Source organism: Manis javanica, chromosome 2 (assembly GCF_040802235.1).
Source record: "Manis javanica isolate MJ-LG chromosome 2, MJ_LKY, whole genome shotgun sequence".
In the NCBI taxonomy this organism is placed as follows: domain Eukaryota; kingdom Metazoa; phylum Chordata; class Mammalia; order Pholidota; family Manidae; genus Manis; species Manis javanica.
In genome coordinates this window covers 112,421,869-113,575,301 of record NC_133157.1, presented here as the reverse complement: position 1 = coordinate 113,575,301, position 1,153,433 = coordinate 112,421,869, and the positions used below count along the sequence as shown (strand labels likewise).

The following is a 1,153,433-nucleotide window of genomic DNA, read 5'->3' as shown; positions in this document are numbered from 1 at the left end:
CCTTTTTTATTAAGGTATTATTGATATACAATCTTATGAAGGTTTTGGATGAGAAACATTATGGTTACTACATTCACCCATGTTATCAAGTCCCCCCCACATACCCCATTGCAGTCACTGTCCCATCAGCATAGTAAAATGCTATGGAGTCATTATTTGTCTTCTCTGTGCTATACTGCTTTCCTTGTGCCCCCCCCCATACATTATGTGTGCTGATCATAATACCCCTTAATCTCCTTCTCCCTCCCTCCCCACCCACCCTTGCCCACCCCTTCCCTTTGGTAACCACTAGTCCCTTCTTGGAATCTGTGCATCTACTGCTCTTTTGTTCATATAGTTTTTCTTTGTTCTTATACTCCACAAATGAGTGAGATCATTTGGTACTTGTCTTTCTCTGCCTGGCTTATTTCACTGAGCATAATACCCTCTAGCTCCATCCATGTTGTTGCAAATGGTAGGATTTATTTTCTTCTTATGGCTGATTAATATTCCATTGTGTATACGTACACACCTCATTTATCCATTCATCTACTGATGGACACTTGGGTCACTTCCATGTCTTGCCTATTGTAAATAGTGCTGCCATAAACATTCGGGTGCACATATCTTTTTGAATCTGGGATCTTATTTTCTTTGGGTAAATTCCTGGGAGTGGAATTCCAGGGTCAAATGGTATTTCTATTTTGAGCTTTTCGAGGAAGCTCCATATTGCTTACCACAATGGTTGAACTAATTTACATTCCTACCAACAGTATAGGAGGGTTCCCCTTTCTCCACACCCTCATCAGCGTTTGTTCCTCCTTGTCTTTTGGATGTTGGCCATCCTAACTGGTGTAAGGTGATATCTCATTGTGGCTTTAATTTGCATTTTCCTAATAATTAGCAATGTGGAGCATCTTTTCATGTGCCTGTTGGCCATCTGAATTTCTTCTTTGGAGAAATGCCTGTTCAGATACCCCGCCCATCTTTAAATCAGGTTATTTGCTTTTTGGGTGTGGAGGCATGTGAGTTCTTTATAGATATTGGATGTTAACCCTTTATCAGATATGTCATTTACAAATATATTATCCCATACTGTAGGATGCCTTTTCCACTTGTGTCCCTCTCTGCCTCTGCTCCATCTCCCAATCGGCAGCCTGCAGCTCTCTCACATGAGGGGAGCAGGCTTGGCTCAGCACAGGAAGGCTGGGAGTCACAACAGTGGGGACCATCCAGTCCAACAGGGGAGCCAAACCATAAGAAGCCCATACATGGCCCTTTCCTAAACCTCTCCAGGTCTTTAACCGTGCAGCCAGGTCAGAGAGTCACAGCATTACAGTAAATGGCGGGCACCGTATGGAAAGGCAGTGGTGAGATGAAAATCACGTGCTAGTGCCCCGGGGTGAGGACCACCTGCAGTGGGAAAAGAGCAGCTGAGATCGTAAATAAATGCAGAAGAGCAAGAAGGAGCTTTTAGAACGAGGTGTTTGGTCCTTCCCAGGTTATAGCGAAGCCAGAGAGAAGTACAGGGAGGAGCAGGTGAGGCCATCGGTGGGCTGGGCAGCAGCCAAGAGATGAGACAGGCCCTGTTCTCAGGTGCAAGGCTGGGAGAGGCCACCTCTGATCCCTCCACAGAGGCACCGAGCATAGTCCCAGTGCATAAGGGGTAGGGTGGCCTCATGTTATGACCCCAAACTCAGAACTTGGACAACTTTGCAGAGGAAATGGGACAGGGTGACTTACCTAGACTGTTCCTAAAAATCTGTATCTGTTGAGACTCTGCTCTTCATGACTTTCGGGGAGGGTATGTGCACCGTGAAGGGATGCACACCGATCTGAAATCCTAAACCTTTGTCCTATGAGTTCTATGTAGAAAATCTCCCTATTTCCACACCAAGATGGAATGAACTTGTGATGGTTAATTTTATGCGTCAACTTGGCTGTGAGACCCAGAAAAGCAGGTGAAGCATTACTTCTGGGTGTGTCTATGAGGGTGTTTTCAGGAGACACAGCACTTGACCTGGTGGACAGAGGAGCTGATGGCTCTCCACAGTGCGGTGAGCACCGTTCAGTCCATCCAACATCCGATGAACACAAGGGGAGGAAGGCCGATTTGCTGTCTGGTTGAGCTGACTTGTCATCTTTCCCTGCCCTCAGATGTGGCGCTCCTGGTTCCTGGGCCTTCATCCTCCCATCAGCCCCCAGTTGTCAGGCCTTCACATTCAGACGGATTCCACGAGCCCTCCAGCGTCTCCAGACTGCAGAGGGGAGACTGTGGGGCCTCTCCACCTCCATGATCACATGAGCTCATTCCTATCATTAATCTCTTCCTGTAGAGTTATATATATATCATATATATCCTACTGGGTCTGTTCCTTTGGAGAACACTAACTGCTGGGATTTGGGGATCCTGCCTGGACTGTGTCCATGGTTCTCAGAAGCTGGGCCATAAAGAGGCACCTCCTCCCTCCAGTCCCCATTGGTCTTCCCCTCCCTGTTGAGTCTGACATTGCACAATCCCTGGAACCCCGTTGTCACCGGAGAACCCACTCTAGGGGCAGAGGTAATTCCTCACAGGCGAGGGAGCTCAGCCAGTCTCCTGCATCTCGTATAGATCATGGGAGGGCATATCCTAAACCCACCATTGTCCAGGGGTCTAGACACCCCATGTGCGACAGGTTACAATCTAGTGTGAATGTTGATGAGGTTTTATTACTTGTTCTGAAGAAGGAGACTAGTCCTTGTTCACAGGCATTATATGATAAGATGCACCTTGATGAGAGAACTGTACAGAGAGAGAGATTTTGTCATTCACTGGGAGAGCATGTCTACTGTGTGCCAGGTCCCTACTGGAAAACTTCCTGGAAGAGGAGGCATTTGGTACAGGCCTGAAAACAGACCTTCAAAGGCCCATCAGACATAGACATAAATAAAGACTTAAAAGGTCCAAGGGCAGTTCAGAGATGAAAATGTATTATTTAGTATATGACATTGAAACTTCTGTTTTGACCAAAAATAGAATAATTCATCTAAAATCAATATGCTAATTAATGCCGTGAAGGATTTAAGAGAAATTTTGCTTGAGTTCAGGTTAGTTTTGTTTTGTTTTCACCAAAGCTCTTTCTCCCCAACCAGTTCCAGTGGACTCACCAGTTCAGTTCTGCTCAGCAGAATTTCAGTTTTGTTTGTGATTCATGTTTCAGAGACCAAGCACTTACCAAATACTTAAAACATACACAACATATGTGGTGCCTCCTGTCACCTGCAGGGCTGGTTTCAGGTGGAGGTTGCTGGGCCACGTTTACAGAGACTGAAAGTTGAATGGGGTTTTAGTTAGATGAATGGAAGGAATTTTAGTCTTGCAGGGTGAGAAGAGTTCTGAAGGTGATGGTGGCCCAACACTGTGAATGTGTTTAATGCCACTTAAAAATGGCTAAAATGGTAAATTTCATTATATTTTTTTACTGCATGAAAAAAATTATTTATTGTTTGATTCCATTTATTTTACATAAATTTTTAGAAAATGCAAAAAGCTACCTTGACAGAAAGCAGAAAGCAGAGGGTCAGGGGAGGGGACAGGAGTGAGGATTACACAGAGGTATTGTCTTGATTATAATTTTAGGTGTGTAGCTGTATGAATCAAATTGTATGCTTTTTAGGTGTACAGACATATCTATCAAATTGTATACTTCAAATATGTGTGGTTTTTGTATGCCAATTAACCCCCCAATAAAACTCACCTCTGTTTGAAATTCCTGGCCAGGTCCTATTTTGTATTTTGTTTTTGTTCTGTCTGTAATGTCCCTGGCCTCACCAGCTGGTAGGCTCAGATGAGGACACACTCTTGGTAATAACCAACAATTCCTTGGATCTTGCTGCACCTGCTAATGTGGAATGTCAGTTCCCCCCCACCAACACACACACACACTCACACATCCATACTCACACACAAGCACATGCCCACTCTCACTCACTCACACACATACCCATACAGTCTTACCCAGACAGTTTTGGGAGTCCCCAGGACCTGGTTTGCAGGACTGCCTTTGCACTAAAACAAGTGACTCCTGTCCTAGAGTCTCAGGAAGTCTTCCATAAAACCTGCATCCTTTACTTGTCCTTATAGCTTGTCTTTCCATCTGGTTCTGACAGAGGCCAAGAGGCCAGACCAATTGGACAATCTCGGAGAGACAACAGATATCCTCCCTACTCCTGCCTATTCCTCTCCCCCCGCTCAACCCTCCAAAACTGCAAATAGGCTCTGACATCCTGACCCACAGGTTCATCAGGTGTGCCCAGAGAAGTCTGAATTCCAGCAGGGAACTCAAGTGAGCCGGACTCCCAATCCATACACATGAGGATGACAGTGTTGAGACACCATTTGTTAGGGCCTCTGGATTCTAAGCTCTCATTTTATGAATTTGCATCACCTAGGAAAGTGCAAACAGAAGGGAAGCCTGCAAACAGAAGGCTCTAAAGCTGGTGTCATAGGGTGAAATGAGGAGGGTTACACTGGGGTAAAGCCAGAAATAAGGCATCAAACTGTGGCCTGTGCCCCTGCAGCTACCTCTGCTTGGATTCATGAGAACAAAGTTACCAGATGCTAATCTGCTGGCTTCAAAGAAACTCTGCTCAGGGTGGGGGCGTATGGGACCACCAGAGTGTCTCCTTCCCTAGGGCCACCATCATCACTGTTCTAGTTGTGGAGTTAGAGAAATGGAAAAGTGAATAGTGACATCTCCACTCAATGCCTCCACCTTCCCCTGCTTGCTGATGTGTGGAGGAAGGGTGGGTGCTGATATACAGTACCCCATCAAATTGAGACAACCAAGAGCCTAATGGCAACTGTGTACAGAAATGGAGATGTTAAACAGCTTGATTGTGGTGATCTCTTTCCAACACATATGTATCAAAGACATAAAATTGTACACCTTAAGTATATACAATTTTTACATGTCAGAGATATCTCACTAAAGTTATGTAGAAAGAAAGAGCCTAGGGGACTCTGGCTGTCCTGAGAGCAGCAGGCAGGAATGCAAAGCCTACACCCCTGTAAGTGGGAGAAGCAAGAAAGAGGCCCCAGCAGGCTCTCTGTGCTTCCCTCAAGGCAAATGTGTGGTTTCAGAGGTTAACTGAAGGCCTGGACAGGCACACTTTCCAGAGGGCCATTGAGGGGAGAGCCTGGGTACCTGCTGTAGACCCAAAGGGTGTTGAGGCCAAGAACTTGAGCGGATCTCCTAACTGGGAACTGAATGGTGCCCACAGCTCTGCAGGTTTCCATGTGCCCAGGCCTGGATCAGGAAACCCTCAGCACTCGAGTGATGGGGGGCAGAAATGGAGGAGAGACCTTCCCCCTCTAGTTTGGCCAGTTGCAACCACCACTATTCCCTCCCTCCAGGAGGGCCAGCTACCAAGACTCACCATCAGTACCTGATGAAGAAGACAATGGAGTCCTGAGGTAGACTTTTAAACTGAACTTTGACTGAATAAGTAACCTGAGAAATTACTGGAGATGGCAGAGGAAAAACATGGAGTGGGTAAGATTTGATTGAAGGTCCCTGGCAAATCAGAGATTTAGAATTAGAAATTGAATGTCATAACTCTAAAATGTTTCTGCTTCCAAGGGTAACTGTCTACTCACTCAATCTGGAAGAATCAGATGGCATCTTTGCTCAGTGAAGTACACCTTAGGGATTCACGATCTTTTCCTTTCCTCTTCTTCAATACTTCCCCTCCCTGAGATGCCTCAGTCATTTTAAACTGACAGGCCATTTGCTGAAGCTCAAAGGGATCCTATGAGACAATTATATTATAAAATAAATAAGCTGCAAGTATCATGGGTCACATTTTACCTCTAGTGGGTACAACTGTTGACAAATATTCAGTGCCCCACCATGCAGGAGAATTCTACTAACCACCCTCTTAAACCCAGGCATGGCTGTTTGACTTACTTTGGCCAATAAATGTGAGAAGAGTTGTGTGCCACCTCTGGGCTGAAGCTTTAAGAGACAGTATATGCATGTCCATAGCAAGTTTCCATAGAAGTTTCTCTGTCATCCTGGACTGTATTATGAAAGTAACCTGGAGCAGCAGCTGAGCCATACTGCAACAAACTGTAACTTGAATAAGAAACAAACCTGTGTTCTAAGAAGCACTAAGATTTGGGGGCTGTTTGTCACTGAAGCTAACCTGCCTGATACTGATTGAGACACTACTATTCAGGGATGTGCAGAAATTGTAGCCTCTGTATTGATCCATAATGAATCAGCCCATCAGTACCTGAAATTTTCTTTGTAGGAAGGTTTTTTATTACTTTCCTTTAATAAATGTAGGTATATTCCAGTTATCTATTTCTTCTTGGGGTGAGTTTTGGTGCTTTCTGTCTTTCATTTAATGTATCCATTTCATCCAAATTACCAAATTATTGCTCATAATATTTCCAAATTATCCTTTTAATGTCTATAGCATCTGTAGTGACATGTATTCTTTAATTTATATTATCTTTGATTTGTGTCTTTACTCACTTAAGAAAATCAGTCTGGCTATAGGTTTGTCAAATTTGTTACTTATTTCAAAAAACTACCTATCACTGTCCTTGATTTATTGATTTTCTGCTTCAGTTTCAATGGCCTGCTAGTTACTCTATTACTTCCTTCATTCTGATTATTTTTTGTTTTATTTGTTCTATTTTTTTAATTCCTTAGGTGAAAGTTGAGATCATTGACTTGAGATCTCTTTCTTTAATATATGCATTCAATAAGATAAATTTCCCTCTAAGCTCTGCATTAGCTGCATCCCACAGATTTTGAAATGTTGCATTTTCATATCATTAAGTCACAAATTTTTATCTCATCTTATGATTTCTTATTTGACCTATGGATTATTTAGAAATGTTTTGTCAAATTTCGGAATACTTGAGACTTTCCAGATATCCAGATATCTTTCTGTTGATGAGTTCCCTTTTAATTATGTTTTGGTCAGATAACATAGTTTGTATGGTATGAATCCTGTTACAAAACACTCACCTTAAGTGTAATAATCTTTCAGTAGTACATTGCTTTTTCCTTTCTTCCATTCTTTTCAGCTATCATTGAAATATATTATTTCTACATAACTCCTGTAATACATTGTTACTATTTTGCTTTAGAGAGTCAATTATTCTTTAAAGAAATTAAAAATAAGAAAATCATTTTTCATATTTGCCTACATTTTTTAACACTTCTAACATTTTTCATTTCTTTGTGTAGAACTAAATTTCTTTCTACTTTCATATACTCTCTGCCTAAAGAATTTAACATTTCCTGCAGTGCAGGTACACAGGTGATAAATTCTGGAGCATCTAATTGTGTTTTTTTTAATCTTCATTTTTCTTTAATTTGTGAGAGATATTTCCACTGAATATAGAATTCTAGGTTGACTTTTTTTCTTTCAGTATTTTAAAGAAGTCACTCCATTGTCTTCTGGCTTTCATAACATCTGGTGTGAAGTCTGCTGTATGTAATGTCTTCCTTATGGATTATTTCATTATTCTCTGGCTGTCCTCATGATCACTGGTCATTGACTTTAAACAGTTTGACTATGATGTGCTAGCTGTGTTTTCATTTGTATTTATGATTCTCAGGAATTCTGAGCTTTCTGGATCTGGAGCTTGTTGTTTTCATTAATTCCAAAAAGATCTCAGCTGTTATCTCTTCTGTATTTCTGACTCTCTTATATTTCTAGGACTAGGTCACATGTGTGGTAGACTATTTCATATTATCCTGCAATTCTTGGATGCTGGGTTTTTTGCTTTTTAGTTTGTTTTTGTTTTGTCCTTCCTTTTTACTCCTTATGTTTCAGTTTGGATAATTAATAATGGTCAGTTCTTCAAGTTCATTGATTCTTTTCTCTGCTGTGTCCATTCTGCCAATAAGCCTGTTGAAGGAATTCTCCATATCTGATATGATGGCCCTATCACCAAATACAGTCACATGAGGACTTTAACATATGAATTTGTGGGGGAAGGAGGGGATATCACAATTTAGGTCATAAAATGGTGTTCATTTCTCCCATTTTAACTTAACTCTTAGAGTTTCCAACTATTTGATCAAATTCTCCTTTATGCATGTTGTATACCTTTTCCACTATATCCTTTTAACATACTAATCATTGTTGGTTTTTCTCAAGTTGAGCAGTGAGAGGTTTATTTAAAGCAACAATGTGCACACTCAGAGAGGGGAGTGTGGGCTACCTCAGAGAAGAGGCACCCCTAAGGGTTTAGGGTCTGGAGTTTTATAGACAGTTGAGGATTTCCAAAGGGCTAGGGGTGTGGAATTATTAAGTAGTCCGAGAACGTTCATCTTTGATGAGTCATTAAGTTTCTTTTCTTATTAGTCCTTCAGATAATTCTGCAAAATTAACATAAATTTACTGCTCATTCCTTCCCAGAATAGTAGCTTCCTGGTCTGGGGGCATATCAGTTAAGACCACATGCCCTGCCCCTAGGCTGGGCAAGTTATTGTTTCTTTGCTAAACAGTATGTGAAGAATCTTAGTTCTTAACTTCCTGGACTTTTAAAATGCAATTTTGGCTTTAGGTGGAATCTTCCTGTCTTTATTATAGCTGGGCCTTTTAGCAGGCTAAAGTTTTTTTTGGTATCATTAATGTACAATTACATGAGCAACATTATGGTTACTAGCCTTCCCCCATTATCAAGTCCCCACCACATACCCCATTACAGTCACTGTCCATCAGCATAGTAAGATGCTATAGAGTCATGACTTGTCTTCTCTTTGTTGTACAGACCTCCCTGTGCTCCCCACCCACTGCATTATGTCTGCTAATAGTAATGCCCCCTTTCTCCCCTTGTCCCTCCCATCCCACCCATCCTCCCCAGTCCCTTTCCCTTTGGTAATTGTTAGTCCATTCTTGGGTTATGTGAGTCTGCTGCTGTTTTCTTCCTTCAGTTTTTCTTTGTTCTTGTACTCCACATATGTGAGAAATCATTTCGTACTTGTCTTTCTCCACCTGGCTTATTTCACTGAGCATAATACCCTCTAGCTCCATCCATGTTGTTGCAAATGGTAGGATTTGTTTTCTTCTTATGATTGAATAATATGCCATTGTGTATATATACCACATCTTCTTTATTCATTCATCTATGGATGGACACTTAGGTTGCTTCCATTTCTTGGCTATTGTAAATAGTGCTGCAATAAACATAGGGGTGCATTTGTCTTTTTCCAACTGGGCTGCTGCATTCTTAGGGTAAATTCCTAGAAGTGGAATTCCTGGATCAAATGGTATTTCTATTTTGAGCTTTTTGAAGAACCTCCATACTGCTTTCTACAATGGTTGAACTAATTTACATTCCCACCAGCAGTGTAGGAGGGTTGCCACAACGTTGCCAACATTTGTTGTTGTTTATCTTTTCGATGGTGGAGATCCTTACTGGTGTGAGATGATATCTCATTGTGGTTTTAATTTGCATTTCTCTGATGACTAGCGATGTGGAGCATCTTTTCATGTGTCTGTTGGCCATCTGAATTTCTTCTTTGGAGAACTGTCTGTTCAGTTCCTCTGCCCATTTTTTAATTGGATTATTTGCTTTTTGTTTGTTGAGGTGCATGAGCTCTTTATGTATTTTGGATGTCAACCCTTTATCAGATCTGTCGTTGATGAATATATTCTCCCACACTGTAGGGTACTTTTTTGTTCTATTGATGGTGTCCTTTGCTGTACAGAAACTTTTCAGCTTGATATAGTCCCACTTGTTCATTTTTTCTTTTGTTTCCCTTGCCAGGGGAGATACATTCATGAAGAAGTTGCTCATGTTTATATTCAAGAGAATTTTGCCCATGTTTTCTTCTAAGAGTTTTATGGTTTCATTACTTGCATTCAGATCTTCAACCCATTTCGAGTTTACTTTTGTGTATGGAGTTAGACAGTAATCCAGCTTCGTTCTCTTACATGTAGCTGTCCAGTTTTGCACACAATACTATATTAATCAGCCATAAAAAAGAATGAAATCTTGCCATCTGTAGCAACATGGATGGATCTTGAAGGTATTATGCTAAGTGAAACAACTCAGAAAGAGAAAGAAAAATATTGTTTGATTTCACTTACATGTGGATTAAAAACAAAAGAAATAAACCAAACAAAACAGAAACAGATTCAGAGAACAGACTATTGGTTATAAGACTGGAAGGGAGGGGTGGAGGAGGGTGCACAAAATAGATAGAGGAGATTTAGAGCTACAAACTTCTAGTTATAAAATAAGTGAGTTACAGGGATGTAATGTACATCACAGGGAATGTTGTCAGTAATACTGTAGTAACTTTGTGAGGTGAAGTGAAAACCAGACTTATCAGGGCATCATTTCACAATGCATAAAAATATACAAACACTATGATGTATGCCTGAAACTAACAGGATACTGTATGTTAATTATGCTTCAATAAAAAGATAAAAGGTAAAAATAAAGGTATACACTGAAGTATCCCCCTCATCCACATCTCCCATCTATTCAGTTACCACCTCTGTGGGGAAGCACATTTATTGCTTTCTTGTGCTCCTTTCAGGAGTATTACTAAATGTGTGTGCAAATACAAGCAAATGTAAATGTATTCTTATTTTTTCCTTTCTATCATAAGAAGCAGTGTACTATACACAGCTTTGCATGTTTGTTTGTTTTGCTAACAATGTATCTTCCAGATCTTTGCATATTAGTACAAAAAAAGCTAATATTTTTTATAACTACATTGTATTCACTTGTATGCATATTACATAATATATTTATCTAATCAATCCCCTAATGGTGGACATTTGGGTTATTTCCAGTATTTGCAATTATTAAGATGCTTTTTAATACATTGCTTATGACATAACTGGAGAAATCACGTGGGGGAAAAAGGAGAGAGAAATGACTCACTACAACTCTAACCCACAGAAATAAATAAAATTGTTTTAAGTTCCTAAATAGCTTATGTTTCAACTTAGAATCTATAAATTCTTACATCTAAAAAATTACAGTGTCTATAAAATATTATACCTTGTAGATATTTTATTCTTAGCATGTTAGGTCAAGGATCCTTTTGAAAAACCTGATGCTGGTTATGGATCCTTTCTGCAGAGAAGTGCCCTCACGAAAGCTTTTCGCAATGTTCCAAGAGGTCATGGCCACCCACTGGTATTGGTCACAGACCTAAGATTTTAAAATTCATGAACCAAACTCATTCCAGTACATTAATATTTTTGATTTCTAGCATTGTGGAGGAATAGAAGCACTTTTAATAGTTGTGTGAAAAAAAGATTTAGTATATATTAGATATTGCAAAGCCTATAGATAGGCTTTGTTGGGCTGAATGGTGTTTTATTATTTTCTAAAACAATTATAATTATTTGTGAACTCGGAGATTTCACACAAGGCCCTATATTTTCAAAATTTCTCCAAATTTTGAAAATCTAGAGGCAATGGGAACACACTGCTCTCTTCCTGTCTGCAAGCCCTTTCAGCCCACTGCCTCCTGACTCATGCCCACTAGCCCTGTTGTCTGGCCCTTATAAGCGTTTGGGTCTAAGATTCCCAGATGAATCTTGGGTTTGCAATTTTAAAACCCTAAGATTCTGTCACTTGCTCCTTTGGTTTTATTCTGAGTTATTTAGGGATGAACCAAAGAACAAAGGAGAAAGTAAGGGATTCTTTGCAGCTTTTCATCTTCTTCCAAGGTCTCCTCCCAGGAGATGAGAAAAGGAAGGAGAGAAGGGTTCAGGGCTAGAAGAGAAAGAGCAGACAATCTTTTGTGAAGATGAATGAAGTGTCCTGTGGGTGACAGGCCAAGTTGGGGTTCTAAGGTAGATGAGGGTCAGGAGGGGACACTAATGGTGTAGTCAGCAGTGAAAGTGAAGCTGCTTTATCTTGGGGTGGTTCGCTTTACAACTTTATCATCTCAGTTGGGGGCAGTCCTCTGCAGGACATGACAGCAAGAGCAGGAACACTGGTCCCAACTGTTGGGACATTCACCCAGGGTAGACTTTCTATCTTCACCATCTGTTCATGGGCCTCCCCATCCATTTTCTTGGGGCTCTGGCATCTTGCCTTAACAGATGGTACTGGCTTTGCATTGTAGATAATATTTCTCTGAACACTTTCTCAATGCCTAACTTGTACTTACCATTTTTACCTGACAACTTTCTCCACAACCCTCTTAGGTAGTATACAAAGAATGTATATAAATATATGTACATTTATGTAATATAAGTATGTATATATATACTTTAAGATGCTATAATGTATAGATATACACAGACATACATTTATTTATTTATTTCAGTGTATCCTAGGGTTGTGATTTTTTTAAATGGCATTTTTTACTATATGGGTCTGGATCAATATGGTTTGGAAGCCACCAGTGAAAACATGAGCCAAGCAGAAATTAAAATACAGAGTGGTAAATATTATGCCCAGAGAGGGCATACCCCATGGGGAAAGGGGATAAGGATGTTTTCTGCAGGAGGAGATTCTTGAGCTGTATCTTAAAAGGTAGGCAAATTGGAGTCCATATGGAGTAAAATACTTCCAGCAAAGGAAGTAACACAGAGGCTCTAAATCCTTGTGGTTAAAGGAACACGTATAGCAGCAGTAGATCTATCATATGAGTAGAGGAGGGGGCAGACCAGGGAGCTTCCCTCTTCAGCACACTGAGGAGTATGGATCTGATGCTGAGTCAGGAGAGCCATGGAGGACAGGGAGGTGACATTTAATTTGCTTTGCTTGCTTGTTCATTTATCAGGTAGATGACTGGCAGCCTGCTAACTGGTCTCCTTGCTGCCACCTGCCCACACCCCCACCCCAGTCTACTCTCAACACAACAACCAGAGTGATCCTTAAAAAAAGAAAAGTCCAATTGTGTCCCTCCTCTTCTCAAAACACCACATTAGCTCCCCATTCACTCAGAGTAAAAGCCAAGGTCCTAACAATGGCCCTATGTAACCTTGTTCCCTTATTCCTCCAGCCTCACCTCCTAGGGCTCTCCCTGCTCACTGCACTCCAGCTAGTCTCTGAAAGTCACCAAGCACCCACCTGTACCTTAGGACCATTGCACTGTCTGTCCACATCATCTGGGATGGTCTTTCCCCAGGCGTCCACATCACTAAATGTCCTTGGCTCCTTCACATTTTGGCTCAAATGTCATCCTCTTGGGACATATTTAAAGTTGTACCTTCCCTATAAACCATTCCTAATCTCCTTTGCCCTCTTCTACTTCAGAAAAAGCAAATCCATAGAGACATAAAGTAGACATTACCAGCGGCTGGGAGAGGGGAAATTGGGAGTGACTAATGTGTACTGGATTTCTTTTTGGGGTGATGGAAATATTCTGTAATAGGTAGTGGTTGGTTGCACAACACTGCAAATATACTAAAAACCACTGACTTATACACTATAAATGGTGAATTTCATTTTATACAAATTTTAAAATTTAAGATTCTAAAGCCAGAACAAAGCAAATCCATTAGTCTTGAGCCACCACTCTTCCCTTCTTAGTGGCCCATTCTGGCATTTTACCCCCAGATCCAAGGGTCCACTTCCTATCCCCCTCCAGAGGGCAGCCTATGAGTGCTACCTGGTGTTGTCTTTCCTGACCCCAAGGCCTTGTCACCAACTCCAGCTCTTCTCTGAGTGATGGCTGCTGAGCAAGTTCCCCATCCCTGCATGCCTTCTCTGATTTGGAGCTCCCAAACCAACTCCTCCCTGAATCCCCCATGCAATGTGGACACTGTAACTCAGGGACCCAGCCATTCTGCAGCCAGGTCATTTCCCATCATTCTCAGAAGTAAAGATACCATATTGCAATGGGTAGAAGTGTGTCACTCCAAAAAGATATGTTGAAGTCCTAACTCCCAGTACCACCAGAATGTGACCTTATTGAAAATAGAGTCTTTACAGAGGTCATCAAGTTAAAATGAAGTCTTTAGGATTAGGGTGGGTCGTAATCCAATATGACTAGTTCCTTTATAAAAAGGAGAAATTTGGACACAGACACATACAGAGGGAAGGCGACATGCAGACAGCTTCCTAACTAGAGTGATGCATCTATGAGCCTAGGAACACCAGGACTTGCTGGCACACACCGTAAGCTAGAAGAGGCCAGAAAGAATCTTCCCCTAGAGGCTTCGGAGAGAGCATGACGCTGCTGACATCTTGATCCCAACTCAGCCTACAGAACTGGGAGAGAATTCATTCCTGTTGTTTTAGGCTTCCTAGTCTCTGGTACTCTGTTACAGTGGCCCTAGGAAGTGGATGCATGGAGAAGAATACAGGGTGGCAGAAGACTTAACATTTGAATAGGAAACCATCAGCACTACTCACAAAAAGGGACAAACTGCCAATACCTACAGCAGCTTGCCTGGATTGCACTGGGCTATAAAGGGGGGTCCTTGTGAAGGAAACCCTGCAGCATCTGGACAGTGGTGGTCACAGATGTCTAGGTCTACCAACGTGACCACACTGCACAGAACTCAGTACACACATGCAAATGAATGCATGAAGGAGATTTGAATAAGGCCTGGGGTTGCATCAGTGTCAATTTACTGGTTGTGATATCTGTGGTATAGTTATTCAAGCTGTTACCATGGGGGGAACGGACTAGAAACCCTGAGATGTCACCTTTGCCTAATCTCACTCCTAGAATTGGGAATTTCTGCCTGTATATCAGGAGCTTTAACATAACAGACCCTGTTCTCAACAACGTCAGTCAGGCCTGAGACTCGCAGAAAGAAACAAGTGCAACTGCAAAAGAAGAGGATGGTAGACTAGGAGCACTCCTCTAATGAAAGGAAGTAGGGAACAGATGAGTTGGTTGCCCTGGCCCTCAATCTTCTCAGTCCCACACCTCCTTCAAATATCAGAAATCTTGCTGGAGAAGAGAGAAGCAGCTGGAATAAGAGGGATGGCCCGGATTCAGAGCAGGTGTCCTGGGTGACGCTCCGGGGTGGGCTTGAGCGCCGCGCGCAGGTGACCCGAACGGCCGCACCGCGACGACACCTCCTCTGCCACCCACTGTCAGGGACACTTCCTCTGTCACCCTGCGCGGAGTAGGGCGGCTCGCCGCCAGCCCATCGTCCAGGTCTAGTGCGGGAATCTCGGGAAGCTGAAGTCGGAGCCGCAGGCTGAGACGAGGGGAGGTGACCGAGTGCAGAAGTCAGGCGTGAACGTCCACCAGCCCTGTGTACCGAAAAGCGTCTGTTTCCCGCCGCCTCTGCTCGCTCCCTCTGCGTGAGGACAAGGGACCGAATGGGCTTCTAGGGTCCTCAGGGGCAAGGAGACAAGGGAAGGAACTGGAGGACCCCGGGCTTCCCCAGAGGACGGTCCACGTCCCCGCTCGGCACTCTCCGGGGACTGGTCGGCGACGGGGGCCAAGAAGGCTGCCGGGGCTTTCTGGAGAGGGTGGGGATGCTGAGTCACTGATCTGTCACTGTTCCTCATCTCTCCCAGCCCTCCGGGGGCTAAAGCAAAAGGGAACGCGAATGCGGCTCGTGGGGCGGCCAGTCCCGGGACCTGCGCTCGCCACCTCCCCCCGGGAGCGGATGACCGCGGGCCGGCGGGCGTCCGGGCCGGTGCGAGCCCGCAGGTGGAGGGCGGAGGCGCGGCCAAGGCGGGGCAGCGGCTCGGGGGCTGCGCGGGGCGCGCCCTGCCCGCGCTGCTGTTACTGCTGCTCCGGCCGCCGGCGACGCCGGGTAGGGAGAGCGCGCCCCCCGCGGGCGACGGGAAGGGCGCAGAGGGGCGGTGGGGCGGGGGGCGGGCGCGCCGACGCTCATGAAGGGACCGGGAGCTGCCGCCCGGGGCGCCCGCCCGGCGGGTGAAGGGTACGGGCGGCTGGGCGCGCGTTCCGCCTTCCCAGCTGCCGAGGCAGAGGGAAGAGGCCGGCTTTGCCGGGGGGCTCCGACGCGGAGCTTCACAGCCATTTCGAGAAGCGCGTGGACTCGGTCTCCGAACCCGCGAGAAGAGCTGTGGGGACTGCCGGGCAGGCGTTCCCTGCAGGGTCCGAGGACAACCACCCCGCCTCTCCCCGCAGACGAAGCCAAGTAATTAGTACGGGTCAGCAGTGAAAGTGAAGGGGGCGAACGGGTAGGGACTGAGGCCCTGGGGAGAGGACACATGTAGGCAGGTTGCACACCTGGGGGACCTGGAAACGGTCCATTCTTACGCAGCAGGAAGCTGTGAGAGGTCGCGAGGCGGCAGGGCAGCCTGGACACGCGCGCTGGGCCACCAGCCACCGGGAGGAAATGATGGGGGCGGCGTGGCGTTTGCGATGGGACATAGGCCTCCTAGATGTACTCTCGGCGGGGAGAACGCAACGAGTGGCTGGTAGGCTTTCATCCCGGGAGCTAAGAGGAGAGAGGAGAAGGGATAGACTGGTCTGGCTGTATCCTTCTTAATCTTCCAATGTCAGGGATCCCTGTGAGGGTCTGATGAAAGCTAGCAACCCTCTCCCCAGAAAAACGCACGAATGCACATACTTAGAAAACTTGCGTATAATTTGGGAGTCAGCGACCCACTGAAGGCCATCCATGGACTCTCTCCGGGAGTTAGTACCCCCATGGTGTGCGCGTGCACGGCTAGACTCTCAGTAATTTACATCCAGTTGGCCCAGTCCACCCAGTTCTTGATTGGAGCCATCCATCCACAGCTGCTGCTGACTGGCTTGGTGTAGATACCATAGGTCTGGGGAATTTATGATGTTTCGTTTTCTTCAGTCCATGTTTGGATATTGAGAGTCTGAGCTATGTTGGTGACCTGGTCAGTTCCCCTCAGCTGGCTCGACAGTATCCCTCTCCACCCTGTAGGAGATGCCAGAGATAGCCAGCACCCTGGGGCAGCCCTGTTGCACAATGTGAAAGTGAAATGCGGCTTTAGTCAGAAGCCAGCACAGATGAATTGTCCTCCTGGAAGCGTGGAGAACAATGCAGGCAAGGTCTCTAAAGCTCATCAACTACAGCATAGCTCTGACCCCACAAACACTTTGCTGCCATCCAGTAGCTCCTTTTATTTCTTAGTGTTTCCTTAAGCATCTTTACTGAGGTATAAGTGACAGATAATAAAGTGCATGTATTTAAATTGCGTGATTTGTTTAGAGGTCAGTGTATACATTCTTGAAGCCATCACTATGATCAAGAAAGTAAGCATAATCATCACTACCAAATTTTCCTCATATCCTGCAAAATCCTTACCTCCTACCCAGCCCTGTCCCTCAATCTGCTTTGTGTCACTTGCTTTAGTTGCATTTTCTAAAATTTTATACAAATGGAATCATACAGTAGGTAACCTTCGTTGTCTGGCTTCTTTCACTCATAGAAACTGTGCCAATTCTCTATCCATCTTGTAACTTTTATCAGTAGCTCCCTCCTCATTATTGCTGAGTAGCATTCCACAGAATGGATATCACACAATTTGTTTATCCATTCACTTGTTAATGGAGTTTTGGGTTGTTTCTGGTTTTTGGCTATTACATATAAAGCTCTTACGAACATTCATATGTAGGTTTTTGTGTAGACATAGGCTTTCATTTCTCCTGGATAGAGAAAATGGGAGTGGAATGGCTAGATCATATGATATGTGCATTAAGTTTTAAAGAAATTGCCAGACCATTTTTCAGAGTAATTGTAGTATTTTACATTTCCAACAATAGCACGTGAGAGTTCCAATCCCTCTATATCCTGTAAGCACTTGGTGTGGTCAGACTTTTTTTTTAACGTTTAAATTGTTTTCCCCCACCTTTACTGAGATATAACTGACTTATAACATTGTGTAAGTTTAAGGTATACACTGTGATGATTTGATAAATGCATATATAGTGAAGGAATTAATACAATTAGGTTAACATACTCATCACCTCATGTAGTTAACAAATTTTCTGTTGGTGGCTGGCTGGTCTTCTAAATTGTACCTGTTCTAATAGGTGTGTAGTGGTCTTTCACAGTTTTAATTGTATTTTCCTAATAACTAATGATGCTGAGCATCTTTTCATGAGCTTATTTGCCATTGGTATATCTTCTTTATATATAAGAATATATCTTATATATCTTCTTTAGTACAGTGTCTGGTTAAGCCTTTTGCCCTTTTAAAAACCTTGAGTTGTTGAAGTGTTATTGAGTTGTTTATATGTTATGGATGCAAATTTTTTATCAGACATACAATTTGTAAGTATTTTCTCAGAGTCTGTGGCTTGTCTTTTCATTCTCTTAACAGTATCTAATGAAGAGCAGAAAATTTTTATTTTGATAAAGCTCAACTTAATTTTTTATGTATTATGCTTTCAGTGTCATAGCTAAGAAATCTTTCATAGCTAGCTAAAGGTTACAAAGGTTTTCTTGAAGTTTTACAGCTTAACGTTTTACATTTATGTCTGTGATTCATTTTGAGTTAATTTTGTGTATAATGTGAAGTATGGATGGAAGGTTTTGTATTGGTTTGGTTTTGAGTTTTTAAGGATATGGATATCCAATAGTTCCAGCACCATTTGTTGAAAAGGTTCTCTGTGCTGAGTTTCTCTTACGTCTACTTTGAACATCAGCTGTCCATATATGTGTTAGTTACTGTAGACAAAACATCAATACATGAAAGACAATTATATTTCTACACATTAGAATGAGCAATTGGAAACTGAAATAAATAAAACAAACCAATATAATTTGCAGTAGCACTGAAAAGTACGAACTACTTAGGGGTAACTGACAAAAGAAGAGAAAGATATGACACTGAAAACCAGAAACCATTGCTGAGAGGAATTAAAGAAGACCTATAAAATGGAGAGATATAACAAGTTTGTGGATTGGACAAATCAATATTGTTACGGTGTCATTCTTCCCAAATCAAAATTCTAGCAGGCTTTCTTACAGAAATTGGCAAACTGTCTACAAAATTCACATGGAAATGCAAAAGATCTATCACAGCCAAAGCAACTTTGAAAAAGAACTGAAATGGAATAACAACACTTCTGATTTTGAGACTTATTATAAAGCTACAGTAATCAAGACAATGTGGTATTGGAGTAAAGAGCTCAGAAGAGAAGTGTATACAAATTATTAAATTTTCTAGTTGGGCATATGAATCTTGGTCAGAAAGTATACAGAGCAGTCCATTCTTTATCACTCGCTGAGTAAGTAATACAATCTTAGATCTGTTTCTGCTAGTTTATAGTGCTAATAGACACAGCAGGTTATTATCTGTTCTAATTCAAAAGGCTTAATTCTGGGGGGAAGTCCATCACCTTGGGCCAGTGGTAATTTACTTCTTAATGATCTTCACAACCTGAAAGGCTGCAGATGATTTGCCAAAAGAGCTGGAGAAGATGGTGATTTGCCTGAAAATGAATACCCTACTCACCAGTTTGGGTTTGGTTGTACTGGGTGTCAGTGCACATGGGGTGTCTTTAATTTATGTGTCTTTATTAAAATATGTTTTAAATCATTTTTCAGAATTCTGGGATGTTTTGTCCAAATGTTTTACTTTTTATTTCAAACCAACTTTCTGGGAAAACAAATGTCAGTGCATAAGGACTTGTAAGTGTCTCCTTTTGTAATTATCTAGGGAAAGAGAAGAGCTGTAGTCAAGTGTGAGCTTTTGTTCACTCAGCCCTATAGATAAAAATTGGCCAGCCCAAACTATATGAAAATGAATTTGAGTGGTTTCTGGAATATTCATTCACTGCAAACATTGAAGGAGCATCTCCTGGTCCTGAGGGCTGGTCTAGGCACCAAGATACCCAGCTCTCAAGGAACTTGTATTTCAGAGGCACGGAGAGAACAGACATGAATTATTAGTGAACAATTAAAAAATAATTCCGGTTCACAACAATGAAAATGTACTTAATGCCACTGAATTGTACACTTAAAAATAGTTAATATGGTAAAATTCAGGTTATGTTCATTTTATTAAAAATAAAAAATAAAAAAAGGTCAGAATGAGCCCATATAAAGAATATGAAAAATCATAACAATTCTAGAGGGCAATATCTACCTGTAAGGCTGAATTAACTCTCTTTTGTTTTGGTTTCCAAAGCACCTATGTCATACCACCCACATCCTGGCTGATGAAACCTCATCCTACCTCCGCCTCCAGTAACAGAGCAATGTGAGCCCCTAACAGCTGCCCAGAACCCCCCACCTGCCCCTTTTCAGTGACCATCTCTGCAGCACTAAGGAAGTTCTGGGTAGAAAAATGGAGGCAGTGGGAGAGGCATGTCTTGCCTGCCAGGGTAAAAAGGGAAGAGAAGCTCATGCTACTGAATACTGGAGTCTAATCGAGGACCAACATCTTCCACTCAGGGTGCCATGGGGCCTTTGGGGGAGTTCTTTGAAGGAAAACTACACAGTTGACTCTTGAACAGTGAAGGGGTCAGGGGTGCTGACCCCTGCACAGTCAAAAATATGTGGATAACCTTAGACTCCCCAAAACTTAACTATTAACCCTACTGTTGACTAGAAGCCTCCCTGATAAGATAAATAGTTGATTTAACATGTATATGTGTTATTTACTGTAGTCTTACAATAAACTAAGCTAAAGGAAAAGAAAATGTTTTTCAAATTGTTGCAAATCTCCAAAAAATTTTCCAATGTATTTATTGAAAAAACTCACATGTAAGTAGACCCATGTAGGTCACACCTGTGTTGTTCAAGGGCCAACTTATTATCAAGCAGAAGGTATGGTCAGTCCAGAGCTTTCCCCAGCCTCCTGTCCGGAGCTGGCATTCCAGAGCATAAGGAATATTCCCCAAAGGCCCCACATCCTCAGAAACTTGCTGACTCTTATTCTTGCCCTGTGAAGCCCTTGTGGGCTTGGGGAGTGAGGAGAATAACAAGCCTACAGGCTGGTCAGACTGGTGTGCAGGTAAGGCTCCAAATCAGCATAAGGGGAGCTGAGAGGCAGAGGAAGTTGTTCATTTAGAATCTCTTTATTTCTGGGTATCAAAACACAGCTTGAGAGCCTCCTGGTCCTCAAAATCAGCTGTGTCAGAATCACCAGTGGAATAAGGGTCCCAAACCTCCCTGTGGCTGGTGGGAGTAAGCTGAGATGGCAGAGCCAACTGCTTGGATATTGGAGGTGGATCACCTCCCTGGAGTGGAATTTGAGAGGAATGACACCCAAGACTTTCTAAACCTAAGTGGATCTGATACCATGATTTGCCATTGAACTTTATCCTTTGAATCCTGAAGGCTTTCCCAGGAGCCCCATTTCCCTAGTAGGTCTTTAGTTCAGTTTGCGATATTAGGATGTGGTGAATAGTGGCAGGTTCACTTGTCTTTTTATTTCTTAACCTGGAGATGCTGTTGGTGAGCCACAGGGACCTTTGTCCCCCTAAACCATGTATGACCTGCATTCTGGAGATTGGGGCTCTGCTGACGCACCTAGCAGATACCTTCCGTGACCCTAAGCTGGAATCCTGATGCCCCCTCATTACTATGCCCATACTCAGATCCTTTGCCAAACTCTCCACAATAGAGAGGAGTGTTGTAGGAGAGGTTTTCTTTCTTTGCTTTGGATTACATCTCTCTAACTTTTAAATGAACTGCTTCAAGGAAACACAGGGGTCAGTGGGTTGTTGAGTTGGAGCACTCCTCATTGCCTTCATAAACACCCATGCACAATGTCGGCAGGGCTGGAGGCCAGAATGGAATCCCTTTTGGGGAGACATACAAACACAAAAAATTCCACCAGAAAAGCTTTCAGTTATTTAAGAAATATGTTGTAGACCATTGTCATTACCCACATGGGTACCAACAGGCCAGTGTTGGGCTGGGTGTGAGCAGGCCCCACTGAGGGCACCCAAGGGCAGGGCTTGCATGTGGCTCATCTGTAAACCCAGCACCCCAATACCACCTGGCACATCAAGGGCCTTAGAAAGATACTCTGAGTAAATGAATACATGCAGAGTGTTTTCTATTTTAAGCATCTGTGAATTTATTTGCTTCATTCCATCCATACTCTCTAGCCCTTGGGAACAGAGAAAAACAAGTTATTCCTGAAGAAAAGAAGGAAAATAAAACCACAGAAATGCAAAGCCAAATGCAGTCCATGGACCAAGTCAACCTTCCAGGTAAGAGGTGAATCTGAACTCTGTCATCTGGCTGATTCCTAGGAGCCAACCGCTCTCTTGCAGGTATATGATGTGTCCCGCAAAGGAGGAAAGTCTATCCCACTAGCCTCTCCTCTGAGGACATAATGTGGACAAGAACTATTGCATAGCATCTACAGACTATTTCTAGGCTCAGCATTTCAAGCCACTCTCACAGCAGCCAGAGCCTGTGTGATTGGGCTCTAGGCTTACTCCTGGTTTGAGAGCTGGCCAAACAGAATTCAGTTCAATTCTAAAAGTTGGGACTAACTGTGCCAGGCACTGCTGACAAAATAGAAACATGAGTAGACAACAGTCCCTGCCCTTAAGGAAATGCTCTGTGTTTTTCTCTGAGCCACAAGATAATAAACTGTCAGCAAAGCAATTTATTTCGAGATGTTTCTTATGGACATTATGAGTGTTAAGCTATGCCATGCCATACAGGGTGAGTCTTGACACTGCACACAAATCCCTCTTAGATAGTGGGCTGTGGATGAATGAGCACTGTGAGTACCAAGTTGCTGCCACAACTTTTCAGAATGAATCATCTTTAAGTCAGGTCATAATTTCACGAAGAAACAGAGCTTGACAGGAAAACCAGAGCTTTTGGGGGAGCAGCTGATCTTATAAGACCTTAGACCTATGATAATTGTATAAAATTACAAAGAACTTTATCATATTATGTATAATCTCATTTGAACCTTACAACCTAGCAAGTGGGGGACAGGAGAACTACTTCAATTGAGATATGGAGAAGTTAAAGGGCCTGGCAAAACTCACGTAATTTGGAAATTAGACTAGGAATCTCTCTACTGATTACTTCCTTTAAATCAGTTTGAATTTATTTGCAGCTTCCATTATGTAAAAAAAAAAGACTAATCCAGGGGCATTGTTGCAAAATGATGTTTTTACCCATTAATCTCTCCAACTGTGTACTAGAATGGTGTTTTAGAAGTCATTTATTTTTCTGTTCTTCTCTACTTCTCCCATACTACCTCCATGGTTATTGAAAGGTTTTTTCCAAAGGTCAATGTTTACTGCCCTTACTCAAGAGATAACCAGCTGGTCTGGCTAAGAGACAGTTCACAGATTGCATCAATTTGGATATTTTCATTTGAAAGGAGCAAACCTAACTCAGACAGGCTCAGACCATTATGAATGTTTTTGGCTGTAAAAGAAATTTTATTCTGCAACTAAAACACAAGTTCTGTTGTGATTTGCAAGATGTTAGACTAGAACATATCATTTAGGGTGGGACCACTCAGCTCCCTGCTGGGACAGAGGAGTTATTTAGGGAAGCTGAAGAGGTTATAGTGGGTGCTCAAGCGGTGGAAGGTCAGAGCACTGGTCCAGTTTCACACGTTTGGGGGTAGACAGTACATGTGGTCCCATACATCTGGACTGGCATGGGGTGGGGAATCCTGACATTAAGTCTGAGCAGGTCATGATCCATGAGATTAATGGGCAGTCAGGCTTGGGTTTTCGTTGGGTGAGTGGAAACTTAGTGAGCATGGGGACTTTTCACAGGCCTTGACAGGAGCCTCTGTGGGGCAAGCTTCAGGCGTGGCTTGACCAGAGGTTGGGCCCCCTTCCCCAGAATTCTCTTCACCCTTCTCTCTTCCTGGTTTTGGCTTTGTCAGATCCTTCTGCCATGGTCCCAAGATGATCACGAGCTTCAGCCCAAGGACGTGCTTCCTCACTAGCTGTGGAGAGCCATGAAGATCTTCACATTTCACTGGACCCACTTGGTTCGAATGCCTCCTTGTCCCTGGGTTAAGTCTGCCCTTTCCACTCCTGCCTACTTATCAAAATCCTCACCATCAACAGAAGCAATTACTCATTCCTCTGTGTTCCCATAGCAAGCATTTATTCCTCAACTATGGCCCTTGGCAGATTCTGCTTCCATGTGTCTTTCTTAGCCAATAGACCGTCTGCTCCTGCGTGACTGGGTCTTTGTGCTTTCCCACTAAGTGCCTAGCATTCTCAATACATATTGGTTAAATGAAAGAATTAATGAATAAATGAATGAACAAATGAATGAAACGATAGAATGAGAACCAAGGTCCACTCTCTAGGAAGAAGCAACTTGGATTTACTGACAATGCTTTCCTCAAGCTGCCTTCAGAATTTCCTTTCCCTCTTCCAGGCCACTGCAGGGAGCCCCCACTGTGGGAACATGAAGCTTCGGAAAGAATTTACCATTTTAGGGTGGGGCAGGCAGTTCACTACTAGTGGGCCCAGGGACTCAGGGCCCAGCAGAGAGGTCCTGCTGAGAGCATCTGCAAACTGCTCTGTGGGGAGATGAGGTGGATGTGGCCACAGCTCAAGTGCATAAATGAAAGGGGGAGTCAGTTCCCAGTGTGGTGGTGCTTCTCAGGGCCATTGCCTTGCTTTTTCCACCATGTCGACCAGGGTGGGATTCCTCACCCACCAGCTCTGTGACCTTGGGCAAGCCACTCAGGCTCCTTGGGCCTCTCATTTTTCTCAGTCCAGAAAACAGACTAGATAAACTCGAAGGTCTCCATCATCTCAGGTCCCCTGTATCAAGAATGGGGATAGATAGCAGGCGATGAAGAGCACAAAAGGCCTTTTGAGTATCCCCAAGCTCCCCTCACTGATGAAAATGCTGTACCTTTTCTTTTCTTTTCAGCTGATTCTGAAATTCCACTTTGTCCTCTAAGCCAAGACTTCATCTCATTCAAAAAAGGCCAGCCTGCCTTCCCCATGATTCTAGCTTACTGATATATAAAGCAAGTCCATTATCTGTACAGTGTTATACTGTGAGCATGCTCCTTCCTTTTGGGCAGTTCCCACCTGCACTTTGTTAAAAGTGCAAATGTGCAGGGATGGAGTTTATTTCAGCACATGTGCATGTGTGTGCGTGCGCATACACCCACACTCATTCATTTACACACACCTACAACCCACCTCTGTTGGGCTCTTCTGTTATTTTCATTCTGAAATCATATTACCATTTCTATAATGAAAAGCTACTTACATTTAACCATAGTGTTACTGGTTCCTTTGCTCACACATTCTCCACATCCCATGTCTTCCTCTTGGATTCTTTGGGGCTGCTGTGCTTCTTTCCCACACAGGGAAGCCACTGCCAGCCAGGGTGTATGGGTCGCCTCCTTTTGAAAGGAGGATGAGCTGGAGCAGTGTCCTGAGTAACAAACAACACCCCTGAGGAATGGGGAGCCTGTCACACAGAAAGGCTATCCTTTGTGCATGTCTACTGCATGCGATGGTCCCACGGTATTTATGTTGTTATGACCTGTTTCCAAGCCTCAGATGGAAAGCAGGGCTAAGGAGGAAGCCTGGGGAGAGAGAGTCACTCAAAGTTCCATGGAAAGCCAGGATTGGGGTTAGAGTTGCCTCTCACCTGGTGGTCCTAGGGCCACTTGCCCGCTTGCCAGTGACTGGGATGTGGAGCTGTGTGTGGCACCCCCAGATACTGTGCCCAGACCGAGACACCCCTCACCTGGTGTGTCTGGGTCGGCTGTGATGGACTCGTGCTGTGGGACCCCCACTCCCCACTTTTCTTCTCTCCTCCAGGTGAGGGTGAGCCTCAAGCAAGTACTGATGCTTCTCCTGGGAGTGACACTTCCTGTCCCTTAAAAATGACAGGCCCCACAGGCGCCACAGGTACTACAGGTATGGCTGGGGTTTCCGTGTAGGTGAGCTTGGCCATAAAGCCAGATGCAAGAAAGGGAAGGCTGGTGGCCCAGAGCAGCCCTCCAGCAGCTGGGCAGAGTTGCCCCATAGGTGTAAAAGATCACCAAGCGCCCGCATCTGACCCGCAGTCCTCAAACATGCAGAAAGCAAGTGTCAGGAAGAGGAGAAACAGGCCCGAGGGCGGCATCTCGAGGCAGAAGAACCAGAAACCCACCCATGGCCTCTCTAAGCTTCACACCCCTTCCATCAGCTGAGCAACCCTAACTCTCTCCAGCCTGCGCAGCCCAATAATTAGCATAAACTGAGCATCCTCCCCTCTCTCTTCTGCACAGATTTTCAAAAACATACAGAAGTGGCTACCACCACAGAGATGTTCATATTTGCAGTCAAGTACCAGATAGCAGGTGGGTAGGACTGCTTTGACTGACAATGTACAGCAGACAGACACTGTGGGCCGTGCAACTTGGTGGGTTGGTGGTTGGTGATTAATTAGTTGGTTAGTTTAATGACTTACTCCTTACACTGTATAATGCTTATAAGAGTAAAAGAGTAATCCAGATATTAACCTAAGCAATCACAGGAATGGGTTACAGTAACCAGGCACTTCCTCCCAACTAGTCCTACATCTGTGGGGGCGTGTGGGGCCGAGGCGAAGTGGGAGGGATGCAGTATAACCAGGGAAGACAGAAAATATGTCCCGTAAACATTAGAGTTGTTTCTTGGTAGGAGGAAAAAAGGGGCTTTGAGGGGTTAAAAAACAAGCTTATAGCAACAGAGAGTAGAATGGTGGTTACCAAGGGTGGGAAAGATGGAGACACATTCAAACTTGCAGTTAGAAGATGAATCAGTTCTGGGATCTAGTGTGGGGCATGGTGACTATAGCTGATAATACTGCATTATATACTTGAAAGTTGCTACGGAAGTAGAGCTTAAATGGTCTCACCACAAAAAGGAAATGGTAATTACGTGATGTGATAGAAGTAATTATGTGATGATTATGCTAAAGCTGCAGTCATTACCACTTTGCAATATATAGTCAGTCGTTGAACAACATGAGTTTGAACTGCATGGGCCCACTTACACACAGAGTTTTTCAATAATATGTTGGAAAATTTTTTTGGATATTTGAGACAATTTGAAAAAATATTTCCTTTTCTCTAGTTTAGTTTATTGTAAGAATACAATATATAACACATGCAAAATATGTGTTAATTGACTGTTTTATGTTATCAGTAAGGCTTCCTGCCAACAGTAGGCTATTAGTAGTTAAGTTTGGGGGGAATCTAAAGTTATATGTGGATTTTTGACTATGCTGGGTGTTGGGAGCGGTTGGCACCCCTCACCCCTATGCTGTTCAAAGGTCAGATGCACAAATGTATCATATCATCACGGTGTATACCTTACCCTTACACAATGTTATATATCAGTTATAGCTGGGAAAAAGAAAAAGAGAAACGGGCTTTGAGGTATATCTAACATTGATAAATGGATGGATGGATGGATGGATGGATGGATGATAGAAAGCTTGCTTACTCTAGGACACAGGAAAGCAGCATTTGGGAACTACGAACACATTCTAGAGATGCTAATGTGTTTATCATTTATCTTTATATTGCAACATTTCTTTTACCCGCCACAGGCCTCACTCATGGCTCCTTAACTGAGGCCTGGCCTCTGAGCCTTTCTGAAGAGCATGCCTGTCAGTTCATCCCCCAGAGACAGCCAGTCCCTTGAGGAACCCTCCATACCTCACCAGGCCCTTCCAGGGAGAGAGCTACATTCTGAGATGGGAAAGCAGAAACTGAAGTGCCCACCTCTTCCCAGAAATCCTTGCTCCTGGAGGGACTTTCTCAGCCTGCTCTGGAACCTCACCAGGACAGGCCTTGCTGAGCTGCTTCTCTGTTGACAGTGGCTGGCTGCGTCCTCCTGCTGATCAGCGTCCTCCTTCAAAGTGGACTCACCTGGCAGCAGAGATAGTGAGTCCTGTCTTCTCAAGGAAGCCCTTGCCTAAGCTGGCGGTGAAGCCCAGCATGGGGAAAGCCCCTGGCAGAGACCCCTGCCCCCAGCCCACCTCATTCTGCTACTAACCTCATGCAGCTCAGGGAGTGGTAGACAGAGAACTGGCCAATGCACGCATTTCTAAGGAGTCAGTCAGTAGGTATTGAAGCCACAGGGAAATGGGAAAGCAAAGGAGATTAACATTTGTTGAGCCACTAGTGTATGCCAGGCTTGATGCTTATTTGCTGAACATGATCACCATCTATCTTCTCAGAAACCTTTGGAATAGCTACAGCTTAGGCAGATTAGGCAACATGGGCAAGATTGCACAAACAGCAGAGGTCAAACACACCATGAATGTAGAGCCCCAGACCTGTCTGCCCGATCCCCTGGCTAGAGAGGAACCAAAGGCAGCATCCCCTGCACTTCTCCCTTCCTGCACCCCTTACCCCACACTGCAGCCACTCACACCACAGCTCCCTTGACTTAAACATGGCCCGTGGGTGGCCTTATTGCACCAACTTAAATTATCAACCCTGACTGCAGATTAGAACAACTGGGTGAGATTTTTAAAAATACCAATGCTTGTGCCCCAACTAGAGTCTCTGGGGATGGGCCCCAGACAGCAGTGCTATTTTTTTTTTTCAGTTGAGATAAAATTAATCATTTCTGGCTGGTAGTCAAACCAGCCAGAGAGAAATCATCATTTTAACCATTTTTAAGTGTACAATTCAAGGGTGTTCAGCACTGCTTTGTATATACCCAAACTATCTAATCACACATGAAAACATTTCTGTCACTCCAAAAAGAAACAGCATGCTTCCCAACTCCTCATTCCCCCCCATTCCCTGCAACCACTGATCTGCTTTCCATCTCTATGGGGTTGCCTGTTTCAGACATTTCAGATAAATGGAATCATACCGTATCTGTCCTTTTGTGGCTGGGACATCAGTACCTTTATAAGTTCCTAGGGTGCATCTAATACATATGCATCTAGTCTTGACAACTCTGCACCAGGCGAACAGGTCTCAGACTTGAGTGGGCATCAGAATTTCCTGGTGGGCTTGTTAAAACACACACTGCAGGTCTGATTCAGCAGGTCTGGGGTGGGCCTGAAAGTGAGCATTTCTAAAAAATCCCCATGTGGAACTGATGCTGCTGCTCCAGGGACTAAACTTTGAGAACAATTGCACTAGACTAATAGTATTATGGATCAAGAGAGTGGAACAATCACACACACACACACACACACACACACACACACACACACACTGGCCAGTCTCTTCTCCCTTTACACAGTGGATGAGGGAGACCTACTATGTCACATCTTGACTGTCCAGGGTGTCCCGAACACACTCTAGAGGGCACTCTGGCCAACCCTGATATAAACTCCCTAGTAAGACTCTAAGAAGACATAGATACCCTTCAAAAACCAAAGGTCTTAGATCCTGTAGTTAGACCAGCCAGAGAGAAATCATCAGATTTCTTCCATTCTCATATTGGTCATCAGACCCACAATATACTCCTGATTTTCCTCATGTGAATTAAAAAGTACAAACTATTTGGCAATGCCAAGGATAAACCTGTAGGATTATTATATTAGTAATTATTCATATGCCTGGCAGTCTACCAATTCCAATACTGGGCTAGGTGATCACGGAGGCATTCTTTTAGGATTACATGAGATGACGTTTGTCAGGGGCCCGACACAGTGTAAACACTCGTTCCTTGTCCTCTTCTTCCCTCACTGACAAGACTTAATGCCTATCGAGGAACTTTTCATTTGGAAACTTAAAGCCCCAACACCTTCAGACACAAAGGGATGAAGCTATTTGGGTGTGGTAGAGGTTTGAAGTTTATGTTGTGAAATAAAGAATGGACTGCAACTGTATGAGTTCCCACAATAACCAAAAACCTCCCAGAATTAAAATCTTCCAGGAGACTTAAAGATCTCAGACTGACCCGGTCAAGAAAGCCAGTCCAAAAGCCTTCCTCCAATCTAATTTCGCCTGATAATGCCCTCTTGTGGCCAAACAGAAATCATACATGTTATTATTTTATTTTATTTTACTTCATTCTACTTATTTATTTTTTGAGCAATTACTAGCCAGTAATAAGTTAGAGTTGGCCTACACTGGCTCCTAAGGGCCAAAAGTTAAATTTTCAGGAATTTTGCCGAATGTTTTTAAGCAGAGCCATTATAAAAAATTTAAGTATATGAACTTATAATTAAATAAATTATATTAAAAACAAAGTTAATACTCAAAATTAATCACTTTATAATTATTTTATATAATACTACTTTCTTTTTTCTCAGAGTTATTTGCACCTATTGTGTCTGTATCAAGAAAATACTATGTAATTGTTTGCTATTGCACATCTCTTTCCAATCCAGTTTTCTGTATACTGATGTCACATTGGTAGCTTGGAACTGGGCATAGTGGGAGTAATTACACCATGGAAGTAGGCAAACTTTTTCAGAGAACTGGTTGTTAAACTCACCAGCACACCACTTCTTGGAGCCTTGCTCCATGGGAGCTCAGAACAAGGTAGGAAGTAACCAGGTATTCCTTGGGCTAAGTAAGGCAGAAGTCCAGGACTGTGATGCTCAATATAAGAGCCACTGGTCACATGTGGGTATTTAACTTTAAACTTAAATAAGCTTAACACAATTAAAAATTCAGTTCATTGGTTGCACTAGTCCTATTTTCAAGTGTCCAACAGCCACATGTGGCTATGTTATTGGACAACATAGATACAAAATATTTCCACCACCAGAGAAAGTTCTTAAAGTGCATCAGTGGCTAGAAACTAGGAGTTTTCAACTCAAGAAAATCATTTAGCACAATTAGTTGCTTTTATTATACCTTTTCTGGAGCTATTATTCTCTAAATAGTTCAAAAAAATTTGTCAAAGGGTGCACACTTGCAGTTAGAAGATGAATAAATTCTGGGGATCTAATGCACAGCACCATGATTATAGTAAAAAATAGTATATTATAAATTTCAAAGTTTCCAAGAGACTAAACCTTAAATGTTCTCACCACAGAAAAGAAATGACAGTTATGTGATGGTGATGGAGGTGTTCGCTCACCCTACGGTGATAATCAAATTGCAATATATAAACATATCAAATCAGCACATTGTATACCTTAAACTTGCACAATGTTATGTGTCAAATGTATCTCAATAAAAGAAAAAAACTATTACAAAAATATTTGCTATGTACCAGGCTCTTGATAAGGGCCAAAGATAAATACAAATGGTCCCCACTCTCAGGAGCTCATAGATGAGCAGAGGAGAAGAGAAAAAAATAGATACTTTAAATATAATCTGTTAGAGTCTAAAATTGATGTGTTATAGGAGCAAAGAGAGAAGACACTTAGCCCTACACGGGTGGTGCCAGCAAGGGTTTTAGAGATGATGGTGCCTGAGATGCATGAAGTCAAAGAAAGGCAGGAGTCACTGCTCAGCACAGAGAAAATGGGCAGAGGAAAGCAGAGTGGTGCAGCTACAGATGTCTGGGACACACCAAGCAGCTCTAAGCACTGAGTGTCAAGTACATGGGGCAGCGGAAACATGAGATTGTGGGGATGGACAGTGACACAGTGACCAAGACATGGAAGACCACGCCTGACTGAAGGGCTTGGACTGTGTCCTGAGGGCTACAGAGAGCCCCAGAAGCTTTACTTATAGGACAGGCTGTAGCACTGGCCCTCTGAGTGGTCTGACTTTGAGGCAGGTAATAGTGGGGGCAGTTTGGTTATGTTATGACGGAATAAATTTGCACAAGAGATGATGCAGGCATGAACTAGGTCAGTGGTTGTAAGTTAAAAAGGAGAAGAATCAAGAAATATGCAAAGGAGGTCAAGGTAGCAGTATTGGCTGCTGATTGGAAGTGGAGGTTAAGGAAGAAGTTTTAGAGAATCAATAGTGGGACCATGTGGTCACAAACACAAGGATGAAATGGAAGGTGAGGGGCTATGTAGTACACAAGAACCCAGGGGCAGCCAGTCTCAGCCTCTGGAGGGCGGAAGAGGCCTTGAGGTCAGATTTCAGCATATGGGAAGGTAATGATACCCTGGGGCGGAACCTAAAGTTAGCAGGTCAGTGGGAGCTTACGTTGAATGCTCTACCACATCAGTTTGGGGAGAACCCATTTTTCTTGGTGCAATATTACACCTATGACTATTACTTAGTTATATCATTACAGGAGGAAGAGTAGAAGAAGAATCTAGAAAACCAAGAGTGCTAAGAAGCCAAGAACAGCCCACAGAAGTCATGGAGCACAAGTGAAATCAAAGAAGTCGAACACTCACCCAAGAGGCACCTCCTGTGATCCCTTGTATCTGGAAAGCTCTGAAGTCCCTCACAGAACACCAGACATCTGCACACCCACCATGAAGCTCTGTAGTATCAACCAGTGAGCTCGATCTGCTTCTAGGCAGCATTTCCAAGGTCACTGGAAGAACAGAACTCTCAGTCTTATTTTCATGTATATGTATTAATTAAAGCTTGAATGGCATGGAACTCTCTCTACACCACATAGAGCATAAAGAAAAGAAGCCTCATGTTAATGTCATCCCAACTTCCCAGTCAAAAAATCCAAGGAAAACCCTAGCACTAATGTAAATTCACATACACACACTCCCTATGTAAGGTCCTATGAAATTGCACCTTGTCACATGATCCACGCAGTTCCCTTCCCAGCCTCTGTTGGACTAGCCCATTCTCCCAGTCATATTCCTGAATGAACAGTCTCTAAGAACTCCAGACTGTTAGCTATGAATCTTTTTGTTCTTAACTCAGTCCTCTAAACTAGCCCTCTTCCCCTGAACCCTCAATTTTGAAGTTCAAAGAACAGAGGCCATGGAAGAATTACCAAGGCAGGGTAACAACAAAGAGGGCAACCAAGCCCTTAGAACTGTAGAGCTTCAATATTTGAAAGGATTTTACTGGAGTTAAAGTTGGGAAAAGAAGGATAAACTGGTCCCAGGTGGCAAAGTATAGGAAGAAATCTTCACCTGTACATTACTAACCGGCTCTTCAAGAGTTCATTTCCTTGGGATTGCTAGAAAAGATACTCTGAATTTGGCCTGCACGAATTTGATGTTTGCAGATAGACACGCAATCTGCAAATGTGTGTATTTCCAAATCACTGTCATAAAAACACTCATAAGGGATCAATACATTCAATGTTTATGGGAGGAAAGAAAGAAGGAGGCAGTGGGGAATGAGGACGAAGACCATGTTAAGAACATGACTCTGGAGAAGCTACACCGATGGTCCTCAGACTGTCAGCAAAATGCTTAGCAAAGCAGAATCACCTGGAGGCCCAGATGGCTGGGCCGACGTCCAGAGTTTCTAAGTCAGGACATCTGGGGTGAGGCCCAAGAATTTACATTTCTGACAAGCTGCAGTTGGTACTGATGGTGCTGGCTGGGGACCACACTTTGAGGACCATTGATTGTACCTCTCCATGCCCCACCCCCACCCCCAATTCCTGCTGAGAAGGTAATCTTTAGGTGCTGAGATTTCAGTCTGATCAGTTTGTGATCAGGTGCTTGAATGAGATACCAATTCTCAAACTGGTTGACTCAGATGTCCTGGTTGAATAAAATCATATGATTAAAGGGATTAGTGAAAAGTTTAAACCAGCAGCCAGTTTTCATTTCTGAAAGGGTAGAAAAGCATTATTAAAAAAAAAGGTGGGGTGGGCAGGTGTCATCAGGTCCTTATCAGACCAAAGAACCCTTTTCTGTCCTGTAACCGACCAAGCACAGACCAGCCTCTGCTGTCAGCATCTATCCACTCCATAGGTTGTCTCAGTAAAGTTGAGAGGGATCTTAGGGAAAAAAAAAAAGTTTTTTAATTTACTTTTTGTCTTGCCAGTGGGTTTCAGCCCAGGGCAAGTTCACTATGGATTCAGTGAGACCGTGGAATGACAATGGAACGTTCTTGGGATGAAAGAGTTTATTATCCAGCTTGTTCTCCCAGTGATAAGTCAAGCACTAGAATTACATCTGCAACCAACAGTCTGCAGGTCTGTAATCCTCCCTCATCTCTGCTTCTGCCCAGAGCGCTTTATATAGTGACTCAGTCAGTAATAGCTTATTGCCTATGGGTGTGGGAACAGTAGACTAGCAACAGGCCAGTTACATCATCAAGTCGTTTAGGTTCAGGTGAGGATCCTGGCCATAGGAAGCTTCACTTTATCCACACTTATCTTACTTGAGTAAAATTGAATTCTCATTATGCATTTTGGAGAAGGGAAGTCTATGAGATCAAAATGTTTTTCATGATTATTAAGATGTTATTTTCCTTTTTCACTCTCTTCCTAAGTGTATGATAGAGTTTTCCAGATACACACAATATGTGATGATATCTTCATTCTGATGTTAACATATAAGCTTATTACTGTTGTTTACAAAAGAATTAATAAATAATATTTTTTAAATTTCTTGGTTTTAGTGTCTAAATATGCTTTCACTAGATGAAACTACATAAACAAAAGCTCTTTGGGATCCCAGCACCTTTTAATAATGGACACAGGTCCTGACAAATTGTTAATAAGCATATCATCATTGGTCATTTCAGAAATAAATTACAATCACAACAAGAGTCATTTCTTACCTACTGACTCTAAGCAAAAAGAAAAGAAAAACAAAAAAAACTGATAAGGCTGTGGAGAAACAGGAACCCTCATACACTGCTGGTAGGGATGTATGCAGCAATGGTGCTGCAGTCACTGTGGAAAACAGATTGGTGGGCCCTGAAAAGCTAGACATAAATTACCACATAACCCAGCAGCTCCACTCCTAGTGACACCCAGGAGAGGTGGAAGCCTGTGTCCATGCAGAAACTTGTACACAACTCCTACAGCACACAAGTTTTATAGCCAAATAGCCAAGAGGCAGAAACTACCCAAATGCACATCGACAATGAACAAACTGTGGTCCGTCCATACACTGCAATATTATTCAGCCACAAAAAGGAATGAAGTACTGATAGATGTGACAATGTAGGTGAGCCTCCAAAACATTTAGTGAAATAAGCCAGACACAAAATGTCACATGTTGTATGATTTCTTTAATGTGATATCTCCAGAAAAGGCAGCTCCATAGAGACAGAAAATAAATTAGTGGTTACCAGGGGCTAGGAGAGTGATTTCTTAGTGGGTTCAGGGTGTTTCTCTGGGGTGCTAAAAACAATAACATTATGAATACACTAAATGCCACTGTACTGTACACTTTTTATGATTAATTATATGTTATGTGAATTTCACCTCAATTAAAACAAACAAAAAAAGAGGTCCTGACACTGAAATTTTTGAGCCTTGCTGGTTCCATTCATGGCTTTTGAAGAAGGGTCCTCAGCTCATGGTAGAGGGCCTTCCTGAAGTTTGTGTGATGACCTACTTTCTGGTATTCTATTGAGTTATTATGAGATGCTGAATTTTTTTCCAAAAATGAAAATGAACATATTACTAGAGTTGGCTGAAGACCTGGAGTCAGTATTCTGTGGAGAATAGGCAGTTTGCAAAGCTTCTAGGAGGAATGCTGTCACAGGAGCCCAGGCACTCTGAAGAGTTTTCCTCTCTAGGAGGTGCCCCAGATTCTCACAGTGAGATCACAGCAAAACTCCCCCATGCTGTCAGCAGGGGAATGGGACAGGAACCATTGTGAAATATACCAGCGCACCCTGTTCTCCTTAATTAGCCCTGTCCTCAAGAAAAACTATTTTCTAGCTATCTTAGGTTTTACCAGAACCTAAGCAAGCAGAAGGAAGGGAAATACCAGCTCTGCGTTGCCCTGGCATCCCAGTGTGGGAGGGAAATAGGCAAGCCTATCCCCTGTAGCCTTCCTGTCCCACTTGAGCACTGATGCCACAGGCTTCTCCGGTCTCCCAGCCATGTCTCCTCTGGCAGTGTGGCAGGAGGAGGTAAGACGAGACTAATTTCCTTAGGCCTGAGCTACATACTTGACCCTTAGAGCCAAAAGTGGACTCAGCTATCTGCACTGGGTCCTTGGAGAGGGGAGAATGATGAAACCCAAGGGAAAGGTAAGTGTCACCAAGAGAAGGGAGGTAGGGGAAGTACCCATCCTCTTTTTGAGTGTGGCCTAAAAACAAGAATTATTTTAATTTTAATTAATCTTTAATAAGAATATCCTAAATTTTCACAAGTACTATTTTAATTTTAATTAAACTTTAATAGGAATATCCTGAATTTTCACATCAATCATACCACTATGAGGCTTAGGAAGTTCTAGGCCAAAGCTCAGTCATGGGAATAGGAGAGAAAACTTGAACAACAGATTTGCTAGGACTGGCATATGAGAATCTTTAAGGATGTAGAAAGACTTCTTTGATGTTCTTCCATCGACAATGTGCTAAGTTGTTTAGGGGAAACTAGGACTTTTTTAGATTCCACATGTAAGTGCGATCATGCAGTATTTGTCTTTCTCTGTCTGGCCTATTTCACTTCGTCTAATGCCCTCCAGGCTGATCTGTCTTGTCTCAAATGACAGAATTCCCTTCTTTTTTTATTTTTTATTTTCTTGTTATCATTAATCTACAATTACATGCAGAACATTATGTTTAATAGGCTCCCCCCTTCACCAAGTCCCCCCCCCACACCCCATTACAGTCACTGTCCATCAGCATAGTAACATGCTGTAAAATCACTACTTGTCTTCTCTGTGTTGTACAGCCCTCCCCATGCTCCCTCCCACTTTATACCTGTTAATCATAATGCCCCCTTTCTTTTTTCCCACCCTTATCCCTTCCTACCCATTCTCCCCAGTCCCTTTCCCTTTGGTAACTGTTAGTCCATTCGTGGGTTCTGTGAGTCTGCTGCTATTTTGTTCCTTCAGTTTTTATTTGTTCTTATACTCCACGTATGAGTGAAATCATTTGGTACTTGTCTTTCTCCACCTGGCTTATTTCACTGAGCATAATACCCTCTAGCTCCATCCATGTTGTTGCAAGTGGTAGGATTTGTTTTCTTCTTATGGCTGAATAATATTCCATTGTGTATATGTACCACCTCTTCTTTATCCATTCATCTACTGATGGACACTTAGGTTGCTTCCATTTCTTGGCTATTGTAAATAGTGCTGTGATAAACATAGGGGTGCATCTGTCTTTTTCAAACTGGGCTGCTGCATTCTTAGGGTACCTTCCTAGAAGTGGAAGAATTCCCTTCTTTTTTAGGGCTGAGTAATAGTTTATTTCTCTGTCTATGTCTGTGTGTGTGTGTGTGTGTGTGTGTATAAAACATTTTCTTTATCCATTTTTCTATCAGTGGACACACACAGAAGTTGCTTCCATGTCTTGGCTATTGAGAATAATGTTGCAATGCACATGGGATGCAAAGACCTCTTTGCATACCGATTTTACTTTTTTTTTTTTGCCACACTGTTGTTCTAATAGCTATGCCATGCCAGTTAACTTTTTGTATCTTACTTTTTCTCCCTCCTAAGAATATCTCGAGCTTGTTGCACTTAGAATTCCACATTTTCCCTCTTAGTATCATGCACATAATAAACATCAGTTCCTATTTGTGGAAAGAATGGTATTTTACTCTATTAGACCTAGAGATTAACATCTAATGGTGAGCACTGGGTGGAAAAGTAGAAACCCTGAGCTTCTCCCTCAGAGCTCTAGATGTATCTCCTGGTCCTTATGAGTGACTGCTGCTGAGTCTTTTCTCCTATTGTCTGTGTGTTTGGTATGTAAGAAGTTTCTTTGTTAAATGCATACAAAAAGTGATAAAGACCAAGGCTCTGACATTTTGCTTTTAAACCAATTTCCAGATATTTATCTTATATTAATCTAGTCCAACATTTGTACACACAGCCAGTACCATAGTTCTTTAGTGTGTGCAGTTGCCATCTCCTATGTCTGGCCTTTGGGGTTCCCTGGCAGCTACATTTCCATCAATAACTATGAAAAATAATTTGTGTGTGTGCATAAAGTGAAGGTTCCTATGGCCAGGATTCTCATCTGGCCCTGGTCGGCTAGCTCACTATACATGTGTGGGCAATACATGGTTATTGAGTCTATATAAAAAGCCCTGCCCCATGCTCTGTGCAACATGGTGGTATGGCTGCAAGGCTGCAGGTGAGCAGAGATGAGGCTGGGGTGGTGGTAGCGCCAAGGACAGAGACTGAGATGGCTGCATGGGTAGAGAGGCCCAGAGGCAGAGACCAGCTTGCTGCATGCAGACTCGCTCTGAGTGGATGGGATTCTAGTGATTGACCTGCCACTGTGAAAATAAAGTTGGGTATAACCCTTTCACCCCAAGAACATTCTACTGTAATTTCTTTGGTCACATGGAATCCATAGTGAACTTGCCCAGGGCTGAAACCCATTGGCAAGACACTACTTTGAGACAGTTTTCATGTCAGGGACAGGCAGGCAGCATCCAGGTAAGGGCAGCAGATTTCCTGAGATGGAGATGGAGCTGAGTGTCCAGGGAGACCGACACAGTCAGAGTTGGCCCAGTAGACATAGAGTAAAGGCAACACCGAGAGAAACCCCAGAGGCCTGAAAGTTGTGGAAAGACCACTTAAGGGACCTTCATTTCAGCAGAGTATTAATCATCAAATGGGTGTGAAGAAACGGCTGAAGGCCAAGAAAAGAGCCACCTTAAAGGATGAGAGAGAATAACACTCAGCTCGCAGGGACCACGATTAATGCCTGTTCCCACCAGCCAGCCAGAAGCACCTTTAAGTCCACGATTCATGGGGCATCAGGTAGGGTGCCCTGAAGAGCCATGCCTCGTTGGTGGGAAATAATCATCCCTAGACTAAAAACTGCTTGAATCCTGCCTAAGGCACCTTAAAAAGCAAGACTCAAAAGCATCGAAGTGTACCCCAGTGATTAACTGCATCCCAGAACAAAGCCCCAGAACATTTATAGGAATAGGAAACTATTCAGCAACCAACCAGGTAAAATTACAATCCATCAAGGTCATCAGTCATGCAAATAAGGAAGAAAATATGACTCAGAATGTGTACGAGTCAATCTATCGAAACTGAAGCAGAACTGACACAGATGTTAGAATTAGCAGGCAAGTACAGTAAAAGGGTAATGATGACTTTATTCCATTTGTTTAAAAAGCTAGAGGAAAGACTGTACATATTAAGTAGAGATCCAAATCACACTTCTATACATGAAACTATGATATCTCAGATTAAAAATACAGTGGGTGGCATTAATCACACTTAAAAATACTAAGATTGGTGAGCTATAAGAGAACTTCAAAAGAAACCTTTCAAAATTAAATGCAGAGGGAAAAAAGACTAAAAAATAAAGCACAGCACAAGGTATTGGGCTCAATAACACTAATCCTTAGGGAAATGTAGTGCAATTAGCACTACAATAATGCATTACCATAAGCAAAAAAAAAAAAAAAAAGAGAGAGAGAGAGAGAAAAAAGAAAATAACAAGTGTTGGCAAAGATGTGGAGAAACTGGAACCCTTGTGCCCTATTGGAGGGAATGTGAAATGCTGCAGCCGCTATGGAAAACAGTATGGCGGTTCCTAAAATATCTAAAATAGAATTACCCAATTATTCAGCAATTCTACTTCTGGGTATGTACCCAAAAGAGCTGAAAGCAGGGTCTTGAAGAGATATTTCTATAGCAGCATTGTCCACAATAACTAAATGTGGAAAAAACCTAAGTGTCCACCAACAAATAAACAGATAAGCAAAGTGGTCCATATATACAATGGAAAATTATTTATCCTTAAAAATGAAGAAAATTCTATAATATGTTACAACATAAATGAACCTTGACATTATGCTAATAAAATAAGCCAGCCACAAAAAAAGACAAATACCATGCGATTCCCTTACATGAGGTCCCTAAAGGATTAGCCTACCTTGGAAATCTATTAGAAGAGAGAAACCTGCCCATCTGTACTTCATAAAACCCTTGCCATCAGAAACATGTACAAATCCTCAATCTCAAAATGAGTTGGGTCTCCTTCCCCAAATCATTGACATGATTTGAAAAAAGTCAAGGAACCTTCCTCCTTGTCAGGCTGTGGTGCAACGTTAGGAGAGGTGACCGCAGCTACTACAGGGCACCTCCAGAAAACTAACAGGCAGAGACCTTCAGTGGACAAGGGAAACTTCAGAGGAATATTCAAAAACTGGTAAAACAGCTCCTCTGATGTGGATCTCTGCAAAAGTTATAAAGTGTTTTTTAAAATAATTTTTTGGTAAATTGGGAAATACCAGCAGATTGACCATTTGCAGAACTCGTCTTGGCAAAGTGGTTTCCGAAGTGGCTTTCAGAGAAGTGGGTTTCCCCGGAGTGACCTCAAGCCGAGTTGGCTCCTGATGCTGCTCACACACTGTCCAGTTCTCAGAGTCCTAGGTTGAGGCAAGGCCACTTTGGGACCTGGGGGGAATGTAACCTCAGAGATCTGCAAGGGGTTGTGAGTCAACACGGAAGCCATCTCTCTATCTCCTGCAGAAGGTCAGGGGCAAGGAGGACTTCATGAGAACTCAGGGCTTCTGGCTTCCAGAAGACATTCCACCCTGTGGGTCCTGACCAGCAGGCCACCCAGGAGAGGTGGCCCAGCAACCTCCACCTGAAACCAGCCCCGCAGGTGACAGGAGGCACCACTGGTGGAGCAGCATCCTAAGCCCTCAAAGTCCATCCCAGGCCCTCTCTCCTCCCAGAGCTGAATGAGTCACTTTCTCTCCCAGACCCTCAGACTCGCTTTTTGTCATCCTGGGCCAATAAGTAGAGAAGTTGCTGTGACTTTCTTCTTGCCCTGTGGCCTCGGGAAGGACTCTTCAGTGATAGCCTCAAATGGCCCATCTCTAATAGCAGACAGACCACCTGCCTCCCTGGGCTTTCCATGCCTACATTTCTCTAGCCATCTGTGAGCTCTAATGGTCCACGCATTGCATGCATTATTTTTAGTCTAACATATTTTAAACACAGGAAGATATGGAGAATCAAATAGCTAAATCTGTGCAGCTCTTGACCAGTTTAAGAAACCCATTATGAAGGCATCGGTTGAGAGAGTCTTGTCCCTCCCCAATCCCTTCCTATCCTCCAGAGGAGACATCAGTCCTGAAGTTGGTGTTTACTGTTCCCATTTATGAGCCACATATTTAAACAAAGTCTCCAAAAAAAAAAGTATTTTTTTAAAGAAAAGTAAATTGATTTTACACTCCACAGACAGGAGCAGTGGCTCTCAGACATTTGGGCCTCATGGGACAGTTAGCTGTCAAAATCAATTTAGGGTGCTGGTAGGACTGTCCATTTTTCAGAGTAAGAACATGAAAAAAGGAAACCCAGAAAACTATCATCTGCCATCACAGTACCTTCATGAAAGAAAGGCCATTTGTCACAGAAAATAAAGAACTTATTATCAAAATTTTAAAAAGGGAATACATTTAGACAAAAAATCTTAGTTTTTCTCATTTCCACACAAAGCTTAGAAAAACGTCATGTTGGATCAGCTTGGCATTTGGCAAGATTCATCAGACAAAGACCTTAAAAATAAAGAAAACATATTAAATTTGTCAATACAGTCCAAGATATCTAAGAGCATTTATCTAAGATTGCTCTTAGGAACCAAAAATTCCCTAATTTTTGCCACTGCAAAGGGATTACAGAGGGTCCCAAAAACTCATGTATATTCCCTTTAAAAGTGATTAAGTTTGGTAAACTTAGAAATAACTTAAGTCACAAGCTGAATTTTAACAATTTAATCCACAATTAGGTTTTTATCTTTATTTTAGTAGAATTTTAAAAACAAAACCTCTAAATGGTCTTTTCTGAGTGTATGAATATGCGCACTCATAAATGCCCTCCAGAATGCCAAGACATATGAACTGAGCAGTGATTTAAGCATTTCACTGGTGCCCTTCAGTCTGAAGAGAGAAATAACACATGTACATAAAAGTGAAATAGTTGAAAGCGCTATGTGGGAATGCACATGAAACAAGCATATTTTATCAGTGAGTATTTATTACAATATTTTCCATGGACAGAGACATTCAGATTGTATCTTGACTATCCCTAAATCCTGGGGTAAAAGTAAATGGATTCCAAGGGGCAATGGAAATGGATTCCAAGGGCAATGGAAAAGGCAATGTTCGAACTGGGTTTGAAGTGGGCATTACATCACATGGTCACAGAGGGAAAGCAGAGAGGAGAGCAGAGGCATGGGAGAGAGGCAACCATGACTTAGGGAATGGCAAGCAGTTCCACTGGATGCATGGACTGCAGGACCACGCAGTAATGGATGGGATTGGAAATTATGCAGGAACTGGTTGGCACAGGCTCTGCATGCCATGCGCAGGAGTTCAGAACTTAGGCTTAAAACAATGGGGACTTTTTAAAGCTTTGACTGAGTTAACAGAATGATCCAAGTTCTGCTTCCGAATGTTCAGTCACAGGTGGATCAGGAAGACAAAGTGAAAAGCAGAAAAGCATTTAGAGACTGGTATGCCACTTACAAAGAGGATTTGATGACCTGAGCTAGGATGACTGCACTGGGAAGAAAGGGGAGGCAATGGATGCCTGAAACATTACAGAAGTAGAGTTGACAGCACCTATTCTATGTTGAGAGCAAGAAAGAGACAGTAGTGAAAAATGGCATCACTTAGAATGTGCTTATGAGAGATGATGACACAAATAGGCAAGCAGAGAATCCTTAAGGAAGAGCAGATTTATTCTGAGGAAATTGGTAAATCCTTAGAGGTTTAAGTGTAGGCAATACATCTGGGAGGAAAGGTCTAGCAAGTAAGTGGGAATTCTAGTATAAAACTCAAGAGAGAAGGAAAATTTAGAGTTTACAATGTCCCCCACACAGAGGTCGTGAATAAGATACATAAGGGCCAGAGAAGAGGGCCAAGGTGTCTCCACTAGGAAAAGACAGTGCCAAAGAGAAGTCCGTGGAGATGTCAGATGGAGGAGAACCAGGTAGGGCCACAAGAGTCAAAGGACAAGTTTCAAGAAAAAAGAATAACCAAATGCTTACGGTCAAGAAATCTGAAAGCTGAGAGTCATTGTTTTAATAAATAAAGTACAATCAGTGGTCTCCGAGATAAGTTTCTGTAGAATGGTGGGGAAGACACCAAGTTACAAAGGTTGAGGAGTAAGCAGAGGATGAGGCAGTGGTATGGAATGCATATCCTTTTGAAATGTTTGGCAGAGTGGACAGATGTGATAGCATATTATGGGAGTAGTAAAATCCAGCAAAAAGGGTTGATTGTTTTGAATGAGGGGACCTTGACATACTGGTAGGGAGAAGAAAACAAATCAGTGAAGAAAAGGAGAGAGAATATACAAGGGAGACTGAAGGAGCAATCTTCTAGAAGGTAAGTCAAATGGCGAAGGTTCAAAAGCAACAAATGGCCCTAGAAAGGGGCGCATTTTTCCTCTGCGGTGGTAGAGGGTATATGAAGATCCAACCTGATTTTACGGAGAGACTGAAGAGGAACATAAAACGGTAAAGTCACATGGGTGGTATTCAATAAAGTAGTGGATAAGATCATCTCCTGGCACTTTTCAATTTAAAAGACATTTGAGTACCTACCTATGCCTGATCCTATAGGTACTAAGAGGGTCCCTGCCCCAAGGTCGCATATAACTAGCACATAAATCCTCATCTCAGGCCATCTCACTCTTTGGATAGTCAAATGTCACGTCCTCTCAACCCCAGGTCCACAGTAAGAATAGAAAAGGGAGTTATTTTGACAGAAATAAAATGACCCCAGATGGAAGTATGGTAATACAGGAAGGAATGAAGAGTACCTTTGACATAGCAGGTGGGTAAATCTAAGCAAACGGTGCTGGTTAAAGCAATAGTAATCAACGTCTGTAGGGTTTAAAATACACAGAGCATCAAACCATAATGTAACAATACACAAAAGGCAGAAGGGTAGTAAACGAAGGTGAGGTGTTCTATGGTCTTTTCATCATCCAGGAAGTGGTAAAAACACTTATGTGTGGCAGATGCTCATAAGTTCAATTTCGAGGATATACACTAAAAGAATTTTTTAATGAATGTTTAATGAATGTTAATAAGCAAATAGAAAAGTGAATAAAGAAAAACCTTGCAGGCTCCCAAGTAGCAGTGCTGGATCCCAGGGACAGAGAAGGAAAAATGTGCTCTTTGTTAACACTGCCCCTTTAATTCTTGGTGGAGCTGGGGATCTTGCTTGATTTAATTTCCTTTTTCTTGCAATCAAGGCAACTCTACCCACTAATGTATAATGTCTTGGAAAGAAAGCATGTCCCTTCAGCTTAATGTTCATTTCCATCAGTCACATTTGCCTCAGAGACTTTGCCCTGCTTCCTCATAGTCCTTCTCCAGGGCTGCCAAATCTTCTCTGGCCTCTAAGAACTCACCTTCCTCCATGTCTCCTCTGATGTACCAATGTAGAAATGCCCCCTTGGCATACATGAGGTCAAACTTGTAGTCTAGGTGGGCCCAGGCATCCACAATGGTTGTGGTGTTGCTGAGCAAGCAGACAGCCCACTGGGCCTTGGCCAGTACTCCCCCTGGCATCACCATGGGGGGCTGAGGGTTGATGCCTACCTTGAAACCAGTGGGGCACCAATCTACAAACTGCATAGAATTCCTTGACTTGATGGCTGCAACTGCTGCATTCACATCCTTAGGGACCACATCTCCTCTGTAGAGTAGGCAGCAGGCCATATACTTCCCCAAGCGAGGATCACACTTGACCAGCTGGTTGGATGACTCAAAGCAAGCAGCAGTGATGTCTGACACAGAGAACTCCTCATGGTAGGCACTGTCAGCAGAGATGATGGGAGCAGAGGTTGTCATGGGGAAATGTATTCTCAGATAAGGTACTAGGTTAGTCTGGAATTCAATTAGGTCCACATTCAAGGGCCCTTCAAATCGTAGGGAAGCCGTGATGGAAGATACCACCTGACCTAAAGCCTATTAATGCTGGCATAAGAGGGGCATCCAGCACCAAGTTTATGATGGCAAATGTCATAGATCGCCTCATTGTGCACCATGAAGGTGCAGTCCGAGTGCTCTGTGGTGAAGGGGGTGGTGAGGATAGAGTTGTAAGGCTCTATGACATCACTGGAGATCCTGGGGGTGGGTAGACAGAAAACTCCAATTTCGTCTTCCTCTCATATTCTGCCAAGAGCTGTTCCAGTAAGAGGGATGTAAATCCTGATCCGCTGCCTCCTCCAAAGCTTCGGAAAATCAAAAATCCCTGCAGCCCACTGCACTGTTCTGCCTAGGGAAAGTGGATGAGATGTGAGAACTCAGCCAAGTTAACCAGAAGCCAGGGTGGTGGCTATACAAGTTCCTAAAAAAAAACAAAAACCTTCAGAAAGGACTGGTTTTACCATGCTCAAGTCCAGACAAACATCCATGAGGAGACACATTCGAGGGCCTAGTTCTGTTGTGGGGGAAGCACTTTGGAGTGTTACTCCAAGTTAAGCATAAACATTCAACTGTCGTTCACTGACCTCCATGGATTTATCTGTATGTGATCTAAAGCAAGGTCTTTACCAATAACAAAGAAGAGAAAATGACTAGCAAATGATGAACTATCACTTTCCCTCCCAGTAGATACATACCACTTCTATACCCAGCCTACTGTGCTTGTGTGAAGGCATGGCATTGCCTAAGGACCATGCCAAATGCCAAAACGTTTACTGGGCAAGGAATTCTCCAGACAGAGGTCCTTGGAGAAGAATTAACTGTTAGTAAACAGAGTCATCTTGTGGGGTGTTGCCTGAGCTAACTTTACAAACAGTGGTCACTATTGGAAATGACAAGTTTTCACATGCTTTGGAAGTCTTGAATAACAAGATAAACTATGAGCAGCAGAAGAGTAGATGGGGCACTGTCAATATGAAGGAGGAAATCCTGCTGTTTGCAACAACTCGGATGGACCTTGTGGGCTTTGTGCTAAGTGAAATGGAATAAGTCAGAGGAAGACAAATATTGTATCATTTCATTTATATGTGGAATCAAAAGCCAAACTTGTAGAAAGAGAGAGGAGAAAGTAGTTGCCAGGGGCACAGGGGTCAGGGAGACAGGGGGATGTTGGTATAAGGGCACAAATTTTCAGTGACAAGATGAATTGGGATTCTTGGTATCTGATGTACAGCATGGTGACTGTAGTTGAAAACATTGTATTATATACTTGAAAGTTGCTAGGTGGGCAGATCTTAAATATCGTCACTACAAATAAAAAAAGAGAGAAAGGTAATCATGTGAGCAGATGGGTGGTTAACTGTAGTGTGGTAACCATTTCACTGTGTGTGTGTGTGTGTGTGTGTGTGTGTGTATACACGTGTCAAATCACTCTGTACACTTTAAATTTACAGAGTGTTACACGTCACTTATATCTCAATAAAGCTGTGAGGGAGGGAGGAAATAAAACGTTTCCTCATAAGTCTAATGAGAGAAAAAGAAGATTGGGCTTTACAGTAAGTAAAGAGGGTACTTTTCCCCTTCGTAAGTAGCAAAGCCACTCAAAGCCAACACCAGGACGCCTCCCCACTGTGACAGCCTCAGGAGGCTCCAGGGTGCAGGCTGGGTGGTGTGACGTTGAGGCCAGAAAACACAGGGGCTGCTGGGGAGGTGCCTGCAGACCCCCAGGCTCTTGGGTGTGGTCCTGCCTAAGGAGAAGGGAGCCACTCGCCAGCTTTCGGATCCTCTGCAGCACGAGGTCAGTGATCCCTGACCCCACAGAACAGTGACCTCGGGCATAGTGGTTTGCAGTGTCTTCCTTTCCATTCAGGAGCTGCTCGGGGTGGAAGAGGGAGGGGTACTTGCCAGAGGGTCAGTGTGCTTCACACCCTTCAGCTGCCAGCCCCCTGTTGATCCATGCACAGCCCTGTACCCTGACCCCCGGTCTACCCTCCACATGGTGGGAAAGGGATGAATTTAAACTACTGACCCAGCCTTCCTCAGGCTAGTGAAAGGAACCAGCATTTCCCTATAAACTGACAGTATGTTTTCTCATCATGCCCCTTTGTTACTCTCTTAGAGCTGCCATAACAAATTACAACCCACTCAGTGGCCTCAAACGAGAGACATTTTTTTCTTCCACAGTTCAGGAGGCCAGAAGTCCAAAATCAAGGTGTGGGCCGGGCTGGTTCCTTCTGGAGGTTCTGATGGAGAGACTATTCCATCCTCTGCCCAGAACCTGGTGACTCTGATAATGCTTTGGGTTCCTTGACTTACAGCCACATGCCCAGTCTCTGCCTGCACAGGTACCCCCTCTTTCCTGTCTTCTTCTCATAAGGACACAGGTCACTGGATTTAGGACTACCCCAATCCAGTATGACCCCATCTTAGCTAAGTACATCTACAAAGACCTTATTTCCAAATAAAGTCATATTCTGGGGTGCTAGGTGAACACAGATTTTTGGGAAACACTATTTAACCCACTACACACCTGATGGTACCTTGGCATTCTAAGACAACTATTTCTATCTACAAACAGCCAACCAACACTGGAAAGGCATGACAATCTGTAGTATCCACATACTTTAAAAGAGGCTTTAACAAAGAAGGCCCATATGGCAACTCAAACACCCACGAGACTCAAATGCAGTTCACATAAATGTGTGATGCAGAGAAATTGGTGTTAAGATGTTGGCAGTATTTTATTTAACCAGTGCAACTCATGCTTAGTTTCACTGCCTTCAAACCCCGGGTACCATGAGAAGACAGCAGAACACAGCGTGTGTGAAGTCTGGGACCCAATCCCCCACCTTCGAATGCCCTGACAGCACAAATCCTCAGGAGTCACACAGCAGTGTTAGAGGGCTAAGTAGGCTACAGCGAGAGTTCATGAATTAGTTTCTTGGGTTCACATCTTGCCTTCCTCATTTGACTACAGAGCAGTTACTTAGCAAATCTATGCCTCAATTATTTCATCTCACTGAGCAGGATATTAACAAGACCTGCCCTACTGAGTTATGAGGATTAAACAAGTTCACAGGGAATGGTACACGGCCCACATAACAACAGTTACACAAAGCAATAATAACACTGGCCTCATGGCATGTATTTATGCAAATCTGCTTCCCAGGCCTTGGCACCAGATATCTATAGTTAGTAGGAGAAGCTCACTGCTTAAGAGCAAATGCTCTAATATTTTAAGAGCAAGACAGTTTTCTCAATTCACCGTGCGCTCCTGCATATGACCATGAATTCCTAAACCCAACCGTATACTCCGAAAGAAGCCTGCTTCATATGCACACCAAACTGCCACTCTAACTTCCTGCCATTTAGCATTTTGTCTGGAGACTTCAGTGCCTGGCCCAGCATCCTCAACCAGCATCTGCAGGGGCTTTGATGGTTTTTAAACACAATTATTTGATGGCTTTTTGGCTGCCTCACCTCCAATGCCATTTAGCTCCTCTCCACTTGAATCTCCATCCCTTACAGCTGTGCCCTGCAAGGTCCTTTCTCTGTCCAAATTCCTGACTCCTGCTACCAGGCCCATGGCCCAGACTCCTTTCTCATTGCCCTCCTGCACACACCCTCCATTCCAGCCACACTGAACTATTAGGCTGCATGTTCCTCTACACCTCTGTGAATTTGCAAATGCTGTTCCCTCAGGAGTAGACATCTGATGACTATCCAGTCAGCTTTCAAGCACCCTATTTGGCTTTTATAGGTCTGCACCTGACTCTGTGGGTTCCATGAACACCGAGACTATACGTGCCTCCAATGTCAAGAACAGTGCCTGGCACGTGTGCTGGACATAATGAGGAAAACCAGGGCCTCCTCCCTAAACCCTGGACCTTAGGCCTTTTTGTTTGGACAGCTCAGGACCCTCAAAATCACCCTCCTAGCAGGCTATATTCTAAAGGATTAGGGAATTTCTTCTGGGTCTTTGCCTGTCTCTTCTCTTACTTGCTTAGCTTCTGATCTTGGGCCTTAGGCCTACCATAGGCCTAGTGTCTGTGGTGCATTGGCACAAATTAAAATGTCTGCTACAATAATCCTAATACTGGGATGTGGACTCTCACATGGCTTCTTCAGCTACATTTACTTAAGTCCTCTGGGGACATATTCCACCCTGCTCAGGTTCCTAGGACAGCAGACTCCAGCTAACTCCCATGTGTCTGAAACAAAAACTCAGGTATTCTCTGAGGATACTTACAACTCAAATCAGAACATACCGCAATTGCTCCTCCTCACCTCTGTACTAGTGTCCTCTGTTCTTGAAGTTATCAATGTCTCCTTATTTTTAATTGTTTCACAGCATCCAGCAGAGTAAACACTAAATCTTCATTGAAGCATCTTGGCCTCGACAATTTGTAACTTCCGTTTTCAATAAAACCTTCTAACTTTTCCTTCATGTTGACATCAATCCACTGTTCTGGTGGATTGACTTTGTTCTGACAGGGAAATGGACTCCAATCAGTCCAGTATGTACAGATTGCATTTTCCAAAGGAGGCCACAACAAGATTTTTCATCTCTCATGTGCTTCTAGAACCTATCTATTTCCACATCGAGAGGTGAGGCTTATACCCCTTCCAGGGTAGATCTTTGTAACCACTTTGACCATGTAAATATATCTGAAGTGACGTCGTGTGACTTCCAATGCTAGGTTATTACAGTACAGTGAACCTCTGCCTTGTTCTCACGGGAATGCTTGCTCTTGGCATCCAGCGCCATGCTGTGAGGAAGCCCAAGCAGCCCACAGAGAGGCCCATGTCCCCCACAGCCCTGGCCTGGCTCTCAGCCAACAGCCTGAAACAGCTGGCCACCAAGTAGATGAGCCATTTTCAAAGCAGATCCTCCATGTCCCACTTGAGCCTTCCTAGCTGATACCACATGGAACAGAGAGAAGCTGTCCCCTCTGAGCCCTGTCCAAATTGCAGATTCATGGACAAAATAATGATTATTATTGTTTTAAGCCACTCAGCTTGGAGCTAGTTTATTACACAGCAATAACTAATTAATACATAGTTCCAAATCCAAATCCACCCTCCTCTCCATACTGTGGCCACTTCTCAACCCAGGATTGCTCCAGCTTCACTTCAAGTGTTTTTTGCACAAGATACTACAAAGGCAGCCATTGTTCATAATAGAATTGTACTGATTTTCCCCACAATTAGATTTATTTGGCTCCTTGCCTCTGTGGGATCATTTTCAAATAGTCTACCCTTTATAAGCAGCTAATGCAAAATTTCAGGTTGTTTGTCAGAAGCTTCTGGCAATTGGCTTTCAAATCCAGGAGAAAATTAAAAGTTTTGTTATGATAGATGTGTGTTGAGAAATTAAGAATTAATTTGCTTTGCTACACAAAAAGGCTACACCAGTCTTCCCTCTGGGTGTGTTTGCCATGCTGCTCAGCATAAGTGCCATCGAGTGATCCTCTAAATTTGGAAAAGGTCCACATGTCGCCATTTAGATAGATTTGTATAATCTGATAATCCCACCATTGGATACTTGGTGTGTTTGTTTTGATTGTGGGCCTGAAAAGTGCACTGGAATGTAAATTTATATTACCTATAACAGTTGGCTCCAGGTCCATGAAGAGTGCTCTGGGCACATGCTTCCCAGCTCTTGTCTCAGAAAAGAAGGTATCAAAAGATGCATCTATTTTATCCATTCTAGCACTTTCCAACTGATCCTTTTTACTGCTGAGAACAATGCCATCCGGCTGAATTCCATGTTTCAGACAATAGAGTTCCCAGCAAGCATCCCCAATCCGGATGCCAGCTTGGCCAATATGAATGGAAAGGCACTCCCTCTGAAATAAGCCATAGTAAGTTAGCATTGAGTAGGCCTTCTCAGATAACATGAGCTTCATCACTCAGCATTCAGACACCAAGCTAGCCTTGGTGAAATGTATTATAAGGCTAATTAAAGGTGTCTCATGGAAACCAAAAGCCAGGGTACAAGAACAGTTGAATTACGGACAACAGTTCCATTCAAAGTTTCAACAACATAAACTAAGCACCTATTGTGTAATGGACTAAGAACAAGTTAAGACTATATATATATTATATACCATATATGTATAAAATCAAGCTGTCTTACCCCCCCAAAAAATTAGCTAGTTACTGGAAAGGTATAACCTTGACACAGTTTAAAACCCACTACAGATAAATTAAAGATGTTACCTCTTCATATCTTAAGATTTTTATATTTACTGTTCATATATGCTCTAGATAAGGAAGGATGGCCTAAGCTTAAAAGTAGTGAAAAATTAATTGGGGGGGAAATCTAGTAACCACAATGTTGCTCATGTGATTATACATTAATGATGTCAAAATTTAAAAAAAAAGATTTTTAAAAGTAGTGAAAAGTTCACCAAGGAAACATGCAATAGATTTGACAACTCCAAATGTAAAAATTCTATACCATAATAAATACCGATGCATACAAAAATTGATTTATATACAGCCCTTCATATATAAGGGTTATATATAAACCAGTTTTATATTCGTCAGTTACAAAAGAAACACTTGCAACATCTACTAGATAAACAGGCAAACGACATAAACAAATGAATTACAAAAGAAAGAAAGAATCTAAAACACAAAGTTTAGGCACAATGGCATTCACAGATTTATTAACTAAATGAATGAAAACATCAACTTAATCATTCACCTACTGCTAGGCATTTAAAGGAAGATCATCAATACAGTAGTATGTTATGCATTATTACCCTTAATATTACCTTAATTAATATTATCTTAAATATTTACCCCCAAAAAGGTATGAAGTGGGAAATGCTCATAACATATTAAGTACAGAGTATATAAGCTTTTTGTTGATTGTATATAAAGTATGTCAAATACATTTAAAACTAAGCATAGAAAACTGTCTTGAAAAATGTGAAGTATTGGCGGGGGGCGGGGGGACGACTTGATAATATGGGTGAATGTAGTAACCACACTGTTGCTCATGTGAAACCTTTATGTGTATCAATGATACCTTAATGAAAAAATTGCAAAGTATTAACTCTAGTTATATCTGGGTAGTAAGTGGTCTTTTTGGTTTAAACTTCACTGTTTTCCTTCACCCATATCAGACCCCACATCTCCTATCCCACTTTTAAATCACTATCCACATTTTTTAAAAGAGCAAACAACTCTTTTTGTTATTTAAACATACACAGTTTTAGTAGACATCTAAGAGAGGGAAAGGAAAAGTTAAATCCTAAAAATCTAAAGGGATTACAATCACTGACTTTAATATCATTGAGCTTTGATTGCCAGGGTCATGGAACAAGTCTACACAGGAGGTCTTAGAGAGTGAGAAGGCCATTTTCTGCATCATCAGGGCCCTTCAGGAGGTTTGCCTGTTGATGTGTTAGGTAACCCTACCCTCTTTTCCCAAGGTCTGAGCTTCAGCTACAAAAAGCCTACCAGTCACAGGTGGGAGGGAGCTCTGGCTGGTCACACCCCTGCAATCTGACTTGGACTCTCTTCCTGCTCAGCCCCGTCAAACCTTGTACTTAGTCTCCTTGATTCTTAAGGCACAACACAGCTCTCTCTCCTCTTTGAAGAATTCATGTTCATTACTTGAGCAGAGCTTCCCTCTTGTGTTACTTCTCTGCAATTATCAGTCTCTCATGACAGTGATTGTGAACTCAATTTGCAATGCACTTAGTACCAATCAATACTCCCACTTTTACCTGGCACATAAAAATAAAAACAATACATTCCATCATAAACAGCTTTCTACGACCCCTATCTGCAAAAAACAGTTTCATTTCCTTCACCTGTGAGACTTAAAATGATCCCAGTACATTATAAGCTACTGTAAACAGATCAGACTCAACTAAATCCCTAGATGTAGGTAAAAATTTAAAGGTTAGGGGGCATTTTGTGTCTCTATATCATTGAAGCTATGTACATGTAGATTTCTCTCACAGCAGTCTTCCTCAGCTGTTTACCACCCAGTGGTGTGGGATGCACACATGCCATGTGCTCACAATACCAACATAAAAAAACCACTGCTGCTTTGCATGTGATCTGCTACCCACGTAGTTCAGACAGAGGAGTGATACTGTCCTTTTTTTAATTTGGCAGGAATACTTGGCCCAAGAAGAATCGACTTTGCCCTTCCTGGTTTGAGAAGCAACTGAGCTTACAACATCACTCTGTTCCAAGGTACCGAAGGCTGTCTTCACCTTATTCTTCCCTCCTTTCCAAACTATGTGTTAAAATAATAGTCACACTCTAAGACTGTAAAATGCCCACTGAATATCAACATTGGTAACTCACAGCACATTAATAAATGCTACTACAAAGCTTCTTTGAATTACTAGGAAGGCATAATCTTCTAGTTAACTTTTTTTAGATAAATAGGAACTGCAAATTCATACACAGTTGTAAGAAATAGTACAGAAAGATCTCATGTGCCCCTTAGCCATTTTCCCCAATGGAAATATCTTGCAAGACTATAATACAATATCACACCCATAATACTGACATTGATACACTTAAGACAGGATATTTCCATCCCTCATGTGGGAAAGCATAATTTTAAGAGCAAAACAATTTAAACATCCTTATAATGTCAAAGGGAGGGTCCAATGGGGTGAGAAGATCAAAGATGAAAAAGCAGTTTGAAAGGTTTCTATTTAAAAATCAAAAATTCTAAGATGTTAAACATTTCTGTAACTGACACATAAGTGATTAAAGAGACAGTGGATCTTAAAAGGTGCCCAAAACAGAATCACTGTAAGTAACTATCGTCATTATTGTCCACAAAGAACTCCAGAGAGGACAGAGAAGATCTTGCACTTTACCCTGCCAGGCATTTATGAGCTTAGCAATGGAAACCTGGGTCTGAAGTCCCCAGAAACTCTAAAAGCATGTTAAAAGTGAAACGATTGATTCCTATAGGAATATCAGCACACCAGGTCTCAAACAAGCACAGAAACTGAAGGAAGCAGAGGTGCTCGCTTCAGCCTTCAATTAAGTAAACAACTTCAAATCAACAACTTTTCCCAAAGCAGCAAAAGTGAAGATAAATAGAGGAGAGCCTGTCCAGATCTGCACCCAACATGGATATTGCAAGAACCAGATGTCTTCTCACGTATTAAGAATTAAGTAAAGAATTGTTTGGTGGGAAGAGGGCCAAATCCGGAGTCAAACCTGCTACAACAGCAAAGCAACACTGCCGGTACCCGAGGAGTACAGTAGCCACTTACCATGCCCTCGGGAAGCTGCTCCACTGCCCGCAGGAGTGACGGAGAAGTGCACCCAGGTCAGCATTATCACAGGGCAGGAAATGACACCACCTGCGGGCTGAGACGCCTGCTCCACTTACAGCAGTACAGACTCTTCGCCGTTTTGTCAGTTCAGTCTCAGAGTAGTGGAGGTGGGCTTGAACACACCCTGAACTAAGTTTGTGCACGACTGCAGATGAATTCCTTCCAGCTTATCCCTGGATTGAAAATAACAAATGCATTTTTAAAAAATCCATCCTTACGGGGAAAGGAAAGTGTCTGAGCAGAATCTGCTGTGCCAGCAAGGAGCTCTTTTTATTGCTTAAGCACTGTTGAATATCTTTTCCATAAATAAGATTCAAACAATCCCTAATACATAAAGCAAAACAAAAAAGTGGCCTTTTTACCTCTACCTTTCACCCTTTCACCTGGACCACCACCACTTCCAAGTATATGGGGATAGTCTAGGTTTTTATTATTTATTTTATTTTTAATTATATCATACTTTTTTTTGGTTCATTAAGTTCAGAGAACATACTCTAAATAATTTCTCTCTTTATATACTTAAGACATCCTTTATATTCTGCTATATGGTCAATTTTTAAAAATGTTCTGTGAATGCTTGAAAAGAATGTGTATTCTGGAATTGTTGGATGCAATGGAGATATATGCATCTCCATTACATCAAACTCATTTATTGTGTAGTTTGAATTTTGAGTACCGATTATTTTTAAAGATGTATTAAAATTTCCCATTATGATTGTTGAGTTTTCTATTATTTCTTTATGTGACAATTTTTGCTTTATCTATTTTCAGAATATGTTATTGAGAGCATGTGAATTTTAAATTGTTACAGTTCCTACAGAATTCAAACATTTTTTACCATTTTAAAATAACTATCTTAACTGGATTTTTGCCTTAAAGTTTGTATTATTGAATATTAACACTATTGAACTAAATTACTATTACTGAATATTAATAAAGAATTACTACTTTAATGTAGTTTTTTGGTTAGTGTTTGAATATCTTTTTCCACTTTTTACATTCTTACATTCTTTACATTCTTCATTGTCTGCACATTTTTTATGTGTCCTTTGTAAACACACTATGATTTTTTTCTATTTTTGTCTTTAACTTGAAGAATTTAGTCCATTACATTCAATGCAATATCTCATATAGTTGGGTTTAGATATAGTGTTTACTTCTGTGCTGTTTGTCCTCATATCCTAGGTTATCTTTTGCAAGAAAAGTGTAGAGATATTGATTAAATTTAGATATGTAGTAATATCTTGAATAATTGCTAAAAATAGAAATGGAGTATTTAGCTTTCAAATAGAATAAGGGAAAAAGGAACAATAAAAATGCTTCATTACCCCAAAGAAATGAGAACGTATGTCCACACAAAATTTGTAAACAAACATTCATAGCAGCATTATTTGTAAGGGCAAAAGTGGAAATAACTCAAATGTTCATCATCTGGTGAATAGATAAATAAAAGTGGTATATCCATACAGGGAAATACTATTTGGCAGTAAAAAGGAATGATAATGATATGTGGTACACCATGGATGAATTTTGAAAGCATGTTAAGTGAAAAAAGCCAGACAGAATGACCACATATTATGTAATTCCATTTATAGCAATTATCCAAGATATTACAACATATCCAAATTTAATCGAATCTTTACCCTCTTCTTGCACAATACCCTTTTCTTAGACCTTAGAATAATTAAATTCCATTTATGATCCTTCTTTTTTTTTTAATTGTTGTCATATACAATGTTTTAGATTTGCCCACATATTTACCACTTTCTTTGCTTTGTATTCCTCCCATTTCAGATTTTACTTTTCTTACTTGGGCCTGAGGTAAATGCTTTAGACTTTCTTTGAGAGCATCTTTCAGTCACAAACTTTTTTTTTTTTTTTGCTTTTGACTGAAAATATCTTTATTTCACCCATATTCTTGAAAGGTATTTCACTGGGTAGATTTCAATGCTGGTATTTATTCCTCAGTCTACTGTTGCATATGAGAAGCTGTCAATATAAATCTTGTTCCTTTTAAGGTCTTTTCCCTCTGGCTACTCTGGAATTTTTGTCTTTGTCCTTGGTTTCTTTAGTTTTACATAATGTGTCTTTATGTGTATTGCTTTTTATTTGTTCTGCTTTGGATTTGCTGGGTTTAATGATCTGTTGGGCTTGATGATTCATGTCTTTCTTGAGTTCTGGAAAGTCCTCAGTCGCTATTTTTTAAATATTGCTTCCTTCCCATATTCCCTTTCCTCTCCTTTTTGTTAGACCTTTTTGCTGTACCTTGTAGAGTCCTTCACATCTTCTATTTCCAATCTGAATGTCTATGCTACATTCTGGTTAATTTCTCCAACTATCATCCTGTTCACTCACTGTGTTTCTTTGGCTTTATCTAATCTTTTAAAGTCATGCAGTGAGTTTTCTATTTGAATTACTGTATTTTTTTCATTTCTACAAATTCTTCTAAGTTCTTTTTCAAATCTGCTCCGTTATGCTTATTTTTTTGTAATTGTATACTTCCTGAAGATATTTTCCATCTTGCCTTTTATTTCTTTTGACATAGTAATTGTAAGCATTTCTGTCTGATTATTCAGACAAAATCTTTGCAGGTCTGTTTTTTTCTGTCAATTACGTCTTCTGATTCTTACCATCAGTGGCTTCTTTCCTTATCTGCTTGGTTTTTTTGTGTGTGAGCCAGTGATTTTCCTTGAAAAATTATTTGAGGGAAGTCTCTGCAGTCTGGGATAAAAGTGTAGTTCTCCAGAGAGCATTTGCATTTTCAACAAGACACCTAAGGGATGTTTATCTGTTTAAATATATTTGTTTAATTTTCAGACCATCCAAGTGATGTGATTCTGGGTTGCCCACTGGTCTTAGTGCCAGCTTGTTGTCATAGCTTCTGAGAGACAGTCCCTCCTAATGCCCAGCCCTGCTCAATACCAAGGAAAACCCCCTTGTGGTCTCATGGGTGTTGAGGAGGTGGGTGGGTTTACCCTTATTCTGAAAGTATTTTGGTGGTTGAACTGTATGGTGAAAAGCCTCCTTTTAAATTACCTTGGATCGGGCTCTGGGCATTGATTCCTCTCCCTTGCACCAATTAAGTCCATGAACACTGAAATTTCCCTGTTTGGAAAGTACCTTTAACATAAAAGGAGTTTCTGGCCCCCACTTACCTTCTAATTTCCTCAAGATTTGGCCCAATAATTCTTTACTATCTTATTCATCAAAGCCTCAAGATGTTCTTTTGCACTTTAGTCAGCATTTTTTGTTTTACTTAATCAAAATGGTCCCGATAACTTATTGCATCATATTACAGGAGCTAGAACTCCATTTGTTTATTTTTAAACTTGTTTTGGATGTGTCTCTTTTAAAAATAGTGAGAGTCTCTGTCTTTCAATGGAAAAATGCAATGTAATCACTTTTATTGTGATTACCTACATTTGGCTGGGTTTTCCATTAACAGAAGTTTTCTATTTCTTAATGCTTTCAACTATGCTTTTCTGTTGTTTCCATATTTTCCTCCCATGTGATAGATTGATTGACTTTTCGTTGTACCACAATTTTTCCTCTAGTGGTTTGAAAGTTGTAAGACACTTTTCAGTACTTCTAGCTGTTACTGTTAAATTTTTAATGTGTATACTTCATTATGTATGTTTATATACATATATTATCTCCATAATATGTATTTTAGTCCTTTAGAAATATTTTCCCCAAAACACACATAGGCACATGCACACACACACAGACACACACACATACAATTTTCAATACTCCTTTTTTAATCCCTACCCTTGCCCCCATTGCTTCCACTGATAATATTTTGAAACTTTAGTGCCAAAATGTTATTAAAATAAATTTTTTACCATCTCCCCAGAGGACATTTCTGTATTGTTTTACTTTTAGTGCTGCAAAGCAGTATTTCCTTCTTAATTTGGGGATAAGGGTCTGATAAGGCAGAACAGAGGTAGTTCTATGGGCATCTTACTCCCTAACTTCTTTCCCTTTTTGAAACTAAACATACTTTACCTAATGCTAAAATGTAATGTAAGCTCAACACTTCACAATTAAAAAATAATAAAATATAAGTAAAAAAAATTAATACCTAAAGTCTGACCACATGGAGACACTTTAATTCATTGATATCATCTTTTTCCTATGAAATCTCTTAAATTCATAACTCTGAATATACTAGATATACCTCTACATTCCCTGTTTTTATTAAAAAATTACAACGTATTATTCTATTCCACACTTCATAGTTATTTTTTATTGGCTGAAAATATTCTGTCCAGTGAATCAAACATAATTAACCATTTCCCTATCATTGTTTTTTTTAGATTGCCTTTATTTACTCTTTCTAATATCATAAACAACAACCATGCCATTAATATCTTCATGTTGTAGGGGAAACAAAACTTCAGTTCTACCCTGTTTGGGTGTCCAGCTGGGCATGACAGTTAAAAGGACAGAAGACAGATTAACAGGAGGAAATGTAAGGGATTTTCACACAAACAAGGGAGCTCCATAGGACAATGAAGACCAACAGGAGTGGTAAAATCTTAGTGCTTATTTATATACTAGAGCAGATGAAGAGAGGCAATTGTGGGAAAGTAACTAAAATATATAAGGAGACCAAAGGAAGATGTTATTTTAATAAGGTCTGTTTGTACATTATTCTCTCTCCGTTGACTTCCCCCCATCTTCTGGAATTAGAATGCTTCTTTCCTCCAGGTATAGAAAGGGCAGTTTTCACAACAGAACTTCATCTCCTGCTTTCAGTGAAAAAAGGGAGGCCAGAATGCCCTTCCTGCCCCTGGTGTTCAACTGCCTGTAGTGCAAAATAATCCTAATGCCACAGTAGCATATTTTAGGATGGCATATTCTGCCACCCTTCGGTGCCTATGTAATTTTATTTCTTAGGATAGATTCCTAAGTGTCAAAGGAGAAGTTATTTTTGAAAGACTTTGATACAAAAAAAAGCAACATTTAAATTCAAAGAACGTGCTATTTAACAACTTCATTATTTGAGAAGTCCATTATTTGACGTTGTGCCTTTTGCTGCCTTCTTATAATTAGAGGATGAAGGCACTTTCACTCCTCCCCATTGGGAAGCAGGAGGGCTCAAAATTAGGTTTTACTGGTTTCCTAGGCAGCCCTGAGAACACATTTCCATTTCCTTTGATAACTGGGATTTCTCTCACATGAATAATTTAGTGTGTATGTAACCAATAAAACCACCTCATATTCGGTCATTACTTTCTACCTCTCTTCTCCCCAAATGCTGAAAAGGAATTAAAACGCTTGCAATTTGTCTTGGACTGTGGTGAAAGTCCTAATAAACAGTGCAGTAGGTATTGGGCTTTGGGGATTTAGGAACGGAGTCATTATTAAACCAAGGCCATCCACTAATCTGCAGGACTGCCCAGCGCACCACCTCACTTTTTCAGCTTCGGTCAGGCGCCAGAGGGCCTGGGAGGGTAGAGGGCGGGATTCCACGCATCCTAGCAACGACCTGCTGTTCTCTGATTGGTTGGACCCTTCGTGGCCGCCATTTCAAACCTCGGAAATGCGGCGGCGGCGCGCTCCTGACCGGAACTGCTGCGGGGGTAGAAGCAGCTGCGCGCGTTCCCCGTCCCTGTGGGTCTCCTGACACGCGGCCGCTGCCTCCCACCACCCATCTCCGCGCCATGGGGCCAGAGCCGGCGACCCAGAAACAGCCCCCGCCGCGGAGGCGAAGCCGCCGGGCCTCCGGTCTTAGCGCTGGCGGCGCCGCGGGGTCTTCGGCCGACAGCCCCGACCCCAGGCCGGAAGGCAGGTGAGAGCAGGGGCGGCAGCGACCGGGAACCCGGGCGTCCGGTCCGAAGCTCCGGGTGCGAGGAAGCGGGGACGGGAGTGGCGGGCTGCTCACTCCCTGCCTCCTCCCGCTCCTCCTCGACCCCAGCCCTTCCCCCGCCGGGGGCTCCTGTTCCTTGGGCTGGGCGGGGACGGTGTAAGAGGTCAGCCTTGCCCACCCCGCGCGTCTGTGCTGGGATGTGGGCGGTCCTTGCATGCAAAACCGGGGACCGAAACTGTCAGAAATGGGAGAACCAGAAAAGGCTAGTGAAGAGAGGAGGAAAACGTCAAAAATAATGAAGAGAGGCAGTGTTAAATTGTACACTAATTCAGTAATACTGTTCACCTCTTGCCTAACGTCAGATATTATAGATACTGGGAGTTCTGGTGAGCAGAACAGGTAAAGTTCCTGCTCTGTTGAAGCTTAAATTCTGGTTGGGGAGAAAGACAGTAATCAAATACCTGCTGTGAAAAAAGTTAAGGCATTGTAAGGGGGATAGAGATAAGGAGAGGATGGTGTTGCTATTTTTAAAAGCCTCTTTGATGATGATGGCATTGGAGCAGAGATCCAAAGAAATTAAAACTAATCCACGGGACTGGAGAGAGGCACAGCAAGTGCAAAGGCTTTGCGGTAGAATCATCTTTGGTGCATTTAAGGAACTGCACAGAGGCCATGGTGATTGGAGTGGAATGAAACAGAGAGGATGGTAGATGAGGTCATAGAGATGGCTGGACTGAGACCATCCAGAGGACTTTAAATTTGAATTAGTGAGTTGGAAAGCAAAAGGAAACGATGTGATCTATATTTTAAAAGGGTCACTCTGACTCCTATGGGGCAAGGATAGAACAGGGACACCAATTATGTTATTTTAGTTGAGACATCATATGAGATGTGGAAAATACTCATTTTGGGGATATATTTTGAAAGTAGAGCTAACAAGATTTGTAGATGGATTAAATGTAGTATTAAGAGAAAAGGAGAAAAGAAGGTTGAGTCTGAGGGTTTTGGCCTGAGCACTCTGGAAGAGTCAGTTTCCATGGTGTCAGAAATGAAAGACTAGAGAAAAGGTTTGCTTTGGGATATGTTATAAGACTTCTGTTAAGAGCTCATCACAATAGTTGTTTTTCTTTTCTCTTTTTTTAACCATTTATTGAAGTATAACACTCAAATGAAAGAGTGTATGGATCATAACTGTTTAGCTCAGTGAAATTTCATAAAGTGAACGCACCACATATAAATTTGGGAGTTATCAGCAAATACATTTGAAATCATGGTACTGGGAAATCATCTAGCTAGTGAATATCAATAAAGAGTTTGAGGAATAAACCCAGAGGCACTCCCAACATTTAAAAGGCCAGGGTGATGAGAGTGTTCTGGAGAATCAAGTGAGAACAGTATCCAGGAGGCTAAATGAGGAAAAGATTTCAAGAAAGAGGACATGATGACTCTGTCACATGTTACTTATAAGGAAGGACTGGAAAGTTTAAATTTGATAAGGAATGAAGAGATCATTAAATCTGGTAATGGGAGGAGCATATTCATCTTAACTAGTTCCCATAGAGTATTAAAAATATTGTATTTACAGTGTTTGCAGTGAGTTGACAAGGGAATAAGGTATGATTTATCTGGGAAATACATGAATGCCATACAGTAGTAACATGGAGATGGAAAATACTGTCCTTAACTCTATAAGAACTTGTCATCTTACAGGGAAGAAAGCTAAGTTAATAATTATAATGATGTGTGATAAAAGTTGCTATATAAGTATACATAGGATGCCATAAACACAAATATAAAGGATACTTAATCCTGATGGAGAACAGGAAATTATTCCCTTTATGTTGCCAGGCAGCTGTGTCTGGGGAGGCCTTTCCCTGTGCACTAGGTGAAACCTCACCCAGACTAGGGAAGTCTCCTGAGGATGAGTGTAGGTAAGAAAGGAGTTCATAAAGCAAGAGGATTAGTGGATGTTAGCAGCTGTGCAGACAGTAGAGCACAGGAAAGAGCAGAGGAGAAAAGGGAAGTTCACTGAACTGCTAAAAACTCCCTTGGCAGTTCCTAAAGCCAGGGTCACCTGGCATCTTGATCTGCACAGTGTGGGAACTAAGCAAGCCCCTACCACTCCAAAATTTGAGGGAGTCACAGAGCACTGGATGGAGTGAGATTTTGTTGTGAGAACTTCCCAAATCAAAGAACTTTTCTTCAGGCAGCGTACAAAGAGTATGATCATGCAGCCACAGTTCTGTGAGAGTCACCCAGGTGACAGAAATTTGCGAGCCGAAATCAGATTTCAGTAGCCCTTTCCTACTTATTTGCAGCACAATAGAGAGAAGACTTGGGGTTAAGACTAGAAAATTGAATGAAAAAGCAAAGTGACAAATACATTTACCTCCAGAGGAGGTCAGCAAGTTCTTGTGTTTAAAATGAAAAGAGTTCAGAGAAGGGCAACAGGCTTCTGCAGCAAGAAAGTTTGTTAAGACAGTGCACACTCAGGCGGCTGTGCAGGTGATCTCAGAGAGGAGGTGCACTTAAGTTTTAGGGTTTGGGTCTTTAAGGATTTCAAGAATAGGGCCAGGGGAGCATAGGCTGATGTGTGGTGTCATGATGTTTGTCTCCAATGAGAGACATTACATCACCGTCCATCATCAGCCCTCTGAATATTCTGTAAGATAAACTTAACACAGAAATTTATTAATTCTGTTCTTCTCCAAGATAATGGTGACCCTCAAGCAGTGAAAACACATCACTGAGAACTGCTTACGTTGCGTTAGGATGGGGTCTTTTGTTGGCGAATCATGATAAAATATGTTAGGAATCTTACCTCCTAACTCCCTGGTTTTTAGAATAGAATCTTAGCTTTAAGATGGAGTCCCTCCTGTTCTTACTACAGTAACCATTATATGTTGGCATTTCTCATCATAGGCAGGAAAAATTAATCATGTTACATGTCCCATGTTCCTATTCTACCTCACTTTTGTAATCCCAGTTTAGAGAATAGGTCTAAATGGGTGATTTCATGTAGAGGAGGAGAATCATGTTAAAAGGCCCTAAAGCAAATGAGAGTTATGAACTCTAGGTATGCTAATAATTCACTGTAACTAGATGCTAGTAGTGTAGGGGAGAGGACTGAAATAGGGATGGAGAGGAGGTAGGTAGTGATGAAGTACTGTGCTGAAGAGGTAAGATCCACATCATGGAGGGGTTTGGGTTTTATTTTCAGGTGATGGAGAAATACTGAAAGACAAGCCAATGACACGATCATTTTTGCGTTCTTAAAGTTGCTCTGTTTTCCATAAGAAAAATAGGTAACATTTTGGCATCCTAGCACTATTTAGATTTTATGAAAAAAAAAATGTTGGCAGCCGCGCTCAGAAAATAGCGCCCAATGCAGGGCAGCTGGAAGGCCCCGAACTTCCTAATGACAAATCATCCCACACCACTAAACTACATGCTAATTGCGCCTTGGCATAAGGACCAATGAGACCCACCAAATGGTTATGCTAATAAGGCATATGGAGCCGCACCAACCAGGTCAGAGCATGAGAACTATATAAGCAAGCCTCTCCTTCCCCTCTGGGTCCTGCCCAACTCATTTGTTTCACAAAGAGCTGAAGAATAAAGCTTTCTGCAGAAGAATCCTGCTGTTGTTGCGTGCTGTTCTTGCCGGCGAGGACGGGGCGCACGACAAGTGGTGCCGAATCCCGGGAACCAGAACATCACCGGCACAGGGAGGACCCTTCAGACATCTGGAGAGGATTCAGAACTGCAGGTCAGAAGAAAGCCCGGAGGGGTAAGTTCCGAGAGGCCCCTGCTTTTTAGGATAATGGTTGATGGTTCTCTGTAAATAAGGAGGCACCATGGGGAATGCACCGTCATTAGTCACGGCGCTGCAGACAGCTCTCAAAGAGCGAAACTTGAAGGTCTCCAGCAAAGTCTTAGGATCTTTTGTGAAGGAGATAGACCGTGTGGCCCCCTGGTTCATTTGTTCAGGGTCCCTCTCAATCCCGAGCTGGGACAAACTGGGGAAAGATCTTGATAGAGAGGAGGAGGAGGGTAGCCTGAAGGGAGGCACCAGGCCCCTCTGGGAACTGATTAGAGCTTGTCTGCAAGATGAGAGATGTGAAAAGGTAATAAAAGAAGGTCAGAGAGCATTGACAGATATCCAAGAGAGCATGTCAGAAACGGAACGGGAAACAGAGAGCGCGCGCGGCCGAAAAAAGGCCACAAAAACGAAGGTAAAGAAACCTCAGAGTGAGGGAGAAAGCCCGCCTAGGGCAAAAGCGAAAGAGCCCCGAGAAGCGAGTGACGATCGCCTCGGAGAAAATAGTAAATACCCCTGGAAAGAGTTGAGGGACCTCCAACTCTCCAATAGGGAATCTGAGGAGGAATTAACGTCCGCAGAGGAAGGGGAAGAAAATAAAACCGCAGAGTGTAGAAGTAAGGAAACCAGCAAAGTTGAAAAGCGGACCAAGGAAAAAATGAAAGTAGGGTGTCCCCCGACGCCCGTTGCCCCGCCACCTTACGTGAGTGGCGCACTCTCCTTTTGCCACCCAGATACTCTTCAGGCAATTAGACAAATGTTTCCTGTATTTGAGTATAATGGCGTACGCTCTCACCAGCCCCTGAGCCATAAACAAGTTAAGGAGTTAGCAGAATCCGTTCAGGCTTATGGGGTCAGTGCCAACTATACCATAGCACAAGTTGAGAGATTAACAGAGACAGCCATGACACCCGCAGACTGCCAATATGTAACTAAGGCATGCCTTTCTAGTATGGGGCAATACATAGAATGGAAGGCATTGTGGCATGATATCAGCATGACCCAGGCACGCGCAAACGCGGCCGAAGGACAGCCTGCGTGGTCATATGATATGCTGACGGGCCAAGGACAGTGGGTAGCTGACCAGACCGCCTTCCCCTTACAGGTATACGCACAAAAAAAACACGTGCGCCGCCAAGGCATGGAAAGCCCTCACCAACAAAGGAGAAGTATCAGGCAATTTGACAAAAATTATTCAGGGGCTGAGCGAGCCATTTTCTGACTTTGTCGCTCGTATGATGGAGGCCGCAGGCAGAATATTTGGAGATCAGGGACAAGCGATGCCCCTGGTAGAGCAATTAGTATTTGAACAATGTACCAAGGAATGCAGACAGGCGATAACACCCTGGAAACAGAAAGGGATACACACTTGGTTGAAAGCCTGTAGAGAAATAGGAGGGCCACTCACCAACGCGGGCCTAGCCGCACCCATATTACAGAGCCACAAACAAGCCAGGATCACTAACAGAAGTATTAAATGCTTTCACTAATCTGTCACGAGGCCTGTCCCAGTATCTTTCAGGAAACTGGTCCCAGGACTTTGATGGAGCACTAGAAGAACTGCGGCGAGAAATAATCCACATCAACTCCACCCGTCTAGATATCTCCGTAGCAGAAGGACTCTCTTCCTGGTTCCTCAGAGCTCTCTCCCACGTCAAGGAGTGGGCAGGCATGGCTGGGATGGGCGTGTTCCTGCTTGGAGGTCTCATGCTCCTACTCTGGTTGTTATGCAGACTCCGCAACCAACATAAGCAGGACAAGGTGATCCTTGCTCAAGCCCTAATGGCGATAGACGTTGGCGCCTCTCCCCAAGTGTGGCTCAACATGCTTAAGAAGGAAGCTCGGCTTTAGCTTGAGGTAGCTCTTGCACCCTGAGCCCATGTGGCACTGCACCAGGCCCGAGTACCTCAATGCTTAATCACAGCTTTCTTTAAGAAGCTCATGGTGCAAGAGGGTTGAGAAAAAGGGTCCAAAGCCTTTGTACCAAGCGGTCCCAACGCCAGCCAGAGGATGCGAGGCAAAGCACTGCAAGAGGTCTTGGACCCCTCTGAGAGGCATGCCTGACTGCATAGGGGTAGATGCCCAGAACCCCTCTCCAAAAAGGGGGCATCAGGAAGTATGATGGAGGTCAGGCCTCTGTCTCTGCCTCTGCTGGCAAGTTCCGCCTTGAGCTTCTGTTAGACAAAAAAGGGGGAGATGTTGGCAGCCGCGCTCAGAAAATAGCGCCCAATGCAGGGCAGCTGGAAGGCCCCGAACTTCCTAATGACAAATCATCCCACACCACTAAACTACATGCTAATTGCGCCTTGGCATAAGGACCAATGAGACCCACCAAATGGTTATGCTAATAAGGCATATGGAGCCGCACCAACCAGGTCAGAGCATGAGAACTATATAAGCAAGCCTCTCCTTCCCCTCTGGGTCCTGCCCAACTCATTTGTTTCACAAAGAGCTGAAGAATAAAGCTTTCTGCAGAAGAATCCTGCTGTTGTTGCGTGCTGTTCTTGCCGGCGAGGACGGGGCGCGCGACAAAAAAAGACTCCTGAAAAACGTGCTCATATTTGTAAACTTTCAAATTTGTGAACCCTTGCAGCCCACCTGTGCATACCAAATTAAAAATCTCAAGTGTAGGTGATAAGTTCGTGGCAAGTCAATCTGCAGTAGCCTAGATGAAAAATGATGCATGTTTAATCTGACAGCTCGTAGTGACATTGGAGAACAAGAAAGTTTGTGGATTACACTTTCAAGAGGTTTCACTGCAACAGGAAAGCAAGAAAGAACAATACAGGGAGATCACACAGGTTTGTGGGCAGAGTTTTAATAAGGGACAAAGTTGATATGCTGGGAGAAATAAGTAAGTAGAGGAGAGGTTGAAGAGATAGGAAAGGGCAAGTGATTAAACAAGCAACCGAGAAGGCAGAGAAGGACCAAGATTCTCTCCAAATTAAGGGTAGAGAATTTAACCTGGGTAAGAGCTATGGATGGTATAGTTTTAGGTAAGTTTGGGGAGTCGGGTAAGTTGTGAGCAGTAATTGGAGGGTTTTCCCACCAGGTTTCTACTTTTTGTGTGAGATTGGAAATTATGTCTGTCGGAAAAAGGTTGTTGACATAAGCAGCATGAGAGTAATGACTTGAATTACCAAGTCTTCTGTCTTTTTATCTTGGTCAGTGTGCCTGAGGATTTATCAATCATGTTGATCTTTATAAAGAACCAGCTTTGGGCTTTATTTATTTTTCCTACTGGTTTTTCTATTCTCTATTTCACTTATTTCTGTTTTAACCTTTGTACTATCTGTTCTGCTTGGTTGAGTTTTAGCTTGCCCCCTTTTCCCCAGTGTCCTAAGGTGGACGGTTATTTACTTATTTGAAATTTTTTTTTTCATAATGTAGACATTTATAGCTATTAATTTCCCCATAAGCACTGCTTTAGCTGCATTCTAGAAATGTTGATATTTTATATCTTCACTATCATTCATCTTAAATTGTTTTCTATTTCCCTTTTATTTCTTTTTTGACCCATTGATTATTTAGGTGTGTTGTTTAATGTCCACATATTTGTGAGTTTTCCAATTTTTTTCCTCGTGTTGATTTACAATTTCATTCCATTGTAGTTGGAGAAAATAGTTTGTATTATTTATGTCCCTTTAAATATATTAAGGCTAATGCTCTAGAATGTGGTCTATCAAGGAGAATGTTCCATGCATTTGAAAAGAGCATATATTCTCTTGGATATCATACTCTGTAGATGTCTATTAGATCTAGTTGGTTTATAAGATTGTTAAAGTCTTGTATTTCCTTGTTGATCTTCTGTCTAGTTATTCTACCATTATTGACAGCAGATATTGAAGCTATTACTGTTGAAATGTCTATTTTTACCTTCCATTATGTCAGTTTTTGCCTCATGTATTTTATTATTAGGTACATACATATTTGTAATGATTAAACTTTACTGATGAATCAATCCTTTTATCATTATCAGATGTCCCCCTTTATCTTTGATAAGTTATTTTGTTGTTGTTTTTAACTCTGTTTTGTCTGATGTTAATGTAGCCAATCTAGCTTCTTGTGGTTTGCTGTTTCTGTGATACCTTTCTCTGTCCTTTCTTCAAGCTGTTCATATCTCTGAAACTAATGTCTCTATAGACAATATATAGTTAGATCGTCTTTCTCCCTCCCCTCCCCTCCTCTGCGCTCTTCTCCCCTCCCCTCCCCTCCTCTCCTCTCCTGTCCTGTCCTGTCCTGTCTTTCTTTCTCTCTTTTTTTTGGGTTGCTTACCCTATTTACATTTTATGTTATTATTGATGTAGTTTGATTCATGCTTGCTATTTTACTTTTGTTTTATGTCTTTTGTTTCTCTATTTCTCCTTTATTGCTTTTTTTTTGCCTTAAGTGAATGTTTTCTATTTATAACAATTTATTTTTTTGCTGAACTTTTCATTTAAATTGATTTTATTGGTGCTCTTTTTTGTGTGGATTCATATTACATCTGGGCTGACTTGCTTTTCGCGTAAATACTGCCTTTCGTACTTAAGACAGGCTTACTGGCAACAGATGTTCTCAATTTTTGTTTATCTAGAAATGTATTTATTACACCTTCATATTTGAAAGATAGTTTTCCTGCATATAGGGTTATTTGTTGATAGTTTTTGTCTTTGAACACTTTGGGTTATCCCACTGCTTTCTGGTTGCCATTGTTTCTTGATGAGTCAGCTATTGATCTTCTTGGAATTCCATTTTAAGCAGCGAGCGTTAAAGGTTTTTCTCCTGTTATTGACTGTTTTTACTGTTTAAGTCTGTGCATGTCTCTTTTTTATGGTACTTGAAGTTTGTTGAGCTTTCTGTATGTGTAGGTTATTGTTTTTCTATAAATTTGAGAAGTTTCCAGCCATTATTTCTTCACATTATTTTTTCTGTTCCTCTCTCTCCTCTTCTTCTAGTACTTGTGTTACATACATGTTGCAGGGAAATCTGGTAAATAAAACTCATTTTTATTATGTACTTAAAACCAAGCAATTTCTCTTAAGGTAATTGTGCCAGCATATATGGGTGTTGGTACATGAAAGTAATCATATTTTTTATTAAGGTATAATTGATATATACTCTTATGAAGGTTTCACATGAAAACATTGTGCTTACTACATTCACCCATATTAACAAGTCCCCCCCACACCCCATTGCAGTCACTGTCCATCAGCCTAGTAAGATGCCACAGAGTCACTACTTGTCTTCTCTGTGCCGCACTGATTTCCCCATGACCCCCCACACACCATGTACGCCAATGATAATACTCCTCAATCCTCTTTCTCCTCCCTCCCCACCCAACCTCCCCTTTGGTAACCACTGTTCCCTTTTTGGAGTCTGTGAGTCTGCTGCTGTTTTGTTCCTTCAGTTTTGCTTCATTGTTAAGACTCCACAAATGAGGGAAATCATTTGGTACTTGTGTTTCTCTGCCTGGCTTATTTCACTGAGCATAATACCCTCTAGCTCCATCGATGTTTTTGCAGATGGTAGGATTTGTTTCTTTCTTATGGCCGAATAGTAGTCCATTGTGTGTATGTACCACATCTTTATCCATTCATCTACTGATGGACACTTAGGTTGCTTCCATGTCTTGGGTATTGCAAATAGTGCTTCAGTAAACATAGAGGTGCATATGTCTTTTTGAATCTGAGATCTTCTTTCCTTTGGGTAAATTCCTAGGAGTGGAATTCCTAGGTCCAATGGTGTATCTATTTTTAGTTTTTTGAGGAACCTCCATATTGCTTTCCGCAACGGTTAAACTAATTTACATTCCTACCAATTGTGTAGGACGGTTCCCCTTTCTCCGCATCCTCACCGGCATTTCTTGTTCCTTGTCTTTTTGATGTTGGCCATCCCAACTGGTGTGAGGAGATATCTCATTGTGGTTTTAATTTGAATTTCCATGATGATCAGTGATGTGGAGCATCTTTTCATGTGCCTGTTGGCCATCTGAATTTCTTCTTTGGAGAAGTGTCTTTTCAGATCCTCTGCCCATTTTTTAATCCGGTTGTTTGGTTTTGGGTGTTGAAGCATGTGAGCTCTTTACATATTTTGGATGTCAACCCCTTATCGGATATGTCATTTATGAATATATTCTCCCTTACTGTAGGATGCCTTTTTGTTCTGCTGATGGTGTCTTTTGCTGTACAGAAGCTTTTAGTTTGATGTACTCTCATTTGTTCATTTTTGCTTCTGTTTCCTTTGCCCAAAGAGATGTGTTCAGGAAAAAGGTGCTCATGTTTATACGCAAGAGATTTTTGCCTTATGTTTTCTTTTAAGAGTTTTATGGTTTCATGAATTACATTCACGTCTTTGATCCATTTTGAGTTTCTTTTGTGTATGGAGTTAGACAATAATCCAGTTTCATTCCCTTACATGCAGCTGTCCAATTTTGCCAACAGCAGTTGTTGAAGAGGCTGTCATTTCCCCATTGTATATTCATGCCTCCTCTATCATATATTAATTGACCATATATGCTTGGATTTATATGTGTGCTCTCTAATTCTGTTCCATTGATCTGTGGATCTGTTGTAGTGCCAATACCGAATTGTCTGGATTACCATGGCTTTGTCGTGGAGCTTGAAGTTTGGGAGCATAAACCCCCCAGATTTATTCTTGCTTCTCAGGATTGTTTTGGCTATTCGGGGTCTTTTGTGGTTACATGTGAATTTTGGAACAGTTTATTCTAGTTCATTGAAGGATGCTGTCAGTATTTTGGTAGGGATTGCATTGAATCTGTAGATTGCTTTAGGCTGGATGGCCATTTTGACAATATTAATTCTTTCTATCCAGGAGCATGGGATGCATTTCCATTTATTAATGTCTTCTTTAATTTCTCTCATGAGTGGCTTGTAGTTTTCACGGTATAGATCTTTCACCTCCTTGGTTAGGTGTATTCCTAGGTGTTTTATTCTTTTTGATGCAATTGTGAATGGAATTGTTTTCCTGATTTTTCTTTCTGCTAGTTCATTGTCAGTATATAGGAATGCCACCAATTTCTGCATATTAATTTTGTATCCTGCAACTTTGCTGAGTTCAGTTATTCCAGTAGTTTGTTGGTGCATTCTTTAGTGTTTTTTTATGTTCAATACCATGCCGTCTGCAAACAGTGACAGTTTAACTTCTTCCTTACCAACCTAGATGGCTTTTATTTCTTTGTATTGTCTGATTGCTGTGGCTAGGACATCCAGAACTATGTTGAATAAAAGTATGTAGAGTGTCTTGTTCCCGATCTTAGAGGAAAAGCTTTCAGCTTCTTGCTGTTAAGTATGATATTGGATGTGGGTTTGTCAGATATGGCCTTTATTATGTTGAGGTACTTGCCCTCTACTCAGTTTGTTGAGAGTTTTTTATCATGACTGAATATTCATTTGTTCGAATGCTTTTTCAGCATCTATGGAGACGATCATGTGATTTTTGCCCTTCTGTTTGTTGATTTGGTCTGATGTTGATGGGATTTTCTCATATTTACCATCCTTGCATCCCCGAAATACATACCGCTTGATCATAATGGATGATCTTTTTGATGTATTTTTAAATTTAGTTTCTAATATTTTGTTGAGGATATTTGCATCTTTGTTCATCACGGACATTGGTCTGTAATTTTCTTTTTTTATGGTGTCTTTGCCTGGTTTTGGCATTAGAGTGTTGCTGGCCTCATAGAATGAGTTAGGAAGTATTCCCTACCTTCTACTTTTTGGAAAACGTTAAGGAAGATGGGTGTTAGATCTTCTCTAAATGCTAAAATTCAGTGGTGAAGCCATCTGGACCAGGCCTTTTGTTTTTAGGTGGTTTGTTGATTACCAGCTGAATTTCACTGCTGGTAATTGGTCTCTTCAGATTTTCTGTTTCTTCCTGGGTCAGTCTTGGAAGGTTGTATTTTTCTAGAAAGTTGTCCATTTCTTCTAGGTCATCCAATCTGTTAGCATATAATTTTTCATAGTATTCTCTAATAATTCTTTATATTTCTGTGGTGTCTGTAGTGATTTTTCCTTTCTCATTTCTGATTCTGTTTATGTGTATAGACTTTCTTTATTGATAAGTCTGTCTAGGGGTTTATCTATTTTGTTTATTTTCTCAAAGAACCAGCTCCTGGTTTCATTGATTCTTTCTCTTGTTTTATTCTTCTCAATTTTATGTATTTCTGCTCTAATCTTTATTATGTCCCTCCTTCTACTCACTTAGGGCCTCATATGTTCTTCTTTTCCTAGTTTCATTAATTGTGAGTTTCGACTGATCATTTGTGATTCTTCTTCTTTCCTGAAAGCCCTGTATTGCAATATACTTCCCTCTTCGCATGGCCTTTGGTGCAACCCATAGATTTTGCAGTGTTGAGTTATTGTTGTTATTTGTCTCCATATATTGCTTGACCTCTGTTTTTATTTTGTCATTGATCCATTAACTATTTAGGAGCCTGTTGTTAAGCCTCTGTGTTTGTTGGCTTTTTTGTTTTCTTTGTATAATTTATTTCTAGTTTTATATCTTGTTAATGTGGTTGGTACGATTTCAGTCTTTCTGAATTCACTGAGGCTCTTTTTGTGGCCTAATGTATGATCTATTCTTGAAAATGTTCCCTATGCACTCGAGAAGAATGTGTATCTGCTGCATTTGGGTGGAGTGTTCTGTAGATGTCTGTTAGGTCCATCTGCTCTAATGTTGTTCAGTGCCTCTGTCTCCTTACTTATTTTCTGTCTGGTTGATTTGTCCATTGGGAGGAGTAGTGCGTTGAAGTCTCCTAAAATGAATGAATTGCATTCTGTTTCCCCCTTTAATTCTTTGAGTATTTGTTTCACATATGTAGGTGCTCCTGTGTTGGGTGCATAGGTATTTATAATGATTCTATCCTCTTGTTGGACTGACCCCTTTATCATTATGTAATGTCCTTCTTTGTTATTTTCTTTGTTTTGAAGTCTGTTTTGTCTGATACAAGTACTGGAACCACTGCTTTTTTTCTCCCTATTATTTGCATGAAATATCTTTTTCCATCCCTTTATTTTTAGTCTGTGTATGTCTTTGGGTTTGAAGTGAGTCTCTTGTAGGCAGCATATAGATAGGTCTTGCTTTTTATCCATTCTGTAACTTTGTGTCATTTGATTGGTACATTCATCCCATTTACATTTAGAGTGCTTATCGATAGATACTTGTATTGCCATTGCAGGCTTTGGATTCATGGTTACCAAAGGTTCAAGGGCAGCTTCTATACTATCTAACATTCTAACGTAACTCGCTTATTACGCTATTTCAAACACTGTCTAAAGGGGTTTTCTTTCCTCCCTTCTTTTTCTTCTTCTGCCACTCTTTATATATTAGGTGTCATATTCTGTACTCTTTGTATATCCCTTGAGTGACTTTGGGAGAAGTTGATTTAATTTTGCATTTGCCTAGGTATTTATTGGTCTAGTTCCTTTACTGTGGTTTTATTTTCTCTGGTGACAGCTATTTAGCCCTGGGAGCACTTCCATCTAGAGCAGTCCCTTTGAAATATACTGTAGAAATGGTTTGTGGGAGATAAATTTCCTTAACTGTTGCTTATCTGGAAATTGTTTAATCCCTACTTCAAATTTCAATGATAGTCTTGCTGGATAAAGTATTCTTGGTTCCAGGCCCTTCTGTTTCATTGCATTAAATATATCATGCCACTCCCTTCTGGCCTATAAGGTTTCTGTTGAGAAGTCTGATGATAGCCTAATGGGTTTTCCTTTGTATGTGATCATTTCTCTCTCTCTGGCTGCTTTTAATATTCAGTCCTTGTCTTTGATCTTTGCCATTTTAATTATTATATGTCTTCGTGTTGTCTCCCTTGGATCCTTTGTGTCACAAGATCTGTGCACTTCCATTTCCTGAGAGACTATTTTGTTCCCCAGATTGGTGAAGTTTTTGTCAATTATTTCCTCTAAGAGACTTACTTCCCCTTTTTTTCTCTTCTTCTGGAACCTCTATAATATGAATATTGTTTCATTTGTATTTTCATTCTTAGAGATCCTTTTTTTTCTGTGCCTCAGCTTCTTTGTATTCCTGTTCTCTAATTTCTATTTCATTTACCATCTCCTTCACCTCATCTAATCTGCTTTTAAATCCCTCCATTGTGTGTTTCATTTCAGATACTGCATTTTCAAAGTTTCTCTCTCTTTCTTGAAATCCTCCCTGAGAACTTGATTATTTTTCTCCAGTTCCATTAGCATGTTTATGATTTTTATTTTGAAATCTTTATCAAGAATATTGGTGATTTCAGTTGCACTTAGCTCTCTTTCTATTGTTTGAGGGATTTTGGTTTGTACAAGATTCTTTTGCCATTTCATATTTCTAGTGATTCCTGTGGAATAATAACTTAGTGTAGGTCGTGGTGCCCTCTTTTTCCTGGAAGCTCTACTCTCTGGACCTGTCCAGCATCTGGAGCGATGGCAGGTGCACAGGTGAGCGTTGCTGGTGCCTACTGGGAAGTAAGAGCTCTTTTCTGCTCACCAGCTGCAGTGCCTGCCTTCATTCCCAGGGCCAGTTGGCTGAGCACGCATGATTGAGCCTCTGCGTTATGCCCTTGTAGCTCCTGTAGGCAGGACCGCCCTCTGGCTGGCCTGGCACTCTGGTGGAGGCAGCAGTTTTGCAAACTGTTACCAGCCGGGAGGAAGGAGCATCAGGCTGCATGTCACGTTAGGGGGACTCAGCGCTTTGCCTACCAAGGGGTAGAGCACCTGAAGCTCCTGAGAGTTCCCAGTCTGCTGGGCTGAGTGTACCAGGACAATTTAGTCCACCTGTCCTTTCTCCTGAGCAGTAAGCTCTGGGTAATCCTTGCCCCTTTAGCAGTCCACTAACTACTGGGGTGTCTTTCAAAGTGCCCACCTTTCTTTTGTCCCAGAGAATCTAGTTGTGGGTACTTGTTCTTCACAAGTGGCTGGAATCTCAGTCTCTCCATGTATTTTGCCTGTCTTTGCTTTCCAACCCCACTAATCTTCAGAACACTATGTAATGTGGGTTCGTGTTCCCAGAGCAGCTCTCCAGGGGTGGTTGTTTAGCAGTCCTGGGCTTCTACTCCCTGCCCACTCTGTTTCTCATCCTCCTTCCGGTGAGTTTGCAAATGAGGAGGGCTTGGGTACCACTGAATTGCAGCTTTCCTACCTACTCTTTACTGTAAGGTCTTCTCTTTTCCCCAGTTGTAGGCTGTCTGTTGCAGTCTTCTTTCTAGTCGCTCTTTCAGGATTATTTATATTTGCTGTATTTTCATGTTATTTGTGGTTTTGGGAGGAGGTTTCTGCCTCACTTCTTACGTTGCCATCTGCCATGGTAGATTTTTAGTTCAAAAAAGCCTGGGATCTTTAATAGTCTTTTCAGACAATTGTGGATATTTCTCTTTGGTAATATGCTAGGACTGACAAGTGGTAGTTTCTTAATAGTTGGCAGCAGTTTGGAATCTGAAACTGTATTAATGAAGGTTTCTTTTTCTGTTATAGTAAAATCCAGTGGTCTTTGAAATTTTAAATGAGCCTTTTTTACCAATGCATGTTTTTGTGACATTATGTATTGATCATTTGGAAAATGTTGGTGCACTGCATTATGCAGGTCTTCCAAAGGTAAATACATACTGTTAAATGCCAGCAAAATATCACAATTATTAATATCACCACCAAACTCATGTGAAAACTTTTTAGTGTTGAGAAGATATCATTCTTACACAGATGGGTACAATTTTCAAAAATTCTGATTTTCACTTGAAAGCTCAAATTTTATCACTGGCAGCAATGCTCCATTGTACCATTATAGAGTTAAATGTCTGCAAAATACAAGTTCAAATAATGATGATAGTTTTTCTGTTGGCCACACTCTCATGTAAAAATATTGTACTATGGAAATGAACAGCTAATATAGCTCACAATTCAATCACACAACTGCTTTTCCTCAAGACAAGCTGATTACACTGTTACCTTATTCAGAAAGGATTTCCCCCTTCCTGGCAATTTGTATCTTTAAATTGATACATATGATCCATTTACATTTACTGTTTAATTCTTGTTCCTTTGAAGTTAATGTGGTCTGTCTTTGGCTGGTTTTAAGAATAGGGAAGAGAAGTTATGACCAAGTGTACAAATAGAGGTTTTGGCTTTAGATAATACATTATTAAAGAGAAAAGAAAAAGTTTATGGTATGTTGGCAGATTGAACAGTACAAGCATGTGGCATATAATACAGTAAGATTCATAAGCTGCAAATGAGGTGGGGATGAGGAAGGAGTATTGAAAGAGTAAAGAGAGAAAGATTTGAGTTATTTCAGAGGGTAGGAGAGGAAATGACAAGGGAAATATAATAGCTTTCTGGGCAGGACTCAAGACCCATCTGAAATTTGTAGTCAGGAGTTTAAAGTGAAACTTGTCAGCTTTTGTTGGGGGTGTATATACGTACATGTGCATGCATAACTACTTTTTAGAGAGCCGGCCCTTTAATCAACCTGGCCCAAGTGGTTGGAGCTCATTGCTAAGTACACCCATTGCTAATTGTCAGTCCTCCGATCCTAGCAGGAAATTGGCTAGACTAGAGAAGGAGCTAGGGAATAGAAATGGCTAAGATGTGCAGAACCTAAAAGAAATAACTTAGTTTTAAATCTGTACCAAGTTAAATAAAGTGTTGTGAAGCTGATTCGCCTCTGCTAAATGTTCATACTTGGAACTACTTCATGCTGAGGTAAAGAAAAAAATTTTTGGACATAATGTGTGTGTGCTGACTGCTATAGTATTATAGCAAGGGAAAAGATAATTAGGGGGAGAAAAGAGCAGAAACAACCAGAATCCAATGAGGTGTAAGTTTTCTATGTTAGGCTTTTTATGTCAGGCTTCTGAACTGCATTCCCCTCTTAACTTCCTCCTCTGTCTGTTCTGGGTAGTAGGAAAGAGTTGTGTCCACTGACAGCCCTGAGCCGCACCACGTGGTTCAGAGCTCAGAAGAAGGCCTGTTTTTCTGGCCTAGTTTTCCTGACAGTTTGTTCTGGCTCCAGGGTTGAGTCAACTCTTTTCTCTGGGAATGTACATTTGTTTAGAGTGAGACCCACAGCCAAATAAAACATCAGTGTTTAAATAGTTTAGGCTTTACAATCATTTCCTGGGTTCAAACACTCGCTTTCAAGGACTTAATCTCTTTACATCTCACTTCATAGTATCTGTCTCATAAGGTTGTGAAAATTATGTGAAATAATTCATGTAAAGCACTAGAATAGTACCTAAGCGTGCAAATAAATACTAGATATCGTTTTCATTTTCTACAGGAAAACACTTGAGGTATCACCTATGTACCCTTTATCAAAGAATATTTAGCAATTAGCTCTACAATCAACTTTTTTGTAGAGTTGGTATATATAATAAGTAACAACACAATATGCTAGAGCAAAATGAACTGGATATGAATCCTGATTCTGTACTTTGAGGCCTTGACCAGGTTAATTAATGCATGTCCCCCAGCTTCTTCATTTATAAAGTGGAAATCGTAATAGTTCCTGCTTTATAGAGTTGCTATGAGGATTGTAAGTTAATGCATATAACTGTTATCAGCACCTAAAATGCTTAGAATAGTACGTGGTACATAATAAACATTCAGTAAATTTTTTGCAGCTGTTACTGGTTATTCATTTAAAACATAAAAAACACTGGTTTGTTGATTTCAGTACTGAAAGAGAGGGCCTTACAAAATAGTACAACTTCTTTTATATATGAGGCATTTGAAGCTTAGTGAAATTCACAGTTAGACGCTGGAAAAATTTTGTCCTGTGTTTTCTAACTCTTAATTTAATGTTCTTTTTGCCATGCTTTCTCCACTGAATGTCTGTAAAGAGATGTATCAGTAAAATTAGTGGAACAATTACTATCACTCAACCACATTTAAGGAGCTCTTCACAAGTATTAAAATACTGCATATAAATAGCACTTAAATAATTCTGTTCCTGCCCTTTGGGATCTTAGGAGAATCCATTGACTATTAGGCATCACCTGTATGGCAGGAATCTAAAAACTGATCTTTATAAGGATTTTATATTTCCCTTTTAATAGATGAGAAGTAATGCTATATATTGGTAGAAAAATAATATGTCTGTGTCTGTGGTCTACCAGTAGTGATTGGACTTACTCTTTCATTTTTGTTTTTCCAGTAAAATTGGTGAATTTGTAGAGTTGATATCCAGGGTTATGGCAGTCTTAAGCCAGGATAGCTGCTGTAGAAACTCAGATCGAGGATTCTTTTCCCTTTTGGGGAATTTAACTTTTGGGATGGGCTATTTTTCACAATGTACTTCAACCTAAATCAGTGCATATAAGCACAAATAGTTGAGTCAGTTCTTGATAACCCAGGATTGTCATTATTTTTACTATTAATACTAATAGTTGCTAAAAGTAAAAGGATGCCCACATTAGTTCCTGCTGCTGTTTGTTCCCACATCAAATGACTGTACTTTTGATCAGGTTTATTAACATAACTTGAATATCATAGCACCCATTATAAGTGTGCAATTCAATGATTATTAGTAAATGTTTTGAGATGTGCTTCCATCACCACAGTCCACTATTAAAAGATTTTATCACCCCCAATACTCCCTCACTAGTTGTCTTTCCTTATTCTCACTCCCATGCCTAGGCAGCCACTGATCTACTTTTTGTCTTTATAATTTTCTGTTTCTTGACATCTCATATAAATGGAATCATACAGCATACAGTCTTTTGCATCTGTTTTTGCAGTTCATCCATATTATGGCATGTGGGAATATTTCATTCCTTTTTATTGCTAAATAGTATTCTGTTAAATGAATATATCACATTTTGTTACTCTTTTTTACCAGTTGTTAGAGATTTAAATTGTTTCCAGTTTTGGCTACTGTGGATAATGTTGCTATGAACATTTACATTCAAGTCTTTGTGTGAATGGTATGTTTTCATTTCTCTCCAGTAGTTTCCTAGGAGTGGAATTGCTAGGTCTTAAGTTTAACTTTTTAAGGAGTGGCCAAAGTGTTTTCCAAGTCTACTAGACTTTTAGTGATGTATGCTTTTAGATAATTTTCTCTTGCCTCACAGTGAACTTGCTGTATCCCCTCTCCTGAATTTGATGCTATGGCAAGACATCCTGATGAATGTATTAAGTTTGCATAATACAAAGGCAGTGATAGTGTGGGTATGAGTATAAAGGACATTGTGATGTCTGGAATGTGTGTGTGTGGTTTCTAGATACTCAGCTGTGTTCTAGACTAGAGATGTTCCAAGATGTATCTATTGTTTGGGAATTTCAGATACAGAAAGCCACCAGTGTGGCAGGGGATATAGTCTACATGATCATCCACTCCTCTAGAATTTTTATGAGGCAGGAGAAGAGACTAAATAGCAAAGATGAGCGGCAATCAAAACAGATGCTATCAGATATTTGACCCAAAGAAATGAGTTGTGTCTGCAATAATTGTCATTATTTTTTGCCTGAATTGCAAAGAAATCAAGAACCTGAGCTACCCAAATATCAACAAATGTTAACTATGTTATTTTATACCGTTTTCTCTATACTTATGGTGCCCTTGGCATTTACAGATTAAAATTTTTATTTCAGCTATTTGTGAGTTTTGCATGGAAGTTTGTAATTGGGCTGAGGCATTTAGTTGGGTTGCACTGCTGATGTGTGGAGACAATTTACTCAGCCCAGCAACTACATTTCTGTACTACTGTATTCTTTTCTTGTTTTCACATAGGAAGTAATTCTTAACAAACCTGGAGGCATATGACACAGTTTTCAATTATATTTTGTCATATTTTGAGTATCCCTATGCTTCAGGTCGTCTTTCTTGCCACCATCAGTGACCTACTCTGCTATATTCCTCTAGTCCTTCTATTTTGCTTGCTTTTTAAAAACATTACGTTGCTAGGTCATTTTGGTTCTCATTATAAACCCCTAACTAACCTAACTAGTAATAAGCCAGTATCTTTGTATTTTTGTGGATTGTTTTCCTTTTTCATTGGAAGATTTATCTCACATTGTCTGCTGTATTTTATGAAAATGTTCATTGACCTACCTTTCTGCCATTTATATTTCAGTTCAGGTCTTAATTATCTGCCATGATAGAGAAGGGCAGAGACACAAATATAATCTCTGAAAATATAATTTGGTCTAAAAATGAATCAAATTCTCTTTTTGAACATCAGCTTTACCATTGTAATTATGCTCTATTTAGACTAAAACTAGTTTAGTGTAAAAATAATTTACATTATTCAAATACACATGAAATGATACAAAAGGAAGTATGTTAGAGGCCAAGAAAAGTCATGGTGGGGATAATAAGAAACACAGTTTAACCCACCAAGCTGGTTACTTCATTTATTTTATGCCTTAAATGTTAAAATTATTTAGATATATGAAAAAAGGGAATTGGACAAATTTCTTGAATTCTTAAACCGCTCTTCAAATGGACTATACTGGGTATCTTCTAGAAAGTTACTTAAAATCTTAATGTTTTGGGAAATCAGTTTTTTTCCCACAAGGATTTAAAATAGCTATTATATTTTGAGTCGGACCTCTGAAAAATGACTGTATGTCTTTCCAAGATTTTTGAAAATTGGCACTGTCTTGCATACTTTCTGGGCACAGTTTATTTTTTGGGTTCGTTTTTTTCATGGGTGTTCAAAATAAATAGAAACTTGTTATTGAAATGGGAAAAAGTTGCATTACTGTAAAGCTGATTACAGCTAGTGCTGGAAAGAATCTTGCCCTCTGATTGGAAATATTTTTCCAGTTTGTTAACCTGCTTAAAATTCCTAAGAACTATTTTTCTTTTCAACTTTCAGACATAAACCCATTCTGAGGTCAGTATGTTCGATTCTAGAGAATAAAGAAATGAATAACTTTGGTTTTGTGTTCTCCTTAATATTTGTCTTATACCTGAAAGGAAGTATCTACTGAATATTTTAAGCACTGCCATGATTACCATCTTGAAATGGATATTTGTACTAGATTAAAAATAATCTTCTGAGAAATCATAATTGCTGCTTCTCAACCCATTCCCCCACTGATGGCTCTTTCTAACTATGTAGGATATGATAGCATTTCACTTACCTCGAACAATGTTTTTTAAAAATGCTCTGAGAACTCATGTGATATGAAGGTCCTGTTGTCCCTATAATCTTTCAGTATTTGTTTCTGATACATATATGTATTGTTTAGTCATATGAATTATAATTTATTTCAGATGCCTTGTTTAACTTAAATACCTTACTCCATGTTTTATCAAAAGTCATGCTCTTTTCTTCATTTCTGCTTGATTTTCCTGCAGTGGCTAGAAAAGTCAGTTCCTGAAGTTACTTTGTTCCCCTGAGAGGCCCTCAGAAAAAATCTGAACTCCAAGAGTAATGAAAAGCTTACTGTAATTTAATCTTTCTCAAATAACTATTTAGGAAATGTTTACTTTAAATATATTAAAATCTTTCTGCCTCTATTTCTAATTACTGTTAGTAGCATTATATTTCACTATGCCAAAAGCCTTGGTAGTAACTGAACAAGCATAGAGAGGAGAAAAGAAAATCTCCTACCAATTTTGTTGACCCCTCTTTCTAATCTGCCTTCCTCTGACCTTGCTTGCTGTTGCCTCAGCCCCTTATCATCTATTGTAAGAAATATTGGATCTGTCTCCTAATTTGCCTTTCTCATCAGTCGTGCCTTCTTCCAATCTGTCCTTATTGTTACTTAGAAATCAGTAGCTGATAACTACCATACATATTCAGAATCAAGCCCCAGAATCTTTAAGGTTTCTATGTAAGGTCTTTGCTCATGATTTAGCCCTCTGTTATTTCTTTGGATGCTCAAATCAGAGGAACTACTTGCAGTTTCCTGAATATATTTCATTAATTTTTAAATTTTTTTTCATACTGAGAAAAGAAACTTTAAAAAGAATTTTATCAAATGTATATCACTGTGGTTCAACAGTTTCCCCCACCTCCGCCCACACCCCTCCCCCTTGGTAAGTAGTAGTTACTTCTCAGTATCTATGAGTCTAATGCTGTTTTGTGTTTTTTCTGTTTTGCTTTGTTTTTATATTCCACAAATAAGTGAAATTATTTATTTGTCTTTTTCCACCTGGCTTATTTCACTGAGCATAATACTCTCTAGATCCATCTATGTTGTTGCAAATGGCAAGATTTCTTTTCTTTTTATTGCCGAATAATAATCCACTGTGTTTATGTACTACATCTTTATCCATGTATCTACTGATGGACACTTAGGTTACTTCCATATCTTAGCTATTACAAACAGTGCAGCAGTAAACATAGGGGTGTGTATGTCTTTTTGAGTCAGAGATTTTGTTGTCTTCAGGTAAATCCCCAAGAGTAGAATTACTGGGTCAACTGGTATTTCTATTTTTAGTTTTCTGAGGAACCTCCATACTGCTTTCCACAATAGTTGCACCAATTTACAGTCCCACCAAATGTGTATTTGCATTTCTCTGCACCCTCACCAGCATTTGTTATTTCTTGTCTTTTGGATAGTGACCATCTTAACTGGTGTGAGGTGATATCTCATTGTGGTTTTAACTTGCATTTCCCTGATGATTAGCAACATGGAGCATCTTTTCACGTACCTGTTGGCCATTTGTATTTCTTCTTCAGAGAAGTGTCTGTTCAGGTCCTCTGCCCATTTTTCGATTGGGTTATTTGTTTCCTGGGTTTGAGGTATATGAGTTCTTTATATATTTTGGATGTTAAACCCTTATCAGATGAGTCATTTACAAATATATTCTTTCATACTGTAGGATGCCTTGTTGTTCTGCTGATGGTGTCCGTTACTGTATGGAAGCTTTTTAATTTGATGTAGTCCCACTTGTTCATTTTTTATTTTGTTTCCCTTGCCTGAGGAGGTGTGTTCAGGAACAAGTTGCTCATGTTTATATTCAAGAGAATTCTGCCTATGTTTTCTTTTAAGAGTTTTATGGCTTCATGACTTACATTCAGGTCTTTGATCCATTTCAAGTTTACTTTTGTATATGGAGTTAGACAGTAATCCAGTTTCATTCTCTTACATGTAGCTGTCCAGTTTTGCCAACACCAGTTGTTGAAGAGGCTGTCTTTTCCCCATTGTATGTCCATGGCTCCTTTATCATATATTAATTGACCATATATGCTTTTGTTTATATCTGGGCTCTCTATTCTGTTCCATTGATCTATGGGTCTGTTCTTGTTCCAGTACCAAATTGTTCTGATTACTGCAGCTTTGTAGTAGAACTTGAAGTTAGAAAGCATAATCCCCCCAGCTTTTTTCTTCTTTTTAGGATTGCTTTGGCTATTCAGGGTCTTTTTTGGTTCTATATGAATTTTAGAACTATTTGCTCTTGTTTATTGAAGAATTCTGTTGGTATTTTGATAGGGATTATACTGAATCTGTAAATTGCTTTGAGGGCGGTATGGCCATTTTGACAATATTAATTCTTCTTATCTATGAGCACAGGATAGGTTCCCATTGTTGGTGTTTTCTTTAATTTCTTTCATGAGTGTCTTGTTTTCAGAATATAGGTCTTTCACCTCATTGGTTAGGTTTATTCCTAGGTATTTTATTCTTTTTGATGCACTTATAAATGGAGCTGTTTTACTGATTTTCTGCTAGTTTACTGTTAGTATATAGGAATACAGTATATTTCTGTGTATTAATTTTGTATCCTGCAACTTTGCTGAATTCAGTTATTACTTTTAGTAGTTTTTTGGTGGATTCTTTAGGGTTTTCTGTGCACCATACCATGCCATCTGCAAACAGTTACAGTTTAACTTCTTCCTTCCCAATCTGGATGCCTTTTATTTCTTTGTGTTGTCTGATTGCCATGGCTAGGACCTCCGGTACTGTATTGAATAAAAGTGGTGAGAGTGGACATTCTTGTCTTTTTCCCAATCTTAGAGGAAAAGCTTTCAGCTTTTTGCTATTAAGTACAATGTTGGCTGTGGGTTTGTCGTATTTGCCCTTTATTATGTTGAGGTACATGCCCTGTATACCCATTTTGTAAGAGTTTTTATTGTGAATGGATGTTGAATTTTGTCAAATGCTTTTTCAGCATCTGTTGAGATGATTATTTGATTTTTATCCTTTTTGTTAATGTGGTGTGTGATGCTGATGGATATACTAATATTGTACCATCCTTGCATCCCTGGAATAAATCCCACTTGGTCATGATAGATGATCTTTTTTATGTATTTTCAAATTCAGTTTGCTAATATTTTGTTCAGTATATTAGCATCTGTTTTCATCAGGGATGTTGGTCTGTAATCTTCTTTTTTATGGTTTCTTTGTCTGCTTTTGTTATTAGAGTGATGCTGGCCTCATAGGAAGAGTTGTAAAGTATTCCCTTTACTTCTACTTTTGGAATGCTTTAAGAAGGATGGATACTAGGTCTTCTTTAAATGTTTTTTTTTTTGTACATTTTTTGTAGGCATAACAGCCATCTGTGGTGTTTGTGTAATTTATGGAGAACACAGCCTGTGAGGATTAAGGATGAGAGGCAGAGTATACCAATGGACAATATCCCTGGCAATCCAGAAAGCTAAACAATAGCAATTGACCCAAAAGGACCAGGACTTGATTGATAATTGCCAGCTTCCTTAACTTTTGTTCTTGCGTCCGACTTAGAACCCACCAGAGCAAGCCAAATAACACACATGATGCCTGCTACTAGTTAGCCTGCCTACAGCTTCCCCACCCAGCAGGCTCTAATCGGGGCACACTTTGAAGCCTTCTCTTTTTTCCACTATAAAGCTTTTCTACCTCTAAGCCTGCCTTTGAGTCTGCCTAAATGAAGTGATGGTGGCTGACTCCCTTGCTATATATAGTAAGCTCAGAATAAATAGTCTTTGCCTTTCTTTTTTTTGGTCTTCATTTCCACAATGGCAGAAAAAACCTATTATTTTATTTATATCTGAAGTGATTAACAATAAGTATAGTTTCAAAACTGTTTTTAATTCCTGTGCTAGCTATGTTATATGATTTTCTCCATGTTTTGTAAACATAGAGGCTTATATTTTATAAAGGTGAAGACGTTTTTAATTCCTGTGCTAGCTATGTTGTATGATTTTCTCCATGTTTTGTAAACATAGAGGCTTATATTTTATAAAGGTGAAGATGTTTTTAATTCCTGTGCTAGCTATGTTGTATGATTTTCTCCATGTTTTGTAAACATAGAGGCTTATATTTTATAAAGGTGAAGACAGGTTTTGTCATAAGGATTCTCTTACTTTATTTCTTTAATTAAAAGATGACACAGAAGAAAAATCTGTCACTTAATAGTAGGAACAAAATTGTAGTCAAATTTTAATCTTGAGGTCTTTGTCTTAGATGTAGTTATTCAAAGGTTTTCATTTGGTGTATTAAAGCATACTTTTAAAAGAAATCAGTGTATGGTAGAGATTTAAACAAATGATAATTAAATGTATTTTAGGTTTTATTTCTTATGTTAAGAATATCCTTTCATTCTTTCAAAATATTAGGTATGAATGTTGAATTTTATCAAATAATTTCTTGCATTATTTACTTTTTATTTAAACCATTGGTGATATATGTAAATATCAAAGGAAAGTGCAGAAGTGCATTAAAAGCAGGATATTCTTGCTATGAACGTTTTATTGACCAATTTGTGTATGTAATTGGTATAAGTAAAGATACATTGTACAGTTCTCTGAATATGTTTTTTCTATATTTTTTCTATACGTAGATTTCATATAATTGAACCATGTATATGATCCAAAATAAACTCTGTTTGGTTTAGTGAATGATTATTTTTGCTTAAATAATCTTAACTTTATAAAGGGTCTCTCCCTTTTGTAAAGATTCTGAAAGTGACCAGAACCTATACCTTGATGTTTGTATACCCTCCCTCTTGTTTCTACAATTGAATGACTATTTTGTAAAGATTCTGAAAGTGACCGGAACCTATACCTTGATGTTTGTATACCCTCCCTCTTGTTTCTACAATTGAATGACTAATGAGGCTACTTTAACTCTAAAACTATGGAAAGAATTGTTTTTTATCTATCTAGTGTTTCATTTTACTAGTTACTCTCTATTTATTGTTTGAATTGTCTCTTAACAGATATTCCGTTCAGAGAGGTAGCTCCTTCACATTTTTAACACCTGGCCCCCATTGGGACTTCACTTTGATGAGTAGATAATGGGTTTTTATTTCAAGTCATTAGAGGGAATTCACTCATGGGCTGTCTTTCAGCCTGGTATACAGCTCAGTTTTCTGTAGTTCTCGGAATATGTTGAGGTACAGAGTTTCTTTTGCCATCTTTAGCAGCCTATTTAATTTTTTCTGCAAACAAGCTGAACTTTTTCTTTCAGTTAAATATGAAACAGATTTTGAAAAGTTCCAGATCTCTTTATCTTCAGCTCTATGCAATCCTTTCTCTTGTTCCTACCAGTGTTAAAATTAGGAGACTATATCATGAAATATGAAGCTTTTTTTTTGTAGGTACTCTAATGGCTTTTTTCTTGTTTGAAAATGTAAAACTCATTGCAGATAATAAGTATATTGAATGGATTTTCTCTTATTAATCATCTTAGTATAGAAGGAGTGAATTGTTTTTAGAATGAGACTGTACAGAGGCATCAACTTTGTGCAAAGTAACACTGGAGAATTGATTCTTTTTATAATTAAAAACTCATTACCTATTCTTACTACTCATATAAATGATGTACAAATAAAGCATGAGTCTCCTGCTTTCCTTATTTGGGGAACATAGCAAAAAATGACTGTTTCTAGTTTGCCAAACTATACTTGTCTATATGTATTGATGTGCTAGTGGATTCATCAATGCATATTTAATTTGTATTCTGTTCTTTTGTGTTTAATTTATATATCTGTCAGGGAGTCCTGTACAATATTTCTTTACTCTTATACCAATTATATACACTAGTTGGTCAGTAAAACATTCACAGCAAGAATATCCTGCCTTCAATTCTGCATTTTCCTTTGAAACTTTCATCTTGGTCCCTTCCCTTTACTGGTTTACGAACCTAAACTTAAAATCTTTAGTGGAGAATTGTCTCCAAACTTGATTTTTCAAACATACCAGCAAACATATTTAGATCAAGTACCCCTGATATATTTATTTGTAACTTTTATGTATGTAGCACCATTATTAGCTAATATCTCAAAGCACAGTACTCATTTAGGGTAAGGTTAATGATAGTGGCCATAAATCTTTATTTCAAATAGCCATGATAAATTCACAGTTTGAGGCTGACTTTTTATTGGATCTGAGTAGATTGCTGTTGTCTTTAACCTTGTATTATGAGTGATGATGAACTCATCTGTATATTAAACACTATACAGCTTCTTTTTAGGATTAAGAAATGCATAAAAATAGAAGTTCTAACATTTTCCTCCTACATTTCAGGGAAGTTATCTGGCAAAAACACTTTTGTAGAGGTCTCCCATGACAAAGGATGGTTCATGTGTTAAAACCTTGGAATGCAGTTAAGAAGTACTTAAAGGAAGATGTGTAACTTTTAAATACATAGTTTAAGAAAGAAAAAGCAAAAATTAAGCATATAACTCAAGAGATTAAAAAAACAACAATGGAGTAAACCAAAGAAAACAGAAAAAGCAAGAGTAGAAAATTTTAAAATCAACAGCAATCATGATAAAATTCTTGACAAACCAAGAATGGAAAAGAACTTCCTTAGCCTGAGACCTGCCATAAACAGCATACATAGTGGTAAAGTGATGACTGCTGTCACCATATCTATTTAGAATTGTACTAGTACTCCTAGCCAACACAGTAAGACAGGAAAACAAGTGGTAGCAAATTAAAAGAGATAGTATGATTTCATTACTTAGAGACAATATGATTGTCTACATAGAATATCCAAAGAATAGCAGTAGCAGCTATTAGAACTAACAGGAATTCAAGCAAGGTTACTGGCTATAAAAGCTATAAAAAGAAAAAAGTAGAATGTATATAGTCTAGCAGTAAACAGTTAAATTTTATTTAAAACAGTAATTTTAAAGATGCCTTTATTGAAATAAAAACAATTTTAAAAATTAGGAATAAACCTAATAAAAGATCTGTGAGTCTTTTATGGGAAAAATTAGAAAGCATTAGTAAAGAACAAAGGACACCTACTTAAATGATTATACCCTAGTCATTCAAGAAAAGACTTAATAGCATAAAAATGTCAGTTCTGCCCAAATTAATTAATAAATTCAGTGCAGTTCTGATAAATCACGTTAGAGTATAATAGATCTCATTTTACACTTCATGTTGAAAAGTAGAAAACCCTGAACAGTGAAAGTAGGATACAAGTCAGGGAACATATGATGTACTGTATTGGCTATTAAGACAACTCCAAGGGTACAGTAATTACACAGCATAATGTGGTTGCAGGTATAGACAAATAACTGATGCAACAAAATAGAGAGCCCAGTCACTGATCTACATATATATGAGGACTTACTGTATCATAAGCACTATGAAGGAATGGTGCTGTCAGTAAGTGGTATTGGGATGGGGGCAATTGACTGTGTTACCCCATAGCACATACATACAAAAGTAAATTCTAGATGGATTGAATATATAAATATGAAAAGCAAAACCTTAAAAAATTTGAAAGAAAATATAGGATGTTTTAAAATTTGTTAAATTTCTTCATACATATGTCCATGCACATATATGATTTTATGTAAATGTATAAATATTATCATGTATGTGCTTTTTCCCTTAGTGCACTCTTCTTTTTGCCTCGAGGTGTCTTCCTTTCCTCTCGTCTCCTCTAAGTCTTTCCATCCCCCCAACCTCTACTTTAATCCATGTCAGCAACATTATATGTACCCTTCTCTGTTTTGCTTAGAGAATTATTTACATAGCCTCACAAATAAGAGATGCGGGGTTTTTGCTTAGTTTGCTTTCAAAATTAGGATCAAATTATTCATACTTTTCTGCATCTTCTGAACATGACCTTAAGATCAGTAAAGATTTCCTCATTTTTTAGTTTCTTCCAATCGACTTGTCTTGTTCTTTACCATCTTATCTTTTTCTTAATGTCTTTTAGTTAAATTTGAAATTGTATGTTATAGTTTTGCTTTGCAGCCTTGAGCATTTCCTTCTGAGGCGCTTTCCCTGTAGGGATATTATTCTGCCTTTATTCTCTTTTTTCTTAGGGTGATTTTGTATTGGCTTTGACTTGCAGAAGTTTCTGCTCATTCTAATGTGAATTTAGTTTTCCTGAACTTTTACAAAGGAGCTTGGTTCAGATAGCTTCTCTAACTTCATAGATCTCTCTCTCTTCTTTTCATGGTGGCTTGTTTCTGAGATGCCATCTTCATGTATTTTCCCCACTTCCATCTGGACTTTATCTTGCCTTTTTTCTCCATTGTTCTGATCCTGCTCAATTTTGATTGCACTCTTACCAGTTTCTCCTCAGGGTGAACCAGGACTTGGAAGGGAGCCCTGGCTCATCAGTTTTGAGAGTTCATTAAGAACTAGGCTGTACCACAAGTAATCTGAAGAGTTATTTTGAGATGTGAGAGAAAGAAGTGTTACTTAAGGACTCTTCTTCAATATTGGTTAAAGACCAGAAGTTAAAGCTATCTATGCAGTTTTTGCTTCTACTAGCTAAATATGCAGTTTTGCTTCTACTAGATTTATCAAGGGATAAATCGTTCCTGGAAGGTATGCCAGGATTGTGTGTATTCATCTTCCAGCCGATAAATCCTGCTTCAAACAACAAATCTTACTTTGGGCCATGAGAAAAGTTTTATGGTAAAGATAACTGTCCCCATGGGAAAAATATATATGTTCCTTTAAAAAAAAAAACTTGTTTCCCATTATGTGTAAAACATATTTTACTTTTTTTCTAACAATCCTTGACTTAAGAGTTGTGTTCTTACAAACTTTACATAAGTAAATTATTTAATAGGGTGGAATCACTTCACAAACACATGATTTGGTCAGGGGGCTCTTTAGACAGTATGTATGCTAAAGATAATTTATGAGCATTCCAAATAATTTTCTTATGAATACAGGCAAAGGCTATTTTTTTTTTTTTGAGAGGGCATCTCTCATATTTATTGATCAAATGGTTGTTAACAACAATAAAATTCAGTATAGGGGGGTCAACGCTCAATGTACAATCATTAATCCATCTCAAGCCTAATTCTCGTCAGTCTCCAATCTTCTGAAGCATAACGAACAAGTTCTTACATGGTGAACGAATTCTTACATAGTGAATAAATTCTTACATGGTGAACAGTACAAGGGCAGTCATCACAGAAACTTTCGGTTTTGATCATGCAATATGACCTATAAACAATCAGGTCAAATATGAATATTCGTTTGATTTTTGTACTTGATTTATATGTTGATCGCACATTTCTCCTATTATTATTATTATTTTTATTTTTAATAAAATGCTGAAGTGGTAGGTAGATGCAAGATAAAGGTAGAAAACATAGTTTAGTGCTGTAAGAAGGCAAATGTAGATGATCAGATGATCAGGTGTGTGCCTATGGACTAAGTATTAATCCAGGCTAGACAAGGGCAGCAAGACATCCACGGATGCAGAAGATTTCTCTCAAAGCAGGGGGGGTGAGGTTCTGAGCCTCACCTCTGTTGATCCCCAAATTCTCACCTGATGGCCCCCCTGCGACTGTGCCTGTCTTAGGTTGTTCCTCTCTTAAGGAATCTTACCCGTCTCTGGCTAACCAGTCATCTTCCGGGGCCATACAGGGAAATGTAAAGTTGGTAAGTGAGAGAGAAGCCATATTGTTTGCAAAGGTTAGCTTTTTATTTCTTTGCAGATTTATGCCCTGTGGCTTCTATGCCCAGCACTTGTCTCGAGGTATCTTTACCACCTGGAGGAATTATGATACTCGGTAAATTCGATATGAGGCACGAATTCTATTTAAGGGTTGTAATTAGGAAGGAAGAAGAAAAGCTATAGATGTAGCATATGAAGGAAACTTGGGAGGATTGATTATTTCTTTGACATATCTTCTTGTATAGTACCTTAAGTATGTATAGGTTTTAAACTACTAACTAATTTGCACACACATATTAACATAATAGGAATACGGTGACATAAACAAAGCAAATCTATAATTACCATCCATCTCCAGTGAAGCCAAGAAAACCATTTAGGCACCCTAGGCATTTGTGAAAATTTATCTATGATATGATGGATATTGTCCAACTGTACTTGAACCATCAGACAAAGCAGCCCATTTCTGGGATCTGTTCACATCCCATATGTTCTTTTAACCATAGATAGTCTATAGTCATGAGATTTTGGAGTGCTACAACTTGCACCCCTCCCAACTCCTGGTTGAGTTCCAACAGTACAGATACGGTCAAATTCGTTGTCTCACTGTATGCACATGCCAGCCTAGACATCTCCCTCCTCCTTCTTATGGCAAGTCCAGGAGACGGTGGGCTGGATGCAGCCACAACCGCAGCATCGTCCGGATCCCTGTGGAGGCTTTTTGATGATCATCCCCCGGCACAAGTCCTCCAGAGAGTGCTGATGCCGGAAGCTCCTCCTCATATCGTATCTTAGTTCATTTTCTGGGTATCCAAGCTAGGCCTTGATCTTCTGCGTAGAAACAAACAGACCCTTTGCCCACACTTTGACATGCCCTCTATACCACTGTGCAGAACTCATTGGAGGTCAGCACACAGTAACTGCTTTTTTTTTTTTTAATTAAGAGAAAGGAATATTATCAGAAAAGAGTACCTCCATAGCTGATCATCTGACACCCTTTAAGTGATCAACATTAAGGATATTTAAAGCATGCGTTGATCTTTGATTTACCAATAGTTTTATCCTGTTAAGGAGTAATCCCCCTTTTCTTTCTTTCTTTCTTTTTTTTTTTTTTTTTTTAATTTTTAATCTACACTTACATGAAGAATAGTATGTTTACTATGCTCTCCCCTATATCAGGTCCCCCCTAACAACCACATTACGGTTACTGTCCATCAGCTTAGCAAAATGTTGTAGAGTCGCTACTTGTCCTCTCTGTGTTGTGCAGCACACCCTCCCCTTGCTCCCTCCCCCCCATGCATGCTAATCTTAATACCCCCCTTTTTTTTCCCCCCCCTTATCCCTCCCTGCCCACCCATCCTCCCCAGTTCCTTTCCCTTTGGTACCTGTTAGTCCATTTTTGGGTTCTGTAATTCTGCTGCTGTTTTGTTCCTTCAGTTTTTCCTTTGTTCCTATACTCCTCAGATGAGTGAAATCATTTGGTATTTCTCTTTCTCCGCTTGGCTTATTTCACTGAGCATAATACTCTCCAGCTCCATCCATGTTGCTGCAAATGGTTGGATTTTTCCACTTCTTATGGCTGAGTAGTATTCCATTGTGTATATATACCACAACTTCTTTATCCATTCATCTACCGATGGACATTTAGGTTGCTTCCAATTCTTGGCTATTGTAAATAGTGCTGCGATAAACATAGGAGTGCATCTGTCTTTCTCAAACTTGATTGCTGCGTTCTTAGGGTAAATTCCTAGGAGTGGAATTCCTGGGTGAAATGGTAGGTCTGTTTTGAGCATTTTGATGCACCTCCATACTGCTTTCCACAATGGTTGAACTAATTTACATTCCCACCAGCAGTGTAGGAGGGTTCCCCTTTCTCCACAGCCTCACCAACATTTGTTGTTGTTTGTCTTTTGGATGGCACCTATCCTTACTGGTGTGAGGTGATACCTCATTGTAGTTTTAATTTGCATTTCTCTGATAATTAGTGATGTGGAGCATCTTTTCATGTGTCTCTTGGCCGTCTGTATTTCTTTTTTGGAGAACTGTCTGTTCAGTTCCTCTGCCCATTTTTTAATTGGGTTATTTGTTTTTTGTTTGTTGAGGCGTGTGAGCTCTTTATATGTTCTGGACGTCAAGCCTTTATCGAATCTGTCATTTTCAAATATATTCTCCTATACTGTAGGGTTCCTTTTTGTTCTATTGATGGTGTCTTTCGCTGTACAGAAGCTTTTCAGCTTAATGTAGTCCCACTTGCTCATTTTTGCTGTTGTTTTCCTTGCCCGGGGAGATATGTTCAAGAAGAGATCACTCATGTTTATGTCTAAGAGGTTTTTGCCTATGTTTTTTTCCAAGAGTTTAATGGTTTCGTGACTTACATTCAGGTCTTTGATCCATTTTGAGTTTACCTTTGTATATGGGGTTAGACAATGGTCCAGTTTCATTCTCCTACATGTAGCTGTCCAGTTTTGCCAGCACCATCTGTTGAAGAGACTGTCATTTTGCCATTGTATGTCCATGGCTCCTTTATCAAATATTAATTGACCATATATGTTTGGGTAAATTTCTGGGGTCTCTAATCTGTTCCACTGGTCTGTGGCTCTGTTCTTGTGCCAGTACCAAATTGTCTTGATTACTATAGCTTTGTAGTAGAGCTTGAAGTTGGGGAGTGAGATCCCCCCTACTTTATTCTTCTTTTTCAGGATTGCTTTGGCTATTCGGGGTCTTTGGTGTTTCCATATGAATTTTTGAATTATTTGTTCCAATTTATTGAAGAATGTTGCTGGTAATTTGAGAGGGATTGCATCAAATCTGTATATTGCTTTGGGCAGGATGGCCATTTTGACGATATTAATTCTTCCTAGCCATGAGCATGGGATGATTTTCCATTTATTAGTGTCCCCTTTAATTTCTCTTAAGAGTGACTTGTAGTTTTCAGAGTATAAGTCTTTCACTTCTTTGGTTAGGTTTATTCCTAGGTATTTTATTCTTTTTGATGCAATGGTGAATGGAATTGTTTTCCTGATTTCTCTTTCTATTGATTCATTGTTAGTGTATAGGAAAGCTACAGATTTCTGTGTGTTAATTTTGTATCCTGCAACTTTCCTGTATTCCGATATCAGTTCTAGTAGTTTTGGAGTGGAGTCTTGATAGGGTTTTTTATGTACAGTATCATATCATCTGCAAATAGTGACAGTTTAACTTCTTCTTTACCAATCTGGATTCCTTGTATTTCTTTGTTTTGTCTGATTGCCATGGCTAGGACCTCCAGTACTATGTTAAATAACAGTGGGGAGAGTGGGCATCCCTGTCTGGTTCCCGATCTCAGTGGAAATGCTTTCAGCTTCTCGCTGTTCAGTATAATGCTGGCTGTGGGTTTATCATATATGGCCTTTATTATGTTGAGGTACTTGCCCTCTATTCCCATTTTGCTGAGAGTTTTTATCATGAATGGATGTTGAATTTTGTGAAATGCTTTTTCAGCATCTATGGAGATGATCATGTGGTTTTTGTCTTTCTTTTTGTTGATGTGGTGGATGATGTTGATGGATTTTCGAATGTTGTACCATCCTTGCATCCCTGGGATGAACCCCACTTGGTCATGGTGTATGATCCTTTTGATATACTGTTGAATTCTGTTTGCTAATATTTTATGAGTATTTTTGCATCTACATTCATCAGGGATATTGGTCTGTAATTTTCTTTTTTGGTGGGGTCTTTTCCTGGTTTTGGTATTAGGGTTATGTTGGCTTCATAGAATGAGTTTGGGAGTATTCCCTCTTCTTCCATTTTGTGGAACACTTTAAGGAGAATGGGTATTATGTCTTCTCTGTGTGTCTGATAAAATTCCAAGGTAAATCCGTCCGGCCCCGGAGTTTTGTTCTTGGGTAGTTTTTTGATTACTGTTTCAATTTCTTTGCTTGTAATTGGTTTGTTTAACTTTTGTGTTTCTTCCTTGGTCAGTCTTGGGTGGTTGTATTTTTCTAGGAAGTTGTCCATTTCTTCTAGGTTTTCCAGCTTGTTGGCATATAGGTTTTCATAGTAGTCTTTAATAATTCTTTGTATTTCTGTGGAGTCTGTCGTGATTTTTCCATTCTCATTTCTGATTATGTTGATTTGTGTTGACTCTCTTTTTCTCTTAATAAGTTGGGCTAGAGGCTTATCTATTTTGTTTATTTTCTCAAAGAACCAGCTCTTGGTTTTGTTGATTTTTGCTATTGTTTTATTCTTCTCAATTTTGTTTATTTCTTCTCTGATCTTTATTATGTCCCTCCTTCTGCTGACTTTAGGCCTCCTTTGTTCTTCTTTTTCCAGTTTTAATAATTGTGATGTTAGACTATTCATTTGGGATTGTTCTTCCTTCTTCAAGTGTGCCTGGATTGCTATATACTTTCTTCTTAAGACTGCTTTCGCTGCATCCCACAGAAGTTGGGGCTTAGTGTTGTTGTTGTCATTTGGTTCTATATATTCCTTGATCTCTATTTTGATTTGTTCATTGATCCATTGATTATTTAGTAGCATGTTGTTAAGCCTCCATGTGTTTGTGAGCCTTTTTGTTTTCTTTGTAGAATTTATTTCTACTTTCATACCTTTGTGGTCTGAAAAATTGGTTGGTAGAATTTCAATATTTTGGAATTTACTGAGGCTCTTTTTGTGAACTAGTATGTGGTCTATTCTGGAGAATGTTCCATGTGCACTTGAGAAGAATGTATATCCTGTTGCTTTTGGATGTAGAGTTCTATAGATGTCTATTAGGTCCATCTGTTCTAGTGTGTTGTTCAGTGCCTGTGTGTCTTTACTTATTTTCTGCCCGGTGGATCTATCCTTTGGGGTGAGTGGTGTGTTGAAGTCTCCTACAATGAATGCATTGCAGTCTATTTCCCTCTTTAGTTCTGTTAGTATTTGCTTCACATATGCTGGTGCTCCTGTATTGGGTGCATATATATTTAGAATGGTTATATCCTCTTGTTGGACTGAGCCCTTCATCATTATGTAGTGTCCTTCTTTATCTCTTGTTACTTTCTTTGTTTTGAAGTCTATTTTGTCTGATATTAGTACTGCAACCCCTGCTTTCTTCTCACTGTTGTTTGCCTGAAATATGTTTTTCCATCCCTTGACTTTTAGTCTATGCTTATCTTTGGGTTTAAGGTGAGTTTCTTGTAAGCAGCATATAGATGGGTCTTGCTTTTTTATCCATTCTATTACTCTATGTCTTTTTATTGGTGCATTAAGTCCATTTACATTTAGGGTGACTATTGAGAGATATGTACTTATTGCCATTGCAGGCTTTAGATTCGTGGTTACCAAAGGTTCAAGGTTAGCTTCTTTAGTATCTTACTGCCTAACTTAGCTCGCTTATTGAGCTGTTATATACACTGTCTGGAGATTCTTTTCTTCTCTCCCTTCTTATTCCTCCTCCTCCATTCTTCATATGTTGTGTGTTTTGTTCTGTGCTCTTTTTAGGGGTGCTCCCATCTAGAGCAGTCCCTGTAGGATGCCCTGTAGAGGTGGTTTGTGGGAAGCAAATTCCCTCAGCTTTTGCTTGTCTGGGAATTGTTTGATCCCACCATCATATTTCAATGATAGTCGTGCTGGATACAGTATCCTTGGTTCAAGGCCCTTCTGTTTCATTGCATTAAGTATATCATGCCATTCTCTTCTGGCCTGTAGGGTTTCTGTTGAGAAGTCTGATGTTAGCCTGATTGGTTTTCCTTTATAGGTGACCTTTTTCTCTCTAGCTGCCTTTAAAACTCTTTCCTTGTCCTTGATCCTTGCCATTTTAATTATTATGTGTCTTGGTGTTGTCCTCCTTGGATCCTTTCTGTTGGGGGTTCTGTGTAATTCCATGGTCTGTTCGATTATTTCCTCCCCCAGTTTGGGGAAGTTTTCAGAAATTATTTCTTCAAAGACACTTTCTATCCCTTTTCCTCTTTCTTCCTCTTCTGGTATCCCTATAATACGAATGTTTTTCCTTTTGTATTGGTCACATATTTCTCTTAGTGTTGTTTCATTCCTGGAGATCCTTTTATCTCTCTCTATGTCAGCTTCTATACGTTCCTGTTCTCTGGCTTCTATTCCTTCAATGGCCTCTTGCATCTTATCCATTCTGCTTATAAATCCTTCCAGGGATTGTTTCACTTCTGTGATCTCTTTCCTGACATCTGTGATCTCCTTCCGGACTTCATCCCACTGCTCTTGCATTTTTCTCTGCATCTCATCCCACTGCTCTTGCATTTTTCTCTTCATCTCGTCCCATTGCTCTTGCATTTTTCTCTGCATCTCTGTCAGCATGTTCATGATTTTTATTTTGAATTCTTTTTCAGGAGGACTAGTTAGGTCTGTCTCCTTCTCAGGTGTTGTCTCTGTGATCTTTGTCTGCCTGTAGTTTTGCCTTTTCATGGTGATAGAGATAGTTTGCAGAGCTGGTACAAGTGACCACTGGAAGAGCTTCCCTTCTTGTTGGTTTGTAGCCTTTTCCTGGGAGAATAGCGACCTCTAGTTGCTTGTGCTGGGCAGCTGTGCGCAGACAGGGCTTCTGCTTCCTGCCCAGTTGCTTTGGGGTTTATCTCCGCTGTTGCTGTGGGCTTGGCCTGGCTGGGGCTGTTCCTCCAAAATGGTGGAGCCCCGTTGGAGGGGGAGCGGCCAGGAGGCTATTTATCTCCGTAAGGGGCCTCTGTGCTCCCTGCTGCCCAGGGGGTTAGAGTGCCCAGAGATCCCCAGATTCCCTGCCTCTGGTCTAAGTGACCTGTCCTGCCCCTTTAAGACTTCCAAAAAGCCCTGTCCAAACCAAAACAACAACAGCAACAATGAGAGAGGGAACAGAAAGAAAGAAAAAAAAAAAAAAAGGAAAAAACAAGCGATTTTTTTTTTTTTTTTTTTTTGTCCTCAGGTGCCGGTCCCTGGCACCCGCTCACTGGTCCTGCTGCCCTGTCTCCCTAGCACCAGGGTCCCTGTCCTTTCAAGGCTTCCAAAAAGCACCCACCCACTGGTCCCGCATGGAATGAACGCTCAATATTCTTTGTCCTCAGGCACTGGTCCCAGGCACCCGCTCACCAGTCCCGCCGCCCTGCCTCCCTAGCACCGGGGTCCCTGTACCTTCAAGGCTTCCAAAAAGCACTCCCCAAAAAGAGAAAAAAAGGGAAAAACGCGCGATTTCTTCCGTCCTCAGGTGCCAGTCTCAGGCACCCACCCACAGGTCCCACAGGGAAAAACGCAGGATATTCTTTGTCCTCACGTGCCGGTCCCAGGTACCCGCTCACCAGTCCCACCGCCCTGCCTCCCTAGCACCGGGGTCCCTGTCCCTTTTAGGCTTCCATAAAGCACTCGCAGAAAAGAGAAAAAAAAAAGGGGAAAAACGCGCGATTTCCTCTGTCCTCAAGCGCCGGTCTCAGGCACCCGCCCACCGGTCCCGCAGGGAAAAACGTGGGATATTCTTTGTCCTCAGGCGCCGGTCCCAGGCACCCGCTCACCAGTCCCGCCACCCTGCCTCCCTAGCACTGGGGTCCCCGTCCCTTCAAGGCTTCCAAAAAGCGCTCGCCAAAAAGAGAAAAAAAAAAGGGGGAAAAACGCGCGACCTCCTCCGTCCTCCGGCACCGGTCTCAGGCACCCGCCCGCCGGTCCCGCAGGGAGAAACGCAGGATATTCTTTGTCCTCCGGCGCCGTTCCCAGGCACCTGCTCACCGGTCCCGCCACCCTGCCTCCCCAGCAACGGGGGCCCGTCCCTCTAAGGCTTCCAAAAAGCGCTCGCCAAAAAAAAAAAAAAAAACCGCTCCGGTTTCTCTCCACCCGCCGGGAACTGGGGGAAGGGGCGCTCGGGTCCCGCCGGGCCGGGGCTTGTATCTTACCCCCTTCGCAAGGCGCTGGGTTCTTGCAGGTGTGGATGTGGTCTGGATGTTGTCCTGTGTCCTGTGGTCTCTATTTTAGGAAGATTTTTCTTTGTTATAATTTCATAGCTCTATGTGTTTTTGGGAGGAGATTTCCACTGCTCTACTCACGCCGCCATCCTGGCTCCCCAAAGGCTATTTTTTTAAAAGTAATTTTACTAGTTGTATGCAGTCTAATGGGTAACATGCATCCCTTCTATGTAAAAATGAAACCATTTTTTTCTTATAGAAAAGAAAATGAAGAGAGAAAGCTGATGATGTTGTAAGCCTTAGCAGCCTTGATCTGAAGGTAAGCCTTATACTACTCTGTCAAAGAAAAGCAATTTTATTTCTGTGGTGTAAGAATATGAATGCTGATTTATTTTGCATTTTTAATGTGCAAAACTGAGTAATATTGGCTCTCATAGATAAATTGTTTTTTCTGCTCTAGTACTTTGTTAAAAATTAAGAGAAAACCTCCCATAAATGATTTTAGGTCATATCTAATAATCACAATCTCAAATGCCTAAGAAGACCAGACATGTATCTGCAAAGAAGGGAGGTATGGATATGAAATACTATGGAATACTATTCAGCCATAAGAAGAAAACAAATCCTACCATTTGCAACAGCAAGGTTGGAGCTAGAGGGTACTGTGCTCAGTGAAATAAGTCACAGAGAAAGACAAATACCAAATGATTTCCCTCATTTGTGGAAAATTTTCTGCTCATTCTAATGTCAATTTAGTTTTCCTGAACTTCTACAGAGGAGCTTGGTTCAGAAAGCTTCTCTAACTTCATAGATCTCTCTCTCTTCTTTTCATGGTGGCTTGTTTCTGAGATGCTATCTTCATGTGTATTTCAAGCAAAAGTGAAGGAACAAAATAGCCGCAGACTATCTCAGACTCCAAGAAAGGGACTAGCAGTTACCGAAGTGGAGGGGAGGGAGGGAGGGAGGGAGAAGGGGATTTTGGGGTATCATGATTGGTGCACATGGTGTGTATGGGGTTACGGGGAAGACAGTGTAGCTCAGAGAAAACAAATTGGGACTCTGTGGCATCTTATTATACTGATGGACAGTGACTGCAGTGGGGTATGTGGGGACTCGATAATAAGAGTGACTGTAATAACCACATTGTTTTTCTTGTGAAACCTTGATACCTTCATAAATAAATAAATTAAATTAATAAATAAAAAGCAGGTATGGTGAAAGTAGAGCGCCATGTCCTTCCTAGAAGAGGTAGCTGCTGCTGTGCTCCAGCTATTGACGTGTGTGGCACTGTCAAAATAAAGGATTTTTTTTTGTGAAACCTCCTGATTTTTAACTGTTGGACCATGCAGGCCAGACAACTTGCCTGCAAGTCAGTTATAGCCCATGGGTTGACAGTGTGTGATGTTCGATAAACTAAAACTCAGTGCACACTTAAAAATGATTATGTATCATTTTGTGTAAAATTGTAGTTAAGTCCAAACACCTGGTATCTTTGAAATTGCTTATTCTATTTTTGTGATTTGGCAAATTTTATAGAGCCATCTTGGTTTTAAGGAATCTTTTTAAACATTGTTATGAGGAACTTACATAGTTTAAAGTAAGTTTTTTTAAATGTTTGACATGTTTAAGGATGACAGCTGCTACTGCTTTGAAGCAAAGTTATTTTCTAAAAATTAAGTTTTTATAGCTGTGTCATCAACATTTTAGCAAATACAGGAGGCCAGATTGTGTGCACGCATGTGTGTGTGTGGTTACAACATCTTTATAGAAGAATTATGTATTTTAAGTGTTGTGCTTTTTTCAAAACAGTTTTAGTTGCATTTTTTAAATTTGTATTTAAAGGAAGAAAATAGCATGAAAGGATAACCCTGGGTATTAAGATATGCTTCAAATCAAATACAAAAATAAGACAGTATTTGCAGTTTACCACAATAAAATCCATGGTCAAATGTACTTAAAGATCATCCTCCTTTTCTTCACCCCAGCTCCAGCAATTATCAATGTACCATCAGATCCATTTCACATCATCTATCCACTCACCTACCCTGCCTTAGATTATTTTTAAGCAAATCCTAGACATTCTGTCATTTCATCTGTATCATCAAATTCAGTATTCACACATGTGTTTTTGTTGTTGTTCATCTTGTAAGTTTGATTAGAATTCATATAGGGTCCATACATAGTGACTGATTATATCTCTTAAGTATCTTTTGATCTGTAGGTTTTCTCACTAGCTCTTTGTCTTCTTGCAGTTTTTTTGTTGTTAAAGAAACCATGTCTTTTTTCCTATAGAGCTTTCAACAGCTTGGATATTCATGAATGTATCCCCCTGGTATCATTTTCTATGTTCCTCTATCCCTTTATTTCAACTGATTGGTGGCTAGGTGTGGAGATTCTTTATATTGACTGTGTGCTTCACACGGGGAGGTATATGTCTTTTTGTGCTATTTTCAAAATTAGTTATCATTTCATAGATGCATTTTTTTCATTGGAGGTGGCAAAGCAGTGGTACTGTACTTTGTCAGCCCTTCTGTTTACTAACTGAAACATTTCAGTAAAAAGAAAATTCCCCTCATAACCATTTGGTTACTACAAAGTACTAACTTATACTAAAGGCAGAGCAAGTGCTTGATGCATTCCTTTACCAGTTTTTTAAATCATGAATTTTATTTATTAACATTCTCTAATGAATTTCAGTAGGGCACAGGAAATCAACATGTGACATACCTTAAATTTATACCATGTGAATTATGCCTAATAAAGCAGGGGGGGAAAGGACATAGGAGCCATCCTGAAGTAGCACTCAGTGGCCAAAGATGTGGTGATTTGATCATAGTAATAATAATAATTGAAGTGGATCATGATACAACAAGTGTGTTCATACCCATGAGTTTAAAAATACTACAAATGAAAAAATCATAGCTACTTTCTGGGGCTTGAAACCCATTGCAGGACACAGTGTGACCAAAGGAGATGACAGCAAACGTTCTTTTGGGGTGAAAAGGTTTATTACCGAGCTTCTGAGCCGAGCTTTCTATATAGTGCAATAATAGCTTATTCCATAAAGGTAGCCTAGCAACAGGCCAGTTACATCATCAGGTGGTTTAAGTTCCGTGAGAATCCTGGCCATAAGAACCCCAACTGGCCCACACAGCGAACTTTCCAGGGCCTGAAAGCCTTTGACAAGACAAGTGGCGAAGTCCACAGTGTTCATTGACTACTAAGGAGAAAGAAAGGCTTCTCTTATGGGAGGGGTGCTTCAGCAGGCTACCCCTAGGAGGGGGCAGGCAGTGGATTATCTGAGGGAAGCACAGGAGGAGGTGGCACGAGAATGCCAGATGCGGAGAATTAAGGTGAAGGTAAGAGCTTCTGAAGACTGAGCTAGCGTTGCTGTGAGGCACGGTAGAAAAGCTAAAGGTTGTGGCAGAGGAGGCACTTGGGGCAGGGGAGAGAAAGGTGCCATCAGCCCCAGAAACAGAGGAGCTGGGAAAGGATGAAGGGATGGTGTCAGAGGCACTGCCCCCTCCCGTATTGAAAGCACACCCAGTAGTTGTAAAGAAAATACCCAGCAGTTGAAAGTTCCCTTAGGAGAGGAGCAGTCCCCTCGTGGAGCACTCTGTGCTCCACCCCTATAGTCAGGCGGAGCTGGTGGATTTGGGGTTCTGGTTTAGGCAGAAGCCCTCAGAGTCAGTATCAGCTTGGCTCCTATGTCTGTGGGACTTAGGGGTGGATGAAATTGTTCTGTTGAGATCAGAGATGGGAAAGCTGGCAGCGATTATGAAATGCACATCAGACCCCAGAGAATCACTCCCTCCTCGATTGGCTTATAGCTGCACTTCGTCCTGTGTGGCCCAATCAGGGTGATCTACCATCCTCTCCTGTTAGATGGCAGATGTATGCTGAGCTCCAACAGGTGTTATGAGAGCTAAGCATAAGAAATGCCATGTGTAGTCCAGAGAATTATGGCCCATATGAAGAGATTTTCACTACTGGGTTGAGAAATACTGTGCTTCTAACACCTCCCACATCTGTCTTTGAGTCTCTAGTGGCCATTCTTTCCCCTCACTATGGCCAGCGCATAAGCAAGGTAACACGTACAGTAGCCGACTGAGGAGAGGTTGAAGCAATGAGAAAACGGAGAGAAATAAGGTCTTCTACTCACAAGAAGAACTTAAAGGATCTCATGAAGGTTACGAGGACGCAGATGTGGGTTGGTTTAATACCGGCAGGAGCAGATGAAAGGAAATTAGATGGAAAGTCAAATTAGGTCTTACTAGACCTATGGCAACATCTGAAAACAGAGCAGCAGTTCCAGCTATTAAGACCAAAGAGGCAGAGGTAAAAGCCAGAGCCACAAGTCCGAACTGTGTGTTTGCAAGACTTCCTGCTGGAGAGGGCGACAACCTCACTCGAGCCCACACAGGAAGACGATTGGGGAACATGGTTTGACTGAGGGGAAGGTCGATGTATCTACCCTGAAGGACCAGGGGGAACAGGAGGCCACATGTTGAAATAGCTATCCATTGGTCCCCAGTGAAGTGAACATACAATGTGTCCTGGCTCTGGCAGACACAGGGGCTGAATGTGCACTGATTCATGATAACCTTGAGCAGTTTTCCTGAGACCCCAGAATCATAGATGGATATAGGGATAAGGCTGAATGAAACAGGCCCAAATCCCTTGGGGAAAAGGGTGTCTACCCCAAAAAGAGTATAGTGGGTATATATCTCCTATCCCTGAGTATATTTTGGGGATTGATATCCTGCAGGGTGTATGGTTGCAGACCACTGCAGGTGAGTTCAGACTGGTAGTATGTGTGGGGAAGACAGTTCTGAGGGGACATGGTAGGCACCTTCTCATAGCTCTGCCTGTGCCTTGGCAGGTGACTAATATCAAACAGTACAAACTGCCTGGAGGATGTAAAGAGATTGGAGAAACTATCCAGGAGCTCGAAAAGGTGGGTATTATAAAGCCCACCCATAGTCCTTTCAATTCCCCAGTGTGGCCAGTAAAAAAGCCAGATGGCTCCTGGCATGTGATTGTGGATTAGAGAAAATTGAATAAAGTCATACCCCCTATGCATGCTGCTGTCCTCTCTATTGCACGCCTGATGGATACCCTCGGACATGAACTAGGAACATACCATTATGTGGCAGATCTTGCTAATGCCTTCTTTTCCATTGACATTGAGCAGGAAAGTCAGGAACAGTTTGCCTTCATGTAGGAAGGATGGCAATGGACTATCACCATGCTTCCACAGGGATACCTCCAGAGCCCCACCATCTGTCACGGACTTGTAGCCCAGGACGTGACTACATGGGAGAAACTGCCATTGCTGCGGCTGTATCATTATATTGATGATGTCATGTTCACATCCGATTCTCTTTCTGATCTAGAAGGTGTAGCATGTAAACTCCTGCAACATCTACAGGAGAAAGAATGGGCTGTGAACAGTACAAAGGTTCAGGGACCTGGTTTGTCTATCAGATTCTTGGGTGTCATCTAGTTGGGTGAGACCCAAGTTATACCAGAAGCAGTTAAGGTAAAGTCCAGGCTTTTCCTACCCCTACAACTGTAGCATTGCTGTAGGAGTTTCTGGATCTTCTAGGCTACTGGAGAGTTTATCCTGCACTTGGCACAAATTCTGAAGCCCTTATACCAGTTGGTATGAAAGGGCATCAGGTGGGACTAGGATGAGACTTGTGCATCTGCCTCTACTACAGCCAAATGGGCAGTCAAGGCCGTTCAGGCCTGGAGTGTGATAGACCCATCAAGGCCCTGTGAACTGGCTGCGCATGTGACTGAAGACGGTGTCTCTGGCAGCGGCTTGAAGGAACTTACCAACCTATTGGATTCTGGTCACAACTCTGGAAAGGGGAAGAGGCACGATACACTTTGATAGAAAAACAACTGGCTGCCGTATATCATGCCTTGCTGGCTACAGAACCCATCACTGGAATGGACCCGATAAAGTCAATAACCAACTCTCCCACCTGGCGTGGGTGTGACACTGGACCCAAAAGACAAGAAAAGGAGTGGTGTGGCACAAATGCCCACACTGGCCAAGTGGGGTGCTTACCTACAGCAACGTAGTGCCCTCTCTAGTAGCCCCTTGAGTGAAGATTTCCCAACGCTTATTGAGGCCGGTGACATATACCAGTGAAAAGCAGGAAGAACTTGCTTTTGAACCATTAGTAGCCAAAAGTCCTTATCGGGCGGGAAGAGCCTCTATGCCCAAAGATGCATGATACACAGACAGCTCCAGCTGTGGGCAGGCCCCAAAATAGAGGGCCATAGCTTTCCATCCTAAGACTGAGACAATATGGATGGAAGATGGTGAAGGGAAGAGCAGCCAACAGGCAGAGCTGTGGGCCATGTGGCTTGTCATCAGCCAGGAGGCCTCCACTATAGTTGTCTGCACTGACAGCTGGGCTGCCTATCAGATCTTGACCCTGTATCATGCCAACGGCCTGGCTGTTCACCGACCCATTTGGGGACAAGAATTGTGGCAAGACTTATGGACCTGTGCTCAGACTAAAATAATTACAGTTTACCGTGTGACAGGTCATTTGCCACTGGCATCCCCAGGAAATGATGAAGCAGATCAATTGGCCCTGATACATTGGTTAGAAGGAAAGCCTGCTTCTGATGTAGCCCAGTGGTTACATCAGTGTTTGTTGCATGTGAGGCAAAAGACAATGTGGGTTGTAGCCCGTCAGTGGGGCTTGTCTTTTTACTTTGAAGAAGTTAGTAGAGCCCGGCCGGAGTGTGTCGTGTGCTTCAAAAGGGACTTACACCAAGTTCCACAGCAACATGGGAAAATAACTAAGAGGGCTATACCCCTCGTCAGGTGGCAGATAGACTATATTGGGCCCCTACCTGTGTCAGAAGGATATCGTTATGCCATGACTTGTGTGGACACAGCTGCTGGACTTGTGGTTGCTTTTCCTACCCATTATGCACACCAGCAGACGACCAAAAGAAGCCTAGAGTGTCTTTGCCGCCTATGGCCCACCACAGGTAATTGAGAGTGATCAGGACACCCATTTTACTGGACATACACTGCAAGAATGGGTGCCACAGCTGGGAATCAAATGAAAGTTTCATATGCCATACAGTCCTACCGTGGCAGGCATGATGGAGAGGCACAGTGGCTTGTCAAAATTCGGACTAAAGTCAGATACCAATAGTCTGTGGGGATGGTCAGTCTGCTTATGTACCGTGCCATGGCATTTGAACGAGAGACCCCCCAAAAAGGAGACCTGAACCTCATAAACGTGTTAACACCTATGGCTGCCTCCCCTATGCAACTGCAAGTACAAACCAAGGAAGAATCACTGAAGCTGAGGTTTGGCCACCAGAATAATATCTTGCTGCCAACACCAACTTCACTGAACCCCAGAGACTCCATTGAGTGGACCTGGCCTAGGACCATTCAACACATGGACCAACGATGGCTGGCTCTCCTGGCACCTTGGGGACAAGGCCTGGAAGCTGGCCTCCTGTCTATTCCTGGAACGACCGCAGAGTGGTCCCCAAAGGTCACAGTAGTATATCCTGAAAGGCCAGAAGGTAGGAGATACTTAGCGGGCAGTTTGTTTTATCATTATGGCCAGTGCATGTACCTCCAGTAGCACTATATATAGACCCTTCAGTAACCCCGACGGGGAAAGGAGTAAAAGTATGGTATACTAGACCTGGAAGGGGGACCCCCTTTCTGCTACAGTTTTATCACAGGACCACTCTCTTGCATGCATCCTACCTGATGGACAAGATTTGCCTATGTTGTTGTCATTAAAACATGTGTCTTATCGCCTCTAAGGTCATTTGTGGATTAGGAACCTCCTCTGACTTGAGGATTATTATCATTTTTGTTATCTGTGTCAAAATCTTGTTGTATCTTAATTTTTGTTAATCTCTAAGTTGTTTTTATCGCCTGTTGCTGTTGTGGAATCTGGTTACACTGCCCCAGCTTTCTCGCACAGGGACCATTGAGGACGATTGAGAGCATGTAGATTGTAGGGCGAGAATCCTTCAGGGGTGGTGTCTTGCCAAAGGGTTTCAGACCCAGGGCAGTCGCTATGGATTCAGTGTGACCAAAGAAAATGACAGCAAAATGTTCTTTGGGGTGAAAGGGTTATACCCAACTTTATTTCCAGGTGGCAGGTCAGTCAGTAGAATCCCATTAACTCAGAGTGAGTCTGTATGCAGCAAGCCAGTCTCTGCCTCTGGGCCCCTTTGTCCACACAGCCAACCTCTGGGCCCCTCTGTCCTCACAGCCGTTCTCCGGGCCTCTCTGCACAGTCGTCCCGCACAGCTGCCCTCTGGGCCTCTTTCCTCGGCGCTGCCACCACTCCAGCCTCTTCTCTGTTCTCCAGCAGCCTTGCAGCCCTGCCACCGTGTTGCGTGCAGAGCAGTGGGCGGAGCTCTTTGTATAGAGTCAGCAGCCATGTATTGCCCACAGGTGTGCAGTGAGCTATTCAACCATGGCCAGGTGAGAATCCTGGCCACAGGAACTCTCATTTTATGCACAGGTGTGGAGTGTGGGGAAGTTAAGGTTCCTATGGCCAGGATCCTCACTGAACTTAAACCACCTGATGATGTAACTGGCCTGTTGTTAGGCTACTGCTTCCATGCCTTTAAGCAATGAGCTATTATTACACTATATGGAGAGCTCCACCCAGTGCTCTGGAAGGAGGCAGAAATGCTAGTGGTCGACCGCTGTGATAACAAACCGAGTAATAAGCACTTTCACCCCAAAGCATGTTACTGCTGTCATTTCTTTGGTCACATTGAATCCGTAGCATCTGAAACCTATTGGCAAGACAGACCCTCACCTCATATCTTAGAGGTTTGATAGACCTTCTTTTCTTCCAAGAGCTACAAAATATATGTAATTTTTTTTTCTTTGTAGTATATGCTACCATTTATCTAAGGGCTGAAACATAAATACATATTATGTATTTACTTTTACTTGTTGTTGCTGTTATCATTAATCTACAATTACATGGAGAACATTATGTTTACTCGGCTCTCCCCTTCACTAATTCCCCCCCACAAACCCCCCGTTACAGTCACTATCCATCAGCGTAGTAAGATGTTGTAGAATCACTACTTGTCTTCTCTGTGTTTCACAGCCCTCCCCTTTCCCCCACCCCCCACATTATACATGCTAATCATAATACCCCCTTTCTTCTTCCCCACCCTTATCCCTCCCTACCGTCCCATTCTCCCCAGTCCCTTTCCCCTTGGTAACTGTTAGTCCCTTCTTGGGTTCTTTGATTCGACTGCTGTTTTGTTCCTTCAGTTTTTCTTTGTTGTTATACTCCATATTTGAGCAAAATCATTTGGTATTTGTCTTTCTCCGCTTGGCTTATTTCACTGAGCGTAATACCCTATACCTCCATCCATGTTGTTGCAAATGGTAGAATTTGTTTTCTTCTTATGGCTGAGTAATATTCCATTGTGTGTATGTACCACAACTTCTTTATCCATTCATCTACTGATGGACACTTAGGTTGCTTCCATTTCTTGGCTATTGTAAATAGCACTGCGATAAACATAGGGGTGCATCTGTCTTTTTCAAACTGGGCTGCTGCATTCTTAGGGTAAATTCCTAGAAGTGGAATTCCTGGGTCAAATGGTAAGTCTATTTTGAGCATTTTGAAGAACCTCCATAGCGCTTTCCACAGTGGTTGAACTAATTTACATTCCCACCAGCACTGTAGGGGGTTTCCCCTTTCTCCACAACCTTGCCAACATTTGTTGTTGTTTGTCTTTTGGATGGTAGCCATCCTTACTGGTGTGAGGTGATATCTCATTGTGGCTTTAATTTGCATTTCTCTGATAACTAGCGATGTGGAGCATCTTTTCATGTGTCCGTTGGCCATCTGAATTTCTTCTTCGGAGAATTCTCTGTTTGACTCCTCTGCCCATTTTTTAATTGGATTATTTGCTTTTTGTTTGTTGAGGTGCATGAGCTCTTCATGTCTTTTGGATGTCAAGCCTTTTTCAGATCTGTCATTTACGAATATATTCTCCCATGCTGTAGGGTACCTTTTTTTTTCTATTGATGGTGTCCTTTGATGTACAGAAGGTTTTCAACTTGATGTAGTCCCACTTGTTCATTTTTGCTTTTGTTTTCCTTGCCCGGGAGATATGTTCATGAAGAAGTCACTAATGTTTATGTCCAAGAGATTTTGCCTATGTTTTTTTCTAAGAGTTTTATGGTTTCATGACTTGCATTCAGGTCTTTGATCCATTTCGAATTTACTTTTGCATATGGGGTTAGACAGTGATCCAGTTTCATTCTCTTACATGTAGCTGTCCAGTTTTGCCAGCACCATCTGTTGAAGAGACTGTCATTGCCCCATTGTATGTCCATGGCCCCTTTGTCAAATATTAGTTGACCATATATGTTTGGAGTCTCTATTCTTTTCCATTGGTCTGTGGCTCTGTTCTTGTGCCAGTACCAAATTGTCTTGATTACTAGACAAGCTTTGTAGTAGAGCTTGAAGTTGGGGAGTGAGATCCCCCCCACTTTATTCTTCCGTCTCAGGATTGCTTTAGCTATTTGGGGTCTTTGGTGTTTCCATATGAATTTTTGAACTATTTGTTCCAGTTCATTGAAGAATGCTGTTGGTAGTTTGATAGGGATAGCATGGAATCTGTATATTGCTTTGGGCAGGATGGCCATTTGACGATATTAATTCTTCTTGGCCAAGAGTATGGGATGAATTTCCATTTGTTAGTGTCCTCCTTAATTTCTCTTAAGAGTGTCTTATAGATTTCAGGGTATAGGTCTTTCATTTCTTTGGTTAGGTTTATTCCTAGGGATTTTATTCTTTTTGAGGCAATTGTGAATGGAATTGTTTTCCTGATTTCTCTTTCTATTGGTTCATTGATAGTATAGGAAAGTGGCAGATTTCTGTATGTTAATTTTGTATCCTGCAACTTTGTTGTTTTCTCATATCAGTTCTGGTAGTTCTGGAGTGGAGTCTTTAGGGTTTTTTATGTACAATATCATGTCATTTACAAATAGTGACAGTTTAACTTCTTCTTTACCAATCTGGATTCCTTGTATTTCTTTGTTTTGTCTAATTGCCATTGCTAGGACCTCCAGTACTATGTTGAATAACAGTGGGGATAGTGGGCATCCCTGTCTTGTTCCCGATGTCAGTGAAAAGGTTTCAGCTTCTCACTGTTCAGTATGATGTTCGTTGTGGGTTTATCATATATGGCCTTTATTATGTTGAGGTACTTGCCCTCTATACCCATTTTGCTGAGAGTTTTTATCATGAATGGATGTTGAATTTTGTTGAATGCTTTTTCAGCATCTATGGAGATGATCATGTGGTTTTTGTCCTTTTTGTTCATGTGGTGGATTTTCAAATGTTGTACCATCCTTGCATACCTGGGATGAATTGCACTTGGTCGTGCTGTATGATCCTTTTGATATATTTTTGAATTTGGTTTGCTAATATTTTATTGAGTATTTTTGCATCTACGTTCATCAGGGATATTGATCTGTAATTTTCTTTTTAGTCTGTAATTTTCTTTGCCTGGGTTTGGTATTAGGGTGATGTTGGCTTCATAAAAGGAGTTTGGGAGTATTCCCTCCTCTTCTCTTTTTTTGGAAAACTTTAAGGAGAATGGGTATTATGTCTTCTCTGTATGTCTAATAAAATTCTGAGGTAAATCCATCTGGTCCAGGGGTTTTTTTCTTGGGTAGTTTTTTGATTACTGCTTCAATTTCTTTGCTCGTAATTGGTTTGTTCAACTTTTGTGTTTCTTCCTTGGCCTGTTCCTCTCAGTGCCTCTGTGTCCTAACTTATTTTCTGTCTGGTGGATCTATCCTTTGGAGTGAGTGGCCTGTTGAAGTGTCCTAAAATGAATGCATTGCATTCTATTTCCTCCTTTAGTTCTGTTAGTATTTGTTTCACACATGCTGGTTATCCTGTGTTGGGAGCATATATATTTATAATAGTTATATCCTCCTGTTGAACTGACCCCTTTATCATTATGTAATGTCCTTCTTTATCTCCTGTTACTTTCTTTGTTTTGAAGTCTATTTTGTCTCGTACTAGTACTGCAACACCTGCTTTTTTTCTCCCTGTTGTTTGCATGAAATGTCTTTTTCCATCCCTTGACTTTTACTCTGTACATGTCTTTGGGTTTGAGGTGGTTCTCTTGTAAGCAGCAGCATATAGATGGGTTTTGCTTTTTCATCCATTCTATTACTCTGTGTCTTTTGATTGGTGCATTCAGTCCATTTACATTCAGCGTGACTATTGAAAGATTTGTACTTATTGCCATTGCAGGCTTTAGATTCGTGGTTACCTAAGGTTCAAGGTTATCTTCTTTAGTATCTTACTGTCTAACTTAACTCGCTTATTGAGCTGTTATAAACACTGTCTGGTGATTCATTATTTCTCTCCCTTCTTATTCCTCCTCCTCCATTCTTTATATGTTGGTTGTTTTATTCCGTGCTCTTTTGTGTTTCCTTTAACTGCTTTTATGGGTAGTTTATTTTATTTTTTGCCTTTGGTTAGTATTTGGTTGGTCTGCTTTCTTTGCTGTGATTTTACTTTCTCTGGTGACATCTATTTAGCCTTAGTAGTGCTTCCATCTAGAGCAGTCCCTTTAAAATATCCCGTAGAGGTGGTTTGTGGAAGGCAAATACCCTCAACTTTTGCTTGTCTGGGAATTGTTGAATCCCTCCTTTATATTTAAATGATAGTCGTGCTGGATACAGTATTCTTGGTTCAAGGCCCTTCTGTTTCATTGCATTAAATGTATCACGCCATTCTCTTCTGGCCTGTAAGGTTTCTGTTAAGAAGTCTGTTGATAGTCTGATGGGTTTTCCTTTGGAGGTGCCCTTTTTTCTCACTCTGGCTGCCTTTAGTACTCTGTCCTTGTCTTTGATCTTTGCCATTTTAATTATTATATATCTTGGTGTTGTCCTCCTTAAATCCCTTGTGTTGGGAGATCTGTGGGCTTCCATGGTCTGAGAGACTATTTCCTCCCCTAGTTTGGGGAAGTTTTCAGCTATTATTTCTTCAAAGACGCTTTCTATCCTTTCTTCTCTTCTTCTTCTGGTACTCCTATAATGCGCATATTGTTCCATTTGAGTTGGTCACTCAGTTCTCTTAATATTCTTTCATTCCTGGTGATCTTTTTATCTCTCTCTGCCTCAGCTTCTCTGTATTCCTGTTTCTCTGATTTCTGTTCCATTACCGGTTTCATTCACCTCATCCAGTCTGCTCTTAGGTCTTTCCAGAGATTGTTTTATTTCTGTATTCTCCCTCCTGACTTCATCCCTTAGCTCTTATACTTCTCTGCAAGACCATCAGCCTGGTTATGACCTTTGTTTTGAATTCTTTTTCGGGAAGATTGGTTGAATCTATCTCCCCAGGCCCTTTTGGCGGTTATCTGGGTAATTCTGGACTAGACCAAATTCTTCTGCCTTTTCATAGCGATAGAGGTAGTTGTAGGCAGATAGCGAAAGTGTCAACTGGGAAAACAAAGTCCCTTCCTGGTTGCTGGTCACCTTGCCCTTCTCCGCTGCCTGTGTCGGTTACCTGGTAGGGACTCTTGGATCATCTTTTCCAGTAAGACCTAAACCACAAGAAATGGTCTCCAATGTCTGCAGAGGAGATTTTGATTAGATGTGAAGAATTTCACAATACCACAACTTTTGCAATGTCTGCAGAGGAGACCCAATTGGAGAGAAGGTAGCCCAAACAGTGCCCCTCTCCGTGGGCTGGCCCCATAAGTGCCCCAGCTTATGTGTGAAAACTCTGATAGCTCTCCCAGGGACACCTGCAGCATGCCTGAGAACCAGGCTGTCCCAGTAAAATCCCCTGGCCAAGGTCCTCTGCCTCATTTTATGAGTAGAATTTTGGTTCTTGAATCCAGACTCTTGCAGCCTTATGCAAGTCCCAGATATAGCACAGTCATAACTTACAAACTAAAAGTACTCCCTAAGGAGAGCCCCCAGTTTGGAGCAAGACTGTATCTGTATCCCAAAACCTGTGGGGAAATGTTCATCTGTTCCCAAACAGAGGTTTCCACTAACAGGGAACAAAGCAGGCAAAGAGGTTTTGCAACAAGCAAGCCCTCAGTTTCAAAGCTGTGGGGCATCTAGGACTCCATAGAGCTAAAGCAGACTTCTTTAACCCAGAACGCAGGATAGCCCAGAGGCAAAGAAAGGGCATGTGGCATCTGATCCCATCCACAACCTCTCCTCTCACCAGCAGCCTGCTGGAAGGGAGGGTGCTACTGGGAAGAGAGGACAGCTCCCTCCTGTGGAATTAAAGCTTTATTGTGATCAGGGCTCTTTTACAGCAAAAACAAAGCCATAGTGATGGCTTCTGGAAAATGAACAGCCAAGTATTTCTTTCAATGTGTATTTCATTCATCCATCCATTTACAGTTATTTGTTGAAAGTCTATGTGCCTGATACTGTGCTGTTTTCTAGAGATTGAGAAACTCCTGCCCTCGGGCAGCGAGGTGAGCAAGCCACACCCACAGGTGCGCTGCAGATGCCTCAGACCTCAGACCTCCCTGGTACTGGTGGTGCCATCCAAGTGAGAAAGAGGGGCGTGGCCAGTAGGTAGCCTAGCAACAGGCCAGTAACATCATGAGGTGGTTAACATTCCGTGAGAATACTGGCCATAAGAACCCCAACTGCCCCACACAGCGAACTTGCCAGGGGCTGAAAGCCTTTGGCAAGACAAGTGGCGAAGTTCACAGTGTTCATTGACTACTAAGGAGAAAGAAAGGCTGCCCTTATGGGTGCGGTGCTTCAGCGGGCTGCGCCTCAGAGGGGGCAGACAGTGGATTGTCTAAGGGAAGCACAGGAGGAGGCACGAGAAGGCGAGATGTCGAGAATTAAGGTGAAGGTAAGAGCTGCTGAAGACTGAGCTAGCATTGCTGTGAGGCACGGTAGAAAAGCTAAAGGTTGTGGCAGCGGAGGCACTCAGGGGAGGGGAGAGAAAGATGCCATCAGCCCCCGAAATGGAGGAGCTGGGGAAGGATGAAGGGGTTGGTGCCAGAGGCACTGACCCCTCCTGTATTGAAAGCACGCCCAGTGGCTGTAAAGGAAATAAAAGACCCAGCAGCTGAAAGTTCCCCTAGGCGAGGAGTAGCCCCCCTCCCCAGGTCGTGGGGCACTCTATGGACCACCCCTATACTCAGGCTGAGCTGGTGGATTTGGGCTCCCAGTTTAGGCAGAAGCCCTCAGAGTCAATATCAGCTTGGCTCCTGCGTCTCTGGTACTTAGTTACAGCCATTAAGACCAAAGAGGCAGAGGTCAAAGCCAGAGCCACAAGTCCCACCTGTGTGTTTGCAAGACTTCCTGCTGTAGAGCGAGCCAGTGTCACTCGAGCCCACACAGGAAGACGATTGGGGAACACGGTTTGACTGAGGGGAAGGTCAAGGTATCTCCCCTGAGAGACCAGGGGGGAACAGTAGGCCACATGTTGAAAAAGCTATCCATTGGTCCCCAGTGAATATACAAGGTATTCTGGCTCTGGTGGACACAGGGGCGGAATGTTCACTGATTTATGGTAACCGTGAGCAGTTTCCCCAGGGCCCTCAGTATCATAGCTGTATATGGTGGTAAGGCTATCAGAGTGAATCAAGCGCAAATCCCTTTGGGAATTTGGGAATAGGGTGTCTACTCCCAAAAGAGTATATTGTATATATATCTCCTATCCCTGAGTATATTTTGGGGATTGATATCCTGCAGGATCTATGGTTGCAGACAACTGCAGGTGAGTTCAGACTGAGAGTACGTGTGGTGAAGGCAGTTCTGAGGAGACATGGTATGCGCCTGCCTATAGCTTTGCATGTGCCTTGGCGGGTGACCAATACCAAACAATATAAACTGCCTGGAGGATGTAAAGAGATTGGAGAAAGTATCCAAGCGCTGGAAAACGTGGGTATTATAAAGCCCACCCGTAGTCCTTTAAATTCCCCAGTGTGGCCAGTAAAAAAGCCAGATGGCTCCTGGCATGCGACTATGGATTTTAGAGAAATGAATAAAGTCATACCCCCATGCATGCTGCTGTCCCCTCTATTGCCTGATGGATACCCTCAGCCACGAACTAGGCACCTACCATTATGTGCTGGATCTTGCTAATGCCTTCTTTTCCATTGACATTGAGCAGGAAAGTCAGGAACAAATTGACTTCACGTGGAAAGGATGGCAATGAACTTTCTCCGTCCTTCCACAGGGATACCTCCAGAGCCCCACCATCTGTCATGGACTTGTATCCCAGGACGTGACTACATGGGAGAAACCTCCAGTGGTGCAGATGTATCATTATATTGATGATGTCGTGTTCACATCCGATTCTCTTTCAGATCTAGAAAGTGTAGCACCTAGACTGCTACAATATCTACAGGAGAAAGGGGTGGGCTGTGAACCAGTACGAAGGTTCAGGGGACCTGGTTTGTCTGTCAAATTGTTGGTGGTTGTCTGGTTGGGTAAGACCAAAGCTATACCAGAAGCAGTTATAGATAAAGTCCAGGCCTTTCCTACCCCTCCAACTATAGCATTGCTACAGGAGTCTCTGGGTCTTCTAGGCTACTGGAGAGAGTTTATCTCACACTTGGTACGAATTCTGAAGCCCTTATACCGGTTGGTATGAAAAGGCCTCAGGTGGGAGTGGGGTGAAACTTGTACACATCTGCCTTCACTACAGCCAAACAGGCAGTGAAGGCCGTTGAGGCCTTGAGTGTGATAGACCAATTAAGGCCCTGTGAGCTGCATGTACATGTGACTGAAGATGGTTATAGCTGGGGTCTCTGGGGGCGGCTTGAATGAACTTGCCACTGTATTGGATTCTGGTCACAACTTTGGAAATGGGCAGAGGTATGATATACTTTGATAGAATAACAACTGAATGCCATGTATCACTCCTTGCTGGCTACAGAACCCATCACTGGAATGGCCCCGATAAGGTAAATACCCACCAATCCCATCTTGGGGTCGGTACGAGAGTGGATGCAAAAGCCAAGGAGTGGTGTGGCACAAATGCCCACAATGGCCAAGTGGGGTTCTTACCCTCAGCAGCATAGTGCCCTCTCCAGTAACCCCTTGAGTGAAGAACTCCAGTGCTTATTGGGCTGGTGACATATACTTGTGAAAAGCAGGAAGAATTTGCTTTTTGAACCATTAGTAGCAGAAAGACCCTATCGGGAGGGAAGAGCCCCTGTACCTGAGGATGCATGGTACACAGATGGTCCCAGCCATGGGCAGTCCTCAAAATGGAGGGCCATAGCTTTCCATCCTAAGACTGAGACAATATGGATGGAATATGGTGGGGGGAAGTGCAGCCAATGGGCAGGGTAGCAGGCTGTGTGGCTTGTGATCAGCCAGGAGCCCTCCCCTATAGTTGTCTGTACTAACAGCTGGTCTCTCTATCGGGGCTTGACCCTGTGGCTACCAGCCTAGTACAATGCCAAGTGGCTGGTTGGTCACCTACCCCTTTGGGGACAGGAATTGTGGCAAGACTTATGAGCCTGTGGTCAGAGTAAAATAATTACAGTATACCATGTGACAGGTCATTTGTCAGTGGCTCCCCAGGAAATGATGAGGCAGATAAATTGGCCCAGATACATTGGTTAGAAGGAAAGCCTGCCTCTGATGTAGCCCAGTGGTTACATCAATGTTTGTTGCATGAGGGTGTTAAAGACAATGTGGGCTGTAGCCTGTCAGTGGGGCTTGTCTTTGACCTTTGAAGAAGTTAGTAGAGCCCGGCAGGAGTGTGCCGTATTCTCCAAAGGGACTTACACCAAGTTCCACATCAATATTGGACAATAACTAAGGGGCCTATACCCCTCGTCAAGTGGCAGATAGACTCTGTTGGGCCTCTACCTGTGTCAGAAGGATATCAGTATGCCATGACTTGTGTGGACACAACTACTGGACTTCTGGTTGCTTTTCCTACCTGTTGTGCACACCAGCAGACAACCAAAAGAGGCCTGGAGTGACTCTCTGCCACCTATTGCTGACCACAGGTAACTGAGCATAATCTGGACACCCATTTTACTGGACATACACTGCAAGAATGGGTGCCACAGTTGGGAATCAAATGCAGGTTTCATGTGTTATACAATCCTACCACAGCAGGCATGACAGAGAGGCACAGTGGCTTGTCAAAATCTGGACTAAAGTCAATTACTAATAGTCTGTGGGGTCAGTCCGTCTGTTTGTGGACCATGCTATAGCGTTTGAACGAGAGACCCCAAAACGGAGCCCTGATCCCCATAGACATGCTAAACACATATGGCTGCCTCCCCTATAACCACTGCAAGGACAAACCAAGGAAGAATCACTGAAGCTGAGGTTCGACCACAGGAATAAAATCTTGCTGCCAGCACCAACTGCACTGAACCCTGGAGACTCCATTGAGTGGACATGGCCTTGGACCTTTCGACACCTGGACCAACGATGGCTGGCTCTCCTGGTACCTTGGAAACAAGGCCTAGAAGCTGGCCTCCTATCTGTATTACTGGAATAACCTCAGAGTGGCCTCCAAAGGTCATAGTAGTGTATCCTGAATGGCCAGAAGGGAGGAGAATCCTACGCGGCAGTTTTGTTTTATCATTATGGCCTGTGCATGCACCTCCAGTAGCACTATGTAACCCCCATAGGGAAAGGAGTAAAAGTATGGTATACTAGACCTGGACCCCCTTCCTGCTACATTCCTGTCTTAGGACTACTCTCTTGCATGCATCCTACCTGATGGACAAGATTTACATATGTTGTTGTCATTTAAACATGTTCTCATGTGTCTTATCACCCCTAAGGTCTTTGTGGATTGGGAACTTCCTCTGGCCTGAGGATTATTATAATTGTTGTTATTAGGAACCTCCTCTGGCTGAGGATTACTATAATTTTTGTTATCTGTATCAAAATCTTGTTGTATCTTAATTTTTGTTATTATCTCTAAGTTGTTGTTTTTCTCTGTTGCTGTTGTGGAATCTAGTGACAGTGCTCCAGGTTTCTCGCACAGGGACCACTGTGGAAGATTGAGAGCATGTAGATTGTAAGGCGAGAATCATGGAGTGGTGGAGTGTGGGGGAGTTGGGGTTCCTATGGCCAGGATCCTCACTGAACTTAAACCACCTGGTTATGTAATTGGCCTGCTGCGTGTCTGCCACTTCCAGGCCTTCAGGCAATGAGCTATTATTGCATCATATGGAGAGCTCGGCCCAGTAATCTGGGTGGAGGCAGAAATGCTAGTGGTTGGCCCACCTCCGTGGTAACATGCCAGGTAATAAACACTTTAACCCAAATAATCGTTCTATTGTCATTTCTTTGGTCACACTGCATCCATAGCGAACTCGCTGGGGTCTGAAACCATTGGCCAGACAGACCCTCACCTCATATCTTAGAGGTTTGATAGACCTTCTTTACTTCCAAGATAACAATATACTCCAGGACCACTTGCACTTTTTTTTTCTGCTCCACACCTGAAACGAGTTATTTCTAAAAGCCCTGGTTTCCTTAGGAAATAGTAGATGCTAAAATCTGGGCATTTTTATGTACACTCCTTGGATTGATCATTGTTTCTCATCCTGTTTTATGAGCAGAGCTAGGAAATATATGTAATTTTTTAAGATATAATAAATCATGAATTTATACTCTTTCCAATTCAAGGCTAAGGGTTTTCACATAATCTTGTCAGTCTTATTATCTAGATCTCTTTGAACTGCACCGAAAATCTGGGTTCCTGGAGATACTGACTTAATTATTCACTTGATTTCCCCATGGGTCAAAGACAGCAGTCTACATTTCTATAAATTACTACTGTTACAGTTACTGAAAACATTCTATGGGTTACCTGTCATTTTCTTTTGCTCTTTTACATATAGGTTATAGTAAGGATGTACAAATTACCATGTTTTCAAATTACTGAACTAATTCTTTTCTGTGTGTAATTATGACAACTCACTTATTTCTTTTATGCTATAGAGACATTACTCCACATTTTCTGTTTCTTATCATAGTTTTCAATGGGACGCATGATTTTTTCTGTTACTTTTTAAGTGCAGTAAGTTTTTCCTGTAATTTTAGGTCAGAGGAGTGGGTCAAATAGCCTGTTTTTTAGCTTTGTAACTGGAGTTCTCTCTTCTATTGTTTTCACAAAGTGATTTCTAAAAATACAACTCTCAGGCTATCTGAGAGCTTTCCTTTTTTTTGACCCACCTCTCTTTATCTGAACTTTTCTTGTCTTTGTTTCTCTTACTCTGTTCTGCTCAATTTGGATCCTACTCCTTAAAGTTTTTCTCAGAGCAATGTTAGTTTTGAGAGCTTATAGGGCTCAGACTGCTTCAGCACCAATAGACTTTGTTCTTACTCTCAGCCTGAGAATTCAATCCTTGGAGTCCTTCCCAGGCTAGTCTCCTGTTTTCATGCCACTGAAGGGCCCTATGCTCAGGGCCACCAGAGAAGTCCAGTTTTCTTCTCTCTGCATCTTTGGGCACAAATGCTGACACCATGTAGGTCTCAGAGCTGTCTGACAAACTAAAGGTTTTGGGGGAAACACTGTCTCTTCATTTTGTTGTAGCTTGGCTTTTCTGTTTTGTTATGGTTTTTTTTTTTTCTTTGAAGAGTGAAGACCTGTTAAATATTTAATTTACGTAGTAATGAGTGAGCCAGCAGAATGATGAAGCTGGTCAGAGTGCTGTGGAAACACTGAAGTATTCTAGTCACTGAAGAGTGATGGAATAAGATTGCTAAATTAAGTGCCAAGCAGAATAATGACCTCTGCATCTCTACCTGCAAAGTATTTGCAGTGCTATCAGTTTTCTACAGTTAAAATCTTACAGATGTAACCCTTATGGTTGTAAAAAAAAAAAACCTAATCAATAAGAAACAGTGAATCAAATAAAAGGTACTGGCCCTAGAAAATGAGGTAATCCATTGCAAAGCATTCTGGCATCCTTTTTGTCTGATTTCAGGTTCTGGATATTTCTAATTATTTCCTTAACTTTATCACCTTTCTCACATATGCTCTTTCATAGCTAATTTTAGAACACACAGTTTTTTTTGTGAACATGTTTTTCTATTCTTTATTTTTCTTTGTAGGTATGTTATTTTTTTCCCTATACCTTTCTTTTTATGAAAACCTTGTAGATTTCACTGTTCTTTTTTTCTTTTGCTCATTATTTTGTAAAATTAGTTTTAGGAAGGAGGACTGACTTGATATATAAATCTTAGGACAGGTGTTATATTGTATTATAAACTAATATCAAAAGACTCAAATTGCTAAAATCAGAAATGCAAATGGACATATTAATACCAATTTACAGAAATAAAAAGTATTAGACAGTACTGTGAACAGTTTTATACTAGCAGATTAGATAATTTAGCTGAAGTGAACAAATTCCTAGAAATGCACAACCTGCCAAAACTGAATCATGGAGAAAATCTGAATGTACCTAGAACTAGTAAAGGGATTGGATACATAATCAAAACCATTCGCAAAACAACAAAAAGACCTTAAGCAGATGGTTTCACTGGTGAAGTCTACCAAATACTTAAAGAAGAATTAACACCACTCCTCAAATTCTCCCAAAAACTTGTAGATGAAGAGCATTTCTTAACTCATTCTATGAGGACAACATTACCCAGACACCAAAGCCAAACAAAGATACTACAAGAAAAGAAAACTATAAGCCAATATCTCTTCTGAGCATATGTACAAAAGTTTTCAACAAAATACTGGTAAAATAGTTGCAGCAACATATTAAGCAGGATTATATACAGTGACCAAGTAAGGTTTATTCCTGGCATGCAAAGATGGCTCAACAAATGAAATCCAGTCAATGTAATAACACCACATTAACAGAATTAAGGAAGGGAGGGGGAAATGGTTATTTCAATTGATGCAGAAAAAGCAATAAACAAAAATCAAAATATCCTTTCATGATTAAAAATATCTAACAAACTTGGAACAGAGAGAAAATTCCTCATGGATAAACAAGAGGTGGTATATACATACATTGGAATATTATTCAGCCTTAAAAAGGAATAAGATTCTGATACAAGTAACAACATGGATGAACCTTGAAAACATTACACTAAGTGCAGTAAGCCGGACACAAAAGGAAAAACATGATTCATCTTATATGAACTTCTTAGAATAGTCAAATCCATAGAGACAGAAAGTAGAATGGTGGTTACAAGGGAGTGAGTGGTGGTAAGGGAAGATGGGGAGCAATGGGCACAGAGTTTCAGTTTTGAGAAGATGTCAAAAATTCTGGAGAAGAGTAGTGGATATACTTGGATGACAATGTGCACATACTTAATACCTCTGATCCCTACAGTATTGTACCCTTTAAAATGGTCACTTATATGTTACATGTGTTTCCTCACAATTTTATTTTTATTTTTATTTTTATTTTGGTATCATTAATCTACAATTAGATGAAGAACATTGTTTTCTTGGCTCCTCCCTTCAACAAGTTGCCCCGACATACCTCTTCACAGTCACTGTCCATTCGCATAGCAAGATTCTGTAAAATCACTACTTGTCTTCTCTGTGTTGTAGAGCCCGCCACGTACCCATGCCACATTATACATGCTAATTGTATGGCCCCCTTACTTTTTCTCCACCTTTATCCCTCCCTTCCCACCCATCCTCCCCAGTCCCTTTCCCTTTTGTAACTGTTAGTCCATTCGTGGGTTCTGTGATTCTGCTGCTATTTTGTTCCTTCAGTTTTTCTTTGATCTTATACTCCACGTATGAGTGAAATCATTTGGTACTTGTCTTTCCTCACCTGGCTTATTTCACTGAGCATAATACCCTCTAGCTCCATCCATGTTGTTGCAAATGGTAGGATTTTCTTCTTATGACTGAATAATATTCCATTGTGTATATGTACCACCTCTTTATTCATTCATGTACTGATGGACACTTAGGTTGCTTCCATTTCTTGGCTATTGTAAATAGTGCTTTGATAAACATAGGGGTGCATCTTTTTCAAACTAGGCTGCTGCATTCTTGGTTAAATTCCTAGAAGTGGAATTCCTGGGTCAAATGCTATTTCTATTTTGAGCTTTTTGAGGAACCTCCATACTGCTTTCCACAATGGTTGAACTAACTTACATTCCCACCAGCAGTGTAGGAGGGTTCCCCTTTCTCCACAACCTCGCCAACATGTGTTGTTGTTTATCTTTTGGATGATGGCGATCCTTACTGGTGTGAGCTGATACCTTATTGTGGTTTCAGTTTGCATTTCTCTGATGACTAGCGATGTGGAGCATCTTTTCATATCTGTTGGCCATCTGAATTTCTTCTTTGGAAAAGTGTCTGTTCAGCTCCTCTGCCCATTTTTTAATTGGATTACTTGCTTTTAGTTTGTTGAGGTGTCTGAGCTTTTTATATATTTTGGATGTCAACCCTTTATCGGATCTGTCATTTAAGAATATATTCTCCCATACTGTAGGACACCTTTTTGTTCTATTGATGGTGTCCTTTGCTGTACAGAAGCTTTTCAGCTTGTTATAGTTCCACTTCTTCATTTTTGCTTCTGTTTTTCTTGCCCAGGGAGATATGTTCATGAAGAAGTCACTCATGTCTATGTCTCAGAGATTTTTGCCTACGTTTTTTTCTAAGAGTTTTATGGTTTCATGACTTACATTCAGATCTTTGATCCATTTTGAATTTACTTTTGTGTATGGGGTTAGACAGTGATCCAGTTTCATTCTCTTACATGTAGCTGTCCGGTTTTGTCAGCACCATCTGTTAAAGAGGCTGTTATTTCCCCATTGCATGTCCATGGCTCCTTTATCGTATAGTAATTGACCGTGTATGTTTGGGTTAATGTCTGGAGTCTCTATTCTGTTCCACTGGTCTGTGGCTCTGTTCTTTTGCCAGTGCCAAACTGTCTTGATTACTGTGGCTTTGTAGTAGAGCTTGAAGTTGGGGAACGAGATCTCCCCCACTTTATTATTCCTTCTCAGGATTGCTTTGGCTATTTGGGGTCTTTGGTGTTTCCATATGAATTTTTGAACTATTTGTTCCAGTTCGTTAAAAAATGTTGTTGGTAATTTGATAGGGATTGCATCAAATCTGTATATTCCTTTGGGCAGGATGGCCATTTTGACAATAGTAATTCTTCCTATCCAAGAGCATCGGATGAGTTTCCATTTGCTAGTGTCCTCTTTAATTTCTCTTAAGAGTGTCTTAATATTTTTCAGGGTATAGGTCTTTCACTACCTTTGTTAGGTTTATTCCTAGGTATTTCATTCTTTTTGATGCAATTGTGAATAGAATTCTTTTACTGATTTCTCTTTTTATTACTTCATTGTTAGTGTACAGGAGAGCCACAGATTTGTGTGTGTTAAATTTGTATCCTGCAACTTTGCTGTATTCCGATACCAGTTCTAGTTGTTTTGGACTGGAGTCTTTAGGGTTTTTTATGTACAGTATCATGTCATCTGCAAATAGTTTAACTTCTTTACCAATTTGGATTGGTTGCATTTCTTTGTTTTGTCTAATTGCCGTGGCTAGGACCTCCAGTACTATGTTGAATAAGTGTGGGGAGAGTGGGCATCCCTGTCTTCCCAGTCTCAGAGTAAAAGCTTTCAGCTTCTCGCTCTTCAGTATGATGTTGGCTGTGAGCTTGTCATGTATGGCCTTTTTTATGTTGAGGAATTTGCCCTGTATACCCATTATGCTGAGAGTTTTTATCATGAATGGATGTTGAATTTTGTCGAATGCTTTTTCAGCGTCTATGGAGATGATCGTGTGGTTTTTGTCTTTCTTTTTGTCTATGTTGTGGATGAGGTTGATGGATTTTCGAATGTTCTACCATCCTTGCATCCCTGGGATGAATCCCTCTTGGTCATGGTGTATGATCCTTTTGATGTATTTTTTATTTCAGTTTGTTAATATTTTGTTGCGTATTTTTCATGTATGTTCATCAGGGATATTGGTCTGTAATTTTCTTTTTTGGTGGGGTCTTTGCCTGGTTTTGGTATTAGGGTGATGTTGGCTTCATAGAATGAGTTTGGGAGTATTCTCTCCTCTTCTATTTTTTGGAAAACTTTAAGGAGAATGGGTATTATGTCTTCTCTGTATGTCTGATAAAATTCCGAGGTAAATCCATCTGACCAGGGGGTTTTGTTCCTGGGTAGTTTTTTGATTACCGCTTCAATTTCTTTGCTGGTAATTTGTTTGTTTAGGTTTTGTGTTTCTTCCTTGGTCAGTCTTGGAAGGTTGTATTTTTCTAAGAAGTTGTCCATTTCTTCTAGGTTTTTCAGCTTGTTAGCAGATAGGTTTTCTTCGTATTCCCTAATAATTCTTTTAATTTCTGTGGGGTCCATAGTGATTTTTCCTTTCTCATTTCTGATTCTGTTCACATGTGTTGATTCTCTTTTCCTCTTAATAAGTTTGGCTAGAGGCTTATCTATTTTATTTTCTCAAAGAACCAGCTCTTGGTTTCATTGATTTTTTTCTGTTGTTTTATTCTTCTCAATTTTATTTCTTCTCTGAGCTTTATTATGTCCCTCCTTCTGCTGATTTTAGGCCTCATTTGTTCTTTTTCCAATTTTGATAATTGTGTCATTAGACTATTCATTTCAGATTTGTTCTTCCTTCCTTAAATATGCCTGAGATGTTATATACTTTCCTCTTAAGACTGCTTTCGCTGCGTCCCACAGAAGTTGGGGCTTTGTGTTGTTGTTGTCATTTGTTTCCTTATATTGCTTTAATCTCTTTTAATTTCGTTGTTGATCCATTGATTATTTAGGAGCATATTGTTAAGCCTCCATGTGTTTGTGAGCCTTTTTGCTTTCTTTGCACAATTTAGTTCTGGTTTTATACCTTTGTGGTTTGAAAAGTTGGTTGGTAGGATTTCAATCTTTTGGAATTTACTGAGGCTCTTTTTGTGGCCTAGTATGTTGTCTATTCTGGAGAATGTTCCATGTGCACTTGAGAAGAATGTGTATCCTGTTGCATTTGGATGTAGAGTTCTATAGATGTCTGTTAGGTCTATCTGTTCTAGTGTGTTGTTCAGTGCCTCTGTGTCCTTACTTATTTTCTGTCTTGTGGATCTATCCTTTGGAGTTAGTGGTGTGTTGAAGTCTCCTGAATTGAACGCATTGCATTCTATTTCCTCCTTCAATTCTGTTAGTACTGTTTCGCATATGCTAATGCTCCTGTGTTAGGTTCATATAAATGTTTATAATGGTTATATACTCTTCATGGACTGAGCCCTTTATCACTATGTAATGTCCTTTATCTCTTGTTAGTTTCTTTGTTTTGAAGTCTATTTTGTCTGATACTAGTATTGCAACAGCTGCTTTTTTCTCCCTGTTGTTTGCATGAAATATCTTTTTCCATCCCTTGACTTTTAATCTGTGCATGTCTTTGGGTTTGAGGTGAGTCTCTTGTAAGCAGCATATAGATGGGTCTTGCTTTCTTATCCATTCTATTGCTCTGTGTGTTTTGATTGGTGCATTCAGTCCATTTACATTTAGGGTGATTATTGAAAGATATGTACTTATTACCATTGCAGACTTTAAGTTTGTGATTACAAAAGGTTCAAGGTTAGCTTCTTTACTATCTTACTGTCTAACTTAACTTGCTTATTGAGTTATTGTATACACTGTGTGGTGAGTCTTTATTTCTCTCCCTTCTTATTCCTCCTCCTTCATTCTTCATATGTTGGGTGCTTTGTTCTGTGCTCTTTTTAGGAGTGTTCCCATCTAGTACAGTCCCTCTAAGATACCCTATAGAGGTGGTTTGTGGGAGGCAAATTCCCTCAACTTTTGCTTGTCTGGGAATCGCTTAATCCCTCCTTCATATTTATAGGATAATCATGCTGGATACAGTATCCTTGGTTCAATGCCCTTCTGTTTCATTGCATTAAATATATCATGCCATTCTCTTCTGGCCTGTAAGGTTTCTGTTAAGAAGTCTGATGATAGCCTGATGGGTTTTCCTTTGTATGTGATCATTTCTCTCTCTCTGGCTGCTTTTAATATTCAGTCCTTGTCTTTGATCTTTGCCATTTTAATTATTATATATCTTGTTGTTGTCCTCCTTAAATCCCTTGTGTTGGGAGATCTGTGGGCTTCCATGGTCTGAGAGACTATTTCCACCCCCAGTTTGGGGAAGTTTTCAGCAATTATTTCTTCAAAGACACTTTCTATCCCTTTTTCTCTCTTTTTCTGGTATTCCTATGATGCGAATATTGTTCTGTTTCAATTGGTCACACAGTTCTCTTAATATTCTTTCATTCTTGGAGATCCTTTTATCTGTCTCTGTGTCAGCTTGTCTACGTTCCTGTTCTCTGATTTCTAGTCCATTAATGGTCTCTTGCATCTCGTCCATTCTGCTTTGAAGTGTTTCCAGAGATTGTTTTATTTCTGTATTCTCCGTCCTTAGTTCTTGCGTATTTCTCTGCAAGTCCATCAGCATGGTTATGACTTTTGTTTTGAATTCTTTTTCAGGAAGATTGGTTAAATTTATCTCCCCAGATTCCTTCTCAGGAGAGGATGTGGAAGATGTCTGGGTTAGCCTGTTCTGGATCAAACCTTTTTTGCATTTCATGTTGATAGATGCAGTGGTATGCTATTGACTCGTCTGTCAGCTGGAATTCCACTTGCTTCTGGCCTTTCTTTACTGCGACAACGGTGACCCCTAGCAGCTTGTGTTGGGCAGTTGCGTGTAGACTGGGTCTCTGTTTCTTGCCCCGCCGCTATGGAGGGAGCTCCCTTTCTGTGGGTGTGGCCAGCCTCAGGGCGCTGCTCTGCTATGGCGGGGCTCCTCCGGAGGGGGTATGAATGGGGGGCTGTTTATCGCCATGTGGGGTCTCAGAGCTGCTACCCAGGGGGTTAGGGTGCCTGCAGTTCCCTGGAATTCCGAGCTGCTGGGCTAAGTATCCTGGGACACTTCCGTCCAGCGGTGGGGTCCCTGTCCCTTTAAGACTTTCAGAAAGCACTCGCTTTTCTTTGTCCCAGGGTTGCCGGCAGCAGGGACCTGCTCACAGGTCTTACTGTCCTGTTTCTCTAGTGTCCAGCACCCCATGCACTGTGTGTCTGCACTCTGGGTGCAGATGGCTAGGGCTGGGTGTTTAGCAGTCCTGGGCTCCCTCTTCCTCGCAGCTCCGACTCCTCTTCTCCCGCCGGGAGCTGGGGTGAGGGGCGCTTGGGACCCACCGGGCCGGGGCATGTATCTTACCCCCTTCATGAGGCACTGAGTTCTCATGGGTGTGGATGTGGTCTGGCTGTTGTCCTGTATCTTCTGGTCTCTGTTTGAGGGATAACTGTATTTGTTTGATTTTCAAAAATATATATTTTTTTGGGAGGAAATTCTCACTGTCCTACTCATGTCGCAATCTTGGGCCCGTCTCTATCTTGTCTATTTTTTTTTAAGAAAAAAATGAATAATTACTGTGTCCTCCAAAGCTTTTCTCTTTTGTTCACCTCTTTTATTCTTCTGTTAAGCCATTTACTCATCATGGTGACAGCAGATCCCCAGCTTCTGCCCAAAAGTCATCACGCAGGTCAACAGTCCCAACACCTGCCAAAAGGAGAAGTAGCGTCCTGTGGTCAGAGACGTTAGGCGTCAACATTAGAGAGTCTTTAACTGCCAAAGAAATCAAACGTCAGGAGGTAAGCTGCCATTCAGTAGCGAGAGCATATATATTGGCTTATACTAGAAAAAAAAGTACCTGTTTTTTTAAATAGGTGTTTTGCCAGAAGATTAGCAAACTAATGCCTAAGGCAAAATCAACTTGCAATTTTGTATTTGACAGTAATTCTTAATACATGCTAAGCAACACTTTGTGATTGGTGGGGGTCTCTTGATGGGGTAAATTCATAATACATAGGGCACTATATAAAACATTGAGACTCCATTCTGAATTTGAGTTTTCAGACTGAGACACTTTAAAAAGGACTGTTTGAACATCAGTTAAATAATGGTGAACATCAATTGTACATAATTTTCCTTTCTCAGAGGAATGGATGGTAACTTATGATGTTTGCTTCATTTTTTTTAGGCAATATATGAAATGTCCCGAGGTGAACAGGACTTAATTGAAGATCTCAAACTTGCAAGAAAGGTCAGTGTATAATTTTTTGTCATACACTCTGGTTTTTAGAAATTATATTTAACAAATTCTGACATAGTTTTCTTTTTAGAAGCAGCAAATATCTACTAGTGAATACTTTTTTTTACATGAGCTTTATTAGACACATCTTCAAATATGAATGTCAGTGAGAGAGTCTTTTAGCGGGATTAGCAAACATATACTTTAATTTCTTCTATTTTTTACAGTAGAATCCACAGTAGCTTTTGTACAGTTACTCAAACTTGCATTCAAGTACAGATCTCTCATAATGTCTTCTTTGCTTGATCTCTCTGTGTGACGCATTTCTCCCCCTCTGGTAGGCCTACCATGACCCCATGTTAAAGTTGTCTATCATGTCAGAAGAGGAACTCACACATATATTTGGTGACGTGGATGCTTACATACCTTTGCATGAAGGTGAGATATGCTACATAATTTTCTTTAGAATCTTGAACAGCAGGAATAAAAGGAAGTTTAAATCTAAACTTCTAATTTAGTGCTGCATTATTTCTACAATAAACCTCTTCTTGGTGTTTCTGCTTTTTTATGCTTCAGATTTGTTGGCAAGTATAGGAGAAGCAACCAAGCCTGATGGGATAGTGGAGCAGATTGGTCACATTCTTGTGAACTGGGTATGTAGTATTTTACTCCAGATAGTTTTTCACAAGTACATGCCACACTTGTCATTGTAGTGAATATCAGAACCACTGGATCCAGGAACTGGATTATAGAAACAGATCAACAACACATTAGAATTGAACAGATTTTTGTAGCTATTAAGAACTTACAGTCTATGTTTAAAAACATACTTGATGAATGATAGAGTTTTGTTTTAAAAATATGTTCCTCCTTGCACAGAGTTTTCACATTATATGCTGTTAATTTTCTGTTTCATTTTTTCAGTTAATATTTGAGTGCCTGCCAGATGCTTGGCACTATTGTGGGAGGGATCACTGGGAATTGAGAGATAAAAGGCAGTCTCTCCATGACTAATCTAGTGAGGGATAGTCAAGTAAAGAAACAGTCTGAAGGTTGGTGATGAAAGTGATACAGGAAGGCTATGGTGTCCTGGGACTAGAAAAGACTAGCATCTAACTAGTTGGGGAAAGTAAAAGTCATGAGTGTTTGGCTGAATTTAGCTACATTAGGGAAATTAGAAAAGGGTGTTTGGTGTTGGCCCAGAATACTCTACTCCCCCTAATATCACCTGCAGGACAATGCTCACAGCTTGTCAGCTTTCCAGAACAGCTGTGAGCTTTACGTTTCATGTTCACAAGCTTACTAATGGACTGACGATAGCAGGAACTTACCATACTTTGTTTTCTCGTGTCACTCTTCAGTTGCCAGGCTTGAATGCCTACGAAGGCTACTGTGGTAACCAGCTGGCAGCCAAAGCTCTTCTTGACCAAAAGAAACAGGATCCAGGAGTCCAGGACTTTCTCCAGCGATGTCTTGAGTCTCCCTTCAGCAGAAAACTAGATCTGTGGAGCTTCCTTGATAAACCCCGAAGTCGCCTAGTCAAATACCCTTTATTGTTAAAAGAAATTCTTAGACATACTCCAGAAGACCACCCTGATGTTCAGCTTTTGCAGGAAGCTGTAAGTACTCCAACTAATGATTCTTGTGTTTTTCAAATTTGTACATTAGCTTGTCTTAGAAAGTTATGCAATGCTACTCCCAATTATGCATAGTGACTCAGCATCGGGAGGTGTTTGGTGGATGTTTTAAGCACCCCATATGCTCGTGCACCACACACTGAGTAATAAAGAGGCAGGACGCAATCTGTATTTATATTCTAATCAAAAGACTGGATTCTGGTCTTACCATTTCCACTAGCTAACTGGAGAACTTTGGGCAAATTACCTATTTAGGCTGAAACTGTTTCTTCATCTGTAAAATGAAGGGACTGACTGAATTAACTAATTTCAAGAGTCCCTTCAAGCTTTAAAATTCTATCATTTTGATGTGGTGTTTTAGCCCTGTAGGGACACTGACTACATTACTCTGAAAAGACTCCATCAGTTTTTTGATAATTTTTAGATATTGATAATACAAGGAGTTCTCTCCGAAATCAACTTGAAGAAAGGAGAGTCAGAATGTCAGTATTACATCGACAGACTGGAGTATCTGAATGAAAGGCAGAAGGATCCTCGAATTGAAGCAAGCAAAGTATTGCTTTGCCACGGGGAGCTGAAGAATAAAAATGGACGTGTAAGTGTATCTTAGAACTAAGAGGAAATGAGCCATTGCTTCCCTTTCCCACCCAGTTTGTTTCCAAATAGATTATGAAGTAGGTTGTAAAATGGACTCATCAAATAGTGAAAGGTTACTGGTTTTTGTTCTTTGTTACCAGTTTTTATACCAGTTTTCATAATGCACACATTTGGTTTCTGTCTTTACAGAATAACTTAAATGTCTCTGGAGAATCAATAATATTTTATTTTTTAGTTTTGGAGCATAAATCAATTAGGCTAGCAGTTTTTCTGAATAAATTGTTAGTTCCATGTTTCATAAAAAAATAACATATCCTTCAGAAGATTTTTCTGAAGAGTTGATAGTGATGGAAGTAGTTTTAGCATTACTAACCAGATTTCTGCAGCAGACTAACTGGAAACAAACTTACTTTTGGAATTTTAATTGAAAAATTACCTGCCAGAGCTGAGTATAAGCATGAGTGGTGTTTTTTGTTTCATTATTTGCTTTTCAGAAGCACGATTAATAAGTTGAGGTTCTTTTGTGAAAAAGGTGAAATCTGATGTCTCTGATTTATATTGTGAGTCCCAGCTGTTCTTTAAAGACTGAAATTTGTGTGGGGCAAAGTAGAACCATTAACATTTATACCAGCTTGCATTGTTTAAATCCTTACTTTGTTAGAAGACTTTGGTATACAATCCTGGTCTTTCCAGGCATGTTCCTACTGATAGGTCTTTGTGGGGTGCAGTGATTACTCAGCTGCTACCTCATCTACTGTTATATACCAATAAAAAGTTTTTATAGTCTGAGATTAGACAGGCTCTCCAAGCAGAGCATGCATCGCCTTCGAATCCTCCTCTTTCTGAGGTCATGTATAAGGGGAATCTCAAATAAATGTGATGAAATCAGTCATGTCTAAATTCCAATCACTTAAAATCACAGGGTTCCACATTTAGGAAGTATTTGTTTCTCATTTCTGCAGAAATTTTACGTTTTCCTGTTTCAAGACATCTTGGTTTTGACTCGTCCTGTTACACGAAATGAGCGTCACTCTTATGAAGTTTACCGACGACCAATCCCCATCCAAGAGCTGGTCTTGGAAGACCTGCAGGATGGAGATGTGAGAGTGGGTGGGTCCTTTCAAGGGGCTTTTGGCAGCTCACATAAAGGTAAAAATACAAATTGTAAAATTGTTTCAATTAACAAACTCAGAACCTAAGTGAATTTAGTTTTAATCTTTAAAAATTCTGTCTCAGATTAATATATAAGATACATTTAAGTATTCACACAATTCAACTCCCCACACCAAAATCTGATTTAAAAAATGAGATCCCGAATGGAAATTTTCTGAAGATGTACAGATGGCCAACAGACACATGAAAAGATGTTCCGCATCACTAATCATCAGGGATGTGCAAATCAAAACCACAATGAGATATCACTTTACACTAGTAAGAGTGACTAGTATTAAAAAACAAACAAATAACAAGTATGGGCAAGATTGTGGTGCACTGCTGGTGAGAATGTAAATTGGTGCAGCCTCTGTGGAAACAGCGTGGAGGCTCCTCAAACAGTTAGAGAGGAATACCATATTATCCAGTAACTCCACTTCTGAATACTTACCTGAAGAAAACAAACACTAATTCAAACAGATATATGTACCTTTATATTAACTGCAGCACTATTTACAATAGCCAAAATATGTGTCCATCAATAGATGAATGAATGAGGAAGATGTGGATACATGTGCAATAACTCAGCCATAGAAAAGAATTAAATCTTGCCATTTGTGACAGCATGGATGGACCCAGAGGATATTGTACTAAGTGAAAAAAGAGAAAAACAAATACCATATGATTTCACTTCCATCATGCAGCATCTGAAAAACAGACAAAACAGAAATAGGCTCATTCAGACAAAGAATAGGTGGTTGCCATGGTGGGGTGGGGTATTAGGCAAAATAGGTGAAGGGGATAAAGAGGTGCAAACTTCCAGTTACAAATTAGTCACAAACTGAAGGTACAGCATAGGGAAAATAAAAAAGAATTCTGTCTCCACACAAAAAATTACAAATGAAAGGATTCCATTGTCCTATAGTGCTGCTGTCATCAAGTTGTGCTCTGACACCAGTAGGTGCATTTAATATATAATGTCCCAAGGCTTTATTTAATGCATCCACCTAACAAGTGTACATGTGTAGAAATTCCAGCACCCATACCAAGATTATATGACCACTTTATCTACACAAACTGTTTTTAAGTCTGATTTCCTTTCTTTTTTCCAATTTTTCTTTTCCTAGCTAAAAATATCTTTAGAGTTGGCTTTCAAGACCCCTCTCCCGGCCAGTCTCACACTCTGCAAGCCAATGATGTGTTCCACAAGCAGCAGTGGATCAACTGTATTCGAGCCGCCATAGCCCCTTTCCAGCAGGCCACCTGTCTTGCCGAGCTGCAGGGTTTGCCCGAGCTCCATGAGGAGTGCGTGGAGAACAACCCCTCCGCTGGGAATGTCGAAACCCAGAGAAGGGCATCTACAGCATCCAGTGTGACTCAGGTCGAAGTTGATGGGGACGCTTCAGCGTGTCTCCCCTGCGTGCACCACAGACGACATGAAGAGTGTCAGAGCGCACTGAGCACAGCCTGGCTTCCCAAAGCCAAGGGACAAATCTCCATTGGGTGTTGAATGGAAAGAGACTTCAGTATAAAGGAAGTTCTATGTATTACTGGTGCAGAGCCTGTTTATTTATAAATGTATACAGTTTGGGTTTTCTTGTAATGTGAGCATGGGAGCATTGCAGGGTTACTTAACACTAGTATTCACATTTTCTGTTTTTGGTTCTTTTTCTTTTTTTTTTAATGGCAGCTAAAGATATATATACAGATTACTGTTAAAACTGCAGCCTTCTTTTTTAAGATATATCCTCATAATTTGGAACATGTAAGCCTGGTTTTTTTAATTAAATGAAATATTTATGGAATTGGTTTCTTCTTCATTCTAAATTCATTAGGACTTTCCAATACCTACCTGTTGTGATATTTACAATATCTACCAAACCTTAAAATTTTTCAAATAGTGGGATTTTACCAGTGTTTCTTTGATAAACTACGTGTGCAGAATTTGAAATTCTAACATTGTCTCCTAAAATCTACACATAATACAGGTGTGTAATACATTAGAATTTATACTGAAACATAAGTTCCTTTTGAAACAAAGTATAAAACTTTATACAGATATTCCATTTTATGAACTGGAATACTTTATATTAGTTTTTTTTCTCTACACCTTCCTCATTTTCATTCACTTAACCTGCCAATTATTTAATTGTTTTTTCTTATAATGTAGTTTTTGGTATTTGCTTTATTTATTTATTTTTTACTTTGACACCTTTACAGATTGGTAGCCTTTATTTTTCCACCTTGATAAAAATGTGTACATATGTGCATATATAGATATATATATATGTTTTTAAAATCATACTAGCTTTATCAGTGGAAACCAAGCCATACTGTTTTTGAGCTAATTAAGAAAACTGCGATTTTTCCAGTGTAGCATTGCAAGGTGGTGAACACACATGAACTGACTCAGTGTATTCTGGACTTCTGAAAGAATACCACCTTAAGGGTTTTGTTGAGAGCTTTAGTGTTGTCTGAAAAGCAAGAGGGCAGGCAGTTGGCTGCTAATACATTAAAAAGAGGGAAAAAGAGAGTAGTTTGGTCTTAAGGTAAAAATATCTGGTCGTGCTAGAAAATGCAAGAAGGTAGTAAAAGCTAAACTTGAAGGTATAGAGTAAGTTATCGAAGGCTTGGGGAAAGTGAATTTTATTTGTTGGTTTATAATACCTGGAAATAATGAGTTTGAAAAGAAGCAGGTGTGTTGAAAATCTGACCATATTATATCAATTTTTGTGGATTTATTCATGAGGTAAAAAGTAATGAATCTTTTACTCTAAATTATTTCTTTTCAAATGAGATCATAGTCTTTAAGTGGAGGACTAAATGCTCTGTGTCACAGCAGATGTATAATGTCAATGATCATTCAAGGAAATGTTGACTATTCTGTGAATTGTATTTGGCCAGGGCAAGTGAAAATGGAGAAAGATTGTAAATAGATCAATCCAAATGACTTCTTTTTATTTTATTTATTTATTTATTTATTTATTTGTTCATTTGTTTATATTTTTGTTATCATTAATGTACAGTTACATGAAGAACACTATGTTTACCAGGCTACCACTCTCATCATATCCCCCCCACACACCCCACTACAGTCACTGTCCATCAGCGTAGCAAGTTGCTATATAAACACCACCTGTCTTCTCTGCATTGAACAGCCCTCCCTGTACCCCCCACAACACTATACATGCTAATCGTAATGCCCCCTTTCTTTTTCCCCACCCTTATTGCTCCCTTCCCACCCATTATCTGCAGTCCCTTTCCCTTTGGTAACTGTTAGTTCATTCTTGGGTTCTGTGTTTCTGCTGCTGTTTTGTTCCTTCAGTTTTTGCTTTGTTCTTATACTCCACATATGAGTGAAATCATTTGGTACTTGTCTTTCTCTGTCTGGCTTATTTCACTGAGCATAATACCCTCTAGCTCCATCCATGTTGTTGCAAATGGTAGGATTTGTTTTCTTCTTATGGCTGAATAATATTCCATTGTGTATATGTACCACCTCTTCTTTATCCATTCGTCTACTGGTGGACACTTAGGTTGCTTCCATTCCTTGGCTATTGTAAATAGTATTGTGATAAACATAGGGGTGCATATGTCTTTTTGAAACTGGGAAACTGCATTCTTAGGGTAAATTCCTAGGAGTGGAATTCCTGGGTCAAATGGTATTTCCATTTTTAGTTTTTTGAGGAACCTCCATACTGCTTTGCAGAATGGTTGAACTATTTTATATTCCTACCAGCAGTGCAGGATGTTTCCCCGTTTCTCCGTATTCTCGCCAGCATTTGTTGTTCCTATTCTTCGCTATGTTGGCCATCCTAACTGGTTGAGGTGATATCTCATTGTGATTTTAATTTGCATTTCCCTGATAATTAGCAGTGTGGAGTGTATTTTCACGTGGCTGTTGGCCATCTGAATTTCTTCTTTGGAGAATTGTGTGTTCATATCCTCAGCTCATTTTTTAATAGGTTTATTTGTGTTTTGGGTGTTGAGGTGTATGAGTCCTTCATATATTTTGGATGTTAGCCCCTTGTCATATATGTCATTTATAAATATATTCTTTCATACTGTAGGATGTCATTTTGTTCTGCTGTTAGTGTCCTTTGCTGTACAGAAGCTTTTTAGCATGATATAGTCCCATTTTTTTCATTTTTCATTTTGTTTCCCTTGCCCAAGGAGATGCGTTCAGATAAAAGTTGCTCTCTAAGAGTTTTATCATTTCATGACTTACATTCAGGTCTTTAATTCATTTTGAGTTAACTTTTGTGTATGAGGTTAAACAATAATCTAGTTTTATTCTCTTGCATATAGCTGTCCAGTTTTGCCAACACCGGCTGTTGAAGAGCTTGTCATTTCCCCATTGTATATCCATGGCTTCTTTATCATATATTAATTGGCCATATATGCTTGGGTTTATATCTAGGCTCTCTAGTCTGTTCCATTGGTTTATGGGTCTGTTCTTGTGCCAGTACCAAAGTGTCTTGATTACTGTGGCTCTGTAGTAGAACTTGAAGTTAGGGAGCGTAATTCCCCCTGCTTTATTCTTCCTTCTCAGGATTGCTTTGGCTACTCGGGATCTTTTGTGGTTCCATATGAATTTTAGAATTATTTGCTCTAGTTTGTTGAAGAATGCTGTTAGTATTTTGATAGCAAGTGCATTGAATTTGTAGACTGCTTTAGGCAGGATGGCCATTTTGACAATATTAATTCTTCCTATCCATGAGCACGGGATGTGTTTCCATTTATTGTTATCTTTAATTTCTCTCATGAGTATCTTGTAGTTTTCAGGGTATAGGTCTTTCACTTCCTTGGTTAGGTTTATTCCTATGTATTTTATTCTTTTTCATACAATTTTGAATGGTATTCTCTTCCTGATTTCTCTTTCTGCTAGTTCATCATAGGGAATGCAAGAGATTTCTGTGTATTCATTTTGTATCCCACAACTTTGCTGAATTCGGATATTAGATCTAGTAGTTTTGGAGTGGATTCTTTAGGGTTTTTTATGTACAGTATCATGTCATCTGCAAACAGGGAAAGTTTAACTTCTTCCTTGCCTGTCTGGATGCCTTTTATTTCTTTGTGTTGCCTGGTTGCTGTGGTTAGGACCTCCAGTACTATGTTGAGTAAAAGTGGGGAGAGTGGGGGAAGGTTTTTTACTAAGTAAAATAATTTTGCATTAATTTGAGTTGTGCTAAGTTGTATGTTTTACGGACTATGTCTAATTTATATTGGCATGTAGTTTCTTTTTGTATAATATCTTATGTTTGTGGGATGCGTAGTGATCCTACAGGATGTGTCTTTTTCATTCCTGACATTATTTGTACCTTTTTAAAAAGAAGTTAACCATTGTATTAGTCTTAAACAAACCCATTGTCTTCCTTGACAGTTCCTCTATTATATATGTTTTCTTTTCATTAAAATATGTTATCTTTATTATTTCCTTTCTTGTTTCTGTGGGCTGAATTTTCTGTTCTTTGTCTAATTTCTTGAAGTTGACAGTGCATCGTTTTTTCAGTCTCTTTTTCTATTGTATGCCTTTAGGGTTATACATTTCATGTAAGTGTGGTTTGCATATATAGCTTTTTGGTCATTGGGTTAATATTGTTTCTATAATTTCCTTTGTGATTTCTTCTTTGGCCCATAGGTACTTAGAAATTTACTTATTAATTTTTGAAGATTTTCTACTTAATCAGCTTAATTCCATTGGAACTGAAGAACATACTCCGTTATGATTTTGATTTTTTTGAAATATACTGAGACTTGCTTCATGACTCTGAATATGGCAATTTTGGAAAATGTTCTGTGTGTTTTTGAAGATCATATATATTCTGTAGTCATTAGGTGTAATGTTCTATATGCATATCCATCAAAAAAGGTTTATTCAGTGTTTAGATTGTTAGTATCCTTATTGATTTTTTTGACTGCTTGTTTTAACTATGAGAGAAATGTGTTAAAATCTTTCACTACAATCTATCAAACTGGATTTGAACATTTTGTATTTTTTGCTGTGTATGTTTTGAAGCTATATTACAAGATAGAAGCAAATGTAGAATTGTATCTTCTGGGTGTATGGGCATTTTTATTATTACGCAGTATTCTTCTTTAAGTGTAATGTTTTTTGTTCTAAAGTCTTATTTATCTGATAGCAATATAACTACCATAGCTTTCTTTTGATTTGTGTTTTCATGGTATATCTTGTTTTGTAGTCTTGCTTTTGATCTTTCTGTATTATACCTAAATTCATTTATTTAAGTAGTGTAATTTTTAAAAAATCCATCCCTGAAATATTTATCTTTTAATTGACATATTTAGTTAATGTACATTGAAGATAATAACTGATGTATCTGGGCCTAAAACTGCTATCTTACCATTTGCTTTTTATTTGTTCCTTCTATTCGATATTCTTTTTAGAATCTCTTTTGTCTTTGGATTATTTTCTGTATCCCAGATTAAGCTTTATTTCTCTTGTATTGGTTATCGTAGAGATTATAGTATGCATCCTTGTCTTATTAAAGTCTAATGTAAATTAATACATTTTCCTCATACTAAATAATTTGGAAGTCTTAGACCAGTGCTACTCAAAGTGTGGTTTTTGGTTCAGTCTGTGGTCTGTGATGGTTAATTTTATCTGTCAACCTTGTTAGGCCATAGTACCTAGATATTTTGTCCAACACTAGTCTAGATATCACTATAAAGGTATTTTAAAAATGATATTAAGAGCAGACTTCTGTAGCCTACTTATTTAAACTCAGTAGACCTTGATTAGAGCAGGTTATGTTCCACAAAGTGGGCGGCCTTCATCCAATCAGTTGAAGGCCTTGAGGAAGAGGGGTTTCTGCGTCCAGACTGCGTTCAGACTCCTGATGTACCATGAACTCTTCCCTGGGTCTCGAGCCAGCTGCCCAGCCTGTTGTGCGGATTTTCGACCTGCCAGCTTCCACAATCGTGTGAGCTGATCCCTTAAAGTAAATCTCTCTCTCTTTATATCCATCCTGTTGATTCTGTTTCTCTGGAGAATCCTGACTAATACAAGGCCCTACACCAGAACCTGGGGAGTTCACAAGGATTTCCTTCCTTGGCAGGTCCTAGATTCTCATTTTTGTCCCCTTGCCTTATAAGTTTGTTGAAAGTTTTGCTCCATTTCTGTGGCTCTCAGAAGGGAGATCTCCCTAGGGAAAAGGTGGTTGACAATGGTAGGCCCATTTCTCTGAGTTCCCTTCTTTTCTTGGTCTGTAATTATTCACTGCCCTGTTTGTTCTCTGTTGCCCTCAGACAGATTCAGAACTATTTTCTCAGCTTTTCTAATTGTTTCAGTGGGAGAGTTGGTCTGGTTTATGTAGTCCACTGTTACCGGAAGTGATTCCCCTGGCGTAAGTGGCTGTCTGTCCTTCTTGTTCAAAATGTACACAGGAAGTCTGAGACTTCTTTTGGATCAAGTCTTCTGTTTTGCTTTTATTTCATTAGAGGAGCTTTTGAAATATCCAAGGTAAGAAAACCTTGGATAAACAAATCTAGAACTCAGGAAGAGAGATCTCTGGAGAAAAATTTTGATATCAGCAGCATGTAGATAACATTAAAAATGATGAAATGAAGTCACCTAGGAGAGAGTCTAGATGGGGAAACGAATAGGAATTGGGAATGAACTTTTAGGAACTCCAACATCTAGACGTTAGAGAAGGAGCTATAGCTGAAACTAGGAAAAGGTTGTCAGCGGGATGGGAGAGAAGCCATGAGAGTGTAATGGCATAGGAGCAGAGAGCAAAGGGGATGTAAAGAATCAGAGAATGACTAAATATGATTTATCTGATGCAAAGTCTGACAAGACAAAGCCTAAAAAATCTGATTTTTGAGCATCACAAATATACTAGAGACACTTCACAGATGACCATCCTTGTGAAGGAGTTTATTTATTATAGCCTGAGAAAGAGCGACTGGGGGCTGTGGGAGGCCTTCCCAGCAGCCATCGCCTCTGTGGCTTTTGATGTCTAATGATAATAAGCTCGGTGCTATCTCAGCCTGAAAGACTTATTTGAAACCTGTGCTCCTTCCTTTTGGAAAATAACTTGGGCAATACCTGTCAAGAGCAAAGAAGGATCGTGATGTCCCTACTTCTCCCTAATACTTACCAGCTCTTCAGGGAGTGAACATGTAGTTCCTGTTCTAAACCTGGGCACAGCCGCACCCCCCGAGGCGTGCTTTCATCGCTCACCCCCACAGAACGCCCTCCCATACTGCGTATCTCACCAGAACTCAGAGGCAGAGGAAATGCTGATTTCTCATCCTAGGGATGTGTGCTTCTTCACAGCAAGCTTTTTACTTTGAGTTCTCAGTGTAGCTTTCTGTAGTCTTTGGTTCAGAGGAAATTTCAGACTTTAGGAGAACCTGTTACTTTTATTTGCCAATTTTTCCCAAAATACTGGTGTCAGGGATTGGAAAAAGTGGCAGTAATACACAGCATATACTTAACTACAATCTCCTTATTTTCCTAGAAAATATTAAAGCTTGGGTGCTTCCCCTTAGAAATGCTTGGCAATGTGTTTGTGTATCTGTGGTGAATTTGACCACTAGACACACTGATGGTACCTAGACTGTAATGAAAAGGCCATTGCCTAGCAAGGAAAACAGGGACCCCAGTGCCCACTACCCTTGGCGGATGAGTGTGAGGTGAAATACCCGACTCTGAGCTATTGACTTGGAACCAGGTACAAAATGAATTTAGTTATTTTTTTAGTTTATCTGATTCACACCTGGTGAGGTAAGCAGAGTCAGTTGCTAGATCTTGGTGGTTATTAAAGAAGATGTATTCATGTATGGTAATATGTCTGTGGGTAAAATTAAATAATTTGTTGAGTGATTGGTAAAATGACACAACCTGAAATGTTTTAGTTCTGCGTAATTGAGTCACTTCATCTTTCTGATTTTGATCCCTAAATGTAGTGTGAGAATAATAGAATCCTTGTCCTACCTACATCACAAGGTTATGAAGATCAAACAGGACAATGTATGGAAGGCTCTAGCTAAAGATAGGACTTTGTTTACTGTAATGTAATCTTCTTTGCCAAAGTCATGTCTGTAGCTTTATCTCCTGTCAGTCACCGAGTATTGGAAAGGCTCTCTGTAGTCTCACAACACTGGCCCAGTTTAATCACTATCTGGAACTCATAACCACCCAGGACCACCATAAACCCTTGAGACTTAAAACAGACTTGTTTAAGCACTAAGGAAAATAGCCAAGAGCTTAAGCTGAAAAGGCCATAGATATTGTCCTGTGGTTGGTCATTTTAATAGCAGAAGGAAACGTGTGTATTCATTGGCTGATGACAGTTGTAATAGGCAACTGTGCCAGCACCAAAGCCATGAAGCATAAGGAGAGAGAGAGAGCCGGGAAAAGCTGGTGTATTAGGGTTCATGAAAGAAACAAAACCAACAGGATATATATGTACATTCATGTGTAAATTTATCTGTGTGTGTGTATATATATATATGTATATAGTGTGTGTGTGTATGTATATAGATTATATGTATCTGTATATATATAGAGAGACACACACAGATGCATATATTTATTTATTTATTATAAGAATTGGCTTACAAGATTATGGAGCCAAGAGGTCCCATGACCTATTTGCAAGCTGGAGAACCAATAAATGTGAAAGTGTAATTCAGTCCAGTTCAAATTTCACACCTGGCATCCACAGCAGACATTGTTGAGCAGTCACAGCTCTCATTTTACTTAGTCAAGGTGACTGAGTGGCAAGGGGAAGAGTGATCCCAGGCGTGAAGTACTTGCTGTGTGGGAATGTGGAGAGTGTCACCCACAGCCTAGTGGAACAGCATGTGAAAGGGATAAATACAATTCATAAAATTATCTGATTCTCACCTGGTGAGATAAGCAGAGCTGGTGGGTCAGGTCCAGAAATGTAAGGATCTGGTCCACGTAGATGTCAAGACAGTGCTCTAGGTTGTTGCTACAAACCCATTAGAATAGGCACAAAAAATGAAATCTATTTGCCACCAGAATTTTATTCAGCCTCTTCAAATGACAATCAGGAAACTGTGGGACAAGAAAATGAAATAATGTGTTGAAGTTCACACAAATAGTCAACCAGGAGTAAACCCCAAGTTTCTCTTGACTCAGTTGGAAACTCAAGACCCATGTCTGTTTGGGGCTATTTTACTGAAAATTGATTCCTGGAGTGGTTGGGCAAAGTAGAGAAAGGAAAAATTTTAGATATTAAGGTTTAAGCCAGTGGATCTTGAGCGAGGGTTTTGTTAATATACTAGCTTGCTTGGGCTGCTGTAACAAAGTACAAAGACTGGGTGGCTTAATCACAGAAACTTACTGTCTCACACTTTTGGAGGTTAGAAGTCTGAGGTGTTTAGTTTCTTCTGAGGGCAGTAAGAGAGAATCTGTTCCATGCCTCTCCCCTGGCTTCTGGCAGCTAGCTGGCAATTTTTTGTTTGTTTGTTTCTTGGAGTGTAAACATGTCACCCTGGCCTCTGCCTTCACATTCTCTGGGCATTCTTCCTGTGTGCATGTGTGTGTCTTTCTATCCAAATTGGTCCTTTTTTGTGTGGACAAAGTTATAGTGGGCTGGGACTCACTCTAATGATGTCATTTTACTTGGTCATCCGCAGAACCCTATTTCCAAATATAGTCAGGCACATTCTGAAGTACTAGGGGCTGGGACTTCAACATACGAATCTGGGAGATACAATTTAACCCATAATGGTAAGGTTCAGTTTCTCCCAAGTGTCAAGTCTCTGGCTATGGGAGTCTGAATCCAGTCTAACAGCTTTCTTAAAGAAGTATGTCTAACATTAGGGTTGATTCTTCAAGAAGTTCTCAATAACAGAACATGCAGATGATTTCAGAAACCGTTGTTAATTCTGTTTATTGTACAATGAAGGTGTTCAGGGTGCATACAACTGTGCTTACGAAGGAGAGGGAATGGCCAGGGGAAGGTAAAACCATGCAGCAGAGAATGATTCCTCAGAGACTTTGGAGCGAGGTTATGCTATGCTGCTGCTAGTTAGAGAAATGGCTAAGGACGACCACAGCTGGACAGCTGGCAGATACCCTTGGATGAGGCTCATCTATACATAAAGATTAAGGAGATGCCAGGAAACCACCATGTTTTCTGGGACTGGACAGAGCCAGAGGCATGTGAGAAGGGTAATACTCTGTTGCCTGAGAGCGTTGCTCCCCAAGAAAATTACTCTTAAAGGGAGATCTAAAATACAGTGATTCACATTTAGGTATGAATGACTGATAAGAGTTTAAAGGGGGCTCTGTCTTTGTCTTGAATGATTTGTGATTGTCAAGGCCTTAAATTAGAGGAGTAAAGCTCTAAGGCTAGAAATATGGATAACCCAATTCTAAATGGCACCTCTTTTATTAGCTAATCAGCCCCAAATTAAAATGCCACAGTGTTCATATATGTTCTACAATTGTCAGTGATCTAAGAATTTGATGACTACATTAGCAATTTTTTTAATTCCAGGAAGATGCAAAATAGGAGGTTATGAACATATGAGCCTAAACTTGCTTGCCATGCTTGCCTCACCTACATTTGTGCTGGCAATCTCATCTGATTATCCAGAGTTTGTCAGAACAGGACGTGTTATCCAGTCCATATCATAGCCCCCTCTCTTTTCACCTGACTTCGATGTATAAAGCCCAATTCTGTTTGTTTCCTGGCAATCAGAAAGGAGCTTCTCTTTCTGCCATGGATTTCCTGATAGTGCCAAATAGTGCAGAATCACTGAAAGAAGGGCTTCCCCTATTTCTTTTCAGAATGGTATTCACCAGCCTTCCCTGTCCCTTGTCTCTGCTCAATCCCCTTGGTCTTTTGTCTAACTCAGTCGAAGGGAAAGGGTGTAGATGTCTTGGTACAGGTTAAGTGTAGGTATAAATGTAGATATCGATATCAGTGCAGGCACAGGTGCAGGCAGGATGTAGGTGCAGGTGTAGTATGGAGGAAGCCTTGGCAGAATCTGGCAGGTGAGGATGGCCTGGACTAAACGTCTCACGGATCCTGACTTAACTCACTGCCGTCTCTCAGCAGCTCTGGAGCATGGTTTGGTTGGCCACTGAAGGTGGCTGTCAGCTGCTATGGGGTCTCCCTGGCAGACAGCCAACTCCATCACCCCTCAGAGAGCTCATGATACCCTTAAGAAGGCAGGCAGGATTCCTCCCAGGAAGTTAACACAAAATCAGAAAATCCCTGATCTTGCTTTCCCTCCTGCTCAGACAATTGACCTAACAACTTTATAGGACATATTAGCATGTAGTGGATACAGGCAATAGGATCCCCAGATAATAAATAATTCAATGAGAAATACATTCCAGAGAAGTTGATGTGATCAGAGAGCTCTTTGATAAATACAGTGTCTCCAAACACTCATTATATTATTATTGCAAAAGCTAATTTATTCTGATTAAAAAATGTTCTCCATGAAAAGAATGGTTGGGGGAACTTAAAGTTCTGGTGAGAACAACCCCAGAGTTACATTTAAATAGCTCCTCTAGAGTAAATGCCTTTCTGAATTAATTGTCAGCTCACTGAGTTTCTTTGCTGTTATGTACTTTGAGGCCTCACTCTTGCAGAGAATGGCAGGGTAGAGATTCAAGACCAGGTTCTCAGCAGACACCCCCAAGGCATGATATTCCTGTCTGGCTGGGTGAATTCTTTCAGGAGTGTGATGAACTGATCGATAGCTTGCTTGATTATCTGACTGCCTGCCTGCCCACACTCTTTCTTTCCTTGACCTTACAATTATGTTTATTTGATGTGCATAAAAAACTCAAAACACGTCAAAAAAAAAACCAAAAAACCCCAGAGTTACAATTTCAAACAGTACCAAAAAAAAGAAAATCCTAAAAAGTCAAGTTTCCTTCCACCCTTGACACAGTTTCCTAGTTCTGTTCCCTATAGGCAACTAGCATTGGCAGTTTCTCATGTGTCTTTCCAAAGGTATACTAAGTAAATGTTAATATATGTATGTTTCTCTGTTTCGCTCCCTCTCTCAGTCACTTACATAATCATACTATACATGTGGTGTTATGCCTTGCTTTTTTCACTAACAATTTCTCTTGGTCATTGTTCTGTCATCTATCCATCTCTCTCTCTCTACCTATCATCAATCTTCTATCTATCTCCAGCCAAAGTATTTATAATGGCTGCATAGTATTCCATTTCATGAATACCTTCATTTATCTAGTCAGTTTCCTGTTGATATTTGGGTTGTTTTATCTGTGGCTGAAGTGATTGCTAAGGTGGAGGTGGGGAGCATGTGCCGAGACTGGGCTTTGTTTTGAGGGTAGGTACCTCCTAGATTGTTGGGACAATTGAGGGGCATTTGTGGAGGCTGGGTGGGAAAAGGTAAAGAGTTCCATGTGAGAACAGATGCCCAGTGAGTGACTGGGTGAAGTCTTGCTCTGTGGGATGTGATTCATTTTTTCCTCCACCTTCCCAGGAAGTCCTCAGTAAAATCGGCATCACTAGCAAATGCTTTTGACCTTCATTCACCCATTCATGATATACATGGCATTCCTTCTGTGTGCTAGTCACTGACCAAGGTGCCGTCTCCCCAGCACAGCAATGCACAAAACACCCCCCCCCCCCTGCTATTGTGGTGTCTGCCTGATACATGTTTTGTCTTCCCTTCAGTAAAGTAAAATTCAAAGCAGATAAATATATAACTCTTCCCTTCAGGAAAGTAAAATTAAAAGCAAATAAATATATAACTTTTCCAAAGACAAAACCAGGCAGGCCTGGAGAGGGACAGCAGGTGTTGGAATTATCTTCCTTGGCAGTGGTGCTGAGTGTTCCCGTCGGCAAGGTGAGTTCACGGTGGGCTCTGAGGCTGCTGGGCAGTATCAGCACATCTGGTGTCCTGGGATACCTGTTGGTCTTCCCTCCCCTCCCCTCCACATGCCCACACAGGCCTGCTGCCAGCTGGGCATCACCAGCAGATGCTGCCTCTAGCCAGGAGTGGAGCACCATCTCATTTCAAGGTACAGTGTATGATGGAATTTGTGTCAGAGGCAGAGAGGAAAGAGGGAGTAGCCTGGGGAAAAATGGGGATATTGTACCCTCAGATTAATTCAACATCATTGCATTACCAAATGGCTTCTCATCGTTCATGTTTAGCAGGGGGCAGGGAAAATTATTCATTATTCAATATGAACTGAAATGAAAATGCCACACTTTTTAAAACATGCAAGGTTACCTACTATGGTAACTGCTTGTGGAATTTTAATGTGTCTGCAGCACAGCTAATGAACTTGCTCTGAGCTTCGTTGGAGTTCCTATTTGAGATGATTGTCTTGGTAACTGAATGCACCACAGAGAGTGAGAACATCAGAAATGCTATCTGAGGCTGCTGTTACCAGTCTGAGCCTTTTTTCAGGGCTTTCTCAGCCACCACTATGAAGGCTGTTCTGTGTCCCTGTCTAGTCCTTTTCAGATGTGTAGGGTGGTCAGGGTTTTCTAGAAGTTCCATGGCCCATAATGTTATATGTGCTGTGGTTTAGAATCCAGACTCTGAAGTCAGACCAGTCTGGGTTCACATTTGCCAGAAGCCATTCACTGTGTGACTTCAGGCATTTAACATCACTGTTTCCTCATCAACATGTTAGAATAATTTTAGTACCTACCTCAGAGAGGTGCCGTATAAACCACAGCAGACGTGTTTGTAAAGCCCCTGGTCCACGTAGGCGCTCAGTAAACAGAGCTGTTCTCTTCTCATTCTCCTCCTCCTCCTTTGTCACCACCACCACCACCACCATCATGACTGGCATCATTTGTTCCCCTTTCTGCCTGTGTGTGTAATTGGTGTGTTGGGATCTGAGGTATTGTGTCCAAACCAGGCAAACACTAAAGGGAGGTATTGGCACAATGGGTACCATCTTCTAAGGCCCCAAGGAAACAAGCAAGTGGGTGACTGAGCTCTGGTTGGTCCAGGCTTCGTGGCAGCCATGTGATTTGGGCCAATCCTTTCATCTCTCTGGGCCCCACCCTCCTGTTTGGTAGGACAGAGAAATCAAACATAATGATCCCAGGAGCTGTCTGCTCCAAGGGGAGTGGCACCTAACAGACCACACCTAGCTAACCTAGGGTGTGTTTGGCAGCAAATAGCAAAGTAAACAACGGACAGTGGCTTAAACAAATGACACAGGCTTAAAAAAATTCCAAATAAATTTTTAGCAAACCAAATCCAACAATGTGTAAAAATGGTTATATAGTACCACCAAGCTGGAGTAATTTACTCTTTGCATCCTCTGAATACAGCTCATTCAATAACCCACTTAACATGTATATAGTTTCTTCTTTGACAACATTGGATCTTTCTTGAGAATGCTGGTGGTATCATATATTTTTGTACCTCTCATAGTTTCTAGTTTAGTATTTTGCAAAATAAGCATCCATTAATTTAGCTGAAAAAATTAGAATGAATGCAAAATCCTGGTAATCATCATGGTGCCCAGCATGTTACTGCCAGGTATGTCTCAGGTCTATCAACAATTTGTAAATTGGTAGATTGTTGAGACTTCTTTTTTTAGTCTAATGGTTTGCATATGTAATTCCTCGTGAACTCTTAACATATCACAAGAATATTATAAAACAGCAATTGACCTTGTGAACAAAAGAGAAGTCACAAACATTATTTATTACTTTGCCAGTCTTAATAAAGACTTAGTGTGCTAATAGTTTCTCACGGAGACAGCTGCTATCAGTTAAGTAAAAACATCATTAAGTTGCAATCACAAGTATCAATAGAAGCAGAAGCAACTCATTTTCTGATTGCTGCCAGGCATTAACTGGTTTAGGGGTATCCATTCCAACAGCTTTCTGTTGTATTATGTTATTTTATGACTGTATATTCAATGCATCCACATCTACACACATTTATTGAATATTATAGCTGGAAGCACTTTAAGAGCATCTCACCCAACATTTTCAAACTGTGGCCCAAAGATCTCTTAGGGGTTTCTGGAAACCTCTTAAGGGAGTTTCTGGGTGTTGTAACACAGGGCTGGTGTACAGTTCTTTGGGTGAAGTGGGACACTTTGACATGGCCATCTTGATACGAGATTCATCTTGGCTCAATCCGTTCGATGCAGACCTTGTGTCATGGCATGGCTGCGCAAAATGATCCTGTAAAGTCATCACATCACTGTTCCTCATCATCAGTAATGTGTGCAATAGCTATTCTTGATCCTTACTCTACCCTAATCCCTACTCCTGTTCTGGGGATTTTCATTTTCTATTTTATTCACTTATCAATTGTCTGAATTCTTATGCTGCATATTTATTACTTATATTCAGAAACAATATTAAAGATATTTCTTAGAAGTCTGATTAAACTGGGATAGGTTCTTAGGAGCATTGTGCGGATCTCCCCAAACCAGCAATATATAGAAATATTATGAAGTGAAAGTGTATATTACCAAAAGGTCTGAGAGAACTGTTAGAAATATAATTGGCAATTTCCTGTGCAGGCTGGAGCTGAGAATAAATGGCTAAATATCTCTACACAAACGGTCTTTAACTCTGATAGGTGAATTAAAGAATTTGAGACATGGACCAGTCAATGAGTAAATTCTTAGAGAACTCCTGAGCCTCACTCTGTCTCGGAGCACATCCACCCTTCACCACACCTTCAGCTTCACCCCATGCCTACTGCTCCATCCCAGAATGGTGTTGGCAGCGTGAATGTGTCGTATGGGCTTATTGGTTTTTCACATTACTTTGTGTATTAGTTTCCTGTGACTGTTGTAACCAATTACTACATACTTGGAGGCTTAAAACAACAGAAAGGTATTCTTTCACAGTTCTGGTTGCCATAAATCCCACATCAAGGTGTCAGCAGAGCTGTGATTCCTCTGAAGGCTTAGGGGGGGATTTCCCCTTGTCCCTCCCAGCTTCTGGGGGCTCCAGTGTTCCCTGGCATGTGACCACTGAATGCCAGTCTCTGCCCCTGTGTTCATATGGCCTTTTCCTGTGTGTCTGTGTCTTCTCTTCTGTATCTTATAAGGACACCTCTCATTAGAGGTAGGGTCCACCTAGACAATACAGAATCATCTCCTCATCTCAAAGTCCTTAACTATCTGCAGAATCCCCCTTTTTAAATAAGGTAGCATTCCATCTTTTACCCTGTAAGGTAATATTCACAAGCTCTGGGGATTAGGCTGTAGATATGCCTTTTTGAGGCTCCCATTCAACTTACTGCATTGATAATTAAAAAATGAAATGGGTAGTTGTTTTAAAAGCTTAAAAGTTGAAATTTCAGCTTATTGTATTTTCTTCTGAGTCAAAATATTCTTTGGTCAAACAGCTGCCAATATCAGAACGTCACTCATCTGACTCTGAAGTCCATCTCTCTATCAGCTGGAGCCGCTTACCTATTTCAGGCCTCTCTCCAGCAGCTTAGATTAGAATAAAACTTATACAACTACATGTAAGATTGGTAACTCCTACTTCTTGCCTAATAACTTCATTTTTTTCTATGAGGAAATGAAGGCCCAGAGGTTGGAAAGAACACCATTTTTGAGTGCTAAAGGCTGCAAACTTTGTTCCATTGTCACCAATCACCAGTTCTGGGACTGCAGTTACATCACCTAATTTCATTGCTCTTTAATCTCTTCATTGATAAAGAGATGCTAATAATGGTTCTGCCTCTCATTAGAATTGTTATGAGTAAAAAAATGCTTTAAAAGTAGGTATAGGGGCCATCAGGTGAGAATTTGGGGATCAACAGAGGTGAGGCTCAGAACCTCACCCCCCCCTGCTTTGAGAGAAATCTTCTGCATCTGTGGATGTCTTGCTGCCCTTGTCTAGCCTGGATTAATACTTAGTCCATAGGCACACACCTGGCCAAGTATTTATAAAGCAACAAAGGGAGAATCTAAGAATAAATTAGAGCTAAGAGAAAAAAGTAGCAAGACACTGCACTGAAAGAGCAGCAGGGCCCAGGAGGCAGAGCTGATAGCAGGAAGGAAGGATAGCAGAAAACTACTAGAATAGTGTTGTCACAGGCTAGCCAAGGATGAGAGCCTGGGTGTTTTCATGGGGAGGAAGGAGGGTGAGAGACGATTTAGGAATGTAAGAGGAGAGTGTGCAAAGCTGAATCAGAATCAAACTTGGGGAAACTCGGAGGGCACTGGCTGCTGGGGTGAGAGGAGAAAGGAAAGCCAAAGGAGAGAAAATCCTCAGCACCCTGGCATGTGTACAGGGGTCTGTTGGCCTGACCGTGTTCCTTCTATGGCCTCATCTCACTGCACTCCCCCGATGCTTGGGGCCTAGCCACTGGGGCCTTCATCTAGTTGTTAAAACGCTCTGAGGTACATCCTGCTTTCCCACATGCTGATCTCCTTCCCTTATACCCCCCTTCCTTACCCTGCCGGAGTTTTTATCTATACCCCTTTTCCGACAATGATTACCCATGCTTCACAGCTCAGCTCTATGTGTTACCTCCTCTGAGATGATTCATAGCATCCTGCTTTTCATAGAACATTTCTTATTCATAACTGGACATTGATTTGTGGGGTTACTTTATTGCTGACCGTCTCCCTCCCACCTTAAGGCCCTAATGATAGCAGAAAATCTCTCAGTTTTGTTCACCATCTTCTCCAGAGAACCTAACTTCAGGCCTGGAATATAGTATCTGCTCCATAAATTATTTTTTGAATGAATTCATAAGGGCCAAGATTTTTCTACCTCAGAATTGTGCCTGGTTGTGTAGCAGCAGGATCCAGAGTGGTATAGAAAAAATAGTAGGGGATAAAGAAAGCAATCATAACAAAAGATACAAACTTATCACACCAATAGTCTTATTAAAAAGATTTGTTCTCATTAAAATTCTAGGTTACTAAAAAATGGCATTGCTGGCTTATATGTTCAAAGTTCCCCTAGAAAGGTGCTAATAATTAGGTCAGGGAACTGTTTTGGCCAAAATGAAGTTTCTGTTTCATTTTGAGTTGAACCCTACTGGTCAATGGGGCCCTGGGTATGTGGGCTCAATGAATCTGATCAGCTATGCTCCCTGCAACTGGGAGTTTGTGAAACCCATTCTCATGGCTGCCACAGCTGGTAATTTATCAGAAGTTGGTTTGTAAAGCATGGCTTCTCTGTGCAACAGATGGAATTGTTTTCAAGATTCTAAGGAAACATTTGGCAGGACAGATCCCAGTCACAATTTCCAGAATGTTGGCTATCTTCTGTCTTCAAAATGGATGAAGTCATAGAAGAAATGATATTTCTGTATCTGATATATGCAAGTTTTATAAATCCAAAAAGGCACAATGAAGTCTGATGATGGATGCAAATTATTTGAATTGAAATAATACTAGAAAATCAAGGTTGTAAGGATTACATTTATCTCCTAACTTTGCCTGTTGGTTCTCTTTCATGACTGAAACCTGTTTCCTTGTTAGACTAAAAGAACTTCCTGACATGGATTGGCTCTTTTGGACTTCACTCCACCCTCTTTCTACTTCGTTATGTTAAAAGCTAAAAAAGCAATTTGAAGTATTATGGTGGCTGAGTCATTTCTATTTTCTCGCTCCTTTTGTTACAACTAATCAGATATCCATAACTGAAAAAGAAGCACCTCTGCACAGCATACCGGGCCATCTGAGTGATCCGTCCATTTATCTGCATCTGAAAGTGGGTGGATTGGCTGTGTAGCAGGTTGGAGTGAGGAGGTGGCAGTGGAGATGGCTGTGGAAGAGGCAGTGACAACAGAGAAGGTGTCAGCAGGTCCATCAGCAGCCAGCATGACCTTTTTGGTAAAGGGAGTGGAGGGTGAAGGTAGAGAGCAGGGGTCTGCCTGGCCATGCCTGCTGCAGCTGGAGGGGCCGGGTGCTCTCTAAGAAGATGCCACAGTGACTGGGGGAGGAAGAGGAAAGGGAGCTCAGCAGACAGAACCTGAAGGAATTCTCCTTCTACTGTCAGCCCTGGGAAGCAAGAGGACCACCCAGGGACCTCTAGACACTCCCTACTCCCAAATTTGAGGATACCCCTATTCTGCTGTAGGCATACCAGGAGCCCCAAAGCTCTGAATGCTAAGTAAATATACCCTGTCCTCACCTTTGCTTTTTTTTTTTTTAAATCGGGCATGCTTCCAAACTTGACAGCAAGTTGGCTCCAATAAGAGAAACCAAAAACTTGTGCCCTAGTGCCACCTTGTGGATAACAAAAGGATGGCTTCTAACTACCAATCTGTTGAACTGTCAGACTCGAAAGTAAACAAAGCCTTGCTTAAAACAAGAAATATTCACTGTTTCAAATGCTGGGGCAGAGGAGTTCTGAAACATTGTAAAAAGTCATGATAATATGGTATCAGGAAAAGAAAATGACAATTTCCCAGCAACTAAATCCAAAGACGTGAGATAATGTGATCTAACTGATATACAACTTAGAATAGCTGTTATGAAGAAATTCAATAAGCTGCAAGAAAAGGCAGGGAGATGATACAGTGATCTCAGGAATAAAATGAACAAACAGAAGGAATGACTATTTTACCAAAGAGAATGAAATTCTAAAAAAGAACCAAACAGAAATTTAAAACAGAACCAAACAGAGCTGAGGAACTCAATAAATGAGATGAAGAATTCATTAGAATGCATTGGAAATAGAGCAGATCATATGGAAGAGAAAATTTGCAAGCTTGAGGATAAATATATAGAAATAAGTCAGGTGGAAGAGGAGAGAGGACTAAGATTTTTGAAAAGTGAAAAAAACCCATGAGAACTGACTCTTATTAGAAAAGCTAACATAAGAATAATGGGTACACCACAAGAGGAAGAGAGGTAAAAGGGAACAGAGAGTGTATTTAAAGAAATAATAACTGAGTGTTTCCCACACCTGGAGAAGAAATGATTTATACAGGTCCACAAAGTTAATGCAACATCCTATTATCTCAGTACAAGAAGACCTTCTCAAAGACACATTGTATTAAAACTGTCAAAAGTCAGCAATAAAGACTCTAACAGCAGACAAAGGGGAAAAAAGATGGTAACTTACAAAGGAACCCCCATGAGGCTATCAGCAGATTTCTTAGCAGAATTTCTATGGGCCAGGAGGAAATGGGATGACATATTCAAAATATTGAAAGAGAAAAACTGCTAGCTGAGAATACTCTAGCAGGCAAAGTTACCCTGCAGACGTGAAGAAGAAATGCAGTTTTCCTGAACAAAAGCTGAGAGAGTTCACTGCCACTAGATGTGCCTTACAAGAAATGTTGAAAGGAGCACTTCAAGCTGAAACAAAGAAATGGAAAGTACACAAAATTCTGATTAAGGTGATAAAAAGCCAGTCAGATTTAGAATACTGTAATACTTATAAAATGTATATACTATTTTAAATATATTTTAATATGTATTTTAAAATATACATATTTATAAAAAATATCCTATTAACTATATTATAAACGTTAAAGAGAGCATTAAAAATAACTATATATTTTTAAATGACTAAATAACACTACTACAATGTGCTAACAAAATCACAGCATAAGAAGAGATGATTTGTGATGTCAAAAATATAAAAGGGGAAGAGTAAAAGAATAGAACCTTTAAGGGTAAATGAAGATAAATTGCCACCAGAAGAAAAAGGACTATTTTATCCATGAGATGTTTTATGTAAACCTCATGGTAACTACAAAGCAAAAATCTAGAACAGAGACACAAAAGAGTAAGAAAGAAGCGAAGGAGACTGACCAAATCATCGTGGAAAACCACCAATTTACAGAGGTAGACAAAAATATAAGGAAAAAGAAACAATGGAGAGACAAAATAACCAGAAGATAGAAGATAAAATGACAAAAATATAAGCTCACATACCAATAACCACCATAAATGTGAATAGATTGAACTCATCAATCAAAAGGTACAGAGTGGCTGGATGGATAAAAGAAACAAGACCCTGACTCTCTGCTGCCTACAGGAGGTTCATTTCAGCTCTAAGGACACACATAGGTTCAAAGTGAAATGATGGAAGATGATATTCCAAGCAAATGGAAATTAAAAGAAAGTGAACATGGTTATACTTATATCAGTCAACATACACTTCAAGCCAAAAAGGGTAACAAGAGACAAGATCATTATGTAGTGATAAAGAAATCAGTGCATCAAGAAGGTAAAATAATCATAAGTATAGTCCTAATATCTGAGCACCAAAATATATTGAGTAATTAATAACAGATCTTAAGGGAGAAATAGACAATAAAAAAATAATTGTAAGGACTTCAGTACCACACTGTCAGTACTGGATAGATTTCAGACAGAAAATCAACAAAGAAACATTGGGATTGAGCCACAATTTAAACAAATGGACTTAATAGACGTATACAGAACATTCCAAAAGTGTCAGAATCCACATTGTTCTCAAGTGCACATGAAACATTCTTCAGGATAGATCATATGATAGGCCATAAATCAGATCTTAGCAAATTTAGAAAATTGAAATCATACCACATTTTCTCTGACCACAATGGTAAGAAACCAGTAATCAACAAGAAGAAGTAAGAAGATATTCAAATATGTGGAAACTAAACTACATACTTGTAACCAACCATTAGGTCAAATAAAAAAAATCAAAAGGGAAATAAAAAATTATCTGAAAACAAATGAAAATGAAAACACAACATGCCAAATATTGTGGGATGCAGTAAAAGCAATTTTGAAAGGAAAGTTTATAGTAATAAATGCATATATTAAGAAATGAGAACAATCTCAAACAACCTAACTTTGTGTCTCAAGGAGCTAGAAAAAGAAGGACAAATTAAGGCCAAAGTGAGCAGAAGGAAGGAAATCATAAGGATGAGAGCAGAAATAAATGGGAATAGAAACAGAAAAATAATAGAGAGGATCAATGAAGCTAAGAGCTGTTTCTTTGAAAAGATAAAATTGATAAACACATCTAGACTATGAAAAAATGAGAAGACTCAAATAAAATTAGAAGTGAAAGAGACATTTCAGTGGATACTACAGAAATACATAGAATCATAAAAGACTACTATGAAGAATTATATGCCAACAAATTACATAACCTAGAAGAAATGGATACATTTCCAAAAACACACAACCTCCCAAGACTGAATCAGGTAGAAATAGAAAATCTGAACAGACCAATGAGTAAAGAGAGAGACTGAATCAGTAATTGGAAAAACTTCCAACACAGAAAATTCCAGGACCAGATGGCTTCACAGGAAAATGCTACCAAATACTTAAAGAAGATTTAATACCGATCTTCTCTGAACTCTTCCAAAATATCAAGGAGGAAGGAGCATTTCCAAACTCATTCTATGAGGCCAGAATTGCTTTGATACCAAAACTACAGAAGGATACTGTAAGAAAAGAAAACTGTAGACCAATATCATCAGTGAATGATGAATACAGATACAAAAATTCTCAACCTAATATTTGCAGGCTGAATTCAAGAACACATTAACAGGATTATATGCCACGACCAAGTGGGATTTATCCCTGGATACAAGGATGGTTCAATGTATGCAAATCAATAAATGTAATACATCACAGCAATAAAACAAAACATAGAAATCACACGATCACCTCAGTAGATGCAGAAAAGCATTTGAGAATACATCTTTCCATGATAAAATACCTTAACAGCTTAGGTATAGAAGGAACATAATAAAGGCCATAAATGATAAACCCACAGCTCACATTATACTTAATGGAGATAAATTGAAAGCATTTTCCTGAGATCAGGAACAAGGCAAGGATGCCCATTCTCACCACTTGTATTAAACATAGTACTGGAAGTCCTAGCAGGAGCAACTAGGCAAGACAAAGAAATAAAAGGCATCCAAACTGGAAAGGAGGAAGTGAAATTGTCATTATTTGCTGATGATATGATCCTATATATAGACAATCCAAAAGAACCAGTCAAAAATCTGTTGGAATTAAGCAATGATTTCAGCAAAGTGGCAGGATACAAAATCAACTTCATTCCTTTACATCAATGATAAAATCTGAAAAAGAAGTAAAACCATCTCATTCATAGTAGCATCAAAAACAATACCTAGGAATAAATTTAATCAATGATGTGAAACATCTGTACAATGAAAACTACAAAAGTTTGCTGAAAGAAATCGAAAAAGACACAAATGGGAAGACATCCATTAATGGATCAGAAGACCTGATATTGTTAAAATGTCCATACTACCCAGAGTCATCTACAGATTCAATATAATCCCCACCAAAATACCAAATGCATTCTTCATGTAATAGAAAGAATAATCCTCAAATTTGTGTGGAAGCACAAAAGGTCCTGAATAGCCAAAGCAATATTGAGAAAAAGGAACAAAGCCAGATATATCACACTTCCAGATTTCAAACTAGAGTTGGCCCTTGAATAACATGAGTATTATGGGTGCTGACCCCTGTGCAGTCAAAAATCCACCTATGATTTTTTACTCCTGCAAAACTAAACTATTGTCTACCATTGTCCAGAAGCCTTAACAGTAACATAAATAGGTTAATACATATTTGTATTTTATGTGTATTTCATACTGTATTCTTACAATGAAGTAACCTAGAGGAAAGAAAATGTTTCTTCAATGTGTCTCAAATCTCCAAAAATTTTTCCAATATATTTATTGAAAAAGATCTGTGTGTAGGTGAACTCATGCAGTTCAAACCAGTGTTGTTCAAGGGTGAACTGTTTACTACAAAGCCATAGTAACAAAAACATTATGGTACTGGCACAAAAATAAACACATTGACCAGTGGAACAGAATAGATAGACCAGAATTAAAGCCTGGAATATAAAGTCAATTAATAAGCATCAAAGATGCCAAGAATACCCAGTGGGGAAAGGATAGTCTCTTCAACAAATGGCTCTAGGCAAACTGGAGAAGCACATGCAGAACAATGAAACTGGACCCGTATCTCACAACACTCACAAAAATTAACTCAAAATGGATCAAAGACTTAAACATAAGACTTGATATCATTAAACTCCTAGAAGAAAATGTAGGAGAAGAACTCATTAATACTGGTCTTGGCAATAAGGTTTTGACATGATGCCAAAAGCATAAGCAACAAAGGAAAAAAATCAACAAATGGGGCTTCATCAAACTCAAAAGCTTCTGCACAGAAAAACAATTTAATGAAATGAAAAGACAATCTACACAATGGGAAAAAATTTTTGCCAACCATGTATGGTAAGGAGTTAGTATCTAAAATAAAGAACTCAGTTAACTCAATAATAAGAAAATAGACAATCTGTTTAAAAAATAGGCAGAAGAACTAATAGACATTTCTCCAAAGAGAACATCAAATGGCCAACAGACACATGAAAAGATGCTCAACATCCCTAATCATCTGGGAAATGCAAATCAAAATCCTAAGATATGACCTCACACCTGTTAGAGGGAAAATTGGGAAAATAGTAAATACCCCTTGTGAAATCAAAGGTATTTTTTTTTCTTTCTTCCTTGCTTGTCAGATTCTATTCCAGCTGACAGCCGGCCACCCTCAGACTATAAAATACTAACACAAACAACATTTCTTCAAAACGGATTCATAAATGTGTTAAATATCAGGATTCTGGGTCTATCACTGATTTGTCTTTATACTTTGCTCCCTGAGATCCTGCATGATCTCAAATTAAAAAATTAATATTTTGATTTCACAAGGGGTATTTACTATATTCCCAATTTCATAGATGATGAAACTGAGACTTAGAGAATATGAAGGACTTGTGCCATCTTACAATTGGTAAGAGGCAGAGCAATGACCTGTTTTCATTCTTTTGGCCCTAAATCAACTATTCTGCTACATGACTTCTTATATCCCACTTTTCACTGTGGCAGACTGTACCCACTTTCAGGATTCCCTTCTCAGTCAACAAATTATTTTGCTCAAGTTCCCATATATATTTTATATGTTTGCTGTCAGATTCTATAAAAACACAAGATAATTAGAAAACAATTGAACAGTGGTTAACCTTATCTCCAGATATCACACCATCTGATTTCTGACAGAGACACACCAAAAAGCTTGTGTTTGTTCCACCTTCCCCATGACCCCAAATAAATGAAGGATTGCACTGTGGCTGCCATTTCAACCACCAACCTTTCACAAAGGGTCTGGAATGGATTAGACTTTGGGGTTCATGTGTGTCCTATGACATAAGGCATACATACTGAGCATTTGTAAGATCACAAAAATACTGTGATGGCCTTTACAAATCACTTGTGACTACTTGTTCATCTATAACCTGGTTACTGAATAATGCATTTTTGAAGGTGTCCAATTCTTTTTTATTCACACTGCACATCTAACACTCATAGCTGCCTCCCAGCCCCAGGGGAATTCCACCAGATGAGAGGAAGCATGTTGAGTTTTCATTTATTATTATTATTTTTTTTGTGTGGCACTTGAAGCAATACTTTAAAAGTTTGGAAATATAAGCATAATTAAAAAAAGCTTTTTTAAATTGTATGAAGCTCTTCTATTGATTTAATCATTTATATTTCTGAGGATGGTGTCATTTTCCCAAAATCAAGTCTGGGTTATTGGAATTCTGGAATGCCATGAATTCCGGCTTCCTAATGGGCTCCCGGCAGCCTAACTCCATTTCCTTGAGCACTCTTAGGGTGTGACCATCTTGCGTTAGTCACCGGCCCTGTCTTGGTTCTTCCTGCAATTCTCCTCTAGGTTGAGCTGGGACTCTTCCTCCCAGTTGGTTAGCTCAGGTGTGACCTCATTCCTGGGGGCCTGACCCAGGGCATGCTTCCTCTATTTTGGACTGGGCTGTCTGAATAAATGCCCACAAGTGGGTGAGATTTCTCTCTTCTGATCTTCAAGGGTTAGGGTTAGGGTTAGGGTTAGGGTTAGGACCATAAATTTTCTAAATGGAATGTTTAGTCTTCCTGCCTCCTTCCAATCCAGGGGGACAGCGGCTTTGGCTTTCAGGAGCGCCATCACAAGTGGGCAAGGACATGGTTCCCTGGCCTCCCTGAGACCTACTGTCCAGCACTGTGAGCTACAGAAATGGCTCTGAGCCTCTGCTTTCAGAGATGCTGAAGGGCTGTTATAAATGGGAATTTCTAGCTCAGAGAAAGGAAAGGAAATTACTGTTTTAAAGGGAGAGATAACATGTGTGGATAATGAGAAGGTTCCTATGGCCAGGATTCTCACCTGGCCCTGGTTGGCTAGCTCACTGCACATGCGTGGGTGATACATTGCTATTGACTCTATAAAGAGCTCTGCCCAGTGCTCTGGATGACACGGTGGCAGGGCCTCATGGCTGCAGGAGAGCAGCGGCTGGAGTGGGGGCAGCGCAGAGGACAGAGATGGAATGGCTGCCAGGTAGAGGCCCAGAGGCAGAGACTAGCTTGCTGCATGCAGACACGATCTGAGTGGACAGGATTCTAGTGACTGACCTGCCACCGTGGGAATAAGTTGGATACAACCCTTTCACCCCAATAACATTCCATTGTCATTTTTTGGTCTCATTGAATCTATAGTGAACTTGCCCGAGGCTAAAACTCATTGACAAGACAACTGATGACACCAGCAGGATTCATTGTTGACCAAGGAAAAGAACAGGCTGCCCTCATGGGAGGGGTGCTTCAATGGGCTGCCCCTGTGGATGGGGAGACACTCAGGTGTCCCCCAGTGGACGTGTGGTCTGAGGTGGCTTGCCTCCTAGAGTGCTGGGCCCCATCCCAAGACTGGGAAGGAGTGGAGGCGACACCTAGGCAAGTAGGGATGGCCCTTGGTATAATAAGTAGGTTCCTTGAGAAACAGCATGCCAGTGAGGTAGTGGGAAAGGCGGGGAGTCTTTTTCCTTACAATATTGAGAAAGGCTGTAAGGGAGAAAGATGCCCTCCTGCAGGAAGCGCAAGAAGAGGCAGCAGGAGAACATGAGCTGCGACATGCCATTGAAGAAGTAAAAAATTCACTGGTGACTGAAATGGCATCACTATGAGGTGCTGTGGAAATGGTAAAGGATGCCATGGTAGCCCAAGAGGAAGCAGCACGAGAAGGAGCAGCAGCCGGAGAAGCCATGGCCGGAGAGAGTGCAGGCCGCCCGGTGCCGTGAAGCAGGTAGTGGAGCCGTCAGAAATGGAGGAGCAGAGGTTTGATGAACAGGTGGGATGGAGGCCCTGCCGGTGCCAGAGGTATCAGCCCCTCAGTTGAAACCCCATCTGGCTGAAAGCTGGTGGAAAGCCCAAAAGAAAATAAAGACAACTGCAGATTCTTCCAGGAGGAGTGCAGACCCCTCCCCAGGTCGTGGAGCACTCTATGGTCTGCTCCTATCCTCAGACTCAAGCAATGAAAAAGAGAAAGGAAATACGGTCTGCTACTTGAAGGAAGAGTTTCAAGGGCCCCATGAAGGTCACGAGGACCCAGATGTGGGCTGATTTGATAAAGGCAGGAGCAGATGGAGAGAAATTGGATGGAAAGTTAAATATACTCTTACTGAAGCTGTGGCAACAGTTGAAACCAGAGCAGTGGTTTCAGCTGCTGAGGAAGCAGCAGAAGCCAGAGACAAAGCGACAAGACCAGCCTGTGGGTCTGCAAGACTTTTTGCTGGAAAGACTGGAGACACTGGAGAAGGTGGGTATTGTAAGGCCCACATGGTCCTTTCGGTTAACTCATTTGAGTAGAACTGGTTTGCACACAGCCAGGATGACCACTTGGTGGCAATGGATCTCCACAGGCTTGAGGGTTATTATAGTTTGTCATAATTTTTGTTATTTGTATGTTATTATGGAATTTGCTTACAATGTTCCAGCTTCCTTACACAGGGACCATTGCAGGAGATTAAGGGCATTTAGATTGAGAGGTGAGAATCCTAGAGGGGGGGAGTGTGGATAAAATGAGAGTTCCTGTGGCCTGTCCCCAGGAGAGATTCTCACCTGGCCCTGGTGGGCTAGCTCACTACACACGTGTGGGCAATACATTGCTGTTGCTATTGACTCTATGTAAAGAGCTCTGCCCAGTGCTCTGGTGACACAGTGCCACAGCTGCAGGGGAACAGAGACTGGAATGGTGGCAGCCCTGAGGACAGAGACTGAGATGGCTGCGTGGGTAAAGGGACTGGCTTGCTGCGTGCAGACTCATCTGAGTGGACAGGATTTTAGTGACTGACCTGCCACTGTGGGAATAAAGTTGAATATAAACCCTTTCACCCCAAGAAAGTTCCATTGTCATTTTTCAGTCTCATTGAATCCATAGTAAACTTGCCCAGGGCTGAAATCCACTGGCAAGAAAACATGCTTTATAATTTTAATAGCAATTAAATGTTACTTGGGATTTATTTATCTCTTTTTTGCCTCAAATAATGGCTATTTTTAAAAGGTTCTTTTTATTCATTTATTCAGGCAGGTATTTAACATGTTCCTTCTATTTCTTTAATAATAATAATCATAACAAAAATTCACAAAGCCCTTACTTTGTTTGAGGACTGTGTTAAGTATCTTGCAACCAGTATTTGAGCCTCTGAAAAATTCTGTGAAGTGTTATTATCAATCCCATTTAATAAATAAGGAAAGAGAATTCTAAGAGGTTAATGAAAATTAAGGGTAAATACCTAATAAGTGTTATGGGGGATATTAAAGGGACAATTGCTGCCTCAGAAGTCTAGAATGTTAGAATGAGAGGGATCCCCCTTACAAACACCTCCTTTTGTAGAAAAGCTCTGAGAGGTTCCATCCTTCCCCCAAGGACATGCAGTAATTAGAGGCAGGGCCTGGACAGAATCAGTAACTCTCAGCTCCCATCCCAGTGTACTTCCCACTCTACGCTGCCTTCCTCCTGCAATTTGGAATATTGTGGAGACACTGCCCCTTATGCCCAACGCCCAGCATTGTTACAGTGAAAGCGGGCATGCGCATCATGTAGAAAAGGGGTGCAGTTGGAAATTTCCACAGGTGCTGAGAGAAGGAGGCGGTCTTCAGGGGCTGCTGGTGTTCCAGGAAGGCCTGGTAGAGAAGGTAGCACTGTAGCTCAACCCAAAGCACTGGAGGACGTGACTATTCAGGAAGAGAAGAGAAAAGGTATTCTAAGGACCAGTCTGAACAAAAGATTTGCGTTTCAGGGAGGGATAAGGTGACACCTGCCTATTGGCAGGGGAGTCACATAAGGGAGGGAAGGGAGACAAAGGAGGCAGTTATTCTAAGCTTTCCATGTCATGTGTAGTGGGGGCGGGGGGAGCAGATGGAGGCAGAGGGAGCGGGTTTTGGAAATAATCTAGATGTGAAATGATGATGGCCTGGGTTCCAGTGGTGACCCTGGAGGGGGAGAAAGGGCATTTTCCTGTGATGATAGGATTTAGGGCACTTCAGGGGGAAACACACATTTGTGCAAACAGGCAGGTGTTGGGGGGAGGAGGTTGAGGTGGGCGGGAGGAGCTGTCCTGGGGCAGGGGAATGATGTGGCTCAGCTCTGGCGGTGGGTGCAAGGCCCCAGGGCTGAATGCAGTGGAGTTGCACCCTATTGATTTTTCTGAGCAGACCATTTTCACCTCATTGCTTTCCTTGGTTGATTGGCCTATGTTTTCTCCTTGGTTAGAGGTCCCTTTGTTCCCTTTAGATTCATTTTTGGCCTCTTGCTACTTCCTCTTGTTAGTGTGTGCTGCTCCAGTCATGACTGCCAGCTAGTGATCAAATGTGACATTTCCACCTTTGATAGTTTTAATGTTTGGAGAAAAGTTGAAGTTGCAATCAAGAAACTGAATTTACAGAGGAGTTTGAGCTTAGCTCAGCCATCCTGAGAGAGGTGTCACCAGGGGTAGCACAAAGAGGCAGGGTAACACAGGAAGGTGACACCAGCCATGTGTTAAATGCTCGGGGTGGACCATTTAGGACAGGTGGATAAGTGACCAGAGGTGCCTGCTCACTGCATTGTCACTCCCACCATTACAGCTGAGCCAAGTTTGTTGAAAACAGCGGAGAAAAGACCTCGGACAAAGCCATTTCATTATCGTGGCTCAGGTTTCATCCTCTGTAAAGTGAGAAGTTGTTATTGATACATGAATCCCCCATCTGGCTCCTCCTGCCATTAAAATCCCATCAGCCCTCCCAGAGGTCTGTTGTGGAGCCTAGGGGTTGGTATGTTTAACAAACTCTTCACGTAATTCTAACAAACTCGTCTGAGGTCTGCTGTCCAGTGATCTCTGACCCGCCTGCCCTGAAGGATCCTCATGGTTTTACTTGTTTGCCTTTTTCTCTGGGTTCAGGGGGACTTTAGGGTGCACTGTCTCCCCTTTTCAACTTAGGGGTTTGGGGATGGCACAGGGTCTTCCTGTGAGAGAGTCTGTAAAAGGGAAGCCCTATATTTTGGGTCCTTTTAATTCTTCTGGTCCTTCCCAGGGAGAAGATGGGAAACCACAGCAAATTTAATTTCTTCTTACCTACAGATTTTATGTCTCTTGCCAGGTTCCCAATTTAAATAAATAGTCTCTAAACAGCACAAGTATTTTAGCCTTATGGAGAGCTTCTCTGGAGAATTTCTTTCCTAAGGATAATAATAATGGATGGTAATGGTGATAACTATCTTTATTGAGAGCTTACTATGGTCTGCACAGCCTGTGCTCAGTACTTTCTTATATCATCTCCATTTAATTTTCACAAAAGCCATTTGTGATAGATACAATTGCTATCTCCACTTAACAGATGAGCAAATGAAGTTTAGAGAGGTTAAGTAATATATCTGTCACCACATAGCTAGTGAGCAATGGAGCAAGGACTGAGCATGGCTCTTGAGCCTCTTAAGGCCCGAGGGCTGAGTCACCACACTGTCACCTGAAGGGTGTGATCCGATAGAGGAGAGCCAGGCATGGTCAGCAGGGGCCTTGGATTTGGATCCCTGACATTAGTCTATATTTCACTGCATTTCTCTGTATCTGCATCTCGAGTCAAAGCAAAGCTTAGGTATTTCCTGCTGGATGGGAGGGCATGTGACAACCCCAAGGACTTTTCCTGCTGCTTTAACTGCAGGTGAATCGGAAAGCTTTTGCCTCACAGGCATGTGCAGCACAGGCTTTGAGACCAGGGAAAAAGCCCACTGAGCTCTCCTCCCAGCTTGGAGTCCTCAACTTTCTAGTTAAACTCTGGTTGGGATCCCTCTTTCACAAAGTTAACTTACTTCTGCTATGGTTAGGGTATGTACTTTGTGTGACTTCCACTCCTTTAAATTTGGTAAGGTTTGCTTTGTGGTCCAGAACACAGCCTGTCTTAGTGCCCTGTCACCTCAACTCTCTAATGATTTCAAGAAAACTTTCAGATGTGCTGTTTGGCTCCTTGTCAATACTTTTTTGTCAGTGTAGAGTGGTGCTCTTTTCGGATTTCTCTGTCTCAACCAGGAACTGGCAGTCTCCCCATGCAGCTGCAAGCCTCCCTGCTTCTGAACGCATTGTGCCTCACTTGGGCAAAGGGAGGGACGTTGCTCTCCCTTCCTGTCTATTTGGCAGACCCCTGCTTGTCTCGGTGAGCTCATGTTCTCATCTTCTCAGAAGACAGGTTGAGTTTACACAAAGATTAAACTATTATATAACCTTGTGGATTCATAGACAAAAATTGGGATTTACTATCAGAAAACAGAATTTGAGTCTCACCTTTACCCTCAGCAAATCCTTTGTTATACTGAAGCCTAAGGTGCCTTATTTTAAAGTAGGAAGGCCAATATCTGCCTAACACCCTCTGCTAGGTGAGATAAGGTGTGTGGCAATACCTGAGATGCTTTCAAAGCTCAGTTCCAGCCCGTCAACCCAGCAACAGGCCTGCCCTGAAGAAAACCCAACTCTTCCCAAGAACTCAAGAGCATAGTGGCCGGGGGAAGCTGGCTTGGTCTTGTGCAGTCTTGTGTGGTCTTGTGGTCTCTGACAGTGGAATCTCCAGGGGGACAAACCCTGTCCTCAGCCAGCAGCCATGAAGTAAAAGGCTGGCCTGGACCTGCAAGCCCCATATATCCTTATTTTGTTAAAAAAGCTTACTGCCAAGCAGTAAGGAAAATAAACTGAAATCCGTCTTTACCAATGTGTTAAAATTGCTGCAACCCCTCATAATACCAAATAGATTGACTGTATAAATTGGAACATAGTTTGTACTTCAGGCAGGTCACAAATCTACTTGGCGAGAGCATATCATTCATGGTACACTGATTATAAAAATTAGTTAATTCAAGACAAACATTCCATTCTCTGATTCCTGGCACAAATCCTTCCAAATTCTCCATGCATTACTGCCACGGAGCCAGAAGATAGATCTCCATCAGGTCACTTGTTTCTCCGCAGACCTGATTTAGATGGTACTTACGCTAGTGCATCCACCAAGAAGAGACAGATCTCATTTGTTAAATCTGTCAGGTGAGAACTTAAATGATGAGATTTAGTAATTTTGCACTAATCTGTTGCTTTTATTTACTCCACCCTGTCTTACTGGTGTAAATCTTCTCATGGAGAATGCCTCCTAATTCGTTCATTGTGACTATTCTCATGAGGAACAGGGGTGGTTCCTGATCAGGGACATCTCTTGAGAACAAGCATTTTTGAGTGCTTCTGTGCAGTGGACGATGTCAGTGCTCCACCCAGATCCTGAGTAAGTTTATAATGGTGTTAGTAGTGGTGGCGTGTGTGTATGTGTTGGGAAGGGGGCATGCAGCACACTGAGCCAGACCCTTGGTGAGACAGATAATGCAAAGATTACTTTTGTTCCCCCATTGCAAATACCAAGAATGAGACCAGAAGAGGTTTGCTGACTTGCTCGAGGTCAGGCAGCTCGTGTGGAAGGACTTGCTTGGATATCCTAAGACCAAGAACCAGCACCCTTTGCCACTCACCAGGCTGTTAGAGTATTTTTAGTGCATGTTATGAAGTTTTCAGGCTATCTGCCCATTGTGGGAAAGTCACTGGGAATACAGTTGCATCCATAATTATGGTTTGCTGAACCCTCACAACTCTGATCTTCTGAATTAATTCAGTGCATTCTGAACTTGGCACAGGCATGAACTATGCTTCTGAATTTCTCTTCCTGGGGTTTCAAACCATGTTCCCTGGAAGTAGGACTGTGGGCACCAGCACTCAGATTTTCTCAAACAGGTCCTGGGGACACTCATGCTCTTATTCTGCCTCATATTTACAATCTACCCAGGGCTTTGTGATAAAAATCTTCAAAGTCATTACTCCAAGCCTTCAAGTAGGTCTTGTCTTTCTTCTTTATCAGTGATTAATGATCCACATGAGCTTGCCTCTTTGGCTTTTCTTATTTTTCGATTTCTCACATTTTATAATGCACACAGCCTTGAGTAATACAAGCTCATCTAAGGAAAAATTCTTGGCCATTCATCTCCTGGCCATCTATAAATCTTCATCTTCTCAGCTGTCTTTCTGTCACCCCTAAATGTGCTTTCGGCTCTCTAACAGATTCTCCTCATCCCATCGCCCTCACTCCAGTCTTAGGCTTTACTGGCCAAATCTCTGTTAGGCAACAGTTGTTCATCTCAGTTTTCCTGGGGATGTATTCAGGACCTAACACAGCACATGATAAAAAAAAATGCGGTTTTGCCAGTGATCCTTGCTATTTGTAGCAAATAATTGAAGCATATGCATGGATATATTCTTTCTTTGGGACACTTTGATGCTAGTGGCCTGAAAGTTTGAGTAATGTTTTTAAAGTGATACAATTTAGCAGTTCTAGCTCCTACCCAGAAACCTGGGGCAGTCTTGCCGATGGACTAAACCAGAGGTTTGATTTCAGGTCGATTGCATTATGCTAAAGGTATAAATAAATAGAAACAATAAAATATGAATAGAAATATACAAAGCAACACTAAATGGTGAGACTATAGGCTCCTGACATGCCCCACGGTGTTTTCCTTTGCCATCACACCCTGTGCAGATCCCATAAAGGCTGTTCCTTTACTAGTATTTATTTTGGTGCTGACTTGCCACACGTTTCTCCTACTGATTTGTGGGGTCTGCCCTCCTTACCGCTAGCCAGACACTTCCTCATGCAGCCCCACTCTGCATATGGCCTCCTGTACAGTAAGATCAGAAATTGAAAGGAAGCACTTAGAAACTTTAAGTAATTGTATGTCTATTGAAGATAATAACAAAAATTATTATATTGTGTATGTTTTGATTTTTAAGTTCTTTTTCCAGTAATTCATGGCTTATTCTATTATATAAAAGCATTAGCCTATGATGGGTTGGAACTTCCTTTTTAATGATCCTTCAGATGGTCTGAGAAACTCAATTCTGATAGGCTGTAGGCAATGCCCCAGTTTGCCCCGAAATGGTCAAATTTTCTACAGAACAGTAACACCCAGTGTTGGCCAGGGTGTGCAGAGTTCTGCTCTTTCCTGTAGTTGGGATCCATGGCCACATGTATTCACAAAGTGTTTGCAGAAACGTGGAGTCAACAGAGAGTAAAGCTTGTTCAGGGAGCTGAAGATAGTTCTGTCTGCCTGGCAAGCAGGGCTCAGGCAGAGCCTGAGGAGGTGGGCAGGGAAGGAGGCAGCAGGAGGTGACGGCTGCCTGCACTACGGCCTTAATAACTCCGGGTAGGGGGGAAGTAGATGGTCAGGACCTTGTTATGGACGGGACGGGGATGAGGGAAAGGGATGAGTCCAGGGTGGCTTCCAGGTTCTTCCTCACATGGGACGCCTGGCCAGGCATGCTCAGCAGCAGTGCAGCGCACTTCCAGAAACTCTGTCATCCCTGGTGCCTGCCTAGCCAAGACAATGCAGAGCTTTGTATTCTGCAATGTACATACAAACAATGATATTATTCCATTCTCCAGATATAAAATCACTTCATCTCCCCCCCCCCCCACCCCCCCGGTGCTTTTCACACCATGCAGGGAAATGTACCCTCTGTGGTTTTGGAGCCATCCCTCTGCCCCACCGGGAATGGCTGCAGGAAAGGAAAGACCAGGAAGCCCAGAGGCAGGTAGCCCTGGGCTCAGGCCCTGGATCCTTTTCATGTGACGGTGTAATTGGCCAAGTTGCTTTAACTGCCTAAGCCTTTGTTTCCTCCCCTTAAAGTGAATATAAACATGCCTATTTATTTTAACTTGTGGGGTGGTTGTAAGAAACATGTATCCTTCACTCACTCAATAATACTCACTAAGCATCTATGTGTGCCAAATACTGCATCCTGCAGAGTATTCATTTGTGAACAAAACAGACATGGTTGGCAGCTGGCAGTCTTGTGCAATAATAATAAAAATAAACAAGTAACCTAATGATAATATGATTATATATATGGTAAATGCTCCAAGGAAATAGCAGGGTGCCATGAGAAAGCATTACTTATCTGGGTGGTGGGCGGAAGCAGGTTGAGAGGGCTGGGTATAGACCTCCACAGACAGGTGGGCCAGGGAAGGTCTCACCATGGAAGTGAAACGGAAGAATAAGAAGCCACCCATGCTCCACAGACTGAAGGGAAGGGTGTTCCTGGAAGAAGGAGCAGCAGGTGTGAAGTCTGAGGGAAAGAAACCCTATGTTCCAGTCAAAGGAAGCTATGTTGCTACAAGCAAGTCATAAAGTATCAACAGATGAAGGTGCACAAACAATAGGAACGTTATACTAATTTCTCTAGTTTTCACAACCTCTACAAGGTATTATACCTTCTTTTTTATGGTTGAGGAAGTGAGTCTAAGAACTTAAATGATTTGACTGAGGACCTGAAGCCACCGGATGTTGGACCCGAGGCTGTGTGACTCTGGCACCCTTCCTGGTTCCTTATGCCACGCTGCTTCACTGCAGTCCTTGCAACCCATCAAAGACTACAGTCTGTGCCACGGGGGGTGTTCTTGGTATTATAGATGAGATGAGATGACCGATGGCTGGCTCTCCAAAGGGATGTGCTATTTGATTTGTGCAGGGGTGCAACTCCCACACAATGAAATGTGCATACAGACCCCTCCTCTTGGTTTCAGGAGCTTGTCTAGTGAGAAGAGAAAATGAGGCCAATGGTTCACAGAGAATTTCTGGAATAACAGAAAGGAGAATTAGAAAGATGTCTTTGAGAATGCAGAGTGACCCAGACTGCCAGGTATAGCTTTAAACTGGAGGGTTGTTATTTATCTCTTGTAAATACTCCAGTACAAGAGATGTTACTGGCGTCATTTACTTGGCTTTGGGGACAAAAAGCCACCATGTCAATTATCTAGCATAGTTTGAAGACAAATTATTTTCATGTTGACTCCAACTTTACAAATCATTCTAATTTAATCTCCAGTGGGGAGTGTGGCTCCATGTCTCTCCTAGTCTGGCACCAAAGTGACTCTAAGGAAAGGAACACTTGGGACCTGGTTTCTCCCACTGGCCGATAGACAAGGTTGGCAGAAACTGAAGGGGTTTTGAGAGCACAAACACAGCAGCTTTGAATGGTATTTCATTTGGTTCATTGGAGGGAGTTTCTCCTGATCTGGTGACCTTGGAAAAGCTGTTGTGAGTCCTAAAACAGAAGAAACATACACAAACTGAAACTACCTAATTTCCCCAGACAGGGAGTAGGGACAGTGGTGTGGGGAAACACTGAGAAAATATGATGAGTAATGTGACTGTTCAGTGCCTTGATTTATAGCACATTGGTTCCTTATATATGCCTGAAAAAACAAGTTTAGATGGGTCACAGAAAATCAATCCTCCATCAAAGCCTTATCACAGCATCTTATAAAGCACATGCTGTCACCAAGAAGGAAAAATGTGTCCCATGGAAATACATTTTTGAATATCTCAAAAAACACCCTCTTATTTGGGAGAAATTGCTTCTCAAACAGAAAATCAAATATGCCTTCACAGGAAATCATTTTCTCTCCTCCTAATGACATGTAATCATTCTGTCTTTATTTTGCCAAGTTTCCCTTCCACAAGTTTCCACGATGCCAACTTCAAAATGTCTATTCTTTCTTCAGCTCACAAAAACAGAAATAATTTCACTCTTGGTACAAAGTCACAATATAACACATTGTACATTTCTGTAATAGGCTAGAAATAGACAGAAATGTAATAATTTACATTTCTGTTAATAGACTAGAAATTTATGTAAGGAATTTTTTTTAACCCTCCATGTCCCTCATGCTGCAGGGTTCTACAGGCCCTTATTTCTATGTTGAACATAACCAATCCCCTGGGCATCTCAGAGAGAATGTTTCTCATAACAGCAGCAAAGGGATCTATCAGATAACGAATCATTCAGTACCTTGTGGGATCAAGTCTATTGTTCCCTTATGATCTGAAAGCTTCTGTGTTTTGATCATTTCATGAGTTAACAAGGACTTTCTCCCAGTAGGGATGGCAGTTTAACAACTATTAATAGAAATAGGGCATAATTCTAAGAGTTATTGAGGTAATGTAAAGAGGAGGTACAAGAAATTGCTTTGTAAAACAAACTATTCTTGGGGCTCCCTCTCTCTGTGAGAGGTTGTTTCCTTGGCCCCAGTTCCCAGACACCATAAGTAACCAGACTGTGGCCTGAGCAGGTGTGAGGCCGGTGCTGTCATGAACCCTGCTGACTGGACACTGCAAGCGAATATGACAGCCGGCTCTGCTTCCTGCTGGTCAGGACCCCAGCAAACCCCACCCGGTGAAGAAGGTGCACAGACCACTTGGATATCTTTAGGAGGAGGCTGAGATCTACAATCTGGTGTAAGATCAGTGAGGGTAAGGACTTCACCATAGTCACCATGCTGAATCCTAGGGCCTAGAAGAGTACTTGGCACAGAGCAGATACTAAAATATTTAATGATAGGAGAAATGAGGGTAGGAAGGAAGGAAAAGAAGGAAAGAAAGAAAAGGAAATCTCTTTTTCTAAAGGGAGAAATCTATCAGCAGGCTCGGATTTCCTGGGTCGGCAGACACCATATCCTACCCCGTGACGGCGTTTGTAGAGAGGGAAACAAGGAGGTTAGGGCACATTAATCACTCATTAGGCCACAGTGCTTCAGTTTAGAGCTAGGGTGTGGGAGGACTTGACCTTTAGGGATGGTTTGAAGTGAGAGCAGCGCTGGAAGACATCAGGCCTATGGGTCTCCTCTGCTCTTTTGTTCAGGGAGAACAAAGGCTGTAGCTCTAGCTGGTGCCTGAAGCCACAGCCACTCAGCCTGCTTTCAAAGATCTCACCCACAGTAAGAGATACAGGCGTGTCCATAAGTGACTGTGGCCCAGTTGTAAAGGATCAGAGCCCTAAGAGAGATTCCAGAGAAGGGGCTGCGGGCTGCTTGACTGATTGTGCTAAGTGGTGGTGGTGGCATGTTGTCTGCAAAGGGGACATTTAAGCCAGATTGGAAAGATGACAGCACATAGAGTTAGATGCTCCACACTGGTCATTTCAGAGGCAGGCAGGCTGTCAGAGGCTGACCTTACCCTTCTCCCGCCCAAGTGATGGCTGGAGTCATGGGGAAGGCAGAGCCAGGGACACTGTCTCAAAATGCCTGCCAGCTCGAATCTCCACACGTCCCCAGCAGAGCCAGAATTGGCCGCCAAATTCCTGAATCCGAACTGTCTTCGTTAACATTTCACCCCTTCAGAACACATAATCCCCAAACCTCGCCCTCTTCTTGGTCTTGGTTTGAGAGCAGGCCTCTAAGGCTGGAATGGGAAGAGGTACGGAAGAGAAGTACCTTAGTTCATTCCAGGATCCCCACCAGGACCTCCTGAGATCAAGTCGGTTTCCCTTATAAGCTGAACAGTTCTGTTTTAGTCATTCACCAAATTGGCAGAAATGTGCTCCAAACAGGGCTGGCAGTCTGACACAGAGTGCTAAGGGTTATTGAGATAACAGAAACAGGAAGGGCAAGACTGCTTTGTAAAACAACTAAGTCCATTTGCTACCATCAAAGATCTGATGAATTTCTGGTATCTTCCTGACCCCTCACATTTCACACTGTCCTATTGAAAGGTATGTTGTGCTTGTGTTTAATCAGGCTCCCAGGATTGTAAACCTCAAGCACACTAAGTAGGAAAGCAATAAATAGGGGAATGGAAAGTGGGTTTTGTTTCTGAGAGGATAAGGTTATGAGTCACTATTTAAATGAATCCTCAGGGCTTTGCAAAGTCTTAAAAAAGGATCATTTAATTGTGTAATACTGAGTCCTTAACTTTATAGTGTCTGGAAGAAGATAGCCTTTGTGAAGTGGTGGGGGGTAAGTGCTGCCATGTGATGCTAAGATGAGGACAATAGCTCAAGATGTGAGGAGGAAATTGGTGTATTGGATCCTGGAATGAACTGCAATAGCTGTCAGGAGGTCCTTGCTATGCCTGGGAAGATCTGTCACGCAGAAAGGCTCTGTAAGTGCATTCATGAGATTGGTGGGGGAATTTCTCTCCCTTTTGGGAGAGTACCTTGACTAAAAGAATGCTCTGGATGTAAAATCGATAGGAATGGATCATTCTAAGCCTCTTTCTTCTTTTTATCTTTTTCCCTTACTGGGAACAGTTTTCTCAGTTCTTTGATGACGTGCTTCAGGTAAATTAAATACGGTGTGAGTTTAAGGCTCTGGTTCTCACCCAGGATGATTGCGCACTGCCACCACCACTCCCTCAGGGACATCCTGGCAATGACAGGAGACGTCTGTGGGTGTCACAAGTGAGAAGGTGCTAGAGCATCTAGAGGGTAGAAGCCAGTATATCGGCAACCACTCTGCAGTGCACAGGGCTGCCCCCCACCAAAGACTTCTTGGGCCCCACGTGATGACAGTAATGAGGGGAACAAAACCTGGCTTAAGTCTTTTTGTTGTTTAAATTGTCCAGGTGAGTCATATTTGTAATGACTTCCAAGACCAAAACGGAACCCTCCACATGTACTTCACCCACACCTGTGATGTCTACTTCTTCCAAATTTATGAACCACATATTTACTCCCTTAAATCAAGAATCAAACAACACTGTTGTGCTATCTGTCTCATGTAATTTTATGAGAAACTATGCCATTATATTTAAACAATAATGATAAGGTATCATAGACCTGGATACCACTGCCCTGGAGAGCAACATAACAAAACAAACATAGCAAAACACAGCATAAGGATAATACCCATATATTCAGAATTACTTCTGATAACCTTGGCCATATATCAGGTCTTGGAGAGATAGATGTATTGCAGGATCCCAGGAACACTAATAACTATACTGAAATATCATTTGTGTTTCAGAGAAAATTGCTTCAATTCAGAGGAAAAATGAGAGTAGCTACCACTTTCTAAGTGTTTGTTTTTTACTAGTTTCCTCTTCTCAGTATTTGGCATGATTTATTTTACCTAATATAAAAGTCCTGCAAGGTGGGTGTTAGTAGCCTTATGTTAGGGATGGATTGTCTCAGGCCCACAGCAGTAAAGGAACTCACCCCATCACAGTGAATTCCAGCACATTGTATGTTTTCTATCATACTCACATCCCCTTTTTGGTGCCTGACAAGTACTAAGTCAGAGAAAACAGAGGGGGCCTTTTGGAAATGTAATCCCAGGCACAGAAATGGGTTTGCTGAAGAAGGCGGATGGATGGCCCTGCACAACAAAGGGCTGTTTTCTCTGCCACTGGAGTCTGTGAGGTGGAAAGCCTGCCTGGCCCTGGGCCTGACAGAAGGCACATTGTGTGGAACTAAGCAGTCATAGACCACGCTGCAGGGGGCAAGGAGCGGTGGGTCCTGGAGGTGGCCAGCAAATGCAAGCATAGGAAAAGCCTCAGAGAGTGGGGCCAAGGGGGGCTACTGGGGAGCTCTCTGCCAAATGGGAGGGGAATGGCCACAGGCAACTGTCCTGAGAGACAAAACAGGGATTGCAAGCTCCAATGCCTTTTGGAATCTGGTTTGGGGGAGGCAGTAGATAGTGTGCAGGATCAGGGACTCTGGGTTCAGCCACTTGCATCTACACCCCAGTTTTACTGTTGATCAGCTGTGTGGCCTTGGGCCATATACTTGACTTCTCTGTGCTTCAGATGGTGTTCATTTTCTTAGGTTGTTTTTACCCCTTTACTTAATTTCTTTTTATATTGAGGCTAGTTGAGATTAACTTTTTTAAAAGTCACCCAACATTTAATAGAAATAAGAATTAATCCCAGTTCTTTTGATTTAGTTTTTAGGTGTTTAACGCATACCATCAAAATGCTCCTGAGAGGGGTAGGTTACTCATTGCTGCTATGGGTGATAGTACAGTGGGTGGAGGGAAGGCTGTGAGGGATAAGGAATAGAGAAAAGGAGGGTGGGGAGTAACATGCTGAAATAATGAAGAAGGGTTGATAGAATTAGAGGGGAACTGAGAAGGAATAAAATGAATGTCGAATATGGACAGAACAAAGGAATTGTTGGTGATTAAAAGACACTTATGCATCTTAGTGATGGGTGAAATGAGCCTTATGTGTTAAACTATTTCTAATTTGAACAACAATTTGTAAGCTATAAATGTTTATAATGAGTATGATTTGTTCCACTTATGTGAATAGGATAAAGTAAGACATAGTGATAGCCATTAGGAGATACTTTGCAGATTTACAAAGGAATAATTACTTTTTTGGTTGGAACATAATCAATTCAGACATAAATCATTTTATTACTGTTAAAGTCAGAGAAATTCAACTTTCAGATAAATCTAAAATGTAACCCTATCAATAACTGCACTGATCACTGGATTTGAAATATAAAAGCAGGTTAACTGATCAAGATTAATGGACACTAAAGAAAAATAACCTGATCCTTGATTAGATCCTAGAGTGAATAGCTACAAAGTGTATCACTGGGACAACTGGATAAAATTGGCTAGCACTATGTATTGTATAATATTATCAGATAATATTGATGTAACTAATTTTCTTGGTATATAATGGTATTGTCATTATATTAGCGAATGAGCTTGTCCCAGGAAGTACATGCTGAAGTATTTAGAAGTGAAGTGTCATGAAGTCTACAAATCTACCTTCTTTCAAATGGCATAACAAAAATCAAACAATTGCCCACATACACAAAGAGGGAAGAAAAATATAGCAAAATAATTGGTTAATCTAGGCTAAGGCTATCTGAGTGTCTGTTGTAATATTCTTTCAACTTCTCTGTTGGTTTTTAAATTTTCAAAATAAAAAGCTGGGATATATGCAGTTTTAGTATTTACATGAAGTCAGAAATCCAAATGAAAAATGGCTGAGATTACTGAGGGAGTCATGGTGCGAATAACTGAGCTGCTCTAAATTCAAAACACTTAACTCTCTAATCCCATGAGAGAGAGCTAATCTGTTCATCATCCTGCGAGTCAGCCAATCAGATGCCTGTCTTAGAATCTCTCTGATTCAATTCCATGAAATGACAACTCTTCTAGGGGAGAAATTAGCAGAAGTCAGGAAAATTTCTTCTTCTCTGAATAGATCAATTATCTGATATAAAGAAAATCAGCTATCTCCAAGAGATATAGTCAGTGTTACAGAAAGAATACAAAGTCCCTAAAATCATGGAGGAGCCAAAACAGGGAAATATTCAAATACAGAATTCCAGGTTATCAGTGCAGAATACCAGCAGAAACGTCTTCCAGTCTCTCATGAAAAGCATCACATAGGTAGAGAATTACCCAAACCACCAACCAAACAACAACAACAAAAAACAGTCATGTCTTTTGAAACAAAATGTAAGAAAAGATTTGGAGATATTCTCACTAAATGTAATTGGGGGTGGGGATAAGAGAGAAATGAATTCCTCCACATCATGCCCTCTGCCTTCAGAGGCAGAACAAGATAGAGAGCCTTAAAGAAAATAAATAGTCTTAAATTAACTGTGGGATGTAAAGATGCACAGTTGAGGCAGCAACCCGAACCTTATTGGGAATGATGTCCTGCCAGATCTTCTCTTTTCTTTTTTTAATCAGGTGTTTTTCTGAACTGCACCATCTTCCCTCATTGTAACCCATCAATTCATTTTGATAACTTCTCCATGGACAGCACAGTGTGTTCTGAAATGCATGGCCACCCACAAAGAAACACTATTGATATTGCATAATGTGTGTATATTTATATTTATACATGTATATGTTATTAAAACTCAACAGTAACCACAGCTACTAGATTGATAACAGATTGGGGGCAGGGAGTCATTTATCACTGTTACTTAAGAATTGCCAGCACATGGCAAAAATAAACATCAGCTGACTTTTCATCAGTTTGGTTGCTGGCTGAATTCTCTGCAGTGGATGTTCCCCCTTACCACCTGCACCTGGTAAATTGCTTTCACCATCCTTCTCTTAGCAGAAAGTTAGAAAAATCTCAAAAGGTCAGAGATGGGCCAGGAAGTTGTATTTTGGGAAATGGCAAGAAAAGTGTCATGCAAGCTGAAAAAATGGCCGTAGAAATTAAAATCAGGGTGGGCTGGCTTCTGGGAGAGGATTTGGGTGGAAAATTGAGAGCAGAGAAAAGGGATAACTTAGGGAAAATACTTCTATCTTCTTTGATAGTGACAGACACTAATAAGGATTTTCAATAACAATAAAATCAGTAATAAAAGATAATAATTTGCAATGTACCACACATTGTTGTAGATGCTTTCTGTGCTTCACATGTTTTTAGTCATTGTAGTCTCACAATCATTGTACAACACGATATCATTATTATTCCCACTTTGCAGATAAAGTAACTGAGGCAGATGAAGTAACTGCTAGGAATTGACAGGGCCAGGTGATACCCCAGGCAGTCTGGCTTCAGACCCTGTCTCTGAACTATTACACTGTGCATTTCTTGAGGGACTGAGTAAAGACTGGAACTGACATCAATTTTATTTTTTAGTCAGACTGCTGTTCATCTAAATTGATGTAGCAATAGGGGCTCAAGCACACAAGGAGTATTTGAGCTACACAAGGACAAGGTGTTGAGGTTATGAAAATAGGAGAAAAAGAATGGCATCCGGGAATATTTTGCAAAGCAATTATATATGTGGGATTCTATGGTGACTAGAATCAGAAGATAAGAAAAATGAGTCAATGGTGACTCAAAAAATGAAGCTTTAATAATGCAGAAAATGATGGTGCTATTGACAGAGAGTGGGAAATGAGCAAGTGGGTGGATTGGAGGGTGCAAGGTGATGGTGAATTTAGCTTTGATAATCCAAGGAGAAAGTTTCAGGAAGCATTTAGAAGTACTGCCAGCACTATCGAGAAGAGAAGAATGGCAAATACTTCAGAAGTAGTATAGATGTCACAGGACACAGTGGAAATTTTGCCTCGTGTTTTTTCTTTAGTACGTGATGTGCTGGTGGAAGGCCTATACCTCACTTCCTTCACAGAGGGCTTGAGGCAGTTTACAAGAAACTGAACAAAAGGTTAGGTCAACATTTTAAGCTTCTACATAAATACACTTAAAAATTTTATCTTCATCTTCATCTTTTCTAAATAAAATGATTTTGTTTTTTTCCTCAGCCCTTATTCTAGGTTCAAACTTGTGTTGATCAAATAATATTCATTTTTAAGCAAGCTTTTTGTAGTCCTCTGACTTGGAGTGATGGCAATATTTGCCAGTTGTGGTATTTTACATGTATTGTTTTGTCTTGTCCCATTTGCTGTGTTTTACATCTTATAAAATTTTGCAAGTCTAAATGGTAAGGATCATGGTAACAGCATTTGAAAATCGTGGTTGAAATTGTAGGTGTGCATTTTCGCTCCCCCGGCACCCCCCCACCCCCCTCGGCGAGGCACTTGCTCTTCCTGTGATCTCTTTTACCATTTTCTCAACAATGGCTATTTTTGGGCAGATGTTTAGTAGAAAGTTCAGAAGTCAGTCTTCCTCCTCCAGGATCTAATCAACTAAGTGTATAGATGTGGCTTTGACTTAAATAGTAGTAGTCATGATAATAGTGTGTCAGGTAAGAAAATCAGTGGGTGGAATTAAGCAGAAACTTTGTGTTCTTCTCAGTTAAACTTCAGGTTTTGGCAGTTTATGTTGAACTGGGAATCTTTATTTTTTTGTTCTGTAAAATGAGTTTTGAGTTGGTAACAAATTTTGGGGGGTATTGTCCATTTGCTGCTTCTGACAACCTCTTTATCTGTAAACAAGACTATTTTCATCTGTAAATATGGAGAATGTAGAATCTCAGCAGTCATGATATCCTCTAAGGAATCAATGAGGATCTACTATCTTGGTAAGGGTAGAGTGGATGGAATCAGATAGCAGGAGACTGTGATAATGGGGAATGTAAAAAGAAGGACTAGGAGCTGGTGATCCAAGTATCAGAATAATGTAGAATGTTAACAATAGTGGAAATAGTGTGGAGTATATGGGAACTTTCTAGTACCTTTTCAACTTCTTTTTAAATCTGAAACTACTCTAAAATAAAAAAAAGTTTACCTTTAAAAAGCTAAGCCTTCCAATGTGTTTTAATAAGTTTTAAAAATGTAAAAATAAAGAATGGATAATTTTACCAGAATATCAGAATCATTTTTTAAAAAGAATCAAATATAGAGCAGTTCATATCAACATGGTAATTCGGACACTGCAGAAAATAGAATTTTCAAAAAGGAAGATAAGTCAAATGGAAAACAACCAATATGGAGCACAGAGAAGAACATTTGAAATAAGAGATATAAAGGACATGTTTAAATTTCTACTTATACATGATCAGAATCCCAGATGGAGAGGAGAGAGAAAATGGAAAGAAGAAATGCCCAAAGAGGAAATGGCCAAACTCTTTTCAAAATTGATAAAAACAAAACACCAAGCCAACCCACAGAATTGAAGCTCAGAGGAACTGAAGTGTTACTGCAAGCCAAGAACAAGAGAAAATCTTAAAGGAATCCAGAAAAAAAAAATCAGATAGCCACAATATACAAAGAACTCTTACAATTCAAATAATAAGAAAATAAACAATCTGATTTTGCAAAGGAAGGAGCAGAGCTGTTTTTCCCTTTTGCCACAGTGACCAGCACTACGAATGACAGTGGCTGCTCCATTAGCACAGAAATTAGAGGCAAGTGGGAGCAGGCCTCCAGCTCACCTTCAGTAGGTCTGTAACCTGAACGAGAAATTAAAGCATGGTTTTTAGGAGCTCCTAACATTTTGGAATTGTTTTTACCATAGCAAAATCTAGTTTATCCTGATTAATATAAATATGCCCAGCTAACTATACAGCCCATTGATGGAAGGATGTCTGGTTGTTATTTTATGTACTTAAATCTAATATCTTGATCATTTTGCCTCACTCTTGTTTTTCTTTTCTCATTCCATACAGTTTAAGATATCCAATTGAGTCATATTGTATGCATCCTTCCTTGTAAGAAGTTTCTGAGAATAGATGGAGAATAAATAAATAAGGTAACATAATAGATTTGTATGAACCCTGGAGGAAGATAACATTGTGAATCGGCTATGCAGGATAAACAGATTTTAAGCACAGACTGCTCTGGAAATTCTCTTCTTTTACTAGAAAATACTTGTATAAGCATAGATCCAGCAGCTGTCTTTCCAGAGGGGTGCACTAGAGGGAGTGTGGCATTTAGAGTACAGTAGTGACACTGTTGGCCAATATAGGTACAGGAAGAAAGGATTTCTTTGTCTATTTTTCCATTATTTGAAATTTAAGAAATCCATATTGATTGACTTCTTTTCATACAAAGTCAGTCTTAGGCAAAACAGCAAAACAAAAATTGAGAAATAAAGCCTGTATCATTATTTTATTATAAAATTCAGAATTGAAGGGCATTTTACTTGGAGTTTTATAGTCTCTTCACACAGAAATTTTATTTCAGTGCAAAGTTCTACCCAAACTTGCCCAATGTTCTTGAGTTTTTCCACCTCTTCCCTCAAAACCAAGTTGTGGCCCCTACTCCCTAGGAGAGACTGCTAAGTGGCAAGCTTTTAATGTAATCTAATTTGAGCTAAAGTGTTAATGGCTGACAATACCTTATTACTAACCACACCTATTTGTGCAGATAGAATTATGTTTTTAACTGGCTGTAGCTTCCAAATCAAAAGGGGATGATAGAGGTAAGAGAGGGTGTTGTTCAGAGGCTTCCAAGTGTGAGTACTATAACCAGCTCCCCAGAGGGTATCCATGTGCCTAAATTCACAGCATTTTAGCCATCACCCAAGACAACAGTTCTATTCTCAGTAGTATTACTACTCATGTAGCAAGTGCCACATGATGTAATACCGTTTACATATTTCACAGAAGAGTTCTGTGAACCTGATGACCAGTGTGAGGATAATGCATCTGGAGTTTCGATATGTTATCAGCTGCTTTTGTCACTAAGTCTTTTGTACCACTGACAGGAATCTGACACAGTGTTGGAATGCATTTGATGGTCTCCAAACAGTCCTTCAGTCAAGGGCTTCCATCTTTCCTCTTTGGGAAAAATATAGGATAAATGAAAGAACACAGATTTTGGAGTCAAATAAATCTTGATTTAGACCCAGACCACCACATTATCCTGAGTTTTATATTCCTTGGCTCTAGAATGGGGACACCAATACAAAGCTCAAGGATTGGGGGAAGCTTTATGTCGTATGAACAGTACCTGGAATATCTTAAGAAAATGTTGACTTTCTCTTTTCTACCAAACCTTTTGTCAGATGTAAGACTCATTCACAAATTAATTTAAATTGCCTTTCTAATATATAGACTTGAAATGGCATCTCTAGTTAATATTGGTGAAGTGAACCTCTGATAAAGACTACTAATGGTGAGGTGCCCAACACTGGCAAACTGGATTTGGGTTTGGTGTTAGCACCGCAGTGAACATCAACACGTGTGACATATGTCCACTGCATAAGGTCTGGGATTCTGATTCCCCAATGGGAACAGATTAGCAGAGAACACTTTATTAGCTGGCAGCCTCCAGCCTTCATTCTCATGAAGGAATAGCATTCATTCTTATCTCAATTTAATATTATTAACCAAGGGATTCCACATAAAAAGTAAATGAAAATTTAAACTAGAATAGACAATATAACTAAAATATTCCTTTTGCGTGGACATGATCTAAGTTTCCTCTTTTAAAATTAGCCTTTTCAAAAGAATAACAAACTAAAGAAATGTTCAGTTGTAGGAACATTACTCAGGTCACAAATTATTTTTGTTTCTGACAAAGAAACTATATACTTGATTAAATGCAATTTTTATAAACTGTCATTTTCAAAATAATTTGTTAAGTTCAACATGTGATTGTTTTAACCAGTTAGAAAAAGTAGCCAGAACCAATAAGAAAGCAATACACACACACACATACACACACAAACACACAGTATAGGAAGAACAGTTTCCGTTTTAAATTCCTGCTACAGGATGTGCCTTTTAGAAAAAGTTATTATTCCAGAAAATTAAATGACAGCAATTCTAGTTACACTCTAGACCCCTCCTATCTGCAGAGTGAATACAAAGAAAAATATAAAATTCCATGAAATCCCTGATTATCTGCTCTGAATTTTTATTGAGTTGTGCCTTGATCCTTGACACCCTTTGCTACAAATCTTTCATATTTCCATTCATTTCCTGGAGCCGGCACTGACTGGACTGAGGTTGGGGTGACACATTCTCTCTGTAGTTTCTGTCCTAGGTCTCAAAATCATTCTGAGGGAAGAAGAATCATTTTCATCACTATTTCTTTAGAGAGACAAATAACTCTGGTCAAAGTATTAATTTCCATGACTATCCTATTACGACACCTTGTTTGAACCAGGGATAGTGGTCAAAACTGATTAAAATACAATTACTGTGCAGTCTCTTGGGTTTCACTGTAAAATATAATTTCGTGCATTTCAAATTCAGTTAAGTTTTTATAGCTACATTTCCTGAGCTTTTTCTTTCTTTGCTAACTTGTATCACTTTGAATCTTATTTATATTATTAAATAAGGTTAAAGGAAGCCATTTCAGAGGGAGATCCATTCTATTTTTCTAGTTTGCCATCTTTAATTTCACCCAGGTGCTGGAGGACCAAGTCACCCCTAACCTAAGGATAAACTTCTGAGACCTTGTCCTGAGTTCTCACTTCTCTCCCTTTGCCCTCTCCATCTCCTCATCCTCCCCATACAAAAGGATGTTTTGATCCTTTGTCCTTTTAAGCCTGGAAGATCAGCAGAAATTGCATGAAAACCTTAGTCATTTTGAGCAAAGGATATAGATAGACTGTACAAAGAAGGGACAAGAGGGATGGGTGGCGGCCATCCAGTGATAAGTGTGGCAGAAGCAGGTTCAGTCTGGAGGAGGCCAGAAGAGCAAGCAGGTCAAATGGAATAACAGCATGTGAGAATAGAAAAGGAAAATCAAACGTCAATCAGGGCAGCAGGGAGGGAGAGCCCAGTGGGCTGGTTATGTTGCCAGGCATTGAGCTGAGAACAGGGATCCGTGTAGCAGTTAGGATTTGAGATGAACCAAAGGAAGGAGCTGTTGCCCGTGTTCCCAGTGGGGGCCACTTGGTTTTGTGACCATGAAAGACAATAAACCCAGTAATGCCAACGAGGATTCTGAAATACTTGGAATCCCTCGCTCAGGATGGAAAGGTTTGCAGGGACATAGCTTGCCCACCCCGTTATAATCTTGTCAACACTGAAGCTCATTTGGGCGTATTTTAGTGGTGGGGGGTGAGAGGGGAAGAGCTCTCTAAACAAGGCATTTACTGCTCTACTTCCTTGCATCTCTGGAAATGGGAGAGGTCAGAGGAAGGAGGGAGGGGACTGTCAAGAGGTAATTGATATGACCTAAGAATTGGCTGGAATGATGGGCTTCTAGTCGGTAGAGACAAGTCAAAATGCCAAGGTGAAGAAGAAGAGACATTTGTAGAGAGGGCAGTGGAGGGAGAAAATGCACTGATGGCATCTCTCTCTCTCAAATGTTTTCAATTCATAATGAATATATCATAATTATTATAGAATATAAAATCATATATAATAGATATATTATAATTACACTAAATGTAAATGTATAATTATAATAAATACATTAATACAAAAAGTAATGTCACCTGCTGAGAATAAGTGAGAGGGGTTCAGGGGCTTGAGGAGACTAATGATGTTCATAATATTAATATTGTATATCAACTAAAATCTAAAAGTATTTTGAATAACAACTGAATATCAACCCTTCAGTTTATACTGGCCCTATGGACCACTAGCATAGAGACAGAAGAAAAAGTTGTCTTTATATCCAGCAACTTCACTAGGCTGAGAGACTGTAGGGACTGTACTGACAGGATAGGTTTAGAAGAGAGAGAAATAATAATAAAAAAAAGCAGTGACAGGGTTTCGAGAAAAACAAATGGGGAACAAATTAGGACCAAATAAAATGGTTGCATTTTTTTGCTTTTTGATTGTTTCACTCCTGTGTAATACATACTACACCATGTAATCTAGTTCATGGAGAAACAAGTAAAACACTGTATTAAGGTTTACCAAAATCACACCAGAAAGAAGTGAAACCTGCTATTGAGATAAAGATACCCATTTCTAGAATATGCACATTTGTTGCTCTTTATTTTCATTTTCAACAAGCACTGGCAGCATTGAGTGAGAGAGTTTAAATATACAGTTTCAATTAATTCATATTCTATTCTCATTTCATATTCCTTAAATTTATCTGTGCAAATCAATTTAGAGAAAGAAAACACACTCACCACCATCACTCTACCCCAAACCCTCAAAACTTTTTCTTCCTTTTCTGTTACCCATTTTTGCCTTATTTCATTATGATGGAAAGTACCCTGAGCATACAGATTTAGGCCCCAAAACACCAAAATTTATGTAAATGATAATTGAGCAAGTAGCCCAACCTGCCTGGACCCGAGTCCTCCTATTAACAAGGAATAACATTCTAATTCCTTTGTATGTTGACAGATGGTCACTACACTAACTGTGGTGAACATTTCGTAGTTACAAAATTGTTGAGTAACTCTGTTGTACATCTGCACCAATATAATATTGTATGTCAACTATATTTCAGTAAAACCAAAAAACAAGAATTAAAAATGGATTCTTTCTAGGATATGGGAAAGATATCCCTAAGTCCCTGCCTTGCCTGTAGACTTCCTCCTCTGACTCACAGGAGAGGAGAGAGCTGCAAGGCTAATCTCTATGGCTAAGAAGGCACCTGTAACTCCGGGACATTCCAGAATCCAAGTCCTGGGAAACGAGACTTGCTGTTTAGGGAAGACTTCTGAAGATGCAGAGCCACATCACGGAAACAGTAAAGAGAATGTGATGTTATTCTGTAGCCACAGGTCTGGGACAGCTGGCTCTCATCCTCAAATTACAGACAAGGAGGCCGGGATGCGGTGAGCCAGTCTTATTCAAAGTCAATTCAAGGTCACCCAATTGAAAGTGCAGAGCTGAGATTCTAATTAGCAATTTCTCAGAACATTCTTCTTGTCTGCAGGACCAGACTGTTTAACCCCTCTGGCCAGGAGTATTAAGGTAGCTTATTAAAACAGAAATTCTGTCTTTTGTTAGATTGTTGGATGCTTCTTTGTTCCAGTTTTTTCCCTTTTGTTGGGAGACTGTTCATCTTAAATCCTTTCATTTCTAACATACATTTTATTTTCTAAATGTAGAATATTCTCACCATTTGCATTTACAAGGCAAGAACATTTTGCACACATTTACTGCTCTCTAACGTGTTTTGCTTGTTTGCAGAGTGAAGGTCCCTTGCCACTCCCATGTGTGGGGATCTTTCTGAGGTCCCGCCCATACCTCAAGTTCAGCACCCACCTGATGCTTATGGTTGTGGGCAAATGGCTCTGCTGTCCATGGTTTGTAGGAGAAGGGAAGATCCGTGTGTCTTACCTTTAAGATTCAATTCTCCAGTGATTACCCTGACTACTATCATAAGGCCCTCCTGCCCTTGCATTTTTTGCCTCTAGGGTTGGAGCTCCCCTGGACTCTCCCACCTGGACAGCATATTCGAAGAGCTGAGATTTTCCCCACTTACATTTCTCCATAGACCTGATCCTGACTGATTTATATAAAAGATTCTTCAAAATTTCTGTACTAATTAGACATTTTTTGCTTTCCCATGCAATTATGGAATTTTTTTTTGGTTTGGCATGAATGTTTTCATAGGATAATTATTAGGAATGAGGAAAGGTACATGTGCTCAGTCTGCGATTTTGGCCCAATATAATTTCTCTCTGACCATATCCCCTTTCATACCCTGTATATTAACCACATGCACCTAATAACATTTATGGGAACAGAGCTTTGCTTTTCTTCAAGCCTTGCCTGTTCTACTAATAGTCTTGCTACACATTTCTTTACCCATCCTGAGGATTTTCCGTTCCTCAATGGCTTCCCTGATCCCTAAGTCTGAATGTTAATATTCTTCTCCAGTGAATCCTTACTGTCCTTAATTTGAATCTCTGTTATAACTAAGTGATAAGGTAAAGCAGAATTTATTATCTGTGAACTTATTACTCCTTCACACTGTGTATAGTGTTTTTATTATCTTTGTAATCTCATTGCGCCTAACAGTGCCTTGCACACAGTAGGGACAAACATCCATGACTGAAATTGAAATAATTTGAATTTGTGACCAGTTCCCAACAACAAAAGAAAATTCATTGCATACTGTGCTTGAGCTGAGTGTTCTATGGTAACTGTTTTTTTTTCACTTTAGTATGCCATGTTTCTTAGAACATCAAATGATATTTGTTAAGAAGCATAATAAAATAAATTATACTTGTGATTCACTTTCATCCCTAAAATTGAATTGATGTCTCTTTCATGTTTCACATTTGTATACTCAGATCCCCCAAGAGAATATTAAAAATATTTTGATTTGCTCATCACTTAAGACCTTAACTGATGAATTTTCTTAAATAGTGTTACCTGTGTATGTGCCCAGCTTGTACACCCTTAATCTCTTGCAGGGGGTGCCATGCTGACACATATTATTATTTATCACAACACTGCCCCTAATCATTCATGCTGCTCAACTTCATCAGAGGTCCTTCCATCAAAGTTTGTCTCCATAGTAACACAAGCCAGATTTGGCCCTTTGTTCTCTGTTTAGAACACAAAGGTCTCCTGAGTGTTTATGACATTTGAGTTTGGTAGTGTATTTTCAAAACTAAGAGTTTTGTATGGCTTTGACATTTGGATACTCTTTATTAATAGTATTGTCCCTTGGTATCCATGTTTCAATTTGGAGGTATATTTGTTTATTGGAAATGAAAGCAACAATGTAACCAATTTTAATGAGATCCGCATTTCTTTTTTCATTATGTTTCTTTCCAGAAAATAATACTTTGTGCTTTAAAAGAGTGCTTTGTAAGAAAATCATTGTAAAATATAAATTGCTAAGATTGCTAAAAATATCCTCAACTAACAAACCTGAAAAATTGACTATTCATTATTTTATAATGTTCTTTTTTTCCTCAAAATATAATTATATCTTGAATATTTGTTGAAATGGGGTAACAGACTTATTTAGTTTGTCAGCATACATTGTTACCTTTTTATATCCAGAAAGGATTTGATTTTCAGTTGGAAAGAACAAGCGTGTTTTCATTGAAATATAATCCTTTGCATCTAAATTGGAGATTGTCTAAAAAAGAAAAGCTTAAGTCTTTAATAAAATGTGTCAAACTCTAGAGTCTTGCAAAAGGAAATTTGGATATAATAAAGAGCATAGTGTTTCTAGATAATAAGATTCAATGACAGAATCAATACTTTCCAAATATAGTCTAATTAAAATAATCCTAGCTAACACTAAGCACTTCCTATGTGCCTGATTCTGTTCTAAATTCTTTAGATATAGTAACTCATTCAATCCCTAAGAAGCACCCCCAAGAAGTTGATGCTATAATATCCCTCACTTTACCAATGAGGAACTGATATCTAGAGATTAATACCTTGCCCACAGTCATACAGCTACTAAGTGGCATAATCAGGCTTTAGTGTCAGGCAGTCTGGTTCCACAGCCTAAATTAGACTGTCTACAGCTCTCTTAATTGAAGACATTCCAATTGAAATTCAAATAAATATTTCTCCAGAATTTTTTATGCAAAGGAATAAGCACCTGAGAGTAGCTATTAAAAGTCTCCAAAAAGAAGAATAACTTAGCAGATATTTATTTTTTGAAAACAGAAAACTAGTTAAAAATTATAGGTTTTATTTTTCTCAATTTTCTTAACCAGAAACCTATGTAAGCAGTTGATTACCTGGACAGTGGTTCCATGATACCGTCAAGAGAAAATGGGCTCCCTCTAAGGTTCCTTTTATCCATCCTCATTTTGAAGGCCTTAATTCTCAAGCTTGTTCCTCATGACTGCAAGATGGCTGCACCACATCCTATATCACTTTTGGATTCCAGTGGTAAGAGATAAAAAGGCATAAGCAAGATGAGTTGTCTCCTTTTAAAGAGCTTTTCAGAAACCATTCACAGTGATATTCACTCATATTACAATTGCCTACCCCTGTTATATGATCAAATCTAGCTGCAAGGAAGGCTGATAAAATTTTTTTTAAATATTGGTTTTTGAGTGGACCCATTGCCACCCAGATCAAAAACAGTATTCTAATGGTAAAGAAGCAATGTTGGGGCAGGTCTAGAATAGCCTTTACTACAGGGCTGGTTTAGCCTTACACCAAGTCTTAGGATTCCCTCAGTAGACCCTGGGTGTTCAATGAGCTTTCTCACTGACTACCCAGCACTCAGTTGTGTGTAAATGTTGAGTTTACAGCTCCCTGGTAGTTCTTTGCTCTACTTCATGAAATTTCACACTAAGGAGACATGTTTTCTGGGTGGCTCCCTCTCTCTTAACTCTTTCTGGAAAATTTTAGCTGCCTCAGCCTCCATGAACTCCACAGTCTCTGATAACACAGCTCAGGGAGGTGGTCATACTCTGCTTGGGTGCCCCTATGTTATCACACAGTTCTTGACAGGAATCTGAAGCAATTTGGGGCTCACATAGCTTGTTGCCTTTGTGTCAGGTATTAAAGCCCTGTGCTGTGTGTCAACCAAAGTCTAAAAACAGGTTGTCCAGTTCTCCAGTTGTTTTCAAGGGAGGGCAAGTCCAGTGCCTATTAGTTATTCCACCTCTAAGGAAGCAGGGGTCCTCCCTGACCATTGTTTTCATTGTTAAAGTGGCACTATGACACTAACAAAGCAGCAGCTTCCCTCATGTGAGTTGTGCATAAATCTTCCCTTATCAATTGGTTGCTTGTAAAATGAAATACATTTCTCATTGAAAGCTTGTCATGTTACAGAAAAACTGGAAAACCCAGACTGGATCGCTGACAGAAGAACCAAGGGGCACTAGGAGGCCTAGGAGGGTTGAGGTTTTATTTTAGACCAGCAGGCTCAGAGGAGAGTAAATCTCCAAAGGTCTGAGCCCCGAACACAAGCAAGGGGAGCAATTGATATCATTTTGATATGTTGCATTTTGGTGTGCACAGGGTTTGAGAGGAGCCCGGAGAAAGAGGGGAGTGGGGGGCTGGGAGTGTCCTGCTGATTTTGCTAATGGGAGTGAGGAAAAAAGCAATTTGCTGGTCTTGACAGCTGTGTTGAATATTTTCCTTATCAATCAGGTTTTTGTAAATTGACCAAAGATGTGGATTCCCATTGCCTACAATTTTAATCACAATTTATAACACTGAGTTGGTAGGAAAATGCCGGAAGAATTCCAAGTAATTTCCAAATGTGATAGATGACTTATGTGTCACTAATCCTCAGTTATAACAGAGGCCATGCTTTCAACAGCTGACCCCAGTCATTCCATATATTTTGGAAATGATTATCATTTATCAGTTTGAAGTTATAATTATATAAATTAGTCACATCTCATGATAAATGTGCCATTGCATATTTTTTTTCAATATGAAGTGAAGTTTAGGTCACCATTTTTGAGTTTTACACATAATTTTACAGTAGGTCTTACATTAGATGCCCTGTGACTAGGATTTACAAATCCATTCATGCCAGGTAAATTGTAGTCATTTTTGTAATTCTATTAAATATATAATAAAGTTTAAATTATATGTTTACATATAAGTATATTACATAAAATATAAAATAAAAATGAAAAATAAAATAGGAAATAAACTATAACAATAATATAAAATAGAATAAATAAAATAATAATACATAATATGGGAATTTAGGGTTAATTACAAGTCATCATGGAGTTTTATTGTGTTTTTGTTTTTGTGTTTTGTTTGTTTACTATTTCAAATGCTTTTAAACATCTCTCTAGTTACGTCTAACTCAAGGAATTGAAGATGTTAGCTCTCATGTAGAAGAAATGACTGCACAGACTTATTAGATAGGTGGCAGAAAGGCTGGCCTGTACCTCTCTCTTCCATCTCACTCACTTTGGGAGCACAGCTAAGAAAGATTTGTTAGACAGGAAAATAGATATGAGCGGGGTGGAAAGAGAGTAAGGCCAGGAATAAAAAAACACTCAAAAAGTTAACTAATTAAAATTAAAGAGCCAGAAAAGACCCAAAGTTAATGGGTTAAAAATATAAAGTTCCAAAGGCCAGGAGTAACTTGGCCTAAAAGTTTAAATACTCCCCAGATAAGGCTCAGCATAGCCTATGCTTTATTGTGTCAATTAGATCATGCCATTGTAAGATTTATTTTAGCCTGCTAAAGGCTCATTTTATTTTTTCCTTTACCCAGATGTTGCTTTAATCAAGTGGTTTGCCACCTGGGCAATTAATATAGCAAGCAAGCCCAGTCATAAACAATGTAATAAACAAAAAGGATCCCATCTTAAAGACAAGATGGCCTTTTAAAACCTAATTAGTTGAAAAGTAAGCTTCTTAATATTCTTTTTAGCAAACAAACAATAACTCAGCCCACCTCGGGGGCAGGGCAAGAAGTCTTGTTTGAAAGCTCCCAGACCAAGACACCCAGACCAAGGTATCCAGCAGCAAATTTCTTGTGTTAAGTCTTAACAAGTCTGTACCCGCAGCCCTTTGTCCATTCCTGAAAAGTCCTTAGAAGAGGGAACCCTCAACCTTTGAGGGAGTTTCTCTCTCCGAGGTCGCCTGCACTTTCTAATGCGTAGACTTTCTCCTCTTTCAATAAAACTTGAACCTTTCAGGGCATTCCTTTCTCCGAGATCGCCTGCACTTTCTAAGTGCGCAGCTTTAACTTCTTCCCAATCTTTTAGGGGTGCCTCTTCTCTGGGGCAGCCCACCTTTCTCCGAGTGTGCTCATTTTTTACTTAAATAAACTTCTCTCTGTTCAACTTAGACATTTTGTCTCTTGGCTTTTCCGGTGGTAAGTGTCCTTATTACTTCGCTTTGTCATTCTAATTCTCCAGATTTCAGCTCAAACCTTCACTCGTTCTGTCTTATCTCAGGCAAGTAGGGAGGGGCCGCTGAGAGCTCAGATGTGATCTTGCAAATTACCATCGCCTGTGTGTTTGGGAACTGCAGTTTGCAATCGTGCTCTTTAGTAGCCTTCCTGAAAGTCTTCTTTCTTTACCTATAGGAAATTCACAGAACATAATCTCACTCCATCCAGTGCTCTGCGGCTGCCCCAAATTCTGGGGTGGTAGGGACTCAGTTCCCACGCCCTGCAGATCCAAGGGGACACTGGACACCAGGTGACACAAGGAGTTAGAGGGGGATGCTCCCCATGGTGAGTAGCTGTTCATTGAACTTCCTTTATTATTCCATCTGTCATTCCCTAACACCCTTGCTTTAATGAATTCCTTCCTCACCTTGTACTCTGACTTCCCTGCGTCTCCGAACCGAGTCTCCAACAGATTCAGTTAACTCCACTGCATAAAGGTGGACTGGAAGGTACTATTTCTAGACATGATATCTTGGGTTGCCCAAGGACTCTAAAAACAGGTTCGAGAGGGGAGGTTGGTCAGGTGGAAAGAGCTGACATCCAGAACCTATTGAGAACAGACACGAGGTACTCTGGGCAGTTGACGTGGTGTTGGGGCAGGGGGATCCCACACAGGCAAACAGAAAAGGTAATTTCAAAGTGGATGGCATTAGAATCAGGCAGCAAGAGAGAATTAGCACCCAGGAAAATCTACTGGACAGAGCATAGCGGGAACCCAGCAGAGGACCTGGGGTTTGGGGCAACAGTGTCAGTCTCTTGGAGCAAGATTAGAAAGAAATGCAGGCCTTAATTCTAGAAGCACAATAGCACTAGGACAGCATCAAGGCAGAATCCTGGGTCCAAGTTGAACAGGCAGCTGAAAGACCCATTCAGACTCTCAGAGTGTCAGGCAAGAACTCTCTAATCCCTTTGGTCTCCTGTATAGGTTGATATTGGCAGTTTTTTATGAAGCTAAACCCAATGGAAGAGATATCGTAGAGCTATTGGGAGAAAAAAAATAAGACCCCTGTTATGGAAAATACTGTTATGGAAAATACTGGAAAACCTGGACTGGATTGCTGACAGAAGAACCAAGCGGCACTCGGAGGTCTTGGAGTGCTGAGGTTTATTTCAATCTGGTGGGCTCAGAGGGGAGTAATCTTCCCAGGTCTGAGCCCTGAGCACAAGCAAGGGGAGCAATTCATATAATTTTGATATGTGGCGTTTGGGCATGCGCAGGGCAAAAGAGGAGCCTGGAGGAGGGGAGGAGGGAGCTGGGGGTGCTTTGCCAACTGGAGAAAAAAGCAGGTTGCTGACCTTGATGGCTCTGTTGAATATTTTCCTAATCACCCAGAGTGAAAACACTGGCAGGGCCAGAAACCACCAGGTTGCCTGATACGGACTTAAGTGTTTCATGTTTAGAATCATTTTTGAGGTCTTTTAGAGGATTTGTTAAGATAAAAACTATTACTAGAGAGATACCACTTTAAGCCCCTAAGGGGTGATCATTAGCATATATTAGTTTATCTGATTAGCTGTTAGTTTCAGAGTAAGATCCTGGGGGGATGAAATCCAGATGTTAAATTGAAAGGATACTTGAAGGAAGCAGAATTCCAGAGCTTGTAATCTTACCGGTATTGAACATTAAGGGTGAATTTGTCTTTTATTCCCCTCATTTAAAATATCCCTCTAGGCAAAATGCATTGAGAATTGACTATGTACCAGACACTTCCAAAGCCCTTTAAATATATTATTTCATTTAATTCTCTAACTTTATGGGTATGTTTTATCCTTTCCATATTAGAAATAGGAAAACAAAGGCTCAACTATTTCCCAAGATCACACAGCTTGTAGTTGCAGAACTGGGATTCAAATTCACCTATGTCTGAGGATACAGCTATTTTTACAGGAGGGGCTTTCAGAGGAAAAAGAGAGGCTTTGATGGTTCCATGAGGGAAAGTGTCACTGGGAATGGTGGGATGGGAATGAGGCAAAAAAAATGTCACAGAGAGCAGATCAACAGTCAACTGCTATTTGTTCCAAGCCCCTCATTCTCAGGGGCTGTGCTAGGTACTGAGGAATGGGGCCAATAGCCTAGCAAGGAAAAGACATTCAACTGACAGCAATAGATAACTGTAAGTATCAATTTTAAAAAGAGGCAGCTAGTGGCTGCCATCCCCAGAACAGACCCTCCTGTTTTGATAACTCATATTTTAAGCAAAAGGAAGGAACTGAAGAGAATGGAGATAGGAAAATCAAGAAGAGCAGTCATGTGGGAGAGAATGTGCTGAGGTGGGTTTAGGACATGTGGAGTTTAGGGGCAGTTGGAGACACCCAAGAATTGTCCACTAAACAATTGGAGATAAGAGCAGGTGCCAGAAGCAAGGGAAGGAGATCCTGTCTTAAGCCTCGGAGAAACACTTTGTGTGCAACCAAGCTGGCCATGATGTAGGAGGTGGCCCAGGGCTGGCCAGGCAGGATCTTCAACCCCTACCCACGTCCACAGCTGCTCTGAGGTAGTGGAGGGGAGGTGGTGCTCCTGAGGGGCAGACAGACAAAGCTGGTAGCAACAGGGATCTGAGACGTTTTAAGGATTCCTTTTAAAAGCCATAGTCCTTCTTGTTAAATACTAATAGCTAACACGCTTTGTGCTTATTCTGTGCCTGGATGCCATCGATACCGCCATGAGGACATCAGTCTTACTATTGACTCCCCTCTGAACACCAAGAAATGGAGGCCCAGGGAGGGTGAGTAACTCCTGAGTCCCATCATCTGGAGGTTGTATTCAGGTTCAGATTCAGTCTGGGCTGAGGGAGCAGGACTTTCTCCCTTCGGTCCTGGAATGAAGCTCCCTATTTTATCTTGCAAAGACAAAATGTATAACTTTATGTCCCCATGCTAGAGGGGAACTGACACTGTCAGCATCTCTGAGTCCTAAGCAGTTGAAACACATTTTGGCAGACTCTGATGTTCTGTATTTGGTCTCACCTCACACCTGAGCCTTCCAACTGATCAGGATAATGGGTGCTCTATCCACAGGTTCCGACTAAACTGTTTTTGTGGCTGCTCCATAAAAACTTTGAAGATGGGGAGAAAAGGGGTTAGGATGCCAGAGGAGACATCAGATATCTAATACTGGCAAAAGCAGCTTATCAAGAAATTTCCAAAATAGCCTCTGAAGTCTAAGGGAAGCTGGGCCAGGATAACCAAATACAGAAAGAACTGTCTCATTTCTTAGCACTTGGTAGAAATGGAGCATAACCATGGGGAAATTACCTGAACTCTTTAACCTCTGTTCCTTCATCTATTTAACAGATCTAAGCTGAATGCCACCCTAGATTGCCCTTGTGAGGATTTAATGAGATAATCCTTATATGCTTTCTGCACAGTGTCTGATGCTAAGCCAGGCCTTAATAAATGTTTGCCCTTTTAAAAAATATGTGGTAATATATATATAAAAGCATTTTATAAACCCAAAGAACGGTATAAATGCAATGATTTTTATTGAAATATACTTGATATACAATATTATATTGTTTTCAGGTGTACAACATAGTGATTCAACAACTATATACATTACTAAATGCCCACCATGATAGGTGTACTTACCATCTGTCAACATATGAAGATATTACAATTACAATTTTATTGATTCTATTCCCTATACTGTACTCTCTCAATTATTTATTTAGATGCAGAAAAAAATGACTCAGCAGTGCATTGTGAATACATAGACACCTAGGAAGACCTATTTCAAACTGAAGTATTGATATTTAAGTTTCAATTTAAGGCTCTTTTTATTTTTCATGCCTAACATAATATTATCAAAAAACCATTTATTTTCTGTGCAAAGGTATATTGCAGAACTGAATAATAAAAGTTGCACCTTTGAAGACAATATGAAACATTTAAGCACCAATGACCTAGTATTCTCGTCTAGCTGTGTGTATTGTTATCTTCTGACATCAATGTTTCCATTGTCATTCTGCTGTTTCAGATAACAATGCTTTCTGGACATTTGCCTGCTAGCCATTTAAGAGATTAGGGGCCTTTTTTGTCTTAGTCTACCACTGTGTGGATTCCCAGCTATACAGTTACCATGTGCAAATCAGTGGAGCAAGAAATTAAGGCCATACTGGCAGCCTTGCCTGTGAAATACCAAGAACAACAAGGAAATAGGATCGCCTTGCTGCCTTCCTGCTGCCTACTGTACATCTAACTAAAACACTACTCCTCCAAATTGGCATCATTATCTTAATCACCAGGAGGAATAAATGAGGCACAGTAATAATGAGATTAGCATATGATGAAATAAAAGTCCTGGATTTGATAATACAAAAATGAAGACCTTTTTTTAATGCTTTGTTTCTATGTTTTTGTTTTAAATCTTAGACTTAGATTTTAATGTCTATGCTATCTGCCGTTTGTTCCCCTAGGTTGGCTTTGAGGTGCAAATTGTTCTGCCCAAATGATAGGTAATGATTAGGAAACAAAGAGAGGGTTGGAAATGCGTTGAATAATATTAACTTAGTCCTGGAGCTTAGTTGTTCTTCCTGTGTGGAAGGACCCCAATCCACCTTCCCTGTTAGCTATTCATATCCCTGCAGATGCTCTGGTGAACTTTCTGGTTAGAAAGGGGCCCCCAACATGCCTGTGTTCTTCCAGTATGTTCTAGGTGGCAGCTATTCTCCCCTCTCAAGAGTCTAGGGCAAGCAAAGGAAATGACTACACATGTAACAAAATGTGGGCAATGACACAAAGTCCTCACACCCAAATATTGTCCTTAATCATTTGACAGTGCTTCCAAATGTTCTGGGAACAGCAAAACTGTCCATTGGCATGCAAGATTTCTGGTGTAGGAAGATTGCCACAACAGACATTAAAATATAATGTAATGTAATGTAATGTAATGTAATATAATATAATATAATATAATATAATATAATATAATATAATATAATATAATGTAATGTAATGTAATGTAATGTAATATAATATAATATAATATAATATAATATAATATAATATAATATAATATAATATAATATAATATAATATAATGCTACAATAATGAAAACTGGGTGGCTAGGCAAAAGAACCAACAGACAAAATGGACATCTCTGAGGCCTTAATATGTAATATATGAGAACATATTTGAAAACAGAATATTATAGATGAAGAAATGATGTTTTATTCCATAAAGTTTATTAGAGTTTGACTAATTGCTTGAAACAATAAATAAACAAGAATTTCATCTCATAACATACTCCAGGTAAATTCCAGATGAAGAAGTAAACAATAAAAAAAACACCAGTAAATGGGAATATGTGAATGAATAATTAGCTTGATGGACAAGGACTTTATGACATAAAAATAATGGAAGAAACTATTAATTTTAAAACTTGATAGATTGAATATATAACAATTCTGATGCTTTCAAGATACATAGTTCTAGAAATAAATATTGACATGAACATACATGTGTATGCGATTCCCCCCTCTAGTTCTGTTTGCTCAGCAGGCCTGGGAGCACTGATAGCACAAAAGCAATGAGCACACCTAGTACCAGACCTGGCTTCTAAATACCAGGTCCCCTAAGAGGAACTAGGACTCTTTGGAGAAATAGCTGATTCCAAGGCTAGGGTGGAAAAGCATAAAATGGGCCTAGAACATCTTATTGTGCCAAAAGTAGGAAAGTGCTCAAAGAATATTGAAGATAAATCCAAAGGACATAGAAGCTTCCACTGGCCAAATCTCAGGTGAGCTGAGCACCAAAATAAATGATAGTAACAGATCATTCCATTGAATATAATAGAAATGCATGAGTCCTATTATTTTAATTAATAATGAATTAATTGAAAATTTGAAGTGAAGACTCCTTTCTCTCAAAATGCTGATGACAAAGGAGGAAGAGTCCTGACAGACACCACCTTCATCAAGTGTTTAAGGTGAACATCACCAGTAATGGCACAAATCCAAGGTGTGCTCCACCCAATAGAATGTAATTAGAACACACCGCCCCTCTGTGATATTCCTGACCAACTGCATAACCCAAATCTACTCACGGGGGGGACATCAAACTTGCCAGGCCATTCTACAGAACAATTGACCTGTAATCTTCAAAAAGACCAAGGTTGTGAAAACCAAGGAAATGCAGAGTCACTGTCCTACATTTCAGGAGATTAAAGTGATGTGGCAGCTAAAAGCAATGTGATTCTGGATTGGAGCCTTTCAAGGAAGGACATTAGGGGACAGTGGTTGAAATGAATGGGGCCTGAAGATTAGAAAGTAGGCATGTAGCAATGTTAATTTCCTGAATTGAGGGTATTGTGTTATGTAGCACAATATTTGTGCTTTCAGGCAGTGCACACTAAAGAATTTAGAGGTGATGAGGTATCACGAAAGCCACTTAGTCTCAAATAGTTAATGAATAAAAAAAATTCTTGAAACATTTCTGTAAGCTTGAAATTATTTCAAAATAACTACATTAACAAAAATGCAGGTATATTTCTCCCAAATTCTCTTTTGCCTTCTGCCAGTTGGATACATCTAAATATTATGCATCTTTATGTATTTTGGAGGAATTCTTGAGATGTAGCTATATTCTACAACACTATAAACATTTTTTATTGTTTTTATTTCAACAAGTAGGTCCATGGGAAATGTACCTACACAACAAGGGAAATCCTCACTGCATTATATTCTTTTAAAATAAGATTAAAGTAGTACATACAAAATTAATCTGACTCCACATATAAATTTATGACCTGAAGGAATTACATTTCAACCATGGTTATATTTGGGTAGTGTGAATGTGGGTGACATTTTTATTTTTATTTTGGTGTACTGTCTCAATTTCCTACAATGACCATTCATTTTTTAATAATAAATATTGAAAGTATAACAGTAATTAGTATAAAGTGATATGGAGGTATAAGAAAAAGTGGTTGATGAAGGAGGAAGTCCCTGAGGATGTGAAAAACACCTGGATGTATTATAGAGGTCATGGTGGTAAAGAAAGTATTAGTTTAACACTGGAGATCAATCATTTTGCCCAAAAAAGAAACTCCCGGTTGTGATTCTGCAACTGACCCCTGTGGCTTTGCTAAAATACAGCTTTAATCCTTGAGTGCCCTAAAGTGAGGGCCAAAAAATAATGGGGGCCACCAGGGCAGACTCGCGGCCAGGGTTTCCCCTCTAATAGGGTATGAAGTTCAGAGACAATGTATGTGACGCCACTTGCACAGTGGCTGGCACCCAGTTACAGCCCTTTCTGACTCATGCTCTGTTGGTGCAGAGAAACCTGGGTGGCCCCAGGTACACAGAGCAGCTCCCCTAGAAGTTGGCCACCACCACTTGCATTCATGCACACAAGAGACCCTCTTTCCCACCCAAACCAGGTGGCCAGAGGGGGATGGCAGGGCTTAGCCTGCAATAAAGAAGGGGCAATAGATGTTAACAAAAATCCACAAAATCCAAATACTAAGTTTCCTGGCAGATACAGAATCATTCTTACTCTCAAAGCAAAAGGCTTTGTTGACTTCAGAAAATTAATGCATCTAACTGCCTTTAACATTAATAGAAACTATAGGCAGAAATCCTCCTTAGAAACAACAGACATTGTGGATTTGACAATTCTTCTTGCTCTCTATTCTAGGCTCAGTCTCAGCATACTTGAAATTTACTAGGAGGCGTTTGTTGATATAAAATATTTGCAGACTTTGATCTACTGATGCTAAACTGATCATATGACAGATGGTGAAGAAGTATGAAATGAAATCACCATATGAACAATATGAAGGAAATAAGTCTCTTTGCAGAAATATTTATTTGAATGTGTCATAATAACTGTCAAAAAAAAAATCTCAAAAGGCTTAAATTCAGTACGTAGAAAAGCTGTCAGCAGTGGAGTCCAGCTTCTTGGGTTCAGTGCCAGATAGATGCGTCATGTTACTTTGAGCAAGGACTTAAACTGCAGACTTTGGTTTCTTCATATGATGATAAATGGGATAACCTTTGGGATTATAGTGACAATTAATGAAACAACAAATATATAGCACCCAGGGCAATCCCTGGTCTGTATGGATAACACAATAAAATTTATTATCATTGTTGTTTTTATATTATTAATGCATTTGTTGTGTTATGTATAATTTACGTCTACATGCTGTAAAGCTATGTGCAGGCATGCTGATGGAGAAGGTGACAGGAAGGAGGAAGAAGAAGGAAAAAATAAATTCCACTTCACTCCCCAACTCTTAACACTCAGTTTTTCTTTTTTTCTGTTCATAGTCCTTTCTAGCTCAGCAAATGGAGCCACCATCTACCCAGCTGCTCAAGTCAGTATCTCTGAGCCACTCTCAACATGCCCCTTTCTCTTCCTGGTTGGCCCCACTCACCCACTAGGCAATTCCAATTACGCTAATCCCACCACCATCCCTCCCTAGCTTTTTGTAAATTTCCTAACTCTTCTCCTAGCTTTTGCTCCAAGCCAATTCTCTAGTCCATTCTCCATGCAAACCTAGAACCATCTTATTAAAATATAAATCAGACAGTTCTCTTCCCAGCAGAGAACCCTTCAATGACCTCCCATTGTACTTGGAATAAAATCTAACAGACCTCCGAGACCTTGCATGATCTGCATCCTAACATCCCCCAATGCCACCTGCTATCACTCATTCCTTCCCTGGATATGTCAGTCATTTGACAAGCCAGCACCTTCCCACTTCATAGCCTTTGCACATACTGTTCACTCTCCCTGGGACACTTCCTTTTTTGCACAAATGTCTGGTCCCTTCCTGACCGTCAAACCAGAGCTTTTAATCTAACCAGAGTTTCAAGGTCACCTCCTCAGAGAGGCCTTTCCAGCATTCCAACTAAAGCAGCTGACTTCTTCACCTCATTTATTTTCCATATTGTCATGCCGCCTTCTTAACAGCATGTAAGACAATTTGTAATTATTTTATTTCGTTTTTTACTTTTTATTTCTCTGTGCCTCCCAAAGACTGTAGATAACTTGAAGGCTAGAGCCATATCTTATCTTTCCTTTAAAGCACTCCTCATGCTTAGTTTATGCATTGTGCTGGACATAGAGAAGAGGTAAATATTTGTAATGTAAAGACAAATAGTAAATATTTGTTGAAAAGCATGGGGAATTGAATAATTCAATCTTGTACATTTCCAAAGTTAAAATACATTAGATGTATAATAATTTCTTTTCACTCTTTATTACAAGGTCAGAGATGAAAAAATGTGAGATAACACATTTTTATATGTTTATATGTATCCTGAAACCGTTAAAAATAGCTCACTCTATACAGAGTGATTATTTAAGAATTCTATTATCTAGAAAGAGGTCATGTTGAAAAGGAAAATGTAAATTCAGGCATTTTGCTCATTGAAGTTACTTAATTGAAAATTTCAGGGTCAGTTCCATTTTAAAAATCTGTTCATTGTTAGAGGATTCTTTGGTTTGAAACCAACATTACAACCACCTGTTTCATAGGATTCACCCATTTTTGATCAAGGATGATCAAAAACTAGTTTCTTTTTCAGGTGGGTATTTGTCATTTGGGGATTTATCATCTCAGGGGCCCCTGGCTGTTTCTGAATAATTTTGTCAATACATGTAAAATTGACAGTGGTAGATGCTGTGGTGTGTCACCTGGACCCTCGTCTCCAGCTCTGGGAGTGCAGGGAAAGAGAACTGCCTAGTCTGAGGTCATGCCTCATCCCAGGGATGGTCCTCCTCTGAAAATTGGTCCTGGATGTGTGTGTAGGGGGGCACTCCAGCCTCTGGTCTAGCAGGGGCATGCCCTAGAGGGGCCACCCCAGGTCCCGAGCTCCGGGGTCAGCTGAGGCCTCTGCTACAACCATGCTGACCATATTGAGTCCAGCTCCTCCCACGGCCGAAACCTGCTTCATTTACTTCACAAGTGTTGATTCAGAGAGCATTTCCAATTAACTTGGCACCCAAATCTCCATCTCATGATGGAGACATTGTCTCCTGCTTCAGACACTAAGCTGATTTAGTATCAGTCTTTCCACTGTTTTCCTTTTCCTTAGCTTAAAAGGCTTCATCTCTGGAAAAGTTGGACAGGTAGAATCTGCTGCTCAGCTCTCTCCCAACCAAGTAGAATCAGATGACAGGATTGGAAATGGTGAAATGCAGTCTCCTGCTGACCCATCCCCTAGCCTAAGCCACCATGTACCCACCTTGCCTACCCAATGCATCATCCCAGGGCAGAAAAAATGTACTAGAGACTATGTTCTCCTAATTAATTAGAAAGCAACTAACCCTAAATATATACTCCAATATAATTATTTTTAAAATAAGTGCTATGAGCAGAATTGTGTCCCCATGAAATGCATATGCTAAAATCCTAACCTCTGGTACCTCAGAATGTGGCTGTATTTGGAGAGAGGATCTTGAGAGACAACTAAGGTTAAATGAGGTCATTTGAGTAAACCCTTATCGAATGTGACTGGTGTCCTTACAAAGGAGGAAATTGTGACACAGATTCCTACAAAGGAAAGACCATGTGAGGCCACAGGGAGAAGGCAGCCATCTACAAGGAAGAGCGAGGCCTCAGGAGAAATAAGCCCCGCTGACATCCTAATCTCAAACTTCCAACTTCTGAAACTGTGAGAAAGCGAATTTCTGCTGCGTAAACCATTCAGTCTGTGGTACTTGGTTACGGCAGCCCCAGCACACTAATACAGCATGCCATTGTAAAACCTGTGGACTGCAAAGCCTGCTTCATGTCCTCTCAATGCACTGGGCACACCTAAGGGCCCAGAGGTATCTATGGGAGGGCTCCGGAATGTATGGCTGTGTGAATTCTTCATCCCTTGCTTTGCCCCATATTTGTGACCCTGTCTTTATTTCTGCTTGATGTGGGTCCCTCCAGACCATGGGATTTATAAGACCACATGGTTTTATAGTGTTTCCTCCAGCCCAACATTGCATCTGTATACATCTTCTTTTGTTTTGATGCTGTTTGGCTGATTCCTTGTCCTGTAGCACAAAACCCAGACCCCAGAAAGCTCTCTTGGCCAGCTTCCAGTCATCTAGCCTTTCCTGCAGGAACACATAGGGCTGAATGCCACAGCAGCATCACACAGCTCAGAGGACCTGAGTTACTGACTGGGGGTTAATCACATTGGTTTTAGCTTGACTTCCCATCTAGAAATTCAAGTATTAGATCTTATGGACAGCCTAGTGCCACTTAGATATAAGGTTTTTGACTATAGTGTTTCAAAGAATTTAATTAAGGGAAGGAAAAGTTAATGACTATATATTCCAGAAACAAATATCATTGTGACAATACCCATTTTCCCAGGCAGCCATTCGTGTGACACTAGAGTCTCCATACAGTCTTCTCCCAGCACTCTGATTGTCAAATCATCTCAGATGATGGCCTTCTAGCACTATCAAGCCACTGTCATCCCACACCTGGGCCATCACAGATGGTTATGAGCCCCAGGGACCTGAACTGTGTGGTGGTCTTTGGCAGAAGGGATACCTCTGGCTTCTTGTGCCATTTGTGCTTCTCAGGCACCAACTGTGTGCTGCCTGCATGGCAACTCAGCTTCCAGTGTCGCAAATGTTTGGTTGCTTCACTGACAGCTTCCATCCTTGCCCTTGGGTTCAGTCAAGGCCCAGGGATGTAGCTGAGTGACAGCTTCTGGTCTGTGCTCCGGTCTGATGACTAAGGCTTTGTTTCTGGGTCAAGCTTGTCACGACTCCTTTCCCCCTCAGGGAAGCTCTCTCTTCATTCACTTCTCAATCCCTGGTGTGAAGAAACGTCTACTAGGTGGTCCTGCTGGCTCTTCGAGTATGCCAGAGGGCTGCCTGCTGGCTTCAGGACACGCCAGGGGCATCCTCTCTCCAGCACCTCCACCCACAGCCCTCTCGCATAAGTCTATGGAGAGTGGACTACAGATGAAAATAAACAAAACACAGTTGTTTATTTAGGGACAAGCAGAAATGCTGGCTGTATCCCCCTCTGAATATTCTATGTTGCTCTTGTCCCTGTTGTCTGGTCTGAGAGAGGATGTCCAACTGTTGTACTAGTATTATTGCAGATAATTCTATTGCCTCTACTACTAGTTTACTAGAGAATGGCCATGACACGTCCTAGTTCTGTCACCTCAGTGCCCCGTGCCTGTAGATTTCCTGTCAGCTGAGTCTTCCGTGAAAAACCAGTGCTCTGTCCTGGTTTCCTCCCAAATCCCCTCGGTGCGCCTCATCAGGCAAAGAATTTGAGAGCATTTTCAGGGACAGTAGTCTCCTCCTGCTGAGAGGCCAAAGGGAACACTCCTCAATGTTTTAGTTTTAAAAGCTCATGTCTGATTTGACATGGAAATTGATGGAGTAAAAATATGATGTGTAAATGGCATTAGATTTTGGATCAGGGAGGGAATTATCTGGTATAGGGTCATTCAAGAGTTTTCTGTAACCAAGATCATCTGCTGGCCAGAAATGACTTTGTTAAATAAAATCTTCCTTGAAAAAAGTGATGTTTTCTATTTTTACTGTATATAAATCTAAAGTGCTACTATTAATAAAACAAGAGGTTAAAGCTAAAGTGCAGTAGGGTTTTTGTTCATTTCTTGGCTGTTTTTTTTCCATCTGGAAAAGGACATGCACATCCAGCTTTCATAAGGACTTAGGAAAAGTGAAGACAGGTAAAAAAGAGTTAATTCTTCTACTGATGTGGAAGCAATGGCCCTTAACATTGTCATTGTGCCTTCATCCCACTGAGGGGTGCATATGACCTGGTGGAGAAACTGCTCAGGGGATCAGCCTAGGGGATCAGCCTAGGCCTGCTATGACCTGGGTTTCCTTGGGAGTCATTCTTTCTGCAATGCACTAATAACCTTGAATAATACTAAGCCTTGCATGGGGTCAAAGTTAAACACCAGAGTCAAAAGCAGAGCTAGAGGGCATAGAGTATGCAAACCTGAGAAAGCACTGGGAGAAGAGGCTTCTTTTTCTGTGGATAGATTTCACAAACATAATGTTGTGAAGCACTCTCAAAGTGCGTTCTATATGATTTCCTTATCAAGTTAAAAAAAAGTTGAAAAATTTGGAAAAGTGGGCTTCATTCAAATGCAGTAAACTAAAGTGGTCTTGATCAACCCCAATTCAGGGTAGTGGTTTTGAGGGGCAGCGGCCAGTAAGTGATAAATAATCCAGAGTAGAACCTGTCTCTTGAGGTTGCATCATCTTAAAAAATTATATGTGTGTATAGACACACATACACACACACACATTTTTTTATGGTGTACTTAAATGACTAAAGGGATTTAGAACTCAATAACTGCACTTCAACGCTGGTCCAGGATAAGCTCCCCATAGAATTGTTAGAAGGAAATAAATAGGAGACTGTAAGAAAGCACTTAACTATAAATCACCCTAAATGACAGCTTTTAAGTTTTCTGTTATACTGTTCAACCTGAAAGACAAATATTAATGATGAAGCAGGAGCCATTTCACCTACTTCTTTTCCATTCACAGGGTAATGTAACACAGTGCTCAACACATATGGGTAATATTAACAGAGGAGAAATAAATACCTGCTCATTGAGAACAACTATGTTATCAGTAGGATAAGAAATCATTTAAAGGAAAAATATGAATAAAAATGAAAGAAGAGGAAAAAAGAAAGGAGGAATCAAGAGTTGTGTAGGTGGTTTGCTCATGAAAATGTCTGGCATCTGATCAGATTCATTTTGCCTTTCTCAGATCCTCATTCACTAGTAGATTTAATATCACACATCTTGAAGTCAGACAGCCACTGGCACAAAAATTATTTTGAAAAAGGTGGCCTGTGGAATCCTGGATCAAAATGTCAAGTATAATTATTTCTTGTATTTACTCTCAGAAAGACTCAAGAGGATCAGATACTAAATGTGCAACCTGTTTAAGAATCAGGAGGGTGGTTCATAATCAGAGAGGAAGAAATAATATGTCACTCAGATAAACATACACTGTCTATAAGTGTTAATATACATGTGGCTCTCATATTGGATTGTTGTGATCTGCAGCACCTTCTTAACATTCTCTAGTGGGAGCAATAATCAACTTAGCTGGGCAGTCTTATTTGAACTTTAACGTTTGTGTTATTTTTTGTGCAAGTCAAACCACAGGGGGGCCAGAAATGTTCTGACTGTAGGCTTTTCCTAATTGACACAGAAGGAAACCTGGGGATCCCAGATCAATCATGAGCCTGAGGTGACAATTTGATGATGGAGGTAGCACTTGGGCACACACATTCTGAGTCAGCCTCCGTCTTGCTGCTAGATTTGTTCTGCTTCTGTGCAGCCTGTGGTTTGGGCTAAGAACAACCATTTGTATGATCAAAGCTGACTTCTTAGGATAAGACACCCTCTGAAAACGAATCAGCCTAGTATTGGAGGAGGCCCTGGCTGCTTCTAGAAAAGAGCCTGAAACTGGGGGTTTCTAGCCTTGGCTTAGCAGGGGAAAAAATGACCCAATCAGAAATGGTGGGGTCACTTGCATTAATTTCTTGCCTCCCTTCTCTCCCCAGACTGGATTCCCCAGCCAGGTATCCTCAGTATGCCTGTCACCATGCTCCCACCATCCCACCTTCTTCCTGCAGCTATCTGCCCCTTTTACCTTGTCAGTTCCCTTTCTTCAGTTGCCAGCTATTGCAGGAGAAGAGATTTGTGCTCCAGTGATTGAGTTTATTTCAGGTATTTCCCCACCACACTTCCTCATGGCTGCCCAGCAATGCCACTACTCTTCCCCTGTAGCTTCGTGATATAAATTCCTTCTCTCCTCCAGGACATCTGGCTCCGCCCCCAATTGCACACATACACACTCTCAGGATGTAGTCCTGCTCTGCTCAACAGCACTGCCTCACTTTCACTTTACATTCATCTCTCCAATTCAGAATCTTTCTACGTCCTTACTCCCTAAGTCCTCTTTTATTTACATTCCCATAGGTGAACATCACCTTTCCACGGCTAGCAGTGCCTCTGTGTTCAGGTCCTGCCCTGTTTGCCCGCTTCAGACTCAGTCCTTTGCTTCCTCCTTTTCTCCATGTCTTTTCAACCATTCATTCATTCAATCACCAAACAGAGCTCCCACCCTGTGCTAAGGCATCCATGACACCAAAATGAATAAATGATGGTCTCTGCCTTCGAGGAGACATAGAAAGAAAAATTCTAATGCAACGGCGTCAGATCTTTTCTAAAGGTACTGTGAGAGAGAAAATTTATGGAAAACTGGTTGTGCAGGGCATGATGTATGAACTTAATATATTCTGTATTTTTTTCCAAGCTAGATTGGCACATGATTTTCACTTGCTCCTCTTCTGTTGCTCCTTTCTCTTGCTCTGCTTTCTACTAGCCTAAAAAAGCCTTTCGAGATTGCTATCTCTTTTACTTGCCTTTATCACCAGGGTTCTTAACTGAGTGTCCCATGGCTGATTTTTCTATTTTCCTACTCATTTATTCAAAAAATATCTGTGACCTTGAGTGAAATAGGAATCATCCCAGTATATATGTGTGTGAAATTCATTTTATAAACAAAATCTTTTGGATTACCTATATTTATGTGTATGTGTGTATAATTTCTAGACAGTGGCAAACATTTCTGTTCTGATTATTCTGGGGCTTTTCCTGATGTGCTTTGCAGAAGTAGTTTAACCAAAACTTGTTCTTTTAGGATCTTCTTGGTCAAAGATAACTTTTAGAGATGTCACATTCTCCAGGGTTGGCTTTAACCAGACTCAATTCCTTGGGGATGAACAAGTTTTTTATTTTAATTTGCAGGACTGATCTACAATTGGACCTGCCTCTGGGAGCCAAAGAGTTGAGTAACATTTGCTGAGGCACGTGTCTAGGTGAGAACATTGAGCCATGAATATAATCTTTCATATCACACTCACCGAAAGATATAGCACTCTCTCTTTTTTTAAAATTTTGGTGTCATTAATCTACAATTACACGAGGAACATTATGTTTACCAGACTCCCCACATCACCAAGTCTCCCCCACAAACCCTATTATAGTCACTGTCCATCAGCATAGTAAGATGCTGTAGAATCACTACTTGTCTTCTCTGTGTTGCACAGCCCTTCCCATGGCCCCCCCTCACATTATACATGCTAATTGTAATGCTCCCTTTCTTCCCCCTTCCCCCTTATCCCTCCCTTCCCACTCATCCTCCCCAGTCCCTTTCCCTTTGGTAACTGTTAGTTCATTCTTGGGTTCTGTGATTCTGCTTCTGTTTTGTTCCTTCAGTTTTTTCTTTGTTCTTATACTCCACAGATGAGTGAAACCATTTGATACTTGTCTTTCTCTGCCTGGCTTATTTCATTGAGCATAATACCCTCTAGCTCCATCCATTTTGTTGCAAGTGGTAGGATTTGTTTTCTTCTTATGGCTAAATAATATTCCACAGTGTATATGTACCACATCTTCTTTATCCATTCATCTACTGATGGACACTTAGGTTGCTTCCATTTCTTGGCTATTATAAATAGTGCTGTGATAAACATAGGGGTTAATATGTCTTTTTCAAACTGGGCTGCTGCATACTTAGGGTAAATTTCTAGAAGTGGAATTCCTGGGTCAAATGGTCAATTTCTATTTTGAACTCTTTGAGGAACCTTGATATTGCTTTCCACAATGGTTGAACTAATTTACATTCCCACCAGCAGTGTAGGAGGTTTCCCCTTTATCCACAACCTTGCCAACATTTGTTGTTGTTTGTCTTGTGGATGGTGGCGATCCTTACTGGTGTAGGGTGATATATCATTGTGGTTTTAATTTGCATTTCTCTGATGACTGGTGATGTGGAGCATCTTTTCATGTGTCTGTTCGCCATCTGAATTTCTTCTTTGGAGAACTGTCTGTTCAGCTCCTCTGACCATTTTTTAATTGGATTATTTGCCTTTTGTTTGTTGAGGTGCATGAGCTGTTTATATATTTTGGATGTCAAGCCTTTATCGGATCTGTCATTTATGAATATATTCTCCCATGCTGTAGGATGCCTTTTTGTTCTATTGATGGTGTCCTTTGCTGTACAGAAGCTTTTCAGCTTGATATAGTCCCATTTGTTCATTTTTGCTTTTGTTTCCCTTGCCCGGGGAGATAATGTTCATGAAGAAGTCACTCATGTTTATGTCCAAGAGATTTTTGCCTATGTTTTTTTCTAAGAGTTTTATGGTTTCATGACTTACATTCAGGTCTTTGATCCATTTCAAACTTACTTTTGTGTATGGGGTTAAACAATGATCCAGTTTCATTCTCTTATGTGTAGCTGTCCAGTTTTACCAACACCAGTTGTTGAAGAGGCTGTCATTTCCCATTGTGTGTCCATGGCTCCTTTATCATATATTAATTGACCATATATGTTTGGGTTAATATCTGGAGTCTCTATTCTGTTCCACTCGTCTGTGGGTATGTTTTTGTGCCAGTACCAAATTATCTTGATTATAGTGGCCTTGTAGTAGAACTTGAAGTTCGAAGTGAGATCCCCCCCGATTTTATTCTTCCTTCTCAGGATTGCTTTGGCTATTCAGGGTCTTTGGTGGTTCCATATGAATTTTAGAACTATTTGTTCCAGTTCATTGGAGAGTGCTGTTGGTAATTTGATAGGGATTGCATTGAATCTGTAGATTGCTTTAGGCAGGTTGGCCATTTTGACAATATTAATTCTTCCTAGCGAAGAGCATGGGATGAGTTTCCATTTGCTAGTGTCCTCTTTAATTTCTCTTAAGAGTGTCTTGTAGTTTTCAGGGTATAGGTCTTTCACTTCCTTGGTTAGGTTTATTCCTAGGTATTTTATTCTTTTTGATGCAATTGTGAATGGAATTGTTTTCCTGATTTCTCTTTCTGCTAGTTCATCATTAGTGTATAGGAAAGCAACAGATTTCTGTGTATTAATTTTGTATCCTGCAACTTTGCTGAATTCATATATTAGTTCTAGTAGTTTTGGGGTGGAGTCTTTAGGGTTTTTTATGTATAATATCATGTCATCTGCAAATAGTGACAGTTTGACTTCTTCTTTACCAATCTGGATTCCTCATATTTCTTTGTTTTTTCTGATTGCCATGGCTAGGACCTCCAGTACTATGTTGAAAAACAGTGGGGAGAGTGGGCATCCCTGTCTGGTTCCCAATCTTAAAGTTAAAGGTTTCAGCTTCTCATTATTCAGTATGATGTTGGCTGCGAGTTTATCATATATGGCCTTTGTTATGTTGAGGTACGTGCCCTCTATACCCATTTTGTTGAGAGTTTTTATCATGAATGGATGTTGAATTTTGTCAAATGCTTTTTTCAGCATCTATGGAGATGATCATGTGGTTTTTGTCCTTCTTTTTGTTGATGTGGTGGATGATGTTGATGGATTTTCGAATGTACCATCCTTGCATCCCTGAGATGAATCCCACTTAGTCATGGTGTATGATCCTCTTGATGTGTTTTTGAATTTGGTTTGCTAATATTTTGTTGAGTATTTTTGCATCTATGTTTGTCAGGAATGTTGGTCTATAATTTTCTTTTTTGGTGGGGTCTTTGCCTGATTTTGGAATTAGTTTGATGCTGGCTTCATAGAATGAGTCTGGAAGTATTCCCTCCTCTTCTATTTTTTGGAAGACTTTAAGGAGAATGGGTATTATGTTTTCTCTGTATGTCTGATAGAATTCCACAGTAAATCCATCTGGAACAGGAGTTTTGCTCTTGGGTGGTTTTTTGATTACTGCTTCAATTTCTTTGCTGGTAATTGGTCTGTTTAGATTTTCTGTTTCTTCCTTGGTCAGTCTTGAATGGTTGTATTTTTCTAGGAAGTTGTCCATTTCTTCTAGGTTTTCCAGCTTGTTAGCATATAGTTTTTTGTAGTATTCCCTAATAATTCTTTGCATTTCTGTGGGATCCATTGTGATTTTTCCTTTCGCATTTCTGATTCTGTTGATGTGTGTAAATTCTCTTTTTCTCTTAATAAGTCTGGTTAGGGGTTTCTTGTATTTTGTTTATTTTCTCAAAGAACCAGCTCTTTATTTCATTGATTTTTTCTATTGCTTTATTCTTCTCAATTTTATTTATTTCTTCTCTGATCTTTATTATGTCCCTCCTTTTGCTGACTTTGGCCTCATTTGTTCTTCTTTTTCCAATTTCAATAATTGTGACTTTAGACAATTCATTTGGGGTTGTTCTTCCTTCTTTAAACAGGCCTGGATTGCTATATACTTTCCTCTTAGAACTGCTTTCGCTGCATCCCACAGAAGTTGGGGCTTTGTACTGTTGTTGTCATTTGTCTCCATATATTGCTTGATCTCTATTTTAATTTGTTCATTGATCCATTGATTATTTAGGAGCATGTTGTTAAGCTTCCAGGTGATTCTGAGCCTTTTTGCTTTCTTTGTACAATTTATTTCTAGTTATATACCTTTGTGGTCTGAGATGTTGGTTGGTAGAATTTCAATCTTTTTGAATTTACTGAGGCTCTTTTTGTGGCCTAGTATGTGGTCTATTCTGGAAAATGTTCCATGTGCACTTGAGAAGAATGTGTATTCTGCTGCTTTTGGGTGTAGAGTTCTATAGATGTCTATTAGGTCCATCTGTTCTAGTGTGTTGTTCAGTGCCTCTGTGTCCTTCCTTATTTTCTGTCTGGTGGATCTGTCCTTGGTAGTGAGTGGTGTGTTGAAGTCTCCTAAAATGAATGCATTGCATTCTATTTCCTCCTTTCATTCTGTGAGTATTTGTTTCACATATATTGGTGCTCCTGTATTGGGTGCATACATATTTATAATGGTTATATCCTCTTGTTGGAGTGACTCCTATATCATTATGTAATGTCCTTCTTTATCTCTTGTTACTTTGTTCATTTTGAGGTCTATTTTGGCTGATACAAGTACTGCAACACCTGCTTTTTTCTCCCTATTGTTTGCATGAAATATTTTTTCCGTCCCTTGATTTTTAGTTTGTGTCTGTCTTTGGGTTTGAGGTGAGTCTCTTGTAAGCAGCATATAGATGGGTCTTGCTTTTTTATTCATTCTGTTACTCTGTGTCTTTTGATTGGTGCATTCAGTTCATTTACATTTAGGGTGATTATTGAAAGATATATACTTATTGCCATTGCAGGGTTTAGATTCATGGTTACCAAGGGTTCCAGGTTAGCTTCTTTACTATCTTACTCTCTAACTTAACTCACTTATTGAGCTATTATAAATACTGTCTGATTTTTTTTTATTTCTCTCCCTTCCTATTCCTACTCCTCCATTCTTTACATGTTGGGTGTTTTATTCTGTACTCTTTTGTGTTTCCTTTTACTGCTTTTGTGAGTTGTTGATTTTATTTTTTGCCTTTAGTTAGTATTTGGTTGATCTGCTTTCTTTGCTGTGATTTTATTTTCTCTGGTGACATCTATTTAGCCTTAGGAGTGCTCCCATTTAGAGCAGTCCCTCTAAAATACCCTGAAGAGGTGGTTTGTGGGATGCAAGTTCCCTCAACTTTTGCTTGTCTGAGAATGGTTTAATCACTTCTTCATATTTAAATGATAATCTTGCTGGATACAGTATCCTTGGTTCAAGGCCCTTCTGTTTCATTGCATTGAATATATCATGCCATTCTCTTCTGGCCTGTAAGGTTTCTGCTGAGAAGTCTGATGAGAGCCTGATGGGTTTTCCTTTGTAGGAGACCTTTTTTCTCTCTCTGGCTGCCTTTAATACTCTGTCCTTGTCCTTGATCTTTGCCATTTTCATTACTAGGTTTCTTGGTGTTGTCCTCCTTGGGTCCCTTATGTTGGGAGTTCTGTGAGCTTCCATGGTCTGAGAGACTATTTCCTCCCCCAGTTTGGGGATGTTTTCAGCAATTATTTCTTCAAAGACACTTTCTATCCCTTTTTCTCTCTCTTCTTCTTCTGGTACCCCTATAATGTGAATATTGTTCTATTTGGATTCACCACACAGTTCTCTTAGCATTCTTTCATTCCTGGAGATCCTTTTATCTCTCTCTGCCTCAGCTTCTCTGTGTTCCTGTTCTCTCATTTCTATTCTATTAATGGCCTCTTGAACCTCATCCAGTCTGCTCTTTACTCCTTCTGGAGGTTGTCTTATTTCTGTATTCTCCCTTCTAGCTTGATCCCTTAGGTCTTGTATATTTCTCTGCAGGTCCATCAGCAGGATTATGACCTTTATTTTGAATTCTTTTTCAGGAAGATTGGTTAAATCTATCTCTGCAGGCTCCCTCTTGGGGTTTGTCTGGATGATTCTGGACTGGATCAAATTCTTCTGCCTTTTCATGGCTATAGAGGTAGTCGTGGGCAGTTGGCATGTGTTAGCTGGGAGAACAAAGTCCCTTCCTGTTTGCTGGTCACCTTGCCCTCCTCAGAGCAGCTTCTGGTTTTATTTCCTGAGCTGCCACTGGTGGGGCAGCTGTCAGGGCAACCTGAGCCCTTCGGGGAGGGGCAAGCATGCCGGATGTGCTCTCCTGCTAGAATGGCAACCCTTGGCGCCCTGTCCTGGCTTCCTCTGTCTGTGTGCGCTGGTGGGGCCTCTTAGTCTGGCCTGGAGGGGCTATGGAGGAGGCTCTGGGTGGTTGCTGTGGTTGCGACCGCTCTCAGGCTGCTCCCCTGCTATGGCGGGGACATGCCAGAGGGGGAATGGATGATAGGCTGTTTATCACAGTGAGGGGCTTTCTCCAAGGGGGCTGGAGCACCTGAATTTCCCTGGGATTCCCAGCCCCTGGGCTGAGTGTGCCGGGATGTTTCCATCCAGCTGTGAGGACCCTGTCCCTTTAAGAGTTTCAAAAAGCACTCGCTTTTCTTTTGTCCCAGGGGCGCCAGGTGCAGGGACCTGCTCACAGGTTTTACTGTTCCGTTTCCCTAACATCCAGCGCACCATATAATGTGTGTCTGCGCTCCTGGTGTGGATGACTAGGGCTGGGTATCTGGCACTCCTGGGCTCCCACTCCCTCCCCTCTCCAGTTCCTTTCCTCCCAGTGGGCTGGGGTGGGGGGAGCACTCGGGTCCCGCCGGGCTGTGGCTTGTATCTTACTCCCTTCGTGAGGTGCCGAGTTCTTGCAGATGTAGATGTAGCCTGGCTGTTGTACTGTATCTTCTGGTCTCTCTTTTAGGAATAGTTGTATTTGTTGTATTTTCAAAAATATATCTGGTTTTAGAAGGAGATTTCTGCTGCCCTACTCACACCACCATCTTGGCTCCTCCTTCAGCAGGGCTCAACACTCTCTCTTTTTTTATTTAAAAACTTTTAAGTTAGGCTCCATTCTCGATATTTTATATTGTCTAATTCAAAATCTCTTTTGGGACAAATGTGTATAATTTCATTGGTGATGTGCTATCCCTGCTGATAAAGAATGCCTTTGGTAGTTTGCATAGTTTTAAATTAATAGTCATGTTGAATGTGTGAATTACAATCACCACTGGGCACACTCTAAACTAAGAAATACTTTTAAATGGCTAAGGTACTGTTAGGAAATGACTTTTATTATGGGCACTTGATTGCACTAGGCCATTTTATAGTTATTTCCACATCCTCTCATGTTTTCCTGTTTATTCATGTTTCTAATTTTGTCTCATTTCTGAATTCAACACATTGCTATTCCATTCTTCCAAATTATTTAATTAAGAGTTCGTGGGTTACTAATGGTTGGCCATATTTTAAAGTTCTTAGTGTCAATTGACAGTGATGAATGGGGTCATAAGGCCCCATCTTTTAATTTCTTACTGTCTAGCTTATCTCAAATCACTGGTCTTGAAGTGACTTTTAAAATTGCATTATTAGAATGTCAAACATTACTAACAGTATATTTTTTAAGTGTGGTGTCCATAGTAATTTTAGAGCTGTAATATAAAATTTCTGGAAGGGAGTTTAACGGAATTCTACACAGTGCTTCATTTTAAATACTCAAGTTTTATGATGAACTCAGAAACATTGTTTGATTATCTTTGTCATTTGTAGAGTTAAAGCAAGTAAATAAAATATAGTAAGCATTTTTCTTAGAAAATGTACATACACAAGTACTTTGCTTTTTCCTGTAAAATGTTAGTGATTTTGGTATTTCAGGTGGAAAATTGAGAGGAAGAGAAACAATCTTGCCCAATATATCTAGTTGTGTTGGTAGCAAATGTCCAAGAAAACAAAGCCTCCCTCCGTAAAACAGGGAAAAGGGTTACAATTGTATTCATTATTTCTCAATTTCCATGTCAATGTTCTTCACTTTTGAAGTGAAGGGACTTGCCGCATACAAATGTGCATTTAGGCATCCACTTCTTTTTGGAGACAAGAAGCAATAGTTCTGGATCTCGCCCTTCCTGTCTCTCCACCACCCAGTTTGTGCTCTACCAACACTGGAGAGAGCCACTGAGAGCAAGGAGTGAAAATGATTAGCTCTGCCTGAAAGTTGCTGCTGCACATGTTTTTAAGCATCAAAGACTGAACCTTCAAAGGTGTGCCACATACTTGGTAGACTTGGGGGAAAGTGTATATTGCTGGGTATGAACACATTTTTAAATTAGTGTTAAAGATGGGTTTTGTTGTTTGTTTATATTTACTCTGCTAGTTTTCCTGCTTTTCAAAGCTATCTTGTATAGAATCTACTGCTCCCATTACACTAATTGGCAATGTAAATATTTCAACAAACTCTGTGGGTCACTTTACCTGGGCAGTAGGGGATGTGTAATTAACACCAGCAAGGCAGCTGGTATCATCTCATTGTTTCATGCTTCTCAGCCTTGAACTAATTACGTGACAAAGAATTTTGCAAAAGTTTGAAATTAGAAATGAATTTGTAATTCAGAAGACAAGGCTATGCCTTTGTTTCAGTTTCAGGAACTCTCGAAAAGGAATGTACACTGGAATTTTATTGGTGTTGCTTAAATCAAAGGAAACAAAATTCTTCCACATGTATACACCTATTACCTAACTACTGTAACCATAAGGGAGGCTAATTATACTGCTGGCCAGGAAAAGTTCACCCCGAGCCAGGTATGCCTCAAACTTTATTTCATGGTCATTAAATGACATTTATGCAATCCCTCCTTGTCCTTCTCATTGCGCTAGAGGAGCCTTGCTTTGGAGTGGGATATGCAAAAATTATTTTTTTTCTGGTGGTTTTTCCATCACTCCTTCTTTCCATTTCTTCCTCCTCTTGCGCTTATTGTCCGCAAAAGTGTCTGGTTGATGATCTCTCTTCCTTCTTGACCAATTCCAGGAAAGAAGGGACTTTAGCTACACGACTACTTCTCAAATAACTTCTTAAATTTTTCAGCTTAGTGGGAAATCATTCCAGTTGGACAGCAGAAGAAGTTACTTGATTGTTTGCATGTGTCTTCCGCTACCATTGTGTTTACGTGCATACAAATGAAACCTTATTAAAAATGAACACCAAGGGAAATCTGATCTGTGGAACTCAAGAAAGAAATACTAGGACTCACAGCTTAGGAGGAGAATTCATGCTCAGAGCAAATGCCACACAGTCCAAGAGGGCCACAAGGATGCGGTGGGGAGGGGAGCATCAAAGAGAAGGGATTGGACACTGGGGTTAACTGTTTGGCACAACCTCAGGATCACTGTTGACCAGCCCTTAGCTCCTTTTTCCTGTGCCTCTTCCTTTATGACAAGTGCTCCTCACTTTTTAAAGTACTAAATATTTAGGGCAGCTCTGAACAGAAGGTGAGCTCTCTCACTCGGGCTGCATCTCTACTGGTAGGAGTGAAGATGGAGTAAGGATGGCACCTGGAGATCAGGTGCTTCAGAGGAGACACTGTCTCCCCATGAGAGGATACAATTGTGTCCCATGTGCTCTGGCCACCACCTTAAGTCTTGGCCTCTCACCCCTGCAGGGCCCACCTTCTTAGTCAGCCCTGCCCTCCTCACACTACCTTTTACAGCCTTTATCCCCCCACCTCGCCCTTTATCCTTTTCCCTGCTGTATTTCTTTTCATATTTATCACCATCTGAAATGAAATATATTTTACTTATTTAGTCTCCATAGCTAGAACAATCTCCATAGGAATAGGGATTCTGACCATTTCTTGATTGGTATATTTTCTACACTTTACTTTGCATACAGGAAGCTCTTGATCCACAGTTTTTTTTTTTTATAGTTGAACTGTTTCCTTGGATAACAAGGAAAACAATTTAATTTAGCATCAGTCTATATTTATTTCTCTGTTGCTTGAATATAAACCAATGATGACAAGAGAAGAAACTCTGGGCGTTTATTTAACAAAATTAAATTCACATTTCTGAGGCTATCATAGTGCATCCAATGTCCATTTATCTGGAAAGCGGCAGAATAATGATGTTCCTCTTTGTTAAATAATGTGGCACCTTCCAATAAATACTTATGATCAGATATATCCAAGTAATAGGGTACATATGCCAGGTCTTCAGATTTCCAATGCTGCATATTTAAGACAACAAAAGGGGGTGCCCCATGGCAGAAAACTCGTTGGGAAAATTCTCTTAAGCCACTACACCTCTTTCTCCTAAATGAGGAGTGCAGAAAAAACATCCAGTTAATTGAGGGTCCTGATAAGCTGGGTTCCGGTTAACCAAGGTTGACTTTCTTCACACAGTTCAATCCTGGAACAGAATAACTCATCCACAGCCAGTCGTATCAAGTTTCCATGTGGTATTTCTTGGGGGAGGATTTATATTAATTGTGTGCTGCTGATCTTCTTGCACTCGAGTGGGGCATCGCCAGTTGGAACAGTAACTCTCCTGTATGATAGACATGAGATTTTCAAGATTTTTTGTAAAATTATCATGCTCATTCCCAAACAAATCAATTATTAGTGAAGCTTTATGAACTTCAGATTTGTATTGCTGTTTTTCCATCTTGTCCCAAATCCAGAGTAGCTTCACAGTTGTAAAACTGTACGTGTCCATTAAATAAAGAAAACAGTCTACAAACTCTCTACCTAAATGAAGAGAGAGTTCCCTGGAGAAATTTTCATTTTCATTAAGAATTACATATAATAACATCAAGAATCCATCTATGGTGCAGGTATTTTTCAGTCTTATTTCAACGTACAGTGGTGTACAGGATACTGCTTTGCGGCCAGCTTTGATAGTAAAAACACCTCCCCAGGGAAGAACAGGCCTCCAAAATGAGCGATCTTGGTTATAGTTATTTTTAATTGATGCTTTGATTCTTCAAACAGTGTCTTCATCCTCCTCGGGGACCGAAAAACACCGGTGCCGCCGCACCCGTTGCCTCCGCCGCTTGCTCATGGAGAACCCGTTGCTGCGCCCCCGCCACTTCATCTACTAGCACCACCGGCTGTCTCGGCGGCTCCGGCGTGAGCGCTGCGCATCGGCATGGCCTCCATCGCACCCGCCGCGGCGGGAGCCACAGCAGCTGCAGCGCCCAGGCTCGATCCGACCGGACCCACGGAGCCAGGACCGCAGGACGCGTAGCTTCTCACTACGGCGATACGTTCAGCCTGACCTCGCGCCCCTACCCCCAGCCCCCAGTGCCCTGCGCCTCTGATCCACAGTTTTGAATGAATGAAATTAGAACTTATTTCCCTCACTCTTCTGAGTATTGAATCTGTACAACTAGCATTCCGTAACATTGGCATAAGGATATCTCTATATTCTGTAGGAACTGTGTTGGGTTCTATGAGCATAAGCTTAACAATAAGGATCATAAATATTTGCAACTATCTGTACAGCTACCATGGGTGCCTTCCCAACTGAGTTCCAGTAGCCCAAAACCTACCATAAAATTAATTAGGCAGCGAGTGCAATGTTCTGGCAAGAACATAGGCAAAAAGAAAGAAGGTTGGGGCTCCACCCTTGGTATACTTCCAACTTGATATATGACTTCAGACAAGTGTGCTACTCTATACAACAGGATGTCGGAGTAAACGATGTTGAAATTTCCTTTCGCTCTTACCACATCCCCTCTGTCTTCCAGTCCAATATACTCCACAGGAAAAATGCACAATTATACATGGCCTGCAACAATATAGAAAGGGTTGAAAAAAAACAAACCAAACCAAAGAAATCTCCCAACACATTTCAAATTTTTAAAAAAGCCACCTTAGCTATAAATATCTTGAAGCAAAGCTGTAAATACCTTCCTCTGCTTTCTAAAGAGGTTTTACCCTGTACTTCATGTCCTCAATTCTTGTCCCTTCTACCTATTCCCAAAAGGTTTATATTATAGAATGCTTACCTTTATTGGTTATCTTCATTGAATTTTCTTGGGAAGCATAACTTTTAGAATGAAATTATTTTTAAACTGTAGCTGTATTTCTGATTAAGTATCCAAACCAAACATTTTTATTCTGATAGTGATTATTTTGCCAGTTCATTGGATTCAGTGGAAGTATCTGCTATTAAATGAATTTAGGTCAACGTAAAAAATGAAAAGCCAAAGGAAAAAAAATCACCCATCAAGAAATGAGTCATAATCTTCCTTTCTATTCACCATATTACTGCCTGGAACATAAGGGGTAGTAGGAAAATATAGCCTTTGCAGTAGATGCTATTTGAAACAACTTGCATACGCTTTACAGAAGTGCAGCTTTCAATTAAACTACATAGTGAAGTTATACAGCTCCTTCCTCCCACACAATATAATGCAAAGGTATGGCAGAAGTTCAAAATTCATAGACAAAATCAAGTAGATAACACCAGTGAGATCTTAAAATGTGGAATATTTTACTAATGTATGTAAGTTAAATCTTGGACTCCATCTGCCTGAAAAGATGAAATTAAAATGATCATTTTGATGCACTTTAACTAGCAGTATGCATATGTAAATGTTTACAGGTCCTTAGTTAGAGCTGGGAAAATGACAGTAAAAGGGGCAACTAGCCAACATCGCCCAAAACAATGATTTAGGAAATACTTGGGCCATGTTTTCAAAAAAGTTAAAAATCCAGATAATAGTTTAGATGATTTCGATAAAGTTAGTGGTGAAATAATGTGTTAGTTTCAATTACTGAGTATCATTTATATTAATAATCTTCCACTTAGTTCTAGAGTGCCAGCTCGTATAGAAAGCAATTCTTAAAAAGTGCCTCTGTACCCATCATACTGATTCTTGCAGATTCCTTCTGTGGAAAAAGAACAAGCAAGTGTATCAGAATTGAGATTCTAATGGTTGGGTAATTACAGAGAAGAGTGGGTGTTCAGTTTGGATAGAAGGAAGAGAAAGGTTCCAAGAAAGATTCCCCAGGCAAAGGTGGAAACCCATTCCCAGCCCTCAGTGGGAAGCTGGTAAATGGAGTTTTGATCATATGAGACAGCATGGTTTCATCCTGGGCACCTCTGTGAGGGCCCAGCTCTAATTTGAGCATTTATAGAGGTCATAGCCTTTGGAATTTATTATCTTAAAGAAGCAGTTATTTCAATAAGATTGTGGCCTTTGAGAAGTCATTACTGAGGCTGTGCTTCAGTTTCCTTCTGCATCAACAGAGGCACCTACCTTACAGGCATTTCCATCAGAGAGGAATGTTTGCATATAAAAGGAGATAATGCACTGGAAGAAAGTTTGTGCATTAAAAAGAGGGAGATGTTAGAGAGGTTATTATATTTTCTTGCTTCAGAGGGTCATCACATTGGTGTGCTGTCAATGCATGGAGTCTTCTTACAATGCATGGGTTTGAGTAATACACTCATACACTCAATGATTTAATTTACAAAGTTGAAAGGGCAAGGCAGGGGAAAACATCATGAACACTGTAGGATGATGAAATCCACAGTAAGGCAATACCAGTGGCGTGGAGAGAAAGATACATTTGTGAATGAATTTACTTGGGCTGTAGTTTATGTACAAATATGGCAGGGCAGAGTTTTTGGGGTTCAGAAAGCAGGAATGAGCGCTGTTCTGGCCCTTGCTTGCTGTCCTGAATCTCTGCACTCCTCTGCTGGGCTCAGTTACAAGGTGCTGTTTGCTTCCCCCATGCCCATTCAGCACTCTGCTTGCCCTGAGCCTCTTTGCCCAGCACTGGATGGGTGGATTAAAACTGGAATGGGAGGTAAGAAGACTGGGCTTATTTATTCAATTTGGATTTAACAGTAATAAAGGTGACATTCTACTTTAAGTCTCAGCTACTTGCTGCTCATTTCCAATTTGGCAGAAATGAATTGAGGATGTGTGTGTGTGATTAATTCCTCTAAACCTCTGACAGAGAGGACGAGCATCTCTGGATAAAATAGGAGAAAATACAGGAAAAAATAACCGCAGAAAAAAATACTGTGAGAAGGCAGAGAATGAAACTGGTAAAAAGAGTTTGTGAGCCAAACAAAGTGATGTAGAAGACAAAGAAGAAGCAAACCTGCCATTTCTGGAGTTGCAAACAGATATGAACCTATTCTAAAAGACAGAAACTTTGAACATTCCAGAAACACTGCATCTTAGGCCTGATCATCATTATAATTCAAACTCATTATGTAAAATTTACAATTCATTATTTCCATCCTAAGCCCATGCATGTCTCCTGTTGTATTTCTGTCTGGTTTCTGGGACGACAGTTTGTAACTAGCTCAGAATGGACAGGGTCTTTATGAGGTACCTGGAGTCCAAACGTGACACTCATATTACCTCATCTCACACCTGCCTTATCCCTCCTGTATATTTTACCAAAATTTTCATCAAGAGATGACAGCAATGGTTCCATTCCCTAAGCCTCCAGCAAAATGTAATCAAGTGGCTCCTGGACTTCTCAGGTCTTACCCTGAGTCTTTCCCAGAACTTTTCAATTTTACTCAGCACAACAAAGCCCTCAACTGGCCAAATCCAACTTTGCTAGAAAACAATCCTGCAATTACCTGTTACCACTCAAGCATGCTCCTTGGGTGGTGGTAATTGTGTGTGTATGTGTGTGTGCGTGTGTGTGTGTGTGTGCAAGTATGCTCATCACAATATTTCTCCATTAAAAATGTATCTCTTGAGAAGGAAGGAAGACACGTCGACTGTTAACAAAAATAAGATTCCTTTCTGTGTCTTCACACCCAAAGCAATTATCTCAGTCATTTTCAACTCTTTTGTCTCTCTTCCATGTTCAGATACCAAATCCGGGCATCAAAAATCCTTAGTAGACATCCGAGTCACACCCAAGTCCGAGTATCCACTATCAGACTGTGGTATTCACTACCAAATACTCTTTAATAATGCCCCGATCAAATACACAGACACTCATTGGCTGGGCATGTGGTACTTTGGGACCAAGCTCTTCCATTTACAGCCTCAGCCCCCGTGCCTTCCCACCACGTTTAAGCATGTTGTTTTCCTGAGCCCGTTATCTGTGCACGCTGCTCTGTCCCGTTTAACTAATGAACTCCTATCCATTCATACGTATCAAACCAATTATCTTCTCTGAGAAGCCTTCCCTGACTACCAGCCTCTTCTCCTTGCCTTTATGCAACCTCTCAACCCAGACCTTCATAGAATCACCAACTTCCTACTTTGCATTCCCACAGCCTCCTGCCTATCCCTCTATTGTAGCACTCATCATCTGTACCTAGTGTTCTTTATGCATTACAGTCCTGGTGTTTTTCTTAATTTCATTGCACTTTTTAAAACAGATTGAAAAACATGAATTCAATTTGACCTGTTGCATCTGTTTCCTCCAATATATCTTTTCCCTTTTCATGTTAGTTGTTTTTTGTTTGTTCTTTTGATGTTTTTAAAAGGCATACCAGATTTTTAAGTTAATTCACCACTTATTTTCCTATATGATTGTTTTTAAATGTAAAATTTTTCCCATCCAGATATTTGATAAATATTACTTTTAATATTATCTAGATTTTTGGTTTGATTTCCTAAATTTAGCTTTTTAATTTGTATGGCATTTATCTAGCACATGATGTGACACAGGATCTAATAATATATTTGCCTAAAAGCTAACCAATAGTCCTAAAATCACTTATTGAATAAATGTTTTTTCTTTATACTGCTTTTTATGGCTTTGTATTATATGTTAAGTTCTTATATCTGGCAGCAAATCATATAGGAAAGTAATTGGTAAGTGAAACATATTTTCTTGGACAATCTAATCAGTTTCTTTTGAAAAAGAAAAGGAATAGCTCAAACTGAGAAAGTAAAAATCCACCTGGCTGTTCATCAGGCTGGTATAGCTAGCTGCAAAATGAACAGGAAATCCTTATTTCTTCCAAGGGCACGCAACAGCTGAAGTGTCCCAATATCCATCTTTTTTGGGTGACTACTGCTTTCTTACTCCTTGGAAGATCTTGTTCTCTAAAATCACAGAGTATCAGAAAATTTGATTTTTAAAATTATATCAGTAAGATGGAAACATCCTATTCTTAGTTGGAGGTTCTAACTCACTTTGACATGGAGAAACAGCCCTGATTTACATCTCAGGAGCACAGCTTCAGACAAGGCTTTTCTGAATATGGCATTCCACATTTATTCATGGAAACAAACCCCGGGTTCATTTTGCGGTCCAAGTCTCATGTTGATTCCTTTACTCCCAGCCCTGCTATCAAAACGTGGCCTTACTATTGCTCTATTGAGCAGTCTCCATTTTTACAATAAGTCATTAAGCCTGATTGTGGAACTATAATTTTTGTCCTTGATGGTCTTGGACTGATTGGATTGGACACAGTCTTCTATTCTTGTGTCAGTGAAAAACTCTTAATTATTATAATTTAACAATATGGTTATTTTTCATTGTTAACTAAAGGTTTTCCAATTTTTTTGGTCTTTCGGCCCTCTTGTACACTCTTAAAAATCATTTGAGGGCACCAAAGAGATTTGTGTCTTATCGTTTGGTATTTACCATAATAGAAAAAAAACTGAGATGCATAAAAAATATATTTCTTTTAAAGTTAATTTTAAAACACTGGTAAATTCAGTACATGTTAACATAAATAATATTTTTATGAGATGTAACTATAGTTTCCAAAACAATAGAAATCTAGGAGGAGAAAGAGTATTATTTATATTGTTGCAAATTTCTCTAATGTCTGACATAACAAAACATATCTGGTTCTGCATTCACTGTTGTGATATCACATATCACATAGCCACTGGAAAACTTCACTGTGTACTTGTGAGAAAATGGAAATCATAAAAGAAATGAAAAGAAAAGTCTTACTATTATTATGAAAGCAATTTAGATGCTGTGAATGTCTTGACAGGGCTTCTGGGACCCCAGATGCTCCTCCCAACGACAGCCTGAGAACTGGTCTTAGCTATTCCAGCTTCTTTAGATTCTCAGATGAATTCTAGAATATTTTTTGTATTATAATTGGGAAGTAGTACTTATGTATTTAAAATCTTTTCTTCTCACTTAAGGGTAGATATCCTGTCTCTCTAGTTAATAAAACATTTTATAAATAATTTCTCAATAGTCTTGCATTTTTCTTTTCGTATCTCCCACATTTGTTATTTTTTATCACTTAGTTATTTCATGCTTTGTTTTTATTGTGAATGGAAGTAATTTTTCACATTGTACTTTAATTGGTTATTGTTGGCCTATTTTATTTTGTATGTGGTTCCTTGGCTAATCTTCATTCTTATGTTAATAAATTTGATATGATGTTTTTTAAAGAAACAACTTAAAATTTTGTGCCTGTTTACATAATGTTGGTATTGATACAGACATTCTCAAGATTCTGAGAAAAATACAATGTTCAATGTCTAGATTTCGAAGATATTTTACGTGTAAGGATCTAGAACATGCTAAATGCCTTTTGGCCTCAATTCAAATGATTGTTGTTTTTCTTAAGACAGATGCATTGATTAGGACTAGATAACCTCTGGTCTTTTCTAAAAGTCCTTAGATAACATCATGAACACCAGACCCATTTAGATTATTAACAGAATCAAAGAACATTTTGGTTATGGTTCTCACCTTCTGAAGCAGAGAGCTAACTATAGCCATAATGTCCTTTGAGGCTGTTTAGGGGAATCCGGCCAGCGTGGACCTACCAGTGAGCCCTGTTAGGAGACTGGACAGGACTCCTAGGCAGGAAACCCACTACAGGGCTGGTGGTGAACAGGCATCCTCCTGAGGCCAGGGGTTCCTGCCTTGACTTCAGCCTGAGCCCCAACTTCCTTAAGCCGCCAAAGGGAACTGGATTCTGGGGCGTCTCATAGTCACCTCCCTCTCGGGGCTGAAACCGCTGCTGATTTTCGGGCTCGGGGCCTTCGGGCCACGAAGTGATGTCCTCGAGGTCTGGGGGAGTTCTTGGGGAGGGGACAACGAGCAGTACAAGGAGGTGACTTTCTTCCAGGACACTGGGCCCGCCCGCAACGGCTGCAGGGATCCGGGGGCGCGCCAGAGTGGGCGCCAGGCCAGGGAGGGCGCCCGAGTCCCGGGACCCCGCCCAGGGCCCCGCGGGGACCGGGCGCGGCTAGCGCGGCCTCCCCTCGGCTCACGGGCTGAGGGAGGGACGCTCCCCCTCTGCCTGGAGGGGGCGGACGGCAGGCGCGGTCCTCGGGACTCCCTGGGCCGGGTCGCCGCCGCCGGCTCCTCCCGCCCGCCGTCGGCCCGCCCCTGGGGGGCGGCCCCGTCCCACCCCGCTGGCCGCCCGGAGGGCAGTGAGCGGGCGCCCGCTTCCGGCCCAGGTAGGCTGCGGGCGGGCCGCGCCCGGGCTCCGAGAGCGGGAGGCTTCCGCGCCCAGCCGCCCCGAGACCGGCCGGGGACGGTGAACCGTGCGGGGACGGCGCCCCGGGTCCCGGCGGGCTCCCGGAGGACCTGTGGCCTGTGGCCTGCGCCGCTGCAGGTCCACCCAGGGGAGCCCGCTTCGGGGTGATTTCTGTAGGAGCAGGTCGGTGGAGCTGGGGTCCCCGCAACTCCAGACGTATGCAAACTTTTCTTTTTAAGGGAAAAGTTGAGACAAGAACGTTGTGGTCCCTGTGGAGACCGAGAAATCCTTCCAGAAACCATGTCATTTCAATTTGCTCACCGCCGGCGCTGTTCTGTTGGCCAGTAGTTTCTGCATGCACTTCGCTGTAATTTTCGTACAAGAAAATGTTTAATTTTTATGTTTTATAAGTTACTTATACAATTTTTCTATTTTGTAAGTAATTTGTTATTATTATGAATGTAATTGGACGTAAGATTTGAGATAGCCGCTATAATGGACAGTAACATTAAAAAATACATGTATTTTTGAAAACCAAAGAGTTCTTGTGTCCTCTGCGGCAGGTGCGTGGTCTGGGGGGGCCGGGGAGGCCGGCGCGACCCCGTATCCTTGAGGCAGTGTTCCCTTTTTCAGTTACCCAGTGGCTGCTCTCAACCTCAGTTTACGTTTAGAAATTGAGTTCTACTGAGTAGAGCTTCCATAAGTTTAGGAAAATAGAAATTACTTTGTGGGAAATCCTTGAATAAATAATTTATTCAGAAAAAAAAAACCCCAAAGGGTTTTTTTTTGTTTATGCGGTTTTCTTGGTGATTGTAGGTGCTCTTAAAGCCTCTGAAGTTCATTTGTAATTTACATTGACTCAGTAACTAACTTGAGAGGTGCTTTATGCCAGTACAGGAAATGAGGTGCTTTGTATTCCTTATTAACTGTGAAAAAATGCTAAAACTGAGGAATACATTATAGTCCTGTCATCCTACCTCAGTGTTTCTAAGTTCAACTTCTAATTTCTTTCTCCAGGTTCTGGATGCCTCTCCCTGAAGCACTGTGACTTTTTTTGTTGTGTGGTACAGGCCCAGGGTCGCAGCTGCAGCCTGGACACTTATTCTAAGTCCTGATGTCTGAGCATTATTATGCATTGTTTTCAAGCCTTGGTAAAGGTATGTGATAAAGTTATCAAGTTTTCTGAATTTACTGCAGCCTAGGGGCCAAGGCTTGACAGGTAAATGAGGGTACATGTTATTTATGACATACTGATGTTCTTATTACATTATAAAAGATAATTGTTTTCCAATGGGAAAAATTAAAGATGTATAAGATTTCAAAGATAACTTGTTCTGTATGAATATATTGATGTGATATCTAGCATGTGAAAAATCACTCTCATTTGTCTTAGTCCTTTTTTTATTATTGGGAACCAAAAAGTGCAAAGTAAAAGATTCAGTTTGCTGATTTTTACACCAGCTTAGTGTATCATTTGCAGAGATTTTGGTCACATCACGTAAGTGGATAACATTACCCTGTGCTTCCTTTACAACTATAACTTTATAGCCTGATTTTTTGTGCAAATATTCTTTGAAAAATAACTTTTCTTTGAAATCCAAAATATTTGAATACCCATTAGTTGCTACTAATAGTTTGAGAAATAAATATTTAAAAGTCAAAGTATATCTTAGATTCTATAAATGTTAATTATATAAAGTTTGATGGAAAATGTTTTATCATTTTAATAATTTCTCCAATGTTAGTGCTCTAAACTATTTCCAACTTTTTGTTTGTTTGTTTGTTTAATCTTTACAAACAAGGATACCTGCATTAGTTTTTTGCCTGGATTACATATACTTTGTAATTACATGTAACTTGAAAGATTGTATCTAACAAGCTCCCTTTTCTTGCTAATAGAAAACAAACTCAGCTGTCCGTTAGAGGGCAAATAGAAGAATGGGGCAAATAGGCTTTCAAACTTAATTCACAGAGACCCTTTACCACTCTGGGGAGTCAGCAACTTCAAATTGGGAAGCAGTGCTCTTTTGAACTGAAATCATCTATCATTAAACATCAAATTTCTACCATGGACTTTGACATGGTTTGTTTCTTGACTGTACCATTTACCAGCATTATGACCTGAAGAACTCTCTTTGATCCTCAGTCTTTTTTTCTGAAAGTGAGGGCTACACGTAATGCCTTTCTGAGGGCTTCTATGAGCATTTAAGGTTACTGATATAATGCATGTGAAACTCTGGTACCTGTTCTATGATAAACAGTCAGAAAATGTTATTCATTTTTTTTGTTGCCTAAAACCTCTCCATATGGATAGGTCTATGTTTATTGGCTATTTCTTAACAAAGAACAACAAGAAAAAAATCATGTAGATGTCATAGGCTGATACTGATGAAGGCTGAATTTGGCCTTCAGATGTTTATTTGTGTCAGCTTAGTGCTTTACAATTGTTTACAAATGTTTTGAACTTAGTAACTTTTGAATAAATTCCCAGAATCCTAGCTTCCCCTGAAAAACAAGAGGACTGGCAAGGCAGGGCTCGAAGCTGCTGGCAGCTGAAGCCAGGATGTGGTTGCCCACTTCGGAGGCGGCATACATGCTCCTCTTTGCCACAGTACCTCCACTCGCTGCTTTTACCTTATCCAGACCTGCTGCGCTCATGTATTTCACCTCCTGTGCCCCTGCAGACCTTTCAGTTTGTGATTTCTGACTCAGACGATGTACCTTACTAATTTGAACAGGAGTTATGTGACCAAAACTATAACCTGACTTCCATCCTTTAAAAAGGAGGAAAGTAATCCTGTATGACAGTTAATGAAGCATTTCTTCCTAAAACTCATTGGACACAATATCAACTCTGAGAATTAGTTCTGACATGCATTATTATTCCAGTTTACAGCTGTGGACATTGAAGCTTGTAGGTTTGTACTAAAGCTTAAAATTTCTGATAAAGATTTTTGAATTCTCATTAATACCACTTTTTAAGTATGGAGAAATTTTCTAGGAAATGATAGCTTTTCTTTTGGTTCTAGTATTTATTTTAAGCAAGTACTTTTATCTCCATAATTACAAAGTAAGAAAATTAGTGGTAGAAAATAGAATACATGTGTAGAAAGACAAAGTAGACCTTTTTTCTCCTCTCTACAAAACATTTTTGAGCAAATCAAAAGGAACAAAACATTGATTATGGCTCATTTAAAACACCGTGCATGTAACTAGACAAAGTCTGTTTTAAACCATATTTATTGCCTGTGTTAGGGGTAAGCTGAAAAGGATATGTGTCTAGCTCATCTGGTCTGTAGTTACATTGCATCAGAGATTTCTTTGAGTCTGTGTTTTAGAGTTCTGTGGGAAAAGAGATAACCAGCACTTGTTTGGTAATTCATCCTGGTGTCTCCAGAAGGTGGTTTTATATAGCAAACTCACTTTTTCACAAGCTTCTTTAAACCAGGAAGGCTTAATTTTATTACTTCATAATCAAACCAGGAAAGTAATTGATATAATACATTAAAATCGGAAATAGTTCATTTGTGGGTATAGTAACTCTATGTGATCCTGAAGGTATGTGAGTATGTATGAAGGAAGTTCAAACCAGCCATGCAGAGTGGGAGAAGCCCCCGGGCAAAGATAACAGGAGGTCCTGCAGCAGAAAAGGGTTTTCAGTGTCCCAAGACCTATCAGAAGGCAGTTGAGGCTGAAGTCACTGTGAGTGGTAAAAAAGAATGGAGGATGAGTTTAGGGAGGTCAGAAAGGGCCAGCTTTGATTCAGGGTCTGCAGGACATAGTAAGAATGTGGATTTTGAAGAATATTTAACAGGAAAATAATTTCATCTGATTTCTGTGTTGAGATCATTCTGGCTGCTCTGTGCAGAGATAAGTTCTATAGTGAACCAGTTCAACATTTCAGGATGTCTCCCACATCACAGGCAGGCACGCCTTTTGAATTTAACATAAACCTTATGTGATGCGGTTTGAACAGCTTGACAGAAGTGGGTGCCTAAAGGGAAGGATCTTCCAATAATGTTCTACAGTAAACAAATGATGAATGTTTTTGAAAGTGAGAATCACAATATTAAAATATTTCTTGATTTCGAGTAAAGCCATCTGTTACTTTCTCTGTGTGTTTTATATGAAAGGCAAATTGCATTTTCATTGAGAAATGGTATTCTCTATGTATTTTCAAAAGTTTACAATCTGATTGACATTTGTGTTATATTAGAAAGGAAGATGTGCTTGTGTTCATTTATGAGGCAGTAATCCCTAAATTGGATTTCTAGCCCCTTTTCACTGATAAATTTGGTTATTATATCTAAAAGATTAAAAGATACTTGGAGAGAATGATTTTCTGCTGTAAATTTATGTACTCTCCTTAGATATTATGTGAATTAAGAATTGTTAGGAGATAAGAGTATGAAGGCGCATTAATGCAAACATTGTGAGAAAAGTAATTTTCATTTTTCTGTTATTTTCTTTCGCTAATATTACTTCTGAGAAATTGTCCATTTAATATCAGTTTTAAAGTTTATTGATAAAAAGTTATGTTATCTTTTTCATCTCTACTGTAATTTGTCAGTCTCTTCATCCTTAATATTGCTCATCTCTACCTTCTCTCTTGTTTTTTATTTCTTGATTAGTCTTGACAGATGTTTGTCTATTATAAAAAATTCTCTTTGCAGAGCTGTTGTATTAGTTTCCTATCATCTTTTTTCTCTATAATGTCTTCCTTTAATTTCTACTCTTACCTTCCTTTTTTCTCTACTCTTTGGTTTTATTCTATAATTGTCTCATTTTTAGTATTTCTTCCTTTCTAATACAAAATTTGAGGCTAATGTTTTCCTAAATGTGCTGCTTTAGCTGTATCCCATAAACTTTCATGAGTAGTATTCCCATTATTATTTAGGTCAAAGTCTATTTTAAAATTGTGAGTATATTTCCTCTTTGGCTCCTGAATTGCTTAGTAGTGCCTTTTAAAGTATCTAATTGCATGGATTTTTAAAAAAAATCTTGTAATTGATTTCTTACTTAATTATATTGCAGTCATATGTGCTTATGAAAAATATTTATCCATTTGTAGATATAGGCTATCGTGTATCCCAGGATATCCATTAAATTCTCCTTGTTAATCATGTTGTTTTAATTTTACTTATCATTAAGAACTTTTTTGTCCACTTGATCCAAAAATCACTGAGAAAGTCTTTTAAAATCTCCTTCTAACATTGTGATTTTCTCTATTTTTCTTTATATTTCTTTCAGTTCTTATTTTATGTATTTTGGGGCTCTGTATTGAGCTTTTATATTTTCTTGCAAAATCAAATCTTTTGATTATTATGTAATGAACCTTTTTACCTCTAATAAATATTTTTGCCTTAAAGTATATTTTATCTGATGTTAATCTAGTGATACTCACTTTCTTTTGTTGAGTATTTATATATACCACTATTTTACTTCCATTCTATTACCGACTGTGTGATTCTCTTGCAAACAGCCTATAGCTATTAGTTTCTGTCTTTTCTCTAGTAAGTTTGGTCCATTTACAATAATTGTGATTACTGGTAAACTTATAATTATTTCTACTGTTTTCTCATACTTTCTATTTCTCCTGCTTTTCCTGTGCTTCCTTTATTCTCCTTTTCTGAGGTTTTTGATTGAATGAGTTTGTTATCATCAGTTTTTCTCCTCTAATTTTTTGGAAGCTATACAGGTATTTTGAGGTTCTAGGGTATAATATATATTTTCTTTGTCAATCTACCTAAAGACTGATCAATTTTGTTTCTCTCTCTGAAGAATCAACTCTTGGTTTTGTTGATTATTCCTTATTGTTTTTCTGTTCTGTATTTATCTCTGCTCTAATCTTTATTATTTCTTTCCTTTTGTTATCTTTGGGTTTAATTTGTTCCTTTTATTCTAATTCTAGTTCTAGGATATAAAGTTAGGTCATGGGTTTGAGATTTTTCCTTCTAAAAATATCTTTTTATTTATTTATTTATTTATTGGAATAAAGTTGATATGCAATATTATATTCGTTTCAAATGTACAACATAGTGAATCAATAATTATCTACATTACTAACTGCTCATCACAAGTGTAGTTACTCCCATTACCATACCAAGATTTTACAACATTATTGGTTATATTCTCTATATTTCCATTCCTATGACTAATTTATTTTATTTTATTTTTTGATCTATTTGTATCAGAGGGTTTTACTTATTTATTTTTCCCAGTATATTTTTATTGAATTATAGTTGGTATACAACATAATATTGGTTTAGAGTATACAGCATAGGGAGTAAACAATTATATACATTACTAAGTGCTCAACACAATGAATTAGTTAGCATCTGTTAACATAAAGCTTTTACAACTATAAATTTGCCTCTTGGCACTGCTTTTGTTACATCCCATAAATTTTACTATGCTGTATTTTTGTTTGTTGCCAGATATGTTCTAATTTTCCATGTGATTTTTTTGTATGATGAATCAGTTGTTTAGTTGTATGCTGTTTAATATCCACATATTTGTGGATTTTCTACTGATGTAAGTCCTAAAGGAAGTGAGGGAGTAAGCTGCGTAGATACCTGGAGGAAAAGCAATCCAGGCAGAAGGAAGAGCCAGTTTGGGAGATAATCCCTGCTGTGTTTTAGAATGAGTAGAAAGGTAGTTTGGTTATTTTAGTAAAAAAGAATTAAGTGCAGGTTTACAAAAGCAATCAGAATAATTTGTTGAGATAAATGTTAATATGCTGAAGTAAGATTCATTGTATTATGGTCTTTTTTCTATCACAAAAGAACCCCAGCAATTCAATATATAATAAATCAATTCAAAGAGATGATTCTTCATTTTTAAAATGTAGCTTTATAAGTACCTTTTCAGAATTATGGTAAATATGTATATCAAAATACAGTAATATGCATGAAAAACAGTTTTTTAGCTTACCTAATCATATAATTAAAAACTTAATTGTGTGTTTTAGTTTTATGAGGGACAGAATTACTTTTTATTCCATGAGTGTGAAAGGACTAGAAAAAATGTGAACATTCATTGCTATGTAAAATGCAGTCTACTACAATCATGAAATAATCAGTTGTTTACTAACTGTGACATTTTACTTTATTCTTAAAGAATAAAAAGCTATGTAGTGGAAAGAATAGTTTAGGAGTCAGAAGACTTGCTTCTATTCTAATTCTTGAAGTTCTTTAATGTTTAATTTGGAGGAAGTCATTTTACATTTCATTTTATTTACTCATTGGGAGTTTTGTTTGTTTTAAATGAGATTCGACTAGGTGTATTCTGTTTCCAAAATGCCTGTGCTTTTGTCATTCTGTGATTATTGTTTTATAATGTGTTACAGTAATGCACTGCCTTAATTATATGTCATACTGCAAACTTTTAAAGAGGAAATTGTATTTTGGACAAACTCCTGTTCATGTTTAATGTTCAGCTCCAATGCTGCCTATTTTATATATCTTTTCATGATCACTTAAGATTAGTTGTTTCTTCATCTGGGCTTCTATGGTACTTTATACCTATTTCCATTTCTCTTTCATAATATATTGCAGCTACATATTTATCTATCCTTGAGTTGCCTATTTTGGAATTCTCACAGCTTTAAAATACTTTTCATGTATTTGGTGTCTAGTCATTTTTTAACTGGATTCTCATGCCTGTATATTGAAAGGCCAGTAGTTAATACACCAGAAATTAAAATTGTGTTCAATAACATTGCCATTTGAAAGGTAACATTCTACATAATGAATGTTTCTCCTAGTTGAAAACTCCTATTTCAGGCATTTAACAAGATTTAATTTGGTCTTTTGGTCTAACTTTCACATTACATGGATGGCATAAATGCTTATTTGCATGACTCAAGTAGACAGATGTAAGAAGTAGTTATCTTGTCATTGATTATGAAATCACTAAAGTGGATGATTACTACTGATTACCTCCTACTTGTCCCTTTGCATTTTGGATCAAAGGCACATATTTCATAAAGATTAAGTCTTCCAAGGACTATTCATAAGTGTGTTTTTACATAGGAATGTAATTTTTAGCAGGCATTCATAGCCATTTACTGCATGGTGTGCCTGTAAGTATGATGAATCAGAGTATGATCCTTATTTTGTTTAGATTTTCAAATTCCTTTCATCTAATCACCTAATCTAATCTTTATTTCTCCCCTCATTTAAAAATAGTTTTTAAAGAACCATACTGATGCATCTATTCAACAGCTACATATTTAATATCTACTACTTGCCAGACACAGAGTTAGGCATTATTAGATTTGAAATTGAACAGATAGATATAGATAAGGTCTCTGTTGTCAGAATTAAAAGGTAAAGAAACATTTGCCCATTTAGCCAGCATTTACTAATTGCATACTGTGTGCTAGACATTGTTCTGGAAATTGTGGACACAGTAGTAAAAATAACTAAGTCAATATACCCTCTTGTAGCTTACATTCTAATGGAGAAATAACTATGTGGGGAAGGTTGGTCAGGAATGGCCTTCCCAAGAAAGTGATGTTTGTGCTAAGATCTGAAGGCTGCCATAGGACAACAGGAGAAGACTAGTTGAGGCCAAACAGTGGTTACCAAAGATAGATAATGAGAACGGATTCATGTTTGATGCACATTGTTTTGTAGTTTTCGAAATGAGAAGATTAAGGAATTTTTTTTAATAATAACATAATTTTTAAATTAAGGATTAAGAGCATTTTGCAAAGAAAATCTCCCATAAAGAAGCACTCTGTTAATTTTACTTCAAAAATAAAAGCATCTGTAATTTTCTTTTTATATCTACTACTATTGCTATTTTTTTAAATGCGAAAAAGTACTTTTATCTGTTTTGAATTAATTATTAGTTTCCTAGTCTTTAAAAACTGGGAATAATTCTACCTTCTCCTTGTTCTTGAATTAAATGAAATACAGTGGAGTGGGTGAGAAGAGAAGGGACCCAAAATGACTGCAATTGAAATCAATCCAGTGGAATTTGTTCAACAACCATTCTGTGGAAAGGTCGCCATGTGCCAGGTACTGAGCTGGGTGGCATCTGTCCCTGGTCTTAAGGTAGGGAGGAAAATGGATGAGGAAGCAAACCACAATATATTGTAGAAAGTACTGTATTACAAATATGTATAAAGCACTGGGGTTCCAGCTAGTAAAGCACTGAATGAGGGAATGAGGGGCTAAAGGTAGAGTCAAGGAAATTTACAGAGGGAGTAATAATGGTGCTGTGTTTTCAAGGAATAATAGCCAGATGGACAAGGGGTTGGTATGTCAGGCAGAAGAATGAGAGGATATACCATGACATAGAGAGTGAAGGGCGTATGCACTGAGACAATAGCAAATATCAGGCTGGTGTAGCCTGGTCCTGGATTTCATGGAGAAGTGATTGGGTATCTAATCAGAAAAGTAGTTGGAGCCCTTATCACATGCTGAAGGCTATTTTATGACCTGCTGAGAAGTTTAAATTTGTAGCTATCGGCAGTGGGAAATCATCAGAGTTGGGTGTTTTTTTTTTGACCATTTTAAGGTGTATAATTCAATTTTATTTAGTACATTGTGCAGCCATTCCAACTATTTCCAAAAGAAAACTTTGGACTCATTAAGCAGTCACTCCCTATTCCTCCCTCCTTGTTTTCTGTCTCTATAGCTTGGCCTATTCTGGTTATTTCTATGAATAGAACCATACAGTACATTGCCTTTTCTGTCTGGCTTCTTTCACTTAATGTGTGTTCATGGTTCATCCATATTATAGCATATGCCAGCACATCTTTTCTTTTGATGGCCAAATAATGTTCCATTATACAGGCACACCATATTTTGTTTATCCAGTTATCAGTTGATGGACATGTGGGTTGTATCCACCTTTTGCTAATATGAATAGTGCTGCTACGAACATTCATGAAGATTTAGTTTGAGTATGTTTTCACTCTTCTGGATATATTCCTAGGAGTGGAACTGCTGGGACATTTGGTAATTCTATGTTTAACTTATTGAGGAATACATCAGACAGATCTTTAATCGAAGAAAAAGCATGATAAGATTTTAGTTTAGAAAGATAAATGTACTGAATAGATATTTAAGAAAGAAGATCGTACAGAGCTCCTCAAAGATCCACCAAATAGCTATTCATTTGCTCCTTCCTACATTCCCTTCTTTCCTGCCTGCTCTCTCCTTTTTTCTTTTCAAACCTACAAATTGAAATACAATCTGGTGGTCCAAATATATGTCCACCCACATACCTTGGGACTCTAAACCATCTTCTGAGGCGTCTGTGCTAAAATTCTGCTGGTTCAGCCCATATGCACTGGTTCAGATTGTTTTCTTGCTTTGAAATTCCTGCTCTAGAGAAGTATCTTTAGATACTTTAATAAATATTAATGCTTCAATAAATAGGTCTCTTGGTTTCAAATGAGAGGTCCTAGAGGAGCACAACTGTTCCATCAGGAAACCTGAGGTGCACTGGAGTGGTTGGTCTCGAACATTCCTGCCAAGATGATTGGGCTCCACGTGAACACCCACCCGTTCCCTCCACCCCACTCCTCCAAACACAGGATCATTCGCGGCCAAACAACCGCTTCCTCGGGTGGCCTCCCGGGTTTCTCATTTTGAAAGCAAACAATTCACAGAATTTCAAGGACATTCAAGCCCAACACAGACATGAATAAAGCATTGCTTGGTTTCTCAAATGTTGAATATTTGCCTCTATCAGCACATCAGGACATAGGCAATAGCAGAGGGATTCACTCATTCTCTTTCTCAAAGTTGTCATGGTGACAGATGCGCTTGGAAGTTGTAGTGATGGTCACTCAGTTATCAGTCAAGGGATCGGGATGAAATGTGTTGCTCCTGTTGTTATTTTCTGAGGCAGCCCTTTGACCAGCAAAGCTTCCTTGGCATCAATAGTTATCTGCCAGAAGGGCCTTTCAGGATGGGGTGTGATGTCCCGGTCGATGCCCAGGAAGTAGCACTTCCTCCAGAGGCCCGAGTAGGTGGCGAAGAGCGGCCGGCCGCCCTCGGCGTCCAGCCCGCCGAGCCCCAGCAGCGAGCGCCAGGCCTCGGCGTCGGCGCGCCCGGAGCCGCCCGGCAGCCGCCGGCGCCCCAGGGGGGGGCGCGTCCCGCAGCGGCAGGTGCGACAGCGGCAGCAGGCGGTTCTTCTGGTCCGGCGGGTCGGCGCCGGCGCGGCTGCGCTCGCAGCTCTCCTTGTGGCGCCGGGGGTCGGTCTCGCACCAGTGGTCGGTGAAGATGGCCGCGACCAGCAGCCCCAGGGAGCAGAGGCCGAGGCCGAGGCTGAGCGCGGTGACGAGCGCCCGCGGCCCCATGGCTTCCCGCCCCTCCGCAGCCGCCGCTGGGCTCGCGCGCCGCCGCCAGACACTGAAGATTAAGGAATTTATCATGGATTTTATTTTTTAATTATTAAGTGAGGGCATCAGTTGGGAAGTTTTGTGGGAGAGGGCGGGCAAGCAATGAGAGAACAATTTGGAGAGAGAGGTCACTGTGAGGCAGTCACTCCAGAGAGAAGCAGGTATGCAAACCAGGGACATGCAGTGGGACTGCTGGGCAGTGTTGAGGGTCTACTTGTTAATCGTGAGTTTGAAGGGAAACTAGTCAACCTGGTTGTGTGGTTTTTCCAGCTACGTCACAGGTGTAGAGAAGATGTAAGGTTTAACCAGAGTTGGGGTTTTTTTACTCCAGGAGACTGGCCCTGGAGAGAGAGCAGAACAAGAGTGTTGATGAATTATGAAACAAAATTCAAAAAGTAGAATTTAGAGTGGGGAAGCAGAAAATGAAGAAGAATGGAGGCTGAGGAAAGTTGATGGATATAAAGAAAGTGAGGAATCCATCCATGGATTGGAGGCATGGATACTGCAGTGGCACTCTGTTCTCATTTTCTGGTGTGACTATATGCCCAGCACGGGGCACAGTGCTTGAAATAATTAGGAGAATATGGCCAATGAGGTCAGATGACTTTAAAAAGGAAATTTTGCACAGAACCTGAAACAACTTCCCAGATTTCTTGATTTCCGAGTAGTGCTTTTAACCTTTTACATCCTTGCTATATTGCATTTAGCCATTTGTATGAAATTACTAAAAAAAGGAACGGCTCCCAGAACTTCTGGTGGCCATCACATCATTTTCTGGTATGATATAAGCAGTATGGAGATGGGCGTTCAACCCAAATGGGCTTGAGAGTGGTCCCATTTGGAGGAAGTCCTGTCTAAGCTGGAGTTTTGAAAGATAAGAAGGAGTTAGAAGATTGCTAAGAAACCACAGGCAGAAATGGGAGGGAATAGTGTATACAGAGATCCTCAGGCAAGAAAGAAATGACCTGAAGGATCCCAGGTGGCTGGTTCAGAGTGTCTGAGAGAAGAAATGTTGAGATACAAGACTAGGAAATTAATAAGGGCCATATTTTAAAGGACCTAGTAGGTTATGTTAAAAGAAATTCCATCCCCAAAGCAATGCATGGGCTCAGTGTTGGGTTTTGCCTAGAGCAGGACTGTAAGACGCAATCACTTTAACGTGTGTGGGATTTGCTTTGATGAAGAAGTTGAATTTTACCATTTCTAAGGTGCATTCTAAAATTCTTTGATTCATTATATTAACACCTAAATGTAAAGCATTACATCAAAATGAGTTAAATATGGTCCTCATTTTAATCTGAAAAGAATTTTAATAGCAATTAATATGGGACTATAATAAACATAAAAATAAAGCCCTACGTAGAAAGTCTTATTAAACTTATATTCGTCTGTTTGCCAAAAGAATGGAAATTAAAATTTCCTGTGACTCTGAGTACATTTGGTTACTGCTGTGTATCTTCTTCCATCATATCAGTGAAAATATTAGGTAATTTCCTATGAGTTTGTATACCATTTAATATCCCTGATCAAATGTAGATGAAACTACTTTTTGTCTCCAGTGATTTAGACTTTTGAGATGCTTCCATTAATTGGGAAAATGATCATCTTTGATAAGTTCCCTGATCCTTCGGATACATGGGAAATCACCGAAACCATTGGCAAAGGAATTTACGGAAAGTTTTTAAAGTGTTGAACAAGAAAATGGCCAAAAAGCAGCAGTCAAAATTCTGCATCCAATTCATGTAAGTCACATTACTTTTTTTCCCCACTAATTAACTTTGTTTTTATCTGTATTGAATAGTTAAAAAGTCTGTAGGCATATTATCTTGATTTATTTGTTACAGTGTCAGTTGTCAGTTAGAACCTGAAGAAAATGTAAAAAGAAAGTCTACTTAGTTTTTCCTCATTTATCTGCTTAACATCTATTATGGGGCCAATAAATACTTGATAAGTGAATAAATATAAAATACAAATAATTACATAAATATAGCTCTCAACAGCTCAAGTTGATTTAATATGATTTTAGATTTCAAAAATTGTAAAATACAGTCACATGGGTCTATAAGTATTCCTCAAATGTCATTTTGACCAGACCTTTTCTTCTTGCCTTTATTTAGGTTTCAGGTAGAATTTCTCTCAAGCTAAGTCAGAAATGATTTTTAAAAATTAAATATCTTTCAGAGAAGGGATGTTAATGTTCAGGTTTGCTTAAATGTTTCTAAAGCAGAAATGGTGTATAATCAGGGTAAAGTTCCTTGTGACAAACTGGATTTCAGGTTTAGTCCTCATGGCCTATTTGTAAGTGATGCTCCAATGGAATCTTGCTTTGATTTTTTTGGAATAGCAGTTGTGATAAGGGATCCTACGAAGCCTTGCCTTTGCCTTGAAGAGCATGAGGAGATTGACAAGATTCTTTTCTGGGGATGAAAGCTGGCCATTTGGAAGCATTTTCAGCTCCTGGGAAGAAAGTGGCTCCCCCATGGCACACTGTGAACCAGAATGACTCAGCCATCACATAATCCCCCAACGTCTATGGAGAGAACCTTCTCCAGTTACTTGATGGTTGCACATGATGGGGCTGTGGTTTGACGAAGTGATGTCATATGTGTGGTGAGGACACGGAGTCCTAGACCTTGTCACAGCTCTTACATGAACAAACATACAACAGTGCAGAACGTCCTGGGCCTCTGTTCACCTTAAGGTTGCTCTTTATTTTTCGATAGTTTATTTCTACTAAACCCATTATAACCACAGTGCTTCATGTATTTTGAGCAGAGAGGGAGAGTGGGGGTTTATTCTTAAGTAATAATTTAGGTACACTGGAGGAAAAAAAACGAGAAATACTATGCTCAGGTTAACTGATACTGAAGGTCTTCATATTCCCCTGTGGAAAGTTCTAACCATTTAAACTGAGAGAAGAGAGACACAAATAAGCTGCATCAAAGTGACTGTACCTCCTGCCTCCAGTCTTTGTAGCTACAGGTTGAGATTCATGGTGGCAACAGAAAGGCCTTCCTCTAGATCTCAGTGTCTGGCCCCACAATTAGGGTTTCTCTCCCATTTCCCTGCTTCTTAATGGAGAAGAATGAATGGTTTACAGATTCATGAATCCACTATTCTTTCATAATGTACTCCTGTTGGTGTACTACTATCTTATAAACCATGTTTTGTTTTATTGTTTTATTGAAACATAGTGAGTTCATAACTGTAGTATGAAGTTTGTTCTATGGCTGCTTTCATTCTTTTCACAGTACATATATACCTTTCTAGGAATTATTTATTTACTCTTCATGTCCCAAGTTGAATAAAAAATATTTATAACTGTGAGATTATAATCTTAATCAAATAAGTTTAAATGCACCGAAGCATTTTACAGAATGGCTTTTTTATTAAAAGGATCCTACTATTATAAATTTTGAACTAGTAAATTTCTTTCCAAGAAAGAGATGAAATGAACAGAATTAGAAGATAGTAAGTGGGCTGCTTGTCTCGAGCCTGCCCGCACTCCCTTGTTGAGTGTGTACTTCACTTTATTAAACTATTCTTTGTTTGTAAAAAAAGAAGGTAATAAGTGGTAGACTTCGAATCTAGACCTGCATCTTTTGCTAACTAGCTCTGTGACTTTAACTTCTCTGAGCTTTAGTTCGTTCCTCTCAAATTAGAGCTCTGCTCCATAACTCTTTACAGCTCTGTGATTGCATTGTTCTGTCTTCAAACAGCGTGGACACTACATGTTACTGTAAAAACAGTTTAAGCTTTCTCTCATCTATTATTCTGTGAGTTGTTTTATGTATTGTGTTTTTCTAGAAACATGACTAAAGTGTCTATCTTGCATTTTTCTTGAAAAGATAGCAACCTCTTCTATTTCTGGTAAATGGACCTTTAGCTAACTAAAGGCTATATGCCATCTTCTATAATTTAACTCTATTTTACTTTTTTGGAAAGGTGGGAATTTATTGCTTATATGACTAGTATTTGAAAGCTTCTAAATATCCTGTATTTCAAAAACAAAATGAACCAACTAAGAGTTTTTATTTCAGACCAGTGGCTTTGCCACTGAAACAAAGTTAATACTACAAAGAAAGGAAAATCATCTGGAGTAGTTCTCCATGCATGTTTCTTTCTAATTGCATACAAAAATAATATTTTATTTATTCCTTTTTAAGTCAATGAGATTAACACAGTCAGAGATGTATTTGATTAGCAAGAAAATTGCAATCTCTCCCCATAAACAATGTTATAAGAAATTTCAATACATAATACTGAGAATAAGAAAAGCTATTAAGACCTTGCTTTGACAAAATTCTGTATTGGTAGTCTATAATAGGTTTCTTTGACATTATTCATGCTTTTCTCATAGTTCTCTTCCTATGACTTTTTGAAAATAGGACATCGATGAAGAGATTGAAGTGGAGTATAACATACTAAAAGCAATTTCTGACCACCCTAATGTTGTTAAATTTTATGGGATGAACTTTAAGAAGGATGAAATAAATGGAGATAAGCTGTGGTTGGTTCTTGAGGTAAGTGTTCTGCATGATTTTATAGTTGGATGTTTACAGTGTGGTATAGGAATGACTTAATGTTTATGTAACATTACACCATAAAGCAGTTCTAGAATGTTCCTACTGGTCACATCCTCAGTAAAATGTTGTGTCCAGTTCTGGCCTTGTCATCTTAAGACACATAAGGAAATTAAAGATAAGCCACAAAGACTATTAAATATAAAAAGAAAATATCTTCACAATAAAAGACTAAAGAAACTAAGGTTATTTCCTTTGCAGAACAAGCCTACAAGGGACTTCATTATAATATTTACTTATTCATCCATATTTTGTTCAACTAACACGTGATAGAGGCTCAGTGTCAGGTGCTAGAAAATAAGAGGAAATTAGTGTCAGTGAGACTTCATTAGACAAAAATGGTGAGCTGTGATTTTGTTTTTCTGTCTTCATTGAATACTAATGACATAAAGTACTGAACCAGGTATTTACATTTATAGGGTAAAAATATACCCTATTAGAAATGGTGTTGAATACTTAATAAGTTGTCCCCAAAGAACTGCAGAGTGTGTCTTTTCAAGTCCCAAGAGTTGGTTTGGACAATTCTAATGTAGGAGTACTAAAAAGTATCCCTCTAAGGTAGCTGCCAGCCCTAGAACAATGTGCTTTTTTTAATTTTCATTGAATATTATTATTCAAGAGATAATCTTTCATTCTAATAAAATTCGTAAGAAGTTTTAAAGGTTGCTTTTATCCAACTAAAGACTAGTAGAACCTTTATTTAACCACTGTAACAGCATATTTTATGTCTATTATGATGTTATTAGCATTTAATTCTTGTATTTCTTTCAGAATGTTCTATTGGTTTTCCTGCAGGGAAATGATAATCACTATTAATTATAATGTTTCCATACTTTATATATATATATATTTTATTATGGTTTTTAAGTGATTCTACAAGTAATGGATGATCATAGTAGAAAATACTTTAGGCTATACAAGGAACCACTTGTAACATTTTATGAATATACTTCATCCTTTTTTGTATGTTTAAAATGATCAGCAATATTATGTATGAAATTTTTTTCACTTAATATAATTCCAGATAGACAATCATTTTTATCTTTTTCAAAATAAATACATTGATATTGTTAATTAAAAGCAAATATAACCAAAAGGCTTGTACTGTAGAGCAATAATAATGTAGGTGCACCTTCTCCTGAGCAGGTGATGTACCTGGAAATGTATGGTTGAGCTCTGTTCTTTCATTTTGTAATTTGTACTCTGAAATATGGCAGGGTCCTTAAATTGTACTTCTGGAGTCCTACATCCCCCTGCTCCATTCTGGAGGTCGCCATCTGACCTCTCTGATAGCTCTCTGCTGCGCCCTTGGGTGGAATCAAGTTTCCTGGGCCTCCTGGCCTCCTCTTTGCAAGTTTGCTCTCTGTCTGGCCCATCATGTAGTAGTATGCACCATACACTCATTATCCACTGCCCTGGTGTCACCACATCTTGAGTCCCTTCCATTCAGTTTCTCTAGGGAACGAAACTTCCGTCTCTTGCCTGGGTGTGTGTGACAGAGGAGGGCCCAGGCCGGCTCCTAGATGTGGGGTAAGAAAGTGTCAGCACTTTGATTAGAGACTTCCAAAGGATCCCTTGCTTTCTGCTCCTCCTCTTCCAACTCTGCCTCCACTTTCACTATTAACTAGCTCTTCTTGGGCTGATCTGCTCAGGTGACCTCAGAGTAGCCCTCAGCTAGTACTTCAGCATGCAGCTGCCCCTGCATCGCTAAACCAGTTGTCACTAGGTTATCTGCTTTCCATACTGAAAAATTTTGTTGAAATTGCTTGTCCACTGCTCTCCTTTTTTCTTGTGGTTTATACTTTTAAAATATTCTTTTGCTATCATTTTAATGAAGATTTATAGTGAGAAGTAATAAATTTATATGTTAAATCTGCCTTTAGTTGAACCATAGAGCATTTCATAGTTGTAAAAAAGTATTTTCAAGAAGTTTTTCAAAATCTGAAACTGTGTATTAAAGTATTTTTATAGAAGTTTAAAGATTTTTAAAAATTACCAGTTGTGCTTTTTAAAAATAGGCAATGTATAATGATAGCAGAATTATTTTGATTTCTCAAGTTTAAGGTAGCTTTGTTTTTTAGTTGAATTACAACATTAAGACAAAGCAAAGCTTTTACTGATCTAAACTTAACTGCCCTAAGTAATAGTACACAAATTATGAACTTAGACTATTTTGCCTTGTTAGTGGAGAATTCTTAAAAATTTGCTTTCATGTTTGTGTTTGCATATTTGAGATGTAATGGTGTGCAAATCTTAATGTAGTCTTGAATATAAAATTTTTTATCATTATTTCCTTCAAAACTTTTTCAATAATTATTTTTTTTCCATGCAAAATCATTTACAGTTTAACATTTGAATGGAGATTCAGGTATTCTGCCTAATGGGCCTGGGCACAAGGTATAAATCTCTGTCCAGAGATTAAAATATTGAATGAGACCGATCATTGTCTTTTATGCCTGTCAAATCCCTGTTCTAATTATATTGTTATTTCTCAGTATTGTCACTTGGGATTAGGGGAGAGTTGGAAACTCTGGATTATAGTTAATGTCCTTTTGAGAGAGTAGAAAAGGTTGATTAAAATGGTTTTAGAATATCCAGTACAAGTGAAGCAGTTTCCTGATATAATGAATCAGTAGAGAATTAATATCTTCTTTGAACTTTGTCCTTCTATTTTATTATCAGGTGGAAGTATTGGAAATATTCCAAAGTGACTTGAGGAAAAAGAATATACGGTAGTTTACTAAAATAGTATTTCAGAAATCTTATGTAACTGAACTTAAAAAGTAGTGAAAGAAGAGCATAAAGAAAGCACAAAATTGGCAAACTGTATGTAAGATAATTGATTTGCATATGTAAATTAGGCTAATTACATGTACACATAAGTGGCTCAAGGTGCAATTATCTGATTTATAAACATGAATGGTGCAGGTGCTGCTTTAGAGGCTTGTTCAGAAAACTGGCTTGTGACATCAATACTTTGTTCTACAAAATGACTAATTATACTTCTTTGGTAATAAAGCCCAAATAAGTTATTTTACCCAAGGACACAAATGAGTGGCCAAAGAGAGAGGTTGTAATATTATACAGAAAGTCATTTTATCAGTGCCGGGCTTCAACATGTATCTCCACAGAGAGGGTGTCCTGGAGGGGTGATCAATCGGTGTTACACCCTGTTATTAGCTTGGCCTGTGGGGAGGCTACACCTGCTCAAACTCCTGCTCAGTGACTTTTCCCCATGAAAAATCATTTTATTTATATTTCGATCCAGAATTGAAATCCTAAGAAAAATATTTCCCCAGCTCTTGCTGGGCGGCCTGTTTTCTTTATTATTAAGTCATGATTTTTAATTATTCTTCCACTTTGATACAATTTTTCTCTTTCCTGTATTTTTCCTTCATTTTGTTATACTCTTTGATCATGAGTGCTATACAAAGCCCTGTTTAGCAAAATTTCCTTATAAATTCTCTGTATGTTCATTTTCAGACTCTATTGCCCATATTTATTAAAAGAGCGCTAGTTGCCCTCTGAAATTCTAGTCACACGCTTATAATGAAACTAATAAGAGAAGGGAAAGAAAGTTTTCTGTGGGAACTGATTTTTTTTTTTTTTACAGAATGCCTGTGGGAGTTTTATTGTCACTTACATCTTAGGTTCTCCTAGTGATATAGGCATAAGGGGAGAACTACCTTTTTTTTTTTTACTTACAAAATACTATACTTACATGATTTTTTTGAAATACCATACTTACATTAATTTCTGCTTATTGCTGCCATATTTCTTGATGACATGCTTAGTAAACTATCGATACCTCTTTTGGCTTTGCATTTTCTTTAAGTCCTAATGTGTGGTGTTGAGGGTCAGTGGCCAGGTTGGAGGGAAACCTGAGGAGGTGGGAGTTGGTTAGGTTTCTGTATGTTTATCACTGAGCTGAGAGACTTAACAGAGTCAAAATTGAATTAAATCAGTCTATTATTAAGCATTTGCCACTGAAAAAACAAGGGGAAAACAAATTTACCTGCAATTTTCCTTCTTGGTTAGATGAACAGCCACAGTGCAATCATGTAAGGAAAGCAGTCTTTGTTCCAGGGACTGTTTATGTGGGACTTCAGCCGTAAGGGAGCCAAAATTCAGAGTTCGGATATCTTTCTGTTAAGGGACCTTTTCCCTCATAATCCAGTCTTTACTGTAATTACTCCTTTCACAGTGGTCCTGCAGACTGTATTCTGTTATTTATCTGAGTTAGTCCTGATTTGTTCACTCTTTTAATAGTGACATTGCTTTCTGTCATTGCTTTCCAATTATAACAATTTCTGTCTTTAAAATTATATCCCTTCCAAGAAATCAAATACTGGAAATTACAGGTGGCACTTGGAAGCACAAAAATTAGGCAGATAGTCATAAAGGCTCTCAAATGCACATTTCAGGTAATTGAAGTGGTTTTCATAGATATAAATACTGCTTTCATCTGTCATGTGTAGTTCTGTTTTTATACTTACATCTAGTAAGATAAGATTTGTCATTAAAAAAAGAAACATAGGGTGACAGAAAGAAAATAAGTTAGAATAAGTGAATAAGTGGCTGCTATTTGTTTAGTTATTAACCCTCTGATGTTTCTGCCCTGGAGATAACATGTCCACAGAAGGGGACATGAAGCCGCTGCAGGCTTGTCTATGTGGGAGGTCGCGGAATCAGGGCAGGATTGGGAAGCCGGGCTTCTGGATTGCTCTAATAGCATAGCATTGTTCCTTCCTTCCTGTAGCTGTGCACAATTGCAGTGGAGGAGCAGACTGAGGGGATGGTTCCTTTTATGTTCATAGGGCTGAAACAACCATTCCCAGCTCTCATATAAAAGGCTGTTATTTGGTGGACTTGCAGCATAGCAGATAGCCAATTACCTAGAGTCATTTCATTTTATTTTCTGTTTAAAGGACAAGTTGGAAAACCAGGCTAAATGTACTTCCTTACACTCATCTAACCCAGGAAATATATAAATACTGTATGTCATATTTGTGAATCTTTCTTCCCTAGCCATACTTAATTCTTCTAATAGCATCAGCTCCCTGAAGAGGAGTGCAAGTATAGTATTATTTCAGGGGGAAAAAGTCAAGGGACCCGAAGTGTTTTGCTGTTTAGTGAATCAATATATTTTTACCATATACATTGAAATATTTCATGTGAGTTCCTTTTTTATCATCAATTTCTTGTTGCTAACATTATCAATGTTTATGGTGTTTTCCTAAGAATTTTAAAACCTGTTAGGGTGAGGGAACTGTTTAATATCTTGATTTAGTGGTTACATCATTGCATACAATTGCCAAAACACATCCCACTGCATACTTAAATGAGTCAATTATGTTATATGTCAATAGTGCCTTAAAATACTGCTTCCAGTTTACACATTAGAAAAGTAATGTGAAAATTATGTGTATTACAAAACTATACATTAGAAAATACCTATCAGGTGATGGTACCATTTTCATTAGTATTTTCTCAGGAAGTTTTTGGAATGCAGAATTTGGTATGTTTTATTGACATTAGGTCAAACATGTCAAACTTTGAAGAGGTACCTTCCATACCATGTGAAAAGATGGCCTTCTGTTATTGTGTGAGTGTGTGTGTGTGCACTCATGTGCATGCGCACATGCATGCATAAGGGTACAGAACATAAGTGTATTCACCCAGTTACTTATTAATTTCATAAATGTTATCTGTCACTTCTAGCCAGGCCCAAGTAGAGTGACCTATACCTGTTAGTGCTCCTATCTGTGCTGGTAGGGTTTGCACGTTCAGCGGAGAGTGTGTCATCATAAGGCTTATAGTCTAATGGGGGAGAAAGACAATTTAAAAGAAATAAATATATAACTATATGTATGTATTAATGCTATAGGGAGTATAAATGGGCTATTAATAAAGATGAAAGGAATGACCAACGAAAAGAGAAGTGAAAGGAGGGCTGAGTAGGTAACATTTCAGTCTGCCACCTGAAAAAATAGGATAGTTTTTATACTTTTATTCTTTAATATATCTTCCAAATACTCTGATGCTAGGAATCACTCCTGTCTCAAACCCACTGAAGCAAAATCTTCAAGAATGACATTTTAAAAACTAGTTTTTAAACAAATGCTAAGTTGATTCTTTTTAAAAGAAAATTTGGAAAACATTGTCAAAGGTTCTCAAATTTCAGTGTGCATAAAAATGATCTGAGACTTCTGCTTCTGGCTATTGCAATAACGTGTCATCATGTTGTACCAAAATTAGCTAGAAAACTGGATAAAATGTATTTTTAAAAACACAATACTTCTCAGACATTAGAAAAGAGATAGCTTAGGCCTGTGACATTGAAAAAAGAAAATCAATGAGGAGAATTCTACAGTCACCTCATTTTCATTGTTAGAGGCAGTAAAGATCAAGGAAGGAATTCCCAAGGAGATCACAGCAGTCTTATTAAACTGAAAAGATTGGAAAGGTAGTTGTAGCTGAAATTTGCAGAAAAGAGGGAGTTAAGGAAGAAGAAAGTGCCAGAAATCTGCCTGGGGACTCCCATGAGTCTTTGACCAAAAACCAAGCTCAATAGGTAGAGGGCAAGACTTCAGGCAGTTGGACAAAGAACAATCACCAGGGAGAGAATTACAGAAGCTATAATCGAAACAACTACCAGAGTTTGTGCAGGGTTGAGAGATGCTTGAGAAACTTTGTTAAACACCTGAAGCAGTTAGTAGAGACCCCTAGAAAGGTTATGTTTTAGGGGAAGGGCTAAACTAGATGTAAAGAGCTACCCTAAACCCACCCCAAAAACTATAAAAACAAGTCTTCAAAGGTTCAATTTGGTCCACAAGTAAATTAACTGCTTGCCAGAGCCACATTTAACATTCATTAATGGAAAACAATAAAGCCCAAACATTCAAATATAAATTTAATAACATCCAATATCTAATAAAAATTATTAGATATGTGAAGAGGCAGGAATATGTCATCCATTATCAGAAGAACAATCAATCAATAGAAACAGACCCACCAAATAAGCTAAAATAAAATGACCAAGATGATGGAGTTAGCAGGTAAGGACTTCAAAACAATTATAAATATGCTCAAGGATCTCAAGGAAAATCTGAACATAATGTTGAAAGAAATGGAAACTATAGAAAAGAACTGAAATGTAACTTCTCGATGGAAAAAAAATACAGTATCTATAGTGAAAAATGCACAATATCGAGTTTTACGGCAGATTAGACATGGAAGAAAAGATCAGTGAACTTAAAGACAGGAAAATAGAAGCTGCCCAGACTGAGCACTGAGAGAAAAAAAAGAATGAGGAAAAAAGCCCATTTGACCATAGTATATTATGTAGTATTCTAATCTACTTGTAACTGCAGTCTGAGAACTGGGGTGGCTGGGGGGCGGGGTGGTGGGGGTAGGGGAAGATACAATATTTAAGTAAATAGTGGCTAAAATTTTTCTGAATTTGGTAAACACTAAAAAGCCACAGCTCTAAGAAGCTCAAAATCCCACATGTAGAATAAACTAAAACCACTCTAAGATGTGTCACAATTAAGATGCTGAACATTAATAATGAAAATTATAAAAATATCAAGAGGAAAAAGGTCACATTACATGTAGAGATCAAAGATCAGAGTAGCCACTAATTTTTGAAAACGAGTGCAATAGAATGACATCATTAATGCAATGCAATAGAATGGTATCTTCTCAGCTTGCCTCTTCTGGCATGGACCCATGCGTTGCGAGCAAGCTGGGATGTGGGTGATGGGCACCCCGTTATTCTTGGCCTGCCACTCCTGAGTTAGGAATCCATTGTATGAATGGAGGCTAGGTAGAGGGATGGAGTCCCCCACACGCTCTAGGAATTTAGCTCTGCAGTACAGAGTTGGGAGAGGGGGTGAGAAGTGCTGGTGGTCTCCCCATCCCAGGAAGCTACTGTAGACCTTGGATGAATCTGGAGGGACAGGAAACCCAGTCTTCTTGGCAACACTCACCCAGAGTGAGTTGGGAGGTGGAGGAAGAGAGTGGCTCAAGTGCACAGAGTCTTGCTGTTCCTACCAAGATTTAGGTATATTCTTGAGTGCTTCTTGATTTGCTGTATATCCTTTACAACAGTTTCCAAAGACTTTAAGTGGTTGTTCATTTTTATAATTTTCATTTGTTATGATTGTTTCACTGCTGATGGGTCCACAGAATTCTTCATAGCACCATTCTGAGAAAAAGAATCCTATGAAGTCTTTACAAAAGAACTAATGATCTTGTGTTTTGTGTGAGGCCAGCATTATATTGACAAAGGAAGGCAAAGACATTGGAAGAAAAAATTATAACATTCCAGATGAATGTATATACAACAATTCTTCACCAAATACTAATGAATAAAATCCAGTAATATATAAAATGTTAATGTATCATGACTGGAGTTTATCCCAGGAATGCAAATTTACTAAAACATTAAAGTAAGTTTGTTAAATATTAAAATTCACTGCATCATAATTCACTGCATTAACAGAATCAAAGAGCAAAAAAATCATGAAAAACATACCAAAATTCAACACGCTTTTGTGATAAACATTCTTAGCTCACTAGGAGGAGATGGAAATTTCACCTAACAAAGTGCATTACCCAGTTTTTTTTAAAAGTAAGCATAAGTTTGGACTCTTCACAAAAACATAAAAAATATGTTCAATATCTTTAGTGAAGTTCCAATTAAAACCACGGTGAAACTACTAGTACACACTCAATGTCTAAAAGTAAAGACTGATAAAACAGTATTGGTGAGATTGTGGAGCAAGCTGAACTTTTACACATTGCTTACGCAGTGTGAAATTGCACAATCACATTGGAAAGAGTACAACAGTGTCTTTAACATTACACATACATTTACCATATGATCGAGGTTTCACTTGTGGGCATTTACTAAAAACTAGTTTCTAGAAAAAGATCCAGACATCAGTGATGGTAGCACTTTTATAAAATAAGCAAAGTAAAAACAAGAATGAATATTGCAAAAATAGAGTTTCTGCTTTTGTGGCCTCACACAGAAAATGGGCAGATGAAGCGAAAGGCCTTAGAAACATTCCTAAAATAAAAAAACAATGAAGTCAGGAAGCCTTCCCCTACCAAATATAATTCTTGTTAAGAAGCTATAGTTATTGACATAGTAGATATTGATGCAGGAAAAGTCAGATAGGTGTACAAAATGGATAAAGAGTCCAGAAATAGATCCATAAAGATCTATTTATAGATAAGATAAAGAAAAATGGAAAAACAACTAAAGTCAGGAATACCAACTGCAGAAATTAGCAGCCCTTCTTCAGAAATAGGAGTAAAAATCACATATGCTTTCCCAACATAGTAAAGACAGAGTGCATTCAGAAAATTTACAAAGGCTGTCTTGGGACAGTAACTGTAATGGTCTGTTTATAGAAAAGCATCCCTTTTGATTTAGGGCTTTTTGAAAAAAATGTTTGACTACAGCTTCAGTAGAGAATTCATTTTCACTGCTGCTCTGTTATTTAATTAGTGTAACTCTGGTTTAAGAAAATTATGCTTCAGTTTTGTTTGATTAAGGAATGTTAAGGGCTTAAAATAGCTTTGTGCTGCAAAGTTATACTTAACAGTTTTTTCAGTCTTCTGTTACAAATCCTTCTTTTAGTCTTAGTGATTTAAGAATTGTGTAGACTGTTTATGATGTATTCATTCACCTGGATGCCATTCTTTTAAAAGGGAAATATAACATCATTTGTATTTTTAAAAATCTGTTGCCTAGATCAAAAACATTTACACTTCATTTTATATCTTTTAATCCTTCATATTCATGGAAAAAAATGTACTTGAGTTAAATATTTTTTTCTTTTGCAGGGAAGGCATTTTATGCTAGTTGAGCAAATTTTAATTTCATCCAAGAGCATATTTGAAATTTTACTAATTCTAAATGAGAATTTAGAAAATTCATGACGTGATTTCATTTTATTCATCTTTAGAAAGAGTTCAGATACAAATTAAACATTGCAAAGGGATAACAACAATAAAATCAGGGAGAGAACATTAAGAAAAAAGTTGATGAATTTGAGTCTCCCCTCTCCCCCCAATAAAGTAAATTTCTTTATTGCAGAAGATGCCATAACCAATTTAAATGTACGAAAATAACCTAGAGGAGACTTTTTGTCAACATATATGAAGGCAGATTCCTCTGTCATTAAAACTTTTATTTTTTTCCCTTCAACTTGATGTTATCAGTCTGTCTGTGAAATGCTACAGTGCTGGCTCATAATTATCCACAGAACCTATAATTCAAGACCTAGCATATAATCCAGGCAATTATAGCTCTAATTTAGAGTTTTTCAAACTTGGCACTGTTGACATCAATGGCAGATTGTTCAGTGCAATGTTGGCAGCACCCCTGAGCTCCCAGTGCCAGTAGCATCTAGTCCTGACATTCAGAGATACCTTCAAGCAAAATCATCCTTGGGGCAAAATCATCCCTGTTTGAAAACCACTGTTAGCTGTATTTTAAGCCCAGCAAGGGCAAAAGGTGCTCTGTCTGCCTTCGATCCATGTTAGCACTTGTCTTGGTGCTTTATACATAGTAACAATTCAGGAAATATTTGTTGAATATAAAGAAATAAAGAATAATTCTTCTAGAAATATTTTTCTTAACCAAAAACGCTATTACAGCAGCAGCTTATGTTATCAAGAATAATTTCTGCATTAGTGCCTCACTTATGAGAAAATGTGTTGAATATAAAATGCAACCATGAGTAGGATAATTTGCTTCTGAAACAGTATTATAGGGGGCCTATCATAACTTATATTAATTCTTTATTGCTCCATTGTTATTTTAAGACTTTCACAAAAATTCTTGATGCTGGCACAGCTAGATTTTTTTTTAATTAATGGACTTTATTTTTTGGACAGTTTTAGGTTTGTGGAAACATTGAGCAGTCGGTACAGAGTTCCCATAAACTCCTGATCCCCAGTTTTAACAAGTAGTAACATTTTGCAATTATATGGTATATTTGTTACAGTTGATGAGCCAATAATGATACATTATCAACCCAAGTCCATAGTTTACATTAAGGTTTGTTTTTGTGTTGTTTATTTTGTGAATTTTTAGACTATTTTTTTTAAAAGCAATTTTAGATTGCAAGACCACAGATAAGAACCCCAAAGAGAGGTGGGGAGAAATGCAAAAAAGCTAAAGGTCAGAGATTAGGGGATCCAGTACCCAGGGGTCACAGCTTCATCAGGACACCGTTTACTGACTTATCTGCCCTCTCAAATTCCTCTGCTAATACCAGTGTTTCTTTGTTCTTCAAATCGGAAGCTCCTTGAAAGTTTCCTGTGGAATTTACTGTTACTAACACTGGTTAATCTGAAGGTGAAAACCTCCCTTATCATGTTCTTCCCTCTTGTTTTTCCATTAGATTCCCCTACTTGGGGAGGAGGCTAAAAAACCTGAGAAACATATTTAAACACAGTTTTCTAGAATGTTAATTGTGATCCTTACTTCAATACACTCTGAAATTTTGCCAGAAAGGAGGCATGTTTTAAAATTAATGCACATATAAAATAGTACATAGCCATGTTTGGAAGTCATAGAATCTACTGCACTATTAAGCTATCAGAACTCAAAAATAGTTTTACGCTCTAGATCCTAATATTTGATATGAATTTGTAGAATCATGATTCTTGTCCTTGAATTCAAAAACCAAGCCCGTGTGTCTCCAGATTCTCTTCTAAAAAGTAATGCATATGAAAATTGTGTTCAAGTCACTAATTGTTCACTCATGCAAGTTTATATATTCATTTGATTAATGAAACCATATAGATGATGGAAGTAATCATTTGAAACAAAAAATTGCAACAATGTTTAAAAGTATTTTCAGGAAAGCTTTCATAGCATGTACTTAAGATGTCATATCTATTTTAATATATATCTTGAAATATGTTTTTATAGCTATGCAATGAAGGATCGGTGACTGATCTCGCAAAAGCCTTCCTGCCTTCCTGAAAAAGGGCGAAAGAATGAGTGAGCCCATAATTGCCTGTATTTTGCGTGAAGCACTATTGGTAAGGCCATTTAAATTGTTTGTGTGTTAGTTATTGGGCATTCTTGTTAAATAAAAAATGTGGATCCTAGTTTTAGAAAAAATCATTACATTAGTATTTATTGGTGCAAGAGTATATGCAAAATCTGAAATGCTTAGCATAAGAAATTCCTTTTTTCCATTCAAAATCTACCCTCTTTTGTTAACAGAACGCTGAGTTCTGATTTCCTAAGTGCATTTCAGTGATTGTAATTGTGATGAAGGTAGCTAATTTTTGTTTTTTTACTAATAGTTAGGTTTTTATTTGCCCATTATTTAAAAGAAGTTTATAGAATGTTCTTTTTCTATTGAGATCAACACTCTTTTAATAAACTATTTGATAGGAGCCAAGGGTATACTCTGGTTTTAGAAATTTTTATATAGTCCAAAGTACAAATGATGTACTTTGATTGAGCTAATTCAGTGTGAAACATTTAAGAATGTTTGAGTGTTAAATCTTAACATGTATTTCCTATTAATTTTGCACAAATGCATCCACCTAAAAATTTGTTGTTTTTGTTGTTTGATGTTTTCTTTAAAAGTCATTATGTATTTCCCACCTTTTAGGGACTTCAGCATTTGCATAGCAATTTTTGAAAAAAATGTTTGACTACAGCTTCAGTAGAGAATTCATTTCCCAGCATCTCCCACCTGGGATACCTGCTGCACAGGAGATGTATAAGTACTTAACCTCTTTGCCAACACATTCAAAGCCCAGACTGCAGATCCGACAGCCTGAGTTCAAATCCTGACTCTTCTACTTTCTAGCCATGTGACCTTTAGCAAGTTAGTCCCCCTCCCAGAGCCTGGTTTGTTGTCTATAAAATGGGATAATAATACCATCTATTTTATTTGGTTGTGGGGAAGATTAAATAAATTAATAATGTAAAGCACTTACAGCATATCTAGTATCTAATACTCATTCTGTAAGCATGATCTGCTGTTATTATTACTATGGCCTTCCCCTCCCCATCTGTCTCTCTCTCCCTCTATAATGTGGGTCAGACAAAAGATCCTGTCTTCTTAGGTTTTGCATCGCTAGTGTCTCACACTTGCCTGCTATATGCTCAGTAAATATCACATTGTATTATGGGTAGAAGAGGGTGTAGTCATGGAAATTCACTTGCTTTACTAAAAAATATAGCTGTGCGCTTTTGAAAATCCTACTCCAGTTTTCCACGGTCATATATTCTCATTTCAGAGAAGCTCCGTGACTGCTTCTCGTTCTTACTGTGGCATCTCAGTGATAGTAGTCAATAGCCTACAAATAGATTCAAATATATTTGATATGCATGTAGCTCATCACTGATTAGAGGGACCCCAGAGCAAGGCATTTGGCAAAGCAATCACTGTGCTTCCATGAAATGAACAGTCACCTCCTGTATTTGATGGTCTCCAGCCCAGAACCTGAGCAGTCCTGGGCTCCAGCCCACATTCTGTTTGCAGGAGGTTGTAGAGACAGTTGTATTGTTGTGGTGGTTCTTTCATTTTGTTTTGCTTTTTCAACCATTTATGGAGATCCGGGTACCATGCCAAGAGCTTTATTTTGTCTCAGTTCTTACAATAAAGCCATGTGGTAAGTCTGCAATTATCCCCATTTTACATGAGGAAACTGAGTTTCAGAAAGCCTAGGGAATTCGCTCAGTGCTCCAGCTGTCTCTACGACCAACGGTGGTAGAAGTGGGATTTGAACTCAGACCTTTCTCACTTTGAAACCCACGCCTCAAACTCCCAATTCTTTTCCCTGGATGTCTGTCCTTCAGTCACTGCTGGGAACCTCAAATATTAGATGCCCAGAATTAAACTCCTATCCGAGGATATCCGCAAACCTGCTCCTCCCCTGCACTCCTGGCTCAGGCCTGGGTCCACGCCTGCCTGGCCAGGCAAGCCCTCGGCTCGCAGCTCATTCCCATCTTCATCACTGACATCAAGCCCACTTGCAGATATTTCTCAAGTCCATTCATTGCCTCCATTTCCACTTCTACTGCCTAGGCTGGGCCCAGTGACTCTCACCTCGGGAGCAGACAGCCTCCCTGCCCACTCCCTCCCATCCATTCTCTCCATTGCTGCTAACCTGACCTTGTCACACTTCTGCTTTTTGAAAAAGTACAGATACTCTAACGTGCCCTGAAGATAAAGTGGCTCAAGGCCCTTGGTGATCACACTTCCACTCACCTCGGCAGGCCTCGTCTGTTCTCTGCACCTCCACCCTCATCGTGTCCCACCCTTCAGCCAAACACCAGCAGCAGGCCCCAATTCTGATGCAGTGATTCTGTCTGGAGTGTGCACGTGAGCCCTTGGTACCCTGCAAGGCAGAGCATGAACTGGAAAGAGTACAGCCCTTAAGTACTGGCAGCCTTGGACTCCTATCACTGGAGTCCTAGAGAGTTGCCTAACCATTCTGCGACCTCATTTTCCTCATCTGTAAAATGAGGATAATAGCACTAGTGCCTACAGGAGTTGTACGTGTATTTTTTTCCAGGTTAAAAAATCCAGCCCATCATTAGGCAAACAATGAGTGCTCAGTAAATGCTGGGGATAGTGGTGACAGCATGTGAAACATGAGTCTTGTTTGAAAGATAAGCTTCTGAGGGCTGATTTTTTGGAGATATGAACTATCATCTGAGAAAATACGAAGTATGAACACAGCATCTAGCTGGTTTCTCCTGTGTTCTTCTGAGGCGAGGCAGACATCTCTTTCCCATGGCCCAGCCTGGCTACACTGCCGGTCCTCATCCACTGGTCCCCAGCCTTCTTTCCTTCCCAGCATTCTGCATGACATTCAGATTCTCTCTCATTTCTTCACTCAGCAGATGTAGGCGCTTTATTTACTGAGAAGGTTCTTGCAGTCCAGCTGGTTTGGCAAGGACTTCTGTGAAGGCAGCTTCCCTGCTGGAGGATGATCCCCCCCAGGGCCCTCCCCTCTGGCATCCCCTTTGTGATGAAGGATAGGCCCACATCACGGGCAGTGTGACCCATCTGCTTCACGCGGCAGCCGCACGCACCGAGCGCAGCACCATGGGGCCGACAGAACCACTGTGTGTTTAAGCGCTAGTGGTTCACCTTAGGAGTTCAGCCTTTGAAAAACTGTGCCAGGACATAAGCACTCATTAAGCGGGTTGAGTTGTGATGACTTTAAGGGTAGCTTGTCCTCCCCTCTGGCTGCTTCCTGGCCTCCCTTCCCTCAGATGCCACCTCAGAACCAGGGGCCTCACTTAGAGGTGACGCAGCTGCCACCAGGCTCCTGCCTCCAGCATCTCCCACCTTCAATAGTTCGCTTACCAGGCAGACCACAAAATGAGGAAGAAAAATCTTTTTAGATTGGAAAAATAGGGCTGCAGCTAATTACATTTTAATTAGTTTCATTTTTTAATATAAATGCACCCTGATGTTTTGTGCAGGAAGGGCACAGTTCTTAAAAATCTCAGAAATAAAGTAGGAACATGACAGATTGGCTATTAAAGTGTCACACTCAGATGTGTTATTATTATTATTATTGTTATTTAACATTTCTAAGCCCCAGTACTGAGCCAGGAGTGGTAGTGGAGGGCATAGCGAGAAAGGGCCTAGAGGTGCACCAACTCAGGATGGAGGTGCTAGAGGACCCCCAGGGGGCTGGCGCTGGCTTTCCCAGGTGTCTGTGATTGCTTCTCAGAACACCCCTCAGCCATCAAGTTTAAGGACTGAGAACACAGTTGGGAGGCTTTGTGCCCTAACCCTGTCCTGTGGCCACTTGTGAAACTGCTAAGATTTCCTGGCACCTCTGCCCCAGCTCGGCAGACATATGAGTTATATTTTAGGATAGGCCTCCTCCAGAGAAACCAGTCTCTTCTTCAAAACATTTTCATCAATGAGAAAGCAGGGTTTGATGGACAGAATTTTACTTTCAGGGTACTACTCTCTGTGTAGTGGGTTGAATAGGGCCCGCAAAATATCTGTCCACCCAAGCCTCCAAACGTGACCTTGTTTGGAAATAGGGTCTTTGCTGATGTAATTAAGTAAGGCTGTTAAGGTGAGAGCATCCTAGATCAGAGTGGGCCCTGAATTAGTGACAAGTATCCTTTTAAGAGAAAGGAAGGGGAGATTTGACACACAGACCAGTGGAGAAGACAACCATGTGGTAATGGAGGCAGGAATGATGGCCTGGAGGAAGCCTGGCGCCACCAGAAGCAGCAAGAAATAAAAAGGGATTCTCCCATAGAGACTTCAGAGAGAACATGGCCTGCTGACACCTTGATTTTGGACTTCCGGTCTCCAGAACTGAGAGGAAATCGATTTTCGTTGTTGAAGGCACCCGGTCTGCAGTAATCTGTTGCAACCGGCTGTCCCAGGAAACTACAGTGCTCGGTGAAAGCATCTCCTCTCGGTATCTCCTTAAAGAGGCCCACCCGGGTAGGGGCGGATGTTTTGCAAAGGATGCTCTGGATGCTAAGTTTAATCAAGGAGCAGGATGGCCTGCTGACCTCCTCTCTGCTGAGTTGACATGAAATACCATCACATCTTTATCTTCAATGTCAAAATATGTCTCCAGATGCTTTCTAATGACCACCTGCCTGCATCCTCTAGCATTTGGGCTCAGATTTGGAAAACTTTCAAAGGGCAATGAAAGCAAGAGACTTCAGGCCTCCCATGCCCCTCTCTCAACCCACAGCAGTGTCTCCTCGGAAAAGGGAGGTGCCCGGGGCATCCTTTACACGCACTGATGTCATGCAGGACAGACACAGATCTCTGAGGGCAGGGTGGGACTTTCACTGCAGCCTCCATTTAAAGAGAGCCTACAGAGGGTCTCTTATGTAGCAGCAGTAAGAAAATGGGAATAGACATACTCTGCTGGTGATTCCCCTGGCAGAAGGCTCTTGATCAAACTCAGAGAGCCATCAAGGAAATTCCTTAAATCAAAAAACTGCCCAAGCCAAACAAAAGCTCCAAGCACTAACTGACTTCTCCCTGACTTTAATCCAGAAGAAAGTTCTTTGCTACCATCTCTACTCCCCTTTATCTCACTGTCACTGAAAGGAGAGAAATTCACCAGAGCTATGGTCTCGGCCACTGCCCATCTTCATAGACTGAGCTTTGACCATGTTATTTCCAGCAGGTCATTTTACAGAGTTACAAGACTCTGCCAGTCCTAGGGACCCAAGGTGGGCCCTCTGTAAGCAGAGACCTCTCCAAACCCACATACCCGCCTAGATGAAACTGTCCCCAAATATAAGCTGAGGCTTATGGGCCTATTTCAGAAGATGAGAGATTCTCCAGGCAGACTCCAGCCAGCCTAGCAGCTCCGTGTGGTGTCTTTCCCTCAGCTGCTCCCGTGAGTCCGGGTGCAAAATTAGACTGCAGCCCAATTGTTTAACCAGCTGTTGCCGGCAGCCCAAAACCCATACTGGGCAGGCGTCAGTGCTGCTCAAAGGATGTTTATTCTTGCACTGCTCAGGGACTGGAAGCAGAGATGTGTGCCTTACTCCTGGAAAAAGGCACCCTCCCCCCAGTTTTGCCTTCTGTGGACTAGAAGGGGAGAAACCCTGGGAGTACAGGATCCACATTTGGGATGCATCAGTTCTGGCCAGTGGTGCTCACACTGGTAACTTAGGTCCTAGAAGTGACTTTGACTTGGGTTTAATTTCTCTGGAGAAACATAGGAACCATCTGAGCTAATCATGTCCTTCCGAGCTTTTGGTGATACTGTAACTCCATATTGGCAGTGCCTGGGCGAGTCCTCAAGCATGGAGGCTAGGGGATGACCATGGGGAACAGAGAAAGTCACGGGCAACACCACTTCATGTCAAGAGTGACACTCAGCCTTCAGCAAGAAGGTTAAGCAGAAGACACAGACTATGGTCCCTACCAGATCCACAGCAGGAATTGGCATCAGAGTGTGTCCAGACGCTCAGAGGGATGCCGAGGGGGCCATCAGGAGGGCCAAATGTGTGAAAGTATTGGCTCTAGTGGCCTCGTCTGCAAGACACTGCTCCCAAGAATTGGTGCCTTTAAAGGTCAGGGCAGTTCTCACAAGTGCCAGCAACGTGGCAGCTGAAATTGGTATAAAACAGGAGATAGATTACAGGAGGCAGAATCCGTTACTGAAAGATTCCTGGAGTCTAGCACTGATAGCCGCAGCTCACTGCTAACCAGGAGATTTATGTGACAAGATTATCGATGGTATTAATCACATTTAGAAGAAAGGATTATACCTACTTCTGGGTCAGTTCTGTGCCACTAGGCCCCCGTCTAGCCAGCATGTTAACAGATGGACTGCTGGCTGCAAGAAGGTGAGGCTAAATATCTGCACAGTCATGGGAAGGAGGGAGACAGAGAAGATGAGTTCAGTGCTGGGTGGCCGAGTGCAAATCCTCGGAAGGGTCTGGCTTGGGGTTGCTGCCAAATCTGAAAGCTCCATTTCCACCTCCTCCTTCCCTCACTCCACCCCCCACAAACCTGGTGGCCTCTCCAGTCTTTGGCATGGTGGGTGCCCTTTCCAAAAGGAGGAACCCATATGTAACTGGGAACAGGAGGCATCAAGGGGTGAGACTGTGCCGAGCCCCCCAGCCACCATCCCAGAAGTGGGTCCTCGCAGCAGCACCCTCTTCTCGAGGGAGGGTCGGCACTGTGCTCACACTGCCACGGAGAGTGAGAGAGAGCTCACACTTAGGCCAGGCAGAGCACTGGAGAATATGCCATGGGGAGCAGCTCTGGGTGTCCTGTCAGAGGGTGGCTGTGATGTGGACTGACAGACTCCTTCCACCTCGGTTAGGCCTAGCGGGGAGCCGGGACTGCGCACAGGGAAAGCGAGCGGCAGGCCTCAGGGAAGGCCTCACGTCTAGGTTTGTCCTGCCACCAGGCTCAGGGATTGTTGGGTAACCCTTGAGGTTGTAAACAGAGCTTATGTTGAATGTGACCTCAGAAAACATGACTTATTTTAAATTGTGGTGAAATATGCATAGCCATACAATGTACCATTTTCAAGCACACAGTTCAGGGACATTTAGTACATTTACAAGGTTTTGCAACTATCTCCAGTTCCAGAACATTTTATCACCCCAAAAGGAAACCCAGACCCATTCCTCAGTCCCTCGCATCCCCCCTTCCCTGAAAGCATTACTTTTTCAAAATAAAGGTAATGGAATGGTTTCATGGAAGGCCCACTTTCCTAGTGTGGTCAGAAGAAGAAGGGCCTTGTGCTCAGGTCATCCATCCACCTGGGGCAGCCGCATGCTCCATGGCCTTAGCACACACAACACTACAATTCAGTTGTCTAAACTCTCCTCCCCTACCAGGGTCTAACTCCTCTCCGTGACCTCAGCTCCTAGCAGAGCAGCTGGCACATAGCAAGTCTCGGCAGCATTTATGGGACAGAAGGATATAAAAACCAGTAATTCAGTAGCCGATATGCTACTTCTTATTGTTTGGGGACATAAATCTTTGTCCTCGAGTTGTCATACTTTTGAACCCTGCACAGAAAGAAGCAAAACCCAGGGTAGGAAGAAAAAGCCCTTCGTGTCGCTCCTTTTAATTAGACGCCCTGTTAAATTGCAGCAATTTTGCACTGTGCTTCCCTGTCAGTGTGTCTAGAAGCTCTGAAGACACTCTTAACCAAGGCAGGCAGGAGTTCATTTTATTCTTTTCCTCCTTATTTTCTTTCAAAGGCCAATTTATTTTTTTTAGACATTTTGCTTTGCCTGTGCCATTCATGGAGATTTGTGTATATAACAATGCCCCTTTCACAGAGGAGGTTAGTGTGGTGGAATGGAATCCCCGGGACCTCCCACCAATCCCTTTTGATGGAGTAAGACTTGGAAAATCAATTATTTTGCCTCATAGTCTGAAGAAATTCACTGTTCTCTAGCCCGCTTACCCAGAAATACAAGCCACCAGGAGAGCTCTACTCCAGCCCCCTCCCTTGCAGCCTCCCTGGGCTGCCCTGGCACCCACTTCACTCCATGACAGGACCCGGAAAGATCAGAGGGACAGATGACAGTGTTTGATGCCCATTTTTCCCTCTATTGGAGGGAACCAGCTGAAGTGTTAACAGGCAGGCCTGGCCCCATGTTTCATGAATATTTTAGAATGTTTGCTGGCAGAATTCTAACAGTGCCGTGTCCTCCTGGGTGTACGTGTCACCCATATTCCAGGGTTTAATTGCAGCTCTGGAGAAAGGAAGCACCACTTCCCCATTAGTCCCCGTTATTATCCTAAAACATGCCGTGTGAGCTGTTCTGTGTCCAGGGTCTAAAGTCCACGTGGGCTTTTGCCTCCTTGCCCCACACTGGATCCTGACACCAGGGCAGGGAGGGCGGTTGAGTTTACAGTGACCAGGAATGTAGGGGCTGGAGAAGGAAAGGCTGTGTGCTGGCCCCGTTGTGATGTTTTTTCTCACGTGTCTTCTGGCCTATTTCCTATGCTGGTTTATTTCAGGAAAGCCCTCAAACCTGTCCCCTGATTGCCGTAAGTCCACCTGTCTCTGGGGCCTACCCCTCTGGCCAGTCTTCCCAGAGAGCTCTGACAACCGCACACACGCTAAGCATCTCTGGGCCTTCTTGGCTGGCTGGTTCCCTCTGAATTTCCTGACTAGGAGCAAGGCCTGCTCCTCCCGCTGGCCTCCCCACTGCCAAGCCAGGCGCAAAGCTGGACACCAAGCAGGCTGAATGGGTAAGAAGCCACATGAGGCCCAGGCCTCTCCCTTTTCCAAGTGAGGAAGGGCACTCGTCTACCTGGGAGCAGGCCAAGCAAGGAAGCCACACCGTGGGGCCTCAGCACCCCTCACCCGCTCCAACTCACCCCCTCCCAGGGGACTCCAGCCCAGCACTCCGACGGCACTCCCAGTCATGCCTGGTCTTCCCACAACTCCCACAGGCACCTGGGCCTCGGAGGTGCTCCTGCCACAGGCGAACCCGTTTTCCCTTCTCTGTGGTTTTTCTCCACACCGCACATACCACAATAGTGGTTCCTCCTGGCTTCTCACTCCCCACGACATTTGTGACCAGTTCTGCCAAGGCCCCCTGAGGACAAAGGCCGTTGTCATGAGCTGTTTGTAGGAGACACAGAGCAACTGACTCTATTCTTTGCTGAGCCATCACATGGACTTCCAGCTTGTGAACAAAAATGTGACTGTATGTGCTGACCATCTCTGTCCCCTGAATGGAGGCCACCCATAGGCAGGCTTTGGAGCAGCCCGGGTAGGGGCAGCCTGGGGCCCAGAGACTGGTCAGCTGGAGATGTTTGCTGCAGTCTCTTTGTGGGGCGTACAAGGACCCTGCCCATAGTGGAGCCCAGTGGGGGTCAGGACAGGCCAGCTGGCCAGCGAGTTAGCCAACACAGAGAAACATGAGAGGGCCTTCAAGGGAGCATGTACATGGTATGGGGGCCACTGTCCCATCACTCTTAGGTCTCTCATTACACCTGAGGGACAGCGAGTGGTGGGGGTTGGGTTGTATTCAAATCTTTTGGGAATGTGGAATTTGGATCTTGCCTGGACCCAGGATTCTGATGAAACACACACACTCATGTCCCATTGATGCTGAGGTTCATAAATGCCAAGATGGGAAAGACCCTTTAAGTGGCATGCCAGTGAAGCCATCCCGGGAACAGGCCTGGGCATGCAGATTTGTGGTGTGGAGAAATGAGCGCTAGACTTCAGGGGCCTGGGGTTCCATCCTGAGGGAGTCGTCCAGCAAACATCATTGTCAAATGCTGACTGATGCCAGTGCTCAGGGGGCATCAGCAAATGGGCTGCGGGGGGACTGAATGCCCACAGCCCCCACCCAAGAAGCCCACATGCAGGGCAGTGCTTCTCGGAGCCTGATCTGAGGGCTCCCTGCTCAGAACCCCCGAGGCACCATCTAACAGGCAGATTCCCACACACAGCCTCCCCCCCAACCAAAGTTCATCAGTTGTGAATCTGTAGGGCTGCAGCCTAGGTTTGCATTTTTAACAAGCTCCCCCAGGATGTTTTATGCACAGAAAGTTGAGGCCCAAGTTATTCTATGCTGTCGCTGCAGGGGACTGAGTGACACAGAGAAGAGGCAGAGAGAAATGATGCTGGGCCTGACCTGGAGCCCCTCCAGCCCCCAGGGGTGCTGGCTCACCCAGGATCCTCACCCCGTTAGGCCAGGACAGGGTTAGGGGCGGGGTGCTTCAACAACCCCCCAGGGGACAGTCTCTGCACACTCAGACCTTGCCTGCTGGGGGGCATGTGGGTCTGGTTCACCTTTGTGTGGAACACCACTGTGCCCCAGATGGACAATTTCAGACCCTGGTCCTCTGTCTCTACCCTTCCTCACTTACACAGCACACTGTAACCTGCGACACACGTGCTCTTCAGGCCAAGGACCCGCCTCCATCATCCTTCTCTCCCTCCGGCCCCACGGGCTTTGACACATTGAAGGTGCTTGATAAATGTCTGTTCATTTAATGTAATCTGCTGAATTGAGGCAGAAAAGGGCCTGGTGGCCTATAGGCTCTTTTCCTTGGACCCAGCCAGCAGGAGTGCAGAGAGGGCCTGCAACTGAAGCCCCTACACCTCCCCTGGTGAAGGAAATATTGATTCTGCTGTTTGTTTTGCAAGGAAGCTGTCCCCACTGGGGCAGCCAGATCGAGTGCAAGTGAAATGGAAACTGTGGAGGAGGCAGTGCTCTTGCAGCCGTCTATTAATAGGGTGGCCCAGGAGTGTCCAGGCGGAGGAGAGGCCTGTGCCCCTGAGAGGGCCAGCCTGGAGCTGGGGGCCTCGGCGGGTTACTCTGGAGTCCTGCCCTCCCACCCACCTCAGCTCAGCTCCTCTCCACACTGCAGCAGAGATGGGGAATTCAGCAATGTCAATCCAAGTCACCTTTGAAGCAGGAGCCAAGTTGAGTAGCCTTGGCCCAGGACTCCAGCAAAGGGCTCCTAAAACCCCTGCTGGACAAGGGTCAGCAGACAGACATTTGGGACCTGCAGGGAAACAAGCTTTTCCTTTCTGCTTCACAGGAAAATTTGAGTTGAGCAAAACAGAGCCAACCCCAGCAGCCATCTGGATACCGCACAGTCCAGCAGCTAAATTTAGGGTACAGGTTACCCAGAACAGTTCTTGGAGGAGCCTTCCTAAATATTGGGGCTTCATGGCCTTTAAAAGGGGTGCTAGTGCCTGCAGTGCAGGGCAGATGAGGCCACCACATTCAGCTATACAAACTGTGCACTGAACTACTGTGGCTTCCCATTCTCGGTTCTACTGTATTGTAATAACTTGCAAGGACATGCAGCTGGCCTCCTGGGAGAGCCCAGCTAGCCATTCTGAAAGAGGCTGCCTAAATATCAAGAAATGGGGCAGGTAGCAGAGGAAGAAGGCCCAGTGTTCAAACCCCTTGTGTTGCAGACAAAAGCAGAGGCCCAGAGAGTGAAGGAGCGTGTCCAAGGTCACACAGTGCCTGTGGCAGAGCTGACAGTAGGGCTGGGCCTCCTAGCTCCCAGGCCCCGCTTGTGCCTTGCCACCTTTTCTACTCTATTCTTCTGATATTTCACCTGCCCTGGCACCAGTGGGGCAGGCAGCCTTGAAGGAAGACCCCATTCTAAGTTTTCTGCCTCTGCCCAAGCAGCATTCTAAACTGTGCTTAGGCTGGGCTGTCCTTTCTGCCTTCTGTTTGTTCAGGCTTTGGCCCATATGGTTAGTGCATTTCACACTCCCCCTCCTGCACTCCCCAGATTGTTTCCTGTAGGTTTGGGGTTTTATTTTTTGCATCTGCCCCACCAAACCATGTGAGTTGATGTTCAAGACCTTAAAATTCAGAGAGCCTTCAGAGGAGTAAATTCCATCCAGCTCCAAGCGTCTTGCCCAGGCTCTGCATTCCTATCCAGACCTATGTGAGGCCCAGGGGGCCCAGGCGCATGCTGAGATCACCACTCATAGGGCGGCTGCATTTCAGTCTCTAGGCTGCAGGAGCAGGGTCCAAAGTCCAGGCTGCTGAGAGCTGAGGGTCCCCAGTAGCCCTTCTAGGACCTAATGCCTTCAATGCCCAGGCCCTGAGCTAGGGTAAGCAGATTCGACCAGGGTCGCAGAAAACCAAGGTCAGTGAGGGTGTGGTAGAGGCCAGCCAGGGGCTCTTAATTTATTCATTCATTCACTAAATACACAAATTTAGCTTATTTAGCACCTACTGTGTGCCTAATCAAAACAAGCATCCCTGCCTTTATGGAGCTCACTTGCTAGTGGATGGAGACATGTAATTAAATAAACAAGTAAATGTCAGGTGGTGGAAAATGTCCCAGAGAAATAAAGCAGAGAAGAAAGTCAGGAAGTGCAAGGGTAGACAGTCAGGCGCGCTGTGGCTTTAAAAGCCTGTTTGGATAACATTGGAGCAAAGCCCTGAAGCGGCTGGGGGGCCATGTGGGCAGGAGCACTCCAGGCAGAGGGATGAAAAGGAGCAGGAGCCTGAGGGAGGGGTGTGCCTGTCCTGGGCAGGGAACACGTGGGAGTCAGTGCCCACATGTTTTCGAACTGGGCCCCTCTGACTGCCACGCTGCGGAGTGGACTGAAAGGGGCAAGGGCAGCGCTGGACACAATCAGGAGGCTCCGCGTCCCTGCCCATCTCCAGGCCCGCCCTCTGTCTGGGCTCCCAGTCCACGCAACCAGCTGCTTCCTGAGCAGAGTCTCAGATGCCAGTGGGCACCTCATCACCCACGTAGCCTTCCAGATCTCAGCCTCCTGCTGGGTTTCCTGACTCAGACCTGCAGGTCCAGCCCTGGTGTCATCCCTGACTCCTCCCTCCCCTTACCCCTTCAGTGGCTCATCACCATCAATTCTACTTGATCAGTGATCTCTGTTGTCTGACCCCCTCCGTCCCCGTGGCCATGGGGCCAGCCAGGCCCTCGCCCAGACTCCCCTGGATCACCATAAAGGCTTCCAAGCGGATCTCTCTGCATCCTGTCCCAGTCCCTCCAGCCTGTTCCCCCACTGTCCAGAGACCCCAGGCCTCAGGTAGAGCCCCCTGTCCTCACAGGCTCCAACTTCACCTGCTCGTTCACACCCACATGCACCCCCACAGGAGGAGCAAGGCTTCCTCACGCCGCTTCATTTCCACCTTTGCCCTCACTGCTTCCTCGGCCCCTTCCACCTGAGAAGCATTCACTCCTCTGCTGGCCCTGCCACCTCCTCCCTGAAGTCTTTGCTGCCAAGCCCTCCACCAGGTGGTCTTTCTCTCTGCCTCCAAACCCCCGACTCTGCCACACGCAGGTCTTTGAGAAGTGTCCAGTGAAGAATTAAGGACACTCACTTCCCCCTGAAATCCTTCCTTTGGCACCCATCCACATCAGGCCCTGAGCTGTTCCCACTGGGCTGGGTACACAGAAGGCTTTCAGTACCTGTTTGGCAAATGAGTGGCCAAGGGAGTGTTCGTTTCTTGGCACCCACTTACACCAGCCTGCACTCGCTGCTGCAAAAAGAGAGAAGTTAGGGAAGCCCCTGGGGAATGGGTCCCAGCTGGCCTGTGGCAGCCATGGGCTACACTAAAAGGATACAGCTGGGGTGTTAGAAGCCCAGGGCATGAGGCTGTGTGGTGGCAGCTCCAGGGGGTTGGGGTTACTTTGATTGGTTCCCACACATTGAGTCTCATGCCACCCATCCCAAGCTCCAGGTCACTTTGGCCTGAAGACCCAGGAGTTCTGTAAATGGAGCCCAGTCATCTCTGAGCTCAGCTTCTGGAGCTGTTGCTGGTGTCCTAGAGCAGCTGCACAGGCACACTCTGACCAGGGGCGGCAGGGCCAAGGTCGGCGGGGGGCACCCCACAGAGAAGCCCAGGATCCGTCTGGCAGCAGGCCTGAGGCAGCTTAGGGAGCAGAGACCTGGTCAGGCCCCTGCCAGGACAGCTGCAGCTCAGGCTTGTCCCCAGGTCAGTTCACACTTGGGGGTCAGTAGACTTTTTAGAAGGGATAATAGGTCCCCTTCCCAGCCACTCCAGGGGTCTGGCTTTTCTGCCCAAAAGAGGAGGAGGAACAGAGAGCTCGAGGTGACCTTGCTCCTTCTCAGGGACAGCCAAGAGGAGAAGACTCTTCCCCCATCTGTTGGGAGCACAGGGACCATCTTCTGGGGGAAGCTCCCTGACCTACAGGTAAGCTGACCCAGGAATGTTACACCTGACTTGGAGGCCTTGTTTAAAAGCTCTTGGTTGTATGGGTTTTTAAGGCTCTTTTCCTACCACACAGGTGCTCTCGGGGGCTTTCCTCTCTGCCTGGGGGCTGTGGAGGTATGCAGGAATCAGCAAGCAGGGGCAGAGGGGATCTTGAACACCCTAGCTGACTTGGAGTGGGATGCGGATTTTCTGGCAGGGGTGGGGGCAGTACTGGGCAGAGGCTGTTACCCAAGTTGGAGAAAGAACATCTCAGTCATCAGGGTACCTTGTCTGGTGGCTTGTTGACAATTCCATGAGTTCTAATGTCTGAGGTTCAAAAGTGGAGAAATTCAGTCATTTACCCCAGTGCTTTGTTAATAAAACCTGGTTGGTTTGGAACCATTCAGACCCCAGAAGACCTGGGTTGGATTTTCCCATCCTTTCCACATGGAAGAGTAGGAGATAATATCAGCAGGTGGAGTGCGGGGTCTGCGTTGAACAGACCCACAGGACTTCTGTTCTCCCTGGGGCCCCCTCCCCCAGGACCCTGGTGATTCTGAGTCCTCTTGGACAGCAGAGTGTGTGGGTCCCTCTTCCTGCAAGGCGGCCTCTCCCCCCACTCCTCTGGGCAGTGGTGAGAGGGAGATGGGGAGACAGCCCCCAGGGGATGTGCGGGCAGAACCAGGCGGTCCAGAGAACCTTTCCCCAACTACTGACCCTTTGGTACCTAAAACCCAGACTCTGAAACCCAGTGTCTACACCTGGGAAAGGCCTGCCTTGGGCCCATTCTACCAGTTTAGGTATCTTGGCCTGGAGCAGCTTGAAATTCCAAGGAAGGACTCTCATTTTAAACCCAAGAGGTGAGAGAAAGGAGGGGCTCACCTGAGGCCAGGTCTGCAGGTTAATACGCATGCTCCTCAACCTTCCTTTCCATCTCCCTCCCCACTTTGAGGCAAGCTACCCAAGAGTGTCAGCCTGGGAGCAGGGTCCTCATCCTTTCCCTGACAGGCACTCACTGTGAGCTCTTGAGCCTCTGTTTCCCTACCTGTCAGACTCAAATAACCATGCCTGCTCCACCCGCCTTGTCAGGCAGCTATGAGCCTGAGGTGAGAGGTGTGGTGTGGCAGGCCTTGGAAAAGGGGACAAAATGGAAAGGGTGTCGCTAGAGTTATTATACAGCAGTGGTTGAAGTTTCCGATTTTTCTGCCTGGCACGTCGCTGTAGTCTCCTGGGATGGCTGTATTCAGGGAGCCGATGCCGTAGGCTTTGTGGAACACGCGGTGATTTCATGGTGCAGCCAGGCGCTGGACTGTTGGGGGAGGGGCACCATCTGGAACTGACTGGCGTTTTCCTGAAGTTAGAGGCCATCCGCAGACTTCCTGCCCAGCTTCTCTGGACCCTGGAGTGATTCCCACCTGGACCCACGACCAGGGACATTTCATTCCCCCTGGTTGATTTGTGTCCCAAATTCTCAAGATCCCGCCCCCAGCCCCAGCGCCATCCTTTGCCTGCTTCTTTTCATCGTTGTTCTGTAAACACGTTAAAAATTGCCTCCTGTTTCAGTTCCCCACCTCTCCTGCAATTTTCTGGCCTCCCCTGATTTCACCCTCCAGGATTGAAATTCTTTCTCCCGGTCTCCGTGAGCAATTGGTGAAACAGAAAAAGCAGGAAATTAATGTCCCAGCCTCGAGGCTCCACACAGCATTAGATGGAATTAAAGTACAATAATGAGTCAATACACACACAACTCTGTTGTTCTTTGATTTTCCTTTCAAAATTCATGTAGTGAACGCTTCCTCTGTCACACACCGTCTTCAGCTGGGAGACTTGATAGCATCCTGAATGGATTTACATACCAAATGGGTTTAATTTTATACTTTCGCTTAAGGTCAGGACATTTATTTATTATCATTATTTATTACTGAAGCACGAGTGGTTTTAATTATTTTAGTGTTCCTCCTACAAAGCAGGATCACTGCTAGCTATGGAACATTTTCTGTTTCCGCTCACATAAATAATATAGTTTTTAATTTCACGAAGATTTAGTATTCATCTGCTTTGTAAATGAAAGTCATCGTTTACCACAACAGAGACAGAGGGTTCAGAACACGGTGGTGGACTTCCTCAGCGTGTCCTCGGTGGTCACTTTTCCCACCTTTGGTTTTCTAGGTGCCCAGAAAGGGACCTTCAGATGGGCTGGGAGGGAAGAGGGCAGCGGGGTGTGGAAAGGGAACAATGCAGGGGGTGGGGGGTGGCTTGAACCCCCTTCTCTCATGAGGTATCACTTGCCTTTTACATATATCACCCTGTTTGCTCCCCCACAAAACCCTTCCAAAGCCTGGATTTCTGTCTCCACCTCACAAATAAAAAACCTGAGTCTCTACACATTAACTAACTTGCCCGAGGCTGCTCAGATCCCAGCTGCAGGTTCAGATCCACATGTGTCTGACTCCAGGATGCAGCCCCTTTTCCCCCTTCCCACAAGCCCTCTCTGTGCCAGGGCCTGGGTGGAGGCTGCTGGGGGCTGCAGCCAGCATAGGTAGGAGGAGAAGCACAGAGAAGGAAGGAGCCGGCGGGGATGGGTGAGGGCCGCGACTGCCGGCCAGGCCGTGGGCATGACCGTGTGTGTCCTGGTGGAGGCGGAGGGCATCCTGACTTTCTGGGGCAGAGGCCCAGTCTTGCCTCGGGGCAGTGTTCCCAACAGGCAGCCAGGAGATTGAATCCAGCCCCCTGGGGTCACTGAATCTCGTGGGATCCCCCTCCCCTTTGCCCCTCCCGTCCCTCCCACCTTTTCTTCCACCTAGATCCTCATCTCTTTCAGGGAGGCTGCTGGGTCTGTAAATTATGAGCTGCCCACGAATTTTGATTCCCTGTCTGTGAATCGCTCTCCCCTGCTTCCCTATGGCCATCCCAGCCAACCCTCGGCTGTCTTCACCCTCGGAAGCATTCCCAGCATGCGGCTGGCGGTCAATCAGGAACCATTTTCACACTTCCCATTGTCTCTGGGACACCAGACCATGGCGCCGGCTCCACGTTTGCTGCCAGCATAGCCTTGGGAATGAGCGGGCAGTTTGGGGTTGCCATGGAGAAGCTGGGCCCTTTGGTGGTTTGAGCTGCTTAATGTGGAATAGAAGACCTGGCCCACCAGCCGGGGCAGCACAGGGCAGTGGCCTCATACCCTGGTGCCCTCTACTCAGACCCAGCCAGCCAGCTGCATCCCCATCCCCTAGGGCTATTAGCAGGTTAAAACCGTATTAAATCTAAATGATGCCAGCCTCATTCTGCGGGGGTTTTCTTGAGTTCTCATCCAGGCTCCAGCTACAAATCAGCTCCTGCCAGACTTGGTCTCCAAGCAGAGTTCTTTGTGTCCTGGTGCCTGTGTCCCCAGGGAGAGGAAGGAGCCCATTTCATAACCAAACAGAATGGCTAGACGCTCACCGTGATTAATCAGAGGCTGTGCCACACTGTCCTTGCACAGAGCGTGGCTTAAATTTAAGCAGAAAATGGAGCCCACACTGAATCATCCTTCTCCGTGACAGAAGATGAGATTGTGTTAGCAAGAATGCGGCGTGTTTGGCTGGGTCCCTCCTGGAGCGGGGTGGGGTGGGGGGGCTCTTTAGCACACCTCTAATTTCTCTCCTGTGAGCTTCTCTAGAGAGCTAGGAAGACTTCCACGCTAAAGCAAAGCCACCTCTTACCTAGAACAGCAAAATTCTCTTCTCCATCTCAGACACAGGCTCCCCCAGGAGGACAGAAATAGATAGGAGACTCCGGGTGCATATTTTACCCATTTTTCGTATTTTCTTTCTTCTTCTTCATTGCACTAATTTAAGTGGTACTTCTGGATTAGAACCAGCAAGATAGGTGCCTGGGAATGCAGGAAGTCTCAGGGCTGCATTTAGAATCAAATAGAGTTAATGGTGCAGTCTCTTCCCAATGAAAAGGGAAATAAAATACCTTTCAGAGCTGGACCTCTTGCTGCTTTATGCAGGGGGCCCTGCTTTTGTTAGATGGGCTCCCCCTGAAATCCAGACCCACATGTTAAAAAGATTTTTTCAGGGGAGGCTTCCTTTCAAACACATGCAGTTAGGCTTTTGTTTTCCACTTCTCCTGTTTTATAGAGGAGATGGAAACCCAGAGATTGAGGATCCTTCCTGAGGTCACATAACTGGGAAGAGATGGTACCTCCTACTTAGAATCGGAAAGCCAGTTCTTAATGCTCAAAAACATGTTTGCTGAGGGTCCACAGTAGGTTCAAGCCTCTTACAGGGGAATTGTTTCCTCTGCTCAGCACAGCACCTGCCCTCAGGGACCCTCAGTCTGGCTGCAGAGGCAGAACTAGGCAAGGAGGTCAGAGAATGAGATGAGGCCACTTTGAGTGGGTTTCCAGCCACAGCAGACATGGCCTTCTGGATGGCAGCTGGGCCCAATGGGCTTGAGTGGCAGAGACTGAGAAGGGCAGGTCGAGGGGCAGCAGGATGGCTCAGAAGACACCAGCCTGGCAGGAGCAGATGGGACCAGCAGAGAATGGGGAGAAGGAGGCTAGAGGTTCAAATGCTGGGCTGAGAGTTTGGGCTTGATCTGGTGGGAGGCCCCACAAGAGGAAAATGGTCCTGGAGTCAAGTCCCAGTGCCTTAGCACCAAACTCCCCCAGGCTCTGCTGCAAATTTACTGTGCATCCCTTCTAACACAAGCATCTCTAAGGTCCCTTCTGCCTCTGACAGGCTGCCCATCCAAGGCAGCACATGGGAGCCCTGTAGGTTCTTCTAAGGAGAAGGGACAAGAGTCTTCTGTGGAACTGCATCTTCCCCCACCCTGCCTGTGGAGCCCTCCTCTGGACCCAGTGCCGGGAGAAAACCTCTCTTCTGATCTGGGGAGCACTTGCTTCTGCAGGATTTGAAGGCGTCAGAAAGTTATCTGGGCAGCTCTGCAGGGTGTGGGGGAAACGGCGTCACATCACAGGGACAATAATAACCAGACTGAGCATACTCAAGTTTGGCGATAAGAGCAATGGTGATGATGGTTAGCATTTACTGTGTCTTTACTGCCTGCCAGCATGAGTAGGTGCCTTGCACACATTTTACATCAAATCCTGTGGGGCAGATATACCATCCTCATTTTAAGATGAAAGAACTAAGGTCCAGGGAAGTTCGTTTGCCAAGATCACTTGCAAAGTAAGTGGCCCAGGGGAAGGCTGCAACAGAGACCTGGGCCGCAGCACACTCTGCTTGTGATGGGGAGCCTTCGTCACGCCAGGTCCCAGGGCTGCCTTCCCCTCAGTGCTGGCCACTTTAGCTGTCAGGCTCCTGTGGCTGCCTTCCCCGCAGTGCTGGCACGGGAGCCTGACAGCTCAAGTGGCCAGCACTGAAAGTAGGCTTGAGGTCCTTCACCTGCCAGATCCCGGAGGCAGCTTTCTTCAGACCCAGAAGGTTGAGAAAGCCAGCCAGGCAGGATGCCCCTCAGGAGGCCAGCTTGCTGAGGAAGAGTCCCAGGAAACCTCTGGAATCCTCTCCGGGCATTCTTTCCTATCTAAGGAGCATTTGTTATTTAAGCAGCTTCTCCAGGACAGGCAGGGACAAGCGAAGTAGGGAAGGTTAGGTCTCTCAACGTCAGAGAACAGTGAGGAGAAAAGTACATCAGTTCCACCAGCTTTAGGTGGGGGCAAGGGCATTGGCTGAGCTTCAGATTCTAGATTCAAGGCCCAGGAGTGTCCCTGCCCTTCCCTAAGTCTCTTAGCGAGTCTTGGTCCCCAGTTCCTCATCTATTAAGTGGAGAAGCTGCAACACCCTTGAATATGTCACAGTAGTAGTAGAAAATGTCAAGGGGTTCTTCAAATGAGGAAAGCAGTGCTTTCCCGTCAGTAGTCACAGAGAAAGCATGGAGGGAAACGTTGCTTTCTTTAGCCACCTTTTCAATTATCAACTGCTAAAAAGTCATGAAATATCTTTAAATTTTTTTTATATTATATAATACATACATTTAATGCAGAAAATATAAGTATTTATTTACATGTGTAAGTATATATTTTACATGTATATACTTGTAAACATTTTTTGGGGAAGTGAGGACAAGAGGAATTCTAAATGAGGATGCTGGTACTCACTCCTAATAGTACACATTGTTTTTTTCCCTCTAGCATTTTCTGTTGTGTGGACAGGAAATGTGTGTATTGTTTTTGTAATTTAAAAACAAAGAGGAAATGAGTCCAGCTCTTTGCATGGCAGCAGGTGCCATGTCCTCTTCCATGTGCTGGTTACACAGAGCTTCTCTGGGCTCAGCTGCTCAGGGCTCCTCATTCCTCATCCCTTAGGCTTCACCCCAGAGGACCTGGCCCGCCTCACATCCTGCAATGAATGTGTATGTATGTGTGTGTGTGCTGCTTCAGGGGATGTGCCACAATGTACCACAAAGCTTCTCCATATTTTAAGTGTGGGGCCAGGGTAGGAGTGAAGAGGGACTTTGTTCCCACATATTAGCTGGAACACATCCCGAGTTGGAGGTTGGTGACACCAAAATAATTGGAGGTAAGAACTGTAGGCCATTAAGATAAATTTTTGACATAAAAATGTAGGCTAGTTCATAAAAGGTTGCAGTGAAAATAGATTATAGTGACAGCTTTTCCACAACTGTATAAGCCTCCAGATGGAAGGGAATTCAGCATAATGAATTATGGGCAGTCTGGACAACACGACATCCTTTTATGGGCATAGATCTAAGGGAAGAAGAAAGTCATTCAGACTGGTCTGTATTAAGTAATGTATTGTTCAAAAATGGGTAGAGAGAAAGAAAAGGTAGCAGCTTTAAAGACTCAGCCTCTAAGGTGGGCAGGCCTTGGTCTTCCAGCTTGGGCACTGGGCACGCATGGCTCCATTCTCTAATCTAATGAGCACCTTTGCCCACAGGATCCCAAACTGAATGTCCATGCTCATCAGGCAGGGCTGGGGGCCAAGTTCCTCCACCAACTCAGATGTTGCACAGTTTTTCCCTCTTGAGGAAGTTGCCTCCTCTGACTCCTGGATGTGACATGTGGGACCCTTCTTAAATGAGATGTTCTCCAGATGGGGCATCCCCACCAGACAGCACAGAGCTCAAGGAAAGAGGGGGACCCATCAGGCTGGGAGGTGGAAAAAGGCCTAGCTTGCACCAAACCCTTCCTGCCAGCGTCTTCTCCTGGCCTCAATTCTTGTCATCAGGTCAGAGAGTAGAAGAGGCCAAGAGCCACCTTTGACCCTGTGCACCTTTGCTTGGCTGAGAGTAATAACTGCCTTCACCTACTGAATGCCCACAGCATGTCTGACAGTGCAGTGGGCATTTTGCCTCATCTCATGTAAACCTCACAACAACCCTATGACATAAGCATCATTATTCCCATTTTACAGCTAAGAAAACTAAGGCCTAGGAGAGTTCATCTACAGCTAGCCATTGTTCAAATTGTTTGGAGTTTAAATCTATAGCCTGACCCCAATGTCTGGGCTCCTGGCCATTCTACTATGCTGTGCCTACCTGTGAACACACACACTCAGAAACTGGACAGAAAGCATCATCAAAAAGGGAGAAGAGCTTATAAACATCTTCTAGAGCTATTGGGCTCAGCAAATGGGGATGCAAGAATCACTAGGCTGATAAAATTCACACACATTTTAAATGGGCTCTGATTGGGAGGAAGGCGTCCTTGATAGTAAAATATCCAAGTTCAGCGATTTCACTCTGGGTGTGTGAATTTATATTAATAATTTGCTAATGGTGGTTAAATGAGATGAAGTATTTTATATGGCTGTAAGGGAGCAATATTCCCCCACTGGAACGGGAGTTTGCGCTAAGCGCCTGCTCTCCATGTTCGCCACAGGACAGCCCTGGCAGGCTTGGGGTCTCAGTAAGCCATGACTGTGCTTGTGAATGATGCCCTTGGGGGTCTCTGCCCTCAGACAAAGGTCCTCTTTAGGGATCACCTCAGTCCCCAGGGAATTCAGGGCCAAACCAGGGTCTGGGAGAACTGAGCCACGCTCCCCATCTCATTTGTGATTTCCTTCCAGCTTCTAGTTCTGACACAAAAACAAATTCTTTTAGGCAAGACCCCTGGAATGTGGGGGGAACGTACTGTCCACTCTGAGATGCCCAGTGAGAAACACAACTGCCCCTCTGAGCCAGTTCTGGCTGCTCTAAGAAACAGACCATAGACTAGAGGCTTGTGAACTACAGGAGTTTATTTCTTCCAGCTTGTAGACTTGTCTTCTCGCATGTCAGAAAGAGCACAAGAGAGCTCTCTGGGATCGCTTTTATAAGGGTACTAATCACATTCCTGGGGCCCCCTTCATGCCGGAACCACCACCCAAAGGCCCCACCTCCTAATACTATCAATTTAGGGGTTAGTATTTCAGCATATGGATTTGGGCAAGACACAAACATTCATCCATGACAACCTCCCCACTAAACAGTGCGCCTTTGGTTGTTGGGCTATCTAACCTACCACTCTGGCTGACTGGGTCTCCCCAGATGACTTTCCCTGTTGTCTCCAGGGATTTCCACCCTCCTAGCATGTCTTGTTCCTGCCCCAACCTTTCGTGGGCCACACCAGACACTCATCCAAGCCTCCCCAGTGTCAGATAAACTTGGCGCTCAGTATATAGCTGCTGCTTCAGCATCATGCAGTGAAGAAAGCTGTCAGGGCCCTGGGTCCAAAGGAGGGTGCATGGCTGGCTGAGGCAGGCAGAAGGAGCAGAGTCCGTGGCCCTGGGGAAGCTCACTCACAAGAGGTACCAGCAAGGGTCCACTGCTCTGGGACCCTGGAGGCCTGCCAGGCCGTGCTTCATTTCTGCAGATTTTGGAAACACCCAGAGCACAGGGCCTCTTCACCTAACAAACAAGGGGACAGCAGTGCTGGACAGTTAGCCATAACATCATCCCTGTGCCTCCCAGAGCAGCTCCTGAGTCATCTGCACCCCTCCCCCAGCCTCAGGACCTGTCCAGGGCAGGCGTGTCATGTTACCCCTTCTCCTTGGGCTTTTCTTAGTAACAGTACGGGTGGTGGCAGCTGCACAGAGGCCTTCTGGAGACATTCTGTCCTGGTCAGCCCAAGGCTGGCCCTGAATCAGCCTGTCCGCCTCACCCGGGATGCCTTCCTCTCACCCTGCCCAGGGTCCTGGGCAAGATCAGTGGGCTACCTTCAGGAAGCACCTGAGGGGGTCAGGAAAGCCATGGCCATGGCATATAAGCAGGTGGCCATCCCTCCCAGCCAAAGAACAGCTCTTGGTAGCTGTTCCAAGTGATAATGCTGCCTTAACTTCAGGGTACTCTCCCAATGACCTGCTCCCTGAGTCAGAGGGAACAACCTGGAGGTGTGTGAGGCTGGGTCTCAGAAGCTACCCAGGCCTGGCCCCTGGCGGCCACACCCACTGGCTCAGAGAGAGATCAGGAAGTGGGAGAGGGTCTGCCCAGCCTGGACCAGCTTGGACGCACCAGCAATTCGGTGACTCAGGGACCCCTCTGATTTCCCAGGAAAGGACATCATGGCCCTTGCTAATCAGTGACTGAGATGCTGGGTATGGAATGAGCAGCCCTCTGAGTCTGCTCAGTGGTGGGTGATCTGGGGCAAGGTCACAGATCAGGACAGTGCCTCTCCTCAGGTGAGTCAAGGTGAGGGTAGTGACACCCCGAGAGCAAGCAAGGCCTTAAGAAAGCAAGTCTGAGGTCAATGGTAAGGTTGGGTGGAATTTGCAGGACCTGGAACAGGGAGAAAGCCCAGCCTGCAGGAGTCCCGCTACCTGCTGCTCTGCTCCAGCCAGCAGTCAAGGGCGCTCCTGGGCCGGACACTGAGGCACTGAGGCTGGGGTGGAGGGGTCGGGAGAGCAGGGAGCCTTGAAGAAGTCAGCCTGGCTCTGGGCTGTTGGATTCTCTGGAGATATGGGACAGGCCCTGAGCCCTGTGTCTCAGGACAAAAATCAGGGATTCCAGAGCTGGCGAAGCCTCACAGTCTCCCACCCAGCACTCATTTTATAGGTGGGCCCCTAGGCACAACCCTCTTGAAAGGCCCTGGGGTGTCAGGAAGAAGAATCTGCCCTGGTTGATTTTCTGAAAGAGGGAGATAGAGTATGTGTGGCCGGGGAGAACGTCCTCTCTCGGGTGCTGGGGTCCAGGAAGCTAATGAACGCATCTGAGTGCCCACTCCACTGAGCCCCCCCCAGGCCTGCCTAACATTCACCCGGCCCTGGCGAGCAGTCACCCAACCAGGGAGCCCCAGTGGACTCATTATCAGAGGCCCTGATGCAGCTGTAGAGGGAAAGGAGTCTTTCTCAGCCCACTGTGGAGCTCATTGCAGGAATGGGTCTTGCAGGGCAGCCCCTGGCCACCCAGCATTGTCCCTGCTCCTCCTAGGGGACTGTGCCCAGGGGAGATGCTTGGACTGTGGTGAGGTGGCCACAGCACCATGAAGTCAGCTCCATGGGTTCAGACCCGGGTGCCTGGTGGGTAATCCTACTCTGGGCCTGGTCCTCAGTGCCCAGGACTGAGTAGCCCCAGTGGGGCCCCTGTTGCCATCCAGCATGAGGCGTCTGAACGCAGGATCACTGGGCAGCTGAACTATCACTTCTCCTCTCCGTAACTGAGCAGCTGCTGCTGGGGACAAGGCTTGCTGATAAGTGGTCCCACTGGGACACGGGTGTCACTAGAGGAAAGAATTGACGATGATGAAAGCAGCATATTTCCTGGGAGACAGTGTCCCTTCCAGGCAGCAGCAGGAGGGCTGGAGGTGGACACTGAGAGCTTTTCCTTCTGGTTTTGACCCTGAACATGCCCTGAGGATTCAGGGCCCTGGAGCAATGGGTGCCCATCTGCAAAATGGAAAGACCAAGTCCCTGTAGGTCATTGGAGTTCAGCATTTATACATACACACACACACACACACACACACAATGCAGGGATGAGATCAGAAAAGAGAACTTTAAAATATGCATGAATTCCACCCTACCCCTCTGAGGTTGGAGAGGACCGCTTACTTGAACTTGTCTCCGTCCCCCCATTTCCCACACTGCCTCCTCTCTGCTCTTTGACTAGATGTTGGCATGGGCTCCCCACCCTGACTCATGCCTCTGCCCACCCAGGGATGGTAAGCAGTTGTCCCCTCGACCATTTGCAGACACAAGGCCAGGTCCCTGTAATGGTGAAGGAAGGTCCTATGGGACCATCAGCTGATGGTCCTGCCTGCTGGAGTCAAGCCTGATCCAGCCTGACCTGGTATCCCTACTCAATAAGACCAGGAGTGAGTCTTCACTGGCTGGAGGACAGTATGGCCCTGCTTCTTGTTGGGGACTCCCATACTGCACAGGGTCGCTGCTGCAGGAAGCCCCGAGAGGTTGCCCAGGCCCTCTACAGGATATGGTCCCTTGGGACCTCAGCCTCTGTGAGGGACCGGGAGGAAGCCCTCGCCTTTTATCTTTCCTTAGTTTTTGAGAGATACTAATTTTGCTCATGTTTTCAGAACATGTAAATCCTTACTGATTAAAATGCCCATGCAAGCTGACACATACCCTAGCCTTGGGCCTGAAAGAAGGAGCAAAAAACCATCACAAAAATGGAAAAGTTATCCAGAACCTTCCTTCTTCTCAGGTACTTCAGCTCTGTAAAATTTTACCAATCTTCAGGAACTGGGAAAACTTTCCTTGAAGGCCAAGTTAGAGTATATGGGGCTAAGGGTCAGGGTGAGTGTGTGCAAAAGTGAATGAATGTGTGTGTGTATGTGTGTGTGAGAGGAGGGAGAGGAGGGAGAGATTGATTCCAGAACATTCCTTAGTCAGGAAGGTGGCATGGACAGAGGCCCTGCTTCAGCTGCAAAACCACGCCTTGCTCACAGTAAGTGCTCCATATGACTAGGAGGCCTCCTCCCTGGCAGGCTATGCTGAGAGGTCAGGGGTCTCTGTGACCTCACTTGTTTAGGATCCTCTCATGGGGCTGCCCTTCCTGTGACTTGCTCTGTCACTGTCTTGCCATTGGCTGATTTTCTAATCTGTCTAGCCGCCAGATCTAAGGCACCATGTCAGGCATTGCCAGAAAGCATTGTGAGGGATCTGCCCAAAATTCTGTGTTCAGCCTGACCAATTTAACAATTAAAGGTTCACTTTATGTAATTCCTTTTTGTACAAAATGCAATTAGCAGCTTTTGCCTCCTGAGGGAACAAATCATTCACTGCCTGGTATGAGTTAGTTTTGTCAGAGTTTTTCTCCTAAAGCTGAACCACAGTAAGAACAGAGGGGAAGAGGAGCACCACTTACAGTGGCCTGGGCAGTGGGCACTTATGGGCATGGCACGGAGGGAAGGAGGCAGCAAGACACTTGCTGGACCCACACTACACGGCAGATGCTATCCTAGTTCCTCAGCTGCAGGGGAGCAGTTAGAGCAGAGCCACCCACCAACAGGCAGGGCTCAGAGTGCCAGCCAGCTGCCCAAAGCACACGGGGCATAGAGGGGTGGGGTTTCGACCCAGACAAGATTCTCTTCCCCCTGCTTCCTGCTGGGGGCTGCCAGAGGGATGAGGTGGGATGGGAAAATGATTGGGAAATGCAGGGGGAATGCACAAAAGAGGTAGGAGACTACTAGTGACCCATTTCAGTTTTTTAGTCGTGGACCAAAGGAGAAGTTATTTTTAATTGAACACCTGAGCTCAAATGATATCCAATTATACATAGACCGATGCCTCATTCTTTAAAAGCCCCTGAATTTGTTCCTTTGTGAGCAAGGCTTTGTCATACTATGAACTGTTCCCCAGTTTAGCTGTTTGGTCAATTTAGATGCTCATACACCTCTCTCTTTTCCAGGGACCCTTGAATTGACCCAGGATGGAGAGGGAGGAGAAGTGAGGCTCCAGCCTAGGGTTCATTAGTAATTGGCCAAAAATGTCATCTTTTGGTGTCTATACAAACACAGCAATATCCGTGTCCATTCCTGGGATGATTGGGGAGAAAAAGGCATTGCACAGAAATAATTTGGAAGATGTTACCATACAGAAGGGAGTAAAACTGTGTCTGTAAACATTAAAAAGGCAGTGCCTGATGGGACGGTTTAGTCTTTTACTTTATTCTCTCCTAAACATATCTACAGTTTATTGTCTATACAAGAAACTCCCATACACCCTGTGAAGTCTCTCCTATTGCCCCGAATCACAGTTGAACTGTTCAGTTTTGTGTCCATCCTTCTTCCCAGCCTGCAGTCCCCCTGGAGGAAGGGCTGGGTCTTTTTCTTCTTTGTCTTATCTTCAAAGGCTGGAATATCACAGAAGCTCAAAAAATGTTTGTTGTTTTGTGTTTATTTAAAGTTAGAGCTATAATTCACAAAATACACACCTCACATTTACTCTGGTAAATTCTTCCTTTAATTGAAATGCATTCATTTGGAAAAAGCGATGCTGATCAGAACCAGATAACTAGAGAACTGATGGCTTTCTAAGTGCTGTGGGCCCCTCAGGATGTAAATTACAATATGGAACATTTAGATACCAAACCCGCTGGGGGAGGCACTGAAGATTATTCATTCTTGCAGAGAGTGCTCAATACAAACCCCAATTCATATTAATTAAAAATTCTAAATCACGCAATTGTTTTTTTGCTGGAAATACATTTATGCTCTGTTTTATTTATCACCATTAATAATAACGATAATAACAATAACAATAAAATTACTATGTGATTAAGGTGCAGATAAGCAATTAGGAAACAAAATATTTATGGATTTCTAGCAACCCCTGTGCTAGGAACAGGAATAAAATAATTACAAAGAGGTTCATATGAGAGCTGGTTCCCAGAAGACTCTTTGACAGGGAGTAGAGGTCAGTCACAAGGTCCTGTTTTGCCAATGATTCTATTAATTTGTTCTGATACCAGTCATTTAGTCATTCATTCATTAAGTGGCTCTTCTGTGCCAGGCAGTGTGCTAGGTACTGGGGATGAGACAGTAACTAGAACAGTCCCCACTCTCCAAGTCTAGGAGTGGTTACAGACAGGTGTATGTCTCTTACAGCAGGTGTGACATAGCCAGCAATGGTGGTGGTAGGCACTGCTATGGGGGAGGTTTCCCTGTGGATATTTTGTCTACGCTGAGACGATAGGGTGAGCTGGAAATGTCCAGGTGGGAGCAGGTCAGTGGGGGAGAGAGTCCCCCAGAGTGGCCCAGTGATGAAGAGTTTAGTACTCTGGAAGACTACAAGTTCAGTCCTTTTGCTGAGAAGGGTAGTGATCAGACACGGGCTGGAAGTGGAGCTGTCTGTGTGCACCACATCCAGAGAGCTCTGGGTGCCGCAGAAGGGCTCCTCAGAATAGTGACCAGGTGTGCCCTTCAGAATGTTCTCTCTGGCTGCCCTCTGGGGCGATGAGACAGGCAGCAAGGGCACCAGAGAGGAGAGCACTGCAGGAATTCGTGCTGGTGGTGGCCGATGTGTCGGAATAGCCGCGGCGAGAAGAGAAGTGGGAAGATTTGAGAATTTTAGGAGAGGTGGTGCTATTAACAATGACAGGTATTCAATGAGCTCTCACTATGGGCCAGCCCTGTAGTATGCACTTCACATATTTATTTGGTATAATCTCCAAACAAAATCTATGAGGTAGTTTTTATTATCCCCATTTTATGGCTGAAGAAAGGAAGATGCAAAAAAGTCCAGTGATTGGCTCAAGACCACACCACTAATCTAAGCAGCACATGTGAACCAGACTCCTGTGTGGATGTGAATTCAGAGCCCATGGTCCTAACTCACATCCAGTGACCTGGGGATGGAAGGTCGGTCACGCACGTGGGAAGGGCAGGCTGGGCAGATGAGCGTGGGTGTGACAGGTACATCAGGCAGTCCCTCAGGGCTCGTGTGGTGCCGGGAGCAGCGGAGAGCCCTGAGTGGCCTTCTCCCTGCCCACAAAGGCTTGGAGTTGCAAACTCCTCAACTGGATGTTGGGGCGGGAGTGGTGTGGGCCAGGGAACCTCCTCGTTGCCCTCGCTGGGCCTGCTCGGCCCATGGCCTGGCCTATGCTTCAAACCTGATTCTTGTCCCCGTGCTAAATACCCCCTGATGTGTTTGTTCTGGTGTGGCTTGGAAAACCGACTGATTTCCCAACTCCCTATCTCTGTCACCATCGGAATGAGGTTTTATAGAGAATCTGTGGCTCTCTGGGCAGTTTTAGAGACATTTTCTTCATTTTTTGCCTAGAATAAAGTTCATAAATTAGTGCCTTTGGAGATGAGACACAGATGAACTGCCCGGAACAGCAAGTTTAAAAACACAGTCATGATTTCCTGCTTCCCTGCATTTGCCCTGTGGAATCATATGACTTCTGACCCTGAAATTCTCAGTTTCATCAGTTATTTGATGAGCAGGTTGCTCCATGTCTCCGCTCCAGCCTTGTCCTTGGTCCTAAGATAAGAAAGTAGCTCTGCTAGTGGGGCAAGTGCCCTGAAATGCTACTCAGAAGTCCTGGGTCCTGACTTTGTCTTAACTCACTACAGAAACTTAGCCCAAATCATCTTCCTTTCTGCATCCCATATGCCTCTACAAAAATAGAAATGCAAATTTCTGCTTGTTGGGTAAATCTTTGTGGCTGTAGAGTCAGATAATAGATTTATGTATTCATTCACCAACTATGTGTTTAGCACCTGTTAAATGCCAAGCACGGTTCAAGATCTTTGGGTAGAACAGTAAACAAATGGAAACTACCACCCTCATGGCACCTACCTTCTAGTGAGTGAGATGACAATGAAGAAAGTAAGTGACAGATATATATAATGTGCTTGATGGTAATAAGTGCTAATGAGTTCCATGTTTAAAATGTCAACTAGGAAATCCTTCTGCTGAATGCAACAAAAGAAAAAAAATAGGCCGTGAGTAATAACCATTGTCTTGAAGGTATCAGAGAGCTAACAAGATAGTGAAGAACTACCAGATCTGTCAGGGGAAGGCGAGGGGCCCATGGAGGTAGCCTAGTGTCTTGGGCCAATTTCCCCTATGACTGTTTGCCAGTTCTGAAGGGACGGCCAAGAGCTGAGCAAGACTTTTCACAGGCTTGTGGGATCTGAGGACCAGAATTGGAGTCCTGAGCCTGCCAAGGGAGCAGTGGAGACCAGTGACCCCTTCAACTTGCTTCTGGGTTGAGACTCTGAAGGGCTGCAACCTGGGCCTCTCAACTTCCATTATCTCACTTCTTCAAATTGAATTAAGGTGACCTCGGATTGCTAGTGCACCCAGGTGCCAGCAGAAGCCAACAAACCATCTTGGAAGGAAGATAACAGCATCTTAGGCCTCAATTATTTTTAAAAATAATGTGCAGAGACAGAATCTGATACACAATTTAAAGAAATAACAAGACATAAGAAGGCAACATGAACAAACATCAGTAAAAACAAAAAATAGAAACCGAAACCCACAGAGGCTCCAGATATATTAGAGTTATTAGGCACAAACTTTAAAATAACTATACCTTACCATGATCAAAGTGTTAAAAGATAAAATTGGAATTTTTCAACAAGAACTAGAAACTATATGTATATTTTAAAGAACTAATTGTAAATAACTACATAATGTTCCGAATTCAGAACTCAATAATGAAATGAGGCAAAACTGAAGGAACAAAATGGCAGCAGACTCAGAGACTCCCAGAATGAACTAGTGGTTACCAAAGGGAAGGGGTGTGGGAGGGCGGGTGGGGAGGGAAGGAGAAGGGGACTGAGGGGTATTATGTTTAGTACACATGGTGTGGGGGATCACGGGGAGAACAGTGTAGCACAGAGAAGGCACATAGTGGATCTGTGGCATCTTGCTGCACTGACAGACAGTGACTGCATTGGGGTAAGGGTGGGGACTTGATAATATGGGTAAATGTAGTAAACACATTGTTTTTTCATGTGAAACCTTCAGAAGAGTGTATATCAGTCATACCTTAATAAAAAATTAATAAAAAAAGAACTCAATAATGAGTTTAATAGATACAACTAAAGAAAGAATTATGAAGTGAAAGATTGGCTAGAAAAAATATCCAACATTAATACAGAGAGATAAAAGAAAAAAAATAAAATAAAAAAAGAAGGTAAGAGACATTTGAGTTACAGTGAAAAGGTTTAACATGTATGATTGGAATTCCACAGAGAGGAGAGAGAAAATGGGCCAGAAGCAATAATCCAAGAAATAATAGCTGAGAACACTCCTAAACAGTTAAAAAAGATATTAAGTCACAGATTCAAAAGGCACTAAAAACTCCAAGCAGAATAAATAAAAAGTCCATGCTAAGGCATTCATAGTAAAACTGCTGAAAACTAAAGACAAAAAAACAGGAAAAAAATATTACTTTCAGGGTATCATAATTAAACCTGTAACTTTGGAAGTCAGAAAACAATGGAGTGACATCTTTACAGTACTGAAAGAAACTACCAGCTTAGAATTTTATATCCAGTGAATGTATCACTCAAGAACAAAAGTGAAATTTATTTTTAAATGTTCAGGCAGAAGCTGAGGTACTCTGTCACCAGAAACACACACTAAAGGAAATACTAAAGTATATTCTTCCAACAGAAGGAAATTAAGTCAACATTAAGGGTTGAAGTTTCGATAGTAATGAAAAGCAACAAAACAATGTAAAAATATATATCTGAATGAATATTGGCTTATATATTCATTCAACAATAAAAAGTACTTTCATATGGACCTTAACACATAGAGAGAAATAAAATAAATGCAAAAATGGCAGAGAAATGGGGGGAGGGATGGGTAATGGAGTTAAATTATTTTAGGGCTCTTGAACTAACAAGGAAAAGAGTATAAATATCAAATAATTCAGACTCCAATAAGTCAGGGTTGCAGGTTGTAACATCTGTGTATATTACAATGAAATAATGCAAAATACTTAATCCAAAAGAAACCAAAGTGCTGATGGACAGTGACTGTAATGGGGTATGTGGGGGTATTATCAATGTGACTTGATAATAGGGGGAGTCTAGTAACCATAATGTTGTTCAAGTAATTGTACATTACCGATATCAAAATTAAAAATTAAAAAATAAACAAACAAACAAAAAGAAACCAAAGGAAAGAAAAAGAAAGAGGAATATAAAACAAGTGAGACTAATAGAAACATTTAGGAAAATGAAAAATTTAAACCTAAATACATTGGTAATTATATCAAATATATATGCTCCAATTAAAATACAGATTTTCAAAATGAATTTGAAAACTCTGATTATATTAATGTTCATTAAAAAACAGCATTAAAGGATAAAAGGTGCAGAAAGAGTAAAAGCAAAAAGATGGGGGAAAAGATATTCTTTGCAAAAAGCAGGTATAGCTACATCAATATCAGAATGGTTAGACTTTAATACAAAAAGCAGTACTAGAGTTAAAGATCATCTCATAATTATTTGTTTAAAAAACTCCATTCACCAGGAATCTGCAGCAATTGCATGTGCCTAAGAACGTAGCTTCAAAATGTATAAGGCAAAAAATGATAGGCCCGGTAGAAAAACATGGAAAAATCCACAACCACAGTGGGAGATTTTTAACACATTCCCTAAATATCAGAACAAGGAGACCAAAATAAGAGTATGGAATGTTGAGAATGCAATTAGGAAATATGACTTAATGAACAGATATAGAATATTTGTGCACAAATACTAGAGAATAACACATTGTTTTGAATCACGTAAGTGCAATGGAGAAGAATAAATAATGTTTTTGGGAAAGCAAGTTCAAGCAGTAGGGTCAGGGAAGACCTCACTGAAGTGACATTTGAGCAGAGACCTGAAAGAGAAGAGGAAATGCCACAGACACCTGAGGGAAGAACCTTTCAGGCTCAGGGCTGGAGGTGGCGCGTGCTGGTCTGTGCAGGTAACGTGGAGGGGCCACATGGCGCAGCAGAGAGAGCCAGGGAGAAAACCTGGGCTGTTGGTCCCCACAGGGAGTGGTGCCTGCACCCTGGACTTTGTTGACAGGAGGCCAGCTGCTCCTCCTTGTAGATCCAGGTCAACTCTGCCCCCATCCCAACAAGTTTCCTCCAAAATGTGGCTCAAGACATCAAGTTACTTCTGTTATATCTGCTTAGCTCTCCTAGTCTCCCACCATCTCTTGAACTTGCACGCCTCTCATAGCTTGCCCTCCACCCATGTCTCATGCAGCCATCTTTTCAGGGCAGACACTAAATCTGGTGCTCCTAGAACAGGAACTACACCTCTGTAGTGTGCCAGGCCTGCTCAGTTCCTTTATCTCATTCTCACAAGCCTGCATTATTATTTCCATTTGACAGATGAGAAAACTGTTTCTGGGTCTTTTGCTCTTTTCTAAGGTCAGCCTCCTCACATATGCTCACTTTATCTTCTGTTTGAATGGAAACCAGGTTCTACAGGTGGCCCAGCTTCCAGGGCAGCCACCTCCAGGGGTCATTGCTCTTTCTCCCACCTTATACCGAATCTCTGGGCCCTGAGAACAAGTTCCCATAGGTACTCCCAGTTGCCCCCAGACAGTGCCACCTCCTGCCCCTGGTGCATCTCTGTGCCCTTCCCGGGACAGAGTCAAGCATCATCCTGTCAGGCCAAGGGAACAGATCCCCAGCCCCAGCCTCCAGTCTAGGGGAGTCAGACAGGACCCTGCCTCTGCCTCTCCATCCAGCCCTCAGGCCCAGCTCAGGTTCCCCTCTCTGGGGACATGCGGCCCCCACTGCGCAGTTTCTCACATGTCACTCAAGGCTTCCTCCTGCCCTTTGCTCTTGCTGCATGTGAGTCTCAGCTTTCTAACCTGCCTGAGGCTCTCTGGGGGCCTCTGTCCCATCTCCCAAGATAAAGTCTTCCTCCCAGGTGTTGAACACTCTCATGTCAACTCTTACTGCTGACCAGCGTTCTGGAGTTCACTGTGTATTGCTGGCATCCCTCTGTCTGTGCCTCACAAGCACCGTCTGTCCATACACCGTGCTCACGCCAGAACCTGCAGTCTTGTTGACTCTCACATCCCAGGAAATCTGAGAGGCCCTGCCTTCAGCACAGATCCCAAATCCAAGCACGGCTCACCTCCTCCCCGGCCTCCACCTTGTCCAAGCCACTATCTCTCTAGCAGGCTGTTGGTATTACCCCCAATTAGTCTTCCGGATTCCAATCTTCCCACCCACAATTCATTCTCCACACAGCAGCCAGAGTGATTTTTTTAAAAAATAAATTTGATCATGTCATTATCCTGCTCAAAACTTTCACTATCTCACTCAGAAATATCCCAACTCCTCTTGATTATAAGATTTCACCCCTGGCTACTCCTCCACCTTCATCTGCCACCCCCACTCTTGCTCACTGGGCCTCCGCCTCCCTGGCTTCCTTCCTGCCCCTCTCACAGGCTGAGATGCGCCCGCCACTTGCACATTGTCCTGAATCTGGGCATCTGCTGATGAAGGCTCCATGCTCAGCCCAAGTGGCATTTCTTCAGGAGGCCTCCCCTGACCACCCTATCAAGTCACGTTTTGTCCTGGCAGGGTCCTGGCGGGAAACAGACGGCACGCTCAAAGGGGGTAATGGGAGAACGCTGAATGGAGGGGCTGTTACAGAGGTGCACTTTGGATTGGGGGTGGTGAAATACCCCAAAGGCAAGGGAGAACACATAGGGGGGTTATCAGAGCTCAGAGGAGCAGTGCCTGTAGGAGGGGCCATGCCCAGGAACTGTGGCCTTCAGTAGAGGAACACAGCTACCTCCAACCTCAGCCCAAAGGCATGCAGTGGAGTAAATCCCCCAATCTCTCCCCACCCTACCCCCTATGGACGCTTGCACTGGTCAGGCCCACCCAGAAACCAGAGGGCAAGGAGCCCAGGGATGCAGTCCTTTCAGGGGTCACCCCCAGGCTATGGATCAGGGCAGAGACGTGGGGAGTAGACCTGGAGGGGCAAAACAGAACACATCCAGTGCTGTGTCCATTACTCGGAAACCCCTACTCTGCTTCATTTTTTCTTAAGAGGATGCATCACTTCCTGACAATTTACTGTACAGTAGTTGAATCGTCTTGTTTTATTTTTGCCTCTCAGCCCCACTACGCCTATGATGTAGGTCCTTGTCATGTTTTGTTTTCCATTTCCATCTCCCAGGTTCCTAGAACAATGCTGGCATGTGGCAGGTGCTTCATAAATACTTGGTGAATGAAAGACAGAATGAGGCTGCTGTGATTATCCCATTTTATAGTCAGAAAGACCAAGACACAGAAACATAATCAGTCAGGGTCCCTGAGGAGGCTGTCTTGGGCATGTGCCATTCATCACACCCCAGAGCAAGGAGTTAAAACTGCCAGAGAGGATTATCTGGTGCTTTGCAAACCACTCTGGGTACAGGGGGCCCCAGAGCACCAATCCTGGCATTTCCACACCCGTGGGCTTTGCTCAACATCTCTAAGACTGTGTGGGTTTATTCAAAGTTGAGCATGGTTTGAACTCCTATTATGCCTTAATAAAATTAGCAGAAAGTCACAAGTTTTTGTTTTTGTTTTTGTTTTGTTTGACCCTTCATGTTTGCAGCTAATATGTTTCCAGCACCCTGATAGTCTGTGCTTGGAGATAATCCCCCCACCGTGCCTTTGATCTGGGAGCCATGAGGAGCAAGCAGAGCTCCCTGATTAGCAAAGACCATGCTCAAGAGCGCACATGCCCAGGGTCCTCTCTCCACTGCACTCTGCTCTCAGAGGGCCCTGTTGAAAGGAGCATTGTGCCAGGGAAGGGGTCATGGGCTCTGCAGCACCAGGCTTCCTCCCATAGCAGCCCCGTGTGCAGAGCACCCGGCAGCTGCTGGACACCTGTACACGCTCAGCAGCGGGGAAGGCACCGTGCTGACACAGCACCTTGCCCAGGCCTCCTGCCCTAGCTCCCTGGCTCCTTGGAGAACACCCATTATTCCAGTCTAGGTGGCTTCACACCCACAGGCACCACACGCTGAGTATTTGCAGCTGTATGATTAGGTACCTACTGGGGTCACTGCATAGATGCAGCTGGCGCTGAGGGCTTTGGATTAAAATGAAGTGGCCACATCAGTCTGGTTTGGCAGCACCGGCCCTTAGAAGAGTGACATCACCCTCCTTCTGTGCAAGCCGCTGCTCGTGTTCGTCCCGTCAGCAAGCATTCCTGCCCCCCACTCCAGGGCCTGTAGGATCCACCTCTTCTGGAAACTGGGCTTGCTGTGGCCTTTGGTCTTCCAGGCCTGGTGGCCTCGATTCCTCTTCATGAGGGATCCCAGGGTCGATCCCCTCAATGTTCATGAGAACGACCTCACTGGGCCTGTGGGTCCCAATGGGGAGTGTGGACCTCTCTGCTCCTGTCCACTAAGCCAGGCCTGCACCTGCCACACTCCTCCACCGCATGTCCCAAGATTACACCACCTCCTGCAGGCCCACCAGGCTGCCCAACTAGTCCTCTGCCCCAGGCAGCCCCAGGGGGCAGTCAGCCCAGCTACCATTCTTCTGTTGAGCCCTAAGAAACACGCCTAGCCTGACTTCTCCTTCCTCTTCAGTTCTGTGGCAGGAAGACTGTGGAGGTGTTTGGAGCCTCCTGACTCTCATTTTACCTAAACTAACCTTTCTTAGACTGGGGGGAAGAGGGCAGGATGAACGGCATGGCAATGAAAGTTAGAATGAGAGGTCTGCCTGAATATTTTCCCCACCACCTTCCCTGTCCCACTGTGTAAAGAAAATAGAGGTACCTTCAGACCTTTTTTAAAATCAAGATTTTTATTCAAAAGAAATGTAGTTTCAATCATCAAGCAAACAATTCACAAAGACATTTTCTGGAATAATAAGAATACTAAAAGCTTTCATTTAGGAGGGGCCGAACCCATGCCAGGCCCAGGCTGGGGTTTGGAATCTATCACTTTTGCCCATCCCATGAACTCTAAGATCGATACTATCCCCTTCTCACAGGGCAAGAAACAGGTTCAGAGAAGTCCAGCAACCTGTCCAAGGACACAGAGCATGAGAAAGGTGGTTTTGTGGTTCACATTCAGCTTGGGCGGCTCTGGCCCTGTTCCCAGGGTAGTTCGCAATGGAGCCCCACTCACACCAAAGCATAGTGGCCCCACTCACAGCCAGACACCATACCGGAATCTCCCTGAGTGCCCACTACAGCCAGAAGCTGGTCTGACTTCCAAAGCTGAGGGAGGGCCACAGGGGGATCCCTACATTTGCTTTCTGTTTTCCATTTCTGAGCGTTCTCTCTGGATTAGAGCTGTGACCATATCACAGTGTGTTTGCCTAGCCTGGTTTGAATCGTAAACTGGTGAAATAGAAATATCTTTGTAAAAATATGAACACACTTTTATTTACCAAAGGTAAACAAAACCTTTCACTGGTCTAAAGGGTTTCCATTTTTCTGCCTTTTGTCTCCTCCTCTCGGCTCACTTTGACTGCCCATTAACATTAACCTTCAGAAAGAAATGAGAGGACACAACCTGGCAAATCTAAGGATCTGATTTCCTGTCTGCATCCTCCTCCCCACTCATGGCTCAGTGGAAGGAAACTGCATTCCGTGCAGGACTTGTTATTGCTGTAGAAACAGTATTACTTTCAGGGATGTTATGTTGTATTAACGGGGGAAGGCTGTTTCTTGGAAAATATCGCCTTCAAGTACTGTGACTCTTTTTCAGGTTATATAAAAGGGCATTAGGCAAACACTTGGAAATTCAGCAGCTTCCTTTCTCGGGAGTGCAAACAGTGGGTGGACAGGCTACAGGGCACCTCGAGCAGCAGCCTCACAGAATACGAATTGGCTGCAGTTACCTTCCTAATCAGCCCTCGGTCTGGATAATATCAGCAATACTAAAGGTTACAACTTTTTCTGTGATATATTGCTCCTTCAGAAAGTATTAAAGATGTTTGGAATCTATTTTTTAGAAATCTTGAAACCACCAGTGGAACATTTTTGATGCTGTGGGTAATACATAAGGCAGCAGCTTGGGAAGGCTGGGCCAGGAGAGGTACCCAAGGGTGCTGGAAGCACAGAAGACACTGTCTGTCATAGTTTGCACAGTTAGGAGGCAAGCTAGGTGGAGCATATGCTGAAATGTGTGAGTGGACATGGCTGGGAGGCAGCATTCTTGTTTCTCTTTGCTGGGGGGTGGAAAAGAGGCAGACGGTGCCTCTCCTGGGAGTGGGCCGGATTTATCAGGAAGGAAGAGCCAGAGGAAAGTTCTGTAATCATGGAAGGAATTCTCAAGCCCTGCTTGTATTCTTATTATTTTGGCTTTTGTTTTTTCTGCCTGGACTCTCCCTACTCAGAGCACGTATTTGTACAAAATTTGCAACAGGAGGTGATGTAATCATGAAATTCATAGTAGATGGTGTGATGGTTAATTTTATGTGTCAACTCAAGAAGGCCAAGGCGGGGGCCAAGATATTCGGCCAAATATTATTCTGGGTGTGTCTGTGAGGGTGTTTCTGGATATGATTAACATTTGAATTGGTGGGATGAGTAAGGCAGATTGCTCTCCCTGGTGTGGGTGGGCCTCACCTAATCAGTTGAAGGTTTGACTAGACCAAAAAGGGCTGCCCCTCCCACGAATAAGAGGGAACTCCTCCTGCCTGAAGGCTTGAGATGGGACATCAGTTTTTTCCTGCCTTCAGACCAGAACTGAAACATCAGCTATCCCTGGGCCTTGCACCTACCAACTTTTGGACTAGAACTTACACCACTACCTCTTCTGGGTCTCCAGCTGGCCAACTGCAGATCTTGTAACTTCTCAGCTTCCATAATGGCATGAGCCAATTCCTTGTAATCTCTTCATATACATATATATATATATATATATATATATATATATATATATATATGTCTCCTATTGGCTCTCTTTCTCTTGAAAACCCTAATAGATATGGCATTAATAAGGCAGGGACTGAAATAGTACAATCTTTCCTGAATCCATAACCTGACCATATCAGCTGCATCTCTATGAGAGAAATAAGCCACTGAATCTCCAAATTGTTCAGAATGTGGCCAGTGGCTCCAAAAGGCTCTCTGGCCATACCTCTGTGCTAAGAAAGTCAGAGGCCACAAGCAAAAATGAGGACAGGGTGGCATGAGGGAGAGGGGTATGGCGCAGCCACAGCCCCTCTCACCTGGCCACCTGACATCTCCTGGCCCCTCCCACCAGAAAGCTCCTCAGAAGAACAAAGGCGGAGCAGCCTGATCTCCCCCAAGCTCCTAGCCTGGTCAGGGGTGTCCCAGTGGTAGGCCCAGCCCCATGGTCCTGCTGAGCCCCGGAAGTAAAGCCTAATACTGTCTGGGTGCTATAGACACCCTCCCGCTTGTTTGAGACCCAGGCCAGTGAAAGAGCCCTTCCACAGCCTCAGAACCACTATGGGGGGAAACAGAAACCCCTGGAGCAGCCTCTGCAGTGAGGCTCCCTAGCTGCATCTCCTTGGGTGGCTCTTGGCCACAGGGTCCCCACTTCTCTTCACCTGCACAGCCTCTCTGCTCAGGCAATGGGGCCCCGGGACTGGTGCGAGGGGCAAGGGGGGACGATGGGGGGGCCACAGGGCACAGACCCTAGACTGAGAATTAAAGGGGGCAGAGACTCCTGCCTGGAAGACTAGGGTGCCCTGGCATCCACACCCAGGAGTCAGCTACTGTCTGGGGCTCTCCTTTGTGGAATCCGTGTGGGGTGGGGGCTCCCACAGGGAAAGAATCTATAGCCCACCTAGGCACTATTGCCATGAATAAAAATAATCCTAGCTTTGTAGGAGTACAGCTAGGAATCCAGCTTCATGTCTCAAGTCTACTTTGTTAGCTGTGTAACTTTGAGCAAGTTAAGTAACTTCTCTGGGGCTCACCTCTGAACCAGTTACTAGGAGCAGAGTAGATTATGCAGTAAAAAGCATAGCTCTGTACTTGATAGAGTTAGCACTCAGTAAAATTTTGTTATCGCTTTCCTTATCAGATCATCAGCACTTTTCATCAGATACATCAGTACCCACAAGGTGACACATGACTTTCGAATCTTTTTCAAAGTTTAGTTTCCAGCTAGGCAGACCCCTCCAGGGAAGACTGTAAATACAAAGGCAGAGAGACAGGAAAAGGCTGGGTGGGTGTAGAGAGGGAGGGTAAAGAGCATATGAGGAGTGTGGTGAGGCATGTGGCTGAGGACCAAACTGGAGCTTGGTCCTGGAGAAACTCATGAGCTGCATGGGGGGGCCCAAGCTTCACCCTGAGGACAGGAGAGAGTCCCGAAGGAGCTTGAAGTAGGAGTAATATGGCCATGTTTGCATTGTTTTAAAGCTTGGCGGCTTGCCAGGCTGCCCACCTTAAAAAGTCACAGCCTCAAATGTAGCAGTGATTCTTCCCCTAAAAGGTCACAGGGCCCTCCTACCAGGTCCTGGGACCTTCAGGCCAGGGCATCCCAAGGCTTGTACTGTAGATGCAGTGCATGCCCCCTGCGAGTGGCAGATCCTTCCCAGCATGCCCACTAGTCCTTATGCAATGAAGGTGCAATTTCAATAAAGGTGCTTTGTTAGAGTTCTCCAGAGAAACAGAACCAATAGGATGATTTATTTTAAAGATCACAGCTCATGTGATCATGGAAGTTGGCAAGCCCAAAATCCACAGGGTGGACCTTCAGGCTGGAGACCCAGGGAAGAGTCAGTGTTGCAGTTCAAGCCCAAAGTGTCTGCTGACAGAATTCCCTCTTGCTGAAGGAGGTCAGTCTTTTATTCTATTTAGGCCTTCAACTGACTAGATGAGGCCCACCCACAATAGGAAGAGCAATCTGATTATTCAAAGTCCACCGATTAATGTCACCCAAAATACCTCCTTGAAATATCCAGAATAATGTATGACCACATATCTGGGTACCATGGCCCAGCCAAACTGACACAGAAAATTAACCATCACAAGTGCCCCCTCCAGGTGGACATGATCCTTTGCCAGGGCACATGGCTTAAGCTAGCAGCAAAACAGCACTGATAACCACATACTTAGGGTAGTTGGCCATAGCTGCTACGTCCATGGGTCTCTGCTGTCCCACCTCTTGCCTTTGACCTGTCCCTGCACCAAACCTGTGGCTGCTGGGAGATGAGCAGCCAGATACATGTTCAATAGCTGCAGCTCTTCTGCCAGGGAAGGATGGCCTCTTGATTGCAGGTGGCAGGTCCCAGACAGAACCCCTGCTCCTTGTCCCCAGACTCAGTGACTGCCCTTCTGCTAATATCCTGCTAGAAGAGAAAGGAAAATGGGAATATTTAAGTAATGGGTCTGTGATTGTACCTATAGCAGATGAGGCTCTGAGCCTAATAGTTCACACTTGGGGGCACCTCCAGGGCTAAGCTAGGGCTGGCCTCCCCTGCAGGGCTAGGTGTCTGGTCCTAGCCAGGGCCAGTGGAATATTCTCAGGATGCAGGGTGCTCTCAGAGGGACCTGGGGCCTCAAGTGACTTGGCATGGGGAGAACTGGGTCAGGGAATTGGATCCACTCACGCAGGCCTTGGCTGTGGCTTCTCTAGAAAGCAAAGCATCCCAATGACAGGAGCTCTGACACTGATTTTTAGAAAACCAGGTCCCAGTGGCACAGAAGTGGGCCATGGTCTGTGATGACAGAAGAGATTATGGTCTAAAAATATGAACTGACTGCCGGGACGCAACACATGGAGGGGAAGAAATTCCTCCCCTTTGGCAAGAAATCAATGCGTAGCGTCAGGACTCCCTATTGACAGCTTGATTAGAAAGGACACAAACCTCACTTTGCCCTGGAATTATACCAGGAACAGAGACGGGGGCAGTTCTGGGGCCCTGGTGAAGCCAGCAACTAACTGCATTAAGTCTGGACTACCCCACCCGACTCTCTCAGAGCACCAGGGAAAAGCTTCCCCGTTAAGGCTTAATCCACTCTTCACACCTATGCAGAGCACCCACTGTGTGCCAGACCCTGTACTGGAAACAAGTCACAATCCCCACTTTCAGGAATTCATGGTCTCTAGGGGACTGATGGGCAAATAGGAATTACAGTCCAGTGGCACACCCGGGGCAAGGCACAGGCCTGGCAGGGCAGCAGGCTGTTCAGGGAGGGCTTCTCCCAGGAGATGGTGCCCAAGCTGACTCTTCAAGGATAAGATGGGGTGAACCTTGGTGAGAGGGAGCCTGGGGGACACACTTGGGCAAAGGTGTGGGTTCATGAAGCAGCAAGCCATGCATTAGTGCTAGTGAGAATGAAGGAAGGGCCAGGCTGGGGGCAAAATGACACAGCGGCTGGGGAACCAGATCAGGGAGGGTGGACTTGATACCTTAGACTGTGGAACCGGAGAGTTTTAGAGGGGAGAGGGACATGGCCCTATTTACATTTTATAAAGCCACCTGGCTGTGACACAAAGAGCAGATTAGGGTGGGCCGGGGAGAAGTGATGGGGAGGCTGGGGGAAGGCAGATGTAGGGGGCAAGGTGGTCAGGGTGGCTAGAGAAACACGGAGGAGGGCACCAGCAAGACTGAGGGTGGTGGGAGGGACAGTCCCCCAAGGCTGAACCCCTGTTCCTGCCTTGGTCCCTGTGGGTGGTGGGGCCTGCGCCGGGACAGCATATAGCAGGGGAGCAGATGCACAGAGGTTGGGAGTCCAGGGGAGGACACTCTCAGTTGGAGGTGAAGGCAGAACACCCAAGGGAGATGTCCGGTGGGCCTTTCAATGTGTGGAGTCTGGAATTCAAAGGCAACAAAGGTTTGGCGACCCAGCAATGAGTAGCTCCAGAAGTGCAAGCAGGAGCCCAAGCAGGTGTGGGAGAGGGGGACACAAGAGGAACATGATAGAACCTGAGAAGCACCAACAGCTGGAGAGAGAAAGCCAAGCCCCCAATGACGGAGGTATGAGCAGAGGCTGCCAGAAGCCCTGTGCGATGAGAACCAGCCCTGCATCAGCCTGCATGGAGGCCAGTTCCGCACTGTGGGCCCAGAGTTCAGGGAGCAGGTAGGACCTCTTAGACAGCATCAGCCCCGCAGCTCGAGGCACACGCTCCCACTGCGGGGACAGCTGCGGCCTGCTGCTCCTTTCCTACTGACCACTTTTCAGCCAAGGCCCAGAGGGGAGAAGGGTCTTATCCAGGTTCATCAGAGCCCAGGCCTGCCAACTCCCAGGCTGCTGCCCTCCAGGAAAGCTGGGGATGGAGAGGCACAGAGCTACAGAAGCAGCGGCAGTGGGTGTCAGGAGCGTCTGGGAGAGAAGAACATGCAGGTCCCTGGGGCCAAGGGAACAGGAGAGGCTCCTCCTGGCTGGGAAACAGGCAGACTGAAAAGAATACGAATATGCTGAGCCCACCACACACACACACACACACACACACACACAGTCGCCCCTCTCCATTCTGGAGGTGCACACCAGACAGGCTGCCTGATGTGCATTTGTGAAGAACGTGCCCTGGGAGGGGGTGAGGAGGGATGAAATACACCCAGGCGCTTCCACACCCGCTTCTGCCTACACTCCAAATGAGCCCAGAATGAACGTTCCTCTGTGGGGGTTAAATGCAGCTTGCCTCGTCCAGGGCCCTGGAGTAGGGTCACCACAGCACATCTCCAGAGACTAGAGGCTCAGCAGAGTCCAAGGGGTGGCAGAGGGAACCCCATGTAAGCAAAGGGGGTGATGCAGGGTAGACAGTGCCAACTGGGGTGACTTCGTACCTTTGTGTGCAAACATGGGAGTATGTGTGTACTGCCTTGGCTCAGGCTGCCATAACAAAGTGCCATTGCCTGGGGGACTTCTAAACAGCAGAAGTTTGCCCTCACAGTTCTGGAGGTTGGAAAGCTGAGACCAGTAAGCCAGCACAGTGGGGGTCTGGTGAAGACCCTCTTCCAGGTCTCAGACCAACGCCTGCTCCCTGTGTCACATGGTGGCAAGCAGAGAGGGGACGCAAGCTCTCTCGTGTCGTCTAACAGCTCCCCAATCCCTTGCATGGGGGCTCTACCTTCCTGCCTAACCAGCTCCCCAAGACCCCACCTCCTGGTAGCATCACATGGAGGTAGGGATTTCAAGAGGTGAGTTCTGGGGGACACAAGCGCTCAGACCATAGCTCTGTGTGAGGACTGGTATGCTGGGGAGCGTGTTTGCTGCCTGAAAGCACATGTGTGTAAATGAGTCTAAGAACAGGACACATGTGGGGAAGGTCCTACCCAAAAAGCAGCTTCACAGCGATCCCTGCAATGAGCACCCGTAATAGCTCAGATCCCTCCTTCCCACCCTGCTATTCTGACCCCCAAAGGCATTGCACTCTGCCCCCACTCCCCCTGTGCCCAGACCTACTCATCACCCCTCCTCCTGTCATTCAGCACTCAGCCCCCTCCTCCAGGCAGCTTTCCAGATCATGTAGCTGAGGTAGGAGGCCCTGGCACAGCCCTTGATCTCACCAGTTTCCTTGCCTGACTCTACCAATTGATCTGCAGGAGGGCAGAGTCCTTATCCTGCTCAAACCACAAAGGAGAAACAAATGGTGAGTCCCAGGAGATGCAGCACAGCAAACTCCAGTTCAGGACCCTGACCCTGGCTGCCTACTCCCAGACCCTCAGGGACCTTACCCCAGTACCAGGGCCTATCTTCAGCCCTGCCTTCAGTGCATGGCTCCCTTGCCGGGCATGCCCATCCATCCTTCAGGGCACAGCTTAAGGCCTGCCTCCTCCTCCCTCCACTCTGCAGGCCGTTAGTCGTGCTGAGGGCCAGACAGGAAGCCAGCTGTCTGCACAGGTAGTGACAACAGGCAGCTTCCACTTACAGCACCCATGTGTGCCAGTCATGGTTGTAGGCCCTTTGAACATACTAACTCAAAATCCTATCAAGTGAGTTCTAGAATTATCTCTATTTCATTGGTGAGGATATGATGGCATGGAGAGGTCCATTAATTTGCCCCAGCTCACCCCACCTGTAAGTGGCAGGACTTGCATTTGAACCAGGCAGCCTGGCTCTAACCACCACCCCATCCTGCCCTCAGGAGCTCGTAGCCTGGCAGATGGGACCAGCTGCTGCATAGCTACAAGAGGGGGTGGCTATGGCCTGTCACAATGAGCCCAGCATGTAGCAGAGGAAGCTGTCCCACATGATCTCAGGCCCCAGACAGGATGTCAGAGGTAGTGAGGAGGTAGCCTGGAATGTGCTGGAACATCTATCCTTTGCTCCCTGGAGAACTGGCAGCTGCAGGGTTCCAGCGGGTCTGTCGTGTGGTGCTCAGGGGCCCTCACGGCCCCTCCAGTCCGGCCTGTCCCCTTGGTGGGGATGGCCTCTAAGAGCCCCGCCCCCAGGTGCACACAGCAGTGTCCGGGGGGCAGTGGTTTGTCTGGGGTCAGTGTTTGCCTGTCCCTTATAGAGGGAATGGCTCTATTTTCTCCCTCCTGTGATTGTTACCATCTGTTTCCCTCCATCGTGTTTGTTGATGTTTTCTTGTTTTAAAACTGAAATGAGTCAGATTGGAAGCTTATTTAGGAAAAAGTGTCTTGGAGGGAAGCTCAAAGTGGCCATGGGGGACTCTGTTTCAGAGCCACTAGAGAAAAAAAGATTCTGTGGAGCAGGCTAGGGGTGTCTGCCAGCGTCCCCTGCCCTGGGGGGATGGAATCCCCCGCAGCCCCGCAGACGGAGGCCTGGGGTTTGTGTGGCAGTGTAGAATGCATGTGTGTGGACTCGGTGCATAAGGAAGCTAGAGCATGTGTATGCACCCAGATGCGTGTGTTGTCGGGCATGGGGGTTTTGTAGGCCTTGGAAGGTATGGGCGGTCGGAGTCCTGTAATCTGAAGGGGAGAACGGCAGGCTGGCCTTGACCAAGGCCTAGGTCTGGAGGGTCCCCATCTCTGCTCTCCACTTGCAGGTGTGACCTCCAGTGAATCTATAAATCAAGCCTGCCTAAGCAGTATAAGTCGTGATCTCAGTGCTGTACCTGGATGAAGATGAGTGAGGAGTGGGCTTATGTGGGGGGTATTTATAGGCGTGATTCCAGGGAGAAGAGACCCCAGAGGTGATTCTTGTGAGGGGCTATTGGTGTTCAGGGTGAGCTGCACATGGCTGTCTGGAGTGTTCCTCTCTGGGGCACTTAAGACCCAGAATATTGTACTGCCCTGTCTGCCCCCACCTCTGCCCCACCCTGGAGTGCAGCTTGGGGTTCTCTGTGGGGCCAGGGGGTTTCGTCCTGCCCAGCACCACAGGGTAGGGGTAGGCGTCCTGAGCTGATAAAATGCAGGCCTTCCAGGTGCCATTCTGTCAGGAATGAAGTCAGGGCCTCTTGCCTCCCTTCCCTATTCCTATCCACCAGTCACCCTAGACTCTTGGTTCCTAATTGTTGTTATAAAAGCCAGAGAAGGGTGTCTTGCAACCCTGCCCCTTGTTGGCTGGCTGGGTCTACAAGCCCTGCACAGCTCCAAGACCTTGACCTGTGATTCAGACTGGCTATCGCCAGAGCTGACAGGATCCTGGCTTTGCTCTCAGGGCAACGAGGCTTCCCACAGGCGTGGTGTACACATCAGGTCAGCCTGCAGCCCTCTCCTTTGTCCTTTCTTGATTATCTACAGTCTGTGGGTTGTCTGGTCCCAGCAACCCAGAGGAAACGGATAGATAAGGAAGACTGCCTTGGGCACAGCATCGTTCTTGAGTTCTCAGGTCCCCTAATAGTAATGATAGCTGCCATTTGTTGAGTCCCCTGCTATGTCCCAGCTCTTGTGCTAGGCCCTGGCAGTAAGGGATTTCCACTCCTCCCTGAAATCAGTCTTTGGAGGCAGGATTATTATGCTAGTTTTACAGATGAAGAAGCAGGGACCCAAAGAGGTAAACTGACTGGTGCAAGGCCGCAGGCAAGTTGGAGGTGGAGCGGGCCTTCAACTCAGACCCTGGCCTGCTGGGCCAGAGTTCTGATCATTACAGAGAAGCGATGCCCTTCAGGAGACCAGTAGGCTGTGAGCTAGATGATGCAGTATGTGGCCACCTAGGCTGGCTGGGTCCAGATCCAGCCTCTGCCCCCGCATCTTGGAGTCTGAGCTTCTCCTTCCTGGGAAGCCACCTGGCGTATGCTCAGCCTAATTACATGAGACAGAGCATGCTGCTCACTCCACTTACTGTGATGTTTGGGAGCAAGCAAAGGAAACTTCTCGTGTCTGCATATTTAAGCACTTTTATTAAGTGGAACAAGCTATTTCTGAACACGAGAGTGGCCAACAGCCTTAGAGGAAATTAAAATGAACCATGACAATGGAAAATTGCACAGGGGCATGTTGTTTTAAATACAACAAGCCTTTCAACAGCATTTGGGAAAGACTAGAGATCATGGAGATTATGTTGAGAGAGAGAAAAAGCAGACCATAAGAAAATTAGAACTCAGGCTGGTGGGAGGACCCACCGATTATATGTTGGTCGGGCCTGTAGGTGCCCCTTATTGAAACACCTCCTGGGGTCTAGTGAACAAGATGGAGCCCAGAAATAACAGGCAGCTAGAGTCCACTCAATTCAGCAAGCTTTTGCTGAACACGGACTGGGCATATGCCATGTGGGTGCAATTAACTGAACTGCATCCCCCCCAAATTGATATGTTGAAACTCTTGCCCCCATCATAATGGTATTTGGAGATGGGGCCACTGGGAGATAATTAGGTTTGGATGACGTCATGAAAGTGGGGCCCCGTAATGGGACTAGTGTCCATGTAAAAGACGAAGAGACTAGAACTTTCTCTCTGCCATGAGAGGACACAGGAAGAAGAAGGCCATCTGCAGGCCAGGAAGAGTCCTCACCAGAGGCTGAGTGCTGGCACTCTGATCTCAACCTTCCAGCCTCTAGACTGTGAGAAATTAACTTCTTATTGTCACGTCATCTAGTCTGCAGTGTTTGGTTACTGCAACCTGAGCTACTATAGTGGGAAACGGAGATGGACACCCAGACCTCAGCCCCAAAGACCTCTAGTGTCTTGAAGGTTGTAAGGTAAGCACAAACTAAGGGTTCAGTAAGTATTAGTCATAATTATGATATGGCCTCCTCCATTAGGCTCTGTGCTCCCCTAGACCACAGACTATTAATCATCGTGTCTCCCACACAGGTTAGCTTCTCAGTAAGTGTGGGGTGAAGGAATGAGTGACACACCTGAAGCCAATGGGCCTCAGAGAGAGCCGTGGCGGCAGGCAGCACTGCATGGCAGAGAGGAGCCTGCCCTCGGGGGTGAAGGGAAGGAAGACTGGCTCAGGCAGTGTGGGCCCCTACTGATGAAGGGGGCTTAAGGAGGAGGGTGTGTGACTGGGACACCCCATCCCTGACCTAGAGGTCAGAGGCAAAGAGGCACAGGTGAGAAGTCCCATATGCCATCTCCCGGCAACGTCAGGAGAGACAGGTCCAGCTGCCCCAGGAGTTGGTGCATGACTGACCCTTCCTGTTGCAGAGCAGGGCCAGGGCCTTACACTGCTCCGGCGCACCCCACAACCCCCACTCCTAATCTGAGGAAGAGAACTCTCCTCTGCCCCAAAAGGGCTGCTTCCCTGTGTCTTCCACCGCCTTCCACTACCTCTTAAGGATTTTACCACTTTCCCTCTTGCACCTGGACCTCCAGGGAGTTTAGAGAGAATTTGTTGTGACCCTCAGCAAGCTTTCCAACACCTAAGGGGTTGGGCTGGTGCTGAAATTATGCCATTTCCTTTTTTTAAAAAATCACTTAAACAACCTCAGTTCTGAATGGAGGGAGCTGAGCTGGACTGTGGCCAGAGGGCACACCCTCCGGACCCTGCCTGGCTGCCCGCTGCTGTCATGACAGAAACCCTGCATGGGCAGAAAGCAGAGCATGCCAGGGAGCCAGGAAGATGTAAACTGAATCCCCTCATTGGGTGCTTCTGGAATATTCCACCACAGAGCTGGTCCATCCCTTGGGGCTCGCGGCCCCACACTGTATCAGAATCTAGGCTCCGGTCCTGAGACACACGCTCAGGAGCTGACGTGCTTAAGTGAGTCTTGAAGTCCTCGAAGTAAAACTGTTTTAGCTCCTCCACCTGTGCCACCCAGTCTGAGGAGCCGCCTCACAGGGACATTTATGCTATGTGTTTGTTTTCTTTTGTCCTGCCTGACCCCGGGCGACCCTGCCACAATCCTCTCTCTTTTAAGTCTCTAATGAGGTCACTAAAGATGTCTATGTCAGGACACATCTTGCTGGGCATGAGAGTCAGGCTGTCAGTCGACTTGATGCTCGGAGAGTCGCCTGTGAGAGCCATGTGGCTGAGAGCTTTAGAACATAGAGCTGTTCTGTCTCATCAATGAGCCTTTGTCTGTAATAAAAAATAATGCTCTGTCGAGGCCCAGGACTCAAAAGGTGGACCTCAGGGGCTTGAATAGGAGTGGAGAGTTGCAGTCAACTGGCTGGTACCCCATTCTCAGGGCTCCATCTGGCTGCAGATGGGTCCTGCAGCCCACCATGGGGCTTAGTCAATCCTAGGATGCCCGGGGGCAGAGGGGGCCCGGCACCTGCTCTAAAGAGCCTGCCACTTCCCCTCGGTAGTCCAGGAGCCATCTCCAGAAAAGTCCTCAGTGGCCTGATTGACAATTAGCATTAAGTGCTCAGAGTCAGGCCTCTCAAGGGCAGACTGGATCAGCACATCTTTTCAGCGAGGCACCCACATGCCCCACTCTTAGCTCAGCTGCTCTGCGGAAGAAGACTTTTCCTCACCAGATTCACCAAGGATTCCTTATCTGAAAATGACAAAGTCTCCTGAGAACAGCAGGTCGTCTGATGTTGTCTGTGAGTCTGGAGCTGACCCCCAGGGAGGGACATACGTGTCACTGGCTCTGAGGCTGGGAGGTGGAGGGGTAGTTCCAGAGTCACTGCCTGCAGGGCCAGTGCTTAGGAAATGTCCCGGCAAAGGCCAGAGAGGGGCTGCTCTTGCCACGCATGCCCTCCCGCCCACTGCGGCTACAAGAATGGAGATGGGCCGCCATTCTCAGGGGGAGCTCGCTGTCACTGATGCCAGGGAAAGCAGGGGACAGGCCAGGCAGTGGGGCCTCGGAGCAGGCCAGGCAGGCTAGAAGGGAGACAGCTGTCAGGGACGATGAAAGGCCCCTCCCAGCTCTGTGAGCAGGTGCCCCTAGCCCTCCCCTTCGTCCCTGTCTGTCTGGGCCACTCGCTCCCTCACATCACAGGCATCTGCTGAGGGCCAGGCCTGCCCTGCACCTTTCAGAATGAAAGGAAAATGGATATCAGAGGGGGAGCTGGAGCACAGGAAAGGGCCGCTTCCTTTTCAAAGACTTTTGCTTGTGACAGGCTTTTTTTCTCAGTGATCTTATTTCAAAGCCCCTTTAAAAATTTTGTGGGTTTTGTAATGGATGAAAAGTTACTTGGAAATGGGGACTAAGAAGTTTTCAGTTGAGAGTTGTTAGAGAAAAGTTGAAAGCTTTGAGTTGTAAGGTTCTGCCAGATTTATCATTTCTTTTGTCCACAAGCCCCATCCATTGGGAGGGGGTTTGGAGGAAGGGGCTGGGGGCCTAGACAGGGCATGAGAGAGCATGGTGCAAAAACCAGCCCCAGCCAGGGTTGCTTTACATTTGCAAAGGGGGCCTTCTGAGCTGAACTTTCAGCAAAAATGTCTCTAAGGTATAGACTTTGATGTCAGAAAAGGGAAGAGCAAATATGCTTCCAGAATATACTACAGGAAGCTGGGTTATATCAAAGACAATGGCAACCACACAGAGGTTTCATATCAGACAAATAATTATGAAAGATGAGAGGACCCAAACAGACCCCAGAGAGGGGGGCTGGCATGGCCCTGGGGCATGTGTACGCTGGAGAGCTGACGAGAGAAGAAGCCAGTGAATGGCACTGAGAAGGGGCCCCAGAAGATGTTTACATGGAAAACTAGGCAAACCACTGTTACAGAAACTGGAGGAAGGGAGTTTCAAGAAGGAGAAAGAAGGAAGCCAGTGGGAGGGATCAGAGACGATGGCTGAGGGATGCTGACAGGTGTGGTATCAGGAGGTGACTGTTCATTTAAAGGAGAGGGGTAAGGGGCAGAAGCTGAGGGGTCACAGGACAAGAAGAGGTGTCCTGAGTCCCATAGAGGAGACAGCGTGGAAGGAGAGGAGGCAGATGGATGCTGGCGTGGCAGGTGAAATGGGCGAATGATTTTTCAGTCCCTGTGTTGGAAAGCCAAGAGGAAGAGGCTGATGAAGAGGGAGGGAGACAGGGAGGGGGGGTCCAGAGGACAGATGGGATGGGAGGGGTGGGCTCTGCAGTGCATTTCCAGCTTCAGAGAGGGGTGGAGGTGCCCGTCTGTGCTGCCCTGGTCTGAGACTGAAGAACTGGCCCAACTGGGGAGGGTCAAGACCACACTGGCAGGGGTTAGGGGACATGTCAGTACTGGCCTAGAGTCTAGGGGATCTGAGGGATGGGAGAGATGAGAGAAGCCCCGTGGACTGGGCTCCCTGGCCCCAGTACGCTGTCAGGGTCAGAGCAGGAGGCTCAGCTGGCAGGACACAGTAGGGGAAGGGGAGGCGAGGCTGGTTCTCCTGCAGGCACCACGACAGGGTCTCTAAGTGTTACCCCAACAGGGTAGTGTGGACACAGCCTTGACGTGGCTAAGCCCATCACAGTGCTGTCAGCCACCGCGGGAGCAAGCTGGAGACAGGTGGCCTGGGAACATTCCAGCCACCCCAGAGCACTTTTGGGGGGTCTCAGAATACAACTGACCTGGGTTAGAGTCCCAGGTCTGGCACACTAGCTGTCACTGACTCTCACCCAAGAATAACGTCCCTGCTAATGTTCTTTCCCTCCTGTACATACCGTTTTATATGGTGAGGTTATATTTGTGTTGTTTATGTTCTGCTTTTCTCCTTTAACATTGTAGTCTAAGCTTGTGGCCATCTCATTAAGAGTATCAGTCAACGTGATTTTTAATGACTATATGATACTCCATCATGAGACTGTGGCTCAGGGAGACCAGTGCTGTGCTACTGTTTTTCTTCCTGAGGTTCTCTTTCTCATTTATCTAAATATCCAAATTAAAGAGTGAGAGCCTGGAGCAGAGGGCCTGCCTCCTTTCTGCATCAAGGAACTGAGGGTCCTGGTGAAGGTGCTCCCTGCCCTGAGCTGCCCTCCACAGGCCTTGGTCCCCACCCTCCCAACACCTCCCATGGAGTGGGACATTTGAGGCTTCAGAGGCTGGTGTGGAGTCAGGATGGGGTCCAGTGGTGGCACTTTGAAGAACTATCCCCTCACATGTCAAAGGGCTGGACACCTAGTGGCACTGAGCCAGTGCTGAGAACACGGCTGGTGCCCAGCACATGACCGTGATGATTGTGGATTACTAACAATCCTAAGACTGGGAGATACTCACATCTCACAGCACAAAATACTTTTCCTCTGTGTTGGCACAGATGGAATGAGTGGCTGCAGAGGGTGGCTGGGGTGGCACTGGGGTGGGTGCTCCTGGGGGTGGGAACTTAGCTGAGGCCACAGCTGCTCCCACTGTACTGGAATGCCCTGTGATCTCCCAGTGGACTGGGTGGGAGCCAGGCCTCTGCTCCTGGTCCCAAGGATCAGGCAGCAGGAGACTGCTTGGGGGATGGGCACCAGGGCAGTGACCCTTGCCAGGCTGTGCTCACCCTCCTGCTCTGCTTCTCCCCAGGCCTCTGGCATCTCCAAAGCTGACAATCAGTCCCAGGGACTCACGACCAGCATCCGGTGGGGGCAGACGCCCATCAATTAGTCCATGCCCTGGGACACTGATGAGCTGCCCTCCAAACAGATGAGGAAGAGTGACAATCCAGGTGTGTGCTTCTCGGGCAGCCAGAGACACCTGCACCCAGGGCTGGGAGGGATGAAAGGCCTCCGGGTGCTCTAGCTCCTCGGGGAGTCCTGCCCCACAGGCCTGCAGCAGCCAGGACCTCAGGCTGGGGGCGCAGGAGTTGGGGGGGCCACTGCGTGTAATTCCCTGGGCAGTAACTGTGTCTCTACCCCTTTCTCTGCTACTCAAGGAAGCTTTGGGGAGGGCAGGGAGCTACACTGATATTATGAGTGCATCTGTATCTGCTCCATGTTATTCTGAATGGTCATTCCCAAACCTCAGTGCGGTTCTGCCTTGCCAATAGTTAATGAGAACCAGAATGCTCCCTCTGCCCAAGATTGGGGGCTTGCCACCTCCTTCAGCTCCCAGGCTTTCTTTGGATAGCTCTAACCATAACAAAAGCCCTCCCTGTTATTGCCCATTGACCCCAGTCCTCCCAGAATACACAGAACACATCTGCTTGGTGCTCCACACCACAGTCCTACAGATCTCTGGAGACCCCACTCCTCCACCTCCAAGTCTTGACAAGATAAACACCTCAAGTCCTTCAGCCATGCCCCAGAGCCTGTGGCTTCCAGGCCCTTTACCTTCCAAGGAATTGTTCCTCTCTCCACATCCCTCAGGGCCCAGAATCCAGCACAAAGATTCCCCCGGTGGTCTAACCAGTACCTCCTTTGCTTGGATCACTGAGGCCTTAGATGACTTCTCACATGCCAGGAGCCACATCACATGCTGTCTCGGCAGTAAGACCCAAGGACTCGTGGTGGCCGCTCTGACCCCTTTCAGCCCCTCACGGTCTGGCTTAGTCAGTTGGGTGTGGGGACCCAAGGGCAAGATTTGTCAACATCTTCCTATATGACTCTTAGGATCACTTAGATTCCAGCTCTCATTGCTGACCTGTGCCTAACCCTCCCAGCATTATGACACCTGCAGTTCTGGTTAGGATATCTCCCATGTCGTCATCCAGATCATGGGCAAAAATGGTGAGCAGGGCTTGGTGCACATCTGAAGAGAGCTCCAGGTCTCCAGCTCCTCTGGGCCATTCGCAGCTCATTAATCAATCACCTCCGTGGCACAGCACTTCTGTATCTTCACTACAAAGTTATCTGAGATCTTACCAACTGTGCTCTGATGCATTTTTCCAGGCTCCCTGGCAAATCCTGGAGAGAACTGAGCTTAGGATAACATACCTTGTCCTTAAGATGCCAAACTGACCTGCATTGATACCACCTCCTCTTCTTCAGGCTTGGGGACAATACCCCTTAGCAGCCCATTCTTGCTGGTGCTGCTTCACCAACATTCATCAGCCTCTTGTTTTCTCCAACCTCTCTTGTTATCAAAACCAGAGCTGTTTGTTGCATATTTATTATGTGCCTCATTTTGGGTGTTGTCTTGACGCTCGTAGCAACCCTGTGAAGTTGGCAGTATTACTGCCCCACTGCTGATGAGCAAAGTGGTTAGGGGGAAGCTTGTGCCTAAGGCCACCCAGCGAGCGAGGGGCAGAACCAGGATGGCCACGTTGTCTGTCTGACTCCAGGCATGGCAGTCCAGTGCCATGCTAACTGGCTCTGCCTTTGGACAACTGCTCAGGGACAGTGCCCTCTGGGGGTCTGATGGTCGCCCCACCATCACAGTTCCTGCCCTGCCTTGCCCTCCCTCTCTGTGAGGGAGGCCCAGCCCCACTTCTAGCCTCTGGGGCTGGGTCCTGAGGGTCCATGGCGCCCACTCTCCCCTCTCTCTTGCTCAGCCTTCCCTCCCGCGGTTCACACTACCACGCAGAGAGGTCACGGAGGCCAAAATGGCATTTGGGTGATGGAGACCTAGACCGGGGCTCATTAGCTCAGAGGCAGCCCCAGTGGCCTTTCCTGACACGGTACCTTCTGGCTTCACTCACAAGCCTGCTCAGGTCACCCCAATGTCAGCTCCACTCAGTGCACCCTGGGCCCTGCCCTGCCTGAGCTCTTCACAGCTGGCCTTGGACCTTGTATTAGGTCTCAGGAGGTTTGTCGGGATACCTTTGTTCAGCCACCATTTCCTTAAGAGCCCAAATGGACTTCCCTTGCTTCCCCCAGGGCTGGCCCTGCAGAGGCTGCTTAGCACCGAGGCAGGTCCCCAACCAAGGCTGAGCAGAGCAGCCCCTACTGGCCTCCCCCGCCACCCCTGCTCCCCCTCCTGCTCCTGCCTTGCTTGGCTCTTGTGCTCTCACCCTGCCCAGCAAACAACTACTATCTTCACAAGACACCTTCCTTTCCGTCTCCCTCAAACAGCTATTCTCCAGAAAGCAAAAATGCCAACATTTATGGAGCATTTGATGCACATGCCAGACACTCTGCTGGGTTTGTTTGTTTGTTTTTCAAATATATTTTCCTCATTTAATTCTTCCCCGGGAACCTATGAGGCAAGTGTTGCTAGTTCCATTTAACAGATGGGAAGGATGAGGCTCAGAGAAGATAAGCAACTTGCCCAGGCTCTTAGCTAGCAAGTAGCAGAGCCCAGATTTGAACCCAGATCACTTTGAAGGTGACTGCTTTTTCTCTCTGCTTTGTGGCCTCTCTGGTTCTCCCGGGCAGATCATGCTTCCTCCTCTGAGCCCCCACAGCTGTCTGTTCATACCAGCAGCACTTACCCTGTGCCACCATAACCATAGGGTCCTGATCTGAGCATCCTCGGACTCAGGGGTCTTGTCCACCTCGGTGACCTTGGCGCCCAGCCCAGGGCCTGAGGCAGTCGGTGCTTGCCGAGTGAATGTACACCCAGCAGATGACATCTTTTCCATCTCCCTTGCAGGCACAGGGCCATGGGTGACCACGGTGGCCGCCGGAAGCCAGCCCACCCTGATCGCACACTCCTGTGGAGTGGCCCAGCCTCCCACCTTCAGCCCTGCTGTGAACGTCCAGGCCCCGGTCATTGGGGTGACCCCCTCACTGCCTCCCCGCGTGGGGCCCCAGCTCCCGCTGATGCCTGGCCACTACTCGCTCCCACAGCCACCCTCCCAGCCACTGAGCAGCGTGGTGGTCAACATGCCTGCCCAGGCCCTGTATGCCAGCCCGCAACCTCTGGCCATGTCCACGCTGCCCGGAGTGGGGCAGGTGGCCCGCCCAGGACCCACTGCTGTGAGCAACGGCCACATGGCAGGGCCCTTGCTGCCTCCACCACCGCTGGCCCAGCCGTCTGCCGCCCTCCCCAGCAATGCCCCCACCACCAATGGGCCACCCACGACCAACTCAGCCCAGGGGCTGCAGATGCTACGGACCATTGGCGTGGGGAAGTATGGGTTCACCGACCCCGGGCACCCCAAAGGTAAGTCCTGGTGCCACCTGCTCCCTGTGTGCCCACGTCTGTGCCCCGCCCCCATGTGATCACCACTGCACAGCTCAGACAGGAGTATGGTTCCTGAGGGCCTGTGCTCGCCGACAGCTCCTCCCTGGCCTCCCCCGACCTGGAGGCCTCAGTGGGGCCTCCCCCTCCCAAGACAGCCCGGCCCCAGACAGAGGCAGAGGGGAGGGAGGGGCGAGGCGAGGACATGTGAGCCGGAGAGGAGGAGGGGAGGGCGGAGTCTAGAGTCCAGGCCCCTTCCACCTCCAGTCCAAGCCTCTCTCGCCACTGACCCCAAGGCCAGACCAAGTACGGAATGAGCAGGAACCATGGGCTCTTCTCAGGCCTCCATGGAACAAGTCCTTCAGGGGGCCTTCTCCACCTTCCACCCATCAGCACATTCGGAATGTGAGCCGTGTCCCTCCCCAAAAGAGCACCTTCCTCGTGTTGTTGGACAGGAGCGGCCCCCGGGCTTCAGGTGTGCCTAGGAGACACTCCCAGACCACCTGAGCGGCCTGAAGGTTTTGCGTGAGGACCCAAAAGTGGCTCTGTGTGGCTCCAGGAAACAGCACTTCTCGCCCGACCTTCAGTTAACCCCTTTCCCCAGCCCCAAGGCGATTTTCAGGACAGATCCCTGAGAACAGAGCCCGAGGGGTGAGCCGCTGCCTGAGGTCAGAGCCGAGGGCACCAGCAAACAGGCTTCACTCCTGGCCTGTCTGAGGGTCTGTCCAGCTGGAGTGCAGAAGGGGGCAGGAGGGCAGGGGGCACAGACCCGATGCTGGTGGGGCTCATCTCCCCGACTTGCCTTCCCTCAGAGCTCCAGACAGCCAGGCCCCTGCTCCTGCTGAGCGGATAGGGGCGGCAGCCAGGTCTGCACCCAGGTGAAGGCAGGAGGGGACGCAGTGGGTGCTCTGCCCTGCTGGGGTCTCCAGGCCGCCTTTGAAAGGGGAGAGTAAATGGCCCTAAGAAGTGTGGACCTCTGGGCACGACTTCTCAGCATCCCCAGGTACAGCCTTTGCGATGGCATCTCGGGGGCCCTGCCTCTAAGCAGAGCAATGACTGCAACTAGCCGTTCTTTCCTGCCTGCTCCCGTGAGTCTCTATCTTTATCCTTTTGAGCAATTTTCAGGCCTTGTCAAGCATCCCAACAACAAAGCCGTGTCTAGATCTCCAATGGGTTTAATTCCCAATCTGATTGCACCCCAACTGCCTTTGTTTTGGAAATCAGCACTAGTTTTAAATGACAAAATTACAGAAAATTACATCTAAATTCTGGTAAACTCTTTGTTTAAGATCTTTTTTAAAAAAAATGACTAAATTGATTTTTGGTTTGAATTGCTTTGGTTAAGCACTCTCTCCCTTTAACAATAAAACCTACACCAGTTCATATGCTGCCAACTCTGACATACTGGACACTGAGTGTCCCAGCCACTCCCAAGACTATGCCAAAGCCTGAGGCACTGGGTTGGCTTCCCATGAGGGGCAAAACCCAACCCCAGGGGTTCTCCTAGGACTGATGAAAGGCCTTGCTGATCTGCCAAGTTTCAAATACACATGTAGGAAAAAGACTTGTTCTTTGCACATAGGTAACTGGTAACTAGCCCAGATGTGACTTGAGTCCCTGGTTTGTTGCTTAGCACAGAACTGGGGTGTGCCTCCCCAAAGCTTTCGGGCATAAGTGCCTCTCATCATTGTCAGGCACCTGAACCAATATGATCAGGAAGACACAGGTGGTAGAGATAGGCCCCTGCTGGCCCCTGTGCAACTGGGCCACCAGGCCATTGTAGAGCTGTGCCTATAGAATCTTTGTGGGGCTAGAGGGCATGAACCATCCTCTGTGGTGGGCCCAAGCCTGCAGATAGAAGGGTAGAAGAGAGAAGGCCCATGTTGGGGTTCCCTTTTCCAGCCCCTGTAGAGTAGACTCAATGTTAGGTGAGGGCCGGGGCTGAAGTGGGCCCAGGAAGTGTCCACGGCCCCACCTCCTACTGAGCCAGTGAGTTCCCCCCAGATCCGGTTAGTGACAACCGGTGACCTGTCCATCGTGCTGATTTCCATAGTTTTCCACAAGCTGGCTGCTTCCGCAGAAATCTCATTTAACTCGCCTCTCTGTTTACGGCCCTCATCAGCTGATCTATTCCCTTATATTTGCGGTGAAGAAAGACAATGAAGCATGTATATACTAATGCCTTCAAACGCAAGCCTGGCTGGGTTTTTTTTTTTTTTAAAGTAATTTCTCCTTTCATTTTAAAAGCCTTAATTGCTAAAGCTATAATTTGTCTGTCAGATCTAATGTCAAACAACGGCATTTTTTTAAAAATAAGAAATCCGAACTTTGAAACCAAATCTTTGAAACTTGCCATGTGAAAATCATATTCCTGACAAGACCACGTGGGTTTAGATTTGGGTCATTTTAATTTTTCCCCTGGGGATTTTACATCTCCAAAGCCCAATTGATTTCACACTCGTAAATGACAGACAGCTAGCTCCGAGTGGGAATCAGGAGGTACTGCGTGATGGCATCAACACGAGTCAGAGCTCCACTCTAAAAAAAAAAAAAAAGAGCTTTCCTTTTCTCCTGTTCTCTGTTTGAAAGCTTGCCCAGCATTATAATAAGATTCGCCATAGAACTCCCTGAGATCTAGCTCATTAAAGTCCTGAGATTTTTCCTATTATTGTTTGACGTGACAACCTGGCCTCTCACGGGGTTGGGTAATTATGGAGAAAGCCCCTCCATGAAGAACAGGTCTTGCCAGCCAAAGGGATGGGCCACCGATATTTTTAGACTTCATTAGTGCCCTGATTTAAAATTTCACATTTTGTTTCTTGTAATTATCTTCCAATTGACTGAGCTGAAATTTCAGTTGGGGCTATGTTAGTCTGCTTTCCCAAAAAGGGCACTGGGACTTTAATTTAAAACTTAACCAATTGAGACATAAAGGTGGTGTGGAAATGCATTCTGACTTACAGTAAGTCAAGCGATTGTCTCTCATCTGTGACTAGAGAAGCTGGTTTGCATGCAGTTCACTTTAATGAGTGTTATTTAAATGCATTGAACACATATAGATTTTCTTAAGAAACTTACAAGATAAATCTTTCTTCCTCTAAGAACAATTGGGAGTGGGAGCAATCTGTAAGACTTCTTTTTTTAAGATTATATATCAAAATCTAATTAAAATAGATTTCATGTGTACAAAGTGATAAGGGAGGAAAAAAGAATTAGTTTCATTTGAATCCTGTTATAAAATACCTGAGCTCTTTGCCTTGTTGGATTAGAAACCCTGAGCTAATCCATGGGCAGAGGTAGGGTCAAATCAGGTCTTGTGAGACCTCGAAGTATAATGTCACTGTACAGGCATCACGTGAGCCCAGCTGGTGTGTATCTCAGCAGAGGTACAGGCTACTGATGCCATTCTTTCTATCCCCTACCTCCTTTCACAGAGCATGTTTGGTGGCTAAGAGGGTGGCCAGAGACCTCTTTTTTTTAAAGCCCTAGACCCCGGGCCCAGTGGTGAGCTGTGGAAAGGTCATTGCATTTTCACCTGCATGTCCAGGGAGAGGGAAGCCAGGCTGTACTGCTCCCACTTGCTTCTGAATCAGAAAGCAAAGTCCAGGTTGACTGGAAATGGGGAAGCTTGTCTCTTCTGCCTTCAGATTTCATGGGCCTAGAGTGAGGATGCGTGAGGATCCCTAGGGCCAGGAGCCATGCCGTGGGGTGTGTGCAGCCCCTATCTGTGGGTCCAGATCTCTTCCCTTCCCATTCTTGCCCCTGGATCTCCAACGTGTAGAGCTCTGTCTTCACACTGCCTTCTGCCTGGACAGCAGCTGCCCAGTGTCCACAAATGGCAAACACAGGATCTGGTCAAGACACTATGAGGCATGATGAGCATCTGTGTGACTAGACTAAGTCTCCTAACCTCTCAGAGCCTCCCTTTCCTCGTCTTTAAAATGGGGTGTCAATACCACCTTCATCTGATGTAGAAGATGGTTGAATGAGATAGCTGTCATGAACATAGCATTGTGCCCTCTTAACACTGAAAACCATTGTTCCTGTCAACACTGGTGCCAGGTCTGGAGAGATCCAGAGAGAGAAGTTATTAAAGGAATGGAAAGCAGGACCCCCTCCCCAGTGCAGAGGAGATGGAAGAAGCCCAGGCTCATTTACAGAGCTGGCAGCCCCTGGTCAGGCAGCTTAATGAGACTGCCATGTCCCCATCCCTAAACAGAGTGGCATTCATCACCTTCCTGGTAGGGGTATTCTGGACTGTTCTTCCAGGCTGTGGAGCCCAGCACAAATCTCATCAGTCCCCGCCCCACCCACTGACACACCAGAGCACACTACTCCCTCTGCACCTCAGTATTCTGGGAGGAGCTGGAAATACATGATAAAGCTGTTTGTCCACACCTGGCTGGCCCAGAGGCACAGACTGTCCACACTGAAATCATCTTCCCACAGAGCCCCTCTTCCTCTCTTTGTCTCAGAAATGATATCATGGACCCACCCAAGGAGTTCAGAGTTAAAGCCCGAGTTGTCCTTGACCCACCCTTATTCCCCTTCTGCCCTGAGTCTGAAAATTCCTTTGATTCCTCCTTTTCTGCATCTCTCCTCCCCGAGTCCCCAGCACCACTCCCCCTCCAGGCCCCCATCACCTCTGACCTACATCATAGCCTCCAGGCCCACAGGCATCCCCTCCGGTCCAGAATGCAGCCAGGAGGCAGGTCAGGTCCTGTCACTCCCTGTGAGATGCCTCTACAAGCCCCTGCTACTTTCAGGACTGTGCTCAACCCCTCACATGCTGCCTCGGGGTCTGGCTGCCACCTGCCTCTGCCTTCATCACCTGCCATTCCACTCGCAGGCTGCCGGGCAGCCCCTTGGAGTCCCAGTGTGTGTGCGCCTTAGCCAAGTGCCTTGCCTGCAATACAGTTTGCCTACTTCTGTGCGGTTCTACCCCTACTCCAACTGCGCTTGGAACAGCAGGGACTCCATCCCAATCCCATGGTGCCCCGACCCCATCCCGGACGGCACTGGGAGATGCACAGGAGGCATCGGATGAATGAAGGCACTGAGCACAGCCCTGGGAATTACCCACCCAGGTTCAGTGGCTTTCCTTCCACTGCCTCTTCCCTTTCTGTGACGAGGGCAGGTTGGTACTCGAGGCCCCGAGCATATAGGAAAGTGCCAGGGTGGGACTTCACTCTGGAGCTGGTCACCCTCCCCATACCTGTGCTTCTGGGAATGGAGGAAGGTCTGTTTCCAAGTTCCTCACGTACCCAAATTCCTCCACCAAAATACATGCCCCAGGGCCTGTGGTGTCTGAAACTCTGCCTCAGTTCCCTTAGCAATAAAGGGGACAACAGTAGAAGCTACTTTTTACAGTTGCTGTGAGTTTCATACGTAAAGCCCTCAGAGCGGTGCCTAGCACATCCTAACCACTGTACAAGTGTTGGCTGTTATGATGTGCGCTAGCAGTACCAGGGCCACCTTTCAGAGCCTGTGATTTTTCAGAGGTCCAGGGTAACGTGGCAAAGCCAAGGGCTGATTTGCCCTCCAAAGTCTTGGAAGATCGTGCCAATGTCATGGTGTTCCAAGGAGCTAGTTCCCCAGGGGTGCACTCTGACCAGAAGGAAATGGCCTCCTCCCACTGCCCTGTCACCATGGTAACTGGAGGAACAGGCTGTTACTGAGACCCATCCCATAACTACAGGAGCTCTTCGTCTTGGAAGGGCACCTCCTATGGACCCGCAGGGGCTCTCAGCATCCTGTGAGGGTCATCAGGGTGCCAAGGCCAGTGCAGGGGTCCTCCCCCAGGGCCCAATCAACAGATGGGACAAATAGAATCATGGCGCTCCTGTAGACCATCCAACCGAGGCTGCAGGCAGAGGGCGTGGTGAGGAGCATGTGGCTGGCAGCACGGAAGGTGGCCAGGAGCCCAGATGCTGCACCAGACTGGTTGGGTAGGATTCAAATTCTGCTCCCCACTAACCCAGTGAACTTGCACTAGAAAACTGCTGTCTCTAAGCCTGTTTATAGATCCTTATCTGTAACATGGAGATATAGTAGTTGTGCTTTAAGGATTTAATAATGTACGTAAAGTCTTAACACAGTGCCTGGCACACAGCAAGCTCAGCACATTAGCTGCTGTGACACTGCTGGTGCAGTAAATTCTAAGGAACGCTGAAGAAGAAACACTGTCCGGAGCACCTGTGGCTCAGGACAGTCACTATTTCTAAAGCAAGGTCTTCCATAATCTGACTGGTAAAACCCTCAACACAGATCTGGAAAGCCACAGGCCCACTGTTACCCTCACCTCCCTTCCCAGCCGCAGCCCCAGCACACACCCTGGCCCGAGCAGCGTGTGTCTTAGCCTATGCAATCTGAAAGGCCGTCTACACGAAGTCTCTCCTCCTCACCTGGACACTGCCTGCCCCAGCCCTGGCTCAGAAAGCCCTCCTCCCCTCCATACGTCTCTGTCCTCAAGGGGTTTGTTAATCATTAATTGGAGGGTGTCCAGGGCTTCACGGTTTTGTTAACAGATCGTTTAAGGATGAGTGAACCAGGCAAGCAGAAAGATGCAGCCAAGGCAGCCAGACCACCAGAGAAGGTGTCATCTGCAGAGCAGGTAAGAAAGCACCCCTGCCTGTGCACACCCCTCTCAGGGACCTACTGCTCAACAGGACGCAGGTAGAGTAAGGCACCCTGTGCTTTCTCCTCTCTGAGCTAAGCACACAGAGCTGGGAGAAACTTATGGGCTTTCAGCTCCAAATCTCTGCTGAGCATCTTCATGGTCAGAAATCCTGCTCTGGCCATAATTGGCTCTCAGGCAGGGCCAGAGGAGTCAAGACACCAATGGGAATGAGAGGGATCTTCAGACAGGAGCAAAGGGAGGGAACATTCCCTTTCCTTAGGCTTCAGGAAATGGCACTGACCCACAGGAAGTCAGCACCCTGGACCCAAGCCCTGTCTTCTCTCAGGGGTGGTGGCCTGCACAGATGCCAGCAGAGATTACCACTAGATTCTAGATCAGTGACACTCAGAGGCCACTTGGGGCCTGAGTCATGTCACCTCCTTCCCTGCTGCACCTCCAGACATTCATTGAGCACTAATGTGTGTAGTATTAGGCACCTACTGTTTACAGACCCCATGCTTGTGCTCCATACAAGTCTCGGCTCCTACTAGACGTGAGGCCCTCTGGTGACACCTACAGTGTTCCAGACACCATGCCAGGTGCTGGGAAGGTCTCCCTGAAGGAGCCTGCAGTCCACTTGGAGAGACCAGGGAATGCCTGCAATAAGAGGTGCAGGTGCTGGAGAAGAGAGCTCCATGTGGACTGGGCTTCTAAAAGCAGGCAAATGTTGGAGGGGAGGGGAGCGGAAGAGAAGTAGTTCTATGTAGTGCCAGATCTTAGAGAAAAATGCTTAAGATAAGTGACAGCATCACAGAATTATGATTTCTCAATAGATTCATCTATGCTAGAGTTACATGCACACACTGCTTCTCAAATAGCTCATGGGAACCGCCTGATTTGAGACAGGCTCAGCCAGTGATTTACACTTAAGGGCCCAAGAAGTCGGGTCCCTGACCCCTTGGCACACAAAGTCAGGAAGCCTGGACGTGCCTCCAGCTTCCCGCTTTTACCTTCACAGTGAGTCACGGCCGGGTAAGGACCCAGGATCTTAGGATGGAGTCCAGTTTATCAGTCCCCAAGGCCATTCTGGTCTTGCAAGTTGAAGACCCCCTTGGTCCGCAGGGGCTTTGATCTGAGTAGGAAACCCCTGAGGGCCATTAACCTCTGGCTGGGTGTGACAGTGCACAGAGTTAGTGGTGAATCTCCTGTTGCCTGATCACCACTCAGACATACACCAAATGCTGTCTTTGCTAAGAAATGCATATCCAGTCAGGCTGCCCCCTAGGGTGTTTTAGCTTCTGAGACTGGGAATGAACTTTGAGAAGGGGAGAGCCAGACAAAGGGGTGGCATACCAGCTGCCTGTCCCCGTGTGACAGGGAGGTAACCTCGAACCTTGAAACAAAACTGGAGAAAACATGGCACGACACTGACTTAATGAGAACTTATTTGATTGAAATTACATTCCATTCAGGAGCATAACTCACGATTCTAGAGATGTAAGAGGTAGAAACAATGCACGCATAAGTGTTTTAGGAACACAAAACATCGTGTAAATTGCTTGAAGAAAAAAATGGCCGGAAGGTCACTATCTATTGAAACAGTTGTCATTGCCTGATTTCTTAGCATAACTCTTTTTTTTTAAAAAGAAAGCTGTCTTAGAGGAAAGCCCAGGCATTTATCAGCACATCACCAAGAACATGCTCTTTACTTTCTAGCTCTCCCAGCAGCCTTTGAATGGCCACACAGTACATTGTCAACTGTCTGGTTTGGCCCACTGGCTTCTCACTGCCTTTTCCTCCCATCTTCCAAGTGACCTCCCAGTGTTGTCCCAGTTCCACGTCTCCGAGGACACATCCCAGTTTTTCACCACCTTCTGTATGAGTCTGCTGGGGCTGTCATGGCAGAATGCCACAGACTGGGGGGCTTAAACAGGAATTTATTCCCTACACTTCTGAAGGCTGGAAGTCCAGATGAGGGTGTGGGCAGGATTCCACTGAGGCCTCTGTCCTCGGCTTGCAGGTGGCCACCTCTCACTGTCTTCGTGGCCTTCCACTGGTGCACACCCCTGGTCTCTTCCTCTTCCTATGTGGATAGAGTCCTGTTGGACTAGAGTCCCTTCCCATGACCTCATGTACCTTTAATAACCCCTTACAGGCCCTATCTCAAATTAAGTCATTTTGGAGGGTAGGGCTTCAACACAGGAACCGGAGGGGGACACGGGTCATTGTACATTGCAGGCTACATGTCAGTCTGATTGGCAAATGGAAAGGGTAGGCCCTTACCACATGCACAGTTACTATATAGTTACAATGTATGACTTAACTGTGGATATTTTCAGTGGTTTATAGCTATTTGAATCTTTTCATACATGCACCATTACTATTTTTACCATAATTCACCTATAAGCTGCTCCCTCTGTTACCTATTCGCTAAGCACTGGCTCTATTTTCCATTATTAGAATCCTCCACATTTGGGGTTATTTTTTTGTTTCCATAGACCCTTCCTGCCTGGAGGTGTCCCAGAAGTCACCTAGCAGAAGCAAGAATCTGCCCCCCACCACTGGGGACTAAGCAGGGCTACCAGTCGCTGGACGGTTTATCCTGTTAAGTGGCAGAGCACGGTCTCCCGTAACTCTCATGGTCCTGCCCTTGGGGGCCATCAGGAGCAGAGCTGGTCTCTGTTCTACAAGAGAGCCCTTCAGATGTTTGAAGATGGCAGAATTTCCCCTTCTACACACTAAATGTCTCCAGTGACCTCAGTTATTCATCCTGTGAAGAGCTCTTTTACCACACTGGTGTCCTTCCTGGTCATGCTCCAGGTTGTCAAAGTGCCTTTTAAAGTGATACCAGGTGACAGGCTGGGCAGCCCAGGGGAGAGGGAACTGTCACCTCCTTGGTCTTGAGCATCACACTGTAGATATTCTTACTTTTCTATAATGATCATGACTTATTTTGTAAAACACACACACAAACCCAAACTGAGAAAAGGAAAAAAAAAACCCTCAAAAGTCCTACAATCCACTACACTGGTTTCTCTGCAGACCCCTTCCTGCTCTTTCTCATCAGGATCAAGATTATTGCTCACTCCTTTCTAGAAAGCCTCCCTTCATTTCTCCACCTATTGCCCCTGTAGTCTGGCTATGGCAGAAAGTGTACCCTTCCAGCGAGTTCTTAAAAATTATTTCCTCTTGAAGTCTAGGGGTTAGATATCCCCACCCAGCCTACCCCACCCCACCCCCAAGCTGGGCTTTCTTAAGCAACTCACACACACACCCCTATTAGTGAGAATTTACTCCTAAGCAACAATCCATTCCCCGCCCTTCCATCCTCCCAATCCCACAGCCCCCACTAGAGTGAATGTCAGCAGGGCATATTACCTTCAAGTTATTTAAAAACCCCTACCTCAGTTTACAGCTGAGGAAATTGAGGTTCAGAGGTGTCACCAAGATACCATATTACCCCAAGAAACTGACTTGGGGAAAATCCCCTGTGAAACCACTCCCACCGCCTAGGTACCCTGTATAATTATTTGATCTGCTGCTAGGAGTTCTTTGTCCTGAAAGCCTTCTCTGTCCCACAGACAGAAACCAGAGACTAGACTCAGCGTGTGCCGGGCTGCCTCTCCAGGCCCTGCCCATGGGGCGCACGGAGCCAAGCCACTATGTCAGAGCAGCACATCCCACAGGGGCAGTGTGCTCGCTGACACCAGCTCCACAGGTGTGAATGGGAGGAGATGAGGGACCCCACACATGCACACTTGCAGGGGGCCAAGTCATTGGCACCAGTGGGCAAGGTTATCGACGGCCCTGGGAGGTGGCTTGACTGGGAGGAGACATGGTCCAGGAAGAAAAGGGCAAGATAAGAAGGACAAATTCTCCGACTCAGGCTGTGTGGGGCTGGCGGGGAGGGGCAGACTTCTGGAAAGGCTGGTTCAGCACTTTCCTGAGCACAGCATTGCCCTCCAGGTCTCTATAAATATTGGTGGGTTTTGTTTCTGTTATTTAATTTGTGGCTTTCAAAAAATTGCCCTTCAGTATTATTTCAGTAAGTTGAGGTCCACTTAAGGAGCCCAGCTCCTTCCTGGGAACATGAAGTGGTCCACCACACTTGTATACTTTAGTCCAGAGTACCTTCCAGAACCAAAATGGTGACCCAGTTAGCATGTCTGGGATGCCTCGCTTTCCATTCAAACCCCAGATAAAACCTGCTGCTGAGGACCTGGGAAGCCCCAGAGTTTAGGAAATGCCCTATGGTGATTCTGAAGGCACCTGGTCCATCTGGCCATATGAAAAGGCAAGTCTGAAAAACTATGATTGATCCAAAAATAATTCCTATATTCTTGGCCTTTTTTCTGTATGAGAATAATGATTGCTTTCTCAGACTAAACAACAGCTTTCTTAGGCAGGGTGTTTTTGGTGTAGGCAATGACTTGAGGATTCCTAATTTAATGTCATTCATCCCAGAGAGTGAAGGAGATGTGTGGCTCCCCCCTGGGTCTTTGCGGTAAGGACACCAACTTGGACTATAAAGCAGGCCCCTAACGGTATGGGCCAGACACCCTTCCAGGGACTGGCAGTCAGTGCTGGTAGATGCAGCCTTATCTAGCCTTATCCACTTTGTGGATGTTTTACAGTCATTATATATTCACTCTGTACTTAATCCTGGCAGCTGCCCCCATGAGGCAGGTTTGTAGATGGAAAACCAAGGCCTTTGGGTAGGACACTTGCCCAGGTATAAGTGGTAGAGAGGGAGTGGGAGTCAATATCACAACCACCTGCCTCCAATTCCCTCTCCACCATATCATACCTCAAAGCTTCCAGTTGCAGCCTCTACTGTCATAAGGCACGTTTTGGCAAAAGATGGGCCACAATGGCCATTTTATGCCTCCTAAAGTCATGTGTCTGATATTTATCAATACAAATTAATGATTCTTAAGAGTCTCGCCTCATCTCCAAAAGTGATGCATGATGGATGGGTGGGTGGACTTAATCCCCAGGCTCAATCTGTCCAGGACTTTGGGCCCTTTGAAGAAGCTGCAGACAGCGCATTGGCCACCGTGGAAGCCACTGGAGCTTGGGAGTCAGGCGGCCCTGGAGATTCTTCCTGTTGCTATACGGCCCATACCTTGTACAAAGTACTGCCGGTGCTGTAAAGTTAATGGAGCCAGTCATCCCACAAAGAGTTAATGGAGCATGCATCCCACCAATTCCATGCAAAGGTGATACGTCTTTGAAGCTAACGGGGTCTATTAATGAGCTTATGACCTTTTAAATGAATGAAATTCTTGAAATCTACCAAAGAGCAGCACACCCACTTAGAAGCAGTTATTGACACCTTGCATCTGTTACACATGGATGAGGGGCCACCAGGACAGAGCTCTGGCTGGGCTTCCTGCTGACATATAACACCACCTTCAGCACCCTGGGAGCTCAACAGATGTCGTGTCTGGCCACCCATTCTTGTCCTTGGCAATCCCCCAGTCAGCCCAGTACAGCCACCGGGACCGGACAGCTTCATGGTAAATAGCCCAAGGGAGAAAGTGATGAAACTGAAACATGGATCTCTTGAAGAGTGCCCATTCCAGGCCTCAGCCTCCGTCCCAGCCTCAGGATTAGTTGGGATTGGTTCACAAGAACACAGCCAGACTGCCAGTCCTTCAAAAATGTCCAGTATGCAGGAAGAACTGGTGCTGGGTGGTTGCTAGGCTCGGGGAAGGTGAGCAGACACAGTTTCCAGGAAGTGCAGACCTGGAACTGGCTGAGTGGAAACACACGGTCTGGCTGCAGACTGAACAGGGACCCCCACACCATGGCCCTGGGGCCCCCCGAATATGCACCAATGCTCTGCCCAATTTCAGTCTCCTCCCCAGTAAATGCGGCTCACAGTTGCTAAAGAGCACAAAGTGGTATTTGTTGTGCCCACAGAACATCTGCTGAAGGCAAAACTTGTGTTTATAGCTCTTCACTTCAAGAAACTGGCCATGTTATAAAAAGTAAGAGACCATCTGCCCCTGTTCTGGACCCCAGCACCTCTTGGGAAAGATTTCTGTGCAAGAAGGCAGTGAGAAGTCAGCATTGACTTCAGGGAACTATTTTGAGGCTGAAAAAGAATGTGCCTCCCACTGAGGGGAAGTCGAGGTGGCAGATGAATGCGGGCTTTGTGGGGGCCATGAGATGGCAGGTGCTGGTGGGAAGGAGGCAGTTGTGGTCCCGTGGTGCTGCCCAGAGTCACCAGTTGTGCAGAGGACCAACTGGGAGGACTGAGGGACATGAGGGCAGGCAGGGCAAGGACCAGGGGCCATCGGAGCTCCAGGAGAAGGTGTGGAAGGTGTCATGGTCTTTTCGTGCCCCTCTGTTGCATAACATCAAACATCATTCATTTGCATTCCTCCACCAGGCATGTCTGGCCTTTCTTATTCAAAGGGCCCTTGAGGACAGTTCTGCATCTTGGGGACTACCTTTAGGTTCAGTGAGTTCCTTCTGGTGGCTGATAATTGAGAGCATTCTTCCAGAGTGCACAGGATTTCCATCCGCCTCTAGTTCTTGAGAACCAAGATAGAAAGTCGGCTGAGAAGCCAGGAGCAGCTGGTGGGCCCTGAGGTGTTGCTGAGGTGAGCATGAGAATGGGCTTCCGGTGGGAGGAGCTCCCCTGGCTTCCTGGCCACACCCTCTCAGGCTGGGAGCCCACTGACTGCACATCCCCAGCGGGTCTGTCCGTCTGGGTTTCAGACTAGGGCTGTGTCAGCTCATTGGTTCTGAAACAGTCGTTTCTTCCACCCCATCCCCTGGGAGAAAGCTGAGTTTCAACCAGAATCCAAGCAAATTCCAGAAGGCCTTGTTCTGTGAACCTCTAGGCTTGAGGCTTATTTTGTTCCAGACCAAAAGCTGCAGTCTCAGCTTCAGTTCTGGGGTGGAAAGTCAGAAGTGGGGTCTTCTGAGGACACCTCTTGTTCCCTTTTCCTCTTTGTCCCTGACAGGGTACCCCCCACCCGCTTATCCTGGGGTGAATGAATTAAGAGCTTTGTCTCCATCCTCCGGAGGGTTTGCAAGTTTTCATCCACATTCTTAAACATACTGAATTCCCCCCAGCTGGATGCACGCATTTAGATTCTGAGGACAAGGCAGTTCCTGGAGCAGCATATTCAGGGCTCCCAGAATCTTAAAAAGTGACAGTCCTTTTATTTCTTGCCTCTTCTCACTTCTCTTCTATTCTTATTGATTTCTTTGGGCACATAAGAAAACACAGTAGGCAAGGCCTGCTACTTCCATTGAAATAATATAGTCTGCAGTCAAACCACACACCATAAAGAAATAATTGCAGCCTGTATATATTGCTAATGGACATCTCTCAGCAATTCCCTGTCTCATAAGCTTTAAACACATACATTAGTATAAATATGCAGAAATCCCCATTCGGGCAAATTACTCTGCATTTCTGAACAGAAGGAAGATTAACCATGTGCTGATATCTTTGAAGGAGCTCAGCAGAGCAGGAAAAATTCACTAGCCCTCTGTGGGAGCGAGCTTGGGTCCCAGTGAGGCCTCAAGAATTACCTGGATGCCTGGTTGGCATCTCCTCCTCCCCTGGTCCTGGGCTCCCCTGGAGCGCTGAAGACTGGGCCTCGGGAGGAGGGGACTGGCCACCACCTGGCAGGATCCACCTCCCCTGGGGTCCTGCTTCTGGCTCCAAGGCCCTGGCAGCCCAGGCGCAGAGAGCATTTCCACCTCTCATCTGCCTGACAGACGCCCTCAGGGGTCATCAGGCACTGAGGTAAAAGGCCCTGGGGAGGTTTGTAGAGGCAGAATTACGACCAACCCCAGGGCCTATAATCTCCTTTTCTCTGGCCCTTCACACTTGGTCTCCTCCCCTCACCCTCCTACCCTCCCCTGCTCAGTGCCATGGAGGGTCCCACACTCCACAAAGGCCAGCACAGGGGTGAGGGGCTCTGTCTTCCAGAGCCTCAAAGCAGGGTTTTCCCTGGGATGAGCAGGGGAGGTGGGCCAACCTCCGAAACTGCGGGCCAGGCTTGTTGTCAGATGTGGGAGGTGAGTTATGAGCTAGTCAGGAATCTATCTCCACAGACCGAGGGAGCCTGGTGCTCAGAGGTCTGGATATTCATTTCCCATGTGCCCGCCTTTCCCACAGTGGAGTTGAACTTGGAGGGGGAGGAACTCAGCATTTCCCTTCCAAGGCAGAGGAAAGGGATGCTGCCGCCTCACAGCCTTGCCTATCTCAGTAAAGTCCAGACAGGACCCTAGGAGACCCCTGTAGCGAGCCCCTCCTCCTCTGTCCCAGAGCACCCCCCGAGGCCAGGGTTTCTGAAACGCCCTGATCTTCAAGGCAGATCTCTGAGGCCCCAGCCGCAGCCAGAAGAGGAGGCGCTTCTCTACTCAGCTAACCCCAGCACACGCACAGGCTTCGCTCACCCGCTCACCAGCGAGCAATTTGATGATCTATTCATGTCTGTCTCCCCTACTTAACAGTGAATGACTTTAGAACACCCCCGCCCCTGGCCGATTTAGCAACTGAATGTGGAATTTTAAAAGATACCCTTTTCTCAAGACCCTTGCCTGCCACCTACCAGAAAATTGTCACAAGAATGAAAGAAATCTGTTATGACTGTGATGTGAAGGGTGCCCCCTGGAGTTGTGCAACATGAGCAGCCTGACAGCCACTTACTGAGGGCATTACCTTCCAGGTGCTCTTCTAAGCATGCCACACATGCTGACACATGTATTCTCCCCAGTGACCCCTTGAGGTGGCTGCTGTTATGACCCATTTCACAGATGAGGAAATGGGCTCAGAAACATGGAGCCATTTCCCGTGTTTACCCAACTGCTAGGGACAGACTCACAATGGAAACCAGTGCTGTCTGGCCCCAGAGCCTTGCCCATAGCCCCCCATGCTCTGTAATGCCCCCGTACCTAGCCCAGGTCGAGCCCTGAGGATGCCCAGTGTGTTTTCACTCTAACAGCACGGAAAGGGCCTGGCTTCTGGCCCAGTCCAGCCCTCACCCCTACACACACTGCACTTCTGCCTCCCCATTTGTAGAATGAGGAACTGGGTGCAGAGTTGCAGAGGTTCAGGGACACTGAGTCCCCACGGAGGCTGCTGAAGGTTATCCTTCTGCCAGACCTGAGGACGCCCCCTTATAGGACCCATGCTGTGCTCAGGACTGGGGAGCGCCAAGCCTCCACAAGGACTTCGGGCCTGTGAGCTTTCCTTTCCCAGGGCCTTTCAGACTCAGCCCACCTTTACCCACCCTCATCCAGGCCCTCCTTCCCACCTGGCCAGCCTCTGCCTCCCCACCTCTGCTCTACTGCCAACTCCTCGGGGCTCCCTCTGCACTCCCCTGCCTTCAGACCTGCCCCCTACAGCCACTCTGCAGGCAGAGGAGTCTTTCTAAAGCTCCCATCTGACCAGGCCCTCCCCTACTCAAAATCCCTGAGGGGCCCCCACTTCTCACTAATCTCCCTCACCTGTCACTCAAGGCTGCTGCTCCCCTCCAGCCCCATGGGCTGCTCCCACCCTTTGACTCCTGGGGCCCGGCCCTCAGGGCCTCTGCCTCATGAATGACACACTCATCTGAGCTTTTGAACTTTGCTCACAGTGCTCCCGCCCCTATTCAGACCTGCCTTTAGCCTGTTCCTCCTCCAGAATACCTCCCCAGACCCCCAGACCAATGGAACTGCAGGCCTAAGTGCCAGCCTAGGGTGGACATGAATGCTCTCCCCTGTGACTCCAAACAGGGGGCCCGTAGGGATGGGGCCTGGGCCAGAACCCAGCCTAGTGGGGGCCCAAGGGTGAACAGTCCCCTGCCTAGGAGTGTACTGAAGTCCCATCTAACTCACCCAAGGTGTGGCTCTGGTCAGCCCCAGCTCCCCCCAAGCCGACACTGGCCTTTGTCCTTTCTGACTCCTGAAGGTGCTCCCACCCAGGCTGATGCAACTTGTCTTCCCTGGGGAAGGTCAGGTGTGACTCATCAGGATCCCCCAGCCACCACCCCTAGGACCTCTGCAACTGCCAAACGGCACAGAGAGCACTCCTGAGAGTTAAAGAAAACAGCTGTGTGTCTGGCAGACAGTTCCAGAAAGAGCAGAGAATTCCAAAAAAGTGGAACCTTCTGTCCCAACAAGAGCTACTTCTCACAGCCAAAAATGGGAGAGGGGCTCACTCAGGTGACTGTCTTCTTAGCCTCCAACCCATGAGGTTCCAGCCCCCTGGGAATCCAGCTTCACCCCTGAGGGCAGGTAGCAGTGAAGGGTCGATGACAGCAGTCCAGCCAGCCTCTGATGCAGTCAGGAGGGCAGTCCACACCCTGAATGCACAATTCATCCAGGAGACCCTCCTGAGAAGGCTCCAGCTGCATCCCAGCCCCCAGACAGCGGGCCCCTACACTCATCGGAGGGCCAGTTCCCCACCCTAAGCTCTAGCTGGGGCCTGGTGGAGCCCTCCTAGCATTGGGGCATGAGAGGGGGAACATGAGTATATAACCAATCCCAGGATTTGATCACTGACCCAGAAGGACATGGCCTTACCACTGAGGAGTAGCCATCCCCCCATTGGCCCTTGTCCTGGGAAGGAGCTCCAGAAAACATGAGCAACCCTCCAGGCCCACTAGGAAGAAGGGAAGAGAGGTGATAAGTCATGAGACTTGAAGCTCTGAGAAGCCATTTGCTGGGAGCTTTGGGACCTATTACAGCCAAACGCATGACTGAGGACACCTCTGCGTGACTGCCCAGCCCTCATGAGCTGAACCACACCTGCCCTTGAGAAGGAGGAGACAGACAGAGAGGTCACCAAACATCCTACAGAACCTGTGCTCCACAGAGGCAGGGCTTTTGATCTGTGGATGTATCCCCTGTGCAGGGTACATAGTAGGTGCTCAGTAAATATTTGCTGACTGTATGAGTGAACAAATGAATAATGACTATAGCTGAAAGTGCTCGATTCACCCCACAGTGCTGTGGGCACAGAGCAGGGAGGGTGGGAATCCAGGGAGATAGGGCAGCTTGAGCAAGGATGTAGATGTGGCTCCAGAATTAGGACATCATTAGGTGAGAGTCATCCAGGAAAAAAACATCTTCTTTCAGGCGTCATCTCCTATGACTGTGTATGCCTTAATTCAAATGTTCTGCCCTTTGTCACACTGTCTCTTGTCCAGACACTTTTGCAGGGTTCAACCTTATTATCTTACTATTGCCCACTAATCACAGATAACCAACTTTTTGATAGATCCTTGCCCTGAGCAGGACCACATCAAGCTCCTGAGCAATGAACAGAATCCTCTTTCTTCTGAAGGCTGTGATCTCCGAGATTTTGGCCATATAAGCCCTTGGCCATTTGAAGCCTTGGCAATTAATTCCCAGTGTTGCCCAGGGCAGTGCAGCTTCTGGTCTGTGGCCACAGAGTTTGCCAGCCCCACCTGGGGTCCGAGGCCCTCCCGATGCATCCTTCCTTCCCTCCCTTCTGGAAAGCTTTAGATCCCCTCACCACCCCAAGTCCAGAACCCAGGCCCTCAGCTGACTCCAGCCCCACCACCTGTGCTCCGACTTTGCTCCTCCCACCCAGCCTCCACCCTCCTAGGGATTGCACACTGCTGGTCCCACCAGCCAGCCCTCCAGCTTACCTCCAGAGCCAGCTCCACTCAGCCCTGACCGCTGACATCACCTCCTTTTCTACATATGGCCATTTATGGTGCCCCCTGGACCTGGGTCTCACCTTTCCAAGTGACCCCTAAATCTTCCTAGACCTCTGGGCCTGCCCTGCCCTGCCCTGAGGAAGACAAGGTAAGCAGGGAGCGAAATACGGTGGTTTAAAACTATAAAAGCAGGGCTTTGAATTAAGAGGAGCTTGACTCAGATCTTGCTTTTGCCACTCTTTGGCCAGCGACAAGTTACTCTCTCAGAGCCTCATTTCCCACGTCTGTAAAATGGGGACCATCTGTCATAGAGTTGCAATAAAGATATAATGTAATCAATGGTTTTCAGAGGTGGGTGGCAGGATGCATGCACCCTGAGAGCTTTTCTAAACGCGGGTGTTTCCTCGGCCTGTACCGTCCCCCCATTGCCCCCCACTAGCAGAGGGCGACGGGGGAGGGGACACTGGGCGTTGATGACGGATAGGGAGTCCGAAAGAGGCTGAGCGCGGCCGGTATAATTTAAGTACCCACGGCCCAGTTCCTGACACGTGATAAACAAGCCAGAAAGGAGCTAGCTTCTGCTCATTGGATTTTAATGTCGAGTTCCTAGTCCTCGCCAGCCTTAAAGCCCAGCCCACGTTCCAACACTAGCGGCCCCGGGGCCGGGGCCCCGGGAGAGGGCAGGCCCCGTCCCGCCCCGCCCCGCCCCGCCCCCAGGGACGTTTAGGGCCCGCCCCCCGCGCCGCCGCACGTGCCGCCGGGAGCAGCGAGGAGCGCCCGCCGGAGGTTCCCCAGCGCGCGGCGGCGGGGGCGCGTCTGCGACGCCTATTTGCATATACGCAGGTTGAATATTTATAACTTTCTTCAGCCAGTTCCAAGTTTTTGATGTTTTAAAGTGACTTTAATCTGAGCCTTCTTTTCTTCAAATGCGCTTTTGATTTCCGGAGTGATATTATACATGGATGTAAGCTACTGACTGAGCGATCGCCCTTGTGTTCTCAACGTGCTGATGCTGAAAATCTGCGATATAAATAAACTTCCTCTGGTAGAATCATTATAAAGCACAAGCAGCAGAAATTTATGGAAAGAACAGATTAAATGCTTAGACTTAAACTCTTCAGTGTGCGGCTTGCCCTAAACTGCTGTGTCTGAAGTTTGGGCTGCTGATTCAGGTGGAAAAAATCAAACGGACACATTGCCTGTGGGTGCATTTTCACTATGATCTATTGTGTTGCCAAAAGAGAAAGCTCAAAAGCTGCCATTGATAATCCTGGTTAAAACTTGGAGCATAAATTATAAAGATGTGTAGTTTCTTTTCGGAGTGGTTGGGGACTGGGGCGTGCAGCGCAGTGAAGAAATACAACATCAATATGTGCTTATGCATTGTAATGTGGGACATTTTTATGCCCATAATAAAACATTCCACCTACAACTATGTTTATGGAAGTAACAGATAGGAAGATCCATAATGCCACTTAATAGAGTTAATCACCTCCCATCGGAATGGTTTAAAAGGCTTTTTATTGCATGTTGAAAAGCTCTGACCATAATTAATACTCCTCACACTGTCAAGTGCCAGGCAGAGGGCTGGAGGCAGTGAAGGGAACTTTCTAGCGCACTGGGGCTGGGAGAGTTCTCAGGATTCCATCCAGTTGTCTGAGCTCCAGGTTTTTAAATCTGGAATCATAACTTTGTCAAATGTTGGGCTCTGGCTGGAGCTTTAGGTTCTAAATTTTAAGCTCTGGGATTTAGATGTAAATTCTGCATTTGTTCTAATCTCTAGGTTCTGGATCTGGATTGGTTCTGGCCTCTCAACTCTAGGACTCTGGGTGACGCACCCTGGCTCCCTGGATCCTGAGTGAGATGGTCCTCCAGTACATCCATATCCAGAGCTGGGAGAAGGGGATGGATGTTTCCTAACAGTCTTGGATAGTTTTCTGTCAGCTTGGTGGATCTGGCTGACCACAGAAATTTATGCCCTGTGCCTCCCTTTACCTCTGACGATCCCAGCCAGTTTTCAGCAAAAAGAAAGGAAACATTCAGAATGCCCATGGCTGGCCTGCCCCAGGATCAGCATGTGGGTGAAGGTTTTGGTCCCTCAAAACAACAGCCTGTTCTGGAACAGACCCAGACTTATTAGCCAGGCCCACAGCCAACCAGCCATGAAGGCTCCAGGACTAATCACCCCCCCCCCCCACTTCCCTCCAAAAGAGATGCCTTTATCTCCATTGTCCCTTATCACACAGCCACTGAGTGACTAGAGCCACAGGGAATCTCTCAAACAGCCCAGAAAAGCTGAAAGAGGTGAAGGGTCAGCCTGAAATAATTAAAGAATAAAATTGCCCTTTAGAATAAGCTCAATTCAAGCCAGCAAAAGTGAAGCAGGCAGCAGGGAGATAGTGTTCTCCAGGGTCCAGGCCTGTCTCTCATGCCTGGGGAGGCTGGTAGCTGCTCTGGGGCTGGCTGGTACTCTGGCAGAGATTTTACTGAGTGTGAAAGCTTATTTTCCTATTGGAAAGTTGGCCCAAGAGCTGAGAGTGACCCCTGAGGGCAGTGAGTGAGGGTGGGTGGGCAGTGAGGCAAAGCTCTGTCTCCCAACCCAGCATGGCAGATTTCACTCCACTCAGCTGGATTCCCAGGGTGCTTTAGGGCCTGAATGGCTGGGTTGTCACAGGGAGCTCAGAGATTCTCGTGCTAAATGCAAATGTCACTGTAACCATCTTTGCTGAGAAGAATCATTCCGGAACTGACTTGTGGCCCCTACTGGAACACCAGTCCCTGGGTTTCCATCACAGCCTGAAAGTATTGATAGCCCTCTGCCCCCTCCCCACCACCACCACCCAAAGGGAGAGCTGTGCCCAGGTGACGTACACTGGATCCATGGGGGACACTGACTACTGCTGCCCTCCTGGAGGTGAGCACCTTGCAGGGGACAGGCCACACCTTCCCCCCACAAGTTGTACATGAAATCACAAGAACAACTGGCGAAGAGAGTGAGATAGAGGGGAGACAGGGCGCTGTGGAAGAAATGATCATTAGTAGGTCAGCCAACAAAAGTGCAGCTATGCATAACAAATAGAACTGCCCTCACGGAGCTCACATTCCAGCTCCCCAAAGCTTCCCAAATAGTTATGGCCACCACCTCTTGGGTGCAGCGACTAGAGAAATAAGAAATTCTGTGTGACCTTCCCAGGGCCACCCAGGGCAGGCTTGAGCTAGGATCCCAAAATGCCGGAGCTTGGTTCACCTTCCAGCCCCCCTCACCCCGCCCCAGGGAACTCGCCCCACCCCAGGCAGTGCTGAGGGAGTTTGTCCAGCCCCGGGAGGGAGCCCCTGGGAGGGTTGAGCCTGTGGAAGGAAGCAGTGAGGCTTCATTCCTCTGAGGTCCTCTCAGGGAGCAGAGCCAGGGGCCAGCAGGTCACAGAGCTGGCTCCTCCTTGAGGCAGCAGTGCAAGGGCATCCTGAGGGTCTGCAGTCACCTGAGAGAAGGGGTGGCAGACTGGTGCTAGAGCCAGTTAGCATCCACAAGGGAGTGCGGGTGGGGGGTGCCAGTCTCTCATCTTGATGAGGCAAGTTTTGTTCTGAAGTCCAGTATCTGCCACTGGATTTATATAAATCAGCTGCAGCACCTGGTCAGGCAGACACACACGTGGGATGCCCTAAGCACGGTTGAATGCCCAGCCACATGCCAGCCCACCCAGACTAGCACATAACTAAAGGCAGCCCATCTGTGCCTTTTTGATCAAAACTGTCCTCCAGCTATCAGACCCCTGGCAGTTGCCCGGCCCCCACTCTCTCTGCCCACAGCCCTGGTGGCCTTGAAGTGCCCACCAGGCAGCTGCTCCCTCCCAGGTCTGTGGCTTTGAGTGAGCCCTGAGGCCTGAGTGAGTAGGGAAAGGCTTTTGATGCACAGAGCTGGGCTCAGTGAGCAGGGCCCTGGAGGACTTTTGGGGTGAGTTTGCTAATAGAGATGTCTTTCTGGGAGGTCATGATACCACCTGTCATTAACCCGGGCAGGGTTCTCACCAAGAAACTGAAGGCAGCTGCTTGCAGGTGGGTGAGTGATTTGCAAGGACCACGAGAATATTTGCATAAACATATGTATGGAAGTGTGTATTTATTTGCATTCATTTGCATAAGTTCCTGGCTCTTCGAGCTGTCATTCCTTAATTTAATTTAATTTTTTCAGTAAATTTCTTTGAGCTCTGAGCACAGATCTGGACACTTTGGGAATAAGAACAAAAAGGCAAAACAACAACAGCATTAGTCATAAGACAGTTTCTCAAACTTTGCTAGACATTAAAATATCCTGGGGGGTTTTTAGAAATCTGGTGCCTATACTGGGCCGCATACTATTGAATGGGGTGGGTGGGGACCAGGCATCCATATTTTTTTGAAGCTTCCTGATGAAGAAGGCCAAGGTTAAGAATTGATGCCTTAACCTGACAAGGGCAGGCCCTTCCTTGCCAGACCAAACCAGTCTCAGCCTCCAGGTGGAGACACGGTGTCTCAACTCACCTTGCACATTGTGCACAAGACACTCATAACTTCAGTGCGGGGAGGTGTGCGAGGCACAGGGACCGTACCAGGACTCAGCAGGCTCTCAGTAAAAGGGCACCATGCCCTTCTTCACATCACAGTTGCCGTACAGTGTCATCTCCTGCAGAACTAGAGCATCTGGAGACCTGGCTGCTCCTCCTGGCCCTGCCATCTAGGTCACCCTGGACTCTACCTGGGCCTCCAGTCAGCCCTAGGAGTAGTGAAGGCTCCAGGACAGGGCCCAGGGTTCGCTCTGTCTGAGGCACATGGCCCATTCTCCTCCCAGATGACTTCCAGCCTGATGATTCCATCACTGCCCAGGTCCCGAGGAAGCAGGTGCATGTGGCAGGGGGAGGTGGAGGGAGCCATGTGTTCCAAGTGAGCCCACCCAGCCCTGACTGCCTCCCCCCATTCCTCTTTCCAGTCTGGGAGAAAGCCAAGAACTAGGGTGCTTTTCCGTCCCCTGGCGGGTGCTCACAAAAGAAGAAAAAGGTTGGAGATCTGGAAATGCTAATGTCCCTCAGTGCATGGAGTTGTTTGCCAGGGTTCTGCACCTCTGCAGCTTTTCCCTCTGCCTGCTTAGTGCCATCACTCCTGCCCCACTGCCCCAGACTTTAGAGTCCCTGGTCCCTCCATGCACTTGCCCACTTGTGTACCTCTGCTTGTGCCATGCACTCTGGGAGCAGCGCTTCCTCCACGGCCGTCAGCTCAAATCCTGTCCATTTAAGGCCCAGCCCGGTGCCTCCTATTCCAGGACACCTTCTCCAGTCCAGCAACTATTCATTCATTCCTTCCATCACTCATTCAAACCTTACCTGAAACCTGTTCAGGGCCAGAAGCTGGGGTGCCAGGCACTGGGGAGCAGAGACAAGTCACATCCAGGCTCTGCTTTTAAGAGCTTTCCTGAGGAGTGAGAGCTTTTCTGAGCAGGGACTGAAGCCCATTACATTCCCCTCCCCAGCACCTACCAGAAAAATGGAAAGTTCCAGTCTCTTCCTGCTGTGCTGATGTTCCACGTTACTAGATGCTGCTCAGGGCAGGTGGTATAGGTCCTGCTAATTCTGCTAACAGGAGATGGGCACAACCGTAGCTTGTCTTGCAGAGGTTGAGGAAGGAGGGAGATGCTGGTTTCAGAACCTTCAGGAAGCGGAGGGGAGCAGAGGGAGCTGAGGGGGCACCTCCGATGGCAGCCAGAGCAGCTCAGCCCACTCCTCTTCCCAATCCACCTTTGCTGGGACACATGGGATCATTTCTAGGGACTCAGGGAGCCCCATGGCCTGGTTTTCAGACCCTCCCAAGACTTAGGTCAGCTGTGCTAGGGAAAACCTCCCAGCCTCCACCTGAGCCTGCCCAGGCCTGGCTGTATGTCCCACCCAGATCCTCCAATCCCACTGAAGACCCCTCATCACCCCACCACGAGGGACAGCACTCACCCCAAGAGGGAGCCAGCCTGGGCCCCGCAGTAGAGTTGTAGAAGTTCCAGGGAGCCTAGAGATGGCTTCCCTTCCTCGAAGGAGTTGGAGCACCAAATGGACACCAGTATTCCCCACTGGGATGGAGCTGGGCAGGGAGGCCTGGGCCCACAGGTGACAGGACAGCTCCTAGGTCAGGCCCAAAAGTGCCTTCCCCATCCCTGGTCCCTGCTGAGGGCTGAGATTAGAGTCGAGGAGGACTCCCGGCCACATTCTGGAGGGGACTGCAGACCCAGCTGGTTGGACACCCCTCCGTTTGGCCAGGCGGCAGTGCCTCAACCCTCCCGAGTCCAGAGGGACTCCACTTTCTCTTGGTCAAAGCCGGTTGCTCTGTCAGCAAACCCTCCCTGCCCCTCCTGGTGCCCAGTGCTGGGGTCCCTGCCCTTGAGCAGCACACAGCCTGAGGGCTGGCAGCTGCGAAGTTCACCTTGGCAGTGTGGGGAGCCCGTGTAGTGGGACCAGAGATGGTCTTACAGGACGGTAGACGTTCTCTGATGAGAAAGAGGAGCGCGTCCCAGATGGAACAACATGTGCACAAGGCAGGCTGGCCGCGGTCCCTCCACGTCCACACCACACCCTTCAGCCCCTTCCACAGGAATCACCCCAGTGAGTGTGTAATTGCACTTTGTGCCAGGAAACCTGGAGAAGCAGAAAGTAGGGCAGCTGGGTCATTTTGGTCTGCTGCCCCATGTATATAGTGGCGCTCCGTTAATGTAGGGTGATCCATGCTGGACCCAGCCTGTCCAGGAGACTGGGCTGGGGCTTCTCACCTTCGTGTCTATGCAGGGGTGGAACTGCCTCCGTGCCCACCTTCAGTCAGTGGGTGGTCCCCAGGAGCCGCGCAGACACACGCACGCACGCACGCACGCACGCACGCACGCACGCACGCACGCCTCCACATGCAGCCTATCCAGAGCAGAGCTGCACCAGGACCCAGGGCTGCGGCCAAGCCGTAAGCCCAGCCCCACCCCTGCAGCGTGGTTCCTCTGGGTCATCCCTCCCCGTGAGAGTTTATTATAGAGTCTCATAGATAGACTGCCGGGCTAAATACCTGTGGGGCAGGGACCCGGCTGAGATGGGTATCATCATAGCTGGCAGCTCAGCAGAAACAATGGGAACACTGAGAAGGGTCCCACGGGGTGGAAATTGGGAGGTCCAGGAGCACAGGCCCGTGTACCCGAACAGGCCTGTCCTTCCTGCCTCGCAGTCTTGGACACGTGTGTCACCGCTCATCACCTGTGGGCCTCGCTGAGACCCATTCCAGGGTTCCAGAGGCTGTGCCAGGCTCTGGGGATTCAGAGAATGAACCGTGGCATCTCTGCCCCACCAGAGCTCGCAGTCTAATGGGAGGCAGAATTCAGCAGGCAAAAATTACACACGGAGGAGGGAGGGATTGGCGGGGTAAGAGCTAAACCAGGGCAGACAGCAGGCAGTCCAGAGGGGATGGGACTGGGGATGTCAGGAGAGACCACCTGTGGACCGTTCCGGGGCCGAGGCTGGGTGTCTCCTTCACAGACCAGTGCATGCCGAGGGCCCCACTGGCCAGTGTGATGGGCACCCGCTTCTCGCGGGTGGCTGTGGTTTCTCCACAGGTGTGATGCCTGTGCCAGCCCAGGCACTTTAAAGCATACCTGACCTCCAATTCTGTGCCAGGGCCTTATCACCTAAAGGCGAGCCCCACTTTCTTCTCTTTTGCTTATTTCCTGCTTTACCTAGAATGATCATGATGATTACTTGATGATGATTAAAAGGTCATCAGCAGTATGAATAACTGAAATTACTACCAGAAATGACACCTCTCCTGAAATGACAGGATGTGTGTTGCCCCAGACTTGACCCTGGCTAGGCCCGGCAGAGGGGTGAGACCCAGGGGCAAACAGCTACGGAGAGATACCCCCGCCCGGGAGATGAAGAGGACACGAGTGGGGCTGAGGTGGGTCGCCACCCCCTCCAGACATGCACACAGGGGCACAAGTCCCCTTTCCTCACTTCACGTTCTCTTGGCTGCAAATCCTCCTCTGCGGTGTGATTCAGTGCCCGGAGCTGCGCTTAGCCCCTGGCATCTGGAGTTTCCATTTCATTTCTCTCTTTACCTGGGTAACTGAACTGCTGGTACTCCAGCTCCAGTGCACTAATTCTTGCAAATCCTTTAAAAGTATTGATTGATTTTCTGGGACTGCAGCTCTCAGAATTCTGGGGAAGTCCTGGCTGTTGCTAAAGCAGGTAGGGGAGGGCTGTGTTTCCCCCTCTCTTGCCCGCCCACTTTGTCCTCCCCAGCTCCTCCAAACCCGTGTCCCTTTCTGAGGCAGGTGGCTGACTTTCCCAAAGCTCTGTCAGGCTGGGATTAAGTCTCCAGGCAGCTCGGAACAAAGCGAGTTTCTGGGGGACAGAGCACATGAGAATTTAGGCTTCAGGGTTGTATCTGGCCATTGGGTTATCTGAGACCCCGTTTCTCATCTGGACCCTCATGGTCCTTCTATTTCCTGCCGGGTCTGCAGTGTTGGGTGCAGAAACCTTGGGACCCGTTGCGGGGCCTCTCCCCCAGCCAGGCTCTCAGCTCACCCCCTCAAACAGCTGCCTCACCCAGGCTTCTCAGGCACCCAGGTGGAAGGCAGGGCAGCCAGGGCCTCTGGATGGAAAGAGGACAGGGAGTGGTGGTGTAGCCGTCAGGGGTGCAGAGCCCAGGCCCTCTGGGAATGTAGGGCAGTGAAGGAGGGAGGCAGGGGGCCCTGTGCACAGGAATGGGGGGCAGTGAATGCTCTCCACTTGCACACCAGATGAGGAACAGATGTCACCCATCTGCACGTCCAGGCTCAGCACCTGGAACCATCCTCTCTGCCAGGGGGCTGGGCTGTGTTGGGAGGTGTGGTAGCTGCCACCAGCCCCCAGGTGCCTCAGGTGAGCTCTGTCCATTCAGTCTAAGTCTTTACTCAAATCCTCTGGCAGAGGCTGGCTGCAGAGTCTCGTTTATATTTGGAAATCTGACATCTTGCCCCTAGAATAGTGAAAGGTAAAACAGAAAACTGTAAATTGGGACCAGAGCTAAAGACAGAGGGCAGGTCAGTAGCTCCTCTGCATAGAAGGGCCTCTGCACCTACAGCCTGGGAGAGGTGCTCAGGCATCCATCCGAGCAAGGGGCTCATCCACAGATTCGGAAAGGAGGAGGCAGCAACCCGCACCTGGGCTGCAAATGCCAGGCCCCAGGCCCAGCCTGGTGGGTGACCCTGGGGCACTGAAGGCAGGGACAGCACTCAGAAACTCCTCCCCTCGGCCCCAGTCCCACGTAGACGCTCCCCGTCCTGAGTTCCTGCTTCCTGTCAGAGCTCAGAGCCCTCGTCCTCTGACCTCCGCACTCCAGGCCCAGCCTCATCCTCACCGCTCACTGCCCAGCAGTAGCAGTGGCTCGGGGCGGCTCTCGCTGTCTCCTGGTGGGATTTGCAGTGCCTGGTGAACCCCAGGTGACCTGGATCTTTTTTTTTCATTTCCCTAATGCAGCTTATGAAGCCTGTCGTGGTGACCCTGCCTATGCTCCAGCCTCAGACTTGCCTGCCCCCCCACCTCCAGCCCTAATTCAATTGCCAACTGCCCCGGCAGTGTGCTTCTGCAACAGTTCCGGGCTCTGGGCCTTTGCACAGGCAGGTCCTAATAAGAACTCCCTGTGAACAAATCCCACTCACATCTGAGACCAGGCCAAGCCCCCACCCTCATCCACTTGCACCCTGTGCCCCCAGCATCTCAGGCAGGCTCTGCTGCCAGGAGTGTTGATCGGGCTGCATGTGATACAGTGTAGCGTGAACGCATTCATGTATCTGTACCATGGAGGGTCCTGGGATGCCAACCACAGACCACAGCTCTGACAGCATTAAGCAGAACCAGGTATTTCTCTGAGGCTGGGAATTGGTCACAGCCTCAGGGATGGTCTGCTGGAGACCCTACACTGGCACCAGCTCCCCATGGATGCTCAAGTGCCACTGGGCCACCAACTCCACCAGTTCACCACGCCGTCATTGTCATCGTCAGCTGGCACCAGCTGGAGTGTCAAAGTCCAGGGCATGAGCATCGGGCCAACCAAGCCTAGCCTCATGGCCACATGCCAGCTGCCATGGAGCCACGTCTGCTCAACTCCCACAGTGACAGGGCCCAGTTCCCCTCCCACCTTAGGGTTCTCCCCAGTAGAAAGGGGGTTCCAATGCCAAGCAACCCAAATCACCTATGTCCACTGCAGCATCTATCTCCCCCATCAGACTGAGCTCCTTGTGGAGGGAAGCTCGTTTCATCTCCATAGCCCAGGGCCCAGCACAGAATAGGTCCTCAGTACATGTGCATTAGACCATGAGCTCGTAAGTTAAGAATACTGCTCGTCCTCATGTGATTTGGTTCTCCATGGTGACATAGCTGGCTGTCCCCCGACACCCTCTGTGCTTCCTGGCCATCCCACCCAACTCCTCCCTCCCCAGATCCCCATCTCTCCCTCTTCAGAAGGCCTCCAGTGCCACTGCAGACTGTTACATAACTCCTGTCCAGCTTCTCACTGTGAGCACCTGTGTCTCCTCTGAGCTGCCCTCTGCCCCGGGACCAGGACTCTCATGCTCACCTATCACCCCTCCCTCCTCTTCAGCCCCCACCTCCACCCCAGCTTTCAGCCCAGGGCTGATACCTTGCAGATACCTGACAAATGTGCTTTGGCTGGCTGACTGTGCCTGGGAAGTTCAGAGGAGGAGCATCAGAGTGGGAATAGCAGAGAGGCAATCTAGTAGATGGGAGTGCCTGATGGTGTGTGCACAGGACCAGGGGGCAGGAGGAATGTGTGAGGGGGCAGCCTGCATGTGTGGGGTGCAACCACTCATGGTTGATTCTGAGCACAAGAGACAAACCTGACTCTCTCAACCTCTCATATAAAATCCCCCAATGGCCCACAGCCTCCTATGGGATAAAGGCCACTGTGGGTTTGTTTCTTTCACAGTCTGGGCCTGCCCCTCACTCCACATGCTCAAGCATGCACATATGTTCGTACACATACATACATGCATACATGTGTGTTCATACACACATCATATGTTCACACACACCATACATTCATGCTGGTATACTTATACACACCACACACTCAGACAACACACATAAAATCCGTGAGGGCCACACCTTGTCCCTCCAGCCCAGCTGGGGAGCTCCTGCTTACCCTTCCAACATTCCCTTAACCACCCCACCCCCGCCCCCAGGGAAGCCTCCCTATGCTCCACCTCACAGAGCCAGCCATCCCTCCTCTGTGCCTCCTTGCCCAGTGCTTGCCACACTAAAACTCCTCTCACTTGGCATCACAGTCATCTGGTGTGTCCCCTGTTAAACTGTGAGCATCTCAGGTCTGCAGACATGTCCATTCACATGTGACTCTAGGACCTGGCCCAGTGCCCAGCCCACAGGAGACAAAGAACACTTGTTTAATGAATAAACGAACTGGCCAAACTACACAAGGCATCTGAAGTTTTGAGTCTGCTTCGGGAAGGGAATGTCCATTCCTCAGCCTCCAGCTGTAGACTTAGTTGCTTGCTCCAGGACAGCCCCAAGCTCTCCATAGACCTCCAGCTTTCTGCCCTATGCACTTAGAGCTCTCCAAGGTGCTGAACTGGGTTCTCTCTCTTGACCCCAACTATCTGTCTTGGTCTCTTGACCCTAGTCCCTCCAGCCAAGAACCACCCATGCCCCTGCCACCCTAGCTTCCAAGAATTTACCTTCCAATGGAAAAGAAGCAGTGTCTCTACATATACTATAGGCAGTACACAGTTTCATGGGGGCACAGAGCATCATGAGAGTATTATGAGTGCCCACCCCTGGCCCCAGACATCAGATTCCCTGGGACCAGACACACCCTCTGGCCAAGGTCCTTAGACTGGTGCTGGGATCCTAACAGTCTTGCGCCTGTTTTCCCTCATCTCTTCCCAAACAAAAGACCATTCCCTTTGGTCTGTTTTGAAGCTGCTGTCGGTCTTTGCCAAGGGGGCCCTTTAGGGCCCTACAAAGCCACTGGAGCTGGACAGAATGGACACCCCCTCTCCAAAGAGGATGTAGACAATGAATTAGCAACCATAGATTGCCATACAAATTGTGGCTCATAACTGTTGTTAACACTGGTGTCTCCTGAAGTTACAGGGGGCTTGATTTTGCATTCTTTCATGCACCAAGTTTCACACAAGTGTGACGTTTCAGATGATTCTGTTGGATCTTGTTCTGGAGAAGTTATTCTTACCACCAAGAGTGTGTCTGCATCTGGTCGTAACTCACCCTGAATTCCAAATCAGAGAGGAACTTTTTGTGCAAAACATGGTGCCAGGTGCACAAGGGGCCAGAAAGACAAACCATCCAGGATCAGAACCTAAAAAGGAGGCAGACAGACAGACATTCCTCTGAAATCAGGCAGCCAGGGAGCTCTACTGCAATTGAGACACCAACAAGGTCTCAAGGGACCACAGGAGAGGTCTGGGGTGGGGACTGGTAAGAATTCTTGTAGGATGGGATTCAAGCTGAGGCTTAAGGGATGGATGGGGCCCTAAGAAACAAGTGTTAGTGAAGACTTGGCCAAAGGAGCAGAAAAATAAACAACCCAAATGAAGAAACAGGACATACTGGGCATGAGCTTGGAGAAAGGATTGGGGGGCATGTGGGGACAGGAAGAGAAGCTATGGATGAAGGTAAGAACAGTCATAGAAGTCTCTTGGAGCCAAAGGTGAGGAGTTTAGAAATAAGGGATCAGGCATTCCTTGACTAGATGGGCTTCTAAATGAGAAAGAGCCCTTGTATCAGGTCACAGGGAGTCATGGTGATTCTGCAGCTTAATTTAGATCTCCCCCATCATGCTGCCCCCAAACCTAGGCTGGCAGCTGCCTCTGGTTAGTCTCTGGACTTAGGAGGCAGGAGCACAAAGCAGGAGGAAGAGAGGGGATATTTCTGTTTTATGAGGGTTTCAAAATTTTTAAAGAAAAACTTAACCAACTTTTATACCATCTTGGAGGGCATGAAGATATTCAGACCAGAAAGTAATCTTCGGTTCTGCCCAGCAAATGCATATCAAGCACCCACTTGTGTGTGGCCATGAGCTAGGGGCTGTAGGGACATAAAGGGCCTTCAGTGACAAATATCACTGCTTGAGAAATAAGTCTGCCACCCAGCACTGGACAACTTGGAAAAGGTGGGCTGGTGAGAGGTGGTGACTGCTCTTAGGTCTTCTGTTCCCTTGCAGATACATGGCAGGAGTTTCCATGTGGACCACAGGACAGTCAGGAGGTCTCCTCGCTGAGAGTCTAGATTAGACGAGAAGTCTGAGCCGTGCACGCCTCCCTTCTCCAGAGGAGCCCACCCCGGGAGGGTTTGCCCATGTGGGGCCACGGGGCTGGGGCTGCTGCGACTTCCCAGTCAAGGACCTACCCCTCTGACTTGGGCTGGGTGTACAGTCCACAGCTGATCTATTCTGTCCTACCTGGAAGCTAGAGCCCAGCTGGCCCTCAGGGTTAATTCTGAGCTCAGTTCTTTGGAAAAGGAGAAAGGGAGACGTGCATATCTGGTTTGTTGGGTAGTGGGGGAGGGGGGAGAGCAGCAAGAGGCTTGGGAGCCAGTGGTGGCCTGGCTGAGCAGCAGCAGCAAGAGGCTGTGTTTGGGTAAAGCCACCAATTTGTCCCCCCAGTGTCTGCACGTGTCGGGCTCCTCCGTTCCTGTATGAATTATCCTCTGAGCCTGCATGACACAGTCTTCGCTGGGCTTTCTCAGTATATTTCACAACTGCTCTGAGTTTATAATTTTTTCAGGTCCTTTATCAAACATGTGTCATAAATACCAATGGAAATAGGAACATTTATCACCTCTCTGAGCTCTTACTTGAGCTCTGAGAAAAATTATTTGGTCACACAACTTTTCTTGGGGCTCTGATTTAATGGACTTCTCAGCTGCAAAGCCCCTGAAATTCATTGCCTTTTAATATTTGACATCTCTTCCTCTTTATTACCACCTCAGACAGCCCTTCTCATCCAGCTGGAACAAGCCCATTAGTCTCTGACAAATACCTTATGTCGTTTGGTGAGAAATATGCAGAAGTTTGACTGCAACTTCATCTCCAGTCTTGGTTCTGTTTGTGGCTTCACTGGCCTCTAAGTAAAGCATCCAACCCCAGGCAGACCCTCCCCAGTGGCCCCTTTCCTTCTGATGACACTTGCTGCTGGGTCCATAGAGCTAGTGCACCCTAACCACTCATAATGGGGTTTGAGACAGGGCACTTAGGGATGTCTATAACTGGGTGTTAAGAACTGGCCTCCAAGCAACACTATTCGCAATAGCCAAAAGGTGGAAGCAGTCCAAGTGTGCATGGACAAATGACTGGACAAACAATACAATGCAGTATTATTCAGGCTTAGAAGAGAAAAAAAATCTGACACATGTTACAACGTGGGTGAACCTTGAGGACATTATGCTAAGTGAAATAAGCCAGCCACAAAAAGACAAATACTGTGTGATGCTACTAATATGAGATAGCTAGAGTAATCATATTCATAGAGACAGAAAGTAGAATGGTAGCTCACTGTCAGGAGCTGCGGGAAGAGGGGAATGGGAAGTTGCTTGATGGGGTATAGAGTTTCCGGTTTGCAAGATGATGTGTTCTAGAGATTGATTGCACAACAGTGTAAATGTACTTAATGAACTGTACAGTTTTAAATGGTTAACATGGTAAATTTTGCACAGCTTTTTTTTTAATTAGCTTCAAACCAAACTAGCAAAGAAGAAAGTTCTCTGAGCACTTAACTCCCATCATTTATTCATGCTTTATCAGTTAGCTCTTACTGCATAACAAGCAATTCTAAGATTTAGTGGCTTAAACAACAACCATTCAGATTATGACTCTGGTTTGCAGTTTGGTTGGTCTCAGCTGATCTGGGTCGGGCTCAGCTGACAATGACAGGGCTGGCTGGCATAAATGGTCCCTTGGGGACAGCTCATCTCTGTTCTACATGCTCTCTCACCCTCCAACGGACTAGCCTAGGCTTGTTCATATAGTAGTGGTGGCAGGGGCCCCAAGAGAATGGGCAAAAGCAGGCAAAGCTTCTTGAGGCCATGGCTCACACCCCCAGAATGTCTCTGACCACATTCTATGGTCCAAAGCAAATCACAAGGCCAGTCAAGATTCAAAGGGTGGGGAAATGAACTCCACACTTTTAAGCAGGGGGCTGCAAAGAATTTTTGCAGTCTTCCATACCAGTTATACATATGTCAGGCCCTGTGCTAAGTGTTGAAGATATATATAAAAACCATCTAGTGCAGGAGACACACATGTAAATAAATAATCATAACACAGTATCCTCTAAAGAAGTAAGCCAGGATGCTATAGGAGCATGTGAGGAAGACGGAGGGCAGGGGTATTACGTAAAAGAGGCCGGGCAATGTAAAAGAGTGTTAAGTACCCTTACAGGGAGCCAGGGAGAAGGCCTAGTGAGGGAGCAGGCCTATGCTTTCTGCCAGGTGGTCCCAGCTGTAGAGAGCTCCCCACTGAAGAGCAAGGCCCCAGGCCTGGGGCAGCCATTGTGTGGGTGAGGCAAAGGGTGGGAGTCCCAAAGGCACAGGTGGCCACCCCACTTAAAGCCAGGGAGACCAGCGACAATCCCCTGATGCTGAGGTCACTCCCCCACAAGCCTGAGGCAGCCATATCTGTGGGCGCCGGGTGCTGCTGGAGTCCCCTCCGAAGACCGAGCCCCTGCCAGGGCTGCCCAAGGCCTGCACAATGCCCATCCTGGGCACTGGTGTGACAGCCTGGCAGCCTTCCCCAGAGCCTCCAGTCCTTGAGCCCCTCACACACAAAGGGGTTGCCCTTTGACAAGACAGGAGTGGGCAGGAAGGCAGCTTGTGCCCAGAGTCAGTGCTGGCTTCCTCCCGTGGATCCTGAGTAGGGATGTCCCGAGATGCTGAAATGCCGTCTCTCCACTGGGCACTTAGCCAGCAGCAGTAAGCACATACTCACTGATCAATACTTAGAATGCACTCGGGGCTCTGCTGTGAGAAGGAATTCCCTGGTGAGCACTTTCATAAATTGAAAAATTCTTCTGAAACTGAGTAATCCTGCCCAGCTATTAAATCCAGATTTCCACCAAGTAGAGTAGAGAGCGCCCACATTTACAGCAATGACCTAGCTCTCCAAGCACATTCCAGATCCTGCCCAGAATTCCCAGGGCAGGAGGGATTGCTGCCGAGGCCCCAGGCCATTGCTGGGACCTTAGTTTGAAGTCAAATCTTCCAAACCAGTCAGAATGAGGTGGGCCTGGAAGGAGTGGCATTTTATCTACCTCTGTGTTCTCCTGGCCCCTGAGCGTGGCTAACTGAGCAGGCATGTGGGGCTGCAGCTGTCACTCTCTGCAGTGTGGCAACAGAGCAGGTGCCCCTTGGTGCATGAGGACACTGAGCACTGAAAGTGGAACAGCCTGCCCAGGGTCACATAGCCAGTTAGCGGCAAAGCTGGAGTGAGAACCAGGACCGACATCTTTGTCATTCCAGCCCAGAATCTTTTCCCCATATACAATTTCCCTCAGAAAGGTGACATCACCCACCTGGCTCGTGCTTTCAGAAGGAATTCGGTTGGTGGCTCTTTCTGGAGCTGATGTGTGAGCCTAGCAGTTCAGCCTTAACCCAGCCCGACTCTGCGGGCTCTCCCTGAGCCAAGCCCCTGGCCAGGCCTTGTGCTTCTGCTGCAGGTCTCCACTGCCTCGCCCAACCCAGGGCCCAGCACCGCCTCCTGCACCTCTCTCCACAGGCCCTGGCCCTAACCCAAAGCTGAAGTCATCCCCTGCTCCGTTCCTGGTGTCCCTCCAGAAACCGGTAATGTTTCCCATACCCACACCCCACCAAGTTCCCTCCAGCACTACGGACCGTAGCACCTGTAGCCTAAATACTTGTCTTCCTCTGCCCTTTCTGTTCCTGTCTTAGTTCAGGCCTTTGTCATCTCTCACTTGGATTATGAAGCAATTAGCCGCTGCCACCAGTAACATCAAGCCTGCCACCTGTTGAGCACTCACTATTGGTCAGGCCCACGATTGACAGCTTACCTTGGACTAATTCATTTAACCTTCAGCAAAAGAAACAGGCCTCAGGGATGATATATTAACTTCCCCAAGGTCACGTGGCTGCTGGAGGCCGCATTCAGGACCTGCCTCGGGTGTGGCTCCGAGGTCTGGCTCTCTGCACGGTGTTTGCTGCCTCCTGGCTGCCATTACTCCCTGGCCAGCCTTCCGTGTGGCTGCCAGAGTTCTTTGTCTGAAACCCACGTCCAAGCTGGTCACTGCCCCACACAGAGCCACGGCAACTCCTTGGTGCCCACAGGATTAGGCTCAAGCCCCCTCGCGAGGCTCTTGACATCTGACCCCAGTCGGCCTGTCCACTGCATCCCTTTGTTCCCTGTATCTGCCCCACAGGGGTGCTCCACATCCCCCATCTGGTGCTTTGTGCCCTGCTGGTCTCCCCTGCTCCAGGCCTGAGCACACCCATGGGGACTCTTCTCAAGGCTCACCCCCACCCCTGCAGGTGCCCTGCTGTGACTCCAGCTCAGCCTGGTGTGCAGTTGGTAGTGGGTCAGCAGTTCAGCATTGCCCACACACCTCAGTCCCCCCATCCATGTGGGGTGTGCTCCTGGCCCCCCACCTCATGGCCTTCCTTGGTCCTCAGCAGAGCCAAGCCTGGTGATCCTCTCGAAAAAGGGCCCACCTGACCTCAAAGTCCACAAGCCCTTGCCCACCCATGAACCTGAGCACCTGATATTCACCAGGCTCCAAAAACAGAGCAGGAACCTCTATCTCCATTTTACAGATGTGGAAACAGAGGCTGGGGTGCAGGGGCTTGTCCACAAACAGGTGTCAGAGGCAGAGCTGGGCTCAGCAGGGCATCTTGGCTGGCAGCTGATGCTGGCCCGTGTGGACAGAGGTGACTAACTGGACGAGCTGGAGGGTCCTTCCAGAATAGAAGCCAGGGTTCAGCACAGGTCTAGAGGGCTCAGAGTGATGGTGGAGGGCCTCAAGGGTGCCGCTCAATTCTACAGACATCTCCCTCCCATTCACCTGCCCGAGGACAGAACCCTGCCTGACAGTGGGTCACTCTGACCCAAGAATATGGGCCTCTGATGTGCAGCTACCAGCAATGCTAAGGGCAGGTTCTGTCCAGTGGGCCCAGGGGGCAGGCAGGACAGGCAAGGCTGGTGGGAGTACTGGTCATCTGAAGGCCTTAACTTTTGCAAACGAATGAGTTTATATAAACTAAGCAGTTGCTGTCAGATTTTCCTCCACACTTCTGAGCCTTGAGGTGGGTCTGGGAGAAGCTTCTGACATCCCCAGGTTCAGAGCCCACAGGCATGGGGATCTCTCTGGGCCAGCCCCAGGGGCCAAGACACCTAGCAACAAAACTATCCACCATGATGTAAAAGGAAATAACATCCTATTGACCACTGAAGTTGGAGTTAAACTCTTAGATTTCGGTAACTTTTGTTTGACATGCATGAGTTTGGGCTGCAAAATGAGTAGTATGATATGACTTGATAATTTTCCATCAGCCTTGCTTTCTAGGCATTGAAAGTAGAGAAAAAACAGTATCTCCTTGAAGTGAGAAAATGCACATATAAAAAAATTTGGCCTACGAGAGATTCCTAAAAGAAAGGACTTCTTTCAAGCCAGTTGGCTTGTGTTCCTAATGCCACTGTAGCAGTAAGCGTGGTTGATTTTCTCAAATAGACCACATCCCAAGGGATTACAGTGAGCCTTGAGCAGTCATCCCATGGCCCTTACTAATTGCTTTATAAATGGGCATGTCCCCAAGTCCAGGATATTGAGACTTGAAGAGAAATCTTCAAAGGTCTCTGGGAAAATTTCTTCCTTCTTAAGGAGGACCAGGGAAAAGGGGTCCCTTTCTTCCCTGGGGCCCTTTGTGACTTATTGTGATGCCTGTAACTGCTGAAGCTGCATTGTTCTACCTCAACTGGAAGGCCAACCCTGAGACAGGCAGAGCTGAGAGGCAGGAAGAATGAGGGTGCTTGATGCCATCACTGAGCCTCTAAATCTGACTTTGGAGGCTGCCCTATCTCTAGGCCTTTTGTTATGTCAGATGATAAATTTGTGTATTCACTAAGCTGATTTCAAGTTTCTGTGTGCAGCCCAGGGCACCATAGCTAATACTCTTCCCTTCAGCTAGGAAGTTACTTAGACTTTGGACAGCACCCCCCGCACCTCCTCTCATTTGATCCTTAGCACACCTGACTCCCGGGAGGACAAGGGACATTATGCTAGGAGAGCTTGGAATTCTTCAGTCATTCTTCACCTTCCCTCTGCCTGTGCTCTGGTGGGGATTGGGGGGCAGGGTCCCTCCCTGTGTATTTCACCATCTTTGTGATTATCACATGGGACTCTATCTATATGGTCTCTACAAATAGATAAAGATACTTAGAAAGATAGGTAGCGCCTTTAAGAGGTAGGACTGTGTCTTATTCTGTTTTGTAGACCTAATGCTTTGGATATTGTTGTTCAGTGAGTAATAGTTGAATGAATGAATCTTCATTCATTTTTTTTTTTTGGAGCTGGAAAGTTAGAGAAAGTAATTGATTAACTTTAGAAAGTAATTATTTTAATATCCAAGTATGCAGCTCTCTGTAGTGATCTGGCTTAACTCAGGAATGAATTTCAGATCATGTAGAGAGGAATGGATGAATAACATCCTTCAAACAACCAGGCAGGTAGCTTTTCTTTCTCAGGTGAGCTTTTGAAAACTACTGAGCACTAGTGAGTTTGACAGTGAATTCCTGACTAATAACTGGGATACAGCTAATCTGTGTTGGTAGTTGAGTTCAGAGGTATGTGTTTGAATAACCTGGCTGGGTTAGAATACTACGAACTTGTGCCTGAAATTTAAAGAAAAAGAAAATACTCTTTACTGCTTCATAGGCATGGCCATGTCTCTCCTCAGAATAATTTTGGCTCTGCTCTAACAGACCCAACTGGAGAACTTAATATATAACTTGTGGTCCCATGATTCCTTGCTTTAAAAAATGGCTACAGTATTTATAGCCTAGATGAAAATTGTTAAAACAAGGGTAAGTGTCCATCATAAAGAAAAACTTGGTAAACCAATAACTTTGAGAAATGCAACTTCCTGGGATACCCCCCAAAGCAATCTAGATTAAAAATATATGCATAAATAAAGTGACCTTTCACATGTTGTTTTTATAAACTAGTCATACCACCTGGAAAACTGACAGAATGGAAAGCCTTGGCTTTAGGTTAACAAACTTAAAGACTTCACTTTCAGCAGCAATTAGAATAGAAGGTCATTCTATTCTTAATGTGTTCTTAGTGTCTGATACTAAAATTTTATTATTCTAGTGTGTTCTTAGTGTCTGATACTAAAATGTTATTATTTGCATATGAGAGAATGCTTATATTTCTGTTCTCCATGGTAAGGGGACATGGATTCAGTTTGACAAAAATGATTTGTAAGTTTTCATATGAATTAATACCTCAGGGGCCTATGTAGTGAAATTTCTCAAGGGCAGAAGGAATAAGATGTGGTAAGTCACAGCCTGCAGAAACAAACTGAAAATCAATGTCCTTATTTTATGTTTAAATTAAGCTTTCAGAGAAGGTTATAGCTGGGCATAAAGCGTTTTGGGATACATTTTATTTGAATCTCTCATCTTATAAAATATATGGGGAGCTCATTGTTGGATAATGAAGATCTGTGTTTGGATGGCTGCCAGTCCTTAGAATGTCCAAAATGGAACTTTACCATCTTATCCATCCCTAGAAATCTGCTCATATCAGAGTTTCTTGTCTTAAAAGACATCATCAGACTGCCCTCTCTGTCTCTGTCTCTCTGCCCCCCTGCTCTCCCTGCTTTCTCTCTCTCTCTGCTCTCTGCTCTCTCTGTCCCACTGCTCTCTCTGCTTCTCCATCTCTCTCTCTCTCTCTCCCCACCCCCCTCTGGGGCAGCCACTCTCACTTTCAGATAATAAAGCCTCTTGCGTGGGGGGGAAAAAAAACGACATCATCAGTATTTATTTTGTTGCTCAAGCCAGAAATCTTAGGCTCATCCTTGAGTCTTCTGTCTTCTTTTCCCACATTGGACAGCTAGTCCCAAAGCTCTGTCTCTCTGGTCTGTCTCCCCAAAGTCCATCTTTTCTGCTCCCCTGAGTCCCAGCTATCATTGCTGACCTGGGACCCTGCTGTCACATTTCAGTGAACTCCCTGAACCTCCTTGCCCACCTGCCACCCAGAGGGACTCTCAGAAAGCACGTCCGACCCCTGCTGCTCTCTTGCTCAGTGTTTTATGGACTGGCTTCCTCCAGCCTTTGGGGGAGCTTTGCTGATGGGCAGCACTGCCTTTCCTACTAAGCTATAAACTTCATGATGACAGGGTGTCTCTCTGGTCTATCCCTTTGTCCCTGGAGCCAAGCATGGTACTGGCACACTGAGCGTGTTCCCTAAGTGTTCTTGAACAAATGAATGAATTTAATGAGAGGCAGGATTTTCCATACAGTTGTGTGACCTTGCGAAAGTCACTTACAGTCTCCAAGGACATCAATCTCATCTCCAAGTGTAAACAAAAACATTCTCTACCTCATATGGTTGATTGCTGTGAAGAGTAAATGTGGTGATATAGATAAACTACTCAGTATAATTATTGATTACTTTAAAATTTTAAAAATCTGAACTATGACCATTATCATGAAATAATATTCTCACCTAGCCTCTAGCTCAGTGTTGTACACACTGCAGGTACTTGGTAAATAGTAAATAGATACTTTACTAAATAGTTCTAAATAATGACAATCTGAGTCATCAAAATAGATGCTTGTTTCTGTCAGTAAAAAAAAAACAGCCCTTTGCTAGAGTAAATTTAGAATTACTTTAAGCATCAAACTACTTAATTACACTAAAAGTAAGATTCAGTTTGCTAATACTTGTTATGAATAGTCTTTATGAAAATCTGTTTTTTTTTATTAAGTGGGATATGCTCTTAGAGAAAACCACCAGATACTTCAGAGAGTAAAGAGACAAGTATGCTTGTAAACATTATTAGTGAAATACATTAACAATTACTGGTATGTAATGAATCAATAAATAAAATGACCTCCCAGTAGAGAAACCCATTTAGGCAAGCCATTGACTGAAAAAGTGGTCCTTACCTGGAAGTGAAAATGAGAGTCTAGATTTAAAGGGCAGTTCTCTGCTCTCATTTCTATGGATCTCTCTCTGAGGAATATGGTTTCTAATAGGATAGTTAACATTTCAATGCAAAAGTACAGATTATACTTTCTGTGATTTATTTAAACATCATTCTTGACAGAATATTTTATGGCTTTAAATTTCTTATTACTCACATGCCCAATTTTAGACCAAATCCCAAATCCCAAATGAGTAATGTAGGTCAACGAGAAATTGTGATTTATTTATTAATAACCCACTTTTTAGCATCAAGTGAGGCAATTACACCTGAATTTCAAAACTGTGAAGTTTCCCTCATGCTTTCTGTTCCCTGAGTAAATCAGAACAAAAGCTTTAGGTGGGTCCTACAAGCAGGGGAGTCAGGGTGCAGCTCAGCATGGCCTGAAAGGGGTGAGGAGGTGTCCATTGCCAGGAGGGTGGTAGTAGTGGTGGCTTAGCATGGTGTGTTGAGTCCCCGAGGGGGACAAAGACAGCATCCGTCTAGGAGTTGGATGGTGACCCCACTCAGATTATTAGAGCCAGAGCTATTATCTGGGGCATCTACAAAGAGGTCAAGATGGAGACAAGAGATTGGTTACATAAAGGGGCTTAATACCATCAGGATGTATTATGAGGACAGTGGGAGCCAGGACCCTTTTGTTGGAAGGACATATTTGGGAAAACTAAAGAACTTCAATTGGAGTCTGTAGATCAATCAAGTGGTAAAAATGCAGCAGTGTTAAATTTCCTGATTTTATTAATTGAATTGTGGGTATGTAGGGGAATATCCTTACTGTAGCAGTCACACACTAAAGGATTTGCAGCTAAAGGGACATCGTATAGCCAGCCCACTTAGCCTCAAGTGATTCAGGAAAAACTTATTTGTACTTCTCTTGTCAACTCTTCCTAAGGATGAAATCATGTCAAATTTGTTTGAACTATGGAATAAAGTTGGAGACTTAGCACAGAAGTCTGAATATATTTATAGATCTATATGTCTAAAGACAACATATATATACTATATGTAGATATATATATATATATATGTACACACACACATACACATCAAACACCTGTATTTGGTAGTTGAACATTATGAATCTTGAAAATTTGAGAGCTAGTGCCTTATTGAATGAAATTATTGAAAAAAAAAGCTAGCGGGAAGAATCATTTTTAAAAGTTGACAATTCAGAATTGTCACTTCAGAATTTTCACACCTATACAAAAAATTAATATTTAATTCAGTGAGAATTTATTTTTGTATTTTGAGGAGGTGACCTTTAGTTGATAGGTAAGATGTTTATAATCCTTTCATTATATAAAACAAAACCATAAATAAATGGACTCTTCTTTCTAGAGCTTCATGGTTCTAGGTAAACCTGTGGTCCAGGTATTCCAAAGTGAAATTGTCCAAAGTTGAGTTAAGCTATTCAACATTATAGATAATGTTGTGTATCTTAGTCAAGGGTCTTTTAGTTGTAAGGACAAGAAAACCACACTAGCTCCAAAAAAGGGTAAGATGAAAAAGGAAATCTCCTGTGTGAGAAGAACAGGAAAATGGGGGCAAGAACCATGCGTGCTTGCTGCCTCCTGTGCTTTCACTGGAGAAACCAAGTCTCTCCTCTCTGCTTCTCTTCCGGTGTCTACAGACCAGCCTCTGAAGTTTGCATGTTGCCCATCAAGACCACTCAGAAATAGCAGCCTCAGTCTTCCCAGTCTGTATGACCTATGGGTCTAGTGCCAACAGACCCAGACTTTTAGCCCTAACTCAGAAGGGATTTGGAGTAGAAGAAGGAGCTCAGTCGGACGGACGGGCTGGATCAGATATCCCCTTTTGATCCGGTCAGCGTGCCTGGGAATGGTCTGATACGACACAAAGCAAGCCTGCCTGCATCTTCCTATTCTGCAAATAACTGTGAATAAAAAGATGTTATTTTAAAAGAGGGTTATGGAAAGTGAGAGACAAAGATATTTTCTAAATAATCTGGAGAATATTTTTTTTCTAATTCATGTGCATTGCTCTGTATTCTGAGAGATGTTCAAAATGTTAGTTCTTGATTGTTGAAATTAAATTACATAAAGGACACCTAAGAAAGTTCTATTTTGAAATTAAGAATGGATTTCAGACATTTTGAAAATGTTATCATTTATTAACAGATAAAAGAAGACTTTTCATCTAGGGATTTACCTAACACAAAAACTAATGACTTCAGTGAAGCTATAGAAATGTTCATAAAAGCTACCAACTGCCTTTCCATGGTGTAATAACTTTCAGTGAACCAAGGACTTTCCTTATATTTTTTAAGAGTTTCTTCCCTGCTCCCTCAGTTTTCCTCAAATAGGAGTTGGTCTGTGCACAAGGGCATGCACAGTTGGGGGGTGCAGGTGGCTGCAGGTGTGTAGTTCGTATGTTTAAAGCCAGTGAGAGTGCAGCGAGCAGTGTGGTCCTGGTGTCTTCAGAGAAAGCCCTACCCTATCCTGTCTCCATTTAAGATATAAGCTGAGTATTAAAGAAAGAGAATGATCTAGTGCCTGGTGGACTGGAAAAAGGACAGATTTTCAGGGGAAATCACATTCGTTTTGAGGGGCATGGTGGTTGCATAGAAAGTTTCCTTGTGTCATCTTACAGACTCATTGGATGTGAAAGCTGGAGATAACCTTGAATACTCTTTGCTATATTACATAGTAGAATGTCAGAAGATTTTTGATATTCTTATATGCAAAATGTTTTGTGAATATGAATTTCCTGATGAGAAAATATAAACCTTTTATGCAAGTAAGTAGTTTGTGACTCAAAGTAATAAAGAATAATTGATTTATTCCAATCTCCTAAATTAATAATGATAAAACAGAAGCCTGGGCCCTCTGTGAGATGGGTCTGAACTAAAACTCCATTGCTCACCTGACCTCTGTTAAGTCCCTACTCTGACTAGTGGAGCACAGTGACATTTGGGGTCTTCTGGAATAGTGTCAATTCAGTTAGTATCCAGATAGCCTGGAAAAGTCTGATTATTCCCTTTTCCCCAGTACACCATCACCTTGGTAAAAGGCCATAGGTGCCTTTGGGAAAGGTTGGGGGAAAGATTAACAGTAAAAATTTTTGGCAGTGTTGCTGGGGTTCTTCCTCAAGGAGTCAACCTCCCCTTCATTCAAGGGTTCTAGGTCTTTAAACTTGCTCCAGTCTTGAAGTTGATTGAAGGACCATAACTGTTTTCATTATTCAAGTTAGACTTTTGTTCACATGACTTAGAACTGTTTTGCTTATACAGATCTGGTGAGAACTTAGTAGGCTTCCCACCTACTTCCCTTTTAGGAACATCAAGATCAATGAGGCAATGCCGTAGGTCTCTGCAAATCAACTCTTCTCATTACTGCTTTGACTCGGCTGTCCATCGTAGTGACTGCCCACCTTGCCTGGAGTGATTAAGGGCCACCACTTGGTTCCTGCCACTCTGTGATCCACCTACTCCTATTGCATTTAGCTTTTCCAGTTCACTGGCAGCAGTTCCCATTGTGAGTTCTAGTCTACAGAGAAGACTGATCACAGAGCTCTGCATGGATGCTGGGGTTCTCCTCAAAATTTTTTTCTTATGGTTGTGTTGAAAGGTATGTCCTCTGTACTCTCCCATGTGGGTGAGTAGTTCTTAAATGGCAAATCCACTCTAAAATTCCTATTTTCCCAAACTTTGAGTCCCTTCCGTTAGAGTAGACCAGTGTAGTTCTGGGATTTCAAATTCATTTACTAGGGGCTACTTTTTGGTCCATGGCTGACCCAACCAACTAAACAAAGTGGTGGAGCCCTTTCTAACTCCACAATCTGCAATATCAAATGCAAAGTCTCTGCTTCATAGGCCCATGTCAATAAATTCAGCCTGATACAAGTTTATGATCCTTCCACCTTTATCCAACACCCTTAATATCCATTCCCACACACATTCTCTGAATTCATGTCTGTGTATATTTGATAAACCATGTAGTGCTTTGTACCTCACCTTTAGGGGACTGCTGATACTTGAGTCTAATTGAGAGGTGGTTGGGGTGGGTCCCAAGGAGAATTAGTAGTGTCTTGTAAGGCAACTCCATCAGGAAGCATTGCAGTTTGCTCAGGCCATGCAGGGTTAACTCCTCAGATGGGGTTAGTGAAGCTACCTTTACTGGTAAGAAAGACTCCAGAATTTAGGGTTTCAGTGGCTCCAGCTTCAATAGAATCTTCCCATACGGCCATGTTCTAGTTTTCAGGATCCCATTCCTTCCCAATCACTGTGCTCGCTTTTACAGTAGATACCCTGTGAAGTTGGGGATTCAGTTTGCATTATAATTCAGCCACAAACAGGATGAGATTCTGGGTTAGGTTTTCAGCAATCTTAGTGCTGTGGCTGCGAGAGAAGGGTCCCTTTCAGGGCAGACACGTGGTCTTCAGGTCACTTAGGCAGCACTTGAGCTGGGAATTAGGATTCCTGAGCACATCCTTTTCCTTCTCCACTCTGTCCAGTGGCATTAGAAGCAACCAGCACTCTCATGACACTTGTTAGTTTGACAGAAATGTTCAAAGAAATCATATATATGGTCGCGCTGAACTGTGCCTCTATTAAGGATTTATGAGTATCCAATGATGATATTTTGTGTGTCCCTATTGCCACTTCATGCCAACAGTGATCTGTGCTGTCTTTACTACTGGAAAGAGATGAATTTGTGTCTTTAAATCTTATCAGATTAGAGAGCCAGTTCCAGAAACCCCAGAAACAATCCAGAAAACTCTTCTTTAGGTTTCTGTTTCTCTTGAATCAATCTCAGTATCTCAGGATTCTCCAGAGAAACAGAACCAACAGAATGGGCATGTGTGTGTGTGTGTGTGTGTGTGTGTGTGTGTACACATACATACATACATACATACATATATATATATATATATATATATATATATATATATATATATATAAAGAGGGGGGGGCAGAGGGGAGGGGTGCAGAGAGAAACTTATTTTAAGGAAATGGCTCATGTGACTGTGGAGGCTTGGCAACTCCAAAGTCTGATGGTAGGCTGGCAGGCTGGAGACCAGGGAAGAGTTGCAATTTGAGTCCAAAGGCAGTCTGATGGCAGGATTCCTTCTTGCTCAGAGGTGGTCAGTCTTTGTTCTATTAAGTCCTTTCACTCACTGAAGGAAGCTCACTCACATTATGGAGGATAATCTGCTTTACTCAAAGTCCAGCGACATAAATGTTAACCTTGTCGAAAGACACACCTTCACAGAAATGTCCAGAATAATGTTTGGTGAAATATCTAGGCACCATGACCCAGCCAAGTTAACACACAAAATTTATCATCATATGTCTTAACCCACCAATAAAATAAGGATGTTAGATGGTATAATAAATTTTATGAACCCTTCATGTTGAAAAATTCTATTTTTTTTTATAATTTCTATTCTCATTCCTGCAGGATTCTATTTTTAACAACAGCAACAAAAACCTATTGCTACCCCCTTTGCTCTCTTGAGATGTCAAGGGTTTGGCTGTGTGGGTAAAATTGTAATATTTCCAGAATCTCTTGCCTGGCCTTAGTGCATCTGCATATCAATAGATGTTTCCAAGGGGTGGAGAGTAACATCTATATATCAATAGGTAATTATAAGGGCATGTGAGGGTTTATCTGAACCAGAGAGGTTGGGTGGAGCTCTGTTCTGCTGCAGCCTGGTCAAGAGAGAGAGAGTCAGGATCACTGCTTGTAAGAAATAAAGGAGTTTTTTAACTTTACTTCTCCCTTTGACTGATTTTGGTTTTACAGGTATTGTGCCCTGGATTTCTCCCCAAAGTTACAGGCTATATGGTTATAGCAAATCAAGTTCTCAAGTTGTCTGGTCTATCTGAACCACGTTGGAAACCACATATTTGATGTCTTTTCTGACTCCCTAAGACCTTAAGAAACCTGTTGGTGACAAGTGTAAATCCTTTACATTTTTCTCCCTAGAAACGGGACCTATGCAGTAGGGAACAGAGTTGCTGTACAACCATCAAACAGTCCAGTAAGCCTTGTTGGAAGGGCCTAAAATAGCATAAAAATTCCCCAGAAGTGTAATCAAAGCAAAGGGTTGAAGAACCATTAACATAAATGTCCTCAATGTTCCTGTGGCTTTGACTTTTTAATGTATTATTGTCCTCCCTTCTAGCCTGTTTTCTGTTCAGTCCTGATCTCTTCTTGGCCTACTGATCCTTTCAGTATCTGCTCACTATCCCAATGTTATGCCTGGAATTTTCCATCCATTAGGTCTTCTCCCTTGAGATGCTTATGTAACTGTTTACTTTGGTGACTTACTCCATTAGTTCCTCTGGACAAGATGATTTTCCTTATCTCCTTTACTTCCTAAGGCTTCTGAACTCATAATTTGAATTACTGTTGCCTTTTAAAATAATTTATGTCAATCATTTTTAATAGAATTCTGCATTTTGCTACCTTTTTAGCTTCTTGTCTTGTGAAAATTTATATGAAGTAAAAATGCCAGTTGCCCTTGGGAAACTTGTTTTTCTTTCCAGCTAAGTTTACTAACCTGAAAATGAACACATTTGGCTTTATAACCATTAAGGTGCCTTCTAGCTCTGAAACTATGTGGCTGCATTGGTAAAATCATCTTGAGGTTTAACAACCATTACAGATGAATTCAAGACACATGAAAATCAGCAAATGCCTTCCTCTGCTGCTCTTTCCTAGTCAGATGTGTGTCCTGTTTTTAATGTAACAATCATCCAATATTCTCAGATGCAAGAGCTTCTTACTCTACTTACTTGCATTTTTCATTTTTCACTTATTTTGGGATATTTTGTTTTTCCTTCTCCACATTCCCTGGGATGAATTTTTCTTGTTTCCATACAGTTTTCAGGAACCAGGTCTAAAATATTCTTTCAGCAGGGTCCCAGGACACTAAAAGATAGATGAGACTCCAAGAGCTTTGCAGTCCTTTGCCCAGCACCCCTTAGACCAGTGGTCTTTGAAGCGGGCGCTAGTACCAGGGTGTTTACAAGACCTCATTGGAGAGCAAAAAGAAACGTTCATACCTAATTGTGAAATTCATAATACAGTTCATAATACAATTGTTACTTTAATCTCATTTTATAAAATTATCTTCTTCTATATGTTTCATAATGTATATAGTAATATACTAGTAAGTAGCGAATAATCTATATTATATGTAATATGCTTGCTCAAAAGTCTCTTAATGTTTGGCATGTGTGGTTAAAGAATTTGGAGTCCAAATGTTTGCCTTAAAGAATTCTTCATCTTATATTAATATAAATATATAAATGTAGTATAACCTCATGTTAACATAAGGCCTAATGACTCTTAGACTTTTAAACTCATTATTACCCTTGTTAATTTGCTCATTCATATGTAAAATGTATGATTGTATATAACCTAGGGTTCCTTGGTTGTAAGCACAGAAACTGACTCTGACCAATTTAGGCAAGAACACTGGATATTACACCGGCTGGCTTATAAAGCCGAGGGAGAACCCGGGCAGTCCCGCCTCCTAAGAGGAGAACTATGGCAGCGCGGGCCCTTGAGCAGCATCACTTGGACTGATTCCTAGAGACCTGCTGTTGGTTGACTCAACTCCAGTTCTCTCCCTCCTGAATGTCTTCACTTAAAATTCACATTTCCAAGAAAAAGAGTCTGAATGGTCTACCTTGTGTCATGTGCCACACCCTAAAATACTTCTCTCATCATCCTTCCATATGTATTTCCTATGAGGTGTAGTGGGAAGGTCCTTTCCTGCCATTCATGTCTATAATTCAAACACCATGACATGACTACTTGCTGAAAAATAGCAACGTTTACTGACATGATCGTTTTTTCATATCCAGAAGGAGGAAAAAAGTATCACACGATTAGTCTAAAATGTCATTTTCCTGACAGGAGCAAAGCTTTTGATTTTTTACTTAGTTGTAAGGTTTTATTCCCTTTACTTTTCAGTTAAATGACATTTGAATTCTCAAACTATCTTCATGAGATTGAAACAAAAATGCGTGCCAGGGGTCAAATACAATTAAAAAAATTTTCATATATAGTTAATAACCTTTCAGTGAAGTTAGAATCAATTTGAAATTTCTTTTAAAATCCATTTACTTTTCCCACTTACATGACATTGCTATGCTCTAATACTATCATAAAATCTAAGCTTAATCACTTCTTTTGCCTTTAATTCATTGAAAAAGACAAGAAAGAAATTTTGGGATTTGAATTTAATATTTCTGAAAGGTAAAATGCCTGGAGTAGAGGTAGATATATTTTGGAAAAATGTGATATTAAGTGTTGATTCCCTTTTTTCAGATAGTTTGTTAGAAAATAGTTAAGGGAAAACATTCAAGCATAGATTAGATAATCACCTTTGAACCTGAAAAGTGATTTAGTAAGGGTATTTTTCTGTCAACATTTTTAAACGAAAATTTGAAGGGCCAAAGATAAAATCTGTTCACATTGGTGGAATAGGTCATTAAGGATGCAATTATGTGGTACCAAAACATACTGCCTGCCTCTCTGCCCAAGTATATTTCCATCAGTGAAATGCCCATTTGGCTGAATATGGCCTTTGAAATTCGTAATAAATGTCAAATGGCATTACAGAGGAATCAAATATATCCAACTTTAAATCTCAATCAGTGCCTTTGTTCTACTTGGCTTATAAGATAAACAGACTCAGCCTAAAACAAATGTGAGACAAATTTCACAACAGGGAAATCAGGAAGCAGAAACTTGAGCATGACCCATCAAGCCCAGAGCGGGTCACAGTGAGCGGCACTGTTCAGCCAGAGGTTACCCAGCCCACCTGCGTGAGGAGCACAAGTGTGCAATTCGAGCAGAGAGATTTTACTCCTCTTTTTCTGAAGGGCCAGCTCTGATTACATCTAACCAGCTGGAATTAATGGGATGACATGACTAAATATTTAACCAGCTGGAATTAATGGGATAACATGACTAAATATTTGGCCATACCTTCTCAGTGTAGTCCTTCCATCTGTAATCTCGCTAAAGGAAAATGACTGATTCTATTAATGGTGTTGGTTTCAATAGATAATGTTAGTTTGAAGCCTCGAGTGAGGTATAATTTGCCCAAAGTTGATAGGTGGAAAATAATTTTATTCACACTCATAAATCACTGACTGTCCTCATACCAACACATAAAAACTCTCAAATTGGCCTGAATAGGGAAGAGGAAGGGGAGGAAGCATACCATCAAAATAACAATTACATGCCAAAATATGTAATATAGACAAATTGTTAAAAATTTGGTCAAAAGAATTAGAATTTAGTATGATCAGGAGCAGATTAAAAGTCAACATGGGAGAATGAAAATTTGAAATGGACCTTTAAGGATGGGTAGGAAAAACATTTCACATTTTGGCTGCAGAAATTCTGATTTAGAATATAATACTTCATGGTGAAGTTCAAGTCCAGTGGCAGCTTTAAGGGAACAAAACTTTAATATTAATTTGTAAGACCGGGTACTGAAATTGGAATTTCTTTACATGAGTGATTAGTGCAGGAAGTAAGTCTTGTCTCCTTTTTCCAGGTGTGTCAGCCCAGCTCACGTACACCTGGCACAGCCGGAATACATCCGTAGGAACACCATTTTGGATGGCTCCTGAGGTCAGATGACTGAGCTTTGAGGGAGACAGATGTAATATTTGATCCTTTCTGACTTTCTTTTTCATGCTCACTGTCTACACACATGCTTTGAAATATACTAGAAGAAAATGTCAGTTGTGCTGTTTTTATGTGAGATTTTTGCATGAGTGAAGATGAACATGCGAGATGCTCAATGAGTATATGAATAAATGAAGGATTGAATGAATGAGTGCTTCAAATGAGAGAAACTACTTGCCTTAATTTTTCAGTTAATTTACTTTTAATTGCTTAACATGCATCTGTTTTAATGATATTTAGATTCTGTTTTTAAATTATAACAGAATTATTATGAAAACCCCTAGCCTCTAAGATCAGATTCAGGTCACTTAACTTACATATAGCAGGTTCCCATATTGAGCCACTTGGCTTGGGGCTGTATTCAGCTTCCATAGATGCTTTTCACTATTAGTTTTGGGAAACTGTAGATAAACTGCCAAAATAGTTGAGAGACAAACTTTTCTAGAGTCATATCTCTGCAGTCACCATTAATGCCTTTAATCTTTTTAATTATGCTTATCAGTAAAGAACACTTATGTTTGAAAACTCTGCAGCTGTTGGGAAAAGCTCTGCTATTTATCTACATTTTCTAAGGAGTGAAGGGAGGAAAAGCAATTAAAATACTATGTTAGTATTGAAAAGTCTTAGAATTAAATTAAGGATTAAATCCCGGTGTACTGTTTCCATTGTAATACTAAATCAATTATTACTGGCCAAAAAAGTTAAAATGTGAACATAATATAAAATAGAGGGAAAGGATATATTAAGTGATTTTTTAAAATTCCAGTGAATTCAAAAATATTTTCCATGGATGTACCTCTTAGGATAAAAACAAAGTATAACCATTTAAGCAAAAATAAAATTAAGTAAGAGAAGCTCAAGTCACAGTTTCTTTACTTTGTTTTCATATATCATTAGTGCTTTTTTTCTTTTTCTTTTTTTTAATAAGGTATCATGGATATACAATAACATGAGCAACATTGTGGTTACTAGATTCCCCCCATTATCAAGTCCCCACCACATACCCCATTACAGTCACTGTCCATCAGCATAGTAAGATGCTATAGAGTCACTATTTCTCTTCTCTGTGCTATACTTCCTTCCCTGTGCCCTGCCTACATTATGTGTGCTAATCATAATGCTACTTAATCCCCATACCCATCCCTTCTGATCCACCCTCCCCAGTCCCTTTCCCTTTTGTAACTGTTAGTTCATTCTGGGTTCTGTGAGTCTGCTGCTGTTTTTTTCCTTTAGTTTTTGCATTGTTGTTATACTCCACAGATGAGTGAAATCATTTGGTACTTATCTTTCTCCACCTGGCTTATTTCACTGAGCATAATATCCTCTGGCTCCATACATGGTGTTGCAAATGGTAGGATTTGCTTTCTTCTTATGGCTGAATAATATTCCATTGTGTATATGTACCACCTCTTCTTTATCCATTCATCTACTGATGGACACTTCGGTTGCTTCCATATCTTGGCTATTTTAAATAATGCTGTGATAAACATAGGGGTCCATATGTCTTTTTGAATTTGTGATCCTGTTTTCTTCAGGTAAATTCCTAGGAGTTGAATTCCTGGGTCAAATGGTATTTTTATTTTTAGTTTTTTGAGGAACTTCCATACTGCTTTCCACATGGTTGAACTAATTGACATTCCCACCAGCAGTGTAGGAGGATTCTCCTTTCTCCACATCCTCACCAACATTTGTTGTTTGTCTTTTGGATGTTGGCCATCCTAACTGGTGTGAGGTGATACCTCATTGTGGTTTTAATTTGAAATTCTCTGATAATTAGCGATGCGGAGCATCTTTTCATGTGCCTGTTGGCCATCTGAATTTCTTCTTTGGGGAAATGTCTGTTCAGATCCTCTGTCCATTCTTTAATTGGGTTATTTGCTTTTTGTTCGTTGAGGCACATGAGCTCTTTATATATTTTGGATATCAACCTCTTATTGGATATGTCATTTATGAATATACTCTCCCATACTGTAGGATGCCTTTTTGTTCTGTTGATGGTGTCCTTTGCTGTACAGAAGCTTTTTAGTTTGATATATTCCTGCTTGTTCATTTTTGCTTTTGTTTCCCTTGCCTGGGGAGATATGTTCATGAAGAAAGTTGCTCATGTTTATGTCCAAGAGAGTTTTGCCTAAGTTTTTTTCTAAGAGTTTTATGGTTTCATGACTTACATTCATGTCTTTGATCCATTTCAAATTTACTTCTGTGTATGGGACTAGACAATGATCCAGTTTCATTCTCTTACATGTAGCTGTCCACTTTTGCCAACACCAGCTGTTGAACAGGCTGTCATTTCCCCATTGTATATCCATGGCTCCTTTATCATATATTAATTGGCCATATATGCTTGGGTTAACGTCTGGACTCTTTAGTCTGTTCCACTGGTTTGTGGGTCTGGTTTTGTGCCAGTGCCAAATTGTCTTGATAACTGTGGCTTTGTAGTAGAGCTTGAAGTTGGGGAGCATAATTGCCCCTGCTTTATTCTTCCCTCTCAGGATTGCCTTTGGCTATTCGGCGTTTTTTGTGGTTCCATATGAATTTTAGAACTATTTACTCCTGTTCGTTGAAGAATGTTGCCGGTGTTTTGAAAGGGATTGCATTGACTCTGTAGATTGCTTTAGGCAGGATGGCCATTTTGACAATATTAATTCTTCCTAGCCAAGAGCATGGGATGAATTTCCATTTGTTAGTGTCCTCTTTAATTTCTCTCAAGAGTAGGTTTCAGGGTATAGGTCTTTCACTTCCTTGGTTAGGTTTATTCTTAGGTATTTTATTCTTTTTGATGCAATTTTGAATGGAACTGTCTTCCTGATTTCTTCCTGCTAGTTCATCATTAGTGTATAGGGATGCAAGAGATTTCTGTGTATTAAGTTTGTATCCTGGAAATTTTCTGAATTCAGATATTAGTTCTAGAAGTTTTGGAGTGGATTCTTTAGGGATTTTTTATGTACAATATCATGTCATCTGCAAACAGTGACAGTGTAACTTCTTCCTTATCAATCTGGATGCCTTTTATTTCTTTGTGTTGTCTGATTGCCTTGGCTAGGACCTCCAGTACTATGTTGAATAAAGGTGGGGAGAAAGCAATCTTAGAAGAAAAGCTTTCAGCTTTTCACTGTTAAATATGATATTGACTGTGGGTTTGTCATGCATGGCATTTGTTATGTTGAGGTACTTGCCCTCTATACCCATTTTGTTGAGAGTTTTTATCATGAATGGATGTTGAATTTTGTCAAATGCTTTTTCCAGATCTATGGAAATGATCATGTAATTTTTGTCCTTCTTTTTATTGATAGAGTGGCTGATGATGGATTTTTGAATGTTGTACTATTCTTGCATCAATGGGATGAATCCCTCTTGATCATGACATATGATCCTCTGGATGTATTTTTGAATTCAGTTTGTTGAGTATTTTTGCATGTATGTTCACCAGGATATTGGTCTGTAATTTTCTTTTTTTGTGGTGTCTTTTCCTGGTTTTGGTATTAGAGTGATGCTGGCTTTATAGAAAGAGTTTGGAAGTATTGCGTCCTCTTCTATTTTTTGGAAAACTTTAAGGAGAATGGGTATTATGTCTGATAAAATTCAGCAGTGCAGCCATCTGGTCTGGCTATTTTGTTCTTGGGTATTTTTTTAATTCACTTTCATTGCTGGTAATTGGTCTGTTTAGATTTTCTGTTTCTTCCTTGGTCAGTCATGGAAGGTTCTATTTTTCTAGAAAGTTGTCCACTTCTTCCAGGTTATCCAGGTTGTTAGCATATAGATTTTCATAGTATTCTCTAATAATTTTTTGTATTTCTGTGGTGTCCATAGGGGTTTTTCCTTTCTCATTTCTGATTCTGTTTATGTGTGTAGATTCTCTTTGTTTCTTAATAAGTCTGGCTAGGTGTTTATCTATTTTGTTTATTTTCTCAAAGAACCAGCTCTTTGTATCATTAATTTTTTCTATTGTTTTATTCTTCTCAATATTATTTATTTCTTCTCTGACTTTATTATATCCCTCCTTCTACTGACTTGGCCTCACTGGTTGTTCTTTTCTAGTTTCAGTAATTGTGAATTTAGACTGTTCTTCTGAGATTGTTCTTCCTTCTTAAATAGGCCTGGACTGCTATATACCTTCCTCTTAGAACTTCCTTTGCTGTGTCCCACAAAAATTGGGGCATTGTGCCATTGTTTTCATTTGTCTCCATATATTCCTTGATTTCTGTTATATTTTGGTCATTGATCTATTGATTATTTAGGAGCATGTTGTTAAGCCTCCATGCGTTTGTGAGCCTTTTTGTTTTCTTTGTACAATTTATTTCTAGTTTCATCGCTTTGTGCTCTGAGAAGTTGGTTGGTAGAATTTCAATCTTTTTAAATTTGCTGAGGCTCTTTATGTGGCTAGTATGTGGTCTATTCTGAAAAATGTTCCATGTGAACTGGAGTAGAATATGTATCCTGCTGGTTTTCGGTGGTGTGTTCTTTAGATGTCTGTTAGGTCCATCTGTTCTAATGTGTTGTTTAGTGCCTCTGTCTTCTTACTTATTTTCTGTCTGGTTGATCTGTCCTTTGGAGTATGTTGAAGTCTCCTAAAATGAATGCATTGCATTCTATTTCTCTCTTTAATTCTGTTAGTATTTGTTTCACATATGTAGGTGCTCCTGTGTTGGGTGCATAGATACTTAGTATGGTTATATCCTGTTGTTGGACTGACCCCTTTGTGATTATGTAATGTTCTTCTTCGTCTCTTGTGACTTTCTTTGTTTTGAAGTCTTATTTTGTCTGATTCAAGTACTGAAAAGTTTGTATGAAATATCTTTTTCCATCCCTTGACTTTTAGTGTGTGTATGTCTTTGGGTTAGAAGTGAGTCTCTTTTAGGCAGCATATAGATGGTTCTTGCTTTTTTATCCATGCTATAACTCTGTGTCTTTTGATTGGTGCATTCTTTCCATTTACATTTAGGGTGATTATCAATACATATGTACTTATTGCCATTGCAGGCTTTGGATTCGTGGTTACCAAAGGTTCAAGGGCAGCTTCTTTACTATCTAGCAGTCTACCTTAACTCACTTACATGCTATTATAAGCACCCATCTGATGATGCTTTTTTCTCTCCCTACTTTTACTTCCTCCTCCATTCTTTATATGTTAGGTGTCATATTCTGTACTCTTTGTGTATCCCTTGACTGACTTTGTGGGTAGCTGATTTAATTTTGCATTTGGTTAATGTTTAATTGGTCTGCTTCCTTTGCTGTAGTTTTATTTCTCTGGTGACAGCTATTTAGTCTTAGGCACACTTCCATCTAGTGCAGTCCCTTTAAAATACACTGTAGAGATGGTTTGTGGGAGGTAAATTCCCTCTATTTTTGCTTATCTGGGAATTGTTAATCCCTCCTTCAAATTTAAATGATAATCTTTCTGGGTAGAGTATTCTTGGTTTGAGGCCCTTCTTTTTCATTGCTGTGAACATATCATGCCACTCCCTTCTGGCCTGTAAGGTTTCTGCTGAGAAGTCTGATGATAGCCTGGTGGGTCTTCCTTTGTAGGTGATCTCTTTTCTCTCTCTGGCTGCTTTTAATACTCTGTCCTTGTCCTTGATCATTGCCATTTTAATTATTATATGTCTTGGTGTTGTGCTACTTGGGTCCCTTGTATTTGGACTTCCATAGCCTGAGAGACTATTTCCTTCCCTAAATTGGGGAAATTTTCAGCAATTACTTGTTTGAAGACACTATCCCTTTTTCTCTCTCTTCTTCTTCTGGTACCCCTATAATGCAAATATTGTTGTGCATTTGGATTGGTCACAGATTCTTTCATTCCTGGAGATTCTTTTATCTCTCTCTGCCTTAGCTTCTCTGTATTCCTGTTCTTTGATTTCTATTCCATTTACTGTCTCCTCTAACTCACCTAAATGCTTTTAAATCCCTCCATTGTTTGTTTCATTTCAGTTATCTCCATCCTGAATTCATCCCTTAGCTCTTGAATATTTTTGTGTAGCTGCATTAGCTGGCTTATGACTTTTATTTGGAATTATATTTTAGGAATATTGGTGATTTTGGTCTCACTGAGCCCTCTTTCTGGTGTTTGAGGGATTTTGGATTGAACAAGGTTATTCTGCCTTTCCATAGTCTTGGAGCAATGTGAGTGGTTGCAGGTGAGTGGCATGGTTGTCAGGTGGGAGGAGAAAGTCCTTTCCTGCTTCCTGGTCACCATGCCTGTCTCCACTGTGCCGGTCAACTGTGCACAAGGAGCAGCCTCTGGGTTAATCACCTAAACTGCTGTGGGCAGGGTGGCCCTTGGGATGGCCTAGGGTGATGATGGGGGTTCAGGCAAGTGGTGCGGGTTCTTCCATGATAACAGAGCCTGTTTGTGGCTCCTGGCATCATCACCCGTCTCCACTATCTGTGCCGCTCAACCATGCACAGGGGAAGCTTCTGCATTAAGCTGTGTAGTGGCTTTGGGTGGAGCTGCCCTCCGGCTAGTCTTTAGCAATGGCAGGGACAGCTCATCTGTGTGTAGTTGCTGGCTGGGAGGAAGGAGCAACAGGCTGCTTATCATGGTTAGGTGTCTCAGGGCTGTGTTGCCAACCAGAAGCATAGGGCACCTGAAGCTACTGAAAGTTCCCAGCCTGCTGGGTGGATTATGCCAGGATGATTTTGACCACCCGTTCCTTCTCCTTAACACTTGCCCCTTTAGCAGCCCTCTGACTGTTGAGAGTCCCTTAAAGCACCTGCTTTTCTTTTGTCCCAGGACAGCCAGTTGTGGAAACCTGTTTGCAGTCTAGTCTCAGACTTTGGTTTTCAGCCCCTCTAATCTCCAGAGTACCATGCAATGTGGGTCTGTGCTCCCAGGGTAGACTTCTAGGGCTGGGTATTTAGCAGTCCTGTGCTTCTACTCCCTCTCCTCTCTGATTCTCTTCCTTCCACATGTGAGCTGGGCTGGGGGGAGTGCTTGGGTCCCTGCAGGTCACGGCTTTTCACTTTACCCTTTTCTGTGAGATGTTGGCTTCTCTCTGATGTGGACTTTCTGATGTACTGTTACTTCTAGTTACTCTTTCAGGAATAATTGTATTTGCTGTATTTTCAAAATATATGTGGTTTGGGGAGATTTCCACCACACTAGTCATGCCACCATCTGTTTTCTTTCTTCATTACTAGTGTTTTTAAAAGCTCATAAAAAATTTTTAATGGGAAATTAATATAGTATATCTATAATATCAACATTGGATCATATTCACATGCCTTAAAGTTAATATAATAAATAGTATAATATATACTATAATAAATAATTAATAATCTGGCTTTATATTATTCATATGCTAATTTATTGTAGTAAAACCATTATTGTATGTTTAAGTTTGCCATTTAGTAAAAGCAGTTTTGATTATGGATCTTGGAACCACTCTATCAGTAAAAGGAAATAGTTTTTATCTATCTAAAATTTGTTTTATATATTAAATGATTTAATTTTATATTAAATGAGTTAATAATTGAAATGGACACTTCTTAACATGTAACCCGCAGATGTTTTACTGATAAGTCATTGTTTTTTTATTAATAAGCCTACCGTAGGGCAACAGGTTTTGGAAGTTCTTTCGTGGTGAGCAATCAACAGACACTATATAAAAGGGAAAGGTTCAGTGTTGTCTTTTCAAGCTGTCATGTAATGTATGTTTGAGATTTTGTTCATATTCTATTCATCTCTCTGTAATATGCATTTTCTGAAGTTGTGAATGATTGGAAGTATTTCAATAAATTTCTACTCTTCTAGAATTTTTGAAGAATAAATTTGAATAAACACCCATCTAGTTAATGAAGATATCATATGTATACTAGCTCTATGTTATTAACGATAGATTTCTAGGAATTAGAAGTAAGGTAAAAAAATTTAGTATATTCTCCATAATTAATGGTATAGCACTTTGCAATGGTTTTTTGGCCTCTTGAGGTGAACTTGTTGAAATCACTTATCAGTTGAAAAGTGAAATTTTTGATTTCACATTTTTTAATTAAATTCAAGACCAAAGGTAGCATTTCTTGGTTACATAAAGCCATCCTTTCCAAACTGGAGTATGTATCAGGGTGAAGCAGACAAAGGAAATAATTATTGTTGTAGGTGACCCTATAGCTTATTGTACAAGCCAGGACACTTCTCAGAGTGAAAGGGTATGATATTTGTAATGACTCTGGAAAAGAAAGCATAAACCAAGACTGTCTCAGGAAAATTGGGGCATAGACTTACCCAAGCCTTGGGGAGATATTCCTGGACAACATGTGTGAAGGTGTAAAATAATGAATTTTCCTGAAGCAACAATCTTACTAGAAAAAAAAAAAGATGGATCAAAAACATTTTTATACTAAAGCAGACAAAGGTATACTACAGAAAGGAAAATTCATTGATAGTATTTTTTACTTTTAACAGCTTTTTCAAGATAGAATGCACATGCTATGTAATTCACTCGTGTTCAGTTTAATGATTTTTTAAGTGCATATTTGCAGGATTGTGCAGTTACCATCACAGTCTAATTTTAGAACATTTTTATTCCTCCTAAAAGAAACCCCATACTCCTTCAGAGTCACTCCCCATTCAAACTCTCCTACACTAGGCCACCACTAATCTGCTTTCTGTCTGTGTATTTGCCTGTTCTGGACATTTCCTATCAGTGTAGTCATGTGATATGTGGCCCTGTGTCTGGCTTCGTTCTTTTAGCGTTCATCCACAATGTAACAGATGTCAGTATTCCGTGCCTTGTGATGGCAGGATAATATGCCATTGTATGTGTGCCCCACATTTTATTCATCAGTAGGGGATGGGTTGCTTCTAGTTTTGGGCTATTAATGAATAATACTTCTATGAGTATTTAACATATTAAATATGAAATCTGAATAGAAAACTTGGGACTCTTATGCTTGCACCTGATATTTCAGGCTGTGCTCTGATTCGGCATTTACCTTCCCATGATGTTACAAATACTTTGGTTGGAAAAGTTGAGAAGTGTTGTGTAAGATGTTGTCACCATCATCATACTCTCAGTTGGCAAACTGTATTCTCTCTTCTCTTTATATATATATATATATGATTTATATATGTCTCTATTTATTATTGGCCTTCATGTGTTTAGAAATGGATTGGTTCACAGCTATCTTGTTTATTTGCCCTAAAGCTCACCACCCAACCTAGAACCAGAATGTTACCAATAGCAAGATTTGCCTCTATGCTCTTCCTCTATCCCACCATCTGGCTTCCTTGTGTTTATCATTACTTGCCTTTTATTTTTCCATCACACTCATAAATTTATACTTATGCTGTTTTCTGCCATTGCCATTAGTATCAGGTATGAATAAAGATATACTTATGAAGGATTTACCCTTCCTGGGTGACATGTATGTAAATGATACCAACTAAACTGTGGTGTGTCAACACAAGGGCTTGTTAATGTGTTAAGTCTGAGGTTAAGTACAGTGAGAAAGGTGAAATACTGTTCCAGACAGAGGCCTTACTTTTCTTTCACTTTATGGGTCATTTCGTAGTACTGTAGTCCAGTGATAAAACTCTAACTTGCCATTATCCCCAAGTCATTTTTTATTTGTTCTATGGGTTGACATTCACAAAATGTAAAGGTTTTAAAAAATAGTTTAAAATGTAAAGTTGAATACTCTTTAGTGATCACTGACATTATAATTGTAGTCCATCTGTATCTTTACATATTTTGAAATAAATTCTGAAGTAATTAATTCTTATATGTAATACTACTTCATAATACTGAAAAAAATTTCCCTTTTCTCTTATCTCTCAATCACATCCTTTGATTAGTGAATTTTTTGAAATTCATTAGTTATATTTTTTATCTTTGCCAAGATAAATGTCTTCATTCACACTTAAAAGTCTGTGGAGTGGCTATCCTCTGACAAGCCTTAGCTGTCCATTTAATTCCATCCTTTCCATGTGTGACACTGTTTCTTTTCCCTTTCTGTTTTGCATTTTCAGAAACATATCTTTTCATAGGCTTCTTCTTTGATATTTGCAGCCTGCTAAGATATTCTCTGCTCTCAGCTTACAAATACTTACTAATAATTTGAGCTTTTGTTTTCCTAAGTCACTGCCTTTTCTCATAGTTGTCAAACCTCATCAGTTTGAACACTTACACATTGCTCCAAACATTTGCTGCATGTTTGTTAAAATCATAAACCTCACCATTTTTTTTCTAATTTTCTATTAGGTGATTGCATGTGAACAGCAATTGGATACCACGTATGATGCCAGATGTGACACATGGTCCCTGGGGATCACGGCTATTGAGCTAGGTGATGGAGATCCCCCACTAGCTGACCTGCATCCCATGAGAGCACTCTTCAAAATACCAAGGTGAGAGGACTAGCGTGGGGCCCAGTCCCAGCATTGTATCTTTCTTCCTCCAGCCCTTGAGTGCTCTCATGGAAATAGTCAATGTAGTTCAGCAAGTTAGGAGCAGAATGGCCTGGAATGTCATTCTGCTTCTTCCAAAACTCTGTATTTGTTCAATAGTTTCATTTCCCCATTGTAAGTGAAGGAGCTTGCTGTTGACACTCAGTGTGTCCTTTTTCTTTTGCAAGGATTTGACCTCTGAAAACAGCAATTCCTCCCATTCTGTCTGCTCCCAAATCAGTCTTGAGGCTCTCTTGTCCATGGCCAATGCAGCATGACTTGTTCTGTCTCACTCTATCAGTCAAATAATTTTTTTTACTACTTGCTAAGACTTCCCTTTGTTTATAACTTTAAAATAATATTAAGAAAGTTATAAATATACTGATAAAATAATAATTTAAAATATTCCCATGTTTGAATAATTTAATGTAAAACAGTAAACTTAGAAGAATGATCTCTTTGGAGTCATGAAAGCACTTTCCTCTCTGAAGCCCCCTCCGCTTCCATGTATATATTGACAGACTTTCCCCTACTTATGCTGTAACTATTCAAATGCTATTTTGTATGTGCTTTGGTTAGTTCCCAGATATATCAGAAAACTGATGTGAAAAGTCTGCCTGTTAATTATTTTGTTATCTTTTTGAAGAGTTTCTTAAGGATTTGCCCTAATTCTAATGGACCCTTCTCTGTGACACCAGGCCCTCTAATGGAGGGCCTATAGACAGGGGTCCAGGGCAGAGTGCTAAGGTGGTAAGTTATAGTTTGTTACCATGCTCTACATTAAAACAAATATTGTGGTCCTGGTGCCTATAATCATTTGTACAAAGCCCTGGCAGTGAGTGTGTGTGTTTGTGTTGGAGGTGGGAAGGTAGTTTTCTAGTCCTAAAGAAATAATGCCAATATGTTGAATTCATTTCCAAATAGATGCATTTGGAATCTGTGGCACTGAGTTCAGTTAGTATAAAACCAAAGCATTTGAATGTGTTTTTAATTTTGCCTTTGAATTTCCTGTCTTTTGTAGGTGTTCTGGATTATAATACCTTAGATATATGTCATCCTTTGCATAATTTCAATGTATATCTCAGGTCTTACTGTTTGTAAAATATACTGCTTATTGGTAAATAGGAAACAAGGTTACAAAAAAGAACAAAAACCTATTCCATACCAAGTCTAAAACATTTCATTAAATATGAGGAAAACAGAAAAAAAAATCTACATTTCCTAGCTCCTACTGTCATCATTCAGTATATAAGATGGATCTCTGTACATCCTGAACCATTGTAATTATTGTTTTGAACAGCCAGTTAGCCTAATGCTGTCATTCTTGGTGATTGTGCCCACATGAAGCAGGAATGACATTGTCAACACATGCAAGGCACTTCTGGAAACTGCATCATATTAGTCATTTCTTATTACTTCTATAACCAGTGTATCTCTAAAGCCAAGTTCTTAGAATATTAATGATAGACAAATTTAGAAAGAAGGGATCTGAAAAGCTACTCAGTTCTGAGTGTTCTAATATCATCACAACTTCATTATACTCAAAGCAAGCCAATAAATTTCTTCCAAAGGAAATTTTCAGGACAAAAAACAAAGCAAGATTGTTGGAGATAAGAATTGCTTCTTTTAATGTGCAAATCGGCAATCTTGAATGAGCTCTGAAGATTGTAAAATGAGCTTTAGGCCTGATCCAGGGCAGATGAGTAGCTGCACTTTTCTTTAATGAGCCTGTACAAACTGTACATTAATTTCATTATAAGCTATTTAAGGAGTAATGCAGAACTGAAGACAAAGTATTTCCATTCCACTAATGAAAACAAGGGCTGTAAGGATTAACACAAAGCAGTTCTTCAGCAAATTCAACTACCATGGTTGATCAATGTTGCTTGATTACAGAGTTAGGTCTGCCTCGTTTTCAAGTGATATGCCTTTGTATTCATGAACATGCTAAAAAGAAAAGCTTTGTTCAGCTTAAAGTGAAGGGAATTAGTAACAAAATCTTTTAAGTGGCATTCAGAGCTTATAGCTAATCATATATTCCAGTCCCTTACTTTTGCAATCTTGTTTCCAGCCATGTGACAGTACCAGGGCAGCTCATGAAGGCATTCTCTGTGTCCCTTTCTGCTGCTGTGCCTTACACGTTCCCTCAGAGACTTCTGCAGGACTCAGAGTACAAAATATTATTCCTCATATTCATTGTTTCTATTTTGCTGAGTACTGATGTTTTCTCCCAGGGCTCTCAAGTGGAAGCAAGAAAGTTTCTTAAAAGAAAAAAAATTAGGCCTGCTTCCCGCCCGGCCCCTGGGAGGGAGGGCGGAGGGCGGCCCCGGGCCCAGCCGCGCCGGCTCCGCGAGCACCCAGGGGGCGGGAGCGCGCGGGGGCGCCCGGGCCGCGGAAGGTCCCGCGGGGGCGGCAGAGGCACGGGCCGGGGCTACCTGCAGCGCGGCGGCCCGGACCCCGCGCCCCACGGCGCCGTCCGGGGCCCCGCGGCGGGTGTCGGCGGCGGGCTGCAGCCGGGCCCGGGGCCCTCCCGGCCCAGGCGCGGGCCCGGCCCCACCCCAGAGCGCGCGGGCCGCGGGGCGGGGGCGCGGAGCGTGCGGGGCGGCGGAGGCCCTAGTGCCTGAGCCCGAGCCCAGCCGTTTCCCGCCCACCGGCCGCCCCGACACACGACACCGCCGCGCGCCGCGCCCGCACCTGGGCCGCCGGGCCGGGGAGGGCGCGTGCCGCCCCGCGGGGCCCCCACCAACCGCCGAGCGCCTCCGTCGCCGCGCCTTTCGGCCTCCCGCCCCCCCGGCACCCACCTGCTCAGGCCGCCCGAGCGCCCGCTGCATCCAGCCGGGCCGCCGGAGCCGTCGGGGGCAGCGGAAGGCAGAGGCGGTGCGAGCGGCCCCGGCTGGCGGGACGAACATCCGGCCGGCCGGAACGTCGGCCAACAGCGGCCCCACCCGCGGCGCACATGCCGGGTGACTGACGGGGCTCGGGGCCCCACCCGGCCGCCTGGACGCGCCCCAGCGCGGCGTCCGGAGGCCACTGCGGGCGACGGGCTGCACGCCCACCGTGCCGCCTGCACTCGGTGGTGGCGTGTCCCAATCCCGGGACCTGCGGACGTTATGTCAGCCGCCCGGCCCTTTCTCCACCCCGGAGATCGGGGTTTCTGGCAAGGTGGAGCCTGCGGAGACGGGCAGGCCCTTCTCCGTGACACCAGGCCCGCAGGCCCAGGCAGCTCACCTCTCAGGTTTTGCTCCTGAGACTCTGAACTTACTTTTATTTCTTTCTCTCTTTTGTTGACATTAAGTAAGTTTATCAAACTCTCAGCCCCTTGTCAGAACAGGTGTGGCTTTGTAGGACAGGACCAAGGAGGTGAAAGGCTAGAAAGCTGGAGACTGAAAACAACCGAGCAGGGAGAGAAAATGAAAGAAATCTGGAGAACAAGAAAGAAAGCCAAAGAATCTTGTAAATTGCAGCAAGAACAGGTTGAAGAAAGGAGCCCGCTGGAATTCTTGGAGGAAGTTGAGCAGAAGCAGGTAGAAACGTTGGAGGGCATTTTCCATCCTCGAGGAACATCCTAGAGAAATCAGCCTGCTTTGGGGAAGCCCAGATTGCACGTATTGGGGGCACCTGAAACAGGGCATCCAGGAGTCCTCTCCACAGCCAGCCTCATGTATTGAGGAGCCTCACCTACTCTGTTCAAAAAGGAAACTCTCTTTCCTTGTGTCTTTGGACTGCAAAAGATGCGCGAAGTTAGAAAGAGCCCTCGGGCCGAGATCAGACTTAGCTATTTAGGAACCATTCTAGGGATCCTGTCCGGGAATTTCTGGTCTGGTTTTGTTCCCACTGCCTATGAAATGGCCTGTGAATTGCTTTTGGCTGGACCGTCACTTGCCCCTGGTTAGCTGCTCTGGCCAGCCCAGACTACATGGGCTGAACAGTTGAAGAACCATAAGGGGTGGTTCATCCGCTAGTAAAAATCCCACAGGACTCTGGGCACAGCCAGTTGTCTTCCCCTACATGTAATCTTTTTCCACACCCAACGAGTCCACTTAAGCTCTCTGCACTCCAGTTTCCCTCTCTGGATAACAGCAGCATCTGCCTCATTCTGTTGTGAGGGTTGAATGAGATAATAAAGTCAAGTGCTTAGAACAGTTCCTGAGCATAGTAGGTGTTCAAACGTTAGCTCATATCATTTCACATCACCTACTATAATTTTCAAGTTACCACTTCACACCTAGGCTATGGATTTTGCCTACTGTGATATCTAGACTCCTCCTCCTGTTCCCCACTCCTTCTGGTATGTCAATTCTGAGATCAGGTTATAGAAGACCTTACAGTTCCGGTGCGTGGGTGTCTCCCCATCTAGGATCATTCACTCTGAGGGAAGCCAGCTGCCATGTCGTGAGCAATCCTGTGGACAGGCCCACGTGGAGTGGAACTCAGGACTCCTGTCACCTGCCACCTGCCACAGGACAAGCTTGCAAGTGGATCCGCCAGCTGCAGACGAGCCTTTCGATGGCTGCGCTTCAGCTTCACTGCGGATTCACATGCCCACCCAAATAACAGCTGTTATTGAAGAACTTGATTTCTTTCAACTAGTTGACATTCTAAAGATGAAACTTCCAGTTTTGCTGAAAAATCAACAACCCTCAGTTTTCAAATCCCCAGATGTGTGACTTGACTTATCCCTGAGAGTGATACCAGGAGAATCCAAACCTCGCAATGACTATATTTTGCATGAGAACCTGCGGTGGATACTTGTGTTGCCTTGTCTAATACCATTATATAACTGACATAGACTTCTGTTTCCTTGGCAGGCTTGCAGTGACTACATTTTGCACAAGAACCTCGCAGTAACTATACTTGGCACGAGAACCTCGCAGTGACTATATTTTGCACGAGAACCTGCTGTGGATACTTGTGTTGCCTTGTCTAATACCGTTACATAGCTGACAGAGTCTTCTGCTTCCATGGCCGGCTCACGGTGACCATATTTTGCACAAGAAACTGCTATGGATACTTGTTTTGCCTTGTCTACTACTATTATAAGTGAAATAGTCTTCTGCTTCCGTGACAGCCTTACGGTGACTGTATTTTGCACAAGAACCTTGCGGTGACTGTATTTCCATGAGAACCTGCTGTGGATACTTGTGTTGCCTTGTCTACACCATTATATAGCTGACAGAGTCTTCTGCTTCCGTGGCAGGCTCACAGTGACCATATTTTGCACAAGAACCTGCTGTGGATACTTGTTATGCCTTCTCTGCTCCTGTCATACAGCTGATAGTCTTCTGCCTCCATGACTGCCTGCTCTCCTGGTCTTCCTTACCTCTCTAAGCAGTCCTTTATATTTCTTCAGGGGCCCGTCATCATCGACTTCTCCTGTCCCACTTCCTGGGGTTCCTAAGCCCATCACTCCGCTGAGTCTTACGACTCTAATGGACTCTGGTGACTTTGTCTACTTGCATTTTTTGTGCCCACAGGTATGTAGACACCTCCCAAATCTGTGCCCCTAGTCCAGACCTCTTCCTTCAAATTTGCGCTTGGACAATAAAATTTCTGATTGACATGCCCACTTGAACATCACACCTGGATGTCAACTCAGCATAGCACAAACAGAATTAATCTTTTCTTCTTTAGTCTAGTCTCTCTTAGTTTGTTATATCAACCCGTCCCTCAAGTTCTCAGTATTTCTTTTTTCTTTATTATCTCTCATCTCATGTCAGTTCTCATCAGGCCAAGTCAATTCTAATGCCTGAATATTTCTCAAATTCATCACAGCCCTTCTAGCTTTGCTGTCTTGGTCCAGGGTCTCATCATCTTTCTGAATTTCTAACTGATCTAGTCTCCTAACTGGTGTCCTTTCTTCCCATTTTATCCTCTCCAAATCCAAAAAAGAGATATATTAACAATTTTAAACCAACTATATTATTACATCTCAAAACCCATCATCTCTCTGCGAGGCGGATCCCTGCCTCCCTCTCCAGCCTCACGCCTCACCTTCTCTCCAGCTTAGGCTTCAGCAGCACCAATAGTTCATTAGCTGCTTGCAGCTCCATGCCGACCGTGCTTTCTCCGCCTGTGTTCAGACCATCGCTTCTGCCTGGAAGGCTCTTCCCTTTTTCCTGCCTGCATTGCCACTCTAGCCCCCACCCCAGACCCTGACCGCCTCTCCTCCACTACAGAGTTAGGTGCCCCTTCTGAGTGCTCCCACAATGCCTGTTATGTACTCCTCACAGCACCTGCTTGATATTTTATAACATCCAGTTATAATTAGGTCTTCTGCCCTACGAAACCTGTACCTTTCTTTTTTTTTTTTTTTTTTTTGAGAGGGCATCTCTCATATTTATTGATCAAATGGTTGTTAACAACAATAAAATTCAGTATAGGGGGGTCAATGCTCAATGTACAATCATTAATCCATCTCAAGCCTAATTCTCGTCAGTCTCCAATCTTCTGAAGCATAACGAACAAGTTCTTACATGGTGAACGAATTCTTACAGAGTGAATAAATTCTTACATGGTGAACAGTACAAGGGCAGTCATCACAGAAACTTTCGGTTTTGATCATGCAATATGACCTATAAACCATCAGGTCAAATATGAATATTCATTTGATTTTTGTACTTGATTTATATGTTGATCCCACATTTCTCCTATTATTATTATTATTTTTATTTTTAATAAAATGCTGAAGTGGTAGGTAGATGCAAGATAAAGGTAGAAAACATAGTTTAGTGCTGTAAGAAGGCAAATGTAGATGATCAGATGATCAGGTGTGTGCCTATGGACTAAGTATTAATCCAGGCTAGACAAGGGCAGCAAGACATCCACGGATGCAGAAGATTTCTCTCAAAGCAGGGGGGGTGAGGTTCTGAGCCTCACCTCTGTTGATCCCCAAATTCTCACCTGATGGCCCCCCTGCGACTGTGCCTGTCTTAGGTTGTTCCTCCCTTGAGGAATCTTACCCGTCTCTGGCTAACCAGTCATCTTCCGGGGCCATACAGGGAAATGTAAAGTTGGTAAGTGAGAGAGAAGCCATATTGTTTGCAAAGGTTAGCTTTTTACTTCTTTGCAGATTTATGCCCTGTGGCTTCTATGCCCAGCACTTGTCTCGAGGTATCTTTACCACCTGGAGGAATTATGATACTCGGTAAATTCGATATGAGGCACGAATTCTATTTAAAGTTTGTAATTAGGAAGGAAGAAGAAAAGCTATAGATGTAGCATATGAAGGAAACTTGGGAGGATTGATTATTTCTTTGACATATCTTCTTGTATAGTACCTTAAGTATGTATAGGTTTTAAACTACTAACTAATTTGCACACACATATTGACATAATAGGAATACGGTGACATAAACAAAGCAAATCTATAATTACCAGCCATCTCCAGTGAAGCCAAGAAAACCATTTAGGCACCCTAGGCATTTGTGAAAATTTATCTATGATATGATGGATATTTTCCAACTGTACTTGAACCATCAGACAAATTAAAGCAGCCCATTTCTGGGATCTGTTCACATCCCATATGTTCTTTTAACCATAGATAGTCTATAGTCATGAGATTTTGGGGTGCTACAACTTGCACCCCTCCCAACTCCTGGTTGAGTTCCAACAGTACAGATCCAGTCAAATTCGTTGTCTCACTGTATGCACATGCCAGCCTAGACATCTCCCTCCTCCTTCTTATGGCAAGTCCAGGAGATGGTGGGCTGGATGCAGCCACAACCGCAGCATCGTCCGGATCCCTGTGGAGGCTTTTTGATGATCATCCCCCCGCACGCGTCCTCCAGAGAGTGCTGATGCCGGAAGTTCCTCCTCATATCGTATCTTAGTTCATTTTCTGGGTATCCAAGCTAGGCCTTGATCTTCTGCGTAGAAACAAACAGACCCTTTGCCCACACTTTGACATGCCCTCTATACCACTGTGCAGAACTCATTGGAGGTCAGCACACAGTAACTGCTTTTTTTTTTTTTTTTTTTAATTAAGAGAAAGGAATATTATCAGAAAAGAGTACCTCCATAGCTGATCATCTGACACCCTTTAAGTGATCAACATTAAGGATATTTAAAGCATGCGTTGATCTTTGATTTACCAATAGTTTTATCCTGTTAAGGAGTAATCCCCCTTTTCTTTCTTTCTTTCTTTTTTTTTTTTTTTAAATTTTTAATCTACACTTACCTGAAGAATACTATGTTTACTATGCTCTCCCCTATATCAGGTCCCCCCTAACAACCACATTACAGTTACTGTCCATCAGTTTAGCAAAATGTGGTAGAGTCACTACTTGTCCTCTCTGTGTTGTGCAGCCCACCCTCCCCTTTCTCCCTCCCCCCCATGCATGCTAATCTTAATACCCCCCTTCTTCTTCCCCCCCCTTATCCCTCCCTGCCCACCCATCCTCCCCAGTTCCTTTCCCTTTGGTACCTGTTAGTCCATTTTTGGGTTCTGTAATTCTGCTGCTGTTTTGTTCCTTCAGTTTTTCCTTTGTTCCTATACTCCTCAGATGAGTGAAATCATTTGGTATTTCTCTTTCTCCGCTTGGCTTATTTCACTGAGCATAATACTCTCCAGCTCCATCCATGTTGCTGCAAATGGTTGGATTTTTCCACTTCTTATGGCTGAGTAGTATTCCATTGTGTATATGTACCACATCTTCTTTATCCATTCATCTACAGATGGACATTTAGGTTGCTTCCAATTCTTGGCTATTGTAAATAGTGCTGCGATAAACATAGGAGTGCATCTGTCTTTCTCAAACTTGATTGCTGCGTTCTTAGGGTAAATTCCTAGGAGTGGAATTCCTGGGTCAAATGGTAGGTCTGTTTTGAGCATTTTGATGCACCTCCATACTGCTTTCCACAATGGTTGAACTAATTTACATTCCCACCAGCAGTGTAGGAGGGTTCCCCTTTCTCCACAGCCTCGCCAACATTTGTTGTTGTTTGTCTTTTGGATGGCAGCTATCCTTACTGGTGTGAGGTGATACCTCATTGTAGTTTTAATTTGCATTTCTCTGATAATTAGCGATGTGGAGCATCTTTTCATGTGTCTCTTGGCCATCTGTATTTCTTTTTTGGAGAACTGTCTGTTCAGTTCCTCTGCCCATTTTTTAATTGGGTTATTTGTTTTTTGTTTGTTGAGGCGTGTGAGCTCTTTATATATTCTGGACGTCAAGCCTTTATCAGATCTGTCATTTTCAAATATATTCTCCCATACTGTAGGGTTCCTTTTTGTTCTATTGATGGTGTCTTTCGCTGTACAGAAGCTTTTCAGCTTAATGTAGTCCCACTTGCTCATTTTTGCTGTTGTTTTCCTTGCCCGGGGAGATATGTTCAAGAAGAGATCACTCATGTTTATGTCTAAGAGGTTTTTGCCTATGTTTTTTTCCAAGAGTTTAATGGTTTCGTGACTTACATTCAGGTCTTTGATCCATTTTGAGTTTACCTTTGTATATGGGGTTAGACAATGGTCCAGTTTCATTCTCCTACATGTAGCTGTCCAGTTTTGCCAGCACCATCTGTTGAAGAGACTGTCATTTTGCCATTGTATGTCCATGGCTCCTTTATCAAATATTAATTGACCATATATGTTTGGGTTAATTTCTGGGGTCTCTAATCTGTTCCACTGGTCTGTGGCTCTGTTCTTGTGCCAGTACCAAATTGTCTTGATTACTATGGCTTTGTAGTAGAGCTTGAAGTTGGGGAGTGAGATCCCCCCTACTTTATTCTTCTTTTTCAGGATTGCTTTGGCTATTCGGGGTCTTTGGTGTTTCCATATGAATTTTTGAATTATTTGTTCCAATTCATTGAAGAATGTTGCTGGTAATTTGAGAGGGATTGCATCAAATTTGTATATTGCTTTCGGCAGGATGGCCATTTTGACGATATTAATTCTTCCTAGCCATGAGCATGGGATGAGTTTCCATTTATTAGTGTCCCCTTTAATTTCTCTTAAGAGTGACTTGTAGTTTTCAGAGTATAAGTCTTTCACTTCCTTGGTTAGGTTTATTCCTAGGTATTTTATTCTTTTTGATGCAATGGTGAATGGAATTGTTTTCCTGATTTCTCTTTCTATTGATTCGTTGTTAGTGTATAGGAAAGCTACAGATTTCTGTGTGTTGATTTTGTATCCTGCAACTTTGCTGTATTCCGATATCAGTTCTAGTAGTTTTGGAGTGGAGTCTTTAGGGTTTTTTATGTACAGTATCATATCATCTGCAAATAGTGACAGTTTAACTTCTTCTTTACCAATCTGGATTCCTTGTATTTCTTTGTTTTGTCTGATTGCCGTGGCTAGGACCTCCAGTACTATGTTAAATAACAGTGGGGAGAGTGGGCATCCCTGTCTGGTTCCCGATCTCAGTGGAAATGCTTTCAGCTTCTCGCTGTTCAGTATAATGCTGGCTGTGGGTTTATCATATATGGCCTTTATTATGTTGAGGTACTTGCCCTCTATTCCCATTTTGCTGAGAGTTTTTATCATGAATGGATGTTGAATTTTGTCAAATGCTTTTTCAGCATCTATGGAGATGATCATGTGGTTTTTGTCTTTCTTTTTGTTGATGTGGTGGATGATGTTGATGGATTTTCGAATGTTGTACCATCCTTGCATCCCTGGGATGAACCCCACTTGGTCATGGTGTATGATCCTTTTGATATACTGTTGAATTCTGTTTGCTAATATTTTATTGAGTATTTTTGCATCTACGTTCATCAGGGATATTGGTCTGTAATTTTCTTTTTTGGTGGGGTCTTTGCCTGGTTTTGGTATTAGGGTGATGTTGGCTTCATAGAATGAGTTTGGGAGTATTCCCTCTTCTTCTATTTTGTGGAACACTTTAAGGAGAATGGGTATTATGTCTTCTCTGTGTGTCTGATAAAATTCCGAGGTAAATCCGTCCGGCCCCGGGGTTTTGTTCTTGGGTAGTTTTTTGATTACTGTTTCAATTTCTTTGCTTGTAATTGGTTTGTTTAACTTTTGTGTTTCTTCCTTGGTCAGTCTTGGGAGGTTGTATTTTTCTAGGAAGTTGTCCATTTCTTCTAGGTTTTCCAGCTTGTTGGCATATAGGTTTTCATAGTAGTCTTTAATAATTCTTTGTATTTCTGTGGAGTCTGTCGTGATTTTTCCATTCTCATTTCTGATTATGTTGATTTGTGTTGACTCTCTTTTTCTCTTAATAAGTTGGGCTAGAGGCTTATCTATTTTGTTTATTTTCTCAAAGAACCAGCTCTTGGTTTCGTTGATTTTTGCTATTGTTTTATTCTTCTCAATTTTGTTTATTTCTTCTCTGATCTTTATTATGTCCCTCCTTCTGCTGACTTTAGGCCTCATTTGTTCTTCTTTTTCCAGTTTTAATAATTGTGATGTTAGACTATTCATTTGGGATTGTTCTTCCTTCTTCAAGTGTGCCTGGATTGCTATATACTTTCCTCTTAAGACTGCTTTCGCTGCATCCCACAGAAGTTGGGGCTTAGTGTTGTTGTTGTCATTTGTTTCTATATATTCCTTGATCTCTATTTTGATTTGTTCATTGATCCATTGATTATTTAGTAGCATGTTGTTAAGCCTCCATGTGTTTGTGAGCCTTTTTGTTTTCTTTGTAGAATTTATTTCTACTTTCATACCTTTGTGGTCTGAAAAATTGGTTGGTAGAATTTCAATATTGTGGAATTTACTGAGGCTCTTTTTGTGAGCTAGTATGTGGTCTATTCTGGAGAATGTTCCATGTGCACTTGAGAAGAATGTATATCCTGTTGCTTTTGGATGTAAAGTTCTATAGATGTCTATTAGGTCCATCTGTTCTAGTGTGTTGTTCAGTGCCTGTGTGTCTTTACTTATTTTCTGCCCGGTGGATCTATCCTTTGGGGTGAGTGGTGTGTTGAAGTCTCCTACAATGAATGCATTGCAGTCTATTTCCCTCTTTAGTTCTGTTAGTATTTGCTTCACATATGCTGGTGCTCCTGTATTGGGTGCATATATATTTAGAATGGTTATATCCTCTTGTTGGACTAAGCCCTTTATCATTATGTAGTGGCCTTCTTTATCTCTTGTTACTTTCTTTGTTTTGAAGTCTATTTTGTCTGATATTAGTACTGCAACCCCTGCTTTCTTCTCACTGTTGTTTGCCTGAAATATGTTTTTCCATCCCTTGACTTTTAGTCTATGCTTATCTTTGGGTTTAAGGTGAGTTTCTTGTAAGCAGCATATAGATGGGTCTTGCTTTTTTATCCATTCTATTACTCTATGTCTTTTGATTGGTGCATTAAGTCCATTTACATTTAGGGTGACTATTGAAAGATATGTACTTATTGCCATTGCAGGCTTTAGATTCGTGGTTACCAAAGGTTCAAGGTTAGCTTCTTTAGTATCTTACTGCCTAACTTAGCTCGCTTATTGAGCTGTTATATACACTGTCTGGAGAGTCTTTTCTTCTCTCCCTTCTTATTCCTCCTCCTCCCTTCTTCATATGTTGTGTGTTTTGTTCTGTGCTCTTTTTAGGGGTGCTCCCATCTAGAGCAGTCCCTGTAGGATGCCCTGTAGAGGTGGTTTGTGGGAAGCAAATTCCCTCAGCTTTTGCTTGTCTGGGAATTGTTTGATCCCACCATCATATTTAAATGATAGTCGTGCTGGATACAGTATCCTTGGTTCAAGGCCCTTCTGTTTCATTGCATTAAGTATATCATGCCATTCTCTTCTGGCCTGTAGGGTTTCTGTTGAGAAGTCTGATGTTAGCCTGATTGGTTTTCCTTTATAGGTGACCTTTTTCTCTCTAGCTGCCTTTAAAACTCTTTCCTTGTCCTTGATCCTTGCCATTTTAATTATTATGTGTCTTGGTGTTGTCCTCCTTGGATCCTTTCTGTTGGGGGTTCTGTATAATTCCATGGTCTGTTCGATTATTTCCTCCCCCAGTTTGGGGAAGTTTTCAGCAATTATTTCTTCAAAGACACTTTCTATCCCTTTTCCTCTTTCTTCCTCTTCTGGTATCCCTATAATACGAATGTTTTTCCTTTTGTATTGGTCACATATTTCTCTTAGTGTTGTTTCATTCCTGGAGATCCTTTTATCTCTCTCTATGTCAGCTTCTATACGTTCCTGTTCTCTGGCTTCTATTCCTTCAATGGCCTCTTGCATCTTATCCATTCTGCTTATAAATCCTTCCAGGGATTGTTTCACTTCTGTGATCTCTTTCCTGACATCTGTGATCTCCTTCCGGACTTCATCCCACTGCTCTTGCATTTTTCTCTGCATCTCATCCCACTGCTCTTGCATTTTTCTCTGCATCTCATCCCATTGCTCTTGCATTTTTTTCTGCATCTCTGTCAGCATGTTCATGATTTTTATTTTGAATTCTTTTTCAGGAGGACTAGTTAGGTCTGTCTCCTTCTCAGGTGTTGTCTCTGTGATCTTTGTCTGCCTGTAGTTTTGCCTTTTCATGGTGATAGAGATAGTCTGCAGAGCTGGTACAAGTGACCGCTGGAAGAGCTTCCCTTCTTGTTGGTTTGTAGCCTTTTCCTGGGAGAATAGCGACCTCTAGTGGCTTGTGCTGGGCAGCTGTGCGCAGACAGGGCTTCTGCTTCCTGCCCAGTTGCTTTGGGGTTTATCTCCACTGTTGCTGTGGGCTTGGCCTGGCTGGGGCTGTTCCTCCAAAATGGTGGAGCCCCGTTAGAGGGGGAGCAGCCAGGAGACTATTTATCTCCGTAAGGGGCCTCTGTGCTCCCTGCTGCCCAGGGGGTTAGAGTGCCCAGAGATCCCCAGATTCCCTGCTTCTGGTCTAAGTGACCTGTCCTGCCCCTTTAAGATTTCCAAAAAGCACTCTCCAAACCAAAACAACAACAGCAACAATGAGAGAGGGAACAGAAAGGAAAAAAAAAAGAAAAAACACGCGATTTTTTTTTTTTTTCCTTAGGTGCCGGTCCCAGGCACCCGCGCACTGGTCCTGCTGCCCTGTCTCCCTAGCACCAGGGTCCCTGTCCTTTCAAGGCTTCCAAAAAGCACCCACCCACCGGTCCCGCAGGGAAGGAACGCTCAATATTCTTGGTCCTCAGGCACTGGTCCCACGCACCCGCTCACCAGTCCCGCCGCCCTGCCTCCCTAGCACCGGGGTCCCTGTCCCTTCAAGGCTTCCAAAAAGCACTTGGCAAAAAGAGAGAAAAAAAAGGGGAAAAACGCGCGATTTCTTCCGTCCTCAGGTGCTGGTCTCAGGCACCCACCCACCGGTCCCACAGGGAAAAATGCGGGATATTCTTTGTCCTCAGGTGCCGGTCCCAGGCACCCGCTCACCAGTCCCGCCGCCCTGCCTCCCTAGCACCGGGGTCCCTGTCCCTTTTAGGCTTCCAAAAAGCACTCGCAGAAAAGAGAAAAAAAAAAAGGGGGAAAACGCGCGATTTCCTCTGTCCTCAAGTGCCGGTCTCAGGCACCCGCCCACCGGTCCCGCAGGGAAAAACGGGGGATATTCTTTGTCCTCAGGCGCCGGTCCCAGCCACCCGCTCACCAGTCCCACCACCGTGCCTCCCTAGCACTGGGGTCCCCGTCCCTTCAAGGCTTCCAAAAAGCGCTTGCCAAAAAGAGAAAAAAAAAAAAAGGGGAAAAACGCGCGACCTCCTCCGTCCTCAGGCACCGGTCTCAGGCACCCGCCCCCAGGTCTCGCAGGGAGAAACGCGGGATATTCTTTGTCCTCCGGCGCCGTTCCCAGGCACCTCCTCACCGGTCCCGCCACCCTGCCTCCCCAGCAACGGGGGCCCGTCCCTCTAAGGCTTCCAAAAAGCGCTCGCCAAAAAAAAAAAACTGCTCCGGTTTCTCTCCACCCGCCGGGAGCCGGGGGGAGGGGCGCTCGGGTCCCGCCGGGCTGGGGCTTGTATCTTACCCCCTTCACAAGGCGCTGGGTTCTTGCAGGTGTGGATGTGGTCTGGATGTTGTCCTGTGTCCTGTGGTCTCTATTTTAGGAAGATTTTTCTTTGTTATATTTTCATAGCTCTATGTGTTTTTGGGAGGAGATTTCCACTGCTCTACTCACGCCGCCATCTTGGCTCCCGCCTCTGTACCTTTCTTAAGAGAAAAGTTTGTCTCATTCTTTGTTGTAACCTCAGAACCCAGTAAAATGCCTGGCAGCTAGTAGGAACTTCACTAATGTCTGAGAAACAAGTGAAATAAAGGATTACCTTTACAAAAAAAAATAAAAAGAAAAAATAAAAAGAAAAAAAATCAGAAAAATTGGGTCATACATTTTTTTTATGATTGATATACACTCTTATGAAGGTTTCACATGAAAAAACAATGTGGTTACATGGTTACTACATTTACCCATATTATCAAGTCCCCACCCATACCAATGTAGTCACTGTCCATCAGTGTAGTAAGATGCCACAGATCCACTATGTGCCTTCTCTGTGCTACACTGTTCTCAATTGGGTCATACATTAAATGCTTTTGGAGAAACAAGGAATCTGTCATTTTATATAAAGAATGATTAATAGTGAATTATCTGTCTGAACTGGGAAATGATGGTGCTGCTTGATTACACCTGGCAGCACCTGGGTGCCTCTGCCTCTGACTTTTCAGACTGACCAATGTGCACAATCCAACTCTGATTCTTACTGTTCTAGGAATCCACCCCCAAAACTAAGGCAGCCTGAGATATGGTCAGCAGAATTCAATGACTTCATCAGCAAGTGAGTAACAACAGAGTCTTTTTAAAAAAACAGAGATACCGTCCCATTGGAACTTTGAAGTGTGCCAAATGCAATTCCTCCATGCTTCTGAATCTCTTATTTTTTATCTACTAAATTTCTTGTCTATTAAATCTCCTCCTTATTTCTTGCCTCTTAAATTGCCCCAGAGCTTTCCATTATTTTCTTCAAAAGAAGCATTTGTAGAGTCTTCTGAATGTTCAGTGAATTCATTGCTGCTCAAATAATGATCCTGGGGTCATGTTTAGTCGCTTAACGATGGCTATGCTTCTGCAGATCTTCATCATCCATGAACACAATCTTCTGTCCACCTGCTTTTTGCAGTTATGCCCTTAGCATCTCCCACCTGCTCACTTACATCTATTTTTTCAGTGATTTAATCCTTCATTTATCTGTTACTAATTCTCATTACAATCAGAGAATTTTCATTGCAATCAGTGAATTAGATAATGACTGATAAGATGCTTGTGCATTGGAGATTCAGTGAACATTTTAATATGACAAATATTTAGCACAAGTGCAGTGCTTACAAAAAATTGGCTAGAAGCTATGAGACAACCATTTCTAAATATCTGCCCACAAATTTTTTTTCATAATCTTTATTATGTCTTCACCTTAAAAAATAAGATAAGGGATTACCCCAGGCTGTAAATGAGGGAGAGGAGACATTAAGATTTGGTGTGTCAAACACTACTCAGATACTGTAGAAAGTGCAAAGATAAAAGGTACTGGCAATACCCATCCATGCTGTCATCATTGGTTTTTCTACCAAGAATATCTTTGTATTACTATAAAGACAAGAGGCTTAGATTTAGGGTTGTGCAAACCCAAGGAAGGTTGATAATCTGCTAGGATTTTTTTTCAGATTTCACTTACCTATATATTACTGAGTATAGTAGTCCCCCCTTATCAGCCAGGGATCTGTTCCAGGACCCCTAGTGGAAGCCTGAAACTACAGAGAGTGCCAAACCCTCTATAGTCTATGTTTTTTCCTAAACATATATACCAATGAAAAAGTTTAATATAGAAATTTCAGTGAGAGATTAACAATACCTAACAATAAAATAGAACTATTATAATAATATACTGTAATAAGAAGTATGAATGTGGTCTCTCCCTCAAAATATCTTACTGTATTATACTCACCCTTCTTTTGATGATGTGAGGTGATAAATGCCTTCATGATGAGATGAAATGAGGTGAATGACATGGCACTGTGACTAGCCTTAGGCTACTGTTGACTTTCTGACCACATGTGTCAGAAAGAGGATGGTCTCTTTCTGGACTGTGGTTAACATGGGTAACTGAAACTGTGGAAAGCTCAGATAAGGGGGAACTACTGTATGTACCACACAATACAGAATATTTAGTAAACTGCAGTCGAATTTCACAGATCCCTTGGGAGAATCACTGGTAATGGAAGGGCTCCCCATGATTCACAATCAGGCGCCATGTCTGCAGATCCTTCCATGCAGATCCTCGGTGACATGAGGTGACTTTGACATGTTTCACAGAGTTTCACCTATGAGAAACAGTTCCTGATTTCCTCCAGGCAGTCAGTCTTCAGTCCTGTGTGCTGTCATTGTATTTTGTTTCTCTTCCAGTGGTAGTATGGCCACTTTTACTTAACTCCTTGTTTAGGTGTCTTTCTCCCCAAATAGACCATAAGCAACCTCAGAGGCCTGAACATGCCTTACTTGTTGCTGTGACTACAGTGCTAGAGTGCCCATACTCCTCAGCCATTCGATAAAGTTTTACTTGAATAAAATGATTTAATATGTGGCAGCTGATACATTGACACAAGTGCTACAGATATCTGAAGCTGACACATTCTGTTAAACTGAATGAAAACTAAGAGCACTTATTATCTTTAGACATTATCATCCAATTCCTTGGCATATTTTAGCATCCCTGGGAAGTATCATTTTTGTTTAGCTCCAAAAATTAATCACCAAATTGTCCTCCTAAGAGGAGTAACAAAACAGATAAGAAATGTCACTGCTCAAGTCAAGGCATGAGCTTCTTCTTTTTTTCTTTTTCTATATCCCCAAATGGCAGCCTAGCTGACCAGCTTTCTCATAATCCTCTGAATCTCGGGGTTAAAAAGGCATTGGAAATATATTTGGGCCCAACTCCTATCCACAGTGTAAATCCTTCTAGAACATGTGCACTGAGTGGCCGTCCAGTCAGTACCTAATCATCCCTAATAAAAATGACCACACTTCCCAATGCAGCCCATTCTATCTTTGATAAGCCTCGCAGTTGAAAAGTTCTTCCATATGCTGACCTGAAATGTTTCTCTTTTAATTCCACCAACTGATCCTAGGTTTTGTCCCTTGTGATCATTGAAATCTAATCTAAACCCTTTTCCAAATATTTGAAGACAGCTGTCACAGCTAATTCAACATCCTTAAATTGTTCAGTGATGCTGTTTCAGATATTCTCACTCACCATATCTTTTCTCATGACCATGGCTCTGGTTGAAGCTATTAAGAAGTGTGATATGCTGTAGAACATCTACTGTCTGACCTCCAAAAACATCTACTGACATGGAATTTAAACATCCTCAGCACATCAGTCTTCTCAAATGTGTTATCAGTTTTATCATGTAGGAAAACTACATCAATTGAGAAGCCTTTAAAAGCATTTGGGAAGAGAAACTGAGAAGTTTGTTTTAATTTTAGATACGCATTAAAACTGTAATGACTTGATTGTTGCTAATATTTAGCTACTGGCTTGTGAAGGAGACCCTGTAGAGACCAAGTTTAATTATCACTCTGCAAGAATGCTTGCTGGGAGACTGGGGACGGAGCGTTCAGTTGGAAGTTGGTGTCACTACAGCCTAATCACACCCACAGATGTGTGCGCTTTCACGAATATTCCTTTCATTGTATTTCAGTTTAACGTCTTTTCAGATATGCTCCTCGGGTTGAGCTTTGTGAGGAGCATTGCTCTTTTGTGTTAGAGAAGTTTTTAGGAATATGAAAAACAATTTCAAACTCTAACTTATCAAATAATTGCATGTTCTTTTTTTGCCAGTGCAGGTGCTTGACTAAAGATTATGAAAAGCGCCCAACAGTGTCAGATCTTTTACAGCATAAATTCATTACTCAAATTGATGGCAAAGATGTAGTGCTGCAAAAACAACTCATGGAACTCATCGATGTTCATCAATGTGTGGGAGGCACAGAAAAAGCCAGGTAATCAAATTATATCTTGACTCCAAAAATCTAAAGAACATCTAAAGACTCTGAGTAGTTTTGTAATGCAATAATTGTTAAGGTAAGAAAAGAACTCTGGGGTTTGGAGAAAATGGGGTACTTGTATGAAAAGTGAATGTCATATGTTGGGTTGTATCCCAGTAGGAGTAAAAATCACTGACAGCATTTTTGAAGCAATTTCATCAGAACAAAGAATGTAAACTTCAGTAGATGATTAGTATTGGTATAGGTCTTCTTGTATTTTCTGCTCTTCTGTAAAGTTAGGTAACTTAGATTTGAGACTTTAAAAAGAACACAAAAGTTCAAAGACTTTTTGGTACTATTATGTGTTGGTATCCTTTTCCTTAGTTAAATTATACCCTCAAAGCATTTTTAATATCTTTATTCATACTTCCTGTTTGGATTTTTAATAAACTACTATGTTTAGTTTTTATAATATGGAGTATGTTTTTTACTTATTATAGTTTATATATATGTTTATTATTATTATTATTGTTTTTTATTTTGGTATCATTAATCTACAACTACATGAGGAACATTATGTTTACTAGACTTTCCCCATCACCAAGTAACCCCCACAAACCCCATTACAGTCACTGTCCATCAGCGAAGTAAGATGCTGTAGAATCACTACTTGTCCTCTCTGTGTTGCACAGCCCTCTCTGTGCCCCCCATTATACCTGCTAATCATAATTCCCCCTTTCTTTTTTCCCCCACCTTATTCCTCCCTTCCCACCCATCCTCCCCAGTCCCTTTCCCCTTGGTAACTGTTAGTTGATTCTTGGGTTCTGTGATTCTGCTGCTATTTTGTTCCTTCAGTTTTTTTTCTTTGTTCTTATACTCCACATATGAATGAACTCATTTGGTACTTGTCTTTCTCCGCTTGGCTTATTTCACTGAGCATAATACCGTCTAGCTCCATCCAGGTTGTTGCAAATGGTAGGATTTGTTTTCTTCTTATGGCTAAATAGTATTCCACTGTGTATATGTGCCACATCTTCTTTATCCGTTCATCTACTGATGGGCACTTAGGTTGCTTCCATTTCTTGGCTATTTTAAATAGTGCTGCAATAAACATAGAGGTATATATGTCTTTTTCAAACTGGGATGCTGCATTCTTAGGGTAAATTCCTAGGAGTGGAATTCCTGGGTCAAATGGTATTTTCTATTTTGAGCTTTTTGAGGAACCTCCATACTGCTTTCTACAATGGTTGAACTGATTTACATTCCCACCAGCAGTGTAGGAGGGTTGCCCTTTTTCCACAACCTCGCCAACATTTGTTGTTGTTTATCTTTTGGATGGTGGTGATCCTTACTGGTGTGAGGTGATATCTCATTGTGGTTTTAATTTGCATTTCTCTGATGACTACCAATGTGGAACATCTTTTCATGTGTCTGTTGGCCATCTTAATTTCTTCTTGGGAGAACTATCTATTCAGCTACTCTGCCCATTTTTTAATGGGATTATTTGCTTTTTGTTTGTTGAGGTGCTTGAGCTCTTTATATATTTTGGATGTCAAGCCTTTATTGTATATGTTATTTATGAATATATTCTCCCATAATCTACGATTCCTTTTTGTTCTATTGATGGTATCCTTTGCTGTACAGATTTCAGCTTGATATAGTCCCACATGTTCGTTTTTGCTTTTGTTTCCCTTGCACGGGGAGATTTGTTCATGGAGAAGTCACTCATGTTTATGTCCAAGAGATTTTTGCCTATGTTTTCTTCTAAGAGTTTTATAGTTTCATGACTTATATTTAGGTCTTTGATCCATTTCAAATTTACTTTTGTGTATGGTGTTAGGCAATGATCCAGTTTCATTCTCTTACATGTAGCTGTCCAGTTTTACCAACACCAGTTGCTGAAGAGACTGTCATGTCCCCATTGTATGTCCATGGCACATTTATTGTGTATTAATTGACCATATATGTTTGAGTTAATATCTATAGTCTCTATTCTGTTCCACTGGTCTGTGGTCTGTTCTTGTGCCAGTACCAAATTGTCTTGATTACAGTGGCTTTGTAGTAGAGCTTGAAGTTGGGAAGCGAGATCACCCCCATTTTATTTTTCTTTCACAGGATTGCTTTGGCTACTCAGCATCTTTTGTGGTCCCATATGAATTTTAGAACTATTTGTTCCAGTTTGTTGAAGAAGGATGTTGTATTTTGATAGGGATTGAATTGAATCTGTAGATTGCTTTAGGCAGGCTGGCCATTTTGACGATATTAATTCTTCCTAGCCAAGAGCATGGGATGAGTTTCCATTTGTTAGTGTACTCTTTAATTTCTCTTAAGAGTGTCTTGTAGTTTTCATGGTATAGGTCTTTCACTTCCTTGGTTAGGTTTAATCCTAGGTATTTTATTATTTTTGATGCAATTGTGAATGGAATTGTTTTCCTGATTTCTCTTTCTGCTAGTTCATTGTTAGTGTATAGGAAAGCCACAGATTTCTGTGTATTAATTTTGTATCCTGCAACTTTGCTGAATTCAGATATTAGTTCAATAGTTTTGCAGTAGAGTCTTTAGGGTTTTTTATGTACAGTATCATGTCATCTGCAAATAGTGACAGTTTGACTTCTTTTTACCAATCTGGATTCCTCATATTTCTTTGTTTTGTCTTATTGCCGTGGCCAGGACCTCCAGTACCATGTTGAATAACAGTGGGAAGAGTGGGCATCCCTGTCTTCTTCCCGATCCTAGAGGAAAAGCTTTCAGCTCTCGCTGTTCCGCATGATGTTGGCTGTGGGTTTGTCATATATGGCCTTTATTATGTTGAGGTACTTGCCCTCTATACCCATTTTGTTGAGAGTTTTTATCATGAATGAATGTTGAATTTTGTCGAATGCTTTTTCAGCATCTATGGAGATGATCATGTGGTTTTTGTCCTTTTTGTTGATGTGGTGGATGATGTTGATCGATTTTTGAATGTTGTACCATCTTTGCATCCTGAGATGAATCCCACTTGGTCATGGTGTATGATCCTCTTGATGTATTTTTGAATTCAGTTTGCTAATATTTTGTTGAGTATTTTTGCATCTATGTTCCTCAGGGATATTGGTCTGTAATTTTCTCTTTTGGTGGGGTCTTTGCCTGGTTTTCGGTATTAGAGTGATGCTGTCTTCATAGAATGCATTTGGAAGTATTCCCTCCTCTTCTATTTTTTGGAAACCTTTAAGGAGAATGCTTATTATGTCTTCTCTTTATGTCTGATAAAATTCCATGGTAAGTCCATCTGGCCTGGGGGTTTTGCTCTTGGGTAGTTTTTTTATTACTGATTCAATTTCATTGCTGGTGATCGGTCTTTATAGATTTTATGTTTCTTCCTTGGTCCATCTTGGAAGGTTGTAATTTCCCAGGAAGTTGTCCATTTCTTCTAGATTTTCCAGCATGTTAGCATATAGATTCTCATAGTATTCTCTAATAATTCTTTGTATTTCTGTGGGGTCCATTGTGATTTTTCCTTTCTCATTTCTGATTCTGTTGATGTATGTGGATTTTCTTTTTCTCTTAATAAGTCTGGCTAGGGGCTTATCTATCTTGTTTATTTTCTCAAAGAACTAGCTCTTCGATTCATTGATTTTTTTCTATTGTTTTATTCTCCTCAATTTTATTCTTCTCTGATCTTTATTATGTCCCTCCTTCTGCTGACTTTGGGCCTCATTTGTTCTTCTTTTTCCAATTTCGATAATTGTGACATTTGACTATTCATTTGGGATTGTTCTTCCTTCTTTGAATATGACTGGATTGCTCTATACTTTCCTCTTAAAATGCTTTCGCTGCATCCCACAGAAGTTGGGGCTTTGTGCTGTTGTTGTCATTTGTTTCCATATATTGCCTGATCTTTATTTTAATTTGGTCACTGATCCATTGATTATTTAGGAGCATGTTGTTATGCTTCCATGTGTTTGTGAGCCTTTTTGTTTTCTTTGTACAATTTATTTCTAGTTTTATACCTTTGTGGTCTGAGAAGTTGTTTGGTAGAATTTCAATCATTTTGAATATACTGAGGCTCTTTTTGTGGCCTAGTATGTGTTCTATTCTGGAAAATGCTCCATGTGCACTTGAGAAGAATGTGTATCCTGCTGCTTTTGGGTGTGGAGTTCTGTAGATGTCTATTAGGTCCATCTGTTCTAGTGTGTTGTTCAGTGCCTCTCTGTCCTTACTTATTTTCTGTCTGGTGGATCTGTCCTTTGGACTGACTGGTATGTTGAAGTCTCCTAAAATGAATGCATTGCATTCTGTTTCCTCCTTTAACTCTGTTAGTATTTGTTTCACATATGTTGGTGCTCCTGTATTGGGTGCATATATATTTATAATGGTTATATCCTCTTGTTGGACTGACCCCTTTATCATTATATAATGTTCTTCTTTATCTATTGTTACTTTGTTTGTTTTGAAGTCTATTTTGTCTGATACTATTACTGCAACACCTGCTTTTTTCTCCCTATTGTTTGCATGAGATATCTTTTTCTATCCCTTGACTTTTAGTCTGTGTCTGTCTTTGGGTTTGAGGTGAGTCTCTTGTAAGCAGCATATAGATGGGTCTTGCTTTTTTATCCATTCTGTTACTCTGTGTCTTTTGATTGGTGCATTCAGTCCATTTACATTTGGGGTGATTATTGAAAGATATGTACTTATTGCCATTGTAGGCTTTAGATTCATGGTTACGAAAGGGTCAAAGGTAGCTTCTTTACTCTCTAACTGTCTAACTTAACTCACTTATTGAGCTATTATAAACACACTCTGATGATTCTTTATTTCTCTCCCTTCTTATTCCTTGTCCTCCATTCTTTATATGTTAGGTGTTTTATTCTGTACTCTTTTGTGTTTCCTTTGACTGCTTTTGTGAGTAGTTGATTTTATTTTTTGCCTTTAGTTAGTATTTAGTTGGTCTGCTTTCTTTGCTGTGATTTTATTTTCTCTGGTGACATCTATTTAGCCTTAGGAGTGCTTCCATCTAGAGCAGTCCCTCTAAGGTACCCTGTAGAGGTGGTTTGTGGGAGGCAATTTCCCTCAACTTTTGCTTGTCTGGGAATTGCTTAATCCCTCCTTCATATTTAAATGATAATTGTGCTAGATAAAGTATTCTTGGTTCAAGGCCCTTCTGTTTCATTGCATTAAATATATCATCTTCTGGCCTGTAAGTCTGATGATAGCCTGATGGGTTTTCCTTTGTAGGTGGCTTTTTTTGTCTCTCTGGTTCCCTTTAATACTCTGTCCTTGTCCTTCATCATTGCCATTTTAATCATTATGTGTCTTGATGTTGTCTTCCTTGGGTCCCTTGTGTAGGGTGTTCTGTGGGCCTCCATGGTCTGAGAGACTACTTCCTCCCCCAGTTCGGGGAAGTTTTCAGCAATTATTTCTTCAAATACACTTTCTATCCCTTTCTGTTTCTCTTCTTCTTCTGGTACCCCTATAATGTGAATATGGTTCCATTTGGATTGGTCACACAGTTCTCTTAATATTCTTTCATTCCTGGAAATCCTTTTATCTCTCTTTGCCTCAGCTTCTCTGTGCTCCTATTCTCTGATTTCTATTCCATTAATGGCGTCCTACACCTCATCCCGTCTGCTCTTAAGTCTTTCTAGAGATTGTTTTATTTCTATATTCTCCCTCGTAACTTGATCTTTTAGCTCTTGCATATTTCTCTGCAGGTCCATCAGCATGGTTATGACCTTTATTTTGAATTCTTTTTCAGGAAGATTGGTTAAATCTATCTCTCCAGGCTCCTTCTCAGGGGTTGTCTGGGTAATCCTGGACTGGATCCAATTCTTCTGCCTTTTCATGGCAATAGAGGTAGTTGTAGGCAGTTGGGATGTGTGTCAGCTGGGAGAAAAACATCCCACACATGGTGAGCAGCTTCTGGTTTTATTTCCTGAGCTGCTGCAGGTGGAACAGCCGTCTGGGCAGCCCAGCGTCCCGCGGGGAGGGGCAGGTGTGCTGGGTGTGCTCTCTTGCGAGAATGGTGACCTTTCATTCCCTGTCCCAGCTTCCTTTGTCTGTGCTGGGCTGCTGTGCACCAGTGGGACATCTTAGTCTGGCCAGGGCAACTGTGGAGGAGGCTCTGTGCGGTTGCTGTGGGCACGGTGTCTCCCGTGGCCGCTCCCCTCCTATAGCGGGGCCGCACCAGAGGGAGAATGTATGGGAGGCTGTTTATCGCCATGAGGGGTTTCAGAGCTGTGCTGTTGCCCAGGGGATTAGGACACCTGGAATTCCCCAGGATTCCCAGCTGCTGGGCTGAGTGTGCTGGAATGCTGCCATCCACCTGTGAGGCCCCTGTCCCTTTAAGACTTTCAAAAAGCACTTGCTTTTCTTTTGTCCCAGGGGTTGTCAGCTGTGGGGACCTGCTCACAGATTTTACTGTTCTGTTTCCCTAATATCCAGCACACCACGCAGTGTGTGTCTGCGCTCCCCATGCGGATGGGTAGGGCTGGGTGTTTAGCAGTCCTGGGCTCCCACTCCCTCCCTGCTCCAACTCCTTTCCTCCTGCTGGGGAGCTGGGGTGGGGGGAGCGCTTGAATCCTGCTGGGCTGTGGCTTGTGTCTTACCCCCTTTGTGAGGTGCTGAGTTCTTGCAGATGTAGATGTAGCCTCACTGTGTACTGTATCTTCTGATCTCTCTTTTAGAATTAGTTGTATTTGTTGTATTTTCAAAAATATATGTTGTTTTGGGAGGAGATTTCCGCTGATAACGTAACGTCCTACTCACGCCGCCATCTTGGCTCCTCCTTCAGCAGGGCTCAACACTCTCTCTTTTTTATTTAAAAACTTTTAAGTTAGGCTCCATTCTTGATATTTTATATTGTCTAATTCACAATCTCTTTTGGGACAAATGTGTATAATTTCATTGGTGATTTGCTATCCCTGCTGATAAAGAATGCCTTTGGTAGTTTGCATAGTTTTAAATTAATAGTCATGTTGAATGTGTGAATTACAATCACCACTGGGCACACTCTAATGTAAACTAAGAAATACTTTTCAATGGCTAAGGTACTATTAGGAAATGACTTTTATTATGGGCACCTGATTGCATTAGGCCATTTTGTAGTTATTTCCACATCCTCTCCTATGTTTTTCCTGTTTATTCATGTTTCTAATTTTGTCTCATTTCTGAATTCAACACATTACTGTTCCATTCTTCCAAATTGTTTAGTTTTGGCTCCTATATATGTTTATTTTTAAGAAATTTAGAAGATACAGGATATAGAGAAGTGTATAACAAAATAAATCATGCATAACATTTTAATCTGTTGCCTTCCTGTAGCTGACTCTGGAACAGCACAATTCTGAGTTGCACAGGTCCACTCATAGTTGTGTTGTTTTCAATAAATATAATGGAAAGTATTTTGAAGATTTGTGACAATTTGAAAAACATGTCTTTTCTCTAGCTGACTTTATTGTGAGAATACAGTATATAATCCATATAACATACAAAATGTGTATGAATTGATTCATTATGCTATCAGTAAGGCTTCCAGTCAAAAGTAACCTATTGGTACTTACGTTTTGGGGGAGTCAGTTGTAAAAGGGATTTGTGGCTGCATTGGGTGTTGGCCTGCTAACCCTTGCATTGTGCAAGGGTCAACTATACCAGGGAACTGTAATGGGGAGGGTAGGCATTGGAAGAACAAGAACTTCCTATTTTAAGGAATGCATACAAGAACTTCCTATTTTAAGGCAAGGCCTGAATAGAACAAGCCACTCATAACTTACCCAACTGTTTGGAAAAGTCAAGATGCATATGCATGCTGCAGTTGCTTCGAGAATATATTCAAACCATGGGAACATGTTTTTCCCCCCAGGAGTTGAAATTGACAATGTTAGAATGTAAGACTGAATCAGTGAGAAATTTGAATTATAAAATTTTTTAAAGTTTTACTCCTGAATCCACTCTTACAGTTTTCAGTTATCTGATTTAATGGGAATACATAAGAGCCATTTGTGATTGAAATGTAGTATTCAGCATTCTTAACTAAAAAGAATACAAGCCAACAACTTCAGAAGAAAACCGATTTAGTGAAAATTACTGGGTGGCTCAGAGAACTGAGAGGAAGGCATAGAGCCAGGCTTGGGCATGAAGCGGAGGAAGCAGGGTGCCTTAGATATGCTTCCTGAGCACCGGCCTGGTAAGAGGCTGCCTTGGTGCCCACCCTCCCTGCACTTGCTACAGCAGCACTGGTTTCTTGAATGCACAGCCACTACCAAATATTTGTAAACTGACCTTGAACTTTGGGTCCCTCCCTCGAGATTCTAGATTCCATACAAGACCATGTAATCCCCAAGCTTAGATGACAGGCCCATGGTGCAGGTGAAAAAAATGCAGTGAGAAATACTGGTTTTCCCTCACTTCCAGTTCCTGTGTGAGGCAGAGTCCTTACAAGCATCTGGGAATTTCTCGCCACAGAGGAAGGGCATTTTGAGCTGCTGAAGCAGTGAATACCTGTTCGGTAAAATATGTAAACTGGTTCCTAAAATTCTTTCTTTCATATATCTTGAACATTTACCTAAAAGTATTTTCACAGCTATGACTTACACTCCTCATAACAGTGGAAAAACCTAGCCTAGAATCTGAGTGATAAACTCCAAGATAAAATAGCTTTTTGTGGTAGTTACATTATTAACACATTATCATTTAAAATTTGTTTTATATAGAAAGAGAAATCACTTGAATATTTTACTTGATACCCTCGATATGCTAGTGGTGATTAACTTTGACATGTAATAATTGTATGGAAGCAAAAAGGAATATTTATAAGAATTTAGTAATTCAGACATAGTTTTTAGGCCAAAAATACTGGCTGTTTCTGTAGTTCTGTTGTAATCACTCCAGTTGTCTCAGCATACATGATCTTCAGACCAGGATCTGAGGCAACTTTGAGACAATCTCCAAGGATTAACAAATGGAAGACAAACTAAATATTCTCCAGCCATAAGGGGCTAAAAGTGCTCAGTTCAAGCTGTCAATTCTTTATTTAGGTGTGGGATATTATATAATATAAATTTACTTGAATGGGATTCTGATTTTACCAAAAAAAAAAAAAATGAATGGAGAAAGCAGAGAAATCATTTATCATAGGCAGTGATAATAGGGTTCTTTCAGTGCAATACAACTTGTGACTCATTTGCTTTCGCTTTTCCGGGCAAGGTAATTTTTCTCTAATGGCTGTGACTATGTCATGGTGAGAATTATTCTTTGGAACATTACTCCTTTCCTTTAACATATGCGGCTTCTCAAATGCTGTCCTGGCTGCTCTTATATAACCATCCTTTTGAATCCCATTTCCATATGACTGTTTCAAAGACTTCAAACTAAACATGTCTAAAATTGAACTTAAGCTGGCAGAACCAAAATCAATTATTTGTTTCCTTTCTTATTCATGCACAACAATTAATCCAGAAGTCTTGGGGTTATCTTGACATGTTCCTCTCTCCTACTTTCTGTTTCCAGACCATAGCAAGACTAAATGTCATATGTCCCCTACCCAATACAGTATCAATTATGATGTAATCCTTGCTACCATAGGAATCATGAGTTGAGAACACACCAGTGTTGTCTCAATATTTATTGAGGCCATTGTGTAATGCTCTGAATCAGGCCTCACACAGTGTCTGGCAGAATGGCAGCCCTAGAGTCTGCACACCAGAGGCTTCCTTTTCAGAAAAGAAGTAAGACAAGTGTGTAGATAGTCACTACACAAAGTAGGAAGTTCCAGTCCCGTAAAAGGAATACAAATAACATCCTGGGGGAGTTCAGAAGAAGCAGAGCATATTTCCACTAGCAGGGAAAGGGAGCTTATCCAGGAGATGGCCTTTGAATCAGCACTGCAAGGGATAAACAGGATTTTGTCATGTGAAGATAGAGTTACCACCAGATGAATATAATTGCTGGAAAGAATAGCCAGAGCCAAACCATGAAAGTCAGGAGATACACCCACAGAAAGGCAACCATTTAATCCAGCAGAGAACTCATAAATAGGATTGGAGAGAAATGCAGAGACCAGACCACAGACAGCATTGAAAGTCAGCCTGAGTGGTTTGACTGTGTTCTTGACCGCCTACACTAAGAGGTACCCTGAAGCTACCTGTGTCCCACTCTGCTGTCTTTTCATTGGCTCTTAAAGGTGAACCATGGCTATACCGAGGCAGACCACAGCAGTGATTCTGTATGCATTTTGTTTGTTCCCAATATTTCTTCTTAAATTTGAAAGCAGGGGATGCAGGTGAGGGTGGGAGGCGGGGCTGGTTGGTTGCTGTCATGTTTGATTTTCAAGGCAGTTAGTGGCTAGTGTTTGGATATCTGGGTATTTTAAGATGAAGAATCTATTGATATATATTTCTTTTTTTAAGTTTTATTAAGGTATCATTGATATACAATCTTATGAAAGTTTCACATGAGCAACACTGGTTACAATATTCATTACAATGTATAATGCAACATATTATATTGATACGTTATTTCTATGTTTTTGTGGAGTGTTGTAATTTGTGTGTGTGTGTGTGTGTGTGCATGCTTATATTCTAAGTAAATTACATTTTGGAAAATTCTAATCTTATCTTGGCCAAAACAAGGTGGTAAAGTAATTGTCTATGTGAAATCTGGAGAAAAGGTCCCATCAAGGCACAAGCTGATGGCAGTGCCTTTCCAAGATAGAGAACTCAGAGAACTCAGACTGTGGTATGGGCCCCTCTAGGACCAGGAAATCTGGAAAGAAATGATAACTTACCCTTCCCCCTGAGATGTTCCCTTACACCTGTCTTTACTCCTTCCTCTTCTGGAAAAGCTCCCAGAGAGGAGCTACATAGCTTCCAAACATGGTCTCTTACAGGAATTTTGTATGGATAGGTGGCTGAATAAGCACTCCTTGCAGAAAACCATTGTGAATATGTCTGCTCCTATGCAGCAAACAAATAAAGGAATTCCAATAGAGAGAGAGTTGCTAAACTGAACTGAGAAGCTGTAAAAAATTCCTAGGAATAAGTTACATTGAAGCTTCAAAACAAAACAAAACAAAACAGAGTATAGAACCATCACACTCATAAGAATCTTCTACCTCTGTTAACTCATGTCACTGGAGGAAACTGAGATCAAGAAAGAAAGAAAGAAAAAAAAAGGCTTGTTCGACAGGGTCCTATCATGTTATCAGAAGAGCTGGGGCCAGAACCCACTTGTCTTCAACACCTAGTTCAATTCCTGTCTATTTCATGCTGCCTTCTCTTTTTCCTCCAGAGAATAACATATAATCATAGATGATTATTATTTGTGGAAAGGTTCCTTATTTTAGAGGTCAGAATATTAAAGCCCAGAGAAATCCAATCCAGCCAATTCCATGGCCAACTAATGACCAGCCCTGGGCCATAAATCAGATACTATGTTTTTCAAACCAGCACTTTTGCTAATATCTGTGTTCCTCACTAGTAGTAAAAGTTAATACTCACAAAACTGCTGATCAGAGTCCTACAGTAGCATGTGATGGCAGTGAGCCAGCAAAATTTGCTAGTGTAATGATCCTTCTGGTGCCCAGAAGTGTTCTGAGATGGTCCATGCTATGCGACTCCAGGAAGTACCATTCATTTCACATTCCACATGAGTGCTTTCACCCTGGAGCAGAGACCCCACATTAGTGGTGCTCCTGGAGCTGGGCAGTGTGGGCTGTGGATCAGGACTCTGGGAAAAATCTGAATACATTTGTTTAACAACCCAGAATAGATTACCATCTGTGATGTTAGCTATGTACAAGTAGAGAATTGGGTACAGTAAAAAGCTGTCCTGGCTCATTGTTTATGATCTGGGTCCTAATTTAGCCTGAAAAACGTTGTCCTTAGTACTTTCCCATAAAAATGATTTTGGCAAATCTATACAAGGATGAAATCTCAAGACATTTCGCTGAAGTTCATGTGACCAATTTATGTAATTTTCTTGGTATCTTCAGCATCATTCAAAGGAAGATGTTTTTCATTAGCATTTAGTATTAAAACATGCTAATTACTCACAGGGAAATTTAAATTTTATCAGATATTAGGACCACTTTATAAATTCTGAAAGTTTATATCAGATTCCAAAATTCCTGTAATGTTAGTGTTTCTAGTGATATTCTGGAAATCATTATTTTAATGATGGCATTTACCTATTTTTAACTATATTAAACTGACTCTAATCCTTGTTTAAAACTGAAAATTACCACATTTGATTTCATTGGCTAAAATGCTATTTACCCAACAGTATACTTACTTTATACAGAGCAAAATACAGCATGTGTTTCTAAAAAGAACACAAATTCCTCAAAAATTCTGCATGTACATCTTTTGACCTTTCTCTTAAAAGGCATTAGTCTTGAAAAAATTTTTGTCCTGGAAAGAAAAAATAACCTAAGAAATTATCAAGAGACTTAACCTACTTTACAAAGGTTGCAAGAAATAGTACAATGTTGACTATTTGTTTCTTTTCTTTCAAATTAGCAATAGCCTAGTATTTGACTGCATCCATTTTTTGTATTGTCACCATAAGGAAAGACCCATTTACGTGGAAGTACATTTACTGTTTATTTCTGTAGTGCCAGTGGGAGGCAGGACACTGAGTGTGAATGAAACTAATTTTTTTTTGCAGCAAAACAGATGCATGAAACACCCAAGTTGAGTGGAGGCAGAGCAGCTGGTTTCCCTGAATGCCTTTACATTTGTAATCTATGTACATTTTTACCCTCATATCAAAGGCCTTAGTGATAAGTCTATTGAGAGCAATTTACTGGAAAATTTTGTGCTTTAAATAGCTAAAAGTTAACCATATTTTTGCTGGGGAAGAGGAAAGAAAATGTTAAGGTAATAGTCAAGGTTTAGAGAACAATATTTCAGTTTCTGAGTAGAATTCAAAATGACATGTCCCTCACTCCTTACTGCCAGGCACGGAAAGCTTTATCTCTGGCTGTTCAGCTGCCCTAATCTTGTTTGCTTCCCTATTTAGTTCCGTAATTTCTGCAAAAAAAAAAAAAGTGGGTAAGGGGGGTACGTACTATATTTAACAAATTGTTAGTTTGTGGAAGATTTTGATTCACTTTGCAGCTAGAATTTTATATATTTATATAAATACAGCTGGGCTTTTTCTTTAATTGAGAAATCTGAAGTCAAAATGCCCAGTGTTTTTTTTCAAAAAGAAGGAAAAAAGGGGAAATAATAAATACCTAACTATGGCAATTCCAGTCTTGGGAATAGAAATTAAAGTAAAATACTATTATTTCTTAGTTGATTTTTATATAGATTTCACTATCACAAATTCCCCTCAAGGCAAAAAAGTATATATTTGTATTTATGTTTATATATCTATAAAACATTACCTGGGAAGCCCAGCCTAGAATGTGGGTATTGTTCCCAGTCCATGGATGATGATGTAATTCTCCTGTGTTTATTCACATAGGGTGGAGGGTAGTCATGAATTCTGTTTGGGGGATGTTAAATTTGATAGGCCAATTAAACATGGAATAGTTACCAAGGAGGCAGTTGGATATAGGAGTCTGGACTCCAAAAGAGAAATTCATGTTAAGGGTAGTTTTTATAGGTAATTAGCATATGGAGATATTTAATGCCATGATGCTGGGTGGGGTCACTGAATATGAGTGTTTAGAAAGAGAAGGGAAGGGGGCCCAAAGCAGAGCTCTGGGTGACACCAACATTTAGGAACCTGGCAGTGGAGAGGAAACAAGGAGCATGGCCCTCTAGGGAGAAGGAGCAGGGGAATGTGGTTGGGGCAGGCCACATAAATCAAGCATTTCCAGAATGAGGGAATCTTCGACTCTGCCAAATATTGCTGAAAACTCAAGGCCAGTAGAGTAATGCTGAGTCTGGACACAGGATATTCTTCAAATGAGCTCAACAAGAGCCATCTCAGCAGAGGGGGCTGGAAAGAAGCCCCAGTGGGTGAGATTAAGGAGAGACATGAAATGAAGAAGATATGAAAAACATGAACTAGTCTTTCCAGAAGCTCAGCTCTAATAGGAATGGGGCAGTAGCTGGAAGGTGTGGAGCATGAACGGGATTTTTAAAGATGGGATATACTAGAGTGCATTTGTATGCTGATAGAGGGAGAGGTTGATGATGCATATTCAAGGGTAGTATTATAGCAGCAAGTCCTGGAGAAAACACATGTCCACCTACAAGAGTCGGCCTTCGCTCTTAAGGATAGTTTACCCATTGTGACCAGAGCAGATGCTGAGAGAATAAGTTGACTCAGAGATGGAATTATGTTGACTTGTTTAAAAAGTAATGTGCATAGAAAAAATAAGAAGGAAACATCAGCATGTTAATGGTGGTTGTCTCTTGGTGGTGGAGTTATAGGTGATTTTTTATACCTTTTGGCATTTTTCAATTTAAAAAAAAAATAAATGTATATTATTTTTATTGTAGGAAATAAATAAATGTGACAAGGAGAATTGCATGTTTCTGAGTGACCGTTCAAGTCACTGTTCTTTGAAAAGGCAAACTACATAAAATTCCCCAGCTATATTTTTTCTTCAGCAAATTAATTTTCCATAATGGTGTTTGCCCTACAGACACTTAGAGTGGTACTGGCAGCTCCTCATACTGAAGAAACTGTGCACTATCCTTGCAACAAAATTATGCTTTCTGAAATGGTATATTCTCTACCCTCTTGTCTCTAAGCTAATAGTGAGAAGAAGAAAGATGTTGGAAACTCTTGGCAAATGGAGAATAGCCATCAAATATTCTTGCAAACACAGATGTCAGTTTTATTTCAACATCTAAAAACAGGTCACTCTGTCTAAAACAGACAGCACAGAGAAGTCACAGCCACAGCAGAAACAGACAAAATTTCCCAGTGGAGATACTATTCTTTGGCCTCCAGATATCTGATTCCTTTTTAAGAGCACACAGGCATACTTTCACCTTGCCCAGAACCACCTAAATGGGATTACCAGATGGTATATGTTGCTTAAAATTTGCTAATAGCCTTAAAAAAATGGCCCTTTTTAATAGGTGAGATTGTGCCTATTGCCCAACTCTTTAACAAAGGCTCATATACTTCTTGATTGATGCAGGTTGCTTGTTGGTTATAAATCAAAATCTAAACTAGATCATAACACCTATTTTCTTTTATTCTGTTCTTGAATAAGTTACCCATACATATTGAAGTAATGCAAAAGACAGTCAGTGAAAAATAGTGTCCTTGTTACGTTTGTCCCTCCCCAATGGCAACCAGTGTATCCAGCTTCTTATGGGTATTGCCAGAGGTACTTTATAGATAGACAAGCAAATAACTGAGCATTGATGGAAAATTTAACAAGGCTTTGCAACATTATTTAATATTCTTCATCATTTTATGAAAAACATCAAGGATGGTGGTCAGAGAAGCCTATAACATTAGAAGCCACTGAAAGTTAAAAGTCAGAGGGAATTTAATATTTTTTGGAAATAAGAGTGTGACTGGGGAAAAGACTCAGTTTTTTAAAAGCTGGTGCCCATGCCTCTTCCACTCACACTTCCCATTGTATTAAATGAGATATTTAGCCTGTTCTGCAACTAACTTGTAAGCTTTAATAGTAATAGTAAGCATTTCATAGTTTAACTTTTAAAAACAGTTTCACTCTCCCTATCATAGAGCATACATTAATACATATATTTTTTAAAAAGGATTGTCTGCTTTGTGAACCGCGGATCATTGACAGTATCTGCTGTCCCTCTCCTCCAGACCCTGCTCTTTCCCCTGGATCTCTTGCCTAACAGCTTGTCAGCAACCTATGACTTACAGGTCAGATCTGGCCTGCTGCCTTTTTTTTGTAAATGAAGTTTTATTAGAACACAGTTGCCCCTGTTCTATGTATAAATTATCTGTGGCTGCTCCCACACCACAATGAGAAAATTGTCATAGGTCATATGTTCCTCAAAGCTGAAAATATTTATTTATTTGGCCCTTTACAGAGAAAATTTGCCAACCCTTGCCCTAGAGGGTGAAATCCTGGTCATGGTAATAAATGGGCAGAGAGCACTTGAGAAAATAGTGGGGAGATTTAGTACAAAGATTTAGAATAATTAAAGAAGTACAGAGATTTGGAAGAAGTTAAGGAAGATGCTAATATAGGTCTAGATTTTCATCTGGTTCCATATATCACTTTTCCAACTTGATCCTTCCTTCCAGCCTTGCTACAAGTTTTATGAACAAGTGTTTATCTGTGCAGTCCAGATGGAAGTACTTCTTTAACAGATTATATGTGAAAGAGGAAGGGCTCTGGGAATGAACAGGGCTATAACAATGTGGTGTGGCTGGAGTGACTCTGGTACCTGTTGCCCCAGTCAGTGCCAGGCTGGCGTGCGCTCCTGTCCCCACCACTACTTCAGAACTGCACACTTGGCCAGAGAGGTCAAATGCAGATAAATGAAAAATAGTCCTCCAGAGCCCACCAGTGAGAGCCTGTACTCCCACTGGTAATACCAGTTGTGACCTAGTTACTGAAATTTAAGGATGGTTAAGGAAACTGAAACAAAGCCACTGCTTAGATGTATGTTTAAGAGAGGATTTCTATATGACTCTCAGTGGCTCCTGAATCACCTTAGAAGATAGAGCTTGATATTTCCAAGAGTATATTCAACCAAAGTAAAAGCAAATAAAACTGTTACATTAGAATAATACAACTGAATAGTAAGGATAAAAATTTAACAGGCAGCAGTAGTTGTTTCTTTTTTCCGTGTGTAGAACTGAAATACAAGTGAAGCCATCATAACAACCCCTTAAGGGCATTTGTGAACCTTTGACAACACAGAAAGAAAATATTTATAGTCTGAAACTGTGTCTCTCCAATATTACAGAGTAAATGGAAAATATAACCTGGTTAACAAGCTGTATTTTTCACAAGAGCATGAAAATCTTATACAAGAATTCTGCGTTGCTTTTTCCAAGTCATACAGAAATTAAATATTTAATAAAGTAATAACATAAATGGAAGCCAGTGCTATAAAATGAAGGAAAAAGGAAAACACTAAAAGTGTAAAACTATCTTGAAACATATGTATATGTATGTGTGTGTGTGTATGTATGTTTTCTTTGAGCATTTGAATTGCTTATCACCAGAGTGAAAAATAATACTAAATTTTCTTTGGTCTTACAGTAGAAGAACATTTATTAAAAGTAAAATATTTGCTTGAAATATATTTTGAGAATCTTCCATTTGTGAGGACTTGGTCTAAGAGCATGGGGTTTATTAGTCAAAAACTGATATATTTTTTTAAAAACCTATTCTCATGGAGTTTACATATCAATGGGAAGACCTAGACAGAAAACTCTGATGCACTAGTGAATGATGTGCCGTATTAGATGGTGGTGCATGTAAAGAAAATACAGAGCAGGGTCAGGAGGACTGAGAGCCCGGTGTGGGTAGGGCATGGACTCGCAGTGTCAGAGAGAGGGTGGCCAGCTGAGGCCTCACACGGACAGAGGTCCATTCACCTGGTGGAGTTCCAGGAGGGAAGGGTCAGCGTGAGCCTCTGGGGCAGGTGTGTCACAGTGCTATAGGCACTGCCAGGAGTGAGCAGGGGGCCAGTTAGAAGGTAAAAGTGGAAGCAGCTGGGTAGCTGAATAGTGTGGTAACTGAAACATTGCAGTCAGCTTCACAGGACCTTTCTCTGAGTGACATGAGGCCATTGGAGGGTACTGACTAGTGACACATCCGAATTACATTTCAAAAAGATTATTCTCACCATGCGCAGTGGTCCAAGTATGAAATAATGAGGGCTTGAAGATCAGGGTAGTAGCACAGGAGGTTTTACCTCAGAAATAGACATTTGAGGTTTTATTAAATATTTTCTATTTAGGAGTTAGAAGAGGAGCAGAATAAGGAGTTAGAAGAGGTGCAGTTGTAAGAAAGTCCTTTTTTATTTTACCCGTGTATCAAGTCAGCAGCCCCAGGTGAATGATCTGAAATGTTCTTACATATGTTCTGTAGTGTTTCTGGCATCTGATTTTCTTTCCCTCCTTTCTCACTCTTCCTGACCTCAGCCACTTCATCTCAGGCAGTGAACCATCATCTCCTCCATGCAGATGGAAAAAAATGGAGACTTAAGAAATTTTGAGATGAAAACAGCATAAATTGGTGGTGAAGTGTGTATAGGAGGTCAGATAGATGGAGATTCCTGGTGTGTGCTCGTGATTGGGTGGTGGGGTCAGCTGATGAGATAAACACCAGAGGAGTTCCAGGCCTTGTTGAAAATCATGCTTTGCTTTCAGGGCTTTCGGAATTTGGGTGCATTTAAGACATCTGTATGCTTCAAAAATCATGCCCTCCTCTGACCTCATACCCTCTATATTCTGGCCATAGCACACCACCACTGTCCCGGCCATTGTCAGTTTACGCATGCTATTCTTTCAGAGTTGGCCACCCACCAGTCCCCACTCCACATGCAAATACTCTTTCTCAGCTTTTGGAATCCTCTCCTTAGCGACAAAGACTACAGTTTATTGAATGCAGGGTCTAGATCCCGTTTCACCTATAGTAACCCCTCAAAATTTAGGATGTGTTGCATATAGCAGGGTCTGAATCAATATTGGTTGAATTGAATTGGACACTTAGATTTTAAGATAGATTTTAAAGAGATTTTTTTAAAGTCATTTAAATGATATGATATTGTAAAGAAAATGTCCTTCTAAAACCTATAGCTGTCACTCTCTATAAATGTGTATTTTTTGTCTTACAGTTCTACTGTCTGGTACCTGGCATGTAGTCAACATTGAATAAATTGTATATACATATTTTAAAAAATTATTTGATGCTGGAAAACTGAAAGTTGGCCAGAACAACAAACAGTCATGATTGATTAGATATTCACTAATGTATAAAATTATAGAAACATTTAAATGTTCTTGTGAAAATTTGGGTGTACTTCCTCATTTTAAGAAATATCCAGTGTGATACTAAGAGAAATTCAAAGCTATTATTTGCACAAACTCAAAAACTATCATTTTGTTTCGGACAAATGTGGATATCATATTATGGTAATGATGAAGATTGTACTTGACATATTCCCTTGACAAATAATAATTTATTCATCCATTTTATTCCATCTACATGTATTCATTGAGTACCTACTGTATCCCAGTTACTGCTTTAGGTACTTAGGATATAGCAAGGACCAAAAGGGACGTGAGATGTAAAATATTTTCACAATTACAGATTCTTTTGGAATTTTTGTTATTAGAATATACATGTTTTTCTTAACCATTCCTTACAACTTTAATAGCTTCTAAAGTGTTTAATTCACAGAGAAAGCTTTTATGCACTTAATTTTACATGCCTGAATTAACTACATAGGAGTTATGTATTTTCAAAACTCATGTGAGCAAAAACGGCTTTGTCAACTAATCAAGTAATATTTGAAGCGGTATCCAGTGCTACATTCTTGATTTTAACATATTCTCCTCCAAAAATGAATCTGTTCACACATAGTCCTAGCGAATTTATCTCTATTTATTTTTTGTTGATGTTTACTGTTAAGTCTTCCATCAGGATGTGGGCAAGGACCTTGTCTGTTTTCTTCTTTGCTTCATCCCAGCTCATCCTAACTGCCCGGAGTCTATTACATGTTCCCAAAATGTAAATATCTGTTGAATGGATGAATGCAGTAATGGGTGTTGAAACATGTACAGTTTGTTTTTGTGTGTTTGTGTGTCTGTGTGTGTTCGGGGTGGGGAGAAAGTCTAAGAAACCAGAACAGTAAAGGAGATGTCATATCAATCACTTAGTTCATTGAATTTTGCCACAAGGTTGGATACATCACAAACTTGCTGACCTCACTTTCCCCATTCTTAAAATTCAAGGAAACTCACTGTATTATATTTAACTGTTCTTCTCTCCTTATGCCCTATGATCTTCTATATTGTTAATTGTGTAGCATCTAAAATGTTAAGCTAACTTTAAAGTTGAGCAGCAACATTTCACATGTAATTAATTATGCTGGTTGAAAGAGTAGAAGCATGAGTCATTCATTAGTATTGTTATGATGACTGTAAGTTGTCTTTTTTTTTCCCTTGTTGCTTCCATAATGTGGAATGTACATAATGTGACAGTAATGCTGACCACGCTTTCCAGAGCAGCCCACTGTGAATGACCCTGCCTGACAGTAACTGATGGTGCAGAAATACAGATATGGGAGAGATACAGGCAATTCCAGTGGCCAGCAGGCTTCTTCAGTTAAACTAACCCGGCAGAGAGTAGCATTCTGCCCTGAACCAGAGAGAGAGAAAGGAGGAAAGTGTGCTGGAGCCAAGAGGTGCTAGACAGCTGTGTGCCTTTTCACTGCATTCCTCCAGCACCTAATTTAGCTTCAGCTCTGTTCCATAAAATCAGCCTGAACAATGCAGTGAGAACAGGGAAGAGAAAGAAAGAAAGAAAGAAAGAGGAGTTTGCCTTGTTTCCCAGTGTCTGATGTGATGCATAATTCCTGCTGAGATTAAATCCCATAGGTTTTAATAATAAATGCAATGAAATCCTACAAAACTAATGTCTGTGAAACCTCCATCAGCAAGGCCTGGCTCCAAATTCTTATTTCTTTGTTTGGTTTATGCTGAGCCCTGAGTCATGTATTTACAGTTAATGTTTGTTTAGGGGGCAGGGATCACCTGTGGAATAAGAAGAAAGTGGAGACAACTAAATATAAAGTAAATTTAAATATAAACTAAAATATAATTAAATAAAATTTAAAGGAAATATTAACTATAAAGTAAATGATTGAAGCCATGATCATAAGAGTTGTAGTAATAATATGTGAAAATGTATTAAACAGCAGGTATTGAATGAATCACTACATGTGTTGCATAATTTAATCTAACAACACCTTATGAAATAGGTTGTTGTTATTTCCATTGTATAACTGCGGAAGCAGAGTAAGTTACTTGTCAAGGCCACATGACTAGAAAATGGTAGAGCCACAGCTGGAATTATCATAGCTGTTATACATTGGGCATCCCCATATGCCCATTCTAAATAAGCGTTTTACATGAAGTAACCCATTTTATTTATTCTTACAAACTCCTCTGTTCGATCTGAGCATTCTGATTCTAGAGGCCTTGCTCTTAACTATGAATTTGGCATAATTGAGACCATGATCTTAATAAAGGAAAGGGTTTATGTAGCTTCAGAAGTAACTTTAGATTTTCTTTATAGCCAGAATTTAGTTCAGTGTCTACTGATTTGTGGACAAATTAATGAAAAAGTATATAGTGCATTTTTCTATGAATTCTACCAAAACAAAACAAAGCAAAAAAAAAAAAGGCTAAAACAATAAAACAAAACCCTAAAGAGGCAAAATTAGCAGTTTGGTTCTGTCCTCCAGTATGGGAATGCTAATGTGCTAGCCTGTATAAATAAGTGATTCCTGTTGGTCATAATCCTGTAGTGGGAATGATGTCATGAGAAATTATTGGAGTGATTTTCAACAGCATAAATATTTAGTAACAGATGCACGTAGATGGCAGATTGCCTCATTCCAGTGCCATCTGTTAGACATCTGTCTATTCTAATAGGACTGGTCCATTAGAACTAGACCAATAGCACTCTCTCACATGTTTTAAGTTTATTTTCAAAATTCTTCTGAAAGCCTTGAACGAGGAAAGACGTTTCCATGTCTGGTTGGCTGGTGCTCAGTAATGGTGCATTACAACACCTTGGCAAGCTGTGAAGTCCATTTGATGTGTTATAATGCTCCACAAGGAAGTGTCTCTCTTAAGTGTTTTGTCAGAAGTCAAACTAAATAATGGCACTAGAAACTCACTCAGGTACAAATAATTGGGTCCAACAGAGTTCAGTGCAGATTGTGCAATTGACAACAGAAATTGGCATGAGATTAAGGGTATAACCCATGGTCATCATTAGCGTGTGGGATTTATTTTTTTAAACAGGGCTAAGGCAGTATAGTATAAACTCTGTAGAAAATATACCGTATGTACATACAGTTAGGTTATACCCAGTGAAAGCATAATGATTCTTAGCCTAGACATGCCTTTCAATAAAAACTTTTGCCAAGCTTTTTTGCTGTATAAAGCTGGAGACAGTGTTAGTGTACATAAATTTACTCTGTGCATGACCAGTTGTGTTGGTGATGTGTCATAAGTGTGGGCCAACATCCATAAATGTCTTAATGCTTGAAATAGTATCATAATGCCAGGTACCCAAATGGGACTTAGTAAATATTTGTTGAATGAATGTTCTAGGACCAATTGAAGCAATTCCCTGTGGATTCCCAGCACGAAAGCAAGTCTTATAGCCTTAGCTCAAGCTGACTATGTATTAGAACTTGGGATACTTAGTGTGTAGAGCAGAACACAGAGCAAATTGCTTATCACTACTATGTACTTGTAATGAACTTTAAAATGCTGTGTGATTTCCAAAATGTAGATCACCAGGTATATGTTTTTTGGGGAGCCAAACCTCCAACCATGGCTGTTTGGAGAGAATACATCCATCTGAGTCTTGGTTAAGTTAAAAGAATGACTAATGTTTTACCAGATTCTCCCATGATTCAAAAGTTTGTGTGACTCAGCCCATTAATACCTTTAGCTCCTGTGATCTCCCCTCCCAGTGAAATGATAGCTACAAGGCAGTAGTGATAATTGGAGTAGGAGATCTTGACTTTGCCCTGTGGCAGTAAAATGGCACACTTTGAGTAACTGCATATGTATACAGTACTGTTTGAAAGAAATGAAGTATATTATTATCATATAAATATTTAAAATTTTATGTTAAAGCATGTTGAAAATATTACGTAGTTTCAGTATGGATAAGAACCAAGTTCTGCCTTTTGTTTCTACTGTTGTCTTTTTTCCCAAAACAAGTAGCGTCTGTTCGTAGGGACAGAGCCATCAGAGACCTGACTGAGCTCACTGATTGCCTTCCCCTTGCTAACACAAGAAATACTGCAGTCAGAGGAGTGTTGAGTTCCAGTTAAATGTAGCTAAACATTCACAGGTGTTTTGGAGCTGAAACTGAGCAGTTGGTTGGAGAACCTATAGAAATTTGAAGATTTGTATGTTTCTGCTTATCACCCCACCATCTTTTTAGAACAATTCATTAAACAAAGGTCTGGATATTTTGGAGTCAATACTTTGTGTTTACCTCTCCTCTTGCTAAAGTCCCTATGACGCAATCACCAAATTCACTGGGCACATCGCAGGCCTTTTAGCTTGACTTCTCAGCAGCATTTGATAGACCTTGAAATTTCTTCCTAGATTTTGGGGCTCTTTCTTTTGTTTATCTTCTTTAACTCTTGTACCTTTTTTTCAGATTCTTCTTGCTGCCCCATAAATGGGGTGTTCTCCAGAGTTCGGTCCTTGGTTCCTTTTTTTTTTCCTATTCAGTCTCCTTGGTAGACTTTTGCAGTTTCCATTTAAAATCCATGCACTGACTCCTCCACTTGTGTGTCCCCATGTCAGCTGCTGAGCTGCAGACCTGTGTGTCCAGCAACCCTGAAGATCATATATGATAACAAGGACAGTCACAACAGCAGCAGCTACTCACTACTGAATGCTCTGGCAGACAGCTCAGTGGTTTATTGCTTCATTCCATCTATTCCTTTCAGCAACACTGTGAGGTAAATACTGTTATAATTTTCTATTTATAAATGAGGAAGCTGAGGTGAGATGCATTTAGTACCTTTCCCAAGGTCATTCAGTTAGTAGCAGAGCCTCATTTTTAATCTCAAGTATGGAGCCAAAGTTTTAAACAAGCAATTTGAATGCGCATGTTAAAATGAAATCCCTTACTTTTTTCTCACACACTCACACACACACAACCATCCTCTTCCATTATTCCCTGTTCTGCTTGAAAGGACCATATTTCATCCCTAAAGTAAAAGTATGGGATATGCACAATACCTCCCGGATATTGTGGATTACAAGAGTACTTTTATTTTTATGTCCAAAATATTTCCTTTACGTTAAATAGAGGTTTCAAACTCATGACCTTCAGGATGATGTATTGTTTGGACTACACACTCTGAGAAAGTATCTGACAAACATCTAGATTTCTTACTTTTCTTTAAAAACCTGGGCTGGCGCTTTCACATGGCCACAGTCATCTGGAGCTGTGTCGCAGCTTCCTCTCCCCTAGGCCTGACTTTTTCTCTCTTAAAAGCAGTATTAAATTCCCATTATGTAAGTATGATATCTGCTAAGTCTACTTCTCAGTAGTTTCTATCATTTTAAAATTAAAATGCTGTAAAGACTAATAATCTATAAGCTGTTTTTAAAATTTTGTTTTAAAAATCTATGTGTATGTGCCAAATTGGATTCCCCAAAATTCATATGTGAAGTCCTAATCCCCAGTACCTCAGTGTGACTGTATTTAGAGATACAGGGCCTTTAAAGAGGTGTTTAAGGTAAAAATAAAATCATTGGGATGGCCCTAATCCAATATGATTGCTGTCCTTGTAAGAAGAGGGAATTAGGACATAGGCACATTCAGAAGAAAGACCCTGTGATGGATGACACAGGGGGAGCCAGCCATCTACAGGCCAAAGTTTGAGGCCTCAGAAGAAACCAGCCCTGATGACACCTTGGTTTCGGATTTCTAGTCTCCAGATGTGTGAGGAAATAATTTCTGTCATTAAAGCCACCTAGTCTGTGGCACTTTGTTACGACAGGCATAATGAATTAATACAGTGTCTTTAAATTTTAATTCATTGAGATTTTAAGTCCTGTGTCTAGGAACTTTATCCTTAGGAAAGGGATGGATTGGCATCTGCTAAATTCCTTCTTCCCACTTTGAATTTCTTTAAGGGATTTTTAAATTTGACCTAGGAAAAGAGGGCCATCCTTACTTTTTCAGACTAGATAACACTTATGATCCACTACCTAAAGAAAGACTTTTTCCTTCCCCTTTTAAAATGATCTATTTCTGTTGAAGATACAAAGCAAAAAAAAAATCATTGAAATATAATGAATCCCCATTTATTGCATAGATTTAAACATAGTGGGTTTAATGTCTTCCAGACTTTTGTTTTGGTAGCTAGAGTACATTAAGTTCTCTTTGCAGTGGATAGCTATGCTCACTGCAGCTTCAGATTTCCAGAGGAGCTACTTACTACAGTGAGTTTATGTGCTTTACAGCTGTTCCTTTGAGGTCTGGCTGTCAGGGGAGAAAGTACTATGAACCACTAAATTTGGTCTATTCAGGTTTTCCTAGTGATACTTCAGGTTGCCATGTTGTCAACTTCAAAATACCTGTTCTCTCCACCCCTCACCTTAACTTCCCAGCATTAGTTGTAGTTGAACCAAGAAAATTATGTATGTAGAGTGGGTTAGAGACCTTGTTGGAAAAGAGCTTTTGCATTTACTGATCATGTGCTCAGATGAGACCTCTCCTGATCATCCCATATTAAATAATTTCAGACTCATTAAAGACCTTGAGAAGGTTTATCTGTATGCCTCCCTGTGACATTACCATTAACATCTCAGGTGGCTGCAAGTTAATTTTATTTTATAAATTCAGAAAGACTGAAATTCTCTTATAAAAACTCATAATTTATTTTCTGTATCTATTCTGAACTATTCATGCTACAATATTGAACTTGTTTTGTCTTGTTCTGGCCATTGTAGAGGTAGAGGATAGCTAGTCACCATGTATAATAGCTCTTACTCTTGAGCTCATTTCCTCATTTTATTAGAAGAAAGGCATTATTAAATTGCCTTTCTACCTTCTCTTTTCCAAACTGAGCTTTACTGGTTCTTTAGCCTTACAGGACTTATTTAAAATTTTTAATTACATATAAGACTTATCATTAAAGCCTCTCCATATTTTTCACAACTTTCTTTGATGGTGGATTCAGTACTGGTTGATACCATTAATATATAATGAGAAGATAGTTCCTTCACATTGTACCATAAATATAACTTTGAGTACTTTGGTTTCTTGCTTAATTTTTATTTCCCATTTAGCTAATTAAAATGCCTAACAACTAGGCAAAAGAAGATTATGTAATACTTTTCTCCATGACAAAGGATAATCAAAGCAGATAAATTGCACATAATCTTTTGACTTCACATGCATTGCTACTCAGATTCAGAGATCAGAAATATATCCTGCTGACTAGAACCAAAACGAAGAATTTTCTTTACCTTGTAGTCTTAGCATTGCCTCTAATTAACTGGATTACTGTAGACAAGTCATTTAACTTCTTTGTATATCATTTTATTCATTTATGAAAATGAGGAGTGCGTAGCTCAAGATTACATGACTTCTAAGTTATCTTCCAGCTCAGAAATTGTGCTGTGTACTCTACTAATGATAACAACAGTCAGTAAGTTATTAGTTTTAGTGGTAAGTATATTTGGAATCTAATAAGATTGATTCATTTGAAATATATTAAGTACTACTTCTAATGTGTCAGGTGCTGGCAACACTGATACATCAGACACCTTTGAAAGACCTTAGAATTTATTACAGGAAAGAGACATAGAATATAAAAATAAATCCAGTTAATATTATTGGTGCTATGGTAGGAGCGTGGCTGAGGCCTGCTGGGGCCTGAGGGAGAGGTTGGTGAATTTTTTTTGATGGCAGGAGCACCAGGAAAAGGCCAGTGATTCAGTGAGCCTGTTATGAAGTCCTGCAGAAGAGCAGTTACAGTGAAGTGGTGAGGCCAGCAGCGTCACTAGTGGCAAAAGTTTGAGGATAAGGAAGTAGCAGTAGTGGATACAGATATTTTTTTTTCAAAGGAGCTGGACTGTAAGGAGAAAATAACTGAGGGGATTATAAGAGGCTGATTTTAAATATGGAAGTAAAGGGCAAAATTAAACATTTTACGGGGTAAGAGCCTCTAGAGAGGAAAAGAGTGTTCTGAAAATGAAGATGAAATTAAGAATGAACTTAAAAACCTGGTTGAGGGTGGACAGAAAAACACAAAGATGGATAGATATGTGATAAAACAGCAAAACATTATTGTGGCATCAAGGAGATAGATGAATGGTAAAATACGATTCTTTCAACTCTTCTACATGTTTCATTTTATAATAAAATATTGATAGGAAGAAAAGGAATATGAGCTGAGTTTAATCTTGAACGTAATAGGGGACACTTGTTCCTTCTTGTGGCAGCAGATGGTAAAGCTCAAGATTCAAGTCAACCTCTTGTGAAATAAGAGCCACTCTCAACCTGCCAGAGAAGAGGAGCATGTTGAGAGACAGATGGGGACAGGAGAGGGACTGCTGGGTAAAGAGCAGAAGCCACAATGCTCAGGTTAGAGGACACGGAATTGTGCTGGCGTGAGATTTTCCCCCCGTAATTGCCAGGAGACAGCAAATTAGGAGGACCTTGAAGAGTGGCTTAAGAAATTGATGAGTAGATGGGGTGAATGATTCCCTCCACTCTTTCCCAACAGTTTGTTCTGCAACTAGTCCCAACCTCTCTTGTTCACTGTGGCGAGTTTGTGTTTTCTACCTCATGGTATTTTCATTTGAATGAATTGAGATAAAAATAATGTTACAAAACTATTCATTAACACTTAACTAAGATAATTTTATTATCTTCCTCAGGTAAAAGAAGAACGTCCAGAAAAAATACCAGATCTAAAATTGTTAGTGGAGAATAAATTTTTGGCTTTACAGAGTAAGAATTCAGATGCAGACTTCCAAAACAATGAAAAATTTGTACAATTTAAACAACAGCTGAAAGAACTGAAGAATCAGTGTAAGTCAGCATGCTTTGCTTTGCTTTGGCTCTTTGAAATTAGGGAACTGATCTGAAAAACAATCTCAGCTGATTTAAAAATGTTTGCTTATCTGCTTGGCTTTGATCCTCTTTCTAAATTGCTTTTTATTGTTGTTGCAATTCTGTATTTTGTTTAACTTTTGTTTCAAATCAGCCTGTGTGTTTCTGAAAGCCAACAGTTTCCACAAAGTGCTAGGAAAATACCCCAGTAGCTAGAGAAAGTTACAATACATTACCTCACCACTGGGGAGGGGAGTTGGGAACTACCTAATTGAAATAGCAGCAGTGTTTTCCAGATGTTAAACTACTGTGCCATGCTTTCAAACAACCACATTTTGATTATAGTTTTGCTGCTTTGGAGTAGCATGTTTTCTCAGACTATTTTTTCCTTCTCAAATATGGCCCTAAACCCTCTTGATCCCTTCTGTCTTTGTAACAGCACAAATTCCATGTGATTTTTAAATCTGTTGCCTTCCCAACAAACTTTATTATAACCATGGTTTTAAATGCACATAATTTTGATTTAAAAATGAGAGTGGAAAAAATTGTTATGTAAAAACATTTTCATAGGCAGTATTTTACAGTAGATACAGAAATGTATCTTTTCCACACAAGGAAATCCATCCATCCTTTTCTTTTTTTCATATAATCCACATAACAGTTTAATATAATTTGATTGTTCTTGCATTAACATCAATTGTGGTTATTTCTTGTGCTGTTTTATTCCTTAAAGAATCCAATAGTAAAGGAAATAACTTTTTTTAAACTTCTTTTCACATCTCCTTCATGTGCAAACACATGGAATAAGAATGTTGTATGATATGGTATATAAATTTACTTCATGTCCTTATTTGTAGTTATGTAAGGATTCATATTTTGAAATAGGCTTTCTTTTAAATATAAGCATCTTCTTTAAATTGATGCTGAGATCTCCAAAAATGACTGAGGAAGCAGCTTTACTTTTGTCTATTTTACAAGTAACTTAAGTTTCACAATTTGGAATGTTTTGCAATCATAGTGAGACTTTCGCTTTTACTGTAGATTTAAACAGTAAGCATTTTCCCCCACATCTTGTCTGTTTTCTGTTTTTCACTGAACATCACAGCTACCAAAATCCTTCTAGTATAATAGGCACTGTTCCCCCAAACAGGTAATCACCTCCCCAATAGGAAATAATGATCTGCTAGTGTCTTTCTGATCTTAATGATGCTAGTGAATTTCAGTTTTGGTGTTGGTCAGAAGAGCCAGATGTACTTTATTTTTCTACTTGGAGCCAGTAATCACAAATTATTATGCAGATTTAGCATCTGATCATAGTTCTTGGTTTTTTAGACATTTTATAAGACAGAATAAAGGATAAATGCCCCAAAATATAAGTCTTTTCCTTCTTTGTTATTGTTTACAAAGTTAATATTCCAAAAAAGAAAACTATGAAGATTTTTACAATTGTATACTCATGAGAAGCACTTTCTAAGTAAGAATATATTATTCAGTAAGATGATAAAGGTTGGAATCGTGATTATTGTCGCCTTAATTCTCCCTAAAATGGAGCGGAGTTCCCCCAGGCCAGCAGTATCATTTGGATAGACAGTTAAATGATATGACAAAATCGATTTATATTGAAAGAAATGCTCCCTTATGTAAGGTTCCCTGTGTGACAAACACTGGAATCAAGATAACTTTCCCTTTTATTTCTCCTAAAATATTCTTTAGCAAAGGTTTTAAATCTCAAATGACAGAACAAGCAAAATATTAATACTCTTAAAATGCTAAGATATGTATAATTTACTTGCAAAATGTAATTTTTAGTGCATTATTATTAGCACTAAGTTTGCACCATGTCTAGTGGATTTTAATTCTTTGGATACAGTGTTTATGTTAGGATGCCGATTAGCTCCCACAATTTTTGTGGAGCCATGTCAGAAGCACTTTAATTTATAAAGTGAATCTGTTTTGAGATATGTTCTGATGGCAAAGAATTATAATAGTAATTTTTTTTTTTAAGATTAGAAAATACAAGCCAGGGAGAGATACTTGCTTCAAGTTGCCTATTTTGGCAAAGTAGAGGCTGAAGCATTTTTATGGTCTGCATGTATCTGAAAGGTTCTTTGATGAAAATAATCATAATGTTCTCACCAAATTTATTATACAAGAACATAAATTGCATGGGATTAAGTTTTACCAAATCAGGATCTAATCAAAGAATGCCAGGAAGCTCTTAGGTGAGTTGAAGTCAAGGTAGAGATTGAAATCAGGCGGTCTGCCTAGTGGGTCAGCCTGAGGAAGTACCCTGCATATGGCCTGAGAACACTGTGCAGCAGGAGTAAGTCAGCCCAGCTTCATCTGCAGCGGGTACTTTCTGCAGCAGGTTCTCAAACTGGTCTCAAGATCCCTTTATATTCTCAAAATCTACTGGGGTCTCTTAGAGACCTTTTGTTTGCATGGGTTATAAGCTATTGACATTTATTATAATTAAAAATCAAAACTGAAGCATTTAAAAAATATTAATCCATTTTAAAAATCAATAAGAAAACCATTACAGGTTAACATAAAGAAATGTAACTGTATTTTCCAAACAAAGAAAAATCAGTGAGGAGTGCCATTGTTTTACAGTTTTGCAAATCTCTTCAGTTTCTGGCTTAACAGAAGACAGCCAGATCCTCATATTTGCTTCTCTACTCAGTCCGTGTGGTCCATTGTTTTGTTTGAGGCATACAAAGAAAATCTGGCCTACACATAGGTAGCTGGACTTGCTGACAGGATCTTGCAGGCCACCCAAAGTTCATACTTTGAGAGTCACAGATCTGGGCCTGTGGGCCAAGTCCATCCTGCCTCATGCTTTTCTGTGGCCCACAAGCTATGAAGGGATTTTTACAATTTTAAATTGTTGAGGAAAAAGTCAAGAGAAGAAAAATATTTTGTGAGATGTGAAAATTATATAAAATTCAGATTTCAGTGTCCATAAATAAAGTTTTCTTAGAATATAGACTCAGCTCATTTGTTTATATTTTGTCTATGATTGCTTTCACTATAAAGGCAGTCAAGTTGGTGCATCAGAGACCAGCTGGCCTGAAAGCTTATAATAATTATTCTCTGGCTTTTTACAGGAAAAGTGTACTGAACTTTCGTCCAAGCCATAATCAGAAACAAGGGGAGTTGTTTTTTCTTTTAACTTTAGATTTTTCCATACATATCATATATTAATCTCAGATACATTCAGAACACTTTGAGTGCCTACTGTGTATTAATCACTGCAGTTGGTGCTCTGAGATGAATAAAAGGCAGAGTCCCTGTACTTGGGAGAAGATGATACATACAAACATGAAATAATATGAGAAACATTGATGACAAATATCAAATCAGAAGCAAAGAAAAAAAATGCCAGAAACAAATGTTACATAGTGTGGACCTAAATGAAGAGAGTTAAAATAGGAATGCAGGACTTTTATGTGTGGCTAATATATTGGTTGAGACTGTGTGGAGCTGTATATTCAAAAAGATTCTGAGACTGGGTTCAGGCCTAGCAGAAAAGAGTATGCTTGGAGCATTATAGTAGAGAAGAGAAGGGGCAGTACAAATATCTGGTATCTACCATCCCCAAAATACAAACATAATAGATACTCTACTACTCTTTTTAAAGATATGGTTACTCTAAAAGTAACATAATTTAGTTGTGCACATTAATTTCCGTTAGTAGTTTTATATGCCTTGTGGATATTGCCAGGCACTCTATCCAACTTCTTTGGACCATTTGCTAATATCTGGTCTAAATCATAATAAAAAACAAGAGCCATTTTTTGTTTTTGTTTTAACTATAGGTTTTTCTATAAATACCATACCTGGGGGACTCAGTATCCTGTACATTAGAGATATATTGTCTGCCCCAACTTTCTCAGATTAACCAAGAGTAAGTGGGATAGTGAATCTTTGCAAACTTTAAAAGCTTACTTTAGATTTAATTATTATTGAGAAGGAACCTGTGCAGTATAGTGGACAGTATGTGAGCTTAACCACCAGATCTGAGTTTGAGTCACTTAATATGTAGTCTGGTCTCTATATGCATGCCACTGTTTTTCTTAGTTCTTATTCTTGGAGTTATACAAATCAAGATTGAATGAAGATAATTCTTAGAATTGGTGGCAGTGATAACTGAGTTAGGGAGTAATTTCAGGGAAAAGAATTCTGGCAATCATGTTCTTACTAACCCAAGTTGTGAAACCAATTATATGATTTGGTTTAAGTTGTATATAACCAGACTTCTTTAGATGAAATTATTTTAATTTCTTTAAACAATATGTTTAGGTAATTTTCTCTCTTCCTTACCTCTTTTACTCAAACTGTCTCCACTATTATAACCCATGGTTTCCTGCAATTTTAACATCAGGAGAACTTAATTAGAATGTAGGGGTACTTCTGTGTAGATATTTCCTCAAGTCATCAAGCAGTTTTCTGGTGTGCTTTATTCATGTACCTATGACATATCTAGTGGGCATCAGAAGTTTTACTGTAGGTCAGCAAGGCAAAAATTGGGGGCATTAGACAATAATTTGATATTTAGAAGCCTTCAAAATACAAGGTCTTGGCTTTGTGGTCAAAAACAGAATTGACTGTGTGAATCTAAGTATTAAAATAATCTGATTTTGGTACATTTAAATGCAAAAAAAATGAGAGCATTTCTGATTTTAATGCAGATTTCTTAATCTGAAGATGTTCACCACAGATTTAGACAGTATATTTAGGTCATATATGAGATATGCAGCATATAAGATATGGAGATAATGGAATCCATGAGTGAAACTTAAAAATTATTTTCGGTGACAGACATAGGAATTTACTATTGTAATCATAATTATTATATGGACTCACAGATTAACTTTGTATCTTCATTGTAAGCATACCCAATCTAGATCTCAAAACTGGTAAAATAGGGCGTGGCCATTCACATGACAAAAGATTCACTCAGGATGCCATTAAATAGTGAGGTCCTCAGGAACATTAGAATACCCTCATGTCACTACTCCTAGTGGGCTGCTTTTCCCTTTCCTTCAGCATCTGCTCAAACCATCGTGTAGTTCCAGGAAGTTAGGGGCTTTTACGTTTTGCTTACTGCTGTGTTCCTTAAACTCCAGCGTGAAGTCTACACGCACAGTATGTAAAGCACAGGCCCTTGATTGGAAGGAGAATCTTGAGGGAAACCACCATACACTTGTGAGCTTTTGCCCTAAGTAGGGAGACACCTGCCCCCTTGCCTGTCTGTTGTGGCTGTGAGTGGGTGTGGTTCTTTTGTCAGGCTTTCAGGTTCTTTTGGAAAATGCAAAGAGCTAGGTGATTATGTTTCCATTACTAGGTTTTTTTAAAACACTGTGAACAAAGCTATTAATTTGTGACCTGTGGCTTCCCCATCTCATAATACCATTTTTCGGTGACTTGGTTGGCACTCAGAAGGACATCAGCATTAATTTGGCCAACTGACAGAAAAGTACAATTTCTTCAGAGAAAATGGTGGCTTTGTTTTCAAGATACTCCAAACTAAGGCCAGAATGTGCATGAAATGTCATTTGAGAAAATATATAGTAGAAGCTTAGTGGGTGCTGTTGAAAGAGATGGAGATGTTATGGAGACAGGACAGGTCTGCGAGCTCCTGGCCCACATGAAGGTAAGCAGGGGGCCACAGGGAAGATTAGCTCCTTTGAAGGCTGGAAAGGCATGTGTGAGTTTTGAAACCTACAAGGAAAGAAATGAGAAAGAAACACAAGTGGTGCCAAGAGGGAAAATGTTTGGCTATGCCTAAAAATATTTTGAGTGCATTTAAACTGGGCAAAGTGATGACTAAACTGACTTAATCCTGATACTCCTCAACACATAAATCTCTTTGTCATAAGGTAACTGTCTATCCAAACAGTGTGTTCCTTGGCCTGCAATTAATGAAAGCCCAAAACACTTTATGGCTGGAATAATTTCTTCTTCATCTCTGTGTTCCTTTTATTCTACACATAATCAGGACTAAGTTAACATTTATAGAACAGAATTACTCAACTAGAAAAAGAGGGTTAGAACCTAGTTAAGGCAGTCTGATGATAGAACTCCTTTCCCTTCAATAATATATTATCAGTAAAGAAGAGAATAAGGGGGAAAGAAAATTAGGATTAGGATCTAAAATCAGCAAAAGTTAACAATTTATCTTTGAAAAATCAATTTGTCTTTGAAAAACAGTTACCTTTGAAAAATCCCTGCATTGCTCAAAAAAGTCAACATACATGATTTTGTGTATATAACCTTTTACTTTTTGGTGCAAATGTGTAGCATATGTAGTAAGATACAGTTTTTAATGCCCTAGTATCATTATGCCCAGGAATTAAGTGAATGTGGCTCACTCTAAGTGTGACTGCTAGGAACATTTAAGCAACTTTATAAAAACTTAAGTGTGCTGGCTCTCCTGTGGACAGTTTTATCATCTCTGTGACCCTCAGTTGAACTTCATTTCTTTCCTGATGATGTTGGTAAACCCATCACCGTTCACTTGCTGGATGACCGTGAATTGTTGGTAAATGCTAAAAATCGTAAATTGCACAGTAGAGATTGAGATTGACTTTTTCAGGCTGGATTATATCCCTGGCCTGGGGTCTCATGCTCACTGAGTGAGATTTCTGCCTTATGCAGATTTTTTATTTTTTTGGTGTTTCTTAATACCCAGCTGCTTTCTTTCTGTTTTCCCCACCATGAAGTTTCTCTTCCCATACATGTTTACTCATCAGTGAAGCTAAATGGTACCATTCCCATCTTAGTGATGAAGTAGGTTCAGAGAGGTTAGGTGACATTCCCAAGGTTACAAAGCTAATAAACAGTGGAACTAAAGGATAGAAGATACCAGGGATAGAGCAGGAGCATTAGGGAGAGCTATCTTCTTTCTTCTGTTTCATAAAGTTACTTTCCAGGAATTCTCACATTTTAAGGCAAAGTTAGAGTACCAAGTAAGTAATAAGTGAAGAAGAAAAGAAAACAAAGATTAATTCAAATTAGATTGATCTTATAGTGGAGTTTCAAGGCATGAAGTGATCAAGGAGTTTATGAGTGAGAACTTAGCTTTTCCGCATGCCTTTTATATTAAGCAGTAGAGACCCCATCTCTTCTGCCTTCCTCTAAAGTTTGCCCTGGTTCTTTTGAAAATAGTAATAATAAAAGTAATAGCCAGGTTTTGTATAGTACCTACTATATATGATACTTAATAAGTGTTTGTTGAACTAAAACTATGGACATACAACCCTACAGGATAACTATACCCATTTTATGGATTAGGAAATATGCAAAGAGAGGTAATATAATTTCCCTAAAATCATAAGTGCTGAAATTCAGACTTAAGTTTGGGTGACACCAAAGCTCATATTCTTTCTTCTATATAGTAAAGCACCAACTCAAGAAAGGACTACCATGTGGCTTTCTTTTCTCTCAGTTCAAGCATTTTATTCATCTCTTGAAAAATTAGTTTGTCATAGGACTCCTGAGAGTAAATAATTTGTTTGGGTCTCCCAGATCCTAGGTCTGCATTGATTTGGGGAATCTGCTTCATCTAGCTGAGAGAGAATCTCTTTGCTTTTTGGAATCTGAATCATTTCCATTTAGAGATCAGGGAGTAGGAATCATATCAGACATAATAGTGTATTTAGGTGTGCTTCCTATTGGCTTCCAAGTAGTTCCTAGAGAAACATTAGTTGAAATGAGGCTCATAAAAGGTAAGTGGGTTGCTCAAGGTCACAAAGAAAGTTATAGAGTGAGATTCAAAAATGGTCTTCCTTTACCAGATACCATGGTCTTGGCAGTGCATTCAGTAAATAGTACCTAAGAATGTCATTTCCAGTGTGAACTGTTGCTATGTTATGGCAAAGAAGAGTAGAATATTTATTACACTAAAGTTTAGAACAAATTCCATGAAATTTATTTCAAGCATAACAGCAATAATCCCACACGCATACCTCATCTCTCTTAATCCTTGCAACATCCACGTGCAGGAGAAGGATGCATGGAAAGTGCAGCTTCTGTTTTTAGCAGACTGGATCCTGGAGGTGACATATCTACCCAGTGTCTCACAGTCTGGAGGTCCTAAGGATAACAAATGTGTTCCCAAGGAAAAGGGAAGCTTTAGAATGAGAGATGGCTATAATTAAAGTTATTAGGAAAGAAAGGTTCAGTTATCAAGGAAGAAATGAGTCAGCAGCAAGTTTAAACACAAACTGAACTATGGGTGTTTCTCTCATGGTAGCTTATTTTGAGAGAGTATGATGCCATCCATGCTCAGAAAGCGGCCTGAACCTAGAATAGGAAGACCAAATCCTAAATATTCTGGGGACAGTGCACATCAGACTTAAGAAAACAATTATCTTGTCAAATCAGTAATTCCTGAGGTTGGAATGATCTAAGTTTTATAATTGTTAGATGTATATAATGGGTGCCCCTTCCTCCATTTCCAGCACCTAGCAACCACTGTTTTGTTTTTTTGTCCATGCAGCTTTAACTTTTCCACAATGTGGCATACATGGGATCATACAGTATCTAGCGTTTTAAGTGGCTTCTTTCACTGAGTAGAATGCATTTGAGATTCATCTATAGCATTGCTGTTACCAGCCATTTGTTGCATTGTATTTCTGAGTAGTATTCCCTTGTATGGATGTTCCATATTTTATTTATCATAAGTCACCTTTTGAAGGATATTCCAGTTGTTTCCAGCTTGGGGATAAAGCTGTTATGAACATTCGTGTACACGTTTTTATGTGAATATAACATTTAATTTCTCTTGGGTAAGTATCCAGGTATGAGATTGCTGGCTAATAAGCTAAGTATATTTGAATTTAGAAGAACTGACAGGCTGTTCTCCATTGTGGTGTACCATTCTTCATCCCCATCAGCAATGTATGAGCATTGTGCTTGCCATGCATGCTCGCCAGCACTTGGGTTATTTTGGTTTTGTTTTGAATCTTAGCCATTTTAGTAAGTACTTAGTGATATCTTACTGTGGATTTAATTTAATTTTTCTAATGACCAGTGATATTGAGCATGAAGTTCCTTTTTTATATTTACAGTTATCATATAGTGTTCATGTTTTCCAATTAGTGTATCTGGTCAGCAGTGGTTCCCACACCAGCAGCAGCACAGCACCTGGAAGCTTCTTAGGCACCAGGACCTGCTGAAGCCGAAACTCTGGGAGTGGGGGTTGAGTTTTATCAGCCCCTCCAAGTGATTCTCCTGTGCACCAGAATCTGAGAACCATTGGCTTACAGTAGTGTCATTCACCCATCACTGGGTATCAGTATCAGATATGAACCTTAAAAATAAAATCAGAGTTTGGTCCCCATGCCCAGAGATTCAGGTTTCACTGGGTCTGGTGGGGCTCTGGGCCTTTTTTTTTTTAAAGTTCTCCAGGTAATGCTTAGGTACAAGGGTTGAAAATAATCTGCTCAAGGTTATTTAGCTAGACACTCTAGAGAATGCAAATCTGGTTTGCAATTCCAGATCCCTTGCAGCTTATTACCTAAAAGTAAAGATCTGTGTGTACATAGCATAGTTGTGGGCATATGTAAGTTACTCAGTAATTATTTAATGAATTAGATTGTATTTTATCTCCTGAGTTTGAGTATAAACTAACTTTATTATTCTATATCTGAGAGCTTCATTTTTATATTCCATCTTATACTTAACGTTCATTCATTCAGCAAGTGTTTATTGACTGTGCTGGGAATACAACAGCAAACAGAATAGGCAAGTTCCTGTGTTCATGGCACCTAGTTAGCTTCTACTTTATCTTATTCAGGTGGAAGTGAGTGCATCTCTTACTAAGTCTAAAACAAAGGTATCCACCTATAAGCATAAATGATAGCCTTAATAATTATATTTGTGTATTTGTTGTATTCAAGTACTTTCCTTCAGAGTTATTTGCCTTGTATTTGTTAAAACGTATATATTAGTCATGAAATTGTTTTCTAGATAACTTTTTATGTTTACTTATTTAATTCTTTAGATATATTGATAACAGTATTCAGGGGGTAGAGACTGTCCAACCCATGGAAAGAGCGTGGAGTTTGGAATTAGAAAGTATAAATTCAGATTCTAGCTCAGCCAAATAACAGTTGTATTTTTAAAGTTACTAATGGTTGGCATAAATTCTCAAGTGCAAGGAAGCAAGCTCAGAGTGTTATAGTCATTTTGCTAAAGGATGACAAGATTTTAATGAAGGAAGTAGAAAGTATTGCTAGACTGTCAAGTAGTTAAGGATGTTCTGTCATTGACAAGAGTGTGAAAAAATTAATGTTGATAGGAACGAATCACTTTTCAACACAATATTGATTTTGGCAACCTTTTCTTGATAGGGAAGCAGAGTCAAGAACAGCACTATTCTCATAATGAGCCATACTGTGTCTAGTGAAATGTACTTATAATGAGCAGATACAATGGAGCTGCAGCTGTCACTGTATGCTGTATGGCCTTTAATATATTAGGGATTCTCTTACTGGAGAGAATCAGCTCTGCTGTTTGCACCTACCTATTTAGTTAGCTTTTCTTTTAATCACCTAATAACGTATTTCAAATTATATATTGTTAGTGAACACACACCTCCTATAAGCAGAGCATTGTGCTAGGCACAAGGAACAGAGGCAGGTAATTAATGTGTTGGGAATGAGAGAAAAAGGACACTGGTCTCTTGAGATTGCAGGGTCCTAGAACTTGACATGCAAAATTTGAAGAAGAAATGAGAGTGGGGGTTGGTATGGGGGGAGGAGGCATAGGTAAAAGGTGCTGAGTAGAGTTTTAATGGAGTAAAATAAAGGTAGTTAATTTTTTAAGATAAAATAGTAAAGGTTTCAGAGTTAGATAAATGAGTCAATTTTCTTTACTGTGGGATTCCTTAGTCTTCATTTTGCAACTTGCAACTGGTTGGAAAGTCAGTCAGTTCAGTGAGAGCAGGCACTTGTCTGCTTTGATAGATACTGTCTGTGGTGCTTAGAACAGCATGGGACCAGTGCTTCACATGTATTTGGGGAATGAATGAAAGACTACAAAATGGGATTAAAACTTAGTTCATGGAACCTTTTTTCCCCCTGGGAAAAATATTCCATGGCAGCTGTTTTGACACGCAGTAGTCCTGGGAGTGAGGTAGTAGGTTGGATAAGGCATTGCATCCCTTTTCACCAAGGCTCCTTTAGGAGACCTGGGCAGCAGCCTTGCTCTCAGGATGAAGTGTGACTGCCGGTTGGCTAGAGGTGTTCCCAGACTTACTGACTACTCTCCTTTCCCAATTTGACCATTGGGTGCCTATCACTGGAAAGTACTTCCTTCCTCTTTAGCAAGGGGGACACTATTCTTTGACTTCATTTCAGTTGCGTAAAGCAGGAAACATACAAGTTATACTCAAGAACTTTGAATTCTTTCTCCCAACCATTGGCCTTCGTGACCCCCGTCTCTCCTGTTAGGTGGTAGCATCAGATATCCCCCCACTACACAGTGTATTAGGTTGACAATGCTTCTTAGATTTGATGGCATCATGGAGTCAAGAAAATATAGTACCAGCTTATTTAGGTAATATTTTCTTTCTGCTTCAGACCACAGTGATTTTTATCTTAAATTTATCCAAAGCAAAAAATTATTCCTACAAAGAGATGAATAGGAATTATCAGCCACTGAACAAGATGTGCTATCTGGGCCCATCCTAAAAAACCTCTGCCAATCCCCTCTTAATTTCCATGTGCTCCCACTGCTGAGGCTGCTCCATTTATTTTGGCCTCCTCCATGTTCCCTGCTCCTGACTTGCTGCCTGGCAGTTTCTGCCACAGTGATTGATCGTTCTAAGGTATTAATCTGGCCATGGTCGTCTGCCACATGGCCCCCTGGCCCTCCTGGAATAAAGGCCCTCCTGGCACCAGGTTTCTTCTTTTACTTTCTCACTACTCTCCTTTCTAGCTCTTTGATCCACACATTTGCAATTCCCAGAGAGTATTATGTTCGCTTTCACCTGCAGGTTTTACACTAGCTGATCTCTTTGTGGAATATTCTGTTTACTCCCTCTCTCTTTACTTGGTTAAGGCAAGTTCATCTTTCTGCCTTATCACAGATATCACTGATTTCAAGAAGTCTTTCCCAAGGTAGAGTAAGTACACATAGAATGTGGGACCTTTAAGGAAGTTTTAATGTGGAAAGTGGTTTAAAGTCTTCCTAATTTAACCGCAGATTAGGAAGATTAGCAGGTAAGATTGTTTGGCAAGAAGAGGAATTTGAAGCAAAGTTTATGGTAGCTTTGAAATATGCTAATTATTTGTTTAAATAGTGTACAAAATGGAAGCCAATACAGAAGTATCCAATTTATCATGTGATTTTGAACATGTATTAATACCACCCTTCAAAATAAAATATTCTGTATGCATGTGCTGCTTTTGGTGGTGGTACATGCTGGCACAGACATACTGAAATACTAACTTTCTCATCTTGACTGACTTCTTTGACTTGAATAACAAGTTCCCCCGTGACCCCACCTCTAAAAATAGAAAGTATGTTATTATGTTTTCAGAATTCCAATCTTTGAGAACCTGTGAACTGTTCTTTGTTTTTGCTCTGATGGCCATTGGCCTGCAGTTAAATTCTGGTAATTGCGTGGGCTGGCGATGTCATGGTTGGAGGAGAAGAGGAAGCCCCAAAGGAACAGAGGGTTGGGAGACGCATGTTAGAATTACAGGTTATAGATACCAACATTGTAGTTAATAGAATACACCAGCTGTATATGAGGATCAACCTTAAGCTTTGATAATACAATGATAATTTAAGATAGCTATAGTCAACTGAAAATCATGTGCAGAAGGTGTGCCAAGATGTTTTAAAAATGTTTTCCTGGTAATTGTACTTTTAGGAATCAATTCTAATAAAATAGTCCAAACTGCAAATGCTTTACCTACAAAGATATTCAGTAGGAAAATTTGAAAACAAGAGATTTGTGAAAATCATTTATCAAAACAATAAAATGTTTAGAAAATGCTTTATCATATATTGTTAAATGTTAAGGCAATATAAATATTGTATATGTATTGTGATCCCCATTACTGGGTAAGGAAGTACTGTAAGCCATGAACAGAAGTAGTAAAAGGCATAGGACCCAAGGACCAGCAGGTGATCCAGTCACATCATAAGTACATGGGAGATAAGATTAGAAGGGTAAGTTGGGGCTGAATTACAGAGTTTTTTGTTGCTTTGAATAGGATAGTTTAATTAGTAAGTCATGGGGTACATTAAGTTTTTCATTAGGTGAACCATCTGTTTAGACTTGAACCTTAACAAGACAGATCCAGATATGGTATTTATAGGATAAATTGAGATGGGAAGAGGTTTTGTTACAGTGGTCCAGTCAAGTACTGATAATATCCTGAATCATGTTGGGAAATAGGAAAAGAGAGAATTAATACAAGAGGTATTGTGGAGGTAAAACTGTAGGATTTGTCAACTTATTTAAAATAATAATAACAATAGATATAGCCAAATAAGAAATTGAAGATAACACTCAAGTTCTAGTTTGAGTAGATAAGAAAGAGGTGATGCCATTAAAAGAGGCAAGATGTCTCATGGAGAATCTGGTCTTTAAGTGACGTGGAAGGATAACTTTAATTAAAGTATATTATATTTAGGGTGCTGGGTTTGGGCATAGATCTTTACCAGATGGTTGGAAATGAGGAAGGTTTTGGTATAAAACTCTGGCTAATGAGAGGGAGATAAAGGCTTTCCACATGCTCCCAGAAGATGGTTGGAGTCATGGGGATAGATGACCCATGCAAGGGGAGAGTCCGAGAGTCAAGGAGAGGAAGAAAAGGAGGAGCCAGCACGGGATGCCAGGGGCTGGAAGGAGGAGCAAAGGGGCTTACGGTCAAAAACATTAAAGGGAGAAAGAGTTTTTCTTCTTAGCGTCATTTTCCTATTTTAGTTGAATTTCCTATTACCAGGGATGCGCAAATTTCTCAGTCTGATTCTGAAACCTATTCATTTTTTTCATGTCTCAAAATTCGTTAACTGATTCTATAATCTAATGAGATGGGGAAATGGAAATAGCTATTTGTTTTTTAGTTTTCTGCATTTATGCTCCTTGTTGGTAGTATTGATTTAGAGTTTTTCACTGCTTATTTTGCCCCTCCCAGTTATAGGTATTTAAAGCAATGAAGACTAGAGGTGACACCTGACTTCCCCCATCCAATTTTGTAAACAAGATACACATGGTGTAAAGAAAAAAATCTCGTGGTGTATAAGGGGACAGTGATGAGGTGTACTAATTTATTAAATAATAGGTTTTAAAAAAATCAACCAAAAAGATTGCAAATACTCTTTATTTAGAAATTTTGCTTTAATCATAGTTAGTTATTTAATCATAATTAGATTTTAAGATTATTTAAAAATAAATATTAAACATATAGGAATGATCTACATTGGCTGTCTAAATCTTCCGTGGAATAGAAATTAGTATCGTGGCACCATGTAAGTGTTCAGTTTTAAATTAAATGTGATGACTTAGCTTTTGTTGTGTAACAAACCACATCAAAACTTAGTGACTCAAAATAACTGTTATTGGGCTTGTGATCCCATGGATTGGCCGTTGGGACTGGATTTAGCTGGGTGATCCTTCTGCTGGGCCAGTTAGGCTCCCTGATCGACTTGCATCTCTCCGTCTAGGACACCCTCAGTTGGAACAGCTTGTCTGCACCCCAGGTGGTCTCATTCCCCAGCAGACTAGTTCAGATTTGTTCCCATTATGGCAGGAGGGAGATAAGAGCCTCAAGAGTGGAGGTAGATCTCCTGAGACCTCGGCTTGGAAACTGGACAGTGTAACTTTTGCCAGACTATTGGTCAAAGCAATCACAAGGCAGCCCAACTTCAAAGGGTGGGAGAATAGACTCTGCCTCTCACTGAGAGGTGATAGCAAGTATTGTGGCCAGGTTTTCAGCATACCAACCAGCTCTTATTTGTTTGTTCATTTTGAATACTCAAATATCAGTTTTTAACTACTGAAACAGTACTGGCTTTCTGTGTGTGTGTGTGTGTGTGTGTGTGTGTGTTACTAACTCACAAAAGCAAGAGGTATTTGAACTGACCTCAATTTTTTGAGTCATTTGTTTGATCAGGGACATGTTTATTCAGATTTAAGTAAAACTAAACTACAACTGGTTTACTTATATAGTATTCGTTGAATATCTTCAAGTGGCTTATTGATGCCTGGCACTGGGCTAGGTATCTAGGAATACAGAAAAAAGAAATGTGGCTTTTTTTTCTTTTGTATTCTTATAGGATGGACAACATTTATTCAAGACAACAAATATTTATTGTTAATGTGTCAAACACTGGGCTTTAATCAAAGATAATACCCAGATGGGTATGACTTAGTCCTCTTAGTGGACAAGAGAAACATTTAAAATCACTGCAGTTCAAAGAAAGATAAGTGCCATGAGAGAAATACAAGCAGAGTGCTATTGAATTAGAAAAAGATAGGGAACAAATGAATCAGGATGCGATTCACATAATTAACACCTGAGAAGGGAGAGATCTTGGAAACCAGAGGGTGATGGCTTCATAGAGAAAATGAGTTTTGAACAAGACTTTGAAGAACAGGTAGAATTTGAATAAGTGGGGAGGTAGAATCCTACTCAGTTTAGGATTGAGTTGTGTTTTCCCAAGAAGATAATTATTTAATTAAAGAGAGTCATTTAAAGTGGCAGATATTAAAGAGCATGAGATAATACTGTACATGACTGTAGAAAGCATTATGCTGGGAAGACAGCTGGCAAATTTTTTTTCCCTCCAGTGGTGCCAAGACTTTATTTTCCTTCAGCAGATATTTGTGCGCTTTGGTTGGAAAATTGAGTAGAGAATATTTATTTCACTCTATAAGGGCAGTGCCCATTTCATTTTCACTGGGTAGTACTCTGCTTAGTCATGTATTGATTAAAAAATAGAAGCAAGGATTATGTCTCCTTGTTGACAAGGAAATCCAAAATTAGTGAAAGTAAGGAAATCCCCACTGAGTAATGTCAGCTGGTACTTTCTACAAGTATGTCTGGATCTATTTAAGAACTAAGCTGGTAAAAAGAAACTGGGGAAATTCGTTTCCTAAATTTGACAGGTAAATTTGTCTTTCAGATTTTCTGTTGTAGTTAGTCCTATTTAAACAATTTAAACTATTTTGAGAGGAATTGATTAAAGTGCATTTCACTTAATGCTAATTGAATAGTACAATATTTAAACCTATACCAGTTGCCAAAGTGCTCAAATAACTATATAATGAGTAATAGAATGTAAGAATTATGATTTTTATGTTAGTAAGTCAAAGGCAGTATTTCACTGTTTAAGTGGCATCGAAAGAACTTGAATCCATTGTCTAGTTTATCACTGCCTTTCCTTTGAAAGCAGTGATGCTCAACTAATACTGTCTTAACTTGAATGTTACCAGATGATGAATTTGTGTAGAACTCCTTGGGAAACTTTTCTACTACAGTTATTTTTAGTGATGGGCATTTTGAGAGTTTATAATAGTTTTTATAATTTTATCTATTTCAATAGCTGTAATGTGTGTTCATTTCAAAGAGAATCTATCATGGGGCTTTTCTAAATTGAAAAAAGCATGTGAAAGTATCTTATAAACTGCAAAGTCCTATACAAATAAGTGTAAGGTAGCATTATTATTCCGAGATTGGCACTTGTTCTCTCAGGGTCCCTAGTAGTAATTCACTGCTTAGTTCAAGAGCCACACTTTTTGAGTTCAAATCTGGGTTCAGCCCCTTAATAGCTGTGTAGCAATGGTATGCTCTTAAAAACCTTGCAGTACATTAGGTACTCCATTTAAGGTGGCCTAATAATAGTATACCTACTTCATAGGGTTGCTGTGAAGATTAAATGAATTAATATATGAAAGTGACTTAGAATAGTGACTTGGCACATATTAAATGTTATATAAGCGTTGGCTGTTGTTTTTATCAGCACCTTCATTATCCCTGCATCATGCATAACAGAGAGAGAATTGCCTTAGGCTATATGCTGCTCAAGTTTTTCTCTATGGAATTCCTCCTCTCTCCTAGCTTTGCATTTTCCTCAGATAGAGAACTATGCTAGATGTTGAGGACAGAAAACGGTGAGACTCAGTCCTTGTCTCACCGTTTTCTGTCCTCAACATCTAGCATAGTTCCTGGCTCATAATAGATATTCAGTAAGTGAATGGATTGCATTCTAGATTCATGCATATGACCTACTAACAGACAAGTGCCGTATGAGAACGTGGAAAAGGGAGTAGCGTTCAGTATTGGCATAACATTAGTCCCTTTCTGATCCACTTCCTCTTTGTAGACAAAAATGGCTTGTTCCTTTCTTCCTCACCTGGTTGGCCTCTAGGACACCTCCCCAGGCTTCCATACTGTCTCTCCCAGGAAGATTTCATTCAGAGTGCTTTCTGTGGGAGATCTTTGTTAACCAGTCCTGCTCAAGATAGCCCCTTCCTCTCTATAGCACTTCTTGTATATATATATTCCCTGCCCCTCTTTATAGTTTTTATCTTTTTGATAAAATTCACAAAAAAGACTATGTAGTGAAAAGTAGGGTCTTTGCCTCCATGGAGGCAGTTGTTGCCAATTTCTTATGTATTCTGGTAGAAATATCATTCTGTGTGTGTGTGTGTGTGTGAGAGAGAGAGAGAGAGAGAGAGAGAAAGAGAGAGAAGATGGTAGCATATTAGGCATACTGTTCTAATTTGCTTGTTTCACTTAATATATTTTGGGTATTCTGCCATGTCAGTGCATATAGGGCTTCTTCATTCTTTTTAATGGCCATATAGTAACTCATAATTTTTAACCAGTCTCCTGATGTTGGGATAATTGTTTGGTGCCGACATTGCTGCAGTAACTATTCTTATATCTACAAAATTCCATGTAAGTAGTCTATATCTGTAAGGTGAATGCTGGTGAAATTGCTGAGTCAAAACATATGTGAAATTTTAAATTATACTATGAAGGGCAAATTGCCTTTCATAAACATTACATTAATTGAAATTCCTATCAACAATGTATGAGAGAGACCATTTCCTACATAATGGCCAACTCAGGTGTTATTGAACATTTTGGTCTTTGCCACCTACATGTCCCAGATAAAGTGCTCTTACTCTGTATCATATTGTTCATTATCCTTCAGAATATTTCCATTTATCTCCCTTATATTATCAGCTCTTTGCAATTTAGGATAATCTGATATTTTCATTGACTTTGTATTCCTTAACTTTTAGGAGAGTTTTAGTTTCTGATGTTCTATCCCACTGGCCATGTATCCAGAGTTTTGGTGTGGGAAATATACTCATTCCAGTAGACTCATAGACACTGAGAAATAACTAGTGGTTACTAAGGGGGAGGAGTTGGGACAGGTGGGCGAGGAGGGTGAGGGAGATAAAGGGGCACAATTATTCACGATCACAGTATAAGTTATTCATGAGGACAGTAGTACAGCATGAAGTATATACTCAATGATTCTGTAACACCTTTCTTCATTGATAGATAGTAACTGTACTAGAGGGGATGAGGATTTAAAAATATGGTTAACTGTTGAACTACTGTGTTATACATTTGAAACCAACATACGATTGTTTATCAACAGCACTTCAATTAAAAAAAAAGAGCAAAGAGGAGGGGAGTCTAGAGAAAGGCTAGACTCTGCAAGGCTTCTCAAGACGTGTAAAGCATGGGGAAAAAAAAGAAAATATCATCATTCCATTATGCATCTTTGCATTGTTTCCCTCCATGATTACTTAGAAGTCATAGTGCTCTGTGAATGTTTATGGATTGATTATCTTATATGTGCAGAATCTATATATGTAATTTTGAAGCAGAGAGGGCTTTTGCTTTCTAAACATTTTATACCAGTCCTGCCTTTGTGTTAAATATTTTACTTTACATTATCAGTATCTGTTATATGTATCTATATATAGGAAAGATTGATAGTGCTCAAAGCCACCCCATTTACTACTGACTTTTCCCTTGCCAGAGATGCTAACTCTTGAAGATACCAATTAGATTTATGACTTGTTGCCTACTAGCCCTTGATAGAGCCTTTCTGGGTCTACACTGCAGAGCTGGGCAAGTTAGGTGGGAAGAACCTCTTAAAAGATGCTCTTCTTGGAGAATGAAGAAGTTCAGGGACTTGGTTGAGCTAACGGGGTGTCACACACAGAGCCGAGGCCATGAGAGCCACTGTGAGGGGACACCTAGTTCATAACCAGGATATTTTGTCACCTCTCCACAGACAGCAAGATGAGAAATGCAGAGAGGGCAACCTTGTTGTTAGCCAGGCTGAAGTTTGAGGGGAGGGAGGATCCAGGAAAGTGGTTCAGTATCAAACCACTGAAAGCCATTGCCAGGGCGTGAATTATTTTTACATGGGTTATAAATTTGGGATGGTTGGTCAGATAAAGAGATGGTGGGCTAGAAAGTACTGACTCACAGAATCTAAATAATCCCTTTATTAAGATAGCAGAACTGTGGGATAGGATGTCTCTGCTCTACACAGCTGTACAGTTTCTTATGCACTACATCTGAGCACCCCTGTCAAAGCGTGGGATGACTACATGCTGGCCTGTGCTCTAATCCCCAAAGTATGTACCTAGTGTGCCTGGAGGAGTGTGTGCCTTTTTTCTAATTCATCTGCTAATTCAAATGCTCAGGGTAGGCAAGCAGAGGCTTTGTTCCATGTACCTCATGGCATAGGCTTCCTGTGAAGAACATTCTCTAATCTGTTAAAAAATAATCTTAGAATGAATGAATAATAATACTTTCTGTTCTAAAAGTTACATTTAGCAGTAAATGATAACAACTGGTCATAGTTCAATTCCCTTTTATAAGATGAGAATGGGAAAGAAAAGAGCTTAAATATTTGGTGTTAAAAGAGTATGCCTCTTTATGAGAAAAGAATCTTGAACATTTGTAGGGCTTTTTTTTTCATTTTAAGATTTTATTCTCTGCTCCCTACCTAGTTTTCCCTTTGAGGACACCGGAAGCAAAATGAATCAGGCCATAGAAGAAGGTCCTTTCAGCCTTCATAGGTTACCAACATCTCAACATTACACATGAAGCAAGTCATGTTATTAATCACATTCTCACTTGGCCAAAGGGTTAGGTGTCCTGAAATGTGATTTGAATGCCCATCTCCTTCACAGGCGTGAGCTTCTCTCTGGTATTTTAATAAATATGCATTTTTATGGAGTGATTTAGTCCAGATTTTGTGTCATGAATATCAGAGTCTACCTAAGGTGCTCATGCTTTCCCACCTTCTCTCTCTCTTTTTCTAATGTTCCAAATCACACATTAGCCTGAAATGTGAGTTTTGTTTGGCTCACACAGTGTTGGGATTTGTTGTTTTTAAATGTGTTTAGATCAGAGCTGTACTTCTCAGTCAGACACCATTCTGACCATTCCCTTTGTCTTCTATCTGATACACTTTCACTGCTTTTCCTGGTAGGCATTCAAGTTTGCAGTTCTCCCTTTAAATGTAGGATACCCTATGAACATAGAATTAAGGCAGGAAATGAGAAGGTAGAGTACAGTTCTACCCCTAAGAGCTTTATAAAGAGGCATTTTACATTGAATAAAGAACTCTCCTATTTTCAGTGTTAAGAAATGTTCTTGAATCTAACCATTTTGTATCAATATCATTCCCACAAGCACTGTTCATAGTTAATTACTACCAGGCTGGTCTGGGCCTTACAGCAAAATAAATAGAAGGTTTGTGGACAGAATTAGGGAACTGTATCAAAGATTAGAGTACCAACAGTCAGTAGTAGGTCAGTCACTTCCAGCCAGAAAATACACAAATAATGAGTTCAAGACAAGTCATAGGTCACAGCAAGGCAGACAGACTGGGGCATAGTAAGAGCATCCAGGGCCTATGGGAGCAAGAGAACCTGCATCTGGGTCCTTAACATTAGGGCATACATGAACATTAAAGAACAAGGTCGGAATCAGCAGGAAAAGAGGCTGGAGCCAGGCTGAGTGGTGGGGCTCAGGGTTCTGATGGGGCTCCCAGGGTCCCAGACAAGGAAATGGGTCACCGAGAAGTGAGTACACAGCATTACATGAAAGAAAAATGTCTACTTTTTTACAGAGCAACCTCCTATGTTTAGGTTTTTCTTTTTAATGAGTAGACTATTTTTTAGAAGAATTTTAGGTTTAGAGAACAATTGAGCAGATAATACAGAGATTTCTGATAAGTTTCCCCCTACCCACTCCCAATTTTAGCATCTTACATTTTAGTGGTACATTGTTACAGTTGTTAATCCAACATTAGAACCCATCATTTATATTAGAGTTCACTCTTTGTGCTGTCTTGCTCTTTTGTGGTAAATATATATATATAACATGAAATTTACCATTTCAGCTATTTTTTGGCATGCAGTTCAGTGGCATTAAGTATATTCACATTGTTGTGCAGCCATCACCACTGTCTGTCTCTAGCACTTTTTCCTTATCCTATACTGAAGCTCATTATCCATTAACAATAACTGCTCTCCTACCCCTTGACTCTGGAAACAACTGTTCTACTTTCAGTCTCTATGTATCTGACTGAGGTACCTCATAAATGTGGAATTATACAAAATCATACTTTTTTTTTTGATTTCCTTGGTTAGATTTATGTCTAAGAACTTCATTCTTTTGGATACATTTGTAAATGGGATTGGTTTGTTAATTTCTGTTTTGGGTAGTTTATTTTTTTGTACATAGAAACGCAACGTTTTTCTGTATAATGACTTTACATGTTGCAATGTTACTGAGCTCATTTATTAAATCTGTTAGTTTTTTTGGAGTTTTAGTGTTTTTTTAAATAGAGTATCATGTCATCTGCAAAGGCTGACAATTTTACTTCTTAACAATCTGGATGCCTTTTATTTCTTTTTCTTGTCATTTGTGGCTAGGACTTTCCAGTACTATGGTGAATAAAAGTGCTGATACTGGACATCCTTGAATTGTTCCTGATTTGAGAGAAAAAGCTGTCAGCTTTTCACCATGGACTATGATATTAGCTGTGGGTAAGTCATATAAGGTCTTTTTTATGTTGATATAGGTTCCTTCTATACCAACTTTGGTGAAATGTTTTATCATGAGTGGATACGAATTTTGTCAGATCCTCTTTCACCATGTATTGAGATGGTTGTATAGTTTTTATCCTTCCTTTGGTTAACACGGTGTTTGCATGTATTAATTTGCTGGTAGTAAGCCATCTATGCATCCCTAGAATAAATCCCATTTGGTTTGGTGAATGATCCTTTAATGTATTTTTGAAGGCAGTTTGCTAATATTTTGTTGAGGATTTTTACAACTATGCTTTACAGGAATATTGGTGGGTAGTTGTCCTTTTTTTTTTTTTGGTAGTGTCCTAATCTTGTTTTGGTAACAGTGTGATTTTGGCCTCATAGAAATGAATTTGTAAGTGTTCCTTCCTCTTCAATTTTTGGGAATAGTTTGAGAAGATAGGTATTAACTCTTCTTTCAATGTTTGGGTGGAATTCTCCTATGAAAACATATTGGACTTTTGATTGTGTGGAGTTTTTGATTACTGATTCAATTGGTTGCTAGTTGTTAGTCTGTTCAGATTTCTATTTCCTCCAGAACAGGTTTTTAACATGGTATGATTCTAGGAACTTATCCATTTCTTCTAGGATGTCAAAATTATTGCCATATAATTTTTCATACTTATCTCTTCAATCCTTTGTATTTCAGTGGTGTCACTTCTCTTTAAATTTCTATTTCTGATTTTGAGTCCTGTCCTTTTTATTTCTTGATAAGTCTAGGTAAATGTTTACCCATTTTGTTTGTCTTCAAAGAATCAGTTCTTTCATTCTTCTTTTACACTTTTTTTTTTTTTAGTGTTTATTTCATTTACTTGCACTGTGATTTCATTTTTTTCCTTCTATTTTCTGTCTTCTAACTTTTGCCATCGGTCGGGGGCGGGCCTGCGCCGTGGCGCCTCGCGCTCATTGGCCGTGAGGGCCGTCTGTCGGGGACGGACAGCCGTTGGGCGCAGATTGCGTAACCCTGGGGCGGTGTAGTAGCTGCAGGCGCCGCCGCCGCCTTTATTCAACGGTCAGTAGCATCATGAGCGCCGCAGGGATACCAGCCGCCGCAGCGCCTTCCCTGCTTCGGGCCGCCGTAACGTCTGCGCAGCGGGCCGACGGAGACCAGATGATGGGCCCGCGAAGTTCTGGGCCCGCACTGTGCTTGGCTGCGCCTTCCTGCCGACCTTGCCCCCCAGCCTTGGATCGCCGCCTCGCACCCGCTGGGCTCCCGGCGCCGCACTCGCCCCTTCTCGGCTCTCCCGCGCCGGGCGGACGGCGGCGGTCGGCCCGGACTTGGAGCCGCTGGCCCGGCCGACCGGACTTCAGAGACCTCGACTGAGAAGCGGCTCCCGCTTCCGCGGATCTGCGGTGGAGGTTCCAGAACGGGTCCCACTTCAGGGGTGAAGACGACAGCGACGGCTCTGCGGGCTGGAAGGTACGTGGCCGCGGGGCGCGGCGGGACCCCTGCCTCCGCCTGAGGGCACGGGGAAACCGGACAAGGGGGCGGGCGGCCGTGCGAGTTGCTCGGCGGTCAGCGCGTGGCCCGTGGGGCCGGGAAGCGGCCGACGCGGGTGGTGGGCTCGCGGGGCCCGGCCGGGGTCCTGGAGTGGGCGCGCTCCGCCGGAGGGGCCGCCCGGGAAGGGAGGGAGCCGAACAGGTCCAAAATCATCCTTTTGTGTCTGGCTTATGTCACTTAGCGTAATGTCTTCAAAGTGCATTTGTGTTATAGCACATATCAGAATTTCATTCCTTTTTAAAGACTGAATGATATTCCACTGTGTGTGTGTGTGTGTGTGTGTGTGTGTGTGTGTGTGTGTGTGCGTGCGTGCGTGCGTGCGCCTGCATACCACATTTTGTTTATCGATTCATCTGTCAACAGACACTTGGGTTGTTTCCACCTAATGGCGGTAGTGATGCTAATGAAACTGGTATACAAATATCCGTTTGAGTCCCTAGTTATAATTTTTATACCCAGAAGTGGAATTACTAGATCAAACGGCCTATGGGTTTTTGACAGATGTGTAATGTTGTGTATTCACCATAATAATATATAGAATAGTTTTACTACCCTAAAATCTCATGCTTCAACTATTCATCCCTCCCTGTCTTTGCCTCTGTGGAGATTTAACTACTGTTTATAATCCTATAATGTTGAACTTTCAGGTAAAGAATAGGTTGTCTGAACTGTAAGTAGAGTTAGTGAAGTCAGTGATCGAAGGAGTCAGAAAGCAAAACATTCTGATAATGTATGTATGTCCCTTAGGCTTTCATAGTCTGAAAATTACCAGTGCAGTAAACATACACATAACAAACACAGAGCTTTAGAATGTATGGGCTTCAAATAAGGTGTTTTATGAATAAAGAGTTTTGTATTCTATCCGTTTATTCCTCAGAGATTTTTTAAGCACCTGCTCTACGCCAAGCCCTGTGTTAGATGCTTCCCATAGGACTGAAAGATTCCATGCAAGCAAGTCAGAGACTGAGTCTCCATCTTTTGCACTACCAGGGAACCCCTTTCACAGTTGTTCTCCAAGAGCCATGTGTTTTTAAAGACGTCTGTTATCTAACTACACTTGTGTGAGGCTTTTCCAGTTCATTGAAAAGAGCTTTTAAACCATTATTTTAATGTTCACGGAGCCCTAGAGGTGGAGGTGTCTTGTTAAGAGAACAGGTCAGTGTTTTTGTTCAGAGCTGGGCTCTTGGATGAGGCTGGTCTGTGTGACTTTGTGTTCCCAGTCGTATCATTACAGCTGCCCTGAGCTGCAGTGAGCTCCTTCGTGTGGCTGTTTTCCAGACCTGCCTCACTCAGATTACCATTTCTCTGTCTTCTCCAGTTGCTTGCTGACCTAGACTTTTCCACTATACTTCCTTTGTGCCAGTGACCATTTAAATGTAAAAAACATTGTACTAGGATAGAACACGAAGAGAAGAAAAGGCTCTTAAACTCCAAGAGACTTTATTTGGTACAACAGTGGTCTCCACACATTTTAGACTGTTCTGCCCCCTGAGAAAGAGCATAGGCCTCTGATATTTGTTGTATTCATATTTATGCATGTCCTGCTTAATGGCAGTATATATTATTAGTGAAATCGAATTATTTTTCATTTTTAGATCAAAGCTAATTTTGAATAGCAATTTTGAAAGCTTGTATACTAAGGGGCATACATCCTACTTTAAAACCCGGAGCTGAGATAGCTAGCTTTAAGATTTTTTCCTGAGCAAAATGCCAAACCCCCTTATCTGACCATAGTGTAGATTCTATATAGTTAGTGCTGAGATTCTAGCAGCTTTATTGTAAACAGGCAGGTGGATTCATTAGGAAAGAATCCTAGTATCTGTTTCTCATTCACTGTGCTCTCCAAGTCTTAGAGCTCCATATGCATTGGAATAGAAATAGCATATTTTGAAAGAAATTGGGATATTTTTGGATCAATCAGATGCTAGCCATTCATCTCTCACAACCAGTATTTTTTGAACACTTTCTGAGTGTTCACATTACCACATTAGCAGACTCTGACCATTCACTATGCATGATACTGTATAATGAATTCATTTGGTATCTGCAGTCCACATTTTCTACTGTTCTTCCTAGATACTTTTTAAGCATTTCAGCCCTGTAGCTGCACAGAGAAATATAAGTGGTTGTGACCCTTAACATAGGGCCAAATAAAATCTGCAAACAGCAATCTGCCAAAGGTACTTTAATGGTACAAACTTCAAAACTTTTGAGGTCTGGAGGGGTGGGTAGATGAAAGGAGATGGAAGAATAGCCTGGGTTGCATTTAGCATTCCCAGTGTCTGAAAGCCTGGATATAAATGAAAGATGAGCATTTCTACTTAATTTATCTGGCTGTATTTCTGTGCCTAATGGCTGCATATATACCATAAACACTGTGAAGAAGCAACCATGGAAACACTTGTTTTCTTGTTGGGCTAAATTTACTCTGGGTTGAATATTAACACAGTGCCTGGCAGTACTTTAAAAGCAAAAATAGTTTAAGTGTGACTACTCTGAGTCAGTCATTTACTGCTAGTGTGGCTATACTGCCTAGAGCTTGACATTGAACAAGTTGGCAGCTTGTGTTGCTACATTTTTTCTAGGAACTTTGGACACATTTCATTCTTGTGAATTTGCTTGTGCAAGGATATTAAATAGAATAATATGTTTATTTTGTTTCAAACTCAAATAAATTTGAGAATGGTGAAACTCAAGTATTTTTCTTAAGCTTTCTGGAAAAGCTGGATTCTCAGAATTCTGTGGTTGCAAGACTTTATTTTATAAAGAATTAATAAAGTGTCATGGAGGTTTTAGATGCTTGGGCTTTTGTGATCGAAACATCATACTTCCTGAAAATCATTCTAAAAATGAACCTGGTAGTACTTCCAAGTAGGACTCATTAATTTTCTGACATTACCTGGCAAAATGGATTGTGCCATTCAGAAAGCTTCTCTTTTAAAAAAAAAAAATAGGGTGAGATGTGCATCATAGCCTGCCTTGTAGTTAAGTTGGGTGTATGTCTTGTAAACTTCTCTCTTGTTATTAAAGGTTATTTAATGAGAAGTTCATTGGTTTTGAAAAGCAGACCAAACCCACCCACGGGATTTCTTTGGCCCTTTAAATGTATTGCTTGCGTTTTCCTGAGTAACCGTGTGGCTGAGAAGGGCGTGAGTTTGTTGGCTGATGGGAGGAAACCCTATGAAGGATCAGTTGATCTCATCTGGGCTGGGGTCAGGAATGGCTAAGCATCTAAAACTGTGTATAAGAGAATGGTTTTCCTTCTGTGTTGCATTTTAACATGTTTTTATGTTTAGTTTTTGGAGTTGCCTAACAGTATAATTTCAGTTGGGGCTCAGTTTCAGCTCTTTTATTATAAACTGTAGGGAACATGATTTTTTTTTCCTACTAAAAGCACTATCATTTTGCCTTAGGATTTCAATGATTTGTATAGAAAGAGTTTTCCTGTGGCAACCTAAAACCAAAATGAACCCAACATGATGCTTGATATTGTTTTGAAATTGTTTTACTATAAAATTCTTACATGGGAATATGTAACTCTGGCAGAGAATTTCAACATAGTTGCATAAAGTGTGTTTCATATTACAACTTGTTCTTGACTTGACTTCATTGAAATTAGTAAAAGGACTCTTTCAGAAGGATCTGGTGAGTTAGCATCATTACTAAAAAAAAAAGTAAGGAACTTACTCATAATGTATCCTGTGTTGCTAAGTTTTCAAAGTTAGCTATCTCAACCACACCCAAAAGCCCTTTCAGAAGACTGAAATCCACTTACTCATTTTACACTGGCTTAACATTCTTCCCAAAAAAGTAAAAAGTAAAAGAGCTGAGATCAGTATGACTTTTTCCTGGGATATATGATGATTTCATGAAAAAACTAACATTTGGAAATGGAGTTGCTGCCGAGTCTTGAATGTAATATGTAGTTCCTTATTCTGTGGTTAAAGAGATCCTTTAAAACAGGGCTTTTTTTCTGACATGGGCCCTGTGGGTGATAGAACTATCCCCAAGGTGCTTTTTGTATCCCAGCTGGGTACATCACCCTGCCCTAGATCTAGAGGAGACAGTGTAGTCCTATAGCATCCCCCTATGTTGTGGTCCATGGACCCTCTGCTTCTACATTTTGGAAGCATATAAATGAGTTATTTGTATAGCTTGAAAATTAACTCAGATTTAATTAACCAACCCTTTTCTGGTTGTAAACTGGTTATAGTCTGAGTCTTAGTCTAGCTCAGTAGCCAGTCTCTTATTTTTGCAATTGCACAGATGTGTCTTGTCTGTAGAAATTTATTAAGATAACGTGAAGTCTTCATGTGGGACCTAGCATAAAGTAGGCACTCAGTAAAAGCTCATTAAATATGAATTTATTTATATGATAAATATTAACAATTGCTCACATTATTTGGTCTGCAAAGTTTTGTTCCTTTCCTTTCACTTCTGTACTGAAACACTTACTGAGCTCTTATATGCCAGAAAGAGACATTGGAGACAAAAAATGAATAAGCCTTCAAGAAATACATTGTTAACTTTGAGAGGCAGACATACAGATTATGAAACACATTAATCATATGCCTTATTTTTTCAGTCTAGGCACAAGGATGTCATGACTTTGCAGTAGTAACTTTTTTTCTTTTTATAACCATTAACAAATACTGACCTTCTCTGAGCACTTACTGTGTGCCAGCTCTATTCAGGGTGCTATGAGGTCAGTGGTGATATCATGCCCATTTTACATAGGGGGATATTGAGGCTTATCTAGGTTGAACAAATTACCCAATTTCATCTTTATGGCTCAAAACCGAGGAAATGTGGCTGCAGAGTTCATGCTCTTAATGATTATGTAAACTGCTTCTTGTTGGTTGGCTTTATTGAGGAAAAAGAAAAAACTCTTAGGAGAAAATGGGAAGTTGGTGAAAATGTGATCTCCTTAGTGGGATTTTCTTTTTTTTTCTTTTAATGAGTGATTGTTTCGTAGTACTTTAGCTAAAATCTGTGTTGTTAAAACAAAGTGGGCTTCATAATGGGCTACGTCTGAGAATGATTTACCACATATCCAGCATATCTTTCTTAGGCCATATGTGCTAATCCCTACAGTGAGCCAAGCCTGAGAACGTAATGTCCTTCCACGTTACCTCAGAGACTAAAATCAGCTCTTACACCTGCGCCGGGTTCTGCCATGCGGGGAGGCCCCATGGGGCAGTGCCTGGGGACAGCTCAGCAAAAAGTAAAGCTTCCCTCTGAGCAAGGCAGAGCTGTTTCTGTCTGTGGCTCTGAAGTTCTCTGACAGCCCTTCTGTCCTTTTCTTTCTGTCCTCTCAATCCCATTCACCTCAAACCCGGTGATTCTTTTTTAGAGTGCACACTACTGAAGAGTTATTCAGAGCCTGGTAGCTCTTGTTTCTTTCTTGGCTTTGTCCAAGTTCCTGAGAACCGCAAGCAAAGTGGAAGAAATGCAAAGCATCAGTCAGACTGTTCCCACATCCTCTGGTTTGTCAGGACCCCCTCCCTGAGAAGCAGGGTGGGTCCAAAGGTGCAATGAGCAAATCAGCTTCTCCAGGGAGGTCCCCCACCATTTGTTTCATATTATGTTTTGGGGTGCATTTGTTTTCATTTGGTAGGGTACTCCCTTTTTATTTCTTGGTGTATCTTACAAGAAAATGTCTCTTAACATTGTACGTATTTACTGAACAAAGTCATTTGCGAGAACATTGCAGCTTTCACTTCAGGCAGCCCAGCTTTTGGCAGTTGTAGACATTAGCATCTCTTTGATGAGGTGTGGATGACACGCTTTTACTAGAGAATGAATGCATTTCCAGGTACAATATTAGTGTTATCTTATTTTTCAAGTAGTGATTTCTGAAAGATGAACTTTTTCATGGGTTGTTACACTTTTATCAAATTGTATCACTGTGTCTTTGAAGTCACCCTCCCTTAGCACCCACATGGGTAACACTTAACTGTCATTTATACTCTTGATTCAGTATAACCTTTATTTATTTATTTATTTTAAAGTATACAGTTTTCTTGAAGAAAACCAGAATGAAACATTTTACTTGAGCATTTTCTTGGCACGTTAAACTGACAGACTGGGAGACAAACTGGTGCACTATGGAAATAAATGCATTCCCACCTTGAGGGCACCATGGCTTTTGACCACATATTCTCATGGCCTCGTTTTTGTGTGAACTTTCTTTTAAACATGTCCAATACTGACGTTTTAAAATAACATTTTATAAATTTGCCAGAAAGGGAAGGTGACCATCCAATTATCAGGTGGTAAATTCTAATCATGGGACATTTGCGTGGGTCACCTGTAATTGAAGACAAGTGCATCCTTTGTAATTGAAGAGAGTACAAATGAGGACATTAATGGCCAGGAAGAGAAAGTGGAGAGGTGAGCAGCTGCTCCCTCTACACTGGACCCCTCCTGTCTGGAACCAGGATCAGCTCTAGATCTCATCCTTGATGCTGGAGGGCCTTGGAGGTTGGGGAAGCCACTCTGGGTTGGTGTTTCCCTGGGTTTTCACTTCCTGACTCCTGGTGGAAGGAATACCACTTGTCGCAGAGTGCGTGGGAGTGACTCTTGAGAATAAAAATGTAGTTTTAGAAATGAAGTGGTGGGAATTAAAGAGGGAGACATACGGGAATAAGTACAAGAGGGGGAGAAAATTTCAAGAGGAAGTCACAGGCAAGGAAGAGCCGCTTTGCCTCTCTCCTTACTCCTCCCTATTTGACAGTTTGGTTATTTCTGCTCTCTCCCTTGGCTTCATTTTTTCTCTGCCCTGTTGGTGGCACTACCCTTTGAAACTTGTTCTCTCCTCCCTCTCTCCTATTAGTTCTGTTCTTCCCAACTTCTCACCCCCCATCAGCTTCGTTTAATGGCCCGTCATCCCGCTCTGCAGAGGGGTCTACCCCTGCGTGCCACATTCATGGCCATGTCTGGTGCAGTCTGCGATACCTGTGGTGACTCGGAGTCAGTTTTACAATCAGCCTTTACTACCGAACAAACTTAGGCAGACCTCCCGTGTTCCCTTTTAGGCAGAATGAACCCCTGCACTCATCCTTGTCCGTCTTCCAACTGAGGGGACAGCCTCCAGGTCCATGAGACCCGAGACCCAGGTCCTGCCACGTCCTAGACGTTGTGGTCGAGATTCCATAAACCATGTCTGCATCAGTTCTGCAAGTAATGAGAGAAAATGAGGATTTTCCTGGTCTGTGGATAGGGTAGCTGTGGCTCAGAGAGAGCAAGTCACACAGCCAAGCAGCAGCCGAGCTGGATGTCAGCTGAGTCTTTCCCCCTCCAGAGCTAGGACTTACTTCTCTGCCTACCAAATAACTAGTCAAATGGGTACTTACTCTGCTTTCTGTTCAAATTAAGGGCAACTTTTATCAATACCTGCTAAACTACAGCATTAACTCTTGGTTTTTAATGATGTCTGCATGAATATGTTGCAATTAATATTAAAAATCAGAGTCTTTTACTGGGCTAATAAAACAATTTTACTTATTTGCAAATCTGACTAAAGTTTAATTAGAATTTCTTTATATTTAATCTTTCAGAAATTACTTTGCTAACTATATAATTGTGTATGTAGCACATTCAGATAATACAAGGGACAAAAAATAAAAATCACCTATAATCTCCCCACTTCAAAATAACCACATTTTAACATCTTCTGTATTTCCTTAGTCTTTTTTTCTCCAAGGTATATACTTGCAAAATTGGAATCAGCTTTATGTCCTGATTATTTCACTCATATAGTGTGAGCTGATGAAGTATTTGAAAACATGATTTTAAAATGATTCCTAATATTCATTTTATGTGTGTACCATGATTATTCCTCTTTGAATCATCACCCCACTATTAGTATTCATTCACTGGTAGCCCATCAGTGGATAACAATTGATACCAATTTTTAAAATCAGTTTGGTAGTTTGAAAGTAATACCTTGCTATATACATTGAGTGTGAAGTTTCAAAAAATGTGCCATTTTAGGTCATGTCTTCATTATTTTTAATAAATATATTATAAAGATTAAAAATGGTGTGTTTTTCAGGGAGAAGTTTTCTAAAAACTACTTCCAAAGTTAGAACAAGTGATTGGTATTTTGTGCTGATAAAAGTTAAGTCCTTTTGAATATGTTTTTCATACATATATTTATTCAATCAGCCAACATTTTAAAAATCCCTTCCAGTAAAAGGTGTTAATTGCTGAGAATAAAAAGAAGAAAAGTATGATTTCTGCCTTTGAGAAGCTTGTAATTGATAAAGGCAACATGTGTATAAATGTAATTTTATATTTAATTTAAATAATAATATTATGGTACAAAGAAATAAACACTAAAGTAAAGCTGCAAGCAGTGTAAAGGGAGAACACAAAGGAAAAGTGGTTAATTCTGATCCATGGAATAAAGGGAAGACTTCCTGGGAGTTGTTAACATTTGAGCCAGGCTTTGATGCATGGGTAGAATTTCACTCGGAGAAGGCAATAAAGGGCATATGAGGCAGACAGTATAATATTATCAGAACCACAGGGGCCTGAGAGTGCATGTCATATTTGAGAAAAGCAAATGTCCCAGAGAGGGGTGTGTAATGTGCCAGGATTATGGGAGCAGGAGTAGTGGAAGCGAGGCAGAAGGCAGTAGTAGTGGATGAACCTAGAGCGAGAAGGGGTAAATTGATGATCAGTTAGTGTTTGCCTGGCTTTGTGCTAAGTTCCTTCTCATGTATGATCTCATCTGATTTACATGACAGCTTTGTGAGCTGTTAATACCACCCCTCGAAGATGGAAATAAAAGCTGAGAAAGCCTAAGTGATTTCCCCCAAAGCTTATAAAGGGCAGAAGCAAAAATCGATCCAAGGCCTGAAGTTTATGCTTTTTCCTGACTACCTCCTAGGTTGGAATAAGAGTATAGAAAGCCCTGAAAACTGTGTTAAGATGCTAGTAGGTATTGCTGTATTTCTATGAGTGATATTACTGGCTAGTGAAGGTATTTCTAGTGGCGGAGCAAAGGATGAGTTGGAAAAAGATACTGCAAGTAATGAGACAAGACAGATAACTACCACAGAAATCCAGGCGAGACATGGAGCGTCTTGGACCACTGCAGTGGCAGGAGAAATGGAAATGAAAACAGAAGTGGAAGAGACTTGGAGAGAGAATCTAAGCACTTAGATTCTAAGTGGTCTAAAGAGGAGACTAGATTAGTAACTCAACTTTTTAAAAAAGTCACAGACCCTTAACAGTTAAATAGCTTCAAAGTTAAATATTTTTGAGCATGTATCCAGTATAAAGTTTTAATATTTTAACCCCCCCCCCCCCCCCCCCAGTGAGTTTTTTTGTGCATAGCCATTTTAGAGATCACTGGAATTAATTAAGAAGAATGGGTGTTTGAGAGGTTGGCAGGAGGAAAGGGCAGAAGCAAATGAGAGTCTTGGTTTTGGACCTACTGTGTTCAAGATACCTAAAATAGTACAGTCTTTTGACAGTGCTTCATACAAAGTTGGAAGTAAGTATTAAAGATTTTAGGAATTAAAATGGTGTCAAGCGTATGTTCTAGGTGAAATTCAGCTTTATCCTCAAAAGGGAGTTCACTATATGTATTTTTTCCTAGTCCTTCTTTCTGTATAAGAATAATGATGGATTAAAAAGTAAAGAGTCAAAAACATATGCACCCCTATGTTTATTGCAGCACTATTTACAATAACCAAGATATGAAAGCAACCTAAGTGTCCATCAGTAGATGAATTGATAAAGAAGAGGTGGTACATGTACACAAGGGAATACTATTCAGTCATAAGAAAGAAACAAATCCTACCATTTGCAACAACGTGGATGGAGCTAGAGGGTATTATGCCCAGTGAAATAAGTCAGGCAGGGAAAGACCAATACCAGATGATTTCCCTCATTTGTGGAGTATAGCACTGAAGCAAAACTGAAGGAACAAAATAGCAGCAGACTCACAGACTCCAAGAAGGAACTAGTGGTTACCAGAGGGAAGGGGTGGGGAAGGGCAGGTGGGGAGGGAGGGAGAAGGGGATTGTGGGGTGTCATGATTGGGAAGACAGTGTAGCTCAGAGAAGACAAGTAGGAACTCTGTGGCATCTTACTACACTGATGGACAGTGACTGTAATGGGGTGTGTGTGGGGGACTCAATGATAAGGGTGAATGTAATAACCACATTGTTTTTCTTGTGAAACCTTCGTAAGAGTGTATATCAATGAAACCTTAATAAAAAAAAGTTAAGAGTCTTATTATTTTTAGCTACATATTTCACTTGGTTGTTTTAGCATTTTATCATTTGGTTCTCAACTAAATATTTACAGATTTTTAAGAATGTTATCATTGTGGTCTGAATTAAAAAGTGACTTCTTTTAAAATAGTTCTATGTAGTCTACAACAAGATCTTTTAAAAGACCTTGTAGATTGTTCATTGGTAGTTTTAGCATTTTATCGTTTGATTCTCAACTAAATATTTGCGGATTTTTGAAAATGTTATTGTGGTCTGAATAAAAAAGTGCCTTCTTTTAAAATAGATCTTCTATATAGTCTAACACATGAAAATCTGTTTAAAGACCTTGTAGATTGTAGTTGAGAGACTTCTTTAGAATATTCAAAGGTATCAAGCCTAAACATATCTCCCAAACAAAGGAATTCATGTAAAGATCAGAATGTCCTTATAAATGACCCTTGCTTTTCAGTAACTTTCTCAAAAGTGTAAGTCTCATTTTGTTCTGCCCAATCCTCCATTACTGGGTTAATACCTATAAAGCTTAGCCCAGAATACTTTCGATTTACAATTGAAGACCCTACGATTTTATGAATCAGGCACAAATGCTGGTTGGTGTTTCGGGGTTGGTTCAAATTGGTTTAATTTTAATTAAGAATACTGTTTTCAACCTTCAGCCAACAAAATATTTTATCATTGATATTCAAAGCATGCTTCCCTTGGGGAAGTTAGGGATGAGAAACAGCTGTAGTTCCTCCAAATTACATGAAGTCCACTTACCTTTCCTCTGTTTGTCTGTTTCCTATTCAGTGTCACTCTCACTATCCTTGATGAATATTTTTTGAATACCCAAAGAATAATAGTGCTATTGTAAGCTCATCACATGCTGTTGTGGAAAAGCACCTTTCTTTATTCTTGCTTAACAGATAAAAAGCACAAAGAACTTAGCAGACTAGGTCAAGTTCACGAAAAAAGAGTGTTTGGTGCAGTTGGGCAAAATATATTCTCAAAACAAGTATCTGAAAATGGAAACTTTCCTATTGGAAGAAATGGCAAAGCAAAATCAAGCCTGTGGGTCTCCCTTGATCTTGCCCCTTTCTGTCTTAGACAGCAGAGGGCAGCAGCATGAGATACAAATACTCATGGAGCCTTGAGCTTTTGCTAGCTCTTCCCTTCACTGAGCTCTGCTGTACATCACAGGCATTCCTGCCCTGGTTGGAAAGCAGATTTTTGAGACTCTGAGGATTAAGGCATTGAACAAAAACCACAATAGAGATTGGTGATTGTTAAAAGTTACAGTGTCTGATCTTACATTTAACACATATTATCCTGGTCTCTTGCTTTTAGTTCTAGAGAATTTTTGAGAGAATATTTAAGACTATTAGTCATAGAATAAACCTTGTAGTTGCAGGATGGTTATATGGTTGTGTTACAGGTAGTAGCAGGGTGAGCCAATGTACAGGAAGTGCTGGGCCAATAATGAGGATGTAGTAAATGTAAATGAATGATTGCCGTCATCCCTTCAAGAAAACAACTTGTTTCCATAGCTTATCAGCAAATTCACAGACTTGCTGCTTTGTGTTTAGCTAGTGTAAAACAGTACAGTTACTGCAAGAGCAAAGTGATTAAAGCATCCCAAGACCTTTGCTGTAGCTATGCCACTTTAATATTAATAAGTGTTCAGAGAGACCAGTCTCTTTAAAGCCTTTTCTCATTCCTGGAGCAGAGTTTTTGTTTCCATTTGTGTTGCCATAGAACTCTTATCATACTCATCATAGTACTTTTGCACGCTGTAGGTAACAACCCACTCCATTGTAAAATGTTGTGACCAGCATTTTATTAAAAGAGAAAAGATAGCAAATAGGGTAGATTAGAAAATACCATGTGTCATACACAGGAAGAATTGTTTCATAAAACTTACATTTATACGCACAGGGTTGTAATGTATATTTCTTATTGCAGGTATGGCGGAAAGTATCTTTGAAAAATAGTTCATTGTAGCGTGAACCACATCATCACACAGTTACCGGTTTATACATCTGTCCCCTCTACTAGACTACACACCTCTTAAAAGAAGGAATCACATTTGCTTTCTCTCTTAATTCCTAATACCCAGGGCAAATCTGACTAACCCATGCTAGGTGTTTAGTAAATGTTTATGGAATGAATGGATGAAAGAAATGAAAACCACTTATTTCTTTGAGTATCATATTTATTTTTCATAAATTAGAATGTTACCCACCAGATCTCATAGTATTATTATGAAAATCAGTTGCGATAATGGATATGAAGGTGCTTTATGTAAGTATTATGTACAAAATAAGGATAATTCTCTGGCATAAATTTTGTTGTTAGGCGAGTTAGCCTCAGGAGCTCTTGAAATCTTAACTCAGTGTTCTAAAGATCACGTATTTATTATAATTCTATTAATAGTACTGTGACGTATCTTTTTAGGTATAGAGTTAGGAGACAATCTTGAGAAATAATAGGCACAGGCCTTTTTAAAACTTTATTTGTAACACTTCAACATAACAAAGTAGATATAGGGAAGGGAAATTTTTTCCTTCTAGGTTCTTTTGGTTGATCTATTAGTTAAATTGACATAGGACAGATTAACAGGAGAAAAACAAAATCTAATTTTGTATGTACAGGAGCCCCACAAGACATGAGAGACCCAAATACAGGCAGGCAATCGAGGCTTATATGCCGTCCTGAGCTAAGGACAAGGCGGTAGGAGTCTCGGGCTTCAGAGGCAAGGAATACAGTTCACAGGTAGATGGGAAGAGCAATTGTTTGATAAACACATGTTTGTCATGCCAGGTAGAGAGACAAGGGGACACCGTCCCAAGAGGAATAGGCCCTGCCAGCTTCCCACAGCTTACTGCATCCATCTCACTTGCTCTTTGTAGTTATCTCTGATTACAGCAGTTCTTCCTGGACCAGGCCCTCTTTCTGAATTCTTAGAGCTAAGTAAGGGGGAGGTAAAAAGCTCTTTCTGAGTCTTTTGGGCCTTGGTTGTCTTCAGCTTGGAATAATCCACATGCCAAAGTGGCTCACTGTGAACCCTGCATAGGTGCAGTGGAAGATGGATTTCTGTGGTCTCATGCCCACCTTCACAAACAGCAGTTCACAGCCAATTCTGTTTCATTTACATCTTCCCCTACCTCCCCTTCCCATATTACCATGAAACAAAGATGTATGTCTTTCTCCTGCTCCTCCCTTTCCCCTCCTTTCTACCTTTGCAAATATGCAGAAATGTTCTTAACTTTCTTTTAAAATATAATCGTAAATACCAAGAAATGTAGATTGGTAGGTTAAGCAAAAGTAGTGTTGTACTGTTGTGTGAATGAGTTATTTTCTGACAGGAATTAGCAGGTAAACAAGCTCTTTTATTTCCCAAGATGTTCGTATGGTGGTGACCAACTGCATTGCAAAACGATCCCATTCCAGAGTTGTAGCTAGTTCTGGAGGCTTAGTTATGCAATTGCCAACTGTCATCTTCTACAAAGATGGGACCTTACAGAACACTGAAGAGTTTAAAGCATGATAAATCACTTTGAGCTTTTTGAATTTTTGTTTTCTATCATGTAATAGTCCTCAAACTTTTGACCTTCAAGTGGACAACAAAGAGCACCAACCCAGACTTTGGGAATACTGTAAAGCTATGATAAATTCTGTTCTACAGCCCAGTGTTGTAACATGTAAGCCAGAAGTCAGAACCCTCCTGTAAGAAAAGAGTTTTAAAAGCACAGTAAATTAGAATCACTTATGTTACTAATTTGTAGTGATCTTTTTGATTTTCATAATTTTGATTTAGGAGTTAATTTGAAACCCTAAGGACATTTAATTCCATCAGATTTTATGTAGATTTTTTCTTCCTTAAAGTCAAATATATGGATTTTTTTTTTTGCCTACTGCGATAACTGAATAGCCAGGAACTTTGTATGTCTTAGCTGTTTTAAGATTTTTAATGCATCCTTGAAAATTTTTTTAAGATCAGTATAAGTGTACTTTTATTTTAAAATATCTCAAGCCATGTTTGTACTAATACAAGGAGGTTGCTGATCCCAAGTTGTGGGAGTCACAGGTCAGGAGTACCAGAGATAGAGGAGGTGATACTCACATGGTAAGAGTGTCATGACTCCAAAAATGTTGTGGATTCCAGATCCAGGAAGGTTTCTGTCAGGGACCAGCCTGTCAGTCTCTTCTGCTGAAAACCTAGAAATCGTCATCTTTTCCTCTTTCATTCCCTACATCCAATAAATAGATCCTTATTATTTTTTTTAGAAAAATCTCTTGGATTTACCTTTCCCATTCCCATGTCCAGCACATCAGTTCTGTATCAACATACATCTGGGCTGTAATAGCAGTTGAGAAGAAATAAGCTAATAAATTTCAACCACCCCATTTCCTGTACATTTAATCCTTACAACTATCCTGAGAGGTGGGATAGTGATTTGCACTTTTCAGATTGTGAAGATGGGGCAAGCTCTTGCAAGTGTATTATATTGCTAAGGAATCTCCTTGATCTAAGTCTTTCTGTCCCCTGGAGTACATTCTGTACAAGAATACCAAGATAATCTCCCTAACATGTAACTTTTAATATGACAACTTACTAAATAAAACCTAAGATTACTGATCTAATACTTAACAAATTACCAGGAATTTTCCACGTTTGATCTCATTCTGCATAGACTACTTCATAAGGTTAAGATTATCTCACACTACCACCTTGCAAAGTAATCTCTAATGACTTCTGTGTCCCATCAAACCAGTTATAAACCCTTATATTGATGACATCCCACATTTTATGCTGTGGCTTTGTTATGTCCACGCGATCATTTCTTTCACTGTAAACTGGAGTTAGCTTCAGCCAGGTCAACTTGCTTATGGTCCCCTTTGGGCACCATTCTCATTTCTCCCTAATGTTTGCTCAAAACACAGCTCTTGTGCCCTTCATCAACTTTCCCCCCACCCCCTTCTCCAATTCAAACTCTACCAGTCCTACTGGGCCCATTTCAGATCCTACCTTTTTGAAGGAGCCTTCCCCAGTAGTTTTTGTCTTCCTGTCTGTTTATTCTTCTTGATTCCTTTGTCAGAGATGTTTGCCCTTGAATGTAATTTTAAAATTTCCCTCAACAATAAAAACAATATGCTCTGTGTAAAAGTATTATATAGGATATTTGAAAGTGAAAAGATAGTTCCTGGCTTCCCATTCTCAGTCCATAGGAGTAACTACTGTTATGCATGTACACACACACACACACACACACACACACACACACACACACACACACTGACACACCTGGGAGATAGACTAGGTATATTTTTTGACACACCATCCTACAACTTTCTTTTTTTCACCTGACAATATATCTTAGAAATCTCTCCATGTCAGTGAATATCAATGATTTCATTTAAACATATATCTTTATTGCCTTAAAATTGTTTCATTTCAAATTGTTTTATGCATATACATCTTCCTTCAAAAAAAGAAAATGGAAACTCTTCAAGGGATGGAGGAATTACATATTCATTCTCATTTCCGTTCCTTTACTCTTTACTTTTAGTGCATTTGTTGCATATTTCACTATTTGTGCTGTAAGAAGTTAGAGATGTTTGCTTCTCATAAACCCCAGGGAGTTAGGATCTAGTTGTTAAGGATTTATATTTACACATAATACCATAACACAAGGAAGAAATTGAGAAGTGACACAGATTTCTGTTACTGAAAATCTGGCCAGGTAGGTTATTTGAATAATCCTCTTGGTGAAAATAATGGAGAATGTTGAATATGTATAAGAAAACTTCCTCAGAGCAGCAAAGGGCTGAAAAAATCTAAGGAATTCTAAGGAAAAATGAGAGTTCAGAGAAGCTTAGAGATTTAAAGCTGTTTTTGCTCTAAGAACATTTGAAATTTGAACTTTACCTGCCTCATAGGTGGACAGGTTCTACAGACTCAAAGATAGGAAATGATTAACATCAAATTCAACATAATGATATTTTGGGGAGCTGGGCAGGTGGATGCAGGGAGTTTCTGGGGTACTCAAATTTTCTATTTATTGACCTGGTAAGAGTCTCCAGGGTAATTTATTTTCTCAACTCAGCATATTTATTTTGTGCACTTTTCTGTATTCATGTTATAATTTATAACAAAGAATTAAATGTAGAAGAAAATATAGTGTGGTCCATATGTATATGTATTATGTAAATGGATGTATACATGTGTGTATTACATGAATGGTATTTGTAATATATACATTTTACACCTTGATAATAATACATAATTTATGTTTTTATGCCCATCTGAGTGTGTGTATGTTGGAGTTGCAAATGATATTTTGTATATACGTGTGTTCCACATACATAGAAAAATATCCAGAAGAGCATTCACCAAATTACTGAGGGCAACCTTGAGAGGTAGAAACAGGGGTCGGAAGTAACAAGGAAGGAACTTACGGTTTGTATGTTGTCATTAAATGAAATAATAATCATTATTATTATTCAGTTTCTTTTTTAAATCAGACTTTAAAAAAGATACGGCCTCTGTCTCTGCCCAAAGATATAAAAGCACTCCCCTGTTATGCTTTATACCACTTGGCATAGTACCTTTTTTTTAAAAACATGTCTTATTCCTTTGCCAAGCTGTAAGCTCTCGGCAGCAACATGGCAATGTCATGTTTTTCTTTGTATTTCTTGGATCTAATAAATCCTGGTTGTTAGTAGAGGGTCTGTACATATAGCAAAATATGAATGAATGAATGTACCTTATGAAGAGCAAAGGGCAGTAGGCATCTGAGAAATATAACATTTTCTTAGAGGCTCTTACTACACTTTACATATTAGTTTGTACCTGGTACAGCAGTCCGCATAAGTTGGCACAGTGAATACAGGTTGATTTGAATTTATTTGACACTTTGTGGAACCGGTAGGCAAATGTGGAGTCCACCATGTGGCGCCCCTCTTGATCCAGAAAGCAGGACAATGGAAATACTCTCTGAAAATTAAACTAAGAAATGAACACCTAGTAGATTGAAGATAATATGATCTTAAGAATCATAAAGACTTCTTGGGCAGTAAAAATCTGACTGTAACCTTATTGAGGGTATCAACATCTTAATAACACACAAACATATACGATCTTCATCAGAAGACCATTTTCTCTGTCTCCACTATGGAGGAAATGAAAGCTATCAATGTAATTGTTATGATACCTGACACAGCACTGTCTGACCAATAGCACCTGCCAGGTTGAGGCAAGCATCCAGCCTCCCTGGAAGGTCAATCATTGTGTTATAAGGAGCTTCAGAGCTTCATGCCCTTTTGCAGTAGAATCCTGCATAATTAATTCCACTTACGCTGCTTCCATACACACCACGCTTCCCTCTGGTAACTTGCTTTCCCAAAGAGATCATTCACTATCAGGCTGACACAGACCTTAAATATGTCTGATTCTTCTGTTGTTTACTGTAAATAATAAAGTCGCCTTCTTTTTTTATACATTAGTGTCTTGTGAGTTTTGCTAGCATGAGTGTATTCCTGTGTCCAGTCAGTGCAATCAGGTATCAGTCTGCAAGGCTCATCAAGGTAAATACCACCTTGAGGGCATCTGTTGGAGTGGACTGCTGGATTTCCCAGGTGATGCCCATCTGTATTGTCATGTTCCATGTTTGCTTTTCATTCCACACTTCACCAAAATAATTCTTCCCAAAAGGACTATAGTAAGGACATCTTAACAATGTGTACATTTCAGCTAGAGAGTGCCAAATAATATTATCTCAGTGACAGCAGGCCCTTTTTTTCTGGATGTGTATTTGTTTGGTTTTGCACACTTCATACCAGTATGGATGAATGGAATATATATTGTAGATGCCACATGATATGATCTCCAACAGCTCATTTCTAGTTCTGGCTTCACAGCCTCTTTTGGCTTCACTTCTGGCTCTCATCTCATTGTCAACATTGATCCTGGCATCATACTTCCTAACCTGGATCTCTTGCAGCAGTGAAATCTAAAGAAGATGGAGGACACAATGAGTTCGCCAAGATTAAAGATAACGATGGAAGTAGAGTAGGCAATGAGCGAGGTTGTAGAATATTTTTTTCTATTCTCATCTTCTTCTCTTTCCTCAAAAGGATCCCAGTAACATTTGAAGGGGTTTCAGGTCCCACACCCTGCTGTGGAAAAAAGTGAAGCCCAAGTTCTCAGTGACCTGTTCAGCTTATCTGTGAAAAGAATGGAACTTAAACCAGATTTCAATAAATCTTCAACAGCAATTTCTTGCCAAAAGGGTATCAGACTAAATAAACAGGGCAAAAACCATTGCAACTCTTAAGTGAATCCTGGAATTTGTTTTAAGTGGATATTGCCCCAAATATTACACTATTAGGTGGGACTTGCTGAGCAGTAGTTTTTCCCCTTTCTCTCCTATTCCTCCCTTTGCACCCTAACTTCCAGCTAGAATAACTGGTCACTAAATTTCACCATAAATTTATCAGGCATTTACCCAGAGGAATCTTCAGTTGTCACTATGATTTAAAATACCGTATTAGTTATTAGTAGATTAGGACCTCACAAAAATTTCAGATAGTATAGGTAAATATAGAATCTTGAAAAGACTTTTTTTTTACAAAATATTGTTTTAACAATCACAGTTTTGTCCCTTTCCACAATTAGAGTTTTGCAGCAAAAGTAGACTCTGTTGGATTATTAGTATGTCTGATCAATTCATGTGGCTCCTATCCCTGTACATCACAGCAGAGCTGTTCTTGTGTGTTGATGTTAAATGATATGAAACTGAATTGCTAAACAGGTAGTTATGGACTATTCTTGAGGATTTAGCTGCAGATTAACCAGTCAGTTAATTGTCCAGGCATTTTGACCAAATGAAAACCATCCTCAGGCTTTCATTTTCTTTGGATGAAAGATGATGCTAATGACGAAAGCGTCCAGTTTTCATTCCCACCTAAGTAATGTTTGTTTCACAGCCAGAGACGTCTTAGATGATAAGATCAGTAGCTATCCTTGGACTGTGCAATAATGGAAGTTAGGCTGGGTGGCTTTAAAACAAAAATAATCCAGCCTGTCACCATTTCTGAAGTATTTTTCCTACTTTAGTAGATTAGTAACAACATCTTATGATATAAAAGTTAGCATTTGCTAAAGCAAACTGGGCAGTATAATATGTTACGTGCTGATATGAGAAGTTACCCCCCAAAAAGATCATATTCCCTTTCTTTATTAAGTGTTTAATTGATGGAGAGAGGATGAACTAGCCAACATTTATTAAAAACACCTAGAACTCTGAAAACTACGTGTATTTTTCAGAACTTACAAAGATGTTCTTGTTTACTGAAGTGCATCCTATATTGTCAACAATTTTTTCACACAGGCACATACATAAACTGTTCAATGAATAGAGACAAAGGAGGAGAGTGAGCTAGAGAAAGATGGTCACCTGAGAAGTAGGGAGTGTTTGACCTCCTTTCCCTTTCCTCTTCTCATGGGCCCAGGCCACTGCCTTCTGTTTCCTTTCTCTCTTTCCTTCTGTTGAAGATCAGAGTCTAGAAAGGGATTCACTGGACAGAATTGAAAAGACAGCTGGACTGGTGGACCAGACTGTCCTGAAGTTGGGCAGCATGTGGCAAGCTGAAGTTTGCAATTTTCAGAATTACACAGGTATCTTCAGACACTGACGTCCTCCATACTGCAGCCAACCTTTCGCACACCGGCTGCCTAAGGGCCATATATAAAACAGCAGAGTGGAGAGAAGTTCCTTTTCTCTCTCTGTTCTGCCTTTCTCAGTTCTTTTTCTGGCATCCTCTGTTTTTCTTCATTCTTCCTGCAGCCCTCGAGCTCTTCTGATTCTTGTCCCTTTTCAACAAAACGTTTACCATAGGCTTGATATCATTAAGTCAGTCCATGTTTGTATCTGTGTGTGTCTATGTGCTGTGTGTATGTATCTACAATTTGTTTTTGTTAATTTGCAATACACTTCAAAATACTCCTTTCTAACCAAATAAGCCCCTACAGTAATATTTCTTAAACTGTTAGGATTATTGACTCCTTAGGAAATCTGCAAATTACCCTAAAATTTTTTATATACACATAAAATGTTGGGTACAATTTCATGGTGTTCATGCACTCTTAGTAACTATTCATGGATCCCAGCTGGGTCCAGAATCTCTGTCCCATAATGGAATTCTAAAGTTACCTTCTTTCATGGTCACTGGTGATATTTGAAAATGTATTCACTCATCAGATACTCATCAGATGCCTGCTCTGTGCCAAGACCTGTGCAAGGCACTGAGATACATGGCAAAGGACAATGACCACCCACCAAAATTTACACCATGGGTGAGGAGAGACAAACAGGCAATTATAATACAGAATAGATGCAATAAGGGGAAGTACAGGATACTGTGGGTAGCATGTAAGATGAGGGTTTAACTCAACTTTGGGGCATCACAAAATTTTTCCATTGGCACCTGAGTTCTCCCAAGTAGAAGGGATGTTGTGTACAAAGTCAAGAGAGTTAGAGACTTGTTTGTCACGTTGAGAAATTGGGATTTGATTTTAAAGGGCCTTAGATTGAGGGAGATAAGAACTGGTCTGCGACTGATAAAAGATAATGCTAACTGTAACATGGAGAATGAGTTGGCAGAGGCAGGACTGGAGGCTTGGAGACTTTGGTGGTAAGCCAGGTGGGCAGTAATAGTGATTTTAACTGAAGTGTACTGATAGTGTGGATAAAAAGAAGCGGATGAGTTGAAAGGATGTGAACTAGAAACCACAGAATTTAGTGATTGAATTCATACCTATGACAAGTATTTGTTGGGCTGCTATATGTTAGACTCTCTGTTAGATATGGTGGTGAACTAGAGAGATACCATTCTTGAGTCTAACAGTGATGACTCCCAGGCTTCTGGAGTGGACAGCTCATTGGATGATGGGACAGGCACATGTTCCTGGACAGAAGGGCTTCTTCAAGCTATAAATGCGCCTCCTGAGATTTCAGGATATCCCTGTAACTGAGAATCACTGTGTCTAATGAGAGATGTTAGTAATGGGAGAATGTTTATGTATAAGCAATATTTGGGGAGGGGCTTGAGACCCTCTTATATAGATGACATTTGGAGCCAGGAAGTGGATGAAATCTTACCAGGAAGAGTATAGAGAATGAGAGGAGAGGAAGGCTGGGGCTTGGTCCTGGTAAAACCATGGAGAAAGTCGAGAAACCTGGTAAGAAAGTGAGGAGAGTATAAAGAAAGGTAAAGTATGTTCCAGGATGCAGCCAGTAGAACAGCAGGGAGGAGGAGCTGTAGGGCAACAACAGGTAGCTTCGGGATACACTGGATAGGTTTCAGGTTCAAAATAACCTGAGCTTACATATTAAACATCACATGACCTTAGCTAAAGGGAGTCATGAATCATCACATCAAAGGGCTTGGGTGCCAGCAAAAAAATAATGAAGAAATTTTATGTTGTGTGAATTATATCTCAATAAAGCTCTTACTAAATAAAAATAATGAGGATGAAAATTCACTGTTATAAGTATTCTAACAAAATTGTTATACTTAAAAATGAATCAACTATCAGCATCCAGATATGTGGAGGTAGTGTAGGAGTAAAAGAGAAGATGTTATCCATAAAAGGACAATACATTTGTATCCAGTTACCTAGTAACACTGTATAGGAAAAGCAAAGGAGCATTGCCTTGGAAAGATTGAAAGGTTGAAAGGATGAAAGGGTGAAAGCATCACCTTCAAAAGGGTTGTCACTCAAATTGCACAGCCAGCCTTGGCATCTTTTCTTGAAAGGAGACCAAAAAGATCATCTTTGATACTGAAAACCCGCAGAATATCCCACTCATGTACTTGCTCTGAAAAAAATTATGTGAAGATATAGTAGAGACAAACAAATAATTAGAATAGAGAACTCAATAGGGGGAAGAAATTAGAGTATTTTCAAGTGGTATGGAATTAATTGTGATTAACAGTATAGGAGTAAACCATAATACTATTGATAATCATTCTTCATAAAAAGAATAATATAATTGACCAATAATAACAGGGATCTGGGATTCTAAAGTATTTCAGTAATTTGGCAGACGGAAGAGGGAAGGTTGCAAGGAGACTCAAAAAATGCTGTTTTATTATTGGCTTCAAGAAAGAAAGGCAGGGTAAGGGAAGGTTAAAAATAAGCAGAACTAGAGTAGAAATAAAACGAGTAGCTTCCTAATAAATTGGCTAAAAGCTGGGGGGAGGGATCTTCTTAATCAGTATGGCTCAGGGAGAAGGGGAAAGGCGAAAACATTTTGGAAGCATAAAAAAAATAGAATGTAGTTTAACATTAAAACTGAACATATTCATTACCACAGTGACTCCCCGATTCTGTTAGAAGACAAGGATTTAAGCTGATTTTTTAAATCCAATCATAACATGACCCAGAAGCAAATATTTTTTAAAAAAAGAAACGTATGACCATAGATGCAGAGAACTTATTTTAAATTACAAAATTTTTAATACTGTTTTAAAAATAAAAAAGGAATTTTAACCCTATGACAGTAAATTCAATCTACAAAATGAATAAGCAAAAACAAATTATTTAAAATAACCAAAATTGACTCAATACAGCAAAAACTATGAATGATATTGACAAAAGTCAGATTGAAAGAAAGATTCCTTCCTCCTCAGAAGTGCAAATTCTAGATATATTTATCATATTCTGTCAAAGCCTAAAGGAACAGGTATTTCCTGTGCTATCTAATTTATTTGAAAGCATGGTAAAATATGGAAAATTTCTCACGTTATTTTATGGACCTAGGATGGCTGTGGCCAAATTCTACTTTGTTTTGTTCATAAAAATTAAGAACGCCTTCACTTAAAGCTACCTATACAAAATCTTAAGTCAAATATTAGCAAAGGAAATATAGCAGCATATTGAAAGAATCATAAATATGATCAGTTCAGATTTGTTTCAATAATGTAGCATCTGTTTATCTTTAGAAAATCAGTAATAACAGTAATCACATTCAGAGATTGGGAGAGGAAAGCCTTTTTCAGCCATTCATTCCTAAAAAGCCCAGTAGTAGTACTCTGTCTGGTGACCAGTGGTGAACCAAAGTAACTGAGTCTCTTTCTTTGTGAAACTTAAGTTTCAGTGGGAGAACAGTAATAAGTAAATAGACAACTATTGTAATAAGCACATATAAGATTTTGGCATGTGATAGATTTTCAAGTTAATGGAGAAGTTGGCTCATTCAAGAAAAATTTTGGAACCATTGGCTAACATTTTAATAACACTATTTAAATCCAAAATTTATACTTCACATTAAAATACATTCCAGATGAATTAAAGAGTTTAATGTTAAAAATTGAAACCAAACTACAGGAAGAAATAAACAGTGACTATGCATATTATTTTATATTCTGTTGGACCTTTTCAATCATGTCAGAAGGAAAAGTGCTTGGAAAGATTTCCAAACTGAAGGATTATGTTGTATCGTTACTGAGACAATCAATAAGCACAAAGGCAACTGCTTCAAACTTGCAAACATTCAGCAAAGCATAACATTAATATTAAATATTTTTAGGTCTGTCTAAGTGTGCACTTCTAAGCTATGCCTAGATATCTCTCTGAATCCAGTAAACTAATTTATTTATTTATTTATTTATTTTTAGTCAAAATTTCACCTTTTAGAATTAGGCTTGTAACCTGATCCTTACTGGTGTCAAATTATTTCATTTCTTTTGACTTTAATAGTCATATTTAATAATTCAAACACGGATACTTCTATTGCTCACATGTGTTTCAATCAGACATATTTAAAGATGTCTAATAACTAAGGTCTTATGCATTCCTTCATATTCTATTTAATGGCTAGATGCATGTCGGTGCATAGTATTTGAGTCATTGGTGTGCCACAAAACATTTTAACCAAGACATATAGGGTGTCATCAAATAATTGAATTACAATAATAGCTGTAATGGGACCGAATTTGCAAAAGTAAATAGTGTCCCCCTTTAAAAGAGAAAATTAACAGCTCTCCTCAATCAGATTCTTAAGCTCAATTAGCTCTGACTTGCTAGAAGAAACTGAGCAAGTGAATAGCATGTGTTTTCCATATTCAGCAAAATCTAAATCATTGCTATTTTATATAGCTGACCCATATAGTTTATTTTTTCTATGTACCTCAGTTTTTTTTTGCTTTGTTTTGTTGTTTCTAAAATGGACTAAAAAATTTGATTAGCTCATAAATCCCTCCCATTTCTAAAATGCTATGAGACTTTAAGCCTAATATCCTTTGAGCCTTAATCCTCTTACTTATTGATGTGGCTGAGTTGTTTAGAATGGACCTCCTTGGTGCAATTGACTGATTAAGACTGTGAAGTTCTATGTAGGCAAATTGGTCCAGGAATGAATCCATTCATTCAGCAGACACATGCCATGTCTGTGAGTCCTAAAAGAGCCCATAGTCCAGTAAAGGAGTGTGGTAGTTTTAAAACATGCCCCCCCAAATTCTTTGACACTCCCCCCATCAAAAGATGGGGCTATGCCCTCTCCCCTTGAATCTGGGCTTTGTGCCTGTCTGATAATAGAGTGTGACAGAAATCTATTCATTTTCTATTCAGAAATTATACCCAATTTAAGAGACTAACAGGATCCATTTCCTGTTTCTTGGGTCACTCACTCTTGAAACCCAGCCACCATTCTGTGAAGAAGCCCAAATTGCCCTGTGGAAAGGCCCAGGTGGAAAGTAACTAATAGCCAGCACCCGCTTGTTAGCCCTTGGGATGAGCCATCTTGGAAGCAGATCCTCCAGCTCTGGGAGAGCTGCCCTGGCTGATACCGCATGGAGCAGAGACAAGCCGTTCTCACTGAACCCTGCCCAAATTGATGGTTCCTGAGCAAAATAAGTGACTCTTGTTTTAAGCTATCAAGTTTTGTTGCCAAAACAAGGAGATAGACACATAAACAAACCATTTTGAAGCAATGTAGAATTATGATGGCAGCGATATGTACTGGTATCACAGGAACACAGGCGAGAAACCTAATCCTTTTGGCATCAAGGAAGACATCCTCAATATGACAAGTGAACTGACTCTTGAATGAGAGAGGGTTAGCCAGGTAGGGGGAGAAAGAATGGGGATGTTCTGGGCAGAAGGGACAGCAGTGTGACCTGAAGTAAAGTCAGGAAGTAGCATGATGTGCATGAGGAATTAGGAGCCCTTAGGTGTTTCTGAGCATAAAGCTGGAGATAGGAGTAGTGATGGATGTAGCCAGAGAGACTGGCAAAGTTCGAATCACGGAGGTTCTTATATGCCAAGTAAAGGTATGTTGCATACAGGTCATTTAGTGTTTTTGTTATTATAGGTAGCATTGGATGGAGCAATCCAATTGTATTTGAGTTTTAGACAGATCCTTCAGTTGACTGTGGGGAAAGTGGACTTGAAGGTATTAAAGCTTGAACCAGGAAGACCAGTTAGGTGGCCATTGCAGTAGTTCAGGCAAGGACAATAAGGACCTAAATTAGCACTGTGATGATGGGGAGGGGCTAGAGAAAATAGATTCAAGAAATATTTAGGGGGTGAAAAAGCATTTAGAAGTTAAAAAGGGCAATACTTAGTTACTGATTGTGGGGAGAAAGGGCAAAGTGGAGGAAGACTGTTAGATTTCTAAGTTAGGTAGCTAGACACCAATACCAGTAGAAACGAGCTAAGGAGGAATATAAGGAAGGGTATGCAAGTCAGACTTCTGGGAGATTTAAGCTGCAAATAAAGATTTGGCAGTCATTGTCACAAAGAGAATAGTTAAAATTACTAATGGGTAAGCTTCCTAGGACAAGAATGCTCAGTAATAAAGATAAGAGGACTGAGGATGAACCTGGGAGTACCCTGATATTTAAAAGGTGCTCAAAGAAGAGTGAGCCCATAAAAGAAATGGAGAAGAATGATCCAGAAGTTCCAGGAGAACCAAGTCGTTGTCCCACAAACAAAATAGTAGTTTCAAGTAGGGGCTAATCTTTGGTATCAGATGCAAACAACCAGTTAAGTAAGATAGGGCTAGATGAGAAGTCAATGATGACTTTAGGCAGGCCGGGCAAAGCCAGGTATCAATAAGTAAGTGAATGAAAAGTAAGAAAATAGACAGAGTTGATACAAGCAAGGGAGTGGAGAATAGCTGGAGAAGAACACAAGGATGAGATGGTTTGGTGGTGGTGGCGGTGCTGTTGGTTTTGGGGGATAGAAAATAAGTAAATGCTTTACTAACCAGAGCAGCCAGTAAAATGAAAGAGGTTGAAGAGAGAAGAATAAGAAGGTAAGATTCATGCAGTAGCTGCCAGTTAGAGAGAGCAGGGCATAGGGTCAAGGGCAGTCCCTTTGAGACTGAAGGAATGCAACAAGGGTAGGTGTAGATGTACATAATTTTATAGGACTAGGGCAGGAAGTTGAAGATCATAGTTGATGGACTTTCTTTTCTGTGAAAAAAAAGATAAATTTGTGCACTGAAAGAAGAAAGCAAAGCAGGGATTAATAGCTGTATTGAAGAGAGTGGTGAGTTTTAGAAAAATCTGAGAAATGGAAATAAGGACTGGCTTGTAATAGACAAAAGGACCACTAGGTGAGCCTAAAAGCCCAGTTGGTGTTGAAAACTAGTTTTGTGCTAGTGACTATCAGCATGATTATATGATTTTATCCAAGGGAAGTACCACCACTCACCCCACTCATCTCCCTTTTTTCCTGGCCCTGTTGGCCTAGAAAGTGGGAAAAACAGGTAACCTCCAGAGAGAAGGAAGCAGAGCCTCCAGGAAGAACAAAGTTTTGTTTAAGGTAAGGAGATAGGACATTCTGTGTAAAATTGGGGAATTACTTGTTTTGCTTTATATAAATGACATGAGGGCCATTTATACCTCATTGACCAGCCATTGGATTCCAGGCACCCCAGGAAGGAACATGATCTTGGACAAGGCAGCTTTCTTTAACTAAAGCAGACCCCCCGAGGGGCTGAGAGCAGCAGACTTTGTGCCTGCAGCACTACCAGCTGTTCCATTCTTGAGGAACATCTGTAAGGCACCTCACAGTGTCCACCATGGCAGACTTTGGAGTTATCTAGACATTGGTTTAAATCCTGGCCCTGCCACTCCCAGCCAGTCAGCTGGTTATGTTAGGCAGATCCTCCATAAGGCTCCTTTATTTAATTAATTGATTGATTGATTAAGGTATCATTGATATACAATCTTATGAAGGTTTCACAGGAAAAACAATGTGGTTACTGCATTCACCATTATTATCGAGTCCCCACCCCATACCCCATTACAGTCACCGTCCATGAGTATAGTAAGATGCCACAGAGTCACTACCTGCCTTCTCTGTGCTGCACTGTTCTCCAGGTGACCCCAAACACACCATCTGCACTAATCATGATACCCCTCAATCCCATTCTCCCTCCCTCCCCACCTGCCCTCCCTCACTCCTCCCCTTTGGTAACCACTAGCCCCTTCTTGGAGTCTGTGAGTCTGCTTCTATTTCTTTCCTTCTGTTTTGCTTCGTTGTTTTACTCCACAAATGAGGGAAATCATTTGGTACCTGTCTTTTTGCTCTGCCTGACTTATTTCACCGAGCATAATATCCTCTAGATCCATCCATGTTGTTGCAAATGGTAGGATTTCTTTCTTCTTATGGCTGAATAGTATTCCATTGTGTATTTGTTCGGTAAGGCTTCTTTAACCTCAGGATCCTGTACTGTAAAATAGGAAAGATAATGTAAGAACTAATCAAGCCTTGGTTTCCTTCTTTGTGAAATAGAAAGAATAACTATACCATCCTTCTGGTTGTTAATAGGATCTGGTAAGATCATAAACTTCCCAGAGTACCTGTCACTTTTAGAAAATGAATTGTCATACCATATGTAAACTGTCTAGTTCAGTAGCAGATACAGAATATTTGCTCTGCAAGTTGCTCAATCAGTATTTCTTTTAAAAATGTTCTAGAAAGATTCTTTGACTTTTCTATGGGCCCAAAGGAGCATCAAAGCCAGAGCTGGAATGCATCCTAACTACACTACTCTCGGGTTTATCTTTCAAATCAAGGAATATGGGAGGAGATAGCTCTATGATGAGTCAGACTGTGGCGGAGGTAGTGGGCCCCCTGTCTGATAATGTCTGATTATCGGGAGAGTCTGATTCCTTAGGCTAAGTTACTGGTGTTAGTTCAATGTGAAAATGTGTTTTTTAAAATAGAACCAAAAGGAGAAAATTAGAGATGAAGTCATCTGAGTGGCAGTGCTCCACCAAAATAGCACGTAGCAAAAGGATGATTGCAGTTTGGGACAGGTTACTTTGATTTTTTGGGGCTAAATATATATTTTATATGCATATGTGACTGCACTTTTGTGCATCCCCACCCATCTGGATTGTTGTCTTGCTGACTCCCCCAGTTGGATGTTGAACCAGGGATCATTCATTCTTCCTCTCTGGGCTTGAGTTTGCTCTATAATGAGGATTTGGATCTAGGTGAGTCCCTTCCTATTCTTATTTATTCTTATTTTTATTTTTATTTTTCTTCCAATTTTATCATGGGTTAATTCTTTAAATCCCCAGTATCCTATAGCACAGATTTTAAGACAAACATGGCTCTGTTCTCTGTAGAGAAATTATCTTATTCCATGTATACAAAGAGGCACAATGTGTTGAGTGAAGCCTGCAGAGAAAAGAGTTGGATAGCTCTAGCAGAGAAAGCCTGATGTCTACACTTCAGTGAAGAAGGGGAGAAAAATCACTGTTTGGTGAGTCAATCAACATACTCAGTAGTCATCACAGAATCATGTCCTTACTTGCAGGACATGGAATTATCCAAATTTGTGGAATTACCTGTGGAATTATCCAAATGTGTTGTTTAACATTTATTGACAATAACTATTGTGCTGGATATTGTGCAGAGCAAGTTTATGCAAGCTGAACCCCAGCTTCATTCATTTATGGCGGGAATGGAAAAGTGGTGAAGTTCAGAAGATTGGAAATGCTAATAAACTTCTTCTTTTCAATCAGAAAACTGCACTTAAGTATTCAAATTCAATCACCATCCAGTATCATAAAGCCTTTATTGTTTAAGGAAGCATCTGATTTTTACTTTTTCAGTTTGGCTTCTGCACTCTGCTGTTACTCTTCTCATGTAATTGGGTTTATGATTTCAGTAGCTTTTGAAATACTGGCAGCTCAACTATCTTCAATAGAGACTCGTCTCAAGGCATTTTAATATAACTTTTAGTATCTTGAATCCTTGGAATTTAATCAGTATACTTACACTCTTAAAGTTTTTCTTGCCTGAACCATTATACTATTTCACAGAACAAATATTTAATCCTTAGGATTTTGTAACCTAGGGATTTAAAGATTAGCTTTGAAAATAGGTCAGGGAAAAACATCTCCTTTGGTTTAAAGCTAATCAGGTAAGGAAGTAAAAAGAGTAATTTAGAAGCCTTTGAAAAGCATTTGTGAAATCAGTTTCATGTCATTTTATGAAAGCTGCTGCCTGTAAAGCTACAGTGTGAGTCAAGCCTTCTTTCAGCGTTGCCACTACTTCATGCCTCCATTCATTACCATTCATCCATTCATTGTTCATTCGTTCATTCAAGTGTAGTTCTAGATGCTGGGGTAACAGAGATAAATAAGACAGTCCGAGCTTACCGTGTGCCAGGCATTTTGAAACTTGGGAACCCAATGCTTCTATCTCCACAGTCTGGTGTTATGGAATGAGCATTACGATGGGAGTCCAGCTGTTCTCCTAAACTCACTGGTTAGCTATGTGACTTTAGGTGAGACCTGTTTGGTGTCTGTTTTCTCATCCCTGAAATGGTATTGCTCACCCTATTTACTTCATAGCTTTGACGTAAGAATCAAATGAAATTGTGATTTTGAAAGAGCTTTGAAAAGTATTAGACATTGTATAAAGACAACTGGTAATCTTATGACTGTGGCAGTGTTTTGACCATTTTATTGCCTCTGTGAAAATGTTGAGGATGAGTACATTTTCATTGTTCTCTTGAACTAGAACTGTATGTATATGATCATCAGCCTTAACCATTTCTTCCATATGTGCAACTACCCTACTTCTGATCCGTCTGGGCACAGACTTCATTATGTGCTGGCTAGAGGAAGGATATCTACAGCTGACACAACTTATTTAGAAAATATTATTCAATTCATATCCTGCATTAAATCAAGTATTGATTAAGTGCCCAGGCTAAGAGGGCAGAGAGAGACATAAGTGATGAGATGATATTGGTCTTCAAGAAATGTAGACTTGTATTTGAAAATTCAAAGTAGCCCAAAATAAATGATTACCTTAGTTGCAGTTCCCCAAGAATCTGTACAGAGATGTCCGTTTGGCCCTATAATGATTGTAGGAGCCCTCTCTCTCAGATATTGGAGGGCCTATTTATCCCTTCTGGATCATGGAACAGATCATCTTATGAAGAAATTGAAAACTTGTAGCTTCATGTTTGATTTCCTGCTAGGTTTTTTAGGTCTACCATGCTGATGCTCTGAAATGAGATAAGAAGTCTGAGCTTTCCTAGAGCAAACCCAGTCTTGGACTAACCCAAGAATCCCTCTCAAATATGAGCTCTGCAGTACAGAGAAATGTTTGTGTTTTATTCACTGCTCTCTGCCCAGTGCCTAGAACAGTGCCTAACAAGTGTCACCCAATGAGAATGTTTTGAATGAATGAAAGCCTCCATCTACCATATATATATATAGTTCTTCTGATACTCTGATAGCCCAGATAGATAGCTTCTTGAAGACAGGGGCTATACTTTATCTCCAGATTTCCAGTGTCTGGCACATAATCAGTGGGCTGGATGTTTGTCAAATGAACATATGGACAAGCTAAACAGGGCTGGGATGGATGCCCCAAGACCAGAACTTCTCAGTCTTTCCCTAGAGTAAGCCCTAAAAACGAGAGGAACTCATTCCCAGTAAGTCTGAGGCATAGCCCAGTTTGGCCTGCTACAAATGTGAAATGTCACTGAAGTTTCTTTTTGAATCTTAGCTTTTCTGTTTATTTTAGGTTTTCTATTCCATGTATGTTCCTCTCAAAAAGATGGATAGAATTAATGTGCCAGGAAGATGCCTTGTATATGTCCTCTGCTGGGTTCCATCTTTATCCATTGCACTCAGCAACACTTGTCTGTGCAACTTGGGGCCCAGGACAGAGCAGGCTGTTCTTGAAGGCATTTCGGAACCATGTAAGAGACTAAAGGGCCCAGAGAGAGCTGGCACAGAATAGGAGAGTGAAGTAGGACAACTGGCCAGAGTTGCTTTCTGGGAGTTGTGTTATGCCATCTTTCAGCCTCATTGACTATTCCAACTCTTCCTAAAATAATAATAATACTAAAAAAAAAGTCCTTACCTGTTCAGTACCTTAACATACGCAAGTATCTCATTTGATCTTCACAGTAACCCCATGAAAATGGTGTTTTTTGGTTTCCAATGTTACTGTTTGCACAAATGAGAAATCTCAGATCAGGAGCAGCCCTGGGACTAGGGTGAGGCACATGAGGCACTCACCCCAGGCACAAAATTAAAGGGAGTGCCAAAAAACAAAACAATAAAAATAAATAACATTTCATGCAATATTTAAAAAATTTAAATTCATGAAGGATCTGACAGGGCCAGGATTAAGATGAGGCAAGCTGTGTAAGTCGTGCAAGTAAGTGCAGGATTAGGTCCTGTCATGATATAAAATTTTATTTTGTTCTAAATGGATATTTTTGGCATTAATTTCAATTTTTAGAGCTGCATTAAAATATTACTTATCTTGATTAGTGAGTTTCTTTGCTTCCTCTTCAAAGTTCCCCTGAGACCTGTGCCTCACTGGCCTCATGCTGGTCTCAGCCCTCTAAGTGTCCCTGTCTTAGAGATGAAGTGCCCCAGGGCCTATGGCTTGTGAGTGGCAGAGCCCACATTTGAACCAAGGCTTTCTGACTCCACATCACATTCTCTTTCTGTTATACCACACAGCCACTTAAAATGCCTAATTATCTTTGTCTCTGAACATCTATTGGTCTTCTGTTGTTACTCTTTAAATTTTCTTAGGCTTTTAAGCCTCATTATTTGAGGGTATCTTTAGTACTCCCTGGTGACTTTTACATGTATTTTTCTTTCTGTAAATGCGTATGATGCAACCTCTATTGTTTCAGGTATTTGATTTCTAAGTATTTCTCGATGAATCTTATCTCATGGGCACACTACGAAATTGTTGTCTTGCTTAGAACTAAATTCTGCAACTCAAATTAAGAACATATGATTATCACTAACTGCATGAACTGGGGGAAAGGAGGTCTATTTTTTAACACCATTAAGTTGTAGAATGAGATACTGATTAGAATAGCAACTCAGAATTCTGTAGCATGTCTTGTAAAGTTAAAATTCCTACAGACTTTACCCTTCAGTGAAGTTTCTTGAGTAATGAAAATACATGGTAAGAAGGACAAACATCCCTGTTCATTTCACCTTTTATGGGATGAGGGTGCATAAGACTGTATGAAAGTGTAAACTGTCTTCTTTCTCAGATGTTTTTCTAATCAGTTAGTCTGGCTATGTAGCTGAGAAGGACAAAACTCTCCCAACTGATCATTTTCCTTATACTTGGCCTTACTTCTGAATAATTTACAGGCAACCTTTAGAATTTCATGTCTACTATACCTGTTGGGGATACACAAAACAAGAAAGTGCTGGGAGTTTGAGATTAGAAATAGAAGGTACAGTAAAGGAGCAGTAGTAGGCTTTTGTTTTTTCTTTGCAATCAAGTCTTAGTAGAGGTAAAGAGAGTTGACACCAAGGAAACAAACCTTGGAATTATTTACACTCCAGTGTCTGTTTAGGAGGAGGAGAGTAGGTCTGCTTCTGTTATGTAGCTGTATTCCTATTATGTTAATGTGTGTACTCAATTTAATTAGTAGTTTAAAACCTATACCTGCTTATGTTACTCTACAAGAAGATATGTCAAAGAAATAATAAATCTTCCCATGTTTCCTTCTGTCTGCTACTTCTATAGCTTTTCTTCTTCCTTCCTAATTACAACCCTTTAGTAGAATTCATGCCTCATATTGAAAATTACCGAGTATCATAATTCTTCCAAGTGGTAAAGATACCTCAAGACAAATGCTGGGCATAGAAGCCACAGGGCATAAATCCGCAAAGAAGTAAAAAGCTAACCTTTTCAAAGAATATTGCTTCTCTCTCACTTACCAATTTTACATTTCCCTGTATGGCCCCGGAAGATGACTGGTTAGCCAGAGACGGGTAAGATTCCTCAAGAGAGGAACAACCTAAGACAGGCACAGTCGCAGGGGGGCCATCAGGTGAGAAATTGGGGATCAACAGAGGTGAGGCTTAGAACCTCACCCCCCCTGTTTTGAGAGAAATCTTCTGCATCTGTGGATGTTTTGTTGCCCTTGTCTAGCTTGGATTAATACTTAGTCTACAGGCACACACCTGATCATCTACATTTGCCCTCTTACAGCACTAAATTATGTTTTCTACCTTTATCTTGCATCTACCTACCACTTCAGCATTTTATTTAAAAATAATAATAATAATAATAATAATAAGGGAGAAATGTGGGATTCACATGTAAATCAAGTATAAAAATCAAATGAATAATCATATCTGACTTGATTGTTTATAGTTCATGATGCGTGATCAAAACCAAAAGTTGCTGTGATATGACTGCCCTTGCACTGTTCACCATGTAAGAACTTATTCACTATGTGAGAACTTGTTCACCATGTAAGAACTTGTTCGTTATGCTTCAGAAGATTGGAGACTGTTGAGAATTAGGCTTGGGGTTGATTAATGATTGTGCATTGAGTCCCCTATACAGAATTTTATGTTGTTAACAACCATTTGATCAATAAATATGAGAGATGCCCTCTCAAAAAAAAAAAAAAAGAAGAAGAAGAAGGAGGAGAAATGTCAGGAGTTCCTGTGTCCCTGGGAATATCATAGGATAAAACTTGGGTTATAAATAAAGGCTTTGAACATTTGGTTTGAGGACCAGACAGAAAAACAGAGAAGGATCCCATTCCTGAGCATATATTCTCTTTATTGCCTTAGTTTGGTGAGACATGATTAGCGGCTTTTATTTATACAGTATTTTTATGGGAGATGGTGTGAAATGAGACTGGAAGGTCAAAACCAAATTGCCGAGGGAGTTGAATGTAAGTCTAAGAAATGATATGTTGTCTTATAGGTGGTATCAAACTCTGGAAGACTTTTGATTGGAGAAAGGCCTGATCAAACTAAGATTTTTTAAAAGTTCATACAAAAACCAAAAATGTATATATACAAAAAAATTTAAGCTGGTGGCATTCTAAAGGAAAGAGAAGGGAGAGTACTGATTTTTGTGTTAAAACTATTAAGTATTTTGAGCAGTGTTTTTGATTTGCTAAATTAGAAATACAAGGAAAGGACGGCTGTAAGATATGTGGTAGAGGAATTTGGCATTAGTCACTGAGGCTTATACTGGTTGTTAGAAGGAAGAAGAGGCAAAAGGGTTTTATCATGAGTGCCCTAGAGAACAGTCAATCGATTGTAGAAAAACACTAAAGAAACTGTTTGGAGAGTGAAGGAAAAGATATTATATTCAGTTGCAAACATGTTTTCTTTGAAGAAATTGTGTGATGAGCAACTAAAATATCCCTTAGGTGGTGGGGGATGCAAACTTGGACCTGGGAGAAAGATCAAAGCTAAAAATGAATCATCTCAAAGTTGCATATCCAGATGTAATGTTGAAGCCTGAGCAGTAATAACACAGATGTCTGAGTTGGACACAGGTCCATTGTCTAGAAAGAGGAAGAACCATCAAGAGAAGAATAGTCTGGGGTGGAGGAGATGTAACATCCCATAGGAATATAAAAGCCACAGGAGGAACTAATTTCAGGAAAAACGATATGGCCAGCAGTGTCAGAGCCTGCAGATACAAACTAATGAATGGTCACAGAAGTAGACTTGAGCTTAGAAAGTAAAAATTGAGATCCAGGAGGAGGAAGAGTGTCAACAAGTAGGAAGCTAGTGTGGGAGAATATATTCATAAATGACATACCCAACATGCCTCAACACCCAAAAAGCAAATAACTTGATTAAAAAATGGGTGGAGGACACGAACAGACACTGCTTCAAAAAAGAAATTCAGGTGGCCTACAATGCTCCACATCGCTGATTATCAGAGAAATGCAAACTAAAACCACAATGAGATATCACCTCACACCAGTTAGGATGGCCAACAGCCAAAAAACAAGGAACAACAAATGCTGGCGAGGATACAGAGAAAGGGGAACCCTCCTACACTGTTGGTGGGAATGTAAACTAGTTCAGTCATTGTGGGAAGCAATATGGAGGTTCCTTAAAAAACTAAAAATAGAAATACCATTTGACCCAGGAATTCCACTCATAGGAGTTTACCCAAAGAGAACAAGATCTGAGATTCAAAAAGACAGATGCACTCCTATGTTTATCACAGCACTGTTTACAATAACCAAGACATGGATGCAGCCTAAGTGTCCATCAGTAGATGAATGGATATAGAAGATGAGGCACATATACACAATAGAATATTTTTCATCCGTAAGAAGAAAACAAATCCTACCATTTGCAACAACATGGATGGAGGTAGAGGGTATTATGCTCAGTGAATAAGCCAGGTGGAGAAAGACAGCACCAAATGATTTCCCTCATTTGTGGAGCATAACAACGAAGCAAAACTGAAGGAACAAAACAGCAGCAGACTCACAGAACCCAAGAAGGGACTAAAGGTTACTGAAGGGGAGGGGTGAGGGAAGGTGGGTGAGAAGGGAGGGAGAAGGGGATTGAGGGGATATTATGATTGGTACACATGGTGTGTGTGGGGTCACAGGGAAGACAGTGTAGCACAGAGAAGACAAGTAGTGACTCTGTGGCATCTTACTGTGCTGATGGACAGTGACTTCAATGTATGGGGGGGACTTGATAATAAGGGTGGATATAGTAACCACAATGTTGCTCATGTGAAACCTTCATAAGAGTGTATATCAATGATACCTTAATAAAAAAAAAGGGACGATAAAATAAGAGGTAATTCTATTGGGTGACCAGTGGGTGAACTTTAAATGAAGTTAACTTGATAGATATTTTTCCTGGATGACTAATTGACTAATAGATATTTAAATCTCTCAGGTTTTATCAATTTCAAAGACTTCTACAATTTGCAGAAATTGGGGAAGAGAGCATGTCTTATGTTTAATGTATTTTAAGTTTCATAATTCTTTTTTTTTTATTTCCATAAAATACAATCTTATATATGGCTGTCTTCACTCATTCCCCAAAATGAGATTTGTCTCTTTGACTTAAGTGGGAGAAGCTGATTCATATATGGCTGATCTGGCTTTATGTGTCCAGTAGCATTCCAGAGCAAGGGAGTAAAATGCTGTTTCTCCTTCACTTTTTCTCTTATCTGTGGAGCCATGAAAACTTTACCACTTTAGAATGATACTCCTCTGTATGCCACTCACTGCTTGATTGATTTATTTCCTGTCGCTGTCATGACCTTGATAAAGAGAGGTTTTTTACAGCAGGGATTCTGATATGAACATTCCAAGATCACAGCTTTCTTAAAAATCATTAACACTCTTGTTTTATGCTTTGAGTGTTTGCTTCTTGGCAATAGTTCATGGGATCTGACTGAATCTAAAATCTTAGAGGCACAGTTGAATCATTTAGGTCTGTATTACAAAGGATAACTTAGTTCACTCAAGTCTTAGTAACAAGATATCCTGCATCAGTTATCATCCTCCTCATAGTTAAAACATCAATCAAATTAATTAGTGAATTGCTCAAGAGCCCTTCACCCAGCTGAGAGCATTGAGCATAACTGGCTAACATATCCTCTGGAAGCCTTTGTTCATTCATTCAGGCATTCGTTTAACATTTATTGAGTACATACATATTCCAGGCTGAAGAAGACCAGTCACTGCCCATAGGATTCTTCAAGACTAGTATCTTCACAAGTAGTGACAGTCTCAATACAGTGTAGAAGACGTAGTAGCAGTGAGCACAGGAAATTATAAGAGAGTGTGACTAGAATATGATAAAGGGAGAGGTGACAAATGAAATTGGAGACAGTATTTACAGTTTATGTAAATCCTTACATTACTTGCTAAAGAATCTGAATTTTATCCTGAAAGCAATGGTTTCCATTGAATTATTCTAAGCAGAAGCAAGTCATGTAAGCATTTGGTTACATTCTGGGTAGGATAACAGATTTAAGGGGGAGGGAGAGTTGGAGGCAGGAGGACAGTTATATGACTATTACAGAAATTGTGGTAAGTGAGGAAGGTCTTATTGAAGGTCCTTTCTACATGGGCTGGGAGAGTGGGGGCTGAATACAGAGCTATTTGGGGGGCAGCAGTCACCAATTGAATGGAAGGAATAGGAGGAAGTAAGAGGAGAGTCAAGGACAAGTTTGCGGCTTCTATGCCGAGGTAATGGCGGGACAAAAGACAGAGGTGTCAGCCTTTGGTTATCTCTCAACTGAGCAAGATTATAGCTGCTGAGTCATCCAAGGCTGATTCAGTCTTTGACATGACTCCTGCCAGTTCATTTTTGAGGCCAACGATGAAATGGCTTTTGACCTCTTAAAACTGAGACCTTTGGAAGAGTGCTGAATAGATATGAATCCAGTTTCATTGCTGGGAGCCTTAAGGTTCCTACCTCAGGATTCTGGAGGATGTATGCTTGCTTTCACTGCAGTAGGACACCCTTTTGATAGTGGTTTTCTGTTATACTTTTTAATAACTGTAATCATATGTATGGTTTTCATTTCACCTTGATAATGATTATAACGCTTAGTACTTTGTATCTTCAAAGAACTCAACAACATTAAATAATCTATCTACCTAATATCCCTGTGAGTTAGTAGGTAGAGTTTATTGCCCCATTATTTAGATGGGAAAACCCAGAGAGATCATCAGTGACTTGCCCGAGGCCATCCAGCCTCACACTGACAGAACCGAATTTGGAATATGCAGTTTCCTTTATCTTATCACACTCACACTACAAGTTTATTGTTAGTCTTAACTTACTAGATCATTTCACTTACTCAAAAATCTCTGCATTTAGGTCTCGAAAAGGGCAAGCAGGATACGAGTAAAAGTGCCCAAATGACTAAGCCCTGCATATGTGGATGGGGAGCAGGTGGAGCCAGGAATAGTAATATAACCCTAGCAGTATAACCAAGTCTCCACTCAAGTATATCCAGGGAAAGAATGCCCATTTTCCAGTGGAGCAATGATATCATTTCAGCCAGCAGACCAGTCAGTCATTATGTCAGGGAGACATCAGTGGCAGTTTGGTATAACTTTCAACTCTGTAAACTAGCAGCAAGAAAGTGGTTAGTGAAATTGTCTCTTTTGTGTTATAAGGCTCTGTGGTATAATGGAAAGAGAACTGACTTTGGAGCTATAGAGACCTGATTTGAAATCACTCCCAAGAGGGAACTGAAATGACATTGGGCTATAGCAGTGTGGGAGGGATTAGATGATGATGTATGTCAGCTTCCTAATGTGGAACCTGACAATTATTGCTTCATAAATGGTTGCTGTTATTTTTATTCTCATTCAAAGACAAGATATAACGCTGAGGATGCACTCTGATTTTTTCCGTTGAATGACAGGACCAGGTAGATTCAACTTTTGAGGAATTACAGCCTATAAAAGAAGCCAGTGAAACATTCTGATAGTGAGTCAACTAGATACAGTATCACCCCTTGTTCACTGACAAATATGGGAAGGTAATTTCAGTAGGTCAGTCATCAGTGTGTGCCTTCCAAAACATTATAGTCATGTTACAGTAAACTTTTTATATTTGTTGCATCACAAAGATTTATTGAAGTGATAAAAGTTATTATGGAAAACAGTGTCCAGTAACTATGGTAACAGTTATTTGATCTCACAGTAATTAGCTAAGCATTTAGTTGCACAATACTTTCACAATGCTTTCCTGGTTAGTTCATTAAACAAAATTCGCTTTTGTTTGAACTGCCTTCCTACAGCATCTTAAATTTTATTTTAATTCAAAGAATTGGAAAGTGTTATTTAAAACTACCTTCCAACTTACAATTTATGGGCACATTTGAGGTTACAATTGGTTTTTATTTAATTCTTTATTTATACCACAATATGATCATGATTTATCAGATGATCCTCTGAACTGTATCTTTACGTTTAGTAGAGTGAGCTAAGAAATGAATGGTGAAGTTGGACACTGGTTTTTAAATTCTGACCCCATTCCTGGCTCAGATGGCAGGTTGGGTCAGCTGGTATCTTTCCCATGACTTTGTTTCTGTACCTGGGAAATGGGGTCGCTGGATGGTCAGTGTTAGAGTTTTAGGAATGTGGTCATTCCTTGATAATCTGCTGCTCCTGATGAGAAACCTGGAGTTAGTGGGTGCCTCGGTTTTCTAAAGCAGTCCCGCTAGGTACCTCTTCTGCCCTCTTCAGCGCAACTCACGCTGAGTTCAGGTGCGTCTCCTTTTGCAAGGTGGAATGTGTTGCCAATGATTCACCTCATTGATGATTTCATTCTCAGAGGCCTTCCAGAGCTCCTGAGATAAGGGCCTCTCAGACTGTGTTAAGGCCTATCTGCTCTGTACCCGCTCCCCACCCACCCCCTTTGTACAGGTGAAGTGCAACACATACTGTGTGGTGGATTGGAGATCCCAAACACAAACAAAAACTTTAAGCACTCAGGATTTTAAAACAGCAAAATAATAAAATAAAACAAAGAAAGTTTTAACTTATTTAAAATAAGGAGTCCCAAAGTAAATGAGCAAAATAGGACCTTTTAAAATTAAATGACTTTTCCTTGTATTAATTTCATTGTAATTCCTGTCAGTTTAGTGATTTTATTTTTCTGTCACTGAATTTTTAAAAGACAATACTAGCTTTCAAAAACTAGTTACTTTCTGAGTTGAGTCAAGCTCTTCTCTCATTTAACTGGATGTCACATACCAGTTTTCAGCTGGGCAGGTGTTTTGCATATGGGCCATGACATTTCCAATTCTGTGCTATTTATTTGCCAGTTAGGTTGTTTTCTTTGCAGGATAAATGCATCTTTACTTTCACTAAGGTTAGAATTCTAGTGTATTAATCTATTTGTTCTTGATTGGTCTTGAAATTTTGGGCCAATCTGAAGATAATAAAAATAATAATACGATTTGACCCAGGAACTCTACATCTAGGAATTTACCCTAAGAATGCAGCACTCCAGTTTGAAAGACAGATGCACCCCTATGTTTATCACTGCACTATTTACAATAGCCAAGATATGGAAGCAACCTAAGTGTCCATCAGTAGATGAATGGATAAAGAAGATGTGGTACATATACACAATGGAATATTACTCAGCCGTAAGAAAAAAACAGATCCTACCATTCGCAACAACATGGATGGAGCTAGAGGGTATTCTGCTCAGTGAAAGCCAGGCGGAGAAAGACAAGTACCAAATGATTTCACTCATATGTGGAGTATAAGAACAAAGGAAAACTGAAGGAACAAAATAGCAGCAGAATCACAGAACCCAAGAATGGACTAACAGTTACCAAAGGGAAAGGGACTGGGGAGGATGGGTGGGAAGGGAGGGATAAGGGCAGGGAAAAAAAAAGAGGGCATTGTGATTAGCATGTGTAGTGTGAGTGGGGTACGGGGAGGGCTGTGCAACACAGAGAAGACAAGTAGTGATTTTACAGCATCTTACTATGCAGATGGACAGTGACTGTGAAGGCGTATGTGGGGGGGACTTGGTGAAGGGGGGAGTCTAGTAAACATAATGTTCTTCATGTAATTGTAGATTAATGATACCAAAATAAAAAATGATGATAATAATAATAATAATAATACAACAAACAATAAGTTATGCTCAGTGGCTTCAGCACATGACTCATTCCTTTTACCCATCTTCTTCTTTCTTGCTTTTTATCTTGTATGAGTTTGACATCTCAGCTGAAAAGCCCCTAAAACACTTCACACCTCTCATCTCTTCTACCTACTCTTACTTTTTCATGGAAAAATGTCTTTTCTTTCACTCCATTTGGAAAAAAATTGATGTCCTTTGAAGCAACTTCCGTGAAACTTACCTTGATTTCTCTCCCACCCTGTCTTCTGATCCCATGTCGTTTGTACCTAATTCTTGCCTTCCCTTGTCATCTTACATTAAAACTTTTGGTTAAAAATGCCTTTCCCCAGTAAGCTGTGAACTCCATCAGTAGAGTTTCACTCCTTATTCTGCCGTATCTTCCCACAGTGTCCATCATGTAACGCTGTGCCCAAGGACAGCCAGCCAAACCAATGAATTCCCCTTATCTCACCACTCCCTATGTAATTCTAGTCATTTCTGTTTTTTTATTTGCTGCCCAGCCCAGCTGTACTAGAGATTTGTCTTCCAATTCCTTAAATTTGTATTCCTTTTCTCTAGAAATTTCCTTATAGAATTTTCTATATATGGCTCTCCAGTCACTTCAGAAAACAGAAGTATTATTTGTTGAACTTCCAACGTATTTTAGGTGCTGCACAGTGTGTTTTAACCATTCCCATAACCCTATGGGGTAAGTATTAACATCCACATGTTTTATCAAGAGACTCTAAGGTTCAGAAAGATGAAGTGCCATAAGAAGTTAATAATTGGAAGAGCTGGAATTTGAACACAAGACTCTCTGCCTCCAAAACTCAGTCTCTTTCACTTTTCCAATCCATTGGCTCCATTTTGGTGACTCAGCCCAGTATGAATTCCACACCAAACCAATTCATTACAGCAGGCACCACGAACCTGTATTCCTTTGATCTCTTGACCTGGTACTGTGCCAGCAGTTGACCAGCAGTCCCTCCTGGGTCTCCTGCCTGCTCTAGTGCTCTAGATCTCTGCTGAAGAAATGACACAGATCTTCCAGACATGGCTTCTTACAAAGACAGGCAACATAATTTCATTTAGACAAAGAATGCCTGGTTTACCAGTCACATCGCACCCCAAGCCCCTGCAGTGCCCATCGTGAATACTGACAGTCATGAGTTCATTCACAGCCTTCCAGGAAATCAGTTGATGAGAATTAAGGTAGTAGATAACACTTATTTGCCACTCTGCTGTACCCCCTAACTTGCTGTTGCTGAGCAGTTGTCTCTTGCTTCTCTCTCAGTCCTACCACCAGCAGAGTTATTAACACCCTGAAACCCTCTTTCTTTCTCCTGAAAAAGTGGATGACTTAATTGTTTGCTTATGCTTTTAGTTGACCCACCTTCCTCCTACCACTCTCTGTAGAATAATTAGTAATAGAGTAGCATCCTTTTACTGTACATTTCATGAAGACAAACTGTGTGTATCGTCCCTCATATATAAAGTGCCTGGTAGACAACATGGATGGAGCTGGAGGGTATTATGCTCAGTGAAATAAGCCAGGTGGAGAAAGACAAGTACCAAATGATTTCACTCATATGTGGAGTATAAGAACAAAGAAAAACTGAAGGAACAAAACAGCAGCAGACTCACAGAACCCAGGAAGGGACTAACGGTTACCAAAGGGAAAGGGACTGGGCAGGAGGGGTGGGAAGGAAGGGATAAGGGCAGGGAAAAAGAAAGGGGGCCTTACGATTAGCATGTATAATGTGGGGGGGGGGCATAGGGAGGGATGTGCAACTCAGAGAAGACAAATAGTGAGTCTACAGCATCTTACTACGCTGATGGACAATGACTGTAATGGGGTTTGTATGGGGGGACTTGGTAAAGGAGGGAGTCTAGTAACCATAATGTTCTTCATGTAATTGTAGATTAATGATAATAAAATGAATTTAAAAAAGTAAATAAATAAAAAATAAAGTGCCTGGTAGAGTGCCAGATGTGGTAGAAGCTCAAGTAAAGAAAGGAGGGAAAATGGAAGGAGGATGGATTTGGTATGGATAGTATACTGTATACATCTTTTTGTTCTCTCATAATAATTCAATGAAATTGGTATTATTATCCCTATTAGAGATAAATAAATGGACACTTGTGGAGGTTACACTGCTTATAATTGGAGGAGCATCTGGTCTTTCACAGACTTGCCCAAATTCCATCTCTTCTGGAAAACCTTTTATTATCCCTTCAGCCATGACCACCACCCTGCACAACTATGGGGAATACCATTCACATAAATAGTGTGAATGACACCCCTGCAGTTGTGCAATTTGGTGGCCCTGGTAAAAGCTCCCTCCTCTGTATTTCTGTGGTGCTTGAGGTCTTTGTTACATCAGGTTTCACACTGTGCCCCTGCATTCTACATTAAAGTCCTGTTGACCCTACTAGGTTATGAATTCCTTGAGGGGAGGAAAGTGCTTTTTTCATCTGTGTCTCTTGATGGGCATACACAGAGTGATTGCTGTATGGTTGGATATCCTGTTTGCTGTTTGACTGAACCTGTACCTCTGTCACGTGAGATCTGTCAGCCATCCTCTGCCTCACCTCGGTTTCCTGCTCTTGATGCTCAATATCTTTCCTGCCAGTTCCTGAGGAAGGCATCTCCCCTTCAAGTTGCCTCTCTCTTGGTATCACAGTCAAGGCCACCGGGGTATTCATTAGGCACTAGGGGCACAATGATCAAATGATATTGTACTTTTCAGAAACCTCAAAAATGTTGGAGATCTTGAAAGAAAAATGATTGGCTGACACACACAAAAAAGTATAGGATCAAAAATAAGTGATTAAGCAAACAAATATAAAAATAACTATGTTATCTTCATTAAATGTTAAACTTGGGAGTGATTACTGCGAAATTATAGCAAACATAAATGAGTAACCCATAGCCAAATAGTTTAAAAAACAAAAATAGAATAATTCTTTCAACAATGTTTTGGCCATAAACTTATTTTTCTTGTGGGTTATGAGTACAGCTTTTAGTATGTTTGATATGATGTTAGGGTGAGGGACTCCAAAAATTAAACATATTTGACCTCTTAAATTGTCTGGGTTCGCAATGCCATGCGTATAGCCCAAGAAATATTTGCTGGATTTTCATTGATTGTAGTCATATGATGGTGGTCTTTGTTGTTTTGGAGAGAAGTAAGCATGGATATTTTGTTATTTTACTTCTATTCTGTTGTTAAAAAGAAAAAAGTTAGGAGAATTCTTCCCATTTATGTAGAACAAGTGCCACATTCCCGTGCAGATACTGAGAAATCTTTGGGGCCCTCGGGTGGTACCAGTTAGAGGCTCTTGAATGCCCTGTCCTGGCCTACTGTCAGGTTTCCTTGCCACCCTGTCTGGTTCCTTCCAAGGACTGGAAGTTGAGGATGGCAAAGAAGCCCTGAAGGCAGAATGCTAGACCAGGTGAAGCAAAGGGGGTGCCCTGGCTGGGCCCTGGGAACAGTCAGGAACAAAGGCAAGTGCAGTGTGTATGTGAGCCTTGCTGGAACTGACCTTTCCCCTTGCCCTTCACATTCAGGGTAACCCAAAGTGACCAGCCATTGTTTTTAGGTACTGATTATGCAGTGACCATGTATACAAATGGTAGAGGTATTTTCCTCAGCAGTGAGGATTGGCTATTTGTAAGCTGGGTAGATTTGGGTATGCTTTTGCTTCAATCAGGAGGGATGTTTCCCCTTTTCTTATTTTGGATGTTGTTTCATTTTTCATTCTGTAATGTAAATTGCAGTTCCAGTACTGATGTTTGCTTTTATCTGGTCAAAATCCTCTGTCACCCTTCACCTTTCACTAGCTATGTATAGTGTTGGTATGCCTTTGATGAACGAAGAGGAAGGTTCATACCTTATGTTGTCTGCTACTAACCATCTATCAGGGAGGGTTCAGCTCACAGTGAGAACCAGGATGGGACTGGAATTGAGGCATAGCTGGAGGATAGGGCCATCATCAAAGGTGAAAATGTAAAGCATGTTGAACATATTGTGTATTTGTATAGGTCTTATAATACATCACCCATAACCACCATGAAGGGAATTTTTTTAAATAAGTAGATTCACATGATTTATCATCTCCAAAAGTTTAGAATTGCCAGTTAAATACAAATGTATTTCTCAAAGGAAATCATTAAAAAGGACATTCCACTCTTATTACAAAGCTATTTTAGGGGTAAATATTTTGATAGCTGTGGGTCACTGCACCTGGGAGCTGAGACACGGCTGAGCCTGAGGCAGCACAGATGGAAGACTGAGATATATCAGGGGTTGCCCCCTTCTGCATATATGTATATATATATATTGCAAGTGGTTGATTATGGCAGTGCGAACATTAACATATTCTATGCCACTGTCAGAAGAATAACTTCCATGTGAGAAATGGTCTTGTTATTTAAGAATGGTAATGACCATGCTAAGACTTACCTCACAAATAAACTAGAGTGGAGTATGTTATGATAACAAGCATTTTGTTAGGTAAGAGTAATAATTAGAATCAAACTGGTAGACTGGAATAAGTAAAGTCTGCTTAAACTTGTTTCAGATACAGCATGAATGTTTAGGGAAAGTGCATGTAGTGGTCATAAGGAGAACGGATGCATTAAGATGGAAAGATGGCTTGATATTTTTCTTTTTCGAAGCTAATAGTTGAGACACTAAGACATATAAATAATAACTTTTAATTTATTAAAATAATCAAACACATCATCCAACCTTGTTGTTAGGAAATAAGCATGTACCTTTGAAATGTTGGCTGATTTCCGTGCTTGCCTGTAGATAGTTTGCAGTAAGCCACATTTTAAAATTGTGACACTTTTTTCTTTCGTTTGAGCTAAAATCCTTTTCTTCATTCATCAGCCTTAAAAAACTTGTCCTTTTGAAGGTTGCATTGTTTATTAGCAGAGGATGAACATAATAAACCCAGCACAGTCTTTTACACTCCCTACAGAGTAGCAAGAAATGGCTTAAACTGTATAACAACAAGCATGTATTTTATTTGTTGTATTTTGTGTTCCTGGTAAAGCTTAAGTTTCTTGCAGGCAGGAACCATCTCTATGTCCTCATTTAGTGGTTGTTGAATAAATGTTGAAGCACTCATAACTAAGAAAGTGACAGTTTAACTCTCCAAAAGCTTTCAGCAAACAAATGGTAAAGATGATTTTTGGAAGAAACCACCAAGATGTCTTTATTAGTAGCACAAGCAGGAACTTGGGTAATGTGAGCTAAGGTAGTTACACTCTCTTCCTCCTACCTTTGCTGGAAGTTGGTTCATTGTAAACTTAGTCTTGTATTTCTACTAGAGAAAAACAGGCCCAAATATTACCTCAGAGAGAGTGTGCATAAATTCAGCAACTGAATTTGATTTTCCAAAGAGTTTCTAAACTGAGGAAATGTCCTTTTAAAACCGTTTATCTAAAATGTTCTGTGATTGCAACATCTGCTAAGCCTATTATGTTCTTCTATTAAAGTTGTATTGTTCTGTGTGCAAACTGCTTATTTCAAGCAATAAAGCTGAGTTGACTGCAGACTTTCTAACAAGCAGAAATATTTTTTAACAATGAAGACACTGCATATTCCCTATCATCATACATGAAAGTAATACAAATAGGCCTGTTCAGAAATGATCCTATTAACCTCATTTAAAAAACGAAAGTCTCTATTTGAAGTCTAGCTGATTATAATATAAACTGATACTGAATATACTTCCAGCAATTCTTTTGACCCCTTGTATGTTTCATTACATTTTTGTTTGGGACCCAGACAGGAGAAAGCCTTTAAATGTCTCTAGATGTTTTTATTTAAGACACAGGATTCAATAGCAATTAACTGACTAATGGAGGAAATATTTTTATTACATCTAAAATCTAAAATTTGGTAAGGGAAATCTCGTTTTATACTGGTGTAGTTTGTCTGTGACTATATTTGGATTGAATAAACATGTTTAGTAATTTAAGACTTTCTCACCTTCATGTTTGCCTCCCTGGCTGCTGCTGTACAGACCTCCAGTCTTCCTGAATAGTAGCATAGCTGCAGAGACCACGGACTTGTTCAGGCACTCTGCCCACCTACCCCAAAGGGGTCAGTGAATGCAAAGTCAACTTGTTGCCAACAACTCTGTGACAGTTATAAGTAGATGAAGATGACTTTAAAAAACATTCAGAGTTTTTGCTAATGACAGCATTTCACCCTTAAAACACATCAGTGAGATACCGTTTGCTATTTGCCCCAACTGTGCAGAGCACGGCAAAAAACTGTGTAGGTCATTTGACCTGGAGCCAGTGAAAGGACACGAAGTTGGTTTGTCATTTTTGTGGTGGTGCTTTAATACTGGAGACATTCTCATTTTAGAGACAGCTAAACCAAGTTAAGTGTGAGCTGTCAGTTTAGTTTACTATCTGAGGCAAAAATGAAAGCTCAGGGGCTAAGTGACTAAAATTTCCATGTGCCATGTATGCTGTGAGGCTATCGCGTGTTTTGAAACAGTGATTCAAGAATTATAGAAGACTCAGATGGACTTAGAAGTCCTCTTGCACATTCTCTATAGCTCATAGCTCGCAAACTCAGATTTTATTGGGGACAAGCAAGAAAGTAAGTGGATAAAAACCCCTCCCATTGAAATTGATGTGCTAGAGAACAGATGCCCTTGTCTAGTGTCTTATAGCTTCCAACTTTTCTATAGAAACTGGAAATCTGTTTTTTTTTAATGAAATAGCTTAGATTTTAAATATTAGGTATTGATTGAAAATTTAAAAGCAATGTGTTGCTAAACAAAACCTGTCTGCAGGCTACATATAGTTGGTGGTCACGCACTTAACCTCTGTTCTACTTATTCCCTTGATTTGCGAGTCAGAACTTACGTGTGATCTCAGGCGTTTGTCTCTTAATTTTAAAACAGATACAAGCCTGCAAAAGTCAGGTCAGTCGTTGTTGATGATGACCTGGTAATTTTCATTGGGTTCCATTCAGCACAGTTACTGTCCATCATCTGTATGTAGCACACTGTGCCTGGGCACTGTGAGTAATCGTCAGCTGTGCAAAAACAGGATGAACTGACACAGCGACCTGTGTCACACATGACTCAGAGCTCTAGTGTCCAGCTATTTTGGGCAGGCCTGGACTCTTGCAGATATTTTCACTTAAATTATGGGTGGAAACTGATGAGGGTGGCTATGCTATCGTAAGAAGGCACTCTGGCCTAATTGTTGAAAGACAAGTTGGTAAAGCAAACCACCTGCCTTTGAATCTTGATCATGCTTCTTGATAATTCTCTGACCTTGGGCATATTATGTAACCTCTCTGTGGTCTCACTTTCCACATCTGTAAGTGGGGTTAGTAATAATATCTACAGCATAGAATTATTATCATGATAGAATAAGATAACCTAACATCTAACTCTCTTAGCCCATGTTTGACACATAGTAAATGCACAGTAATTATTAGCCACTGCTTCTCTGGCATTTCATCAGGAAAGCACTGAATTTAGAATAAAGAGAACTGGGTTTACACTCATTCTGCCTGTGTAGTAACTGTGATCACCTTAAAAGCACTTAACCTCTATGAAATCAGTAAGATTAGGATAACATGACAATTAAACGTAATTATGTATTACAATACATAAAGAGATGCACAGATGAAAAGTATGGTTTGATGGTCAAGGAAGGCTGTCAGCATAACAGCTCAGGGAGGGAACATGGCCCTCATGACACAGCATAATTAACATGTAGACCATAGAGGAATCCAAGGTTGAATTGCCCATCTCAGTTTCCACTCACAGCATTGAACCACAACACAGTATTGGAATATTATTGGCTTAAAAATGGCTAAAATAAAACTTCAGAGAATAAAAATTTGTTTTTCGGTACTCTCGCTTTGTTAAAAAAAAAAAACTCCCCGAAGAAAGAAAGTTCCCTTTACTCACAGCTCCTTTGTTGGACTTGGTTTAGAAAGTTCCAGTCTGTGGCTAAGACAGTGACCTGCAGATGTAGAGCTAAGGTTCTAATACACTGCAGAGCATGAGAGATTCTAGCCGAGTGGCCTAAGTTACTAATGGCCACTTATTTCTGTAACAAATTAGGATGTTGTGCAAGTTTGGTTTGCAAATAAATTGACTCTTGAAGGTTTCCCTTACGATCAAATGAAGTCATTGGAGGCAACTACCTAAATATTCAGGAAAACCTTTGTTTGTTTGTTTGTACCCTGATTCCTCTCAGGGCAAAATTTTGACAATGACTGTAAGGATAGAGGATTTAAAACTGAACGGTTGTTGAAACTACAGAGTCTACCTCCTTCCTCTTCTCAGCCCTTTCTCAGATTGGAGGAAGGGCAAGGTCAAGAACAATAGTGTTAAGTGGCACCGCTCCCAGGTCACACAGCTGATTGCTTGCAGAGCTGGGAACTTTCAGTCATTCTGGTGCACTTTCTACCAAAGTACTATTTTCTTATAATTAACAAACAGTTGACTTCAAGGCACTGCGTTTTTCTCTTCTAGATGGTGGTTGAAAAAAATTTGCCTTTGATATAAAAGCTCTTAAAAACATTTTTCTCATGCACTCAGATCAACAGAACACAAAACTTTCTTCCTGCCAGGTTTCCCTAAGTCCCTTTAGCTTGAATTCTCTTTTCACTTTTCTTTTGAAAAGCTATGTTCTTTCTGCACTTAGAAATAACAAATCTTATTTGTTCTGACAGCAGTGTGAAAACATCTATTGCATCAAAATTCCCAAGCGAAGTAAAAAAACCAATGGTCCTTTTCTGAATTTCATTAGCAGTGGCAGCAAACATTTCATCAGAACCTCAGAAGCAATACAGAAAAGAAAAGAAAGGAAAAATCAAGTTAGCAAGTATATAGTTAATCTTGTACAAGATGAAAACCTGCATTATAAAATCCTGAGTGTTATAAACTCTGCTTTAAAATCTGCCTGCAGGCTGTCTATCCTTTCAAAATATAGTGCTGTTGTCAGAAGTAGGATTTTAAATGAAATTTATTACAGGAGTAATATGTATGATGAAATTGGATGTTTATGGAAAAGGTTTTTTGATAAAGACTCAATCAGGCCATCGGGGTGCTTAAGACATCTTAGGATCTGAAATCAGACCAAAGGTTTTTAAAGCATTCTCTGAAAACTTATTTATAGCTCTAGCCCTGAATTTACCATTGACATAAAGAGCAAGCATGAGCAGACAAGCTGGGGAGAGCTCAGAGTACCTCCTCACAAGATATGATTTACCCTAAGAAATCTTGTCAAAAAATGTATGTTTGTAATTAACATGCAGAGAGGATAAATTTATTTAAGTGCCTTGTCACTTTAACTGCTATGGAAGGGTCATTGCTTAGCAGTTCTGGTGTCATTCAGGTCTACCTGTGTTCCATCCTCCCCTGGCATTCCTGAGCCACACACTCAGAACTAATACAGAGATGGCAAGTAGCCTTAGTCATTGTCTCTAAAGGCATCTTGATCACTCCCACCCAGGGGCCTAGCAGCAACCCTCCTACCCTGCTTAGAATCATCTTTCTCCTCTGGAGCCCACTGCTGAAACTCATATTACTTACCACACTGTATTTTAATGGTACTTTCTGTTCCAACACTAGACAGTAAGTCCTTGAGATCAGGGGCTATGTCTTTCTGACCTTGGTATACGCAGGGCCCACCAGGCATGATAAACCCTCAGTTAATGATGGTGGGTGGGTGGGTGGGTGGAAGAGGAAGCAGTCAAGCAGCTGTATATAGCTTACATTTCAGGAGACATTTAAATAATTATATGGATTAAAATACCAAGTAACATCACTTTAAAAGGTGTTTATTGCTTAACTTATTACAGTGTATCTAACTGTATTTGTACCTGTTGGAGTTGCTGCTCTTGAACGCCCACTGAGGATGATGGGTGCAAGCCTGCTTTCTCTCACTCACACTTGGCCTTTGTTCATCTTACCTCCTTTTCCTTTAAGATTCCTCCCAGTGTCAGCATCCCTCCTGCCTTCCTGTTTAGAGCCTTCCTGTGAGCTCCCACAGCCTCCTAAGCTCATGTCTACCCTGGTGCCCAGCATGCTAGGCTGTAGTCACGGGTTTATTTGTATGTGTCAGTCCCCACCCAGCCTGTATATCCTCTGTGCCTCAGAAACAGTGGTGATCAGCAAACATTCACCAAATGAAAGTTGCACGAATCATACCTTGGGCTAATGAGGAAGAAAAAATACATTTTCTTAAAGTTTTACTCCTGATGCTAGGAAAGAAACCATAAACTGTAATACTACAGTCTCTTAGTACAACATGAAGGTTAACCACAGTCAGTTATTCAACTGCTGTGAGAGTTGTTCTAGACTGTCATTATGAAATTAGGTTAAAACCTGAAAGCTAATGTTCCTTACTGTTTATTGACAAGGATCAAGTTTAATTACCATCTGTGTATTAACTGAAAAATAAGGAAATTGAATTAGTTCTGAAAAATAATAGAAACAAGTCCTACTTTTAGTATTCCTTTTTGCTAGCTCTCATCTGTAAATCTGTTGTAAATTGAAGCATATTTGACTATATTTCATTCTTTTTACTTGTTCTCACTTTGCCAGTTTTGATCTCCCTACATGTCAAATCATGTTTTTGGAATGAAATAGTCATAGGCTTTTTATCATGAGCTACTGTACTTTTTAACTTAGAATTGAGAACAGAATGATAAAATTAGATACAAGAGGTTTCTGTGTATCATCAAGTAACCTAGTCTACTTTGGGTAACAAAAATAAAATTCTCTTTAAACAATTTTAGCTCATTCTGAACCAACTTTGTTAAGTTGAATGGCCTTTGGTCTGTGTGAAGAGGCTGAGGAGCTCATCACTCCTTTAATGGGCCCAGCAGAGTTTTTCCTGAACACTGAAACTTCCCTTTTCTTTATTTTGCTCCATTTCCCCTAATTAGGACCATTATAATTAGTGTGCTCATTACCTCCCCTACATAATTTCCCTACCTCTTTGATAGTCACCCTTCATGTATTTTTGGCCTGTCTCCTTTATTCGCTCTCTAGACTGTTGTGAAATTTCAATATGAATATACTACCTTTTCCTTCACAGGGCTCGCAGTTGAGGGCCTCAGAGAGGGAGGCTTCCCCCATCCAGTTCCCTCACCATGCTTCTCTTTGCGTCTTAAGGGAATTTCTAGCCAAGGAGGAGAGCTGTAGTCAGAGACATTGGGGAGTCCGAGGCTGGCCATGTCCTGCAGCGTTGGGCGTCATGTGTTGATTGTCCCATGGCATCTCGCTGTTTACCACCAGGTCTAGACTAGGGGAAATGGAGCAAAATAAAGAAAAGGGAAGTATCTGTGACCCAACCACATCATCCTCATCATAAGCTCATAAAGGCAGAGATTTGAGACCTTTTTATGTTCCTATCGAGTCTGTAAAATAAGTTCTGAGACCCTCTTTTCTCCACTCCTTCCTTATACTTACTTTGTTTTGTCCCTGCCTTCCAGACTCTTCTTGCCCTTGCCTCCGGGCTATCATCTGGAGCCCTTAAATGAAGCGTGTGGACTTAACACGAGTGCTACCACTTGGACACCCGTAGGCTTTGCAAATGAAAACAAGACCAACCAGTCATCCTGCTTTGCCTTTTCAGAAACTGTCCCCCCACCCCACCCGCCAGGTTCTCCATACTCATGATGTTTTTGTTACTACTTTGATATATACATTAAGTTTTTCCTCATTTTATCTCATCTTAATTATCCTAATGAAATAAATGGGAAGAAACAGGAAATTTAGCATGTATCCCCCAATTTATGATAGAGCCAAGTGGTACCTAGGTCTAGAGGTGACCCACCCTCCTGAATCCATGGCTCCCAGAACTCTTCTCTAGGTCTTACGCAGAACTCCTTTTCCACAGAAAAGCTAGGGAGCAATTTTTAAGCCACCAAGAATGCCACAAGTTTGGATTGCATGTACTGAAACTGAGCCCCTACCATGTGTCAATCATGGGACACAGAGATAAACAAAAATGGTCCCTGTTCTTCAGTTGTTTACAAATCAGTGGGGGGATGCCAGTGGCATAAACAGGTCATTACCAGTGATTCACTGAGTGGGCACTCGGCGGTTGGGAATACTGTTGAGATACAGAATGTTCAATAGTATCTTTAAAGTGAGGAAAGAAAAGAACTGCCAACCCAGAAGAGAATCCTTTAACTAAGCAAAAGTTTTGTGGAATGAATGCAAAAATAATAGAGAGGGAGGGAGAGAGAGACAGAGAGAGAGACAGAGAGAGACAGACAGAGAGAGAGAGAGAGAGAGAGACTTAGATGATGGTAAGCTAAGAGAATCTGACCTCCATTTAGGGAAATGTAAAATATTAAACAAAAGGAAGCTAAAGGCTATATATTACTACCACACAAAATATTCAGAGCTTCAGAGCTAGGAAAATTACAAGGAGCAAAAAGGGACATTACATAATGTTACGATTCCATTCATCAAATTCTAAATGTATACTCACCTGACAAAAGAGCTTCAAATTACACGAAGCAAAAATTGACACAACTGAAAAGAGAAAAGTCTGTAAATGGAACACCACCACCATAGACCAACACTACCAACCAACAGGTCCTAATGACATTCCAGTATGTGGCCTGGCCACAGAATGTACAGTCTTCTCAAGTATGCATTATGACATACACTGTGAGATCACATACTGGGTCATAAAACTAATCTTAACAAGTGAAGAAATTTCAATTCATACAAAACGTTTTCTGATAAGACGGTAATAAACTTAAAATCAGTAACAAAACAGTTAAAAGAACAGGACCTCAAGTGTGGAAATTAAATACACCTCGAGGTAACCCATGGGTCAATAAAGACATTTCAAGGGCAAAGAGAAAATAACATGAATTGTGTGAAAACAGAAATATAACATGAAATTTACAGGATTCTTACACAGAAATTAAGGCACTAAATCATAGTAGAAAGAAAACTCCAAAGGAAAATCTAAGCTCCCATCTTAGAAATCTAGAAAGAGAAAAGCAAATAAAACCAAAGCTAAATATAGAAGGAAATACTAAAGAACAGAATGGAAATCAATGAAACTAGACAACAAAATCAGTAAAATCAAAAGCTAGTTCTTTGCAGGGAAAAAAAAGTCAATAAAACTGAAATAACTCTGCCAAGCTAACCAAAGAAAACAAGAGCAAATTACCCAAAAGAGGGCAGATCACTTTATTCCTAAAGACATTAAAAGGATAAGGAAATACAATAAACAGCTCTAAACTCATAAATTTGACAAAATAGCTGAAATAGACAAATTACTTGGTAGTGGTACTCATAAAATACCAAAACTCACTCAAGAAGAAATAGAGAGCTGCCTCTCCCACCCAGATGACAAACTGTAGCGGCTCAGGCTCAGACCTCAAGGAGGCACCGGCTTCCACTGCCTCAGCCCCTACAGCATGGCCCTCAGAGCACTGCTGCCAAAAAGAACAAGGCACAGTGACATTACGGGTGTCTGGGGCTGGAGGCACACCAGGGGGCATGGGATGCACGGTGGCACAGGCTGGAGAGCTGGCTGAGCTGAGCAGGTAAGCTGTCACTAGGGGGTGCGGCATCCTCAGAGGGGGCCGTGTCTAACGGGGTTTACCCGCTGCTCAACACTGCCAGTGGAGCAGTGAGGCTGGCGGTGTTCAGCACACCTGCAGTGGACTTCCTGATTGCAGCGGGAGGATTCCACATCTCTATTCCCAGATGTAATGACTGGATACTGCTTGAACCATGCTGGCTTTGAGGCCTTGAACACACATGGAATTCAGCTTATCTCCCTAGCTGCCCATAAATTCATCTCAGATATTGCCCACAATGCTCTGCAGCACCACAAAATGAAGGGAGTACACTTAACCATGGAGGAGTTGACCCCTGCCCTCAGTGAGTACGACATCAGTGTAAAGAAGCCACACTACTGACAGGATTGGTTTGAAGATGGTGGCGTGAGAGGTGAGAAAGAGGCCTCCTGCCAAAAACACATATAGCATTAAAATATAATTAACAGCACTAATCCTGTGTGACCAATCCAAACAGAACAATATTCGTATTAGAATTGGGGAAGTAATTAAAATGGCAAAGATCAAAGGTAAGGACAGAGTATTAAAAAAAGCCAGAGAGAGACACCCCTTAGGGGATAAAGCTCAGTGAAGAGGTATTTACCAGGTGAAGGCAGGCATTGAGTTCAATCCAATGCGTTACTCAGTAGGATTTACTCAGCATGGCGATTACAAAATGTCACAGAATCTTGATATTAATGAAATACGTTTTTTCCCTTTTTACATGTGTTTGACAGAGTATCAAGATTTGTTTTGACGCATTCAAAAGTACTTTATGGTGGCACGATATCATCATGTTAATAAAAAAAAACAAAAAACAATCTCCTAACTACATTCAGTATGGAAGGAGTTTTAAAAAGTCAGAGCCTGAGCACCCACATCTAGTAAGGCTTGGTAATACTATCAGCAGCACAGTCAGCAAGGCCCCTCAAAGGCAGCTCAGCAGCCCCGCTGGCAAAGTGCTCAGAGCCAGTCAGGGCTGGGCTACCCGGACTTCAAGGATAACGAATCTATAGACGCTCTGGCCAGCCTTGCCATCTGTTTTCCATTTTCAGGGTCGTGTCTGAAGTTATCCTAACAGGAAACATACCCCAAAAGCCCCTTGCCAACTGGAAGGAGTAAGTAAAATGGGGTGTATGTATGTAGGAGAAGCATAGAGAGGGGGAGGGAGGAGGAGGAGGAGGAGGGAAGAGGGAAGGAAGGGAAAACAAGCGGGAGGGACAGGGAGAAAGAAGCAGAAAGTTAGGAAGAAGCCTTTACCGGCACAGAGCCCAGGAGGAGCGCCAGGCTCGCACACCCAAGAGCCAAGTCTTCATCTCTAAACTGCCACCTCCTCCACTTCCCACCCTGTTTGAAACCTTCCCCACATGCAAAGGAAGACACATGACTTCAAATTGGGAACAGCTTAGGACAGAGCTCTTGTGAATGTGTACAATAGATGTGAGTCATTTATTTATTTTGTAAACATGAAGAAATCACACTTTTAAAACTTCCTCCTTTATGACACTCACAGTATTTGATAATATGCTTAGCATGGAACATTTACTCTTTTCCTTATCCATACCCAAAGATGTCAAGAGGTACAGATTTTTTTCACTCATTGAGACAGGTGACAAGAGAGAGCTCAGTAGGGAGGTAGAAGCGGGAGGGACAGTGGCCGTGGTGTCTAATGCCTAGGCCGGGCCACACAGCACTGAGGAGCAGCCCAGGAGAGCATTTACACACCCTTCTATCATCTCTGTTCAGTCGTTGAGCCCATGCAATGTCTTTTGTAATTTTTGTAATTATATTTTTCAGTTCTAAATTTCTCAACATGGATCTTTTTTTATAGTTTTTATTTTTCTGCCAGAAGTTTAGTCTTTCCAATTTTTAAGAGTGTTAAGCACTACCACATTTAATATGGTTATAATAGCTGATTTAAAGTCTTTATGTGATAATTACAACATGAGGCATCTCAAAATAGGCATCTGTCCTTTCTTTTCCTTGAGAATTTGTCACAGTCTCCAATGGCATGTGTTTGTGTGTGTTGTTTGTTTTAGCATGTGTAATAAATTTGGGATTTTATTCTGGCCATTTTCAATATGATCATGTCATTTCTGAGTCATGTTTGTATAGGTGCATTCAGACCATTTACATTTAGGGTGATTATGGATAGGTATGTACTTATTGCTATTGCAGGCTTTAGATTCGTGGCGACCAAATGTTCACGGGTAACATCCTTACTATCTAAGAGTCTAATTTACCTCACTTAGTATGCTATTACACACACAAGCTAAAGGTTCTTTTTTTCTCTCTCCTTTTCTTCCTCCTCCATTCTTTATATATTGGGTGTTGCATTCTGTACTCTTTCTCTGTGCATTTTTATTACCTCTGGTGACAGCTATTTAACCTTAGGAACACTTCCATCTATAGGAGTCCCTCCAGAAAACACTGTAGAGATGGTTTGTGGGAGGTAAATTCTCTCAGCTTTTGCTTATCTGGAAATTGTTTAAGCCCTCCTTCAAATTTAAATGATAACTTTGCCAGGTAGAGTATTCTTGGTTCGAGGCCCTTCTGCTTCATTCAATTAAGTATATCATGCCACTCCCTTCTGGCCTGTAATGTTTCTGCTGGGAAGGCTAATGATAGCCTGATGGGCTTTCCTTTGTGTGTGATCTGTTTACTCTCTCTGGCTGCTTTTAATAGTCTGTCCTTTTCCTTGATCATTGCCATTGTAATTAGTATATGTTTTGGTGTGGTCTTCCTTGGGTCCCTTGTGTTCAGAGATCTGTGCACCTCCACGGCCTGAGGTACTATCTCCTTCCCCAGGTAGGGGAAGTTTTCAGCAATTACCTCCTCAAAGACACTTTGCCTTTTACACTCTCTTCTTCTTCTGGTATCCCTCTAATACGAATGTTGTTCCATTTGGATTGGTCACACAGTTCTCTCAATACTCTTTCATTCCTAGAGATCCTTCTTTCCTGTTCCTCTTTCAGGATTAGTTGTGTTAATTATATTTTCATACTATATGTGATTTTGGGGGGAGGCCTCTGTCTCACCTCTCACGCTGCCATCTGCAAACCAATCCTGTCAGTACTGTGGCTTCTTTACACTGATGTCATACTCACTGAGTGCAGGGGTCAACTCCTCCATGGTTAAGTGTACTCCCTTCATTTTGTGGTGCGGCAGAGCATCATGGGCAATATCTGAGATGAATTTATGGGCAGCTAGGGAGATGAGCTGAATTCCATGTGTTTTCGAGACCTCAAAGCCAGTATGGTTCAGGCAGTATCCAGTCATTACATCTGGGAATAGAGATGTGGAAGCCTCCAGCTGCAATCAGGAAGTCCACTAGAGGTGTGCTGAACACCGTCAGCCTCACTGCTCCATGGGCAGTGTTGAGCATCGGGTAAACGCCGTTAGACATGGCCCCCTCTGAGGATGCCGCACCTCCCAGTGACCGCTTCCCTGCTCAGCTCAGTCAGCTCTCCAGCCTGCGATGCCGAGCGTGCCATGGACCCTGCTGCGCCTCCAGCCCCAACACCCGTACTGTCACTCTGCCTTGTTCTTTTTGGCAGCAGTGCACTGAGGGCTGTGCTGCAGGGGCTGAGGCAGTGGAGGCCGGTGCCTCCTTGAGGTCTGAGCCTGAGCCGCTACAGTTTGTCATCTGGGTGGGAGAGGCAGCTCTCTATGTGTTCTTGAGTGAGTTTTGGTATTTTATGAGTACCACTACCAAGTAATTTGTCTATTTCAGCTATTTTGTCAAATTTATGAGTTCAGAGCTATTTATTGTATTTCCTTCCTTATCCTTTTAATGTCTTTAGGAATAAAGTGATCTGCCCTCTTTTGGGTAATTTGCTCTTGTTTTCTTTGGTTAGCTTGGCAGAGTTATTTCAGTTTTATTGACTTTTTTTTCCCTGCAAAGAACTAGCTTTTGATTTTACTGATTTTGTTGTCTAGTTTCATTGATTTCCATTCTGTTCTTTAGTATTTCCTTCTATATTTAGCTTTGGTTTTATTTGCTTTTCTCTTTCTAGATTTCTAAGATGGGAGCTTAGATTTTCCTTTGGAGTTTTCTTTCTACTATGATTTAGTGCCTTAATTTCTGTGTAAGAATCCTGTAAATTTCATGTTATATTTCTGTTTTCACACAGTTCGTGTTATTTTGTCTTTGCCCTTGAAATGTCTTTATTGACCCATGGGTTACCTCGAGGTGTATTTAATTTCCACACTTGAGGTCCTGTTCTTTTAACTGTTTTGTTACTGATTTTAAGTTTATTACCGTCTTATCAGAAAACGTTTTGTATGAATTGAAATTTCTTCACTTGTTAAGATTAGTTTTATGACCCAGTATGTGATCTCACAGTGTATGTCATAATGCACACTTGAGAAGACTGTACATTCTGTGGCCAGGCCACATACTGGAATGTCATTAGGACCTGTTGGTTGGTAGTGTTGGTCTATGGTGGTGGTGTTCCATTTACAGACTTTTCTCTTTTCAGTTGTGTCAATTTTTGCTTCGTGTAATTTGAAGCTCTTTTGTCAGGTGAGTATACATTTAGAATTTGATGAATGGAATCGTAACATTATGTAATGTCCCTTTTTGCTCCTTGTAATTTTCCTAGCTCTGAAGCTCTGAATATTTTGTGTGGTAGTAATATATAGCCTTTAGCTTCCTTTTGTTTAATATTTTACATTTCCCTTAATGGAGGTCAGATTCTCTTAGCTTACCATCATCTAAGTCTCTCTCTCTCTCTCTCTCTCTCTCTCTCTCTCTCTCTCTCTCTCTCTCTCTCTGTCTCTCTCTCTCTCTCCCTCCCTCTCTATTATTTTTGCATTCATTCCACAAAACTTTTGCTTAGTTAAAGGATTCTCTTCTGGGTTGGCAGTTCTTTTCTTTCCTCACTTTAAAGATACTATTGAACATTCTGTGGCCTCCATTGTACTTTATGAGAATTCTCTGATCATTCAAATTTTAGTTTATCTTTGCTTTTTAGCATTATGACATGTTCAGGCTTATCAGGCCTAACTGTTTGTTACTGATTTTGAGTTTATGCCTTATCGGGCCTAACCTCTTTGAATTTGCTCTGTTTGGGGCTTGCTGAGCATCTTGAATCTCTAAATTTATGTTTTTGTCAAAGCTGAGATCTTTTCTGCTCTTAGTAAGAATTGTTTTATCTCAAAAGTAAGATTTTCTTCTCTTTTATACAACACCTATAATGTGAAATTTAGACAATTTGATACTGTCCCACAAGTTTTTAAGGATCTATTCATTTGTTCCAATGTTTTTTCCTGTCTTTTCTTCAGTGTAGATAATTTCTGCTGCTCTGTTATCTTCAAGTTTACACACCCTTCTATCATCTCTGTTCAGTGGTTGAGCCCATGCAATGTCTTTTGTAATTTTTGTAATTACATTTTTCAGTTCTAAATTTCTCAACATGGATCTTTTTTTATAGTTTTTATTTTTCTGCCAGAAGTTTAGTCTTTCCAATTTTTAAGAGTGTTAAGCACTACCACATTTAATATGGTTATAATAGCTGATTTAAAGTCTTTATGTGATAATTACAACATGAGGCATCTCAAAATAGGCATCTGTCCTTTCTTTTCCTTGAGAATTTGTCACAGTCTCCAATGGCATGTGTTTGTGTGTGTTGTTTGTTTTAGCATGTGTAATAAATTTGGGATTTTATTCTGGCCATTTTCAATATGATCATGTCATTTCTGAGTCATGTTTGTATAGGTGCATTCAGACCATTTACATTTAGGGTGATTATGGATAGGTATGTACTTATTGCTATTGCAGGCTTTAGATTCGTGGCGACCAAATGTTCACGGGTAACATCCTTACTATCTAAGAGTCTAATTTACCTCACTTAGTATGCTATTACACACACAAGCTAAAGGTTCTTTTTTTCTCTCTCCTTTTCTTCCTCCTCCATTCTTTATATATTGGGTGTTGCATTCTGTACTCTTTCTCTGTGCATTTTTATTACCTCTGGTGACAGCTATTTAACCTTAGGAACACTTCCATCTATAGGAGTCCCTCCAGAAAACACTGTAGAGATGGTTTGTGGGAGGTAAATTCTCTCAGCTTTTGCTTATCTGGAAATTGTTTAAGCCCTCCTTCAAATTTAAATGATAACTTTGCCAGGTAGAGTATTCTTGGTTCGAGGCCCTTCTGCTTCATTCAATTAAGTATATCATGCCACTCCCTTCTGGCCTGTAATGTTTCTGCTGGGAAGGCTAATGATAGCCTGATGGGCTTTCCTTTGTGTGTGATCTGTTTACTCTCTCTGGCTGCTTTTAATAGTCTGTCCTTTTCCTTGATCATTGCCATTGTAATTAGTATATGTTTTGGTGTGGTCTTCCTTGGGTCCCTTGTGTTCAGAGATCTGTGCACCTCCACGGCCTGAGGTACTATCTCCTTCCCCAGGTAGGGGAAGTTTTCAGCAATTACCTCCTCAAAGACACTTTGCCTTTTACACTCTCTTCTTCTTCTGGTATCCCTCTAATACGAATGTTGTTCCATTTGGATTGGTCACACAGTTCTCTCAATACTCTTTCATTCCTAGAGATCCTTCTTTCCTGTTCCTCTTTCAGGATTAGTTGTGTTAATTATATTTTCATACTATATGTGATTTTGGGGGGAGGCCTCTGTCTCACCTCTCACGCTGCCATCTGCAAACCAATCCTGTCAGTACTGTGGCTTCTTTACACTGATGTCATACTCACTGAGTGCAGGGGTCAACTCCTCCATGGTTAAGTGTACTCCCTTCATTTTGTGGTGCGGCAGAGCATCATGGGCAATATCTGAGATGAATTTATGGGCAGCTAGGGAGATGAGCTGAATTCCATGTGTTTTCGAGACCTCAAAGCCAGTATGGTTCAGGCAGTATCCAGTCATTACATCTGGGAATAGAGATGTGGAAGCCTCCAGCTGCAATCAGGAAGTCCACTAGAGGTGTGCTGAACACCGTCAGCCTCACTGCTCCATGGGCAGTGTTGAGCATCGGGTAAACGCCGTTAGACATGGCCCCCTCTGAGGATGCCGCACCTCCCAGTGACCGCTTCCCTGCTCAGCTCTGTCAGCTCTCCAGCCTGCGATGCCGAGCGTGCCATGGACCCTGCTGCGCCTCCAGCCCCAACACCCGTACTGTCACTCTGCCTTGTTCTTTTTGGCAGCAGTGCACTGAGGGCTGTGCTGCAGGGGCTGAGGCAGTGGAGGCCGGTGCCTCCTTGAGGTCTGAGCCTGAGCCGCTACAGTTTGTCATCTGGGTGGGAGAGGCAGCTCTCTATGTGTTCTTGAGTGAGTTTTGGTGTTTTATGAGTACCACTACCAAGTAATTTGTCTATTTCAGCTATTTTGTCAAATTTATGAGTTCAGAGCTGTTTATTGTATTTCCTTATCCTTTTAATGTCTTTAGGAATAAAGTGATCTGCCCTCTTTTGGGTAATTTGCTCTTGTTTTCTTTGGTTAGCTTGGCAGAGTTATTTCAGTTTTATTGACTTTTTTTTCCCTGCAAAGAACTAGCTTTTGATTTTACTGATTTTGTTGTCTAGTTTCATTGATTTCCATTCTGTTCTTTAGTATTTCCTTCTATATTTAGCTTTGGTTTTATTTGCTTTTCTCTTTCTAGATTTCTAAGATGGGAGCTTAGATTTTCCTTTGGAGTTTTCTTTCTACTATGATTTAGTGCCTTAATTTCTGTGTAAGAATCCTGTAAATTTCATGTTATATTTCTGTTTTCACACAGTTCATGTTATTTTCTCTTTGCCCTTGAAATGTCTTTATTGACCCATGGGTTACCTCGAGGTGTATTTAATTTCCGCACTTGAGGTCCTGTTCTTTTAACTGTTTTGTTACTGATTTTAAGTTTATTACCCTCTTATCAGAAAACGTTTTGTATGAATTGAAATTTCTTCACTTGTTAAGATTAGTTTTATGACCCAGTATGTGATCTCACAGTGTATGTCATAATGCACACTTGAGAAGACTGTACATTCTGTGGCCAGGCCACATACTGGAATGTCATTAGGACCTGTTGGTTGGTAGTGTTGGTCTATGGTGGTGGTGTTCCATTTACAGACTTTTCTCTTTTCAGTTGTGTCAATTTTTGCTTCGTGTAATTTGAAGCTCTTTTGTCAGGTGAGTATACATTTAGAATTTGATGAATGGAATCGTAACATTATGTAATGTCCCTTTTTGCTCCTTGTAATTTTCCTAGCTCTGAAGCTCTGAATATTTTGTGTGGTAGTAATATATAGCCTTTAGCTCCCTTTTGTTTAATATTTTACATTTCCCTTAATGGAGGTCAGATTCTCTTAGCTTACCATCATCTAAGTCTCTCTCTCTCTCTCTCTCTCTCTCTCTCTCTCTCTCTGTCTCTCTCTCTCTGTCTCTCTCTCCCTCCCTCTCTATTATTTTTGCATTCATTCCACAAAACTTTTGCTTAGTTAAAGGATTCTCTTCTGGGTTGGCAGTTCTTTTCTTTCCTCACTTTAAAGATACTATTGAACATTCTGTGGCCTCCATTGTACTTTATGAGAATTCTCTGATCATTCAAATTTTAGTTTATCTTTGCTTTTTAGCATTACGACATGTTCAGGCTTATCAGGCCTAACTGTTTGTTACTGATTTTGAGTTTATGCCTTATCGGGCCTAACCTCTTTGAATTTGCTCTGTTTGGGGCTTGCTGAGCATCTTGAATCTCTAAATTTATGTTTTTGTCAAAGCTGAGATCTTTTCTGCTCTTAGTAAGAATTGTTTTATCTCAAAAGTAAGATTTTCTTCTCTTTTATACAACACCTATAATGTGAAATTTAGACAATTTGATACTGTCCCACAAGTTTCTAAGGATCTATTCATTTGTTCCAATGTTTTTTCCTGTCTTTTCTTCAGTGTAGATAATTTCTGCTGCTCTGTTATCTTCAAGTTTACACACCCTTCTATCATCTCTGTTCAGTGGTTGAGCCCATGCAATGTCTTTTGTAATTTTTGTAATTACATTTTTCAGTTCTAAATTTCTCAACATGGATCTTTTTTTATAGTTTTTATTTTTCTGCCAGAAGTTTAGTCTTTCCAATTTTTAAGAGTGTTAAGCACTACCACATTTAATATGGTTATAATAGCTGATTTAAAGTCTTTATGTGATAATTACAACATGAGGCATCTCAAAATAGGCATCTGTCCTTTCTTTTCCTTGAGAATTTGTCACAGTCTCCAATGGCATGTGTTTGTGTGTGTTGTTTGTTTTAGCATGTGTAATAAATTTGGGATTTTATTCTGGCCATTTTCAATATGATCATGTCATTTCTGAGTCATGTTTGTATAGGTGCATTCAGACCATTTACATTTAGGGTGATTATGGATAGGTATGTACTTATTGCTATTGCAGGCTTTAGATTCGTGGCGACCAAATGTTCACGGGTAACATCCTTACTATCTAAGAGTCTAATTTACCTCACTTAGTATGCTATTACACACACAAGCTAAAGGTTCTTTTTTTCTCTCTCCTTTTCTTCCTCCTCCATTCTTTATATATTGGGTGTTGCATTCTGTACTCTTTCTCTGTGCATTTTTATTACCTCTGGTGACAGCTATTTAACCTTAGGAACACTTCCATCTATAGGAGTCCCTCCAGAAAACACTGTAGAGATGGTTTGTGGGAGGTAAATTCTCTCAGCTTTTGCTTATCTGGAAATTGTTTAAGCCCTCCTTCAAATTTAAATGATAACTTTGCCAGGTAGAGTATTCTTGGTTCGAGGCCCTTCTGCTTCATTCAATTAAGTATATCATGCCACTCCCTTCTGGCCTGTAATGTTTCTGCTGGGAAGGCTAATGATAGCCTGATGGGCTTTCCTTTGTGTGTGATCTGTTTACTCTCTCTGGCTGCTTTTAATAGTCTGTCCTTTTCCTTGATCATTGCCACTGTAATTAGTATATGTTTTGGTGTGGTCTTCCTTGGGTCCCTTGTGTTCAGAGATCTGTGCACCTCCACGGCCTGAGGTACTATCTCCTTCCCCAGGTAGGGGAAGTTTTCAGCAATTACCTCCTCAAAGACACTTTGCCTTTTACACTCTCTTCTTCTTCTGGTATCCCTCTAATACGAATGTTGTTCCATTTGGATTGGTCACACAGTTCTCTCAATACTCTTTCATTCCTAGAGATCCTTCTTTCCTGTTCCTCTTTCAGGATTAGTTGTGTTAATTATATTTTCATACTATATGTGATTTTGGGGGGAGGCCTCTGTCTCACCTCTCACGCTGCCATCTGCAAACCAATCCTGTCAGTACTGTGGCTTCTTTACACTGATGTCATACTCACTGAGTGCAGGGGTCAACTCCTCCATGGTTAAGTGTACTCCCTTCATTTTGTGGTGCGGCAGAGCATCATGGGCAATATCTGAGATGAATTTATGGGCAGCTAGGGAGATGAGCTGAATTCCATGTGTTTTCGAGACCTCAAAGCCAGTATGGTTCAGGCAGTATCCAGTCATTACATCTGGGAATAGAGATGTGGAAGCCTCCAGCTGCAATCAGGAAGTCCACTAGAGGTGTGCTGAACACCGTCAGCCTCACTGCTCCATGGGCAGTGTTGAGCATCGGGTAAACGCCGTTAGACATGGCCCCCTCTGAGGATGCCGCACCTCCCAGTGACCGCTTCCCTGCTCAGCTCTGTCAGCTCTCCAGCCTGCGATGCCGAGCGTGCCATGGACCCTGCTGCGCCTCCAGCCCCAACACCCGTACTGTCACTCTGCCTTGTTCTTTTTGGCAGCAGTGCACTGAGGGCTGTGCTGCAGGGGCTGAGGCAGTGGAGGCCGGTGCCTCCTTGAGGTCTGAGCCTGAGCCGCTACAGTTTGTCATCTGGGTGGGAGAGGCAGCTCTCTATGTGTTCTTGAGTGAGTTTTGGTGTTTTATGAGTACCACTACCAAGTAATTTGTCTATTTCAGCTATTTTGTCAAATTTATGAGTTCAGAGCTGTTTATTGTATTTCCTTATCCTTTTAATGTCTTTAGGAATAAAGTGATCTGCCCTCTTTTGGGTAATTTGCTCTTGTTTTCTTTGGTTAGCTTGGCAGAGTTATTTCAGTTTTATTGACTTTTTTTTCCCTGCAAAGAACTAGCTTTTGATTTTACTGATTTTGTTGTCTAGTTTCATTGATTTCCATTCTGTTCTTTAGTATTTCCTTCTATATTTAGCTTTGGTTTTATTTGCTTTTCTCTTTCTAGATTTCTAAGATGGGAGCTTAGATTTTCCTTTGGAGTTTTCTTTCTACTATGATTTAGTGCCTTAATTTCTGTGTAAGAATCCTGTAAATTTCATGTTATATTTCTGTTTTCACACAGTTCATGTTATTTTCTCTTTGCCCTTGAAATGTCTTTATTGACCCATGGGTTACCTCGAGGTGTATTTAATTTCCGCACTTGAGGTCCTGTTCTTTTAACTGTTTTGTTACTGATTTTAAGTTTATTACCCTCTTATCAGAAAACGTTTTGTATGAATTGAAATTTCTTCACTTGTTAAGATTAGTTTTATGACCCAGTATGTGATCTCACAGTGTATGTCATAATGCACACTTGAGAAGACTGTACATTCTGTGGCCAGGCCACATACTGGAATGTCATTAGGACCTGTTGGTTGGTAGTGTTGGTCTATGGTGGTGGTGTTCCATTTACAGACTTTTCTCTTTTCAGTTGTGTCAATTTTTGCTTCGTGTAATTTGAAGCTCTTTTGTCAGGTGAGTATACATTTAGAATTTGATGAATGGAATCGTAACATTATGTAATGTCCCTTTTTGCTCCTTGTAATTTTCCTAGCTCTGAAGCTCTGAATATTTTGTGTGGTAGTAATATATAGCCTTTAGCTTCCTTTTGTTTAATATTTTACATTTCCCTTAATGGAGGTCAGATTCTCTTAGCTTACCATCATCTAAGTCTCTCTCTCTCTCTCTCTCTCTCTCTCTCTCTCTCTCTCTGTCTCTCTCTCTCTGTCTCTCTCTCCCTCCCTCTCTATTATTTTTGCATTCATTCCACAAAACTTTTGCTTAGTTAAAGGATTCTCTTCTGGGTTGGCAGTTCTTTTCTTTCCTCACTTTAAAGATACTATTGAACATTCTGTGGCCTCCATTGTACTTTATGAGAATTCTCTGATCATTCAAATTTTAGTTTATCTTTGCTTTTTAGCATTACGACATGTTCAGGCTTATCAGGCCTAACTGTTTGTTACTGATTTTGAGTTTATGCCTTATCGGGCCTAACCTCTTTGAATTTGCTCTGTTTGGGGCTTGCTGAGCATCTTGAATCTCTAAATTTATGTTTTTGTCAAAGCTGAGATCTTTTCTGCTCTTAGTAAGAATTGTTTTATCTCAAAAGTAAGATTTTCTTCTCTTTTATACAACACCTATAATGTGAAATTTAGACAATTTGATACTGTCCCACAAGTTTCTAAGGATCTATTCATTTGTTCCAATGTTTTTTCCTGTCTTTTCTTCAGTGTAGATAATTTCTGCTGCTCTGTTATCTTCAAGTTTACACACCCTTCTATCATCTCTGTTCAGTGGTTGAGCCCATGCAATGTCTTTTGTAATTTTTGTAATTACATTTTTCAGTTCTAAATTTCTCAACATGGATCTTTTTTTATAGTTTTTATTTTTCTGCCAGAAGTTTAGTCTTTCCAGTTTTTAAGAGTGTTAAGCACTACCACATTTAATATGGTTATAATAGCTGATTTAAAGTCTTTATGTGATAATTACAACATGAGGCATCTCAAAATAGGCATCTGTCCTTTCTTTTCCTTGAGAATTTGTCACAGTCTCCAATGGCATGTGTTTGTGTGTGTTGTTTGTTTTAGCATGTGTAATAAATTTGGGATTTTATTCTGGCCATTTTCAATATGATCATGTCATTTCTGAGTCATGTTTGTATAGGTGCATTCAGACCATTTACATTTAGGGTGATTATGGATAGGTATGTACTTATTGCTATTGCAGGCTTTAGATTCGTGGCGACCAAATGTTCACGGGTAACATCCTTACTATCTAAGAGTCTAATTTACCTCACTTAGTATGCTATTACACACACAAGCTAAAGGTTCTTTTTTTCTCTCTCCTTTTCTTCCTCCTCCATTCTTTATATATTGGGTGTTGCATTCTGTACTCTTTCTCTGTGCATTTTTATTACCTCTGGTGACAGCTATTTAACCTTAGGAACACTTCCATCTATAGGAGTCCCTCCAGAAAACACTGTAGAGATGGTTTGTGGGAGGTAAATTCTCTCAGCTTTTGCTTATCTGGAAATTGTTTAAGCCCTCCTTCAAATTTAAATGATAACTTTGCCAGGTAGAGTATTCTTGGTTCGAGGCCCTTCTGCTTCATTCAATTAAGTATATCATGCCACTCCCTTCTGGCCTGTAATGTTTCTGCTGGGAAGGCTAATGATAGCCTGATGGGCTTTCCTTTGTGTGTGATCTGTTTACTCTCTCTGGCTGCTTTTAATAGTCTGTCCTTTTCCTTGATCATTGCCATTGTAATTAGTATATGTTTTGGTGTGGTCTTCCTTGGGTCCCTTGTGTTCAGAGATCTGTGCACCTCCACGGCCTGAGGTACTATCTCCTTCCCCAGGTAGGGGAAGTTTTCAGCAATTACCTCCTCAAAGACACTTTGCCTTTTACACTCTCTTCTTCTTCTGGTATCCCTCTAATACGAATGTTGTTCCATTTGGATTGGTCACACAGTTCTCTCAATACTCTTTCATTCCTAGAGATCCTTCTTTCCTGTTCCTCTTTCAGGATTAGTTGTGTTAATTATATTTTCATACTATATGTGATTTTGGGGGGAGGCCTCTGTCTCACCTCTCACGCTGCCATCTGCAAACCAATCCTGTCAGTACTGTGGCTTCTTTACACTGATGTCATACTCACTGAGTGCAGGGGTCAACTCCTCCATGGTTAAGTGTACTCCCTTCATTTTGTGGTGCGGCAGAGCATCATGGGCAATATCTGAGATGAATTTATGGGCAGCTAGGGAGATGAGCTGAATTCCATGTGTTTTCGAGACCTCAAAGCCAGTATGGTTCAGGCAGTATCCAGTCATTACATCTGGGAATAGAGATGTGGAAGCCTCCAGCTGCAATCAGGAAGTCCACTAGAGGTGTGCTGAACACCGTCAGCCTCACTGCTCCATGGGCAGTGTTGAGCATCGGGTAAACGCCGTTAGACATGGCCCCCTCTGAGGATGCCGCACCTCCCAGTGACCGCTTCCCTGCTCAGCTCTGTCAGCTCTCCAGCCTGCGATGCCGAGCGTGCCATGGACCCTGCTGCGCCTCCAGCCCCAACACCCGTACTGTCACTCTGCCTTGTTCTTTTTGGCAGCAGTGCACTGAGGGCTGTGCTGCAGGGGCTGAGGCAGTGGAGGCCGGTGCCTCCTTGAGGTCTGAGCCTGAGCCGCTACAGTTTGTCATCTGGGTGGGAGAGGCAGCTCTCTATGTGTTCTTGAGTGAGTTTTGGTGTTTTATGAGTACCACTACCAAGTAATTTGTCTATTTCAGCTATTTTGTCAAATTTATGAGTTCAGAGCTGTTTATTGTATTTCCTTATCCTTTTAATGTCTTTAGGAATAAAGTGATCTGCCCTCTTTTGGGTAATTTGCTCTTGTTTTCTTTGGTTAGCTTGGCAGAGTTATTTCAGTTTTATTGACTTTTTTTTCCCTGCAAAGAACTAGCTTTTGATTTTACTGATTTTGTTGTCTAGTTTCATTGATTTCCATTCTGTTCTTTAGTATTTCCTTCTATATTTAGCTTTGGTTTTATTTGCTTTTCTCTTTCTAGATTTCTAAGATGGGAGCTTAGATTTTCCTTTGGAGTTTTCTTTCTACTATGATTTAGTGCCTTAATTTCTGTGTAAGAATCCTGTAAATTTCATGTTATATTTCTGTTTTCACACAGTTCATGTTATTTTCTCTTTGCCCTTGAAATGTCTTTATTGACCCATGGGTTACCTCGAGGTGTATTTAATTTCCGCACTTGAGGTCCTGTTCTTTTAACTGTTTTGTTACTGATTTTAAGTTTATTACCCTCTTATCAGAAAACGTTTTGTATGAATTGAAATTTCTTCACTTGTTAAGATTAGTTTTATGACCCAGTATGTGATCTCACAGTGTATGTCATAATGCACACTTGAGAAGACTGTACATTCTGTGGCCAGGCCACATACTGGAATGTCATTAGGACCTGTTGGTTGGTAGTGTTGGTCTATGGTGGTGGTGTTCCATTTACAGACTTTTCTCTTTTCAGTTGTGTCAATTTTTGCTTCGTGTAATTTGAAGCTCTTTTGTCAGGTGAGTATACATTTAGAATTTGATGAATGGAATCGTAACATTATGTAATGTCCCTTTTTGCTCCTTGTAATTTTCCTAGCTCTGAAGCTCTGAATATTTTGTGTGGTAGTAATATATAGCCTTTAGCTCCCTTTTGTTTAATATTTTACATTTCCCTTAATGGAGGTCAGATTCTCTTAGCTTACCATCATCTAAGTCTCTCTCTCTCTCTCTCTCTCTCTCTCTCTCTCTGTCTCTCTCTCTCTGTCTCTCTCTCCCTCCCTCTCTATTATTTTTGCATTCATTCCACAAAACTTTTGCTTAGTTAAAGGATTCTCTTCTGGGTTGGCAGTTCTTTTCTTTCCTCACTTTAAAGATACTATTGAACATTCTGTGGCCTCCATTGTACTTTATGAGAATTCTCTGATCATTCAAATTTTAGTTTATCTTTGCTTTTTAGCATTACGACATGTTCAGGCTTATCAGGCCTAACTGTTTGTTACTGATTTTGAGTTTATGCCTTATCGGGCCTAACCTCTTTGAATTTGCTCTGTTTGGGGCTTGCTGAGCATCTTGAATCTCTAAATTTATGTTTTTGTCAAAGCTGAGATCTTTTCTGCTCTTAGTAAGAATTGTTTTATCTCAAAAGTAAGATTTTCTTCTCTTTTATACAACACCTATAATGTGAAATTTAGACAATTTGATACTGTCCCACAAGTTTCTAAGGATCTATTCATTTGTTCCAATGTTTTTTCCTGTCTTTTCTTCAGTGTAGATAATTTCTGCTGCTCTGTTATCTTCAAGTTTACACACCCTTCTATCATCTCTGTTCAGTGGTTGAGCCCATGCAATGTCTTTTGTAATTTTTGTAATTACATTTTTCAGTTCTAAATTTCTCAACATGGATCTTTTTTTATAGTTTTTATTTTTCTGCCAGAAGTTTAGTCTTTCCAATTTTTAAGAGTGTTAAGCACTACCACATTTAATATGGTTATAATAGCTGATTTAAAGTCTTTATGTGATAATTACAACATGAGGCATCTCAAAATAGGCATCTGTCCTTTCTTTTCCTTGAGAATTTGTCACAGTCTCCAATGGCATGTGTTTGTGTGTGTTGTTTGTTTTAGCATGTGTAATAAATTTGGGATTTTATTCTGGCCATTTTCAATATGATCATGTCATTTCTGAGTCATGTTTGTATAGGTGCATTCAGACCATTTACATTTAGGGTGATTATGGATAGGTATGTACTTATTGCTATTGCAGGCTTTAGATTCGTGGCGACCAAATGTTCACGGGTAACATCCTTACTATCTAAGAGTCTAATTTACCTCACTTAGTATGCTATTACACACACAAGCTAAAGGTTCTTTTTTTCTCTCTCCTTTTCTTCCTCCTCCATTCTTTATATATTGGGTGTTGCATTCTGTACTCTTTCTCTGTGCATTTTTATTACCTCTGGTGACAGCTATTTAACCTTAGGAACACTTCCATCTATAGGAGTCCCTCCAGAAAACACTGTAGAGATGGTTTGTGGGAGGTAAATTCTCTCAGCTTTTGCTTATCTGGAAATTGTTTAAGCCCTCCTTCAAATTTAAATGATAACTTTGCCAGGTAGAGTATTCTTGGTTCGAGGCCCTTCTGCTTCATTCAATTAAGTATATCATGCCACTCCCTTCTGGCCTGTAATGTTTCTGCTGGGAAGGCTAATGATAGCCTGATGGGCTTTCCTTTGTGTGTGATCTGTTTACTCTCTCTGGCTGCTTTTAATAGTCTGTCCTTTTCCTTGATCATTGCCATTGTAATTAGTATATGTTTTGGTGTGGTCTTCCTTGGGTCCCTTGTGTTCAGAGATCTGTGCACCTCCACGGCCTGAGGTACTATCTCCTTCCCCAGGTAGGGGAAGTTTTCAGCAATTACCTCCTCAAAGACACTTTGCCTTTTACACTCTCTTCTTCTTCTGGTATCCCTCTAATACGAATGTTGTTCCATTTGGATTGGTCACACAGTTCTCTCAATACTCTTTCATTCCTAGAGATCCTTCTTTCCTGTTCCTCTTTCAGGATTAGTTGTGTTAATTATATTTTCATACTATATGTGATTTTGGGGGGAGGCCTCTGTCTCACCTCTCACGCTGCCATCTGCAAACCAATCCTGTCAGTACTGTGGCTTCTTTACACTGATGTCATACTCACTGAGTGCAGGGGTCAACTCCTCCATGGTTAAGTGTACTCCCTTCATTTTGTGGTGCGGCAGAGCATCATGGGCAATATCTGAGATGAATTTATGGGCAGCTAGGGAGATGAGCTGAATTCCATGTGTTTTCGAGACCTCAAAGCCAGTATGGTTCAGGCAGTATCCAGTCATTACATCTGGGAATAGAGATGTGGAAGCCTCCAGCTGCAATCAGGAAGTCCACTAGAGGTGTGCTGAACACCGTCAGCCTCACTGCTCCATGGGCAGTGTTGAGCATCGGGTAAACGCCGTTAGACATGGCCCCCTCTGAGGATGCCGCACCTCCCAGTGACCGCTTCCCTGCTCAGCTCAGTCAGCTCTCCAGCCTGCGATGCCGAGCGTGCCATGGACCCTGCTGCGCCTCCAGCCCCAACACCCGTACTGTCACTCTGCCTTGTTCTTTTTGGCAGCAGTGCACTGAGGGCTGTGCTGCAGGGGCTGAGGCAGTGGAGGCCGGTGCCTCCTTGAGGTCTGAGCCTGAGCCGCTACAGTTTGTCATCTGGGTGGGAGAGGCAGCTCTCTATGTGTTCTTGAGTGAGTTTTGGTATTTTATGAGTACCACTAACAAGTAATTTGTCTATTTCAGCTATTTTGTCAAATTTATGAGTTCAGAGCTATTTATTGTATTTCCTTCCTTATCCTTTTAATGTCTTTAGGAATAAAGTGATCTGCCCTCTTTTGGGTAATTTGCTCTTGTTTTCTTTGGTTAGCTTGGCAAAGTTATTTCAGTTTTATTGACTTTTTTTTCCCTGCAAAGAACTAGCTTTTGATTTTACTGATTTTGTTGTCTAGTTTCATTGATTTCCATTCTGTTCTTTAGTATTTCCTTCTATATTTAGCTTTGGTTTTATTTGCTTTTCTCTTTCTAGATTTCTAAGATGGGAGCTTAGATTTTCCTTTGGAGTTTTCTTTCTACTATGATTTAGTGCCTTAATGTCTGTGTAAGAATCCTGTAAATTTCATGTTATATTTCTGTTTTCACACAGTTCGTGTTATTTTCTCTTTGCCCTTGAAATGTCTTTATTGACCCATGGGTTACCTCGAGGTGTATTTAATTTCCACACTTGAGGTCCTGTTCTTTTAACTGTTTTGTTACTGATTTTAAGTTTATTACCCTCTTATCAGAAAACGTTTTGTATGAATTGAAATTTCTTCACTTGTTAAGATTAGTTTTATGACCCAGTATGTGATCTCACAGTGTATGTCACAATGCACACTTGAGAAGACTGTACATTCTGTGGCCAGGCCACATACTGGAATGTCATTAGGACCTGTTGGTTGGTAGTGTTGGTCTATGGTGGTGGTGTTCCATTTACAGACTTTTCTCTTTTCAGTTGTGTCAATTTTTGCTTCGTGTAATTTGAAGCTCTTTTGTCAGGTGAGTATACATTTAGAATTTGATGAATGGAATCGTAACATTATGTAATGTCCCTTTTTGCTCCTTGTAATTTTCCTAGCTCTGAAGCTCTGAATATTTTGTGTGGTAGTAATATATAGCCTTTAGCTTCCTTTTGTTTAATATTTTACATTTCCCTTAATGGAGGTCAGATTCTCTTAGCTTACCATCATCTAAGTCTCTCTCTCTCTCTCTCTCTCTCTCTCTCTCTCTCTCTCTGTCTCTCTCTCTCTGTCTCTCTCTCCCTCCCTCTCTATTATTTTTGCATTCATTCCACAAAACTTTTGCTTAGTTAAAGGATTCTCTTCTGGGTTGGCAGTTCTTTTCTTTCCTCACTTTAAAGATACTATTGAACATTCTGTGGCCTCCATTGTACTTTATGAGAATTCTCTGATCATTCAAATTTTAGTTTATCTTTGCTTTTTAGCATTACGACATGTTCAGGCTTATCAGGCCTAACTGTTTGTTACTGATTTTGAGTTTATGCCTTATCGGGCCTAACCTCTTTGAATTTGCTCTGTTTGGGGCTTGCTGAGCATCTTGAATCTCTAAATTTATGTTTTTGTCAAAGCTGAGATCTTTTCTGCTCTTAGTAAGAATTGTTTTATCTAAAAAGTAAGATTTTCTTCTCTTTTATACAACACCTATAATGTGAAATTTAGACAATTTGATACTGTCCCACAAGTTTCTAAGGATCTATTCATTTGTTCCAATGTTTTTTCCTGTCTTTTCTTCAGTGTAGATAATTTCTGCTGCTCTGTTATCTTCAAGTTTACACACCCTTCTATCATCTCTGTTCAGTGGTTGAGCCCATGCAATGTCTTTTGTAATTTTTGTAATTATATTTTTCAGTTCTAAATTTCTCAACATGGATCTTTTTTTATAGTTTTTATTTTTCTGCCAGAAGTTTAGTCTTTCCAATTTTTAAGAGTGTTAAGCACTACCACATTTAATATGGTTATAATAGCTGATTTAAAGTCTTTATGTGATAATTACAACATGAGGCATCTCAAAATAGGCATCTGTCCTTTCTTTTCCTTGAGAATTTGTCACAGTCTCCAATGGCATGTGTTTGTGTGTGTTGTTTGTTTTAGCATGTGTAATAAATTTGGGATTTTATTCTGGCCATTTTCAATATGATCATGTCATTTCTGAGTCATGTTTGTATAGGTGCATTCAGACCATTTACATTTAGGGTGATTATGGATAGGTATGTACTTATTGCTATTGCAGGCTTTAGATTCGTGGCGACCAAATGTTCACGGGTAACATCCTTACTATCTAAGAGTCTAATTTACCTCACTTAGTATGCTATTACACACACAAGCTAAAGGTTCTTTTTTTCTCTCTCCTTTTCTTCCTCCTCCATTCTTTATATATTGGGTGTTGCATTCTGTACTCTTTCTCTGTGCATTTTTATTACCTCTGGTGACAGCTATTTAACCTTAGGAACACTTCCATCTATAGGAGTCCCTCCAGAAAACACTGTAGAGATGGTTTGTGGGAGGTAAATTCTCTCAGCTTTTGCTTATCTGGAAATTGTTTAAGCCCTCCTTCAAATTTAAATGATAACTTTGCCAGGTAGAGTATTCTTGGTTCGAGGCCCTTCTGCTTCATTCAATTAAGTATATCATGCCACTCCCTTCTGGCCTGTAATGTTTCTGCTGGGAAGGCTAATGATAGCCTGATGGGCTTTCCTTTGTGTGTGATCTGTTTACTCTCTCTGGCTGCTTTTAATAGTCTGTCCTTTTCCTTGATCATTGCCATTGTAATTAGTATATGTTTTGGTGTGGTCTTCCTTGGGTCCCTTGTGTTCAGAGATCTGTGCACCTCCACGGCCTGAGGTACTATCTCCTTCCCCAGGTAGGGGAAGTTTTCAGCAATTACCTCCTCAAAGACACTTTGCCTTTTACACTCTCTTCTTCTTCTGGTATCCCTCTAATACGAATGTTGTTCCATTTGGATTGGTCACACAGTTCTCTCAATACTCTTTCATTCCTAGAGATCCTTCTTTCCTGTTCCTCTTTCAGGATTAGTTGTGTTAATTATATTTTCATACTATATGTGATTTTGGGGGGAGGCCTCTGTCTCACCTCTCACGCTGCCATCTGCAAACCAATCCTGTCAGTACTGTGGCTTCTTTACACTGATGTCATACTCACTGAGTGCAGGGGTCAACTCCTCCATGGTTAAGTGTACTCCCTTCATTTTGTGGTGCGGCAGAGCATCATGGGCAATATCTGAGATGAATTTATGGGCAGCTAGGGAGATGAGCTGAATTCCATGTGTTTTCGAGACCTCAAAGCCAGTATGGTTCAGGCAGTATCCAGTCATTACATCTGGGAATAGAGATGTGGAAGCCTCCAGCTGCAATCAGGAAGTCCACTAGAGGTGTGCTGAACACCGTCAGCCTCTCTGCTCCATGGGCAGTGTTGAGCATCGGGTAAACGCCGTTAGACATGGCCCCCTCTGAGGATGCCGCACCTCCCAGTGACCGCTTCCCTGCTCAGCTCAGTCAGCTCTCCAGCCTGCGATGCCGAGCGTGCCATGGACCCTGCTGCGCCTCCAGCCCCAACACCCGTACTGTCACTCTGCCTTGTTCTTTTTGGCAGCAGTGCACTGAGGGCTGTGCTGCAGGGGCTGAGGCAGTGGAGGCCGGTGCCTCCTTGAGGTCTGAGCCTGAGCCGCTACAGTTTGTCATCTGGGTGGGAGAGGCAGCTCTCTATGTGTTCTTGAGTGAGTTTTGGTGTTTTATGAGTACCACTACCAAGTAATTTGTCTATTTCAGCTATTTTGTCAAATTTATGAGTTCAGAGCTGTTTATTGTATTTCCTTATCCTTTTAATGTCTTTAGGAATAAAGTGATCTGCCCTCTTTTGGGTAATTTGCTCTTGTTTTCTTTGGTTAGCTTGGCAGAGTTATTTCAGTTTTATTGACTTTTTTTTCCCTGCAAAGAACTAGCTTTTGATTTTACTGATTTTGTTGTCTAGTTTCATTGATTTCCATTCTGTTCTTTAGTATTTCCTTCTATATTTAGCTTTGGTTTTATTTGCTTTTCTCTTTCTAGATTTCTAAGATGGGAGCTTAGATTTTCCTTTGGAGTTTTCTTTCTACTATGATTTAGTGCCTTAATGTCTGTGTAAGAATCCTGTAAATTTCATGTTATATTTCTGTTTTCACACAGTTCGTGTTATTTTCTCTTTGCCCTTGAAATGTCTTTATTGACCCATGGGTTACCTCGAGGTGTATTTAATTTCCACACTTGAGGTCCTGTTCTTTTAACTGTTTTGTTACTGATTTTAAGTTTATTACCCTCTTATCAGAAAACGTTTTGTATGAATTGAAATTTCTTCACTTGTTAAGATTAGTTTTATGACCCAGTATGTGATCTCACAGTGTATGTCATAATGCACACTTGAGAAGACTGTACATTCTGTGGCCAGGCCACATACTGGAATGTCATTAGGACCTGTTGGTTGGTAGTGTTGGTCTATGGTGGTGGTGTTCCATTTACAGACTTTTCTCTTTTCAGTTGTGTCAATTTTTGCTTCGTGTAATTTGAAGCTCTTTTGTCAGGTGAGTATACATTTAGAATTTGATGAATGGAATCGTAACATTATGTAATGTCCCTTTTTGCTCCTTGTAATTTTCCTAGCTCTGAAGCTCTGAATATTTTGTGTGGTAGTAATATATAGCCTTTAGCTTCCTTTTGTTTAATATTTTACATTTCCCTTAATGGAGGTCAGATTCTCTTAGCTTACCATCATCTAAGTCTCTCTCTCTCTCTCTCTCTCTCTCTCTCTCTCTCTGTCTCTCTCTCTCTGTCTCTCTCTCCCTCCCTCTCTATTATTTTTGCATTCATTCCACAAAACTTTTGCTTAGTTAAAGGATTCTCTTCTGGGTTGGCAGTTCTTTTCTTTCCTCACTTTAAAGATACTATTGAACATTCTGTGGCCTCCATTGTACTTTATGAGAATTCTCTGATCATTCAAATTTTAGTTTATCTTTGCTTTTTAGCATTACGACATGTTCAGGCTTATCAGGCCTAACTGTTTGTTACTGATTTTGAGTTTATGCCTTATCGGGCCTAACCTCTTTGAATTTGCTCTGTTTGGGGCTTGCTGAGCATCTTGAATCTCTAAATTTATGTTTTTGTCAAAGCTGAGATCTTTTCTGCTCTTAGTAAGAATTGTTTTATCTAAAAAGTAAGATTTTCTTCTCTTTTATACAACACCTATAATGTGAAATTTAGACAATTTGATACTGTCCCACAAGTTTCTAAGGATCTATTCATTTGTTCCAATGTTTTTTCCTGTCTTTTCTTCAGTGTAGATAATTTCTGCTGCTCTGTTATCTTCAAGTTTACACACCCTTCTATCATCTCTGTTCAGTGGTTGAGCCCATGCAATGTCTTTTGTAATTTTTGTAATTATATTTTTCAGTTCTAAATTTCTCAACATGGATCTTTTTTTATAGTTTTTATTTTTCTGCCAGAAGTTTAGTCTTTCCAATTTTTAAGAGTGTTAAGCACTACCACATTTAATATGGTTATAATAGCTGATTTAAAGTCTTTATGTGATAATTACAACATGAGGCATCTCAAAATAGGCATCTGTCCTTTCTTTTCCTTGAGAATTTGTCACAGTCTCCAATGGCATGTGTTTGTGTGTGTTGTTTGTTTTAGCATGTGTAATAAATTTGGGATTTTATTCTGGCCATTTTCAATATGATCATGTCATTTCTGAGTCATGTTTGTATAGGTGCATTCAGACCATTTACATTTAGGGTGATTATGGATAGGTATGTACTTATTGCTATTGCAGGCTTTAGATTCGTGGCGACCAAATGTTCACGGGTAACATCCTTACTATCTAAGAGTCTAATTTACCTCACTTAGTATGCTATTACACACACAAGCTAAAGGTTCTTTTTTTCTCTCTCCTTTTCTTCCTCCTCCATTCTTTATATATTGGGTGTTGCATTCTGTACTCTTTCTCTGTGCATTTTTATTACCTCTGGTGACAGCTATTTAACCTTAGGAACACTTCCATCTATAGGAGTCCCTCCAGAAAACACTGTAGAGATGGTTTGTGGGAGGTAAATTCTCTCAGCTTTTGCTTATCTGGAAATTGTTTAAGCCCTCCTTCAAATTTAAGTGATAACTTTGCCAGGTAGAGTATTCTTGGTTCGAGGCCCTTCTGCTTCATTCAATTAAGTATATCATGCCACTCCCTTCTGGCCTGTAATGTTTCTGCTGGGAAGGCTAATGATAGCCTGATGGGCTTTCCTTTGTGTGTGATCTGTTTACTCTCTCTGGCTGCTTTTAATAGTCTGTCCTTTTCCTTGATCATTGCCATTGTAATTAGTATATGTTTTGGTGTGGTCTTCCTTGGGTCCCTTGTGTTCAGAGATCTGTGCACCTCCACGGCCTGAGGTACTATCTCCTTCCCCAGGTAGGGGAAGTTTTCAGCAATTACCTCCTCAAAGACACTTTGCCTTTTACACTCTCTTCTTCTTCTGGTATCCCTCTAATACGAATGTTGTTCCATTTGGATTGGTCACACAGTTCTCTCAATACTCTTTCATTCCTAGAGATCCTTCTTTCCTGTTCCTCTTTCAGGATTAGTTGTGTTAATTATATTTTCATACTATATGTGATTTTGGGGGGAGGCCTCTGTCTCACCTCTCACGCTGCCATCTGCAAACCAATCCTGTCAGTACTGTGGCTTCTTTACACTGATGTCATACTCACTGAGTGCAGGGGTCAACTCCTCCATGGTTAAGTGTACTCCCTTCATTTTGTGGTGCGGCAGAGCATCATGGGCAATATCTGAGATGAATTTATGGGCAGCTAGGGAGATGAGCTGAATTCCATGTGTTTTCGAGACCTCAAAGCCAGTATGGTTCAGGCAGTATCCAGTCATTACATCTGGGAATAGAGATGTGGAAGCCTCCAGCTGCAATCAGGAAGTCCACTAGAGGTGTGCTGAACACCGTCAGCCTCTCTGCTCCATGGGCAGTGTTGAGCATCGGGTAAACGCCGTTAGACATGGCCCCCTCTGAGGATGCCGCACCTCCCAGTGACCGCTTCCCTGCTCAGCTCAGTCAGCTCTCCAGCCTGCGATGCCGAGCGTGCCATGGACCCTGCTGCGCCTCCAGCCCCAACACCCGTACTGTCACTCTGCCTTGTTCTTTTTGGCAGCAGTGCACTGAGGGCTGTGCTGCAGGGGCTGAGGCAGTGGAGGCCGGTGCCTCCTTGAGGTCTGAGCCTGAGCCGCTACAGTTTGTCATCTGGGTGGGAGAGGCAGCTCTCTATGTGTTCTTGAGTGAGTTTTGGTGTTTTATGAGTACCACTACCAAGTAATTTGTCTATTTCAGCTATTTTGTCAAATTTATGAGTTCAGAGCTGTTTATTGTATTTCCTTATCCTTTTAATGTCTTTAGGAATAAAGTGATCTGCCCTCTTTTGGGTAATTTGCTCTTGTTTTCTTTGGTTAGCTTGGCAGAGTTATTTCAGTTTTATTGACTTTTTTTTCCCTGCAAAGAACTAGCTTTTGATTTTACTGATTTTGTTGTCTAGTTTCATTGATTTCCATTCTGTTCTTTAGTATTTCCTTCTATATTTAGCTTTGGTTTTATTTGCTTTTCTCTTTCTAGATTTCTAAGATGGGAGCTTAGATTTTCCTTTGGAGTTTTCTTTCTACTATGATTTAGTGCCTTAATGTCTGTGTAAGAATCCTGTAAATTTCATGTTATATTTCTGTTTTCACACAGTTCGTGTTATTTTCTCTTTGCCCTTGAAATGTCTTTATTGACCCATGGGTTACCTCGAGGTGTATTTAATTTCCACACTTGAGGTCCTGTTCTTTTAACTGTTTTGTTACTGATTTTAAGTTTATTACCCTCTTATCAGAAAACGTTTTGTATGAATTGAAATTTCTTCACTTGTTAAGATTAGTTTTATGACCCAGTATGTGATCTCACAGTGTATGTCATAATGCACACTTGAGAAGACTGTACATTCTGTGGCCAGGCCACATACTGGAATGTCATTAGGACCTGTTGGTTGGTAGTGTTGGTCTATGGTGGTGGTGTTCCATTTACAGACTTTTCTCTTTTCAGTTGTGTCAATTTTTGCTTCGTGTAATTTGAAGCTCTTTTGTCAGGTGAGTATACATTTAGAATTTGATGAATGGAATCGTAACATTATGTAATGTCCCTTTTTGCTCCTTGTAATTTTCCTAGCTCTGAAGCTCTGAATATTTTGTGTGGTAGTAATATATAGCCTTTAGCTTCCTTTTGTTTAATATTTTACATTTCCCTTAATGGAGGTCAGATTCTCTTAGCTTACCATCATCTAAGTCTCTCTCTCTCTCTCTCTCTCTCTCTCTCTCTCTCTCTCTCTCTGTCTCTCTCTCTCTGTCTCTCTCTCCCTCCCTCTCTATTATTTTTGCATTCATTCCACAAAACTTTTGCTTAGTTAAAGGATTCTCTTCTGGGTTGGCAGTTCTTTTCTTTCCTCACTTTAAAGATACTATTGAACATTCTGTGGCCTCCATTGTACTTTATGAGAATTCTCTGATCATTCAAATTTTAGTTTATCTTTGCTTTTTAGCATTACGACATGTTCAGGCTTATCAGGCCTAACTGTTTGTTACTGATTTTGAGTTTATGCCTTATCGGGCCTAACCTCTTTGAATTTGCTCTGTTTGGGGCTTGCTGAGCATCTTGAATCTCTAAATTTATGTTTTTGTCAAAGCTGAGATCTTTTCTGCTCTTAGTAAGAATTGTTTTATCTAAAAAGTAAGATTTTCTTCTCTTTTATACAACACCTATAATGTGAAATTTAGACAATTTGATACTGTCCCACAAGTTTCTAAGGATCTATTCATTTGTTCCAATGTTTTTTCCTGTCTTTTCTTCAGTGTAGATAATTTCTGCTGCTCTGTTATCTTCAAGTTTACACACCCTTCTATCATCTCTGTTCAGTGGTTGAGCCCATGCAATGTCTTTTGTAATTTTTGTAATTATACTTTTCAGTTCTAAATTTCTCAACATGGATCTTTTTTTATAGTTTTTATTTTTCTGCCAGAAGTTTAGTCTTTCCAATTTTTAAGAGTGTTAAGCACTACCACATTTAATATGGTTATAATAGCTGATTTAAAGTCTTTATGTGATAATTACAACATGAGGCATCTCAAAATAGGCATCTGTCCTTTCTTTTCCTTGAGAATTTGTCACAGTCTCCAATGGCATGTGTTTGTGTGTGTTGTTTGTTTTAGCATGTGTAATAAATTTGGGATTTTATTCTGGCCATTTTCAATATGATCATGTCATTTCTGAGTCATGTTTGTATAGGTGCATTCAGACCATTTACATTTAGGGTGATTATGGATAGGTATGTACTTATTGCTATTGCAGGCTTTAGATTCGTGGCGACCAAATGTTCACGGGTAACATCCTTACTATCTAAGAGTCTAATTTACCTCACTTAGTATGCTATTACACACACAAGCTAAAGGTTCTTTTTTTCTCTCTCCTTTTCTTCCTCCTCCATTCTTTATATATTGGGTGTTGCATTCTGTACTCTTTCTCTGTGCATTTTTATTACCTCTGGTGACAGCTATTTAACCTTAGGAACACTTCCATCTATAGGAGTCCCTCCAGAAAACACTGTAGAGATGGTTTGTGGGAGGTAAATTCTCTCAGCTTTTGCTTATCTGGAAATTGTTTAAGCCCTCCTTCAAATTTAAATGATAACTTTGCCAGGTAGAGTATTCTTGGTTCGAGGCCCTTCTGCTTCATTCAATTAAGTATATCATGCCACTCCCTTCTGGCCTGTAATGTTTCTGCTGGGAAGGCTAATGATAGCCTGATGGGCTTTCCTTTGTGTGTGATCTGTTTACTCTCTCTGGCTGCTTTTAATAGTCTGTCCTTTTCCTTGATCATTGCCATTGTAATTAGTATATGTTTTGGTGTGGTCTTCCTTGGGTCCCTTGTGTTCAGAGATCTGTGCACCTCCACGGCCTGAGGTACTATCTCCTTCCCCAGGTAGGGGAAGTTTTCAGCAATTACCTCCTCAAAGACACTTTGCCTTTTACACTCTCTTCTTCTTCTGGTATCCCTCTAATACGAATGTTGTTCCATTTGGATTGGTCACACAGTTCTCTCAATACTCTTTCATTCCTAGAGATCCTTCTTTCCTGTTCCTCTTTCAGGATTAGTTGTGTTAATTATATTTTCATACTATATGTGATTTTGGGGGGAGGCCTCTGTCTCACCTCTCACGCTGCCATCTGCAAACCAATCCTGTCAGTACTGTGGCTTCTTTACACTGATGTCATACTCACTGAGTGCAGGGGTCAACTCCTCCATGGTTAAGTGTACTCCCTTCATTTTGTGGTGCGGCAGAGCATCATGGGCAATATCTGAGATGAATTTATGGGCAGCTAGGGAGATGAGCTGAATTCCATGTGTTTTCGAGACCTCAAAGCCAGTATGGTTCAGGCAGTATCCAGTCATTACATCTGGGAATAGAGATGTGGAAGCCTCCAGCTGCAATCAGGAAGTCCACTAGAGGTGTGCTGAACACCGTCAGCCTCTCTGCTCCATGGGCAGTGTTGAGCATCGGGTAAACGCCGTTAGACATGGCCCCCTCTGAGGATGCCGCACCTCCCAGTGACCGCTTCCCTGCTCAGCTCAGTCAGCTCTCCAGCCTGCGATGCCGAGCGTGCCATGGACCCTGCTGCGCCTCCAGCCCCAACACCCGTACTGTCACTCTGCCTTGTTCTTTTTGGCAGCAGTGCACTGAGGGCTGTGCTGCAGGGGCTGAGGCAGTGGAGGCCGGTGCCTCCTTGAGGTCTGAGCCTGAGCCGCTACAGTTTGTCATCTGGGTGGGAGAGGCAGCTCTCTATGTGTTCTTGAGTGAGTTTTGGTGTTTTATGAGTACCACTACCAAGTAATTTGTCTATTTCAGCTATTTTGTCAAATTTATGAGTTCAGAGCTGTTTATTGTATTTCCTTATCCTTTTAATGTCTTTAGGAATAAAGTGATCTGCCCTCTTTTGGGTAATTTGCTCTTGTTTTCTTTGGTTAGCTTGGCAGAGTTATTTCAGTTTTATTGACTTTTTTTTCCCTGCAAAGAACTAGCTTTTGATTTTACTGATTTTGTTGTCTAGTTTCATTGATTTCCATTCTGTTCTTTAGTATTTCCTTCTATATTTAGCTTTGGTTTTATTTGCTTTTCTCTTTCTAGATTTCTAAGATGGGAGCTTAGATTTTCCTTTGGAGTTTTCTTTCTACTATGATTTAGTGCCTTAATGTCTGTGTAAGAATCCTGTAAATTTCATGTTATATTTCTGTTTTCACACAGTTCGTGTTATTTTCTCTTTGCCCTTGAAATGTCTTTATTGACCCATGGGTTACCTCGAGGTGTATTTAATTTCCACACTTGAGGTCCTGTTCTTTTAACTGTTTTGTTACTGATTTTAAGTTTATTACCCTCTTATCAGAAAACGTTTTGTATGAATTGAAATTTCTTCACTTGTTAAGATTAGTTTTATGACCCAGTATGTGATCTCACAGTGTATGTCATAATGCACACTTGAGAAGACTGTACATTCTGTGGCCAGGCCACATACTGGAATGTCATTAGGACCTGTTGGTTGGTAGTGTTGGTCTATGGTGGTGGTGTTCCATTTACAGACTTTTCTCTTTTCAGTTGTGTCAATTTTTGCTTCGTGTAATTTGAAGCTCTTTTGTCAGGTGAGTATACATTTAGAATTTGATGAATGGAATCGTAACATTATGTAATGTCCCTTTTTGCTCCTTGTAATTTTCCTAGCTCTGAAGCTCTGAATATTTTGTGTGGTAGTAATATATAGCCTTTAGCTTCCTTTTGTTTAATATTTTACATTTCCCTTAATGGAGGTCAGATTCTCTTAGCTTACCATCATCTAAGTCTCTCTCTCTCTCTCTCTCTCTCTCTCTCTCTCTGTCTCTCTCTCTCTGTCTCTCTCTCCCTCCCTCTCTATTATTTTTGCATTCATTCCACAAAACTTTTGCTTAGTTAAAGGATTCTCTTCTGGGTTGGCAGTTCTTTTCTTTCCTCACTTTAAAGATACTATTGAGCATTCTGTGGCCTCCATTGTACTTTATGAGAATTCTCTGATCATTCAAATTTTAGTTTATCTTTGCTTTTTAGCATTACGACATGTTCAGGCTTATCAGGCCTAACTGTTTGTTACTGATTTTGAGTTTATGCCTTATCGGGCCTAACCTCTTTGAATTTGCTCTGTTTGGGGCTTGCTGAGCATCTTGAATCTCTAAATTTATGTTTTTGTCAAAGCTGAGATCTTTTCTGCTCTTAGTAAGAATTGTTTTATCTAAAAAGTAAGATTTTCTTCTCTTTTATACAACACCTATAATGTGAAATTTAGACAATTTGATACTGTCCCACAAGTTTCTAAGGATCTATTCATTTGTTCCAATGTTTTTTCCTGTCTTTTCTTCAGTGTAGATAATTTCTGCTGCTGTGTTATCTTCAAGGTTACACACCCTTCTATCATCTCTGTTCAGTGGTTGAGCCCATGCAATGTCTTTTGTAATTTTTGTAATTATATTTTTCAGTTCTAAATTTCTCAACATGGATCTTTTTTTATAGTTTTTATTTTTCTGCCAGAAGTTTAGTCTTTCCAATTTTTAAGAGTGTTAAGCACTACCACATTTAATATGGTTATAATAGCTGAATTAAAGTCTTTATGTGATAATTACAACATGAGGCATCTCAAAATAGGCATCTGTCCTTTCTTTTCCTTGAGAATTTGTCACAGTCTCCAATGGCATGTGTATGTGTGTGTTGTTTGTTTTAGCATGTGTAATAAATTTGGGATTTTATTCTGGCCATTTTCAATATGATCATGTCATTTCTGAGTCATGTTTGTATAGGTGCATTCAGACCATTTACATTTAGGGTGATTATGGATAGGTATGTACTTATTGCTATTGCAGGCTTTAGATTCGTGGCGACCAAATGTTCACGGGTAACATCCTTACTATCTAAGAGTCTAATTTACCTCACTTAGTATGCTATTACACACACAAGCTAAAGGTTCTTTTTTTCTCTCTCCTTTTCTTCCTCCTCCATTCTTTATATATTGGGTGTTGCATTCTGTACTCTTTCTCTGTGCATTTTTATTACCTCTGGTGACAGCTATTTAACCTTAGGAACACTTCCATCTATAGGAGTCCCTCCAGAAAACACTGTAGAGATGGTTTGTGGGAGGTAAATTCAGCTTTTGCTTATCTGGAAATTGTTTAAGCCCTCCTTCAAATTTAAGTGATAACTTTGCCAGGTAGAGTATTCTTGGTTCGAGGCCCTTCTGCTTCATTCAATTAAGTATATCATGCCACTCCCTTCTGGCCTGTAATGTTTCTGCTGGGAAGGCTAATGATAGCCTGATGGGCTTTCCTTTGTGTGTGATCTGTTTACTCTCTCTGGCTGCTTTTAATAGTCTGTCCTTTTCCTTGATCATTGCCATTGTAATTAGTATATGTTTTGGTGTGGTCTTCCTTGGGTCCCTTGTGTTCAGAGATCTGTGCACCTCCACGGCCTGAGGTACTATCTCCTTCCCCAGGTAGGGGAAGTTTTCAGCAATTACCTCCTCAAAGACACTTTGCCTTTTACACTCTCTTCTTCTTCTGGTATCCCTCTAATACGAATGTTGTTCCATTTGGATTGGTCACACAGTTCTCTCAATACTCTTTCATTCCTAGAGATCCTTCTTTCCTGTTCCTCTTTCAGGATTAGTTGTGTTAATTATATTTTCATACTATATGTGATTTTGGGGGGAGGCCTCTGTCTCACCTCTCACGCTGCCATCTGCAAACCAATCCTGTCAGTACTGTGGCTTCTTTACACTGATGTCATACTCACTGAGTGCAGGGGTCAACTCCTCCATGGTTAAGTGTACTCCCTTCATTTTGTGGTGCGGCAGAGCATCATGGGCAATATCTGAGATGAATTTATGGGCAGCTAGGGAGATGAGCTGAATTCCATGTGTTTTCGAGACCTCAAAGCCAGTATGGTTCAGGCAGTATCCAGTCATTACATCTGGGAATAGAGATGTGGAAGCCTCCAGCTGCAATCAGGAAGTCCACTAGAGGTGTGCTGAACACCGTCAGCCTCACTGCTCCATGGGCAGTGTTGAGCATCGGGTAAACGCCGTTAGACATGGCCCCCTCTGAGGATGCCGCACCTCCCAGTGACCGCTTCCCTGCTCAGCTCAGTCAGCTCTCCAGCCTGCGATGCCGAGCGTGCCATGGACCCTGCTGCGCCTCCAGCCCCAACACCCGTACTGTCACTCTGCCTTGTTCTTTTTGGCAGCAGTGCACTGAGGGCTGTGCTGCAGGGGCTGAGGCAGTGGAGGCCGGTGCCTCCTTGAGGTCTGAGCCTGAGCCGCTACAGTTTGTCATCTGGGTGGGAGAGGCAGCTCTCTATGTGTTCTTGAGTGAGTTTTGGTATTTTATGAGTACCACTAACAAGTAATTTGTCTATTTCAGCTATTTTGTCAAATTTATGAGTTCAGAGCTATTTATTGTATTTCCTTCCTTATCCTTTTAATGTCTTTAGGAATAAAGTGATCTGCCCTCTTTTGGGTAATTTGCTCTTGTTTTCTTTGGTTAGCTTGGCAAAGTTATTTCAGTTTTATTGACTTTTTTTTCCCTGCAAAGAACTAGCTTTTGATTTTACTGATTTTGTTGTCTAGTTTCATTGATTTCCATTCTGTTCTTTAGTATTTCCTTCTATATTTAGCTTTGGTTTTATTTGCTTTTCTCTTTCTAGATTTCTAAGATGGGAGCTTAGATTTTCCTTTGGAGTTTTCTTTCTACTATGATTTAGTGCCTTAATGTCTGTGTAAGAATCCTGTAAATTTCATGTTATATTTCTGTTTTCACACAGTTCGTGTTATTTTCTCTTTGCCCTTGAAATGTCTTTATTGACCCATGGGTTACCTCGAGGTGTATTTAATTTCCACACTTGAGGTCCTGTTCTTTTAACTGTTTTGTTACTGATTTTAAGTTTATTACCCTCTTATCAGAAAACGTTTTGTATGAATTGAAATTTCTTCACTTGTTAAGATTAGTTTTATGACCCAGTATGTGATCTCACAGTGTATGTCACAATGCACACTTGAGAAGACTGTACATTCTGTGGCCAGGCCACATACTGGAATGTCATTAGGACCTGTTGGTTGGTAGTGTTGGTCTATGGTGGTGGTGTTCCATTTACAGACTTTTCTCTTTTCAGTTGTGTCAATTTTTGCTTCGTGTAATTTGAAGCTCTTTTGTCAGGTGAGTATACATTTAGAATTTGATGAATGGAATCGTAACATTATGTAATGTCCCTTTTTGCTCCTTGTAATTTTCCTAGCTCTGAAGCTCTGAATATTTTGTGTGGTAGTAATATATAGCCTTTAGCTTCCTTTTGTTTAATATTTTACATTTCCCTTAATGGAGGTCAGATTCTCTTAGCTTACCATCATCTAAGTCTCTCTCTCTCTCTCTCTCTCTCTCTCTCTCTCTCTCTCTCTCTGTCTCTCTCTCTCTGTCTCTCTCTCCCTCCCTCTCTATTATTTTTGCATTCATTCCACAAAACTTTTGCTTAGTTAAAGGATTCTCTTCTGGGTTGGCAGTTCTTTTCTTTCCTCACTTTAAAGATACTATTGAACATTCTGTGGCCTCCATTGTACTTTATGAGAATTCTCTGATCATTCAAATTTTAGTTTATCTTTGCTTTTTAGCATTACGACATGTTCAGGCTTATCAGGCCTAACTGTTTGTTACTGATTTTGAGTTTATGCCTTATCGGGCCTAACCTCTTTGAATTTGCTCTGTTTGGGGCTTGCTGAGCATCTTGAATCTCTAAATTTATGTTTTTGTCAAAGCTGAGATCTTTTCTGCTCTTAGTAAGAATTGTTTTATCTAAAAAGTAAGATTTTCTTCTCTTTTATACAACACCTATAATGTGAAATTTAGACAATTTGATACTGTCCCACAAGTTTCTAAGGATCTATTCATTTGTTCCAATGTTTTTTCCTGTCTTTTCTTCAGTGTAGATAATTTCTGCTGCTCTGTTATCTTCAAGTTTACACACCCTTCTATCATCTCTGTTCAGTGGTTGAGCCCATGCAATGTCTTTTGTAATTTTTGTAATTATACTTTTCAGTTCTAAATTTCTCAACATGGATCTTTTTTTATAGTTTTTATTTTTCTGCCAGAAGTTTAGTCTTTCCAATTTTTAAGAGTGTTAAGCACTACCACATTTAATATGGTTATAATAGCTGATTTAAAGTCTTTATGTGATAATTACAACATGAGGCATCTCAAAATAGGCATCTGTCCTTTCTTTTCCTTGAGAATTTGTCACAGTCTCCAATGGCATGTGTTTGTGTGTGTTGTTTGTTTTAGCATGTGTAATAAATTTGGGGTTTTATTCTGGCCATTTTCAATATGATCATGTCATTTCTGAGTCATGTTTGTATAGGTGCATTCAGACCATTTACATTTAGGGTGATTATGGATAGGTATGTACTTATTGCTATTGCAGGCTTTAGATTCGTGGCGACCAAATGTTCACGGGTAACATCCTTACTATCTAAGAGTCTAATTTACCTCACTTAGTATGCTATTACACACACAAGCTAAAGGTTCTTTTTTTCTCTCTCCTTTTCTTCCTCCTCCATTCTTTATATATTGGGTGTTGCATTCTGTACTCTTTCTCTGTGCATTTTTATTACCTCTGGTGACAGCTATTTAACCTTAGGAACACTTCCATCTATAGGAGTCCCTCCAGAAAACACTGTAGAGATGGTTTGTGGGAGGTAAATTCTCTCAGCTTTTGCTTATCTGGAAATTGTTTAAGCCCTCCTTCAAATTTAAATGATAACTTTGCCAGGTAGAGTATTCTTGGTTCGAGGCCCTTCTGCTTCATTCAATTAAGTATATCATGCCACTCCCTTCTGGCCTGTAATGTTTCTGCTGGGAAGGCTAATGATAGCCTGATGGGCTTTCCTTTGTGTGTGATCTGTTTACTCTCTCTGGCTGCTTTTAATAGTCTGTCCTTTTCCTTGATCATTGCCATTGTAATTAGTATATGTTTTGGTGTGGTCTTCCTTGGGTCCCTTGTGTTCAGAGATCTGTGCACCTCCACGGCCTGAGGTACTATCTCCTTCCCCAGGTAGGGGAAGTTTTCAGCAATTACCTCCTCAAAGACACTTTGCCTTTTACACTCTCTTCTTCTTCTGGTATCCCTCTAATACGAATGTTGTTCCATTTGGATTGGTCACACAGTTCTCTCAATACTCTTTCATTCCTAGAGATCCTTCTTTCCTGTTCCTCTTTCAGGATTAGTTGTGTTAATTATATTTTCATACTATATGTGATTTTGGGGGGAGGCCTCTGTCTCACCTCTCACGCTGCCATCTGCAAACCAATCCTGTCAGTACTGTGGCTTCTTTACACTGATGTCATACTCACTGAGTGCAGGGGTCAACTCCTCCATGGTTAAGTGTACTCCCTTCATTTTGTGGTGCGGCAGAGCATCATGGGCAATATCTGAGATGAATTTATGGGCAGCTAGGGAGATGAGCTGAATTCCATGTGTTTTCGAGACCTCAAAGCCAGTATGGTTCAGGCAGTATCCAGTCATTACATCTGGGAATAGAGATGTGGAAGCCTCCAGCTGCAATCAGGAAGTCCACTAGAGGTGTGCTGAACACCGTCAGCCTCTCTGCTCCATGGGCAGTGTTGAGCATCGGGTAAACGCCGTTAGACATGGCCCCCTCTGAGGATGCCGCACCTCCCAGTGACCGCTTCCCTGCTCAGCTCAGTCAGCTCTCCAGCCTGCGATGCCGAGCGTGCCATGGACCCTGCTGCGCCTCCAGCCCCAACACCCGTACTGTCACTCTGCCTTGTTCTTTTTGGCAGCAGTGCACTGAGGGCTGTGCTGCAGGGGCTGAGGCAGTGGAGGCCGGTGCCTCCTTGAGGTCTGAGCCTGAGCCGCTACAGTTTGTCATCTGGGTGGGAGAGGCAGCTCTCTATGTGTTCTTGAGTGAGTTTTGGTGTTTTATGAGTACCACTACCAAGTAATTTGTCTATTTCAGCTATTTTGTCAAATTTATGAGTTCAGAGCTGTTTATTGTATTTCCTTATCCTTTTAATGTCTTTAGGAATAAAGTGATCTGCCCTCTTTTGGGTAATTTGCTCTTGTTTTCTTTGGTTAGCTTGGCAGAGTTATTTCAGTTTTATTGACTTTTTTTTCCCTGCAAAGAACTAGCTTTTGATTTTACTGATTTTGTTGTCTAGTTTCATTGATTTCCATTCTGTTCTTTAGTATTTCCTTCTATATTTAGCTTTGGTTTTATTTGCTTTTCTCTTTCTAGATTTCTAAGATGGGAGCTTAGATTTTCCTTTGGAGTTTTCTTTCTACTATGATTTAGTGCCTTAATGTCTGTGTAAGAATCCTGTAAATTTCATGTTATATTTCTGTTTTCACACAGTTCGTGTTATTTTCTCTTTGCCCTTGAAATGTCTTTATTGACCCATGGGTTACCTCGAGGTGTATTTAATTTCCACACTTGAGGTCCTGTTCTTTTAACTGTTTTGTTACTGATTTTAAGTTTATTACCCTCTTATCAGAAAACGTTTTGTATGAATTGAAATTTCTTCACTTGTTAAGATTAGTTTTATGACCCAGTATGTGATCTCACAGTGTATGTCATAATGCACACTTGAGAAGACTGTACATTCTGTGGCCAGGCCACATACTGGAATGTCATTAGGACCTGTTGGTTGGTAGTGTTGGTCTATGGTGGTGGTGTTCCATTTACAGACTTTTCTCTTTTCAGTTGTGTCAATTTTTGCTTCGTGTAATTTGAAGCTCTTTTGTCAGGTGAGTATACATTTAGAATTTGATGAATGGAATCGTAACATTATGTAATGTCCCTTTTTGCTCCTTGTAATTTTCCTAGCTCTGAAGCTCTGAATATTTTGTGTGGTAGTAATATATAGCCTTTAGCTTCCTTTTGTTTAATATTTTACATTTCCCTTAATGGAGGTCAGATTCTCTTAGCTTACCATCATCTAAGTCTCTCTCTCTCTCTCTCTCTCTCTCTCTCTCTCTGTCTCTCTCTCTCTGTCTCTCTCTCCCTCCCTCTCTATTATTTTTGCATTCATTCCACAAAACTTTTGCTTAGTTAAAGGATTCTCTTCTGGGTTGGCAGTTCTTTTCTTTCCTCACTTTAAAGATACTATTGAGCATTCTGTGGCCTCCATTGTACTTTATGAGAATTCTCTGATCATTCAAATTTTAGTTTATCTTTGCTTTTTAGCATTACGACATGTTCAGGCTTATCAGGCCTAACTGTTTGTTACTGATTTTGAGTTTATGCCTTATCGGGCCTAACCTCTTTGAATTTGCTCTGTTTGGGGCTTGCTGAGCATCTTGAATCTCTAAATTTATGTTTTTGTCAAAGCTGAGATCTTTTCTGCTCTTAGTAAGAATTGTTTTATCTAAAAAGTAAGATTTTCTTCTCTTTTATACAACACCTATAATGTGAAATTTAGACAATTTGATACTGTCCCACAAGTTTCTAAGGATCTATTCATTTGTTCCAATGTTTTTTCCTGTCTTTTCTTCAGTGTAGATAATTTCTGCTGCTGTGTTATCTTCAAGGTTACACACCCTTCTATCATCTCTGTTCAGTGGTTGAGCCCATGCAATGTCTTTTGTAATTTTTGTAATTATATTTTTCAGTTCTAAATTTCTCAACATGGATCTTTTTTTATAGTTTTTATTTTTCTGCCAGAAGTTTAGTCTTTCCAATTTTTAAGAGTGTTAAGCACTACCACATTTAATATGGTTATAATAGCTGAATTAAAGTCTTTATGTGATAATTACAACATGAGGCATCTCAAAATAGGCATCTGTCCTTTCTTTTCCTTGAGAATTTGTCACAGTCTCCAATGGCATGTGTATGTGTGTGTTGTTTGTTTTAGCATGTGTAATAAATTTGGGATTTTATTCTGGCCATTTTCAATATGATCATGTCATTTCTGAGTCATGTTTGTATAGGTGCATTCAGACCATTTACATTTAGGGTGATTATGGATAGGTATGTACTTATTGCTATTGCAGGCTTTAGATTCGTGGCGACCAAATGTTCACGGGTAACATCCTTACTATCTAAGAGTCTAATTTACCTCACTTAGTATGCTATTACACACACAAGCTAAAGGTTCTTTTTTTCTCTCTCCTTTTCTTCCTCCTCCATTCTTTATATATTGGGTGTTGCATTCTGTACTCTTTCTCTGTGCATTTTTATTACCTCTGGTGACAGCTATTTAACCTTAGGAACACTTCCATCTATAGGAGTCCCTCCAGAAAACACTGTAGAGATGGTTTGTGGGAGGTAAATTCAGCTTTTGCTTATCTGGAAATTGTTTAAGCCCTCCTTCAAATTTAAGTGATAACTTTGCCAGGTAGAGTATTCTTGGTTCGAGGCCCTTCTGCTTCATTCAATTAAGTATATCATGCCACTCCCTTCTGGCCTGTAATGTTTCTGCTGGGAAGGCTAATGATAGCCTGATGGGCTTTCCTTTGTGTGTGATCTGTTTACTCTCTCTGGCTGCTTTTAATAGTCTGTCCTTTTCCTTGATCATTGCCATTGTAATTAGTATATGTTTTGGTGTGGTCTTCCTTGGGTCCCTTGTGTTCAGAGATCTGTGCACCTCCACGGCCTGAGGTACTATCTCCTTCCCCAGGTAGGGGAAGTTTTCAGCAATTACCTCCTCAAAGACACTTTGCCTTTTACACTCTCTTCTTCTTCTGGTATCCCTCTAATACGAATGTTGTTCCATTTGGATTGGTCACACAGTTCTCTCAATACTCTTTCATTCCTAGAGATCCTTCTTTCCTGTTCCTCTTTCAGGATTAGTTGTGTTAATTATATTTTCATACTATATGTGATTTTGGGGGGAGGCCTCTGTCTCACCTCTCACGCTGCCATCTGCAAACCAATCCTGTCAGTACTGTGGCTTCTTTACACTGATGTCATACTCACTGAGTGCAGGGGTCAACTCCTCCATGGTTAAGTGTACTCCCTTCATTTTGTGGTGCGGCAGAGCATCATGGGCAATATCTGAGATGAATTTATGGGCAGCTAGGGAGATGAGCTGAATTCCATGTGTTTTCGAGACCTCAAAGCCAGTATGGTTCAGGCAGTATCCAGTCATTACATCTGGGAATAGAGATGTGGAAGCCTCCAGCTGCAATCAGGAAGTCCACTAGAGGTGTGCTGAACACCGTCAGCCTCACTGCTCCATGGGCAGTGTTGAGCATCGGGTAAACGCCGTTAGACATGGCCCCCTCTGAGGATGCCGCACCTCCCAGTGACCGCTTCCCTGCTCAGCTCAGTCAGCTCTCCAGCCTGCGATGCCGAGCGTGCCATGGACCCTGCTGCGCCTCCAGCCCCAACACCCGTACTGTCACTCTGCCTTGTTCTTTTTGGCAGCAGTGCACTGAGGGCTGTGCTGCAGGGGCTGAGGCAGTGGAGGCCGGTGCCTCCTTGAGGTCTGAGCCTGAGCCGCTACAGTTTGTCATCTGGGTGGGAGAGGCAGCTCTCTATGTGTTCTTGAGTGAGTTTTGGTATTTTATGAGTACCACTAACAAGTAATTTGTCTATTTCAGCTATTTTGTCAAATTTATGAGTTCAGAGCTATTTATTGTATTTCCTTCCTTATCCTTTTAATGTCTTTAGGAATAAAGTGATCTGCCCTCTTTTGGGTAATTTGCTCTTGTTTTCTTTGGTTAGCTTGGCAAAGTTATTTCAGTTTTATTGACTTTTTTTTCCCTGCAAAGAACTAGCTTTTGATTTTACTGATTTTGTTGTCTAGTTTCATTGATTTCCATTCTGTTCTTTAGTATTTCCTTCTATATTTAGCTTTGGTTTTATTTGCTTTTCTCTTTCTAGATTTCTAAGATGGGAGCTTAGATTTTCCTTTGGAGTTTTCTTTCTACTATGATTTAGTGCCTTAATGTCTGTGTAAGAATCCTGTAAATTTCATGTTATATTTCTGTTTTCACACAGTTCGTGTTATTTTCTCTTTGCCCTTGAAATGTCTTTATTGACCCATGGGTTACCTCGAGGTGTATTTAATTTCCACACTTGAGGTCCTGTTCTTTTAACTGTTTTGTTACTGATTTTAAGTTTATTACCCTCTTATCAGAAAACGTTTTGTATGAATTGAAATTTCTTCACTTGTTAAGATTAGTTTTATGACCCAGTATGTGATCTCACAGTGTATGTCACAATGCACACTTGAGAAGACTGTACATTCTGTGGCCAGGCCACATACTGGAATGTCATTAGGACCTGTTGGTTGGTAGTGTTGGTCTATGGTGGTGGTGTTCCATTTACAGACTTTTCTCTTTTCAGTTGTGTCAATTTTTGCTTCGTGTAATTTGAAGCTCTTTTGTCAGGTGAGTATACATTTAGAATTTGATGAATGGAATCGTAACATTATGTAATGTCCCTTTTTGCTCCTTGTAATTTTCCTAGCTCTGAAGCTCTGAATATTTTGTGTGGTAGTAATATATAGCCTTTAGCTTCCTTTTGTTTAATATTTTACATTTCCCTTAATGGAGGTCAGATTCTCTTAGCTTACCATCATCTAAGTCTCTCTCTCTCTCTCTCTCTCTCTCTCTCTCTCTCTCTCTCTCTCTCTCTCTCTCTCTCTCTCCCCTCTCTATTATTTTTGCATTCATTCCACAAAACTTTTGCTTAGTTAAAGGATTCTCTTCTGGGTTGGCAGTTCTTTTCTTTCCTCACTTTAAAGATACTATTGAACATTCTGTGGCCTCCATTGTACTTTATGAGAATTCTCTGATCATTCAAATTTTAGTTTATCTTTGCTTTTTAGCATTACGACATGTTCAGGCTTATCAGGCCTAACTGTTTGTTACTGATTTTGAGTTTATGCCTTATCGGGCCTAACCTCTTTGAATTTGCTCTGTTTGGGGCTTGCTGAGCATCTTGAATCTCTAAATTTATGTTTTTGTCAAAGCTGAGATCTTTTCTGCTCTTAGTAAGAATTGTTTTATCTAAAAAGTAAGATTTTCTTCTCTTTTATACAACACCTATAATGTGAAATTTAGACAATTTGATACTGTCCCACAAGTTTCTAAGGATCTATTCATTTGTTCCAATGTTTTTTCCTGTCTTTTCTTCAGTGTAGATAATTTCTGCTGCTCTGTTATCTTCAAGTTTACACACCCTTCTATCATCTCTGTTCAGTGGTTGAGCCCATGCAATGTCTTTTGTAATTTTTGTAATTATACTTTTCAGTTCTAAATTTCTCAACATGGATCTTTTTTTATAGTTTTTATTTTTCTGCCAGAAGTTTAGTCTTTCCAATTTTTAAGAGTGTTAAGCACTACCACATTTAATATGGTTATAATAGCTGATTTAAAGTCTTTATGTGATAATTACAACATGAGGCATCTCAAAATAGGCATCTGTCCTTTCTTTTCCTTGAGAATTTGTCACAGTCTCCAATGGCATGTGTTTGTGTGTGTTGTTTGTTTTAGCATGTGTAATAAATTTGGGGTTTTATTCTGGCCATTTTCAATATGATCATGTCATTTCTGAGTCATGTTTGTATAGGTGCATTCAGACCATTTACATTTAGGGTGATTATGGATAGGTATGTACTTATTGCTATTGCAGGCTTTAGATTCGTGGCGACCAAATGTTCACGGGTAACATCCTTACTATCTAAGAGTCTAATTTACCTCACTTAGTATGCTATTACACACACAAGCTAAAGGTTCTTTTTTTCTCTCTCCTTTTCTTCCTCCTCCATTCTTTATATATTGGGTGTTGCATTCTGTACTCTTTCTCTGTGCATTTTTATTACCTCTGGTGACAGCTATTTAACCTTAGGAACACTTCCATCTATAGGAGTCCCTCCAGAAAACACTGTAGAGATGGTTTGTGGGAGGTAAATTCTCTCAGCTTTTGCTTATCTGGAAATTGTTTAAGCCCTCCTTCAAATTTAAATGATAACTTTGCCAGGTAGAGTATTCTTGGTTCGAGGCCCTTCTGCTTCATTCAATTAAGTATATCATGCCACTCCCTTCTGGCCTGTAATGTTTCTGCTGGGAAGGCTAATGATAGCCTGATGGGCTTTCCTTTGTGTGTGATCTGTTTACTCTCTCTGGCTGCTTTTAATAGTCTGTCCTTTTCCTTGATCATTGCCATTGTAATTAGTATATGTTTTGGTGTGGTCTTCCTTGGGTCCCTTGTGTTCAGAGATCTGTGCACCTCCACGGCCTGAGGTACTATCTCCTTCCCCAGGTAGGGGAAGTTTTCAGCAATTACCTCCTCAAAGACACTTTGCCTTTTACACTCTCTTCTTCTTCTGGTATCCCTCTAATACGAATGTTGTTCCATTTGGATTGGTCACACAGTTCTCTCAATACTCTTTCATTCCTAGAGATCCTTCTTTCCTGTTCCTCTTTCAGGATTAGTTGTGTTAATTATATTTTCATACTATATGTGATTTTGGGGGGAGGCCTCTGTCTCACCTCTCACGCTGCCATCTGCAAACCAATCCTGTCAGTACTGTGGCTTCTTTACACTGATGTCATACTCACTGAGTGCAGGGGTCAACTCCTCCATGGTTAAGTGTACTCCCTTCATTTTGTGGTGCGGCAGAGCATCATGGGCAATATCTGAGATGAATTTATGGGCAGCTAGGGAGATGAGCTGAATTCCATGTGTTTTCGAGACCTCAAAGCCAGTATGGTTCAGGCAGTATCCAGTCATTACATCTGGGAATAGAGATGTGGAAGCCTCCAGCTGCAATCAGGAAGTCCACTAGAGGTGTGCTGAACACCGTCAGCCTCTCTGCTCCATGGGCAGTGTTGAGCATCGGGTAAACGCCGTTAGACATGGCCCCCTCTGAGGATGCCGCACCTCCCAGTGACCGCTTCCCTGCTCAGCTCAGTCAGCTCTCCAGCCTGCGATGCCGAGCGTGCCATGGACCCTGCTGCGCCTCCAGCCCCAACACCCGTACTGTCACTCTGCCTTGTTCTTTTTGGCAGCAGTGCACTGAGGGCTGTGCTGCAGGGGCTGAGGCAGTGGAGGCCGGTGCCTCCTTGAGGTCTGAGCCTGAGCCGCTACAGTTTGTCATCTGGGTGGGAGAGGCAGCTCTCTATGTGTTCTTGAGTGAGTTTTGGTGTTTTATGAGTACCACTACCAAGTAATTTGTCTATTTCAGCTATTTTGTCAAATTTATGAGTTCAGAGCTGTTTATTGTATTTCCTTATCCTTTTAATGTCTTTAGGAATAAAGTGATCTGCCCTCTTTTGGGTAATTTGCTCTTGTTTTCTTTGGTTAGCTTGGCAGAGTTATTTCAGTTTTATTGACTTTTTTTTCCCTGCAAAGAACTAGCTTTTGATTTTACTGATTTTGTTGTCTAGTTTCATTGATTTCCATTCTGTTCTTTAGTATTTCCTTCTATATTTAGCTTTGGTTTTATTTGCTTTTCTCTTTCTAGATTTCTAAGATGGGAGCTTAGATTTTCCTTTGGAGTTTTCTTTCTACTATGATTTAGTGCCTTAATGTCTGTGTAAGAATCCTGTAAATTTCATGTTATATTTCTGTTTTCACACAGTTCGTGTTATTTTCTCTTTGCCCTTGAAATGTCTTTATTGACCCATGGGTTACCTCGAGGTGTATTTAATTTCCACACTTGAGGTCCTGTTCTTTTAACTGTTTTGTTACTGATTTTAAGTTTATTACCCTCTTATCAGAAAACGTTTTGTATGAATTGAAATTTCTTCACTTGTTAAGATTAGTTTTATGACCCAGTATGTGATCTCACAGTGTATGTCATAATGCACACTTGAGAAGACTGTACATTCTGTGGCCAGGCCACATACTGGAATGTCATTAGGACCTGTTGGTTGGTAGTGTTGGTCTATGGTGGTGGTGTTCCATTTACAGACTTTTCTCTTTTCAGTTGTGTCAATTTTTGCTTCGTGTAATTTGAAGCTCTTTTGTCAGGTGAGTATACATTTAGAATTTGATGAATGGAATCGTAACATTATGTAATGTCCCTTTTTGCTCCTTGTAATTTTCCTAGCTCTGAAGCTCTGAATATTTTGTGTGGTAGTAATATATAGCCTTTAGCTTCCTTTTGTTTAATATTTTACATTTCCCTTAATGGAGGTCAGATTCTCTTAGCTTACCATCATCTAAGTCTCTCTCTCTCTCTCTCTCTCTCTCTCTCTCTCTGTCTCTCTCTCTCTGTCTCTCTCTCCCTCCCTCTCTATTATTTTTGCATTCATTCCACAAAACTTTTGCTTAGTTAAAGGATTCTCTTCTGGGTTGGCAGTTCTTTTCTTTCCTCACTTTAAAGATACTATTGAGCATTCTGTGGCCTCCATTGTACTTTATGAGAATTCTCTGATCATTCAAATTTTAGTTTATCTTTGCTTTTTAGCATTACGACATGTTCAGGCTTATCAGGCCTAACTGTTTGTTACTGATTTTGAGTTTATGCCTTATCGGGCCTAACCTCTTTGAATTTGCTCTGTTTGGGGCTTGCTGAGCATCTTGAATCTCTAAATTTATGTTTTTGTCAAAGCTGAGATCTTTTCTGCTCTTAGTAAGAATTGTTTTATCTAAAAAGTAAGATTTTCTTCTCTTTTATACAACACCTATAATGTGAAATTTAGACAATTTGATACTGTCCCACAAGTTTCTAAGGATCTATTCATTTGTTCCAATGTTTTTTCCTGTCTTTTCTTCAGTGTAGATAATTTCTGCTGCTGTGTTATCTTCAAGGTTACACACCCTTCTATCATCTCTGTTCAGTGGTTGAGCCCATGCAATGTCTTTTGTAATTTTTGTAATTATATTTTTCAGTTCTAAATTTCTCAACATGGATCTTTTTTTATAGTTTTTATTTTTCTGCCAGAAGTTTAGTCTTTCCAATTTTTAAGAGTGTTAAGCACTACCACATTTAATATGGTTATAATAGCTGAATTAAAGTCTTTATGTGATAATTACAACATGAGGCATCTCAAAATAGGCATCTGTCCTTTCTTTTCCTTGAGAATTTGTCACAGTCTCCAATGGCATGTGTATGTGTGTGTTGTTTGTTTTAGCATGTGTAATAAATTTGGGATTTTATTCTGGCCATTTTCAATATGATCATGTCATTTCTGAGTCATGTTTGTATAGGTGCATTCAGACCATTTACATTTAGGGTGATTATGGATAGGTATGTACTTATTGCTATTGCAGGCTTTAGATTCGTGGCGACCAAATGTTCACGGGTAACATCCTTACTATCTAAGAGTCTAATTTACCTCACTTAGTATGCTATTACACACACAAGCTAAAGGTTCTTTTTTTCTCTCTCCTTTTCTTCCTCCTCCATTCTTTATATATTGGGTGTTGCATTCTGTACTCTTTCTCTGTGCATTTTTATTACCTCTGGTGACAGCTATTTAACCTTAGGAACACTTCCATCTATAGGAGTCCCTCCAGAAAACACTGTAGAGATGGTTTGTGGGAGGTAAATTCAGCTTTTGCTTATCTGGAAATTGTTTAAGCCCTCCTTCAAATTTAAGTGATAACTTTGCCAGGTAGAGTATTCTTGGTTCGAGGCCCTTCTGCTTCATTCAATTAAGTATATCATGCCACTCCCTTCTGGCCTGTAATGTTTCTGCTGGGAAGGCTAATGATAGCCTGATGGGCTTTCCTTTGTGTGTGATCTGTTTACTCTCTCTGGCTGCTTTTAATAGTCTGTCCTTTTCCTTGATCATTGCCATTGTAATTAGTATATGTTTTGGTGTGGTCTTCCTTGGGTCCCTTGTGTTCAGAGATCTGTGCACCTCCACGGCCTGAGGTACTATCTCCTTCCCCAGGTAGGGGAAGTTTTCAGCAATTACCTCCTCAAAGACACTTTGCCTTTTACACTCTCTTCTTCTTCTGGTATCCCTCTAATACGAATGTTGTTCCATTTGGATTGGTCACACAGTTCTCTCAATACTCTTTCATTCCTAGAGATCCTTCTTTCCTGTTCCTCTTTCAGGATTAGTTGTGTTAATTATATTTTCATACTATATGTGATTTTGGGGGGAGGCCTCTGTCTCACCTCTCACGCTGCCATCTGCAAACCAATCCTGTCAGTACTGTGGCTTCTTTACACTGATGTCATACTCACTGAGTGCAGGGGTCAACTCCTCCATGGTTAAGTGTACTCCCTTCATTTTGTGGTGCGGCAGAGCATCATGGGCAATATCTGAGATGAATTTATGGGCAGCTAGGGAGATGAGCTGAATTCCATGTGTTTTCGAGACCTCAAAGCCAGTATGGTTCAGGCAGTATCCAGTCATTACATCTGGGAATAGAGATGTGGAAGCCTCCAGCTGCAATCAGGAAGTCCACTAGAGGTGTGCTGAACACCGTCAGCCTCTCTGCTCCATGGGCAGTGTTGAGCATCGGGTAAACGCCGTTAGACATGGCCCCCTCTGAGGATGCCGCACCTCCCAGTGACCGCTTCCCTGCTCAGCTCAGTCAGCTCTCCAGCCTGCGATGCCGAGCGTGCCATGGACCCTGCTGCGCCTCCAGCCCCAACACCCGTACTGTCACTCTGCCTTGTTCTTTTTGGCAGCAGTGCACTGAGGGCTGTGCTGCAGGGGCTGAGGCAGTGGAGGCCGGTGCCTCCTTGAGGTCTGAGCCTGAGCCGCTACAGTTTGTCATCTGGGTGGGAGAGGCAGCTCTCTATGTGTTCTTGAGTGAGTTTTGGTATTTTATGAGTACCACTAACAAGTAATTTGTCTATTTCAGCTATTTTGTCAAATTTATGAGTTCAGAGCTATTTATTGTATTTCCTTCCTTATCCTTTTAATGTCTTTAGGAATAAAGTGATCTGCCCTCTTTTGGGTAATTTGCTCTTGTTTTCTTTGGTTAGCTTGGCAAAGTTATTTCAGTTTTATTGACTTTTTTTTCCCTGCAAAGAACTAGCTTTTGATTTTACTGATTTTGTTGTCTAGTTTCATTGATTTCCATTCTGTTCTTTAGTATTTCCTTCTATATTTAGCTTTGGTTTTATTTGCTTTTCTCTTTCTAGATTTCTAAGATGGGAGCTTAGATTTTCCTTTGGAGTTTTCTTTCTACTATGATTTAGTGCCTTAATGTCTGTGTAAGAATCCTGTAAATTTCATGTTATATTTCTGTTTTCACACAGTTCGTGTTATTTTCTCTTTGCCCTTGAAATGTCTTTATTGACCCATGGGTTACCTCGAGGTGTATTTAATTTCCACACTTGAGGTCCTGTTCTTTTAACTGTTTTGTTACTGATTTTAAGTTTATTACCCTCTTATCAGAAAACGTTTTGTATGAATTGAAATTTCTTCACTTGTTAAGATTAGTTTTATGACCCAGTATGTGATCTCACAGTGTATGTCACAATGCACACTTGAGAAGACTGTACATTCTGTGGCCAGGCCACATACTGGAATGTCATTAGGACCTGTTGGTTGGTAGTGTTGGTCTATGGTGGTGGTGTTCCATTTACAGACTTTTCTCTTTTCAGTTGTGTCAATTTTTGCTTCGTGTAATTTGAAGCTCTTTTGTCAGGTGAGTATACATTTAGAATTTGATGAATGGAATCGTAACATTATGTAATGTCCCTTTTTGCTCCTTGTAATTTTCCTAGCTCTGAAGCTCTGAATATTTTGTGTGGTAGTAATATATAGCCTTTAGCTTCCTTTTGTTTAATATTTTACATTTCCCTTAATGGAGGTCAGATTCTCTTAGCTTACCATCATCTAAGTCTCTCTCTCTCTCTCTCTCTCTCTCTCTCTCTCTCTCTCTCTCTCTCTCTCTCTGTCTCTCTCTCCCTCCCTCTCTATTATTTTTGCATTCATTCCACAAAACTTTTGCTTAGTTAAAGGATTCTCTTCTGGGTTGGCAGTTCTTTTCTTTCCTCACTTTAAAGATACTATTGAACATTCTGTGGCCTCCATTGTACTTTATGAGAATTCTCTGATCATTCAAATTTTAGTTTATCTTTGCTTTTTAGCATTACGACATGTTCAGGCTTATCAGGCCTAACTGTTTGTTACTGATTTTGAGTTTATGCCTTATCGGGCCTAACCTCTTTGAATTTGCTCTGTTTGGGGCTTGCTGAGCATCTTGAATCTCTAAATTTATGTTTTTGTCAAAGCTGAGATCTTTTCTGCTCTTAGTAAGAATTGTTTTATCTAAAAAGTAAGATTTTCTTCTCTTTTATACAACACCTATAATGTGAAATTTAGACAATTTGATACTGTCCCACAAGTTTCTAAGGATCTATTCATTTGTTCCAATGTTTTTTCCTGTCTTTTCTTCAGTGTAGATAATTTCTGCTGCTCTGTTATCTTCAAGTTTACACACCCTTCTATCATCTCTGTTCAGTGGTTGAGCCCATGCAATGTCTTTTGTAATTTTTGTAATTATACTTTTCAGTTCTAAATTTCTCAACATGGATCTTTTTTTATAGTTTTTATTTTTCTGCCAGAAGTTTAGTCTTTCCAATTTTTAAGAGTGTTAAGCACTACCACATTTAATATGGTTATAATAGCTGATTTAAAGTCTTTATGTGATAATTACAACATGAGGCATCTCAAAATAGGCATCTGTCCTTTCTTTTCCTTGAGAATTTGTCACAGTCTCCAATGGCATGTGTTTGTGTGTGTTGTTTGTTTTAGCATGTGTAATAAATTTGGGGTTTTATTCTGGCCATTTTCAATATGATCATGTCATTTCTGAGTCATGTTTGTATAGGTGCATTCAGACCATTTACATTTAGGGTGATTATGGATAGGTATGTACTTATTGCTATTGCAGGCTTTAGATTCGTGGCGACCAAATGTTCACGGGTAACATCCTTACTATCTAAGAGTCTAATTTACCTCACTTAGTATGCTATTACACACACAAGCTAAAGGTTCTTTTTTTCTCTCTCCTTTTCTTCCTCCTCCATTCTTTATATATTGGGTGTTGCATTCTGTACTCTTTCTCTGTGCATTTTTATTACCTCTGGTGACAGCTATTTAACCTTAGGAACACTTCCATCTATAGGAGTCCCTCCAGAAAACACTGTAGAGATGGTTTGTGGGAGGTAAATTCTCTCAGCTTTTGCTTATCTGGAAATTGTTTAAGCCCTCCTTCAAATTTAAGTGATAACTTTGCCAGGTAGAGTATTCTTGGTTCGAGGCCCTTCTGCTTCATTCAATTAAGTATATCATGCCACTCCCTTCTGGCCTGTAATGTTTCTGCTGGGAAGGCTAATGATAGCCTGATGGGCTTTCCTTTGTGTGTGATCTGTTTACTCTCTCTGGCTGCTTTTAATAGTCTGTCCTTTTCCTTGATCATTGCCATTGTAATTAGTATATGTTTTGGTGTGGTCTTCCTTGGGTCCCTTGTGTTCAGAGATCTGTGCACCTCCACGGCCTGAGGTACTATCTCCTTCCCCAGGTAGGGGAAGTTTTCAGCAATTACCTCCTCAAAGACACTTTGCCTTTTACACTCTCTTCTTCTTCTGGTATCCCTCTAATACGAATGTTGTTCCATTTGGATTGGTCACACAGTTCTCTCAATACTCTTTCATTCCTAGAGATCCTTCTTTCCTGTTCCTCTTTCAGGATTAGTTGTGTTAATTATATTTTCATACTATATGTGATTTTGGGGGGAGGCCTCTGTCTCACCTCTCACGCTGCCATCTGCAAACCAATCCTGTCAGTACTGTGGCTTCTTTACACTGATGTCATACTCACTGAGTGCAGGGGTCAACTCCTCCATGGTTAAGTGTACTCCCTTCATTTTGTGGTGCGGCAGAGCATCATGGGCAATATCTGAGATGAATTTATGGGCAGCTAGGGAGATGAGCTGAATTCCATGTGTTTTCGAGACCTCAAAGCCAGTATGGTTCAGGCAGTATCCAGTCATTACATCTGGGAATAGAGATGTGGAAGCCTCCAGCTGCAATCAGGAAGTCCACTAGAGGTGTGCTGAACACCGTCAGCCTCTCTGCTCCATGGGCAGTGTTGAGCATCGGGTAAACGCCGTTAGACATGGCCCCCTCTGAGGATGCCGCACCTCCCAGTGACCGCTTCCCTGCTCAGCTCAGTCAGCTCTCCAGCCTGCGATGCCGAGCGTGCCATGGACCCTGCTGCGCCTCCAGCCCCAACACCCGTACTGTCACTCTGCCTTGTTCTTTTTGGCAGCAGTGCACTGAGGGCTGTGCTGCAGGGGCTGAGGCAGTGGAGGCCGGTGCCTCCTTGAGGTCTGAGCCTGAGCCGCTACAGTTTGTCATCTGGGTGGGAGAGGCAGCTCTCTATGTGTTCTTGAGTGAGTTTTGGTATTTTATGAGTACCACTAACAAGTAATTTGTCTATTTCAGCTATTTTGTCAAATTTATGAGTTCAGAGCTATTTATTGTATTTCCTTCCTTATCCTTTTAATGTCTTTAGGAATAAAGTGATCTGCCCTCTTTTGGGTAATTTGCTCTTGTTTTCTTTGGTTAGCTTGGCAAAGTTATTTCAGTTTTATTGACTTTTTTTTCCCTGCAAAGAACTAGCTTTTGATTTTACTGATTTTGTTGTCTAGTTTCATTGATTTCCATTCTGTTCTTTAGTATTTCCTTCTATATTTAGCTTTGGTTTTATTTGCTTTTCTCTTTCTAGATTTCTAAGATGGGAGCTTAGATTTTCCTTTGGAGTTTTCTTTCTACTATGATTTAGTGCCTTAATGTCTGTGTAAGAATCCTGTAAATTTCATGTTATATTTCTGTTTTCACACAGTTCGTGTTATTTTCTCTTTGCCCTTGAAATGTCTTTATTGACCCATGGGTTACCTCGAGGTGTATTTAATTTCCACACTTGAGGTCCTGTTCTTTTAACTGTTTTGTTACTGATTTTAAGTTTATTACCCTCTTATCAGAAAACGTTTTGTATGAATTGAAATTTCTTCACTTGTTAAGATTAGTTTTATGACCCAGTATGTGATCTCACAGTGTATGTCACAATGCACACTTGAGAAGACTGTACATTCTGTGGCCAGGCCACATACTGGAATGTCATTAGGACCTGTTGGTTGGTAGTGTTGGTCTATGGTGGTGGTGTTCCATTTACAGACTTTTCTCTTTTCAGTTGTGTCAATTTTTGCTTCGTGTAATTTGAAGCTCTTTTGTCAGGTGAGTATACATTTAGAATTTGATGAATGGAATCGTAACATTATGTAATGTCCCTTTTTGCTCCTTGTAATTTTCCTAGCTCTGAAGCTCTGAATATTTTGTGTGGTAGTAATATATAGCCTTTAGCTTCCTTTTGTTTAATATTTTACATTTCCCTTAATGGAGGTCAGATTCTCTTAGCTTACCATCATCTAAGTCTCTCTCTCTCTCTCTCTCTCTCTCTCTCTCTCTCTCTCTCTCTCTCTCTCTGTCTCTCTCTCTCTGTCTCTCTCTCCCTCCCTCTCTATTATTTTTGCATTCATTCCACAAAACTTTTGCTTAGTTAAAGGATTCTCTTCTGGGTTGGCAGTTCTTTTCTTTCCTCACTTTAAAGATACTATTGAACATTCTGTGGCCTCCATTGTACTTTATGAGAATTCTCTGATCATTCAAATTTTAGTTTATCTTTGCTTTTTAGCATTACGACATGTTCAGGCTTATCAGGCCTAACTGTTTGTTACTGATTTTGAGTTTATGCCTTATCGGGCCTAACCTCTTTGAATTTGCTCTGTTTGGGGCTTGCTGAGCATCTTGAATCTCTAAATTTATGTTTTTGTCAAAGCTGAGATCTTTTCTGCTCTTAGTAAGAATTGTTTTATCTAAAAAGTAAGATTTTCTTCTCTTTTATACAACACCTATAATGTGAAATTTAGACAATTTGATACTGTCCCACAAGTTTCTAAGGATCTATTCATTTGTTCCAATGTTTTTTCCTGTCTTTTCTTCAGTGTAGATAATTTCTGCTGCTCTGTTATCTTCAAGTTTACACACCCTTCTATCATCTCTGTTCAGTGGTTGAGCCCATGCAATGTCTTTTGTAATTTTTGTAATTATACTTTTCAGTTCTAAATTTCTCAACATGGATCTTTTTTTATAGTTTTTATTTTTCTGCCAGAAGTTTAGTCTTTCCAATTTTTAAGAGTGTTAAGCACTACCACATTTAATATGGTTATAATAGCTGATTTAAAGTCTTTATGTGATAATTACAACATGAGGCATCTCAAAATAGGCATCTGTCCTTTCTTTTCCTTGAGAATTTGTCACAGTCTCCAATGGCATGTGTTTGTGTGTGTTGTTTGTTTTAGCATGTGTAATAAATTTGGGGTTTTATTCTGGCCATTTTCAATATGATCATGTCATTTCTGAGTCATGTTTGTATAGGTGCATTCAGACCATTTACATTTAGGGTGATTATGGATAGGTATGTACTTATTGCTATTGCAGGCTTTAGATTCGTGGCGACCAAATGTTCACGGGTAACATCCTTACTATCTAAGAGTCTAATTTACCTCACTTAGTATGCTATTACACACACAAGCTAAAGGTTCTTTTTTTCTCTCTCCTTTTCTTCCTCCTCCATTCTTTATATATTGGGTGTTGCATTCTGTACTCTTTCTCTGTGCATTTTTATTACCTCTGGTGACAGCTATTTAACCTTAGGAACACTTCCATCTATAGGAGTCCCTCCAGAAAACACTGTAGAGATGGTTTGTGGGAGGTAAATTCTCTCAGCTTTTGCTTATCTGGAAATTGTTTAAGCCCTCCTTCAAATTTAAATGATAACTTTGCCAGGTAGAGTATTCTTGGTTCGAGGCCCTTCTGCTTCATTCAATTAAGTATATCATGCCACTCCCTTCTGGCCTGTAATGTTTCTGCTGGGAAGGCTAATGATAGCCTGATGGGCTTTCCTTTGTGTGTGATCTGTTTACTCTCTCTGGCTGCTTTTAATAGTCTGTCCTTTTCCTTGATCATTGCCATTGTAATTAGTATATGTTTTGGTGTGGTCTTCCTTGGGTCCCTTGTGTTCAGAGATCTGTGCACCTCCACGGCCTGAGGTACTATCTCCTTCCCCAGGTAGGGGAAGTTTTCAGCAATTACCTCCTCAAAGACACTTTGCCTTTTACACTCTCTTCTTCTTCTGGTATCCCTCTAATACGAATGTTGTTCCATTTGGATTGGTCACACAGTTCTCTCAATACTCTTTCATTCCTAGAGATCCTTCTTTCCTGTTCCTCTTTCAGGATTAGTTGTGTTAATTATATTTTCATACTATATGTGATTTTGGGGGGAGGCCTCTGTCTCACCTCTCACGCTGCCATCTGCAAACCAATCCTGTCAGTACTGTGGCTTCTTTACACTGATGTCATACTCACTGAGTGCAGGGGTCAACTCCTCCATGGTTAAGTGTACTCCCTTCATTTTGTGGTGCGGCAGAGCATCATGGGCAATATCTGAGATGAATTTATGGGCAGCTAGGGAGATGAGCTGAATTCCATGTGTTTTCGAGACCTCAAAGCCAGTATGGTTCAGGCAGTATCCAGTCATTACATCTGGGAATAGAGATGTGGAAGCCTCCAGCTGCAATCAGGAAGTCCACTAGAGGTGTGCTGAACACCGTCAGCCTCTCTGCTCCATGGGCAGTGTTGAGCATCGGGTAAACGCCGTTAGACATGGCCCCCTCTGAGGATGCCGCACCTCCCAGTGACCGCTTCCCTGCTCAGCTCAGTCAGCTCTCCAGCCTGCGATGCCGAGCGTGCCATGGACCCTGCTGCGCCTCCAGCCCCAACACCCGTACTGTCACTCTGCCTTGTTCTTTTTGGCAGCAGTGCACTGAGGGCTGTGCTGCAGGGGCTGAGGCAGTGGAGGCCGGTGCCTCCTTGAGGTCTGAGCCTGAGCCGCTACAGTTTGTCATCTGGGTGGGAGAGGCAGCTCTCTATGTGTTCTTGAGTGAGTTTTGGTGTTTTATGAGTACCACTACCAAGTAATTTGTCTATTTCAGCTATTTTGTCAAATTTATGAGTTCAGAGCTGTTTATTGTATTTCCTTATCCTTTTAATGTCTTTAGGAATAAAGTGATCTGCCCTCTTTTGGGTAATTTGCTCTTGTTTTCTTTGGTTAGCTTGGCAGAGTTATTTCAGTTTTATTGACTTTTTTTTCCCTGCAAAGAACTAGCTTTTGATTTTACTGATTTTGTTGTCTAGTTTCATTGATTTCCATTCTGTTCTTTAGTATTTCCTTCTATATTTAGCTTTGGTTTTATTTGCTTTTCTCTTTCTAGATTTCTAAGATGGGAGCTTAGATTTTCCTTTGGAGTTTTCTTTCTACTATGATTTAGTGCCTTAATGTCTGTGTAAGAATCCTGTAAATTTCATGTTATATTTCTGTTTTCACACAGTTCGTGTTATTTTCTCTTTGCCCTTGAAATGTCTTTATTGACCCATGGGTTACCTCGAGGTGTATTTAATTTCCACACTTGAGGTCCTGTTCTTTTAACTGTTTTGTTACTGATTTTAAGTTTATTACCCTCTTATCAGAAAACGTTTTGTATGAATTGAAATTTCTTCACTTGTTAAGATTAGTTTTATGACCCAGTATGTGATCTCACAGTGTATGTCATAATGCACACTTGAGAAGACTGTACATTCTGTGGCCAGGCCACATACTGGAATGTCATTAGGACCTGTTGGTTGGTAGTGTTGGTCTATGGTGGTGGTGTTCCATTTACAGACTTTTCTCTTTTCAGTTGTGTCAATTTTTGCTTCGTGTAATTTGAAGCTCTTTTGTCAGGTGAGTATACATTTAGAATTTGATGAATGGAATCGTAACATTATGTAATGTCCCTTTTTGCTCCTTGTAATTTTCCTAGCTCTGAAGCTCTGAATATTTTGTGTGGTAGTAATATATAGCCTTTAGCTTCCTTTTGTTTAATATTTTACATTTCCCTTAATGGAGGTCAGATTCTCTTAGCTTACCATCATCTAAGTCTCTCTCTCTCTCTCTCTCTCTCTCTCTCTCTGTCTCTCTCTCTCTGTCTCTCTCTCCCTCCCTCTCTATTATTTTTGCATTCATTCCACAAAACTTTTGCTTAGTTAAAGGATTCTCTTCTGGGTTGGCAGTTCTTTTCTTTCCTCACTTTAAAGATACTATTGAGCATTCTGTGGCCTCCATTGTACTTTATGAGAATTCTCTGATCATTCAAATTTTAGTTTATCTTTGCTTTTTAGCATTACGACATGTTCAGGCTTATCAGGCCTAACTGTTTGTTACTGATTTTGAGTTTATGCCTTATCGGGCCTAACCTCTTTGAATTTGCTCTGTTTGGGGCTTGCTGAGCATCTTGAATCTCTAAATTTATGTTTTTGTCAAAGCTGAGATCTTTTCTGCTCTTAGTAAGAATTGTTTTATCTAAAAAGTAAGATTTTCTTCTCTTTTATACAACACCTATAATGTGAAATTTAGACAATTTGATACTGTCCCACAAGTTTCTAAGGATCTATTCATTTGTTCCAATGTTTTTTCCTGTCTTTTCTTCAGTGTAGATAATTTCTGCTGCTCTGTTATCTTCAAGTTTACACACCCTTCTATCATCTCTGTTCAGTGGTTGAGCCCATGCAATGTCTTTTGTAATTTTTGTAATTATACTTTTCAGTTCTAAATTTCTCAACATGGATCTTTTTTTATAGTTTTTATTTTTCTGCCAGAAGTTTAGTCTTTCCAATTTTTAAGAGTGTTAAGCACTACCACATTTAATATGGTTATAATAGCTGATTTAAAGTCTTTATGTGATAATTACAACATGAGGCATCTCAAAATAGGCATCTGTCCTTTCTTTTCCTTGAGAATTTGTCACAGTCTCCAATGGCATGTGTTTGTGTGTGTTGTTTGTTTTAGCATGTGTAATAAATTTGGGGTTTTATTCTGGCCATTTTCAATATGATCATGTCATTTCTGAGTCATGTTTGTATAGGTGCATTCAGACCATTTACATTTAGGGTGATTATGGATAGGTATGTACTTATTGCTATTGCAGGCTTTAGATTCGTGGCGACCAAATGTTCACGGGTAACATCCTTACTATCTAAGAGTCTAATTTACCTCACTTAGTATGCTATTACACACACAAGCTAAAGGTTCTTTTTTTCTCTCTCCTTTTCTTCCTCCTCCATTCTTTATATATTGGGTGTTGCATTCTGTACTCTTTCTCTGTGCATTTTTATTACCTCTGGTGACAGCTATTTAACCTTAGGAACACTTCCATCTATAGGAGTCCCTCCAGAAAACACTGTAGAGATGGTTTGTGGGAGGTAAATTCTCTCAGCTTTTGCTTATCTGGAAATTGTTTAAGCCCTCCTTCAAATTTAAATGATAACTTTGCCAGGTAGAGTATTCTTGGTTCGAGGCCCTTCTGCTTCATTCAATTAAGTATATCATGCCACTCCCTTCTGGCCTGTAATGTTTCTGCTGGGAAGGCTAATGATAGCCTGATGGGCTTTCCTTTGTGTGTGATCTGTTTACTCTCTCTGGCTGCTTTTAATAGTCTGTCCTTTTCCTTGATCATTGCCATTGTAATTAGTATATGTTTTGGTGTGGTCTTCCTTGGGTCCCTTGTGTTCAGAGATCTGTGCACCTCCACGGCCTGAGGTACTATCTCCTTCCCCAGGTAGGGGAAGTTTTCAGCAATTACCTCCTCAAAGACACTTTGCCTTTTACACTCTCTTCTTCTTCTGGTATCCCTCTAATACGAATGTTGTTCCATTTGGATTGGTCACACAGTTCTCTCAATACTCTTTCATTCCTAGAGATCCTTCTTTCCTGTTCCTCTTTCAGGATTAGTTGTGTTAATTATATTTTCATACTATATGTGATTTTGGGGGGAGGCCTCTGTCTCACCTCTCACGCTGCCATCTGCAAACCAATCCTGTCAGTACTGTGGCTTCTTTACACTGATGTCATACTCACTGAGTGCAGGGGTCAACTCCTCCATGGTTAAGTGTACTCCCTTCATTTTGTGGTGCGGCAGAGCATCATGGGCAATATCTGAGATGAATTTATGGGCAGCTAGGGAGATGAGCTGAATTCCATGTGTTTTCGAGACCTCAAAGCCAGTATGGTTCAGGCAGTATCCAGTCATTACATCTGGGAATAGAGATGTGGAAGCCTCCAGCTGCAATCAGGAAGTCCACTAGAGGTGTGCTGAACACCGTCAGCCTCTCTGCTCCATGGGCAGTGTTGAGCATCGGGTAAACGCCGTTAGACATGGCCCCCTCTGAGGATGCCGCACCTCCCAGTGACCGCTTCCCTGCTCAGCTCAGTCAGCTCTCCAGCCTGCGATGCCGAGCGTGCCATGGACCCTGCTGCGCCTCCAGCCCCAACACCCGTACTGTCACTCTGCCTTGTTCTTTTTGGCAGCAGTGCACTGAGGGCTGTGCTGCAGGGGCTGAGGCAGTGGAGGCCGGTGCCTCCTTGAGGTCTGAGCCTGAGCCGCTACAGTTTGTCATCTGGGTGGGAGAGGCAGCTCTCTATGTGTTCTTGAGTGAGTTTTGGTGTTTTATGAGTACCACTACCAAGTAATTTGTCTATTTCAGCTATTTTGTCAAATTTATGAGTTCAGAGCTGTTTATTGTATTTCCTTATCCTTTTAATGTCTTTAGGAATAAAGTGATCTGCCCTCTTTTGGGTAATTTGCTCTTGTTTTCTTTGGTTAGCTTGGCAGAGTTATTTCAGTTTTATTGACTTTTTTTTCCCTGCAAAGAACTAGCTTTTGATTTTACTGATTTTGTTGTCTAGTTTCATTGATTTCCATTCTGTTCTTTAGTATTTCCTTCTATATTTAGCTTTGGTTTTATTTGCTTTTCTCTTTCTAGATTTCTAAGATGGGAGCTTAGATTTTCCTTTGGAGTTTTCTTTCTACTATGATTTAGTGCCTTAATGTCTGTGTAAGAATCCTGTAAATTTCATGTTATATTTCTGTTTTCACACAGTTCGTGTTATTTTCTCTTTGCCCTTGAAATGTCTTTATTGACCCATGGGTTACCTCGAGGTGTATTTAATTTCCACACTTGAGGTCCTGTTCTTTTAACTGTTTTGTTACTGATTTTAAGTTTATTACCCTCTTATCAGAAAACGTTTTGTATGAATTGAAATTTCTTCACTTGTTAAGATTAGTTTTATGACCCAGTATGTGATCTCACAGTGTATGTCATAATGCACACTTGAGAAGACTGTACATTCTGTGGCCAGGCCACATACTGGAATGTCATTAGGACCTGTTGGTTGGTAGTGTTGGTCTATGGTGGTGGTGTTCCATTTACAGACTTTTCTCTTTTCAGTTGTGTCAATTTTTGCTTCGTGTAATTTGAAGCTCTTTTGTCAGGTGAGTATACATTTAGAATTTGATGAATGGAATCGTAACATTATGTAATGTCCCTTTTTGCTCCTTGTAATTTTCCTAGCTCTGAAGCTCTGAATATTTTGTGTGGTAGTAATATATAGCCTTTAGCTTCCTTTTGTTTAATATTTTACATTTCCCTTAATGGAGGTCAGATTCTCTTAGCTTACCATCATCTAAGTCTCTCTCTCTCTCTCTCTCTCTCTCTCTCTCTCTCTCTCTCTCTGTCTCTCTCTCCCTCCCTCTCTATTATTTTTGCATTCATTCCACAAAACTTTTGCTTAGTTAAAGGATTCTCTTCTGGGTTGGCAGTTCTTTTCTTTCCTCACTTTAAAGATACTATTGAGCATTCTGTGGCCTCCATTGTACTTTATGAGAATTCTCTGATCATTCAAATTTTAGTTTATCTTTGCTTTTTAGCATTACGACATGTTCAGGCTTATCAGGCCTAACTGTTTGTTACTGATTTTGAGTTTATGCCTTATCGGGCCTAACCTCTTTGAATTTGCTCTGTTTGGGGCTTGCTGAGCATCTTGAATCTCTAAATTTATGTTTTTGTCAAAGCTGAGATCTTTTCTGCTCTTAGTAAGAATTGTTTTATCTAAAAAGTAAGATTTTCTTCTCTTTTATACAACACCTATAATGTGAAATTTAGACAATTTGATACTGTCCCACAAGTTTCTAAGGATCTATTCATTTGTTCCAATGTTTTTTCCTGTCTTTTCTTCAGTGTAGATAATTTCTGCTGCTCTGTTATCTTCAAGTTTACACACCCTTCTATCATCTCTGTTCAGTGGTTGAGCCCATGCAATGTCTTTTGTAATTTTTGTAATTATACTTTTCAGTTCTAAATTTCTCAACATGGATCTTTTTTTATAGTTTTTATTTTTCTGCCAGAAGTTTAGTCTTTCCAATTTTTAAGAGTGTTAAGCACTACCACATTTAATATGGTTATAATAGCTGATTTAAAGTCTTTATGTGATAATTACAACATGAGGCATCTCAAAATAGGCATCTGTCCTTTCTTTTCCTTGAGAATTTGTCACAGTCTCCAATGGCATGTGTTTGTGTGTGTTGTTTGTTTTAGCATGTGTAATAAATTTGGGGTTTTATTCTGGCCATTTTCAATATGATCATGTCATTTCTGAGTCATGTTTGTATAGGTGCATTCAGACCATTTACATTTAGGGTGATTATGGATAGGTATGTACTTATTGCTATTGCAGGCTTTAGATTCGTGGCGACCAAATGTTCACGGGTAACATCCTTACTATCTAAGAGTCTAATTTACCTCACTTAGTATGCTATTACACACACAAGCTAAAGGTTCTTTTTTTCTCTCTCCTTTTCTTCCTCCTCCATTCTTTATATATTGGGTGTTGCATTCTGTACTCTTTCTCTGTGCATTTTTATTACCTCTGGTGACAGCTATTTAACCTTAGGAACACTTCCATCTATAGGAGTCCCTCCAGAAAACACTGTAGAGATGGTTTGTGGGAGGTAAATTCTCTCAGCTTTTGCTTATCTGGAAATTGTTTAAGCCCTCCTTCAAATTTAAATGATAACTTTGCCAGGTAGAGTATTCTTGGTTCGAGGCCCTTCTGCTTCATTCAATTAAGTATATCATGCCACTCCCTTCTGGCCTGTAATGTTTCTGCTGGGAAGGCTAATGATAGCCTGATGGGCTTTCCTTTGTGTGTGATCTGTTTACTCTCTCTGGCTGCTTTTAATAGTCTGTCCTTTTCCTTGATCATTGCCATTGTAATTAGTATATGTTTTGGTGTGGTCTTCCTTGGGTCCCTTGTGTTCAGAGATCTGTGCACCTCCACGGCCTGAGGTACTATCTCCTTCCCCAGGTAGGGGAAGTTTTCAGCAATTACCTCCTCAAAGACACTTTGCCTTTTACACTCTCTTCTTCTTCTGGTATCCCTCTAATACGAATGTTGTTCCATTTGGATTGGTCACACAGTTCTCTCAATACTCTTTCATTCCTAGAGATCCTTCTTTCCTGTTCCTCTTTCAGGATTAGTTGTGTTAATTATATTTTCATACTATATGTGATTTTGGGGGGAGGCCTCTGTCTCACCTCTCACGCTGCCATCTGCAAACCAATCCTGTCAGTACTGTGGCTTCTTTACACTGATGTCATACTCACTGAGTGCAGGGGTCAACTCCTCCATGGTTAAGTGTACTCCCTTCATTTTGTGGTGCGGCAGAGCATCATGGGCAATATCTGAGATGAATTTATGGGCAGCTAGGGAGATGAGCTGAATTCCATGTGTTTTCGAGACCTCAAAGCCAGTATGGTTCAGGCAGTATCCAGTCATTACATCTGGGAATAGAGATGTGGAAGCCTCCAGCTGCAATCAGGAAGTCCACTAGAGGTGTGCTGAACACCGTCAGCCTCTCTGCTCCATGGGCAGTGTTGAGCATCGGGTAAACGCCGTTAGACATGGCCCCCTCTGAGGATGCCGCACCTCCCAGTGACCGCTTCCCTGCTCAGCTCAGTCAGCTCTCCAGCCTGCGATGCCGAGCGTGCCATGGACCCTGCTGCGCCTCCAGCCCCAACACCCGTACTGTCACTCTGCCTTGTTCTTTTTGGCAGCAGTGCACTGAGGGCTGTGCTGCAGGGGCTGAGGCAGTGGAGGCCGGTGCCTCCTTGAGGTCTGAGCCTGAGCCGCTACAGTTTGTCATCTGGGTGGGAGAGGCAGCTCTCTATGTGTTCTTGAGTGAGTTTTGGTGTTTTATGAGTACCACTACCAAGTAATTTGTCTATTTCAGCTATTTTGTCAAATTTATGAGTTCAGAGCTGTTTATTGTATTTCCTTATCCTTTTAATGTCTTTAGGAATAAAGTGATCTGCCCTCTTTTGGGTAATTTGCTCTTGTTTTCTTTGGTTAGCTTGGCAGAGTTATTTCAGTTTTATTGACTTTTTTTTCCCTGCAAAGAACTAGCTTTTGATTTTACTGATTTTGTTGTCTAGTTTCATTGATTTCCATTCTGTTCTTTAGTATTTCCTTCTATATTTAGCTTTGGTTTTATTTGCTTTTCTCTTTCTAGATTTCTAAGATGGGAGCTTAGATTTTCCTTTGGAGTTTTCTTTCTACTATGATTTAGTGCCTTAATGTCTGTGTAAGAATCCTGTAAATTTCATGTTATATTTCTGTTTTCACACAGTTCGTGTTATTTTCTCTTTGCCCTTGAAATGTCTTTATTGACCCATGGGTTACCTCGAGGTGTATTTAATTTCCACACTTGAGGTCCTGTTCTTTTAACTGTTTTGTTACTGATTTTAAGTTTATTACCCTCTTATCAGAAAACGTTTTGTATGAATTGAAATTTCTTCACTTGTTAAGATTAGTTTTATGACCCAGTATGTGATCTCACAGTGTATGTCATAATGCACACTTGAGAAGACTGTACATTCTGTGGCCAGGCCACATACTGGAATGTCATTAGGACCTGTTGGTTGGTAGTGTTGGTCTATGGTGGTGGTGTTCCATTTACAGACTTTTCTCTTTTCAGTTGTGTCAATTTTTGCTTCGTGTAATTTGAAGCTCTTTTGTCAGGTGAGTATACATTTAGAATTTGATGAATGGAATCGTAACATTATGTAATGTCCCTTTTTGCTCCTTGTAATTTTCCTAGCTCTGAAGCTCTGAATATTTTGTGTGGTAGTAATATATAGCCTTTAGCTTCCTTTTGTTTAATATTTTACATTTCCCTTAATGGAGGTCAGATTCTCTTAGCTTACCATCATCTAAGTCTCTCTCTCTCTCTCTCTCTCTCTCTCTCTCTCTGTCTCTCTCTCTCTGTCTCTCTCTCCCTCCCTCTCTATTATTTTTGCATTCATTCCACAAAACTTTTGCTTAGTTAAAGGATTCTCTTCTGGGTTGGCAGTTCTTTTCTTTCCTCACTTTAAAGATACTATTGAGCATTCTGTGGCCTCCATTGTACTTTATGAGAATTCTCTGATCATTCAAATTTTAGTTTATCTTTGCTTTTTAGCATTACGACATGTTCAGGCTTATCAGGCCTAACTGTTTGTTACTGATTTTGAGTTTATGCCTTATCGGGCCTAACCTCTTTGAATTTGCTCTGTTTGGGGCTTGCTGAGCATCTTGAATCTCTAAATTTATGTTTTTGTCAAAGCTGAGATCTTTTCTGCTCTTAGTAAGAATTGTTTTATCTAAAAAGTAAGATTTTCTTCTCTTTTATACAACACCTATAATGTGAAATTTAGACAATTTGATACTGTCCCACAAGTTTCTAAGGATCTATTCATTTGTTCCAATGTTTTTTCCTGTCTTTTCTTCAGTGTAGATAATTTCTGCTGCTCTGTTATCTTCAAGTTTACACACCCTTCTATCATCTCTGTTCAGTGGTTGAGCCCATGCAATGTCTTTTGTAATTTTTGTAATTATACTTTTCAGTTCTAAATTTCTCAACATGGATCTTTTTTTATAGTTTTTATTTTTCTGCCAGAAGTTTAGTCTTTCCAATTTTTAAGAGTGTTAAGCACTACCACATTTAATATGGTTATAATAGCTGATTTAAAGTCTTTATGTGATAATTACAACATGAGGCATCTCAAAATAGGCATCTGTCCTTTCTTTTCCTTGAGAATTTGTCACAGTCTCCAATGGCATGTGTATGTGTGTGTTGTTTGTTTTAGCATGTGTAATAAATTTGGGATTTTATTCTGGCCATTTTCAATATGATCATGTCATTTCTGAGTCATGTTTGTATAGGTGCATTCAGACCATTTACATTTAGGGTGATTATGGATAGGTATGTACTTATTGCTATTGCAGGCTTTAGATTCGTGGCGACCAAATGTTCACGGGTAACATCCTTACTATCTAAGAGTCTAATTTACCTCACTTAGTATGCTATTACACACACAAGCTAAAGGTTCTTTTTTTCTCTCTCCTTTTCTTCCTCCTCCATTCTTTATATATTGGGTGTTGCATTCTGTACTCTTTCTCTGTGCATTTTTATTACCTCTGGTGACAGCTATTTAACCTTAGGAACACTTCCATCTATAGGAGTCCCTCCAGAAAACACTGTAGAGATGGTTTGTGGGAGGTAAATTCTCTCAGCTTTTGCTTATCTGGAAATTGTTTAAGCCCTCCTTCAAATTTAAGTGATAACTTTGCCAGGTAGAGTATTCTTGGTTCGAGGCCCTTCTGCTTCATTCAATTAAGTATATCATGCCACTCCCTTCTGGCCTGTAATGTTTCTGCTGGGAAGGCTAATGATAGCCTGATGGGCTTTCCTTTGTGTGTGATCTGTTTACTCTCTCTGGCTGCTTTTAATAGTCTGTCCTTTTCCTTGATCATTGCCATTGTAATTAGTATATGTTTTGGTGTGGTCTTCCTTGGGTCCCTTGTGTTCAGAGATCTGTGCACCTCCACGGCCTGAGGTACTATCTCCTTCCCCAGGTAGGGGAAGTTTTCAGCAATTACCTCCTCAAAGACACTTTGCCTTTTACACTCTCTTCTTCTTCTGGTATCCCTCTAATACGAATGTTGTTCCATTTGGATTGGTCACACAGTTCTCTCAATACTCTTTCATTCCTAGAGATCCTTCTTTCCTGTTCCTCTTTCAGGATTAGTTGTGTTAATTATATTTTCATACTATATGTGATTTTGGGGGGAGGCCTCTGTCTCACCTCTCACGCTGCCATCTGCAAACCAATCCTGTCAGTACTGTGGCTTCTTTACACTGATGTCATACTCACTGAGTGCAGGGGTCAACTCCTCCATGGTTAAGTGTACTCCCTTCATTTTGTGGTGCGGCAGAGCATCATGGGCAATATCTGAGATGAATTTATGGGCAGCTAGGGAGATGAGCTGAATTCCATGTGTTTTCGAGACCTCAAAGCCAGTATGGTTCAGGCAGTATCCAGTCATTACATCTGGGAATAGAGATGTGGAAGCCTCCAGCTGCAATCAGGAAGTCCACTAGAGGTGTGCTGAACACCGTCAGCCTCACTGCTCCATGGGCAGTGTTGAGCATCGGGTAAACGCCGTTAGACATGGCCCCCTCTGAGGATGCCGCACCTCCCAGTGACCGCTTCCCTGCTCAGCTCAGTCAGCTCTCCAGCCTGCGATGCCGAGCGTGCCATGGACCCTGCTGCGCCTCCAGCCCCAACACCCGTACTGTCACTCTGCCTTGTTCTTTTTGGCAGCAGTGCACTGAGGGCTGTGCTGCAGGGGCTGAGGCAGTGGAGGCCGGTGCCTCCTTGAGGTCTGAGCCTGAGCCGCTACAGTTTGTCATCTGGGTGGGAGAGGCAGCTCTCTATGTGTTCTTGAGTGAGTTTTGGTATTTTATGAGTACCACTAACAAGTAATTTGTCTATTTCAGCTATTTTGTCAAATTTATGAGTTCAGAGCTATTTATTGTATTTCCTTCCTTATCCTTTTAATGTCTTTAGGAATAAAGTGATCTGCCCTCTTTTGGGTAATTTGCTCTTGTTTTCTTTGGTTAGCTTGGCAAAGTTATTTCAGTTTTATTGACTTTTTTTTCCCTGCAAAGAACTAGCTTTTGATTTTACTGATTTTGTTGTCTAGTTTCATTGATTTCCATTCTGTTCTTTAGTATTTCCTTCTATATTTAGCTTTGGTTTTATTTGCTTTTCTCTTTCTAGATTTCTAAGATGGGAGCTTAGATTTTCCTTTGGAGTTTTCTTTCTACTATGATTTAGTGCCTTAATGTCTGTGTAAGAATCCTGTAAATTTCATGTTATATTTCTGTTTTCACACAGTTCGTGTTATTTTCTCTTTGCCCTTGAAATGTCTTTATTGACCCATGGGTTACCTCGAGGTGTATTTAATTTCCACACTTGAGGTCCTGTTCTTTTAACTGTTTTGTTACTGATTTTAAGTTTATTACCCTCTTATCAGAAAACGTTTTGTATGAATTGAAATTTCTTCACTTGTTAAGATTAGTTTTATGACCCAGTATGTGATCTCACAGTGTATGTCACAATGCACACTTGAGAAGACTGTACATTCTGTGGCCAGGCCACATACTGGAATGTCATTAGGACCTGTTGGTTGGTAGTGTTGGTCTATGGTGGTGGTGTTCCATTTACAGACTTTTCTCTTTTCAGTTGTGTCAATTTTTGCTTCGTGTAATTTGAAGCTCTTTTGTCAGGTGAGTATACATTTAGAATTTGATGAATGGAATCGTAACATTATGTAATGTCCCTTTTTGCTCCTTGTAATTTTCCTAGCTCTGAAGCTCTGAATATTTTGTGTGGTAGTAATATATAGCCTTTAGCTTCCTTTTGTTTAATATTTTACATTTCCCTTAATGGAGGTCAGATTCTCTTAGCTTACCATCATCTAAGTCTCTCTCTCTCTCTCTCTCTCTCTCTCTCTCTCTCTCTCTCTCTCTCTGTCTCTCTCTCTCTGTCTCTCTCTCCCTCCCTCTCTATTATTTTTGCATTCATTCCACAAAACTTTTGCTTAGTTAAAGGATTCTCTTCTGGGTTGGCAGTTCTTTTCTTTCCTCACTTTAAAGATACTATTGAACATTCTGTGGCCTCCATTGTACTTTATGAGAATTCTCTGATCATTCAAATTTTAGTTTATCTTTGCTTTTTAGCATTACGACATGTTCAGGCTTATCAGGCCTAACTGTTTGTTACTGATTTTGAGTTTATGCCTTATCGGGCCTAACCTCTTTGAATTTGCTCTGTTTGGGGCTTGCTGAGCATCTTGAATCTCTAAATTTATGTTTTTGTCAAAGCTGAGATCTTTTCTGCTCTTAGTAAGAATTGTTTTATCTAAAAAGTAAGATTTTCTTCTCTTTTATACAACACCTATAATGTGAAATTTAGACAATTTGATACTGTCCCACAAGTTTCTAAGGATCTATTCATTTGTTCCAATGTTTTTTCCTGTCTTTTCTTCAGTGTAGATAATTTCTGCTGCTCTGTTATCTTCAAGTTTACACACCCTTCTATCATCTCTGTTCAGTGGTTGAGCCCATGCAATGTCTTTTGTAATTTTTGTAATTATACTTTTCAGTTCTAAATTTCTCAACATGGATCTTTTTTTATAGTTTTTATTTTTCTGCCAGAAGTTTAGTCTTTCCAATTTTTAAGAGTGTTAAGCACTACCACATTTAATATGGTTATAATAGCTGATTTAAAGTCTTTATGTGATAATTACAACATGAGGCATCTCAAAATAGGCATCTGTCCTTTCTTTTCCTTGAGAATTTGTCACAGTCTCCAATGGCATGTGTTTGTGTGTGTTGTTTGTTTTAGCATGTGTAATAAATTTGGGGTTTTATTCTGGCCATTTTCAATATGATCATGTCATTTCTGAGTCATGTTTGTATAGGTGCATTCAGACCATTTACATTTAGGGTGATTATGGATAGGTATGTACTTATTGCTATTGCAGGCTTTAGATTCGTGGCGACCAAATGTTCACGGGTAACATCCTTACTATCTAAGAGTCTAATTTACCTCACTTAGTATGCTATTACACACACAAGCTAAAGGTTCTTTTTTTCTCTCTCCTTTTCTTCCTCCTCCATTCTTTATATATTGGGTGTTGCATTCTGTACTCTTTCTCTGTGCATTTTTATTACCTCTGGTGACAGCTATTTAACCTTAGGAACACTTCCATCTATAGGAGTCCCTCCAGAAAACACTGTAGAGATGGTTTGTGGGAGGTAAATTCTCTCAGCTTTTGCTTATCTGGAAATTGTTTAAGCCCTCCTTCAAATTTAAATGATAACTTTGCCAGGTAGAGTATTCTTGGTTCGAGGCCCTTCTGCTTCATTCAATTAAGTATATCATGCCACTCCCTTCTGGCCTGTAATGTTTCTGCTGGGAAGGCTAATGATAGCCTGATGGGCTTTCCTTTGTGTGTGATCTGTTTACTCTCTCTGGCTGCTTTTAATAGTCTGTCCTTTTCCTTGATCATTGCCATTGTAATTAGTATATGTTTTGGTGTGGTCTTCCTTGGGTCCCTTGTGTTCAGAGATCTGTGCACCTCCACGGCCTGAGGTACTATCTCCTTCCCCAGGTAGGGGAAGTTTTCAGCAATTACCTCCTCAAAGACACTTTGCCTTTTACACTCTCTTCTTCTTCTGGTATCCCTCTAATACGAATGTTGTTCCATTTGGATTGGTCACACAGTTCTCTCAATACTCTTTCATTCCTAGAGATCCTTCTTTCCTGTTCCTCTTTCAGGATTAGTTGTGTTAATTATATTTTCATACTATATGTGATTTTGGGGGGAGGCCTCTGTCTCACCTCTCACGCTGCCATCTGCAAACCAATCCTGTCAGTACTGTGGCTTCTTTACACTGATGTCATACTCACTGAGTGCAGGGGTCAACTCCTCCATGGTTAAGTGTACTCCCTTCATTTTGTGGTGCGGCAGAGCATCATGGGCAATATCTGAGATGAATTTATGGGCAGCTAGGGAGATGAGCTGAATTCCATGTGTTTTCGAGACCTCAAAGCCAGTATGGTTCAGGCAGTATCCAGTCATTACATCTGGGAATAGAGATGTGGAAGCCTCCAGCTGCAATCAGGAAGTCCACTAGAGGTGTGCTGAACACCGTCAGCCTCTCTGCTCCATGGGCAGTGTTGAGCATCGGGTAAACGCCGTTAGACATGGCCCCCTCTGAGGATGCCGCACCTCCCAGTGACCGCTTCCCTGCTCAGCTCAGTCAGCTCTCCAGCCTGCGATGCCGAGCGTGCCATGGACCCTGCTGCGCCTCCAGCCCCAACACCCGTACTGTCACTCTGCCTTGTTCTTTTTGGCAGCAGTGCACTGAGGGCTGTGCTGCAGGGGCTGAGGCAGTGGAGGCCGGTGCCTCCTTGAGGTCTGAGCCTGAGCCGCTACAGTTTGTCATCTGGGTGGGAGAGGCAGCTCTCTATGTGTTCTTGAGTGAGTTTTGGTGTTTTATGAGTACCACTACCAAGTAATTTGTCTATTTCAGCTATTTTGTCAAATTTATGAGTTCAGAGCTGTTTATTGTATTTCCTTATCCTTTTAATGTCTTTAGGAATAAAGTGATCTGCCCTCTTTTGGGTAATTTGCTCTTGTTTTCTTTGGTTAGCTTGGCAGAGTTATTTCAGTTTTATTGACTTTTTTTTCCCTGCAAAGAACTAGCTTTTGATTTTACTGATTTTGTTGTCTAGTTTCATTGATTTCCATTCTGTTCTTTAGTATTTCCTTCTATATTTAGCTTTGGTTTTATTTGCTTTTCTCTTTCTAGATTTCTAAGATGGGAGCTTAGATTTTCCTTTGGAGTTTTCTTTCTACTATGATTTAGTGCCTTAATGTCTGTGTAAGAATCCTGTAAATTTCATGTTATATTTCTGTTTTCACACAGTTCGTGTTATTTTCTCTTTGCCCTTGAAATGTCTTTATTGACCCATGGGTTACCTCGAGGTGTATTTAATTTCCACACTTGAGGTCCTGTTCTTTTAACTGTTTTGTTACTGATTTTAAGTTTATTACCCTCTTATCAGAAAACGTTTTGTATGAATTGAAATTTCTTCACTTGTTAAGATTAGTTTTATGACCCAGTATGTGATCTCACAGTGTATGTCATAATGCACACTTGAGAAGACTGTACATTCTGTGGCCAGGCCACATACTGGAATGTCATTAGGACCTGTTGGTTGGTAGTGTTGGTCTATGGTGGTGGTGTTCCATTTACAGACTTTTCTCTTTTCAGTTGTGTCAATTTTTGCTTCGTGTAATTTGAAGCTCTTTTGTCAGGTGAGTATACATTTAGAATTTGATGAATGGAATCGTAACATTATGTAATGTCCCTTTTTGCTCCTTGTAATTTTCCTAGCTCTGAAGCTCTGAATATTTTGTGTGGTAGTAATATATAGCCTTTAGCTTCCTTTTGTTTAATATTTTACATTTCCCTTAATGGAGGTCAGATTCTCTTAGCTTACCATCATCTAAGTCTCTCTCTCTCTCTCTCTCTCTCTCTCTCTCTCTCTCTCTCTCTCTGTCTCTCTCTCCCTCCCTCTCTATTATTTTTGCATTCATTCCACAAAACTTTTGCTTAGTTAAAGGATTCTCTTCTGGGTTGGCAGTTCTTTTCTTTCCTCACTTTAAAGATACTATTGAGCATTCTGTGGCCTCCATTGTACTTTATGAGAATTCTCTGATCATTCAAATTTTAGTTTATCTTTGCTTTTTAGCATTACGACATGTTCAGGCTTATCAGGCCTAACTGTTTGTTACTGATTTTGAGTTTATGCCTTATCGGGCCTAACCTCTTTGAATTTGCTCTGTTTGGGGCTTGCTGAGCATCTTGAATCTCTAAATTTATGTTTTTGTCAAAGCTGAGATCTTTTCTGCTCTTAGTAAGAATTGTTTTATCTAAAAAGTAAGATTTTCTTCTCTTTTATACAACACCTATAATGTGAAATTTAGACAATTTGATACTGTCCCACAAGTTTCTAAGGATCTATTCATTTGTTCCAATGTTTTTTCCTGTCTTTTCTTCAGTGTAGATAATTTCTGCTGCTCTGTTATCTTCAAGTTTACACACCCTTCTATCATCTCTGTTCAGTGGTTGAGCCCATGCAATGTCTTTTGTAATTTTTGTAATTATACTTTTCAGTTCTAAATTTCTCAACATGGATCTTTTTTTATAGTTTTTATTTTTCTGCCAGAAGTTTAGTCTTTCCAATTTTTAAGAGTGTTAAGCACTACCACATTTAATATGGTTATAATAGCTGATTTAAAGTCTTTATGTGATAATTACAACATGAGGCATCTCAAAATAGGCATCTGTCCTTTCTTTTCCTTGAGAATTTGTCACAGTCTCCAATGGCATGTGTATGTGTGTGTTGTTTGTTTTAGCATGTGTAATAAATTTGGGATTTTATTCTGGCCATTTTCAATATGATCATGTCATTTCTGAGTCATGTTTGTATAGGTGCATTCAGACCATTTACATTTAGGGTGATTATGGATAGGTATGTACTTATTGCTATTGCAGGCTTTAGATTCGTGGCGACCAAATGTTCACGGGTAACATCCTTACTATCTAAGAGTCTAATTTACCTCACTTAGTATGCTATTACACACACAAGCTAAAGGTTCTTTTTTTCTCTCTCCTTTTCTTCCTCCTCCATTCTTTATATATTGGGTGTTGCATTCTGTACTCTTTCTCTGTGCATTTTTATTACCTCTGGTGACAGCTATTTAACCTTAGGAACACTTCCATCTATAGGAGTCCCTCCAGAAAACACTGTAGAGATGGTTTGTGGGAGGTAAATTCTCTCAGCTTTTGCTTATCTGGAAATTGTTTAAGCCCTCCTTCAAATTTAAATGATAACTTTGCCAGGTAGAGTATTCTTGGTTCGAGGCCCTTCTGCTTCATTCAATTAAGTATATCATGCCACTCCCTTCTGGCCTGTAATGTTTCTGCTGGGAAGGCTAATGATAGCCTGATGGGCTTTCCTTTGTGTGTGATCTGTTTACTCTCTCTGGCTGCTTTTAATAGTCTGTCCTTTTCCTTGATCATTGCCATTGTAATTAGTATATGTTTTGGTGTGGTCTTCCTTGGGTCCCTTGTGTTCAGAGATCTGTGCACCTCCACGGCCTGAGGTACTATCTCCTTCCCCAGGTAGGGGAAGTTTTCAGCAATTACCTCCTCAAAGACACTTTGCCTTTTACACTCTCTTCTTCTTCTGGTATCCCTCTAATACGAATGTTGTTCCATTTGGATTGGTCACACAGTTCTCTCAATACTCTTTCATTCCTAGAGATCCTTCTTTCCTGTTCCTCTTTCAGGATTAGTTGTGTTAATTATATTTTCATACTATATGTGATTTTGGGGGGAGGCCTCTGTCTCACCTCTCACGCTGCCATCTGCAAACCAATCCTGTCAGTACCGTGGCTTCTTTACACTGATGTCATACTCACTGAGTGCAGGGGTCAACTCCTCCATGGTTAAGTGTACTCCCTTCATTTTGTGGTGCGGCAGAGCATCATGGGCAATATCTGAGATGAATTTATGGGCAGCTAGGGAGATGAGCTGAATTCCATGTGTTTTCGAGACCTCAAAGCCAGTATGGTTCAGGCAGTATCCAGTCATTACATCTGGGAATAGAGATGTGGAAGCCTCCAGCTGCAATCAGGAAGTCCACTAGAGGTGTGCTGAACACCGTCAGCCTCTCTGCTCCATGGGCAGTGTTGAGCATCGGGTAAACGCCGTTAGACATGGCCCCCTCTGAGGATGCCGCACCTCCCAGTGACCGCTTCCCTGCTCAGCTCAGTCAGCTCTCCAGCCTGCGATGCCGAGCGTGCCATGGACCCTGCTGCGCCTCCAGCCCCAACACCCGTACTGTCACTCTGCCTTGTTCTTTTTGGCAGCAGTGCACTGAGGGCTGTGCTGCAGGGGCTGAGGCAGTGGAGGCCGGTGCCTCCTTGAGGTCTGAGCCTGAGCCGCTACAGTTTGTCATCTGGGTGGGAGAGGCAGCTCTCTATGTGTTCTTGAGTGAGTTTTGGTGTTTTATGAGTACCACTACCAAGTAATTTGTCTATTTCAGCTATTTTGTCAAATTTATGAGTTCAGAGCTGTTTATTGTATTTCCTTATCCTTTTAATGTCTTTAGGAATAAAGTGATCTGCCCTCTTTTGGGTAATTTGCTCTTGTTTTCTTTGGTTAGCTTGGCAGAGTTATTTCAGTTTTATTGACTTTTTTTTCCCTGCAAAGAACTAGCTTTTGATTTTACTGATTTTGTTGTCTAGTTTCATTGATTTCCATTCTGTTCTTTAGTATTTCCTTCTATATTTAGCTTTGGTTTTATTTGCTTTTCTCTTTCTAGATTTCTAAGATGGGAGCTTAGATTTTCCTTTGGAGTTTTCTTTCTACTATGATTTAGTGCCTTAATGTCTGTGTAAGAATCCTGTAAATTTCATGTTATATTTCTGTTTTCACACAGTTCGTGTTATTTTCTCTTTGCCCTTGAAATGTCTTTATTGACCCATGGGTTACCTCGAGGTGTATTTAATTTCCACACTTGAGGTCCTGTTCTTTTAACTGTTTTGTTACTGATTTTAAGTTTATTACCCTCTTATCAGAAAACGTTTTGTATGAATTGAAATTTCTTCACTTGTTAAGATTAGTTTTATGACCCAGTATGTGATCTCACAGTGTATGTCATAATGCACACTTGAGAAGACTGTACATTCTGTGGCCAGGCCACATACTGGAATGTCATTAGGACCTGTTGGTTGGTAGTGTTGGTCTATGGTGGTGGTGTTCCATTTACAGACTTTTCTCTTTTCAGTTGTGTCAATTTTTGCTTCGTGTAATTTGAAGCTCTTTTGTCAGGTGAGTATACATTTAGAATTTGATGAATGGAATCGTAACATTATGTAATGTCCCTTTTTGCTCCTTGTAATTTTCCTAGCTCTGAAGCTCTGAATATTTTGTGTGGTAGTAATATATAGCCTTTAGCTTCCTTTTGTTTAATATTTTACATTTCCCTTAATGGAGGTCAGATTCTCTTAGCTTACCATCATCTAAGTCTCTCTCTCTCTCTCTCTCTCTCTCTCTCTGTCTCTCTCTCTCTGTCTCTCTCTCCCTCCCTCTCTATTATTTTTGCATTCATTCCACAAAACTTTTGCTTAGTTAAAGGATTCTCTTCTGGGTTGGCAGTTCTTTTCTTTCCTCACTTTAAAGATACTATTGAGCATTCTGTGGCCTCCATTGTACTTTATGAGAATTCTCTGATCATTCAAATTTTAGTTTATCTTTGCTTTTTAGCATTACGACATGTTCAGGCTTATCAGGCCTAACTGTTTGTTACTGATTTTGAGTTTATGCCTTATCGGGCCTAACCTCTTTGAATTTGCTCTGTTTGGGGCTTGCTGAGCATCTTGAATCTCTAAATTTATGTTTTTGTCAAAGCTGAGATCTTTTCTGCTCTTAGTAAGAATTGTTTTATCTAAAAAGTAAGATTTTCTTCTCTTTTATACAACACCTATAATGTGAAATTTAGACAATTTGATACTGTCCCACAAGTTTCTAAGGATCTATTCATTTGTTCCAATGTTTTTTCCTGTCTTTTCTTCAGTGTAGATAATTTCTGCTGCTCTGTTATCTTCAAGTTTACACACCCTTCTATCATCTCTGTTCAGTGGTTGAGCCCATGCAATGTCTTTTGTAATTTTTGTAATTATACTTTTCAGTTCTAAATTTCTCAACATGGATCTTTTTTTATAGTTTTTATTTTTCTGCCAGAAGTTTAGTCTTTCCAATTTTTAAGAGTGTTAAGCACTACCACATTTAATATGGTTATAATAGCTGATTTAAAGTCTTTATGTGATAATTACAACATGAGGCATCTCAAAATAGGCATCTGTCCTTTCTTTTCCTTGAGAATTTGTCACAGTCTCCAATGGCATGTGTTTGTGTGTGTTGTTTGTTTTAGCATGTGTAATAAATTTGGGGTTTTATTCTGGCCATTTTCAATATGATCATGTCATTTCTGAGTCATGTTTGTATAGGTGCATTCAGACCATTTACATTTAGGGTGATTATGGATAGGTATGTACTTATTGCTATTGCAGGCTTTAGATTCGTGGCGACCAAATGTTCACGGGTAACATCCTTACTATCTAAGAGTCTAATTTACCTCACTTAGTATGCTATTACACACACAAGCTAAAGGTTCTTTTTTTCTCTCTCCTTTTCTTCCTCCTCCATTCTTTATATATTGGGTGTTGCATTCTGTACTCTTTCTCTGTGCATTTTTATTACCTCTGGTGACAGCTATTTAACCTTAGGAACACTTCCATCTATAGGAGTCCCTCCAGAAAACACTGTAGAGATGGTTTGTGGGAGGTAAATTCTCTCAGCTTTTGCTTATCTGGAAATTGTTTAAGCCCTCCTTCAAATTTAAATGATAACTTTGCCAGGTAGAGTATTCTTGGTTCGAGGCCCTTCTGCTTCATTCAATTAAGTATATCATGCCACTCCCTTCTGGCCTGTAATGTTTCTGCTGGGAAGGCTAATGATAGCCTGATGGGCTTTCCTTTGTGTGTGATCTGTTTACTCTCTCTGGCTGCTTTTAATAGTCTGTCCTTTTCCTTGATCATTGCCATTGTAATTAGTATATGTTTTGGTGTGGTCTTCCTTGGGTCCCTTGTGTTCAGAGATCTGTGCACCTCCACGGCCTGAGGTACTATCTCCTTCCCCAGGTAGGGGAAGTTTTCAGCAATTACCTCCTCAAAGACACTTTGCCTTTTACACTCTCTTCTTCTTCTGGTATCCCTCTAATACGAATGTTGTTCCATTTGGATTGGTCACACAGTTCTCTCAATACTCTTTCATTCCTAGAGATCCTTCTTTCCTGTTCCTCTTTCAGGATTAGTTGTGTTAATTATATTTTCATACTATATGTGATTTTGGGGGGAGGCCTCTGTCTCACCTCTCACGCTGCCATCTGCAAACCAATCCTGTCAGTACCGTGGCTTCTTTACACTGATGTCATACTCACTGAGTGCAGGGGTCAACTCCTCCATGGTTAAGTGTACTCCCTTCATTTTGTGGTGCGGCAGAGCATCATGGGCAATATCTGAGATGAATTTATGGGCAGCTAGGGAGATGAGCTGAATTCCATGTGTTTTCGAGACCTCAAAGCCAGTATGGTTCAGGCAGTATCCAGTCATTACATCTGGGAATAGAGATGTGGAAGCCTCCAGCTGCAATCAGGAAGTCCACTAGAGGTGTGCTGAACACCGTCAGCCTCTCTGCTCCATGGGCAGTGTTGAGCATCGGGTAAACGCCGTTAGACATGGCCCCCTCTGAGGATGCCGCACCTCCCAGTGACCGCTTCCCTGCTCAGCTCAGTCAGCTCTCCAGCCTGCGATGCCGAGCGTGCCATGGACCCTGCTGCGCCTCCAGCCCCAACACCCGTACTGTCACTCTGCCTTGTTCTTTTTGGCAGCAGTGCACTGAGGGCTGTGCTGCAGGGGCTGAGGCAGTGGAGGCCGGTGCCTCCTTGAGGTCTGAGCCTGAGCCGCTACAGTTTGTCATCTGGGTGGGAGAGGCAGCTCTCTATGTGTTCTTGAGTGAGTTTTGGTGTTTTATGAGTACCACTACCAAGTAATTTGTCTATTTCAGCTATTTTGTCAAATTTATGAGTTCAGAGCTGTTTATTGTATTTCCTTATCCTTTTAATGTCTTTAGGAATAAAGTGATCTGCCCTCTTTTGGGTAATTTGCTCTTGTTTTCTTTGGTTAGCTTGGCAGAGTTATTTCAGTTTTATTGACTTTTTTTTCCCTGCAAAGAACTAGCTTTTGATTTTACTGATTTTGTTGTCTAGTTTCATTGATTTCCATTCTGTTCTTTAGTATTTCCTTCTATATTTAGCTTTGGTTTTATTTGCTTTTCTCTTTCTAGATTTCTAAGATGGGAGCTTAGATTTTCCTTTGGAGTTTTCTTTCTACTATGATTTAGTGCCTTAATGTCTGTGTAAGAATCCTGTAAATTTCATGTTATATTTCTGTTTTCACACAGTTCGTGTTATTTTCTCTTTGCCCTTGAAATGTCTTTATTGACCCATGGGTTACCTCGAGGTGTATTTAATTTCCACACTTGAGGTCCTGTTCTTTTAACTGTTTTGTTACTGATTTTAAGTTTATTACCCTCTTATCAGAAAACGTTTTGTATGAATTGAAATTTCTTCACTTGTTAAGATTAGTTTTATGACCCAGTATGTGATCTCACAGTGTATGTCATAATGCACACTTGAGAAGACTGTACATTCTGTGGCCAGGCCACATACTGGAATGTCATTAGGACCTGTTGGTTGGTAGTGTTGGTCTATGGTGGTGGTGTTCCATTTACAGACTTTTCTCTTTTCAGTTGTGTCAATTTTTGCTTCGTGTAATTTGAAGCTCTTTTGTCAGGTGAGTATACATTTAGAATTTGATGAATGGAATCGTAACATTATGTAATGTCCCTTTTTGCTCCTTGTAATTTTCCTAGCTCTGAAGCTCTGAATATTTTGTGTGGTAGTAATATATAGCCTTTAGCTTCCTTTTGTTTAATATTTTACATTTCCCTTAATGGAGGTCAGATTCTCTTAGCTTACCATCATCTAAGTCTCTCTCTCTCTCTCTCTCTCTCTCTCTCTGTCTCTCTCTCTCTGTCTCTCTCTCCCTCCCTCTCTATTATTTTTGCATTCATTCCACAAAACTTTTGCTTAGTTAAAGGATTCTCTTCTGGGTTGGCAGTTCTTTTCTTTCCTCACTTTAAAGATACTATTGAGCATTCTGTGGCCTCCATTGTACTTTATGAGAATTCTCTGATCATTCAAATTTTAGTTTATCTTTGCTTTTTAGCATTACGACATGTTCAGGCTTATCAGGCCTAACTGTTTGTTACTGATTTTGAGTTTATGCCTTATCGGGCCTAACCTCTTTGAATTTGCTCTGTTTGGGGCTTGCTGAGCATCTTGAATCTCTAAATTTATGTTTTTGTCAAAGCTGAGATCTTTTCTGCTCTTAGTAAGAATTGTTTTATCTAAAAAGTAAGATTTTCTTCTCTTTTATACAACACCTATAATGTGAAATTTAGACAATTTGATACTGTCCCACAAGTTTCTAAGGATCTATTCATTTGTTCCAATGTTTTTTCCTGTCTTTTCTTCAGTGTAGATAATTTCTGCTGCTCTGTTATCTTCAAGTTTACACACCCTTCTATCATCTCTGTTCAGTGGTTGAGCCCATGCAATGTCTTTTGTAATTTTTGTAATTATACTTTTCAGTTCTAAATTTCTCAACATGGATCTTTTTTTATAGTTTTTATTTTTCTGCCAGAAGTTTAGTCTTTCCAATTTTTAAGAGTGTTAAGCACTACCACATTTAATATGGTTATAATAGCTGATTTAAAGTCTTTATGTGATAATTACAACATGAGGCATCTCAAAATAGGCATCTGTCCTTTCTTTTCCTTGAGAATTTGTCACAGTCTCCAATGGCATGTGTTTGTGTGTGTTGTTTGTTTTAGCATGTGTAATAAATTTGGGGTTTTATTCTGGCCATTTTCAATATGATCATGTCATTTCTGAGTCATGTTTGTATAGGTGCATTCAGACCATTTACATTTAGGGTGATTATGGATAGGTATGTACTTATTGCTATTGCAGGCTTTAGATTCGTGGCGACCAAATGTTCACGGGTAACATCCTTACTATCTAAGAGTCTAATTTACCTCACTTAGTATGCTATTACACACACAAGCTAAAGGTTCTTTTTTTCTCTCTCCTTTTCTTCCTCCTCCATTCTTTATATATTGGGTGTTGCATTCTGTACTCTTTCTCTGTGCATTTTTATTACCTCTGGTGACAGCTATTTAACCTTAGGAACACTTCCATCTATAGGAGTCCCTCCAGAAAACACTGTAGAGATGGTTTGTGGGAGGTAAATTCTCTCAGCTTTTGCTTATCTGGAAATTGTTTAAGCCCTCCTTCAAATTTAAATGATAACTTTGCCAGGTAGAGTATTCTTGGTTCGAGGCCCTTCTGCTTCATTCAATTAAGTATATCATGCCACTCCCTTCTGGCCTGTAATGTTTCTGCTGGGAAGGCTAATGATAGCCTGATGGGCTTTCCTTTGTGTGTGATCTGTTTACTCTCTCTGGCTGCTTTTAATAGTCTGTCCTTTTCCTTGATCATTGCCATTGTAATTAGTATATGTTTTGGTGTGGTCTTCCTTGGGTCCCTTGTGTTCAGAGATCTGTGCACCTCCACGGCCTGAGGTACTATCTCCTTCCCCAGGTAGGGGAAGTTTTCAGCAATTACCTCCTCAAAGACACTTTGCCTTTTACACTCTCTTCTTCTTCTGGTATCCCTCTAATACGAATGTTGTTCCATTTGGATTGGTCACACAGTTCTCTCAATACTCTTTCATTCCTAGAGATCCTTCTTTCCTGTTCCTCTTTCAGGATTAGTTGTGTTAATTATATTTTCATACTATATGTGATTTTGGGGGGAGGCCTCTGTCTCACCTCTCACGCTGCCATCTGCAAACCAATCCTGTCAGTACCGTGGCTTCTTTACACTGATGTCATACTCACTGAGTGCAGGGGTCAACTCCTCCATGGTTAAGTGTACTCCCTTCATTTTGTGGTGCGGCAGAGCATCATGGGCAATATCTGAGATGAATTTATGGGCAGCTAGGGAGATGAGCTGAATTCCATGTGTTTTCGAGACCTCAAAGCCAGTATGGTTCAGGCAGTATCCAGTCATTACATCTGGGAATAGAGATGTGGAAGCCTCCAGCTGCAATCAGGAAGTCCACTAGAGGTGTGCTGAACACCGTCAGCCTCACTGCTCCATGGGCAGTGTTGAGCATCGGGTAAACGCCGTTAGACATGGCCCCCTCTGAGGATGCCGCACCTCCCAGTGACCGCTTCCCTGCTCAGCTCAGTCAGCTCTCCAGCCTGCGATGCCGAGCGTGCCATGGACCCTGCTGCGCCTCCAGCCCCAACACCCGTACTGTCACTCTGCCTTGTTCTTTTTGGCAGCAGTGCACTGAGGGCTGTGCTGCAGGGGCTGAGGCAGTGGAGGCCGGTGCCTCCTTGAGGTCTGAGCCTGAGCCGCTACAGTTTGTCATCTGGGTGGGAGAGGCAGCTCTCTATGTGTTCTTGAGTGAGTTTTGGTGTTTTATGAGTACCACTACCAAGTAATTTGTCTATTTCAGCTATTTTGTCAAATTTATGAGTTCAGAGCTGTTTATTGTATTTCCTTATCCTTTTAATGTCTTTAGGAATAAAGTGATCTGCCCTCTTTTGGGTAATTTGCTCTTGTTTTCTTTGGTTAGCTTGGCAGAGTTATTTCAGTTTTATTGACTTTTTTTTCCCTGCAAAGAACTAGCTTTTGATTTTACTGATTTTGTTGTCTAGTTTCATTGATTTCCATTCTGTTCTTTAGTATTTCCTTCTATATTTAGCTTTGGTTTTATTTGCTTTTCTCTTTCTAGATTTCTAAGATGGGAGCTTAGATTTTCCTTTGGAGTTTTCTTTCTACTATGATTTAGTGCCTTAATGTCTGTGTAAGAATCCTGTAAATTTCATGTTATATTTCTGTTTTCACACAGTTCGTGTTATTTTCTCTTTGCCCTTGAAATGTCTTTATTGACCCATGGGTTACCTCGAGGTGTATTTAATTTCCACACTTGAGGTCCTGTTCTTTTAACTGTTTTGTTACTGATTTTAAGTTTATTACCCTCTTATCAGAAAACGTTTTGTATGAATTGAAATTTCTTCACTTGTTAAGATTAGTTTTATGACCCAGTATGTGATCTCACAGTGTATGTCATAATGCACACTTGAGAAGACTGTACATTCTGTGGCCAGGCCACATACTGGAATGTCATTAGGACCTGTTGGTTGGTAGTGTTGGTCTATGGTGGTGGTGTTCCATTTACAGACTTTTCTCTTTTCAGTTGTGTCAATTTTTGCTTCGTGTAATTTGAAGCTCTTTTGTCAGGTGAGTATACATTTAGAATTTGATGAATGGAATCGTAACATTATGTAATGTCCCTTTTTGCTCCTTGTAATTTTCCTAGCTCTGAAGCTCTGAATATTTTGTGTGGTAGTAATATATAGCCTTTAGCTTCCTTTTGTTTAATATTTTACATTTCCCTTAATGGAGGTCAGATTCTCTTAGCTTACCATCATCTAAGTCTCTCTCTCTCTCTCTCTCTCTCTCTCTCTCTGTCTCTCTCTCTCTGTCTCTCTCTCCCTCCCTCTCTATTATTTTTGCATTCATTCCACAAAACTTTTGCTTAGTTAAAGGATTCTCTTCTGGGTTGGCAGTTCTTTTCTTTCCTCACTTTAAAGATACTATTGAGCATTCTGTGGCCTCCATTGTACTTTATGAGAATTCTCTGATCATTCAAATTTTAGTTTATCTTTGCTTTTTAGCATTACGACATGTTCAGGCTTATCAGGCCTAACTGTTTGTTACTGATTTTGAGTTTATGCCTTATCGGGCCTAACCTCTTTGAATTTGCTCTGTTTGGGGCTTGCTGAGCATCTTGAATCTCTAAATTTATGTTTTTGTCAAAGCTGAGATCTTTTCTGCTCTTAGTAAGAATTGTTTTATCTAAAAAGTAAGATTTTCTTCTCTTTTATACAACACCTATAATGTGAAATTTAGACAATTTGATACTGTCCCACAAGTTTCTAAGGATCTATTCATTTGTTCCAATGTTTTTTCCTGTCTTTTCTTCAGTGTAGATAATTTCTGCTGCTGTGTTATCTTCAAGGTTACACACCCTTCTATCATCTCTGTTCAGTGGTTGAGCCCATGCAATGTCTTTTGTAATTTTTGTAATTATATTTTTCAGTTCTAAATTTCTCAACATGGATCTTTTTTTATAGTTTTTATTTTTCTGCCAGAAGTTTAGTCTTTCCAATTTTTAAGAGTGTTAAGCACTACCACATTTAATATGGTTATAATAGCTGATTTAAAGTCTTTATGTGATAATTACAACATGAGGCATCTCAAAATAGGCATCTGTCCTTTCTTTTCCTTGAGAATTTGTCACAGTCTCCAATGGCATGTGTATGTGTGTGTTGTTTGTTTTAGCATGTGTAATAAATTTGGGATTTTATTCTGGCCATTTTCAATATGATCATGTCATTTCTGAGTCTTGTTTGTATAGGTGCATTCAGACCATTTACATTTAGGGTGATTATGGATAGGTATGTACTTATTGCTATTGCAGGCTTTAGATTCGTGGCGACCAAATGTTCACGGGTAACATCCTTACTATCTAAGAGTCTAATTTACCTCACTTAGTATGCTATTACACACACAAGCTAAAGGTTCTTTTTTTCTCTCTCCTTTTCTTCCTCCTCCATTCTTTATATATTGGGTGTTGCATTCTGTACTCTTTCTCTGTGCATTTTTATTACCTCTGGTGACAGCTATTTAACCTTAGGAACACTTCCATCTATAGGAGTCCCTCCAGAAAACACTGTAGAGATGGTTTGTGGGAGGTAAATTCTCTCAGCTTTTGCTTATCTGGAAATTGTTTAAGCCCTCCTTCAAATTTAAATGATAACTTTGCCAGGTAGAGTATTCTTGGTTCGAGGCCCTTCTGCTTCATTCAATTAAGTATATCATGCCACTCCCTTCTGGCCTGTAATGTTTCTGCTGGGAAGGCTAATGATAGCCTGATGGGCTTTCCTTTGTGTGTGATCTGTTTACTCTCTCTGGCTGCTTTTAATAGTCTGTCCTTTTCCTTGATCATTGCCATTGTAATTAGTATATGTTTTGGTGTGGTCTTCCTTGGGTCCCTTGTGTTCAGAGATCTGTGCACCTCCACGGCCTGAGGTACTATCTCCTTCCCCAGGTAGGGGAAGTTTTCAGCAATTACCTCCTCAAAGACACTTTGCCTTTTACACTCTCTTCTTCTTCTGGTATCCCTCTAATACGAATGTTGTTCCATTTGGATTGGTCACACAGTTCTCTCAATACTCTTTCATTCCTAGAGATCCTTCTTTCCTGTTCCTCTTTCAGGATTAGTTGTGTTAATTATATTTTCATACTATATGTGATTTTGGGGGGAGGCCTCTGTCTCACCTCTCACGCTGCCATCTGCAAACCAATCCTGTCAGTACCGTGGCTTCTTTACACTGATGTCATACTCACTGAGTGCAGGGGTCAACTCCTCCATGGTTAAGTGTACTCCCTTCATTTTGTGGTGCGGCAGAGCATCATGGGCAATATCTGAGATGAATTTATGGGCAGCTAGGGAGATGAGCTGAATTCCATGTGTTTTCGAGACCTCAAAGCCAGTATGGTTCAGGCAGTATCCAGTCATTACATCTGGGAATAGAGATGTGGAAGCCTCCAGCTGCAATCAGGAAGTCCACTAGAGGTGTGCTGAACACCGTCAGCCTCACTGCTCCATGGGCAGTGTTGAGCATCGGGTAAACGCCGTTAGACATGGCCCCCTCTGAGGATGCCGCACCTCCCAGTGACCGCTTCCCTGCTCAGCTCAGTCAGCTCTCCAGCCTGCGATGCCGAGCGTGCCATGGACCCTGCTGCGCCTCCAGCCCCAACACCCGTACTGTCACTCTGCCTTGTTCTTTTTGGCAGCAGTGCACTGAGGGCTGTGCTGCAGGGGCTGAGGCAGTGGAGGCCGGTGCCTCCTTGAGGTCTGAGCCTGAGCCGCTACAGTTTGTCATCTGGGTGGGAGAGGCAGCTCTCTATGTGTTCTTGAGTGAGTTTTGGTGTTTTATGAGTACCACTACCAAGTAATTTGTCTATTTCAGCTATTTTGTCAAATTTATGAGTTCAGAGCTATTTATTGTATTTCCTTCCTTATCCTTTTAATGTCTTTAGGAATAAAGTGATCTGCCCTCTTTTGGGTAATTTGCTCTTGTTTTCTTTGGTTAGCTTGGCAGAGTTATTTCAGTTTTATTGACTTTTTTTTCCCTGCAAAGAACTAGCTTTTGATTTTACTGATTTTGTTGTCTAGTTTCATTGATTTCCATTCTGTTCTTTAGTATTTCCTTCTATATTTAGCTTTGGTTTTATTTGCTTTTCTCTTTCTAGATTTCTAAGATGGGAGCTTAGATTTTCCTTTGGAGTTTTCTTTCTACTATGATTTAGTGCCTTAATTTCTGTGTAAGAATCCTGTAAATTTCATGTTATATTTCTGTTTTCACACAGTTCGTGTTATTTTCTCTTTGCCCTTGAAATGTCTTTATTGACCCATGGGTTACCTCGAGGTGTATTTAATTTCCACACTTGAGGTCCTGTTCTTTTAACTGTTTTGTTACTGATTTTAAGTTTATTACCCTCTTATCAGAAAACGTTTTGTATGAATTGAAATTTCTTCACTTGTTAAGATTAGTTTTATGACCCAGTATGTGATCTCACAGTGTATGTCATAATGCACACTTGAGAAGACTGTACATTCTGTGGCCAGGCCACATACTGGAATGTCATTAGGACCTGTTGGTTGGTAGTGTTGGTCTATGGTGGTGGTGTTCCATTTACAGACTTTTCTCTTTTCAGTTGTGTCAATTTTTGCTTCGTGTAATTTGAAGCTCTTTTGTCAGGTGAGTATACATTTAGAATTTGATGAATGGAATCGTAACATTATGTAATGTCCCTTTTTGCTCCTTGTAATTTTCCTAGCTCTGAAGCTCTGAATATTTTGTGTGGTAGTAATATATAGCCTTTAGCTTCCTTTTGTTTAATATTTTACATTTCCCTTAATGGAGGTCAGATTCTCTTAGCTTACCATCATCTAAGTCTCTCTCTCTCTCTCTCTCTCTCTCTGTCTCTCTCTCTCTGTCTCTCTCTCCCTCCCTCTCTATTATTTTTGCATTCATTCCACAAAACTTTTGCTTAGTTAAAGGATTCTCTTCTGGGTTGGCAGTTCTTTTCTTTCCTCACTTTAAAGATACTATTGAACATTCTGTGGCCTCCATTGTACTTTATGAGAATTCTCTGATCATTCAAATTTTAGTTTATCTTTGCTTTTTAGCATTACGACATGTTCAGGCTTATCAGGCCTAACTGTTTGTTACTGATTTTGAGTTTATGCCTTATCGGGCCTAACCTCTTTGAATTTGCTCTGTTTGGGGCTTGCTGAGCATCTTGAATCTCTAAATTTATGTTTTTGTCAAAGCTGAGATCTTTTCTGCTCTTAGTAAGAATTGTTTTATCTAAAAAGTAAGATTTTCTTCTCTTTTATACAACACCTATAATGTGAAATTTAGACAATTTGATACTGTCCCACAAGTTTCTAAGGATCTATTCATTTGTTCCAATGTTTTTTCCTGTCTTTTCTTCAGTGTAGATAATTTCTGCTGCTGTGTTATCTTCAAGTTTACACACCCTTCTATCATCTCTGTTCAGTGGTTGAGCCCATGCAATGTCTTTTGTAATTTTTGTAATTATATTTTTCAGTTCTAAATTTCTCAACATGGATCTTTTTTTATAGTTTTTATTTTTCTGCCAGAAGTTTAGTCTTTCCAATTTTTAAGAGTGTTAAGCACTACCACATTTAATATGGTTATAATAGCTGATTTAAAGTCTTTATGTGATAATTACAACATGAGGCATCTCAAAATAGGCATCTGTCCTTTCTTTTCCTTGAGAATTTGTCACAGTCTCCAATGGCATGTGTATGTGTGTGTTGTTTGTTTTAGCATGTGTAATAAATTTGGGATTTTATTCTGGCCATTTTCAATATGATCATGTCATTTCTGAGTCTTGTTTGTATAGGTGCATTCAGACCATTTACATTTAGGGTGATTATGGATAGGTATGTACTTATTGCTATTGCAGGCTTTAGATTCGTGGCGACCAAATGTTCACGGGTAACATCCTTACTATCTAAGAGTCTAATTTACCTCACTTAGTATGCTATTACACACACAAGCTAAAGGTTCTTTTTTTCTCTCTCCTTTTCTTCCTCCTCCATTCTTTATATATTGGGTGTTGCATTCTGTACTCTTTCTCTGTGCATTTTTATTACCTCTGGTGACAGCTATTTAACCTTAGGAACACTTCCATCTATAGGAGTCCCTCCAGAAAACACTGTAGAGATGGTTTGTGGGAGGTAAATTCTCTCAGCTTTTGCTTATCTGGAAATTGTTTAAGCCCTCCTTCAAATTTAAATGATAACTTTGCCAGGTAGAGTATTCTTGGTTCGAGGCCCTTCTGCTTCATTCAATTAAGTATATCATGCCACTCCCTTCTGGCCTGTAATGTTTCTGCTGGGAAGGCTAATGATAGCCTGATGGGCTTTCCTTTGTGTGTGATCTGTTTACTCTCTCTGGCTGCTTTTAATAGTCTGTCCTTTTCCTTGATCATTGCCATTGTAATTAGTATATGTTTTGGTGTGGTCTTCCTTGGGTCCCTTGTGTTCAGAGATCTGTGCACCTCCACGGCCTGAGGTACTATCTCCTTCCCCAGGTAGGGGAAGTTTTCAGCAATTACCTCCTCAAAGACACTTTGCCTTTTACACTCTCTTCTTCTTCTGGTATCCCTCTAATACGAATGTTGTTCCATTTGGATTGGTCACACAGTTCTCTCAATACTCTTTCATTCCTAGAGATCCTTCTTTCCTGTTCCTCTTTCAGGATTAGTTGTGTTAATTATATTTTCATACTATATGTGATTTTGGGGGGAGGCCTCTGTCTCACCTCTCACGCTGCCATCTGCAAACCAATCCTGTCAGTACCGTGGCTTCTTTACACTGATGTCATACTCACTGAGTTCAGGGGTCAACTCCTCCATGGTTAAGTGTACTCCCTTCATTTTGTGGTGCGGCAGAGCATCATGGGCAATATCTGAGATGAATTTATGGGCAGCTAGGGAGATGAGCTGAATTCCATGTGTTTTCGAGACCTCAAAGCCAGTATGGTTCAGGCAGTATCCAGTCATTACATCTGGGAATAGAGATGTGGAAGCCTCCAGCTGCAATCAGGAAGTCCACTAGAGGTGTGCTGAACACCGTCAGCCTCACTGCTCCATGGGCAGTGTTGAGCATCGGGTAAACGCCGTTAGACATGGCCCCCTCTGAGGATGCCGCACCTCCCAGTGACCGCTTCCCTGCTCAGCTCAGTCAGCTCTCCAGCCTGCGATGCCGAGCGTGCCATGGACCCTGCTGCGCCTCCAGCCCCAACACCCGTACTGTCACTCTGCCTTGTTCTTTTTGGCAGCAGTGCACTGAGGGCTGTGCTGCAGGGGCTGAGGCAGTGGAGGCCGGTGCCTCCTTGAGGTCTGAGCCTGAGCCGCTACAGTTTGTCATCTGGGTGGGAGAGGCAGCTCTCTATGTGTTCTTGAGTGAGTTTTGGTGTTTTATGAGTACCACTACCAAGTAATTTGTCTATTTCAGCTATTTTGTCAAATTTATGAGTTCAGAGCTATTTATTGTATTTCCTTCCTTATCCTTTTAATGTCTTTAGGAATAAAGTGATCTGCCCTCTTTTGGGTAATTTGCTCTTGTTTTCTTTGGTTAGCTTGGCAGAGTTATTTCAGTTTTATTGACTTTTTTTTCCCTGCAAAGAACTAGCTTTTGATTTTACTGATTTTGTTGTCTAGTTTCATTGATTTCCATTCTGTTCTTTAGTATTTCCTTCTATATTTAGCTTTGGTTTTATTTGCTTTTCTCTTTCTAGATTTCTAAGATGGGAGCTTAGATTTTCCTTTGGAGTTTTCTTTCTACTATGATTTAGTGCCTTAATTTCTGTGTAAGAATCCTGTAAATTTCATGTTATATTTCTGTTTTCACACAGTTCGTGTTATTTTCTCTTTGCCCTTGAAATGTCTTTATTGACCCATGGGTTACCTCGAGGTGTATTTAATTTCCACACTTGAGGTCCTGTTCTTTTAACTGTTTTGTTACTGATTTTAAGTTTATTACCCTCTTATCAGAAAACGTTTTGTATGAATTGAAATTTCTTCACTTGTTAAGATTAGTTTTATGACCCAGTATGTGATCTCACAGTGTATGTCATAATGCACACTTGAGAAGACTGTACATTCTGTGGCCAGGCCACATACTGGAATGTCATTAGGACCTGTTGGTTGGTAGTGTTGGTCTATGGTGGTGGTGTTCCATTTACAGACTTTTCTCTTTTCAGTTGTGTCAATTTTTGCTTCGTGTAATTTGAAGCTCTTTTGTCAGGTGAGTATACATTTAGAATTTGATGAATGGAATCGTAACATTATGTAATGTCCCTTTTTGCTCCTTGTAATTTTCCTAGCTCTGAAGCTCTGAATATTTTGTGTGGTAGTAATATATAGCCTTTAGCTTCCTTTTGTTTAATATTTTACATTTCCCTTAATGGAGGTCAGATTCTCTTAGCTTACCATCATCTAAGTCTCTCTCTCTGTCTCTCTCTCTCTGTCTCTCTCTCCCTCCCTCTCTATTATTTTTGCATTCATTCCACAAAACTTTTGCTTAGTTAAAGGATTCTCTTCTGGGTTGGCAGTTCTTTTCTTTCCTCACTTTAAAGATACTATTGAACATTCTGTGGCCTCCATTGTACTTTATGAGAATTCTCTGATCATTCAAATTTTAGTTTATCTTTGCTTTTTAGCATTACGACATGTTCAGGCTTATCAGGCCTAACTGTTTGTTACTGATTTTGAGTTTATGCCTTATCGGGCCTAACCTCTTTGAATTTGCTCTGTTTGGGGCTTGCTGAGCATCTTGAATCTCTAAATTTATGTTTTTGTCAAAGCTGAGATCTTTTCTGCTCTTAGTAAGAATTGTTTTATCTAAAAAGTAAGATTTTCTTCTCTTTTATACAACACCTATAATGTGAAATTTAGACAATTTGATACTGTCCCACAAGTTTCTAAGGATCTATTCATTTGTTCCAATGTTTTTTCCTGTCTTTTCTTCAGTGTAGATAATTTCTGCTGCTGTGTTATCTTCAAGGTTACACACCCTTCTATCATCTCTGTTCAGTGGTTGAGCCCATGCAATGTCTTTTGTAATTTTTGTAATTATATTTTTCAGTTCTAAATTTCTCAACATGGATCTTTTTTTATAGTTTTTATTTTTCTGCCAGAAGTTTAGTCTTTCCAATTTTTAAGAGTGTTAAGCACTACCACATTTAATATGGTTATAATAGCTGATTTAAAGTCTTTATGTGATAATTACAACATGAGGCATCTCAAAATAGGCATCTGTCCTTTCTTTTCCTTGAGAATTTGTCACAGTCTCCAATGGCATGTGTATGTGTGTGTTGTTTGTTTTAGCATGTGTAATAAATTTGGGATTTTATTCTGGCCATTTTCAATATGATCATGTCATTTCTGAGTCTTGTTTGTATAGGTGCATTCAGACCATTTACATTTAGGGTGATTATGGATAGGTATGTACTTATTGCTATTGCAGGCTTTAGATTCGTGGCGACCAAATGTTCACGGGTAACATCCTTACTATCTAAGAGTCTAATTTACCTCACTTAGTATGCTATTACACACACAAGCTAAAGGTTCTTTTTTTCTCTCTCCTTTTCTTCCTCCTCCATTCTTTATATATTGGGTGTTGCATTCTGTACTCTTTCTCTGTGCATTTTTATTACCTCTGGTGACAGCTATTTAACCTTAGGAACAGTTCCATCTATAGGAGTCCCTCCAGAAAACACTGTAGAGATGGTTTGTGGGAGGTAAATTCTCTCAGCTTTTGCTTATCTGGAAATTGTTTAAGCCCTCCTTCAAATTTAAATGATAACTTTGCCAGGTAGAGTATTCTTGGTTCGAGGCCCTTCTGCTTCATTCAATTAAGTATATCATGCCACTCCCTTCTGGCCTGTAATGTTTCTGCTGGGAAGGCTAATGATAGCCTGATGGGCTTTCCTTTGTGTGTGATCTGTTTACTCTCTCTGGCTGCTTTTAATAGTCTGTCCTTTTCCTTGATCATTGCCATTGTAATTAGTATATGTTTTGGTGTGGTCTTCCTTGGGTCCCTTGTGTTCAGAGATCTGTGCACCTCCACGGCCTGAGGTACTATCTCCTTCCCCAGGTAGGGGAAGTTTTCAGCAATTACCTCCTCAAAGACACTTTGCCTTTTACACTCTCTTCTTCTTCTGGTATCCCTCTAATACGAATGTTGTTCCATTTGGATTGGTCACACAGTTCTCTCAATACTCTTTCATTCCTAGAGATCCTTCTTTCCTGTTCCTCTTTCAGGATTAGTTGTGTTAATTATATTTTCATACTATATGTGATTTTGGGGGGAGGCCTCTGTCTCACCTCTCACGCTGCCATCTGCAAACCAATCCTGTCAGTACCGTGGCTTCTTTACACTGATGTCATACTCACTGAGTGCAGGGGTCAACTCCTCCATGGTTAAGTGTACTCCCTTCATTTTGTGGTGCGGCAGAGCATCATGGGCAATATCTGAGATGAATTTATGGGCAGCTAGGGAGATGAGCTGAATTCCATGTGTTTTCGAGACCTCAAAGCCAGTATGGTTCAGGCAGTATCCAGTCATTACATCTGGGAATAGAGATGTGGAAGCCTCCAGCTGCAATCAGGAAGTCCACTAGAGGTGTGCTGAACACCGTCAGCCTCACTGCTCCATGGGCAGTGTTGAGCATCGGGTAAACGCCGTTAGACATGGCCCCCTCTGAGGATGCCGCACCTCCCAGTGACCGCTTCCCTGCTCAGCTCAGTCAGCTCTCCAGCCTGCGATGCCGAGCGTGCCATGGACCCTGCTGCGCCTCCAGCCCCAACACCCGTACTGTCACTCTGCCTTGTTCTTTTTGGCAGCAGTGCACTGAGGGCTGTGCTGCAGGGGCTGAGGCAGTGGAGGCCGGTGCCTCCTTGAGGTCTGAGCCTGAGCCGCTACAGTTTGTCATCTGGGTGGGAGAGGCAGCTCTCTATGTGTTCTTGAGTGAGTTTTGGTGTTTTATGAGTACCACTACCAAGTAATTTGTCTATTTCAGCTATTTTGTCAAATTTATGAGTTCAGAGCTATTTATTGTATTTCCTTCCTTATCCTTTTAATGTCTTTAGGAATAAAGTGATCTGCCCTCTTTTGGGTAATTTGCTCTTGTTTTCTTTGGTTAGCTTGGCAGAGTTATTTCAGTTTTATTGACTTTTTTTTCCCTGCAAAGAACTAGCTTTTGATTTTACTGATTTTGTTGTCTAGTTTCATTGATTTCCATTCTGTTCTTTAGTATTTCCTTCTATATTTAGCTTTGGTTTTATTTGCTTTTCTCTTTCTAGATTTCTAAGATGGGAGCTTAGATTTTCCTTTGGAGTTTTCTTTCTACTATGATTTAGTGCCTTAATTTCTGTGTAAGAATCCTGTAAATTTCATGTTATATTTCTGTTTTCACACAGTTCGTGTTATTTTCTCTTTGCCCTTGAAATGTCTTTATTGACCCATGGGTTACCTCGAGGTGTATTTAATTTCCACACTTGAGGTCCTGTTCTTTTAACTGTTTTGTTACTGATTTTAAGTTTATTACCCTCTTATCAGAAAACGTTTTGTATGAATTGAAATTTCTTCACTTGTTAAGATTAGTTTTATGACCCAGTATGTGATCTCACAGTGTATGTCATAATGCACACTTGAGAAGACTGTACATTCTGTGGCCAGGCCACATACTGGAATGTCATTAGGACCTGTTGGTTGGTAGTGTTGGTCTATGGTGGTGGTGTTCCATTTACAGACTTTTCTCTTTTCAGTTGTGTCAATTTTTGCTTCGTGTAATTTGAAGCTCTTTTGTCAGGTGAGTATACATTTAGAATTTGATGAATGGAATCGTAACATTATGTAATGTCCCTTTTTGCTCCTTGTAATTTTCCTAGCTCTGAAGCTCTGAATATTTTGTGTGGTAGTAATATATAGCCTTTAGCTTCCTTTTGTTTAATATTTTACATTTCCCTTAATGGAGGTCAGATTCTCTTAGCTTACCATCATCTAAGTCTCTCTCTCTCTCTCTCTCTCTCTCTGTCTCTCTCTCTCTGTCTCTCTCTCCCTCCCTCTCTATTATTTTTGCATTCATTCCACAAAACTTTTGCTTAGTTAAAGGATTCTCTTCTGGGTTGGCAGTTCTTTTCTTTCCTCACTTTAAAGATACTATTGAACATTCTGTGGCCTCCATTGTACTTTATGAGAATTCTCTGATCATTCAAATTTTAGTTTATCTTTGCTTTTTAGCATTACGACATGTTCAGGCTTATCAGGCCTAACTGTTTGTTACTGATTTTGAGTTTATGCCTTATCGGGCCTAACCTCTTTGAATTTGCTCTGTTTGGGGCTTGCTGAGCATCTTGAATCTCTAAATTTATGTTTTTGTCAAAGCTGAGATCTTTTCTGCTCTTAGTAAGAATTGTTTTATCTAAAAAGTAAGATTTTCTTCTCTTTTATACAACACCTATAATGTGAAATTTAGACAATTTGATACTGTCCCACAAGTTTCTAAGGATCTATTCATTTGTTCCAATGTTTTTTCCTGTCTTTTCTTCAGTGTAGATAATTTCTGCTGCTGTGTTATCTTCAAGTTTACACACCCTTCTATCATCTCTGTTCAGTGGTTGAGCCCATGCAATGTCTTTTGTAATTTTTGTAATTATATTTTTCAGTTCTAAATTTCTCAACATGGATCTTTTTTTATAGTTTTTATTTTTCTGCCAGAAGTTTAGTCTTTCCAATTTTTAAGAGTGTTAAGCACTACCACATTTAATATGGTTATAATAGCTGATTTAAAGTCTTTATGTGATAATTACAACATGAGGCATCTCAAAATAGGCATCTGTCCTTTCTTTTCCTTGAGAATTTGTCACAGTCTCCAATGGCATGTGTATGTGTGTGTTGTTTGTTTTAGCATGTGTAATAAATTTGGGATTTTATTCTGGCCATTTTCAATATGATCATGTCATTTCTGAGTCTTGTTTGTATAGGTGCATTCAGACCATTTACATTTAGGGTGATTATGGATAGGTATGTACTTATTGCTATTGCAGGCTTTAGATTCGTGGCGACCAAATGTTCACGGGTAACATCCTTACTATCTAAGAGTCTAATTTACCTCACTTAGTATGCTATTACACACACAAGCTAAAGGTTCTTTTTTTCTCTCTCCTTTTCTTCCTCCTCCATTCTTTATATATTGGGTGTTGCATTCTGTACTCTTTCTCTGTGCATTTTTATTACCTCTGGTGACAGCTATTTAACCTTAGGAACACTTCCATCTATAGGAGTCCCTCCAGAAAACACTGTAGAGATGGTTTGTGGGAGGTAAATTCTCTCAGCTTTTGCTTATCTGGAAATTGTTTAAGCCCTCCTTCAAATTTAAATGATAACTTTGCCAGGTAGAGTATTCTTGGTTCGAGGCCCTTCTGCTTCATTCAATTAAGTATATCATGCCACTCCCTTCTGGCCTGTAATGTTTCTGCTGGGAAGGCTAATGATAGCCTGATGGGCTTTCCTTTGTGTGTGATCTGTTTACTCTCTCTGGCTGCTTTTAATAGTCTGTCCTTTTCCTTGATCATTGCCATTGTAATTAGTATATGTTTTGGTGTGGTCTTCCTTGGGTCCCTTGTGTTCAGAGATCTGTGCACCTCCACGGCCTGAGGTACTATCTCCTTCCCCAGGTAGGGGAAGTTTTCAGCAATTACCTCCTCAAAGACACTTTGCCTTTTACACTCTCTTCTTCTTCTGGTATCCCTCTAATACGAATGTTGTTCCATTTGGATTGGTCACACAGTTCTCTCAATACTCTTTCATTCCTAGAGATCCTTCTTTCCTGTTCCTCTTTCAGGATTAGTTGTGTTAATTATATTTTCATACTATATGTGATTTTGGGGGGAGGCCTCTGTCTCACCTCTCACGCTGCCATCTGCAAACCAATCCTGTCAGTACCGTGGCTTCTTTACACTGATGTCATACTCACTGAGTGCAGGGGTCAACTCCTCCATGGTTAAGTGTACTCCCTTCATTTTGTGGTGCGGCAGAGCATCATGGGCAATATCTGAGATGAATTTATGGGCAGCTAGGGAGATGAGCTGAATTCCATGTGTTTTCGAGACCTCAAAGCCAGTATGGTTCAGGCAGTATCCAGTCATTACATCTGGGAATAGAGATGTGGAAGCCTCCAGCTGCAATCAGGAAGTCCACTAGAGGTGTGCTGAACACCGTCAGCCTCACTGCTCCATGGGCAGTGTTGAGCATCGGGTAAACGCCGTTAGACATGGCCCCCTCTGAGGATGCCGCACCTCCCAGTGACCGCTTCCCTGCTCAGCTCAGTCAGCTCTCCAGCCTGCGATGCCGAGCGTGCCATGGACCCTGCTGCGCCTCCAGCCCCAACACCCGTACTGTCACTCTGCCTTGTTCTTTTTGGCAGCAGTGCACTGAGGGCTGTGCTGCAGGGGCTGAGGCAGTGGAGGCCGGTGCCTCCTTGAGGTCTGAGCCTGAGCCGCTACAGTTTGTCATCTGGGTGGGAGAGGCAGCTCTCTATGTGTTCTTGAGTGAGTTTTGGTGTTTTATGAGTACCACTACCAAGTAATTTGTCTATTTCAGCTATTTTGTCAAATTTATGAGTTCAGAGCTGTTTATTGTATTTCCTTCCTTATCCTTTTAATGTCTTTAGGAATAAAGTGATCTGCCCTCTTTTGGGTAATTTGCTCTTGTTTTCTTTGGTTAGCTTGGCAGAGTTATTTCAGTTTTATTGACTTTTTTTTCCCTGCAAAGAACTAGCTTTTGATTTTACTGATTTTGTTGTCTAGTTTCATTGATTTCCATTCTGTTCTTTAGTATTTCCTTCTATATTTAGCTTTGGTTTTATTTGCTTTTCTCTTTCTAGATTTCTAAGATGGGAGCTTAGATTTTCCTTTGGAGTTTTCTTTCTACTATGATTTAGTGCCTTAATTTCTGTGTAAGAATCCTGTAAATTTCATGTTATATTTCTGTTTTCACACAGTTCGTGTTATTTTCTCTTTGCCCTTGAAATGTCTTTATTGACCCATGGGTTACCTCGAGGTGTATTTAATTTCCACACTTGAGGTCCTGTTCTTTTAACTGTTTTGTTACTGATTTTAAGTTTATTACCCTCTTATCAGAAAACGTTTTGTATGAATTGAAATTTCTTCACTTGTTAAGATTAGTTTTATGACCCAGTATGTGATCTCACAGTGTATGTCATAATGCACACTTGAGAAGACTGTACATTCTGTGGCCAGGCCACATACTGGAATGTCATTAGGACCTGTTGGTTGGTAGTGTTGGTCTATGGTGGTGGTGTTCCATTTACAGACTTTTCTCTTTTCAGTTGTGTCAATTTTTGCTTCGTGTAATTTGAAGCTCTTTTGTCAGGTGAGTATACATTTAGAATTTGATGAATGGAATCGTAACATTATGTAATGTCCCTTTTTGCTCCTTGTAATTTTCCTAGCTCTGAAGCTCTGAATATTTTGTGTGGTAGTAATATATAGCCTTTAGCTTCCTTTTGTTTAATATTTTACATTTCCCTTAATGGAGGTCAGATTCTCTTAGCTTACCATCATCTAAGTCTCTCTCTCTCTCTCTCTCTCTCTCTCTCTCTCTGTCTCTCTCTCTCTGTCTCTCTCTCCCTCCCTCTCTATTATTTTTGCATTCATTCCACAAAACTTTTGCTTAGTTAAAGGATTCTCTTCTGGGTTGGCAGTTCTTTTCTTTCCTCACTTTAAAGATACTATTGAACATTCTGTGGCCTCCATTGTACTTTATGAGAATTCTCTGATCATTCAAATTTTAGTTTATCTTTGCTTTTTAGCATTACGACATGTTCAGGCTTATCAGGCCTAACTGTTTGTTACTGATTTTGAGTTTATGCCTTATCGGGCCTAACCTCTTTGAATTTGCTCTGTTTGGGGCTTGCTGAGCATCTTGAATCTCTAAATTTATGTTTTTGTCAAAGCTGAGATCTTTTCTGCTCTTAGTAAGAATTGTTTTATCTAAAAAGTAAGATTTTCTTCTCTTTTATACAACACCTATAATGTGAAATTTAGACAATTTGATACTGTCCCACAAGTTTCTAAGGATCTATTCATTTGTTCCAATGTTTTTTCCTGTCTTTTCTTCAGTGTAGATAATTTCTGCTGCTGTGTTATCTTCAAGGTTACACACCCTTCTATCATCTCTGTTCAGTGGTTGAGCCCATGCAATGTCTTTTGTAATTTTTGTAATTATATTTTTCAGTTCTAAATTTCTCAACATGGATCTTTTTTTATAGTTTTTATTTTTCTGCCAGAAGTTTAGTCTTTCCAATTTTTAAGAGTGTTAAGCACTACCACATTTAATATGGTTATAATAGCTGATTTAAAGTCTTTATGTGATAATTACAACATGAGGCATCTCAAAATAGGCATCTGTCCTTTCTTTTCCTTGAGAATTTGTCACAGTCTCCAATGGCATGTGTATGTGTGTGTTGTTTGTTTTAGCATGTGTAATAAATTTGGGATTTTATTCTGGCCATTTTCAATATGATCATGTCATTTCTGAGTCTTGTTTGTATAGGTGCATTCAGACCATTTACATTTAGGGTGATTATGGATAGGTATGTACTTATTGCTATTGCAGGCTTTAGATTCGTGGCGACCAAATGTTCACGGGTAACATCCTTACTATCTAAGAGTCTAATTTACCTCACTTAGTATGCTATTACACACACAAGCTAAAGGTTCTTTTTTTCTCTCTCCTTTTCTTCCTCCTCCATTCTTTATATATTGGGTGTTGCATTCTGTACTCTTTCTCTGTGCATTTTTATTACCTCTGGTGACAGCTATTTAACCTTAGGAACAGTTCCATCTATAGGAGTCCCTCCAGAAAACACTGTAGAGATGGTTTGTGGGAGGTAAATTCTCTCAGCTTTTGCTTATCTGGAAATTGTTTAAGCCCTCCTTCAAATTTAAATGATAACTTTGCCAGGTAGAGTATTCTTGGTTCGAGGCCCTTCTGCTTCATTCAATTAAGTATATCATGCCACTCCCTTCTGGCCTGTAATGTTTCTGCTGGGAAGGCTAATGATAGCCTGATGGGCTTTCCTTTGTGTGTGATCTGTTTACTCTCTCTGGCTGCTTTTAATAGTCTGTCCTTTTCCTTGATCATTGCCATTGTAATTAGTATATGTTTTGGTGTGGTCTTCCTTGGGTCCCTTGTGTTCAGAGATCTGTGCACCTCCACGGCCTGAGGTACTATCTCCTTCCCCAGGTAGGGGAAGTTTTCAGCAATTACCTCCTCAAAGACACTTTGCCTTTTACACTCTCTTCTTCTTCTGGTATCCCTCTAATACGAATGTTGTTCCATTTGGATTGGTCACACAGTTCTCTCAATACTCTTTCATTCCTAGAGATCCTTCTTTCCTGTTCCTCTTTCAGGATTAGTTGTGTTAATTATATTTTCATACTATATGTGATTTTGGGGGGAGGCCTCTGTCTCACCTCTCACGCTGCCATCTGCAAACCAATCCTGTCAGTACCGTGGCTTCTTTACACTGATGTCATACTCACTGAGTGCAGGGGTCAACTCCTCCATGGTTAAGTGTACTCCCTTCATTTTGTGGTGCGGCAGAGCATCATGGGCAATATCTGAGATGAATTTATGGGCAGCTAGGGAGATGAGCTGAATTCCATGTGTTTTCGAGACCTCAAAGCCAGTATGGTTCAGGCAGTATCCAGTCATTACATCTGGGAATAGAGATGTGGAAGCCTCCAGCTGCAATCAGGAAGTCCACTAGAGGTGTGCTGAACACCGTCAGCCTCACTGCTCCATGGGCAGTGTTGAGCATCGGGTAAACGCCGTTAGACATGGCCCCCTCTGAGGATGCCGCACCTCCCAGTGACCGCTTCCCTGCTCAGCTCAGTCAGCTCTCCAGCCTGCGATGCCGAGCGTGCCATGGACCCTGCTGCGCCTCCAGCCCCAACACCCGTACTGTCACTCTGCCTTGTTCTTTTTGGCAGCAGTGCACTGAGGGCTGTGCTGCAGGGGCTGAGGCAGTGGAGGCCGGTGCCTCCTTGAGGTCTGAGCCTGAGCCGCTACAGTTTGTCATCTGGGTGGGAGAGGCAGCTCTCTATGTGTTCTTGAGTGAGTTTTGGTGTTTTATGAGTACCACTACCAAGTAATTTGTCTATTTCAGCTATTTTGTCAAATTTATGAGTTCAGAGCTATTTATTGTATTTCCTTCCTTATCCTTTTAATGTCTTTAGGAATAAAGTGATCTGCCCTCTTTTGGGTAATTTGCTCTTGTTTTCTTTGGTTAGCTTGGCAGAGTTATTTCAGTTTTATTGACTTTTTTTTCCCTGCAAAGAACTAGCTTTTGATTTTACTGATTTTGTTGTCTAGTTTCATTGATTTCCATTCTGTTCTTTAGTATTTCCTTCTATATTTAGCTTTGGTTTTATTTGCTTTTCTCTTTCTAGATTTCTAAGATGGGAGCTTAGATTTTCCTTTGGAGTTTTCTTTCTACTATGATTTAGTGCCTTAATTTCTGTGTAAGAATCCTGTAAATTTCATGTTATATTTCTGTTTTCACACAGTTCGTGTTATTTTCTCTTTGCCCTTGAAATGTCTTTATTGACCCATGGGTTACCTCGAGGTGTATTTAATTTCCACACTTGAGGTCCTGTTCTTTTAACTGTTTTGTTACTGATTTTAAGTTTATTACCCTCTTATCAGAAAACGTTTTGTATGAATTGAAATTTCTTCACTTGTTAAGATTAGTTTTATGACCCAGTATGTGATCTCACAGTGTATGTCATAATGCACACTTGAGAAGACTGTACATTCTGTGGCCAGGCCACATACTGGAATGTCATTAGGACCTGTTGGTTGGTAGTGTTGGTCTATGGTGGTGGTGTTCCATTTACAGACTTTTCTCTTTTCAGTTGTGTCAATTTTTGCTTCGTGTAATTTGAAGCTCTTTTGTCAGGTGAGTATACATTTAGAATTTGATGAATGGAATCGTAACATTATGTAATGTCCCTTTTTGCTCCTTGTAATTTTCCTAGCTCTGAAGCTCTGAATATTTTGTGTGGTAGTAATATATAGCCTTTAGCTTCCTTTTGTTTAATATTTTACATTTCCCTTAATGGAGGTCAGATTCTCTTAGCTTACCATCATCTAAGTCTCTCTCTCTCTCTCTCTCTCTCTCTGTCTCTCTCTCTCTGTCTCTCTCTCCCTCCCTCTCTATTATTTTTGCATTCATTCCACAAAACTTTTGCTTAGTTAAAGGATTCTCTTCTGGGTTGGCAGTTCTTTTCTTTCCTCACTTTAAAGATACTATTGAACATTCTGTGGCCTCCATTGTACTTTATGAGAATTCTCTGATCATTCAAATTTTAGTTTATCTTTGCTTTTTAGCATTACGACATGTTCAGGCTTATCAGGCCTAACTGTTTGTTACTGATTTTGAGTTTATGCCTTATCGGGCCTAACCTCTTTGAATTTGCTCTGTTTGGGGCTTGCTGAGCATCTTGAATCTCTAAATTTATGTTTTTGTCAAAGCTGAGATCTTTTCTGCTCTTAGTAAGAATTGTTTTATCTAAAAAGTAAGATTTTCTTCTCTTTTATACAACACCTATAATGTGAAATTTAGACAATTTGATACTGTCCCACAAGTTTCTAAGGATCTATTCATTTGTTCCAATGTTTTTTCCTGTCTTTTCTTCAGTGTAGATAATTTCTGCTGCTGTGTTATCTTCAAGTTTACACACCCTTCTATCATCTCTGTTCAGTGGTTGAGCCCATGCAATGTCTTTTGTAATTTTTGTAATTATATTTTTCAGTTCTAAATTTCTCAACATGGATCTTTTTTTATAGTTTTTATTTTTCTGCCAGAAGTTTAGTCTTTCCAATTTTTAAGAGTGTTAAGCACTACCACATTTAATATGGTTATAATAGCTGATTTAAAGTCTTTATGTGATAATTACAACATGAGGCATCTCAAAATAGGCATCTGTCCTTTCTTTTCCTTGAGAATTTGTCACAGTCTCCAATGGCATGTGTATGTGTGTGTTGTTTGTTTTAGCATGTGTAATAAATTTGGGATTTTATTCTGGCCATTTTCAATATGATCATGTCATTTCTGAGTCTTGTTTGTATAGGTGCATTCAGACCATTTACATTTAGGGTGATTATGGATAGGTATGTACTTATTGCTATTGCAGGCTTTAGATTCGTGGCGACCAAATGTTCACGGGTAACATCCTTACTATCTAAGAGTCTAATTTACCTCACTTAGTATGCTATTACACACACAAGCTAAAGGTTCTTTTTTTCTCTCTCCTTTTCTTCCTCCTCCATTCTTTATATATTGGGTGTTGCATTCTGTACTCTTTCTCTGTGCATTTTTATTACCTCTGGTGACAGCTATTTAACCTTAGGAACACTTCCATCTATAGGAGTCCCTCCAGAAAACACTGTAGAGATGGTTTGTGGGAGGTAAATTCTCTCAGCTTTTGCTTATCTGGAAATTGTTTAAGCCCTCCTTCAAATTTAAATGATAACTTTGCCAGGTAGAGTATTCTTGGTTCGAGGCCCTTCTGCTTCATTCAATTAAGTATATCATGCCACTCCCTTCTGGCCTGTAATGTTTCTGCTGGGAAGGCTAATGATAGCCTGATGGGCTTTCCTTTGTGTGTGATCTGTTTACTCTCTCTGGCTGCTTTTAATAGTCTGTCCTTTTCCTTGATCATTGCCATTGTAATTAGTATATGTTTTGGTGTGGTCTTCCTTGGGTCCCTTGTGTTCAGAGATCTGTGCACCTCCACGGCCTGAGGTACTATCTCCTTCCCCAGGTAGGGGAAGTTTTCAGCAATTACCTCCTCAAAGACACTTTGCCTTTTACACTCTCTTCTTCTTCTGGTATCCCTCTAATACGAATGTTGTTCCATTTGGATTGGTCACACAGTTCTCTCAATACTCTTTCATTCCTAGAGATCCTTCTTTCCTGTTCCTCTTTCAGGATTAGTTGTGTTAATTATATTTTCATACTATATGTGATTTTGGGGGGAGGCCTCTGTCTCACCTCTCACGCTGCCATCTGCAAACCAATCCTGTCAGTACCGTGGCTTCTTTACACTGATGTCATACTCACTGAGTTCAGGGGTCAACTCCTCCATGGTTAAGTGTACTCCCTTCATTTTGTGGTGCGGCAGAGCATCATGGGCAATATCTGAGATGAATTTATGGGCAGCTAGGGAGATGAGCTGAATTCCATGTGTTTTCGAGACCTCAAAGCCAGTATGGTTCAGGCAGTATCCAGTCATTACATCTGGGAATAGAGATGTGGAAGCCTCCAGCTGCAATCAGGAAGTCCACTAGAGGTGTGCTGAACACCGTCAGCCTCACTGCTCCATGGGCAGTGTTGAGCATCGGGTAAACGCCGTTAGACATGGCCCCCTCTGAGGATGCCGCACCTCCCAGTGACCGCTTCCCTGCTCAGCTCAGTCAGCTCTCCAGCCTGCGATGCCGAGCGTGCCATGGACCCTGCTGCGCCTCCAGCCCCAACACCCGTACTGTCACTCTGCCTTGTTCTTTTTGGCAGCAGTGCACTGAGGGCTGTGCTGCAGGGGCTGAGGCAGTGGAGGCCGGTGCCTCCTTGAGGTCTGAGCCTGAGCCGCTACAGTTTGTCATCTGGGTGGGAGAGGCAGCTCTCTATGTGTTCTTGAGTGAGTTTTGGTGTTTTATGAGTACCACTACCAAGTAATTTGTCTATTTCAGCTATTTTGTCAAATTTATGAGTTCAGAGCTATTTATTGTATTTCCTTCCTTATCCTTTTAATGTCTTTAGGAATAAAGTGATCTGCCCTCTTTTGGGTAATTTGCTCTTGTTTTCTTTGGTTAGCTTGGCAGAGTTATTTCAGTTTTATTGACTTTTTTTTCCCTGCAAAGAACTAGCTTTTGATTTTACTGATTTTGTTGTCTAGTTTCATTGATTTCCATTCTGTTCTTTAGTATTTCCTTCTATATTTAGCTTTGGTTTTATTTGCTTTTCTCTTTCTAGATTTCTAAGATGGGAGCTTAGATTTTCCTTTGGAGTTTTCTTTCTACTATGATTTAGTGCCTTAATTTCTGTGTAAGAATCCTGTAAATTTCATGTTATATTTCTGTTTTCACACAGTTCGTGTTATTTTCTCTTTGCCCTTGAAATGTCTTTATTGACCCATGGGTTACCTCGAGGTGTATTTAATTTCCACACTTGAGGTCCTGTTCTTTTAACTGTTTTGTTACTGATTTTAAGTTTATTACCCTCTTATCAGAAAACGTTTTGTATGAATTGAAATTTCTTCACTTGTTAAGATTAGTTTTATGACCCAGTATGTGATCTCACAGTGTATGTCATAATGCACACTTGAGAAGACTGTACATTCTGTGGCCAGGCCACATACTGGAATGTCATTAGGACCTGTTGGTTGGTAGTGTTGGTCTATGGTGGTGGTGTTCCATTTACAGACTTTTCTCTTTTCAGTTGTGTCAATTTTTGCTTCGTGTAATTTGAAGCTCTTTTGTCAGGTGAGTATACATTTAGAATTTGATGAATGGAATCGTAACATTATGTAATGTCCCTTTTTGCTCCTTGTAATTTTCCTAGCTCTGAAGCTCTGAATATTTTGTGTGGTAGTAATATATAGCCTTTAGCTTCCTTTTGTTTAATATTTTACATTTCCCTTAATGGAGGTCAGATTCTCTTAGCTTACCATCATCTAAGTCTCTCTCTCTCTCTCTCTCTCTCTCTCTCTCTCTCTCTCTCTCTCTCTGTCTCTCTCTCCCTCTCTCTATTATTTTTGCATTCATTCCACAAAACTTTTGCTTAGTTAAAGGATTCTCTTCTGGGTTGGCAGTTCTTTTCTTTCCTCACTTTAAAGATACTATTGAACATTCTGTGGCCTCCATTGTACTTTATGAGAATTCTCTGATCATTCAAATTTTAGTTTATCTTTGCTTTTTAGCATTACGACATGTTCAGGCTTATCAGGCCTAACTGTTTGTTACTGATTTTGAGTTTATGCCTTATCGGGCCTAACCTCTTTGAATTTGCTCTGTTTGGGGCTTGCTGAGCATCTTGAATCTCTAAATTTATGTTTTTGTCAAAGCTGAGATCTTTTCTGCTCTTAGTAAGAATTGTTTTATCTAAAAAGTAAGATTTTCTTCTCTTTTATACAACACCTATAATGTGAAATTTAGACAATTTGATACTGTCCCACAAGTTTCTAAGGATCTATTCATTTGTTCCAATGTTTTTTCCTGTCTTTTCTTCAGTGTAGATAATTTCTGCTGCTGTGTTATCTTCAAGGTTACACACCCTTCTATCATCTCTGTTCAGTGGTTGAGCCCATGCAATGTCTTTTGTAATTTTTGTAATTATATTTTTCAGTTCTAAATTTCTCAACATGGATCTTTTTTTATAGTTTTTATTTTTCTGCCAGAAGTTTAGTCTTTCCAATTTTTAAGAGTGTTAAGCACTACCACATTTAATATGGTTATAATAGCTGATTTAAAGTCTTTATGTGATAATTACAACATGAGGCATCTCAAAATAGGCATCTGTCCTTTCTTTTCCTTGAGAATTTGTCACAGTCTCCAATGGCATGTGTATGTGTGTGTTGTTTGTTTTAGCATGTGTAATAAATTTGGGATTTTATTCTGGCCATTTTCAATATGATCATGTCATTTCTGAGTCTTGTTTGTATAGGTGCATTCAGACCATTTACATTTAGGGTGATTATGGATAGGTATGTACTTATTGCTATTGCAGGCTTTAGATTCGTGGCGACCAAATGTTCACGGGTAACATCCTTACTATCTAAGAGTCTAATTTACCTCACTTAGTATGCTATTACACACACAAGCTAAAGGTTCTTTTTTTCTCTCTCCTTTTCTTCCTCCTCCATTCTTTATATATTGGGTGTTGCATTCTGTACTCTTTCTCTGTGCATTTTTATTACCTCTGGTGACAGCTATTTAACCTTAGGAACAGTTCCATCTATAGGAGTCCCTCCAGAAAACACTGTAGAGATGGTTTGTGGGAGGTAAATTCTCTCAGCTTTTGCTTATCTGGAAATTGTTTAAGCCCTCCTTCAAATTTAAATGATAACTTTGCCAGGTAGAGTATTCTTGGTTCGAGGCCCTTCTGCTTCATTCAATTAAGTATATCATGCCACTCCCTTCTGGCCTGTAATGTTTCTGCTGGGAAGGCTAATGATAGCCTGATGGGCTTTCCTTTGTGTGTGATCTGTTTACTCTCTCTGGCTGCTTTTAATAGTCTGTCCTTTTCCTTGATCATTGCCATTGTAATTAGTATATGTTTTGGTGTGGTCTTCCTTGGGTCCCTTGTGTTCAGAGATCTGTGCACCTCCACGGCCTGAGGTACTATCTCCTTCCCCAGGTAGGGGAAGTTTTCAGCAATTACCTCCTCAAAGACACTTTGCCTTTTACACTCTCTTCTTCTTCTGGTATCCCTCTAATACGAATGTTGTTCCATTTGGATTGGTCACACAGTTCTCTCAATACTCTTTCATTCCTAGAGATCCTTCTTTCCTGTTCCTCTTTCAGGATTAGTTGTGTTAATTATATTTTCATACTATATGTGATTTTGGGGGGAGGCCTCTGTCTCACCTCTCACGCTGCCATCTGCAAACCAATCCTGTCAGTACCGTGGCTTCTTTACACTGATGTCATACTCACTGAGTGCAGGGGTCAACTCCTCCATGGTTAAGTGTACTCCCTTCATTTTGTGGTGCGGCAGAGCATCATGGGCAATATCTGAGATGAATTTATGGGCAGCTAGGGAGATGAGCTGAATTCCATGTGTTTTCGAGACCTCAAAGCCAGTATGGTTCAGGCAGTATCCAGTCATTACATCTGGGAATAGAGATGTGGAAGCCTCCAGCTGCAATCAGGAAGTCCACTAGAGGTGTGCTGAACACCGTCAGCCTCACTGCTCCATGGGCAGTGTTGAGCATCGGGTAAACGCCGTTAGACATGGCCCCCTCTGAGGATGCCGCACCTCCCAGTGACCGCTTCCCTGCTCAGCTCAGTCAGCTCTCCAGCCTGCGATGCCGAGCGTGCCATGGACCCTGCTGCGCCTCCAGCCCCAACACCCGTACTGTCACTCTGCCTTGTTCTTTTTGGCAGCAGTGCACTGAGGGCTGTGCTGCAGGGGCTGAGGCAGTGGAGGCCGGTGCCTCCTTGAGGTCTGAGCCTGAGCCGCTACAGTTTGTCATCTGGGTGGGAGAGGCAGCTCTCTATGTGTTCTTGAGTGAGTTTTGGTGTTTTATGAGTACCACTACCAAGTAATTTGTCTATTTCAGCTATTTTGTCAAATTTATGAGTTCAGAGCTATTTATTGTATTTCCTTCCTTATCCTTTTAATGTCTTTAGGAATAAAGTGATCTGCCCTCTTTTGGGTAATTTGCTCTTGTTTTCTTTGGTTAGCTTGGCAGAGTTATTTCAGTTTTATTGACTTTTTTTTCCCTGCAAAGAACTAGCTTTTGATTTTACTGATTTTGTTGTCTAGTTTCATTGATTTCCATTCTGTTCTTTAGTATTTCCTTCTATATTTAGCTTTGGTTTTATTTGCTTTTCTCTTTCTAGATTTCTAAGATGGGAGCTTAGATTTTCCTTTGGAGTTTTCTTTCTACTATGATTTAGTGCCTTAATTTCTGTGTAAGAATCCTGTAAATTTCATGTTATATTTCTGTTTTCACACAGTTCGTGTTATTTTCTCTTTGCCCTTGAAATGTCTTTATTGACCCATGGGTTACCTCGAGGTGTATTTAATTTCCACACTTGAGGTCCTGTTCTTTTAACTGTTTTGTTACTGATTTTAAGTTTATTACCCTCTTATCAGAAAACGTTTTGTATGAATTGAAATTTCTTCACTTGTTAAGATTAGTTTTATGACCCAGTATGTGATCTCACAGTGTATGTCATAATGCACACTTGAGAAGACTGTACATTCTGTGGCCAGGCCACATACTGGAATGTCATTAGGACCTGTTGGTTGGTAGTGTTGGTCTATGGTGGTGGTGTTCCATTTACAGACTTTTCTCTTTTCAGTTGTGTCAATTTTTGCTTCGTGTAATTTGAAGCTCTTTTGTCAGGTGAGTATACATTTAGAATTTGATGAATGGAATCGTAACATTATGTAATGTCCCTTTTTGCTCCTTGTAATTTTCCTAGCTCTGAAGCTCTGAATATTTTGTGTGGTAGTAATATATAGCCTTTAGCTTCCTTTTGTTTAATATTTTACATTTCCCTTAATGGAGGTCAGATTCTCTTAGCTTACCATCATCTAAGTCTCTCTCTCTCTCTCTCTCTCTCTCTGTCTCTCTCTGTCTGTCTCTCTCTCCCTCCCTCTCTATTATTTTTGCATTCATTCCACAAAACTTTTGCTTAGTTAAAGGATTCTCTTCTGGGTTGGCAGTTCTTTTCTTTCCTCACTTTAAAGATACTATTGAACATTCTGTGGCCTCCATTGTACTTTATGAGAATTCTCTGATCATTCAAATTTTAGTTTATCTTTGCTTTTTAGCATTACGACATGTTCAGGCTTATCAGGCCTAACTGTTTGTTACTGATTTTGAGTTTATGCCTTATCGGGCCTAACCTCTTTGAATTTGCTCTGTTTGGGGCTTGCTGAGCATCTTGAATCTCTAAATTTATGTTTTTGTCAAAGCTGAGATCTTTTCTGCTCTTAGTAAGAATTGTTTTATCTAAAAAGTAAGATTTTCTTCTCTTTTATACAACACCTATAATGTGAAATTTAGACAATTTGATACTGTCCCACAAGTTTCTAAGGATCTATTCATTTGTTCCAATGTTTTTTCCTGTCTTTTCTTCAGTGTAGATAATTTCTGCTGCTGTGTTATCTTCAAGTTTACACACCCTTCTATCATCTCTGTTCAGTGGTTGAGCCCATGCAATGTCTTTTGTAATTTTTGTAATTATATTTTTCAGTTCTAAATTTCTCAACATGGATCTTTTTTTATAGTTTTTATTTTTCTGCCAGAAGTTTAGTCTTTCCAATTTTTAAGAGTGTTAAGCACTACCACATTTAATATGGTTATAATAGCTGATTTAAAGTCTTTATGTGATAATTACAACATGAGGCATCTCAAAATAGGCATCTGTCCTTTCTTTTCCTTGAGAATTTGTCACAGTCTCCAATGGCATGTGTATGTGTGTGTTGTTTGTTTTAGCATGTGTAATAAATTTGGGATTTTATTCTGGCCATTTTCAATATGATCATGTCATTTCTGAGTCTTGTTTGTATAGGTGCATTCAGACCATTTACATTTAGGGTGATTATGGATAGGTATGTACTTATTGCTATTGCAGGCTTTAGATTCGTGGCGACCAAATGTTCACGGGTAACATCCTTACTATCTAAGAGTCTAATTTACCTCACTTAGTATGCTATTACACACACAAGCTAAAGGTTCTTTTTTTCTCTCTCCTTTTCTTCCTCCTCCATTCTTTATATATTGGGTGTTGCATTCTGTACTCTTTCTCTGTGCATTTTTATTACCTCTGGTGACAGCTATTTAACCTTAGGAACACTTCCATCTATAGGAGTCCCTCCAGAAAACACTGTAGAGATGGTTTGTGGGAGGTAAATTCTCTCAGCTTTTGCTTATCTGGAAATTGTTTAAGCCCTCCTTCAAATTTAAATGATAACTTTGCCAGGTAGAGTATTCTTGGTTCGAGGCCCTTCTGCTTCATTCAATTAAGTATATCATGCCACTCCCTTCTGGCCTGTAATGTTTCTGCTGGGAAGGCTAATGATAGCCTGATGGGCTTTCCTTTGTGTGTGATCTGTTTACTCTCTCTGGCTGCTTTTAATAGTCTGTCCTTTTCCTTGATCATTGCCATTGTAATTAGTATATGTTTTGGTGTGGTCTTCCTTGGGTCCCTTGTGTTCAGAGATCTGTGCACCTCCACGGCCTGAGGTACTATCTCCTTCCCCAGGTAGGGGAAGTTTTCAGCAATTACCTCCTCAAAGACACTTTGCCTTTTACACTCTCTTCTTCTTCTGGTATCCCTCTAATACGAATGTTGTTCCATTTGGATTGGTCACACAGTTCTCTCAATACTCTTTCATTCCTAGAGATCCTTCTTTCCTGTTCCTCTTTCAGGATTAGTTGTGTTAATTATATTTTCATACTATATGTGATTTTGGGGGGAGGCCTCTGTCTCACCTCTCACGCTGCCATCTGCAAACCAATCCTGTCAGTACCGTGGCTTCTTTACACTGATGTCATACTCACTGAGTTCAGGGGTCAACTCCTCCATGGTTAAGTGTACTCCCTTCATTTTGTGGTGCGGCAGAGCATCATGGGCAATATCTGAGATGAATTTATGGGCAGCTAGGGAGATGAGCTGAATTCCATGTGTTTTCGAGACCTCAAAGCCAGTATGGTTCAGGCAGTATCCAGTCATTACATCTGGGAATAGAGATGTGGAAGCCTCCAGCTGCAATCAGGAAGTCCACTAGAGGTGTGCTGAACACCGTCAGCCTCACTGCTCCATGGGCAGTGTTGAGCATCGGGTAAACGCCGTTAGACATGGCCCCCTCTGAGGATGCCGCACCTCCCAGTGACCGCTTCCCTGCTCAGCTCAGTCAGCTCTCCAGCCTGCGATGCCGAGCGTGCCATGGACCCTGCTGCGCCTCCAGCCCCAACACCCGTACTGTCACTCTGCCTTGTTCTTTTTGGCAGCAGTGCACTGAGGGCTGTGCTGCAGGGGCTGAGGCAGTGGAGGCCGGTGCCTCCTTGAGGTCTGAGCCTGAGCCGCTACAGTTTGTCATCTGGGTGGGAGAGGCAGCTCTCTATGTGTTCTTGAGTGAGTTTTGGTGTTTTATGAGTACCACTACCAAGTAATTTGTCTATTTCAGCTATTTTGTCAAATTTATGAGTTCAGAGCTATTTATTGTATTTCCTTCCTTATCCTTTTAATGTCTTTAGGAATAAAGTGATCTGCCCTCTTTTGGGTAATTTGCTCTTGTTTTCTTTGGTTAGCTTGGCAGAGTTATTTCAGTTTTATTGACTTTTTTTTCCCTGCAAAGAACTAGCTTTTGATTTTACTGATTTTGTTGTCTAGTTTCATTGATTTCCATTCTGTTCTTTAGTATTTCCTTCTATATTTAGCTTTGGTTTTATTTGCTTTTCTCTTTCTAGATTTCTAAGATGGGAGCTTAGATTTTCCTTTGGAGTTTTCTTTCTACTATGATTTAGTGCCTTAATTTCTGTGTAAGAATCCTGTAAATTTCATGTTATATTTCTGTTTTCACACAGTTCGTGTTATTTTCTCTTTGCCCTTGAAATGTCTTTATTGACCCATGGGTTACCTCGAGGTGTATTTAATTTCCACACTTGAGGTCCTGTTCTTTTAACTGTTTTGTTACTGATTTTAAGTTTATTACCCTCTTATCAGAAAACGTTTTGTATGAATTGAAATTTCTTCACTTGTTAAGATTAGTTTTATGACCCAGTATGTGATCTCACAGTGTATGTCATAATGCACACTTGAGAAGACTGTACATTCTGTGGCCAGGCCACATACTGGAATGTCATTAGGACCTGTTGGTTGGTAGTGTTGGTCTATGGTGGTGGTGTTCCATTTACAGACTTTTCTCTTTTCAGTTGTGTCAATTTTTGCTTCGTGTAATTTGAAGCTCTTTTGTCAGGTGAGTATACATTTAGAATTTGATGAATGGAATCGTAACATTATGTAATGTCCCTTTTTGCTCCTTGTAATTTTCCTAGCTCTGAAGCTCTGAATATTTTGTGTGGTAGTAATATATAGCCTTTAGCTTCCTTTTGTTTAATATTTTACATTTCCCTTAATGGAGGTCAGATTCTCTTAGCTTACCATCATCTAAGTCTCTCTCTCTCTCTCTCTCTCTCTCTCTCTCTCTCTCTCTCTGTCTCTCTCTGTCTCTCTCTCCCTCCCTCTCTATTATTTTTGCATTCATTCCACAAAACTTTTGCTTAGTTAAAGGATTCTCTTCTGGGTTGGCAGTTCTTTTCTTTCCTCACTTTAAAGATACTATTGAACATTCTGTGGCCTCCATTGTACTTTATGAGAATTCTCTGATCATTCAAATTTTAGTTTATCTTTGCTTTTTAGCATTACGACATGTTCAGGCTTATCAGGCCTAACTGTTTGTTACTGATTTTGAGTTTATGCCTTATCGGGCCTAACCTCTTTGAATTTGCTCTGTTTGGGGCTTGCTGAGCATCTTGAATCTCTAAATTTATGTTTTTGTCAAAGCTGAGATCTTTTCTGCTCTTAGTAAGAATTGTTTTATCTAAAAAGTAAGATTTTCTTCTCTTTTATACAACACCTATAATGTGAAATTTAGACAATTTGATACTGTCCCACAAGTTTCTAAGGATCTATTCATTTGTTCCAATGTTTTTTCCTGTCTTTTCTTCAGTGTAGATAATTTCTGCTGCTGTGTTATCTTCAAGTTTACACACCCTTCTATCATCTCTGTTCAGTGGTTGAGCCCATGCAATGTCTTTTGTAATTTTTGTAATTATATTTTTCAGTTCTAAATTTCTCAACATGGATCTTTTTTTATAGTTTTTATTTTTCTGCCAGAAGTTTAGTCTTTCCAATTTTTAAGAGTGTTAAGCACTACCACATTTAATATGGTTATAATAGCTGATTTAAAGTCTTTATGTGATAATTACAACATGAGGCATCTCAAAATAGGCATCTGTCCTTTCTTTTCCTTGAGAATTTGTCACAGTCTCCAATGGCATGTGTTTGTGTGTGTTGTTTGTTTTAGCATGTGTAATAAATTTGGGATTTTATTCTGGCCATTTTCAATATGATCATGTCATTTCTGAGTCATGTTTGTATAGGTGCATTCAGACCATTTACATTTAGGGTGATTATGGATAGGTATGTACTTATTGCTATTGCAGGCTTTAGATTCGTGGCGACCAAATGTTCACGGGTAACATCCTTACTATCTAAGAGTCTAATTTACCTCACTTAGTATGCTATTACACACACAAGCTAAAGGTTCTTTTTTTCTCTCTCCTTTTCTTCCTCCTCCATTCTTTATATATTGGGTGTTGCATTCTGTACTCTTTCTCTGTGCATTTTTATTACCTCTGGTGACAGCTATTTAACCTTAGGAACACTTCCATCTATAGGAGTCCCTCCAGAAAACACTGTAGAGATGGTTTGTGGGAGGTAAATTCTCTCAGCTTTTGCTTATCTGGAAATTGTTTAAGCCCTCCTTCAAATTTAAATGATAACTTTGCCAGGTAGAGTATTCTTGGTTCGAGGCCCTTCTGCTTCATTCAATTAAGTATATCATGCCACTCCCTTCTGGCCTGTAATGTTTCTGCTGGGAAGGCTAATGATAGCCTGATGGGCTTTCCTTTGTGTGTGATCTGTTTACTCTCTCTGGCTGCTTTTAATAGTCTGTCCTTTTCCTTGATCATTGCCATTGTAATTAGTATATGTTTTGGTGTGGTCTTCCTTGGGTCCCTTGTGTTCAGAGATCTGTGCACCTCCACGGCCTGAGGTACTATCTCCTTCCCCAGGTAGGGGAAGTTTTCAGCAATTACCTCCTCAAAGACACTTTGCCTTTTACACTCTCTTCTTCTTCTGGTATCCCTCTAATACGAATGTTGTTCCATTTGGATTGGTCACACAGTTCTCTCAATACTCTTTCATTCCTAGAGATCCTTCTTTCCTGTTCCTCTTTCAGGATTAGTTGTGTTAATTATATTTTCATACTATATGTGATTTTGGGGGGAGGCCTCTGTCTCACCTCTCACGCTGCCATCTGCAAACCAATCCTGTCAGTACTGTGGCTTCTTTACACTGATGTCATACTCACTGAGTGCAGGGGTCAACTCCTCCATGGTTAAGTGTACTCCCTTCATTTTGTGGTGCGGCAGAGCATCATGGGCAATATCTGAGATGAATTTATGGGCAGCTAGGGAGATGAGCTGAATTCCATGTGTTTTCGAGACCTCAAAGCCAGTATGGTTCAGGCAGTATCCAGTCATTACATCTGGGAATAGAGATGTGGAAGCCTCCAGCTGCAATCAGGAAGTCCACTAGAGGTGTGCTGAACACCGTCAGCCTCACTGCTCCATGGGCAGTGTTGAGCATCGGGTAAACGCCGTTAGACATGGCCCCCTCTGAGGATGCCGCACCTCCCAGTGACCGCTTCCCTGCTCAGCTCAGTCAGCTCTCCAGCCTGCGATGCCGAGCGTGCCATGGACCCTGCTGCGCCTCCAGCCCCAACACCCGTACTGTCACTCTGCCTTGTTCTTTTTGGCAGCAGTGCACTGAGGGCTGTGCTGCAGGGGCTGAGGCAGTGGAGGCCGGTGCCTCCTTGAGGTCTGAGCCTGAGCCGCTACAGTTTGTCATCTGGGTGGGAGAGGCAGCTCTCTATGTGTTCTTGAGTGAGTTTTGGTGTTTTATGAGTACCACTACCAAGTAATTTGTCTATTTCAGCTATTTTGTCAAATTTATGAGTTCAGAGCTATTTATTGTATTTCCTTCCTTATCCTTTTAATGTCTTTAGGAATAAAGTGATCTGCCCTCTTTTGGGTAATTTGCTCTTGTTTTCTTTGGTTAGCTTGGCAGAGTTATTTCAGTTTTATTGACTTTTTTTTCCCTGCAAAGAACTAGCTTTTGATTTTACTGATTTTGTTGTCTAGTTTCATTGATTTCCATTCTGTTCTTTAGTATTTCCTTCTATATTTAGCTTTGGTTTTATTTGCTTTTCTCTTTCTAGATTTCTAAGATGGGAGCTTAGATTTTCCTTTGGAGTTTTCTTTCTACTATGATTTAGTGCCTTAATTTCTGTGTAAGAATCCTGTAAATTTCATGTTATATTTCTGTTTTCACACAGTTCGTGTTATTTTCTCTTTGCCCTTGAAATGTCTTTATTGACCCATGGGTTACCTCGAGGTGTATTTAATTTCCACACTTGAGGTCCTGTTCTTTTAACTGTTTTGTTACTGATTTTAAGTTTATTACCCTCTTATCAGAAAACGTTTTGTATGAATTGAAATTTCTTCACTTGTTAAGATTAGTTTTATGACCCAGTATGTGATCTCACAGTGTATGTCATAATGCACACTTGAGAAGACTGTACATTCTGTGGCCAGGCCACATACTGGAATGTCATTAGGACCTGTTGGTTGGTAGTGTTGGTCTATGGTGGTGGTGTTCCATTTACAGACTTTTCTCTTTTCAGTTGTGTCAATTTTTGCTTCGTGTAATTTGAAGCTCTTTTGTCAGGTGAGTATACATTTAGAATTTGATGAATGGAATCGTAACATTATGTAATGTCCCTTTTTGCTCCTTGTAATTTTCCTAGCTCTGAAGCTCTGAATATTTTGTGTGGTAGTAATATATAGCCTTTAGCTTCCTTTTGTTTAATATTTTACATTTCCCTTAATGGAGGTCAGATTCTCTTAGCTTACCATCATCTAAGTCTCTCTCTCTCTCTCTCTCTCTCTCTCTCTCTCTGTTTCTCTCTGTCTGTCTCTCTCTCCCTCCCTCTCTATTATTTTTGCATTCATTCCACAAAACTTTTGCTTAGTTAAAGGATTCTCTTCTGGGTTGGCAGTTCTTTTCTTTCCTCACTTTAAAGATACTATTGAACATTCTGTGGCCTCCATTGTACTTTATGAGAATTCTCTGATCATTCAAATTTTAGTTTATCTTTGCTTTTTAGCATTACGACATGTTCAGGCTTATCAGGCCTAACTGTTTGTTACTGATTTTGAGTTTATGCCTTATCGGGCCTAACCTCTTTGAATTTGCTCTGTTTGGGGCTTGCTGAGCATCTTGAATCTCTAAATTTATGTTTTTGTCAAAGCTGAGATCTTTTCTGCTCTTAGTAAGAATTGTTTTATCTAAAAAGTAAGATTTTCTTCTCTTTTATACAACACCTATAATGTGAAATTTAGACAATTTGATACTGTCCCACAAGTTTCTAAGGATCTATTCATTTGTTCCAATGTTTTTTCCTGTCTTTTCTTCAGTGTAGATAATTTCTGCTGCTGTGTTATCTTCAAGTTTACACACCCTTCTATCATCTCTGTTCAGTGGTTGAGCCCATGCAATGTCTTTTGTAATTTTTGTAATTATATTTTTCAGTTCTAAATTTCTCAACATGGATCTTTTTTTATAGTTTTTATTTTTCTGCCAGAAGTTTAGTCTTTCCAATTTTTAAGAGTGTTAAGCACTACCACATTTAATATGGTTATAATAGCTGATTTAAAGTCTTTATGTGATAATTACAACATGAGGCATCTCAAAATAGGCATCTGTCCTTTCTTTTCCTTGAGAATTTGTCACAGTCTCCAATGGCATGTGTTTGTGTGTGTTGTTTGTTTTAGCATGTGTAATAAATTTGGGATTTTATTCTGGCCATTTTCAATATGATCATGTCATTTCTGAGTCATGTTTGTATAGGTGCATTCAGACCATTTACATTTAGGGTGATTATGGATAGGTATGTACTTATTGCTATTGCAGGCTTTAGATTCGTGGCGACCAAATGTTCACGGGTAACATCCTTACTATCTAAGAGTCTAATTTACCTCACTTAGTATGCTATTACACACACAAGCTAAAGGTTCTTTTTTTCTCTCTCCTTTTCTTCCTCCTCCATTCTTTATATATTGGGTGTTGCATTCTGTACTCTTTCTCTGTGCATTTTTATTACCTCTGGTGACAGCTATTTAACCTTAGGAACACTTCCATCTATAGGAGTCCCTCCAGAAAACACTGTAGAGATGGTTTGTGGGAGGTAAATTCTCTCAGCTTTTGCTTATCTGGAAATTGTTTAAGCCCTCCTTCAAATTTAAATGATAACTTTGCCAGGTAGAGTATTCTTGGTTCGAGGCCCTTCTGCTTCATTCAATTAAGTATATCATGCCACTCCCTTCTGGCCTGTAATGTTTCTGCTGGGAAGGCTAATGATAGCCTGATGGGCTTTCCTTTGTGTGTGATCTGTTTACTCTCTCTGGCTGCTTTTAATAGTCTGTCCTTTTCCTTGATCATTGCCATTGTAATTAGTATATGTTTTGGTGTGGTCTTCCTTGGGTCCCTTGTGTTCAGAGATCTGTGCACCTCCACGGCCTGAGGTACTATCTCCTTCCCCAGGTAGGGGAAGTTTTCAGCAATTACCTCCTCAAAGACACTTTGCCTTTTACACTCTCTTCTTCTTCTGGTATCCCTCTAATACGAATGTTGTTCCATTTGGATTGGTCACACAGTTCTCTCAATACTCTTTCATTCCTAGAGATCCTTCTTTCCTGTTCCTCTTTCAGGATTAGTTGTGTTAATTATATTTTCATACTATATGTGATTTTGGGGGGAGGCCTCTGTCTCACCTCTCACGCTGCCATCTGCAAACCAATCCTGTCAGTACTGTGGCTTCTTTACACTGATGTCATACTCACTGAGTGCAGGGGTCAACTCCTCCATGGTTAAGTGTACTCCCTTCATTTTGTGGTGCGGCAGAGCATCATGGGCAATATCTGAGATGAATTTATGGGCAGCTAGGGAGATGAGCTGAATTCCATGTGTTTTCGAGACCTCAAAGCCAGTATGGTTCAGGCAGTATCCAGTCATTACATCTGGGAATAGAGATGTGGAAGCCTCCAGCTGCAATCAGGAAGTCCACTAGAGGTGTGCTGAACACCGTCAGCCTCACTGCTCCATGGGCAGTGTTGAGCATCGGGTAAACGCCGTTAGACATGGCCCCCTCTGAGGATGCCGCACCTCCCAGTGACCGCTTCCCTGCTCAGCTCAGTCAGCTCTCCAGCCTGCGATGCCGAGCGTGCCATGGACCCTGCTGCGCCTCCAGCCCCAACACCCGTACTGTCACTCTGCCTTGTTCTTTTTGGCAGCAGTGCACTGAGGGCTGTGCTGCAGGGGCTGAGGCAGTGGAGGCCGGTGCCTCCTTGAGGTCTGAGCCTGAGCCGCTACAGTTTGTCATCTGGGTGGGAGAGGCAGCTCTCTATGTGTTCTTGAGTGAGTTTTGGTGTTTTATGAGTACCACTACCAAGTAATTTGTCTATTTCAGCTATTTTGTCAAATTTATGAGTTCAGAGCTATTTATTGTATTTCCTTCCTTATCCTTTTAATGTCTTTAGGAATAAAGTGATCTGCCCTCTTTTGGGTAATTTGCTCTTGTTTTCTTTGGTTAGCTTGGCAGAGTTATTTCAGTTTTATTGACTTTTTTTTCCCTGCAAAGAACTAGCTTTTGATTTTACTGATTTTGTTGTCTAGTTTCATTGATTTCCATTCTGTTCTTTAGTATTTCCTTCTATATTTAGCTTTGGTTTTATTTGCTTTTCTCTTTCTAGATTTCTAAGATGGGAGCTTAGATTTTCCTTTGGAGTTTTCTTTCTACTATGATTTAGTGCCTTAATTTCTGTGTAAGAATCCTGTAAATTTCATGTTATATTTCTGTTTTCACACAGTTCGTGTTATTTTCTCTTTGCCCTTGAAATGTCTTTATTGACCCATGGGTTACCTCGAGGTGTATTTAATTTCCACACTTGAGGTCCTGTTCTTTTAACTGTTTTGTTACTGATTTTAAGTTTATTACCCTCTTATCAGAAAACGTTTTGTATGAATTGAAATTTCTTCACTTGTTAAGATTAGTTTTATGACCCAGTATGTGATCTCACAGTGTATGTCATAATGCACACTTGAGAAGACTGTACATTCTGTGGCCAGGCCACATACTGGAATGTCATTAGGACCTGTTGGTTGGTAGTGTTGGTCTATGGTGGTGGTGTTCCATTTACAGACTTTTCTCTTTTCAGTTGTGTCAATTTTTGCTTCGTGTAATTTGAAGCTCTTTTGTCAGGTGAGTATACATTTAGAATTTGATGAATGGAATCGTAACATTATGTAATGTCCCTTTTTGCTCCTTGTAATTTTCCTAGCTCTGAAGCTCTGAATATTTTGTGTGGTAGTAATATATAGCCTTTAGCTTCCTTTTGTTTAATATTTTACATTTCCCTTAATGGAGGTCAGATTCTCTTAGCTTACCATCATCTAAGTCTCTCTCTCTCTCTCTCTCTCTCTCTCTCTCTCTCTCTCTCTCTCTCTCTGTCTCTCTCTCCCTCCCTCTCTATTATTTTTGCATTCATTCCACAAAACTTTTGCTTAGTTAAAGGATTCTCTTCTGGGTTGGCAGTTCTTTTCTTTCCTCACTTTAAAGATACTATTGAACATTCTGTGGCCTCCATTGTACTTTATGAGAATTCTCTGATCATTCAAATTTTAGTTTATCTTTGCTTTTTAGCATTACGACATGTTCAGGCTTATCAGGCCTAACTGTTTGTTACTGATTTTGAGTTTATGCCTTATCGGGCCTAACCTCTTTGAATTTGCTCTGTTTGGGGCTTGCTGAGCATCTTGAATCTCTAAATTTATGTTTTTGTCAAAGCTGAGATCTTTTCTGCTCTTAGTAAGAATTGTTTTATCTAAAAAGTAAGATTTTCTTCTCTTTTATACAACACCTATAATGTGAAATTTAGACAATTTGATACTGTCCCACAAGTTTCTAAGGATCTATTCATTTGTTCCAATGTTTTTTCCTGTCTTTTCTTCAGTGTAGATAATTTCTGCTGCTGTGTTATCTTCAAGTTTACACACCCTTCTATCATCTCTGTTCAGTGGTTGAGCCCATGCAATGTCTTTTGTAATTTTTGTAATTATATTTTTCAGTTCTAAATTTCTCAACATGGATCTTTTTTTATAGTTTTTATTTTTCTGCCAGAAGTTTAGTCTTTCCAATTTTTAAGAGTGTTAAGCACTACCACATTTAATATGGTTATAATAGCTGATTTAAAGTCTTTATGTGATAATTACAACATGAGGCATCTCAAAATAGGCATCTGTCCTTTCTTTTCCTTGAGAATTTGTCACAGTCTCCAATGGCATGTGTTTGTGTGTGTTGTTTGTTTTAGCATGTGTAATAAATTTGGGATTTTATTCTGGCCATTTTCAATATGATCATGTCATTTCTGAGTCATGTTTGTATAGGTGCATTCAGACCATTTACATTTAGGGTGATTATGGATAGGTATGTACTTATTGCTATTGCAGGCTTTAGATTCGTGGCGACCAAATGTTCACGGGTAACATCCTTACTATCTAAGAGTCTAATTTACCTCACTTAGTATGCTATTACACACACAAGCTAAAGGTTCTTTTTTTCTCTCTCCTTTTCTTCCTCCTCCATTCTTTATATATTGGGTGTTGCATTCTGTACTCTTTCTCTGTGCATTTTTATTACCTCTGGTGACAGCTATTTAACCTTAGGAACACTTCCATCTATAGGAGTCCCTCCAGAAAACACTGTAGAGATGGTTTGTGGGAGGTAAATTCTCTCAGCTTTTGCTTATCTGGAAATTGTTTAAGCCCTCCTTCAAATTTAAATGATAACTTTGCCAGGTAGAGTATTCTTGGTTCGAGGCCCTTCTGCTTCATTCAATTAAGTATATCATGCCACTCCCTTCTGGCCTGTAATGTTTCTGCTGGGAAGGCTAATGATAGCCTGATGGGCTTTCCTTTGTGTGTGATCTGTTTACTCTCTCTGGCTGCTTTTAATAGTCTGTCCTTTTCCTTGATCATTGCCATTGTAATTAGTATATGTTTTGGTGTGGTCTTCCTTGGGTCCCTTGTGTTCAGAGATCTGTGCACCTCCACGGCCTGAGGTACTATCTCCTTCCCCAGGTAGGGGAAGTTTTCAGCAATTACCTCCTCAAAGACACTTTGCCTTTTACACTCTCTTCTTCTTCTGGTATCCCTCTAATACGAATGTTGTTCCATTTGGATTGGTCACACAGTTCTCTCAATACTCTTTCATTCCTAGAGATCCTTCTTTCCTGTTCCTCTTTCAGGATTAGTTGTGTTAATTATATTTTCATACTATATGTGATTTTGGGGGGAGGCCTCTGTCTCACCTCTCACGCTGCCATCTGCAAACCAATCCTGTCAGTACTGTGGCTTCTTTACACTGATGTCATACTCACTGAGTGCAGGGGTCAACTCCTCCATGGTTAAGTGTACTCCCTTCATTTTGTGGTGCGGCAGAGCATCATGGGCAATATCTGAGATGAATTTATGGGCAGCTAGGGAGATGAGCTGAATTCCATGTGTTTTCGAGACCTCAAAGCCAGTATGGTTCAGGCAGTATCCAGTCATTACATCTGGGAATAGAGATGTGGAAGCCTCCAGCTGCAATCAGGAAGTCCACTAGAGGTGTGCTGAACACCGTCAGCCTCACTGCTCCATGGGCAGTGTTGAGCATCGGGTAAACGCCGTTAGACATGGCCCCCTCTGAGGATGCCGCACCTCCCAGTGACCGCTTCCCTGCTCAGCTCAGTCAGCTCTCCAGCCTGCGATGCCGAGCGTGCCATGGACCCTGCTGCGCCTCCAGCCCCAACACCCGTACTGTCACTCTGCCTTGTTCTTTTTGGCAGCAGTGCACTGAGGGCTGTGCTGCAGGGGCTGAGGCAGTGGAGGCCGGTGCCTCCTTGAGGTCTGAGCCTGAGCCGCTACAGTTTGTCATCTGGGTGGGAGAGGCAGCTCTCTATGTGTTCTTGAGTGAGTTTTGGTGTTTTATGAGTACCACTACCAAGTAATTTGTCTATTTCAGCTATTTTGTCAAATTTATGAGTTCAGAGCTATTTATTGTATTTCCTTCCTTATCCTTTTAATGTCTTTAGGAATAAAGTGATCTGCCCTCTTTTGGGTAATTTGCTCTTGTTTTCTTTGGTTAGCTTGGCAGAGTTATTTCAGTTTTATTGACTTTTTTTTCCCTGCAAAGAACTAGCTTTTGATTTTACTGATTTTGTTGTCTAGTTTCATTGATTTCCATTCTGTTCTTTAGTATTTCCTTCTATATTTAGCTTTGGTTTTATTTGCTTTTCTCTTTCTAGATTTCTAAGATGGGAGCTTAGATTTTCCTTTGGAGTTTTCTTTCTACTATGATTTAGTGCCTTAATTTCTGTGTAAGAATCCTGTAAATTTCATGTTATATTTCTGTTTTCACACAGTTCGTGTTATTTTCTCTTTGCCCTTGAAATGTCTTTATTGACCCATGGGTTACCTCGAGGTGTATTTAATTTCCACACTTGAGGTCCTGTTCTTTTAACTGTTTTGTTACTGATTTTAAGTTTATTACCCTCTTATCAGAAAACGTTTTGTATGAATTGAAATTTCTTCACTTGTTAAGATTAGTTTTATGACCCAGTATGTGATCTCACAGTGTATGTCATAATGCACACTTGAGAAGACTGTACATTCTGTGGCCAGGCCACATACTGGAATGTCATTAGGACCTGTTGGTTGGTAGTGTTGGTCTATGGTGGTGGTGTTCCATTTACAGACTTTTCTCTTTTCAGTTGTGTCAATTTTTGCTTCGTGTAATTTGAAGCTCTTTTGTCAGGTGAGTATACATTTAGAATTTGATGAATGGAATCGTAACATTATGTAATGTCCCTTTTTGCTCCTTGTAATTTTCCTAGCTCTGAAGCTCTGAATATTTTGTGTGGTAGTAATATATAGCCTTTAGCTTCCTTTTGTTTAATATTTTACATTTCCCTTAATGGAGGTCAGATTCTCTTAGCTTACCATCATCTAAGTCTCTCTCTCTCTCTCTCTCTCTCTCTCTCTCTCTCTCTCTCTCTCTCTCTGTCTCTCTCTCCCTCCCTCTCTATTATTTTTGCATTCATTCCACAAAACTTTTGCTTAGTTAAAGGATTCTCTTCTGGGTTGGCAGTTCTTTTCTTTCCTCACTTTAAAGATACTATTGAACATTCTGTGGCCTCCATTGTACTTTATGAGAATTCTCTGATCATTCAAATTTTAGTTTATCTTTGCTTTTTAGCATTACGACATGTTCAGGCTTATCAGGCCTAACTGTTTGTTACTGATTTTGAGTTTATGCCTTATCGGGCCTAACCTCTTTGAATTTGCTCTGTTTGGGGCTTGCTGAGCATCTTGAATCTCTAAATTTATGTTTTTGTCAAAGCTGAGATCTTTTCTGCTCTTAGTAAGAATTGTTTTATCTAAAAAGTAAGATTTTCTTCTCTTTTATACAACACCTATAATGTGAAATTTAGACAATTTGATACTGTCCCACAAGTTTCTAAGGATCTATTCATTTGTTCCAATGTTTTTTCCTGTCTTTTCTTCAGTGTAGATAATTTCTGCTGCTGTGTTATCTTCAAGTTTACACACCCTTCTATCATCTCTGTTCAGTGGTTGAGCCCATGCAATGTCTTTTGTAATTTTTGTAATTATATTTTTCAGTTCTAAATTTCTCAACATGGATCTTTTTTTATAGTTTTTATTTTTCTGCCAGAAGTTTAGTCTTTCCAATTTTTAAGAGTGTTAAGCACTACCACATTTAATATGGTTATAATAGCTGATTTAAAGTCTTTATGTGATAATTACAACATGAGGCATCTCAAAATAGGCATCTGTCCTTTCTTTTCCTTGAGAATTTGTCACAGTCTCCAATGGCATGTGTTTGTGTGTGTTGTTTGTTTTAGCATGTGTAATAAATTTGGGATTTTATTCTGGCCATTTTCAATATGATCATGTCATTTCTGAGTCATGTTTGTATAGGTGCATTCAGACCATTTACATTTAGGGTGATTATGGATAGGTATGTACTTATTGCTATTGCAGGCTTTAGATTCGTGGCGACCAAATGTTCACGGGTAACATCCTTACTATCTAAGAGTCTAATTTACCTCACTTAGTATGCTATTACACACACAAGCTAAAGGTTCTTTTTTTCTCTCTCCTTTTCTTCCTCCTCCATTCTTTATATATTGGGTGTTGCATTCTGTACTCTTTCTCTGTGCATTTTTATTACCTCTGGTGACAGCTATTTAACCTTAGGAACACTTCCATCTATAGGAGTCCCTCCAGAAAACACTGTAGAGATGGTTTGTGGGAGGTAAATTCTCTCAGCTTTTGCTTATCTGGAAATTGTTTAAGCCCTCCTTCAAATTTAAATGATAACTTTGCCAGGTAGAGTATTCTTGGTTCGAGGCCCTTCTGCTTCATTCAATTAAGTATATCATGCCACTCCCTTCTGGCCTGTAATGTTTCTGCTGGGAAGGCTAATGATAGCCTGATGGGCTTTCCTTTGTGTGTGATCTGTTTACTCTCTCTGGCTGCTTTTAATAGTCTGTCCTTTTCCTTGATCATTGCCATTGTAATTAGTATATGTTTTGGTGTGGTCTTCCTTGGGTCCCTTGTGTTCAGAGATCTGTGCACCTCCACGGCCTGAGGTACTATCTCCTTCCCCAGGTAGGGGAAGTTTTCAGCAATTACCTCCTCAAAGACACTTTGCCTTTTACACTCTCTTCTTCTTCTGGTATCCCTCTAATACGAATGTTGTTCCATTTGGATTGGTCACACAGTTCTCTCAATACTCTTTCATTCCTAGAGATCCTTCTTTCCTGTTCCTCTTTCAGGATTAGTTGTGTTAATTATATTTTCATACTATATGTGATTTTGGGGGGAGGCCTCTGTCTCACCTCTCACGCTGCCATCTGCAAACCAATCCTGTCAGTACTGTGGCTTCTTTACACTGATGTCATACTCACTGAGTGCAGGGGTCAACTCCTCCATGGTTAAGTGTACTCCCTTCATTTTGTGGTGCGGCAGAGCATCATGGGCAATATCTGAGATGAATTTATGGGCAGCTAGGGAGATGAGCTGAATTCCATGTGTTTTCGAGACCTCAAAGCCAGTATGGTTCAGGCAGTATCCAGTCATTACATCTGGGAATAGAGATGTGGAAGCCTCCAGCTGCAATCAGGAAGTCCACTAGAGGTGTGCTGAACACCGTCAGCCTCACTGCTCCATGGGCAGTGTTGAGCATCGGGTAAACGCCGTTAGACATGGCCCCCTCTGAGGATGCCGCACCTCCCAGTGACCGCTTCCCTGCTCAGCTCAGTCAGCTCTCCAGCCTGCGATGCCGAGCGTGCCATGGACCCTGCTGCGCCTCCAGCCCCAACACCCGTACTGTCACTCTGCCTTGTTCTTTTTGGCAGCAGTGCACTGAGGGCTGTGCTGCAGGGGCTGAGGCAGTGGAGGCCGGTGCCTCCTTGAGGTCTGAGCCTGAGCCGCTACAGTTTGTCATCTGGGTGGGAGAGGCAGCTCTCTATGTGTTCTTGAGTGAGTTTTGGTGTTTTATGAGTACCACTACCAAGTAATTTGTCTATTTCAGCTATTTTGTCAAATTTATGAGTTCAGAGCTATTTATTGTATTTCCTTCCTTATCCTTTTAATGTCTTTAGGAATAAAGTGATCTGCCCTCTTTTGGGTAATTTGCTCTTGTTTTCTTTGGTTAGCTTGGCAGAGTTATTTCAGTTTTATTGACTTTTTTTTCCCTGCAAAGAACTAGCTTTTGATTTTACTGATTTTGTTGTCTAGTTTCATTGATTTCCATTCTGTTCTTTAGTATTTCCTTCTATATTTAGCTTTGGTTTTATTTGCTTTTCTCTTTCTAGATTTCTAAGATGGGAGCTTAGATTTTCCTTTGGAGTTTTCTTTCTACTATGATTTAGTGCCTTAATTTCTGTGTAAGAATCCTGTAAATTTCATGTTATATTTCTGTTTTCACACAGTTCGTGTTATTTTCTCTTTGCCCTTGAAATGTCTTTATTGACCCATGGGTTACCTCGAGGTGTATTTAATTTCCACACTTGAGGTCCTGTTCTTTTAACTGTTTTGTTACTGATTTTAAGTTTATTACCCTCTTATCAGAAAACGTTTTGTATGAATTGAAATTTCTTCACTTGTTAAGATTAGTTTTATGACCCAGTATGTGATCTCACAGTGTATGTCATAATGCACACTTGAGAAGACTGTACATTCTGTGGCCAGGCCACATACTGGAATGTCATTAGGACCTGTTGGTTGGTAGTGTTGGTCTATGGTGGTGGTGTTCCATTTACAGACTTTTCTCTTTTCAGTTGTGTCAATTTTTGCTTCGTGTAATTTGAAGCTCTTTTGTCAGGTGAGTATACATTTAGAATTTGATGAATGGAATCGTAACATTATGTAATGTCCCTTTTTGATCCTTGTAATTTTCCTGGCTCTGAAGCTCTGAATATTTTGTGTGGTAGTAATATATAGCCTTTAGCTTCCTTTTGTTTAATATTTTACATTTCCCTTAATGGAGGTCAGATTCTCTTAGCTTACCATCATCTAAGTCTCTCTCTCTCTCTCTCTCTCTCTCTCTCTCTCTCTCTCTCTCTCTCTGTCTCTCTCTCCCTCCCTCTCTATTATTTTTGCATTCATTCCACAAAACTTTTGCTTAGTTAAAGGATTCTCTTCTGGGTTGGCAGTTCTTTTCTTTCCTCACTTTAAAGATACTATTGAACATTCTGTGGCCTCCATTGTACTTTATGAGAATTCTCTGATCATTCAAATTTTAGTTTATCTTTGCTTTTTAGCATTACGACATGTTCAGGCTTATCAGGCCTAACTGTTTGTTACTGATTTTGAGTTTATGCCTTATCGGGCCTAACCTCTTTGAATTTGCTCTGTTTGGGGCTTGCTGAGCATCTTGAATCTCTAAATTTATGTTTTTGTCAAAGCTGAGATCTTTTCTGCTCTTAGTAAGAATTGTTTTATCTAAAAAGTAAGATTTTCTTCTCTTTTATACAACACCTATAATGTGAAATTTAGACAATTTGATACTGTCCCACAAGTTTCTAAGGATCTATTCATTTGTTCCAATGTTTTTTCCTGTCTTTTCTTCAGTGTAGATAATTTCTGCTGCTGTGTTATCTTCAAGTTTACACACCCTTCTATCATCTCTGTTCAGTGGTTGAGCCCATGCAATGTCTTTTGTAATTTTTGTAATTATATTTTTCAGTTCTAAATTTCTCAACATGGATCTTTTTTTATAGTTTTTATTTTTCTGCCAGAAGTTTAGTCTTTCCAATTTTTAAGAGTGTTAAGCACTACCACATTTAATATGGTTATAATAGCTGATTTAAAGTCTTTATGTGATAATTACAACATGAGGCATCTCAAAATAGGCATCTGTCCTTTCTTTTCCTTGAGAATTTGTCACAGTCTCCAATGGCATGTGTTTGTGTGTGTTGTTTGTTTTAGCATGTGTAATAAATTTGGGATTTTATTCTGGCCATTTTCAATATGATCATGTCATTTCTGAGTCATGTTTGTATAGGTGCATTCAGACCATTTACATTTAGGGTGATTATGGATAGGTATGTACTTATTGCTATTGCAGGCTTTAGATTCGTGGCGACCAAATGTTCACGGGTAACATCCTTACTATCTAAGAGTCTAATTTACCTCACTTAGTATGCTATTACACACACAAGCTAAAGGTTCTTTTTTTCTCTCTCCTTTTCTTCCTCCTCCATTCTTTATATATTGGGTGTTGCATTCTGTACTCTTTCTCTGTGCATTTTTATTACCTCTGGTGACAGCTATTTAACCTTAGGAACACTTCCATCTATAGGAGTCCCTCCAGAAAACACTGTAGAGATGGTTTGTGGGAGGTAAATTCTCTCAGCTTTTGCTTATCTGGAAATTGTTTAAGCCCTCCTTCAAATTTAAATGATAACTTTGCCAGGTAGAGTATTCTTGGTTCGAGGCCCTTCTGCTTCATTCAATTAAGTATATCATGCCACTCCCTTCTGGCCTGTAATGTTTCTGCTGGGAAGGCTAATGATAGCCTGATGGGCTTTCCTTTGTGTGTGATCTGTTTACTCTCTCTGGCTGCTTTTAATAGTCTGTCCTTTTCCTTGATCATTGCCATTGTAATTAGTATATGTTTTGGTGTGGTCTTCCTTGGGTCCCTTGTGTTCAGAGATCTGTGCACCTCCACGGCCTGAGGTACTATCTCCTTCCCCAGGTAGGGGAAGTTTTCAGCAATTACCTCCTCAAAGACACTTTGCCTTTTACACTCTCTTCTTCTTCTGGTATCCCTCTAATACGAATGTTGTTCCATTTGGATTGGTCACACAGTTCTCTCAATACTCTTTCATTCCTAGAGATCCTTCTTTCCTGTTCCTCTTTCAGGATTAGTTGTGTTAATTATATTTTCATACTATATGTGATTTTGGGGGGAGGCCTCTGTCTCACCTCTCACGCTGCCATCTGCAAACCAATCCTGTCAGTACTGTGGCTTCTTTACACTGATGTCATACTCACTGAGTGCAGGGGTCAACTCCTCCATGGTTAAGTGTACTCCCTTCATTTTGTGGTGCGGCAGAGCATCATGGGCAATATCTGAGATGAATTTATGGGCAGCTAGGGAGATGAGCTGAATTCCATGTGTTTTCGAGACCTCAAAGCCAGTATGGTTCAGGCAGTATCCAGTCATTACATCTGGGAATAGAGATGTGGAAGCCTCCAGCTGCAATCAGGAAGTCCACTAGAGGTGTGCTGAACACCGTCAGCCTCACTGCTCCATGGGCAGTGTTGAGCATCGGGTAAACGCCGTTAGACATGGCCCCCTCTGAGGATGCCGCACCTCCCAGTGACCGCTTCCCTGCTCAGCTCAGTCAGCTCTCCAGCCTGCGATGCCGAGCGTGCCATGGACCCTGCTGCGCCTCCAGCCCCAACACCCGTACTGTCACTCTGCCTTGTTCTTTTTGGCAGCAGTGCACTGAGGGCTGTGCTGCAGGGGCTGAGGCAGTGGAGGCCGGTGCCTCCTTGAGGTCTGAGCCTGAGCCGCTACAGTTTGTCATCTGGGTGGGAGAGGCAGCTCTCTATGTGTTCTTGAGTGAGTTTTGGTGTTTTATGAGTACCACTACCAAGTAATTTGTCTATTTCAGCTATTTTGTCAAATTTATGAGTTCAGAGCTATTTATTGTATTTCCTTCCTTATCCTTTTAATGTCTTTAGGAATAAAGTGATCTGCCCTCTTTTGGGTAATTTGCTCTTGTTTTCTTTGGTTAGCTTGGCAGAGTTATTTCAGTTTTATTGACTTTTTTTTCCCTGCAAAGAACTAGCTTTTGATTTTACTGATTTTGTTGTCTAGTTTCATTGATTTCCATTCTGTTCTTTAGTATTTCCTTCTATATTTAGCTTTGGTTTTATTTGCTTTTCTCTTTCTAGATTTCTAAGATGGGAGCTTAGATTTTCCTTTGGAGTTTTCTTTCTACTATGATTTAGTGCCTTAATTTCTGTGTAAGAATCCTGTAAATTTCATGTTATATTTCTGTTTTCACACAGTTCGTGTTATTTTCTCTTTGCCCTTGAAATGTCTTTATTGACCCATGGGTTACCTCGAGGTGTATTTAATTTCCACACTTGAGGTCCTGTTCTTTTAACTGTTTTGTTACTGATTTTAAGTTTATTACCCTCTTATCAGAAAACGTTTTGTATGAATTGAAATTTCTTCACTTGTTAAGATTAGTTTTATGACCCAGTATGTGATCTCACAGTGTATGTCATAATGCACACTTGAGAAGACTGTACATTCTGTGGCCAGGCCACATACTGGAATGTCATTAGGACCTGTTGGTTGGTAGTGTTGGTCTATGGTGGTGGTGTTCCATTTACAGACTTTTCTCTTTTCAGTTGTGTCAATTTTTGCTTCGTGTAATTTGAAGCTCTTTTGTCAGGTGAGTATACATTTAGAATTTGATGAATGGAATCGTAACATTATGTAATGTCCCTTTTTGATCCTTGTAATTTTCCTGGCTCTGAAGCTCTGAATATTTTGTGTGGTAGTAATATATAGCCTTTAGCTTCCTTTTGTTTAATATTTTACATTTCCCTTAATGGAGGTCAGATTCTCTTAGCTTACCATCATCTAAGTCTCTCTCTCTCTCTCTCTCTCTCTCTCTCTCTCTCTCTCTCTCTCTGTCTCTCTCTCTCTCCCTCCCTCTCTATTATTTTTGCATTCATTCCACAAAACTTTTGCTTAGTTAAAGGATTCTCTTCTGGGTTGGCAGTTCTTTTCTTTCCTCACTTTAAAGATACTATTGAACATTCTGTGGCCTCCATTGTACTTTATGAGAATTCTCTGATCATTCAAATTTTAGTTTATCTTTGCTTTTTAGCATTACGACATGTTCAGGCTTATCAGGCCTAACTGTTTGTTACTGATTTTGAGTTTATGCCTTATCGGGCCTAACCTCTTTGAATTTGCTCTGTTTGGGGCTTGCTGAGCATCTTGAATCTCTAAATTTATGTTTTTGTCAAAGCTGAGATCTTTTCTGCTCTTAGTAAGAATTGTTTTATCTAAAAAGTAAGATTTTCTTCTCTTTTATACAACACCTATAATGTGAAATTTAGACAATTTGATACTGTCCCACAAGTTTCTAAGGATCTATTCATTTGTTCCAATGTTTTTTCCTGTCTTTTCTTCAGTGTAGATAATTTCTGCTGCTGTGTTATCTTCAAGTTTACACACCCTTCTATCATCTCTGTTCAGTGGTTGAGCCCATGCAATGTCTTTTGTAATTTTTGTAATTATATTTTTCAGTTCTAAATTTCTCAACATGGATCTTTTTTTATAGTTTTTATTTTTCTGCCAGAAGTTTAGTCTTTCCAATTTTTAAGAGTGTTAAGCACTACCACATTTAATATGGTTATAATAGCTGATTTAAAGTCTTTATGTGATAATTACAACATGAGGCATCTCAAAATAGGCATCTGTCCTTTCTTTTCCTTGAGAATTTGTCACAGTCTCCAATGGCATGTGTTTGTGTGTGTTGTTTGTTTTAGCATGTGTAATAAATTTGGGATTTTATTCTGGCCATTTTCAATATGATCATGTCATTTCTGAGTCATGTTTGTATAGGTGCATTCAGACCATTTACATTTAGGGTGATTATGGATAGGTATGTACTTATTGCTATTGCAGGCTTTAGATTCGTGGCGACCAAATGTTCACGGGTAACATCCTTACTATCTAAGAGTCTAATTTACCTCACTTAGTATGCTATTACACACACAAGCTAAAGGTTCTTTTTTTCTCTCTCCTTTTCTTCCTCCTCCATTCTTTATATATTGGGTGTTGCATTCTGTACTCTTTCTCTGTGCATTTTTATTACCTCTGGTGACAGCTATTTAACCTTAGGAACACTTCCATCTATAGGAGTCCCTCCAGAAAACACTGTAGAGATGGTTTGTGGGAGGTAAATTCTCTCAGCTTTTGCTTATCTGGAAATTGTTTAAGCCCTCCTTCAAATTTAAATGATAACTTTGCCAGGTAGAGTATTCTTGGTTCGAGGCCCTTCTGCTTCATTCAATTAAGTATATCATGCCACTCCCTTCTGGCCTGTAATGTTTCTGCTGGGAAGGCTAATGATAGCCTGATGGGCTTTCCTTTGTGTGTGATCTGTTTACTCTCTCTGGCTGCTTTTAATAGTCTGTCCTTTTCCTTGATCATTGCCATTGTAATTAGTATATGTTTTGGTGTGGTCTTCCTTGGGTCCCTTGTGTTCAGAGATCTGTGCACCTCCACGGCCTGAGGTACTATCTCCTTCCCCAGGTAGGGGAAGTTTTCAGCAATTACCTCCTCAAAGACACTTTGCCTTTTACACTCTCTTCTTCTTCTGGTATCCCTCTAATACGAATGTTGTTCCATTTGGATTGGTCACACAGTTCTCTCAATACTCTTTCATTCCTAGAGATCCTTCTTTCCTGTTCCTCTTTCAGGATTAGTTGTGTTAATTATATTTTCATACTATATGTGATTTTGGGGGGAGGCCTCTGTCTCACCTCTCACGCTGCCATCTGCAAACCAATCCTGTCAGTACTGTGGCTTCTTTACACTGATGTCATACTCACTGAGTGCAGGGGTCAACTCCTCCATGGTTAAGTGTACTCCCTTCATTTTGTGGTGCGGCAGAGCATCATGGGCAATATCTGAGATGAATTTATGGGCAGCTAGGGAGATGAGCTGAATTCCATGTGTTTTCGAGACCTCAAAGCCAGTATGGTTCAGGCAGTATCCAGTCATTACATCTGGGAATAGAGATGTGGAAGCCTCCAGCTGCAATCAGGAAGTCCACTAGAGGTGTGCTGAACACCGTCAGCCTCACTGCTCCATGGGCAGTGTTGAGCATCGGGTAAACGCCGTTAGACATGGCCCCCTCTGAGGATGCCGCACCTCCCAGTGACCGCTTCCCTGCTCAGCTCAGTCAGCTCTCCAGCCTGCGATGCCGAGCGTGCCATGGACCCTGCTGCGCCTCCAGCCCCAACACCCGTACTGTCACTCTGCCTTGTTCTTTTTGGCAGCAGTGCACTGAGGGCTGTGCTGCAGGGGCTGAGGCAGTGGAGGCCGGTGCCTCCTTGAGGTCTGAGCCTGAGCCGCTACAGTTTGTCATCTGGGTGGGAGAGGCAGCTCTCTATGTGTTCTTGAGTGAGTTTTGGTGTTTTATGAGTACCACTACCAAGTAATTTGTCTATTTCAGCTATTTTGTCAAATTTATGAGTTCAGAGCTGTTTATTGTATTTCCTTATCCTTTTAATGTCTTTAGGAATAAAGTGATCTGCCCTCTTTTGGGTAATTTGCTCTTGTTTTCTTTGGTTAGCTTGGCAGAGTTATTTCAGTTTTATTGACTTTTTTTTCCCTGCAAAGAACTAGCTTTTGATTTTACTGATTTTGTTGTCTAGTTTCATTGATTTCCATTCTGTTCTTTAGTATTTCCTTCTATATTTAGCTTTGGTTTTATTTGCTTTTCTCTTTCTAGATTTCTAAGATGGGAGCTTAGATTTTCCTTTGGAGTTTTCTTTCTACTATGATTTAGTGCCTTAATTTCTGTGTAAGAATCCTGTAAATTTCATGTTATATTTCTGTTTTCACACAGTTCGTGTTATTTTCTCTTTGCCCTTGAAATGTCTTTATTGACCCATGGGTTACCTCGAGGTGTATTTAATTTCCACACTTGAGGTCCTGTTCTTTTAACTGTTTTGTTACTGATTTTAAGTTTATTACCCTCTTATCAGAAAACGTTTTGTATGAATTGAAATTTCTTCACTTGTTAAGATTAGTTTTATGACCCAGTATGTGATCTCACAGTGTATGTCATAATGCACACTTGAGAAGACTGTACATTCTGTGGCCAGGCCACATACTGGAATGTCATTAGGACCTGTTGGTTGGTAGTGTTGGTCTATGGTGGTGGTGTTCCATTTACAGACTTTTCTCTTTTCAGTTGTGTCAATTTTTGCTTCGTGTAATTTGAAGCTCTTTTGTCAGGTGAGTATACATTTAGAATTTGATGAATGGAATCGTAACATTATGTAATGTCCCTTTTTGCTCCTTGTAATTTTCCTAGCTCTGAAGCTCTGAATATTTTGTGTGGTAGTAATATATAGCCTTTAGCTTCCTTTTGTTTAATATTTTACATTTCCCTTAATGGAGGTCAGATTCTCTTAGCTTACCATCATCTAAGTCTCTCTCTCTCTCTCTCTCTCTCTCTCTCTCTCTTTCTCTCTCTCTCTCTCTCTCTCTCTCCCCTCTCTATTATTTTTGCATTCATTCCACAAAACTTTTGCTTAGTTAAAGGATTCTCTTCTGGGTTGGCAGTTCTTTTCTTTCCTCACTTTAAAGATACTATTGAACATTCTGTGGCCTCCATTGTACTTTATGAGAATTCTCTGATCATTCAAATTTTAGTTTATCTTTGCTTTTTAGCATTACGACATGTTCAGGCTTATCAGGCCTAACTGTTTGTTACTGATTTTGAGTTTATGCCTTATCGGGCCTAACCTCTTTGAATTTGCTCTGTTTGGGGCTTGCTGAGCATCTTGAATCTCTAAATTTATGTTTTTGTCAAAGCTGAGATCTTTTCTGCTCTTAGTAAGAATTGTTTTATCTAAAAAGTAAGATTTTCTTCTCTTTTATACAACACCTATAATGTGAAATTTAGACAATTTGATACTGTCCCACAAGTTTCTAAGGATCTATTCATTTGTTCCAATGTTTTTTCCTGTCTTTTCTTCAGTGTAGATAATTTCTGCTGCTCTGTTATCTTCAAGTTTACACACCCTTCTATCATCTCTGTTCAGTGGTTGAGCCCATGCAATGTCTTTTGTAATTTTTGTAATTATATTTTTCAGTTCTAAATTTCTCAACATGGATCTTTTTTTATAGTTTTTATTTTTCTGCCAGAAGTTTAGTCTTTCCAATTTTTAAGAGTGTTAGGCACTACCACATTTAATATGGTTATAATAGCTGATTTAAAGTCTTTATGTGATAATTACAACATGAGGCATCTCAAAATAGGCATCTGTCCTTTCTTTTCCTTGAGAATTTGTCACAGTCTCCAATGGCATGTGTATGTGTGTGTTGTTTGTTTTAGCATGTGTAATAAATTTGGGATTTTATTCTGGCCATTTTCAATATGATCATGTCATTTCTGAGTCATGTTTGTATAGGTGCATTCAGACCATTTACATTTAGGGTGATTATGGATAGGTATGTACTTATTGCTATTGCAGGCTTTAGATTCGTGGCGACCAAATGTTCACGGGTAACATCCTTACTATCTAAGAGTCTAATTTACCTCACTTAGTATGCTATTACACACACAAGCTAAAGGTTCTTTTTTTCTCTCTCCTTTTCTTCCTCCTCCATTCTTTATATATTGGGTGTTGCATTCTGTACTCTTTCTCTGTGCATTTTTATTACCTCTGGTGACAGCTATTTAACCTTAGGAACACTTCCATCTATAGGAGTCCCTCCAGAAAACACTGTAGAGATGGTTTGTGGGAGGTAAATTCTCTCAGCTTTTGCTTATCTGGAAATTGTTTAAGCCCTCCTTCAAATTTAAATGATAACTTTGCCAGGTAGAGTATTCTTGGTTCGAGGCCCTTCTGCTTCATTCAATTAAGTATATCATGCCACTCCCTTCTGGCCTGTAATGTTTCTGCTGGGAAGGCTAATGATAGCCTGATGGGCTTTCCTTTGTGTGTGATCTGTTTACTCTCTCTGGCTGCTTTTAATAGTCTGTCCTTTTCCTTGATCATTGCCATTGTAATTAGTATATGTTTTGGTGTGGTCTTCCTTGGGTCCCTTGTGTTCAGAGATCTGTGCACCTCCACGGCCTGAGGTACTATCTCCTTCCCCAGGTAGGGGAAGTTTTCAGCAATTACCTCCTCAAAGACACTTTGCCTTTTACACTCTCTTCTTCTTCTGGTATCCCTCTAATACGAATGTTGTTCCATTTGGATTGGTCACACAGTTCTCTCAATACTCTTTCATTCCTAGAGATCCTTCTTTCCTGTTCCTCTTTCAGGATTAGTTGTGTTAATTATATTTTCATACTATATGTGATTTTGGGGGGAGGCCTCTGTCTCACCTCTCACGCTGCCATCTGCAAACCAATCCTGTCAGTACTGTGGCTTCTTTACACTGATGTCATACTCACTGAGTGCAGGGGTCAACTCCTCCATGGTTAAGTGTACTCCCTTCATTTTGTGGTGCGGCAGAGCATCATGGGCAATATCTGAGATGAATTTATGGGCAGCTAGGGAGATGAGCTGAATTCCATGTGTTTTCAAGACCTCAAAGCCAGTATGGTTCAGGCAGTATCCAGTCATTACATCTGGGAATAGAGATGTGGAAGCCTCCAGCTGCAATCAGGAAGTCCACTAGAGGTGTGCTGAACACCGTCAGCCTCACTGCTCCATGGGCAGTGTTGAGCATCGGGTAAACGCCGTTAGACATGGCCCCCTCTGAGGATGCCGCACCTCCCAGTGACCGCTTCCCTGCTCAGCTCAGTCAGCTCTCCAGCCTGCGATGCCGAGCGTGCCATGGACCCTGCTGCGCCTCCAGCCCCAACACCCGTACTGTCACTCTGCCTTGTTCTTTTTGGCAGCAGTGCACTGAGGGCTGTGCTGCAGGGGCTGAGGCAGTGGAGGCCGGTGCCTCCTTGAGGTCTGAGCCTGAGCCGCTACAGTTTGTCATCTGGGTGGGAGAGGCAGCTCTCTATGTGTTCTTGAGTGAGTTTTGGTATTTTATGAGTACCACTACCAAGTAATTTGTCTATTTCAGCTATTTTGTCAAATTTATGAGTTCAGAGCTGTTTATTGTATTTCCTTATCCTTTTAATGTCTTTAGGAATAAAGTGATCTGCCCTCTTTTGGGTAATTTGCTCTTGTTTTCTTTGGTTAGCTTGGCAGAGTTATTTCAGTTTTATTGACTTTTTTTTCCCTGCAAAGAACTAGCTTTTGATTTTACTGATTTTGTTGTCTAGTTTCATTGATTTCCATTCTGTTCTTTAGTATTTCCTTCTATATTTAGCTTTGGTTTTATTTGCTTTTCTCTTTCTAGATTTCTAAGATGGGAGCTTAGATTTTCCTTTGGAGTTTTCTTTCTACTATGATTTAGTGCCTTAATTTCTGTGTAAGAATCCTGTAAATTTCATGTTATATTTCTGTTTTCACACAATTCATGTTATTTTCTCTTTGCCCTTGAAATGTCTTTATTGACCCATGGGTTACCTCGAGGTGTATTTAATTTCCACACTTGAGGTCCTGTTCTTTTAACTGTTTTGTTACTGATTTTAAGTTTATTACCCTCTTATCAGAAAACGTTTTGTATGAATTGAAATTTCTTCACTTGTTAAGATTAGTTTTATGACCCAGTATGTGATCTCACAGTGTATGTCATAATGCACACTTGAGAAGACTGTACATTCTGTGGCCAGGCCACATACTGGAATGTCATTAGGACCTGTTGGTTGGTAGTGTTGGTCTATGGTGGTGGTGTTCCATTTACAGACTTTTCTCTTTTCAGTTGTGTCAATTTTTGCTTCGTGTAATTTGAAGCTCTTTTGTCAGGTGAGTATACATTTAGAATTTGATGAATGGAATCGTAACATTATGTAATGTCCCTTTTTGCTCCTTGTAATTTTCCTAGCTCTGAAGCTCTGAATATTTTGTGTGGTAGTAATATATAGCCTTTAGCTTCCTTTTGTTTAATATTTTACATTTCCCTTAATGGAGGTCAGATTCTCTTAGCTTACCATCATCTAAGTCTCTCTCTCTCTCTCTCTCTCTCTCTCTCTCTCTCTCTCTGTCTCTCTCTCCCTCCCTCTCTATTATTTTTGCATTCATTCCACAAAACTTTTGCTTAGTTAAAGGATTCTCTTCTGGGTTGGCAGTTCTTTTCTTTCCTCACTTTAAAGATACTATTGAACATTCTGTGGCCTCCATTGTACTTTATGAGAATTCTCTGATCATTCAAATTTTAGTTTATCTTTGCTTTTTAGCATTACGACATGTTCAGGCTTATCAGGCCTAACTGTTTGTTACTGATTTTGAGTTTATGCCTTATCGGGCCTAACCTCTTTGAATTTGCTCTGTTTGGGGCTTGCTGAGCATCTTGAATCTCTAAATTTATGTTTTTGTCAAAGCTGAGATCTTTTCTGCTCTTAGTAAGAATTGTTTTATCTAAAAAGTAAGATTTTCTTCTCTTTTATACAACACCTATAATGTGAAATTTAGACAATTTGATACTGTCCCACAAGTTTCTAAGGATCTATTCATTTGTTCCAATGTTTTTTCCTGTCTTTTCTTCAGTGTAGATAATTTCTGCTGCTCTGTTATCTTCAAGTTTACACACCCTTCTATCATCTCTGTTCAGTGGTTGAGCCCATGCAATGTCTTTTGTAATTTTTGTAATTATATTTTTCAGTTCTAAATTTCTCAACATGGATCTTTTTTTATAGTTTTTATTTTTCTGCCAGAAGTTTAGTCTTTCCAATTTTTAAGAGTGTTAGGCACTACCACATTTAATATGGTTATAATAGCTGATTTAAAGTCTTTATGTGATAATTACAACATGAGGCATCTCAAAATAGGCATCTGTCCTTTCTTTTCCTTGAGAATTTGTCACAGTCTCCAATGGCATGTGTATGTGTGTGTTGTTTGTTTTAGCATGTGTAATAAATTTGGGATTTTATTCTGGCCATTTTCAATATGATCATGTCATTTCTGAGTCATGTTTGTATAGGTGCATTCAGACCATTTACATTTAGGGTGATTATGGATAGGTATGTACTTATTGCTATTGCAGGCTTTAGATTCGTGGCGACCAAATGTTCACGGGTAACATCCTTACTATCTAAGAGTCTAATTTACCTCACTTAGTATGCTATTACACACACAAGCTAAAGGTTCTTTTTTTCTCTCTCCTTTTCTTCCTCCTCCATTCTTTATATATTGGGTGTTGCATTCTGTACTCTTTCTCTGTGCATTTTTATTACCTCTGGTGACAGCTATTTAACCTTAGGAACACTTCCATCTATAGGAGTCCCTCCAGAAAACACTGTAGAGATGGTTTGTGGGAGGTAAATTCTCTCAGCTTTTGCTTATCTGGAAATTGTTTAAGCCCTCCTTCAAATTTAAATGATAACTTTGCCAGGTAGAGTATTCTTGGTTCGAGGCCCTTCTGCTTCATTCAATTAAGTATATCATGCCACTCCCTTCTGGCCTGTAATGTTTCTGCTGGGAAGGCTAATGATAGCCTGATGGGCTTTCCTTTGTGTGTGATCTGTTTACTCTCTCTGGCTGCTTTTAATAGTCTGTCCTTTTCCTTGATCATTGCCATTGTAATTAGTATATGTTTTGGTGTGGTCTTCCTTGGGTCCCTTGTGTTCAGAGATCTGTGCACCTCCACGGCCTGAGGTACTATCTCCTTCCCCAGGTAGGGGAAGTTTTCAGCAATTACCTCCTCAAAGACACTTTGCCTTTTACACTCTCTTCTTCTTCTGGTATCCCTCTAATACGAATGTTGTTCCATTTGGATTGGTCACACAGTTCTCTCAATACTCTTTCATTCCTAGAGATCCTTCTTTCCTGTTCCTCTTTCAGGATTAGTTGTGTTAATTATATTTTCATACTATATGTGATTTTGGGGGGAGGCCTCTGTCTCACCTCTCACGCTGCCATCTGCAAACCAATCCTGTCAGTACTGTGGCTTCTTTACACTGATGTCATACTCACTGAGTGCAGGGGTCAACTCCTCCATGGTTAAGTGTACTCCCTTCATTTTGTGGTGCGGCAGAGCATCATGGGCAATATCTGAGATGAATTTATGGGCAGCTAGGGAGATGAGCTGAATTCCATGTGTTTTCAAGACCTCAAAGCCAGTATGGTTCAGGCAGTATCCAGTCATTACATCTGGGAATAGAGATGTGGAAGCCTCCAGCTGCAATCAGGAAGTCCACTAGAGGTGTGCTGAACACCGTCAGCCTCACTGCTCCATGGGCAGTGTTGAGCATCGGGTAAACGCCGTTAGACATGGCCCCCTCTGAGGATGCCGCACCTCCCAGTGACCGCTTCCCTGCTCAGCTCAGTCAGCTCTCCAGCCTGCGATGCCGAGCGTGCCATGGACCCTGCTGCGCCTCCAGCCCCAACACCCGTACTGTCACTCTGCCTTGTTCTTTTTGGCAGCAGTGCACTGAGGGCTGTGCTGCAGGGGCTGAGGCAGTGGAGGCCGGTGCCTCCTTGAGGTCTGAGCCTGAGCCGCTACAGTTTGTCATCTGGGTGGGAGAGGCAGCTCTCTATGTGTTCTTGAGTGAGTTTTGGTATTTTATGAGTACCACTACCAAGTAATTTGTCTATTTCAGCTATTTTGTCAAATTTATGAGTTCAGAGCTGTTTATTGTATTTCCTTATCCTTTTAATGTCTTTAGGAATAAAGTGATCTGCCCTCTTTTGGGTAATTTGCTCTTGTTTTCTTTGGTTAGCTTGGCAGAGTTATTTCAGTTTTATTGACTTTTTTTTCCCTGCAAAGAACTAGCTTTTGATTTTACTGATTTTGTTGTCTAGTTTCATTGATTTCCATTCTGTTCTTTAGTATTTCCTTCTATATTTAGCTTTGGTTTTATTTGCTTTTCTCTTTCTAGATTTCTAAGATGGGAGCTTAGATTTTCCTTTGGAGTTTTCTTTCTACTATGATTTAGTGCCTTAATTTCTGTGTAAGAATCCTGTAAATTTCATGTTATATTTCTGTTTTCACACAGTTCATGTTATTTTCTCTTTGCCCTTGAAATGTCTTTATTGACCCATGGGTTACCTCGAGGTGTATTTAATTTCCACACTTGAGGTCCTGTTCTTTTAACTGTTTTGTTACTGATTTTAAGTTTATTACCCTCTTATCAGAAAACGTTTTGTATGAATTGAAATTTCTTCACTTGTTAAGATTAGTTTTATGACCCAGTATGTGATCTCACAGTGTATGTCATAATGCACACTTGAGAAGACTGTACATTCTGTGGCCAGGCCACATACTGGAATGTCATTAGGACCTGTTGGTTGGTAGTGTTGGTCTATGGTGGTGGTGTTCCATTTACAGACTTTTCTCTTTTCAGTTGTGTCAATTTTTGCTTCGTGTAATTTGAAGCTCTTTTGTCAGGTGAGTATACATTTAGAATTTGATGAATGGAATCGTAACATTATGTAATGTCCCTTTTTGCTCCTTGTAATTTTCCTAGCTCTGAAGCTCTGAATATTTTGTGTGGTAGTAATATATAGCCTTTAGCTTCCTTTTGTTTAATATTTTACATTTCCCTTAATGGAGGTCAGATTCTCTTAGCTTACCATCATCTAAGTCTCTCTCTCTCTCTCTCTCTCTCTCTCTCTCTCTCTCTCTCTGTCTCTCTCTCCCTCCCTCTCTATTATTTTTGCATTCATTCCACAAAACTTTTGCTTAGTTAAAGGATTCTCTTCTGGGTTGGCAGTTCTTTTCTTTCCTCACTTTAAAGATACTATTGAACATTCTGTGGCCTCCATTGTACTTTATGAGAATTCTCTGATCATTCAAATTTTAGTTTATCTTTGCTTTTTAGCATTACGACATGTTCAGGCTTATCAGGCCTAACTGTTTGTTACTGATTTTGAGTTTATGCCTTATCGGGCCTAACCTCTTTGAATTTGCTCTGTTTGGGGCTTGCTGAGCATCTTGAATCTCTAAATTTATGTTTTTGTCAAAGCTGAGATCTTTTCTGCTCTTAGTAAGAATTGTTTTATCTAAAAAGTAAGATTTTCTTCTCTTTTATACAACACCTATAATGTGAAATTTAGACAATTTGATACTGTCCCACAAGTTTCTAAGGATCTATTCATTTGTTCCAATGTTTTTTCCTGTCTTTTCTTCAGTGTAGATAATTTCTGCTGCTCTGTTATCTTCAAGTTTACACACCCTTCTATCATCTCTGTTCAGTGGTTGAGCCCATGCAATGTCTTTTGTAATTTTTGTAATTATATTTTTCAGTTCTAAATTTCTCAACATGGATCTTTTTTTATAGTTTTTATTTTTCTGCCAGAAGTTTAGTCTTTCCAATTTTTAAGAGTGTTAGGCACTACCACATTTAATATGGTTATAATAGCTGATTTAAAGTCTTTATGTGATAATTACAACATGAGGCATCTCAAAATAGGCATCTGTCCTTTCTTTTCCTTGAGAATTTGTCACAGTCTCCAATGGCATGTGTATGTGTGTGTTGTTTGTTTTAGCATGTGTAATAAATTTGGGATTTTATTCTGGCCATTTTCAATATGATCATGTCATTTCTGAGTCATGTTTGTATAGGTGCATTCAGACCATTTACATTTAGGGTGATTATGGATAGGTATGTACTTATTGCTATTGCAGGCTTTAGATTCGTGGCGACCAAATGTTCACGGGTAACATCCTTACTATCTAAGAGTCTAATTTACCTCACTTAGTATGCTATTACACACACAAGCTAAAGGTTCTTTTTTTCTCTCTCCTTTTCTTCCTCCTCCATTCTTTATATATTGGGTGTTGCATTCTGTACTCTTTCTCTGTGCATTTTTATTACCTCTGGTGACAGCTATTTAACCTTAGGAACACTTCCATCTATAGGAGTCCCTCCAGAAAACACTGTAGAGATGGTTTGTGGGAGGTAAATTCTCTCAGCTTTTGCTTATCTGGAAATTGTTTAAGCCCTCCTTCAAATTTAAATGATAACTTTGCCAGGTAGAGTATTCTTGGTTCGAGGCCCTTCTGCTTCATTCAATTAAGTATATCATGCCACTCCCTTCTGGCCTGTAATGTTTCTGCTGGGAAGGCTAATGATAGCCTGATGGGCTTTCCTTTGTGTGTGATCTGTTTACTCTCTCTGGCTGCTTTTAATAGTCTGTCCTTTTCCTTGATCATTGCCATTGTAATTAGTATATGTTTTGGTGTGGTCTTCCTTGGGTCCCTTGTGTTCAGAGATCTGTGCACCTCCACGGCCTGAGGTACTATCTCCTTCCCCAGGTAGGGGAAGTTTTCAGCAATTACCTCCTCAAAGACACTTTGCCTTTTACACTCTCTTCTTCTTCTGGTATCCCTCTAATACGAATGTTGTTCCATTTGGATTGGTCACACAGTTCTCTCAATACTCTTTCATTCCTAGAGATCCTTCTTTCCTGTTCCTCTTTCAGGATTAGTTGTGTTAATTATATTTTCATACTATATGTGATTTTGGGGGGAGGCCTCTGTCTCACCTCTCACGCTGCCATCTGCAAACCAATCCTGTCAGTACTGTGGCTTCTTTACACTGATGTCATACTCACTGAGTGCAGGGGTCAACTCCTCCATGGTTAAGTGTACTCCCTTCATTTTGTGGTGCGGCAGAGCATCATGGGCAATATCTGAGATGAATTTATGGGCAGCTAGGGAGATGAGCTGAATTCCATGTGTTTTCAAGACCTCAAAGCCAGTATGGTTCAGGCAGTATCCAGTCATTACATCTGGGAATAGAGATGTGGAAGCCTCCAGCTGCAATCAGGAAGTCCACTAGAGGTGTGCTGAACACCGTCAGCCTCACTGCTCCATGGGCAGTGTTGAGCATCGGGTAAACGCCGTTAGACATGGCCCCCTCTGAGGATGCCGCACCTCCCAGTGACCGCTTCCCTGCTCAGCTCAGTCAGCTCTCCAGCCTGCGATGCCGAGCGTGCCATGGACCCTGCTGCGCCTCCAGCCCCAACACCCGTACTGTCACTCTGCCTTGTTCTTTTTGGCAGCAGTGCACTGAGGGCTGTGCTGCAGGGGCTGAGGCAGTGGAGGCCGGTGCCTCCTTGAGGTCTGAGCCTGAGCCGCTACAGTTTGTCATCTGGGTGGGAGAGGCAGCTCTCTATGTGTTCTTGAGTGAGTTTTGGTATTTTATGAGTACCACTACCAAGTAATTTGTCTATTTCAGCTATTTTGTCAAATTTATGAGTTCAGAGCTGTTTATTGTATTTCCTTATCCTTTTAATGTCTTTAGGAATAAAGTGATCTGCCCTCTTTTGGGTAATTTGCTCTTGTTTTCTTTGGTTAGCTTGGCAGAGTTATTTCAGTTTTATTGACTTTTTTTTCCCTGCAAAGAACTAGCTTTTGATTTTACTGATTTTGTTGTCTAGTTTCATTGATTTCCATTCTGTTCTTTAGTATTTCCTTCTATATTTAGCTTTGGTTTTATTTGCTTTTCTCTTTCTAGATTTCTAAGATGGGAGCTTAGATTTTCCTTTGGAGTTTTCTTTCTACTATGATTTAGTGCCTTAATTTCTGTGTAAGAATCCTGTAAATTTCATGTTATATTTCTGTTTTCACACAGTTCATGTTATTTTCTCTTTGCCCTTGAAATGTCTTTATTGACCCATGGGTTACCTCGAGGTGTATTTAATTTCCACACTTGAGGTCCTGTTCTTTTAACTGTTTTGTTACTGATTTTAAGTTTACTACCCTCTTATCAGAAACATTTTGTGTGTTTTGTATTTTTTTCCCTTGTTAAGATTAGTTTTATGACCCGGTATATGATCTCACAGTGTATGTCATAATGCACACTTGAGAAGAATGTACATTCTGTGGCCAGTCTGCATACTAGAATGTCACTAGAACCTGTGGTAGTGTTGGTCTGTGGTGATGGTGTTCCAGTTACAGACTTTTCTGTTTTCAGTTGTATCAATTTTTGCCTCGTGTAATTTGAAGCTCTTTTGTCACATGAGTATACATTTATAATTTGATGAAGGAATTCCTAACATTATGTAATGTCTCTCTTTACTCCTTGTAATTTTCCTATCTCTGAAGCTCTGTATATTTTGTCTGGTATTAATATAGCCTTTAGCTTTCTTTTGTTTAATATTTTACATTTCCTTTAATGTAGGTCAGATTCTCTTAACTTTCCATCATCTAAGTCTCTCTCTGTTTCTTTCTCTCTATTATTTTTGTATTCATTCCACAAATCTTTTGCTTAGATAAAGAATTCTCTTCTGGATTGACATTTCTTTTCTTTCCTCACTTTAAAGATAGTATTGAACATTCTGTAGCCTCCATTTTATTTTATAAGAATTCTGTGATCATTGAAATTTTAGCTTATCTTTGCTTTTTAGCATTATGACATATTTAGTACTTATCAGACATAACTGTTATTGATTTTTAGTTTTGACCTTATTAGGCCTAAACTCTTTGAATTTGCTCCTTTTGGGGCTTGCTGAGCATGTTCAATCTCTAAATTTATGTTTTTGTCAAATCTGGAATCTTTTCTGCTTTTAGTAAGAATTCTTTTTCTAAAAAAATAAAATTTTCTTTTCCTTTATATAACACCTGAATGTGAAATTTATACAATTTGATACTGTCCCACAAGTTTTTAAGGATGTATTCATTTTTTGTAATGTTTTTTTCTCTCTTTTCAAAATTTTTACAAAATTTTATTTAAAGTCCTGCTTGTAATAAAGGTACTATAATTTGATAATTCAAAGTTCTTAAATAAGGTCTTAGGTACATAGAAGGCTTTTTGTTTTTCGCAGGTGTGTAAGTTGAATAGATACACTTTATATAGAATTTAGTTCAATCTCCTCATTTTAGGAGTGATAAGTTATATGACTTTTCTGTTTTCACATATTGTTGGAACAATTATAATTGAAGCATTGTTCCAGGGAACTAACTTCCAGAGCAGTGTGATTGGTAAAAGTGAAAAATATGGTGCTGCCTTGAAAATGTTAGAAAAGGAATACAAACTAGTAATTTGAGTTTTTAGTGCAATGTAGTATTAATTTAGGGAAGTGCAAAAGATATGTAAGTGTGTTTTATGTAGTTAGATATTTAGTAACAAGCATTATAATTGGTTCAGTTGACTTCACTAAAAGGGAGACAGGCTTAAAAAATTCTCTGTCATTTAAAAAATTTTTGAAATTAATAACATTAAAAACATTCAAAAATTTAAAAAATATGCTTTGGGCTTGGAAAAAACTGGCTAGAGCTTTATTTTCTCTTATGAGTTTAATGAAATCAATTTTTGGAGTTTTTAGTTTTAATTGGTAAATTTAAGGAGGACATGTTAACTAACAGTTAATGTACTGGTTACTGTTCCTGAGTACTAGTCTGCACTTAACATTTATTAACTCATTTAACCCTCACAGCTACTCTAGGAGGTAGGTTATTTCTTTCATTTTATAGACTAGGAAAATGAAGTTACCCAAGTTCATAGTTTGGTAAATAATTGTTATCAAGATTCCTATCTAGGCGGTGTCATTCTAGAACCAGGTTCTGAAGCCTCTCATTTATAGAAGCCATTTTTGAAATTTGGTAATCTGATATAAAGGAACTGATACCAGAACCACCAGGGAATTCTGTAGTGTATCTACTTACATAATGAAGCGGATTTGATAAGGCCATATTTTAATATGAATCAGGTTATGGAGGAAACAGTTATCTATGTTAAATTCATTATTTTCTCCCATTGCATTTTTATTAGGAATGTCTGTGTTAGAGTTGATTAAACACTGCCATGTGGTATCTGAAAGGAAAAGAAATCTTACTGAATTAAATCTATTATCTATTTTCTTGCATTTGAAGGTCATTAATAGATGGGAATCTTTCTGTTGTTAGAAATATATAATGGGTACATTTTGAGTTGTTGGGCATGTTTTTAATGGTCTTCCTACTGTATTATCTCTTTTGCTGATGAGCTTATTGCATCAGAGTTAGATAAATCTTTAAGTACTGATACAGAAAGCCTTCCAGTACATAAAGATTTATCTAATCTTTAGAAGTGTATGTATAGTATGTACTTACATACTTTGTATAGTGGGAATTTTTTTTAAAAGCAGCACAGGTGATTGTGATGATGAGCTGGGTTTAAGACCCCTGCACTAGTAGGCAACACTTTTTCAGTGAAATTCCACATCTAAGATAATTTTATATATGTAGTCAGAAAATGATACACTAATTATTCTTAGCCACTTTTGCTTTTCCTTTTTTCTTTTCTCATTTCTCTACAATTGTTTATGCCAATGTGGCTTCATTCATACCGATTTCCCAAGGGTTGGGAGAGCAGCATAAAATTAGAATCAGCCAGCTGATTGCCCAGCAGGATGTCGTCAACTATCCAAGCACAGAGCCTGAAGGACCCTGAGATTGCAGAACTCTTCTCCAAAGAAGATCCAGAGAAGCGCTTCACAAATCTCATAAAAGTTGGCCAGGGAGGCTTTGGAGCAGTGTTCTTTGTAAGTGTTAAGTGCTTAATGTCAGTGACCAGCATTTATTTAATATCCAGTCCTGGCAGAGTAAAAATCAGTAATACAAAAAGACATAGGCAGTAGTCTATTTTATAGTCACTTGCATTAGGTGTATATAAAAAGAGATCATTTTATTTATTGGGCTTCTTAGATTATTGAAAAAATGGGAAAGATATTCGGCTTTAATTTCCATGTTGTTTACACTACTTTAGCAGTTTTATGACTAACATTGTTATTGAATCAAATATTGCAAAACACTGACGTAAAGTCCCATACACACATTTCATTATTAGTCGTTCATTATTTCTTCCTATTAAGAATGCTTTTTTCTCAGCAACAAGTTTTGTATGGATGTTTAATATTTTGGTAGTATTACAGATTTAGTTTTTTCATTTTAATGGGTACCTTAAGAATAAAAGAGAAAATGTGTTCCAAATTCTTAACAGTTTGAACTTTTCACTTATTTCCCATTTGTAAATTAGAGGTAAAAATAAGGTAGTAGAAACTCCCTCTGCAATTTTCTGCTGTTAACATGTAGATAAACATCCTTGCAGAATCTTTTTGTGTACACATGCTTTATGTGTGTGTGTGATGTAGGTTATGTTTGTTTGATTTCTGGATTGGACACAGAATAAGGGAAGAGGCACTCAGAAAACAGGTATTTCATAAACAACCTTTTTTCTGTGTTACAGTTTTGTCTGAATGTAAGCTTCTCCCATTGTTCTCCTTAATACTCTGGAGAGAAATATAGAATAAAAAAGGAAAAAAATATATAACCTCTTAGAAATGGGCCCAATAAGAGAACCCTGTTGAAAAAAATCCCTGTCATGTAGCCATTCAATGTGTGTCAGTAGTATTTTTTAGTTGACTTATTTTATTAAGTATAATTTATATACAGTAAATACAGATATATTAAATGTATAGTTTGATGAAATTAGACAAGTTATATGCCATACAACCAACAATTCAAGATACAGAATGGTGATAATTGTGGGGAATAGAAAGAAGTAGAAAGAGGATAGAATGATAACTTGTTTTACCTCTTTTGATAATAAATATTTAGTATATTTGAAAGTTAAAATTGTCATTATGTATGGGGGAAGTCACTAATAGGCAAGCAGGAACAATGAATCCAACTGTATTTGGGCTATAACCACATTGGAGTAAAAACCAAAACTAATACGAGTAACTTTCGTACACAGTATTTTAAGTGTATACCCTCTGTCTGGTTGGGAAGAAGAAACTGCAAACAGATCTTGAACTCTTCTCCATAAACTTGTTTAATATTGGTATGGGTGTGACAATTCTGAAACTGTGTTAAAAGATTGAGCAGTGAATAATTTTGATGTCATTTTGGACTCAGATCCTAACTGAACAGAATGATAGAAATAGGAAATTAGCAAATGTAAGGAAGAACCACGTGGGACTAGATAGGAATTGGATAGGAATTTGTGGCATTAACATGAACTAATTACATAACATATGTATTTCCTAGCTCTCTCTTCTGTAAGATTCTAGTTGCGTTGATATCTTAGTAGCAAGCAGCACACTTAGCACTCAGATCTTGGATTCCTCACTACATGGATCAAGAGCTCTTGCAGTAATGGTTCATTCTACTGTGGGGACAAGGATCATAAAAGATAAGCTTTAGAATAACTTGAACCAGAAATTTAAAAAATGCTTTTAAAATGAAAAATAGGACCTTTCAAGAGGATGCTAGAACCAGCTTGAAGATGCTCCCACTGGCCATATCTGGAACAATTTGAGCATCAATATAAACATCTATTGATTATAACCCATTGAATAAAATAGGAATTCCTAATTTCCATGACAGATATAGTATGGATAGATAGTTAGAAAGGGAGGGCTTTTCTTTATAATAGAATGCTGACTGATAAATGTGAAAGGAATGGTAGAGTTGGGAAAAACCAGCATTTTGAAATTATCATTGCAAAGATTGTTTGGGGCTAGAATCTTCAGTGGTTGCTATAACTAGGGGGAAAGTTTGATGAGCAGAATATTTATATAGTTTAAAAGTATCTCTCCACAGATTGCTTGTTAGATACAAAGTAGGAAACAGTGGTTATAACTATATACATTGGAAAGAAACAGTCAAACACCTTGAGTGGGTGATGAAAATTTGTAACCAGTGATGAACAGACATTGTATGCATCCAGATATGATACCCTGAAAAGGACACAATATTACTCATGTAGTATTTCAGCCAGAGATATATAACCAGAATCTAATCTTGAAGAAGCTTCAGACAAACACAAATTTAGTAAGGTAAGTACTGCTGTGTAGTCTCAAAAAAATGCCAGTGTCATAAAAGACAAGGAAGAGTTGAGGAAATTGTTCCAGATTAGAGGAGATGAAGAAGACATAATAAGTAAGCACAACTTGTAATCTTGAAGGGACAGAGAAACATGACTGTGGACATTAAATACTTCTCTGTTGGGTTTTTTTTGTCTGTGTGATAGGCAAAAATAATCTCATTTTAATCTGATTTAATTTTAATGTAATCATCATTACTAATGAGTTTGGATTTTAATAAATTACAGTCACTTTAAATTACTATTTTAAAGTAATACTAGAGCTGCAGATTTTGCAATAATAATAGAGTTTACCCTATAATCTTCTCCCAGATCCTTTAAAGTTTACAAGTCTCATAACCACAGAACCTTTATCAAAACTAAGAAATCAACATTGATACACTGATAACTATTAACTAAACAACACACTTTATTCAGATTTTCCCAGTCTTTGTGCTCTTTTCTGTTCTGGAATCTACTCCAGGTGACTACACTGCATTTAGTATACCCTCTTTTGAACTTTATCTTGTGCTAGTTAGAAATGAAGCTCTTTAGCAGAACAATGAAATAGGACCCTTACCTCATACCATATATGAACATTAAAATTATAAAACTCTTAGGGTAAAACTGCATGACCTTGGTTTTGTCAAAGGATTCTTGGAAATGACAACAAAAGCATGAACAAAGGAAAAGCAGATATTGGATTTGATCAAAATGTAAAACTTCTATGCTTCAAAACTGAAAAGACAACAATAGAATAGGAGAAATTATTTGTAAATCATATGTCTGCTAAGGGACTTGTGTCAAGAATATATAAAGAACTCTTACAACTCAATAAAAAAAGGCAACCCAACTTTTAAATGGGCATGTATTTAATCTGAATTGACATTTCTCCAAAGATGTACAAATGGCCAAAAAGCACATAAAAAGATGCTCAACATTCACTGGTCTCAAATCTTGAAAACATTATACTAAGTGAAAGAAACCAGACACAAAAGACCATATATTATATGGTTCCAAAGTGTACAGAATGGGCACATCTCCAGAGACACAGAAAGTAGATCAGTTGTTCCTTAGGGCTGAAGGGGTGAGGAATAGGGACAGTAGAGTGATAGCTAAAGGGTGCGGGGTTTCTTTTTTCTTTTTTTTAATGGGGAAAAAATTTGAGGTAAGGTACATATAATCTAAAATTTACCATTTTAACCATTTTTAAATGAAACAATTTGGAGTTTCTCTTTAAGGTGATGAAAGTTCTAGAATTGTAGTTATCAGTAAATTGCATATATCTATCATATCGATCAGTATTGCCATGCATCTTTCAGTGTACTAAAAGCTATAGAATTACACACATTCAAATGGGTGAAATGTGTGCTATGTAAATTATATCTCATTAAAACTGTTAGAAAAGAATATAGCTGGTTAGACCTATTGACTGAAATCAAGGGGCTCACAAATTGATGAGTAGAGAACATTTTGGAAAAATAAATTCATATTCAAGATCTTATGCAGATAGATCCACTTCACCCATTATGTTAAGTGGTGCACGTTTGCCTTCACCAGTCTGCTAGTAATTGAAATTGGAAGGTCATTAGTTGTTCCAAGGACCCACTTAAAAGAATATATATATATATATTTTAAGGAACTCTATTTAGGTACAATTTACACACCTGCTTGTCTAATTTTTTAACAGCTTTTTTGAGATTTAAGTTACATACTCTCAGTTCACCAATTTTAAGTGTGCATTTCATAGATTTTTAGTAAGTTAGATTTTTGTAGCCATCACCATAATCTAATTTTAAAACATTTTATCTTTGGGAATTCATTAAAGACTGAATTGAAGATGAATTCTTCCACATATGACTAGAAATGATTAACCCTTATTACTGAACTCATTTGAAATGTTTTGCAGCTATCCTCTTGTGCCTTCTTTATATATCATCTTTTTTTTAACACATAATGAGAATTTGGCTCTTACTTTCTAAAGAGTTAACTTTTATGTTTCTGTTATGCTTTTATTTTTTTATCAAAATTCCACAGCAGTGGTAAATAGTAATGGTGATAGCATTTTAGCTGTCTTGTCTTAATTCTAGTTAATAGTTTTTTACAATAGACATGATTTATCATGTTGAGGAATTACCTTTCCCATGTGGGTTTTCTAAGAGTTTGGTCTTCCCTGCGTTTAGAGTTAGGCTCTTTCTGCATTTTCAGCATTTATTAAGCATTTATATGTATAAGTATATATTTTTCCCCTTTGATTTGTAAAAAAATATGGCAAATTATTAAATGTTTTCCTGTATCAAAATTTTGCATTTCTGTGGTAATATATTTTATCTAAATGAAATATTCTTTTTAATGCCCGGTAATATTTGGTTTTAAAATTTCATTTAGAGTTCCCTTGTCTACATTTATAAGTCAGATTGGTAGCTAACTTTCTATTTTGTGCTGCTTGTGAGGGTTTAGTTGTTGGGTTAGACTGCCTCCATACAGTTAATGGAGTAGCTTTCCTTTTCTTCCCCTTTTATCCTGGGAAGTTCCCCTAGTGAAACTGCTCCACTCACAACAATTTTAAAGACAATTAGTATTCTTTTCAATCTTCCACCACTGTTTTACTCAAATTTTCTTTTCTAGATCAATTTTAGTAGTTCTTTCCTAGAGAATTGTCCATTTCATTGAAATTTTGATATTTACAGGCCTAGCATAGACTTGTACTAGTCATTTTTTTGTTTGTTTATAGTTCTATTCAAATTTCTATGTTTTTCCTCTCAACTAGCTGATTCAAAGATAAACATACATTATTTTTATTTCTAAAGTACCAGCTCCTTGATAATTTGATACGCTTTTTGCTATCCATTTACTTATGTTTTTAATGTTCTTTAAAATCAGTTTTGGTATCTTTTTGGACATGGTAGTTTATAAATGTTAATTTTTACAGTGGTCTTCTGTCTTTTTTAGGCACGAGATGTGTACACCTATGACGTGGTGGCTATCAAGAGAATACCTTATAGTGGAAAGAGGGCTATGGAGGTAGGTGAAATATATATGTTTGTATTGGCATGTTAAAGAAAGCCATACCATTTTTAATTGGGGATAGGCGGAAATTTTTTCAAAAAATGTTGTAAAATATACAAATACTAAGGTTTATCTCAGTGAATTTTTTTCCACAGACTCAATATGCCCATTTAACCTGTACCTAGAGCCATAAACAACGTTCCTGACATCCCATAAACCTCCCAACTGCGTCCCTTACTTTTAATTTTTTTAGATATGTGCTGCTGACACGAGTTTAATTTTTTAAATTGTTCAGCAGATTATTCTATAATAGAGGGATTATCATGTCTAAGAAAGTACACTAGAATAAGATACATTTGGCAGTAAGTATACTGGATATAAATTTTTAATGGTTAAGAAATTATTTAATGGCTGTTTCAAATAATCATCGGCAGCAATATATCTAGTCGGAAAAATAAGGCAGTGGGTAATAATCTGAAACATAAAATTACTGATACTGTGTTGCATGTACTTTAGTTCATCAGTGTTCTGATTAGTTCTTCCTTAATTGCATAAGTTTATAAAATTACTTTCTAAGTGTGTTCTCTTTGTCTTTCTTTTTTTTCTGCAAACATTCACATTGCTGTGCAACCATCACCACCATTCATCTCCAGAATTCTTTCATTTTGCAAAAGTGATATTCTACACCCATCAAACAATAACACCTCATTCCCTCCTCCCCGCAGCCCTTGGAAATCACCTCTCCACTTGCTGTCTATCAATTTGACTACTTTAGGTATCTCATGTAATTGAAATTATGCACTATTTGTCCTTTTGTGACTGGCTTGTTTCACTTAATATAGTGTCCTCAAAGTTCATCTATGTTGTAGTGTGTCAGAATTACCTTTCTTTTTAAAGCTGAATAATATTCCTGCGTGTGTGTGTGTGTAAAAACACCACATTTTGTTCATCTACCATCTGTAAATGGACACTTAGTTGCTTCTACCCCTTGGTTATTGTGAATAATGCTGCTATGCACATAGGTATACAAGTATTTTTTTGAGTTCCCGCTTTTAAACTTTAGGGTATATGCCCAGAGGTAGAATTGCTTGATCAGTCTTTAATTTTTAAAGGTTTTGGCTTTCTACATTTCTGTAATCTCTGTTTTGTGGTAAATGTTGTTTTTTGTGATAATCATACTTATGGGTATGATAACACTGTTGTGATTGATCACTGTTCCATTATGTCGATACCTAAGAAAAACTCTTTAATTTCTAAAACCCCTAAAAAAACCTCCATTTTTTACAAGTTTAATTTAATTTGCCATTCTACAGTATAACTTTAAAACCAGCTTTCATAGCAGACTTGTGTTGGAGTCTGTTTAATTAGTCATGCCAAAAACAAAAAGTTTCACCTAGGGCATCATCTTCTCTCATTTAATATTGTATCCTTCCTGGAAGTTTTTTTTACATTGAAGAATATAGGTTTTAGCTTGGTTTTGTTTTGAGAGTTTGCCTCCCAGAGCACTCAAATTTGAAATGTAAAGCCCAAAAAACACTTTCTGAAGTTAGCATCTTACAGCTTACACATTTTACACTGTGAATATCTTGCTCTATTTTCTTGAGGGCTTATGAAATAACATAGGAGATATAGGATCTTAAATTCTAGTGCAAACATTTTTTAAAGTTCTGTATTCTAGTTCCCCTACCTTTAGAAACATGCATGATGCAAGTCAGCGGTAAAGCTTGACAAAACTGAAACAAGAACAAAAAACAGATTCCAAGTTCCCATCCCACATCTCCTAAGCCTCCAGAGTCTCTGGGTATGGACCCAAGAACCTGTATTTTCAGTTCCCTGATTGCTTCTGACAAGTAACTCTATTTAGGATATGGCCTAAGTTTCTGAAGTTGTCATAGAGTAGCTTTTATTGCTGAAGGTTTATCTGTTATTTACTAGTAGGCGTTAATGGGAAGGCTCTTCAGGAAATCCTGTAGGAAAATGTTTCCATGCTGCTTGGTTTTTCTGTGAACTTCCCTCTGTTATAACGTAAGTGTTCACTAGCATTTTAGAATATGTGCATTTAGGAATTTAGGTAATTACTTGATTTGAGTTTAAACAGCAGAAAAAACTTAACATTTGGTAGACAATATAAGCCAAAAAACACAACAGCTGAACTTTAAGGTATGTAAATCATACAACAATAAAACTGCAAAAAAGAAGGGGGAGGTTGAACTTTTGAAGAAAAACCACTAAATATAGTATATAGTTTTCAACAGGCTTGGTGTGTGGTTGTAAAATTTTTATAAGACTCATTGATAATAAATGTTATGAAAATAAAAATGTGTCCTACCTGGAATGAATTTTATGTTATTGAGTTGTAAACTATATGAATGTAATTTCTTTAAAATATATTAGTTTGACATTTAAATATTACAAATAAAGCAAAGTTGTATGTTCTTGTTAACTTTTTAATCTAATCATTACTTTTGTACTTATATAGTTTTCTAAGGAAAGGCAACTGTTCCTAATTCTCTCCTTTATTCTTTTTTTTCTCCCCACAGAGATGGCAGGGTATTATTAAAGAAGTCAGGTTGCTACGAACATTAAAACATCCCAACATTGTAGAGTACAAAGGCTGCTATTTACGTGAGCACAGAGCATGGGTAGGTATCTGCTCTCCCCTTGCTGTAATTTTAGTAGGTTTAGTTTATAATTAATTCAAAAATGTCTCAAAATAGTTGTGTAAAGCCACGCACAAACACCTTGAAATGTTAGTTCATACTGAGAAAAGAGGAGCAGCTTTTCCTGAAATTATTAGGCAGTAAGAGATAATAGAACTTTTGCTAGTTGACTACAGAGATTCAGCTGACCATTACGTGCACAGGAAAATGTTCTGATGTATGTTAGCGGTATCATTCTTCAAATGCTTTATCAAATATTTGTTGAGAACAATCCTATCAAAGGATGAAAATCAGCATTTATTTTTGACAGAAATGTATTGTAAGCTATTTAACCATAAGGATCTTGGTTGGAATATTGGTGGTGAATCCTGGTGAAATCTGAGCTGATTGTGATTCTTTGGCTGAATAATACTAAAGGTAGAAAATTGGGACATTTTATTGCAGAAAATGGAAATTAATTTTGCCCCATTGTTGAAACTAAGATAAGGTAGTAATCTTACAACAGTATAGGCATAGTAATTATGTCTTTTCAGAGAAAGGCTAAATTTTCTTTAAACAGGAATGACCTTTTACTTTTAATAAGCTACAGCTGATTATCATTTTAGTATACAGAACTTAGATTTATTTAGATTTGTAATGTTTGGTTTAATTTGATGGTGATGGTACTCCTAAATTTGAGGCTGTGGTAAAAGAAAAAACAGTGGGAGAGAGGGTAGGCTGCCTCTCTGTCTTTCAAGTTTCTCCATCTGTAAAACAAGGATGATAATAGGGTCTACTTCCAAAGGTGGTTATGAGGATTAAATTAGTTAATATATATAAAATACCTGGCACATAAGAGGTGCTCTTTGTTTGCTTTATAGGAAAGATTTAAACTGTAACCTAAACTTTGTGTATATATAGTACCAGGGGATGATTTTCTGCTTCCTGACAATGCCAGTATTGCTACTATAGGTTAATATTAATGAAATATATATATTCCTTTATAGCTTTAGTTAGTAATTATATGAAACACACATCTTCTACAAGCAGTTATATGTTGGCATTATAAAAGATTAATGTAGCATTGGCTTAACTTCATGTATGCATTTAACAAGTTCCAAAATGTATACTTATATTTAAAGGTAATTGATAAGTAGAGTTTGTTTCACTTCAAACTATCTTCTCGATCTCCTTGGTGAATTTATTTTATCTCATATAGAATCTTTTTATTTTAATAGTGTATTTTAATGTTTTTATCATTTTTTCCCCTGTAGCTTGTAATGGAATATTGTTCAGGATCTGTTTCAGATTTGCTGGAATGTAAGTTTCCTTTATTTATTAAGAAAAGAAAAGTATTAGTATAATAAAATGAGAACTCATTCACTAAGAGATTTTTTTAATAATGTTAAAACTTTCCAGGAAGAGTAAAAACCTTTGTCTTTTCTAGAGTCTCAGCGTGGTATGCACTGTCCTCATTAAATACTACGTTTTAGCATAACAGATGAGTTTTCTTTCATTATGATTTAACAGGCATTTTTTCTGCCTTCCTTATCATTAAACTTGATTTGTTCCTTCTGTTCAGAATGAAGATATGTAGGAATATAAAAAGGGAAAGCTTCTCTTTCATTGTTTTTATAATCATGAAATAATTGTTAAATGTTAACTTAGAGGAAAATTGGCTGTGAACTATAATAACTAGGCACAACTGCACACTTATTAAGTTGAATTGCTTTGTTTATTATCTTGGAAAGCAAAAAATTCCTTCTTGCTAAATGTTAGTTTTTTTTAAATTTGCCCATGTATTAGATATGTGTATATATATTTTAAAATAAAAATGTTCTATAGAGTAATTATTTTCAAATAAAATCTTATTTTAAGTTCACAAAATGCAATTACAAGAAATGGAAATATCAGCAATTATACACGGTGCTCTTCAGGGATTAGCCTACTTACATTCTTGTGCCATGATCCATAGGTAAGTACTTTAAAAATTACCATATATTAATAAGCAAATTTATCAGACCTAGAATTTATTAATCCTGAAAGCTTTGTTGGTTTTACCTAAATAAAAGTATTCTGGAGTTTTACAAACTCATATTTTTTTAGGTTATCCATGTCTTAAAATGAATATACTAATTTGTTTGATCTCTTTGTTGAGAATTTTTATCTTTTTCTACACATGCTGCTGGGCTTTCCGAAGTATGTGCACTTTATAGATTTGTGATAGAAATTTAATTACAGAAAAGTTTAATTTGTGAAGTGGAAAAGATGATAGGGATTATGTATTCTTACTTGTTTCATTTTACAGATGAAGAAACTGATGCCCCAATTTGTGACTCACTTCTCAAAGCTGATGAAGCAAGATAGATTAGACTAGAACTAACCTAGATCTTTTGTCCTCCTGGTGACTCATAATGCCAGATTTGTTCCATTGATTCCATGACAGAGACAAGTAAAAGCTACTTAACACTATGCTTTTGAGATAATCCTTGATAATCCTTGATAATGGATAGTAATTTAAAGATTCAACCATCATAAACTACATTTTCAGCATTGGTATTGGTTTTGCCTGTTTTTAGAAGGAAGCTAGCATTTTTAAAATTATGTATGTGAACCAGACAATACATAGTAAACTTATATAGTAGAGTCATTGCAAATTAATGGGTTATCAGTTTTTTAGATGAGGATAGTAAGGTCCAAGAGAAATCCACATGCATAGTAAATAAGAGAATGAAAGAGTTGGAAGCAGAACCTAAGGTCTTCTCAACTTCAAAGAACCTTCCATGTTTTAAAAAAACAAATGGAAGAAAATAGATTGACTTAATATTACACCCATTATAATACTGTATAGTATGAATTGACAAGTGCTTAGAAATTTCTTTTTGAATATTATGGTGCCCATTGGGCATACAATCCCATTGTAATTTTCTTAGTTCACATGTACATTGCTGATTTAGAAAAGAGCTTAAAAGTAAATTTGGGATCATTGATATTACCTTATCCATGTGTTTCAGTTTTCATTTCATGTTTAGGTAGAACTATGCAAAAATTTGGAATGATATGAGTAATTAAAAAAAACAAATTTGGGGCATCAGGTTCTTTTTTTTTCCATTTTATTGTTAGGGGTATACTCAGAAATCTTACAGTCATATAAGAATGTTCAGCGAAATTTTTAAAACCATTATTTGTACCAATAAACAGGCACTCAAATATTGAGTCTGTGCTGTTAATTACCTAATTTTTTTCTTCTGTTTCTACTGCTATTTTATCTTCTCTTTTAGAAAATTGTTACTATATACTTATAGGAATTCTGTGTATCTCATTTCTTAGTTTGGATCTTAATTCTCATTATCCCAATTGAGAGATTATCCAAGGCCTTAATTATTCTGATTTCTCCTTCCCTATTTTATAAATTTTTATATGATCTTTATCATTTTCAGTATAATCTTACAAAGGAAAGAAAAATAATTTTCTGTGTTCCTTAAACGCAGAGACATCAAAGCAGGAAATATCCTTCTGACACCAGGAGGCCAGGTGAAACTTGCTGACTTTGGATTTGCTTCCATGGCCTCTTCTGCCAAGTCTTTTGTGGGAACGCCACATTGGTAAGCATAGTCCCATCTGGTATTGATCCTCATAATTGGAATAGGCAGTGTGTGGTTGTACTTTTATCAGGTGCTTTATGGTTCTCTTGGAAATACAGTGCTGCTTTAGCTATTACTCTAAGCACTGTAGTTTCAGATACAGGTTTGGAGTGCTGCCCTTGTATCTCCTACTGTATCATTTGTCCCCCCTACGGTTCTTTCCTGTTATCATCTACATCATGTATTGGGGGTAGGAGTGAAAAAATTTAAATCTTTAAGAAGGGAGAAGATAGAAATGCTAAGTGGAAATTTTCTTTAGATTTATACTTACTGTGTGTCAGTATCTTCTGAGTAAGAGTACCTGAAGACTGGTAGCTGATTAGGAACTTTTTGTTTTCATTTTTTATTGTGGAGAATTTCAAGTATACAGGGAAATAGACAAAAATATAACAAAGGCTCACACAGCAGTCAGCTCAGCCTAACAGCACTACCCCAGGGCCTGGCTGCCCTGTGTACTTGACCTTCTTGCCCTCCCTCCCACCTCCACTTATCTGAAGCAACTTCTAGACATCATCTAATTTTATTCATAAATAATTCCATATTAATGTCAGCAAGTCTGAAGGGAATAATTTTCCACATCTTCAACTTCCATAGATGTCCTCTCTCCGTATATGTTGAGAAGTGTCTAAGGTCTACTGCATCTTCTTTTCCACCTACCTTTCAAATCTCCCAACTCCCAGTTTGTTAAAGAAAGGCTTCTCACCCATCCTGAAGAGTAGAGTGATGCATTGTTCTGAGAATTAAAAGCCTCAAACCATCACCAGAGGGACAATCTGAGAACATGTAACATCTAGAATATATGGCATCAGAAATATTGAAGATTTAGGACACCAAGTTTTGGCAATGGGCCTTCTGCCTTCCCAGTCATTCTCTTCAGTTCCTTTTACTCCTTGCTCTTTCTTTTCCCCAATTATCTTTCCTCCCAGCTTCTTTTCTAGTGAATCACAAATTATCTCATTTATAACTGGGACAATTGTTGTGAGGACACATTAACATGTTATTTACAATGAGAAATGAAGTTTGGCATTTCCTGCCAGAAAATAATTCTGATTTGAATGGTTCATATGACCGTGCAGACTGGGTTTGCTAATTAGGTTATTACACAGCAGTGTTTTTAATGAATTGAATGAGCAGGGTCCTCAGCTACAAGTTGTAAATATCTGTAAAGCACATTTACATATGTGTGCATTATATCCTTTGCAACTATTAAGTTTATAAAATTTAGATACCAACTCAAAAATGTACAAGCAGATACATTTTTTAAATAAATTCATTGGAAGTAAGAAAATAAAAAGTTTGGAGACCACTGTTTTGTATGACCAAAAACTTCTTATGTAGAAGCCTAGTTTAGATAGAATCCTCTTCCCCTGTATAAAAAAAGGGTTCTTTGGACAAATAATGCTTCTTAATGGTCACCCTCTTTACAAGTCAGTGATCAATATTAGATACTAGAAAGGAGCTAGAAAGTTGTGCATTAAGAACAAAACTACCTTTTTAACTTTGTTGAACTTAGTGACTCCCCAAGCTTACTGCAACATCTTAACACATTAGAAGCCCTATATTATAAGCAATTGAAATTTGTATATGGTATATTAGGAACACAGCATTATGTACATATTTACATATTTTTACACACAGGAACTCACATACGCCTGGTGACAATCTTATTAAGCAGTCAGAAACTGCTAATGTTTGTGCTTAAGAAGTAGAAAGGAAGTATAAGGTAAAGCACCAGTGAGAACATTAGAGTCTAGCTAAGGATGCAAATTAAGAGTTTCATTTTGTAGCCAAGACCCCTCCAAAGTTAATAATTGTATGATTTATTTAGTTATGAGTGGCTGTCCTAGCCACTTTTATCACAGAACACTACTCCTATTTGCAAAAAAGACTGACAAACTGCTTATTCATTGTTGCTTATTGTGGCAGATATTTTCTCAGCTAAATGTAGTGAGTTTGTTTACTTCAAGAAAACAAGTGCCAGTGATAAAAATTTAGACTTTTGTAATAAGATGCTGAAACCAAAATGTTTGAGAACTGCTGGCATTAAGGATATACAATATTACAATCTGCAAACTTGAATTGATGCAGAATGCAACCCTGCTCTGGGGAGTCTTTCCTCGAGGATGCTGGTATGTGATCATGACAAATGGTGAGAATAAGTCTAACACTGTATATGCAACAGTAAATATTTACCTCACAACCTGTAATGCATTTATTTCTTATAAGAATTCTTATGTCCAGACATGTCATCTGGAATTCACACAGGTATTCTCCATGTGGATGGTCATTACATTTTTAAAGAATAGTATACTTTTCTTTTCTTTTATAACTTTAAGTAACATTTTATGTTTTAGGATGGCCCCAGAAATAATTTTAGGCAGGAATGAAGAACAATATGATAGCAAAGTAGATGTATGGTCTCTGGGGATAACATGTATTGAAATAGGTAAGCATCGCTCTTTATTACTGTGTAGTAAGTTTTGATCAATGTTTCACCTCAATTTCTGTACCAAAGTACAGTTTTTCATTTTTATGTCAGTGTTTAAGGGGAGCAATAAATCTATCAAGGTTGTCACTTTGGTTATTTGGCAATTTGTATATATATGTTAGTTTAGGTATATTATATTTGCTGTATTAAATTAGGTCTAAAATAGTTTCTACTGTGGTATTAATTTTGAGGTATCTGTATCTAAAATTTAATGAGTATTTGTTAAACACCTAGAATATGTCTATGGTTATACATTTACGATCTATGAAGGGTCTCTAAAGCATTCATGAATGCTTTAGAGTAGTAGTACCACTACTAAAGTTACTTAATACTTCATGTTAGGTATGAGGATTAGGTTATCAGCTTGCATACCTTAGTGTACAATTTAATTTTTTTTATTTTGGTATCATTACTCTACAATTACATGAAGAACATTATGTTTACTAGGCTCCCCCCTTCACCAAGTCCCCCCACACACCCCTTCACAATCACTGTCCATCACCGCAGTAAGATGCTGTAAAATCACTACTTGTCTGCTCTGTGTTGCACAGCCCTCCCCGTGCCCCCACACACTCTACATGCTAATCGTAATGCCTCCTTTCCTTTTCCCCGCCCTTATCTCTCCCTTCCCTCCCATCCTCCCCAGTTCCTTTCCCTTTGGTAACTATTAGTCCATTCTTGGGTTCTGTGATTCTGCTGCTCTTTTGCTCCTTCAGTTTTCCTTTGTTCTTATATTCTGGAGATGCGTGAAATCATTTGGTACTTGTCTTTCTCCACCTGGCTTATTTCACTGAGCATAATTCCCTCTACCTCCATCCATGTAGTTGCAAATGGTAGAATTTGTTTTTTCCTTATGGCTGAGTAATATTCCATTGTGTATATGTACCACATCTTCTTTATCCATTCATCTACTGATGGACATTTAGGTTACTTCCATATCTTGGCTATTGTAAATAGTGCAGTGATAAACATAGGGGTGCAGCTGTCTTTTTCAAACTGGAGTGCTGCATTCTTAGGGTAAATTCCTAGAAGTGAAATTCCTGGGTCAAATGGTATTTCTATTTTGAGCATTTTGAGGCACCTCCATACTGCTTTCCACAATGGTTGAACTAATTTACATTCCCACCAGCAGTATAGGAGGGTTCTTCTTTCCCCACAACCTCGCCAACATCTGTTGTTGTTTGTCTTTTCGATGATGGTGATCCTTACTGGTGTGAGGTGATATCTCATTGTGGTTTTAATTTGCATTTCTCTGATGACAAGTGATGTGGAGCTTCTTTTCATGTGTCTTTGGGCCATCTGAATTTCTTCTTTAGAGAACTGTCTATTCAGCTCCTCTGCCCATTTTTAATTGGATTATTTGCTTTTTCTTTGTTGAGGTGTGTGAGCTCTTTATATATTTTGCATGTCAACCCTTTATTGGATCTGTCATTTTCGAATATATTCTCCCATACTGTAGGGTGCCTTTTTGTTCTATTGATAGTGTCCTTTACTGTACAGAAGCTTCTCAGCTTGATATAGTCCCATTTGTTCATTTTTGCATTTGTTTCCCTTGCCCGGGGAGATATGTTCAAGAAGAGGTCACTCATGTTTATGTCTAAGAGATTTTTGCCTATGTTTTTTTCTAGAGTTTTATGGTTTCATGACTTACATTCAAGTCTTTGATCCATTTCAAATTTACTTTTGTGTGTGGGGTTAGACAGTGATCCAGCTTCATTCTCTTACATGTAGCTGTCCAGTTTTGCGAGAACCATCTTTTGAAAATACTGTCATTTCCCCATTGTATGTCCATGGCCCCTTTATCGAATATTAGTTGACCATATATGTTTGGGTTAATGTTTGGAGTCTCTATTCTGTTCCATTGGTCTGTGGCTCTGTTCTTGTGCCAGTACCAAATTGTCTTGATTACTGTGTCTATGTAGTAGAGCTTGAAGTTGGGGAGTGAGATCCCCCCTACTTTATTCTTCCTTCTCAGGATTGCTTTGGCTATTCAGGGTCTTTGGTGTTTCCATATGTATTTTTGAACTATTTGTTCCAGTTTATTGAAGAATGCTGTTGGTAATTTAATAGGGATTGCATCGAATCTGTATATTGCTTTGGCCAGGATGGCCATTTGACGATATTAATTCTTCCTAGCCAAGAGCATGGGATGAGTTTCCATTTGTTAGTGACCTCTTTAATTTCTCTTAAGAGTGTCTTGTAGTTTTCAGGGTACAGGTCTTTCACTTCCTTGGTTAGGTTTATTCCTAGGTATTTTATTCTTTTTGATGCTACTGTGAATGGAATTGTCTTCCTGATTTCTCTTTCTATTAGTTTATTGTTAGTGTATAGGAAAGCCACAGATTTCTATGTGCTAATTTTGTATCCTGCAACTTTGCTGAATTCCGATATTAGCTCTAGTAGTTGCGGAGTGGAGTCTTTAGGGTTTTTTATGTGCAATATCATGTCATCTGCAAATAGTGACAGTTTAACTTCTTCTTTACCAATATGGATTCCTTGTATTTCTTTCTTTTGTCTAATTGCCATGGCTAGGATCTCCAGTACTATGTTGAATAACAGTGGGGATAGTGGGCATCCCTGTCTTGTTCCCGATATCAGAGGGAAAGCTTTCAGCTTCTCGCTGTTCAGTATGATGTTGGCTGTGGGTTTATCATATATGGCCTTTATTATGTTGAGGTACCTGCCCTCTATACCCATTTTGTTGAGAGTTTTTATCGTGAATGGATGATGAATTTTATCGAATGTTTTTCAGCATCTATGGAGATGATCGTGTGGATTTTGTCTTTCTTTTTGTTGATGTGGTGGATGATGTTGATGGATTTTCGAGTGTTGTACCATTCTTGCATCCCTGGGATGAATCCCATTTGGTCATGGTGTACGATCCTTTTGATTTATTTTTGATTTTGGTTTGCTAATATTTTGTTGAGTATTTTTGCATCTATGTTCATCAGGGATATTGGTCTGTAGTTTTCTTTTTTGATGGGGTCTTTGCCTGGTGTTGGTATTAGGGTGATGTTGGCTTCATAGAATGAGTTTGGGAGTATTCCCTCTTCCATTTTTTGGAAAACTTTAAGGAGAATGGGTATTATGGCTTCTGTGAATGTCTGATAAAATTCCGAGGTAAATCCATCTAGCCCAGGGGTTTTGTTCTTTGGTAGTTTTTTGATTACCACTTCAATTTCGTTGCTGGTAATTGGTCTGTTTAGATTTTCTGTTTCTTTCTGGGTGAGTCTTGAGGGTTGTATTTTTCTAGGAAGTTGTCCATTTCTCCTAGGTTTCCCAGCTTGTTAGCATATAGGTTTTCATAATACTCTCTAATAATTCTTTGTATTTCTGTGGGGACTGTCATGATTTTTCCTTTCTCGTTTCTGATTCTCTTGATGTGTGTTGACTCTCTTTTCCTCTTAATAAGTCTGGCTAGAGGCTTATCTATTTTGTTTATTTCCTCGAAGAACCAGCTTTTGGTTTCATTGATTTTTGCTATTGTTTTATTCTTCTCAATTTTATTTATTTATTCTCTGATCTTCATTATGTCCCTCCTTCTGCTGACCTTAGGCCTCTTTTGTTCTTCTTTTTCCAATTTCGATATTTGTGACCTTAGACTATTCATTTGTGATTGTTCTTCCTTCTTTAAATATGCCTGGATTGCTATATACTTCCCTCTTAAGACTGCTTTTGCTGTATCCCACAGTAGTTGGGGCTTTGTGTCGTTGTTGTCGTTTGTTTCCATAAATTGCTGGATCTCCATTTTGATTTGGTCATTTATCCATTGATTATTTAGGACCATGTTGTTAAGCCTCAATGTGTTTGTGGGCCTTTTTGCTTTCTGTGTACAGTTTATTTCTAATTTTATGCCTTTGTGGTCTGAAAAGTTGGTTGGTAGGATTTCAATCTTTTGGAATTTACTGAGGCTCTTTTTGTGGCCTAGTATGTGGTCTATTCTGGAGAATGTTCCATGTGCACTTGAGAAGAATGTGTATCCTGTTGTTTTTGGATGTAGAGTTCTGTAGATGTCTATTAGGTCCATCTGTTCTAGTGTGTTGTTCAGTGCCTCTGTGTCCTTATTTATTTTCTGTCTGGTGGATCTGTCCTTTGGAGTGAGTGCTGTTTTGAAGTCTCCCAGAATGAATGCATTGCATTCTATTTCCTCCTTTAATTCTGTTAGTATTTGTTTCACATATGTTTGTGCTCCTATATTGGGTGCATATACCATTTATAATGGTTATATCCTCTTGTTGGACTGAGCCCTTTATCATTATGTGATGTCCTTCTTTATCTTTTGTTACTTTCTTTATTTTGAAGTCTATTTTGTCTGATACTAGTATGGCAACACCTGCTTTTTTCTCTCTTTTTCCATCCCTTGACTTTAAGTCTGTGCATGTCTTTGGGTTTGAGGTGAGTCTCTTGTAAGCAGCATATGGATGGATCTTGCTTTTTTATCCATTCAATTACTCTGTGTGTTTTGATTGGTGCATTCAGACCATTTACATTTAGGGTGATTATTGAAAGGTATGTACTTATTGCCATTGCATGCTTTAAGTTTGTGGTTACCAAAGGTTCAAGGTTAGCTTCTTTACTATCTTACTGTCTAACTTAACTCACTTATTGAGCTCTTATAAACACGGTCTGATGATTCTTTATTTCTCTCCCTTCTTATTCCTCCTCCTCCCTTCTTCATATGTTGGGTGTTTTGTTCTGTGCTCTTTTTAGGAGTGCTCCCATCTAGAGCAGTCCATGTAAGATGCCCTGTAGAGGTGGTTTGTGGGAGGCAAATTCCCTCAACTTTTGCTTCAATGGGAATTGTTTAATCCCTCCTTCATGTTTAAATGATAATCGTGCTGGATACAGTAATCTTGGTTCGAGGCCCTTCTGTTTCATTGCATTAAATATATCATGCCATTCTCTTCTGGCCTGTAGGGTTTCTGTTGAGAAGTCTGATGATAGCCTGATGGGTTTTCCTTTGTAGGTGGCCTTTTTTTCTCTCTGGCTGCCTTTACTTTGTCCTTGTCTTTGATCTTTGCCATTTTAATTATTATGTGTCTTGGTGTTGCCCTTCTTGTATCCCTTGTCATGGGAGTTCTGTGTACCTCTGTGGTCTGAGAGGCCATTTTCTCCCCTAGTTTGGGGAAGTTTTCAGCAATTATTTCATCAAAGACACTTTCTATCCCTTTTTCTCTCTCTTCTTCTTCTGGTACCCCTATAATGTGGATATTGTTCCGTTTCGATTGGTCACTCAGTTCTCTTAAAATTCTTTCATTCCTGGAGATCCTTTTCTCTCTCTCTGCATCAGCTTCTCTGCGTTCCTGTTCTCTGTTTTCTAGTCCATTAATGGTCTCTTGATTCTTGTCCATTCTCTTTTGAAGTCCTTCCAGAGCTTGTTTTATTTTTGTATTCTCCCTCCTTAGTTCCATCAGCATGGTTATGACTTTTGTTTTGAATTCTTTTTCAGGAAGACTGGTTAAATCTGTCTCCCCAGGTTCCTTTTCAGGGGAAGATGTTGCAGATGTCAAAACTGTCTGGGTTAGTCTTGTCTGGATCAAATTTTTTTGCCTTCTTCTGTTGATAGGTGCAGTGGTGAGCTATTGGCTTTCTGTCACCTGGGAGAGCTAAGGCTTTCCACTTGCTCCTGGCCTCTTTACTGGGACAACTGCGACCCCTAGTGGCTTATGTTGGGTAGCTGTGTATAGACTGGGTCTCTATGTCTTGCCCGGCTGGTATGGAGGAAGCTCCCTTGCTGTGGGAGTGGCCAGCCTCAGGCTGCTGCTATGCTCTGGTGGGGCCCCAGAGGGGTAATGGACGGGGAGCTGTTTGGCTGTTTACCTCTGTGAGGGGTCTCAGAGCTGTTGCCCAGGGGGTTAGTGTGCCCAGAGTTCCCTGGAATTTCCAGCTGCTATACTGTGACCCAGGATGCTTCCATCCAGCTGTGGCATCCCTGTCCCTTTAAGACTTTCAAAAAGCACTCGCTTTTCTTTGTCACAGGGGCACCGGCTTCGAGACCCACTCACAGATCTTGCTGTCCTGTTTCCCTAGTTTCTAGCACTCCACGCATGCACTGTGTCTGCGCTCTGGTACGGATGGCTAGGGCTGGGTGTTCAGCAGTCCTGGGCTCCCTCTCCCTCTCCGCTCCTACTCATCTCCTCCTGCCAGGAGCTGGGGTGAGGGGCACTCGGGTCCCACCAGGCCGGGACTTGTATCTTACCCCTTTCACCAGGCCCTGGGTTCTCGAGGGTGTGGATGTAGTCTGGCTGTTGTCCTGTGTCTTCTGGTCTCTCTTTTAGGATTAGTTGTATTTGTTATATTTTCAAAAACATATATGTTTTTTGGAGGAGATTCCAACTGTCTTACTCATGCCGCCGTCTTCAAACTACTCATTCTTAAAGCTGTTGGGAGGACAGTATAAAATAGGCGTCCATGTCACCTGCTGAGCCATGGTAGCCCAGCGTGGCATGTCAGAGTCCTGTGAGGAGGGGAGTGAGTTTCCACAGACAGAATGCCTTGTATGTGGAAGCAGAACCTGTGCAGGGAGGGTGGCAGTCAAGTTTGGAGATTCAGAGTCCTGGTGGGGTAACCAAAGCATTCAGACCTGGAAGTAGCCCAGCATGGGGTGTCAGAGGCCACAGAGCACGTCCACATTTGGGGGTGGGTCACCTGACGCAGTGGCAGTGCCTGATTGAAAGGAAGGGGGCTTCCCTCCTGAGGGCTGATGAGGAGGGCCTCACTGCAGAAAGTGATCCAGATTAGATGGGGTGTCAGAAACTGAGTGGATGAAGTGGACATTCACACTGTAGACAGGCTTAGAATGGGGTTTGAAAACTTGATGGGGAAAAGGGGAAAGGGTGGTGGCCAAGATGGGGGAGACTGGCTATATACAGGGGTGAGTCATCAAATATATTAAGGATAATGAGAGTGAGGTTTCTTACTGTCCGAGAAGGGTGCTGCAAATAGTGGAAAGAGAAGGCTCGAATAAATAGTACTACAGCATTGGATTTGAGATATTGTAGTGAACTCAGTTGTTTTCAATAAACAACTAAAGATATTTAATGTGCAAGTATGAATACAAATATATGAGGGACATGTGTGTTCCCTTCTTTTATCCACTGACAGGATCTAAGAGAAGTGGCACGGGCAGTAGCAGTGAGTACACTGCCTGCCACAGCTCCTTGGTGCCGTGTCTACAGTAGGGAAAGCATAAGATGATCCTGGAACATCTTAGTGTGCCAGAGAGCAAGGAACTGAGCTGGGAATGATGGAGCCATGCCTGAAAGGCAGAAGTCGGCTTCAAAAGATTCTCAACTGCTCAAAAATGAAACAATTTCAACATCAAAATAAATGATAGTAGCAGGTTATAAATTATTAAGTGAAGAATCTAAATCTATACAATAAGAGAATAAAATGATCTTTATGCAAAACAGAATATTTATATAGACTCAAGTACCTTTTCACAAATACTTAATAATTACAAAGGAAAAAAGTGAAACTTCACCATGAAACCTTGTGGAATGGCCGTAAGTGATCAAAGTGAACACCATCAATGACAAGATGATCTGAAACCATGGACCTGTTCTATAGGATCATCATGGAATACACTGAGAAAAGCGTGACACTTGCTTCTGTAATATTCCTGCCAGAGATGTGGAAACTAAATTTAATAACAGCACAAAGCCAAACTGAGGGATATTTGAGAGTCAAAATTGTATACTTGTGAATTGTCAAGGTCATGACTTCAATTGTCACCTTAAGACTAGAAAAAGAAGGGCAAATTCAATCCACAGTAAACAGAACAAAGAGACCCAGAAAAGATCAAATCAGAAATCAATTAAATAGAAAATGAAAACAATGAGAAAATCAATGAGATCACAAATTAGTTCTTTGGGAAAATTAATGAAATTAATAAACCTCTGGCTAGATCAAACAGAAAGAAGACACAAACAACCAATATCAGGAATGACAGGGGACATGACTCCAGATTTTACACATATTGAAAGGATTATAGGGATATTTTATGAACAATTTTATGTAAGTTTAAAACTTAGAAAAAATGGACAATTTCCTTTAAGGATACAGATGATCGAAGGTCATTTTTACTACAAAGGACATTATTGGGACATTTGATTGAAACTACAGTGGAGCTTGAGGATTAGATAATAGTCATGTATTCATATTAATGGTCTGATTTAATGACTGTATTAGGTTCTCTTAGAATGTTCTTGTTTATTGGAAAAATACACTATTTAGAGATGTTGTGCATCAGGGCTGCAATTTCCTCTCTATTGACTCACTTAACTAAGTTCTCTGAACTCTACTTGCAACTTTTTTCCTAAGTTGGGGTTTATTTAAAAAAAAAAGACTAACAGTACTTCCATGCTCCTATATAACAGGCACATATTTAACAGGAAGTTTTCTTTCTTTTATAGCGGAAAGGGATCCTCCTTTATTTGCTATGAATGCAAAGCGTGCCTTATATCACATTACCAGAAATAACCCCCCTACACTACAGTCTAATGAATGGTGAGTATGGCTGAGAGATATATTGTTCAACATGGTAAAATTTAAATATACTTTTTCATAATGTTATCAAAATGATTTCATTTCAATTAGGTGAAGTGTATATAACCTGAAGAAATATTAAAATAGCTTTATTTTATCCTTACATCATGTTTATCCTTTATTATCTCTACCTTTCATAGCATGTATGTAACTCAGTTCAGAAATAAAAGATAGATGATACTACATGGGAGCAAAAAGTATGGCTTTTGTATAAAAAGTAATATATTTTTGTACCTTAGCGACACATAGAACCCTGAGCATGATTTAAACATTCATATTTTAAAACTGCAGTATATAAATTGCCACAACCTGTACAGATATTTAATTGGGGAATGGTTTATAATTGATATGATATAAAACATACATAAAAATGATTTGATAATTTATCAGAATTACCAGATAATTCATAATTTTTGGATGATTCTAATTGTTATTTATTATTCCGAATGTGCTTTGAGGTTGCATCTCCTAGTGCTTCTTTGATAATACTGTTATTCATGTAGTTTATTGAGAACAGATGGACAATTTTAGGAAAGAAGAATTTTTATCAGTGATAGAAAATTTTAATGAGAAAGTCTTCAGGTATATCTAGCATTTGAAAAATTCTAGGGGACTACCTACCGTACTTAACAAATACTTTAAAATTCACAAGTAAGATGCATAAATTAGCAATAATTTATTTTTTATCATTACATTATTAAGGCAAGTTCACAGGTCTTTGCTGCTTCTGTAGAGATGTTTTGAAGAAATCTTGGCACAGAGTTTATTATGGTACATCTGAATAATAAATACACGAAACACAGGCTGTCTACACTGGTTGATACTTTGGGGATTCAAAAAAGAATTCTTGTATAAAAGAATTAAATCTTATTTGAATATTGATGGAATATTTTTTACTTAGTGCCTTACTGAACTCTCATCAATAACACTATATAATAGTATGTTACAGAATTCTACTTTTTAAAAAAATTTTACTGTTTTCTGGAACTTTTGTCCATTTGCTCAAGGACACTAAATACTTAGGTATAAAAATTGTTATTTCCAAAACAAATAGCGTGATGTTCTGAAACACACTATATGGAAGATGATCCAAGAGTTAAGCAAGAAAGAGACGTGGCTAGAGAAAAGAAAAAAAATACTAAGAAGAATATTATATTAGATTTGAATGCAAAAAGGAAAATGATTGACTTCCCTAATTTACCACACGTAGAATGAGTTGTGATACTTAAGTATGTGAGAGCAGGATTTTAAAATAATGTGTGGAAATCTATCTTTCAAAAATGGTAAAGATTCATTAGTTGCTTTGCATAGCTTTTTATAGACTTACATGATGAAATATATAGTGTATTGTGTCTGCTTTTTTTTTATTATTTCTATTCTCCCTCCCACCCACAGGGACATGCCTTGATTTGTGGATGTGTTTTTAAAGGAAATAGAAATATGTTCACTTAATACTTTCCTTTACAATAGGTCCGGTTCTTTTCGCAACTTTGTAGAGTCTTGCCTCCAGAAAAACCCTAAAGATCGCCCTACATCAAAGACACTTTTAAAGGTCAGTTATACTCTGTTATGTACACCTAAGAAATTATTTTAAAGAATGTGTTTTATCCTTCTTTGATTCCGCATCAGTGTTAAGTATGCTGTGCTGGGTTTTGCTAAAATACTAATTTCATAATACCATTCTTTCTTGGAAATTTTCTTAGTTGCTAAGTTTTTCATTTGTTTTTCAAAATTAACTGCTTTTACCATGTCTGAATAGAATATATAGTTAAATATTCAATATAGTAATACTAAATGACTTAATTTTTATACGTGCAAGAATATATTCATGAGTTACAACTACAAATTTTAACTCATGTGAAACAATGTCATTTCAAAGGTGGCAAAGCATAGTTTAACTTTGGATTTAATTTTTGTATCTACCATACTTTATATATCAATCTGTCCTATATAAAGTAATATGAAAGGAAGAGAAATGATGTGTAATACATTTACATAAATACCTTGGGAGAAAAGAGATTTCAAAAGAACTGTTAAAAATGGATATCACATTTTTATTTCCTTTTGAGAAATATGTTTTTCTGACTTAGCAATGAAAATATTTTAAAAGTAATGTGAATTCTATTCATTTTTCAATAGGTTTGGTTATCTAATTTAAATAAATTATTAGTATATGCTTTCTGTTCTCAAAAATGTTTTCATTTAGAGGTTGACATCTTATTAATAGCAATAATAGTATTGTTCAATTTAATATAGTTCTTAAAACATCTAGATAAGGCATTAGTGAGTAGCAGTTCACTATCTTTTTGTGACCCTAAGGAATTTTGTGGATTTTTCACTAGAAAATTAGACTTTCAGCATGAATGTTTTAGAATTTCAAAGAAGTTCAGTTTATTCTCACCAACACGCAGTTCAATATGCAAGGATATTGAAAGGATCGTGTACATATTCAGTAGGGTTATTTGCAACTACAGTATGTAAAAGAGCAGTATAAAGTTTCAGTAACACTTAGGGAATTCTAGGCCCTAAGCACACTTACAGTCTCAAATGAAAGCCCAAAAACTAGGTATTCACAGTAGCAACAAAAGGTTTAGTACAGCTATGAATTTATGTAAGTGAAAAATAAGCAGGATCCATTTGTAGAAAACTATTAAATAACTTAGAATTACAAGATATATTATTTTCGGATAAAAAAGACCGAATATTATAAATAGTGCTACATACCAAGCTAAGGCTCAGGAAACGGAAGAATGTGACAGGCTTCTTACATTTGCCTAATGAAGGCAAAAGAAGCTCTTTTGGTAATAACCCAACCCACCAGGAATGGGTACTTGACCTTGGGTGATCCTAAACCTGCATATGTATTCATGTACCTGGTCCATTTTGTATATTGACATTATTGGAAGTGATAGGAAGAATCTGTCAAGTGCATCCTTTTCTTTGGCCTAATCACATTTCGGTTGCAGTCTGTCATAAGGAAAAAAAATAAAATGGAATAAAGTGACTTACTGTATGAAGCTATTTATCTCAGAATGAAAAATTGAAAATAATTATCCAGAATTAGAATAATGGTCATGTAATTTTGGCATGAACATTTGATGAAATAATCTGTAGGCATTATGAGTTGAAATAACATACTTATAGCAATAAAAGAGAATAATATATAGTTACAACTCTTCAGAGAAGAAATAAATTTGAGCTAATAAAGGAGATAAAAGTCTTAAAAGAATTCATGATCATCTCATGAACTCCAGTGTACAAGTCATCTTTCTGCAATCTGTGTGCTAACTACAAAACAAAATCTATACATGGAAAATTTCTGAGAAGAAATAAATATCCAAAAAATACCAAATGTAACAATGATAATCTTATAGTTCAATTTTCTTTCTACTTTTCTGTATTGGATAATGTTAAGCTTTATTAAATATTAATGGTAAAAATCACTAATACATAACATCTTTTAATCAACTGCTAGTGTTTTATGAAGTTTCATTTAAGCAACATAAAGAACCCATTATACCCAAGTAGTATGTTATGTAATTCACCATCAGTAAATACATTCCTGTTGAAATCTAATGTAATTCAGAACTGATAGTGTCTCCTCTATGAAACTAGTTCTAAGAATTTGTAAGCGTTTACTTAGGGCTCTATTTGGACTTAATTCTTAATGTTTACTTAGACACTGATTATTTCAACTCTGCCTTTTCATTTGGCCAACAAAGGTGTCATGTTCAAAGTTTTCATAAAAAGTACAGGGGAAGTTATGTAGGCACAGAGTGTATACATGTAAATTAAATTTTATAAATATAAGAGTAAAAAGCATAGCAGAATTAGATAACTATAGATTACATGCATTATCTATAATTATTTAGGATAGTAACTCTAGTGTCCAAGAAGGGATTCATTTGTTCTGAATGAAAAAATATATAGGTCTCAACCTGACTTTTGCCTTCTACTCTTAACCAGCACCCATTTCTTCTTCGGGAGCTCCCTACAACAGTGGTAACAGATCTCCTTCAAAGGGCAAAGGAAGAAAAAAAAAGAGTGCTGGACAAGCTGCGCAATCGAAAGACGAAGAAGGTCCTTTCCCAGGAGGCACATAAAGGGCCAGCAGCAGAAGCACCGGAAGAAAAGGTAATAACTTAGAAATGGCTCAAGTATTGGGGTCTCTTTATTGGCTTCTTTCCTTATGGAACTTCTCTTGCCAGGAATCTTTTATATCAGTGGTTTCCAGATTGTGTCTTCACAGTGATTCTCTAAGGTCCCAGGTGGAGAAAAAGGTTTTGCATTCTTTAAACCAACCTCTTGGTAGTGTACATTAGCATAGTAAAGCTCTGTGAAGTCTTTTCTTAGAGAAACCTGTTCAACTTTTATTTAATCTAGTCCCTCTCAAAATTCTGGTCTACTGAACACTTTTTTGCCTGATTGTCTGATGGCATGGGACACGCTTTTGGAAGTATTTGAAATTACAGGCTTTGGAAGTTGACAGTGCTCACAGAGAAGTCATTAGAATTACCAACCATTCTCCTTATCTTGTTTATTGTATAAACCTCTCCCCCAGTGCCTTTTGTGTAATGTTTGATAAATGTTTATTAAATTGGAAATTTCTTGCTTTTTTAAAAATAAGTAAGTAAATAAATAAAATAAACATGTGACTTAGCTAAATTTATCCTGGGGGGAAAAATTACCAAGCATTCTTATTCTGTTACTAAGAACACTTCATTCTTTTCAGTTGTGTATAGGGATTCATTCCTCTACAGGGTTCTAAAATACTCATTTTATAGGTGTGGAAAGTAATGCTCAGAGTGGTTAACTAACTTACTGTAGAAGCATATGGGTTCGGATTCATATATTACTCTTGAGACCAAGTTGTTTCCATGTTGCCATGTTTCCAAATTTGCAGTAGAAATGTTACAAAACTTCCTCAAAGGAAAATATAAAGCTTATGATTTGTGGAGCTATCTTTTTTAGTCTAAGTATTTTCTGTTTTCTTCTTTGCTCATGTCCCAATGCCAAAGCTTTGATTCTTTTTTATTGCTTTCTATTGAGAAAGATCCTTGCATTCTGAAAACAGGAGTAGTAGTTACTTTTCTTTTTAATAACACTACATAATTAATGAACTATAAAATAGAAGACTTTCTTACATACAGTTTTGGTATTTTTGTTATTGTTTTTTAGTTCTAACAGTAGTCACTAGAAAATTGGGGCTATTTTAGGTATATGAAATGCTTTAGTAAAGTGAAATTAATAAAATTCTGTCATTAAACATTAGAATAACAGCAACTTTTTAAGGCTGTGGATGTAAGAAAAGATCCTCCATATACCATGGGTCTGTATGTATCATTCTGCATATCTTAAAGAGGTTTGGTATGGTAAGACTATAATATTGGTGCCCAGATACCAAAGCCTGCTGGGTTTATTGGGAAGAACAGTCTTCCAATTATGATTAAATATATATGCAACTTTTAATTTTACATAAAAATAGATAGGAATTAATATTAAATTACTTAGTGGAAGAAGTTTAGGCTAAAGACTATATTTTCAGAAGAAAAGAAATATAAAAGGATTCAATAAAAAATAACTAAAAGGGATGTTTATAGGATTTTTAAAAAGGTTGGGGTTTGTTTTCACCATTGGAATCATTGAGAAATGAGCAGCATCTCTGTGTATACCCCATAAGATGTGTAGGAGAAATGGATTTCAAAGTAATGTCAAAAATTTTAGAGTAAAGACTACACTTTGGAAATAACTCTGATTAACTTTTTCACAGAGTTGGTTTGGCTTTTTGGTATTTACTCGTTGCTCACATTTTAATCTGTCAACTAACAACTGATAAACTTTCTGGTCTTGGCAAATACAAAGAATTTCTCAAAATAGACCACTAACATTCTGAAGACTGTGTGTGCCAAGCAGTGTGCTAGGTGCTAATAATCAAGAATTCAGGAGATAAAGATATTTGAATCTAATACTCTTTTCCCTCAGGACCAAGATCACGGTGTTGGACAGACAGGAGCAGTGCACAATATTGGAAGTCATCAGTCTGTTCCCCGTATGTCCAACAGGACCAGGAGTCAAAGCGGTAGGGTTAACATTCTTCAGGAAGCCTCGGATAACAAGGATGAGCTACACGTGATGGAGGGAATCAAAACAATTATGTCTAATAATTCTGCCATCCGTTCAAGACCTGTGAGTATTTGGATTTCAGTGAAAAAAATTTCAACTTTGCTAACTAGTTTTCCTAGTCTGGTTAGTTTAAGAGTTTGGGGTTTTTTTTTCCTTTGGTGTATCAGAAGTTTGAAACATAATTTAGGCAACTTATTTTAAAATGGCAAAAGGCCTTTTAATTCCCAGTTTAATGTCTGCATTTAGGAAACATGTTTTGAGAATGCAAAAAGAATATTTTTTAAGTCTTAGAATAAATAAATAAATACCATATAATGTATTATTTGAAGTTACTTAGATGAAAACGAAGGTATTTAAAAATAGTAAGTATACAACATAATATTAATGATAATGGTTGCCTTTGGGATGTGGAGAAAGGTTTAAGGTGGGTGATAATGAAAAGTGATTTTTGCATTTTCCATAATGTTTACATTTTAAAAATAAAACTGGGTGTAATTGTAGAAAATTACAACTTCTCAGTTTGGTAAATGTGGATGTTTTCTACTTTCACATGTAAGATTTTAAATTTTCTTGAAAACATTGGAAGGTCAGGTAACTCCTTTTCACAATTGATAGGAATGCTTCCTTTTTAACTTCACTGCTTTCAGTATTACCAAAAGTTAGTAGGCACAATAGCTAAAAGATGGAAACAACCCAAGTGTTCATCAACACATGAATGGATAAACAAACCATAGTGTATATTATATATTATATATATATATATAAATAATATATAATATATATACGATGGTATATTATTCAGCTGTGAAAAGGAACAGTGTTCTAATATATGCTACAATGTGAGTGAACTTTGAAAAAATGCTAAATGATATAAGCCAGACACAAAAGGAAAAATATTATTAGAATTCCACTTATATGCAATATCTAAAATAGGCAAATTCATAGAAAGTAGATTAGAGGTTGCTAAGGGGCAAGTAGAAGATGAAATAAATACTTTTATTTATTATTTTATCATTTTGGTGTCATTAATGTACAATTACATGAGCAACACTATGGTTACTGGACTCCCCCTATTACCAAGTCCCCACCACATACCCCAGTACAGTCACTGTCCATCAGCATACTAAGATGCTACAAACATGTACATGTCTTTGAACATGATGTTTTCATTTCTGTGACAAATACATAGGATAAAATGGCTGAGTCATAGGGCGTATGTATGTTTGACTTTCATAAGAAACATACAGGTATTTTATCTCAGATATGTCCTGCAAATATTTTTTCTCCACCTGTGGTAAATTAAAATTTTTAGTTTTAAAATCCAATTCAAACAACCCACTAAAAATGAGTAAAGGCCATGAAAAAGCTAAAAACTTTTCCTCTAAAATCAGGAATAAGACAAGGATGCCTACTCACAACACTTTTATTCAACAGAGTATTGGAAGTCCTAGCTACATTATCAGGCAAGAAAAAGAAATAAAGGCACCCACACTGGTAAGGAAGAAGTGAAATTGTCATTGTTTGGAGATGACCTGATACTACATAAAAAAAGCCCTAAAGACTCCACCAAAAAACTATTCAAATTAATAAATAAACTATACCTCAATTTTAAAAAATGTGTTAAAGACTTGAATAGACACTTATCCAGAGAATATATACAAATGGCCAACAGCACATGAAAAAATACTCAATATAATTAGTCATTAGGGAAACGCAAATCAAAACTACAATGAGTACTACCTTATAGCCACTAGGATGGCCAGCTATTTTTTTGTTGTTGGTAAGGTATCATTGATATACAATCTTATGAAGGTTTCACATGAGCAACACTGGTTACTACATTTACCCATTCTATTGAGTTCCCACCTAACACCCCATTGAAGTCACTGTCCATCAGCGTAGTAAGATGCTATAGAATCACTGCTTGTCTTCTCTGTGCTATTACTGCCTTCCCCGTCTCCCCCCTCTACACTATGTGTACTAATCATAATGCCCCTTAATCCTCTTCTCCCTCCCTTTCCACCCACCCTTCCCACCCCTTTCCCTTTGGCAACTGCTAGTCCCTTCTTGGACTCTGTGAGTCTGCTGCTGTTTTGTTAGATGGCTAGCTATTAAAAGCGAAAAACAAAAACAAAGATGGAAAATAACAACTAGGGAGCATGTGGAGAAATTGGAACCCTGCTGTATATTGCTGGTAAGAATGTAAAATGTCAGCTGCTGTGGTAAACAGTTGATGATTTCTCAAAAAGTTAAACATAGCGTTTCCCCATGACTCAGCAATTCTACTCCTAGATATATACCCAAAACAATTGAAAGCAGGTACTTAAACAAACGCGTATACACAAATGTTCATAAAAGCAGTATTCACAATAGCCAAAAGGTGGAAACAACACAGAGGTCCAGCGACAAATAAATAGATAAACTAATGAGGGTATGTGCATACAGTGGAATATCATTCAGCTATAAAAAGAAACGAAGTACTGTTACATCCAATACAATAGGGATTAACCTTGGAAACATGCTAGGTGAAAGAAGCCAGACACAACAGGTCACATGTTATATGAAACATCCAAAATAGGTAAATCCATAGACAGAAAATAGATTGGTGGTTACCAGAAGGGGAGATTAGGGAGCAATTGCTTAAAAGATACAGGGTTTTCTTCTGAAGTAATATATATGTTTTGTAACCAGATATGGGCAGTCTTGCAGAACATCACGAATATACTAAATACTACTGAATTGTCTACTTTAAATCATTAGTCATACATTATGTGAATTTTGTCCCTAAGAATCCAGTTTATACATTTTTTTCTTTACAATGGGGCAGTGGTTTCAGAATATCATGAATATACTAAATGCTACTGAATTGTTCACTTTAAATGATTAATCTTACATTATCTGAATTTTGCCTCTATTCGAGAATCCAGTTTGTACATTTTTTTCATTATAATCAGTGTTTTTTGTGTTGTACCCAAGAAATATTTGCTGACCCCAAGGTCATGACAATATTCTGTGTTTTCCTCTGCTCCATGATTCTGGATTTTAGGTTTAGGTCAAGTGACTCTTTTCAAATTAATTTCTGTGTATAGCATGATTAAGCATTTATTTATTTTGAATACAGAGAACCAGTTGTTATGGCAGGATTTGTTAAAAACACTTTCCTCTTTGAATTAACTTGACATTTTGGTAGCAAATCAATTGACTGAATATATGTGGGTTTGTTTCCAGATTTTACTGTGTTCCTTTGCTCTATTCAGCCTGTCCTTATACCAATACCACACTGTTTTGATTACTGAAGTTTACATCTACCAACTTTTCATACCCCCTCAAAACTTTGGCTATTCTAGGTCCTTTACATTCCCACTTAAATTTTAGAACCAGCTAGCTTGTCTGCTTTTTCAGATGATATTTTATTAGAAGCTGTTGACTGGGATCTCCTACATGAATTACCTACTTAGTTGATAGTAGACTGGTCTAAGACGGTTTTGAAAGAAAAAGGTTTTGCTTTACTTCATTCTTTCCTCTCCATTGTTGTAGCTTACAGGGGAAATGCCAGAACATGAGCAGGAATCTCAGCTCAGAGAACAACTGTCTGGCTGTAAGAGAATGACACAGCAACATCAGAAACAGCTGGTGAATCTGGAAAAAAAGTTAAAGGCTAAGATGGATAAGCATCGCCTCAGATTAGAGAAAGATCTTGAAACTCAGCGTAACACCTTTGCTTCAAACATGAAGAAACTTCTCAAGAAACATCAGGTGGCAGTGGAAAAAGAGGTAGCTGACCAGTATTACTAATGTGTTTATTCTCACTTGTGACTATTTCAAAATTAACAAAGATGGCATTTTGATGTTAGGGTATCTGTTCCCCAGAACTAGCAAGTCAATTGGGGAAAGGGAGAAATATTTATATAATAGGTAAAATATCAAGTGCTGAGTTAGGAACCAGTAGATATGGAATTATGTCCTGATAACTTGATACTTTTATCATGTAACAGTGGTTAAGTCAAGTAGATCAGATTAAACATGATGATGTGAGAGGTGAGACAGAGGCCTCCTCCCAAAACCACATATAACACAAAAATATAGTTAATACAACTAACCCTAAAAGATCAACAGGAAAGAAGGCAGCACCAGACTGCTTACACCTGGAGAAAAGAACAGACCTCAAAAAGGGTAACATACCAAAGCCGTGATCTGGGGTGACCTACGCACTTCTCCCACCCCAGCTCACTGGCAGAAGGAAGAGAAATGGAGTGGAGACGGGGTGGAGGCCTAGGACTGCTGAACACCCAGCCCTGGAGATCTGCTGTGGGAGCAAGAACCTATATTGCATGGTGCTCAAGATTAGTGGTGTTGGAAAGCTAAGACAGGAAGAACAGTTAGACAGACTGAGATTCCAGCTGTTGTGGAAAACAGGGATTCACATCCAGCTGCTCTGGGACAAAAGAAAGGCAGGCAGTATGAGAGACTTCCTAACAGTGAGAGGGCTACTAAATGGGCAAGGATTGCACAGGGCTTGCTGCTCAGGAAAAAGGACAGGTAGACAAAATTGTCCAGATGCACTCTGCCCAGCAGGTTGGGAACTTTTCAGGAACTTCAGGCACTCCATCCCCCTGGCTGGCTACACAGCTCCGAAGCCTTCCACCATGATATGCAGCGTGCTGCACCTTCCGGTAGGCTGGCACTGGCTTACAAACCAGCTGCCCCTGCCCTGGCGTCAGTCCATCCAGAGGGATTTCCTGCCTACAGCAGCTACAAATGCAAGGCATAGAGGGTTACACCTGTGTGTTCGACTGACTAGTCTGGCTGTGGAGAGATGCACAGTAGCCGGGAAGCAGGAAACAGCTCTACCCAACCCCCAGTCACCAGTGTCACTCTGCTGAGACCCTGACATCACTCCAAGGGCTAAGTAACTCCAGGGAGTATGCTTTCAGGGTCCTAGAGGGTGCCACATACAAATATGAAGTGCCAAAGGAACCTGGTTCAAACCAAAATCCCCAAAACACCAGAAAAGAGGTCAAGTGAAAATGAACTCATCAATCTTCCTAAAAGAGATTTTTAAAAAATCATAAACACATCCATGTAGGTACAGAAAAATACTCAAGAAAGCAGGAACAAATCCAGAACAGAGATCCATTAATTACGGAATACAATGTGGGGATTTAAAAGCAGATTAGATATGGTGGAGGAGACGATAAATGAAAAAAAATTAAAGAAGAGGAATGCAAAGAAGCTGAGGCACAGAAAAAAAGATCTCTAGGAATGAAAGAATATTGAGAGAACTGTGTAACCAATCCAACCGGAACAATATTTGTATTATGGGGGTATCAGAAGAAGAAGAGAGAGGAAAAGGGAAAGTGTCTTTGAGGAGGTAATTGCCGAAAACTTCCCCAATCTGGGGAAGGAGGTAGTCTCTCAGGCCATGGAGGTGCACAGATCTCCAAACACAAGGGACCCAAGGAAGACAACACCAAAACATATAATAATTAAAATGGCAAAGATCAAGGATAAGGACAAAATATTAAAAGAAGCCAGAGAGAGAGAAAAGATCACATACAGAGGAAAACCCATCAGGCTATCATCAGACTTCTCAGCAGAAAATTTACAGGCCAGAAAGGATTGGCAGGATTTATTTAATGCAATGAAGCAGAAGCAAGAATACTCTACCTGGCAAGATTATCATTTAACATTGAAGGAGAGATCAAACAATTTCCAGATAAGCAAAAGCTGAGGGAATTTACCTCCCACAAACTGTCTCTGCGGTGTATCTTGCATGGGCTGCTATAGATGGAAGTGTTCCTAAGGCTAAATAGCTGTCACCAGAGGTAATAAAACCACATTAAAGAAAGCAGAACAATTAATTACTAAGCAAATGCAAAATTAAATCAACTATCCCAAAGTAGCTTAAGGGATAGACAAAGAGCACAGAATATAATACTTAATATATAAACAATGGAGGAGGAAGAAAAAAGGAGGAGAAAAAAAAGAATCTTTAGATTGTGTTTGTAATAGCACAGTAAGTGAGCTTAGACTCTTAGATAGTAAGGAAGTTTCCCTTGAACCTTTGGTAATCACAAATCTAAAGCCTGCAATGGCAATAAGTACATACCTATTGATAATCACCCTAAATGTAAATGGACTGAATGCACCAATCAAAAGACACAGGGAAATAGAATGGATTAAAAAGCAAGACCCATCTATATGCCACTTAAAAGAGACTCACCTCAAACCCAAAGACATACACAGACTAAAAGTGAAGGGATGGAAAAAGATATTTCATGAAAACAATAGGGAGAAAAAAGCAGGAGTTACAGTACTTGTATCAGACAAAGTAGGCTTCAAAACAAAGAAAGCCACAAGAGCAAAGGAGGACATTACATAATGATAAAGGGGTCAGTCCAACAAGAGGATATAACCATTATAAATATCTATGCACCCAACACAGGAGCACCTACATATGTGAAACAAATACTAACGGAATTAAAAGAGGAAATAGAATGCAATGCATTCGTTTTAGGAGACTTCAGCACACCACTCACTCCAAAGTACAGATCAACCAGACAGAAAATAAGTAAGGAAACAGAGGCATTGAACAACACATTAGAACAGATGGACCTAACAGATATCTACAGAGTGCTCCACCCAAAAGCCGCAGGATACACATTCTTCTCAAGTGCACATGGAACATTTTCAAGAATAGATTATATGCTAGACTACAAAAAAGAACATCAGTAAATACAAAAATATTGAAATTGAACCAACCATCTTCTCAGACCACAAAGGTATGAAACTAGAAATAAATTACTTAAAGAAAATGAAAAGACCCGCAAACCCATGGAGGCTTAACAACATGCTCCTAAATAATCAATGGATCAATGACCAAATAAAAATAGATCAAGCAATGCAAAATCTGTGGGATGCCGCTAGGGCTGTGCTAAGAGGGAAGTATATTGCAATACAGGCCTGCCTCAGGAAAGAAGAAAAATCCGATATGAACAGTCTAAACTCACAATTAACAAAACTAGAAAAAGCAGAACAAATGAGGCCCAAAGTCAGTAGAAGAGGGACATAATAAAGATTAGAGCAGGCTGAAATAAAATCGAGAAGAATAAAACAATAGAATCAATGAAAGTAGGAGCTGGTTCTTTGAGAAAATAAGCAAAATAGAAAAACCCCTAGCCAGACTTATCAAGAAAAAGAGTGTCTAGAAATGAGAAAGGAAAAATCACTATGGGTACTACAGAAATACAAGGAATTATTAGAGAATACAGTGAAGAATTGTATGCTGAGTGACTTGATAACCCAGAAGGAATGAACAACTTTCAAGAAAAGTACAACCTTCCTTGGCAGACCCAGAAAGGAACAGAAAATCTGAACAGATCAATTACCTGCAGCAAAACTGAATTGGTAATAAAAATCTACCTAAAAATAAAACTCTTGGACCAGATGGCTTCACTGCTGAATTTTATCAGACATTTAGTGAAGACCTAATACCCATCCTCCTTAAAGCTTTCCAAAAAGTAGACAAGGAGGGAATACTTCCACCCTCATTCTATGAGGCCAGCATCACTCTAATTCCAAAATTAGGCAAATACACCACAAAAAAGTAAAATTATAGACCAATATCTCTGGTGAACATAGACGCAAAAACACTCAACAAAAGCATAGTAAAAAATATATCAAACAGAGCATCTGTCATGATCAAGTACAATTTTTTCCAGGGATGAAAGTATGGTACAACATTTGAAAATCCATCAGCATCATCCACCACATTAACTAAAATAAGGACAAAAAGCACATGATCATCTCCATAGAAGCAGAAAAAGCACTCGACAAAATTCAACATCCATTCATGGTAAAAAATATCAACAAAATGAGTATAGAGGGCAAGTACCTCAACATAGTAAAGGCCACATATGACAAACCCAAAGCCAACATCATACTTAACAGTGAGAATCTGAAAGCTTTTCCTCTAAGTCGGGAACAAGAGAAGGATGCCCACTCTTTCCACTTTTATTCAACATAGTCCTGGAGGTCCTAGCCACAGCAATCAGACAACACAAAGAAATAAAAGGCATCCAGATTGGTAAAGAAGAAGTTAAACTGTCACTGTTTGCAGATGACATGATATTATATATAAAAAATCTTAAAAGAATCCACCCCCTAAACTACTAGTACTAAGAACTGAATTCGGCAAAGTGGCAGGATACAAAATTAATACACAGAAATCTCTTGCATTCCTATACACTAATGATGAACTAGCAGAAAGAGAAATCAGGAAAACAATTCCATTCCCAACTGCATGAAAAAGAATAAAATGCCTAGGGATAAACCTAACAAAGGAAGTGAAAGACCTATACACTGAATACTACAAGACATTTAAGAAAAAGAAGATACTAATAAATGGAAATAACATCCCTTGCTCATGGATAGGAAGAATTAATATTGTCAGTATGGCCATCCTGCCTGAAGCAATCTACCGATTCAGTGCAATCCCTATCAAAATGCCAACAGCATTTTTCAGTGAACAAGATCAAATAGTTCTAAAATTCATATGGAACCACAGAAGACCCCAAATAGCCAAAGCAATCATGAGAAGGAAGAATAAAGCAGGGGGCAGATTATGCTCCCCAACTTCAACCTCTACTGCAAAGGCAATTTGGTACTGGCACAAGAAAAGACCCAAAGGCCAATAGAACAGGCTAGGGATCCCAGATATAAACCCAAGCAAATGTGGTTAATTAATATACCGTAATGGAGCCATGGACATAGAATGGGGAAATGACAGCATCTTCAATAACTGGTGTTGGCAAAACTGGACAGCTACATGCAAGAGAATGAAACTGGATTATTGTCTAACCCCATACACAAAAGTAAATTCAAAATGGATCAAAGAACTGAATGTAAGTCATGAAACCATAAAACTCTTAGAAGACAACATATGCAAAATCTCTTGAATATAAACATGAGCAACTTTTTCCTGGATGCATCTCCTTGGGCAAGGGAAACAAAAGCAAAAATGAGCAAGTGGGACTACATCAAGCTTCTGTACAGCTAAAGACACCATCAGTAGAACAAAAAGGCATCCTACAGTATGGGAGAATATATTTGTAAACAACATATCCAACAAGTGATTAACATCCAAAATATGTAAAGCGTTCACATGCCTCAACACCCAAAAAGTGAATAACCCAATTAAAAAATGGTCACAGGATATGAACAGACGCTTCTCCAAAGAAGAAATTCAGATGGCCAAGAGGCACTTGAAAAGATGCTCCATATCACTAATTATCAGGGAAATGCAAATTAAAAGCACAATGAGATATCGTGTCATACCATTTAGAATGGCCAACATCGAAAAGACTAGGAACAACAAATGGTGGCTAGAATGCAGACGAAGGGGATTGCTCCTACACTGCCAGTGGGAATGTAAACTAGTTCAACCATTGTGGATAGCAATATGGAGGTTCCTCAAAAAACTAAAAATAGAAATTCCATTTGACCTGTGAAGTCCACTCCTAGGAATTTACCCAGAGAAAATAAGTTGTCAGATTCAAGAAGACATATGCACCCCTATGTTTATCACAGCACTATTTACTACAGCCAAGATATGGAAGCAGCCTAAGTGTCCATCAGTAGATGGATGGATAAAGAAGAAGTGGTACATATGCACAATGGAATACTATTCAGCCATAAGAAAGAAACAAATCCTACCATTTGCAGCAACATGGATGTAGCTAGATGGTATTACACTCAGTGAAATAAGTTAGGGAGAGAAAGACAAGTACCAAATGATTTCCCTTATTTGTGGAGTATAACAATGAAGCAAAACTGAAGGAACAAAGCAGCACACTCACAAACTCCAAGAAGGAACTAGCGGTTACCAAAGGGGAGGGGTGCAGGAGGGCGGTTGAGGAGGGAGGGAGAGGGGCATTGAGGGCTATTACGATCAGTACACATGGTGGGGGGGGGGATCATGGAGAAGACAGTGTAGTACAGAAAAGACATGTAGTGATGTGGCATCTTACAACACCGATGGGCAGTGACTGCAATGGGGTATGGGAGAACTCGATGATATATGTGGGTGAATGTAGTAACCACATTATTTTTCATGTGAAACAGTCATAAGAGTGTATATCAATGATACCTTAATGAAAAAAAAGTAATTAAGTATTCTGTTCTAGGCCTTGGGTACTTTGGTTATCTGAGAAGTTTGATAAATCAGTTAGTAGGTGATTTAGGTGTCAAAAAAACATTCATCATTCTCTATGTACTTTTTGGAAACCTTAAATTTATAGTAGCATTTTTATATCAGAAGAATTGAAGAGTACTGTAATATACAGAGAATGTTAAATTAAGAGGAATTAAGAGGGTTTCAGATTCAGATTTAGCCCATTTGTTTACTACAAATAAGTATCATTCTACTGTATGATAAAGGTGCATTTTTTAGGAGTCTTTTATGGAAACTGGTTTCTAATTTCCTTGGTGTCCCATTAGTTTCAATTTATTTTGATAATCACAGTTGTCAAGTAAAATGTAAACTTCTCAATAAATGTACACCATATCTTCAAATATGTCTGGCTAGTCTGCCCTGGGGCATTTAGAGCTACCCTGTTCACCCTTCCCTGCAAAAAAAAGAAGAATCACTCTCTCACAGGAACAGAGAATTTAGCAAAATAATTTCTGGTGTAAATGAATATTTGATTTTGAAATAATTTGGTGAAAGAATGTAGAAATATTTAGTATCCTGTTTGGTGTTGTACTTTCTTGAATACTTTGTAAACAGGTAGATACATTTTTAGGAAAGGAATTCATGAAACAGGATGTACAATATGATTTTAGAATTGTTTTATATATTTATATCAATATCTATACATGCCTAGAAAAAATTAGGAAGGGTATGCACCAAAATGTTTATATTGGTTACCTCTGAGTGGTAAAATCATGCAAGATTTTTCTTTTTTGTGTTTTTCTGTATTTCCTAAATGTTCTACAATGGATATGTATAGTTCACCCTCGAATAACATAGGTTTGAACTGCACAGGCCCATTTATACACATTTTTTTTTCAATAAAGGTCTTGGGAAAGGTTTTGGGAGACAGTTTAAAAGATCATTTTCTTTTTTCTAACTTTATTTTAAGAATACAGTATAGAATTTATACAATATACAGAATATGTGTGAATATCTGTTTATGTTGTTAGTAAGGCTGCCAGTCAGCAGTACGCTTTTAGTAGTTAAGTTTTTGGGGAATGAAAAGTTATAGGAGAATTTTTTTACTCTGTTGGGAGTCAGCATCCCTAATCCCCACATTGTTTAAGGGTCAACTATTGCATGTATCATCAGAAATAAAATAATAATATACAGGTATTTAATATTTAACATTTTCATATTATTTAAAATACAAATTAAAAATCAGGGTTTAATTTGAAGATGAATGTATTACATTGTTTAATACACAAGTCAAGCTAGATAAAAGGTCATAACTTAATTACATTTGTTTTGTTTTATTAGTTGGGGGTGTCGGGCAGCATACTCCACTTAAATGGGGGAAAAAAGGTGAAAACACTGACCCTGTAAAAGATCAGCATTTTAAAGATGAGTTCCATTTTAGTGGTTCTCTGAAATTCAAATCACAAGGATGCTGAGTAATACTTGTTAATAATTTATTGGATATTCTTGTTTTGGTAATGATTATACTGATTTTATATTCTTAGGTGGGAGGAAATATCCTTGCTAATGTGTATTAAACTGCTGCTTTGAAGTTTATCTACTTAGCTAATTTGATCCATTTAAAAATTTTCCTATAGGCTAAAGTGATGTCCAACGAGGTGAAAAAATTTCAGCAACATATTCAGGCTGAGCAGAAGAAAGAACTGAATAGCCTTTTGAAGACCCAGAAGAGAGAATACAAACTTCGAAAGGAACAGCTTAAGGAGGTATTTACTTTATAAAAATTTTCAAGCCACTTACCTGCTTACTGGTTATATCCAATATTGATCTACTCATAGAACCATTAAGATAAATTTTTCTTTTGTTTGTGGCCACTAACAATATATCAGTTTAAGTGAGGACATTGATTTTAACCCATTACTTTTCAATGGCTGAGATCCTCAGTTGAGTGGGATCTAAAAAGAGTGATCTCTTGAAAATCTGAATTATTTTATAAAGCTATTATTTAGTAGCTTTCCTAAGCACTTCTTAAGTAATTGAATCACTAGAAATAAAAATATTTTATCTGTGAAAAAGAGCCATACATCTCTTCCTTTAAAAGTAAATCATACCTTCTTACTTTGGGCTCAGATTACAATAATTTGTTCTTATTCTGATTTTAACACAGAAGAAGGATAAGAGGCATTTCTTCTCATCCCATTTTCTTTCATAGGAAAGCATGCTAATTATGTCTTTATGGCTACAGGATTTCATGTGTGTTTGCCCTTTATGTGCTTCTTTCTTGAACTTATTTTTATCGCACATCTAGGCTATCTGTGAGGAAAGCCATGTTGTCCTAAGGCAGTTTCTGAAAGGGGGTTATTATTCAGGATAGTGGTCAGGACAGGAAAATGGTATGTGTCAACTATAGCATATTTATTATATTGCAGAGAATATAAATCAGCCATCTTTTGTAGGGATAAGATGATTTTTCAGAGACTATTGACCTTATGATTCTTCACCTGTTATTCAAGAAAGAAACCAATTCTTTATTACTTTTGTGGCCTTATGATTCTTCACCTGTTATTCAAGAAAGAAACCAATTCTTTATTACTTTTGTGGAGAAGATATTCAAACACATAAATATAAAAAGCACATAAACTTGTAGTTCTCAACTGAAGGATGTCAATGAGAAGACAGAGAGAATACAGGCATATACACAAAGAATCATTTGACTATGTTTTTCAAAATCTTTTGCCAAGGAAATTCCCCACCCACCAAGACTTCCCCAGTTTACACCCTCTTTTACAGACTGATGGACTGAAATTTTTAGTCCATGTAATTAATTATTAGCACACAGATAAATTAATCTTGATAAAATAACCATAATCTCTTTGGTATATTGCTTTTTTGTGTGTAGGAATTTGACCTATAATTAGACATATAAGTCTTATTAAGGACATTGGTGGCACAAAGCCTTGCTATATATGCCCTGCCAAGTGAGGTTCATTGATAAGATTTTTCCAACTTTAAAGAATATAACCTGCTATGTATTCCCATTACTGTAATCTAAAAGCTAAACTCAATACTGGAACATGGGATTTGAAAAGATTGTAAATAGGATTCCCAACTCTAAATAAATATCCAACAAAATGCAGTTCTATTGTTGTTTCCTAGTGAAATCAGGTTTTAGTTTTATAAATGAATATGTTGTTTTAGATAATCCTTTAAGCATATAATTCATAGTCTAATAAGTTCATTTTCTTTTAGAAGGTAGTTTTGTGTCTGTATATGTCTGTGTGTGTGTGTGTGTGTTCATTTAGAATGATAATTATCAGTATAGAGGAAGGGACATACTATAGTCTTAGTGGGTGGGAAATTTCCTTGGCAAAAGATTTTGAAAAACATAGCCAAGTGATTCTGTATATGCCTGTATTATCCCTGTCTTCTCATTGACATCCTTAAGTTGAGAACTACAAACTTATGTTTTTTATTTTTATGTGTTTGAATATCTTATCAATGAAAGTAATGAATAATTGGTTTCTTTCTTGAACAACAGATGAAGAACCATAGGTTAACAGTCTCTAAAAATCATCTTAGACCTAGGAAAGATGGCTGATTTATATTCTCTGCAAGGTTGATGCATTTTAGGTTGAAATATACTAGTATTAATTAGCATCCTCGGGTTTGCACCATTAAATGTATTGTCAATATTCTCATCTTGTCCAGTATAAATACATTTTTTTAGGTAGTTTGTGAGATGATAGTCTTGCCTTGTTCAGTGGTTATAGTGCTGAATATTAAATCTATTCTAAAAGGTCTCTATTTTCCTTTGGTTTTGTTGATTTTCCATTTAATTTCCGGTCTTTTATACTGAACCCATCCTTAACTTTGCCAAAAACTTAGTATTTCTATTGTTGAAACCAAGAAGTGAGACATAACTATATTTTAACCTTAATTTTAATTCATGTGTGATTTTTACATGAAAGCCCTGTCTTCTTCCCCTTTTTGGGAGGACTTTAAAGAAAGATGTTTTACTTCATTCACCAATCATTGCGTGCTTTCAAAGCTACGAGCCATCCTAAATATAGCTGTGCAAAGCTTAAAAGTATGCATGTTTTCTAGTGTATGTTTTCTCTTTTCTTGTCCTACTTCATGGATAACTCCAGAAACAGAAAAATAGTACCTACTTCCTTTAAGGTCATTGCCCTGCCTGCCCATGAGAGAGGGCACAAATTAAGTACTTTTACTGAAGATTACCAGCTACCAAATAGTATATTCATGTAGTTAATTTTTATGTATTTTGAACTCAGTTGTTTTTTATCTTGCCAGGAGCTGAATGAAAACAAGAGCACCCCAAGAAAAGAAAAAGAGGAATGGCTTTCAAAGCAGAAAGAGAACATACAGCATTTCCAAGAAGAGGAAAAGACCAATCTTCTTCAGCATCAGAGACGGTACCTAGAACTGCAATGCCGTCGCTTGAAAAGAAAGTTGTTACTTGGGTGCCATAACTTGGAGCAGGACCTTGTCAGGGAGGTATGTGTAAATGGTGTGAAATCAGAATCTTCCTGAAAATATGTCAGTCACATCCCACCCTCAGGGCCTTAGAGCACCTCTGCTTGCCTTAGCCTAAGTCCTTCTTCCCTGGAAACCCAACCCACACAGTTCACCTTCTCCCTCACTTCATATCTCCTCAATTCTGATCTCCAAATCATCCTCCCTTCTTTAAATATTCTTGCACTCCTCTCTCTCTCTCTCACACACACCACACACACACACACACACATACGTGCACACACTTTTTATGGGGATCTCTCTCTCCCCAAGTAGAATGGAAATTAGATGAAGTCCCAGGTTCTGTTCAGGACTTTTATAGACAGTGGCTAGGTATATCCAGGCCTTGTAGCTAGTGGCTGGCTCATAATAGGTACTCAATAAATATGTATTAAGTAAATATATAATAAATATTAATTCCATGAATGAAAGAACTGTTAATTTTTAAATATGAGAAAATTAATTGGATAACTTATACCTTTTCATCCGAAATGGGTGCCATGAAGGTATATACTACCATTTAACATAGTTTTATAATCATGAAATTATTCATTGGGAATATGTAGAAACTTATGCCAATGAAAACAACGGTTCTCATTATCAGGTATACCTATGAGCATAGATCAATTTATTTCCAAGAGTGGCTTAAAATAAACTTCAAGGATAACATAATTATTCAAATTCACTAATAATTAAATAAATTCAAATGAAAACAATTGCATCAATTAGATAATATTGGTCTAAAAAATTGGTAAGTCCTAGTAGTAGCATGAGAAAGTGGTCAATGTTGGTAAGAATATAAATTGACACTGCCATTTTGGAGCATAATTCATCAGCTTTAACAATTTGATTTGCATGTATCTTCTACCCATCAAATCCGCTTCTAGAATTCTATCCTAAAGAAATAGTAACATAATTATGTGGTGTATCATGTGTAGATGTTTATTAAAATTTGTCATAAAACAAAAAATAGAAAAACTATGGCATCAGAAAGCAGAAGCTTCCTATAAAAATTTTTTAAAATCTGTATTTGTCCATTATATTTTTAGGTAAAGAAAGCATATTATATGCCTATAATATATATTGTTATTCAATTTTAAAACTGTATGTTTTTGTGTAATAGTTGTGTCACGATAAGCATGGGGAAGGTTGGGAAACATATGCACCAAATGTTGGCCCCTGGAGAAGGGACAGCAGAGGCAAAGGGGGCACGTCTGACTTCCTTCTACATAGAAAAAGAGACAGAGTGTGTGAGTGTATGTGTGTGTGTGTGTTGTACATTTGATCTTCTAAACTGAAAAAAATTGTAGTAACATTTATTGATCATGAGGTAGGTATTCTGACAGCTTTCCACTTATGAACTCATTTCACCCTCATGTTAATTTTATGAAACAGCTATGTTATGGTCTCCATTTGAGAAGTAATGAAATGGAAGCACAGAGAGTTTAAGTAATTAACCTAAGGACTCACTGCTGGTCAGTAGCAGAGCCAGGATTTAGAAAGCAGGCAGCCTAGCCCTAGAGTCTTGTGTTCTTAACCACTGCACTATACTGGGTATGCTGCATGTAATAGAATTGAATGTATACTCTGAAGAAATTCAAAGGATGACTTAGAAATCCTGTTCAATACAAAATTAGGAAACATAAATGACGGAAACAGAGTAGAAAGGACATTAAGTCTCTTGGGACAGATTTGATATGTCTTAAGCTTATTGCTTAAAGTAGTATAAATAGTAAATGAACAGATAAGGCAATTGTACTACTAATTGCCCATTTTCTACAGTTCCAGTAATAAAAGTCTAATATTCACTGTGCAGCCATTATTAAATCAGAAGATTACATCTATATATCCTGGTTATTCTGTTTCTTAGGATTTTTTTTCTCCTGGCATTGTACATCAGCAAATTACACCTTTGTCTTTTTTTATGGATTAGGAATTAAATAAAAGAAAGGCTCAAAAGGACTTAGAGCATGCAATGCTACTGCGACAGCATGAATCCACGCAAGAACTGGAGTTCTGCCACCTCAACACAGTGCAGAAGATGCGCTGTGAGTTGATGAGACTGCAGCATCAAACCGAGCTCACTGACCAGCTGGAGCGTAATAAACGGAGAGAGCGAGATCTAAGGCGGAAGCATGTCATGCAGGTTCGACAGCAGCCTAAGAGTCTGAAGGTACCTTTAGCCTAAGCTTCTTGACAAAGGAGAACAGATAAAAGGCATCATGTAAACAGTGAAAGTCTAAGCCAGATGTCTGTCATAAAGAAACTGAATAAGCTTTTTTTCTTTTCATTTTCAGCATGTTTGGTTAGTGTTGGTGTAGAGGGTCTATGGCTACAGACTTCTGCTTGTGTATTTCTCAGCAGAGTACCAAAAAATGGCCAGAACTTTTTAACTGTGGAAAGTGTCATAAATAAGATTCAAAATTCTCATTTTAAGTGTACCCAAATGTCCAGTGTTGATACTACAATCTACATATCACATACTAACCTGCTGGCTTCTCTCTGTTGTTCCAAGTTTTATAGTTTTGGAATCTTATTTCCTCTGAATGTGATTTGTATCCAAAAGAGGCAGTAAGTTCTTAATTAGTACAGATACCAGTGAATGAAAAATGCCTTTTTACCCCCTCTCCCTTCATTGTCAATACTCATCTTTAGAGGAATAGTGGAATTATCACACTGTTACTCCCATTCTTTCTGTGTTTGGTAATATAGGTAAGACCAGGGCATGTGTAGTTGGAGTGTATTTTTTTAATTAGTACATCAGAGTGAAGCAAGGTATTATATGCTCTCTTGTAGACAAATAAGGAAAGACAAGTGTTGGTGGTATATAATATCAAAGGACTTTAAATTTTGTATTTGCTTTGATAGAGAAATTTATTTATATGATACAAAATTTAAAAGATGCCAAAGTGTATTTATTATAAAGTTAAAGGTTTCCCTCTCCTTGTTCTTTAGGCCACCTGGTCCGGCCCCCTCTACCAAAATCAGCCAGAGTTAACAATTCCAAGGAATTTTCAAATTTTATAACTTGTAATGAATATGTGAAGTATGATCACATGAATCTTAATAAACAAAAAACCAAAACGACCCACTATATATGTTGTCACCCACAGTAGTACCTCAGTTAATCTGTACATGTCTGCACATTGTAAACTTGTATTTACATCCAACAAGGCCCCGGTTCCACACTATCTTCTTTATCCCCTTTTTCAAACTCTTTGGCAATTTAACTATAAAACTATCAGGTAACAACACTTACCTGAATAACTCTCCTGAAGTGAAGTGAAATTCACTCACAGAAGTAATCTGTGTCCAAACCAGAAGCTAAACCACACCTAGTGGTATCTCTGATTCCTATTCAACTCCATTCATACAAGTTGTCCTGAACAAAGCACAGAAGCAAAGCTAAGATTCAGCCTTTCCTTGTGAATTTAAGTAAAATTTTATACTTTGCTGTATCTTCAAAACAGCTAATGAACATCGTTTACAGAGTGGCTTGTATGTTGACTACCCTCATAACCGTCATTAGTTAATGCTTATCACAATCAGAATTCTTAATGATTTTCCAGATTAATTTTGTCTTTGTAATGGTTACATAGTAGGGTTTCCCACCAAAAGATATTTAAAGCATGTCTATAAAATGAATTACAGTTTTAAAGTGAGCAGCACCCAGAAGTAAACCAAACTGAAAGCTTGTTTAGTGTCTTTGGTCAGACCATAACTCTGACACGACTTCATTTCTCTGGGGCTTGGGAGAGGTTAGTTGTTTGCTGTTTAGCCCTTCCTTTTTGTTCCCTGTTGTGGCAGCCTTCTCAGTTTGAATGCTTGTAGACACTAGTCTGATTTTCACAGATATTGTTAAAAAAAGGGGGGAAAAATAATGTCTCACAGTTGTAGTTAGACTTCAGATAGAAAGCATCCTTCTCATGATACATAAGCTCAAGATTTTCCATAAAAGAAATTGTTCTGTTACTTTAGTGGGAAAGAAAATCACCATGTTCCTCTTAGTTGTATACATCTATCTACTTTCACAATTTGAACAAAACACTCTTTTTTTTAAATTAAGGTATCAATGATAAACAATCTTAAAAAGGTTTCACATGGGCAACATTGTGGTTTCAACATTCATTCATACTATCCAGTCCCCCCCAACCCACTGCAGTCACTGTCCATCAGCATAGTAAGACACTATAGAGTCATTACTGTCTTCTCCGTGCTGTGCTGCATTCCCCATGACCCCACTATATTGTGAGTGCTAATAAGAGTGCCCTTAATCCCCTTCTCCATCCCTCCCCACCGACGCTCCCCAACCCCTTCCCTTTGGTAACCCTAGTCCCTTCTTGGAGAAAACAGACTCTGTTTTAACATCATGTCATTTCACTTACATAAGTAATAGTTGCAACTTTTTAAGGTAAATTTGTACTTGCTAAGTAGTAGTTCAACTTCAATAGTTGCAACTATTCCAACTTTCTCCAAGACTTTAAGGGGGATAGGAGGACTTCAGTTTGCACACTTAGGTAAGCTGACAGTGTTTGTAGACACTGGGGCACCATTTCTGAGGAATGACTTGGGTAAACACCTATTGTTTATCTGCCATTTCTTCATCTGCCATTAGGTGATGTTTTGTCAGTATTAAGTGATTAAGAAACAACTGGAACATGTTTATCCTGCTTTCACTTGAGTGAAACATTGAGGAATATAGTTTGTTCTTGGTAAAAGTATTAATCTTGTTGAAAAAATTTTCCAGGGCATTCCTTTATGTCATTAGCTAGTGATATGGAGTGACTATAGTTTTCTTGGCAATATATTTGAATATTTAAAAGTTTTTTAAAGAATGGAGGCTGTTACACAAAGTCAGAAGAGAATTCTAAATTTCATTGTTCCATTTCTGGCTAACTTGGAAGAATTTTATTAACCAAGGGCAGTATTTAAGAGCAGTGCTAAGCATAACTAAACCAAGAGTTTGTCTTTCTAGCTAGACATTTCTTGACCCTTCACAGAATAAAGGTACATGACTGTGACTTAGTACCTCAATTGGTGTAAAATGCAGAAAAGGATATATATTTGATTTTGTAGTATGGGAGCAATGAGTGTGAACTAGTTCCTTGACAAGAGTGTTTGGTCATACATGCATTTGCACACTTAGTCAACCATTCAATATCTGGCAGTATATATATTGAGGTAAATAATTTCAACTATAGGTTCTGCCTTTGTGTAGCAAATGAGTGTTGTTACTTGTAGGCCTGATGGGTATACCTTATAAAATAGATCTCATCTTACTAAGTTTTGTTGAAACTTGAGTTCATAGAATAATTAACCTGTGATTTAAAAGCCAGAGTTATTCTGTTTCTGAACTCAAATTATTTTATCTCAAAAATGTTTATGTAGTTCATGTCTTCTATCATTACCACAAGAAGGGTTGTCCCTTCTCTTGCCTCATAACTTTTCTTTGACCTTTGAAAGATTAGTTAGCTGACTTTCAGGTTTTTGCTCATGGTGCTAAAGAGTAAACCCTTAGGAGAAGCAGACCCAAAACTTAGCCATCTTAACTGAGCAGTATGACCACAACATTAATGAAATGCTCTCCACTCGAGCTGTAAGTTTATTTTACTTAGGCAAAACAAATTTAGTGCCCCTTTCCTTCCACTGCCTGAATAAAATCCCAACAACTGAAATATTAAGTTGGAAATGAAAACTCTGCTGCACCTTGGGAAATAGTCATGGTGGTCCATCATATTCTTCTTGTTCTCAGCATTGCTTGGAAATATGCATGATGCAAATGTAATTCTCTTTGATACATTTGGACATGAGGTTCCACATAGGCTCTCTGCTGGTGCCTTGCAGAGGTTTAGTACATATACCAACAGTGTATCAAGATTGGAGAAGCAACTTTGTTAAGCAGTGTTCAAAGAGTAGTACTTTATCCAGATGGTCACATTTGAGTGCAGGTACAAAATATTTGCTATGTAAGTTTGCAGACTTTTTCTTAATGGGCCAGATAGTAAATATTTTAGGAGGAAAAATTGAGATTATTATGTGGGTATTTACATAGCCATTTAAAATGTGACCATTTCAGAATGTAAAAAACCACTCCTAATTAGTGGACTATTGAAAAACAAAACATCAGGTAACTGTTCAGATTTGGCCCATAAGCTGTAGCATGCTTGTCCCTGTTCTGTAGTTATTTCCATTGGAGAGAAGAGATTCACAGTCTTATATCAATCAGATTCTATGTTTTTCTTTAAAAAATAATGATTATTTAGGCATCATCCAAATAGTTTATGATAGCTTTATTCTTATAATGCCATCATTGGTTGCTGTGTTTTCCTTTTCCAGAGATGTTTATTCCAAGATGTAAAAGAGAACAGTTGTGCCCTATAGCAGAGTAGTCTGTCTTAACTTACACCTCCTCCTTTCCATAGGTCATGAAAAGATAGCTCACAGGAGGATATATCTGTTTTCTTTCTTTCAGCCGCATTTGGATGAAGCACAGGAGGCAGAGTGCCAGGCTTTGAAAATGCAGCTGCAGCAGGAACTCGAGCTGTTGACTGAACTTCAGAGCAAGATCAAAATGCAGGCTGAGGCACAACATGCTCAAGAGCTTCGGGAGCTTGAGCAGAGGGTCTCCCTCCGCAAGGCACTCTTAAAACAAAAGGTATACGTAATAGAAAAAAGTAATTGTGCCAGTATTTGCTTTCATCAAAATCATTTCATAAATATATTTTCGTGATGACAGAGGTGACATTAGATTGTTTTCACAATACCATATTTCCTTAATTCTAGTTTTCGTAGTGTTTTCTTTTTCTTTAAAATTACTGATTCAGTAATGAACCTTAAAATTAATGAGTGTGATATATTAAAGGAATATACTTAAGTAGTAATTGCTAGAGGAATGATGTGGAGTTATGTGAAGACAGTTGAATTGTAAAAGGATAGCTCTGGCTCCGTCTTCCTCACTTCTTTTGTGTACCTAGTTGTACCTAAAGAAATTGGAGAGAAACTTGGATAGTGAAGGAAGAAACTTCAGTAATTGCTTGAGAGAGACAAGGAAAAGGGATCAGGAATATACTTTATTCATTCATCCCTGGTCTGAAACTGTACAGATTGATGCATTACTAGAAAAGAGAAGGTAAAACCAGTTTTACACAGATGAAGAATCAGGCTGAAAATATTATTTTTGGATGTAGCTTTATTTATTTTACTTATTCTTTGTCATATATATTAGAACTAGAATCCCTAAATTCACTTGTGTCCTTTAAGGTACTGAGGCAGTATGTGTGTGTGTGTGTTGGAGAAAGAACGAAGGGTAGAAGCTTTTGAGAAAGAAAGAGAGGAAAGGCATTTGTTCTGAGTAGTAGTAGAATATCACTTGTATCCAGGATTGAATGCTGTGTTCCAGAATTCCTGAGCCATAAGTTCCCAGCAGCTGGCATGGTCTTAGGTCCATTGTAAGTTAACACGTGCCTAATGGTTTTGTCTATTAAAAATTGTCATTGCTTCTGGACCATTAATTGGCCCATAGATTTTCCTCTACTTTTTATAGTTCTTGTGATAAAAATAGAATACCTCATTTCTATTTAAAAAAATATGTTCTTAAAAACTCCACCTAAATAAGGTGTTGCTATTTCTCTGGCACAGCTGTCTTTATTACTGGCTCCTTTAAGAGTTACTTGCCTCTAAAAATTATCTCAATTGTGCTTCTCATTCAAGATGGGAAGACAGAAACACATATAAATTTTTAGAAAAATGTAGTTGTCCCATGTACAGAATTCCTAAATCTGCCTGATTTCAACTTGCATATTTAAAATATAATCTAAAGTTCCATCTCTTATGCTACAAAATCATCACTAAAAGAGAACCTATAGTATTTCAGTAACAGTGTTATGAGAGAAATATTGGTACTGTTTTATTTGTATTTTTAGCTCCACCTAGTGGCTCCAAGAATGCTAATTAGTATCTTAGGTGTAGTCTTATTTCAATATATGAACTAAGGCCTTTATGTTCTACAAAACCAGGTAAAATGTTGGCATAGGGCTAATTCCATTGCCAGAAGTGCAGTGGCACTCTCATACATTGTTAATGCATTCTGGAAAGCAATTTGGAAGTATATATTGATCTTTGAAAATGTTAAGCAAAGAATTTAGAGGAAAGAAATCCTGAATACAGGAAAAGCAATATGCATAAATATGTTAATTATGGCATAGTTTATAATGGTTTAAAACACCTAACCATCTAAAATAATTAAGTGCTTATGACCAAGCCACTTAATTAAATCTTACTCAACCATTTAAATAATGGCTATAAAGATAGCATTAATGTGGAAAAATGCTTATGAGGTGTTGAATAAAATAAAGACAAATCACACTTAAAGTGAGTTGAGCTAATACTTATAATGGCTATATTAATATGGTAGATTGGTTGTGGTGGTTTGTATTTGATAATAGACATACATAAGATTATTTAGTATTAAAAATAATAAAACAGTGGAATAAATCTACAGTGCTTTGAGTTGCTGCTTGATTTTTAGGGCTTATGTTTATATTTCAAGTGAAGTGCATGACTATAAAGCAGTTTGGGGTCAGTCAGTTGGCAACTACCAAGACAGTGATATACCCATGGTATGATTTGACAACATCGTAACATCCATATTTTCTGTACTTTGTGCCTACCGGTTGTACAGATAAGAAACAGTCATCTGAAAAAAAACGTGCTTCATTTACATTTAAGTTTCAGCAAAATGACAACATAACTATAAATGTTAAATTCTATGTGAATTTCATACATGCATAGAAAGTGGCAGTATTTCCAAAGTATAAATGGGCTTTTCTTTGTCTTAACATTTCCTTTAATTTCCCCTGAATATTTCACTTAATATCAACAAAATGGTTGGTAGTTTTTAAAAAAGAATTGACAATTGGAATATCTTACAGGACCTTCCGAACTGAAAATATTCACACATTTGATTTCAGAGAAGATAGGTTAGGAGAGAAGTCTCAGAAGTCTTATATCCAGTGAAACCACCTTTCTTATTTACAGTAATAAATAAGATATTTTCAAAGAAATGGGAGTTAATATAACCTATCACAAATCTTAGTTTTAATTTTTATTGAAAAATATGCTGAGTTTCTTAAATGACAAAACTAATTCAGCAAACAAAATTGAAGCTGTGCTTACTGGATAAAAGTGGATAAGCATTAATGTGTGTAATATTTTTATCATGAGTTTCCTTCAGATAATATACAGGGCATTCAAATTAGTTAAATACTCAGTACAAGCCTATCCTTTATTTTAGGTCCTTTGAATGAAATGTTGTTAATAAATGGATTTTTGAAATTTTAAAATAGAAAAGATATAAAAGAAAAATTTGAACTTATTTGAATCCTTACAGATATATAAATTTAATTCTATATGAATTGGGTATTTTATATGTAGATATTAAAAGAGTGGAAAAGTTATTTTACAAATACATAATTTTTTAAACTTGGCAATTATAGAGAAACAAATATAAATTAAAATGTCTTTAATCTCACCACTCAGAAATCACCAGTTAACAATTTGATATCTTTCCCTTAGAAGAAGCACTGTGTCCAATCTAGGTTCTCTTTCAACCTTCATTAGGAAGTGCCCTCTCTAAACCTTTGTAACACTTTAGTACTTAGAGCTTAATAATTTTCAAACTCACCCTACCAAAGTCCATTCTGGCCTATTTGTAATCCCCCAGACACATTTTATCATTTTGCATACCTTTGCCCATATTCCCCCTGCTGAAAATATCTTCCCCTTCCCTTGTCTTCTGGTAAACTTGTGCTTTTCCTTCCGAATCCAGTTTCTGTCACCTTCTCTGAGAAGACTTCTTTGCCCTACTCCTCTTCCCCTATAGAGTGAAGTACGCCATCCCTTTGTATTTCTGCTTTACTTTATAAATCTGTTATTACATCTTATCATATTATGTGGCAGTTTTTTATTTGCATGTGTTTCCATGCTAAATTGTGTGTTTTTAAAAGGGCACTTTAAAAAATGATACATAAGAGGGGACTTGATAATATGGGTAAATGTTGTAACCACAATGTTGCTCATGTGAAACCTTCATAAGATTGTATATCAATGATAACTTAGTAAAAAAAAAGATACATAAAAATTAAGCACATTTGTTGAGCTAGATTTCTGAGTAGAGAACAATGAGTATTGGCTTAAGTCCTCAAGTATCTTGAAACCTAATTTAATACTTCTTTACAAATACTCTTTATTTCCTATTTTTTAAAAACTTTGTATTATGGAAATTTTCAAACATACACAAAAAGTATTAGTGAAATTATTAAGAACTAGTACAATGAAGTCCCCAAATACTCATTACCCAACTTCAACAGTTATCAGTATCTTGCTTATATTTCATCTGTTTCCCGACTCCACATGCAGCTTTTTAGGGGAGCAGAATAGGGGGCAGAGTATCTGAAATATTTTAAAGCAAATCCCAGCATTGAATCATTTCACTCCTAACACAGATAAGGAAATAAGGACTCTTTTACTTCAACATAGCCATAATTCCATTGTGTTAATTAACAAAATTATAATACATGTTTAAGATTACCTAATACTCAGTCCATACTTAGATTTCCCTTTGTATCTAAAAAAAGGTCTTCTTTGTTTATTTAGTTGGGGCCCAAACATGGCGTAGACATCGCATTTGATTGTCTTTTAAGCCTTTTAGTCTCCTGTGCCCTTTTCTTATTATTGTGGACTGGGTCATTTGCTTTGTAGGAATTCTCGCATTTGAATTTGGCTGATTCGACCCTCATGGTGTCATTTAACGTATTCCTCTTTTCTTTACATTTCCTGTAAACTGGTAATTAGATCTAGGGGCATGATTATATTTACTTCAAATTTTTTTTCCTTTTAAAAATTTTTGTGAGGAATTTTCATAAGGGTTACTGTGTTACACTTCCTTTTGCATCACATCAAAAGCTATATAATGTCCAGTTGTCCCATTTGGAAGTCATATTTGATGAATGGGCTCAGATATTCTCATTCATTAACAATTTCTCCATCAACTTCTTCCCATTGTCATTGACTTTATTGTGTATTTTTTCACACTAAAAACTATTCATAGTCAGCTATATATATATTTGTAAACCTTTGAGTTGTCCAAAACTGATTATGATGGCTACCCAACCACTGATTTGTAAGTACATAGAGTCTCCTTTCTAATAGAAACTTTATAGTTTTTGTTTTTCACTTAATGCTCTGATCTTTCTGGAATATGGTATCAGATGACGTTCCATTTTTATTTTCTTCCAGATGGTTAGCCACTTGTGCCTGTGTTGTTTTTCCCATTAAATTAATTAGTGCTTTTGTCCTGCATTAAAACTTACAAACTTCATTCTGTTTCTATTTTACTAATTACTGGTTCCTACACCAGTACCATATTTATTATATTAGAGTGACCTTATGGTGTATCTAATAAGGCTAGATTCTCCTTACACATTTTCTTTTTCAATCTTTTTACCTAATGGATTTGGTAGCCATTGATGATAATTGCCTTGATTTATTATTTCAATAGAGATTATTACCTTTGCTTTTAAGAACTTCATTTTACACATTTTAACAATATAAGTTATATATGATTCCTACAGTACATCTCTTTGATTTTTAAATGTACATCCTTTAAAATAGCCAGAGTGGACATTTTTATGATTCACTTTAAACCAGAATAATTATTGTTTCTGTAGTTTATAGACTTTTTAAAATAAATGCACTTTCTTTTTGCTTCCCCCACCAACCCACAACAGATGGAAGAAGAGATACTGATCTTGCAGAATGAGTGCACTGAAGGAATACGAAGCCTGCTGGAGCGTCGAGCAAAAGAGATGAAAGCATTCAAATCTGAAAGCGAGGGACTAGGTTTTAGAAACATCCATTCTAACCTTGCCCCTGAAGGATTCAGCCACAGCTCCCCCGGAGCTCCTCACAGGGGGCATCCCATAGGTGGCCTACCACAAGCCTGGGGCCATCCAGTGCAAGGTGGGTCCCCAGCCATGCAGGTCACCCTTCTGAGCCAATGCATGGGGTACCCTGAGGTAGCAGTTTGGGAGTTCGCAATAGCCTTTGGGTTCTGAGGCGGACAGCTGCCGGGGGATGGATGGAACAGGGCATGAACAGAAGCACCAGTGTCACCTGACAAATACCCAATGGGTCATGCATGTCTTACATGTAACTTAATAACTGAGAATGGCAAGGAGGAGCCAAGATGGTGGCATGAGTAGGACAGCAGAAATCTCCTCCCAAAAACATGTATTTTTGAAAATACAACAAATACAACCATTCCTAAAAGAGAGACCAGAAGATACAGTAGAACAGCCAGGCTACATCTACATCTGCGAGAACCCAGTGCCTCACAAAGGGGGTAAGATAGAAGCCACAGCCTGGCAGGACCCGAGCGCCCCCTACCCCAGCTCCTGGCGGGAGGAGAGGAGTCAGAGCAGGGAGGGAGAGGAAGCCCAGGACTGCTAAATACCCAGCCCTAGCCATCCGCACCAGAGCACGGACACACAGTGCGTGGTGTGCTGGATACTAGGACCTGGGACAAAAGAAAAGTGAGTGCTTTTGGAAGGTCTTAAAGGGACAGGGGCCTCACAGCTGGACAGAGGCATCCCGGCACACACAGCCCAGCAGCTGGGAATCCCGGGAAACTCCAGGCACCCCGACCCCCTGGGCAACAATGCAGCTTGGAGGCCCCTCACAGTGATAAACAGCCTCCCGCCTGTTCCCCCTCTGGTGCAGCCCCTCCAGAGCAGAGCAGCAGCCTAAAAGTGGCCATGCCCACAGCAACCGTGCGGAACTTACTCCACAGTAGTGGGGCAAGAATCAGAGACCCCGTCTGCATGCAGCTGCCCAGTAAAAGCCACTAGGGGTCACCGTTCTCCCAGGAAAGGAAGGCCAGGAGCAAGTGGAAAGGGACTTTAATATCCCAGCTGACACACATGCCAACTGCCTATGACTACCTCTATCACCATGAAAAGGCAGAAGAATTTGCTACACACCAGACTAACCCAGACATCCTCCCCTGAGAGGGAATCTGAGGAGATAGATTTAACCAATCTTCCTGAAAAAGAATTCAAAATAAAGGTCATAACCATGCTGATGAACTTGCAGAGAAATATGCAAGAGCTAAGGAGAGAGAATACAGAAATAAAACAATCTCTGGAAGGACTTAAAAGCGGAATGGACGAGATGCAAGAGGTCATTAATGGAATAGAAATCAGTGAACAGGAACGCAGAGAAGCTGATGCAGAGAGAGATAAAAGGATCTCCAGGAATGAAAGAATATTGAGAGAACTGTGTGATCAATCAAAACAGAACAATATCCACATTATAGGGGTACCAGAAGAAGAGAGAGAAAAAGGGATTGAAAGTGTCTTTGAAGAAATAATTGCTGAAAACTTCCCCAAACTGGGAGAGGAAATAGCCTCTCAGACCATGGAAGCACACAGAGCTCCCAACACAAGGGACCCAAGGAAGACAACACCAAGATACATAATAATTAAAATGGCAAAGATCAAAGACAAGGACAGAGTATTAAAGGCAGCCAGAGAGAGAAAAAAGGTCACCTACAAAGGAAAACCCATCAGGTTATCATCCGACTTCTCAACAGAAACCTTACAGGCCAGAAGAGAATGGCATGATATATTTAATGCAATGAAACAGAAGGGCCTTGAACCAAGAATACTGTATCCAGCACGACTATCATTTAAATATGAAGGAGGGATTAAACAATTCCAAGACAGGCAAAAGTTGAGGGAATTTGCCTCCCACAAACCACCTCTCCAGGTTATTTTAGAGGGACTGCTCTAGATGGAAGCACTCCTAAGGCTAAACAGATGTCACCAGAGAAAATAAAATCACAGCAATGAAAGCGGACCAGTCAAATACTAACTAAAGGCAAAAAATAAAATCAACTACCCACAAAAGCAGTCAAAGGAAACACAAAAGAGCACACACACACACACACACACACAAAAAAAAAAACAAACAAACACCTAACATACAAAGAATGGAGGAGGAGGAATAAGAAGGGAGAGAAATAAAGAATCATCAGATAATGTTTATAATAGCTTAATAAGTGAGTGAAATTAGACAGTAAGATAGTAAAGAAGCTAACCTTGAACCTTTGGTAACCAAAACCTAAAGCCTGCAATGGCAATAAGTACATATCTTTCAATAATCACCCTAAATGTAAATGGACTGAATGCATCAATCAAAAGACACAGAGTAATAGAATGGATAAAAAAGCAAGACCCATCTATATGCTACTTACAAGAGACTCACCTCAAACCCAAAGACATGCACAGACTAAAAGTCAAGGGATGGAGAAAGATATTTCATGCAAACAAGGAGAAAAAAGCAGGTGTTTCAGTACTAGTATCAGACAAATAGATTTCAAAACAAAGTCACAAGAGATAAAGAAGGACATTATATAATGATAAAGGGCTCAGTCCAACAAGAGAATATAACCATTATAAATATCTATGCACCCAACATAGGAGCACCAACATGTGAAACAGATACTAACAGAATTAAAGGAGGGAAAAAAATGCAGTGCATTCATTTTAGGAGACTTCAACACACCACTCACTCCAAAGGATAGATCCACCAGACAGAAAACAAGTAAGGACACAGAGGCACTGAAAACACACTAGAACAGATGGACCTAATAGACACCTACAGAACTCTACATACAAAAGCAACAGGATACACATTCTTTTCAAGTGCACATGGAACATTCTCCAGAATAGACCACATACTAGGCCACAAAAAGAGCCTCAGTAAATGCAAAAAGATTGAAATTCTACCAACCAACTTCTCAGACCACAAAGGCATAAAACTAGGAATAAATTGCACAAAGCAAGCAAAAAGACTGACAAACACATGGAGGCTTAACAACATGGTCCTAAATAATCAATGGATCAACAACCAAATCAAAATAATTGAGAATGGTAATTACACTGGAACAGTCCACCAAAAGAAACTCCCTATAGACATCATCACAAGCAGCCTCCTCACTTGGGTACTACCATGTGGAAGCTGAGTACATATGGTTATTTTATTCATTTTTGTAAAGCGTTCTGTTTTGTTTACTATTCCGGATGTCATAATATTTAGCTGTTATGTTTTGTGTTTTGTTTTGTTTTTAACTTTTGGGGAAATTTTATGTAAAGGGGAATTGGTGTGTATGTGTGTTTATCAAATAAGCACACACACGCACACATACAGTCGTAAAAAGAAACTGGTTAGATGGGTATTTTCTGAAAACTGCAAAAACAATTCAGCATCGTGGCTTGAGTCATCACTTTTGGACAACTCTATCCTAAGAAATTTTTGAAAAGATCTAAAGCCTTTCTCTTTATACCCCAGGTTCTTATGAGCCACTCACAGCAGGCAGCATATGCTAAAACAAATTATTATGGAAACACACCTGTATCCCCTCACCAATGTATTTTGTTTATTAAATAAATGTATTTTGTCTGACTTTTGTGTATTAAATTGGCCTCATTTGGAGTAGGAAAAAAGGACTAATTGTGAAGGAAGAAATGGATACATTGGACATCATCAGCATTAAAAACTTCTGCTCATTAAAGTCATCAGTAAGAAAATGAAGAGGTAAGTCATAGTTCTTTAGAAAAAATACACAATACATAAATTTAAGAAAGGATTTATATCCATAATATATAATTGCTATGACACTGTGAGAGAAAAGCAATCAACCTAATTTTAAAACAAGTGGAAGACTTGAACAGACACTTAACCCAGAAAGATATAAATGCCAAAAAGCACATGAAAAAGTACACATCAAGGAAGGCAAATTAACTATGAGATGTCATGTATACCCATTAAAATATTCAAAGATGGACATTGACAAATGCTGATGGGTGTGTAATATGGTACAACGACTTTGGAAGAAGGATTGGCAGTTTATTCTAAAGTTAAACTGGTCAGACAGACCCCCCATATCCCACATTTGGGTTCTTGTGATGACTGGGAGATTTCTACTTAGATCAGGATACCAAAACAAGTTATCCTGATTTACCCAACATAGGTTTTGGAAATTCTGAATTATTTAATGCCCACTGTGTAAGACATTGCCAGTACTCAGAACACTAAGGAATAATCCTTCCCAGGTGGAGAGCAATAGTTACATTTACAACAAAAACTTTTATGAATGCAGCACCGCAGATTCTTTCTTCAGACAGACCAAGGCAGGCATGCAATTCTTGAGAATAATGCTCGCAAGGTTAAATACATATTTTCAGGGTATACATACTGATGTTTCTTCCTCAGTTCTAGTGTTAATTTGATTCTCAAGTTACTGCAGCAGACTAATTCGTGAAAACAACTATAGTCAGGTACAGATACATTTCTAGGATATTTAAAAGCTTTGTTTTATTTAAAGATCTGGCAATTACATGGAATAGTGACACGCTTCCTGTGACATGCCTGATCTTAACCATATGTACAATGGAAGATATATTACCTAATGACACCAGTGAATGACTAGCCTTTAATGAAAACAAGGTATGTTTATGCACTGACAAGTCATCATTATAAAGGATCACATATTCTTATGTAGTAATAACACAGGGACCACAGAGGGGGAGTGTGGGTCTCTGAGTCTTGAGATGAAACCTTAAATTCACCTTGGGATGGTTCTTTACATTGATTTTGACCAATATGCAGAAAACGACTTAGCATCAGTTGAGCACTTGCTCTGTACCAGGTACTGTATCAGGCATTTAAAAAATCTGACCAGCCTGAGAGGTTCAGGAACTTGGCCAATAGTAGAACTTGTGCAGTTTTTAATATGTATATGCATACATATTTAGAGGCAATACATACTCAAGAATATTTGTTACTGATGGGAGTGTCAGATAAAAAATTTTGGATATTATCCTTTTAAAAATATAACTACTTTTTTTAAGTTATCTTTTATTTTAGAATCATGGTTTGATTAAGTGTTCTTGTCAAGTATCTAGATTATTTTCTATATTATTTCTATATAATGACATGCCTCCCTGGTTTTTTTTTTTTTTTTCTTGAGAGAGGGCATCTCTCATATTTATTAATCAAATGGTTGTTAATAAAATTCTGTATAGGGGACTCAATGCACAATCATTCATCAACCCCAAGCCTAATTCTCAACAGTCTCCAATCTTCTGAAGCATAACGAACAAGTTCTTACATGGTGAACAAGGTCTTACATAGTGAATAAGTTCTTACATGGTGAACAGTGCAAGGGCAGTCATATCACAGAAACTTTTGGTTTTGATCATGCATCATGAACTATAAACAATCAAGTCAGATATTATTCATTTGATTTTTATACTTGATTTATATGTGAATCCCACATTTCTCCCTTATTATTTTTAATAAACTGCTGAAGTGGTAGGTAGATGCAAGATAAAGGTAGAAAACATAATTTAGTGCTGTAAGAGGGCAAATGTAGATGATCATGTCTGTGCCTATAGACTAAGTATTAATCCAAGCTAGACAAGGGCAACAAAACATCCATGGATGCAGATTCCTCTCAAAACAGGTTCTAAGCCTCACCTCAGTTGATCCCCAATTTCTCACCTGATGGCCCCCCTGCGACTGTGCCTGTCTTAGGTTGTTCCTCCCTTGAGGAATCTTACCTGTCTCTGGCTAACCAGTCATCTTCCGGGGCCATACAGGGAAATGTATAGTTGGTAAGTGAGAGAGAAGCAATATTCTTTGAAAAGTTAGATTTTTACTTCTTTGCAGATTTATGCCCTGTGACTTCTATGCCCAGCATTTGTCTTGAGGTATCTTTACCACTTGGAAGAATTATGATACTCGGTAATTTTCGATATGAGGCACGAATTCTACTAAAGGGTTGTAATTAGGAAGGAAGAAGAAGGTATAGAAGTAGCAGATGGAAGAAAACATGGGAAGATTATTTTTTTTGACACATCGTCTTGTAGAGTAACATAAGCATGTATAGGTTTTAACAAACTAATTAAATTGTGTGCACACATTAACAGAATAGGAGTACAGTTAGATAACCAAAGCAGACCTACGATTACCAGCCATATCCAGTGAAACCAAGAAATCCAGTTAGGTACCCTACGCATTTGTGAAAACTTATCAATGATATGACAGATATTGTCTAACTGAATTTCAATAGTTTGAGAAAAATCAGACAAATTAAAACAGCACATTCCTGGGAACTGTTCACATCCAATATGTTCTTTTAACAGTAGATAGTCTACAGTCGCACGATTTTGGAGCACTGCAACTTCCACTTCTCCTAATTCTTGGTTGAGTTCCGACAGTATAGATCCAGTCAAATTTGTTGTTTTACTATATGCACAGGCCAGTTTAGATATCTCCTTCATTCCAAAAGCAAGTCCAGGAACCGGTGGGATGAATGCAGCTATAACTGCAACAGCACCAGGATCTTTGTTGAAGTTTTTTGATGATCATCTTCTGGAATGACTCAGAGGATGTTGATGTTGGAAGTTCTTCATATCATATCTTAATTCGTTTTCTGGGTAGCCAAATTAGGCTCTGATCCTCTGTAAAAACACAAACAAACCCTTTGCCCACACTTTGATATGATCTTTATACCATTGTGAAGAACCTATTGGAGATCACCACACAGGAACTTTTTTTTTTTTAAGAGAAAGGAATATCAGAAAAATGTACTTCCATAGCTGATCATGCGACACCCTTTAAAAGATCAAAATTAAGGATATGCATTAATCATTGATTTGCAGTTAGTTTTATCCTATCAGGGAGTAATCCCCTTTTTTTCCATTAATCTACAATTACATGAAGAATATGTTTACTAGGCTCTCCCCTACACCAAGTCCCCCCTACAAACCCCATTACAGTCACTGTCCATCAGCATAGCAAAATGTTGTAGAGTCACTACTTGTCTTCTCTGTGTTGCATAGCCCTCCCCTTTCTCCCACTCCCCACATTATGCATGCTAATCATAATACCCCCTTTCTTCTTCCCCCCCTTATCCCTCCCTACCCACCCATTCTCCCCAGTCCCTTTCCCTTTGGTAACTGTTAGTCCATTCGTGGGTTCTGTGATTCTGCTGCTGTTTTGTTCCTTCAGTTTTTCCTTTGTTCTTATACTCCACATATGAGTGAAATCATTTGGTATTTGTCTTTCTCCACTTGGCTTATTTCACTGAGCGTAATACCCTCCAGGTCCATCCATGTTGCTGCAAATGGTAGGATTTGCCCTCTTCTTATGGCTGAGTAGTATTCCATTGTGTATATGTACCACATCTTCTTTATCCATTCATCTACCGATGGACACTTAGGTTGCTTCCATTTCTTGGCTATTGTAAATAGTGCTGCGATAAACATAGGGGTGCATCTGTCTTTCTCAAACTTGATTGCTGCATTCTTAGGGTAAATTCCTAGGAGTGGAATTCCTGGGTCAAATGGTAGGTCTGTTTTGAGCATTTTGAGGAACCTCCATACTGCTTTCCACAATGGTTGAACTAATTTACATTCCCACCAGCAGTGTAGGAGGGTTCCCCTTTCTCCACAGCCTCGCCAACATTTGTTGTTGTTTGTCTTTTGGATGGCAGCTATCCTTACTGGTGTGAGGTGATACCTCATTGTAGTTTTAATTTGTATTTCTCTGATAATTAGCGATGTGGAGCATCTTTTCATGTGTCTGTTGGCCATCTGTATTTCTTTATTGGAGAACTGTCCAGTTCCTCTGCCCATTTTTTAATTGGATTATTTGTGTTTTGTTTGTTGAAGTGGGTGAGCTCTTTATATATTTTGGATGTCAAGCCTTTATCAGATCTGTCATTTACAAATATATTCTCCCATACTTTTTGTTCTATTGATGTTGTCTTTTGTTGTACAGAAGCTTTTCGGCTTGATATAGTCCCACTTGTTCATTTTTGCTTTTGTTTTCCTTGCCCCATGCCTCCCTGGTTTTTAAGCAAAGCTGTCTGAAAGTATTCTTTTTCAGTCTGATCTTCCTTTGAAATTTAAAATTAATTTTTTTCTGAAGTTTTCCTAGCTTCAATATTTTTTTCTTTGTGATATTCAAGTGTTTTAAACCTTAGTGTTTAAAATCTTAGATTTCCTTGCCACCTTCCTCACCACCAAAAGTTCATTAAAACCAGTCCCTTTTTCTTTTATACAGGGGCTTGCTGACTCAATATGAAATCCTTCTCAGAAATAAAGCCTATATTAGCAGCTGCAAACGATGGTAGCAGGAACTATTAGCATTAACTAGAGTCAGAAACTCAGCAAAAGGCAGTATGGCCACAAGTTATCACCAATAAAATGTAAAATTTTGTTCAGCAAGGCAATCTAAGATTTTAAACACTAAGGTTTAAAACACTCATATCAAGAAAAAAAATATTGAAGCTAGGAAAACTTCAGAAAAAAATTAATTTTAAATTTCAAAGGAAGATCAGACTGAAAAAGAATACTTTCAGACAGCTTTGCTCAAAAACCATGGAGGCATGTCATTATATAGAAATAGTATAGAAAATAATCTAGATACTTGACAAGAACACTTAATCAAACCATGATTCTAAAATAAAAGATAACTGAAAATAAGGCCTTTGAGAAAATACTGGGTAAGTTTCTTAAATATATTCTATTTTAAGGGGTATAAGTAGTTAATAACAAGAAAAAAAATTTTTTAAACCTGGAAAATGATACAATGAAAAATTTAAACTAGTTTTGTTATTATATGTTTTTAAAATGATATAACAGGAAGCTGTAATTATTAGTACAATTGGTAAGTAAACCAAGGATATAGATAAGAAAAAGAACAGTGATTTTAATGTATTAAACAGATGAAAACTTGACCAACTATACCAATGGACATTTTTGAAAATAATTTACATTTCTTATAACTGCATAGTTCATCATACAGGACACTAATCTGTCATATAAATTTGAAGATTTGGACTAAAGGTATTTTCAAGCTGAATTACATATGTCATATATGAAAACTCAGAAAAGAATGTCTGTGGTCAATAAAGCATTATAAATATAAAAATTAAAGAGGTATAGCAACAAATTTCCAGAAGTTTTTCATATAAAAAAACAGTTTCTAGGCACATAAAAAAAGGTCTCTCACTGAGCAGGAGGGATAGTGAAGGAGCACTACAGAGTAGAAAAGACTAAAATCACAGTAAGTACATTTGCTCATTACTCTCAGTCGGTTTAGGGCAGTGATATATTATCACATCCAACTGGCCATGGGGTATGTCAGCTATTCATGCTAGGTAGTAACTGGACTGAATTTCTCCATTTAAATGTCACTGGTTTATGGATACATACTCAAACTTTATAAAGGAAATAAACTGTTAAGTAAAATTTGCTTCACAGAAATTCATATTATAGTTAGTTCATTTTATAAATAATTTTATTCCTTAAATAAATAGACTATATTTTAAAGAATGATTTTTTGAAAGCTCAACACATACACTGGTTTCAGAACAAATCCCCTATGCTCCCTATTCATCCTTTCCTATTTTTGTCCTTGCCATTTCATCTAAAAGATGGAAAGCCCAGTGGTTCTTTTCCACTAGAATTTTTATACCTAGTAAATGAAAAGAACAAACTAATATACTATCAGTTTTAAGTTTTCATTATATAAACCTTTATAATTCTAGTAAAGTTATAGGTAAGAAAAACATATGCATTGTAATAATGATAGCCTTTTTTCATTTCCCCACTGTTGATCTTTTACAAGGCAAACGCATAGTGAGAATATGTAATTGATTTTACAGAATGAAAGGTATCAAGATAAAATGGGAAAATGACACATTTGCCATTGGTAAGCAGGAATTTATCATCAAAAGACAGAAAAATACACTATGATGGGAAAAAGTAAATCAGTTAAACTAGAATACCTAAGTTGGAATGAAAAAGATTACAATGTATTTGACAATGTTCATCAAAAAACAATGTATTAAAAAATGTGTGAATGTAAAGTTTGAATTCAAATTCTAAAATTACTACTTGAGGACAACATACTCTAAAATCAGAACACACACTAAGGTGACACACTTGAGTTGAAGATGGTGTTTTAAAGGTTAACCTATGAAATTAATCACTTTTAAGATTACTTGGCAAAGATGGACTCATCTGTCAAAAAAAAAAAAGCTAGCTACCTGATTAAATAGTCTTGTAACATAAAAATAACATTTTCATTTATGGCGTGAAACCTGTTACGTCAATTCATTTAATGTGATGCTCAACTCAATTTTTCATTTCAAATAATAGTGTTCATTTCAAATATCAGTCCTAAGTAGTAATATAGCACAACTAAGGAAATTATAAATATTTAAAAAATTAAAATGTCAGTGGAAAACATATTCATATGGGGATTAAAAGAAAAGCATTCATTCAAAAATACTCTTGAATAGGAAGGCAAAATAATTCCATTAGACCTTTAAAAGAGACAGAGAGCAGCCCAAAAATCCAGTTTAAAGGCAAGAATAAATATACAAACTGTTAAGCAAAATCAGGAATATAGATTATTTTCAAACATCTACTTATATTCATTTTAATGAAGAATTAAAGGATACAATATGTTAAAGACATATTTAAAAGACTAGTAGTGGGGTAAGACAGATGAATCAAATTGCTAATATCCTAAATAATGACAAGAGACTTTGAAAAGTAGTGTAATTCATGTTTTTTTCATTCCAGTTTAAACACTTCTATCCAATGCCTCTATCTTTGGTGTCACTGCCACCAATAAACACAGTACACAGCTTAGAAACCTAATTATTATCTTCAACTAGGAAAAAATAAATCAACATTATCTCCTTAAAAATAAGATACAAAGAATGTGATCCCACTTAATTTTGTCTCATGGTCCCACAATATTCTGAAATACCACGCCAAAATGTAAGTTTCAAAGGGAGCATCATCATTTGCTTTAACTGCACCAAAAATGTAGCTACTGTATGCTGGTGTGATGACAGCTAGTAGTATGCAGAGGCTACACAAAGACATAATATACATATGTTCAGCTCACAATTAGTCAAAGGAAGAATTGTTTAATGCAAAACTGAAACAAGGACAACATAATGTCTTCATGTAAATATGCTACAGCTTTGTTCTCTTGCGGTTTAAAAGGACAGTGTAATCATCTTAAATCTAAACAAAATATTATGAAACACAGTAGTTGTTCATGATTAAAATAAAATAGCAACGCAAATTAATTTAACAGTGTTAAATATATTCACATGATCACCACTGTGATTCAAAATGGTCACTAATGAAGTTACACAGCAATATGTACATAACATTTGCCACAACAGCTTTTGTAATTTTGACTTCTTGCAGACCAGGTAATTTTAGGAGACAAATAATCTTCTATCAATTCTTTCATATTATGAAGGAACTAAACGTAAGTAGTTTCATTCCTTGGGGAAGGGCAAGGGGAGAACCTCTAAAACGTCAGTGCAAATTGAAGAGAGTTCTACCTTCTTGAACACTTAAACTTGTTGACCAAGATAGATTCCTATAAGCTGAGGATACACAAACCTTAAGATAATAAACAATCTCGTAACATTGTCAGTGGCATTTAGCAGAAATTTGCCACAAAGAGGGATCACAAGTCCTATAGCAGAGCCTTCTGAGGATATGGTTGCTGTGGCTGAGGCAGCTGTTGACTGCCTCCTGGTTGAGGCAGTGTTGATGATGTTAAACTGTAGTTTGGCACCTGGGAAACACTAGTTCCTGCATTCTGGTAAACAGAGACATCAGCAGCAGCAGGAGGAGGAGGACTATAAACTGAAGCCTGGTTGGGATACGTATTTCCTTGCACAGAACTGACTATTGTGCTGTGGAGGGGAAAAAACATTCAGTTAGATCAATACTGACTTACACAGCTATTTAGAAATAAACATTAAATATTCATTCATTCAATCCATTCAATAAATATTTATTAAATACCAATAATGTGCAAATATTGTTATTCTAGGCACTGGGATATCATAAAAGTGGCAAAAAAAAGTCCCTAATCTCCATGGAGCTTACATTCTAGTAGGAAAATAGTTAATAAAAAAATTTATAATATGACAAGTGGTAATAACTGGTATGAAGGAAAATAAAACATAGTAGAAAGACCAAGAATAGTTGAGAAAAGAGATTCCACTTTATGTAGGGTGTTAAGGGAAGGCCTTTCACATACGGCAACACTAAAGAAGAGGTGTAAAAGTGAGAGAGGCAGTCATATCAATTATCTAAGGAAAAAAGCATACCAGGCAAGGAGATCAAGTTTGAGAAAAGATAATGCCAGGCATGTTCAAGGAACACAAAGGAGGCCATGATGGCTGAAGCAGAGTTAGAAAAGAGGAGTATAAGATAAAGTGGAAGAATTAAGGGGAAGGGGAGCCTTGAAATATATAGTACCTTGTAGACCATAATAAAGATTCTAGCTTATATCTGAGTGAGATGAGAAGACCGTTGTTGGTTTTGGACAAGAGAGTGATATAATTTGACTTAGGTTTTAACACGCTCATTGTGGGCCAAAGACAAAAGCAAGGATACCTGACTAGAGGCTATTATAATTGTCCGGGGGAGAGCCAATAGGCAGCCAGAGCCATGGTGGACATGGTGGAGGAGGAAATGATCAGATCTTGAAGGTGGTGTCATCAAATTTTCTTAACAGGAAGAGTGGTCAAGCATGTGTGAGTTTTAGAACTGAGTAAACTGGTAGAGTGGCCAGTTAGAAAAGACCACAGGTAAGGACTACAGCACACTGCAGAAGGAAAATCAAAGCACACTTTTGGACATGTCAAGTGAGGTATCTAGGAGATTTACAAGAAAAGATAATGAATAGGCAGTCAGCTATTCAAGTCTGGAGTGCAGTGGAGGGGTTAGGACTGGAAATACACATCTGGGAGTCATCAACATACACATGGTGTTCAGAGTCATAGGCCTGAATGAGATCCCTTAGGCAGTGACTGTAAAAAAGAGAAGAAAGCAGTCCATATTTTGAGCCCTAGATCTAGAAGTTAGGAAGATAAAGAGGCACTAGGCAAAGAAGATGGAGAAGTGGCAATAGGTGGAAGAAAAACTAAGAGAATGGTCATGTCCAAGTGAAGAAAATATTTCAAAAAGAAAGTGGCCATGGGATCTAGCAATATGGAAATCACCAGTCCTTTATAAAAGCAATTCTGTGAATAGGGGATATGAAAGCCTGATAACCTCACTTCTCATATTTCCCAGAATATACAGAAGCAAATCAGAGACCGTCCATCTACTCTCACCATCACATTTATCAGCTATCTGTATCTATACCCATTCATATACTCTGCTTTCCCTCCTGCTGTAACTGATCAATTGTCAGTGCTCCCATCCAAGGCACCCTATACTTAGGCACTGCTCCTTATCCACCAAAACAAAAGAAAAGTGAAAACCCTTCAGAGTTAGTTTTATTCATGGTGTCTGCTTCCTCTCTTCCCATTCCCAACCTGTTATTTGAGTTTCTACTATGTGTAAGACTCCAGGTTAGATACAAAAAGAGAAATACTAAGAGATTTAACACTGACATTTTCCCCTACATTTTGATTAAAAATGTAAAAAAGCTATATAATGGATAATTGCCCAAAATTTTCAAAATATTGCCTATTTCTAAACTTTTCTTCAATTGTTGGATTTATAAATCAGTTGTTGGTAAATTCAATGCTCCGTACTGTGCACAAATTAAAACAATTCATTAGTACAAGAGATGGTCATTTACTGCTAAATTCCACAAATTAATATAAACACTTAAGGAATGCTTTACAGCATCACCCATTATCATTCCTTTTGTGTTGCACTGTGAGATATAAAGTATTATAAGAAGTCAGATTTCATGCTACTATTTATATCAATACGGGCTACCACACTACTGTAATACATTGTTGAGACTAAATGCTAAGCTCTGGAGCCAGAATGTCTCATTTTGTATCATAACTAAGTGGGACCATACTCCCTCCATGCCTCAAGTTTCCCCAGCTATAAAATGGGAATAATGTACCTACTCCATAGGTTGTTGGAATAAATGAATTAATACATGAAAAGCATGTAGCACAGTGCATGGTGCTTACTAAACATCCCATAAATGTTAGCAGTATGAAATCATTCCCACTCTGTACCATATTCCTTTACCTCAACTTACAGTTCCACCATCCACCCAATTGTCCAAGGGCAAAACCGGCAATGTGCCCAATACTTCTTGCTGGTATCTCTGCTCTAAACTATCTCCCCAATTTGTCACCCATATGCAATCCTTTGCTAATCTCCTAAATAACTCTTTTCCCATCTCTCTCATTATATCACACAGTTAGACACTCTGAATTTCTTGCCTAATACAGTCTCCCAGTTTCTGACCTAGCCCCTATGAATCCACCCATTGAACTACCATTTCAAGCCCACTAGGAGCTTTCCTGGACAAGACCCAGGCCCCTTCACATAGTATCTAGGACCAGTCATATCCTTGCCAATAACTTCAAGTGTATCTTTCATCTCTCCCAGCAAACTTTAATCCTGTTGTGACACTGTACTGTTGGTAATACTCAACATATATCATGCACTTTTACAACTCCCCATTTTATTCATTCCATGGGTACCATGCTAGTCCATACTTCTGTCTTTGCTCATGACAGAAAATTTTTCTCACTTTTCCCCTCCAGGCTAAGAAAACACAACTTGAACATATTTTCTTAGGAACCTTCCCTGAACCCTAGGCTCCTGAAGTATCCTGCACGTACCTTTATTCATAATTTATGTGATAATTACATGTTTTTGTGTGTTTGCCTGTACTAACCAGTAAGTACATAAATCAATGGTCAACTAGTATTTCACCAGGGACCAAGAATACTCAATGAGGAAAAAGACAGTCTGTTCCATAAATGATGTTGGGCAAACTAGATAACCACCTGCTGAAGAATGAAATTGGACCCCTGTCTTATACCATTCACAAATATGAATTTGAAATGGATTAAGTCTTAAACATAAGACCTGAGACCATAAAACTCCTAGAGGAAAACAGGGAAAAAAGCTCTCTAACAGTGGTCTCAGCAGTTATTCCCTGGATATGACAGCAAAAACACAAGCAACAAAAGCAGAATCAACAAGTGGGACTAAAACTAAAAAGCTTCTGCACAGCAAAAGAAATAGTCAACAAAATGAAAAGGCAACCTATGGAATGGGAGAAGACATTTGCAAATTATGTATCTGATAAGGGGTTACTCTCAAAAATTATATATAAAGAACTCATACAACTTAATAGCAAGAAAGAACTAGCAACCCAATTTAAAAATGTGCAGAGAAAATGAACAATTTTCCTAAAAAGATATACAAATGGCCAACAGATCATGAAAAGGTGTTCAATATCAGTAATCATTAGTGAAATGCAAATCAAAACCACAATGAGGTATCATTTCACACCTGTTAGAATGACGATCAAAGAGATAAGAGGTAACAAGTGTTGGCAAGGATGTGGAGAAAAGGGAGCCCTCACGCAGTGCTGGTGGGAATGTAAGTTGGTGCAGCCACTATTGGAAAACAGTACAGAGGTTTAAAATTAAGAATAGAAAACTGTATCACCTAGCTATTGCACTTCTGGGTATTTATCCAAAGAATATAAACATTCTGATTTGAAAGGTATATATATACACCCTGTGCTCACTGCAACATTATTTACAATAGTAACAAAATGGAAACAGCATAAACGTCCATCAGTGGAAGAATGGATAAAGATGTGTAGACTACTACTCAGCCATAAAAAAGAATGGAATCTTGCTATTTATAACAACATGGATGGACCCTGAAGAGATTATGATAAGTGAAATAAGTTAGATGGAAAAAGATAAAAACCATATATTTTCACTCATAATGTGGTATCAAAACAACAACAACAACAAATGAACAAACCAACAAAACAAAAACTCACAAAGAACAGATGGTGGGTACCAGTGGGGAACGGGATGGGGGATGGACAAAATGGGTCAAAGTGGTCAACTATACATAATGATGAGTGGTAACTATCTGTTTAGTGGTGATCAAATTGTAGTGCACACAGGTATCAAATTGTAATGTTGTACACATGAAGTTTATATTATATGCCAATTTTATCTGAATAAAAAAATTATCATAGGAATATAAAAAGTACAGAATATAGCAATTCAATGAGTCATTAAGAGAGAGGATTGGCTTGGTGGCTTGTACAATACTGCAGGGATTCCTAAAGAACCTGCTCACCACCACAAACAGGGCTGACCATCTGGGATCAGTGATGACACCAACCCTGGATTTTTCTTATCCAGTTCTTATGGTCACAGATGATCAAGGGCACTTAAGACTTTCAACTTCATTGATGCCAAACAATACTCAAAAAAAAATCAAATTACTTAGGGTAAGAAGCCTGGGCCTGCTGACTAGGCAGGGCTGGGTTTGCGGAGGGTGGAACTGCTCCTTGGCTGAGAGAAGAGAGTTGCTCTGGGGGAAGGCTGTAGCTCTGGAGATGGCTCATCTGCGCATTCCCTGCAACCAGGTAAGCACCACTTTGAGGAGGCCCTGGGTACACCTAGAACAGTTCATGATAAAACTTAATTAGATTCTCTAAGACTTTAATAAGCATGCCAAACTTTCTTTGTAGAGGCATTCAATTACAAAAAGAACAGTTAAACCTCTGAAATCTTTTTTTTACAGTTACTCCTGTTGACAGGCATTACAAAAAACACTTTTCAGTGAAGTGGGCTTCTGATGATTTTTATTCTTAGGGAAATACTAGCTAAACTCGTATCTCACATACAAGTAGTAAAGGAATTTATCTTGAAACTTTATAGTACTATAATCTCTCCTTCCATGTTGATATTTTAAATACTTCCCTAAAATGAATCCCCAAATGATGTTAAGAAGTCTCTGAATTCACTGTTTTTATCAACAGACTGCATTTCCTTATAGTAGAATTTATATTTCTTAAGTACAGTTTATGAACATAGAGGAAGCAAATTTTCTAAAGCTGGGTTAAGTAAATTTTGTAAAAGTCCAGATACTAAATACTTTGGGCTTTGTGGGCCCGTTACTACTACTAAACTCTGCCTATACAGAAAGCAGTCAGAAACAGTGTATAAACAAATGAGAATGGCTGTGTTCCAGTAAAAGTTTATTTAAAAAAAAAACAGGGAGGCTGGATTTGGGTCCAAGGCCACTGTTTGCCTACACTTTCGGTTAAAAACTATTCTTCTAAAGAAACTGAAGTCTTAAATGCTTCATATCTTAAACATATACAATGCTTTAATTTTCTATAGTATTCTCATTAGAACCTTTCATTTCATGTTTGAAAAGAGAGCTCCACTGTCTATGTAGTAAGACTCTTACCAGCTATTAAGAGAGCAACACAATCAAGAGACAACAATGATCTTAGCACTTCTGTTAAGTTGTGACTCACCAAACATCAGAATCCAAAAAGTCTTCATTATAAACACATCTATTCTAGTCCTCATCAATACATTTTTTTGAATACTTTGCAAATGAAACACAAAGGGTTTTTTTGTTTGTTTTTTTGGCTCAAACTGGTATGAAGACCCAACAGTAGATGGCAGCTAGCCCTGCATTTCTCAGGTTTGGCTGCTCATCTCCAGGGTCCTGACTCCTCAATTCATGGGAAATGGACCAAAGTTTGCACCATTCTATGTGGATAAAATGCAGTACCTAGCTAATTACTCTATATTCTGAACTTATTGTACTTGTGGGAAAGGGGCTCTTTAAATAGTGGCCTAGGGTTAAAAGAAGGATAAAGGGCTCTGTATTACAGTATACGCACTCTAATGTAAAGGAAGAAAAACCCAGATTAAAGAAGCTCACTATTAAACTAAAAACTGATGATACTTAAAAGAATTTATTAGAAATTTACTCAGACAAAAACTACAGTTCTTAACCAAGTAATTAATTATGAAGTTTTAAAAATATACAGATGTTTGGGTCTCAATCCTCAAGATTCTGGCTGAAATGGTATGGGGTGGGGCCAAAGCATCTGTATTTTTTCAAAAAGCTAGACTGGTTATTCAGATGTGCACCCCTGTAGAAAACAATAAAAAAAAAACTATTGGTATAATTAGGATATAATACACTATTTTCCAAGTACAAAATTCCTTTAAACTTCACTTTTATTTTAAACATCACTTTTAGAAGGCTTCTCATTTTGAAAAAACATTATAAAAACATTTTACAAAAAAAAATTTGAGAATTTAAAATGATATACTTGAGTTTTTAAAAGCTTACCTGAGAACCAGAAACACCAGATGACTGCATATAATACTGCTGATTCTGTAATTTTGCGTACATGGAATACATTGGATCTTCATTCATTAACTTGGTATACAATGAAAGTGCCTCCATTACTTTAACATTAAGTTCTGAGAGTTCTGAATGTTTTCTGAAATATTATACAATAATTTGAAACATAATTGCTATATAAGTAATGTTCTAAATAATATGACACATTAAAATAGCAAAAATAACAAAAAGTAGTACAAGTAGACATTATTAAAAATTTAACCTGTGACAGAAAAATCCTGTATTTTAGCTCCAAGGCAACTAAAACTATTTAATGTTTAGGTACTGGTGATGTGAGAACTCTAGGTTACTGTACTTAACTTTTACGTATCTAGTCATTTTCAGACTCTGGCAATATTAATTCTAGCAAACATGATTAAAATAATAAACCATTAATTTTAATTATGACTAATGAAGTCAAAGTCAAATTCTCTCTTTAAAAAAAAAAGGACAGAGTGTTCTAATTCTAATTTCCACATCTAGTAAAACACAAGAGAATAAGAACTGATTCCTTTGGCATTATCTTTAAAATAACAATAAAATAAAAAGGCAGCTCTTTCCCAGCATGCAATTTAGAGAACATCAAAGAAGAAGGTACACAATACAGATACTACAAGTGTTCTTTTACCTATCAATATCTTCCAGCTTTTCATCAATGAGAGGTCCCATCTGGTGACACATTGCTAAGATGACAAAATTAGGAGAAATATAAGAAAACAGAGCAAAAGAAACCAAATCTCTGATGAATATTCATATACTTTAAGGAATAAAAAATCTAATTTGGAGTAATAAAAACTGTATTAATTAACCTTAGCTCACAGAACCCAAGACTTATCTTCTTGGGTATTTAGAAAATCAGTACTGTAATTGTACTGAACTCAAAAATTTTTAATGCCGATTTTCATTTTATAACATTTTCATTTTATAACATATAAATTAAATGTTGAATATTTAATTTGGATAGAAAAGTCTAAGAATTTGAGTTCTACTGAAAGTTTGAACTGTATAATAAAGGTAAGACTGAATCACAGAAGACTAAGAAATGTTAACATTTATATCATTCTCAATGTCATTTAAATAGAAGACCATTCTGTAACAGAATAGTAGATACATATTATTCTTTATTTGCAAAGTAAATGGAAAAGAAGGTTTACTTTCAAGATGAAGTAACTCTGGAAGATCTGGTTGATCATCACTGGGATCTGTACTTTGCAACATCTGTAGCAACTGGTCCATTTTATCCTACAGGAATTAAGCAGTTAATATAAAAAGCAACAAAATCATTATGCAACATGTTCTCACTTTCTTAATTAGGTAATGGACAAAGAACTTATATAATTCATAGATATGATGACTTTAATTTTGCTTCTATGAATTCATTGTCTGTGTATTCTCTTCATTACCCTGTGAAGTCAGTTTGAAATCTTCCTATTTACTTTTGAAACTGCTAATAGAGATTCTCTTAAATGAGAAGTAGAGCCACATTTAAACTTGAAATGTTGGATTTCTCAATGTGTTCTGCCATGCTAGTGGACTTCTGCATCACTTTGTTTTGGAGCAGCTATAGCCTTGCCAGACTGATAGGTACAACCACTCTCTCAAGATGGCATTACCTATGACTAACTCAATTATTCCACCATGGTGAATGTAACAGCTGTTTTATATAAGCAAAGCTCAGCTCTGTTACAGTTGTTCTACTTGAGTAGGGCCATAAGGATTTGTTGTACATTTTCTTTTTACAAGTGTTTCACTTTGGAATAAAAGGAAGGAGGAAGATTTGTGGCTTATCTATTCTATTTGGGAAAGGCTGCAAGGCATCTCAAAACGATTCAGATCTAGTTCAGAATCTTTTGTTGTAAGAACCAATGGAACTAATGAAACCATCATTACAAAAATATATCTATATATTACATAGGTAAATATGCATTTATATGTTAGTTTTTAAATATCAAAACACAGATCTCATGTACCAAAAGAACTATAATAATTATAGACTTTCTTTCATGCATGGTTTTTATGTGGTTATAGGTACATTAGGTAAATAACCTAGACTATCAATTCTATGCAGTTAAATAAACCAAAATTAAAACTTTGTATTCTGTAAAGAAATTATTTTGACAGATGAATTAATTACAAGAGTAAAAGTGACACAAGTATATAAAAAAGTCTACAGATGTCAAAAGATTTTGTATTTTGAAATGTACACTGTGTTTTCAATATAAAAGATTCTAATTTTTCATTTTACATAGTCTAAAAAAGAAGGCACATGTCTGAAAATATCGCCTACCACAAAAGAAGGGGGTTTTGTAAAATAAGAGTGGCAGTCAACTAACAGGTAAATAATTTTTGTTGTGTTTGTTTACTGAATTCTATATCATACTTGAAATTATCTATCAAGAAATGAGGTTTCCAAAAATACCTCTTGTCTGATCATACATGTACTTACTTACGTAATGGACTCAGCCAAACAACTTTCCCTGACCCAGTTGGATTCCTTAGCTCTCAACAGTTCTCCACAATGTTTCTCTAAAAGAATGGTCTTCAGGATTAAAGATCGTGGTGTGAGAGGTGAGAAAGAAACCTCCTCCCAAAACCACATACAATATGAAAATATAGTTAATACAACTGAAAGAACAACAGGGAAGAAGGCTGCATTAGAGTGCATACACCTGGAAAAAAAAACAGACCCCAAGGAACAGGGGAATGTACCAAACCTGTGATCCAGCGGGACCCAAGCCCTTCCCCCATGCCAGCTCACCAGAGGGAGGAAGAGAAATGGAGCAGGGAGGGGGTGGAGGCCAAGGACTACTGGAGACCCAGCCCTGGAGATCTGTTCTGAGAGATGAACCAACATTACATGGGGCTCTATAGATTAGTGGGGTTGGAAAGCTAAGCAGGCGGAATACATGGAGAAGAAAATTCCAGCTGCTTGTGAAAACCAGATCCATATCCAGCTGCTATGGGACAAAAGAAAGGCAGGAAGTCTGAGAGACTTCCTAACAGTGAGAAGGCTGCTAAAGGAGCAAGGACTGCACAGAGCTTGCTGCTCAGGAGAGAGGAGGATAGGTGGACAAAATTGTCCTGGCGCACTCTGCCCAATAGGTTGGGAACTTTGAGGAGCTTCAGGCACTCCATACTCCTAGCTGGTACACAGCTCCAAGGCCCCCCACTATGATACGCAGCCTGCTGTGCCTTCCTCCTGGCCAGCAAAGGCTCGCAAACTGCCTGCCCCTGCCCTTGTGCCAGGCTAGCCAGAGGAAGGCCCCACCTACAGCAGCTACAAGGGCAAAGGACAGAGGCTACCACCTACAAACTCAGCCCACTGCCCTTGGTAATGGAGACAGGCACTGCAGCTAAGAAGGAGGAAACAGCTCTTTCCTCCCTACAGGCACCGGTGATGCTCCCCTGACCCCTGCCATTGCTCCAAGGGCTGAGCAACTCCAAAGAGTACAGCTTCTGGGCACTAGAGGATGCCACATACAAATATGAAATGTCAAAGGGAACTGGTTCAAACCAAAATCCCACAAACACCAGAAAGAAGTCCAAATAAAACTGAACTGATCAATGTTCCTGAAAGAGATTTCAAAATAAAAATCATAAACATGGGACTCTCTTGTCCCCTCCTGGCGTGAGCCGGGAGCTCTGTCCTTTCACTGTATCTCTAAATAAAAGCCTGTGCCTTGCTCTCCTAAAAAAAAAAAATCATAAACATGCTCTGGAGGTACAGAAAAATATTCAAGAACTCAAGCAAGAATTAAGGAATGAGATTCAATCATTGAAGAATACAGTATCTGAAAATGAACATACAATGGGGGGATTGAAAAGCAGATTAGATGATGTAGAAGACACAGTAAATGAAATAGAAATTATAGGAGAGGAATACAGAGAAGCTTAGGCACAGAGAAAAAAAAGGATTCCTAAGAATGAAAGAACATTAAGAGAACTATGTGACCAATCCAAATGGAACAATATTCTCATTATAGGGGTAGCAGAAGATGAAGAGAGAGAAAAAGGTATAGAAAGTGTCTTTGAGGATGTGACTGCTGAAAACATCCTCAGTTTGGGGAAGGAGATAGTCTCACAGGCCATAGAGATGCAAGGATCTCCCAACACAAGGTACCCAAGGAAGACAACACCAAGTCATATAATAATTAAAATGGCAAAGATCAAGGATAAGGACAGATTTTTACAAGTAGCTAGGGAGAGACAGAAGATTACATATAAAGGAAAACCCATCAGGCTATCATCACACTTCTCAACAGTAACCTTACAGGCCAGAAGGTAGTGGCATAATATACTTTATGCAATGAAATAGAAGGGCCTCAACCAAGAATACTCTACCCAGCAAGATTATCATTTAAATTTGAAGTGGGGATTAAACAATTTCCAGATAAACAAAAGCTGAGAAAATTTACCTCCCACAAACCATCCCTACAGTGTATTTTGGAGGGACTGCTATAGATGGAAGTGTTCCAAAGGCTAAACAGCTGTCACCAGAGGAAATAAAACCACAGTAACAAAAGTAGACCAATTAATTATTAAGCAGATGCAAAATCAAATCAACTACCTGTGAAGTGAGTCAAAGGATAGACAAAGAGTATAGAATATGACACTTAATATATATAAGGATGGAGGAGGAAGAAAAAGGAGTAAAAAAAAAAAAGAACCTATAGATTGTGTTTATAATAGCATACTGAGTTAAATTAGACTGTTAGATAGTAAGGAAGTTACCTTTGAACTTTTGGTAACCACAAATCTAAAGCTTGCAATGGCAATAAGTACATATCTTCGAAAATCACCATAAATATAAACGGTCTGAATGTACCAACCAAAAGACAGAGAGTCACTGACTGGATACAAAAACAAGACCCAACTATATGGTGCCTACAAGAGACTCACTTTAAACCCAAAGACATACACAGACTAAAAGTGAAGGGATGGAAAAAGATATTTCATGCAACTAATAGGGAGAAAAAAGCAGGAGTTGCAGTACTTTTATCAGACAAAATAGACTTCAAAACAAAGAAAGTCACAAGAGATAAAGAAGGACACTACATAATGATAAAGTGCTCAGTCCAACAAGAGGATATAACCATTATAAATATCTGTGAACCCAAAACAGGAGCACCTACCTATGTGAAACAAACAATAACAGAATAAAAAGGAGAAATAGAATGCAATGTATTCATTCTAGGAGACTTCAACATGCCACTCACTCCAAAGGACAAATCAACCAGACAGAAAATAAGGAGACAGAGGCAATGAACAACACATTAGAACAGATGGACCTAAAAGACATCTACAGAACTCTACACCCTAAGCAGGAGAATACACATGGAACATTTTCAAGAATAGATCATATACTAGGCCACAAAAGGAGCCTCAGATAAATTCAACAAGACTGATATTGTACCAACCACCTTCTCAGACCACAAAGGTATAAAACTAGAAATACATTATGCAAAGAAAATGAAAAAGCCCACAAACACATGGAGGCTTCACAAAGCTCCTAAATAATCAATGGATCAATGACCAAATTAAAACAGAGATCAAGCAATACATGGAGACAAATGACAACAATAATTCAGCACTGAAAAATCTGTGGGACACAGCAAAGGCTGCGCTAAGAAGGAAGTATATTGAAATACAGGACTATCTCAGGAAAGAACAATAATCCCATTTGAAACTATCTAAATTCACAGTTAATTAAACTAAAAAAAGAACAAGTGAGGCCCAAAGTCAGTAGAAGGAGAGACATAATAAAGATTAGAGCAGAAATAAATAAAATTGAGAACAATAAAACAACAGAAAGAATCAATGAAAGCAGGAGTTGGTTCTTCGAGAAAATAAACAAAATAGATAAACCCCTAGCCAGACTTATCAAGAGAAAAAAGAGAGTCTGCACACATAAACAGAATCAGAAAAGAGAAAGGAAAAATCACTAAGGACACCACAGAAATACAAAGAATTATGAGACAACACTATGAAAAATTACATGCTAACAAACTGGATAACCTAGAAGAAATGGACAACTTTCTAGAAAAATACAACCTTCCAAGACTGACACACAAAGAAACAGAAAATCTGAACAGACCAATTACCAGCAATGAAATTGAACTGGTTATCAAACAACTACCTGAAAATAAAACTCCTCGACCAGATGGTTTCCCTGCTGAATTTTATCACAAATAGTTAATGAAAACTGAATACCCGTCCTCCTTGAGTTTTCCAGAAAGTAAAAGATGAGGGAATACTTCCACACTTATTTTCTGAGGCCAGCATCAGTCTTAATATTAAAACCACACAGACACCACAAAGAAGGAAAATTACAGACCAATATCCCTGATGAACACAGATGCAAATATTCAACAAAATATTAGCAAATAGAATTCAAAAATACATGAAAAAGATCATCCATCATGATCAAGCAGTATTAATTCCAAGGATATAAGGATGGTACAATGTTAGAAAATCTATCAACATCATCCACCACATCAACAAAAAGAAGGACAAAAACCACATGATCATCTCCATAGATGCTGAAAAAGCATTCAACAAAATTCAACATCCAATCATGATAAAAACTCTCAACAAAATGGGTATAGAGGGCAAGTACCTCAACATAATAAAGGCCATATATGACAAACCCAGAGCCAACATCATACTTAACAGCCATAAGCTGAAAGCTTTTCCTTTAAGATTGGGAACAAGACAAGGATGCCCACTCTTCCCACTTATAATCCACATAGTACTGGAGGTCATAGTCATGGCAATCAGACAACACTAAGAAATAAAAGGCATTTAGATTGGGAAGGAAGAAGTTAACTGTCCCTTTTTTGCAGATAACATGATACTGAACATAAAAATCCCTAAATAATCCACTCCAAAACTACTAGATCTAATATCTGAATTCAGCAAAGTTGCAGGATATAAAATTAATACACAGAAATCTGTTGCATTCCTATACACTAACAATAAACTAGCATAGAGAGAAATCAGAAAACAATTCCATTCACAATTGCATCAAAAACAATAAAATACCTAGGAATAAACCTAATGAAGGAAGTAAAAGACCTATACCCTGAAAACTACAAGACACTCATGAGAGAAATGAGAGAAGATACCCATAAATGGAAATACATCCCATTCTCATGGGTAGGAAGAATTAATATTGTTAAAATGGCCATCCTGCCTAAAGCAATCTATAGATTCAATGCAATCCCTATCAAAATACCAACAGCATTCTTCAATGAACTAGAGAAAATCATTCTGAAATTCATATGGAACCACAAAAGACCCCGAATAGCTAAAGCAATCCTGGGAAGGAAGAATAAAGTAGGGGGGATTACGCTCCCTGACTTCAAGCTCTACTACAAAGCCACAGTAATCAAGACAATTTGGTACGGGCACAAGAATAGACCCATAGACCAATGGAACTGAATAGAGAGCCCAGATATTAACTCAAGCATATATGGTCAATCAATATATGATAAAGGATACATGGATATACAATGAGGAAATGACAGACTCTTCAATAGCTGGTGTTGGCAAAACTGGACAGCTTCATATAAGAGAATGAAACTGGATTACTGTCTAACCCCATACCAAAAGTAAACTCAAAATGGATCAAAGTCCTAAATGTTAAGTCATGAAACCATAAAATTTAGAAGAAAACATAGGCAAAAATCTCTTGAATATAAACATGAACAATTTTTTCCTGCACACATCTCCCTGAGCAAGGGAAACAAAAGCAAAAATGAACAAATGGGACTACATCAAGCTAAAAAACTTCTGTACAGCAAAGGACACCATCAACGGAACAAAAAGGCACCCTATAGTATGGGAGAATACATTTGTAAATGACATATCCGACAAGGGGTTAACATCCAAAAATATAAAGAACTCACACGCCTCAACACCCAAAAAGCAAATAACCTTATTATAAAATGGGCAGAGGATATGAACAGACAATTCTCCAAAGAAGAAATTCAGATGGCCAACCAGCAAATGAAAATATGCTCCACATTGCTAATTATCAGGAAAATGCAGATTAATACCATAATGGGATATCACCTCACACCAGTTAGGATGGCCAACATCGAAAAGACTAGGAGCAACAAATGCTGGTGATGTGGAGAAAGGGGAACCCTCCTGTATTGCTGGTGGGAATGTAAACTAGTTCAACCATTGTGGAAAGCAATATGGAGGTTCCTCAAAAAACTAAAAATAGAAATACCATTTGACCCAGGAATTCCACTCCTAGGAATTAATACAAAGAACACAAGTTCTCAGATTCAGAAGGACATATGTATCCCTATGTTTATTGCAGCACTATTTAGAATAGCCTAGATATGCAAGCAACCTAATGTCTATCAGTAGATGAATGGATAAAGATGTGGTACATATACACAATGGAATACTATTCAGCCATAAGAAAGAAACAAATCCTACCATTTGCAACAACATGGATGGAGTTAGAGATTATTGTGCTCAGTGAAATAAGTCAGGCAGAGAAAGACAAATACCAAATGATTTTCCTCATTTGTGCAATATAACAACAAAGCAAAACTGAAGGAACAAAACAGCAGCAGACTCACAGACTTCAAGAAGGAACTAGCAGTTACCAAAGGGGAGGGGTGGTGGAGGGCTGGTGGGGAGGGAGAGAGAGGGATATTGTGGGGTATCATGATCAGTGCACATGGTGTGTGTGGCGTCACGGGGAAGACTGTGTTGCACAGAGAAGACAAGGAGGCACTCTGTGGCATCTTGCTACACTGATGGACAGTGACTGCAGTGGGGTATGGGTGGGGGACTTGATAATATGGGTGAATGTAGTAACCACATTGTTTTTCATGTGAAACCTTCATCAGAGTGTCTATCAGTGATACCTTAATTTTTAAAAAAAGAATTTCAGTAAAAAATAAATAAAAACTAAAATAAAATGCTCTTCGTATGTGCTCATCCCACAATAGCCAATAATGTAACTTAGTGCTGTATTAGCCTTTGTTGTGCAAATGCATTATATTGTTGACTTATATTATGTTCACAGTTAACTAGAAATGTCAGGTCTTTTTCACATGAATTCCTGACAAACAAGGTTCATCACATTTTAAGTCCTTGCAATTGCTTCTTTTATTTTATCTAAGGTAATCCAAATGCATAGTGGTTCATTAGTTTGGAGGGTTTTAATCTATTTTCCATCCTCTAAGGATTCTTTTTGAATGTTACTTCTGTAATCAAAAATATTGGTAAGTTTTCCAACATTTGTCATTAAAAATCTGAAACAACAACAAAACAAAACAAACAACAAAAAAAGAATGGTCTTCAAACCTTCTGCTTCTGACTCTCCCCAAAAGGCAGCTAAAACCTTATAAATCCTTCCACATATTTTAAACATCTCATTTTTCATATTTAGAATGTTACAAAGTATATACTTTCAGGGCATTAAATACTGACATTTTAAAATAAAACAGTCACACATTATTTCAAATAGGTCCTCTAAAAAAACTCACTGCAATTGTATAATTGCAAAAAAAAACTCAGAAAAAAATGGAAAAAACCTAAGCATCCAAAAACAGAATTAAATCATGAGGAAATCATTGCACAGAATATTAGACAGGAATTTGAAGTAATGAGGTACAACTATATATATAGGTACAGTAAGAATGGGACAAGAGAGGGAGTTTCAAGGAAAATCTTGGCTTTGTCTATGTTGGTTGACTTTTTAGAACAACAAAATACATGCAGTAATCAAGTAATCAATTTTTTTCAACAAAGAAAAGCATTTCAACTTCAATACCAAGTCTGAACCAGTGTCACGGACAAAATCACTTACCTCATCAATGAAGGCTTGTTCTGGCTCTGGCTCTATTGTTTCTACCTGAACATCATCACTAAATTGTACCGTCTTCTTCTCCGTTTTAACTGCAAAACATGTTACATTTATCTTTTCCTTATAATAAATTTGAAAATCTATTTTAAAGCATCCTTAGTTCCAGGAGAGAATTTGGTTTCTTCTTATATTCCTCTCAAGCTGAGAGACTCAATTTAAGAACCAGGTTGTAGATTTAACCAATAATGATAGAACATTACTTTGTGAAATTGTATTAATTTTCTCTTATAAACATTTTAGTTTTCATAAAAAATACTTCACTAAAATTAGGAGATGTAATTCTGAAAGGATAATTGATCACCTACTACTTACGAGAATTTAGTAAACTAGTGAACAAAAAGCAAGTTTTACATAGCATAAATGAACTTGGCAATTTAAAATAAACCCTCTTTTTAAATTATCAGACCTTACGAAGAAAAATCTCATTTGGTACACCATGCTGTTTCAGTGTAATGAATTGGAAAGTAGCTGTATGTTTTCAGCATGCCACTCAGTTTTTTCACTAGACTTTTTCCTAGGAGAATGACAACCAGGCCACTGGAGAATTTTTCAAGTGGTATTGACAGGGATCTGAATTCTTCACTAAATCAATCCATATTTTTAATTACATGACTCTTTGCAATGAAAAAATAACCATTAAGGCATCTGTAAACCATTGGCTAGAAGCCATACTTCTCTTGCTCAAGAAAGCAATCCTGTAAAACTACTCGATAGAACATCAGCTAGTCAACATAAGATTATGATTTACAAGGCAATGAGTTTTCTTGGAAATAACACTGAAAGGCACATACAGCTTTAAAAGACTGATATTCTTTTCTGGATTATTAATTTTTTATCAGTGTGGTCAATCAGTATTCATAAAAATATTAAAAATCAAGATGGAAAGGGAAGTGAAAAAGGGGTAGAATTAAGGAGGGGAAATAGTATTTATTAAACTATTAAATGTGCTTAATGAAGTACTATGTTTCCCCCAGTGAAACTTCAATACAAACGTATGAGATGTGCCCATTTTATAATCGAGGTTAACGGTAGCTTAGAAAATTAATTTTCTTTCAGGAGAAAGCTAACAAATGGCAAAACTTGGTTCTGAATAGCAATTCTCTGACTCTACTAGCCCACACTACTGGAATCTGGCCTGCGATTTTACTCTCAAATCAAGACATCATATCACATATGTAGTCTGTGTTATGTGCTTCTCTAAAAAATAAAAATAGTTTAATGTCCAACATAAGAAATATATTCATCCCATTCAAGTCATCATAAAGCAAAATTCTACATACAAAAAAATAGTTCCAACTAGCTTCATTTTCCCATGGGGTAAAGAGACATCTGATTTAGATGTTTTTGCCTTTCATAACAGAAAGCTGGCACAGCACATTGTTGCTGTCCATAAGAGATCACATGGTAGACATACTACCCTGACCATGCACAAATTTACAGTGTTTTTTTCTCATAGGGACTAATACAATTACTATGTACGTACGAGTAAGTGTGTGTGCATTGTGTGTGTGTATAAAAATATTTATATATGTATATGATAATGTGCTTTCACACTATCTTACTGCATCTCCAAAACAAAAACAAGGTAAATAGGGCAGGTCTTTCTACTTGACACATTAAGTAAAGTGGGTTCCTGTTTCTTCATGAAAAGTGATGCTACAAGAATCACGCTAACACTCCTTTTCCAAGCTTAAGAATTCAACTCTATTACATAAACTCTGATGTTTCTCTTAGGTGGTCGATAGTGAAACATATGAGAAGAGTTTGAACATTTATATCAATGCTGCATGCTATATGATGGGAAAAAACATGAGAGATGGCTACATCAGCTACATGAGATTTTGGATCTCATCCTCAACAAAAGTCCAAGGCAATTCAATCCTCTCCAACAGGTGATTCAGGAAAAAAAAAAAAAAAATCAAAACTCAAAGCCAAAAAACAAACAATAAACCCACCACCGTCAGCCTAGGTTACAAAGTAGGCATGTTATACACACCACTTAAACAAGGTTCTATAATATGTTTTTGAGTTCCAACAAAAAGAACTCCATTAAATGAATGGGTATCAGGAATCTGTCTCTATAAAAATGGCAAAGTCAACGCGCAGTAAATATGAAGGGCACTGCTTTACCTAAGATGAACATTAATGTTTGGTTTCTTGTAAAATCGCCTTTTCTTGAAAGTGATACATAGACAAACACACACTTATTAATCATTTATTGTATAAATATTTATATAGTCTGTATTCTGGAAAGTATTCAGTACTAGGTACTGCTGGAAATGAAAAGATGACAAAGATGAAAATCCTCTCTTAAAATTCTTGTAAACTAAAGACCCAAATATCTTGCAGCTTTCAACTTTTCTCTAACCCCTTCTACCTGGTATTATAGAAGGACAAGATGAGTTAAAGTATTTTGCCAGACAACTGTAGCTTATCAACTTATAGACAAACACTCTTAAAATTCTAAACTTCTCAACTGCTAACAGAAATCTTTCTAGACTAGAACATATGTTTACTTGAATAGGAGATTATGACTTAATCTTGACGACGTGAACACATCATTATAAAGATGCATTAAAGTACATTATTATGTAGAAATATATAGTGAACTGTCATACCAACATTCTAATAGGCTGCCAGCAATTAAAATCTGCCACTGTTGTGCCTGCCAGTGATATCACTTCACCTCCTTGGCCCCACTTTCTATTTTATTTCTCCTAGTCAGTAAATCAAACAAAAAGCTATTTATATGACTAGTTATGGCTCTTTCTGAATATCTGACATGGGGACTTAGGAAAGCCATTAAGTTGCTTAGAGGTCACTGCTTTCAAGTTTGGGGCTAGCCACGAGAGAAATGTCTCAACTTTTGATTAGGAAGCATTCTCAATGAGTTTGCTCATTTGTCACACTTTTATCACCTGATAATGAAAAATGTAATGCATAAATTCCATAACACTTTTTATTCTCCATTTTTACAATATATATATATATACTTATTTATTTAGAAATATATATATATATTTATTTATTTATTTATTTATATTTAGAAAAATCCACAGCCTGTCTATAATCTTGGTAGTTATATTTATTTATTTATATTTAGAAAAATCCACAGCCTGTCTATAATCTTGGTAGATCATTTCAATTCTTGGACAATTAGACAATTTACTGGTAGGGAGTTGCATGTTTAATGAACACACTGGAAGCACTAACATTTCAGAGTCCCTGTTGCAGAAAGTTGAATTTACTCAATTTACATTAAGAAGAGGATTATGTATTGTCATCCACTGACAGAATGGAAAATACTTACTCATTTCTGGTTCAGCAGTGAGATCTGCAGTCACAAAATTTGAGGGAAATAACCCCATGCCTTGATGGGTTTCACCTTTCCACCAGTTGGGATCACTATGAGGAACAAAAAAGAATGCTTTACTATAATTAAGATACTTATTTCTATAAATCTTTACCTTTTATAAATGTTAAGTGTTTAACTTACATCATTACCAAATTTGAATCCCACAATAATCCAGTGGAGGTGAAAAATGAAATGTAACATTGTTAGAAATAAGAGAGGAGGTGTCAGAGAAGTTAATAAGCTATGAAACACACAGTTCTTTATATTTTGGAAGGCTGGTGAATGCTTTCAGGATTTAATATAAGGCTCCGAATCACTCTTTAAAAAAGACGTCTCCACACTTAAAAATTGTCAACTTCACGTAGTTCATGGGTGACAGTATAGAATCCTTTCATTATAATAAGATATATGGTAGCTTTCAATCCAAATCTCCATTTCTAAACTAATGCTTTCTCTAACACATATTAGCAAATTTTCCCCCACACAACAACACCACGTATGACAGATGACACTGTTTACAGCACAAAATGTTCACAAGGATCACACGCCCAGGTACATACCCATGGTTCACCATTGTGTCCCCTGTGCCCAATATAAGGAAAGCTAGCAAGCTCTAAATAAATACTTGTGAATGAATGAATAATCAAGGTTTTGTGCAATTTCCAGCTCAAACTTCACATCATTATCTTACACTCAAGAAAACATATTACCATAAGTGTGACAGTATAGGAATAACTTTAAATCTATTTGAAATTTTTTAATTACTTGCAAATTTTAGTACTTATCATTAATAATAATCAGTAACAATTTTCAAGTAAACATTAAGCCACAGTAAAAAACAGATGTATTGCCTCCTCTAAAATGTAAGTGTACATAATTTCATGTAAAATTCATTTGTTTCAGATATACTATTCTGTGTAAATAAATATATTATGTATTTCTTATAAATTCCTTAAATATATATACATATTCAAACTATTTTCTAAAATCTGAAATTTTCTCATTGAATAATCTGTATTATTAGATAGAACCACAAATGAATAGACTAAATTAGGCTGCCAAAATAAACAGATGAGAAAAAAAATTAAACTACAAAATAAGAATCCAAACAGTATGACACAAGCAAAGCAACCATCATACAGAGAAAAGTATCTGTGTTAATATTTTTTAATACATTTGGTAATGGCATTCAACAGGAATAATATGAAACAGAAGGACTATGTAACATATTTTCATATGAATGTTCAATATAATATTAACCATCACCTGTCATCAAGGACTGTAATAATTTCTCCAGCTTTAAAAGTAAGTTCATTATCTTCAGCAGCTTCAAAGTCGTATATAGCACGAACTTTTCGGCCTTCGTGCTGGTGGTTAGTTAGGAGATTGGATGTGCTTGGATACAAAGTGGAAAGAGTGGTTGTCTGTTGCCTTTGTTCCTTCAGGGATAACTCAATGGCTAGAAAATAATGGGTTTTAAAAGACCCAAAATATTAATATATCCAATAATCAAAAGAAGTACAAAAAGACACCTGAAAGTAAAAAGTATCCTTTCACTAGTGTAACTGTAAACTACAACATACCCTGATATTATACTGAACAAAAACCATTTCATCAATTTTACTCATTCATTCACAACTAAAAGTTTAAAAATAACAAAAAAAAATTGAACAGCACAGTGACATTTCTACTGAACAGATAAAATTTAAATTTTTCTGTGTAATAAAAAGACAAACTCTCAGATCCATTAAAAAAAATTTTGCTGCAGATATTTTATATTTTATCTTTTCAGTATATTTCTGGAGCTCAAGTATCCAAAATGATAATCAAAATCACTTGGAAAGTCAAGAGTACCAAATCTCATTAAGGACTTAACTAAATCAGGCCCACAAAGGTAGTATCTGAGAACCTGTATTTTATTGCTCCAAAGGTAATTCTTACATAATCAGTCTGGGAATTGGAATTTGGAAATAACTAGTCCCACACATAACAAATCCACCAAAATAAAATGGATTCCAAATGTGCCTCCTCTCTCTCTACCACTCCTCCCCTAATGAGAGTCATTACCATGTGTCACTCAGGCTCTGCAATGTAACCTTAATGTAATCAATCTTGATAACCCTGATTTCAACTCAAACCATAACTCCTTCCCTTCCATCTCTGTTCTAGATCAATAAGAGACCTGATGGGAAAGCAAAACCTTAAAACTATCATTAGAAAATATAGAAAATATCTTTTAGGAACTTGGGGTAGGGAAAAATATATGAAGACACAAAAAAAGCAAAAATCCTAAAAGAAAAGAAAAAATTTTGACATCAAAATCTAAAACTGCTGTTTGACAAAACATACAATTTAAAAGTTAAAAGTATAAGCCAAAAACCAACAGTAGACATCTATAATAAATACAACAGGCAAAAGATAACATCCAAAATAAAGACTTTCTACATATAATTATTAGAAAAAAAAGACTCAATAGAAAGAATAGCTAATAAACATACAAAAAAGGGACTCAGCCTCACTATTAATCAAAGAAATAAAAATTTAAAAATTTAAAGTTCTACATCATTTTAAGCCTATCAGATTTAAGTTTCAAATGACAATACCACATGTCAGATTAAAAATAAAAATAGTTAAGAGCTTTCATACATTGTTGATGGAAAAGAAAATGACACAACTATTTAGGAAAGCTGAAGATATACCTCCCATGAACCACCAATATTGCTTTTAGTCACACAAAATAGTCATACACAAACACACACAGACACACACACACACACACAAGAAAAGGTACAGGGGATACTGAATACACACTTACTATAGTAAAAAATGGTCAGGAAACTCAAATGTCCATCACTAGGTGGATAAATTACAGTATATATTTGCTCACACACTGGAATATTATACAGCAGTTAAAACAAATGGAACTTGATATATATGTCTCATGAACAGATCTCAAGCATATTACCACACACAAAAAACACATATTGTTGCACTATAGATGGTAATTAGGGTGTACTACTTACAGAAAAAGAATTTATTGAACATAAAGAAGTATTTGGTTTTGTTTATGGATATACAGTGTAGTAAAAATATTATAAATATAGGCTGAAAAAAGGACACATATAATAGTAGTTGTCTCAGAAGAGGAAAGAAGTGATATTGAAGAGAGGACAAAATAGATGTGAGTTTTAGCTGTAAAGTCTTATTCTTTTACTTGTAAAAATCTCTGGGAAAAAAATATTAAGCAAGAGTCCTAATTTCTTCCCACTATCAGAGACTTAAAAACTTACCTTTTGCTAAATCTTCTTCTTCTTTTTTATTGGCCACAGTACGAGGATCTTTGGCTACCAGACCTGGGCTTGCTTTCGCTTGTTCTGCAGCCTAACACAAAAAAAGAACACAGTACTTGAGGGTTGTTCTCAAATTTTCCTTCTCCCACCTAATCTGAGAACTTGCAAGATCCTACTTATCAATCTATCATAGACTTCTGAATAAGAAAAAATTACAAACTGGAGCAGCCTCCACTTTGAAAGGAGGGGAAAAGTTAGAATTGGAGAAAACAAACTGAGACAATTGGATAATGAGGGATGATAGCCTAATCACACCCTCCAGATCTGTGAAGTTGATAAACTAAAAGCAGACAGTAGGCAAAACAGAGAAGACACTAACTGAAGGAAGATTTACAAATTTTTAGAAAATTCTAAAATCAAAAAAGTGGGTGAGCAAGGGAAGGAGAGGGTATTTTAAAAACAAAATTTTGGAAAATTTAAAGTACCAATTGAAGAGTTACATTTTATTGCCTCCTTCCAGGTTAAAAATCAGGCTGTTACCTTTAGGAACCCCAATTTATATGTAACAATATCAGTGCTCATAAAATACCATTTGTAAACCAAACACAAGTACTTAATTCTGACAATATATTCCTTTCTTAAGCATATTTTGTAGACAAAGTTGTATACAAGTAAATATGTACATAAATTGATTCACACTTATACAATTACAAGCTTCTAAGCCTCAATGGCCTCTGAGGTTTTTTGCAGGGCTATCAAGACAAATCAGACTCTAGCCTCACCATCAACCATTCTGTCAGTTACTGGAAACTGCAGCATATATATATATATATATATCTACTGGCACTTCAACACCTCTAACACACACTTGCTTCTACTTATAATATCTTCTCTGGCTCCTTTTATTCCATCCACATTTTTCTGACTGAGTTTCAATTCACTGGTCAGTAAACAGCTAAAATAATACTTGCTCAATAAGGATCCCCTCCTCTGTGTTCTGTTAATAACACTTCCACAAAGTACTATAATATGGGTAGTTAAAAATGCAAATCGTGGCGTCAGGGAAACATGGATTCAAATCCCAGATCCACCACTTTCTAAAGTATTGGCTTGGTATGTTGACCTTTTTGTGCCTTAAGTTCATCTACAAATCAAGGATAGACGTTGAGGGGATTAAATTAACATGCAGCCTCCAAGATCAGGTGGAATGGTTGGGGTGGGGGAGGGGTGGGGGACCCATTCAGAAGAAGAACATTATTTCCTGATATTTATAATATATGTAGAATTAATGCATGTCATACATATAATAACTATAGCATAAAGAATGCTGAAATGGGAAGTAAATCCTGTACAGTTGTGAGGTTTCTACATTTTACATGAATACTAACTCAAAACACACTGTGAAAACTTACAAGTATATTATAAATTCCAGAATAACCAATAAATAAAAACTGGAATTCTAAAAAATACTTAAACTACCATGTACAACATCTAGAATAATGCCTTACACAAAATGACAGACAGTAAATCTCAGTTTCTATTAAAATTATCTGCTTACATGTCTGACTCCATAACCAGGCTGTATATGCCTTGAAGGTGTATGTGCCTAAATATTAATTACAAACAATCCATAGAAGATTATTGAGTAATAAAAGGCAAAATATTCAACATTATAGTAAAATACAGTTCTATATTCTTCACTCATTACATTCTAATTGCAAGCAAATGAGCATGGCATTTATATTGAGTAAAGCTGATTAGAAAAAAAGCTCTTTGTAGTTCACTGAATACACCTTTAAGCATTCTCAATTCTGATCCATCACTAGTTGTAATCATCTTCAGATAATGTTTTAATTATCATTCATATCTGAAATGCTTCATCAGAGGCAGTTTTTCATTATACATGAATTTTTTTCACAATATGGTTAATTTCACAAAACAGACATATTGATCTTTTGTGGTCTGTGAAGGAATCTCTACTGGTTAGAAAGGAAGTAGAGACAATATACTCAAAGTATTAAAAGGAAAAAACCTACAACCACATACACTCTATCCAGCAAGGTTATCATCCAGAATTGAAGGGGAGATCAAGAATTCGTTCCCCAGATAAAAGCTAAATGTGATCATCACCACTAAACTGCCTGTACAAGAAATAATAAAGGGATTAAGTGGAAAAGAAAAGGCCATAACTAGAAATAACAAAATACAGGACCAAAAAAACTCACAGGTAAAGGCAGACATATAGTAAAAATACTGTATCAACCACTTATAAAGCTAGTATGAAGGTTAGAAGACAAGAGTAGTAAAATTAGCTATATGTACCATAATTAGGGATACACAAAAAAAGATAAAAACCAAAACATGCAGAAGAGGGGAAGCAAAACTGTAGTTCTTTTAGAATGCATTTGAACTTAAGTAACCAACTTAATAGAGACTGCTATATACATAGGTTGTTACATATGAACCTCATGGTAATTACACACCAAAGACTTACAGGAGACATACAGAAAACAAGGATAAAAGAATCCAAACATAACACTAAAGAAAGTCATCTATTCACAAGGGGAGAGACCAAGAGAAGAAGAAAGGAACAGAGAAGAACTATAAAAAAACACAAAACAACGAACAAAATGGCAATAAATACATACCTATCAATAATTACTTTAACATAAATGGACTAAAGAAGACATACAGATGTACAACAGGCTCATGAAAAGATGCCCAATATCACGTATCACTAATCATCAGGGTGATGTGAATCAAAACCATAAAAATATAAACTCACACCTGTCAGAATGGCTTGTATAAACAAGACAAGAAATAAAAGTGTTGGCAAAGATGAGGAGAAAGGGGTACCCTTGTGCACCTTTGCTAGGAATGTAAATTAGTGCAATTGCAATGGAAAATACTATAGATGGACCTCAAAAACCTAGTGAATAAACATTAGCCTTAAACAACACATGAGACTTGATGGACTTCATAGCAAAAAAAAAAAAAATTGGGCAATTGGACAGAGTACCTGAGTTGACATACCTATTTTTTTTTCATTGGTAGATGAAGGGGATTAAGAGGTACAATCTTCCAGTTATAAAATAAATAAGACACAGGGATGTAATGTACAATACAGAGGATATAATCAGTATTGTCATAACTTTGCATTGTGATAGACAGTAAATAGACCTATTGTGGTAGCCATTTTGTCATGTATATAAATTTCAAATCACTATGCTTTATACCTAAAACTAATATAACATAATCTATCTCAATTATTCTTCAATAAAAAAATGAAGGAAGTGCAGAAACAAGCTATAGTAAGATGTACATTCCTGAACTACACACTCTTCAAAGTTCTCTTCTATCATCAGGTTCTACAAATGGCAATGATACTTTTCTTCTTAATGTCAAATGCAGTAGCAGGGAGAGCATATCTTATGTCAAAAGTTAGTGCTAAAAGGTGTGTCAATGCTGATATAACAAGCTTTCCAAGTAGTCTTACAGGATACCAAGAGAATAAATAGCAAATAATTCACACACATACAAAAATTAGTACTAAAAGAACTGCAACAACCTGAGTTAGGTGACAAAAGTATGAATTTTCTCAAATTTTTATATTATTTTCTTCTGTACTTGGATGAAAAAATATACCTTAAAATAATCCTTGATGTGTGGAAAAAGATGGCAGAATAGGAAGGCAAGGCAGAAACCTCCTCCCAAAAGCTCATAAAAGAAAATATAGCAAATACAACTAAACCTGAAAACGACCTGAAGACTGCAGAACAGACTACTTACACCTGAGGAAGAAGATACGACCACACAGAAAAGGGTAAAGTGAAAGAACCAAGATAGAATGGGACCCAAGCCCTCCCCACAATCCAGCCAACAGGTGGGAAACAGAGGAATGGATCAGGGAGGGGTAGGAACCCAGGAACACTGCACACCTGGCCCTGGAGATATGCTCTGGGAGCACAAGCCAATTATACTGGGTTCCGATGATTAGCTGGGCTGGACACCAGGGACAGGTGGAACACTCTGGGAAGCTAGGACTCCAGCCACTGTGGAGGACAGGCATGCTCCGTTGTCAGTCCTGAGACTCAAAACAGAGGAAGCAGTTTGAAAGACTTGCCAGCAGCAGGAGGGGTACCAGAGGGGTGAGGGTTGGATGGAGCTCTTTCCTCAGGAGAAAGGGAAGGTGGAGGATACCTCCCCAGCCGTTCCTTGGACCAAAAGATTGGGAACTCTCGGGAGCCCCACACTCCATCCCCCTTGCTGGCAATGCAGCCCCAAGGCTCTTCCCTGCAAGTGCTGCTTGTAGAAAACCCACTTGGCACAGCAGCAGCATCAGACTTTGCTGTCTGGCAGGCAGAGGGAGACTCTCCTAGCATCCTTGGCTTCATTTCAGCCCAACTAGGGAGGTGCCTGCATAAGCCAGCCCCAAGAGCTCCTTCCTCCCTGTGGGTGTACAATCACGGTGCTGCATGACCAGCCTGGGCAGAGCTGCACTTCACCCTGCCCACCCGATCATCCCTGCAGCCCTGCCATTTCTGTAAGCCAGGCAGATGGAGGCTCTGCCCACAGTGAGCTCAGCAGAGACTCTTGAACTGATAACAAAAGCAGTGGCTGAAGCAAACTGTCAAAACAGACAGACTCCACCCACTGCATGCCAAGAACTGGGGACCCAAGAAATAGAACCAGATCCTAGAGAGTAAAGAATCTTGAGCTTCTAAACACCATAAGATGTCTTCTTCATAAAACTGTTACTCCAGAGGCCAGGAAGCATAGCAGAGACATCTAATACAAAGAAAGAAACACAGAAACCTTGACAAAATGAGTAGGCATAGGAATATGATCAAACAAAACTACAAGACAGAATCCCAGAAAGATGATTAAACAAAACAGATCACCAATCTTCTAGATAAGCATATCAAAGAAAAAGTCATAACATGCTCATAGATTTACAAAAAGCTATTCAAAACCTCAGGGAGGACTTCAACAAAGAGACAGAAGACCTGAAAAAGAGCCACTAAGAGCTGAAGAATACAGTATCTGAAATGAAACATACAATGTAGGGATTTAAGACTAGATTAGTAGAGGAGGTAGAGGAGATGGTGAAAAGATAGAAATTAGAGAATAGGAAAACAAAGAAGCTGAAGAACACAGAGAAGAGAGGATCTCTAGGAATGAAAAAATGATGAGAGTTATGTAACCAATCCAAATGAAACAATACTTGCATAAATAGGGTACCAAAAGGAGAAGGGAAAGAAAAAGGATTAGAAAGTTTCTTAAAGGAAGTAATTTTTGAAAACTTCCCCAATCTGGGGAAAGGAAATAGATACTCAGGTGATGGAAGCACAGAGATCCCCTAACAAAAATAACCCTAATGTAAGTCTGGGGGGAGGAAATCCCAGGGCAAAATACCTCTAAATACAAAATCAGCCAAAGGGAGAAATAAAGTTAAAAATCTGTTTATTCTTACACACTGCAGTCCAGCCTATCTCTCTCTCTTGCTCCAGGAGCAGCAAAACAGGCACCCCTCTCTCCTCTCGGGTACAGATAAGTCCCTCAGTTGCCCAGGTAATACCCATTGATATGGAGGTGAACTTCTCTCCACCCCTTATGCAAATCCACTAAAACCATACTTCTCTCCACCCTTGAGCTCCCATTGATATGCAAATATACTAAAACCAGGCGTGATATTCTGGAGGTATTACAATTTTACCCACACCTAGGAAGAAAACACCAAGACATATAATAATAAAATGGCAAAGATCAAGGATAAACAGAGAGTGCTGAAAGCAGTCAAAGAGAGAAAAAAGATGATTTATAAAGGAAATCCCATCAGGCTATCAGAAGACTACTTAAAACAAACTCTGCAGGCCAGCAGAGAGTGGCATGATGTACTTAATGTACTGAAACAGAAGGACCTTCAACCAAGAATCCTCTACCTAGCAACATTATCATTTAAATTTGAAGCAGGTATTAAACAATTTCCACATAAACAAAAGCTGAAGGAATACACCACCACTAGGCCAGCCTTAGAGGGTATGTTAAAGACAATGCTATAGATGGAAGTGACTCAAAGGCTAAATAGCTTTCACTAGTGACAATAAACCCACACTAAAGGTAGTAGAACTAACTGCCAAGCAAGTACAAAATTGAAACAAAACAAAAGAGCAAAATCAATTTATACACAAAATCAGTCAAGGAATACACAAAAAAAATGCAGATTATGACATCTAATATGAAAAATGTGGAGGAGGAAGAAGGAAAAAAGTACTCAGATTGTGTTTGAAATAGACTAATCAGCAATTTAAGAGAGACTATTATATAGTAAGGAAGCTATGCTTGAACTTTTGTAAACCACAAAAGTAAAGCTTACAATAAATACACACAAATAAAAATACTTTTTTAAAAGAAAGAAATCCAATTACAATACTAAAGACAACCATCAATAACAAAAGTGTATGAGAGAAAGAAAGGAACAGAGAAGACCTGTAAGAAACAGCCAGAAAACAATTAATAAAATGGCAAGAGGTATGTATCTATTAATAATTACCTTAAATGTTGCTCCAATCAAAAGACAAAAAGCAGCAAAATGAATACAGAAACCAGACCCATCTACATGCTGCCTACAAGAGATTCATTTCAGACCCAAAGACATACACAGACTAAAAGTGAAAGGATGGAAAAAGATATTCTATGCAACTAATAGGGAGAAAAAAGGAGGACATTATATAATGATAAAGGGATCAGTCCAACAAGAGATATAATCATTATAAATATCTATGCACCCAACACAGGAGAACCTAAATATGTAAAACAAGTACTAATAGGATTAAAGGGGGAAACAGATGGCAACACATTCGTTTTAGGAGACTTTTAACACACCACTCACATCAGTAGACAGATCAATAAGACAGAAAATAAGTAAGGAAACAGAGGCACTGAACCATATATTAGATAGAATGGACTTAACAGATATCTACAGAACATTCCACCAAAATGCAGCAGGACACACATTCTTCTGAGTGTACATGGAACATTTTCCAGAATAGATCACATACTATGCCACAAATCAATAAATTAAAAAAGACTGAAATTGTATCAAGCAGCTGCTCAGACCACAATAATATGAAACTAGAAATAAATTACACAAAGAAAACAAAAAAGCCTACGAACAAATGGAGGCTAAGTAACATGCTTCTAAATAATCAATGGATCAGTGAACACATTAAAACAAAAACCAAGCAATACATGGAGACAAATGAAAACAAAAACACAACAGCCCAAAATCTGTGGAAGGCAGCAAAGTCAATACTAAGAGGAAAGTACATAGCAATACAAGCTCACCTCAAGAAACAAGAACAATCCCAAATAAACAGTCTAAAATCAAAATTAAAGAAACCAGAAAAATACAAATGAATCCCAAAGTTAGTAAAAGGAGGGACATAATAAAGATAAGAGAATAAATAAATAAAGTAGAGAATAAAACAATAGGAAAAAGAAATCAATGAAACCAGGAGCTGATTCTTTTGAGAAATAAACAAAATAGATAAACCTCTAGCCAGATATATCAAGAAAAAAAGAGAATGTACACACATAAAAAGAATCAAAAAATGAAGAAGGAATAATCACAAAAGATATCAGAGAAATACAAAGAATTATTAGAAAATACAATGAAAAATTATATGCCAATAAATTGGACAACCTAGCAGAAATGGAAAACTTCCTGGAAAAGTACAACCTCCCAAGACTAACACAGGATGAAATAGAAAACCTGAATAGACCAATTACCAGGAATGAAATGAAATTGGTAATCAAAAAACTCCCCAAAAACAAAACTCCAGGTAGATGGCTTCACAGTCAAATTCTACCAAACATTTAAAGAAGAGCTAATACCCATCCTTCTTGAAGTATTCCAAAAATTAGAAGAGGAGGGAATACTTCCAAACTCATCCTATAAGGCCAGGATCACTCTACTACCAATATCAGACAAAGACACCACACAAAAAAATTATAAACCAATATCCCAAGAGAACAAAGATGCAAAAATCCTCAACAAAATATTAGCAAGCCAAATTCAAAAATACATCAAAAAGATCATCCATCATGACCAAGTGGGATTTATTCCAGAGATGCAAGGACGGTACAATATTCTACATCCATCAATATCATGCATCACATTAACAAAAACAAGGATTAAAAACAACAAGACCATCTCCATAGATGCTGAAAAAGCATGTGACAAAATTCAACATCCATTCATGATAAAAACTCTCATCAAAATGCGTACAGAGGGTAAGTACCTCAACATAATAAAGGCCATATATGACAAACCCACAGCCAACATCACACTTAATAGCGAAAAGCTGAAAGCTCTTCCTTTAATATTGGGAACAAAACAAAGATGTCCATGCTCACAACTTTTATCCAACATAGTCCTAGAGGTCCTAGACACAGCAATCAGATGAAAACAAAGAGGGTAACAAATCAGATGAAAACAAAAGATGGGTAAGGAAGAAGTTAAAAAATCACTCTTTGCAGATGACTTGATATTATATATAGAAAACCATAAGGAATCCACAAAAAAGCTACTAGAACATATACATGAATTCAGCAAAGTTGCAGGATACAAAATTAATACACAGAAATCTGTGGCTTTCCTATATATGACCAATGAACTAGAAGGAGAAATCAGGAAAACAACTCCACTTACAAATCCATCAAAAAAAATAAAATATTTATGAATAAACCTAACCAAGGAAGTGAAAGACCTATACTCTAAAAACTACAAGACACTCATGAAGGAAATTAGACACCAATAAATGGAAATATATCCCATGGTTATGGGTAGGAAGAATTAATATTGTCAAAATGGTCGTCCTGCCCAAAGCAATTTACAGATTCAAGGCAATTCCTATCAAAATACCAACAGCATTCTTCAACAAACTGGAACAAATAGTTCTATAATTCATATGGAACCACCAAAGACCCCAAATAGCCAAAGCAATCCTGAGAAAGAGTAACAAAGCTGAGGGAATTACATTCCTTGACTTCAAATTCTACTACAAAGCCACAGTAATCAAAATAATTTGGTACTGGCACAAGAACAGACCCATAGATCAATGGAACAGAATAGAGGGCCCAGATATAAACCCGCACATTGATGATCAATTAATACACAATAAAGGAGTCATGAATATACAACATGGAAAAGATAGCCTCTTCAACAACTGATGTTGGGAAAACTGGACAGCTACATGTAAGAGAATGAAACTGGATTATTGTCTAACACCATACACAAAAGTAAACTCAAAATGGATCATAGACCTGAATGTAAGTAATGAAACCATAAAACTCTTAGAAGAAAACACAGGCAAAACACTCTTGAATGTAAGCATGAGCAATTTTTTTCCTGGACACATCTCCTTGCACAAGGGAAAAATAAAAAATGAACAAATGGGACCTCAGCAAACTGTAAAGCTTCTGTACAGCAAAGGACACCATCAGCAGAACAAAAAAGGTATCCTACAGTATGGGAGGATGTTTGTAAGTGACTCATTTGATTAAGGGGTTAACATCCAAAATATACAAAGAACTCATATGTCACAACACCCAAAAAACAAAAATCCTGTTCAAAAAATGGGTGGAAGACCTGAACAGACACTTCTCCAAAGAAAAAATGCAAATGGACAACAGGCACATGAAAAGATGCTGCACCTTGCTAATCATCAGGGAAATAATAATTAAAATCACCATGAGATATCACCACACACCAGTTAGAATGGCCACTATCCAAAAGACCTGAAACAACAAATGCTGACAAGGATGTGGGAAAAAGAGAAACCCTCCTATACTGTTGTTGGGAATACAAACTAGTGCCAATGTTGTGGAAGGCAGTATGGAGGTTCCTCAAAAACTAAAAATAGAAATACCATTTAACCCAGTAATCCACTCCTAGAAATCTACCTGAAAATAATGAAATTCCTGATTGAAAAGAAATATGTACCTCTTTGTTTATCACCACACCATCTACAACAGTCCAGATATGGAAGCAACCTGTGTGTCCATCAATAGATGAATGGACAAAGAAGACGTCGTACATAGACACAATGGAATATTATTCAGCCGTAAAAAGAAAAAGAAATCCTGCCATTTGCAACAACATGGATGTAGAGGGTATTGTGCTGAGTGAAATAAGTAGGGCATAGAAAGACAAATACTGTATGATTTCACTTAGTTGTAGAATATAAAAACAAAGCAAAACAGAAGGAGTAAAATAACAGTAGACTCAGACACTAAGAGTGACTAGTGGTTACCAAGGGGGAAGGGTTGGGTTGGGGTGGGGAGAGGGGGAATAAAGGGGCACAATAATTCACCGTCACAATGTAAGTTGTTCATGGGGACTGTTGAACCACTGTGATGTTGATTTGAAACCAACATAAGATTGTATATTAATGACACTTTAATAAAAAAAGTAATCTTCACATTTTCAAGGCTTTTGTTAAGTATGCTAACAAAGACCTAGTTTGAGTAAAATGTGGTAATGACTTTACTGCTAGATGAACTTGTGCAATTGATCCTAGATAATACATTTTTCATTAAACATGATGCTCTTTGCAAACACGGCTTTTGATAACAAGCTTTTCAGAAACCAGTATAAAAAACTGTCATTCTACCTCATATTTACTTTATATGAATTTAAAATATTTATTGGGGCTGGAAAATAGCAGAAAATTACCTTTCACTTATTTTATAACATCTTGATAAAAAGGAAATTTTACTATGGCTGATCTATGTCCTAAATCTTTTGAACAGGACATTAACCAAATTTCTATGCCAGTCAGTAAGTAAATGCTCTTGCCAGTGTTCACTCCACTCTTGTCCTTTGAAACCTAGTCTGGACAAACACATATCCACTAACCTCTATATCAAACGGAAGGCAGGATCGTGTAGTGGAAAGAACACTGGATTGAGAATCAGGAGGCCTGTGTTCTAGTTCCAGCTCTGTCAACTACTAGCTGTGGCCCTGGGCAAGTCACTTAACCCTTCTGGGTCTCTGTTTCCTCATCTGTAAAATGAGGGGGTTGTATTAGAGAATTCCTATAAGTTGTTCCCACAGCTATCTGAGATTCTAGGTTAACCAAACAAAGCTTATCAGATCATTCTTCTTCTTCCTTCGTTATTAGAACAAGTCCTCTCATGCACTGAAATGCAGTTTTTACTTGCACTGCAAGCTGTACTCATCAGCAGTGCTTCTCAAACTTTAACGAGCATAAAGAATTAACCAGGGAGCTTGCAAAAATGGAGATAATGAATCAATAGGTCTGGAATGGGACCTGAGATGCTGCATTTCTATCTAGGCTTCCAGCTGCTGGTGATGATGATGATGATGGGAAACAAACCACATTTTAAGTAACAAGCTCTAGAACAGGTTCGCAGTACAGAAACTGCAAATTGAGCATCTACACTCTTTGGTTCTCTGTAGTGAGTCTACTCTTTGAAAATTAAACATTGCTGCTGTCAAGGAACTTTTAAATATCGCGGATTATTCTGCATAAAATTATTCCTTAATTATTCGGATTTTGGAAATTATTCTAAGAGTATTAAAGGCCAGCCATCAATTATGAATGAATACTTCTCAAAGACATAATTTATCATCATAAAACTATTCATAAACAATTTTTTTCAAGAAAGAGGAAAAATACCTATCCTACCTTCATCCCCTGAATATATTTCTAGAACTCCACATCTCAGGAATATTCAGATAAACTAGAAGTGCCTTGGGAGGAAAATCTAGGTAAGTCTCGACGATTCACTTCATGATTCCCTGAACTGGTCACAACCGTGAATGAAGCCTCCACAGCTGTGCTCATGCTTTCACTCTACTCATTATATTGTACCCTCATCCACACAGTGGGGAAAGACAGTACAGTAGATTACCACACATTTTAAGTGCCTTTGATTAGCGGGGCATCCTAAAGGATGGTTACCCAGAATAGAAAAAGAAAAAAAGATACCTTTCATTTTTTTTCTATATGACATCAATTACATAAAAAATTTTGGGGTGAGGGAAGCTAAGCCTTTCAATCAACTTATTTACTAGTAGCGAGGAAGAAGACTTACACACTGCTCAGCTCCTATTAAGGGGAGAAATGCATTGTGTGCTTTTCTTTCCACGGATGCCCTTACATCCCCTTTGCATTTTTAATATAAGTAGTCATAATTTCACAAAAGAAACTCTAAACTCACCATTTAGCTTTAAGAATATCCTGATTTTTGAGCTGTCATTCTTTGACAGAATTACAGCAGTAAGACAATTTAATAAGACTGCCAGTATTACTTGATATAATAAGGAATTTTGTATTATAAAAACCAGAAAACAAAATTTTAATGCAAAATGTTAAACCAATTCATTTACATAGAAGAAGAAGCTGGAACACATCAATATTCCACTACATTTTTTTTGGCACATCTGAATGCAAAATTATTAATAAAATTTCCTCTGGAGTAGTAAAAACTACCTGCATTTAGAGGAAAAAAAGAAAAATTCAAATAAACATGGCTACTTTAGAGAAACAAACTGTAGCACACACACAAGAATACAAAATACCTGAGAGCCAATAGCTGGAAATGTAACTCCTTGCTCCTTAAGGTTCTTAATCATTGCTGATATCAGACTAAGCTGTGGATCATTCTTAAATTCATCTGTCCATTCAACCATAAGAGCTTTTAATTTTTCACACACCTTAGGATGACCCTAAAATACAGAGAAAAAAAAAGTGCTTGTTTGCTGGCTAACAATTTAATACAAATACCTTAAATATAATAGTGTTATAGATCTCTTTTTGAATTATGTATTACTCCTAGCTATAGATGACACATAATAGAGTTGGTTATTAGAAATACACTAATTTTATTTTTACACTATGAAAATAACAATGGGAGATACCATAATATATATCTCACAGCAAATTCAAACAGATAAAATATGTAATTTTAATTTGTTATTTTGGAGGTCAGAAAGACAACACCTTACAGAGCATTCTGCAATTAAGCAATCTTTGTACATCAGGAAAGCATTTTTTTTTACTTTGGTTTTTGCAAACCAATAAAAATAAGGTAAAAGAGAATAAATGGTACAGTTCCTTTATGCCTAATACCTGTCTTCTAATGTGCATGACTGCGTTTTCCTCAAGCTATTTAATTATCTGAGGCCCAGTTTGAGGTCCACTGCATGTCAATATTCCTGGAAACTTAATTCTTCAAAATAACATGCCCCATTAAGCACAAAATTGATATGTAAACTGTAAACTATTTGGAAAAAAAGAGAAGTCCTTTCTCCAATATACAGCTGTTTGCTTTTCATAATAGCTGCTCATGTCACTAAATACAAGCTTTTGAGTACCATTATCTTTAATTAAATTAGAGAAACCATTATTAGAATCCCTTCATAAATAGTTGTACATTTTGATGGACTTAAGGAACATTGACAGAGTGGTTATTAAGTAAGAAATAACTAAATATAACAGAATGAAGAACAGAAAAAGAGTTATCACATAATCATGTTTGAAAAGAACTATAGAATTTTAAATTCTTATTTCATTTCTGTACTGTTTTCTCCTAAAACCTGGAAATACTTATTTTTCCCACTGAACATGCAGCAGTTTCCCTTTCAACACTTTAAAATGTTTTCTTGATATATAATACCACCCTCCCCAAAAAAGCCAGAAATGATTTCCTTTAGAACAGACTGCATTAATTCTTACTAAGAAAACTCACATGCTATTTCATAATTTAATTTGTTTTAAATTTCTGAAATTATAGGATTTGAATTCTACATTCAGTTAAACAGATAACAAGTACAGTATTAAAACCCTGTGATGGTTAGGTAGTGTCCTTATTCATTCATGGTAAGATGAAATTTTAACAATGCCACATTTTGGCATTATTTCTGAATAGTTTTACAATGGGAAATACCTCTGTGCCTACAAAAATTGTTACAAAAACTGTGCCTAAAATGGACTGGCATTATTTAATCAAATAGAGAAATCACATGTTTTTGTATCAAATGAAAGGAGTGCTGAAGAAAAGCTTGTATGTACTCTAATTTGGCTTGTAAAAACCCCAAATCTCATAGTTAAACATTTGTAGTCATTTCAAGCAAAATGTAACATTTACTTATATAATGGATAGACGTAGCCTAGAAAGTTTTTTTTTCTACAAAGCACAGACTAGTAGTCCTTTGGGATTTGAAATGTGAGGAACTGAACAATAAAATACAAGAAGACTGTCTTAATTCATTTCTGAAAATAATGTTCCTTACCTTGTTTAATACATTGCTTACTTCACTAGCAAAATCTCTTGAACATACTTCTAAATGAAAAATTTTGCCACAGTTTGATACACATGCTCCTAGAAGCTAAAAGCACAAAACCAGAAGTTAAAAGGGCTCAATTTCAGCAGACAATTTTGTGGTAGAACCAAAAATGAAATCACTCACAGTCAGAGCTTGCATAGCAACATGAGGATCTTTATGGTTCACCCTCCTCATAATAGACCGAAGACAATCTTTAGGTCTAAAAAATAAGAAATGTAACAATCAGTTAGTAGTACATTCAGCTTCTTATTTTTTGGCTTAATTATAATAGGTGCTAGACTACTACACAAAAGGAGAATACTGTAGAAAAGTTTAATTTTCATTTTTATTATTTTTTAGTGATTCAATTAAACTGTACACTAACAAGTTTATTTAAAACTTTCAGAGGGGGGCGGAGCCAGGATGGCAGCGAGAGTAGAGCAGTGGAAATCTCCTCCCAAAAACACACAGATCTATGAAAATATAACAAAGAAAACTCTTCCTAAAATAGAGACCAGAGGACACAGGACAACATCCAGACCACATCCACACCTGCAAGAACCTAGCGCCTTACGAAGGGGGTAAGATACAAGCCCCGGCCCGGCAGGACCCGAAACGCCCCTCCTCCCGGCTCCCGACGGGAGGAAAGAAACCGGAGCGGTTTTTTTTATTTTTTTTGGCGAGTGCTTTTTGGAAGCCTTAAAGGGACAGGGACCCCGGTGCTAGGGAGGCAGAGCAGCAGGACCGGTGAGCGGGTGCCTGGGACCGGCGCCTGAGGACAAAGAATATCGCGCGTTTTTCCCTGCGGGACCGGTGGGCAGGTGCCTGAGACCGGCGCCTGAGGACGGAGGAAATCGCGCGTTTTTCCCTTTTTTTTTTCTCTCTTTGGCAAGTGCTTTTTGGAAGCCTTAAAGGACGGGGACCCCAGTGCTAGGGAGGCAGAGGAGCAGGACCGGTGAGCGGGAGCCTGGGACCGGCGCCTGAGGACAAAGAATATTGCGCGTTTTTCCCTGCGGGACCGGTGGGCTTTTTGGAAGCCTTGGAGGGACGGGAACCCCGGTGCTAGGGAGGCAGAGCAGCAGGACCGGTGAGTGGGTGCCTGGGAATGGCGCCTGAGGACAAAGAATATCGCGCGTTTTTCCCTGTGGGACCAGTGGGCGGGAGCCTGAGACTGGCGCCTGAGGATGGAGGAAATCGCGCGTTTTTCCACTTTTTTTTTTTCTCTTTTTGGCGAGTGCTTTCTGGAAGCCTTGGAGGGACAGGGACCCCAATACCAGGGAGGCAGGGTAGTAAGACTGGTAGGCGGGTGCCTGGGACGGGTGCCTGAGGACAAAGAAAATCGCACATTTCTCCCGTTTTTTTTCCTTTTCACAAGTGCTTTTTGGAGGACTTGGGGGACAGGGACCACAGTGCCAGGGAGGCAGGGCGGCAGGGCCGGTGAGCAGGTGCCTGGGACTGGCGCCTGGGGACGGAGAGAGTCGTACGTTTCTCCCTTTTTTTTGGCGAGTGTTTTTTGGAGGCCTTCGAGGGATGGGGACACCAGTGCTAGGGAGGCAGGGCGGCAGGACCAGTGGGCGGGTGCCTGGGACCGGCGCCTGAGGACAAACAATATCACGCGTTTTTCCCTTTTTTTTCTTTTTCTTTTTTTTTTTCTTTTTTTTGGTGGGTGCCTTTTGGAAGCCTTGAAGGGACAGGGACCCCGGTGCTAGGGAGGCAGGGCAGCAGGACCAGTGAGCGGGTGCCTGGGACCGGGGCCTGAGGACAAAAAAAACCACGTCTATTTCCTTTTTTTTTTTTTTTTTTTTTTTTTTTCTCACTCACTGTTGCGGTTGTTGTTTTGGTTTGGAGAGTGCTTTTTGGAAGTCGCAAAGGGGCAGGACAGGACACTTAGACCAGAGGCAGGGAATTTAGGGATCTCTGGGCACTCTAACCCCCTGGGCAACAGGGAGCACAGAGGCCCCTTACGGAGATAAATAGCCTCCCGGCCGCACCCCCTCCAACGGGGCTCCACCATTTTGGAGGAGCAGCCCCATCCAGGTCACGCCCACAGCAACAGCAGAGATAAACTCCATAGCAAACGGGCAGGTAGCAGAAGCCCTGTCTGCGCACAGCTGACAAGCATAAGCCACTAGAGGTCGCTATTCTCCCAGGAGACGAAGGCCACAAACCAACAAGAAGGGAAGCTCTTCCAGCGGTCACTCGTACCAGCTCTGCAAACTATCTCTATCACCATAAAAAGGCAAAACTACAGGCAGACAATGATCACAGAGACAACACCTGAGGAGACACACCTAACCAGTCCTCCTGAAAAAGAATTCAAAATAAAAATCATGAACATGCTGACAGAGATGCAGAGAAAAATGCAAGACCAATGGGATGAGATGCAGAGAAAAATGCAAGAGCAATGGGATGAAGTCCGGAGGGAGATCACAGATGTCAGGAAGATCACAGAAGTGAAACAATCCCTGAAAGGATTTATAAGCAGAATGGATAAGATGCAAGAGGCCATTGAAGGAATAGAAGCCAGAGAACAGGAACGTATAGAAGCTGACATAGAGAGAGATAAAAGGATCTCCAAGAATGAAACAACACTAAGAGAACTATGTGACCAATCCAAAAGGAATAATATTCGTTTTATAGGGGTACAAGAAGAAGAAAGAGGAAAAGGGATAGAAAGTCTCTTTGAAGAAATAATTGCTGAAAACTTCCCCAAACTGGGGGAGGAAATAATCGAACAGACCATGGAATTACACAGAACTCCCAACAGAAAGGATCCAAGGAGGACAACACCAAGACACATAGTAATTAAAATGGCAAGGATCAAGGACAAGGAAAGAGTTTTAAAGGCAGCTAGAGAGAAAAAGGTCACCTATAAAGGAAAACCCATCAGGCTAACATCAGACTTCTCGACAGAAACCCTACAGGCCAGAAGAGAATGGCATGATATACTTAATGCAATGAAACAGAAGGGCCTTGAACCAAGGATACTGTATGCAGCACGACTATCATTTAAATATGATGGCGGGATTAAACAATTCCCAGACAAGCAAAAGCTGAGGGAATTTGCTTCCCACAAACCACCTCTACAGGGCATCCTACAGGGACTGCTCTAGATGGGAGCACTCCTAAAAAGAGCACAGAACAAAACTCACAACATATGAAGAATGGAGGAGGAGGAATAAGAAGGGAGAGAAGAAAAGAATCTCCAGACAGTGTATATAACAGCTCAATAAGCGAGCTAAGTTAGGCAGTAAGATACTAAAGAAGCTAACCTTGAACCTTTGGTAACCACGAATCTAAAGCCTGCAATGGCAATAAGTACATATCTCTCAATAGTCACTCTAAATGTAAATGGACTTAATGCACCTATCAAAAGACACAGAGTAATAGAATGGATAAAAAAGCAAGACCCATCTATATGCTGCTTACAAGAAACTCACCTCAAACCCAAAGACAAGCACAGACTAAAAGTCAAGGGATGGAAAAACCTATTTCAGGCAAACAACAGTGAGAAGAAAGCAGGGGTTGCAGTACTAATATCAGACAAAATAGACTTCAAAACAAAGAAAGTAACAAGAGATAAAGAAGGATACTACATAATGATAAAGGGCTCAGTCCAACAAGAGGATATAACCATTCTAAATATATATGCACCCAATACAGGAGCACCAGCATATGTGAAACAAATACTAACAGAACTAAAGAGGGAAATAGACTGCAATGCATTCATTGTAGGAGACTTCAACACACCACTCACCCCAAAGGATAGATCCACCGGGCAGAAAATAAGTAAGGACAAACAGGCACTGAACAACACACTAGAACAGATGGACCTAATAGACATCTATAGAACTCTACATCCAAAAGCAACAGGATATACATTTTTCTCAAGTGCACATGGAACATTCTCCAGAACAGACCACATACTAGCTCACAAAAAGAGCCTCAGTAAATTCCAAAATATTGAAATTCTACCAACCAATTTTTCAGACCACAAAGGTATAAAAGTAGAAATAAATTCTACAAAGAAAACAAAAAGGCTCACAAACACATGGAGGCTTAACAACATGATACTAAATAATCAATGGATCAATGAACAAATCAAAATAGAGATCAAGGAATATATAGAAACAAATGACAACAACAACACTAAGCCCCAACTTTTGTGGGATGCAGCAAAAGCAGTCTTAAGAGGAAAGTATAAAGCAATCCAGGCACACTTGAAGAATGAAGAACAATCCCAAATGAATAGTCTAACATCACAATTATCGAAACTGGAAAAAGAAGAACAAATGAGGCCTAAAGTCAGCAGAAGGAGGGACATAATAAAGATCAGAGAAGAAATAAACAAAATTGAGAAGAATAAAACAATAGCAAAAATTAACGAAACCAAGAGCTGGTTCTTTGAGAAAATAAACAAAATAGATAAGCCTCTAGCCAAACTTATTAACAGAAAAAGAGAATCAACACAAATCAACATAATCAGAAATGAGTATGGAAAAATCATGACAGACTCCACAGAAATACAAAGAATTATTAAAGACTACTATGAAAACCTATATGCCAAGCTGGAAAACCTGGAAGAAATGGACAACTTCCTAGAAAAATACAACCTCCCAAGACTGACCAAGGAAGAAACACAAAAGTTAAACAAACCAATTACAAGCAAAGAAATTGAAACGGTAATCAAAAAACTACCCAAGAACAAAACCCCAGGGCTAGACGGATTTACCTCGGAATTTTATCAGACACACAGAGAAGACATAATACCCATTCTCCTTAAAGTGTTCCACAAAATAGAAGAAGAGGGAATACTCCCAAACTCATTCTATGAAGCCAACATCACCCTAATACCAAACCAGGCAAAGACCCCACAAAAAAGAAAATTACAGAACAATATCCCTGATGAATGTAGATGCAAAAATACTCAATAAAATATTAGCAAACAGAATTCAACAGTATATCAAAAGGATCATACACCATGACCAAGTGGGGTTCATCCCAGGGATGCAAGGATGGTACAACATTCGAAAATCCATCAACATCATCCACCACATCAACAAAAAGAAAGACAAAAACCACATGATCATCTCCATAGATGCTGAAAAAGCATTTGACAAAATTCAACATCCATTCATGATAAAAACTCTCAGCAAAATGGGAATAGAGGGCAAGTACCTCAACATAATAAAGGCCATATATGATAAACACACAGCCAGCATTATACTGAACAGCGAGAAGCTGAAAGCATTTCCTCTGACAAGACAGGGATGCCCACTCTCCCCACTGTTATTTAACATAGTACTGGAGGTCCTAGCCACGGCAATCAGACAAAACAAAGAAATACAAGGAATCCAGATTGGTAAAGAAGAAGTTAAACTGTCACTATTTGCAGATGACATGATACTGTACATAAAAAACCCTAAAGATTCCACTCCAAAACTACTAGAACTGATATCGGAATACAGCAAAGTTGCAGGATACAAAAATAACACACAGAAATCTGTAGCTTTCCTATACATTAACAATGAATCAATAGAAAGAGAAATCAGGAAAACAATTTCATTCACCATTGCATCAAAAAGAATAAAATACCTAGGAATAAACCTAACCAAAGAAGTGAAAGACTCATACTCTGAAAACTACAAGTCACTTTTAAGAGAAATTAAAGGGGACACTAATAAATGGAAACTCATCCCATGCTCATGGCTAGGAAGAATAAATATCGTCAAAATGGCCATCCTGCCCAAAGCAATATACAGATTTGATGCAATCCCTCTCAAATTACCAGCAACATTCTTCAATGAATTGGAACAAATAATTCAAACATTCATATGGAAACATCAAAGACCCCAAATAGCCAAAGCAATTCTGAAAAAGAAAAATAAAGTAGGGGGGATCTCACTCCCCAACTTCAAGCTCTACTACAAAGCCATAGTAATCAAGACAATTTGGTACTGGCACAAGAACAGAGCCACAGACCAGTGGAACAGATTAGAGACTCCAGAAATTAACCCAAACATATATGGTCAATTAATATTTGTTAAAGGAGCCATGGACATACAATGGCAAAATGACAGTCTCTTCAACAGATGGTGCTGGCAAAACTGGACAGCTACATGTAGGAGAATGAAACTGGACCATTGTCTAACCCCATATACAAAGGTAAACTCAAAATGGATCAAAAGACCTGAATGTACGTCATGAAACCATTAAACTCTTGGAAAAAAACATAGGCAAAAACCTCTGAGACATAAACATGAGTGACCTCTTCTTGACCATATCTCCCCGGGCAAGGAAAACAACAGCAAAAATGAGCAAGTGGGACTACATTAAGCTGAAAAGCTTCTGTACAACGAAAGTCACCATCAACAGAACAAAAAGGAACCCTACAGTATGGGAGAATATATTTGAAAATGACAGATCCGATAAAGGCTTGACGTCCAGAATATATAAAGAGCTCACACGCCTCAACAAACAAAAAACAAATAACCCAATTAAAAAATGGGCAGAGGAACTGAACAGACAGTTCTCCAAAAAAGAAATACAGATGGCCAAGAGACACATGAAAAGATGCTCCACATCGCTAATTATCAGAGAAATACAAATTAAAACTACAATGAGGTATCACCTCACACCAGTAAGGATAGCTGCCATCCAAAAGACAAACAACAACAAATGTTGGCGAGGCTGTGGAGAAAGGGGAACCCTCCTACACTGCTGGTGGGAATGTAAATTAGTTCAACCATTGTGGAAAGCAGTATGGAGGTTCATCAAAATGCTCAAAACAGGGCGGGAGCCAAGATGGCGGCGTGAGTAGAGCAGTGGAAATCTCCTCCCAAAAACACATAGAGCTATGAAAATATAACAAAGAAAAATCTTCCTAAAATAGAGACCACAGGACACAGGACAACATCCAGACCACATCCACACCTGCAAGAACCCAGCGCCTTGTGAAGGGGGTAAGATACAAGCCCCAGCCCGGCGGGACCCGAGCGCCCCTCCCCCCGGCTCCCGGCGGGTGGAGAGAAACCGGAGCAGTTTTTTTTTTTTTTGGCGAGCGCTTTTTGGAAGCCTTAGAGGGACGGGCCCCCGTTGCTGGGGAGGCAGGGTGGCGGGACCGGTGAGGAGGTGCCTGGGAACGGCGCCGGAGGACAAAGAATATCCCGCGTTTCTCCCTGCGAGACCTGGGGGCGGGTGCCTGAGACCGGTGCCTGAGGACGGAGGAGGTCGCGCGTTTTTCCCCTTTTTTTTTTTTCTCTTTATGGCAAGCGCTTTTTGGAAGCCTTGAAGGGACGGGGACCCCAGTGCTAGGGAGGCACGGTGGCGGGACTGGTGAGCGGGTGGCTGGGACCGGCGCCTGAGGGCAAAGAATATCCCCCGTTTTTCCCTGCGGGACCGGTGGGCGGGTGCCTGAGACCGGCACTTGAGGACAGAGGAAATCGCGCGTTTTTCCCCTTTTATTTTTCTCTTTTCTGCGAGTGCTTTTTGGAAGCCTAAAAGGGACAGGGACCCCGGTGCTAGGGAGGCAGGGCGGCGGGACTGGTGAGCGGGTGCCTGGGACCGGCAACTGAGGACAAAGAATATCCCGCATTTTTCCCTGTGGGACCGGTGGGTGGGTGCCTGAGACCAGCACCTGAGGACGGAAGAAATCGCGCGTTTTTCCCCTTTTTTTTCTCTCTTTTTGCCAAGTGCTTTTTGGAAGCCTTGAAGGGACAGGGACCCCGGTGCTAGGGAGGCAGGGCGGCAGGACTGGTGAGCGGGTGCGTGGGACCAGTGCCTGAGGACAAAGAATATTGAGCGTTCCTTCCCTGCGGGACCGGTGGGTGGGTGCTTTTTGGAAGCCTTGAAAGGACAGGGACCCTGGTGCTAGGGAGACAGGGCAGCAGGACCAGTGCGCGGGTGCCTGGGACCGGCACCTGAGGAAAAAAAAAAAAAAAATCGCGTGTTTTTTCTTTTTTTTTTCCTTTCTGTTCCCTCTCTCATTGTTGCTGTTGTTGTTTTGGTTTGGAGAGTGCTTTTTGGAAATCTTAAAGGGGCAGGACAGGTCACTTAGACCAGAAGCAGGGAATCTGGGGATCTCTGGGCACTCTAACCCCCTGGGCAGCAGGGAGCACAGAGGCCCCTTACGGAGATAAATAGTCTCCTGGCTGCTCCCCCTCTAACGGGGCTCCACCATTTTGGAGGAACAGCCCCAGCCAGGCCAAGCCCACAGCAACAGTGGAGATAAACCCCAAAGCAACTGGGCAGGAAGCAGAAGCCCTGTCTGCGCACAGCTGCCCAGCACAAGCCACTAGAGGTCGCTATTCTCCCAGGAAAAGGCTACAAACCAACAAGAAGGGAAGCTCTTCCAGCGGTCACTTGTACCAGCTCTGCAGACTATCTCTATCACCATGAAAAGGCAAAACTACAGGCAGACAAAGATCACAGAGACAACACCTGAGAAGGAGACAGACCTAACTAGTCCTCCTGAAAAAGAATTCAAAATAAAAATCATGAACATGCTGACAGAGATGCAGAAAAAAATGCAAGAGCAATGGGATGAGATGCAGAGAAAAATGCAAGAGCAGTGGGATGAGATGCAGAGAAAAATGCAAGAGCAGTGGGATGAAGTCCGGAAGGAGATCACAGATGTCAGGAAAGAGATCACAGAAGTGAAACAATCCCTGGAAGGATTTATAAGCAGAATGGATAAGATGCAAGAGGCCATTGAAGGAATAGAAGCCAGAGAACAGGAACGTATAGAAGCTGACATAGAGAGAGATAAAAGGATCTCCAGGAATGAAACAACACTAAGAGAAATATGTGACCAATACAAAAGGAAAAACATTCGTATTATAGGGATACCAGAAGAGGAAGAAAGAGGAAAAGGGATAGAAAGGGTCTTTGAAGAAATAATTGCTGAAAACTTCCCCAAACTGGGGGAGGAAATAATCGAACAGACCATGGAATTATACAGAACCCCCAACAGAAAGGATCCAAGGAGGACAACACCAAGACACATAATAATTAAAATGGCAAGGATCAAGGACAAGGAAAGAGTTTTAAAGGCAGCTAGAGAGAAAAAGGTCACCTATAAAGGAAAACCAATCAGGCTAACATCAGACTTCTCAACAGAAACCCTACAGGCCAGAAGAGAATGGCATGATATACTTAATGCAATGAAACAGAAGGGCCTTGAACCAAGGATACTGTATCCAGCACGACTATCATTTAAATATGATGGTGGGATCAAACAATTCCCAGACAAGCAAAAGCTGAGGGAATTTGCTTCCCACAAACCACCTCTACAGGGCATCCTACAGGGACTGCTCTAGATGGGAGCACCCCTAAAAAGAGCACAGAACAAAACACACAACATATGAAGAAGGGAGGAGGAGGAATAAGAAGGGAGAGAAGAAAAGACTCTCCAGACAGTGTATATAACAGCTCAATAAGCGAGCTAAGTTAGGCAGTAAGATACTAAAGAAGCTAACCTTGAACCTTTGGTAACCATGAATCTAAAGCCTGCAATGGCAATAAGTACATATCTTTCAATAGTCACCCTAAATGTAAATGGACTTAATGCACCAATCAAAAGACATAGAGTAATAGAATGGATAAAAAAGCAAGACCCATCTATATGCTGCTTACAAGAAACTCACCTTAAACCCAAAGATAAGCATAGACTAAAAGTCAAGGGATGGAAAAACATATTTCAGGCAAACAACAGTGAGAAGAAAGCAGGGGTTGCAGTACTAATATCAGACAAAATAGACTTCAAAACAAAGAAAGTAACAAGAGATAAAGAAGGCCACTACATAATGATAAAGGGCTTAGTCCAACAAGAGGATATAACCATTCTAAATATATATGCACCCAATACAGGAGCACCAGCATATGTGAAGCAAATACTAACAGAACTAAAGAGGGAAATAGACTGCAATGCATTCATTGTAGGAGACTTCAACACACCACTCACCCCAAAGGATAGATCCACCGGGCAGAAAATAAGTAAAGACACACAGGCACTGAACAACACACTAGAACAGATGGACCTAATAGACATCTATAGAACTTTACATCCAAAAGCAACAGGATATACATTCTTCTCAAGTGCACATGGAACATTCTCTAGAATAGACCACATACTAGCTCACAAAAAGAGCCTCAGTAAATTCCACAATATTGAAATTCTACCAACCAATTTTTCAGACCACAAAGGTATGAAAGTAGAAATAAATTCTACAAAGAAAACAAAAAGGCTCACAAACACATGGAGGCTTAACAACATGCTACTAAATAATCAATGGATCAATGAACAAATCAAAATAGAGATCAAGGAATATATAGAAACAAATGACAACAACAACACTAAGCCCCAACTTCTGTGGGATGCAGCGAAAGCAGTCTTAAGAGGAAAGTATATAGCAATCCAGGCACACTTGAAGAAGGAAGAACAATCCCAAATGAATAGTCTAACATCACAATTATTAAAACTGGAAAAAGAAGAACAAATGAGGCCTAAAGTCAGCAGAAGGAGGGACATAATAAAGATCAGAGAAGAAATAAACAAAATTGAGAAGAATAAAACAATAGCAAAAATCAACGAAACCAAGAGCTGGTTCTTTGAGAAAATAAACAAAATAGATAAGCCTCTAGCCCAACTTATTAAGAGAAAAAGAGAGTCAACACAAATCAACATAATCAGAAATGAGAATGGAAAAATCACGACAGACTCCACAGAAATACAAAGAATTATTAAAGACTACTATGAAAACCTATATGCCAACAAGCTGGAAAACCTAGAAGAAATGGACAACTTCCTAGAAAAATACAACCTCCCAAGACTGACCAAGGAAGAAACACAAAAGTTAAACAAACCAATTACAAGCAAAGAAATTGAAACAGTAATCAAAAAACTACCCAAGAACAAAACCCCGGGGCCGGACGGATTTACCTCGGAATTTTATCAGACACACAGAGAAGACATAATACCCATTCTCCTTAAAGTGTTCCACAAAATAGAAGAAGAGGGAATACTCCCAAACTCATTCTATGAAGCCAACATCACCCTAATACCAAAACCAGGCAAAGACCCCACCAAAAAAGAAAATTACAGACCAATATCCCTGATGAACGTAGATGCAAAAATACTCAATAAAATATTAGCAAACAGAATTCAACAGTATATCAAAAGGATCATACACCATGACCAAGTGGGGTTCATCCCAGGGATGCAAGGATGGTACAACATTCGAAAATCCATCAACATCATCCACCACATCAACAAAAAGAAAGACAAAAACCACATGATCATCTCCATAGATGCTGAAAAAGCATTTGACAAAATTCAACATCCATTCATGATAAAAACTCTCAGCAAAATGGGAATAGAGGGCAAGTACCTCAACATAATAAAGGCCATATATGATAAACCCACAGCCAGCATTATACTGAACAGCGAGAAGCTGAAAGCATTTCCACTGAGATCGGGAACCAGACAGGGATGCCCACTCTCCCCACTGTTATTTAACATAGTACTGGAGGTCCTAGCCACGGCAATCAGACAAAACAAAGAAATACAAGGAATCCAGATTGGTAAAGAAGAAGTTAAACTGTCACTATTTGCAGATGATATGATACTGTACATAAAAAACCCTAAAGACTCCACTCCAAAACTACTAGAACTGATATCGGAATACAGCAAAGTTGCAGGATACAAAATCAACACACAGAAATCTGTAGCTTTCCTATACACTAACAACGAATCAATAGAAAGAGAAATCAGGAAAACAATTCCATTCACCATTGCATCAAAAAGAATAAAATACCTAGGAATAAACCTAACCAAGGAAGTGAAAGACTTATACTCTGAAAACTACAAGTCACTCTTAAGAGAAATTAAAGGGGACACTAATAAATGGAAACTCATCCCATGCTCATGGCTAGGAAGAATTAATATCGTCAAAATGGCCATCCTGCCAAAAGCAATATACAAATTTGATGCAATCCCTCTCAAATTACCAGCAACATTCTTCAATGAATTGGAACAAATAATTCAAAAATTCATATGGAAACACCAAAGACCCCGAATAGCCAAAGCAATCCTGAAAAAGAAGAATAAAGTAGGGGGGATCTCACTCCCCAACTTCAAGCTCTACTACAAAGCCATAGTAATCAAGACAATTTGGTACTGGCACAAGAACAGAGCCACAGACCAGTGGAACAGATTAGAGACCCCAGAAATTAACCCAAACATATATGGTCAATTAATATTTGATAAAGGAGCCATGGACATACAATGGCAAAATGACAGTCTCTTCAACAGATGGTGCTGGCAAAACTGGACAGCTACATGTAGGAGAATGAAACTGGACCATTGTCTAACCCCATATACAAAGGTAAACTCAAAATGGATCAAAGACCTGAATGTAAGTCACGAAACCATTAAACTCTTGGAAAAAAACATAGGCAAAAACCTCTTAGACATAAACATGAGTGATCTCTTCTTGAACATATCTCCCCGGGCAAGGAAAACAACAGCAAAAATGAGCAAGTGGGACTACATTAAGCTGAAAAGCTTCTGTACAGCGAAAGACACCATCAATAGAACAAAAAGGAACCCTACAGTATGGGAGAATATATTTGAAAATGACAGATCTGATAAAGGCTTGACGTCCAGAATATATAAAGAGCTCACACGCCTCAACAAACAAAAAACAAATAACCCAATTAAAAAATGGGCAGAGGAACTGAACAGACAGTTCTCCAAAAAAGAAATACAGATGGCCAAGAGACACATGAAAAGATGCTCCACATCGCTAATTATCAGAGAAATGCAAATTAAAACTACAATGAGGTATCACCTCACACCAGTAAGGATAGCTGCCATCCAAAAGACAAACAACCACAAATGTTGGCGAGGCTGTGGAGAAAGGGGAACCCTCCTACACTGCTGGTGGGAATGTAAATTAGTTCAACCATTGTGGAAAGCAGTATGGAGGTGCATCAAAATGCTCAAAACAGACCTACCATTTGACCCAGGAATTCCACTCCTAGGAATTTACCCTAAGAACGCAGCAATCAAGTTTGAGAAAGACAGATGCACTCCTATGTTTATCGCAGCACTATTTACAATAGCCAAGAATTGGAAGCAACCTAAATGTCCATCTGTAGATGAATGGATAAAGAAGATGTGGTACATATACACAATGGAATACTACTCAGCCATAAGAAGTGGAAAAATCCAACCATTTGCAGCAACATGGATGGAGCTGGAGAGTATTATGCTCAGTGAAATAAGCCAAGCGGAGAAAGAGAAATACCAAATGATTTCACTCATCTGAGGAGTATAGGAACAAAGGAAAAACTGAAGGAACAAAACAGCAGCAGAATTACAGAACCCAAAAATGGACTAACAGGTACCAAAGGGAAAGGAACTGGGGAGGATGGGTGGGCAGGGAGGGATAAGGGGGGGGAAGAAGAAGGGGGGTATTAAGATTAGCATGCATGGGGGGGAGGGAGAAAGGGGAGGGTGGGCTGCACAACACAGAGAGGACAAGTAGTGACTCTACAACATTTTGCTAAGCTGATGGACAGTAACCGTAATGTGGTTGTTAGGGGGGACCTGATATAGGGGAGAGCATAGTAAACATAGTATTCTTCAGGTAAGTGTAGATTAAAAATTTAAAAAAAAAAAAAAAAAAGAAAGAAAGAAAGAAAAGGGGGATTACTCCTTAACAGGATAAAACTATTGGTAAATCAAAGATCAACGCATGCTTTAAATATCCTTAATGTTGATCACTTAAAGGGTGTCAGATGATCAGCTATGGAGGTACTCTTTTCTGATAATATTCCTTTCTCTTAATTAAAAAAAAAAAAAAAAAAGCAGTTACTGTGTGCTGACCTCCAATGAGTTCTGCACAGTGGTATAGAGGGCATGTCAAAGTGTGGGCAAAGGGTCTGTTTGTTTCTACGCAGAAGATCAAGGCCTAGCTTGGATACCCAGAAAATGAACTAAGATACGATATGAGGAGGAGCTTCCGGCATCAGCACTCTCTGGAGGACTCGTGCCGGGGGATGATCATCAAAAAGCCTCCACAGGGATCCGGACGATGCTGCGGTTGTGGCTGCATCCAGCCCACCATCTCCTGGACTTGCCATGAGAAGGAGGAGGGAGATGTCTAGGCTGGCATGTGCATACAGTGAGACAACGAATTTGACTGGATCTGTACTGTTGGAACTCAACCAGGAGTTGGGAGGGGTGCAAGTTGTAGCACCCCAAAATCTCATGACTATAGACTATCTATGGTTAAAAGAACATATGGGATGTGAACAGATCCCAGAAATGGGCTGCTTTAATTTGTCTGATGGTTCAAGTACAGTTGGAAAATATCCATCATATCATAGATAAATTTTCACAAATGCCTAGGGTGCCTAAATGGTTTTCTTGGCTTCACTGGAGATGGTTGGTAATTATAGATTTGCTTTGTTTATGTCACCATATTCCTATTATGTCAATATGTGTGTGCAAATTAGTTAGTAGTTTAAAACCTATACATACTTAAGGTACTATACAAGAAGATATGTCAAAGAAATAATCAATCCTCCCAAGTTTCCTTCATATGCTACATCTATAGCTTTTCTTCTTCCTTCCTAATTACAAACTTTAAATAGAATTCGTGCCTCATATCGAATTTACCGAGTATCATAATTCCTCCAGGTGGTAAAGATACCTCGAGACAAGTGCTGGGCATAGAAGCCACAGGGCATAAATCTGCAAAGAAGTAAAAAGCTAACCTTTGCAAACAATATGGCTTCTCTCTCACTTACCAACTTTACATTTCCCTGTATGGCCCCGGAAGATGACTGGTTAGCCAGAGACGGGTAAGATTCCTCAAGGGAGGAACAACCTAAGACAGGCACAGTCGCAGGGGGGCCATCAGGTGAGAATTTGGGGATCAACAGAGGTGAGGCTCAGAACCTCACCCCCCCTGCTTTGAGAGAAATCTTCTGCATCCGTGGATGTTTTGCTGCCCTTGTCTAGCCTGGATTAATACTTAGTCCATAGGCACACACCTGATCATCTGATCATCTACATTTGCCTTCTTACAGCACTAAACTATGTTTTCTACCTTTATCTTGCATCTACCTACCACTTCAGCATTTTATTAAAAATAAAAATAATAATAATAATAGGAGAAATGTGGGATCAACATATAAATCAAGTACAAAAATCAAATGAATATTCATATTTGACCTGATGGTTTATAGGTCATATTGCATGATCAAAACCGAAAGTTTCTGTGATGACTGCCCTTGTACTGTTCACCATGTAAGAATTTATTCACTCTGTAAGAATTCGTTCACCATGTAAGAACTTGTTCGTTATGCTTCAGAAGATTGGAGACTGACGAGAATTAGGCTTGAGATGGATTAATGATTGTACATTGAGCATTGACCCCCCTATACTGAATTTTATTGTTGTTAACAACCATTTGATCAATAAATATGAGAGATGCCCTCTCAAAAAAAAAAAAAAAAAAAAAAAATGCTCAAAACAGACCTACCATTTGACCCAGGAATTCCACTCCTAGGAATTTACCCTAAGAACGCAGCAATCAAGTTTGAGAAAGACAGATGCACCCCTATGTTTATCGCAGCACTATTTACAATAGCCAAGAATTGGAAGCAACCTAAATGTCCATCGGTAGATGAATGGATAAAGAAGATGTGGTACATATACACAATGGAATACTACTCAGCCATAAGAAGTGGAAAAATCCAACCATTTGCAGCAACATGGATGGAGCTGGAGAGTATTATGCTCTGAAATAAGCCAAGTGGAGAAAGAGAAATACCAAATGATTTCACTCATCTGAGGAGTATAAGAACAAAGGAAAAACTGAAGGAGCAAAACAGCAGCGGAATTACAAAACCCAAAAATGGAATAACAGGTACCAAAGGGAGAGGAACTGGGGAGGATGGGTGGGCAGGGAGGGATAAGGGGGAGTAAGAAGAAGGGGGGTATTAAGATTAGCATGCATGGGGGGAGGGAGAAAGGGGAGGGAGGGCTATACAGCACAGAGAGGACAAGTAGTGATTCTACAACATTTTGCTAAGCTGATGGGCAGTAACCGTAATGTGGTTGTTAGGGGGGACCTGATATAGGGGAGAGCATAGTAAACATAGTATTCTTCATGTAAGTGTAGATTAAAGATTGAAAAAAAAAAAGAAAGAAAGAGAAGGGGCATTACTCCTTGATAGGATAAAACTTTTGGTAAATTAAAGATCAACGCATGCTTTAAATATCCTTAATGTTGATCACTTAAAGGGTGTCAGATGATCAGCTATGGAGGTATTCTTTTCTGATAATATTCCTTTCTCTTAATAAAAAAAAAAAAAAAAAGCAGTTCCTGTGTACTGACCTCCAATGAATTCTGCACAGTGGTATAGAGGGCATGTCAAAGTGTGGGCAAAGGGTCTGTTTGTTTCTATGCAGAAGATCAAGGCCTAGCTTGGATACCCAGAAAATGAATGAAGATACGATATGAGGAGGAGCTTCCGGCATCAGCACTCTCTGGAGGACTTGTGCCAGGGGGATGATCATCAAAAAGCCTCCACAGGGATCTGGGCGATGCTGCAGTTGTGGCTGCATCCACTCCACCGTTTCCTGGACTTGCCATTGGAATGAGGAGGGAGATGTCTAGGCTGGCATGTGCATACAGTGAGACAACGAATTTGACCGGATCTGTACTGTTGGAACTCAACCAAGAGTTGGGAGGGGTGCAAGGTGTACCACTCCAAAATCTTATGACTATAGACTATCTACGGTTAAAAGAACATATGGGATGTGAACAGATCCCAGAAATGGGCTGCTTTAATTTGTCTGATTTCTCTCAGACTGTTCAAGTACAGTTGGACAATATCCATCATATCATAGACAAATTTTCACAAATGCCTACGGTGCCTAAATGGTTTTCGTGGCTTCATTGGAGATGCATGGTAATTATAGATTTGTTTTGTTTATGTCACCGTATTCCTATTATGTTAATATGTGAGTGCAAATTAGTTGGTAGTTTAAAAATCTATACATGCTTAAGGTACTCTACAAGAAGATATGTCAAAGAAATAATCAATCCTCCCATGTTTTCTTCCATATGCTACCTCTATAGCTTTTCTTCTTCCTTCCTAATTACAACCCTTAAATAGAATTCGTGCCTCATATCGAATTTACCGAGTATCATAATTCCTCCAGGTGGTAAAGATATCTCAAGACAAGTGCTGGGCATAGAAGCCACAGGGCATAAACCTGCAAAGAAGTAAAAAGCTAACCTTTTCAAACAATATGGCTTCTCTCTCACTTACCAACTTTACATTTCCCTGTATGGCCCCGGAAGATGACTGGTTAGCCAGAGACGGGTAAGATTCCTCAAGGGAGGAACAACCTAAGACAGGCACAGTCGCAGGGGGGCCATCATGTGAGAAATTGGGGATCAACAGAGGTGAGGCTCAGAACCTCACCCCCCCTGTTTTGAGAGAAATCTTCTGCATCCGTGGATGTTTTGTTGCCCTTGTCTAGCTTGGATTAATACTTAGTCCATAGGCACACACCTGATCATCTACATTTGCCCTCTTACAGAACTACACTATGTTTTCTACCTTTATCTTGCATTTACCTACTTCAGCATTTTATTAAAAATGAAAATAATAATCATAATAAAGAGAGAAATGTGGGATTCACATATAAATCAAGTATAAAAATCAAATGAATATTCATATTTGACCTGATTATTTATAGTTCATAATGTGTGATCAAAACCGAAAGTTTCTGTGATGAATGCCCTTGTACTGTTCACCATGTAAGAATTTATTCACTATGTAAGAATTCGTTCACCATGTAACAACTTGTTCGTTATGCTTCAGAAGATTGGAGACTGATGAGAATTAGGCTTGAGATGGACTAATGATTGTACATTGAGCATAACCCCCCTATACAGAATTTTATTGTTGTTAACAACCATTTGATCAATAAATATGAGAGATGCCCTCTCAAAAAAAAAAAAAACTTTCAAACAATATTAATGGGCTCTCTTGGCAGTTATAGATTAGGATTTCTGGGTGAAGAAAAGTTTTGAAAATAAAATAGTAGACCAAGACTTCCACTTCCAGTTATGATGGAAAAACTGGAAACAGACCTATATTCCTGCTATAAACAATCAGAAAAATATATTTAGAGTATATATTGAGGTAACTGCATGGGACATTAGGCCATGAGCAGTGCTGAATGGTAATGCCAAAGAAGGAATACAAATTAGGTAAGCCAGGTATTTGCCTCAACTTTCTACCTGGAGGTACTTTTCCACACATCAGTACAGGCTTTCCGGATCTTAGTGCAAAGATGATCCCAAGACAATGGTGGTCTCACTGAGTTGAGGGGAAAGGAATCAGAATTCAGGAAGTCTGAGAGCTAGAATTTGCAAGACAGACTACAAGGAGCTTGACAAAGAAGAGTTCTAGATACCTGCATAGGGATCCACAAGTCTGTTGTGGAAAAAGCCACACATGCATAGATTAAAAATGTCCCAAGGCTGGGCAAAAAGTGACAGAGAGCTCTATACTGAAGACTTCTCAAAGCTCACACAGTTTTCAGCCCTCATACCAATGTTAGAGAGTTCTTGTGGAATATCTACAGCATTCAGTGGGTACTCCAGATGATTTAAACCTTGGTAAGGGTACTAACTCTCCCAAAAGACTACTCTAAATCCATCCTATAAAAGTTAGATGCAAGCCACTGAAGAATAAAGTTGATTCAAATGTAACTTCACTTCTGACAGATAAACTACAATACTACTAACAGGAATACAACAAAACCTGGCACTCAACAATACAACTTGATAACATTGAGCATTCAATAAAAAATTACTAGGTATAATATGGAGCAGGAAAAAGTAACATAACTATGATAAAATTCAGTCAATTGAAAATGCAGAAATGGCAGAAATAATGGCATTAGCAATCTAGTTAATAAGCTATTTTAAGTATGCTCAATCCTGCAAAAGATATCATCAGCATAATGAGGAAAGAAATGGTATATAACAAAGAACCAGATAAAACATCAAGAAACAAAGAACATATAAAATGAAAAATTAATTGGATGGAAGTAATCAGATAAGAATGCAAGATTAGTAAATCTGAAGACATACTTCAAGTACCTGAACTTAACTACAGACAAAAAAAGACTAACAAAATTTAATACAGGGCTGTCACTAAAAATATTTTTTAAAGCGATATGGAAATTTTAAAAATTCTAAAAAAGATTTTCCAAACAATTGGAAATAAACAAAAGTTAAACAGAAGAAACAAATATGTAAAAAAAAAAAGATTTTAATATTTTATTCCAACCATATCAATATATATTAAATACAAATGGTCTAACTATACCAAATAAAAGACAGAATGCTAGATTGGATATGAAAAAGTTTTTAAAGCAGGACCCACCTAAATGCTCTCTACAGGAAATTTTTAAGTTTAAAGACATATAACTTAAAGGCAAAAGGGTGGGGGAAAACAAAGATATATCATGCAAACATGAACTTCAAGGAAGCTGGAATAGCTAGCTATATTAATATCACACATATAAAACTCAAATGTAAAAGGATAGGGAAACAAATATACGAGATCATACGAGCTCGAACAAGAAAGTCAGAGTACCTATATTAATATCAGACGAAGTATACTTTGTGTAATATTACCAGGGAAAAACAGAAAAGTTACATAATAATAAGGGGATCTATTCTCCATGCAGACCCAACAGTCATAAGTGTGTATTCTTCTCTAAAAACAGAGCTTCAAAATACATGGTTAAAACTGAAAAGAGAAATAGACAAATCCAGAATTGAAACAACACATACCTGAATAACTCTTGCATCAAATGAAATCACAGAAACATAACTTCACTTAAAGAAATGAAAAAGAAAGCACACTGTCAATTATCCTAAACAAGAATGTTCACTCTTGTACATGAAGACGGCCAGCTAAAAACTGGATACAAATCAAATGTCCACCAGCAGGTTGATGGATAAACAAATTGTAAGATATTCATACAATGGAATATCTCTTGGCATTAAACAGTATTATTATACACTCAAAAATTTGGATTTATCTCAAAACATTCTATGCTAGATGCAAGAGTACATACTACATGATTTCATTTTATGAAATTCAAGAAAAAGGAAAATTAATCTATAATGGCAGAAAGCAGATCAGCAGTTGTTCAGAGCAGAGGGAAGTTTTAAGAGTGATTAAATGCTCTCTGTCTTGATATACACGGTACTTACATAGCGTTCATATTTGTTCAAATCAACCAAATTAGCTAACTGTATATTTAAAAGGAATGCATTTACAATAGATAACTCAGTAAAACAGATTTTTTTAAATAGCAGGCCATGCATGTGGTAAACATGTATTTCTTGGGATGTTATATAATTAACAATAATAATAAGAGGAAGTAACTACAACCATGGAACACCTGTGTTTAGGTTCTCTAAATATTATATGATAAGGAACTCATTCAATATTCAAAGCATACACAGTAAATTCAGACTTGCCCATATCAGTTACCAGGTAGTAACTGGTACAAACAAGATTCAAACCAGGTGTGGCTGACTCTTAATACTCTATGTTCTGACCTCATTACTGCCTTAAAACATATTAAGATATTACAAGCTAAATGTTCTTCATATAAGCCAAAGGAAGAAAGCCTCAAAATATTAATTGATGAGATTGAAATGACATATATTTATTTTACTAAATATTAAAAACATCACCAACATTTATATAATACTCCACCTAAAATAGCAGTATGCACTCTTCTCAAGGCACATGGAACATTATACAGGACTAACAATATGTTAGACCATAAAACAAATGTCTATAAATGTGAAAGGATACATGTCAAAGAAACTGTATTCTTCAACCACAATGGATGAAATTAAAAATCAGTAACATAAGGACATTTGGAAAGTTCAGAAACGTAAGAAAATTAAACAGTCTTAAATAACCAATGGGTCAAAGAAAAAAATCACAAGGGAACTCAAAAAATACTTTGAGATTAACAAAAAAAGGGAAATAAAACACACCAAAATTCATGGCATGAAGTAAAAGAGGAGCATAAAGGTTACTTACCCATAAATACCTATGTTAAAAAAAGATTTCAAATTAATACTCCAAACTTTTACCTTTAAAAACTAGTAAAAGAGCAAACTAACCCAAAGAAATTAGGAAAAAACAAATATTAGAGAAAAATGAAATCGAGAATAGAAAAATCAAAGCAAAATCAATGTAATTAGAAGTTCATTCATTAAAACAGTCAACAAAATTGACAAACCTTTAGTTAGTATGACCAAGAAAAAAAGATGACCCTCATTATTAAAATCAGAAAACAGGGAACAATACTCCCAACCTTACTGAAGTAAAAAAGGACTTTGAAAAAAGCATTATGAACAATTCTATGCCAACCAATCAGATAACCTAGATGAAACACTTGCAACTTTAAGAAAAAACAAAAATTGGAACATACCTACATAATAAGTAAAAATGCTGAATTACTAAAAGATAAAAAATAGACAAACTGGACTTAATCAACACTGAACACTTTTGTGCACCAAAGGACACCATCAAACGTGAAAAGAAAACACAGGAGAAAATATCTAAAAATCACGTATCTGATAAGGGATTAATGTCTAGAATAAAGGACTCCTACATCTCAGTAAGAACTTCACAATTCAAAAATGAGCAAAGGACTTGAACAGACATTCTCTAAAGAACATACATAATAGCCAATAAGCACAGGAAAAGATGATCAACATCACCACTCATTAGGGAAATGCAAATCAAACCACAATAAGATACCATTTCACACCCATTAGAATGGGTTATTATTTTAAGAAAAGAAAAAAGAAGAGGAAAATATCAAGTATTGGAGATGTGGAGAAATTGGAAGCCTTATACATTTTTGGTGGGAATGTAAAATGGTGTAGCCACTAAGGAAAAGTTTGGGAATTCCACAAAAAGTTAAACATAAAATTGACGTATGGATCTAGAGGGTTAAGATGGCAGCATAAGAGGTGAGACAGAGGCTTCCTCCTAAAACTGCATATAATATGAAAATGTAATTAATACAACTAATCCTGAAAAAGCAACAGGAAAAAGGACTGCTCCAAACTGCATATATCTGGAGAAAAAGATTAAACCTCACGGAACAGGGTAATGTACCAAAGCCATGGCCGGGCAGATCCCAAGCCCTTCCTCCCCCCTCCCCCAGCTCACTGGCAGGAGGAAGAGAAACAGAGCGGGGAGGGAGTGGAGGCCTGGACTGCTGAATACCTAACTCTGGAGATCTGCTCTGGGAGAACAAACCTACATTTCATGGTGCTTGCATGGTACTCTCGTGATTTGGGGATTGGAAAGCTAAGACACACAGAATTCCTGGAGAGACTGAGGTTCCAGCTGCTTATGAGAAGCAGTGATCCATATCCAACTGCTCTGGGACAAAAGAAAGGCGGGCAGTCTGAGAGATTTACTAACAGCAAGAGGGCTGCTAAGGGGCAAAGACTGCACAGAGCTTACTGCTCAGGAGAATGGACAGGTAGACAAAATTTCTGGGTTGCAATCTGCCCAGCATGTTGGGAACTTTCACGATCTTCAGGTGCTCCTGCTCCCTGGCTGGCCACACAGCTCCAAGGACCCCCTCCCGTGATACACAGCCTACTGCAACTTTCCCCCAGCCAGCCCCACCTGGCTCGCAAATAAGCAAACCCTACCCTGGTGTTAGGGCAGCCAGAGAAAAGACCTGTATACAGCAAAAAAACACACAGAAAGCATAGAGGCTTATAGCTGTGTGCTCGGTCCACAGCAGCCGGAAAGCAGGAAACAGCTCTTTCCTCCCCGCAGGCACTAATACCACTCCTCTGAGACCCCTGACATTGCTGCAGGCGCTGAGCAGTTCCAGAGAGTAGAGCTTCTGGACACTGGAGGGCACCATGTACAAATATGAAATGCCAAAGGAACCTGGTTCAAAGTAAAATTATGAATATAACTCCTGAGAAAGATTCAAGTGACATCGACCTCATGAATCTTCCTGAAAGGCTTTCAAAATAAAAATCATTCACATGCTCATAGAGGTACAAAAAAATATTCAAGAACTCAGGGATGAATTGCAGTCTGAAATCCAGAACTGAATCCACGTTCTGCGATATAGAACACAGTATCAGAAATGAAACATACAATGGAAAGTTTTAAAAGCAGATTAGATATAGTGGAGGAGACGATGAATGAAACAGAAATTAGAGACGAGGAATACAAAGAAGCTGAGGCATAGAGAAAAAAGGATCTTTAAGAATGAAAGAATATTGAGAGAACTGTGTGACCAATCCAAACAGAACAATATTCGCATTATAGGGGTACCAGAAGAAGAAGAAGAGAGAAGAAAGAATAGAAAGTATCTTTGAGGAGGTAATTGCTGAAAACTTCCCCAATCTGGGGAAGGAGAGAGTCTCTCAAGCCATAGAAGTGCACAGATATCCCAACACAAGGGACCCAAGGAAGACAAAACCAAGACACATAGTAACTAAAACGGCAAAGATCAAGGATAAGGACAGATTATTAAAAGCAGCCAGAGAGAGAAATAAGATCACATACAAAGAGAAGCCCACAAGGCTATCATCAGAATTCTCAGCAGAAACCTTACAGGCCAGAAGGGAGTGGCATGATGTATTTAATGCACTGAAGCAGAAGAGTCTGGAACCAAGAATACTTAATCCGGCAAGATTATCACTTAAATTTGAAGGAGGGATTAAACAATTTCCAAATAAGCAAAACTGAGAGAATTTACCTCCCACAATCCATCCCTACAGTCTATTTTGGAGGGACTGCTATAGATGGAAGTGTTCCTAAGGTTTAATAGCTGTCACCAGAGGTAATAAAACCACAGTAAAGAAAGTAGAACAGTTAATTACTAAGCAAATGCAAAATTAAATCAACGATCCCTAAAGCCAATCAAGGGATAGACAAAGAGTACAGAATATGATACCTAATATATAAAGAATGGAGGAGGAAGAAAAAGGAGGAGAAAAAAAGAACCTTTAGATTGTGTTTGTAATAGCATATTATGTGAATTAAGTTAGACTCTTAGATAGTAAGGAAGTTAACCTTGAACCTTTGGTAAATAGGAATCCAAAGCCTGCAATGGTCATAAATACATACCTATTGATAATCACCCTACATGTAAATGAACTGAATGCACCAATTGAAAGACACAGAGTCGCGGTATGGATTAAAAAACAAGACCCTTCTATATGCTGCCTACAAGAGACTCACTATAAACCCAAAGCCATACACAGACTAAAAGTGAAGGGATAGAAAAAGATATTTCATGCAACTAATAGGGAGAAAAAAGCAGGAGTTGCAGTACTTGTATCAGACAAGATAGACTTCAAAACAAAGTCACAAGAGACAAAGGAGGACATTACATAATGATACAGTGGTTAATCCAACAAGAAGATATAACCATTATAAATATCTATGCATCCAACACAGGAGCACCTACATATGTGAAACAAGTACTAACAGAATTAAAAGGGGAAATAGAATGCAATGCATTCATTCTAGACTTCAACACTCCACTCACACAAAAGGACAGATCAACCAGACAAAAAATAAGTAAAGAGACTGAGGCACGGAACAGCACATTAGAACAGATGGACCTAACAGACATCTACAGAACTCTACACCTAAAGGTGGCAGAATACACATTCTTCTCAAGTGCACATGTAACATTTTCAAGAATAGATCAAATACAAGGCCACAAAAAGAACCTCGGTAAATTCAGAAAGATTTAAATTGTACCAACCAGTTTCTCATACCACAAATATATGAAACTAGAAATAAATTATGCGAAGAAAATGAAAAATCCCACAAACACATGGAGGCTTCACAACAAGCTCCTAAATAACCAATGGATCAATGACAACACAGAGATCAATCAATATATGGAGAAAAATGACAACAATAATTCAACACCGCAAAAATCTGTGGGACACAGTGAAGGCCGGGCTAAGAGAAAAATATATTGCAATTCAGGCCTACCTCAGGAAAGAACAGTCCCATATGAACAGTCTAAACTCACAATTAATGAAACTAGAAAAAGAAGAACAAATGAGGCCCAAAGTCAGTAGAAGGCGGGACATAATAAAGATTAGAACAGAAATAAATAAAATCTAGAAGTATAAAACAATAGAAAGAATCAATGAAAGCAAGAGCTGGTACTTCAAGAAAATAAACAAAATAAATAAACCCATAGCCAGACTTACCAAGAAAAAAAGAGTCTGCTCACATAAACATAATCAGAAATGAGATAGGAAAAATCACTAGGGACAACCCAGAAATATAAAGAATTATTAGAGAATACTATGAAAAATTATATGCCAACAAACTGGATAACCTAGAAGAAATGGACAACTTTCTAGAAAAATACAACCTTCCAAGGATGACCAGAAAGAAACAGAAAATCTGAACAGACCAATTACCAGCAAGGAAATTGAAATGGTAATCAAAAAACTACCTAAGAAAAAATTCCTGTACCAGATGATTTCACTGCTGAATTTGATCAAACATTTAGTGAAGACCATCCTCCTTAGAGTTTTCCAAAGAGTAGAAGAAAAGGGAATACTTCCAAACTCATTCTATGAAGCCATCATCACTCTAATACCAAAACCAGGCTAAGACACTACAAAAAAAAGAAAATTACAGACCAATATCCCTGCTGAATATACATGCAAAAATACTCAACAAAATATTAGCAAACCGAATTCAACAATACATCAAAAAGATCATCCAACATGATCAAGTAGGATTTATTCCAGGGATGGAAGGATGGTACAACATCCAAAAATCCATCAGCATCATAAACAACATCAACAAAAAATACAAAAACCACATGATTATCTTCATAGATGCTGAAAAGGCATTTGACAAAATTCAACATCCATTCATGATAAAAACTCTCAACAAAATGGGTATAGAGGGCAAATACCTCAATATACCTCAAAATACCTCATAATAAAGGCCATATATGACAAACCCACAGCCAACATTATACTTAACAGTGAGAAGCTGAAAGCTTTTCCTTTAAGATCTGGAACAAGACAAGGATACCCACTCTCCCCACTTCTATTCAATATAGTACTGGAGGTCCTAGCCTTGGCAATCAGACAACACAAAGACATAAAAGGAATCCAGATTGGCAAGAAAGAAGTCAAACTGTCCCTGTTTGCAGATGACATGATATTGTACACAAAAAAACGTAAAGAATCCACTCCAAAACTACTACATTTAATATTTGAATTCAGCAAAGTTGCAGGATACAAAATTAACATGCAGAAATCTGTGGCACTCCTATATACTAAGAATGAACTAGCAGAGAGAGAAATCAGGAAACCAATGCCATTCACAATTGCAACAAAAAGAATAAAATACCTAGGAATAAACCTAACCAAGTAACTGAAAGACCTATACTCTGAAAAGTACAGGATACTCATAAGAGAAATTAAAGAAGATACCAATAAATGGAAACACATCCCGTGCTCATGGATAAGGCAAAGATATCTTTGGCACCAATACAAAGTTGGCTATTGCACTATAAAAAAGGATAATGCCATAAAAAGCCAATTAGAATACTTATAAGTGCTGATGAACACTTTACATATCCTAGCACAGCAATATCTCACATAAGCCAAAAACCCCTTCAGAATTGTGTACAAAACTGGCACTACTCAACAGCAGAAGTGATACACAAAAATCTATTAACTATCTCATTCTGCTCCATGCATTTTTTTCAATTCAGTGTTTCAGTATTTCCACAAAACACAGAAGTGAACCTGAAGTAATATATATATACATTGTTATTAAGTCTTGTAACTTAATGAAGATTATGGTCAGAGTATTGTTTTTTAAAAGGTTTAGGACTAAGTATATTTAAAGTAGGTTAGTATGGATATCATCACGTCAATGACAAATGGAAGTTGACTACAAACACAGTGTCTATATAACTCATCTGTACAAGTACCTTTTTGAGAGTGAAAGGGGTTGTTACCTGGGCATAATACAGATAATAGCAGGCATAAAGTGAAATTATCCAAAGCAAACTGAGTGTTATGGTCACACCAGCCAAAACTATGATCACCCACAAAACCATCTTTTTTATGCATAGATCCGGGAAATGTAGTTCATAAGAGGGTGAGAATAAAAAGGTAGTGCAGGTTTCTCCCACTATCCGAAGTAGCATGTTCCTATGAAACGTTTAGGAAGCTGAAATGGCATGAAGCAAAAAAAGCAACTACCGTTCATTTATATGGAAAATTTTTTCAGCATTTCCAGACCCCCAAATTAACCTCAACTTAGCTTTTTTGACAGATCTTGCTGAGGGATACATAAAATAAGATGAGATAAAGCACAGATGCTCACAGACACAATTCAAAGCTCCAGTGCTTGATGTGAGATGCTGAGTGTAGCTCCCAGGAAATGATCTAGGTGGGGCCACTCTTACTGCTGGGGGTGCACAGCTGCCTCTCTAACAGCTCACTGCAAAACAAATGCTGAATGCTATTTTCACTTTCCACCTTTTTTCATAAAGTGAAAACAGGTACTTATGTAGTTCTTTCCTAAAGTGAATGGCATAACATGAACTTTCAAAAGGCAGGGGACACTTGTACTTACATGTAGTTTTTGTTTCTAATGTCTTCTCTAATCAGAGGACAGAAAATAGACATTTCCGGAATCTACATACTGCCTTTGCATATGTCAACTCTGATGAACTAAAGCATCATAGTCAACTCCATTATTCAAAGAGTTACTCCAATCCCCTTCAACAAACTGTACTGTGGGCTTTAAAGGAAACAGAGCTTTAAGAGGGGGTCTTTCTCTATCAAACCCTCTCTATTCCCACTTCCCTCCCATCACACCACTCTTAGCCATTCAGTTTCTGTGAGAAGTCATAGCTACTAGAAATAAGCTACCTCATGCTCAAAGATAAATTAAAATTAAGGTGTGAACCCTCCTTAATCTTCAGACCCAAATATCACAGAGCCATGCTACTATGCTTTAATCTGCAATTCAGACTTTTCCAATATCCCATACAAAACACCAACGCTGAAGAACGTAAAGCTCCATGGCAACTGTGGAAAGAATATATTCTTTAAATGAATTTTATCAGCAGTCATTCCTCTGATCTAAAAATGAATAAAGAAAACATCTCACTCTTGCTCACTCATTACACTGGAAAAGTACCCAGAAAGCAAAAGTCCTCCACATATAGTGTTATATGTTTATGTCAGTGCTAAAGAATATTGACCCTTATGATTAATCCAGTTTGGTTACCAATAACATCAGAGTGAATCACCTGCTCCATGTAAATTAAAATAACATTGCAAAAAAATATTCAACAGTTGCAAATGACTCAGTTGATAATGGTTTCATAAACTAATGTTATACCATTATCTTCACTTTGCCTTTTATGACTTTTCATACACTAAAAGTTTTATTACATCATGCATACAAAGCAAAACCATAAAAGGTCACCATTAATGTAAATCTTCATGACTACCAAATAAGTTAAGATTTCATATGTTGGCTGTCCCTGTTCATAAATATGTACACCTGGGAAAAACTCTTTCAACACGGAATAATATTTTTCTGTGAAAAGTCATAAATAAGTGTTAGATGAAAATAAACCTTTACATTACATTCAAATTCTTATGTGTCTCAAGTATCAAAAATGGAATTAACTATTTTATTAAAATCTGCTTTGTTCTAAATAGATATTTCATTGTTTTGCTATATAGTTCAAAGTTCTGATACAATATTTACAGAATAGGCCTCTGTGGCAAATTATATATTCCAAAAATAACCACAATAAGTCCATTCCCACATGTTCTTCTATGATATGACCCTGCCCCTTCCCAAAGAGAGATAAAGTCTAATAATTCTCCCCTTGAATCTGGGCCGATCTCAGTGACCTGCTTGACCACAAGAATGTAGGAAGTGACATTCCAAGACAATTAGTACATAAGAAGCCATGCAGACTACACGTACATCACTTAGAACATTTGCTCTTAGGATGCTCCCTCTGGGAACCCAGTCACTACTCTGTGAGAGACTCAAGTCACATGCAGAGGCCTCAGTAAACATTGTAAGTGATGGACTCAGCTAGGGTCCTAGTTGATAGCCAGCCATCAATTGCCAGCCATAATGAGGACACATTCCAGTCAGGCCTTCAGATGACTCCAGTCCCAGCCACTATCTGATTTCTTCATGACAGAACCCAAGCAAGAAATGCCCACCTGTTAACCACAGAACTGTGAACATAATAACTTGCTCTTTTAAGCCACTAAGTCTTAGGATGGTGTGTTAGGTAGCAATAGGTCACTAGACTCACCTCTAACACAGTGTGTTTGCGTATAGGGACATGTTGCTTTAAACATGCATACTCAGAGCAAGAATTACACTCATGGCAGCTGTAACTGTGAGGCAGCACATACAAGCTCACTAGGTGAAGAGCAGGAACAAGTTTTTAGGAAAAATACAATTTGAGGGGCTGCAAAAGAATGCAGGTAAATTCAACAAGTTAAACATGCATATAACAGCTCAAATCTATACTCACAATATACAGAAAACTAAGACTAATTTTGCATTCCTGCAATTCTCTTTTCAAAGAATAATTGTGGGTAAAATTGCAGTAGTTCCAGAATCTCTTACCTGGCCTTAGTACATCTCCATATCCAGTAGCTGTTTCCAAGGGGTGGAGAGAAGTAATCCATCGCCACATCAACAGGTGATTATCAATAGGTGATCACATAGGGGAGTGAGAGGGCATACCTGGACCTGAGAGGTTGGGTAGTATCCCTTTTTGCAACCGGGATGCGAGAGACATTCTTGGGTGTGCAGAAGTGGAAGACTGCTTATAAGCAATAAATGGGTTTCTCCCACTTTATTTCTCCCTTTGACTGATTTTGGCTTCAAAGGTAATTTGCCCCAGGCTGGGAGGCAGATTTACCCCCCAGAGTTACTATAATGAAATTTCAGATCTCTGAATAGTCCCCAAGTAAATTTCTAAAATCATCATCACATTATTCATAAATGTTTACCTACTTATAGGTATGTTGTACAGTTATGACAACACTAATCTCTAATCACCAGTCAATGAGACTACCTGAGTCTTTCTATTAATATATGAAGAGAAAACCAAAAATATTTAATGATTCTGAATGAGTCAAGATTTGCGGTATCTTAAGCCTTATAAAACTTTGTAAAAGTTTGTTTCAAATACATCTGATTGCTACATCTCATTTGAAAAGTACTTTTGTATCATAAAAATGACAGGTTAAACTGTGATAAGTTTTATACTTTTAAGGAAATTATTACTATTGAAAAGAGAAAATTTAAATTCTAATTATTTTATCTACTACTCAAATCCATCAATGATTTTAGATCAATCAAAATGAGGATACCTCCTCTTAATTACTTCCCTCATGGCGCTTGAGAGAAGAATAATAGGACATTTTCCTTAAATTACTGCAAATATAAAAGAAAAACAGTATAAACAAACAAACAAAAAACTAATAGTAATAAGCATATAAAGAACAGTTAATGAATGTACTTGCATAGTTAACCCCTAAACACCTATAAAGAAAGAATAAAAAAGTACAAAGACACTAGCAGTTTGTTTCTAAACAGAGGCACCACCAGGTGTTCAGGGTAGAATAATTCTTTGTAGTGTAAGACAATCTGGCATATCACACCCCTGGTCCCCACTCAATCAGTGTCATTAATAACCCCTGTCATTGTGATAACCAAAACCATCCTTAATAGAACAATACCACCAGGGCTAGACAAAAGCAGCACTGTGATAGAGAAGAAAAAGATCTGAAGCTTGACAGACCTCATCTTAAAAGGAGAGCCCAATACTTCCTTATCAGTATGTTATTACAATATTCCTAGAATCATGCCTGGGACTTAGAGACATTCAACAATGTTACTACAACAAAGCACAGATATATCTTATTCTTCTATCAAGTTACTTTTACAACTTTCACTTTTAAAGCTATTTTAGAGTGATTTAAACTTTACATTTTCATTGTACAAGCTATAAAAAGTGCTTTACTGCAATTGACATTCAAGTACTTATGTATATCTATATGAGGGAGTAAATGTGTATGCATAGTTTTTATAAGTTTAAGTATATGCGAGTACCTAGCAGTCACACACTAAAAGATATAGGAACTCAAATCTTTGCTGAGTTAAAAAAAATATATTTACTTTATTAACAGATAGCAAAGACCTCCTTAAATATTGAGAGGAGTCTAATTTAGGGGATGCCTTTCCAAAGTATAAAGGCATTACACTAACTATAAAGAAACTCTAATATAAAATATGAAAGGGATCAGAACTGAAATGAATATTCAATGGCATATTCAAAAACTATACTTGATTTGTAATACATGTTATATAAAACACAGTCTACACAACAAAAGGAGTACAGGAGAAACAGTACAAATATCCAGTTCTCCATTTTGAGCATAGAAAGTAGGCATTTCTTATGAGATGATGGGTGGAACATGAATATAGTATGCAAACAACATTATCTGGCTAACAAACAGGTTCATGATCCCAAAGGACTTCATCAGAAAAGGAGGTAAACAAAACTTCTACATACTAAATATTGAGGATTAATGGAAGGTAATAACAGCACCACAGACTTAAATTCCATATGATGATACATTTTGAGCTTCCCAGACCGAGTAAATTAAAGTGTATTTCAGTCAAACAAAACAAAACACAATGTAATGTAACATATGGGAGAGAGAAGAAACACAAAAAACTTCAACATGAAACTGGTATGTCTTAATTCATGATTTCAACTTCAAATAACTATTCATTATAGGTACTTAAGAACTCAGCACAATGAGGTGAAGGGAAAAAAAAGTAGGAAGTAAAAACCTGACTTCTAATTTTGCCTCTGCTACTACTTTTAAACAACCACTAAAATCTCAGGATTTTAAGTTTACTCATCTGTGAAATGACCAGCACAGTCATAGATTCTGTAGGTTCCATCTATAAAATACGTGGTGTTTCTAAAATCATAGTAATATATAAAAGTGAAATCACTGTCTAGGAGAAGTAAAGATGGAAAAATTAGCTCTAATCAGATCCTATACCCCATTGCCTGGTCAAGGACTTGGTTCCTGATGCTTTCCCCACTTTCTCCCGAATCATCATCCTAATTTCCCCCTTACAAAGGAACATTTCTCTTCAGAATACACAGATGTCATATTATAGCATGTCATATTATAGCCTACCTCTGAAAAAAGAAAATTTTGATCAAGCAACCAGTTAAAAGAAATACCAGTTAAGTGAAACACTCCACTTAAACAGTGGCAAAAAAGGACAAAATACCTTATAAACTTTATCAAAACTGTGCAACTTATAAAAGGCAAACTTTAAAACACTTCTAAAGTATACAAAGATATGCTGCATTCTTGAAAAGGAAGATTTAATATCACAAAGACATTAATTTAAAACTATGCCAAACCCAAAGTTTATCTGGGGACAGCAGGGAAAGGCAAGAGTATCTAGAAAAACACTGAGGGGAAAAAAAAAATGAGGGAAACTAGTCCCGCCAAATATTAAAATGTATTATAAGGCTTCAATAATTAAAACCATGTGGTAGCAGCACATAAATAGACATACACCAAAGGGACAAGAGAGAAACTTCAAAATATAGATCCAAATACATGGAGGATGGAATATATAAAGGTAGTGTTCAAATCAGAAAGAAAAAAGATGGACTAATTAGTACATGGTGTTGGAATTTTGGGGTAGCCAAACAATAGAATAAAGTTAGAGCCATACTTCAGATTACATAACAGGACAAATTCCAAAAAGATTAAAATTTAAATGTAAAAAACGAAACCACAGGTGTAAGACTTTGGAAGACAGTTTGGCAATTTCTTACAAAGCTAAAAACAGAGTCTTACCATATGATCCAACAACCATGCTCCTAGGTAGTCACCCAATTGAGTTGAAAACCTATGTCCACACAAAAAAAACCTGCACATGAATGTATTTTATAGCAGCTTGATTCACAATCACAAAAACTAGAAGCAATCAAGATGTCTGCCAACAGGGAATGGGTAAACAAACTAGAATTCATCTATATAATGGAGTATTATTCAGAAATTAAAAGAAATGAGCTATCAAGCCATGAAAAGACATACATGAAGCTATGTAAGAAGCCAGTCAGAGAAGACTACATACTACATGATCCCAATTACATGATATTTTGGTAAAGGCAAAACTAGAGAAATAACAACAACGAAAAAAGAAATTAGTGGTTGTCAGAGATTCAGAGAGGGAGGAGAGGGATGAATAAGTAGTGCACAGGACATTTTTAGGATGGTGAAACTATTCTGTGTGATACTATAATGACAGATACATATCGCTGTGGATATATCAAAATCCATAAAACTGTACAACACAGAGTGAGCCTGAATGTAAACTATTACTATCATTCTCAAAGATCTCTTGATTCTAAACAAACAGACTTTTCAGTCCATAATATGACCTCACTGCCTAGGCATTTTTCAGTCCTTATTCACACACTGGAACTACACACTAAAAATCATGTGACTATCTTAAGGAGTCAGAAGAATTTTTTCAGAATGTTTTTTTTTAAGTTCAACATATTCAAACATTTCAGGCTTAAAAAAATAATAACTATAACCTGGAGGGAGCAAAAAGAAACTACATCTAGTAGGTCTCCTCAGATTGACATTATTATTTGGGTTTATTAATTTTAATTAATAATCATTACAGTGTACTCATTATTTACATGCCACTAATTAACTAATGTTAAAGTAGAAAATAATTTCTAAATTTGTCAGTTTGACAACCCTGCAACACTGACATTAAAAGAAATACTGCAGGATATATTAAGGATTTAATCAATTACAAATGTAGAACAGTGCATATGATGATTATAAGATATGAATGGGAAATCAATTTGTACTGTGACAATGGAAGATACAAAAGTGGTGACAAATACAGGACAAGGGAGGGGAACAGTAATAGGAGTTCGGCTTGTCAGTATTCACCTTTTAAAATTGTTTTAATTTTTGAATCATGTGAACATACCTATATTTGAAACAAAAAGTATGTATTTTATGTAAGCATAGGTATTTCTTTAAATCAACAAACAAAATACATACACATATACATATAGTTTAAAGAACAGACTAAGGTTTTTTTTTAAAGGACTTAAGGAGGGTCTCAAAATACCACTGGAAACCACATTTCTGGGTCACAGTTCTAACTGATTTCACAATTTTGGATCTTTTCCATCCCCCAAAAATTTTAGAATATTTTCCAAATTACTACAACTCTAAAAATGATGACTCTTAAAAAAAAGAAAAGACCAAGAGGATTTTTTTAAGTATTCTCCTAGGGAAGAAAGCCTTACGTTAATATAAAATATTTTATTTTTGCACTAAATATTTCTACATATACTGCTGATTAAAAATCATTTTAAAAAAAAACAAATCTTACTGAAAAAAGAAGTATTTTTCATAAAGTTCCCTCTACTGTCCCTAAATCCACTGTCTTACACAGATCTATATGCTTTACAAAACTACAGATTAACACCAAATGGCAAGTTTTCTTAAAAAAATTTTCTTAAAAAATTTTCTTAAAAAGATTTTCTTAAAAAAATCTTTAAAAGATTTTCTTAAAAAAATCTAAAATGTTGCTCTTCTGAAAAATACTTAATTATATTTACTAATAAAAAATAACTTAATTATTTTTTATTAGTAAGTTATCTGAAAATATGCAACCCAATTCTATAGCACTTATTCTTAGGCATCTAGGTACAACACCACAGGATCTCTAAATAATTTTAGAGGCCCACAAAATTTTAATTTCTTTTAAAATAAGAAGGAAAGAAGATGAACTATTAAGTCAAAGATAATATTTTAATGGATATTAATATGCTGTCCCTATAACAATGCAGTCGTAAAATATTTCTATTATTTTTTATGGCGAAAGGGACCCATAAAGGCAAAAGTGCCAAGGGTCCATGAAACTCATAATACGGTCCTTCTGTTTACTATTTCCTATTATGTAATTATCAAGGGCAGCAAGGAAGTAAAAATACAACCGGATATGATGTAAAGCATTATTCTTATAAGAGAAATCACACACCTGAGTAAATATTGAGAGTCTGACATTTTTTAAAAAAGCTCAGTAGTATTAAAATATTTAATCCTTTCCAAACAATTGTTTATTAACAAGAGCTATAAAGAGATATCACATTCCCATAAACAAATAAATGCTTAGAAATTAATTTGGTAAGGATTTAAAGGAACTACAGAGCAGTAAGTATTAAAGAGGAAAAATGAGGAAAAAGCAAGAAAAGGGAGAGCAGAAAGGAAAAAATATTTATTAAAAGGAAAAATAGAACCACCTCTCATTATTTAACTTAGGAAAGTTGAAAATATTTCCTAATTAAATTCATATATTTAGCATAATATCAATTAAAATCCCAAAAGAATAAATGAAATATTAAGAAATATACTGAGAGAATGTTATCTAAATTTGAAAAAATAAAAAAATGAGCATGTATTTAAACCTAGTGATACTAGACAAAAACAAAAAATGGATAAATGGAAAAGTTTTTTACAGCTAGAGAGCAGATTGATGGTTGCCAGAGCTGGGTGTGGGGGTGGTCAATATGGGTGAAGGTGGTCAAAATGTACAAACTTCCAGTTATAAGTAAGCTCTGAGGTTGTAATATACAGCATGAATGGTATAGTTACAATACTTTATATTTGAAAGTTGCTAAGAGAGTAATTTTAAAGTTCTCATCACAAGAAAAAACAGGAAGAACAAATACATGTTTCTAGTGTAACAATGTTAACATGAAGAAAAATAGATCTGTTTATTATATATACATCATACATAATTTCAGATGGGTCACAAGTTTAGTTTTTAACAGGAAAATATAAAATATTTCTAGTAATGAAAGGCAGTTTGTCTTCATTTCAAGCACCTAACCAAATTATTATAAAAAGTGTCTACAAAATGAAGAATACCAAAGTAAAGATAAAAAGATAACCAATTGAGTGGAGAGAGAAGAAGGACTTTGCAAATGGAATGTTAGATAAACTTTTATCTCCAAAATACAGAGAGTTTGAGCTGGGTTGATAACTAGTCCTCAACAGACAAACCGTCACAAAATAGGACTTTAAGCAAAAAGACGCAAGTTGTACCCATTTAACCATGTGCCAGGCACTATGATAAACACTTTATACATAGTCTCATTCCAAAGTCCATGCTCTCAACCACTAAGCTATTTGCTTCTTTTCCATGTACAACATTTCATGGACCTTTCATTCTACAAATTCTAAATCAACTAGATAGACATGAATTACTCTAATATAAGACAAAACACAAATAAGAATGATTTTGATAGAGTGCTTTGATGATTCAGAGGACCATGGTATGATTTTCACTAAAGAGGATAAGGAAAGACTGTGGAAGAAATGGGCCTAGAAGGGTATGAGACACAGAGATAGAAAGAGAACTATATTCCATGCTGGAGGAACAGAAAGCTTGAGTTGAAAAACATGGTATGTGCAAGAGAAGTGGAAAATAAATGGTTCAGAGGCCTAGGAGGTTAGATTCAACTCAGTATGGAAGGTAGGGGAGTAATATAATCAGAGTTGTTGTATGGCAACTGGTCAGAAAAAGAGATAGAAATGGGAAAAAATGTCAGACAGTTAAATCACTTGTCTACGCATAGTAAGCTATGTCTCAAGTGGGGCCAACAGAAATAGAGAAAAAGGAAGAGATACGTAGCACACAGTAGTTACTCAAATTTCAATTAAATCGAGGAGCTAACAGAGTCAGAAATAACAAGACTTAATATACGAAAACGTAAAGATAACAAAGGGGATAGATGATGCCATAATGGGAGGCCACATTTCTGGGAACCTGACAGGAGGAGCAAGTTGGGGGCCAACAAAGGGCTAAAATGAAGGGGTAAAAAGGCTCTGAAGACAAACTGCCACCACCTGGTTTGGCCATGTTCAAGGACTTAACTAAGAAGACTTCATAGTACCACCACTTGAGAGATGTTAAGGAGGCAGATTGATAGAATTTAGCAATAAAATAAATGTGGAGGTGACTCTGAGATTTTAAGTGCAAATGAAAAAATAATCTTGTCGTTAACAAAAAACAAAGGAGAAAAAGTAAGTTTAAAGCAAAAAGAAATTTCAGGTTTCTAGAGGGTATGATTAGGCTCTTTAGTACAATATCCAAAAATAATGCTCTGTCACGGGACTAGTGCTTGGGTAAGAAGAAACACAGCTGAAAATACAGATGTCTCCACATAAAGATACCTCAAAGCGAGATTTCAAAATAAAAAGTATTAGAATAGTAAAAAGTATTACAGAAAAATAGGATCAAAGAAAGTTTAAGGAATAATCTGTATTTAGAAGGGAAGAAAGAAAAGCCAAAGAAGAACTGTCCAAGGTCTAAGATTATCATCAGAAGAATCAAGTATAATACAGCAGTGTTCCCTAACATTCTTCACATGAAAATACAGAAATATGACGTATCTGTGTGGCACAAAGGGGTAAATGAAGCTGTGAATAACTGGATATTATTAGCCCAGGAATTAAGGAAACCATTAATCTGGATACCGATTAATCCATTCACAGCACTGTTTAGAAAGCACTGCATTACCAAAAAGTCTGTATGCCAAAAAGTTTCAGATTCTATTTCCCTAAAACTATCTCTTTTAATAGTCACCAGTTAGTTGGATGGAATTTTGCAGATGTAATGAAGAAAAGAACTAAGAAATAACCACGAAGCTTGGTAAATGAGAATCCCCTGATGACTTTAAAAATCAGTGGAAAAAGACTAGATTTCAGGAAACAAATATGGGCAAGTGTGACTGATAACCAACATTGTGATCAGTCATGTTGCCCTAACTGATTATAAGGAGTAACCTAAATGGGATGATTCTTCAAATATTGCTAGCAAAATCATTCTCTTTCTAAACTAAATTGTGACTGTAATATGCTTTACCTTGTAATTCTTGCTTTACTCATGTTAATAAAAGAATGAAAAAAAATCCTTACCCAGTACGAGACTGACCAACTTTATCACAAATATCCAAAATGAGGCCCCAGTCCTCAGCAGTATTCATCTCACTGGTTGCTTTCTCTGTATATTACAAAAAGAAATTGCAAAAACATTATTTAAAAAAATCTTTAAGAGGTAAATAACCACATTCAAATTACCAAATTGTAATGCAATCAAGTACCAACAATAAATCAGAATACCTGTCAACCATCTGGTTAATGAAATGTTCAAATCTACCTTTAAAAGGGGATAGCTATAGGTGCACCTTTATTACCTATCACAATTATTTTCCCCATTCACATATCAGTTGCTTGCTACTTATTATAAAAAAAAGGCCACTGATTTTTCTTTAAAAAGAGTATACAGGTCTGCCCCTTTCTACACATAGAATGACTAAAATAAGAAAACTTTTCATTGTCAAATAATTCTAGTTTTACTTGGCAGTGAAAGAACATGACTTAGCACTGATCTCTGTCAAAATGTTTCAGGTAACTAAGTTAATTAATTATCTACTCTTGCTGATTTTGATTTCTGACAATGGGGAGGAGGAAAATGAACAAAAGAAAACCAAGCTTTAACTGAATATTTTCCTTTAAATAAAAACTTCACAAATTAAGAACATTAACAGACTTATGGCAGGCTGAACTTAACCACTTAATTTGGTTCCCTCCCTTAATTACAATAAAAGGATTTTTTGAAAGACACACAAGGACAAGGAAAACATGAGAAGTGATAAAAGCAACAATATTTCAAAAGCTATTAACTATAGATATATAGTAACCTATCAATGTTTAAGTTTCCACAGTATATTGTAAATCCTGGAAAATAATAACAATTTCTACTTTGGGTAATTCTTTTCAGTATTCATGATATCAGCCTAAGTGCTCAATAAATACTAAATCAATCATGTAACTGCAATATGAATTCATCAAAATCATTGAAACACTTGGACCTTTAATAGCATCCACTTCAATGGTTTTCTAATTTTACTTTTCAGTGCAGAAACACTCCACAACGTAATTCTGATGTTAACTACCTAGAACTGGACCAGACTTCACAGGCTTAGGAACAGAATTCTACAAGGCTCCTCTCAAATCAGATGCAAGCAATAGTCTGTGGTTCCCAGTCCCTGTCCACCTCCTGAACTGGCTACAAGTTTAGAGGTTCCCACTACCTCCTCAGGTTTGTTTGATAATTCACTATGACAATTTACAGTACTCAGGAAAGCACTTATGACTACAGTTTTATTATAAAAATATACAAATCTTGACCAGCCAAGGAGGAGATGAATAGTACAAGGTCTGGGTAACACAGTTTTTGTGCCCCCAGCATGCATCATCCGCCTGGCATATCAATATGTATTACCAACCAGGAATCTCAACCAAGGTTCTGTGTGCAGAGTTTTTATTGGCCTTCTGTTATGGAGGAATGACTGGCCACCTCCTAGAATTCAATCTCCCGCTGTCCCCAGTCCTGGAGGTCTGGCTGATGTCATGTGATACAAAACCCCAAATATCTAATCACAAGGTTTGTCTTTGTGGAGTGACGGCTCCCAGGCTAAATCACCTCATCAGCGTAAACTAAGGTGTCATCCCAGGAGTCCACTATGAATAAGATGCTCCTATCACTCAGGAAACTCCAAGGATTTAAAGGTTCCCTCCCAGAAAACAAAGGTCAACCAAATTCTTTATTATTTGACACACTCTTTTATAAGAAAATCTTATCTTAAGAGAAATACAGTATGTAAAGCAAATCCAGGTGGAACTGCTCTAATTAAGGAGTCCCAGAGCCCTACCCAAAAGGCCCCCCACCTTTCGGAAGCCCAAGAAGATTGAGTGAGTCATCCTCAACGATCCTTCAGTCTAACATTTACTTTATGCTAGAAAAGGAAAGCAAGTTATTACTTTGACTTGATAGTATATTTAAATAATTAATTCATCATCCTTACTGACTGGTAGCCAAGCAACCTTTTTAAAAGCACAGTGCACTGTTTAAAAGAACATACTTATATCTTAAAACTGATCACCTCACTTAAAAATATAACAGCTAAGCTTACTGCAACTTATTAAAAAGTTAACAGTTAACTAGAAATGATAGGCTTATATCTGATTAAATATAAACTGCCTATTTCCACAACTGAGTATGTTCTTACAGTTCCTGAATTAAGGCATATCCAGGAGTGGCTGGTATAGTCATTAGCAGATATGCTGAACACACATGAACTACCTTCTTACTTCCCTATGATTAACATGATGAGTATCTGACTCAAACTTATACATATATAGATCAGAGATGTAACCCATTTCAGAACTCTAAAACTGTGCACATTATTTAATGATGCTGCCTCAAGATGAGTAAGAGCAGTAGCACAGTTCTTCTCAGTTATAAAACATTTTAAATCAGAATATGAACTACTAGCACCAGTTCAACATGGTCTTGTGAATAGCAAATAGAGTAAAAACTACTATTTTCTAAGACAAAAACAGGGCTTGTGGGAAAGGAAAAAGTGACCAGCAAAAATAACACAAGACTTGCTTCAAAAGAATCCAAAGCTTCATAAATGATCTCATTTTATCCTCAGATTTGTCTTACTCTAACACTCAGAAAGAAGACATTGACCAATATGCCTAAGCAGTACACAGAAAAATCAAACAGGAAACCCCATTTGAATTTCAACAGTCTTCTAAATGGATTGGAGAACTTTTTTCTGATAAGCAACTACTTCTGATTTTCCCAAAATTTATGACTACCAAAAATTTGAGGAGGTAAGAAACACTGACAGGACAATTGCCCATCATGTTCAGGCTACAGGAAAAAGACTATCATTCAATCGGCTGGGAGATTTAACAGTTCATCAAAAATGGCCAATGGGGAAAGCAAGTCTTAAAGAAATTATCCCCCCTTTGAGATTATGGTCATCAATTTTTCAAAAATGTTTTACCTAATATGTCCTGTCCCACACCCCTGCTCCCACCACCACCATGACTGGAAACTGTATCTACAAAGAAAAGTAACCTGAAGCCTTACTAACCAGAAAGGAAGTAGGGATCAAAGGAACAGCATATAAGCATCTTAGAGAAGAGCACAAAATAGAAATGAAAACTTAAAAGCATTACAAAGAATAGCTTACAGAAGTAAAACAGAAATAGAAGAAACAATGAGTATCTTATTAACCCAGTGAGTATCAGACCTTTAACCAACCTGTATTCTGAATTTTCACATTTCTCTTGAGTATGTTTTCATAGTACTGATGCCACCCCTAAGGATTTGAGTAGCCTCCAAAGGCCTCACATCCCTTTCTAACTTTATTATAAGAGGTGCTAAAATATATCCATTGCTTATTATGTCAAGTACTGTTTCTAGTGTTTTACATGCATCATCTCCTTAAAAAAACTCTAATGAGGACTAAATGAAGAGAAGGCTGTCAGGGCAGAAGACACACACCTGAAAAAGCAGTAGTGTAAAACCAGTAAGGAAATATGCCTTGAGGAAAATAGTGGAAGGTGGCGCAGAAGGGGGTAAAAGGAACCAACATCTTACATGCCATGCTGAAAAGTTCAAATTCCTGTGAAAGCTGTAGATTCACTGAAATATTTTTATTACAGAAGCCATATGATTACATCTACATTTTAGAAGTATCATTATCAGACACCCAAAAAATGACTAGGGATGAACTGGAGTCAGAGACAACAGTTAGAGGCTGCTGTGCTAATCTAACAGAACAATGATGGAAACCTGCCCTACCAGTGGCAATGGGACTAGAACGGACAGGAGGCATGAATGGCAGGAGAGATGAATGGATTCAAGAGCTAACAGGAAGATAAAGCATGCAGACTACAACACAGAATCCATGAGGGCATATTCAGTGTACCTGGCACACTGTAGACAGTGTATATTTGTTGTTTGGAAAGTAAAAAATTGCAATTACAGAAGTCAAGAATGACTTCCCAGATTCTTCACATATGTGACTAAGTAAACTTAGGTACAAGTCATCAGAACAGAGAAAAAAACATAGTTGAGAAGAAATGTTTGAGCAGGATTTTGAACATGCTGAATTTGAAGCATTTTCAACTCCAGTAAAGAGTTAGAATGTCTAGAAAAAAATGTGTTTTTAAAGTATTCCTACTAGCAATTCCATGAGGTAGATGTTTTATCCCCATTTACAAAGGTGGAAAGTGAACTCAAGGAGATTCTGTACTTGCCTGGGTCCACATTTTGCCCACTTACTAATAGCATGTTGCAGCTACAATTTAAACCCAGAGTCCACTGTCTTCCATCATACCATAAGGCAGGAGAGTAATGTCACATTAACATTTATGAAGATCACAATGGCTGAGTTTTATGATACTGACCAGGCTAACAAAGTGGACTAAAAACATGTCCAAGTCTGGAGAATATGAACTGGTCAAAGCAGTCTGACTAGGAATACAAATATACAATTATAAAAACAAAGATATGATGATTTAGCAGAGGCAGGGTAGTGATTCAAAGATGCCTCCTGGGTTTCAAATCAAGATAACTAGAATATTATAAAATTGCCATATAATGAAGGAAGAACCACACACTGAAAAGATTCATTTTTCTGATAGATTAATTTTTAGATTATAACAAAACACCAAATAGAAATACAAGACAATAGATCTAGAAAAATACTAATAATTCATTACTTGATAAATACTCATTGATTGCTTACTATGTGCCAGGTACTATTCCTAAAATACTAAGAACAGAAATTAAAAGTTGTCATCCTTGTAGACTTTATATTCCACACAGGAGACAATCTATCAATTAATTAATGTCAGGTAGCTGAGTATTATAAAAGAAAAATAAAATGGAACAAGGAAACATAACTAGGGTAAAGATGGGTACTTTTTACAGAAGGTAATTAAAGAAAGCCTCTCTTAGAGGCTCATTTGACAGTCTTGAATGATGTGATAGTCAAAAAGACCTTCAAATACACGGGAGAAGTGTATCCCAGGCCGAAAACAGCACATCATAGATAGAGAGGCAAGAATGAGCTTGGAATGCTCAAACATAAGAAGCTTAGAATGAAAGTGTCTGGAGACTGCAATCTTATCAGAGACACAGGAAGGAGCTGGATGTGGGCCACAACAAGGGATTTTGTTTCCTCCGTAAGTGGAATGGGAAGCTACTGGAGGGTTCTGAGCAGGTAAGTGACATTATCTAAGATTTTTAAAAGTTCATTTACTTTTGTAGCTGAGAAATTATTGCAGGAAACGAGTGGTAGCAAAGATACATACTATAGGGCTCCTGCCATAGTCTATGAAGGAGATAATGAGGACTAGCGCAAGATAATAGTAGTCACATAAGAACTGATGAGATTCTGGATATATTTTTAAAGTAGAACCATAAGATCTTGCTGACAGAACAAACGTGGATTATGAATTAGAGATGAGTGACAGGAAGTAACAATGGTGCCATCTATTAGAACAGGCAAGAATGGAGGAATGAGCAGGTCTGGGGAAAGAAACCAACAATTATTATCTCTATATCCCATATTAAAGGAAAACTGAGGCACAGTTATCTAAGCAACTAGCCCAAAGTCACACTGCTGGTAAGCAGCAAACCTGGACACTGACTTCCGGCAGTACAGCTCCTGAGTCTGAATTCTTAATGCTAAGCTAAATCGCCTTCTAGACTCTAAGGGAAAAAAAGGTTGAGGCTCAGTTCAACATTTGGAAGTCAAAAAAAGGAGAAGCCAAAATAACTAAAAAAGAGCTAAGCAGACAATTAGAAAAAGTTTGGTGTCCTGGAAATGAAGTGAATTAAGTATAACAAAGAGGAATGCTAAATGATCGACAAAGAAATAGATTAGGAGTTGACCATTAGATTTGGCAAGATGGAATTCAGTAGGGACTATGAAATAAAAAGCCTGATGGAATGAGCTACCTTTGTAATTCAAGAGTTGAATTTAGCAAGAAATAGAACATAGAAAATGAGATTAATTTATTCAACAAATGTTTACTTAGTATTTATTAGTGCTAAACACCAGTCTGCATGCTGGGAATATAGTACTAAACAAGCCAAACAATATCCATGTCATCATGGAGCTCACATGCTAATAACATGTTAACTATGATCAGTATTCTTCCTCTTTTTATTAAATATTGTATTACATAAATCAGTTACTAAGTTTCTGATTCACCATTTCAGTTTATGAATAAAGCTGAAGACAATTTTGAAGAAGTACAAAAGTACACTAAAGTTAAGTGGTAAATAATTTTACCAAATGAGTTAGTAGGAGTACTTTAATATCATTGGCATACTCAATAGACAAAGCTAGAAGGAATATTGTTACACGTATTCTACATACTGTTTTCCACATGCTACAAAGTGAAAAATTTAAGGCAAGTCTATTCAACTCTCTCCAAGAATTATTTACTAGGAGTCTCTGACTAGGTCTTCTTAGATAGCCTTCCATGATATTCTGATACATGGATCATGAGAACAGAATTGATTCAAATACAAAAACCTGACCAACTTTAAACAGTTAGCTTTCCTGGAACAAAACAGTGTCCCTACACTCAAAAAACTTAATGACTAGCAGACTCAATTGACAGATTCTCAAGTCAACATTTATTAAGCACCTACTATGCAGTAACCAGTAAAATAATTAAGAAGCATAATACAGAGTATAACTGTCTTAATGCTAAATAACTTGGTAAAGACCAAAAGTGTTGCAGGAATTTTTTAAAAGGATGGAGATTAAAGTGCCTAGAGAACTGGTTTTCAAATGGGAAGTATTTTATGCCTCCAAGAGACTTTTAGCAATGTTTGGAAACTTTTTAAATCATGCCAGTGCTAATGACATCTGGATGGTAGAGGTCAAGGAATGCTGCTAAACACCCTACACTGGACAGGATAGACCCCCACAACACAGGTATTTATCTGGTCCAAAAGTCAACAGTGTCACTACGGGAGAAAACCCGGGCAAGAGCCAGGAAATGATTCAGGTATAACAAGCTGAATTCTGAGTTGACCTTTTAGCATGAGAACATGTAGAAAGGTAGACGAAATAATAGAAGCAAAAGTATAAAAGCAAAAGGAGCCTGTGTTTGAACTGTGTGGTGTAGGTCCTGGGAAAAAGGTATGACATTAAGAAAGTTATCTGAATCCAACAGAAATGTGTGTTCAAAAAGGTAACTGGAGAGTTGGAAGCTAGATTATATACAACCATGAAAACTAGATAAATGCTGGAAACAGAGAAAGCAGATATTAAGAAATTGTTTTATTCTAAGTATTTGCCGTAAGAATTAATAAGCTGTAAAACTGCTTGAGCAGAAATGTCTTATTCATCACTATCACTGAGCAATGTCCTGTAAATAGTGTGTTGTACAAACTTACTAAATTAAAAGCAATTTTTCAATTATTTTTTAAGTATTATTGGTGATCTCTAAAGTTTCATTCATTGTGAAGATTCAGGACATTCATTTTCACTCGAACTACAAAAAACTACTAAATAGAGGCACTACAGCAGACCTTCTACACATTATTTCATTGAATCACATACAGAATGTGTTTTTCCCCTCTTTAAAGATGAAGACACTGGGACTCTAAGAGCTTAAGTAACTTGCCCAGTTTGCTCATTCTTAGCTAGGCAGTAGCAGAGATAGGACTGAACCTTTTTCTAGTCTTAACCCAAACCTCCAGCTTCAACAATAGGCTGTAAAAGAGTTCAAAAGCAAAAGTCAACACCCACCTTTCATAATTAAAATATCCAAAGATACATAAAGCAACTCTATAAGGCTGTCCTAACGCTTCTTTAGTACACTAAAATTAGACATGGCATCTGGCTTGCCTTTATTCCACACCTGTGTACCAAGTTAGTTTCTAAGGGCATTAAAATCACTCCAAAATTCTCTGGGACCAGAAAAAAACTAAAAAGCTAACCTGTTGAATTGGTATGTTCAGTACCTAAAACCAATGGTTCAGAAAACCCAAAAAACAGCATTTCAAAATCAAACAAATTAGCTTTTCAAATTCGAGGTCCTCTTCCACACTTTACTTAAAGTACTGACATCTAGCCTAAAGATGGCAGTCCAATGGCTCAGATCTAGAATTCGGTTTCAGTTGTTGCAAGTATTCCATTTTCATGTCTCCCAACATTTTTGAGTCTACTCTTCACCAGAAGCTCTTTCCTCCTGTTAAGAGTTCCAAAAAAGATTTAAAGATCCTCTAAGGAGCTAACCTGTAACATTCTCCTAGTTCCAAAAGCTTAGCTAATATTTGATCAGGCAACTTTATCATAGGGTTTACAATCCTACTCTAAGTAAGATATTCCTACCCTAGGTAAAATACTCCTCAGTTCTTAAATCTGTTCTTCCAGAAGCACGGGCCCAGCACGAGATGCTACACCAGCTGTTCCTCCGAGGCCCTCTACATCAATCCTTTAAGTAGGTTTTGCAAAACCCACAATCCTAACTCAAGGCCCATTTCGCAGGCTGTCTTGAGTCCTATTTCTTTCAAAGACGATGCGCCAAGCCCCTAACCTCCTCCAAACTCTACAAGGAGCCTCGGGAAGGAGAACCTGGCCCTGTCCGGAGGTCCAGAACGCGGGCACACAGCGGTCAGAGTGGGCGTGTGTCCGGAGGGGGCTGACACCGAGCGGCGAAAGGACTCACCAACATCCTGATCGAAGGGATTGGTGGCAAAGAGAGGCATCGCCACTGCGTGCCCAGGTGTCCGCAGGGACTCCCCCTCGACACCACCGGAGTCAGGGTGTGACGTAGGAAGGAAGTCTCCTCAAGCAAAATCAGCAACACAGACAGACTCCTCAGGGTCTACGACAGCTCCGGCTCTCCCTGACCCCCAGCAACGACGGCGGCAGCGACGGCGACGGCGGCAACAGCAAAGAAGCCGAGAAGGCCCCCCGCCTAGAGCCTGTCGGGAATTTGGGAGAGCACAGCGCTGCCTGACCAAAATCGACCCAGAACTTGTCCCGCCAAAACAGCCCCAACCACACAGCGCTTCCGCCTGACTTCCCTTTTGACTAGTCCTGCAAGAGAGCGGGAGCAATACCTCTATTTTCTGCTTTTGCCATAGCCAGGACTCTCCGGAGGACGGGGTCCTCCAGGCGCGCCGAAGCCAACCAGCGAGCCCGGGAGTGAATCAGAGACAGAAAGAAGGGTCGGTTTGGGTTTGAGCAAGACCCCCGCCTTCTTCCTCACTCCGTTGTCGTAACTTCGTGGTTCCCTAGAAAAGGGATGGAAATTTTCATCTGGGGTCACCTAAGTAAAAAGCCCATGGGTTCAGTTCTCTGTCTGAGGTGACAAGAAACTTGCTTGGACGAAGTCATGTGAGCGGCACGGACTGGCTTGAATCCGCACAGAGGGGAGTGTCAGGGCGCGCGCTCCTAGGAGAGGCTGAGGTAACGCTGGCACCTTCGAGAGTCCCTGAACGCCCGGCTTCAGAGTCCCTGTCGAAAGCACTTGTAGTTGGGCGTTGGCAGCTGCTGACTGACTGTGCAGTCACAGCAGTTGTGGTGATTGGAAAATAAGTTTAACAAGCCAAGTATGTCCACAATAGCCTCCCTCCTAAATCGAGCAAAAACAGAAAACCGAGAAATGTGGTTAGAATTTGGTTAGACTCCTGACAACGTAAAATGGTTATTTAATAATTTTATTAATAAGTTTATTTGACAAATTAAGTAATTCTCTGTCATAGAAATGTTAAGGAGCATCTACTAGAGATTTTTGCATCCCACTCAGAACAAGTTAGAGCATCTTGCACGCATGTACATTATACCCAAATTAGAGCACTTCCAGATGTAGCATGTAAACAAATACTACCAGAGAGCCCACTTTCACACTACTATTTAATATTATAATGGTGGTCTTAGTACTAAAGTCGAGATAAAAAGAAAAGGAATATAGGCTTCAGACTTCACTTTGGCCAAGATGGAATAACAGAGACTAGATTTATCCCACCCACCGCCCCGCCTGGGACAACTGAAAAGCTGGATAAAATATATGAACAAAAGTTTTCATGACACTGGATATCTGGAGCAAACGACAGTGATTTCTGAGAGATGGGACACAAATGAACTGAGCCTTATGATTGCCCTAGCTTGCCTCCTGGATAGATTTTTCAGGTCAGGGCATAGACTGTCAGTCTCCTTGAGATGTGGACATAGAGCTGGGAGTCCAGAGGGACCCACGCTGTCAGGGTTTGCAGGGCAGAGTACTGGAGGCATTCTGGAACACATATACCTGTCATCTAACAAGATAAAAGAAATTGTCTGGCATCTGATCAAAAATTACCAAGGTATCTACACGAAACCTACTTTAAATATAAGACTATATTGTGGCATATAAAGATAGAACATGCTAACACTATTTTAGAGAAAGCTGGAATAGGTGTATTAATATCAAAGTAGGTTTCAGATCAAAGAATATTACCAGAAATACAAAATGTCACTTTATAATGAAAAAGGGGTCAAATAATCAGAGAACATGACAAACCTAAAGGGTTTTACATATAATAATAACATTTCATAGAATACAAAACAAAAACTGATGGAACTTCTAGAAAAAATAGCTCCACAATTATGTTTGGAAATTTCAACTCCCCTGTCTCAAAAGTGATAGAATAAGTAGGCATAAAATCAGTAAGGTCTTTAGAAGATTGAACAATACTATCAACCATCTTAAATTAATAGAACATTACATCTGATGAAAACTGAACACATACTCTTTTCAGGCACATACATTTATCAAGATAGAGAATATTCCAACCCATAAAACAAATCTCAAATTTAAAACGATTTAAGTCATATAAAGTTTTCTGACTACAATGGAATTAATTTAAATAACAGGATATTTAAAGGTCCCCAGATATTTGGAAACTAACATGCTTCTAAATGACCCATTGGCCAAAGGAAAAATAAAGATGGAAATTAGAAAGTATTTGAGTGGACTGAAAATGAAACACAAGATATCAAAATTTGCAGGCAGAAATTAAGACAGTATTTATAGGGAGCGTATGTACTAGAAAAGAAGAAAGGTCTCAAATTAATTATCTCACCTTTCATTTTAAGAATCTAGGAAAAATAGTAAATGAAACCCCAAGTAAGCAGAAGAGAAATAATAAACGAGAAGAAAGCAATGAAAAGAAAATAGAAAAATAAGGAAAATAAAAGCTAGCTTTTTCAAGAGATCAATAAAATTGATAAAACAAGACTGATGAGAAAAAAAGGATACAAATTACGAATTTCAGGAATGAGAGAAGTGACATCAAATGATAAAGGTACCAAAAGGATAATAGGGAATATTGGAACAAACTTTGTACCTATAAACCAGATAGCTTAGAGGAAATGGCTAATTGCTTCAAACGCACAAACTACTAAAGCTCATTAAAGAAATATTTAATCTGAAGAGCTCTATTCTTAATAAAGAAATGTAATTTCATGTTTAAAAACCTTCAACAAAATAACTTCAGGCCTAGATGGCTCCACAAATCCCCTAGAAGGGGATTACAAAGCAGTTGAAGGAAATCTGGGGGTGGAGGGTGTTGATAGACTTATCTAGTCATTAGTGAAATGAACATTAAAACCACAGTGGGATAGCACAACACACATATTAGAACATGTAAACTTTCAAAGACTGATATTAGAACATGTAAACTTTCAAAGACTGAGCCTATCAAGTGTTGGCCAGGATGTGCAGCAACTGAAACTCTTATATAGCTGATGGGGATGTTAAATGGTACATTATTTGGTAGTGGTGATAATTTCATGGATGTATGCATAGGTCAAGCCTAATCGTTCATTTTAAATATGTGCAGATTATTCTGTAATTATACCTCAATAGAGCTGCTAAAAATCACAGAAATTATATCCTTTGTAACAATTTATAATTATGATGAAAATTTTTTAGAGTTATGATGAAAAATTTAAGTGAAGGTTAAAGTGTTAAAAAAAAACCCTCAGCCCATTCCTCAACAACTAGATTGCTCCATTTCCCCAGCCTCTCCTAATAGATAATTCTAGAACAGCTGCTGCTGCTGACTGACAATTTTAACATCTTTTTTTGAGCAGATTGGACCAATCTGTCTATTGCCAGGGTCTATAAATAGTCTTTTCACAACAAAGATAGTTTTATAATAAATATAAATTCCCTTGATTTATTATAGCTCAATTTATAACTTCTCCTTTTGCCCCCTTTACTATGATAAAAATCATATTTTCTTTAACCTAATAACCATCAAAGACTGGGTGACTTGGATTAGCAACACTCACTAGCTAGTAATTCTGCCAAATTTACAGTTGGTGTATCCTGCAGGATCTTTGAAAATGAAGACCTCACCAAGGAATCTGCTTCTCCTCAGCACTTGGAATTCAAATACTTTTTTAAGAGGCTTTCATGTATATTAAAATAAGCCACAGATTTTCAAAACAGATGACTATTAATTATGAAGGTAGGTCAAAGTTTCTGGGCACAATTAAAAATGTATATGCTTACTATAGGGAAATTTACAAGAAGAAAGAAAGCATCTTCATTCTAAAGTTCCCTGGGCAATTAACTGTGACTGTGTAGAAAATGTTCCCAAAAGGAACATTTAAAATACTACTTATTGTATTGTGTTTAACATAATTAATGTTTATAATAGCATACGTGTATGTTTTGTTTCATTTTCATGATCAGTTTTGTAAGGTTGTAAGGTATGAAATGATCCTTCAGGAAAGAAGTTCTTATTTTACAACATGCCAAAGAAGAGAAAGATTTTACTTACTAAGATTTGACTTGCCAGCCTAGAACCAAATTTGTATAATTGGTCGAGATTTAGAGGCGATTCAAGATAATCTCTAGGTAAGGACATCCCTGGGCCTTAGTTTTCACCTCAGTAGTCAATTACAATATTGCTTTCAAACTACAGTGCTCAATTTATCATTTTCTAGAGTAAAACCTATGTTTAGGTTTCTCACTCTTCATATTTCAGTTTTCATTAGTTCTATTTGTTTTAAATTGTATTTCCATTACTCACTTCTGCTGCAGGGCAAAAATATTCTAAATCCACCAGCTTTCTTCTCATTCATTCTTATTGTGATACCTACAAAAAGAAAAACAGGTTAAAAGTCTAAGTTGTTTTTTTTCTCTCAAATTAACATCACTTCCCATTAATGCTATTGCTGACATCCTGTTAAAATAACCATACCAAACCTAGTCAACTTTTATTATATGCGAGAAACATGCAATATACATAAGCAACATCACTTAACACAAATCACTACCTCTGATTTCAAGATTTACAATAATCAAGGTAGTATGACATTGGTGTAATAACAGACAAATAGATTAATGGAACAGAATAGATATTTCAGAACTACATCCATACATATATGGACAACAGATTTTTGACAAAGGGACAAAGTCAATTCAGTGGGTAAAGGATAGGTTTTCAGCAAATGACGGTGGAATACCTGGATATCCATAAACACAAATATGAACTTCAGTCTCTATCTCAGAACATAAATTAAATTAACAAAATTTTAATTATATAAAAATTTACTTAAAATGGAATATATAGGCCTAAACATAGAACTTCAAGCTATTATTAATCTTCCACAAGAAAGCTGGACAAAATCTTTTGTGACTTTGGTTTAAGCACAGATTCTTACATATAACTACAAAAACAATCTATGGAAAAAATTGGTAAGTAGAACTTCATCAAAATGAAGACCTTTTATATACACATCCAATACAGGAGCACCAACATACGTGAAACAAATACTAACAGAATTCAAGGAGGAAATAGAATGCAACACATTCGTTCTAGGAGACTTCAACATACCACTCACTCCAAAGGACAGATCCACCAGACAGAAAATAAGTAAGGACACCGAGGCACTGAACAACACACTAGAACAGATGGACCTAATACACATCTACAGAACTCTACAGCCAAAAGCAGCAGAATACACATTCTTCTCAAGCGCACATGGAACATTCTCCAGAATAGACCACATACTAGGCCACAAAAAGAGGCTCAGTAAATTCCAAAAGATTGAAATTCTACCAACCAACTTCTTGGACCACCAAGGAATAAAACTAGAAATAAATTATACAAAGAAAGCAAAAAGGCTCACAAGCACATGGAGGTTTAACGTGCTCCTAAATAATCAATGGATCAATGAACAGATTAAAATAGAGATCAAGCCATATATGGAGACAAATGACAGCAATAACACAAAGCCCCAACTTCTGTGGGACACAGTGAAAGCACTTCCAAGAAGAAAGTATATAGCAATCCAGGCATATTTAAAAAGGGAAGAGCAATCCCAAATGAACAGTCTAAAATCACAATTATTGAAATTGGAAAAAGAAGAACAAATGAGGCCTAAAGTCAGCAGAAGGAGGCACATAATAAAGATCAGAGAAGAAATAAATAAAATGGAGAAGAATAAAACAATAGAAAAAATCAATGAAACCAAGAGCTGGTTCTTTGAGAAAACAAACAAAATAGATAAGCCTCTAGCCAAACTTATTAAGAGAAAAAGAGAATCAACACACATCAACAGAATCAGAAACGAAAAAGGAAAAATCACGACGGACCCAACAGAAATACAAAGAATTATTAGAGAGTACTATGAAAACCTATATGCTAACAAGCTGGAAAACCTAGAAGAAATGGACAACTTGCTAGAAAAATACAGCCTTCCAAGACTGACCCAGAAAGAAACAGAAAATCTAAACAGACCAATTACCAGCAATGAAATTGAAGCAGTAATCAAAAAACTACCCAAGAGCAAAACCCCCAGGCTAGATGGATTTACCACAGAATTTTATTAGACATACAGAGAAGACATAACACCCATTCTCCTTAAAGGTTTCCAATAAATAGAAGAGGAGGGAATACTCCCAAACTCATTCTATGAAGCCAACATCACCTAATACCAAAACCAGGCAAAGACCCCACCAAAAAGGAAAATTACAGACCAATATCCCTGATGAACATAGATGCAAAAATACTCAACAAAATATTAGCAAACCGAATTCAAAAATACATCAAGAGGATCATACACCATGACCAAGTGGGATTCATCTCAGGATACACGGATGGTACAACATTAAAAAATCCATCAACATCATCCACCACATAAACAAAAAAAAAGGACAAAAACCACATAATCATTTCCATAGATGCTGAAAAAGCATTCAACAAAATTCAACATCCATTCATGATAAAAACTCTTAGGAAAATGGGTATAGAGGGCAAGTACCTCAACATAATAAAGGCCATATATGATAAGCCCACAGCCAACATCATATTGAACAGTGAGAAGTTGAAAGCTTTTCCTCTAAGATCGGGAACAAGACAGGGATGCCCACTCTTCCCACTGTTATTCAACATAGTACTGGAGTTTCTATCCATGACAATTAGACAAAACAAAGAAATACAAGGAACCCACATTGGTAAAGAAGTCAAACTGTCACTATTTGCAGATGACATGATATTGTATATAAAAACCCTAAAGACTCCACTCCAAAACTACTAGAATATCGGAATTCAGCAAAGTTGCAGGATACAAAATTAATACACAGAAATCTGTGGCTTTCCTATACACTAACAATGAACTAGCAGAAAGAGAAATCAGGCAAACAATTCCATTCACACTTGCATCAAAAAGAATAAAATATCTAAGACAAACCTAACCAAGGAAGTGAAAGACCTATACCATGAAAACTACAAGACACTCTTAAGAGAAATTAAAGAGGACACTAACAAATGGAAACTCATCCCATGCTCTTAGCTAGGAAGAATTAATATTGTCAAAAAGGCCATCCTGCCCAAAGCAATATACAGATTCAATGCAATCCCTATCAAATTACCAACAGCATTCTTCAACGAACTGTAGCAAATAGTTCAAAAATTCATATGGAACTACCAAAGACCCCAAATAGCCACAGCAATCCTGAGAAGGAAGAAGAAAGTGGGGGGATCATGCTCCCCAACTTCAAGCTGTACTACAAAGCCACAGTAATCAAGACAATTTGGTACTGGCACAAGAACAGAGCCACAGAGCAGTGGAACAGAATAGAGACTCCAGTCATTAACCCAAACATATATGATCAATTAATATACGATAAAGGAGCCATGGACATACAATGGGGAAATGACAGTCTCTTCAACAGATGGTGCTGGCAAAACTGGACAGCTACATGTAAGAGGATGAAACTGGATCATTATCTAACCCCATACACAAAAGTAAATTTGAAATGGAACAAAGACCTGAATGTAAGTCATGAAACCATAAAACTCTTTTAAAAAAACATAGGCAAAAATCTCTTGGACATAAACATGAGCGACTTCTTCATCAACAGATCTCACCGGAGAAGGGAAACAAAAGCAAAAATGAACAAATGGGACTATATCAAGCTGAAAAGCTTCTGTCCAGCAAAGGACACCATCAATAGAACAAAAAGGCATCCTATAGTATTGGAGAATATATTCATAAATGACAGATCTGAAAAAGGGTTGACATCCAAAATATATGAAGAGCTCACACACCTCAACAAACAAAAAGCAAATAATCCAATTAAAAGATGGGCAGAGGAGCTGAACAGACAGTTCCCCAAAGAAGAAATTCAGATGGCCAACAGACATATGAAAAGATGCTCCACATCACCTGTCATCAGAGAAATGCAAATTAAAACCACAATGAGATATCACCTCACACCAGTAAGGATCACCACCATCCAAAAGACAAACAACTACAAATGTTGGCAAGGTTGTGGAGAAAGGGGAACCCTCCTACACTGCTGGTGGGAATGTAAATTAGTTCAACCATTGTGGAAAGCAGTATGGAGGTTCCTCAAAATGCTCAAAATAGAAATACCACTTGACCCAGGAATTCCACTTCTAGGAATTTACCCTAAGAATACAGCAGCCTAGTTTGAAAAAGACAGATGCACCCCTTTGTTTATCACAGCACTATTTACAATACCCAAGAAATGGAAGCAACCTAAGTGTCCATCAGTAGATGAAAGGATAAAGAAGATGTGATACATATACACAATGGAATATTACTCAGTCATAAGAAGTAAACAAATCCTGCCATTTGCAACATGGATGGAGCTGGAGGGTATTATGCTCAGTGAAATAAGCCAGGTGGAGAAAGACAAGTACCAAATGATTTCACTCATATGTGGAGTATAAGAACAAAAAAAAAAAAAACTGAAGGAACCAAACAGCAGCAGAGTCATAGAACCCAACAATGGACTAACAGTTACCAAAGGGAAAGGGACTGGGGAGGATGGGTGAGAAGGGAGGGATATGGTGGGGGAAGAAAGGAGGCATTACAAATAGCATGTGTACTGTGGGACAGGGGGTTGGGAGGACTGTGCAACACAGAGAAGACAAGTAGTGATTCTACAGCATCTTACTATGCTGATGGACAGTGACTATAATGGGGTTTGTGGGGGGGACTTGGTGAAGGGGGTAGTCTAGTAAACATAATGTCCTCATGTAATTGTGGATTAATGATACCAAAGTAAAGGGGAAAAAATGAAGACCTTTTTCTCTTTGAAGTGCACTGTTAAGAGGATGAAAAACACTCCACAGACTGGGATAAAATATTTGCCAATCATATTTCTGATAAGAGACTTGTATCCAGAAAAATTACTCTCAAAACTTAGTAAGAAGAATACAGTTACACCATTAGGAAAGTGGGCAAGAGATTTGAACAGTCTCTAAAGCAAAGAAAATATACAATTAACAAATAAGCGCATGAAAAGCGGCTCTGCATCATTAGTCATCAGTGAAATGAACATTAAAACCACAGTGGGATAGCATAACACATGTATTAGAACATGTAAAATTTCAAAGACTGAGCCTATCAAGTGTTGGTCAGGATGTGCAGCAACTGAAACTCTTATATAGCTGATGGCAATGTTAAATGGTACAACCATTTTTAGAAAACACTTTGGCAGTTTCTTCAGTGAGACATATACCTAGAATGTGACCCAGTCATTCCACTCCTAAGTATTTCCCTAAGAAAAATAAAAAGATTTGTCATCAAGTGTTCATAGATACTTTATTTGTAACTGAAAAAAAAAACAAATGTCAAACATGAATGAATAAACATTATGTGGGAATGGATGAACAAATTATAGTATATCCACACAATAGAATAAAGGTCAGCAATAAAAGTAATTGAATTATTGATAAGTACCACAACATAGCTGAATCTGATTGAGGACCAGCTACATAGTTTGGGAGACACAGTGCAAAATGAACATATGGGTCCTCTTGTTCATAAACTTTTAAGAATTTCAAAACATAAAGCAGAGCATTAAATTAAGGCAGAGCATTAAATCAAATGCTGGGCCATTTTAAGCACAGGATTCTGTTAGACTGCACAAGTCACATGCCCAGGAAGCTGGACCTGTTCAAAATAATTATCCTGAGTGAAATAAGCCAGGTAGAAAAGAGTACATAATGTATGATCATTTACATAAAATTGTCGAAAGTGCAAACTAATCTGAAGGAATAGAAAGCTGATCAGCGGTTGTCTGGGGACAGTGTGGGGTGGGCTGGAGTGGGAAGGAAGCATTGGGAAAGGAGAACAGGGAAATTTTTTAGGATGATGGATATGTTCACTATCTTGATTGTGGTGAAGGTTTCACTGATGATACATATGTCAAAGCTTATTAAATTGTACACTTTAAGCACATATACTCTATTTTAATCATACCTCAATAAAGCTATTACAAATTGTAAAACATAACTGGTCTTTGAGAAGGACTTTTAGAAACAGTTCATGATCTCTGATATGCAATTCCCCACAGACAAAATACTCAAGTGTAAGTAAGCAGAAGCCAATATATAAGTAACTGCTAAAATGAATAAAACATTATCAGTACAAACTTTTTGCTGGGAATACTAAGGATCCAATATAAGTTGAAGCAGTCAGGGAAAGCCATTTGAAAGAACTGGTATTGAATGCAGTCTTGATTAGTAAATGAGACGTACAGAAGCAAGAAAGAAGGAGAAGCGGTTTGGGAAGGATGAAAAGAATGGAGATTTGGATTAAAGGTTACCCACATCAGTTTATGAACAATAAGCAGAACTGATTGGTTAGATCATAGTATTTTGGTGATAGGTACTTGGTGAGTTATTGTTCGATTGGTTCCCCTGGGCTCAGGTTATAGAAGAGAGCTCTGAAGACAAACTAAATTATCAGTTTTTATCTTAAAGGCAAGAGCTAATCCACAGAGTGATAAAAAGATGTTTCAAGAAATCAAACAAGGTTATATGTAAAATACTGTTTCAAACCTTCTTTGTTTTCAGGACACCTTATACTCAATTAGGCTACCTACCTCAACTTTCTTTTTCCTACCTCAAAATATCTCTATCTCCATTTCCTTTATTTCTATCTGAGAAAGAGGTGTCTTTTCTCTTTTTGAAACCTAATTCCTCCATCTGTCTTGTTGGTTTCTTACCCTCCTGCAATCAGAGGGATCTTGCTTCATAAAATAGCCTATTTCACATAGATAATCAGTCTCTCCCTATCTTATGGCACCTTCACTTTAGCAAATAAAAATAAAAATTTTGGGGGGGGGACTCTATTGTTTCTCAAGATATCTCATTCATTCCCTTCTTCATACTGAAACTGACCACCAATGTAGTTCTGGCCTTTATTACTTCTCTCCTAGACTACAACAATCTCATTTCCTATATTCTCTGCATGCCAATATATTTGATACACTCCTGCCAAATTAACCTTTGTAAAGAGGTTTCTTTAATTTGATTTTCCTGCTCACAAGTCTTCAGAACTTCATTACTTACTGCCTTTTACAATAGAGTGGTTTTCAACATGCTTCTATTTTATCTTTCTACTATTACTTTCAAGGTTTAGTCAAACTGCACAATTCACTTTTCCTCAAGTTGTTTTTCCTATCCCCATGTTCATGGTGAGCACTTAGCCTGCACTATCCTCTTGCAATCTGTGTTGGAATCATACTCACTCTTCAAGTATTCAGTAGGTATTTCTTGCATGAAGCCTTATCTGATAACCCAAATTACATTTTCTGACAGCTCATAAACTCCCATAACACTTTGTGATTCACTTTTCAGATTTATTTTACTCTGCATTTGATAATAGACTATGGACTTTGGAGTAAGACAGAACTTCAAAATCACTACTTATTAGCTTGTGACCTTGGGCAAGTTTCTTAATCTGCCCAGACTTCAACTATCCCATTTGTAAATTGCAGATAATAACACCTACATGTAAAGACTGTCTTGTGGATTAAATCAGCAGAAATGTCTGATTATTAAGAGGTGATATGTTATTAACATATCCTGGAATACATTTATTTGCATGACTCATGAGGTCAGGCCCATTTTTCATTCATTTTTATATCACCTATTTGTACATAGCACATAGGAAATCATTTACTTTTTCAAGGGACAGTTTTATAAGTCAATTAGCATGTTAATTATTCTTAAGATATTTAAAGGCTTTTTCCAAAATGTTATATTGAACTTGGTAAAAAACATATCTCATGTCATAGTCAGTGTTTTAAAGGAATAATTGGAAACTAGTAACTGCAATATACAAACACATTCTGCCATTGTTTTATGCTAAAGATATTATTGTAAATTTGACACTCTTTTATTCATAACACTTTAAAGTCAACTCTGGTATGATGTTTTGACAAATGTATATACCTGTTTTCACACCACAATCAACAAATAGAATATTTACATTTACAAAATCTGTCTATTCCTAGTCTATTCTCACCATACAAATCCCCATCCCAAGCCAAACTTCTCTGTTGTCACTATAGATCAGATTTCCCTTTTTCAGAGTTTCATATAAATGTAGTCATACACTATTCAATCTTCTGTGTCTGTCTTCTTTTGCTGAGTATAAAGTTGGTGAGATTCATTCTTGTTGCATGTACAATAGCTTGTTCCTTTTCACTGCTGAGTGATATCCCGTTATATGAGCATACTACATTTTGCTTATCTATTCATATGTTGATGCACACATGGATTATTTTCACTTCGGGGATACTATAAAACTGCTATGAAGGAAAAAGGATTAAAGATGGCCACGTGAGAGGAGAGACAGAGGCTTCCTCCTAAAACTGGATACAATTAGAAAATATAGTTGGCCCAACTAATCCTGAGAGAGCAACAAGAAACAGGACAGTGTCAGATTGCACACACCTGGAGAAAAGAGCAGACCTCACCGAACGGGGTAACGTACCAGAGCTGTGGCTCCACGGGACTCGAGCCCTTCCCCCACCCCAGGTCACTGGCAGGAGGAAGAGAAACGGAGGAGGGAGGCAGAGGAAGGCTTGAGACTGCTGAATACTTAGCTCTGGAGATCTGCTCTGGAAGCACAAACCTACATTTCATGGTGCTTTCATGAGACTCGCATGACTACCAGGTTGGAAAGTTAATACAGGCAGAGTTCCTGGGGACACTGGGATTCCAGCTGCTTGTGGAAAGCAGTGATCCATATCCGGCTGCTCTGTGACAAAAACTTTTACCTGTGTCCCCGGCCCACTGGCTCTGGCAGTGGAGACAGGCACAGCAGCCGGGAGGCAGGGAACAGCTCTTTCCTCCCCCCCAGGCAACAGTACTGCTCCCCTGTGACCCCCAACATTGCTGCAGGGACTGAGCAGCTCCAGAATAGAGCTTCTGGACACTAGAGGGTGCCATATACAAACATGAAACACAAAAGGAACCTTGTCCAGAGTAAAATTGTTAATACAACTCCTGAGAAAGATTTAAATGATATGGACCTCATGACTTTTCCTGAAAGGGAGTTAAAAATAAAAATCATCAACATTCTAATGGAGCTACAGAAAGACATCCAAAAACTCAGGAATGAATTCAGGTCAGAGATCCAATCACTGAAGAGCACAATGGAAGGTATTAAAAAGCAGGTTGGATACGGTGGAGGAGACGATAAATGAAACAGAAACTAGAGAAGAGGAATACAAAGAAGCTGAGACACAGAGAGAAAAAAAGGATCTCTAAGAATGAAAGAATATTGAGAGAACTGTGTGACCAATCCAAACAGAACAATATTCGCATTATAGGGGTACCAGAAGAAGAAGAAGAGAGAAGAAGGAATAGAAAGTGTCTTTGAGGAGGTAATTGCTGAAAACTTCCCCAATCTGGGGAAGGAGAGAGTCTCTCAAGCCATAGAAGTGCACAGATATCCCAACACAAGGGACCCAAGGAAGACAAAACCAAGACACATAGTAATTAAAATGGCAAAGATCAAGGATAAGGACAGATTATTAAAAGCAGCCAGAGAGAGAAATAAGATCACATACAAAGGGAAGCCCACAAGGCTATCATCAGACTTCTCAGCAGAAACCTTACAGGCCAGAAGGGAGTGGCATGATGTAGTTAATGCCATGAAGCAGAAGGGCCTGGAACCAAGATTACTTTATCCAGCAAGATTATCATTTAAATTTGAAGGCGGGCTTAAACAATTTCCAGATTAGCAAAAGCTGAGAGAATTTACCTCCCACAAACCATCTCTACAGTCTATTTTAGAGGGACTGCTATAGATGGAAGTGTTCCTAAGGTTGAATAGCTGTCACCAGAGGTAATAAAACCACAGTAAAGAAACTAGAACAGCTAATTACGTAGCAAATGAAAAACTAAATTAACTATACCCAAAGTCAATCAAGGGATGGACAAAAAGTACAGAATTTAATACCCAATATATAAAGAATGAAGGAGGAAGAAAAAGGAGGAGAAACAGAAAAGAACCTTCAGATTGTGTTTGTAACAGCATACTAAGTGAGTTAAGTTAGACTCTTAGATAGTAAGGAAAGTAACCTGGAACCTTTGGTAACCACGAATCTAAAGCCTGAAATGGCAATAAGTACATACCTATTGATAATCACCCTAAATGTAAATGGACTGAATGCACCAATCAAAAGACATAGAGTCACGGAATAGATAAAAAAACAAGACCCATCTATATGCTGCTTACAAGAGACTCACCTCAAACCCAAAGACATGCACAGACTTAAAGTCAAGGGATGGAAAAAGATATTTCATGCAAATAATAGGGAGAAAAAATCAGGTGATGCAGTACTAGTATCAGACAAAATAGACTTCAAAACAAAGAAAGTAACAAGAGATAAAGAAGGACATTACATAATGATAAAGGGGTCAGTCCAACAAGAGAATATAACCATTATGAATATATAGGCACCCAACACAGGAGCATCAGCATATGTGAAACAAATACTAACAGAACTAAAGGAGGAAATAGACTGCAATGCATTCAATTTAGGAGACTTCAACACACCATTCCCTCCAAAGGACAGATCCACCAGACAGAAAATAAGTAAGGACACAGAGGCACTGAACAACACACTAGAACACATGGACCTAATAGACATCTATAGAACCCTACACCCAAAAGCAACAGGATACACATTCTTCTCAAGTGCACATGGAACATTCTCCAGAATAGACCATATACTAGACCACAAAAAGAGCCTCAGTAAATTCAAAAAGATTGAAATTCTACCAACCAACTTTTCAGACCACAAAGGTATAAAACTAGAAATAAATTGTACCAAGAAAGCAAAAAGGCTCACAAACATGTGGAGGCTTAACAACATGCTCCTAAATAGTCAATGGATCGATGACAAAACTATGGAGATCCAGCAATATATAGAAATAAATGACAACAACAATACAAAGCCCCAACCTCTGTGGGACGCAGCAAAAGCAGTCCTAAGAGGAAAGTATATACCAATCCAGACATATGTAAAGAAGGAAGAACAAACCCAAATGAATAGTCTAACGTTACAATTATTGAAATTGGAAAAAGAACACATGAGGCCTAAAGTCAGCAGAAAGAGGGACATAATAAAGATCAGAGAAGAAATAAATAAAATGGAGAAGAATAAAACAATAGAAAAAAATCAATGAAACCAAGAGCTGGTTCTTCGAGAAAACAAACAAAATAGATAAGCCTCTAGCCAAACTTATTAAGAGAAAAAGAGAATCAACACACATCAACAGAATCAGAAACGAGAAAGGAAACATCACGATGGACCCAACAGAAATACAAAGAATTATTAGAGACTATTATGAAAACCTATATGCTAACAAGCTGGAAAACCTAGAAGAAATGGACAACTTCCTAGAAAAATATAGCCTTCCAAGACTGACCAAGGAAGAAACACAAAATCTAAACAAGCCAACTACCAGCAAAGAAATTGAAGTGGTAATCAAAAAACTACCCAAGAAAAAAAACCCCGGGCCAGATGGATTTACCTCATAATTTTATCAGACATACAGAAAAGATATAATATCCACTCTCCTTAAAGTTTTCCAAAAAATAGAAGAGGAGGGAATACTCCCAAACTCATTCTATGAAGCCAACATCTCCCTAATACCAAAACAAGGCAAAGACCCCACCAAAAAAGAAAATTACAGACCAATTTCCTGATGAATGTAGATGCAAAAATACTCAACAGAATATAAGCAAACTGAATTCAAAAATACATCAAAAGGATCATATACCATGACCAAGTGGGATTCATCCCAGGGATGCAAGGAAGGTACAACATCCGAAAATCCATGAACATCATCCACCACATAAACAAAAAGAAGGGCAAAAACCACATGGTCATCTCCATAGATGCTGAAAAAGCATTTGACAAAATTCAACATCCATTCATGATAAAAACTCTCAACAAAATGGGTATAGAGGGGAGGTACCTCAACATTATAAAGGCCATATATGATAAACCCACAGCCAACATCATACTGAACGGTGAAAAGCTGAAAGCTTTTCCTCTGAGATTGGGAACAAGACAGGGATGCCCACTCTCCCCACTGTTATTCAACATAGTACTGGAGGTCCTAGCCATGACAATTAGATAAAACAAAGAAATATAAGGAATCCAGATAGGTAAAGAAGAAGTTAAAGTGTCACTATCTGCAGATGACATGATATTATACATAAAAAACCCTAAAGACTCCACTCCAAAACAACTAGAACTGATATCGGAATACAGCAAAGTTGCAGGGTACAAAATTAACACACAGAAATCTGTAGCTTTCCTATACACTAACAATGAACCAATAGAAAGAGAAATCAGGAAAACAATTCCATTCACAATTACATCAAAAAGAATAAAATACCTAGGTATAAACCTAACCAAGGAAGTCAAAGACCTATACCCTGAAAACTATAAGACACTCTTAAGAGAAATTAAAGAGGACATTTCCTTGGCAAGGAAGAATTAATATCATCCAAATGGCCAAAGCAATATACAGATTTGATGCAGTACCTACCAAATTACCAAAAACATGCTTCAATGAACTAGAACAAATAGCTCAAAAATTCATATGGAAACAATAAAGACCCCAAATAGCCAAAGCAGTCCTGAGAAGGAAGAATAAAGTGGGGGGGATCTTGCTTCCCAACTTCAAGCTCTACTACAAAGCCACAGTAATGAAGACAGTTTGGTACTGGCACAAGAACAGAGCCACAGACCAGTGGAACCGAATAGAGACCCCAGATATTAACCCAAACATATATGGTCAATTTATATATGATAAAGGAGCCATGGACATACAATGGGGAAATGACAGTCTCTTCAACAGATGGTGCTGGCAAAACTAGACAGCTACATGTAAGAGAATGAAACTGGATCACTGTCTAACCCCATACACAAAAGTAAATTTGAAATGGATCAAAGACCTGAATATAAGTCATGAAACCATAAAACTCTTAGAAAAAAACATAGGCAAAAATCTCTTGGACATAAACATGAGTGACTTCTTCATGAACATATCTCCTCGAGCAAGGAAAACAAAAGCAAAAATGAACAAATAGGACTATATCAAGCTGAAAAGCTTCTGTACAGCAAAGGACACCATCAATAGAACAAAAAGGTACCCTACAGTATGGGAAAATATATCCATAAATGACAGATCCGATAAAGGGTTGACATCCAAAATATATAAAGAGCTCATGCACCTCAACAAAAAGCAAATAATCCAATTAAAAGATGGGCAAAGGAGCTGAACAGACAATTCTCCAAAGAAGAAATTCAGATGGCCAACAGACACATGAAAAGATGCTCCACATCACTAGTCATCAGAGAAATGCAAATTAAAACCACAATGAGATATCACCTCATACCAATAAGGATCACCACCATCCAAAAGACAAACAACAACACTTGTTGGTGAGGTTGGGGAGAAAGGGGAACCCTCCTACACTGCTGGTGGGAATGTAAATTAGTTCAACCATTGTGGAAAGCAGTACGGAAGTTCCTCAAAAAGTTCAAAATAGAAATACCATTTGACCCAGGAATTCCACTTCTAGGAATTTACCCTAAGAATGCAGCAGCCCAGTTTGAAAAAGACAGATGCATCCCTATGTTTATCGCAGCGCTATTTACAATAGCCAAGAAATGGAAGCAACCTAAGTATCCATCAATAGATGAAAGGATAAAGAAGATGTGATACACACACACAATGGAATATTATTCAGCCATAAGAAGAAAACAAATCCTACCATTTGCAACAACATGGATGGAGTTAGAGGGTATTATGCTCAGTGAAAAAAGCCAGGCAGAGAAAGACAGGTACCAAATGATTTCACTCATATGTGGAGTATAAGAACAAAGAAAAACTGAAGGAACAAAACAGCAGCAGACTCACAGAACCGAAGAATGGACTAATGGTTACCAAAGGGAAAGGGACTGGGCAGGAGGGTTGGGAAGGGAGGGATAAGGGCAGAGAAAAAGAAAGGGGGCCTTACGATTAGCATGTATAATGTGGGGGGCGGGCATAGGGAGGGATGTGCAACACAGAGAAGGCAAGTAGTTAGTCTACAGCATCTTACTATGCTGATTGACAGTGACTGTAATGGGATTTGGGGGGGGACTTGGTGAAGGGGTAGTCTAGTACCCATAATGTTATTCATGTAATTGTAATTATTGATAATAAAATGAATTTTAAAAACTGCTGTGAACATTTGTGTCCAAGTTTTTGTGTAGACCTGTTTTTGTTCTCTTGGTTAAATACCTAGGAATGAAATTGCTGGGTCATATGATAAATAAGTATATGCTGATCTTTTTTTAAAATTTGCCAAATTGTTTTCCAAAGTGGTATTCTCTTGCATGAGAATTCCAATTGCTCCACATCCTTGCCAACAATGAAAAATATTAGATGTAGTGGTATCTTGCTGTGGGTTTAATTGCATTTCCCTAATGACTAATAAGATTGAGTATCTTTTCATGTGCTATTGCTGTTTCTGTATCTTCTTAGTGTTCTGTTCAAATCTTCCGGTTGTATTATTGAGTTGCAAGGGTTCTTTATATATTCTGAATACAAGTTCTTTGATAGATACATGCATCATGAATATTTTCACTTTTTTAGTGGTGTCTTTGGGATAACAGAAATTTTACATTTTCTTGAAGTTCCAGCTATCTTTTATGATTAGTGGTTTTTTTCCATTGTCTATATCTTTGCTTTCTCTAAGATTATAAAGATTCTGCTGTTTTCTTCTAGAAGTTTTATAGTTTTAGCTTTTTTGTTTAGATCTGTGATCCATATCAAATTAATACTTGTCTATGGTGAAAGGTGAGGGCCAGGGTTCATTTTTTTCATGTGGATATCCAGTTGCTTCAGCACCAGTTGCTGAAGACTTACTTTGGCACCTTTGTTGAGAATCAGTTGACCACATACATAGGGGTCTCAACTGTTTCATTGATACATGTGTCTATCCTTTACCAGTCACACTGTCTAGTAAACTAGTTTTATACTAAAATGAAAACAGGTCTGTTTGTGCTTTGTTCTTCCTATGTATTTCTGTATAAATTTTAGAGTTAACCTGTCAAATAAGAACTTTCTGCTGGGATATGAGGAGAACTGACATTTTAACAATAATTGAGTCTTCTTCATGAACATGGAATAGCTATTTATTTAGGGCTTCAGTCTCTTTTGGCAGTGATTTAACATTTTTAGTGTGCAGGTCTTGCACATGTTTTGTTAAATTTATCCCCGTATATTTCATGTTTTTGCCTGCTGATGAGCACTATATGGTTTTACTGTAAATTTCAATATCCAGTTTTCGAGAATGTAGAAAACTTGATTGTGGTGAAACTGATCTTGTATTCTGCAACTAGTTCCAGTAGCTTTTTTTGTGGAGTCCTTAGGCTTTTCTAATTATACAATGTCATTTGCAAATAAATAGTTCTTCTTCCTTTCCAATTTAAATGCTTTTTTTGAAAAGTTTGTATTTTCATCAAATTTGAACAACTTTCAGCTATTGTTTCTTCCCCAAGCATGCTTCAGGCCCCCCGGCTCCATACCATCCCCACAGGGGAACGTTTTCCTCAAAATTAGAATCTAAGTTTCCAGGAGCAGACTGGTAGTGCACATAGTCCAGGAACCCAGATCTGGACCCATGTGGATGGGGTGCCCCTTTCTCTCGTTGGTGTGCCCTCTGATCCTGTTCTCCGCATGAGGATGATTCCATACCCTGAGGAGTAATCCCGACTTAGGTCTATGTGGTGTCCCGTGGTCTGTCAGGGACCAGGCTCAGGTTCAAGGAGGACGACCCAACAGGCAGATTGCTTCCGTTGGCCTGCGCAGGATTTCTTTCGCTGGATCAGCAGAGATCCAAGTTGCCAGAATATGTTAACACACTGATTTGAGTGACTCACACTGTTTCAGGCCTGTAAGTGGTGTACATGGATGATTTCACTTAAATCTTATAACTACCCCATGACTTAGGTTTTAGAATTATTCCCTTTGAGGAAACTGAGGCAAAGAGAGGTTTAGTTGCCCAAGTTCACACAGCTGATAAAACTGCTGGGAGTCAGGAATCTGGGGTTTGAATTTTAGTAATCTGACTCCAGAGCCTACCTTCTTCATGGTGTGCTCTAAGGAGAAAGAGGGAAGAGCTATTAAGAAAACATGGGACAAAACAGCAGCTGACTCACAGAACCCAAGAATGGACTAACAGTTACCAAAGGGAAAGGGACTGGGGAGGATGGGTGGGAAGGGAGGGATAAGGGGGAAAAAAGGGGGGGGGCATTACTATTAGCAGACAATGTGGGGGGGGTGGTACACGGGGAGGGCTGTACAACACAGAGAAGACAAGTAGTGATTCTATGGCATCTCGCTAAGCTGATGGACAGTGACTGTAATGGGGTATGTGGGGGGGGGACTTGGTGATGGGGGGAGTCTAGTAAACATAATGTTCCTCATGTAAGTGTAGATTCATGATACCAAAATAAATTTTTAAAAAAAGAAAAAGAAAACATGGGTATCTGGGGAAAGATTTTTAAAAAGAAAAGAGATACAAAGTGGAGAACGGTGGGAGACTATCTTCACCCGGGGTTCTTGTTAGCCCTGTATCTGTAGATTTCCAGTATCTGTTCAAATTTTCTCCTTTGCTATCTTGTTCTAACCTTTCCTCCAGTTTAGCTATAATAGCCACTATTCTGCGCTGCACTGAAATCAATGTCCTTAGACCACTGCTCCAGTGGAACGCACACAAGCGGGGCGATCCTATCGTATGCCCCCTAGACGTGCCCCTCTGGCCAGTAAAAGTGAACAGGGTAAAGTGGATGCTGCTTCCCCAGATGATCTTATGAATGAGTCTTTGGCGGGAAGATCCCCTCTACCTGTCTCCACATCCAGAAACTACCCTACAAAAAGCCGGCCGGGGACGGGCTGCCAAGTCCAGGTGTGAGTCGGTCCGGCAGGACGCACCCTCCAGGCGCACGTCGCGGGCGCCCACGACGTCTGGGCGCCTCTCTCAGAGGAGGTCCCGCAGCTAGCAGAGGACAGCTTCTCCGTGGGCGCAGAAACGACGCCGCCGCCGAGAAATTGAGCCAGGGGGTTTCTCAGACCCCTGGCGCCCGGCGCCCCGCGCGGAACAGGAAGGAGCTGATCCGCGCGCGCTCCCGAGGGCCGGGGGCGGGGCGGCGGCCGGGGGCGCCCGCTCCTCCCTCTGCGGGCCTGCGTGCGGGCGGCGCCGAGCCCCCTGAGCGCGGCACGTGGGGCGCCTGAGGCTGCAGCAGCCGGCTGCGGCGCTTCAGCGGCGCACTCGGCAGGGCTCCCTCCCACTTCCCCTTCCCCTCTCTCTTCCACCACGCTGGGCCCCGCGGCCACCATGGCGTCCAGCGAGGAGGACGGCACCAACGGCGGCGCCCCGGACGCCGGCGAGGAGAGGGAGGCCGCCGGCAAGCGGCGGCGCCTCAGCTTGTTGGCTGCCGTCTGGCTCACCTTCTATAACATCGCCATGACCGCGGGGTACGTGCGCCCCGGAGGTCTTTCTGCTTCTGGCTGTCCCCACGCGGCCGCCCCCCGGCACTCAGCGTCGTGGCGCCGGCGGGGTGGCGGGGGTGCGCGCGGGGCCGTGGGGGAGGGGCGCCTGAGAGGGCGCTGAATGGAGCGGGGCGGGGGGCGGGTCCTGCGCGCTCGGCATTGCCTAATACGGTGTACGGCGGGGCGCGGTGTCCGCGGGGCGCGGGCGGGAGGTTAAGTATAGACCTGGGAAGGAATGCGGGGCCGCCCGGGGCTGCCGCTCGCTGCTCCTTCTGTGGGAGAAACGCCCGTCCAGCTACGCTGGGGCCTGGAGCCCAGGCCGATGCCCGGACCTGCTTCTCGACCGCCGGCCCCGAAAGCGTGTTCCTCATGCCACACAGTTTTCCTAACTGTTAATGTCACCACGGTTTTGTTTTTTTTTGTTTTTTTTTTTTTAGTAAGCTGTTCTACTCCGACAGCTTCTTACTTGGGACCGTGTTCTAAAAACCTAGCGGAGTCGGAGCATGGCACTGGTATCCAGCATCTTTACTGCCCCATGCTCCGTTTCCTGGTTCCCTGTACTTTTATTTCTGGCTTTGAGTATGATTTAAAGTTAAGGTTACACAGTGACTATCGCTCAGTAGATAGCCGTCAGAGTGACTTCTGTGTCAACTGCTTTTCAAAACCCGTTGGGAAAGTGCTCTTAAGTTTTTAAATTGCATTTCCTTTTAAAGACGTTGCATTATCATATGAAATATTATTAACCTACAAAAATGTGGGGAAAGTTTAATATCTTAAACTTTCTCCAGGGCTTATAGAAGAAGATTGACAAAAATTTAATACATGATTTGGCCCAGTACCAAGCCCCTATTATATGCTTAGTGCATAGTCCTGAATACCACATGCAGTTTATAAAAAATGTGATAGTTATTGAGGATTTTTCTGTGTGTCAGGCACTGCGTTGGTTACCTTAGACGAGACGGACTATATCAGTTTTAGTCTTCTGCAATCCTGTGAGGGGTGCATGATAATTAGGTTGATAGATAGAAAACCGAGGCACAAAGAGGTTAGGTAACTTGCCGAGGATCACACAACCAGAGAGTGTCAGACTTGTATTTCAGCCCAGACGATCTGGTTCCAGAGGTAGGCTACTACATCGCCTTTCCACCTTACTAAATTTTGTAATCTTGAAGGAGAAAAATAACAGATCCAAAGCTACTGGAAAACAATGGAGTACCCACCACGCGCTGTTTTAGGTATAGGCTGAAAGAATTTGTCCTCTGTAATAGTCTCTTGCAGTTAATACACATTTTTGGACACCTGACACTTGTTAACTGGTCTGGCTGTCCCCTCCCTTTCCAGTCCACTCTCTCTTTTATAAGCCAAGTTACCTTGGCCTTCAAGAAATGAAAATCAATGCATAGTTACAGTTTAATAGTCACCAGTGACTCCCCATCATCACCATAATCTAAAGGATTTAGGCTGCCAGTCATTCAGGACCCTTTGCAATATGCTCCCCCATTCCTTTTTCTGGTTTTATTGCATTTGAAATCTCTTCTAACTCACGGTGCCCTCAAAGCTCTAAGCCTTTTCTACTTTGACCGCTCTCTCCATCTTTGCTCACTGTTCACTCTTTGTATTATGTCCTGTTTATTCCTCCCATGACTTTTAATCAGGCCAACCTTTTTGAAGTTTCTGGGTCTCCTACCGCATATGGAGCAGAATTAAATGCTCTCTACTTTGTGTTCTCACAGTTTATTCCCATCTTTCCTACCAACCTAGTGAATTACTGCTTCTCTGAAACTTGTATATTAAGAAGGTCCCTTGTCATTTTCATCTGTACTTAAAAGGCAAGAGTCACTGAAATCTAGTAATACCTGCAACCTACTTATTGGAGGCTTTCTAGAGGTGATGAGATTTGAAAGATGGGATTGGCATAGTGAGGATAGATAACTCAAATGAGGTGAATTCTGGAAATAGGCATGAGATATGAGCAAGCCTGCTATATTCTCTTGATTTAATTGAAGGGTGGGGATAGTGGTAAATAAGATTGGAGAAGTGGTGTGGAAAGTGGGAAACATTTAATGGTGTGGATAGCAGAGGCTTGGTTGAAGTTCTTTTTGTGTATTCACTTAACTTGCTTATTTTGTGTTTCAGGATTAGTAGAATTTTTGAGTGTTTATTAATTTTATAATAGTTTTGAAAGCAATAAAATATTTAAAAAATAAAAATTTTGCACAAATCTAATAAAGAACTTTCCTAATGCCTTTCACTTTTTCCTTCCTCTCTTTCATACAAGTATCTAACTCCCTTAAGATTTTTACTCAAATCTCCATTCTCAGGGAGACATTCTCTGGCTGCCTTCATTCAAATAGCAGCCCCATACAAACACTCCTTAGCCCCCTTGCCTGCTTTATTTTTCTCCATCACACTGTTGCCATATAACTGAATGATGTATTTTGCTAATTTGTCTTGTTGCTGTTGTCTTGTCATCCTCCCATTAGAGTGTAAACTCTGTAAAGTACTCAATAAGTATTCAGTGAATGAATACATATTACAGAGCATTGTAGTTATAGTACCTGCTCTATTACATACTCTTGTTTTAATATTCTATTAAATATTTCAATGTAGTTAATATATAGTCTTTCATGATTACATGAGTGATAGAGTAATGTATAAAAATGGATTAAATCATGCCTTTAATGATGTTTTGCTTTTATTCCTTTCTGTTGATTTAGTTGCTTAGGGTGAATCCCCAGGAGTAGAGTTATACTTTTAAAGGATGTAAGGATTTTATGGTACTTAACTCATAATAGGTGCTTGACTAGAAAAGTGAGCATCTCTCTTTCTCGTGCTTTCTTTGACTTTTTAGCAAACAATTCTGATCTTGTATGTGTTAACTGCATTGTCTTAGGTGAAGTGAGACGTAAGAAAAATATATTGGGCCTTGTCCTTGAAGAAATGTAACCGGGATAATAAAAGATAGATTGAAATATGCTCAACAGAGTAACAGGTCAGACAGGTAGAGAGAATCAGAGAAAGCTTTGTGGGTGAGATCATAGCATTTCAGCTGAGCTTTGAAGGATGAGTAGGATTTCACAGATAGGCATGGGTGAGGATAGAGCATGAGTTAGGTTACAGAGATGTGACATTGCCAGACATCTTACAGAGGCAACAACAAATGGGCCTGAAGTGTGGGGTAAGAAATTAAGATGGACAAGTAGCTTAGGCCATTGCACAAGGCCTTAATTGCCTTGCAAACATGGTTCTATTTCACTGTTAACAGTACAGGAAGGTGTTGATTAAAGGCTATCTTTCACTACTTTTTAGCTGGGTAAACACAGATAAATTACTTAGCCTCTCTGTCCTTGAGTTTTTTCCTCAGTAAAATTGGAACAACACAACTACTTTGCTAGGTTATTACAAATAATTAAAAAGATAATGAATGAGGTGGTCAGCTGGGTACCTGACACACAGTGGATGTTTAAAAATGGTATTTGCTGTTCCTAGTGGTTAATTTACAAATGGACATCATGCAGGAAGAAAAAGTATTTAAGATATTTTCACAGTATACATAGTGGAAGTTATTAATGAGGACAAATCTAATGTTCAGGCCTATACACTTCCCAAAATGTTAAGTAACAAACAAATATTTTATTCCTGAGGAGATATCCATGTGTGGATCTACCACAACTTGTATATTTATGCATTCACCTGTTGATGGACATTTGGGTTCTTTCCAGTTTGGGACTGTGACAAAGCTTTGAGTATTCATGTACAAGTCTTTGCATAGATACTTGCTTTCATTTTTCTTTGATAAATATATACATGTGTGATGGCTAGGTCACCTGGCAGGATGTATTCTTGATTTCTTAAGAAACTGCCAAACTGTTTTCCAAAGTGGTTGCACCGTTTTACATCCACACAGGCAATGAGTGTGTGTTCCAGCTATTGGTCATTTTCACCAGCACTTGATTTGGTCAGTCATGATAATTTTGGACATTCTCATAGGTATATTGTACATCTCTCATTGTGATTTTAATTTGCGTTTACCTAGTGACCAAGAACAGTGAACATCTTTCCATGTGTTACACCAATTGTAGATCTTTTTTGGTATAAGGTCTGTTCATATCCTTTGCCCATTTTTTTATGGGGTTGTTTGATTTTCTGTTATTAAATTCTAAGAGTTGTTTATATACTCTGGCTACAAATCCTCTATCAGATATATGATTTGTAAATATTTCCTCTAGTTTTGCCTTGTTTCTCATCTCTTCACAATGTCTCTCAAAGAGCAGAAGGTCTTAATTTTAATGAAGTCCAGTTACTCTTTTTTTTTTTTCTCTTATGAGCCTTTCAGCTTAACTTTAGCAGCATGATTTTCTACATACGATAAATTGAAACACATTTTGGGTGCTAAACAAAGTTCTTAGTTTAGGAAAGGAAGTTTAGAGGTGTCAACAAGCAACAAATGAAAGTAGAGATAGTGTGAACATCAAAGACCATCTCTGGTACAAATCTCTAAATGGTTGCTTTACATGAATTGTCAGGAAGAAATGATAAAATTAGGATATTACTGTTTTTCAATAACTACGGACATAATGAACCTGGGCAATAATCGTCAATGCTGGCTAACATCCCAAACAAGAGGGACAACCAATAATTGTGTATTTCTTAGAGAAATTGTCACCCAGCCTATGAATTAGTCTCCACTGTGAATCTTATCTGATCAAGCTCTGAGAATTGACTGTCAGTTTACAGGAAATACAGGGAACAGAAGAACATACTAAACGACATGTGGATATCCAACTGGCAAAACCCAGGCTGAGGGAAATGCCAGACAAACCACTCAGCATCTTCCAGAAACAAATTTCATGAGAAGGGAAGCTCACTTAGGAAGTCAGCACTGATTAGATTAGCTCCTGGCTGTATTTACTGGAAAACAGATGAGAGGTTAGAGTAGATTGTTTGGTGGTCTAACCCCAGAATATTAATTTCTTTTATTTAAACTTGGTTAGTGATTGGTGTTATAAACTATTCTAGTTAGGACATTACCACCACCTATGGAACATGAAAATTTGTTGTAATGTTACAGTGCAAGGATTTTTATATCATGCTATTGAAAAATGTAGAAAACTTGCTATCTAAATGAATCTTTTGATGAAGTCTTTAGTAGGTTAATAACTACCTCTCAAATTGATCTTTTGTAAAAATCTGATTTGGATTTGCCTTAAAAAGAGATGTGTGTGGAAAATGTGAATACAACATCTCATTAAGCTTTTTGAAGTGGTATAGGGTCTTGGAATTGAATATAATGAAATCATAACATTTTAAACCCAAAAGGTACCTAAAACATTCTCCAAATTAGCAATCTTAGTTAGCTCAGCACAGAATTAAAGTTGGCTGCCATATGGGAGGAAATCCATCAGTTGAATCCAGTAAAGCTGTAGAATAGTAAAAAAGGTACAGCACCAGGGCTTAGGAGACCTCAGGGCTTCAATTTCAAACTTGACCATAAATTACTCTAATACTTAGCATTAAGTCACTTGATGTCTTTACATGGTGATCGTCTCATATGAAATAGTGGCCTTCAAACTTTTTTGATAGCACATTACAGTCACTAAAATTCTTGAGCATAACTCCATATAACTTTTAAAATTACAATTTAAGTAGAAAAATTGCTATGATTAGCTAGTATCCAAAGTCACAGTATATACTTAGAAGCAGGCCAGTACTGTATAGTGATACAAGAGAACAGACTGAGCTCGGTGGTGGCTTTCCGTGGCAGCTGACTGGCTGTGTAACCCTTTCTGCTTGTTTCCTTAGCAGTGAAGTAGGATAATAATCCCTACCTCATAGAGTTTTTGTGAGGGTGAAATATTAAAATATTAAATATGCATTAGAATGTTGTCTACAACATTTGGGAGCACTCAGAAAGTGTACTCATTAACATTGTTACATTTCATATGTCTTTGTGATAGTTTCAGGTACTTATTTGACTTGTTAAATCTCTAAAAAAGTAATTTCTTTAACCTCATTATGCTGAGAGGTAGAAGTTCCCAGACTAGAGGTACCCATTTTGCCATTTTCTTATTCTGTTGAGCTTGCATTTTGCTAATATTCAATCAGTAGTTTCTTGGCAGGAATCTTTAAGCCATCTGTCCATTTTATGAGTGTTCTTCTATTTTAAAAAAATATAATAATTTTACAATCTATAAATCTGCTTAACTAGATACTTTGAAGACCACTGATTTAAGAGCCTGGGGTAACTACTCATTTCCATAGGTGTATTATTAAATATTTACAGGTGGTACAACTTTTTAAACTTTTAAGTGCTTTTGTAATTGTGAGGGAAACCAGGAAAAAAAATGACCTCTTATCAGTAACTCTGGGATATGGAGTATAGGGTAAGAAAGTTGGTCTCTACCAAGACAGCTTGTGTTTTAAGTACCATGAATTCGCAGCAGAGAATCTATTTAATGTGCAAATGGATTTTTGCATTGAGGGCATATGGATTTTTTTTTTAAACAAACTCTTTGAAAGCAGACCCATGTCTTACCTATATGTATGCCTCTGTGGCACAATTGTTATTATTTATTTAAAAACTTTAAAAAGCATTCTTACTAAAGATTTTTACTTAAAATAACATACTGTATTTATATAGTGTATAAAGTACATATTTTTACTTTAAGAAAGTCTTATGTAATTATATTTTTTCACTATTAGTATTTACATATTAACATTTGTATTTAATGTTTCAATTATATAGTTATTAAATATGTAATTATTAAATGCCTTATAATAAACTAATTTCTTCAGTCTGTCAGTTTCATCTGCTGAAACCAAAAATACAATGGACATTGTTTGACATTTGTATGTAGTTGGTCTGGAATATGTTCTATTCATCCCAATGAAGCATCAGTATAAAAATAAATGTTTTTAAAATAGAATAATTAACTGAGAGCATAATAAAGCATGCATATTACTATATAGATTAGGGCATTTCCTTTCAGGAAGATCAGTGATACTCACTTTGATAGAACTTTATAAAATACTCTTATTTCTGTAGGTGGCTGGTTCTAGCTATTGCCATGGTACGTTTTTATATGGAAAAAGGAACACACAAAGGTTTATATAAAAGCATTCAGAAGACACTTAAATTTTTCCAGACATTTGCCTTGCTTGAGGTAAGTTTTCAGTAATGCTGTTTTTCTATCATAATTTTTATTTGAAAGTTTATTTGTTGAGCACAATCAATCTTACTTTGCTGATTACATACTACCTAGGATTTGTTGAAAATGCCATTGACAGGGATTTATTTTATGTTGTATGCTATTGACTTAACAGTTTTTTTTATTTGCTTGCAGATAGTCCACTGTTTAATTGGTAAGTTTTTCATATAGTTTTTATTTTTGGTATAAATTGCCTTTGGGCAATGGTTGACTTGTTTTTCTCTTTAAGGAATTGTACCTACTTCTGTGCTTGTGGCTGGGGTCCAAGTGAGTTCAAGAATCTTTATGGTGTGGCTCATTACTCACAGTATAAAACCAGTAAGTGACATGAACATGTTGTCTACTTGAGTCTGCAGGAAAGCTTTTTTTATTAATAGGAATCTTAAATATTAACATTGGTATATTTCAGGAAGCAGAATCATTGTATAAATGGGTTGGGTTGGGATTTAAGTATCGTTGATTATACATTGACTTAGTGCATTAGCAGAATGACTTGGAAACCATAAGCAAAACAGAATATTGGCATTTTATAATCCTAATATGCTTCTCCTGCATTGTTTTCCAATTTTAAAACTAATTTTCATATTCTGCCAAATAGTTAAAATGTTTTCTCCTGTGTATTCCCTTTGATTACATAATTGAAATCGTGAGTATAAAGAGTTTATTTTTCCTTATTTACTGTTGAATGTTGTAGCAAATGTAGTTCTGTAGATCTGAACAAATGGAAAAGACTAAATGAAAGTTACAAGGGAGGAGGATCTTAGGGAAAATAAGCGTATCACTTATTGAGGCATGACAGGAGATGGACCCGAATCTAATTGATGTCTTAAATCCACTTAGACAAACATGCACCATGCTTACTATGTCAGGACATTGGGCTTTTTAACCCATAACAGAATCATTTTCCAGATGGGCCCTTCTGACCTTCTCTGACAGCCTTTGGAGTACCCTGTCTACTTGAGGACAGATCTCTGGCCTCATTTCCATTCCTCAGATGCCTTTCTTGTCTCCTCTCTGCCTGGGATGATACCTAACCTCCCTTCCATTGCCTTCTGGACTTACTTGCCTCCTGTCTGCATGGAGGCAGATCTCTGACCTTCTGCCCTCTTAATTAATACTCTACACTTTAGCCTTCTTGATCAGTACTTTTTACTCAACTTACTCGATCCACCTGGTCCTTAAATAGCAGCTGCCATATGGAGAGCAGTGAGTGCATGCCATGCAGGAAACCATACTTTTTATTCAGATTGCCCCACGGTTTAAAAACCATCCAACATTAACAGAATAAAAGAGAAACTATTCCAGACAGTGAATGAACATAGTAGCTGGGCCAGGACCACAAAGAATCTGAAGACTGAAGAAGAAGAAGGAAGACAAGACAGGGTGACCAACATTAACTGAAGAAGAGAAGCTAAAGGGTGGCTTGTCCACAGAGAAAAAGCGTCCATCTGCTCTTTTATCCCCAGAGGATCTCTGCCTTCCTGTTACTCTTTCATTTTCTCTAACAATAGTTCTCCACTGGCACCTTCCCACCACTCTTTAATTTATTCAGCCAACATTTATTGGGTGCATTCTATAAACCTGGCACTGTGCTAATTTCTGGATTTGCAAAAAGAAGTCATTCTTACCTGTGTTACGTACTGACTATTGGGGAGTCAGGGGCACAGTCATATGGATGTTGAATCATTCAACAAAGTACGTATTCTCTGCCCAACATCGTGCTGGGGATCTAGCTCTTAATACAGATATGGTTCCCACTTTGTGTAGTGTATAATTGGGAATGATGCTAAACAGGCAGTTGCACAAATAATTGTTTCATTATGTTAGTGTTAATGCTTTGAAACAAGACCAATATGCACTGCAAGTATCTGGGGACTTTGCCTGACCTAGGAAGTGAAGGAAGACTTCCCTGAGGAAGGCATGTATAAGTTGAGCACTGATAGATACACAAGAGTTAGGCAGACAGATTTTAATAGGAGTTAGCAAGTGTTATAATAGAGAATTGAACAATGCTTAGAGAACAAAGAAGATAAACAAATAACAGCTCATGGGAAGGGGAAGAGTTAGGGAAAAGTTCCTAGAGGATGTGATGTTTGAACTGGATCTTAAAAGATGAGAAAGTGTTTTCTATGGAAAGTAATAAGGGGGCAGCATTCTAGTTAGATGTAATGGCATGTGTTAACAGGCAAATGTTCAGAGCATATTCTGGAAATAATACAGAGTTAGTATCACCAGAGAGAGGTGATGTTGGTTGGGCAGGGGTGGGGGACGGAATGATCGCAGATGAAGTTGGTTTGATTTCTGAGCAAAGATTGTAAAGAACCTTGAATATCATGTTAGGTGGTAGGATTTTATCCTTCTCTCCTGTTAAGCAGTGGGAAACCAGTGAGGCTTTTAAATCACAAGACTAGCTGCATCTAATTTGGTTTTTATTTGTTTGCTTCTTTGTTTTTCTTTTAAGGAAAAACTTCCATCTTTAAAGACAATGAGAATGGAAAGACTATTTAGGAGGCTGTTAACAGTATAGTCTGGGTGAGGGAAGATAAGGCCCTAAATTAAAATAGTGGTAGCAGGACTAAAGGCAACAGGGTAGATTCAGGAGTTAGTGTTACTGAAGAATGGGTAGATTTGATCACTAATGAAAGTTGGGGAGTCAGATAATTCCCATGCTGGTTTTGACAGGGTGACGTTGCCTGGATGCTTACGTTACTGGCTAGAGTGAAAGGTGAGAGAGAGAAACCAGTAGAAATTGGACCATTCCAGCACTTAGGACATACTTAAGTTGTGTGTGCTTAGTGAATTATGTAATGGTGACTTCATTAAGTTTTCTGTAATTTCTGTATTGTATCTATGTAACCTTAACATTTCATTATAATAAAAGATCCCTTGTAAATAATTAAAATAAAATGTCTTCATGGAGAAAAGAATTCAAGGTTAAACACACTGTGGATTTCTCTAATTCTGCAGATCCAGAATGAGGAGAGTGTGGTGCTTTTTCTGGTCGCGTGGACTGTGACAGAGATCACTCGCTATTCCTTCTACACATTCAATCTTCTCAACCACTTGCCATACTTCATTAAATGGGCCAGGTGGTGATGTCTTCCAGTTTAGTTTCTCACAGTTCTGTGCATGAGCATTTTGTGTGCTGAGCTAACACCAGAGAATTAAAATTTTTGTCTTAGCCCCGTGATGCCAGGATGCTATTTTGGACCAGCGGTACTATAATTTACATTCTAAAAGCTTAATTAAATCAGAAATGAAATCATTAATACATTTTTGAGTAAAATCAATCAAGACATATTAGTATCCTTAAATAACTTGTGAATTGGTGGTTCATTTTTCTTTGAAACCAAAATAAATACTTTTGAAATTAAATGTATTTCCAAAATGTGGCATTTCTCTGTTGATTTAAATTACTTTAATAGTGAACCTACTATCCACAATTTTTAGTATCTTATATAAACAATGTCAACATTTTTGGTATGTTTTAAAAGTAGAAGCAAACATTTTAAAGCCACTGTTATTTGAAATTGTTATTTAGAATGTAAACAAAATTTCTATCTCAAGGGTTCTCAACATATCTATCCTGAAGCAACAAATTTTAAAGCAAAATATGTTGTTATTTTTAAAGTTTGAATTCTCTGAGCAGCTGATACTTTACAAAGTTACTATAAAAACAAGACTGCTCTTTGGAAAACAAATCACAAGCCAACGTAGATTTGTTCATTTCATTCACCATTTGTAGTTGCTGTGCACCTGCTGCATACCTGAGGTGCAGGTAGGAATACAATAAAATGTCTGTCCTCTTAAGACAGACGAGACAAAAAACAAAACAACTCATGGGTATGTGAAAAGCCAGGTGGTGAGAAGTGCAAGGGGACAGTTGGAGTAGGAATGTCTATCCCACTTACGTCCATCCCACATAGGCAGAATAAAAGGATTCAACAGTATTTTCATCCTTTACATTTTTTGTTAAATTATGGAAGTAATAATGTTCTCAATGTAAAAAATTCAAACAGTACAGAAGTACATAAAAAAGTTCCTTTTTATCCTCCATCCTTCCCACCTCCTCTGGAGAGAGAAAAAGTTTGGAGTTTACCCATTCAAATGTTTTTGTATTAACAAACGTGAACACACAAATATGAGCTTATGAAAACAAATAGGATGACGTTATATTTGTTTATCTTATCTTGGAGGTCTTTTGTTTTTTTTAATCTGTACAGGCACATTTGCATCTAGTCTTTAACACTGAATGTTGCACAGTATTTTCTAGTATGACTGACCCAGGTCTCTGTTGCTAGAATTAATATCATTTCCAGTTTTCTAATATTATAAATTCTGCTTTGAGATATTATAAGCAATGCTATACCCATGTTTCTGTTATTTTTTAAAATTCTGATGTGTATATTAATATATCCTAACTTGTTTGAAGATAATCCATAACGAGTGTCAAATTTGTCCTTGATCCCTATATAGTAAAAGCCTAACACTTTGTCTTAAGTGATTACTCCTTTTTTATAACTCATATATTGTACATGTTCAAATACAATAAATTAGAATATATAAATAAGCCAAAAAGAAGAAAAAATAGTTAATTGCTTGCACAATTACTTACACAAAGATAATCACTATTAATTGTATTATCTAGTTTTTCAGACTTTAATATTCTCTACATCCTTTTTAGATATTTTGTATACAATAAAATGCTTTAAAATTTTAATTTCAATTTGAACACATTGTCATAAGAAGCTGCACTGCTATTTGTATGAGTTTGGTTGGTTTTATTCTTACAGTACCTGAAAACTTTTTGAATTTTATCTATGGGGCCTTTCACAAAGTTGGCAGTTTGGAATGTAGCTTGATTCTAATCCCAGAATGCATCTCAATGCCATTTTGCATGATCTCAGTCTTCCAGACTTCTATCATCTTAAAAAGTACGAATTCACTGATACAGTCCTTTCTCATTTGTTGTATTTATAAAATCTGTTTGTGGTAAGATAATAGATTTGTCTGCCTTTTGGACTGCATTTGCATGTCTTGAATTTCTGGAAAAGTTCAAAACTGCCATTGCATGTTTAAATTTGTTGTTTTGAAATGCTTTCTCAATAGCCTTAATGTTAAAAAGGTACTGTAAAAATCTTTCAATTTTGAAATGCACATGTTAGCATAATACATCATATCAGTTAATTATGATTTCTTATGAATAATTATATTTCACATAAAAAACCTTAAAGATCCTGATTGTCTATATATATTTGCCAACCCCATTAAATAACTTAAAATAATATTTGATTTATGTTCAAATGTTGGAGCTGTTGCTCTCAGAATTTCACTTTAGAAATGGCTTACATATAGTTGGCTTACTGTGACAGTTTGAATGTACTTTGATTCTATTTATGTGTTAGACATATTCCTAGAGAAGTCAATTGAGTAGACAATTGTTTATTGTTATGTTTTCATACTGATTTCCATTTTTATTTCTAAAATGCATTCCCTTCAAAAAGCTTTTAGATGAAAATTATTAGGAATCCTTAAGGAAGCATTATATCTTTTTCTGAATAATAGTAAAATCTCTCATGCTGCCATTAAAACAGAGTTGGTGACATTCAATCTTTTTTAAAGTGCAAATAAAGTAAAATAAATTGTATAATTTATTCCCATTTCATTAAAAATAATCACCATTTTTAAGGTAGTATACTAGTTTATTCTAGGAGTGATATACTTTTTTCTACTAAAAAACAATGCTACCAAAAAATCATTTGAGAGTCACATAAGTTAAAAATATCACTTAAATAAGTGTGAATGTTATACTTGAGAGAGAAATATAAAATGTTCAGTTATGTGATCTCAAATTGAGATAGGAAATTGAGGTTGGAAAGGATTGATTTAAATGATAGACAAATAACTGCAGTAAGAACGGTAAGAAAGCAATTACTAGTTAATCTATTTTTGGCAGATATTTCTGTCCCCCTCCACCATCTCTTATCCTTGTATATCTCTGGCATATAGGAATAAGATGATTTTTAAGTTGTCCCAAGCTTCTGCCATATTGAAAAGTTCACTTTCCCTTATAAATATTTCTTATGCCAACAAAATTGTTAAATAAATTATGGGTTAATTTGATTTCTTTCCTTTTCCACCAAAATTTTTACCTTCATTTTCCGTGTGAACTGTTACATAGTGACTAACTCAGAGGAAGATCATTTTCTTTAATAGAGAAATGTCATTGCTTTGGGTCCTTGAGGCTCTTCCTGCTGGAGACCCATGGACTTAAGAGTGTGCTTCTAGCTATAGGCAGAAATGATGTTAGAGAACCTGCCACAATCCAAAGGAACACATTGTGATTTTGGATTTTGAACAGAAACGTTTTCAGATGTGTTTTAAGCAAGCTAACTTACTTTACAGTGGGAATTCAGGAAACAACTTGTCTTACCTGTTTTGCTATGAAAGCAGTTTCAAACAATATATTCATTAATAGTACTGCTGTTTTAAGTGGTATTACAGTTCTCTAAAGTAATTTTTTTAAATTACTAACCACAAAAAAGTTTTCCAAACACTTCCAGAGAACGACTTTTGTAATTTCAAGGTTTAGAGATAAAATCAGGATCATAACTGGTCTTTTAAAATGCCATATTGGATCAATAAATGAGCTACAGGGATCAGTCAGTTATGAATCCAGGTGTCAAAGGAGTTACCTTTACAATACCTTACAATACTTACATATACTTTACAATATAGTATTTATAATACTTACATACTTGAAAATACTTTAAAGTCTGCATATACATTTTTCAAATGTATATAATTATTTCAGTACTGTAAAATAAGTGGACTTACTAAGATCCTGCCATTTAAAATGGAAACTACCATGAGAAAAAAGGATTATGATTAATAAGCAAATTATTAAAGTAGGAAAATAACCTTATGTGAGGTTATTATAAATAGGTATGAGAAGATGAATTTTTAAGTTAAAATACAATAGTAACAAGAGATCAATGATACAGAATCCAGTTATAATTCTCTGAGTTTTTTTTGGTGTTTGTTTTTCCAGATACAATTTTTTTATCATCTTGTATCCTGTTGGAGTTGCTGGTGAACTTCTTACGATATATGCTGCCTTACCATACGTGAAAAAATCAGGAATGTTTTCAATAAGACTTCCTAATAAATACAATGTCTCTTTTGACTACTATTATTTTCTCCTAATAACCATGGCCTCATATATACCATGTAAGTATATATTTATTAGTACTTTGATTTAGTATATGCAACGAACATTTTGGGGGAAAAATCATAATGCACTAGTTTAGAAATGAGAAATAATGGCTTACAAGTATACCAAAACCTCAGTCCACATGTATTCATAATTTGAAATAAGTGAAGAGCAAGTGAGTCAAAAACTTTCTCCCAGTTAAGAAAAATGTAATGTTAATATGTGAATAGTTGCCTTCTCAAAATCATTTTAAAATGAGGTTAGTATGGTTTGTTTTTTAAAGAAGAGATAAAGCATAAATCATTGAACTATTGGCAGGCATTTAGAATTATGCATCTGAATAGCAACATTTTATCCAAGAAAATTTTAGGTCATTTCTATCCTTTAAATCTATACTTTGAAAAATCATGTAGGAGTGCTTTTTAGCCTTCTGTGTGTTGCTTTATGCACTAAAAAATAATGAAGCTGCTTTTTTTTAAATTATTTTGAGTAATTCAGCCTCTTCACTAATTTCTCATCACCTTTTAATAGTTGGAATGAATTGATGAGGCTTTACTTATTTAAATACTAATCATGGCATATTTTAGGTCAAACTTTGATAGTAACAGGAATTAAGTAAAAGCGGACCTTATTTATTTACTTTTCTCAATAAAATTAGTGAGGCTGATGTGAGTGGGAGAAAAAAGGAAGTGAGAAAAGTTTATACAATCTAAAATCTATATTGACAGGCTATAAAATGTTTCCTCTAATGGGTGTGAGTGTAACCCTTGGCTAGCTGCTTAGGCCCTGCAGCTTCTAAGCTTTTCTGAAATAGAAATTTACTTGATGGTTGGACAGTTTTTTTATTCCCCTGATCTTCTGTCATTTCAGCCTGACTCTTATCAGATTATCCACCACAGCTGAAAGCTAGTTCAGGAGCTAAGGAGTGGCATTACCTACCACACTTGTTTACACCCCCTTGCCCTCCCCAGCATCTAGTGAATGGCAGCACACTATGAGCAGAGCCAGACCTTGCTTCAGTGTCCGTCATGTCACAGTTGCAGGTTCAAGTACTGGGTTCCCCTCTTCCTTGCAACCACTGAGGCATCTCCACGGAAACCCAGGATCTAACATCATGGATCAAAACCATCGAACCAGTAACTTTGGACTGTGTTTTCAGGTGTAGAAAACTGGCACCCCTGCCTATCTATGTCACATTCTGGAAACCTGGGACCATGAAATGTGCTACCTTAATGGCTCTGAGTATGCATCTAGGGACTGCACAGGCCTCTTCCCCAGTGTATTTTCCTGATGGTTAAACCACGTTAGCAGTGTACACATATCTGAGATCAAGGGTAGCCCAGGGGCAGCTATTTGTGAGGGGCACAGATGAAGCTGGGTTATGTAGGCTTGGATAGCCACACGTGTTCACCAGACTGTTCAGTACAGGACACCAGTGGACTGGAGAGAAGGGCAGCTTTCCTTGTACTGAAGCATGCTGGCACCGTATTCCAAAGAGTTACAGAATTCTAAATTCAGACATAGCCTTTCAGTTCATTATGTACATGAATCAAGACATTTAAGTTTGCTAAAAAAAAACAAAAACCCTAATGTTTTATAGTATTAGTATAACCTTACCCTGAGCTCTGTAAATAGGGTGGGTAGCAGTGGTATATGATGTACTTGCTCTTAAAGTTTTCCACATTTAAGAGGTTTCAAGTGTAAATAATTTCCAACAAGAGCTTACCTTTCTTTTTTCTTTTTTCAATTAAGTGTTTCCACAACTCTATTTTCATATGTTACGTCAAAGAAGAAAGGTGCTTCACGGGGAGGTGATTGTGGAAAAGGATGATTAAATGATCCCTACAAACAAGGTGCTCTTTCCAGAAAAACCAGGATTACTTGTGTCCAAGTTTTAATAACAAGAATAAATAGCTTCATGAAGTATTCATGGATTGTTTTCATTTCTTAAAATATAACTTGAGACACATGCATTTGCCAATATTTGTCTTTACATTGTGCCAGGTCCATTTTCTACAAGAACTATGTAAGTGTTTATTACCAATTTCTGGATAGGTTATGATCATTAAGAAATTAATTGGGTGTATACCTGGAAAAAAATCTTGTTGGTCTCTTATTTAGTTCGACAACATATGCTCAAAGCTTTTTAAATCAATATTTAAAAATTAGTTTTATGATTGAACATTATGGTACCTGCTAGTGATATTAATGTGATATTTATAAGTGAAAGTAAATACAGAATTATAGTAACTTGTTCATAATGTATTGGTATTTCCTGAATCCAATATCTATTTCTTCAAGTCCTAATGCAGCATTTTTTATTAATAACAATTTTTGGAAGCATGGACATAATTTGCTATCATAAGACTTTTGATAGAAAAAGTGGCTGTATAAAAAACAAATATTCAAGTAGATGTCACAATGGAGAATATTCTTAGAATGTATGGGCAGGCCAATTGAAAATCCTTATACCACCAAGCAAGTTTATTTTTATTTGAATTAACCACCCAAGGACAACCTTTTCAACTGTAGGATTTTAAGGCACTAGAAAGACTATAATTATATACTTTGCCTTACTTCTGAAAAAACTAATATTGGATCTAATCATAATGTTATGTTCAGAAGTCTGAGAAAGGCTGCTCTGTACCATGGAATTATCTACAATAAAATAAAAAAATATCTAAAAATGATAGTAATGAAAAGTTTTGGGGCAAGACCTGAAACAGACTCATTTTATCTTGGATTCTATTGAATAGCAAGAAGTCTTACAATAAACCTTCTGTCTACATGTTTAATAGAGAAATATACTGAAGCTAGCTTAATACTGCTTTAATTCTTAAGTAAGTAGTTTAAAAATGTCTCCCCCTAATATTAATGTATTCTGCCTTTTAGAATATTAAATATGTAACTTTTAAAGACAAGGAACTTTTTGTCTACTATAGATACACAGGGGTATTTTGGCTTCATATATTCTGTATTTGCATTGGCAGTCAACACATAGCATTACACTTTTCGAAATTGCTTGTTTGTGATACCACCTCCTTTTCAGACTTTTTCACGCAGAGATTTGTAGTTCAGAATAGTTTTTTGCAACCTTTCATTTTAGATAACCTGATTTTTCAAAGGTGCTATTTCTTTTATTACATTACATTCTAATATTTCTCTGCAGCTGAATGTTTTAATGAGCAATAGATACTAGGTTACTAATTCTCAGAATGCTGATGCTCATTCTGCTTTTACACTGATCCATTTTCTTCTTGAATTTTTCTGTGGAAGAAATTTTCAGGGAGTTTTTCCCTTTGGTAACATCAATATAAGAAGTTCAATTGTTTATCTTGCTAGATGCCTGTCTCATGAAAAATATTTTAAATCCTGTTCCTAAAATTTGCATTGATTCAACTTGGACTCTCTTCAAGCAGCTGTCAACTATCCTAAACTGTCCCTTGTGTAGAAAATAAGGTGCTTAAATGATAGTGTGATTCTAAAAAGAAAAGGGATTTGAATTTTCTTTGCACTTGTTTCCTGTGCCTGCATCTTTGGGATTTCTCTCCAAATCACCTTAACATTCCTCCCAGTGGGTGAGTCAGGGCTTGAATCAAATCATCCTGGCACAGTATTTTGTTAAAGCACAGAAAGTTGTTTTGCAATGTTATTTCCTAACAAATCTAACCTAGTAATTGTGTCAGAGGTTTACTGTGTAAGGTGAAAAGATGATAGGAGGAAGATGTTAATTCCCTACAACAGTGCTTGGCACACAGCAGGCACAAAATAAATATTTGTTAGCGCAGGGTGGGAGGATTATTGCACAATTCTGTTATCACTCACAATGTATCATCAGAAGAACGTATATCAAGGAATTTTGATGCTAACAACTCTGAATTATATTTGGTGACATTCTATAAAATTGTCATTTTTAATTTTTCAAAGCTTTAGAGCTTGATACATTATACAGTATGTACAATAGGCTTTTTTTTTTTTTTACTTTTCATGGTCTTAATTTGATGTTAATACAGCAATATCCCTAGTAGTTAAAAGAATGCCAAAGTAAACTATATAGGAAAGCCATTTTCACCAAAAGCTTTTGTTAGTTGGCATCTGTTAATTCTCAGAAGCATTATGTTCACATCTTTAGATTTGTAAGCAGCTATTTATTATGCCACTACCTCATCATTTCTGATGATACATTGCAAGTGATAACATAATCGTGCAATAATCACACCTGCCCTAACAAATATTTATTTTGTGCCTACTGTGTGCCAAGCACTGTTGTAGAGAATTAACATCTTCCTCCTGTCATCTTTTCACCTTACACAGTAAACCTCTGACACAATTACTAGGTTAGATTTGTTAGAAAATAACATTGCAAAACAATTTTCTGGTCTTTCACAAAATATTGTGCATTGGTAATCTGATGTTGCAGGGTTCTTCGTGTATAAGCCTATCAGAGCACAACTAATAGATAACATCCTGGCTTAAAACTGCTTTCAAATAAACTCTGAATCAATTATAGATATGAAACCGAGAAGTCAATCATTAAGACACAATATTGAAGGGAAAATATAAAAAGGAACATGTAAATTATTTTTCGAACGAATGTGCAAAATGCAGACGTGTTTCCCATTAACATATACATAGATCTGGACTAAACATCATTGATAAAGAAAAACTAAGACCAACACAATTTTGTAATTTCTAGTATAAAGACATTAAATGGATTTGAAAATTCAGTTCATAATTTTAGTCTACATGTACAAAATGTCTTAGAGATAAATAGTTCCTATAGATAGGAACCTTAAAAATGTATTCTAAAAACTTTAGATATTTTTGGATTATTTCTATTAACAGCTTTTAAAATTATTTTTTAATCACTTTTTGCTTTTAAATAATTTCAAATTTACAGTAGAGTTGCAAGAATACTGAAAAGTCTGCATTTGAATTTCCAGCTTGCTAACATTTTGTCCATTTGTTGTAGCATTCTCTCTGTATATTCATAGTATTTTGTGAGCCGATTGAGAGTAGGCTGGAAATACTAATCCCTAATTACTTCAGTGCGTATTTACTAAGAGCAAGGATGTTCTCTTACATGTCCACAGTACAAAGACCTAAATCAGGAAGTGACCGTTGCTAGGATACCTTTATCTAAACTACAGACCATACACAGATCTCATCAGCCGGCGTGTTCAGGGCATATACCTATGCTGGGGCAGCATCCAGTGCAGCTTTAGGCATTACATTTCGTTGTCATCTCTTTTAGCCTGGAGCACTTCCTTGGTTTTTCTTCATGTTTGATGACTGACATTTTCAACAGTACAGAATTTTGTACAAAGTCTCTCAATTTGGGTTTGTTTGCTGTTTCCTCATGATTAGATTTAATTTATTCACTTTGGCAAAATATTCATTTGTTCCATTGACTGGTGATATTGACTGATGTTTTGGGGTTTTTGTTTATTCATGTTTTGGTTAGAGTAACAAATAGGTATTTTACTAGTAGAAGGCCTTTTGATCTAACTCACTGAAGTTTGTCTTTGAAGCAAGGCGCTGGGATTTCTTTTACCTAATTAATGTGCCTGTGCTCTGATAGATGAAGATTGATGTCTTTTTAAGTGCTAAAAAGTACCAAACTCTTTTATACATTTTCAATTTCCAGGCATATTATTAACTCACCTTTATATTAACTTTTATGCGCATTGACTGTAAAAACTCCATGAGTAAGTAATTTGGAGTAAGTAATTTCGTTTTGCTTAAAAGTTCTTAACTATAGCATTCTGTCCTACATTATCATATAATACCCATCCCATGTTGTTCTCCTTCACTAGCAAGATCGAAGTTGCTGTCAGAAGCACCTTTTATTTCTTGATTTGTGATAGTGCCTTAACTCTATATTTTTTAATGCAATTTGTATAATTTGAAAATTAAAAATTATTCTTGAGTTCCCTTAACACTTTGTGGTTTTACTTTGAAGATAATGACTATAGAAAAATGTTTTTAGACCATTATCTTTCATAAGACTTATTTGAGGGCCCTGGAGTCCTTCCCTTTGCATCAATAGCCATGGGACTGCGCTGTCTGCCTTTTTAGAAAGGTGCTGGGCAGTTCTGAGGTGGGCTGTTTTTGTTGTACCACTACCCTTGGAGAAACACTGCAGAGAAATAGCAGGGGGGTGGGGGGAGGGAGATGATGTCTTACAAATGCCATATTTAGTGTACTCAATCTGAAAAAAAATCAACATTTCTACATCATACTTTATTGTTTCTAGTCAAGATGAACACCAGAGTTGTAAGTTTATGCAAATAGAAACTTGATACTTACATAGTATAAAGTAGTAAGATATTTTCTTTGTGTTTTAGGCATATTTTACAGGCACACAACTGACCTGTCTATTCACTTAAGTAGCATAGAGCATAACACAGATAACAGTAGTACAATTCAAAGTGATGGCTTTTTGTTGTTGCAATGAATTAATGAGATGAAATGAATAGACATCATTACAGTTAGAAACTGCGCTGAAAGATTTTAGTTTAGTAGTATTAACTGAACAGAACTTAAAAGCTTGTCTCTTTTTTTGTGAATCAAACACAATCTTAGAGATATACTCAAAATTGTGAAAAAATGTATATGCTCCTGTTATTAAAAAATGTGCATGACAGAAAGTAATTGTAATTTACCTGAATTACTTATAATTTAATGATCAGTTGACTAAAATAGGTTTGTGGCTAAGTTAATATGTTCAGAAGCTAGTTTTAAATTGAGTTAAACCTTAACTGAACTTTATTAAAACCCTTAAAGTATAAATTAATCTTAAGAACTGAGGCAATGGAAAGATTAATTAACATTAAGTGTACTTGAGAAGAAAAAAGTGACTTTTTAGCAGTTTTCAGTTGGGAGAGTGTAGGTTTTTGAGCATCAGATATTAACTTTTTTTCAAAGCTACAACTTTATAACTTGGTTGCATAAGCATTTATTTCAAAATCTGGTGTTATGTTCTGGTTTCAATTCCAAAATCAACATATGAGATAATTTACATAGAAACTAATTTTGTGGCATTAAAAATATATTACATTTTTAAATTAAAATTAAAATTTCAGCAAGTTCGGAATTTCAGGATAGTTTTTTTCAGAAGAGTTGATACCATCTATATTAAGTAGCATCAACTAACAATGTAAATAGGTGGCAGGACTTAGGTATGGAAAGGGATGCAAACTCAACAGTCCAAGCAGGTTTATTGCTGAACCTCAGAGGGACCCCTCTGTCCTGGCCAGCAGAACAAAGGAAAGGGGTCTCTAACAACAGGTCAAGAGGCTTTTTATGGCCAGGGTTTTGGGCGGGCTCTTTGAGGGGAGGGGTCAGGGGAAGGGTGGGAGTGTGGCTTGCCATGTCCTCTGGAGAATGCTTGTAGCCTAGGTAAGATGACACCTAGGTCTCTGATGGTGGGTGGGCTTACTTGAAAGTTCTGGATTCTATCAGATAATAGCATAGCTAGCAAAGAGGCTTTTAAACACTGTTTTGTGAAAATTTTGTTTTAAAGGTTGTACATTGCATAGTTATGAAGCAATTTCACCCTTGGAAATTCCTAATTATTATCCTTATGGGGTTATCTGCTTTGTGTCAGTACATTCAGAAAGTTTTTGAAACAGTATTTTAAAAATATTTTCTGTGAATTAATTTTAGAGGCATATATACCTTGTAAACACTCATTGACTTTCCTTTAAAAAATGTTTTTTGTTGGATAAACATTAGAAGAAGAAAATAAATGATTACCACATACATTTTAAAGTTCTGTGGAATTAAGGCTGAATTGTGTAGTACCAAATCTAGTCTTGTAATAAATGAAATGGATTAATTTAAAGCTGTAAATGTTTCTTTAGGGGCAAAGAGTACATAGAATTTATTTCATTACAAATACTAATAACAACAAGAAATAAACAATACCTTAGGGTATTATTACCAGATTATGATGGCAGGTATTTAAAAATTCTCATCAACCACATTCAGTGGTGAAATGGTGACATGTAAGGGTTAAGAACTAGGGTCTGGGAGTGAGACCTGTGCTGGATTTGGGAAAAAGACTTTAACATTCTTAAACTTCAGAGTCCTCTTCTATACAATGGAGTAAGAAGTGCTCTGAGTTGCGAATGAGATAAAGTCTGTGACTTTGTAGCACAGAACTTGGTGAATATAAATACTCTATAAATGTTGTTATTAATGACAATTAACTTTTTATGGCTTTCTAGCATCAGCTGTATAGTGCCAGGTGAAATTTCTGAAGTCACACCAAACCCATTTATTTCTTGGGTGGAATCTAATGTCACCAAGAATTGTTTTGGTAAAGTTTCCTTTTCCTGTATTATTCTATTTTTGTCAGTTTAGAAGATTGCTTATTTTTAACCATTTTTCTTATCTTGAATTAGAAGTAGAAGACTATTGTTTCGTTTAATAGTATAACAGTGAAAAAGAGCTACCTGCAGATTGGTCTCTTGTGGGGTGTATGTGGTATCCTGATGACCCTGTCCTTTAATAGTATTTTAAATAAGGCAGGAGCTCTGGTGAGCTTTGGGCCAACCAGCCTGACCCTCTGGCAGTGCTTGCATGAACCACCAGCAGGAATCCCAGGACTGAGGTGTGTGGTCCCTGTCTTTACAATAGGAGATCATTTAGAGAGTTCTATTGTGTCAGCACATTATTAATAATTTATATGTGTGGGAGTACTTGGATAATATAAAAGTTGTACAGCTTTCTCAAATGAAGAGTTCCTTAATCAGAATATGATGAAGTAGTTTTATTCTTAAATGCCTCATTAATCTGCCATTGCTAGCCATAAGATGATTTTCCAAAAACTTAAGCTCATCTTAAGTCCCATTTAAAAAAATTAGATGTAGATCTCTGTTATCCTAAATGGTGTACAAAATATCTAGATTATAAATCTGCTTCTATTATTTGTAATGTGAAAAACAAGATGATCCAAATGGTTAGAATTGACTGAAGTCATACAGCCCACTTCCGGTTTCCAAAGAGCTAAGGTTGCTGGTTTTAAAGGGAACATTGCAGCTTCCATTGGCTGTTCAAGGTCAAAATTCAAATTACACAGAGTAACATGGGGTAAAAAAGGGTAAGTTTCTCTTCACTGTTTCCCTTTGTTCCAATACTACAAGCATTAATAATAGTTTGATATGTTTTTAGACCTTTATAATTCACACATTCATTCTTTCTGTTTTCCCTTTACACATATACACACCCAGATTGTTAAATAAGTGGAAATAGTCTATACATATTTTATATGACTTTACTAGCACATCTGAGAGATTCATGTGCGTATCTACTTATATGTGCATTCTGTTTCATAATACCAACTTCTCCATTGATGGACCTTTATATTTATGATTTATAATTATACATGTATGATTTATAAAGGTACACAGAAATTAATAAATGGTGATGATAATCATGTCAGTATGTAACATCTATTGACATTTGTTGTATACGAGGCTATGTGCTAATCTATCTCATTTAAAAATAAACCCCTCCAGAATAGAGCTTCTTGACACTAGAGGGCGCCATATAAAAATAAATAAATAAACCCAAATGAGGTACATACTATTACAATAAATATTTTACCGACAAAGGATTAGTCTGAGGTTAAGAAACAGGCCCATCTATATTGTACCTTTGTGCAGATGTATGCATGTAAGAGAGATTCCTAGGTATAAAATTGTTAGGTTAAAGGAAACACCCACTTTAAATTTCTGGTATATGCTGATAAACTGTGTTCTAAAGAAGCTGTCAGTGGTGTGGGGGGGGGTCACAGGGAAGACAGTGTAGCACAGAGAAGACAAGCAGTGACTCTGTGGCATCTTACTACACTGATGGACAGTGACTGCAATGGGGCATGGGGGAGACTCGATAATAAGGGTGAATGTAGTAACCACATTGTTTTTCTTGTGAAACCTTCATAAGACTGTATTTCAATGACATCTTAATAAAAAAAATTTTTTTAATTAAAAAGCTATATCAGTTCAAACTCAACAGCAGGACATGGAGCTCCTGTTTCCTTAAATTCTTACACTAAATAGTGTAAATGTTTATTTTTTTCCAATTCGTATTCACCTGTTTATTAAAATAGAACATTTTCGTGTTTATTGGTTATTTGTAGTTTTCCTGTGAGTTGTCCTTTCATATTGTTTGCCCATGTTTCTGTTGAATTGTTGTCTTTTTTATTAATTTGTGGGTGTATATCTAAGTTACTTGTATGTAGTCTTTGTCATATACATTTCTTTGCATTGAGTGCTTATGTTTAGCTTTGTTTAATGTCTTAACAGAAGATTAAAATTTTTATGTACAAAATCTGCCAGTCTTGATTTTATGTTTTGCTTAAAAAGACTGAGACATCTCACAATCTTAAGTACATTTTCTTTTCTTACTCTTTTATGACTTGTGTAACTTCATTTGAGACTTGAGTGTTACAGTGTAAGGTGGAAATCTAATTTTATTTTTACCTGCATGGACCTAATTCGCTGAGTTAGACCATCCTCACTCCAAAGGGGAATGCTGCATAGTTGTATATGTTAGGGGAACTTTCAAGTTACTTGAATATACAATACTACTATGAGACAAAGGAATAAATTCTTGGACTCATCACACATGTGGGGAATATGTGTGTTTTGATTCCCACGCTTTATTTCTGTCTTCATGTCTCTTCAAATACAAGCATCAATCTACTTTCACTCTGAAAGGAAATACTTGTTTGGTGGAGGTGTACTTTGTGTCAGCTTATTGGTAGTGATGCCATGGCCAGAAGTGTCAGGGGCACTCTCCTGAGCCTGTACTGCTTGTGGGGAACTCCCAGACATTTCCCCAACTGGAGCCACCACTGTAGCCAGTCCACCATTGTGGTTCTTAGGATTGTAAGATGCATCTCGACAACAACTATCAGAGAACTTTGAAAAACGAAGGTTTATTGCTCACAAGTCTTGGAGGGCACAGGGCATGCCAGGGGGCCCCACAGTGAGGTCGTGCTGGGGGGAGAAAGCATGGAGCTGGCATCCAGGATGGTGGAGCCTAAGGTTTCCTGGGTTCACTCTTTGTTAGTGAATTTAAAACATAAGAGGAATTTAAGCCTGAGAAGGGAAAAGAAAGGTCACTCAGTCAGTCTGCTACCTAGGTTACCCCAGGTTTTCTAAAAGAGGAACTTCCTGTTGCAGGGTGCAGCCTTTTATGGATGTCTTTGAAATGGAGTCTTTGACAATCAAAAGCTTAAAATTTATATTACAATCACAAAAGCTAACTGACAGGCACTACAAGGTGAAAAGAAAAATCCACTTATGATCAACTTGTTGATCATCTCTTCTTGTTAAGGGCAGGCCTCAGTTAGAAATGGCATATTTGGTCACTTATGAATCTAGAAAGGAAAGAGAGCCACCTATGTTCTAAAATTTCTTACCTTTCTGTGGGCTGCCTAGAAATCCTTTAGTGGGACAAAGCACATTTTAATGTAGGACTAGCAATATGGTAGAACTTTTTTTTTAAAGGAATATGATTTTAAAATTGAGTTTCCTACATATAAAACTGCCCAATTACTAATGGGGAAAAGAGCAAAAGGGTGGAATAGCATGTGTAAGAGGTATGTTTTGTTTAAAAAGTGTGAAGAAGAGAAATGAAATATATATTTGTATGAACATACAGAAACTCAAGAAAATAAGGAAAGCTTTTACCCTTTGAGGGCAGAAGTGGGCACAAAACTGATGTGGAAAAAATGGAGGGAAGGCTTCTCAATTTTAAAGCTTTTAGTTTCTGAACAGGTTCTCATTTTTTTAAAGAGGGTGTGGTCAGTCAAAAAAAATAATGAGGGTGGGGTCAGCAATAATCCAATGCAGCAGGAGTTTCCTAAGGAGGGAATGGGAACGTTAGGTTTCCCAGCAAATTATGAACTTTACCAAAACAGATTCTTTGGAGTGGAGAGAGTAAAACTGTGCAGTGAATAGCAATGTGAATGAGAAGTATTTTTGTTTCATATACCAAGTTAAGAAACCACCCCAAAATTTAGCAGCTTCAAATGACATTTTCTTCTCACTGTCCTCTGAGGGGACAGGGGTCAGCTAGGCAGTTATTTTGCTCCATGTGATGTCAGCTTAGGCTGCAGTCACCTCGTGATTCACCTGGGCTAAAATAATCCTGGTGACTCATACACGTGTATGGCATTTGCTGTGGACTGTCACCTGGGAGCTGAGCTGAGCTCTCAACTGGCTCTTCTCTGTACCGACTTTATGTGTGGCGTGCAGGGTTCCAAGAGGCTGTGCCCCCAGAGGAAGGAAAGAGAAGTGTCCTCCCAAAGGTGAGACCCAGACCTGGCTCAGCAACACTTGCCACATGTCCTGTTGTTCCGGCCCACCTGGGGCCAGCCTGGACTCTGAGGGGAAGCGGAGCCACCTCTTGATGGGAGAGGGACAAATAATTTATGTCCATCTTTAATCAGTCATAAGAAGGTAAGGTCATAACTCCAAAACAATGTTCATGCCCCACCGAAGGATCTGTGAGGAGCATCAGCAACAGACTACTTAGCCCAAGATACTTGGGTTGCTAGAAAAATTGTGTTTAATGAGTTTTACTTTGGAATAATGCTCTCCGCTTATCTTGAGGAAAACCTCAGAGGCAATCTGCTTCTGCATTTCTTTCAAAGTTGTGGATAATACCCTCTACATTACCTCAGTGCAAAGTATTAAAAGGTTGATTGGTCTGTTTCAAATCCTAGTGCTAGGAAATCTTTATTTTCTGTGAGGATTTGCTATCATTATCTCATAGTTCATGCAAAACTTACTGTAAGGGACATCAGAAAAATTCGCAGGTCAAATTTAATAAAGCTATACGATATGACCTGCATAAATTTACATGTTAACTTTGCCTTAGTGATGACTTTGTACACCAATTATATTTTCCATAAGGTTAATTGCCATTTGCACTTTTCTACTTTGATGTATGGTCCTTATAAATCTTCTAAAACCTTTTGTAAAATAGAATAGAGAATACATGATACATAAAAGCTAAGGAACACAATGAATTTAATATTTGTTGAATGAATGACATGTGCAAAGTTCTAGTAAGAGCTGGTGGAATATAAATAAAGGACAGTTCCTGCCCTCCAGGAACTTAAAGTTCTACTGGGAAAAAACATTTATGAATACCAATAACTTTAGGGAATCCAACCCTCAAGAAATGTATAATCTTGTGAAGAAAATATATGCCAATAATTTCAACACACAGGAGTGAAGTACAGCTCTGAGGTCAGCAATATAGTAGGAAAAAACATTTATACCAGTAATATTAATACATATTACTGGTGAACTGGGTACTGGAGGCACTCCTGGTATAACTAGGCTAGCTTCAATTTTCCAAATCAGAACTTCCGTCAGTTTTGTCTTTAGATAGCCGTAACTTAAAAGAAGTACTAATTTTTCTATTTCAGTTCCCTTAGACATCTGGCTTTCTGCAGCACCTAATTTTAAAGAATTATTTTTCAGTAAAGAAAAGGAAAAATCAAATTATTTGCACACAAAAAAATACTTGGCTTCAGAGGAACAAAGTATCTAATTTATTTTACAATGTTTTCTAAATATTACTCCAAAGAGGCTTATAATTTTGGAGAATATCTGAATATGACCTTTAAAATACATTGTTTTTATGATTTTGTTCTAAACAGACTATGATAAAAATGTCCTATACTGCACTTAAAAAATAGTGTGTGTGTACTGGTTATGTGTGGGTGGGGACCAACCAAAAATGCTGGAAATCTTTTCTTAGTAGTAAGAGTGTTCTGAGTGTAGCAGTAATTTGCTATTTAAACCTACTATAGAGATTTATTGCTGATCTATTCTGAGCAGTACTCTGCTGAGAGTCGAAGAGATGTGGTTAAAACAAATTTGCATTCTGATACAGTTGACCATGACTCAAAGGGAAACAAAGAAACATAAATACCACCTATACAGGGTGCTAAGCAGAGGCCCAAAGGGGTGTAAGCAAGTATGTGAGGGAGGAAAACAGTTCTTACTGGAAGAAGCTTGAAGGCTCCTTTGGAATGGTGGCCATTAAAGGATTGGAAACATTCTGTCATGCACACAGTTGGGAGTGAGTTTGGGCTTAGGTAAGGTCCAGAAGAGGGGTAGTGCAAACCCATAAAACTAAGAGACCAGGAGCATATGCAACAGAAACTACATGTGTCGGGCCATTTACTAAGATAGAAGGCTAGAAAAGCACATTGTGTGGACTCACACCCAGCAGAGAGGTGCGATCTGTAGTCAGCAGGCAGACAAGGACATCAGGGATTTTGTGACATGGTGAAACAGTTCTCTCTGTGCTTTTATCATGTGGGAGGGACTGGAAGAGTCAAACACCAGAGGCTAGAAAACACGTAGGAGGCTGCTGCATTACCCCAGCAAGAGGTCCTGAGAGCCTGAACTGAGGGAGCAGGAGAGAAAAGGTAAAGGTGGGTGACATGTAGGAGATGTTAAGAAAGAAACTTAAGGGCTTGGTGACTGGGGAGAAATGGGAGAGGAAAAGGTACACCCTCCAATAACCTCAGCGTTTTTAGGCATAGAAGTTATAAATATGACCTTATCAGCTAACAGAAGAAGAAAATACAGAAGACGTTGTATTTCCCCTGAAGATACACCAAACAGAATCCCATGTATCAGTAAATGGCAAATCTCTTCTACTGTTCCTCTTACCTGGCAGTCATCACTGACATATTGTTTTCTCTGATAACTCACAATTTGTTGGCTTGACCTTCCATATAGACCCAGAAAACAAACATTTCATGTCTCTGCTGCTGATAGCATTCTGGGTCCGGCCACCATTTTCCTTAGCCTTTATCCTGTGTAAGTCTCCTAACTATTTTCTGCAATTCATCCCTGCCTGCCTGTGGTCTTGATACAGCAGGCTGAGTTACCTTTAAAGCAAAAGGAAAATCATGTCATTTCTCTTAAAACTTTCCTGTAACCCCCTACTTTTCTCAGAGTAGAGGCACAAATCCTAAGTCTGCCCCACTAACCTCTCTGCTGCCTCTCTCCTACTACCACAATCACCTTTTACCTTATTTTCCTTTGCTACTTGCTCCAACCACAGTTGACACCCTGCTATTTCTGGAAAATGCCATCCATGCTCCTGCATTAGGCTCACTACAATTACTGTAACTCCTTCCTCTCCATTTATGTTTTTATTCAAAATACCACTTTATCAGAAGCCTTCCCTGGCTACCTTATGGAGTAACAACCCACTTCATTGTGTTCTGTACCCACTAGACTCCAACTTAACACTAATATGTATAGTTTGTTTTTCCCCCTACATAGACTGTAAACTCACTGATAGCAGGCTTATTAGTCTTTTTATCTTCTTCATTGCTGCCTCCCAACACCTTGAACAGCTTGGCATTGAGTAGGCACTGAAATACTCAGGGAAGGAGTGAGTAGATGAACTGTACCAATAGAAGACTGAATTGCAACAATGTGTACTAGATGCTCTCATTGTTAATAACTGCCTGTACCATAGCATCTGATGTGTAGAGACAAGCAGCTTGTTAGGGATTTCTGATGAACTATATGCAAATTCTAACTAGCATTAAAAGCCTTGTCTCAATAAACCTGATCTCAACAACTCCTTAGCAACCATACTATTTGACTGTGTTCTGCCAAACTAAAAAGCTTGGTGGTGTGGGACAGGTTGGCAAGTGTTCGTGTCCTTGGTTTTCAAATCAGCTCTAAGTTGCAGAATTCACTCGATCATAGGAACAAATTTATCAAACAAGTAGATGCCAGCACTGTGCTCTGGGCATGCAGAGATGAAAGGTTGTTCCTGCCCTCAGGGGACTTACAATCTGTTAAAAGAAAAAAAAAAAGGCAAGGGAGCCTGAGGTTGAAAGTGTGTGTGATGATTCCTGTGTGAGCACACTATGGGGCTGCACAAGAGGGGCAACTAGTCCAGGGTGGATTGGCAGGGGAGGCCAGACTGGTGCTAAATCTTAAAGGATTATGTAGATTTCGTTTCTGTGGGAAAGCTGGAGCAGGGTGTGCCAGGCAGAGGCATGCAGTTCTGGAGTTTAGGATAGGAAACTTCAAGTAGTTCTTTTTGTGTGACTAGTATACAAAGTATCTTCTGAGAAGTAATGAGAGATGAGGATGGAGGTGTAGGCAGAGCCCAGATTTTTAAGGAGATGGAAAACAAATGTATGCTGGTCATTCTGATAGAAGCACATTGTGACAGAATGGTGATATGTAGGGAGGAGGGGGCCAGACAATGCTTCTTTGTGCCATGGTAAAGTCTGCTTTAATTCAGGAGCTATTTAATAATAGTTTTTTTGAGGAAGCTCTCAAGTATTGTAATTAAGTTTAAGAATAAACAATATTTTGGCTCTGCCCACATGTCAATTTTGATTAGATTAATTGAATTTGAAAAGTTGATTAGAGACTGGAAGTTACACACTTCTGTCTTATTGGTGTCAAGTACAGTTGCTGGTACAATTTGTGATTTTTTTTAAATTAAAACTTCTTTTTCATGTTCAAGAGTTCCTATTTCTGATACTCTTCTCCTGTTTCAAGGCACTTAAATCATCTTGTCAGTTCCATAATGCCCTCTCACTGTCTGAGGGCAAGCAACCTTTGAGCTACAATTGCAAGATCCTTAGAGAAATTCCCAGCCTTTGGAGCAGCAACACCAATTTCGCACTGACCTGCTGACTGACTGATAGTGGCTGCCAGAGTGCTATGCCGAGGATTCAGAATCAGCCAGAGTGCCAGGATCTTTAGTGACATCTGCATGGACACGACGTAGCCAGTGCTATCACGTGTGCTGTAAATCTTACTATCCCTATTGAGGAGAATCTACTCACAACTCCGTCCAGTGGTAATGGGAAGATATTCGATGATTCTTCTTTAACTTATCCCCAAAGTCCTAGAACCCTAGCGATTGTCTGAGCCAATGATTTAGTAAGCACACTGACTTTTTTAAACTCTTTTAACCATTAAGAGACATAGGGACTAAATTTTGGCATATAAATGCATCTCCTGGCCATACACTACTCAGACTTCCGTTTCTTTGGCTTGATCGTCAGCTGCTAGACAGCTCACCTCTGTCTGCCAAACACCCACCTGGAGTAACTGCTGCAGAGTAGCCAGTAATGCTCCTTCCTCCTCATGATATTGGGTAGGTTATTTTCAATTGCTTATTGATATGTTAACTGGACACCAAAATTATGAGTTTTTTTATTAGATGGAAAAGTCTGAACAGGAAGAAGGCAGATGGCAAATGAAAGAATGGAATAGTTTTTATTGAAAGAGGAAGAATGGAGTCAGGGATGTCTGCATGGAAGTTTCAAAGGTCTAACTTGGAATTTTTGATCCACTGAGCACCAGCTTGTTTCCTACTAATTCCTGCCTAAAGCTAATTAGAAATCCTCAAACTGAAAGTCAGGGTGGTAGAGTATAGCTAGCTGCTCTTACTAACCAGTATACCCAACTTTCAGCAGCTTTCCATAAAGTCAAAAATGGATTGGCGTGATAATTCACCATCACAATATAAGTAGGTCACAGTGATAGCAGTACAGCATAGAGAATAGTCAGTGATTCTGTAACATCTTTCTATGTTGATAGATAGTAACTGCACTGGAGGGGGTGAGGATTTAATAATGGGGGTAACTGCTGAACCACTGTGTTGAACATTTGAAACCAACATAATACTGTATCAACAATACTTGAATTTAAAAAAAAAGGAAAAAGGATTGGTGCGCAACTCACCCAACAGTGATTGGGGGAGCCAGCCTTCTTCTACCTTCTGGACATGCCGTATTTCACCTGAGGCTCCCAAGGTCAATGTGCCTGTCTATATTAAGGTAACAGAGCCAAAAAGACATACGGATTCACATGTAGAAGTTTTTTGGAGCCAGATGTGGCAATTGCATTCACAGATATTCCATTAGCAAAACTTTAGTCACATAATCATAGCAAATTGTACTCAAGAGGAAGAAAAAGCAGGTTAGTGAAGAAACTTCTTATTTCTCAAAGGAAATAGATGTAGCACAAATTTGCTTTCACTTTAAGGTTCTTATGGACTGGCACTGATTTAGCAACCCCATTTTTATTTCTAAGAAATGTATTTTAGAAATCAAAGAAAATTCAAAAGGAAAAAAAGCCCATAATTCAACTCTGTGATTTTAATACATGTGTAATCACATATTTTAATGATACCATTTTTATATTTATGTAAAGTATTTATAATTAACATTTAAAATAGCTATATCATATTTCAAGGAACTGATGTAATTTACACAATGTCCCTTTTTTGGATATTAATTTGACTAGGCTTTTTCCTTCCATTTCTATAAAGAAGGCTGCAGTGAGTAACTTCTAGCAGATAATATTTTCATCTGTTACGATATTTTCAATAAGTTGCATTATTGTAAAAATAATTCTGAAATGAACACTGTTAGCAGATAGTTAATACTTCTATTGAATTATTTCCTTAGAATAAATATTGATCAATTGCATTACTGGATTCAGTAGTATGGATGTTTTAATAATTCTGGGTGAATTTTTTTATCATGTTGTTTTTACAGAAGTTTATATTAATATTCATGCTGTTAACTCTATGCTTTTATTCTAGTCACACCAGCATTTATAAAATGTTTTCCAAGACTAATTTAATAGATATAAAATGGTACTTCAGAATTGTCTTAATACTGATTATTAAGATGAACATTTTTTCACTGTTTGCATCTATGGAATTCTTCATGGTCTTTATAAAATTTGAAAGAGGTATTTATCAGGTAGAGCTATTTATCTTTGGTCTTTCAGTTTTGCTGCAATTTACTTTCCTCTATACTGTAGGTTTACTACAACTCTTCCCAGTGGACACCTTTGCCACAGTGTACACAGACTGTTTCTATTTTCACTGTGATGTTTTTCTTATTATTTTAAACTGTAGAAAACCATACAGAGTAGGATTGATTTGGGGTTTTGTGTTTTATTCCATTGGTTTACATGTTTATTTTTATGGCTATTCTGCATGGTAGGTAGTTAAAAGATATTACAGAGAAGGGGAACAATGTGTATGATGAAAGAAAAAACAAACCACTTAATTTTCTTCTTAAATTTTCTAATTCGGTTGATCTAAATCTCTCAAATAGCTGATGAGTATGTGTGTGTCTGTGTGGGTGTGTCTGTATGTGACAGGAAAAGGGAGAGATAAGGAAAGACAAAGTGAGACGGTGAGCAATTGTGGGGTACTGGGATAGAACTAGTGAGCTGGTAAATTGTTTGGGGTTCATGCAATAATTATTCTACATTTCTGTATTGACATTATAGGTTCCAAGAAGCTTCTGAGTCATTAGATGTGGTAGAGCATAATTTTGTTTATTTGATTATTAATATCTGATTTAAACAAGGTTTCAAAATGAGTCATTCATGACAATGAACTAAATTCAGGTTCTCATATTTTCCCTAAAATTAGTCAAGCAAACAACCTTGAGAATTATTAAAAATAAAGACATGCAAAAATGCTATCAGAAGAATAGCAGACTGGTGTTTAATAAAATAATTTTGTTTTTCAGGAAAACATGGAACAAATGACTTTGAATAAATGCTGCAATAATTGCATGCAGAAATCTTAATGTCTTTGCTGAAAGACGAAAAAGAACTACCTCAAATACAAAGCAATTTATAGTTCAGTTATGAGAATGCATTGAAAAGTAAAATTATAGCTGCTTGAGGCTTATTTGAATATATTTGAATTTATAATGAAGGAATTGAGAAGTAAAACAGTGTGGACTTGATCTACCAAATGTTGGGATCATTCTTAAGACTCCAGATTTCTTGGTTGTATAAAACTTGATTGCAACTGTTATTGGAAATGTATAGACTTTGGACAGAATCCATAATTTAGCAGAGTCCAGGGGAAAAAGTTCTTTGGTGAATATGTAAAGGCATGATACAAACCAACCTTCAGCTATTTCTTTTCACTCATGGTCTAGTCATGTCCACTGCCAGAGCTCTTCTGGGAAGCCGTAAGAGAAAGTGATTTGTTGGCCCAGCTTCTGACTTGACTTCATTCCTCTCTGTGGGGGATAACTTTACATTTCCTTAATTGCAGGGACAGCTTGTATGTTGGCAGTTGTTTTGGCAGTTGTTTGAATTGAGAAATGGATTTTAATGAACTAGTTTCTTTTGCTCAGCTGGAGTTGAAGTAGTCATAGACTAAATTAACAGCTACACTCAAGGCTAAGATGACAGCTGTGTCCCAGAAAAGGAAAGGTAAGGGTTTTATTTTCTGCTACTACATTAGGATCATGCTCTTAAAAGAACAGGTTTTGCAACTTTACGCTTTTGAGATAGATTGGTTTTTTTTTTTTTTTAAGGTACCAAAGTTTCTTCTAAGGTACTTTTGGAAACTTCAGGATAGGGAAAGCAGTCTAGCTGAAAGTCATTCATTATTCATCAGATAGTAATTTATATTCATCTTATGATTTAGAGTACATAGTCTTAATTTTTTCTCCACCATGGCTAGTAGGTCATTAACATTATTCCTGTTGAACATCTAAGGATACAAATGCAGATAAAGGTTAAGTCACATGGATCAACAGAATAAAAACTGGAATTACATTCCCAAACCTTTTATTCAATAAGCGATGCAGCTTCTACTACTGCTATGTGCCTCACGAACATTTCCTCTGGCAGTCTGAAAGCACTTTTTTATTGAGGTAAAATTGGTATATAATGTAATAGTTTTAGGTGTACAGCATAATAATTCAATATTTATACACACTACAAAGTGATCACCACAATAAGTCTATCATCCATCACCAAACAATTGACCTCAGTCACTCAGTTCACCAATGCCCCTCTGATAACCACCAGTCTGTCCTCCATGGCTATTTGTTTCTTCATTGGTTTTGTGTTTTAGATTCCTCATATATGTGAAATCATATGGTATTTGTCTTGTTCTGTCTGACTTCACTTGGCATAATACCCTCTAGTTTCATGCACTTTGTCACAAACGGCAAGATTTCATTGTTTTTATGGCTCAGTAATATTCCATTGTATATGTATACCAAATCTTCTTTATCCATTCATCTATCAATAGACACTTAGATTGCTTCCATATCTTGGCTATTATTAATAATGCTGAGATAAATATAGGGGTGCATTTATCTTTTTTTTTGAGAGGGCATCTCTCATATTTATTGATCAAATGGTTGTTAACAACAATAAAATTCTGTATAGGGGAGTCAATGTTCAATGCACAATCATTAATCCACCCCCAGCCTAATTCTCGTCAGTCTCCAATCTTCTGAAGCATAATGAACAAGTTCTTACATGGTGAACAAATTCTTACATAGTGAATAAGTTCTTACATGGTGAACAGTACAAGGGCAGTCATCACAAAAACTTTCGGTTTTGATCACTCATTATGAACTATAAACAATCAGGTCAAATATGAATATTTGTTTGATTTTTATACTTGATTTATATGTGAATCCCACATTTCTCCCTTTATTATTATTATTATTATTTTTTAATAAAATACTGAAGTGGTAGGTAGATGCAAAATAAAGGTAGAAAACATAGTTTAGTGTTGTAAGAGCAAATGTAGATGATCAGGTGTGTGCCTGTAGACTATGTGTTAATCCAAGCTAGACAAGGGCAATAAAACATCCACGGATGCAGAAGATTTCTCTCAAAACAGAGGGGGGTGAGGTTCTAAGCGTCACCTCTGTTGATCCCCAATTTCTCACCTGATGGTCCCCCTGCAACTGTGCCTGTCTTAGGTTGTTCCTCCCTTGAGGAATCTTACCCGTCTCTGGCTAACCAGTCATCTTCCGGGGCCATACAGGGAAATGTAAAGTTGGTAAGTGAGAGAGAAGCCATATTGTTTGAAAAGGTTAGCTTTTTATTTCTTTGCAGATTTATGCCCTGTGGCTTCTATGCCCAGCATTTGTCTTGAGGTATCTTTACCACTTGGAGGAATTATGATACTCGGTAAATTCGATATGAGGCACGAATTCTATTTAAGGGTTGTAATTAGGAAGGAAGAAGAAAAGCTATAGAGGTAGCAGATGGAAGAAAACATGGGAAGATTGATTATTTCTTTGACATATCTTCTTGTAGAGTAAATTAAGCATGTATAGGTTTTAAACTACTAATTAAATTGCGCACACACATTAACATAATAGGAATATAGTTACATAACCAAAGCAGATCTATAATTACCAGCCATCTCCAGTAAAGCCAAGAAAACCAGTTAGGCACCCTAGGTATTTGTGAAAATTTGTCTATGATATAATGGATATTGTCCAACTGTACTTGAACAGTCTGAGAGAAATCAGACAAATTAAAACAACCCATTCCTGGGAACTGTTCACATCCCATATGTTCTTTTAACAGTAGATAGTCTGTAGTTATAAGATTTTGGAGCGCTACAACTTGCACTTCTCCTAATTCTTGGTTGAGTTCCACCAGTATAGATCCAGTCAAATTTGTTGTTTTACTGTATGCACAGGCCAGCTTAGATATGTCCTTCTTCATTCCAATGGCAAGTCCAGGAACCGGTGGGATGAATGCAGCTACAACTGCAGCATCTCCTGGATCTTTGTTGAGGTTTTTGATGATCATCTTCTGGTATGACTCTTCCAGAGAGTGCTGATGTTGGAAGTTCTTCTTCATATCGTATCTTAGTTCATTTTCTGGGTAGCCAAACTAGGCTTTGATCCTTTGTATAAACACAAACAGACCCTTTGCCCACACTTTGATATGCCCTTTATACCATTGTGTAGAACTCATTGGAGGTCACCACACAGGAACTGCTTTTTTTTTTTTTAAGAGAAAGGAATATTATCAGAAAAGTGTACCTCCATAGCCAATTATCTGATACCCTTTAAGTGATCAAAATTAAGGATATTTAAAGCATGCATTAATCATTGATTTACAGTTAGTTTTATCCTATCAGAGAGTCATCCCCCTTCTCTTTCTTTCTTTCTTTTTTTTTTGTTATCTTTAATCTACACTTACATGAAGAATATTATGTTTACTAGGCTTTCCCCTATACCAGGTCCCACCATAAACACCTTTACAGTCACTGTCCATCAGCATAGCAAAATGTTGTAGAATCACTACTTGTCTTCTCTGTGTTGTGCAGCCCTCCCCTTTCTCCCACCCCCCCATGCATGCTAATCTGAATACCCCTCTTCTTCTTCACCCCCCCTTATCCCTCCCTACCCACCCATCCTCCCCAGTCCCTTTCCCTTTGGTACCTGTTAGTCCATTCTTGGGTTCTGTGATTCTGCTGCTGTTTTGTTCCTTCAGTTTTTCCTTTGTTCTTATACTCCACATATGAGTGAAAACATTTGGTATTTCTCTTTCTCCACTTGGCTTATTTCACTGAGCATAATACCCTCTAGGTCCATCCATGTTGCTGCAAATGGTAGGATTTGCCCTCTTCTTATGGCTGAGTAGTATTCCATTGTGTATATGTACCACATCTTCTTTATCCATTCATCTACCGATGGACATTTAGGTTGCTTCCAATTCTTGGCTATTGTAAATAGTGCTGCGATAAACATAGGGGTGCATCTGTCTTTCTCAAACTTGATTGCTGCATTCTTAGGGTAAATTCCTAGGAGTGGAATTCCTGGGTCAAATGGTAAGTCTGTTTTGAGCATTTTGAGGAACCTCCATATTGCTTTCCACAATGGTTGAACTAATTTACATTCCCACCAGCAGTGTAGGAGGATTCCCATTTCTCCGCAACTTCACCAACATTTGTTGTTGTTTGTCTTTTGGATGGTGGCCATCCTTACTGGTGTGAGGTGATACCTCATTGTAGTTTTAATTTGCATTTCTCTAATAATTAGTGATGTGGAGCATCTTTTCATGTGTCTGTTGGCCGTCTGTATTTCTTTTTTGGAGAACTGTCTGTTCAGTTCCTCTGCCCATTTTTTAATTGGATTATTTGATTTTTGTTTGTTGAGACATGTGAGCTCTTTATATATTTTGGACGTCAAGCCTTTATCGGATCTGTCATTTACAAATATATACTCCCATACTGTAGGGTTCCTTTTTGTTCTATTGATGGTGTCTTTTGCTGTACAGAAGCTTTTCAGCTTAATATAGTCCCAGTTGTTCATTTTTGCTGTTGTTTTCCTTTCCCGGGGAGATATGTTCAAGAAGAGGTCACTCATGTTTATGTCTAAGAGGTTTTTGCCTATGTTTTTTTCCAAGAGTTTAATGGTTTCATGACTTACATTCAGGTCTTTGATCCATTTTGAATTTACTTTTGTATATGGGGTTAGACAATGGTCCAGTTTCATTCTCCTACATGTAGCTGTCCAGTTTTGCCAACACCATCTGTTGAAGAGACTGTCATTTTGCCATTGTATGTCCATGGCTCCTTTATCAAATATTAATTGACCATATTTGTTTGGGTTAATGTCTGGAGTCTCTAATCTGTTCCACTGGTCTGTGGCTCTGTTCTTGTGCCAGTACCAAATTGTCTTGATTACTATGGCTTTGTAGTAGAGCTTGAAGTTGGGGAGTGAGATCCCCCCTACTTTCTTCTTCTTTCTCAGGATTGCTTTGGCTATTCGGGGTCTTTGGTGTTTCCATATGAATTTTTGAATTATTTGTTCCAGTTCATTGAAGAATGTTGCTGGTAATTTGAGAGGGATTGCATCAAATATATATATTGCTTTGGGCAGGTTGGCCATTTTGACGATATTGATTCTTCCTAGGCATGAGCATGGGATGAGTTTCCATTTGTTAGTGTCCCCTTTAATTTCTCTTAAGAGTGACTTGTAGTTTTCAGAGTATAAGTCTTTCACTTCTTTGGTTAGGTTTATTCCTAGATATTTTATTCTTTTTGATGCAATTGTGAATGAAATTGTTTTCCTGATTTCTCTTTCTATTGATTCATTGTTAGTGTATAGGAAAGCTACAGATTTCTGTGTGTTAATTTTGTATCCTGCAACTTTGCTGTATTCTGATATCAGTTCTAGTAGTTTTGCGGAGAAGCCTTTAGGGTTTTTTATGTACAATATCATGTCATCTTCAAATAGTGACAGTTTAACTTCTTCTTTACCAATCTGGATTCCTTGTATTTCTTTGTTTTGTCTGACTGCCATGGCTAGGACCTCCAGTACTATGTTAAATAGCAGTGGGGAGAGTGGGCATCCCTGTCTAGTTCCCGATCTCAGAGGAAAAGCTTTCAGCTTCTTGCTGTTCAGTATAATGTTGGCTGTGGGTTTATGATATATGGCTTTTATTATGTTGAGGTACTTGCCCTCTATTCCCATTTTGCTGAGAGTTTTTATCATGAATGGATGTTGAATTTTGTCAAATGCTTTTTCAGCATCTATGGAGATGATCATGTGGTTTTTGTCTTTCTTTTTGTTGACGTGGTGGATGATGCTGATGGATTTTTGAATGTTGTACCATCCTTGCATCCCTGGGATGAATCCCACTTAGTCATGGTATATGATCCTTTTGATGTATTTTTGAATTCGGTTTGCTAATATTTTGTTGGGTATTTTTGCATCTACATAATTTTCTTTTTTGGTGGGGTCTTTGCCTGGTTTTGGTATTAGGGTGATGTTGGCTTCATAGAATGAGTTTGGGAGTATTCCCTCCTCTTCTATTTTTTGGAAAACTTTAAGGAGAATGGGTATTATGTCTTCTCTGTGTGTCTGATAAAATTCCGAGGTAAATCCGTCCGGCCCGGGGGTTTTGTTCTTGGGTTGTTTTTTGATTACCGTTTCAATTTGTTTGCTCATAATTGATTTGTTTAACTTTTGTGTTTCTTCCTTGGTCAGTCTTGGAAGGTTGTATTTTTCTAGGAAGTTGTCCATTTCTTCTAGGTTTTCCAGCTTTTTGGCATATAGGTTTTCATAGTAGTCTTTAATAATTCTTTGTATTTCTGTGGAGTCTGTCATGGTTTTTCCATTCTCATTTCTGACTCTGTTGATTTATGTTGATTCTCTTTTTCTCTTAATAAGTTTGGCTAGAGGCTTATCTATTTTGTTTATTTTCCCAAAGAACCAGCTCCTGATTTCATTGATTTTTGCTATTGTTTTATTCTCAATATATTTCTTCTCTGATCTTTATTATGTGCCTCCTTCTGCTGACTTTAGGCCTCATTTGTTCTTCTTTTTCCAATTTTGATAATTGTGATGTTAGACTATTCTTTTGGGATTGTTCTTCCTTCTTCAAGTGTGCCTGGATCGCTATATACTTTCCTCTTTGGACTGCTTTTGCTGCGTCCCACAGAAGTTGGGGCTTTGTATTGTTGTTGTCATTTGTTTCTATATATTCCTTGATCTCTATTTTAATTTGTTCATTGATCCATTGATTATTTAGGAGCATGTTGTTAAGCCTCCATGTTTTTGTGAGCCTTTTTGTTTTCTTTGTAGAATTTATTTCTAGTTTTATACCTTGTGGTCTGAAAAATTGCTTGGTAGAATTTCAATATTTTGGATTTTGCTGAGGCTCTTTTTGTGGGCTAGTATGTGGTCTATTCTGGAGAATGTTCCATGTGCACTTGAGAAGAATGTATATCGTGTTTCTTTTGGATGTAGAGTTCTATAGATGTCTATTAGGTCCATCTGCTCTACTGTGTTGTTCAGTGCTTCTGTGTCCTTACTTATTTTCTGCCCGGTGGATCTATCTTTTGGGGTGAGTGGTGTGTTGAAGTCTCCTAAAATGAATGCATTGCAGTCTATTTCCCCCTTTAGTTCTGTTAGTATTTGTTTCACATATGCTGGTGCTCCTGTGTTGGGTGCATATATATTTAGAATGGTTATATCCTCTTGTTGGACTGAGCCCTTTATCATTATGTAGTGTCCTTCTTTATCTCTTGTTACTTTCTTTGTTTTGTAGTCTATTTTGTCTGATATTAGTACTGCAACCCCTGCTTTCTTCTTGCTGTTGTTTGCCTGAAATAGGTTTTTCCATCCCTTAACTTTTAGTCTGTACATGTCTTTGGGTTTGAGGTAAGTTTCTTGTAAGCAGCATATAGATGGGTCTTTCTTTTTTAACCATTCTATTACTCTGTGTCTTTTGATTGGTGCATTTAGTCCATTTACATTTAGGGTGACTATTGAGAGATATGTACTTATTGCCATTGCTGGCTTTAAATTCGTGGTTACCAAAGGTTCAAGGTTAGCCTCTTTAGTATCTTACCACCTAACTTAACTTGCTTATTGAGCTGTTATATACACCATCTGGAGATTCTTTTCTTCTCTCCCTTCTTATTCCTCCTCCTCCATTCTTCATATGTTGGGTGTTTTGTTCTGTGCTCTTTCTAGGAGTGCTCCCATCTAGAGCAGTCCCTGTAAGATGCCCTGTAGAGGTGGTTTGTGGGAAGCAAATTCCCTCAGCTTTTGCTTGTCTGGGAATTGTTTAATCCCATCATCATATTTAAATGATAGTCGTGCTGGATACAGTATCCTTGGTTCAAGGCCCTTCTGTTTCATTGCATTAAATATATCATACCATTCTCTTCTGGCCTGTAGGGTTTCTGTTGAGAAGTCTGATGTTAGCCTGATGGGTTTTCCTTTATAGGTGACCTTTTTCTCTCTAGCTGCCTTTAAAACATTTGCCATTTTAATTATTATGTGTCTTGGTGTTGTCCTCCTTGGATCCTTTCTTTGGGGGTTCTGTGTATTTCCGTTGTCTGTTTGATTATTTCCTCCCCCAATTTGGGGAAGTTTTCAGCAATTACTTCTTCCAAGATACTTTCTATCCCTTTTCATCTCTCTTCTTCTTCTGGTACCCCTATAATACAAATATTGTTCCTTTTGGATTGGTCACACAGTTCTCTTAATATTGTTTCATTCCTGGAGATCCTTTTATCTCTCTCTATGTCAGCTTCTATGCGTTCCTGTTCTCTGATTTCAGTTCCATCAATGGCCTCTTGCATCTTATCCATTCCGCTTATAAATCCTTCCAGAGTTTATTTTATTTCTCTGATCTCCTTTCTGGCATCTGTGATCTCCCTCCAGCCTTCATCCCATTTCTCTTGCGTATTTCTCTGCATCTCTGTCAGCATGTTTATGATTTTTATTTTGAATTCTTTGTCAGGAAGACTGGTTAGGTCTGTCTCCTTCTCTGGTGTCTCTGTGATCTTGGTTGGCCTGTAATTTTGTCTTTTCATGGTGATAGGAATAGTTTGCAGAGCTGGGACTAGTGACGGCTGGAAGAACTTCTCTTCTTGTTGGTTTGTGGCCTTCCTCTCCTGGGAGAAGAGCGACCTCTAGTGGCTTGTGCTGGGTAGTTGCACATAGACAGAGCTTCTGCTTCCTTCCTGGCTGCTATGGAGTTTATCTCCGCTGCTTCTGTGGGTGTGACCTGGCACGGGTCACTGCTCCAAAGTGGTGGAGTCGCGTTGGAGGGGGAGCAGCTGAGAGGCTATTTATCTCTGTAAGGGGCCTCTGTGCTCCCTGCAGCCCAGGGGATTAGAGTGCCCAGAGATCCCCGGATTCCCTACCTCTGGACTAACTGTCCTGCCCTGCCCCTTTAAGACTTCCAAAAAGCACCCACCAAAACAAAACAATGACCACAAAAAAAAAAAATGGCCACTCGTTTTTCTTTATTATCTGGCGCCAGCCTCGGGCACCCACTCACTGGTCTTGCTGCCCTGTTTCCCTAGTATTGGGGTCCCTATCCCTTTAAGACTTCCAAGAAGTGCTCACCAAAACAAAACAACAACAAAACAAACAAACAAAAAAAAAAGGTGGCCACTCGCTTTTCTTTTGTTCTCCGGTGCCAGTCTCCAATAACCTGCTCGCCGGTCTTGATGCCCTGTTTCCCTAGTATTGGGGTCCCTGTCCCTTTAAGACTTTTAAAAAGCGCTCACCACAACAAAACAACAACAACAACAACAACAAAGATGTCCACTCGCTTTTCTTTTGTCCTCCGGTGCTGGCCTCCGGTACCCACTCACCCTTCTTGCTGCCCTGTTCCCTAGTTTCCAGGGCCCCGTGCATGCAGTGTGTCTGTGCTCTGGTCCAGATGGCTGGGGCTGGGTGTTCAGCAGTCCTGGGCTCCCTCTCTCTCCCTGCTGACTCCTCTCCTCCTGCCGGGAGCTGGGGGAAGGGGCGCTCAGGTCCCGCTGGGCCAGGGTTTGTATCTTACCCCCTTTGCGAAGTGCTGGGTTCTCGAGGTGTGGATGTGGTCTGAATGTTGTCCTGTGTCCTCTGGTCTTTATTCTAGGATGAGTTGTCTTTGTTATATTTTCATAGATATATGTGGTTTTGGGAGGAGATTTCCGCTGATCTACTCACGCCACCATCTTGGCTCTGCCCATTTATCTTTTTTAGTTAGTTGATTTGAAGGTTCTTTCCACCTCTGAAATTTTAACAAATATTTCATTTTTAATATATCACTATGCTATAAATCACATAGATGAAAAATGTGGGTTTATTCTTATATATGAAAAAAGGGATAGTCCAAGTTATTAATGACTTTTTTACTCTCTAAAAATTTGCATTTAAATGGTAATATGTGCTCATTATAATACAATTGTTATAATTCAGACAAATAGAAAGATAAATTAAATGAAATAATTCAGAAGTACATCAACTAGAGAATCAGTATTAATATTTTTGTTAGTGTTCTTCAAGATTTCCTTCCATGTCCAATTTTTTAATTTGGGGCCTTAAAAACATACAATAAACTTCATTTGCCTTAATACAAATACTTATTACTCTGTCATGAGCATTTTCCCTATTATGTTAAATAAGAGGTAGTCTTAATTTTTATAAACATCATAACATGAATATATGCTTTGACAGAGATAGATAGTTGTTTCTCAGTGTATTTCTACCCTTCCTCTCCCACTACCCCCAGTCCTCCATGGATCTAGATTTATAACTATCCACATGACCATCTGGAACAGAGGTTGGCAAACTATGGCCTCTGGACCAAATCCAGCCTGTTGTCTGTTATTGTACAATCTCCAAGCTAAGAATGGTTTTTATATTTGTGTATATTAGGGTTCTCCTGAGAAACAGAACCAATAGGATATATATGTAGATATAGATTAGAGGAGATTTATTATAGGAATCGATTCATGTGATAATAGAGGCTAAGAAGTCCTACATTCTGCCATCTTCAAGCTATACAACCAACAAAGCTAATGGTATAATTCCATTTGAGTCTGAGAACCAGAAGCTGTGATGTTAAGGGGAAGGAAAATAGGAGACTCCAAGCTCAAGAAAGGAAGAGAGAATTTGTTCTTCTTGGCTTTTTGTGTCATTCCCACTGCCAACAGATCATGTGTTGCCTACCACATTGGTGAGGTCCATCTTCTTTATTCAGTTTACAGAATCAAACGTTAACCTCTTGTACAAACACCTTCCCAGACACACCCAAAGGTGTTTTACCAGCTCTCCTGGCAGCCCTTAGCCCAGTCAGATTGACACATAAAATTAACCATCACAAAGTGGTTGTTGTAAAAAAAGGAAGAAGATACAGCACAGATATTATATGGTTGAAATATTTACAATCTGATCCTTTACAAAAAATGTTTGCTGACCTGTAATATGGAATATAGAAAATATGTCTCAGATTCCCTTGCAGGTAGCTTGGTGGGGCCATGTGCCTTAGTTCAGTCCACATACCTGGGCTATATCCTTAAAGGAGAGGGCATGCCCCTTTGCTCACCTTTCTCTTTCCTGCTGCTTGGCACCTGAGTTCAGGCAGTGGTGAGCCATGGTGATGAGAGGAGCACCCTGGGAATGGCTAAGAAACAAGACTGAAGGAGCCCAGCTCTCTAGGTGACCTTGTTGTACAGTTACTGTACCAGCTCCAGATCACTTATCTGCAAATAGTTATGAGAAAGAGAAATGAATTTCTGTTTCATTTAAGCCACTGTTATTTGGAGTGTCTGTTACATGCAGCCTACTCCAAGATGCCATAGATTGTATGCACTTTTCATGTCTATAACCCTAAAAAAGAAAATATACTTTCATATGTACTTTTTCCAAATTTTTCTTATCACTAAAAATCTTTGTTTTTAAAAGACTCTTTTTTTAAAGGCCCTTCTAGGCATTTTTTTGCAGAGAATTTTGAAAACATACATCACTTTTGTGTATACATGAGAATATGTAAAGAAATATGAGCAAAGCTTACAGTCCAATTTCTCTAATAATTTTCACACAAAATCACCAAAGTCCTTATTTTCCATGTGATACTGTCCTCTGTGAGAGCAGGGGTGTCACCGATGTATTATTGCTTAAATGAGTGTTCCACTTGGCTCTGGGATGTTCTTCCAAGCTTCTGGCATCTGCTGCATGGTATCGATGCTCATGCATAGACTTGAGACAACATTGTCACACATGCAGCTTGGCTGAGAGTGACGGCGAGGTGCGTCCCAACCTTAAAACTGTTAAAATGTGAAAAGGTGCATCTTAGAATCAATAAAATTGCTTAGAATCAAAAAACTTGGAAATTACTGATAAACAGAAAACAGTTATGCATTTCCTCAATTACTTAATACTTAAGAGAATTGCCTTTCAATCTTTTACAAGCCTTTTTATTTATATAGTTGGTATTACATTGGATCTACTGTGCATCCTATTTTGTCACTTAATAATAACCATAATTTCATATTATTATTAGTTCTGATAAATATTTATCAGATATGTGATATTCATTGTGTGGATGGCCAATAATCCACTTAGTTCTCTCTCAATAATTTAGCTAACCAAATTCACAACCCACAATGTAACTTCCCGATAATTTTATATGAATGAGAGTCAAGTATAGAGAAATGACAATAGAAGCAACTATATAGGCTTTCAGGATATTTTTTTCCCAAAAAATAATTTCTTTAAAATCTCTAACAAAATTGAGAAATTTAAAGTATTCACAATAATTTTACAACAGAGAAGACTTATGTGGTTTTATTAAATATTCCACCTTTTGCTTCATGGTCACCAAAGGATGCACATAACTCCCACTTCATAGTGCGGATGTACTTTGCTATGGCAACCATTTTATCAAAATGCCTCCTTATAGTATTGAGAAAGACCTTAAATAGTTTAGGTTTAGGTTTTCAAAAAGACCCAAAGAGTGAAAAATCCCTAAAAGCAGAATGAAGGTCTCAGGTCAGATTCCAGTTATCTTGTCATAGGAAGGCTCATGAGAGAAATAAATGACACAATTTGATAGCTTGTCAATAACTATCTGAAGATAGAGTGAAGAATAATGGACAAATCCAAAAAGAAAGAAAGAAAGAAAAAGTGGAAGTGTTCTATTCCAGGACAATTATTTGGGTTGATGTTCCTTTTAATACAAACTTCTGGGACATTAAAATTTTGAGACAGATTAGACAGAGATTATTATTTGACAATCAAGGATTATGGCCCTAAAAAGATGTTCATGTTTGAAAAGCACAGCAGCAGGTCCTGAAAGCAGGAAAGAAAAATGCAGCCCTAACAGAGCTGGAAGTTCATAGCTGTTCTGAATTTTGACAGAAGCAATCCACAGGGACTACCTAGAGCTATAAGATATGATATTACCTTCGACTGTGTGAGTAAGAGACAAGAGATGAGGGCATTTATTAGAAAAACCTTTTTCTTTCTTTTTTTTTTTTTGGTTGCTTACAGATACAAAGAAATGAAAATTGCAGTGCAAGATGAAAAGAGCACATGTTTTATAGAGAGGAGTTCCACTAAGTATTCTATGTCAAGGCACTATTTGTCTTTGATGATCACATGTTAAGTAATTTCAGAACAGTAACACTGAGTTTAAACAGGAAAAAAAAAATGGAGAGAAAAATACAAATATGAAAGGAATAATACCCAAAGTAAGTTTTATGGCATTGTTACAATCTTGAATAAGCCTACCTAGAGTGTGTTTGGTTTAAAAAAATTAACAACATACCCACAGAAGGGGAAGAACATTTGCAAACATGTCTGATAACGGACTTAAGTCCAGAGTATATAAAGAATTCTTGCAACTCAACATTTAGAAGACAATGCAGTTAAAATAATGATCAAAGATTTGAATAGATATTTCTTGAAGGTGGGTATACAAATGGGCAATAACTACATGAAGAGATCGTTCAACATCATATAATTAGGGAAATGCAAATGAAAAACACAATGAGCTACCAGTTCAGACCTGAGAGTATTGTGGCTCTTTTAAAAACAGGCAATAGCAAGTGCTGATGAGGATGTCCAGAAATGGACTCCTCTTGTATTGCTGGGAATGTAAAATAGTGCAACCACCTGAAGAACAGCTTGGCAGTTCCTCAAAATGTTAAACACAAGGTTGTCACATAACCCAGCAGTTTCACTCCTAAGTAAATCCTGAAGAGAAATTAAAACACTGTCTACACAAAAACTTGTACAATTATGTTCACAGTAGCATTATGCTTAATAGTTTCCAAAAAATGGAAACACCCCAGATGTCCACCAACTGATGAATGGATAATAAAATAATAAAATACATCCATACAATGGGATATTATTGGGACAAAAAAACCCCCCAAATCATGCTCCATGTTACAACATGGATAAACCTTGAAAATGTTATGCCAAGAAAGAGAAGCCACACACAAAAGATCACATTGCATTTTATGAAATGTCCAGAATAGGTAAATTCAGAGAGACAGAAAGCAGATTACTATTTGGCAGGGGCCTGGGGAAGGGCAGAAGGGCAAGTGGCTGCTCATGTATGTGGCTTCTTTTGAAGTGAGAAAAATGTTCTGCAATTAGACAGTGGTAATTCTCACACAACTTTGTGAATGTACTAAAATACATTGCATGAAAGTGTGAATTATATGTATATGAAATATATCTCAAGAAAGGTGTTATAAAAACCAGTAATTAAATTGAGACTATAAACACAGAATTTCTAAAGATTTGGAGAGCTAGGTCTCTAGATTCACCTAATACCTTTTCTTTCTCTTTTAATATTATGAATAGCTATACTACCTCTGTTTGACTGAATCATGGAAGTGAAATTGAAGTGATAATTATTCTTCCATCTGACCAAGCTAATCTGAGTTTTGCTTTCCTTCATTTATTTATTTCCCATTCTATTATAAATCAGGAAGAAAAAGTGGACTTTTAGTTATTTGTTGAGATAAAGGAAATATTTACTATTTTACTATTTTTCATTTTTAATGACCGTCTTCCTTTTTGTGTTCTAAAAAATGTTAAATCTTTTCTTCCCCACTTACCTCACATCACCCCCAAGAATATATTATTAAAGAAAATGGCTAGCTAGGGGCAGAGTGGTAAGGGATGAAAAACAGCTATAGTACTGCCATTTTTACAGAACTTTCTCACATTTAAACCTGATTACCTATTCCATGTGTACCTTTTTATATGCCACATAATTTCCATTGCATATTTTGCTTTAATTAACATCGTATCAAGAATGCTTTTCTTTGCTTTGGCATTTCCTGAGCATTGTGGTAGGCAGAATAATGCCCTCCCACCACTTTCTTCCCAATATCCACATCCCAATCCTGGAATCTGTGGATGTGTTGTTACTTTATGTAGCTAAAGGGATCTTGCAGATGTGGTTAGGTTAGGCATCTTGATAGGGGCAGATTATCCAGTATAATGGATTATCTGAATGGGCCTGATATAATTACAGCAGTCCTTGTAAGGGAAAGAAGGAAGTGGGGAAATCTGAGATGCAACCAGGGAAGCAGAGTTCAGAGTGAGGCAAGGGACCAAGTGCTGGGCGAGGCAGGCAGCCTTTAAAAACCGGAAAAGCAAGGAAACAGATTTTCTCCTAGAGCCTCCTATTGATCAGTTTTGGATGTCTATCTTTGGAATTGAAGATAATAAATATATGTTGTTTTAAACCGTTCAGCTTGTGGTAATTTGTTACAGCAGCGATAGGGAACGAATACAATCATCATTTAAAATGATTGCTTGCTATTGTCTTAATGGACCACAGTTTCCCAAACTGTATCCTTGTTTTGAATAACGTTCTGAAATAGCAGTTGAGTCACAGTAGCCAGGCCTACATGTGAAGGTCTGGCCCATGGCTGCAGAGTGTGACCAGCTTCTGTGACGGCAGCGGGCAGGATGGCCCGTCCTGGCAGCACAGCCATTGTTACTCTCAGCCCGTCATCCTCTCCAGGGGAGGCTTAACATTCAACAATGCTACAGAGCACCTGGCAGCCCTACCACACAAAAAACCTTCGTTGCTGTCTCAGGTATCATTCCTCAAGTAATGTGCAGCCAGAGACTTATGGGCCCTGAGAAGAGAAACCATTTCTGAACCAAAACTCAGGAGGCAGAGCATTTGGCATCTGGACTGTTGGGAACCTATGGTCATCCTACACATGGCTCAGTGATTATTGTTTATGATCTTCTTAGTTGGTGGATAATAATGCAAGCATCACAGAAGGCAGAGCTCCTTGTTTTTGCCTTCTTGAATAATTACCAGGAAACAAGGCCAAGCAATTTCTTGTTGAAACACTGGAAGGGTCCATTCTGTCTTCTGAAGTTAGCCTGAGATCCAACAGATGGAAGCACAGCAGAAGGGCAGTGGATGGCCGCGGAGTGAGGCATCAACAGAAGCAGAGAACCGTGATTAAGTTCCCAACTGTGGAAAGCTCAAAGCTTCCCGGAATTCAGCTTTTACAAGGGAAAATAAATTCATGGGACAAATGTTCCATTAAATTCTTTAAACCTGTGGACACGTAGGTGAGGGTAGGCTGCATGAGTTATAAACTGTGATGATAGAGTACACATTGTCCAATTAAACTTAATCTGACACACATGTGCTGCTGTGGATTTTTGTTAATATACTGCATGATGATTAGGAAAAGTGGCAATTAGTTCGCATGAATGATTGTAATTAGTATCATTTGTACAAAGAGCCATTTTAAACACTTGTTTTCTTCTTTTCATTTTCTGAGTTCTCTAGTATCTGGAATCAGGATCAAAATCACTATTTCCTCTTATTCCATGCTCCATTTTCTATCCAAATGATCCTACTGCAAGAACCACTCTGCAAGGCCAAAGCCCTGGGCTCTCCCAGCATTTGCCCCACACCATCACGCAAGGGCTGAAGTTATGGATGTTTTATCTTTATGATCCTGTTCTCTTCCCATGATTCTTCCATTCTTTGTACCAAATATTCTGGGCATTCAAACTTTGTGCTAACAGGATTTGATGTTCTCTCTACGTGCCCTGGAAGGTGGGGCAAAATCTTCTCTTGGTCTAAATTCTAAACAGCTGCTGTGGTTTACTGTTGAGTTTTAATGCTGTGTAAAATAGAAACTGTATACTTTAAGTAAGAAATTTTATCTTCTTATTTTTTTAACACATTCGGTTCTGCATAGAAGTCAATTCAGAGATTGCCCAGTTATGTAATTGCCACAGACACACAAGACACACTACATGTTTGTTTGAGAGTAAGTTTGTCATCATTCAGAACTGCTGGAGCTTGTCTGGGGCAGTTCATGTGTCCAAAATCCTTGAAACTACACATTTTGTGTTTCAACAGTGAATTGAAAATAAGTGATAGTACAGTAAATGCAAAGACAGAGACAAAATTGCATTGCTTCAGTCTATCATTCTATGTGAACACTTGGAAATTTTTTTAAAATTTCCTAACTGTAGACCCATCTGAAAGCTGCTAGAATCCATCCCCAAAAGACAAATATATGACACCACTGTAATTTTTGGCTTATAAAAGGATTTCAAAATATTTGTCATACTTATCTTTGTCTTTAAGACTTTTTCCAAGTATTTGTATATCTGTTGGTTTATGTGAAATAGCTTTTTGAAGTTAAAATTAATAAGGCATGCTTTGATCACCTACAAGCATAGACAGGTTGACAAACCCAGTTATACTATTTGTTGCATAAAAATGCAGAAAAGATCAGTTTTGATGAAGTCATTTAGACTTTAAAATAGAAACTGTAATGTTATTTACTGTTCATTACTGAGATTGGAGAGTATGTAAATATAAGTTTTCCTCCATTTTTCAAGATGAAAGTATAAATCCAATTTCAAAGTACCATTACTTTTTTTCATTATTGTATTTGCTTTAATTTTCATTAACAATCTTTTCCTTGCATGATCATATATACAGGGAGTTCAAATAAAACTTTCACTTTTTTTCTGGCCATTATTTTTTGTTTCCTTACAAATATATTACTGACAAAAAATTTTTCATATAGGTATGCATTAAAAATGATACACTCTTGAAGTCATATGGGTATAGCAATGCTAAAAGACCCAGTGTCTGAGAGTCTAGAGACAAAGGGATAAGAGGAAGAACATATATAGGAAGAAGAAAAGTAGAAGAGGACAAGTGGTTGCTCTATTATTCCCAGAATCCCCATTTTGATATGAGATAATACAGGAGCTTTACTTACAGAGCTAGTACGATTTGAGGAGCAAGGAGAAAGCCACCCTTTTGCCTGCTTGCTGGCCACTACATGGCATTCCTTTAACTGGAAATAAAGCTTTTAATTCCACATTCAGAGATATAAGACAAAAATTCAATGTCTTTCATTCCTTCAACAATTATTTTTGACTGCCTATTAAATACTAATGTTCATTCAGCAATGAACCAATGACTTGCCCTCCAAACTTATATCTATTAGGGGAGATAGACAGTGTAAAAAATAATTAAGAAATAATGGGATAAATTTAAATGGGATAAGCAGAAATGGGAAAAATTGAGCAGGAAGGGGGATAAGGACTGTGGACAAGAATATATTTTTTTTCTGTACTTCAGTGAGGTATAATTTATGTACAGAAAAAATACTCAAATCTTCAGTGAACAGCTTGAGAATATATATGTGTATATGACCTATATGTGTTTTATATACATAAAACCACCATTGAAGTGAAGATATAGGAAGGTTCCATTATCCCAGAAAATTCTCTCATGCTTCTTTCTAGCCAGACCCCACTTGGCCAGATGTGACCACTGGTCTGATTTCTAATAGCTTGAATTAGCATTGCTTATTCTTGAACTCGATGTAAATGAAATCTTAACAGTATGTACTTTTAATGTGTGATTTATTTCCATTATAATAGATAATGTTTTTGAGTTTCATAAATTTTCCAACATTATTAATTGGCTGTCCTTTTTATTGCTGAGTAGTATTCCAGCGTATGAATAGACCATAACTGGTTTATGTATTCTCTTGTTGATTGACAATTGAGTTGTTTCCAGGTTTGACCCATTATGAATAATCTTTAATGAGCATTCCTGGACAAGCCATTTAGTGAACACATTTAGTTGTTTCTCTTGGGTATATACCTAGGTGCAATTCCTGGGGTATGGGGTAACTATGTTTAACTTTATTAGATATTGCCAGACAGATTTTTCAAAGAGATTATGCTTCAAACTTTCATCAGCAATATAATTCCATCCCATCCCCCAAATCTGCTGGGATTACATTGAATCTAAAGATTAAATTAGGGAGAACTGACATATAAATGATATTGAGTCTTTCATTTCCGTGAAAATTATATATCTCTTCATTATTAAATCTCCTTTTATTAACTTGGCAATATTTTGTATTTTTTAGTTTTGAGGTCTTACACATCTCTTAAATTCATCCAAAAGTATTTTAATGCTTATTTGATGCTATTATAAATGGAAACTTAAAAAAATTTACTTTTCAAATTGTGTATTACTGATATAGAGAGATACAATTGATTTTTTCTGTTTTGACTTTGTGTCCCACTATCATGTTAAACCATTTAGTTCTAGAATCTGTTGATTCCTTTGGATTTCTATGTACAAAACCATGAAAACTGTAAATGACAGTTTTAACTAATCCTTTCCAATTTTCATGTCTTTTATCTCTTTTTTTATACTTTATTGCACCAGCTAGAACCACTAGTACAATACTGAATAGAAATGGTAAGAGTGAACATGATTATTGTGTTGCCAACTTAGCAGGAGAACATTGAGTAGTCCATCATTAAGAATGATAGTAGCTCGTGCCTCATATCGAATTTACCGAGTATCATAATTCCTCCAGGTGGTGGAGATGCCTCGAGACAAGTGCTGGGCATAGAAGCCACAGGGCATAAATCTGCAAAGAAGTAAAAAGCTAACCTTTGCAAACAATATGGCTTCTCTCTCACTTACCAACTTTACATTTCCCTGTATGGCCCCGGAGGATGACTGGTTGGCCGGAGACGGGTGAGATTCCTCAAGGGAGGAACAACCTAGGACGGGCGCAGTCGCAGGGGGGCCATCAGGTGAGAATTTGGGGATCAACAGAGGTGAGGCTCAGAACCTCACCCCCCCTGCTTTGAGAGAAATCTTCTGCATCCGTGGATGTCTTGCTGCCCTTGTCTAGCCTGGATTAATACTTAGTCCATAGGCACACACCTGATCATCTGATCATCTATATTTGCCTTCTTACAGCACTAAACTATGTTTTCTACCTTTATCTTGCATCTACCTACCACTTCAGCATTTTATTAAAAATAAAAATAATAATAATAATAGGAGAAATGGGGGATCAACATATAAATCAAGTACAAAAATCAAATGAATATTCATATTTGACCTGATGGTTTATAGGTCATATTGCATGATCAAAACCGAAAGTTTCTGTGATGAATGCCCTTGTACTGTTCACCATGTAAGAATTTATTCACTCTGTAAGAATTCGTTCACCATGTAAGAACTTGTTCGTTATGCTTCAGAAGATTGGAGACTGACGAGAATTAGGGTTGAGATGGATTGGTGATTGTACATTGAGCATTGACCCCCCTATACTGAATTTTATTGTTGTTAACAACCATTTGATCAATAAATATGAGAGATGCCCTCTCAAAAAAAAAAAAAAAAAAAGAATGATAGTAGCTGCAAGCTTTTTAATAGACGTTTTTCCAAATTGAGAAAATTCCCTTGTATTACTGGTTTGCTAGTAGTTTTTATATGTGACCCAGTATTGACTTTTTTCAATAGCTTTTTCTTCATCTACTGAGTTAACTGCATATTTTGCTCTTTTATTCTGTTGATGTGGAGAATTACACATTTATTTGCTTTTTGAATGTTAAAAGTTTGTCATTCCTGTAATAAACCTCATTTTTTATTAAGGCAGCTATAGCATAATCAAATGTATTTCTTAAATAATAAGACTTAAAAGTTGAAATTACTCCTTGATCCACGGGCTGCAGAATGGACGTTGTGTTAGCAGGAATGAAAATAACACTGACCTCGCTGTGCACCTCCATCGGAGCTTTTGGGTGACCAAGTGCATTGTCAGCGAACAGTAATATTTTGAAAGGAATCTTTTTTCTGAGTAGCAGTTCTCAACAGTGAGCTTAAAGTATTTAGTAAACCATATTGTAAACAAATATACTGTCATCCAGACTTTGTTGATCCATTTTCAGAGCACAGGCAGAGTAGATTTAACCTAATTCTTAAGAACCTTAGGATTTTTGGAATGGTAAATGAACTTTGGCTTCAGATGAAAGTCACCAGCTGCATTAGCCCCTAGAAAGAGTCAGCCTGTGTCCTTTGAAACTTTGAAGCCAGGCACTAACTTCTTCCTAGCTACCAAAGTCCTTGATGTAATCTACTTCCAATCAAAGGCTGTTTTGTCTATGTTGAAAATGTATTGTTTAGTGCAGCCACCTTCATGAATTATCTTAACTAGATTTTCCGGATAACTTGCTGTAACTCCTCCATCAACGCTTGCTGCTTCACCTTGCACTTTAATGTCATGGAGATACCTTCCTTCCTTAAACCAAATGAACCAGCCTTTGCTAACTTCCAACATTTTTTCAGCAACTTCGTTACTTCTCTCAGCCTTCATAGAATTGAAGAGTTAGGGCTGTTCTCTGGATTACGTTTTGGCTTAAGCGAATGTTGTGGCTTTCTTAATATCAACAATAAGGCTGTTTTGTTTTCTTATTCAACTGTGTGTTCACTGGAGCATCACATTTAGTGTTTTCCAAGAACATTTCACACTCTCATCTTAGCAAGAGGCCTAGATTTCAGACTTTCTCAGCTTTAGACATGCCTTTCTCCCTAAGCTTAATTATTTCTAACTTTTGATTTAAAGTAAGATATGTGCAACTCTTCCTTTCACTTGAACACTCAGTGTAGAGTTATTAAATGAACTAATTTTAATATCATTGTGTCTAAGGGAATAGGGAGGCCTGAGGAGAGGCAGAGAGATGGGGAATGGCTAGTCTGTGGAGCAGTCAGAACACACATATTGATTAAGTTTGCCATCTTCTGTGGATGCATTTTGTGGTGCACCAAAACAATTACAATAGTGACCTCAAAGATCACTAATCATCACAACAAATATAAAATAATGAAAAACTTTAAAATATTGCAATAATTATGAAAATGTGACAAGAGACACAAAATGAGCAAATGCTATTGCAAAACTGGTGCCATTAGCTTGCTTGATGCAGGGTTGCCACAAACACTCAATTTCTAAAAAATGCAGTTTCCTATATACTAACAATGAACTAGCAGAAAGAGAAATCAGGAAAACAATTCTATTTACAATTGAACCTAAAAGAATAAAATACCTAGGTATAAACCTAATCAAGGAGGTAAAAGTACTACCTATACCCTGAAAACTACAAGACACTCATGAAAGAAATTAAAGAAGATACCAATAAATAAAAATACATCCCATACTCACATTGTCAAAATGGCCATCCTGCATAAAGCAATCTATAGATTCAGGGCAATCCCTAAAAAATACCAATGGCATTCTTCAATGAACTAGAGCAAATAGTTTTAAAACTCATGTGGAACAACAAAAGACCCCAAAATAGCCAAAGCAATTCTGAGAAGGAAGAATAAAACTGGGGAATTATGCTCCCCAACTTTAAGCTCTACTACAAGCCACAGAAATCAAGGTGATTTGGTACTGGCACAAGAACAGACCCACAGACCAATGGAACAGGATAGAGAACCCAAATATAAACCCACACCTATATGGCCAATTAATATATGATAAAGAAGCCATGGACATGCAATGGGGAAATAATAGCCTCTTCTACAACTGGTGTTGGCAAAACTGGACAGCTACATGTAAGAGAATGAAACTGGAATACTGTCTAACTCCATACACAAAAGTAAATTTGAAATGGCTCAAAGACCTGAATGTAAGTCATGAAGCCATAAAACTCTTAGAAGAAAACATAGGCAAAAATTTCTTGAATATAAACATGAGCAACTTTTTCCTGAACACATCTCTTCAGGCCATGGAAACAAAAGCAAAAATGAACAAGTGGTATTACATCAAACTAAAAAGCTTCTGTACAGCAAAGGACACCATCAGCAGAACAAAAAGGCATCCTACAGTATGGGAGAGTATATTTGTAAATGACATATCTAATAAAGGGTTAGCATCCAAAATATATAAAAAACTCACACACCTCAACATCCAAAAAGCAAATAACCTGATTAAAAAATGGGCAGAGGATCTGAATAGACAATTCTCCAAAGAAAACATTCAGGGGGCCAAGAGGCACATGAAAAGATGCTCTACATCACTAATCATCATCCCCTTTGTAAGCACTGGAGGTTACAATTTGAGGTTACACTATTTTATAGTATATTTTGATAAAAATTTCAAGATGATCTGTATTAATTTACAATGTAGAGTTCACATTTTATATTAATCTCAGAAATAGGATTGAATTTTTAAGTTAGAATTTATAAGTGGTTTTTAAAATAACTTTTTACATGTACCTATAGGTAATCCTATTCCCACTGGGATGTCTATAAGCCTGATGAGGTTGATCGTGGTTACAGTCAGGTTATGTATAGTGCAGACAATATTACATCTTTCTCCTCAGCATTGTTCCTTAAATATGCAAGTGATTTAGTAACTTCCATTATGCTACAAATAATCCATATAGATCAGTATTAGAAGTTTTATCGATAAGCCATTTTTATTTCTGATTCATATCTTGCCTGGAATATAATTTTAAGTAGCAACTAAAATGGAAACTAGAATAAAAACTGTTTTTTTTAAAGTAGGGTCCCAGGGTTATCATTACAATATTAAATTTTAATCACAATTGTAATGATAACCCTGAGACCCTACTTTAAAAAAAACAGTTTTTATTCTAGTTTCCATTTTAATGTTTTTAGATAAACAAAACTATCTTCTTACAATAGGACAAAACCCACAGACCATTTAGTAATAAGCAATCAAGCATCATTTGAAGCCTGTCTCTTTTAATTCAGAGCTGATTTCCTAGTGACCCATTTGAAGCAGTAGTGCCTGACGTTGACATCTGGGAACCTGACACCATTGATAGAAGAGAATCAAGCAATTTTGTACACATGGGGAGAACTTTTGTTTTTACTGGAAAGCTGTCAAAACTGTATCCCTGAAACACTAATTTCTCAAATGTTAATGTTTGCTATAAAGAAGTATTGGGCAGATAGGGAGGAAGCAAAGTTAAACAGATTTCTTTAGTACTAGACATATAAAGCACAGTTTTAAAACATTTCTCAAATATAGATCATGGAATATTTTCACTGGGACAGAGTCATTAACTTTTGGTAAAGTACATATTCTTTAGAATAATTACTGTAAAAAACACTACCCTAGAGAGAATCACTTAGGTTATTAACTCAGTAAAAATAGTTAAAGCACTTCCTACTACATTTTAAAGCTTGGAGGTATACCAAAACTACTAGAACTGATATCGGAATACAGCAAAGTTGCAGGATACAAAATTAACACACAGAAATCTGTAGCTTTCCTATACACTAACAATGAATCAATAGAAAGAGAAATCAGGAAAACAATTCCATTCACAGTAGCATCAAAAAGAATAAAATACCTAGGAATAAACCTAACCAAAGAAGTGAAAGACTCATACTCTGAAAACTACAAGTCACTCTTAAGAGAAATTAAAGGGGACACTAACAAATGGAAACTCATCCCATGCTCATGGCTAGGAAGAATTAATATCGTCAAAATGGCCATCCTGCCCAAAGCAATATACAGATTTGATGCAATCCCTCTCAAATTACCAGCAACATTCTTCAATGAATTGGAACAAATAATTCAAAAATTCATATGGAAACACCAAAGACCCCGAATAGCCAAAGCAATCCTGAAAAAGAAGAATAAAGTAGGGGAGATCTCACTCCCCAACTTCAAGCTCTACTACAAAGCCATAGTAATCAAGACAATTTGGTACTGGCACAAGAACAGAGCCACAGACCAGTGGAACAGATTAGAGACTCCAGACATTAACCCAAACATATATGGTCAATTAATATTTGATAAAGGAGCCAAGGACATACAATGGCAAAATGACAGTCTCTTCAACAGATGGTGTTGGCAAAACTGGACAGCTACATGTAGGAGAATGAAACTGGACCATTGTCTAACCCCATATACAAAGGTAAACTCAAAATGGATCAAAGACCTGAATGTAAGTCATGAAACCATTAAACTCTTGGAAAAAAACATAGGCAAAAACCTCTTAGACATAAACATGAGTGACCTCTTCTTGAACATATCTCCCCGGGCAAGGAAAACAACAGCAAAAATGAGCAAGTGGGACTACATTAAGCTGAAAAGCTTCTGTACAGCGAAAGACACCATCAATAGAACAAAAAGGAACCCTACAGTATGGGAGAATATATTTGAAAATGACAGATCCGATAAAGGCTTGACGTCCAGAATATATAAAGAGCTCACACGCCTCAACAAACAAAAAACAAATAACCCAATTAAAAAATGGGCAGAGGAACTGAACAGACAGTTCTCTAAAAAAGAAATACAGATGGCCAAGAGACACATGAAAAGATGCTCCACATCGCTAATTATCAGAGAAATGCAAATTAAAACTACAATGAGGTATCACCTCACACCAGTAAGGATAGCTGCCATACAAGAGACAAACAACAACAAATGTTGGCAAGGCTGTGGAGAAAGGGGAACCCTCCTACACTGCTGGTGGGAATGTAAATTAGTTCAACCATTGTGGAAAGCAGTTTGGAGGTTCATCAAAATGCTCAAAACAGACCTACCATTTGACCCAGGAATTCCACTCCTAGGAATTTACCCTAAGAACGCAGCAATCAAGTTTGAGAAAGACAGATGCACCCCTATGTTTATCGCAGCACTATTTACAATAGCCAAGAATTGGAAGCAACCTAAATGTCCATCGGTAGATGAATGGATAAAGAAGATGTGGTACATATACACAATGGAATACTACTCAGCCATAAGAAGTGGAAAAATCCAACCATTTGCAGCAACATGGATGGAGCTGGAGAGTATTATGCTCAGTGAAATAAGCCAAGCGGAGAAAGAGAAATACCAAATGTTTTCACTCATCTGAGGAGTATAGGAACAAAGGAAAAACTGAAGGAACAAAACAGCAGCGGAATTACAGAACCCAAAAATGGACTAACAGGTACCAAAGGGAAAGGGACTGGGGAGGATGGGTGGGCAGGGAGGGATAAGGGGGGGGAAGAAGAAGGGGGGTATTAAGATTAGCATGCATGGGGGGGAGGGAGAAAGGGGAGGGTGGGCTGCACAACACAGAGAGGACAAGTAGTGATTCTACAACATTTTGCTAAGCTGATGGACAGTAACCGTAATGTGGTTGTTAGGGGGGACCTGATATGGGGAGAGCACAGTAAACATAGTACTCTTCATGTAAGTGTAGATTAAAGATTAAAAAAAAAAAAAGAAAGAAAGAAAGAAAAGGGGGATTACTCCTTGATAGGATAAAACTATTGGTAAATCAAAGATCAACGCATGCTTTAAATATCCTTAATGTTGATCACTTAAAGGGTGTCAGATGATCAGCTATGGAGGTACTCTTTTCTGATAATATTCCTTTCTCTTAATAAAAAAAAAAAAAAAAAGCAGTCCCTGTGTGCTGACCTCCAATGAGTTCTGCACAGTGGTATAGAGGGCATGTCAAAGTGTGGGCAAAGGGTCTGTTTGTTTCTATGCAGAAGATCAAGGCCTAGCTTGGATACCCAGAAAATGAACTAAGATACGATATGAGGAGGAGCTTCCGGCATCAGCACTCTCTGGAGGACTCCTGCCTGGGGATGATCATCAAAAAGCCTCCACAGGGATCTGGGCGATGCTGCGGTCGTGGCTGCGTCCACCCCACCGTTTCCTGGACTTGCCATTGGAATGATGAGGGAGATGTCTAGGCTGGCATGTGCATACAGTGAGACAACGAATTTGACCGGATCTGTACTGTTGGAACTCAACCAGGAGTTGGGAGGGGTGCAAGGTGTAGTACTCCAAAATCTTATGACTATAGACTATCTACGGTTAAAAGGACATATGGGAGGTGAACAGATCCCAGAAATAGGCTGCTTTAATTTGTCTGATTTCTCTCAGACTGTTCAAGTACAGTTGGACAATATCCATCATATCATAGACAAATTTTCACAAATGCCTAAGGTGCCTAAATTGTTTTCTTGGCTTCACTGGAGATGGATGGTAATGATAGATTTGCTTTGTTTATGTCACCGTATTCCTATTATGTTAATATGTGTGTACAAATTAGTTAGTAGTTTAAAACCTATACATACTTAAGATACTCTACAAGAAGATATGTCAAAGAAATAATCAATCCTCCCATGTTTCCTTCATATGCTACCTCTATAGCTTTACTTCTTCCTTCCTAATTACAACCCTTAAATAGAATTCGTGCCTCATATCGAAGTTACCGAGTATCATAATTCCTCCAAGTGGTAAAGATACCTCGAGACAAGTGCTGGGCATAGAAGCCACAGGGCATAAATCTGCAAAGAAGTAAAAAGCTAACCTTTTCAAACAATATGGCTTCTCTCTCACTTACCAACTTTACATTTCCCTGTATGGCCCCGGAAGATGACTGGTTAGCCAGAGACGGGTAAGATTCCTCAAGGGAGGAACAACCTAAGACAGGCACAGTCGCAGGGGGGCCATCAGGTGAGAAATTGGGGATCAACAGAGGTGAGGCTCAGAACCTCATCCCCCCTGCTTTGAGAGAAATATTATGCATCCGTGGATGGTTTATTGCCCTTGTCTAGCTTGGATTAACACATTGTCTACAGGCACACACCTGATCATCTACAATTGCTCTCCTACAACACTAAACTATGTTTTCTACCTTTATCTTGCATCTACCTACCACTTCAGCATTTTATTAAAAATAATAATAATAATAATAATAAAGCGAGAAATGTGGGATCAACATATAAATCAAGTATAAAAATCAAATGAATATTCATATTTGACCTGATTGTTTATAGTTCATAATGCGTGATCAAAACTGAAAGTTTCTGTGATGAATGCCCTTGTACTGTTCACCATGTAAGAATTTATTCACTGTGTAAGAATTCGTTCACCATGTAAGAACTTGTTCGTTATGCTTCAGAAGATTGGAGACTGACGAGAGTTAGGCTTGAGATGGATTAATGAATATACATTGAGCATTGACCCCCCTATACTGAATTTTATTGTTGTTAACAATCATTTGATCAATAAATATGAGAGATGCCCTCTCAAAAAAAAAAAAAAAAAGCTTGGAGGTATAGAGAGATTAAGAAATAGCCCCTGCCCTCAAGAAACTCTTGGTTTAGATGGGAAGCAGTAAGGTAAGTACAGCGCACCATTGGTCAGTACTGTAATGGAAGCAAAGACTTCTTGGAAGACTTCAGCGTTTGAAGTGAGTTTTGGAGAATAACTTTGCAGGTAATTATGTTGAAGAGGTGTAGAGGACGGGCATTTCCAGAGAAAGAGCAGCAGGTGAAAACTCTAAGGGCTGAGAAGGAAGGGGCCACTTTTTATGTTCCTTCTATATTATGTGTTTAATGGCAGAGGATCTTTCATAAGTTTTTAATTCAGTTTAGAAGTATGTAATTTTGTAACATATCGTTTTTGCTGTTTACAGCGAGGCCTAACACTGCTTTTGCTTGCTGTAAGTGAAACAAATTATCAGATGGTGAAGTATTTTCTAACTGAAGGAGCAAACGTACATGCTGTTAATTGTTGTAAAAGGTACAGTATTGTTTTAAACCTTATATTGCTCTAGCATTATGACAAACACTCAGATCGGAAGATTAAATTAAGAGGAGGATTAATTGGTAATTACGTAGTGAAAAATATCAACACATCATTAGTTCATAGAAAAGCAATGATTCTGACTAGGCAGCAGTCTATACAGCAGGGTTCTTTTACAATATTGGCTGATGACATTTGCAATCTGATTTTTTTGCTCATATGATTTTTAGATTAGCTAAAGGATGGGTTTCATATTGTTTTTCTAAAGTAGAGACTCTTTAGTTTAAAGACATAATTTTGAACTTAACCCCTTTATAGTATTTTTTGACATCTACTTTACATATATTTTTCCCTAAAAGATTGTTATGCATAAAGAGGAAGTGATTTTTGTCTTTTGGATGTGTCTTTGCTTTAAGTTTCTTTCTTTAAAGGATACTGATGTTTTTAGGTTATTCCTGTGGCTGTTAATGACTATGACCAGATACTATGGGCTCATCAGTTTTTATCCTTTTTCATTTCTAGTATATTTTGATATTTTTATTTTTCATTGGTATGCTAGAAGGAAGAAAGATAGCTTTAATTCAACAAACTTTCCATTTACTGAAGACAAGTCACAGGTGGGTGATAAAGAGAAAAGAGGTGGGCTTTAGATTCTCACAAGACTGGGTGTAATGCCTAGCTTTCCTGCTTGCTAGGTGTGTGACCTTGGGAATGGTACTTATCAGCACGAGTATGTTACCTGATATGAAAAAGAGGATGACAATATATCCTTCAAGGGTGGTTGTGTATAAGTAAAATTATAGATATAGTGTTTAATTTAGTGCCTAGCACATACTGAGCATCTTAACTACAACTGTGAATATTACCATTACTAATATTATTGTTATAAGCCTGCAAATAGCTTTAATGTATCTGACCTCTGTCTTTTTGAAGTATAATATGTCAGACTAAGGAAGAAATGAAGAAATCTTCATTTAAATCCTCACCTACCTCAGGTAAGTGACCTCACCATAGTTTCTTGTCCACCAGAGGACTTAAAAGTAGCAACTTCTACTACCTAACAGCCAAGTGGGACAAAAGGCTTCCTTTTTGTTCCTTCCTTTTAGTTCCTTCCTTTTAGTTCCTTCCTTTTAGTCTTGAGGTAATTTACAAAGATGAACCCTTGAACATGTGAATGGTCAGTTCTACACAGGCAAGATTTAACTCGAAAAATGTATCAAGTTAGCTATTTAAGTAACTCAATTAATTAAGTAACTTAATTAAGGTTCCTAAGGGTGAAGTTATTTCTCTGCTATTTTAGAACAGCACTCACGCTTACTGCAGAAAGGGGAGCATCAGATACAGTCAGGCTGCTTCTTTGCAAGATATTGATGTCTTTGCTCAAGATATTTTTGGATGGACTGTAGAAACACATGCTCATCTTAGAGATTGTGATATGTAAGTATTTACATTAAAATGCTAGCTACAACTCAGCTGAGGCTTAAAATAATTTAACGGTCACTCAGTATGTAACAGGTGAGATTTCATAGTTCGGTTCAGGTAGTTTTGGAATGGCAGTGAGTTAGTCTATGTCATTAGCCAGAAACCCAGCAAAAAGCTAGACTAGCAGTAGCAGTGTGCCCAGTTCTTTATCACAGGGCTTTTTTTTCATGGTATCATTAATATAAAATGATTTTTATTATGGTATCATTAATATACATGGGCAATATTGTGGTTACTAGATTCCCCCCAACATCAAGTCCCCACCACATACCCCTATTACAGTCACCGTCCATCAGCATAGTAAGATGCTATAGAGTCACTATTTGTCTTCTCTGTGCTATACTGCTTTCCCTGTGCTCCTCCCCACCACATTATGTGTGCTAATCATAATGCCCCTTAATCACCTTATCCCTCCCTTCCCCCACCCTCCCCAGCCCCTTTCCCTTTGGTAACTGTTGGCCCATTCTTGGGTTCTGTGAGTCTGCTGCTGTTTTGTTCCTTCAGTTTTGGCTTTGTTGTTATACTCCACAGATAAGTGAAATCATTTGGTACTTGTCTTTCTCTGCCTGGCTTATTTCACTGAGCATAATACCCTCTAGCTCCATCCATGGTGCAAATGGTAGGATTTGTTTTCTTCTTGTGGCTGAATAATATTCCATTGTGTATATGTACCACATCTTCTTTATCCATTCATCTACTGATGGACACTTAGGTTGCTTCCATATCTTGGCTATTGTAAATAGTGCTGTAATAAATATAGGGGGTGTACATAAGTCTTTTTTAATCTGAGAACTTGTTTTCTTTGGGTGAAGTCCTAGGAGTGGAATTCCTGGGTCAAATGGTATTTTGATTTTAGTTTTTTAAGGAACCTCCATATTGCTTTCCACAATTGTTGAACTAATATACAGCAGTGTATGAGGGTTCCCCTTTCTCCCCATCCTCATCAGCATTTGTTGTTCCTAGTCTTTTAAATGTTGGCCATCCTAACTGGTGTGAGGTGATATCTCATTGTGTTATTAATTTGCATCTTTTCATGTGCCTGTTGGCCATCTGAATTTCTTCTTTGGAGAATTGTCTGTTCAGACCCTCTATACATTTGTTAACAGGGTTGTTTGCTTTTTGGGTGTTAAGGCATGTGGGTTCTTTATATGTTTTAGATGTTAACTCCTTGTTGGATATGTCATTTACAAATATATTCTCCCATACCTTAGGGTGCCTTTTTGTTCTACTGATGGTGTGCTTTGCTTTTTAGTTTAATGTAGTCCCATTTGTTCATTTTTGCTTTTGTTTCCCTTGTCCAAGGAGATGTGTTCAGGAAAAAGTTGCTTATGTTTATATTCAAGAGAGTTTTGCCCATTTTCTTCTAAGAATTTTATGGTTTCATGACTTACATTCAGGTCTTTGTTCCATTTTGAGTTTACTTTTGTATTTGGGGTTAGACAATAATCCAGTTCCATTCTCTTACATGTAGATGTCCATTTTTGCCAACACCAGTTGTTGAAGAGGCTGTCATTTTCCTATTTTATATGCATGGCTCCTTTATTGTATATTAATTGACCATATATGCTTGGGTTTATGTCTGGGTTCTCTATTCTGTTTCATTGACGTGTTGGTCTGTTCTTGTGCCGGTACCAAATTGTCTTGATTACTGTGACTTTGTAGTAGAACTTGAAGTTGGGGAGCATAATCCCTCCAGGTTTATTCTTCTTTCTCAGGATTGCTTTAGCTATTGGGGGTCTTTTGTGGTTCCATATTAGAGCTATTTGCTCTAGTTCATTGAAGAATGACATTGGTATTTTGATAGGGATTGCATTGATTGTAGACTGTAGATTTATTTAGATTAATTGTAGATTTTTTTGGTCAGGATGGCCATTTTGGCAATATTAATTCTTCCTCTCCATAAACAAGGGATGTATTTCCATTATTGGTATTTTCTTTAATTTCTCTGATGAGTGTCTTGTAGTTTTCAGGGTATAGGTCTTTCACTTCCTTGATTAGCCTTATTCCTAGGAATTTTATTCTTTTTGATGCAGTTGTGAATGGAATTGTTTTCTTGATTTCTCTTTCTGTTAGTTCAACATTAGTATATAGGAATGCAACAGATTTCTGTGTATTGATGTTGTATCCTGCAACTTTGCTGAATTCAGTTATTAATTCTAGCCATTCTGGAGTGTATTCTTTAGGGTTTTCTATGTACAATATCATGTCATCTATACAGCAGTCTGAATCTTAAAAGATGAAAAGGAGTCTGTCAAATATTAGAGTCAAACATTTTGCATAAATGGAAGGGTATACTCTAATAAAGGCGTGAAAGATAATAATTTTGAATCCTTACTAATGTAGCTGAAGCTTAGCATGTTGTTAAAATGGTGCAATTCTGAGGTAGAAAATAGAGTATGTTATGGCTTTATATGTTTCTACAGTATTTTTAAATTTTGTTTTGTTTCTGATCGTTTTGTTTATTCATGTTGTTGAAAGGATTTTTTAATGAATCTTTGAGATGTTTCTATGCTTTTAAGCTGGCGATTTCTAGTATTTCCCAAATATTTGTTGAAGTTGTGGACAGTTTAGAAGTACTTCCTAAATAAGTAAATATTCAGCTAAAGATTAAGCTTAATTTAAACTCTCAATTGATAAAATGTTATTTTATATTTTTATTTAAGATTATGGCTTTTATTGAACCATTCCATGTAGTTCAACTAAATATATCCATTTGTCAGCAGAACAAGACTTAGAAATTACATCAGTGGAAGAAGAAAGCCCTGATGGAAGTGAATATATCCACCCACCGGTATGTAAAATTTTTAATTTAATTTCTTGTTTTTTTTGCTATGCTTTAATATTGTAACATAGTTCAAATGAAATTACCTTTTGAATTTGCATTTCAGAGTCAATAGATCATCCCTCATTAAGAAGTCTGTAAATCAATGAGGAATGTGATAGAATATATCTCTCTCTATTCAGATCTTCCTCATACGCAAAACTGTGAGGAAATGTAGATCAAAGTAGGCAAATTAGAGTAAAAAAATAATTTAAAACTCATCACATATGAGTTACAGCAGAAGTTTCATAATTCTTAGGAAAAAGAATTGTAGGCATTTTAATATGTCCAAATATATGCTGATCTAAGGCTTACTCCAGGGTAACTGAATAGTTTAGATTTTGACTATAAAGTCAATTTTTAAGTGTAGTTTTGCTTTATTATTCTTTTAATTTATGCATTCTGAGTTGTAATTTGGGGAAAGGCCTTTCTAATTCTGAGATTCTTGAAAATTCTCAGTTCTTTTTTTTACTCTCATGGGTTCATTGTCTGCAGTTAAATTTTTGAACTGTTGGTAATTTATTCCTGTATAAAGTTTGATGTTTGGATCCAAAATTTTTTTTCATACAGTGTCAAAAGAAGATACTTGAACACAAGTATCAAAACAAACAAAATAAACTGAAGAAATACATCAGAAAGCAGGAGTAGTCAAAAGAGAGATTATCTCAACTACAACATGAAAATGAGTTGCTCCGATAGGAACAGGATGATTCTCAGAACAAAGCTGAAGATAATAAAAAGACACTACTTAACATCCTAAACCTGCTTGAGGAATCTGTATAAGAACTTCAAAGTGTTTTATGCTAATAGGAAAAAGTAAAGAATTAATCAATGGTTGTAGTCATCTCAAAGAAAGAATGAATCAAGATGAAAATAAGGAAAGAGAACAAGAAATAAGTATCTAGGAAAATAAATATTTTCAAACTTCCTGAAAGAAAATTCAAAGTAATATTTGATTATGGAAAAATGTTGAGTCTAGTGGATATAAAAAGAATATAGACTATAAATCAGCTTAAAAGCATACTTTGTATCCAGCAAAAAACTTAGACCTGGCAGGTGCTTATTTTGAAGAAAGACATTTGTGTGACTATGAAATTTTAAGAGGTTAAGTTATAAATTTTTACTGATAGTCATAATTTAGTCTTATACTGCTAAAATAATAATTTTAATCTTTGTGTCATCACATTTTAATACCATGATGAAACAGACAGGTGGAAATGCTCATACTTAAAATGAACCTCTAGATTCAATTAAGTGGATCACCTTGACAGTTATTCCACATTTCCCAGATGAGATGAAGGGCAAATGCTGTATATGTCACAGTCCTTTTCCTTCAGTAGCTTTTATACATTTTTAGTTTGTATAATTTTATTTTGATTCATGTCAATTTGAATTTGATTTGGAAACATTTTAGTATAAATCATGTATTCTTATGATCTCTAACTCTTTAAAGGTATCTACTTTCCAGTACATCATAATTTGGGACAAATGTGCTGAGGTATAGCAAAACAACACTTGATTTAATCTTCCCACTTCTATTTATAGTTTTCCTCAAACATTTTTACAAATAGTTTGCTCACAATTCTTATTTCAAGGAGAAATGTAGTTGAGAGATTATAAGACCTTGGTCTGTACATAACAAACTTACTAGACGTAAGTGTGTCCAGTACAAAGAGAACTGTAACTGTCTGTAATTGAAGCTCTTTTTCAGACTAATCGACAGCGGCAGGATTCGTGTATAGCAGGAATGGAGTGTGTTATAGGAGCCAAGGTCAGGGAGGCAGGCAGACGCCTGGTTACCGGGGGCCTGAGTCCCACTGGCATGACTTCACATTTATTCTCAGATGGGGATCTTTTGGACGGACTCGAGCAGAGGATTCAGTATGTGAGGAACTCTGAAGTCAATTTAGGTTACTAGGAAAAAAAGAGAAAACTTTTCATGAAAAATTTACCACCCAAGTCCCATTCACATGCCTATTTTTTTTTTTTTTTTTGAGACTTCACTAGGTGGTAAAGCTCTGCAAATTCTTATTGGGGGGGAGTGGATAGTGGGGCTGAATTCATTGTCTTAAGGACAGAATATTGATTAGGCAGGAGGACACACCAAATTCAATAAACAGGAATGTGTATGCATGAGGAAAAGGTGACTTGATGAATGCGGTGATGTTTTTCAAAACATCTATGTTAGAGTGATATATTATTAACATAATTTAATAATGTGGTTTACAAAAACAGAAATATCTTAAATGTCTTATTAGGTAGTTGTGAGACAACTCCAGCAACAATAGGATGACACCGTAATACAACCTAAGTTAGAGGCTTCACTAGAGGTTACATCACATTGCCATATTAATGTCCGACATAAGACATGGTACTTAAGGAAGAAATTAAATAAATTCAGTAGTCGAGTATGTATGAAATTAAACATATCAACATTTAATCTAGAGCTGATAGACAGTGTTTTAGAATATTAATTTCTGTGGATAGCTTTCTTTTATATTTTCATTATAATAAATTTATTATAATTTTACTGTCTTTATAATGTCCTTACTTCTTAAACTCTGACTTTAGTCCTGCTATTTATATTACACATTTTTTCTTACATTTACCCTCAGGTAAAGCTGAGGATTATGCATCATTCCTCACATCAGTTGAAACTTTGTCTTTTTAGTACCAAACATTGTTTTTTTTATAGATCTCACTTTGCCATGATGAGGGAAGCCAGATAAAATCAGATGATAAAGTTTAATGGAATGTTTCAGAAAATTGTCATTTTTCAAATCTTCACTGTTGTGAATGGATATAGAATCTGTGTACATTTATTTCATAGATTTCAGAATAATCTGTACAAAAGGTCATTCTATAAACCAGTTGAAATTAAATACTTCTATCATTTCCTTTCCCCTTTAGATACCCTGTAAAAATGTAAATTGTAATTATGTACAGTATGTACCCCAAAATAGAGAATTAAGAAAATCATCTACATCCAGCCATTGGACTTTCTTAAGTTTTATTGAGATACAATTTATACACCATAAAATTCATCCATTTTAAATGTCCAATTCAGTATGTCTGAGTAAATTCACAGACTTCTGTAACTGTCCCTGAAATCAAGTAGAACATTTTCATCACCCCTAAGGGAAAGCCCCATCCCTTAGCCACCACCCCCACCTCCCATCTTCCCCAGTTGCAGGCAGCCACCAGTCCACATTCTATCTCCAAGGTTTGCCTACTCTGGATATGTCATACAAGTGGAACCACAATTTGTGGTCCTTTGTGACTAGTTCTTTCACTTGACATAAAGTGTTCAGGGTTCATCATGTTACAGCACATATCAGTACTTCATTTCTTTTGTCAACAATACTCCATGGTGTGGGGTAGCCACTTACTCATAAGTTGATGGACCTTTGGGTTGTGTCCACTTGTTGACTGTTAATAACGATGCTATGAGCATTCATTTGCAAGTTACTGGGTGGACATAGGTTTTTCTTTCCCTGCCACTCGATTTTATCCTGAGTTAACTGGGCTGATCTCACCATCTCTTGACCTTTTCTCACGTGTCCTTTCTGTTTCTCAGTTTCTGACCCTCTTGCCCTAATCCTGAATTACTCAAACCTGCTCATACCTCCGTTCTCCTGAAGCTCTAACTGTTCTCATTGGCCTTTACCCTCATTGGCATTTATCATCTAGTCTGTGCAGAACAATCCATCTCCCTGCAGATACATTTTGGACATATACATTGTCTCTGTTTCCTCTACTTAAAGCAGTTGGTTTTATAGATTTCTGGAAGGATGGTAGCATGTGTTTCTCCCTTTAAATATTTCAGTTTCTATGATTAATTTTACAAAATTGATCTCTCAGAATGATTCTCACTAGATAATCATTTTATTTTTAAGACTGTTTGGTATAAAACTAATAAGAGGAAAAGAAAACTTGTGATTTAAAAATTGTGCCATACTCTAGGATAATATTATTTACTTTAGAATATCTTAAACAGATTGTTATTCTTTGAATTGTCATATGAGTACTAAAATGATTCAAATTTATTTTTATAATGCAGATTTAATTCAATTAAGGTTCTAATAAATATATTAAACTTCAGGTCTTTTTTTAACATTTAAAATTGCTCTCTGAATCATTGGCTCAAAACTAAAGAGAAAAATATGCTCTAATTATTCACATTATAGTTATTTAAAAATGTATTATTTTAATTTGCTTTAGGTAGGATGAGCACCACAAGAGAAGTTAGAGCAGTTGAGAGAGAATGATGACGCTTCATGTAGAAGGCAAATGGAACTCCGAATTAAAGATCTGGAATCTCAACTCTCCAAAAAAATTTCTCAGGAGGACTCTATTAAAACTGAACTGGAGAAATATAAACAATTCTACCTAGAAGAATTAAACATTATGGAGTCATTGGCAAATCAACTAAACAAGTATTTCAAAACAGAATCAGAGAAAATAAATTAAGCTTATTAGTTTGCCTCTAAAGCATTATTTCTATTGAGCCAGGTTTATATGATTAGTAGGAAGTGAAAGCTAACTGGATAGTATATTCTGGAAAATGATGTTTGTAAGTGAACTTATCTTCAAGATGTTTGTCCAACACAGTTTGTATCTCTCTCCCTTGTTTTTAAATGACTTTATTTTTCCCTTTTAGTTTAATAGTTAACCTGATCTACTAGTCTTGAAGCTCAGTGTTTTTGAAGCTTTGTAACTTAGTGATATTATTATAAAATTGCTTCCTAAAGAATTCCACTAAATAGAAATATTAATGAGTTTAACTCCTTTTTTTGGAAGATTACATCTTAAACTCAAAGGGCCAAGTACTACTACTCAGCTGTCTTGCCTGAGGGTTTCAGCCCCCAGGCAAGTTCACTATGGATTCAGTGAGACTGAGAAGTGACAATGGGACGTTCCTAGGGTTAAAGGGTTTCTACCTGGCTTTTTTCTCCCAGCAATATTTGGACACTAGAATCCCATGCATCCAATATTATGCAGGTCCGTAATCCTCATCTCTGCCTCTGGCCAGGGTTCTTTATATAATGACTCAGTAATAGCTTATTGCCCAGAGTGTGGAAGCAGTAGCCTAGCAGCAGGCCAATTAAATCAGAGCAATTAAAGTTCTGGTGAGGATCCTGGTAATAGGAACTTCCATTTTCCTCACATTAGCTCATCCAGTGCTTGGAAGTTTTGTTTTCCTGATTGTAATCTTTGGCATTATCACTAGAGGGCTCCTTGGAACAAATTATCCTTTATAACGTTTTCTGCTCTACATAAAGGCATGCTTGTGAAATAAAGACTGACAAGGATGCAGAACAGTATAATTCACAAAGTGGTTAAAAATAACACTGTGGTCTGCCTGAGGGGTGCATGGAAAACAGACGGGATGGATCCCTTAGTGACTATGCTACGCACTAACTGCCTCCTGAGCTATTTTAGTCCTCTTTGGTCACCCACACCTTTTTTCCTCCCCTAGAGATTGTTGCTCTAAATTATGCCTCAGTGCCTAATGCCTAATTTCTCTGAGATAATGAGTGAGACATAAAGGGTGGTAAAAGCAACTGCTTGAAATTGTCTTTGATGGATGCTTTATCTTTTCTCTCTAAACTGGTTTACTAATAAATAGGTTTAAGTGGCCTCCTCATAAATCTTATAAATACAGCCATTCCAGAATGCAGCAAGTTTTACTCGTAAGCCATCTACATCATGGATACCCAATGCCCTTCCCTACTGTGAATTACTTGTTAGTTAGGAATCACCCTAGAAAAATATGTACTTCTATAGAACAAGTTTAAACTTGTAGTTAATTGTATTCAGTAGTTCTTCAGCACATTTTCAGTGCTGAAGCACTGTTTTGTAAGAAATTCAATTTACTATTGTAGTAACTTTTTTCAATGCAAGTCATTTAGGTATCACTTAGGGAAAAATGAAATAATAGGCATTTGTTTACAGCTGTCTCCACAGGACTAATGAGAGGGTAGCAGACATCAATACCAAACGCGGAGAGAAACAGTAGAGATCTTCACTCAGTACCCTTACTACAAGGCCAGTGCTGGAGCCAACTTGTGTTGGAAATCTTACGGGTCCAGGTCTCAGTAGAGATCTTAATCCAAGAGAAAATGTAGTGATTCGCACCTCAAGCTGCTGGACTTAGGGTAACGAAATAGTATAACTAACCTTGGTAAAGAATGTCTCTATCTTTTTTACCCCTGGGTTTCAAATTTCTGATGTAATTCTTGTTTATAGTTTGTTGAAATTCTGAGTTTAATTGATTAATGCTGTTTAAAAGTCATAATTATTTGTGCTTCAAAGAAAGGAGAAAGAAATTTTATTTTTTTAAGTGCTTGGATTTCTCATTTTCAAGAGATACCTAATGTTAACTCTATTCAATAAATTTAACTAAACTGACACATTTTAAATTTTGTGAAAAGCTGCATCTTGAAAAAAATGCATCAAAACTGCTTAAATTAGAAACTTAATATTGTTGCCTAATAACCAGAAAATACTTTGAGATACTTTGGCTTACTTTCTACATGATTTCAGTTGGGGTGAATGATCCTTTTAATGTTTTGTTGAATTCTATTTACTAACATTTTGTTGAGGATTTTTGCATCTATGTTTATCAGGGATATTGATCTGTAATTTTCTTTTATTTTGGTAGTGCCTTTGTCCAGTTTTGGTATCAGGGTTATTCTGGTCCTATAGAATAAGTTTGGAAGCAGTCTGTTCTCTTCAAGAATTCTTTGGAAATTTTGATGATAGGTATTAACTCTTGGTTTTGCCACTGGGTTTCAGCCCTGGACAAATTCACTATGGATTCAATGAGAACAAAGAAATGACAGTGGAACATTGATGGGGTGAAAGGGTTTATACCCAACTTTATTCCTACGGTGGCAGGTCAGTCACTAGAATCCTGTTCACTCAGAGCAAGTCTGCATGCAGCAAGCCAGTCTCTGCCTCTGGGCCTCTCTGCCTCCACAGGCATCTCAGCCTCTGGCCTCGGCACTGCCACCATTCCAGCATCTGCTCTCTGCTTTCCTGCAGCCTTGCAGCCATGCTACTATGTTGCCCAGAGCACTGGGCAGAGCTCTTTATATAGATTCAATAATGACGTATTGCACACACATGTGTAGTGAGACAGCAGACCAGTAACAGGTGGGAATCCTGGCCATGGGAACCTTCACTTTATCCACACTCTTATTTGAATGTTTGGTAGAATACACCTGTGAAGACTTCTATTCTTGGACTTCTTTTTTTGCTGGGAGGTTTTTATTATTATTACCATTCAATTTCATTACTGATAAGCAGTCTAATCAAATATTCTATTTGCTCCTAATTCAGTCTTGGGAGATTGTGTTTCTAAGGATTTATCCATTTCTTCTAGGTTGTCCCATTTATTGGCATGTAATCTTTTGTACTAATCTCTTATAGTCCTTTATGTTTTTGTGATGTCAGTTGTAACTTCTCTTTTTATTTCTGATTTTATTTATTGTTTTTTTTGATAAGTATGGCTAAAGGTTAACTAATTTTGTTTATCTTTTCAAAGAATCAGATCTTAGTTTCATTGATCTTTTCTGTTTTCTTCAAGTCTGTGTGTGCTTCAGTTACTTACACTGTAATCACTATGATTTCCTTCCTTCTACTAATTTTGGGGTTTGTTTGCTCTGTTATTTTCTAGTTCTTCAGTTCAGGAGTAAGGTAAGATTGTTTACTTAAGGCTTTTATTCTTTCGTGACGTAGGCCCATATTGCTAATTACTTTTTTCTTAGAACTGCTTTTGCTGTGTCCCTAAGATTTTGGAATGTTATGTTTCCATTTTCATTTGTTTCAAGGTATTTTTTTATTTCTTCTTTCTTTGTTGACCTATTGGTTGTTTAATAACATGTTTAGCTAAACATGTTTGTTTTTTACAGGGTTTTTCCTTCTACTTGATTTTTAATTTAATGCCATTGTAAATGCAAAAGATGCTTGCTAAGATTTCAGTCTTCTTAAATTTATTGAGACTTTTTTATTGCCTAGCAAGTGATATGTCCTGCAGAATGTTCCATTTCCATTTCAGAAGAATATATTCTGCTGTTTTTAGAAGGAATGTTTTGTATATATTTGTTAAAGTTCATCTGCTGTATCATTCCAAGTCGTTTCCTTACTGATCTCTTGGGATTATCAATCTATTGACATAGGTCTAGTGTTGTTACAGTTCACTACAATTATTGTGTTATTGTCAATTTCTCCCTTTATGTGTGTGTTGATATTTAAATGCTCCTATGTTGGATACATAGATATTTGTTGTGGTAGGATGAAAGCCAATTGGAGGGGCACCTGCCAGGGTGGGAATGTTGGGTGGGAAGTCTGCAGGTGAATACGGTGGCAGGCTGAGTGGTATTAGCAAAGTAGATGGAGAGTGTCAGAATTTCCTTCATTCATTAGCCTACTTACAATTGGATGATGAATTGCAGTGGTTTAAATGGGCAAACTTACTTGATTTTATTACATTTTTTTTTGAAGAACATTATGTTTACTAGGCTCTCCCCTACCCCAAGCCCCACCCACAAACACCATTACAGTCACTGTCCATCAGCATAGTAAGATGTTGTAGAATCACTACTTCTCTTCTCTGTGTTGCAAAGCCCTCCCCTTTCCCCCAACCCCCACATTATACATGCTAATCATAATACCTCCTTTCTTCTTCCCCACCCTTATCCCTCCTACCCTCCCATTCTCCCCAGTCTCTTTCCCTTTGGTAACTGTTAGTCCATTCTTGGGTTCTGTGAGTCTGCTGCTGTTTGTTCCTTCAGTTTTTCTTTTGTTCTTATACTCCACAGATGAGTGAAATCATTTGGTATTTGTCTTTCTCCGCTTGGCTTATTTCACTGAGCATAATACCCTCTAGCTCCATCCATGTTGTTGCAAATGGTAGGATTTGTTTTCTTCTTATGGCTGAGGAATATTCCATTGTGTGTATGTACCATATCTTCTTTATCCATTCATCTACTAATGGACACTTAGGTTGCTTCCATTTCTTGGCTATGGTAAATAGTGCTGCAATAAACATAGGGGTGCATCTGTCTTTCTCAAACTGGAGTGCTGCATCCTTAGGGTAAATTCTTAGGAGTGGAATTCCTGGGTCAAATGGTAAGTCTATTTTGAGCATTTTGAGGAACCTCCATATTGCTTTCCACAATGGTTGAACTAATTTACATTCCCACCAGCAGTGTAGGAGGGTTCTCCTTTCTCCGCAACTTCACCAACATTTGTTGTTTGTCTTTTGGATGGTGGCCATCCTTACTGGTATAGGGTGATATCTCATTGTGGTTTTAATTTGCATTTCTCTGATAACTAGCGATGTGGAGCATCTTTTCATGTGTCTATTGGCCATCTGAATTTCTTCTTTGGAGAACTGTCTGTTCAGCTCCTCTGCCCATTTTTTAATTGGATTATTAGCTTTTTGTTTGTTGAGGAGCGTGAGCTCTTTATATATTTTGGATGTCAAGCCTTTATCAGACCTGTCATTTGCAAAAATACTCTCCCATACTGTAGGGTACTTTTTTGTTCTATTGATGGTGTCCTTTGCTGTACAGCAGCTTTTCAGCTTGATGTAGTCCCACTAGTTCATTTTTGCTTTTGTTTTCCTTGCCTGGGGAGATATATTCATGAAGAAGTCGCTAATGTTCACATCCAAGAGATATTTGCCTCTGTTTTTTTCTAAGAGTTTTATGGTTTCATGACTTACATTCAGGTCTTTGATCCATTTTGAATTTACTTTTATGTATGGGGTTAGACAGTGATCCAGTTTCATTCTCTTACATGTAGCTGACCAGTTCTGCCAGCACCATCTGTTGAAGAGACTGTCATTTCCCCATTGTATGTCCCTGGCTCCTTTATCGAATATTAATTGACCATATATGTTTGGGTTAATGTCTGGAGTCTCTAATCTGTTCCAGTGGTCTGTGGCTCTGTTCTTGTGCCAGTACCAAATTGTCTTGATTACTATGGCTTTGTAGTAGAGCTTGAAGTTGGGGAGTGAGATCCCTGCCACTTTATTCTTCTTTCTCAGGATTGCTTTGGCTATTCGGGGTCTTTGGTGTTTCCATATGAATTTTTGAACTATTTGTTCCAGTTCGTTGAAGAATGTTGTTGGTAATTTGATAGGGATTTTATCGAATCTGTAGATTGCTTTGGGCAGGATGGCCATTTTGACAATATTAATTCTTCCTAGCCAAGAGCATGGGATGAGTTTCCATTTGTTAGTGTCCTCTTTAACTTCTCTTAAGAGTGTCTTGTAGTTTTCAGGGTATAGGTCTTTCACTTCTTTGGTTAGGTTTATTCCTAGGTATTTTATTCTTTTTGATGCAATTGTGAATGGAACTGTTTTCCTGATTTCTCTTTCTATTGGCTCATTGTTAGTGTATAGGAAAGCCACAGATTTCTGTGTGTTGATTTTGTATCCCGCAACTTTGCTGTATTCCAATATCAATTCTAGTATAGTTTTTGAGTGGAGCCTTTAGTGTTTTTTATGTACAATACCATGTCATCTGCAAATAGTGACAGTTTAACTTCTTCTTTACCAATCTGGATTCCTTGTATTTCTTTGTTTTGTCTAATTGCCGTGGCTAGGACCTCCAGTACTATGTTAAATAACAGTGGGGAGAGTGGGCATCCCTGTCTTGTTCCCGATCTCAGAGGAAAAGCTTTCAGCTTCTCGCTGTTCAGTATGATGTTGGCTGTGGGTTTATCGTATATGGCCTTTATTATGTTGAGGTACTTGCCCTCTATGCCCATTTTGTTGTGAGTTTTTATCATGAATGGATGTTGAATTTTGTCGAATGCTTTTTCAGCATCTATGGAAATGATCATGTGGTTTTTGTCTTTCTTTTTGTTGATGTGGTGGATGATGTTGATGGATTTTTGAATGTTGTACCATCCTTGCATCCCTGGGATGAATCCCACTTGGTTGTGGTGTATGATCCTTTTGATATATTTTTGAATTCAGTTTGCTAATATTTTATTGATTATTTTTGCATCTATGTTCATCAGGGATATTGGTCTGTAATTTTCTTTTTTGGTGGGGTCTTTGCCTGCTTTTGGTATTAGGGTGATGTTGGCTTCATAGAATGAGTTTGGGAGTATTCCCTCCTCTTCTATTTTTTGGAAAACTTTAAGGAGAATGGGTATTATATCTTCTGTGTATGTCTGATAAAATTCAGAGGTAAATCCATCTGGCCCAGGGTTTTTTTTCTTGGGTAGTTTTTTGATTACCGCTTCAATTTCTTTGCTGGTAATTGGTTTGTTTAGATTTTGTGTTTCTTCCTTGGTAAGTCTTGGAAGGCTGTATTTTTCTAGGAAGTTGTCCATTTCTTCTAGATTTTCCAGCTTGTTAGCATATAGGTTTTCATAGTAGTCTCTAATAATTCTTTGTATTTCTGTTGGGTCCGTTGTGATGTTTCCTTTCTCATTTCTGATTGTGTTGATGCGTGTTGATTCTCTTTTTCTCTTAATAAGTCTGGCTAGAGACTTATCTATTTTGTTTATTTTCTCAAAGAACCAGCTCTTGGTTTCATTGATTTTTTTCTATTGTTTCATTCTCCTCAATTTTGTTTATTTCTTCTCTGATCTTTATTATGTCCCTTCTTCTGCTGACTTTAGGCCTCATTTGTTCTTCTTTTTCTGATTTTGTTAACTGTGACGTTAGACTATTCATTTGGGTTTGTTCTTCCTTCTTTAAATATGCCTGGATTGCTATATACTTTCCTCTTTGGACTGCTTTTGCTGCGTCCCACAGAAGTTGGGGCTTTGTGTTTTTGTTATTTATTTCCATATATTGCTGGATCTCCATTTTAATTTGGTCATTGATCCATTGACTATTTAGAAGTGTGTTGTTAAGCCTCCATGTGTTTGTGAGCCTTTTTGCTTTCTTGGTACAGTTTACTTCTAGTTTTATACCTTTGTGGTCTGAAAAGTTGGTTGGTATGATTTCAATCTTTTTGAATTTACTGAGGCTCTTTTTGTGGCCTAGTATGTGGTCTTTTCTGGAGAATGTTCCATGTGCACTTGAGAAGAATGTGTATCCTGTTGCTTTTGGGTGTAGAGTTCTATAGATGTCTATTAGGTCCATCTGTTCTAGTGTGTTGTTCATTGCCTCTGTGTCCTTACTTATTTTCTGTCTGGTGGATCTCTCCTTTGGAGTGAATGGTGTGTTGAAGTCTCCTAAAATGAATGCATTGCAGTCTGTTTCCTCCTTTAGTTCTGTTAGTATTTGTTTCACATATGCTGGTGCTCCTGTGTTGGGTGCATATATATCTATAATGGTTATATCCTCTTGATGGACTGAGCACTTTATCATTATGTAATGTCCTTCTTTATCTCTTGTTACTTTCTTTGTTTTGAAGTCTATTTTGTCTGATAATAGTACTGCAACTCCTGCTTTTTTCTCCCTATTGTTTGCATGAAATATCTTTTTCCATCCCTTGACTTTTAATCTGTGCATGTCTTTGGGTTTGAGGTGAGTCTCTTGTAAGCAGCATATAGATGGGTCTTGTTTTTTTATCCATTCCATGACTCATTCAGTCCATTTACATTTAGGGTGATTGGTGCATTCAGTCCATTTACATTTAGGGTGATTATCGATAGGTATGTACTTATTGCCATTTCAGGCTTTAGATTCATGGTTACCAAAGGTTCCATGTTACTTTCCTTACTATCTAAGAGTCTAACTTAACTCACTTAGTATGCTATTACAAACACAATCTAAAGGTTCTTTTCTATTTCTCCTCCTTCATTCTTTATATATTAGGTATCAGATTCTATACTTTTTGTCTATCCCTTGATTGGCTTTGGGGATAGTCAATTTAATTTTGCATTTGCCTTGCAATCAGCTGCTCCACACTCCCTACCATAATTTTACTACCTCTGGTGACAGCTATCTAACCCTAGGAACACTTACATCTATAGCAGTCCCTCCAAAATAGACTGCAGAGCTGGTTTGTGGGAGGTAAACTCTCTCAACTTTTGCTTATCTGGAAATTGTTTAATCCTTCCTTCAAATTTAAATGATAATCTCGCCGGATAAAGTAATCTTGGTTCCAGGCCCTTCTGTTTCATGGCATTAAATACATCATGCAACTCCCTTCTGGCCTGTCAGGTTTCTGCTGAGAAGTCTGTTGTTAGTCTGATGGGCTTTCCTTTGTATGTGATCTTATTTCTGCCTCTGGCTGCTTTTAACAGTCTGTTCTTATCCTTGATCTTTCCCATTTTAATTACTATGTGTCTTGGTGTTGTCTTCCTTGGGTCCCTTGTGTTGGGAGATCTGTGGATCTCCATGGCCTGAGAGACTATCTCCTTCCTCAGATTGGGGAAGTTTTCAGCAACTACCTCCTCAAAGACACTTTCTATCTCTTTTTGTCACTTCTTCTTCTGGTATCCCTATAATGCGAATATTGTTCTGCTTGGATTGGTCACACAGTTCTCTCAATATTCTTTCATTTTTATAGATCCTTTTTTCTCTCTGTGCCTCAGCTTCTTTGTATTCCTCTTCTCTAGTTTCTATTTCATTTATTGTCTCCTCCATGGTATCCAACCTGCTTTTAATACCCTCCATCGTGTTCTTTAATGATTGGATCTCTGACCTGAATTCATTCCTGAGTTCTTGGATGTCTTTCCCTACCTCCATTAGGATGTTGATTATTTTTAGTTTGAACTCCCTTTCAGGAAGAGTCACGAGGTCCATATCATTTAAATCTTTCTCAGGAGTTGTATTAACAATTTTACTCTGGACAAGGTTCCTTTGGCGTTTCATGTTTGTATATGGCGCGCTCTAGTGTCCAGAAGCTCTATTCTGGAGCTGCTGAACCCCTAAAGTGATGTTGGGGGTCGCAGGGGAGCGGTACTGGTGCCTGGGGGTAGGAAAGAGCTGTTCCCCACCTTCTGGCTGCTGTGCCTGTCTCCACTGCCTGAGCCAGTGGGCCGGTCATACAGGTATAAGTTTTTGTCCCAGAGCAGCCAGATATGGATCACTGCTTTCCACAAGCAGCCAGAATCCCAGTGTCCCCAGGAACTCTGCCTGTATTAACTTTCCAACCTGGTAGTCATGTGAGTCTCATGAAAGCACCATGAAATGTAGGTTTGTGCTCCCAGTGCAGGATGCCGGAGCTAGGTATTCAGCAGTCCTAAGTATTCCACTCCCTCCCTGCTCCGTTTCTCTTCCTCCCGCCAGTGAGCTGGGGTTGGGGAGGGGCTCGGGTCCTGCAGAGCCACAGCTCTGGTACGTTACTCCATTCGGTGAGGTCTGCTCTTTTCTCCAGGTGTGTGCAGTGTGACGCCGTCCTCTTTCCTGTTGCTCTCTCAGGATTACTTGCGCCAATTAAATTTTCTAGTTGTATCCAGTTTTATGAGGAAGCCTCTGTCTCTCCTTTCATGCCGCCATCTTTAATCTTTATTACATTTTTATATTTATTTTTGTAACATTTAAAATTAAAATAACAAATTTTAAGTTAAAACCATCAATAGATATTGAAACTCTTAACTCTGTGTGTGTATGTGTTTAGTATATATGTATTTATCAAATTGGTCTCAAAAGGAGAATGCAACATCATTTTCCAATGTGTAATCTTAATTATAATGGTACCCTTTCAGTAAATTATTGTTGAATGAACGAACATATAATGTATTTATTGCTATCATTATTGGCTTCACTATATTTCTTTCTAAAAGTTCCTTTCACCCTTTTCTGTCTTGAAAGTGGAGGCTGTTCTGAACAATGTGCATTAATTATAGAGTCAAGGTAGAAGAAAATGTTTTTTAAGTGTTGTGTAGTTATACTTCTTGTTGGAGCTGTGGTAGGGTAGGTGGTAAATAACACCCCTCTTTACCTCCTGAGTTGAGAACACAGGAGTCAGGTAGATGAAGAGACTTATGAGTTTCATTACTAACACATACTAACGTATTAGAGGATGTATTTAAAATGTGCAACACGGCAGGCATCCCAACACTTCATCCCAGATTTTCATCCCACTTCCCCACACAGTTGTAAATGGAGGAAACAAATGCCTGACACCTGTCACAGGCACAGGCTACTTACTGCAGAGAGCAGGCCCAAATTCATGCTCCTGTGGGCAAACACATCTTATCAAAGAAGAGTTTCAGAACTGAGTACATGCTGCTTAGTTCCTTTTCTCAGAATCACCCATTGTGAGGAGGTAAATCTCGCCTCTCATGAAGAAGATAGAGTGCAATTCTTCACATGGAAAATTAAGGCCAGGGAAATGCAGGTTCTCCTAAAATTTCTGACTGGATTTAAATTATAATTGAAATTAATCATGTCTTTGTACATACCAACTGATCATGAGAAGTTGGACAGAAAATATGCCAGATGGTAAAGAAATGTGTTTCATTTCAAATTTTGCTATAAGCAACCCACCACATGGATAATTTACTTGTTGGTTGATTTTGGTAAACAAAATTTTATTTGGAGGAAATGAGTAATTCTTTTAAAGAAGAATTTCCTCAATTTCAGTTTCCTTGATCCAACTAAAGACTTTGGTCTTCAAGGTCCCTGTCTTGTGATTTAAAAAACCGTGTCTTACAGATTGAGTATACTGGCTGCTAACAGGAGTTAGGATATTAATTTCTCTTGCTTTATTTTTATTCATGACTTTAAGACTTATAACTTAGTTGTAAAGCTATTTTGTATCTCTAGCCAAAACATTACTGGGCTATGTGACAAGGTTTTACATATTTATTTTCTCTGAGTTACAGTTAGAAATCTGTATTTTTTTCTGAATTTGAGGAACTCGCTGTTGTAAAACTCTAAGCTCATTAGGATGACCTAAAGCCTATATTTCTGGCCTGCACTTCATTGGTTTTTGTGACATTAGGCAAGCTATTGTGTCACTGAGCTTTTTTTGCCTCCTGTGTAAAAGTAGGGACTTTGACTAGATCAGTGCATTTCCTACCTTAAAAATTTTTTTTGAAACAATAGAGGGTTTCTTTAAAAAAATAAAAAATTACATCAAACTATTACATAAAACAGAGATAAGGAGAGCTGTCCAGCTAGAGAGATGGTGTGGCAGTGTCCCCAGTGGAACCTTAGATTTCTAAGAACATAGTTTGAGGACCAGCAATTGTGAGAAAATCCTTCTAATGAAAAATCTTTTGCATTAAATCTAGCTGATACTTTGTTTTCTTGTGTATAATTTGCTCCCTTTTCTCTGTTTTTAATAAATGGAAAAGTATAAATAAAATTGCAGATGTATTCTCCTGCTTAACAGACTTTGAGCTACTTCCACCATCAGAACACAGTCCTTACCCAGAAATCAACATAAAGGTCAAGGAAGTAAATATTTAGGAAAAGAGATTTGGGAAAATGTAATTTATGTTGGTATTTGGTAGTTTCTCTATTTTTCCTTTCTTCGAGCAGATATTCTGAAATCTTTGTGTCCATATGAATAAAAAGAGATTTTGTAGTCAGAGTACAGATAGAAAAATGATTTTACTTAATTTTTTGTCAGAATTTTTACATGACATTGTTACGACAATCCCACTTTCTTCATTTTATGTATTTAAGATCCTGTGCTAAAAAATCAATAGCACAGATTATACCTTAAGATTTTAATTTTCTAAAAGTATAAGAATAGAAAGCCCTTTTTAAGGAAAAATTCATTAGATTAAAAAAACTGATTAAGCTTTTATACAGAGCAGTTTTTCTAAGAATTGCAAAGTAATGCAGTCAGTGTATATGACTTGAGTTGTTTAAATTTCTTCTTACCAGTAAGATCGAATATCACCTTTCTGAAATTACATATATTCAACACACCAATATTGTACTTTTTGTCAGATTAATCAAAATAGTATTACAGATGTTATCTAAAATAGGAATTTATTTTATTCATGTGATTATTTTTCCATTTAATCCCCAAGTTGTCTAGTCTCTAAAAGTATTATTTAACGGCTATATTTCATCAGCTATCACTTACATGATAATGTGTTGTTTAACTTAAAAATTACAAATAATATTTGGCTTATTTCAGATGAAGCAGGAATTGGAAGAAAATGTAACCAGAGAACTAAAAGAAGGTATGTTACCAAAATTTATTAATTAAACTTAGATGTCATTACTTTCTGAAGAGAACTCTGAATAGTAAATAGAAACCCTTTCCATTGTTTGGATAATAGGTATTACATTAAATATTTGTTTCTTATATATATGTAAGGAGAAAAGGTGAGCACATAGCTATTAATAGTGAAGAATATACTTCTTCCTTATTTGTTCAGCATGTTCCATAGCTTTTTAAAAACCTCAACACATCCGTGGATCTGTTACTTTTGGCTGTACCTTTCCTTTACTCCTGCTATTCCTTTAGAACTCTCATCCTGCACTTCTCTGAACACATGGGCTTTGTCAGCTTCTCATGTCTCTGGTAGTGATTCAAGGCCAAAATCTAAGACTCATCTACTAATAGGCAATTACAGTTCAAATAAGTGTCACTTGAAGGGTGACATTTAAATCTACAGCTATTGGTTTTACCTTTTTAGTCTCAGGAAAAATTCCAAAACCAAATACCTTAGCAAGGAATAAAAACACCCAAATCAAATTTGGTGCTTGCCAAATCCTTCAGTGTTATCTCTTGCTGCTTACCTTACTCTGCCCATTTAAGCTAGCATGTCACCAAAAGTAGACTACTTACAATTCCACAACTGTTCTTCCTCACCTCTAGCTCTCTTCTTCCCTCTCTCTGGCACATCTTTCCCTTGTCCTACAGGTATCAATTTATATGTCACCTTCACCAAACGACGAATACTGACATAAAACCGGGATGTCCCCTCTGTGTGTTCTAATAGCACCCTGTTTTATACCTGTCATGGTATACCTGACTGTATGGGATCTGCTTGTTGGTCTGTTTTTCTGGTTTATAGCATATGGTTGTCATGGTGAACTGTGTCATCTATCTTTTACAGTTCCCTCTTGTAATAAGAAAACCAGAAGCTCTGATACTTGGCCACAATAGGAATTAATTGTGTGTAACCATGGGCAAGTTATATTTCCTAGTAGTCTTGTATTTTGTACTGCAGTTGTATATAGATATTTTTCATTTTTAACACTCATAAAGGTCCCAACTTTTTTTACTAACTCACACATGTTAACTCTGAAGTATTTTATACAAAGGGTATAATTTTTTCTGTTTCTTTCCAGTTGCTGCTGAATTTGAATCTAAATCCTGTATAGCTGCTCCTCTAGGATCTATGGATGGGTTAACTCCAATTCAAGCTCTACTTTTGAAGATGTCACAGCACTATGCACAGATTTTGAGGAAAAATTATATGATCTGAAAGAAATGTAAAATGTACTTGTCTGATGGAGGGGAAAAAGATGGCTGGCAGAGAGAGAACTGAGGCAGAAACCACTTCCCAAAACCACATGTAACAAAAATACAGCAAATACAACTAATCCTGAAAGAGTGACCCGAAAGAAGACTGCAAGACTGCCTACATCTGGGGAAAAGAGAAGACCTCACAGAAAAGGGTAAAATAGCAAAGCCCCAACTCCACAGGACCAAGGCCTCCCCCAACCCAAGCTCACAGGTGAGAGAAAGAGAAATGGAGCAGGGAGGGAGGAGAAGCCCAGGACCACTAAACTCACACCCCTGGAGATTGGCTCTGGGAGCAGGAACCCACATTACATGGTACTCTGTTGGAGATTAGAGAGGTTGGAAAGCAAAGATGGGCAGAATACTCGGAGATACTGAGATACCAGCCGCTTGGGGAGAACAGGAACCGACAACTGGCCACTCCAGGACAAAGGAAAGCCAAGCACTCTTAAAGACTTCCCAACAGCAAGATGGGTGCTAAATGGGCAAGGATTGCACAGACCTTGCTGCTAAGGAGAAAGGACCGATGGACTAAATCATTCCTGCATACTCAGTCCAGCAGGATAGAAACATTCAGGACCATCAGATGCTCCATCCTCCTGGCTGGCAATGCAGTGCCTAGGCAGACCACTGTGATAGGCAGCTTGCCGCTCATTCCTCCCAGCAGGCACAAGTCTGCACACCTGATGCCACGACTGCACTGGGTCAGCCAGAGGGCAGCCCCACCTAGGGTACCTACAGGGGCATAACACAGAGAGGTTCCTCCCTCCATGCTCAGCCCACTGGACCTGGCAGTGGATGCAGGCACCACAGCCAGGAAGCATGAAAGAGCTTTTTGCCCCTGACAGGAGTGACCACTATGTACCTGCGACCCTGCCATCGCTCCAAATACGGGGTAGATCCAGGGAGCAGAGCTTCTGGGCACTACAGGGTGCCACCTTCACAAAGTTATTATTCCATAGTGATCATTAGAATTATTAAACAGCAAAAGAATTTTGTACAAAGCAGGATCCCTCAAACACCAGAAAGAGGGCTTGGTTAAACTGAAATCACCTATCTTCTTGATAAAGATTTCAAAATAAAAAGCATAAACATGCTCATGGAGCTACAGAAAAATATTCAAGATCTCAGGAACAACTTTGAGAGAGAATTCTGAAAAATACAGTATCTGAAATGAAACGCACACTGGAGGGATTTAAAAGCAGATTAGCAGAGGTACAAGAGAACAGGAATACAGAGAAGCTGAGGCAGAGAAAAAAGGTTCTACGAATGAAAGAATAATAAGACAACTCTGTGACCAATCCCAATGGAACAATATTTACATTAAAGTGGTACCAGATGAAGAAGAAGAGAGAAAAGGAATAAAAGCATTTTTGAGGAAATAATTGCTGAAAACTTGCCTAATCTGGAGAAGGAAATAGTTGCTCAGGCCATGAAAGTGCACAAATCTCCCAACTCAAGGGACCCTAGGTAGACAACACCAAGACATATAATAATTTAAATGGCAAAGATCAAGGATAAGGACAGAGTATTAAAAGCAGCCAGAGAGAGAAAAAAGATCACATACAAAGGAAAGCCCATCAGCAGACTTCTCAGCAGCAAGCTTACAGGCCAGAGGGAGTGGCATGACATACTTAATGAAATGAAACAGAAGGGCCTCTAACTGAGAATACTCTACTCAGAAGGATTATCACTTAAATTTGAAGCAGGGATTAAACAATACCCAGATAAGGAAAAGTTGAGGGAATTTACCTCCCACAAACCATCTCTACAGAGTATTTTAAAGGGACTGCTGTAGATGGAAGTGCTCGTAGGCTAAATAGCTGTCACCAGAGAAAATAAAACCACAGGAAAGGAAGTAGACTAATTAATTACTAAGAAAATGCAAAATTAAATCAGCTACCCTAAAAGTCAGTCAAGGGATACACAAGGACTACAGGATATGACACCTAACATAAACAGAGTGGAGGAAGAAGAAAAAGGAGGAAAAAAAAGAGCCTTTAGATTATGTTTGAACCACTGTAATGAGCGGTATCTGGTATCAGAAAATTGTTTTTTCTCTTAGTATTTAAATAAATAAAATGCAAATGAAGAATGTAGGCAGTTGTGATTGATTACAAGCAGTTGGGGGTACTAACCCTTAGGGATAACTATTTATATCCTATTCCAAAGTCTTATTTACACTCTGAAAAGCACTTTGCACACAGTTCTTATATATACAAGTAAAAATGTAATTATAGGCTATAGCGTTACTACTTTGTTTTACCAGGAACCTCATTTATAATTTAAAATTGACAGCTATGGTATTTTTTTTTAATGATCTACTTCTTTTCTGTTTCTTTACTGTAAAACTAAGTTAACCATAAAAGGTTAATGCGAAATGATATGGCTTTTATTACTTGTTTCTGTTAGAAGTGCACTGATTATATACTAAGGTTTAAGTGAGAATAAAGAGTAGGACTTCATATAAAGTAAGTGAGCTGTTTTCAAAATAAAGCCATGCTTTTCCACAGAATTTTGTAAAATCAGAAACTGGAATGAAATTTAACTTATTTAGGCATTTGGTTGAGAATGTTATTAATCCAAGTCAAGATATTGGTTTCAGTTCTTTTGCCAGCTTCCCACAGAGACACAGCGTACCTCTGATCAGCCATCATAAATGCACACAGTTGGGTTTAGGTGGCAACTGGTGGTGAGAAGGTTTTATGTCTTTAATGCAAATGTATTACTTGTGACTTCTATAGATAATGGTAAAAGCAATGTTAGCTATTTCTATCATTTAAGATATCGGTGTTCTGCTGCATGTAATTGAAACCTAACCTCAGTGGCTTGACCACCTAAGTTTTGTTTTTTTTCTCATATACAAGAAGTCTGGAGGTAGAAAGTCTAGGGCTGATAAGGTGCTTCCAGAGTGGCATTAGGGACACAGTCACAAAAACATAAAATGAGCTACAAACCCAAGAAACTACATAGAGGAACCTTCCTTCTGTCCTACGATCTTCAGTGTGTGGGTTTGTTTTCGTGCATGCCAGATGGCTGGTGTACATCTAGGTCTGGTGTCTACACCCCAGGCAGGCCGAGAACCTTATCTGATCAGACAGCAGTACCTTTCTTGGAGTGCACACAGGACACTCCCTCCCATCTTAGAGCTGGGTCTCATAGTTATGGCTTTGTGTATAAACATATTAGAGAATAAAGTTATCCAGCTTACATAGATAACATTGTATAAATTTAATGTTGCCTATGCATGGTAGGGAAGGCCATATCTTTCGGCCATTAATGCCCCCTTCATAAGTTCTTTCTTGGTTTGCTTTTCTTTTGTTTCTCAACCCTTGTTTTCCTACTGACTTTGTGGCTCTTCATGAATCCTTCTTCCCAAAGATAACCCATTTTATAAACTGGAAAGTGACAAATGTCCTTTTCCTTTTTAGAAACAACTTTTAAATACATACATAATGCAGATGAGGATGTAGCCACTGCTATTGTCTTATTCTGCCTAGCATCCTTTCCTCCAGATACCACCACCCTCCCTTCTGTCCCCACCAACGCCCCCTTTGGAGGGCTCACCTTCCTCCACTAATCAGGGGAGTCCAGTCATGCCACCAAAGGAAGCTGAGCTATGCCCGTTCCTGCCATGGTAGCGGGCATGTGCCAGTTCCAGGGATAGGCGTAGGACCCTAAGCGAGGCAGTCATAGTTATCTTCTGGGTTTATTTTGTGAAGCTAGGAGAAAGAGCATTTTGTTTTTCCAGAATGTTACATATTTAGGATCCCACAGGAAGTAGCGCTTGAAGATCGGCTTCTTTCACTTGACAAGCAACTGAGGTTCTCCATGTAATTTCATGGAAATGAAAGCTATGAAGCTCACTTCTTTTTTTTATTAAGGTATTATTGATACACACTTATGAAGGTTTCACATGAAAAAATGTGGTTATTACATTCACCCATACTATGTTCCCCCCATATCCCATTGCAGTAACCACCCATCAGTGTAGTAAGATATCATGGAGTCACTATTTGCCTTCTCTCTGCTACCGTTTTCTCCATGATCACACACCATGTGTACTAATCATAAACCCCTCAGTCCCCTTCTCCCTCCCCTCCCCTCCCCTTTGGTAACCGCTAGTCCCTTCTTGGAGTCTGTGAGTCTGTTGCTGTTTTGTTCCTTCAGTTTTGAAGTTCACTTTTTTATGGCTGCGTTTCAAAAAATACCACTTAAAAAATAAGTAGGGAGCCAGATTTGGCCCAAGGGCTATAGTTTGCTGACTCCTGGTTTAGGCTTATCTCTTTTTAGCACTGGATAATATTTTACTGCATGGATGTACCAGTTTATCCATTTATCTATTGAAGGATATCTTGGCTGCTTCCAAATTGTAGCAGTTTAGCTGCTATAAACACTTGGGTGCAGGTTTTTGTGTGATCAAGTTTTCAAACTCATTTGGGTAAACACCAAAGAGCGTAATTGCTGGAATGTGTTTCTTTTTTATGAGCAACTTGCCAAGGTCTTCCAGAGTGGCTGTGTTGCTCTGCATTAACACCAGTAATGAGAGTTCTTGTCCAGTCTTGTCAGTATTTGGTTTGTCAGTATTTTGGAGTTCAGCCATGTGGATGGGTATGCAGCGGTATCTCATTATTGTTGCATTTTCTTCCTCTCTGAATTATAGCCTGTAAGGTTACTACGTTAGAGATTCTGGGGCCACACATCCTGCCACTTGGAGGAATCTTAGATAATAAGGACCACATCTAGACCTAGGAATTTAGCCAAGAGTCAGGAACACTGGGTTCAGGTCCCTTAATCCAGTTAACTCTGAAAACCCTACCCATCTCTTTATACAGTTTGTTTACATGGGTTAACAAATTTCCCTTCTTTGTTAAGGTAGTGTAAGTTAGGTTTCTGACACTTGCAGCCAGAGTCCTGACTTGTATAGAGAGCTCTTGATTCTCGGGACTGAGTGCAGGCTCTGGAGGGGCAAATCGAAGGTCCACAGCACAGCACCCTGCCTTCACCTGTGGCTGGAATCCCTTCTGCCTACCCTATACAGAGAAAAAATAGTCCAGTATTTGGCATGAGTCGGGGAGGGGCAGTCAGAGGGTGTGTGCAGCTGGGGAGGGACCTGGGAATCTGCTTTGTGACTGGAATTCAAGTATTTTAGTCCCTTTCACTCTCTGAGATGTTCTGGCATCCACGCCTGAGACTGTGCCTTTGGGACGCTGTTCACTGGGAATTGGATCGACTTGGCACTCTCCAAGACTCACTCATGATTTCCTTTCCTAGGTTTTTCACTACTCCCCCATCATTCACCACCTCCCACAGCTCTGCTGTGTGTCCTCTTCATTCTCACTGTGTGTGGATTGTTCCAGTTACTCTGGCTGGATAACAAGTTACCCCAAAACTTGGTGGCATGAACTAGCCATTTATTGTGCTCATGGATTGTGCGGGTCCAGAGTTTGGACAGGGCACAGCAGGGCTCCACGGTATGTGTCGATGCAGGATGGGGTCTGGAGCCATCTGAATGCACGCCCAACTCATGCCCGGCAGTATCTTCGTGGAGGCCAACTGGAGGCTGACATAGCTGGGGTTCCAAGGGCATCTCTGTGTATGTGTCTTCTCCGTAGTCTTTCCAGTATGGTGGCTTCAGACTAGCAGGGCTTCTGACATGTCAGCTCAGGCTCCCGAGGTGGACGTCCCAGGAGAGAGCCAGGCAGAAGCTGTGTTCCCCTTTCTAACCTGTGCAGTCACTTCTACCATTTTCTCCATTAGAAGCAAGTCAGTAAGGCTGGTCCACATGCAAGAGAATGGGAATTAGATTCCACTTGTTGTGGAAATAATGCCACAAAATTTGCAGACACACTGTAAAGCTACCATGTTGGTTTGTCTTAAAAAATGCCACCCTTTTTAGAGGGGTTTCTTAGTCTAAAGAAAGCTGTATGTATTCAAATTCACCATCGCTATCTAGAAGTCTAACTGGGTTCTTGAATTCTTTATTTGGATGTCTTACAGACATATTAAACTTAATGTGCCCACCAATCCTGCCCCTCATTTTCAGGGTATAGCACCACTATTGACCCAGTTGCTCAAGTCAGAAACTAGGTGTCAGACTTGGTTCCTCCAGTCCTGTCATCCTCCTCCTACCATCCATCAGGAAGTACCATTGATTCTACCCCTAAAATATATCGAGAATCCAGGTGGGCTGGTTCAATAGCTTTCTACAGTTTCCCTCTTTCAAATACTGCCCTGACCAGTACATTTTCCACACAGTTACAAGAATGACCCATACATGGCTGGTTTGGTATGAATTGAAAGGAGACCTGGTGGAGACAGCACATGTTTGCACAACCTTTTGGACTCAGCATGTTTGTAATTGGCTAACAATCAGGTCTTTCTGGCAAACTGAGTGACCAGACCAGAATGTCCTTCAGGATGCTTTTGAAGAATAATGGCAAGGTTTTATGTAGTGACCCATTTCCCAAATCCCAAATTAAGATAAATATGCTTAGAAGTAGCAGAGTACTTAGGGTTCAAATAATGATCACTTATGAAACCCCTTTTAAGTGAGGTATGTACTTCATCCTGTTTAATTCTGACAGAGGTCGCCAGTGTGAATAGCTGCCTTTTCAAACATATTTTCTGCAGTTAACATTTAGTGGAGGTGGGAGAAAATCATTTTCTGTTAATAAAAATTGTGTAACACAACAGATGCACAGATTCCTGCTGGCAGAAGCAGTGAGTGCTCTTTAAAGGCTTATGTTTATCCACACGCAGACACAGCTCTCAGGATCAGTCCCATTTTCTGCTGTTATTATTCTGTCGCAGGTTTTCCTTAGCAAGTGTCTGAACCCACAGCTTGGCTGGTGTATTAGGGTTTAAGTTTAGTTAATAAGTCACTTGCTCCCTGTAAACATCCTTACAGCACGCAGCATTCCAGGTGACTACTGAGGCAGACCTAGGTCTGTTTAACTGCAAACTTTTTCATTTTTCCACTTAAGGTTCTTGTACTGGGAATAGGCTCGCTCACTGTCCATTTCACCCAATTATTTAGTAATGTTACAAGTCCCTGATAAGGTTGGTGTCCTGGACAGTCCCATTAAGGAATCTGCGAAAGGGAGAATAGTATTTAATAGATTTGCAGGAAATTTACATTTGAACGTTGTTCCTTTGGAGGGTAAAAATGCTGAAAGCCTCAGTGAATTCCAGATGGGAGCCATGGAGCCGAATCTGACAGTGTATATATAAAAGAATGATGTTGACAGGTCATATACTTGACACATGTTACAACTTACTCATTTAAGCAGATTATTTTTTTTGCTAAGATCAGGCTGTCTCTAGTAATGCTGCATGTTCTAGACGAATTATTTTAAAGATGTAAGCCATTATGTTTTTCATTAAAATTGAACAAGCTGTTAAAATTGCTACAGCGCATCATACAGAAGCTTCCCTGTACTATGTTAAACAAACAGGTATTGCAGAGAAAGCACCAGAGCAGTCAAGGCCACAAAACTATATTTGTAGTAAAGGAACCTAAACCTTAGTCCTCTGTTTATTGCTCATTCCCCAAAAGAGTTATACTTCTGAGTGATGGCATTTTCCAGTCACAATTCTGAGCTGGAAATCACAATTGCAGCCTTCAATGACTGCCCTCATGGCTACCGTACACATTGTATTAAAATAAAACCATATGATTTTGTTCTTTTAACACTAAACTGAAGGGTTGACTGAAATCAACAGAAGTGAAAGAAAATCAAGCTCAAGTTCACGCTTTCTCTAACAGATGGTGTCATTTTACTTTGATTGATACATTAATTTCCATAAAGTGCTGTAACAAAATAAGATGAAAATAGCTTTGGAAGCCTATATACAGCTCTGAGAACAAGATAACATACTGGTTATATTCTTGATAGCCTTTTAACTCTGTGGAAGAAGTTACATTAAAATTTCACTGATCCAGGTAAATTAACGATCTTCTTCTCTTAGATCAATCTAGTATTAAGGAGTATGTAAACTTGATAGCTTATTCAATAAGATAGGTTAGATTAAAGGGAAAAATGTATGTGTTATAGACTGAATCCAGATACGGTCAGGTGCTGAGCATTATTCCTGGCTTCGAAATAGGATGTATCTGTTTCATCATCTGGCTGAGGTACGAAAGGCATAGTTTGATGCTGCAGATTTTCCCAGTCTACGTCACTGAAGAGAGGATGATGTTTTAGCTCTTTGGAAAAATACAAAACAAAACCACATTACGACAATATCACTGAAGTAATTAATGTTCTACAGGAATTAGGAAGAGAGTATCTCACGTATCTCGCCCTACTTTATTAATATAACAGCATCACAGACATTTATTTATTGTCTCTGTATTCAACCACATATTTCACAACAGCACACACACTTGTCAGTCATTCTGTGTATCACTTTGCACATGACAGGTGCCTGGTCTGTATTTGTCAAACGAGTGAATGATCTGCCTTAAGAGAAGTGTAGCTTTCTCAATGCCTCCATTTTCTCACACAGTCCCTGACTTGAGGTAGAAGAGAGCTTGGCTCACTTCCTGCTCCCCCATAGAGCCTCCACACCACTGATCTTCCAGGATAAATGTCCCATTTCTTATTCCAAGGCCTTGACACACCTTTGCATCTCTGCAATCCTTAGCACTATCTATTGCCCTAGAGAACGTTAGTAGGAAATTCGTCCCCTACCCCGCCGCCTTCCCTTGGCTCCATCCTTCTTCACGGTGAGCCCAGCATGCACACTGAGGACTCCTCTGACACAGACTCTTCGTGGGTCTCTGGCTTCTGTGGCTTCATGCACTTGCGGTTCTATGACACACTGACTATTCAGCAGTCTGGCTACACAGGACTGCTTCACTTAAAAGACCTCACCTCTGCTCACCTGTTTAACTACATGTTCAGTACCTGGCGTCTTTCCTATTTCCTTCCACCTGCTAAATGAAAATACACTCTTTTGGTCATATGTGATATTTAGTTGCTAGACATAAGCTCGTCTCTCCTCAACCCTTCACTTCACAAGACAATGATAAAGATATTGGCCACATATTAAGTGACAATTAAAGCATTAATTAGTTCGAAAAAAAAACCTCATAAAAAACACAACCAAATTTACTGATCATATTGAGAGAAGACTACACAGGCAGGGAAGAATTATGTACTGGGGGCGACAGGTTGGCAACCAATGTTCACAACTTGGTTCTTCCTTCAACTAAAAGACTGGTTGTGATAAATGATCAAATAGCAAAAATAATTTACATCCAGAGAATCTGTCTCCTAATTGTTCAAAATAAGTAACTGAGCATGGATTACTTTAGAGTTACTCATACCAGTGACCAGTAACTCTTAAACTGTGATATCTCGATGTGATGTGATGTTCTATGACCCTCATCATAACCGTTTATTTAAACTGAACTCAAAGGAATTTTAATTCTAGTTTAAGATGAACTAAATAGTTGCTGGAGCAACTGTTTAACTGAAGAATACCCCTAGCATCTGGTTCACTCTGTAAACTGTTCATTAAACAAACAAATCTGAGGTCATTGGTAAGAATGCATTTCTTCTGTCTCTACTTACTTTGAGCAAACGATAGTACATTAGAGCCATTCTGTAAGCAACAGGTTCTCAGCGTGGGCACAATGGACATTTGGGCCTGGACGACCGTTTGCTTTGGGCCCGTCCTGTGCATAGCAGAATGCTGAGCAGAATCCCTTACTGCTACCTACTAGGCGCCATCAACAGCTGTGACAACCAAAAATGTCTGTAGACAATGCCAACTGTCCTTTGGGGAGCAAAACCACGCCACTTGAGGACCACTCTTCTAAATTAATTTTTAGAGCCGAGTTTTCAAATGTCTGCACTCTGACTTTACACAGGCTTTTTTCCTCAAATCCTACTCTGCCCAGAGGTCTTCCTGGCCATTCCCTGTCAAAACTCTCCTGCCACCGCTTCACATCCTCTGACCTGGTTTCTTTTTTCATAGTACTCACCACTAGATGGCAGTAGGTCACGGTAGTATTTGTTTACTAAAGTCTTCCTACTGGAAAGACAGTTCTAGGAGCACAGGGATTTGAGTCGGCTATCTCTAGGATACACCCGCAGCAACACTGCCTGAAACCTAGCAGTCATTCTGTGGGATCTGTTAAGTAAATCACTAAACTGTGGATCTTACTAGAGGGAACACCTTGAAGCTGATCCAAGTGACACATAGTGAAAGCTCATTTTTCTGTATGTACAAAATCATTTCTACTTCATGTGGAATATATTTAGGACATAATGCTTATTTGTCTCTCTCTATATATGCCTTGTTAGAAAAAAGGATTTTAAGGCAGCTGCTAATGAAATTCACTCGTTTCAAAACTGGAGTTTTATGTACCCCCTGCTTTGGAAAAAATCATTGAATGGGTCACAATGTACCAAATTTGTCTTATTTGAGGCAACCTGGCACTTGATATATGTGTCAACCAATAATGGCATCAGAAATGAAGCAGTAAGAAATAAGAGAAAAGAGTTTTGATAAAAACATTTGCTGTATTTGTCAATGGTTAATTTTATCTGGCTTTGAAAAACCTATGACATTGACAAGATAAGATTGTTTCAGGTCCCTGCTTGAGATCAGTAAAATTCAATGAGCGAATATATCACAACCTGAACGCAGTAAATCCCATCTTAATGCAGAATAAGGGCAAATATATCAGTGTATACCTAGAGGGCAAAAATAAACTAAAAAATTTTTTAGCCAATTTTGCAGTCAGCCATCTGTAGTACTGTACTAGTATGTGATACCATTATTAATATTCACCCCTTGAAACAAATTAAGGGTAAATAAAGAGTTCATTTCAAAACAAAAAATTACCTTTCATTCCAGCTCTCATTGTATCATCAATGGTTAAAAGTATTTCTACTGCACTCTGAGCATTTTCAGATAACTTTTCTTCACCTGCAGGCCAAGGGATATCTACAAATACAAATAAGCTTGTTAACCAGTGTTCAGGACAATAATACACAGAGGTAAAAGAACCTATCTTAATAGAAAAGGAATCACCTCTTTTCAGAATATTCTGGAACACTTGTTGTGGCGTTTCATCATTGAAAGGGGGAATTCCTGTTAGAAACTCAAACAAGCAAACTCCAAGTGCCCACCAGTCCACTGCAGGACCTGGAATTTAAGAGGAAGAAGTAGCTGAGCTTGCAAGCATAATTTACAAACGTTTGATCAAGGCATTCATTTCCTCAGACTTTCTTTTAGCTTCATAACATTCAAAAAGCCAAATTACCTTCCTTTAAGTAATGTGGCAATTACTTTCCTTCTGTTTTCCAAGACGTTAGCATTTACACAGCTGGTTAAAGAAAAATTAAAGCTATCTTTTTTCACTTATTGATAACCTCTGATGTTATGCTTACTTATTCTAAATCCTAAAACATAAGCAGGAAATGTACTTAATCTACAGACTCTTCTCTAAAATACAGTACTTCTCAATTTCAAGTCAGGAAACAGTAACGTTTAGATGATTCTGTACACTGCTTGTTCACAAAGGTATGAGATAAGGTAGGAACATCTATCCTAATTGGAGGATACGTGGTAACTTAGGGAAAGCCTTACACTGTTTTAGTGTAGTTTTGCTCCTTTTAGGAATATGGACAACTTCATTTAACAAAAAATATTCACTTAAACTATGGTTTGAGGAGGTAACTAGGAGATAGGTCTTAATAGTAAAACTGATTTCTAAATAAAATCTTTATCGGAAGTACCCTTCATATACAAAGATGTTTAAACAATTACTCTAAATATGACCGTATAATCTGGTTTATGCTTTCGTTTAGTTCTATGAGTGAAGCGTTTCCTAAGCAAAGGTTAATTTCAGTCTAAAAATGATTAGCTTCAATATAAATTAGAATAGGAATTCCAGTCTAGTATTATAATTTCCTGAAAATTAGTCTTTAAAATCAATTTCACAAAATTCATGACTGTGGTTAACCAGCTGCCACCATTCCATTTTTAAAATAGGTAGTTTTAAAGTTTGGAATCTGCATTGTGAAATCTGCCATTAGGAAAAAGAATTGCATGCATTTAGAGTGCCTTTTCCCATCCTCCCTAAGAAACACAAGATGCAAGAGTCTATAGGCTTCTATTACTAGAGTAATCAGTATAAGAACATATGAACCACTTCAGTTAGTAGACCTTTAAAGCAGCACTGAGAAAGAGTTATCCCACTGGATTACATAATATAACTGCATAACAAAAAAGTAGGAAGAAATCAGGACAAAAATATATTTTTATTTATTTTGCTTATGTTAGAAATTAGGACCCTTTTCCAAGCTCAGCCAAAGTGTATGTATGTCAATAACATACATGATTTCTCCAAGCATCTGTCACACACACTCATACACTTGAGTCAAAGTCTTATAAGATCACATATTGTGGTAAATTGTAACAAATAAATATCATTAGCCAGAGAAACAGAACAAACTTGTCTTATACTATTGGTTTTCTAGTTCAAAAACCACTTCTGTAATTTGTACATTAATACTGTTTTACCTGCTATTTTCTAATAATAATGGAACAAAATGGTCCGGAAAAATCAAGCCCTTTTGTAGCTGCTAATTTTAACATTTTTATCAAGCCTATTTCTTAGGCTGCAATAAAAAATGCCATATCTTCATTCTCTGCTACCTTTATAGCATATACCTATATATGCTATAAAGAATTGTTACATTGCCTGTATTTGTTTTCACAGAGAACAACAACTTCTCTGGATGTCTTTCTGCTCAGAAGACATAAGATACTCATTTTTGTATTTCATGAGTGAGTTGAAAGGGAAAAAGCTTTTTATGCAATGTGATCTGGTTATACTTTGTTCAGTTTAATATGCTTTGTAGTATTATTTTAGGGAGATGCTCACTCACCGGAAGCCAGAAATCCTGCATTGACAGCAGTTAGGTACACTGCACTAACATGATGAGTTCATTGTCACACCACCCATTGTACTGGACACTAGGTGTTATGACAGATGTAAGGGATTACAAAGATGAGGACACAAAGAGCTTTCCCCAAGGAGCAAACGGCCTACTCTGAGACAATACAGATAACTTCAATACAGTGTTAAGAGAGACGAGACAGACATGTACATACACAAGAAGCTATGGGAAACTCAGGCCAGAGTTCCTCAGTCGGCTTGGCTGAGGCAGAGCACCAGCAAAGGCGTCAGAAGTCTCCGCACGATCTTTACAAGTAGGTCAACCGAAGAAAGAGAAGAGCTGAAGAGACTGTCCCTGGGGCCTGGAGTTTGGGGTAAGACGTAGCAAGGAGGGAACTATTTTTGTTTTTGTTTTCTAAATTGTTATTCTAAGTTTCTTTGCATTCTTTTTGTTTCAGAAGGTATATATCAAATTACTTTTATAGAAAATAAAAATTAAAAAATACACCACTGGATAGCTGAGGTAACTAGATGTCCCCCTAGAACAGTAACAAGTTGCTGTAAAGTAAATCTTTAAATATGAATCTTACTTTCACACTGTATCTATGTTAGAGAAATGGAAATTATAACACAAAGGAAATGAGTTGGCAAATCTGGGACTTGGCAAAAGGGACACTGCACAAAAACCAGTTACGTGCCCAGAGGACCCTACTTGTTTTGGCTAATACAGAAAGGTGAGTATTAAAGGTGTCAACTTTCAACACTGTGCAGATTATTCACAAGGCTTAGTGAGTGCTGCCAAGGAGTTCTCCTGCGTGCTAAGCAGAAGGAAAACTCACTATAGTCTTAAGAAATTTTCTTAAGCTTTTGTAGAGGGAACAAATATAACAACTAATTATAGGTAGAAAAATGTAAATTTCTTGAGTTTTAATAAAGTATGGAGTGAATAATTCTCCATAATTGATTAAGGCATGCTTTATGGAACAGGTGGCATTTGAACTGATGAGGAGATGAGGAGAAATCTGACAGGAAGACGACTGGGGACTGGCTTTTCTAAACAAAGTACATGTGTGCACAGTAAGGAAAATCTGTAACTAGATGTGTCTACAAAGTGGAATGGGAAGCCTGTAAAGAGCTTCTTTGAGAGACGAGGATGGTGTAAGAGCTAAGCCGCAGATGCCAAGGCCAGTAATCTGGACTTCATTTCGCAGGTAGGAAGGAGCCTCCGTGGTGTTTCAAGGAGGGAAGCAGCATGAACCATGTTACATATTAAGAGGACAAATTGGTGGCAGTGCTTACAGACAGTAAAATGACATTGAGGGGCCAGAAAGCAAGCTGTTAAATTAATGAAAAGGAGAGGTGAGGTTCCTATGGAGCATGTGGCAGAGGTAACACAGTGAGGACAGACACTGCAGAGCTGTAACTGACGTGACTTAAATGCTCAAATGAAGGGACAATGACTGTGTCACTACAAAGATGGTGAAATTGTGAGAGGTGCAAGCTAGACACAACCAGTGTAGTCCCGACGTTCAGCATCCCAGTGCCCAGAACACTGCTGCCTGGAGGAAGTCAGCAAGTCAGCATTAGAGGTAGGTATCTGGGCACAATCCAGAGATATGACAAGTGGCGCCACGGGAGTGATGAGATTAACAGGGAGCAGGTGTAGGGAAAAAAGGCAGAGGGCAGGATCTTGAACATGGGTGTTTCGCAGAGAGCAGGGAGGAGCTGGAGCTGAGGAGAGCTGCAGGGCTAAGAGGAATGAGGCTGGGAAGCAGTTGGCCAACATGACCCTGAGGACACCACCGGTGACTGTTACTGATACAAACGTTTTCACGAAATGGTAACAACAGGACTGCCAGAGCCAAAATCATCAGGCAAAGAGAATAGGCAACCTTGGAGAGGTTAGGTGGCAAGAGGAGGACAAGTAGAAACTTATTTTCTGGCTAAAAAGGAAAGGCAGCAAAGGAAAACAGAACGTGTGGTGAGTGGGGAGGGAAAGATGAGAGAGATGGCCACCAAAGGAGCCCAAAGACAAGGGGAATAATGGACAGCAAGGTGGGGAAGAAGAGTTCCTGATGGGGTGAATTGTGTCTCCCTGAAAAAAGCAGGTGGATTCTATCTAACCCTGGGGTCCTCTGAACGTGGCAGTTGGAAACAGGAGCCTTGCAAATGTACCTCATTAGTTTAGGATGAGGTCCTACTGGAGGGGGGCTGGCGCCCTGGGCCAATACGCCTGGTGGCCGGGTGAGAACACAGCCACACAACCAGAGAGACACACGGGGAGCGCTGTGTGCAGAGGGGCACTGGGCGGTACATCTGCTAGCCAAGGATGCCAAGATCCCTGGCAAACCACCGGAAGCCAGGGAGAGGCAAGGAAGGATTCCCCTGCAGCCTTCAAAGGGAGCACGGTCCTGTGGGCACCTTGATTTCAGACCTCCAGGTTCCAGGATGGTCAGGCAATACATTTCTGTTGTGCTGACCCACCCAGCGTGTCCTACTTTGTTACAGTAGGCCCTAGGAAACCAATACAGCTCGGTTCAGAATGTGGGCAGGGACAATTCTTCAGAGTGAGGGGGGAAAAGAAGGCAGGTGAAAAGGCCATCCTTTTATTCCTATACTGCATTTAGAATGATGGCTCATTTTGGGCTCAGCCCTGCTGGTGAGGGTGAAAGTGAGGGTAAGCTCTAAACAGGAAGAGGTTCTGCGGACCAAACCCAAATTTGGCCCAACTTGTCTGCAGGAGCCCAAAGTAGAGCAGACCTGAGAACATATTTAGGACAAAGATAACAGAGCAGATAGAAGGTAGGGCCTCTCTGCATCACTGAGACTGAACCAGAAGGGAAAAAAACAAATGGCTGCCTGTTTTCTTTTCCCAGAATAACTGCCATTTATATGAGAGAGGAATAGTCCACAAGTTCATTTTCTTTTACTTTAGGTAGTCTGAGTACCAAAGAAATATAAAACAATTTTACTTCAAAAAAAAAGCAAGTATAGTGATAGCAAATACTTAAAAACTCAGGACACACATGCCTTACCGTGGGCCCTGCCGAATAACAGCTCAGGTGCCAGGTAGTCTGGGGTCCCTAGGATTCGCCCATCCTCTACTGGGGCTGCCCCTCTTCTCACGCTCTTCGGGGTTCGGAATGGAGTTCCTAACTTGATTTGATTTGGGGTCTTCTAATTTAAAAGGAGTTTAAGAGGAAATAAACATCTTAAGACCTTTTATAGTGAACAGAAATGATAAAACCAAAGAAAAGCTAGGTTCCTGGGCCTTAAAGATATACTCAAATCCATGATCAGTTTGGAAAATAGACTCATAACTAATTATAATGAAGGAAAGTTCTGATATCTAATGAAATCAATAGCTTAGATAATACCAATTATTTCAGTAAGAAATAATGAAAACATGCAAGAAACAATGAAAAAAACCCACAAGAAAAATTTCTTGATAGCATGGATTAATACAAGCTTAAGGATGGTCACCAAGGGAGGCTATGGATGACAAATAATTACATTCTTATTACAACACATAAAATAGAACTACACATAAATAACCTCTTATGCTAACTGGCATTTAAAGTTTTGACATATTTTGCCTCACAGGGCTCTGCAAGACCAGCAGGACCAACACCGTTCTCTCTACAGACAGATGGGAAACTGGCTATGAAGGAGAGGGATTTCTAAGTCACTCACGAGGCTCTGCATAGAAAACCCAAGGCTTGTAACCCTATTATACTTTCTATATCATAATGTCTCTCCAAAGGAAAGAAAAAAGGAAACTTTGGGTTTATTAAAACAAAGGCTTAGAAAATAAAAACAAAATAAGATTTGAAATACACCTACTTCAACTCTTTTCTACAAAGACAAGAGACAATTTAAGTATGTCCTTAGAGGGCAGTGAAGTGGAGTGGACTTTAACTTTGTATCTCACAGAGTCACTGGGATCAAGTGAAAATACACGACTGTAATTATATAAACATGTGACTGAAAATATGTCAAAGTATTCAGAGCAACACAAATGAAGGCGGCATTGTGGTTAGGAATAAATATTACTGCCAGCTTTGCTTTTCTGCATTAAGATTTCCAACTATCCATAAATGCCCAGCAAGCAGAAAAACACGATTAATATATCATCTAGCTGAGAGGCAAGTGCCTGGCCTTAACAGTTTATTTTTCTGAATCCTAAAACACAGAGTGTTAGAAAGTTGTAACATACCTGATGTGGCATATAGGATCTTCCTTTTTGGATAGGGCTTACAGCCATGGGATAGGGGCCACTATAAGCACATGAAAGAGTCATTGCATCTGAAGAAGAAATATTCATTTTGGATGGTTCTGAGTTACTGGATGCATGAGTGTGACTGTTAAAACTTCGGAAAGCTACAGCATTTCTTTTAGAGAAGGCTCGTATTTTCAACCCCTCTGAAGAAGGAGCTAACATGTCTTGGTTACTGTCTTGGGCAGTAGGATTCTCATCACCTTCTTGCAAGGGACTTTCCTGGCATCTGGGTGATACGGTGAGTAGGTCTTCAATATTTGCTTCTTCAAATGAGGATTCTTTGATGCTTTTATCTGGATCTAAGGACTGCCTTTCTAATGGACTTCTCATTATAGAAATTCCAGGAAAAGATGAATCTGAGTCCACAGAAATACTTTTAGAGGCTCTATCATTATCAGAACATAGAAAACTAGAATTTGAGTAGCCCTTCTTCTTATGCTCGTTGCAGTCTTCATCCAGCTCACACATGAGGTTTTTGGCTATCCTCAGGATAGGTGATTTTTCTGGTGTCTGTTGTTTATCAGTAAAAGAACGAACCATTTTCTTATTAACACTGTCGTTTTGCTGACCTGTATATACCGATAGCTTAAGGTCCTGGACGTCAGTTGTTAAGCCTGTACTTTGATTTGCACAACAACCTCTCATTTCATTACTGTGATTATGCTCTGTACAATTTTTTTTATTCTGTATAATTTCCTGACAAGGACTGGAGTCAACTAACTCAAAATTTCTTTTCAAATTTCTTTTCACAAAGTGTTCCTCAGTCACACTACCAGAATCCACAGTCCATTGATTTGACTGGTGCAAACCAGACTGCTTTGTGTCAGTGTCCATCTTAATATTTAGATGCAGTTCTCTTGCTTCCCAAGAAACCTCTCCAGAGAAGTGTTTTTTGGCCAAGTTTACCAAAGCACTCCCAGCGGAGGGAACGGCACTGCTGTTGTGGATGGCAGAAAGCCCGAATCCAAGATCCTTCCTGTTGAAACTTTGGGTCTGGGTGGCATTTGTAGAATTTGGACATGAAGGCTTTTCAGTTGTATTCCAGCTCATCATTGTGGAGCCCAGTGTATTGTCACTTTCCTAAGGTGGGAAAAAACTTTTTAGTTATGTGAAGCTGAGATTCTTTTTTGTTTTTTACCTTTTTTTAAAATTGAAGTGTAGTTGATAAACAACAGTCTATTAGTTTCAAGTATACAACATAGTGACTTGACAGTTATCTACATTACTTAAAAAGAAAAATCCTCACCCCAGCTACTATGGTTACGGTCTGTCAACAGAAAGATATATATGTTGTATTTTCATTTCCATGAATAATTTATATTATGATTGAGGTTTTGTGCCTCTCTATCCCCTTCACCTATGTCACCCTAAAGTTGAGATTCTTTAAACTTTAAAACCTCTATTGATTTAGGTGGGATAAAAGACTTCGTAAAATACTGTGCAACCCATTCCCACTTTTCAGTGGAACAAAAGAACGGTAACAGAATTAAAAAGCAATACAAATTAGTATACATTTATATACATTATTTTGAGTGAAACACTGGTTTAAAATTTAAATAAACTCTTTTATAATATATACTTCATAATGTATTACATGACATTTAAATAGAACAAAATAACAGGCAACATATGCAAACAAAATTGGTGATAAGATAGTATTATATGTGTATCTGATCTGCAAGGCAGGTATGGATGATTATTCTGAAATGCAAAATGCACCGGGCTTAAAATATAGTTAATGGGGGAGAAGCCAAGATGTAGAATGAGTAGGGCAGAGGAAATCTCCTCCCAAAATCATATATATTTTTGAAAATACAACAAATACAACTATTCCTAAAAGAGAGACGAGAAGATACAGTACAACAGCCAGGCTACATCTAGATATGCGAGAAGTCAGCACCTCACGAAGGGGGTAAGATACAAGCCGCGGCAAAGCGGAACCCGAGCTCCCCACAACCCGACCTCCCTAGTGGGAGGAAAGGAGTCAGAGCGGGCAGGGAGTGGAAGCCCAGGACTGCTAAATACTCAGCCCTAGTCATCTGCACTGGGAGTGCAGACACACAGCACGTGGTATGCTGGATGTTAGGGAAATGGAACAGTAAAATCTGCGAGCGGGTAACCGCAGCCGGCGCCCCCTGGGAGAAAAGACAAACGAGTGCTTTTTGAAAGCCTTAAAGGGACAGGGGCCTCACAGCTGGACAGAAGTGTCTGGGCACACTCAGCCCAGCAGCTGAGAACACCGGGGAAATCCGAGTGCCTTAACCCACTGGACAGCAGGGCAGCTCTAAGGCCCCACATGGCGATAAGCATTCCATTCCCCCTCCATGGCATGTCCATTCCCCCTCTGGCGCAGCCTTGCCATATCAGGGGAGTAGCCTGAGAATGGCCGTGCCCACAGCAAACACCCAGAGCTGTCTCCGCAGCCACCCGGGCCAGACTCAGAGGCCCCATCAGTGTGCAGCTGCCCAAAACAAGCCGCTAAGGGTCACCGTTCTCACAGGAGAGGAAGGCAACCAGCCAGCAAGAAGGGACTTTGTTCTGCCAGCTGACTCATGTGCCAACTGCCCACGACTCCCTCTATCGCCATGAAAAGGTGAAGAATTTGATCCAGACAAGAATAACCCAGACAACCCCCAGGAAGGAGCCTGGAGAGATAGATTTAACCAATCTTGCAGAAAAAGAATTCAAAATTAAGGTCATAACCATGCTGATGGAGCTGCAGAGAAATATGTAAGAGCTAACGGATAAAGTTGGGAGGGATAATATAGAAATTAAACAATCTCTGGAAGGACATAAGAGCAGACTGAATGAGGTGCAAGAGGACATTAATGGAATAGAAATCAGAGAACAGGAACACAGAGAGGCTGAGGCAGAGAGAGATAAAAGGATCTCCAGGAATGAAAGAATCTAAGAGAACTGTGTGACCAATCCAAATGGAACAATATTCGCATTATAGGGGTACCAGAAGAAGAGAGAAAAAGGGATAGAAAGTGTATTTCAAGAAATAATTGCTGAAAACTTCCCCAAAGTGTGGGAGGAAATACTCTCTCAGGCCATGGAAGCCCACAGAACTCCCAATAGAAGGGACCCAAAGAGGACAACATCAAGACACAATAATTAAAATGGCAAAGATCAAGGAAAACAACAGAGTATTAAACGCAGCCAGAGAGAGAAAAAAGGTGACCTACAAAGGAAAACCCATTAGGCTATCATCAGACTTTTCAACAGAAACCTTACAGGCCAGAAGAGAATGGCATCATATATTTAATTCAATGAAACGGAAGGGCCTTGAACCAAGAATACTGTACCCAGAAGAATTATCATTTAAATATGAAGGAGGGATTAAACAATTCCCAGACAAGCAAAACTTGAGGGAATTTGCCTGCCACAAACCACCTCTACAGGGTATTTTAGAGGGACTGCTCTAGATGGAAGCACTCCTAAGGCTAAATAGATGTCACCAGAGAAACTAAAATCACAGCAAAGAAAGCAGACCAACCAAATACCAACTAAAGGCAAAAAATAAAATCAACTTCTCACAAAAGCAGTCAAAGGAAACACAAAAGAGCACAGAATAAAACACATAACATAAATAGAATGGAGGTGGAGGAAAAGAAGGGAGAGAAACAAAGAATCATCAGATTGTGTTTATAATAGCTAAATAAGTGAGTTAAAGTAGACAGTTAGATAGTAAAGAAGGTACCCTTGAACCTTCGGTAACCATGAATCTAAAGTCTGCAATGGCAATAAATACATATTTTTCAATAATCACCCTAAATGTAAATGGACTGAATGCACCCATCAAAAGACACACAGTAACACAGTGGATAAAAACCAAGACCCATCTATATGCTGCTTACAAGAGACTCACCTCAAACCCAAAGACATACACAGACTAAAAGTCAAGGGATGGAAAAAGATATTTCATGCAAACAACAGGGAGAAAAAAGCAGGTGTTGCAGTACTAGTATAAGACAAAATAGACTCTTCAAAACAAAGAAAGTAACAAGAGATAAAGAAGGATATTACATAATGATAAAGGGGTCAGTCCAACAAGAGGATGTAACCATTATAAATATATATGCACCCAATACAGGAGTACCAACATATGTGAAACAAATCCTAACAGAATTAAAGGAGGAAATAGAATGCAATGCATTCGTTCTAGGAGACTTCAACACACCATTCACTCCAAATGACAGATCCACCAGATAAAAAATAAGTAAGGACACAGAGGCACTGAACAACACACTAGAAGAGATGGACCTAATAGACATCTACAGAACTCTACACTCAAAAGCAGCAGGATACACATTCTTCTCAAGTGCACATGGAACATTCTCCAGAAAAGACCACATACTAGGCCACAAAAAGAGCCTCAGTAAATTCCAAAAGATTGAAATCCTACCAAACAACTTTTCAGACCACAAAGGTATAAAACTAGAAATAAATTGTACCAAGAAAGCAAAAAGGCTCACAAACACATGGAGGCTTAACAACACACTTCTAAATAGTCAATGGATCAATGACCAAATTAAAATGGAGATCCAGCAATATATGGAAATAAATAACAAAAACACAAAGTCCCAACTTCTGTGGGACGCAGCAAAAGCAGTCTTAAGAGGAAAGTATATAGCAATCCAGGCATATTTAAAGAAGGAAGAACAAACCCAAATGAATAGTCTAATGTCACAGTTATCAAAATTGGAAAAAGAAGAACAGATGAGGCCTACAGTCAGCAGAAGGCGGGACATAATAAAGATCAGAGAAGAAATAAATAAAATTGAGAAGAATGAAACAATAGAAAAAAATCAATGAAACCGAGAGCTGGTTCTTTGAGAAAATAAACAAAATAGATAAGCCTCTAAAAAGACTTATTAACAGAAAAAGAGAATCAACACACATCAACAGAAACAGAAACGAGAAAGGAAAAATCATGACAGACCCCATGGAAATACAAAGAATTACTAGAGAATACTATGAAAACCTATTGTTAACAAGTTGGAAAACCTAGAAGAAATGGACAACTTCCTAGAAAAATATGATCTTCCAAGACTGACCAAGGAAGAAACAGAATATCTAAACAGACCAATTACCAGCAATGAAATTGAAGCGGTAATCAAAAAACTACCCAAGATATAGAGGGCAAGTACCTCAACATAATAAAGGCCATATATGATAAACCCACAGCCAACATCATACTGAACAGCGAGAAGCTGAAAGCTTTTCCTCTGAGATCGGGAACAAGACAGGGATGCCCACTCTCCCCACTGTTATTTAACATGGTACTGGAGGTCCTAGCCACGGCAATCAGACAAAACAAAGAAACACAAGGAATCCAGATTGGTAAAGAAGTTAAACTGTCACTATTTGCAAATAATATGACACTGTACATAAAAAACCCTAAAGACTCCACTCCAAAACTACTAAAACAGATATCAGAATACAGCAAAGTTGCTGGATACAAAATTAACACACAGAAATCTGTGGCTTTCCTATACACTAACAATGAGCCAATAGAAAGAGAAATCAGGAAAACAATTCCATTCACAACTGCATCAAAAAGAATAAAATACCTAGGAATATACCTAACCAAGGAAGTGAAAGACTTATATACCCTGAAAACTACAAGACACTCAAGAGAAATTAAAGAGGACATTAACAAATGGAAACTCATCCCATGCTCTTGGCTAGGAAGAATTAATATTGTCAAAATGGCCATCCTGCCCAAAGCAATATACAGATTCAATGCAATTCCTATCAAAATACCAACAGCATTCTTCAACAAACTGGAACAAATAGTTCAAAAATTCATATGGAACCACCAAAGACGCTGAATAGCCAAAGCATTCCTGAGAAGGAAGAATAATGTGGGGGGGATTTCACTCCCCAACTTCAAGTTCTACTACAAAGCTACAGTAATCAAGACAATTTGTACTGGCACAAGAAAAGAGCCACAGACCAGTGGAACAGAATAGAGACTCCAGATTAACCCAAACATACATGGTCAATTAATATATGATAAAGGAGCCATGGACATACAATGAGGAAATGACAGCCTCTTCAACAGTTTGTGTTGGCAAAACTGGAAGCTACATGTAAGAGAATGAAACTGGATCACTGTCTAAACCCATACATAAAAGTAAATTCGAAATGGATCAAAGACCTGAATGTAAGTCATGAAACCATAAAACTCCTAGAAAAAAACATAGGCAAAAATCTCTTGGACATAAACGTGAGTGACTTCTTCATGAACATGTCGCCCTAGGCAAGGGAAACAAAAGCAAAAATGAACAAGTGGGACTACATCAAGCTGAAAAGCTTCTGTACAGCAAAGGACACCACCAATAGAAAATGGCATCCTACAGGATGGGAGAATATATTCATAAATGACAGATCCAATAAAGGGTTGACATCGAAAATATATAAAGAGCTCACGCACCTCAACAAACAAAAAGCAAACAATGCAATTAAAAAATGGGCAGAGGAGCTGAACAGACAGTTCTCCAAAGAAGAAATTTAGATGGTCAACAGACACATGAAAAGATGCTCCACATTGCTAGTCATCAAAGAAATGCAAATTAAAACCACAATGAGATATCACCTCACACCAGTAAGGATCACCACCATCCAAAAGACAAACAACAACAAATGTTGGTGAGGTTGTGGAGAAAAGGGAACCCCTCCTACACTGCTGGTGGGAATGTAAACTAGTTCAACCTTCGTGGAAAGCAGTATGGAGGTTCCTCAAAAAGCTCAAAATAGAAGTACATTTGACCCAGGAATTCCACTTGTAGGAATTTTTGCTTTTGAATACAGCAGCCCAGTTTGAAAAAGACATATGCACCCTTATGTTTATCGCAGCACTATTTATAATAGCCAGGAAATGGAAGCAACCTAAGTGTCCATCAGTAGATGAATGGATAAAGAAGATGTGGCACAACACAACGGAATATTATTCAGCCATAAGAAGAAAACAAATCCTACCATTTGCAACAACATGGATGGAGCTAGAGGGTATTATGCTCAGTGAAATAAGCCAAGCGGAGAAGGACAAGTACCAAATGATTTCACTCATATGTGGAGTATAAGAACAAAGAAAAAACTGAAGGAACAAAACAGCAGCAGAATCACAGAACCCAAGAATAGACTAACAGCTACCAAAGGGAAAGGGACTGTGGAGGATGGGTGGGAAGGGAGGGATAACAGGGGGGAAAGAAGAAAGGGGGGCATTACGATTAGCATGTATGATGTGGGAGGAATGGGGAGTGCTGTGCAACACAGAGAAGACGAGTAGTGAGCCTACAGCATCTTACTACACTAATGGACAGTGACTGTAATGGTGTTTGTGGGGGTACTTGGTGATTGGGGGAGTTTTGTAAACATAATGTTCTGCATGTAGTTGAAGATTAATGATAACAAATATATATAGTTAATGGAAAATTATAGACCAAAAATATTTTAATGTAAACAAGTGTCACATCTTACAAGTGTAAGAAAAACCAACCCAGAAGAAAAGCACACCAGGTGTTAAAATCCATGGTCAGTAAGATGAATTGATGATGTACTGGTAAGAAAATACTTTCCCTAAAAAACTTGAATTCCAACCATCTGCAGGAGCTTGTGTAACCAGAGTTTTGTACCTAATATTGCAAACTGGTGCATGGTCATGAGGATTTTTACAAGATTACTCAATTAGAGTGTCTTCAGTAAACTAATTTTGCCTATTTTTGGTATGTGAAAATTAAACTTCATTAACTTAGTAATAATAATAATGAGTACTTAGTCATGCAGCAAATTAAAATTCCCGAATTACAACTCACTGAACTGCAAGCAGTGCTATAGTTCAATTATTGTTTTCCTCAGGTGAAGAAGTGGGAGGAAGGTGAAGCTGTGGATATTTTGAAATATATAATATGCTTCCTTGAATAGAGAAAAGGTGAAAAAATAGTAGTAGGCATGGAAATCTGATTGGTTTATCCTGTGACATATCTCACCTACAGACCAGTCTTTAAGGAGAGAAAGAAAAAAGACCAAGAAACCCTGACTTAAATAAAAAATAATTTGACCTTCTCCTATAATACAAATACTCAACAATAAAGAATAAACTCATATTATTAAGAATAAGGAGCAAATACAAACCAAATGACTTTATCAAAGGAATGTTTATTCTTTGTGTTACCATTATTATAGTCTAACATTACCAGGATTCTATGAAGGAATCTATAAAAATTTAAAATTTTGGTTCCTCTCAGCTTTAGTATTCATTAGCCTTAATAGCATACGAAAGTCAAAAACAGAGTCTATAAATGAAGTAAAATGAAGTAAATCCGTTCAGCAAGTAATCTCCTTAGGACAGATACTTTTAAGGACCCACCTACATTACATCTGTGGTCTACAAGTTATTTCTGACCCAGGAGAGTTACCATTCCAGTAAATGAGAAACTGGTGGAAAACAGTGTAGGAGCAAGTATAAGTTTTCAAATAAGATATAGGTTAAAAAAAAGCTCATAAGCTAATGTCTGTGTCATGGTAGGGAATTAAAAAGATATCTATCTAGATGCCTAGAAGCCAAACATTTGCTATGGATTTACTGCAAAAATTCAAAAATTTGGATCTCATTATATATCACGCAAGATTAAGTTCATATCCCAATGAGAAATATTTCAAAAGAATTTGACAAAATATACAGGAAATGAAGATCACCTTGACTGCCATTCTGTAACACTTATATTTCCTTACAGAATTTATACAAAAACATTAAGTGTTTCTATCATTCCTTTGACATGCGTAACTGGTTTTGGGATGATACACCTCACTCTGACCTGGTGGTCCTTTTCCCATCTGGGACTGCTGTGGCATTCAGATTCCACACTGGATGCGAAGGTGTGGGACTGACTACTGGCACTTGATGTGGCCAGCCTTTTCCTAGACTGGAGGAGATTCGAAGTTAGACATTTCACAGGCATCCTGGGGTTGCACGCAACTGCTTCAAGACCTATAGGGAAGAGAAAATACTGAAGCTTATGTTAACTCTTCATAATTAAGCTCCTTAATTCTTTACTGAACCTGAGTCTTTATAGATAACTAGGAAAGTATTAAGTATGCATATCACAACTATTTCTATGTGAACATTATTCAACCCACAAGGATGGCTTTAGGTGTTTTGGGCATATAAGTTCTGTCCTAATGTTAAAAAAAAAAAAAAAAAAACTCTCCATGTTCATTAAGTAGAAATAAGGACAAGGGAACCAATTAATTAGGAGGAAATCCATTTTGAATATTTATTATGTAACTTAAAACTTCTTGATAAAGGAAATTATCTCACTCATTTGTGAGGAACCAAGGAAAGTGAAGGAACAAAATAGCAGCAGACTCACAGACCCCAAGAAGGGACTAGCAGTTACCAAAGGGAAAGGGGTGGGGGGAGAGAGGGAGAAGGGGATTAAGGGATATTATGATTAGCACACATAATGTAGCGGGGTCACGGGGAAGGCAGTACAGCACAGAGAAGACAAGTAGTGGCTCTATAGCATCTCACTATGCTGATGGACAGTGATGGCAATGGGGTGTGGGGGAAACTGGTAATATGGGTGAATGTAGTAACCACAATGTTGCTCATGTGAAACCTTTGTAAGACTGTATATCAATGATATCTTAAGTAAAACTCAAAAAAAAAAAAACTTCTTCATAAAGAAGCATTATTGACATGCTACATAGAGCTGAGATAAAAGGTTGGAATGTGACCAAATTTACTTAGTTTAATTTGTATTTAAAACTACAGCTTTACAGCTTTATTTTAATGGTGAGGGTTACGTGCTTACAGGTGTGAATTACACACACTCATAAGGGAATTTTAAAACAAGTAATAGTAAACAAGTAACAGTAATTGGCTAAGGGCAAGCCAGTGCAACAAGATAGCGCCATCTACATGACACGTTATCATAGAAATAATGGTGCTAAAAACAATTGCTCCGGAACTTAATAATTAGACATAATACGCAATCATGCTTTTACTGAAGATCATACTATGTGCATGTAAAGATTTTATAAACACATAAAAAGATATGTATATCATTTTTCTTTCCCACAAAGTGTGAACATAACTTTATCCCAAGTAAGTTCTTTGTCTTATCATTTAATTTATATAATTAAAAGTTTTTTTAATGTTTTAATTTAATAAATCTTGGAACTTTAACATTGAAAGAAGAATGTCAAAGTCCATCTAAAACAACTGTGTTTTTGGAGCATAAATCCTCTCAGTGGAATTTCTGAAACTAACAGGACATTGACCGTGATATTTAAACAGCTCAGGTGGTTTTTCCCAGTAATACGGGAACTTGTTTCTAAGTTAATGCCATGTGCACACTATATATTTGCTAGTAAGTTTTTTCGGGATCACTGGTATGATTGGACCATCCCTACTTTGGAACTCTGATGGCTCTCCTTTTCTACAGTTCACATTCTATGCTCCCTGTGACAACACTTGATCTTTCCCTAGCTACCCACTAAGCTTCCTTTTCCATTGCACCTGCTACCACTTCTCACATAACACATCGAGTCTCTGTTGTCTGAAGATGGAATATAATTCCATGTGTCCATGCCTTTCTCATGCCTCTATCTGAAATGCCCTTTTGCAGTATGCTTAGAGCTATTAAGCTCTGTGTTTCTCTTCGTAGGTCTAGTGTGGCTATTGCCTTAATTTAGAGCCATTCCTGATTTTTCCAGTTAGCATTTATTACTTTCTGTGCTTTATCACAATATGCCTCTTGCGGCATTTACTTTACAAGATTGTGACTGTTGTCTCTTTATACCTGTAATCACCACAAAATTACACATTCTTCTGAGGCGAAGACCTCTCATTCACCTTCATAGCCACTCAAGGGAGCAGCATCATTCCTCACACCTTCCTGCTCTGACTAGATTGAAAAATAACTAAGGGAGATATAATTCTTTCTCCTTAAGAGTAAGGCTTAAATAACATCTCCATGTTTTATATTTTAGCAGTTTTCTGTGCATCAAAGATACATATTGTTTTCAGCCATTTTTATTTTCACAGAAGAAACAAGATTGACTGAATTTGGAAGAAAGGGTCAGTAGATGGAAAATTGTATTTGTAATCAGGACTTGGCTTACCCACTTACTAGCATGTAACTAAACATTTTCAAATATTAGCTTCTCATTTCTAAGAGGAGACAACAACATATAATATATATCCTAGATATGTACAGATTTTAGGACCAAATTCAAAGGAGGTAATACCTATGAAAACAACTAATACTAATTACTCTTCAGAGCATCATTATTCACATCCCCAAGATGAAGAACATGAGTGCAGAGAATTAAAATGTGCCCTGTTGCTAAGTTATAAAGGGTGAAGATAAGTGCTATGCAAAATGCCCCAATATCCTCCTCTACTATGACTTTTGTCTTTTATTGTGTGCTGATTTAAAAAAGTATAGCTTTACTTCAACTATTTCAAAATGTTTTGGAAATAATTTGAATAATGACACACAGTGTTAGTTCTACATCCTCTTTATGTAAACTTTCCACTAACCCAGTATAGTGAAATTTACCCAGTGGTCATTCTAATATTATAGTAAATTGAAGAATATCTCATTAACTAGACATTTTATTCTGTTGACATAAAGATCTGCAATGGTCCCTGTCAGAAATGGCATTTACATGGTGAAATATAGAATGCCACAGCATGGTTAAATATTTGCATTTTGAAGTTACTCAATTGATATTAGAAATTTAAAAATCCAAAACCATTTTGTTCCTCAAGACACACTTAATGGAATGAATTACCATTTATCTATCTTTCTATCTATCTATCTATCTATCTATCTATCTATCTATCTATCTATCTATCTATCTATCTATCTACCTACCTACCTACCTACCTATCTATCTACCTATCTATTTGTTTAAGTGTCCTAAGTATCAATGATATACAATATTATGATGGTTTCACGTACACAAAAGTGGTTCAACATTCGCCCATATTATCAAGCCTCACGCCCTCCATTGCAGTCACTGTCTATCAGTATAGTAAGAAGTTATAGAGTCATTAGTTGCCTTCTCCATGCTGTACTACTGTCCTAGTGACCTACCTATGTTGTGAATAATAAGACCCCTTAATTACCTTCTCCCTCCCCTCCCACCCTTCCCAATCTTGGTAACCACAGTCCCTTCTCAGTGTTTATAAGTCTACTGCTTTTTTGTTCCTTCTGTTTTACTTTGTTTTTACACTCCATTATACTCACATGATTTTAGTAGTTTGTTAGAATAAGGAGTAGTGTCCTTTGGATCTATAGACATAGCACAAATTAGTTCTTGAGAAAGCTGTGATGTTTCAGAGCTGTGAGTTGAAAGAGTATTTGCAGAGTCTTGATTTTTTCCTGCAGCTGGTGTGAACTGTTATAAAGAGAAAGACAAAAACAAATGCTAAGATCTATTTTATAAAACACCACATAAGTAGGTAATCTGTTAAAGTAACTTAACATGCTTGTTATTTAAAAAAAGAAAAAGGATTTTTAATTATGAATGGCAATCATGAAAGGGCATGTTATATGGTTTTTCTTATCAAGCACTTACAAATCCCAAAGAGCTGATGAGAGACAGTATCTGTCCTGGGGTTCTTGAATAATCTTGTCTAGGTTTAGCCATTGATGGTGTTGTAAGGATGTCCATCATACTGATATCTATATATGGAAAGCAAAGTATATGAAATTCTTTAAAAGTGTCAACTGCCATTTTGATTTAAGTCAGTAATCATCTGTTCTGAACTTTGCCCCTCTTTCTACAGTATTAACTCATCTACAGAATTGGTTTGTGCAAAATAAATGTACCCAGGGAAGCCACCATGCCATAGAGTAAACATAAGCAATTGAACAGAGAAAAGTAAATACTGTATGATCTCTCTTATGTAAGGAATCCAAAAAAAACAAAAGAAAACAAAACCAATCTCACAGAAAATGAAATGATGGTTACCAAAGATGGGGAGTGGGTGGGAAAAATGGGTGAAGGGGACTGAAGAGTAAAACAATCTTTTAAATTAAAAATAATTTAAAAGATAAACATTTCTCTATTAAAAAATCATTACTCTGATAAAACAGTCTTGTTCTGGAATGAAGATAATGCAGTGTATTGACCCTAAGTGTTAGCTTTTTACCATGTACTCAGTTACTAAACAGAGAGTGTTATCTAACTGGAAAAAAAATAATTCTTGGTAAATCAAATATTAGAAAAGAAGGTGGTAAAAACAAAAGCTAAGAAAGGAATCAAGATATTAGGAATATAAGTTAAATTTCAATATCAGAATCTATTTAAGGAATTAATACAAATTATGGGCCCCTCATTTTAACTAACATTAAGTATAGGTCAAGATAAAATTGATGCAGATTTTTATCAGGCTTCAGTGCATAACACTGTAAAGTAATTCAACATTCACACATAGTATCGTACTATGTTCTTTAAATTTCAACAATGGTAAGAGAAGTGTAATATTCTCTATGTGGCCTAAGACTTTAAAAGGTACACTGAAAGTTTGAACTTAACAAATTTCATTTCTACCTCACATTGATGAAATAATGATGAACAGGTAACAATAAACATCTTAAAGAATGCTTTTCAATTAAGTGTTAAGAAGTATTAGGACAATGATATATGGGATATGATTCCAAAAGCACAGGCAAAAACCAAAAATAGAAAAATTGACTTCAAGCTTAAAAACATTTGCACATCAAAAGAAACAATCAACAGAATGAAAAGACAACTTACAGACTGTGAGAAAATATTTGCAAGTCATTTATCTGATGAGCTTAATATACAGAATACATAAAGAAGTACAACTCAGTAACAACAAAACATTAATAATCTAATTAAAAAGTAGACAAAGGACTTGAATAGACACTTCTGCAAAGAAGATATACAAATGTCCAACATGCTTATGAAAAAATGCTCAACATCAGTGATCAATAAAAAAAATTCCAATCAAAATTTCAGTGAAATATACTTCACACCCATTAGAATTGCCATTATCAAAAAAGAATATAAATGTTGGCAGGTTGTGGAGAAACTGGAACTCTTGTGTGTTGCTGGTAGGTATATGAAGTAGAGCAGCCCCATGAAAAACACAAAGGAAGTTCTTCAAAAGCTTTAAAATAGAATTACTATACAGTTCAGCAATTCCACACTGGGTATATACCCGAAAGAAATGAAGGCAAGGTCTCTGAGAGACATTTACACATTCATGTTCACTGCTGCACTATTTGCAAGAGTCAAGAGGTAGAAGGTACCCACAAGTCTACTGACAGGTGAATGGATAAAGAAAATGTTTGGCCTTAAAAAAGAAGGAAATCCTGGCTCATGGCACAAGATGGATGAACCTTGAGGACATCATGCTAAGTAATATAAAGTCACGCACAAGAAGATCTGTACTGCATGATTCTACTTTCATAAGGTAATCAAAGTCACAGATTCGGAAAATGGACTGTGGTTGCCAGCACTGGGGTAGTGGAAAATGGGGAAGAGACTTTAGTTTTACAAAACAAGAAAGTTCTAGAGATCTGTTGCACAGAAATGTGAATATAGTTAACATTACTTTACTGTATACCTATAATGGTTAAAATGGCAAATTTTGTTATGAGCTTTTTTTAACACAATCAAAAGAGGAACAAAAGAAGCCAAGTTCAGAAAGGTCTATATTTTGTTCAAAATGATTGTAACTTTAATGTACAACGTTTGGGAGCCATCTTTAAATCATGAGATATGAAAGGAAAAAAAGAAACTTACAATAAAAAAAGAATTTAAAATCATCAATAAATCCCCCTAATACACAATTTTCCTCATTTAAGCTTTATTTAAATAAATAAATAAATAAATATATTTTATTTTGGTATAATTAGTTTACAATTACATGAGGAACATTATGTTTACTAGACTCCCCCCTACATCAAGTCTACTGCAGAAACCCCATTTCAATCACTGTCCATCAGTATAGTAAGATGATGTAGAATCACTACTTGTCTTCCAGTGTTGCACAGCCCTCCCCATACATCCCCACATTATACATGCTAATAATAATGCCCCTTTTCTCCCCCCACCGACCATACTTCCCTTCCCAAACATCCACCCCAGTCCCTTTCACTTTGGTAACTATTAGTCCATTCTTGGGTTCTGTGATTCTGCTGCTGTTTCGTTCCTTCAGTTTTTTCATTGTCCTTATACTCCACAGATGAGTGAAATCATTTGGTATTTGTCTTTCTCTGCCTGACTTATTCCACTGAGCATAATACCCTCTAGCTCCATCCATGTTGTTGCAAATGGTAGGATTTGTTTTCTTCTTATGGCTGAATAATATTTCCTTGTGTATACGTACCACATCTTCTTTATCCATTCATCTACTGATGGACACTTAGGTTACTTACATTTCCTGGCTATTGTAAATAGTGCTCTGATAAACATAGGGGTGCATCTGTCTTTTTCAACTGGGCTGCTGCATTCTTAGGGTAAATTCCTACAAATGGAATCCCTGGGTCAAATGGGATTTCTATTTTGAGCTTTTTGAGGAACCTCCATACTGCTTTCCACAATGGTTGAGCTAATTTACTTTCCCACCAGCAGTATAAGAGGGTTCCCCATTCTCCGCAACCTTGCCAACATTTGTTGTTTGTTTTTTAGATGGTAGTGATCCTTACTGGTGTGAGGTGATATTTCATTGTGGTTTTAATTTGCATTTCTCTGATGACTAGCGATGTGGAGCATCTTTTCATGTCTGTTGGCCATCTGAATTTCTTCTTTGGAGAACTGTCTGTTTAGCTCCTCTGCCCATTTTTTAAATTGGATTATTTGCTTTTCGTTTGTTGAGATGCATGACCTCTTTATATATTTTGGATGTCAACCCTTTATTGGATCTGTCATTTATGAATATATTCTCATGTCCTGTAGGATGCCGTTTTGTTCTATTGGCAGTGTCCTTTGCTGTACAGAGGATTTCAGCTTCATATAGTCCACTTGTTCATTTTTGCTTTTCTTTCCCTTGCCCAGGGAGATATGTTAATGAAGAAGTTGCTCATGTTTATGTCCAAGAGATTTTTGCCTATGTTCTTTTCTAAGAGTTGTATGGTTTCATGACTTACATTCAGGTCTTTGATCCATTTCGAATTTACTTTTGTGTATGGGGTTAGACAATGATCCAGTTTCTGATTCTCTTGATGTATGTTGATTCTCTTTTTCTCTTAGTAAGTCTGGCTAGAGGCTTATCTATTTTGTTTATTTTTTCAAGGAAACACCTCTTGGTTTCATTGATTTTTTCTATTGTTTTATTCTTCTCAATTTTACTTATTTCTTCTCTGATCTTTTTTATGTCCCTCCTTCTGCTGACTTTAGGCCTCATTTCTTCTTCTTTTTTCCAATTTTGATAACTCTGACTTTAGACTATTCATTTGGGATTGTCCTTCCTTCTTTAAATATGCCTGGATTGCTATATACTTTCCTTTTAGAACTGCTTTTGCTGCATCCCACAGAAGTTGGGGCTTTGTGTTGTTGTTGTCATTTGTTTCCATGTATTGCTTGATCCCTATTTTAATTTGGTCATTCATCCATTGATTATTTAGGATCAGGTTATTAAGCCTCCATGTGTTTGTGAGCCTTTTTTGCTTTCTTTGTACAATTTATTTCTAGTTTTATACCTTTGTGGTCTGAGAAGTTGGTTGGTAGAATTTCAATCTTTTTGAATTTACTGAGGCTCTTTTTGCGGCCTAGTATGGTCTGTTCTGGAGAATGTTCCATGTGCACTTGAGAAGAATGTGTATCCTGCTGCTTTTGGGTGTAGAGTTCTATAGATGTCTATTAGGCCCATCTGTTCCAGTGTGTCGTTCAGTGCCTCTGTGTCCTTACTTATTTTCTGTCTGGTGGATCTGTCCTTTGGAGTGAGTGGTGTGTTGAAGTCTCCTAAAATGAATGCATTGCATTCTATTTCCTCCTTTAATTCAGTTAGTATTTGTTTCATGTATGTTGGTGCTCCTGTATTGGGTGCATATATATATATTTATAATGGTTATATCCTCTTGTTGAACTGACCCCTTTATCATTATGTAATGTCCTTCTTTATCTCTTGTTACTTTCTTTGTTTTGAAGTCTATTTTGTCTGATACTAGTACTGCAACACCTGCTTTTTTCTCCCTGTTGTTTGCATGAAATATCTTTTTCCATCCCTTGACTTTCAGTCTGTGTGTCTTTGGGTTTGACGTGAGTCTCTTGTAAGCAGCATACAGATGGGTTTGCTTTTTTATCTATTCTATTACTCTGTGTCTTTTGATTGGTGCATTCAGTCTATTTACATTTAGGGTTATTATTGAGAGATATGTAATTATTGCCATTGCAGGCTTTAGATTTGTGATTACCAAAGGTTCAAGGGTAGTTTTTTACAATCTAACTGTCTAACTTGACCTGCTTATTAAGCTATTATAAACACAGTCTGATGATTCTTTATTTCTCTCCCTTCTTATTCTTCCTCCTCCATTCTTTATATGTTAGGTATTCTTTTTCTGTGCTCTTTTGGGTTTCCTTTGACTGCTTTTGTGAGTAGTTGATTTTATTTTTTGCCTTTAGTTAGTATTTGGTTGGTCTGCTTTCTTTGCCGTGATTTTATTTTCTCTGGTGACATCTAATTAGGCTTAGGAGTGCTTCCATCTAGAGCAGTCCCTTTAAAATACCCTGTAGAGGTAGTTTGTGGCAGGCAAATTCCCTCAACATTTCCTTGTTTAATCCCTCCTTCATATTTAAATGATAATCCTGCTGGATACAGTATTCTTGGTTCAAGGCCCTTCCGTTTCATTGAATTAAATATATGGTGCCATTCTCTTCTGGCCTGTAAGGTTTCTGTTGAGAAGTCTGATGATAGCCTAATGGGTTTTCCTTTGTAGGTGACCTTTTTTCTTTCTCTGGCTGCGTTTAATACTCTGTTGTTTTCCTTGATCTTTGCCATTTTAATTATTATGTGTCTTGGTGTTGTCCTCCTTGGGTCCCTTCTGTTGGGAGTTCTGTGGGCTTCCATGGTCTGAGAGAGTATTTGCTCCCCGACTTTGAGGAAGTTTTCAGCAATCATTTCTTGAAATACACTTTCTATCCCTTTTTCCCTCTTCTTCTGGTACCCCTATAATGCGAATATTGTTCCATTTGGATTGGTCACACAGTTCTCTTAGATTCTTTCATTCCTGGAGATCCTTTTATCTCTCTCTGCCTCAGCTTCTCTGTGTTCCTGTTCTCTGATTTCTATTCCATTAATGGCCTCTTGCACCTCATCCAGTCTGCTCTTAAGTACTTCCAGAGATTGTTTTATTTCTGTATTCTTCCTCCTAACTTGACCCTTTAGCTCTTGCATGTTTGTCTGCAGGTCCATCAGCATGGTTATGACCTTTATTTTGAGTTTTTTTTCAGGAAGATTGGTTAAATTTACCTGCCTAGGCACCCTCTCATGGGTTGTCTGGGTTATTCTCGAGTGGATCAGATTCTTCTGCCTTTTCATGGCTATAGAGGTACTGCTTGGTGGTTGCCTTTCCCTCCTAGAACAAAATCCGTGGGCAGTTGGCACGTGTGTTATCTGGGCTTCCTCTGCCGGTTACCCACTCATGGGGAACAGCTTCTGGTTTTATTTTCTGAGCCGCCGCAGGCAGGGTAGGCATTGCGGCAGCCCATAGCCCCTTGGGGAGGGGCAGGCACGCTGGGTGTGCTCTCCTGCGAGAACTGCAACACTTAGCACCTTGTTCCGGCTTCCTCTGTGCAAGCCAGCAGGGCCTCTGAGTCTGGCCTGGTATTCTGTGGAGTAGGCTCTGGGAAGTTGCTGTGGGTGCTGCCCCTCTCAGGCTGCTCCCCTAGTATGGCGGGGCCATGCCGGAGGGGGAATGGACGGGAGGCTGTTTATCGCCATGAGGGGCTTCAGAGCTGCGCTGCCTCCTAGGATGCTGGAGCACCTGAATTTCCCTGGGATTCCCAGTTGCTGGGCTGAGTGTGCTTGGACACTTCCTTCCAGTTGTGAGGACCCTGTCCCTTTCATATTCTCAAAAAGCACTCGCTTTTCTTTTGTCTCACAGGCAACAACTGCAGGGACCCACCTGCAGATTTTACTGTTCCATTTCCCTAATATCCAGCACACCACACAATGTGTGTCTGTGCTCCCGGTGCGGATGATTAGGGCTGGGTATTTAGGAGTCCTGGGCTTCCACTCCCTCGCCACTCCAACTCCTCTCTTCCTGCTGGGGAGCTGGTGTGGGGAGGGCGCTCGGGTCCCGCCGGGCTGCAGCTTGTATCTTACCCCCTTTGTGAGGCGCTGAGTTCTTGCAGATGTAGATGTACCCTGGCTATTGTACTGTACCTTCTGGTCTCTCTTTTAGGAATGGTTGTATTTGTTTTATTTTAAAAAATATATGTCATTTTCGGAGATTTCCCTGGCCCTACTCATGCCGTCATCTTGGCTCCTACCTTTTCCAATATTTTATCTGCAACCTGGGGAGTTATATTTGCTTCCCAATTTAAAAGCTGGCTAGGTTTTAGAAATCCAATGTGATAAACATACAGCATAGCATACAACACTTCTAGCGGCATCTCATCTAGCTACCTGTATGCAAATATCCATGTTCTCATATATTCACTCATGGAATGTATGTGTCATCAAGTGAAGTAGGATTAAAAAAAACTATGAACAGCCTATATCAGCTCAGGTTAGGTTTTACCAAACACATGAAAAACCTTAAAGTATTCAACTTTTTTTGAAATTTGTCCTTGTAGACAAAGAATTACAGATCTGTATGTTTTTTCAAATAATTATAATCCCATGGTTTGTAATTTGTAGGCTCAATTTTGAATTCCACTATTTAGTTATTTCTATCCTCTACTGTTTAATACATAATGCACTATGACACCAAAGCAATGAGTTATCATTTATCCATGTTTCTTTGATAAATGTATGTAATTTCTAGTTTCTCCCTATTAGAAACAATGCCACTACAAATAATTTTGTTCACATATATTGTTCCTTCGAATGCTTTCCTTAGAATAAGTGCCACAATATAGGTCGCTAGGTCAAAAAGAATTAAAGCCTTTTGTTTCTTAAAACACACTGGTAAATATCCTTTGCAAAGTGCTATGCTAATTTACAATGTCTCTAGTAAAACTTAGTGTTCTTGTCAGTCTCATTAACTTTGGATCTCCAGTTCTCCTTTTTGGGGGGCCAGCTTAATAGTGTATTAATGTATACATTATTTTTTTAAAATTAGAATTTCTTCCATCACTAGTAGTGAAATTAATATATTCTCGTGTGTGTGTGTGTGTGTGAGAATTCTGTTTTCATTTTCTTTGCCCGTTGTTTGTTATGTACATTTGAATAAGTTCTTTAAGGGTTAACTTTTTATCATGTTATAATTATTTTAGTCATTTTATTGATGTTTAACTGGTCTGAAGAAATTTTAGTAGGAATAAAAAGTCAGAAGAACAGAAACTGAGTTCTTTTTGAAGATCCAAAGATCTTTGAGGACCTTTGGGCATTCAAGAATATTTATTCTCATTTTTCATCTTAAATTAAAAAAACTACCATTACACCTTTCTAGACTATCTTGGAACAAATAATCATCAAATTGTATTCATTATAAACTAAAAATGAAAAGAGTGGAAGTTAATGAAGCATAGCGTCTAAAAATTTCTTGGATTTTTAAAAAGGTAACTTACCTGCTATTTTTCTTACCTCTATTCAAAGAAACTTTGGAAAGGCCAAAATCTGTTAGTTTAATATGACCTTCGTTAGAAATTAGCATGTTATCTGGTTTCAAATCCCTGTGCATACAAAAGACAAATAGCAGATAACTGAAAAACAGCTAGTGTTGCTAACAGAATTACCAGGGAAAAAAATAGAAGGTTACAGAAGAATCAAATCCTATTTATTTTCCCTAAAATAAGGTACTCATTGATGGCTTTCAAAGTGCAGAAAACAACTCTCAAAAGCAAACCATCTTTTGTATATTTGAATCTACAAGCAAGTTAATGGATTTAATGCTAGATTATCTTTGGCATTACTCATTACATACTCCATTAAAATAAATAAGCTTCATCAGATAAAATAAACCATAAGCCTGGTCAAATCACATTTACCTCTTTCAAGGAGGGTAAGACTAAGCCTTAAGAGAAAAGCCACATAACCTGATTTCTTTGCACCAAGCAAAACACTGTAAATTAGCTGGGTATGACAGTAAAGGAATGGAAAAAAGATGCAATATTCTTCACAATAAAATGGCATACCCACAGTCAAAACAGCAAATTGAAAAAGCACAGGGAGACGGAAAAAACAGTTGACTCTATTTCTAAACTCACAGAAGTTACTACTAAACTTTAGATAACCCAGGTAAATAGGTAAGTGGTAATGCAAATATTTAAGACTCAAAAATCTGATACATAATTTGATAACCTATGCTTTTCAGTAACAGTTTGGAGAAAAGTCAGTCTTTACCTGTGGATGATTCCATGTCTGTGAAGATAGTCTAGAGCCAATGCTACCTCAGAAAGGTATTTCACAGCCATCTCTTCATCAAAATAACCATATATATGAAGGAGAGACTTGACATCCCCACCAATAAGATATTCCATTACCTATCAAAAGTGAATATAAATGTGGCAAACAAAGCCACTACTATTAAATGTAATGTGAGCATATTTTTAGCATAGTTCTACAATAGATACATTTTCTTGGTATTACTCAGTACAAATTAATTCCAGGTTTGCTCATGTTGCCATAGGTTTTTCATTTAAATTAAGCTGTTTAAAAATTCAGACTTACAGAAAAGGTGTATGAATAGTAGAATGATAACCCATATATTCTTCCATCTAGATTCACTAGTTGTTAGCATTTTGCCACATCTGCTCTCTTCCTCTCCACATATATGAATATGAAGTAAATATTTACACTAATCACTAATTATGTTAGAAAATAAACATAAGAACACAATAACATTAATCTACATTTCTTACATGCATGTATTTTTGTTCAGAATAAGCAGCTTAAAAAATATGGCAACATCAGCAACTGATATTAATATATAACTTTTAAATTATTGCTGAAGAGGTAGAGAAAAGATGGCCACTTGAGTAATGTGGTGAAAATCTACTCCCAAAACCACATATATTTTGAAAACACAGCACATACAACCATTCCTAAAAGAGTGACCAGAAGTAACAGTACACCAGCCAGTCTACATCTGCGAGAACCCAACATCTCGCAGAAAAGGTAAAGTACAAAGCTGCAACCCAGCAGGACCTGGGGACTCAACCCACAGCAGCACACTGGCCGGAGGAAAAGAATCAGAGCAGGGAGGGAGAGGAAGCACAGCACTGCTCAATACCCAGCCCTAAAAATCTACCCCAGGAGCAGAGACCCACACTGCATAGTGTTCTGTAGATAAGAGGGGCAGAAAAGCAAAGTCTGAGACTAAGATTGTGAATAGGTTCCCACAACCGGCTACCCTAGGAAAAAAGAAAAACAGGCACTTTAAAAGACTTCTCTTTTAGGGGGGCGGAGCCAGGATGGCAGCGTGAGTAGAGCAGTGGAAATCTCCTCCCAAAAACACATAGAGCTATGAAAATATAACAAAGAAAAATCTTCCTAAAATAGAGACCACAGGACACAGGACAACATCCAGACCACATCCACACCTGCAAGAACCCAGCGCCTTGCGAAGGGGGTAAGATACAAGCCCCGGCCCGGCGGGACCCGAGCGCCCCTCCCCCTGGCTCCCGAAGGGTGAAAGAAACCGGAGCGGTTTTTTTTTTTGTTTTGGCGAGTGCTTTTTGGAAGCCTTAAAGGGACAGGCCCCCGTTGCTAGGGAGGCAGGGTGGCGGGACCGGTGAGCAGGTGCCTGGGACCGGCGCCTGAGGACAAAGAATATCCCGCGTTTCTCCCTGCGGGACCAGCGGCCGGGTGCCTGTGACCGGCGCTGGGGGACGAAGGAAATCGCGCGTTTTTCCCCCTTTTTTTTTTTTCTCTTTTTGGCGAGTGCTTTTTGGAAGCCTTAAGGGACAGGGACCCCGGTGCGAGGGAGGCAGGGCGGCGGGACTGGTGAGCAGGTGCCTGGGACCAGCGCCTGAGGACAAAGAATATCGAGCGTTCTTTCCCTGTGGGACCGGTGGGTGGGTGCTTTTTGGAAGCCTTGAAAGGACAGGGACCCTGGTGCTAGGGAGACTGGGCAGCAGGACCAGTGAGCGGGTGCCTGGGACCGGCACCTGAAGACAAAAAAAAAAAAATCGCGTGTTTTTTCCTTTTTTTTTCTTTCTGTTCCCTCTCTCATAGTTACTGTTGTTGTTTTGGTTTGGAGAGTGCTTTTTGGAAGTCTTAAAGGGGCAGGACAGGTCACTTAGACCAGAGGCAGGGAATCTGGGGATCTCTGGGCACTCTAATCCCCTGGGCAGCAGGGAGCACAGAGGCCCCTTACAGAGATAAATAGCCTCCCGGCCGCTCCCCCTCCAACGGGGCTCCACCATTTTGGAGGAACAGCCCCAGCCAGGCCAAGCCCACAGCAACAGCAGAGATAAACCCCATAGCAACTGGGCAGGAAGCAGAAGCCCTGTCTGTGCACAGCTGTCCAGCACAAGCCACTAGAGGTCGCTATTCTCCTAGGAGAGGAAGGCCACAAACCAACAAAAAGGGAAGCTCTTACAGTGGTCACTTGTACCAGCCCTGCACACTATCTCTAGCACCATGAAAAGGCAAAACTACAGGCAGACAAAGATCACAGAGACAACACCTGAGAGGGAGACAGACTTAACTAGTCCTCCTGAAAAAGAATTCAAAATAAAAATCATGAACATGCTGACAGAGATGCAGAGAAAAATGCAAGAGCAGTGGGATGAAGTCCGGAAGGAGATCACAGATGTAAGGAAGGAGATCACAGAAGTGAAACAATCCCTGGAAGGATTTATAAGCAGAATGGATAAGATGCAAGAGGCCATTGAAGGAATAGAAGCCAGAGAACAGGAACGTATAGAAGCTGACATAGAGAGAGATAAAAGGATCTCCAGGAATGAAACAACACTAAGAGAAATATGTGACCAAGCCAAAAGGAATAATATTCGTATTATAGGGATACCAGAAGAAGAAGAAAGAGGAAAAGGGATAGAAAGGGTCTTTGAAGAAATAATTGCTGAAAACTTCCCCAAACTGGGGGAGGAAATAATCGAACAGACCATGGAATTACACAGAACTCCCAACAGAAAGGATCCAAGGAGGGCAACACCAAGACACATAGTAATTAAAATGGCAAGGATCAAGGACAAGGAAAGAGTTTTAAAGGCAGCTAGAGAGAACAAGGTCACCTATAAAGGAAAACCCATCAGGCTAACATCAGACTTCTCGACAGAAACCCTACAGGCCAGAAGAGAATGGCATGATATACTTAATGCAATGAAACAGAAGGGCCTTGAACCAAGGATACTGTATCCAGCACGACTATCATTTAAATATGATGGCGGGATTAAACAATTCCCAGACAAGCAAAAGCTGAGGGAATTTGCTTCGCACAAACCACCTCTACAGGGCATCCTACAGGGACTGCTCTAGATGGGAGCACCCCTAAAAAGAGCAGAGAACAAAACACACAACATATGAAGAATGGAGGAGGAGAAATAAGAAGGGAGAGAAGAAAAGAATCTCCAGACAGTGTATATAACAGTTCAATAAGCGAGCTAAGTTAGGCAGTAAGATACTAAAGAAGCTAACCTTGAACCTTTGGTAACCACGAATCTAAAGCCTGCAATGGCAATAAGTACATATCTCTCAATAGTCACCCTAAATGTAAATGGACTTAATGCACCAATCAAAAGACATAGAGTAATAGAATGGATAAAAAAGCAAGACCCATCTATATGCTGCTTACAAGAAACTCACCTTAAACCCAAAGATAAGCATAGACTAAAAGTCAAGGGATGGAAAAACATATTTCAGGCAAACAACAGTGAGAAGAAAGCAGGGGTTGCAGTACTAATATCAGACAAAATAGACTTCAAAACAAAGAAAGTAACAAGAGATAAAGAAGGATACTACATAATGATAAAGGGCTCAGTCCAACAAGAGGATATAACCATTCTAAATATATATGCAACCAATAAAGGAGCACCAGCATATGTGAAGCAAATACTAACAGAACTAAAGAGGGAAATAGACTGCAATGCATTCATTGTAGGAGACTTCAACACACCACTCACCCCAAAGGATAGATCCACCGGGCAGAAAATAAGTAAAGACACACAGGCACTGAACAACACACTAGAACAGATGGACCTAATAGACATCTATAGAACTCTACATCCAAAAGCAACAGGATATACATTCTTCTCAAGTGCACATGGAACATTCTCCAGAATAGACCACATACTAGCTCACAAAAAGAGCCTCAGTAAATTCCACAATATTGAAATTCTACCAACCAATTTTTCAGATCACAAAGGTATGAAAGTAGAAATAAATTCTACAAAGAAAACAAAAAGGCTCACAAACACATGGAGGCTTAACAACATGCTACTAATAATCAATGGATCAATGAACAAATCAAAATAGAGATCAAGGAATATATAGAAACAAATGACAACAACACTAAGCCCCAACTTCTGTGGGATGCAGCGAAAGCAGTCTTAAGAGGAAAGTATATAGCAATCCAGGCACACTTGAAGAAGGAAGAACAATCCCAAATGAATAGTCTAACATCACAATTATTAAAACTGGAAAAAGAAGAACAAATGAGGCCTAAAGTCAGCAGAAGGAGGGACATAATAAAGATCAGAGAAGAAATAAACAAAATTGAGAAGAATAAAACAATAGCAAAAATCAACGAAACCAAGAGCTAGTTCTTCGAGAAAATAAACAAAATAGATAAGCCTCTAGCCCAACTTATTAAGAGTAAAAGAGAGTCAACACAAATCAACATAATCAGAAATGAGAATGGAAAAATCACGACAGACTCCACAGAAATACAAAGAATTATTAAAGACTACTATGAAAACCTATACGCCAACAAGCTGGAAAACCTAGAAGAAATGGACAACTTCCTAGAAAAATACAACCTCCCAAGACTGACCAAGGAAGAAACACAAAAGTTAAACAAACCAATTACGAGCAAAGAAATTGAAACAGTAATCAAAAAACTACCCAAGAACAAAACCCCGGGGCCGGACGGATTTACCTCGGAATTTTATCAGACACACAGAGAAGACATAATACCCATTCTCCTTAAAGTGTTCCACAAAATAGAAGAAGAGGGAATACCCCCAAACTCATTCTATGAGGCCAACATCACCCTAATACCAAAACCAGGCAAAGACCCCACCAAAAAAGAAAATTACAGACCAATATCCCTGATGAATGTAGATGCAAAAATACTCCATAAAATATTAGCAAACAGAATTCAACAGTATATCAAAAGGATCATACACCATGACCAAGTGGGGTTCATCCCAGGGATGCAAGGATGGTACAACATTCGAAAATCCATCAACATCATCCACCACATCAACAAAAAGAAAGACAAAAACCACATGATCATCTCCATAGATGCTGAAAAAGCATTTGACAAAATTCAACATCCATTCATGATAAAAACTCTCAGCAAAATGGGAATAGAGGGCAAGTACCTCAACATAATAAAGGCCATATATCATAAACCCACAGCCAGCATTATACTGAACAGCGAGAAGCTGAAAGCATTTTCTCTGAGATCGGGAACCAGACAGGGATGCCCACTCTCCCCACTGCTATTTAACATAGTACTGGAGGTCCTAGCCACGGCAATCAGACAAAACAAAGAAATACAAGGAATCCATATTGGTAAAGAAGAAGTTAAACTGTCACTATTTGCAGATGATATGATACTGTACATAAAAAACCCTAAAGACTCCACTCCAAAACTACTAGAACTGATATCGGAATACAGCAAAGTTGCAGGATACAAAATTAACACACAGAAATCTGTAGCTTTCCTATACACTAACAACGAATCAATAGAAAGAGAAATCAGGAAAACAATTCCATTCACCATTGCATCAAAAAGAATAAAATACCTAGGAATAAACCTAACCAAAGAAGTGATAGACTTATACTCTGAAAACTACAAGTCACTCTTAAGAGAAATTAAAGGGGACACTAATAAATGGAAACTCATCCCATGCTCATGGCTAGGAAGAATTAATATCGTCAAAATGGCCATCCTGCCCAAAGCAATATACAGATTTGATGCAATCCCTCTCAAATTACCAGCAACATTCTTCAATGAATTGGAACAAATAATTCAAACATTCATATGGAAACACCAAAGACCCCGAATAGCCAAAGCAATCCTGAAAAAGAAGAATAAAGCAGGGGGGATCTCACTCCCCAACTTCAAGCTCTACTACAAAGCCATAGTAATCAAGACAATTTGGTACTGGCACAAGAACAGAGCCACAGACCAGTGGAACAGATTAGAGACCCCAGAAATTAACCCAAACATATATGGTCAATTAATATTTGATAAAGGAGCCATGGACATACAATGGCAAAATGACAGTCTCTTCAACAGATGGTGCTGGCAAAACTGGACAGCTACATGTAGGAGAATGAAACTGGACCATTGTCTAACCCCATATACAAAGGTAAACTCAAAATGGATCAAAGACCTGAATGTAAGTCATGAAACCATTAAACTCTTGGAAAAAAACATAGGCAAAAACCTCTGAGACATAAACATGAGTGACCTCTTCTTGAACATATCTCCCCGGGCAAGGAAAACAACAGCAAAAATGAGCAAGTGGGACTACATTAAGCTGAAAAGCTTCTGTACAGCGAAAGACACCATCAATAGAACAAAAAGGAACCCTACAGTATGGGAGAATATATTTGAAAATGACAGATCCGATAAAGGCTTGACGTCCAGAATAAATAAAGAGCTCACACGCCTCAACAAACAAAAAACAAATAACCCAATTAAAAAATGGGCAGAGGAACTGAACAGACAGTTCTCCAAAAAAGAAATACAGATGGCCAAGAGACACATGAAAAGATGCTCCACACTGCTAATTATCAGAGAAATGCAAATTAAAACTACAATGAGGTATCACCTCACACCAGTAAGGATAGCTGCCATCCAAAAGACAAACAACAACAAATGTTGGCAAGGCTGTGGAGAAAGGGGAACCCTCGTACACTGCTGGTGGGAATGTAAATTAGTTCAACCATTGTGGAAAGCAGTATGGAGGTTCATCAAAATGCTCAAAACAGACCTACCATTTGACCCAGGAATTCCACTCCTAGGAATTTACCCTAAGAACGCAGCAATCAAGTTTGAGACAGACAGATGCACCCCTATGTTTATCGCAGCACTATTTACAATAGCCAAGAATTGGAAGCACCTAAATGTCCATCGGTAGATGTATGGATAAAGAAGATGTGGTACATATACACAATGGAATACTACTCAGCCATAAGAAGTGGAAAAATCCAACCATTTGCAGCAACATGGATGGAGCTGGAGAGTATTATGCTCAGTGAAATAAGCCAAGAGGAGAAAGAGAAATACCAAATGATTTCACTCATCTGAGGAGTATAGGAACAAAGGAAAAACTGAAGGAACAAAACAGCAGCGGAATTACAGAACCCAAAAATGGACTAACAGGTACCAAAGGGAAAGGAACTGGGGAGGATGGGTGGGCAGGGAGGGATGGGGGGGAACAAGAAGGGGGGTATTAAGATTAGCATGCATGGGGGGAGGGAGAAAGGGGAGGGTGGGCTGCACAACACAGAGAGGACAAGTAGTGACTCTACAACATTTTGCTAAGCTGATGGACAGTAACCGTAATGTGGTTGTTAGGGGGGACCTGATATAGGGGAGAGCATAGTAAACATAGTATTCTTCATGTAAGTGTAGATTAAAAATTAAAAAAAAAAAAAAAGAAAGAAAGAAAGAAAAGGGGGATTACTCCTTGACAGGATAAAACTATTGGTAAATCAAAGATCAACGCATGCTTTAAATATCCTTAATGTTGATCACTTAAAGGGTGTCAGATGATCAGGTATGGAGGTACTCTTTTCTGATAATATTCCTTTCTCTTAATTAAAAAAAAAAAACAAGCAGTTACTGTGTGCTGACCTCCAATGAGTTCTGCACAGTGGTATAGAGGGCATGTCAAAGTGTGGGCAAAGGGTCTGTTTGTTTCTATGCAGAAGATCAAGGCCTAGCTTGGATACCCAGAAAATGAACTAAGATACGATATGAGGAGGAGCTTCCGTCATCAGCACTCTCAGGAGGACTTGTGTCAGGGGATGATCATCAAAAAGCCTCCACAGGTATCCGGACGATGCTGCGGTTGTGGCTTCGTCCACCCCACTGTCTCCTGGACTTGCCATAGGAATGAGGAGGGAGATGTCTAGGCTGGCATGTGCATACAGTGAGACAACGAATTTGACCGGATCTGTACTGTTGGAACTCAACCAGGAGTTGGGAGGGGTGCAAGTTGTAGCACTCCAAAATCTCATGACTATAGACTATCAATGGATAAAAGAACATATGGGATGTGAACAGATCCCAGAAATGGGCTGCTTTAATTTGTCTGATGGTTCAAGTACAGTTGGACAATATCCATCATATCATAGATAAATTTTCACAAATGCCTAGGGTGCCTAAATGGTTTTCTTCGCTTCACTGGAGATGGATGGTAATTATAGATTTGCTTTGTTTATGTTACCGTATTCCTATTATGTTAATATGCGTGTGCAAATTAGTTAGTAGTTTAAAACTATACATACTTAAGGTACTATACAAGAAGATATGTCAAAGAAATAATCAATCCTCCCATGTTTTCTTCCATATGCTACTTCTATACCTTTTCTTCTTCCTTCCTAATTACAACCCTTAAATAGAATTCGCACCTCATATCGAAGTTACCGAGTATCATAATTCCTCCAGGTGGTAAAGATACCTCGAGACAAGTGCTGGGCATGGAAGCCACAGGGCATAAACCTGCAAAGAAGTAAAAAGCTAACCTTTGCAAACAATATGGCTTCTCTCTCACTTACTAACTTTACATTTCCCTGTATGGCCCCGGAAGATGACTGGTTAGCCAGAGACGGGTAAGATTCCCCAAGGGAGGAACAACCTAAGACAGGCACAGTCGCAGGGGGGCCATAAGGTGAGAATTTGGGGATCAACAGAGGTGAGGCTCAGAACCTCACCCCCCCTGCTTTGAGAGAAATCTTCTGCATCCGTGGATGTCTTGCTGCCCTTGTCTAGCCTGGATTAATACTTAGTCCATAGGCACACACCTGATCATCTGATCATCTACATTTGCCCTCTTACAGCACTAAGCTATGTTTTCTACCTTTACCTTGCATCTACCTACCACTTCAGCATTTTATTAAAAATAAAAATAATAATAATAATAGGAGAAATGTGGGATCAACAGATAAATCAAGTACAAAAATCAAACGAATATTCATATTTGACCTGATTGTTTATAGGTCATAATGCATGATCAAAACCGAAAGTTTCTGTGATGAATGCCCTTGTACTGTTCACCATGTAAGAATTTATTCACTATGTAAGAATTCGTTCACCATGTAAGAACTTGTTCGTTATGCTTCAGAAGATTGGAGACTGACGAGAATTAGGCTTGAGATGGATTAATGATTGTACATTGAGCGTTGACCCCCGTATACTGAATTTTATTGTTGTTAACAACCATTTGATCAATAAATATGAGAGATGCCCTCTCAAAACAAAAACAAACAAACAAATAAATAAATAAATAAATCTGTTACCAGTTGAAAAAAAAAAAAAAGACTTCTCTTTTAAAGGGGCAAGGGTTTAGGAGAAGAAACAGGTGGACAAAATTGTCCTGGAACACTCGGCTCAGCAGGCTGGAAACTTTCAGGAGCTTCAGGCGACCTATCCCCCTGGTTGGTAATGCAGCCCCAAGGCCCCTCACCACGACAAGCACCCTGCAGTTCCTTTCACCCTGCCAGCACCTGCGAGCAAACCAGCTGTCCTGGCCATTGTGGAGACCAGCCGGAGGGCAGCCCTGCCTACAGCAACTACAGAGCTTAACGCAGAGGCTTCTCCCTGCGCACCACTAAGGGGCCCAGACCCAGAGGCTGCTCCCTGCATGCGGTTGACCGGCAAAGACAGCAGAGATGGGCGCTGAGACCAGGAAGCATGAAACAGCTTTGTTCTCGCGGGTGCTGCGCCAGTCGACTGCAACCCCGCCATCACCCTAGGTCATCCCAAGGGCAACCCCATCCACAGCAGTTTAGGGGATTAACCTACAGGTTGCTCCCTGCACGTGGTTAACTAGCACAAACAGTGAAGAGAGGCACAGTGACCAGCAAGCAGGAAGGAACTTTTTCCTCCCAGCTGACACCTGTGCCACTCACCTGCCACCACTCCCATTGCTCCAGGACTATGGAAAGGCAGAACCTTGTTCAATTCAAAATCCCTCAAACACCAGAAAGAGGGTTTGGTGAGACTGAAATCACAAATCTTCCTGAAAAAGAATTCAAAATAAAAGTCACAAGCATGCTAATGGAGCTACAGAAAAATATTCAAGAGCTTAGGGACAAATTCAGGAGGGACATAACTGAAATGAAACAAACAATGGAGGGATTTAAAAGCAGATTAGGTGAGGTAGAGGAGGCAGTAAATGAAGTAGAAATGAGAGAAGAGGAATACAGAGAAGCTGAGGCAGAGAGATAAAAAAGAATCTCTAGGAATGAAAGAATATAAGACAACTGTGTGGCCAATCCAAATGGAACAGGTGGACAAGAATGCATTACAGGGACACAAGAAGAAAAAGAAGAGAGAAAAAAGGGATAAAAAGGATCTTTGAAGAAATAATTGCTGAAAACTTCCCGAATCTGGGCAAGTAAACAGTCTATCAGGCCATGGAAATCTACAGATCTCCCAACACAAGGGATCCAAGGAAGACAACACCAAGACATACAATAATAAAATGGTAAAGATCAAGGACAGAGTATTAAAAGCAGTCAGGGAGAGAAAAAAGATCACCGACAAAGGAAAACCCATCTAGTTATCTGCAGACTTCTCAGCAGAAACCTTACAGGCCAGAAGGGTGTGGCATGATAAATTCAATGCAACGAAACAGAAGGGCCTTGATCCAAGAATACTCTACCAGCAAGATTATAATTTAAATTCGAACGAGGGGTTAAACAATTCCCAGGTAAGAAAAAATGAGGAAATCTACCTCCCATGAACCATCTGTACAGTGTATTTTAAAGGGACTGCTCTGGATGGAAGTATGCCTAAAACTACATGCCTAGAACTACTATATTACCAGAGAAAATAAAACCACAGAAAAGCAAGTAGACCAACTAAATACTAACCAAATGTAAAATTAAATCAGCTACTCATAAAGTCAGTCAAGGGCTACACAAAGAGTTCAAAATATGATACCTAACATATAAAGAGTGGAGGGGGAAGAAAAAGAAGGGAGAGAAAAAATAATCATCAGACTGTGTTTATAATAGCATAATAAGTGAATTAAGGTAGACTGCTAGATAGAAAAGAAGCTGCCCTTGAACCTTTGGTAACCACAAATTCAAAGCCTGCAACGGCAGTAAGTACATATCAATCAATAATAATCCTAAATGTAAATGGACTGAATGCACCAATCAAAAGACACAGAGTTACAGAATGGATGAAAAAGCAAGACCCTTCCTAATGTGGCCTACAAGAGACTCACTTCAAACCCAAAAACAACACAGACTAAAAGTGAAGGGATGGAAAAGTTATGTCATGCAAACAATTGGGAGAAAAAAGCAGGAGTTGCAGTGCTTGTATCAGACAAAACAGACTTCAAAACAAAAACAGTAAATGAAGGACATTACATAATAATAAAGGGGTCAGTCCAACAAAAGGATATAACCATTATAAATATCTATGGACCCAACACAGGAGCACCTACATATGTGAAACAAATACTAACAGAATTAAAGGGGGAAATAGAATGAAATGCATTCATTTTAGGAGACTTCAACACATCACTCACTCCAAAGTACAGATAACCCAGACAGAAAATAAGTAAGGAAACAGAGGCACTAAAGAACACATTAGAACAGATGGACCTAACAGACAGCTATAGAACACTCCATCCAAAAGCAGCAGGATACAAATTCTTCTCAAGTGCACATGGATCATTTTCAAGAATAGATCATATACCAGGGCACAAAAAGAGCCTCAGCAAATTCAAAAAGACCAAAACTGTACCAACCAACTTCTCAGATCAAAAGGTAGGAAAATAGAAGTGAACTGTACAAAGAAAGCAAAAAGGCTCACAAGCACATGGAGGCTCAACAATATGCTCCTTAATGATCAATGGATCAATGACCAAATTAAAACAGAGATCAAACAATATATGGAAACAAATGACAACAATAGCGCAACGCCTCAACTCCTGTGGGATGCAGCAAGCAGTTCTAAGAGGAAAGTATATAGCAATCCAGGCCTATTTAAAAAAGGAAGAATTATCCCAAATGAACAGTCTAAATTCACAATTATTGAACCTGGGAAAAGAAGAACACATAAGCCCAAAATCAGCAGAAAGAGGGAAATAATAATGATCAGAGAATAAATAAATAAAATTGAGAAGAACAACACAACAGAAAAAATTTATGAAACTAAGAGCTGGTCCTTTGAAAAATAAACAAAATAGATAACCCCCTAGCCAGACTTATCAAGAAAAAAAGAGAATCTACACACATAAACAGAATCAGAAATGACAAAGGAAAAATCATGACAGACACCACAGAAATACAAAGAATTATTAGAGAATACTATGAAAAACTATATGCTAACAAACTGGATAACCTAGAAGAAATGGACAACCTTCTAGAAAAATACAACCTTCCAAGACTGATCCAGTAAGAAACAGAAAATCTGAACAGACCAATTACCAGGAATGAAATTGAATCGGTAATCAAAAACTACTGGACCAGATGGCTTCGCCACTGAATTTTATCAGACATTTAGAGAAGACATAAGACCCACTCTCCTTAAAGTTTTCCAAAAAATAGAATAGGAGGGCATACTTCCAAACTCATTTTATGAATCCAACAACACTCTAATACCAAAACAAGGCAAAGGCACCACACACACAAAAAACTACAGAACAATATCCCTAATGAACACAGATGCAAAAATACTCAACAAAATATTAGCAAGCCGAATTCAAAAATACATCAAGAGAATTAGACATCATGATGAGTGAGATTCATCCAATGGTGCAAGGATGGTACAATATTCGAAAATCCATCAACATCATCCACTATATCAATAAAAGATGGACAAAAATCACATGATCATCTCCACAGACGTCAAAAAGCAACCAATAAAATTCAACACACATTCGTGATAAAAACTCCCAACAACATGGATATAGAGGGCAAGTAGCTCAACATAAGAAAGGCTGTATATGACAAACCCACAGCCAACATCATACTTAACAGTGAAAAGCTTTCAGCTTTTCCTCTAAGACTGAGAACAAGACAAGGATGCCCATTCTCCCTACTTTTATTCAACATAGTACTGGAGGCCCTAGCCCAGCAATCAGACAACACAAAGAAATAAAAGGCATCCAGATTGGCAAGGAAGATTGCAGATGACATGATATTGTACATAAAAAAAACAAAAGAATCCACTCCAAAACTCCTAGAACTAACATCAGAATTCAGCAAAGTAGTGGGTTACAAAATTAATACACAGAAATCTCTTATATTACTATACACTAATAATAAACTAGCAGAAAGAGAAATCAGGAAAACAATGCCATTCACAATTGCATCAAAAGAATAAAATACCTAGGAATAAACCTAACCAAGGAAGTGAAAGACCTACATATACCCTGAAAACTAGAAGACACTCTTAAGAGAAATTAAAGAGGACACTAATAAATTGAAATTCATCCCATGCTGTTGGCTAGGAAGAATTAATATTGTCAAAATGGCCATCCTGCCTAAAGCAATCTACAGATTCAATGCAATCCTATCAAAATACCAACAGCATTCTTCAACAAACTGTAACAAATAGTTCAAAAATTCATATGGAACCACCAAAGACCCTGAAGAGCCAAAGCAATCCTGAGAAGGAAGAATAAAGCAGGGGGAATTATGCTCCCTGACTTCAATCTCTACTACAAAGCCACAGTAATCAAGACAATTTGGCACTGGCACAAGAACAGACCCATAGACCAGTGGGACAGGATAGAGAGCCCAGATACAAACCCAAGCATATATGGTCAATTAATATCTGAAAGAGGAGCCATGGATATACACTGGGGAAATGACAGCCTCTTCAACAACTGGTGTTGGCAAAACTGGACAGTTACATGTAAGAGAATGAAACTGGATTATTGTCTAACTCCATACACAAAAGTAAACTCAAAATGGATCAAAGACGTGAATGTCAGTCATGAAACCATAAAACTCTTAGAAGAAAACATAGAGAAACATCTCTTGAATGTAACATGGGCAACTTTTTCATGAACATATCTCTCTGGAAAAGGGAAACAAAAGCAAAAATGAACAAGTGGGACTATATCAAACTAAAAAGCTGCTGTACAGCAAAGGACACCATCAGTAGAACAAAAGGGCATCCTACAGTATGGGAGAATATATTTGTAAAGGACATATCTGACAAGGGGTTAACATCCAAAATACATAAAGAACTTACACACCTCAACACCCAAAAAGCAAAAAACCCGATTAAAAAATGGGCAGACGATATGAAGAGACAGTTCTCCAAAGAAGAAATTCAGATGGCCAACAGGCACATGAAGATGCTCCATATGGCTATTTATCAGGGAAATGCAAATTAAAACCACAGTGAGATATCACCACACACAAGTCAGCATGGCCAACATTCAAAAGACAAAACAACAAATGCTGGCGAGGATGTGGAGGAAGGGGAACCCTTCTACACTGCTGGTGGGAATGTATATTAGTTCAACCATTGTGGAAAGCAGTATGGAGGCTCCTCAAAACACTCAAAATAGAAATACCATTTGACCCAGGAATTCCGCTCCTAGGAATTTACCCTAAGAAAACAGGATCACAGATTCAAAAAGACATATGCACCCCTATGTTTACTGCAGCACTATTTACAATAGCCAAGATATGGAAGCAACCAAAATGTCAAACAGTAGATGAATGGAAAAAGAAGATGCGGTACATATACACAGTGGAGTATTATTCGGCCATAAGAGGTAAAGAAATCCTACCATTTGCAACCACATGGATGGAGCTAGAGGATATTGTGCTCAGTGAAACAAGCCAGGTGGAGAAAGTCAAGTACCAGATGATATCACTCTTCTGTGGGGTATAACAACAAAGCAAAAACTGAAGAAACAAAACAGCAGCAGACTCACAAACCTAAGAATGGACTAACAGTTATCAAAGGGAAAGGTACTGGGGAGGGTGGGTGGGGAGGGATGGATAAAGGGATTAAGGGACACTATGATTAGCACACATAATGTAACGGGCACGGGGAAGACAGTGTAGCACAGAGAAGACAAGTAGTGACTCTATAGCATCTTACTATGCTGATGGTCAGTGACTGTAAGGGGGTATGTGGTTGCGACTTGATAATATGGATGAATGTAGTGACCACAATGTTGCCATGTGATTGTATATCAATGATACCTTAATAAAAAAAAATTCTTGCTGAGTAATTCAAGAATATTGTTGAAGAGGTCATGCCCTGTCAACCACTAAATTCTTCATCACATATCTCCTAATAAGGATATTTTGCATAACTACAGTGTAATAAAATTCAAGGAAGTTAATGCAAATATGTTATTTAATGTGAAGTCTATATTCATATTTCTCTGATTATCTCAATTTTGCCTCTGATAGCATCTTTCCTCATTTCCTATGCTCAAACCAGGATCACACATGGTATTTAGTTGTCCTTTCTCTTTAGTCTCCTTTAATTCAGAACAGGTCTTTCCTTTTTTTTAGGGCGTGGTGGAGGGAAGTCTTTCATGACCTCTGATTATTTCCTCATGAGTCATGCTACACATCTTCGGCATATGCAACGTTGAGTCCTTACTGATTCACACCAGATGAGACACCTAAAGTTAGCGTGTTCTATTACTGGTGATGTTAACTTTGACCACTGACTTAAGGTGGTGATATCAGATGTGTCCACTGAAGAAGCACTGTACAGAAACTGGGTCAGTTTGCCAACCAGTGGCTTAAAAGACAGAAAGTCTTTCATCTTCTTACTGCTACTATATATATATGCTTTTTGGACTTAAGACAGTGTATCATGCTAAAAAGTAAACCCCCATCTCATGCTTTCTCAGAACCTTGGGGTTTCCTGAAGGGCTGTCTTTAGTCTTGCTTTGAGGGTGATTTCTAATACAAATTTGTATCTTTACTCCAAAATCCTTCCCCCCAGCATCACCAGGTCTTATTCTCCACAGAGAAGGTCATTACAACCATGCACTGCAATTCATGCTAATGTATTCACTGGAGTTACTTAAAATAGTAAAAAAAAAAAAAAACCAAACATTAAAAAAGAAACCAACTCAACAATAGGGCATTCACTAAAAAAATTATGGAATTCATAAATAAATCCATGGAATTCCATGTAGTCATTAAAAAAGATGAGGTCATCACTAAGAGGAAAAAATAAGTAGAATAGCATTTGCAATATGATCACATTTAACATGCATTCATTTAAACAACTGTGGTTTGTAAAAAACTTAATTTTATCTTGAATTAGTCCTAATGCAAAAAAGGGGCTCACCACTGTTCTAAATAAACCTTTTACTTAAGTTTTCTGTCCTTCCCATTAAATCTTTGCAACCACATTTAACATCAGTCTAAATATATTCACAGATTTACTGGAAGATTAGGAATGGACTTAATCATCAAGTACCAAGGGAGTTTTAGATCAGACTCTTTTTATGGCCTATCCTGAATTTGCATGTCTTTAGCTTAAAGCTGTATATCATGTTCTTCCACATCAGAGTTCTGTTCAGTCTCAAACCAGTATAGCATAAAGTTGCAGTGTGGCACGATTATGTTCCAGGGTCACAGACAGCTTGAGCATATCAAGGATTAGGATTTCCACTCTTAAAGGCAATCAAATTATGAAAAGAATGAGCCTTCTGCTAATAAACACATATATCCCATATCTAAATTCTACATTTTAAAGGCCTATTCATTCATAGAAAACCATTTGTACATACTAGACAGAAGCTACTGGAGTTACCAAACATTTGATCCATAGACCTTCTCTGAAGTCAGAACTTCGAGAATCTGTAGTCAAAATGACCTTGCCTCTTGCTGTCCCCCTCAAATTCCTCACTAGAATACTGAGTTGTTGCTTTAAATGAAAAGCAAGAACTCCCAAAGTCCACACACCCAAAATTTACCACTTCCTAGATTTTCTTATTATATACCAAACTTTTATACAGTGTATGTCAAGTGTATGTCCTGTGCCTACAAAATATTCTGGCACTGTGTTCAGACACTGTTTCACATGCTTCAAAATAACCTTCAAGGTAAGGTTGGGACTATCATTATCTCCATTTTGCAGGCATGAAAACTGAGGTATGGCAGTTAATTTTATGCATCAGTTCAGCTAATCCACAGTACCTAGACATTTGGTGAAACACCAATCTAAATGTTGTTATGAAGGTATTTTTTAGATGAGGTGAACATTTAAATCAGCAGACTGAGTAAAAGCTGATTTTTCTCTCCATAATGTGGGTGGGCCTCATCCATTCAGTTGAAGGTCTTACAAGATCAAGGTGGTGTCCTAGTCTTTCCCTCCCTTCCACTGCTGCACCTCACCCCAAGACACATGCAAGAGGGAATTTTCTGTCTCTGTACTGCTTTTGGACTTGAGCTGCAACATCGGCTCTTCCCTAGGTTTATAGCCAGTCTGCCTGCTCTTTAGTTTTTTGACTTGCTAGCCCCCACAAACACACAGGGCAATTCCTTAAAATAAATCTCCCTCTCCACACATACACAGACACCTTATTAGTTCTTTCACCCTGGAAAACCCTGGCAAATAGAACAGGTGCAGTAACCTGATAACTTGGCCAAGGTCCTAAAGCTAGTAAGTTAGGAGTTGGGATCCAAACCTAGGTACTGTGAACCCAGACACTATCTTAAGTCAATGACTTCAGTGATTAAAGGGAGAAAAGAAATGTAAAATTACTTACTCACCAAGTAGACGTTGTTTGCTGACTGCAGTGAGTAGTACAAATGGACAATGAAAGGACTTTTGCTTAGTGCCAGTGCATCCCTCTCAGCTTGTACCTGATGAGTCATATTTTTGTTGATCATGTCTGCTTTTTTGACAACCTATAGTAGATAACATGACAACAGACACATTCACTTTATTTTTTATTATAAGGTGTTCCCAGGTTTCAAAGATGCCTTCATGAAAACAACCAGAGAGAGAAAGCAGATATCATTTGGATCTCACATTGCCATCAGGAAATTCTGCCCGAAAAAAAAAACTTTCCTCAACATAGAAGTGCTTATCTTGGTATCAAGTAGCAAAAGTATTGCTTCCTTTTTGAGAAGGAAAAAGAAGTAAACAAATTCCCGACTGCCCTACATATTAGGAGAAGATCCTGTTCTGCTGTTCTTCTAACAAAGCCAAAAGATAGTAATATTCCTAATAAGTCCCCAGATAATCAGGAATCTAGGCACAGGGAAACAGTAGCTAGTAAGATTTTTTTTCCCTTCTGATTCCTTGATGGATGGGAATAGAATCAGAAAGAGGAAGAGTGTAGAAAGTTTCTCTTGCCTAGGGAAAAAAAATCTTGAGAATGACTCGAACTCCTGAAATTTAAGTCTCAAATGCTGTCCTACAGAAAATAACTAATTACCCTTTCAGGTTTCAAGGTAATTGGTACAGAAGGAAAAGTACAATCTACATTAAAATTGGAGCACTAAAGTGATTCATCAGTACCGATGAGATCAATTCTCAGGACAATTAGCAAAAAAAGGGCATATTTGTTCTAAAGATTCATTAGAGTATTGCCAGCATAAACATAAGCTCAGAAACAAAATAATACACATCATGCAGAGACTAGCCAATTGGCCTGGATATGGGAAAGATACAGTGGAAATTCAAAGCCAGAACTTGGAGGGTAACTGCTTTTCTAAGGCATTTGAACTTTAGCTTGCACATAACAGCCTAAGGAATACATGAAAAAATAAAAGTGATTCCAGTTAGGGGCCTATTATAGACTAGGTATGGAACTAAGGGCCTGATGAGCCTCAAAAACAGCATGCTAAGAAAAGCCAGATGCAAAAGGCCAAGGTGCTAGGTGTAACAGATAGAAGCAGCTTGGGTTCTCTGCCTTCATACTGTATTTGCCTCCTGCTTTTAACCTCTGGGCCAAAAGAAAATGAAGGAAAAGGAACAGGCTTCTGAGCAGCCCTGCAGCCCTGCAGGTATGCTTGTTCATCATCAAAAGGAATTTTGCTTACGGTTTGAGATTTCTGCAAACAGCGACTTACTCGAAGCTTGCCTCTCCCTAGGAGATGGGGACCTGGGCAGACTTGGGAGGGAAGGGGTAATATGAATAAAAGGCAGAATGGACAGGACTAGTTGAGAGACAGGCTATACAGATCAAGTACAGTTAAAATGACTCAATTTTGTAGGCTGAATGGCAGAGATGATGGTGGTGGTATTAAATGGAAAGAGGGAATACAGGAGTCAGAGTGGTTTGGTGGAGAGGATTGTTCAGGTTGGAAACTGTTTCAAGTACAATTTCCAGGTGCCTGGTAGCTAGTCACAGAGCAGTGTCCACAGGAGACTGAAACTGCACCTGCACTCAGACTGCTGCTTTCTTCCCATCATCCCATCAAATCAGTGCTGAAATGTGAGTAATCTGAAACAATGGGAGTGGATGGGCACCAAGGTGGCCAGAACAGCTTCAAAACACTGAAAGCTTTTGAATGCATTTGGAATGATATATATACTGCTGCAAGGATAAAGGAGTGATTTAGGACATCTTTCAGCTTAGGTCTTTAAAAGTACAGTCTAGATTTATAATGAAAGGTTTGAAGAGAAAAAATGGGGCTCTATTAATATGGGAAGTAATCTATGTCACAGCATAGTTAATAATATAGTATTATTTGAAAGTTGCTAAGATCTTAGAAGTTCTCATCAAGAGAAAACAATTTGTGTCCTGAGGGATGTTAACTAGACATACTGTGATCATTTCGCCATATGTACAAATACTGAATCATTATAGTGTACACCTGAAACTCAGTATGTTCTACGTTAATTATATCTCAATAACAAAAGAAATTAACCTATGTTTAACAGATAGAATTAAAATGAAATTTGGAAATAACTGTTTCAAATTTAATCCAGGTAAAGGCCAAATCAGTAAAAGGGGTTCCTAAGTGCTGCTGTCTCCTAAGTGTTTTGGCGCGAGGAGAAGGGCGGCGAAGAGGGCAGACACCCGTATTGCCCGCCCTGAGGTTACCCAAGCGGAGAGGTCAGCTCCAGGGCTCTGGGGGCTTTGGCAAGCCAAGGGACCTCAGTCTCACCGCTCCGGCGGCCCTGGGGACTGCCCAATTCAGGGGGCGGGAAGGAGGGCCGCTGGGCCGGACACTCCCTTTCTTCTTTACACCTTGACTTCTTACCTTCACCGCATACAACTTGCCGCCTTTTTGCGCGAGGTACACCTTCCCGAAGGCGCCCCGGCTAATGGGCTTCACTATGTTGAATTCCTCAATGGAGGGAGGTCTCGGCACCGGAACCCTCTGCACGCACTCCCCTGTCGCCGCGTCTCCCCCGCTCTCCGTCTCTCTCCCCGCGGTGGGCTTCATCGCAGTGAAGCCCAACGCGGACCCCGCAGCCGCCGCGCAGGACCCCTAGCCGAACCGAAATTCCAGCCAACAGGGTTCAAAGGGAGGCCCCGCCCACACCGCCCGCCGACGGGACGTTCCCGCGCTCGCCGCGCCCAGCCCAGCGCAGCCCCGCCCGTCACCTCCCCTTCGTAGGCGCCGAAGTACCCAGTGTGCCCAAGGCCGGGGAGACTCCCGGAACGGCCGCAGCCTCTTCCAGGTCAGTGACCAAGGCCCGTTGGCTTCAATGATAAAGACGAGAGAGGCACAACAAAAGGGTCCAATGGGGACCTGAATCTGAATCGTGGGACTTAAAGGGTTTCACCAGAGCTCCCAACGAGGCTGGGGCGACCCTGCCCTCGTTGCCCCTCAACCTTTTTTAAAACTTCGGGACCTCCTACCCGCCTCCTCCCGAAATGTAAAGGAGTTGGGTCTGAGTACAGCGATGACGAGTAGAAATCAGAATGTGGAGAAACTGTATGAAGCGGGTGGCTGGCCTTGTAAGCTGGCATTTTAACAGGATGTAAGTCGCCTAACTAAAAACAGGACCGACGGGAAGAGCTTTGGATTTATTGTGGGGAAGGTAAAGTGCACTAAACTGTAGCAAAAGGGGTATCACAGGTTCAAGACCCAGTCGGAACAGAATACCCTGGAAGATTTGCTAAGGAAATTGTAGAAAGATTGCACAGGGCCGATACAGTTCTTAAGAAAAAGAAAACTGCAGCCAGAGAGATTTGGGGACCCAGCACTTGTATTATTCAATGTGCAGGTCCACTACTTCGGGGGTGGGGTGCAGCGAACGCGAGCAGCCCAGAGCGAAAGACCAGCTCCCTGAGGTGGAACCTTGGGGCAAGCCCCGAGCGGCGGCGGGGCGGAGTGGGGCACGGGGGCAGCGGAAACGGCGGCGGGGGACGCTCCCGTGCCCCGGAAGTACTGTTGCGTTACAGCCTTACCTTCCGGGGCAGATTGTAAATCGTAGCAGCCGTAGAAAGAGAGGCCATTTTCCCTTCCCAGGAAGAGTGAGGGTCGCGGAGGGAGAAAAAGGAGAAAAAAAAACGGCTCAGCGCCTCCCCGCTGGCCCGCGGAGAGGTCGCTGAGTGCCCTGAGGAGATGTTTTCCCTTTCGAGCACGGTGCAGCCCCAGGTGAGTCCGGCATCTGCTCCCTTTTTTTCTCCGCCGCAGCCCGCAGCTGCCTGCCGTTTGCGTCTTGTGGACGCAGTTTCTCGTTAAGGGATGGTTGGAGGGAAGTGGTTAACTCAAAGCGAGTCTTGGGGTTGAAAAGGGATCAGGGACGAGAGAGTAAAGGGCTGATGGTGAAGCAGAGGCATGATATGCGTGTGCTGGAGACCTTGGCCTATCGAGTTGGTTGTGGAGTTTTTGCTAGAGAATCCATCAGGCACTGTTCAGTACCAGACCTTCTGGGGTGGAGGAAACATCTTTGCCCTACATGTAAAGGAAGCAAGTAATGTTCCCTTTCTGTCTTGAAGGTCTGGTATTCACAACCTTTCTTTTCCTTTAAGTGGGATTTAACCCAAGCATGCTATAATTACTTGAACAATCTTTCACGAGAGCTTTAAAAAATACTAGAAATGACACATATTTCCAATTTATTGACTGCTTGCAGTTCAGATTTTGAATCGGCCTGCTTTCCATCTTTTTGTAAAGCAAAAGACAGAGCAGAGAAAAATGAATCCAAAAATTTGTAATTAGCGTTTTTCAGGAGTACTCACTTGTGACAGTGTTTTATTCTTTGTTCACTTAAAAATATTTATTGATGGTAACTTTTTGATAGCTTTTTTTTTGAGAACTGTTGTTTCACCAATGAATGTTTTTTTTTTTAAACATTCAGGTTTTAAAGTAAATTTTATGACATTTTTTTCTCTTGGTTTTCATGTAATTATGTTCCTTTGTGTAACTCTCACTCCCTTGGTTTTTGTTCTGTTTTTTGTTTTTTTGTTTATACTGGCTGGATAATTTAAAAAATGAAGTGATTAGTTATTTATTGGACATGAGCAATGTGCCGGGTGGACAGAACAAACGTGGATAGAATCTTAGTGATGATATAAAGTAAAAGATGTGTAGTAGCAGATGAACAGTTAATGGAAGTGAACAGGTATCCCAGGTAGATGGAAGGATATTTGAGATAGGGAAGAGCTTAACAGATCAAGGGAACAAAGAAATAAGAAATAATAGATTAAGGGAACAAAGAAATAAGGCCAGTGCAGCTACAGCCGGGGTGATTAAATGGCTCAATGACAGAAATAAGGTTGGAGAGAGGCCTTGACGCAGATTACACAGGGAGTTGTAAATAAGGAACTTTGGATTACACTTTAAGTGTGTTGGGAACCATTGAATGCTTTTAATTATGGAGTGATATAATTTTTTTATTAAGGAATTACTGATACGCACGCTTATGAAGGTTTCACATGAAAAACAATGTGGTTACTACTACATTCACCCGTATTATTGAGTCCCTCCCCTATACCCCATTGCAGTCACTGTCCATTAGTGCAGTAAGATGCCACAGAATCACTACTTGTCTTCTCTGTGCCAGACTGTCTTCCCAATGATCCCCCCCACACCATGTGTACTAATCATAATACCTCTCAATCCCTTCTCCCTCCCCTGCCCCTCCCCTTTGGTAACTGCTAGTCCTTTCTTTGAGTCTGTGAGTCTGCTGGTGTTTTGTTCCCTTTAGTTTTTCTTTGTGGTTATACTTCACAACCCTTATGCATTTTAAGGTGTGTAAGATGGTAAACACATTTAAAAGTCTTGCTTGGTTGTTTAATTGGTTGAGTACACTTGACTTTAAATTGTAAAATTAGGAAAGGCACTGAAGGTGAACTTGTTCATTGAGAAGTGATCAAACCATCTCTTAACATATGCTAATTAAAATAAAACTTTAAAATAAAACTTTTCAAAGAAATATAAAATGTCTTAAAATAACTTGATTACTGTATAAGAGCTAATTATTTCTGACTCTAAAAATAATATGCTTATTACCAAAAATGATGAAAAGAAAAATATAATTAAGAAAATAAAGGTAACTCATAATCTCATTACTCAGAGATCCCATTTTAAAATTCTTAAATGCTTTGTCTGTGCAGAAATATGTGTGTGCATACTTTGCAAAAAGATATTATGGTTTTACAGTCTACTTTTTTTTATTTAACACCATACTGTGAATTTACTTATTTATCAGTAACAATGGGATGAATGTTTTTAACTGGGGCCTGAAGTCAGATTATCTGGCTGGAATTCTTGCTCCTGTGTTTATTTACCTGCTGAGTGACTTTGAACATGCCACTGAACCTATCTAAATTCTTGCTGTCTTCATCAGTTAAATAGGAAGTATCATAGTAGCTAATGTTTATGGCAATAGTGTAAGTCAAAACACGTAATTAAAACTGTGGCCTAGAGTAAGAACCCATTTAATATATTCATCTATTCCAATGTATGTAGCCTCTACGGTGTGCATTGTTGCACTGGGATATAGCGTTGAATAAAGTAGAGAAACAGAATGTATGTAAATTATGTGAATATGATGTAGAACATTTTACATTAAATAATTATATAAAGTGAAATGGAGAAACAAACTTATTTGACACATCGAATTTACATCCTAGAGGAAGAGTGCGGTATAATAAAAAATAAATATTTAGTCTTTGTTCCCAGTTCTTGGCTGAGCTCTTAAAACCCTTGGAATTCCTGTGTGATGGGACTGTCTTGTTATTGTTAAAGAGACTCTTTGGGTCACACCTGAATTTATGCCAGATGAGGTGATACAGGGTGGGGTGCTTAGAAAGCATAGCCTCAGGGCTTCAGGTGGTCACCAAAAGGTCGAGCGTCTGGGAGAGGAGGGCTGGCCTGGAGGCTGAGCTCTGTAAAAACTCTTGAACAAGTTGATTCGAGGCAAAGATTCTCTGTGCAAGAGGGAGGTACACATGACCCTTCCTGACCTCACCCAGTGTACCTCCTCACCTGGCTCTTAATTTCTGTCTTTCATAATATACGGATAAATGTAGGTATTTTCCTTAGTTCTGTGAGCTGTTCTGGCAAATTATGGAACCTACAGAAGGAGCTATGGGAATCCCTGATTTATAGCTGGTAGAAGTATGGGTGGCCTGGGACTTGTGACAGGCATCTGAAATGGGAGCAGTCGTGTGGGACGGAGCCCTTACCTGTGGAGTCTGCACTAACACTGGGTGATTAGTGTCAGAATTGCATTGAATTCAGGAGTCCAGCAATTGTTGGTTAGTGTCATAAAACAGGTTGAGACAGATAATAAATAATGTATAGATAAATAAGTAAATATATAAATGTGTTAGATAGTAAAAGTGTCAAGAAGAAAAAATAGAGCAGAGAGGATAAGGAATATTTGCAGGGGAGGGCTGTTGAAACTTGCAGTAGGTTGGCTAGTGAAAAGGCTTGCAAAAAGATGACTTCTGAGTTAAGAATTGAGGCAGTGTGAGAGCAAGCTGTGTAATTAACTGGACAAGAGGGAATAAATAGGCAAGCAGAGTCCTTGAGGTGAAGGTCTGCCAGACGTGTTCCAGGAACAGCAAGGAAGCCAGTGTGGCTAGAGCAGAGAGAATGGAGGGAAACGTGGTAGTGGGTAAATTTGGACAGGTAATAAAAGGCTTTCTATGTCATAGATCTTTGGCTTTTATTGTAAATTAGAAGAAAAGCCATTGGAGGGTTTTGAGCAAAGGAGGATGACATCTGGCTTTGGTTTTAATACAGCAGATTCAGGGAGAGTAGTTACGAGGCTATTGCAAAAATCCATGTATAAATAATGGTGACCAGCATGGTGCGGTAGGAAAGTCAATGAGCATAAAATTCTCTTTATTGTCATACTTTAAGAAACAAGTCTGAAATACTTCATTTTGTTATTTATTTAGCCACTCCTCTGATTTCTAGCTTTCCACTAGTTTTAAGTATTTTGATGAAGATTGTGATCTATGCATATGCAAGCATTTATGAGATCATTTTTTTAAATTCCTAGAAATTAAGACTACTGGGACAGTAAAATGCATGTATTTCTAATACTTCTGATGCACATGGCCAGAACACTAACCTGAAAGATTAACAGTTTTCTTCCGAATCAGAATACCTATTTATAAACTTTAATACTTGGTTTTGATATACAGTGTATCTTTAAATTAAATCCCAAATCCTGACAATAGAAATATATATTTTTTCATTTTATTAAAAAAAAACACACCTAATTTCAACTTTTATCTTTTAGGTTACAGTTCCCTTGAGTCATCTCATCAATGCCTTCCATTCACCAAAAAACACCTCTGTTTCTGTGGGTGCATCAGTTTCTCAAAAGCAGCATGGAGATGTAGCTCCTGACCATGAGGCTCCCAGCAGTGAGGTAATGGTATTTATCAGGGGTGTGGGAGCAAGCCTTTTTGATTTATTAGCACATGGCAAATAATGTTTGCAGTTTCTTTGGTTAGGTTATTTGTAACAAATTGTTTGATGTCTTCAGTTTGATTTCTTTTACAATGAAAGATGTCTCATTTTGGCTTTTTTTACATAATTGAAGTTACTTTGTTTTATTCTTTAATATTTAATTTGTAAAAAAATTTCACATGGCACATTTATTTGGTATTTACTTTCTAGGTCACAACATGTGTGATATCATTTACATATTCTTTTGTGTTGCTCCAACAGTAGCAGTTAACTACTTTTATTGCAAGTCTCAGGGGAGACAGAAAAATAGTAAGAGGTTATCTTCTGTTGCTTTAAAGGAGCTGATTCATTAGTGTAATTGAACAATTAGGATATAAGTACCTGAAAATGAAATGTATGAGCTATGCAACTATACTATCACTCTTGAGGGGATTATAAAATCAATGTTGCCTAGGACATAGGGAATTCCCAACCTAGGAACCTTTTGTTTATAAGGCTCATTTATACGATAGTTGCTTTTCAACTTTTCCTCAGCATTTGACCTTACTGAGCAGCTATTATTTTCAAAATATCTACTTCCCTGAAGTGATGTTACACTGATGCTTTTTAAAATTTTCTTTCTGTTTTGCTGAATTTTTTTTTATCGCCGACCCCTTAAATATTGGGTGCGCTGTATGTTTATCTAATTGTCATTGTGCACCTTCTCCTAGGGCATGTTACCCATTTTCATGTCTTCACTTAACATCTGTAGTACATGTTGATGAAATTCCATCTATATCTCCAACCCTAAAGTCTCTAAAACTTTAATGTAACTTATTTAGTGGCTTATAAAAATATCCCTCTAGAGAGATATCAAGGACCTCAAAATTAGGATGTCCAAAACTGAGCTACTCCCCATGTTCCAGTGTTTGAGATCCTACAGTGGTTTTAGCACCTCTTCATCAGACTGAGTCCATCCAGGAGAGAGGTACCACATACTCATTTGAATAGTGGAAGTTTCCTACAAAAAGTTAGTATAATTTTCAGTCTAGTATTTTAAAAATTCTTTTTCTTATATGGGATTGGAATAAGTAGGGATTGGCTAGTAATAAGGAAAGAAAACTCCAAAGTATATAGGACTAGAGGTTTAAGAAGCAGCTCATCTTCCTAGGACGGAGAGAGAGCTTTGCAGGAAGAGTTCTCCACCCCCAGGCTGAGGTCCTGACCTTGTAGGGAAAGCATGACCTTTGTTCACTGAATGGCAGATAAGTCTCTGGACCAGCTGAACTTGATGAAAATCTACCCTCTAGGGTCCCAGGGAAAGCTGTTCATGGAGATGGCGTCTTAATGGAAAAGCTGCTGGGTGCCTGCACTGGCCACTGGGCACTGTAGGAGCCATGCTTTGGAGAAGCAGGCAGGAACCAGGTCCTGGAGAGACCGTGTGTGTTGAGATAGGGCCTGCTGGGTGAGCTCCCCAGGACCAGGAGCCACAACCCTTTGCTTCTCCAGTATCTCTCCAGTGCCCCCTACTCAGTTTCACATTGACCATTGAGCAGAGGAAAGAGATTTAAAGGGTCCAGATCCATGTGATGAAGCCAACAAAAAGGATGAAGAGGAAAAATTGCTATCAACAAATGGATAACTGGCACATCCGCCCAGAATCCTTCTCCCTCTCAATCCCTGTGCTCTGCTGGTTTCTTCAAATGTCTGTTGTCTGTGATTTGTTACTTCATCCTTCTTAGTTAGGGCTTAGTTCAGGCTCACACCTTTTCCCCTTGTCCTGTCATCCTTCTCTCATCCAGTTCACCATCTACTCTTTTCTTCTTTAAAAGAAACAAAACAAATTATGTTTGCTGTAGAATTAAATTCAAACATGGCTTTTCACACTCTGGCCATAGCCCATCTTTCTAGTCCCTTCTTCAGTCACTAAACTTTTTACTACATCTCAACCATTCCAGGCCCTTTGATGACTTTTTATTTGCCCCCTTCCCAAGGCTTCCTTCTTCATAATTCTGGAAAGCAGGTGTTACCTTAGGGAGGCCTTAGTTGACTTAGGAAATTAGTTGCTGTGTGTTCTGTGTTCTCTCACCACTTCTAAAAAGTGTCTCTGTAATGGCACTTGACCATTCTGTATAAGTACCATGTTTATATGTACCTTATTTCTCCTTAATGTTCCTAGGACCTGACACCCAATAAGTAAGAAGGGGAATAATTTTCGGTCTTACTTCAGAATCTGTTTCCCTTTTGAAGTCAGAATTGTAAATAGGCTTTTTGGTTTCCTTTAGTAAAAGTTTACTTGAGAGGTAGTTCTTCAATATTGTAGTTCTTCTATTTTCATTTCTTTAATAATGAGCTTCATTTGTACAGTTTTTGGTAGTTTAAAAAGCACTCTTAAATATTTTATTTCCTTATGCCTTTAACTACCTCACTGTACTTTAGGGTATGTACGTAAGTTAGGCATGATCTCTTCTGTTGAGCCACATGATCTCATTGTGAAATAGGCAGGGCATATTTCATAGTCATTTGACTAATAAGGAAATGGATTCTAAGAGTGTGAATGACTTGTCACACAGCTAGTAAGTGACAAACCCCTGGATATCAATCCAGAGCTATATAATCCATGCATTTGACTTCACATCAATCATAAGAAGTTGGTACTTTATTTGTTGTTTAATTTTGTTCTCCTTACTTGAAGTTTTAGCTTTTGGGGGCTTTTAGTTATTACTTGTCTTTAATGTCTCCTTGACAGCTCTTGTAGAGAAGAAAATAACTCACCCTTATTCTATTTGTAGTGACGTTAGAACTGTTTTGATGTGAGTGTATTTTATTGCCTGGTTTCTCACATTTTTTGCCTTGTTCAATTTCGTCCTTATTAGAAGTTAAATTACGGGTAACTATAGAACCTCTCGGTCTAAAGAAGTTTCAGTAGTGAGGCCAGAGGAGTGAAATGTCCCATTGTAACAGAGAATACCCTTTCTTTGTCAAATGGGCTTTTGTTTATGGGCATCAGGGCCTTGAGGACGCTTTAAAGCTCTGTGGACTGGTTCAACCATTGGAAAGATGATTTTTTTTTAACCTGTGTCAAACCTCAGTAAAACTAAAACTGTAAAAATATTTGTACCAACTTATTTTTTAAATATTAGGAAGAAAAGAGGAATCAATAACATTTGTTAGGCTTTAGAAATACATATTGTTTCAATTGTTTCAATGTATAGGAACCCTTCAAGTTAACTGTCTTGATAATGTTTACTTTGTTGACTTAAATCTTTTACAGCCTGTACTAAACTTAAGAGACCTTGGATTATCTGAATTAAAAATTGGACATTTTAATCAACTGGTAGGCGGTCTACTTCCTGGGTTTTGTAAAGGCAAATCTCATGTCTTTACACATCTCATATCTCTGCAGTCCTTCTTTGAAAATAAATATGGTAAGTTAATATATTTTATGTTCCAATTAAAGTAAGCCATTTTAGTACTATTCATGACTTAAGAGATACCATTTATCATTTACAATTGTTTTGTGCCAGGCTACTTCATGAGTTGTTTTCTTTCTTTTTAGGGGGCAATTTTTCTCACTGGAATCATTTTAGATTTGCAAGGATAGCACAGAGCTCCTATATACCCTCATGTCTGACTTCCTCTAACTTTTGATCACCTATATAATCATGTTTTGACATTTGTGAAAACTAAGAAGTTAACACTGGTACAATACTTGTAACTAAACTGTAGGCTTTATTTAGATTTTACCAAATGAAATTTAATTTCACAAACACTAGTCACTGTTTCTATTGGGGTCCTCTTTCTACTTGAGTATCTACAAAAGTATACTAGACCTAACATTTAGAATAATGGAGTGTTGTTCTAAGTTTAGGTGACAAACATGTATTAGATTCCAGGTCTCTGAGAATACATTGAATACATACCAGTCATGGTCCTTTTCTTAATGGACTATCCGTATTTTAATTGAGTCTTGGAACAATCTAGTAGTATAGTAAGTGGGCACTTTGTTGAAAGGCTTGTCAACTTCATGAATTTCTTTTTGGATGATACTTGAACAATGAATGTTAGAGGCTTATCAAAATACTTGTTGTGTATTGATGGAAGAAGATATTTTAAAAATCCATTCAAGTTATAGAAGCCCAGGAACAAAAGAGCAGGTTTGAACAGTTTTGTGACAAAGGTTTGATTTGAGGCTGCACTTAATTAATTCATTTATTAGTTTTTCATTCTTTTGCCTTTATTTCATATAAAGACTCAAAGGTGAATTCAAGAGTGAGGAAAAATGAAGTTTTTGAGGTTGGGGGCTTGGATTAAAAATCTGCTTCTGTTTTGTAATTTTTTATGCTGTACTACCTCATTCCTGAGAGAAGCCCTGAGGCTTAGTGGTTAAGCGTAAGGAGACAGGCCCAAACTGAGTCTTACCACTGACTTTGGTATTTACTTCTCTAAGTTGCTGTTTTTCTCATGAAGTATGAGGGATAGCTCCTTATTTCATTTTGGAAGATCAAATGAAATAATCTAAGTACTGTATGTGGCCCATAGTGTTTGGGAGAGTAAAGTTTTTGTTAGTATTATTGTTTTATAGTAGTATTACTATGACTTTGCTAGACTTAATGTTTACATTTCCTTTTTAAAAATTTTATTTTATCAAATGTACATCACAGTGGTTCAGTGGTCCTCCTTCCCTCCCCCTGCCTACTCGCATCCCCCTTGGTAACCACTAGTCACTTCTCAGTGTCTGTGAGTCTAATTCTGTTTTGTTCTACATTTCCTCTTAAGGTCATTCCTTTTACTGCCAGCCGTCTTCTTGGCTTAGGCGGGCAGAGGTTTAAGGAAGCATTTATGGACTGGTCTGTAAAGTTCTTGGAAAAAATCCCTGGATTCTAACTAGGGTACGGGGATAGATGAGAGCCAGGTTCTATTGTCACTGCCCAACTTCGTCTCTAGGATCATGGATATAGAGTAGGATGGGGCCTGTTGACTTAAGAGTAGGAGTTAGGCAGGATCACCCAAGTATTCATGCTGTGCAGCTGTGGCAGGAGCCTTATTTGTACCAATAAGTATGGAAGCTTCAAGAGAGATAATAGTACCTCAGGTGTGCTGTATTTCATCACATTGTTCCCTAGAGGTTGTGAAATTGTCTCTAGGAAACAGCTATTCTTTATCTCTTTATGCTGTGTATAAAAGTAACTTTAGCTGAACAGATATCTTTTACCTCTTGATTTGAGTTTAACTTCATTGGCAGCTGTATTTGTATATTAGACAAAAAATATAATGAACAAGTGAGAGACAGCAAAATGATAAAGGACTATAGTTAGATTAGCAGTGCTTTGGGTATTTAGTGAAAACATAGTCATTTATGGACAAAAGGCAAAACTCATATTTTTGGGGTTTTTTCTGATATTTGGGAAATTATTTCCTTGGGGTTTTTGTGGCTTGGACATTAGAAATTTTACTCTTTTCAATTTCCTTCCAGGTTACTTAGATAAATTTAGTACCTTACGTTCCTCTTGCTTGTACAGACAGCCTTCAAGAACTCTGAAAAGTGTTTGTTCAGATCTTCAGTACTGGTCAGGTATGAAGCAACAAGTGTATTTACTTTATTTTATTTTATTTTTTAGTGAAGTATCACTGATACACAATCATATTAGTTTCAGATGTACAACACAGTGGTTCAACAGTTACCCATATTGTTAAATCCTCACCCCTGCTAGTGTAGTTACTATCTGTCAACATAAAAAGATGTTAAACTGTATTTATTTTGAAAAAATTAATAGACTTATTTTCTATTTTCTGATTTGTCTTTCTTAATGGTATTAATGACAGAAACATTCATCTATAGCTCACAATAGAACTTACAGAATATTTGGAATCAATTTATTTGTATGTAATTTTTAATCTGGAAAATATAAAATATCCAAATTTGGAATGTGAATGACAAGTGCTTCCATAAATCAAGATTTGGGGAACTTATTATCTAACCTGCTTCAAAACAATTAAGCACATTTGTTTATTTCCCCTCGTTTTCAAAATCTTACAGCAATAACTGAAAAAAATAGAAAAATTTGAAAAAAGTGAGAGCAACATTAGGCAGGTTTCATCTATGGACCAGAAATTTGAGGAGTTTCCATAAGTTAAGAAGTAGATGACATCACATTGGTAGCAAAATCAAATATGCCTTCATTCATACTTATTTAATGCCAGGCACTAGTGATAGGTGGTAGTTATAAATGAAAAAAAAAAACCCATTCATTATCTACCTTCATGGGACTTAGAGCAGAGTGACGTGAAAGGGTACACTGTAGTCCTATTTCCAGCAGAACTTAGGAAAAAACCCTAAGTTCTGAATCAATACTAGTGGGCTTTGTGATGGTTGATAGGTCATCCCAGACAGACAGTTGAAACATTGTCAAAAGTGGGCTAATCACAGAACAGTTATGGCTCCTAACTTTTAGGCTACAGTGAGAAAAAGCACCTTTATAATCAGGGGTGTGTGTGTGTGTGTGTGTGGGGAGAGGAATCTGTCTCTAAGGGCTCGTGGTTTGAGCATTGATACCAGAGAGAGAAATAAGACACTACACCAGGTCACTTGGACTTGAATCATACACAAATGGTATCCTGCTCATTCACCATAAATCCATGTTTATATTCTAAAAACATTTACCACCATGGTAGTTTTGAGAAAAACTGTCTACAATTAGTAATGATTACTGTTGTTCTTTATGAATACACATTGATTAGCAGTGATCTCCACATATTTGAGGAAAACTTGTATGAAAAAGCATGGGAAATGGAGGCATTAAGTTGGGCAAGGAGACAGGGATCAACTGAAGAAATAGTTAATGCAGTAGATAGATGATTACTTAAGAAGAGTGATGGATCTTTATATATTCATGGAAGACTTACAAAAAGCATGTATTAGGGTATGAAGAATATCTTAAAAGATTTTTTAAAACCTAGAAGTCAGGTTCTCTTATCATGTAGTAAAACTGTAGTCAAATAACAGAATAGCTAAAAAAATAACCTGACTATATAGAAATTTCTAAGTGTCTTGTGGCTGAAGGGAAATCCAAACTGAAATTTCAGTTAGTTAGTAGTAAACTACAGTGAAAACCTGCATATCAAAATCTTTGGATTCAGGATAAACTGATGTCAAAACCATAGTATAATTTACTAGGAAATCAGAAAGATGGGAAATAAATGAAACATTCGTTTTGAGAATTTTTTTTAAAGAATAGGAGATGTTAATGTGGATAAAACAAATTAAATGAATACTATAGCAAGAAACAGTTTTGCTTAATTAAACCAAGAAGTTTAATTTGAAAAAAAAACAATAGAGCAAACTAACAATCTGATTAAAAAACAATAAACAAAATAATACTTTTCAAACATAATCCCTTTGTCCCAAAGGCACTGAACTCAGATGGTTTTATGGCTACACTGTGTTTCCCAGGATCAGAAGTTTCCTGTTATTTGAAACTTTTAATAAAGAAAAAGATAGAATAGGCTTCCCTGTTTATTCTGTGAAGTTACTGATATTGAAACATAAGCAAAAAGTAGAATACAATAGATCAATTTCACTTAATATAAATACAAAAATCCTAAATAATATCTGTAAAACCAAGTATTAGAAATGTGCTAAATGATTAAGGATACAAGAGTGATTTAACCTTAGGAAGTATATTAATTTATATTACTTGATTAGAGAAGAAAAGCAGTATTATTTCAGTGTATGATAAAAAAGCATACAACATATATTGTTTGTTATGCTTCCTAAAAACTCTTAGAAAGCTAGAGAAGAGGGAAGCTTTAATTTCTTAAGGGTATCTATCAGGCTGTCATTAAGTGTGAGATACTAGATTATACAATAATCTAGTACCCTGTTTTTGTTCAGTGGTAATAGGGAGGTTCTGAGTGATATGATTAAAAAGGAAAAGGGGAGTTAAAGGAGGCTACAAAATTGTGATTTGGTGATAATGATTGTTGTAACTAGAAAATTCAACTGAAAGGCTACTTTGGTATCATAAAATAAATGCATAAAAATCAGTAGCTTTCTTATATTCTACCAATAGCTTTTAATTACAGTTTTCAAAACCCGTTAAATCTTTTATCCTGACAAGAAGTATGCAATGTAATATATATATATATATACACACACATATGCATGTGTGTATTTGTATGGAACTTCCCTGAAAGAAAGAAAAGGAGCTGAGTAGACTAAATAAGAGGATACTACAGTCCTCTTTGGAAGGGCTTAGTAGTGTTGCAGTGTCAATTTGCAGGCAAATTAATGAATTCATTGCAGTCCCAGTCAAAACCCTGAACACTTGTTAAGAAAATCAAGAAGTTTGGTATTTAAAAAAAGGGAATCAGATTATTTTCTTACATCATAAGTAAGTTCCAAATAGGTGAAGTCTGTAAAGAAAAAGTTGTAAGTATTAATGGAGTCAATAGACTACCTTTAAAGTCTTAGTTTGGGAATGAGACCCTAATCAAAACAATATAGAAAACATTGAAGATAAAAAGGTACAGCTGCATTAACTATGCAAATTAATATATCACAAGATAGATAGTAAATGGTTCAAGTATACATGATGAAAGGTTAGATATATAACACTCAGATTCTTCTATAAGTGAAAATGAAAATGTGAAAGGTCACAAGTGCTTAGTCAAAAAATAAGTTTTTCAGAAATTTCCCTCACTTTTAATCTGAAATATAATTTAAAACAAGACACTGCTTTTTGCCCATCAGATTTGTATGAAGAAGATTTATATTGAAAAGGGTGTGGAGAAAAGGACATTCATAGTCACTGGTAGGCATGTAAATGGATAACAGCCTTCTAGAGGGCAATTTCGTAGTGTCAAAACAGTTCAAAGCTCACAATTTCATTTTTAGTCTGAATGTGCTGGCAGACAGTATAGACAAGACTTTTAACTGCAGCATTATTTTTAGCAACAAAAAAGAGAAAAACAGTTCATTTCCATCTGACCTTTTCTGAAAACTGTCCATGATACATTGTTAAGGGAAAGAGGACAATCACAAAAGGTTACATATTATTTTTATAGAAAGAGCATGTCTATCAATACATAGAAATGTAGTCATGAAATTATTTACAGTGGTTATTCTGGGTACAAGGATTGGGGCTTGGGGAATGAGACTGTGACTTGTACTTGATACTTATGAATAGTGGTTTTTCTTTTTTACTATTTTAAAATTGCCAAGAAAATGTAAAGTTAATTTATAGATTCAGTCTATTATTTGAATGACTGTAATTACAAGTGTGTTGAAGTGTCTGGCAAAGACTTGTGTTAACAAATCAGATTATGAGCCGAAATGTCCAAGTATGGTGTCAGAGTTTCAAAGCATAGGCATTTTTCTTTTCTTAGAAAAATTTACAGTGAAAAATAAATGTGGTACCATTTTATTCAGTTTTCATACAGTCTCGGGGTTTTAAAACATTGAAATCAAGGACAAGATGTCTGCAGTACACCTCTGAAAAAATAGCAGAAACACAGCATATAGCACCATCATTTGTGAAGGTAATTAGACCTTTTTTGGTTCAAAAAGTAATAATTCTCAAGTACTAAAATGAGAACCTTCAATATCTGATTTGTCGACCAGTTAATTATCTCCCATCTTTGCACTTACCATAAAGGATTAATAACCTGTGTAATCATTATACCTACAACTCTGCTAGGTGCTAAACTTGTCCCTCTACTGCTCGACTAGACATCTCCCTCTGGCTTTTTCCCTAACGTACATTTGCTTTGTTCTCTGTGTTAATAAATAGCATCCACCCAGGCTAGAAATCTGATGATCAACTTCAGTTTGTCCATTTTCCCTCACATCCCACATCCATTAATCACTAAAGTCCCATTGATCCAGCCTCTTAAATTTCTCAAATCTCTCTCTTCATCCCCAGCTCCATTGCGTAGACAGACTATACCATTTCTTGCCTTGACTGCTCTAAAGAAAAGGCTCATTTAGTCTCCTTGCCATTAGCTTTGCTACCTTCACTCCAGCTTCCATATAGCCACTCACCAGTCTGTCTAAAACATAGTCATGTAATGTTTGTATATTTCTGCTTTCCTGTCAGACGCCTGCTGTGCTACAGGGCCATTTCATTGGCCTCTGCATGCCATTTTTCTGTTAGCATATTTCAGTGTGCCACCCACTCAGTACCCCTGCCTTCCTCCTCTCTTGGCATTTTAAAGGCCTGTTGTACAAGACGGCTTGTGGTTCTTGGGCACCAAAGGCTGTTGTTTCATGGCTGTCAAGTTATTCCTGCTGTGTAATTCCCTGGGATATAGATACCCTATCCTCTGTAAGGCCTTTCCTGACTGATGTAGGTAGTATTTCACTTCTTTTACTACCTTACCTACTGCTTCCCATATTAGAGTGATTTCAAAAACTTAGGTATTTCTGTATTTCTCCCCATTAAACGTAAATCATTCAGATCTTTGGTTACAGCTTCAGGCAAAGTACATGAAGGGTGTCCTGTCAGTAAACAGTTACAAATTAATGAGTTGTTCCTCGCAGTAAAGATAAAGGAGTGTGAACATCATGCCATTAGAATCCAAAGTCAATCTGTGGCCTATTAACAGTTTTAGTGTAGTGTTTAGTATACATAGAGTTCTTACAGAGAATTTCTTTATATCAGTTGATTTGTGCAAGTATAGGGACTGGTGTTAGATTCCTAGCTATGGATTAAGTAATTTATTGTGAGTCTTAGTCTAATCCTTCACACTGACAATAAAAATTAAAAATGATAGAATTTGAATTTTTTTGTGAGTGGTCATTATACTTTGGTGGAGCATTACCTATATAAGCTGCCAATACTGATGTTGTTTGTGTTCTTAGGGGTTTCTTTTGTGGGACAGAGGAACAGATGTTGAGAGTTGGGCAAACTCATGAAAACCAAGAACATACCTGAAGCTCACCAAGATGCGTTTAAAACTGGTTTTGCAGAGGGTTACCTGAAAGCTCAGGCGCTAACGCAAAAAAAACAATGATAAGTTGATTTGCCCCCCCCATATTTGGAATGAACATCTGAAAGGAAGTCAGAGTCCACCTTTAACTGACTTGGAGAACAGTTACCCAGCTTTTCATTTCATTCCTTATATAAAAGTTACCAATCATGTATCCCATTTATAACTTTAGTGGTGTGGAAGTGGAAATACCTGCTGACCCCTTTTGGCTTTCTCAACTGAGAAATCACAGCTAAGGACAGAAGCACGTGTGGCTTCATGAGGTTTTTGGTAACAGTGCTGAAAGGAAATCATGGGTGTAAGGCAGAAGAACTCCAGGTTACAGCATAGGATGTGATGAGATACATGAGCACCTCATATGAGGACGCTAATATTTGCGTTTCACTGAGCTGTTGTTTCTCATGGATGTCTTTTGACTTAGCTTTTTCTTTTCCAGATTCTCTCAGAAGAACTCGTCTGATCCTCTTTGTCCTGCTGCTCTTTGGCATTTATGGATTCTTTAAAAACCCATTTTTATCTGGTAAGTGTTTTTATTTGCCTAATTTTTAAAATCTTCTAAAAACCTGTTTCATTTTTATAGTTACTCTACCTAAGACTTAGAGAAAGGAACACTGATGTTTCTGGCTCTAGGGTCTAGGCTTTTCATTTCTGAATAAAGAATTCTCTGATTGGGTCACTTTGCAATTGTTTCTTGCATTGAAGAAGAAACGTTTTAATCTTACGATTGTGTACCATCTGCATTTTCAGAAGGCTTATTATACATTATACATTGCTTTATGGCTTGCAAGAAAAGCTCCTTCAAATACTGTACAACTTTAAGTTTTACTAGTTTGTCTCAAAAATAATATTTCTTAAAATTGCAAGCATAGAAGACAAGTAGTGATTCTACAGCATCTTACTATGCTGATGGACAGAGACTGTAATGGGGTTTGTGGGGGAAGGGCTTGGTGATGGGGGGGAGTCTACTAAACATAATGTTCCTTATGTAATTGTAGATTAATGATAACAAAAAGAATTGCAAGGATAATGTTAGAGTGAAAATGTTAGATTAATTTCTAGTAGTGGTTAGTTTCCCAGAGTTTTAGGAAGTGATACCTAATTATTAAATTAAAAACATGTAGAAAAATTTCAAACAGCAATACCAAGGGAAATAGTTATCCATTTCCAAGACACTAATAAATTAAAGTTACTAAAAATTAAGTTACTAAATGAGTCTATTATCTGTTTTCCAGTCTAAGAAGTAATATTGTCAAGTTTAAGTGGTTCTGATTGCATTTTCTACTACTACTCAGTTGTGACACCTTGTTCTCTACTCTCTTTATGACAGATTACCTTGAGAGAAAAAGCTGATGTACAATTAAGAACAATGGTTGACCTGCCTCAGGATTTCATCCGAGAATTTGCCTGTTGTCCCATATATATATTTTAATGTGGCATCAAACTGGAGATGAGGTTTTAATGTCTACGAATAACCTTTCGTAGGTTATTCTGATGATTCTTTGTTCCTTTAACTACTGTCTTGCATTAGGTAAAACAATCAAAATAGGAAATGCATTGCCTCTGTGTAATTATTCTTAATTTTTTATTAGGTCTGGGTGAGTCTCCTGTAAACTAACTTGCATTATTTATTAAGTCCATCTATATAGGTACTTTAAAAGTAATTTAGTGGGCTAAAACTATTAATGTCTGCTCTAGAATTGCTGAATGAAATTTTCTGTCCTGACTTATATGTTCTTGATATGTTAAAGGTTTCTTATTAACCCTGTATTTTTGCCTGCTAATTTTTTTGCTTCTAAAATTCCAATCCATCCTAAAGATACTATTTTTGGTTGTTTCTGAGTTAATTAGCCATTGCTCAGTTTACTCATTTACGTCTGTCTAGTATGGAAGTTTACATGTTGGGCAGAGGTGTAAGAAAGCTTTGTAAATGCTTTATCTCAAATATTGTACTACCCTACCAAACTCTTACTATCTTTCTTATTCTTAATGATGTTATTACTGATGTCATTTGAGGGCAACTAAAAACAGTTGTTAGAGGAAGAAGGCTACATGATAAGTGAAACAGTCTGTTAAGGTTCAACCCCCCCCCTTTTTTTAAATGCCAGTGCCAGTTTTTATGCTAGGTTTAAGTAACGTATTTCATAGTGTAGATCTCTAACCAATTGTGTCAGGATAATTCAGGGTGATTGATAAAACTGCAGTCTCTTCTGGGACCTTCCCTAAATCTACAAAAGAGAAGATTTCCAGGGCCATGACCTGGGAACCTGTATAGACATACTGCTATAGTGATTTTTATGCACAATGGAAATTGAGAACCATTGGCTTGAATTTCTATTACTAGATATTATAAGGAGAAGCAGCAAATAATTCTTAGTTTTAATTGGAAAGTACAAAGATGTCTTTTTAATGTGAATCATTTATTCCTTGAACATGGTCCAGAAGCGCAGAAGCCCTAGTTTCTACTCCTCACTCTGATTTAATGTATGTGAACTTAGGTATTTCCTTTTTGGGGGGCTTTCTTGCATCTGAAAAATAAAGTGGTTGGAATTTTATGAATCTGTCAAATTTGTAAGCATTTCTTTTCTTCCAATTAGTCCATTTCCAGACAACGATAGGGCTTGATTCTGCAGTAGATCCTGTCCAGATGAAAAATGTCACCTTCGAACACATTAAAGGAGTAAGTTAAAAAGTTTCCCTTGTTCTCATCAAACATTATAATTGTGTATGGTCAATATTTGATTCCAAAGGCGTGAAATAATAGAAAACCAAAAATATGTTTTGGTCTCTGCCCTCAGTTCCTGGTACAGGGCTCCTAAAACCCTTGAAATTTCCTAAGTGATAAGAGCACTGGGAGCATTTTTTGTTTTAGTATTTGGTCTTTGACCCCGACTCCTGACACAGGTTCTCTGAGTCGTTTGGAATTTCCTGGGTGATGGCAATGTCTCTTGTTCTAATGGGTGTGACTCTTGGTGGGGGGTCCTGGGTGAGGGCTAGTCACTACCAGAAAGACCAAGCCATGGTTAGAAGTTTGGGACTTTCAGCCCCACTCCTGTTCTCCGGAGAGCAGGGAGGGGCCGGAAATGGGGTTAATAATCAATCATTCCTGCACAAAGACTCTCCCATAAAAACCCAGTAGTTTGGGGCATTGCAGGTTCCTGAACACATGGTGGTACGAAGAGAGTATCATGCCCAGAGATGCATTGGAAGTTCTTCCTCTTCCCACATACCTGGCCTTGCAAATCTCTTCCACCTGGCTATTCCTCAGTAATACCCTTTCTTAATAAACCAGTAGTCCAGTACCTAACATGTTTTCTGAGTTCTGTGAGCCACTCTAGAAAATTAATGGAGCATAAGGAGGTATCTTGGGAACCTCCAGCTCATAGCCAGTTGGTCAAAAACAGAGATAACATAGACTCATGATTGGCATCTGAAGTGGATGTGTGGCAGGAGGTGGGGGGATAAGTCTGGTAGGACTGAGCCCTTAACCCTTTGCTGATAGGATCTGATACCCTCTCCAGGGGGATCGTGTCAGAACTGACTTGAATTGCAGGACATCCTGCTGGAGTGTGAAGTGCTTGGTTAGGGGAAAAACTAAAACATGTTTGGTGACTGGAAGTAGTGTAGAGTAGATTAGAGTGAGTCAAGGAAAATGAGAGTATAAATATTCCTTTACATTAAGGAATATTATGCAGTAGCTAAAACGGCATCCAAAAATACGTGAAACTTTAATATTCTGGGTAAATGACAGTAGCAGAAGATGAGTCTTGTTTCATGACAGGGCTTCGTTTCAATCTGTGAAACAGCAGGTGTAATGGAATGAATGTGGACTTCATAGTCAAAAGACTTAAAAAAAAAAGACTTAAGATTTCAGAATTTAATTTTGAGTCATTGGCTTGAACAAGTTACTTTAGATTCTTACAGATAATGTATGCTTGACATATAGTTGATGCATAGTAAATGGTGCTTCTCTTCACCCATTCCTCTTAATTGATTTTTGTACTCTGGTACCTAACCCACCTGTATTGAAAGAATGGAACGGATGAATGCCAGTTTATCCTCAGTTAGCTAAAACATTTGTTTAATAAATATTAATAGTGTCTACTAAATGCCAGGCCCTGTTTTACATACTGGATAAAATAAAACAAATCTCTGCCCTCATGTTTTAATTATAATAGAAATTGGACAACGTGGTACATATGGGAATACAGAGATGTTCAAAAATGTTAAAATGTTATGGGAAAAATACAGAGCAGGGTGAAGAGGATTGGGAGTTCTGGGAGAAAGGTCACAACTTGAAATGGGGTGTTCAGTGTATGATTGAGAAGGTGACATTTGAGTGAAGAATTGAAGAAGATGGGGTGAACCATGCATGTGTCTGCAAAAAGCATGCCTAACCAGAGGAGGAGAGACAGCAAAGGCCCTGCAAAACTAATGTGCTCAGCCTGCTCACTGAGCAGTGAAAAGGCCACTTCTGTACGGATGGAGTGAACAGCAAGTGAGCAGAAGTCGTGGGAGATGAGATCAGGGAGGTATAGAGGACCTGATTCACAGTGTCTTATAAGCCATTTTTAGACTTTGGCTTTTACTCTGGTCAAGTGGTAGCCATTGCAGGATTCTGAGCAGAGGTAAGATGCGGTTTGACATAAAATTTAATGGGAACTGTGGCTGCTGTGTTGAAGTAGGGACAAAGGTAGAAAATAGGCCGTTACTGTACTCCAGGCAAGAGATCGTGGTGGCTTAGGCTGACAGGATAGCAGTAGAGTTCATGAGAAGTGGTTAGATTGTTAATACGTATTATGAAGGTAAACCCAACAAGGTTTCCTGACGGAAGAGAATGTAGGGCATGAGAAAGAAACAGGTGTCAAGAGTGACAACAAGAGTTTTAGCCTGAACAATTGGAAGAATGAAGTTGTCATTTACTGAGAAGAGAAAGGCTATGGACAGAACAGACTGTGGGGACATAGATTAGGAAATAATCTCATACCTCTGTTAGATTTCTAGAAAGTTTCACAGAAATATTTCCAGGAAATACAAAATAGCTTAACGGGGAAGCAGGGTTTTTGTTAGGCTTGGAGGAGTTTTTGAAAGTTACTGTGATAAAATGATTAAAACTTAACTGAAATATTTATAAAATGAATGGCTAAAAGCAAACCTTGTCCACTCCTAGGCCCAGTATAAATGATTTAATTTATACATGAGCTTACCTAGAGACATCCACAGGAATATTCTCAACAGCCCTGTTTAAGCCAAAACTAGAAACAACCCAATGTCCACCTAACATAGAATAAACATACAGTATTGTGGCAGCCGTAGAATAAAAATCCTATGCAGTGAGGGTAAATAACAACATGGGTAGATTTGACAAACATCACATTGGGTGAAAGAAGCCATACATACTACATGTATTGCATTTATATAAAATTCATAAACAGTCCAAACTATTTGTGTGTGGTGTTAGAGCAGTGATTATCTTTGAGGTGGGAAGAGATAGGAACTAGAAAGAACTGGGAAGGTTCTGGTAATGTTCTGTTTCTAGAGCTGGGTGCTGATAACATATTTGGAGTTCACTCTGAAAGTACATTGAGGTGTATACATTTATGATTTGTACATTTTTGTGTGAATATTAAGCTTCAGTAAAATTTGTTTAAGAAAAGATTTAGCTGGATTATTGCAATAATTTGTTTAAATTTAAGAGGTATCCATGTATTAAAAGAATACCAAAATACTTGGTCAAAGTAGTGGATAACCTTAAATTGCAGGAGAAAAGGAAAACAGATAGAACATCATCTACTCAAATTATTTTCTCTCCCAAACCTCTGTGGCAAGAGAATTCCCAGTAGAGGAATTTATATAAAATCTATGGAGGAAAATAAGGCTGAGGAATCAAGGCAGTGAATGAAGTTGCAAAAATGCTTATTAATATTTTTAAAGAAGCTATATATAAATAACTAGAAATTCTAGACAAGGAAGAAATTGGCATACAGACTCTTTCAAGACTTGGTGCATTGATCACAGATACTACCTTGTGGCATACCTACCATGGTAAATGCTACTGAATTACTTTGGTCTATGTAAATTTAGATTTTATAGCAATTACAACACTTAACTCATATTAGCACAGAATATTTGGTGATGATCCACCTTGTTCTGTCTTCTACTGTTTACTATCAGCATGTCTTCTTCAGCTTTTACTCAGAGATGAGCTCATCCCATAATAAAGTATAATTAGTAATTATGTACATTGCAGGGAGAAAGTGCCTCAATTTTGCAAGATTTTATAGTGTTGGGATTAAATCTTATAAACTTTGACACAGCTATTTACAAAATGATACTCAGTAAAGTATAACTTGATTTTAGTCACACTGCCCTTTGTCATTTGTTAGGAACTAAATCATGTATAATTTTGTAGTAATTCCTTATAATGAATATAATATCATAATCACAAATTCATGTTACAATTTAAACACAGACCTCCTTATCCTTAAATATTTAAATACATAGTAAGTCCACATAATTTGCCCTTGAAGCTTATTACTCGTCCAAACAAGTCCTGGATTTGAAACTTTCCAGGTGACTCGATTTGCTTATGTTAAATACCACTGACACATTTAACTAGAATTTTCAACGTTACAGTCCTAGTTAACTGGAGGAAGTATTGACAATGTAAGAAATTCAAATTTATTTATTTTTTTGGATATGTAAGGAGACTTTGCATAACTGGCAAAAGTGTCAGGAGAAACCTCTGTGTGTGTGTGTATTTATTTATAAGGGACCCTTTTTTGTATGCTTTCACTGAATGAAGAGCCAAATTAATATCCAGTTAAATTGATGTTTCAAAGAGGCTATCTTGATAATCTAATCATTTGAAAATATTTGAAAAATAAACTGTGTAACTTTAGGTGGAGGAAGCTAAACAAGAATTACAAGAAGTTGTTGAATTCTTGAAAAATCCTCAAAAATTTACCATGCTTGGAGGCAAACTTCCAAAAGGTAAGATATCTTCCCTTGACTGTGACTTACCAAAAAATACTGTACTATATTACTAACTTAATTTTTATCAGATTTGACTGACTAAAGTTTAGTTCTGAATTACTGTCTTACAAATAAGTGCTCATTCTGAACATACTGTTCTATAACCACCTTTGGGGGGGCAATTTAAATTTTGTTATAATTTCAGACTTTATAGTTGTAAGAATAGTAAAGAACACTCTCCATACTCCATTTTGTCCCATTTGCTCATTCCCTTTTTTTAAAAAAAACTACTTGTTAGTAAACTGTAGATGCCATGTTCCTTTATCCCTAAATATCTCATTGTGTATTTCCCAAGAATAAGGAAAAATCTCTATCTAATTTACATATATATTCTCTTTAACATAACATATTAAAATCAGGAAATTTAACATGAATCCAAAACTACTGTTAAAACCCACCGTCATTGAAATTTCAACATTTTTCCCAATAATATTCTTTGTAGCGAATTGCCCCACCCCCAACCCCAGGTTCATAGGAATCAAGGTTCACACATAACATTTAGGCTTTCTTTAATCTGAGAAAATTCCTCAGCCTTTTTTTTTCCAAGGTGGTGGGGGAGCTGATCTTTTATTTGAAAAATTGTGTGGAGTACATGATATTTTGTAGAACATTCCTCAGTTTAGCTTTCTCTGATGTTTTCTCACAGTTACTTAATATGGGTTTTAATGACTGTGATACTGTGATCTATAATAAATATATGGTAGTTCCCATTTCTTGGAATTTCAGTTATGAAAGCAGTAGTTTTCTTTTGTTTTGTTAATGAGCTGACTTTATGAACATATGGAAAGATGAAGGCTGGTTGCCCAAAGAAGCAGCCATGTGATTAGGGGGTTGGAACTTTCATTTTCATCCACCCACCCCACCCTGACCTCTGGAGGGAAGAGGGGCTGGAAGTTGAATCAGTCACCAGTGTCCAGTGATTTAATCACGCACATCTATGAAATGAGGCCTCCATTAAAACCCCAAAAAGGGGTTTGGAGAGCTCCCAGGTTGGTGAATATGTGGAATTCGGTGAGAGTGGTGCACAAAGAAGAGGGCATGGAACCCCCTCGCCCTTACCCTGTACTTTGCCCTTTGCATCGCTTCCATCTCGTTGTTCCTGAATTACATCATTTTATAATCATTTTAAACCAGTTATCTACTAAGCAAAACTTTTCTCTGAGTTCTGTGAGCTGCTCTAGCAAATTAATCAAACCCAACAAGGTCACTGGGACTTCCAACCTATAGCCTGTCATTCCGGTAAATCTGAGCCTGTAATTTGTGTGATCTGATGCTATCTCCAGGTAGGTAGTGTCAGAATTGAATTGTAGACACCCAGCTGGTATCAAAGAATTGCTTGTTGGTATGAAAGAAAACTCCACATATTGGAATTGGGTGCAGGTTTGTAATGGCTCTGTGATGTCCTGCTGTGAGGTTATTACGCTTTTTATCTAACCATTTATATTGAGCTTTAAATGTTTCCAAGCTTTTGTTATTAAAATTAGCACTGTGATGATCATGTTAGTATCTCAAGACATTGCCCACATGCTTATTTGCTTAGAATAAATTCTGCATTATTCATTTATTATACACAATACATACATTATTCTAGATTCCAGTTCTACACTTGGAATTGGTGAGTTAAAGGGAGCACTCTTGTGTAAGTCTTATTTTTATTTTGCTCAGTATCTCTACTGAGGATATTCAGCAGTGTATAAAAATGTTGGCATGAATCTTTGCTAATTTAGGGCTCACTTATTAAATCAATACAATAACATCATTGAAAGTATGATTAAAACTCTACAATGGTTGCATTCTTTCCAATCACAAGGAACATTTTATAAATTTGTGGGAAAATCCTCAGGTAAAAACCAGAGAAATTGATATAAACATGATTTAAACCAGGTAGGGATCACATGGCAATAGTCTTAAGGGTATTTTGGAGCTTTCCTGAAAAAGAGTTTGTTAAAATATAGTACTAATACAGTTCTGTTGTTTTTTTAAATGTAGTCTACAAAATGAAAAAGTCTTGTAAACCAAAGAATTCTGTTATCTCACCTTACGAAAAACTTAGTGTGAAAATTTTTAAACATGGAAAAGTTAGAAAGCTGTAGACCTTAACTATATGATATTGAAATACTTAAGTTATGCATTACCTAAGACTCTGGGCATTGTCCTAAATAGAGTGATTTATCCTACTAATAAAACTAGACACTTATTTCCTTAATAATAATATCAAATGTCCCTAGAATTTTTTAAAATACATTTTTAATGGAAGATTATCAAGTCAAGGATCATGTATTACATTTTGGTTGTTTAGTCTTTTAACCTATTTTTATATGACTTTTATCCTATTTGTTTATCCCTATGATTTCCCCCCCCTTTTTTTTCCCGCCCTTGTACCTCCCTTCCCACCCATCCTCCTCAGTCCCTTTCCCTTTGGTAACTGTTAGTCCATTCTTGGGTTCTGTGATTCTGCTGTTTTGTCCCTTCAGTTTTCCTTTGTTCTTATACTCCACATATGAGTGAGATCCTTTGGTACTTGTCTTTCTCCGCCTGGCTTATTTCACTGAGCATAATACTGTCTAGCACCATCCATGTTGTTGCAAATGGTAGGATCTGTTTTTTTCTTATGGCAGAGTAATATTCCATTGTGTATATGTACCACAACTTATTTATCCATTCATCTACTGATGGACATTTAGGTTGCTTCCATATCTTGGCTATTGTAAATAGTGCAGCGATAAACATAGGGGTGCATCTGTCTTTTTCAAACTGGAGTGTTGCATTCCTAGGGTAAATTCCTAGAAGTGGAATTCCTGGGTCAAATGGTAAGTTTATTTTGAGCATTTTGACGAACCTCCATACTGCTTTCCACAATGGTTGAACTAATTTACATTCTCACCAGCAGTGTAGGAGGGTTCCCCTTTCTCCACAACCTCGCCAACATTTGTTGTTGATTGTCTTTTCGATGATGGCGATCCTTACTGGTGTGAGGTGATATCTCATTGTAGTTTTAATTTGCATTTCTCTGATGACAAGCGATGTGGAGCATCTTTTCATGTGTCTGTTGGCCATCTGAATTTCTTCTTTAGAGAATTGTCTTTTCAGCTCCTCTGCCCAATTTTTAATTGGATTATTTGCTTTTTGTTTGTTGAGGTGTGTGAGCTCTTTATATATTTTGGATGTCAGCCCTTTATTGGATCTGTCATTTATGAATATATTTTCCCATACTGTAGGATTCCTTTTTGTTCTGTTGATGGTGTCCTTTGCTGTACAGAAGCTTTTTATCTTGATATAGTCCCACTTGTTCATTTTTGCTTTTGTTTCCCTTGCCCAGGGAGATATGTTCATGAAGAAGTCACTCATGTTTATGTCCATGAGATTTTTGCCTATGTTTTTTTTCTAGTTTTATGGTTTCATGACTTACATTCAGGTCTTTGATCCATTTCGAATTTACTTTTGTGTATGGGGTTAGAAAGTGATCCAGTTTCATTCTCTTACATGTAGCTGTCCAGTTTTGCCAGCACCATCTGTTGAAGAGACTGTCATTTCCCCATTGTATGTCCATGGCTCCTTTATCGTATATTAATTGACCATATATGTTTGGGTTAATGTTCAAGTCTCTATTCTGTTCCACTGGTCTGTGGCTCTGTTCTTGTGCCAGTACCAAATTGTCTTGATTACTATGGCTTTGTAGTAGAGCTTGAAGTTGGGGAGTGAGATCCCCCTCCCCCCTCTCACTTTATTCTTCCTTCTCAGGATTGCTTTGGCTCTTCAGGGTCTTTGGTGGTTCCATATGAATTTTTGAACTATTTGTTCCAGTTCATTGAGGAATGCTGTTGGTAGTTTGACAGGGATTGCATCGAATCTGTATATTGCTTTGGGCAGGATGGCCATTTTGACGATATTAATTCTCCCTAGCCAGGAGCATGGGATGAGTTTCCATTTGTTAGAGTCCTCTTTAATTTCTCTTAAGAGTGTCTATAGTTTTCAGGGTATAGGTCTTTCACTTCCTTGTTTAGGTTTTTTTCCTAGCTTTTTTATTCTTTTGATGCTATTGTGAATGGAATTGTTTTCCTGATTTCTCTATTAGTTCATTGTTGGTGTATAGGAAAGCCACAGATTTCTGTGTGTTAATTTTGTATCCTGCAACTCTGCTGAATTCTGATATTAGTTCTAGTAGTTTTGGAATGGAGTCTTTGGGGTTTTTTATGCACAATATCATGTCATCTGCAAATAGTGACAGTTTGACTTCTTCTTTACCAATCTGGATTCCTTGTATTTCTTTGTTTTGTTTAATTACCATGGCTAGGACCTCCAGTACTATGTTGAAAAACAGTGGGGAGAGTGGGCATCCCTGTCTAGTTCCCGATCTCAGAGGAAAAGCTTTCAGCTTTTCACTGTTCAGTATGATGTTAGCTGTGGGTTTATCATATATGGCCTTTATTATGTTGAAGTACCTGCCCTCTATGCCCATTTTGTTGAGAGTTTTTATCATGAATGGATGTTAAATTTTGTCAAATGCTTTTTCAGCATCTATGGAGATGATCATGTGGTTTTTGTCCTTTTTGTTGATGTGGTGGATGATGTGGATTTTCGAATGTTGTACCATCCTTGCATCCCTGGGATAAATCCCACTTGGTCATGGTGTATCATCCTTTCTCTTACACAGTTTCTAACTTGAAGACCCTAAATTACAGCTTACCTGTATCAGTTTTTAGATAAAAAGGAACCTCTGAGGATACCTTCCATATTAAAAATGTAAGATTCCAAGAGAACCATGAATTTTTTAATCAAAAAACGCTTCACACTCTGAGCATTTAACAAAAAACCCAAACATTCAAGTAGAATGTTGGACTGAATGGATATAAAGATCTTAGATTAGGAAAATTAGGATATATTGTGGGTTGATGACCACGAATAGTTAACTGAGGTATCTAAATAACAATGGTATCACATTTTATAAAAAGAAAATTGAAATTGGATTATTTATCTAAAAACCAAAATTGGAATAAAATAGAGATCTCAGAATATTCTTAGAATACAACAATAAACATAAGAAATGGACCTAATTCCCACGTTTATCTTCCATTCACATTCAATTTTAAATATGGATGGGGAGAGGGAGGGGAGAGGGAATTAAGTGGTCACAAGCATCTGTTACTAGTAATTCGAGTACACACGTAGTTGGTACTGCAAAACAGATGATGAAGCTTTTCCCAGGCTGCCATACTCTAAGGTCTTCTACCAACAGCTAGAGTTCACAACTCACACACAGCCGGGACCCGCGCACACGCGCGCACGGACGACCCGCAGCCCGCCGCCACCCGCAGCCCGGGCCGACCCAAGCCGCGGGGCCGAGCGACAGCGACCGGCGGAGCGCAGCAGGCACTTTGCAGGGTCCGCGCCGGGCACAAGTTACTTGCCCGACTCCCAGGGCCTCCGCGCTGAGGGAGGATAACACGGAGGGGGATGAGAGGAGGCGACGCCGAAGGGCAGCAGAGTGGGGAAACGCGCGGAAAGCAACAGCCGCTCCACCCAGACCAGAAAACTGGCCGGCCGGCCGCCCAGCGCCGGGGATGCGGCGGCGGCGGCAGGAGCGGCCAGCCGGAGAGAGGCCGAGGAAAAGACTCGACAGCGCAGGGAGAGCGGACCGGCCGCGGCGCGGGTCAGGCAGCGGAGGCGGGCAGAGAGCGCTCCGTTCCACTTGGCCGTCCCTGCTCCGGCCGCCCGGGCTGCCCGGCTCCCCCTGACTCGGCCGCTCCCCGGTCCCCTCCGCTACTCACCGTTGCTGCACCGCTGACTCGTCGGCTTTCTGCGCTGACACCCGGAGCCATCCGTCGGCTCCTCCTGCGGCCGCCGGTATGTTGGAGACCCGTTCTCCGCTTCTCTCCGCACCGCACCTGGCTTACGACACTCACGGCTTTACGGCCTCACGTTCTTTACGTCCAGAGGCTCGCTCTACGGCGGGAATCTTGTTGCTAGGAAGAAGGTGGTTGAAACCAATCATAACACATTGCTGAAGAAGGGTGGGTAGGGAGGGTGGGAGAACGGAATTAGAGGGCACTACGATTAGCCCACACAACGTAGAGCGGTCACTGGGAAGACACTATAGCACAGAGAAGCCAAGTACTGACACTATAGCATCTCACTACTCTGATGGACAGTGATTGTAATGGGGTGTGTGTGGGAGCGGGGGGACTTGATAATATGGGTAAATGTAGTGACCACAATGTTCATGTGACTCCTTTATAACATTGTATTAATAAAAAGTTTTTTTAATTACTGAGAAAAATTAGACATTTGAATAAATGAAGAGAGGTGGGCGTGTTCACAGATTCCAAGATTCAACTGGATGACGGTTCTCCCTAGATCGACTGTAGATTCAACATAATCCCCATCATAAGCCTACAGGCTTTTTTGTATTTATTATTCAGGGTACACCGTCTTATGAAGGTTTCACATGAAAAACTTAGTTTCAACATTCACCCATACTATCAAGTCCCCCCCATGCCCCATTGCAGTCACTGTCCATCAGTGTAGTAAGATGCCACAGAGTCACCACTTGTCTTCTCTGTGCTACACTGTCTTCCCCATGATCCCCCCACACTATGTATACTAATCATAATACCCCTCAGTCCCCTTCTCCCTCCCCCAAGGTGTACCGGACCTCTGCTCCTTTCCATAGTTGTGCCCAGAATCCAATAGTTTGGCGTGTCCGTTCAAGCCGCTGGCAAAGAACCCATCCATAACCATCTTCAGTTACATGAGCATCTAGTTCACAGGGCCTTGGTGAGTCCATTACATTCAAGGCCTGTACGACCTGGACTGCCCACTAGCAGTTTCCATCTGTATAAATAAGAATGTGGAAAATGATACACTGAAGAAAAAATACATTCAACTTAGCTACTAAAATACTAAAGAGTAGAATCTTATTAATACAACCGACTCTGAATTAAGAATTGATTATTTATCTGAACTAGACTGAAATTTACATTGACAACTCATGTATACAGTTTGCTAGAAAAACAAACAGCAGAGCCAATATGGTGAGGCAGGGGAGGTTCCACATTTACCTATTTCTTAAAAGTAAACATCTCAAGGACCACAGAGCAATTTTTACATGAAAAAGAACATTACTTTTTATAGGTAAGGATAATCTAAAGCAATTCTAATGCACAGAACAACACTTGGTGAACAGTTGACTGGCATTTATCATATCTAGCGATTCACACTTTTATTTCACTTTCCACACTTTCAAACAGAAATTTCACTGAACTTCACTTCTCACTGCCTTTAACCACTCACTCCACCCTTGTTAGGCAGCTAGGAAAAACACAGGATTTAATGCCTGTGGCTAGTATTTTCAGCAAAGGAAACTGAATTAATTCCTCTCTCACATGACCTATGGTTCCCCTTTGCATTGTTTTCCCTCCTTCTAATGCCACTCCTAATGTACCTAGGAAAATGTACCCGGGAAAGAAAAAAAGGAGGTGACAGAGGGTTAAGAAGATGGCTTTGGAGCCAGACAGATCTCACTGACATTCCAATCCTATCACTTACTAACTGAGGAATTAATCTCCAAGTCTTGGTTTCCTCATCTACAAAATAAAAATAATAATAGAACCCACTAGATGATCATGACGATTAAATAAGAGAAAGCACGAAAATCACTCAATAAATTGTAACAGTTATTATTCTCAGCCTCAAAGACAGGTTAGCTTGATGGTTAAGAGCACGAGCCATCCCACCTGAATCTGAACTCTGCCACTTCCTAGCTATTTTGGCAAATTTCTTAACCTCTTGTGGTCTAATGCCTATTGCATGGTGTTCCTGGGTTATTAAATGCGTAACACATTTAAAGCAATCAGAACAGTGTCTGACACAGAATAGCCTCTCAATAATCATCAGTTGCTATTATTATGATTAACTGCAAACGTCTAGAAAAGAGTTCCTACACATCAAATTTTGAGATTTAAAAGGTGACAGATGCTATGAATGAGCAATTGATAAAAATATTAAACAATGCTCAGCTTCATTCATTATGAACAGAACACAAATTTAAAACATGATTTCATTTTTTCCTTTTTTAACAATAAAGATAACATCAGATGCAAATTCAAGAATGGAAAAACACACTGATAATATATAGTGGATGAGAATATAAATTTGCACATTTTTGAAAGGCAACTTACTTTATATATCAAAAGTGTATGAAGTTTATTCTTTGACACTGCCATTCCATCTTCAGAACTATATCCAACAGAAATATTCATCAAAGTGGGCAAACATATGTAAAAGACACTGGAAACATCCCATATGCCCATCAATAACATACTAGTTAAATAAACCACTTTACATCAACACAGATGTAACGAATACTGAAGACCCACACATACAAAAATGAAAACATACTCACTATATATAAAAAAGTTATAGAATAGTATTTATAATATGATGCCTCCTCTATTCCTAAATATGAAGCAAAATCACACATCTACTTATGTATTTATCTCTGTGCATAGAAAAATCTGAAATATGTTAGTGACTAATTTAGCAAATATGGTGTCTACAGTATTTAAATTTCTGCAATATGTACTTTTTATTTTTGATTTGTTGTTGTTTACTTAAAGACAGCAAAAGAACAAAGAATGGTCAAAAGCAATTTCTGAAGCCAATAACTTGGATTTGCATATATACCACCTGCCAGCAGCATGCCCCCTCTGCCTCAGTATCCCCGTTTATAAACTGAGAAAACCAATACTAATACTAATGATACCAATTTATTAATAATAACAACACTAACTGCCACATTGCACAGCTGTGGCAGGCATTAAGTAGTTAACAAAAAGAAAACCTTAGGACAACACATGGCCCAGAGTGAGTGATATATGAGAACTGCCCACTATCATTAAAAGACACTAGGTAAGCCAAGCCATCCCTCAGAAGCCCATTTAAATCCTAAGATGAACAACAAAATGATCTATAGACAATTATTATGATAAATACAATTCACCCTTGAACAACAAAGTTTTGAACTGCTCATGTCTACTTACACATAGATTTTTTTCAATGAATATATTGGAAAATTTGTTGAAGATTTGTGACAATTTGAAAAAGTACTTTTTTCCTCTAGCTTACTTTGTTGTGAGAATACAGAATATAATACATGTAACATACAAAATATGCATAAACCAACTGTTTATGTTATCAGAAAGGCTTCAGGTCAACAGAAGGGTACTAGATAGAATTTAAGTTTTTAAGTTTAAGACAGTCAAAAGTTACCTGCTGATTTTCCACTGTGTGGGGAGTTGGGACCCCTAACCCCTGCACTGTTCACAGGTCAACTGTACAGTGCTTGTGGGTAACCAATTAACATACTTTATTTTTGTGCTACAACTTCCTGACAGCCAAAAGACCTAGGATTTAGAGTTTAGCTCAGCTTCCCTCTTACCCTTAACTCCCTCACCTGTTTAATGGAAGAAGTTGACTTAGACAATCACTAAAATTCTCATATCCTAATTGGATAACTTAACTCTTTGAAGTAATTATAGATCATTATAGTTGCCTGAGAAATATACGGCTAGTCAGTCTCTTGGAACACACTGTAACAAAAAGGGACTTCCTCTATTTGAACATCATAAAACTGCATTTCCTTACAAGCATTCTGGAACTCACACATTTCATCCATTTAAATGGTTTCCATCCTCCCCTCATTGCACTCCCCATGCCATAAATAGAAATTAGTGATATTTTACTCCATATTCACCAAGACTACATAGTTTCACAACTACATGGAGAACAGGCAATTTTTCCCACCTTCTAAAAAGCCCTCAAATACACTCCACAGTGAAAATGCCTTGCACATACTGTAAAAAACAAACTAAGATCCATCAACATCATCCACTACATCAATAAAAAGGACAAAAACCACATGATCATTTCCATAGATGCTGAAAAATCATTTGACAAAATTCAACATCCATTCATGATAAAAACTCTCAACAAACAGGGTATAGAGGGTAAGTAACTCAACATAATAAAGGCAAACCCAGAGCCAACATTATACTTAACAGCGAGAAGCTGAAAGCTTTTCCTTTAAGACCAGGAACAAGACAGGGATTCCCACTCTCCCAACTTTTATTCAACATAGTTCTGGAGGTCCTAGCCACAGCAATCAGACAACACAAAGAAATAAAAGGCATCCAGACTGGCAAGGAAGAAGTTAAACTGTCCCTATTTGCAGATGACATGATATTGTACATAAAAAACCCAAAAGAATATACTCCAAAACTACTAGATCTAATATCTGAATTCAGCAAGGTTGCAGGATACATAATTAATACACAGAAATCTGTTGCGTTCCTATACACTAACGATGAACTAGCAGATAGAGAAATCAGGAAAACAATTCCATTCACAATAGCATCAAAAAGAATAAAATACCTAGGAATAAACCTAACCAAGAAAGTGAAAGACCTATACCCTGAAAACTATGGGACACTCTTAAGTGAAATTAAAGAGGACACTAATAAATGGAAATTCATCCCATACTGTTGGCTAGGAAGAATTATTATTGTCAAAATCGCCATCCTGCCTAAAGCAATCTACAGATTCAATGCAATCCCTATCCATATACCAACAGCATTCTTCAATGAACTAGAGCAAATAATTATAAAATTCATATGGAACCACAAAAGACCCCGAACAGCCAAAGCAATCCTGAGAAGGAAGAATAAAGCAGGGGGAATTATGCTCACCAACTTCAATCTCTACTACAAAGCCACAGTAATCAAGACAGTTTGGTACTGGCAGAAGAACAGACCCATACACCAATGGAACAGACTAGAGAGCCCAGATATAAAAGCAAGCATATATGGTCAATTAATATATGATAAAGGAGCCATGGATATACAATGGGAAAATGACAGCCTCCTCAACAGTTGGTGTTGGCAAAACTGGACAGGTACATGTAAGAGAATGAAACTGCATTATTGTCCAACCCCATATACAAAAGTAAATTAGAAATGGATCAAGGACCTGAATGTAAGTCATGAAACCATAAAACTCTTAGAAAAAAATATAGGCAAAAATCTCTTGGACATAAACATGAGCAACTTCTTCATGAACATATCTCCCTGGGCAAGAGAAACAAAAGCAAAAATGAACAAGTGGGACTATATCAAACTGAAAAGCTTCTGTACAACAAAGGACACCATCAATAGAACAAAAAGGTACCCTACAGTATGGGAGAATATATTCATAAATGACAGATCCGATAAAGGGTTGACATCCAAAATATATAAAGAGCTCATGCACCTCAACAAACAAAAAGCAATTAATCCAATTAAAAAATGGGCAAAGGAGCTGAACAGACAGTTCTCCAAAGAAGAAATTCAGATGGCCAACAGACACACGAAAAGGTGCTCCACATCACTAGTCATCAGAGAAATGCAAATTAAAACCACAATGAGATATCACCTCACACCAGTCAGGACCATCACCATCCAAAAGACAAACAACAATAAATGTTGGTGAGGTTGCAGAGAAAGAGGAACCCTCCTACACTGCTGGTGGGAATGTAAATTAGTTCAACCATTGTGGAAAGCAGTATGGAGATTCCTCAAAAAGCTCAAAATAGAAATACCACTTGACCCAGGAATTCCACTTGTAGGAATTTACCCTAAGAATGCAGCAGCCCAGTTTGAAAAAGACAGATGCTCCCCTATGTTTATCGCAGCACTATTTACAATAGCCAAGAAATGGAAGCAACCTAAGTGTCCACCAGTAGATGAATGGATAAAGAAGATGTGGTACATATACACAATGGAATATTATTCAGCCATAAGAAGAAAACAAATCCTACCATTTGCAACAACATGGATGGAGCTAAAGGGCTTTATGCTCAGTGAAATAAGCCAGGTGGAGAAAGGCAAGTATCAAATCATTTCACTCATCTGTGGAGCATCAGAACAAAGAAAAAACTGAAGGAACAAAACAGCAGCAGACTCACAGAACCCAAGAATGGACTTACAGTTAACAATGGGAAAGGGACTGGGGAAGATGGGTGGGAAAGAAGGGATAAGGGTGAAAATGGGGCATTTCAATTAGCACACATAATGTAGCAGGGGGGAATGGGAAAGGCTGTACATACAGAGAAGACAAGTAGATTCTACAGTGTCTTACTACACTGATGGACAGTGACTGTAATGGGTTCTTTGGGGGGTACTTGACAATAAGGGGAGTCTAGTAACCATAATGTTGTTGAAGTAATTGTACTTTAATGTTATAAAAATTTTATAAAAGGAAAAGAAAAAAAGAAAAATGCACAGAACACTTACATGGAATGCTGCAAGAAAGATTCTTGTCACTCTCTCTTTGACAGATTCTTGAAGGATATCAGACAGAATTGGAATGATATTGTAGCAGGTGTTCACACATTTGAGGACTGAATGCCAAGAGCCATACTGGAAAAATAATTTGATACTGGAGTTGAAAGTCACACCACTTGTTACTCCAAACTTCCATTATGCTGTAAAGGAACACACATTAAGAAAACATTTAATACGATCATGCAACAAGAGGAAATAATTGATCATTCTCTTTTTGCACTAACATAGTAAGTCTTTCCTCAGTTTCTTTTCTGCCAGAAACAACAAGCAAGCCAGATCGTTACTCAGTTGTCCATTGCAGCACAGCTCACTTACGTCTCTCCCTCCAAAGGTCAGAAGACTTCAGTGAGCAGCAGCACATGCTGCAAGGAAACAATGAAAAAGGGAACCCAGACTTGCAATGCGGCAGGGGAGATGGAGAAAGTAGTCTGACAGACATCAATGAAGCTAAAACCAACAGGACTTGGTAACACAATGTGTCTACATCTTGGTGAAGTCAAAAGTTTTATCAAGATTTTGAATCTGGATGACCAAACAGTCAGGTACAGCTTTAAAAATATTTAGGAAACTCAGATAAAAGAGGGGACGAGTGTGGAAAAAACCTGACCTAAGTCTGAATTTGATATAGCCAATGAATGTGGTGGTTAAAACCTCAAGTTTCCACTTCAACCTCCCATTTTACTGAAAAGGTTACTGGGAAAGCTATATGGAAATGAAAGCGCTGACCCCAAGGAATAGCCCTGAGAAACCTTCCCAAGGGAAGGCCTACATTCAAACAACAAAGGACAGAGACCATCAAATTAGACATTAAAAAATGACCAGAGGGGTGAAGGGAAGCTCAAAAACTAAACTGTACGACACAAAGAGTGAATCCTACTGTAAACTATGGACTTTAATTAATGAGAAGATATTAATACCGGCTCATCAACTGAAACAAATGCACCACACTAATGCAAGATTATCAGTATCGGGGAAAACCATGAGGCAACTGTGGGAGCACAGGTACACACAGGAACCGCTGCACTTTCAACTTTTCTGTAAACCTGAAACTGCTCTAAAAATAATAATCTACTAATAAAAATAAATAAAATTTTAAATCTAATTTTGCGATCTGTAACTACTAACTTCATGGAAGATTTATATTTGTGCCATCACTCCATTTTTGTGATTTGTGTAGTTATAAATTTGCTGAACTGCCCTTAATTTTTTCATGCATGACTTCTCCCTTCAATCTTTTCTATTTCTGGTTGTTATGTAAGCCTTGCTTTTATTTAGTACTGATGTCAGTATTTGTACAGCTGTAAAATCATGCAATTTTATACTATTAATACCCTAGCACTTGGCTTCCTTTGCTCTCTGATTGATCCAGTTGCTAAGGTAAGCCCTCCGTACTTTGCCTTGCGATGCTGTGGCAAAGACTTCAAGCCACGTTTCTGCACTGCTAGCTGGTTCTGCCAATGGGAGGTGTCAGCAGTTCAGTGCAAAGATGGAGGAAGAAAGGCCTTCCTCCCGCCGGTTTCCAGTTCCTGTGTCACTTCAGCAAAATCCATCCACACAGGCAGCATCCTGCTTTCCCGTGACAGCAGCTGAATTCATTTTTCAATGACTCCAGCAGAACCAGCCTTTCTGTACACCCTCAGAGACACCATCACCGGCCACTTGGTCTGAGCTGTGAAGCTTTCCCTCTGAGCTCAGGGACACAAACCCTGGAGGGGCAGTACTCCCTTCCCTTCTAAGGTCTGAATTTCACCTTCACACAGCCCCTCCTTGAAGTGGGTAAATTTTAGCAATTCCAACCTCTTATTACCTTTGCTCCCAGCTTTAGGGGTGGTATCTGCACTTATTACTTCTCTGACACTTGAGAGTCCTTGTTTGTTTTCAGAAATCTAGTTAACAAATTTATACCTAGTTAACAGTTCTTCATATTAAGTTGACCAGAGAGATTAAGGAGAGCTCAGTGCCACTGTGGTGTCAATTAGACCAACATAGAAAGGTTTCAAAGGAAGGAGAGGTCAGCAGTGGTGAACACTGCAGAGAAGTTGAAGAGTTTTAAAATTTGTCTACTGTACATATGATTCTATTGAAAGAATAAGTCTTCTATATCCAAATAGTTATAACCTGAAGAAACATCCTAAGGAAGCAAAGTAAAGTCCCTGTTTATCAGAATAAGGAAGGGATTGCCTTAGAGGCAAGATCTCTAACTCTAAACACAGCAGAGCACAAAGAAAATGCTGAGGGGATACAAAGGACACGAAGACACAAGATAAACCCAAATAGAGCGACTTAACAAATATTCGTTGAGGATCTGTATGGCAGGTACAGTGCAAGGCATGGGGACATAACAGTGAGCAAAACCAGGCACTGTCCCATGCTCTTAAGGAACTTTAAGTCTAGTGCCACGGGAGGGAAGGATTTCCCGAGGAAGTGGGCCTTGAGCTGTGAGGCCTGAGAATGGAGTGGGCACTATTACATTTTCGTCTCTGCTAGTCCTCTCACATTGGTGAGTTTGTGTTATTTTTTAAAGTTACTGAAAAAGTTACTAAATAATGCTCTAGCATCCCAAAGGCTATCTTTGTTAAGTATTAATACTTTCCAACTAGACTGAATTTCTCAAAGGAAATCACCTTTTTTGTTTCTTTGTAGTTCCCATAATATATGTACAACATTATGCAGAGAGCTCAAAAAATACAAATAATTGTCAGATCCAAGATTAGAAAGAAGACTAAGGTCTATGCGGCCAAAATAACCAGTCTGTTTTGTTTTTTAATTAAGGATTTTTTTTTTAATCAAGCCAATGCCGAGTAGGGAGATAAAACGGCTATTTTACTGACTGACTTGTACACTTTTGACTAGCAGCCGCTCTGCAAACCCATGAGCACTGAACACCTCATCACACAAAATTACCAAAAATGAAATGTTTTGTCATTTAAAGAAAATCCTACCTTTAATTGATATAGTACTTTACACTTTCAAAACACTTCAAAAGGGGGGTTATAAATGTTCCTAAGTACAGCTGAACTTGTGGAAACAATTGTCCCAGCAAAGGCCCCCTCTTTGCTCTGGTATTGAAAAAAATTAATGCTAACCTTCAGACTTTCTAGTGAGGTTAACAATATGCAAGACAAATGCAAAGTATATGTTTGGTGTTATATAGGTATAGAAATACTCAGAAATAGTGTAGTTTCATTCATATAATAGGTTTTTTTAACTAAGAAAAAGAAAGAAAATTGTATAGGTAATAATGTACTGGGGTTTTTTAAACATCAATTTTCTTTAACTCTCTTCAAACAGACCATGGTTGGAAAATGTTTTCTCCTCACACAATTCCTGCTTGTGAATTGAGGAATAGCAAAAAGAAAAAGAAAATTTTCAATCCTAAACACATGGGAAAAGTAAAAATATATGAAAAAAGTATATGTTTTATTTCTGAAAGACTTGAAATTAAATAACTTCTAAATTGCTATACCATCAGCAAGCAACATGTACCTTTATTAATGCCTGTTCGCAACCTAAAGTTCTCTTTATTTGATTATTATTTATCTCATTAGTGGTCTTTAGCATATCAAACCATACAGATTGAACATGGAATTTTCTTGTATTTATCCCTGCTTTTGTTGCTAAACTGAATAGTTAACATTGCCTACTGTCCTCCCAGACACGAAGTGCCAATAATTAGAACGAGAGCATTTGGTTAACCCTGGCATACAATTAGAAGCCACTGCACCAAATTTTAGTATTTCTTTTCTGAACAGTTGTAATTATTTGTAGAAATTGTTGTCTCATGACTTTTATTGTGTCTTACAGGTCTTCTAAAGAACAAAAAGAAAACCTATTTTTTGTTCAGTGCAATAAAGTTCAACTTATTTTGCAATTACCATAGAGGTCTGTTGGACCATTCATAAATCTAAGATATATTATGGAATCTCAGTGGTTTTATGTTACCTATAATTTGAAGAATTACCCCATTTCATCTTCCTAGGTATTATTTCATCATTACTCATTCATTATTCCCAACTATGATGATATAACAATGAAATAAGTAATTATCCTCTCTTACTGTATTACCCAAAATAGTGCATCATTTTTTAAAACACTTATAAAAAAAGACTGGAAACACCATCTTTGTAGTCTACCTTTAGGTTCTTGTACAGAAAACAATATTATAGTCTAGTGACTGCTATCTCTAAATAGTAGGGTGGCTTCTGAGAACTTGACTAGTATACAGTTCCCTACACTGATAAAAAACTCTTCCTAAATGACAAGGGTGCCTCACTGTACCTAAACTATCTGCACAAACGCAGAACGCCTGCTTTTCTTCTGGAGCCTGGAATTTTGCTGCACGCTAGACAGCGGATACCTACCTGACAAACCTCCTTGATTACTGAAAACTATGGGCACTGAATCACTAGTGGGTTCCTAGGCAGAAACCTCACATAGATGTTGCTGCATTTTTGCTTCTGGGGGAAGAAGATGCTGTGTGACCCCTCATGGAGGGCACAGAACATAAGGAAACCTCAGTTGGACTCCTCCAGACCCAGCCTCTCTTTGGCCCTGGCCATCTAGCTGTGTATCCCTACTCTGTCTCTGTAATAAATCTCAGCCATGAAAACAACTATATGCTGAGTCCCCTGAGGCCTTCTGCTGAGTTTTCTGACACAATATGAACACAGCAGGGCATTTAGGATTTTTTATTTTCTGCCCATAATGGCAATTACGTGAGGAAGGCATTTCACAATTATTAGATGAATCACAAGTTAAAAGCAAAGAGACAGACAGCATTCTATTCTCATAGTGACGTTGCAATTGGTCACATAAGAGAAATCTCAAACTGTGAGTCTTCAGATAACTATATGGTAAATGGATTTTCTCCAACTCAAGAATTGATGAGTGAACAATACATTTTTCCTAAGGACAAAACGGAAATTTCGTATTCTCACCTAGCTAGCCATTCAACATGAAATACTTCAACACAATTATTTTGCAAAAAGAACCTGAACTACTCCATCTTGCTAAAAGGATATGTGATAGTTTTCTTTCATCTTTTATGATGTTTGTGCACCAAAAAGAATTCACTTACTACAAAAAGGTTTACTCTGTAAAAATTCTTATTAGAATTTCTACTGATCTTTTATTCACACTTTATTGTTAGTTCTATTAATTATTCATAAATGTCTAAATATATATTTTACAAAGGTTTCAGATGGCAAATTGTAAGGACTACATTTTCTAACATACTGACAGTTAAGCAAGTATAGATTGAAATTTTGCATACTAATATGAAATTACTAGTTTAATGAGTTAATGGTCATGACAGTTCAAATGCAATTCATAAGAACAACTGTTTGCAAAAGTAACCCACCCTAAGAAACTGCATGCGAATGTTGATTGAGAAGATCTAGGAAATTGGGTCCCTTTGGCAAGTATATGTCTAACTGCAGATGGATGCCTCAACCTACTAGAATTTGGTAACACAGCATCAAGATTGCTAAGTGAACACTTCTTACTCTGAAGCCTTGCTCACCAAGCAACCTTCTGTTGATAAACTAGCTTCCAGTATAGATTTTCCGACAGAAAAAATGTCTTCACTAACTGAAAAGAATATTTGGGTTAAGAGCAGTGAGACACCTCATGAATAAATAACATCTCATGAATAAATGGCTTTCTGATAGTAGAAGAGGATGCAGCACTCTAAGTCTCTTGATAGATTTCTCCCATCGCAAAAACAACCCAAATCATCAGCATACACCCCAAAACTCCGTACACTCTTCCCTTTTGCAGCAATAACAATTTGATGCCTAAATTTATGGCTTGTATTAAAAGCTTAGCAGTCTGAGATCCATGATTTGAAGAATGCTGTATCATTGCCAACATCTTTTTTTAAAAAGCTTCAAAGGAATGCGTTTTTCCCATCATCTTCCTGGTGCATAAAGTGCTTTTGCTTTGAGGTAGGGGAGTGCAATTCTACGTGCACTTCCTGGATTCCTACCTACCATTTGCAGGCAACCACAGTAAGTTCTGCAGGGAGGTGAGATACAGAAGCTTAGTTCAAGAACTGTATCATCTAGAAAGGGCTATGACAAGGACACAGCCACAACTCAAGGGAGGTATAGATGGCTATGGGTTAGGGGAGGGCAGGGGTTCTAGGCAAGATCCCATTGGATTGTGGGTGGGGGTGTATCAGGAAAAGTTTTATAAAGACGGTGAGACATTTGACCTGTATATAGAAACAGGAGTGACAATGTCAGTAAAATTAACCTGTCACACCTGTCAACACACTCAAAATGGACATCCAATATTTAGGAAATATCATCAGCCATACTACAAATTTAATGTCCAAGCAAATTTTAGGTGAAGAGCAAAAGAAATATTTCCTTAGTATGGTCATGGAAACCAATAAATTGAATATCCCCTTCGAGTTGCTGTCAGGAAGATAACGTCTTATTCCTCTTCCTAGACCAGCTAAGAACTTTGCCTGGAAGAGAACTAAGTTGGAGTCCTTGTACAGCATGTCCAGCTGCACAGTGGCAAGTTAGAGCAACTTCCATTTAATTATGTTTAAACACCAGAGATCACTTAGAGAGTGTTTTAAGGTTGGGAAGATTGTTCTAATATGGCTGTTTGTCCATCCTTTTTATCCACTCCCCAATACTTACATTCTTTGGAAGCTTTAGGTTTTTCTTGATATCTGCAATTCAAGTGAAAACTTGACTACTTCTACTGAATTTTCAAGAGAAGGTGAGCTCACAGTCCATGATAGTATGACTTTTTATTTGAGGCATGTCATTCCAATTGCAGCAGTTTCTAGTGGGAGCTTTCCTGATTCCTTGAGAAATGGCTTATAAAGTGATCTTTAGCTCACAAAGTAATGGAAGAATGACAGTGAAGAGATTATGGTGCACATAAAAATGATTTTAAAAACTTCCTGGTCTTCCTTCTAACAGGTCATTGAGTGACAGACGTTCATAACCTTAACACTCCAAAAAGAAGGCTTAGCATGAGAGGAATCGCTTTTGTGTAAGATCGATCTGTAGAGGAATAGAAAAAACCCAAAGGAAAACACTAAAATCTTAAGCTCTAAGATAAACAGATCTGTACAAGCCCCAATCTTTGTTAAGATTTGTTATTTGTTCAGAGGGAAGCTAAAATAATAAGAAGATGGGGAAAAAGAAGGCTGGACAGGAGGCCAGGAGACAAGGTTCTTCCGTTCATTTCCTAGATCATCTCTTGGAGTTAAAGTTCTCTTATTTGTAAAACAGAAGTGATGCTCTGTCATAAATCTCATAAATCTCTCCTACCACTTTGTTGGAATAAAATCAGCAGCTTCTCTGAGAAGGGCAAAGGATAAACTAATAATCACTACCATTTATATACAAAATGCTTCATGTATAGCGGGCACAGGCTTTAAATGTATAATCTTATTTAAGTCCCAGAACAATTTTGAGGTATACTCACTATTCTGTAGATTATGCTCACTATATATACTCACTATTCTATAGATTAGTTTGCTGAAGTACAGAGATTCTAAGAATTTGCTTGTGATCATGGCAGTAATAAATGGTAAAGCCAAGATTCTCTGATGCAACTGCTATCCAATTATGTAAGCATTTAGAACTGGTAGGATTTGGTGGCTTATTTCATGCAATCCCACCATTTAGTGGATGCACCTCTCTTTTCTTATCTTCTCCCTTCATTCTAAGTCATGCTTTTCTATTTTATATCAAATCCTTTCTGAATTTTCCATCTTTGCCCAAATGCCCATTACTCCAATGACTCTAAACATCTTTCCAGTGCAAACACCACCATAGGGATGTGGTACTGCGTTTACCCCTGTATTCCTAGCTTCAGTGCAAAGCCATTCACTTTGTAGGTGCATAAATATTCATTCAATAAAAGATTGCATGAAGGAAACTAAGACCCAGAGAAATGAGTCTAGGGGACAAATGCCTTGTGACACAGCAGATCTCCAGACATCCAAACCCACTGTTCTTTCTACTATCCCACTGGTTAAGTTTATTTTCTGTCCCAAATAATGGATTTGGAAGCTGAATTATTTAATCATAATCCATTAATTAAAACTTCAGTGATTCCTTCAGTTAGTCATGCACTGTAAAAATAGAATGATATATTATTTTGGTCAAGAAAAAAGTCAGCTGATGGGAACATCTAGATAGCTAAAACAAGATATGGGACAAATTAATGACTTGAGAATGAGAGGCTAGAAGCAATATGCAGATATTAGAGAAAAGGCTCAAGGCTACTTCATATTAATTTTTGCAGCATATGGAATATTTTGTGTCAATCCAGTCTGAAGAATATAAAATTCTTCCTTCTATTTAACTAAGCCAAGTCCAATTTCAGCATCTCCCTGGCAGGGCACAGCCATGTTAAAATAAACCGAAGAATGAAAAACAAATGCAAGAATGAAAATTATTGTGTAAAAAGAAGTTAAAATAAATTATGTTTAGGTGAATTTGTAATACCAAGGCAGATTTTTAAAAGGAGAACAGATACTTTTACTTACTAAGAAATGGGATACTTGCAAAAAGTGATGTCACCATGCCTTACTATTGATTGGTGACACTATTCATGTTAATGGGATAATCCATTTTCTCTTTTGCTTGTTCAGTATACAAAAATCACTATGCTACCTAGTGTTTATTAAAATTCATTAACAAATGATACACCCCAACATCAAGGAAATGTGCCATGGTTTCTTTTCAAATGCCTCGGTACCCTGGAGAGTGTATCTAACATGCTCATTATAGATGGACTGATTAAGATAAAGTTGAAAAAAGCAAAAATCATGACCATGTATGTTTTTTAAACTCTTCATGATGGAAATTTTAAGCACATAATAAAATATAGAGAATAATACAAGAAACCCCAGGTTTTATCATTCACTTTAAACAATTGTCAACTCCAGGCCAATCCTTGCCCATTTATAGTCTTATTTACTGGATGATTTTGAGTCAAGTTCATTTTGAATTGAAGCAAATCTTACTGTATTTTTGATATTTGTTGTTCTAAAAATATGTTAATGTGATCCCTAAAGCATAAAGATCCTTTTAAACAAACATCATTATTAAACCTAAAACATTAACAGTAATTTCTTAATAGTAATATAATAAGGTAGAACATAAAAGGTATAATGAAACGGTTTAAAATTAATTTTGTTTATTTTTAGGGTACATGCCATGAGAGATGTATCAACAGATTGCCATGTTTACAGTCACTTAAAATGCTTCCTCTTTCTGTGCTTATGCCATAAACTGGATGAACAGTTAGGTTTCTATATTTCATTTTACTTTGATTTAAAGGACTTGCTTTTTAAAGAAGACCTTGAATTATAATTATTTACTGTTGTACTGTATCTTATACAGTATATTCCATTCTGTCTTCCTTATGTCCATCACTTTGTGTTTTACAAGTAAATATAGACTTGATGCTCACAACCAGTCATTATGACAATTCTTCTGTCATTTAGTTGTCTGAGTTATTTTTTCAATTAAAGTATCATTGATACACAACCTTATATTGGTTTCAAGTATATAACACAGAGGTTCAACAATTACCCCATATTATTAAATCCTCACTCCCACTAGTGCAGTTACTATCTGTCAATATAGGAAGATGTTACAGAATCATTGGCTATATTTTCCATACTGTAATACCATCCTTGTGACCAGCTTATATTATGATTGGGAATTTTTGTGCCCCTTTAGCCTCCTCACCCTCCCCACCCACTAACCCCAACCTCTCCCCCTTGGTATCCACCAGTCCCCTCTCAGTGTTTGTGAGTCAACTGCTATTTTGTTCATTCTGTTTTGCTTTGTTTTTATATTCCAGAAATAAGTGATATCATATAGTATTTGTCTTTCTCCACCTGGCTTATTTCATTTAGCACAACACCCTCTAGGTCCATCCTTGTTGTTGCAAATGGCAGGATTTCTTTTTTATGGCTGAATAATATTCCATTGTTTATAGGTACCACATCTTCTTTATTCATTCATCTACTGGTGGACACTTTGGTTGCTTCTGTACCTTGGCTATTGTAAGTAATGCAGCAATAAACATAGGGGTGCATATATCCTTATGAATTAGGGATTTTGTTTTCTTCAGGTAAATTCCTAAAAGTGGGATTAATGGGTCATATGCTATTTCTATTTTTAGTTTTTGAGGAACCTCCATACTGCTTTCCACAGTGGCTGCACCAATTTACATTCCCACCAACAGTGTAGCAGGGTTCCCATTTCTCCACATCCTCACCAATACTTGTCTTTTGGATAATGGCCATTTTAACTGATGTGAAGTAATATCTCATTGTGGTTTTGATTTGCATTTCCCTGATGATTAGAGTTGTGGAGCATCTTTTCATGTGCCTGTTGGCCATTTGTATGCCTTCTTTGGAGAAATGTCTATTCATGTCCTCTGTCCATTTTTTAATTGTGTCATTTGTTTTTTGGGTGTTTAGGTGTATGAGTTCTTTATATATTTTGGATGTTAACCCCTTATCAGATGAGTCATTTACTAATATATTCTTCCATACTGTAGGTTGCCATTTTGTTCTACTGATGGTATCCTTTGCGTACTAAAGCTTTATAGTTTGATGTAGTCCCATTTGTTCATTTTTCATTTTGTTCCCCTTGCCCAAGGACATGTGTCCAGTCTGAGTTGTTTTCTAGTGGGTTCCTCAGGAAAGACACATGAGAACAACACCTACTGAGTTCTTGCATATTCATAAGATTTATATGACTTTAAACTTGAATGTCTGTTTTATTGGTTACAAAATCCTTGTCCACATTTTCTTAACACTTGTAATATGAATCTTACACCATTGTCTAGGGCATAAAATGTTGCTAGTGAAAAATCTGAGTCAGTCTATTTTCTTTCCCTGATGAGGGGCTTGGTGATTTTGCTTTGATGTATAATGAGGTTTTTTTTTTCCTTTTATTTAAGTTAAATAGATTTACTAAAATATGTCTCATTTGGCCACTGTGGGTAGATTTTCCAGGGTCCTCATGTGCCCTTTAAATATGTAGCTTCAGATCTTCTTTATATCAAGAATATTTTCCTGAATAATCAGTCACTTTTTGTCCAGTCCTTATTTTTCCTTTTCTAAATTTTCTTCCCATTCAATTTTGTTTTTTCTTATGATGTTGATTTGTCATTGTGCTCTTCTCACTTTGGTTCATTTCTGAAATTATTTTGTCCTTTATTTCTAATTCTTCCTCAAATTCTCTCAGCTCACTTTTCAAACTTCCATCTAGTCATCTCCCTTCTCAATCCTAATTTATGGCATTCTTCCATAGCTTTACCCATTTTCTCAAATTCTCTTAGCTCATTTGGAAATAATAGTTAAGGTTTTTATTGGTTTTTGTCATGTCTTTATTGCATGATTCATTGTCTATAGGAATCGTGTTCTTCTGTCCATTATTACTTTTTTTTTCTTAAAATAACACATGGATTCAATCACAGTCATTGCTGTTATGATGGTTTTTCTGTGCTCTGGGAGGGGAGGGTGCCTAGAATATCCTTCCTGGCCCCAGTGCTCTGGGTCTCCATTTTCTATCATTATTTGTGGTGCACTGGGCTTAACAGACTTACCCTTTCTGAGACATGTTGCCCTTGCTCCCCTCCCACCTTGGTCTGGCTCTTCTCTTGCGTTTTCCTTTTATGTCCCTGATCTATTCCATTTATATCCAATACCCAGCAGTTTGGCTTTAAACTGAGAATTTATCCTGTGATCTCTGCTTTATGAAGGTGATGTTGTGTATTTGAGAGCTGAAATATTTATTTATTTATTTAAAAAAAATTTTTTTTAACTAATGTCTGTTGCAAGCAAAAGCATGCTCTAGTTGTAAAATATCATAATTCTCCCAGTCCCCCTTTTTTTAATTTTTTTTATTTTGGTATCATTAATCTACAATTACATGAAGAACATTATGTTTACTAGGCTCCCTCCTTCACCAGGTCCCCTGCACATACCCCTTCACAGTCACTGTCCATCGAGTGCAGAAATATTTATACCTGACTTATCTTCATTGTGAATGTTAGCTTTTAGAATTACAAAAATTTCTTTACCATTTTAAAGGCATCATGATCTGAGCAATCTGAGAGTTTGTAGGGGCATCTGGAGCCTGGAAGGCCTTCCCTAGTTTTGACTACTCTTGTCTGATTGGCTTGAAGAGACTTCCTGAGTGGACTCTTCCCTTGGGGAGGGAGTCTGGGCTGCTGGCCTCAAGCCTCTTACCTTCCGCCACCTCCTGCAGCTGTCACCCCATGTCGGTTGCTGCTGGTGTTTGCCTCCTCCTGCTTGTGGGAACTTATCACTTGTGCATGTTGTCCATGGGTTGTTTCGCTGTCTCAGTTGTTCTATTTTTGTGGAGGGTGATTTGGAGAGATTGAAAAACTGTCTTATTGCCACTGTTGCTATCTTGCTGCCTATGGGTAATTTGGGAGCAAATGTGCTGCTGTAAATGTTTTTTTTTTTTTTTTGAGAGGGCATCTCTCATATTTATTGATCAAATGGTTGTTAACAACAATAAAATTCAGTATAGGGGGGTCAACGCTCAATGTACAATCATTAATCCATCTCAAGCCTAATTCTCGTCAGTCTCCAATCTTCTGAAGCATAACGAACAAGTTCTTACATGGTGAACGAATTCTTACATAGTGAATAAATTCTTACATGGTGAACAGTACAAGGGCAGTCATCACAGAAACTTTCGGTTTTGATCATGCATTATGACCTATAAACAATCAGGTCAAATATGAATATTCATTTGATTTTTGTACTTGACTTATCTGTTGATCCCACATTTCTCCTATTATTATTATTATTTTTATTTTTAATAAAATGCTGAAGTGGTAGGTAGATGCAAGATAAAGGTAGAAAACATAGTTTAGTGCTGTAAGAAGGCAAATGTAGACGATCAGATGATCAGGTGTGTGCCTATGGACTAAGTATTAATCCAGGCTAGACAAGGGCAGCAAGACATCCACGGATGCAGAAGATTTCTCTCAAAGCAGGGGGGGTGAGGTTCTGAGCCTCACCTCTGTTGATCCCCAAATTCTCACCTGATGGCCCCCCTGCGACTGTGCCTGTCTTAGGTTGTTCCTCCCTTGAGGAATCTTACCCGTCTCTGGCTAACCAGTCATCTTCCGGGGCCATACAGGGAAATGTAAAGTTGGTAAGTGAGAGAGAAGCCATATTGTTTGCAAAGGTTAGCTTTTTACTTCTTTGCAGATTTATGCCCTGTGGCTTCTATGCCCAGCACTTGTCTCGAGGTATCTTTACCACCTGGAGGAATTATGATACTCGGTAAATTCGATATGAGGCACGAATTCTATTTAAGGTTTGTAATTAGGAAGGAAGAAGAAAAGCTATAGATGTAGCATATGAAGGAAACTTGGGAGGATTGATTATTTCTTTGACATATCTTCTTGTATAGTACCTTAAGTATGTATAGGTTTTAAACTACTAACTAATTTGCACACACATATTAACATAATAGGAATACGGTGACATAAACAAAGCAAATCTATAATTACCATCCATCTCCAGTGAAGCCAAGAAAACCATTTAGGCACCCTAGGCATTTGTGAAAATTTATCTATGATATGATGGATATTGTCCAACGGTACTTGAACCATCAGACAAATTAAAGCAGCCCATTTCTGGGATCTGTTCACATCCCATATGTTCTTTTAACCATAGATAGTCTATAGTCATGAGATTTTGGAGTGCTACAACTTGCACCCCTCCCAACTCCTGGTTGAGTTCCAACAGTACAGATCCGGTCAAATTCGTTGTCTCACTGTATGCACATGCCAGCCTAGACATCTCCCTCCTCATTCCTATGGCAAGTCCAGGAGACGGTGGGCTGGATGCAGCCACAACCGCAGCATCGCCCAGATCCCTGTGGAGGCTTTTTGATGATCATCCCCCGGCACAAGTCCTCCAGAGAGTGCTGATGACGGAAGCTCCTCCTCATATCGTATCTTAGTTCATTTTTTGGGCATCCAAGCAAGGCCTTGATCTTCTGCATAGAAACAAACAGACCCTTTGTCCACACTTTGACATGCCCTCTATACCACTGTGCAGAACTCATTGGAGGTCAGCACACAGTAACTGCTTTTTTTTTTTTTTTTTAATTAAGAGAAAGGAATATTATCAGAAAAGAGTACCTCCATAGCTGATCATCTGACACCCTTTAAGTGATCAACATTAAGGATATTTAAAGCATGCGTTAATCTTTGATTTACCAATAGTTTTATCCTGTCAAGGAGTAATCCCCCTTTTCTTTCTTTCTTTCTTTTTTTTTTTTTTAATTTTTAATCTACACTTACATGAAGAATACTATGTTTACTATGCTCTCCCCTATATCAGGTCCCCCCTAACAACCACATTACGGTTACTGTCCATCAGCTTAGCAAAATGCTGTAGAGTCACTACTTGTCCTCTCTGTGTTGTGCAGCCCACCCTCCCCTTTCTCCCCCCATGCATGCTAATCTTAATACCCGCCTTCTTCTTCCCCCCCCATCCCTCCCTGCCCACCCATCCTCCCCAGTTCCTTTCCCTTTGGTACCTGTTAGTCCATTTTTGGGTTCTGTAATTCCGCTGCTGTTTTGTTCCTTCAGTTTTTCCTTTGTTCCTATACTCCTCAGATGAGTGAAATCATTTGGTATTTCTCTTTCTCCGCTTGGCTTATTTCACTGAGCATAATACTCTCCAGCTCCATCCATGTTGCTGCAAATGGTTGGATTTTTCCACTTCTTATGGCTGAGTAGTATTCCATTGTGTATATGTACCACATCTTCTTTATCCATTCATCTACAGATGGACATTTAGGTTGCTTCCAATTCTTGGCTATTGTAAATAGTGCTGCGATAAACATAGGAGTGCATCTGTCTTTCTCAAACTTGATTGCTGCGTTCTTAGGGTAAATTCCTAGGAGTGGAATTCCTGGGTCAAATGGTAGGTCTGTTTTGAGCATTTTGATGCACCTCCATACTGCTTTCCACAATGGTTGAACTAATTTACATTCCCACCAGCAGTGTAGGAGGGTTCCCCTTTCTCCACAGCCTCGCCAACATTTGTTGTTGTTTGTCTTTTGGATGGCAGCTATCCTTACTGGTGTGAGGTGATACCTCATTGTAGTTTTAATTTGCATTTCTCTGATAATTAGCGATGTGGAGCATCTTTTCATGTGTCTCTTGGCCATCTGTATTTCTTTTTTGGAGAACTGTCTGTTCAGTTCCTCTGCCCATTTTTTAATTGGGTTATTTGTTTTTTGTTTGTTGAGGCGTGTGAGCTCTTTATATATTCTGGACGTCAAGCCTTTATCAGATCTGTCATTTTCAAATATATTCTCCCATACTGTAGGGTTCCTTTTTGTTCTATTGATGGTGTCTTTCGCTGTACAGAAGCTTTTCAGCTTAATGTAGTCCCACTTGCTCATTTTTGCTGTTGTTTTCCTTGCCCGGGGAGATATGTTCAAGAAGAGATCACTCATGTTTATGTCTAAGAGGTTTTTGCCTATGTTTTTTTCCAAGAGTTTAATGGTTTCATGACTTACATTCAGGTCTTTGATCCATTTTGAGTTTACCTTTGTATATGGGGTTAGACAATGGTCCAGTTTCATTCTCCTACATGTAGCTGTCCAGTTTTGCCAGCACCATCTGTTGAAGAGACTGTCATTTTGCCATTGTATGTCCATGGCTCCTTTATCAAATATTAATTGACCATATATGTTTGGGTTAATTTCTGGGGTCTCTAATCTGTTCCACTGGTCTGTGGCTCTGTTCTTGTGCCAGTACCAAATTGTCTTGATTACTATGGCTTTGTAGTAGAGCTTGAAGTTGGGGAGTGAGATCCCCCCTGCTTTATTCTTCTTTTTCAGGATTGCTTTGGCTATTCGGGGTCTTTGGTGTTTCCATATGAATGTTTGAATTATTTGTTCCAATTCATTGAAGAATGTTGCTGGTAATTTGAGAGGGATTGCATCAAATCTGTATATTGCTTTGGGCAGGATGGCCATTTTGACGATATTAATTCTTCCTAGCCATGAGCATGGGATGAGTTTCCATTTATTAGTGTCCCCTTTAATTTCTCTTAAGAGTGACTTGTAGTTTTCAGAGTATAAGTCTTTCACTTCTTTGGTTAGGTTTATTCCTAGGTATTTTATTCTTTTTGATGCAATGGTGAATGGAATTGTTTTCCTGATTTCTCTTTCTATTGATTCGTTGTTAGTGTATAGGAAAGCTACAGATTTCTGTGTGTTAATTTTGTATCCTGCAACTTTGCTGTATTCCGATATCAGTTCTAGTAGTTTTGGAGTGGAGTCTTTAGGTTTTTTTATGTACAGTATCATATCATCAGCAAATAGTGACAGTTTAACTTCTTCTTTACCAATATGGATTCCTTGTATTTCTTTGTTTTGTCTGATTGCCGTGGCTAGGACCTCCAGTACTATGTTAAATAGCAGTGGGGAGAGTGGGCATCCCTGTCTGGTTCCCGATCTCAGAGAAAATGCTTTCAGCTTCTCGCTGTTCAGTATAATGCTGGCTGTGGGTTTATGATATATGGCCTTTATTATGTTGAGGTACTTGCCCTCTATTCCCATTTTGCTGAGAGTTTTTATCATGAATGGATGTTGAATTTTGTCAAATGCTTTTTCAGCATCTATGGAGATGATCATGTGGTTTTTGTCTTTCTTTTTGTTGATGTGGTGGATGATGTTGATGGATTTTCGAATGTTGTACCATCCTTGCATCCCTGGGATGAACCCCACTTGGTCATGGTGTATGATCCTTTTGATATACTGTTGAATTCTGTTTGCTAATATTTTATGGAGTATTTTTGCATCTACATTCATCAGGGATATTGGTCTGTAATTTTCTTTTTTGGTGGGGTCTTTGCCTGGTTTTGGTATTAGGGTGATGTTGGCCTCATAGAATGAGTTTGGGAGTATTCCCTCTTCTTCTATTTTGTGGAACACTTTAAGGAGAATGGGTATTATGTCTTCTCTGTGTGTCTGATAAAATTCCGAGGTAAATCCGTCCGGCCCCGGGGTTTTGTTCTTGGGTAGTTTTTTGATTACTGTTTCAATTTCTTTGCTCGTAATTGGTTTGTTTAACTTTTGTGTTTCTTCCTTGGTCAGTCTTGGGAGGTTGTATTTTTCTAGGAAGTTGTCCATTTCTTCTAGGTTTTCCAGCTTGTTGGCATATAGGTTTTCATAGTAGTCTTTAATAATTCTTTGTATTTCTGTGGAGTCTGTCGTGATTTTTCCATTCTCATTTCTGATTATGTTGATTTGTGTTGACTCTCTTTTTCTCTTAATAAGTTGGGCTAGAGGCTTATCTATTTTGTTTATTTTCTCGAAGAACTAGCTCTTGGTTTCGTTGATTTTTGCTATTGTTTTATTCTTCTCAATTTTGTTTATTTCTTCTCTGATCTTTATTATGTCCCTCCTTCTGCTGACTTTAGGCCTCATTTGTTCTTCTTTTTCCAGTTTTAATAATTGTGATGTTAGACTATTCATTTGGGATTGTTCTTCCTTCTTCAAGTGTGCCTGGATTGCTATATACTTTCCTCTTAAGACTGCTTTCGTTGCATCCCACAGAAGTTGGGGCTTAGTGTTGTTGTCATTTGTTTCTATATATTCCTTGATCTCTATTTTGATTTGTTCATTGATCCATTGGTTATTTAGTAGCATGTTGTTAAGCCTCCATGTGTTTGTGAGCCTTTTTGTTTTCTTTGTAGAATTTATTTCTACTTTCATACCTTTGTGGTCTGAAAAATTGGTTGGTAGAATTTCAGTATTTTGGAATTTACTGAGGCTCTTTTTGTGAGCTAGTATGTGGTCTATTCTGGAGAATGTTCCATGTGCACTTGAGAAGAATGTATATCCTGTTGCTTTTGGATGTAGAGTTCTATAGATGTCTATTAGGTCCATCTGTTCTAGTGTGTTGTTCAGTGCCTGTGTGTCTTTACTTATTTTCTGCCCGGTGGATCTATCCTTTGGGGTGAGTGGTGTGTTGAAGTCTCCTACAATGAATGCATTGCAGTCTATTTCCCTCTTTAGTTCTGTTAGTATTTGCTTCACATATGCTGGTGCTCCTGTATTGGGTGCATATATATTTAGAATGGTTATATCCTCTTGTTGGACTGAGCCCTTTATCATTATGTAGTATCCTTCTTTATCTCTTGTTACTTTCTTTGTTTTGAAGTCTATTTTGTCTGATATTAGTACTGCAACCCCTGCTTTCTTCTCACTGTTGTTTGCCTGAAATATGTTTTTCCATCCCTTGACTTTTAGTCTATGCTTATCTTTGGGTTTAAGGTGAGTTTCTTGTAAGCAGCATATAGATGGGTCTTGCTTTTTTATCCATTCTATTACTCTATGTCTTTTGATTGGTGCATTAAGTCCATTTACATTTAGGGTGACTATTGAGAGATATGTACTTATTGCCATTGCAGGCTTTAGATTCGTGGTTACCAAAGGTTCAAGGTTAGCTTCTTTAGTATCTTACTGCCTAACTTAGCTCGCTTATTGAACTGTTATATACACTGTCTGGAGATTCTTTTCTTCTCTCCCTTCTTATTCCTCCTCCTCCATTCTTCATATGTTGTGTGTTTTGTTCTCTGCTCTTTTTAGGGGTGCTCCCATCTAGAGCAGTCCCTGTAGGATGCCCTGTAGAGGTGGTTTGTGCGAAGCAAATTCCCTCAGCTTTTGCTTGTCTGGGAATTGTTTAATCCCGCCATCATATTTAAATGATAGTCGTGCTGGATACAGTATCCTTGGTTCAAGGCCCTTCTGTTTCATTGCATTAAGTATATCATGCCATTCTCTTCTGGCCTGTAGGGTTTCTGTCGAGAAGTCTGATGTTAGCCTGATGGGTTTTCCTTTATAGGTGACCTTTTTCTCTCTAGCTGCCTTTAAAACTCTTTCCTTGTCCTTGATCCTTGCCATTTTAATTACTATGTGTCTTGGTGTTGTCCTCCTTGGATCCTTTCTGTTGGGAGTTCTGTGTAATTCCATGGTCTGTTCGATTATTTCCTCCCCCAGTTTGGGGAAGTTTTCAGCAATTATTTCTTCAAAGAGACTTTCTATCCCTTTTCCTCTTTCTTCTTCTTCTGGTATCCCTATAATACGAATATTATTCCTTTTGGCTTGGTCACATATTTCTCTTAGTGTTGTTTCATTCCTGGAGATCCTTTTATCTCTCTCTATGTCAGCTTCTATACATTCCTGTTCTCTGGCTTCTATTCCTTCAATGGCCTCTTGCATCTTATCCATTCTGCTTATAAATCCTTCCAGGGATTGTTTCACTTCTGTGATCTCCTTCCTGACATCTGTGATCTCCTTCCGGACTTCATCCCACTGCTCTTGCATTTTTCTCTGCATCGCATCCCACTGCTCTTGCATTTTTCTCTGCATCTCATCCCATTGCTCTTGCATTTTTCTCTGCATCTCTGTCAGCATATTCATGATTTTTATTTTGAATTTTTTTTCAGAAGGACTAGTTAGGTCTGTCTCCCTCTCAGGTGTTGTCTCTGTGATCTTTGTCTGCCTGTAGTTTTGCCTTTTCATGGTGCTAGAGATAGTGTGCAGAGCTGGTACAAGTGACCGCTGGAAGAGCTTCCCTTTTTGTTGGTTTGTGGCCTTCCTCTCCTGGGAGAATAGCGACCTCTAGTGGCTTGTGCTGGGCAGCTGTGCGCAGACAGGGCTTCTGCTTCCTGCCCAGTTGCTATGGGGTTTATCTCCGCTGTTGCTGTGGGCTTGGCCTGGCTGGGGCTGTTCCTCCAAAATAATGGAGCCCCGTTGGAGGGGGAGCGGCCGGGAGGCTATTTATCTCCGTAAGGGGCCTCTGTGCTCCCTGCTGCCCAGGGGGTTAGAGTGCCCAGAGATCCCCAGATTCCCTGCCTCTGGTCTAAGTGACCTGTCCTGCCCCTTTAAGACTTCCAAAAAGCACTCTCCAAACCAAAACAACAACAGCAACAATGAGAGAGGGAACAGAAAGAAGAAAAAAAAAGGAAAAAACACGCGATTTTTTTTTTTTGTCCTCAGGTGCCGGTCCCAGGCACCCGCTCACTGGTCCTGCTGCCCTGTCTCCCTAGCACCAGGGTCCCTGTCCTTTCAAGGCTTCCAAAAAGCACCCACCCACCGGTCCCGCAGGGAAAGAACGCTCGATATTCTTTGTCCTCAGGCGCTGGTCCCAGGCACCTGCTCACCAGTCCCGCCGCCCTGCCTCCCTCGCACCGGGGTCCCTGTCCCTTTAAGGCTTCCAAAAAGCACTCGCCAAAAAGAGAGAAAAAAAGGGGAAAAATGCGCGATTTCCTCCGTCCTCAGGTGCCGGTCTCAGGCACCCGCCCACTGGTCCCACAGGGAAAAACGCGGGATATTCTTTGTCCTCAGGTGCCGGTCCCAGGCACCCGCTCACCAGTCCCGCCGCCCTGCCTCCCTAGCACCGGGGTCCCTGTCCCTTTTAGGCTTCCAAAAAGCACTCGCAAAAAAGAGGAAAAAAAAAGGGGAAAAACGCGCGATTTCCTCTGTTCTCATGTGCCGGTCTCAGGCATCCGCCCACCGGTCCCGCAGGGAAAAACGTGGGATATTCTTTGTCCTCATGCGCCGGTCCCAGGCACCCGCTCACCAGTCCCACCGCCCTGCCTCCCTAGCACCGGGGTCCCTGTCCCTTTAAGGCTTCCAAAAAGCGCTCGCCAAAAAGAGAAAAAAAAAAAAGGGGAAAAACGCGCGATTTCCTCCGTCCTCAGGCGCCGGTGTCAGGCATCTGCCCGCCGGTCCCGCAGGGAGAAATGTGGGATATTCTTTGTCCTCAGGCACCGGTCCCAGGCACCTGCTCACCGGTCCCGCCACCCTGCCTCCCTAGCAACGGGGGCCCGTCCCTTTAAGGCTTCCAAAAAGCACTCGCCAAAACAAAAAAAAACCGCTCCGGTTTCTTTCACCCGCCGGGAGCCGGGGGGAGGGGCGCTCGGGTCCCGCCGGGCCGGGGCTTGTATCTTACCCCCTTCGCAAGGCGCTGAGTTCTTGCAGGTGTGGATGTGGTCTGGATGTTGTCCTGTGTCCTGTGGTCTCTATTTTAGGAAGATTTTTCTTTGTTATATTTTCATAGCTCTATGTGTTTTTGGGAGGAGATTTCCACTGCTCTACTCACGCCGCCATCCTGGCTCCATCCGAAATGTTTTTAAACATATAAAACCTGAGGTGAAATTTTATTTGTTTTTCTTTGTAATGGCTTTGTCCTCTCCCCACCCCCAAACATACAAGATATTAAACATGATACTGTTTTAAAATACAATGACAATCCTTGAGTGGTACTTGGAAAATAGGGATCTCAGGGGAGAATACTATTTTGTCTATTTTGTAATATTATGGAATAAATCATTCCAATCCCTTCATAATAAATATTGAGAATTATGACCTTTTTTCCTATGATAAGCCTCTCAGAAATTCAAGCTTACAGAATGTATGAATAATAAGCTCAGAAACACAGACTGGATGAACAGAAAGGAAATGAACTTCCACACTTTTGAGACCCGCCTATTGTTATTCTGTGGTTGTCTTATGTGCAACTGCCAAAAGCTTATATCGCTCATTTTCTCTTCAAAATGATTGATGACAACTTCTAATTTCTAATTTCTTAATAAATTCTTAAGAAGCAACTTATGGAAATAATTTCTATTTAAAAAATTTGTCTAGAAAGGTTCTGGTTCCTTTGGGGAGTAAGTAAATACAATTATTCTGTACATTTTTCTCCTGCCTAGAACACTCATACATAAGCATTTCAGTTGTCAACTTGCATGTGCATTGAGCTAGTGCTACCTTAACATGCCCAGTCCCCAGGAAATCAGCCACTCAGTTGCCAAGCCAGAAACTGAAATATTGTGTTTTATTCCTTTTTTCTACCTCTCTACCCCTTTAAGAGCAATCAAATCCTGATTATTCCATCTATAAAAGACTCTAGAAGTATTCTGCTTCTCTCTAACCTGTCTGACACTACCTCATCCTGGCCATCCTCTCTCTTGCCTGGGTGAATAAAATATACACATTTACCTCTTCCTGTATCACCTCTAAATTTTGATTTGTCCAACACTTGCCTCTTCCAGTACCACTTCTAAATTCTGATTTTTCAAACATTTTATTTTTCAAATGTGGTTATGTCCCTTCGTATTTACAACTCTAAGGTCTTCTTATTGCTCTGTGGATAAAGCTGAGGACCCTTGATGTGACTTTCAAAGTCCTCCACCCTCTACCCTCTGCCTATCTTGATTGAATATTTTGTTTTTGCCCAGCTTTGCCTAACATTTTTTTGAGATGCAGTTAACATATAAAATTATATTAGTTTCAGATGTACAACATCATAATTTTATATTTGCATATATTGCAAAATGATCCATACAGTAAGCCCAGTTAACATCCATGACCACACAGTGTTACCATTATTTTTCTTGTGATGAGAACTTTTAAGATCTACTCTCAGCAAATCTGAAGACTATTTTATTAACTACGGTCACCATGCTGTATGTTGCATCCCTAGGACTTAATTATTTTATAACTTGCCTGACTTTTTTTATGCTTCTCACCTATGGACCTTCTTTCACTGTGTACAAAAACAAGCTTCCTCACTTCTAAGTCTTTCTGTACATTATTCTCCTTCCTAGAACACTCATCTGCTCTGTACCTCCTCATTAATGTAGGCAATTCCTGTGTGTCTTTTAGGACTAAGGTGAGATACTGTTTCTGCAGAGAGGCTTTCCCTGACCCTTTGCCTTTAGAAGGGTCTTTTGCTGCAGGTTTCCAGGGTTGTTTTACTTTCTCTACAACAAACATCACCTTGACTGTGTGATGTGTGTTTCCTGCACTGGACAGTAAGCTTCATGAGGGCAGAGACTGTCTGTCTTACTCTTCAACCCCCAGTATTGAATCAAATGCTTTACACTCAATAAATAAATATGTGATATTTCTCTAAAGTTTTGTATTGCAATAAGATCCACATATGTGATAGCACAATATCTGTGTTCCAGGGCTGGGATTAAGGTGATGCAGGGCCTCAGTCACCCCCTGTGCAAAACTTTAAGGTGATGCCAAAAAACTCAGTAATCAACGTAGATAACTTTTGTGAATTTTATGTGTCAATCTGACTGGGCCACTGGATGCTCAGATACCTGATTAAGTGTTATTTGTGGGTGTGTCTGTAAGGGCATGTGTAGAAGAGATGAGCGTTTGAATTGGTGGATTGAGGGAAGAGGATGGCACTCTCCATTGTGAGTGGGCCTCATCCAATCCACTGATGAGCTGAAGAGAACACAAAGGTGGAGGGAGGGAGGATTCACTTTTCCTCTGTCCAGAAGCTGGACCATCAATCTTCTGACCCCCGTGCTCCTGGTTCTCAGGCCTTCAGACTCTGCCTGGATCTACACCACTGGCTTTCCTGGGTCTCCAGCTCGCTGATGGCAGACGGTGAGACATCTCAGTCTCCATAACTGTGTGAGCCAGTACTTTGTAGAAAAATCTCTTCCTAATATATGTACATATATCCTATTGACATATATATTATATATAGAATCTCATATATATTTGTGTATTTCATATATATTTTTTGGTTTGTTTCTATGGAGAATGCTAATACGATACTTTAAAAAATCAAAATCAATGCAAAATATCTATGAAGAACAAAATGTTAACCTTTCAGGTAAAGTAAAAAATCAGTAATAGGGCCATGCTAGGCCTACTGGAGCCTGAAACAAAAGGAACAATCAGTCATAATGATCCTGTCTTTATTTAAAAATTGATATTTGTTCATCATATTTTTGCATTAACTGTGGCTTATTGATATACTAGATGAAACTCTTATTTCTTTATATTACTGAGTGTTCTGGAAGGCCCTTACATTTGACAACTGAGTTACAAATTCCTTGCCTCACCCTAGTCTGGCTGCCACTCTCTTCCTAACTTATAGGGCCTTCCTGACAGCCGGAACTATGGAGCAGCAGGTGCCCGTCCCAGCCCTGAGGGCTCATGAGAGGAGTGGAAGTCTGCGTCAGTGCTCACTGAAGCCACACTCCACCTGTACCACAGAACCACAGCCGCACTAGCATCAAAAGCTGGATGATCTGAGAAAGCATCCATTGCCTTTCCTGCCTTTCACTGCTCATACCAAAGTCCCTCAGGGTGCCGTGAGCACAAGACAAATGCACATAGCTGACTTTTACAGAGGGTCAAAGATACTGGAAGAGGAGAGTACAGAGCACAGAAAAACAAAACCTGAATAATAGATGTCGTTCTTCTAAGGTTCCCTGGCCTTCCCTGCCCCAGGGACTTTCCTGAGGCTTCTTCCTTGCTCCAGACTCCATCCATTCTTCCTTTCTATCTCTCCTCACCCACAGGCACAGTAATTATGCAAAACAACTGAGCATTTTTGTGCTAAATTCTTCTCCTTTTGAACTCTAAAGGCTCCCTAATTTATAAACCAAAAAGGCTCAGTAAGGTGTTTTTTTCCAACTAAAATCCCATTTCCAACTAAAATATATGGGCAAATGTTCCCCCTCCCACAGAACCCAAAGCTTGACCATCATCACTATTCCCTAAAAACTACAGATTTTCTTCTCTTTACAAGGTTGATAAGACAAACCTCAATAGAGGTTTTACAGGTTTTCAAGGGAGAAAGGCAAGTCACATTTTATTAAGAATTTGAACTTTTGTTTAATGTGGGTTCAGAGCAGAGGTCTGAATAGGATTGGGTAAGGATCCTGATGCTACAGTTCAGGGTGGGTGGCAACAGCAAAGGAGGAACTTTGCGGCAAGGAACTTCAAGAGTCTCAGGACAGCATAAACCAACTGTTGATGCTTCCTAAGGAACCCTTGATGGGTTTCTGGGAATGTCCTGCAATGATTAGTCAAGTCATTCCTGAGCATGAGTGTCTTGGAATAATAATGTTATGCTAATAGAATTACAAAGATAAAGGAGTCATAAAATCATGTTAGTGTAGATACTCCGGTTATGTAAGTAAATTGAATACATAAAATCAGGGTTAAAAATCTTTATGTGATTTCCAACAATTATGGATAATTTTTATTTTAATTTTGAAAAGCTGAATTTGAAAACACATGAATGACTACATGTCATGAGGAATGATTGTCATTTTCAAATTTATGTTCTCTATTTTCTGTTCTGAAATTTCAGAGGTGCTTTGACATCCATTCTTTTAGTCATTAAGCCCCACAGTCTAAAATAGGACATGAATTTTGTTTCTGACCCATCTTAAATCTGTACAGGTAGATTATATGAATATACTTGTCCCTGTTGGCTGTGGCTCAAATGGGGGGATTTCTAGACCAAACTGTTTTTTTTTTTTTGCAACTTCGTAATTTGCAACTTTTGTAAGTCACGAGGTCATTATTCATCACTTTCTTCCTTTTTTAAACCTGGGCCTGAGTTTTACACTCTGCTTCATATAGATGTGGTCCTTTTATGGTGATGGTAGTGTATAGAATGGCAGGGGAGGTAAAAGGCTTGTTTGGCAAGTTCCCTAAAATACTTTTAAAATGCTCTGGCCAATTTGGAGAAGTGGATCATAATTCACATGTGGTAGCCTGGATCATTCATCCTCTTTGAGACATTTCAGCTACAGTACAGCTGTCAGGCCAAGGAAGTTATAAATCTTTCTACATGTTAACATTCACATTTAATTAACACTAATGGGCAAAGCTGTCTCCAGGAGTAGATGACATGATAGAATAAAGTCTGAGAAGCTGATAATAAACGTAATACGTCAAAGTACTTTCTGGATCACTCCAGTTTGATTGCCTGCAGTACTATCTTCTGTTGATATTTTCCATATTTTGCTCTTTAGAATGGCTCTTCCGTGCTTTGCATTTGGGATTTTCTAATGCTTATTTTAAAAGACTAGACATCTCTACTTTTTCTTTAGAAAAGGTAGGATAACAAACTCAGACCCATGCAAAATATTAGAACTTTTACCCTCATTCCTGACATCCATCCATTTAATCATAGTTGCAGATGTTTTCTTTTGAGCACCTGGCTTAAGACAATGCCCAGAGGCTGTGATTTCCACATGGTCCCTGGGCTCAATGAAAGCCATGTTGACTCTGCAACACTGAGAAGGGCGAGCACTCATAGGCCTTTGACTATTTCATCCTGCACTTTTCATGTTAAGAGGCAGCATAAATGATGACCTCCCTAAGGTCTCTAAGGCAAGTCTCTATTTAGATAATGAATGATCCTTGCAGGAAAAAAAAACAAAAATGAAAACAACAGTGCACAACCAGGACAGTCTTAGTTCAGTTGTTCTGTTTAATTTGCAAGGAGCTTCTGAGATATACTAATGGGTGATGGGAAAGAAAGCTTTATTTAACTTCTCCTCTTACCTGAGTCCTGTTCACTGTCAGAACTAGTCAAGGTGATAACTGATTAGAAGCCTCACTAGGGCATTCCAAAATGTTACTCTCTTCCAGATTGTTTCTTTCCTTAGACATGGCCTCATTGATGGTTTGAGTAACTTGTCTTTACCAATAGGCTGTGAGTAGTGTGGCCCAGCAAGGTGCCATTTGGCTTGATTTATCTTCCTTGCCAGGCTCTAGCTGCAGTCTTCTCTTCCTTCCAGGTCTAAAAGTTCTTCTATTAGTATGACAATATCTCCATGAAGCCATTAAAAAATGCCCATACCTGATTTTGGCTTCCTGTGAGATGGCACACTAGAATGGGTTGCTGGCTTTCTCTCTTCAAATCAACCATAGAGAAGCTGAAAGTAAGAAGAAAGCACAAATTTGAGAAACTAACAAAAATGGCATGAACCTTCTGGGGAGTGAAGTGTGTGGCAAACTCCTGTGGTGGTGTGGGTTCTGGGTGGAGGGCATACTGTAGGGAAGAGGGTAGCTTGTGGAGGACAGTGCAGGTGCAGTGAGACAACAGGTTGGAGGAAAGCTTTTCTGTTCCAGTTTTTCTTCTTCCCTACACATGACTTGGGTCATTAGTTGATGTATCTTTCAACACAGAAATTAGCTATTTCAGCCCGGTTCTCTGGTGCCAGGGCCTTTGGGGTAATATCAGGGCAGTGCAAAGTCCCTTCAGGAGTGAAGAGTTTACAGTAATAGATGAAGAATAACCAGCCACACTCTGGCATGCTTTACTTCTATGTCTCTAAACCTTCAGGTCTAGCAGATTGCAACTGAGGGGTCTACCTACTCACAATGCCTGTTCTTTTGAGGAGTTTAAAAATGAATCTTTGACGAGAACAGGTGCCTCCTAAAGTGTCAAGTATGATGTGTATATTAAAAAGCAGACAACAAAACCCCTCACCCTATATACTATAGTACAATTTAAGAACATCAAAGAAAGAATTTAAAAAGTTTCTAGAGGTAAATTGCAGATTACCTACAAAGAAACAAAAAGCAAACTTCTGACAGCAATACTGGATACAAGAAAGCAACAGCTTAGTATTTTAAAAGTATTGAAAAAAATGACCTTTGAGTCAAGACTTTTATATCTAGCCATAATGGCTTGAAACATGAGGGTATAAATAAAAGCTTAAGTACTTCCTTCAAGTGTGCTGTTTGCACAGCAGCCATTCAGAGCTGATAGTTTTATGGTTTGGGAACCCAGGCTCCTTCTGTCCTGCTGATGTCACATCCCTGGGACACTGGCCTCATCTGTATGTTCCATGGTGGCTACTCTGTATCCATATTTCAGCCATCAGAAATGAGGAAGGGAAGCCACGCCCTTTCCTTTTTTAAAGCACAACAAAAGATAAACACATCACTTCTAATCATATCCCATTGACCAGAACCTAGTCATGGAGCCATATGTCACTGCAACAGAGGCTGGGAAAGGTAATCTTAATTATAGATGGATGAAGCCAGCCAAAACTTAAGAGGTTCTGTAACAAAAAAGGAAAATGGGAAAAAGGCGATTTTTTTGTCACCATTATATATCCCAAACCAAAAATATTCCCTTTGAGATAGGGAAAAGGCAAAAATGTCCACAAGCATTAGTATTGTCTAATAGAATTCTAGTGAATGTGATAAGGAAAGGAAGAACTGGTGTATAATGTGTGGTCAAGAAAGAGATGGAACTGTCATTACTGTAGATGATATAATTTACCTAGAAAAAAACCAACAGAAACAATATACAAGCCACTAAAACATATAAGGGATTTTATTAGGCAGGTTGCTGGATAAGTCAACTAAAAAAAAAACCCAATGATTTTAAAGGTATTTAGGGATTACCAAAGAATACATAAAACCTTTCTGAGAAAAATTTTAAATTGAATAAAGCATGCAAAAATTAATCTAAATTTTCAGTGTCTCTGGATGGATGTTAATTCTATAAAGATGCCAGTTCTTCCCATATTAATCTATGTATTCAAGAGAAATCTCAGTCAAATTCCTTATTAAATTTACTATAAAATTTATGTGAAAAGATAAAGGTCCATGGATGTCTAAATCAGTCTTCAGGAAAAAGAGAATTGGGGGTTCTTGCTCTACCATATTTTGAGACATATTACAAAACCACAGCAGTTTAAAAAGTATGATATTGGCATAAAGACAAGCAAACGGGCCACTGGGCTAGAACAGGCAATTTGGTGACTTCATATATGATAAAGATGGTACTAAGAATTAATATGAGAAGCTGCATCGTCGTAGGTGATGTGGGAAACTGCTCCCATACAGATAAATGAATGTGATACCCCTCTAAAACCATGTGCAAAGGTGGACTCCAGATAAGACTAAAGATGTGAAAGTGAAAAGTACACGTTAAAGTTTAATAGAAGATAATTTGGGAGCCTATCTTCCCATTGGGAGGGTTGAAAGGGCTTCTTACACCTTCACAAACATATACAATGAAGCAAAGCTAAGGATTTTCATTCAATGAATGGTGCCATGGACAAGATTAAAAAGTGACAGATGTGGAGAATTATATGACAGTGTCAAAACTGACAAGGGGCTAAAACTTAATAGAGAAGACATGGGGAATGTTTGTAAATTAACCAGAGAAAGGTAAGCACACCAACATAAAAAATGGACTGAAAATATGAATCAATATAGATTGCCAATTCCCAGAAGGGAAAACCTTAGAGGTTAACAGCACCAAAGAGTTACTCAAACACATTATTCATCAGAAAAGTCAGTTAACATTTCAATGAAATATCACTTCACAAACATTAGCCTAGCAGAGTGAAAGGGATATGGAGTTATAAGTACCCTCAAGCACGGCTGGTGGGAATATAGATCGGTGTAGAAATCCTGGAGCATATTCTATCAGTAAACGATCAAATTAAGTATGTGTATAGCCTAGTACCCAGGAATTCTTTCTTTTTTATTATTTCTCAAAGGAATTCACCCACAGGTCCACAACGGAGCATGCACGTGGGGGCTCCTCATAGTACTGTTTGTGGGAGTTGGAGGTGATCTGGTTGGGTATCACTGGGGTAGCGGGTGGATATGATATTGCACATGGAACATCACATGGTATACAGGCTGCAGGCAGTAGCAGCGCGCTGAATGTATACACAGCCACGTGTACGTCCTGAAGACATAGTGCTGAGTACCTCAAGTAGGAAAGAATGTAGCTGTAGCCCAATACCATTTCTGTAAGGCCTTAAGAAACGCACACAAAACCAAAATAAATATGAGAATAAACAGATAAGAGAATATCAAAGATACTAGAAAGGTTGAGTCAAGAGGTTGGAAGGATGAGAATGGGAAAAGGAAACTAAAGAACCGATAGATGAAAGGGGAGCGGGTCCTAGCACAGACTCCGAAACAGCATGTCTTCTGTTTCCTTCATGAGAACATCAGAATGGATTGGTCATCAGGGAATCCCGGCCCCGAGGAAAATGGCACCGAGCACACCGGCAAGGATGGGGTAAGATGGGGCCTGGCCACTGGCTTGAGACGGGTGACTGGTGGAAGGCACTGCCGCACGGGAGGCCTGCTGCCGACAAGGATCCCAGCGAGGAGAGGCCCCGACGCTGCGGGGAGCGCCGTCTTCTTGGTTCGGCCTGCTGTTCTGAAGGAAAGAGCTTAATCTTTAGATTAAAAGAAAAAAGAAAAAAAAATTCAAAGCGAAATACAAACCACATGGGGGCGCTTTTCTCTCATTATAAGTGAAGATCCCTTTTGTGAGAAACCTCACGTAGGGTACACGCTGGGAACATGCAGCGGCCCTTCTCTGGGGAGTTTCTGACTCCACAATTAATTGGCTGCACCTGGACTAATTTCCCCAGGTATAGTTTGTCGGTACAATATTGGCGTAATGCTATCTCTGTGTCTTCAGATTGCTCAGAAATGCTTTGTATTCATACTTCAAAAATATTTTAAATCTGTCCTCTTGAATATCTTCCTAAACCCTAAAATGTTATGTTTTTAGAAAGCTCTAATTTATTTCTTCCTAAAGCTGTGTTTTTGTTTCCGGCTTTGCAATTGAAAATTATGTCTAATTCAAAGTCACTTACAAATGGAATAAAATAACATAATATAAGATGTTTGTACTCCAAGAAGAAGGTCAAGTTAAGAACATAATGGCTCTATAGAATGACATACAGAGATTTAAAAATACTAAAACCTATATATTAATTCATTTATTATGAATAAAAGTAGGGTAGATACACCATCTTGAATTCAGAAAAAGACAAATCTTTGAAGTGAAAGTTTCAAGGGGAGGGTTGGTATTTGAAGAGGTTTTTGAGAAATAGAATTTAGGGGGAGAAAAGGTCACTAAGGCAGAGGGAACAATTTGCACAAAAGATCATACAAAGTGCTGATGTATGTTAATTCACTGAATCTTTACACAACACTTGGAGGAAACTTTTCAGGTGAAGAAGCTGAGGCATGAAAAGATGAGGTCTGAGATTGCACAGATAATAAGGAACAAACCCAGAACACTGGACCTTTTTTCTGGGTCTTAATACTAACAAGGGAGCACAGTTTGTAGTGTCAATCAGAGAGAGGACAAAGCTGGGTGTCTAATATAGAAGTCAGCCAGTTAAGGTGGATTGTGGCTCATCCATGCATGCGGATGCATTCCCCGAGGATCACTGTGGAAGGGAGAGTCTTTGAGGATTGAATTTTAGGGAGAAAATACCCATGTTTTCCAGTGGTTTTTGACCTTTCTTTCACCCCCAAAACCTGAAACCCATAACATACTTGTGACACTACGGAGCCTTTAAGTGATGATAACATGACTCAGTTTCACCAGAAACTGACAGCCTCACCAGAGCAAAGACTGCTCTTGGATATTGATAGTGAGACCCTTGTTTCTGTGTGAGAACGATTCTCTTTCTGCCTTCCGTCACTCAGTCTTAGGGTGTGGGGTGGGAGCGGACTCAGAGGCAGAGCACTGCTTAGAGCTTTGGCTCTTCATCAAGTTTTTATTTCATACTTTTTGGCTTTCCTGTTCCTGAAAGAATGCTGGTGGTGTAATACATGGTAGTCATGCTTATTTTGCAAGTGAACTCTTAATTTATGTTTTGCATAAGTCATCTTGTGTCATCATCCATTACATTCTGCAAACATTTGCTGTCACCTGCTTAAATAACAGTGTGGTTCTGAGTGTAGAGAACAGAGCATGAAAAAGGTAGTTCTTAGGACACTGTGAGTTACAAAGAAACTATGAGTTTCTATATTTCCTTAAATTAAAAGAACTGTTTAAAAGGAAATGAGAAAAATGGGAAGATTTAAATTCCTTAAATACCTGGAAATGGAAAAGCCAGGTAAATAAAGTTAACTGGTCATTTCTGGGGAAAAAATGTTTGAGAAAATGATCAGTTATGTGTGCCGGGGCTCAAATTAAATCATGCTATTCCAATATCTGTATTTAAACATTACAAATTCTGAAAATGTACTTTATTAAAAATTAGCTGATGAAAAAAGGCACGAGGAATTTTCCTACCCTCAAGTGTATATTGTGTTGTATTGTTTCACATTGGGGGAATCTTTCTTACCTTGTTGAGTGATATTCATTTGCTCAGCTCTGCTTAAACCTGATGACTGACTCTATAAAAGGTATGTTCTTAAAATGGTGTGGGGAGAATTGAAGTTCCTATGGCCAGGATCCTCACCTGAACCCAAACTACTTGATGATGTATTGGCCTGCAGCCAGGCTACTGCTTCCACACCTGTAGGTAATAAGCTATGATTGACTGAGTCACTGTATGAAGAGCTCTGCCCACTGCTCTCGGCTCAGACAGGGGTTACGGATCTGCAGACTGCTGGATGCAGATGCAGATGCAATTCTAGTGCTTGACCTAGAGCCATGAGAATAAAACCAGGTATAAACCCTTTTACCCCTGAACTTCCGTTGTCATTTCTCTGTCCCACCAAATCTGTAGTGAACCTGCTAGGGGCTGAAAGCCTCAGGTGAGATTCCCCAGTAATCCAAACACAAAACATGATATTGACACAAATGATTTAATAACTTCCTCAAACTTCTACTTAATGTACATGTTGGAAACTTAACGGCTGCAAAGTGGTAGTCAAAGGAAAACTGAGAAAGAGCAACAAAAATGCCTTTGGAAGAAAAACAGTGGAAGTGGTTGGCTGGGATAGGGGCAGTGTCACTAATGCGAGTCTCAAAGAAATCACAAAGCGGAGTTGTCTTGGCTCTTTGATTTTAGTTATAATATAAATCAGGTCAGCTTTAAATTTTAATTACACATCCATAAGATGTTAAATACCATTGAAAAGTCTTAACAGAGTTAACAAGGCAATATAATAGGCTGCAGAGTGTCAGCAAGGTCAGGTATGGAAGGTCCATTATCCGAGTTTCCTTCTCTAACCCAGCTAATTAGTTCATTAGAACCAGCTGCTTTCGAACACAGGTGGAAAACGGGACTAATTCAAATATGCAAAACATATTTTAAGGAACATTTTCTAAGGGAAAAATAAGATAGGTAAACAGATGGTTGTCTCCCAACTTAAAAGTGAAATTACAATTGACATATCATGTAGACTCTAAGAGAATAAGAATGTTAGTTTAAAACATGTGAGTTGGAATGGTGTAATTATCCATGTGTTTGGTATGGAGCCATGCAAAGTAATTCAGTGAATATGAGAGTATAAGAAAATGTTCTCTTAGAGAATGGTGACTCATAGGTGAATATGGAGCTGGGGTCTCCTTACCAATTGTTCTTCTGGGGGAATACTATTTATATATTTGTATATAATAGAAATGAAAAAGATAAGAGGTGTGAAATGCAGTATTTTTTTCACCAAGGATTATCTTAATTGTTAGAATGGTTTTGACTTAAATAGAAATTCTAGTGCTGTTTATGTGACTCTAGATAAAAAATGCCTCCAAGCCTTAATTTTTCATCTCTTACTCTTGTAGGGTACCAAAGAATGAGATCTGATTTTTGAGCTTATTTTCTAATCATAGTAGTACTTTTTGTTAATTCCCAGATGACAACCTTCGATTTTCCATATGGACATCCAATTTTTCATATTTAGCTTTTGGAATAATTAAGTCTCCTGTGCGGGCTTGTGCTTTTCTAGACTCTCAGGATTGCTTTCTAAAAAAAGTTGCTAGTGAACCAAAATATATTTTACCTGTGGAAAAAAATGGTGAAATATACTGGATTTTGAATAATTTACAGTATCTCTTTAGGAAAAAAAGTAAATATTTTGTATATTTTATGTTAAATAAAACATGTATTTAGAAGAACAACATAAATACTTTATAGGCTCCCGGGCCTCTGTTATTTTGGAATACCTTTGTGCTGTATGTGTTATATATTTAGACCCACAGTATATTTTACGTGTTTGCTTTTCATGAATAACTAACCCAGAGTGGTTTGTAAGTCACAGTGGCTTCTGCACTTAGCTAGTTTTTCTTGGTTAATAGATATTTCCTTTCAAAAGACCCTTGCTTTCCACCTCATGTTCAAATTTTCCTTTCCTCTTAGGGTAATTGAAAAATGAACAGGTGGACAGACATGCTATTGATTTAGAAACTGGGTTGGTGAAACGGCTTGTGAAAGCAAAGTGTGCAGAGTAATGAGCAGACCATAAGCAGGTGATGGCTAATGAGTTAGAGAATCTGTCACAGTGGCAGTTTCCTAATGTTACAAATTAGGGTTATTCTAGAAGTAAAATACCTTCCTCCAGTTTTCAAAATTATTAACTCAGATTTTATCACCTTTACCTTGCATATTAAAGCTCAGAAACAGAAAGGGTCAGAGTTGCTCATTCAGTGTTTAATGTTTATTTTTGTAACTACTAAAAATTAAACTGTTTTGGATTGAGGTATCAACTTCAGCACTTTTGAATCTCATAACTTTTCTTGAAGAAGATTTTGGTAGTATAACGGTCTCCATTGACAGGATATAGGTTCAAGTTGTCTGATTCCCACTGACTAGAAACATGTGCATGATTTATACTTACACTGTTTCATACTAAAGCATATGTGTGGACTCCCTCATGTAGACCAGTGTGATTTACACTGGAAGGTTTCTGGCTTTCATATGCTAATCCAGATGGATGATTTATGTCTGCTTGCAAAGAGGAAGGGAACCTCTTTTTCCAGTATTGATTGGAAACCTGTTTAGGATAGGTTTTCTTTTTTTTTATTTTTGTTGAAATATCACTGATACACAATCTTATATTGGTTTCAAATATACAATGCAGTGGTTCAACAGTTACCCATATTATTAAATCCTCACCCCCACTAGTGCAGTTGCTGTCTATCAACACAGGAAGATATTACAGAAAAATTGGTTGTATTCTCCATGCTGTACTATATCCATGACCAACTTATATTATGATTGAGATTTTTGTGCCCCTTTATCTCCCTCACCTGCTTGACCCTTGCACTCCGACCCCTCCCCCCTGGTAACCACCAGTCACTTCTCAGTGTCTGTGAGTTTACTGTTATTTTCATTCTATTTTGCTTTGTTTTCATATTCCACAGATAAGTGAAATCATATGGTATTTGTTTTTCTCTGCTTGGCTTATTTCTCTGAGCATAATGCAGAATGGGTTTTCTTCACAACAGCTTTGTGAGATATTTTTATGCAATTAACTTATTCATGAAAATAGTTAAAACATGTACCTAATATTTAATTCAAAAAAGACAAAGGAAATATGGTGGAATATAAGTTTCATTCCACTCTATTTCCTCTCCCAGAGGTAACCACTTCATGTGTTTAAGTGATAGTTGAACATACAACTTTTGCTAAAAAAGACAGATGGGACCATGCTATACATGTGGTTCTGCACCTTGCTTTGGGCATTTAATACTGAAAATGGCATTTTATCCTTATTTTATGCATGAGGAAATTGAGGCTCAGAGAGGTTAAGCTGACTATCTTAGGGCTTACTAGAACTGAGAATTCAAATCTGTTTGGCTCTAAATCTCTGGTTCATTTTGCTTCCTGTCACTTCAGCAATGGGCTGATTTTCCATCTATAAAAGGCAGTGACTGCCACCAAGCCTAGGTAGATTTGCAAACTACCGGAAGTCTCTGTCCTCTCCTTCATGCATTCTCACCTTCTAGAATCTTCTCTTCCAACCCTAAGCTTCTAGTGCCTTCATACAACAGAGCACACACCACTTGAGCGCTGTCCTTATTATAGAACTCTTCCTTATTTTTTTCTCCAGAAATGCCTGCCTTTCCCCAGTTCTCTCTCCTTTATGTCCCTCACCCACAACCAAAAATTTTTTTGTAAATAAAATAGCTGGATATTGAGCACTTTATCTCAGTGCTCCATGTGAGGACAGAGGGAAGGCAGTAAGAGACTCTGCTCTCCAGGCTGCACGGGCAGACCTTGGTTAGATAGATGATCACAGGTTCTTCTCCCTCATGAGGAAGGTGAACTGATGACCCACAGTGGTCCTGCCCTCGATCTTGTCTAAGGGCAGCTGGTGTAAAAGCAGTCTCTGTGAAACTCTCAGTGGGTATGGCTCTGCCTAGGGTTGTGCTCCCGGCTAGCTGAAGAGAGTCCTCTGACAATGGGAGAGAAGAAAGCCTGCATGCAAATTGAGAGGACTTAAGGCAGAGTCCATAAAGCATGTCCAGAGCAAGAGAAATCATGCACGCTAGCTCAAGGGCAAGAAGGTAAGTGTGGCTGCAGTACAGGATGGTAAGAGGAAGCTGGAGAGGTGGGCAGTGCTTGAACCCACAGCAATGCTGAGGAGGGTGTGTGTCAGAGCAAAGCCACTGGAAATAGTAGGAGGGCTTGTAGGAGCTGGAAGGGGCAGGTGTTTCATGATGTAGGAAGCAGTACCCTTGGTTATGATGTAGGAAGCAGTACCCTTGGTTGCCAGCATTAGTAATTGACATGGCAGGAATGAAATTAGTGGAAGGATACTTATTAGCTAGTCCTGGAAACACAGGAAGAACAGAGAACAGAGCTTAGAAAATGGATGTGAATCAAGGGGGGCCAGGCAACAAGGATGGCACCGCCTGATGGACAGACTCCACTGCCAGAGTCACATAATTCGCATGGATATGGCTGCCACCACACTGAGTGATTTCCCACTATCCCTGCAGCTTGGATCACTTCCTCCGTATCCAAAGTTTTGGAGGTGAGTGTGTGATTGGTCAAGCCTGTGTCACAAGCCTATAACTCAGCTGCAAAGGGGTTAGGAGATAAAATGTCTGACTCTCACATACTTCGATAACCAGAGGTTGGCTCCCTTCCCTCCAAATTCACAAAAGGTGAACTTCTCCTATTACACAAACACAATAGGAAAGAGGGGTAGAATATCAGGAAGCCAGGAAAAGAGGTAATGTCTGCTTCTTCTCGTGTTTGTGGTTTAGATGATCATTCCTTTTCATGTTTGGGGAGTGGAGGGGAAACGGTGGTGGCAGTGGGGAAACTGCCTGCCATAAAATCGGCTAGGAGGCTGTTGTAATAATACAGGTGGTGTGGTAGTGACCTGGGCCATGGACATGGCTGATGTCAGCGTGGATGGAGAATGATGAATAGAGTCAAGAGAACTTAATGATGCAGAATTGAAATGGTTTATTGATCAGGTAGACGTGGGTGGTGGGGAGGAAGAGAATGTGTGAAGGATGGCTTCTGGCTTTGGCACCTTGCTGACCAATGGTGCTGTCCACTTAGAGAACCCAGAAATAGAAGATAGTCCTTTGTAGGTTCATTTTACCCCTGCTTTGCAGATGAAGAAACTTGGGGGGATTAAATATACAGCTTAGAGTCTTTCACGGTGGGTGGCAGAACCAAGATCTGTGTCAGATCTGTTTGAATAAAAACCTCACGCTCATTCTCTTACAACAAAGTGCTCTGAGTATCCGGATGGGAAGATTAGGGAGTAATCTATTAAAATCTTAGTTCTGTATTTACATATGTTATCTTTTCCAAAGAAATACTTGCAGTTGAAATTTTTTTGTCTTATAATCTTTTAAAATTATTATTATTTTATATATATATATATATTTATTAAGGTATCATTGATATACACTCTTATGAAGGTTTCACATGAAAAACATTGTGGTTACTACATTCACCCATATTATCAAGCCCCCCCCACACCCCACTGTAGTCACCATCCATCAGTGTAGTAAGATGCCACAGAGTTACTACCTGTCTTCCCTGTTCTACACTGTCTTCCCTGTGATCCTCCACACCATGTGTATCAATCATAATACCCATCAATCCCCTTCTCCCTCCCTCCCCACCCACCTTCCCCAACCCCTCCCCTTTGGTAACAGCTAGTTCCTTCTTGGAGTCGGTCAATCTACTGCTGTTTTTTTCCTTCAGTTTTGCTTCGTTTTTTACTCCACAAATAAGGGAAATCATTTGGCACTTAGATAGATGATCACAGGTTCTTCTCCCTCATGAGGAAGGTGAACTGATGACCCACAGTGGTCCTGCCCTCGATCTTGTCTTTCTCCACCTGGCTTCCTTCACTGAGCATAATAACCTCTAGCTTTATCCATGTTGTTGCAAATGGTAGGATTTGTTTTCTTCTCATGGCTGAATAGTATTCCATTGTGTATATGTATGACATCTTCTTTATCCATTCATCTTCTGATGGACACTTAGGTTGCTCCCATATCTTGGCTGTTGTAAATAGTGCTGCAATAAACATAGGGGTGCATATGTTTTTTTGAATCTGAGATCTTGCTTTATTTGGGTAAATTCCTAGGAGTGGAATTCCTGAGTCAAATGGTATTTCTGTTCTTAGTTTTTTGAGGAACCTCCATATTGCTCGCCACAATGGTTGAACTCGTCCAGTTAAAATTTTTAATAGCAAAGTATTTTAATAGGTAACAACTTGTTAGAATTTTTCAGTCAGTGACTAGTACATTTTTCTGGTGTTTCATTATACTTCATTCTGCATTATTTAGTAACTAAACTTCTTATATTTACTCTTGTATTATTACTGTTATTGTGCTCAGCATTTCTGAAGGTCATTCAAATTTTTAGAGGAAAAGCAGTAGTTAAGTTAGCTACAGAGAAATGTAAGTTGTATATTCTAAGCACTCTAGAATTTACATGCATTTATTTATTTAACAAACATTTATTTTTGTACCTTCTATGTATTCTAAACACTGGAAATGCAGGAATAGTGCAAAGCAGACAGTCTGCTGTGACTTCATGAAGTTTCTATTGTAGTTGGGAGAAACTGAGAAGATACAAATAAATATATAATATATTGGACAGTGATAATTAAAGATAGGTATAAAATTAATTCTAATTTTGAGTGTTAAATAAAGAAATAGAAAAAGTGATAATTTGCAGTTACACTGGTTCTTAAACTATGGATTAAAGTGTTGAGTATTTTTATATGTTTCCATTTAGGTTTAAAGTTATGATACTTTTAGCCTGTTGAATAGTGAAATGACAAGTCAAGCACCTACTTAGGATGATGGTACACTTCACTTAACAAATATTTTCTTGAGATCTTAATCTCAGTCCTGATAGAAACTTTTTATTAAACAATTAATTGAGCATGAGGTTGCTTTTTGATTTGAGATATTGTTCATTTCTATCATTTTTTTAGAATCTGCTGTCAAATGTTGTGTGACTAAGGACTTTTTAAACATTTCTATCATTTTTTTAGAATCTGCTGTCAAATGTTGTGTGACTAAGGACTTTTTAAAGTCTAGGAAATGTCACGAATTTTATTAAATGCCTCTTTTTCCTTTGCTAGGATGATTGTTATTTTCCTGCAATGATCAAGTAATAGGATAAATAAAATCAGATTTTCTTATGTTGGACCATCTTTGCATTATGATATAAAATGCTAGTGCTCTTTAAAAAAAATTGTTAAGATCAGTTTTAGGTGCACAGCAAAATTGAGCAGAAAGTACAGAGAATTCCTATATGCCCTCTGTCCCCCACACATGCGCAGCCTCCCCCAATATCAAAATTCCCCACCAGGATGGTACATTGTTACAGTGATAAGCCTATATTAACACATCACCACTAAAGCCCATGGTTTACATTAAGGTTCAATCTTGGTGTTGTACATTCTTTGGGGTTTAGATACACATGTAATAACATGTGTTCACCATTATGGTATCAGGCAGAGTACTTTCACTGCCCTAAAAACCCTTAGGCTCTGCCTTCTCATCCCTCCCTTTCCCCAACCCCTGGAAACCAGTGATCTTGTTATATCTCCATAGTTTTGCTTTTTCCAGAAAGTCATGTAGTTGGAATCCTGCACTGTTAATGATTCTTTTCAGGCAGTTTTTGAAATTTATGATACTCAGCCTTGTTCATTCATTTTAATTGCTGAATGAGTAAGTAACAAAATGTTTATCATAATCCTACTGAAGGGCAACTAGGTAGTTTCTACTTTCTTCCTTGGTGAAAAAGTCTAAATTGGAAATAATTTTGCCTCAAAAGTTTGAAGCTGTTGTTCCATTGTCCTCTAGCTTCCATTGTTGCTGTTGAAGTAACTGTAACACTTACATGGTGTTTGTGACGTGCCTGGTAGTGCCTTCCCCTCTCTATATAAATAGCTCATTAAATATTTATAATTGCTCTACTATGAAGTAGATGCTATTATATTATCCTCATTTTACATATGAGGAAATTGAGGCCCAGAAAGGTTAAGTAAATTACCCCAAATTTTGTAACAGGTCAGTGGGAAAGCCTGCATATGAAACTGGGTTGTCTATTTGAGAATTCCTTCTCTACCACTACATTATACTACCTCTAAGGGCAGTTTAATTCCTGAACCACTGTATATGACCTGATTTTTAATCTAGTGTCCACTGTTGAGATTTCCATGTCTGTGCAGGTGTAACCTTCAGTTGGCATGCATATCTCCTGCTTTCTTCCTGGGGCTTCTCTGATACCACAGTGTGATGGTCTTATTCCTGCAGGACTCTACCTGGTCCTCACTCATGTGCAGCCTGAAAGTGTGAGGGAGTTTGCAGCTCAGGAAACAACCACTGACAGCTGGAGACACAAGCTGATGGTTAATGCTTACCCTGCCTGGCCTACAGAAGAACAAGTCTGAGGCATATCCCTTATGGTTCTGTAGGGAGTGCTTCCCGAGATTGAACACCAGATCCCAATAGAATGATTTTTCTTCCCCATGCTTCTGGGGATCATTTCTCAAAGAAGCTTCCTACTTGCAAGTCTTTGCCTCAGACTTTGCTTGGGAGTGGAGAGTGGTAGACAGGTCAAGAGTTGGTATGAGAAACAGTCCTAGAAAGCAAAGCCTCAGGACAGGTTCCTGGAACTGACTCACTTACCAGTCAGACAGCAGCAAGGACCACATGGCTGGCAGTAGGTGGAGTGGTGAGCTGCCTTAATATCACAAGTACTGAGACTCTCACTGATGTGATTTGGGGTGAGGTGTAGGGGAAGGTGCAATGTTTAGGTAAGAGATAGGGAAGACCTTTGAATAGTAGGGGGCAGTGGTAATGAAAACAATCACAGATGGGCTGGTTTGGGTAGGGCATTAGAAGCTTTAAACTAAGAAAATGACAGGCTTTGGTTCAGCCAACTATCAACTCAGAGCAGGCTTTGAAAGCTAGAAGACTTTCATGGCAGCATTTAAAGAAGGTGTCATCCTTTGTGGCTGCAGAACATTGTGGCCCAGGGTGGGAGAGATACAGAAAGGATTGAATCTATAGCCTGGACATGTTCCCTATGCAAATGCAGAAGTTACAGTAAGAAATGAGTGGGGCTTTGAGAACTGTCATGGGGACATCTGGGTGAATAAGCCTGAGAATCTTGAATCCTCAGGCTCCCCTAAACTTTCTGGGCTAGCAGAAGCAGTCCCCCACCCCCATCTGCTACCCTGATAAGAGGGACCAGCTTCACCTTGCCTACATCTTTGCCCTCAATGGAGGCAGATACCTCTTATGATGTTTTTTCTCCTCAGAACCTGCCCTTATCCCGTCATTGCCTCTAGACTAATAACCAGAGTCAGATTGCAGTGTGGTTTAAGCAAGAAAATCATCTGTGCTCCAGGAGGAAAGCACATACACATCAAAGGAATCACAGTATCTCCCAGCAGAAGCCGAGGAGCACGTTTAGGGATGGATCTTGAATGTGCTGGAGCAGACAAGGCAAAATATACAACTGAAGAGGTGAGATTTATTAATAAGGGAACACTCTCCTGTGAACTGAAGTTTGATATGGGGTCATGGTACCACTGCAGGACATCTGCCACTCATTTTTGTGCACCCTGAAAATGCACTGTGTGACAGGAGCTGGTGAAGAAATGCCAGCCTTCCTGCAGGCAGACAGCACTGGGGCATATTCTGTGAGGCTCATCAGGGAATCCCTGGCATGTCGAAACCAAATACCTACTGAGAAGTGTTCATGTCACTGTGTACTTTTACCCTGGCTTTCTCTTCTCTGCTCTATGTTTTCCCATTTTTTTCTCTCCTGCTCCCAGGGACTTAATTTTTAAAAACTACCTTCAAGCTTTCCTTTTGAAGGTTGAGTAGGGAGATGTAAGCAAAGACAGCCCATTACATAGTTTCCTTGGACTGAACTCCCATTTTTCTTGCTTTAGTCCCTACCTTCAGGTTTGCTCTGCTCTAGTTTGCCAGCATCTCCAGCTGGATGCATAAGTCATTGATTTTAGGTTTTTTAACTTTTAATATTTAAGACTATACATTTTCCTGCTTTCACTACAGCCCACAATTTGATATGTTGTCTGCTCATTATTTTTGTCTAAATATTTTCCAAGTTTAATTTAATAATTAAGATGACCTCTTTGACCTATGAAATATTTGGAAGTGTGTTTTAATATGAGGATGCTTGTATTAACCTTTCTATTTTTAGTTCCAATTTTCCTACTTTGTGATGAAAGGATATGCACTCTATTATACTCATTTTGCAGGACTTGTTGTGACTTGTTCTGTGAAGTAAAATATGGCCAGTTTTCAGAGGTATTCTAGGCTAGCTTGAGAAGGTATATTATTTTGGATTGTGTTGTTCAGTCCAAGTTTTTGCTACCTTTTTGTGTTCTTGAGAGAAACATATGCTGAATCTATTCAATTTGTGTTGTATAATTTGAGGTTATATTGTTCCTTGTCCCACACAGATTCAGAATTGATTATCTCTACTTAGTGAGTTGTGCCTTTTATTATTATAAAATGACTTTTCTTATTTTTACTAATACTTCCCACCTCCTTCTCTGTTTTTCTCATACTGTTTCAGCTTTCTTTTGGTTAGTATTTCTTTTGTATATCATTTTAAGCACTATTTTCTTCTTTTCTGGGTCATTTTATTTTTGTTTAATATGTGAGTTTCTTTTAACTGGGAAGTATAGTTTATTTATGTTCACTATGATAGCTGACATATTTTAATTTATTTATACCATCTTATTTTGTGCTTTATTTTTGACTTCTATTTTCCCCTCCCTTCCTTTTCTACTAATGGGTTTCTACTAACCCTTCTACTAAATGGGTTGATTTTCTGCTGTTTCCTGTTCTAAGTCTTGTTTGAACATACAGTCCTCATTTTCCTTTTTATTGGTTGTATTCCTTTCCTTTTTTTCTTACGTTTTGCAAAGCTTTTGCATATTTTTTTTCCTGCTTCCCCATCTTTGAAAAAAGTCATGCCTGTTTCTTTCTGCTACCTGCCAGGAATATTGTCAATCGAAAATCTTTGCCTGTCCTTTTTCATTTGCCTACTTGTTGAAGCTTAGTTTTGCATAAGCTTAGGCTTGCTTTTGGATACTTTCTGGCTTAGTTATTGATCTGCTTGTAATTCAGGTGCTATGGCTTGATGGGGTGGTGAAGAGAAAGTGAACAGAGATATATGGCAGGTTTGCATATATTTTCTCTGCACACTCTACCTCCACTGCCACTCTGTTGAAATGACTGGAGCTCTGCCCAGTCTTCCAAAGTCTGGAATTATGCAGGATACCTAGGGAAAGAGCAATTCAGTACAAAAGCCAACAGCTCAAGGGCCTTTTATTTATTGACTCTGGAGAACAAGGGCTCATTTTTCTTTGGTAAATTGACTTGAATCAGTAGCTACAAAATTCTTTTGTGTTATCTCACTTCAAAATTAGGTCTCTAGGTCATCGTTCCTCTGTCTAGAAAGCTGTATTCATTTAAAATGGAAATATTCATCACCATCTCTCCTTTAAGTCTGAAGCCTTGGCCATTCACACCAGTTGCTACTCATTTTTTGTGTGACCTACTCCCAGCTTAGGTCTTCCAAACTGGGTATTAGTAGAGCCTTCAAAATCTTTTCCATTTTTTCCCCATAAATCTGAGTCATAAATAGGGAAATGAGTCTTGAACTTGGCATTCTTGCCCAATCGGTTCACCTTTAGCAAGAATTCTTGGGGGTTTGTGGAATGGGATTGTGAACATTTTATAGTTGCAGGATTAAATAGTTTCCATTTCTCTTTTTGGTCCTTTATGATCTCTGGGTTTCAGGGAGAGGAGTTTTAGAAGTTTGACTGTTTTAGACATTAAAAATCTATTTTACACTGTGAATAATAACTTATTTTTTGTGTGATTTTACTTATATTACAAATTGGATTTCATACACACACACACACACACACACACACACACACACACATATGACCTATATTGAATTTGTGTATCATCCTAGGTGTTTTATCGTTAAAGTTAGAATTATTTTATACACAGAATTTCCTCAATTTTTAAATATTCAATTAGCAGTGGGCAGTATCTGTAATAACATATTTGAAAACATAGCTCCTTGATACAGGGTTGCTGATTTCTTGAAGTTAGTCCTACTTTTATTTATATCCTATGCTTTATTGAAAATATGTAACCTTGGTTATACTATCCTTATGAATTTCCTTCCTCAAGGAATAGTTTAATATTTATGAATGTGCTATTGTTCAGCAGTCCTCACAAATCTCTAATATTACTAAAACCAATCAAGCAGCTTGAAGACATTAGAAACCACTCTTTCTAGACAGGGAGATAAAAATGTCACCCAAATAAAGGATAAAATTATTTGACGCATCAGTTTTCTGTGTTTCTCAACAGCATTCCTTTCTAAAGCCTGTATGGAGAGTTCCTGCTCGTGTGTACCTGTGGATATAGCAGACACTTGATATTTGGATTCTTCTTCATGAATCCCCAAATTCATGCATCTGGAAATGTTCAAAACCGTGCACCAAAAATGAGAACCCAGCCTCCAGAAGGTTTTCAATCATTTACATTTTTTATGTACCCAAACTTGCCAGGCAGTTCTTAAAAACTTATTTTATGACAGTAAGGACATTCGTTATGATAATTAAAGAATACCAAGGGCAAAATGAGAGGCAAGTGCTGGCCGGGCTGGGTGAGCAAGGGGGGTTTGGGTACCACCTTGGGCTTCTCTGCACATCAACCTGAGTTTCTGCATTGATTCTGTGCCTCAGCAGGTTATCTCAGATGACTACATGGCATAGATCTTTGGGGTTGTTGGGCAGATCTGCTCATGTTAAGTTCCCAAATACACAGTTTTCCAGTATCGGTTCTATGGCAGATAATATTTAGAGATCATGTTTTTGTCAGGGTCTTTCCTATCAAGGATATGCAAGACAATTCAATTCATATTTTACCAACCCAAGTCTTCAATTACAAAGCTTGTGGTAAAGTTCTCTACTGTCAAATGTTAACACTTGGTTCACAATTCCCATTGCAAATTTACACTTGGTTTTCCAATAAAACTGGGCTTTTGTGAGTCTCCTGCTGAAAGCCATTGGCTTGATAAAAAAATAACTCCATTTGTAGCAAGGGTGTTCAGGGAGCCCAGTGCAAGGCTGACTCTTCTGCTATTGCCTTGAGCCCAGCTGTGCTGAAATATTAAACTTCAGTAAATTAGGTGAAATTACAGCTCCCTGGCTGGTACAATAATGCCCTTTTCTTTTTCTGCAAACCATCTTCTGAATGAGCTGTCTACACAATTCTGCTTTAAGAGAAATAAAATTTCCCAATCCAGAGTTTTGAGTTTTTCATTTTTGAGATAACTGTGCTATATCCTACTCAACTAACAGAATGTGTTAACTTTCAAACACATACAATTGGATTACTTTAGTATTTTAGTACTATCTGAATATACCATTACTTTATTATGCTATACTTGGATAAGCAGCTAGATTCCTAAAAGTCAATCTTATGTAAAGGTAGCAACTTTTTATTTATTGATAAATGCATATTTTATAGCAATTGTAAGCCCTATGATCTTTGTTACCACTGCCAAGCTCTGCCTTTTGTGGTGCAAAAGCAGCCACAGATGATACAGCCCCATACCACCTCTGATAATACCAAGGAATAGGTATTTGTGAGCTATGGCAGGAAATCATATTTCCAGTCACATATTTTTTTCAGTTTTTTTGTTCTTTTTCTCTTTACAAATAGTATTAGTTCCAAGGTGTTTTATTCATTGACCAAGTATTTATTGCTCAACTACTGTGTGCAAAGTGCTGGTTTGTTTTCAATTGAATATTTTTAATTAGAATAAATGCAGAATTACTAGAAGGGGATTAGGCAGCCTTGTATTTCTCTTCTTGATATGTTATTTTTCCAGTGACAAAATCACTGGTGACAGCTTTATTGAGGGGTCTGGTCAACTTGCTCAACCTATGACTCTCACACTGGTCTTTTGGAGTTAAGATTTTATGCCTCTAGGAGACTCCAATTTTATCAAGATACTTGCAAAATGGTAGAGTCCAAGGGTTGCTTTTGGAAAAATCTCAAATCTGTATGAGAGTGAATAATAGTTCAATGAACCCCCATGTAAGTATTATAGGGTTTATGGTTTATTGGTGTTCCTCAAAGGTCCAGAGTCAGGAGCAAAACCTAGGGAGGTTGCTCAGCCAGAGCTTGGGCAATCTGTGGACCAAGTGTGGATAGGTTAGATGAGGGGTGAAAAAGGAGGGGCTCACTCCCAAATAATTGGGGAGCCAGACTATATCACACTGCCATGGGATCATTCTCCCACAATAAATGGGATACTAATAAAGGAGATGGTAACCAAAACTATTTAGACCAGAGGTCTGCCAACTTTTTCTGAAAAGGGGCAGATACTAAATATTTTATGCTTCGTAGGCCCTATGATCTTTGTTACCATTGCTAAGCTCTGCCTGTTGTGGTGCAAAAGCAGCCACAGATGATACAGCCCCATACCACCCCTGATAATACAAAGGAATAGGTATAAGGTGTTCCAATAACACTAATTACAAATCAGGCAGGACCTGAATTCTGCCTGCAGCCAGTAGTTTGCTGACCCCTGAAGACTGGCCCCTGGAAACGGATCCTCTGTGCCTTTGAGCCTACATTTAAGCGAGGGGAGGATATCCCTTCCTTTTGGTGCTGGGGTACGCCCAGCGACTACCAAGGCCCCAGCAGCCTTACGCGTGGGCCCATCCGGCAAAGCTAGTACAGAGCACATAGTTTTAAAAGTTTTTGAAGTGAGGCCGTTCTTCTCTGCTATGCTGCCTCACTAAGTCCTTGCTCTCAACCGCAGTATCAGAGTCAGTCGTGGTGTGTCTGGCTGGGCTGGGCTGCGCGGGCCTCGGAGAACAGCACGCGGGCACTGGGGAGCAGGTGAGGGCGCAGAAAAGTTGCAGCCCAATCAGCACGGAGTCCAGCTCCCAAGTCCCAACCTTCAGGTGACCCCGCGCCGCGGCGGCGACGGCCAGAGCCCGCAGCAGCTAGGAGCGCCTTCGAGAGGAGACGCGGCGAGCTCTGCGATCGTCACCGCCACGCGAGCTCCGCGCTCACAGTCCGGGGCCGAGCGGAGGGGCGGGACTGCCGCGCCCCCCTCGGCGCCGAGACCGCGCCGCCCGCAGCGGGGCCCGCGCCGCGCGCCGTCGCCGCCCCTGCCCCGGGAGCCCTGGAGGTGTGCGTGGCTGCGGCCGCAGCGGCGGCGGCGGCGGCGCGAGCGGCGAGTCGGGGCCGCCCAGGCTGCGCGTCGCCGGGGCAGCAGCAGCGGCGGCGGCCGCGCCCGTGGCTCAGGATGCGGCCGGGGGGCGCGCCGCTCGCCTTGCTCGCCAGCCTGCTGCTGCTGCTCCCGCTGCGCCTGCTCTGGGGCTCCTTGGCCGCGCCGGCGCTCTCCAGGTACCCGCCCGCCGCGCCCGGGCCGCTCCGCTCGCGCGCGCAGACTTTGGGCCACTGAGAGGACCCGCCGACGGGCGGCGGGGGCGGAGAGGGAGCGGCCAGGCTCGGCGGGCTCCGGCGGGCGTCGCTCCGGGCCAGCGAGCTGCGAGGGCCCTGCCGTCGGGCTCCCAGTCGTGTCCCGGGCTCGCCTTTCGGGACCCTTTCCGGGCCGGACCTGCCCCCCCTCCCCAAGCCTCTAAAGACTCCGGTGGTGGGGGCGGCCCCGGGGAACCTGGGCCCGGGAGGGCGTCCTGGCCAAGCTGCGGGCGCGTGCCCAGCCTGCAGCGACGTGGAACAACTTAGTTTTCTTCTGGCGGTGCAGGCTGTCTGTGGAGGAAAGCAGGGAGGCCACGCACAGCACCACCGCCGCGCGGCGGACGCTCAGGAGCCCGGCGACCCCGCCGCCGCGCCCCACGAACAGGTACCTGCGGCCTGAGCAGCGGGGAGGGCTCGGCGGCTGCACCCGAGGACTCGCTTCGAGTTGTTGGGCAGGAACCACATGATTGACTGCGTGTGCGTGTGTGTGTGTGTGTGTGTGTGTGTGTGTGTGTGAGACAGAGAGAGAGATTGAGAATGTCTGTATGTGTTACACACACGCGCAGCAGTGCAACTCCACACATTCCTTCAACATCCGCTCCCTGGAGAGATTCTTGGAACCACAGGAGATACTAAAACAGCTGCCCTTTAACAAATGTGTGCTGAGTTCCCCTGCCGGATGACGCGTGTTGTGAAAACCCAGAGAAGAGCAGCTTAGCCTGTCGATGGAGGCATTTGGTTGGTTTGCCTTTTCTGTCTTCATGCTTAAAGTGCACCAGTGTGAGATTCACGTTTGGGAGAATTCTGTGTTCGCGGTTGAGGATATTTTTGTCCGTAATGTATGTAAACTTAAAATTACTCCTTTTCACTCACAGAAATATTTTTCAATGTGCAATTATTATTTGATTTTTACCTTTTTTTTTCTGATCATAAAAGTAATATATGCTTGTTGCAGAAAGTTAGGTAATAGAGATATATTACAAATATTCCTCAGAGTTTCACCACACAGAGATCATATTAAGGTTTTGGCCTTTATTTTTGGTAGTTTTTCCTATATGAGTATGTTTTAAAAATATACTTAAGATTATACTTTGCAGTTGCATTCTGCCTTTCTTCCGAAGAAGTGTCATTTTTTCCCTAAATGTTGATTTTGATTGTTCTGTAATTCATCTTATCAATGTACCATAATCTACTTAACTGTTTCCAGTTTTAGACATATATATTGTTTCCTGTTTTGTTTCATTTGCTATTAATGATTCTGTTAAGCACAACCTTGTATGTTCATCTTTATATTCATTTTAAATTAATTCTCCAGGATGGATTGATAGAAGTTGGATTATTACATCAAAAAGTATGTACATTTTAAGTTCCAAACACATATGGCCAATTGCTTCCTAGAAGAGTTGAATCAGTTTATGTTTTCACCAGCAGAATGTGCTGCTTCATGCCTCAGCTTTGCTATTATCATGGCAATTTTGTATACTGTCTCTTTTCCCCTTTCTTGTGAATCCTGCATATTTTTGGCCCTTGGACCATCTTAAATCTTCTGAATGCATGACTCAAGGCTCTTGTGTGGCTCCTGCAAGGTCATAGAGGGGTCTGGGAAAGCCTGGAAGAATTCTTAAAGTTCAGGAATATTGTGTCTCCCCAGATGTTGCTATTAAAATTTCACAGCATATTAGAGGCACTAAGAAATCCTGGAGTAACAAAGCTTCTAGGAAAGATATTTGTCTGTAGTTTTATTTTATGCAGGGTTGTGTATTATAGGTAGTCTAGCTTTTCAACTAACTGGGGTACATTCCATCTTTTATAAGCCCTAGTTCTGTTTGTTATGCACCCTGGCGTTGCCCCTTGGAGAAAGTTTGGAAGAATGTGCTAATTAAGTGATCTGGTCCTACACCTTTTTTGAGGTAATTCTTCGATGAATTTTTCAGCTTCATTGGCATATTTCTTTAACATTTGGCATACTTCTTGAGCTAATATAGGTAATTCATATTTTTCTCTGAATGCAGTCCAATTTGTTAAGATTTTTTATTTATACCACTCTCATGTTTTTTATTTTTATTTTTTCCTTCTGATTCATATATTTTTTATTTTTTAAATTTTGGTATCATTATATACAATTACATGAGCAACATTGTGGTTACTAGATTCCCCCATTATCATGTCCCCACCACATACCCTATTACAGTCACTGTCCATCAGCATAGTAAGATGCTATAGAATCACTACTTATCTTCTCTGTGCTATGCTGCCTTCCCAGTGCCCCCCCTACATTATGTGTGCTAATTGTAATGCCCCTTATTCCCCTTCTCCCTCCCTTCCCACCCACCACTCCCAGGCCCTTTCCCTTTGGTAACTGTTAGTCCATTCTTGGGTTCTGTGAGTCTGCTGCTGTTTTGTTCCTTCAGTTTTGCTTTGTTCTTCTGCTCCACAGATAGGTGAAATCATTTTGCACTTGTCTTTCTCCACCTGGCTTATTGCACTGAGCATAATACCCTCTAGCTCCATCCATGTTGTTGCAAATGGTAGGATTTGTCTTCTTCTTATGGCTGAATAATATTGCATTGTGTATATGTACCACATCTTCTTTATCCATTCATCTACTGATGGACACTTAGGTTGCTTCCATTTCTTGGCTATGGTAAATAGTGCTGCAATAAACATAGGGGTGCATCTGTCTTTCTCAAACTGGAGTGCTGCATCCTTAGGGTAAATTCCTAGGAGTGGAATTCCTGGGTCAAATGGTAAGTCTATTTTGAGCATTTTGAGGAACCTCCATACTGCTTTCCACAATGGTTGAACTAATTTACGTTCCCACCAGCAGTGTAGGAGGGGTCCTCTTTCTCCACAACCTCGTCAACATTTGTTGTTGTTTGTCTTTTGGATGGTAGCCATCCTTACTGGTATGAGGTGATATCTCATTGTGGTTTTAATTTGCATTTCCCTGATAACTAGCGATGTGGAGCATCTTTTCATGTGTCTGTTGGCCATCTGAATTTGTTTGGAGAATTGTCTGTTCATATCTTCTGCCCATTTTTTAATCAGGTTATTTGCTTTTTGGGTGTTGAGGCATGTGAGTTCTTTATATATTTTGGATGTTAACCCCTTGTCGGATATGTCATTTACAAATATATTCTCCCATACTGTATGGTGCCTTTTTGTTCTGCTGATTGTATCCTTTGCTGACAGAAGCTTTTTAGCATGATGAAGCCCCATTTGGTCATTTTTTATTTTGTTTCCCTTGCCTGAGGAGATGTGTTCAGGAAAAAGTTGCTCATATTTATATTCAAGAGATTTTTGCCTATTTTTTCTTCTAAGAGTTTTATGGTTTCATGACTTACATTCATGTCTTTGATCCATTTTAAGTTTACTTTTGTGTATGGGGTTAGACAATAACCCAGTTTCATTCTCTTGCATGTAGCTGTCCAGTTTTGCCACTCTTGTGTGTGGGATTAATAAATAAATCAAGTATAGAAATCAAATGTATAATCATATATGACTTGATTATTTTTTCTATAATTCCTGATAAGTGATCAGGAACAGAACAAACAAGACCAAAACAGTTTCTGTGACCTAATTGCCCTTGCTATTGTTTCAATACCATGTAAGACATCTTGCCCCAGGAGAGTGGAGACTGCCGAGGATTAAGTTTAGAGTTAGTTAATGGTTGTCTATTAAGTCCCCCACACAGAATTCTATTGTTGTTAACATGTATTTGCTCAATAAATATGAAAGGTGCCCTCTCAAGCACCACTCAGCATTAACATGCTGTTAATGCCTAGAGTTCCCTGGCTGGTCCTTTCAGGTCTTTGATATCTCATCGTGTCTCCTCCCTTATCTGCAGGTCAGAGGCAGGGAGGGACCAACAGTTGTGTTTTTTAAAAGCTGCCTTTTGATCTATTTTACATCCCCTGTAGCATTTATGATATTAAGTATTTATATAGCAAGGGTACAAATTGTAATCTACTTGGTTGTGTAGAGAAATTAATATTTCTTATTTTTTCTGTAGCTCATCTGATCTTTCCCTATGAGCCCTACTTAGGATAGTAATGTTAACAGTAGTAAGGATAGCCAAAATTTACTGAACCTTCATATAGGCCAGACACTGACCTAAGTGCTTTACATTTGTTAGCTCACTTAAGCCTTAAAAAAATACTAAGAAAAACTGTCATTGTCCACATTTTATAGATGAGGAAACTGAGGCACAGAGAGATTGAGTAAACTGCCCAAAGCCACAGAGTTGGCAAACTGTGGAGCCAGGAGTCAGACCCAGGCCACATGGATCCAGAAAACTACACCCTTAGTATCCGCAGTGTGTAGCCCTTCATGGGTGCTGGGCAAAAATGTGTGTCCAGGTTAAAGTTTAGTCGGATATGACAATTTAAGCAGTTCTTTCTGTTAATATTTATTCTCTCTGGGAGCGAATGCTATCTTTCAGATTGTTTCCATCATCTTTTCTTATTTTAAGATGACATCCAGATATAAGGGGAGAGAGGCTTCATGATGTGGTGGTGTGTTTAGAGGTGGTTTGTGATCATGGTAGCCTTGGACTCCACTAGTCTCCAGAGTGGTGTTGTCTCTTTTCCGTCTGATGCCTGGGCACCCTGTCAGTCACCAGATGGCAACTACAGCTTCTGGTTCATCCTTTCTCCTCAGGCTTTGTACCTGTTGGCACTCTTCACTGACTTAACCTCTCTTGAGCTCCCATCCTATGCTACCTTTCACAGATCTGGTGAAGATTCTCTTGTGGTCCTGTCTTGGATTTTTACTCTGCAACATTTGCTACAATGCTGTCTTGCCCAGATTTTATTAGCTAGCCCCATAGTCAGACTCCCAGCTCTTTCTGGGTGCCATCTAAAGTACAAGAACCAAAGTTGGTTCAGTAAACTAAATATCAGGTCCTTCTTCTACTTGGCCCATTATGCAGATGTGACCAGACTCTCAGGTGATTTCAGGGTGGAAGACTGCCCCGAAACGTGATCCCTTCTCAGAGGCCTGGTTGGGGCAGGAGGCAAATGCCCCCCTGCCCTTGGGGTTACTCTCTTTCTCTCTCCAACCCAAAGCTCTCCTCTACTTTTCCTCTCTCCTTTCCACCCTTGCTTTAGGTTGGAAATGTGATGGCTTCCCCCTGCCTCATACTTTCTTTTTTCCCAACTCAAACCTCCAGGCCTGATTCAAACAAAACCAGGAGTGAAAAGATTGGGAAAGCTCTTAGAGCTGATTCTTTCAGGTAAAGTGGTTAATGTACTAAAGAGGTAGAATGAGAGGAATTTGAAAAATCCTTTCTTGGGGCTGTAGCAAATCCTATATTGCTCCTCTAAAACTGAGTATTACCTTATCCTTTCTCTTTGTACTCTTATTAAAAAGGCTTTCTCTCACCATACTTCCCCAAAGAAAGCTTCAAAATGACTAGGTAAAGGTCATGTCAAAGTAAAAAAGACAGAAGAGAAAAATATATTACTGCTTTTCAAAATATGGCCATATTACCAGGGATTCTTCCTCTTTCTCATAAACTTTCTCAAATTCTGTCATTGGTTTGTTGGTTTTTCAAACAATCAGCTCATGGTTTTATTTTTCATTTCTGATATATTTCCATGTTCTATTTCCTTTGTGTTACTTTTATCTTTTGAAATATCATTCTTTTTTTCAGCTTAATATCTTAAAGGTGAATGCTTGATTTATTTATTTTTTCTTTTTTCTTTGTAACAAAATACTTACTACTATGAATTTTCTTTTCAATGCTGCTTTGGACCTGCTCCTTAAGTTTGGATACATACTGTTCTTATTTTTAAAGCTATATTCTTTATTGTTTATAATTATATTAAAAAATAAAAAATATCTCTATAGTTATTTAGGAGAGTACTTTTAAATTTCCAAGTGGTTGGAATTTTTTCCCTTAAATTTCTATTTAATATTTTTCTTAATGTTAATTTCACATTTTATTATAAAGTGAATCCAATAAAATCCTGCTGAAATATCCTAAGTGAGTTCCCAAATATTCAATCATTAGAAATGAGAAATTGGATTACGTGATGTTAGCAACATGGCCCCCACAAATCTGTGTAACTAGATTTGGAATTCCAGGGTCCCTCCTGGGAACTATCCAGGTCTGGTTGTGGTTTGTTACATTTTAGTGACTGTGTCCATACTTGCTTTAGCATCCAGGGTAATGATTCAGGATCCTGTGACTGGCTGGGACTTTCTGGAGAGCAGCAGCTATTCTTTGAATGTCCTGGTGAGCTGGTGTCTGTTGCTTTGGCCCATGTGGGATGATTGTGGGATTGTGAGTTTACCAGAGATGTAGTGACCCTACCTCCACTTCTCTGCTTTCCTAGAGGGTTTGCCTGGGAGTTCCATTAATGTCCTTTTCTTTCTGCAATCTTTTCTCCCTACAGTAGAAGATCGCCATGTCCTTGCTTGAGAATTGGTGTTTGGTGGAAGGCAGACATCAAAAGTTGTGTGTTATATACCAACTTACAATATCATAGTGAGCATTACTGCAGATATTTTATTGTATATTTTTAGATGAATACAAAGAAGAGGGAAACTGTCTGTCATTTCAGGGCCCAAAAGTTGTCTATTATTTATGTTTTCATTAACTTTATATGCACATAGCTAGTAATTTTGCTGTGCATGTTTGTATTCATATGGATATTGGTAACCCAATTGGTGTTGGTTAGTAACTTTTTAAAATAAACAACGCCTGAACTTTTCTTCATGTCATTAGTATTCTTCTGCAACATAATTTTTAGAGCAGTAATTTGAATGTATACTTTTCTTCATGTCATTAGTATTCTTCTGCAACATAATTTTTAGAGCAGCAATTTGAATGTATATAAAGTGTACAACATAAGTTATTCTTTTCTTCTGTCCTTTTGTATTCTTGGGTTATTTATTATTTTTTATTTTGACTTGTACTGTGAAAGAATTTTATAGCTGTGCACACATCCTTGATTATTCAGATAAATTCATAGAAATGGGAGGAGCCCGATCAAAGAATATGTGAAATTTTTAAATGTTGCTGTGACTTGTCCAACAACAGTGGTTGTTCCAGTTTATACTCTATTAGTGGTATATGAGAGTGACTCCAACTCTTACCACTTGTATGTATTAGAGTTTCATTTGTTATTTCATCAAGCAATAGCATTTATTGATATTTTTATTTGTGTTTATTTTTACCATTGTGTTTAATTTTTGATATTTGTGGACCATTTAAATTTCTTTTTAAAATTGGCTTTTCACAGTAGACTCATAGATACTGAGAAGTGTCTGATGGTTCCCATGGGGAATGGTTGTGGAGGGTGAGGGGATAAAATGGTGTGAAAATTCTCAATCATAATGTAAGTTGGTCATGAGGATGGTAGTACAGCATGGTGAATATAGCCAATGATTCTGTAACATCTTCCTACGTTGACAGATAGTAACTGCACTAGTGAGGGTAAGTATTTAATAATATGGGTAACTACTGAACCACTGTGTTGTATATTTGAAAACAATACAAGATTGTATATCAGTGATACTTCAATTTAAAAAAATTGGCTTTTCATATCTTCACCTCTCTATCAAGATAGTCTATTTTCTTATTGATTTACAAGAGATTTATAAATATCAAACATATATAACTTTTATTTACTGTGGATTTAAAGTGATTACCTATTAACATCTTATTGTGTCTGTGACTAATCTGTAGAAGCGGTCAGTCTTTCTGTATTCACATCACTTATATTTACTTTATCAGTTCTGCTTTTGAATTGATAAGTTTATTGACATAATTTTGTTAATTCATTGATGTATTTACTACCATGAGATAGTGTCTATCTCTAATTTTTAAATATTTAAACCTTACTTCATCTAGAACTTTCTTTGACATGTGGAAAAAGAGGTGGGCTTTTAAAAAGTTATTATTATTCTATGATGATTCTTTCTCCTTTGAGAATTATTTTCTTAATTTAAATTAAGCTCTTAATACTATTGCCATTTAGAAATACTATTTAGATTCTCTTTTCAGTGTTTGGCATTTATCATTGTAAATGATCCTTTTGCCATTTATTTAGTTCTTGTTTCTGTTCCTTCTTGGTCAGCTGAGATGTCTTCTAATATTTTGGCCTTGCAGTGTGGATAACAGTGTTTCTGAAGCTTCAGCTATATAAAGATGCAATTCTTACTTTTCATACATGAAGACTGAATGCTTGCATCATAACTCCACTTTTTTTTCTCTTAAAATTTTTACAAAATACTTATTTTTTGACTTTGAGGTCTCCGAAAGAGAAATGAAGGCAATCTCACTTTTATTTTTTCAAAAGTAGCCTATTGATTACTTACTGGATCCTGACAGGATTTTTTAATACTTAAAATTTTTTAAATGCACAGTGACACCTCTTTGCAGTGACCTCTGTTGATTAATTTTGTTGTTCTTGTTGTTGTTGTTATCATCAATCTACAATTACATGAAGAACATTATATTTACTAGGGTTCCCCCTTCACCAAGTCCCCCTCACAAACCCCATTACAGTCACTGTCCATCAGTGTAATAAGATGTTGTAGAATCACTACTTGTCTTCTCTGTGTTGCACAGCCCTCCCCATGCCCCCCCCCCACATTATACTTACTCATTGCAATACCCCCTTTCTTTTCCCTGTCCTTATTCCTCCCTTCCCTCCCATTCTCCCCAGTCCCTTTCCTTTTGGTAACTGTTAGTCCATTCTTGGGTTCTGTGAGTCTGCTGCTGTTTTGTTCCTTCAGTTTTGCTTTGTTCTTCTGCTCCACAGATAGGTGAAATCATTTTGCACTTGTCTTTCTCCACCTGGCTTATTGCACTGAGCATAATACCCTCTAGCTCCATCCATGTTGTTGCAAATGGTAGGATTTGTCTTCTTCTTATGGCTGAATAATATTGCATTGTGTATATGTACCACATCTTCTTTATCCATTCATCTACTGATGGACACTTAGGTTGCTTCCATTTCTTGGCTATGGTAAATAGTGCTGCAATAAACATAGGGGTGCATCTGTCTTTCTCAAACTGGAGTGCTGCATCCTTAGGGTAAATTCCTAGGAGTGGAATTCCTGGGTCAAATGGTAAGTCTATTTTGAGCATTTTGAGGAACCTCCATACTGCTTTCCACAATGGTTGAACTAATTTACGTTCCCACCAGCAGTGTAGGAGGGGTCCTCTTTCTCCACAACCTCACCAACATTTGTTGTTGTTTGTCTTTTGGATGGTAGCCATCCTTACTGGTATGAGGTGATATCTTATTGTGGTTTTAATTTGCATTTCCCTGATAACTAGCGATGTGGAGCATCTTTTCATGTGTCTGTTGGCCATCTGAATTTCTTCTTTGGAGAACTGTCTGTTCAGCTACTCTGCCCATTTTTTAATTGGATTATTTGCTTTTTGTTTGTTGAGGTGCGTGAGCTCTTTATACATTTTGGATGTCAACCCTTTATCGGATCTGTCATTTATGAATATATTCTCCCATACTGTAGGGTACCTTTTTGTTCTATTGATGGTGTCCTTTGCTGTACAGAAGCTTTTCAGCTTGATGTAGTCCCACTTGTTCATTTTTGCTTTTGTTTCCCTTACCTGGGGAGAAATGTTCATGAAGAAGTTGCTCATGTTTATGTCCAAGAGATTTTTGCCTATGTTTTTTTCTAAGAGTTTTATGGTTTCATGACTTACATTCAGGTCTTTGATCCATTTCTAATTTACTTTTGTGTATGGGGTTAGACAGTGATCCAGTTTCATTCTCTTACATGTAGCTGTCCAGTTTTGCCAGCACCATCTGTTGAAGAGACTGTCATTTCCCCATTGTAAGTCCATGGCTCCTTTATCGTATATTAATTGACCATATATGTTTGGGTCTGTTGATTAATTTTATCTGTAAGCATTTTTAATACACTGGCCCAGTTATTTTTAAATTAAAAAAATTGTATTATATCTTTGATTATTTGATGTGTTCCACATATTTTGGTTGTATTTTGTGAAGTGAGTCTTCATTTTTCTATCGCCTGTTGCTAAGCCTCTTCCCCATCATCCCCACCCAATAATAACTTCATTTTTCTTTCTGATTTTAGTTTTGTCTTCATCCTTTTCAAATTTGTCCTCTGCATTACTGAATTATATTTCTGTAGTGTCAATTCTGTTTGCCTTGTCTAAAACAGTACATCTATTACATTTTTATTCTTTATTGTTTTATTCTTCTTTCAGCCTGTACCTTATCACATCACTTTGCATTTTAGAAAGCATCTAAGTAACCTTTTAAACCTCATCTTCTAGTTCTTACTTCATATCATCTCATTTTATTGAGAATGTGAAGCAAATGCTTTCTGAAGATTCCTTCTATTTCTAACAGTAAATATTTTTCTAAAGTATGATTTTTTTCCCTACATTTTAAGAACAGTATTCTCCCCCTAAGTTATAGAATCTTTTTGTAAATTTTATGTTTCCTGGGTGGGCTTGTTTTTAACTTAGATATTGCCATGTGAGGCCTTGTGCTCATAAGACAAGGTGCCTTACAATTCCTTGCAGCTCCCACCAGGGTCTGAAAGATTCCCCTTCTCTGAGCGGACAAGATGAGAGGCTGAGCTATATAGCCCTTAAGCAAATTTTTTTAAATTGTGGTAAAGTACATATAATATAAAATTGACTTATTTGAGCTTTTTAAAATACTGGACCTCAAAGCTATCTCTTGCTACCATGTCTTGATCTCATGACTTCAGAAAGCACATATATTCTTTGGCAATCATAATTATCCCAGAGTTCTGCTGCTATCAGCAATGGTGCATGACAAATGTCACCTGAAACCTGGAGGGGTCAGGGTTCTGGGCTTTCCCCATGTCCCGCACCTCCTTCATGTCCCAGGGTCAGATGCCTGGTTCCTGCTCCCTTCCCCTTCCATCCCTTTGGTGTTACTTTATAATATGTGATATGATACAAAGTAATATAACATAGGCGTGATCACACGAGGTGTAAGAAGAGAGAGAATAGTGAATGCACATGAGCACACTGGCACCCAGCCTCTGTTGCCTCCAGTAGCAGGTTGTTCCTGGGTGGGCACAGCCACTTGATTTTCTGGTTGGGGCAGGTTCTCTGTGCTCAGGTAAAGGAAGGTAGACTGTGGGAGGAAGATCAAAGCCACTCTAGTTGTCTTCTCCTGGACCTGCTCTGTCTCAGAGGTGAGCATTCACACTGCTGCTGGGAACATCTCTGTGTGGCTCTATGTACCCTTTTGGTAGCAGCATTTCTCCTGAACCTGTAGCACCTATCCGTTGCCATCAAAATTTGTGGTTGTCATTTTCTGTAGACTTGGGTACTTTCATAAGACTGTAAAATAGTCTGCAAGAGCGAGAATCAGGCACTCTTTACTCTCTACTGCCTTATACTGGAGGTGTAATAGTGTTTTATTCGATGTTTTTTGGTTGTCTGTGTTCACACTGGGGTCATAACTGCAAGCTTCTGAAAATTCAGAATGAGTGAATTACAGCTTGTAAAAAGGGCCATGTAGTGAAATGGAACTGTGCAACAGCTGGTGTTCACCCTCTTGCTCCTTTTCCATCCAGCCCACGCTCCAAACAGATGCAGGCAATTGCATTTTACTTTCCACAGCAATATAATGCACCTTTGTAACTTTGCTCCTTAGCTTTTAGAAGTAATAATACTTTATGTGTCCTGATTTTTAGAATTCATTATGCTTTAAAGTTGCCTTGAATCTGGTTTCAGAAATAATTTGAAATGAGGCTTTAAATCCTGCATTCTGCCTGTTTTCATACTCCCTAATCCTATGTCCTAATTGCAGCCCTTCTTTTTAAGCTACAGGGTGCTCTCCCTTTCTGCTCTGGTGTTGCTTGGCTCTCTCATGGTTTTCCTTGTTTGGAAACTGGTGTCACTGGTGCTTCCCTGAGTGGCATTTCTCAGTCCTTTTGTTCTCTGGCATCTACGTCCCATCTTTGACTGCTCTAGTCTGGTGAAAGCTGCAGGGCAGAGATGTCTGGGGAGCTGTCCCAAGGAGAGGACTTGGGGAAGGGGCAGCAGTCACCTCTGTGCTTCAATGGGCACATTGGCACATGGACAGGAAAGCCAGGATGAACTTGAAGGAGGCAAGAAACTGTCATCCTGTTTCCCTTTCTTTGTGGGGTAGGTGGATGAAGAGGTAAGGGTTCGTGAAGAAATGGTTTCTGATTGGCCCAGCTCTCATGTTGGAGGTTGTTGGAGGAGGACTTTTAATTCCTGTTACACTCATGGAACTATTACAGGTTGAGTTTGTGCTCCTCTGCCCTTGTCCTCATCACAACAGAGAGCTGAAAGGCAGAGACACAATAGCAAAACAGAGTGAAAACTGTATTTGAATACACTCCAGGTGAGGAGCGGGCCAGAGTCAAGGTGGACAAAGGCCTTTGTGTGTTAGGCAGGAGGCCTTTATGTTACATTCTGGCTAGGAGGCCCCTCTTTGATTGACAAGGTGTGGTCATTTGATTGGCGGGTCCACCTGAATAGCCTCGCCTCTCAGTGCGCATGTCCTTGCCTATGATGAGCTGTGTTTGGGGCAGTTCTCAGTTTTGTTGGGTTGTGCCCACACTGGGATCAGGTTGGGACGAGTTTGGTCTGGTCCGAATAGGCAAAGAGGTTGTCTGCCTGAAAAGCCTTCCTTGTCTTCAGGGGGCACCTGGGCAGTTTCGGCAGTTTTTCCTTCAACTTTATCTTCTCCTTGCCCCCGCTGCCCATGTCTATTTTTCTACCTCACTTAACTCCGTTACTCCCCTGTCAGGGCCTCTCTTCACAGAGGCTGGGGTGTTTTGTTTTATGACTTGAGAGGCGACATTCAGTAGATAATACTGCACCTGCACGTTTGTCAAGGTGAAGGTGTTTCGCCACAACATAAATCAGGGTTGCCTTAGTGTTGTCCAGCGTTGTGTATTAATTCACTGTGCTTTTCAAAGACCTTTTCCTTGAGCCAACAGGCTTTAGGATGAATCAAACAACAAAACAAAGCCTGACTGCCTGGCAGTAGGAGTGGAGATTGTCGTCGGGAGTTAATACAACAGCACAAATATTTTGAGAGAGTAGGTACTAACAGAGGAAATAGTACAAGGAGAGACTTGGGCACAGCCGAAGGGATATGAAGCAAAGAAAAGGAGATTAATGTATCTCCTCATCTGACAGGCACAGTGATCTTTTTAGAACCACTGATACTAGCTGGTCTGTGGTTAAAGGGTGCAAAGGTTCATGAACTCTCATTTGGGGAAGAAAGGGAAACTTCAAAGAGCCACTGATGTCTTGAGTAAACTTGAGGAAAGTTTCTTGTGTTTGGATGTCTCGTTTTATGACTTATTTTGTCACTGGGAGGAGGATTATTACTGTAGTATAATTATCTGTACACACTTAGGAAGTTAGTTTATCCAGGGCACTTAAATTTATCTTGTTTATCCTATCAGATGGAGGGGTGGAAAGTGTTCCTTTTTCTCTTCTAGGTTCCTGGCAGGTCTAATAATTAAATTGATATAAAGCAGATTAACAGAAAAAAACCAAATCGAAGTTTAGTGACACGTATACACGGCAGAGACCCAGAAAACTGAGGAGCTGTCCAAAGTGGCCGAAGCCATCCCTTAAATACCATCTTCCCTAATGGCGAAAGAAGATGCTGCTGGTGGAGAGTCCCTTATGGGGGGTTTTCAGAAAAAGCATAGCAAACAAGGGTAAGGTTGTCCTGCAGGTTTAAGCTCTGCATTCTCCATTGCTGAGAGTTTCCAGGGCTTGAGTCACCCCCTTGTCATGGCACAGCAAGGAAGACATCATGACAAATGGGGATTTCCCCTATGAATGTAAATGCCTCTTACAAAAGGGTAAATTGTACTCAGTTTTCTAAGCTTCATCCGTATCTGCCATTTCTTCCAGCTTGAAAATAATCCATATGCCGAAGAAGCATATCTTGGGTGACAAAATTTGCTTCCCTTCAAAATTTAAAAAACATAATTTTATTTCACAAAGTACTAAGAATGATTTGTACATGTTGCAAATAATCAGACAGTAATTTGGGGGAACATTCATGTCTATGGCACAATTACTTCTAAATATAATTTTATAGGGCATAACCTGTGCTTTTGAAATTATTGAAAAAATTTCCATTATCTTGTCAGTTACTGTAAAAACACTAGAATTCTCTAACATATAATTTTCAAACTGTGGTATTCTAAAAAACTGAAGTTGTAGGTTGGAAAGAACTCTAATTTTGAAAATGATTAAAATCTCTCATTGGTTGCTGAATTCTCAATTGGAATTCAAGTGTTATCTCACATGTTGTCTTTGAAGGAAATATTCAGTATTCCTTACATTCCTTTTGAGATTACAGTTGGCCCTTGAACAACATGGATATGAACTATGCAGGTCCAGTTTATGCAGATTTTTCCCAATAAATATATTGGAAAATTTTTTGGAGATTTGTGACAATTTGAAAAGACATTTTTTTCTAACTTATTTTATTGTGAGAATACAGTATACATATAACCTACAAAATATGTGTTAACTGATAATGTGTTTAAGTTATCAGTAAAGCTTCCAGTCAACAGTAGATTATTAGTAGTTAAATTTTTAGCCATCAAAAGTTGTACATGGATTTTCAACCATGCTGGCAATGGTGTCCCTAATCCCCACATTGTTCAAGCATCAGCTATATATTTCATTCTTTCCTTACTCAATGGGATGTGATGTGTGATCCCAAACTTTGTGTTTGGAGTGCATCTTTCAGTGCTGTAGTTGTATTTTATTATCTATTTGCTACTTTGCTATTTCAGAAGAAAACTCTTATCTTTACATATTTATATTTGTCAATCCAGCTTTACGTTTGCACATTAAGTTTGTGGACACATTTTTGTGTTGTTGATTTGGGAATTCATCCAATGCTCTGCATTTATTTGGGGGATGCCAAAGTAGTACTCATGCTTCCTGCATTTGGGGAAAATTATTCATGAAACAGATTGTAGTTCAGTGAGGTCTGTGCCTTGTGTGTTTTTTTCACTAGAGTACCCCTATTGTGATCTAAACCCCAACATGTTAGAACTGGAGTCCTCTTGCCTTGTCTAAATAATGGCAGTATACCTTTGGAGACACACTTTGTTGTGTTTCATTGCAACGGAGACATGAACTAAGCTTCAAATGATGAAATACCAATGATCAGAAAACCTGATTTTAGAATTTGTGCTTGTATGTGAATATATGTAATAACATTTTGTAATTGCAGGAGGGTGGATTAAATGTGGAGAGTTGCAAACTGATATCTATAATCATTTCTTAAAGGGAGGAATTACATTAACAAAGAATTTAAAGAAGCAAAACATGAAGTCTTATGATATTTATACTTAGAATTTTTAAAAATAGGAAACAGAGATTAGTGATCACATATTCCTGTAGTCTGAGAACCTCTGTCTCTGTGGGGTTTTGCTAACTCTTTGTAAAGCCACAGAACATTGGGAGTTTTTTATGGAAATGTAACTTTAGATAAATAATAATATAAAAAATGCATATCCATAGCAAAAAATAATCAGTGTTGCTCAAGTTTGTGCTGGGCTTCTGCTCAAAGATCCTTTTAAACCAGGTTGCTTATTCATAGCTAGGAGGCCTTTACATAAAAATTTGATTGTATAGCATATTAACTACTCGTATATGTAAATGATAGGCTGGTTTCTTAGAAAAAGCTGTAACAATCTGAAAAACATCTAGATTTTACATAATTTTGAACACAGATTTCCTTCATATTCTTAAGAGTGATGAGACTGCAACATGGATCACATTTCAAAGATTTGTCTTATATTATCTTTGTTATGAAAATAGTAAACATCAGAATAAAGCTGCTGTTTGGGGATACTTTCAAATGTGGAATTTTTAGAGAAATATTTTTTATAACTAATTTTATTCAGTGTGACAAATTCTTTAAAATGAAATTACTTTAACAAATTTAGAGGTGGGATTTTAGATGGTAGAGTGAAGATAGTCTCTAGATGCAATTGGATCTCCATAGGCAAATAGATTATTTTAGATCCTTACCTCACACCATACACAAAAAATTATCTCAACATGAATCATAGATTTAGGAACAAAAACCATAAACCTTCTAGAAGAAAACAGAAAATTTTCATGGCCTTGGATCAGGTAAAGAGTTTTTAGATACAACACCAAAAGTATTATCAATAGAGGAAAAAATTGTTAAATTATATTTCATAAAAATTAAGAACTTTTGTGCTTGCACAGATACCACTAAGAATATAAAAAAAAAAATCCATAGACTGGGAGAAAATATTTGTCAATTATATATCTGACACAAGTTTTATTCGGAATATATAAAGAGCTCCTTCAAGTCAGTAAGACAAACAACCCAATTTAAAAATGGGCAAAGAATTTTAATAGACATTTCATCAAAGAAGATATACAGATGATATAGAATGGCTAATATGCATATGAAAACATGTTTAACATTATTAGTCATTAGTGAAAACAATATAAGCACTTCACATCTTCTTTGATGGCTTTTCTAGCAACTTCACCATGACATGGGGCAGGTCTCTTCCAAGGCTAGGTCCTCCCATTAAAGCTCATGACAGTAGTCGTTTGGTATGACCGAAGACAAGCTTATTACTCACAGAAGCATGCTCCAAGGTTGAAGGGGTGGGGATAGAAAGGGGCAGAATGGCTCTCTAGACAAGTTCTGGAATAGGGAGGAACTGGTAAGGGCACAGGAGTTTTGTAGATACTTTATGAGTCTGTGGGTAGCTCTAAGACCTTGAGGCAAAGCTTTACATTTGAGAAATTATTGCAAGAGTGACTAAAAACCAGTGTCCCTTTGGCTCCAGGAGTTGTGGAGTAATTTCTCATTTCTTATTATGAAAGTCATGAGCATTACTATCCTGAGTCCTGTAGTCATCCCCCTTTCAAATTGCCATAATGGTGTAGAGCCAGAGCAGCATCCTATTTTAAGAATGTTGACCCTGAGCACTAATTTAGATCTTCCTTTCCTGGTTAAAAGAGGCACACAATTATAGGGAATGTTGAGTTTATTATATAAAGTTGAAAATACCTAAATGTATGTCTGTTATGCCAAAGATTGTGATGAGACCCACTGGGATAGTTTAAAAGAATGCATGAAGACTCAGTTTCCTACAAAGAGGTATCTCTAATTAGCCAATCTTTAAAACTGTCCTAATGGGAAAAGACAAAAGGTTTTGGCAGAATGCCTTATGGCATAAAGACTAGCCTATTTTGGGGGTTATGGCCCATGTTTTCAGAGGGTCTCCCTGTATAATCCATCTCAATCTGAGCACCAGATTTGAGAATGGATGGTAGGATGGGAGTTGTTACTATGTGGAAGGGGAGTTCTGTTTGTCTTGTAGATCCGTAAGTGAGAAGAGTTCCCTTTTATGGTTAGAATGAGGAGAAGAGTGATCCTACTTACATTTTGGTAGGATGTCATAAGACCTAAAAGCCAAGAGGTCAAGGTATCTAAGGTAGAGGACATAGGGGACAAAAGAGAAATCCATTTGGATCCATTGTCTGATTTGTAATTTTAGGAGGGTGCCTTTGAGTAGGCCATTATGTCTCTTTATTGAGACTCGTTATTAGGACCCCTGCCTGTACACAATAGGAAAAATGGAATTCCTATGGATGCCTTATTGTAATACCCGTGCCTATCCTGAATGAGTAGTGTGTACCCTGATCAGAAGTGATAATATCTGGGGACCCACAGGGAACTAACGTAATAAGCCCACATAAGTATTAATCATTGTGAGGCTGTAGTAATTTGTGCCTGCAGACTTGGGCAACAGTCCAGTAAAATCAACTTGCTAATGAGTGAAGGGGCATTTGCTCTTTGGTATAATCCTCACTGGCCATGGTGTCAGGACAGAATAGGGCAAGAAAATCACGTTGGGAAGCTAGGGTTTTGGCTACAGTCAGTGGCACGGGGCTGCCATGGTGTTGGCTCCATCATTAAAAGTCCAAAGGCCACAGTGATCAGGCCCTTTGAGCCAAAGTGTTATATGCGTTTCCTTGAGAAATATGAGCAAGGTGGCCAGCCAAGGCATTAAAATGAGCCTCCTCCAGGGGACTTTTAGTATGAGCTGAGGCACAGAAGCTTTAGTTATAATATGTCATAAAGATATTCCCAATGTGAAGGCCCCATTGGGAGCAGTCTTGAATATGAAATCTATTTTGTGCCTGTTGATTAGACCAAATAGCAGGGCCATTTGCTACCACCCAGGAATCTATAAAAATATGGACAATGAACATACCTTTATTGAGGGAATCCTCTAGTGCCAAAGTGACCGACCCTTGGGTCCCATCCTTTATCAGCTGTGTCTTGGCAATGGGAAGGACAGCAGCAGCTTTTCCAGGGGATTCCATGACATGTGATGGTGTGCTATCACCTGCACAATAAACAGATTCCCTTTCTCTTGGACTCAGGGACCTACAAGTGGCCAGAAGGGCCAGACAAGGGGCAGTGTTTCTTGGATCCATGGACTTGGGCAAGGACACTCCAGAAAGCATGAGAATTAGTGGCTAGGGCTTCCATAGTAAAGAAATCACCCAGTGGGACTGCTGGCATTCAGCTGGGTGGCTATTTGGGAGGCCTCAAGGGCGTCCATTCAACTTGAGCTCTTTTTTTTGTGATTGCCTAAAGAAGTTTTAATGGAATGAATAGGTGTGGAAGCCAAATAGGCAAATAGATGTTGAGCTGGTTTGACAGTGCTGGGAATGGGTTATTGCGTGGATCTGGGATGGAACAACCTTTTGGGGACCAATTGATGCCCCAAATCTAACTGAGGTGGTGGGGTCTTGGGGTGTAGTGATCAACTGCAGTCAGTCAAGGTCAGTTTGTTGGTCTCATGCAATAGCTTCATGAATGTCTCCTATGAATAGGATATGGTCACTATAAGGCTATAGGTGGGCACTTGAGAAGAGAGCAAGCCTGTGAAGGTCCTATCTGCATAAAAGTGGGGAGATGGATATACTCCGTAGATAATTTAGTGAGTGTATATTTGAAGGGTCCCCACCAGTAAGATGGCAAACTTCCGGCTTCTTTTCGGGGTCCTCGGTTCCCGCCGGCGCCACCTGAAGCCCAATCACCTCTCGCCCCCCTCCCAATCCCAGCACCTAGCCAGCAGCCACCAGCCCCGTAGAAGTAACACCACAATCACCCTATGCCCCTTCCTATATAACCCAGCACCTTTCCCTAATAAAGCGGAACTCTCCGGTGAATTGCTGCTGTGTGTCGCTCCTTTCCTTTCAATATTGGGACACCTCAAAGGCGAATGCAAAGTGTGTCAGTGATGTTGCAGAAATGGGAACAGAATTGAACATTTTAGCTGGACTACTAACTCCAAGGATCTGCTTCAGAGAATTCTTCATCTCATGGTGATATTTAAAAGCCTTCTTGACTAAGAAGTCTCAATCTCAATTGTTGGGGTTTGATTTATCACCCTTGGTCATTTGTTTAAATGCTGGAGCAGTGAAGAGGATCCATAATCTTTGTGGATGACTTTAATATTGTCATAAGAGTACATTAGTTTCCTTGGGTTCCTTAGGCAGTGACAGGGGCAAAGCATTTAGGGCTGGTTAGCATTTGAGTTTAGCTCCTGGGCACCAAGGGTGAATATCTTTGTGACCCTGAAGGTCACGATCTTTATAGCAAATCAAAGGCAGGAACAGCTGCAAAGGCATTTGGTTCTCCAAGTGTTGTAAGGTGCTGTTTCCCCTCAGGGGATGAGCCTCAGCGGGCCACACAGCAATAGCTGTGCAGCTGTGCCTCACAGTTCACCGGGGTCCCACAGACTCTCGGGGTGGTGGGGGTAGCATAAAGCTGTTGGAATTGAGGGGAAAATGACAGGCACAAGTAGGGGGTGAAGCTTAGAAGTTTCTGGTACTGAGTCAATCATCAGTGGAAGTCCAAATGCAACTGCTCTGGAAAAGACAAGAGTTTCTTAGATAGTTTCTTAGAAAGGTAAATATAAACACTTGGCCTATGAATCAGGGTTTCTTCTCCTAGGTCTCTACCCAAGATAAATAAAAACAGACGTCTGCACAGTTGATTTCTATGGCAACATTTATAATAACATTGTTTATAATAGCCAAACAGTGGAAACAGTCCAAATGCCCATCAACTGGTGAATAGATAAACAAAAAAAAGGTGGTATATCTACACATGAAATACTACTCAGTAGTAAAAATAAATGAAGTGCAAATATATGCTGCACACAGATGAACCTCAAAATTATTATGCTGAGTGAAAGAAGATAAACACATACAATAAAAATTGTGTGACATAGGGATAAAAAGCAGATTGGTGGGGTGGGATAGAAAATGGGTACAAGGGATCTTTTTGGGGTGATAGAAGTATTCTAAAACTGGGTTATGGTGATGGTTGTGTTACTCTGTGTAGTTACTAAGTATTGAAATTGTGCATTTGAACTTTTTATGTGCAGGAACTTTTGTGAGGGAATACATTTGTGTCCATGATTTTGCTCTCTGTGAGCTGTGTCAGCTCTGTGTAGTATGTATGCATACATGAGTGGGTTATAAATATAGAAAGCTGATGTATATAAGAGATGATGTGTTGGGTTATGGAGAGGATTTCAGTATTTCTGAAAAGCACCAAATTTAAAAAGTCTTAGGAAATCTACATAGTTATCAATAATATCCTGAGATCAGAAATAGACAAAATATACAGAGTTCCCCAATAGCATTTAGATTTCCTACATTTTGTCATTTTTTCAAGGCAGTCGAGTCAGGCTTGAAATGCTGTTTATTTAAGAGAACAATCACCCAGATGTACGGTCTTGCCATGCACAGGGCATTATGTCCAGCTCAGCTAAATCAAGGAGGGAAAGCAATTATGGCAGCTTTATGTGTACGAGTTCATTTAATTCTCACAGCAACATCATTCTGTAGGACTACTAATATTTCCACTTTTCAGAAGGAAAAACCAAGACCCAGGGAGCTCAGTCACTTGTCTCAGGCCACATAGCTGAAAGGGGCAGCTGACTGACTCCAGGTGAGAAAGAGGGGTAAGTCATGGTATGTCCCATGTTAAATGCAGGGTGATCTTTCTGGACATTTAGGGGGCCCTGGGAGAGAACGGCAGGGAGTGGTCATGAATGACTGAGACTTTAGAGCATTATGTCACTGTGGGAGGCAGGAGCCAGCCCAGAGGGGACCTTTGAATACCTGCAGGCTACAAAGTCTGACTTAGTGGAGTCATATATGCAGCTGCAAAGAGGATGCAGAGTAGACCCAGCCTGGTGAGGGAGGCTTCAGGCTACCAGGGGCCCACATCCCTGTGATCCAGGTGCTAATCCAGGCCCCAGGCCATTCTTGAAAAGAACACCCCTTCCCATCCCTCCCAGAGCTTTTCTCAGTGGAGTCCATACTACCCCAGTGTGTGGGGGTTGGCAGGAAGTCTGTGCCTGACCTCAAGGGCTGAAGCTGTCTTCCAGTGCCCACCTCCAGAAAGTAGCCCCCTCAGGTTACAAGGGAAACCACAACCTGTGCCAGAGAAAGTGCACCAAGACCCCACTATTTACTTTACCGAAGCTGAAACTAACGAACTCAGCTCACTTCTACCCATTTGCCTGTGTATGTGTGTGGGGGGGGACATACATATGCATGCATGCTTGTACATGTATGTGTGTGTGTGCATGCATTGTGTGTTCATGTGTGCACATGCGTATGCATGTGACAGGGCACACATCCTCCCAACAGTCAAAGACACCGGTTCTGCTTTTATTACCACTCCATCCACATTTGTGAGATTGTACTGTATGTTGAAGAAGGTCCAAGGGACACACATATCCACCACACTCACCAGGAACTTCATTAAGAGCAAGTCCCCTAAAAAAAGAACGAATTTATATCCAAACTATTGTATCCTGACTTAGTCAATAAGGGTGATTTTCTTTCCTTTTGACAATATTCTTCCCAGCAGTCCTGATTCCAGCATACAGTCAAAGGTTATTAATGGCTTCATTCATCCATTCAGTGAACATTATGCTTTGGGAAACCTGTGCTCTTATCTTCGAGCTGGGTGCCAGAAGGGTGGATATGCAGGTGGTACCTAATTTGATTTGGAGAAAAACAGCATTCTTTCCTTAGGGAGGTATTTTGCTAAGTTCAGCTCAGCGTTTGTGGCAAAACACATCAATCCTCTACTCTCCAGACATTTTCTGAGGCCTCACCCTGGTCAGCCAGCAGTTCCAGATCTGTGACAGCCCTGAATAAGAGTCAGTGTCTGCTCTCAAGGTATCCCCAGCCTAGAGGGGGAGCGACAGGCACCCGTGATGACCATCCGGTGTAGGCGCCCTCATGGAAACATGTCCAGGGCAGGGTAGCAGCCGAGGAGAGGCTGAGCATTGGGTCTCAAAGCCCAAGTAGAAATCCCACAAGCAGGGAAAGAGGAAGGTAGGCATTCATGTGACATGCAGAGGCTTGGGGACATACAACAAGCATATTTACATCCATACCTTTTACACTTCATGTGCTCGTCACCATGAAGTCAGGCATCATCTCCCGGCGTGGAGGGTCGCCCAAGGATGAGCTTTGTAATTTGGAGAGCTGCCTCTGAGGCTCTGTAAGGCAGGGCTGAGGTTCAGGAGGGCCCATACCAGTTAGGACCCCAGAGGGAGGGCTGTTCTGTCCCTTCACCTCCTCCCATGACACCATGCTCCAGCATCTGTTTCTGTGTGGTTGGGGTCTATCGTGAACATCCCTGCTGAGCAGATGAGGATCACAAGGGAAAGGCACTGGGATGCCAGTCAGGAGGCCACTGTGCAGAAATTAAGATGGGCCTAGTGAAAACCCATGTGATAGGAGTGGCTGGGCATTTAAGGAGAACGATGAAGCATTTGGATCCTCTAGTTTTGAGGACTGAACGGAATTAGGAGGCGAAAGGACCTGTGTATACTCTCTCTCTCTCTCTCACACACACACATAGTTTGTACCTTCCTTTCTTCATTTATTATATTAGCAATCTAAATATTATTTGTGAATATGTTTTAAATGACTATTTGTCTTTTGTCTGAAACTGCCATAACTGAAAGAGAAACTTCCATTCTTTTTCTATTTCTCTACCTTCCCCACTGCTTCTGTAATACATGTCAACATATGACCTATTTTATATTTATTGATTGACTCATTGTCTTTTTCACTCCACTAAAAGTAAGCTCCAAAGGGGCAGGGTTTGAAGTACAATGCTTTCCACCCCCTGTACTCAGCACCCAGAAGAGTATCCAGAACTGCCCTGTACTCAGCACCCAGAAGAGTATCCAGAACACAGTAGACATTCAGTAAGTTTGTTGAATGAATAAGTGAGCGGATGAACAGTGTGGTGAGCATATTTACATCCATACCTTTTACACTTTATAGACTCTTTTGTCTAGGGTTGATTTAAGAAGGATAATCCCTATTGGTGGACACTAATAAGTTTAAAGGTCTGATACATACTGACATTTTTGTCAGTTCTGGAAGGATTATGCCAATTTAGACTCCTAGTACTCTAAGAATTCCATCATACCTTTTCCTACATTGAGTATTATTATGTTTTTACTTTTGTTTGTTTGATGGATGAAAATGCTATCTTTGTTTTAGTTTGAATTTCTTTGATTATTTATAATTGAATATTAAAAATATATCTTAAGTGCTATAAGTCTTAAAGATAAGTTAATGATGCCCTGTGATTTTTTCCATTACTGTTCAACAATTATTCAAAGTCTTCTGTGTGTGTGTGTGTGTGTGTGTGTGTGTGTGTGTGTGTGTGTGTTGGACAAGTTGTGTAGAAATGTGTTGCTGTTTCACTGAGAAAAGGTAGAGGTTTTTTTTTTTTTGTAGATGTAGAATGTTAGTTTCTTGAGTCATATGAAGAAGCCAGAAAGGTTGGGATGTAACATTGGTCTCACACACCTGTTTCTTGGGCCATTAGGCAGGCTCTAAATAGGACACCAATCTGGTGTTGACTTTGACAAGCTGAAAAGTCTATCTTCATCAACATCTATGACCTCATAATATAAAACTGTATTTTTTTGACTCTATTTTTTTCCTACCAGGGTGTTTTAGCATAAAGGTCATAAGCTAATGATAATAATGAGCTCTAAATGAATGCAGTGTTTTGCAACTTACATTTATGTGCATTGCATCATAGCAAATTGGTGGGATAGAATAGGCATGTTTCCCCACTGCTTGGATTGTTTTCATTGGCCTTGAACTAACACCCTTCTAGAGTGGGGTCTCAAATTCTTGAAACAATAGCTACATGGTCCTTTGATTGCAAGCCCATCCTGTCACTCCGTATAGGGACTCCCTATCTCACCCAGAGCAAAATCCTTCAGCCCTTCCAATGGCCAGTGAGCCATTATGGTGTCTGGCCCCACTTCCTCCCTAACTTTACCCCTTTCAAATCTCCTCACTGCACCCCACCCATGCAGAACGTCAGGCTGTTCCCAGAACATCTGTGCTCTGGTGCCTTTTCTCAGATTGTATTCCTTGCCTGGACCATTGCTTCCCAACCCCTTACTTCCAAATAGCCATCTGGCCTGTTCCTTGCCCAGTTAGGCCAGTTTCTAAGTTGTCACCTCACTGAGTTATCCCTCCTTAATTCTACCCCCTGGCTGTCCTTTCCTCGCCTGATATTTCTCTAGCCCACTTGTCACCACTAGACCTAAGATGTATTTCATCTCATCTGTCTCCTCTTGCTCAGGGGTAAGCTACCCTTGGGTAGGGGTCTCTGCCGTTGCATCTGCCCCTGTGCCTGGAATGATACCTGGCCCATGGTGGAGTAAGTATATGCTGAGTCAATTCCTATTTTACAAGTGAAGAAAATGTGGCACAGAGAATTGAAATGATTTGCTTTACATCACATAGGCCACAGGTGTAAGACTAGGGACTCGAGCCAGGACTTATTCCTCCAGGGATGTTTTTATGACAGAAGGGTCTCAACACTGGCTTTCTGAGTTCCTCTGTGGTTTTTGCAGCAGGCTGTGCTGTTCTTCTGGCATATGCCTGCTTTCTTCATCGTGGCCCATATTAAAAAAAAATCCAAGTAAATCTAAATGACAGTCACCTCCCTCCTTTCCAACTAACCTTCGGTGTTTACTAGAATGACTGCTTTCAGTGTATCATTATTCCAGTCACACCTTGAAGTGATGTGCTTAAAATACCTTTAAAACAGCACTGTGAAGAAATCCTTTTATATGAAAGTTGTAGAAGTGATTTAAAATATGTTGCTCTGACTTTCTTTTTTTATCCTCCATCTAGGGATGGAGTCTATCTGATCTTCACAGCGAGGACCACAGAAATTTCCTGTAGTATAGGTGGCATTCTGTCAGTCACTACTAGAGTGGACTCAGAAGGCTGATTGGTCTAGTGATGGTCAGAGCCTCAGGTTTGCCCAGAGGAAGGTGACAGGCATGGGGAGAATCAGGTGGTGCTTTGGGTTTCCCACTCTGCTTCAGTCAGAAATTCATGTCTTTTATCAATTTGATATATGAAGCATTCATATTAAATATTAAGAAAAGAAAGGAGGAGTTCCATGGCAAAAGAGTTTGGGAACCATTTGTTAGTTGTTGTATGGCTGGGCTTAATCAGCAGATTCTATAACTCTCAGACCAGTCTTCATTTTTCAGTAGCTCCTGGTTTTATAACCTTTAGCAGAGTTTTAAGACTGGGAACCACATATATAATTTATCACCCAAGGTGCTCATGAAAAATGAAAGTCTGTGGACCCCACTCCAGACCCGTGGCTTCAGAATCCCTGGGGCTGCATCCCAGGAATCAGCACTTCCAAACAAGCTGTGTTGTGTCTCCTCTGGCCTCGGATGTCCTGTTCTTCCTGCTGATGTGCACCCCCCTCATCCCTCTCTCAGGCTCCCTGTGATCAGGGTCTCAGGACTCACCTGCCCTCCAGCTGTGAGACTTTCTTTCCCCTCCTCTTTCCTTCCTCCACCCCCACGTCTCCCCTCTTTCAGTAATTTCATCTTACCAAGGTGGAAGATGCCCCCACATTTGTAGGGGTGATGCATGCAACCTCATACTTTCTTATCCAGGCAAATTTCTGGGTCCTTCTGTGGTTTTTGTCCAGGAGCCGAAAGTATCCAGAAAGTCATCAACTCGGAGTTCAGGAGGTCTGATAGGAGTCTCATTGGCAGGGGCTGTGGGTGCTCTAGAGGCAGCAGTGCGACCAGGTGTGGTCCCCTTGCATACACAGGGAGCTGCGCAGTGCTGGGCCACCAGGGTTATGTGAACTGAAGGCTCTTCAGTTCCAAGGGGCCACACAGAACAGCATGCACCAGCCGAGGGCCTGCTTGGGATGCTTCCACTAGTAAATCTTTAGGGGTAAGTAACAGCATGTGGCAATGGCTCTGTGCTTCTTACTCAGCAGGAGTTCTTGGTGGCAATCAGAGCCACTGCAGCAGCTGCCTGTTGTCAGAATCCCAGGTTCCTTCATCTGCCCTCCACCATCCTCAGGGTGTGGCTCTCATCATGTCTGCAAATGGTGACAGCCGCCTGGACAGGTCTGCATGGCAGCTGGGAGGAGGAGGGGAGGGCTTTTTCCTAATGAGGCTTTGCCTTTACACTGGGAAAGAAAATTTCCACCAAAGATTTCTGCCTACATTTTTGGGACCATAATTGTCACATGCCCAGCCTGGCTGCAAGGAAGTCTAGAAAGGTAAACATTCTAGCTTTCCAGCTTGAGTGGAGGCCGACAAAGGAAGGGCTTTGTGAGTGGCTTGGGGCTGTCAACCCACTGTCTGCCACTAAGGGGAGCCCCCAGTCACATGGAGCAAGTATTTTCTGTGACTACTGTAAATATAGATTTTTGGAAGAGGAGGGAGTGCTACAGAACAAAGTACAAGATGCTAAATGAAACCCCAAACCATGAAGGTGAGGGATCAAAGTGGTGCAAGTACACAGGACTGGGTGGGGACATCACTAATTGAGTTAGTGGTGTTGGCAGTATATCCGTAAGGTAAAAAGTGGCTGTATAAACATGTAAGGGTCATAAGTTGTAAGGGCAGTAGATGCATTCTAAACTATGAAATATGGATGTGAAGAGACATATCTGCAAATACTAGTTGTAAGCCATCAGCAGTGTACCTCTGCTTAGTATACGAGAGGCTGGTGTCACCATGACTCCCCGACACAATGGGAGGTAATGTGCGTGGTGTGCAGCTCAGGTCACAAAAGCCATGTAGCATGTTTATATTCAACTGCGGCTCACTTCCAAAGTTATTGCAGACTGACTTCTTTCCCTGCCGCTCTGACATTCTTCACTGAGGTTATCATTGCCAACCAGCATCTGTTAATTCCTGCATTACTTGCTTCCTCAGATTTGATCTCTCCTTTCTTCTCCAAGTGGCTTTCTCCGTTGAGTCCCCTGGTGCCTGCACCGGCCTGTCCTGCTCTCTCCCTCATGGCTGCCTTGCTGCCCTTCATTGCTGCAGTCCCTGCTGGTTTTCTGGCGTCCAGCTGTGCCCTCCTCTCTTCTGTGCTTTTGCACTTGCTGTGTCTTCTGATACCTTGTCTACTGGCTAATTCCTCTGCTCTTCCCTGGAGACCTATCTCAGCTGCCTCTTCCCTTGGGACCTCCCTGCGCCTCTGACTTTCTCCCGGTGTTTCTCTGGTGTAGCTCATTGTCACCCCAAATAAACTGACTTTATTTCCCCATCTCCTGGGGAGCCTGACAGCTATGTTGAGCAGGGGCTGCTGGTCAGTTTTGTCTCTCAAGCATTTACTGAGTGTCCTACCACAAACAAAAACAAATATTGGTTAAATGAATGAACGAGTAAAAGTATCAGAATTTATAGTGTATGAACTGTGCAGAGAGAAAACAGCCATCATGACAGCTAATGAGGGGGATGGGTGTGGGAGGGGAGGGGAAGGAGTGCTGACAGCTCACACTCAGCTACAAGAGACAGGCCCAGCTAGACACTTCACATGGGTGGTTTGCTTTACCAGTGTGACAGCCTATGGAATACCTGTTGGAGTATCTGTGTTACAGTATTTAACGATGTGGACATTCAGAGAGATTTAGTCATTTAGCCAGTAAGGGAGGAAGCCTTGTGGGGTTAATACTAAAAGTTAATAGAGCTGAAAACGAAGTCTAATCAATGCCTGGGAACACTAACAGTAACAAAATCATCTTGTTTCTCTTCCTGTTCATACAAGGAGAAAACTGTGTCACAGGTGTAGAGAAAACCCTTCCTATTGATTCCATCCCTCTTTGGGTCTGCCTTTCATTAAGACTGTCCTAGAAGTCTGCCTGGCTTTGCCTCCACAAGGGTGGGCAGCAGGGAGAGGTACATAAACTACACCCTCGATTTACAGGCAGAATTGTCAAATAGATCATTTGGGGCCTGCCTGCCTTGCAATAAGCGCTCCGTTCCCTGGGCAGCCCACCACCTCTAGGAATTACTGTTTCCCACTGGTTTTTCTGGTTCTGTGTTGAAGCACCTCACCTCATGCTGATTTCTCACTGCTTTCCCTTGTAGTGTGTACTCCATATTCCCCACCGTCAAATTTCCTTTTCCATAACAAACCCTTGTGGTTCTATGCCGAGGCAGCCATCCTGTGGCAAACAGTATCATGTTAATTTCCAATGAAGTGTTTTGCAGGAATCTAGCTCAGCTCTGGGGTGCTCACCAGCTGTATCACAGCTCCTGTGGAGCCTCTTCAAGACCCTGTATCTCAGTGGGAAGGAATGGATATGAAATTGTAGAATTTCAAATGGGTTGGATGGATCTATTTGGATACATAGGCCCTTCCTTGAAAGAGCCTCCTTAGCCCATTGGACTGAGTACTCTGAATACCCTCTTGTGGAATGCATGAGGTACATCACACAAAAGGCACTCAATAAGCATTTGGAAATGAGAAGTGTTTGAATGATGAGACTGGCTCTTGTGATAAATGGTATGGGAAGCAAGAGCTTCTGAGATACTAGTCCCTTGGGGGCTGAATTTGTGATTCAGGGGAGGGAGGGCATCCTTCCTTCTGTTTTGTGTCAGGATGTTTGCTCTCACCTGAGTAAGCCTGCTGTGATGGACGGTTGTCACCTGATGGTGAGATGTCAGGGTTTCCTCTCCTTTCTTTTCTAAGCAGTAATTTATCTGGTAATAGGTCCTAGAGCACTTGAATTCAGAGGCAGAAAGATGAAGTTCTAGTTAGGGTTGTCTTCTTGGCATGAGCAAGTGGATTTCCAGGAGACCAAGACACCAAGCCACTTCCAAAAGCTAAAAAAAAAAAAAAAAAAAGACTGGTTTATCTAAAGGAATAAAGGAATAAAAGGCAAGTTCAGGACATCCCCTCATCAGCAGGGAACTGTCCACTTGCAGCCTAAAAGAGTGACCCTGCCTCATCTCCTGGAAACCCCTTGTCACTGTGTCCCTGGAGAAAAGGTCTGGTACACGGGGCCTGGGTGAATGCATGTTCAGCTTCATTTTTACATGCTTCTACCTGGACCCTCCTTGCCCTGTTCTGTGTAAAGAAATCTCATCACCAGCTTGACTTACAATGCTGCAGAGACAGAGCTGCTGCTTTTTCTTCTGTTGTTTAGCCACAGGCTTTGATGGTCCATCCCACTGCTGAAGAGACCTGCTCGTCATGACTACATCACATCCGTATCCCTCAGCACAGGTCTCTGTAGCTGGAAGACCTTTGGCAGCAGAACTGTGGTCTAGAACCAGGTGTGTGCCCTGGACTGGCAGCATCACATCAGTGTCTTCAAGGAGCTCATTAGAAATACAGTTTCTCAGACCTCAACCTGGACTGCAGGCTCTGCGCTCTCCTCTCGGACCTCAGAGCCACAGGACCTATAGGCCAGTGGCAGCCCTGGGCCTCTCCAGCCCTTTGCCCAGGGCTCTCTGGCTGGCTGAGCCACTTAGTCCAGGTGGGTGGGCCCCAAGTGCGTGAAAGCCCATGCCCTGGGGACTGCCCTCACCTGAGGTCAGGTAAGAGTCACCTTTCCCGGCATTTTTACTACATGGGGAGGGCATCTCAGGCTGCATCTGCCCTAACCCCCAGAACTCTCCAGAGCTCTCCAGAGGGTCTTAGCTTCAGTTACCTGGTAGCCACAGTGCAGTGACTTGCTTGATAAGGCACATTTTAGGAGCTGCATTTTCTTCTGCGTCTGTGCTGATTCTCTCCTATTCACCTGTTGGTGAGGCATCGGCTACTGCTCTAGGGCTCTGGAGGCTCACAGACTTATGACACCCAGCATAGGACTGATGAGATGCACAGCAGTTTATGCATTACTTAGACTCACAGCCCTGGGGAGGATGCTGCATACTATACAGGGCTGCACAGCAGGGACACTGAGGCCGAGTGACCAGCATGCTGTGGGGGCAGGCTTTGTACTGTTGAGCGGGGGGGTTGGTGCCTGCTGGTTCTCATGGGAGGGTGTGGTTTATTTGTTTGATTAATTCCATGAGTAGCAGGGAACTGAGCCCACTACTGAGGGTGCCTGCTCAGGTGACAAGGAGGACTCTTCAGCTAGGGGACCTTGTCTGTGGGAGAGGACCTTGTAGTGAAAGCCATTTGCAGTCCTCCTGCTTTGCCCCAGATGCCAAAGCACAAATCACATTAGGCCTTAGGCCTCCGTACCTCACTCCCCTCCCTTCCTACCTGGGATCACCTCCCAGACATACAGCTTATGTTTGAATCCTTGTCTCCTGGTCTGCTTTGGGAGAACCCAAAGGAAGACACCCATACAGACAGTTGCAAGCAGGTCCTGCTACCAGTGTGCTGATATGCTGATGAGTAACTGTCATCATTTCTGAAAGTCATTTTGTTTTTAAAGCATTCCTATAGGTTGTTAGTCCAGTTTGGGATTTCAGGCAACTGGTGGGAAGGTGAAGGGGTTCGTGAGTCACCACACTTATAGTGACACTGGTCATGTCACATGTATTTCTTTCTAAAAGGAAAGCAGAAAAAAAATTAATGTTTGATGGTTATAAGCTGCAGGTACAAAAATGGAGATATTCACACAACTATGTATAAAGGCAATGAAGGGAAATCTCATTTGAGATATATACTATATATGTACTGTTGAAACGTATATAGAAAATCTCATTTTTCTCCTATTGTTGACAATAAGGGCAAAACCTTCAATACATTTGCTAGGTAACAGGCTCCATATGCGCGCGCACACACCCGTTTGGGGGATACAGGCAGGACTGAAATACGGTGTCAGTTACAGTGGCAATCAGGCAAAAGCCCAACTGGGAAATAATGCTGTCTGAGCCACTGAAGGTGAGATGTCAGTGTAAAGGGTGAGGTGAGTGAGATGGAGGGAATGTTGCTCCAAAACAAGATGTTGGAAAATGTTGAGAGGGACATCACTGGACAGAGGTGTCCAGTGAAAAGCTGTTCTATCTTTGCTTTTGGTGTTGGATACTTTTATAGTAACTTGCATATGGTAGGTGCTCGGTTAATATCTGTGATTTCTGCTTATCTGTAAAGGGCCTCAGAATATATATTGTATTGTTCTGAAGATGATCTCAGGTAAAGGTGTAATACTCCGCTTAAGATGATTGTGTACTTATTTCAGGACCCTTTGCAGGTACCTAAGTGCACTTGGACAAGTGATCCAGTTCAGTGTGCTTAGAACAAAGGGTAGGAGGACTGTGTCCCTTCCCTGTGATGTCCCGTTGTCCTGGGGTGCTGCCTGCTGTGGCATTCTCAACCAGAGTCGTAGCAGAAGAGAAAGTAAGAGCATCTAGAGAACAATGCAAGTAACAGCCGAAAAGAGAATAGAAAATGGAGAAAATTGCTGATGTGATGAGGTCATTTCTTCATCTAAAAAGTGTATTTGGAGCACCTGTAATGTAACGCATATGGCACTAGGCATGCGGGAACCAGTCCTCGGGTCTCTGGCTTCATGGAACTGACAGTCTGGCTTGGGGAGGGAAACAGTCACAGGAATATGAAAATATTAAGTCAATGAAGGCAAAGACAACAAAGGATTCTACTCTGGAGGATTTGGGAAGGTTTCCCTGAGGAGATTATTAGGATTTGGAAAAGAGGAATGTGCAGTTGCAAATACAGTGAGTTCCTCTAGCTTCCACTGAGTTGCCTCGTATAGCTGGGATCTATGGGAAGGCTGCTTCTGGGGCAGTGTCAATATTTCTAGCTAATTACTTACTAATTTAGCTGTATAATATGTCAGGCCCATATTTTTTGTTACCAAACACTCTCATTGGCTCTGGTACTGCCAAGGGAATGGCAACAGTTAAGAATTGCTCCCATGCATATTTATTTTCTGTTGTGTTGAAAAGGATTTTCATAATTTTCTGGTGCCGTATTTAAAGTGAAATTAACACTGTCCATCATCCTATCTAATCCAAATCGTTAAACAATTTCTAATATTTGCTAGCAGTCCCTTCTGTTTCTTAGCAGGGTTAATATTGCTTAGTATTTCTTACTCTTTTTTGAAAATTTTAATCAAATTGAAATGGCATTGGATCCATGGAGCCCAGGCATTTCAGATAATTTTTAAATACCATTGACTGTAAAGACATAGATACAACACTGTCATTAAAGTAGGGGGCAAATTTTTGCCCCTCAGAGTCAGTAAAATTGTTTTTTTACAGCCCATTTCACTAAGTGGTTAGAATGTATATTACCTGATTAATCAATGTGTTGCAAGCTGTAGTGACATCAGTACATTTTCACTTTTCAGCCCAGGATGGTGGTACAAAAGGAGCAGAATTCTTTAGGATTCTGTTTGCCGTAGAGGAGTACATGATCTACAGTTAATGATGAAAGTAGCTGTTAGCTCCTATTTGGTAAAGAGAAGATCAGTATTGTTGGTAGACAGAAAGTGATACATTATTGGTCTTTCTAGTTTGTAGTAATTGCCTCTGACTGGCTAAATTCTGTCCCATAAAGCAACTCTTAATTACCACATGGGGGGAGTTGCTTTGGGGGAAATGATAATCCAGAGTATAAATTCAGTATTTTGGAGATTAAAGATGATATTTCATAAAAGTTTTAGAATAGGTAACTCCTTCCGGTGTAAGCTTTCTCCTGAAGTGTTTTTTAAAAAAACTGGTTTTGTTTCTAAATAGAAAATTTCTCCTCATATGGCATGATTAGAGACTGTTTCTATTGGCTTAAAGATAGTTTTCTTGATTAAAAGTGAAATGATGGACCTAATATCATTGTTAGGTGCTCTTGTCCTATGTGAATGGATTTAAGACTGAAATTATATGCATGAAATTGTAAATTCTATAATTTAAAATTCTATAATATTACAATCAATAATAGATTCTGAAAAGGAATGCATGAAACAAACATTTGAAGTCTTTGTATTTCTCCACTAGCCTTCCTTTGTACTTTGGGGGCTTCATACTTATGAAAAACATCCAAAAAAGGAAATAGCATTCAATTTAAGACTTGTTCTAGCTTTATATATATCCTTTTAATTCTTGGATCTTGCTTATTCAGGTCTAGTTAATTGAACTGTTTATATACATGTGGCTTTTTTTGCATATCAGTTAGAAGCACAAGTGAATTAAACTATATCTGTTGTATTGGGGAGCATTATAAGTTGGGCTCCCTGGGATATAGACTCTGGGGTGGAAATCTGTGTGCAGGAAATTTATTAAGAAGCACTCTCAGGAACAGCATCCATGAAGGAGGAAGGGAAGCAGGATTGTTCCTTGTGAGAAGTTGGACTCTAATGGAATTGCCATGGAGGTCTTGGCCACCAGGCACTGGGAAGTTGGAATGGTTTCTCTGAGTTGTGCTGCATTGAGGTAAAGGGCAGGGTATTGATCAGTCCTAGGATACATATGCCCTCCAGGGTGCGTGACCTTGGAAGAGGCAGCTGCTGTCCTTGAGGATAGTGCATGGGAAGGACCCATGGGGGCCGCTAGTAAACAACAGTGTCAGCAGCTGGAAGGATGAATGCCCCAGTTCTGAAGGAGAGGTCTGGGCAGCCTGCCACAGCATCCTTTACACACATGAGCACTGATATCATGGCACTTGAATATTTAAGCACGTAAATTGGCTCCAACAGGTATTCATCAGTATCTGTTCTTGGGATGACTCCCATAGACAGTTTTGAGGGGATGATCACAAGTGGTACAATTATTCTTATGACTTACCCACGATAGAAAAGTGCACTAGACCTTTTACAAAGCATTTTAGAGTCCTCAGTCTTTGAGAGTATTATTTAAAAAAAACTATATCATGGTTTCCATTTATAACCCCATTTTTACCTCTCTGGAAAACATTTGTCTAATTGAAGCTTGCCAGGTGGGAAAACTCTTTAATAATAAAATTCTGATGATATGAATGCAAAAGAAAAAGATTGGGATACATCTTGTAAAGTAGCATTATGACCTCAGATTCAGAAGAGGTGCGTGGAAAGATAAAGGAAGGGTGTATAACAAAGATGTACACAAAAGGGTGGCATGAAGATACAAGAAGGTTGTGAAAAAGGCTGAAGAATACAATGCACCTCTATGTGTTTAGATAACCATGTTTTAAACAAAAAATAAGAAAGGCATATTCTTGTTGCTTAGGGATGATTGGATACTGTTCCCTGAAGATGGGGAAATCAGAACTGTTGCTCTTGTTTCCAGCTTCTCTTTCAAGAACAATGATCTTCAAATAGGAAACATCTCATACAGTAAGGAGGATGGAAACCCAAGGCAGGTGAAAGCTTGTCAGAGACTCCTTGTCACTTTAAGTAATACCCTTCTCCAGATGTAGACAAGTTATCTGCCAGGAACTACGTATTCTTTACACATGGAATTGGATACCCACTGATAGTAAATGTTTCAGAATTATGGAGAAGAAGAGTGGAGATAGAAAGCTAAAAAATGGAAACAAATGTTATTTTTATATTTGGTGGGGGTATAAAGGTGTATTTTGGAAGCCATAAATTGGTGAGCTTGCCTTAAGTTACTACGAGCAATTAGAAGGGAAAATGGTCACAATGGGAGGGAACATTGTTTATTAGAAACGAGACACATACATTTACCTCATTTCTTATTTTGGAGGGAAGCAGGGGGTATAGGAATTTAAGCCCAGGCCCTGTAGGCAGAAGCCCTGGGTTTGAGTCCTCATTTTGCCACTATTAACTGAATGATTGGGTCATATCTCATAATCTCTTAGAACTGCGATTTCTTCAGATATATAACCCCACTGAAATCATGGCACCATGTAATTCAACCTGAGGCTGCTATTTAAGGAAGTACAACTCAGCATGCAAAAAAAAAATTACATCCTATTTTCCTTTCTCTTAAAATAATAAAAAAGGATCCAATTCAGAATCCTCAGATCTGCTGTTTGTATCCCATTTACTTTTCTGTTTTTTCTTTCCTATTCCTTTCAGAGAATCAAATTTGACAAGCACTGAAAGAGCTCTTGCTCATACCTAGACTACACGGCTTTCTTTTCCCTTCCCAGTACTCCCTCCCTTACCTACATACTCGACCTCCATTCTGTATTATTTTTGATCGACAACCGATTTCTCCAAGTCTTTCCCTCCCCAGGCCTTTTGGGTTCTATTTTCCTCTATGAATCCTCTGTCTGTTCTGACTGATATGTGAAGAGCCCAGGACAAGTCTGGCCAGGACAGCTCTCCTTAGGAGATAGATGGTGTAGGGACACACACAGGATTGGGGAAGGTAATCATGGACTTCTTTTGGCAACCTGGAGTAGGGAAAGATCAGTGACCAATTTCATTCTTTCAGTGAGTTTTCATTGTATGTCAGGTGTGTGTGGGAGATACAGCAGGGTGCATGACAGACCAACACCCTGCCCTCTTAGAGTTCACTGTGATAAGTAGTATGAAAGAAATAGAAACTCAGTGCTGGGAATGGGTGAGTATCAGCTTTAGATGGGGAATAGGAAAAGTCACCTTGATGGGCTGACATTTGAGTTAAGGCCCGAAGGATGAGAAAGAATTTTCAGAAAGAATGGCACGCAGATAAGAGTGGGAAGATGCGTAAAAGAGATCTGATGAGCCAGATGTTGTAGGACGCAAGCCTTGATGTTTATTTTGAATTTCATTCTAGTAAGTGAAATCACTGAAGGGTTTTAAGTAAGAGAGTGACAGGAAATGATTCAACTTTTTAAAAGTTTTTTTCTGGTAGCTGAATAGGGAATGGATGGCGATGGGGCAAGAGTGGAAGCAGTAAGACTAGTAAGGAGGCCCTGGCTCAATCCAGACAAGAGCATGTGCCTTGGACTGGAGTGACAGCAGTAGAGATAAGAGAAATAGATTTGAGGCAGAATTGCCAAAAGACAGATGTAGGAGATGAGGGGAAGAAATCAGGGATGATAACGTTTTGATTTGAGCAGTTCAATGGCATCCACTGAGATAGGAAAGACTGGGAAAGGGAGAAGGAAGTCAAGGGTTATGTTTGGATATGCTACATTTGACAAGACTATGAGACATCCAAAAGGAACAGTCACATAGGCATTTGCAGTGTGTAAATGAGTCTGGAGCTCCAGGGAGAGGTCAGAGCTGCACATATAAATTTGTGTGTCATCTCCAGAGAGGCAGTAATCAAAGCCAGGAAGAGGGATGAGATCACTTTGCATTTGAAGTAGCTGGAGTGGGGAAGATGCTGCAGGGGTGAGTTCTAGGGCATTCCAGTAGTTAGAGGTTTGACAGAGGAATAGAAGCAAGTAGGAGACCAGGAGAGCGCGATGTTATAGGGCCAATGAGAGCAGTTTTCAGGGAAGAGAGTGGTCAGCTCGGTCAAATGTTGCTGAAAGTTGTATAAGATGAAAAGAGAGAAGTGTCCACTGAATTTGGGGCATGAGAATTTTGAGCTTGAGATGGGCAGTTATTAGCCATAGTTGAGGAGTCTGAAGAGAATAAATTACTGAGGAAGAGAAGACAGTGATTACAGATAATTCTAGAAAACTGTTGTTTCAAAGGGAAATAGAAAAATGACTTGGGAGATGGAGAAGGATTGTGAAGCCAAGGGAGAAGCATGTTTGAATGCTTGTAAGAATGGTCCAGAAGGAAGGGAGACTGGCTCTGTAAATGAAAGAGGAGATGGGTGGGTCAGTGATGTTCTTGAGAAGGGGATTAAAGGCTGGGGACACACAGTGCATTGGTGGCAGGTGGCTTTTATGGGAGGAGGGACATTTTTCCTTTGGTAACTCTGTTAAGACACAGAAGATGGACACTGTTTTGGACTGATTTATGTCTTCACCAAAATTCACATGCTGAAGCCCTAAGTCCCAGTGTGACTATGTTTAGAGACAGGGTCTTAAGAGAGGTGAGCAAGGTTAAATAAGGTCATACAGGTGGGGTTCTGATCCAGTGGGACTGGTGTTCTTGTGAAAAGAAGAGATGCCAGAAAGCTCTCTCTCCGAGTGTGCATACACAGAAAGAGGCCTTGTGAGGATTCAGTGAGAAGGCGGCCCTCTGCAAACCAGGAAGAGAGGTCTCATCAGAAACCAGCCCTGCTGGCACTTTGATCTCAGATGTTTAGCTTCCGGAAGTGTGAGAAAATAAATAATCTGTCATTTAAGCCACCCAGTCTGTGGCATTTTGTTATGGTAGCCCAAGCAGGCTCATAGAGGCGTGGAAGCTGAAAAGTTTTAGATATTATGAAGGCATATGAAAGAAAGCATCGCTCTGTGTGGGCTTCTGTCTCCTCAATAAAGTGTGAGGTGAGGCCATCAGAGGCAGTGAGTGTAGAAGTTTGGTAGGTGGGAGGTTGGAGCAGAGCAGACAAGAAACGGAGCAGTGATTTTGAAAGAAGAGCCTGAAATGTATTAGGAAACACAATAGGATTGCCAGGTACCATCAAGTGCCCATTTGAACTTTGTAGAACTGAATTTAAAGTGAAATCATTCAGCAAAGTTACATGTTTTTCTCCAGCACTATTTGGCTGGTCAGGAGTAGACCCAGGTGGCAGAAAGTTGGGTATCTGGGCTCTGAATTTGCCAGACAAAGGTGACAGAAACAGAGGTAAGAGAACTAAGAATGTCCTTAAAGGCACAAGCTGGGGAAGGAGAGAAAGGAAGATGTGAGGTGTGTTTTGGAGGGGAGTCTCAATAAGATTAAAGTATATTGCAGAGAGAATACTAGAAAAAGTGAGCTGGACAAATAGAATGCATTATATGAACAGGGATAAATTAAATTGATTGTATGAATCTGGAGATAAAAACACTCTCTTCACAGGATTATCCCAACAAGCAAGTGAAAATACTTGGTAAACTGTAAGATAAGTTATCAGCCTGATAAGCTAATGTCATAGATACATCTAATTTCCTTCCATCTTGATTTCCTTAAGGCGTTCCATGATAGCTGTCACACCCATAAACAAAATCATAATATGTGAATAGCAACACATAAGCTGGATTTACGAATGGCTGAATAATTGCATCAAAAATCATTGATTTTGCCAATTCTATAGCCAACTCCCTTTGCAAAATAGTCAGTACTTTTGTGTCAGACAACCCTTACACAAGAAGATGTAGATAAAGTGTTTGGTGTTTTCCACATGCAGTAATGACTTGATGGAAAAGATGTCAAAAAACCATAATTTTATTTCAGGAGGCTTAAGCAAAAAGTTATGGGGACTCTGAAGAAATATATGCAGTCTGTGCTTTTTATATCCAGAATTGTTTGGACAGAATCAGAACGTGATAAGACTTGTAACTTCCAAATTACATTCAACTGTATCTAATAAAGAGATTTCAAAATCTGAGAAAGTATATATTATTACCAGAAATAAAATAAAAGAGTTCTGGGGGAAAAAAAAAGACAGTAAGTAGTTAAATTAGATGATAGCATTCATTGCTAAGGAAAAGTCCATAGCTGTATTAAAAATAATCATTCTGAATATTTCTTGAATACAAAAAATGCAATTTTTGAGAGAATTGAAAAAAAAGGCATGTTAGATAACAAAATGCTAGCATTGTGTGTGGTTTATATCAGCTTCCAATTGATTCTCTTATACTGATATTCACTTACATTGATTACAGATCTGTTCCTGTAAAACTCATATAGTCAAAGTGCCTCAAAGGCCTGTATGTCAGGAAAATGCAAGTTTAGACCAAAGCACACCCTGATGCAGCCATTTTTTATATAGTGGTAGATGGATCTTCTAGGCTCAAATTTAGAATTCACAGCAAATTGGTCCTCAGTGAAGGTCCGTCTTGTTAGGTCACACCTAACTCTTGCCTGTTGTCCGATGCTTAATGCAGGAATGGGAACTCCCATGGTATGGCTTGAGGAGCCCCTTCCCTGTCCAAAATCGGGGACTTGCTTCAGAGATAGCATTCCTCCTTTAGGGCCTTTGATGAGACTGATTTTCCTGAGCCCAGTCAAGAGGGGCTGGGGCTGTCTTGGCACGTGTTGGGTTGATAGGTTTGGGTGAGGTCTGGGAGGCCAACATCTGGCAGGCAGGGCGATGGGGAGCAGCAGGGGCCAAATGCTAGTGATGTGAGGGTGGTCACAGTGACTGCTAACTACAGCCAAGTGAAAACCAGAAAGGGCAAACCTCTGCAGGTGGTGGGCCAGGAAAGTGAGAATTAGGTAGGTGTATAAGAAGGCTTGCACTGGGGAGGCAGGAGGAGGCGGAACACCCCCAGAGGCTCAGAATAATTGTGGTCCTAGACTGGACCAGAGGGAGGCTCTCTGCCAACTGAGTTGGGTGTTAAGGGCAGAAAAACATTCCTTAAGAGCATTTTTAAAATGCAAATATGTTCATTGGGAAGTGTGATACATTAAAAACTCACTAGAACTCATTACTATGTATGATCTTACTCACAAAGACTAGTTTTTCAGATGAGTAGGAAATGGAACTAGGAATTAGTTAAAGAACAAGAAGGGAGAAGGTGGTTTAAAGGATAGCCTACCACCTGGGAGGGAGAGTTCCTGCTGCAAATGGATAAAGCACAGGTCTACCAAGGTTGAGTGGGAGACAGCAAAGCAGAAAGGAAATACTCAACCAAAAAACCCATAACCAGACACAAGAGCTCTGATTTAACTAGGTTCAGATTATTCCAAATGTTTAGTGAAATAATAGCAGGACACTTTATCATCTGGGAAACTGTGAATACACAGATATGAGATTAACACACTTCGGTGTAATTTCAAGTCAGTTTTGTTGAATACATTCATCGCTCCTGAGCTGCATGGAATGACACTTGATTGACTACACTGCTCAGAACCCAACACTGCAATCGAATAATTGTATTTCATCTTTTAAGGGATTATTATGTTGGTTTGTTTTGCTTGCTGAATTTCATCTGTAATTACATTGCTCCATTTTGAGATGGATAAGTCTCTTACTATATTCTCATAACCCTTTCTAATTACAGTTTGCCTAAGCCCAGTAAATTTGGTTAGCCAGTTCTCTTAAACTTTCATTCAGTATTAATGAGAACATTTGGACAACATCATTTTAAATACTGTAAAACCTCAACTAAATAGAATGAACAGAGACTGGATTCTTCTGGTTAAATCAATCTTATAATTAGCTGGGGGTTAATCAGAAGATCCTGTTGGTTGTAATTTTTCCTGTTGATTTTTTTCTAGAGTTTTACTTTTCCATGAGTGGCTCTAGAATTTTTTTTTTCCCCTTGAATGAGTTACAGTGTTGCAGTACCTCATACTTCTTACTAATTCATCGATTTGTTCAAATTTACTAGGGGGTTACTATTTGTAGGTGAGGAAGATACATCATATCCAAGACAGACATAGAAACGTAATAGTGAATTGAGGGCAAATTCTGAAAGTTGCTTCTTGAACAAACTCTAAGTTGTAATTTGTTCTTTCATCATTGTCTTATAAAACATGGGTCATAGAAAAAAAAATCTTGATTGATAGGGAGATTCTGGTGTGCTTCCTGTTAAACTGAACAAAGTAGTTTCAGAACTTTGAGAGTCATTGTATTATGACAGAGCCTTTTGCCGCATTTCATGTTTATAAAATTACCACAGTAAGATGAGATATTCTACTTGCTTTATTTTATTATGACATATATTTCTTGGTATTTCATTTCACATTTAAGTTACCCCCAGATGTTTGGATATGATTTCTGAAAGATTTTTTTCTCTGATTTTCATTCTGACATTCTGATGAAACTCACCTAAATTCCACAAGTAAAAACCAAACAGCCTCATTAAAGTTCTTACCATGTAGAATATACATAAACATCTACCAGTTTTGAATGTTAAGTCAGTGAATTAGGATTTTGCTCACTGCTTAAATGTGCTTAGTGACTAGCTTTTGAACTGTTTGTTTTTATAGCATATAATTTCCCTGGAGCCTCCACATCTATTTGGCAATTTCTGCATGTCGGTACCCTATCTTGACACTAGTTTTCCTTGCTTCAATTTTTCCTTGCTGTTATGATCAGAAACAATTGTACCACCCTACAAGACTTGTTCATTTTGTTTTTAAAAGGAGATTCCATAAAATTCTCTACATGAGGTCCCTAGTTTTTGAACCTAATGAAAAATGGGTATGAAATATGAATATATAAAAATGAGCTATGAACTTACAGGTTATAAGAGAGTTTTCACTCTTTAAAGACTAAACATGTCATAACTGTAGTTGTGGTTCAAATATGTAAGTATTTGCAAATTCTTAAGTGTTACCCAGAGACTATGTGTCCATCTCAAACACTACCATAGAGTCAATATGGAATTCAAATTAAAGTTACTTTCTCATTAAAGTTCTTACCTCATTAAGTTCTTGGAGAATTCACTTATCCAAGTTTAATTGAAGAGATACTTAGTCGACACAGAAATTTATTTTATGATTGGGACAAAGAACTTTTTGGGATTGCATAGTTAAAATGGACACTTCAACATGGATTTTAACTGATATTTTAGAGTCATTTCCAATGCCTGTCCATTAACCTTTTGTGAGAAGCCAGCATACTTCAGCTATCACCCAGTTAGCTGGAACAGTGCCCCCTGGAGGGTTGTGTTTGGCAGGCAGATAGCGCTGAGCATAGACGTTAGTAACAGTGGAGGTTCCTTGTGTGTTCTCTGAAACAGAGCCCCTGGGAGGGTGAGCTGTGCCTCTGACTCAGGAAAGCAATTATATTAGATGTTCTAAGTCCCATAAATTTCCTCTGGTATTATTTCCTTTGTTGAGCTTTTCATCTGAAAATGAAGAAAAAATAACAGCCAACTGTTATGAGTGACATGGTGACCTAGCTCATTTTACTCTTGGAGTTTTTCAAAGTGTTTCATTGTTTTTCCCATTAATGCTGCAAGATAGTCCCACATGGAACTCTTACTCTAGACCATTTTGAAAAAACTATGAGGGCATAAGAACGTAATCCATGAGGCCTTTAACACTTTATTACTCAAAGTGGGATCTTCAGCAGGATTGGCATCACCTGGGGGCTGATTAGAACTGCAGCCTATCAGGCCCCATCCCAGACCTAGTGAACTGGAATCTACATTTTAGTAACTTTCCCAGGTGGTCCATGGGCACATTGCAGTTTGAGAAGCATGTCGTCAAGAGGCAAGCTGTGACTAGAACAGCCTTCTTGAGGACTCCTGCTGAGTGCAGTTTACTGGGCTCTTTGTTCTAATCTCTGTGCTGATGATTTTCATGCTTTATATCATACAAACTACACCAAATCTATCGAAGAAATAAAACTATCTGCATTTTGCACATGAAGCTGAAAATGTAGAGGGCTTAAATCACTATCTTGGGGGCTAAGCATCTAGTGTACAGCAGAGCAGGGACCTGAACTAGGCTCAGTTTGCCACCAAAAATCTACCTTCTTGATCAGAGTAATCAGTTTATTCAATTCGGAAATGTTTTCACTGCTCTCATTCAGAGTGTTAAAAGAAAATTTTAATAAAAAGGTAAAATCATGTCTCTCCTATAGATAGGAAATTGAACATTTTAAATGGTTTTATTGAACTCATCAGTGAGGAGACTAGTGAGGTGTTACAACTAGTTCAGTGGAACGGACACATTTATAGATCAGGACTATTGAGATGAATGTTCAAGTAGAGAAAAAACTTATTTTCCCACTGTGGGGGAGAATTGTCTCTCCACTGGACATAGTTTGTTGGCATGGCTATAGACAAGAATTATTTTGCATTGTTATCAGCTAGCTGTAATGTATAGAACTGCAAAATAGCTCTCCTGAAGTCAAAATGATTCATGACACTTGTTAACAAGGTAAGGTAGACTTTATTCAGTTCTATCGTGGTAGGTGTAGGGACCACTGGAATGGGGCATTGCAGTCTGAGAGAGAGATGGGCTCAATTCTGAATATAGTAAGGAAGTGTGGATATTTATAGCGAAGGAGTGGAACTGGGGGAGGGGTCAGTGGATGGAGAATTACTAAGAGAAAGCATCAAGGGTAAGAGGGATTCTGGTTAACATGGCCTGATAGGATTCTTGCTAGGGTGATCAGACATCACCTGTTGGATGGTGAAGGATAAGGAATTTGGTCAGATATTGAGGGTGATCATAGGTGAAAGATGAGGAAGTCTGGCTAAACTGACTTAGCAGGCTTCTGACTAAAGTTGGGCTCTTAAAGACATGCCCAAGGATGGGGCCTAGTTGAAAAAGAGCTCAGAGGAGCCTGACTGGAATTTGGTCAAGGAGAGAATCTGTCAGCTCCCAGAGATTGAGAATCAGGTAACCTGGAGAAGGGTGGAAGCAGGTGGTGCTAAAGACAGTAGTTCTCCATTGAAGGACAAATTTTACTCTCTAAGGGGAGGTAGAATGACCTAGTGGTTAAAAACAGAGAACTCTAGCCTCTGGGTTCAAAACTCGACTCCACTAGCAGAGTGACTTAAGGATGTTCTGTAATCTCCCACTGCTTTATTTTCTTCTATCCAATCAACACAGTGCCCATCTTGTGTAATCGCTGTGAGAGGTCAATGAGACGACACATATGTTTAAAACAATACCTGGCATCTAATGACCATCTAATAGATGGTCTTCTGATCTTCCTGCTTAACCAGGAGGGCATATCAGAGTTTTTGCATCACGGAATGTGAATATTACTATTAAAAATGTGCTCAGTTTGTGCAAGTTCTCGTTCAAGGCACATTAAAGAAAGGTAAAAAAAATCTGGACTGACCCAAGTAAGAAAATATTGTTGGAGGTGTTAAAAAAGACAGATCTGAAACCAATATAATATTGTACATCAACTATATTTCAATAAAACAGAAAAAAATTAAAAATAAATAATTCCCAGAAATTCAATTGAAAAAAAGACCTAGAAGCACAGTGGACAAATCCCATGTGGACTCTCCACCTTTGGGCTTATCTCAAGCCCCCAAGGATCTCACACGTAGGGACCAATGACAGAAGATGTGGCTGCTCCAGCGCTGGTCTCTTATTTTCGTCCACTTGATCTCAGTCTGCTTCTGTTTCATTTTATCTCTACTTTGACCTTTCTCTTGCCTGTCTGGGTTTGAAGTTTTAAAAGAACCCCATATCGGACTTGTGCCTTTGGTAACCCTCCCTTCAGCCTCCTCAGGTAAGTCAGCACTTCCTGTCTGCCCAGAAGGACTCACTCCTTAGGCTCACAACCACGCCTGGCCCACCTGTTCCTTCGGGGTGAGCTGGGTGAAGTAGAGGGGCCTGAAATTCAGAAGTGACAGCTGATTAGGTTCATTACTGTGAATCTATCCTTTAACATCATAGTGATGGGCCACACGCTTCAGGGAAAATTTTGTGCTTGGGAGGATACGTTTGTGTTGTTCAGGTCACACACCTCTGAGTTATCTGATTCTGATCCCTTGGGAGCAGTTTTACAACTTCATAAGTTGTAGTTAACTCAGAGCAACACTAAAGAATTTTTGTCTATAAGTGTGCAAATCACATCGTATCTTGCAGAAGTCCAGTTGGCTTCCCCACCCCCTCCGTCACTCCTCCCCATTTGTCCCCGTTTGTACATTAATCTCAGTATTCTTCATCTATAACTGTGTCTGGGCTGTGGATTCTGCTTTGATCTCATTGCCTCATTATGAATAAAATAAAATCTTTAATACATGTACATTTTATATCTGTATGAAATTTATGATTCTACATTTTTGAAAACTATCTTTCAACAATGGTAGGTGGGCCAGAATACATTATGGTAACTGATTTACTAAAAAGCTAGCTAATAATCTTTGTCAAGGGTAACCAAGGACAGGTGAATGTGAAGGTAAAACCAAGTTAGCAGGGATAATTTGCAGAAATTTCTGCAGTTTCAGTTGGGTGCAGTGTCCATGTGTAAAAGACTGAAGTTTTATGTGGTCATTTTCAAAGCAGTTTCTGTATTTTGAATTAAATGATATCCCTCAAGACATATTAATGATTTCTTGAAATTAACCTGATTATGGGATGTAGGCAGCATTCATTCTGCAAACTCAGCACGGTAACTGTGTGTGTGTCTGTCCTGTCCATCAGACTCTTTGCTCCAAAGCAGGAGGGATACTGTCTGGCTCACTGTCCTGTCTCCAGTAGCCATTCTCAGTGGCATATGGTACAGGCTCCACTGATACCTGGAGAATGACTGAACAGAGAGGCAGGCCAGAGTCTGGCCCCCATCTCTGTAAGCACCAAGACTTGATTTTGTCAGTTCCTCTGTATGCCTGGTATTTCAAAGGCAGACTTGTGTTAACCAGACTCATGGGAAGGTGATCTATAAACCAGAATATTAAATTATCAAAAAGAATAATCAAACTATGCAGTGGGCTGGGTGCTTGCTTTCTCCCTCAGGGAAACTACATGGCAGGGATGGGGGGCACATTATCATTAGAAGTTAGCTTCATGGGCTTGATGCCAGAGGACAGAGGGTGACTGTCACCTCTGTCCTAGAGGCAAGCCAGCCTGTTACATCTCTCTACAGGGAGGTTTCTGCTGGTGATCAGGATATGCTCCTGGTTCATCCATCAGCTCCTCTTCAGAGGAAAGGGAAAGGAGCATGAGAAGTATATGGAAGAATTCTTATTCTCTGGGCTTTCCATTTTTAGGTTGTGTTTCCCATCTGTAAAAGCATTCTTTTTTCAGAGAGAATAAAATTGATTAAGTTTTAAGCTTTTTGTTTAGGTTCACAATCCAGTTTTGTTCTTTTTATGACCACTGTAAATAGAATGTGGATGTTCTTGAAACTCCTTAGTCATCTGCAGGCAGATTATTCTTTGGGATGTTTTACTTGTCTAGGGGACTGATGGCATGGCTGCACTGATGATAAGTCATGTTCAGAAAGTGACATAAGACTTATGTTTTGGCGGTCTTTGTGGATGTCCACTAAGTGATGATGACATTGTTTTGTAGGGATCAACTCACTTGTTTTTCTGAAGAGATATTCTTTGCATTATCAGAGTCTTAATTTTTATTATTTTGCAGGGACCATTACACTCTAAAGTTTCTTGCTGTTCTGTGAAATCTTGCCAGGTGGTTTTATAAAGTGATCACTTTCAACTTGAGACTGACATACAAAGATAGAATTTCTAAAAAGCAGATCAGCTACATAGATAATGACAGCAGAAATGTTTGTTTTTGTGTATGGTTCTCCCCCAATCTTATTAAAGATTTTCCCCCCATGATATACTGAAGTGATGAAAATGTGCCCGAAGGGTTGGTTGCCAGTACCAAACAAATAAATTCTATAATCAAATAATAAAAGCAGTCAGAATCCATACTGTAAGACTTGCAAGGAATGGAGAAAGAGAAATTTATACCACTTAATTTTAATGGCTAGCAAATTATCAGTGAGAGAGGAGACTGGAATCGTAGTCAGAGGCCAGCTCCTGGATGGCTCTGAATGTCCAGCCAAGGCATTTGGAGCACATCCTGGGGCTGATGGAGGTCATGGAAGGTCTTTGAGCAGGGAAGTGATATGATCAAATGTGCACACAAGACAATGTGCCTTGGGTGAGGTGGGAGCAGAAGGAAAAAGAGGTTGGTTGAGATGTTTAGAGAAAAAAGGCAGGCTGAGAAGGTGAGAGACCTGGAGTGAGTCCTGGGGGATGCTGTCACAGAAGACCAACCAGGTACTTTAAAGGATCAGAGAGAAAAAGAACCATGGGAAACCCCAGCACTTATCCGAGAAAGAACCTGCAGTAATAGCACCTTAGAATCAGAGGTAGAAGAACACGGAGCGAGGCATCCACGGTCCAGGTACTACTGGCGGGTAAAGTCAGGGGACCAAAATACCCCCTGAATTTTGATGCTTTCCAAGAATGGTGTAGCAGATTTGTAGGAAAAGAAAAGGGACAGAAGTGGGTTGCAATTTGAGGAGAGGCTAGGCAATGGGTAAAGGAAAATACCAGAATTAGTTGTTTTGTTTTTGACTTTGAGATGGTAGAGAAATGAGTGTGAGGAGGAAAAGACAAAGGAAGGGAGAGAGTGAAGATTCAGTGCAGAGAAAAAGGAAGGGATGGGAATGGGTCTTCGAAGAGACAGGGAGAGATGGGATGACAGGCAGATTGTCGTTTTGTAAGAGGAGAGACATTTCTTTCTCTTAGATGTAAAATAATGACAGCTAATGACCACACCTGGCAATGGCATTATTCTCTGAAATAGGAAACATGAGTAAATGAGAAGTCAGGAGGGCAAGCAATGGTGACTATGTTCCCTTGGAGCAGCCACCAAGGGAAGGAAGATGGAGACATGGTGACACGTAATGGAATTGTCGAGGTGTACAGAAGGCTTAGCAAGTTGGACACCATGAATGTATTAAGGCACTAGCCCACCTACCTTTGTGTTTTTCTTTTCCAGAGGTCAGGGATCAGGCACGGGAATAGTATGCCAGGGGCTGTCTTGCACTATTATTGCAGATTTTCAAGGTAGAAGTGACAGAATGTTAAGGGAGCAAGAAATTAAGAGTGCTGTCAAGGTTCTGCATGTGCTGCTAAAGAGCAGAGAGGCAATCTCTCCATAGTGACAGGTGAGCAGGGATGGTGATCTTATCATGGAGCAGTGAAACAGCACTGGCAGGACACTTGGAGCCATTTCAGCTCTCTGATCCGGGACACTTCAAGGGCTGATTTTCCCACCACATCCTAGTACAGCTCCAGGAGGGTGGCTATTGTCTCTCCCATGACTTGTCTTGGGAACACTTTCAACTATATCATTAGCAGATCATATATGGACTGGTCCTTTTCTCCTTTGGAGTTTCCCAAAAGGGCTTTCACCAGAAAATTAAGAGAATTGAAGTTAAAAAATCACAGAGTTGACAGAAACAGAATTCTTATGTTGAGCCCATAGGTGTCTGGACCTACAGTTTTTGGTTATTAGAGCTTATCTGGAAGCCCTCCTGAGTCCTGTGCTTTTTCTCTCCCAAGACCCAGCTTCTGATACCATCAAGCTGAGTTAGTTTTGAAAGTGGAGGTGGGGAGAGTCCCTTTCCACCGATACCCTGGGCTTCTGCCTGAATGTGAGCTCCTGGCAGGGGCTATGATGTGCTGTACCTCTGTAGCTTCCTTTGCCATGTCAGGTTCCCTTTGGCATGCAATCCTTTCTGAGGCCACTCCAGCCTGACCCCAGAGAACCCTTCCTGGGGTTACAGGCTCACACTCGTCTTGTGACAGGGTCTTGATTGCCAGGTTGCCTCTGCCTCCAGGTCCCTGGAATTCCTTTTTGCACCTTGATCCGTTAATCTCTGTCCTCTTTGACTTGTCTGAGCGACGTCCCAGATCAGAAATCAGGGAGTATTTCTCTAACGCCATCATCTGTGGTGGTTGCTAGTCTCTCAAAAAGGATCTGTCCATGTGGTTTGTCCTCTCCAATTCAAAACTGAGGTTTCTTCTTTCCTCTCTCAAGAGCAAGTAGTTCTCTCATGGTCCTCAAGAGCTCAGGTCCAGAGAACATCTGATTCTCACGTATTTGCACAACAGAGATGAGTGACCATCTAGCCTTCTCACTGCCTCCCACTTCTCCTGGGACTCCTTGCATCTCTTATGGAGTCAAGTCTTCCAGCATCTAAAACATGGCAGTTATACTGTTAATTTGCTCTTCTGTCCCTTTGAATAACAAACATTGTTGAGAATGGCATAAGCTAGGAAACTTGTTTAAGGAGCTGTAAAAGGGGCTGAGCAGATGAAGTTTATGGATTCTGCATGTGAGTATTTTAACATTTTCCTAGGAAGGTTTTAATGACATTAGATGAAAAAGAAGAGAACTATGAAGACTCTTCAAATGCAAAGCAACAGGAGAGAAACAGAAAGCCAAGAGAACCCCGGGGGCATCCCTTCCTGTTTCTTGCCCTGTGAAGTGACTCCCCATGGAGGAGAGGTCTCCAACCCCTGGGGTAATGACAGGGACCACTTTGAGGAAACAATGTGATGATGCATTTAGGAAAATAAGAATACAACATTTATTTAGTGACTTCTGTGTGCCAGGCGTGTTTGTATGCATTTCATGTCATCTCTTATCTTAGTCTGTCTAGGCTGCTTTAACAGACAGAATACAACAGACTGAGTGGTTTGTAAACAATGGAAATATGTATTTCTTCACAGTTCTCAAGATCTTAGCACCTGCAGATCTGGTGTCTGACAAAGGCCCCCTTCCTCATAGTGGCCCTCCTCTCGGTGTGTCTTCACATGGCAGAAGGGGACTTGGAAGCTGTCTTGAGCCAATTTGATAAGGGCACTGACCTACTCATGAGGGCTCCTCCTCATGCCTTCATCCCCTCCCAAAGGCCCCATGTCCTCATACCATCACCTTGGGGGTTAGGATTTCAACATACAAATTTTGGGGGATAGGCATGGGAGACACAAGTATTCAGTCTATAGCATCCCCATAACTACTTTATTAAGTAAAGATTTTAAAAAGAAGGCCCTTAGATTCAAAGATTTAGGTCAGAGGGTGGAGCCCAGACTCAAAGCTGGCCCTGTGGACACCTAAGACCCCGTTTTTTCCCATGACTTCATTTTCTCCTCTCCACTTTCCCTCACATACTCTCATTGCTTTCCATGGGTCTTCAGGGTTTTAGTTGGCCAAGACTGTTTTGACTTTTTAATAATGAAGATACTCTCTGATTTAAGGAAAGTCATGTGACACTAAGTCCTATTGGTGCCTGCTTGTCACAGTCTCACAACTCAGTGTTGTGGAGCCATCGTTGAGACAGGGACCATGGGTTTAGGCAGAGTAGTTGAGGGCCTCCGGAGAAAAAGCAGAGCAAGATAATTACCATCAGAACAATTTAGCAATGTGCAAAGAAGTCCCTATTGAAATTCTGTGTTAAGCATTACGCAAAATCAGAGTCACACTAATTCTCTAGGGTAAAGATACCAGACTAGGAATATAGACATCTTCAGTGAGATCAGTTAAAGCTCAAAAGGCCAGCAGCAACTTGGCCTGGAATGTTTGAGTGTTCTGCAGATAAAGAGAAGTGTCTCAGCATAACCTGTGACTTCACTGTATCAATTTAGATCATGACACTAAAATTTACCTTAGCCTGCTAAAAGGCCCAGCTTATTTTAACCATACCTATGTGCTGTATTTCCTTCTCTGATCCTAACCAAGTAATCTGCAACCTAGTAAAAAGACTAATTTAGTAAACAAGCCCAACTATAAACAGCCCAGGAAGTTAAGAAGTAAGATTCTTAACACACTTCAGCAAACAGGCAACAACCCAGCCTACCTTGGGGCCAGGGTAGGCAGTCTTGATGTGCTCCAGGAGGGAAACTACTATCTTGACAAAGAACCAGAGCAGGAAACTTATTCTATTACTCATCAAAAATGAATATTATGGGACCACTCAACAAGTCTGCACCCCTAGCCCTTTACCCCCATTCCTGAAAATCCTCAACCGTGCATACAACCCCTAGACAATGAGCCAACCATGGACTCTCCTGTCCCCTCCTGGCATGAGCCAGGAGCTCTGTCCTCTCACTTTATCTCTAAATAAAAGCCTGTACCTTGCTCTCCTACCTTGAGTGTTTGTGAAGCTCATTCTTCGGCTTCGTGAACAAGAACCCCGACATCATCATGATTCACGGCACTGCTGGCTGACTGATACACTTCATTAACAGTGCTGCCTGAATAAAATATGTAACAAACTGGAAAAAAACAAATCCTTGGAAAGTATGATAATACTTTCAGAAAGCACAGAAGGTTAGCCTTGTAGTCAGAAGGAGGGAAAGGGGGGAAGGAGTTGGGAGGGGTAAAAAAATCACATCAGGATAAAGAGGGATTGTGGGAGCTCATCGTGTACTTTGTGTACAGTGTTTTCAGAACATTTCTGAGAAAGGTTTGGGAATTAATTATGAATCTGTCGTATTTATATCTTTACCCTCATACCTCCTGCTTCTTTATCTCCCATATTCAGTTTATCATGAGGACCTGTCAGTCTTACCAGACTGTTCTCAAACTGTCAGCTTCTGACTCCCACTTTGTAATCAGGTTGGGCAGATGACTAGCTCTGATCAGGTGAAAGCATTCAGATACAGGTTATTGCCTTCCAGCACTTTCTTCTGCCACAGCAGTTACGGCAGCAGGGTGAAGCAGGGATCCACAAGTCTGAGGCAGTCTGGATCCCCAAACCATGGGAGCTCAGTGGCCTTAGAAAGCAGATGTGAAGTGGGCATTTACCAAGCATGTCATTTCAGACCTTTATTATATATGGCATCTGCAAGGTGGGTGTTGTTTGATGTCATATCACAGTCTGCTCTATCCTGACTAGCAAAAGCAAGTGGTCCTTATCTCTCCTGGAACCCTGCAGAAGCCCCCTAATGTCCCCACTTTTTTGGTAGCCTTGTTTTCCTTCATTTCATTTCTCGGCATAGTGAATCTCTTAAAACACAGATCAGGTCACATCATTCCCCTGTTTACCCTTGTTATTAGGATAAATTCTACACGTGGCTTACCAGGCCTGCATGCTCTTTCCCCTACTTAGTGCTACAAGCAACCTTTAGCCTTTCAGCCTTGAAGCCCACCTTCCTTTTTCTGGTTCCTCAAATATTTTGGCTGCTGCTCAGTCTGGGCCTTTGCACACATTTTCCTCTCTGCCTAGAACCTTTACCCCACTTCCCAAAGGTCATCCAGGTCACTTAGGTTATTCTTGGGATCACCACCTAAATGACACTGTCTTAGAAAGCCCCCTCACTAAGCAGGGGTCTCCCTGCTACACTCTGCCATGACACCCATTACTGTCTTAATGATCCTAATCATAGCTCATAATTCTCTCTAATTTGTGTGGTTTTTCATTTGATAACTGTCTTTCTCCCGAGCCAGACTGCAAGCTCCCTAGGGAAAGGGACTGTGTCTGTCTTACCTCTGTATCCTCAGCATCCTGTGCCTGGCCTCTGGCCCAGATTAGGCTCCCAGCAGATATTTTCAGGATGATTAAATGAATGTGTTAGCAGTGAGCTGGAGTTACATGCATATGTTTGAAGTCTAAGAGAAGTGATTTGAGCATTTGCTTTGTCGGACTTTGTACCAAGTGGTTTACATTGTTTTCTCCGTCATGTGTATGCTGACAGTAACACTATAAGGCAAGGACTAGAGGTGCAGAAACTATCGTCCAGAGTGGTTTCTCCATCATGTGTATGCTGACAGTAACACTATAAGGCAAGGACTAGAGGTGCAGAAACTATCGTCCAGAGTGGTTAAACGCATGCATATGTCCACCCGGCTTGTTAGGCTGCCTGACTCCATAAGCCAGTCCCTAACTTGCTTTTGACTTTTTTAATTTCGACAAGAAAATTTCAGTTTACCGAATTCATAAAACAATAGCGACCAGCCCTTATATTACAGCTATTATAATAAATCAAAGACCAGATTTACCTCATGTTCTTTTTAGAGAATATTAGTGACCTCCTAGGTTGCATGCTTCTTACCAGAGACAGCATCCATTAAAAACAGCCTGTATGCATATATAGTGATCAGAATTGTTCAGTAACTTCATTTTAAATACTAACCCCAAAATATGAAACCCTGAAAATGAAGTCTTCCATAAAGAGTTCTTTTCTGTTGGACTTTACAGTGTAAACTTTTTTTTTTTAATTTAGACCTATCAGAATTGAAAATATTAATTTCCTTTTCCATGGAGAAATCCAATAATAGAATGAAAATCAGACTTCATTTGGGCACACTTTATCAATTAAATCTGATTTTTGCTAACAGTGTCTTAGAAGCTCTCATTTTAAGTCAATCTTTTTTAAAATCTCTTTCATGAAACAGCCCATATCTGAATGAGAACACGCTCCAGCTGACAGAAAGATGCAAAGATCTGCAAGATGGATTTGAGGCTTTATCTAACAAAACAAAATGGTAAGTTCCACTCTTGACATTTAATTTAATTTTAAAATAAGGTGTTTTATATTCAAAATGTTTCACAGCATATTTGAAATCATTTGGAAGGAAAGATGTTGTTCACACTCGGGCATTACCTTGGGCTCTAAGAAGTTCCTGTGGGTAAGGATGATGGACGAGGGGCCAGCTGGGTAGACCAAATGTGTCTTCTGTGTAAGCAACCCCACAGATGTCCCTGAGAGACCTCACCTACCATGCTGGGCCAGGGTGGGCCCTGGCAGCTGGGGCTCAATTTATCTGTCCCTCAATTCATATTCACTAAAAACTCCAGATACTGTTACTAGCTAAACTTCTATAGACCCTCAGTCTTTTTGAGAAGCCCATGACCATTTTGGACCCTGTCCTAGGAAAACGCACACTTGTATTGAATTGCTTGCAGTCCCAGAAGGTTAATGGATTTACCTCCAGTACAGCTGTGGATCACCCTCAACTTAGCCCCACCCATTTCCACACCTGTATTTTAGAGGGCTCCTTGCACCATCTTCTTCAAACTGGGAAAAGGAGATCTAAAAGCTCCAAGTGTCATGCGTACAAAAGTCAGTCACTGATGGCCTGAGAGTCTGGGGGTGGGCAGTGCCCTCCTGGTACCTGGGAGGAGCAGAGTGTGACCATGCTGGGTGAAGGATGTGCACGAGGAGTCCTTGGAGGAACTAATCTGAGCTGCGTTTTGCTGTGCACCTGCCTGACCAAGTCAGAAGATTGCATTAACAAGTACACCAGATGTGCCCATGCCATTCTCATGCAAGAGAGACTGGTAGTCTTCCCTCCTCCACAGTTTTTTCTTTCTCTTCCTAATAATCAATCTCCCCCTTTTTCCTCTCCCTCCCTCCCTTCCTCCCTTCTTTGCATGCCTGCTTGCTTCTTTCCTCACACACACACACACACACACTCTCTCTCTCTCTCTATCTCTTGCTCTTTTCATTTAAAAAATAGTGTTTGGGGGAGGAAGGAGTTAAAGCAGCCTCCTAAAATCCATTAGCTCCCTTCCCTGGAGGTGTGGGAGGAGGATCTGGGAGAAAAGAAGCCAAGGTCAGTCTATCTCTTTTCAAGTGTACCTCTGGGTAACACACTCATGATACAGCTCATCAGGAGAGCTTATCCACCGACTCTCCCTAGCAGGCTGATCCCTGGCTGAGGTGTTGCTTAGATTAAATGGAACCTCGGATCCATGAAGCAGGTCTCCCTAGAGAGGGGCACCAGGGTATCCCAACTCTCTGGATATAAAAGGGAAATGTCTTATAGTTTAAATGTTTCTTCTGTGTAAGCAACCCCACAAATGTCCCTTAGAGACCTCACCTACCATTCTGGGCCAGGGATACCTGGTGCAGGAACCGGACAGTCCCCTTGATACCCCATGCCTCTCTGCTTTATCTGAGCGTCTTGACTGCTTGGATCCTTGATATTATTAGGAAAGCCTGATACTGGGTGGGATCTCCGATTTGAGTTAATCTGGTTTGACAATCCAATCTTACATGTTAGCTGAGCTCATTACAAAAGGATAGCCCTATTAAAATTTTTGTTTTCTTTCCCTTATGTTGTAACTGATGGGCCCTAACCTTCGCAGAGAAATCCTCTGTGCTGCAGTGTTCCTTCCACTGCCACACCCAGGTCACCTCCCTCCCTTCATCACAGTTGAGTCTGTGCACTTCTTTGGTCTGGGAGGCCGACATCATCAATAGGCTCCTTGCTCATTTGCCATTGGGTTTTCTTTGGATTTAATCCAGAAGGGAGCACTAGAAAGAGATCAGAAAATAGGATGAAGGAAAAAAGGCTTTCTTTTGTGATGCTGGTACAGGTTAACTACATCCTTACCTAAAGGGAGATACAGCATCCTAAATGAAGGCTGTGACTTTTGTTAAATTGCTCTCTCTCTTTCATGTTACTTCCTCCACTGGAAGCTTCAGCTTAGGGATAAGCTGTTAGTAGTCCCCTGGTATTGTCCTTGGGTTTCTCTATATCCAGCCCATGCCTTTGGGAAAAGTCTCTTCTTTCAACTCTTTTTAAATGGCACAATTTGCACAAGCCATCATCCTGCCTGGACCCCTCGCTTACCAGAGATTGGGTAGAACAAACTCTTGCAGATGCTTTTCTCCTCCTATGATAAATTCATTAAGATTTGGGGTGGTCTTAAAGTAGCCCATGCATTAGAGATGGCATCATACCTCTGTTTTGGTCACGTTGGAACTGCTGTTTTGTTTGCTGTTTGTTGGGTGTGTGAGTGTTACAAGGCTCTTTCTGAAACATTTCCTGAGGGATTCGAATTCCAGTCCTGAAGCACTCTTCATACATCAGGCATATGGCACAATGACACATGAAAAGTCAAACTTGGACAGATTGGCCGTTGCTCCACTGTACCCTATGGCAGGCTGGTTATACTCCTTGCCCAACGTGAGAATTAGCATGCGTAAGTTGGCCTTTGATTCTCCACGTCTCTTTCTGATGTGAACTATTTGGCTCTCCAAAGTAACAAAGTCCTCAATGTAAGAATGAACCATAGCTGTACATTGGAGCAAAGTACTTAAGTCAGCGTGGGGGAAAATTTGTTACTCATGGAAGATGTTTTTTTCCAAGGCAAAGAATTTTACAACTCTTTTATGTACATCAACAAAAATGGCTAGCTGCAGTATGCTAATGAGGATGCCTGTGCATATGCTCCTGTGTTTGCTCTCACAGTTTTCTGTTGTTTTGAATTTGGTGCTAAGACCTTTTCTCAGCTAATCTTTAGGGGGATGCCTTTCCATTACACATGCAATTTTTTCTATTAGCTCATGTGATTAGCTTGCACTGGTATTTCTCTTTGGCAAAGGTCTTGAGAGAGCAGGCCATTGAATTGCCCATTGTTATGAAAGTGTTATTTTGCACACAGGAGACTAATTTTTTTGCTTGTATTGTCTATTGTCAGAAATTGTGTGTTCTGCTGCCAGTGCTATTACGGACTTACAGGGGACAGTCAGGAAAGCCATTTTCAGTGTGTGAATGATAAAAAGTAATTTCATTTTCTTAGAAATAATTATTTAGCTCTGTGTTCTAAAGACTTAGAATTTTTTCCTTCTTTGGCCAGTTTGTCCTTTCAGGCTGTAAAATAGAGTCTAGGAAGAAGTTGCAGTGGGAGGAAAACAGTGCTCTTTTCTCTGCTGGTCTTCACTATATTTTTGAGTAAAAGAAAATTAAACAGCTGCGATTGGAGAACCAGTGGGATAGGGGACTATGTATCATAATTCTCTATTCTCTAAGACTACGAGCTCCACTGGCTGCGGCACCCACCTGCCGCCGCCTTGCTGAGACAGGTGGGGTGAGCCCTGGCAGCACCATCCTGCTACTTCAGTGAAGCCTGAGTGTCCGGGTGCTGTAGCATGACCCCACTACCTGACTGGGGCAGGCCGTTGGTCACTTCATTTCTCCAGCTCCGTAGCTGAAGTCGTGGAGTGTGGGCAGTTGCAGCACTTGACTGCTCCCTGCCTGGGGCTGCCCGGCACCAGCAGCTGTGGCATTCTCTCTCTGCCTGCCTAAAGCTAATACACACACATACAGACAAGGCACTTTCCTGCTGCATTCCTAAAGCCAGCAGGTATGAACAGTCAAAATGGTTTCCTTCTGCTCCTTTCTGAAGCCAGCAAGTATACCTTGCTCCCTACACTTCCCAGCTGCCTGGATAAAGCCACAGTCCACACTGGGGATGCCCCTTGAGCACCTAGCCCTGGTGGCCAAGGGGGCTGGAATTCCTGAACTCTATAGGAATGTAACATCAGAAAGATAGTTCTTGGTAGACCATCACCTCAAGGGCACTGCACACATGCATACTGAAACACAACCCCAGTCATCCTGTGAGAAAATTCTATTTACTTAGCCCAGAGCTTCATCCTGAGGGACAGGCTTCAGATTCCCATTCATCTAGAGGCCAAGAAGTCACTCTCAGGGATACACCATCCTTGTGCACCCCCTTGGCCTTGCTACAACTCAACAACAGCTTCAAAAAGGAGTCTATACTCTTGTCTAGAGCCCATGTTTGTGATTGCCGCCCAGGGAACACCTCCAGATCACCTGGTCTGGCTAGCAGGGATGACAGTTGCAGCCCCCTAGGACTATATATATCAACATATTTTAAAAGCTGCTGCTTGAGGGTCTGGCTTCCAATCAGCCTGAAGCTAGTGCTAAATGAGATTCCTCACCTTGGAACACTGGAAGGTCTTGGCATACCTTCAACAACAAAGGCATGTCAAGAGTAAATCAGGTAGTTTAGCCAATAACAAAGGTTTGAGAGATAAGTCGGAGGCAGGGGAACTATAAATGGAAATATTTGCTACCTATACAAGCCCTTCAGGACTGAGAGAGGCAGCTGCTTTACCTAATATCTAAAAATAAACAGAGAGTTAATCAAAATGAGATGATAGAGAAATATGTTCCAAGTAAAATAGTAAGACAAAACCTTGGAAAAAGACTTTAATGATGTGAAGTTTTAAAAGACTTTAATCAGTAATCAACTGGATTAAAAGTAAACCTACCTGATAAAGAATTCAAAATAATGGTCATAAAGATGCTCACTGAACTTTGGAGAAGGAAGGATGAACACAGTGAGAACTTTCACAAAGAGATAGGAAATATAAAAAACTACCAAACAGGAGTTACAGACTCAAGAACATAATAACTGAACTGAAAAGTACACTAGAGGGGTTCAATAGCAAACTGGATGAAGCAGGACAAATTGATGGATTTCATATAGAGAAGCAAAAAGAAGAAAGAATTTTAAAAAATGAGGATAGCTTAAGAAGTCTATGGGACAACATTAATTGGAATAACATTCACATCATAGGGGTCCGAGACGAAGAAGAGAGAAAGAGCCAGGAGACTTATTTGAAGAAATAAGTGTTACCTGGAGAAGGAAGCAGACATTGAGGTCCAGGAAAACCAGAAGATGAACCCAAAGAGATCCACACCAAGACATATTATATTTATAATGTTGAAGATTAAGGATAAAGAAAGAATCTTTAAAGTGTACAAGGACACACACAGACTGAAAGTAAAGGAGTAGAAAAAGATATTTCATGCAAATGAAAATGAAGAGAAATCTGGGGTAACTATATTCGTATCAGAAAAATAGACTTTAAAAAAGACTGTAACAAAAGACAAAGAGGCACTATGTAATAAGAAATACAAATCCAGCAAGAAGATATCACATTTATAAATGTCTGTACACCTAACATAGGAGCACCAAAATATATAAAGCAATAGTTACCCACCTAAAGGGAGCAATTGATAGCAATACAATAATAGTAGGGGATTTTGTCACCCCACTTATATCAGTGGAGAGATCCAGACAGAAACTTAACAAGGAAACATTGGCCTTAAATGTCACATTAGACCAGGTGGACTTAACAGAACATTCCACTCTGAAAGCAGCAGAGTACACATTCTCCTCAAGTACTTATGGATCATATTCCAGAATGGATAAGATAGCACATTAGGTTTCAAAACAAGTCTTAATTAAATTCAAGAAGATTGGCATCATGTCAAGCATATTTTCTTACTGCAGTGATATAAAACTGGAAATCAATTATAAAAAGAAGACCAGAAAAAAATGGCAAATCTAAAGAGATTAATCAACATGTTACTGAATAACTACTGGGTCACAGAAGAAATCAAGGAGAAATAAAAAAAATAGCTAGAGATAAATGGCAATAGAAATTCAACATACCAAAAACTATGGGATAAAGCAAAAGCAATTCTAAGAGTGAAATTCCTAGGATAAATGCCTACATTGAGAAAGAAAAAAATCTCAAATAAAGAATCTAACTTTATACCTCAGTGAACTACAAAAAGAAAATAAATGAAGCCCAATGTTAGTAGAAGGAAGTAAATAATAAAAATCAGAGTGGAAGTAAATGCAATAGTCTACAAAGACAGTAGAAAAGAGTAATGAAACTAAGCTGTTTCTTTGAAAATATAAGCAGAATAGACAAATCTTTAGCTAGACTGATCAAGAAAAAAAAAGAGAGGGCTCAAATACATTCACTTCTATTCACACTGCATTGGCTGGAATTGGCCCACCTAGGTGTTTGGGTCACGTAACTGGTTTTGGCCAGTAGAATATGAGTGGATTTGGCATATGTCAGTGTTAGGGGATGTAGTGCCTGAATGGGCGGCTGGTCACTCTAACAGGTGTATGGTTAGAAAGGAAGCACCAGGCAGTCACCACTGAACTGATACTTAGCTGCATATATATTAAATAGCTCTACCATTGTCATCATTCTGTTGATTAAAGACCTCAAAGCTTTTCTTAAAGGTGAAGAAACCATTTTAAAAAAACCCAGCCATCTCTTAACATCTTTTGAACACTTGAGTAATTTAAATAGTGTCTGTAGTCAATGGGGAGATACAGAGATCTTCTCAGGAACAGGGTGGAAGGCACTCCCGTATAACTTCCTGCACAGTCACTAAGGTGTGAAAGATTCACTTGTATTCAGATAGCCTTTTGGGGGGTAAGGTCCAATTGTCAGGATTACGATTTGGAGCACTGCAGTGTATAGGCTAGGTTGGGTTGAACCATGCGCTTCTGGGTGAGTGTGTGTGCTTGATGCACTGTTACGCACAGTACCATTTAAAATGACTGAGAACAACAGAAGTTTCTGAAAGGTGTTATCTTAATGGAGTACCATGAAGATGCTAGTTAGAAGGCTCCTTTTTTTGCAGGGTGAAAGGCAAAGTGAATTGAAGACTGACCCTAAATGTTCTTCAGTATTTATCATTTTGGAGAGCACAACATGACCTGAATTGTAGTTTGAAAAGAAGAGGTATAAATTATGGCAGATCAAACTTCAACAGACCTGTCTTCGCATTGACATATCACTTGACAGCCTGCTAACAAAGCAAATCTTCCTAAGTTTCAAGTTGTCTGTCAGGAAAAATGATTTTGGGTCATATACAAGGTTTTGTTGGCATAGAATGGTATATGACTTATTTCTACTCAACTTTAAATCTGTGGTGCTTTCATTGCTCCTTAAAGTGATACCATACTTCCGTCTGTCTTCTTACCTCTGACCCTTTCACATGCTTTTTCTGGTCATTTTTAAGGACTCTAAAATCTAGTCTTCTTTCCTTTCCTTGGGTTAGAGGTCAGAAAGAGTAAACACAAAACAGCCATTCATAACAACACGGTACACTTTAAGTATCTGGGGAAATTTCTCTTGGAAACCAAAGCAGTGGCTGTGTTTGCTGATAAAATTTTAAGTTAGGGCAGATCAGCTAATATTGAGGCTATGATAAAAGCCTTTGAAGCTTTTTTTTGCATTTATACCAAAACAGAAGTTATGTCAAGTCTGTTAAAAGTTAGTTTAACCATCATTCTATACTTCACAGAGTACATGAGAAATAAACCATCACACAAATTGAAAACCTGAAGTAGTCATCTCTTAAATTCTTCTAATCCACATACTTTTTTTCTGTTCTTACAATGAACATGTATGATTTTAATTTTTCTAAAAAATCTAATTTCCTCAGCTTAAAGATAAAAAATGGGATTATGACTTCTTCACAGTCTTAACAACCAGCTGATAGTAGAGTGGGAAATACATTTTTTGTGGTTGATGTTGGAGGATAACCAGCATAATTGTAATTTGAATTCCTCAATTAATACTTGGTAAGTGTTGCTTAGTATCATCTTCACCATGCCAAAGATTGAAATAGTATATTAGGATATTGTATTTATTATGATACACAATTATTTGTCAGCATAAACAAAACTGAATTTTCCTTCAGAAGAGAATTGAAACACTAACTTTCTTGTTATACTACAATGTTGATTACATATTCATATTGGAAAGCTTCCTCATCTTTGCTCAAATAACTAGTCATTTGAAAGAGTTTTATTAGGAAGACAATAACAATGAAAATAATCACACTTATTTCAGGTCATTAAGAAATAATTGAAATTATAGTTAACGCTTGAACAACATGAGCCGGAACTTTATGGGTCCCCTAATATGCAGATTTATTTCAATTAATATATTGGAATTTTTTGGAGATTTTTGACATTTGAGAAAACACTTTCTTTATTATAAGAATGTAATTTTTTAATAATATATTCTTTATTATAAGAATACAACATATAATACATGTAACATACAAAATATGTGCTAATCAACTGTTTATGTTATTGGTAAGGCTTCTGGCTCTTAGCAGTTAAGTTTTTGGGCAGTCAAATGTGTGGATTTTTAACTGCTTGGGGGTTGGCACCCTTAACCCCCATGTTGTTCAAGGGTCTACTGTATTTCCAATTTTAGAAGTGGTACAGAGGAAGAAAGCAAATCTGTTACTTTATTCAACATTTTAAAACTTAAAGGTATGTATTTACCACTGTGGCACCTCACTGAGGTGGGCTGCATGTAATTAATATGGTATTGCAGAGATAATGATTGTGACTTTCAAGGCAAGGTCAGCAAAGAATTCAAAAGTTCTGCCTTGCTATCTCTAGGATAGCTTTCTCTGGGGGAAGCCAGTTACCATGCCATGAGGGCATGGAGAGGTCCACGGGGCTGGGAAACAAGGCCTCCTGCCAACAGCTAGCACCGGCTTGTTGGCCATGTTGAGTGAGCATCCTCACAAGTAGATCCTTCAGTCCTGACCAACATCTTCACTTTGCATCCAACTGAGATCTGTTGGGCCAAAAGCAGCCGCTAAACTGCTCGTGAATTCCTGAGCTCCAGAAACTGTGAAGTAATAAATGTTTATTATTGTCTTACACCACTAAGTTTTGGAGTAATTTGTTACATAGTCATAAATAACTAATTGGCTATTCAATTCATAAAATACTTCATATTTTTCTGTTTTTATTATAATGACAATTCTTAATATTACCAAAATTATCAATAGTGATAATAGAAACTCCCATTTTTTGTGAGCCTACTATCTGCAAGATAATTTAAAGGCACCCATAGTCCTTGCAATATTTCTTCAGAGTAGGTTTCATTGTTCTAATTCCAAAGTGGCAGGAATGAGCTTAGAGGATTTAAATGGCTTGCAGAATATCAGACACAATTGGCAGAGCCAACATTAGGACAAAATTCTGGCTGTTCTCACTAGTCTAAGGTACTACTGTTAATGAGAGCAGAATTACAAACCATAAATATAAGTAGAAAAAGGCATTTAACTTTATAATGTAAGCTACTCAAAAACAATCTGTTCCCCAAATACTGTACACTTCCCTTACTTTCTGTTACTTATTTTGCTTAAGCTTCTGTAATGTAAATAAATCTCAGTATCATCACCTTTCGCTTCACTTATTCTAATTGCAACTTTGGAATCAGTCTGGCTTCTCTTAGTAAGTTCATGGCTGATGGCTAATTATTGTCATAGTTCAAAATTAATACCTGAAAGCTTTGGATGTTCTAATGTCTAATCATATATTCAATTTTGATTTCAGAAACACACAGCAATGTCTATCTGCCCAGCACTTTGGCAGGTACAGAAACAGTTATTCTCAGCCTGAAGGTATGCATCAGATTCACTGTGAGCTTTTTCAAAGTACACATGGTTGAGAACAAGTTGACAACTCTCACATAGGGATACAACAATAAATTATTTCTACTTTTTAGCAGCTTATAGTATGTTAAAGAAGTAAAATACTTAAAATGCACTGGCTTCTCTTGCAAATTCCTCATCTCTCTTTTGACACTGGAATGTTCCAGAACTCAGTCCTCAGGCCTCATTTCTCTTCATTCTCAGCCCTCAAGGATCTCATTTAGTCTCATAGATTTTAATATCACCTATACAGAGATGATTCTCAAATTTATATTTCCTGCATGAACATCTTCCCAGATTCATATGTGCCTCTAGGCACTCAACACTTCCCTGGGATGTGTATAAGAGATCTCAAACCTAACGCATCTCACAGATCTCCTGGACTTCCCCCTAAACTTTGTACTCCAGCACTTTCCCCCACTTCAGTTAGTGGCAAGTCTAGTTTTCTAGTGCTCAGGGCTAAATGCTTAGAGTTGTCCTTGAGTCCATCATTTTTATCCATCACATTATCTGTCATTGAATCTCATTGGCTACCTTAAAATCACATCCAGAAACTAAGCACTTCTTACCAACTCTGCCACTTCCACCCTGGTCCAAGCCATCTTTTATTCCACTCCTGGATTACAATAGACATCTCTGAATTGGTCTCCTGGCTTCCACCTCTGTTCTCTTATTATTCTCAACCAAGTATGCAGAAGGAAGCTTTTAAAATATAAGTCAGGTCTTTTCTCTGTTCCAATGTCTTCTCATTTTACTCAAAATAAAAGACAAAATTCTTAGAATGGCCAGCAAGCTCTTATAGGCACTTCTCAAATATACATATAATACATTTGCCAGTAACAGCATAAAGGAGATGGCCTTTGGAAATTTCACGGTGAAGCAGAACATGGCACTCTTAGGAGTTAATTCCTGAAACTGTTTTGGAGTACTTAACTTGTCTGAGAGACACTAAAAGGTATGGAGGGAATAAAAGTTTGAGATCCCCTTCTCTTATGCCAGTTGACAATAACCACAGCATTCTAAGTAGAAGTTCCCATCATGCAGAGTTGAAAATGATGTAAATAGACGTCTTCTACCTTTAGTGGATGAAATGTCAGTATGTCAGTATTTTTCATTGCTCAACTCAGTCTAGCTGCTACATACTTCTCTTTGTTAGCTGTCATATACTCATCAACCATTCCTTTTAAAAGTATTGTCCCGTGGAAATAATTGGCTGTAATGATTGAAAATCTCATAGCATTATATTGATTTTCAACATTTATTTTCATGTAGACCTGAGCTCTTCAGAGCTTTTGTAGAAACTAGCCTCAAAAGATAGTTTTATCTACACAGGACATCCCTTAAAAATCTACTGACTTAATATTTTTGAGGTGTCTCCACCCATTTCAGTTGACAAAAAAGATTGGCTTTCACCATGAAAAGATGTTATAGGAAACTAAATCAGTATCTCAGCTGATTAAATGGGACTAATAAATTAATATCCTCAAGATAACTACTAGGCATCTAATAAGTAACTAATAAATATTTAATGATTAAATTACTCAATGATAAATTGCAACTTTTAAAAAGCCCATTTATATATTAGTTAAGATAAAACTAGCACAGCATCTGGGTCTTCATCTCTGAGAGAAGTTTCTAGAAAACCATTTTAGTATGGTATTTACTCAGTATCATTTAGTATGTTAATTATAATTTGTACCTTATTTGGGGTATTATTAATAGTGGTTAAAATAGACATTGTTTATTATTTTGAAAATAACTTGCTAGCATTATTTAGTATGATTTATTGTATATCTTGGGACCAGAAAATGTCCCTGATGAGATTAATTTTCAGTTTCATTATTAAAATAGATGAGATACAGCATGGTATATTGGAAAGAGAGCCGACTGTGAATCAAAAGATGTGAGTTTAGTTCTTAGCTCATCCATTTACAATACAATACTGAGCAAGCTGTTGAGCTTCTCGGAAATTTTAGTTTTGTCATCCATAAAAATGGGGTCATATCATAGAGATAGCTGCCTCTCAAGATTATGGGGTACAGGCTATACTTTGTAAACTGAATACCAACTATAAATGTAAATTTTCAGAAAGTATGATGTGATTTAGAGCATTTTACTAAACAGGAAACTTTTATAGAGACATATTTACCCCACAGATTAGCCCCCACTTATAGCATACATGTGATTTTTCCTTCTCAGGTGGTTGGCCACTCTGGCCATGCACCCACCATACAAATCATAATGGTACTGTGACAACTTTAGATTTTGAAAAATAGTGGTTGGTGATTTATTTTTCTGTAGAAAAGGGCAACCACATAGTTAAAAAACAAAACAACTTTTCATATTACTTGTTCATGAGTCTTCCCATTTATAATATCAGAAGATAAAGCTTCATTTCTAGACTGAACATAAAAGATTCTTTGAACACAGCAATCTCAGGAAGTAAGTAGCTTTACTGTCTTCTGACTGTAAAATGGCCAAGAGTATTTCTTCTTTCCTGATCGATAGATCTGCTATAATGTGTTGACTTGGTTTTAAATTTCAGTGACTGTAAAGTCAAAAGCCCTTATATGCAGCTAACTTACTAGTAAAATAAGGTACATTATGATTGACATCTTTTAATGTTAAGTTAAATTGGAGCCAGCTACAATTTACTGGGGGATGAGTGTCATGAAAAATGTCTGAAAGACTATACACATTTTACAATGTACCTTTATTCTAATTGGCATGGACAGTAAGTTTAATGTTCTAGACTAAGCTTGATATAAAAGCAAGAATGATTTCAGAATGACACAAACTCTGCTTTTCAAGAAAGCCAAAGTATAATATATTTGACCCTTTAACAACACAGGTTTTAACAGCACAGGTCCACTTATATGCAGATATTTTTCAACTAATATATTGGAAATTTTTTTGGAGATTTGCAACAATTTGAAAAAAAACATTTTCTTTTTTCTAGTTTATCTCTATTGTAAGAATACAGTAGATAATATATATAACACATAAAATATGTGTTAATTCACATAGTCTACAGGCACACACTTGATCATCTACAATTGCTCTCCTACAACACTAAACTATGTTTTCTACCTTTATCTTGCATCTACCTACCACTTCAGCATTTTATTAAAAATAAAAATAATAATAATAATAAAGGGAGAAATGTGGGATCAACATATAAATCAAGTATAAAAATCAAACGAATATTCATATTTGACCTGATTGTTTATAGTTCATAATGCGTGATCAAAACCGAAAGTTTCTGTGATGACTGCCCTTGTACTGTTCACCATGTAAGAATTTATTCACTATGTAAGAATTCGTTCACCATGTAAGAACTTGTTCATTATGCTTCAGAAGATTGGAGACTGACGAGAGTTAGGCTTGAGATGGATTAATGATTGTACATTGAGCATTGACCCCCCTATACTGAATTTTATTGTTGTTAACAACCATTTGATCAATAAATATGAGAGATGCCCTCTCAAAAAAAATATGTGTTAATTGACTGTTTATGTTATTGGCAAGACCTCTGGTCAATAGAAGGCTATTTATTAGTAGTTAGTATTTTGGGGAGTCAAATTTCACATAGGTTTTTGACTGTGGATAGTCAATGCCCCTAACCCCTGTACTGTTCAAGGGTCAGCTGTATATTTAAGAGCATTTGCTCAGAACCCTCGTGGAATGGAGTCACCTTTAATTTCCCAGAGTAGTACTTGTTATTTGGGTCTGATATGATAGTTTCATTTCACCTTGGATTTTGGACCACTCTGGATCAATCTCATTTGGAGAGTCAGGTGTGGCCCCAAAGTCTGTCCTGGTCTTTGTGGCAGGCCTCCAGAAGGTTCAAACTGGGGGAAAGTGAAGTTTCAAGCCAGGCCAACAGGTTGCCCAGTTGGGGTGGAGAAGCATAGGAGCAGCAGTGCACATGTTTGCTGATTCCTATCGTGTAAATGCTCCTGCCTTGGCCAATTTAAAACTACCAATGATTTAACGACCTGCTCACAACATTACTGAAATGGAGGCTGAAAAGAGAGGACTCCCACACCTAACCCGTGCCAACAAAGAGGGCTGAGAAAAGAGATTACTCTCAAGTCTGAGAGTTAACCAAAATGAGATCGAGATTTATTGTAGTTTTGCTTTTAAAAGTTGCAGAGGTTTGATCTGTACTACCTAACAACCTCTTTTGTCCATTTCCTGTGTGAAATCTTCAAGTTCTACACTGATCACTGTTGAGGGAGCCCAAACACAAAGATGGGGGCAGCCAACATACGGGTTTCTCATTCTTAGAAAGGGTAAATGTTTAACAGGTTACACACAAGATGCACAGCCCTCTTAGTTCATGAGAGATTGGGAGGTAGGAAGGATGAGTTGGGTTAATGGACTGGCTGAAATGACTGAGAGCTACTGAGCTCTAATCTGAGAATTCTCAGGAACGCACTGAAGGAGGATGGCGCTGTAATAGAGGGTGATTTGTGAACAGGAAAAATGAGTAGAGGTCAGCACTAGGAAAGTTACTAAGTAGAAGTCGTATGCCATGGAATAAGGAAATGTGGCTGTGAACTTTATTCAGGATAGTTTATGATCTCATTACATTTCGTATGTGTATTTAAACATGCATTGCATGTTTGGGTTAACAAGAACAATCTACATATCCTGGGGATTGTGTTAGGCTGGTAATGCCCAGTCTTTCAAGTCCTGGGCAGTGGGGAAAGGAGAGTCTAGAAGGGACAGCCAACATGTAAACACAGTAAAACTCAGTGTGAGAAAGGCTATTGTAGGAGTATTGGTCCAGGCACTGTGAGAACACATAGGAAGAAACAACTTACTTGCTATCTGGAGTACTCTTTGGGAAGCATGCCCATTTAAATATATACTATAGGTTCATAGTAACTAGAATTTTGAAATTTAGATATTTGATCACTGTGGCAAGAAGTTTGTCAATTTCATTGATATGTCAATGAAACAACTTTTGATTTTTCTTCTGTTTCATCAATTTCTGCTCTTACTCTGTTTTTTTCATGCTAATATTCCATGCTTAAGAAACTACTTTGTCTGATATAAATACAGTTCATCCAGCTTTGCTTCAATTAATTGTACTGTTGAATTAGTTCAACTAGTTCTACTATTTTAAGATGGTACATCTTTCCACATCTTTCTACTCAATTAAATTTTTACTTATGCAAAAGAAGTATTTTGTAAGTAAAATATAATTGACTTCTGCTTTTTAAATATCCAGTGTGACATTGTCTGCGTGTCAGTTATGTTTAGATTTTTTGCATGTAATGTATTCATGTGGTTGGGTTTAAGTCTTCCTCATGCTGTTTGTTTTCTATTTGCCTGCTCTTTATACCTTTCCCTCTTTTTCTACATTCTTTTGGTTGAGTAATTTTATAATTACATCTTATCACTTTTTATGGTTTTGTTTTTTTTCTAGTTGCTTTAAGTAAACAGTATGCAGTTTTTCTCATCACAGTCTGATTTCAAGTCATTTTATACTACCACTTTTTCTTTTTGGCCTTTGTTCTATACTCATCATGAATTTATTTCTACATATGTTATTAATTCTCCAATATATTATTATTATATTTATTTTCAACAGTCAGTTATCTGTTAAAGATACCTAGAAAACTAAGAAACAGTCTTTCATACATATTTACATATTTACCCTTCCTGGGACTCTTCATTACTTTGTGTCAATCCAGATTACAATCTGATTTCATTTTTTTTTCTGCTTGAAGGACTTCCTTTAGTAGTCCTTGCACTGCAGGTTTACTGATATGAATTCTTTTAGACTTTGTATATCTGAAAAAGTCCTTGTTTCACCTTCATTTTTTGAAAGGTTTGCTGACTATGTAGTTTCAGGTCAATAATCTCCTTAAATCTTGTTCTGTATTTTAATGATATTGTTCCACTGTCTTCTGACTTGTGTTGTTTCTGACAAGTTTGCTGAAATTCTTATCTTTGTGTCTATGTACATAATGCATCTCTAATTACTTTTAAGATTTTCTCTTTATCACTGGTTTAAAGAAATTGTATTATGTGCCTTTCTTCATGTTTTTATGCTTTGTGTTTGTTGAGCTTTTTGGATCTTTGGATTTATAGTTTTCATTAAGTTTGGGAAATTTGCTACTGTAATTTTTTTTCAAAAAAATTTTGGTCTCTTCTCTTAGTAGAATCGTAATTTTAAGTATATTGGACCACTTGAGGTTGTCTCACAACTGAATGCTTCTCTGTAACTTTTTCATTCAATCATTTTTCATTTATGTTTCATTTTCAGTAGTTTCTATTGTTGTTTTCAAGTTCACTAATCTTATGATCTTAGCTGTACATAATGAAAAATTACAATAATAAATTATATATATAAAATACTGTATTGAAATTACATATAATAAACTCTAATGACATTTACACAGAACTTTAAACTCTGACACATTTAATTTTTATGATAGGATAATAATTTTTCAGTTACTATGCTTTTCATGGTATGTATTATCTTGAGGGCTTAACATGCAATTGCAATTCTCATGGATATAATTACAAAAGATGTTTGTGTTTGGCCCTTCTTTTTCTATTTTTCTCTTTAGTTGAGCTTTGTGAGATAACAATACTTTTGTTATTTTGCCTGATGGATCCTGGTGCACATAGTACTCTGATTATTGTCCTATTTCAATATGATCAAATGATTAAAAACCATGCCTTGGTTGTAGATAAGATATCCAGATGAGAGAGAACAGAGTGTCCTTCCCTCCTGAAAAGCTAGAAGGTGAGAGAGCCTTGGGAAGGCTGTTGAATGTGTGGTTTTTTTTTTTAGCTTAACACTGTCTTGCAGAGTCTCTGGGTGTCTCCAACATGTGGAGTCTTCACTCCATCTATGAAGTGTCAGATCTAGACAAAGCTTTGGGGCTAGAGCATAAATCTCTCAAGCTAGTTGGTGTAGTAGGACAAGTCCTAGGGCCCAACAGAGTGAAGTAAATCTGTTAAGGTTGAAAGCCTATATGCAAATAAAACTTTTAAAAATCTTCCCTGTTGTAGTTCTTTGCTTTGCTTCTCCTTTAGTATTTAGCAAAGTCTTTCAAGATACTTAGCCTTTCTTAGCTGGGCTAATGGAAATCAAGACGGATTAATCTTGATGACAAAATTGAAAAGAGAGGTAAAGGTAGGTAAATTTCAGGGAGAGAGGAGATTCTTGGTTGACTACCTTCCTCATCTGTAAGAAATACCTCCTTTCAGAGATTAATGTTGGAGGGTCTGCACTTTGCTAGATGAGGATGGGGGAAGGATTTCCTGGCAAGATTCTTTACTGCGCTCTTCTTTCCCCCACAACTCAACAAGCATATATTGCCTCCTTACTGCAGAGCCTTGATCTCAAATAGCTGGCAAGTAATAACTAAGATATTAATTGAAAGAAAATTTAAGTATTTTATCACTCAAAAGGATATTTGCACTTTAAATGATAACCTTAAAGACTAAAGGCTATTCTGTGATTGAAGGAATTGATACTTAATGATGAAATTTCAGGTAGAGGGAGATCTAGAGGGGAGTGGGGTCCTGCCAAACTGTATCTCTGTGCCTATAGACATTTTATGCCAAAATACATCTCCTTAACTGAGCTTAATCTGGCTTTTTAATGTACTGTTCAGAATTAAAATTTAAAGTGATTATTTTGGGGAAATTTTATCTATGTATCCCAAGGTAAATCTATCAGCTTAGAGTCTGCAAAAAAATGATAAATGATATATTTATGTTAAACATCTGTGAAATGTATATTTATTTGTTAATGAGTTATAGCTAAGGCAAAATGGCCAAAGACATGAATAGAAGTTGCTGTGCTGTCATGGTCCATTTGTAATACTAGACTTGACTTATGACATATGCAAGTCATGCATTTCTGAATCAATAGAATTCTTTGCAAATTCTTTGGTCCTAGAAGTTTTGAAATGGGTATGAAATTTACTTATTTTTACATTACCTTATTTCAGAAAAGATTTAGAGGCCTAACATGAGTGGATTATAATAGTGTCTTTAGAACGCTTATATATTTGTTTAGCAGCACATGACATCTTTATTTCTAATGTTGCTGATATTTGACTTTTAGGTATTCAGAGAATGACTATCTTCAGATTATCACAAACATACAGAGCTGTCCATGGAAACGACAAGCAGAAGAATATGAGAATTTCAGGTAGAAATTTTCTTCATAAATAATATGAGATACAAAATATCTTGTACATTTGCTTTGTAGGGAAAATAAACAACACGGTGTTAAAAAGTAAAAGGGGCCAACTGACTGTCAGAATGATTTAATTCTAAGACCTTCTCAGGAGGCCCATGACACTCCATCCTCATCCCTTATATAGACATTTAATTACAGTACTGGAATTAATTACAAAAATTCTAAGTTCCAAAAGTTTTGGTTATACTTTTTATTATATTTTAGAGGATGTTTCTTCTTCTTTATACTACTTGTATTTTGTATTTATTCATCTATTTTATAAAGAAAATATGACCCCCTTAAGGAATGTTTAGAGAACATAGAAGGGAAATGTCATCCATCATCCCATAGACTAGGACAAAAACCATTTTCCTTTCTGTATATTCCCTTCCAGTTTTTCCCATTATCTTTCTAACACCAGCAGCCTTCAGGAGCACGAGTTCACACAGTTAATAACCTGGGCAGGAGCCATCAAGCTGCCAAGACCAGGTTATTAGTTGACGAATATAGAGCTGTCCTGTGCTTGGGTAATGTGGAGCCCACCCAGACAGAAATACATGGTGTTAAAACAATATGCTGTGGGGAACATAGGAATCTGCCTCCGAGTTCCCCATCCTGCTAATGTTGAGCAGCCAGGTCAGTTGTCCCTGTGTTTGCCTGGATTAAATTGCTCTTTTTCTTTGCCTACATTCTGATTCTTTGCTGTGCATCCAACATAAGTTTTGTCCTGTGCCAAGTTATTGTAGTATATTATAATCCAGAAATATGTTTTTATCTTTATTGGCTCATATTTTCGAAGTTCCCTTTAAGCATCAAGTCTTTTAGAAACCTTATTAAAAAGACTGCTTTCCCCTAAGATTCTCCCAGAAGTATGTGCTGCTCAGCTTTCTTTGCAATGGGAAGAGAACTCTTGTTTGCACGGTGCTATGGCCCCACCAATCCTACTTCTAGTCAGTGTGCTGGAGTTGTCAGACCAACTTTGCCATTGATTCTGCTGCCAATCTGAACAGGGCTCTGGTCAGCTCCCATTGAATAAAAGACTACCTTCCTGATTGGGTCAAAGCTAAACATGTACATCTTCCCCCCATTAGATAGACATGTGGATGCCTTGACTTACTGTAGGATACCATGTAGCATCTTTCCAAAGAGGCATTTCAGGGATAAAGGGCATGAAAAGGAATTACTACTTAACTATTTAACTTCCAGGATATTTTATGCTCACAGTCTGAATGTGTCCCCTGAAAAACTGTGAGTTGAAAACCTAATCTGTAATGTGATGGTATTTGGAGGGGAGGCCCTTATGAATGGGATTAATACCCTTATATGAGAGACTATGGACTGCTCTCTTGCCCCTTCTGTTGTATGAGGGCACAGCAAGAAGACAGCTACCTGTGAACCAGTAAGTGGGTTCTCACTAGACCATGAATCTGCCAGCCCCTGATCATGGATTCCCAGCCTGCAGAGCTGTGAGAAATAAATTTATGTTGTTTATAAATACAGCAGCCCAAACAGAGTAAGATACAGTCCTACTCAAGACTAGATTTGAGAGATCCTTGTGACAGCATCAGATGGAAAGCTGAACAGGCAATTGTAACCTAAACAATTACAGGGCCAGGGAGTGGCAAGAGTGTGGTTTTGAGAGACCTTTCTACGTGTGCAGATTTGGTAAGAAAGGAAGAGGGAGACACTGAGATATTGAGCTATTGAGGATCAATCCAAGATAATCAGCTAGAAAGACTGGATGGGTAGTGACACCAATAATCAAAGTAGGGATAAAGAAGCTTCTGCTTCTGACTGTAAAGTTGATTTAGACCAAACCTCCTGAGAAATACAAAGAAAACAAAGCATACCAAACACCTCTTTGAGGGCATTGATAAGTTCCCAAAGCAAGATCCAGAGAGGGAAGTCCTGCATTTGGAGCTGCTTTTTCTTACTAGAAATTTGCAAATGCAAGAGCAAAAAGCAGGCTGAGGGGCAGAGAAGCTGAGCAGAGCTTCCAGCAATCCCTGGAGAAGACCAGTGCTCTAAATGACTGAAGCCCAAATTTGAATCATCTCCATCTTCAATTGGATTTAGATCTGCCTTTAGCCTAGATGTCTGATAGATACAAAAGTAGATAGAAACACATCCTCTCCTGAAAAACGTACCCTCATTCAGAGCCTTAAATTATTTGTACAAGTTTTCACACACAATGTCTGGCTCAGATAAAAATTAGAATTCTCTGTAAAGATTTTTTTCTTTATTTCCTTCTTTTTTTTTTGTGACAAAAATCAGGATTCTCTTCCAATCCAAAGCTGCACGAACCACTGCAGCAAATTTGATGGCGAGAAGCTGTAGAGATGGTATGCAAACAGAACAGCCATTTTCCCCTTAGTACCATTTCAGTAGGAAAAGTGCATCAGTACCCAATGGTCTATCTATGCCTTCAGTGCCAATTTAAGTCACCATCTGGGACTATAACACTTATTGTTTGTTGTCATTCTAGAGAACAGTTACAGTGACATTTATTTATTTATTTGATATTTATTGTATGGTAATGTTCTTTTTATGGGCACATTTATAAATTATATAAACTCAACAGAAGTCAGTGCAATTGAATCAAAATAAACCTCCCACTTTCCTAAAATTTCTAATACAGCTAGCTAAATCTGGCCAATTTCTGGCTTATTTATAAAGCTGGTGTTGTAGAAACATCCACTATTATTGCAGATGTCAAGTAGCTAAATAGTTTTCCATTTTATTTCTGTATAGTATTTTATACCAAATTGAAGAAAAATAAAATATGAGCCTTCAAATTATGAGCAAGTGAATATATTTTAAATTCAGCAGCAAATTTATTGTTGAAACTGAACAGTTGATGCCTAGGGATTATTTGAAAGACTTCTGTGGTTACATGGTCTAAAAATAAGGTAGGTTTTAAGAGTTCTTTTCCTTAAATAAATATATCACTTGCTATGAGAGGGAATACATTTTATTTATCAACAACATTTGTTTAGTTTTTGCCATGTCAAAGCACAGTAGACCCCTTCGGCCTGATGCAGGGCAGGGCACAAAGTAGGATCTCAATAAAAATGTATGAAAATAATGGACATATGAAAGTAAACAAGAAAAATGCAAGGTTTTCTCTCTGACATCAAAGAAATGATAGTTTGGAGAGATAAAACATAAAACTGAATATTTATGATTTAGTGTTCAAAGAAATGATTTACACAAATACCGTAATGTATCAATGAGTAGGTGCTGTAGGATAGAATTTCTTGAAACATTTTGCAGAAAGAGACAGAACCTGAGCTGTTAACTCTGCAGATGCATAGAAAGGGAGGGAGTGCTGGATGAGTAATACACATGAGGAAGTTTCAGGACCAGCCTCACTAGAGCAGGGAACTCGTACTAAGGGTGCTCAGGGTAAAGGGGTTATCTGTAGGTAGGTGGGTGGTCCTGTTGATGCCCAGGGCCCTAAGCATGAACGTAGAGTTCACAGGCTTTCTGCAGAGATATAGCAGAGCCCAATAGAGGTATTCCTAGCAAGAGACTTAAACATGATGAGTTTATTATTAGGAAACATATTCAGTCAGTAAAGTGTCTGTGAATTGGATTCTTGGGAGAGAGTGAATACGTTGAAGGAAGCTGGAGCCATCAGGGGCTGGTAGTAGAAAGGTGACTGTGGAACAATGCAGATCTAAAACCTCAGTGGTAGCTAGAAAAGTGTTAAGGAAGGAAAATTTGGCTGTGAGCTCCTTGGGACCAGGGTGTACTTTAATTTTATTTATCTTCTGTTGCTCATCACAGAAATGGTACCAAATAAACAGCCATAGTAGACATGACAAAAGAATTGGCAGGACTTGGTTGCTTATTGATTCCTGGTTTTCAAATTGAAAGAGAAGAAAAATTGAGTTGGAGACAAATGTGCAATTTGTGGTCTGATTGATTGGGATAATCATAGTGCTAGTGACAAGGAAATTGCCATTTGAGAAGACAAGCCAATCCAGGCTATATCTGAGCTGGCATTGGGGACAACTAGATACAAAAGATAATTCCTTGGTTTGGGATAAATGTTAATGTTAAGAGAAAATGGATTGTCCCCAAAAAGAAAGTTTAAAGCTAACTTATGTAAGAAATATAACCCTCTAGAAGCCTATCTTCTCAGCAGTCTTTTCTCCCTCCTACTTATAGTGTTTGTCTTCTTTTTATAGATTCTTAAGCTTTAAATCTTTCAGCCCTTAATTGTGAGTCTAAGACTTACAGCCTGGAGTTTGAGTCCCTTACTTCTCTCAGCCTTTACCTGGGAACATCTGGGGTCCAGGTCAGTGATTCCATGAAGCCCTTGCAATTATATGTGCAATTTTGAATGTATTTCTGGGAAAAAGATCCCTAACTTTCATCAGATTCTCAAAAAGGCTAGGGCTCCCCCCTACTCCATTTCAGAATAGACTGAAATAGTTCTAAAAACAGTTCCAGACCTGAGGCTCTGTCTGCTTTGGGATTTAATGGCCTGTCTCACCTTCCCTGTAAGCATGGCTATTAAAAGCTTAGGTGTGGCTGTAGCTCGGATTTATTGCTCCGTATCATGTGGACATTCTGAGTTTCAGTTATGAATTGGCATTTTGGTGAGATTTTAGTTGAACTAAAGAGGGATTTAAGTAAGAGTTGAAGATGCCCTACCCCATTTTTTCTTGACGTCTAGTTTAATTTACCTATAGTTGTACAAGGCTAAGAATGTTGAGCTGTCTGCCTTCTGCTTTCAAAATCATTACTTAATTCTCTTATAGTAGTTTCTCCTCCAAGCCCAAGTCCATATACATATAATATTTTGTGGAAAATCCAGCCTGGATGTCAGTTTAAGAAATTACTGCTCTTCACATTCTCTCCCTCTCCTTTATAGAAACTGATAGACCATCATTTGCTTGAACAGGACACCCAGATGTTTGAGAATAACATGGACATGCTTAAATTTAAAGTTAACATGGTATGAAACACCCCCTACTCCTTTCTGTTCACTTCCTCTACTTTACCCTTGAAAACTCCTTTGAGAAGCTCTGGAAACCTTTGGTATGCAGGCTTTATCTGAGCAGAAGATCTTTGAGCTTCAGTAATTAGTCTTAGATTCCCTAGGTAACTTGCATCATAAGGACTGCATTAGCTTTCATGAGTTGTTTTCTAACTTAAAAGAACTGTATACATTTGTGTATTCAATTCTGGACAACTTAAGAGATATACAGCAACAGTGCTTTCACTTTGTCCCAGAAAGATTCATAGTACTATTTTGGTTTTCATTTTTGTTTCTTTTGGATCCTCTGATACCATTTGATTTGAGACATCCCCATGTGTCATTGATGTGAGTTTGAATCCAAACCATCTGAAATTTATCAATCGTGTGTTTACTGAAAACCTAACATCAGAAAACAGTGTTATTATATAAACTCACACATTTATTTTACGACTCATGCTAATAAGATGCCTTTCAAATTACTTTGTAGAAAGGGTATTTTGTACCTGATTACTTTGTTACAGATAGATATTACATGGTAACAATTTCACTAAATTTTGAATTATCCCCTCAGGTATGATTAGATTAAAATTCTCAAAAGATATTCCTTTGTCTTTCTTGTATTGGATATATAAGAAAAGATTCCAATGCTGTATCAGTAGATTATTGATATAACTAAAATAACAGCCAATGTGTTGCTTTCATTTTTATTTGAGCTCCTTGGAAAAAAATACAGTGTTACAATAATACCTTACATACTGTGTAGCACATATGTTGTATTTTTATTTTTTTGCTACATGACTAGAACAGTGACACAATGATTTAGCTTTGTGAAAGGATATAAATTCTGCAAATAGGTAGATAACAATGTTTTTCAAGAACTCATAGAACTGCACAACCAAACTTAAGTTAACCAATGAAGTTTTCAGCTAATTTCTGAAATGCTTCTCTGAAAACAATAGTTATGGTTTGATTTTGGTTAACATTTTGTGAGCTTACACTTTTTTTTCGTCCAAACACTTACTGAACTTTATTACGTGCGAGGCATTTTGTTTTGCAGCACAGAATTCTTGCAGAGAAGCAAAAGTCATCTCTATTAGGTACTTCTTTTGATTATACAAAATCATGTTCATTTTTCTGAGCCACTATTCCCCTCCTCCCCAAACCCTTTAAATGTTTGCTGTTTATGATTCATACAGAACCACTATGATGACAGCTTAAAGCAATGCATATTTTACTTTTTTTTAATTTAAGAAAATGTGTGACCTCTAGGATAGGTGTTCTGGGTCAGTTGTCACACTGGAAAAGCTTCTTTTCCTCATTTCCTCTGGATCAAGACCTTTTTCCACCGTTAATATCCTGTCACATCATCTTCTATTTGTCATGTCATACAGCATGTTGTGCTTTTAGAAAAGCAACAAAACCCACACCATGTTATTACGCCTGCCCTATTTAATAATAGAAACTGGCTCTTGTACATTTACAGACTAGTTCCTCTTTTGGTCTCTAGAATATAAACTTTGCCATAAAAATGCAACAAACCTGCTTAGATTTCACTTATCTTCTAAATTTTATTTCAAAACTCATCTCCCAAGTTGTGTTCAATATTACCTATATTGCTTTATGCAGCCATGTCAGATAAGCCACCTTCTAGGCTGCCCTGCTTTTCAAACCCTGTTCTTTATTACATTGCCTAAAGTGTCTTTATTGGTACCTTACATTGTTTAACCACTGCAATGTCCTATTATATAGATCTTTCTCTAGTGTTCAGTATTGCTCCTTCACTTCTAAGTTTACATTTCACCTTCCTTTCCTTGACTTTGAGAATTATATTCTTTTATATTTTATTTTACCCTGGTTTAGTTCTTGTATTCTATTCACATATATGAGCTGGTCTTTCATAAACTTAAGAATATCAATGCACACATTAGCTGATAAGGGAAAAACTCAGTCATCTCAGTTGCTGACTGAATTTGCTGTTTATTCATTCTCTTTCTTAGCCTAAAATTTGTGTTGATCCCATATTGAACCCTGGATTGCGTACCTTCTTGAACTTTTCTAGGTCTAGGACTACCAGGTTATGAAGCAGACCTTTGAGTGTGTTGAGGGTTAGCTAGGATGAATGAAAGCTTGGCAAAATTGCAAAGTATGTGAAGCATTCATTCATTTTTGAATTTCATATGTATTTCAAAATATAGTGGACTCCACTGTGGGTCAGTTGCCTGGATTTCTCCACCTTCCTTTTTTGATCATCTGTAAACTGTCCCAGTTCTTTCGTTGCAATTTTGCTTTTCAATGCAATGTTTTGGGGGTCTAGGGACACCATGTGATGTCAGATTTCCATGTCCCTAAATGTTTTCTCCCTCATCCTTCCTCACACCTCCAATTTTTCTGTGCCAGACTGCCACTTATACAGGTGATGTTCTAGTTCCTGTTAAGATGTGAATGACTAATGGACTGGCTTTTCTGAACGCCATGCCTTCCATTCTGTATGTAACTGGGCTCACTAAGAACAATTACTAAATGTCTGACCTTCTAATTCTAAGTGTAGAGGATATCCCACCTTCCTAGTTCTGTGAGAGAGCTAGGAATTGAAGGATAAAACTCTTCAGTGGGAACAGTGTCATAAATTAACCTGAAGCAGGGATAACTGTCAATCCCCCCATCCTGTCTTTCAGTGCCACCAGCCAGATAATCATACAAACTAACAACAGATTCCCTCTGGAGTGCTGGAATTTCTCCCAGTGTTTCAGGTAGCTAGTTCCATCTTGTGGATGGTTCTATTTTAATTGAGATATAGGCACGTTGCTAAAAAAGACATAGTATCTTTTAGAAATTCTTAATTCTCCTGATCTTTTGGGGCTGAAAAAGAAAGTTCTAATGCCTTTGGAATCCTCATAAATCACTGGAATTCTTAGATCATTGTATTCTTAATAATATAATTTATTCCTTTAGTTTGAAACATTGTAATCCAGTTGATTCTAAAATCACAGTATTTTAACATGCCATCTTGTTTATTTCATTTCACTTCTTACACAGAAGACACATTCTTCTCTACTACACAACTAAACCCTGGAAAGAACTGTCTATACCTGCAGTATCTTCCAGCCACATCTTTGACTGCATTCACCAACAGTCAGCTGTGACCCCATGCTGCTAAATTCAAAAGGCATTTTCCATTCCTCTCTTTCTTGACGGCTCACCTCTTACCAGTATTTTGAAATTATAGCCCATTCCTCATTCCTTGAAAGAAACTCATACTGGATTTGTGTCACCCTATTTGTTCTTCCAGCCCTTCCTCTGATCCATTCTCAAGTCCTGGTTGTATTTAGATGTCGCTCTCTCTCTCTAGAGCTTGGAAATCTCTGCTGGCACAGAGCAGGCACTCCATGATCCCTGGGGGCTGAGCGGGGTCTCTGCTCCCTCAGCACCTGTCCCTTGGACTGTGGCAGTGGCCTGCACCCACCATCATGCCCTCACTGGCTTCATCTCCTCCATTATCTGAGCAACTGCTGAGAGACTTATTTTAATAGAGGTTGGGCCCTGGGTTATGGTCACAACTCCCTCCACTTTCACCACTGCTCCAACCAGTTTGGAAACTGTTGGTGTTTTGTATTGTTTTCAAAACCAAAACTAAACACCCTCACAGCCCTGAGCTGCTGGGCCACTACCTACTTCTAGGGCCGTATTGCACACCTCTCTCCTTCTGGTCTCTGTGCCCCACCTTCCTGGGTCTTGTAATTTGTCAAATGTTCGGTACTTGCTTCAACCAAGAGCCTCTCCCACTCCCCCTAGTTAATGTGTATTCATCTTTTAGATCCCATATCAGTCACGCCTTCCAGAAGGCTTTCCCTGAACAACCAGATTAAGTCTTTGTGATGTGCCATAGTGAGATTCTCCTTCATAACACTGATCACAAGACTGATCACAGGTATGAATTTCCATGTTGCACATGAGATTAGTTTACAGACCAGGTTAATCTGTCATTCATATATTTTACAGAGTGCAAAATAATAATTGGAAAATATTGTCATCAGGAGCAATCAAGACTCTTTCTAGATGGTTCTAAAAATGGGCTAAGGCTCAGTCTAGGAACCAGGGACTGGAAAGCATAGTTGGGTTTTTGAACTTAGAATAGGCTCAGCTTCAGGTTGACTCCATGCATCTTATTACTAACCTTTCTCTTTTGTTTTCCATAGTCGTTTGTTTTTTAAAAAAATTTGGTGTCTTTTACAAATGGCTGAGTTCCCACTGGAACCTCTAAAAGTCACCTATGACAGGAAGTATTTGAGCAGTTGGCTATTTGTGGCATCATCATTATTATTATTAATCTAAGTCATTTGTTCCAGGTGGTCTCTTTATCAGTTAAATGGAGTTGATACCTTTCTCTGTGAGTTTTTATGATTATTCAATATGTAAAATGTTTAATGCAGAGTCTGTTATATGTTAATCTCAATACATGGTAACTATTACTATTATTATTTTCAGTTTAATATTTTCCTACCTTCCAATTAATATCTTACTAAAAATAAACTTGAGATCCATAACAAATACTGAAAGTCTGCTAATAGCAATAGAGCTAGAATAGTTTCAGTTCAATCCTCAGCCTAGGGAGACATGTAAACATTTACAAGTCTCAGTTTTGCATCTGTGGTGCATTTCATATGGAATACCCTGGGCATTTGATTAAGGACCAGCACTTCCTATTCAGTTTGTTCTGTTTGCTGACTTTCTTTGATCTTTTCATGATGGAAAATAGGTTGCACAGAGAAGAAAGCATGAAGCTTCAGCTTTCTAGGTTACAGCCTTTCTGTGTATATTTGTAGTAGAAAAGGACTTACTTTTATATGAATAGTCTGTGGCTTGTCTCTTTCAAGATGACTGGTCAAGTCATGTTTGGTAACATGCTCTGAGGTTCAACCAGGAATGACTCTGAGTAGGAAAAATTTAATCAGCCTGATTAGAGTCAAAGCAGAGTTTCACATCCTGTCCTTTCTCCAGATTATTTAGCTTCCTGATTGGAACTGAATAAGAACTGTTGAGCTCAGGGTAGGACTGGATAATTCCTTTCCGTTGGGCAAAGCCTGAGGGCAGAGATGAAAAGTCAGAATGTGGAGGGAAGCTGCAAAAAGTAAGAAAAAAAGTGTATGGTTCTCAGAGGCCAGGCAGAAAAAGCAGCTGAGCTTGGGGCTGAAGCCAAACAAGCAGAAGGTGAAGGATTCCACAGTGAGCATGAGCCCTGCCCTGGAAGAGTGCCTGAGAAGTGGGCTGGCATGAGGTGGCTCTCCAGGAGCACTTAGGGCCCCTTTGTGCATTGAATCAGACTTAATAAATGCCCAGAAGCAGAACTGACCTCCCTCCTACCTGTCCTTCCATCTGTGCAAAACAGAGACCCCTATCCATGGCACAGAAGGAGCCCTTCATGATACACGCTCGTCGCCTCTCCCTGAAGCACAGTTAGGAGTTGGTCTGGTCGGTTACAGATCATGACATGATGAGACCTCTTAAAAATGAAAGTGGTATGAACACAAAATACTCTGGGAACCTTTTCCTTAGGAAAGGCTTCATGGAGTAGCATGTAGGCACAATTATGCAGAAAATTGATTCAGCATTATAATGATAAAACTCTTGTTTTCATGGGTTCAGAGTGCCAATTTGAGATCTTACAAAAGTTGCCAGACAATGTCTGCCAAATGAAAAAAGTTTTCTTACACTCCTACCATTTTCTCCCCTTCAAAATATCTAACTAAAAAGAAGTATAAACTCTTGTCAATGAAGGTTTGGTATAAATGGCTTCTTTACCTTCTCTTCACACATTGAGTAGTAATGACAGTGACCTGGATTTTTTTTGTCTGCAAAGTAAAAATATTCAGAAGCCTTAATGTTCATCTTAATAGTTGATGTGATGTTTTTAGAACTTGTGTTTTCCACACTTATGTAATTCACAATTGACTTTGACTTAATAATTTTGAAAAGGCAGAAGCCGATCATGCAACTGGAGCACTCAGAAGAATCTTGAGAGGCCCGTTTGGTCATAGTTTTGTGCTCATTCAGAATGTCACCTGAAGCCAGTCCGATGGTTGAATATCTCTCCTATTTTCAAGGACTTCATAACTCTGCTTTTTTATAATCTACTTGTAGATCAGTTCCACTATTTGCATTGCTGCATTGTGATCCCATTTTCCCTTAATGAGTCTAGTGTGAATTAAAACTGTAACAGCTCACCACTTCTTTATGGAAAAGCCGTGGCCCTCCCCATGCAGGGAAGCCACCACCCTTCTCCCAGGGGCCTGAAACAGAGACCTGTGTGTTACCCTTGACACTCCCTCCTTCGGCATCCATTTCTAGCCAATCACCAAACTTTAACAATTTCACATCCTAAATATGTTTCAAATTGATGTTTTCTCTGTATCCCACTGTTACTCTGGTCTAAGTTAGTGTGATGGTTAATTTTATGTGTACCCACTTGACTAGGCTATAGTATCCACTTATTTAATCAAATGCTAATCTAAGGGTTGCTGGGAAGGTCTGTTGTAGATGTTAACATCTATAGTCACTTGACTTTGCTTACCTTTGATAATGTGGATGGGCTTCATCCAATCCATTGATGTCCTTAAGAGTAAAAACTGAGGCTTCCCAAAAAAGAAATTCTCCTGTAAGACTGCAGAATCAAAGCCTGCCTCAGCTGTCAGCCTGCTAGCCTGCTCTACAGATAGACTTGCTAGCTCCCACTGTTGTGTGCACCAATTCCTTAAATATTTTTAGATAAGTAGGTGGGTAGACAGATAGATAGATAAAGAGATAGAGAGAGAGAGAGAGACTATTGGTTCTGTTTCTCTGGAGAGCTGTAACTGATATAGCTACTCTCTATCTTAATTTTTATCTAGTTACTTTTTAACTGGTGTTCTGGTTATCTATTGCTGCATAATAAGCTGCCCCAAAACTTGATGGCTTAGACAATTGGTTGAGGCCATCTACATGATGTGACATCAACATCTACAAGATATAAAAGGCTCTTTAAGCCTGTAGTGCTTGCTCTCTTACGTTTTTTTTTTTTTTTAATGTGTTTTCAATTATGAACTTGAGTGTTCTAGAAAAATCTGTTGGGTGTAGCAAGATATGTGGTTTGAACAAGAACATTTTATTCATTTAATCTCCCCCAACTACTTTGTAGGGAACATTGCATACCATGGTACTTAGCAGGGTTTTGACCAACAGTGTGCTTTAGAGTAAGGGCTTGAGTCCTAAGTTTGAATCTTGGCTTTACCACTTTTTGTCTTACAATTTGTACGGGAGGAAAAATTATTTTCCCTCCACTCTGCTGAGAGGGTAAGATTCTTGTTTGAGACCCTTGTAATAAAGACAGATTAACATGAGGAAAAACAAACAAAAGTGTATTAACGTGTATACCTCGTGTGTACATGGGAGACACCAGGGAAAGGTATTTATCTACTGTCTCCTAACTCTAACTCCTATCAGTAACTCCTAGAGGTCATTTTGAATTTAGATGTCAATACCTTCTCAATAAAAAGGGGAGGGGGGGCATAGGCCTCTCAGAGAAGAGTAAGTGATTTTCAGGAAGGATGAGCACCTTTAGGAACACAGATGGGTAGGTGACAGTTTGCTCTTCTGTGATAATCCATCTTCCCTGGTCGATGAAACTGTCTACCAGGGGATTTATGACAACTGAGCTCTTTTTGGCAGATCTGTTTATAGGCAGATAAGGGGAGTTTGGAGAGGGTTCTCCCTGCATTTGCTATTTTTCAAGTGCCTGCAGCTCAAAATAATCAGTATACCAAAGCAATATCTTTGGGGGTTGAGTGGTATAGTCTGCTACCCTTCAAATTCATTCTTATGAACCTTTTTACTGTCTTCCTTTCTGGGTCTTAAACACCATAAAGGCAGAGATGATGTTCATTTAATTCACCAATGTGTAGACCCTGCATCTCACACTGCTCAATACCTACCTAGGTGCTAAATAAATAAGAATGAATGACTGAATGTGATATGTCACCTACTCACCTTTTTTTTTTTTGGTTATCATTAATCTACAATTACATGAGCAACATTATGGTTACTAGACTGCCCCCATCATCAAGTCCCCACCATATACCCCATTACAGTCACTGTCCATCAGTGTAGTAAGATGTTGTAGAATCACTACTTGTCTTCTCTGTGTTGTACAGCCCTTCCCATACCCCCCTACATTATGTCTGCTAATCGTAATGCCCCTTTCCCCCCCTTGTCCCTCCCTTCCCACCCCACCTCCCCAGTCCCTTTCCCTTTGGTAAATGTTAGTCTATTCTTGGGTTCTATGATTCTGCTGATGCTTTGTTCCTTCAGTTTTTCTTTGTTCTTATACTCCACAGATGAGTGAAATCATTTGATACTTGTCTTTTTCCTCCTGGCTTATTTCACTGAGCATAATGCCCTCTAGCTCCATCCATGTTGTTGCAAGTTGTAGGATTTGTTTTCTTCTTATGGCTGAATAATATTCCATTGTATATATGTACCACATCTTCTTTATCTATTCATCTACTGATGGACACTTAGGTTGCTTCCAATTCTTGGCTATTGTAAACAGTGCTGCGATAAACATAGGGGTGCATCTGTCTTTTTCAAACTGGGCTGCTGCATTCTTAGGGTAAATTCCTAGAAGTGGAATTCCTGGGTCAAATGATATTTCTATTTTGAGCTTTTTGAGGAACCTCCATACTGCTTTCCACAATGGCTGGTGAATTTACATTCCCACCAGCAGTGTAGGAGGGTTCCTCTTTCTCCAATTCCTCACCAACATTTGTTGTTTGTCTTTTGGATGGTGGCAATCCTTACTGGTGTGAGGTGATATCTCATTGTGGTTTTAATTTTTGTTTCTCTGATGATTAGCGATGTGGAGCATCTTTTCATGTGCCTGTTGGCCATCTGAATTTCTTCTTTGGAGAAGTGTCTGTTCAGATCCTCTGCCCATTTTTTAATTGGATTATTGGCTTTTTGTTTGTTGAGGTGTGTTAGCTCCTTATATATTTTGGATGTCAATCCTTTATTGGATATGTCATTTATGAATATATTCTCCCATACTGTAGGATGCCATTTTGTTCTACTGATGGTGTCCTTTGCTGTACAGAAGCTTTTCAGCTTGATATAGTCCCACTTGTTCATTTTTGCTTGTATTTCCCTTGCCCAGGGAGAAGATATGTTCATGAAGAAGTTGTTCATGTTTATGTCCAAGAGATTATTGCCTATGTTTTTTTCTAAGAGTTTTATGGTTTCATGACTTACATTCAGGTCTTTGATCCATTTTGAATTTACTTTTGTGTATGGGGTTAGACAATGATCCAGTTTCATTCTCTTACATGTAGCTGTCCAGTTTTGCCAACCAGCTGTTGAAGAGGCTGTCATTTCCCCATTGTATATCCATGGCTCCTTTATCCACTACTTACCTTTTATAATCCCCAGTTGTCCTCAACTGTAAAATGAGAATTAGTTGTACCCATTTTATAGGGTTATTGTAGGGCTTAAATGAGATGATATATGTAAAATATTTAGCACATGGTGATAACTCTCTTAGTGTTTGATATTTTTATTATTGGCCAATCAGTGAATTACATACTGTAGGGTAGGGACAGAAAAAAGGCAAAAAAGGGAGACAGAGGCAGTCGGTGGTTTGCTGCATTGGTATTTGTGGTTTGGGTGGAAGAAAAGAAATGTGACTGTTTAGAAAGGGTTAGGATGGTAAATAAGTCCCTTGAATTTGTGTGGGCACTTATGTTTTACAATTCCTCTTCCCAGGACCTGCGTTAGAATTTTAAAGAATGGAGCCCAGAAAAAAGTAGCTCTTAATTAATACTTAGAAGTGCCTATTGCCTCTGCCTCACCTATCTCATTAAACAGTTTTAGAGAGTTTGATAACCAGAAGAGATGCCTGTTCCCCCTGGGCTGGGGCAGGTGGTCGTTGGTACTCAGAGTGCCCTGTATTATCTTGCACACTGCAGCCTTAAGCAGTCATTAACATTTCATGAAAATCCAGGAGCATCCCATTTAGAACTGAAGAAGAATTTTGACTGAGACTTGAAATGAATTGTAAAAGCAAAAACAAAAAATAAAATAAAAACAAAGGAAATACTCGGCATCTACAGTATGAAAGAAAAAAGGAATTTCACAAAAGTGTATCTGTTAGACCAACTATGATGCAAAGATGATTTTGCACATTTTTCAGATTCTGGCTTTATAGATCAAGGCTGAACGTATTAAGCCGGGTTCCACCAGGACCAGCCTACGTCTGGAGAAGTTAAGAACTTTGGAAAGTGTGTGAACTCTCCTGGAACTCAGTGCACTACAAAGGCTCCTGTTCTTCCCTAGGGGCTTAGGGGTGGGGTGGAGATATTTGCTTTTTGAAACTTGAATGTCTACAGGAAGTTCCTGAAGGTATGACACAGCAAAGGTTAAGTCATCCTCAAGCCAGGGGTCTCTTTTCCTTTTACTAGGTCATATTGACCAGATCCCTTGGTCACATTATCCCATGGAAACCTTGTACATCCTCCATGTTAAACAGGAGCCTTGAATATTTCAGTTATATACAGAGTTTGAAGCATTTATGTGTCAGTTTTTTTTGAAGCCTTGAGTCATGTCTAGGTAAGTTTTCAGTGAGGCACTGCCAGCATTATTTTGGGAACCACTACATTGTAGTGATGTAATTATGGAAAACATCCTGAAAGAATATGCTAAAATGAGAGCATCACCCCCCAGTTACAACAACCTCTCATGTGAGCTTCAGAGAATTAAATATCAAAAGGCAGATGTTGGAGTCATTTACAACTTGTGTGCTTTGGTCATGTCACTTAAAGTCTCGCAACCCCAGTTTTCACATCTCTAAAATGAGAATAATATTTTCTACCTTCCTGTTTGTTGTGGGAATCAGAGTATATAATGGATGTGAAAACGCCCTGGGAAGTAGACAGTGCTTTACACATGTTGGTTTGTACATGCTGGTCTGGTTGGATATTTACTATTGTGGAATATGAAAGTGCGTATTACAGACAACTGAGGTATCATGGTGACAGCATGTTTCCTAGTGTGTCAATCAGTTAAGGGTCACATAGACTGGGTGGCTAATAAACAACAGAAATTTACTTCTCACGGTTCCAGAGGCTGAAAGTGTGAGATCAGCATGGCAGCGTGGTTGAATTCCGGTGAGAGCCCCCTTCCAGGTTGCATACTGCCACCTTGTGTGCTCACGTGGTGGAGAACAGAGAGGGAAAGAAAGCTCTCTTATAACTCTTACAAGGGCACTAAACCTATTCATGAGTTTTCCACCCTCATGACCTCGTTAATCCTAATTGCATCCCAGAGGCTCCAACTCATAATACCGTCATGTGGGAGGTAGGTGTGAATTTTGGAAAGACACATGTTGAGTCCATATAACATTCTGCACCTACCCCTCTCCCCAAAATTCATGTCCTTCTCACATGCAAAATGCATTCAGGCTATTCAATAGCCCCCAAATCATAATTTGTTCCAGCATAAACTCTGAAGTCCAAAGTCTCATTTAAATATCATCTCAGTCAGATATGAGAGAGATTTCTTTTGAGGGACTGGCTCATGAAGTTATGGAGACTATGAAGTCTCATTATCTGGCATCTGCAGGGCCGAGATCCACGAGAGCTGATGGTATAGTTCTAATCCAAACCTGAAGATCTGAGAACCAAAGAAGCCAGTGGTGTGAGTTCCAGTCCAAGTTTAAAGGCTCAAGAACTTGGGGGCCAAAGGTGTAAGCCCTGGCCTGAGTGTGAAGGCCTGAGAAGCAGGAACACCAATGTCTGATGGCAGAAGGACATGTATGTCCCAGCTCAAGCAGAGAGCAAATTTAGCTCTTCCCAACCCTGGGCTGTATTCAGGCCCTCAAAGGATCAGATGAGCCCATCTGCCTTGGCGAGGGTGATCCATCTGGGCATTGACTTGGCCCATTAACCATTACATCTCATTTTATACCAATAGTGTCCTTCATTTCTTAATGTCTCCTAGTCTTTTTACACAAGGGGAAGATTGCCATGCCCATTATTTTGAACATATGTAGTTGACTTTTGAGTCACCAAGGATCAGAAATAACTCTGTTTTTAAGAATGGAATAACAGAGAAAATTTGTTTTGTTTCTTATAAGCCACGCAGCTTTATTACCAACACTGGCTCTAATAGGGGTCTGTACCACATGGATAAGGTGGGAAACAACAAGGACCCTAAGTTAATTCTGTCCCTGGAGTTACAAATTTAAAGGCTTAATAAAGTCTTTTTAGTAGTGACCTGGTAGGATTCATAAATGACATTTTAGATGATTATTCTGGTATTTTTCCTGGGAGATTAGTATGAGTAATTAGGTGTTTCACATTGATTTTTTTTATAGTACTCTCTTTTAAAAGTGAAAGGAGGAAGGTTAAACCCAGTTCTGACACATGCACGCAGTGGAATACTATTCCAGCAATGATACTGCATACAACATACATGAACTTGCAAAAACTATTATGCCATGAGAAAAAAATCTTAAACAAAAGTATACATACTATGTGATCCTGTCTATATAGAATAAGCAAAACTTATCTTTGGTGAAAACTAATCACAAAAGTGGTTGCCTCAATGTGGGGGAGGGCTGGAGATAGACTGGGTGGCTGTAAGAGGGAATTATCTGGGGGTGTTGGTAATAGTCCATATCTTGATAGGGTTTGAGTTACAGGGGCATGTGCATTTCTCAGAACTCATTGAATGCACTTATGATTTTACCATACATAAATTTTAGCCAAAAACATAAACAAAATAATGATATGCATGCTGAAGTGTTTAGAGATGAAGTTTACCTGAAATTGACTTTGAATTACAATAACTAGGACAAAAATGGATCAGTTGATAAATACACAAAACAAATATAGCAAAACGTTAATTGTGAAGTCAAGCTGGTAGTTATCCTTAGAGAAATTAAGTTCTTTTCAAGGATAAATGAGAATTTATTCCATTGCCTTTTCTTAAGATGCTGCACAAAGAGGCACTGTCATTTCACTTGCAATTTTTAATTATGTCAGTTTCCATGAACTGTCAGAAATGGTAGGTTCTGCAGTGTAGCACAGAGAAGTTACGTAATGGATCTGTGGCATCTTGCTGCACTAATGGACAGTGACTGCATTGGAGTATGGGTGGGGACTTGATAATACGGGTAAATGTAGTAACCACATTGTTTTTTCATGTGAAACCTTCATAAGAGTGTATATCAATAATACCTTAATAAAAAATTTTTAAAAAAAAGAAAAGAAATGGTAGATTCTGAAATACAAAGAGGGCTAATAAACAGGTGATAGAATTTAGTCAAGAAGAATGAACTACTTTAGTGATTTAAGTTAACAAATAAGAAGTATTGTTGAAAATCTTGATTTTAGGGTATGAATAATATACCAGCACTGATTTTTCATGCCCTGAGAATAACTGGAATTCAGAAAGCCTAGAATATAATTCAAAATGACCATGACAGATTAGAGCACTACATTTTCTCAGGACATAATTCAGTAGGAACAGGTACAGAACTATGCCCTTCAGGACCAAAAACCAATAAGAAAGTGTGGAACAGGAAAGGACCAGTTATAAATTATGTTTCAGTTCTGTTACCTGAATACTCTCTGTCCTTGTGCTATGATTGGATCCTGTTTTGATACATACCCTTAAATAATATGGAGAAGTATGTAAAGATTTAAAGAGGACCAAGGGAGAGATTAAAGATGGTGGCATGAGAGGTGAGACAGAGGCTTCCTCCTAAAACCACATATAATATGAAAATATAATTAATACAACTAATCCTGAGAGAGCAACAGGAAAGAGGACTACACCAGACTGCATAGATCTGGAGAAAAGAGCAGACCTCACGGAACAGGGTAACGTACCAAAGCTGCATCCCAGTGGGACCCAAGCCCTTCCCCCACTCCAGCTCAGAGGCGGGAGGAAGAAAAATGGAGCAGGGAGGGAGTGAAGGCCTGGGACTGCTGAATACCTAACTCTAGAGATCTGCTTTGGGAGCACAAACCTACATTTCATGGTACTTTCATGATACTCTCGTGATTACATGGTTGGAAAGCTAAGACACGCAGAATTCCTGGAGAGACTGAGATTACAGCCACTGGAAAGCAGGGATCCATATCCGGCTGCTCAGGGACAAAAGCTGATACCTGTGTGCTCGGCCCACTTGTTCAGGCAGTGGAGACAGGCATAGCAGCCGGAAGCAGGAAACAGCTCTTTCCTCCCCCCAGGCACCAGTCCCACTCCCCTGGGACCCCCAACATTGCTTCAGGGTCTGAGCAGCTACAGAGAGTAGAGCTTCTGGACACTAGAGAGTGCCAAACACAAATATAAAATGCCAAAGGAACCTGGTACAGAGTACAATTAATATAACACCTGAGAAAGATGACATGGAACTCACACTCTTCCTGAGAGGGAGTTCAAAATAAATATCATCAACATGCTTATGGAGGTAGGGAAAGATATTCAAGAACTCAGGAATGAATTCCGGTCAGAGATCCAATCACTGAAGAGCACAATGGAGGGTATTAAAAGCAGATTGGATATGGTGGAGGAGACAATAAATTAAATAGAAACAAGAGAAGAGGAATCCAAAGAAGCTGAAGCACAAAAGAAAAAATGATCTCTAAGAATGAAAGAATATTGAGAGAACTATGTGACCAATCCAAACGGAATGATATTCACCTTATAGGGATACCAGAAGAAGGAGAAAAGAGAGAAAGGGATAGAAGGTGTCTTTGAGGAGGTAATTGCTGAAAACCTCTCCAATCTGGGGAAGGAGATAGTTGCTCAGGCCATGGAGATCCACAGATCTCCTCACACAAGGGACCTAAGGAAGACAACTTCAAGACATATAGTAATTAAAATGGGAAAGATCAAGGATAAGGACAGAGTATTAAAAGCAGCCAGAGAGAGAAATAAGATCACATACAAAGGAAAGCCCATCAGGCTAACATCAGACTTCTCAGCAGAAACCTTACAGGCCAGAAGGGAGTGACATGGTGTATTTAATGCCATGAAGCTGAAGGGCCTGGAACCAAGATTACTTTTATCCGGCAAGATTATCATTTAAATTTGAAGGAGGGATTAAACAATTTCAAGATAATCAAAAGCTGAGAGAATTTATCTCCGACAAACCATCTCTGCAGTCCATTTTAGAGGGACTGCTACAGATAGAAGTGTTCCTAAGGTTTAATAGCTGTCACCAGAGGTAATAAAACCACAGTAAAGAAAGTAGAACAGCTAATTACTAAGCAAATGCAAAATTAAATTAACTATCCCCAAAGTCAATCAAGGGATAGACAAAGAGTACAGAATATGATACCTAATGTATAAAGAATGGAGGAGGAAAAAAAAGGAGAAAAAGAAAAGAACCCTGAGGTTGTGTTCATAATAGCATATTAAGTGAGTTAAGTTAGACTCTTAGATAGTAAGGAAGGTAACCTTGAACCCTTGGTAACCGTGAATCTAAAGTCTGCAATGACAATAAGTACATACCTATTGATAATCACCTTAAATGTAAATGGACTGAATGCACCAATCAGAAGACATAGAGTCACTGAATGGATTAAAAAACAAGACACATCTATATGCTGCCTACAAGAGACTCACTTTAAACCCAAAGACATACACAGACTAAATGTGAAGGGATGGAAAAAGATATTTCATGCAACTAATAGAGAGGAAAAAGCAGGAGTTGCAGTACTTGTATCAGACAAAATAGACTTCAAAACACAGAAAGTAACAAGAGACAAAGAAGGACGTTACATAATGATAAAGGGATCAATCCAACAAGAAGATATAACCATTATAAATATCTATGCTCCCAACACAGGAGCACCTACATATGTGAAAAAAATACTAACAGAATTAAAGGAGGAAATAGAATGCAATGCATTCATTCTAGGAGACTTCAACACTCCACTCACTCTGAAGGACAGATCAACCAGGCAGAAAATAAGTAAGGACACAGAGGCCCTGAACAACACATTAGAACAGATGGACCTAACAAACATCTACAGAACTCTACACCCACAAGCAGCAGAATACACATACATCTCAAGTGCACATGCAACATTTTCAATAATAGATCATATACTAGGTCACAAAAAGAGCCTCAGTAAATTCAAAAAGATTGAAATTTACCAACCAGTTTCTCAGACCACAAAGGTATGAAAATAGAAACAAATTATGCAGAGAAAATGAAAAATACCACAAATACATGGAGGCCTCACAACATGCTCCTAAATAACCAATGGGTCAATGACCAAATAAAAACAGAGATCAAGCAATATATAGAGACAAATGACAACAATAATTCAACACCGCAAAATCTGTGGGATGCAGAGAAGGCCATGCTAAGAAGAAAGTATATTGCAATACAGGCCTACCTCAGGAAAGAACAATCCCATATAAGCAGTCTAAACTCACAATGAATGAAACTAGAAAAAGAAGAACAACTTAGGCCCGAAGTCAGTAGAAGGATGGACATAATAAAGATTAGAGCAGAAATAAATAAAATCGAGAGGAATAAAACAGTAGAAATGATCAATGAAAGCAAGAGCTGGTTCTTCAAGAAAATAAACAAAATAGATAAACCCCTAGCCAGACTTATCAAGAAAAAAAGAGAGTCTACACACATAAACAGAATCAGAAATGAGAAAGGAAAAATCACTACAGACACCACAGAAATACAAATAACTATTAGGGGATACTATGAAAAATTATATGCTAACAAACTGGATAATCTAGAAGAAATAGACAACTTTCCAGAAAAATATAACCTTCCAAGGCTAAGCACAGAAGAAGCAGAAAAGCTGAACACACCAATTACCAGCAACGAAATTGAAGTGGTAATCAAAAACTACCTAAGAACAAAATGCCTGGACCAGATGGCTTCACCACTGAATTTTATCAAACTTTTAGTGAAGACCTAACACCCATCCTCCTTAAAGTTTTTGAAAGAGTAGAAGAAGAGGGACTACTTCCAAAGTCAATGTAAGAGGTCAGCAACACTCTAATACCAAAACCAGACAAAGACAGCACAAAAAAAGAAAATTACAGACCAATATCCCTGTAAACATAGATGCAAAAATACTCAACAAAATATTAGCAAACCGAATTCAAAAATACATCAAAAAGATCATCCATCATGATAAAGTAGGATTTATGCCAGGATGCAAGGATGGTACAACATTCGAAAATCCATCAACATAATCCACCACATCAACAAAAAGGACAAAACCACATGATCATCTACATAGATGCTGAAAAAGCATTTGACAAAATTCGACATCTATTCATGATAAAAACTCTCAACAAACTGGGTATAGAGGGAAAGGACCTTAACATAATACAGGCTATATATGACAAACCCACAGCCAACATCATACTTAACAGCAATAAGCTGAAAGTCTTTCCTTTAAGACCAGGAACAAGACAGGGATGCCCACTTTCCCCACTTCTATTCAACATAGTACTGAGAGGTCCTAGCCATGGCAATCAGACAACACAAAGAAATAAAAGGCATCCAGATTGGCACGGAAGAAGTTAAACTGTCTCTGTTTGCAGATGACATGATATTGTGCATAGAAAACCCTAAAGTATCCACTCCAAAACTACTAGATCTAATATCTGAATTCAGCAAAGTTTGCAGGATACAAAATTAATACACAGAATCTGTGTCATTCCTATACACTAACAATGAACTAGCAGAGAGAGAAATCCGGAGAACAATTCCATTCACAGTTGCATCCAAAAGAATAAAATACCTAGGAATAAACCTAACCAAGGAAGTGAAAGACCTATACTGTGAAAAACCACAAGACACTCTTAAGAGAAATTAAAGAAGATACCAATAAATGGAAAATCATCCCATGCTCATGGATAGGAAGAATTAATATTGTCAAAATGGTCATCCTGCCTAAAGCAATCTATAGATTCAATGCAATTCCTATCAAAATACCAACAGCATTCTTCAACAAACTAGAGAAAATCTTTTTAAAATTCATATGGAAGCACAAAAGACCTCGAATAGCCAAAGCAATCCTGAGAAGAAAGAATAAAGCTGGGGGGATTATGCTACCCAACTTCAAGCTCTACTACAAAGCCACAGTAATCAAGACAATTTGGTTCTGGCACAAGAACAGATCCATAGACCAATGGAACAGACTAGAGAGCCCTGATATAAACCCAACCATATATGGTCAATTAATATATGATAAAGGAGCCATGGATATACAATGGGGAAATGACAGCCTCTTCAACAGCCGGTGTTGGCAAAACTGGACAGCTACATACAAGAGAATGAAACCGGATTATTGTTTAACCCCATACACAAAAGTAAACTCGAAATGGATTAAAGACTTGAATGTAAGTTATGAAACCACAAAACCCTTAGAAAAAACCATAGGCAAATGGGGGTGAAGCTAAGAAGGCAGCTTGAGTAGAGCAGTGGAAATCTCCTCCCAAAACCATATATATTTTTGAAAATACAACAAATACAACTATTCCTAAAAGAGAGACCAGAAGACAAAAGACAACAGCCAGACTACATCTACACCTGCAAGAACCCAGCGCCTCGCAAAGAGGGAGAGGAAGGCCACAAACTAGCAAGAAGGGACGTTCTTCCAGCCAACACACACACCAGCTCCCCACAACTACCTCCATCACCATGAAAAGGCAGAAGAATTTGATCCTGACCAAAATCACAGAGTCAACCCCAGAGAAGGAGATAGACCTAACCAATCTTCCTGAAAAAGAATTCAAAATAAAGGTCATAACCATGCTGATAGATCTTCAGAGTTACATGCAAGAGCTAAGGGATGAAGTCCGGAAGGAGATTATAGAAATGAAACAATCTCTGGAAGAACTTAAGAGCAGACTGGATAAGGTGCAAGAGGCCATTAATGGAATAGAAATCAGAGAACAGGAAAACAGAGAAGCTGACACAGAGAGAGATAAAAGGATTTCCAGGAATGAAACAATATTAAGAGAAATGTGTGACCAATCCAAAAGGAACAATATCTGCATTGTAGGGGTTCCAGAAGAAGAAGAGAGAGAAAAAGGGATAGAAAGTGTATTTGAAGAAGTAATTTCCTCCCCTAAACTGGGGGAGGAAATAATCTCTCAGACCACGGAAGTACACAGAACTCCCAACACAAGGGACCCAAAGAGAAAAACACCAAGACACATAATAATTAAAATGGCAAAGATCAAGAACAAGGACAGCGTTTTAAAGGCAGCTAGAGAGAGGAAAAAGGTCACCTACAAAGGAAAACCCATCAGGCTATCATCAGATTTCTCAACAGAAACCTTACAGGCCAGAAGAGAATGGCATGATATATTTAATGCAATGAAACAGAAGGACCTTGAACCAAGAATACTGTATCCAGCAGAATTATCATTTAAATATGAAGGATGGATTAAACAATTTCCAGAGAAGCAAAAGTTGAGGGAATTTGCCTCCCACAAACCACCTCTACAGGGTATTTTAGAGGGACTGCTCTAGATGGAAACACTCCTAAGACTAAATAGATGTCACCAGAGAAAATAAAAACACAGCAAAGAAAGCAGACCAACCAAATACTAACTAAAGGCAAAAAATAAAATCAACTACCCACAAAAGCAGTTAAAGGAAACACAAAAGAGCACAGAATAAAACAACCAACATATAAAGAATGGAGGAGGAGGAATAAGAAGGGAGAGAAATAAACAATCACCAGATAGTGTTTATAATAGCTCAATAAGCGAGTTAAGTTAGACAGTAAGATACTAAAGAAGGTAACCTTGAACCTTTGGTAACCATGAATCTAAAGCCTGAAATGGCAATAAGTACTTATCTTTCAATAATCACCGAAATGTAAATGGACTGAATGCACCAATCAAAAGACACAGAGTAATAGAATGGATAAAAAAGCAAGACCCATCTATATGCTCCTTACAAGAGACTCACCTCAAACCCAAAGACATATCCACACTAAAAGTCAAGGGATGGAAAAAGGTATTTCATGCAAACAACAGGGAGAAAAAAGAAGATGTTGCAGTACTAGTAAAAGACAAAATAGACTTCAAAACAAAGAAAGTAAAAAGAGATAAAGAAGGACATTACATAATGATAAAGGGCTCAGTCCAACAAAAGGATATAACCATTATAAATATATATGCACCCAACACAGGAGCACCAGCATATGTGAAACAAATACTAACAGAACTAAAGGAGGAAATAGACTGCAATGCATTCATTTTAGGAGACTTCAACCCACCATTCCCTCCAAAGGAGAGATCCACCAGACAGAAAAATTAAGTAATGACACAGAGGCACTGAACAACACACTAGAACAGATGGACCTAATAGACATCTATAGAACTCTACATCCAAAAGCAACAGGATATACATTCTTCTCAAGTGCACATGGAACATTCTCCAGAATAGACCACATACTAGGCCACAAAAAGAGCCTCAGTAAATTCCAAAAGATTGAAATTCTACCAGCCAACTTCTCAGACCACAGAGGTATAAAACTAGAACTAAATTGTACAAAGAAAGCAAAAAGGCCCACAAACACGTGGAGGCTTAACAGCATGATCCTAAATAATCAATGAATCAATGACCAAATTAAAATAGAGATCAAGCAATATATGGAGACAAATGACAACAACAACACAAAGCCCCAACTTCTGTGGTATGCAGGGAAAGCAGTCTTAAGAGGAAAATATATAGCAATCCAGGCATATTTAAAGAAGGAAAAACAATCCCAAATGAATAGTCTAACATCACAATTATCGAAATTGGAAAAAGAAGAACAAATGAGGCCTAAAGTCAGCAGAAGGAGGAACATAATAAAGATCAGAGAAGAAATAAATAAAATTGAGAAAAATAAAATAGAAAAAAATCAATGAAACCAAGAGCTGGTTCTTTGAGAAAATAAACAAAATAGATAAGCCTCTAGGCAAACTTATTAAGAGAAAAAGAGAATCAACAGACATCCACAGAATCAGAAACAGAAAGGAAAAATCATGACAGACCCCACAGAAATACAAAGAATTATTAGAGAATACTTTGAAAACCTATATGCTAACAAGCTGGAAAACTTAGAAGAAATGGACAACTTCTTAGAAAAATACAACCTTCCAAGACTGACCAAGGAAGAAACACAAAAATTAAACAAAACAATTACGAGCAAAGAAATTGAAGTGGTAATCAAAAAACTACCCAAGAACAAAACCCCTGGGCCAGATGGATTTACAACAAGGACCTGAATGTAAGTCATGAAACCATAAAACTCTGAGAAAAATGCATAGGCAAAAATCTCTTAGACATAAACATGAGCGACTTCTTCATGAACATATCTCCCTGGGCAAGGGAAACAAAAGCAAAAATGAACAAGTGGGACTACATCAAGCTGAAAAGCTTCTTTACAGCAAAGGACACCATCAATAGAACAAAAAATACCTTACAGTATGGGGGAATATATTCATAAATGACAGATCTGATAAAGGCTTGACATCCAAAATATATAAAGAGCTCATGCACCTCAACAAACAAAAAGCAAATAATCCAATTAAAAAATGGGCAGAGGAGCTGAACAGACACTTTTCCAAAGGAGAAATTCAGATGGCCAACAGACACACGAAAAGATGCACCACATTGCTAGTTATCAGAGAATTGCAAATTGAAACCACAATGAGATTATCACCTCACACCAGTAAAGATCACTACCATCCAAAAGACAAACAACAACAAATGTTGACGAGAAAGGGGTTGTGGAGAAAGGGGAACCTTCCTACACTGTTTGGGGGAATGTAAATTAGTTCAACCACTATGGAAAGCAGTATGGAGGTTCCTCAAAATGCTCAAAATAGAAATACCATTTGACCCTGGAATTCCACTTTTAGCAATTTACCCTAGGAATGCAGCAGCCCAATTTGAAAAAGACAGATGTACCCCTATGTTTATCACAGCAGCATTTACAATAGCAAAGAAATGGAAGCAACCTAAGTGTCCATCAGTAGATGAATGGATAAAGAAGATGTGGTACATATACACAATGGAATATTATTCAGCCATAAGAAGAAAACAAATCCCACCATTGGCAATAACATGGATGGAGCTAGAGGGTATTATGCTCAGTGAAATAAGCCAGGTGGAGAAAGACAAATACCAAATAATTTCACTCAATGTGGCATATAAGAACAAAGAAAAACTGAAGGAACAAAACAGTAGCAGAATCACAGAACCCAAGAATGGACTAACAATTACCAAAGGGAAAGGGACTGGGGAGAATGGGAAGGAAGGGAGGGATAAGGGCGGGGGGAAAAAAAGGGGGTATTACAATTAGCATAATGTGGCAGGGATGCATGGGGAGGGCTGTGCAACACAGAGAAGACAAGTAGTGAGTATACAACATCTTACTACATTGATGGACAGTGACTGTAATGGGGTTTGTGGGGGGGACTTGGCGAAGGGGGCACCCTGGTAAACATAATGTTCTTCATGTAATTGTAGGTTAATGATAACAAAATAATAATAAGAAGTATATATATAGGCAAACATCTGAATATAAGCATGACCAAGTTCTTCCAGAATGTATATCCTTGAGCAAGGGAAACAAAAGCAAAAATGAACTCATGGGACTACATCAAACTAAAAAGCTCTGTACAGCAAAGGACACCATCAACAGAACAAAAAAGCATCCTACAGTATGGGAGAATATATTTGTAAATGACATATCCAACAAGGGGTTAACATCCAAAATATATAAAGAACTTACACACCTCAATACCCAAAAAGCAAATAACCTGATTAACAAATGGGCAGAGGATATGAAGAGACAGTTCTCCAAAGAACAAATTCAGATGGCCAACAGACACATGAAAAGATGCTCCACATCACTGATCATTAGGGAAATGCAAGTTAAAACCACAATGAGATATCACCTCACACCAGTAAGGATGGTCGGCATCGAAAAGACTAAGAACAACAAATGCTGGTGAGGATGTGGAGAAAGGGGAACCCTCCTACACTGCTGGTGGGAATGTAAGCTAGTTCAACCATTGTGGAAAGCAATATTTAGGTTCCTCAAAAAACTAAAAATGGAAATACTATTTGACCTGGGAATCCCACTCCTTGGAATTTACCCAAGGAATACAACTTCTCAGATTCAAAAAGACATATGCACCCCTATGTTTATCACAGCACTTTTTACAATAGCCAAGAAATGGAAGCAACCTAAGTGTCCACCAGTAGATGAATGGATAAAGAAGATGTGGTACATATACACAATAGAATACTATTCGGCCATAAGAAAGAAACCAATCCTACCATTTGCAATAACATGGATGGAGCTGGAGGACATTATGCTCAGTGAAATAAGCCAGGCAGAGAAAGACCCATGCCAAATGATTTCCCTCACTTGTGGAGTATAACAATGAAGCAAAACTGAAGGAACAAAATAGCAGCAGACTCAGAGACTCCAAGAATGAACTAGTGGTTACCAAAGGGGAGGGGTGTGGGAGGGTGGATGGGGAGGGAGGGAGGGAGAGAGAAGAGTATTGAGGGGTACTATGTTTAGTACACATGGTGTGGGGGATCACAGGAAGAACAGTGTAGCACAGAGAAGGCACATAGTGGATCTGTCGCACCTTACTATACTGATGGACAGTGACTGCATTGGGGTGTGGGTGGGGACTGATAATATGGGTAAATTTAGTAACCACATTGTTTTTTCATGTGAAACCTTCATAAGAGTGTATATCAATCATACCTTAATAAAAATAAAATAAAATAAAATAAAAAGGGACAGGGACTAAAAAAAAAAAAAGATTTAAAGAGGAACAAAATGCCTAAAATAATGAAAAACTAGTCCTAGGAGGAAAATCTGTGAGAAGAGGAAATTTTCTAAACATTTCACAATTGAGAAAGTTCAAGTTTTGCTTGATTATTACCACTTTCAATTACATGAACTGTTTTTATGGAGAGTTCTATAAAAGACTGAAAAGGGAAATGTATTGAAGGTGAGAGTTGAGTTGTGTAGCTAGAAAAAGCTCTTGACTTTAAGGTTAATTAAGCTGTAATAATCAAGAGAAACTATATTGTCTACATCCTATAGAATTCTGTAAGTGAAATATGAAGCTGAGTGGTTTTAGATTCACCTGTTTGAGGCTGGGGGCAAACTCAGGTGGTCCCTGGAAGTACGTTCCTGTATTTGCATTCTAAAAATAATGTTTTACTCCACAGTATTTGCATTGAAATAAAGCTTGATACTAAGTTACACTTCTCTGGGCTTTCGGTAAGGAATGGCAGCATAAAATTTGTTTGACCTAAAAATTCACTGTATTAATGTGCAATAATGTGACTATGGTTAGTAATACTGTATTGTATATTTGAAATTTGCTAAGATGATAAATCTTAAGTGTTCTCACCACCTAATACACTCACAAAAGAAGAAGAAAAAGAAAGAAAAAAATAGTAACTCTGCAGTGATGGGTATATGTTAATTTAGGTGATTGTGGTGATTATTTAACAATGTATATGCATATCAAACCATGGAGTGGTATATTGTTTAAATATAAACAATCTGTATTTGTTCATTATGTGTCAACAAAGCTCAAAAAGATCGCTGTATTGAATGATTTTTTTCATGGGACTTGTCTCATAATAAATGATCACGTATTGCTCTGGTGACTATTTGTAACACTGTTCTTAATTTACTTTCTGTACTTTATGATAATTACAAAATAATTATAATGTATCTTGACATTTTTCTCTTTAATGTTATAAACATTATATTTAAACCACTATATTAACAAGTATTTTCTATTGGTGCCTACCCAAGTAGGTTAGAATGTAGGGTCCCTACCTAAGTATAAGTAAGTTTAACATTCTTTGCTGCCTTGTCCTACCAAGGCACCAATTTCACCATCCAAAGCCACAATGAGATAAAAATGTCACCTTTGTGAATGATTTGTCTTCTTTCTGAAAGCCAATATGGCAAAATCCTCTTTTGCATTTTCCACTGTAGTCTCTATTTCTGGTTTCTTAATCTTACTCCTTGGTTCACTTTTATTCTAATCCTTAACAGAGCAAAGCTTGCTTCCTGTTGTGCTGCTGTTCAGAACTTCATTGTTTCTCAAAATAACACTCCAGCTGGGACTAACATGAGTTATGAGGTGGAAAGTAAAAATGAAATCCTGATAAGAGAGAACATTTTTAATATGTTTCCAGTGGTGAGTAAAGATTTGTTGCGGTTTGTTTGTGACACCATTCCATGTGAATTTTCTCTTACTTTAAGTTATAAGTTACAATCATGGAGGGGTTAATTAAAATACCATACTGTTTTGTTGTATAAGATATGTAAGTGGTCCATTTTAAAAAGGGGATTTTGAATGCAGGGTGGCTCTGAAGGGAATGATGCTCATATCTTAAATGATAAGCACTCCCAGAACTGGAGTCTTCATGGCTGATCCTTAAATGAGGTGAAATAATGGGACTTTCTGCCAAGTGAGTATGAGGGCTTGGGAAGATGAGCATTTCTCACCTGAAATAAAATTCTTTCAGGGGTCAGTTTGGGTGACTAAATCAGTTCCTTCACAAAGAACTCTATAGGTTGATATGGCTCATCTTTGGGAAGTAAATATGTAAGAATTTATGGCCAATAAACATAACCTCCAAAAGATAGAAATCTTTGGTGTGTTCACTGATGTATTCCAAGCTCCTAAAACATTCCTTAGTACATATATGCATTCATTACTTATTCATTAAATAAACTAATGAGTAATGATATAGCATCATTACAAGAAGAAACTTCTCCCTTAATATAAATCCAAACTTGGGGTAAATTATTATCATGAAGAACGTCCCATTGGTTATAAACATACACTCTCAGGCATCTTTTTTTTATTTGGTTAAAAGCAATTAGGCCAAGTCAACACTGTCAAAAAGGGAATCACTTTATATATGCATTTCATCAACTGTAGACTATTTTTAAGTTCTTAAAATTAATTTTCTTTTGTTGCTCCATAGACTTCTTTCAACTAATTTATTGTTGGTCATGTAAGTTCCATTTTTAAAAAATGTTATAATTCAAAGGAAGAATACTTAGCTGGGAATGGATGAGAAGTAAATAGAAAAATGTTGCATATTTTCTGGAAGGAAAGGGAGACCAAAAATAACTCAGAAAACATTCTAAAAATGCCCTCATGATACATTGAAATTACAATTAATTGTAAAGAGAAAAGCTCAAGAATATTTATACTTCTTGTCTGTCAAGGAAAGCCTTGGAGATTTTCACAGTGAGAACTCTTTTACCCATGCAATTTTTGCTAGTGTTTTCCTTGCTTCAGACTAACCAAAACAGAGGAGCAGCAGGTTCTTTTGCTTCTAATTGGCACCTTGAAAAGAATAACTTAACACAGTCTTGATAAGTCTATATGTGATTAACAACAGCACATCCATTTCCAAATTTATACAGGTATTTTTAATTGTGGGGAGGAAATTCTGAAGTCAGTGCAAAAACAGCTGCAAAGTTAGGGCTTTTCTGTGTTGCTTAAACATTCCCTTTCCATGGCTGTGGCATCTGGGGCAGCTGACCTCTTTTCCATCGTGCTCCCTGTGTGCCCGCCCTGCCCTGTTCTGCTCTGTGGCCCTCATCTCAGGAGAGCTGTGAGGCACACAGCAAGCAGACCACAACAGGTGCTTTTGATTACATGTTGTGAAGTCACTTCCTCCAGTTACTTGAAAAGAAAATAACAAAGTTGGTTTTCAACTAGAATGAGCAATGAGCAGGCAATTGAGTTGTGCAAATTTGCCTCTTAGGAGACTTATTTCAAGGAACGTTGAAAGTTGTAATTTATTTAAACTCTTACTGAACATGAGATCCCAAAGCATATGGATTTTTCCCCAGTTGACCAAGAAACCAGAGAAAAACATGCATTATTCTGAGTGCTTAATCGGAGATATGTTTCCCTCAGTAATCTTTTCTATTGTACCATAAAGAGCCTATTTGCACTCTACCCTATCTATAAAATTCAGAATTTATGGTGGAACTGTTTAGTAAATACTGTCTAAAGACATCTTAAGGTAGAAGTTCGGTGGCTTGAAATAGCCTGAGGTATCTGGGAACCCTTCATTTAAGAGCCAGGCACTTGGCTAGGCACAGCATATATAAATAGAATGAAGGCACATGCTTAAACTAATATTGTATGCATTGAATGTGAGAAGTTGTGTGATGGTGTGCTGGTTAAGAGCATGGACTCTACAAAGGACTGCATGAGTTTGAATCCCAGCTTTGCCACTTTCCAGCCATTGCATAAACTTATACCTCGGTTTTCCCAACTGTAAAATGCTCATAAGGTTGTATGGATTTCACGTGTTAATGAGTAGTACATGTGGAACCATGCCTCTCATGTAAAAACCACAATATTATTTCTGATTTTTAGAGATAAACCTGTGCATGCTGAAACAGAGTTCCCTTTGTTTGTTTGGCATCTCCTAGATGCAGCATCAGGGGCATATGGCTGTCCTAGTGACGAGGGGCCATTGGGCTGCTCAAAACCACACTGGCACTGGCAGTGGTGTTGGTAAACTGGCTTTTGGCAGTAGGGTGCCCCGATTTATAGTGTTTGCTGATTTTAGTGGTACAGATACCCCCACCACTGCCTATTTTAATTTACCAATGGTTTAATAACCAACTCACAAAATTCCTGCATATTTACCAGCTGGCTGCTGCAGGTGGGCTCAGGCACAATACGTGGGCTGCGCCAGGGTGGGCCACCGAATAGTCACTGTGCCCATTGCCTCATGCCAGCTCTGCAGCGAATGATGAGGGGGAGTTAAAGTGATACACACACTCCCTGCCCTTGAGGACCTACCCACGAATTCTAGAGACAAAGTAGGTGAGTCTGGTCCTCTCAGCTGCCACCCTTCCTGCTGGGCAAGGTCACATCATTACTTCAAGGAAAGCGACCAGAAAAGAAGTGTGGTGTTGCACTGAAAAGTCATGTTTCACACTGGGGAGGATTTGATATAAACAGGACATCTTTTGGGGTAAGCAGTTGGGTCATTGCGGGAAATAAAAAAGGCCCAGGCCTTGGAATGTTGGCCCATGTTAGTAGGCCTGAATCCTGGTGGCTGGCCATCTGCAGAGACGGCAGGCACAAATCTCATACCATCTCTGAGCCTGAAGGTCTAACTGTGTAAGAAGCACAGGCAACTGTCACTAAATTAACTACTAATTTTATGTCCAAGAACAGAGGTTTAATGCTACTTTCCAGTGGCTTCATTTTCTCTTTTTTTTGCCAAAAACGTTCCTGTCTGTCTGTTGGAAGGGCACAGCATGGGATTTTGCCATTCTCGTTGTATTTGCTTAATTATATAGATGTAAAATACATCACATTACATTTTTGTAAAAAAATGTACTATTACACTATATTGTAGATGATATGCTGTGTACTCCTCTCCAGAGAAATGAAACTTGGGTTTATAGGATTTTGTATTTTATGTCTTAAGTTGAGCAAGATGCTATGGTGTAGCTACTTCTTTTTCTTTCCTTAGCATGTGTAAAAATTAAGCCACTTGCACTGATGTGACGGTGCCTCTGGCTCTGAAGCTGCGTGTTTTTCATGTTAGTTCCCCCTCCCTCCCGGCAGTCTCAGCCGCTCGCCGAGTACCCGTTTGGTCGGTGTGCGGTGGTCGGAAACGGGGGCATCCTGAATCAGTCTCTCTGCGGAGCCGAAATTGACAAATCTGACTTCGTTTTTAGGTGAGACTTGTCAAATCAGTTTCTTTGAACCCAAAGATCAGTTAGATTTTTTTAAAGGACATTTTGACCCTGTACATTTTGACTTTTGATTTGCATTGCTTAAGTCTATGAGTTATCTAGGTAGGCTTTCTTGAAGCGTTAACTGGACTATGAGTTCCTCAGAATGTTGATACCAGAAGGATAAACATGTGTTATGGTTACTTAATTCTCTGACACTCTGCATGAAACCACGGTAAAAGATGGTCTTCACCGCAGGACTTGTCAGAGCCTTCTGTGCATTAAGGCTGTAAACTGGACTCTAAATAGCAACATTTCCCAGGTTCACCTGACCTTAAAAACTTTTTGTTAATGGCACATTTTAAGAAATTTTTTTCTGAGACAGTACTTGAGACAATGCTGATCTAGGCATGTATAGCAAGGCCAATGTCATTGTTTATTTAGTTTTCTGGCTTGGGAAAAAAAAAGTTGTGCAGCTTCTAAAATCTGGTCTTTTTAAATGTTTATATCTCAATAGCAGCTAGCTTGCAAAAACAGAAACAAAAGCGGTTTCTCTGGGTGCCTGTGTAATAATAAGCCAACCTATGGAGCTTCTCCACTTTAGAATATGATGGAAAAGTGATTCATCCCTGTTAGGACAGATTTCAGTCAAAGTGCATCTTTTTAAAAAGTCAGTCAAAATCTGTTTCTCCTCTTTCTGGAGCACTGATTTCATACATCAGAGGCCATCCTTTGATCCTTATCGATTTAATGCTACCCTTTTTAGCAAATGAAAAAGAAATAAGATTTTGAGTCAGCAGCTCCCCACCACTTTCACTTTAATCTCACTTAAAATTTTTATGCTGAAGGTAGTGATAAAACAACAGACCTGACAGTCCAGTGATTATTGAATGCATTCCTTGTGATTAATGTTAAGATGGCCAATAACTGAATGATTTAGCCACTTAATAAGGTGCTTCAGTGCAAAAAAACCATGACAAAGATAAATAATCCTTCTTGTGATAGACTTTTTATAGACTTAAAATTCCCAAAATATCTGTAGTATTATGTCTAAACATCCATTTTACTTCACAGCAAATATAGGAAATACAAGTTTAGGTTTAAAATTATTTTTTAAATTTCAAGTTAACTTTATTTATAGCTCTAAGGTAAATGCATATATTTCTAGATTCTGCATTTGCTGATACCAGATGTTTTTCTCAATAGAGAGCTCTCTTTGAAGTTAGCTTTTCCAACTGAAAGGCAAAATGAGGGCTAGATGTGGTTGGTGTCATTAAAATCTATTTAATTTTTAAGCCTGTACTTATTTTGGCTATACACATTCAAAGTTTATAAAAACAATCTGGAAACTGCTTTTTTTTTATGTCAAAAGATTGGGAAGCTGTCAGTCGAATGTGTAAGGAACAGAATAGGCAATGAGTGGCTTCTCATATTATATTCAATAATACCCATCATTTCCCTCAAGAGTCTCTATGATATTATACTGAAAAATACCTTTGATTCTTCAAAATGATATGAGACTGCTCTAGAAAGTAGGCTTGTTACAGAAAACCCACTAATGAGAGCATTTCAGTGGCCTGTCATCTATGTTGAATATTTATTTTTCCCAAGGTGCTATATTTAATTATTTTCCAATACATCTTTTTTTATCAATGAAAGAAGTACATGTTTCATTTGATTGTATGTTTCATAGAGTGTGGAACAGAATATTTCAACCTCAGTCATATTGCAGAACACATCAACTTTAAATAGCCTTCCTTGGGAAGTTCTCAGGAGATGTTCCCTTTGTATGTAGAACTTTAAAATAATGGTTCACTTGAAATTCAGTAAACAATATTTAGGGAGTCATAAGCAACTTTCCCTTTATTGTGACAGGAATATAATTACTCAAAATTACAGTTCTTAATTTGTTTCTCAACTTAAAAACAAATTAGCACTCAGAAGAGGATGAGAACATCAACACAAAAACATCATTATAAGAACATTAGGGTTTTATTTATTAATAGCATAAATTGATGGAGAAACTGTCCATGTGGGAATCAGGAAATTTCTTTTTTTTAATGTAGTTTTTCCTTCTATAACCTTAGTCACAATGCCTCAATTTCTTAAAATGTGTAAATGGGGGACCATACCACTGTGAGAACATAATCAATATAAATAATAATTGCAATAAAAAGATTGTGAACTCTTCAAAAGCTAGGCAAGGTGTAATGTCATTTCTAGTTGTATTACTTATAAAGGTCTTAATATTGAAAGCATTTATCAAATTTGTATATAATTCATTGTTGACATGCCAAGCAAGAGTTCAGTACTTAGTTTTAAGTGGAAATCCAATAAATTCTGAGGATCTCTTAACAGCAATGATTTTCTCTAGTAAAATGACAGTAATCATGTATATGTGTTGTATACACACTTTTTTCTTATAAGTTGTATTTTGAAAATAGTTTCCCTTCCAAATTTCAGGTGTAACCTCCCCCCAACCACTGGAAATGTTAGTAAAGATGTTGGCAGGAAAACCGATATTGTGACTGTAAATCCCAGTATCATAAAACTGAAGTAAGTGACATAACTGTTCAAGAACATTTTTACATTGTTTAACATGTTTCTTAATCTGAGCACTAATCTTATTACTGAGACTGTCTTGCAATACAGCTGGGATGGCTTTTGGGGAAAATTCATAAGAATACATTTGTAATATTTGATATTTTATCAAGGTTGTGGCTCGTAAGAACTATGACCAGTTGTACTTCTCCTGTCATAAGCTGAATGCTGCTAGTCAAATGAAAACTTATTTGTCTCTTTGTCTTTTTCAACTGTAGTCAAATTACTTTCTCATTTTTCTTTCAGAATTTTATCACTACTCTTTTATCTTGGAAGTAGTTTCTTGATTAAACTTAGTCTATTTAGAAACTTTGCAGAATAAGCCTTAAGAGAACCTGGCAAATTCAGGTTTTCTCTTTGGATAGTTTACTACAAAAAAATAATTCCCATATTTCATTTTCCACACTGTAACTACTGTAAAATGTTGGCTGGTTAACAAAAATCCCATACATAGTTTTACTCAATTGTTTTCATTAAAAGTTACTAATAATTCTTATTAATAGAATACACCTCTCAAATAATTTCAGTATTTCAAGAGAATATAAAATATTACCTTTCTCCCAAAGTGTGTTTTCTAAATACAAATGATTGTGCATACAAGTATATTTAAGGTATTATTAAATAAAATAATACTAAGGAATTATTTAAAGAAAAAATATTGAGCTATCACAATACATGGGGGAAATTGTTAAATGTATGTGTATTTGTATTTTTGAAGTTTTCTACAAGAAGCTTTAATAATGCATACAAAAGACACACAAATCACAAGTGTACAGCTCAACAAATTTTTAAATGTGTATTAAATATATATTTAACAAGGTATATTTCTTATATCTTCTAGACATAAGAAAATATAGATACTTTCAATGTGTAGATATTTATTCATTATAAATTTGGAAGTTGTTTCAGCATCAGAAAGCAACCATAGAAAAAACTACCAAGTTGGAGGACAAAATAATATAAGAAATGTATGTCCGCTATGGGTATAGCCCAGTAAAAAAGCAGAAATGAAAGCCCAGGAGTACCAAGAAAGAGAGAAGAAGGCCTAGGCCTTGATATTTTACATGATGCTTGTAGAGTTTTCTTTGAGTCCCCCAGTTTTCTGTTTTGCATATAGTGATATATAAATGGTTCAGATTTTTGGCCAGTGGTAAATTCAGCCTCATATTACCAAAGCTGCTACTTTGATTTTTACTGTTACTATTATTATTTAAAATTTGGCAGATATGGGAATTTAAAAGAAAAGAAAGCAGTATTTCTGGAGGACATTGCAACCTATGGAGACGCATTTCTTCTTCTGCCGGCATTTTCCTTCAGAGCCAACACTGGTTCCTCTTTTAAAGTGTATGATGTGCTGAAGCAATCTAAAGCAAGACAGAAGGTTATATTTTTCCATCCTAAGTACCTGAAAAATCTTGACCTTTTCTGGAGAACTAAAGGTGTGACAGAGTATCGCCTGTCCTCCGGCTTGATGATCACAAGTGTGGCAGTTGAACTGTGTGAAAATGTGAAGCTGTATGGATTTTGGCCCTTCTCTAAAACTGTAGAAAACACACCTGTTAGCCATCACTACTATGACAACAATTTACCTAAGCGTGGCTTCCATGAGATGCCCAAAGAATATAGCCAAATTCTCCAACTTCACGTGAAAGGAATCCTCAAATTACAGTTCAGCAAATGTGAAATAGCGTAAGCAAAGTGTCTTGAAGTGGGAATGTTTTTAATATAGTGCAGCTGGTGAGTAACAATGTTTCTGGACCCTGAAAGAGGTGGTTGTAGAGGACTATAGGAAGAGCCCCCAAACATGGTCTGATCAGAGCTCCCAACTGCGCTTGCAACCTCAGCAACTCGCACATTTGTTCTGGTCTTCAGTCCTGCTCCCTGTCAAATGAAGACTAAGGTATCTAACTCATATTAAGAAAATGTGAAAACTCTTGGCAGAGTACAGGTAGAGTCTCAGTGAATATTTCCTTGTTGGTATTTATGACAGTCAAATCCAGCCCTCAGCAGATGGATAATGAAAGGCAGGCCATCTGAAAGACCCTTTCACCAGAGAACAGACAAATTGCCAGTATTCCCAGGGGTTCTTTCTCTGGCAGGCCTATTATCAATAATGTCCATCTCATCTTTCTTCCTGTCTTAAAGTGTGTGTAGAAGAAAATTATGTATTTAAGAAACCATTGATATTCAGGAATTAAATCCTTCTCTTTGTATGGTAATATGCCTGCTGCTAATTACCTTCACTTAGGTCTTAGCTGAGATGATGCATTGGTTGGATTTTGGCCAGTTCTTTCCCTCCTTTATCTACACCTTTGAGTCACTCTTTATAATTCATATTAACTTCCTGCCTTGCTGTTAAATCTTTTCCTCTTCCACTGACAGAATCTCCTTCAAGGACATGAGTATGTACCACACCTGGGTTTTCTTACTTCTTGTCTCTGGGGTCACATGTTCATTTTTTTCTTTTTTGAGTTAGTGAACAGCTACTTCATGCCAGACCCTGTAACAGGCTCCGTGGGGGATATAAAGGTGACTCGGGCCTGCAGGAGGAGACAGATGTGCACATCATCAACAATGCTACAAGGTGGTAAATATTATTACAGAAGTTGTGAAGAGTACTATGAGGAACAGAGGCAGGAATAGTTAATCGATTTCAGTGGACTCTATTTCAGAGAAAAGGTGATTTCTGAATTGAACCTAGGAAATAGGTAAGGTTTTACCACATGAAGATTAAGGAGAGAATAGGGGAAAAAGCTGTCCCCACCTTTCTCATTCATCAAAATGAGGATACCTGAAGTAAAATCATGGTCTTTACCTCAAAAACTGCCACTCAAGGGTAGGATATATCATACATGTGGTGGCTTGGGCCCACATCTGTGAAGTGGGAATAGATTGACTTGCTTGGTCTCACAGGAAAGCTGTAAGGATTAAAGCACACCAAACTTAATTCTCATAAAGAAAGGTATATGTTTACCTGAGAAATAAGACTAATAATTTAAACAAAAATATAAAATAAGGTTTAAGTAGATGACTATTACCATTTTCTCACCACTCCCTTACATTATAATAAAACCTGTTAATATAGCTCATCCCTGTGTACTGAATAATTTATTTGACTTCAATAAGTAATTGTGTGCATACTTTCCTGCTCATCTTAATATCATTGAAAGAAGAGCAGAACAAGAAGTAGAGCAGACTGGGCAGCATCCTGAATTACAAATATAAATCTGAATTCTTACCTTAGCCAGATTACTGTTCTACTAAATGTTCACTTCTCAGAGCACTCTGCTCTAAATTGTGCGTTTTGATAAAGTACATCTTTAATTTGGTTGTAGTTGACATTTGTGATGCAATCTTAGTTCACATTTTCATTTGTTCTTTCATAGCAAATGAAACCTATTAGCTCCATAAATTGATTAAAAGTTCATATATAAGTACTGTCCAAAAGAAACATGCTTTTAGTTACATTAAGTGTAATTCATTTATTTTTTGTGTTGATGAATAAGTGGATACTTCTTACTATTTCTAATGGATTTAATTAGTTCTTAAAAATCATCTAGCAATATTGGTAATGTCTTTTATGTCACTAGCAATGAATTATGAAAGATAGATCAGAATACTAATATTTTATAATTAGTAAAATGTTTCACTCACAGTGTTTCCTGAGTAGAAAACTTAAAGTTTTCTTTTTTGATGACACTGGAAACATGTGATTGATGAGTAAAAGTAATAGAATATACTGAATAAATCATTAAATATACAATGTGGAGATTGTTAAGTTATTTTAATAAAAATTACACGACTAGGACATTTAGCGCTTACTTAGGTTTTCTTGCATAGCTTTCTATTTTAACTTGAGAAATTTTCTCTAGAATATCAAAACAGAATCTTCAATGTCACTTATACAAATTTCAGAAATATTCAAAATGGTATAGGAGCAGTGCCCTAGTGACACCCACGATCTTGTAAAGGTTCAGTAGGAAAAATTTAAGTTTTGGAGAAAATTGTAGACCTTTCTAGATGAACACAGCTACGTTTGGTTTTTTGTCCAACATTTTTATCACCATGTTGGAATTTTACAACAGTCCCAGCAAGCTACATGATAACCAAAAGTCTTTGGTCCAAAAAAAAAGTGTACATTCTTTGTATCTCTTTCCCAAGTTAGTCTGTAGCTGTGTAAAATCATGACAGCTTGCAGTTGTCTGCCATCACCTGAAGCTCCCCTTTCCTGTCTGTGGTGCAGTCAGGGATTTTGTGGGGAAATAAAGGGAGTGAGATCCTCATTCGCATCATCATATTTCCTCCTTGGCAGTGGATTACCTTCCACATGTTCCATTTAATGTGCCAATAATGTCCTTTTGTTTAGAAACAGAATTTTAAATTTTTTTCTAAAATCTAATACAAGATAAATTTTGATAATGTAGCATGTCAGCTTTGTGAATTGCAAATCATAAGTCACAGTTCTTTTTGTTCCATAATGGTGAATTATTACAAGTTTTTCATGAAGACCAAAACAAAATGAAAAGCTATGAATTCCATCTTGTAGATTTATAAATGAACCACCAACAAGTCTGACTGTGACACACTCAGGAAATCTTTGGGTGTTATAAGCATTACTTAAATGTTGTTAGATGAATTGGATTTGATCTTTGCTATTAAAGTTCAGGTTATCCATAGATGTTGAAAATAAGATGGAATATTGCTGCTAGGCAGTACTAAACTCTAGTTAAGATTCCAGTTCATACTACCACATGCCACCAGTTTCTAGGGAGATTATTGGATTACATGATTCTTTTTTCTAATTATTATCCAGCATTACTCAGCAATATCACCAATTAACAAGATTCTAAAATAATTTCCATCCAAACCCAAGGAGAAGGCAAAAATACTCATTTAAGCATATAGTCCATAGTGCTGTATGGTCCCTGGAAAGGACTCCATGAATAATTGCATAGATATAAGTATTACTCAATATAATAGTTCTTGAAGTCTCTGGTGTTTTTTTCCTCCTAACAAAAGGCGAAGGCAAATAGATCATGACTTGTGCAAAAGAAGAGTTCCCTCTACATGTAAATTCCAACTTAGGAAATATGTGGGCTCTCAGCCAGGTCATCAGCCAAGCACATCTTTTTTTTTTTTTAGGACTTTCTTTCTATAGAATACTGAAGTAAGCCATAAATCAGACCTGTTTTGAGCTAGATTTTTCCTTACTTAACAAATTTTGTCAAATACTGTATCATGTCAAGTACCCTAAATCATTCCATGAATTTCAGGAAGCTTTGGAGAAATTGAAAACTTTTGTAGATAAAAGGTCTGTTTACATCCTAATTAGCTACTTCTGAAGTATAGTTATAATGCAATGTACAAAATAGTTATAACACTCAAACCATTTTATTTATGTAACATTGAGACATTGGGTATAGTCAGAGTAGGGTGAGGGCCTCTGGAAAAAGCAACACAGGATATTTACAGTCAGAGAGCAATGTAACTACATGCAAGGATACCCCCTACCAAAACTGTGTTAAACTTTAAGCTCTGAGTCATTCTTCAGTGAGATCAGTTAATATTCCCCAGATAAAGAAGATTCACTTTAGCATGCTAAAAGGCCCAGGCCTGTATGCCGTTTTTCCTCCTGACCTGATGAGGTGTTTTGCAATCTAGGCAATTAATAGTGGCAAGCAAGCCCAGCCATAAACAACATAGTAAAAGAAGGGAAGGATTCTACCTTAAAGATAGGATTGCATTTTAATACCCAGGAAGTTAAGAAGTAAGATTCTTAACTTACTCTTTAGCACACAGACAATATCTCAGCCCACCTTGGGGGCTGGGCAGGCAGTGTTTGATATGCTCCCAGACCAAGATGTGCCAGTATCTCCAGAAGAAATCAGAGCAGTAAGTTCCTTGTGTTAATTCTAACTATTCAAGGACCACTTAACAAATCCACACCCCTAAGCCTTTTATATATTCCTAAAAATCCTCAATTGCCTATAAAGCCCCTAGACAACTCACAACTACAGGCTTTCTTGTCCTCTCCTGGCATGAGCCAGGGGCTCTGTCCTTTCACTTTATTTCTAAATAAAAGCCTCTTCCTGGCTCTCCTACCTGAGTGTTTGCTAAGTTCATTCTTCAATTCCGCAAACAAGAACCCCGGCATCAAATGACATGGAAACTGATGATTATGCTACTAAACACTGAAGCAATTGCAGGAATTCACATGAAATATCTAAAGCACTTGACCTAAAAAGACTATTTCTTTTCTTATTCTTAAAAAAAAAAATCCATTTGGAGCCACTGGGTGAGTTTGAGGTTTCCAATTTGCTTGTGGCTGCAGAAGGCTGACTGCATAGTAAGCAGTTACCATTATCCCCTGAAAATGGGTGAGCAGAAATATTTCTCTTGCTGTCTTATCTGGGCCATCACTCTTGCATGAGTATTCTACTTTATATCAAAAAATGTGAGTGATATATGATAAAGATGCATTGGTTACATGAGAGAAAATACATTATTTTCAATATTTTTTCTGTCCCTCTTCCTCCCTCATTTTCAGGAGCTACAGTTACACATATATTAAACCACTTGAATTTATTTTGCAACTCACTGATTCTCTATTTTTTTTTCTTTTTTCTTTTGTCTTTCATTTTGGATAGCATCTATTCCCATATTATCCATGTTATTAATATTTTCTTTTGCAGTGTCTAATCTGGTGTTAATCCCATCTGGTATGTTTTTCATTTCAAACATTGTAAAAGTTTGATTTCTGTGTTTTTATATATCCCACATCTATATTTAATATGGTCATTCCTCTCTGTTCTTGAACATGTAGTATATGATTATAACCCTCTCAATGTCCTTTTCTGTTAATTATATCTTCTGTGTAATTCCTGGATCTGTTTCTACAGATAGAATTTTCTCCTCAATATGATTTGTATTTTCCTGCTTTTCTGAATGTCTGGTAATTTTTTATTGAATGCTAGATGTTGTTAATTTTACTTTGGTGAGTGTTGAGTGTTTTGGTATTCCTATAAATATCTCAAGATTTGTTCTGGGAAGTGATTAAGTTGCCTGTCAGCAAATTGTTCCTTTTAGAGACTTACTTTAGTTTTTGTTAACTGGAACCAGAACAGCACTGATCTAGGGGTGAGTTTTTTCTCACATCAAGGCAATGTCATTATGAGTTCCCTACTGAATGCCCCATGAATTACAAGATTTTCCCGTCTTTGTGTTTGGGAACATGAATTATTCCTGCCCCCTCAGGTTTCTTCTCCTTTTTGGTGTTTCTTTGCCCAGAGTCATGTAGTTCCCTTGTTCACATGTGCTGGTCAGCACTCAGATGGCACTAGAGGAGGGCCCTCTGCAGAGATTTCTCTCTGTGAGGCCCACGTGGTTTCTGCCTTGGCATCCCCAGATGCCTCGATCTGTCACCTGTACTTGCAGAGACCACTGGACTCTGTCTGAGTTTCCCCTCACTGTGCTGTGGCCTGAAGACCATCTGGGCAGTAAGCTTGTTCAATTGCAGGGCTCACCTCATTTTTGTTCCTTTTCTCAGCAGTCACTACCCTGAGTTGCCTAATGTCCATGTCTGAAAATCATTGTTACATTTGTTTTGTCCATTGCTTTCCCATTGTTTCACACATGATATTAATATGAGTCCCTGTCACTCTACCTTATCCAAAAGGAGAATTTCCAGGTGATTTTATTTTTATCGTGTTTGCCACCTATCTTTCCTTGGGGTTGCTGTAAATATCATCTAGGATTTCCCTTTGCCCATCCTAAATTTGAGCCTGTTTTTTTTTAAAACCCAGGGTTCTGTGATAGACTGACAGATTTCAGTGGGACTCCTGACTATATATAAAATATAATGAAAGTATTTTTATTAAGTGCTTACTATACCCTTGGCTTACATTATCTTTTTTTATTTAAACCAAGTCTATGAGGTGATTTTATTATCTGCATTTTATAGATGAGAAAGTAGGCTAAGAGAAACTAAAGAACCTGCCAAAGATACATAGTATACAAAAGTCAGAGCCAAATTTCAAATTCAGGTTGTTTGCCCAAAGCTAGTGTGCTTAATCAATATTTTATCTACCCTTTAGTTTTATTGTTGTTGATGTTTTATTTTGAAAAATAACATTGTCCAAAAATTTTAAATTATAGAGTTCACACCTTGGGTTTTTAATTTTTTAATTGCCTTATTCTTCTTGATGAGACCCAAATTTTAACTTTTCTAAACTAAGGAATTATGACTCATACTTAACACTATAAGTTTTTATATATTTTACTTCATTCCATTTAAAGTTAATTAATTTTGGAAACCTCCAATATGTTGTATCCTCCTGAATTCTTTTTGAAATAAGCATTTAATGGAAAAAATTAATTCATTTGCTTGGGCTGATTCTATTTTATTTGCTTTAAGTGTGTTTGTAATGTGTGTGATATCCCATAAAACACTGATGCATTATTATTCTTAACCTAATCTTTTGAGGACCTCAAAGAAATGTAAAATCCTTACCTCAAATTTTACAGTATATTCTTTGGGGGCTAATATTACCAGTCTCACCTGATAGGGAAATACGGGCAATCAGAAATCAAAGCTGTTGAGGTTGTTAGCAAAATTAATAATAGGCATTCAGTGTACTACACAATCAGCACCTCAAACCTGATACCGTTTTTAGAAAGCTGGTACTGCGCCAAGCACTGTGTATAATGCTTTATGTGTATTATCACAAACTCCTGCAAGATTGCAATGGAATTACCAATCTGATTTTTACAGATAAGAAAATGACTCAGAAAGATCAGAGTGCCTTCAGCTGAAAATATCAAAAAGCCCCATTAAACTGGCTTAAATTGTGTAGAAATCTTGGCCACCGATCTAGAAGTCCAGAGTTCACACCAACCTAAGAACTTTGGCTCTTGCTTCATTTCCTACGAAGTCTTAATCAGGCTTACCTCTAGGTTGACTTCATCCTGAGACTGGTTATTCAACAAAAGCACGGGCAGGCCTCATATAAGTACATCTGAGCATCTGTACATATCCAGAGAAGGGAAAGACTCACTTCCTGACACTATCCTGGAAGAAGGAGGGAGAACCCAAAGCCCCAGTAAACCTAAACCTGTCCTTGTTCCTCTTTCAAATTGGTCGCATGTGCATTCCTAGACTAATTGTTGGCAAAAGGAACAGAGGGAATATGGGGCTGGCCTTTAAAGTAGTCTGTCCTATACCTGGACACATGGGCTTCAAGGGGAACAGATGGGAACTTGGACAGATTCAGAGTTCTGCTGGGAAGGAGGAAGGGAAGCATAGACGTTGGATGAGCATCTAGCGCTACTTACTGCAAGTAATTTTCCCTGTGTCACTCCTCATTTACTAAATGATTGAACTAGGGTTTGAGCCCAGGTAGTTCTGACTCCAGATTCCATGTTCATTCTCTCAAGCCCTGAAGCTGTTCAGTACGCCATCCTACTGATCTTGGAGAAAATATGCTATGTGACATTAAAATATTTAAATTAGTTACTAGACATTAAATGCATTCACTCCAGAAACAATTCTTAGATGAATGATACCTTTTACATTTTTACTTTGGGCCCTGATCTCTCTTCTGTATTAATTAAAGCATAATATGTAGGATCCTGTTCTCTTGTTTGTTTCACTTGTAAGACAATGCCTTGATTAATTTTCATCAAATAGGTGA

At 39.7% G+C, this 1,153,433-nt stretch overlaps 11 protein-coding genes, 5 long non-coding RNA genes and 1 pseudogene across 49 annotated transcripts; 10 read left to right on the top strand and 7 right to left on the bottom strand.

Annotated features, from left to right (window-relative positions):
• Positions 1–25,071: 25,071 nt before the first annotated feature.
• On the bottom strand, positions 25,072–53,991 carry LOC118968925 (uncharacterized). Its single transcript, XR_005056813.2, has 3 exons — positions 53,917–53,991; positions 32,065–32,207; positions 25,072–25,236 (listed from the first exon to the last, which is right to left on the bottom strand). It is a non-coding gene; the product is annotated as an uncharacterized lncRNA (long non-coding RNA).
• Positions 43,828–50,559, bottom strand: LOC140848090 (tubulin alpha chain-like 3). Its single transcript, XM_073230373.1, is given in 5 exon segments — positions 43,828–44,688; positions 44,691–44,858; positions 44,861–44,998; positions 46,418–46,561; positions 50,247–50,559. Coding segments are annotated over 5 exon segments (1,392 nt in total). The 3' UTR covers positions 43,828–44,059.
• Positions 53,992–59,526: 5,535 nt separating the features above from the next.
• Positions 59,527–137,247, top strand: LOC140847800 (neuroepithelial cell-transforming gene 1 protein-like). 3 transcript variants are annotated; one of them, XM_073229154.1, is made up of 10 exons: positions 59,527–59,776; positions 98,474–98,533; positions 126,689–126,856; positions 127,246–127,308; positions 127,638–127,734; positions 127,873–127,949; positions 128,658–128,915; positions 129,358–129,528; positions 130,493–130,679; positions 131,810–137,247. In XM_073229154.1, exons 4-10 carry the CDS (start codon positions 127,258–127,260, stop codon positions 132,190–132,192), a joined length of 1,224 nt encoding a protein of 407 aa, XP_073085255.1. In that variant the 5' UTR covers positions 59,527–59,776; positions 98,474–98,533; positions 126,689–126,856; positions 127,246–127,257; the 3' UTR covers positions 132,193–137,247. The 3 variants fall into 3 exon arrangements, with proteins under 3 accessions (XP_073085255.1, XP_073085256.1, XP_073085254.1); XM_073229155.1 differs by lacking the exon at positions 126,689–126,856; XM_073229153.1 differs by lacking the exons at positions 59,527–59,776; positions 98,474–98,533 and adding an exon at positions 111,023–113,117.
• A 54,293-nt stretch (positions 137,248–191,540) lies between these two features.
• LOC140847802 (uncharacterized) lies at positions 191,541–215,202 on the top strand. The gene is made up of 3 exons (XR_012127997.1): positions 191,541–191,647; positions 204,705–204,775; positions 215,065–215,202. It is a non-coding gene; the product is annotated as an uncharacterized lncRNA (long non-coding RNA).
• On the bottom strand, positions 214,059–215,073 carry LOC140847801 (uncharacterized protein C14orf28-like; annotated as a pseudogene).
• Positions 215,203–222,458: 7,256 nt separating the features above from the next.
• On the top strand, positions 222,459–238,338 carry LOC140847798 (uncharacterized). 2 transcript variants are annotated; one of them, XR_012127995.1, is made up of 5 exons: positions 222,459–222,655; positions 223,490–223,629; positions 235,394–235,576; positions 236,182–236,535; positions 238,223–238,338. It is a non-coding gene; the product is annotated as an uncharacterized lncRNA (long non-coding RNA). The 2 variants fall into 2 exon arrangements; XR_012127994.1 differs by lacking the exons at positions 235,394–235,576; positions 236,182–236,535; positions 238,223–238,338 and adding an exon at positions 231,397–231,694.
• An 11,888-nt stretch (positions 238,339–250,226) lies between these two features.
• On the top strand, positions 250,227–251,400 carry LOC140847797 (uncharacterized). The gene is made up of 2 exons (XR_012127993.1): positions 250,227–250,486; positions 251,071–251,400. It is a non-coding gene; the product is annotated as an uncharacterized lncRNA (long non-coding RNA).
• Positions 251,401–302,982: 51,582 nt separating this feature from the next.
• On the top strand, positions 302,983–306,631 carry LOC140845189 (kelch-like protein 29). Its single transcript, XM_073218965.1, has 2 exons — positions 302,983–303,255; positions 306,060–306,631. The coding sequence occupies exons 1-2, from the start codon at positions 303,198–303,200 to the stop codon at positions 306,629–306,631; spliced, it is 630 nt and encodes a 209-aa protein (XP_073075066.1). The 5' UTR covers positions 302,983–303,197.
• Positions 306,632–328,951: 22,320 nt separating this feature from the next.
• Positions 328,952–371,510, bottom strand: LOC140845597 (uncharacterized). The gene is made up of 9 exons (XM_073220184.1): positions 371,474–371,510; positions 369,949–370,465; positions 364,985–365,061; positions 337,142–337,232; positions 331,290–331,501; positions 330,824–330,964; positions 330,359–330,527; positions 329,370–330,244; positions 328,952–329,075 (listed from the first exon to the last, which is right to left on the bottom strand). Exons 1-5 carry the CDS (start codon positions 371,508–371,510, stop codon positions 331,333–331,335), a joined length of 891 nt encoding a protein of 296 aa, XP_073076285.1. The 3' UTR covers positions 328,952–329,075; positions 329,370–330,244; positions 330,359–330,527; positions 330,824–330,964; positions 331,290–331,332.
• LOC140847799 (uncharacterized) lies at positions 368,749–369,941 on the bottom strand. The gene is made up of 2 exons (XR_012127996.1): positions 369,199–369,941; positions 368,749–369,094 (listed from the first exon to the last, which is right to left on the bottom strand). It is a non-coding gene; the product is annotated as an uncharacterized lncRNA (long non-coding RNA).
• Positions 370,326–694,539, top strand: LOC140847796 (serine/threonine-protein kinase TAO1-like). 12 transcript variants are annotated; one of them, XM_073229150.1, is made up of 20 exons: positions 370,326–370,441; positions 371,956–372,621; positions 382,748–382,813; positions 385,876–386,031; positions 409,471–409,628; positions 413,569–413,722; positions 435,693–435,806; positions 640,816–640,887; positions 647,003–647,116; positions 649,510–649,601; positions 658,058–658,151; positions 659,661–659,742; positions 662,157–662,324; positions 664,173–664,376; positions 667,851–668,087; positions 676,122–676,250; positions 678,796–678,999; positions 680,951–681,190; positions 685,490–685,672; positions 690,804–694,539. In XM_073229150.1, the coding sequence occupies exons 7-20, from the start codon at positions 435,784–435,786 to the stop codon at positions 691,128–691,130; spliced, it is 2,169 nt and encodes a 722-aa protein (XP_073085251.1). In that variant the 5' UTR covers positions 370,326–370,441; positions 371,956–372,621; positions 382,748–382,813; positions 385,876–386,031; positions 409,471–409,628; positions 413,569–413,722; positions 435,693–435,783; the 3' UTR covers positions 691,131–694,539. The 12 variants fall into 12 exon arrangements, with proteins under 12 accessions (XP_073085251.1, XP_073085250.1, XP_073085248.1 ...); XM_073229149.1 differs by having other exon boundaries at positions 370,382–370,671; XM_073229147.1 differs by lacking the exon at positions 370,326–370,441 and having other exon boundaries at positions 370,889–372,621; positions 435,703–435,806.
• Positions 694,540–701,563: 7,024 nt separating this feature from the next.
• LOC108401140 (signal transducing adapter molecule 1) lies at positions 701,564–808,897 on the bottom strand. Of its 8 annotated transcripts, XM_073229137.1 has the most exons (17): positions 791,498–791,543; positions 787,535–788,049; positions 787,138–787,396; positions 778,492–778,576; positions 770,054–770,179; positions 740,405–740,480; positions 740,228–740,323; positions 738,515–738,661; positions 725,905–725,995; positions 723,881–724,073; positions 722,570–722,664; positions 719,203–719,291; positions 710,522–710,609; positions 709,996–710,050; positions 709,314–709,467; positions 707,438–707,613; positions 701,564–702,880 (listed from the first exon to the last, which is right to left on the bottom strand). In XM_073229137.1, exons 5-17 carry the CDS (start codon positions 770,113–770,115, stop codon positions 702,658–702,660), a joined length of 1,545 nt encoding a protein of 514 aa, XP_073085238.1. In that variant the 5' UTR covers positions 770,116–770,179; positions 778,492–778,576; positions 787,138–787,396; positions 787,535–788,049; positions 791,498–791,543; the 3' UTR covers positions 701,564–702,657. The 8 variants fall into 8 exon arrangements, with proteins under 8 accessions (XP_073085238.1, XP_073085234.1, XP_073085235.1 ...); XM_073229133.1 differs by lacking the exon at positions 770,054–770,179 and having other exon boundaries at positions 791,498–791,548; XM_073229134.1 differs by lacking the exon at positions 770,054–770,179 and having other exon boundaries at positions 787,535–787,708; positions 791,498–791,544.
• Positions 807,718–825,156, top strand: HACD1 (3-hydroxyacyl-CoA dehydratase 1). Of its 3 annotated transcripts, none has more exons than XM_037006023.2 (8): positions 807,718–808,792; positions 815,853–815,970; positions 816,151–816,169; positions 816,245–816,333; positions 818,983–819,104; positions 823,067–823,245; positions 824,200–824,387; positions 824,981–825,156. In XM_037006023.2, exons 1-8 carry the CDS (start codon positions 808,653–808,655, stop codon positions 825,041–825,043), a joined length of 918 nt encoding a protein of 305 aa, XP_036861918.2. In that variant the 5' UTR covers positions 807,718–808,652; the 3' UTR covers positions 825,044–825,156. The 3 variants fall into 3 exon arrangements, with proteins under 3 accessions (XP_036861918.2, XP_036861919.1, XP_036861920.1); XM_037006024.2 differs by having other exon boundaries at positions 807,723–808,792; positions 824,266–824,387; XM_037006025.2 differs by lacking the exon at positions 824,200–824,387 and having other exon boundaries at positions 807,753–808,792.
• Positions 825,157–835,485: 10,329 nt separating this feature from the next.
• LOC118970136 (ankyrin repeat domain containing 26) lies at positions 835,486–895,986 on the top strand. The gene is made up of 6 exons (XM_037006026.2): positions 835,486–835,704; positions 871,113–871,219; positions 872,156–872,217; positions 875,428–875,495; positions 892,550–892,595; positions 893,713–895,986. Exons 2-6 carry the CDS (start codon positions 871,161–871,163, stop codon positions 893,847–893,849), a joined length of 372 nt encoding a protein of 123 aa, XP_036861921.1. The 5' UTR covers positions 835,486–835,704; positions 871,113–871,160; the 3' UTR covers positions 893,850–895,986.
• Positions 895,987–897,997: 2,011 nt separating this feature from the next.
• Positions 897,998–982,606, bottom strand: LOC108387295 (serine/threonine-protein kinase greatwall). Of its 6 annotated transcripts, none has more exons than XM_073229129.1 (12): positions 982,183–982,606; positions 950,345–950,482; positions 932,594–932,733; positions 931,835–931,923; positions 923,689–923,795; positions 923,358–923,508; positions 919,914–920,086; positions 911,026–912,168; positions 909,845–909,986; positions 904,937–905,050; positions 904,748–904,849; positions 897,998–902,096 (listed from the first exon to the last, which is right to left on the bottom strand). In XM_073229129.1, the coding sequence occupies exons 1-12, from the start codon at positions 982,231–982,233 to the stop codon at positions 901,939–901,941; spliced, it is 2,508 nt and encodes an 835-aa protein (XP_073085230.1). In that variant the 5' UTR covers positions 982,234–982,606; the 3' UTR covers positions 897,998–901,938. The 6 variants fall into 6 exon arrangements, 5 of the variants coding, with proteins under 5 accessions (XP_073085230.1, XP_036861912.2, XP_036861911.2 ...); XM_037006017.2 differs by lacking the exon at positions 982,183–982,606 and adding an exon at positions 952,790–953,102 and having other exon boundaries at positions 909,845–909,983; XM_037006016.2 differs by lacking the exon at positions 982,183–982,606 and adding an exon at positions 952,790–953,100.
• On the top strand, positions 953,273–971,934 carry LOC118968981 (ATP-dependent zinc metalloprotease YME1L1-like). Of its 6 annotated transcripts, none has more exons than XR_012127988.1 (7): positions 953,278–954,136; positions 958,242–958,373; positions 961,668–961,821; positions 963,870–963,968; positions 967,824–967,933; positions 969,255–969,902; positions 970,710–971,934. XR_012127988.1 is itself a non-coding variant. In XM_073229130.1 (6 exons), exons 1-6 carry the CDS (start codon positions 954,104–954,106, stop codon positions 970,730–970,732), a joined length of 525 nt encoding a protein of 174 aa, XP_073085231.1. In that variant the 5' UTR covers positions 953,947–954,103; the 3' UTR covers positions 970,733–971,934. The 6 variants fall into 6 exon arrangements, 2 of the variants coding, with proteins under 2 accessions (XP_073085231.1, XP_073085232.1); XR_012127989.1 differs by having other exon boundaries at positions 953,950–954,136; positions 969,819–969,902; XR_012127990.1 differs by lacking the exon at positions 963,870–963,968 and having other exon boundaries at positions 953,273–954,136.
• A 53,544-nt stretch (positions 982,607–1,036,150) lies between the features above and the next one.
• On the top strand, positions 1,036,151–1,151,988 carry ST8SIA6 (ST8 alpha-N-acetyl-neuraminide alpha-2,8-sialyltransferase 6). Its single transcript, XM_037001706.2, has 8 exons — positions 1,036,151–1,036,302; positions 1,036,664–1,036,762; positions 1,089,492–1,089,581; positions 1,107,235–1,107,321; positions 1,137,469–1,137,613; positions 1,141,034–1,141,146; positions 1,143,607–1,143,699; positions 1,144,969–1,151,988. The coding sequence occupies exons 1-8, from the start codon at positions 1,036,202–1,036,204 to the stop codon at positions 1,145,435–1,145,437; spliced, it is 1,197 nt and encodes a 398-aa protein (XP_036857601.2). The 5' UTR covers positions 1,036,151–1,036,201; the 3' UTR covers positions 1,145,438–1,151,988.
• Positions 1,151,989–1,153,433: the final 1,445 nt, after the last annotated feature.

Coding starts and splice junctions, on each gene's coding strand:
- LOC108401140 (XM_073229132.1), bottom strand. CDS start 791,549: ATGAATGAGAAGAAAGCTGGTGGATTTAGAATATTTTTGCCCTGCAGC. Junction 725,996..738,514: donor TTCCAGCTATTGGCTCTCAG/GTATTTTGTATT, acceptor TTTTTGTGTTAG/GCTGCAGAACAAGCGAAAGC. Junction 710,610..719,202: donor AACAAGCCTTCATTGATGAG/GTAAGTGATTTT, acceptor TAATTCCTGTAG/GATAAAATGGACCAGTTGCT.
- HACD1 (XM_037006023.2), top strand. CDS start 808,653: ATGGCGTCCAGCGAGGAGGACGGCACCAACGGCGGCGCCCCGGACGCC. Junction 816,334..818,982: donor TTACTCACAGTATAAAACCA/GTAAGTGACATG, acceptor CTAATTCTGCAG/ATCCAGAATGAGGAGAGTGT. Junction 819,105..823,066: donor TACTTCATTAAATGGGCCAG/GTGGTGATGTCT, acceptor TTGTTTTTCCAG/ATACAATTTTTTTATCATCT.
- LOC118968981 (XM_073229130.1), top strand. CDS start 954,104: ATGTTTTCCCTTTCGAGCACGGTGCAGCCCCAG. Junction 958,374..961,667: donor ATGAGGCTCCCAGCAGTGAG/GTAATGGTATTT, acceptor AATCTTTTACAG/CCTGTACTAAACTTAAGAGA. Junction 969,903..970,709: donor TAAAAACCCATTTTTATCTG/GTAAGTGTTTTT, acceptor TCTTTATGACAG/ATTACCTTGAGAGAAAAAGC.
- LOC108387295 (XM_037006016.2), bottom strand. CDS start 952,975: ATGAAGCCCACCGCGGGGAGAGAGACGGAGAGCGGGGGAGACGCGGCG. Junction 905,051..909,844: donor GTTATTCGGCAGGGCCCACG/GTAAGGCATGTG, acceptor CTTAAATTCCAG/GTCCTGCAGTGGACTGGTGG. Junction 904,850..904,936: donor CCAGAATATTCTGAAAAGAG/GTGATTCCTTTT, acceptor TTGTATTTGTAG/ATATCCCTTGGCCTGCAGGT.
- LOC140847796 (XM_073229141.1), top strand. CDS start 635,408: ATGTCGTCAACTATCCAAGCACAGAGCCTGAAGGACCCTGAGATTGCA. Junction 645,487..647,002: donor TCTTGTGCCATGATCCATAG/GTAAGTACTTTA, acceptor CCTTAAACGCAG/AGACATCAAAGCAGGAAATA. Junction 685,673..690,803: donor AGGCACTCTTAAAACAAAAG/GTATACGTAATA, acceptor AACCCACAACAG/ATGGAAGAAGAGATACTGAT.
- LOC140845597 (XM_073220184.1), bottom strand. CDS start 371,510: ATGATCCTAGATGGGGAGACACCCACGCACCGGAACT. Junction 370,466..371,473: donor GACACCCACGCACCGGAACT/GTAAGGTCTTCT, acceptor TGTTCTGACAAG/GGGCTGAGAGTTTGATAAAC. Junction 365,062..369,948: donor CGCTCGGGCGGCCTGAGCAG/GTGGGTGCCGGG, acceptor TTTTTTTTCTAG/TAAGATTGTTGCTTCAGGAA.
- LOC140845189 (XM_073218965.1), top strand. CDS start 303,198: ATGCCCTGGGACACTGATGAGCTGCCCTCCAAACAGATGAGGAAGAGT. Junction 303,256..306,059: donor GAGGAAGAGTGACAATCCAG/GTGTGTGCTTCT, acceptor TCTCCCTTGCAG/GCACAGGGCCATGGGTGACC.
- LOC118970136 (XM_037006026.2), top strand. CDS start 871,161: ATGGTGAAGTATTTTCTAACTGAAGGAGCAAACGTACATGCTGTTAAT. Junction 871,220..872,155: donor GCTGTTAATTGTTGTAAAAG/GTACAGTATTGT, acceptor GTCTTTTTGAAG/TATAATATGTCAGACTAAGG. Junction 875,496..892,549: donor GTGAATATATCCACCCACCG/GTATGTAAAATT, acceptor GGCTTATTTCAG/ATGAAGCAGGAATTGGAAGA.
- ST8SIA6 (XM_037001706.2), top strand. CDS start 1,036,202: ATGCGGCCGGGGGGCGCGCCGCTCGCCTTGCTCGCCAGCCTGCTGCTG. Junction 1,137,614..1,141,033: donor TTTTTAATATGTTTCCAGTG/GTGAGTAAAGAT, acceptor CCCTCCCGGCAG/TCTCAGCCGCTCGCCGAGTA. Junction 1,143,700..1,144,968: donor CCCAGTATCATAAAACTGAA/GTAAGTGACATA, acceptor AAAATTTGGCAG/ATATGGGAATTTAAAAGAAA.
- LOC140847800 (XM_073229153.1), top strand. CDS start 113,007: ATGGGTGCGGTGCTTCAGCGGGCTGCGCCTCAGAGGGGGCAGACAGTG. Junction 126,857..127,245: donor AAGAAATCAAACGTCAGGAG/GTAAGCTGCCAT, acceptor CATTTTTTTTAG/GCAATATATGAAATGTCCCG. Junction 127,735..127,872: donor TTACATACCTTTGCATGAAG/GTGAGATATGCT, acceptor TTTATGCTTCAG/ATTTGTTGGCAAGTATAGGA.